The sequence below is a fragment of the Ambystoma mexicanum genome, chromosome 5p, assembly GCF_040938575.1.
Source record: "Ambystoma mexicanum isolate Mex_15411 chromosome 5p, UKY_AmexF1_1, whole genome shotgun sequence".
In the NCBI taxonomy this organism is placed as follows: Eukaryota; Metazoa; Chordata; class Amphibia; order Caudata; family Ambystomatidae; genus Ambystoma; species Ambystoma mexicanum.
Genome location: NC_090930.1, coordinates 272,367,143 through 273,520,575, shown reverse-complemented (window position 1 = coordinate 273,520,575; position 1,153,433 = coordinate 272,367,143). Strand labels below are relative to the sequence as shown.

The 1,153,433-nt window shown below is 46.3% G+C and overlaps 3 protein-coding genes across 5 annotated transcripts; 2 read left to right on the top strand and 1 right to left on the bottom strand.

The window, feature by feature from the left end:
* Window positions 1-66,656: 66,656 nt before the first annotated feature.
* NKAP (NFKB activating protein) lies at window positions 66,657-486,898 on the bottom strand. Its single transcript, XM_069612688.1, has 9 exons — window positions 486,455-486,898; window positions 448,584-448,664; window positions 413,443-413,516; window positions 362,455-362,565; window positions 292,352-292,400; window positions 213,119-213,234; window positions 190,422-190,500; window positions 117,169-117,318; window positions 66,657-67,697 (listed from the first exon to the last, which is right to left on the bottom strand). The coding sequence occupies exons 1-9, from the start codon at window positions 486,745-486,747 to the stop codon at window positions 67,523-67,525; spliced, it is 1,128 nt and encodes a 375-aa protein (XP_069468789.1). The 5' UTR covers window positions 486,748-486,898; the 3' UTR covers window positions 66,657-67,522.
* An 83,481-nt stretch (window positions 486,899-570,379) lies between these two features.
* On the top strand, window positions 570,380-992,610 carry LOC138480893 (transcriptional regulator Kaiso-like). 3 transcript variants are annotated; one of them, XM_069612685.1, is made up of 3 exons: window positions 570,393-570,572; window positions 871,752-871,799; window positions 987,891-992,610. In XM_069612685.1, exons 2-3 carry the CDS (start codon window positions 871,754-871,756, stop codon window positions 991,367-991,369), a joined length of 3,525 nt encoding a protein of 1,174 aa, XP_069468786.1. In that variant the 5' UTR covers window positions 570,393-570,572; window positions 871,752-871,753; the 3' UTR covers window positions 991,370-992,610. The 3 variants fall into 3 exon arrangements, 2 of the variants coding, with proteins under 2 accessions (XP_069468786.1, XP_069468787.1); XR_011274159.1 differs by lacking the exons at window positions 871,752-871,799; window positions 987,891-992,610 and adding an exon at window positions 835,547-835,964 and having other exon boundaries at window positions 570,380-570,572; XM_069612686.1 differs by lacking the exon at window positions 871,752-871,799.
* Window positions 846,138-1,153,211, top strand: LOC138480894 (transcriptional regulator Kaiso-like). The gene is made up of 2 exons (XM_069612687.1): window positions 846,138-846,227; window positions 1,150,385-1,153,211. Exon 2 carries the CDS (start codon window positions 1,150,387-1,150,389, stop codon window positions 1,152,358-1,152,360), a length of 1,974 nt encoding a protein of 657 aa, XP_069468788.1. The 5' UTR covers window positions 846,138-846,227; window positions 1,150,385-1,150,386; the 3' UTR covers window positions 1,152,361-1,153,211.
* Window positions 1,153,212-1,153,433: the final 222 nt, after the last annotated feature.

Here is a 1,153,433-nt window from a genome sequence, read left to right as displayed (position 1 = left end):
ACAGCGCTTGCCATATAGATCGAGTGTTTCCTCCACTGAGGACTCTGGTAATGCCTTGGCATTGTGTGTTTAGCACAGAACTCTTCCAGAGCCACAACCACTGTCGATATTGATTCATAATTTTGTTTATCTTGCTGTGTAGCTGGGGGCCGTGGTCTCTGAGCTCTCTACACATATTGCGTTTCGAGTTACGGATTGCGATGTCGAATGGTTTCCCCGTGCCTTTACCCACCGCATGGGCCCATCTCGGACCAGTAGTTGCCACGTCTACGGTAAAAGCACTAAACCAATTCTCCATCTCGTCCAGACCAGAGGCTAGATATATTTGCCAACCGGCCCTCCCAATGGTATTTATGGCTGTCGTGGCTCTGTCAATATTAGCCTCAGACCACTGGATTCGGTTACCTGAATGGCTTACAACAAGGCCAGTAAGGTGAGATTTAGGGAGTGTCTTCACAGGGAGCTGCAATGTTAAACTTAGTAGGGCATGGTCGTTGTGGGCATTCCACTCAAGGGCCAGTACACACTCCAAGACAGTATTGCTGCCAAAGAGGTAGCCTAATGTTCCTTGTTTTTATCTGCTCCTCCATGTTCACGCACCAGGCGTGTCACCTTTAGCTCGCCTATTTAATAATACTAGTTCCCATTCTTTAAGGAAATCGACCCCTAAGCACCCTTGAGAATTAGTGTTCTGCTGTATCAGATTAGACTTAGTTAATGTTCTAAAAAAGGGGGCAAAGGGCACCATCCATACAATGCGCATTTAAATCGCCTCCTAAAAGGATCAATTTGTGTTCTGCATCTCCCCCCTAATCCACAAAATGTCATCTATGTATGTGAATGCGTCCCTCTCAAGGGTCGTACACATTTATTAACATGGTATTACTACTTTCCTCCTCCTGCAAATTGATTTCAGCAGCCAGAACGTGGTTATGGTGTGTACTAATCAGTATCATCTCAGACCCCATGGTTTGCCTGGCAACCATCAACATGCCCCCGTATGATCTACCCGGAGGTCCCTTTTTTGCCAGGGTCTGATGTATTACAAATCCTTCAATATGGACCGTGGCAGTCAGCCATGTCTCTTGACACATGATAACATTGTATTCCAAAAGTAAGGGCAAAGAACCCACTTCTGAAAATAAGTGGCACTGTCATCTATTGTTCCAACAAAGCATCTTTACGCCTCACTTTGAAACGTGACACTGTTGTGGGAGGAAGCTCTTGAGCCATTCCCACCCGTGCTGGTTTACTGCGGACATAGATGTTGGCGCTGGTGTCACACTCCTTACTTCGACGAACCTGTTGCGTTAATTTGTGCATTTGTCACAGCAGTTAGTGGGCAGAAACCGTAGTATCCAGTTCATAGCCCAGTGAGCCGAAAGTTAACTTGTTTATTCATTTATGTTATTTAAGTATTTCTTGTTAGGTGCTTATAGAATAAGAAAATACTGTTTCAAAGCGCCCACAAGGCAGGGAGGGAGCGAAAGTGTAAAGTACATTACAACACAAATATTTAAGAGCAGAGGGGGGAAGGGGCGAACCTACTATGCCTTGTGAATATTCAGAGCATACAAATGCAGAATTGAAGAGGGGGGTAAGTGCTGGGGAGTCCGAGCTCGTGGGTGAGCCATAGACGAAGTGCTTGGAATGTTGAGTGCTACACAGCCGGGGCCGTGGGAGGTGTACGTGTGAGCCTACAGAGCGAAGGGTTTGAAATGCAAGTGCTGTGGATAGAAAGGAGCTGGGAAGAATTGGTGGGGGGGAGGGGTTAAGGCCCCATGGATGCATAAGTGCCAAAGACACCGATTCAGCAACTGTGGGATTAGGAGAGGAGGAGGAGGAAAAATGTAAAATCTTAAGTAGCTTCCTGAATTTGAGAAGATCCTGCTCAAGGTGCAGGGGGAGAGGGAGGCTATTCCAAAGGCAGGAGCCTGCTGAGGAACGTGAGCGACCACCTGCCCTCTGGAAAGTCAGTGACCCCCTGCCCTCTGTTTAGCAAAACGCTTTACACAAAAAGAGTTGGTGCCAGAGGAACAAAGTGGTCTAGAGGGAGAGTATTTAGTGAGTTGTAGTGAGTTGAAGATGGTATGGTCCCCAGGTCCACACAGCATTGTGGATGATGTAGAGGGATTTTAATTTAATCCGTGCAGCAACCGGTAGCCATTGAATACATTTTAGTGCAGGAGAGATGCAGCCCCTGGGCTTAAGGCCAAGGATAAGTCTTGCTGCCCTATTCTGGCTAAGCCGGAGGGGTCTAAGAGTCGAAGAAGGAAGATTCAAGAGAAGGCTGTTACAGTAGTCAACTCTAGAGAGAACCAGGGCTTGAGTCATATTGAGCCTCTGAGGGAAAGTGAGAAAAGGTAAATTTCCTTTGAGAATGTAGACGTATCGTTGCAGCTGTGATTTTCTTACTGTTTACATTTAGCTGTTCTATGAATTCAAAATCGCACTGCTCAGCATTTGTTTGCCTGAATCTGGGCTTTTATCCACTTTTAGTAATATAATTTGATTCGGGCCGACACAAGGCCTGCCCTTAAGATGAGCGCCGTAGTACCTGTTGATCAGGGTTGCTAAGCGACCAGCACAGCTGCTGCTGCTTCGTTGTGACTGGTCTAATCTCTGCATATCTTCCGCCACCCATCATCAGATAGGCGTCAGCCGGACCACCCACCCAAGGACCCACAAAGGATATCCCCTGTCTTGGCCTGTCGAGTAGTGGGGCCATCCACGCTACCCTGAATGACTCATCGACCACCTGCGGTAAGAAGCCTCATACGGCCATACCTCAGACATCATGCCCTAGAGGGTTACTGCGCCCAGTACTCTGCGTCCGTGACACCTATCTGCTAAGGTATTAAAATATCCTTGAACTGGCCTACCGAGTCCACCCCAGTAGCACACTATTGCAATAGTGTACCGAACTGTCTCCAATCAAATGTGTTAAGACTAAATCTCGCTTGTGTAATGATTAAACCTCGCCCATGCGAAAATGTATGTATTACATGCAAAAATGCAACCGGCAAGCATTTAAGGTTGTACTTCTGACTTACCACCAATGCCTGCTGACAACTTGTTACCTTATCTTGCACTGGACTATCCAGAAATGTCGTAGGTACCACTGTCTTCGTCTATATGCAGCATAAGTAATCCTGCATCAATTGATGCACATGCCTAATCTGTGTTTAATGATAATATAGAACTTGATCCTGAAAATCAATAGAGCTAACTTTTTGCACTGTGCTTCACAGAGTAGAGATCTTAAGTTGTTAAACTATGTCCAACACCTGTCACACCGATTACCTTAAATGCACTAGCTCTCTCCCTTCCAATGTACTATAAGAAATACTATTACTAACAGACTACACCACCATGCTGCCCAAGGTCTCGCCCACTGCATACAACACATGCCCAAACACATTTACACTCCTCGTTGCTCTCTACTTAGCCGTCCACGTGGCATATGCAATTTCTCACTCAACCATGACACCTATAAACTCTCCTCATACCCCAACACATCGCTCTCACATCATACCGGTGCACTCCCAGGAACACACTACAAAGTAAAACAAAGCGATCCTCATTCCAGGGGACATTGGCCTCCCACTGCCACAGCCCCCCAATACAAATGCCAGACTTCTTAGACTTAGAACTTGTACACTACCAAGGCACTTCCTCTGCTCTCCGTTACTCTCCCCTATAAGGAATTCCAGATTAAGCATCTGCACTGCACTGAGACCACCCCCCCTTACCTCAGTCATGCCTGTGCACCCATTACAATGCTGCCCCACACTAACCCAGCACTCTCACGCACTAAGCCATGTACTATCCTACATAAAGCCAAACTAGCCAGTCCACAACCAGAAGTAAAAATAAATAAAATAAAATACATCCTACTTGCACCTCAAATGTGCATTACTCAACGTGTGCTCGCTTCCCGTGTATGCCCTGGAAAGAAATTACCTTTTATCCAGCCACAACCTTGACATACTAGGCATCACTGAAACCTGGTTACATGACGCCTCCGCAGTCACATTAGCCCTAGCTCCAGGCTACACCATCCTCAGACAGGATAGACTTGCCAGAATAGGTGTCGTAGCACTTATCCACACAAATTCTCCATTACTAGCACATGGGGAGGTAATGCGGATTTCCTATCAACTAAACTAACCCTCTCACCCAATGATTCCATCAACATACATATCCTATACCGGCCCCCAGACCTCCCCTCTGACTTTCAAGATCACCTCACCCACCTACTTAGCGACAACATCAAAAAATCATACTTCTAGGAGACTTGAACCTAGGTGTCAATGACCCCAAGGACGTACCGGCTACAGCACTAGCCAAAGAATTGTTAGACCTAGGCTTCACCCAAAGGGTTTCGCACCCTACTCACTCCAAAGGCTGCACCCTAGACTGGGCAATGGATCACAATTGTGCATCTACCATTACATCAAACTCTGCCTACCCTTGTACGGACTACAAGTGCATTCAATTCACTATCCCCACAGTCCCTAGCACCAAAGCCCGACCATACCTTGACACCCCATGTCTAGCACCCCCGCTGTCACAGGATCCTAACATACTAGCAGACATCTTTAAAGACACGCTCACCAATGCAATAAACTCCATAGCTACACTCGAATGTAAGAAAGAAAAAAAATCCTTTCACTGCAACTTTTGGTTCACGGATGAGCTCCAAGCACTTTACACACAAAAACGTCAGGCTCCAAAAAAACTGGCAAGCAAACCCCAATGACTCAACCAAAAACCATTTCAAACAGCTAGCTCTCTGTTACAAAGAAGCTATCATCACAGCTACAGCTAACTCTTTTAATGATAGGATCTCCAAGGCTAATTCTAAAGCCAAAGATATATTTACCATTTTCAATGAACTCGTCACACCTCCTACTAGTACAGATGAGATCATTAAAGACAAAACATGGTGCACAAGCATTCAGTCTGCAATGCTTAACCAAATAGACCTTCTCCAAAAACGAATTCAAGACCACTACAAAGCCCTTCCTAGCCAGCAGATGCCCCCTCCAACACAAACTACATACAATGACGCACACCCCTCTCAATTCTCCTTTAGGGATACCACTGAATCAGAAGTCATTGATCTCATAAAACATCTCAAACCTTCCCTTTTCAAAGGTGACATATGCCCTCCCAAAATCATTAAGGAGTGTGCCAGGGACCTCGTCCCCCTCCTAACGGCTTTCATAATTGCTTCTTTCAGAACAGGTATTGATCCCGACAGCCTCAAAGAAGCATGGGTACGCCCCCTTTAGACCCAGCACAGCCCAATAACTCTAGGCCTATACCCACTGTCCCTTTACTTCTCAAAATTCTTGGCAAGGCGGCCCATAGCCAGATCCAACTCTACTTAGAATCCAATTCTATATTAGGTAAAAGAAAACCTGGGTTCTGCAAAGGTCACGGAATGGAAACTGCTCTACTAGACCCAAAAAAAAACAAATCACACAGATCATGGATAAGGGTAAGCCTGCCCTCCTGCCTTCCTCCTCCTCCTACTCGATCTCTCGGCGACCTTTGATTTGGTAGATATCTAAACAAGCAGCCACCAGGATTATATCCTTCCTGGAGGGCAGAGCAATGGAGGTTTTCTCTAACATAGCGAATGCTGACCCCACTACCATCCACTGTGGAGTTCCTCACACTGTGGAGTTCCTCACAGCCCCTACTTTGTACAACCTTTTTACGAAGCATCTCTTTGACCTACTTGACTCATTGGGTATATCATATATAAATTATGCTGATGATACCCAAGTACTCTTACCACTATCTAGTTCCTACGACCAAGACGCCACGGCATTACACAAAATGTACACCTCAATCCAAGCTTGGATGGCTGCTAATGGCCTATGCCTTAACAGGGATCAGACTGAAATTCTTATCCTTGGACAAAAAGCCACCTTAGCCAAACTAGACGTCCAATATTCCAACTTTAACATTGACAACTCTATCATCCCAGTCTCATCTTCTGTTAAGACGCTAGGCATCTACATTGATGCTACTCTATCAATGAACAAACAAGTTAGTGCCATTGCCTCCGCTTCTGCATACAACACCAAACTTATAAATGCAATAAAACCCTACCTTTCCAAACCTAACTGCCTCGCAATAGCCAGAGCAACCATAGGTGCTAAACTAGACTATTGTAATGCCCTCCAAGCAGGCACATCCACTAAAAATGTAAACCGACTTCAAACTACTCAAAACAATGCCCTTAGAGCAGCACTGAGCATCCCTAGAAGGGACCATATCTCCCAAGCCAGACAGGCAGCACAGTGGCTCCCGGTCAAAGACCGCATCACACTCAAAATCCTTACAATCACACACAAATGCCTCAACCATACAGCACCAACATACCTATCAGAAACTATATCTAGAACCTCATCCACGAGTCCCACTAGAACTCAGTATGCTAACCAACTCCACATCCCTCACATATGAAGAGTTAAAGCAGGAGGGATTGGTTTCTTCTACATAGCCCCTAAACTATGGAACTCGCTACTTACCACCCTCAGAGAGGAAACCTCCCTCCCTGCTTTCCGTAAGAACCTCAAAACCTCCTTCTCTAACTAATCTTCCTCCACTCCTCCCCCCTCTCATTACGCATATACTGGCGCCAATTGTAATTGTATAATGCATGTAAATATGACAAAAGTTGTAAAGCACAAATGTATAACTCTAACCAAGCTTCTCACTCTCTGTAACAAGCGCCACAATGCCTCAGGGCTGCTGTGCGCTATACAAATTCGAATAAAATAAAAAATAAAAGGGGTGTTCAGAATCCTTAATGTAGGGATTTTAGTCAACATTCTTAGTACTTACGGTCGATTGAGGTGCATTTCCCCTCAGTGTGGTTTAACAGGGGCGATGGACAAAATTAGCGGATCCAGGGAGGATGGGACCTGTGGGGTAATCCAACTGGGGCTTTGTGTCCCAGGTGACATAGAAGTGTCAACAGGATCGGCACTTCCAAAAGCCGAGTTGCCAACTTGCACATCTGAGGTAACAACCGCGGGCATGGCTTTGGAAAGCTGTGTGGGCTTATCCAACACTGTTTGTGCTAAGATTACCTCTTGTCTAGCCAGCTTGTGAGCGTCCCCACACTTCTTTGTTTTCTTTCCCTCCGGCAAATCGCCCTTCTCCTCTGCTTCTTAGATTTTTTAATTAATTCTACGGTTGTCGAATTTAGAGAAGTTTCTGCTGCTTTTACCTGTCAGTGTTAAGGAGCCAAGTGCTTCCATTTCTTTTGTTCTTTTCTTGTGGCAATGACATTCTTTGTGGGTCTTGGAAGTGAGGGGTGAGGCTTCCACATCTAATACTTCCACTATTACACCAGAGCTGTGGGTAGGGGCATTGCTCATATTAGCCACAGCATTGCAGTTTACTACAGTGTCTACTGGCAGAGGTGTTTGAGTTTCAGCACCCTGGCTGTCATGAACTACAGAACACGCCCCTTTTGGACTTCCTGGTCCTTGTCTCAACGGGGCTTAGACTCCCTTGTACTCCCAACATAGCCGTCCACTGTGAAACACCTTCCTCGCTCTACACCTTGGACGTAGCGTGTTTTATTAATAGACCGCGACCTGAAGTGTGCTCCGTAGCTCGCGGTATTGTTTTCCTTGCTTCTTTCCAAACAACCCCATTCCTAGTCCCTTTCCTTCCTTTCTTGATTCCTGGACTCGTGTGCTAGCAGCGCACTCTGTAAATTTCCCGGATTCCTGGATCTTTGCATCCCGGAACTTTGAACGCACGCTGGAGTCGGAAAAGACTCGTGCAGCCTTATTCAAGACTCGATCCGTCCGCAAGAAGGCATTGATCAAGAAATCCAGCAAAGATCGAACTCAGGTGACAAGGGGGGGAACTCCTTGACAGTTTGAGACGCCGCCCGACCGAACTCGATATGGACATGGAAGCGGCCGTCCAGGACCTGATGCATGGCATGCAAGAGCCATCAACCGGGGAGCAGAATCTAAAGGCGGAAAACGCCACTCTCAAACAATTAGTTCTATCCCATGATTCTGCCACAAAAGAAAGTGTGTTGCTGGGCGGCATAGTGGAAAAAATACGATGGATCGGCAAAAACCCTTTGCGGATTCCTGGATTCATGTTTGGTCCACTTTACTTTTAAGCCCTACTACTTTCCAACTCCCAGGGCTAAGGTGGGGTTCATAATTTCTCACCTTTCAGGAAACGCCTTAACCTGGGCTATGCCCCTCGTTAATTCCAGCGATGCTCTCCTACATGACTATGATGGCTTCATACAAGCCCTTAAGACCATGTTTGACCATCCAGAGCAGGTCTATAGTGCCCAGGAACGTCTGTTAGACTTTCAGCAAGGATCCCAGGATATGCTCACCTATGTTACCCGATTCAAGCAATTAGTCAAGGAAGCTGATTGGTCCCCTGAGGCGAGTTTTACCCTTTTCAGAAGAGGACTGAATGAGGAGATTAAGGATGAGTTGGCCAGAGTGGCTCGCCCAAACTCATTCCAGGCACTAATGGACCTTGCCATGCAAATAGATTTCCGTATCCAGGAAAGGAAGGCTGAGAAGAAGAAATCCAGAGGTAATCCTCTGAAGCTGTCCTTTGTGAGTACCACCAAGACGGACACAAACCCAGGCTCAGTCTCTGAACAAGAACCCATGTAGATAGGAGCCTTCCATGGACCTATATCCCCGCAAGAAAGGATGAGAAGGATTCATACGGGGTTGTGCATGTATTGTGCCTCAGACAAACACTTGGTTAGGAGTGTCCTCTAGACCCTCCTCGGCATTCGGGAAATGCCAGCTCCCGATCCTAGATGGAGCAGAGCTTCGGGAGAGAGAGGTTTGCTCCACATCAATTCCATCCTTGAACTCTCCTGGACAAAACAATTTGGTGATACTACAGGCCTTCCTGTCGCCCTCCAAGAATAAGACTTATCCCATTCTGGCCTTGGTAGACTACAGAGCTATGGGAATTTTCATTGATCAAGACTGGGTTGTTAGTCATCATATTCCGTACGAGACACAAAGCACCATGCAGCCGGTGGAAGCAATCGACGGAAGACCCCTCACTTTAGGACCCATAAGCCTGCAGACAAAAGAGATCCAGCTTTCCATAAACCATCACCAAGAGCAGATTACATTTGACATCATTAAGTCAGCTCATTACCCCATGGTATTGGGTATGCCCTGGTTACAGAAGCACAATCCGTATATCAATTGGACAGCAGGATCACTATTGCTAGGCTCAGTGTTTTGTATGTCCCACTGTCTATTCCTGGATCCCTCCTCGGCACCCCCTAAAGAACCACTAAGAGACCAGCAAACACCACTCATGGTTTCCAATATCATACAAGTCCCAGAGGGCTATCAGGGATATGCTGATGTATTTTCAACTGCCATAGTCCAGGCCTTACCCCCTCACAGACCTGAAGACTGTGCCATAGATACAGATCCCTCAGCAGTGATTCCCTTCGGCAGAATGTTCATCCTTTCCGAACCAGAGAAAAAGGCCCTCCGAGAATACCTGGATACCAACCTTGAAAACAGCACCATAAGACCCTCAAAATCTCCAGCGGGTGCTTTGTTATTCTTTGTTCCCAAGAAGGACACCAAGGAACTCAGCCCTTGCCTCGACTATCGTGGCTTAAATCAATGCACCCTCAAAGATGGGTACCCACTTCCCCTGATCTCGGATATCCTGGAAGCTGAGAGAGGCACCGTAATATTCACGAAGTTGGATCTCCGGGGTGCCTATCATTTGATCCGTGTCCGGGAAGGAGACGAATGGAAAACAGCCTTTAGAACACCCTTTGGTCACTATTAATATCTAGTCATGCCCTTTGGACTAGCTAATGCCCCTGCAGTTTTTCAACGTTTTATGGATAGGGTGTTTTCTGACATGTTATTCCTCTTCGTCATTGTCTATCTGGATGACATATTGATCTTTTCCAAGGATCCTCTAAAGCATGAAGAACATGTAAAGGCAGTATTACAACGACTCCGTGAACACAAACCTTTAGCCAAACCCGAAAAATGCTTGTTTCACGTTACTTCTGTTCACTACCTAGGATTCATCCTTAGCCCAGAAGGAATTGGTATGGACCCTTCAAAGGTAAAGGCTATACTGGCATGGCCCGCTCCCACGTCCGTGAAACAAGTTCAATCCTTCCTGGGGCTTGCCAACTTCTACCGGAAGTTCATTTCTACCTTTTCTGAGATCGTTCAGCCGATCGTTGCCCTCTTGAAGAAAGACACCCCCTTTATCTGGTCTACACCGCAAGATAAGGCATTCCAATGTTTAAAGACAGAGTTCACGCAAGCCCCCATCTTGGCCCAACCCGACATAAATCGGTAATTTCTAGTGGAAACGGATGCCTCTAACTATGCCCTAGGAGCGGTCTTGAAGCAGGAACTGGAGGATAAACTGGAACACCCCATTGCTTACCTCTCACGAACCCTGACTCCCAGTGAGAGACATTACTCCGTCCTGGAAAAGGAACTTTTAGCCATCCGCCAAGCCTTCACCGAATGGCGACATCTACTTCTGGGTGCTAGATATCCAGTTCAGGTCCGCACGGACCAACGGAATCTTCAAATTCTACAGTCGCTGGAGTGCAGGAACAGTCGTCAGGCGCGTTGGGCCTACTTCTTTGCCCAGTACCAAATCCCAAATCACTCGCGTTCCCGGATCACAAAACCTGATTGCTGGTGCCTTATTCCGACGTCCTGACTATGTAACTACTGAAGACAGGGCCTATCCTAAGATGTTTCCCCAAACGATCTTTGTAGCTCAAGCAGTCAACCTCCTGGAAGAAATTCGAGTGCAAACCCAATCCTCTGACCTCTGGAAGGATATTTCAAGGAAGAATCCATGGAACCTAAGAGTTAAGGAAGGATATTTATTCAAGGACAATGCACTGGTCATTCCTGCACAGAAATTACAACAAAGAATAATAAACCTCTTTCATGATACCCTTTCACTCCGTACATCGTGGCATAACCAACACCCTCCGTCTCATACAAAGACAGTTTTGGTGGCCTGGAATGAAGACCAACGTACAGCAGTACATCAATGCTTGTACTATCTGCAGTCAAAATAAACATAACAAGAGACCGGTGGGTCTTCTACTGCAACCTACACTGCCAACAAGGCCATGGGAATTCATTGCTACAGACTTCATTGTGGAATTACCACCTTCTCGAGGATACACGACCATCATGGTTACCATAGACGTGTTCACTCATATGGCTCATTTCACACCCCTGTGTAAGCTACCATCCTCGTCCGAGATTGCTGGAATCTTCCTGGAACACATATTCCATTTACATGGACTTCCTTCCAGCATCATATCTGATCGAGGACTTCAATAAGTCTCTCAATTCTGGAAACATCTCTGTCGCATTTTGGGAATCCAACGCGCCCTCTCATCTGGTTCTTATCCCCAAACCAACGGGGCCACAGAACGTGCTAATCAGACCCTGGAGCAGTATCTTCGATGTTTCTCCACCAAGGTTCAGGATGACTGGTCACTCCTGATACCCATGGCTGAATTCGCCTACAACAATTCCGATCATTCAGCACTTAAGACCAGTCCCTTTTATTGTAGCCAAGGTTTCCATCCATCGGTTCTACCCTCTGTTCTCCCTCATCCTACACCAGTACCTACTGTCGACTCCTGGATAGAAACCCTCATCAACGTACACCAGGAGGCCAAAGAAAACTTAGAGAGGGCCAGAACACAGACTAAGAGGTATGCGGATTCCAAAAGAAGACCAGGTCCTTCTTATGCAATTGGTGATCAAGTCTGGTTGTCCTCGAAATTACTACCCCGACATCTACGGCGAAACAAGTTGGCATTTTGGTACTATGGTCCATTTCTCATCAAGGAAATTATCAATCCAGTTTCATACCGGATCAGACTACCAGATTCCTGGAAGAAAATTCACCCAGTATTTCACACATCCTTATTAAAACCCTACACCCAATCCTCCCGGAAATCCTGCCAACCTCCTCCTCTGCTGGTCGACAACCAATTGGAATATGAAGTATCCCGAATATGTGACTCTAGGTATAAACGGGGTCAGCTTCAATACCTGGTTGAATGGAAAGGATATCCTCCTTGTGAAAGAACCTGGGAACCACTTTCTAATCTCAAGGCCCCTCGACTGCTCAGAGGATTTCACCTTATACACCTGGGAAAACCCGGAGGAACGGGTCTTCGGAGGAGGCATGCAACTTCTGTGACAGGGGCGGAAAGCCGGGGGAGGCATGCCTGAAGTGCGGGTATGACCTGCCCCAGCCTGCTGAGTGCCCAGCGGCAGGAAAGACATGTGGTGGATGTGACCTAGCTGACCACTACACCCGGGTATGCCGGGCATCTCTACTGGTGATGGTGCCGAGGGGTCCAGTTCGGTCTGGCTACTTTCGTCAATCACGCCTGCCAAATGTTGCCCAGGTCGAGCAGGGTGAGGAAGTTGCACAGTTCGATGAGGAGGAGGAAGAAGAGAACATTTTCTTTGTATCCAGCATCGAGGCCATCAAATCGAAGGACAGCAACCGCGGTGCATTGTCGCAGTCAACAAATCAGCTGTCCTGGTGCTAGTGGACCCAGGGGCTTCTGTCAATGTGATGGCCAGGGAACACTACGCTGCCATGGAGTGCCCCCCGAAACTGGCTGCCCCCAAGGCCTGCATCTTCACTTTTGGGGGAATCCTGCTTATTCCACCAGACATTGCCTTTTGTAGTGGTGGTGGGGCATGGTGGTTCGGAGATGAAGGCCTGATTCTATCTAACACTGGTTAGCACCAACACGTTGCTGAGTTGTGCGGCAGGAGAAGCCCTAGGGATTGTGAGCTTCGGGTACTCCGTGTACGTGCAGGATATTCAAACGCTACTGGAGAAATACTCCTGTTTATTCCAAGGGATTGGGCAGATGGCAGGCGAGCCGGTGAGGCTGCATATTGATGACTCGGTGCAACCCATCGCTCTCAAACACCACCAGGTGCCTTTCCACCTACGGGAGTTAGTCGACAAAGAACTGGACAATCTCGTCAACCTTGACATCATCAAGAAGGTTGAAGGCCCTACACAGTGGGTTTCCCTCATCGTAGTTGCGCGAAAGCCAAAGCAACCAGACTCAGTGAGGATCTGTGTTGATATGCTGCTCCCCAATAAGGCAATCCGGAGAGAGAGGCATTTGACACCGACCATAGATGACATCACCGAGCTTCAGGGTGCCCGATTCTTTTCAAAGTTGGACCTAAGGGCCAGGTACCATCAGGTTGTGTTGCACCCTGAATCCCGATACATCACGACATTCACCACTCACTGAGGGCTGTATCGGTGCAAGAGACTGAGTTTTGGGGTGTCCACTGCAGCAGAGGTGTTCCAAAATATCATTCTTGGTGCCTTGGCGGACCTCAACAGCGTTTTGAACATAAGTGATGATATCCTGGTGTACACAAAGTCAGAAATGGAACATCTACACAGGCTCGCCAAGACTTTTGAGCGGCTTCAGTCCCTGGGTCTAACGCTCCACTGTGAGAAATGTGAATTTCTGAAACATACCATCAAGTTCTTTTGGTTCATGTTCAAGGGGGGAGGCGTGTCCCCCGACCCCCGAAAAGTCAAGGACATCAAGGGCGCTCGCCCACCGGAGAATGTGCCAGAGGTGTAGAGTTTCTTGGGCATGGTGACCTACTGTGGCCGTTTCATAAATAACTTGGCCTCTCGCTCACAACCCCTGCAAGCCCTGACAAAGAAAGAAACCGTGTGACAGTGGGGGCCACTCGAACAGGTGTCCTTTGAGGACATCAAGAGCGCCCTCACGGCAGAAGACACCATGGCGTTCTTCGATCCAGCCCTCCAGTCGGAGATCGTAGTAGATGCCAGCCCGTTTGGTCTGGGGGCAGTGTTGATGCAGGTCGGCGCTGATTCCAGTGTAAGGCCGGTGGCGTATGCCAGCACGGCACTGTCCGAGACCAAGCAGCGTTACTCCCAAATCGAGCGGGAGGCCTTGGCAGCTCTATGGGAATGCAGGCACTTCCGGTTGTACATTCTGGGTAGACTGGTGACGGTATTGACCGACCACAAGCCTTTGCTGCCCATCTTAGCTGGCTCGTCCTCGAAACCACCGGCAAGGATCGAACAGTGAAAGCTGGTCCTACTTGAATATGGGGTCTCGCTCATCTATCGGCCAGGCACCAACAATGCTGCCGACTACCTGTCCCGTCATCCCAGAGGGGACCTGGATGGCGGGGTCGACAACTGTGCAGAGGAAGCGGACGCCCATGTTTGGTTGATTGTAGAGGCAGCGACCCTGAACTCCCTGCCGCTGGAAGAACTGGAGGCGGCAGCGGCCCAGGACGCGTGTTTTTGCATACTGAAGTGGGAGATGCAACAGGGTTCCTGGAAGTTGGTGCTGGAGTCTCTGGCGATGCGAACTCAGGACGCAAAGCTGGCACTTGAGCAGTTGTGGAAGGTGAGGGACTACCTGTCATTCTACGAGTCTGGCCTCCTACTCAGGGTGACCGGATCGTGGTCCTGCAGGCGAAGGTCCAGGAGGTCATTGGGCTGGCCCACCCTGGTCATCAAGGGGCTAACAAGACCAAAGCCCGTCTGTGCCTCAAGGTGTGGTTCCCTGTGCTGGAGAAACGTGTGGAGGAGTTTCTGGCATTGTGTGTATGGTGCCAGGTGGCGTCTCCCGCACAGAGAGCCTTCCATTGAAGCCATGCCCCGAGGCACGTGACCATGGGAAGTGGTGCATGCAGATTTTGGCTCCACGATGCAGGGCACTCACTTCCTGGTGGTGGTCGACAAATGGGCCATATATTTAGAGGTCGAATTCATTGAGTATGTGGAGGAGGCAAAAGATTTTCATGGCTCATGGACTCCCCAAGGTTCTGTGTTCAGACAATGGGGCACCATTTCAGGGCGAGAGATTTGTGGCCCTGATGGAGGACTATGGGGTTCAGCACAGGAAGATCACCCTGCTGTGTCCCAGGGCAAACAGGTAGGCGGAGAGACTGATGTAAACCCTGAACAAAGTGTTCCACATGGCTCAGGGGCAAGGCCGGTGCCTGGGAAGGGCACTGTACTAGTTTCTGCGTGTCTATCGGACCACCCCCCACACACCCACAGGAGTGGCCCCGGCGGAAGCCCTATTGAAACGATGCCCGAGAGGACTTATACCAGAGGTCGGGGAAAAAGCCTGCAGTCATTGATGATCAACAGGTGGAGCGGGACCGCAGGCTGAGGACTGAGCAGGAGAATCAGAGGAGAGGTCTCAGACCTCATCAGCTCGTGCCTGGGGATGAGGTGCTTATTAGAAACAGGCATCCCTGACGTACAAGCCTGAACCATTGGACGTAGTGGCTGTAAAAGGGTCCATGGTGTCGGCCTCGGATGGCAAGGCATCTGTCACTAGAAACGTGAGTTTCTTCAAAAGACTATAGGAGCCTCGGGCGGAGGTGCTCCCTGACAAGGACATCATGGAGGTTCCAGATGAGGGCGGAGGTGTGCCCCCTCTGCCTTGCTCGCAGAGCAGTGTGATGGCTGCCGAGGGATGCCCCCCTCCAGGAGGCGAGCAGGAGGTACCCCCTGAGGACAGGGCGAGGGAAACCCGTTCGCCTCAGTGACTATGTGTTGGGACAGTGAGTTGGAGCGACCCCAGTGGGGTGCGCTGTTGGTAGGGGACCCGGGTGGCTGTTATTAAAGGCGTCCAGTTGGGTTCTAATTTGATGTGATTGTTGTGTTATAAAGAGTTAGACAGTTATGCGGTTCATGGTTTGTCCTCATGAAAAAGGAGGAGTGTGGTGCTGCCCCTTTAAGGGTGAAGCACGCGGCGGAGTGACGTTGAACTCCACCGCGTATCTTTAAATAAAGGGGGCATAGCCCAACCGCACAGAGCGACCGCGGAGCCCCAACTGACAAGACATCTCTGCTGTGAGTCTGTGGAGGGAGGGGGCTCACGGGTCATTGCGGGGCATCACAGTGCCCCACAACAGTGTTCAAGTAGTAGAATGTGTAGAATGTGTGGCACACGTGTTTGAATTAGCGGAAGCCAAAAGTCACAGTTAACCAAAACAGTACTAGCAACAGGTCTCAAGAATCTTCTTGGTGACAGTATCATATGTTGTAATGGTTATCAGACTTGGCTCGCCCGCTCTCTCACCACCGCTCGCTAGCTAGCAATGCACTGTTGCCCGGGAGCCCAGAAACACAGAACACAAAATACCAGACACACTCCACGTCACTCCACTTAGGCACGCAGTGTTTGTAGTGTTAGTCCCGCCTCCAGGGATTAGCAGCAACTAAAGACATTACAAGAGTAACATCTCCAACAAAAACACTCGACACACTCCACACACCCCTTCTCAAACCAGAAGACGCTTGCTCACAGAAAGTCCAATCTCTGATGGCAAACACAAGGCTGCATTCGTACAGAGCTGGCCCAGCTGCGAGGCCGTCGGTGAGCGAGATAAGGAAGCAAGTGGGCTTTCTGCTGTGGTCTGCGTGTTGAATTCTTACAAGGGCCAAACTCGCAGCGTCTGCCTATTGCAAAGCAGCTGCACATTTTCTTTTGAGTGCTATTAAAAATCAAAAAGCAGGTCTGATAAATGAGAATGATAACCGTGTGTGAAGAAAGCAATGTGTAGATCAAAGGTCATTTCCACATCTGTTACACAACAAAAAATCTTTCTGAACGAAACCGTCTTTATTTTGTTGCAAGTACCATTTTTTTTACCTCTCAAAAGTAACAGTTGAAGTGTTTTTTTCCCTGTTTCCCTTTATGGGGGAATTTCACCTACAATACACATACGTTATTCACTGCAAACATTTGATTTCAAGGCATTATATATTACTCCATTATTTCCTATTCGGGTTATATATTATTATTACCCGAATAATGTGTGATTGCAAAGCATGTGCACATTTGTAACTGGCCTTTGCCCAAGCAATCGTACACCCCCTTTGGACCAGGCCTGATACTGCTTAAACTACGCCCCTTACTTCCACCCACCCTCAATTTCTAACCCCACTTAAAGCACTTGAAACACACATGCCCACTAGTGATTTGCAGCAGATTTTACTCATTAAATGAATTGCACAGAAGTTCCATTATCTCTATATATGTAAACGTCAAAATGTAAGCGTTGTTCCTTACATAATGTTGCTGGGTTGGTGGCTTGCCGAAGCATTGTTCCTTATTCAATTCCACAGTGTTCCACCAATCTGCACCACATTTTGCATACTTACCTGTTAGGACCCTCTGGCTACATGACATTTGGACACCGCACCCCTTTCCCCGGATTTCACCAAAAGTTCAAATGTGTTTGTGGCCTATGGGAGGCGAATGGATCTGAGAGGTGAAGGCAGGTAACATTCCAGAAGTATACACATTTTTGCTGCATCAGGTGAAATTACTGTTCCAGAGGAATTTTGCGAGATGGTGCCTGCCTACGAAGCTGTAAACCATGTTCACCGGGAAGGGAAACAAAAAATGTTGTTTCTCAACCGGTCCCGACATGAGGGACACATTCTGGGACCTCAAAAACCACGTTTCAAGGCCGTAGGATGCACAGTTTCCACAATGTTTGCACCTCAATACACCGCAATGAACTGCACCATGCCAGGGTGAGGCGGAACCGTGACCTACAGGATCATTCATTTTCAACAGTTCATAAGTGTTATCATGTCTGTCTACAGAACCTGTTAGGAGAGCGGGTACTTCTGCTAGTCTTCTATAGTAAAGCAAACGTTTGAAATTGCTCTGGTGGGCAGAGACTGTAGGCCCAGATTAGGTTGGTCACGTTAAATTATTGGGAGGGAAGTGACAATATGAGATAAAGCAGACCAACATATCAGATTTTAGAAGGGCCTGCTGTCTTGTGACTCTTAAACCTGACTGTAGAGTTTCAGATAAGGGGCTGTGTGGAGATGACAACCCCATGGTCTCTGGCACAGCTTAGGGTTTGCCTATGAGCATGGAGCACATGAACGCCTTTGGACGTGTGTGATGTTAAAGACTTCCATTTCTGATTGAAATGTACACTCGGACAAAAGCAGGCACCCGTGGGGTGTATACATTATAATGGAGACAAATACAACAGGGGGTTAATAGTGACCGGTTAGCCCGAGACTGCCAGCCAGCAGGGAGCTGAAACATTAAATGCCCACTGTAAAGCTATACATCCTTCTTTGTCGGTACGTGGCTGATGTGGAGGAACAGGTGTTAAAAGGCAAGGAGGTAATAACACTTCTGCATACCCGAGGGAAGCGACAACTGGAAGGGTTCCAGCAAACGACTGCATACCACACATTTGAAGTCCCAGAAAGAAAGTAATATAGAAATGAATATATTGCCATGTTAAAAGGCTGCTTACTGACAACATTGGGTGGGGTAGTTGATGATGGGGGAGGGGGGAGGCTGATGCTCAAGGCCCCTTTCAACTGAAAAGGTTGAAAGGCCCTGACGCCATCCCTGGACATACGGTTATTTCTCAGCCAGGGTCTGTAAAATAAAAAAATGTTTTATGGGTACAAAACCTGAAAAACAGTCCCTTCCCATTACAGCAACTTTTCTTACAATAGTGAACAATGGCGCAGGGCAGCTAGGCCAATCCACTGATAACGAACACAGATCCACTGCACACTGCTGAGCAGCTATCGACTGCAATGGAAACCTCACAACAACTCACAGCACAGCTACACTGCTGAAGAGCTCCTGCGCGCAGAAATGCAAGCAGCGCAATCAGGCCTGGAGCGGCGTGTCAACATCTGGGGCTGCTATAGCAACAATCCTGCGCTAGTGCGTCATTGCTACAATCTCTGAACAAAACGGCGCCACGTGCAACGATTATACACATGCTGCTGTAACCTGCTCCATCAAGACTTGGGGGAACTCGCAGTAAAGAAACTTGAAGAAACAGTCGATTCGGGACTAAAGCTTTTAAATGTTGCTGACTTTAGGTGCTCAGATGACCTACTCATGCCGAGACTTTCTCTTTGCCCTCCACACTCATACCTGAATGAAATGTCCTGAGCAGCTAATGAGCATTTCCCCTCAACACGAAGCCGGCACCAATGTACGAGGCTCCATCGAATCAGTGTTTTCCCTCCCATCCACTTCTCCACTGAAGCCTACGCCCTGAAACCCTACTGAATTACTCCACAGCTCCTCCAGGAAAACTAGGGGGGGATTGATCCAATCAGCAGAAGACCGTATGAACAGAAAACTAGCAGAGCAGGGCCTATACTGCAAACACCACTGGTAGGGGAGCAGGTAATGGTCTACCTGTACGCACAACCAAGACGTGCAAAAGACAGTTGTAATGCAAAAAAAAACAATTTACCACAAAGTGCCTCAAAGACGGCAAACATCACTGAGATCATGATTACAGATTTAAAGGGGATTCCTATCCCATCTCAGTTAACCACAATGTACCCACTTGGAATGGTTTTCAGGGAACCACCAGAGGCAAAATTGAAGGTGTTAGTAAAAAGATGGCTCTGTTGAGGCTCGGCGATTTCGATTATGTGGGCAAACTTTAGAATCAAGCCGACATCGCTTGACATCATCTACTGTCCTATATTCCTGCTATAAGAGGGGCTACAGTAAATTTGTTATCCCGATAGGCCAAATTGCGCACAATCAATTGTGGAGTACGCTATATGGGGCAAAGTTAGTTGTTGTAACCGCATCAGCACATAAGATTTGGAATGAAATATTAATATTGAGAATAAATGAAGCGCATTTGACGTTCATCTGCATTGTTTTTATGTCTTGTAAACCACCTGTTTTATGAAATTGTGCATTTCAAAGTTGGTTTTTCTATGAGTTTTATATGAAGAGTTTTATGCATAATTTATGGACATTGATTGTTTTTGCAAAACTGAAATGTGGATGTTGTAAATGTGCTTACAGCTTGCATAATAGCTAAATGCACAATAAAGAAACAACAAAGATGGCTCTGAACCCATCGCATCATATATATATATATCTATATATATATCTATATATATAGATATATATATATATTACACAGCATAGTTATGGTTAAGTTGCTGTTTCCATAGGAAGAGCACTTTTTGGGTGGCCTATAACTCCGCTCCCCCTGGATGAATCGTCACCAAACTTTGCAAAAAAAGTGTATGGGGCACTCTGAATTTTTTTGCAAAGTTTGGTGTTGTTTGGTGCAGAGGGGGGGCAAAAGTTATTGGGGGGGTTCCAAAACATTTTTTTCCATTGACTGAATGGGGGAAAAACTTTGCGCACACCTACAGGTCAAACCGTTGGACGGATTTTCACCAAATATGCTGCAGGGGCTTGGTCTGGAAAGCGTGCTTTTGTAAATTTGGTGACAATCCGTCCAGTAGTTTCCTTTAAAACGACCAAAACATTTGTCTAAAAAAATTGATATCTATGTCCGCCCCGCGGTCACACTTCCCTGTTCGCTCCGCGGAGAAGATACCGATTGGCCAGGGGGTGGCATCATCATGACCGCGGACATGCGACGTCTTACCGGATTGGCTGCAGAGAGCCGTAATGTGCGTCAGATTGTGTGGATGCGCCTGACATCTTGGATCCCAGGACAGAGCGGTCGTCAGCAGAGCCGAAATGTTTTTCGAAACTGTTTTACTGTCCTACAGTGTGTGGGGAGGTTTACAGCGTAAGAGATGGGTTACATAATGCACTTGTTTGGCAGACAGTTGTTAATGATCTATTCTCCATGAGAATTGCCGTTTAGGAACCTATTTCGATCTCCTACAGTGTTTGGGGAGAGTCAGATAGTTGGAAATGTGTGAATTACTGTACTTGTTTGGTCAACAGTCATTAATGATGTATTCTCTATGCGCAACTTGTTTGGGATGTTTGTACATGCAGAAAATGAGGGATCTAGTAAGGGTAGTGTTTCAGTCCATGCTGTGGCCAGGTGATGTAAGAACACGCGTGGTTAGCAACCGCTACAATTGCGTACATATCGTTACTATATTTCCAATTTAGTATGGGTGTGCTATTGATTACTACGCCGCCATGGCTGTGACATGCTGCGGTGGTTGTGGCCAGGGTCTAGAGTCTTGGATGAATGGCCTTAGGCCGTAGGCCGAAGGCCATACTTCCAAGACTCTATCCCCTGGCCACAACCACTGCAGCATGCCAGAGCAATGCATACACCTGCACTATTGATTGCCGATTACATGGTTGTGGAGAGTGTGTACAGTCTTGGGAGCATGGGTGAAGGCCATGCACCCAGGAACGACATTATAAGCAGTGACATCATAAGCCAATGTACCCCCATACATTCTAATACTTATGGCCTTATATCCACATGCCTAGGTCCTGCACACAACCACTGCTGCATATTACACAGGTACATAAGTGGATGTGTTCTTATGGTGTAGTTCCTGTTTGCTTAGGAGGAGCACTTTTTTGGTGCCTTACAAATCTCTCCCCCTTGGATGATTCCTCACCAAAGTTTGTGAAAAACAAATATATCAAACACTCTGCTTTTCTTTGCACTTTTTGATGATGTGTAGTGCAGGGGGTGATGTCAATGACATTTGGGTGTTAGTCTTAGTAATGCACGTAGGTGGAGCGAGTTATGGATGCGTAGCTTACCATAATTAGGGAATGTGAAGTGTTTTCGGTTTTACTGTGAAGTATAGGGTTCCTTTAAGAAAGGTTTGTTACTGAATATATATATATATATATATATATATATAGAACAAAAACAAAGGGCCTAAACATGGGATGTAATCAGTGATCTCATCAATGACATTTGTGATGCCACCTTCAATGTCCTGGGTGTTAGTGTTAGCAGTGCAGAGTGGTGAGGGCAGGTATGGGTGCTTAGCCGACCATAACTGGTGAATTTCAGGGGTTTTTCGGTTTTACTTTCAACCATAATGGCATGTGTGAAAAGTTTTTTTATTGAAGTCCACAGGTTTTTGTTAGGGCAAGTTAACCATAACGTCCCCTTAAAAAAGTTTTTTTTGGAGTACATATATGGGATACATTACTCACCGTAATCTTATTTCTGATACTTGTATCTGCTTAGATTTACATGATGTGCATAGGCCGACATCTAGTGGAAGCTGCAGAGTATTACAGTTTGTTTTTTGGGCGTTGACATAGGGCGTGCCAGTAATACTATCCCTAGTGTGACGTCCACTGTACCCATGATCCCTCACGCATGTAGGACCCTCAGATTGTACTTTTTCTGACATGGAGTAGCGGGAGTACAGATTATCCAAGCAGATAGATAGGAAGATTAGACTACAAGCATCCATGCGCCTTCTCTCAAAGGGGAGGAAGGGCGGGTCGGATGTGAATCTAAGCATATACAGGCATCAGAAATACGATTACGGTGAGTAATGTATCCCTTCTGAGGCTTGTGGAATCTGCTTAGATCACATGCTGTGCATAGATTAGCAAGCAGTGTTAGAAGAAAGAGGTGGGATGTGAGAAGGGTCCTGAGCAAACAGATGTCTTCGAACCGCTTGTCCCACTTGAGTATCTGTCTTGGAATGTGTGTCAATGCAGTAATGCTGAGTAAAAGTGTGAATACAGCTCCAAGTAGCTGCTTTGCAAATGGTGTCAAGGGGTACATTTGCAATGAAAGCCAGAGTGGCCCCAATGCCCCGTAGAGTGGGCTCTTGGCGTAAAAGGCAGAGTCTTTTCAGAAAGGGAGTAACTTAGTTGGATACAATTGACTATCCATTTGTAGATGGCACCTTTAGAGACACAATCTCCTTCTCTGCCTGTAGCTATGGAGACACACAGTTGGTCTGTTTTCCTTAGCGGTCTGGTCTTGTCTACATAGTAGAGGACCACTCTTCGCACATCTAGTGCATAGTTTCACCTCAGCAGAGCTTTTGGGTTCTTGAAAGAAGGCCGGAAGCACGATGGACTGGTTAACATGGAATTTAGAAATAAACTTAGGTGAGAACCTAGGGTGTGTTCGGAGAACCAGTTTATCCTTATGAACAGTAAAGAAAGGATCCTGCACTGACAGAGCCTGAATTTCACTGACCCTTCTTATGGATGCAACTGCTACTAAGAAGGCAGTTTTATAGGTCAGGTGTTTGAGACTGGCTTTATGCATGGGTTCAAATGATGGGCCCATGAGCTTAGAAAGCACCACATTAAGGTCCCAACCAGGTGGTGGCTTTGAAATTGGAGGATGGAGTCTCTTTACCCCTTCCATGAAGGCTTTAACCACCGGTACTTTCCACTACGAAACCTTGTTGTGGGAAGTGGTGTAGGCTGAAAGCGCTGCCAGATGTACCTTTAGTGAGTTAAATACCAGGCCTGCGTCCAGCTTGGAGTCTGGCTGGGGGAACCTGGATGCGAATCCTGGGCGTTGCCCGTTTTTGCTTGTGGCGAATAGGTCTGTACTGGGGAAACCCCACTGTGAGAAGATGTCTTCTACGACTTCTCTGAGTAGACACCATTTGTGTTCTCTTGGGAGGGGATCTCTGCTCAAAGCGTCCGCTAGCGAATTGAGATCCCCTGGAACATGTTGAGATGACAGGTAAATGTTCCGTCCGAGTGCCCATTTCCAGATTTTCTGGGCAAGCTTGGACAGATTTGGTGAACGAGTCCCTCCCTGTTTGTTTAGGGAAAACATCGCTGTTGTGCTGTCTGTCAGGATCTGCACTGACAGGTTCAACAGGTGGGGCTCGAACGCTTGAAGCGCTCTGAATACTGCCAGAAGCTCTAGCAGATTGATATGATTCTTGACCACTGTGTGAGACCAGAGACCCTGACCTGTGCGGTGAAGGAGGTGTGCTCCCCACCCTGACAGGGATGTGTCTGTAGTGACTACAGCCTGTACCTCTGGATCGTAAAAGGGTTTCCCCTTTGACAGGTTCTCTCTTGTCCACCAGTGAAGACTTTGTACAAGTGTTGGCGAAACGACCACTAGATCGTCCCACTGACCACTTGCCTGAGAGCACTGTTTCGCCAACCATTCTTGCATGGGTCGCATGCGCACGTGGGGGACCAGGTAACATGATGCCATCATGCCTAGCAAACGCATCGCTTTGCGCACCCTTATTTGTATTTGGTTAATTTATAAAGCGCAACCAGGCCCAGGGGCATACGGGCGCATACGTTTTTGATCATGTTACATAAGAGTACAGTTACATTAGCAAGCAGTAGGCAACAGTTGCAATAGTTGTGGTTACAAATAAATACATACATTGGTATTACAGGTACAAGCATACATGTTGCAATTTAAGGCGGTGGGCCGAAGGTGCAACGATAGTAAAATTATTTACAATATGTACAGTGAGTAGGCAGTAAATCTAAGCTCTAGGATGTTAAGCTGTCAATGTGTCCAGGTCATGAAGCCAACGTTTGGTGTTGCGTTTAAATAGGTTGAAGGAGGTTACAGACCTGATTGGAACAGGTAGCGTGTTCCATAGCTTTGAGGCTTGTACAGGGAAACGAACTCCTCCCGAGTTACGGAGTTTGAATCTCGGTATAGACATAGTGTTAACTTGAGCTGTTCTAAGTGGTCTCGTAGATGTGCGTGGGGTAAGTTGGTTAGAGATGTAGGATGGTGCAAGGTTAGCCCTGGCTTTGTGGGTAAGGGCAAGAACTTTGAGGGATATTCTGTGCTCTATTGGGAGCCAATGCAGATTACGTCTAGTCTCAGAGATATGCGACTTCTTAGGGATGTTGAGGGCTGCCCTAATGGCGTTATTTTGAGTTACTTGTAGTTTGTGAATATTTTTGCGGCTAGTGCCTAAGTAGAGGGCATTACAATAATCTACTTTGGACAAGACGAACGTTCTAGCAAGAGTAATGCAGTTAGGAGTGGAGATAAACGGCCTACATGCGGTAATAAGTTTAAATGTGTAGGTGGCTGAAGACGCTACTGCATTGGTTTGTTTGGTGAAGGATAATGTGGCATTGAGGTAGATACCAAGGGTTTTAGTATTATTAGAGACGGGGATGGGGTTACCATCAATAGTGAACGATTTGAAGCAGTATTTCGTTTTTTTAGTTAAGCGTGAGTACCAAGGATAATCAACCCAGTTTTTTCGTCATTGAGTCAAAGTCCATGGTGTGCCATCCACACTTGTATTACTGCGTATATTTCATTGAGGGTTTTGCTATCAGTTTCATAGTTGCCAGAGATAGGAATCAGTATCTGGGTGTCATCCGCATAATTACTATACGTGCCACCCAGATAGTCAAGGATATCGAAAAGGGGCTTTGTAAATACATTATGGAGCGTTGGGGACACGCAAGAGCCTTGCGGGACACCACAAGGGACTGGTGAGGGTTCAGCCGAGTCAGTAGGAGAACAGATCCTCATGGTTCTGTTCGCCAAGAAGGAGCTGATCCAGGCAGTAGCTGCGTCGGAAAAGTGAGCTGCAGATTTCAGGTGGTGGCAAAGCGTTTGGTGGTTGACCAAGTCAAAAGCTGCTGACAGATCAAGCAATAAGAGCAGTGCTCGTTTGCCATTGTCTTTTAAAATTTGAATCTGAGTAGTGAGATCTATTAGGGCAGTTTCCGTGCCATGTCTAGGTCCGAAGCCAGATTGCCTTAGTCCCAGAAGATTGTTTGTTTCTAGATAAGCCCGTATTTGTAGGTAGGCTGCTCTATCTAGTATCTTTAGTAAGAAGGGTACAGTTGTTATCGGCCTATAGTTAGACGGGTTGGCTGGGTCAAGAGTGGGTTTTTTGATTAGTGGGATGACCCAGGCGTCTTAAGTTATCAGGCACTACTCCCGTTTTGAAGGAGGCATTGATAAGGTTAGTAATGAATGGTGCCAGTTCATGAGCTACTGCTTTGATAATCGGATCAGGACAAGCGTCACCTTGGCAATTCGGTGGTTTAAGTTTCCTAATGATGTTTTCTACTTCCCAAATTGAGAGGGGTGAGAAACTAAATGGTTTACAGGTTGGCTCAAAGGTAGGTGACTTGTTAGGAAGTTGTTTGTGATCAGGGTCAGCGAGTAACAGGTCTTTTTTCGCATTGATTTTAGATTGTAAACGGGCTATTTTATCTAGAAGTGCCTTCTGGATGTAGCTGCACCATAGTGCATCTGTGACACATTTATCAATAGGGGATTCTAATTCTTTTAGAATCTTAAAAAGTTCTTGTGTTAGATTCCACTTGTTCGATCCTTTTGTTATAGGTGTCTTTTTTGGCAAGTATAATAGCTTGTTTATAGCTAGAAGTTGCTAGAATTAGTTCATTATTATTATTTACTGAAGGGCACTTTTTCCAATGTGCTTCTGTAGTTCTCTAAGATGCGGCGTGAACCATGTATTCAGGTGACGTTGTGGTTTAGGTTTCCGCAATTTTAGGGGGGCGATGGTATTCAAGGCTTTCAGTATTGCCCGATTGTAAATGTCTACTAAGACTGTGGGGTCGGAGGTGGCCACATTGTCAAGAAGGGGAAGTAATAGCGGTAGGAGTTTATCTGGTGTAATGTCTTTCTTATTTCTAGTGCAGGTGTCTGGAGCGATGATAGGAGCAGGGTGTTGTGTGTTGGCTTTGATGGAAAAGGTTATTTTATGATGATGCGACCAAATACATGGATCATTGGATAGAAGATCGATCAAGCAGTTAAGGTTGGTGAGCCAGTCCAATGTTCTTCCTTTGATATGTGTGGGCTCATGAATAATATGGGTATGACCCAAGTCTGATAGGGCGTTAGCTAGATCACGGGCATTATTATTTTTCGTGGGGTCATTAAAACCAAGGTTGAAGTCCCCTAGTAGGATAGTTTGTGAATTAGGTTTAGTGTCGGTGGATACAAGGGATACAATATCCTCTATGAATGAGGAAATGGGTCCTTGTGGTCGGTAGATAAGGTGCACTGTTGCTGTGTGGTTAGGTGATCGTGGCAGTTTGATGGACAGGGATTCGGCAGAGGGAATTTGAGCGTCCTGAATGACTCTAATGTCGTAGGTGTTTCCGAAGATGAGGGCAAGTCCGACTCCCTTCATTTGGTTGGTGTTATCTGGCGAACGGGCTGATCTAGAGGAATTTGCAGTAGTAGATTCCAAATTCTTTCCTCCGATGGAAAGGCCAACCCCTCTCGAGTGTTTAGGACAGCTCCTAGGACTTTTTGGAGGTGCTTGGTACCAGGCTTGATTTTTTCTCGTTTATGGAGAAACCCAAATCGAAGAGGAGGTCAATCGTTCTTTGAATGTTTGATCTGCAAATTACTGGGGTCTCCCCCGTGATGAGCCAGTCATCCAGGTACGGGTACACTGGGATTGGCTCCCTGCGTAGGTGTGCCACCGCCACCGCCAGTTCCTAGGTGAATACCCTTGGAGCCGAGGCTATACCGAAGGGCAGCACCTTGAACTGGTAGTGCTGACTGTCCACCTTGACGCGCAAGAATGTTCTGTGCACTGGGAACATGGAAATATGAAAATAGGCATCTTTCATGTCCAATGTTGCCATGTAATCCCCCTTTTTTCGGAGGGGGATTACCTCTTGGAGAGTAGTCATGTGAAACTTTTTGGGCTTGACAGGGCGTAAGTCTAATACTGGGCGCATTGTCAGATCTTTTTTTGGCACAAGGAAGTAAGTTGAATAAATACCCTTGTTTACCTGATTGCCCGGGACGAGTTCCATCGCGTCCTTTGCTAGAAGATTGACAATCTCCTCAAGGAGGATCTTCTGGTGGTCTGAAGAATGTATTTTTTGACGTGGAGGGTGGTTTCGGGGACGCTCAAGTAATTCTATGCAGTATCCTGCAGACACTGTGGACAGCACCCATCTGTCTGATGTGATCCCTTCCCAAGCTTGGGTGAAGTTGGTAATGTGGCCCCCTACTGGGGATGCGTGAGAAGGCACCCTGAATGCGGCGTCAATGGTTTGCGGGAGCAGTGCCGCCTCTACTGGGGCTGCCTCTACCCTTACCACGGCCCCTCTCGTTTCCTCTGCTGTAACTCTGGGTAGACTGCTGGTTGTTAACCCATGAAGTACCCTGCCCCTGTGAATAGTTGGAGCCTCTTTGTGAATTTTGGCCGCGTGGGCCACGAAAATGACTATTGCCTCTTTGATTAGGGGGCTTGTTGGTCAACTGTGCCAGGGATTTCAGAGTCTCATACTCATCTTTGGCTTTTTTTAATGCGTCCTCTACCACTTTGCCAAACAGTAGATTAGGCTCCACCGGCATGTCGATTAGGGATGCTTGTGTCTCGGATTTAAACCCTGACTGTCTTAACCAAGCATGCCTCTTAATGACAGTGCGCTCTGTTATTAGCCTGCCCGCGTTATCTGCGACATCAAAACTAGGCAGCAGAGTGGTGGATTTGGCAATCCGTGCCTGGTAAGCGGAAGTGGAGGCCACCTTCCTTTCCAACCCATAGATATTCTTGCTCGCCTTGTCGGGGGGAGCCTCAGATGATGATAGAGGCGTTGCCGCCCTCTTCCGGGTATTATTAACTACCAGGGAGTCCGGCTTCAGTTGCCCCCTTTTGTAAAGCGGGTCTGATTGGGCTGTCCTGAACAATTTCTCAACTCTGGGGTTTACTGCCCTGGTGAGGTTAGAAGTGAGAAGGGAAGGGTCAATTCTCCATTGGATGGACTTCAGAATTGGAATGGCTTGGGCAATGGGTTTCTTTTCTCCCACTAGTTCTTCAGCAAAGTCCCTCTCCTCCTGTGCTCCCTGAGTGTCTATGCGGAAGTGCTCTGCCGCTCTAGTCAAGACCTCATTTAGGAGGGGCTGGTTGTCGACTGGAGAGTCGGTAACTTGAGGTTCTTTGCTTACAGGGGAGTCTATACTGTAGACTTCTGGGTCATCTTCCTCTTCATCTTGGTCCTCGTTACCCCCATAATAGTCCCCCGCAGTTTGGTCGTCCAACGTTACCAAGTCTGGATACTCATCCTGTAGTGGATCCTCACTATACTGGGTGTAAGGCTGGATGTTAAAAGGGCCTGAAGACAGACCTTGCGTTGGAGTCTCAAACCGAGGTTTCTTACCAGGGGGCTGCGGGTCCCTAGATCCTGAGGGAGTAGCACCGTCAGGGGTATAGGTGAGGAAGTGTTCTGGGTTCTTGGGGTAGAAGTCAGCCAGGGAAGACATTCTCGTCATTACCCTGTCTATATCTTCACTGGTCCATTTTCTGGAGCTGGGAATGACAATTCCATGAGAGGGTCCCCCTTCTATTCCCATATCGTGAGAAGTAGGAGGAACCAGTTTGGACTTAGGGGCAGGGACAAAGGTCTTGGATTTTACCTTATCTGAAGACTTTTGGCTGTCCTTAAATGTCTGTGGTGTAGAAGCAAAAATAGATGGCTTCTTCTGCTGTTTACCCCCTTCTCCATGAATAGAAGAGCATTTCCCTGGTGTTTTCAACTTCTCTGAGCTATCCGACGCCTGGCGTCGAGATTCAGGGGTACTGTCTATTTCTTTAGAGTATGCACGTCGGGACTCGGAGGCAGACGCCAAATGGGCTGCCAGAGCCGACTTCTGGTGCACGGGCTGGGGGTGGAGGTCGGATTCGTCTTCTGACGAGCGTACCTCCATGGCTTTGGTGAGTGAGGCACCTTTGGTAACTGTGGACGGTTTCCAGGTGTCGTGCGGCGATCTTGACCGAGAACGCCTAGAGGACACTGAATCGGTGAACCGCTCTTTGCATGCCTCTTTCTGAGAACTCGTCACGCGCATCGAGTTTCGGTTGGACCTTGAGTGTTTAGGTGTAGAAGTGGTGTGGGTAACGCTCGTGTCGCCGGGTGTGTTTCCCATAACTGCCCTGCTGGACAGCCTTCCGAGGTTGGGGACTTGCGCTTGGGCGTCTTTTGACGCCTCGTTGCCCTCGCCGTCTGAAAGTACGGCGTCGCTGCCATCACTGAAGGCGCACTCCGCTTCCATGGCCTCACGTTGCCTGCCGTGGGGGGCCCAACGTTTGGTTGAGCGGTCCTTAAGTGTCTTAGCCTTGAACCGGCTACACACTCTGCAGTTTGCCTCGGGGTGGTCCCTCGGCAAGCAGAGGTTACAGGTGGCGTGTTTGTCAATCCAAGGATACTTGTGGTTGCACTTGGGGCAGAATTTGAAAGGGGTACCCTCCATACGCACCCTGTGGCAGCGGGCTAGTGCGTGTAGGAAAATATATACGAGTGTAGAGTATGTTACCACCCCCACTCTCCCTACTTGCAGGGCCGAGGCCAGTGGCCTTCCTAGGCCCAAAATCCGTCGTGCAGCTCTCGACAGTTTTTCCTCCGGGCCGGCGCAAACTTCGAACAGCGATGATTCAACGTGGGAGTGGAAGAAAACGGGGAATAATTATTGATTTTTAGCAAAATATGGCTGAAAGCCAGGGAACTCTGGAATGCTTCCGTCAAGTATGGCAGAAAAAAACAATCTGAAGATCCTACACACGTGAGGGATCATGGGTACAGTGGACCTCACACTAGGGATAGTATTACTGGCACGCCCTGTGTCGACGCCCATTTTCGAGTTTCGAAAAACAAACTAATACTGTGCAGCTTCCACTAGATGTCGGCCTGTGCACAGCATGTGATCTAAGCAGATTCCCCAAGCCTCAGAATATATATATATACATATATATATATATATGCACCCGGTAACATGCTCAAACACAGCCTGTGTCAACATTTTATAATCTAATCCATCTTAATAGCTGTCGAATACCATAGTAAAGTCCATAAATGCCATATTTATAGACTTCGATCTCAACATGGCTTCCTTTTTCAGCATTTCCAAGATGAAGATGTTGGCGTTTGTGCCCGTCCCTTTCCCAAAACACGTTTGCAGTGGGTCCAGCCTTCCCAAACCCAAGGCCCAGTCTGTTAATTCCCTTAACACTATACTGGCATAGATCTTTGCAGGGATGTCTAAGAGTGCTATAGGTCTGTAGTTGGAAATAACAACCCTTGTCCCTTTTTAGAAATTGGGACAATGATGGACTCTCTCCATGATGTCGGCATACTGGCCGGTGAAGTAATGTGCTCAAAGATCTTGTGCAAGCTGTTAGCCCACAGATGAGGGTCCTGTTTTAAGACTGCATTAGAAAGGCTGCCAGGGCCTGGAGCTCGCGAGTTCATGCTGCAAGAGATTTCCTCCCCTGGTTCCCTCTTGTATACATTGAAGTGGTTGATCCAACCTTGTTCTTCGATGGGATTAATGAGGAAAGAGGACGGGGAAGACCCAAGATTGTTTATCATTCTCCAGAAGGAGGACCCATCTTTTGAACTGATCTGGTGTAGCATCCTGAATGTGTCCTTCAACAAGATGTCATATTTGTGAAGTCGGAGCCATTGCCGATAACTAAGCTTCCATCTCTTTCTGAAAAGGTCAGTTTCAGTAATCAACAAGGATTCATGTTTTGCAGAATTGCCCCCGAGACAAAGTAGTAATCTAGAATGCTAGTCGAAGTACCACAGTGCCAAGTTGGGTTTGGCAGCATGTCACCCGTGACCATGCCATTCACCATGATCAAGTCTGTTGCATTCATTATCTCCATCCATGCACTTCCCCGCTTGCTTGCCATCACACTGTGACCAGACTTACTCAAGTCAGCATGCTCCCAACACGGTGAATTGAGGTTGCCACACAATAAAATTGAACGCCAATTGTTTACAGTTTGCCAGTCATGGATTATGTCCTCAATTTCGTCAAAGATTGTTTCCTGTGCTATCATTTTAGGATTCCAGTACAGGTTGATTAACAAAGTGGAGGACATTTCGACATACAACTTCTTGTCCCATGTTAATTCTACTGCTTGCACAAATGGGTTTGCAATAGCATAGGGAGTTGCTGTTATCTCCATATCATTCGGAACACCAACCAACAGCCCGGAGGCCTATGTCTATATTATAGAGGATATGTTGTACAAATATTTATGTTATTTTAGTGATCTTTTTATATGTGTATTAAACAGCTGTGAACATTACAAATAGAACCGATTCATATTGAGGAAAAGAATAAAATAATTAAAAGCAACATACTGATGGTGGCATAGCAGCATACAAGCCCCCTTAACTAACCCATTTATATGGGGTCCAAACTGATGCCTGTGGAGACAGTTAAGAGTTTGAGGATGTATTTCTTTAGAAGAACAAGTTACTTGCTTACCTGGTAACGTTCTTTCGATGGTATGGTCCGACGACGTATTCAATATCTATGACAGGTAATGTCCACAGCTGTGCTGCTTCTGAAAATTTTTGGCATCTGCGTCCTGCGTCGATGACGTCGATGCGCCGTCCCCGAGGACCTCCTCTGACGGCCGGCGTCACCCGATGTGATAAGTAGGACGCACAACGCCCATAGCCTCAGTTATAGTTTTTTCCCAGAACGTGTGCCACCAGTTTTCTGCCAGTCAGACACACAAGGCCTTGCGGAACGCAAGCTGCAATCACAAAATAAATTCTGCAGCGGGGAAGGCAGGGAGGGAGCGATATGGAAAACGTTGTCGGACCATCCCATTGAAAGAACGTTAGCTGGTAAGAAAGTAACTTGTTCTTCGAGGGGATTGGGTCCTCCAACGTATTCCATATCTATGACAGACTCCCAAAGCAGTACCAAGCAAGGAGGTAGGAAAGAATTTAGAATACAAATTTAGCATGCCCAATCAAATTGCGGAATAGAGAACTGCCTTGCCAAAGGCCAGATCTTGCCCTCTGATGGAATCAAGGGAATAGTGACGTACAAAAGTATGTACTGAAGCCCAGGTGGCTGCATCACAGATTCGACGAACAGGAACACCCCTCTGCAGGGCCGTAGACGCAGCCACTCCTCTGGTAGAATGGGCCCGCAAGCCAGCCGGAGGGTCCTTACCCGCCAAGCGGTAACACTCAGAGATAGCTAAAATAATCCAACGAGACGAAGTCTGTTTCGCCACAGCTTGTCCCAAACGCTTTCCAGCGTAACCAATGAAAAGTTGATCGTCCACTCTGACCCGGGACATGCGCGAAATATAAAAGCTCAAAGCTCTCCGAGGATCAAGCCTATGGAGCCTCTCCTCTTCCTTACCAGGATATGGAGGAGGATAGAACGCCGGAAAGAACAACCTTCTGGCTCAAATGAAATTCCGAAACCACCTTCGGAAGAAAAGAAGGACGAACCCTAAGGACAACCCTGTCCTTATGAAACACAGTGAAGGGTGGCTTAACTGAAAGTGCCTGTAACTCACTCACTCTGCGAGCGGAAGTAACCGCAACCAAAAACACAGTTTTCAGAGTCAACAGCCTCAAAGGGCAAGAATGTAAAGGCTCAAATGGAGCACCCATAAGAAACTTAAGAACAAGGTTCAAATCCCAACCTGGCACCAAAAAAGGTGACAGAGGGAACACATTAGTGAGCCCTTTCAAAACTGCGAAATTAAAGGAATCTTAAAATAGGAACACTCTTCAGACGAGCGCTTAAATATGGACAGCGCCGCAAGGTAACCTTTAATGGTCCCTACTTGCAAGCCCCTGTGGGCCAAAGAAAGCAAAAAAGACAGAACCATGGGAATGTCACATTCAAAAGGATCCGCATTCTGAACTCTGCACCAGTCGCAGAACTTTCTCCAACGGCAACGGTACAGAGACTTAGTTGCCGGCCGCCTGGCCTAGAGCAACACCTCCATCACGTCTTCAGGGAGGTCCCAATCCTTACACCTCAACCTTTCAGAAGCCAAGCGTGAAGATTGAGGGATCTGACCTCTGGATGGAGAACCTGACCCCCCTCCCGTGAGAGCAGATCGTCTCGGTAGGGAAGACAACGTGGAGGGCAGATGGACAAGTCGAGAAGGTCTGGGTACCACGTCCTCCGGGCCCACGCCGGAGCAATGAGGATCATCCGGGAACCGAACCTCCGTAACACTTGGGGGATGACGGGGACTGGAGGAAACGCGTACAGCAGTGGGAATGACCACTCCACCACGAACGCGTCTCCTAAGGCTCCTTTTGGAGGAAATTCCCGCGAGCAAAACATTTCGCACTTCAGGTTGACACTGGAGGTGAAGAGATCCACTTGAGGGGTCCCCCAAAGGGTGAAGATCTCCAGGAGAATCTCCTGAGCCAGCTCCCACTCGTGAGAGATCGTGCTCTGCCTGCTCAGAGCGTCCGCCGTCTCGTTGTCGTCTCCGGCCAGATGAACCGCCGAGATCGAAACTTCCTGCTGGATGGCCCAGAACTCGAGCTGCATCGCCTCCCTGCACAGCGGAAGTGACCCTGCCCCTCCCTTTTTGTTGAGGTAGTGCATGGCCACCGTGTTGTCTGTTAGAATCAGGACACTCTTTTCGCGCACAGTCGGCAGAAAAGCCTTCAGGGCTAGCCTGACGGCCCTCAGCTACAACAGATTGATATGGAGTCTGGACTCCAACGGAGACCAACGACCGCTGACTGTCAACTCGTTGGAAGAAGCTCCCCATCCCGTGAGGGGTGCGTCCGTCATGATCGTCACCTCCGGCCAAGGCAGCCAAAATGGGGCCCCCTTCATCAGATTACCCTTGACAGCCCACCACAGAAGGTCCCGGCACAGGGTCCGACAGCCTGCCGGAGGACTGAGACCACTGGAGCTTGAGTGCCCACTGCAAAGATCTCATCCGCAGATGAGCCTCTGGCACCAGAAGAATGCAGGATGCCATGAGGCCGAGCAGTCAAGAATTCGGACGCTGGGAGATTCCGGGCAAGCTGAAACTTGTGCACCATCTGCTGAATTTGAAGAGCCCTCACCTGAGGAGGAAAACACTGCCCCAGGGACGTGTCGAGCACTGCTCCGATGTACTGGAGCCGCTGCGTAGGTGTCAAATGGGACTTCTTTAAATTGAGGGAGAAGCCCAGCCTGTGAAGGGAGTGGCAGGTGACGGACAGATGATCCAGAACTTGCTCGGGAGAGCTCCCCCTGATCAACCAATCGTCCAGGTAGGGGTAGATGTGAATCCCCCCTTTACTGAGATGCACTACCACCACCATGAGCTTGGTGAAAACCCTTGGGGCGGAGGTCAATCCGAACGGCAGGACCCGGAACTGAAAGTGCGAGTCGCCAACCGCGAACCTGAGGTACTTCTTGTGCTTGGGATGGATCGGCACATGGAAGTAAGCATCCTTGAGGTCAAGAGACACCAACCAGTCCTGAAGTTGAAGGGCCTGGAGGACTTGAGAAAGTCACCATCTTGAACTTGTCCTTCCTGAGGAGTTTGTTAAAACCGTGCAAGTCCATGATGGGTCTCAATCCCCCGTCTTTCTTCGAAATCAAAAAATAAGGGGAATACCATCCCTTGTTCCGCTCCGCTACAGGCACCGGTTCTATGGCGCCTTTCTCGAGCAGGGCTTGAATTTCCCGCGCAAGGAGCGGATCCGGACACTTCAAAGAGAGGTTCCCTGGTGGATTGTCGTGAGGCCTCTGCCGAAAAGGAAGACAGTAGCCGTGGGTTATGATCTCCAGAACCCACACATCCGAAGTAATTGCTTGCCACTCTACAAGATGCTGCGCCAGCCTTCCCCCAACCGGCGAACCATGGGACCTGGCCTCATGACTGAGTGGTAGCGGCTGCGGCGTTGCCTGAGGGCAAAGAGGCAATTGCCCGAGCGGCCTTGGCACCTCGAGTACCTTTGTTTCCACCTCTGGCACTCTTACGATGGCCTCTTTGACTGCTAGCTCCCCTCGCTTTACTGAAGGACGAGCAATAGCGAAAGGAACCACCCCTCCATTGCTGTCCCCTAGGACGAAAAGGCGGAGGTTGGCGAACTGCAGCGCCCAACGACTTCGCTGCAGCTTTGGAGGTCTGCAACCTCTCAAGGCTCTCGTCAGCCTTGCTGCCAACAGGTGTTCACCGTCAAAAGGTATGTTGAGGAGCCGGGACTGCACATCAGGAGCGAACCCAGACTTCCGCAACCAAACAAACCTGCGCATTACGGTGTTCGCCGTCATGGACCGGCTGACACAATCCGCCAAGTCCAAACCCGACTGAACGGCCTCACACATAGCATCCTTGCCATCCTGAACCATAGCAAGGAAACCATCCCGTTCGTCCCCTTCGGGAATATGATCAGCCGCTAATGCAACACAGTTCCACAGAGTGTGTGTGAAACGAGACAAGGCACATATGGAGTTGGCCGCCTGAAACGCCTTACCCCCCGAAGAAAACACTTTCTTCGCCCAGCCGTCAAAAAGTTTATCGTCCCTATCCGGAGGGATGGTAGGATACGATGCCTGCTTTGCCGGGGCCACAGCCGCCTGCACCACAAAACTCTCCGGGGTGGGGTGCCTAGACAAGTAGCAGGGGTCGCTACTGGCTGGACGGTATTTTCGCGACAAAGACTTGCCCACTGCCAGGAGACTCTCCGGAGCAGTCCAAGCCGCCGTCACCCTTCTCTGCAGAGCCATATGAAAAGGCAAAACCGGGTCAGTGGGTCGACCGAGATCAAGGATGTCCGTGAGATCATCCTGAACGAACTCCCCTGGGGGAGCGGACCAACCCAAGTACTCGGTAACCCGAGACATAAGGCGCCGATATTAAGAATCGGCATGAGTGCCAGGCTCCGGCCGACAAAACTCCACCTCCGGAGAGGTGTCCAGTCCACTGGCATCATGCAGCGACTGCCTCAGGTCATCAAACTGGCTATGGCGCGAGATAAGGTCATCTGGAACCGTTACCGGAACCAGGCCGCCATCAGAGCCTTCATCACCCTCTGAAATGTAATCCAGGCGGGGAGAGGAAGACCTCTGTGGACCAAAGCAGTGCCGGACCTTAGCCATAGCCTTTCTAGGGGCAAACCCCGTGCCACGGGGCCCCTCCGACACCACCGCCTCGAAAGGCGTTGAGGGCGCCGAACGAGTCGCCGCCGGCGTCGACAGAAAAGGCATTGACGTCAGCTGCAGCGTCGCCAGCATCGGCGGCGTCGACACAGTCCTCGAAGCCGGAGCTCCGAGCGTGTCTCTCGACAACCTACGCGCCGACGACCCCCTCGGAGGCGGAGCCTCGAGAGAAATCGTCGACGACCTTGGCACCACAGGCGTCGACGTCTTCTTCGAAGACGGCACAGGATCACACGGTCTCGAGCGTGTTGAGGACCGGGACCTGGCACGGGCATGGCGAGAACGGCTACCCTTGTCCAAGCGGGACCTCTCCCGCGAGCCGTGCTGACCACTCGAGCCCAAAGGCGTACGAGCGGTGTCTCTCGACCGGTGCCGACCGACCCCACTGGGAGGCGCGGGCGGACCGGTGCCCTGCGATTCCAGAATCGCTAGCATCTGCTTCCCGAAGGAAGCCCATTCGTCCGGTGTCGCTTGCATGGAGGGATAAGCGACCCGCCAATGGGTGGAGTCCTCGGAAGAGGACGGGGAAGGCGACCTATGTCGGCGCTTCCTGGAATGCCTCTAAGAGGCGGAGGAGTGGCGAGACTGACTCCTGGAAGGAGAACCACCGGACTTCCGACGATGACGCAGAGAGTCGGCCCTCGAGTCATCCGTTGAAAGCCCTGCAGTCCTCGACTTCCGGGGCTTAGACACCCGGCCTACCGACAGCTTCTTCTTGCGTTCCCGCAAGGCCTTTGCAGTGAGCGACTGGCAGTCGCCACAGTCGTCCGTATCATGGTCCTCCCCGAGGCACCAGAGGCAGGCGTCGTGCGAGTCCGTGACCGACATCTTGGACCCACAGTCCCCGCAGTTCTTGAAGCCCAGACGCGGGGTTGAAGACGAGAAAGATATCGCCACGAACAGGTCTTCACAACAAAACGAACCGAGAATAGAAAACAGCAAACTCCAACGAGTCGAGGCGTACCGAGATTCACGAATCGAACACGTTCGCGGAAAAAACGGAACTGAGGCAATGGGCGTTGTGCGTCCTACTTATCACATCGGGTGATGTTGGCCGTCGGAGGAGGTCCTCGGGGACGGCGCATCGACGCAGGACGCAGACGCCAAAGATTTTCCAAAGCAGCACAGCTCTGGACATTACCGGTCATAGATATGGAATACGTCGGAGGACCCAATCCCCTCGAACATATTTATAGAGCCACTTTATTATAGTGGACCTCAAACTATTTGGTATAGCTCGAGTGCAGCAGCAAATGCAAGGATACATGTAATGTAAGTGGTCTTGTACAGCACCCTTCTGCCACTTTCTGTGGCCTCACAGCACATGGCTCCATAAGAAGAACAAGGGTTGGTGGATCATTTGTGGGATAGTAGGAGAGGCAGGTGCACAACCTGTGCTGTATGTCAGACATACGTGGTTCATGCATTCCAATCTGCTTTCTATGGGGTTGCCGGAGAGCACTTGAAAGAATGTTATCCACACGAAGAACCCAATATCTATAGCACTTTGGGTCTGGTTCGTTGCTGATGTGGGAGCATGTGGTAGGGCTAAAGAGGAGAGCTTAACAATGGTTCAATTAGTATTAATGTGCTAATGGCTAGGCCTGTAGCGGCTGTCTGTGGGGTATTTGTGGGTTTAGTGTAAGGCCGTAGGCGGTCTTAGAGGGGTGTTGGGTAATTAGGGGGAGGAGGAGACCACTGTACCCATCTGCTACACAAGAAGCATCTGCGAGTTGGTAGCTCAGGGAAAGGGGAAGTCTGGAAACGCTACTCATTACCATAGGCTACAAGCTAAGGGTTATGGGAGGCAAGACCTGTAGTTTCCAATGAAGGAACGTCACCAACACCTGTGGACCAGACAGCAAAATCTGTTGGTTGGATTCTCTACATGGCTTAAAAAGAGTAACTTTAGGCAAGCCATCACAAAGAAAATAAATCAGTGAAGGGAAAGTGGCTTTTTTCCCCAAATGCAGGAGTCTATAGCTGCAGAAAAGAGAAATGAAGGCCATTGGGCTCGTGCAACTCTGCTTACGTAGTGAGGCTATCCCTACCAGTGCCAAGGATGCTGTGATGAAGTCAGCAAAGAGACCTATAGTGGATATAAAAACAAAATTAGGAAACAGACTCAAAAAACAAAGAAAATTAGGCACTCAACTATATTTGTTTGGTCAAACAATGAAGATTGTCCAGGCTTACAGCTCAGGGAGTCTTGATTCTATTAAAGACAAGGAGGCGAGCATTATGCTTTACTTCTTTTATTACTGCTCCCACAGCAATTCAACTCAAACACATTTTTTTTTATTTTTTTTAAACTTGACAACACTCTTTTGTTCCTTCCAGAATACCTGGAAGCTTACAACAGACGTAGGGGTAGCATAGTTTGAAAAATAACAGAAAATGTCTCTGAACTACCAATGTCCACAATTCACTATTTCCATGCAGTCCTGTATCTCTCCCTTGTCCAATCAGGGCTGACCCTTGTCCATAAGAGGGACCCTAACTGACTCCTAACTCCTCTTTCTTTGGCTGGCGACCAACCAATTAATTAACTGCAACAGTCAACTTCAACCAACATAATCGAAACTGTAATAGGTCCACCTCGCCGAACTCCTGGCGTAGAGGCGATGTCGCTGAACTCTCCTCACGACCTGCATTCTGTCTACAGCCTGTACTCATGTCTGCTTCTGATCTTCCGCTGAAAGTAATGGGAGACGTGATCATAAGGGTGGGTCTTTACTCAACACAATATCATAGAACAGTTCATGCGATTGTCATGACCCACGAGAGTGGGATATAATGCTCGCCTCCTTGTCTTTAATAGAATCAAGACTGCCTGAGCTGCAAGCCTGGACAATCTTCATTCTATGGCAAGACGCAGGTGAGCATTATGCTTGTTCGAATTCATTAATCACTATTAGCAATTTGTGAGATGGGCTTAAAATAGGTCTTAAAAGTACATTCATTAGACCAGTCGGCTGATTTCATAATGTCCTGCAAAGACACGCCTGCTACAAATGCAGTAGATACCATCGTGCCCCTCTCTGAATGTGCACCAAACTGACAAATCTACTCCAGCCCAATGCATAACTTCTCTAACCCATCTCGCTATAGTGGCTGTAGCTACTGCATGGAAAGGTTTTCTACACGCAATTAGAGACTGTGTCACCCCCCTAGGCCTCAAAGTTGCTGTAGCTGCCTCATAGTCTTTGATGCACTGCGCCACGCATAGCTCTGCATTATCTGGAAAAGTCAGACGTTCTATTCGCAATGCTGAAGGCTAGCTACCCCATCTGGGTAAAAGGTCTTCCCGTCTATTTCTAGCGCTTTCACATCTAAACCTCTTCTACAAGCTATGAGACACAAGAGCATGGCCAGCTTCCCCGACAACTGGGCATGCAAGAGGTCCCAATTGTCTGGCCAGGACGTAAATAACTGAAAAACTAAGCGTACATCCCATAGAACTGAGTACTTGGGTTCTGGTGGCTTCTTTATCTTCACTCGTTTTAGAAGCCGAATGACGGCAGGGTGCTCTCCTATCGGATGCCCCTCCACTCTGTCATGGCCTGCTGATATTGCAGACCTGTAAACCCCCAAAGTCCTGTATGCGCAGCCCTCGTTGAATCTCTGGGCTAAGAAATTCAGCATGTGTACTAAAGGGGCTGAAATAGGATCAGCGCCGATGGTTGTACAGTACGCCGACCATCGACCCCAAGCGGCACCATAGCTCCTAATGGTGGAAGGCGCCCATGAGCTCCTAATACAGTCTGCAGCGAGCTGTAAAATGCCTGGCAACTTCCAACATTGTCCAAAACCCTGCAAGCTAGCAACGTCAGTGTTCCTTCCGCTAAGAGCGGGTGCAACTGTCCGTCGGGACTCTGCAGAAGGTCCGCTTTGTGAGGAATCACTCTTGGAAAATCCGTAGGAAGTTCCATCACTACTGGAAACCACGACTGTGGCTTCCACATCGGCACGAGCACTAGCTCTGCTTGCTCCCTCCTCACTTTCCCCCATTTATCATGCTGACAAGTGTTAGCGAAACGCATAATGGACTCCCCCCCCCCCCCCGACCACTGTTAGAGGAAAGTGTCCATCCCTACTGCTTCTGGGTCCATCTTCCAGCTGTAGAACTTGAGCAGCTGGAATTGAGCCTGGTGGCAAATAGGTCCAGATCTAACGGACCCCATAGCTGCTGGAAACTGTTGAAGATGGACGGGAGTATCGCCCAATCACTGGAGTCTACCAGATACCGTGAATTCCAGTCCGCTACAATGTTCTGAGCCCCTGGTAAATATTCTGCTGAAACTGATATCTGCTGATTCAAGCAATGATGCCAGAAATCTTTTGCCAACTCTGCCAGTATTCTGGAGGAGGTTCCGCCCAGCTTGTTTATATATCAGACTGCAAAATGTTGTCCATCTTGAGAAGGACAGAGCAGTTGGCTCAGTCTCTGGTAAATGTTCTTACTGCGAAGGAACCTGCTAGAAGTTCCAGACAGTTTATGTGGAGCTTGAGCTCCTCCTGTGACCATTTTCCCCTTGTCTGTAGGTCTCCGCAGCGAGCCCCCCAACATGCTCGACTGGCGACTGATTCTACTACTTAATCTGGGGTATCTCCGAAAATCGCTCTGCTTCCACGCTTCCATGTTCTGCAACCACCAATGGAGTTCTGGAATGGCCTCTTGGTCTAGGGAAACTAGCTGGCGATAGCCGAGCCCCCCTCTGAGGTGCCTGATTTTTAGCCTTTGGAGGGCCCTTAGTGTAAATGGAAATATTGCCTGAATCGAGGCTGCTAGGAGACCCACTATGCGAGCCAGATTGCGAAGCGAAATAACCTTCTTCGCTATCACTGACCTCAGTTCTTTCCGGATTGCTCATACTTTCTGTGCTGGTAACTCCAGTACTGCTTTCTTGGTGTCTATCACGAAGCCTAGGAATTCTATTCTCCGAGCGGGGTGGAGATCTGACTTCTCGTAATTGATAATGAAGCCGAGGGACGTTACTAGGGTGCATACCCAATCTGCTTGGCTCCGCAGCTCAAGTGGCACAGCGAGTAGAGCGCTCGCTTTGACATCCGTGCAGAGTCTGCTAACGCAGGTTTGAATCCCGGCGGGGCTAAACTCAGCCTTTCATCCTTCCGAGGTCGATAAATGAGCACCACACACCAAGGGTAATAATAAGCAGCGCTCAGATACCTGAGGGTTCGTAGCGCTATATAAATGCCAAATTATTATTATTATTATTAGCTGAGCTGCACTCTGGCCCAGAATCAATATGCTGTCTAGGTATATTATGAACCTTATCCCTCTCTCGCGGATGGCAGCTGCTATGGGGCGCATGAGCTTGGTGAAGGCCCACGGGGCAGATGCTAGCCCGAATGGGAGACAGGTGAACCTCTATACTTCGGAACCCCACTGAAATCGAAGATATCTCCGATGCTGTTCTGCAATAGGTATTGTCAGGTAGGCGTCCTTGAGATCCAACCGGACGAGCCAGTCTCCTGACCTGAGAAGATCTCGAAGGAGATGAATCCCCTCCATTTTGAAGTGTCAGTACACTACCCATTCGTTCAGACTCTTCAAATTTATGATGGGCCTGACCTTCTCTCCTCTGTGGACTAGAAACATGTTGCTGATAAAGCCTGGCTCCTCTAGTATCTCTTTTTCTATAGCCCCTTTGGCAGCTAGGACTCGTAACTCGCTGAAGAGTTGCGCTCTTTCGCTCTGAGATTTGAACATTGGGGTCGGCGCTCATGCCTGTGAGGGAGTACCTACGAACTCTAGGTGCATACCTGACACTGCCTGCAAGAATGCATCGCTGGATAATTCGCACCATGCTTGTAATAACTTGGCTGTCCTACACCCTACTGTGCACGGAGCCGTCACAGTACTCACCGCTCGGGGTACCCTGCTGTCTGTAGGCTCCTCTCCCCCTCCTGTTTCTTGGGAAACGGCTTCTCACTGGGAAGAAGTCCTGTTGTCGAGTTTCCCAGTACTGAGACTTTTGGCTCTGGGGTCTTCTATTAGAGGTGAGGCGACCAGACTTTCGACCCCTCGGACATCCGGTCCCAGAGAAAACCCGTCCATGGAAAATTCTCCTGATGGAGCTTTGTGCTTTCTCCAGGGCAGAATACGCTCCACAAACTGGATCATCTCTTTGGCGAAAGCGTCAACAAATAACATGTCCTTCGCTCCCTCTCCCGCTTCATAAGAAGAGAGGTTGCTTAGCTTGCTATCTATCTTTTACAGGACTCTGCGCCACCTCTATGAAGAGAGAGCACAGTTCGCATTCCCCAGTATACAGACAGCGCGTTGTGATCAGTTGGCTAGTATCTGGTGATCCACCGGAGTACCTGTATCTATGGCCCTCTCAACTAAGTCTATTATTTTTGTGAGGGGCCTGGATAGATCCAACAACTTATCCTGGCAGGCCCGCCATGCTCTGTCCACCCCTTTTCTCACATCCTTGGGCCTGGTACATTCCGCTCGCATCTTAGATCTAATCTCTCGGTCGAGAGGTTTTCTGATGTGAAGTTATATACCGGGCTACTCTGGGTGACAGCACCTCATTGCCACTGGATCGAACAAATCTCCCAGGGGTTCCTCCTCTGGGAGCTGGTCCTGTGGCTCGGGTTGGTGAGGGATAATTTCTTCTTCCCCGCTCTCGTCATCTGGTGTGTACCTGGCATCCTCTTTATCCCCTGGATTGTACACCTCTGGGGCAGGGGGTCGAGAGCCTGGCACTGTTGCCCTTTTCAGAAGAGCTTCTTTTAACCTGCTCACTGGGTCAACCGGCTCTTGAGGCATCAAGCCTACCCCTTCTGGTCTGCTCGGGGGAGTGACAGAGTCTCTGCTCTGCCGAGCTTTCTTACAGCCCTTCTGATCAACCCCAGGATTGGGGTGTCTCGCTGAGGTCCCCTCGCCAGGGCTGAGCACCCTTTTCTTCTTGGACTGGTCTTGCTCGGCTTTTTGCTTACCAAGCATAGCCTCAAGAAGGTCAAGTATTTGGGTAAGAGGGAGAACCCCTTCCCAGACTGCTTGGGACAATGAATCCCCTAGGACTCTTAAAACAAACAGATCTTGGTCCTCCTGTATGAGCTCCTCCACCCATTCCTCTGATGACCACTCCGGGGAGGTGGATATGGGCTCAATGTAATGTGCCATGTTATAATATAGAACAGTGGGACCTCAGCGTAGTCTATACTCTCTGTATAGTCTTTTGTGAATATATATAATTTTATTCTTTTCCCCAGGTACTTTAATGTCCACACGACTTCCACTACGGCAGTGTTCTGAGGCAGTGATCTGCCGGTTCGCTCTGCTCTGATAGAGCTTAGTTATCTGCGGTCTGGTTGCACCGCGCAGCACCTCTCTCTCATTAGTTTCCTGAGAAGAGCGGTTCTGCACGGCACGCGGTGGCTGCTGGGGCGAGCCGGTCCACCCCAGGGATCTCACTGGGTCCTAAAGACCCACGTGAGGGCCACTCGGTGAGCACCCGTGTCCAACAGACTGAGGAGGTGGGGCCGGGGGCCCTTGGAGAGAGCGTTCGCTCACAGCTCGGGCTCTTCTGACTCTACTTAAATGAAAAAAGGAACCACGGGTTCGCGCCGGTGACGAAGGGAGTGAGGGAAAGCTCCTCCACAGAGAATATGCCACGGGTGTCCGCGTATGTAACTGGGGAAACCCCTCGTACGCTTGCGCCCAGTATTCATTAAGTATTAATATAGATAGAAAACTAAAGAGCGCTGCGTTTATTAATATACCCTATGAACAATCTATTTGTACATTACACCGTAATATAATGAAGAGGGTACTTAGATCAGGGAGCAGCAACAAAGAAAGAGAAGTTGGGAGTCAGTTAGGGTCCCTCCCATGGACAGGGGTCAGCCCTGATTGGACAAGGGAGAGATACAGGACTCCATGGAGGATTGTGGACATTGGTAGTTCCAAGACATTTTCTGTTATTTTCCAAACTATGCTACCCCTACGTTTGTTGTAAGCTTCCAGGGAGTCTGAAAGGAACAAAAGAGTGTTACCAAGTTTAAAAACATTTTTTTATTTATATGCCGGAGTTGAATTGCTGTGGGAGCAGTAATAAAAAAAAGTAAAGCATAATGCTCGCCTCCGCCTTGCCATAGAATGTATTCAACGCCTTGTTTCCCCTTTTCCTCTGCATGTTTTTCATCTTTCGAGAAATGATTTATGAGAAGTACAGTGGGCTGATTTAAAATGTTACAAACCAGCATTGCACTAAAGTTCCCAAAGACACAACATGCTTTTAAACAAGTGTAAAGTGCAACAGTACACATCCTTTTTGCTTTGCAAATAGGCAAACTACCTGTTAATCCATGAATTGCTCCATTAAGGCACTTTCATGGCAGGAACGTTCCACTGGATTCGAAGTTTGATAAGAAATCCATCAATGATGTAATGTGCATCATTTCCCACAGGGCTGGAACAAGTAATGTAAACACCATGTTCATCAGTCGCCAGCCCTCTGTCAGCAAACCAACCAACAAAACCCCCAAACGCTCGTGAGAAAGAGGAGCGATTTGTTATTTGAAAGATATCTACCATAAGAAAAAGTATGAAATGATGTTTTTAAATATAATCTAATAACGAAGTTTGAGACCCACAACAAACAAAAACACAGACCAATAGAAAGTCTCAGATTATGCTTCGGGAGCAGCGTGTGCAAAAACTGAAACAAGCTGGAGCGCTTGATGTGGATCATTGTGGGAGCATTTAAACAAAGCACAGTTCGGAATTCCTAAAGGATTATAGCTCTGAATACATTAAAAATAACTTATTTCAATATGATTTCTTTAATCATACAGTATGGGAGGGTGTAATCAGAGCACAGGACTCTGATAAGGATATGCTTTGTTATAGTGTCTCATAATTCAGTGTTCACCATCACATGCCATCAATGCATTCGATGTGCTCACAAGCTTGGGTCCTCCTTAAGGAGGGTAGGGATCAGCTGTCTCTGATGTTTCAAAGAAGAAAGTGCCAGAGATTAGTTTAAAGGACAGCGATTAGTCTGGAGCCTCTGAAGGTGCATGTAAGGTTTTATGAAGTGCGCTGCCTCACTTGGGGGATGGACAGAGAAGTGAGCCAGGGGCGCACCTGCCTCCCTGAGCTAGTGGATGTTGGGCGGTGAGCCGGAATGGGGTCCCAGTCGCTTGGCAGATAAAAGACGAGTGCCAGTGAGGCACCGTAAAGCCCCATCCTGTTTCTGTATAAGTCGCAATGAGGTGACTTGAGAACTACAGGTTTGCAAACATGGCACGCCACATCGCCTTGAGGCCCTTGGGCGAGGTGGCATGTTTTTAAGAATTGAAATAAATAAAATGCTTCTCACAAGATCAAGGTCTGTACACCCGACGAGGTCTGCTGATTTGCCAAGCAATCACAAACACCATAAAAAAAAACAGGAAAACCGGGTTACAACCACCAAACCATAATTACCTGCATAACAGCATGCAGGTGTGTCCTTCCACAGGCTCTTCATAAACATAGATACACACAGGCGTGTCAAATATATATTTATTTTATTGTGCATTTGTAAGGTGCTTATACATCAAGCACATTTTGTTTCAAAGCGGCTACAGGGCGGGATTATGGAAATGAAAAGCAAATACAACAATGAAAGATAGAGGCGGTCCTACTAGGCCTTGTGAGCATTCAGAACGTGCAAATGCAGAGGGAGGGAGGGAGGGATGAGGGAGGTGGGGCTAAGTGTTAGGAGTACCACAGAGGGAAGTGTTAGGAAGTAGGCAGCGGTTAAGTGATTTGGTGAGAGTGATCAAATGTCAATAAATACCTAAGTGCAGGTCTGTGGTGTTATAGGCCAGTGGGTGCCAAGGCAAGTGCTGGGAACGGGCAAAGGCTAAGGGAGATTCGGTATGGAAGGCTAGAACCCAGGAGGATGCAGAAGGTCCCTGGACACCAATCTCAGCAACTGTGGGCTTTAGCAGAGGTGGGAGGAAGGGAAGGAGGAGGAGGTGAAAAGAAAGGTCTTGTGGAACCTTCCGGAATTTGAGGAGATCTGTCTCAAGACGAAGAGGAAGCGAGAAGCTGTTCCATAGGAGGGAGCCTGCTGAGGAAAGATCGGTCGCCAGCTTGCTGTATAGCAAAGCGCTTGACACACACAGAGTTTGTGCCGGAGGAACGTAAAGATCTGGAGGCAGAGTATTTAGTAAGAGCCAGTTGTAGATAGTGCGGTCGGTGAGAAACCTGAAGGTGTCTCCCTAGCTAGTCCCCAGGGATCTGTCATCCAGGTGGCCAGGACACGGCAATCGCTACTGGCTCCAGTTCCTGGGAGTGGACCAGTGAGGGGGGATCACCTGGATGGGGGGTCCTCGGAGAGTGAGACACCGACGGGTGAGATGCAGCATCCCCCTTCATCTAACACCTTTCCCCCCCATCCTCTCACATAGGACATTCCAAACCACTGTTCCCCCACCCCTTTTCTACCACGAACACTTTTGCATATCACCACATACAACCACTAAAACAAGAGCCGTTTACCTGACATTTCCCAATACCAGGGTCAGGCAAAGTCAGGCCATTGATCAGAATCACACTAACACCTGACAGCCATTTCCCTTCCCCACAGGGACAAAAGGTGGAGCAGAGAGCACAGTACGAAACAGGCGAGCACGGCAGACAGCACATCGCGATGGCTACAATGTGGCAGAGAAGGCAAAAGGCGGCGAGAAGTGAGAGGGTGGCGAGCAGAGAAGACAACTTGCCCTTTTCATCCCAGACCTGTGGAACCTTCACCGAGGCGAATCGAAGACCACGGACAATAGCCCCAGGGTCATGCGGCAGATGTCAAAGGTACGCAAGGCAGACCTATGTTGATAAGGCAGAGCGAGGGACGCTCCCACGCCCATGGTACCGGCCTCTACTCCAAAGAAGACAAAAGCCCAGCGGTTAAGCACAATCAGTGAGTCGAGGGAAGAAACGATAAAAGCCGGGTTGTGTTGAGTGAGAATCACAAAGGGGCAACTTTTGAAGTAGAAGTAATGAACTTTGAAACTGGTCTTCCCTTCACACTTTTGACAGTTTATTCAGAGGGAAAGCAGCACCACGTGGGTGCTGATTCGAGAGAATCTGGTTGAGCCCCATATTGAGAAACTACAGATGCCAGAATGCCATAGGAAGACCACCCAAGGAAGCAAAGTGGTCATGCGTGGGGATCGAGCAAAAGCCCAGTACAATCGAAAGACTTTGATCCGAAGGTTGGCTGAGAGAAAGGGAAGTAAATCCTGCAGTGAGAAGAAAACAGGGAAACGAATCCCAGGGAGGGACAGAGTCTAGAGTCCAAAGAAACAGTAAGCTTTGGAACGGTTTAAGACGTAAAGATTTGTGGTTTACAATTGAGAAGGGTCAGCCCGGAAGAGGGGGACTCAGAGGTGAGACCATCAACCTATTTGAACTGAAAAGTACGATTGAGAAGGGTCTCATCACCCAAGCGAACTTTCATTTGTTAAAGGAACTTTGGTTATTGTTATTGAAGCTCATCAGGCAAGAGACTTTCAGAGGAAACGAGACTTGGACATCGATTGCCCCGAGAACTGCCATTGGAACTGTCATCTCGTGCTGGAGAAGCCAAAGATAGAACTGTGCTTCAATCTCCCATCCTACCCCGTGCTAAAATCATGGGGGAGAGCCAAGCCACCGCATTCAGACTTATTTTTTTGAGAACACTTCTTTCTTTCTTAAAACATAACCCAACACCCTTTGTATTTAGCGTAAGAAATTGGCAATAGGTTTTCTTAGTATAGGCTTTTTTTTATTTGACTTATCACTGGGACTGGCTTATTTTCATTTGATGGTCGACACCTGTCCCCATCTTAGATTTAGGTTTAGATTAGGCATTTTTCCAACCTGTATACCATTTTCATTGTTCAATAAACCCCCTTGAACTTGATCACTTGCGTCGGTCTTACTTTTGGTCACCATGAGTTTCTCACAGGTCCCCAGCCTCTGGCAGCCTTATGGATGATTCAGAGGGATTTGAATTTGATCCTTGCAGCAACCGGGAGCCAGAGGAGAGCGTTTAGGGCTGGAGAGATACAGTTGCTGGGCTTGAGACCAAGGATAACTCTCACAGCCCTAATCTGGATTAGCTGGATGGGTCATGGAGAAGATGGTAGATTGAGGAAGAGACTATAGCATTAGTCTAGCCTAGAGAGAATCAGATCTCTAGAGACTATGAGCTTCTGGGGGAAAGGAAGGATTCATTTGAGGAGGTGGAGTTGAAAGAGGGCCTTCTTGGCAAGGTCCTGAATGTGTGGGCAGAAGGAATGAGAGGAGTCCAAGGTTTTTGGCTTCAGATGAAGGAGAAGAACAAGTTACTTACCCCCTGGTAACGTTCTTGCGACTTGGTGTTCTTCCCACATATTCCTCATCTTTGATATTCAAGATCCAGCTTCAGCAGCTCTGGAATTTCCTTTTTCGGCAGAGGGCACTGTGCATCAATGGCATCGACTTGATGTCCCTCGAGGGCTTCCGTCTCGAGGATGTCATCAAAGGCATATATAGCACATGCAGCGCCCATGTGCTTTGTGTGTCTGCTAGGCAGTTGTGTTACCCTGGAACATATTGCGATTGGAGATGTATCACTCTTTGGAGGCTCCATTTCCAGATTTTCTGTGCCAGTGTGGATAGTGAGTTCTACCCCGTTTTGTTGATGTAAAACATGGGACGTTGTGCGATCTGTTTTAATAAGCACATTTCTTCTCAGTATGTGATGTTGGGATGCTTGTAGCGCTTTGTAGTCTGCAAGCAATTTCAGAGCATTGATGTGTTTCTTGGATGGTGTGCGTGTCCACATTCCCTGCGCTGTCTGGTGGAGACAATGGGCTCCCCAATCTGTAAGTGATGTGTCTGTTGTGATTGTGAGGTGTGTTGGTGGGTTGACAAAAGGTTCTTTTTTTGTCCACCACTGTAGAGCCAATAACACTTCTTGTGAAACTTTCACTAGAACGTCCCGATTGCCTGTGATAATTATTTTGCTAACGACTTTTGCACGGAAAGCATATGTAGCCTTGCATTGGCACAATGAAGATGCATGATGACACCATGCAGAGTAGGTACATTACTTTCCTGACTGCTATCTGCCAACCAGCCATAACACAAGATATCTGTTTTTCTGCATATTTCTGGTGCTTCTCCTGTTACTAGCCAGTCTTCCAGATAAGGGTACACTGGAATACTTTCTCTGCGTACACGCACTGCTACCACTGCCAGTACCTTTGTGAATACACAAGGGGCTGATGCAATCCCAAAAGGAACTACTTTGAATTGATAGTGCCAGGCCTCCAGATAAGGGTCGTACTAGGCCTTTTTACACATTAATGTTTTATAAATACGACAGATTTATTATTTTCCTGCGTACATTTACGCAACAGTTTAGAGCAGAGGGCAGTGCAAGGGTCAGGTTGCTTGACAGAAACCAGAACACTTCTTTTGATTTGTATCTACATGGATGTAATTGCAAGCCATGGAGAAAAGCCTCTGAAACAATGTATTTCTCTGAAGCCTTTCCAAAAATAAAACTAAAAAAACCTGCACACCGAGATAAAAGGAAATATTTCATTCCATTCAGCTTCTGATGTGTGTAGATGCTCATTGAGCAAACAGATCCCGTGTGCATATTTATTTTCCTAGCATTTTAGGATTGTATAATTAATATGATGGAAAGCTAAGCTGCAATTGAGAATTAATCTTTTATAACTGATTATGCTTTTTATTGCCAGTGAAAGCAAACCAATATTGCAAAACTTTATTTTTCAGAGTTCCTGTGCTGTGTGCATAATCATGCAGAGGCAGATCATTTTTACACTTATTTTTACACTCTGTTTTTATAATTGGAGTGTACATTAAATTTTGAGTATGCACAGTCTAGTTTACATCCATTCAACCTTGTAGTCAATGGAGTACATTACTATAAATGGTCAGTGGCAGCAGAGTCTTTGTTCAAAAGTGTGATCGTCATTACACCAATCACAGGTGTTATAGCCTGTCAAATTTTCAAGACTACAAAACCTGACTCTCCAGGAAGTGCAAGCACTGTTCAAAAACAAACAAATGAAAGTAACATTTGTAATTGAAATATAAATTTAGCAAAACCTGTCCCTGTGATAATCCAGATAGGTATTTAACTTTATGTAGTGTTCCATACATGGTTCATCCAATATCTAAGCACTGTGATTATTATACCTCAGTCGATACTCAGTTTAGTGACCTCTGAAGGATGTTAGCCAATACGATAGCTCAGCCGGTTGAGCTTTCGTTGCTGCAATCTGTAGATTGCAGATTCGAATCCCAGCAAGGCCAACTCAGCCTTTAATCCTTTTGAGGTAGACAAAAGAGTACCAACTTCGGTTTGGTGATAATTGTGATAAATATATTCTATGTACAGCACTTTGAAAAAGCACTATATAAATAACAATTTGACCATGAGATTAGGTATAGAATTTAGCATGGAATCTTTGCCTCTCTGCACTGTTGTATCATAACATTGGCATACCATTAGGTAGTCTAGCTCCAGGGAATGAGGACTTTCATTAAACATCAAAAGACAATTCTGCTATCGAACCTCAAAACACACAATACTATTCATGTTTGCTGTACTATGTAATTGGTTAGGTTTGTGGGTTTTCAACATTTAAATATATAGAGGAGAGATGAAATGGCCAGACCTTAGACAAATAATGAAAGGTGTATTCTGTCACAATACAGAAAGCTGCCGCATGGTCATGATTTTCATACAGTTTTTGCACGTCGGCTGAATGTCGCATACATTTTACTCTCTTGCAAAGAAGAAAACTAATTTTTACTCTTGTAATCACATCTACTCTCAAAGTTTAAAAATAGGGAGTAAAATCTTCTCTGGAGCACTGGATAACGCGCCTGACTTACTTTGAACCTTTGATATTTTCAATGCAAGAACAGCATTGAAATAAAGTATGCATCCTTCATATTTAGTGTTACCATAAAGTACCCCTTATTGAGCAATGGGATCACTTCCTGCAGGGTGGTCATCCTGAATTTTTGTGGTTTAACTTAAGTGTTTGCTGGTCTTCGGTCGAGCACAGGCAGTTTTGTCTCATCTTTCTTTGTAAAAAGGAAGTACACAGAAAAAATGCCTTTGTTTATCTCTGATGGTGGTACAAGTGCTATGGATCCCTTCTGTAGTAGTGTCTCTATTTCAGCTTGCAGAATCCATTGATGTTCTAACGATATTCTCCTGTGTCCTGGTGGGTGACGGCGCAGCTGTTTCTTGAAACTCAAAGCAATACCTGCACTTTACTGTTGACAACACCCACATATCTGATGTGATCTCCTCCCAGGTGTCCAGACATTTGGTCGACCTAAAACTGGTCGAATGACATTTGGTCGACGCAATTTGGTCGAAAACCAAATGGTCGAATTTTTTTTTTAATTATATATTTATTTTTCGGGTTTTTGTTTTTTTACAAAAATGGGTTTTTAGAAAAAAAAAGGCGGTTGGGGGGGACCCCCCCCCAAAAAAAAAAAAAAGGTGAAAATAAAAAAAAAAATAATTCGACCATTTGGTTTTCGACCAAATTGGTTCGACCATTTGTCTGGTCGACCAATTTTTTTCGACCAAATGTCTGGTAACCCTCCTCCCATATGTGGGTGAATTATGTTATGCAACTAATCCAGAACATGACTGCGAGACTTGTCCTTGGCCTCGTATCTCTCCAGCTCTGAAATCTCTCCACTGGCTCCCAGTGGATGAAAGGATTACATTCAAAACCCTCTGCATTGTCCACGAGGCTTTCTGGGTCCAAAATACCTTCAGCTATCCCTCCGCAAATACCTCCCCTGTCAAGCTCTTCGCTCCTCTACCTCCAACTCCCTCAGGGTCAGTCGTTTTTCTAAGAAACGAGGTGGGGTAGATCTTGGTCCTCCCTCTGGAACAGCCTCCCTGCCACTCTAAAACTTGAGAACCATCTCCGGTTCCAGAAGCACCTCAAGACCTTCCTCTTTTCTTCTGCCTTCGCTCCCCCCGTCCCCTGCTGATCTGTTCTCTCTTGGCACCGTGCACCTGGCCACCCTCTGTCCTTCGGGCCCAGGTACCTGCTCATCCTGCCACCCTCCCACACTGCCTCCGGGCCACCCCTTGCACTGGGGTCTGTATCTGTACCCATACAGCCCCCCCTTTTTCTTCCTGCACTTATCAGACCTACCCTGTCTGCTGCCTTAAACCTAGCACTTGCAAATTGCTGGCTGCATTACCACTGTTTGTTGCCTTTATTATTTATTTATGGTTATTTATCTGTTTCTCCTCTGCTTCGCACTTCCCACTTCTCCCCCATTCCATGCACTTTTCCCCTCCCCCTCTCCCATGCACTTGCGCGTTCTCAATGTCACTAGGCCTAGTAAGACCGCTGTTTTGTTCTCCCCTGTTCCCCTCCCTTGCCTTGTCGCGCTCTGAAACACTTGTGTACGAGCGCAATAGAAATAAAAATATCAATCAATCAATCAACCCCCCTACTGGGGTGATATGGGAGGTGACATGAAACTAGGGGGTCATTGTTTTGCGGGTGTAACCGAACCTCTTGTGGTTTGCCCTCACCCTCTGTCGTGTCCACTTCTCAATTGTCTTGGGAAAGACATCTGTGTGGTAGACAACAGCCCTTCTTTATTGAACCATGAAGTGGGTCACGCACCAGACGAGTACATTTCCTGTTTGGCGAACATTGAATAGCTTTGGCTACGAACCCCACAGCGATTGGACCGTGTTCCTCTTTGTTGAAAAGGCAGTTGGTGGTCTGGTTGAACATCTCATGGTCCTTTTTTGCTGTATCTAGTGCCTCAACGACTGATTAACCAAATAGGTAATCACTCTCTATGGGTATATTGCGTTGCTTGAGTTTCTACTCAAAGGCCTGCATTTCTGAGCCAAGCATGCCTTTTCGTTACTGTCCCCCTCAGCAATCACCCTGCCTGCTGTATCCGCAGCATCCAGGGTGTTCTTTAAAACTTTGTTAGCACTTTGTTTACCTTCTGCTAGCATTTTGAGCATTTCAGTTCAGATGCACTTGTAGTATGCTCCTCCAGGTGGTTCCCATTGGGCTCTATTGAAACTAGCCTTTAGGGTTGTTATTAGCAATTCACACTTGGTATGCTGCAGACGTTGATACCTTTTTGCCAAGAGAATACATTTTCTTACTTTGTCAGAAGGACCAGGGAGTCTGGCTTTAAATGTCCCCTGATAAACAGAAGGTCTGTTGGGGCTGGTTTGAACCCCTTTTCAATTCGAAGGTTAACTGCCTTTGTCAACAGTGGTGTAGATAGAGGGATCTAGCAGTCTTTTAATAGATTTAAATAACGGTATATATTAGCTAACCTGACATTTTCATTGAGAATGTTGTCCACTAAATCTGTGGCCACCTCTGGCTCCTGAGTGTCCATCTTAAAATGATGTGCTGCTTTTTTAAGCAGGTCAGTCTAAAGAATATTGTCATCTATTGGTGATGACAAAATGGGGTCATCAATGTCCAGTGCCTTTGTATTTATACCATCTTTTGATGCGGAGCCGGTCGGCATAGATGTCTTCTGAACATGTGTCGAGTGTGAGGTACTCTGAGCAGACGTCTTTTGCTCCACCGACATGCTAAGTGCTGAGGATACCTGCTCCCCTGAGGATATAGGAACTTTTGCCGAATGTGTCGAAAGAGACCTTGGAGGGTAACATGTGTTTATCACGTCCAACATGCTTTGATGTGGTCGGCGTCCCTGCTGAATGTGCCGAAACGGTCCTGTGTACGGGTTTAGAGTGTCTAGCCTTTTCGCCAGGGAAAGCCTCCATAGCAGCACGTGGTGTCTGCCATTCGGAGCCGAGGACTGGGCCTCTGTTTCCCGATCTGACATCTCTGTCTTCCGATTCAAAGCCAGTGCTGTCTCCGGTTCAGATTTCTCTGCAGCGGCAGGGTATTTCGCCGATGCCTCAGCTTGCATCGTGAAGGCCGCAAAGCATTTTGATCGCCGATCTTTTAGTATCTTCGGCTTGAAAAGCTTACACGACCGACATTTATCTTCCTGGTGATTTCTAGAAGGACAATTTTCTGACCACCTTAAACTCTCCTCCTGCCTTACTGTATTAAAAAATTGGATATCTTCTCGCTTCCTTTCCCTTAACACTGATAAAACTGAAGTAGTTTTCTTCCCCTCCAACTCTCTTCCCCCTGCCTCTCCTCCTTTCATTCATTTTCCCCCTTCTAATCTCCCCATCTCTGACCATGCTCGCAGCCTAGGTTTTCACTTTGACTCATCTCGCACCTTTTCCCATCACATCTCTCTCACATCTCATGCCTGTCGCTTCCATCGCTTTAATATTCGCAAAGTCTGCCCCTCCCTCACTTTCCATGCTACCAAACTCTTAATCTCCTCCCTTATCTTCTCTCGCCTCTTCTACTGCTCCTCCTTACTCTTTGGACTACCTATTTCACATCTCACCCCCCCTTAAATCTATCTACAACTCTGCCGTCCGCACCCTCTGTCTCCTCTCCCCCCGTGACTTCATCTCTGCTTCCCTTTCCTCCCTTGGCTGGCTTCCCTTTCACTCCCAACTTAAATTTCAATTTCTCTGCCTAGACTTTAAATCTCTCCACGGTCTTGCTCCCCCTTATCTCTCCTCCCTCACTCCCTCCCGCCCCCTTCACTCTTCTGACCACTTCCTTCTCACTGTTCCTCCTTCCCCTTGTGCCACATCCCGTTTCCGCTCCTTCCATCTCCTAGCCCCTCTAACTCCTTACCTCTCTCACTCCGCTCCATCTCTACCTTTTCCACGTCCGAACTTCCCTCACATCTCTCCTTCTCTATTCCCTGCCATGAATTCCCTTCCCCCTTCCTGCTTCCCTCCCACCTTGCCTTTTCTCCTTGATCATCTCCCGCTCAACTCTCCCCATCCCACTCCTCCCCTTCCCTCCTACTGCACTACTCTTCTTCTCCTATCCAGTTAATTGCTCTACTTATTATTTTGTTGACCTGATTCTCTATTGTAAATTGCTTCTACTGTTATAAAGTTATTGTCATATGTATCCTGTTAAAATGTGCAGCGCTTTGGTGTAAAGTGCTATATAAGCAAAAATAAATACAAAATACAAAAATACAACTACACACCTGGTCTGTGTCTTTCCATAGTAACTTGTTACACGTGGGATAGAATTCGAATGGGGTACTTTCCATTACAAAAGCTGGGGGACGAGAATACATTTATTAATTGGGTACTGTATGGCAACATTCTCTTCTAACTAAAAGAGATTGTGTGTCTTCCGCCACTCTCCCTCTACTGTGTAAGCCAAATCCTGGAGCTGTAGGTCATCGAATTCCGATCTCTGTAGACGCTGTGCACCACGTAGGATGATTGATCTTGCGGTCGTCGTGCTCTGTGGAGAGGTTTTGGCAATGACAGTCGAATAGACAGTAAAGAAAAATAATAAATCTGATGCCCGATCATGAGCAAGAGTACTATTTAGATGAACTCTGCAAAGTGCGACCAACCCAATGGCGGACAAAAATAATCAGAGGATCTCGACACATGCAGGATCATGGGCACAGTACAAAAAAAGCCCAGTCGACGTCACTCTTCAAAATCGAAAAACAAATAACGAGATACTCTGCACCAAACACTAGATGTTGGCCTATATAAAAAGCATGTGATTCTAAGCAGATGGACAATCCCCAGAAATATACATACACACAAAAAAAGTCAACATACAAGAGTCGAAATAGAGGACCACAAAATGAGTTCACTGTAGTGACTAGTGTACTCATAGTCCTTAGTCCCCTTTCCTCCATCCTTGTGGGCGTCCCCCAACATGGGGCCAGAACCGGAACTATTGGCAGTGAAAAATTGAGTATGCAGGGGGCCAGGGCGTGGTAACACCCCCCGGAATGCCACCCTTCAGTGCCTCACCTAAATCCCCTTAACACATAAGACGCTTGAATACCTGGCTATGCTGAAAACTTTAGTCCCTGGCATACAAGCGGGGGAAGGTGGGTGGAATGTATGGAGGAAAGGGGGGACGAAGGACTAGGAGTACTCTACTCACTACAGTGAGCAACTTTACTCATACGTACCATCCCCTTTCTGCCATCCTTGTGGGCGATTCCACGGATGCGGTAGGATTGTTATGCTATGGTAAGCTACATTATGCTCCCTCATACATTTAGGCCTCAGATCCTCTATTTGCCTTTGCCTGAGGGTCCCCCCTTTGCACTCTGCTCCTCTGACATCCCCAAACCCCCCACCTGGTGCAAATTAGACTAAGACCCAGTAACAAGGCAAAGAGACACATCAGACCTTCTCTTCTGTTTGCTTTCTACAAGTGTAACATTAACACCATATATGGTAGATAACAGTACAGTTTCTGCAAATGCTGTTTATCCACATTACAACATAATGTACCCGGGCCATGTACCCACCAAATGTCTGCAATGTCATGCCAAGTACCACCCACCATTGTGAAAATGCTATAATAGATCAGTGATTTGCTCACAATATGCTATATAACCTGTGCGCTAAGGTCGGGCCCTTGAGAACTCGAAGTGCCAACTGCCCACCGCTTCTCATCCTGCAATTTCCTGCTCATCAGCTGATAATTTCTCTGTATGCTGCTTATTTTCCATCTAATACACAAAGCTTGGTTTATCCATCAGTCTGGTGTCTAGTTTCCTTATTGCTGCAAACTGAGGCTGAGGTCGAGGTGACCCTTGGGAAGGGGTCCGCCTTGGCAACCACACCACCGAACAAGAACATAGGGTGGAGTTGCGATAACCTGCCTCACACATAGGACGAAGCAAAAAGGTTTTTCAGAACCGCCTGACCGAACTCTGCATCTCGTCTGGAGCTGGTGTTCAGGGAATAGTGCTTACAGAACGTAACTGAGTGGCCCAAGTAGCCACCCTGCTGATGACATCCCAAGAAGCATGTCTCAAACGCAATGGTCATGGGAGACATGCCCCCAATAGTGATGAACCTCACCTCAAACTTCCTGAAAGATTTTGACCCTACAGCGTAGAACTTGAGGACTCTTGAGGTCCAAGGAATGCAAAGCCCTTTTGGCATCCGAATGTGGGTTTGGAAAGAACCCTAGCAAGTAGATGGCTTGATTCAAATGGAATGGAGTAACCACCTTGGGCTGCAAGTTTGGATGAGTACGCAAGATGACCTTGCTGTTATGAAACGTGGTGAAGGGCTTGCACGATGAAAAAACCTGCAGCTCGCTAACCCTGCATGCTTAAGTGAGCAGGACCAACAATACGGTCTTCAGTGTCACCAGCCTGATGTCCACCGAGGCCATCGGCTCAAAGAACTTGCGCTGCAAGGACGCAAGAACCACATTAACGTCCCGGACAGGACAACGACTATGTACCGGAAGAAAGACCCTGAACATCCCCTTGAGGTAGGCCTTAACCACAAGGTTGGCTGCTGAAAAAACATGCTTTGGGAATTTTTGTAGACCCCAACGGCCACCAGAGAGGTGCGGCAGGTATCGACCTGAACAAGTCAGATGTGCGGAAAACTCCAGCATGTCGTCCAGGGAGCAGGTAAAAGGGGTTCTAGCACTTTGTCACAACCCCTGTCGCAAAATCTTGTCCACTTACTCTTAGACTGACCGCATAGACAGACTCCTGAATGATGTCCCTGTTGTCCTCAGAGAACTGAGCATGGTGGAGCCTAAGCTGGTCAGGAACCAGGCCCAGCCTGGCCGGGTGCTCCACTGCCCCACCTTGCTGCACCAGGAAGCCTCTGCTGGGGATCGGAGGATGGACCGGTTCCTGGGAGCACAACTGCAGCAGATCCGAGAACCATGCCCTCGACGACCAGTATGGAGCAATCAGAATGAGGCTGCAGCCGACCGACGCCTGTTACTTGCGCAGAGTCTGCTGGAGCAATGGTGGAGGAGGAAAAGCATAGCACCTGCGGCCTTGCCAGCAGGGCTGGAATGCATCCATCAGAGACCCCCGACAGATGCGAATAAGTCCAGACCCAGAAACCACCATCTCTGGAGCAGGGGCAACAAGAAGCTGATGTGCAACTCCCACTCCCAGGTGTTGAACCCAAAGCTGCTGAGCTGGTCCGCTTCCGCATTGCTGTACCCCGGGTGATGGACCGAGGAAATCCAAATCCCTTGAGGAACAGGCTGTCCACTTGATCCTGCTGAAGTTCCCACTTGTGGCAAGAGCGTAGCTCCCTACTGAGAGAGTCGGCGACAGTGTTCTTTACTCCTGCCAGATGGAACAGAATGAGGAACATCCTCTGGGCGACGGCCCAGTGCCACAAGTCCAAGACCCTCACCACCTTGCTCCTGACAGATGGCAGAAATGAACGCAAGGCCCAAAACACTGCACATTGATATGCAGAGTCTTCTCTTCCAGCCGCCACATGCCTCTGTTGTGAAGATACCAGGTGTGGGCTCCCCAGCCTTCCAGAGAAGCGTCCGTCGTGACCGCCTTGTGGTATGGGGGGGCTCTAAATGTCCATGCCTCCGGTGACATTGGAGCGCACGCCCCACCACCTTATTGCTCGACGGAACTCCCTGTTGAGCGCGATTCTGTCCTGGAAATCTCTGGACACCAAGAACTCCTGAAGTGGACGCATCTGCAGTCTGCAGAGCTGTATCAGGTACATGCACGACGGCATCATGCAGAGCAGCGACTTGATGGTCCGCACCGTACGATCTTCAGTGCCAGCAGCCGTTGCACTTTGCCTGGGATGGCCGAAATCCTCTCCTCCGACAGTGATGCCAGGCAAGCCACAGTGTTCAGTCTGGATCCCAGGAATAGAGCACCCTGCGATGGAGTTAAGCAGGACTTTGCATAAGTCACTGAGAACCCCAGGTTCGTCTGCAGCTGGACGGTCGTGCCATGTGATCAACGGCCATTTCCCTTCACTTGGCCCGGATGAGCAAGTCGTCCAGATAAGGGTACAGGTGGATCCCCTGTAGTCGCAGATGGGCCGCCACCAGAGCCAGGCATTTGGTGAAGACTCTGGGTGCAGACTTCAGTCCGAAGGGGAGCGCCTTGAACTGGTAATGCTGCCCCTGGACGAGGAAGCGCAGGAACTTGTGATGCTTTGCGTGTATGGGGACGTGGAAGTAAGCGTCCTCCAGATCCAAAGACGACAAAGTCTCTCTGCTCCAGTTGGCCATGCACATGCTGTAGAGTGACCATCCAGAACTTCTGGGACTTTATGTACTGGTTGAGAAACCGTAGGTCGAGAATGGGCCTCCAGCCCCGGTCTTCTTTCTTACGAGAAAGAATCGGAGGCCTGGAGTCGCAGTGGGGCGAGCTCGATCGCCCCTTTCTGTAACATGGCCTGGACCTCCAACAGCAGTTGAGGGATGTGTAGTTCCTGCCGGGCCACCCGTGGTATACAAGGACACTTCGTTGAACTTCCAGAGCGTGTCCGTGGGCGAGAGCGTCCAGCACCCAACAGTTGGTGGAGATGGTCTCCCACACCTACGAAGTTTGCCAGCCAGCCTCCCACCGGGAAGTCTTGGCTGGTTCAGTCTTGCTTGGAGGTCGAAGGCCTGCCTTGCGGACCTTGACGACGATGGCATTCGCCCCCGAAGGCCTTGGAGCGACCCCTGTTGGCTTCCTGGGTCGAAAAGCAGGAGGCTTGGTGGTAAGAGTATGAGCCCCCGCCAAAACCCTTCAAAGACCTGAAAGACTTCCCTCCTGAGGAACGAAAGGACTGTCAACGTTGCTGCAGCGTACCCAGGGCATGTGCCGTCTTTGTGTCCATCTTGATGGCCTGGAGTGGTTCATCGACCGCGTTTCACAACAGGTTGTCCCTGTCAAAGGGCATATCCAGGACCCTCGTCTGGACCTCCGGTCTAAAGTTGGTGGTCTTGAGCCAGCCATGCCGGCGAAGGCAGACTGTTCCTCATCTGGCGGAAACCTGTGCCTGATGTCCAGGGCCACCGTGATGGCGTGGTACGATGCCACTTCTTGCAGGATCTCCATCGCCTCTACCTGCTTGTCAACGGGGAGGCAGTCGAGTAGCATAGCTAACTTATACCAAAGTTCTAGGTCGTATCTGGCCACGATCAAAAGGGCGTTGGCAGCCTTGACCGTCGCTGCCGCTGAGTAGATAACTTTTCCATGGCATCCATTTTCTTCCCCTCATTGTCCGGAGGGGAGGAAGAAGAAGAGGCCGAACCCGACTACTTCTTTCTGGCTGCCGTCGAGAACGCCCAGTCCGGCGACGGTTGAGACCGAAGGCATTTGGGTGCAGAGCCCGGCACCCTGAAATTTTTCTCTGGGGCTGTTCAGGGGTTCCTCAGTAGAGCCAGCCCTTCATCCCAAATATCATCTAGGAGCGGAAGGATGGTCTTCCTCTTCGCCTTCCGGCGCTGATACAAGAAGTCTTCCTTCTTTCCTCTGGCGCGAGTTGGAAAAGTTCTGATGCTCGTGCCATCATCGAATGGAAGGATCCAACTTCGTCTGGCAGAGAAGCTCCGGGCGGAGGCGACAGGGGCAGGGGGTCTCCTATCCTTCCGTCGGCATCCGTGCCAGTCGTTGCCCTGTCCGTCTCCACCTCACCTCGGGTGAGAGGATGGCGATGGGTGGCATGGAGGTGTGGGATGCCTCCTCCTCTTCTTCAGCAGTTCCCCAGTGTCAAAAGGGGTAGCCGGTGCCACAGGTGGAGTGGGCGGAGGACCCGTCAGCATCCTCCTCTATCTCCGACACCAGCGTGTGGAGGGTTGAAAGGATGTCCAGTGAAAGATCCTTCGGTGGCACCTGGGGTGAAGGCCCTTCAGGTCCTGAGGGGCCAATCTCGGGCCGAGTTCCGGCATCCTCTTCTCCAGAGTCTTCTCACAACTGGCTTGCTGGAAGCCTCCCCTCCTGGGAGGAAGAGCGTCCCTGGCCGTTGTTGGGGTACCCTGGGCCGGGTCCGCCCCTATGGCCTTCGAGAGGGACGCCACCACCAACTCTATGGAGTTGGATGATCTGGCCTGGTGTACCTGGGCCTTCACAGAGAGGCTGGCTCCCTTTTCCTGCTTGGCCTTCTCCTTCACAGCCGGCTCGGACCCCTTGTCCTGCTTGCTTGGCCTTTTCCTTTGGGGCCTGAGCAGACCCCTTGTTTGGCCTGGTAGCGGACTTCCGCTTGGATGAAGAGCCAGAGTGGTGGCTGGAGACCAATGCAGACTGAGATGATGATCGCGCTCTGACTGTCGCAGTACCCGCACCAGTGGCGATCCCCCACGGAAGCAGACTTGCAGTGCTTGACCTTGTGTTGGGCTCCCACGGGTGGGGCGCCATCAAAGGACTTAGAAGCCCGCTCAGGTTTGCCGGATCCAGGAGGAGAGGCCTGCCCCTGGGGGTAGAAGCCTTGGCCTTCAGCCACATCTCCAACCGTCGGTGCTGATCCATCATCGTGCGCTTAGTAAAGCCATGGCAAATCACGCAATCTTCTTCCTTGTGCCTGGGGTGGAGACTATACAGGCACTGGGAATGCTTGTCGTCCGAGAACACATTCGGCAAACCGCAGCGGTCCTTCTCATCCAACATGATCTACGCGGCGTAGGCCTGAAGAACGTCTGGAATCTTCCAAGAAAAACACTCTACGAAATCCACCCTTGAGGCGCGCTAAAAAAATAAAAATAAAACAAGGTCTTGGTTAATCGGTCGGATAGCAGATGGAGCACATAGGCACGATTGACCGGAAAATAGAGTTTTCCTATCAAAATTGGAAAAAGCTCAAAGAGCAAAATGTGAGGACTCCCAATACTTGAATGTGCACTACAAAATCTGAAGATGGCTTCTAGAGGAGGGGCTTAGGGGGAGGGTAGTCATTGGCTTCAGGCAGTATAACCCAGAGCTCAGTGATGGGTTTATCGGAGAAAGACAGTTCAGAAATGAAAAACTGATTTTTCTTTTACTGAGGATTCCAAGCCTGACCTCGGGGAATATTCATGAGCATGTGAATCCATGTCAGAACCCATGCTGGAGAAAAACACTGTGGTAAAGTCCCTGATGTGGTAGAAAAGCCTTGAGCGCCAGGCCCACCAACTTGAGTTCAAGCAGATTAATATGCAGGAGGGTGTCCGCCCTGGCCCATGCGCCAAGGAGTAGCCCTCCAGAGTAGCCCCCTCCACCCCGAAAGTGAAGAATCCGTCATCACTACAAGTGAAGATCCAGAAGGAGGGGAGGGACGCTGGGGGGGGTGGGGGGGCGTGGAATCCTGTCTGACTGCAAACATGATTCCTGCTCCCAATTGGCCGCCAGATGGAGCTGGAGGCGCCTCATCTTGAGATTCTGGAACCACCATGTGGAAGTGGTCGAGTTGACCAGAAAGTGGCAGTAGTCAGCTGCGATTTCTGCTGGTGAAGAACGTCTGCCAGCCGTTGGAAGGAGTGCACCGTCCGCCTCCTTGGGTGACCTTGCCCTGACCAGCCAGTCGTCCAGATAAGGGAATAAGTGATGGCTCTCCACGTGGAGGAGGCCAACCACTGCATTCATCAACTTGGTGAACGCACGAGGGGCCGAAAGGCAGCACCTTGTACTGAAAGTGCTACGACAATCGTGAACCATAGAAATTTCCGATGTGGCTGGTAGATGGGGACATGAAGGTACGCATCAGTGAGGTCTAGGGAACACATCCAGTCCCCTGTGCATAGAGAGACTGCTATGGGCGCGGGAGTAACCATCTTGAAGCGTTCAAGCTGTAAAGACAGGAAGACAGGTTGAGTAATGACAGGTCCAGGGCTAACCTCAGGGCAGCCTGGTTGTTCTTGGGTACTGTAAAAATCCTGGAGTAGAAGCCGGAGCCCTTGTTCGACTGAGGAACCGGCTCTACCGACTGCATCTTCAGAAGAGAGGATCTCCTGTAAAAGGGCATAGGACCCTATCTGAAGCAGAGGAAGGAAGGAAGGTAGAGGGAACGGAAGAGGAAGACTGAGGCCTGTGGAGACTCTAAAATAACGCTTCCAGCTGTCCTGAAAGCGAGCAAGCCGGCCGCCTACAGACGAGCTGTGTTCCCAGACCGTTAAGCCACTGCTTTTTTGGTGTCTGAGGCGGGAGTAGAGGAGGTGGGGCAGAAAAACTCACGCAAAGTCCCCCGTTTCCTCCTGTGATCCCTAGGTCGACCCGTCAAGCCTCAGTGCGCCACTGTCCCGAATTCTCTTGAAGCCCTTGAAATCGCGGGGTTTGAAGTCGGTCCTGCCCTGAGACTGAGGGAAGGACTTCTGCCCTGGTTTAGTCAGAATGGCCAAGGAAGATCCAGGATTCTCTCGCACATCAGAAGAGAATTTAGTGGCATGCATCCACGCTGTCCGTCTCATCTCGACCCCCTGCTGGCTTTATCGATGGGGGAGATCCAAGACTCCATGAGGTCATGCGCAACTGCCCGGGCAGGCCAGCCTTTTTCCAGACGGGGGAGACAACGGAACCAGAGGGGTCCCCCCTGATCCAGACCCGAAGATGGTTGTGGATCCATTTTCTGCTGTGGGGGAGGCATTGGTGGTACAGGAGGAGGGCTCTGAAGCACCAGCAGGTCCTGGACCGGAGGAGGGACAGGCAACAGCACTGGAAGCACTGGAGGAACCGGAAAAGGACCCAAGGGCAGAGGCCTAGGAGGCACAACCTGTGGGATCACTTCCTTAACTATAGTCTTGAGGAGCCCAATCATCTGCGGGGAGCACATGAGGACAAGGAAGTGCTCGAAGAAGCGGTCCTTGCAAGCCACTAAATCGAGAGGGGCACGGCCCTAAATGGCGCTGTGCCTTAAATGGCGCTGTGCCTCCTTTCTGACCAAAGCGTCTAGGGCGCGTAGCTGCAAGGCTGTGAGGGGTACATGTAACCTTGGAGAGACCAACCATCTGTACCATAAAGTCCGCTACCGCTTCCCGAGGGAAGGGGACTGGAACCTTCATGCACGGTCCACTCCGTGAGCAAAGGACGGGGGATACCTGAATCCGAATCCAAGATGGCCGCCAGCCTAGCAGGCTCAGCCACGTGCTTGTCTGCCATCTTGGGGCCTTGCGCCATGCCCTTCATGGGAGGGCACGAAGGCCCCGTGCTGGCTCAGACATGTAAAGGCTCTGATTGGCCCTCAAACCTGAATCAGAAGCGTCAACCTCAGAGATGGCTCCGGCAGGCTCGGAGCTGTCGGCCCGCTGGCCGATAGTTGAATCACTCTGTACCACGACCTCAGAGGTAGCTCCGGTGCCCTCAGCTACAGAGTTGGATCGTGCTACAGACTGACTCTTGGAGGTAGAACATGACAATCCCTTGACCACTGGGGCCAAAGAGAACGCACTTTATCGCCCTATTGTGGACCGCCCGGAGGAGCCCCTGGGCCCGACGGCTTGGGAGCCAGTAGCCTTAGCGGCCTCGGGTCAGCCAGAACCAGAATCCAAGGTACACTTTCCCATGGAAGCCCCCAGGAAAAAGTCTCCGCACTGAGGAGCTGTGCTAAACAAAGGGCCTATCTGGTATTGACGTGGAGTCCTGGAGACGAACTCTAAGATGACCTGACGGAGAAGAGTGGAAGATCTCCCTCCAGCGTGAAAGACGATTCTTCAAGTCCCAGTGACCGAGAGTGTTGCAAGCCGTGCAGGCGTCCCAGCGATGGTCGGGTCCCAGGCACTCAAGACAGAGCGCATGGGAGTCCGAGGCCGGGAACGAGTGATCGCAGGATGCGCATCTAGTTAAGCCTCCAAAAGCCGACATGCGCCAGGGGAGACGAGGCACCAAAGGGAGGCAAAGAAGATTTTTTAAAACAAAGAACGGGGAGCGCAGAAGTTAAAAAAAACAACTGAGGTGAGGCGGCCGGGGCCATGCACCCACACTCTACACAAAATTTCAAAGGGAAGCTCAATTCTTTGCTGCCAAAGGTTCCAGTACCGTCCCCATGTTGGGGGACGCCCACAAAGATGGAGGAAAGGAGACGGGACATAGGAGTATTAATTGTTACCAATGGAATCACTTCATACCCGGGGTGAGAGACATTGCTTGGTTATCCCAGCGGCTTTAGTTTACTAGTTTGACTTTTGGGCTGATCCTTCTGTAAATAAGAGTGTAAACCTCATCATCTGCACACACTAAAGGGTATTATCTGGAAACCTTAATTCAGAAAAAGAGTAGATCCAAGTCTGCCAGGAAGCTCAAGCAGTGCATTTTGGATTGAAGTGCTAAATAAATCAAGAACCAATGCAGAGATGAGAGGGCAGGGTTGATGTGGCAAGCCTGGCAAAAGCATCTGTCCATTTGGTGAGCTGTGTAGAATGAGTTGCCATAGTCCAGTACAGAGATGAACATGCAGCCAAAGATGAGGGTGATGGGGGAAGAGATGAATAAAGACTGAGTTGGTGGAAGGTACTATCAATGGTGCCCGAGTTGGCATGCCCACGGTCTGATCCTAGTGGAAAAATGAATGTCTGGATGCAAACTATGATGATGCAGGCTCCAAAGAATGGAGGAGGAAGAAGCATGGTGTGCTGAAGAGCAAAGCATGAATGAATAAGTTATGGTTTTAGTTCCATAAGTTTAGGAAAAATCAGCTCCTCTTTTTCTGGCAGTTTTTGACAGCCAAGCAATTTAAAATGACATTTTGTGGTGGGTTTTTACCAGGCATTCTTCACCTTTCAAATGCCTTTTAAACAATTATTTTTAACACACTACTCAGGATAAAATCCATTGAGTGGGAAACCATTTCTTAACAGCTACCTGGTGACATTTCTTTCAGAACAGACTAGCCTTTTCTAAAGTAAAGAGAGCAACATCAAAAACATTAATGATAAAGGATATGGTTGAGTTTCCCAGGTCGCACTTCAAGTAACTATGCATGGAGGCCAACCAGCAGTATAATAAAGGTGCAACGTGAGTGGATGCCGCACTTCCTGGTTTTAATGATCATGCAATAAAATCATAGTGGCATATTGTTTAGGTACATTTAAGGATGGTACTTTAATGAAAAATCTTGTTTAACCCAGATGTGAAAAGTAAACATGAAGTTGGCTCTGTACACTGTCCTGGGGCACATGAGAAGGTGTGCATTATTGGTACATACTCTCATACTAATCAGACTTCAGGCATTGGCAAACAGTGCCCTCTCATTTATAATTGACTTTTTCGTGAATGTTTTCCACTTATTGGATTCCACTTAAAACAATGGGTCATTTTTCAAACCTCATTAAAGAAAGTCTTGTGATACATATTTTGAAAATGACAATGGCCAGCAATTGACTTCTTGTTATGGACTTTGAGACTTTCCATTCCTTTAATTCATGCGCATGTGGAGAAATGACATCTTTCATTGTTTTCTTTTTAGCAAACAACCTTAAATAAATAATTATTTACAATACAGCATTTTATAATTTCCTACATCTACTCATCTCATTGATTTAAATAAAATGTACTGGTGGTGATGGCATGTCCCAATGGAGTGAAGAGATGCAAACATGCAATGCGTAGACGACCACTGAGCGCAACTTCATTGTAAAATGTCAACACCACCATTAAGCATGTCCCTTGCACTTCATTTACTGACAAAAGAAAGGAATATGTCAAGACTTTGCATCACAAGAATCAACAAAGCTAGTATATGAAATTTCCACAGACCTTAAAAATTAGAATGGCAATTTTCCTGCAAAGTCACAAAGTCCAAGGTTTGTTGCAGATTCATGCTTAAGCACAATATGAAAATAACCCCTTTTCTCTGATGATTATAAAAATGAACACTTTACAGTCCTTATTTATCATCTTTTCCCTTTGTCTTTCTGTAAACCATCTCTCTAAAACTGGAAAGGATCTTGTTTTCTCTCTTCCGTCTTTCCTCCTGGTTAAAAGATGCCAAAGCTCTTTTCTCATCTGCACTATAAATCTGGTTTTCTTTACGCAGACGTACGGCCTCCATCCGTCGATGCCTAAATAGAAAAAGAAAGTAGTTTTATGTAAATATCCAATTGTTCGTACCTTCTCTAAAATACATTCCAATATCACATTACTCCACTTAAAGTGGTTAGCAAACACTACTGGTTGCTTAATAGTTAACCCTTGGAAACAGAACTGGACACCAATAGTCCTTTATTTGACCTTTTTCCGTATACATTATTTACCCAGTGGACTTCATGGTATTTGGTGTTGTGTATGCAACCTACCTAAAAATGAGATCGCTGCTCTATTTCCTAACAGCAGCAAGCAAGGCAAAAAGCTACACTGTATCCAGCTATACCATTACATTACTGTTTTAACAATTCAAATGAGAAAGTACAATATTAATATCAGCAACTGAAACGTGTGATCATGTCTTGGATGACAAAACTAAACAGCAAGGAATATGAAACAAGAATGGCTATTTACGCTTTTTTTGTCCCAAGCACTGGAAACTGAACTGCTGTTTTGAAGGATCTTTGCCATCACCATCTTTGGAGGGGTAGTTTTATTTTGGTTTCCTTTTAAAATATGCAGAATGTAATTCATTAATTCTCACAACTTACTTTTCTCCGCTTGTAAAAATTACAAATGGAACTTAGAAGAAATTACTTACTTTGGGTAATGTTCGTGGTGAACACACTGATTCCTTCTCAGGGATTCCTGAACTTGTGAAATATCCCCATCACGCTGTCAGTTCTGAAAATCGTTTCTTTGCCATCAGATGACGAAATGCATCCCCAATATCAACCCCCTCCTCTCGCCGGCCCCCATCTCATACTGGGATGTCACTGGTGTATATGATTGGAGCCAAAAATCTATTTTCTCTCGGTTATGTACGTATTTTCCTTGGCAAGGCAAGGATCGGCAGAGAATCAGAGGGAACAATCTTGAACATTGGAAGAGTTCCAATAAGTAGGGAAGGTGGAAGGGAGATGAGGAATCTGTGGTAGGAATCAACATGTACACACCAGAAAGAACATTGGCGAAAGGTAAGTAATTTGTTCTTCTAGTGACAATACTCCCACTGATTAACCAACTTTTGAAAAACTCTCAAAGCAGAGACCAAGAGACAGAGAGACCCAGAGAGACAGAGAGACCCAGAGAGACCCAGAGAGACAGAGAGACCCAGAGAGACAGAGAGACCCAGAGAGACAGAGAGACCCAGAGAGACAGAGAGACCCAGAGAGACAGAGAGACCCAGAGAGACAGAGACCAAGAGAGACAGAGACCAAGAGAGACAGAGACCAAGAGAGACAGAGACCAAGAGAGACAGAGACCAAGAGAGACAGAGACCAAGAGACAGAACAAATCCAGTTGAAGCACTGTCTCTCCCACTGAGGCATGATGTTTGCCTACAGAATCAAGCAGATACTGTCTCCAAAAAGTGTGAATTGATGCCCATGTAGCTGCTCTACATATTTCAGAAACTCTTTGATATAAACCTTTTTAAAACAATTTTTTAAATCGGGTATGCCACCTTCAAAGAAAGGAGTTTTAACATGTACGAATGCATGGGTTTCAAAGGGCTGTCATTAGGTTCATCAGGATGGTTCAAGCCCCATACTGAGATTTCATAATGTTTTAGAGGGAATTAGTTAACTAGTGCTTTTTGAAAATGTAGGACAATGGGCACTGTCAAGTGGGACTCTTCCTCTGCAATGTGCTTGAAAATAGAAAGGGCTTCTAGATAGCTATACACAGTATTTACATGTAGGCCTTACTTAGCCAAGCAAAGCAAAAACTCCTAAACCGTACCACTGGAGCAAGACAACGGGTCAAACTTGGCCCCAGCACCAAAACACACACTTTCACCAGTTATGAGAATAGATAAGACTTGATGGATGGGTGCCTCACAGGGAGGATCTCACCAAGAACCACCTCTGAAAGAACCAATCCCTGGTACCTAAACCTCTGAACACCCTGGCATGAAGGTTCCGATTTCTGGCTGGTGTTGGGTTGAAGCACCCTGTCACCCGATTGGGTTAGTAGATCTCTTCTCCTAGGGAACTTCCCTGGATGGCACGTCCAGTATGGCTGGGTACCAAGTCCTCCATGCCCAGTCCTGCAGGATCAAGGTCTTTGCTATCACGCTCCGCTTAAACTTCTTCAGCGACAAAAGAATCTGTGGTGATGTAGGGAGGGTGTGGGGGTAGGGGGGGAGAAACCATGTATACTAGGTCGAACTACCACTACTGCATCACCCAGAGAGTCTCCCTGTGGAAGCTCCCTGGAGCAGGTGGTCTCCCACTGTGTTTGACCGGGACGTAAACAGGTCGATCTGGGGTCCCCCACACATGAAGATCTCCTCCACCATCTCCCCTTTCAACACCCATTCATGTGGCACACCTGTGAGCCAACTTGGCACATCCATCTGGCTTTTCACACTGCCTGCGAGGTGTGATAAGGTAATCGACAACTAGTTTGGAATAGCACAAAACCAAAAGGAACATGGCCTTCCTGCTTTAGCAGTGCCACCCCACCAGTCTTGTTGATGTAGTGCATAGCAGTGGTGTTGTCTGTGAGAAACTGGACAATGAATTGTGTTTCTTTGGACCACCATAATGCCATTTTGTATGTCATTGTGAATCCCTTCTCTTATAATATGTATGTGCTCACGGGCTTGCAATGGAAATGTGCCAAGTTAAGCTTGTCATGACTTCCCTTGAAATTCAGAGCATTTGGGTTTTGCTGTGATCAATCTGCACAACTTAACTGCCACTTAAAGGTTTCTTCAGTGAAAATATATATGTGTATGATATATATCATATGTGTATGATATTCAAGGGGTAGTAAGACTTAGCCATTTGTTTTACTGCATAGAGTTTATCCACTATTCCTGAAGATTCTTGAAATCCATCTTAAAATACAATGCTGTGAGTAGATGCAGGCCTAACCCAAACAGGTTTTTAAGTTGTCAGTCAAAGCCAAGCTGAAGGACAAAACAGGGCCTTTTGTTTCTGAATGTACCTAATGGTATGCACAGTTAACTCTTCTGATGTGATACCAGATTTAAGTTTGTTTGTATTATTTATTTGTATAGCGCTCCAGACCCAAGGGTAGAAGGGCGCTTAAAGAAGATGGTTACATATTGTGATATATACAGATTCAAAATAGACATTTTACAGCGATTCAAGATACAGCAGTTATCAAATTTCACGGACATGATTAAATATAGGGGGGGGGGTGACCTATCTAAAATGTAGCTCTTTGTTCAGGAGCCAGCCGGTAACATGTTTCCTAAAAATCTGGAAGAACTCGATGGTTTTAATGTTCAGGGGTAAGGTGTTCCAGGGTTGGGAGGCAAATACTGTGAAGCTGATCCCTCCCGCTCTTTTTAGTGAGAATCTAGGCACTGTTGGGCACAGAGTGTTGGAGGATCTGGTGGATCTTGTGGCAGGTTTCATAGTAAATTTGTTAGTGAGATAATGATGGGCTAGGTGGTTTAAAGCCTTGTACGTGAGGCAGGTGGTTTTTAAGTCAATTTTTTGTCAGATGGAGCCATTTGTATGATTTCCTAGCAATGGAGATGTGCTCTCGCCCAGTTGTTGATAGTCATGGACACCACCGTTTTGTAAGAGCCAAAATGTATTCCTAAAACAGTAATAGGAGTCAGAAGAGGGGTCTAAGCCACTCGTCCCATGTAGGTCTTTCTTCAGTTGTAATAAAGAGTCTTCAGATTGATTATCTAGATGCTCCTCTGGCCCTGTGGCTCTGGGTATGTTTTTTTTTTTTTTAAAACCTTTATTTTTGGTATTTCAACACACCATACAAATACACACCGACATCAGGGTGGATTTTAAACTTTGCGCCGTCAACTAGTGCCCAACCCCCCCAGCCCCCCCTCCCCAGCCCCCCCCAGCCCCTCCGCCCCCCAGCCCCCCCCCCCCCAGCCCCTTGTTGAAGAGGTACAGTAATTTTGGCAACACTACCATTTTGACTAAGGAGGTTCTGCCCCAGAGTGTCAGTGGGAGCGTCTTCCAGCGCGTGACCTTGTCCTGTAGGGACTTGAACACCTCCTCATAGTTGTCCCGGAATACCTCTTGTGGGTCTAGTGACAGCTGGATTCCCAGATAGCGAACCCCGGAGGTTCTCCACTTGAGTCCGAAGTCGTCAGCGAATTGTTTCGTGTCTCGGGTCAGTGGGAAGACGACTGATTTTGAGTGATTGGTTTTCAATCCGGAGGCCGCCCCGAATCTGATGACTTCCCGCATGACTGGGTTCAGATTAACTTCTGGGTCCCTTATGAATAGTGCCACGTCGTCGGCGTATAAGGATACGATGAGTTTGTGTGGGCCGATGATGAGTCCCATTTGTTGACGTAGTTCCCGCAGGTTTGAGGCTAGTGGCTCCATTACCAGAGCGAATATTAGTGCTGACAGGGGTATCCTTGTCTCGTACCACGCTGCAGGTTTATTGATGCTGATTTTGCCTTGCCCACGATGATATTAGCTTGTGGATTGGTGTACAGGAGAGAGACAAGTTTGATGAAGCGGGCCCCCAACCCCATTCTGGTGAGAACCATGAACATAAACGGCCACTCCACCGAGTCAAATGCTTTTTCTGCATCAAGCAGGACGGCGATTGCCTGGCCTGTTGGGTCTAATGCCTCGATGATTCCAAACATTCTTCGGATGCCGAAGGTCGTATTGCGGCCAGGTATGAAACCTGCCTGGTCTGCCAGCACCAGGGCAGGCATCAGGGGCATCAGTCTATTCGCCAGGATCTTGGCAAGAATTTTACTGTCCAGATTAAGCAGGGAGATCGGGCGATACGAGGCGCATTCGTCTGGTGGTTTTCCTGATTTGTGTAAAAGAATGACATTGGCCTCACGAGAGGAGTGAGGGAGGGTCCCAAGCTCTAGCTCTTCCTCGTACACCGCTGCCAGTAACTGAGCCAGAGGTTCAGCAAAGGCCTTATAAAATTCTCCCGTTAGGCCGTCAGGGCCTGGTGCTTTGGAGGGTGGTAGGGTCTTTATGGCTGCTTTAATCTCTTCCTGTGAGATTAGTTCGTTTAGAGGTTCACGCAATTGATGTTCGACCCAGTAGAGTTCTGTGTCTTCCAGATATTCCAGGGGGGAGGTTCGAGTCTTTCGGCAGCTTGGCACTGTAAAGATCTTGGTAGAATAGACTGAATTCCTCCGCTATCTTTTCATCAGTGTGGACCTCTTCCTCTTGCCTAGTTCTGATCCTTTCGATTAGGGACTGTTTATTGTCAGCCTTAATTAGATTTGCCAGTAAAGCTCCTGGTTTCTGGCCCTCGCCGTATTGACGGATATGGCTGGTGGGGTGTAGAAATGTAACCTCACGTTCTGCTGCGTCGTTGAATTTCTGTAATTCGGTCTTAAACGCCGCTGCAGATTCAGGGTTGTCTTTGTTCGCGTTCTGGGTTTCGAGCTGTTTTAATTTATTTTCACTGTATGAAAGCTCGCCTCTAATGAGCTTGAGGATGCCATTTTCTTTGGTGAGGCAGACTCCTCTGATAAAACATTTAAAGGATTCCCAAATTATGCTTGCCGAGGGGACCGAACCCAGGTTGGCTTCTAAAAACACGTCAATCTCCTCTCTTAATTCGGAGGCAAAGACCTCATCCCGCAGTGATCCCTGCTTGAAGCGCCAACGTTGTAGCGGCGGAGTGGGTCTAGCCAGTTTGAGCTTAAGGAAGATTGGCGAGTGGCCTGGCGTGTTCTCGGGTGGATGTAGCACCGGCCACACGCCAGGGGGCTGTTTGTTGAGGTAAAAAAGTAGTCGATTCGGGAGCTTGTATTGTGGACTGCAGAATGAAAGGTGTACTCGCGCATTTCCCCATTGGAGACTCTCCAAGTGTCCTGTAAATCAAACGCTTTGCAAATTTCTTTTATCTGGAGACCAGCTTTGGAGGATGGTGGTTGTGCGGCCGATGATCTATCTCTCGTTGGGTCCATGACCTTGTTCATGTCACCACCCCAGACAATTGTAGCCGGATTAAGCGCGGAGAGCTGTGTCAACACCCAGCCGAAGTTGTCAGGGCCATCCACATTCGGAGCATATGAATTGACAAAGGTCACTTTCTGACCTGCGACGATGCCACTCACCAGTAGTGCTCTGCCTTCATCGTCCTTAGCCGTGTGTAGTAGCCGGAAACTGAGACTCCTGTGTATGAGGATCGCGACTCCTCTCGAGTACGTGGAGTAGGATGAAAAGCATCTGTGGCAGCCCCGGCTTTTGGCCCACTGGTGGTCTCTCCCCGGAGTAAAGTGCGTCTCTTGAATCAAGGCCACGTCCACTTCGTGACGTCTGAGATAGTGCAGAATTTTTCTAGATTTTGCCAGGATGTTACCGCCTCTTATATTCCACGTTAAAACATTGACGGGGCGACTTTGCTTTTATTTCGGACCGCATTTCTGATTCAGCGGGCGGCTGTGGTCTGGTTGAGCCAGAGCTACTGACTGCGTCTGTGTGCAAGGGATGGGAGTCTCGATGCGATGACGTGTTTGGCAGCGAGTAGGGAGCAGGCGGTGAGCAGGACATTCGGGATCTGGTGGCGCTGAACTTTCCCATTAACTTTGTAATATTCAATGCCCGTGCAAACCCCAACAGGCCCAAGACGTAACTCTCCCGAGGGTGGGCAACCCCGAACATGCTCACCGGGAGGTTCCGAATTTCCCAACCCCAAACCAAGAAGGCCCATGGAGTCACCATGCCGAGGCGCGAGATCCACACCTCATCGGACAGACTCAACTTAGGCTAACAGTAACTTAACAGTAGCTGTGCTGGGGGCACCTGGGGCCTCCCAAGTGTCCCAGCCCTGACTTGTGCTGCTGTAAATGATCTGGCTTACTCAATGCTGCTGTGCCGAGTCTTGTACCCAGCCATGTCAAACCGTTTAAGGAGGATTCCTGGGGATTCTATCTCTTTGCGGTCTGGGGCGAGCCTGGTTCTGATCCAGGAGACCTAGACGGTCCAGGAACAAATTTGCTTCATCTGGGGTTTGGAAAAATTGGACCTTTCCCTCGTGCTGGACTCTTAAGCGTGCTGGATAAAGCATTGAATACGGCAGTTGACTGTTGCGGAGTCTCTGACGCTAGCAAAAGTTTTCCTTTGTGACTGCACTGCCGGGGAGAAATCAGGGTAAAAGTGGATTTTGTCCCCGTCGTGGCTCAATTCGCCTTTTTCTCTGGCAAGGAGTCGCGATCTCTGTAGTTCAGCAGTCTCGCTATTATTGGCCTGGGGGGCGCACCTGGAGCAGGTCTTGTCGCGGGAATCCTGTGGGCTCTCTCGATTATGAATAGGTGGGATAGGGCTTCGCGGCCGAATAGAGTGGTGCATAGGGATTCTACAAAGTCTTCCATTTTCTCCTGCGTTTGATGTTCTCTCACACCGACTATCCGTAGATTATTCCTCCTCGACCGACCTTCCAAGTCCTCGCACTTGGCAGCGGTTAGTTTCATTTGCGATTCCAGCTGTGAGACTATTAGTTAGAGTTGCCGAACTGTCATCGAGATTTGACACCCTCTGCTCCATCTCGTTTAGGCGTTCGGCATGGGAGTCCATACGGTGTTGCAGGAGATGAACTTTGGACGCGAGACCGTCCATTTTGTTACTCAGGCTGCCAATGCCTGCTTTTAAGTCAAGAAGGATTTCTTCGATTTCAAAGGGGTTCTCAGCCGCTACATCCTGGTGAGAGCATACAGACGATGAAGCTTGGTCTTATGGGTGGTGAGGGGCTCTGGGGGTCAGGCCACTCTCAAAGTTTAGCTTCCTCTGAGATTTATCGTTTTTCCCCATCGTGGCTGTGAGAATGGAAGCGTCGGAAATGGGTTGCGGGTGGTCTAGTTGTGCCTCAAACCCCCCCGGGACCCACCTCGCAGCTCGTTGTATGGGGTGCTTTATCAGAAATGCGGTGTGGGGGGGCGGTTTTCGTCGTGCGCCAAGCTCCCCACAGTTAGCGCAGCTCCCTTGGTGGGTTTCAACAGAAGACTGGCGTAGGAAGAGTGTTACCCGCCATGCGGGCTTCTTAGTGGCAGGAGGTGACTGTTGAGGAGCTTCGTTGGTACGTGTCAAAGTTATTTACAGAGGTTTTCCGCCAGCTATGACTAAATCAGGAGGCGAAGTGCTGGTCAATTCCTTGTGCTTCTGTTTTGTAATACAGGGACGGGTGTTGGTCTGCGGCAAGGAGGATGTTTCTCCCAATGTGGCGGGGTTCTCCAGACTTCTGGGGGTTCAGGTCGTCCACGTGGACGGGGCCCCCCCCAAGTGCTCCGTGTGTGCAGATGCCGCACCAGTCCTGGCTCAGCGGGGTGCAGGAGTGAATGGTCTGCCGGGGGGCGCTGTGCTGCTCGCTTGCTGCCGCCACTACGGGTGAGGCCGCCGCTGAGTCTTGAAGGCGGAGCGGGGGGTGGGGGGTGTAGGGGGAGAGGACCAACCCCGCCTGGGGAACAGCGCCGTCTCCCCACCACTCCTTGCCTCCCGGCACCCCCGGATCGACTCCTCCGGGCGTTTGCTGGCCCCGTGAACGTGGATGCCGTCAGGAGAGCCTCCCGCTCACCCACCACGTCGCTGTAGCTCTGTGATCGCTCGCCGCCTCCGAGTGGGTGTGGGGATTCTGGCTGGGCTGCTGGACGCCGTCTGGGGTTTGTCGCTCCATGGCCCTCGGCTGGGAAGAAGGAGCTGCTGGAGCAGATTCAGGATGCGGGGGGGTGGGGGGGCTGGGGTGGGTGGGTACTGTCCGAACAGATTGCTCCACAGGCCGCGGCCTCTGCCGCCGATTGCATCCGGTGGCCCTGGCGTCTTACCGCCGTCACCTCCACCCTAGCGATGGCTCCAGGCGGGGGGGGGGGGAAGGAGGGGGTCAGGATCTCCCGCCGACCCTCTGCTGTTCGGCGAGCGCTACCCGAACCGCTGCCGTCTCCTTGCCAGCAGACTGGGCCCCCGCTTCGGGGGTGGCACAGGGGGCGCGTCGGGCTCTGCAGTGAAGGAGCTCAGCTCTGGAGGCGTGGAGCCGTGTAGGCTGGCCCTGCGAATCTCAGCAGCTGGGCCTCTTGGGCTGAAACTCGGGCTGGGCGCTCCGATTTTACACGAAACTTTGGGATGACATAGCTGGGGACATCAGCAATTCATGTATAGGCAGATTGGGGCACAGCAACGCCAGGATCCGCAGGATTTTCCAGGATTGATGCAGGGCTACGAGGGAGCTCTGACCTAAGCAGCCATCTTGGATGCCCCTCTAGCACCCTCCTGTGGCTCTGGGTATGTTTGAGAAGAGCTCAAACCCCGACAGATCTTAATCTCCCTGCTCTTTTTCAGACATTATATTGAAAATATAAAATCTTTTTAATTGAGCAGATCTCAGTATAGGCTGGTACATAGAGTCATCCAGCTTTGATGGATTTGAAACTGGTCCGCTACAATAAACCTGGATCTGAGTGCAACAGGACCAACTGTGCTGGTGCTGCCAGCTCCAAAGAGAGCAACACAGAGATGGTGGAAGTTGTGCTTCAATCGGAGAAGATCCGGAGGGGAAGGCTCTGAAATGATCAGCGCTGACGGTGCGGTCGCTGTGCCGGACATAATTTCTGATGTTGATCACCCGGGCCCAAGCTCAGAGGTGTGAGGGACCAGCCAGGGCTTTTACCAGTTTTGCTTTTTTATGGGGCAGTTGGGAGTGACCCTTTTACTAACTCTGGAGCCGTCCCAAAGATTTTTTTATCATAAAATCCCTAAAAGTCTCCATTCTTCCAAAGAGGAAGATGACATAGGAAAGAACACATTTGTAGAGAGGCAGAGGTGCACGTCATCTATAGAGCCCACCCCCTCACCTCAGTCATACTGGAAGAACAGCAAGAAAGCACTGTGCATGACACCTTGTATCATCCCAATACCACATCGAAGGTAAGAGATGTTATGCGCTCAGAAAAAAGTATCGAATGTACCCTCGAACTGAAACGGTAGACACAAGTCTGCAGATAGCACTGGACTATAAGTAAAGTCCGACAGAAGAGAAGTGACGTCACAAAGAAGATGCATAGACGCACTGAATCTGATGAATGGAGGTCCTAAGAATGAAGGATGTAACTGAAGCAACAAAGTAAATATATATGCGAATATGAAGAAAATCATTTGCACGTAGAAGATAGGTGACAAGAGATGTATATATGCAGAAACGCAAGGTAGATAAGACAATGTAGAGGCTTGCTAAAATAGGAAACATACAGCGAGTAAAGCAGTTATGTTAAGAAAATGGACGTTGACATAATAGTAAGCAAGAAATTTTGAGGAGAAAGACGAAGGCTGCAGGGCTGACAGGTGCTGGGAATATAGCTTTGTATGAAAAGAAAGGGTATTTGCTTGTCCCAGGGTCAAGGATGCCACAGCGAGAAGCAACTGCAATGAACGAAAGGAATCGAAGACAATACGCTATGTGCGTAAAACACAATTCTCTTTGGTTAGGTAAAGGAGTGAACATTTGCGAGTGCCAAGTATTGAACAACTAAAGATGCAGAAAGCGCATGCAAGATGGAGCAACCAAGTCTCCAGAGGGAAAGAGGCATAAAAGCAACCAATATAATTGAATCAAAAAGCACTAAATAGAATGACAGAATGGACAAAACCATGGTCTCCTCACATGTGGTGCAAGACTAGAAAACGAGGCCTATTCATAAAGCTGCAGACGAAGATAGCAAAGTACCTTCACTCCAAGTTCCAAAGAAGAGAACAGCCAGCAAGGTCAACTACAAACAAGAAGCCTTGGCTTAGTGCCTAAGAGCTTGTAGGCATATTAGCTAAGAAAGGAAGTTGTCCGACACTGTTTCCCTGCACTTGGATTTTGTTGCTTACGTGCTTCTAACAAGCTGAATGTCCAAGGTTGGAAGAGAGTGCCAACCAATCATAAGGGTCTATGTAATGGCATACCATACATTGTTGCAGAAGTCTAGCCGCTACTGGCATTATGCCATTATTTGTATTTTACTTAGAGGGTGTTTAAGACGTGCCTACTAGATAAAGGGCAGCCAATGATGTTCACTTATGCAGAATGTAGGTATATATGTTCCCTTAACCAATAAGCACTCCTTGTGCACCCTCTTAAGAAGCCCTCTGCCGACCCTTCCTGCAAGGCTAACTATCGTCCAATCTCCATCACTCCTTTCCTGGGCAAACTCTTGGAAAAGCTGGCCATCTCCCAGCTTCATCTTCATGACCATCCATTCTCATTCTCCATGACCATCAGTCTGGTTTCAGAGCTGCCAGAAGCACGGAAACTGCTCTCCTGAACATCCGTGAAGACTTGTTCTCCAACTTCGATTCCAACACCCCCCGTGTCCTCATCTCATTTGATGTCCCTTCTGCCTTTGACATGGTCAACCAAGCCATCCTGCTTAACTGTCTCCGTGATAACTTGGTTATCACTGATCAGGCCCTGGCTTGTCTGACCTCCTTCCTTTCCGATCAACCCCCCACCCCACCCCAGGTCCAACTTGGGTCCTTCCTCCCCCCCCCCAGGTCCAACTTGGGTCCTTCCTCTCCTCTATCGCCATCTCTGGTGTTCCTCCCCAGGGGTATAAACTCTCTCCCTGGCTGTTCAATCAATACCTGGCACTTCTTGCCCACCGCATTGCTGCTCTCTGCCCCAACTTTCAGTGCTATGCGGATGACACCGCTCATTTCCAGGCTCCCCTCTGCCACCTCCTCTCCTTCTCCCATCTCTGACTATCTGCCATACAGAAGTGGTGTGCCGCCAATGATCTCTGCCCTAATGCCTGTAAGACCGAGATTCTCCTCATTGGCACGCCTACCCCCTCCTTTCCGGTCACTCTCTGGCTGGCCTCTCTGGCCCTCTTCCTGCTCCCACCTGTGAGGCTAAAAACCTCTGGGTCATCTTCGACTCTACACCTTTTGTCTCTCCTCACATTTCGGACGTCTTTAAGAAGTCACACCACCAGCTCACCTCCTCAGAGGTATTCTTCCTTTCCTCTCCTTCCCCCAGAAGCTCACTGTCTCCAGAGCTCTGGTTCTCTCTAGACTTGACTAATGCAACAGCCACATTCTAAATCAGCCTGCTTCTACTCTCCGCCCTCTGCAACTCATCCAAAACAGGACTGCGAGACTTGTCCTTGGCCTCAAACCCAGGGATCGTATCTCTCCAGGACTGAAATCTCTGCACTGGCTCCCAGTGGCGGCGAGGATCAAGTTCAAACCCCTCTGCATTGTCCACAAGACCTTCTGGGGCCTGGGACCCCAATACCTTCAACTCTCTTCCTAAATATCTTCCTTCTCGAGCTCTTCGCTCATCCGCCTCCAACTCCCTTAGAGTTAGTCGCTTCTCCAAGCAACAAGTTGGTGGTAGAACTTTCTTCTGCTGGGGCCTTCCTCTGGAACAGCCTCCCCGCCTCTCTGAAACTTGAGGAGAACCATCTCCAGTTTCGGAAGCACCTCAAGACCTTCCTCTTTGCTTCTGCTTTCTCCCTCCCTCCCCTGCTGATATCCTGGCAGAATCTGAATCTGCACTGGTTACCTGGCTACCCTCTGATCTCGGGGCAAGATCCGCGCCCCGTAAGTTGCACACCTGCACTGCCCCCTGCCGGCAAACCCTCGCACACTGGGACTGTTTCTGTATCCCTACAGCCCCTTCCAGCACTTGACACCTGATGTCTGCACTTAGCCTTGCACTGCCACCAGCTGGCCACACACACTTATATATTGTCTTTTTTTTAATTGTCTTTAGTTATTGCCTTTGTCTCCATGTATTTACTGTTGTACTGCACTGCCCCCTCCGCTTTGCCCCTGCACTTTTCCCCTTCCCCCCCTCCCCTGCGCGATCTTAACGTCATCTGGCCTAGTAGGATCACTGTCTCTGCCTCCTCCGTTTCCCCCGCTTGCATCGTTGCGCCTTGAAATAATTGTGTATAGGTGCGTTTTAAATGCCCTATCATATCATATCACAACCTCTACCCGATATAAAGCCTTTTGTGTAATGGAAATGTGATAAGTGTGAGCTACAATTTGTATGTTCGTCAGGTTTCCCTACTTTATTAAGCTGATAATAAAGTAGCATTTTGCCATATTCTTGGAGTCTGTCTGGTTAATTGGTCCGGAGATCATTTATTTGGTCATCCCATTCGGCACTTGGAACGCTGCAGGTGCTATTGCAAACATAACTTACCCCTGATAATGGTCTTTCTGACTGATGCTCCTCTGACTGATTCCTCATCTTTGATATATTTGGATCCTACCATTGGTGTCGACGTCCCTAGAAGGTTATCATTCCCGTGTCCGGACGCAACGTTGATGTTAGTATAAGTAGTATGCACCGGTCCCACTGCTTCAGTTCCTAGTTTTTCCCTCTTTTGCTCAGATGCAAGGAGGAATTAAATAACCTGTATGGGGCGTTGAAAGAGAGAAGTACAAAAATGTGTTCCCAGTCAGAGGGGTAGGCTGGGAGGGCCATCAGGAATCCATGGGAGGAACATCCATCAGAAAGAACATTACCAGGGTAAGTAATTTGTACTAATGTATTGTGTTCTCCCACAGATTCCAAATGTTTGATAGACTACCATAACAGTTGTGGAGATCGAGTTGAGAGAAGTGGATTTTTGTGCTATTTTGATTGCACAGAACCACTCTTCCAAAGCGAGCGTCTTGGGCCAACAGCATGTCTAAAAAGTCATGCTTTGAGAAAGTAAGGAGTGGGGACCAAGTTGCGGCATTACAAATGACTCGCAAATGTACACTTCTTTGCAGAGCCGAAGTAGTTGCCATTCCTCTGGTGGAATGGGCTCTTAAGTTCTCAGGGACATCCTTTGCAGCGATGGAGTATTATTCCGAAATGTATAAAATGATCCATTGTGAGAGTTTGCTTGGTCACTGCCTGGCCTAATTTGTGACCAGTGTAGCAAATAAACAGTCATCCTGTCCAATGGCTGACATTCTTGAAATGTAAAAACTAAGAGCCCTTTTCGGATCAGGTCTGTGTAACTTCTCTTCATCCTTAGAAGGGGAGGGGGGGGGGATAGAAATGCTGGTAGTGTGATCTTCAGTTACAAAGCAAATTCTGACACCACCTTGGTAAGGAAGGAAGGACGAACCCTCAAAACTACCTTCTTGTAAACTATGAATGGTGGCTTGCAAGCTAGAGCTTGTAGCTCACTAACCCTGGGACCAGAAGTGATGGCCAGTAAGAAATGGTTTTCTACGTGAACAAGCTGAGAGGACCGGAACGGAGCAGCTCAAAGGGCACACCCATTAAGAAAGTAAGCACCAGATTAAAATCCCAGGACGGAACCAGAAAAAGGATCAGTGGCAATGTATTTGTCAGTCCTTTCAAGTTTTGAATCACAACAAGCATCTTGAAATAAGAGCATTGTACTGGCATGCATTTAGAAATGGATAACGTCCAAGTATCCCTTAATGGTAGCCACCTGCAACCCCTGATGGGCTAGGTGCAGTAAAAAAAAAAAAAAAAAAAAAAAAAAAAAGGAAAATCACTGGAAGTGTATTGTAAGAAAAAAAATCTACATCTTTAGCTCTACACCAGCTGCAGAACATGTTCCAACATCAGTGGTATAGGGCTTTTGTTGCTGGTCTTCTAGCCGAAAGCAACACTTCCATAACATCTTCTGCGAGGTCCAAATCTTTGCATCTCAGCCTCTCAGAAACCAGGCATGAAGGTTCAGTGTTCCGATTCCTGGGTGAAGAAGGTGGCCTCCCTCTTGTAAGAATAGATCTACTCTATGGGATAGACTGTATAGAGGGCAGATGGACATGTCCAGAAGATCCAGCTAACATGTCGTCCTGGTCCAATCAGGATGACGGATTTCCCGAACTTACTCAACCTCAAAATGACGTGAGGTATGATGGGGACTGGTGGGAACATGTTCAGGAGGGGAAATTACCAGTCCATTACGAGCGCATCCCCTAGTGCTTCTCTATGAGGAAATTCTCTGGAGCAGAAGAGGTCACATTTCCTTTTCATACTGGACAGGAACAGTTCCAAAGGGCGAAGATCTCTAGAAGGACTTCCTGAGCTAACTCCCACTCGTGGTAGACTGTGCTCTGCCTGCTCAGAGCGTGCTCTGTTGTATTCTGTTCCCCGGCAAGGTGAACAGCTGACAGAGATCCCATTTTGTAGAGCCTAAAACCATTCTGCTCATTGTCAGATTGCTCATTTGAGCTCTCCATCCCGTGAGGGAATCATCCACGACTACAGTTATCTCCAGCCAGGCTTGCCAAAAAGGTTACCCTATCATTGTCTTTTGTTTGAATACCCGTCACAGGAAATCCTGTGCAACCATGCACTGGACCTGAAGGTCAGTCATGTTGCCTGAGAACTGTGACCATTGGGATCGAGGGCACACTGGAGGGACGACATCCTTTGGCGGCCTTCTGGCACCAGGAAAAAACACGATTCTACGAGACACAGCAACCTTAGAAAGTCGAATGCTGCTACGATATTGCGTGTTTTGAAATCCTGTTACCATCTGAAGGATATGTTGAGCCCTCAACTCGGGAGGCAAAGCCTTCCCAGAGGAAGAGTCCATGAACACTACAATAACTTGAAACTTCTGGGTAGGTGTCACTTGGGGCTTCTTGAAATGGAGGGAGAAGCCCAATTTGTGGAGGGAGTGGCAGAGGCTGCTGAGATGTTCTAGAGCCTGTTTGGGTGAACACGCTCTGATCAGCCAGTCGCCAAGGTAGGGAAAGATGTGAATCCTTCCCCCTCCTTAAATTTGCTGCTACCACCTCCATCAACTTGAAGACCCTCGGACAGAGGTGAGCTTGAAAAGGCAGATCTTGAAATTGATAGTGAACTGCCAATGGCAAACCTCAGGTACTTCCTGTCTGGGATTTATATGCACATGAAAGCAAGCATCCTGAAGATCGAGTGACACCATCCAGGCCTGGAGCTGAAGGGATGGGAGGATCTGTGAAAGAGTGACCATCTGGAATTCGTCCTTCCTGAGGAATTTGTTCAAGCGCCTCAGATCCAGGATTGTCGCAGTTGTCCGTCTCTCTTGGAAACCAGGAAATAGGTGGAGAGCCGACCTTGTTTTTGTTACGTTGGCTACAGGTACCTTCTCCACTGCACCTTTCTCCAACAGGGAAATAATCTCCTGTAGATGGAGCGGATCTGAATCCCGAAGAGTTTGTTTACTTGAGGGACAATCTGGGGGTCTTTGCAGAAATGGGAGGCATACCCTTGGCCTACTATCTGTAGTGCCCATGCATCTTTAGTAATAAAAAGCCTTTCTTAAAGAATCTGAGTCAACCTGCCTCCCATTTGGGAGCTACGAGCAAAGTCCTTAGAGAGATTTTGGGGCTGTGGCTGCGGCAGATGGCAAGGAGGAGGTTGCTGCCTGAGCAGTTTTTACTCCACTTACTCTAGGGACCTTGTCCTTGTTTCTAGCTTGTCTAACCTCTTCCCCTTGTGTCAAATGAGGATTAACAGCGAAAGGACTGCCCCCTCCAAATCTGTGAAGGTGGGTGTTGTTGCAGCTGACAAATGGCTGCTCCCAAAGACTATGTTGCAGCCTCTGAAGTCGATAGCTTCTCTAGACTGTCGTCCGACTTAGGGCCAAATAGATTGGATCCATCAAAGGGCATATTTAAGAGCCTTGGCTGAAAATCAGCTGCAAACTGAGACTTACGATGCCAAGCAAACCTTATTACTGCGCGAGACGCCCTGCATCTTCCAATGCAGTCTGACGCATCTAGGACTGACTGAAGGGATTGGCAGGAGGCCTCTTTTCTATCATTAATAAGGTCAGTAAAAACTTCTTGCATCGCACCTTCAGGGATGTTTTCCAAAGCTTAGGCAACTAAATTTCACAACGTATAGCTGTATTCTGCCACAGCACAAGAGGCGTTATTGGCTTTTAATGCCTTGCTTACAGCCAAAAATAACCTCTTTGCGAGGGCGTCATTTCGCTCATTGTCCCTATCTGGAGGGATAGTTGGATAAGCTTTGGCTTTTGTAGTTGAGGTTGCTGCTTGTACCAATAAACTCTCTGGTGTTCGATGCCTAGATCAGGGTCCACAGACTAAGGTCTGTACTTTGTCACCAACTCATTAATAACAGCCGGAGTGAGGTCTGGGTTTTGCCATATTTCCATAGTTCTTTACTGCTCAGTCTATGATGTCAGTCAGGTCATCTTGGGTAATGTCTTTTGCATGAGGGCCCCATCACAAATACACAATCACCTTATTCATGACAGTCTATAGGCTGTATTTGGATGAGTGCACATCCAGTGTGTCCAATTCAACTTCAGGGGAGGTATCCAAACCCACTGGCAACCTTTAAATATGAGGCCGGGTCTTCAAGACTGGATTTATTCAAGATCAATTCCTCTGGTACATTAGGGGTTCCAAAACATTCAGACCCGAGGGGTACAATATAGTCTTCTTCCACATCTTCCTCAAAAATGTACCCAAAGGATTTGAAGCTCGAAGTTGGCTCCAAGGTCGATGGTCCCTTCGACTTGGAAGAGGAAGTCCCTGGAGCTTTGGCTTCAATGTGATCTCAGCGGTCGGCGCCACTCATGAAAAAATCTGAGGCCATCCGACTGTGGCTTTTGGGCATGCGGGTCTAAGCCTTACTTGATTACCTGCCGGTCTTGGAGGACACAGTGGGATCATCAGACTTTTTTTTAGCTCTTTCGAGGAACCAGGAGGGGCTGGCTTCAAGAACACTTCTATCATTTTCTTACAGAAGCTTACCCATATGGCCACCGAGGCAGTCTTTTGGGGAAAACGTACAAGATGTTTGTCGTGTGAGTAATCCGAAGATGATGAATGATGCAGTTGTTTCTTATTCTTCTTTCGTGAGGACAGAGAAGAGTGACAGGACTCACTCCTGGATCTCGATCGCTCTTATTGTTTGGAGTTTTTTTTTTTTACCTTTCTGGAGGCTCGTTTCTGATTGAACTACCATCAGAAGATTTTCTTTTCGAAAGATGGAGATGTTGAAACGGACCGACCTAGGACGAGCTTCGACCTTCTCCCCTTCAAGGACTCCAAGTCATTGATTGACAGGAGCCGCATTCGACAACTTCATGATCGTCGCACAGGCCCCAGGGACAAATCTTGTGCAGATCAGTGATCGACATCTTCAAGTCACAGTCCACATATTTCTTGAAGCCGGTCTTCGGTGTAGAGTACAAAAAGATTGTTAGGCAAGATTGTATGCAGTACCCTTTGGGTGCACTACAATAACCTTGACCTCCTGGCAAGAGAGACCCAACCTTTGGTATAAGTCTGGACTACACAGGTCGGTAGTGTGGTCGAGCAGCCAGGCTTATCTCAAGAGGGGTCAATGTGAACAGTAAGGTTGTGACACAGAGTTTCACAATACAGTTATCCAAATAAACATGTATACACAAGGTTTCTTGATAAAACAATTATTAATTTCACAGTTATCTAAGCCTTCTTCAGAAAGGGAGCAAAATATGTAACACTTAAATATACTTCAAAACACACTTCGTTTCTCTAAATCAGATGATACCCATTGGGGATGGCCCATAGACACTTCCTACAACCTCAGGTGACTTAAATAGCTAGGACACTGGATATTGATTTATCACTGGTACATTTAGAGTAATACTGAGTTTGGTGCAAAAGATAGAATAGAGGAATAAAACAAAGGTTATCAAATAATTCACAAACTGGTAAGTACTTTTACAAACCTTCCAATGCAGAGTAAATTAACCCTTTCCTGGGGGAAAAGGCCAAAGACAGTCAGAGGTAAAGGAGTCTCTCAGGGAACCCTAGACAGACCATGTTAATTGCACAATGTCTAGGGAAGCTGAAGGTCTTCTTTGCAGGTAGGTAAAAAGTCTTGCACAATGTTTGTAGAATAATAGAACACTTCAAGGGCCACAAGCTGGGAGGCTTGCGAGGGGCAAAGCTTTAGCAACTCTGCAAGGTAACCAAGACAAGTCTCAACTGAGAGCAAGTAAGGCTACACGACAAGAGGTAAATTCTTAGGCTTTACAGTACATCTGGTTAGAAGAAATGGTTCCAGCTGGCTTCTTTTCCTGTACAGCTCTGCAGATCCTGTTGTTCCTGAGCCTCAGTCGTGGGGACAAGCGGGAAGACATCTGGGGACTTCTGCTCTGCAATGGGAAGGTCAGCGGCAGCAATGGGCAAACTTGGATTCAGCGGTTCTTCTGTGTTTCAGTTCCTCGCACCTGACAGCAAATAGCAACACTGCGGTTCTCGGATAAAACTTCAGACTTTCCTCGCAATTGGGGTCCAGCACTCTGTTGAGGTGGCTCAGGCTTGGTCAGTCCTGCATCAAGGAAGTCTGGAGGATCTTCCTACCGCCCAGGTCGGACTTAAAAGCAAAGCACACAATCTGCTGCTCCAAGTTCTTCTTCAGATTCTTTCGTCCAGTGGTCGACTCTGCCTTCCAAGCCAAAAAGCCTCGTCTTTTATGCAGGTTTCTCCCATTCATTCCAGCCTAGCTGCCAATCACACAGCAGGGTGGCTGTCCTTGCCGGACAGCCAGCCGGCCAAGCACCTTTGGGCGCATTCCTGTAACCAAGGAGATTAAGCACAGGGAGTTTCGGGCAGCTCCCTCACTTCCTGCCCCTGCCAGACATACTGGAGCCAGAGGCGGGCTTCACTTGTGAATCCCGCCAAAGACAAAACGAACAAAGGGTCCAAACCTGGTTTGGCGCGCAGAGTAAATCTCAAGAAGGACTTTCCAGCCAAGAAATGGCGAAAAAAGACGACGAGGACCATTTTGACAAAAGGGGCACCCATGCGTGCCTTACCGTGGCTGCGAACGCAACCTGCGGGATAAACACAAAATGGAAGTAAAAAGCAAACCACTGCTATCAGCCATTAATTGTAGAAAGGGTAACATAAAACTGTTCCATGTGAAACTAGACAAAGGGGATACTAAGTAACCCCTCCAGCACCCTATGATAAGATAGTGTGTGCTGGGTCTAGAAAGTTACAAAATGTAAATAAAGTCAATTTCACTTCACTGCTCCTGGAAACAGTAGTTTCATCAAGAGAAGGTATTTAAACCTTTGGGAAATCTAAGACTTCCCTGTGCCATTGCACTGAAAGTGCTGTGTGTCACAATGTAAAGATGATGCCTATGGAGTTTGTCAGACTCCAAAGTCAAAAGAAACACAGAAAATAAGGACTTTTTATCTCCATGTCATTTTAATGTGATTTATTTCCAGCAAAAAGAGCTGGGGGTCTCTAAGGTAGAAGGGAATTAACACATTTCTGAGAATTCTCCCTAACAAAGGTATTATGACATTCATCGAAAAGAATCGCTGAGGCATTTCAAACTGCACGGAGGACACTGTGCAAGCTGGAAAAATGGAATTGAGCCAACGGGCACAGTGCATGCTATTTATATCATCGGCAGCATATCCCGACATGGGAATGGCAATAGTTGGTGGACGTCGATGCCAATGATGCACAATACCCCCTTTTGTCAAATCGTTTGAGACTGAAATGCAGGATACGAATATATCTAAGATGAGGAAACTGTGGGAGGACAATCCATTAGAAGGAGGGCTTCTTACTTTGCTTTTCAGATTTTTCTGATCTTGAGCGGTGCCTCTAAAGATTTCTAGGACGACAGACGAAGAATGTGCTCACGAGACTTCAGCTGTGATGGTTTTCTTTTTCCACTCCTCTGACCTAGATTGGTGGTCCAACAACAAAGAACCCTGCAACTTATTCTTCTTAGGTGTGTCTCTGGAAGACATCTCTGTGCTTTATTTATTCATTTTTGCATTTATTACAGCACACAAAACCCTCAGTTATCTAGTCGCTAGACACATTGAGGGGAAAAAGAAGGGGAGGGGGAAATGCATTGGGAAGAGTGATGAGTCTTAGGAGGAACAGAGTTAGTTGAAAAGCCAGGTCTTTAAGTTTCTGTGGAAGGTCCAGTAGGCCGGTTCTTTTCTGAGTGCTCGAGGGAGATTGCTCCAAAGTTTGGCGGCCATGACTGGGAAGCTCTTACCACCCGCCCTCCCCACCCCAACGAGAGGCGATTGAAGTTAGGGATCTTGAAGTGAGAGTGCTAGTCTAGCCAGGGGCCATGCAGAACGTGGCCACCAGCTCCCTAACCACCTTAGGGATCATTGTCCGACAGGAACTGCAACAGTCTGGCTCATGGTCATTTCCAGACAGACACAACACACGTGGTCATCTTTACAGGCGTTAAAGCTCGATTTAAGTGGAGACATGGCAAAACTAATAATAAATCTTCGAGTGACCTCAAAGGTTTGTGAGCATTGGCACGGAAATAAGTAAAATAACCCAGCGGCTCTGATCATATATACATGTGACTTCATCCTGGCACGAGATAGCGCAGTGAGGACAGAGCTGATGCTGGTACTGCATGGCACCACCATGTTTCCAGAGTTGGCCGCGTCAAGGGGATATTTCACAAGATGAGCAATCTGTGGAAGGAACACGCCCATTTTAAATTACACTTTGATCAAGTTGGGATTGTCCCTCCTCAACTGCATCCTCATAATGAGGAATAATGAAAAAAACATGACTTTCTCCGGCTTCTGACCACCTTGATCTATTGAGTTACAGAACTAGATTTTCCTTCTTATAGAATGGCATTCTTCAATTGCATATTCTCCATAAAGAATAAAAACACATGCAAGTATGTTTTCAATGATGAACACGTATTGGCTGCTCCACTACTAATATCTGTTCAGGAACATAAGACAAGATCCTCCAGAATTATGGGTTTATTGACCCTTGTTAACTTGCGGACCTTTTACTTAACTACATAATTTCAAGAATCTATAGAAATCAGCCTTGGGTTGCAGGGTCTGTTAGGCAGAATTGCCTCTGGGACCACTACACACAATTAGGACTACAGGTGTTAGCCAAACCAACCTTTGGTATAAGTCTGTACCACACAGTTTTTGGTAGCAAGCTGAGCAGCCAGGCTTATCTCAAGAGTGAATGTGAGCAGTACAAGTAGTTACACAGAGGACTTTCAACCACAGTAGTTCAAGTAAACACTTGCACTCAAGGTTTCTTGGTAAAAACACTTATTAATGTATTACACAATCATTTAGAAAACATTTTACTTGAAGGAGGAAACTCAATATTATATACCAAAACACTTCAATACAAAACTCCAAGCTTTTGAAAAAGTTAGACCTCCCTCGGAATAGGAGCAAAATGTCAGTTCAGTTACTTCGCAGTGAGCAAAAAGCATAAAAGTAAGTAGAATAGATCACGTATACTTAATAGACAGTGCAAATAGTTTCAGTTCACCAGAAGAGTTCAATTCAAGTCAATAGGCCAGGCCAAAGTCAATGGGCTAGTGTTCTGGATAGGAACGAGCTGTTCTGGTATCAAATGGTAAAGTCTTTGCAAAAGTTCTCAGAAGTAGTTCAGACGAAAAAGAATAATTTGTCGGGTCGCAAACTGATTAGGCCTGCAAGTTGGGAAAGTTTCACTAACTATCACAGCGAGAGTGGCGTTCTCTCAATCGGGTTGGCACAGTACCTTTGTATGAAGAAACAAATGTTGCTGAAGTCGTGGTTCCTGGCAGGTCCTGCAGATCTCGCTGTTCCTGAGCCTGTCGTGGGACTCCTGCACTGCACGGGATCGTTGAAGAAAGCAAACAAGATGGAGTAATTCCAGTTCCAGTAGCTGTAGATTCAAGAACACAAACTGGTGTCCCTCTCCCTGGTTAATCCTAACCAGCCTAAAGAATGGTATCCAGGTGTCTTATGAGTTGATTGGTCCCACCAACTCAAAGGAAGAAGCCGTCTTTGAAGGAGCTTCTCTATTGAATGGAGTTTGGCAATTCGGACCTGCAGCAGGGCTTCACCGAGCAAACCAACGGTCCAGGAGTTGCAGCAGCCGTCCTCTGCCAGCTCGTCTTCCGTTCTTTCGGTGCAGTGGTCGACTGCTAGCCAGTCCAAGAGACTCGCCTTTTAAACAGTGTTCTCCCTTTCATTCCAGCCTAGCTGTCATTCGCCCAGCCATTGGCTGTCAGCCAGCCAGCCAATCACGCCAAAGTGCATTTGGGTCTCCTAGGAGACTAAGCACAGGGAGTTTCGGGCGCTTCCCTCACTTCCTGCTCACCCTAGACACTCAGACGCCAGAGGCGGTATTCAGTCCTGAAGCCCGCCAAAGGCACACGAAACAAAGGGACCAAACCTGGTTTAGCGAGCAGAGACAAACACTAGGAGGACCTTTCCAAAAAGAAATGGCAAAAAAAGAAGTCTGGTGTTAGGGAGAATTCTCTGTTTAGGCTGAATTTCCTAACCTAGTGAGTCCCCCAGCACCTTTGCTGGATTTCTGGAGTTTATGTCATCCTGCCAAGAGTGAGACTCTTTTCTCCCACTCTTGGACATGATTTGTGGTAAATTACTTTGAATGTCAATGTGTTTGATGGGCTATGGGGTCTTTTACTCCATAGGGCCTCATGTGTTTTGCTATGTGTTACACAGCACCCTGTGTGCCGTAACACTGGGGTGTCCTAGGTCACCCCCACCATAGACTCCATACCCTGGGACTGACTACTGTCTCCCAGGGCATGTAAAGTCACCATTGGCTTTACTAGACCTAAATTTACTAACAGAACCCGTACAAACCATCCTATTGTGGACGTACTGGCCCAACTGACGGAAACCGGTGTCGGCGATGTCCGTAGCCACCGTAATGGCGTGGTCCGAGGCAATCTCACCTTCCTGTAAGATTTTCAGGGCCTCAGCCCTCTTGGCGTCTGGAAGGAAGTCCAACAGAGGGGCGATCTTGAACCACAACTCCCTGTCGTAGCGGGCTACGATGGCCACGGCGTTGGCCGCCTTGATGGTCGTGGCTGCAGATGAGATGACCCGTCGTCCCATCGCATCCAGCTTCCTACCCTCGCCGTCCGGAGGGGAGGTTGAAGTCGAGGCCGATGCCCTCCTCCCCCGCTTTCTTCTTGGCGGCCGCCGAAACGACCGAGTCCGTGGTAGGTTGCGCCCTGAGCAGTGGACTGGGGGGAAGGCAGAGAAGGCCGCAGAGGCGGGAGAGGAGGCCTAGGATGCGTCGTCCTCCTCTTAAGTGGTGGGCTCTCCAAAGGTCCTGGCTCCGGTTCCCCCGTCGGGTCCGGCTCAGGTACCTCTGTCGGGGGAAGGGGCAACCTAGTTCTTATCTCTGAGCATAAGGACTGGATGGCTGGCAAAATGGCCGCCGAGGTGTCCTGCGGCGCCGGAAACGACGGGAGCGAGGGCTCTTGAGGAGCCTCGTCTGCGTCACCGTCGCCCTCGTCGTCACCCTCATCGGGATCCCTCCCGATGGTCTGGGCCTCCTCCACGACTTGGATGAGCTCCTCTTCAGAGGTCGTGTCCGTATCCACGACGGCCACCAACCCCTCCCCCACCCTTTCCAACAAGGACTTTGTGGGGGTCTTCTCGATGGGCCTGAAAGGCGACTCCCTCCGCGGTGGCAGGGAGACTCTGGTACCTGATGGCGCCTCCACTGGTGTAGCCTCCACAGGCTGAGCCAGGGCCGCGGCGACATCCTCAATCGAGATCTTAGCAGGGTGAATTAAGGCCAACGTCACCTTCTGTACGCCTGGGGCCTTCACCTTGGGGGGAGGGTCCGAGCCTCGCTCCCCCTCTGCCGGAATCTTCGAGATCGACCGGGGCCTCTCCAGAAGCTTCGCCGGGTTCTCGGACTTCCTCTTACCTGAGTCAAAGCGTTGGCTCGTGGTCGATGGCGCCGGGGAGGATGCGCCCTGCCTGGCAGCCAAGGAGCCCGACCGTTCGGCGCTCAAAGTGCCCGCGGACTTTTGTTGGGCCCCTGTCGCCGGAGCACCCTCACAGGACTTAGAAGACCGCTCAGACTTCTTTTTCTTCTTCTCGCCTGGCAGGCTCTTACCTTCCAGCCAGTTGGCGAGACGGAGGTGGCGATCCTTCATGGTCCGCTCCGACATGTTCCCACAAAACGCGCAGTCCTTTTCCTTGTGCGTCTTGTCCTCATGGAGACAGTAGAGGCATAACGAATGCTCGTCCTCCTTGAAAACGTTCTGAAGCTGGCATCCAGGGCAGGTCCTGAACAGCTTCCCGGGCGTCGAGCTCCCTTTCTCCTGGGCCATGTCCGGGGTAGGCCTCGGAACTTCTGGAATCCTCCAAAAGCTTAACTCGACGAAATCTTCACCCTTGAGGGGCGAAGAAACTCCGAAACGGATCCCCGTTGATCGGAAGTAGAAACGGTGGAGCTTGAGGCTATTTAACCGAAAAATGAGAAACTCTCCTGAAAAAACGCAGCAAAAGCTCGAGAGCTAAGCACGAGGACTCCCAACACTTGAACGTGCGGTAAAAATCTGAGGATGGCTGCCAGAGACGGGGCTTAGGGAGAGGGCAGTCATTGGCTGGGGGCAGTATGACCCAGAGACCAGTGATTGGTTACTACTGAGAAAGACAGATCAGAAACGAAACTGATACTTATTTTTTCTATACCGAGGATTCCCGGCCTGACGACGGGGAATATTCATGAGCGTGTGAATCCATGCTGGAGAAGGAAGTTTACAGCCAAGAGTCCTTGTCAGGCGAAAATACTGAGAGTTTGAGAGCTCTCTGTAGACAAAAGAATCTTTCTGTAAGAGGCAAGAAAGTAGAACTGATAGCGAGGTTGCTGGAAAACCAAAGTCTGGGTACTGGTTCAGAGGAACCAACTTCTCCAGCAAATGTAGAAAACAGTGATGGTATTGATCTGAATCAAAGTCTTGATAATGAGTCAGAAGAGCAAAGTGAAACTAATGAAGTTAGCCACTCTGAGCCTCTGTCTGCATTACCTACGGGGCCCATACCAGGTCCCACATGTAACCCTGCTTATTTTGAACTTGAAAAAATGAAGCTCGAATTAGAGTACAAACGGTTTTTAGCCCAATCTGAAAGAAACCAAGAGCTAGAGTTCCGAAGAATGAATGCCCAAGCTGAGTAGAAGCAAGCTGATTTACGACTCAGAGAAATAGAACTTAATCATGAGTTGGAAATGAAAAAGTTGTCTGTGGAAAATGCTTCTCTCTCCTCTGGTTCCTCTAAAAGTTCCAGTCCCAAAAGACCCCGGATGCCTAAGGAATTAGTGGGTATGTATGAACCTAGATTGGATGTGTTGGATTGGTTGAAAATATTTGAATATAATCATGGGCTCCAGGACATCACAGGGAATGAGTTACTTCCCTGGTTGTTCTCTAGGCTTCCCCCTGTTGCGACTGATGTGGTAATGGACTTGGGGAGGTGGATAAGAAGGATTACGAAAGTGTGAAACTAGCTTTGATAGCTAGATTCGGGAAGACCCCTTCCCAGTATCTTAAGAGGTTTAGAACCCTCAAAAAGCAGGATGGTACCCCTTGGGCTACCTGGGTGAGTGAAGGGTTGAAAAACTTAGAGGGATGGATTAAGGGTTACAAAGTGAACACTTATGAGGGTATGAAGAATCTTTTTATGTTGGAGTCTATTTATGATGCCTGTTCTCCTGAGCTCAGACAGCACTTGGCTGATTCGAAGGAATTGGATTCCAGGAAGCTAGCGAAGGCTGCTGACTTGTGGGTTGCCAACAGGGCTACTCATAAGGATTCTGGGGCAACTCAGAAAAAGGATGAGGGAAAACAGCCTAAAAAAGACTCAAAAGAGAATTCTAATAACTCACATTCCAAAGAGGGCCCCAAACAAAACCAGAAGGGTATGCCACAAGGAAAACCACAGCAGAATAGTGTACCTTCTGGTGCCAAACCAGAGGGAGGCCAGAACAAGCCACCATTCCAGAAAGCATTCAGTAAATGCTTTGTTTGTGGCTCTACTGACTATGTGAAAGGAGATCCCAGATGCAAGGGTAAACCTTCAGGGGTCCAGCTTGTCTTCTTAGCCTTCGCTCCAGAGGAGGAAGTCCAAATGGCAAGTGGAAACTTTCTACTGCTGGCTGAAGAACCCACTGGAGTCTCGGCCAGTGTTTCTTTAGTGTCTCTGGGTTTGTAGGAACAACAGAATTTAGATGTCTATAATTCTATCCCCAGATAATACTAAAGAGTATTAAAAGGACAGTGTCCAGGTGAATGGTCAGGAGACTCCTGCCATTAGGGACACTGGGGCCATCATAACTGTGGTGGATAAATCTTTTTTTCAGGCTGAGGATGTTGCTAAGGCACCCAAACGCCTCACCAAGTTAGCTGGAGGGCCTGTGCAGATACTTCCCCAATTACCAGTTCTCATCCAGTGTAACGACATGACTGTGAAGATACCTGTTTCATACAGAGTGAGGTACCAGGACGAGTTCTGTTGGGTAACGATTTAAAAACTCTCGGAGTTGTGTCTCATACCCCCAGACCTCCTAGTAAACGGTTACAGGAGCTAACCAGACCTGCAAGGGAGAGAACCATGAGAGGTACTCCCCAGGAGATGATGAAGAAAGATATCACTCCTGCTCCACTGGAATTGTCAGCTGCTGTCTCAAAGGAATCAGAAGCGAAAGGGAAACCTAAGACTTCTATACCGAAACCAGCAGCCAGCATTTCAGTGCAGCCAACAAGGACTTCCCCGCGGTTGTCCAAAGTTACACCCGTAACTCCCCCTCCCGCTGAGGCTGAGAGGGTGGTACAACCCTGTGTGGTAGAATTAGACTCTGAGGAAGAGCTAATCGAAGGCCAGGAACTCATTGGAGATCTGGATCCTGTTGACCACCCTGAGCTGCAGTCTTTACTGGCAGAAGGTGGACCCAACAGGGCAGACTTCAGTAAGGGACAGAGAGAATGTCCACCTCTGGAAGGTCTTCGCCACCAGGCAGAAGCTCGGGCTGAAGGGCAAGAGCCTGGGAAATATAGGTTGCACTGGGAAGATGGCCTCTTCTACAGTGAACCGACCGAGTCTGCACCTGGAGACTACAAACGACTTGTAGTACCCCAAGAGAACAGACAACAGTTCTTGCAGTTAGCCCACGAGATTCCTTTGGCTGGTCACTTGAGTTTCAAGAAGACTAAGGAAAGGCTCTCTCTCTACTTTTATTGGCCGAAGATGGGGGCCGAAGTAGAAAAACACTGCAGGAGCTGCCACACCTGCCAGACCTCTGGTAAGGTTGGCTCCAAGAATGTGGCACCTTTAGTGCCTCTCCCAGTTGTGGGAGTCCCATTTGAGAGAGTAGGGATTGACATTGTTGGTCCCCTTGATCCTCCAACCTCCTCAGGCAACAGGTTTATGCTTGTTGTAGTAGACCATGCTACTAGGTATCCTGAGGCAATTCCTATGAGGACTGTTACGGCTCCGGCTGTGGCTAAGGCCCTCCTTGGTATTTTTTTACCAGGGTCGGGTTTCCTAAGGAAGTAATCTCTGACAGGGGGTCAAACTTTATGTCCCACTACATGAAAGCCATGTGGGAAAACCTGTGGAGTTACTTACAAGTTCTCAACAGCTTATCACCCATAAACCAATGGGTTGGTAGAAAGGTTCAACCGAACCATGAAGAGCATGATAGGTGCTTTAGAAGAACCCCTTAAACGGAAGTGGGACCTTCTACTGCCATGCCTTCTCTTTGCTTATAGAGAAGTCCCTCAGGAGGGAGTAGGTTATTCTCCCTTTGAGCTCCTCTATGGTCATCCCGTCAGAGGTCTATTGGCCCTGATTAAGGAGGGGTTGGAGAGTGCTCCTTCCCCCAAGCCAGTCAGAGTGACTGACTACATGATAAGTCTCTGGAGGAGAATGTCGCACATGATGACGGAAGCAAGTGATAACTTGAAAGCTGGTCAAGCACTGGCATGATCAAAAGGCTAACATGGTTCAGTTCACTCAAGACCAGCTATTTCTTGTTATGATCCCCACAAGGCAGAGGGCCTTGCAAGACAAATGGATGGGACCCTTCAGAGTTGTGGGTAAACTCGGAGAGGTCAACTATCTGGTGGACTTGGGCAATCCCAAGGAGGCTCCGACAGTCTTCCACACCAACAGACTCAAAGCGTATGTCTCGAGACCTGATGTCGGAGCGTTGCTTCTAGCATCATCAGAGGAAGAAGAAGAGAGTGAAGCTCTTCCTGATCTCCTCAGAGGCTTACCTTTAGACGAAAAAATGGAAGGAGTAAATCTCTCTTCAAATCTGACACCTGAGCAACAAGAAGAGTGCAAATCTATGTTGAATCAGTTTGCCTCTCTGTTCTCACTTGCACCAGGCTTGACCCGTTGGGGCCAGCATGACATACTCACTGGTGACTGTCTGCCAGTCAAAAGCAGAGGATACAGAATGTCAGAAAATGTACAAACCCACATCAAAGGTGAGGTCAGCAAGATGCTTGATCTCGGGGGTAATAGAGCCCTCTACTAGTCCATGGTCTAGCCCAGTTGTGTTAGTACCAAAGGCAGGATCTAAAGAACTTAGATTCTGCATGGATTATAGAGCTCTTAATGCAGTCACCAAGACTGATGCCCACCCTTTGCCAAGGACAGATGAGTTGGTGGATAGACTTGGTTCAGCCAAGTTCCTCCACACATTTGACTTGACGTCAGGCTATTGGCAAATAGCCCTGATAGACCATGCCAAGGAGAACACTGCATTTTCTACCCCAGTTGGCTTATACCAGTTTAAGGTAATGCCTTTCGGATTGAAAAATGCACCTGCTACATTTCAGCGGATGGTAAACCAGGTTCTTAATGGGATGGAGGACTTCTACATGGCATACTTGGATGACATAGCAGTGTTCAGCAATTCCTGGGAAGAACATGTTTGTTTTATTTCTATAGCGCTCCAGACCCAGGAGTATAGGGGCGCTTAGTACAAGGTTGCAAGGCACAGAACAAGGTAATAAACAGTGATGCTAGAACAATTTAAAATAGCAGTTATATACAGGCAGTGGGGGTGAAAGCACCCAATAGTGACATAGGTGAGCACAGTACATGGTATTAAATAGTGATGCTAGAACGATTTAGATAGCAGTTATATACAGGCAATGGTGGTGATAGCACCCAATATTGACATAGGTGAGGCATGGACAGATAGTGCAGTATATAGCTAGGTCTGGCTTCAAAGTTGACTATTTGTCAGAAGCCACCCAATGACAAGTGTCCTGAATGACTGAAAGGAATTGGATGATTTGATGCTCAGAGGCAGGGTGTTCCAGAGTTGGGGGGCGAGGACAGTAAAGCTCGAACCTCCGGCTCTTTTGGAATTAAATCTGGGTACTGTTAGGCATAAGGTGTTGGAGGATCTTGTGGTTCTAACGGAGGGTTTCATAGTGAGTTTGTTAGTCAGGTATGGGGGTGCTAAATTGTTGAGAGCTTTGTACGTCAGGCAGAGTGTTTTTAGGTCGATTTTATGTTGGATGGTGAGCCATCTGCATGTGGTTCTGGTGGCCGAGATGTGCTCACGTCTGGGGATATTTAGCGCTGCCCATAGCGCATTACTTTGAAGGACTTGGAGCTTATTGATTATCGCTTGGTTGGACCCTAAGTAGAGACTATTGCAATAATCTAGTATGGATTGTATAAGGGCTCTGGCTAGTATGAGGCAACTGTTAGGGGAGAGAAATGGTCGACAGGCTCTAATAAGTTTTCCGGTATATGCAGTAGCAGACGCGGTTGCGTTAATTTGTTTAGTGAAGTTAACATTGGCATCAAGATAGAAGCCGAGAGTTTTCACATTTTTGGTGACCGGGATGGTGTTGCCATCGATTATGATGTTAGAGTAATTTAGACTTAGTTTTTGTAGACTGTTTGGTGAACCAACAATAAGCAGTTCGGTCTTCTCGTCATTGAGGCAGAGGCCATGTGTGGCCATCCATGCCTGAATGACGGAGAAGATTTCATTGATCCTGGCTACATCAATAACATAATTGCCCGAGATAGTGAGGAGTATCTGGGTGTCGTCCGCATAGTTTGTATAGGTGACACCCAGATGGTCCAGTTTATCAAAGAGGGGCTTTGTAAAGATATTGTAAAGGGTGGGTGAAACACATGAACCTTGTGGGACCCCACAGGAAATAGGGATAGGGTCTGCTGCTGCTTCCAGAGAGAAGACCCTCATGGTTCTGTTGGATAGGAAGGACTGTATCCATGTGACAGCAGAGGGGGAAAAGTGGGCGGCAGAGGAGAGGTGGTTAGAGTATTTTATGGTCCACCAAGTCGAAGGCAGCTGAGAGATCTAAAAGGAGTAGGATGGCGGCCTTGTCCTTATCTTTAATTTCGTCAATCTGACTTTTGAGGTCAACAAGGGCAGTTTCTGTTCCATGCTGAGGCCGGAAGCCAGACTGACGTAATCCGAGTAATTGGTTAGACTCTAGGTAATGCTGAATTTGCAGGTAAGCAACTCTATCAAGAATGTTTAACAGGAAGGGAACAGTAGTGATGGGCCTGTAATTTGTGGGGATGGAGGGGTCCAGATTCTGTTTTTTTAGTAGCGGGAGGACCCATGTTTGTTTCAGGTTATTGGGTACCGAATTGGTGGAGAAGGAAGCGTTTATGAGCTTAGATATGAAGGGGGCGAGGTCTCTTGCTGCATCTTTTTTGATCTGTGCAGGGCAGCTGTCCCCTTTACAGTTCGATGGTTTGAGGGATGTTATCATTTTTTGCACTTCTAGTGCGGTTACGTTTTTGAAGGTGAAATCCTGGTTGGTGTTAGTGGTGGTAGGTGGGCTGGGTATGAGGGGGCTAAGGGTGGGGCTACTATTGGAAAGTTGAAGTCTTTTGTTTTCAATTTTTGTTTTTAGGCCAGTAATTTTGTTTGCCAGAGCATCTTGGATACTTGTGCACCAAGATTGGTCCTTCACAGATGAGACCATAGGTGGATTGGGGTTTTCTAATTCCTTCAGGATAGTGACTAGTTCTTTTGTATTGGAACTGGTATTACTTATTCTTGTGTTGTAGGCTTCCTTTTTTGTGCGAATAATTTCTTGTTTGTAGAGGGAGGATGCATTTATAAGATTGACTTTATGTTCCGCTGATGGATTCTTTTTCCAAAGGGTTTCCATTTTGGACTTATTTGTTCTTAATATTTTGAGTTCTGGAGTATACCAGGAATTGAGGTGTGCTTTGGATTTACTTTTACGTAATTTTAGTGGGGCAATACGGTCAATGGCATTGGTCATGGCGTTATTGTAGGTGTCTACTAGTAGGTTAGGGTCTGATGTGTTAGGGATCATGTTAAGGGTGGGTAGAACCAGTGGGATGAGGGCTTCAGCTGTGATGTTCCGTTTGTTTGTCGTCAGGCATGCTGGTGCAAGTGGGTGTTGTCTGTGGAGGGGGTTATTAGTACTGATGTCAAATGCGAGTAGGAAGTGGTCGGTCCATAACAGTGGTTGTGGGTCCCTACAGATGATGTTGCAGTTGTGTGCAGCGAGCCAGTCTAGGGTTCTGCCTTTTTGATGTGTGGGTAAGGTGTTAAGTTGAGTGTAGTTGTGTTCATCGAGTACATTGGCAAGGGAAGGTGCTGGAGAGTCATGGGGGTCATTGTACCCCAAGTTAAAGTCACCGAGAATGATATTCTGTGATAGAGGTTTAGCTTTTTCGGCTATGAGGGAGGTTATGTCTTCCTCGAATGAACCTATGGGCCCAGGGGGTCTGTATAATAGATCCAGGGTGATGGAGTTCTTGGGGGAAGTTTGAATTTTAATGGATAGATGTTCGCAAGATTTTAAAGGAGGGGAGGTCACAGATCTAATGTCAAGCGAGGATTTGAAAATGAGAGCTACACCTCCTCCACGGGCAAATGGTCTGTCGGCCCTGAGGATGGAGTAGTTGTCTGGAACTGCGAGAGATAAAGAGGGACCTGCTGCAGTATGGAGCCAGGTTTCAGTGGTGGCGAGGAAATTCAGGTCTGCTGAGCAAATGATGTCTGCGATTTCTGTAGGGTGGGCCACAAGGGATCTAACATTGAGTAAGGCTCCTTTAGGTGGCACATAGTTTGCAGTAGTATTTTTATTAGTGGTTTTAGTAAATTGATTTGTGGCCATTTTGCTAGGTAGGGTAGTGAGTCTACAACCTAGTCTATCGTTGCGGGTCATGAGGTTAGGGTGGGCTGTAGGGTAGTGTTCAATCAAACTGTGCAAGTTCTGGATGTTGTCAGAGTGGTCATCTGTAGCAAGGTTAAGTGGGGTGTTACCTAAAGTGGCACTCATTTTAGTACTATGGTCTGAGGATGCGCTGTGGGGGAAAGTAGGTAGGGAAGGTAGGAAGGGTGTTGGGCAGGGAATGGGGTGATGTCTAGGACAGCCAAGCTTAGCGAGTCCATTACTGAAAGGGATATAGCTATTGTTGCTACATGGTGTGCAGTCGGGCATAATGCAGAAGGGGACCATGATGAGTATTAGCCAGGCTGGCATAGTTAGAGTATGGATTTGGGTAGTTTCTGGCTAATAGCCAGAAGGTGCAACACAATCAAGGTGGTCTAGTAGCGACCAGGGCACAACACGGTAAACGTGGTCAGTTAGCGACCAAGAGGTATGACACAATCAATATGGTCTAGTAGCGACCAAAGGCACAACACAGTGAATGTGGTCTGTTAGTGACCAAGAGGTGTAACACAATCAATATGGTCTAGTAGCGACCAGGGTACAGCATGGTAAACGTGGTCAGTTAGCGACCAAGAGGTATGACACAATCAATATGGTCTAGTAGCGACCAGGGCACAACACAGTGAATGTGGTCTGTTAGCGACCAAGAGGTATAACACAATCAATATGGTCTAGTAGCGACCAAAGGCACAACACAGTGAATATGGTCTGTTAGCTACCAAGAGGTGTAACATAGTCAAGATGGTCAAGTAGCGACCAAAGGCACAACACAGTGAATGTGGTCTGTTAGCGACCAAGAGGTGTAACACAATCAATATGGTCTAGTAGCGACCAAAGGCACAACACAGTACATGTGGTCTGTTAGCTACCAAGAGGTGTAACATAGTCAAGATGGTCAAGTAGAGACCAAAGGCACAACACAGTGAATGTGGTCTGTTAGCGACCAAGAGGTGTAACACGATCAGGCACGAGCCGGAGGGATAGAGTGGTAGTGGCAGCGCGTAAGAATGTTACAAGTTACCTTTTTTGTGATGTTCAGGCTCATCTGAGACAGGCAAGGCTGCCTGCAGATGCGTATTGTCAGTTAGCTATGGACGCTGGGTTAAGTATTTAAGCGAGGTCCTCTTTGGGCATGGTGTCTTCTCATTGGAATGGAACTTATTGTTGATCTCGGAACTCCTGCGACCGTGCGCAACCATGCGCATAACAGGGGCAAAACAGGGCCTTTTCCTGGCCTTCGCCAGGCCGCCGGCTTTCCGCCTGCCGGCGGACGTTGTGGTTTCAAGTAGGGCTGGATGTTGCCTAGCAACGTGGCTGCTTCCAAGCCTTGTTGTGGGCCCGTGCAGCGCCCGACATTTTGTTTCTTTCGAGTGCGGGAAAAATGAAGCACATCAGCTGATTCAGCCTCAGGCTGAATCAGGGAGCGGATAGAAGCTCACTGGAGGGCTCGGGGCATCAGTATGGTGCAGGGTGGGGCAGATCTCACCCGGATTGAAAGGTCTGCTTGGGCGGGTCCTCGTGGTGCGATGCTGGGCTGGAGGGTATGCTGCCAGTTGGTGGGGGCTCCTGCCCTCTCCACCTCGCTGGGGACAATGAGTGTAATGTAACCCACCTAAGAGATGTTTTGCAGGCTCTTGGATGAGCCAATCTGACCATAAAGGCGAGTAAATGCCAAATTGGACAGAGTAAGGTAGTCTATCTTGGACATGAGGTAGGAGGTGGAGAAATAAGGCCTTTGATCAGTAAGATTGAAGCTGTGCAAAATTGGACAACACCTACTACTCAGACCCAGGTGAGAGCCTTCTTAGGTCTCACCGGGTATTACAGGAATTTCATTGAGAATTATGGGACCATAGCTTCTCCTCTGAATGTCATCTCCTCTCCAAAATTCCCTAAAAAGGTTAGATGGAACGAGGAGTGCAATCAGGCTTTTGAAAACCTGAAAAAGGCTCTTTGCCAAGCCCCAGTACTCAGAGCTCCTGATTACCACCAAACTTTCATTGTGCAGACAGATGCTTCAAATGTAGGAATAGGTGCAGTACTCAGTCAACTGGATGGGAAAGGTAGGGAGCACCCCGTTTGCCTCATCAGCCGCAAGCTGAAGGATCCTGAAACAAGGTGGGCAACAATCGAAAGAGAATGCTTTGATATCATGTGGGCGCTGAAGTAGTTTAGGCCATACTTGTATGGTTCTACTTTTGTCATTCAGACTGACCACCAACCCTTGAGATGGTTAATGCAAATGAAAGGGGAAAACCCAAAACTACTGAGTTGGTCAATCTGCCTGCAAGGGTTTGATTTCACCATTGAGCACAGGTCAGGGTGTCACCACCAAAATGCTGATGGTCTCTCTAGGATGTATGTCATCGACTAGAGGTATGAGATTCATCCAGGAGTGGATTAAATCCCCCTGTCCCTTAGTCTGGGGGGGGAGGGCGAGTGTTAGGGAGAATTCATCCTGCCAAGAGTGAGACTCTTTTCTCCCACTCTTGGACATGATTTGTGGTAAATTACTTTGAATGTCAATGTGTTCGATGGGCTATGGGGTCTTTTACTCCATAGGGCCTCATGTGTTTTGCTATGTGTGTTACACAGCACCCTCCGTGCCGTAACACTGGGGTGTCCTAGGTCACCCCCACCATAGACTCCATACCCTGGGACTGACTACTGTCTCCCAGGGCATGTAAAGTCACCATTGGCTTTACTAGATCTAAAGTTACTAACAGACCCGTACAAACCATCCTATTGTGGACGTACTGGTAGGGGTAATTCGATTACCCCTGGGTCTGTTGTTCGAGGGGGCACTGTCCCGTCCCCCCTCGTCGAGTTTTGGCTGGTGGCAGTGGGAACTACTTTTTATATTCGACCCCGAATATATTCCTATGGGATTCTTCCCATTGTTGGAGGCGAATACCTTTTCACGTTAGTCTCCAACATACTGCCGGTTTATTTATCTTAAATAAATCCACCGGTTGGTATTTTCTGCCAGAACTCGGTTTTTAAAATGGCGTATGTGTTCGCCTCTGTAACTCCGAACCAAAGGTTGAGCCCTTTGTTCCACTTTTGGCGGCCTTCTGCACAGAAGCCCTCCAAAGTGGTGCCATTCTGTCTGGGTACCACAGGGGGTGTGGGAGAGGGTTTAGGCACCCTGGACTGAGATGCCTTGCCAACTCGAGTCGCACTCTGGTGTGATTGGCCCAAGTGGTGAGCCACCCCGTTCACCACTTAGCGTGGTTTGATTGACAGCTAGGCTGAATGAATGGGGGTTTTCTGCATAAAATCAGGGCTTTTGGGACTGGATCTTGAGAAGTCGCCACAGGACCTAAGAATCCGACGAGGGTAAAGCTGAGCCGACCTGCAACGACGACACCTCCGGTGGAGCCCTGCTGAACCGACTCACCACTTCCCGACGACAGAGGAGATCTCCCTGCTGGAGTGTCTTCTTCCCCTGACTGGTGGGAACAACCAGTCCCTTTGCTTTTTCTTCGCTTCCAGGGCATAGTGGTCGAATTGCCCGTGCTGAGCACCCCGGCAACCGGATAGCCACTAGCCCGTACCGCGACCAAAAGGTGGTGCCTTGTGACGGAGCACTCCGCGGCTGGTCTCTTCCCTGGTGGTGCAACGATCTTCAACTTTCCTTCGACAACGAGACCATCTCATCTCTTGGCAAAGCCCCGACTTGCATCCACCACCAGGAACAACTGCCCCTGCCGGAGCTGTCTCTTCACTTACAAGGTACTGTGTCCGCCTGGATTCCCTTGTGACGGTTAGCGTGAGGTGTCTTAAATCCTTACCTTTCCATTGGGTCGCCTCCAGACCTTAACTTTTTGTTCTAAACTGGTCCAACCTTTCTGTGACAATTTGCTACAAAGTCTCGAAGTGCATTTCCACTGATACTTTTTGGGACATATCGCCTTGCCTCTCTCCGAGTGGGCCTGGCCTCTGAACTTTGTGATCTACAGTAGACCCTGCCTTACTTGCCTTGCATTTGCTTCGTAATAGTGTTGGTACCGAGTTGGTTTCATACCCTGCCTTTTCTCTCCCGTTCTAACGAATATTAGAGTGCCATCTAGGTTAAAGCATTCACTTCTGTCTGCAAATAAGTGGCGCCATTGAACCTAGACTTGTCGAAATATTGTTAGGGGAGCGATATACTTATAGTAATTGAAGTTGTTTGCCGTATTAGTGCCAGTGTGTTTTTCATAGATGTGTTTTTAAAATAAATAATTATATATCTTTACACCGAAGCTCTGTTCCGTGTCTGCTTGTTCTACTGTGTAAATTGCCCTATCTTGTATACTCCACATACTGCCTAACTTTTCTTGAGGGAAGTCTGACTGCTCAGCCACAGCTACCAAGTGAATCTGTGTGGTACAGACTGCTACCAAGTGGGTTTACTGCCAAACACCTGTAGTCCTAAATCTTTTGCAGTGGTCCCAGAGGGAACTGCACAGGTTTCTGCCTAACATCTGGGACCTGTTTAAACAAAGGGGCTTAAGGCGCCATCTTGAAAAACATGGCTCCCGCAATTTCTAGCTACCGGTGTTCGCGGCCGGGAAAAATCATGGTAGTTCGTTGTAAAACCACTGCCACCAGCCTTTTCAATAGGAAAGGGTAGCATTCGACTGCTACATGAGTATTTAGACACAGGGGATACTATGTAATCCCTCCAGCACTCCATTCTAAGATGGTGTGTGCTGGGTCTATGAATTTGGAAAGACTAGTACAGTCAATTTCACTTTACATTCTTTGGGAAACAGTAGTTTATCCCAGGGAAGGTATGCAAACCTTTGGGAAGTCTAAAAGACATACCTGTGTCACTGCACCGAGGGTGCTGTGTGACACATGAAAGGATGATGCCTATGGAGTCATCTAAAACTCAATAATCAAAGAACACAAATGTAAAACACACATCAAAATACACGAAAGAGTGGGAAAAAAGGCTCACACTATTTCCAGGAAATAAAATCAAGTCCTCAAAAATCCAGCAAAGTTGCTGCGGGTCTCTAAGGTGAAGGGAATTAGCACTTGTATGAGAATTCTCCCTAACAAGATCCCAAGAAAATAGGTCTTCTGGGTTCACTTTATGTCTTTTAAGGACCATTCTGACATCAGATGTAGCTTTTTTGATGCTGAGAAGAAAGGTAGACTGATGGATCAGAACTCTTAATCCTTAGTTAACCACTTTCAGAAGGTTGTGAATTCTGGACAGCCCCTGTGCCTCAATAAATACCTTAATAATAAATCAAGGGGCGTGGCTACGTGAGCCATGTGAGGAGTCGCGTTCTGGAGGAGCTCCTGAGATCCGGACAATTATCCTTGCTGAAAGTGCACACACAGAGGCACACACACTCTATTAAACTTCACACCGGCCCATGAATATGGCACACTCGTGTGCAGAAACTCTTGAGTTCGCTGGACGTGTGGGGATGCAGACAAGAAATTTGCCGAAGTCGTGACGGTCCAAAATGGCGGATGGGAGACTGGGACAAAGAAAGCAGACGTCTCGGTGAGGACAGACCAGAGAAGACGAAGAATACGCCCCGCCCGCAAGGCATACTACACAGGCACACCGACACTGTGCGTGAGCCTGACAGCATTGAGAACCGGGAGACGGTGGAACGACCCACGCCCGGCACGGAGTGAGCAAGAAGCAAGAAAAATCGGCGAAGCACTGCGGTACCCTGGGACTATGCGAGCTGCGCAGGTCCGAGTCGCAGAGGGATCGAACCGGCCCAAGTGTCAGAGCAGAAGGAGGAGAGTCCGATACACAGAGGAATCCCCTGACCTCATCACACGGTGTGGAGGCGGAGTCGAGGTACATCGCAGAGCCTGCGTGTTTCATAGAAGCAGAACAGCAGATTACGAGACAACGGAATCCCGGTATACAGGACCACAAAGAAAGTGGTGCGAACCAGAGAAGGAGGAGAAGGCACGTGGCAGTGGAGCGACCATGCATGCAGCGTGGTGGTCAGGACGTCAGGAGAACAGTTACAAGACTACCGCAAAGTGAAGTCTGACCTTCCAAGCACCAGAGTATGATGGTAGATGTCCGACGTCGAGCATGTGAGACCAAAGAACAGCGAAAATAGCGAGAAGCAGTACCCAAGCTAGAGCAGAGAACTGCAACCATTCCCCACATCACAAGAGGTACTGGGAATTGGGAACAGCGGGAGGCCACCAGGGAATCAGTTACGTGAAACAACTAGTCCCAGGCTGAAGGATGAAGGATGAAAACGTAACCAGAGAGTTGAATGGTTGGAACTGTGAAAATCAAAGTGAACACATAATAGATGATCCAGTAAAGAGAGACTGGGAGTAAATGAAAAGAGAAACTCATAACAGTACTGAGATAAAAAATTATGGATAAGGGAAGTTAACAAGTGAAATGAGAGACATTTAAACAACGCAGGTGGAAAACTAAGCGAACCTGGAAACGGAAACCCTGGGAAGAAGGGCAAGAACCCTCTATGTGCAAAGTTGAAGCATGTGTGAAGGAAAAGCCCAAAACATAACAAGGAAAGAAAAGATAAGGCTCACATTTGAAGAGTATAGAGCCACCCTAGGTCCCAGAAAGAGTTCAAGTGACAAAGAAAGCCTAGAAAGAAATGAAAGGAAAGATACTTTACAAAAACAAACAGAAAGACCGAACAATGTTTATGTGATACCAAGAAGAGGAGAAACAATTGTAGAGAAAACTACCAAAAGAGGATCATAGAAAGGTCACAAACAAAAAGGTCTTCAAGAATTACAAGACCTAATAAGAAAGACTATCAGAATGGACTATATGAAAAGAACTTTGGATAAAGAGAAGACCAAGGGAAGAAGAGACATTTGCTTGGCCTATTTTTTCTTTAGTTACATTTAGTTGTAGGGTCAGAGAGGGTCAGCTTGGATGGAAGACAGCGTTACTTTGGACTTCCTATATCTGATGAGTACCTTTAGTTTCTTTAGATAGTTTAGTCATAGGGAGAGATAAGCCTTATTAGTTTAGTTTGATAAAGAGTTCAAAAATGTCCTCAAAGTGTCAGACGACTCCTTCCGACCCACCATGAGATGTAATGTATTTCAGGGGTTGACATAGATGGGTGCCAGCGGTGTTGAATTAACATTTGTAGGCATGCTAAATGTCACTCTACAGCCCCCAGGTGATGGGGTTGCTGCAGGGAAAATATTCTTTCATGCCCTTGTCTATACACTTCCCCTCACCAACAAAGGAAGTTAATAACATCCAGGAAGTACTAGGGGATTGCCAAAGAGTACTTTCCTAAACACAGTACTTTTTCAATAGTGATCTGTAACAGGTTTTTGTTTGTTCTTTGATGTTGCAAAGTATCCAACCCATTAGCCTTTTTATCTTCTTTGGAGCTGTAACAAGTGGATAAAGTATTGCATCTGTTCGGGAGCAGGGACGGTTGTCCCTGACCCCCAAGAGGATCCGGATGAGGTGGAGACATAAGAGTACATTGTAGGCGCCTGGGGAGCTTGTCGGGGGGTGTGGGGGAAGGGTTGTCAACAGAAGCTAGATTGGCCGGAGGTCATTATATGGTTGGGCATAGATCGCGCTTGTAGTGAAACACCATTTTAGAAATCAGCAGCCATTTTCAAATAGAGGCCTAGCACCGCGCTGCAGCAAGGGTATTAGGCCCAGGCCCAATATATAGAAACAAATGTGTGCATACAGGTTCGGGTCTCAGTGTAGGCGTCAGTGTAGAATGCCAAATCCCTAAAGATTCATAAACCTCCCATTGTCTCAAACAATTGGTACGTGTATCCCAGAAGGAATGTGCCCTGCAAGGCCATGAGGGGGCCGAGAGCGCTCTGTGAACCGCTATCCCACAAGAAGGAAAGCGAGGGCATTCGACATTCACCAGTCCGAATCCTAAGTTATAGTAGCCCGATACCCCAGCATTGCAGTGTACCAGTTAGCCCCAGACCACCAACCACAAAACTGCAAGAGCACCAATTTATCAGGAAGATCATAGCAGTGAGGAAAGTTCCACCCACCTGGGGTTTCTGTGGTTTGGGCTGCAAGGTGCCAGGGGGAGATTGGGGGGGGGGGGGGGGGGAGTAACAAGATATAAACTTTGGGTGGGAAGATTTGGAAATGTGCCAACGTGTCTTGGATCAAGCAAGGGTTTGCATAGTTTGGAGAGTTATTGTGACCCCATAAGTAGCCTCTGTGCCCATGTCTGTAGTACCAGATGCACAGAGATAGGGGATGTGATGATTTGTGTTGGTAATTATCAATTAGGAGCTTTGAAGTGCCCCGTAAGTGTCTGGCTGTTTGGCTGTGTTCCTTGCTTCGTGCTCACAGCCACTATTGAAACGAACGCGGCCGTCGGCAAGAAGAAGGTCCATGCATCGGAATTGTGCCGTAACTTGCCACGGCTCTACTCGGACTGTGCATTTTACTACATTTCCTCCACTGGCCCCTCCCATTGCTGCCTGGCCACGCTACTTCTGCCTGACTCTTGCGCACCCGGATGTGCCCCTTTCCTCCACTGGCCCCTCCCATTGCTGCCTGGCCACGCTACTTCCGCCTGACTCTTGCGCACTGCGCGCGCACACCCGGAAGTGCCCCGTAAGTGTCTGGCTGTTTGGCTGTGTTCCTTGCTTCGTGCTCCCAGCCACTATTGAAAAGAACGCGGCCGTCGGCAAGAAGAAAGTCCATTCATCGGAATTGTGACGTAACTTGCCACGGCTCTACTCGGACTGTGTATTTTACTAAATTAATTCTTAGCAGCTCCTGCTCTTTGTTTTGTGCTCTTTGTGCTCTGCTTGTGTTAATGTGTTGATCATTAGGGCTTTTACGTCCCTGACCGCGTTACTTACCCCCGTCTTTTTTTTTTTTGGTTCTTTGCAGTTTCCTCCACTGGCCCCTCCCATTGCTGCCTGGCCACGCTACTTCCGCCTGACTCTCGCACACCGCGTAAGTGTCTGGCTGTTCCGGGTGCGCGCGGGCAGGTAAGAATATTATTAAAATATTTTGTAGGTGTCCCCACATATGGTACTTCCTCGGTTTGCAGTATATACCACTGCAACTTCATGTTAACAATTACGAGTTACGATTCTGCTGCACTGTGGTCAACCAATAGGTGCCTACCACCTACCGTTTCAACAGAAACCCCTTCTTCCTGAGCTTTTTCTCCAGCCCACTCCAAGCTATAGCGATTGCCTGAACCTCGAATCTTGAGTCCGATGAGGTTGTGGTGGAGGTGAGGCGCGGTTAATGTGAAAGGTGTGTCCTCTGTAATTCTCTTCTCACCATGGCCACAATCTTAAGAAATGGGAAAATCTGTCTCCCGACTCCTGTCACAAAAACCCCTAATATTGATCCATCAAATGAGGGCCACGACTCCCCTGTATCAAATAATGGAAATGATATGGCTGAAACTAAGACTGAGGGGGTGATGGGAACTGGTACAAAGGAACAAGAGGAGAGTTCTACGGTTGTGGGACAGGAGGTGGATATGGACAGTGACCATCTGGGGATTGCAGCAACTAATAATCAGAAAATAACAAACATAGTACAGGAAGTGGAATTATCTCACTTGATTGCACAGGTACATGCAAAGGATAGGGGTAATGCTCAGAGGATGAGTATGATAAATTCACTCCGGTGGGCCTATCGTTTGAATCTCACGTTCCCACGCAGACAAGTATCTTGAGTATCCAGGATACTTTGCCTGAGTTCCAGTCTGTGGAGCTATTCGTGGAATCTGAGGGTACAAAACTGGATGTGTCAATGATGTCACAAACTGTGAAATTAGAACTGAGCAAACGTGTAATGCTCTCAAGAGGCCCCTCCACCCCTGTCAACGCAGCACAAAATGATGTTGACAAGGTTCACCTCTATAATTCCCTTCCTCGAATTCAGACCATGGCTCCACATAGAATGTTTTCTGCAAATGTGAAATTCCCTCTTCCTTCAGCGTCAATGTTTTCTGATGATATGGGCCAAAAATGGCCTTTGGAAGAAAATATAGCCAGGTATGCAAAAGAGGGTGGAAGCGGCTCAAAGGTGCAAAATGAAAATTCGAGTTCTGAGCCAAAAAGTAATCCCCCCCCCCCTCCAAGAGGCTCCTTAACTAGCTCCCCAATTGTGGGGAACGAAGACCATTTTGAGGAATCTTTGCCAGTAATTTCTAGGATACTGAATCTCCTGGATAAGGGGCACGAGTTGACTCACTGGGAAATAAGATCTAAAACGGGTTGTATTAGACTCTCAAGCAAAACTTAATCGGGTGGAAGGTTTCTTAATGGGCAAAATTGGTAAAGATATCCCAGGAGTGGGGAAATCAGCTATCCCCCATCATGGGATAGCCAAAACCCAAAGTTCTCAAACATGCGCTGCCCTAAACTATCGGCCAACAACAGCAACTAAATCTACAATGACTGACTTTGCTCTTGCAAATAACAGTTTAAAAACATGTAACGAAGGGGAAAATCAAATCCTTACAGTAATGAAAGAGCTATATCAAAAAATGAATAAAGTAGAACAGGATGTTTCCACACTGATTCTGACCACCTCCAGTACAACAACCAACGGGGACGGTGAAAAAGGTGTGGTGACTTTAAAATCACCTCCAGTTCCTCTAGATAGTCCATCAGTTATAACAGATCTTTTGGAAAAATCCAAAGATGGAAACAACTCGTTTGTGGGCTCTCAAAACATTGAAGATGTATCAATTCAAGATTGCGAAGGCTACTCGCTTTCAAGACGCCAAAAACGGATGGCTTTGAGAGCAAAGAAAAGGCAGTTAAAAAAGAATCTACTCCCTGACATGGCCCAAAAAGAATTTAAAGAAAGCATAGTCGTGACAAGCGAGGTGGCACTGTCTGACTTGATACAGCTTAATGAGGAAAGTCGCAAGGCTTTGCAGGTACAAAATGTTAGCCCCGCCCTAAAACCTACCAGTCCTGTCTTGGTTAATAAAAAGAATAATAAATCACAAAAAACAAAAAATGTAAAGAGCGAACAGGGGGGGAAAAAAAAATGCTACTGGCGGAAATAGAATTCCTGGGCTCGAAAGCAAATTCGGGGCACCAATTCTGAAGGGGGAGGATAAAGAAGTAAAACAGCTTCAATTATCTAACTTTTACACAGTCCTCGAAAAGAGTACGTCAAGCCGAATTCTACCAAAGATCATTTTAAATCAGATTGAGGAAGCCCCAATGACATCCCTGGAATCTAACAGATTGGGCTTTACCTCCCAACCCAGGATCAGCAATTTTGAACCCCTAGTAACAGGGGACGTGGTCTCCTGGCTTTTGCCGGTCAAGGTCCCCGATTCAGAAATGGACTTTGCTAAAACAAAAAAGAAGGAGGTTGCTGAGCAAGTATCATTGGGGTTAGACATTGTTCCACAACCACCTGCAGAAGTTTTGAAGAATGATAATAGTGACCTACCTACTATCATTAAAAAAATTCTATTGGATCTGTTACCAGATACATCCAAGCTTAGAACTCAGGATCAAAGGGAAAGCCAAGCCGAGGGAAATAGTAACTCCCAGCAGGCCCATCAGGAGGCTCCCTCTATTACCAACGTACAGGATGAGTACCCTCTGAAATACCTTACTCAGACAACTCAGCCTAGTATGAGGGACAACCCTCAAAGGGACCGGGAGAATTTATTGGAACAACCTTCTAACCCCAGAAATGGTCAAATAAAACACTATCATGATGGGGATACCGGCTTGATCCAAAACCCTGTACCTCCAATTCATATTAAAGATAGTGACCTGCGTAATATGACCTGGTGAAAACCGGCACTTCCTGATTATCCAAGCATTTTGTTATACAACTTGTGTGATATCGGAGGTGCAACATCCCTAAATAGGGCCTGTGTGCTTTCTCTGTTTAACGAAATCCCAAAATTGAGACTAATCTCATCCGCTGATATCAGCTTGGTAGATTTCATTCACCCTTCATGGACGGATCACGTGAGAATAGTCCCAAGGTCCCAAAATATCTTTGACCTCATAACCCAGGAGACGGAGCACTTTAACAAAATGGGGTATGATATTCTTGTTTTCAGATATGGTTGGGATAATGATAGGGACTCCAAAGATCAGATACCCACTGCTCCACCAAGACAGGAGGAGAGGCGTATGAATAGGGACGCGAATACTCAGGCAAGAGGGGGCGATGATCAAGACTGGAGGTGGTTAGCGTTATCCCTGTGTAAATCTATTTCCCAAATCCAGACCATGCAAAAGAAACTTTACAGGTTCCGATCTCTCGCAGTCATGGCAAATTCTATCATGGAACTCTAGGGGCCACTCAATTTTAATGACTTCGAATGAGGTATGTATCAAGTTTAAATCTATGGATGTAATCTGCATCCAAGAAACTTGGCTGAGTGTTCCGCTTCATTTGGATGGTTTTGAATGCCAATATCAATACGCAACAGGGCCCCGATGTAGACCGTCCCTTGGCCTATTGACAGCAGTGAAAATAGCGAATGGAACACGTATCCTGGAAGTACTAAATCCTTTAAGTGGTGTCTTGGTGTCTATATTTGAATATAGGAATCTGAATTGTCTTACTCTCATGCTGGTAATGAATATCTATTATAATCCACTAAAGAATGAAATGGAAAAGTTTTTGCCACCAATCAATACCTGCCTTTTGAACATGTTACTCAAATATAGAGGTCTTGAAATTATAATACTGGGTGACCTTAACTCGGAAATTAAGCATGGTGTAGGAATGCCTAAGAGGATGGGCTCTATTTCAATCAGATCTATCGGTCTTTCGGGACCCTCCGATGGTGCTCCCTTTTTTACTTCTCGTAAAAGCATGCAGGGGCACATTTGGTCCAAACTATTTTTCTCATGGGGACTCATCTATATGAACCCTGTATTTGAAACCTCAGTAAATGAGTATACATGGTCGAATGCCAGACAAAAATCAGCAATAGACCATATGTGTTTGTCAGAGCGCCTTGCAGCCTGCTGTGTCGATTTCTGTGAGGGTGAAGCTTACACAAGTGATCACAGAACCTTGGTGGCCAATTTGTGTTGGAGCCCTGTTAAACAAATCCAGGTTTCCCTTCCAACCCCTATGACAGTGTCTTGCAGTGGTAATAGGATTCGTTGGCATGATGGTAATATAGGAAAACTTAATGCCACCTTTCTCTATGAACATGACTGTACGCCGCTCGTCACAAGACAAATAGAATTCACGGTCCCCTTTTTCTGTCAGTATGTAAAATGTCTAATAGACAGTTCTATAAAACCAAAAAAACTGGAAATAAAAGGCCTCAGCATGCACATATTTATGATCCTATGGTAAGAGCAAAAAAAAAAATGAAACTAATAGACAAATTAGAGCAATCCAAAAATCCAAACAACAGGACATAAAGCTAAACGCAATCAGGGTTATTAAACAAGCAAAAATTGGCTGAAATGCCACTGGATGTATATGCTGGAGAAAGACAACACAGCGATAACTGCATTAAGGGACCCATCTGCCCGACACTTTTGGACCTTAATTAACTCACTACAAAAAACACAGGCTACGCAACAAACCGTGTGTGTCCAAGAGGATGTCTGGGTCTCTCATTTCTCCACCCTGTATGCAGGAAAGTCTGCAATGACAAATAGCCTTGAAACAACTAAAATGGGAAATTGGCACTGCAATTTTGATGTAGAACAAATAGAAAAGCAAATCAAGGCTTCAAATACCTCTAGGGCTGCAGGCCCAAATGGGCTCACTAATAATACTCTTAAGAAAAATCCAGAATTGTGGGCCAAGGCTCTCTATATATTATTTTCTGATATCATGCTAACTCGTACTATCCCATCTTCCTGGAGGATTTATTATATAGTCCCGATATATAAAAAGGGGACAGAAGTCCCCCCCGTAATTACCGCCCAATATCTATTATGGATGCGGACTCAAAAGTATTTGCAGGAATAGTCCTCTCGAAAATTGAAGAATGGATGTTAGAAAATAAGATACTCTGCATGCAACAATTTGGCTTCAGAAAAGGGATGGGTACGGAGATAGGGGGCTTAATGTTTAATCTCCTCTTAGAAAAGGCGTGCAAGAAAGCTGCCACTCCCATACATCTTTCCTTGATTGATCTTTCCCTTGCCTTTGACAAGGTGGACCGGCTAAGATTGTGGTCCAAGCTGGCATTAATGGGCACCTCTCCCGGACTCCTGACTATCCTTATTAATTTACATGAAGACTCTTCAATTCAAATTCGATTTAACCTCTCAGGGGATTTGTCACGGATTATCCAAACAAGTAATGGCCTGCGACTGGGGTGCTTGTTTAGGCCCACTCTCTTTAATCTTTACATAAGAGTTGTGGATGGTCCTATAACGGCAGCTTCGCTTGTGACACCTAGGTTTGAGGGTGGGAAAATATCCTGGACAGCCTATGCTGACGATATACTTCTGATTGACTCCACTCCGGTGGGTCTTCAGCGGAAACTGCGGGCGTTCCCAAAATATGTGGACGATAATGGTCTGATTATAAATGAGAAAAAAACAGTTGTAATCTCTTTGACCAATCGGAAAAAACTTCCCGTGTTCACATGGAAGATTGATGGATGCCCATTATTAAAGGTTAGATCACTTTGTTATCTGGGTTTTCCTATCTTCAGTGGCTCCCATGTCCACTTATATTGGAACTACTATCTTGATAAAGCAGACAAACTTATTTATCAAATGCAAAAGGTAGCTACCAAATATTGCAAGTATTCGGTGAATCCGGTAATCATGTTTTACAACCTTAAAGTTTTACCCAAACTGTTATATGGTTTAGAAATTTTACCATTTCCGACACACAAATTAGCCGCCAAACTGGAATCCAAAATTTGGTGAAAAATGTTCTATTGTCTACCGAAGGGAGTTCCAATGTCAGCTATCCGTTTTGAGTTGGGTATTCTATCCCTCGATAATAAAATCAAATTGAAGAGACAAACCCTTTATCGGAATTTATTACTTGCTAAAGATAACAATTTATACTTATTGATGGGCTGTAGACTAAGAACTGGTTCTTCGACCTCAAAGTGGTTGGTGAACCTACAAACAGACTGTCTGAATTATCTTGACTCAGTTAGCTTAACGTTGGAGTCCCTGATTATTAACCCATTGAGAGTTAAGGAAAAACTTCAATCACTGGACTGGATACAGTCAATGGAATTGGTTAAGTCCTCCAGGATCTATAAGCAGATCATTTGTGACGGGAAAAAAATGGGTACTCCAGAATCATATTTAGTTAAATTCCCTGATCCTAAAAGGAGAGCTGCATACATGCGATTTCGTTTCAATGTTTTGTTGACAGGGGAAATTTTAGAAATTCGTTCAAACACCAAACAAATAATTCCCTGCCGCTTTTGTTACAGCAAAGAAACCTCTGAAACCTTGAAGCATCTGCTATTACATTGTCAAGCATTGGCAATCCAAAGATTTGAAATATTCGTTAAATTTATTTACGATGCTTCTAGAGTAGATATTGAAGATTTATGGTGGAATATGCTGTATGGTAAACTCAATACATTGAAATTGGCTATTGTGAAATGTTTGGCCGAAACATGTAATTTGACCACAGTATAGTAATTCTTTAAATTATTTATTTATTTTTTTTTTTAAAAAGTGAAAAAATTGTAAATAGGAAAATCGATGTGAAGAGGAAAACATATCTCTATTTTTATATATATGTAAATGTTTTATGTTTAAGTTAGGAATGGTACAACACTAGTTTGGACGTTCTTTTAGTGTTAAAACTAGGATCTGCTCTTCTTTTCTTTCTTAAATTGCTCAAATTGTTTTAATTTCTCTTGAATCTCTTCGTTTTGTAAAAAATGTGTATTTTGTGTTTCTTTTGTAAAGGTTTATACTTTGCAAACCAAAACACAAATAAAAAATAAATAAAACAAAGACTAATGACGTACCGAGAAAAACCCCACGTGTAAGATGATGAACAGGGGAAGCTGGGACCGATGGCCTTGCATCCCTTATGGAGAAGGCAGTATATGTATAGCGTCGCACCAACCAGCTACTGGAAAATGTAACCCATGTGTGATGCACGTCACCTGTGACGACATGAACGTTCAAAGCTCTGTTGTCTGCTGTGAATTTCTCAGTATACTCTGTTAGCAGAGTTCTTTGCTGGCATGTACTTTTTGTATGCAAATAACCCTTGTTCTCTTTGCAAAAGGAGGGCTGGGTGTTTTTCCCTAGCGGGTTGTATTTTTATAAGTGTGTGCGTTCGAGGTCTGCCAGACACATCACTGGATTAAAAGTACGTGATCAAAGGCATGTACAACGATATCAAGTCATGGCCATTTCAAACAAACACAATGGCCACCGGCTGAATGGGCCGAATTTGTGAAGGCCTCGGTTTGCACACTTTAGGAATTTGAAATCGAAACATGTGATTTTAAATGTTCCAGCTACAGATACCTTGGATTGGCATTACACCATTTTTAAACTGCACACTGCTTTTTAAGCATGATATTCTGTGAACTTTACAATCCCTAAATAACCCACCTGCTACCGCTCATTACGTAACCAGAGCACTCAAACGATGCAATCTCTTCACTGGTTAAACCAATTTCTCCTCTGCGAGGGATGCGCTTTCCAGCCTTCACATACTCTGCCATAGCAGCACCTTCACCTGGTAACAAGGCATGCCCATAGCTAAAGAAAAAAAAAATAAAGATTGTTAAGCTTACATTTGACCATTTAAAATTTAAATGGAGGGTGCTACTCAGTTGAAGCTGTAAAAAACCAGTAACTTATCAGTAACTTGCAGTTTACAATAGTTCTCCAGAATGAACATCCTATATAGGATAATACTTGAACAATAACAAAACAAAAAATGTAAAACTTTATTTAGTACAGTACAAGACATACATCCTCTTAAACACCTTTACACTGCAGTATATTTTACCATCAACTTTGAGCATAAATGTAGAGATATAATCAGACATTATTAAGTGTATCATACATTGTTTTAACATCAAGTCGCCCCACGTTTACTGGGTTGGTCTCTGCCTCGGCAGATAGTCCCGGAAAGGTTCCCAAATGTCCTTAGGCCTGCCACATGGTGTCACCTGGGTAACATAACCCTCCTCCCTCTCGTTGGCATAGATCATTTCTCTAATCCACATTTGAATATCCGGGGCAACTGTCAATTTCCAATGATACAGTATACATTTCTTGCCAATCAAACAACCCAGATTGAATAGGCGGCGTATTTTAACCAAAACCTTGCCAATGTCACCAAACAAGTATTTAGGGAGGTAAGAGTGGGTGAGGGACATCTGTAATTTCATATAAGCAGTTTGCCACTTGCTGCCAGAACTGGGCTACCCGCGGGCAGCTCCAGTACATGCGTTATGAATCGGCCACGTCAACCCTATACTTTACACAACCACCATCAGCCGTGGGAGCGAACTTAGCAATTCTTGCAGGGGTATAGTGCAACCTGTTTAGTATCTTGAATTGTATCAGCCTATGTCTGGCATTGAGAGATACTTCCTTAGTTAAGCAACACCAGCGAAGGCACTGAGCGTCGTCCACCGTCCTGTTCAGATCTCCCTCCAACTTTGAGCATGAGTCTGAGCACCCTGTCATTTCCCATACAACCTAGACACCTGCCCTCTAGAATTTCCATCAGTAAACACGGTCCCTAGTATTTCACATTCATTGGGCTCAGATGGTAACGTCGGCCAGTACCTTCTGACGGCCGCTCTCATCCTGTGATATTGTAATGACCTGAGTGGACTATTACCCAGTTTATTGGAGAAGTCTGTGTGAGTGACAAAGGAACCATCAGGAAAAATCATGCAGTGTCATTGTTCCCTCGGGGTCCCACACTTTCTGTGTGTCCTTGCCATATGTTGGGGGAGTCACGGGCAATTCCAGAGTGGAATTGTACTGAAGTAGGGGGAAGTTGCCCTGAGCCTTTTGAATATTCTGGCCCAAGCGTTCACAGTCGTATGGGCAGAGTTGAATGTGCATGTGTCCATGTGTTGATTAGCAAGAACAACAGTGCTCAAACCCGAAGGAGAAATGCTATACCGCTCCAGGGCCACATGTATCAGCCATTCTTGTGGTGCGTACCAGTAACCGGCAAGTTGTGCTTGCGAGCCCTCGTAATATAGTTCGAAGTCCGGGCCTGCAGGCCTCCCTGTTCAAACAGCCTGGTCATACTCTCCCATCTTATCCGCGGGGTTCACGAGGCCCATGTAAAGCAGATTGCCAATGATCGCAGTCTATCAAAAAACACGTGGCCAGGCCATACCAGAATATTAGTGAAGCAATATAGCAGTTTGGGGACCACAATCATCTTTAATAAAGAAAGCCTGCCATACAGGGAGATGGGAAGTCTGGCCCAGAGACCCAACTTGTCAGCCAATGTTTGTAAATACTTCTCATGGTTTTCAACAATTAGAGAGCAGATGTGTACGTGAAACCACTATGCCTAGATATTTAAATTTGTCCGGGACCCATCTGAATCCAGCCAGATCAGGTGGGGCGGTAGAGATATTGTTCAGTGGAAATATTTCTGACTTAGATTCGTTGATATGATATCCTGAGAAGGCAGACAACTTGCACACCTCCGCCAATATCGGGGCCAGATTTAATGCTGAATTCCGTATCTATAGCAATGTATCGTCAGCGTGAAGGGATTATTTGTGGCGGTCCAGCTATATGCAGACCACAGTGGATATGTTTGAGGTGCATTATGCACGCAAGAGGCTCCATTTAGTGAGCACAAATAGTAAAGGGGACAGCGGACAGCCCTGTCTTATGCCATGCCGGAGGAGAAAAACAGGAGAGGGTGACCCCAGGGCGGACCCTGGCAGCCAGAACGCATATAGCAAGCAAACACATTGGATAAAGAAATCCCCCAGTCCCATTCGACGGAGCACCGAAAATAGAAACTGCCAGGAGAACAAGTTAAAAGCCTTCTCAGCGTGCAATGAGGGTGCAACTGCTTGTGCTCTCGGTCTAAAATGTGAAATAATACGGAATAATCTTCGCAGATTAAACGCTGTAGAGCGTCCGGGGATAAATCCTGATTGATCCGGGTGAACCAACTTCGACATGTGCGGGAGGAGCCGCGAGGACAACAATTTAGCAAAAACGTTTGTCAGAATTAATCAGGGATAACGGCCTGTATGACTCCATGTCAGAGGCAGGTCTATTTGGCTTCAGCATCACTGTAATCACTGCTTCAGAAAGGGATGGGGGAAGTCGGCCAAGTTGGAGCGATTCCTCCGACACACATAGCAGACCAGGAACAACGGTGGCAAGTATCTCATTATAGAAATCAATGCCCAAACTGTCCGGGCCAGGCGCCTTGCCAGACAGAAGTGACATAACGGCATCAGTAATCTCCTCAGGGGTCAGTGGCTGATTAATCGACAGTCGAGCCTCTAATGTTAATGCTGAAAGGGGTATCTCTTCTAAGTAGCTTGCCAGCTCTAGAGCCGAGCAGCCATCAGATCCTGAATAGAGAGATTCATAGAACCTATGGAATTCATCATTAATCGCCTTTGGGGTAGTGACAGTGTGTCCAGAGGACCCCCTTATCCCTGTAATATGCTGCACCCCTTTCTCCGATCTAACAGCATTAGTCAGAAGACGGCCCGGTCCATCAGCCTCTCTGTATCTGCACGCTCGAATGGGATAATGCAGCAAATGGACCTCCCTGTCCGCCAAGTCCCTGAACTCAAGAGATTACCCTTAATATAGCCCATCAGGGCACGCTCTTGTGTGGTGCCATATTCGTCCTCCAGCCTCTCAAGGTCTGTTTCTACCCTTCCTAGCTCCTGCCTAGTGTCCTTCAGAGCTCCTGAAGAAATAGAAATAATTTCACCCTGACCCACACCTTGAAGGTCTCCCAAACCGTGCTTTAATGCTGTTCTGTTTGGTCATTTCTTTGAAATAAATCTACCAATCCATTGTGAAGCGTCTCCAGAAAGACCGGGTCTGACAAGCATGCGGGGAGCATGTGCCACCGGGGACGGGATAGGCATGTCCATCCCAAATAAACATTGAAGTAATAGGGGAGTGGTCGGAAATTGAGCGAGGGAGAATCTTGCGGTCTTTTACCTGCGTCATCAGTGCAGCAGTTATCAGCCAATAATCAATTCTCGAGTGGGCGTCATGGACCGATGAGTAGTATGTATACTCGTGTATCAGGGTTGCGGTCTCTCCTTAAGTCTATATGGTCGAGGTGTTGCATTATGTTCAAAACTGTGCGACCTGCATTGTTTAATTCCCATTGAGTGGATCTGGATCCGCCCAACACACAGTTTAATATCAGATTGAAGTCCCCTCCCCAAATAATACGTGTGTGGGCATTCCCCAATAGGAAGCCCAGAACGTGACCTGACCATAGAACTCCGGGTCATCAATATTTGGGCCGTATGTATTAACTAAGGTGGTGGTGATACCTGTCCATTCACCCCATAGTATATATCTGCCTAGAGGGTCTACGCAGCGTTTAGTTTCTTGAAAAGGGATAGAGCGGTGAATCAATGTCATGACCCCCACGGGATTGCAATGAATAATTAGTGTAGCCTTGCTGAGACCCCCAGGCTGTAGCAAACTCTTCGCTAAGGACCCTCAGGGCGTGCGTCTCCTGTAGCATCTCCACCCTTGGGGCTTGGCGGTTCATGTACGCCACCACCTTTTGTGACTTAATATGGTGATTGCGCCTACATATATTCCATGACATGAATGCAATTCTGTTATCTATTATGTCTTCATTGTGACAAATTAGTGCTCAAGTGTAGATGGGCGAAACCAAGGGTAAGATTGTAACATGTAGAGCAGTCGGCACTGTTTTCCAACACTGTATTTAACATCAAAACAAAACTTGTGAAACCCGTAAATCTGTACCTTACTTGTGTGTCAGCCACAATCTTGACACTTTCCCTCCCACCCTCAATCATCACCCCCAACTCGACGATGGAACTCAAAGAAAGAGAAAAAAATTAATGAAAAAAAAAAAAAACACCACACTTGGATCACCTCTGTGGAGCACCGAGAGCAGAGAACGGCCATACAGCAGCCCGCCCCACGCCCCAGTTCGCGGAATACATGTACCCATATTTAATGATGGGGATTGCCATAGCACCATATATGAAGATCAGTCGTTGTCCATGACGTCAGGCTCATTATTGCACGCAGAGGGACTGCCCCCGCCATCCCGCTCTCTCCTCGGGAGCGGTATGGGAATGGAGAATTCGACGTAGGCTGTTGCTTCAGTCGGGTTTTCAAAGAAATGCGCTCTTCCTCCATGCTGTATGCGTAATTTGGCCGAGTATAGAAGCCCATATGGGACCTGCCTCATGCGCAGGAGCTTTTTAACTGAGTCATATGACTTGTGCTTAGCCTGCACATTTGTGGAGAAGTCAGATAATATGTGGATATCTATACAGCAGAGCCCCTTTTTCTCCGGCCAATCGCAGAATTAGGTCCCTGTCACAGTAGTTTAGGAGCTTAGCAAGGGTGGTACGAGGAGGAGCCCCCGGCTTGGGGACAGGAGCCAGAACGCAGTGCGCCCTCTCAACCAGGAAGTGTTGTGAGAATTCAGATGGATCGAACATCATTTTCAAAAGTTTCTCAAAGAAGTGTTCCATCTGAACTTTACAGGCCGCCTCTGGAATTCGATAATATGAATGTTATTGCAGATCTTGCTGACCTCCTGCTGTAAGTGCGCTATATGACAGTCTTGTTTAGTAGTTTTGTCTTCCGTCTCACTAATCCTCGTCTCCGCCTCTGTAATGCGAGCACCCTCCTTTTCCAGTTTGGACTTCAAAGATCCCATGGTCGAAACAATGTCATCTAGTTTCATGTTCAGTGCCATGAAGCCATTCTGCATCGCAGCGAGAAGATGGTCATCTCTGGTGGGGGTAGAATCCGAAGGTTGTTCATCCGCGGCTGCCGGCTCTGTACGTCCAGGGGTTTTAGCTGGGGTGTTAGTGTAGGAATCCATTGAACCTTTTTTCTTGGCTCCAGAGCCCTTCGCCATGTTGCCTCCCCACAGAGTACCAGCCAGGCACTCTATTGCAAGAATGAAAATAGAAAAATAAAGTTACCACATGCCTCCAATTATTCTACTGTAGGATCTTAGCTTGGAGGGGCAGTGCACCAGTTATCAACCAGTAGCAGATCAACCTTACTGCGTTTTTGACACCACAGTGGTGGGAAAGCGGTCAGATGGGCTCAGTCCATAAGTCACACCCGTCAGTGGCGGATGTTTCATTGAGCTCAATGGGATGGTTGGACGCTACTGTACAAAGCGCCTCTGACAGGCAAGCGACCAGATTCTCAAGGGGTATCCTCACTCTTCAACTAGACCTCAGCCCAGTATTAGCAGTCCAACACAGACTCCACAAGGAGTGCATCCAGCCCACCAGGCCCAGCCTCCCAACGCTTTCAGCAGTGGCACCAATTTGTCATGGTAGGGATCAGCGCGAGGACCAGGCTTGCAGTCGATCCAAAACGCCCATACCCCGCAATCCCTATGGTTCAGTATAGGCAACAGGACCACCTCAGCACTTTCCTCCGAAATGTCCGTCGGCCTGATCCCAGCCAACTCCAAAGTGTTATGCAGTAGTGAAGGTGTTATATCACCCAATCTAACTTTTACACCGGGTCTGGTGTTTTGTGCCAGTGCTCCGTGGCACTCCAATGCTCATACAGTCTATAATTGCCCAGGAAGTTCAGTGGTATCCCCCTATGTCCAGTGTAGTATGCACAACAGATTCAGGGGTACAACCAAAAGAACAGTGTCACAACATGGCCTCACTCGCCACCACTCCGCCGTGAACGCCGCAAGGCACATCGAGATAGGCCGTGGCTGTTGCGTGTGGGGGGCAGGGCCACCAACTCACCACAGAACCTGACCCCCGAGTCATCGGGCACGCACCCCCAATGAGCAAAACCTTAGGAGCGATGTTTCAACAGCAGCTACAAGCTGTTCTGAACATGGCCTCACAGTGTGCAATAAATCACAGGGGGCGGCGTGTGTGTTCGCAAGTGATAGAGTGCCAAGTATCTCACTGTATGAGCCAGAGTTTATTGATAGTTCCGTTGACAAGTATTGCACCACTTCAAATGGGGATAGTTGCAGGATACTGGCGCAACTCATCGATGGTTCTTAAGGTGCCCCCGCACCTCTAAGATCAGTACCCAGAGTCCTACGCCCAAGTGCGCTGCATAGGATTGCCCGCAGTCGAGCAGCCAACAGTGGAGGGCAGCGGTATGTGTACGGTCTGCACAGTTTACCGCACATCTGACGTCCAAGCTGTCCTGTAAGCGCGTGATCAGGTGAATCTGTGCGCACCCACCCCATCTACTCCCAACTCCTCAGCGGCAACCCCGGACACGACTAGGAGCCCAGGCACTCTGAGACGTGGTGTTTTTTTCTGTGTTGTCAGAATCTCCTTGCAGGGGTACAGTCCCAGCCGAGCACTCCGTGGCACCCCTTGCCTCAGCTATGTGCCTCCCAGCAGCTTCATGGCCAGTAGCTCTGTGCTGGCAGCAATGCTACAGCGCTCTTCCTCTCCCGACAGTGAGCCAGCAGCCACAACCACAGGCGTCTGCCTTACACCACAAGTCCCGACCGGCACCCGCGGGCAATTCAGAGTCAGCTGCCAAATGTCCGCTGTAGGGTACTCGCTGGGGGTCAGGCACCAGGCACCTCCCCCATCACGGTCCGCCAGCCGCACCGGTCAGGATGCCTGTAAAAGCCACTGGGCCTCCAATGCTACACTGCTCTCGTTGTCGGCACAGAATCAGCTGGTCCTTACTCTCCGCACAAACCACAGATCGTAGCCAATTGAAGTCCCCAGTTGCTCGGACCTTATCGCCAGCCACAGCAATGAGGGGTTTGTTCAGATGTTGGGCACAGTAGGAGTTATTAAACCTCAGGATATCGTGGGGCCGAAGCTCCTGAGTCAGGCAGCCATCTTGCTTTCTCTCTGTTTTTAGTAACTTTATAACTACTTACCTGATGTGTCAAGGATTGGGGAGTGGGAGGTTGTCAGTGATAGGCAGCCATTTTTGTGTCTCTACATTCTGCCATCTTATATTGCTCACATAAACCTAAACAATGCCAGCACTTTGAAACGTTGTTTTCTTTTAGAAGCGTGCTTGTGGCCATAGGCTGAACATGACCCACCAGCACTGAAGAGTTTAGCTGCCAGCGTAGGATAAAGCAGGGGTGTCTCCCTTAAGCACAGTTTAGCCTAAGGAAGTACATCTTTCTGTTAGATAAAAATGTCATAAGTCAGGGTGACTCGTAAGTTTTCCCCAAACACCACAGTTCAGCTCAAGGACATGCATCTGTTTCTTAGATAAGAATGACAGTAGGGGTGACTCGTATACGCCCTTCACCTTATCTCCTTTGAACAGGTTATCGTGCGATGGGCGCCGGTGGCAAGGGACATGTCCAGGTTTAGGTGAGACACAAGTCTGGACAAACCTGGACATTCCTTCTGCAGCTTTTGTGTATAAATATGGCTGTGAAAAATAAAGCATGGCTCACTTACCCTTGGTAAGTGTGTGTGGTGATCCCTATTATAGGAGTGTGTAGCCGTTTCTCTGAAGAAAATTCCTTTCAATGGAAGATTGCAGAGAGAATTGAACCGGACAGCAGCAAATCTTTTTTTTCTACCTCTTAGGGTGTAATTTACCATATAAGGAAAGCCCTTTCATGGGGGGGCAAAGCCTCAGCTTTCGCACGCAAGGTCGCAGTGTGTGTTTGTGGCCAGATTTGGGGCCTGGGACTGTCTGGTCCTTTTATTTTGACAGACTCTACTAGGACTGCGTTATTACCATTTGTTAGTCACAGCTTGCTCCCATCTTTAAATTTAGGATTAGGTAGGCGTTTTTCGAACCCAATTGAAGTTCAATAAACACCGTTGAACTGTGATCACTTGTGTCTGTCTTACTGTGTGATACCATGCCTTCCTTACAAATCCTACACACCAAGACTGAGTGCCAAAATGGGCACCCTACAAAATGAAGCTAGATAATAAGTCAAACGAGTGCTGGGGTTTTACTGGACTTTTTGGGAAAAATCTGTTGAAAAATAAAAAAGTTATTAAGAAAACAAAAATTCAGTTTCGGGGGTGGGGGTGTGCTGTGGGACGCCAACAGATATGGCCGCCTGAGCGTGTAGCTGCGTAGAATTCTAAATCCTATCAGACCCATCCTGGGGAACGGGACATCCTCTAAGAGCAGACCTCCCGGAATCTGGTGGCTCATGTTCTTCGGCATCGTTTGGTGTATTCTGTGCTGTGAACGGTGCCCGTACCCCGAGATACACAACGTTTAAAGTGCGCGGGTGTGCGAGCGGGGCAGCCCATCCCCCTACTGTGAATCGGCTCTGTGGAGCATCGGCCCGGAGGAGACAGCGGCCCCTGCCTCAGACTGCCCGCACTGCAGTGCGGCTGACCAGAGAAAACAGTGGCAGCGGGACCGACGACGCCAGACTTCCCGATCACGGTACATACACGAGCGCCCCTCTCTGGCGCCCACCGTGGGCGCTGTGTGCGAGCGGTGCGGGCGCTCGGGTAGAGGGAGGCCCCCACAAACACTGCAGACTCGCGCAGGAGGTACTTGCCACTGAACACTAGCATTGTCTGTGGGCCATAAAATGAACAATACTGCGTGCCCCACACATAGGGCGGCGGCGGCTGGATTGCCTCACCGGGGCTGGCGGCACCTGGGAGAGGGAGCCCGCGACCCGGGAAAGTGGACACAAACATACTGCCAAGAACCCAGGCTCCCCCAGATGGATCAAGGCAAAACACTGCCTGGAACGACAAGGAAAGGCTATCGCACCAACACTGATCCTTACATAGTTCACGTTCCATTGCACTATACGAACATTGCATATTTATACGCTCTCCTTCACGGAAGGATTGGAACCTCTCCCCGACAACATTAGAGGACTGCCCACTGCAGTGGAGCTGCATATTCAGTAGCTCACATCTCAGACTCGCCCCAATTAATATTGTGCTGGTAAACCTTGCACTAACAGCACCTGGTACAACGTTGGAAGCCTCGCCTAGTCACTCTCGGGGACTGCCTGACAGCCCGGCCCTGTGTGCATTTGCGGACTGCGGCGCGGCTGCATGTGACTGATACATACCCCTGGGCGCTGAATATTGTGCATACACTCAAAGTAAGCAATAATCACCACCCCGACCGGCATAACAATATACTACACTCACCAGGAGGAGACCAGAGACCAACATACAGAGAACACTGCCACTCTGGGTGCACACCCAAACTCCCTAGTTATCAAACCGCAGGCAGGGAACTACAACATCCCCCTGCACCAGGAGTCCAAATTTAAACCATGCCAGAAGGAAGCACGGTCCGCTGCTCCAACTCACCTGGGGTAACAAGAGTGGCAGAATGACTATCAGTAAGTCCACAGAACAACGCCTTCTACAACAGATAACATTTATAATCACCAAGGGCACCCTTTAAATGCCCGTAAAGACTAGCTGCCTCATGGCATTTTTAGCCTTCCCTGTAAACTTTGATTCTAGGTGACCCTTACCACCTATCTGTCTCCCACTCAGAGGCTGCCCATGCATATCGGCCAATTGTTTTCACATCACATTTGAGTGTCGCCCATTGCATTTGAGTCAACTGTCACTATTTTGAATCTATGTGCCGCCCATTGCATTTGAGTGTCGCCCATTACATTTGAGTCAACTGTTTCTACCCTGAACCTAGCTGTTGCCCCACTGGATTTGAGTCAACTGTCACTATTTTGAATCTATGTGCCGCCCATTGCATTTGAGTGTCGCCCATTGCATCTGAGTCAACTGTCACTATTTTGAATCTGTGTGTCGCCCATTGCATCTGAGTCAACTGTCACTATTTTGAATCTATGTGTCGCCCATTGCATTTGAGTGTCGCCCATCGCACCTGAGTCAACTGTCACTATTTGAATCTATGTGCCGCCCATTACATTTGAGTCAACTGTTTCTACCCTGAACCTAGTTGTTGCCCCACTGGATTTGAGCCAACTGTTTTCTGAACTTTGCTGCCCATTGCACTTGAGTCATCTGTTCTACTTCGAACCTAGGTGTTTCCTCACTGTATTTGAGTCAACAGTTTCGATGTGCACCTGCGTTACCGTGAGTGGTTGAGCCACATAACATTGCACTAGTCTGGACTGCCTACCTTACCCTGGCGACGCCGCAAGATGCAAACCTTACGAGCCTCACCAGCCCTTCTCATACTAACATCAGTTCTAATCTGCAAACTCAGGATCGCTCCAGCCCCTAATACTGACTACACTAACTCTCAACTCCGGGCCCTCTCCCCCACCATGACACAGACTCTATCCCAACCGCTGACTAGTCATAATGACCAGGTTGAAGAACACCAACAGTTCCCTACATTTGAGTCCAAACCATGCAACACCACATCTAGAAATGCCAGACTCCAAGCCAGACTTGCTAAACTTTATGAACCTCGTGCTAGAACGCTGACATCAAACCGTAGCAAGACTACACCCAACAGGAGCACTGAAAAACCACTCAGCCTACACCCGAGGACACAGAATAACCCCATGCACACTTCTGCCACGACCCAAGAAATTTCATGTACACCCATATCCACCACCCCCCACTTAAAAGGGGTTTTAATTAACGCCAGATCTATGATTGCTCATCCCATTGAGATTGCTGAGCTCATCCAGACCGAAAACCTTGACTTCCTGGCCATTACGGAACCCTGGCTCCATGCCGCTGCAGGACCTGCCATCATGTTAGCTATCCCAAATGGTTATACCATCCTAAGATCAGATAGAAGCAAAGCCTGCGGAGGCGGCATAGCCCTTATTGTCAAATCCAACCTATCTACCAGGCTAGTTCCACCTAATGACACAAAATCCTGCGAAAGCCTTACAGCTAAGCTAGTTATTAATAACTCTCAAACCCTTACCATCCATTTGATTTACAGACCTCCAGGCCCCATTGGAACCTTCGAGGAGGACATTTCTACTATTCTATCTCACAACCTAAAAGCATAATCACAGGTGCTCTTTCTAGGGGATGTCAATTTGGGTTTCAACGACCTCAACGACCCTCATGCTAGTAGAGTGGCTAACCTACTCTCTGAACTAGGCTTTGCACAGAGTGCTTCACCCTACCCACAATAAAGGTAGGATACTCGATTGGGTGGCAGACCATAATTGCAATGCCTCCATCCTATCGATCTCCCCTCAAATATGGACAGACCACCACCTTATAAAACATTTGCTCTAGAAACCAATAGACCTATTCCTACTAGTGCCCAGTTAGCACCACCCATCCCGACAAGAAATAAGAAAAACATTACCCTAGATAATCTACTCCCGCTCATCCTCCCTACTCTTAATTCACTACCAGACAACCTGTACCCTGAAATTCTAGTGAATGAGTACAACAAAATTATGTCCTCCGCATTGGACTCAATTGCTCCACTTAAAATGAGACAAGGCAAACCCAAAGCCCACCTCAATTCGTGGTACACCCCCCACCTGAAAACACTTTTGCACTAAAAAAAGGCAATGTGAAGCTGCATGGAAACTACAACCCTCGGAAGAAAAAAGCATGCTAAGGGATATATCTATCCTCTATAAAAAGGAAATACTGTCAGCTAAACGGGAAACTTACAACACTAGAATAGCCCAAGCCAACTCTAGTATGAAGGAACTCTTCATCATCTTAAAGGAAATAGAATCTCCTATCCCAGTGCCAGACAACTGTGTCAAAGACAAACTATGGTGCACTAATGTTCAGCAAGCCTTGGCTAACAAAGTGACTACACTCCAGTCCAAAATTGACAAGAAAAAATCCTCACTTAGTCTGGATACCATGCCTAAAATAACTACCAGCCCTCCTAAAAATAACATTGACACCCCTTGCTTCAAGTTCTCTAAAGTATCCATTATTGTGACTGAAAAATCATACTGTCACTCAAACCATCAAATTGCCAGGAGACGAATGCCCAGCCCAACTGATAAAGGACGCAGCTAGAGACATGGCTCCCTTCATCTCAAAACGTATTAACGCCTCATTCGCAACAGGGTCTATAACAAGTAACCTAAAAGAATCCTGGTACTCCCACTGCTTAAAAAACAGACCCTAGACCCAGCCACTCCCACGAATTACCGCCCAATTACCACCGTGCCATTCCTCCTAAAAATCATAGATAAAGTGGCGTATTCACAAATACAGAAACACCTAGAAACCAACCACCTGCTAGGAGTACGGCAGTCTGGCTTCCGTCCTCAGCACGGGACCGAAACAGCCCTTTTAGACCTAAAAGCACAAATTGACGAGCTAAGGGATCAAGGGAAACTAGCCCTACTCCTCCTCCTGGACCTATCAGCTGCATTCGACCTCGTCGACCACAAGGTCCTTTGTAGGCACCTGGACCTGGCTGCGCACTTCTCTGAAGAAGCTACAGCATGGATCCAGTCCTTCAATAATAGGACCATGAGAGTCTTCCCTCAGCGGCAGCAGACCCCATCCCCATTACATGCGGCGTGCCCCAAGGATCATGTGTCTCCTACACTCTACAATATCTTCACAAAGCCCCTTTTCGATGATCTGTACCTCCTTGGTATCACCTACACCAACTATGCAGATGATACTCAGATTCTCCTACCACTTACTGGTGATTATGACAAGGATTCGGCCTTGTTGAACAGGGTGTATCATCATCCAGGCATGGATGGCCACTCACGGACTATGCCTGAATGACGACAAAACTGAAATCATCATCCTTAGCACACCCACTACCCTATAAAAACTGGGCCCCAACTATTCCTCTTTCAACATTGATAACAATCAAATCACCTGCGCTCACGTGGTCAAAACTCTGGGTTTCTATCTGGACTCCACCCTATCTTTCAACAAGCAGATCAAAGCGATGGCCTCCGCCACCGCTTATACCTGCAAATTGATAAGAGCAGGCAAACCCTTCCTATCCAACAATAGCTGCATCACACTTACTAGAGCTTTCGTTTTATCAAAGCTGGACTATTGCAACTCGCTCTACATTGGGGCCAATAAGGAAGTTATCAAAAGAATTCAAATCCTGCAGAACAACGCGCATAGAGCAGCATTAGGTATTCCCAGAAGAGCCCACATCATTGAATATAGAAGAGCCAATAATTGGCTTTCAACTCATGAGAAAATCCAGCTAAAAGTAGCCTCCCTTGTTTACAAATGTCTAAACAATGCCGCACCTCGATACCTCTCCACGAGACTCGTGAGAATAAATCCTACAAGACTCACCAGGTCCTCCAACACTAAAAACATAACACCCAGATTCAAGTTGTCCAGAGTTGGTGGCTGTAGCTTCCAGGTCAAAGCAGCTCAACCTTGGAACTTCCTACCATCCACCTTGCTGACAGATCAACCATACCCCACTTTCCAACACAACTTTACAAAGTGGATCAAAGACGTGGATGAACAATAGATTACCAACTGCCCTGACCTATTCCACATGCCCTGCCACTATTTGCATGTTTGCACATACCTACCTCTCAGCACTTACCGCCTGAGTAGGATTGTAAATACTTGGACCATTATTTCTTTGCCTGTATATACTTTTGTCCTCTTATTTGCCCTGTGTTCTGTAATTAAGCTGTAAGTTGTAAGTAAGCTGTAAGTTGTCATATGCAATGCGCCCGTTACCCCTGGGTCTGGTGCGCAATACAAGTAATAAAACAAACAGAAAGGCACCCCATGGACGCTTATACTTGCTCAAATATGGAGGTGAGGGGAGAAGAGTGTGCACAAGCGCCATCCTCATGTGACCAGACCCCTACCGCCAACGCCTCGAACCCTTATATGACGGCGCTCCAGGCTAGCTTCACTGCAGTCAACAGCAGGCTGGACGACATTGGAAGCAAGATATCCTCCATCAAATCGGACTTGCAGCACATAAACACCAGGGCGGAAACCAAGATAGGAGAACTGGCAGACAATTCAACCAAGCACGGCAAAGTCATCAAGGAAATCAAGAGAAACCTGAAACTAGTCCAGACCAAGTGCGACGATCTGGAATCGAGATTGTGCCGGAACAACATCAGGGTGGTTGGGTTGGCGGAAAAACCCCTCAATATCACAATGGAGATCTTCCTTGAAGAAGTGATCCGTGCCATCTTCCCTGAGGCACAATTCTTCCAACAATTCCTGATTGAGAGAGCCCACAGGTCCCTTGCTCCTCACCCGAAGCCCTGCCGCGGATGGTAATAGCCCGCCTGCTCAATTACTGTTATAGAGACCTCATTCTGAGACTGTCCAGAGAGAAGGGGCACTAACATACGACTCCACTAGGCTCCATATATACCCCGAATTCTCCAATGGGGTGCAGGCGGCCCTACGATCATTCGATCAGGCGAAGAAAGCACTCGGGGCACGCTCTATACCATACGCTATGCTCTTCCCCGCCAAGCTCTGCCTGCAGTTCTCCGGCAAGACACTTCTTCGATACCCCAGATGATGCCATGGGTTATATCGAGCACGATATCCCGCTGCCACCAGACAAAGGCAAACAACCAGGCGGCACCAACACCCGACTGTACCAATAAGACCAACAGTACTGCATCACTCAAGACAACTCCCACTCTACTACCAAGCTGCGCGATGGCCCTCCGGCGGTCTATTTGAGGTAGATTGTTGGCACCCATAACAAGCCACCCAACATTTCAAATGTTGAAAATGTTTAAAAGGGGTTACACTGTCCAGTTGGGGGGATGGTGAGGGGGGGAGTGAAGGGGGGGGGAGAAAAGGCCTGTTGCCTTAATATAGAAGAGGGAAAACCACGCAACATTCAAACAAAATGCTCACGCAGCCGGACCAAAAACTGAGGCTATAGGAGTACCGACAAGTTGATAGCAATAAGAAAAACGGACAAGTACACAGAACACATGACACCAGGTCCGAAGTGCTGGACCGAGATCAAAGGGAAATCATCACCAATGGCCACACCAAGAACATCACAGGGGGTAAGACTCCTGACGTGGAATATTAAAGGCCTTGCTCACCCAATTAAGGCGAGAAAACTATTAAGTTACGTGAACAGGCACAAAATCGATTTACTTCTGCTCCAAGAGACCCAGGCAACAAGGAAAGTGACTGACGCATTCGCCCATGAAAGTTTCCAAAAACTATTATACACAAGCCAGAGGAGTGCTCACAGTAGTGCGCAAATGAACCAACTTTCACCTAGCCAGGTCCAAAATAGACAAGGAGGGCCGCTATGTAATCATCTGGGCTACACTCCACAACAAAGAAACAATTATAATCAATACTTACGGCCCAAATATTGACTCCCCGTGCTTTTATCTAAAGATCCTTGCACTTATAACCCCAATAGGCTACGCCAATGTACTATGGGGTGGAAATCTTAACACGATCTTGGACCTGACCTAAGACCGAACGTAAGATGACAACATGAACCATTCTAAATCTGCCCTTACCATACTCCAGTCTAGGTCCACATTCCCCCTCGCGGATGCGTGGAGAGAACTGCACCCACATGAGAGGGAATATACATTCTACTCCACGGCACATGGCTCCTGCTCACATATACACTACTGGCTATGCACCCTGGACCTCATTTCAGAAGTGAGCACCTGCAAGATATATCCCTGTACAATGTCAGACCACTTCGCAGTCCTCGTCGAATCGACACCATCCACCGTAAAATATTCTGCCCGAAACTGGAGGATGCCCCCAGCACTACTGAGGGACGATGCACTGACAGAACCCCTCAGAATAGAAAGAAAAGACTTCCACGAACGCAACTCGGACTCTGTCAAGTCCAAGGCGACAATCTGGGAAGCCTTCAAGGTCTGGCTGCGTGGGCAATTGATGGCACAGACATACGGAAATAAGGTAGGAACTGGACCACTCCGAACAAGCACTGAGACACCTGGAAAATGCACATGCTCTATGTAATAGCGAAGCCCTGCTGAAAGAAATCTCTGAACAACTGACGAAATTCAGGTCATTGGCCGAACGAGAACTCTACTACTTGACAACCCATGAGGGCTAGGAAACATGGCGAAGGAAACAAAGCTAGCCGAACACTTGCTAATCTCATCAAAGCAGAGCAGGGGAGGATACATAACCAGCATAATCGACGCTGAAGAGAACGTACAGACTAAAGCTGGGGATATTAACTAGGTATTCCAGAAGTTTTACAACAAACTTTAGTCTAACACAGACCAGGCATCCCCTGGAGAATTACGAGAATACATGGACTCATTTTCCCTGCCCACACTGTGCGAAAACGAAAGCTTCTCTAGACCTCCCTCTAACCATTGAAGAGATGGAACAAGCCATGGCGGAGCTACAGGCAGGCAAGGCCCCCGGATCCGATGGTATCCCAGATGATTTATACAAAACATTTAAAACTGAACTGGCCCCCAAACTACTGGAAGTCTGGGAGGAGGCTCTAGGAAGAGGGGCTTTGCCAAATACCATGAAAGAAGCAATAATAACTGTACTGCTCAAGCCTCACAAACCACCCCAAGATCCCATGTCCTACCGACCCCTATCCCTAATCAATTTGGACACAAAGATATATGCCAAAGCAATCGCAAATCGTCTTATAAAATATATGAACAATCTAATCCACCCCGATCTGTCGGGATTCATTCCCACCAGATCCACTGCATTAAACCTCAGGCGGTTCTTCGCCATCACTTCACAACTGGACCCGAAAGCCACGACCATTGCAGTCACCCTAGATGCTGAAAAAGCATTTGACTCAGTGTCCTGGAATTACATTTATGCCATACTAGACAAAATGGGGTTTGGCCCGGTATTCACTAGATACATACGAATCCTATACACTGACCCCAGAGCAATGGTTAGAACAAACAAATCCCTATCTCCAAGCTTTGCACTAGGGAGAGGCACCAGACAAGGCTGCCCGCTATCCCCCCTGATATTTACTCTCACCATAGAGGGCATGGCAGTTAAACTTAGACATGAACACGCAAGGAGGGGCATTCACATCAGGGGACCTCCTGAGTTTGTTTCACTCTACGCTGACGATATAATGCTATACATCAGAAACCCTGAAGTCAACCTATCACTGGTGATGCAGGAAGTCACGACCTTTGCTAAATACTCAGGATACCGAGTCAATCAGGCCAAATCAGAAATCATTTCACTCACACCCTCCACAGTGCAATCCCCGCCACCGCACAATTCAAATGGTCACCCACCTACGCTCAATATTTGTGAATCATAATGGCTAGAGACAAACAAACATTATATACTAACAACTATGAATCCCATTTAGTAATCCTAGAACATAAAATTAAGGTATGGGACAATCTTCCAATATCACTGTATGGGTGAATTGCGCTACTCAAAATGGTGGTAGTGCCAAAGCTATTATACCTGTTCTGTAATATCCCAATATGGCCTGGCAGACTGTTCTTTCAAAAACTACAGCGAATGGCCTCAAGCTTTGTGTGGGGTGGGGGAACCGTGAGACTCCAATGGCACAAGATGTGCTAGAGGTACGAAATGGGGGGGACTTGGAGCCCTGGATTTTCTACTGTATTTTCAGGCAGCCCAAGCTCACTTTGCTAAATATTGGTCCGAGTCGGTGGAATCAGATGCACACATACAGGCTGAAAGGTTTGTGGTGGCCCCACTGTCCTTATGGGCAATGCCCTTTGCAAAGGCGTTGAGAGACCAGGGAGAGGTCGATCCGGTGGGCACTAAGATGCGGGCCTGGTCTGGTCTTCTGAATAGGGTGGGATGTGACAACCCATACTGGCTACATAGCCCGCTGTGGCATTACCCGAATCTCAAGCCCACCCTCGACATGGCCCTCCAGAAAAGATGGGACCCAGGAAAGGAAATGCAGGTGGGAGACCTATATCCAGATGGGAAATTTGCTTCTCTGGGGGTTGTCCAGGCAAAAGTGGGAGCCGGGCTGGTCACGTCACTACAATACTATAGGCTAAAGTCAGCCTGCAAGAAGAAATGGCCCTCCTTTCTGGAAGCTCCACCCACTCACCAAATCTTAACTGACATCATGACACCCTCAGACTTCACAGGTGGAATTTCTACCCTCTATGCAGCAGCCCAACGACATACCCCCTCCAAGAACACTGGGAAAGCCAAATGGGAAAGAGACCTAGGGATCTCTATTGAGGAGGCCCAATGGGCTAAATACTGCCAATGTACTATGTATGTTTCATTATGCACCAATTTCAGAATGATTCAATTTAAGATACTAAATCATCTGCATATTACACCCAGCAAAATTGCCAAATTCGACCCCTCGTTAAAGCCAGAATGCCCTAAATGCCAAGCCCAAGGAGCGAACTCATTTCACATGTACTGGGACTGTCCCCTGATCAAACAGTCCTGGAGTGAGGTGGCTGAGACAGTGAGTGACATTATTGGCCTCCCAATTCCAGCGTCTCCATTGAAATACCTACTGGGCGATATTGGGATGGTCTCAATTAAAACAAGACGACTTGTTACGGTAGCGGGTGTGGTCAGGAAAAAACATGCATTCTTCGTGCATGGAGGTCATGGGCTCTGCCCACCCAGCAAGCTTGGTTAAAGGACCTAATATATGTGCAGGAAACTGAAGAAACATAAGTCCAAAATGTTGTATCCACCTGTAGACCGAAAGATGTATGGGTTACCCTGAAGAGCTACCTGGAAACATCCCCTGACGCGTCTGATAATGACTCAACTGGTACTGACAGCTGCATAGCCACCTTGAAGAACAATACGAAGTAGGCACCAATATGTCATTGCATATTCTGATGTAAATTTAATCTGTACACCCCCTATATAGGCCATGTAACTGTATTGCACTTGTCAATCTCAAAATAAAGGTTTAAAAAAAAATAATCTGTTTCGGCTTAGTCCTCAATTTTCCCATAGAGGAAAAGTCACATTTTTGCTCAAGCACACAAAAACCGCTGGACAGAATTGGACCAGGTACGAAACAACTTGGTTTGCGCACCAGCAAAGTACAGACAAGTACTGTTGTCTCTCAACGCGTCGCTTCCACTCTGCCGCCGGAGCATGCAGCTTCCAGGAACAGAGACTGTTTCTGAGCCTGGAGGAAGTCTAACAGGGTAACACCCTGCTTGCCTGGCTCTGTTCGCTGGACAGAGGAGGCGACTGTTTGCCCCCCCCCCCCCTCCTGAACTGAACTTGTCTCCCCCCCCGACCTAACTTGTCCCACTGTTTTGAAGTGCCCCCCATTTCAGTGCAACATAATTTGGCCTGTGCCCAACTCTCCCTTATATCTTTTTTATTCCTCAAGGTTCCCTTCCCGTGGGAGGCTCTGCCCCCCCCTGTGGTGTGTGCCGCCCCTCCAGCCTCTTCTTAACCCAACCTCCCTGCGCACCCGCGCCGCGCACCACCAAAGTACAGACAAGTATTGTTGGCTGTTCGCGGGTCGCAGGGTGTTGGGGGTGAGGGGGTTTCTTGAGGTACATTTCCGCCGAGGGTATTCCTTGGTTGGCACCACCATAATTGTCAGCAGAGGTGGGTACCTACGCTGGTCTCTCAGGGGCATTTGTGTATTCCCCTCCTCATTTCTGGCCTTCCCCCTTCCCAGGAGACTGCGGGCTTAAGGCCTTTGATCCTGTGTGCTCGATGGGATTGAGGAAATTTGAAAAGTTTTGCGGTTTTCTCCGCCCTTTTGCTCACAGTATGTGCTTAAATGATGGCTGCAAACCTTAATTGGTGAACAGATACTATTGTCGTTTTGTGTTTTGGTTTAGCTCACACTACAGATTATGGTGTGACCCCTTGTCTATCATCCCTTGTCGATTGCCATTTAATTTTTCTGTAGGTCAGGTGTATTGTAAACGACAAGTTTTCTGAATTAATGACCTGTTCTTTAAACCACTCTGTATTAGTGTTTGTAGATTCTGCCTAGGCACAGTTGTTAAAATAGTGTGGTTGTTAAGGAAGGGGAGGTGTTTAGCCTCTTCGTGAAGGCATTGTAACAAATTTTTGGGTTCCTTCCATCTTGTTTTGTTGGTCTTGCCCCTGTTTAAACACAAAGGGGTTTGGCCCACCTGTTGGTTTGCGGTGGGTATTGTAGGTGAGAATGAGCCCGATTCTGAGAAGTGGCTGTAAGACAAGTCCTCAGTCAAGCGAGTCACAATCTGGCAAGAATCTTTTACCTAGTACCCTCCCCCATCTATCTTTAACCAAAAAATTTCTCTCATCAATGTTTAGTGCACTGGTGGAGAGGGCTGCCGGGCTGGTTCCGGATGGGGTCCCTGAGTTGGCTGCCACGGTACCATCATCTTTTGCCAAGGCTCCTCCTTTATCTGGCCCCCATCCTGTCTCGGCACCGTCGACCTTCTCTGTCCAGGAAGCCAACGGCAATGTGAACAAGAAGGGGGACGCGGCGGTTCATGATCTTGAGTTATTCTGTTCCGCCGTGCATGACAGTGGAGTTCGCCCCTGCATTTCTGACACCTCAATGTTGGCTCCAACAATTATGAGTGAACTAAGTAAAAGAGTGCGGCTTTCTTTGGGCCCCTCTTCCCCAGCTTCTTGCTCCTTCCCATTTCGTGAACAAGTTCACTTCCATCTTTCATCGGAAAGTAGTGGTAAGAAATTGGTCGACCATGGACGTGCTGCCTTGGCCACGTCAAGTATGGGCTTGGAAGGGGGCCCTGCTCCGCATTATGACTATTTCCATGTTGATGAGGGTATGTCGGCAAAGTATTTGCCTCCACCTGGTGTGGATCCCTTTATCCTTGCTAATGAAGACAAAGAGCCTTTTGTTCCTCAGGGGGAAGTAAGAGCGGCTTCCACTCCGGAAGACTTTTCTTCCACCCCCCTTTTCAATGAGCCCTCTAATTTCCCCGTAATCTTGCGTATTCTTAACCTGTTGGACAAGGGTCACGAGCTAACCCATTGCTCAATAAGAGATGCAGGCTTCTCTTGCGCTTATGAAAGACAAGATGTCTAGATTGGAAGGTTTTATCTTAGCAGAAGAACAATCTAAACCTTTCTATCTGGCCCAATTTGAAAAAATGTTGGCGAGTGTTGCCTTAATCTCGCAACAACCCCAGTGTAGTAAACTGACTTCCTCACAAGGTTCCCAAACTGACTCTGGGCTCTGTTCCGTTCTCCCTTGCCAGAGATCTTACTCGCAAGTAGTGCAAGGTGACTTGGGGGTCAAATTGGAGCACAGAGATTCAGAGGCAATCGATCTGTTGGAAGTTCTTAAACTCCAGCATGACCGTCTCCTGCAGGTAGAGCACCTCTTATGTAAGATGGCTGTGACCCACCATCACTTGGATCCGTCCGATTATCCCGAGAGGATAGTCGGTTCTCCGGACAGCCCCTCTCCCTTGACGGATGTACTTGATGTTCAGCCCCTCCTTCCTCCATTGGCCTCTGCCTTGCCTTTGGATGTTGAGGAGGGCCCTGTAGTACACGAAGGTAGGCACTTTATTTCTCGTAAGGCAAGGAAGTCCTTTCTAAGAGCCCAAAAACATTTAAACCAGACAAAAGCCATGCAGAAGAAAGTTGCTTTTAAAACACCCCCTGTTAAGGGTGGGCAGGTGTTAGTTGATCCTAGCCCAGTATTAGCGTCCAGCAACGTACTTAACCAGGACAAGCTGGAATTAGACCTATGTGAACTTGACGAGGAAAGCAAGAAACATCTACAGATTGCCGCCCTTAAAAGTGGCAATGTCCAGATTGCCCCTGGTGCTTCTCTTAGGATGCCAACGGGCAAGACGCAGGCTCAGCTCCATTGTTTCTTTCCAAAGATCGAGTCTAAAAAAGTGCTTGTCCGGTTGCCAGTTGGCCCGCATGTGGTACCCACTGCGAGTCCTGACATCTCACCGCCCCTGGATTCGACCTCGAGCGGTTTGAGAGTCGACTCGGTTAAGCCGGCTACTCTTTTAGCTGTACCTGAAGAGCAGACAGTACCCGACACTCAATTAGAGGTCGCTCAGGCCCCTTTGAGTCCGGTGCGACCTGGTCTAGATTAGGATGTGATAGGCCATCACCCTTCTCCTGTCAGGCCCTCGAGTGTTGCTTTGTCCCTTTCGCACATTCCCAAGGACATGAAGTTAATCCTCGGATGGTCAAGCAACCCGGACATCAATGGTCCAGTGCGTGTAAACAGGTCATTTCTGATAAACGCTTTTTTTCAGATCCCGGCTCTAAGAAACTTGTCATCTAAGGACCTTGATTTGGTCAAGCTAGCGGCCCATAATAACCATAGAGTACTCTGCAGAGTACAATCGCAGATCATAGCTAAAATGCTTTTGGACTTCTCAGATGATTTTCAATCTATTGGCCTTGTGCCTACCTTGTTTTTGGATATGGAGAGTGCTTGGGCTTTTCTTGATTGGTCCCCCCCTCCTACTGAATGTCTTGTAGGCCTGGGTTCGGGCCCTCTTGATTCCCACGCTACGCAATTGTCTGCACAGCTTGCCTCTCTTACGCAAGCATTGAGTGGCCTCACTTGGTTGGAGCCCTTAATCAAAGTGGTTGTCGCCATGAAAGGACCCACTCCTGTCTCATAACTGACCAGCTTGACAGTTGCCTCATGGAACTGCTGTGGTTTAGGCAACCTTGGGGTATGGCATAGACGGGTTGAGCCTGATAAGAAACCCGATATTTTTACAGGAAACAATGGCACTTAATGAGATCATGCTTGATGGGTTCCCTTGTTTCTCTGTTCCGGCCCGTCGTGTGCTTGCAGGCCGTCCATCTGATGGTATTGCCGTCCTTATTAACCTCGGACTGAAGGCTGTCTCCTCTCTAGTGGACAAATCTGATTCATGTATATTGGTGGAACTGTCCTTCAAGCACTGTACTGTGCCGTCTCTCCTTTTGTTGTCTATATATTGGAATCCACAGGCAGCCTCTCTGAACTCGATTCTAGAGGAATTGGACCGGATATTGGGCCATGCCTCAGGGTCTTGTCCCAATCATGAAATCATGATTGGAGGCGATCTGAATTCATACCTAGAACTCTACAATGTAGCACAGCCAGCGCGTTCTTCCTCTTTATATGTACAACAAGCATTCCACAGAGGATCTAAATGGACCAGCTTCTTCGAAGCATGGGGTATTTACCCAATCCAACTTGCGCCACACTCCATGAAAATCTCTTGGAGACGTGGCACAGCGTCTTCTCTTATTGATTACCTGTTTGCATCCAGAGTATGTTCTGGTTTGCTTGACCCAATTCTGATTTTAGACTTGGGACTAAGCGACCATTACATGCTGTTTTCGCGCTTACACTTGGGGATTGACGCATACAAACCCTCTGTTCCAGCCAGTCTGGCTGAATGCGATAGGCATACTATTTCTGTCAATTGGCATCCCGCGGTCTGTAGAAAATTAGTGTTCCTGGTGAATAGGGATCTCCTTGTATGCCATGATGACTTCCTCTCGCTGGGTAATGTGGAAAAAATTACTGAAATAAATCTTATAATGATCCACAGGCATCTATCTGACTTAGGGAAGGTCTCCCCTTTGGATGTCCATCTTAATTCGGATTTGGTTTTAAACCTATAAAAGCAGAAAAATTGGGACCTACGTATCTTAAGATGCAAGTCTACTAGCCTGCTTAAGTATCACAAGGAAAACAACTATATTATCGCCTGCTTTAAGAAACATCTTAAGAATCTTCGCCAGACAGCGTTTAATGTAGCCAACCAATACATGCTCCAGCTGTTATGTAAAAAAAAAAAAACGCGGGAGTTATGGGCTATCCTACGAAACCCGTCTGGCAAGGAAGATTCCCGATTGGTGGCAACCATTTCGGGCCCGGAATGGGAGTGCTTTTTTTCTCAGAAATATGCAGTGCCGGAGGCATATCTTAATTTAGAATCTATTAACATGCAGCTATCCCTTACACGTGTCTGCCCATGGGACCTTAAAGACATCATATGGGCCATCTCCCAATTGAAATTCTCGAAAGCGGCTGGTCCGGATGGGCTGACCCCCTGCCTCTTTAAGGATGATCTTTATTTTTGGGCCAGGTACCTGCATCCACGTTACCAGCTGATTTATCAAACTGGCAGAGTGCCACAATCATGGCTAACGGCCATTATAATTCCCATCCACAAAAAGGGTGCTTTGAGCAACCCAAGCAATTTTAGACCAATTGCTCTAATTGATACTGCTGCAAAAATATTTGCTTGGCTAATCTTGTGTGAGTTGGAAGCTTATTTAAGATCCTCGAACATTCTTTCAAAAGCCCAAGTCGGTTTTCGGCAGGCAATGGGTACCCAGTTAAATGCTGCAATTCTTGCTCACCTTCTTCGGACCGCCCACTCTAAGCCCAATGGCACTATATATATGGCAGCATTAGACTTGTCTGCTGCCTTCGACAATGTACTGCGTAATCGCCTTTGGCAAAAGATGTTGTCCTACGGTATCCCTCCTTCATTGGTTGCTATTATAGCCGCGTTACATCAAAATACGTCCTATAAAGGTCCGTATTAACCCTGAAGGGCTTCTAACCAACAACATTCCCTCGTGCATAGGAGTGAAACAAGGCTGTAATTTGGCAGCGGTATTATTTAACCTTTACTTGGCTGACATTGAGGAAATTTGCCAGGGCTCCAATTCCTTTCCGGTAGCTCTGGGTAATCTACGGCTCCACTGGCTCGCTTTTGCGGATGATGTCATCCTATTTGATAGGGTTCCTTTTGGTCTCCAAAATAAATTGAAGATCTTTCATGATTATTGTGTGCTTAACAATATGAATATCAATCCAGCTAAATCTCATATAATGATTTTCACACCTAAAAAAAAATTACAGAGATTCACTTTTGTTATCAATGCACAACCTATCCCGAGAAAAGTAGAGATCATATATTTGGGATACCATTTATCAAATCGGTTGTCTGTCAGCGCATGGCGCACAGTGTTGCACGCTAAGTTTAACCCTCTTTTGGCACAGATGAGAATTATCTTTCAAAGATATTGCAGATTCTCACTTGTGCCCCTTCTGCAATACTACACTATGAAAGTGGAGCCTATTCTACTCTACGCAGTGGATGTGTGTCTTTTGAAGTTGGGGCCGTTATTAAATCTTTTACAAGGTTCACTATGGAAGAACATTTTGGGGCTTCCAGGTTATTTACCCAACGCCATCATTTTACATGAACTAGGTTTATACCCCCTAGCAGACAAATATCTTTGGCGGATGGTGAATGCCTATGCTAAAATGTTATCACCTCCTCCAAACTCTCTTTATGAGGACTTCCAGGTAATGCTTGCACAAGATTGTCCCTCCTCGATATCCGAATTCAAAGGTAGAGTATCTGACATCTTAACGTCATTGAACATGACGCAACAGGACCCGATTCATTTTCCATGTAAGGTTAAATCTCGGTTCTTTAAAAATTCTTGGGCCCGCAACTCTGATATGGTTGGGGGTTATTCATCCTTTAGGACCTATGCCACTTTTAGGCAGGCAGTTTCACCTCGGCTGCCGTATCTTCTATGCTTTCCCGATAAAACTGCAAGAAGGACCTACATGCGTTTCCGTCTGGATCTCATCCATACGGGCTCCAGGATAAGAAATTGGCTTGGTTTTAGGGATTTGGTGAAGTGGGAGGGATGCAGATTTTGCTTGAAAGCAACTGAATGTGAGACTTTAGAACACCTGTTTATGTATTGTAACTTTTTTTTCAATCAAAGGCAACGCAGTTTGGGTGTATATCTGACCTCTTCTTCCGCTTTTGAATGTCATCTACTCTGGCTTCGATGCATGCAGGGCAACACCATCCCTATCATGTTAGATACGGTTAGGCAATGTTGCGATGATTGAGGAGCACCTTCTGCCATGTAACATCGCCATTTTGTGTGGGCAGTCTTGGAGTCCCTCTTGCCATTTAAGTAGAATTTACGCAGTATCATTTATGCTACCGACATTTGCTATTTTAGATGCTTTTGTGGTTCTTTGTTCTTTTACGCTATAAAGAGGCTGCTGTGCGTGAATATAGCAGTGGTATATCTGTATCTTGTTATGGGTCTAAAGAATGTCAAATGTCCTAAATAATAACTTCTTTTGTGTTTTGTATGTTGTACGTTTTCTGAAGTTCTCTCCACTATGAGTATTAACATGAATATTTTGATTATGTATTATTATAAGATTCTAAAATTTGTAAAGGTGTACATTAATTTTTGCTACCAAAACAAATAAACAAATTTTAAATAAAAAAAAAAAAAAGAAAACTTGGGCACAAAGTGTTGATTTGATTTCTGGGGCACGGGTCTGGGGTTATTGGGTCCAGTAGTTTTTTAAATATGTGACGGAGGAAGGAGTGCCCACTTTCCCCAAAATTATAGTGATATCTCCCATGGTGCATTGCAGAAAAGAGGCTTTTCAGAAATGAAAAAGTTGCCTATTCCTTTTTATTTATTTTTTTTCAATGCAAGACATAACCGTGGTTATACCCTTGGCTATTCGAAACGAAAAGTAAGAAAAATGCCATTTGAATGGGAAAGAACAATGCAATGGCATCAGGCTAGAGGTGTGTGGGGTGGCCGGGGGGGTAGTGAGGACACCATGTGAAAGTGGAGAGTTGGAAGGGGGGGGGGGGGGCTATGGTCCAAGTTAAGAGCACAAATGTTTTCTCGTAGCCACGATTATTCGTCCGGATAACCGTGGCTACAAAATAAAACAAGATCAGGAATGAATGTGCGTCACACAGAACAACAAGGGTTGGAGGGGCATGGAAGATGGCTAGGGAGTGAAACATGAGTTCAGGGGATTGGGGGAGCATACCAGGAGGAGAGGGGCACTTGGTGAGTGACTGGGAGGACAAGGAAAAACAAATCCGTAATGTTTCCTGATAACAGCGGCTATCGAACACCTACAAATAACCACAGCTATCTGTAGTACATTGCTATTATAACGGCGGTTATGGGGAAAAAGTCAAACAAAATATAGAGTGGGTCCAAAAGAGAGGGGGACATGGCTAGTGTCCCGGTAGGGTTTTAAAATATAGAGTGGGCACAGCAAAAGGCCATGCCCTGGTTAGTGGGCCTGAAAGACATGGAAAGTGGCTGTGGCCACCTAGTGGGTGTAAAATTAGCATATTGAGGGAACATATACATGGCCACTGGCCGTGGCAAAAGGCCATGGCTAGTGGCCTGGTAGTGTTGTAAAATATATAGTGGGTGCAGCCGAAGGCAGTGCTCACTGGCCAAGGCCGAAGGACCTGGCTAGTGGGTCCAAAAGAGAGGGAGAACATGTGCAGTGGCAACAGCCTAAGGCCATGGCTAGTGGCCCGGTAGTGTTTTAAAACAGAGTGCTCTTCTGCCCTGGCTATTGGACCTGAAAACCATGGAAAGTGGCCACGGCTGAAGACCGTGGCAGCCTAATGGGTGTAAAAGAAGCAGAGGGAACATATACAGTGGCACATTAAAAAATGCTGTTATAACAAAACCCTTGAAATTCACTGAAAAAAATGTAGTTAAAGTTTAGTTGACCAGACTTATCGCAACAAAACCCATGAAATTCAGCAGATGTCATGACCAGTTTAACTTGGCATGTTCCCATTGCAAAGCCCATGAGCACACACATATTACAAGAGAAGGGATTCAAAATGACATATAATGTGGCATTATGGGGGACATCAACGGGAGCGTGCCGAGTTAAGCCGGTCATGACTTCCCACATCCGCTGAATTTCAAGGCTTTTGTTGCAATAAATCTAGTCAACTTAACTAAACGTAAAGTGTGTGCGTGTGTGTGTGACATTACTCGACGTATCGTACTTCTGATGATTTTATCTGCTTAGATTCACATGCTGTGCATTTAGTCCGACATCTAGTGCTAATCGTAGAGTATTGCATCTTATTTTCGAAGATCAAAAAGGGACTTCAACCATGGGCGTGACTAACACTATCCCCTAAGGTGACCTGTAGTGCACCCAAAACCCTTCACACGTCAAGGTCCCACCGTTTTTTTTTGTTCAAGAAGGTGTAAAATGTCTATGTTCTGGGGGTGGTGGGGAGCTTGTGAATCTAAGCAGATAAAATCATCAGAAATACGATTACAGTGAGTAACGTATGTCTTCTGAGGTTTGTGAATCTGCTAAGAATCACATGCTGTTCATAGACTAACAAGCAGTACCAGGTGATGGTGGTGGGATGTATGAAGGAACACTAGCAAAGAGATGTCTTAGCACCGCTTGTCCAACCTGAGAATCAGACCTAGTGTGTGTCTAGGCAGTAGTGTTGGGTGAAAGTATGAGCAGAACTCCAAGTTGCTGCTTTGCAAATAGAATCTAGAGGAACATTTGCAATGAATGCTATGGTAGCCCCTGTGCCCAGAGTACAGAGTACAGTGAGTTCTAGGCGTAAAGGGTAGGCATCTCTTGGCCAGAGAGTAACAGTGTGATGCACCGATTTGGAAATAGCTGGTTTAGAGACAGAGTACCCTTCTCTAACATCTGCAACTGAGACAAAGAATTGTTTAGTCTTTCTCAGAGGTTTAGTCTTTTCAAGGTAGTATATTACCGCCCTCCTAACAGCTAGTGTATGGAGGGTTCTATCAGCTGAGTTAGTGGGGTTCTGGAAGAAAGTAGGAAGTTCGATAGATTGGTTCACATGGAACTTAGCGTTGAATTTGGGAGCAAATGTGGGTGTGTGCGCAAAACCACCTTATCTTCGTGAATAGTCACAAAAGGGTCCTGAACTGAGAGCCTGCAGTTGACTAGCTCTCCTTATAGAGGTAATGGGCTGCAACAAGGCTGTCTTATAGGTAAGGGCCTTAAGACTAGCCTTATGCATTGGCTCAAAAGGAGGTCCCATTAATCTTGTGAGAACAACATTAAAAACTTAGCTGGGTTGGAAATAGGAAGGTGAAGTCTCTTTACCCCTTGCATGAAGGCCTTAATCACAGGGATTTTCCAGCACAAAACCTTGCTCTGAGATGTTGTATAGGCAGAGAGGGCGGCAAGGTAGACCTTTAGAGAATTAAAAACAAGTCCTGAGTCTAAAAGATTTATTTTATTTTATTTTTTACATTTGTAAAGCGCCACACAGCCCAGAGGCATCGGGGCGCTGTTGCAAGATAATGACTTAGTTTCAGTGCAAGGAGGGGTAGATAGGGGAGGTTACATCAAGATCGTATCTACCCCTAGCCTGGGGAAAAAAAAAAAAGGACGTTAGACATTACATCGGTTGTACAGTTGACAGGGCCCAAGAGGGGTTTATACAAACAGCATCGTTTTTATTGCTTTCCTGAAGCACAGGTGGGATTTGATACCTCTAATCTCGGCGGGTAATAAGTTCCAGTTGGTGGCGGCGAGGACTGGGAAGCTAGTGCCACCTGCTCTGCTTCTGAGGCTTTTTGGAATTGCTAGGCGGTTGGTGTGGCTAGATCTAGTTGGTCTGTTGGAGGGGGGATCAGAGAATCTCTGTGCAAGGTAGCGTGGTGCTGTGTCCTGTCAGCATTTGTGGGTGAGTGCCAGTGATTTGAAAAGGATTCGTTCCTTAACTGGAAGCCAGTGGACGGATTTTCTGGTGGCTGAAATGTGGTCTCTTTTCGAGATTCCTGTTGCTGCTCTGAGGGCATTGTTCTGCACCGTTTGAAGTTTTTTAATGTTTTTGGCTGAAGTGCCTAGTAGGAGTGCATTGCAGTAGTCTAGGCGGGATCCTATGATAGCTCTTGCGATGGTGAGGGAGTTTTCCTGCGAAAGGAAGGGCCTTGCTGCGGTGATAAGTTTTGAGTGGTAGGCTGCTGCTGAAGAAATTGCGTTGACCTGTCTGTCCATGGTGAGGTTGGAGTCCAGGTAGACTCCAAGGGTTATGACTGTTTTGGAGACCGAGATGCAGCAGTTGTCGATGATAAAGTCATATTGGGGCCCCATTTTATTGATTGTGGCAGGTGATCCGATGATGAGTAACTCTGTTTTTTCGCTGTTGAGGCAGAGCCAATTCTCAGCCATCCAGGTTTGGATGGTGGTGTAGATGGAGATGAGGGTTTTTTGGTCGGCTTCATAGTCTCCGGTGAGAGGGATGAGGACTTGTGTGTCGTCCGCGTAGTTTGTGTATGTGATGCCCATTGCATCGAGGTATTTAAATAGTGCCCTTGTAAAAAGGTTGTACAGAGTAGGAGATATGCAGGATCCCTGCGGGACACCGCATTTAATAAGATGTGACTGGGCGCAGGCTGTTTCCGAGAAGACTTTCATTTCTCTGCCCTTAAGGAAGGATGCTATCCAGGCGGTGGCTTCTGGTGAGAAGTTGCCCGCTGTAGAGAGGTGGTGGCAGAGGGTGTCATGATTGACCAGGTCGAATGCCGCCGAAAGGTCTAGTAGAAGTAGGAGAGCTGGTTTGCCTACGTCTCTTAGGTCATCGATTTGGTTCTTGAGGTCCAGTAGTGCTGTTTCTGTGCCATGGTTTGGCCGGAAGCCAGATTGCCGGAGACCAAGTAGGTGATGCGTTTCTAGGTAGTTTTGAACTTGGATGTATGCAGCTTTATCCAGGATTTTGAGAAGGAATGGAACTGTTGTGATGGGCCTGTAGTTCCCTGGCACCTTGGGGTCTAGTGTAGGTTTTTTTAGTAATGGGCGGACCCAAGCTTCTTTGAGGCAGGATGGCACTTGGTTGGATCTGAACGAGGCATTGATGAAGGCTGTGAAAAACGGTACTAGTGAAGGTGCGCTATCCTTGATGAGCTGGGCTGGACATGAGTCGCCTTTACAGTTGGAGGGTTTGATGGCGTTGAGTATGGTTCGGACTTCCTCTTCTGTCATCTCCTGGAACGAGAAGGCTGGGATTTCGGAAGGGGCGGTGTTCTGGTGTAGGTTGGATAGTTGTTGCGATAAGGCTTTTTGGTGAGTGATGATTTTATCTTGCAGAGTATTCAGTTTGTTGAGCATGGCTTCTTGGATGTCATTGCACCATTCTTTGTCTTTATTCAAGGGGTTGGGGGGGGGAGTTGGGGACTCCAATTCTCTGAAGATAGTGAAGATTTCTCTGGATCCGGATTTAGCGTTGGCGATCCTGGTATTGAAGGAGTCGGCTTTGGCAGCAATGATGGTGGATTTGTATTGTTTGGCGGCGTCTTTAAAGGCTTGTTTAGTGATGTCAGTGGGGTTCGTTTGCCAGGCTTTGAGAGCTAGTCGTTTTTGTGAGCGTAGTTTCAGGAGATCCTGAGTGAACCAAGAGTTAGTTTTTTTGGTGGGTTTAGCTTTCCTAAGTGCCAAGGGAGCAATGGTATCTATGGCCTTGGTGATAATGGCGTTGTAGGTTTCTGCGAGAGTGTCTGGGTTGTTGGTGAAAGGGTGTTTGAGTTCGGGAACCAGGAGGTGGGGAAATAGTCTTTCCTTGGTTAGTTGCTTGGTGCTCCTCGTGAGGGCGGGCAGCAGAGCTTGGTGAGCGGTGGGTGGAGTTCTGGAATAGTTGATATTGAAGTGGATGATGGAGTGGTCCGACCAGGGAATGGGGTCAATGATGGGCATCGATATCTGACAGTTGTGTTGGGTGATCCAATCCAGTATGCGGCCTTTGTTGTGTGTTGGTTTTAACACTTCTTGTTTGAATCCAAGTGTTGTGAGGGCGTTGTTGAACGAGGTGGCATTCCTGTCTGAGGGGTCATTGAGCCCGAGGTTCATGTCACCCAGGAGGATGGACATGGTGGTTTTCTTGAGGTTGTTGCTGATGGTGTGTAAGAGCGCTTCTTGGAATTCTCCCGCTGGTCCTGGTGGGCGGTATGTGAGGTGGGCGGTGATGGTGCAGCTAGGTGAGGGGTTGATTTTGACGAGCATGTAGTCACAACTGTGTGAGGGGTCTCCTTGTATCTTTCTGATAGGGATGGATTGTTTGGCTATCAATGCGACCCCCCCTCCTTTTTGTGTATTGCGGTCTTGCCTGAAAATTGTATAACCATCGGGTAGGGCAATGGCTAGAGCAGGGCCTGCGGCTTCATGGAGCCATGTTTCGCAGATAAATAGTAAATCAAGGTTGGAGTTGCATATGAGGTCGTGGATATCTAGGGCGTGTGCCGGGAGGGAGCGCGCATTGATGAGGGCGCATTTGAGTATTGATGGTTTGCTTAGGGGCGATTCGCTAGCAGTGGTGGGGGCGCACATACCACGTGGTTCACCAATATCGTCAGTGGCAGCAGTAGAGACAGTGCTGGGCGCACCTAAAGCACACATAACAAGTGGAATCAGAGTAGCAGCAGTGGTAGCAGCAGAGGCAGTGCTGGGCGCACCTAAATCACACATCACAGTAGCAACAGTGGCAGCAGCAGAGGCAGTGCTGGGCGCACCTAAATCACACATCACAGTAGCAACAGTGGCAGCAGCAGAGGCAGTGCTGGGCGCACCTAAATCACACATAGCAGGTGGAATCACAGTAGCATCAGTGGCCATGGCTGTAGCATACATAACAAGTGTGTTGGTGTATGCATCACGCCTCGAATTACATACAGTAGAGGCAGTACATGAGGCGTGCTTTGCGTTCATATCGCAAATGGCACTGGTGGATACAGCAGCGGTGGTCTTGATGGCAGCAGGTACAGTTTTGGCCCGGATGGGGGTAGTGGGTTTCGTGATGGGGGTTGCTTCTGAAAACCGGCGACCTGCAGGGGGGCATGGTTGATGCCTGTATTGCATTGCGTGCACAGCGGAGAGGACAGGCTGGCAGTACCGGGGCGGTGACCAGAGGGTGATTGGGACATGCAGTGCGGCTGAAGGGAGAGATATCCTCGTGCAGAGGCGGTCGTTTCTGCAGAGATAGGAAAGGGGGACCATGCAGGCGGGCGGGGCTGCTGTGCGGGCTCGTAGGCGTGATAGCCTGCTTATTAGCGGTGCGGGGGACCAATTAAAGGGGGGGGGTCTTACCTTTGGTCGGTATCCGCACCTTCGAGCAGCAGAGAGCAGACGAGAGCTCTGGATGTGGCCTTTTCCCTGGGCCTTTGCCCTGTGGCTTCGCCTGTCGGTCGCCTCCACCTACTTTTAAAGCAGTAGGGGAGGGGCTGGTAGGCTCCACGGGCCTATTGGAGGCTCGGGCCGCGGCGGTGATGATGCGGCGGCCATCTCTGTTGTTGATGGTGGTTGCTATGGCAGCGTAGGCGGCCATTTTGGAGGGGCCGAGCTCCTCGTGGTTTGCAGCAGATGCCGTGGGTGCTGATGCACGGCTGTAGGGGCGGATGCACTTCGGTGCGATTTCGGATGCTCGTGGGGGGGATCCTCGGGGCAGCAGCTGATCCTTCTCTCGCAGCAGAGCAGACGAGAGCTCTGGATGTGGCCTTTTCCCTGGGCCTTCGCCCTGTGGCTTCGCCTGTCGGTCGCCTCCACCTACTTTTAAAGCAGTAGGGGAGGGGCTGGTAGGCTCCACGGGCCTATTGGATGCTCGGGCCGCGGTGGTGATGATGCGGCGGCCATCTCTGTTGTTGATGAGATGTATTAGATAAAGGACTATATCTTTAGGTCAACAGTTAATAGGGTTCATGTTTTTAGTATTCCACTAAATGACAAAACGTTTCCACTTATTGGAGTAACAATGCCTGGTGTTAGGTTTTCATGCCTCCGTAAGTATGTCGATACATCTTTGAGGTAGTTGGAGATGGCCAAACTCTGACTTCAGGATCCAGGCTGCTAAGTTGAGTGTTTGGGGGCACAGGTGCAGTGTCTGCCCTAGGTCCTGTGACAGCATGTTGTATGGGCAGGGCAGTTTCCTGGGAGCAGAGACTGACATCCCCATGAGATGAGAACCATGGCTGTTGGGCCCACATTGGAACCACCAGGATCATTGTGGCTTGTTCCTGGTGCATCTTGTGCACTATCCTGCTGAACGTCACCTACAAGATTGTGTTTCCCTGGAACATGTTGAGATAGCAGGAACATGTTTTGTTTGAGGGCCCATTTCCAAATGTTCTGGGACAATTTGGAGAGTCCTAGAGAGCGAGTGCCCCCTGTTTGTTCAGGTTGTACATGGCAGTGGTGCTGTCTGTAAGGACCAGGACTATCTTCCCCTGAAGATGTGCTAGGAAGGCTTTCAGGACTTTGAACAATGCAAGTAGTTTCAACAGGTTGATCTGATTGGATGCTGTTGAAGGTGGTGAGCTCCCCATCCGACAGATGTGTCCGTGGTGAGAGCGGTCTCTACTGCGGGGTGGTAAAGGGATTCCCCTGAAGAAGGTTTACCATTGACCACCACTGGAGACTAAACGAGGGCCGTGTCATGGCCACTGGGCAAGACTCCACAACTTAAAGGGTCCAGTGCCCTGCACACATTTATTCTGGTGCAAGTGCTGGTTTCCCCCTGCATGGCCTCCACTTGCCTTCAGGTTGGGCGTGGCCATAGGAGCGAGTTGGGTTGCACAAGCAGCATCCTCAAGGATTGGCAGGGTGGGGCCACGAGTCAGAACTAATGGGCGTGGCTGGAGCCATGCTATTTAAGCCTGCCCCACCCGCATGTTAACGCTTTGCATTAATCTGCTTATGGCAGCGTAACGCTCACCGCCGCCTGCAGTGCATCCTTACGCGATTCCAGCAGCAACCGCAGGCGGAGCGCATCCTTACCCGATTCCAGCAGCAACCGCAGTCGGATCGCATCCTTGGCTGATTCCGTCTACCAGCCACAACACTTATCCGGGAGTCCACTTTCAGTCAGCATCACCGCAGATACGGGCTTCCATCTTTCACCGGCAAATCTCCGGATAGCAGCACTGCAGTCCTACATCGGCAAATAATTCCTGCAAGAGAAAAAGACAAACAAGGTTAGAAAATCACTAAAGACATTACGCTAAGGTTGCGCTCAGACAAATCCTCGCGCTTGACCGTAAAAACAAACTTACCATCTATTGGAACATCGTGAACTCCCTTCTCTTCCATTGGGGCTCACTTCTTGCGTTGCAACTACCGCTGGGCCACATATCACCTATTGGGAGAAAGCAAAGGAAAGACATTGTAAAAGGATACGGCCAATAATCAAGGAAAGACACTATTGAAAGGACACTTACCTTTGGAGTGGTTCAGCCACAGCCGGTCTGGGCTGCCACGCACATGGACCAGTGAAGAGACTTGGTCCATCTAAAGCGCTCCTGCAGTGAGAAGCAGGACCGAGAGCTCGCCATCATCAAACAGGTGAGACTATATGGGTCGGCGCATGCTCACCACATTCTGGGAAGAAGGGTTCAAGGGACACCGGAGTCGTATCACAGCATTCTCATAAACTCTCATATCCTCGCGGGGGCAGTGCCAACAACCAGTGCAGTCCACAACACACGAGCAGGGGGAAGAAGCCTGACAAAGGGAAGCCATTTCCAGGGAGGGCTGCAACCGTGCCCCAACATTCCCGCAGAGACCAGGTGACCGTAGCAGGCCGTTGAGACAAACACTAGATCGTCCCATTAGCCGCTGGCCTTACAGCATTCGCTTGAGAGCCACTCCTGCATGGGTGCATGCGCAGACGGTGCTTGCTACATAATGAGGGATCTGTAACATGTTTTGATCCCTCTTGTTGGAGGGGAAGACAAGACTGTCTTCTGTCCCAATCAGGGCCCCCAGAAACAGTTTGACTTGGCTGGGGACCAGACTTGACTTCTTCCTGTTGATAGAGAACCCTAGATTGAAAAGGAGATCTACTGTCTTCTGGGTATTCCCCAGAAATGTTCCGTACAAGTCTTGGGTTATGAGCCAGTCGTCGAGGTAAGGATACACAGGGATGGATTGCCTGCGCAGCGTTCCATGTGATAATTCCACTGGAAAAATACAGCGATACAAAAATATCGCCATATTTTTGTGGCGAAATTCACAATACACCCTGCGGGGTACACCCCTGCATTTTTTAATGTGCGGGGGACACCCCCGCTCTCACATAATATCCCCAATAAAAATATCACCTATGGCGAACCAAACGGCCATATTTACGGCGATATTTTTGTTGGGGATATTAATACCCGATACCCTGTGCAGGTGAGCCGCTGCTACCGCTAGTACCTTTGTAAACACCCTTGGGTCCGAGGGAATGCCAAAGGGGAGAAAATTTAACTGATGGTGGGTGTCATTTATCATGAACTTGAGGGACCTTCTGTGCACTGGCAACATTTAAATATGAAAGTATGCATCTTTCATGTTCAATGTGGTCATGTAACCCCCCCCCCGTCCCAACAGTGGGATTACTTCCTGAAGTGTTGTCATCCTGAACTTTTGAGATTTGACATACTTGTTTGCCGATCTAAAACAGGGTACTTGGTTACATCCTTTTTGGGTAGTACTATATTGAATAAATACCCTCGTTTATCTGGAGATGAGGCACAACTTGGATGGCTCCCTTTTCTCGAAGGACCTGGACCTCTTCCAACAGGATTCACAGATGCTGAGCTGTCATTCATCTGCTCTTGGGTGGATGGTAGAGGGGCAGTTGGAGGAATTTGATGCAGTAGCTGTGGACGACGGTCTTGAGTACCCACTGATCTGAAGTGACCCCCTCCCATACGTGGGTAAAAGATGTTGGGCGTCCCGCACCCGGGGAAACATGGGAGCGGACCTGTACTGCCGAGTCATTTAGCGGTGGAGGGTGGGGAGCCTCTGGAAGCAGAGTCCCTTCCTCTGCCTTTCCCTTGCCGAAAACCCTGCAGTTGTGGGGACTGAAATCCACCAGAGGTACCCTGATCGGAAGACCAATGGGTCCCTGCTGAACCATACTGTCCCTAAGGGGAGTGGGAGAAAGACCGCCCGCAAAAGTGCCGGCGTGTATCAAATACACTTCGCTGGACGAAGGGTTTGGCTGAGATCTGATTAAATGATTTTAAGGTCTCATGCTCCTGCTTAGCGGTTTCCAACACCTAATCGACAGCCTTACCGAAGAGGGCAGCCTCCTCCACTGGTTTATGGATGAGGGAGGCTTGAGTTTGAGGTTTAAATCCGAGTTCTTCAGCCATGCAAAGTCCAGGGTGTTCTAAAGAATATTTTGTGTGACTTGCCTTCTTTCTGCCACCACTGACACTCTGGGGGCCCTCCTGGACAAGTCCCCATTGAACATCACTGTAGCTCGCTAGGAGCATGGTGTTGTTGGCAATCTGGATACAAAAGGCAGCAGAGGTGTCGACACGCTTGTCGAGCACATACAGCTTTTTTAAATTTTTGTCTGAGGAGACTCTGGCGAAGATAGCGGCACTCCTGCCCTCTTTTGAGTTGTTTTAACTAGGGAATCCAGGACTGCATGGCCCCTTATATACCGAGGGTCTGATGGAGCTGGGTGGAACATATTGCCCACTCGAGGGGTGACGGCACGAGTGAGTGAGGGTATCAACAGAGATGGGGGCAAGCGTTTCTTCAAAGTTCAAGAGGAGGCTAGCTTGACTGAACAAGACCTTGTCTTTAAGGATGTTCTCCACGAAGTCTGAGTCAGGGACGGCTTCTTGGGTGGTGATCTTAAAATCATCAGCAGTCTTCTTAAGAAAGTTACTAATAAAGCATCTGATCGTCGATGGGCACCTAATCCCTCGGTTGAGCGACCGGATGAGCGTCCACATTTATTTCCACTGGGTCAGGGTCATGAGGAGGCATCGAGTGCCACATGCCCTGATCATCTGTGGGGTCCCAGTCCGGATTCTGGCAGGTAGGGTGCGAGTAGAATGGCCAGGTGTTGGGGAGAATTCTCAGAAATGTGCTAATTCTCTCCACATTAGAGATCTGTGGGCCGCCCCCAACATTGCCCACCTGTGTCACAGGCCCGACAGGGGCCCACGCATGACCAAACCTCCAGGGCAATCGTTGCAGTCGCAGTGGGGTGCGCTGCTGCCGTGCAACCAACTCTGTAGGAGCCGTGGTGTGGCACCACGCATTGTTACATATATCTGACGATTAACATTTTCATATTGCATTATCAACTTGCACGAAGAAGGATAATAAAGCACAGTAACCGAGCCTTTAAACAGAATATGCGCCATTTTCAGCCATTACAAAACATTACAATATATGATGGGCAACCAATGTCAACATGCGCCACTGTCAACCAGAGTCCAGTAGGATTATAGGAACCCTTAACAACACACCACAACACAGGCGTTCAGTTCCGTTTGATCGTCCAGTGCCCCATATCGTAGGAAGGTGATGATTTCTTATGCCACCATCTACTCATGAGCTGCAGGATAAGAGGGCTTGATGATAGGGCACATTTGGGGGAATCCCTCCCAATCAGTCATTTTCCATCAGGTCGTCTGCAGGGTTGTTCAGTGGGGTGTGCGCCTCAATTAATTTTACTGCCTCGTCTGGAACCGTGAAGAAGTAAAGCTCATCTCTGAAGGTGAACTTGAGGCGTGCTGGGAACAGTATTGGATAGGGGATGTTCCGTTCCCTGAGCATTTTCTTTACTCCAGTGAATTGGCGTCTCTCCTGTTGCACTCCCATAGAGAAGTCAGGGAAGAGTCTAATGGTCTGTGAACCAGGCCGGAGTTCCCCCTTCTCCCACGCAAGACAGAGTACTTAATCCCGTCTCTGTAGTTTAAGATTTTTGCAATTATGGGCCTAGGGAAATCGACAGGTTTAGGTTGCGGAGCAAGAGCGCGGTGGGCCTGCTCGATGGTGAAGAAGGAAGACAGTTCAGGGTTGTCCAACAGTTCCTTAAGAAGGTTTTCAGTTGCTAGCTCCATTCTTCCTTTGGGAGCGTTCTCGAGAACCCCAATTATTCGAATGTTGTTTCTATGCGACCTAGACTCTAAATCATCACACTTTGCTTTAACAAATTTCATGTCGTGAGTGAGGGAGGCCACCGTATACTGAAGCGAAGGTATTCCATCCTCATTTGCCATGATTCTGGATTCAGCCATAGTGATTCTGGAGCCGGCGTGATCTAATTGTGATTTGAGTGATGCCACATTTGCATTGATGTCGTCCAGCTTTTCGTGGAAAGATGCAAAGTTTTTTGACATGGATTCCATCATAGTGGTTAGGTCGGGGACAGGGATGTCTGCAGGGGTCGACAAGTCCTCCCGGCTGGTCGAGGATTGCCCCTGATACACCCTGGGCGCCGCTTTGGCAAATTTGTCTATGGCGCCGACCCTGTTAGCGCCCCGGGATCTATTCAACATTGTCTGGGGAGGTAATCGTTTCTTCGAGCTAGATGTGCAGTATCTAGCCTCAGTCGTCTCCTTCAGCTATAGTGATTGCACTTTTATAGGCCCTGGGGGGGCCTAGGGAGCATCGATGAGGGTAAGGCGCCTCAGGGCAGATCAGGGGTCGCACACACGCCCACGGTCCCAGGCGTCTCAGTTATGGGCAGTGTCGAGGAGCACTGCATCAGAGCCACAACCGGGTGGAGATTATGGACTGGTAGCTGGTCTGATTGTTCAGGAGCATGGAGCTAGGCAAGCGGCAATAGGCAAGGCGCCATCAACATAGCAACAGAGTGTCTCTTCTGACCGAACCCACTGAATCAGTGATAGTGAGGCCAACCAAGTGACAGGTCGACCCAGCCACAGCTCCCCTGCAGTAGGAAGATCCGGGTAATACAAACACCAGTGATGGTCCTGGATAGTTTTTGTTGAGGCGCCGGGGCAAAACAGTATTTTAGAATGAGTAGTTGTATTTGGGGCCAGTAGGACTAAGCCAGGTCTCCGGTTGCACAGGAGGAGACTGGGCCAGCACATAGATGTGGACTCAAGGGCTGTGTTCAATGGGGCAGCTTGAGAAGTTTGGGGCCGAGGAGCGGGGCCTCAGTCCTTGAGGCGGCGGGATGTTGGTGTCAATTGTCCCTCGTAGCGCGGTGTGTGCCACGTCAGCATGCTCCAGGTCGAAGGGGGAGGCCCAGAGGTGAATCCGGCCCAGAGCCGTGCTGTCAGCCCACGCCGGCGATGATCGGGAGTTTCAGCCAAACGTGATGCTTCCACAGGAGTTAGGGGTGCAGCAGCGAAGTAAGGAGGGGGCCGGGCGTCAGACAGTAATTGGCAGGATGAGAGTAGTGCTGTTGCAGGCACAAAGTTTGGAGAGCACAGCAGGCTAGTTATTGGCCAGAGCGGGTTCTTGCGGCCTGGACCACCGCCCCAGTATTTGCCAATTGGTGATTCGGTAGAAGCGGCCAGGGCAGCGTGCAGGTGCCTAGAGGATTTGGTATATTCATGGGGTACCCTCGCTCAGTGTTGTTCCAGGGCGACGCAGAAGAATGGGGGAATGCGCCCGCAGAAGCGCTGACGCAGCGCAGGGACCGGGCCGACCCAGAGCAAGGCCCATCGGTGGTAACGGGGCATCCCCCCCACCGGCACACTTACTTGTTGGGGGCACACAACCATGTCACTGTCCAGGCACCAAGGGCAGCACTCCTGCGCAGGCCGCGGTCAGAGCCATGTGCTGCCGGCCAGCCGCCACCCCCCCTGGCACGGCGGTGATTGCAGGGGTTTCGGGCAGCGCCTTAAGAGTAGAGCCAGGGCCGCCGGGGCTGGTGCCAGTCTCACACACACACTCCGGTGTGCTCAGCGGCGCCCACCAAGAGCAGGTCCCTCAGCACCGGACGCCCTTGTCACGCTTAGAGGGAGATACGGTACAAGGACATAGCAGAGGCGTCTCAGACGCACATCAGCCCCGTCCGTCAACTCCTAGGGAGGGCCTGTCTTCAGTTTTGGATCCTCAGCAGGAGGGAGAGGCCACAGGTGCTCCACACGAAGGTAGTACGTTGTGGCCCGTTCCAGTAGTCGGGTGCAGGCACGGCCTCAGTCCACGCGGCAACCACAGCAGTGCTCCGGCACCAGGGTACAGGAGGCGAGTTCTCAGCTCCGGCGCATTCAATCCCCTCAGGATTTGGCCCAAAGGCGCTCCCCACCTTTGATGTTACAAGGTTACATTTTTGAGTGTAGAAGTGTAGTAAGATCGTCACCGTAGCTGTGTTGTCGTTGGCAATACACAGAGCTGATCAGCTAAGCAGCCATTTTGAAGGCTGCTCAACAGCGGCCCCGACTGTCTTTTATTGCTTTATTTCGGATCTTTCAGTTTATCCATCTGTAATTAAGCAAAACACATGTTTATGTTACTGTGTCTTCTATAGGAATGACAAAGAACATTTCTTAGATTTGTCTCGCACTGCTAACATTTTTGTTAGCATGCTGCCAAACACTATTGGCTGTCCTTCTTAATAAGGGCAATCATAGCTTTACGATTCATGTATGTGTATACATTTATTCTCGACTTGACTATGCCACCACTTTCGTATGTCTAATGGTCACTCTCTCTCATTTCTAGACTAACTACACATACATGGCTTATCCCTCTTCGTGTATTAGGACTGTTGGGGTTTGTGATAGTTGCATGCTGAATTACAAAAATGCATTTTACATGAGACTTCTCCTCACGTTTTTCTTGTTCAGTCTTGGGGGACTTATTTGTTGCGCTTGTTGCCGACTTATCTTGTTCAGCATCTTTTAAAACTCATTTTAGTGACTATTTTGTTGTTCAATGTCGCCAGATAATGACGCTGCGTTCTATCTGTAACAGTACTTGACTTACATGTTGGTTACCATCTGTACAAATATGGCGTTAGAACGATTCTCTCGCTTCCATAACGCGGGATGTATCTATGCCCTGTGGAGACATACCCATTCTTAGTTACGCATGTTCAGAGAACGTTCCATCTTTCAATATATACTAGTACCTCGTCTTGCTCTTCTTATCTGTTACGCAGTTTAAGGAACTCATGGTGGCAACAGGAAAGACAGATAAGTGATCACAGTTCAGGGGTGTTTATTGAACAATAAATGCAAACTGGAAAAATGCCTAAACTAAACCTAAATCTAAGATGGGAGCGTCTACCATCAGATAATAATAAGGCAGTCCTAGTGGCGTTGTGTCAAAATAAAAAGGGACTATACTAAGAAACCTATTGCCAAACCTTACAACTAATACAAAAAGGGTGTGGGAGGGTTTTCAGGAAAAGAAAGAAGAGTTCACAAATATAATTTTAGCAATGGTGGAGTTATTAGTGGCGGGACTCCCTTTCACCTGCGCACCTCCTCTTTTCTTGAAAAAGACTTCGGTTGAAACACGCGATTTACACGGCTGTGTAGCAATTTACCATGTAAAAAATGACAAATTCAGAAGCACCGCCGTGCGCGGGGGCGGGGCTTAAATACAGGTCAGCTGACCGCACGCACAAGACTGCGCCTACGCGAATACAACGGCCGCCAGCATTTCCATGGCAACCCATAGCGTTCTGTGAAAGGACGCGCGGGAAACGACACACCATGGCCTCAAGGCTTTACAGACAACCTTGATTTGGAACGAAGACTGTTTGCTCCACTGGGGCTTCTAGACAGTTTGTTCTTGTGAGAGCTCAATCTATGATTATCCAAAGAGGCATCCAATGGAACCCTGACAGTTTCCTCCCCCAAAGATGCATCCCCTGAGCGAGCAGCCAAGAAACTGGACAAGAGGAGAGGAGCATGTACATTCGACTCTTCCGGACCGTACCCCTCCCAATCAATGAGGAAATGACGAACCCCACACACCATCTTAGTGTCCAGAATAGCTTTGACTACGTACTCCTCCACACCCTCGACCATCACTGGTGCCGGATAAAAGGAGAGGCAAGTACCTGCGGGACACAGCCTCAGAAGGGAAACTTCCATTGGGAAGGCAAGTCTAAGCGAACCACCAAAGGGTTGATCACTTCCTTAATCGGGAAAGGCCCGACAAAACGAGGTATCAAACATCTCCGGCCAGGCAAACAGAGGTTCTTGGAAGCCAACCAGACCAGCATTCCAGGTTGATAATTGGGTGCAGGTCTCCGATGTTTGTCAGCATAGAGTTTAGCTTGCTGTTGCGCGGCCTCCAAATGGTCAAAGAAAGTTTCCCTCTGGAAATTAAGTCACGGATGCAAGCCTGAGCTGCCGGATTGTCAGTGTTAGGGATTACATCCTCAGGAATCGACCTAGGATGGAGGCCGTAAAGGGCAAATAATGGAGAAGTACCTGTAGACGAATGGACTGAATTATTGTAAACATACTCCCAAAACATTTAACCATGACTCTTGATGCTGAGCAATTAGACAACCTAAGAATTGTTCCATAGTGGCATTCGCCCTTTCTGTTTGCCCATCTGTTTCAGGATGATAGGCCGTAGAATAACGTCTATCTATACCCAAGGCAGTGACTAGATGGCGCCAGAAACGGGAGGTAAACTGTGAACCACCATCTGTAATGATGATCTCAGGTAGCCCAAAACGACGGAACACATTCTGCAAGAACAATTCTGCTAGGACCAGAGCAGAAGTATACCCTGGCAAGGTACAAACAGGGCCATCTTAGAAAACTAGTCAACGACCGCCCATATGGTATCACAACCTCTGATATGAGGTAATTCGACCACAAAGTTCATTGAGATCATTAGCTAGGGTTTCTTAGGAACAGGCATAGGATGAATCAATCCCATTGGTTTGGACACCGTACCTTTGCACTGAGCACAAATAGCGCAATTTTTGATGTAATCCGAAACATCTTTAACCATCCTAGGCCTAAAAGCCCAGCGTTTTAATAGTTCAAGCGTCTTGCATCTCCCTGGATGTGCAGCCATTAAAGCATCATGACACCACTGAAGGGCCAACACACGGGTTTCTGCAGTAGGGAGATACAACCGTCCTTGTACATAATGCATGGAATTGATGACTTCCATATCATGGAATTCTGGAGGATTAGTCGCCATCCAGGATTTAATCACTCCCTTCAAAGAAGAATCAACGGTACAAGAACAAATGACAAACAACGGTTGTAACAGTTCCTTCTCGGAGAGGCGTCTGACCTCCTTCATTCAATCTCGATAAAGCATCTGCCTTAGAATGCAGCTTGCCGGGACGGTAAGTGATCTGGAAGTTGTACATTGAAAATAATTCATGCCACTGTGCGTGGTGAGCGGTGGTACAGCGTACTGATTTAAGAGCAAGAAGACTGCGGTGGTCAGTGAAGACCTGTACGGGTGCAATAGTACCCAATAGATGGTGTCTCCATACCAGGAATGCATTGCGAATTGCCAGGAGTTCACGTTCGGTGATAGTGTAATTCATCTTGTACTTAGTAAGTTTACTGGAATGATAAGCCACAGGATGGAGAATACAAGAGTCTTCACACCTCCGACAGAATAGCTCCCACAGCCAGATCCAAGGCATCAGCCTCAACAATAAATGGACGTTTTTGATCTGGATGCTGTAGGACCGGGGCTGAGGTGAACGTCGACTTCAGTGTTTCAAAGGCTTTCTGGGCTTGATTAGACCATACAAAGCGAGTTTTGTAACTGGTTAATGCAGTCAAGGGGGCTGCAATAGCCGGAAAAGAGTATGAACCGCCTGTAGAAATTTGCAAACCCTAAAAAGGACTGAAGGGACTTTACATTGTTTGGGACAGGCCAGTCCAGGATCGCTTTAACCTTATTATTGCTCATCTTAACCCCCTCACTGGTGATATCGTAACCTAAGAATTCCACCTGGTCAGCATGAAAGACACACTTCTCCAATTTGGCATAGAGACTGTTTTCACGCAATCTCTGTAGAACGGTGGAGACATGTTGGATGTGTTCCTTGTAAGTAGATGAATAAATGAGAATGTCATCAAGATAGACAACCATGAACTGGTCCAGTAAGTCCTTGAACACATCGTTGATGAAATACTGGAATGTAGCTGGGGCATTAGAAAGGCCGAACGGCATAACCAAGTACTTGAATAGACCATACTTAGTCTTGAAAGCTGATTTCCATTAGTCACATTCTCTGATTCTCACCAGATTATAGGCCCCCCTTAAGTCAAGTTTGGTCAAAAACTTGGAAGAACCTAGTTGATCCAACAAAAAAGATATCAGAGGAATCAGATACTGATTCCGAACTGTCACTGCGTTCAATTCTCTATAATCGATACAGGGGCATAAGTCTCCCTCTTTCTTAGGTACAAAGAAAAGCGGTGATGCTGCTGGAGACCTGGAGGGACGAATGAACCCCGTCCGGAGTGCATGATCTAAATACTCCTTTTACGTAAGTCAATAGATTCTTCCAGAAGGAATACGGGCCTCTGCCAGTAAATCAATCGGGCAATCATAAGGATGATGCAGAGGTAGTCTTTCTGCCGCCTTCTTATCGAACACATCCTTAAAAGAATCATTCTTTCGGAAGGAGCGCTGTAGTGATTGCCCCAATCGTAAAGGCTGAATCCAGGAGCATGAAACTAGGATTTCCAAATTCAACCATTGCTGCATGACAAGACTTCTGACATTGGTCCGAGGTAAACTCAACTGAACGTAACATCCAATCGATGGAAGGATTGTGTTTCATTAACCATGGCAGACCCAGAATCAGCTTACGTTGGGGAGCTGATATGACATCGAAATGGATGATCTCTGAATGACTGTCACCAATTGATAACACAAGGTCAATGGTTTGTTCCGTCACCAAACCAGAAATCAAAGATGTACCATCCACTGCATTAACTAATTCTGGTGTTTTCTTGGGAATCAATGGAATGGAATGATCAGGTACAAATTGTGCATCCACGTAATTTCCAGTTGCACCTGAATCAAGCATGGGTTTAACAGACCAGGTTCTCTCAGGGGTAGAAGACCAGGTTGTCTCAGGGGTAGAAGACCAGGTAGCCAAGACTGAAAAGGGAACCGAGGATCTGGGGTCCATGACCACTTGACTCGACAAAGGGACCCCGTCTATTGTCGAGCTATGGCGTTTCCCACCTTCTTAGGTTTCTTGTGACAAAGTTTCAAAAAATGTCCCGACGAACCACAAGAGAAGCATAAATGATTGGTCCTTCGAAGCTCACTTTCTGAAGGAGTAAGTGGACCTCGAATGCCACCAATCTGCATTGGCTCAGAGGTTGAAACATGAGTTACCGCCGTAGGAACGGTTAGGGTGGTTCTTTGTTCACCCTTTCGTTCAGCCTTACGGGCATCAATTTGCAACACAAGATTAACCAGTTCTGGGAAACCGCTAGGAACAACAGGTACTGTTGCTAGGACATCCTTTAAGCCTTCCGAAAGACTTTTATAAAACAAAGCAGCTTTCTTTTCGTCGGGCCAATCTGTTTCTGCAACTAGCTGGTTACATTTGCCAAGTACTCCAAAAAGGATTGGTCTTTCTGTAGTAAAGGAAGCAATTCCAGGTCTGTTGCCTGTGATTTATATCTGGTATCAAAAACACGGGTCATTGCCGTAATCAGAGCCTCACAATCATACAGTAATGGGCTACTCTGTTCCAGCAGGCGATTGGCCCCCACTGCAGCAGTACCCCCAAGGTTAGACAAGACAAACGCTGCCTTTGTAGTAGCATCCGGAAAGGAGGCAGGCCTACACAAGAAAAGTAAACGGCACTGATTAATGAACGTTCGAAAGGTCTTAGGATCCCCTAGGAACCTTTTTGGAGGAGCCAATGGAAACTGTGTTGCCATGTAGACTGTACTCGACTCAGTTCTCGATTGAGCCCTTCCTGAAGTTGAATCCACTCCAGGACTAGATGCTCCAGCCCCTGACTGCAAGCCAGCATGTAACTCATTTATACGACGTTGAGTTGCATCATGTGCGGCTGTCATGTCAGCCCTGAGGTCAGCCACCACTTTGGATAGAGCCGCCAAATGACCAGCGGCCTCTTCCATTTTTTTATAGGCTTCTGAATATGTTAAGACACAAGGGCCAACTCCAGTAGTGGTGGCTTGACACGTCGTGATGCAATTTAGTCTTTCTGACAATATACCACTCAAGAGTACAAAAGGACAGATTGAGGCGAGTACTGCCCGAAAATATGGAACACCCAGGTACTCTTGACCAGATATTAACATGCAGTATAAGGCAATGGATTCTCCAAACCACGATGCTGAACTGATACTCACAAGCACGAAAATCAGACTGGGACTGAATAGTTCCAAGTTAGATTGGTGAGTACCCTGAAAACAAGAAAAGTTACTATTACCAGGAGTACAGAATAGCAAGAGGAGAGTAAGAACCAAATAGTTTTGTGATTACCAAATGAGTGACCTGGATGGATGCTGCAGAAGAGATGGGAATGGAGTGGCAGTCCTGGAAACACAATGTCTTGTTTTCCTATACCCGACAGCATGAGGTCGCCTAAGAAGTTTATTGATCCAGGCGCCGTTGCGCTGATGTCCTTTGATCCTTGCGCCGATGCGCGAGCGTCCTATGTTCAGTAGTGTCTTTGTAAAGTTCCAGAGTGAAGATATGACACAGGTAAGACTTGGGGAATGAGGTGTATGCAGTCTGTGGCAGTTCCGGATTTGACAATGAACGCAAAGACTTGAGGAATGAGACGTATGCAGTCCGTGGACGTTCCGAGTTTGACAAAAAGCAGGTAAGATTTGAGGGATCAGACGAAATGCAGTCCGTGGTCGTTCCGGGTCTGGTATAAGCAGGTAAGACTTGAGGGATGAGACGAAAGCAGGCCGTGGTAGTTCCGGGTCAGTTAATGCAGGGAAGTCGAAGGCAATGACAAGAAGGAAGCAAGGAAGGTCACAAGGCAGGCTGGGGGCTCAAAGAGCCAAGAAGACAAGGTAAAAGATTCGAAGCTTTGAAAAATGACAAATTCAGAAGCAACGCCGTGCGCCGGGGCAAGGCTTAACTACAGGTCAGCTGACCGCACGCACAAGACGGCGCCGTAGGCATGAGCACCTAAGCGAATACAACGGCCGCCAGTGTTTCCATGGCAACCCATAGCGTTCTGTGAATGGACGCACAGGAAACTACACCATGGCCTCGAGGCTTTACAGACAACCTTGATTTGGAACGAAGACTGTTTGCTCCACTGGGGCTTCTAGACAGTTTGTTCTTGTGCAAGCTCAATCTATGATTATCCAAAGAGGCATCCAATGGAACCCCGATAGACCCCTGTGCACCCGGACTTGCCTTATTCTTGGGCAGCCATGGATGAGGCGCCCTAACAAGACTTAGAAGCCCGCTCCTCGGACTGACCGGCCCTGGCTGAGGCATGCCCCTGCTCGGGGCAGAGGCCTTGGCGTTCACCCTCTCTTCTAACTCTCATATATCTTCTACACACAAATACCTCTATGTCCGTTGGACATTAGAAGGTCTTTTATCTGCCACATTTCCCACTTTTAGGGTATTAAAGCAGGGATGCTTTTTATCTTCGATTTGATCTTTTTATATTAGACATGAGACATTTTTTTAACCATTCAATCTGATGCTCCCTAATTAGGCGCTTACTTAGTACTGTGGTTACTGTACGCGGATGACCTTCTTCTGGCAAAGACTCAAGTGGACTGCAAAAACTCTTAAATGCACTCTGTCTTTATGCACGTAAAAACCAGCTGATAATACATTTAGAGAAAACACAAGTAATGAGATGTGTGAAAACGAATTCTAGACACCATAATCTTACACTTGGACCTTACAAGTCACTACGTTAACAGAAGTAACCCCATACAAGTATTTAGGGATTAATATTAACAATGTAACAACTGATGGGCCTGACCTACAAGACATTGCCTCAAAACTTATAGCACTTTCTTCACAAGCCTTTATAATTATGCACATCTCTCCTCTTTCTACACTCCTTCCCGCTCCCTTCGTTCTGCTGATCACTTCCTTCTCACCGTCCCTCCTTCCCCACGTGCCACCTCCCGTTTCCGCTCCTTTCAGCTCCTAGCCCACCTGCACTGGAACTCCTTACCTCTCTCAATCTGTTCTATACATACCTTTGCCTCCTTCCGCACTTCCCTGAAATCTCTCCTTCTCCATTCCCCGCCATGAAACCTTCCCCACCTCTCATTAATTCTCCTTCCCTAGCATCTCCCCTGTGAACCGCCCTCTACCCAACCCTTACCCCTCCCTTATTTTCACCCTTATACCCCTTCTGTTTCCCTCCTCCTTCCCTTCCTCACCCCTTCCCTCTTCCCTCACAGATTAATTGCTCTACTTACTGTTTTATTGGATTGATTCATGATTGTAAATTGCTTCTACTGTTATAATGTTCTATATATTCTGTTATAATGTAAAAGTGTATTTAGCATGCCAAATTCAGTACCTATAGCCCTGGTCAGATTTGAATTAGGACTCTCCTCCTTGTAGGTCATATATCTCTGGAAATTGTGCAGCTTACTTTGCAAATGCCCGTTACTCGTGAATAAGAAAAATATATTTTATAAGCTGGCAACCTACTCGCTGAAGTCGACAAATGAATACCCATTGAAATGGAGAAATCATATCTATGATGCCTTAGCAGACTGATGTCTCAATAGAATTATTAATTCAAAATCCAAATCGAGGGCAAAAAACATGATTTGAACTAGACTGGATAAACACGATTTCGAAATGTGGACAGTATAAAGATTTTAACATCAAATTATTTGGCCATAAAAAGCTAAATGTTACAGAATCTTATTTGCTGAAATTTCCATCTGCCAAATCAAGATGTGTATATCTAAGATTTAGATTAAATCTTTTACATTCTAGAGACTTCATGGCTCGAAGAGGCATCAGACCTGATGAAGATAATTTTTGTGTTTTTTTTTGAGAGAACAAAAAAAAAAAGAAACCCTAGAGCATCTCACTGCAGAATGCCATAAATTGATGGGAAAACGTGTCTTACTTCTCAAACACCATTTTGTAGGTTGAGAGTTATTAGACACAAATACTATGGACATACATTTTTAGCAAAAAGCGAATGTCTAAGAATAGCAATAACTCAATTCAATTCATTCTTACATTTGGAAGATGAAGAGTAATGAATTAAAGTATAAAGCGACAAAAATAATAGACTGATTTGATCATGAGGGTTTTTCTCTTATTTTAATCTCAAAACTGTTATACTTCTAATCTCAAATCATGGCTTTTAAAAGATGTGAATATTGTATATGAGAGCTATTTGTCTGCTATTCCTATTTTAAGAATATTAATAGATTAATTTATATTGTCATTTTATATATGTTCTTAACAGGTAACCTGCTATTATGTAAAAGCTGAAAATCATTCTTTTAAATTATGTTTACAACTACTTAAAATTGAAAGGATGTTTATACAGCCAAGACAATAAAAAAAAATGTTTAACACAAATAAGACATGAAATCATCGGTTGATATTTAGCACATATGCACTTTAAATACGAATGGGTATGAATGAAGATATGCTACAGTGCTGATTTAGGAATAGGTGTCAGCTTTTCTGAGTAGAGCGCAACAATGGGTGTTTGTATATGTTTTTAGGCAACTTGGGTAATACCTATCACAGTTTTTTCTTTATCATGCCACACGAGAATGAAACTGCTAAAGAAATTAGGTTTGACATGGAATATTTTTGATAATGTAATAAATAGAACAAAATAAATGAACATTAACAATAATAGTGAAATTGTTGTCGCCTGGCACATGGGTTATGTTTATGGATGTTTTAAAAGAACACAATGGCATCACATGGAGGATTTTTTAATGGTGTGCATAAGTACAGAAATGCTCAAAACACTAACAAAGGGCAAACAAACCGCTAACACCGTTATCAAGAATACACTTGATGCCGCAGAAACTGAAGTGCAAATAATTGTCGAAGGCACCAATTAAAAAAACATACGTGGCTAAGGAGTTCTGGTTTTAGACGGAAACTCAGGCGACACTCATTAACATGCCATTAGAAGACAGTGGGGCTCATTCTAACTTTGTTGGTGTGGTCGTAACGTGCCGGTCATTCTGTTTACTGGTACTTTACCGCACTGGCAAAGTACAAGTTTGCCAGTGCGGTTGCCGGAATTACCTCCAGCAAAGAGCTGGAGGTAATTCCGGCACCCTACTGGCAAAAATAGCCGGTAATACCAGCAAATCCCCCAGGGAGTCCTATGGGTCACCTGCACAGCCCTTCCAAGTGCTATCCGGGCTTAGTGCAACCAGAGAAACCAATGTAGACTTTGTCTTCTAAGTAGCTTGGGACACTGCTGTAGTTATGGCTGAAGTGGTCATAAGGCCTTCAGGGCCCTGTGAAGAATCATACAGCTTTCTTCCTTTACCCGTGGCTTTCTCTGAAGATTTGTATGCCTTGTCAACCATGCTGGCAGAGGATAAACATATATATATATATACATATATATATATATAGAAAAATGGAGCAAGACGACAAGCCCCTCCCCACCTAGCTCCCACCAATGAAGCATGAAGTGGCAAAATAAGGACACACTGTCAACAGTACAGCACCCTCCTCAAGCCAACCCACACCACCATCTAGGGAAATTGGGGAGGGCTAGGAAATACACCATAAGGGGCATTGCCTAGGGAAGGCACCACACCAAAAGTCTCAGCATAACAGAAAATAGGCTTAGCCCAAGCAGTGATGCCACAATCCAAAAAGCCCAAGCCTACTAGGAGAATGGCCTAGCTGAACCGGGGTGATCCCACGCCCTAAGAAGCCTCACTTGTCCCATTGATCGCCCCAAAGACCCTCCAGGCAAGCCTGGGTATGAAGCATGTGGAAGAGAATAGGGCCTACCAGACTCCACCCACCTCGGGTCCGTGAGTCACTAGGAGGTCATGTCACTGTGGTAGCCTCTGAATAAAAAGGTAAAATGAAAGACAGTGAATTCTTGAGCTTGGGGCAGGTGAAAACTATCCCCATTGCAAAAGCTTCTAGAAAAGCTGACGCAAAGATGCATCACACAGGGTGCAGTTTTGCCAAAATGGATTTGTCCCTAAATGGTGACGGAAAAGGTGATGCAGGTCGCCATTAGAGAAGCACCTCTGAAACCATTTGCCTGCTGGCACACTCTGGAGAAAAAAAACCTGGATGCAGAAAAAAAGAAACCCACACCAGCTGCTTGCAACGCTCCTGGTGTCATGATCTCTGCTTCCAAAAGGTCAGGGTTTTCCCAACTCCCTTGGGAGCAGATCCATAACCCAGGTTCCGAGTGCCAACCAGTCCCAATTGGGACCTTTTGGACCCAGTCCTGGCGCCAGTGGCACCAGGCTCATAAATATGCCCAGTCCCAGCGCTGGAAGCGCCGGGCTCATAATGCTTGGGTGGACTTACCTGCAGCAGACCATGCTGCTTACTTGCCTGCCAGTTGAGCCTCTGATCCTCTTCTGTTTGGAACTACTTTTCCTGTTGGGTGGGGCTGGAGCCACTCCCTAGATTCAGAACACTGGAACTCTTCTGGAAGGCAGGAACTCTTTTCTTACTTAGGCGTGGCTGTGGAAGGAGACACCTAAGCACTACAGGAGGCTATTTGAACCACACCCGGTGGATGAATCTTGCTTTGCGTTATTCTGCACCCTCTGCAGCAGTACGCTCATCGTGTCTTCTGCATCCGGTCCTGGGCCTAAGGAAAAAGGCTTACCATCCTGAATCCAGTCTTCAGCAACACCTATAAAGACAAGAAAGAACAGGTTAGCATTCCGGCATCTGAAAGGAAAAAGGCTTACCATCCTGAATCCAGTCCTTCAGCAACACCTATAAAGACAAGAAAGAACAGGTTAGCATTCCGGCATCTGAAAGGCAAAGGCTTACCTACTCTTCGTGCGCTCCGGAGGTCTTCACACTGCATTCCGGCATCTGAAAGACAAAAGCTTACCAACTCTTCGCACGCTCCGGAGGCCGTTGGCGCTGCATCCCGCATCTGAAAGACAAAACAAGGTGCGTTTAAAGACATTGGGGAACTTTAATACTCACGTGCCATTACTCCTTTCCACATCTAACCCAGTGGGTATCCCGGCACCCTGCAGCCGCTCCGAACTTGTACCTGCAAAATAAAAAGACAGTTAGAGCGCATCGTGAAGCTGGCAACAAGCGCTTACTTACGTGCTTCCAGGCGCTTCTATTCATCACACGGGCTCCATCTTCAACTCACTTCAGCCCGTCATCCGCCATCGCCGGAACCCTGCAAAACAAGAGACATCATTATTCAAGACTTTAAAGACATTTGAGTTACTCGAAACTTACCGTTCGTGCAGTAAACGACGGACAGCAGTCCTCTGAAGTCAAGAGGCCTGCGCTACCTATCCAGTGAAGGAACTGGTTACAGCACCCTGCCCCGAGGCAGATGGAGAGCTCGGCATTCACTTACCTAAGGTGAGAGCATTAACCTGTGGGGGTCTACAGGAGAGGAGAAGAGGAAAGAGATAGGGACACCCCAATAACCCCAGTTCATTAACCCCGTATTTTCTATCTGCAGACATCTTACTCTGCACGTCAGGCATACAGGGCACAGAGGTCCAGCCCAAAGAGCCAACCGGGTGCTGCACATCACCTTTGAAGATACGGTAGTCGCCCAGTCAAGACCGGCGCCTCTGCGAGAATCAGGTGAGCGTTACACCTGGTACCTGTGTGCCTGAGTGAGGAGCCATGCCATGCATGTGCACCTTACCTTTTTTTTAAAAAAAATTATGCTGATTTGCATCATTGCCCAGAACAGAATCTGAGATAAGTATAAAGGAAATTAAAAAGGGACAAGAGAAAAATAGCTGAAAGTACCTACAGAACAGGCAGGCAGGCAGAAAAATCAAAATAGTCTAGTATGTCTTTGGAATGCTAGAGGAGGAATTTTCTTCTCACAGAAAAGTCTGATACATGATACAATTCATCTCCCAACCTACTGCTTGGAAACAGAACGCCCTGACACTGAGGGGGGGGAATAGTAACGTCCCCGATGATCTGGAGGGTTTAACAGGAAAAGACAGGTAAGCCAAAAAAGTGAACTGGTAAGCATACACGCATTTGTAAACTGCTTCCAGAAATGACCACCTGCAAAAAAGAAAAGTGTCGGCAGGGTTCAATCCAATTATTCAAATGTGTCAAATCATCTCCCAACTCTCCCCTCTGCCCCTTCTTCACCCTCCCCTCTCCCCAGAGGAAGAAATATCAGTTAATCTCCATAGTGACTAACGTACTCTTAGTCCATAGTCCCCTTTCCTCCATACTGCATGGGCGTCCCTTGCAAAGGTCGGGAGACGGAACCTTTTTCACCAGAAAAACCTTCTTCCCCCTCTAAATTTAGAGGCGCGCGGAGGCGCAGCCCTGGGAGCATGTGCTGTCCTGACTCCGCCCTCCGGCGCCACACCTCAGTCCCCAAAGACACGTCAACAATAGATTTACCATTGCCTAATGACACCAGATTATTAGAGGGGAGGATGGTGGGACGTATTGAGGAAAGGGGACTCCATGGGATTTGTCACAGTTAACTAATTAAAGAGTTAACAAGGTGCTATTTGAAGATTAGTTACTAAACACAACTTGCGTGAATCATGATCCCAGGAGAAGAGAGTCATCCTGGCCTTAGTTGTTATCAATAGTGGTAGGTTAGTTAGGGACAGTCTGCAGTTTCTTTAAACACATTTCACTGATGAGCACCTTAGTTTTGTTAGGTAGGACATTCCCCATAGAAAAAGGGAAAGCTAGGCGTTTACCGCTTTTCTTTATTAAAACACATTAAGAAATGTCTAAAAAGAGTCTCTGTCCTTATGACACCCCCAGTGTAAGTGCCCCACTTTAGGGTAAGTGGTTGTACAGCCCTCAGAAAGTTGTGCAAATGACTTATTAAATGAAACTATGTTAATTGGCCAGTGTTAAGTTCAATTTCAAACTTTTGCACACATCTGCCCTGCAGCAGCTACCATCCTTGTATGGATTATGTAAAACTTGAAGAGTTAGTAAAAGTTGCCTTTTAAGAACCCACCCTTCTATTCTCCATAGATTCAGGTTTTCATACACAATAGTCAATTTGTTTGTCATTTAATTCCTGGCAGATCCTGGTAAATCCCCTTCTCCGGCACAGGGGGCCCTTAGAACAAGGGATATCTGAAAAAACAAAACACCATTTTGTGTTGGATAGCCTCTTTCATTCGGTTATGCTGTGTTAAAGTGAACATACATTGACACAGAAGCCCAGGGGCCAGTTCTCTGGCCAAAAGGTGGCCACTGCTAAGAAACAGATCCTTCCTACGAACCTGCAAAGCAGCTATCTGGAAGTTTGCCCATATCTTTTCTAGGCAATGTGGTTTTGTGTGACATAGTTCCTTCCTCGAGACCAGAAAGGTTGAGGGAGATCCGGGAAGCGGGGGCAGACTACCCGCACTGAAATGCCTGGAGCTATACAGACCAATTCTCGCCCCCCACAAGGACCTCATCCCCATTCCCAACCTCTATAGTCACCCAGGTGTGCCCAAGGACATGCATGGACAGGTATGTCATTTAGGGGTCGCACCTGTGCCTCCGAGGTCTCCCTTGCTACCGCTAAACACAAATAAATAAATGTTTTACTTTTTTTAATTTTTTTTAATTGAGGCTCCTGGGCTGTGGCCAGCAGCATGTGGCTCTTTCTTTCTGGAGTGGCTATTTTTCTGATAGCTATAGCCAGTAAGATGACTCAGTGAGTTGAGCGCTCTCACTGCAGCAATGTGTGTGTGATATCTGCAGGTTGGACACCCCTGCCAAGGTCAACTCAGCCTTTCATTCTGCAGAGGTTGATAAATGAGTACCAATACTGGTTGGGTGATATTGTATGTATATTTGTTCTATATGAAGCACGAAAGTGCGATATAATAACACATTATCGTTTGGCCTTGGACGTCTGCTTGCATTCACAGTAATTTGATATGTGCCTATATGCACTGATATTAACAATAAATTAACAAGTTACTTACCAACTGGTAAAGTTTTTTCGACTGGATGTTCCTCTAACGTATTCCACATCTTTGACATGTAATGCCCACAGCTGCGCTGCTTCGGATATCTTTCGGCAGAGGGGGTCCTGCGTCGAGTCGATGTCCCTCGAAGGCCTCCGTCGAGGGTGACATCATCGGATGTTATAAGTAGCACGCACGGCGCCCGTAGCCTCAGCTCATGTTTCTTCCCTTGACAACGTGTGCCATAACCGCACACCAAGCCTCCATGACTGCACATAGCCTTGTGGGAATGCAAGCTGCAATAGCATAAGAAATTCTTCAGAGGGGCAGGCTCGGGGGGGTGATGTGGAATACGTTGGAGGAACATCTAGTCGAAGGATGGTTACTAGCTGGTAAGTAACTTGTTCTTCAAATGGATTGTGTCCTCCAACCTATTATACATCTTTGACAGACTTCCAAAGCAGTATCTGTGAACGGAGGAGGGAGAGGAATAACCAGGATACTCACCGTAGTGACCACCTTACTCCTAGTCCACAGTCCCCTTTCCTCCATACTTATGCGACATTCCTCCGTCCTGTGGGATGGGACCGGAGCACTTTGTAAAAAGCATCAAAACATTTTGCAAAATGTTTTAGTCCTTCCTCTTTCTACGCAGGGTAGGTACGGCATGCAGCCGTAACCCCGCCCACCTTGGCTCCGCCCCGCTCATTGCCCATCAGTTCTTTTCTATCGCCAGGTCACAGACCAATAAGCAATAATAGAGGAACCTTTTTAGAGGGGACGGCGGGCGGGCGTATGGAGGAAAGGGGACTATGGACTAGGAGTAAGGTGGTCACTATGGTGAGTAACCTGGTTATACTCCTACGTCCCGTCCCCTTTCCTCCATACTTATGGGAGATTCCCAAGCACTCCTTACAGGAACTACGGGTGGATGGAAAATCCCTATTGAAAAAGGTTCTTCAGCACAGCCTGGCCAAACTGAGCATCAGCTCTGGAGCTCAAGTCTAGGCAATAATGTTTACAAAAAGCCGATGGGGAGGCCCAAGTAGCTGCTTTTGCGATGTCTCCCAGGGGACATAGTTTTGAAAGGCAAATGCGGCTGCCCTGCTCCAGGTGTGCATGAATACCTTTAGGAGGCTGCAGTCCTTGGACAGTGTAATACAGGCAACAATCCATCTGGAGATAGTCGCCTTAGAGGCCTATTTACCTTGTGGATTACCAAAGGTCACCAACAGTTGAGAAGAGTTCCTAAATTCAGATGTTCTGTCTTAATAGAACTTAAGAGCCCTTCTCACATCCAAACAATGCAGAACCCTTTCCGCTTCTGAAGCAGGGTTCGGAAAGAAGACCGATAGGGAGATCGATTGGTTCAGATGGAAATCAGACCACCTTCGGCAGGAAAGAAGGATTTGTCCATAGGACCACATTATCCTTGTGGAAAACCAAGAAGGGATGCTACACCGATAAAGCTTGGAGTTCGCTCACACGCCTTGCTGAAGTAACGGCAACCAAAAAAAAGACACCTTCTACGAAAGGTGCTCGAGGTCCACCGTGGCCATTGGTTTGAGAGCTTTATGGCACAATGCCATAAGAACCACATTCAAATCCCCCGCCGGGTGCGGCTTGCGAACCGTTGGGGGTGGTGGGGGGTAAAGGAGGGTCAAACCGACAAATTGTCTCTCCTAACCACTGGACTAGGCAGAGAGTAAGAGCATTGGTCCGTGGATAGGTAGGCAGTTACAGCTGAGAGATAAGTTCTGCAAGACAGAACGTGAATGCCCAAATATGCTAGGTGGGATATGAAAGACAACAGTGTCAATCGTAGCCGCCCTTGGGTCCAGCTGTTTGTCCAAGCACCAATGACAAAACCTAAGCCATTTACTCCTATACTGAAACCTTGTTGAGGGTTTTCTGGCTGCCTTAATAATGCGCATGTTATCTGCAGACAGGTTGAGATGTTCTAATGACTTGAATGCCGCCAAGCTGAACGATTGTGGGGAGGGATGCCACAGCTGTTGATCCTGGTGGAGCAGGTCGGGACTCACCAGTAGCCTGATCGGTAGATACATCGACAGGTGTTGAAGCTCTGAGAACCAGAACCTGGCCGGCCACCACGGGGCTATGAGCAGAAGAGAACAGTTCACCGTGTTCTTCAGCTTGCAAATCCTCCGATGAATCAGAGGGAGAGGCAGGAAGGCATAGGCCCTCATGTTGTGCCATGGAATCTCGAGAGCATCCCCCAGAGAGGATGCTCCCAGCCAGTTTCTGGAGGCATACAGAGCAAGTTTCTTGTTTGCCGTTGTCGCGAAGAGGTCCAATTCCGGAGTGCTCCAATGCAGGAAAATCCAGGAGTATCTCTGCCTTCAATTCCCACTCGTAGCTTACCATCGTCTGCCGACTGAGGGCATCTGCTGGGACATTCAGCTGGCCCGGAATGTGTACTTCGACTAGCCAGACGCCATGACGAACCGCCCACTCAAATCTGGATGGACAGGTCCACGAGGGGGGGGGGGGGAGACTTGGTGCCCCCTTGCTTGTTGATGTAATACATTGACACCACATTGTCCGTGCGGTTACGAACCACCTTGTTGGCAATGATCGGTCTCAACGCCTTGAGCGGTAGGAAAATCGCCAGAAGCTCCAGATTATTTATGTGGAGGAGCTTGTCCTGATGCGACCAAAGATCCGAGACCTGAAGAAGGTCCAACGTCGCACCCCACCCCAGAAGGGAGGAGTCCGTCGTGACCGTTACCATAGGAACTGGGTCCTGAAACCCCGCACCCACCAACAGGTTTCTGAGAGATGGCCACCATTCCAGGTCAGTTCTCATGGAAGCCAGAATCAAGATCACTTTGGAGTCTGGATCCACAGCCTGACGCCAAGAACTCCGAAGAGCCATCTGAGTGTGCCTCATCTTGAGACGAGCAAGAGGAATAGCCAACACGCACGAGGCCATGAGGCCCAGAAGCCTCTAGAAGCACCAGGCCGACGTGCTCTCCGACTGCACAAACATCTGACACGTGGCCAACAGATCTGCCATTCTATCCACGGTCAGGTACACTGCAGTCTATTGTGTTCTAGCGAAAACCCAGGAAAAACAAGTCCTGTGAGACCGTCATGGAAGATTTCCGCCAGTTCACCGACAGCCCAAGATGGAACAGGAGCTGAAGAAGAGACTGAAGATTGCACGCAGCTTTTATCGGGCAGGGGCTGCGTAAGAGCCAGTCGTCCAAATACGGATATACATGGATACCCTGCAGATGAAAATAGGCCGCAATCACCGACATAATCTTCGTGAAGATACGCGGCACCGAGCTGAGGCCAAAAGGAAGCACCCAAAACTGGAAGTGCTCCTCTCCCACAGAGAAACGGAGATATCTACTGTGTGGATTCCAGATCAGAATATGCATGGATGCATCCTGAAGGTCCACCACGCTGAGCCAATCGCCCATCTGCAAAGAGGACCGAATCTGGCTGGGCGTAATTATCTTGAATTTCTCTTGGGGTAGGAAAAGATTGAACTCTGAAAGGTCTAGGATGGTGCGCAGGCCAGCCTGGTTGGGTTTGGGCATCCTAAACAGCCGGGAGTAGAAGCCCTCCCCTCATTCCCCGAGGGGAACGGGTTCCACAGCTCTGAGTTTCTGAACCTCGGCTATTAGGGAGGATGAACCAGACTGTTGGAAAGGCGGGTTGGAGGGTGGGGTAGAGGGTAAGGGTAAGCGGAAGCCCGCCCGAGCGACTGACAATAGCCATCTGTCCTCGGTGATGCTCTGCCATGCCTCCCAATGAGACGCAATGCGTCCTCCAACCAGGGTCTCGTGCGAGCGCAGAGAACCATCATTTGGCAGGCTTTTCGGCAGGATTACCACCTGAACCTGAGGAAGAGGCTGAGGAGTGGGAGAAAAACCAAGTCAGTTGCTGCCTCCGGTGGTTATTACCCGAAACCCTCTGAAACCAGAGGAGGGCCGGCTTTGCGACAACGGTCTCTGGGTTCTAAAAGGAGTTTTAACAAGGACGGACAAGGACTTAGCTCCATCGTGGAATGGAAAGCTCCTTACCATCAAACGGCAGGTCCAACACCTTGCCCTGCACCTCCTTTGAGAACTTGGTGGCATGCAACCACGCTTGTCGAGAGGTATCAACCCCCAGCATAAGGACGGAGCCAAAGTGTCGACGTGATGAGCCGCGACCTCCAGGAGATCCTGGGCCAAGACCCTGGCATCGGACAAACCCACCTTAAAGTCCTCCAGCTTCTCGACCGGAATTATTTCCTCGAACTCCGACAGACCTTTCCACATTTTCATATTCGCCCCCGCTAACACCAATTCTGCATTTGCCTGCCAGAGTTAGCAAAAACCTTCCTCCCGAGGGAGTCGAGGAGCTTGTCCTCCTTTCCCAGGACCTGAGCAGCCGTCGTAGAAGAGGATGCTGCAGGCCTGGACTGCAAAGTGGCCGCAGCCACCACTGTGGAGCAGGAGGGTGGACAAGACGCGAGGGTCACCTCTTCTGAAGAATGCAGCCGGTATCGCGCGTCAATTTTCTGATTAACGAACAGTCCAGAGTGTGACTTCTCCCAGACTCTACGGACCTCGGCCAGAACGTCCTTCTGCAAGAACAGGCCGGTACGCTCCGAAGGAGATCAGGTGAACGCCCCCGAAAGCACACCCTCCTGCGGAACGGGTACTGGGACATCAAATAGACATGTCCAGTACCCTGTTGTGGAAAGCTTGAATAGAGCGGGGCTGGTCTTCGCTGTCCTGATCGCCCTGCGCATCATCCGACATCTCAGGGTCTTGCTGAGCTGCATCGGGCACCGTCTTGTCCACCGGGGACCACAGGGGCAAGGGTGGAAGGGTTGGGGAAGGAACCGCAGGCAAAGGCGGCGCTGGCGGAACCACCGGGAGCGCGGGTGGAGGCGCAGGCAGGCATATTTCCCTAAAAAGACCCTCAAAATACTCCCTCATGGGGACGGTACGCATGAGCGTCTGAAACTTGCCGAAAAAAGCGTCCTCCGCATAAGGCTTTGGAGCTGCCTGAGGAGGCTTCTCATGAGGAGGATAATTCCAGGGACGCAGAGGAGAGGGTTGCCAAACAGGCCCATCCCCAGAAGTGTCCACGTAAATCAAGGGTGCCGAACCCACAGGCAGCGAGATGTTGTGCGGAATAGGCATCCGAGCATTACAGTTGTAAACTGGACGAAAAGGATGCGCTCAAGGAACCTTATGTTCACCCAAAGGACCAAACCCTACACCTGCGGCCGATGGCGTAGTTGTTGGGGAAGCACCCAAAATGGCAACCGTGGTTGTGGCGGGAACGACCGCCATTTTGCCATCACCTGAGGGGAACTGCGGCACGAGTGGAAGTGAAGCAGGAGTCCCGCCGATATATCAGGGGTCTTCATTTTAGCCTTTACACAAGGAACGTCGGCCGAGCCGGTACTATGCGGCCTGGAATGTTTCTGCAACATACCAATAGCCAAACTAGCCTTCACGGGAAGGACCTCAGCACTGCCGGTAAAGGAGGAACTTCGCTCACCCCTTGCCCCCTCAATGGTTCTGGTGTCACCACAAGATCGGGACTGGTGAGAAAGACCTTTCACTGATAAAGCCTCCTCAGGCTTCTCAGAACCGTTGGTTCCCTTAGCCTCCTTACAAGGGACCTCGGACCAGTGTCCGGTAGAAGCCTCTTCACAGCAGCCTCCGAACATACGTTCGGTTTTAGCAAGCCCAGCCGAGGCCTCGGGGCGCACCCCGGTACTTTTCAGGGAAGCCGATAAGGAGACCTCAGAGCAAGCTCTGGTACCCCACGACTCAGAACTAGGTCTACACGCAGCCCCCACAGGAGGGGCCTCGGATTGTAATCCAGAGTCCACAGGTTCCTTGCGGAGACCCTCAGAGGTTAACTTTTTAGGCCCAGAAGGCACCTCAAGGCAAGCCCTGGTGACAGAGCGGTCGTCGCTCCTCCCAGTCCGGGAAGACCCCAGGAAGGAGTCCCCCGGCCGGGGTGCTCTGAAAAGTAAACTACTCACCGGGCGTTTCTTCTTTTCGTCGATGAAGGATTGAAAATGCGTAGTAGTGCATTGAAACACCTCCTCCCACTGCTCTAACCGAAGTTGAAGGGCCCGGACCGAAAGGGAATCACAATAGAAACAGGAGTCCCAGCGGTGATCGGGACCCACACACTCTAAACAGAGAGGATGGGGGACCGCCCTCACGAAGCGTCGCTGACGAGAGGTACAATTTGGAAAATCTAGTTTAAACGACAGACTACTACGCGATCGCTAGCGAGAGTCAGAGAGGAGGAAAAAGGGAAGAAATTCTTACGCAGATGCAAGTGCGTCCAGTCCGAAACGAGCAGAGAAAAGGACTGATGAGCGATGCATTGGGTGGAGCCAAGCTGGGCGGGGTTACAGCTGTGTGCCGTACCCCGTGTAGAAAGAGAGGAAGGACTCACATTTTTTGCAAAATGTTTTGATGCTTTTTACAATGTGCTCCGGTCCCGTCCCACAGGACGGTGGAATGTCCCATAAGTATGGAGGAAAGGGGACGGGGCGTAGGAGTATTTGGATATACCCAATCAGATGGCAGAATAGCGCACCGCTTTACCAAAGGCCATATCTTGACCATGGAAAGTATCCAGTGGGTAATGCTTGACAAAGGTGTGGATGGAAGACAACGCTGCAGCATCACAAATGTTTTTAACAGGAACTCACCATTGTAGGGGTGTGGATGTAGCCACACCCCTGGTGGAGTGAGCCTGCAAACCCTCAGGAGGGTCCTTGCCAGCCAATCGGTAACATTCAGCAATGGTGAGGATAATCCACCTGGACAAGGTCTGTTTGGTAACAACCTTGCCCAATCGGTGTCCAGTGTATCCCACAAAAAGTAGAAATATAAAAGCTCAAAGCTCTCCTAGGGTCCAACCTATGAAGTGGCTCCTCTTCCTTACCAGGATGAGGAGGAGGAGGATAGAAAGCAGGTACCACCTTCTGGCTCAAATGAAACTCAGATACTACATTAGGTAGGAAAGAAGGACGTACCCTCAGCACAACCCTATCCCTGTGGAACACAGTAAAGGGTGGCTTAGACGAAAGTGCCTGCAACTCGCTCACTCTGCGAGCAGATGTAACTGCAATCAAGAAAACTGTCTTGAAGGTCAACAGTCTCAAAGAACAAGAGTGCAAAGGTTCAAACGGAGCACCCATCAAGAATTTCAAGACTAGATTCAGATCCCAAACCGGCACCTGAAAAGGGGACGGTGAGAACACATTTGTGAGCCATTTTAGAAACTGGGTAATCAAAGGAATCTTAAAATAAGAACATTCTTCAGACGAGCGCTTGAAAATAGACAGCGCTGCCAGGTAACCTTTAATGGTACCCACTTGAAGACCCTTGTGGGCCAAAGAAAGCAAGAATGAAAGAACCATCGGAATGGAACATTGAAAAGGATAGACATTGTTACACCTGCACCAGTCGCAAAACTTACGCCAACAGGGATTTGGTTGCCGGATGCCTGGCCGAAAGCAACACCTCCATCACATCATCCGGGAGGTCCCAATCCTTATATTTAAACCTTTCAGAAACCATGGGTGAAGGTTGAGACACTTGACCTCTGGATGGAGAACCCGACCTCCCTCACGGGAGAGATCCTCTGTGGTGAAGCCGGCGTGGAGGACAGATGGACATTTCTAGAAGGTCCGGGTACCACGCTCTTCTGGCCCAATCCGGAGCAATTAGGATAATGTGGGACCCGCACCTCTGCAACCTCCTTAGAACCTGAGGAATGACCGGGACCGGGAGGAAACACGTACAGAAGTGGGAATGACCAATCCACGACAAACGCGTCCCCCAAAGCTCCTCTCTGAGGAAATTCCCTTGAGCAATATCTCTCACACTTCCTTTTGGCACCGGTCGTGAACAGATCCACTTGAGCGGTTCCCCAAAGGGCAAAGATCTCCTGAAGGACTTCCTGCACTAACTCCCACTCGTGGGAGACTGCGCTCTGCCTGCTCAGAGCGTCCGGCACCACATTCTCCTCACCGGCCAGATGAACTGCAGATAGTAAGATTCCTTGCTGTATTGCCCAGAACCAGAGCTGCATCGCCTCTCTGCACAGCTAGAGCGACCCTACACCCCCCTTAATGTGAAGTCTGGACTCCGACGTCACGTCGCTGGTCCACCACAGAAGATCCTGTGAGACCTTGAGCGGACTCTGCAGAAGATACGACATCTTGCCTGAGAATTGGGACTACTGCGTCCCGAGAGCCCATTGGAGGGATCTCATCCGCAGTCTGGCCTCTGGCACTAGAAAATGCAGGATGCCATGAGGCCGAGCAAATGTAAGAATTCGAAAGCCTGGAGACTCTGGGCATGTTGAAACTTGTCGACCATCTGGACAATCTGATAAGCCCTCACCTTGGGTGGCGAGCACTTCCCCAAGGATGTGTCCAACACAGCCCTGATGTACTGGAGCCGTTGGGAAGGTGTCATATGCAACTTCTTGCAATTGAGGGACAAGCCAAGCTTGTGAAGGGAGTGGCAGGTGAGGCTGACATGATACAAGGCCTGTTCGGGAGAATGCGCCCGGATCAGCCAGTCATCCAGGTAGGGGGTAGACGTGAACCCCCGCTCTCCTGAGATACGCTGCCACCACCACCATGAGCTTGGTGAATACCCTCGGTCGGAGGTCAATCCCAATGGCAGGACCCAAAACTGCGAGCTGCCAACGGTGAACCTCAGGTATTTTCTGTGCTTTGGATGGATCAGCACATGAAAATGAGCATCCTGTAGGTCCAATGACACCAACCAATCCTGAAGTCGAAGGGTCTGAAGGACCTGGGAAAGAGTGACCATCTTGAACTTGTCCTTCCTGAGGAACTTGTTCAAGCGACGCAAGTCCAAGATGGGTCTCAGTCCTCAGTCTTTCTTGGGAATCAAAAAATATGGGGACTACCAGCCCTTGATCCTCTCCACCACAGGCACTAGTTCTATAGCGCCTTTCTCCAACAGGGTTAAGATTTCCTGCACAAAGAGCAGATCCGGAACATTCAAAAAGTTTCCCCGGTGGATTGTCATGAGGCCGATTCAGGAAGGGTAGGCAGTAGCCGTAGGCTATTGTTTCCAGAACCCAAGCATCTGAGGTAATGGCTCACCACTCTTCCGAGATGCTGAGACAGTCTGCCCCCAACCGCCGAACATTGAGACCTGGCCTCATAGCTGTGTTGGAGCAGCTGCGGCAGCGCCTGAAGGCAAAGGGGCAGCTGCTTGAGTGGCTTTGGCACCTCGTCCCCGACCACTGCGAGGACCCTTTTGGTGGCCCCTTTGACTGGCCGCTATTCTCGCTCTATCAAAACAGGAGTAGTAACGAAAGGAGCCCCTCCACTGCTGTCCGCTAGGACAAAAAGGCAGAGGTTGACGCATAGCTGCACCCAAAGATTTAGCAGCTGCTTTGGAGGTCTGCAACCTCTCAAGGATCTCGTCAGCCTTGCTGTCAAACAAATGAGAGCCGTCAAAGGGCATGTTGAGAAGATGGGCCTGCCCGGCCGGTGAAAATCCCGACTTCCGGAACCACGCAAACCTGCATATCACAGTGCTCGCAGCCATGGACTGGCTGACACGGTCTGCCGTGTCCAACCCAGACTGAAGGGATACACACATGGCATCCTTAACATCCTGCACAATAACAAGGAACCCATCCCTTTCTTCCCCTTTGGGAATATGCTCAGCTGCCAGACAGACAATTCCAGAGTGTGTGCGAAAATGTGGCCAAGGCACATGTGGAGTTGGCCTATTTAAGGGCCATACTCCCAGCCCAAAATACCTTGTGTGCCCATCCATCGAAGCGCTTGTCGTCCCCATCAGGAGAGATTGTAGGATACGCCACCCGCCTCGAGGTGGCCATCACCGCCTGAACCACCAAACTCTCAGGAGTAGGGAGAGTAGATAGGTAGCTGGGGTCTCTTCAGGATGGGCGGTTTTTCTTAGTCAACGACTTGTTGACCGTCGGAAGAGACTCCGGGGTGTTCCAAGCAGCAGCCACCCTTTTCAGTAACACCACGTGAAAAGGCAACACTGGGTCAGTGGACAGACCCTGATCTAAAATGTCAGTCAGGTCATCCTGATCGAATTCAACTGGAGGGCCGGACCACCCCAGGTACTCCGCAACCCTTGACATCAACCTCCATTAGGAGGACTAAGCATGAGCCCCAGGCTCTGGCCTGCCAAACTCCATCTCAGGATATGTGTCCAGGCCACTGGTGTCATGTAAGACTGACGCAGATCTTACAATTGACTGTCCTCACAGAAAACCAGGTCAGGAGCTTCAGGAGTGCCACCAGGAGCATCAAAAGGCTCCAAATCCACATCAGACCTCTCCTCATAGATATCTTGTAGAGAGTGAAAGAACTCCCTCTTAGGTACAGGAGTAGACGTGGAGTCAACAGGGGGCCTCGCAGTCTTAGACAGAGCCTTTCCCTGAGGTTCTACAGCCCTATGGGCCTCCACCGGCAAAATTAGATGTGTAGGCCCCAATGGTGTCGAGGGCGCCGACTGCTTAGGCGTCGACAATGGCGCCAAGGGTTCTGAGGGCCTGGTCAAGGGCAAGGGCCCGACAGCTGCACTCAATGGGCACGGCGCTGAAGGGTCGACACCTTCCTCGACACCTTCCCAGACTTCCGACGGTCTGGCCAGGGACAAGGACCTCGACCTGGATCCGGCACGGAGCCTTGTCCGAACGGGACGGTTCCCGATGTTTATCGCGCCGATCGCCAGGGCGCCAAGGCGCATGGACTTCGGACCAAGACCGTTCCCCGAAGGCGCGGACAGGGCAGTGCCCAGAGATTGAAAAATCTCCAACATTTTCTCCCTGAATGCGTCCCACTCCTCCGGGGTAGAGGACTTAGTGGGGCAAGCCACTTTCCTTGCAGATCAGACGGGGAAGGCAACCGGTGACGCCGCTTCCGGGAGTGCCTCGGCGAGGAGGACAAGTGGTGAAAACCACTCCGGGACCGAGATTCCTTGGACTGCCTCCGACGGGGAGAGTCACCCCTCGAGTCGTTGGTGGATAGACCAGTAGACTTTTTGGATTTATGGGGTTTGGATCCCTGACCTACCTGCAACTTCCCCTTACGCTCCCATAAGGCTTTGGCAGTCAACAACTGGCCCTTTGAGCATTCCTCAGTGTCGTGGCTCTCACCCAGACACCACAAGCAGATACGAAGTGGGTCCGTGATGGACATCTTGAACTTACAGTCCCTGCACTTTTTAAAGCCTGACCGCGGGGTCGGAGGAGTAGAAGAAGACCTCATCAAAGTAGATAACACAAGGGGCGCAGAGTTCTCGAAGCAAACACCTTTGCGGAAAAAACGGAACCGAGTCTACGGGCGCCGTGCGTCCTACTTATAACATCTGATGACATCACCCTCGACGGAGGCTTTCGAGGGAAATCGACCCGACGCCATTGACGCAGGACACCCTCTGCCGAAAAATTTCCAAAGCAGCACAACTGTGGACATTACATGTCAAAGATGTGGAATACATTGGAGAACACAATCCATTCGAAATGGTGATCCATTCTTTTATGAAATGTAAATCACTTTACAGTGATATCGCAACCATCATTTTCATAGTGTACTTGGAAACAATGTTATGCGATGCCACTTCCTGTTTTGTCAAGTGGTGAAAGGTCGTGTTCCATCGCGTCCGGTGATGTCACTTGGTGGTGGGGTCAAATTGCATTACTTCTTGTGATGTCATCAGAGGTCAAGGTTCGTGTGATGTCACTTCCGCTACCCCTGGCATTTTGGTGAAATGATGTCCCTGTGCATGGAACAAGTTAGTTACGTGTAACGCTCGTTCTCCAGCATGGGTTTTGCAAGGATTCACATGCTATGACTATTCCCAATCGTCAGGCTGGGAATCCTCTGTAAAATGAAGCAGTTAAGCTTGAAGCCAAAAACTGCATTGCCGCTTTTATAGCCTATTGTTGTCACTTTGGGTCACACTGCCCGAACGAATGCCACTTGTCCTCATTAGCTCCACCCCGGGTGGCCATCTTCAGATTTGGCCGTGCACGTAAAGGGGCAGCAAAGACCCAAGAAGAGATGCAGAGGGGAAGGAGGGAGGGTTTGCATGTGAATCCATGTAAGACGCATGCTGGAGAACAAGAGCTACAGGTAATCGTCCTTCCACAGCATGGAGCCTTGCATGGATTCACATGCTATGAATACGATTACACAGCAGCACATATACACAACCACAGGAGTTGACGAGGCTTAATAGAATCAATAAAAGTACCCCTGGAACACACACCACAAGAAAACAGGTTACAACGTAATGCTTGTCCGACCAGAGAATTTCTCTAGACACATTAGCATTTCATGAAGGTATGAGCAGACCTCCTTGTAGCTGCCCTGGAGATATCCAGCAGGGGAACACCAAAGAGGAATGCCGTCGTAGATGCGATTGCTAGGGTACAACGTGCCGTTGGTCTGCCTGGCAATGGACTGTTGGCCAGATGATGCCCATTCATAATGCAGCCAGAGTCATCTGGAGATGGACCCTTTAGATATGGCCTTCCCCATTACCCAAAGTTGACAAAAAGCAGAGAAGTCTTTGAAAATCTTTAGTGCGCGCCACATAGAATTGTAAGGTACATGACACGTCCAGTGAATGCAAGGACCTTTCAGCAGGTGTAGAAGGGTTCGCAAAGAAAACTCCAAGACCAAAAGTTGGTTTAAATGAAAGTCAGACGGGACCTTTGGCATAAAGAACTGGCGAGTTTGCAGAACCTCCTTAAATTGGTGCAATGACAAATATGAGGCTTACAGGATAGAGCCTGGATTTCCCCAACAAGCCTCACTGAGGTGATCACCACTAGGAAGGCAGTCTTCCACAAGAGGAACTTCAAAAATGTCCAATGCATAGGATCAAATGGAGCACTCATCTGGACAAGACCACGTTCAATTTCTATGCTGGGACAGGTGCCTTCATCAGAGGAAATGTTCTGAATAGGCCCTTGAGGAACTCCTTCACGAGCATGTGAGACCACAGGGAGAGATGGCAGGGTATACCAGGATATTGCGTCTAAGTGAACTTTGATGGGCGCACGGGCAAGGCCAGCATTAGCCAGTGAAAGCAGGTAAGGCAGGAGCTGCAGCGCTGTAACGTGCTGTGGAGGGATCATCTGTGACTGTGCCACGCAGGTGCATTGAGGATCATCTTGCAGCAGGATAGTTTGAGTGTTTTTATCACACATAGGAGCAGCAGGGTTGGTGGGAATGCGTAAAGGAATAGGCCTTCCCATGAGACCAAGAAAGCGTCCTGCAGACTCCTTGCTTGAGGATACTTGCTGACAAACCGCTGTCACTTGGTATTGGCTGCTGTCGTAAACAGGTTGATCTGAGGCCGGCCCGCTCACTGAAGATCTGAGAGGCTTGAGCTTGATGGAGCTCCCACTCGTGGCAGGACCACAGCTCCCTGCAGAGAGAGTCTGCAGTGGTGTTTTGAACTCCTGCCAGGTGGAGCGGGACCAAGAATATCCAATCCAGTGAGCAATGGCCCAGCGCCACACATTCTGTGTCTTCAGAAAAAGCATGTGATTTCATCCCGCCCTGCTTCTAGATGCAATACATGGTGGTCGTGTTGTCTGTGAAGACCCTGACCACCTTTCCCAAGAGCTGCGGCTTGAATGACTTGCGAACCCAGAACACTGCCCATAGTTCCAGGACGTTGATATTCAATACCTTCTCCTCCTCTAGCATCAGCCCTCTGGCATATGGTTGGCTCGTGTGAGTGCCCCAACCTTCCAGTGAGTTGTTGGTCGTGACTGTCGTCTGATGCGCAGGGGTCCTGTGACATGTGAGGGTGAATGGACCACCAGAGCAGGGCTTGCGGGAAAGCTTGATTGAGGGCTATCCTGTCGTTCCATGAGCTGGAGATCTGCTTCCAGCTGGCGGCCAGGTATTTTTGGAGCAATCTCATTGGTAGCCTGCAATGAGGGACCAGATGTATGCACAAGTAAATCATCCCCAATAGGGATTTCATGGACGGGGCTGTCACCACTCAGACGGAGGATGGCCTTTGGACTTTCACCAGGATGACATGTATGCTTTTCCCCGATGGGGCCGCCAGGCACGAGACTGTTGAGTCAAGCCCCCAGAAACAGAGCGTCTTGGGACAGCACCATGCAGCATTTGGGATAGTTTATGGAGCATCCCAAAGAGGTTAAATTTGAGACCGTCTCTCCACTGTATGCGGAGTACAAGACCGGACTAGCCAATCGTCGAGGTAGGGGTAGACATACACTCCCTTCTGACGAAGGAAAGCCGCCAGTGAGGCAAGGCACTTGGTCAACACCCTCTGGGCTTATTTGAGGCCGAAGGGTAATGTCTTGAATTGATGTCTTCTTTGGATGACAAACATTAGGAACTTCTGATGTTTCGGGTGAATGGGGATATGGAAATGGGCATTTTCCAGATATAGTGTCACCAGGAAATCTCCCTCCGCCAATTGGCTGAGCACGTGCTGCAACGTGACCATCCTGAACTTCTGGATCTTCAGGAATTTGCAGAGACGACGCAAGCATGTTGCTCCGTGTCATCTTGCTTCCAAGACAAGCATGGTGCCCCTGAGCTATCCTCCCAAGAATCTGGAGTATACTCTGGAAACCCAGAGGCACAGAGGGACCATTCTATTGCACCTTTCCGCAGCATGGCCTGAACTTCCTTGACGAGTTGGGCTCTGTGCTATTCTTGTCTTGACACTGGAGGAAATCATGGGCACTTTTATCCATAGAATGTCTCTGTTTAATGACGCTGAGCACCCATTTGTCCGTGGAGATGGTACGTTACATGTCGACAAATTGAGATAGCCAGCTTCCCACTGGGGTGCTGATGTGGGGGGGGGGGCGGGATCAGGGACTCGGCCTGGTCAGGCTTCCATCTGCGTCTTGGTGGCTTGTGGACGCTGCTGGGTACCTCCCCTTTAGGCCAGGAAACAGCCTCTATATGCCTCCAGAGTAGTGGAGCGGGAGGGCTGATGGTAAAGAGGGCTGCACAGCTTGGAAGTTCGGGAGACCTTCCCCTTCTGCCTTGCTGGAAAGGTTACCCTTGTTGAAAGCCATGTCGATCACCTTGGCTTGGACGTCCTGCCTGAACTTCATGGCCTTCAGCCAACCTTGATGGCACAGGGCAACCCTGTTGCTCATCTCCAGGAAACCAGAGTCAGCAATAGACTTGGAGGCCTTAAACAAATTACTGGCCACAGGATCTGGGCATGGAAGCACAGGAGGACCAAGAGCCACAGAAGGTAGTCGCTGCTGAATCTGAGAGACCAGAGTGTGGAGAGTTGACAAAATGTCCAAAGAAACATCTCTTGGCTATGGATCTCTCAGAGCATGTATTGGTGAATGTAGCCAGGAGGGGGGGGGCTCATAGTGCCATCAGGTAGAGGCGGTTGTGCAGGCCACAGGGACGGCTGTGGAAGCAGGCCAACATCACCCTCCATAGGTTATGAACCAATGTTTTCAAAGACTTCTACTTACTCTACTTCCTCTCCCTCCTCAGACAGGATGGTAGGAGCAGAGAGAGGGGCTGGAGACACGACCATGGGAGGCCACTCAAGAGTAGCAGGTAGTTTAGGGGCCCTTGTGGGTTTTGGCAGAAAAGAGATCTGGAGGTGCCTCACTCTCTCGGCTGGAACCTCTCGGAATGTTGCCTAGCCCAGGCCCACCTGGAGAAGGTAGTGCGGGTGGAACAGACCCAGCCAGGACTAATGGAGGCCTTGGAGACAATGGTACCCTTTAAATAGCCGTTGTGACCATTGAGATGGTGCCAGCAGTCATCGAGGAACCTGTCGACGTGACAAAACCCGCCGGCCTGGTGGACGGTGTCGTCATCAAAGGAGTCTTCGTCAACGAGGATGATGATGATGATGATGATGATGATGATGATGATGATGATTTCGGCAACGGCATTGGTGTAGTCGGCGATGATGCTGCCGACGACAAACAATGTTTCATCAATAGGGTTGACGTGACGGAGTGGACAATCTCCAGCCCCCCAAAGACGGGGTTTCCTTCGTGCCAGTCACCAATCTAGACAGACACAATGGTGCTAGTCGATGAGGAAGTGAGCGTGCAATGACGTCGCCCTTTTAGGTACCTTCCCCTTCGAAGCGTCTTCAAAGGATCTTGACTTCCTGCCAGAGGGAGTACGCTCTTTGGGCCTGCTACTTCTGGTAGAGGCATGACTGCGCACAGACGTTGAGTTAGAGGCCTCATCTTCCTCTAGCCTTGAGACCAGTCTCCGATGGCGATCCTCGCTCTTCTGAGTAGAGAGAGACTGGCAGATGAGGCATGCCTCCACATTGTGGTCTGGTTGCTGGCAGAAATGCATTTCTGGTGGCGGTCCACAATGAAGACATTCTTTTGAATGCAAATTGAACAGGCCTTGAAGAGGCTTTTCTCGGCCTCCGACATGGCGCATGAACTAGACCCAAAACTCGGTCTGCCGCCTCACACGACGCGAGATCGAGACTGGCAACAGATCCTCGCTGCAGACAAGTCACAACGGTAATGGATTGAAGAAAATTTGGAAGAAAAACTATCAAGAATAGGCAAAAATACTCGATAAAGTCGAGGAGCAAAACTCAAGAGCTCCCAACATGAAAACGTGCAGTAAAAATCGGAAGTTGTCCACCACCAGGGAAGGAGCTAAGGAGGACGGGTGTCACTGGTTGGGGTACTATGACCAAAAGTGACAATAGGTTATACAAGTGACAATGCAATTTTTAACTTAAAGCTAAACTGCTTTATTTTACTGAGGATTCCCAGCCTGATGACAGGGAATATTCATAGCATGTGAATGCATGCAAGACCCCATGCTGGAGCAGCAACACATTCATATCTGGAAGATCAAAAGTGGATCAACACTTCAAGATGGAGATGGGGACAGGAGAGCTATATAGTTGGATGTAGTCAAAGGCATCGGGGTGGAGTGTCCACAGAACCATCCCTGTAGAGCAGACATACATCCCACGTGTAGGAAGAAAGCAAGATGATGTGGAAGGAGTACTGTTTTAGATGCATTATCAAATAATTACAAACAACATTGCTAATGAATTCATAGATTAAAAGGGCTCAGAATGGTGCAAGATTAGTTTATCAAGATTACTTACATTATAAAATGTTACTTACTCCAAAGGTTTATCTTCTTGAGACTGGTGCGTTACTGGAGCTTCTGGTCCTACAAAATCTTCTACTTCTGTACCAATTTCTGCAGGAAAATAAAAACACTTTTGTTAGACATGGTTGACAAACAATCAGAAAAATAATTTTTTACCACATGCCACAACAAGATATGGGAGGGCCACATGCCAAGTGCTTAGCTTGTGCGAGAGGTACTGGTCAGCTCAAGAACAACCTCTGCTGCTTATGAAACCTGCCCCAAAGAACACACACAAAATACAATTATAGGTTTACTTTTGGCATATGCTGGTGAAGATATGTCCTCAGATGGTGTTTATCATATTACTATCACTATTGTTAACCAAACGTGGCACTCAATTTACCAACTTTTTAGAAGATGGGTGGCTGAGTAGGCCCAGATATACATTGTTTCACTGTAAAGTGAAAATGTGCATCTTCAGTAGATGTCTATTAGAGAGACTGACAGTAGCCTAGAAAGGCTCAGGGAATAGAGGGTTAATTTCCACAAGGGAAAGGGGGATACCATGTCTCACCCAAAGATGTCCTTACCCCACTCCTCAAAGTCCCCTCCACCCTGGTCATCCTCCCTCGCATATCCACCCCCAGGGATGGATCGAAAAGCAATGGCCTTTTCCTGACCACTTGAGAGGAGGAGCCAGAGGGAAAAGGAGTGAGGACGCCTCCAGGTTCCTCACAGCACAATGTTGTGCACTGATTTTTGGCTAGTCTCTTCCCAGCTACTCAGTTTAATTGATAAATGCTGCATACTGACACATACCTATTCTGATCATTCCCCAATTGTACTTGCACTTAAAATGGGCACGTCACCCTAACCCCATCGGCGCTACTCGATCAGGCGTTTTTATGTAAACACGATAAGTGAATACAACGCTCATTTTGAAAACTAACACGATCTGTTTCCTCACATTTCACCCTGTACGAGGCATTTAAGGCTTTTAATGGGTAGTGGCATTGTCTACATTCATAGGGGTACTCAAATCAATTAGGGCAGAGTTAACCTCCCAAATCCATACCCTTGAAAATCTGTATGGAGAGAAGCCCTCTGTAGGTCTATTGGGTGATATTAAATCTGCATTACTTGAGTTCCATGATCTTCATAGGAAGAATTGCTCCGGGGCAACACGGTTGTCTTGGAAGCATGACAATCCAACGCAATACAGGTTCAAATCCCGATCCCGCGCTTAATGTACAAAATGGTGGCAGAATTCTACAAAGAGTATAAACATGTACTAGCGCTGCTCCTACTGCAGGTACCGAGCAAGTCCATGAACTGGAGCATACTCCACCCCCGATATTATGTGAATCAATCATAACGGTTCTCCTAAAACCAAATAAAACCTCAGAAAGCCTAGGCTACCACCGCCCTTTTTCTTTGATCAACACAGATGTTAAAATCTTCGCCAAACGTTTGGCGAGTCAACCGATGATGCTAATGCCACATTTAATACATCTGGACCAGGCAGGGTTTGTACCCTCTAGATTGACTGAGCTTAATTTGAGGCCTCTTTTTGGTATTCTCTCAGATGAATCCCCAAGCTAACGCTGGAGCTGCAGAAAAGGCGTTTGACTGTCTCGTGGGAATTTCTGTTTGTGGTGCTAGACGCACATCGCTTAGGGCCCTTTCTGAGTAGCTGTGTTCGGCTTCTATGTTCCTCTCCTTTGGCTAGGATTCGAGGGTACAGAATCTTATCGTTTGCCATTTGATTAGGCTGGGGTGTTTGACAGGGCTGCCCACTATCCCCCTCCTTTTTGCTCCATGTATCGAACCCTCGCCCAACATATCCCTGTGAAACATTGCTGCCGCAGTTCACACATTTTCTGATCCCCTGATGGAATATCCCTGTATGCCGATGATGCATTGCGATATATCCGCAATCCGGAACAGAACCTCTGCTTTATCTTTGAGGAAATTCAGGGTTGCTACCAGTACTCCGGTTACTACATCAACTGGTCCAAGTCTGAACTGTTTGTGCTGACGGACAATAAGCAACCACCTGGTGATATGATGGGGTTCATATGGCCTCCAGAAACCTATGTATTTGGGGGTCAGAGCATGCAGATCCTCTAGGTACTTGTACAATGATAACTTTGCTGCCTATGTCCCATCTTTACGGCTTAGCTGGAGCTTTGGTCTAGACTTACAATATCCTTATATGGTCATTTATCACTCCGGAAGATGGTAGTTGTACCGAAACACCTTTATTATTTGACGAACATACCCATTTGGCATGGGGGGCCTTCTTTGATACAATCCGTTCCTAGGTATCAAATTTTCTTTAGGGCTCAGGCACCACCAGACTGGCATGGGCAGAAATGTTATGACCCAAGGGGTCTTTCCGCCCTGGATTATGAGCTGTACTAATTGGTTGCCCAGTGTGAGAAACCTCAAGGCATTCTCACAACTACTCCCCGGGGATCTTCTGTTCGGTGGCATGGGAAGGGCCATCGCTTTTGGATCCCGACCCTAGGGGTGGACTATCGAGGGAGGATCATCTGAGTGGAGGGTCCATGGGGAGAGGGTGCCAGAGGGCAAGACACAGTAACCCGCTTTTCCTAATATTGAATTACCCAACCCTCCCTCAGCCTTTGTAGGATATTGTTGTTCTTAACCTAATTACACCCCTACAATTACACAAAGTACTGAGAAGAGGAAGATACCTCAAACAGTTTTGCAGACCACCTATAGAAAATGCCACTATAGTACTGGAATGAGCAAGAGGGATCATGGAGACTATAGAGTTGAAGGTCAAGCATGTCCCACTGATTTGGTTTAACTACAGTCCGGCACGTCCAATCCAGGACTCACACCTGAAACCCTTTCAGAGGGTTCAGGTGCATATAAGGTGGAGCACAGGACTGGAAAGAGAGCTGCCTTGGTAAAAAGGGAGAGAGCAGCAGGGAAGCCAAAGTGGACCGTTGTGAGCAGGAGGAGAGAAGAACATGAGAACGATGGAAACTTGCAGAGCAGGGCACTCTGCGAAAGCGTGGCGAGGGAGCTGTGTTTCCAGGGAGCCGGTGGGGTCAGAGGAAGGAAGCCATGTGGAGTATCGGCCCTTCCCGTTTGGTTCTGCAGATGCTCGTTCCCCTGGGCTTAGGAACCGGCCCAGGAGTGCCTGAGGGGCAGGTGACGAGACCCTGACCTCATTCGTCGAGAAGCCGTGAAAGAAGAAGAGTCGTGATGTCCAGCAATACCACCAGTGAGTCTGTGTGTGAAGAAACCAAGTGCGCGAATGCAGGGAGAGAGGCTACATTGTGATAGAGCAGGCCCGTGCCGCCAGTACACTTATGAATGTCTACGAGCTGTGATGAGAGAAAGAATAACTGAACGCTGCGTTAACAATAGAATACATTGAACGTTACAGAAACAATCCATTGGAGGGGTTGTGTGCAATAGGCACGTTCTCGAAAGTCTCAGATCAAGGCAGACGAGCAAAATGAACCAAATGCAAGGTTAAGAACGGATTGTGTGGAAACAATATATCCGAGTAGTCACGTCTGAGGAAGCTGAACGTGTTTAAAAAGTATCTGATCAATTAAGGGCACTGAGAAAATAATAAGAACAGTCAATACTATTGAAAAGAGAATGAAAGCTGTGAATGAGCACCCCAGGGGAGCCAGGGAAGTGTGATCAAAATGCTGAACTAGCAAACTGAATAGAAATTAAGGTTGTAAATCAAAACCAACAAAGTGGAAGTTGGGAAAAATCACCAAAGAAGTGCCAAGATAGATAAATAACCTCTGAATGTTTAAGTCTTCTGAGTTGGTTGTGAACCAACTAAGCAATTTAAGTCAAGGAGACAGAAAGCTGGGTGAAGGGCAACCGGTTGTGTGACCTGTAGTTGGTGGGCCGTGTGGCCAGTCAACTGCGCCTAGACCAGGAAGCCCCAACAAATCTAGAATTGTGAAAGTAACCCTGAAAACAAGATAAAGCTGAAGACTTGAAGGAACGTTTGAAGTCTATATTTGTTGGAACTGTATCCTGAACTTGGGGAAGGGGTCTAGAGATTGCTCCAGACTTTATTTTGAACACTAATTGAGTAAGAAAAGCCCTACACTACATTTTTGTATTAGACGTGAGGGCAAGCATAGGCAAGCATAGGTTTTGACACAGACACACTTGATGGGACTTAGACATATACTTTCCTTAACATCCCCATCATAGATATAGGGCAAGTTAGGCATTGCACCCATCCCAATATTTAATAAATATTCTACTACCACTCCCCTCTGAAGCACTCCCTTGTGCATCCTCTTCTCAAGAAACCCAAAGCTGATCTTTCTTGTCTGGCTAACTATCGCCCAATTTCCATTACTCCCTTTCTGGGCACACTCCTGGAAAAGTTGCCCATCTCTCAGCTTAACCTTCATTCCAATTCTGTTGGCTGTCTCCATTATCACCAGTCTGGCTTCAGAGCTGCCAGAAGCACAGAAACTGCTATCCTGAACATCCGTGAAGATCTGCTCTCCAACCTTGACTCCAACATTCCCTCTGTCCTCATCCTCCTCAATCTCTCTTCTGCCTTTGACACTGTCAACCATACCATCCTGCTCAACCGCCTCTGTGATAACCTGGGTATCACTGGTCAGGCTCTGGCGTGGCTGACTTCTTTCCTCTCCGATCGACCCTCCCAGGTCCAACTTGGGTCGTTCCCATCATCTATCGTCCTCTCTACCTTTGGCGTTCCCCAGGGGTCTAACCTCTCGCCCTGGCTTTTCAACCAATACCTGGCAACTTTCGCCCACTGCATTGCAATTTTCTGCTCAAATTTCCAGTGCTACGCTGACGACAACTCCTTTTCAGCCTGCCCTCAGCCACCTCCTCTCACTCTCTCATCTCTGATTGCCTAACTGCCATTCAAAATTGGTGTGCCAATGATTTTTGTCTGAATGCCAGCAAGACGGAGATCGTCCTCATCGGCACACCTTCACTATCCTTTCCACTCACTCTCTGGCCGGCATCCCTTCCTTGGCCCTCCTCCTACCCCCACCTGCGAGGCTTAGAACCTCTGGGTCATCTTTGACTGCACACTTTCCTTCTCCACCCACATCTCCGATGACTCTAAAATGTCAAACTTCCTACTGCACCTCCTCAGAGGGGGTCTGCCTTTCCTCTCCTTCCCCCAGAAGCTCATGGTCTCCCAAGCTCTGGTTCTCTCTAGGTTGGTCTATTGTAACAGCCTCTTTCTAAATCTACCTGCCTCTACACTCCGCCCTCTGCAACTAATCCAGAACAGGACTGCGAGACTTGTCCTTGGCCTCAAGCCCTGGGATCGTATCTCTCCAGCTCTGAAATCTCTCCATTGGCTCCGAGTGGATGCAAGGATTAAATTCAAAGCCCTCTGCATTGTCCACAAGGCTTTCTGGGGCCTGGGTCCAAAATACCTTCAGCTATCCCTCTGCAAATACCTCCCATCTCCAAACTCTTCACTCCTCTAACTCCCTCAGGGTCAGTCGTTTTTCAAAGAAACGAGCTGTGGGTAGATCTCAGTCTTCGGCTGGGGCCTCTATCTGGAACAGCCTCCCGGCCACTATAAAACTAGAGGAAAACCATCCCCGGTTCCTGAAGCACCTCAAGACCTTCCTCTTTGCTTCTGCCTTCGATCCCCCTCTCCCCTGCTGATCTGTTCTCTCTTGGCACTGTGCACCTGGTCACCCTCTGTCCTCTGGGCCCAGGTACCTGCTCCCCCTGCCACCCTCCCGCACTGCCTCTGGGCCACCCCTTGCACTGGGGTCTGTATCTGTACCCATGCAGTCCTCCCCCCCCCTTTTTTCTTCCTGCACTTATCAGACCTACCCTGTCTGCTGCCTTAAACCCAGCACTTGCCAATTGCTGGCTGCACTACCACTGTTTATTGATTTTATTATTTATTTATTATTATTATTTATCTGTTGCTCCTTTGCTCTGCACTCTCCACTTCTCCCCCCTTCCATGCACTTTTCCCCTCCCCCATGCACTTGCGCGTTCTCAATGTCACTGAGCTTAGTAAGATCGTTGTTTTGTTCTCCCCTGTTCCCCTCCCTTGCCTTGTCGTGCTCTGAAACACTTGTGAATGAGCGCAATAGAAATAAAATATCAATACTGTTGGATTTATAATCTGTTGTCTGTGTCTTACCTTTATACCATGCCTGTCTCACACCAGGCTCAATTTGCGGTTGATTGGTATGTGTTGTCCCCTACTTATAGTCATATAGAAATAGAAAGCTATGCCACAAAACCGCTGAACCCTCGCTCTGTCATGTTCAGTGAAAAATACGATAATTGTACGTTTGATCCAGTTCGAATTCCGCTCAGTGCCTGGTCTAGACTGTTCCGGCAGCTGTGTAGTAGCATTCCCTACAGCAGAAATGCACCCCTGTGGGGCTTTCCAGACATCCTCCGAACTCAGTATAAGAGCATACGGTATTGCAGTGTTTTGCTGACTGGAATATTTGATAGAATTTTTGCCAAAAAAGTCAATTGAAAAATCGAAACATATAGGGGTGGGAAGGGGTTAAAAGGAGGTGGGGATGGGGATTCGGTATGGGGAATATCATAGGGAAAGTGGGGTCTTGACGGGGGGTATCCCCCAAAATAAAAACATTCAATGTTTTTTTTTATTGACTTTTCGGCATAAACGGCAACAACGCCCATTAGCACCACTCTGTGTTGAGTTATGCAATCTGGCCAGGAGGCTGACCAAAACAGGGGGTGGGAGGGGGGCAATTCATGGATCCAAGCACGTCCCATAACCTGGCACGATTTACCTTGTCCAAAGTTGTGCTCAGATCCATGAATGCCAGGTGTTTTAAGCTTCTTACTTGTAACTATTGTTCTCCATCATGGGTCTGGCATGGATTCACATGCTCATGAATATTCCGTTGCCAGACAGGAAATCTTTCACTTCAAAACTGTATTTCTCCTCTAAACCAATCACTGTCCTCTGGGTCATACTGCGCCCATTAAATGACAGTCCACTCCCTAAACTCCACCCCTGGTGGCCATCTTCAGATTTGCTAAGCACGCAAAGTGGCAGTATGAACCAAGAAGAGCCACAAAGGGGAAGGAGGGAGGGTTTGCATGTGAATCCATGCCAAACCCATTCTGGAGAACAATAGTTGCAGGTAAGTAACTTAAACTTTCTCCAGCTTGGGGTCTGGCATGGATTCACATGTTCATGACGATTACACAGCAGTACATATACAAAACCACGGGAGGTGGAAAGGCTCAATGGAAGCAATAAACACTCACCTCTGGAACAGACTCACGTCAAATAACCAGGTTGCTTAGCACCGCTTCGCCGACTAGGGACTCCTCCCTGGAATCCCTGTCGATGCATTAGAACCTCGTGAAGGTGATGTGGACCTCCATGAAGCAGCCCTCCAGATGTCGAGCAAGGGTACCCCAGAGAGAAACAGTTGTTGCTGGGATTGTTCCAGTAGAGTCGGCTCTCGGCCGGCCTGGCAGCGGCTTGCAAGCCAGTCGATGATAGTGAATGATGCAGCCAGAGAGCCACCTGGAGATGGAACATTGATAAGGCCTTTCCTTGATTTACAGGTCCAAAGTTGACAAACAACTGAGAAATCTTCCGAAAATCCTTCGAAAGTGCCACGCAGAACTTCAAGGCACGAGCGACGTCCAGCGAATGCAAGGCCCTTTCCGCAGTCGATGACTGCTCCGCTAAGAAAACAGGCAACACCAAAGGCTTGTTGAGGTGGAATTCCAACGGTACCTTCAGCATAAAGGTGGGTTGTGTACGCAGTAGCAGACTTGAAGCGTGGAAAGAAAGGTAAGGCTGCTTGCAAGACAGGGCCTGAATCACCCCGACCCACCTGGCCGAGGTGATAGCCATGAGGAAAGCAGTCTTCCACAAGAGAAACTGAGTGGGACCTGATGGATACGTTTCCCATGAGCTAGGTTAGCACTACATTGAGCTCCCAAGCCAGCACAGGAGCCTTCAACGGCAGGGAAGTCCTGAAGAGTCCCTTGAGGAACTCCCCGATGTTTGAAGTTGAGTTTGTTTGTTTTAAACGCAGCCAGGCCCATGGGCAACCGGGTGCATAATCTTATACAACAGATTACAACAACATATACACAGAATACACCAATTTACAGGTTATGAGATAGAAGCAGCGAGGCGTATATACACAGCAGAGTTATGTTACAGGAGGATGCAAGGCTGACGTGGGGAACCTTATGCGTTCTCAGTGAGCAACCAAGCTTTGGCTTTGTTCTTGAATGTTCGGAACGAAGGTTCAGTTCTGATGAATGTAGGCATTGTGTTCCACAGTTTGGAAGCTAGGACAAGGAAACTCACACCACCTGCTCTTAGGAGTTTGAATCTAGGCATGGTTAGACTGAGTTTGGGCTGATCTGATGGGCCGAGAGGAGGTGTGAAGTGAAAGACGCGATGATAGATAAGGTGGGGCATTGTTCAGGCATTTGTGAGTCAAAGCTAGTGTTTTCAAGGCAATTCTATGTTTTACCGGGAGCCAGTGTAGATCGGATCTAGTGGTGGAGATGTGGGACCGTCTAGGGATGTTGAGCGCTGCCCTTATGGCATTGTTTTGGATAGTTTGCAGTTTATTGAGGTTAGATTGACTGGTCCCTAGGTAGAGGGCACTACAGTAGTCGATTTTGGACATGACAAGTGTTCTGGCCAAGGTAATGCAGTTATGAGAGTTCAGAAAGGGTCTGCAGGCGGTAATAAGTTTACATGTGTAAGCCGATGCCGACCTAACTGCGTTTGTTTGTCTGTTCAGGAAGAGGGTGGAATCAAGGTAAACACATAAGGTTTTGGCATCATTTGAGACCTTGATGACGTTACCGTCGATGGTGAAGGACTTGTAGGTTTGGTCTAATTTGTTAACGATAAGATGATCCTAGCAATAGGAGCTCCGTCTTATCGTCGTTAAGGCAGAGTTCGTGCTGCGCCATCCAGGCCTGAATTACCTGGTAAACTTCATTCAGGGATTTGGTATCGGCTGTGTAGTCACCAGTGATGGGAATGAGTATCTGGGTGTCATCCGCATAGTTGGTATAGGAGACACCCAGATAGTCGAGCACATCAAACAGAGGCTTGGTGAATACATTGTACAGTGTGGGCGATAGGCAAGTGCCTTGCGTGTGGGCAGGATCAGAGGTTGGTCTGACTGTAAGGGCTTTTGTTTGTCTCTGATTTTGGTTTGGAGAGTGGCAATTTTCCCCAGGAGACCCGACTGTATATTCATGCACCAGTTACTGTCTTTAGGGCAAGAGTCAGGGGAGGCTGCAGGTGTCTCGAGTTCCTTAAGAATTTTAAATAATTCCTTGGTGTTTGATTGTGCTAACGCAATGCGATTATTGGAAGTCTTTTTTAGCCTGCAGTAGGGCTTCTTTGTAGTTAAGAGTGGCTAAAAGGAGATCGTTTGTGGGTGTCAGAAGGGTGACTTTTCCAGCGCGATTCTGCACTACGTTCCTCTTTTCGCAACACTCTAAGCTGAGGTGTGAACCACGAGTTGAGGTGTGCCTGTTTAGGTCTCCTAAGCTTGAGCGGGGCGATGGAGTTTATGGCAGTAAGTACTGACTGGTTTTAGGTGTCAGCTAGGCTAGTAGGGTCTGAACACTTGTCAGTGGCGATGTTCACGGTGGGAAGGATAAGGGGGAGAAGCTTTTCCGCAATTATATATTTTTTGTTTCTGGTAAGGGTGGAAGGGGAGACAGGAGGCGTAGGTAGCAAGGCTGCTTCAATGCTGAAGGGGATGATGTGGTGATCAGACCATATGCAAGGGGTGTTTGAGAGTAAGCAGATGTTGTAGTTGGTGTCGCTAAGCCAGTCAAGGGACCTCCCTTTGATGTGGGTAGGTGCTTGTATATGGTGTGAGAATCGTAAATCAGTTAAGGAGTTAGCAAGGTTGAGGGCCGCAGGGTCATTGGGGTCTTGGTGGCCTAAATTAAAGTCGCTGAGGATGATGGTTTGGGAGTTAGTTTTTGCTTTGTCCAGTACAAGAGCAGTAATGTCATCCACAATTCAAGAGGGGGGACCGGGATGTCTGTATATTAAGTGGATGGTGGCCGTTAGTGTGAGTTTAACAGAGTAGCTCTGCAGATTCCACCTTGGTGCTCGGTAGGGTTCTGAGTCCTAGTGAATTTCTATAGATGAAAGCAATTCCTCCGCCTCTAGTAGTACGGTCGCATCTAGTGATGGAGTAGTCTTGGGGGACGAGTCTGTGGTCTCAGAGTCGACGAGTCTGAGACCACAGCGAAGGTGCGCCCGGAGACCTGGTGTACCTGGATATGGCTGCGAGATGCACCTTTATAGCGGCGTGAGCCAGTGTCGCCTTGGCCAAGGATAGCAAGTATGGTAGATGTTTCGGGCCATGACACAGCAGGGTAATCTTCTGAGTCTGGCACCACACAGAGAAGCATTTCCATTTATGCACGTAGCACTTCAATGTTGACGAGGCTCTGGCCCGGAGGTCCTTTCATTCTGCAGGTGAAGCAGAACCTCCAAACTCTAGGGCTGTAGGAGCCATGCCCTCAGGTTCAGAGACACTGTCGTGAGGCATAGAATCGCCCTCCCACTTCTCTGGCGAGGAGGTCCGGGGACAGTGGCAGCCTAATGGACGGGGCCACTGACAGAAGCAGCCGGTCCGGATACCAAATTTGTCTTGGCCCCATCGGGACGACGAGTATTATCCTGCAGTGGCACTGTTTGAGTGTGTTTACCACACATAAGAGTGGAAACAAAAAGTGTCCAGGATCCGTCCCTCCCACAGAAACAAGAACGCGTCCACCATGCTCCTCGGTGAGGGAACCTGCTGATGAACCACTGGCACTTGGCCTTCACCGCCGTCGCGAACACATCGATCTGGGGCTGACCCCATTTGCTGAACAGAAGGTCCACCTGGTCCTGGCGAAGTTCCCATTCGTGGCAAGAAGGCAGTTCGCTGCTAAGCGAGTCCGCAATGGTGTTCTTGACTCCTGCTGGGTGAAACGGGATGAGGAACATGCCTTGATGAATTGCACAGCGCCACATTTCCTGGGCATCCTTGGAAAGCACTGGTGAGCAGGTCCCCCCCTTGTTCCAGAATGTAGAACATGGTGGTGGTGTTGTCTGAACATCCTCACCACCTTGCCCTTCAACAACGGCAGGAGGGCCCAGAATGCGGCCCGAAGTTCCAGGAAGTCAATGTGGAGGTCCTTTTCTTCCGGTTGCCAGAGGCCTCTGGCGTGCGAATGTCTGGTGTGGGCTCCCAATCCCTCCAGGGCGGCGTCCGTGGTGACCATCTACTGGTAAGGAGGAACCTGAAACGGACTTCCCTGAATGAGATACGGCTGTACACCCCACCAATGTATCGCCTGAGGAACTCCTCGTTGAGGGAGATCTGTCTGCAAAGTTCCCATACACTTGCATCCACCTCACATCCAGAAACTCCTGGAGAGGTCTCATGTGAAGTCTGCAGAGGCAAACAAGGCTGATGCAGGAGGTTATCATGCCCAGCAGCGACTTGATGGATCGAACCGTTGCCGCCTGAGTTGACGACAAGCGCTGTACTTTGCCTTGTATGGCACTCACCCTCTCCTCCGAGAGCGACGCCAAACAAGTCACTGTGTTGGGTCAGGCACCTAGGAACAGCGCGTCCTGAGAGGTCATCAAGCAAGACTTTGGATAGTTTATGGAGAACCCCAACTTTGTCAGCATACGTACGGTTTTTGATGTGTGCTCGCTTGCCAGAGAGTGAGCGGGAAATCACCAGCCAGTTGTCCAGGAGGGGTATACGTGGATGCCTTGTAGACGAAGATGAGCCGCCACCGTGGCCAGGCACCTTGTAAAAACCCTCAGGCCGAAGGGCAGAGCCTTGAACTGGTAGTGCTGACCTTGAACTACGAATTGTAGGAACTTGCAATGTTACTTGTTAATGGGGATGTGGAAGTAGGCGTCCTCCAGATCCAACAAATTCAGAAAATCTCCTTGCTCAAGTTGGCAAAGCAGGTATTGCAAAGTGACCATCCAGAACTTAAGACTAAGTACTTGTTGAGACGACGTAGATCCACGATCTGCCTCCAACCCCCTGTTTTCTTTTGAACCAGAAAGTATCTCGAATATACTGCAGAGCCCCAGATACGCCGGGGGACGGGTTCCATTGCCCCCTTCTGAAACATGGTCTGCACCACTGGCAGAAGCTGTGGTCCATGTTGTTCCTGTCGCTCAATCATCGGAATACGGGGACACCTGCGTTGGAACTCCAAGATGTGCCCCTATCCGAGAGCATCCACCACCCATCTGTCCGTGGTGATGGTTTCCCACGTGCTGACTAACTTCGCAAGCCGGCCTCCCACTGGGGTGCATGAGTGGGGGGGCCTGAGGCCACGGCCGGTTCAGGCCTGCTTGGTGGTCAGAGCTGTCTTGAGGGCGGCGGTGCCGCTATCCTCCTGCGCCTTGAGAGCAACCCCTATACGCTTCTTGAGTGGAGGAGCGTGAAGGCTGCCGGTACGGGTTATTATAACCCTTGTGAATTCTTCCTGGTTTTCCTCTGGAAGAGTGAAAGGACGATGGCCTTCACTGCTGCAAAATTTCCAGGGAGTGTGCCGTCTCTGTGTCGGTCTTTAATGCCCGCAAAGACTCGTCGACTGCCTTTCCAAAGAGGTTCTCCCCGTCGAACGGCATATCCAGCACCTTAGTCTGAACGTCCCAGCAGAAGTTTGTTGCCTTCAACCAACCTGGACGATGCAGGGACACCCCCCGTTCCTCATATGGCCAAAACCAATGTCTGCGATGTCCACTGCCACCGATATGGTGGGAACCGAGGCCACTTCCCCTTCCTGAAAGAGTTCTAGTGCCTCGACCTTGTCTTCGGGCAGGAAGTCCAGAATAGGACCCAGCTTGAACCATAGTTGCCGGTCATATCAGGACAAAATGGTTAGGGTGTTATCTGCCTTGATGGTAGAGGCTGCTGTATAAATTATCCTCTTACCCATTGCAACAAGCTTCTTCCCCCTCATGGTCCCGAGGTACCATGGCTGCTGATGATTGGTTCACTGAGCGCTTCCTGGCTGCGGCTGAGACCACTGAATCAGGCGAGGGCCGAGATCTTAAGCACCTGGAAGCTGAATCTGGAACCCTGTACTTTTTCTCGAATCTGTCCGGCTTGGTCGTGGCCATACTTGGGGTTCTCATTAGAGCTAGGCCTTCCTGCCAGATGCCATCCAGGAAAGGAACGGACATGGTCTTCCTTCTCGACTTGCACCGCTGGTACAGGAAACCTTTCTTAGTCTCCTCAGGAACCAACTGAAACAGTTCTGAGGCCCTTCACATGACAGAATGAAAGAATCAAACTTCGTCCGGTGGGTAGGCCCTATGGGGCTCATCCGCATGTGGTGTTTCTCAGCCACGAAGATAGTCATCCTCGTCGATGCCCGTAGCCATGTCCATACGCGTGTCCATGTGCGGGGCCGGGGCCGCGGGTGCAGTCTTCTCGCCACAAGGTGGTGGTGGAGGAGGAGGAGGAGTCGGATGCTGCCGAGGACCAGCAGCCTCTTTGGACATTCTCTTCCGTGGGTGAAGGGGCAAGCTCAGCCTCGGAGGCTCTGTCATCTCCCGTGGAGGCATAGGCCCCAGTGACGGCAGCCTCTGCTGGATTTCAGGTGACTAGTGTGTGCAGGGTCGTTAGAATGTCTAGGGGTGAAAGGAGCCAGTGGAGTGGGGTCTGGACTGACGTCTTCTCTTGCAAGCAGGGGACTCTGGCCCACCGCCCCCAAGTCCTCCCCCTTTGTGAACTATGTAGTAACCGTCATGCAGATCATGCTCTACCTTGTGGGTACTTGAGAAGATATGCTACTGCCCATCTGTAGCAGTCTGCTGGTCCACGTGCTGGGGAAATTCCACCAGAGGGACAGTCTCTCTTTCCTTGTCAGGGGGCGACTGGGTCGGTGCAGTCACCAGGTCTTTTCCTGACCAATGAGTGGCCGCCACCTTCGTTGATGCCTCCGCAGCTGCATCTCGCCTCGGGGGTAAGGTCACCCGTGGAGTGGTCGGCACTTCCTTCGTGGACCCACTCTCCTTCGTCGCTGCTTTTGTCTACAGTGCCGTCGTTGACTCAGTGGACCTGGCATGCTGCAAGGTCTTAGTCAGCTTCGACATGTCCTCCACAAACTTGTCTCTCGTTGGTTTATCCGCGGACACAGAGATTGCGCGGGGTTTGGGACTTTCTCTTTGAAGAGGCCCCTTTCTTTGTTAGGCTCCCCGTGGAGGCCGATTGTGATCACGATCGCCTTTTGCCCGACTTGGGACTGGCATCAGCAGCGAACCCAGCAGAGCTAGCGTCGCAGAGCTTTGCCTTCTCTTAGACCGCCGTGAGCGGGGCGTCCTCAAAGGATCTCGACCTCCTCCTGGAGTGAGTTCGCTCCTCGGAGCGGCCGGTCCTAGATGAGGCTTCACCATGCCCAGAAGCCGAGTGAATGGCCTTGCTCGACTTCACACAATAGGATTCTAGTTCACAATAGAAAAACAGTTTCACTCCACCGTTATATTCACAACATCTTTTAGCACACAAAAACAGGGTTTGGAGCACTTCTGAGTGCAAAACATTTCAAACCAGAGTCAATCTTAAAACCACTGATGCTGTACCTAGGTAGAAGCACACCCTGTATCTTATCAGGGGGTGCTGTTCGTAGGATGACGGTGGTGCGCCGCCTATCTTAAAGAAAAGAGTGAGAAATCTATCCCTACTTAATAATACACAAAGAATTTGGCGTCTAGACTTTTCTTATAAAAACCCACACTAAAAGGTAAACCATGAAAGGAACAGACCATTACTGTCTCATCTGTCTCATAGTTTTAACATTGCAAAGGGAAATTTCCTATATGGCTGGTGAAGCCCTTCTTTATTAACGCACAGAGCAATATGTTTACAAAGCATGTGTGCTGGGTACCAGTAAATATCTAAAATTACCTGCCGTGTACATGAGAAAAGCAGAATCTATAATGTTCAGGGCACCTGTTACCAGACAGGTGTTGATTTTTTCAAAAACACTTATCCTATTCACTTTAGTGGATATCATGAAAAGAAAGATCCTCTTTCTGTAGCAGTCGTCTTTGGTTTTCTTTGAGAAACCGGGGCACACCTTGCATCCCTCCTCCTCGTGGTCCGGATGCAGGCAATATAAGCATTTATGATGTCGATCTTCCACCAAGACATTTCTTAATCAACACTTCACGCAGAGTTTAAAGAGGCTTCAACTTTCCTTCTTCTCTTCAGTCATGGCTCGAAGAAGGCCCAAGGTTGGGCCGTCTCGAAACTTCGATGAAGATCCGACGGTGGATGAAGATAGTCACGTGTCGCGGATCACCGCTGCCAGTCTCTGTCCTTTGTCAAAGACCATCAAGCAAAAATCGTCAATTTTTTAATAACTATTTTGGACACAAGTTTGAAAAAAAACACAAAATTAGCTTGGAGAGCAACTTGGAGAGGACTCCAAACACCGAAGCGTGTGGTAAAAATCTGAAGATGGCCACCAGGGGTGGAGTTTAGGAAGAGGACTGCCATTGGATGGGGGCAGTATGAGCCAGAGGACAGTGATTGGCTTAGAGGAGAAATACAGTTTTGAAGTGACACTGTTTTTTTCTTTTACCGAGGAGTCCCAACCTGAGGACAGGGAATATTCATGAGCATGTGAATCCATGCTAGAGAAAAATAGATTCCTCCTTTATATACAGGGAATGTGCAATTACCAGATACAGGTTAAGAGACAGCTCGGCCATACCCAATCCTCGCCCTCCTTGACCTTTCCTCTGCTTTTGACATGGCCAATCACATCATTCTGATCGACTCTGTGGGAACCTGCTCACGGATCAGGCCCTGGAGTGGTTGACCTTCCTCTTGAACCGACCCTCCCAGGTCCAACTTGGGTCCTTTCTCTCCACCACCTCTCTTTCCACATGTGGTGTTCCCCAGGGCTCGATCCCATCACCCTGGCTCTTCAATGTCTACTTGGGCCCCTTTGGCCCACCTGATCTCTACCTTCTCCTCTAAATTTCTGTGTTATGCGGATGACACTCTGCTCTCCTTCAGTCTCCCCTCAGCCTCGTCTTCACTGTCGCTCATTCCTGACTGGCTATCCGCAATTCAGGATTGGAGCGCATCCAACGATCTCTGCCTTAATGCTAGCAAGACGGAGATTCTTCTCAATGGCACCCCTGCTCCCACCTTCCCTCTGTCACTCTGGCCTCCCTCCTTGGACCCTCTTCCTTCGCCTTCCTGCGAATCAAAAAACCTTCTCTCATCTTCGACTCTACACTCTCCTTCTCTCCTCACATCACAGGCCTTGCCACAAAACCCTACTACCAGCAGCATCTCCTCAGAGGTGCTCTTCATTTTCTAACTTTCCCCCAGAAGCTCACTGTCTCCAGAGCCTGGTTCTCCCTAGGCTGGATGACTGCAACAGACTCTTTCTCAATCTGCCTTCCTCTACTCTCCGGCCTCAGCAACTAATTCAGAACACGAGTGCAAGGCTTGCCCTTGGCCTCAAGACCAGGGACATTATCTCCAGCCCTGAAATCTCTCCACTGGCTCCTGTTGGCTGCAAGGATCAAGTTCAAAACCCTTTGCATCCTCCACAAGGCCTTCTGGGACCAGGGCCTCACTACATGAAACTCTTTCTTCCAAAATACCTTCCTTCTCAAGCCCTTTGCTCAGCTACCTCCAACTCCCCGAGTGTCAGACACTTCTCCAGTCAGAGAGTGGGTGGTAGATTCCTCTCCTCTGCAGTTGCCTCCCTCTGGAAGGGCCTCCCAGCCCACCTCAAACTTGACCCGACCACCTGAAGTTCTGGAAGCAGCTCAAGACCTTCCTTTTCTCCTCTGCCTTCTCTCTCTCCCTCCCCCCTGCTGACCTAGCCGTCTGCTGCACCGACTGGTTGCTTGGCTACCCTCAGAGTCTCACTGGGTACCAGGCTCCACCATGATCAGTCTCTGCTGCACTGCCTAAGCGCCTACCGCGCACTCAGTGGCTTTAACTGTAACCCTCCAGTCCCCTGCATCCGTGCACTTACCTAGAGCCACACTGCCCTGACTGCACTCACTCCGAGCAATGCTGACCTTACTGCACTTCCCCTTCTCCCTTCCCCCTGCACTTTGCGTTTGCGCACTTGCACGATCTGAATGACACAGGGTCAAGTAAGATGGTTTGTCTTGTCCTCCCTTGTCTTGTTGCACCGAGAAACGTTTGTGTACAGGCACGTTACAATGACATGACATATCTTCTTCATTCGCTCGTGTTCACCTACAGCGCAGCCCGGTCTGCCTTTGCTCACAGAGAATCACTGGTTCTTGCGCTCGCCTCCGCAGGACTTGTAAACTTCCACAGTCTTCTGCTTTGTTCAGGAGTCTTCAGCCCATGTGGCACTCTGGTGTTCCTGTAACACCAGGAGGTAATGAGCACACATGGAAACGGTCTAACACAGCACTGCCTCCCCCTGCAGAACGGAGTAGGAGCTACTTCGCCAGCCATGAGACTCGACCCTCGACTTACAGGGTCTCCAGCACATCCTGCCCTTCCCAACAGTCTGTCACAGACTTTACTGCTTCCACGCCTCCTTTACTTCTGGTCAGTTACACTGGTAGCTGCTTCACGTAACCTTCCGACTGCACCAGCTTCCCTTTTATACACCTGTAACCCATTAATAGGTTGCAGGTGCACGTTCCTCACATCAACTGCATGGCCGAAGTAAGGCCTATTAGTGGGACATGCATGGCTACTATACTGATACTCCTCCATAACGCTCATCCTCATTTCAGTTCCAGTGTGAGTGATCCAATGGAAATGGGCACAACTCCCAGTTGCCTCTTCCTCGTCCCAGTACTACATGAATGTTGGGACTTGAAGTCCAAATGGGGAAAGTAAGTGTTTTTCACAAACTGTCCCATTAAAGGTGTGGGGAATAGAAGGTTCTTCATAGAAGGGGGAACAAAGGATATTGCGTCTCACCCAAGGGTGCCTCACTTTCTCTCCCCAAGTGGCCTCCTACCAGGTAGTCCTCTCTCGCAGATCCACCCCCAGGGTCAGGATCCGGCAGCTTCAGCCCTACCCTGTTCATTTGAGAGGAGTATATCTTGGGGAAAGAAGTGATGATGCCCTCAGATTCCTTACAAGAGGGAGAAAGAGGGAGAAAGAGGAAGTGCCAGGATGGCACGGAAGACTGTCTGGTTATTCTTGGCAAACCTGTACTTTTGTAATGTGAATAGCCTGGAGAAAAATCCTGATCTCATCTTTTGGGAACAAATATCCTCGACTGTGTCCAGGGCTAAAGCTACTGTACCCATTTGGACAGGGGGGGGGGGGGGGCAAGAGAGCAAAACTGAAGGAGGGATGCAGATTAAAACGCCACCGGATCACAGACGGGACACACAGGTTCATAGAGACTGCCCTCTAAGTTCAAGATGGAAAGAAATGCTCCCACCCACCAGAAAATGGGTCAAACAAGCCCTTTGCGGATAAACCCTGGAAGAAACCCTTCCGGGGGTTGATCCCACCAGATTCTTGTGGTGGAAGGAGGGGACTTGGGACACGTGTCTCGCCCTTCTCTCTTGAAAACCTTCGGAACCTCCAGGGATCTAAACTAGTTTTCATAAATCCTCCGAGGGGGTTTGGAAGGTTTTCTGAGGAAGCTTGGACGGCACAGCCAACAACTTACCTGAGTGTGTGCTTGTCTTAAACGTTATTTGTTAGTCGAGGAAGCGAAGAGTTACAACCCCTCAAAGGGGAGATCAAAAATTATATCCTACACATCTCTGTTGAACTTAGTAAACTGCATGTGGCGGACAAGCATGCCCTTTGTTGAATTATCTTGGTGCCCTGCTGCTGACCGCAGCACATCTATGAGCCTCCCCTCCAACTGTATAGCATCCTTTCATCGACACCCGTTTTTATGACTGGTGTTTTGCCGCTGCATTTTTCCAGAAAAAACATTTAGCCTATTTTTGGGGGGTGGGCAAGGGCATATAAAGGGTTGGGAGTTAGGGGGGGTTCAGGAATAATAAAAAAAAAGAAATAGGTAAATGACAGGGGTTTTGGGGGCGGGGTTGGACAAACCCCCCCAGCCCCAAAGAATGAAGAACAAAAATCCCACAGCAAAACATCCATCGTAAAAACAGGTGTCGATTAAATGACAGAGCCCCCACAACCCAGGCGTAAAGCAGTCTCTTATCAGCTGGGAAGAACTGCTCAACTTCTAAAAGCTCCTTCCAGAGGTTCGGAATGGCTGCTGATAGCAAAGCTGCTGAATTAGCCTGCCAGAGCTGAAAGGATGCTTTCCGGCAAATCTTTTTTCCAACAATGTCAAGAGCTTATGCAATTTTTTCAGCACCGTCAAGCAAGACCCTGAGGCCAGCTTTGAATGCAAGGTGGCCACCTCCACAATCGAAGAGTGAGGCAAGAAGAGAATCTCATTAAAATGAGGACAGTAGCAGGACACCAATCCTCCCATTTGCCAAGTGGGGAAGAGTAAGGTATTGCAATAGTTACATGGCTTTGGCCAAAACATCCTTTTGGACTGGCACACTTAAACGCTCCTGGGGTCCAGCATTCTGACAGGACCCTTAATTCTGCATGAGGGTTCGCTGGCACTCTATAGAGATTGAAGGGGGACCATGACCCCCTCATGAAAAGCACAGCAGGCAAAGTCACCTCTTCATCCACTTTACCTCTTGAGTATCATTTGAAATGGGAGGGTCCAAGAGGACAGAAGGGGGAGCCGTGTCAAGGTCTGGTGGTAGAGTCGTAACGCAGGTAAGGGCGGCCTGTCCCACAAGCCACCTTGTCACTGGGTAAACTGACAACAAGGTGACCTGTGGGACAGGAAATCACTGGGGGAAAGACCTGATGGCCAAACCCCCTGGACACCGCTAAGATGGAGAAGGTGTCCGCTGGAAGGTGGTGTTCAAGAAAACTTGCAGAGGATCCCACAGGACTGAGGAGTGCTTGAGATGAAGATATGCCACAGGCACTGGAGAACTGTGTGACTAAAGCAGACAGACTGATAAACAGGCAGGGACCAGGAGCAGGGAAAGGGAAGCACATGAAGGAAGCAGGAGGAATCGAGGTGAAGAGGGACCGGCAGCAGAGGACACGAGTGGCAAGAAAAAAAACACAACAGAAGGTTCCAAGTAACACTGAAAGTGTTGCAACGCAATCCGCCGATGTAGACCCCGGTGTCGAAACCACTGAGCTGCAGGAAAATAAGACTGAGCCCAGCCATAGGCACCAACTTGGAAGGTGTGCACGCAGACGTTGCAGACTTAATGGAAACCACCATGTTGGATGTGGCACAGGCGAGGCTGCCGCCATGTGCAATATCAAGCTGGAGAGGGCCCTGGGTGGCGGTAGCAGTGATAAGGCCATGGGCAGAAGCATTTGCAGTAAACAACTGGCAAGAGAGGTGAATATAAGGGGGTTAAGCCAGGTTCAGACCATGAAAAAAATTCTGATACCATTGGAGGAACATGTGAATTATGTGAATATCCAAATTGTGCAGCATGCGTTCTGCCTCCATAGAGTTTTTACACCGCCTTGAGAATAAAGGAAGGGGACATTGGAGGATCATTTTACTCTATGGAAACAGTGATGGGCTCAGAAGCAAGAGCTTGAAGCTCACCCATTTTACGAGACGACTTGAACGCCAACCAGTGGATCCATGCAGGATGGTGGTGTAGGCAACAGCTCTCTTATAATGTTGCTGAAGTACCCATTTGTATCCGGGGACAGCATTGGAGAAAAGAAACCTGTCCTCCAAATGAGGGGTGGGGGATCGACAAATGCAAGAGGCAGTAGATGGTAAGCACCAAGACCGCCCCCTGGCCCTCACCTGCAACGGTGGGCGGCAGGTTGACTGTAGGAGGCAAACTAGTTTCTCATCGGAGATACCGAGGGTTGCAGCCAATGTGAGCCCTGATGGCCACAGGTGTTTTCTGATCAGGGGGCCCGCAGAGGAAAAAGGTGTGATGTCATGGTCCTTTGGCATGCCGGCCGTCATTGTTTTACTTGTGTAATCCATTTAATGTTGAGCTTATGACTCAATCGACCAAATCAAGGTAATTACAGTGTCTTCAACAGATGCGAGAGGGCCTGGTCTTTCGAGAACCTAATGGTGGTTAGTCTTCTTTGTATCCTTTTACAGGCAATTCTGGGGTTGTTGCACAGAGTTAGCTCCTGTAAGGGGAACCTCAGGCTCAAGTCTGCAATTAGCCATGTTACGGGGGAACTTCAGGCATGTGCCCCAACTTAGCCCCTTGAATGGGATCTTCAGGTCCGCACCCAGACTTCGCTTTTAGAAAAGAAACCCCAGTAATGTGCACTCATAATTAGCCTCATGAGGGGTGGCCCCCCCAGTTCTAGCCAGAGACAAGTCTCTTCCCACTTCGCTCCGCTCATGAAAGGGCCCGCAGAACCCTTCTGGCCTGGGAAACCACACATTGGAGTGCTCCATAATAAAGCGCATCACTCAACTGCTGTTGCTCCTTCCTCACAATCAAGTCTTGAAGGTGGTAAAGTGTAGGATGCAAAGACTTTCTTCCAGTGGCGAATGCGCTGCCCCAAAGCCCTAACCAAAACAGCTATCCAATCAGTGTTTGGGGCCCAAGCACCCCAATCACAAGGAGTGCAGGTCTGCAGATCGGATGTGCCTGCTGCATCTCACACAGAAAGAGAACCAGGTTTACAAGACATAATCAAATGGACATACCTGTTGCATCACTGGGACATCAGAGGATAAATAGAAAATAATTAGAGGAAGAGACATAGGAGCCTGAGATGTACACGACACTGGCTGCTTTGTCCTGTCCGACAAGGAGAAAAGGAGGGGCAGCATCTGGATGACTGAATTAATTAAATTGAGGCTCTACATTTTGGTTCTAAAAATGGCTGCAGTCCTATTTCTGCAAACAAGAACTACCAAGAGTATAGAGGAAGGGAATAGGAGTTTGACGTATTCTTAGTGGAACCCATTGTTACAACCACAACATCAAAGTTAAAAATGGTACCTTAAATGGCAGCAGAATTGTAAAATGGGTCAATTAAATTAACGGTATATTCATATGACAAGTATTTGACATCTAGGGATCCAAAATTAGCATATGCAAAAATAATTATTTATGTAAAGGGAGTGTCACAACTTGCTGTCATTTTCTTTGCTGAACTGCAAATCGCTTAGGACCGACGACCGCTCAGATATTGAAGTGAAGTTGCTATCAGGCAATGCAAGATGGAATGTTAAGAGCGAGCAAATGAATGAGTTCCTGTACATAGGGTAATGAAATGATTCAAGCAAAACACAGGTGAAATGGTGCCAGGGCATAGTCTGCAAAAAGTAATAGGTCCCTTTAAATGTCTGCCTCCTTTCATATGCCAACCAAAATGGAAAAACGAATCCTGCAATGTGTCAAAACAAGCTGTACATATATCACATGACAACCGTATTTTGAGCCCATAAAACAAAACATTAAGAGAAAGTCAAAGAGGACTTAAGCCATCAAAGACTGAAGTGCTTTAAATTGCGATTAAAACATTTACTTAAATGTTAGAAGATAGTCACTATCGCTAAGAGAAACTCCGAAACATTGCGTGGGGCAGAACAAGATGACGCATTCAAATCTACATTAACAATTAACTTGTGTAAAATGATCACTGGAAGGAAAGTATTTATGATAACTTACTTGTTCGCTCAACCCACAGATCTCCACCTTGCACTTCGTCATCTTCAGACTCCTCACTGCTGCAATCACTAGACTCTTTCTTAGTCTTCTTGTTTTTCCTTTTCTTGGATTTCTTTCTGGCGCAAATGTAAAACAGGGACAGCAAGTCAGATGGACAAACTCTTGTATGCGCTTTTACCTTGAGGAAGGTAAAAAGTTAATCCCAATTGTAACATGAAAAACAGCCAGATATAAATGAATCTTACCATGGCAGATATATATATATATTGGAAGCACAATCTGTGAACATTACAATGATTGGGAGTCAAGATTGCAAATTCCCTTTAGCCACACACCGAGTCATCACACCAAATGGATGACAAAAAAGATGTGCGATTTATTGGTTTGAAAAAAGTCTCCATAGGAAAAAGGGGGGGAGAGGGTGAGGGGGAAGAACGTAAGCTTTGAGAAATGGAATCAAAATGAATATGCAAAATGCTAACCACCAAGCATGGATTGAACAGTGATCACGAGATGGGATCTTTCTTGTGAAGATTGCTCAAATATTCAGATGGGCATTGAACACTACAAATAGATTTTGTTGTAGGACTGATTTGGGACTATAGATGTTTGGTCAATGTAGATTACCAATATTACATGTTTAACTAAGGCATTGAAAAGTGTAAAAGACTGGCTACTGGATGGCAGTGGGCAAACCTATATTGGCTTCTGTTTATAGAAGGCACTAGTGTAAAAATGTACATACTAAGAAGGTTTACTTATAAGAGTCTTAATTACAATGTATATTGACAAACCACATCGACCAAGCAGGGGGTAAGTACATTTTGATTGTATATTTCTTATTTCGTATTTTGTATTGTTTAATCTTTAACTTATCATATTTAGACTGAGTCAACAGGTGTATGGACAACTGTCGTGGCCACTGTGAAAGTAAAAATAAGGTCAGACCAGAGCCCATACGGTGGGTATGGGTATTTGTACCCAGAACTCTATGTTGTAGATCCACTAAGGAAGTGGAATAGTAGACCAAGTGAAAGGTACTTTTTATTAGAACAGTGACAATTTCCTAGCAGGTTGATATTTACTAAACAGATTATGGCTTTTTGGCATTCATTAGTAATTCACTTCCTAGAATGTGGTATATTGAAAATGCACTCTGCAGCACTACTTTGGTGGAATATGGATGGAGGTAGACATTATGTTGTAGGGCAACTTACAGCCATCTAGGTGTAAGGTGTTTCTCCCAATATGTGAAGTATTATGAGCGAGCAGCAACCTGTGGGAGTCCTAAGTAGGAGATACTAACACCTTAACCGTGCGTATGCGCATATGCAAACCCCAGGAGAAGTAATGATTGACCCTCCCGTGCAGGCCTTGGGCATGCCACTGAGGGTGCTGGCGGCCGTGTGAGGTGAATGGGACCTCTCTTACTGGAAGGTCAGCTCTGGTGACCACCCATTAATCGTGTGCCCCGGTGGAAAAACCAGTCAGAGCCTTATTTAATTTTTGCGCAAGGCCTAGCCCTCTTTAAGTAAACAAACAGTATGAAAACCAGGCCCTCGGAATGCCCGCACAATTGTACATAAGGAGACCACTATGTGTAACACTATAGTTTAGTTATTGCTGACTGGGTACATAAGTGTCTGCCTTCTTTTTGCTCTGGTACTGAAACATCAAATAACATTAAGTGGATCACCCGGGTGCAAGTTGAATCACATTTGACAGATAAATACGTGAACAACCTTCAGTATGTCACCTGGGCCCCAAGTTGGATCATATTTGATAGATAGATAAATAACTAAATAACCTTCAGTGGGTCACCTGGGCGCAAGTTGGATCACGTTTGATAGCTAAATACCTAAATCTTAACCATGCCAGTCTCCTGGCATTTCGTTAGCTGCAGATTACCACACAATCTCCCTCAGATTCGGTCACAGACCACACCAACACCGTTGTCGCAACCCCCTCATTCACTACCCCCTCTCTTCACACTGAACTAGGGAATCCGTACATAACTGCGCACTCCTTATTCTACATACACCGCCCAATATTAGATGCGGAAAGGCAGGCGGATGAAACTGGCATCCGGCCTATCCGTACACACACAGACCCAGCTGGTTTCGAATTACACTGCCAACCGGACAACGCTCTCCCTCCCCGTCGAGGGGGAAAATGAGGCCTGGACCGGTCCCTCACAGCCGTGCTGGTATCGTGGGACCAAAACACCGGCTGAACTTTCTACGGTCTCCAGCACCAGCACAGCTCGAGCACTCACCCCGGTTGATGGGAGAGTGAGCGGCCGGCCCGGAGAAAGGACTGCCGATCAGGACGCCCCTGCTCTGGTTTCTTCGGGGAAAATGAGGCCTGGACCGGTCCCTCACAGCCGTGCTGGTATCGTGGGACCAAAACACCGGCTGAACTTTCTACGGTCTCACAGCTCGGCCCGCTCCCCCTGCTGGTGCATCATACCATGTCAGCCAAGAACCTACGCCTGGCGCAAAAAGTGTGAAACCAAATGACATGAAGACATATTATAACGCAACGGAACACAACTTGCCTGAAAAAATGACACCATCCTCATTCATACACAAAAATCCACAATAAATCTGGATTTACCCAGGCATTATTATCCCTTTTGACATAACATTAATAGTACATATGTACTATCAAAGAATAACTATAAAAGAAGGAAACACATTCCGATACGTGCGGTTGATCTTAGGTTATCCAAGATGGCCACCAGAACGTGTGACATCACGTGCACAACGCCGGACGTCACCCAATGTTTACATAAGGGTGCTGGAGATGCAGCGATCTGCAGACTTCTAGCCCAGGAGGGCCACCAAACCCACGCTGTGCTGCTTAAGCCCCACCCTGGATCCGTAAGAACGCTGGAGGGACACCCACAGGGCCAAAGCCCGCAGGAACAAGGGCGCAGGAGATGCATTCCCGCTGGGAGCTCTGCGACCAAGGGGAGGGTCGCCTGCACACATCCATGTTATGGCCTGCACCTGCCCTCCCATGAGCAGCAACCTCAAATGCATCTTGAATCCCATAGGAGTGGCAAAGCCTGACAGAGAGCTTGACGGAGCTGCACCCCTGCACTCGGTTTACTTCTCACCTATAATGGTGAAAAGGAAGGCGCAGTATACTGCTCCTATTGGATGTAGGGGTCGGGGGGGAATCACTTGATAACTTCGACCAATCAGCAATGTCAACAATCTGATCACAAGGATCTACTCTCCGATCTTGATGGGACAGAGGTCGGGGGCTCGCTTGAAGCACGGAAAACAGGGCACAATCAATCACCTGTCAATAAGTCCGAACCCCCAGCTTAGATCCCCCTGTTCGCCCCTCTACCCATGATATCAAACTGTGTGGCCATGGCGGGTAAGGAGGACTTCATCTCTTTCTGTGATATTGATGAGCCTATCACCAAGCAGATTGAAACTCAGAAAAAGCAAGGTCCCCACACAACAAAGGAAGGCTGAGACACTTTGAAACCGCACATAAACCAGGCAAAACCAGAGGAAGAAGTTTTACCTTTGGCACCACAAATGATATTTTGGAGAAAGGTCCCACCGTTCCTATTATTATTGAACCCCCCCTGTGTGTACAAAACCGCTCTCCTTGGGGAATGAACCGGGTAAGGACAGCAATAACAACCTATCAAGAAATGGGAACCCAAACAGATCCCTTGTATAACGGCCCAGCTGGGCAGGGACCTCACGGAAATAAGGGAACATGTATGACACTGGAAGAGTCCCTTGCGGGCTTCAAAGAATCAATTACACGTCCCATTAACTTGTGGCGGGTAGATCTATTGGGTGAACTAAAGAATATCAAAGGAATGGACATTATAACTAAACCAAAGAAAGATGGGAATCAACCTTATATGGAAGAAGCTGGTGGAAGAGTGGGCCCAGTTAAAAAATCCTTAGAGGAACTGCTGCACCCGATTTGAATCCACCAACCCTTGGAACAACCCAATACCTAGTGAACCAGGAAAGAGGGGCCATGGGAAACTCATTTGGTCTGAATCAATACCCACATCCTTTTGCATCCCGCCCAGGTGGAGAGCCCTGGCGTCAGAGGGCATTCCGCCCCGGCGGACGCCCCACCCCCCCCACCAAACTACAAAAAAGGAACCCCCCTGAACATCGGGTCGGGAGAACACAGACCGTCTGTCATTGTGACTAATGTACCTAAATTATCCTTGTTCCCTTTTGAGAACCAGGAATCTTTGAAGAACAAATGTACGCCATAGAAAGGGATGCTCATCAGTGATTAGCGATTATATTTTGTATTGCACAAGGGGATTCACTGCCTGGTACTAAAATGGATTATGAGCATATTTTTCTTTACTCATGGTTGTTGGTAGAGGGTTTGTTTAGCATTGACCGTAGATCACTCCCCCACCCCAATCTTGTGGGAATGCAACTGGGACCGGCTGAAAAGTTTTTTGGGCCTAATGGTGATATCGGGAGCAATGACCCCAGAGGAAATCAAGGCCCCGCCCCCATGGAGTATTGGGAGCAGTAAGGGTAGACTGATTACTAAGCAGCAGACGGGTGGTAAATCAAATATACCTAGAAGAAGTCGACTGACTGGAGGGTGTGGGAGAGCACAATGCAAGGGACTAAAACTTTATTAAGCTACTGTAGTGGAATATTGTGGGTGTCAATAGTTTAGTGGACACCCCCCTAATTGGTGTGCTAACATCCACAAATTCCAAATTATTATGTTGCAGGAGACCTGCGTCGTTAACCCCTCCTTCTTTCAAGGTTATCAATCCTTTGCCATTTCCGCAGGTAAGGGTCCCAAGGGGCTTCCCAGTGGGGGCCTATTGGCCTGGTTTGATACATCGGTGGACTGGAGGATTGAACATCTCCACTCAGGGTCCTGAGATCTTCAAGCCTCATCAATTAAGTTTGGGGTTAAAGAAGAACTCTGATTATACAATAACTACAACAGACCTGTCTACGCATCTACATGTGCACATCTACATTGGAGGTCTTGGCAAAACAGATTACATCTCACACCCACCACCCCCGCTCCAGCAGCCTCCATCAACTATACGGTTGTAGCTGGGGACCTCAAACCACAGACTGAAACCCTCAAAGTAGTATCGGAGCTATGGGATGAACAGGATCAGGAATGGGACGTCCCGGCCTTGATAGCAAGTCACCCGAGCAGACAACACCACCAGGCATTGGAATCTGCATGTATAATCTCAAATATAAATCTGAGAGCCTGCAAAGGTAGATTCGTAGGGGATCAACCAGCAAAAATGACCTTTGAGGGGCACAAGGGGAGTTCCCTAATTGCTTATATTCTTGTTTAAGGGCCTGCTTGGAACACAGTGGTTTATTTTGAGGTGGGTGACAGGAGCGAAAGTGACCACTTCCCCCTTACTGTAAATCTCTTAGGGAACACTACCAACCAGTCTGGTTGTACATATCCAGTTAACTCGCACCTAATGGAAATTAGCAGTAACGCCAGGACAGTGTAGTGGTCCAAATTAATAAGTTATGATCTGCAGCCCTGTATATATAGATCAATCCTTGGAAACATCCAAACAATCTGCCTTGCACACAGATGCAGAATCAATTCTTCATGAATATGAGTTACTAACCGCTAATCTTAAACCTCTTAGCTCTGTTCCGGCCAAGATGGTGAAAAGACTGGCTATAACGAGACCGGGCTGGGATGACAGGGATTGTCACATAGCAAAAGGTAAAATTATAGATTGCAGAAAAAGCGAAAGGGGATTTGATAAGTCTGAACTGTGAGCATTACGAGTGGAATATGAGAACACGATCCATTTAAAAAGAAAACAGTTTTATACAGAGAAATGGTCAGCCCTCAAATGCCCCACAAGCAAGGGATTGTTTTTTATTTTGGAAACTGGTGGCCAATAATAGAGTCCCGGAGGGAGTCCGGGCAACGGAATGCTGCATAAGAGAGGGTGATCGGTAGTCGCCCTTCTCAAGTCTTTATAATACAGACATGGCTCAGGCGAGTACATACACAGGTGTCCCAGTGAGTGGGGGGCGGTGGGGAGGGGGATGCCGGGGGGGGAGGGGGGGGGACTATGATGGTGTCCATTGAGGAGGTGGCTGTTGCAGTAAATGCATTCAAGTCAGGAACGGCTGCTGGTCCCGATCTGATTCCCCACAGACAAGAGAAAACTATATGGGCACCAGTCCTTTCTAAGGTGATCAATGCAGTTCTGTCCAGCAGTGTTATCCCATCCGCGTGGCAACAGGCTGTGATCTTTCCAATCTATAAGAAGGGTGGAATAGATCAACCAGCTAACTATCGCCCAATTTCCCTTCTTGATAGTATAGGGAAAGTGTTTGGCAAGGTAATACTGAGGCAGGTACAAGAATGGGCTGACAGAACGAGTCATCCACGACATCCAGCGCAAACCGGGGCACTATTGACCAGTGCTTCCTGTTTTCACTTTTGATCCAGGAATACACAATCATGAGAAAAATGAATGTATATGTGGCCTTTCTAGATCTCAGAACGGCCTTTGACTCAGTTTGTAGGGAAACACTACGGCAAATACTAAAGGCCCGTAAAGCCCTTCAAAATCTGATCTATATCATCTCTCAGTTGTACTCTTGTAATAAAGCAAGGGTTAGATATGGATTGGGAGGCGATCTGTCTCGCCCATTTGATGTGGTGAGGGGGTCAGACAAGGGTGTGCCTTGGCCCCACTCCTGTTCAACATATATATTCAGGAAATAATCGACAAGTTGATTAATGAAGGTCAAGATTGCTCCAAATTGCCCCACAAGAACTACCCAGCGTTGTTCTATGCGGATGACGCAGTTCTTATTTCTACCCCCCCCTCCCCAGGCCAGGTTTAAAAAAAAAAAACCTCTATGTTCCTGAATAAATATGACGAACTGGGCCACACACTAAATGTGGAAAAATCAAAGGTCGTGGTGTTTAAACCTCTCCACTCCAAAGGTAAACATTTGAGATTGGAAGCTAGTGGAGAGACACTGGAACAAGACTACTTAGGCCTTCGATTTCAGGAGACCTTTGGGTGGTCATCCCAAATTCTAAAGGGCTCTATTACCCTGGAGAAAGTGGGAGGAGCCAGTTTGTCATTTTATGTAAAACATGATGGTCTCCACAACACTGGATCCCTTTAGGAAACAGGCACTTCCGGTAGCCCTATATGGTGACGAACTGTGGGGACACCGGGAAATTTCAAGGAATCAAACTTATGAGCAGAAGTTTCTAAAGAAACTACTGATGTTGCCTGTCAGCACGCCCACAGCTTTGGTTTATCTTGAACTTGACCAGATGCCGGCCCAGGCACAGTCCCGGGACAGCTTTCTTTTGGGCAAGGATCTGGAAGCAACGTGATCTGGAAACCCATAAGGCCACATTGTCTCTATTAGCTCTCAACGGTGGCAAAAACACTTCCTGGGCTCGACACTTTAAGACCACCTGTGAAGACCTGGACATATTAGGGTTATGGGAGAGACCTTTGGTACCCGTAACGGCCAAGGTAATGGTTATGAAAGCCAACCTAAGATCAAGGAGAAGTGAGGCCTTGGTAGTAGATCCTGCCAAATTGAAATTGGGCCCAGAATATCTGAAGGCTCGCACCTACCCTGGTTTTAAGGAATACCTGGACATTGTCACTCCTGCTTCCGAATGAGAGATATATATATATATAGATATATATGGTTTAGATTGGGTATTTTACCCATCACCTCTTTTACCAAAAGCTGGCATCCGGCCAACACCAGCAAATCCCCACTATGTAGGGCCACTAATGAAACAATTGGCCATTTTCTGTTGATCTGTCCGAGACCAATGAATTTTAATGTATTTAAAGCAGATCTTGAGGGGCACAGGGATCCGCCAGAGAGAACTGGCTATCAAATACCTAAAAGCATGTACCGACCTGTATGTAGTTTTTGGTACATTGCGTTATATACACAGAGCTTGGCTGTTGAGATGCAAGAGCATGTGATCAATCATGAATTTGTTTAGGAATGGCCAATACGGATGAAGCTGCAAGAGTTCTCTCTTCAACGCCGCAACAGCATGTCTCATGTCCCACGCTCTATTTGGAGGAAGCTCCAAGAGTTCCCTCTTCTCTCCACACCAACCTGTTTTATTGTCCCATGTCCTATCGTAATTTTCATCTAACTAAACTTGTATTATATCTGAGATTGTTTTATTATATTTAACGAGCACCAGACCCAAGAGTATCAGGGCGCAAAGGCAACAGGAAGGCTTACAGCTTAGGTTACATTACATTTGAATTGCACACAGTAATTACAGGTATGTACAAGAATAAAAACACAAATACACATGCATAGTGGGCCTATGATAAGTAGGGGAAAAATGCAAGGGGAGCAGTAGGTAAGAGGGGGGGGGGGTGGAATAGGTAATATATTAGTGGTCGTTTTCCCTGATCCAGTGAATGATGATGGACCTGAAGTGGAGGTAAGAATGATCGTCCCTTAGGGCAGGCGGAAGGGAGTTCCATTGTTGGGCAGCTTTGACCTGAAAGCTGTTGCCCGCAGTTTTTGTGCGTTTAAATCTAGGCATGGCGAGTAGATTCATGTTGGCAGATCTGGTGGGGCGGGAGGAGGGATGTCTCATGAATCTGGCTGTAAGGTATTGTGGGGCAGCGTTGTGGAGACATTTGTGAGTCAGCGAGGCTACTTTTAGATTAATTTTGTCTGTTGTGGTGAGCCAATGATTGGCTCGACAGAAGTTAGAAAGGTGGGCTTTTTTGGGTATGATCAGAGCTGCTCGGAGGGCGTTATTTTGTAGGATTTGGATTTTGTTGGTGATGTATTTGTTGCAGCCTAAGTACAAGGCGTTGCAGTAGTCTAGTTTCGATAAAATGAAGGCTCTTGCTAGGGTCATGCAGCTGTTGGAAGATAGGAATGGCTTAGCTGCTCTGATTAACTTGCAGGTATAGGCCGTGGTAGATGCCATAGAGTGTACCCGTTTGTTGAAGGTGAGGGTGGCCTCTAAGTAGAAGCCAATGGTTTTGACTTCTTTGGCTACTTTAATAGTATTCCCCATCTATTATGAAGCTAGTGTAGTTGTGGCCAAGTTTGTTAATATTAGTTGTGGTGCAGAGGATTAGGATCTCTGTCTTGTCATCATTCAGGCAAAGACCACGAGAGGCCATCCATGCCTGGATGATGAGATGCACCCTATTCACCAAGGCCAAATCCTTATTGTAGTCTCCCGTCAACAGAATGACGATCTAGGTATCATCGGCATAATTTGTGTAGGTGATACCCAGACCAGGTACCCAGAGATAATGTATTAATTGTAATGGTACCTTGTGATTTAAGTATGTCTCATCTGCGTTTGCGATTCCCTTTTTGTATATTTGCACTTTTATGGCTTGACATTAGAAATAAAGTTTTACGATGAGGATAATTTCAAAATGGCGCCCCCGCTTAAAAAGAAGGCGAGTGGGGCTTCATGACTATAATAACAGTAATTCTGTAGATACCACATATGATACTATTTGTTTTGGGGAATTGGCAACATCTCAAAGTATTGATCTTTTATTAACCGAGGGTGGTAGCTATAATGGACTGAAGGGTTGTTTACAAATCTCATTAAGGGTAAATCACACCAGGACTAGACAAAGGACAAGATCTAAGGTATACCTACTCAATTATACAGCACAAACATAAGATCTCTCAAGCTAATAGAAGATAAATACTATATCCCTAGCAATAAGTGAACTAGATGGTGCAGGGTACATGTTGCCACGTTAATTTATGAAATGGCAGAGCGTGCATGTATATTTGTACTTTTTACTCGACACAAAACCAGTAAAAAAACAAGGGATTACTGCAAAGCACACTCATGGTGGATGTTGTGCACAAGGGGACTTTCCCATAGACTTTCAATGGAGTTTTTCCATCCGCAAACAATTAAGAAAATAATGTGAGCTTGCATTTTGTTTTAATACAACCTAGGTAAAATTGAATACTAATGCTACATGCATGCTTCAGGGTGTTGTGTTTTGGGAAAATTACACCATCATGTATGAAACATGCACTGACCTACACAAACAGTAATGCTGGGCGATAGATAATTCCAGTATGCACGGTTAAGAATAGTTCGGGAGTAGGGCAACTCAGCACTATCAATCACAAAAATAGGCCAACTATTACCATTAGAACATAAAGATGGGCATGCATGGGATTCCCCATTCTCACTTTGAGTATAACCAGAGGCAATGTAAATATAAAGGAGACTAGACAATCATGAATGTGCATTATTTTTTACCTTTATTTTCTCATATCTCTCTCCCTAACAATCCTCCCTTTCGCCAACCCCATCTTATCTGTGTCACTATATTGTTGTGTTGTTACATGTATTCATCTATTAGTATTGTTGTTATCTATTGTTTTTCTGGAATAATACTATATTTGGCTGTGTCCCTACTAGAATTATAATTTTCCCTATGAATGCAATGTGCTTTTTTGATGGGCGGGCAATGGTGTGTTCATTGGTATGGGTTGACATTATGATTACTTTTCTTTTTAATTCTATGTAATTTGTTTGATATGTATAGGCCAGTTTGGAAAAGGGCCTAAGTGAGGCCAAAGCATGTGTCAACAATGTTGTGAATGGGCATTGTGCAAAATAAAATGTGCCAAATAAAATGTCAATTTGCTATTAAGTTTTGGACCTTTGGCGCATTTAATTCAATTGATACTGGTGCACCATTGGGGTACTCTACTACACTCTTCTAACAATTCTAAGACTGGGTATACCAGTTAGGTGGCGGAGTGTGACAAGCTATACCCGCCGTCCCTTTTTGGAACATGGTTTAAACATAGTTTTATTTAAATTAAACGAAAAGCTTCACTGAACGTACTACTAAATGGGAGTTCCCTCCCTAACAAACTTGACTACGGTGCTTGTCGATGGACAAAAATAAAATTGTCTGTAGTCCAAACGGGTCATTAAACTGGCCCTACCACTTAAAAAAAGAAAAATGTTAAAAGAAAAAATAATAGGTCGAGTGCCCTGCATTCTGGGTTTTTCCCCACAATCTCTCTCGGGCGTCCCAGGAAACACTCCTTGATCTGGATCCAATAATTATTAGTTAATAACAGTTCCCTGTGACAGTCTATAAAAGTGTCCTCAAATGTTTCCCAAAGTTCAAATACAATATCTGAAGTCCTGGAAACGACAAAATGTCCAAATGTCTTTAGGTGGAGGAATATTCCCTGATCCTGCTTTAATCAACTGCTGGGTGCCTGTGTGTGCCCCTAGTATCTGCTCTTCACTTTTGCATTATTGGGCCCCTGTGGCTCCTTCAGGTTCCACTGTCCCAATATCTCACTTACCTCGCTGGGGCATTTGTGGCCCCTCTTTCCATCTGGCTCTCTTAGCCCTCGTAGGTTTTTGTGGCCCTTCTGGAGGTCTGTACTGCTCGAGTTTCGGAAACTCCAGCAGCCCTTTTTCTTGTCTTGTGTTTTCTCTCTTCTCAGGTCCCTGTACCCTTGGATGGGGTAAGGGTAGTCCTTCCCACTGCCCCACTCGTTCATTTCTCTCCTCCTTCGGCCCTGGGAAACCCTGCTGTGTTGCAGGGTTTGCTCCAGTGAGGGTCCATCTCATCAGCAGCAGTAGGTTCTCCATGACTTGTCACACTTCGATACTAGCAGCTTTTGTGTTCTGCCCATCTCAGCGTTCTCTGACTGATTGGCTCTTTGGTTGAGAGCAGAAAGACCCAGTCCACCCTTCGTTCGCGGATTCAGCGGCTGAATGTGGGCTACGGGCCCACCGCCTCCTCTATGTGGTTGCGCCTCCAGGAATGGTTTGCTTTGTGCAGCCTCTGCCTCTCAGGTGCCGCTTGCTGCCGTTGCTTGGCGGACGGAGTCTCCCTCGGATGTCTGCTTCCTTCTGTGCTACAGTCAGCTGTGCGGCTACGCCCCTCGCTGACGTTCTCAAGTCAGAGGCTCGTCTTATCATTAGGTTTCTCCTTCTCCATTCAAGAGTTGTTGGCCTTTTATTCTCACTCTCTCACTCAGACTCAAATGGTGAGGATTGTTCAGCATCAGCTGTCAAGTCTGTAGAACGTGCAGCACCTTGAGCCAAACACAATTGTCAGTCTTTCTTACTCCCAAGTAGCCAGTTAATACTTTATGTATGCAGAGTTCCCCATGAGAATGGGAGTCTTCTCCCACAAAAGCAGTCACTCGCAGTGAGGTTATGCTTTCCCTAACCACTATGGAGGGTTTTGCAAAGCAGGCTGACCTCCCTGGCCTCAAAGGTGGTGGCTCCCTCTAGGGGAAAAAGGGACAAAGTCTTCAGATTTGTCACACTTCTCATATTAAACTGTTGTGCGTTACCCGGTGAGGCAAACCCGAAGGTGTTGTCGGACTAACGATGCTTGTCAAAAGAAAAATAGCCCTTAGTCCAAATCCTATTCCGCTAAGTGGCCCTACAACTTAAGAAAACTTAACAGGAAGAAGGAGGCCGGAGCAATAGCCTGTTTGCCTTCTGCCTGGCCCAACACTTGGATGCCTTTTCTTCAGGACGCAGGTTTATTTAAAAATTCAACAAAGTTCTTCAATTCCTTACAGTACAGTCCTAAGCCTCCGGCTCTCTGGTAGCCTTGCTTCATCTCCGTTCGGGTTTATCTGGCTCCCGTAACCCTTATGGTTTTCCCAGCCTCAGATCTCATTTCTAGGACTCCTCAAAGTCCTCTGGCCCTCCATCTAGCAGGGCCTCGATACAGTATCTCCCCCTCTGTTTTACACACACTCATAACCCTTGTGACTGCTCCAGCCTGGAGTGTCAAAGTCTTTCAATTTCCCAGGACTCCCCAAAGCCCTCTGGTACTCCTGCTTCATCTCTATTCAGGTGTTGCTGGATCTCAAAACCCTTGTGGATCTCCCAACCTCGATTCTCATGGTTTGCCACGCTCCACAGTGTTACATTTTTCAGGACAAGATAGTTGCTTTACCGTCTCAGACTCCATCTTGATCTACGCCTTGTTGCCCATCAGGACGCATGCCTTCCAGCATCTTGAGAGAGTCTCGTTTACTCTCCACGCTTCCGCTGGCTCCATGCCCCTCCAGGACGTCTTCCCATCAGAGACTCACCTCTGTGTAGGATTCTCTTCTTCGATCCATGTTTATCGTGGTTTAATGTACGTCATCAGAAACAAAAAGGGGTGTGTTCTTCTTTGACTGGAGTTCAGGCGAGATCCAACATTACCTGAAGCCAAAGAGATTGAAGAAATGTCAGCATTCAGTGAAATCAAAACAGGCGTAACAGATTCCCATGTAGGCGGATGATTTACGCTGGACTGCGAGTTCCTTATCGGAATTGGAGTCCTTGACCCAGAGAGGGGAGTCACTCCCAGTGAGGCCCCACCTGCCCAGACCCCTAGGCAGGGTCTTGCTGAGTGGGCTCAGTGCCCTAGCCGCAAAGGTGGTGGCTCCCCTATGGTGAGAAGGGAAGAATTGGCCAGATTCGTGTCACCTGGTGTACGTGCATCCCCAGAGTCCTTCATATAATTGTGATTTTAAATGTGCCATACTGGACTTGATGCAGCATCCTAAAGATACACTCGTTTCTAGCTCTGAGAGAGAGAGGCACAACCTGCACATCACGGTTTCAGCACAAAGATTTCAAACATAATGGAGCGGGAGGCTCCAGTCCATGCCGGGCACATTTTTGAATTGTGCAAGGCTTCCTGAATAACATCCTAGTGCCCTGCATCTATAGAGAGACGCCAAGCGACCACTGCACAGCTTCTCCCATTTAAAGTAACGTCAATTTGTAAATGTGAAGGAACGAATCTGAGCTTGAGCCCCAGACACGGGTCACGACTTCTACTGGTCCTGAGGAAGGCGGAATGGCCCACTCCGCCGAAACGTAGTTTACTCGCACTTTCTGTTTTATTCGTGTGCGAGTATGACACCTTCTAGATTTATTCTGGTGTCACACGTAGACCCCGAGTTTAGCTAGTAGACCTTGAGTTTAGCTAACCAATTGAAAATGCCCCCAATGGAACTGAACATTTATAATCCAGAGACATATGGTTTCAACCTCTGAGTGGGGGCCTATCAACTTCAAAATTTATATAGTGTTGACTATTCTGAGAAAAAGTTTTTTCAAATGTTTTTTTCTAATGTGTGTATATAACTGTCTTTTGCATTGTATGAAATACTGTGTACATGAACATGGATATTTATTGGTTCTTTTTTGTACATATTGTGCTTGATTTGGAATTTATGTTGAGTTAATAGTGCTTGGTAATTGACAGACCTTGCTTATGAGTAATAATTGAAATAATAAAAAGTCACTTCTGTATAATGCTTAAACAGAAGTACGAAATGGTGATTTTTGTAAAATGTATCCCTATGAAAACTTAGGTGGACACAGAAAACTAGATAGCTTGTGCCATATTTCTGGTATTGAGAAGTTTATTATAAATTAAATTTATATATATGTTTAGTGAACCTGTCAGGACACTTTTTTGTTTTGTGGTTTAGTGATTTCCCGGTCCTTGACAGAGTAGGGATATACCCTCTAGTGCATTAGCATCCTAAAGAAAAGGCAGTATATACTCCAATAACAATCGTAGAACCTCAGATTATCACCTGCAAACTATGAAACTAGACTACTTGGCTATACCTGAAAAATATATGAATGAGAAAATGACAAGAGAAAATCTTGCGCAAATAATACGGTTGTAAAGTGCGTGGGATGGATGCAGGAGCCTGATGTCAGAGATAATGTTAGGTGTGAGTGGGAGAATGCTTGGAGTAAAGGTTCCAGTGACAGGCAGTTGGAGAGCCCTCTGCCTAGGTGATGGGAGCCAGTGGTTCATGCTCAGTTATTTTAATGAACACCCAACATTAATGGAATAAAGTAACTAACTGGAACTTACCTCCATGTATCGGAAGATCTTACATTACTTCAAATACTACCACACTTTTAGAGTTTAACAACCAAGAAATGAGAGCCTTTGTATTTTCCATGTAAACGCAACGATTTTATGCCAAACAGGAACATTTAAACAGAGATAAAACAGCTCCTAGTAGTACCCAAACCCGCCCACCAAAATAATGGAACTGGTCTAAAGAGAAATCTATAATTAATGTACAACATTTAGGACCATTGTTACGCCATCAATTAAAATAAAAGGTAGCATTATCCCACCAGACTTATTTTAAAAATCACATAACGCTCTGGCAGCTGCAGTCTTCCAGGAAACAAATAAAAACAAAACCATTGGGGACTGTGCCGAACCGGATGGTGTCATCATTCCTTTCCCATAGGTAACCTCTCCTCATGTGGCCACGGGACGGCAGCCGATACCTGATCTGGACCCTAGTGGTGGCTATTTGAGGGCAGACCACATGTGAGGCAACCCTCAGGGGGTAAAGCAACCTCAATAGGTGAGGCATGGTATCCCCCCCATTCCCTTTTAGGGACACCCCTTCAGTACCTTCAGGCCATTATGGCATATTGTGGTAGTAAGCCTCAATATTTCCCAGCACTTAGTCATGGTACTCTTAAACACCACGCAGTGTTATCAGTGACATGAGGAAAAGAGCAACCAGAGTGAAGATTGCTCAGCTAGAACAAAGTGAATTGTCTAGCTGTTGGAGGAATACAATTGCCTCCAGGCGGCTCGCTTTGCTACCGTGGGAATTCAATGATGGAGCCGTGGAGAACTGGAGAGAGATCCTAACAGTTGGTGACTGCCGGGGGGCTCAAGCAGTCAGGTGGACACGCAAGCAAGCAAGCATGTATTTGGGGAGATACAAGTACACTAATGATAAGAACATCTTGGGGAAAATCAGATAATAGTCAGACCTTGAAAGTAAATGGGAACCACACCCAAATTATACCAAGGAACTATGTAAGGGAACCTATACCAGGTGTTTTGAGAGTCAGAGAATCCAAAGGGAGATTCATGCCCTTTGATCTGCATTGAATGTGGAAAAGTCCTATAATTTCCCCTGGAGCGAGTTGCAAATGGAGTAACCTTGGGAAGGGAGTCATTCTGTGGAGTGTGAACATTACACATTTGGAACTTTTGTTGAACTTGAACATTTGTGCGCATTTCAAGCCAAAGACAATACCCTTAGCACCCTAGAGTTACTTTTAGAATGCGAGAGCTAGGATAGGATTTCGGACACAGGACATTTTGCTTTGGACATCTTGACACAGGACAGGACCTTAGTTTGTGGTTGAGGTAGGGAAATACCTCCTAGATTAGGGACAGTAAGGCACTTTCCAACCCCTTTATTATTTAAATTAAACTTTAAAGCTGTCAAGACCAGAGGAGTATTCACACCCTATCCCCAACCACGGAAGCTGAATTGTTTAAGACCATCCCACCTTGGTTGGCACAGGTCCCCGATTTAGGAATTACAGTTCACCACAAGGCAACAAATTGGGTGGGCGGGGGGTGAGGGGTGGGGGGGAAGAGGGTTGGGAGAAGTTGTGGATAGTGTGAGGGGTCAGAAATGTGAAACGGACACAAAGTTTCTCAAGGTTTGCAATTTATTAAATGAAAAAGGGTGGGATAAACACCTATCTTTCTCCAAACCGAGATTTGGGGGTAGATCGTTCTCCTCTGCAGATGCCCGACCTCCTTAAATTCTGGAAACTCCTCAAGGCCTACCTCTTATTCTCCTCCTCCTTCCCTCTCCCTCTTCCCTGCTAACCTGCTTTCTCCTCCCTTCCTTCGCTCCCTCCTTCCCTTCCCCTTCCCTTGCTCAGTTAGCTGACTGGTTGCCCTGTACACCTCCAGAGCCTCACAGATACCAGGCTCCCCGCCAGTCCTGCACTTGCCTCCGGGCCTCCGTACTTAGCCAGGCACTACTGCAATATGCTCCATGAGCGGGGCACCCACTCTGCACTTAACCCAGGCACCTGCTAGACGGGGCGCACTTGTCCCCCTCTCCTCGCTCTTCCTGTTTTGCGCACTTGCACGGTCCTGGACTATGAATGTTCTAGGCTGTGCAAGTCTGTCTGCCTGGTCCTCCCTCTGTCATCCTTCCCTAGCTGGGCCTTGCTTGAATTACTCATGCATAGGCAAATTAATGACCAACTACCAAGTAATCCCAAAGAGTTGGCCAAGTCAGTGGTGTTCTATTGACCTGTATGCTCCTCTCCCACCACCCCTTACTCTCTCACTCTGTGTCAAGCACTTCAGTAGTATATTTGCCTCTGGCCTAGCATGCTAGCTAATGTTTGAAAATCATTCGGACTCTTCAAGGCCTAAGAATGACGACTGTACTCCCATGTTCCCGTCCCGACTTGAAGCATTTTGAAGCACTTCACTTGCGTATAAGCGCTCTATAAATAAACAATTACAATCTTTCCCTATCCTAACGAGGAGGTCCCTCCCTTGCAAACTAAAACTGAAGAAAAGTGACCTAGTGTCCAAAAAGTCTCTGACCCTCACACCGACATACACAACACAATTCTACAAGGAATGTATGGCTAATTTTAGTTCAACAAAACTATCAATTCAAACTTGGGTTTTTGACAGCACTGCTTGTGACCAGGGTTGGGCTCCCTGCCTCTGGATCAATTCAGGAATACTTCAAGCACAGTTCTGGTTCAACTAAGTTCTGTTCAAGGTACACAAAAACTCTCTGCCAGTCACTGTCTTTCCCCTTGACACAGCAAATATCTTTTACACAAATGTGTGTGAACAATTCAAAACAATTGGGGTTTTCCACAGTATCATCCTTGGATAGGTAAATGTCTTTCTTTCCTAAACCAAGTTCAACAATTTTCAGAAAATTCGCACCTTCAAACAAACTACTTTATCAGGATAGCACAGCAACTACTCTTGGTGATGCCACAGCTTGTCAAACAGATGACAAGATTATTAAGTTATTTGATTCAACAAAGATCTTTCCAACACACCTTTTTGCCACAAACATACTTCTTCAAACCATCTTCTACTCGCCTGCCAGGTCTAATTACTATGACCCCTTTCCTTGTATAGTCACCTGCCGAAGAAGAAAACTCCTACAACTACAATCAAACTTGGTGTCAATAGTGATTCGAAGATTCTCCACACAAAAGTCTCTTGGAAGGAGGGCTGAACAATAACTGCCTTTTCTAATGATCACTTGACTCTTGGTAATGTGTGTTCCAGTTTTCCCCAAACTGAGAACTCGATGTAGAAGAATTATTCTCAATGTGTCTCTTAACAGTTTTTTGGCAGCATCTTGTCTGTTGGAAGTTTGGGGTACATGTTTCCCCAGTTGATATCTCAGAAAGGGAGAATTGCACCCTTGTCGCCTTTGTATGGTTTCACAGTCTCTTGGCTGTTGACAATGTGGGTTATAATCTTTACCCAATGTACATCTCATGAAGTGAGCAGAAGTGAAGTTGGCTGTTGGGCTGTGGACTCTGGACTGTACTCTTTGCTGGCGCCCACAAACAGCCGTTACAACCATTATGGAGGAGAGGAAGAGCGGACTGTGCGTTTGAGGCGAAACGCCTTGAGGATTTGGTTTATTGCTGTGGACTACTCTATCCAAAGTAGATCTACTGTGCACCTGGGACTATTCCTTCTTTTGCCATACTGCATTGGGAGTGTGTGGGTTGGGCATCTTCAAATAGTGGGTTGGGCTCTAGTGTGCAGTGGGTTGGGCTTCAGTGCTCAGTGGGTTCGGACTTTTCTAAAAGTGACCGTAATGTTACGTTCCTAATTAGGTTATTTTTTTTTTGTTTATCTTAGAATATGTGCGCGCCCTCGCCACGCCCCTTGACTCCCGACATTCAGTACATAGAATGCAGGTTATGCGCATGGCTCGCGCGCAAGAAGTGAGCAGAAGTGAAGTTGGCTGTTGGGCTGTTCGGCATGGCAGAGATTAGGCGCCGTGATTCTTGTTTATTTTACACAATACGTAAAACTTGAAATGCAGATTATGATAGGGTCTCCATTTGTCTGTCCAACAAATGGTAGGAGTTAAAGTGTTGTGTCAACTTGATAAGTTCAAGATAGTGTTGGTCCCCAAGTTGCTTTCGCATTGATTACCGGAGCAGTGATCGATATAATTTTGTCTTTAATCAATTTAAAATCATATTTGGAATATGGTCGGGAGCCTGCGAAGTGGTAAATGTCTAAAATTCGAGTTTAAATTTGTCGGGCCGGATCCAGTTTCATGCTTCCTATGAGTGTGTCGAACGACGTTAGCTATTTGCCAATGACTAAACCTGTGATCCTTGCCGTGCGTGAAATGGATCTGGAAACAGTTCCCTAGGCACAACAATCATTAGCAGTTGAACAGACTAGTGGACCCGGATTTGCACAATTTGATCATTTGCCATTAAGTAATCATTCAACTGTGCAGCTGGCTGACCCTCTTGAGCATAGAAGCCCTATTATAAGTGGCGTATATTGCAAGTCTGTGGCACAATTAAGCCAAACTGCTCAAGGTTATCAGCAGCTTAAAGCCCTGGGTTTATGTAATTCTGATGTCTCCATTCTTTCTCCTGTTGTAGAGGCAGAATAGAGCAAGCGCTGTCGTGTTCCTTGACACGCTCTTCTCCTATGACAGTGGTGCCGTCTGAAGAAGAAGAAATGTGTGTGCACTCACTGCAGGTTCAGGACCATGTATTCCATTCTGTGACATAAGAACCTGATTCGAAACAGCCCCAGTATCATTCGACAAGTTCTAATTGTCCACAAGCCTTGTTTCCAGGGAGTATGGTTAGTCAGAATGAGGGGTTTAGTTTAGTTTCTTTATTTATACCGTCCTTATCTGCCTCACGATCCCTTCCTAATGTACAAAATAGTTTTGATGAAGATGTGAGCAAAATGTCAGTACCACAAATGGGCAGCAGTGAATTAAGTGAGTTTCCTGTAATGTCGCGTGTGTTAAATCTTCTCAATAAAGGGCATGAGAGGATGCATGGCGCAATTGATTACATTATGCACCTTATTGTAGAACAAAATGTAAAAATGAGCAAAATTGAGGGTTATATGTTGGCCCTTGCGAACTTTGATGAAAAGAAGCATTTCACGGCGAATGTTCCCATTCCATCTAATCACTCAGTGATAAACACAGCGACGCAGACCCTAGAGACAGGTCTAATATTGAATACTGCATTGGGAACATATGAACAAGCCGTGTCAATGGATGCTGCAGATATTTGTAAGAATAAAGAAAGCGATGTGCCATAATTGATGGAGGCAGTGAATTTAAATGCTGCAAAATTGGATCTAAACTCTCTAAAATTGGACAATATTTTTAGATTCCTTATGACGGAACTACGACCTATCCATAAAACAGTAGAGACAATGCCTCCTCAAACAGGGTCACCTCAATTAGCTCAATCTCAGTCTACTGAAAATCCTAGCAGTCCGTCACGACTTCTTGAAGTTATGGAAGAGATCAACAAAGCTGAAGAGTGCTCGAAAGCTAGCAAGGGTGCAGTTGAGCATACTTCAGTTAAGGAGCCTGATCTAAGACTGTATTCTCGCAAACTTCAACGGCAACACGTGAGAGCATTAAAAAAATCTAATTTAGTACAATCCCAAAAAAATCTAACTTTAGACACCAAAAAAAATCTAAAAATGTTCCATCTCAAGATACTATAGTGATAGGCCAAACATTGAGTGGTACCGGCATTAAAATACTGACCCGCACATAGATCTAGAACAATTGAATGAGTAAAAAAAAAAAAAAAAAAAAAAAAAAAAGCTAAATCTAGCGAATCAACATGACTTGTCAAAGAAAAAAAAAGATTAAAAAACAAAAAACAACTAAAAAAGTCCTCAGACACCAGTAAAACAGAATATAATGCCTCCAACTGTTCATTTGTTGAACGTGGTTGTGTTAAAAAGTCTGTCAAAAAAAGTGGGATGACTGATTTTGTGTGGTCTCCCTTGGAGGTACAATCTTCCTTAGACAAGACCACTTAAAGCCAACTCCTCCAGTTTTAACCTCTTACCTCACGGAAGAAAACTGGTCAATCTGCCAAACTAAAGCCCATTGTGGAGCCACCTTCAAGGATTGGGGTGGTGGACATAGTCTCAAACGTTAGGGGATCAGATGTGCTGGTTGGTTAAACAATGGAACTCATTTGTAGTCCCAAGAGTTCATCCAGTCCAACAAAATTTGACGTCTGAGAAAACCCCACATGAAAGCCTCATGGATGTGGTGGGCATATCTAAAGTATCCATGGCGATGGGATCTGCCAGTGAGGTGCCTCTGCATCAAATTAACAAGATTGATGACAGTAGGCAGAGTGGTGAAGTGCCAAATTGAATGATGAACATCCTGGGGTGGATAAGTGACCCGGTCAAAAACTGTCAAAAAAGAATAAATAGTTCTTTTCTGTTCAGTTCTTTTAAGTATTGTCCCCAACTGAGGACCCTCATTTCTGACAACATTGAGTGGATAACACTTTCTAACACAATAACCACAGTATGATCTGTGGAACACATTCTTTGCACATCTTAAATTTAATTTGGTCCCAGAGAGGTCTTTTGAGCCGGTTGTTTGACTGGTGGCGGCAGAGGCATTCTTAGAAACTCCCTGGACTCCTCCTGTGCAGGCTATGTTAGAGCACACTGAAACGGCAGCGTTAGGGCATCTAACTACTAATATCATGCCACAATTAGCTGCCTTGGCTAGTAATTCTGCCCATATGGCATGGTTAGCTGCTTTGCTAACTACCATTTCTGAAATTGCTAAATCTACTAACCCTATGTAGCAAGATTCAATTAGATTCAATTCATGGAACTGCTGCGGTTATGGAAATTTAAAGGCTTGGTTAGACTCTTGTAAAAAGGCAGAAATTCCGGACATGTTGCTTATTCAGGAAACGAGCTCAAAAACCCCCGATTCATGTGGATGGCTTTGTGACGTATATGCAATGTGCTGCGATAGGTGATATAGCCAGACCCTCGGGAGGTTTGGCTATTTTGATTAAGATATCAATTCAAGCAAATTCAAAATTATTTTGGATGCAGACCAATATTTTGGCAGTAGAATATCGACTTTTATAAGCTCCCTTTATTGTGCTTTTAGTGATGGGCATTTATTTCAATCCACTGAAGTTTACCCTTAAGAGTATCTCGATTCTCTTGACTTGGTTTTTGAAGCAGCAGCAATTGTTAATCCCGATTACCCTATTATCATTGGTGGAGATTTTAACGCTTTATGTCTGGCTAGTTCCTGCACTAATGTTCCTCATACATTGCTAAGTGGCCATTCTACTGCGACACAGAGGAAAGTCTTGGATGCAATATCTTGAAAACTGGAACTACTATCTGTTTGATTATTGCCCTAATATTGTGCCAATAACTTGGACAAGGGGGCCTGCTTCCTCATGTATTAACAATTTTTTTGTGTTATGTTATTTTGCATTTATATAGCGCCTTATGTACCATTGGTATAGTCTCAAGGCGCTGGTAGGTTGAACGCCCTCGGGAACCGAAGTTCAAGTCAGCAGAGAGAATAGAGAGAGTCAAACGGTGCGTGTGAGTACCGGATATGTGTGCAGCTGGTGTGGCATTCGTGTGATAGCTGCTTTCTAGCGGTAGATGTAGTGGTTGAGAGATCAAGAGAATGTGTTCGTTCTGGCAGCTTTTATCCAGACAGATTCTGGCTGCGTTAATGGTGTCATAGTATCGCTGTGTTCTAGTTGAGTGGTGGTGTAAAGAAGAGAGTAAGCGTGGAGATGTGATATGGTGGTTTACCTTAGGTTTTTTTGAGATTTTCCCACTCCAATATTACCAAGTACGCCATCCGTTCCATGTACTCCGACCGCTCCATGCATTACGACCGTTTCAAGCACTCGAAAAACCGTACACGGCCATGCTCTTTCAAACGTTCCATGCATTCAAGTCATTCCGTCCCGCACATATATCGCCCGTTCGCTCGACACTCGATATCCGCACCATAATCTACATCCGTTCAGCACCTTACATTGGCTCGATACCACCGTACCCTACATCCACTCAACACCCTACATCTGGTCAGCCCCATCACGCCCTACATTGGCTCTACACCCTAAATCATCACAACACTATATCCGCTACATTCTATTATCCACTCACACAACCTACATCCGCACCACAACCTACATCCGCACCACAACCTACATCCGCACCACACTCCTATCTGCTCCATGCTTCATTCGTTTTGCGCCCTCGTCCGCTCTACGCACTTCATCCACTTCAATGACTTTGTCCGCTCCACTCACTTCATTCATTCATCCTGCATTATTGGTTCAACTCATCTCACTTGTCGTGCGCACTCGATCCGTTAAGTGTTCTCCATCTGTCCCATGCACTACATCCGTCTCATGTACTCGAATCGTCTATTCTGTACTTTCCATTTACACTATGCACTTATACATTCCATGTCATCTGTCTGTGATTTCATCCGTCTCCTGTATTCCTTTTCCCTCCTTCTTCACTTTACTCATTTTGTCTTTGTTCCTTTCGTTCATTGCAGTCATTACACCCATTTCATTAATTTCAACCGCTTTACTGCTTTCCTACAATTTATTCTTTTTTCACTTTACTCTTTTGATCTGCTTTTACTCATTTTATTCTTATTGTCCTTTAAGTTTACACTAGCGGTTATTAGTTGTCGAATTCTCGCTTGGATCTTGATGTTGTTTTGTTTTTTGTTTTATTGTTATTTAAGATCTAGTATTTTTGTTTAGTCGAATTGTTATCCATTTTATCCTTACGTCCACATTGTTCCTCTTGTCCATTACATTTATTTTGACAATTTCCTTAATTTCAGCCACTTTGCTGTTCTCGTACAACATATTCATTTTATCTACTTCGTAGGTTTGTTTCTTTTTTTTTTTACTCATTCTATTTGTTCATTTTAGCTAACCAATAGAGGATAATTAGTTTTCGATTTCTCGTTTGGATCAAGATGCTGTGTTGCTATTTAAGATCTAGTATTTGGTAAAGCCATTGAGATGCTGTTATCCAGATTAAGTTAGTTTGAGTTTGGGGTCGGTTTTAGGGGAAGAGCCAAGTTTTCAGTAGTTTGCGGAAGTACATGAGGTCTTCCGTTTGTCGGATGTGGGGTGGGAGAGCGTTCCACAGCGTGGGGGCCATGGTTGAGAAAGATGATCCGCCTAACCTGACTGAGTTTGTTTTAGGCATGACTAGGAGGCTGGCTGAGCTTGATCTTAGAGTACGTGGAGGGTGATAGGGTTTTAATTTGTCTTGCAGATATTGAGGTCTGGATTTATGCAGTGCTCGGTGAGAAATGCATAATGTTTTGAAGGTCACCCTTCGGGCAACGGGAAGCCAATGCAGAGGTTTGAGGGCTGGGGAGACGTGGTCTCTCGGGCCGAGCGCTAGAGGCAGTTTGGCTGCAGCGTTTTGTGCTCTTAGTAGTTTAGTCAGTTGGTAAGCGTGGACTCGGAGGTAGAGTGGGTTGGCGTAGTCCAGTCTTGATATAACAATTGATTGGACCGCAGAGAGTCTGTTGGGAAAGGAGAGATATGGAAAAATGCGCCCAAGTTTTAAGGTGGTAGTGGCAGGACTTTGAGACGTTGTTGACTTGGTGCGAGAGTGTTAGGTCAGAGTCTAGGGTGCATCCAAGATTTTTTACTGAATTAGAGGGTAATGTTTTAACAATGGTGAAACCTCTGCTGATAGTATCCACTGCGTATAGCGATCATTTGGCCATTAGTCTTGAAATTGTGGTTCGCAATTCTTTACTTGATGTCAAATTAGAAACTGCTATGACGCAAGTGCATAGATCCACTATTTCTGTGCACTGGTCGCCTAGATTATGCAAAAGTTTGAGTTACTTGGTTAATAGAGATTTGAAGAGCACAGATCAAAAAGATTGTATGACCTCTTCCTTTGAAAGGGAGAATTGGAATGCAAACTTAATAAGACCCCATGTGAAAGATCTTATGCTGGGTGCACAGAAGAAAGTTATTGACGATGGGAAACCATTTAACTCTGAAATAGCAAGATATAAATCTATTAAGAACAAGATGCTAAGCTTGTTAAAAAAGGCTTGTTTGGGACCTCAGCAATATGTCATTGGTAAACATCACATTTTGAGGAAACATAAGTGCAATCATAAGGTGATTAAATATCAAATTCATTGTGCAGAAAATCAGAAGATACTCTTACTAATTTGTAAACGAGATGCGCTTAACATCTGGGATATATTAAAATGCTCTAACAAATGCACTGCTATGAACATGACAACTAATTCCTGTGGATGTTTGGGAAACCTATATTTAATCAAAATTTAGTTTACCAGTCTCTTTTCTTGTTACAAATCATTTGTTGCTAAATACCACACATAGCTGACTTAACTTTCTATTGAGGAAATCGAATGGGCAATTGGACAATCTAAAAACTCAAAGGCAGCGGGGCCAGATGGGATGCCACCATGTATTTTTAAATCAGACGCCAGATTTTGGGCGGTGGTTTTGCATTCAAAATGTAAGTACATTCTACATACTGCAATAATACCACATTCTTGGTGTAATGCGTTAATTATCCCATTATACAAAAAAGGTGACCCCTGTGATCCAAGGAATTATCGTCCGATCGCGCTGATGGACTCGGCAGCTAAAATATTTACGCTTCTTCTGTTAAAACATCTAGAAAGTTATATTAAGGCTAAAGATATTTACTCAAGTAGGGTTTAGAAAGAACACAAGTACTTCCCTGAACGCAGTAGTACTTGCACACTTGTTGACTCCAACGAATATTACAGTTACCGGCCCCATATATGTGGCCGCTTTAGATCTGTCGTGCGCATTTGACGCCGTGATAAGAAACTTACTATGAGCAAAAATGCTTAAAATGGGTGTTTCAAGACGTCTAGTCCAACTAATTGCCCTACTCCACACTAATACATCCTTTCAAGTTAGAATTAATCGGGAGGGCGCAGTTACAGGGCCAATTCCAACTTTGACTGGGGTGAAGCCGGGTTGTAACCTTGCGGCAACGCTCTTTAATCTCTATATAGCCGACATAGAACATCTGTGGGCAGAGGTGGGAATGTTTGCTGCAAGGTTGGGTGCTATACATCTTCAGGGGCTCTGCTTTGCTGATGACATCATTCTATTTGATAGAACACCGTCAGGTTTGCAATTAAAACTAAATGCTTTTCAAAAGGTTTGCATCTGAGCACAATCTCCAAGCAAATTATAAGAAATCTAATACTATGGTCTTCTCCAACGCTAGGCTAACTAAATTCTACCAATGGACTTTAGATGGATCAAATATCTCAAAGGTTACAGCAATGTGCTATTTGGGCAACCACCTTACAGTATCGAATTCATTCAAAAACTGGTTGAAGGGGCTGAAAGACAAATCTCGTCCCTTACTCTCACAAATGAGAATCATCCTTCAAAAATACTGTAAATTTTCCTTAAAACCATCGATAGATTTTTACTTGCTTAAAGTAGAACCAATTTTACTTTACGGCTTGGATTTATGCCTAGTGAACATGGACGATGCATTATGCAGGCTGTAGGGGCAGCTGTGGAAAAAAACGTTGGGTCTGGCGCTGGTCGTGCCAAATTGGATAGTTCGGCACAAACTTAGCCTAATTTCTTTATCAGCAAGAGCCACATGGCGCAAACTATCAATGTATGCTAGAATGCTAGCGCCACTTAAAAAAAATGAATTATATCAAGAGTACATAAGGGAAATGCTAGATCTGTAACGTCATTTTCTAATCAAATGCAGCAGCTGCTTGCGAGTATAAATGCATCCCCCGAGGACCTGATGTTAGGACTTCCAAATGCCAAGAGAACGTTATTTGATTTAGGATTGAATCCGGACCATTGATATGAATACAACTTACAAAACATATAGCTAGCATGCCTTTGATACAAAAAGGAGTTTTAGTCCAGGTTATATTTTGAAGTGTCCGTGTCCTAAAGTTCGAAACATTTATATGAGATTTAAATTAAATCAACTACCGACTTTGGAACGCGTACTTTACAAGCTGCGTGAAGCAGTGTTGAGTGCTCACTATTGTCGTTTTTGCCAATCGCATGATCGAAAAGAGTCTTTGAAACATGTGGTTGGGTACTGTTCTAACTTTGAGCCAATAAGAAAACTACTGTTGGGCAAAAGTTGCCCTGTGGCCTTAGAAATAGCATGTGAATCATTCTGGTCTAGAGCAATGAGAGGCGATGATACAAAACCTATCTTCGCATTGGCTAGGTTTTTATTTAAAATTGAAGAAGCGCTTGTTCAGCAGAATTTACTGATCGGCGGCGAGAGTTAAATTATGGGATTTGTATATTTTTGTTGATGACTTGAGCTATGATAGACATTTGTGAATTGTGATTGCTAATGGTTTTAACATCTGAAGCGGATGTGTATATTTCATGAGAAATTTTTTATATTCTTGTTTTGATTGTTTAATGTTTGTAAAGCTTCTTTGTTGAACCAAAATACAATTTTATAATAAAAAGAAAAATGTACATCTCATAAAGGGGGATTTATGCATTATTTGTTTTATTGTGGGTTTCCCACAGCCTCTTGGCTGTTGGCAATGCTAGTTATAAGCTTTCCCCAATTGTAGTCCCCTATTTATTTAAAAGTTGTATTGGTATTTATAAGCATAAATTAGTACAGAAAGTAAAGCTTTATGCATTAGTTCCAAGCATATTTGAGCTTATCGGCAATCTGCCAACAAGGTATACAGATAACTAACAAATTCTCCACGCACGTGAACTGGGTCTTAGCATTATTTAGTGCTGTGGTCAGGTCAGGAGTGGGTAGACCAGCGATGGACCACCCTTACTTGCTTGGGCCATGGTATCCATGTTCGTACTTGAACTGGAGGTGTTGGAGCACCCAGAAGGTGCAAGAAGAGCAGACAGTCCGGCTAACAGTGCAACACTTTAAGGAGTGTCATGGTACTCACAGCAGTTTATCATCAGAGGGGTGGAACATATCACAAATCAGTAGCCTCCAGGACTCCTAGGCTCCACCTGAGGCCGCATCCAGATTCTGTGTTGACCTAACCCACACCCTGGTCTTCACCTCAGCCCAAGTCTCGAAGTCCCTGTGCCAGCGTAAATATTGCAGTCCCCCAGTTGACTTCCAGGACATTGCAATGCACCGCTTAGCAAGAATGCATGCCATGTCCATAAATTTAACAACATGCTTGTGCTTGGTGTTTCTCAGGTATGCTCCCAATAGGCACTTTTTTGGACTCCAGGAATACCTTGTGACCCTCGGCCTTTCTACACGCTTGCTCGAGGTGGGACCAGAAACCTTGCACCTTTGTCCAACCCCAAAACATATGAACCAGATCAGCGCTGAAATCACCACACCAGGGACATGTCGTCTGTTTGCCATTGTTAAGCTTGGCCACCTTGCTGGGTGTCATAAGTGCGGTGCAGCACATTCATTTGGATCAATTTGAAACAGGGGTTCCTAGACATTTCCCTGGGGAAACTAAGTATGCGTTCACACTCCTGCTCGCCACTGTCCACTCCGAGGTCGGCTTCCCAGCATGATTTTAACTTGGAGCTCTGAGGGTTAGGTCTATTAGCTAAACTACCATACAGTCTGGACACTGGTCACCAGCCATCCTCCAGGGAGTACATTAAGCTAGTAGCGGAGTCACCTACGGCTCTTCAGGCCACCCAGACCATATCCGTTTAGACACCCCCATCAATTCTCAAATATTGCAAGAATTGCTCACTGGGCAGCCCAGTCAGCTCAGTTATGGTGCCAAGTTCTTTAAATTTACCATTTTCGAATATGTCACCCCAGCCCTCCCAGCGTCGTGCCACCACAAGATCGTCCCTGTTCCTACATACATCCGCCACTATCGTGACCTCAGGCGAGTAAGGGCAGTCAATCTTCAGTAGTTTCAGTGTTCTAAGCCACGCTTTCCTGCCCAAGTTAACTAATAAGGGTGTAGAGTCCAGGCAGCACAGCGGTAGCCATAGCACATCTGTAAGGTGGGCAGGTGCCACCAGCTGCTGTAGCAAAAGCGATTCAGACGTGACATCGTGTGATAGCCATTTCGGAATAAAACTAAGTTGCGCCGCCAGGTAATAACATTCCAGATTCGGAAGTTGCACGCCTCCCTCCTTGTAAGGTAAGCACAGTGTTGCAAGAGCAATCTTGTGACGGGATGAGCACCATAGGAATCCCCTGAGCAACGAGTCTAATAAGCGGAAGGAGGAGACATTAATGTAATGATGGATGCTAGTAAATAGGTACAGCAATCTAGGCAAAACAATTTTTATAATCGCATCCCTACCCATCAGTGACAATGGAAGCCTAGACCAGAATGTCATTGACCGCCTCAGACCTTTCACCACCCCAACTGTGTTTCGCGTGTGCATGCCTTCAGGCGTATGCATGTGTACCCCTAAGTATTTACAGGATTCCACGAGATCCCCAATTCCGGCAGAGCATCAGCCTCAACCCGGCAGAGCCACGCCAGTGGCAATAGGCAAGACTTTTCCCTGCTGAAAGATATTCCAGACAATTTGGCGAACTTATCTAGTACCTCCATAACCATTGGAAGATTGTACTGCGGCTCCCCAACAGAGCAGAACGTCATTGGCAGGTCTAGTGCCACCAACCCAAATACCTGCCTCTAAGAATTCTCGACTGCTAAGGGCTTCAGTGCCAATACATACAATATGGGCGATAACGGACATCCCTGGCGCGTTCCCCTCTGTATGTGCCACGCCGCCAACACCAGTCTCCCAGATTTGACTCTTGCAGTCAGGGATGAGTATAGGATCTTTACCAAACGTATGAACTGCTTGCCAAACCCAAATTCCTATAGTACTGCAAACAGCCATTCACAATAAAGTGATTAATCGCATCTAGCGATATCACTGTACACTGATCGGGACACTCAATGGTCTGTACAATAATGTGTTGCAGTCAGTGCAAGTTCAGGGTGGTGTTTCAGACTGGGATAAAACCAGTTTGATCGCTATGCATCAGACCCGCTATCACTTTGCAAAGCCGCCCTGCCAGTATTGTTGTATAAAATGTTCATGTCTTAATTTAACATGGCCAGGGGACGATAAGATTCACATCTATCCTTGGGTTTCCCTGGCTTAGGAATCGGGACCACCAAAATTTCCTGCATACTTGCCGTGACTTTTGAGTAGGCTTCCTCAAAAACCCTGAGCAACACCGGGGCCATTGCCGAAGTATATATTTTATTAAATTCAGGTGGAAGACCATCGCTACCCGATGTTTTACCAGTAGCGAGTGAAGCAATCGCATCCCTCACTTCTTCGACCGAGGTGGACTGGTCTAATGCGGCCTGCTGTACGACCTCTAGTTTGGGGCACCCAATTAGTGGGAGAGCATCCATCACATCCTCCAGAGGGACCTGCTCCTTGTGGCTGTATAATTGAGAGTAATATTGGGGAAGATATTAATTTAAAGGTGTGTCCTGCATATGCTCCCATTCCCTTCTCTTAGCTCGGTGGTCAAGTGTGCTCTCCTAAGGAGCCACGATAAAAGCCTACCCAGTCTATCTCCCTCTGCATGCACTTTAGTAGTTCTTGCAATGTAATCGAATTTGGATAACCTTTCCCACGCCTCCAGGCAGCTGTACTGGGTTACGGCCAACCTCTCTTCACTTGACTGCTGACCCGCCTTCCAGGCCCCCATGTCTCGGATTTCATCGTCTAACTTTTCCAGGTCAGCCCTCAACGTTCTGTGGATAACCCCGACACTGGCTATAACATCTCCCCTGACCACCACTTTCAGGGCTTCCCACACAGTACCCCATTCCTTTACACTGCCCACATTGTGCTCTATTAATTCAACCAGTGTCGTCTGCAGCTTATCCTTGAAGATTTGGGCAGTCAAGGCATCAGCTGGCATACACCACATTGGGATAGGGGGCATAGGGCTTCTTATGTTCCACACCACCATTAGTGGGGAGTGGTTGGATATTGTTCGACCCAGGTACTCTGCATCACCAATATCAGCCATCTGATTCCGCCCGACAAAGATGTAATCAATCCTGGTGAACATGGCGTTGGGTTAAAAGTAAAAAAGAGTAACCCCTACTCTCAGGGTTCAGTTCTCTCCAGACATACACTAAGTCAAGGTTAGTCAGTACCGTATTGAGAGCTGCAGATGCTGGCTATAGACCACCATGAGGGGGGAGAGGATCTGTCCAACAAAAGAACCTTTAGTACAATTAAAAATTACCTCCCCATAGGAAAAAGCACTCCACGTGGTGCGCAACCCGAGCACAGAGCGTGCGAATAGGAGAATAGGGAATAGGAGATGTAATACCATGATTCGGGAAATTAGAGTTAACTATGCACACCTCAATGTGGTCCATGAAACCCTGCAGAATGAGGTAGCTCCCCTCCCTATCCTCATCCACCTCCAGCAGCTGGAACTGCACAGAGTAATTTATCCACATAAACACCCCTTTAGCATATTTAGAGTATACCACCCCATACCACCCTGCCCCCCCTCCAACATTCCCGGACCCCCTCCAGTTCTTCAGCTGTCAAATGGGTCTCCTTGAGCAGGGCAATGGACAACCTCTTTCGATTTAGGAAAGAGGTCACCCTATTTCTACGTACGTAAGTGCCCAGCCCCTGCACGTTCCAAGTCAGTACTATAATGGGGATCATACTGTAGATGTCTACAAACCAGTCTGTGCAACAAATCAGCCCACCCACCCCCCAACACTTCGTGGCTGACCCCAGAACACGCATCCCCCTTCGAAGACCGTCTCCCCCACCCCCCATCTCCCTCCCGACCAGAGAATCCTTATATGTGACAAGTGTACCAAAACGCGTGGAGGACATGAAACCAAACAATATACATTCGCCCAGCAACTGCACGGTGTGTACAGTGCTCGGACGTACCCTTACTGCCAGGGCCTATCCAGGCTATTGTAAAGACAAACGGAACTAAACGAGTAAAGTAGATCAAAACAGTGAAGTGGATAATATGAATAAATCATTGGTAAAGTAAGGAGATCTAAACTGCTAAATTAGACATAATGAATGAGGAAGGAACGAAGTGAATGACATGGATGAAATAGAATGGATAAAGCGTGTAGAAAAGACGAATGCACTGAGTGGAAGAGTGCATGAATGGAAGAACAGATGACTAGATAGATCAAATGAGTATGTAGATCGGATGAGTGTATAGAATAGATGAACATACTAACGCATATGAGTGTGTAGAGTGGTTGGGTGTGTAGAGCAGACAAGCGTGTAGAGTTGATGAGTGTAAATACAGAGAAACGAATAGAACACAGGAGTGTGTAGAACTGATGACTATACGGAACGGACGAGCGTGCAAGAGCGAATGAGCGTGCAAGAGCGAATGAGCGTGGAGCGGACGAGCGCGTGGAGCGGACAAGTGCGTGGAGTGGATAAATACGTAGAGCGGATGGGTATACTGTACGGATGTGTACATAATGTGCTTTGGAATGCAGGGAACATTTGAAAGAGCATATATCCCATCACAACCCCACACTTACTCTCTTCCTTACACCACCACTCAACTAGAACACAGAGATACTATGACACCATTCGGTATAACTGTTCTCATATCAACATCTCCCGCTCACTCCCCATCACTCTAAGTAAACACTGCTGGTTACTCACCCCCCCAGCCAGGGATTCTCCTCAGGCCTAACGCAGTCACACTCGGTCTGGATAAATCCTGCCAGAGCGAACACATACTCCTGATCTCTCAACCACCACACCTACCACTAAGAAGCAGCTACTACACGAATTCCGCACCAGCTGCACACATACCTGGTGCGCACACGCACCTTTGGACTCTCTCTACTGACCCGAACTTCGGTTCCCAAGGGCGTTCAACCTACCAGCGCCTTCAGACCATACCAATGGTATATAAGGCCCTATATAAATGCAAAATAACATAACATATGTCGAGTAGTAGGTGTCACCACCAGGCCAACACCAGCCTATGCACGGCACAGACGAGTAAGGCCACTGGTGGGTGATCAAACGTTGCCCCCTTCATATGCAACAGCAGTTTGTTCGGACGGAGGTAACACCTACGGCTCAGCAGAAGGCCCACAATCAGGTGTCCAAGTGCACCATTCCATCAGCAAAGCCAACCCGCCTCAATGATGGCGCTCATTGCATCATGTGTTAGGTTCCTCCCCGCTAGCCAGATTGTTGTGCTACAACCACATGTTAGCTGCCGTAGGGATTTCAAGGAAGTATGAACTGCCCTTATATATGATTATGTCTGAGTCTCGCTTTGATTGGTACAAAAAAAGTTCCTGGCTGTCTGGACCGCCAGAGTGTAATACGGATAAATGGCAGTTCTGCAGTTGTCCCTCTGGATCTCACCATCTTCCCTGGAGTGTTTCAGTATCACCTCCCTATCTTGAAAGTTCAAAATCTTCGCAATAACAGGTCTGTGATGTGACCCCCAGTGGGGGCCTCTTCTGTAGCGAGCGGTGAGCGCGCTCAACCACGAATCCTTGTGATAAGTTCCCATTACCTATTTCTTGCAGTAACAAGTCCTCAACATACTGAGTGGGGTTCGAGCCCTCAAGGCCCTCCGGGAGCCCAAGCAACCCAACATTGTTTCGACAGGCCCTCCACTCAGCATCCTCAGACCGCACCTCCTAAGCGGTGTTCCTTCTCTTCAGATCCCGGAACCCGGATTTCCAGGTCATTCTTAGACTCCCACGTTTCCTTCCGCTCCATCTCAGCCAACGTAACTCTGTCAGCCAAACTACAGAGGTCCTGTCGCAGCAGCTGATCATCTACCTTGACCTCTTCTATTTTCGTCCCCAACGAGGACCTTAGCGCAGCTGTTGCGGCCAGCACCAAGTCTTCCTGGGAGCCCATGCAGGAGCACAAGTCTGTCTGTGGTGCAGGCGTATTTTGCGCAGAGTCACTGGGCCTACCCGCATTGTTAAACAAATCCATAATTGTGGATTTGCCCTTGCCCTTGGTGGGGGACATATTTCAGATGAGGGCGAAGCAGCCAGTGGCCAAAATCCCAGCGTGTGCACCTATGCTTCTGTGAGCCTGTGCAGCTATCCGCACCCAACACCCAGAGAATTGCTTAATTGCTTAGATCACATGCATAGCATAGATTAGCGAGCAGTGGAAGAAGGAGGTGGGATGTGAGAAGGTTCATGAGCGAATAAATGTCTTAGAACCGCTTGTCCCACTCTTCTATCTGTCTTGGAATGGGTGTCAATGCAGTAGTGCCGAGTGAAGGTATGTACAGAGCTCCATGTAGCTGCTTTGCAAATGCTGGCTAAGGGGACATTTGCAATGAAGGCCAGAGTGGCACCTGTACCTCTTGTGGAGTGAGCCCTGGGCATAAAAGGCAGTGTTTTATCCGATAGGAAATCGCACAGTTGGATACATCTGACTATCCACCTAGATGGCATTCTTAGAAATGCGGTCACCTTCTCTGCCTGGCGCTATGGAGACGAACAATTGCTCTGTTTTCCTTAGCAGTCTGGTCTTGTCTACGTAGTAGAGGACCACTCTCCTCACATCTAGTGTGTGGAGTTTTACCGCAGCTGAGCTTTGGGTTCTTGGAAGAAAGCCGGTAGCTCAATTGTCTGGTTTATATGAAATTTGGAGATTAATTTAGGCGAGAACCTAGGGTGAGTATGTAAAACCTGCTTGTCTTTGTGTACAACAAAGGAAGGATCCTGCACTAACAAAGCTTGAATTTCACTGACCCTTCTTATGGAAGTGATAGCCACTAAGAAGTCAGGTGTTTGAGACTAGACTTGGGCATAGGCTCGAAAGGGGGTCCCATGAGCTTAGCGAGTACCATGTTGAGGTCCCAACCTGGTGGCGGGTTAGAAATTGGAGGGTGGAATCTCTTTACCCCTTCCATAAATGCTTTGATGATTGGTTCTTTCCACAATGAGACCTTATTATGAGAGGTCTTGTAGGCTGACAAAGCCGCCAGGTGGACTTTCAGGGAGTTAAACACTAACCCCACATCTAGCAAATGGAGCATATAAGTTAGAATGTGAGATAGAGTGCATTCTATGGGGTTGATCTGTTTAGCCTGGCACCAAATTATGAATCTCCTCCATTTGTCAAACTAACAGTGGCTATTTTTTGCTTTTCTTGATTCTTTCAAGATACCAATGCATCTCTGTGGCAGGTTGAGATGTCCGAATTCTATGACCTCAGGAGCCATGCTGCAAAGTTCATTGAGTGCGGCTGCGGGTGCAGTTAGTCCCTCGTGCTGGGTGAGTAGGTTGTACTGGCACAGGAGTTTGATGGGATCGCACATCGCCAGTTTGCGCAGATGTGGATACCATGGTTGTCTTGCCCACATATGAGCAACTAGGATAAGCGTCATCGGTTCCTTGTGCATGGTGTTCACCACCTTCCTCATTAGAGGGGTTGGTGGAAAAGCGTAGGCAAATATCCCTGACAAGTTCATCCATAGGGCGATCCCCTTGGAGCCTGGCTGGGGGAGCCTGGACGCGAAGTCTGGGCAATTACGGTTTTCGCTTGTGGTTGCCATTCGTGTTCCTCTGGAAGGGAATCTCTGCTCAGAGAGTGTTAGCGAGTTGAGTTCCCCTGGAACATATTGGGCTGAAAGGTAAATCACCCGTTTGAGTGCCCATATCCAAATTGGTTGGGCAAGCCTGGACAGATTTTGAAAACGAGTGGCCCCGTTTGTTTAAATAAAACATCGCAGTTCTGCTGTCTGTAAGGACCTGCACTGACTGGTTCAGTAAGAGGGGTTTGATTGCCCAAAGCACACTAAATACTGCTAGAAGTTCCAGCAGATTGATGTGGTTCTGAGCAACCTTGCGAGACCAGAGTTCCTGAGCTCTGTGGTGAAGGTAGTGAGCTCCCCACCCTGTTAAGGAGGCGTCTGTTGTGACGACAGCCTGAACCTCTTGGTCGTAGGTTTCCCTTTTGTTAGATTCTCTCTCGTCCACCAGCGAAGATTCTGTACTAGTCTTCGCGAAACGACCACTAGATCGTCCCACTGACTACTTGCCTGAAACGACTGTTTCGCCAACCACTCCTGCATGGGTCGCATGCGCAGGCGTGCGTGGAGAACTAGGTAAATGCAAGACGCCATCATGCCTAGCAAATGCATTGCTTTGCGCACCCTTATTTGGCGACCGGCTTGATATTGAGGAATTTGCAGCAACAAAATTCGAATTATTTCCTCCAACGCAAAGGCCAACCCCTCTTGAGTATTTAGGACAGCTCCTATGAACTGTTTTGAGGTGCTTGGCACTTGGATGTTTTGACTGCAAATTAGGGGTGATTCCCCTGTAATGAGTCGTCCAGGTAAATGCACAATGGGATTGCCTCTCCCTGTGCAGGTGCGCTGCCACCAACGGCAGTACCTAGTTGAATATTGGAGCCGAGGCTATTCCGAAGGGCAGCACCTTTATTTGGTAGTGCTGGTTCGCTACCTTGAAACTCAAGAATCTTCTGTGCGCTGGGAACATTGAAATATGAAAATAGGCATCTTTCATATCCAGTGTTGCCATGTAATACCCCTTTTTTAGTAGGGGGATTACCTCTTGTAGCGTAGTCATGCAGAACTTTTGTGGCTTGACATACTTGTCTGCAGGGCGCAAATCTAATACTGGGCGCATTGTGAGATCTTTCTTTGGCACAAGGAAGTAGGTTGAATAAATGACCCTGTTAACTTGATTTGCCGGGACAACCTCTATGGCGTCCTTTGATAGCAGAGTTGCGATCTCCTCGAGGAGGATTTTCTGATGCTCCTGCGAGTGTACTTTGTCGTGGAGGATGGTTGTGGGGGCACTCTAGTAACTTGATGCAGTAGCCTCCAGACACCGTGGACAGCATCCATCTGTCTGAGGTGATCCCCTCCCATGCGTGGGTGAAGTTCGTAATGCGATGCATGGGAGGGGACCTGAAGCGGAACATCACGGTTTGGCAGGTGGCATACCACCTCTAGCAGGGCTGCCTCTTCCACGCCCACAACCTCTGCACTGCCCTCTTCGGTAGCCCTGGGAAGATTGTGACTGGTAGTTCCCCCCACGATGAGCCCTGGTTTCGGCTATAGTTTGACCCTCTCTGGGAATTTTGACCTTGAAAGCGGCAACAATTACTGTTTCCCCTCTGTCCAGAGTTTTTGTTGGTGAGTTGACCAAGGGATTTTAAGGTGTACTCATCATTCGCCGTTTTGAGTGCATCTTCGACGGCTTTGCCGAAAAATACATTAGGCTCGACCGGCATGTCTATCAGTGTCACCCAAATTTCCGGCTTGAATCCTGATGGTCTTAACCATGCATGCCTCTTAATGATCGTACCTTCCGCGATTATTCTACCGGCATTATCAGCTGCATCGAAATTAGTTTTCAGGAGGCAGCCCGACACTGCCCTCCACTCAGCTGCTACCCACTTATGGCAATTATAACTTGCTAAGAGGGTGGCACTGTTGGCTATCCTAGCCTGACAAGCCACAGATGAAGCGACTTTCCTCCCTAGAGCATAGATTCTTTTGCTTTCCTTATCTGGAGGAGCCTCTGAGGAAGCAAGTGGGGTTCCTGCACTCTGGTTTTAGTTGTCCCCTGATATATAAAGGGCCAGAGGGAGCAGCGTGAAATAACTTTTCAACACGTGGATTTACTGCACGTGTGAGGTTTGGTGTCTGCAAAGAAGGCAGAATTCAGCACTGAACTGATTTTAGTAACGGGATGGATTGAGTTACTGCCCTTTTGTCTCCCAGGATTTGCTCTGCGAAATCCCTGTCCTCCTGAACTTCCTGTGTATCTATCTGGAAGTGTTCAGCAGCCTTAGCCAACACCTTAAGGAGCGGCTGGTTATCGACTGGAGAATCATTAACCGGAGGGTCCTTATGAATTGGGGAGTCTAAGGTGTAAGCTTCAGCCTTATCTTCAGCCTCCTGCTCCTCCTCATCCTTGTCGCAGTAAGGGTCTGCAGCATGTTCCTCCTCGAATTGAGGGTCAGGTTCTTCATTGTAAGATCTTGGCTCATAAGGCTACACTACAAAGGGGTCTATGAATAAGTCCTGACAGGGAGTATCAGAGCGATCCCTCTTAGGAGGGGGTTGAGGAGGCACAGGAGTGTCCCTGGAACCAGAAAGGGCTGAGGTGGGAGGGGTGTTTTTATTATAACTCTGAAAATAGTTAGGATCTTTTTCAAACAAATCTGCCATAAATGTCCTCCTTCTCATTACCCTGTTTATATCCTGAGAGCTCCATTATTTGGATCTTGGTATAATAACAGAACGAGTGGTGAGGCCCATTTCCTCATCTGTGGGAGGTGTAATTCTGGTCTTGGGGACTGCTTTTTGTGCTGCCTTGTCCTCCTTATGCTTCTCTTTAGAATCGTGGTTATCTTTTGATGGCTAGAAGAGGTTTTATGAGACTTTTTGGGGCCTTCCGATTGTTTCGACGCATCGCTTTGACTTTCGGAGGCATGATCCAACGAGGAGCGTCAGATTTCGTGTGTAGGTTTAGACGCGGAGCGTCCGGTTTCAGTAGTGGGTCGAGACACAGTGTCGCTGTCGGACGACCGGGTCTCGTGGCAGTTTGATGGACGACACCTTTTCCGTCTGAGGGTCGGGGGTGGGTCTTGCTGTGAGGCGATCGGGAACGCCCAGAGGACAAGGATTCGGTGGACCGTTCTCTAGGTGCCGATCGTTGGTGATCGCTCGACACACGTGTTGAGTCTCGGCTGGGGCTAATGTGCTTGGTATTGGAAGCACAGGTTGCGTGTGTGCCACCAGGTGTGGTCCCCACAACATGGCCACCGGCCATCCGGGTCGGGAGTCTGCGCTTGGGTAGATGAAGCCACCATGTCGCCCTCGCCGTCCGATTTGGCAGTGTTGCTGCCATCGCTGAATGCTCCCTCTACATCCATGGCCTCGAGCTGCCTGGAGTAGTGGGCCCAGCGCTTAGTGGAGAGGTCCTTTAAGATTTTAGGCTTAAAACATTTGCAGGCCTGACAAGATGTCTCAAAGTGGTCCCGAGGGAGACACAAATTGCAAACAGTACGTTTATCAACCATGGGGAACTTTTTGTTACATCTGGGGCAGAATTTAAACAGGGTACTCTCCATAAGGTCAAGGTATTGCAGCGGGGCCATTACATGTAGGAAAAGGGGAATATATATATATAGTTATGACCTCCCCCCACTCTCCCTACTGACTGGGCCGAGGAGGCCTTCCAAGGCCTAGGGTCCGTCGCAGCAGTCTTCGATGGAAGTCTCTCCAGTCGTCACCGGCGTCGTTCTCCGGCATTCAGTGAATAAAGGATAGGAAGAGCTCTAACAGTAATTGAAATGTAGATAAGGCTGTACGCCGAAAGGAACTCCGCACACATGCGATCGACTAGTATGGTAGAAAAAAACCAATCTGCGGGACCTACAGGCGTGAGGGATCATGGGTACAGGGACGACACACTAGGGATAGTATTGTGCCAGCCCTATTCGACGTCCCTTTTTGAGCTTCGAAAACAACAACTGTAATACTCTGCAGCTTCCACTATATGTCGGCCTATGCACAGCATGTGATCTAAGCAGATTCCACAAGCCTCAAATATATAAAGGTTTTGATCACATAGGGAAACGTACGAAAGAAGCTTAAATAAGCTGTTTATATACATCCACATGCAGTTGGATTTTGTGAGTTTATTCAGACTTGGCAGTTAGCAGTTACACAATGCATTTTTTAGGCAGCTGGGACATTCTGCTTTTTTGGGGTAAGGGGTTGAAGTAGGAATAATGAGTCATCCAGCAAAAGGTCAGCGTGCGAGCAAGACGAAGGTTTATGATTTAACAGTTCCACAAGGAACAGGTGTAACCTTGCTTGTTGCATTGAAGTCACGTACAGGGGTGGACCATTTGCTCAGGCTGGCAATAAAGATGGGCCCCGAGGCAATGGTTCCAGCGGTCAATTGTTTTCACAGGTTGAAACTAGAGGATGTACGTGCTGGAGTAGTGATTGCATACATTAGAATGCCTTAAGAGAAGCCAGGAGTCTGCAGTGGATGAGATTGCAATCTCTAGATGGAGAGAACTTGTTTGATCAGGCCTTCCTCGGATTGCTACAATATCTGAGAGGACCATGTGCAAAGCGCACTTAAGGTTAAAGGCTCTAGGCCAGTTGTCACCAAGTAATGAATTATGTTGTATGGGAAGGTTTCATTGTAGCATGATGTCATGACCGATCACGGACAAATCCCCAGCAAAGGTGGACTTTGAATATGATCTGAAGACTGTTGTAAAGATTGTCGATGACCAATTAGAAATAATTAATTTGTAAAAGATGGAAGTTCTTTGTAAATTTTGTTGTCCAATCAGGTTTGAGGGGTTGATGGTAATAAAATCTGCAACTGACTGTTGCTAAAATGTATAAAAATTTAAGAAGTCATGCCTAGAATTCTCTGTTCGGGAATTATTGGTACTGGTTCTGAGTTTGTATCAGATTCTCCCATTCCAATTCGGGATAAGGCGTCTGCTTTGCCGTTCTTGCAGCCAGGCCGATAGGTAATCACGAAATCAAATTCAGCAAAAAACAAAGCCCATCGGAGCTGCCGTGATGACTGAGCCTTGACGGTTTTCAAATACTGTAAATTCCGGTGATCAGTGAGTTAGTTTTCAAGCTCGGCAAGCGGACCCCTACGCTTGTCGGGCTGAGTCGTTTCCCGAAACAGAGTCTTCATGGTTTTTATCAGCGGCTCCTACCGCTTTTTGGGGCGGTTTTGCCGAGCAATCTCGTAGAAAGTGATAGATATCTTTGACCCACAATCCGCACACCTTTTGAATCTTGTTTTGGGAGTAGACATTTTGAAGGAAACCACTACTACGCAGTAGAAAAGAACCACCAAAGTGTGCTGTGCATTCACAAAAACAGAACTGAGGTAACGGGTGAGGTGTGTGCTATATATACCGACGTTAATGTCATACTCTAGAGCGGATGGTGGGTGCCAAGGGACACGAGATGTATGACGAGAAGATGCACAGTGACCTCTGCTCTGAAAAATAATTCTGACGCAGCTGATGCTGTAAGGTATATATCAAAGATGAGGAATACACGGGAGGACACAATCCATTCAAAGAGGCCAACGATTGCTTAAGTGATGGAGTAAATATACCTTGGAATTTACAGGCTGATTTTGAAGTTCCATGCTTCATTTGGGAAAACATTAAGTGTTGGCTACCATTCCAAAGAAAGGAGCTGGCAAAAGAGTCATTAAGCCAGGATAATGGTCACCTGAATAAGTTGAGAAGATGTGCCTTAGAATGACCCAACTTATCGCTATTGAACACTCCCTTAAATGATCTAGTGGCTTTTTTTATCACGTTCCAGAACTATACAATCTTCAATGTACGCTAATAGAAAATCTCAATTGTTCGCTTTTGTCGAGAATTAAGTTACATTATTAGATGAGCCAAATCAGGAAATTTTAGCACATGCACCTATGACTGACCATGCCACTATTTCGGCAATGAAGGAGGCTACCCAATCCATTTTATTGTCGATATTAATGATGACAACAATGGCCAATTCAGATAAGGCTACAAATCTTTTAACTAGGATATTAAATTCCATGTGTGAAACTACAGTGGGTACATTTCATCTACCCAATATGCCGTTCTACCACATTCTGCATTGTATGAGCTTTCTTTACATGGGTGGGTTTTGCTAGTGTTTTTAGTTAGTTGATTCCATTTTATTGTTGGATTAAAAGTCTATATTTTTCTCGAACCTTGATTGGGCATTCTTTTCTTTTGGAATCATTGTACTTAAGTTGTTTGGGGTACTACTGTTATCAGCACACACTCCCCCTGAACAGTATAGTCTGCCCACAGCCTAAGCTACCACAAAAAAGGCATGTGTCCATTTCATCTTTATGATTTGGATCACTGCTGGTTTGACATGAGTGTAGGGCTGAATAGACAGTTTAGCCACTACTCAGATCTGTTATCTTGCACAACAATAGTGCTTTCATCACACTTCTCGAACGTTTCTATGGGTAAGTGAAGGTTGAAACCCAAAGGATCGAAAAGGGTGCGCAGGCCCACCATGATGGACTTTGACACCATGAAAAGTGAGAATAGTATGTCTGGCGTTTCTCCAGAGGAGGAATGGGCTCAATCGTGCCCATCTGGGAGAGTTTCTCAACCTAGTCAATCAAGAAAGATTATCCCATTAGTTCTATGGCAAGGTCGGAAGGGAGAAAAGGAGTAAGTGGGAGGCAAAAGCCTGACTCCACCGATGGGATCCAGGGGTCTTTTGATCTGGTCCTCCAAGTCCAGATATGAAGAGACAGCCATCTCCCCACCCAAGTACTGTGGGGCCCGACACAATCCTCACTTGGTGGTCTTTAGCAGTTTTCTGAATTTTAGGTGGTCTTTGGTGTTTCTCATTTCTTTCAGGAGATTGTTCCAGGTTTTTGCCGCCAGGTAGGAGAAAGAGGAGCCCCAAAGTTGTTTCCTGGCGTATGGCTTAGGTTCCAGGCGGGTTTCATGGCTTGATCTCAGGAGTCTCGTCGGGTTGTAGATGGTTATTTTCTTTTGTAGGAATTCTGCTCCCTGGCCGCTGATTGCCGTGTGTTATGCACATTGTTTTCAATGTAATACGTTGTTTGATTGGAGGCCAATGTAGTATCTTTAGCGCTGGTGTGATGTGATCTCTTCTAGATAGTTTGATTCTTTTTGTAGTGCTTTGTTCATTAGGACTCCCAGGTTTTTGACTATGCTTGATGGTGTGGGTGCAATTCCCAGATCCATCGGCCACGGTATGTAGGTGTTCTCTTGGCTTTTGCATATAATCATGATTTCCATCTTGCCTGGGTTGATTTTTAGGTTGTTGGTGTTCATCCAGTCATAGATTTCTTTGAGACATTCTCCTAGAGTTGTGTTCTACCTGTGCATCTTCAATTTTGTAGATTATTTGAGTGTCGTCTGCATAGTTGTAGCACGTAAGATTTTATCTTTTGAAGATCTTGATTAGCGGAGTCTGGTAGATTTTGAAGTACATTGGTGATAGTGAGGATCTTTGTGGTACTCCACAGTTGTTAACACGTGGAGCAGATTTGAAGGGCTTTAACCAGACAGATGGATCAGTTTGCTAGGAATGATTTTATCCAGAGTAGTGCTAAATCAGTAATAGCTAGATCTTCTAATCTCTTGATGAGGGTGTCATGGCTCACTGTGTCGTATGCTGCCAAGAGGTCAAGCAGAATCAGGGACGAGGTTGTCTTGGAGTCAGTGTTAGTCTTTAGGTCATCCCAGATGGATAGGAGTGCTGATTCTGTTCCTCTTGCGGATCTGAAGCCTACTTGTGCTTGGTCTAGCAACTGGTGTTTTTCTACATGCTCTTGGGTTAATTTGTATATGTAGGTTTCTGGGAGGTTTGCTGGTTAAGGGATGTTTGAGATAGGTCTGTAGTTGGAGGTCATCCATGTCGCCACTTCTGTTCTTAAATAGTTGTTTAATGTATGCTGATTTGAAGGATCGTGGCATGTTCCCTGTGGCGAGTGACAGATTCAGGAGACTTCTGTAATATTCTGATGGCGTGCCTTGTGCGAGGATTGATTTGTAGATGTCTGGGGGGCATCATTCATGGGCCAGCCTGCTTTCTTGCTATGTTTTACCAGCTTGACGAATGTCTACACTGATATTTGCGGGAAGTATTGGAGTTTCTGCTCTGGCTCCTTGTTGGGTCCGGTGGGTTGTGCGTTAGGATTGGTCGGTCTGTTTTGTATGATTTGTCAGATGTTTATTTTATTTTTGCAATGGTCTGCTAGGTTGTTGCATAGTTTCTGTGAAGGTATTGGAGTGTTGTCGCAACCTGGTGGGTTTCTCATTTCTTTTATGATGTTGAACATTTCTTTTCGTGTGTTCCTGGCTTTGGTGATTCTGCCATCCTAGTGCTTTTTCTTTTCTTTTTGAACTTCCTTCTTGTATGATCTGATTTGTCTCTGGAACTGAGTTTTCTTACCTTAGACAAACTCTTTCCTCCATTCTAGTTCCATCTTCTTGTTCTTTTTCATAGTGCTTAGTAGTGGGGTGAACCATTTTTCCAGTGCTCTTTTTCTTGAGCCGTTGAGCTTTTTTTTCCCGGGGTGATGTTTTCGATTGTATCAGCAATCCATTTGTGTAGTAGGTCTGTTTTTCCATCTAGGTCTGCCTTCTCCAGTTCGGTCGCGGATGGTTTTGTCAGCTCCAGTTATATTAGGTTGCTTGCTTTGATGGATTTCCAGTTTCTTTTTGAGGTGGCTGAGAGTGTGAGGGGCTGGTTGTAGCTTTGGTTGGTAGCTTAATTACAAATGGGATGAGATGGTTGCTCCAATGTATCTTTATTGGCGGTGCAGTGGTGAGAAGTTATCTGTTGGCGTAAATTGCATCAAGTGTGTTCCCTGCAGAGTGTGTTGCTCCTTTGACCAGTTGATGCAGTTTCATGGTTGCTAGTGGCCCGATTAGTGTGCTATGTGAGTTGGCGTGTTTTTCTTCGAACCATATGTTGAAGTCCCCCAGGATTATCAGATGTTCATGTTGGATGGCTATGTTGGCGATGGCTTCTATGAAGTGGTCAACAAAGGTTGCATTGGATGTTGGTGGTTTGTAAACCAGTATAAATGTAATTTTTATTTTTGGATTTGCTGTTACGTATATGACCATGGATTCGCAGTTCTCGATGTTAAGACGTTTGTCTGTTTGATTTTCAGGTGTTCTTTGAATGCAATTGCGAGGCCGCCTCCATTTTTTCCTTTCCTGTTTAACTGTAGGCATTTTAAGTTGATGGGGAGGCAGCTTTGGAGTGTGATTTTGTAGTGGTCACCCAGCCATGTTTCAGTGATAAATAGGATGTCAATACCGCTGTCGGACAGCAGGTCGAAGGTCTATGTGTGTTTTGACATTTATCTTGCGTTGATTAGTTGGCAGTGGATTTTTATGGTATAATTTGGTTTGTGCTTTATTTTCGGTGTTGTCTTCTAACTGGTGTTTTAGTTTTCTTCCATGTAGATCTCCGGTTGGTATCACTACATAATTTCCACAACAAAAATATCGCCATAGATGAACAAGCTACTTCTTACCTTGTAACGTTCTTTCGACGGGATGGTCCGACGACGTATTCCTCATCTTAGATATCTCCTTCCAGCTCTGCTGGCCTCGGAAAATGTTTTCTCTCTAGAGGGCGCTGCACGTCGACGTCCTTCGAGTCGATGTCCCTCGACAGCCGCCGTATCGACGCCGACGTCATCCTGGCTATAAAGGCCGCGCGCAGCGCCCGTTGCTCAGTTCCGTTTTGTAGCCCACAATAATGCTTTCTGGACTAAACTAATCACCCTGAAGGAGCGTAAGCTGCAACAACAAGGGAAGTAGAACTGCGGGGATGGATGGGAGGGTCGATGAGGAATACGTCGGAGGAACATCCCGTCGAAAGAACGTTACAAGGTAAGAAGTAACTTGTTCTTCGAAGGGATTGTGTCCTCCGACGTATTACTCATCTTAGATATGCTCCCATAGCAGTATTCTATTATTGGAGGAGGGAGTACTGACTTCATGCTGTCTTCTATTGATGAATAGAATGCAGTACAGCCCTTCCAAACCTAGTCTCTTGACTGGAGGAGGAATCCAAATTGTAAAATCGTGTAAAGGTATGGACAGACGACCATGTAGCGGCCGCACAGATGTCTTTAACCGGCACACCTCTTTTGAGGGCCGATGAAGCTGCAATACCTCTGGTCGAATGAGCCCTAAGGTTTTGAGGGGGCTCTTTTCCTGCCAATTTATAACATTCCAGAATGGCTAGAATGATCCATCTGGAAATGGTCTGCTTAGTTATTGGTAACCCCAGCTTGTGACCTGTGTAACCTACAAACAGCTGGTCTGCCTGTCTTATCCTGGCTAATCTACTAATGTAAAAATTTAAAGCCCTTCTAGGGTCTAGCCTGTGTAACATCTATTCCTCTTTCCCCGGGTGAGGAGGAGGATAGAAAGATGGTAGGGTAATCTTCTGAGTGATATGGAATTCAGAAACCACCTTTGGGAGGAAATTAGGCTTCACTTGCAGGACAACTTTGTCTTTGTGAAAGATAGTGTGAGGGGGTTTACAAGAAGAGCTTGTAAATCGCTCACCTTTCTAGCAGATGTAAGTGCCATTAATAAAACAGTTTTAAGGGTAAGGAATCTTAACGAACAAGAATGGAGTGGTTCGAAAGGTGTGCCCATCAGGAAAGTTAGGACTAAGTTTAAATCCCATAGGGGAACTTGGAATGGTCTTGGGGGATAAATATTGGTTAACCCCTTAAGAAATTGTATTACCAAGGGTAACTTGAAATAGGATGGTTCTTCTGCAGTGCGCTTAAAGATGGATAGCGCTGCGAGATAGCCCTTAATGGTGCCAACTTGAAGGCCTGAATTTGCCAAATATAGTAGGAAGGACAAAACCATTGGTGTACCACATGAAAAAGGGTTGATATTCTGTTCTCTACACCAGCTGCAAAATATGTTCCAACGGCAGCGGTATAAAGACTTTGTTGCTGGCCTCCTTGCCGAAAGCAACACCTCCATATCATCATCAGGGAGGTCCCAATCCTTGTACCTCAGCCTTTCAGAAGCCAAGCGTGAAGGTTGAGGGTTTTGATGTCTGGATGGAGAACCTGACCTCCCTTCTGTGAGAGTAGGTTCTCTCTGAGTGGAAGTAGAATTGGAGGGCAGATGGACAAGTCTAGAAGGTCCGGGTACCACGTTCTCCTGGCCCAATCCGGGGCAATTAGGATCATGGTCCTCCGGAATCTTCTCAACCTCCTGATCATTTGAGGGATGACAGGGACCGGTGGGAACGCGTACAGAAGCGGAAACTCCCAGTCCACTATGAAAGCGTCTCCCAGAGCTCCTCTCGGGGGAAATTCCCTTGAGCAGAACAGATCGCATTTCCTATTGAGGCTGGTGGCGAACAGATCTACCTGAGGGGTTCCCCAAAGGGCGAAGATCTCTTGAAGGACTTCCTGAGCTAGCTCCCACTCGTGGGAGACTGTGCTCTGCCTCCTCAGAGCGTCTACTGTCAAGTTCTTCTCTCCGGCTAGGTGAACTGCCGATAGAGAGATTCCTTCTTGGATTGCCCAAAACCAGAGCTGCATCGCCTCTCTGCACAGGGATAGTGATGCTACGCCTCCTCTTTTGTTGAGGTAATGCATGGCCACCGTGTTGTCCGTCATCAGGACGTTTTTCCCTTGTACAGCTGGCAGGAACGCCTTCAGCGCAAGTCTGATGGCTCTCAGCTCTAACAGGTTGATATGTAGTCTGGACTCCGATGGAGACCAACGACCACTGATGGTCAAGTTGTTGGCGTGGGCTCCCCACCCCGTGAGTGAGGCATCCGTGACTACTGTTATCTCCGGCCAGGGTTGCCAAAACTGTTCTCCTTTCAGAATGTTCTCCTGACAGGCCCACCACTGAAGGTCTCGAGCTACTCTGTCGGGAACCTGAAGAAGATCTGTCATTCTCCCTGGGAATTGTGACCACTGAGTCCTCAGTGCCCACTGGAGGGATCTCATTCTCAGGCGAGCCTCTGGCACTAGGAAAATGCAGGATGCCATGAGGCCTAGCAACCTCAAAAAGTCGAAGGCTGGGAGATGTTGGGCATGTTGGAACTTGGTAACCATCTGTAGAATATCTTGAGCCCTCACCTCTGGTGGTGAGGCTTTTCCCAGGGAACTGGAGTCTCTGCGATGGTATCATTTGTGACTTCTTTAAATTGAGGGAGAAGCCCAGTCTGTGAAGGGAGTGGCACACGTGATTTAGCTGGATCTGAGCTTGTTCCGAAGAAACAGCCCTGATCAACCAATCGTCCAGGTAGGGGTAGACGTGAATCCCTTCCCTCCTTAGACTTGCCGCCACTACCGACATTAACTTGGTGAAGACCCTCGGGGCTGAGGTCAGCCCAAATGGCAGCACTCGAAATTGATAGTGAGAGTTGCCAATTGCGAACCTCAGATATTTCCTGTGTTTGAGATGGATAGGCACATGGAAATAAGCGTCCTGAAGGTCCAGAGATACCAACCAGTCCTGGAACTGAAGGGCCTGGAGGATCTGAGAAAGAGTGACCATCTTGAATTGGTCTTTCCTGAGGAATTTGTTCAATTCTCGCAAGTCCAAGATGGGTCTCAGTCCTCCGTCTTTCTTCGGAATGAGAAAGTAAGGGGAGTACCATCCCTTGTTCCTCTCCGCTACAGGTACCGGTTCTATGGCACCTTTCTCTAGCAGGTCTAAAATTTCCTGCAAGAGAAGCGGATCCGGAGCTTTCTGAGAGCTGATCCCCGGTGGATGACTGAGGCATACGTAGGAAAGGTAGGCAGTAACCTTGGGCAACTGTTTCCAATGCCCAAGCATCTGACGTGATAGCCTACCATACCGCCAGATGTTGAGTCAACCTGCCTCCCACAGGTGTTCTGTGAGGGAAGTCCTCAGAGTGGTTTTGGGGCGGCTGATGCAGATGCCGATGGTAAAGAGGCACCTGCTGTTGCTGCGGCTTTTGAATATCTACCTCGTCCACCTCGGGTAGTTCTTCTTTGTCCCCTTTGAGCCGGTCTACCTCTTTCGAATATGGAGTAGAAGCGAAAGGACTTGCCCCTCGCAGAGGTTCCTGTGGGACGAAAAGGTGTCCCGACGGATTGCAGCTCCTAGGGATTTTGCTGCTGCTTTTGGAGTTTGCAGTTTCTCTAAACTGTCATCCGCCTTTTTCCCGAACAAAGAAGAGCCATCGAATGGCATGTTCAAGAGCCTGGCTTGCACATCTGGGGCAAAACCAGACTTTCTCAACCAAGCGAATCTCCTGGTTGTTGTACTTGCCGCCATTGCTCTGCTGATACTGTCAGCCGAATCAATGCCCGTCCGGAGGGATTCGCACATAGCGTCTTTACCGTCCTGTATAATATTCAGGAACGCATCCTTTCTTCACCCTCCGGGATGCAGTCAACAGCTGTAGAAGCACACTCCCAAAGTGTATGGCTGAATCTAGCAAGGGTGCAAGTAGCATTAACAGATTTTAACGCCATGCTACACGCCGAAAAGACTTTCTTTGCCATAGCATCATATTTTTTATCGTCCCTGTCCTGTGGGACGGTAGGATAAGCCGTCTTGACATCGGTAGAGGATGCTGCCTGTACCACCAGACTTTCTGGGGATGGGTGTTTAGACAAAAACTCCGGGTCTGTAGAGGATACCCTGTACTTTGTAGACAGTTTTTTTATTTACTGCTGGTACGACATCTGGGGTTTCCCAGTTTGTCATGATCTTCCTCTGAAGAGCTTTATGAAAAGGTACCACAGGATCCTCCTGTGGGCCTTTGTCAAGAATATCCGTGAGGTCATCTTGTTGGAAAGATTGTGAAGGTGCAGACCACCCCATAAACTCTGTGATCCTGGCCATTAAGGCTCAATAGGGGGTTTCAGCATGCTCCCCCGGGTCTGGCCTAGCAAACTCCACCTCAGGGGAAGTGTCTAACCCACTTGCCTCATGTAAGGAATCATGAAGATCCTTTAACCTGCTTTCTTCAGAGGAAAATTCCTCTCTAATTGGGGTTACAGGTCCCTGCAACTCAAATGTGTCTTCCTGTTCAGACAATTCACCCTCTTCCAATATTGAGGACATAGTTCTCAATTGTTCTGAACTCATAAAGGGTGTAAACCCCATTTCCAAGGCAGAGGGTGCCGAACTTGTCATAATCGGCCTCGAAACAGTCGATGTCGTCGACGCCGAAGGCTTCGAGCGTGGCGTCGAAAACAAAGGCAGAGGCCTCGAAGACCTCGACAGAATTGGGATTCTACTCGACAATCTCGAAGCCATCGACGTCGAGGACCTGGGGATAGACACTGGGTGTGTCGTAACCGTGACTTTTCTTGGCGTCGACACCAGTGTCGAAGCTGGCGTCGAGTCGACAGACTCGTGTGTCGAAGGTCCCTTCGACAATGGCGTCGAAGACATCGACCTCGACGGAACTTTCGTCGACGGCGTCGACGGAACCTTCGAGGAAGGTTTGGAGGTCATAGTCCTGCTCGAGGGTTCGTGACACGCTCGAGAGGTTTCCTTCGCCGGGTACTGCGACTCGCGGCGTTTTTGACCTTCGGGTCTTTCGACCAGAGCATCGCTCTCGGCAGTCTTCGAGGGGGTCGAGGTCGCTTTCTCGAAGACGCTCATCATATTTTTGCGGAATTCCTCCCATTCAGCCCGGGAACTATGTTTCGTGGGGCACGGGATTCTCTTTGGCGAAACAGAGGAAGAGGAAGACGGAGAAGGGGATCTTCGACATCTCCTCTTCGAGTGCTTCGATCTCGAGGAGTGATGAGACCCACTCCGAGATGTGGAGCGCGAATGGTGACGAGGAGACGAATGTCTCGACTTCGTCGACGAAGAAGAAGCTTTTAAAGTCTTACCTTTCTCCAGCTTCCCCCTACGCTCCTTCAGGGCCTTAGCTGTCATGGACATACAGTCCTCGCACTCCGAACAATGGTGTTCCGCTCCCAAACACCACAGACAAACTCTGTGAGGGTCAGTCAGCGACATCTTTTTCCCACAATCTCGGCATTTTTTTAAGCCGGATCGAGGATTTGTCGGTTCCGACGAAGAAGCCATCGAGTACGGATCGAATAACTCGAGGTAAATAGGTTTAACCTGACAAAACTGAGCAACGGTATTCCGAGGCACAGAGTACGCGCGGAAAAACGGAACTGAGCAACGGGCGCTGCGCGCAGCCTTTATAGCCAGGATGACGTTGGCGTCGATACGGCGGCTGTCGAGGGACATCGACTCGAAGGACGTCGACGCGCAGCGCCCTCTAGAGAGAAAAATTTTTCCGAGGCCAGCAGAGCTGGAAGGAGATATCTAAGATGAGGAATACGTCGGAGGACACAATCCCTTCGAAATGGCCGTTTGGTTCGCCATAGGTGATATTTTTGTTGTGGATATTATGTGGGAGCGGGGGTGTCGCCCGCACATTAAAAAATGATGCGGGGTGTCCCCCGCAGGGTCCATGTGTGAATTTTAGTGCAAAAATATGGCGATGTTTTTGCAGTGAAATTAACACATGGAACCCTCCGGTTGTGGTGGTGGTACAGTTGTGTTTGGGTTGTCAAACAACAGCTCTTCTAGGTTAAGTCTTAGGTTTTTCTTTTCTTCAGGTTCCTCTTCTAAATATTGTGGCTGTTGAAGGGTGGATCCTCTTGTTTTGGTGATGTATGGGGTTAGAGTGTTGATTGTGTTCTTGTATCCTCTAACTTTGTCAGTTCTTCTGCGTGGTTGTGTTCTGCTGTTGGTCATTCTTGATTTGTTAGTTGGGTTGGTTCATTCCGGTGAGTGGTTGTTTGCGAGGTATGGTGTCAGGTATAGGGACTTTTCTCTTCTGTCAGTGGGAGTTCTGTTATCGATATGGTCGGCGGCTGTGTGTTCCGCGTTTGTGGATCTGTGGTGACGTTCAGTTGGGGTTGTTCTCTGTCCCATTTGTCTTTCTCGTGGTTGTATTCGTTTTCGTGGCATTTTGTGTTATTTGGTGCTTGGTTGTGGGATTGATGTCGCAGTGTTTGCCCCTTTTGGTTTTTGTTGGGTTGTCGGGGTTGGGTTCCTTGTAAATTAGTTGGTTTATGTTTCCTTGGGGTTGCCTTTGGGATTAATGTCGCGGTTGCAGGGATGGTAACCCATGTGCAGTGCTTTTGCCGGTTGGCTGGGTTTTTGGTTAGGATTGGACAATTGTATGTGTTTTTCCCCGATGGTTTCATTCAGTACTTTGCTTCCTTGCGTGAACGATTGTGGGCGTAGTGCTGTCGTTGCGCACAGTCAGTCTATCGTGCTTAGTCTGATTGTCTCACGGGGTTAGTCTGGGGTGAGGCGGTTTTGTCCAATACAAGTTGGCGGGCTGTCTGGTGTTGTGGCTTGCTAGAGAATGTGCGTCTGGTTCTGTGTGTGGCTAAGGTGGAAAGGACTATGTGTAGTTGGTGGGTGTGGGGATGATCTAGTGATCTAGTCGGGGGGTTATATAGCTGGGACACTCTCCAGCTATTCATGGGTTCTGCCAGAGTTCTACCTCAGCGTGGTGCCGGTTAGTATTCACAGTTGTCTCTTAATGTGGCCGTGGCCACTGGTGACAGTTCTCTCTAGATCCGACTCAAAGCAGCATTCACAATTCTATTCTGAATGCTGCCAAGGCCAATGGTCAATGTCCTCACTAGGTGACTTATGGTGATATTCACAGTTCTCTCTAAGTGCGACGCAGGTCAATATTCACAGTTCTATCCCAGTTTGGTACAGGCTAGTATTCACAGTTCTATCTTGAAGCGGCAGAGGCCAGTGGTCACAGTCCTCTCTAGATGTGACTCCAGGAAATATTCACAGTTCTCCATATGTGCAAAGTAGAGTAATATTCACAGTCCTATCTCAATGAGGCGCACTCTAGATGTCAATCAAGGCAGCATCAACAATTCCCTCTGACTGCAACGTAGGCTAATAGTCACAGTTCTAACGCAATTCTTTTTTAGGCTGGTGTTCACAGTCCTATCTCAATGTGGCACAGGCTAGTATTCACAATTTTATCTCTATGTGGCAAAGGCTAGTATTCACTTTCCTATCTCAACGTGGCACGCTCTAGATGAGATTTAAGGCAATATTAACAATTCTCTCTGAATGCGACACAGGCTAATAGTCACAGTCCTCTCCCAATGTGGCAAAGGCTAGTGTTCACAGTCCTAGCTCAATGTGGCATTCTCTAGATGTGATTGAAGGCAATATTAAGAAATTTGAGTGTGATGCAGGTTAATATTCAGTTTTATCTCAATGCTATTAGTGTAATAATGGCAATCCTCATTAATTGCGAAGCTGGTTGGTATTAGTAGCCTAGTCTGTTATGTTCTGAGGGTAGGTAGTGTGGCCAGGCTTTCAGAGTACAGTGATTACTCTACTCCCCACCCAGGCCACACCTACCTTGATGGTCACTGCTGGTTGATGGCTGGCCCCCACTGCTGACACCTGCAGACACAACAGAGCCGCCACTTTTGGAGCTGCCCTTTGCCTTGGGGCCCTTAGCCGTAGGGGCTGCCGAGCAAGTGGCTGCCCCGATTATATGTCTATTATGGGAGCGAGGGCCTACCAGGTCGCTTGGGCGGTCTGGGAGCGGGATGGAGGTCAATCACGGAAGCAGGGATGGGGAGAGGGACAAATGCGAAGAGCGCGCTGTTGGTGGATTTAAAACCACAAAATTGAGAATTGAGATTATTAGGTGGCTGAGTGGGTCGGAGCCCTCGCTGCACTCACCTCTGCTGCTTGGGAATTTTCTAATGTGCTGGCCAGCACGCCAAGACCAGGTTGCTAGGCCTCTGTTGTGCCTCGGTGCGAGGGCCAATCAGGTCACTTAGGAGGTTTGGGGGCCGGGGCGAGGTCGATCATGGAAGCAGGGACGGGGAGAGGGACAAATGCGCAGAGCATGCGGTTTGTGGATTTAAAACAAAATTGAGATTATTAGGTGCGGTATAGCACCGCTATGTGTGCACATTTAGAGACTCAGTTTATGGCATAATTGCGAACGTTGGAACCCTACAAACTGTCTGTGCATTCATTTACTTGTTTTACCGCAGCAGTTTTGGTAAAACCCGGAAAGGAACTGCTGTTCCATTCTGAGTTTTGGGTTAAACCAGCAGATGCATTCTGGCACATGTATGCTGTCCATGTATGCGCTCCAAGAGACAGAGGGCTGGAGGAGGAATACCAAGTACATTTGTCTGCAGCAAGCTACGAAGAGCTGGAGAGGCCCTGGTTGCATTCACCTGTTTCAAGCTACTGCAGGCTAGGCTGCTGAGAGCTAAAGAGACTAATTGCAATCCACTGCTGCAGGCTACTGAAGCCGGGGCTGGGCTTTATTTGAACACAGCTGCCTGAGACTGCAATCACCTCCACCCTGTTGGGCTGTTGTCTGGGAGGGCCTTTATAAGCTTACTTTGAACAGAAGCAGTTGTTCAGTCAACTGCTTCCACTATGAGTTCATGCTTTTGTTCTCACGTGACCAGTATTGGAACCTTTCCTGAATATCCTGATAATGGATTTTGAATCCTGTTTGTTGTTGCTGCTTTGCAGCGCCCTTTCCAGTCTGCTTTGGCAGTCTGCCTGTTTTTCAATCTTTCCTTGATTTCCAGCTTTTCTTCTGAAACCTTGTCCGGTTCTGCTGTCGAAGACATTCAGTTCTTTACTGATATATTTTACGCCTTCCTGTAAACACCTCGTTTTCTGTAAGCATGTCTGATTCACAGACTTTTCCTGTCCCTGCCTTGCTTTTCTCTTTCACTGCAATCCCAGTCTCTTGATGTCTTCCTGTTTGTTCCTTGCCTGCAATATTATCAGACTTCAGTCCAGAGTTCACGTATTCACTGTGTTGGCAGCAACCTATCTAGTCTGTGTCCTTTGCCTTGTGTATTCTGATATTACAGTCTCTGCATTGTACTTTCTCCATCCTGTCCAGTATTTGGTTATTTCTTTCACTTGTATTGCATCTGGATCTCCTGTTGTGCCTCTGCTCTATATTCTTTTATAGTGTGAACCCCTGGGTTGGTCTCAGTTCAGATGAGGGAAATACTTCAGTTGCCTTAGTCCGCTGGAGTCTTACCTGCCTCTGTATATGGTCTCCAGTGTTACCCTTACATTGAGTACAACTGTCTCTTCGGCACGCTTAACTCATAGATGCTGCAGTATGAGAGTTGTATAAAAGTAATCTGCTGGTCCCAATCCCAAGGGCTTTCCCTAATCCCTGAAGACCCCTTTGTAACGCTCACCTTGCATCCACAGGGACGCCACGCGACAGGTCTGGGACGCTTCTGGGAACACTGCACCTTCTCTGGGATTCGTGCTGCCAAGGGTTAGTTCTAAAAGACAGGAGGTGGTTTTTAGCTACTACTCTTACCCTCGAGGCCCACCTCCCCGTGCTCCCTTTGCGGTTCCCCTTGGGACTTCTCTCACCTTGGTTTTCGTTAAGGTGCGATCTCCGTCCTGCCGTGCTGGGGCGCCTCATCGCTGGGCACCGTTCCGCCGAGTTACTTCACTGGCGTGGGCCTGGAGTCCAGACCAGCTGTGACTCCACTTTTGAGTTAAGTCTTTCGTAATAAGAATGAATGTCTGCAATTGTAGATGTTCCGGATAACCTTTATTGCAGATGCTGAAGGGATGATGGTGAAAACGAGCCGATACAGGAGGCTGAGCTCGAGAAGGTAAAAGGTGCGCAAAGCGCGGCACTGTGAGCGTCCTTTAAAGTTGGCTAACCTGTGCTGTTCCTTGCAGGTCGCGGGAGGAATCCTGGAAGAAGGTGATCGAAGGGACCAGACGCCGGATGGACGATGTTCGTGTGGCGATGGACTTCCAGGAGAGCTTGGTAAGTAAGCTTACTTAATGTCTTATTCACGTCCTTCTTCCCAGGGATGTTGCTGGAGGAAGATAGCCATGTCCAGGAAGACTCTGGGTGGATGGAGGAGCTGGAAGCTGGGCAGGTAAGAATGACTGTGGTTCTTCTCCTCTAGCCCGTGCAGGCCTAGGTGCTGAGCAGGTGAACGTCACGCTGCAAGAGCAGAATAACATGAAGCGCATGCCTCGGGTCGGGCGTAGTTTAAATACCCAGCAGGTATCCCAGGTGCCTTCGGGGTGGGCCCCGCCCTGGAAGCTAGACTGCTTGTTGCAGTTCCTCATTGATCCTTGAGGGGGCAGCCATGTTAGTCCATTGCCCATTGAAACCCACACCTGCAATGTGAACCTGATGCCAACGGCGCCAGGACTGACTCCAAGGGACCCGAGAGGGGCAGAATTTGGCCCTTCAGGACTTGTTAAAATACTGTGGTGAGGGCCAGGGAGCCAGAGTTCCTTGGCCTGAGGTTAGGGTTGTGACACCCTTTTATCATATTCCGGTACACCATTTATTCTGATCAATCCGTGTTGCCTAGTATATTTACTTGCTCTAGGTCTCTTTACTTACAACCAGCGCCTGCCCATGCAGTTGCTGTGACTACTCGTTTCAACTCAGATCAGTTTGTTATATGCTAGCATTGCTCAAGAATCTCCCCTAATCTACAGTGCATACTCGAAGATATAGCTTGTTGCCTGTGCTCTCCGGCAAGACTCCTGACAGTATGTTGCAATAGTACTGTAAGGAGAAGATTATTGCTGCAAATGATGCATCACACATACATTAGGTTGCTTAAATTGAAGGCTTTCTCGAAGCATTACTGCTGCAGCTACTCAGATTATTCAGAAATCCTACTGTGATTCTTGGGTGTTGGATGATGTAGAGTAAAGATGTTTTAGTTGTTAAAGTATGGCAGGTGACACTGCTTTTAAAAAGGTAGTGATCACAACTATTTTGTACACAGAATATCACATAATGGAAGACAAAATGTGTTCTGATAATCAAGAGCAAAGAATGGTTATGGGATTACTTGGAGTCCACAGGTAATTTGCCTTTTGTAATGTATTGTCATTTATATAGCGCCTTTTACCATTATTATAGTCTCGATGCGCTGTTAGTAGGAACACCCTCGGACGACCGAAGTCCAGAGTTTTGGAGGTCATGGACTAATATCAGGATGCATGTGTGCATTTGGCCAAGTAAGGCTCATCAGAGCTGTCCAGGATCCAGTAGAGAGCAACCCAAGCAGCCACACTTGTGTATAGGCGCATTATAAATGCCATATCATGTGGATGGGCGCTGAGAAGAGTCAGGAGATGAGTCAGTGCTAGAGACTCGCTATGTGTTCAGCATGCCTGAATTTGTCATAGTCTGCTCTGCATTCTGATGTCAGAGGTGTTGAGGCAGCGTCTGGTGTAAGTAGGCAGAGAATTATATGAACAGCATGACCAAATGTTGTCATTGCCTTTGCTGTATGCTGATGTGTGCGGGAAGCCATACCAGCGGCCAGTATCCACCGGAGTGGTGCGTTTTAAGTACGTAGCAGAGCTTGTGGTTTGTGTGCCCGCTCAGGTAATTAGCTTCTTCTGTCGATTGTTGCAGCTACGATAAACGGTTAGTGGCAGCGACAGTCTATGCTGCAACTGTTTGCCACAAGAGGAGCACAGGATGTACTTACAGGTTCTTCTAGGCAAATAACATGGCAAGTCTACACAGATATCAACCGCTTACTGAAACGTTTCAGTTGTTAACTTTACCATGAGCAGCCCATCCTACAGTTCATAGATGCAAAATACCGGACCATCCCCCTTCCTTCCAGAGCGATTCCTGGGCTGGTTCTCGATTGCCCTCCTGGTGTATTGCATGGGTGTCTCCCATGTAGTCTAGTGCTACTACACATGGCCTTGACACACGTCCTCCAATGACAATTTCCTGCAGTGCATCTCACTCTCTGCAATTACGATGGTGGCGATTCATCACAACCACGGAGTGCAATTTGCCCATTTTCCCGGACCTGTCAGGGGCGCTGACTCATTAATCCTGTGACATTTCGTATATGAATAACTGATTTTGCTAGTGGTGCTTGTGGGAAACCCGGTTCATGAATGGTGTATGATACGGTGTGTAGACCGGGACGGCACGAAAGCGGCCGGCGCCGCCAGGTGCTGAGAGGTTGGGGTTGCTGCAAATGCAGCCGGTGCCGCCTGGTGCTGAGTTTCTAATTTCGGATTGGGAATTTTATGTTTTTTAGGGAGGGGTTTCAAGATACTGCAGCAAATACCCAGATTTTCAGGACTTTCTTGAAGGAAAGGTAATTTTCAGTGCGGCAGATGTGAAGAGTTGCAGATGGTGGGAGCTAGGATAGAGAAAGATGAGCCAACAACTCTGGTGAAGTGGAAAGGGGGAATAGTGAGGAGGAGAGCTGACCCCGATCAGAGGTTCCTGGGGGGGGGGGTGAGGGTTTGTAGTGGATGATTTTGTTCTGAAGGAACTCAGGCGCTGTATTATGGAGGGCTCAGTGTGTGATGCACATGGCTTTGAAGGTTGTTCTTAGGCCAACACAGAGCCAGTGCAATATTCTGAGTGCAGGGATAATGTGTTCACTGAGTGAGAGGGCAAGGAGCAGTCTGGATTCATTGAAGTTTCCTGAGCTTGCGTGTCGGGACGCCGAGGGAGTTGGCATAGTCTAGGCAGGAGATGATGATGGCCAGTATTGCAGAGACTCTTTGGGAACAGGAAAGGTAGGGAAAAATTTGTTTTAGGATGCGTAAGTGGCAGGTTCTGGATACGGATTCATGTGTTTGGAGAGAGAGAAGTCTACGTCCATGGTGCATCCAAGATTTCTAACGGAAGATGAGGTGGTTCGAGGGGCCCCAGGCAATTGGCCATGGTAAACTGGGAGATCAGAGCAGATTTGATGCATATTAGGATTTCTGATTTGACCAGGTTGAGGATTAGGTGGTGGTCATCCATAGGTGGACATCCAAGAGGCAGGGTCGGGAAGTGGGGAGGCTGCAGTCCTGGAGATTTTAAAAACGATCTGGCTTTCGTCTGCATAGTTGTAGCAGGTAAGGTTGTCTGAGCGGATGAGAGCTGGCATGGGTTTAGGTAGAGGTTGGATAGGAGGGATGAGAGGGGGGCTTCTTGTGGCACCCCTTTTGTGGCAGGGTTTGGGGCCAAGGAGGGAGGAGAAGGATTTGCGAGCGTTTGGAAATAAAAGAGGTGATCCAATTAAGGGCTGAGTTTTTGATGCCTAGGGTGAGGAGCCTGTTCCCAAGTATTGTGTGGTTGATGGTATCGAAGACCACGGATAGATCCAGGAGGATAATAGCAGTATACCCTTCTGAATTGGCAGTTCTTTTTTAGGTTGTCCCAGATGGAGACCAGCGAGTATTCTGTTCCACAGAGGGGTCGGGACCCCAATTGGGCTGGGTCGAGGAGCCTACTGGCTTCTGTGTTGAGGTCAAGTTGCTTACATGCCACGTAGTAAATTAGTTTAGCAATGAAGCAGGTGTTGGAGATTGGGCAGTAGCTTGATGGGGGAGAATGGGTCTAGGCAGGGTTTCTTGAGTAGCGGTTTGACATGAGAGGTTTTAAAAGCCTCTGGGAAGGTGCCAGATGAGCAGGATTTATTTATGATGGAGTGGGCTACGCTGCCAGCACAGGTGGAGGTAAGTATCTTTTTAGAAGGGGTGGTGGGCAAGGATCTCCAGGTAAACCCGAGGGTCGGCTAAGTGCTATTAGGTTGCAAAAATCGGCATGGGGAATAGGTGTGAATAAGGAGAAGGTTGGTCGGGAGGGTGGGGAAGAGTTCGGGTTTGAGAGAGCACCGGATGTAGATGGCGGGATCCAAGCTAGTTTTGTGGTGATGGTACGATGTCTTTCAAGTGCAAAGTTATAAGTTGGGGGATTGAATGGGTGGGGGGGTTAGGCAACTAGGGGAATTGAAACCCTGTAGGATTTTGTGGAGTTCCCTGCTTGGATTTTTGGAGTTGGAGATTCTGTTTCTATAGCGTTTTACTTTCCTGATTTTGTACAAATATGGCATGTTCAGTCTTGCGAGGGACGTTTTGTTTTGTGGGGTAGGGTTGGTCCTCCGGGTCCACTCTATGCAATGCTTGAGGGTTTTGAGGGCTTTAAGGGAAGGGGTGTACCACTTTTGGTGTGGGGATTATCATCTGGAAGGGAGACGGGTTGGTAAAAGGGGGAGGGGTATTAGCTTTGGAGATCCATTCGTTGAATAGGTCGATGGATAGGGGTCCTTCCTTGCGAGAGAGATCCGGTAGTTTATGAAATAGGGAATTATCCAGGTTTGTGTTGATTTATTACAGAGAGAGAGAGAATAGCCAGGGTGTTTGAGGGGATGTTTTCTGGAAGTGGAATGTTAAAGTTTAAAGGATATTTGTAAAGCGCAATATCACCACCTGAGTGGTCCCAAGGTGCTCTGCGGATCTGAAAACAAAGGGGGGGGGGAGTTTAGGTTAAGCGTGTTAGTAGGACAACGTTTGGAGAAGAGCAAGAGAGCTGTTAAGTACTGTTGCCAGCTTCAATTCGGTTAACAACATTAGCCGAGCATATTGGTGTGTTATTCTGTTCTGAGTCCATCGTGTGCTGTTTGGGGGTCTGTGTGGTTGTTGTGAAGTGGTGAAGTGTGTGTGGTTTGCTGCGGCTTTAAGAGGTGAGGTTGTGTTTGGTTGGAGTGTGAGAGGTGTTTGAGGAGCGGCAAGGTTTTTAGTAGTTTTTGGGGTTGGATAGTATCCTTGTTGTTAGGAGAGATGCATACATTTCTATTGCGTCTCCTTCATGATTTAAAGAAGGTCATTTCCTTTCGGAGATTAAGTTTCAGCGTGGTAACGCTGTTTCATCTCTCAGTCGTTATACTAAGTTAGCTACTTTTGGGTTTCCATCTTTGTGATTGGCCAGCCGTTCTATCCCAGTGTCTTTGCTGTAACCTGGTTTTGGATCGATTACCTGTGAGCTCTGCCTGTATTCTAGGACCTTTCTGAGTGGGTAAGGTTGTTGGTAGAGTTGGGCATGTACGCTCATTTCTATCCTAATGGGGTTGTTGCTTGTGTTCTATTCCACCTAGCGTTGTCGCTCTTGTTCTTGTAAGGGTTTCCCTTGGTCTGTCCCATCTTATATTCTGGCAGTCTGTTCTTTGTGGTTCCTGTTTGATTGTTTTTGGTTGTTTCAATTTGGTTCCATGGTGTTGAAGACCCAGGTTTTTAGAAGTTTTCAAAATTTTAGGTGGTTCCTGGTGTTTATTTCTTTTGGGAGGTTCTTCCAGGTTTTTGCAGATAGGTGGGAGAAAGAGAATCCCCCAAGTTTTTTCTTGACGTATGGTTTTGGTTCCAGATGGATTTCATTGCTTGGTCCAAGGAGTCTCCTTGGTTTGTAGATTGGTGTTTTCTTTTGTAGGAATTCTGCTCCTTGTACGCTGATTGCCCTGTGTGTTATGCACATTGTTTTGAATGTGATACAATGCTTAATTGGGAGGCAGTGCAGTATTTTTAGTGCTGGGGTGATGTTTGAGGTGTCTGGCTGCTGCATTTTGGATGCATTGTAATTTCTTTAGGAGGTATTCCCGCATCCCGAGGTAGAGGCTGTTTGCGTAGTCTATTCTTGACATGATGAGGGCGAATATTGTCAGTGTTTTGCGGGTGAAGGAGAGGAAAGGTGAGTTTGTTGTGTGAAGAAGGAAAAAACATTGCTTAATTATTGCATTTACTTGTGGTTCTAAGGTTAGGGAGTTGTCCATTAGGACTCCTAGGTTTTTTACTACCTTAGATGGTGTGGGTGTGGTTCCCAATTCCGTAGGCCAGGGAATGTAGGTGTTCTCTTGGTTTTTGGATATAATCATGATTTCCGTCTTTCCAGGGTTAATTTTCAAGTTGTTGGCGTTCATCCTGTCATTGTATCAGGGCTGAGTGATCGGCTTGAGAATCTTCAATGTTGTAGATGATTTGAGTGTGCTCTGCTTAGTTTTAGCATGTAATGTTGTATTTTTTGAAGATCCTGATTACTAGAGTCTGGTAGATGTTGCAGTAAAGTGGTGATAGTGCGGATCCTTGTGGTACTCCAGTCGTTAACTAGTGGAGTAGATTTGAAGGGTTTTATCCATATGGTTTCTGTTCTGTCTGCAAGGAATGATTTAATACAGAATAGTGGCATGTCTGTTATACCTATATCTTCCAATCTTTTGATCAGGGTGTCGTGGCTTACTGTGTCGAAGGCTGCGAAGAGGTTGAGCAGAATCAGAGCTGAGCTTGTGTTGGAGTCTGCGTTTGTTTTTAGGTCGTTCCAGATGGATAGTAGTGCAGATTCCGTTCCCCTCGCGGGTCTGAAGCCGACTTGTGCTTGATCTAGCAAGTGGTGTTTTTCTACATGTTCTTGAGTTAATTTGTATACTTCTGTTTCTAGGAGTTTTGCCGAGTAGGGAATGTTTGAAATCGGGCTGTAGTTCCAGGGGCCTTCCATGTCACCACTTTTTAAAAGTGGTTTGATATATGCTGATTTGAAGGATTGTGGTACTGTTGCTGTTGTGAGCGACAGATTTAGGAGGTTTCTGTAATATTCTGATGGTGTTCCTTGTGCGAGGATTGATTTGTAGATGTCAGTGGGGCAGGGATCCATGGGTGATCCTGCTTTCTTGCTGTTTTTTACCAGCTTGATGAATGTCTCTACTGATATTTACTCATCAGGTCTGGTTGTTTGAGTGTTAGGGTTGGTCGGTCTGTTTTGTATGATTTGTCGGATGTCGATTTTGTTTGAACATTTCTTTTTGTGTGTTGGTGGCACTGGTGATTCTGTCATCATGCTGCCTTCTCTTTGCCTTTTGAATTTACATCTTATATGATCGGATTTGTTTCTGGAACTGGGTTTTCTCATCTTTGCTGTATTCTTTCCTCCATTCCAATTCCAGCTTCTTCTTGTTCTTTTTCATGGTGCTTAGTCGTGGGGTGAACCATTTTGCCATTGTTCTTTTTCTTGATGGGGTGAATGGTTTTTCCGGGGCGATGTTTTCAATTGTCGCGGCAATCCATTTGTGGAGTAGCTCTGCTTTCCCGTCTAGGTCTGCCTTCTCCAGTTCTGTTGTTGAAGGTCTGGTTGTCTCCAGTTGTTCCATTAGGTTGCTTACTTTGACGGTTTTCCAGTTTCTTTTTGTGGTGTTTGGGATCTTGAGTGGCCAGATGCTGACTTGAGTTGTTAGCGTGATCACGAATGGAATGATGAGGCGGTCGCTCCAGAGTATTTGCATCAGTGGTGTCGTGGTGATAAGGTTTTTCTTGGCGAAGATTGCGTCAAGGGTGTATCCTGCCAAGTGTGTTGCCCCTTTGACCAATTGTTATAGTTTCATGATTGTTAGCTGCCCAACTAGTGAGTTTTGAGGTTTAGCGCAGGTTAGTAATCCCAGTGCTGTTCTTATTGTGGGGTTTCCTTGCTGTGGTTTATAGTGATACCCCCAGACTTGTATTTGTGTGATTTAAACTAATACCCACACACTTGTACGGCTGCTGCATAGGCTGTTAAGGTACAAGCTAGTAATCACAGTACTCTTTTTAGAAGGTACAGGTCAATAATCACAGTACCATCTTAGAAGGTACAAGCTAATAATCACAGTACTATTCTGTTGTGGTGCTTTCTAGATGTGATTCAAGTCAGTATGTGGAAAGCTCCAAGGGTGCGGCGCAGTCCAATAATCCCAGTTCTATTTTAGAAGGTACAAGCCACTAATCACAGTACTATCTTAGGAGGTACAAGCCAATAATCACAGCACAATTCCAAAATATGAAGGTATGTTGTGTGGCTGGGCTTCCAGAGTAGAGTGATTGCTCCACTCCCCGCTCTGGACAGTCCTACCTTGTTCGTTGCTGCCGGTTGACGGCTGGCCACTGGCTTCCCCTGCTGACACTGGCAGACACTTTCTGGAGCCGCTTCTGTTGGAGCCGCCCTTTGCCTTGGCGCACTTAGCTGCAGGCGCTGCACAGGCAGAGGGCTGTCCTGGGATGGCCAGTAAAGAGCAGTGGTCTGGGCTATCAGGGGTGGGCCGTGAAGAGCGAGCCAGAGAAGTGAAAGGGACGAGGCTGCACGCAGGGACTGGGGGGCCTAAAAACAGATAGAAATGGGCAAACACGAGGCTCAGGGGGTCGGAGCAAGTGTCAGCTCACCTGCAGCGCCTGGGACCCAAGAGCTGGAAGGGAGGAAGAGAGGTGTTGAAGTGAGAAAGATATAGTGTGATCAGTCCAGATGAGGGGGTGAGGCGGGAGTGGGGAGATCTGACCTGATGTGCAGAATAGTGTGTCTAGGGTGTGTTCAGCAATGTGGGTCGGTTGGCCACCAGTTGTGTTAGGCAGAGAGCTTCTAGATTGTCAGTGAGGGAGTGGGTAATGGGGTTGGCAGGAACATCAAACCAGATGTTGAAGTCTCCTAACAAAGTGAGCGCGGGGTGCAGGATCAGTGTGGTTGAGAGGGAGTTGCAGAGGGAGTCAGTGAAATTTTGGTCATAGCCGTGTGGCCTATATAGGAGAAGAAAGCTTTGGTTGACGGAAGGGCAGGGGTAAAACCTAGCGAGAATAGATTTGCATTTAGTGTTGCAAGGTAGAATCTCAGTGGCTATTACTGAAAGGTGTTCTTTGTGAAGGACGGCTAGACCGCCCACCCCCCCCCCGCTCTATAGGGTCTATTATGTACAAGCAGAGATTAATCAAGAAGGAAGGTCTTGTGTGCGATGGGGTTGACGTCAGAACCAGGTTTCCGTGATGAATAGGAAGTCTGGGTTTTCAGTGGCTATGGTTCCATGTGTTAATATCCCAGCAAAAACATCAGCGTACAAAAATATCGCCATATTTTAGCAGCGATATTAAGCCATGGAACCTGCAGCAGTATGTTTTGTTTTTTTTAAATGGAGCCGGGGACACCCCCGCATCCCCCGGTCCCAATAACACCATAAATGATCCCCACCAATAGTATCGCCTGTGGCCTTACCCCACAAACATATATACAGCGATATTATTGGTGGGGATAATATTACCCGATACCTTGGCTATGAGATCAAAGATGTTGTGTTTATTTCTGGGGACTGATCTAGCGTTGATGAGTACGCAGGATGGTGTGGGAGAATTCTGCTATATGGTCGGCATGGAGAGTGGTAGTGGGTTGTGCATGGGGGGGTGAGATATTTTAGAGGGATATTGATCTGGGAAGGGTGTTTTGGTGGGTATGTGAAAAGGGGCTCTGAAACACGTGTGAATGAGTGCGATATAAATAAAATATCATAAGGGCTAGGACAGGGTTGGGCACGGAAGGCTGGGGAGAGTATGGAGGTGGAGCAGGGAGTGCCCTGGGGAGGAGAAGGGGAGAACAGTGCGTCGGTCTGCGATGAGTACGGCCTATGCATTTGGCAGGCCACTTGAGAGGCACAGGAGTGTGCAAGAGGGTGTGCTGAAGGGGCTGTGTTGGCCAGGGCGGCTCGTGCTATGCTGAGGAAGGGGAAGTGTGAGTTAGGTGTCCGAAGGAGTCTGGAGGTGGGCAGTGTGGTGGTAGCTGAGGGGCAGTGCTACATTTCCACAGTTGGGGGTAGGGTGGGTTTAGCAGGATTGGGTGGCTCATAGTGCGAGATGTACGCTGGGGTGTCAAGATGGCTTTGGGGGGGTGTTGTACACCAGCGAGCTGCCTTATTTCTGTGTGGATATGGGGAGTGGGCAGTTGGGGGTGGAGTTGGACAGCGGGAGAGTTGTGGGAGGCAGAGGCTGGTGAGTACTGAAGGGATTCTGAACAGTCGCCTTTAAAATGGAGAAGTGTCAGCTGCGTAGGGGAGAGGGGTTGCTGAGAGAGAGGACAAATGTGGGACAGGGAAGGAGAGAGAGAGGAGAAATTTGGGGCAGGGAAGAGGTGAGGAGCAGGGATGGGTGTGGTACATCCGGGGCCAGCATGGTAGGGCGAAAATTGCAAGCTAGAGTCACCTAGAATCAACTTTGGCACAGCACTATAGAGACACTATGATTTAACTTTGGCACAGTAAAAGACAACTGTCCAGATTCAATTTTGGAAAATCTGAAGACACTCAGATTCAAATAGATTGCAGCAGTTGAAAGCCACCTAGATTCAACATATGGTACAGCAGTGTGAAAAAACAGATTAAATGTAGGCAGAAATTTAAATTTGGCACCACAATGGAGCAAAATACACAATTCTAGTGGATCCAAGCAATTGAAAACCCCCTAGATTTAACTTTGGTAGAGTGGGGAAGGTGGGAGGAGGCCTAGTACCAACATAGGCACAGCAATGAAAACGGCGAGTTTTACATTTGGCACTGTAGTGGGAACTCCTAGATGTACTAGATATGGCTGCCTTATACAATTTAGGTTAAGTGCGAAATATGGCTACCCTGTACAATTAAACAGAGAGGATGCCCCATGTGCTGAAAAATTCAATAAATGTGTTTCAGAAAGTGCATGCTGAGGACCAGAGAGTGTGTTCTTATTAAAAATAAATCATTTTATTCTGACAATTTCATAAAATGCATCATTTTTAAACAATTATAAAACAATTCATTTCCAATCAACAAATTTTTGTTAACAAGTTTTTTTGTGCAAAAAGCGCATTTTTGTGTAGACATTTCTCCTATGTGTATATCACTAACACATCATTCTACCATTCATCTTCACAATCAAATCTAGTTTGTATAGAGACATTCTAAATAACTTTTACAGTAGTAATATTCCTAATTTGACAGTACACCATTATGTATAAACTATAAGTATCCAAGATTATCCTAGTAGTATTCCTCTCATCATTGGATTTCCTTTTGTATAGTTTCGACTTGACATCAATTGGCCAGATTTTACAGAACCATTGGTCAACGTCTTTTTCAGGATTAGTAGACTTATTCAAAGGCTTTATCAGTGCTACAACATATAAAGCAACCACAACACCATGGTGTAAAATATTAAATAATGCTTAAAAACAGACACACATCATTGTTAAAAAACACAATCTCTGAGCTCCCTTAGTATGCTACCGTTATTTCATAAATGGGGAGCAAACTTCAATTTTGTTATAAACTCAGACCCAAGATGCTCGGGTTGGTTAACCTCCTAATGCAAAAAACAGGGGTAAATGAATTACCATTGTTAAAATTGGGCCACTACGTCCCCAACTGTATTCAAATAGAAACCAAGAAAACTTCCTTACTGTACATTCCTGTCAGTTCAAGCAATTATAAGCCCCCCAAAGGGTGCACCATACAGAGGGCCAGGGTTAAAGATATCTGTAAATCAAGGCAATCTCATTTGTACCTTTAAACGTCCATTTAGAACAGGTTTGCAGCTTTACAAAAAGTTCAGATTCCCGTGATTTCCCACTGTGTCTTTCCACTAGCGTTCAGTAAGCGAGTGAAATATTTATAGCTCCACCTCAAAGGCAAAGTATTATTCCTGTGAATATAATAGTATAAAATAGATAAATGTTAGCTGAGGCATAGTGTGTCTCTAGTTAGCAAAAAAACTTTGTTGTACCGTATCTAACAACGGTATAGTACCGTTGTGCTTTTGGTCTTTCCAGTGCTAGTGTTGATTTTTGCATAGGAAAAAAGTCATTTTACCTTCAATAAGTTTCTACCGAGCTGGGGCACACTTGCTTCCCTGCTACCGAATTCGCTCAACAGTAAATAACTACCAAGAGAAAGAGGAGGGAAGTGAAGGAAGACCAGTCAATGGACTTATTATTTCTAATGTGTGAAACTACATATCCCATAATTCCATTTCCATTTGCTTAACATCAGAATTCGTCTGAGAAAGGGTGCTTTAAGGAGGGCCCCAACAGCTAACTATGCAATATTTGGTGCAGATAGGTGAAACAGTGCAGAATAGTATTAGGAACAATGCTTCACAAAGCCAGAAATGTTCACTTTTAACAATATAGATATCGGACCCTCTATGGAACCCAAAGTTATAATTGGCATATTTCAGACTCTAGTGGAGAATTTTAGGAACTTGGCTGAACTTAAATTGATGCCCATATAAACCATTTTAAAAAAATTTAAATGCTGTATTTTACGATTATATGTGATTTTACCAAAGTAAAATTCAGAGTGGTAAGTTTTACCAAGATAAAAAAAAAAACAATAAAAAGAAAGTTTTTGGTTTTATTTGGGGCTCAAGCCCCACGTTTTTCAACCCCATCCCCATCCCCACCCATTTTAACCTCTTACCCCACTACTATATGTAACATTTTTGGTATTTACTTCGGTAAAATGTACCACTCTGAATTTTTTTTTCACACAATGACTGGATACCGTACTTCCTTATGGTATGAGGAGACACGAGCAAAAAAAAAATATCATAAGCAATGGATATTTGACCTTGAATGATTACATACATGTAATGGTTTTTAAGCTGAACAGGAATATACACATTTTATTATGAACAAAAAGCTGGAGCTTAAATATCCTAATTGGACTAGGCTAGTTGCGTCAATGAAAAGCAAGGTTACCAAAACATTTTGCAACTGTATAGCAGTCCTGACTAGAACTAAAACCGATCAGAGAAAATCAGACTCCACAGATGGTATGCATTTAATAGATTTCAAAGTCGTATTTTATGGGATCACAGTGTGATGGTATAATTTATATTTCATTTAATAGAGGAGCCGGTAGTATATCTAAATCGTATTACTACGGATGAATGAATGCAACAATTAGGTTAATTAATCCTTCTCGTGGTCAAGTGCTCAATGGGATTCCTATGCCTCATCTGTAACCTATATGCGATGACTAAATGACGGTCCATGTCCCAAGTATTTCACTTGTAGTGTAGGAAAGTCCATACTGAAAACATGGCAATGTGGCATTATCCTGGTCCATAACAAAAGGCCTGGAGAGTTTGCCTGTGAACTATAGAGTGATTACCTTACTATATGCATCTGGGGAATTATTTGTTCAACATGTACTATGGGCACTGCAAGACTAGTGTGAGGAAAAACAGAATATTAATGGAACAGAAGGGGTTTCCATGAAGCGCAATCAACTATGTATACTCGTTTGGCATTAAAGCTTTAAGCGGAGAGGTTTGTTGTAAAGAGGAACCATTAAGTAGTTTTTATTGATTTCTCTGCCACATTTGATTCGGTAGACCTAGGAATTGTGTGGTCCCATCTAACTAGATGGGTATCTGTCAACTTATTGAGATTATTGGTTTAACTACTCCACAGAAGTACCATGGCACAGATCCATATGTGAGCTGGCATGTCACAAAGAAAATGCATAGAGAAAACAAGTTAAAACAAGGTAATCAGCCCCACCTATTATACTGATGTATTCCAGATCTACGAGATTTCCTTCAATCCATGAGAATATTGTATCCTAAATTATGTTATGTCCTATGTGGATGACAGATATTTGGGATCAAATACTGATCAATTATTAACACTCTCTTACTGTATTAAATAAATACTGTGAATTAAATTGTTTAAAAAATAAAATGTAAAAGACCAAGATCATGGTGTTTGCTAATGCCAAGTGAAAATAATCTTGTAATTGTTACTGAATTCTGAAATGGTGAAGTAGGTACAGGAATATAGGTGTTTTGGTAGGCGGTCTGAGAGGGTTCTCAGATACAAATCACATTTAAAATCTCCCAACGTCAGAGCCAATATAAACAATGGGGCGTTGAAACAGTTCTGTCTCTATCGAAATGATCTGAGTTTAACATCAACTCTATAAGGGTACCTGGTACAGTCTCGATAACACAGGTAATCGGTATACTTAAACATAAAATAGATCAAGACTAAGTGATGGACAGAACTGATAAACAATATGGTGTACAAAATTGTTTATTTTTACTCACAATTCATTGATGACATTTAGCAATATCAAAACGTTAAAAATAAATCTTCATTTCAATGCATATGTTTCAGTTTATTTCCACGGCTAAATACATACCAAGTTGATCAGGCGTACCCATTTGTAAACACATTCACACAAAAAAATCAATACAAACAATATATACCAGCCCTTTGATTGAATTTAGGCTTCACAATAACAAAACCATTAGCATATTCCCATACACAATGTTTCCCAAATAGTGTGTCTCTTGATACACAACCGAAACCTTTGATGACACATTTCAGCCGGGCTAAGCAAGCCTTTTAACTATGGCTCTGCGATGGCTTCAGCATTCTTCAGGACAATGGTGGGTGCCTCACTTTGCCCCACTCCTTACACCCTGCTGTATTCGTTCCCATCTACAAAAAAAATAATCAAAAAAGCTACTATTACAATTCAAATTCTGTCCCCACTTGTCAATACTCCACACTAATAAATCTCTTTGTTCTTAAATCACATGTATGTATATGGAACCTGGACCTACTTCAAAGGTTAAGCAGTAGGCCCGGGATATCAGAAATTACTTTCTCATGTTCAGGCAACTGTATCACTTGAAAGAGAACCAATCTGTTGGCATCAAGATGTAAAACAGGCAACAATCAGTGCTCTATCCCTTTTCTGCATGCATGTGTGTGCAGTAAAATGCCTCAACTGACTAGCCCAAACCTCACTGAACTTAGTTGCATGTGATGAGTTTGTCTCAGTCATCAGTATCTTCTGTAGTCTGATTGTTGATGAACTGATATACTTGCAGAGATCTACAAGAAAAATACAAAAGGCCCACAAAATGGACGTCCATTGTTACAATGCTGTTTTATACATCTATTGTTTAAGTCCAATGTGGACTTTCCCGTACTTAACATCATGGCTTTCTCTCTCTCTACGTTGGGAACTCTTACTGAATGTCGGTCTATATTGCCCTTCACTATGTACTTATATGCAACAGCAATTAATAATATATGTCCATATGTCATTGCCTCAACTGTCATGGCCCCTATTACCATTACAAACAGGATGGCACCTTGGTGCCTTCTTTCATCATGGTCTCTCTACATGGAACACTCCAGCGAGAGTGATGGCCCAATGCTGGATGGGTCTGCACCGCATTGTGCACATAAACGTCCCGCGCGGAGGGAAAGAGCTTACCTTAGTTTGTAATCCACCAGCTTGATCATCCGCTTCACTCTGGGTGCCCATACGAATGCCCGTTGTTTGGTAAAATATATACCAAAGCTTGAAGGACTCAGAGCCACTAAGTTATGGACATAGAAACAGAATTATTGCACTGTTGCGGCTAAAGGTCTAATGTATCCTATGTTGGACTGTGTGTAACTATGTACCGTCATACTGGCTTTTATGTGTGAAAGGGCAATTTTGCAGTAAAATACTTGTCATATCCCTTCTGCATGTATGGATCTGTATGTGCCCTCAGCATGGAAGGGAGGGCGGACTATCGTGCAGAGCCTAGCTGATCCTGTGAGCACTTCATCAGCAATGTGCTGGCTGATTAAGTACAATGTACCCCTGATGCAAAACTTACAAGTACTAAACAGGTCTATTGTACTGGTATACATTCTAGGGTAAGCCTCTATGGGCTGGCTCACTACTCTACACCCATCTACAGAACTGCGTAGGAGTTGCCTAGTGGATGGAACTTTGAATAAAACAGAATTCTACCTCTGCCTACGTGGGCTAGAGAATGGATACAGGTGGGCAGCTGGTGGGCTCCTTTTGTGTCACTCATGCATACTTGTTGGTACAGATGTTGGTCTCACTGTGGTTCCATGATGGATTATGTCAAAATCAGGTTATTTCATTCCTCTAAAATGTTTAGTCCTTGGTTGACTGTGTTTAGGCGATAAATCAATTTCTGTTCCATGTTTGTAAGATGAACGACCAAAGATCTTCATCCTGTTGGCCCATCTTGGTGTTATGTTCCACTAGGGGTTTGTCGCAGATTTTAATCCTGATGCACAATCTGTGTTCAGATATTTGTTGTTTTATGGGACGGATAGTCTTCCAACATATATCAAATTGCAGGGACACATGGTGATGTATATGGCATTCTTTATTTGACAACAGGTGTGGTGCCTGAGCTCCCACTTTATGTGCCCATGTTCAAACATGTGTTTGGTCTCAGTAAATCTACAGGCTACACATTTGTGGAGGATACTGTAGCGATCAGTAGGCTTCCTGTAAAGAGTTGTGTGGAGTCCTTCCGCTTCTTTAAAGATTTTTAAATCAAGAAAATTCACAAAGTCGAAACTACAGTCTATAGATAATTTGATGTTTGTATCGCATCTATTCAGCCATCTATGGAATTCAATAAGTGATTCTGCTGTTTCTCGACACACCATGAAGACATCTATATATCTTCTCCATGTAGTGATGTAGTTGCCAAACGGATTGGTTGCTATCGACACAAATATGTCCTCAAAGTTCGACATGTACAGGTTTTTCTATATCGGGGGTGGGGGGCAAACCCCTTTCTGTTTGTACATTTGGTTCTTAAACAGGAAAAAATATTCTGTCATGGCCAACCTCGCACATTCAAGAATAAAACGCTTTTGGGGACGGGGTGGGGGGGATGAGAGCGGGCAGGGGGGTATCTGGAGCTTTCCATTGGTCTAAAATCCGTGGGGAATGGAGGTGTATAATGCTTCAACATCCATGGTAACCAATATGCCCAATGGTGGTTCCATGGCAATATCTTGGATAACGTGGAGTCTTGACTACAAATGGTTTAAGGAAAGGAGTGTATATTGACAGGGGCTCCAACAGTGAAACAATAGCCGAGATAATCTGCCTCCCTGGTGGTTTATTTTTGTTTTTGTGCATTTCAGGAATGGTGTAAAACACTGCTATCTTAGGACACGGTCTCCGCAGAAAATGAAGTTCTTCTGTACAGACCCACCCCTCATTTGCAGCATTAGAAAGGCTCTCAATTTCATCTTGTAGACGTTTTGTCGGATCTCTGTCCAGTGTCTTATAGGAGGTTGGGTCACTTAACAGTCTTTCAAACTCTGTGTCATAGCCTTTTATATCAAGAATCACAATTCCTCCGCCGTTGTTCACAGATTTGTCTACTACATAGGTCTTTAAGACTTGTGCGTTCATTAAAGTTGAGATTGTCCTGTTTAGAGTTATGTTTCTTGATCGTATCTAATATTTGTCTAATGACAATATTTTCAAATGCCACCAGTTCAGGTGGACAGGTTTTAGTCTAATATTGCGAATAAATGTGCGTAACTCAATCTCACAGTTGAACGGGTCTGCCCTGGTCACCGGAACAAATGTGAGTCCTTTCGCCAATAAATCTGACTTGTTCAGTGTATATTTGGACAGGTTGATGATGGGTATTTTATCCTGCGTCAATGGTTAGAATACCACTGTCTCGTCTGCATTCTCGGTGCAAATTGAGGTGGTCTGTCGACTGCGGCCTTGTTGCCCTCACCTGAAAAAAATCTGTTGACCTATACTGTCTGAGGTCCCCTGTCCTTCCCTCTGCGTCTCCTGGGGTTTTGTCTGAATCACTTGATCACAAGGTGTTTGAGAATGTTACACATCTATTATGACGTTGATGGTTAAAGCTGGCATTTTGTTCAGTGTGGAACCAGTCTCATAAATATGGGTACGTTTTCTCTTCCTTATAGCTAGTTACATCCTTTTGTAACTTCTGAATTTTCCTGTCAAGATTTAGTTGTATAAATGTCACTCACACGGGAGTGTTCCATGTAGAGAAAACGAGAGTACGCTGAAAGAAGGCACTAAGGTGCCATCCCATTTGTACTGGAAATAGGGGCCATGGGAGTTGAGGCAATGACATTTGTACATATATTATTAATTGATGTTGCATATAGGTACATAGTGAAGGGCAACGTAGACCATCATTCAGTATCAGTCGCCGGGTCTGACATTTTTTCCATTGAACGTAGCAATGTGTTCGTCATTTGTAGATACAGAGGAAGTCTTCATCGATTAAGTAGCGGTGAGAGACTACACAAAAGAGGGCGAGTCAGCGTTCCCAACATGGAGAGAAAGAGAGAGCGAGAAAGTCACAATCACTGGTAAGTACACAAAAGTCCACATTGGACTTAAACAATAGATTTATAAAACAACAGCACTGTAATAATGGACGTCCATTGTGTGGGTCTTTCGTATTTTTCTTGTAGATTTCCACAAGTGTATCAGTTCATCAACAGTCAGACTACAGTAGATACCGATGACCGAGACAAACCGACAGCATGCAAGTAAGTCCGGTGAGGTTTGGGCTAGTCAGTTGAGGCACTTTACTGCACACACACGCATGCAGAAAAGGGATAGAACATTGATTGTTGCCTGTTCTACATCTTGATGCCAACAGATGGGTTCTCTTTCAAGTAATACAGTCACCTGAACATGAGAAAGCAATTTCTGGAATCCCGGGTCTACTGCTTAACTTTTATGGTAGGTCCAGGTTCCATATACATACATGTGATATAAGCACAGTGAGATTTATTTGAGTGGAGAATTGACAAGGGGGGACAGAATTTGAATGGCAACAGTAGCTTTTGTTATTTTTCGTAAATAGCCATAAATACAGAAGGGTGGAAGGAGTGGGGCAAACTGAAGCACCCACCATTGTCCTGAAGAATGCTGGAGCCATCAGAGATCAATAGTTAAAAGGCTTGCTTAGTCCGGCTGAAACATGTGTCGACGACGATTGGGTTGTGTAGCAAGAGAGACTATTGGGGAAACGGGGCGAATGGGAATATGCTAATTGTTTTGTTATTGTGAAGCCTAAATTCAAAGGGCTGGTATATATTGTTTGTATTGATTTTTAGTGTGAATGTGGTTACAAATGGGTACGCCTGATCAACTTGGAATGCATGTAGCTGTGGAAATAAACTGAAAAATATGCATTGAAATGAAGATGTTTTCAACGTTTTGATATTGCTAAATGTCAATGAATTTTGAGTAAAAATAAACAATTAATTTTGTATAACATATGTTAATGTTAGTGCACCGTCACCAACGGATTGGCACTCAGGCGAATCTGCAAGCTAGGAGGTGGGGATGGCCTAGTGGGTGAAGCGGGCGTAGGAAAGTGAGAAGGTGGTGTCCTGTTGGCAGCTTTAGTCCCATTTTCACTATGCGCTGAGCTTGGGTGTGAATATAGGAGTGACGCGAGTCTTCGTGTTCTGTTGTTGCGATTTATGTGTTGATTGTTTGTTGTTTAGGTGTGGTGAAGTGCGTGCGGTTTGCTGTGAGAGAAGTGGTTGTGTGGGTTTTTGTGTGAGTCAAGTATGTAGAAATGTGAGGTTTTGGTTAGTGGTTTAAATGTCTCTTAATCCTTGTAGTTTTTTCGGGTTGTTTATTGGTTGTTTATTTGTGCGCGGTATGTTGGTATATTCATTCTCTTTCCTTTACTGATTTTTTAGTTTCTACGGCGATGGCGTGGCTGGTTCCCACCTAAATTATTTGAGCTTAGTACATCCGGTTGGGTGAGCATTATCTCTACATGGATAGTGGTTTTGTATTATCATTCCCCCGCTCCTTCTCATCTATTTACTGTCGGTGGTCCCTTTGGAAGATCTAAACTTAATCTTCCCTTTTGTGACCGTCTAGTTTCTACGATGATGGTATGGCTGGTTCCCAGCTAAGTTATTGAGCATAGTGCACCCGTTTGGTCTTGCATTATACATATGGTTATAATTTAAAATAATCAGTTCTGTCCATCACTTAAGGTCTTAGTTTAACATTACTGAATAACACATCAATTGAAAAGTCTCCTGCCACCACACCATGGAAGAAACACCTAAATTGGAATTTTTTTAAAGGTAAAGACTGGACAAAGTTTCTGCGCCTCCACCAATCGACCCTCATCCAAGCACTTCTGCCTGAGTTAGGGTTGGTGAGCATTATTTGCAAAGGATATTGGGAAAACATAAGAAATTGTTATGGTATTATCACTGGTTCCCGAGGTACTTTAAATGACAAAATAAAAGTGGATGCACTGTTCCTACATAGAGAATATCTCTGATACAAGTAAAAATGAAGTACTTTGGTTGTAATGGATTTAAAACTTAATTCCATATAAATAAATAAATATACTGAAAACTCTGAAAATAAAGAAACTTAATAGGAGTTGATTCAGATCTCAAGTATTGTTCCATTTGACAAAATCCTGAGAGTTTAAATTAAACCTGAAGTTTGGAGAAACTACAAAGATACCTAAAGGGAATTCTTTGACCTGGATGTGAGGCAGTTCTTTTTATATTTTAAATTGGTGAAATTACCAATACTGTAGAGACTTCATCGAAAAAACGCCCCGACTCCCTGAGAACTAAAGAATAGATCTGCTGTGTATGATGCCTGTAAAATACAATCGCGTAATTTGTATATCCCCAGAAATGTCAACTGAGAGGAAAATGCTATTGTTGCCAATCTTTATAACGAATAATGTTAGGGCAGGGATGGAAATTACGATTGGATAAGCAGGAGCTAGGCATTGTCCTAGGTGTCCAGCATTTGCCAGAGACCAGTAGCTACGACTGGGGAGCAAGGTGCTAGTTCAAAGCGTTCCGCAAATCTTACCTTCCACATAAGATGCAAACATAATTTCGTACATTTGGGCCCATTATGTTTTAAATGTTGTATAGATGTGTCCTAATGTTTATTTATATACTGTCCCAAACACACACAGTTACATTCACATGGGTATGTTTGTTGAGGACCCAGAATTAGCTCCTGGTAGATGTTGGAATCAAGCTAACCAGGCTCTTCTAGACAACACGCAGGAGATAAATACCTCCAAGCTCCCCTCAATTGTAAAGCCTGTTAGGACTATAAAAGAAACATTATGGTCGTTATATAATCCACAAACAAATATGATTTGTTATACATTAGACAAATATCTAGATTGAACCATTAAAAGAATGTATTATTGAAATTAATGTATTGTCTTTTGTGTAATTGTAGTACATGTGCTATATTTGTTTGGCATTATGTGAAGGTCTAGCAACAAATAATGTTATTTACTTACTTGTAAACCTATACAAGAGCTAGCTTGTGGGAAACAGCATTCGGTGGGTTTTCTGACCTTCAAGTCAAAATTGCAGAGCTGAAGAAGCAATGATTCACAAACATGAATGAAGGATTTCACATTTAGGCTTCCAGGAGGTGGGAAAATTAAGAGGGGAAGAAGCAGACCTCAACCTGTGCAACATTTAAATCCTCATCATATTACTCTATTTCGGCCTGTTCAGACCATAAAAGACAGATTCAGCAAAATAACATCATAAAACATTAGAATCAATAAATACAAGTTGACAAATAAAAATCAGACATACATTTAGCAAAATACAAATGTGTAAAAATCATCATATTTACAGTTTGGTGAGTGACTCCCTGAATCCCCTGTTGAATTACTCAATGCTTGGTGAATACAAGTCATGATTAAAATGTAATGCAAGCTAGACAAATGAATAAAATATCAATTTGCAGTACATCATCAAAATTAGAAACCTTAACCAAATTACCATAAAACACGCTTCAGTGTCTCAATGTATATTCCACCAATGGTACTACTAGGAAAATTTAAGGAGCTACAGACCTCAGCATCCTCCTACAGTCCATCAACACATAATGCCCCATACTGTGGGTGGCCAATTGATTCTCGCCCGCCAGACTCAAAAAAGGGCATCATTGACTCTTCTCGTGCAGTATTGGATCAAGAGGTTTCAAATATTTTCTTCTGATGTCCGAATACTTATGACAGAAGAAATTAAAGTGGACTACGCTTTCAACAATATTCGGGCATTCGGGAGAGCTGTCCGAGTTCCATTTATTACACAGGCTTGTAAGCAGGAGGGTGCCTATGCGTACTTTCATGTGGATTTAGGCTGCATCGCATCCAAATACTGTTCAAAACCATGGTTTCTCTTTAGAAGCGAATAGCTGTGGAGGCTATTTCAATGTGCTAGTTTAACAGAAATGTCCCTTTCCCATCATCAAGCATATGCAAATTTCAAGTTCGCTTGACGTTAGTGGGGACTGATTCTGTGTTGTGCCAAGAATTATCCCAACCCATCATGGTTAATTAATTCTTTATGGCCACAAACCAAGCAAGGTTCAAGCCACCAGCATGGGATAGTGGATCATTGATTGCCTACCTAAAAACTTACCAAGGTTGGGATTTGCCCCGATACAGGCTCAAAGATAAACCAGTTTTGCGCAGCAGATATATCCAAAGCTTTGGATGTTGTAATCCAAGAAAACTGCAATATTGGATACATTCACTAGTAATCCCAGGATGGATTTTAGAAAAGTTTGCTCAGCAACCTGCAGTTTACCAGTGTTGCTCATGCCCCACAGCTCCGTTCCATATAATGCAGCCTGCCTTGCTTGGCCCTTATAAAAACGTTCATGGTGACACTCACTGGCCCGCTCGGTGTTCCTGTACAAATCTAGAAAAAGCTCCACAGTAGCCGTATCGACAGCTGTGTCATCCCAGTTCTCTCCTCGGTCAAAAACGCTCGGAGTCCACATAGATGCTTCACTATCCATGGACAAACAAGTTAGCGCCATTGTCTTGGCCTCCGCATTGACCACTAAACTCATCAATGCTATAAAGCCTTTTCTAACCAAGGACAACTGCCTCTCTATTGCCAGAGCCACCATAGGAGCCAAATTGGACTACTGCAATGCCATACTAGCTGGTACATCTAAATGAAATCTAGATAAACTCCAAACCACCCAAAACAACACTCTTAGAGCAGCTCTTAGTATACCCAAAAGAGAACACATTACACAAGCAAGAAAATCGGCCCACTGGCTCCCAGTCAAAGACTATCAATTTCAAAATTCTCTCCACCACCCACAAATGCATTAATCTCTCTGCACCCTCATACCTATCAGACACACTATCCAGAACACTATCAACAAGGCCCATCAGACGAGGATACACCAACCAACTTACAGTGCCCAGAATTAACAGGGCCAAGGCAGGAGGAATAGGCTTCCCACATCTTGCCCCCAAGCTATGCAACGCGCTCCCTACCGACCTCCGAGCCGAAACGTCTCTCCATGCCTTCCGTAAAAACCTAAAAACTGCCCTCTTCAACTAAGTATCCACTCCTGCTCACCCACCTTCTGCACCTCCACGTCCCACAACTTGGATTGCCTTGCCAGTATGCTAATTATTATGGTATGTATTTGTATGCTACTAGGCTAGGTCACTCCACCGTAACAAGCGCATCATCTCCATTGCGCCTACTGTATGTTGTATGTTGTATATAACTAAGCTTTGAGTAGCCACTGTAACCAGCGCCACAATGCTTGCGGGCTGCTGTGCGCTTAACAAATGTGAATAAATAATAACCCAGTTAATTTGAGTGCAGCATGCTCGGTTATGTCAACCCAGGTACAATTGGCTTTTACTCTCACCGCTAGATAATCGTAGCAGGAGACTTGGTCAATAGGCCCATCTTTCAGTACGATCACAAGTCTAGGGGTTTTCTTTGCTCTATGCCTACTAAAGGCCATTAGTTTTGTTTTCTCAGTGTTTATAGCCAGACCATTGCACACGCAGAATTCTTCAAATATATTTAACTGCTTACGAAGGCCGATAGGAGTTAATGAGAGCAAAACAGCATCATCGGCAAACAAGAGTCCGAATGTTCTCATCCGCCAAGGTAGGGACATCTGGATGTGATTCTATTGCAGTTTATAAAACGCCCCAGATGGCGCACACACACTGCTACAGCCAATCTAAATGTAGCAGCACACGGACCAGACTGGGGCCATGTCCGGGGGAAGTAATTTAGAATTACACTCCTTTGTGCAGCAACCAGGCCACTTTCTCTCTGGTGCATATCTGATGGAAGACATTTGGGGCCTGATTCATGGAATGTTTTCCTATGGGTTGGCGACATTATAAAACTCTTCCATGAATCAGGCCCTTGGAGTTTTTTTAGGTTTAACTTACTTTCTGTGTTTTTTCTTCCTTTTCTTGGTTTTCTTTTTTTCATCTTCATCTGCAAACAAAACGCATATACACTTGTAAATCGAAATGTCCTTATTATGTCAATCTCCACAATATTACATAAGAAATGCATATTATAATCACCAATCTATATTATAAAAAAAAAATTGGTATCTTGGAGAACGGGAACCAAAGGAATGACATGCAAGTAATTTAGAAGGCAAAAACATAACTAAACATTGGTCATCTTCTTAGATGTTGGGTATGGGTAATGATATTGTAGGTAGAGGTCTAAGCCCTTTGCTCTGAGAAGCAACCTTCCTAAACCTAGGCAAACTAATTTCCCTTTTAGCATTCCAGGCTTGCCTAGTGGACGCAGTCAAGACCAACACTTATACCATGCCATGAACGAGTATATTGAGTACATACCATTCCCGGAGACCCCACTTCATACATCCCAATACCCTTGGAACAATGCCCAATGTAAAATGTGCACACACTACTACAGCCACCCCCCACTCCAAATGGATCCGCCCCTTGCCCCTCCACTACTGTGGCATTTTCCACCGACAACGTTGTCTGAAGAAAGGATTGAAATCCACAACCCCGAGTCCTCTTTCTGTCTTGAAACTAATAATGGACATTGCACGCCTGGTTACGGCAGCTGAAAATCACTCTTTTCTTGTTCGATCCCTGTGACTCTTAAACATGCTCTGGTGATCCTCTACAGCTCTTCTACAGACTAGCTGATCCTAGTGTTCCCAGAGTCTGTCGAGCCAGAATTGGTGGACAAGCTTTCTCTGTCTCTGCGGCACACCTATGGAATAAACTTCCACTGGACATGTGCAATATCACCAATCGGCGCCAATTAAAACCCTTTATGTTTAATTGAATTTCAGTTGCTGGTCTACCTTGCTACTTTGTCATAAGTCGATCCCCTATTACCACCATGTTGCTTAAGGGGGTAAGTGCGCTCTATATATTAGCATAACATAACATACATTCAAATACCCATGGAACAATGTCCAACTTACGATGTGCACACATTACTACAGCTTCCCCCCCCCAGCACCCCCTGGCTCCAAATGGATCTGCCCCTCCTCCTCCACTACAAAATCATCATAAAATATTCCAGTTCCATGTCACAGCATCATGTCAAATCCCTCAGCCATCTCTCCGAAATCGGGGCCACTGGGCAGGACCAGAGCATCACACATCTCTTGGCAAACAGCATACATAAAGCTAGCAACTTTCAAGCACCCTTGGAAACACCCGCATCTACCCAAACATGCAACACAAAACCTTTCGGGGGGCACCACCTGATCAATCGTTCTGACCTGTAATTTCTGTCACCTGTTGCCAAAACTTAAACAAAGAGCATGTCCAGAGAACATGGATAAACAACCTGCCCCTTCCAGCCCACATCTGCTCTCTTGTCGAACTTTGCCTGAACCACTGGAGAGAGGTAGGCATGGTGACAAATTTTATATTGCATACGTTTGAATCTAGAATTAGTCGCCACTTTCTAAGTATGCATGCCATAATGTAGCCCCAATGTCGTCGCCCACACCCAAGGCCCACTCTGCTCGACATGGAAGAACCACTTTAGGAGCAGAGCTAAAGGTCCTTTGATAAACTGTGGAAACCACTCTTTTCGAGTTGGCCGAGTTAACCAAATATGTCGGCAGCAGAAATACTTGTGGCTCCTGTGGGAAGCATAGCGACCATGAACAAAAAGCTGCTCGGAGCCAAAAATAGTGAAAGGCTAGTCCAAAAGGTCCTTCCAATTTGGTCTCAACCTGCAGGGCACAAACATACCATCTATGTAAAAATCAAACATGTTGACTCCCGAACGCGACCACGGCTTCCTAATCATCTCATCACATGTCAGAGCCAAACACTGGCTCAGCATCTCTTACATACAGTATCACATCATTAGCGTGTAATGAAATGAGATACCCAACTCCTCTCAGCACCAACCCTCACTGTCAATGTAACATTCGTAGACTAACTGCAAGCAGCTCCATCACTATCGCAAATAAGAGTGGGGACAAGGGACAACCCTGTCGCGAACCCCGCCCCAGTGTGAACGAAGCTGAATACTTGTCGAAGAGACCAATCCTAGCCTTGACTCCCGTGTATAGAATATATTTTTTTTAATAACAGATTTTGTTTGTTCTTCAAGACAACCTGTAACAAATTCCATACATTCATACAACTAAGGCATAGAGACCAGTTTTGTCAATAATTGGAACACAATATTTGGTACGGGACAATGCCTGGGATGCCTCCAAGTTTTGCAGTAGTACAATGGGCATTATGCAGCAGGGTCATACAAAGTGTCTTTGATCATCACATGGATTGTTCCCATTTCTGCCAAATTTTACTGACCTTCCCAGGGCAGCCTCTGGCTGTGTAGACGCGATGTTCCATCGCTATACAAGCGACCACGTCTGCCACCCACTGGGCATATTGAGGGGTGATCTCTGATCCCCATAGTTGTGCAATGTTTCTTTTGGCCAGTCCTGTGGTTGTTGAAAGCAAGAGTTTTTCAAGGCATGTCATTTCTCCCTCCTCCTCAATCCCTAGTAGCAATAGCTTTGGCTCCATTTGGATCGTCCGTCCCAGTGCCTGCGTCAATCTGTCACTGCATTTTTGCCAAAAATATTGTCTGCGCGGGCATTGCCACAAGATGTGAAAGAACGTGCCCTCTTCTTGTTTACAGCGCAGACAGTTGACATGTGTGATCCTGCCCCAGCCATACAGTGTTGTTCTTGGGTAATATATTCTATGTAGCACTTTCAGTTGGATTAGTCGGATTCTGGCCGATATTGCCGTCTCTCTGGGGTACATTAAGGCCATTGTCCATTCCTCTGGTAGCAGCGGACCAACGTCTCTCTCCCATTTTGCTTTAAAATTACATAGTTCTTTTCGTGGCAAAGGAAGAGATTACATTGTACATAGTTGATGTAGTCTTACTGTCCATCACTATGTTTCTCTCAATCAGTGTACATTCTGGGAGGTCAGCGAGACTTGACATGTGTTTGGTGAGTGCATGGGACAGATGTGTAGGATGGTAGTATTCAGTGGGTGGAAGGTTATACGTGGCTGATAGTTCAGTGAATGGTATGATTACACCGTCCTTCATCACCTGCTGGATCAGGTTTATCCCTGCAGTTTCCCAAGCTCGCCATCTGGGTAGTTTGTGGAGTTCTGGGAGACAGGCATTGTTCCAGAGGGGTTGTATCGGAGTGATTTTGTTCTCCCATCCTATGTGTTTCGATCCAAATATAGGACGTGTGGGCAGTTATTGTGCGGGGGGGCAGTTTACCACCTTATACAGGGTTTCGATTGGAGGTTCGCCATGCCTCGCCGCCATTTCTGCTCGTATATGCAGCGATTCTGAATTGCCGTGTAGTATGTCATTTACAGCCGCCATTTGGTTTGCCCAATATTATATTTGCATGTGTGGGAGCCCAATCCCTCCCTCCCATATGGATCGTTGAAGTGTGGGGAGCGATATCCTTGGGTGTTTCCAAAGCCCCCCCGTAGCCCCACCCCTAAGAGTAGTTTCCGTATTGTCTCGTCTATTTTGCGGAATTCAGTTGTGGGGATATGTAAGGGGGCGTTCTGTAGGATATATAAGAAACGGGGTAGGGCTAGCATTTTAAAGAGTGCCGCTCTTCCTAGTAGGGTCAGCGGCAGTGTCACCTAGTGATTTACGTCTTGTGTGAAGCGTTTCATGATTGGGTATAAAGTTATCAGTCACATAATCCTCTAGTCTATTCGTTATTGTGATCCCGAGGTATCGGAAGTGTTTCTTCTCTACTCTGTAGGGGGATCCTTCAGGAGGTACACAGTCTATTCCTTTAACCGGGAACAGTATTGATTTGTTCCAGTTCACTCTCAAGCCACGGAAACTGCCATACTGTAACAGTATTCTTGTGACTTTGGGGCAGGAGATCGCTGGGTCACCCAGATAAATCAGTAGATCGGAATAGAGCAAGATTCTGTCTTCCCAGGATGGGCCCCATCGGAACCCTGACACGTCTGTGCATTCCTCAGCATTATAGCAAGGGGCTCTATAATTAGGGCGAACAGCATCGCAGATAGTGGGCATCCCTGTCTGGTGCCCTTCCCCAATCGGAAACTACATGAGGGCCAGCCGTTCACTCTCACTTATGCTGTGGGGCCATTGTAGAGGAGTTGGACCCATTGTATGAAATGTTCCCCGAAACTTATTTTCCTCACGATTGCCCACAGCGCCTCCCAGTGCACTGAATCATAGGCTTTCTAGAAATCGATAGCCACTAGCGTCAGTGATTGTTGCAGGGTAGGCGCTCTCTCCAGCGCTAGGTGTAATCTACGGATGTTCATCCTTGTGGAACGTTGCGGCATAAAGCCACATTGGTCCGGGTAGATCAAAGAAGAGATTACTTTTTTAAGTCTGTTGGCGAGTACTTCCGCCAGTATCTTAGCCTCGCTATTTATCAGGGATATGGCCTATGGGAGCTGCATTCGTCCGGGGGCTTGCCCTCTTTTGGTATTACAATTATGGTGGCCTTGCGTAGGTCTGGCGGGAGTATTCCTTCCTTTCTCGAAGATTCAAACATATTAAGCAGGTGCAGTACAATATTTTCCCGGTTTAATTTTTTCCAAATGTCTATCGGAAAGGCATTCGGGCCTGGGGTTCTGCCTGATTGGAGTTGGGAGATGGCATCAGATATCTCTTCTTCCGAGATATTGCCTTCACGTATGTCGGCCTGTTCGGTAGTTAGTGAGGGGAGAGCAACTTCATCTAATAGCGTACTTACGCTCGGGGCATTTGGGGAGCTATAAAGCTCCTCATAGTAGGCAGCAAAGCGTTCAGCTATTTCGCCATCGGTTGTGGCTAGTTCTGCGTTTACAGTTTTAATTTGTCTGACTTGCTGATGTCCCTCATCTCGTTTTTCCAGCCAGGCTAGCAGTTTACCTGCTTTCTCACCTGTTTCGTACAAACTTGCCCTCATGGTTTGTGTGCCTTTTTTGCACAGTCTAATGACAGATTGTGTAGTTTTTTCTGTGCCAGTATCAGTGCTCTATTCGACTCCAGTGTATTGTTATCTATATGTTGTGTTTCCCTGCGAGCTACTTTTGTTTCTGCTTCTACTAATCTTTCCCGGTATGCTCTTTTAAGTGCGGCTGTCCATGCAAGATTTCTCCGATGAGCACTGGTTTATAGGCTTCCCATAGTATTCCAGGGTCGTCTACAGTGCCTGTGTTCAGTTCAAAGTAGGTGGATGTAGTATTTTCTATTCTTTCCAACAGGTCTGGGTATCCTAGGTAATAATTATTAAGTCGCCATGTGGACAGGGGCGTGGTCTTTCGGTCTCAAGTTCCATCATTAGGGGAGTGGTCAGAGATGCCACAAGGGAGTAGGGATGTGCTTCATGCCTTATGGATATTGTGGGCTGGTAGAAAGAGGCAATCTATTCTGGACAGTGAGGCATGCATGGCGGAGTGGTAGGAGTATTCCTGTATATCCCCATGCAGATCGTGCCATAAGTCTCTCAAGCCTAGTGCTGAGGCAAAGGTCGCCAGCCTGGTATTGGCAACCAGGATGGGTGTGATTTCTGCGAGTAGTGTGGATAAGAGTGCCGGTGGGGAGTACACCGCCATGATCGCTAGGGTTTAGTTCCACAGTGTGGTTTGTACTTGTACATAACTTCCCCCTGTATTGTGCGTTATCTTGGATATCTTTAATTGTAGCCTTTTGTGGATTAGGATCAGGACTCCCCTGGCTCCCATAGAGAAGCCTGCATGCACTGCAGTGCGATAATCAGATCTTTTGAAGAGATTGCATATTGTCCCAGCTAGGTGAGTTTCTGTTAGGAGTACTATGTCCGGTGTGTGCCCGTTTATGTATTGGAGCACCAGACGTCTTTTGATACCGGACCATAGTACGTTGACATTCCATGTCAAAAATGTCAAGTTATTGCATTCGGCAGCGCCATTGGCTATATGGATTTTGTAGGTTATTAGTGTGCATTGCTTGGGCGGTCTGTTTTACGGGTGTCATCATTTGCACTGTCACTAATGTGCTCGTGTACGGTGTGGTCTCAGTACCTTTGCGTGAACAACTATAAACAAAGAACTCATCACCAACTCCCCCTCCCTATACTTCGTCCCCAATTGAAGCATCTGTCACCCTGTTCTAGATTTACAAAAGTAATTCACATTCATCTCTCAGCTCTCATACATGTTGGTATGTAACTGCTAAATTACTAACAGTGGGGGTTACGCGGTCTGGGCCGCCAGTTATACAGTTATCGGGTTCACAGTTTGTCTGTTGCTTACGTGTTGTCGGGGCATAATGCCGATGTTTTAGTGCGCGGTGTTGTCGGAAGGTGCCACCCTTTCCATCCCAATCATTGTCCGATTGGTTGCGCTTGCGGCTTCTGAGCGCCCGCAACAGGAGGTGCTCTCTCTCTCATGTCTCGGTCGGTTCCTGCTATTACCTTGCCTGTTTGTTCTCCAATCGCCCTCCAGATGGTTTTCTGACCAGTTCCATGCTTCGGCTGGGTCTGTGAAATGCACGGTCGTTCCGTTGAAGTAGATTTTCAGTTGTGCTGGGAATAGGAGTCCATATTTTATGTTGAGGGTTTGCAGGCGTTCTCAGTGGGGCGAAGGATTGCCTTGCTTTTTGCACCTCTCCGGTAAAATCCGGGGAAAAGGCTATATTGGAGCCGTTGAATGTTAACTGAGCCCTTGGTTCTGGCCATTTGGAATATTGCGTCCCGGTCTCTATAATTGAGGAGTTTCGCTATTACTGTGCGGGGCGGGGGGAGCACCCCAAATTTGTCTGCCAGTCAGCATCCGATGGGCCCATTCAATTGAAAAGAAGTTTGGTAAGGTCTTGGGGGTGAAGAGGTCTGAGAGCCATTGTTCTAAGAACAGTTCCATGTTTGCACCTTCCGCTTTTTCAGGCAGGCCTAAGATCTGGATGTTGTTCTGTCTTGCTCTGCCTTCTCCCTCTTCCACCCTTTCTTCCAGGGCCTTGAGGCGAGCTAGTGCTCCCCTCATCTGCTGGTTCAGGGTCCTTAGGTTGTCTTCCGTTTCAGATATCGTCCTTCTGCTTCTCTCGTGCGGGCTGTGAGCTTTTGCAGGTCATGACGTAGTAGCGACACCTCTGTGCTGATGCCGTCCATTTTCTTTTCCATGGAGGTCCTTAAGATCACAATGGCGTTCATAACATCTTTCAGCTAAATGTTTTCCTGTTTCTGGTGTTTCGCCAGTTTTGGGCTGCTCTTGTGGGAGGGTTTGTGTAGGGGTCGTGTACTGTTCCATTTTTCTCTGCATTGTCGCAGTTTTCGCTCTATCCTTCTCCATAGCGCACGGTAGTTGGTGGTTTGTGGAGGGGGGCAGCTCCACTCAGCCACGACTTATCAGGTACATTTTTATCTCTGGGGCGCGTGTGCTGGTTGCCCCTTCTTTGTGGGGGGGGTACTCAAATGCCACAGGTGTTCCCAGGTCAGTGTGGAGGTTAGGTGGTCGTGGGACCTTGTTATGGGGAAACTGGGAGATGTTATCGCCCGTCGGTTGTTGGGTGGGCTATGTCGTGTGTTAGGGGGTTACCACCTCTTTTGGTGATTCTGGTGTTATGCACTGCATGCTCCTCTGGTTTCTGTGTTGTGATCTGGGAACTGTTTTCCAGATCTTTTGCAGGCTCACTAGATTGTCCGTTGCAGCAGTATGCACTTGGGTGTCCCCGTTTTGGCCCTGGGCTATAGAGTCATTCTCAGGATGATCTATGGTGCACTCACCGAGTGCCAGCTTTCAGTTGCGCTGTGTGCGACTGATCCTCTTCTCCCCAGGCCCACTGGGCAGCCCAGTCACTGCTTTGCGTGTTATATGCTTGTGCCTGCTGCCAGGTCCTCCTCACTCCAAACAATGCACCTCAGCTGTTGTGGGTTAGGTTAGCTTTCCCCAGTGCTATGTTGTGTCTGCCGCAGGCGGGAGCTCCCTGCGTGCAGGATTGAGGATGGTTGTGCCTCGCTGTGTGTGTTTGGCCGTGATCGTTCAGGGAGTGTCACGGCCACAAGTTTGTGTGGGACCCTCACTCCTCCTGGGGCGGCCGCATCTCAGCCGGCTCCAGACTGCTGCTGTTGTTGTTGTCACGAGGGGCCAGGGCGCGGAGCACCTTGGTCGTCAGAGCCTCCCGCCTGGCTGCTGCAGCACTCACGCTGGGGCCTTCGGGTATGCCGCAGCTGTGAGAGCGCCAGCTGGGCCGGGGTGTGTATTCATCGCTGCTCGCTGGTACTCGGCAGCGTCCACTGGCAGATCTCTCCCTCCGCGGCACGGGACCGCCGACGGCGGGCTCCGCCTACTTCTACCGATGCAGTCTGCTCCGGCGTGCGAGTTTGGCTCCGTCTGGGGGCGATCCTCAGGTTCGGCTCCTGCACCTGGTCTCCTCTATATCCTTAGCAGTTCATGCAGGGTTTTAGAGGGGCAATCTCCCTCAGGCTCGGTCCATGCTTCGCGGTCTCCCCCAATGTGCCGCTCCGGCGGCCATCTTGCCTGGCTGTCGCGGTGCGCCGCCTCCGAATTCCACAGCCGATTGTGTCCGGATGGTGCTGCGGTTCAGCTCAGCAATGCAGCGGTATAGTCCACGGAGGTTCCGCTACGTGTGGATGTGGTTTTATGCTTTGTAGTGCTCAATTAGCAGAATATTTTCAGGATTTGGCTGGCGGCCTCGGGAGCTGAGGAATCTCGTGCTCGCTGGCCCACTGTGTCCCTTGTCTAGAACTTTTAACACACTTCAGGAAGCACTCCAGGATTCCAACTTGCTTGAGAACCAAGAACAAAAAATCCCACGCCACTGATCCTTTCTCCATATCCAACAATATTCCAATAGTCTACACAAAAGGGTCTATTTGGGCGAGAATCTCAAACAAAACAGTCTTCGTAGGTTGAGCGCCATAGACAGCCCCGGGACGATGCTCGATTGATCTGGATGCAGGAAGGGAGGTAATCTGTCAGCAAGTATTTTTGAGAAAATCTTGGTGTCCATATTTATAAGGGAAACTGGCCTATAGGAGGCACAATTGACCCGGTCCTTCCCTGGTTTTAATATGAAGAAGATAATCCCCCCTGGGAAGTAAACACTCAACCTGCAATGCTTTCTCAACACTTAGAGCAAATAGAGGGCTACAATGGAGACATTCTTGTTTTAAAACTACGAATTGATCCGATCTGAACCAGGTACCTCGGAGGTCCTGAACCGCTTTCAAAATGTCAATCTCAATAGGGGCCTCAAACGCTTCCCTTGCCCTTGCATTCAGCACTGCCAAAGGGACCTGGTCTAGAAACTGGTGCATGACATCCCAATCGGCCCTCTCCCTAGTGGCATACAACCCTTCATAAACATTGTACTTAGTCTCTTGCAAAAGAAGAATGTCAATTTTTGTTCGACAAAATTCTCTGTACACTAGCGATCTCTTGGTCCGCCGATTTGTTCTTTTTTCAAGTAGCCATACCATATTTCAGTTTGTTCGATATTCTGCACAAGCCCTTTCCTCATCACTTCCCCTTGCCTGCGTTTCCCTCCCTCCCCCCATGTGGTGGCTTTCGATCGGGTTCAGTTGATAGCACTGTCCCAGAATCGAACCACGAGTGGGGACCGTTACCTCATGGTTCCTTACAAAAATAAAATCATCATATAAATAAAAGAGCCCCCACTAACCCTTCTTTGGAATCGCCATGCAGTTTCAAGTCGGACATCGGTCTCTGTAACCTTTCCACAATCAATATCTATATTCATCATTAACGAGCAACAGTTAAGTTAAAGTACCATGCTTGTCAGGGATTAGTTGTCCCTGTCAGGTGAGATGTTGCCTCTGCGATATTTCCTCGAACCCTTCACCTTTCTTTCTCCGTGGGCCTTGGATACGCCATTCTCTCCCATCTTTTGTGGATTCATTTCGATCTTCTTCGTGTCCTTGTGACCCCAGTAAGTCCGATATGCATGTCTTGATGTCTTGATGTCTTTCTCTGAGTTCAATCTAATCTTTGTGCCTTCATGTTCAAATGAGAGGGAGAAGGGGTATCCCCATCTATAGCGGGTGTCCCGTTCTTTCAGCCACTTTGTGAGAGGGACAGATTCTCATGAGAGATAAGGTCAAGGAGGAGAAATCTTGGTATATCATTATTTGTGCTCCCCCTAAGGTGATGGTGCCTCCATTCCTCGCTCTCTCCAACACTCTGGCTTTATCTTGGTACCAGTGGAACTGCACAAGGACTGATCTTGGGCCTCCAGGCGGGCCTCCTGCTCTATGGATGTGTTCCGTTTTGGGTTTGTCAATGGCTTCATCTGCTACTAGCAGTTTGATGATGGTGTGGAGCGTTGATTTTAGGTCCGTCTCCCCTTCTTGTTCTGGAATCCCAAAAATGCGCAAATTGTTTCTTCTCTCCCGATTTTCCAAATCATCAATCTTAAGTTTGAACTCCTCCTCTCTCTGCTCCAAATCCGATATTCTGTGGGCCAGGTGTGTTTCTAAGGTGTCTATTGAGGCTTGATTGTTCTCCACTCCTTCGACCCTGTCTTCAATGTTATCCCGCTGTTGCCTGAGTTTGTCAATTTTGCCGCCTATGTTAGCTCCCATATTTTTATTTCTATCAATAACGCTGCTATATCCCCTTTCGCGGCAGCAGTTTCTGCACTCAAGCTTGGTGTTGATGCCATCCTGGGGTCGGCAGAGTGAGGAATTGTTGGGTTGTATGCGTAAATGGCAAGCTTCTGTTGTGCATTCATACACCTGGTTTAACCCTTTCAGTACCCCCTTCGGAGTTTTGGGTTGTAGGGGGTACTACCACCAAGGAGGTATGTGAGGAGGCATACGCCCCTGGTATGGGGGCCCAACCCTCGGTCCTGGTGGTGTTTGTCGAGTTGTTGACACCAAGGTGGTGTCTCCTGTCCCTCGTTAGGTGGTGGTTTCTCGTGGGGAGCGCTTCAATGAGGGGCGCACAGGTGCTTTAAGACAACTATGTACTCTTTTTGGGTTGTAAATGGTTGGCGGTTCACTTCGTGATTTATTTCTTTTCTATTCCATTTAGGGGGCTAGTGGCCCATATCCCTTCTTGGTCCTTCTCTGTCGTGCTCCCCTATCATTGACAGCCCTGTGGTGTGCGCCCCGGGTTTGTTGGTACTGGTCACTGGGGTGCGGGGGGGAGGTTTCAGGTAATGGTCTTCTGTTATGTTTTCCCTCCTCTCCCCTTGTTTTCTGGAATCTCCAGGCAGCGAGAGTTGCACTATCATTTTTCGCTTTGCTCGGGGTTCATATTGCAGGCGTGGTTCCCTTCTGTTCCGTATCCCAGTATGGCAGGGGAGTTTGTGGTACGTCTGTTACGTTTCCTCCCCCCCTCGTTGTATGCTTCGGGGTTCCCCGTGTGTGTGGCAGCTGTTCTATGTTTGGGCATAGGGCCAGTCGTGCAGTGCAGTGCAACGTACGTTGTGCTATTCTTATGGGAGTCGGAGGCGGCAACTGGCCCAAGGTTGTATGGGATCAGCGGGGGCCGTTATGATGTGATTTACAGGGCTGACGTACCTTTCTGAACGTGCGTCCTACGTAGGCTGCTTCAACCGGCGCTCGCGTTCGGGTCTGCAGGCTCCGTGGGGAGGTGGTCTTCTCCCTAGAGGAGCGCCGCCACAGGGGTGTAGTCTCATGGACTCTGCACTCGTGCTGCTCCGTCACCTCTTGGGAGGGACGCCGGGTGCCTTTCGTTGGTGCCTCTGCGTGGTCTGGGGATCGAGTGGCAGAGGCCGCGAGTCGCTCTGTTCCGAGGCTAAGCGTCACTCACCATGTAGCCACGGCGTAGTGCGCGAGCCGTTGCTAGTTGGGGACTGTCCAACTTCGGTCAGCACTAGTGTCGCTGATAGTTTGTTCAATGTTTGTCGTTATGCCTCGTCCCGGATTTCCTGAGAGTTCTATGTATCTCGATGTGAAGTTCCATTCGTCTCTGGTTCCATTGAGATTTGCATGGAGCCGGCGTGTATTACGCAGCTGGGCAGTGAATCGAGCACAGTGGCATTTCTCTGCGATTCCTCGTACGATTTTTTTTGGGTTTTTTCTCATTTCGGGCTGGGTATCATCCCCTCACATATTCCGTCGATTGTACTTGAGGGGGGAGCCTGTAGTGGGGGCTCAATCCACTTTTCCAGGACCTTAGGTCGGAGCTCACTCAGAGGAGTTGAGCATCTGTGCACCCCCTGGTGGCCAACCGCAGATCGTTTTCTAAAAGTGAACTGAGAAAAGCCTTTCTGAAAGAGCGAGAGAGGCACCAATCCCAAATTATATCTCTCGTTGCATTGCAGATCTTGCTTGCCGCCATTTTTTTTTTTTGCATTCAATGGAATCACTGGATACCTTAAAGTGAATTTCAGACTGCAACCATTTCCAAGGTCTTTTTAATTGAATTTAGAGACAGGCTTACATGGAGGATCAGAAGGACACAAACGTGGTAAAGGCATGTTCTTACTGTGAAGTTTATTTAAAGTACAATATAGACCATCTCTACCTGTAATTATGGGGTGTTCGTCAGTCGGGATGAATGTCCAAAAACAAATCTGTCCTCTGTCCCAATCTAAGCTATCTGACCCTACCTCTATTAAAACTAAGGTCAGCAGAATGACTCCCTTCTCCTGGTGCTCATGGTTTGTCACACGTTTATTCTCACTCCTCTTACTCCTTTCAATAAGCCATATGCAAATAGTCTCTTGCCATCCACTGTAACAAGTTTTAGAGTTCTTTTAAGGGACTGACACTTATTTTTCCTTGTCGGCTTGAGTCTATTTAGGTTCCCTTTCTCCCTTTTGTAGGGTTCCTGAATCTCTGTTATACTCTTCTCTCTTTTATAGTAGTTCAAGTTCCAATTAAAATTCCCCTATTCCCAGCGGCAGTTTCATATACGAGTTTGGGCTTCCTGGCTTGGCAGGTTTGTTCTCCACAAATGTCTTTGTGCTCTCTTTCTCATCTTCGAGATACAAGTGGGCCTTCCCTTTTTCCCACCAAAGTGATAAGTCTCCAACTTCATTTCTTTCCCACTTAATGTTTCTTATCTCATTCAAACAGTTCTGTTTCACTGGATTATTTCCAATAGTTTTCTCATTTGTACTGTGACGAGTTGTGCTTACTTTTAATACGCCCAGCTTGGTTTGCCGCTATGCCCATTCCCTGTTTAACCTTCTGAGTTTTGGGGCAGCATCGGCGCCAACTGCAGAACCTTGGATTCTCTTTCCTTCTCGTCCCTGCTCCGCAGCTTGCTCTCTGCGGAGTCTCCTTCCTGGATGTGCTGCTCTCGTCTGTGGGTTGTCACGGGAATCGTGACTTGGGCTGGGAGCTGCTTGCTCTCTTGGAAGGTCTCGGTGCTATTGTACAGGCAGACTGCCCATCACTTTGGTTCCGTGTTGACACACCACAGCTCTTCTTTCTCTGCCTTACATGGCTTTCTTCTGCTCTCATACAGCGGTTGCTCAGCGTTTGGTTCCACGCCGCTACGGCTCTGTCGCACATCGGCTCTGTGTTCTCCCAGAGCCCAGCCTTCCTCTGTTTCGTTACGCAAAGGGAACTTTCTCTACAGCTCTCGGCCTCCTCACTTTCACTGTTCAGTCTTGCATCCCTTTTCGGCCTCCTTGTTGCAGTCCACTGGAGACTTGAATTTACAGGGTTATCTTGATGAGTTTGATAACAGTTTGGTATATTGTATAAGTCCATATAAGCTTTCACTTGGAGGCCATCAGGGAGTTCCTCACTGGAACGAGACGCATTGTCCCTAAAGTGGTAAGGGGGTAGTCTCTCCTGGTGAGGTCCCACTTGCCTTGGCTCCTAGGGAGGGGTGTTGCAGAGCAGGCTCACCTCCCTAGCCTCAAAGGGGGGTACTCCCCCTTGGGAAGAAGGGATGAATTCCCTCAATTCGTCACACTTATGAGTGCTGAAGACAGACCGAAAACCAAACAAGAAATTGCCACATAAAAGCAAAAAGGCCCGATTTAGATATGACTTTAAAGCTTGAAATCACACATTTCTCCAAATGTTGCCTCATTACGTATGCGAGGTCATGCACAAAAATGCAAAGAAGATGGAACTATGTAAAAGACAATGCCCAGGCTATGTGTTTGTCACATACCAGAGAATTGAGCAGGTTTAAAGACATATATTCAGAGTTTCAGAACCTAATTAGAGGATTTCGCCACAAGTGCTTACTTTCCTGGATCCCAGTATAGAACCAAAATCTAATTATGTATTACAAGCCTATCATTTGTTTCAAATGACCTTAGTTTGCATAGGTTTCATTTTAACTAAAATAATGTGAAATGTAATAGAGAAAAACATCATTTAAAATCCCATCGTATTCTGCATTACATGTAATTCACTTTGAATCACACTGTATATTGCTCAACTCAAAATGGAAAATGCCTGGACAAGTAACTAGGTTCACCTGACCTAAAGAATGGGTTACAGTTCGCTGCAACTTCCACTTGTTAAAAGAAAGTTCCAACACAGAGAAGATATTAGTCTCTTCTTCCTTAATCAGGTTCTCAGTTCCTCAAAAGCAACATTGATTTTCTCAGTCAGGATGATTTGCCACTTTCAAAGAAACACAACTTCTCTGGAACAGTCTTGCAGTTCCCCAAACTCCACAACACAAACCTGTCTCTTTCCAAACCACTTAGTAGCACTCCAACTTCCACTTGGTCTGCTTCCCTGCCAGACATCATTTCCAAGTGTTAGCCATCCGGTTTTACCACCCGGCCCAAACCTCATTTCACTACTACAAGTGCTTTTGTGGTCAATGTAAATTGATATGAAATTACAACAGCTTAGCAGCATTCAACAAATTGTAGCTTTAAAACTTTCAACAACTTTTCAGGGAAACCAAGGGTCACATTGATGCTCTTTAACACTTTTCTGCAAATGATGGTGCTTCCCTCTCCTTCTGGATACCTTTCTCCAAAAGGGCTACCTTTTTGCCACTGTCCACACTTCACACGCCACCACAGACAGACAGCGCTAGGTACTCTACCTGCCTCTCCCCTGGTTTTGTCAATGTGTGTCTTTCCCACCTTGTATCAGATGTTGTATACAATATGGGCAACACGTTTCACAGTTCATTAATCTTGCATTAACCCCTTTCTGCTGTTGTTAACAATGGTTGGATTGTGCTTGCCTTAGTTTCTTTTGATTGGGCAATGTTTGTTCCAGTTAACTCTTACAGGTTGAGCCCCACTGATCTCAGAGTTGTACTGTAAAAATGACAGTAATTTGACAAAGACTGATATGCAAATGGTTATTTCCCACTTGTGAAAGGTACAGTGAGCAAAAGTGTGGCTGCAGACTCTCGAGAGGGTACCTTCCCAAAGAACAGGTCAATGGGCTGTGTTCGTTCTCGCAGAGGGGCGCCTATGGACTACTTTTTGTATGTTATTATATAATGTTGTAAACATTAGAAAAGATTATCACTGTTTGCATTGAAGTAACGCATACGTCTCTAAAAAAAACATTAACAAATGTTAAGAGACCTGCAATTACCTTTGGAATAGGTTTGTGTCTTGTTCATTATATAGAATATCTTGACATGTCAATAGCTAATGCAGCATAGTCCGTGAGGACGTCTTATTTATCGCTACGTTATGAATTCTTTCTACAGTTAGCCCTTATTGATTGTACATGACGTTTTGGCATGTTTAATTGCCAAGTTACTATACAGCAATTATGTAGTTGAGTTTTGCCATCTAGACGTTATAAGGACGATATCAAGCTCTGTGAATGGTCGGAGTTAAGGAGACAGACAAGGGTGTTTGGTTGTCCAAATGCTTATATTTGAATAAAAGGGGTTGGAAAAGATGCCTCCCTACCCCCAACTCCGAGGGGTTTCCCTGCCTCAACAAAACTAACTAATGAGACAGTCGTCGTCGTCAGGATGCCAAAAATAACGTTCACCGTCCTGTGTCAAAATTGCAGATTGCACAGCAGGAAACATGCCAGAGACATTGGCTAAAAGGTGTTGTGAAGCCAATAGTCTCAGGAGGGAGAGAGGCTCCTTAATTGTCTAGGCCGGACCGAAGATATCTTCAACGAAGAAGGGTGTGGGTCAGGAAAGAATCCAGAAGTCATAGAAGCACTGCAGCACGTGAAGGGAAGAACACAGAAGCCGGCGAGTGTTACCGAGCTTTCTGATCCCTTGCACGAACACTGCAAGGCAACTGTATCAAGTAAGAATCACTTGCATATGAGAAAAAGCGATGTGAAACTGATTGTTTATCGTCAGACAAAGGAAAGTCTGAAAAGTAATACTTGTGTAAAGCAAACATTTATTTCACTTGCGTGAGAGAAAGATGCAGTACAACCCTTTAATTGCATAATAAACTGGCTGAAATAAGAAGGAGTTGTTGCGTGTGCCTAAAAATGATTCTGAGATGAAGGGTAATCTCTGAATCAATTATAACACAGTTGAACATCATATAACACTAAAGTAAGTACAGAAAGAGCAAGCATTTCCCAAGTCAAGAGGGAACAAGTGTTAGTGCGGCCAGGAATGAAACAAGTCTCTCCCAAAGCCAAAGTGTGGTGCAAGAAAAACATTGCCCAAGCCAAGAGTGTACACGCATTGCCTACAGCCAAGAGAAACTGGCAACAAGGTTCGATACAATTACCCTGTTTGGCAGAATACAAACATGTAAAGACCAGGGAAAAGGGAAGCTGGCTGCTTGTGCTTGTTCTCTAAAAGCTGATGCAACCTACATTGCCAAAGCCAATAGGAGAAAAACAGGAGTATAGCCTAAGGGCAATTTTGGGTTGTTGCTGTTGCAGATAGACAAGAATGGAAAAGATGCTGCCCTTCTGGAAAGTGAATGTTCATATCAAGAGTGCCTTGCTTCTTTAAAGGTGTTGAAGTACACTAAAGTGAATCTTGTCATATCCGAAACATTGGTTCAAGTCACAAAGATTCAAAGTACTGAAGCTGTGATGGTGTTTTTGGTTGTGAGTAGATTTGAAACTTCAGTAGCACAATTGGAGGTGGAAAAGTATGGGGAAAACGAGTAGACCCTCATGGTAAAATGTTGCAGAAGTTAAGCTGAGCTGAGAGTTGCTCAGGTGGAAGTAGACGTGAAGTCATCCTGACAAAGAAACCGATTCCAAATGTTATCAAGAGGTTGTGTTGTTTCAGTAACCTTATTGGAAGCTGTGTCTATTTGAGCCTAACAAAGAACTGTGTTTCTTCTTTGACATAAGTTGTGGCAAAGCATCTTGACATGAAATAACGCTGATGCCATTTGATGAAGTGGAACATCATTGTCCAAAGACAATTTTGTTGTTTGAACTTTGGTTAACAGAACTTCATTTTGACAGTGAAGGAACCAAGAACTTAATTGAGACTGTTACAAACCCGTATTCCCTTGTTTCTTTTTGTTGAACATTGAAACTCAATTTACCATGAAACCTGGGGAAGGGAAATTCGCCCATATTGTCACATTTCTGCTGGGATGTTAACATACCATTAGACAATAAGTCTGTAACTCCACTACATTTTGGAGTTATCTCATCAAACTATTGCTATACGTCAGAGGCTGTAGACTCATGTGACCTCCTTGGGGAGCATCCTCATGCAGACATCACATCATGTGATGTGATGTACTCCATCAGTACAAATCCGAGCGCTGGGCAGGAGGCCGTTTTCAAGAGCTGTTCATGCCCCGTGCTCGCAGATTTGCATGAATGGTAAGCCGTTAGATGGGTTGGTGTGATGGAGTCCTCACAGTGACACTGCCTAAAGTCTCCTCCCAGGTATCCAGGGAAAGGCAGACTCTTTCGGATCCTAACCTGAGCTACCTGGAAATGTGGCGAAGCACCTGAACTTTACCCAAAGATGTTGGCCTTTGTTTCAAAGACCACCACAGATCCCAGAAAAGGGATCGACCGATCCTGGCGAAGTTGCCAGGAAAAAGTGCTTGATCTAGTGGGACCGCTAGCGAAAATCATGGATTTAGCCGACCGAGCAAAAGATATGGGGGAAGAAGTGGACCCAGAAGTACTGGCTAACTGGGCCCAAAGAGCGGTTTGCCTCCTAGGTAACGGTAATTGTGCCATCTCTTCTGAGCGCAGAAGAGGACTGCTCCTCAAGACAGACACAAAGCTATTTGCTCTAGCGTCCTACGAGGCCGACGAGGCAACCAAGGCACTGCTATTCGGAGAAACCTTTGGGAAGGAAATGGGGAGGTTCGTAGGAACCTACACCTCATTGGAGAAGGCTCAAGCCGCAATTAAGAAAATATTTCCCCGGTAGGGTTTTTGCCAGGACCAGTCGTTACCGAGGCTGAGCGACCGGTCGCTACCAAGTCACAAGGAGGCCTCACAACAACAGGGCCCACTATTGGGAAAACAGGCAGCAAGACTCCTCCTTCCCCCCCCTCCCCAGGAACCCCCCTCACCCCTCCGCCCCGAGAGGCCTGTTTCCAAAGAGGAAGGAGAAGCAGAGGCCAGGGAAGAGGACAGAACTTCCCCACAGGTGAGACAGCACACAAACCCGCCAGTGAACATTGGGATTCTGGGAGAATTGGTGCGCGCTTACCAGCAACGCCTGGGTACTGCAGACAGTGAGAGGCCTACAGTTAGAATTTTCATAGATGCCCTCACAATCGCCGCCCTTTGTATTCAGCGCTAGCAGAGAAGGAGACCTTAAACGCAGAGCTGCGAAGTCTGGCGGGCAAAAGGGCGACAGAGCCCTGCAGGACAACTCCGAGGTTTATAAGCAATATGTTCCTGGTTCACAGGAAAGACAAAGTAAGGCCTGTGATCAATTTGAGAGAAATGAACAGTTGGGTGGTGTACCATCATTTCAAGATGGAGGGAATCCATCAGCTCAGAGACACCCTCAGACAGGGCGACTGGCTCACGAAAGTAGACTTGAAAGATGCATATCGCACGATACCAGTACAGGAAGAATATCGGCCCTTTCTAGCTTTCGATTGGGGTGGATGATTGTGGCAATTTGCAACAATGCCATTCGAGCTAGCTTCAGCGCCATGGGCATTCACAAAACTCATGAGGCCCATAGCCGCGGCGATCAGAGCGAAAGGGATACGAATTATTATATATCTGGACGACATCTTGCTGATGGCAAAAAGCAGGGAAACACTCCTGTACCAGACAAACTGGGTGACAGACCTCCTGAGTTCTTTAGGTTTCCTAGTAAATCAAGAGAAATCCGAAGTGACACCAGCGAAGAGGACTGGATTTCTAGGGTTCGTCATAGATACCAGAAAGGCGACAGAGTTACCATCCAGGAAAATAAGAGATAAAAAGAGAGGGATAAGGATTTGCCTCAGCATAACAGTCATCTCTCAGCAGACGATAGCGAGAGTAGTGGGGCTGCCAGCAGCATCAATACAAGCGATATTTCCAGGACCTCTTCATTACCGTGCCCTTCAATGGCTGAAAATAAGACACTAACAGCAGGGCTTACAATACCATCAACTAGTACCACTAGACGTAGAGTCAAAGACGGAACTAGAATGGTGGTTGCAGAATATGGACGCCTGGAACAGGAAAGCCATATTCAGCGACTGACCCAACCAGGTGATAGAATCAGACACCAGCAGAGCAGGCTGGGGAGTCCGTTGCAGAGAACTAGAGACAGGGGGAAAGTGGAGCGGAAAGTGGACGAAAAGCGAGCAGCGCCCAGTCTCTTTACTGTTGCCATTTCCTGGAGGTGTGGCTGGAGGCGTGCCCTGCTACTCTGCCTGCTGTGTAATCACTGAAAGTCAATTTTTTCCAGAGCGGAAAGTGGACGAAAAGTGATCTTGCCGTGTTGAGGCGTTTCGAGCTCAAATCTTGACCTGGGCACGCATGAGGACAACAAGTGAGTGACAGCCTGATTACGTCAGCGACAAGTCCACGCCTTGTTTTTAAGGTAACTATTAAAATAAGTTTGTGTGGAGTAATACACGTTTTCTACAACCTAACATAGCAGTTAACACAGTAGTTACACGTTGTCTCTGGGAGACTGCGGGGAGACTGAAGGAAGGATTCCATTGATCCCGGAGTGAGCGAGGCTTTTGGCGTCCAGCAAACTTAGATTAGCTAACAGTGCTGTCCGTACTGACATATTAGGCTAGGGATGTCCGGGAAGCCTAACGTTGAACATTTGCCGCGAGTAAAACATCTGCCGAACATCAGAACCCGATCACAGCTGCCGATTCACCCCCAGACAAGGTTACAATTGCGGCGCTGGAACACTAGCAAATCTACAAGCGCCTCGTTGGAGCTTTCAGATACGGACTTAGTGTGCGCTACAAACACCAAGCTTGCAAGCTCAGTGTAAACTCGGGACACAGGAAATGCCATGTATCTAAATCTAAAACAAACGTCAACTCACAATCACATGAAGAGGTTGTTTGCTCTCTGCTAAGGATTAACAATCATGGCAACAACTCTTCACAGACTGCGACTCCATGCCTGTTGTTAAGTTGTCCTGCAGATCTGTTTCCCTTCACACTGGCTCCGAAGGAGAGTCAACACACAACGACTCGAGCAGTGCTGATCCTAGCTACGAGTCGTGCCCCTCCCATCCGTCCCACCGTCCTTCGCCCAAGTCGGACAGGGTGTGCTGGAGGGCGTCGCCGTGAGCGAAACAGATCCTTTGAAAAACTGGGGAGAAGAGACTAACCAAGGAGAAAACGCAAAGGGTGAAAGGCCTGCACCCAAAACCCCTTTGAGGCTCCCAGAATGTGGTGCGGAGAGTAAAACAGCAAAACACGCTGGTGAAGGCATTGAAGGATGGCAAGTAACGCCCCAAATGAATGAGGAATCAGTATTATCAATGAAGCCTGCCAGACTTGAAATAGTTGTCAGTTCTCTACCATCCCCTAGTATGCAACCAAATCCTGACGACTTGGCAAAAGAAGAAGTGTTTTATCATGTCTCCCATCCTGCCATCGCGGACATCTGCAGCAGCGAGTATAAACCTGATGGAACCAACAGAAGAAACTTGTTAGAAGTGGTCAACAAAATACTAAAGGGCATCTCAAATAAAACAAATCATGTAATTTCATCAACAAGGACAGTTATGTGGCCACGAGTCATAAGCCTACGACTATAGAAGCCACAGAAAACATCGCTGAAGTTATGAGAGAAACACTGTGTGCCTCTACACTATCGAAATGGAAAAATGTTCATGGAAAACGAAGACTTATTGAAAATAGCGTATCTCCCAACTTGACTTGTTCTCAAACGTGAGGCACCAAATCATCTGACACGACTCAAAGTCGAACATTGCCTTTGTCCAAAAACCAAAGAGGCGCATATAATGCGATTAAATCAAACACATCTGAGTCTTTATCTACTGACTCGATCATGGACCGCAACTACCCTAAAATAAGAAGGCAAATTAAACTGCAACATCAAACTACATCACACTCAAGGAATCGGGAGCTCCAAACGGACTTGGTGGGAAAACGAATGAACGTGCTGCAACCGATCCGGATGTCGTCATTATCCTTCTCGATTGCCCCATTCATAAAATTGTATGAGCAAGTGGATGGGAACCTCAAAGACTTAACCACTCTAGTGGCCTTGATAAATTCAAAATTGGCAAGTTTGGAAATGGAAAACATACTAACTAATCAGATTCAGCTGTACTCTAACAGAAAAATAAAGGCCTCCTTAAATACCCTTTCGGACCAACGAAAAAGTAACGGAATGGAAAAGAAACTTTTAGCTGAAATTACCAAGGAAGCCTTGAATCTCCTAAAAACTAAGTAGCCCACGACGCAGCTGCCGAGAAATGAGCTAAACGGCCCCTGTCTGAAACAGCAAGGGCTGAACTTTGCCTAACACAATCGGAAGACATGCGTCTGAAGCGCATGTAGATAAGCTGGTAGATTAACAAATGCACAGGTTGAACGGAACTCAGGTGAAGTGTCACAGAGTTGGATGAGAGGTTGCCACCACTACAAGCCACTCAAGATGACGTCACACAGCCCAAGAGTATACAAGTGGAAAGTCGGTCAAACTCCCAAGCACCGTGCTCTAACCTGGACGTTCCGAAGATGCTTGAAGAACGTGAGAGCTTGACGCCGTCCAGATAGCTACCTTAATTCCTTGTGAGTCTTCTGGAGGTACTGAGCCAAGCCATACGACAACTCCGAGCTTTAATAGCATTCTGGAAAAAACAAGGGCGAGCTCCAATCCAGTCATCCTCGACCCTCAAATACCCACAACTTCAACTGATCCTGATGGACATTGGCGCACCACAACCTGTTCAGCCTGAAAAGTCTCTTACTGAAGACGAAGCACACGATGTTTTTCTGATATTCAAGGGTAACATTAACCCGCTGAGCAAGACGCCAAAAAATTTGGGAAAAGAAACGCAAAAAAAAAATATCAAAGTTTTAAAAAAAAAACGTTGCTGTAATGACCCAAGAAAGTTCTTGCGCAATATTAAACCAGAAAAACCTGACCAAAATAAGAAAGTTATTGATGTGTCCCTGATGGCTTGTCTTACCGTGAACAGAACGGTAGAAAGAAGTGAGGAAGAACAACAAATAATCGAGCTCATGGACTTGTCAGTGTATGAGGATGAGGCGGAGTCTGTCACACCTGAACAAGAAACTGGCCTTGTCGGGCCCTAACGTACCGTTGCAGAAGTTTAATAAATCAGCCATAGAAGTTAAGGTTGTGACCTTGGTGCCTGCATCTAAGCACATAGCTCCTCTAAGAACCTGCCTGTTGATACAAGTGAAACCACACGACCGAGGCTTCAAGTCCAATTTTCCTCACAATTAAAGAAAGGAGAGAAAATCTAATTCAGACGCAAACTGATTTAGAGAAGAAAGTTCACAAGTATACAACAAACCTCACTTGGCTAACATGAACGGAAACCCAAGGAGATCATATGATAACTTAAAACATCGATCTATCAATAACAATGGGAAAGGTTCATTCTGCCGCAGTGAAAACGCCCCGATACGGGTTTCACAGGACACAAATCAATGGCTGTCACAGCAGGTGGATCAAATGGATTGTAATACCTCTCTAACAACACACAGAGTGAAGTTAGAACGAATTGAGAGCTGTGATGAGCGAATAATGAATCGCAACGACGTCTTACGCCTTTTCCACTGTGTACCGTGTCTCAGGACTATTCATTCCAATGACATTTAAGGTAAAAAATGATCACAAACATTGTTCTATATGCGGCGCCCGTGCTGATGTCCCTAGGATTCGGCACTACAGAAATGACAGACAATTGCATAACTAAAGATCCTAAAAACAACCAACCTTATGTTTATCCAGAGATGCAAGCAAGGAAAGAACCTGGAGACGCCAGGACGTCAGAGAATCTGCGACCTGTTTCTCCGAACCAGCTTAACTGGAAACCCCAAAATGAAGTGGAGCCCTAGAAGGAGTTAAACAAGCTCATACCTAGTGGAGAACTAATCCAAATAACAATCATCGGTAACCAAGCCTGTAAGGAAAAGATCAACCAGAACGAGCCCCGTAAAAGTGAAATAGAGGACCTTGACAACTGGGGATGGTTAGCGAAGGCCCTGACCAAAACATCACAAAGCGAATGCCAAGTTGAGGCTAAAATGTAGACGCAAAAGTTTGGGTCATGGAACACAAGAGGATTCACACACTTGTTCCATGAAAATTGGCTCCATGGGCTGGATGTAGTTTGTCTGCAGGAGACATGGTTACATGAATGCCCTATTTCCAGAGATTACGAGGTATCATGTAACCCAGCTATCAAAAAGCCAAAGGGTAGGCCCATGGATGGACGTAACTCTGGTGAAAAGAAAGCTCCAGATATCACACCATTGAGACAACTAATATGTCACCTTATATTCAGGTGACAACAATCAACCACAACGCAGGAAATGGAAAGATCCATATTATGAACGTATATTGGAATCATAAAATGGCAGGTACAGCTGTATTTATAGATCAAATAACAGCTGCACTGGATGAAATGCAAGAAGCTGACGACACTGCGGACATTGTAATATGTGGTGATCTGAACATAAACTGCATAAATATAAACAACGAACAGAAAGCAAATAACTGTCTCAACACAACTCGCTAGACGATGGTGTTTAGAGCTGGAATTAAGAAATGTGGTCCTGTTGAACGGAAAGCTGCTGGCGACATTCCGGCTAAACTAACTTGGTCCAGAGGTAACCAGAAATCCACCCTTGACTACTTTTTTGTGTCTGAGAAATTACATCAAAATACCATTTCACTACAGGTGCATCCCATGAGTCATAGCGATCATGATCTGGTGATAATGTCCATCTGAACACTCCGACTTCCACCACTCGTCATGGAATTTTCCCATCTTGGTTGAACCAAAAAGAGTAAGGCTGAGGTTAAAGTAGACCGAAGTAAATCATATTGTAAGAGCATATGTTGAGGGGCAAGAAGAAACTAAATACAACCATCTATTAACATCATACACATGGGAAACAGGGTCCAAGAAAAAATGGGTTTGTCACAAAACACAAGTATGATCTGGAGGTTGTAAGAAGGAAACGTGATATGAGAGCACAGATTAGACAAATTTCGAAAATTGATAGTAAATCCCACTCAATCACAAAACGAGAGTGTAAACAAAATTATAAAAATTGGCTCAGAACACACAGAGCGTCCATGCTCCAAAAGGATGCTGAACTAATAATGGAAAAACTGCAAAATAAAAATTTGTCAGAATTCTGGAAGTTAACACACAATGAAGGAGCTCTGCAAATGGCATTGTTGGCTAACGTAATAACTGAAGCAGAATGGATAAAACATTTTTCGGAACTGTACAACAAAAAGGGAGAAGAAAAGGAGGAGCTAACACCCAAACTTGAAAGTTGGAACCTAAAATTTGAAAAAAGTGACATCGAGGAGGTAATTAAAAAAGCTAGCTCCTCAAGAGCTCCGGGCCCCAATTGTTTAACCAACCACACCATCAAACAAAATCCGGAGGAATGGGCGGAGCTATGCTGCACGCTGTTTAATAGAATCTCAGCTAACTATAATAGCCCCAAATCTTGGAAAAGCACGATTATCATTCCAGTTTTTAAGAAAGGGAATCGAGCTGACCCAAAGGACTACCGCCCTATAGCGCTTTTAGCCGTGCTACGGAAGGTGTACGCAACGATTTTACAGCAGCAACTGGTGAAATGGGCAGCAGACTCAAACCATATGGACCCGCGTCAGACCGGCTTTGTGAAGGGCGTGGACTGAACCTCCTCCTAATAAACCTCCTAAAAATGGAAGCCATAAGATCTGGAATTAAGGTGTACTTAGCTTTCATTGATTTTTCCCACACCTTCAACAGCATAAATCGAGAACTATTATGGGATAAACTGAAGAGACGTGGGATTGTCCTGCAAGGTTGTTAGTGGCTATTAAAGTGTTACATACTGGAACAAACATTAAGATTCGCCTGGACCAAAAGGGTACCCCCGTCAGCGGCGATTAACACCTTCCGTGGAGTAAAACAGGGCTGTCCACTTGCCGCGATCATATTTAATTTATTCCTATCAGATATTGGAAGATCCATTGACAGTGTCTGATCGTTCGCCCCGATAATACATGGATCGCCGTTAAGTTGGTTATGATATGCGGATGACCTGATATTATTGGATGTCACCCCCCCCATCGAACTGCAGCGAAAAATGGAGGCTGTGGAATCGTATATTAGAGTGAATGGCTTACATATAAATAAAAATAAGAGTGAGGTCTTAACATTACAAAACCTCAAAGCATCCAAGAACAAAAACTTTAAATGGCACTTTAGGAAAGGAGAGCTTAAGTACTGTAACGAACACTAGATACTTGGGCATGCAAATAAACGCACATTTGAACGACGGTCCTTGGGCAGAGATCGCCAAAATAAAATGCTGACAATTTGCATGTCAAGCAAACGTTTTACACAAAAAGTACTGGAAATTCTCCCTAAAACCGGTAAGGAACTTCTACTGTCAAAAAGTAGTGCCAGCTTTAATAATTGGTGCGGAAAACACTTGGATGCTCCTATGATCTATGGTCCACACTGGAAAACATTTTTTGGGTAAAAGTTTGGCAACTAGCGAAGGGAACAGCCAGTTTGTATCCGATACAAACTAAACTTAATTTCAATTAACGCCCAAATTAGCTGGAACCTCTTAAGTTTGTATCAGAAACTGACAATGAAGGAAGTCGCACCGCAATTCGAAATTCTGCATAATCCTGGAGATGGCAACCCTGCTTGTCTGTTGACATTATGGAACAATCGATGCAAGGAAATCATGGATTTCTATGAAATAGATTTAAAAACTTTACTTGAGATCCCAAACCTAGCAAAAACAAAAGTCTGGAGAATGGACTGGATTCTTACTGGTAACCAAAGGAAGAACAATAACTTGATGAAAGAAGTCCCCAGGGAAGCCAGAGACTTAAATATTTTACAGAGATATGTCGAGTTGTTTCCAGACAGCACCAGTAGATCACTGTACATACGCTTTCGCTTAAATGCGTTTAAAACAAAGGTCTGGTTAAGAGAGTTACACAAAATGGAGGACATCAATGCACCTTGCAGATTCTGTAAGCATTTAATACTCTTCTGTACTGGCCTACACAGGCAAAGAACGCAGACTTTGGGGCCCCAGTTAACTAAATATCAAACGCCAACACTGATGATTGGTGGCAGGCAATATTTGGTGTTACCAGCAATTTTTCCACTAATGTCAGAAATCGGATTAAAGCACAGTTCAATTGCCTATCACCTGAGTTGGATGAAAATTAGTGACTATGTCGTTACATGGGTTACACAGATGCGATTACTGGTCATTGTGACATCAGGACCACGCGCAACAATGACTATAGTGCTGGGATGCTGGGGATGATGTGTATATAAGTGATTATTATTTTTTAAAGGCTTAAATACGCCAATAAAAACAAAATATATATATTTTTTTAAAAGAACTCAAATTACACATCAATTGTCTACAATTGTTAGCCAGATCTTTGCAATCAGGGCATTTACGAAAGTGAATTTGTGTATCCTGCTGAAGATGGACAACATATCGGCAGTCGGGTACATCAATCACTTAGGAAGGACTAAGCCCAAGTTATTTGCAGAGCTAGCCAAGGACTTCTGGCACTCCTGTCTAGAGTCAGGTACGTCAGTAGTGGCAGAGTATCTCCCAGGCTCGCAAAATGTAATAGACTGGAATTCCAGACATCTAGCAGACAGCAGCGACTGGATGCTAGACAAGGAGATCTTTCGGCAGATAGAAGAGATATGGGGACCAGAACATACTGATCTGTTTGCGCCCAGACTAAACGCTCAAAAGAGCAAGTATTTCAGCTGGAGGCTGGACCCGACGGCAGCGGGAGTGGATGCATTTATGCAAGATTGGAGAGATGCACTATGCCTTTCCGCCGTTCGTTATGATGAACAGAGTGCTAACGAAAGTGCGCAGGTAGAGAGCGACAATGATAGTGATAGCGTCAATATGGAAGTCACAAGTATGGTTTCCGGCGTTGATGGAACTAGTGACCGATTACATGAGAATCCTACCACCAAAGGACAGCCTACTCACGGACCCAGTTGGGTCATATCATCCTCCGAGAGTGAGAGGGACGCTCCCGCTGTTGGCATGCAGGATACCAGGAGATGCTGGAATCTCTGGGATTTTGGCGCAAGCTACTAGCCTCATCGCAGAGTCGTGGGTACCATCGACTAGAAGGAGCTACGACACAGCTTGGAATAGATGGTCACAGTGGTGCAAAAGGAGAAGTCTTCATCCCGTTTCAGCACCTTTAGTAGAGATATTAAACTTTTTAGCAGAGTTACTACAAGACGGGAAAGCATATAGAACAATTGGAGTATACAGATCAGCAATATCAGCGGGCCACACACCCATAGAGGGATTGCCCGTAGGGGAGAATGCAGCAGTAATCCGACTGTTAAAAGGAATAAGTTTTAGAAAACCACCACAGCCAAAGTATAATTCATTATGGGACATTTCAGAAGTCTTGAGACTACTGGCCAGCTGGCCTGAGAATAGGTATTTGTCATTAAAACAACTGTCCGGCATAGGCCACCAGGGGGCGCACAGGCAATGGCAGCCTGAATCCCGTGCTCCTTCTGAGGCCAGGTCGAATTGGGGATTGAGCCCCCCCCCAAACCGAAACCCCCCACGGAGAACGAAAGAGCCAGCACGGGCACTGAACCCCCGGGGCCCCCACCGAGAGAAACAGCGACATCAGAGGCCCCCCGGAAGGCTGAGAACCGGAGGCGCAGCCTCGGCGGCAAAACGCCTCTAGAGCTCCGAGCAGGGGAGGAGCTGCAGACCGCCAAACCCAGAGGTCTGCACCCGCTTCGCGCCTGGCACCCCACGCGACAGGTCTGAGGAGCGGTGAATCCGTCTCCCCCCGCGGATCGTGCCCATGACCGGCGAACGAGGCGACGACCACCTCCCACACTTCCCGAGTGGGTGGCGCGAGCCGCCGGAGACCCGCACCAAGACAGGAGGGGGGTGCTTTCCCCCGGTCCAAGCCCCGGAGAGAAGGGGGTGGCGGTGCTGGGGTCAGGCCCCCCTCCATCCCCCACCCCCCACTGCCATCTCGCCCGACGGCTCCGAAAGGCACCCGGCGTCCCGGAGCGGGAGGATCCCCGCGACCGGGCTGCTGCCCGCCCGCAGAGGGGCCACCTCTGCCTTTCCCTGGGCCGGGGCCCGACAACCCTCCCCGCAGACAGCAAAGCCACAGAGCGGGACAAGCCCGCAAGGGCCGCCACCAACACCACAAGCGGGGCGGAGCCGCGACTCATCCCGTGGGGAGCGAAGCGCCCCCCCCCCTCCTTGGAGTGCGCAGAGGATCCCGAAGGCCTCAGGACCCCTGCTCTGGGTGTGAGGGCCCCGCCTGAGGCTGGCGGGGCATGTGCCCGCCCGACAGCGACCACGCAAGCACCACGGAGGCCTATTGAAGGGAGAGCGCAGCACCGGTGGGCCCGCCAGGTGAACGGGAGCGAGGCACACTCAACGGTAAGCGGGGGGACAATCAGATGGGCTGGAAGAGGGAACTCCAAAAATACCGTTACCGAGAGTCTGGTCCCCACGTTAACAGCCCGCCCCACTACAGTGAAATGGCCCAGTCTGAAGCCTCGGGACCCTCGGCGGTAGCAATGGAAAGGGGCTTCGCCTCCATTTTACAGGAGATGAGGGACATGCGCTCCGACTTTGCCCAAAAGTTTGAAAAAATGGCCCAAAGAGTGGACAAAGTGGAGGACAGACTCCTCCAGGTTGAATCTAACCAGTCATCCTTAGCGACCCTAGAGGTAGAGATGAACATGAGGTTATCTGCCCTTGAAAAAAGGGAGGAGGAGAGGTCGAGACAAATGGACTATTTCGAAAACAAGGAACGGAAAAACAACCTCAGATTCTTCGGGGTCCCTGAGACGGAGGGGGAGACGGAGAGAGAGGTCACCCGAGTGGTGCGAGACATTATTGCCCTACTCTTTGAAGAGATGACCACTGAACTCATATTTGATCGGGTGCACAGGGCGGGGGGACAGGCAGGGGGACCCCGATCGATTCTAGTCCGGTTCCACTATTATGCCGACAAGACGCGTGTTGGAGGCCACCAGGAAAGCTCAGGAAGTCACGTACAACTCCTCCCAGGTCTCAATTTTTCAGGACCTCTCCGCATATACACTTGATAAGCGCAGGATGTGCCGCCCCCTCACACATCTGCTGAAAGAGAAGGGGGTAAGATACAGATGGGGCTACCCCTTCTCTCTAACCTTTGAATACCTGGGCCAGCGGACGGCGTTGACCACCTAGGAGGACATCAAGGGATCCATCCAGGAATACGTGACGGACCCAACCCCTCGAAGGGGACCAACTGGACCCGTCTCCGGCGGAGCAAACTGCCAGGGCCCGTCGAGCGAAAGAAAGAAAGAAATCTGGCCCAAGGAAATTCAGGAAAATGAACACTCCCTCCCCAACGAAGGAGGGAGAACGGGATGACTCGGAGGGATGAGCACCTGGGGTCCCAGCCGGGAACGGCACGTGAGTATGGACCACGGGGACGAGCAAAGGGGCAGGACCACCTGTTGGTCAGGAAATGAGAAACTGGAGACCAAGTAGATCCCAGAATCCCCCAGTAAAGCAAGTATGGCAGGGCCGGCCGGGGGGGACGAGGGGCTCACAAAGATGGGGTTTTCGCAACGATCGCCTGGCCGAGGAAGGCAGGCTGGTGGTCCGGCCAAAATGCCAGAAATGGCGGAACTATCTGGCTGGACGCCGGGGAGGGAAGAGGGGGTGCACGATCTAGTTGGGGTTTGTTTGTTGGGGAAAGCATTTTGGGGGCAGTTGGGGAAACGTTCTAAAAGTGTCCAAACGGTGAAACAAGGGGAGCAAGAAGGGAGTAATGATGCAATGACATTGGCTAATAGAGAGGGAAACAGATTATTGCTGATGTCCGGCCGGCCCTGGGTGTGGGCACCCTTAATGTGCGGGGGCTGAATACCCCCACAAAGAGGTCCCTGGTTTGTAGGGAGTTTAGGAGGGAAAAACTGGGCCTGCTCTTTTTGCAGGAGACACACTGGGCAAAGGGGAAAGAGCCTAGAATGCGAGGGGGAGGAATTGAGGAGGTCTTTCACACCTCCCACAAGGCTAAAAAAAGAGGGGTGGCCATACTGGTGGCAAGAGGTGTAGGTTTCGAGAAGGAGGCCATCCAAAGAGACCCCGAGGGCCGATACCTGAGGGTGCGGGGCTCCCTGCAGGGCTCCCCCTTAACCCTAGCAGTAGCGTATGGTCCGAACGAAGGTCAGGCCCAATTCTGGGAGGACGTAGAGGATAAGCTTAGGCTGTTCGTGCAGGGTCCACTGGTGGTGGGGGGAGATTTCAATATGGTCCTAGACCCAACCATAGACAGAAAACAGGTTGGCTCCCAGAACCTCAGACCCGCGGATGAAGCCATGGCACTAAACTTTCAGAGGGTGAATGGGGAACTGGGACTGATGGACACGATCCCAACCCCCAGATTAGGGACCCCCTCCTTTAGCTACTACTCAGCCATCCATAATTCATTCGAGGATAGACCACATTTTAGTGGATGAGATCCTTACTCCATACGTAGCAGGCTATAGGATAGACCCAGTCACCTGGTCGGACCATGATATGGTCCGAGTCACCCTAACGATGGGTTGGTGTAGAGAACGCAGAGGGCGCTGGAAATACAATGATGCCCTATTGAGAGATGAGGTACTCGCCCAGGAGATCCTGGACTCCATAGCGGAGTTCTTTGAGTTCAATGATAACGGAGAGGTGGACATGCACACGCTTTGGGCTGCCTTTAAGGCGGCCCTACGAGGTGTCCTTATAAAAATAGTTTCCATGAAGAAAAGGGAGAGGGAGGCCCAGGAGAAAGCCCTGTGAGGTAAAATAGCCCGTCTCCATCCGGGGGGCTCCCCGGACCAGGCTTTAGAGCACGACCGGGTGGCCGCACTAGAGGATTAGAGGCTCCAGCTGACAGATCTGATCCTACACAAAACAGAGAGGAGTCTCCTAATGGTAAAACAAAAATACTATGAGAAGGGGGACAAGGCGGATAGGATCCTAGCCTGGAAGCTAAGGGAGGTCCAGGGAAGCAGAAGCGTGAAGGAGGTGAGGGACACCCAGGGGCATCTCGGCCGTGACTCCCCCCATATCGGAGAGGCCTTTCGCCAATACTACAAAGCCCTTTACTCCTCGGAATATGACGGGAATGATACCCAGATAGAGGATTTCCTGAACTCCATACAGATCCCATCCCTTTCGCGGGAGTTGGCAGAGAGGCTGGAGGGTCCGGTGACCAAGGATGAGGTGGGCAAGGTGGGATGAAGGTGGGAACCTCCCCCGGGGATGACAGCTTCACTGTCTATTTCTACAAAAGATTCCGCTCCACCCTGGCCACGTACTTAGTGAGAGTCTTCAACGCTGTGCTTGAGGATGGCATCCTCCCCGAGCCCATGATGGGGGCCATAATAGCAGTTCTGCCCAAGGATGGGAAGGACCCCGTGGAATGCTCCTCCTATCGTCCCATATCTCTGTTAAATATTGACGTCAAGATCCTGGCCAGGGTGGTGGGGAGGCGGATGGAGGGAATAATGCCGAAGCTAATCCATGGTGACCAAGTGGGCTTCATTACAGGAAGGCAAGGGTCGGACAATATACGCAAAACAATAGACCTGCTCCACTTTCCTCAAACGTCAGGGCTAAACGCATGTGTCCTCTCCCTAGACTCGGAGAAAGCCTTCGACAGGGTCGAGTGGCGATACATGGATCTCCTCCTCCAAAGAATGGGCTTCGGGACTCACATCATGAGCTGGGTAACCACCCTCTATAGGGCCCCCACGGCAAGGGTTCAGGTGAATGGGAGGCTGTCCGAACCATTCCCCCTCTCCAGAGGGACACGGCAGGGCTGCCCTCTCCCCCCCCCTGATATACGTCCTCACGATGAAGGCATTGGCAATAGCGATTAGAGCTCACCCGGACATCAGGGGGATTAGAAGGGGTGATGTTGAATTCAAGCTTTCCCTGTTTGCGGACGACATTTTGGCCTATCTGGTGGACCCTGTCGCCTCACTCCCCCCGCCCCACTTCCTGGCGCTGGTGGCCTCATTCGGTCGTTTCTCAGGTCTGAAGATCAACGCTGCAAAATCTGTCTTACTCCCTATGAGAACAATAGATCCGGGGCTAGACCCTCTGGACTGGTTTCATGGGATTAAAGTGGGGAAGGCCACTATACGGTACCTGGGGGTACTTCTCACCAGAAATAGATCAAAATTGAGCGCCGCAAACTATGACCCCATGATAGCAGAGATCACATCAGATTTGAGGAGATGGGATAAGACGATCCTGTCTTGGTATGGCCGAATGACTGCAGTAAAAATGAATATATTACCACGGCTTCTCTCCCTTTTCACAGCACTTCCAACCAACGTCACAGCACAGACCTTTAGAGATCTACAAAATGGGGTTCGAGACTTTGTATGGCAGGGGAAAACCCCGAGAACAGGAAGGACCACATTGACTCTGCCTAGGGAGGAGGGGGGATTTGGGCTTCCGGGCTTCCACCTCTATTTCTGCGCCGCCCAACTGCGCGTCCTACCGGAGCATATGAAAGAGGGAATGGGGACGCATTGGTCATATTTGGAAGATATGGATGCCCACCCCCTGAAGGTCTGACCTTTTGTGGGCCCCTCGCAAGACGATCCTGTTAGGCGGAAACCTGTGCAGTTCCCTCTGGGACCACTGCAAAAGATTTAGGACTACAGGTATTTGGCAGTAAACCCACTTGGTAGCAGTCTGTACCACACAGATTCACTTGGTAGCTGTGGCTGAGCAGTCAGACTTCCCTCAAGAAGAGTTAGGCAGTATGTGGAGTATACAAAATAGGGCAATTTACACAGTAGGACAAGCAAACACAGAACAAGGCTTCGGTGTAAAGATATATAGTTATTTATTTATAAAAACACATCTATGGAAAACACTCTGGCACTAATACGGCAAACAACTTCAATCACAATTACTATAAGTAAATCAGTCCCCCTAACAATAGTTCGACAAGTCTAGGTTCAACGGCACCACTTGTTTGCAGACAGAGGTGAATGCTTTAACCTAGATGGCACTCTAGTATTCGTTAGGACGGGAGAGAAAAGGCAGGGTATGAAATCCACTCGGTGTCAAAACTTTTAAGAACAAATGCAAGGCAAGTAAGGCAGGGTCTACTGTAGATCGCAAAGTTCAAAGGCCAGGCCCACTCGGAGAGAGGAAAGGCGATATGTCCCAAAAAGTATCACAGTGGAAATGCACTTCGAGTCTTTGTCGCAAATTGTTATAGAAAGATTGGACCAGTTCAGAACAGAAAGTTAAGGCGGCTTGGAGGCGACCGAATAGAGAGGCGAGGATTCAGACACCTCACGCTGACCGACACAAGGGAAGCCGGGCGGACACGGTACCTTGTTTGTGGAGAGACAGCTCCAGCGGGGGCAGTTGTTCCTGGTGGTGGATACACGTCAGGGCTTTGCCAAGAGAAGAGATGATCTCGTCGTCGAAGGAAAGTTGAAGATCGTTGCACCACCAGGGAGGAGACCAGCCGCGGAGTGCTCTGTCACAAGGCACCACCTCTTGGTCGCGGTACAGGGGTTAGTGGCTATCCGGTTGCCGGGGTGCTCTGCACGGGCAATTCGACCACTGCGTCCTGGAATGAAGAAAAAGCAAAGGGGATTGGTTGTTCCCACCAGTCAGGGGAAGAGACACTCCGGCGGGGAGATCTCCTCTGTCGTCGGGAAGTGGCGAGTCGGTTCAGCAGGGCTCCACCGGAGGTGTCGTTGCAGGTCGGCTCAGCTTTACCCTCGTCGGATTCTTAGGTCCTGTGGCGACTTCTGAAGATCCAGTCCCAAAAGCCCTGCTTTTATGCAGACAACCCCCATTCATTCAGCCTAGCTGTCAATCAAAACACGCTAAGTGGTGAGCGGGGTGGCTCACCACTTGGGCCAATCACACCAGAGTGCGACTTGAGTTGGCAAGGCAACTCAGTCCAGGGTGCCTAAACCCCCTCCCACAACCCCTGTGGTACCCAGACAGAATGGCACCACTTTGGAGGACATCTGTGTAGAAGCCCGCCAAAAGTGGAACAAAGGGCTCAACCTTTGGTTTAGGAGTCACAGAGAGGAACACAGACGCCATTTTTAAAAATCGAGTTCTGGCAGAAAATACCAACCGATAGATTTATTTAAGATAAATAAACCGGTGGTATGTTAGAGATTAACGAGAAAAAGTATTAACCTCCAACAATGGGAAGAATCCCATAGGGTTATATTCGGGGTCGAATATAACAAGTAGTTTCCACTGCCACCAGCCAAAACTCGACGAGGGGGGACGGGACAGTGCCCCCTCGAATAACAGACCCAGGAGTAATCGAATTACCCCTATTAGTACGTCCACAATAGGATGGTTTGTACTAGTTCTGTTAGTAAATTTAGGTCTAGTAAAGCCAATGGTGACTTTACATGCCCGGGGAGACAGTAGTCAGTCCCCGGGTATGGAGTCTATGGTGGGGATCCTCTAGTACGCCCCGGTGTTACGGCACGGAGGGTGCGTTGTAACACACATAGCAAAACATATGAGACCCTATGGAGTAAAAGACCCCATAGCCCATAGAACACATTGACATTCAGAGGAATTAACCCCATTCATGTCCAAGAGTGGGAGAAAGAGAGTCTCACTCTTGGCAGGATGGAAAAAAACAAACTCCAGAAATCCAGCAAAGCTGCTGGGGGACTCACTAGGTTAGGAAATTCAGCCTAAACAGACAATTCTCCCTAACAGATCCCAAAACACCTAAGCTCCCACCCAACCCTGGGAGTCCTCTGGGACATCTGGAAAGAGGGCATCCGGACTGCTCACCTCACCACTTGGCTGTCCCCGATGACCTCTCTCTGGGGCCACCCCCTTAAACTGGGAAGCAGAGGATTCCGGCACTCTCAGGAATGGTCGGACAAGAGAATGGAATGGGCAGGGCAGTTCAGTGAGGGTGAATTCCTATCCTACGAGGACCTGAGGGACGCTCTCGGAAGAGGATCGCTATCCATCTTCGAATACCTCCGCCTGAAGGGAATCCTCTGCAACCCGGCATGGGGCCCGAACCTGAGGAGACAGTTGACCCCCCTTCGAGAAACTCCTCGACTTGGCGACCTCAAGGAAGGGGGCGGTATCCAGCATGTACAAAATCTTAAACACTTATAACCTTCAAGGTAGGAGGAGCTTCCGTATGTTTTGGAACAACCTAGCAGGTGAAGAGATCTCCGAGGACTCCTGGGCCATTGCATGGAAACCTATTTACCTCGGACATGGAGCACAACTTTAAGATGTTACAGGGGTGGCACAGGGACCCCGCGAAACTGTCGAGGATGTTCCCAGGGGTTTCGCCAAGGTGCCCGAGAGGATGCGGACAGACTGGTACCAGAGGCCACATGTAGTGGCCCTGTCCGAAAGTTCAGGACTATTGGGGTTCAGTGAGGGATTGGATGGCGAAAGTAACAGAAGAACGTTTGCCATTAAATCCCTTAACAATGTTGTTGGGTCTCCCCCCCCGGAGGAAACAGAGCTATATCGATACCCAAGGATGTGGGAAACCATGCTGAGGGCGGGCAGAGTGGCCCTTGCCCAGAAGTCCAGAGGCCCCCTCCAAAGAGGACTGGCTGCAAAAAGTGAAAAATATTTTCTTGATGGACAAACTGACTGCGAGGGTGAACAAAGATAGTAGCACCTTCCTCACAAACTGGTATGGGGTGCAGCAGTCCTGGGGTTGGGATGTTCACTGATTTCGACGCCAGGCTTCCGGCCTGAACGAGCCGGGATTAACCCCGAAAGGGGAGACAATCTGCCAGGGAACCCACGACCTGGGGAAAGGCGGCATCAAGCCAACAGACGAGGGGTCACAAATCGCATCATCTCCATGGCACAGACGACGGAATGAACATTGAAATTCTCCCAAGGCGAATGCAGGTTTCTGGACAAAAGGTAGGGGGGTGGGCAGGGGGCAGGGGGTTTTCTCGGTTCCTTGACAGTACTTGTATTAAAAAATGCCAATAAAAACTAAAGTTTTTTAAAAAAATAAAACAACTGTCCGGGAAAATAGCAATGCTGTTATGCTTAGTGTCATGTAGCAGATGTCAGAGCCCTAGACGTGAATAGGAAAGCGTACGGGCCAGAAGGGCTAACCTTCACAGAAGGGCTAACCTTCACTCTAGTCAGAAGAGCGAAGACCGACTCAGTGACAATAGTCTACCCCTACCGGCAGGAGCATCCAAAGTAGTGTGTAGCATCCTGCATAAAAGAATATGAGCATAGTACAGCAGAGATGAGACCGATGGGCCGACGCAGTTGCTTATAGCGTGTAGAAAACCCTACAAAGAAGTAGCTACAGCCACTATAGCAAGATGTGTCGAAGAAGTAATGTTGTTAGCAGGAATAAATATGGCTACGTTTGGAGCGCATTCCGTCAGGGGCGCGATGGCTTCAAAAGCACTAGCGCAGGGCACAAGGTTGCAGGATATCCTACAAGCGGCCGATTGGCCCACTGATACTACCTTTAGAACATCCTATTTCAAGCCTGTACAGTCAGTTGCAGACAGTGATGACAAGCTTTGAACAAGCATAATGCTCGCCTCCGTCTTGACATAGAATGAAGATTAACCCTGCTAAATAGTAAAGGTAGTCTTGATTCTATTAAAGGCGAGAAGGCGAGCATTACTTTCACGCCATAGATACACGGGAGAGTTAATGTCAAATTATAACCATGTACTCATGGATAAGATTTCTCCCAGAATAGGGTGTGTATCCGCCTCCCCAACATATTCTGCTGCATCTTTCATTAGGAGATGACCAGAAGAACAGTTGAACCAAAGGGTTGAGACAGACGAGCTGATGAGAGCAAGACCGCCAGTTCTAGAGTGGAAGAATTGCAGATCAAGACAGTTAAAAGGACAAAACTCAAGTTGGGACTAGTTGGAAGCCCGGTTCAAGTTTGATTGCGGTTAAAGAACAGTCAAGAAGAGGGAGAGTACAGGATGTTAAAGGACTAAGGTCCCGTGGACAGGTCATTGGGACTACAGTGAACCTGGGACAGATGGGAGATGTAGTTTTGTTGGAAAAAAGTTTAAAAAAATGTTTTTCTCCAGATGAAATGTTTAAAAATGGTTTATTGTTGAAACTGCTGGAGACAGGAATAAAATAAAATATGAAGATAATGCTCGCCACCTTGTCTTTAATAGAATCAAGACTACCTGCGCTATTTAGCAGACCTAATCTTCATTACTAGCTAGTCTATATAGTGTCATTATAGACGTGCATACCCCAAGACAGGACATTGGCAGTAATTGAAGAAGTACTCCTGACAAAGAGATGTGCGGGAAAGACACCAAACAGTTTAGAATTATGGTGTGCCGAAATGGCCCTCATGGAAAGTTATTTTAGTTCAAACAACCAACTTTTCCACCAAGTACACGGTACGGCTATGGGGTCCTCAGAGGCCCCCTTGGCAGCCAAAGCCTTTGAAATAGGGGTCATGAAAAGAATCTAATCCATTTCCACCCTATCTCCATGTTTGGAGAAGGTTCATAGATGACATCCTAGTGATATGGCATGGAGATGCACTAAAATTTGAAGAATTTGTTAAATGGATTAACGAACAGAACCAATTAAGTTTACGGCTACAAGTAGCCCTGTCGAAATACATTTTTAAGACATCACCATTTGGGCAGACACATCAGAAAAAGTACTTGAGGTGAAACCATATCATAAGTTAACAGACCGCACCGAGGCACACAAGGGAAAATCTTACCGTAGGACAGTTCCTAAAATTGAAACGTAACAGTTCAGATAACCAAATCTTTGAACAAGAAGCATCTGCCCTGTGTTTAAAACTCAGGAAAAGGGGAAATCCTAATTGTATTGTGAAAAAAGCTCAAAAGAGAGCAAAGAATAACAGATAAGCCCTACTAGAATATAGAGGTAAACCACAAGCTAAGGATCAAATAATCTTTGTGAGTACTTACAATCCGTTATCGAACAAGATAAATGCCATTGTGAAAAAGAACTGGCATATTCTCAATGGGGGTGAATACTCCATAGCAAATCCTCTATGTGCTTTTAAAAGAGGAGCCAACATCAAAGACCCAGTTACAAATAGTGATGCGTCACAAAAAATAACAAATGCTAACAGAATCATGGGGACTCTCCAGGCCGGTGGGACATGCACCATGTGGCATGTGTAGATGCTGTGCGACCACTAAAAGGACAAAAGAAGTAGACCCATGTCTAAAAAAGCCTTGGTAACAATTGCAGTTTACGAACTGTAATTCGAAAATGGTCATTTATGCCATTTGGGGTCCGTTTAAAAGGATTTATATAGGAATGACTGAGAGGAAGGTAAAACAAAAGGATTATAGAACATCGGAGTTGCATTAGAAATGCAGCGGTTACGGCGCCCATGGTCGGCCACTTTCTTACAATGGAACACAGTCCTGACACAGATCTATACACCAGATGACACTGTAGCTAATGAGAAAAAAAACTTTCTAACAAAGAACAAGACACATTTTCTTATGCAACAGAGTCGAAAATGGGCTCAATGAGTTTACGGATTGTTCTTTAAATATATATCGCTGACCAATCTAAAAAAAATGGGGATTTATGTTGTACCTTGGCTATGTATGAGAAGGACTATTGCATTTCGACATTCACAGGAGTGGTCTGCCTCAAGTTTTACCAACGACTGGTCTATGGCAGAGACGGTCAAGATGTAGGTCAGAATTTACTAGCGGTCTAGTAGTTTGTTGATTTCTCAGACTTCCGGTTTGGTCCGATTTAATAGGCATACGTAACTTTCGTACACGTGCGTCATTTCGTTCGTTACCAGCAGTGGAGTGATTCCGCTATACGTGTTTACGTGCATAAGTTGATTACGGCGAGGTAAAGTAACTCCTTTTGTATAGATACATTCTTGTTCAAAAAAGGGAAATGAAGATCTTGAGTTTGTTCAAATAACATTCTTTTATCTGTATGAAGGGGAACTGCACTCAAGAGAGTTTTTCAGACTACTAAAGATATCGCCAACATTTTTGGAAGGTGAATCACTGAGTTTTCCTTGGGCTTTTTTTTAGCATACTGACAGTAGAACAAGATATTACCGTCAGAAATTAAAATGGACAGTGGGTAAAACACAAACCTTGAATGGTTTGTATACAAAAGGAACAAAGAAGCGGATAATGAAAACGCAATGAGATTGGCGAGTGCTTCTCGATTGCAGTGGCTTTTTCGGCGATTTTACTCTTGAGAAATCATTAAGGAAACAAATAAATAAGGTATTGTTGAATAAGAAACAAGCTTAGGTTGTGGTCATTTGGAACTGGACATTTTTCCTACCGTTTGGTGTTGTAATATACCACCCTTAAAAAGCTGACTCTCTGGGGTCAATGGCTCATGATGGGAAACCATATAAGCATTAAAAAGTAGAAAGAATGATTTGTCTGCATATAACTCGAACAGGTTACTGAGGGGTCGTCGTTCCTCTTACTTTTTAGATCCAGCTTCTATTCAGAAGTTCTACCACCCACACCTCCAAGTAATTAACGACTGAAGTGTGGTAAGTCTCGCCATTTATTATTTGATACATTTTGGCGAGAGGCTGCTTAAGTAGTAAATATAGCAGCACAACTGATTCTAGTTTTGTACTATTTCCCTAGGTAACTTAAGTATATGTCAGAAAATAGCCAGCAAAGAGTGATCAGGAGCACGAACCAAAGCTGGAAAGGCGCAAAACGAATTACTGTGAGATTGTTCACAAAGGTATAGTAAGGCACTTGGAGCTAAGCGACGAGTTGAAATTTAGAACCCAGTAATCAGTTGAAAGGGTTCAACACTAGACACGAATATACCACACACTGGAAAGTAAAAGTACCATTTGCAGTGTCTTTTATTGTTATCTTTTACAAAATTTGGAGTGTAAAGAAAATATTTTTAATGTGGGTAGAATATGGTTTTTGTCTTTTTGTATTTTTTTCACCTTTTTTTGTTTTAAGAGAAGAGGTTCACTGTGTTGATTAGTTTTGTGCAATCATTGTTTATAGGATTTGAAATTTGGTGTTTCATTTCTATGTTTAGCAGTTTGTTATATTCATAATAAGAACTGTTTTATATGTGAATCAAGATTTTAAAAGACATTTCGTAATAAAAATTAATTATCCAGGTTATTCTATTGTGTGGTCAGATGGTTTATATGTATTTGATAAAACCATAGTCTTATCTTTCAGCTGGGTCTGGATTCCGGGTCATTTTTCTTAAGGGGAGTCCTTGAAGGGACGTTTTGCGATTATGGAATAGCTAAGAGGTGAAAGGACTCTCTTGTAGAAATATTTTTTGTAGATGGGCGCAGTCCTGTCCTCTTTTTATTTAAAAAAACCCAGTCCTCTTTAAGTATCCAGCCTATCTGTGATATTAACATAAATAATGGCTTACTGTCAAAGAGAGTTGTTAATTTCCCAAGATGACTAACTTAATGTGGGTAAAAACAACCATAATTATTTATCAGGAGGAATGAAACCGCTCTAAAAATCATAGACCTACATAAAGGTGAAAGCTCTCATGACTATCAGAGCATTAGTAGAGAGGTGTCCTTCAATAGCTTCAAATTAATTCAAGAAAATCCTCATTCCCCTGTGAAGACAAGCTCCCCATTGAATTTGTATGATATCCCCCTAAGTAATATAATTAAGGGAAGAGATGAAACTAACATTCATAGTCCCGTTAGAAAAGGTTTAAGTTACTTACCTATAACTATTGTTCTCCAGCATAGGTCTGGCATGGATTCACATGCTCATGAATATTCCCAGGCTGGGAATCTTTGGTAAAAAAATAAACAGTTTCAGTTTCACTTAAAAACGGTATTTCTCCTCTAAACCAATCACTGTCCTCTGGGTCATACTGCCTGGATCCAATGACAGTCCTCTCCCTGAGCCCCTTCTCTGGCAGCCATCTTCAGATTTGGTAAACACGTAAAGTGGCAGTTTGACCAAGAAGAGCAGCAGAGGGGCCGGAGGGAGGGTTTGCATGTGAATCCATGCCAGACCCATGCTGGAGAACAATATTTACAGGCAAGTAACAAACCTTCTCCAGCATGGGGTGTGGCATGGATTCACATGCTGATGAATAACGAATACATAGCAGTACAACATTACACAACCACGGGAGGTGGCAAGGCTCAACAGACACAAATAACTCTTACCTTTGGAACAGGCTCACCTCAAGCGAACAGGTTGCGTAGCATTGCCTGGCGACTCTGGACTCCTCCCTGGAATCCCTGTCGACGTAGTAGAACTTCGTGAAGATATGCATGGACCTGCACGTAGCAGCCCTGCAGATGTCCAGCAGGGTGGTGGAGTGGGCTCTCGGACGGCCGGGCAACGGTCAGTTTGCCAACCGATGACAGTGCATGATGCACCCGCAGAGCCACCTCGAAATGGAAGCCTTGGACAAGGCCTTCCCATGGTTCACAGGACCAAAGTTCACGAATAGTTGTGAAGTCTTCCAAAAACTCTTCATACGTGTCACGTAGAACTTCAGGGCATGAGCAATGTCTAGCGAGTGCAAGGCCCACTCTACCGGCGACTAAGGTTTCAGGAAGAAAACGGGCAACACCAAAGGCTCGCTGAGGTACAATTCCGAAGGAACCTTCGGCATGAAAGAGGGGTGCATACACAGTACCACCCTTAATTTGTGGAAAGTCAGATACGGTTGGTAGCAGGATAGGGCCAGGATCTCACCTACAAGTCTGGTTGAGGGGATTGCCACAAGGAATGCAACTTTCCATGAGAGAAACCTGAGTGGGGGCCTGATGCATAGGCTTGTTTAGTTCCCACACCGGGTCAGGAGCTTTCACCGGCAGTAAAGATCGGAAAAGTCCTCCGAGAAACTCCTTGACGAGTCTGTGGGACCACAGCGAGGATCTTCCTGGGAATCTGGTGTAGCGGTAGATAGCCGCCAGATGCGCCTTGAAAACTCTAAGGCTGCAGGAGCCAAGCACTGAGGTTCAGCGATCCTGGGACGGTATGAAGGATTGCGCCTCCCTCTCTGGTGAGAATATCTGGAACCACTGGCAGCTTGACTGAAGGTGACGCTGACAGGCTGAGAAGGTCCGGATACCAAATCTGCCTTGGCCACGCCGGAGCGATAAGTATCATTTTGCCCTGACACTGTCTGAACGAGTTGATGGCTCGTAGCAGGAGAGGAAATGGAGGAAACACATACAGAAGCAGCCCTTCCCACGGGTAGGAGAAAGTATCCCCCAGGCTACTCGGCTGGTGGAATCCACTGGCAAACATCTGGCTGTTCTTGACTCCCACCAGGTGGAGAGGGAAGAGGAACATCCCCCGTCAGACGGCCCAGTATTACAAGCCCTGCACATCCTTGGAGAGCGCTGGGAACCGAGTGCTCCCCTGCTTCCTGATGTAGAACATGGTGGTGTTGTCCGTGAAGGTCCTCATCACCTTGCCTTTCAGAGACGTTTGGAACGACTTGAGGGCCCAGAACACTGCCTGTAGCTCCAGGATGTTGATATGCAGATCCTTCTCCTCCGGCAGCCACAGGCCTCTGGTGTGCAGACGTCCGGTGTGTGTTCCCCACCCTTCCAAGGAGGTGTCCGTGGTGACCGTCTCCTGATATGGGGTGGGAATCTGAAATCCCGTGCCCCGGGCGATGTTGGAGTGGACGACCCACCACTCCATCATCCGTCGGAACTCTTTGTTGAGAGGGATCTTGTGCATGAAGCTTTGGGACACCTGTATCCAGCAGGCATCTAATTCCTGTAGGGGTCTCATCTGCAACCTGCAGAGATGCAGTACAACATCATGCTCACCAACGACTTGATGGGCCGCACTGTGGCCGTCTTTGTCGAGGACAGCCGTTGCACCTTTCCTTGAATGGCTGCTAGCGTCTCCTCCGATGGCGACACCAGGCAAGACACCGTATTGAGTCCAGCACCTAGGAACAGCGCACGTTCTGCCAGGGCGTTAAACAGAACTTCGGATAGTTTATTTTTATATAAAACATTTTTGTTTTTTGTTTTCTTTGTTTACAAACTCCACAGCAAACCAGGCAGTGAAAGTTACAATATTCAACATCATATGCATTAACATGTGTATACCACTACCATCCCATACCCTCCCCCCCTTTAACTCGAGGTTACTCCTTCGCACCTCTACTTATTCTCGTCCAGGGGCGCCTTTCCTTCCGTGCTCCCGGAAGTTTCATGTTCACTTTAATCTGCTTGGGTGGATTCTCTTAATGTGGCCACTAGCTGTCTCCAGGCCATCAATGTTCCCACTTCATCATCCTCCCCCTATAGGCCGTCTCGTACCATAGTGTTGTTTCCGCTTCAACCCATTTCAGAAGGTCTTGCCACCACACCTCTATCTTGGGTCTCTGGCTTGATTTTCCACCCCATAGCTATTCTACGTTTGGCCAAAATATAAGTCAAATCCTTCAATTTGCCCAAGTGTTTCATTTTCCGTGGTCTAGAGAATCCTCCCACCATGCACGGCCATACTGATTCCACATCTAACTTGATACCCTTCTCAGTGAGTCTATGGGTGACCTCCCCCAGATTTTTCGAATCTCCTGACATGCCCAAAACATGTATATCATCCCCGCATTTACTTCTCCACATTTGGGTCATATTTGTACCTTGGTGCTCTTAAATCGGGCTCTTTTGGAGGGGTCATGTACGCCCTATGGATCACATATAGCTGAATCTGTTGTAACCTAGCATTCCTGGACATCTTCTTGTGGTACCTCTGTGCTCTTTCCCATTGTCCATCCTGCATAGGTTCCCCTGCATCTTCCTCCCATTCCTGTCTCAATTGAGTCACCTCTTTCCCCACCCTGGACGTTACTAGTTCGTATATCCGGGATACCTCGTGCCCTCCTTCCGAGATATCCTATATTGTCTCTATGGCCGAATCTGGTTGATCTAGTGCTATTTACGACCAAGTGGCTTGTATCGGCTTTATCAGTCTAATGTAGGTAATATATTGCCCGGGGTGCATTCCAGTATCTTCCATTAGTGTTGTGAATTCCAGTGCTTTCCCCTCCCGCCACACATTTAGTGTTGCTATGCCCACCGGTTCCCAGTGTCTACGTATCGTCTTCCTTAGTTGTACATCCACTCCCTTTCCATAACCCGGCACACCTTGCGCCATGTCTGCCATCCCAATTCTAACAACCTAGATCTCCCCTTCAACTCCGGCTTGGGCAGCCATATTAGTTCTTTCAGGAAGAAAGGTGTGCATTCAGATCTCAGCAGTCTGGACTCTGCTGTTGTGTCAACCACTTGGCCACGTACTGTAGTTGCCTGGGCTAGGTGGTATATTTCAAAGTTGGGTAATCTTATGCCTCCTTTCTCGTACGCATTTTGTAGATTCCATAGGGCAACCCTGTTTCTGGTATTATGCCAGATAAAGCTTCTACATAAGCTCTGTAGCCTATTAAAGAAGCGTTTGGGCAACATGTATTGGATGTTCACAAAGAAGTGCAATAGCCTGGGCAGTACCACCATTTTCAACAATGCTACACTTCCCATCATAGCTACAGGGAGTTTATCCCAGAACTTCATGCTGTTTTCAATATTAGCTCCCGCTTTATCCGGGTTATATTTGTGTTCATCTTCTATATCGTGATAGTTATCGATCCCCAAGTATCTGAATGTTCTATTCTCCCAGGGTATTTGCAGAAGTGGCAGGTTATTTTTCGCAATCCCTTTGTATCTCCCTAGGGGAAATCTGCACGACTTCCTAGGGTTAACCGCTATACCGGAGAATGATGCAAATCTCTCCATTACTTCTAGAATGTATTGCAGGTTTTCTTCTGGATACCTCAGATACAGCAGCATGTCGTCTGCATACAGTGACATTAGGTGCAGGCCCTTTCTAGTGTAGACACCTACCCCTTCATATTGTTGCCTCAAATATATTGCTAGGGGTTCCAGTGCAAGGATATACAGCATGGGTGACCATGGGCAGCCCTGCCTCGTGCCCCTACTGAGCAACCATTCATCCGAAATAAATCGCTCCAGTTTTGACTGTGGCAAGTGGCAAGCTATACAACATCTTCACCCACCTCACGTACCCAGGCCCCATTCCATATTCTTTCAGGGCCGCCATCAACCAGGGCCACCTCTCTGAATCAAAGGCTTTCTCCGCGTCTAGTGAGACAATCGCCACTTCGTTTGCGTCTCCTTCCATCTGTTCCATGACGCGGTGGAGCCGTCTATGATTATCGGCTATGTTCCTGCGGGCAACATATCCGGCCTGGTCGTAATGTATGAGGCTATCTATGACCAATCTAAGTCTGTTTGCTAGCACCGCCGTGAGTAATTTACTATCCTGATTTAGCAAGGATAACCGTCTGTATGATCCACAATCCATACTAGGCTTGTTTGGTTTAAGAAGCGGAATAATTATTGCCGCTCAGGGAATTTGGTAGTCTCCCCCTTTCGACAGCCTCATTTAGCATCGCCAGTAGCGGGAGGATCACCTCTACCTTTTATGTTTTGTAAAACTCACTGGGGAGCCTGTCCGCCCCCGGGGCCTTGCTCGTTGGTAGTTGCCTGACCACTATTTCCAGCTCCTCTAATGTAATGGGGGCACCTAGATTCTCTTTCTCTTCCGCACCCAGTTTAGGTAGCCCGATGTCCTCTAGTATCTCTCTCATCTCATTCTCATCTGCCTCTCCAGTATCTTTGTATAAGTGTTGATAAAACTTCAGGAAACCTTAATTTACACCCTCTTGGGTATCTAGTATTTGACCACTTTCTCCCTTTATCTCTCTTATCACTTGTCTTGGGGTTTCATGTTTATATAGGCATGCCAGCAACCTTCCTGGTTTATCTCCCCCTGCATGTTGCCTTTCTATGTATTTCTTGTAGTTTAGGTTATATAGTGTCTCCCAATATCCCCCACATTCTTGTCGTAATTGGCTCATGGCTTCGGCCTGCTCTCGTATAGTGTCCCCTTTATTCATAATTACTTCTAGCTTAATTTCTGTTTTTTGCAACTCTATTATTTCCCCTTGGAGCCCTTTGGATTTTGATATTGCTGCACCTCTGACCACTTCCTTAAATGACTCCCACAGGGCGCTTTCCGAGGTCACGCTTAAAATATTGTTTTCGAAATATTCTATTATCTCTTCCCTTAGATCCTCTCTAAACTCTGCATCTTTCAGTGCTTCAGCTCTGAGCCGCCACGTTGGGATCTTAGCTCTGGGGGGCTGATGCTGCCATGTTAAGATCAAAGGTGAGTGGTCTGATAGTACCCTTGCTTTGTATTCCAACCTCGCTATCTCCCAGGTGAGTTCCAGGTTAGCAAACATGTTATCCAGTCGTGTATAAAGGTTTTGTGGGGCTGAATAATGTGAATAGTGTCTATCATGTGGGTGGTGCGATCTCCATACATCTTCCAACCGAAAGTCTCCCAGCAGAGTCTTCAGGGTCCTGGCAGAGGGGGTAGGCCTATTTAGTTTATTATCCGATCTGTCCACCCTGGGGTCTAGCGTGCAATTGAAATCTCCACCCCATATGACCCTTGTTCTCGCTACCATATGCGGATCTATATTCCAGTCCCAGTGTCATTGTTTATACAGCAACTCAGTCTTGGTGGTTGCCACTTCACTTGTCGTTTCCGCCTTCTCAGTGGTCGTTCGTCTCCATCGGGCCATTCTGTGCATCCAACCAATCCATAGCTTCTTCTGGGGTCTTAAAGAACAAGGCCCTGTTTTTATGAAATATTTTCAGTTTCGCCGGGTACATCAGCATATATTTGTAGTTTACTTTGCGTAATCTTCTCTTGACCGCTCCAAAGTTTAGTCTGCATCTTTGCACCTGAAGTGTGTAGTCCGGCTATTGCTGCTGATGCCCTCCGTATTGTACCTCCTTTTCTGAAGTATTCCAGGATCTTCTCCCGGTCTCGATAGTTTAATATATTGGCAATGATCAGCCTCGGAGGGGCTCCTGGCGCCAGTTTCCGCGTCAATGCCCAGTGAGCTCTCTCCACCGCAAACCCTTGGGTGAGTGCCCCTCCTATTTCTTGCAGCAACATGGGGTTTGATCCCTCTTCGCCTTCTGCGTATGTTTCTTCGGGCCCGTCCTTCGGCCTCCTCAGCCCTATTTTCCAGATTACTCACTTGCTGGCGCAATATGTGGATATCAGAAGCGTTAGTCGTGCAGGCGGTAGTATTTGATTAGACTTCTTTCTCCAGCGCACCTGTGCTTTCTGCTATGGCTCTCACGTCTTGTCGCAGTAGGTTCACTTCCACTTGTACTGCGTCAATCTTATGTTCGAGCGAAGTTTTAAGACTAGTCATAGCTGCTTCCCGTCTGGTTTTCCAAGTGACCTTTAGGTCTGCTATCGCCTCCAGGATCTGTTGTTCGCTGCTCGATGGTGTGTCTGTGAGTTGCTCTCTTTGTTCCTGGCTCTGTCCTTTGGGAGTGGTGTTCCAGTGTACTCCGAGGGTGGGCTTTTTCCCCTTCATTTTGAGTGTTTTGGATGTCATCTCTGTGTCACTCGGTGTGCTTGCATTCGGTCTCAAGGGTCCGTGTTTCTGTTACACAAACTTGCGTTGGCTCGGTGGCACTTGGCTTTGTTCCTGGGGCACTTGATTGCACCAGCGTGGGCTAGAATGCCTCTTCAAGTGTTAGTGCTTTTACGGAGTGCAATGGCTCTATGTACATCAGTGGCATGTACACTCTTTTCTCTTACTCTCCAGTTATAGTGTTAGTCTGTTCACTGTTTCTAGGCCAGGATTTTGGCACTTGTCTTGCCTCGTCTTCCCGGGAGTATGACGCCTTGCCAGCGCTAGTAATTTCACTCTCCTGCATTGGCTCCCATATGTAGGGGCCTCTCGCTGTTTTCCAAGCTATTAGGCCTTTTGCCCTCCCAATATGGGGCCGTAGCGGTGTGCGTTATGAGGCGACTTATTCCTGTATACCAGCCTCTGTCTCAACACCTCCTCCCCCACCCCCGATGCTTGGTCCATCGCCTAGCCCTGCCTTTGCTATCATTTGCTATGGGCTGCGCAGTTTGGCGGGTACGGTACAGTTCTTTGGTTTTTGCTTATCAGTTGACAGGCTGCGCCATCAGTGCCGGTCACTTGGTGTAGTTTCATAGCTTATAGCCTTGGTCCATTAGTCTTTTCTAGGGCGGATGTCTCCTGTGTTGGGTTCGTGCCTTACAGTCTCCCAGGTCGGGTCCCTTCGCTGCCCGTGGTGAGGGTTCACCGCGCGTTTCGTCTGCTGCCGCCCCCAGCTCTTCGTGACTATGTTATTAGTTGGGCTCCCCATTTTCCCCTCGTTGCCGCCTGTTTGTGCTTACAGTTATTATGCGTCCTGCTCCATGACCACAATCTGCCCAGGTGCATTTACTTGGCGAGTGATCCGTTAAGTGTGTCTGTGGGGGTCCGCATGAGTCTGGTTATGCTGATCCATGCTTCATTGTTACATGCCGGCGTCTCTCAGACATGCAGCGATCACTGCCTTCCGCGGTGTTGTCCCACTATTGGCAGGGGGGGGGTGTGGCAACGGGTCTGTTAGACCTCCCTCCGTGCAACGGCCCGCACTGCTGGCTTGCTGGTCCATGTTACGCGATCGGCGGCTTTTTCTTCCGCCTTGTCCAATGTTAGTTGGTGCTTCACTATATCTGTACGGACTTCAGTCTATCACGTCCTTTGTTCTCCGGGGTGGCCATTTTAGGTGGGCTTCCGTAGAGGTCTCGTCACTTTTAGTTTACAATTATATCGGTCCTTGATGAACGGTTCCAGACCTGGCGTGGCACGTTGTGTGCTGCGCACTTTCATGTAGCTGATCCCTCTTTTCGGAAGTATTTGCGTACAATCTGCCGGCGGGCATTCTCAGGATTCGGACCGATCTGCGGGAGCTCCAGGATCTTCCAGCCTCTCACATGGCTAGTTAGCCATGCCCCTCCAACAGGACTTCAGATAGTTGATGGAGAAACCCAGTTCCATCAATAAGGAACAAGTTACTTACCTGTAACTGTTCTCCAGCATGGGTCTGGCATGGATTCACATGCTCATGAATATTCCCCGTCGTCAGGCCGGGAATCCTCAGTATAGAAAAAAATCAGTATCAGTTTAGTTTCTGATCTGTCTTTCTTAGTAATAACCAATCACTGGTCTCTGGGTCATACTGCCCCCAGCCAATGACTGCCCTCTCCCTAAGCCCCGCCTCTGGCAGCCATCCTCAGATTTGGTAGCACGTAAAGTGGCAGTAAGACCAAGTGAAGAGCCGGAGAGGGTATGTGAATCCATGCCAGACCCATGCTGGAGAACAACAGTTACAGGTAAGTAACTTGTTCCTTCTCCAGCATGGGGTCTGGCATGGATTCACATGCTCATGAATAAGAGAATACATAGCAGTACACACATGTACAACCACGGGAGGTGGCAAAGGCTCAACATTAAGCATTACATCCAAAACTCAACATTAAGCAACTCTTAGCTCCTCACCAGGCTCACCTTAGGCGAACAGGTTGCGAAGCACTGCTTGGCCGACCCTGGACTCCTCCCTGGAGTCCCGATCGACGCAGTAGAATCTTGTGAAGGTCGTCGACCTCCACGTAGCAGCCCTGCAAATGTCGAGCAGGGGCACACCAGACAGGAACGCCGTGGTAGCAGCGATCGCTCTGGTCGAATGGGCTCTCGGACAGCCAGGCAGCGGTCGGTGTGCCAACCGGTGACAGTGCATGATGCAGCCGGAGAGCCATCTGGAAATGGAAGTCTTCGAGAGAGCCTTCCCTTGATTCACAGTCCCAAAGTTCACAAACAGCTGTGATGTCTTCCAAAAACTCTTCGTGCGGTCCACGTAGAACTTCAGCGCTCTAGCTACGTCCAGCGAGTGCAGAGTCCTTTCAGCCGGCGACGAAGGAGACGGGAAGAAAACTGGCAACACCATGGGTTCGTTGAGGTGGAAGCCCGACAGCACCTTGGGCATGAAGGAGGGGTGCGTCCTCAGCACCACCCTCGTGTCGTGAAACGTCAAGTATGGCGGCTTGCAAGATAGGGCCTGGATCTCTCCCACTCGTCGTGCGGAGGTGATGGCCACGAGAAACGCTGTCTTCCACGACAGAAACTTCAACAGTGCCGAATGCATAGGCTCAAATGGGGCCCACATGAGCCTGGTCAGCACCACGTTGAGCTCCCACGCCGGGGCACGGGCCTTCACCGCGGGAATGATCGGAACAATCCTTTCATAAATTCCTTCACCAGTCGATGAGACCACAAGGACGCCCGTCCCGTAGTTCTGGTGTATCATGAGATGGTGGCCAGGTGTATCTAGATGGAAGCGTGAGCTAGTCCAGCCTTGGCCAATGACAGTAGGTACAGCAATACTTGAGGGGGCTGTAATCCGCAGAGGGTTAATCTTCTGTGCACGGCACCAGACAGAGAACCTCTTCCATGTATGTCCGTAGCACTTGAGAGTTGAGGACGCCCTGGCCTTTGCAAGAACCTCTCTGCAGTCGGCCGGGATGTCGTACCCTCCAAACTCTAGTGCTGCAGGAGCTAGGCCTGCAAGTTCGGCGACTCCGGGTTGTGGTGAAGAAAGGCACCTCCTTCTCTGGAGAGAAGATCTGCATCCATCGGCAGCTTGACTGGTGTGGACATTGACAAGTCCAGAAGGTCCGGGAACCAGATCGGTCTCGGCCACGCCGGTGCGACGAGGATCATCCTGCACCGGGACCTCTTGAGCTGGTTGAGCCGGAGCAGCAGCGGCAGCGAAGGGAACGCATAAAGAAATAGGCCGTCCCAGGGGAACGAGAAAGCATCGCCAATGCTCCTCAGCTGGGGGAACCTTCTGGCGAACCTCCGGCACTTGGAATTTGTCGCCGTCGCGAAGAGATCGATTTGGGGTTCGCCCCATCGTCGGAAGAGTCAATCCACTTGATCCTGGCGTAGTTCCCACTCGTGGCACGAGCGCAGCTCTTTGCTGAGTGAGTCAGCGATCGTGTTTTTTATTCCTGCCAGATGAAGAGGCACCAGAAACATCCCTTGCCACAGATCCTGGGCTTCCTTGGATAGGGCAGGGGATCTGGTTCCGCCCTGCTTCCTGATGTAGAACATTGTGGTGGTGTTGTCGGTGAAGATCCTCACCACCTTGCCCTTGAGAGACGGAAGAAAAAACCTGAGGGCCCAGAGCACTGCGCGGAGCTCCAAGATGTTGATGTGGTGTGACTTCTCCTCCGGGAGCCAAAGACCTCTCACGTGAAGATCTCCGGAGTGTGCTCCCCAACCTTCCAGGGAGGCATCCGTCGTCACAGTCACCTGGTGAGCTGGGGTCTGAAAGTCTGTGCCCGTCGACAGGGAGCGGGTACCCCACCACCGGATCGCCTGACGGAACGTCTCGTTGAGGGGGATCCTGTCCTCGAAGCTGCCCGTCGACTGGACCCAGCGGGCGTCCAGTAACTCTTTTGAAAGGGGCGCATCCGAAGCCTGCAAAGGCGCACCAGATAAATGCAGGAGGACATCATCCCGAGGAGGGACTTGATAGATCTTACCCTGGCCATGTCCGTGGCCAGCAGACGCTGCACCTTTCCCAGAATGGTCCTGGTCCTTTCCTCCGAAGGCGAGGCCAGCCATGCCACTGTGTCGAGCTTGGCTCCCAGAAACAGGGCGACTTGCGACGGAACCAGGTGGGATTTTGGAAAGTTGATGGAGAATCCCAGGTCTGTGAGCAGCTGGACGGTCTTCGCAATGTGCTCCATGGCGAGCTCCCTTGTCCTTGCCCGGATGAGCCAGTCGTCCAGGCAGGGGTAGACGTGGATCCCCTGTAGGCGCAGCCGCACCGCCACCGGTGCGAGGCACTTGGTGAACACCCTGGGTGCTGACTTCAATCCGAACGGGAGGGCCTTGAACTGGTAGTGCCGCCCTTGGACCACGAACCTGAGGAACTTTCGGTGTCTTCTTAGAATGGGGATGTGGAAGTACGCATCCACCAAGTCCAACGACGACAGGAAATCGCCCTCCTCCAGCTGTCCCATCACGTGCTGGAGGGTGACCATCCGGAACTTCTGTGCCTTGATGTACTTGTTCAGTCGTCGCAGGTCCAGGATGGGGCGCCATCCTCCTGTCTTCTTTTTTACAAGGCAGTACCTTGAGTAAACTCCGGAGCCCCGAAGCCTCTTTGGGACGAGCTCGATGGCACCCTTCTTGAGCATCGCCCTTACTTCCAACAGTAGTTGAGGGATGTGATTTTCCTTCCTGGCCACGGGTGGAACGCGAGGGCGTGCCCTTGGGCCAGGGTGTTCAGCACCCAACGGTCGGTGGAGATGGACTCCCACATGCTGACGAACCTCGGCAGCCGGCCTCCCACCGGGGTGCTTCGGCGGGGGCACGACCCCACGGTCGGTTCAATCTTGTTTGGAGGCTGCCTTGCCTCCTTGACCTCCCTGTCGACGACGGGCACCACCTGACTTGCCGCGTCCCCTGTAGGCTTCCTGGGACGAAGATCTTGCCGCTTGGCGGTACGTGGAGGAGCCACTGCCAGATCCCTTGGAGGCACCTTGTCTGCCTCCGTAGCTCCGAAAAGACGGCCGTCATTGTTGGAGCACTCCCAGTGCCCGGGTAGTCTCTGTGTCTGTCTTGATGGCCTGAAGGGACCCATCAACCGCCTTCCCAAACAGGTTGTTCCCGTCGAAGGGCATGTCCAAAACCTTGGTTTGTACGTCCTGGCGGAAATCCGTCACCTTAAGCCATCCTCGTCGACTCAGGCAAATGCTGTTGCCGAACTGACGGAAACCGGTGTCAGCGCTGTCCGTTGCCACCGTGATGGTGTGGTCCGAAGCAATCTCACCTTCCTGTAGGATTTCAAGGGCCTCAGCCCTTTTGGCGTCCGGAAGGAAGTCCAACAGAGGGGCGATTTTGAACCACAACTCCCTGTCGTAGCGGGCTACGATAACCAGGGCGTTGGCCGCCTTGATAGTCGTCGCTGCGGATGAGATGACCCGTCGTCCCATCGTGTCCAGCTTCCTCCCGTCGCCGTCCGGCGGGGAAGTTGATGTCGAGGCCGATGCCCCCCCAGCTTTCTTATTTGCTGCCGCTGAGACGACCGAATCCGGGGGAGGTTGCGCCCAAAGGCACAAGGGGGCAGCGTCGGGGACCCGGTACTACTTCTCGTACCGGTCCCTCTTTGCCGGTGCCGTGGCAGGGTTCTTGAGGAGGGCGAGCCCCTCATCCCAGATGTCATCAAGAAGTGGTACGGCGAGGACCGTCTTCCTTTTAGCCTCGCGCCGTTGGTAAAGGAACCCTTCCTTCTTCTCTTCTGGGCAGAGCTGGAAGAGCTCGGATGCCCTGGAAATCATGGCATGAAAGGATCCAATCTCGTCGGGCGGGGACGCCCGAGCAGGGGTCGACGGGGGGACACGTCCCATCGTCGCCTCAGTCGTCATCTGTACCCGTCGTAGCCGTGTCCGTGCCTGTATCATCCCCGTGGGTAGTAGACCGGGGGGAGGGCAGAGCAGGCCGCAGAGGTGGGAGAGGTGGCGTAGGATGCGTCGTCCTCCTCTTATGCTGTGGACTTGTGACGAGGGAATGGGCCTTCTGTGCATCAGTCTTAATCGCCTGGAGGGACTCTTCGACTGCCTTCCCAAACAGATTTTCCCAGTCGAAGGGCAATTAGTGGCTTTCATCCAACCTTGTCGACGAAGGCAGACACCATTCCCCATTCGCCTGAATCCCGTGTGGGCAACATCCAATGCCACTGTGATGGCGTGATCCGACCCCACTTCCCCTTCCTGGAAGAGAGCGAGGCCTTCCATCTTCTTTTGTCGGGGAGGAACTCCAGGATCGGTCCCAGCTTGTACCACAATTCCCTGTCATACCTGGCCCGGATCGCCAGTGTGTTGGTCGCCTTGATAGTGGATGCTGCGGTGTAAAATCACCTTTCCCATGGTGTCTGTCCTTTTTCCCCTCGCTGTCCAGAGGGACCGAGTAAGAGGATGGGTAAGCCGACCGGTTCCTCAAGGCCACTGACACCACCGAATCCGACGATGGCTGCGCCCTCAGCCACTTGGGTGTGGAGTCCGGCACCCTACATTTCTTCTCCAGCCTATCCCGCTTGGTTGGAGCCGTGCAAGGGTTCTTCATGAGGGCCAGGCCCTCCTCCCAAACATAGGCCAGAAAAGGCAGCGCCATGATAGCCTTCCTCTTGGCCTTGTGCCTTTGATACAAGAAGCCCTCCTTCTTGGTGTCCTTGGGCACCATCTGGAATAGCTCGGAGGCCCTGGCGATCATGGCGGGGAACAACCCCACCTCATCCGGTGGGGACACGCTATGTGGAGCATCCAAATGTGGCGATTCACCATGATCTTCGTCATCATCCGTTGTCGTGCCCATATCCGTTACCGTACCTGCTGGGCGAGAAGGGGCCCGATGGAGGAGGTTGATATGGGGGTGTCGGCTGACGCTTCCTCCTCTTCGCTGGAGGCTGATCAGGGACCTGGGGGACCACAGGTACAGCACAGGAGACATTCTCATCTGGATCTGTGACACCAAGGTATGTAGAGTCGACAGAATATCCAAGGACAAGCATCTTTCGAATCTCCCGCCGAATCGATGCCGCTTCCCGCCCGCAGCCTGATACGGCTTCCCGCCCTGCCGGCTCCACCCCCCCCACCATAAAGGGAGACGGGGCTCACCGCCAGGCGAAGCCGCGAGGAGAAGGCCAGAGGACAAGGCCTGCACTCCTCTTTGCAGCTCTTCGCTGCTCGTCTGCCATTTGCCACAATACTATGCAACGTCACAGAGGTAAGGAGCTTGCCCACTGCCTCCTCCTACACCAAGACTTGGCCACCAGGAGCTCCAGACTACGTGCTCGCACTATAGAGCCCACCATCAGCTCCAATCCCCCTCCCACAAACATCCGCAATGCGCGGCTATGCTCCCGTATCTCGCAACCCACCCCACCCACCTACATGGCCATACTCAGACGGTTAACCACAACCACAAAGCCTAAAGCCTTCTCAATTACCCCCAATACAGTAGCAAATGATACACTCCACCCCACCCCTAATTGTACCACCTCTACCCGCAATTTCTCCCCATCCGTGCCCACCACCACTGTAACTGCTCCCCCAGTGCAAAATGTGTGATATGCAATTCTTCTACCCCCATTGTGAATGCTATTGTGCCAAATGTGATCTCACCTGTGCCCACCACCACTGAAACTGCGCCCCCCAGTGCAAAATGTGTGATATGCAATTCTTCTACCCCCATTGTGAATGCTATTGTTCCAAATGTGATCTCACCTGTGCCCACCACCACTGAAACTGCGCCCCCCAGTGCAAAATGTGTGATATGCAATTCTTCTACCCCCATTGTGAATGCTATTGTGCCAAATGTGATCTCACCTGTGCCCACCACCACTGAAACTGCGCCCCCCAGTGCAAAATGTGTGATATGCAATTCTTCTACCCCCATTGTGAATGCTATTGTGCCAAATGTGATCTCAGCTGTGCCCACCACCACTGAAACTGCGCCCCCCAGTGCAAAATGTGTGATATGCAATTCTTCTACCCCCATTGTGAATGCTATTGTGCCAAATGTGATCTCACCTGTGCCCACCACTTCTAAAACTGCGCCCCCAGTGCTAAATGTATGATATGCAATTCCTCTACTGCCCCCCACCACAACACCACCGGAGCCCCCAGCTCCACACCGACCATGCCCATCACCTCACCCTCTCCTCCCACAGACCCCTCCCTAGTCGTCACAGAACCCCACCTCAAATGCACCATGATCAATGCCAGATCCATCAGCGCCCACGCTCTAGACATCCACGACCTCATAACCACCCATGACCTTGACCTGCTCATGATATCAGAAACCTGGCTACATGAGGCCTCTGGCCCTGCGCTCTCCCTGGCACTCCCTTCTGGCTACTCCATCACCAGACAGGATCGCCCCTCTAAAGGTGGAGGTGTCGCAATCATCGCTAAGGACTGCTATAGTATTAGAAAGGTAGAAAAATCCCTACACAGCAACAACGACTACCTCCAAGTCAAAATTATCCTCTCCCCCAACTGTACCATTACCGCTCATATTGTCTATCGCCCTCCTGGCCCAATAGGAGACTTCCAAGCCTCCCTCATCCATCTTCTATCTGACAACATTCGAAAGCCATTCTCCTTGGGGACGTCAACCTAGGCCTCCAGGATAAAAAGGACCCAGCAGCCAAATCCTTTGACTCAGCCCTAACAACATTAGGCTATAAGAACACCATCTTTAGCCCAACGCACACTCAGGGCAGAACACTCGACTGGATTGCTCAGCACAACTGCCCACTCATCATCACTGGAAACACTCCTACCCCATGGTCTGACCACCATATCATCACATTTAGCATCCTCACCACCAGCTCCTCTACCCCGCCACCCCAACCCCTACCACCTTGCCTCACAAGAAGCTCCCGCCAGCTCACTAAGGAAAGACTACTGCCCTTCCTCCAAGGCCCAGCCTTCAGACCACCTTTTTCCACAGACCCAGAAACTCTTGCATCAACCTACGATGCTGCCATCAAAGCAGCTATCAACTCCATTGCCCCACTAAAAACCCGTAAATACAAACCCACCACCCACTCTAACTCCTGGTTCACCCCAGACTTGCTCGCACTCCGTAACGAGAAAAAGGCAGCACTTACACAGTGGCAAACGTCCCACACTGACAAAGACAAGCTGATCTTTAAAGCCTGCTCTACGGAGTACAAAAAAGCTATCACCCGGGCAAAATCCAAATCTTTTGAATCCAGAATTTCGGAAGCCCAATCCAGCACAAAAGAAATCTTTGCAATTTTTAGGGAGCTATAGACTCCTACTCCCACCCCCCAGAACTTCACCAAAGACAAAGCCTGGTGCGACGAAATTCAAACGGCAATGCTAACAAAACTGAGCCGCCTCCAAAGCAAAATACTAGCTACCAAACAAGCCCTGCCCAATACTCATATCCCTGCCCCACCACCAGCCCAAGACCCACCCCAACCCTTCTCCTTCAAATCCATACAGGAAAAGGACATCATTAACATAATGAAGAACATCAAAGCATCCAACTGTAAAGGTGATGCCTGCCCAGCCACTCTCATCAAGGAATGCACTGAAGCGCTTGCTCCCTTCCTGACAGCATTTGTTAATGCCTCCTTCGCAACAGGGAAAGTCCCCACCTCCCTCAAGGAAGCATGGGTCCGCCCCCTCTTAAAAAAACCAACTCTCGATCCCACCTCCCCCAACAACTATAGACCCATCACCACTGTCCCTTTCCTCCTCAAAATACTGGACAAAGCAGCCTATCTGCAGGTTCAGCACTTCATCGAAGAAAAACTCCTGGGACTCCGCCAATCTGGCTTCCGTCCTAGACATGGGACTGAAACCGCCCTACTTGACCTGAAAAACCAAATGGACGATGCCAGAGACATGGGCAAACCAGCTCTTCTCCTAGACTTATCTGCAGCGTTCGATCTCGTAGATCATGACGTCCTTTGCCATCATCTCTCCTCCACTGCCAAGTTCTCCCCTGACGCCACAGCATGGATCACATCCTTCCTACAAGACAGAACCATGCAAGTATTCTCCGACCTAGCCTCTGCCTCACCCACTATCATACTCTTTGGCGTGCCCCAAGTCTCATGCCTCTCCCCCACACTCTACAACATCTTCACATGACCGCTCATCCTCATCCTCGACGCTATGGGTATATCCTACACTAACTACGCGGACGATACCCAGATCCTCCTTACCCTCACAGGCAACTACGACACTGACTCCATGACCCTTAACAACCTCTACAACACCATCCAAGCCTGGATGGCAGACAATGGACTATGCCTCAACTCTGACAAGACAGAACTCCTATTGGTAGGTTCCCCCGAAACGCTAAAAAAACTTGACTCCCAATTCAGTCACTTCACCATCGACACCATCAAAATACCTGTTTCAGACTCAGTCAAAACTCTTGGAGTCTATCTAGACTCTAACCTTTCCATGGACAGACAAGTCAACGCCATTGCCTCCTCAGCCGCATATCATGCTAAACTGATCAACGCAGTCAGGCCTTTCCTCTCCAAAGAGAACTGCACAAACATAGCCAGAGCCATCACCGGCTCCAGGCTAGACTACTGCAACATACTCTTCCTAGGAACCTCAAAAAGAAACTTGGAGAGGCTACAAGTCATCCAGAATAGTGCTCTCCGAGCAGCCCAAGGTATTGCCAAAAGGGACCACATCTCGGAAGCCAGAAAACTAGCCCACTGGCTCCCAATAAAGGAGAGAATAATTTTCCAAGCGCTCACACTGACACACAAATGAATCCATCTCACTGCCCCGACTACCTCTCACAAAGAATCCACTCCGTCGCCTCTACAAGACCAACAAGATCACCCTACACCAACATGCTCTCTGTGCCACTAGTAAAAAGATCCAGAGCAGGTGGATCCAGCTTCCCTTATCTCGCACCCACTCACTGGAATGCCCTACCTCCCACCATCCGCAGTGAGCCTTCCCTCCTAGCCTTCCGCAAAGCATTGAAAACCACCCTCTTCTCATAAGGTCCCTCGCAGCAGCATGAATACCAACCATAGGACCCACTGCTTAAGTTGTATTGACCAACCGCATAAGCTGTAATGATAACCTTGCTTGTTCCTATCTGTAATATGCCTCTTACTGATACCATGCCTGTAACTAAGCTCATGCAAGTAACAGCGCCTCAATGCCCCTGGGCTGCTTGCACGCTATACAAATTTAAATAAATAAACATGTCCCTCGGCTGAGAAGGCAGAGCAGGAAAACTAGGCCCTACACCATTGTCGCCGTCTTCCTCTTCAACGTCCTCGTGGACTGAATGCAAAGACTCCTGATCTTTGTCGTCCGTGGACGAGACCTCCATGGCTTGTGCGACGGCTTGGGAGGGCCGTTTGGGGACCTCCTTGCATCCCTTTATTTCCCCCTGCGCGTCTTGAACCGGGGCCTGAACCTGGTTCACCCCTTCTGGCGTGCCTGCAGTCTTTGCCAAAGTCACTGCAGCAGTGTCGTGCCTTGGGGGCAGGGGCACTTTAAGCCGTGGGAGCTACCCTTGTAGGATCAGCGCCCGTAGCTGCCGTGGTAGTAGCTGTCAATGGAGTCGCCAACGAGGTCTTAGCCTGTGCCGGTTGAGCCTGTTTGGGTTGCGCGTCCTTCTCTTCTGTCCGCAACTTCCTCCGATTTCTCCTGTAGCTTAGTGTAGATTACTTCCTCTTTGAAGAGGAGCTTGACGGAATGCTGGCAATGGAGGCGGAATGTGATGCTGATCGCGCTCTATCCACTTTGGGACCCGCTTCAGTAGTGAACCCAGTGGACTCTGACTTGCGGCTCTTGGCTTATCTTGGGCCCTCACGGATGATGCACCCTCAAAGGACTTAGAAGATCGCTCCTAGAACAGGTCAGTCCTGGACGGGGCATGACCCTGCTCGGAGCACGGGTCAAAGGCCCTGTACATGTTAAGCCATGCTGCCAGTCTACTATGCCGGTCTTCGTCATTTCCTTGGCGAAACCGAGGTATATTTTGCACTCTACTTCCTTGTGGTCCAGGTGCAGGCAAAGGCATTGCAGGTGCTTGTCCTCCACAAACGCATTCCGTAGCACGCATTCGGTGCTGGGCCTGAAGAGGGACCTTCCCTTCCTCCTCCGACTCCTCCATCATGGTCAGAGGGCACGAGGTAGGCCCAAGATGGTCTTGCAGAATCCTTGAGGGATCTTCGCCCGTGAGGGGCGCTGAACTTCACCAACAGTGGGTCCCCACTATTGGCAGATGAAGAAAAGAGCACACAGGCTCCTTTGAAACAAAAAAACTTTTTCCATTGAAGGACTCCCAACACTGAAGCGTGCAGTAAAAATCTGAAGATGTCTGCCAGAGGAGGGGCTTAGAGAGAGAACTGTCATTGGATGGAGGCAGGATAACCCAGAGGACAGCGATTGGTTTAGAGGAGAAATACATTGAAATTGAAACTGTTTTTTTCTTTTACTGAGGATTCCCAGCCCGATGACAGGGAATATTCATGAGCATGTGAATCCATGACAGACCCCACTGTGGAGTCCAAGTCCTACAATTCTCAAAGTATTGGGACAAAGAAGATGGCTGAAGAGGCACAAGACTGCAAAGTGCAGCGTCTTAGTGGTAATGACCCACACCTGAGGGAGCCCGAGAGGCATAAAAGGTCATGGGAGAGAGCAGTAGTGGAAGGTGGAGTTGTTTTATTACCTCCACATGGCAGCAGATGCAGAGCAGAGACGCTGGGACCATCGTGATGCATCAGGTGGATGTCAGTCCCGAGAGGGTCTTTGCTGTTCCACAGCATGAATGCAGCTGTAGACAAATCATCCTGACATTACTGAAGCAAGTTGTGTAAACTGGTGCAGAATCATATACAATTCAACAAGTATTTATGATCTGTCGCAGAAATATTCTTACAAGAAGGGAAGAAACCACTCTTGAGTTCTGTCACAAGTGGAAGGAGAAAAAAACGGTGTCCAGTCAACTGGTCGACAACAAACTGGTCGACTGCAATTTGGTCGACACCATTTGGTCGAATGCCAAATGGTCGAATTTTTTTTTTTATATATATATTGTTTTGTGGGTTTTCGTGTGGGGAAAAAAAAAAAGAAAAAAGGGGGTTAAAAAAAAAAACCAAAAAATGGGTTAAAAAAAAAAAAATTCGACCATTTGGCATTCGACCAAATGGTGTCGACCAAGTGTCCTGTCGACCAAATGTTTTCGACCATTTGACTGGTAACCGAAAAAAACACTATTGAACTATTGGTTAAAGTCAAATTGAACTTTTGTTGTCAAGTTGAATCAAACAGAACCAAGTTGGAACTTTGTTATTACAAGATAGGATTTGTTTATCTTGTTGGCACGGTAGAATAGAATCCTGCTTGAATCTGGGGAAGGGAAATTCACCCAGATTAGAAGGACAGACGAATATCTGATTGTGACTCAAACTGTTATTTTGCTTTGCCACATATTACCCTATTAATAAGTGTGAGGGACACAAACCTTTTGTCAGAGGGTTTCCTTTAGTTTATTTTAGGTAGGGAAATCCTCATCAGGGTAGGGATAATGAGGTGTTTATCCAACCTTTTGAATGAATAAAATGTCATCTTTTGAAAAATCTTCACAAGGTTGTCTGCCTCACATTTCTGACCCTTCACATTGGCCATAGATTACAGAAGTAGTCCGGAGCGGAGCAGATTGGTTTAAGACCTCATTGTGGTCTCTTTACAGGCAGATGTTTTTGACACAACATTTTAGAAGATTGGCAGTCACAGAGGCCTTATTGTCAGACAGTGAGAGCTTATTACTATGTGCTCAGAGGTAAATGTATTACTTTTTCAATTAAGGTCAGACATGGATGGCTGCTTTAATAACGAGTGGAGTCAGTTGTTTTAAGACCTTACCATGGTCTCTTTACAGGTAGATTGGTATCTGCAGAAACAATCAGGTTCGACATGAAGTGTGATTTTATTTAATTATTTATGCACTTACAGACAAAGCGTATATTATTGGGTTAGATTAAAGGAGCTTTTTAATGTTAAGGAATTTTCATTACTAAGGGTTGTGGAGTTCAAACACATAGAGGGTATACTGATTATTTCATATATTTAAAACAGGAAGATGGTATGTACTTGCCTGATGAAGGGATACATTGATTCTGAAAACGTGTAGTAGCCACAAGACAATAGAAGATTCACCTACTTGAAGATCACTCTTGCATTACGTACTTCATCATATTGTACAAAATGTGGGCGATGATGCATTATCTTTTGTATTCCAATTACTGTGATTTTTTTATTGAACTTAATGATTGTATAAATCTGTGTATTCAAGGCATTGGAGATTCTTGACCACAAAACAGGTGGATTCATTTTCACTCTCTACATAATAAGAATTGTGAAAATTGTAAAGAACTGTTGAATATTTTAGTATATTCACCTTGAAAAAAACAAGTTACTTACCAACTAGTAATGTTCTTTCGATTGGATGTTCCTCCAACGTATTCCTCATCTTTGATGTATTCCATCCAGCTTCAGCTGCTTCGGGGAAAAATATTTCGGCAGAGGGTGCCGTGCGTCGAGTCGATGGTCCCTCGAAGGCCTCCGTCACGGGTGCCGTCATCGGGTGTATAAGTAGCACGTGCGGCTCCTGTTGGCCTCATTTCTGTTTTTCCTCCTTTCATTATCGATTTTCCACTGTGCAGACTGTGCCGGTAGACAAGTATTTTGCCTTGCGAAAGTTAGAGTGGCAACAGCCTGGGAAAAATCTACAGAGGGGTAGCTTGGGAGGGCGATGAGCAATACGTTGGAGGAACAACCAATCGAAAGAACGTTACCAGTTGGTAAGTAACTTGTTCTTTAAGTGGATTGTGTCCTCCAACGTATTCCTCATCTTTGATAGAGGGATTAGATATATATTTTTTAAAAAAATATCTTCAGATGGCTGAGTATAGGACTGCTCTACCAATATTTTGCTCCTTAGATTCGTAAGCATCTAGGTTGTAGAATTTTGAAAAAGTATGCAGCGATGACCAAGTCGCTGCTTCACAAATGGACCTTATAGGAACACCTCTTTGAAGGGCTGTAGACAAACCGATGCCCCTGGTGGAATGAGCCCTTAAACCTTCTGGTGGGTCTTTTCCCGCCAGTCTGTAGCATTCCGAAATGCAAAGCACAATCCAACGTGATATTGTCTGTTTTGTTACTGATGGACCCAATCTTTTTCCTGTGTAGCCAATAAACAGTTGGTTGTCCAATCTAAGCCTAGAAAGCATAGAGATATAAAAGCTTAAAGCTCTTTTTGGATCCAACCTGTGTAATCTTCCCTCCTCACTAGGATGGGGTGGAGGATAGAATGCATGTAACAGTTTTTTTATTTAAGTGAAACTCAGATACCACTTTTGGTAAAAATGAGGGTTTAACCTTCAACACAACTCTGTCCTTATGGAAAACAGTGTAGGGTGGGCCAGAAGACAGTGCCTGAAATTCGCTCACTCTTTTTGCAGATGCTAAAGCAACTAGGAAAGCAGTTTTCCATGTTAGCAATCTTCATGGACACGTGTGCAAAGGCTCAAAAGTAGCACACATTAAGAATTTTAGGACCAAATTGAGATCCCAAATCTGTACTTGAACTGGGTGAGGAGGTAACACTAGTGAGTCCTTTTAAGAATTCTACTATCAAAGGAATTTTGAAGTAGGAGCATTCTTCCGACGAGCACTTGAAGATGGAAAGCGCCGCAAGACAACCTTTAATGGTTCCAACATTTAGACCTCTATGTGCTAGGGTCAGAAGAAAAGATAGTACTTCCGGAATAGAACATAGAAAGGGATCGACATTCTTTTCTCTGCACCAGTTGCAAAAAGTTTTCCAACGGCAACGGTATAGAGACTTTGTTGCTGGTCTTCTTGCCGAAAGCAACACCTCCATAACGTTATCTGGAAGGTTCCAATCCTTGTATCTCAGCCTTTCAGATACCAAGCATGAAGGTTGAGGGTTTAGACCTCTGGATGGAAAACCTGACCTTCCATTTGATAGAGAAGGTTCTCTCTCTGAGGAAGACGTACTGGATGACAGATGGACATGTCTAGAAGGTCCAGATACCACGTTCTCCTGGCCCAAACCCGGGGCAATTAGGATCATGCGGCTTCCGAGCCGTCTCAGTCTCCTGATGACCTGAGGAATGACGGGAAACTGAGGGAACGCATACAATAGTGGGAAATTCCACTCCACCACGAATGCGTCCCCCAGGGCTCCTCTCGGGGGGGGAAATTCCCTTGAGCAATACCTTTCGCACTTTCGGTTGATACCGGTCGCAAATAGGTCTATCTGAGGGGTTCCCCAAAGGGAGAAGATCTCTAGAATGACTTCCGGAGCCAGTTCCCATTCGTGGGACACTGTGCTCTGCCTGCTCAGAGCATCTGCCATCATATTCTCTTCCCCGGCTAGGTGAACTGCCGTTAAAGAGATACCTTCTTGAATTGCCCAATACCAGAGTTGCATTGCCTCTCTGCACAGAGGTAGTGCCCCTACACCTCCTCTTTTGTTTAGATAAAGCATGGCCACTGTGTTGTCCGTCATTATCAGGACATTCTTCCCTCTGACAGATGGCAGCAAAGCCTTCAGCGCTAGTCCGATTGCTCTCAGCTCCAGAAGGTTGATGTGTAGTTTGGACTGCGATGGAGACCAACAACCACTGATTGTCAGATCGTTGGCATGAGCTCTCCGCCCCTTTATTGAGGCGTCCGTCACTACTGTAATCTCCGGCCATGGCTGCCAAAAGGGTTCTCCTTTCAGAATATTCTCTGCACAAGTCCACCATAGAAGATCCTGACAACCTTGTTCGGAATCTGGAGAAGATCCGTCATTCGACCTGAGAACTGGGACCATTGAGTCTTTAGAGCCCATTGAAGGGATCTCATTCTCAGGCGTGCCTCTGGCACCAGAAAGATGCAGGATGCCATGAGGCCGAGCAAACTTAAGAAGTTGTAAGCCCGAAGATTTTGGGCGTTTCAGAATTTGGAAACCATCTGAAGAATGTCTTGAGCCCTCGACCTGGGAGGCGAGCTCTTTCCCAGGATATGTCTAACACAGCTCCTATATATTGGAGCCGTTGAGGTGTCATTTGTGACTTCTTGAAATTGAGGGACAAGCCCAGACTGTGGAGGAAATGGCAGGTGACTTTCAGGTGATCCACTGCCTGTTCAGCGGATCGTGCTCTGATCAACCAATCGTCCAGATAGGGGTAGACATGACTCCGCCCTCGCCTGAGTTGTGCTGCCACTACTATCATCAATTTGGTGAAGACCCACGGGCGGAGGTCAATCCGAATGGAAGGACTCGAAACTGATAATGTGAGTCGCCAACCACGAACCTCGGGTATTTTCTGTGTTTGAGATGAATCGGCACATGAAAATAAGCATCCTGGAGGTCCAATGACACCAACCAGTCCTAAAGCTGAAGGGCCTGAAGGATCTGAGAAAGAGTGACCATCTTGAACTTGTCCTTCCTGAGGAACTTGTTCAAGCTTCTAAGTCCAGGATGGGTCTCAGTCCTCCGTCCTTTTTGGGGATCAAAAAATATGGGGAGTACCATCCCATGTTCCTCTCCGCTGCAGGTATCGGTTCTATAGCACCTTTCTCCAGCACGGTTAGAACTTCCTGTAGGAGCATTCTTGCAGATGCTGTGATAGCCTGCCTCCTACAGGTGATGCAAGTCCTCAAAGTGGTTTTGTGGCAGTTGCTGCAGCCGCTGATGGCAAAGAGGCTGTAGCTGAAGCTGGCTTTGCACATTTTGCTCGTCCACCGCGAGTGGCCTTTCTTTGGCCCCGTTGACTGGCCATTCCTCTCGTTCTTCCATATGAGGAGTAGTAACGATTGGATGGTCCCCTCCAAGATTGATTTGTCGCAGGAAAGGGCTGAGGTTGCCTGATAGCAGCACCCAACGACTTGGCAGCTGCCTTTGAGGTCTGTAACCTCAAGGCTCTCGTCAGCCTTGCTGCCAAAAAGGTGAGACCCGTCAAAGGACATGTTCAGAAGATGGTTCTGTACGTCTGGTGCAAAATCCGAATTTCGTAACCATGCAAATCTACGCATTACTGTGCTAGTGGCCATGGACCTGCTCACACTATCAACAGTGTCCAAACTAGATTCAAGGGATTCCTGCATAGCTTCCTTTCCATCTCTAACAATGGCTAGGAATCCTTCCGTTTCTTCTCCTTCTGGTATGTGCTCCGCCGCCATTGCAATGCACTCCCAAAGAGTGTACGAAATCTGTGCCAAGGCACAAGTGGAGTTGGCTGATTTTAATGCCATGCTCCCAGCTGAAAAAACCTGTGCCCAGCCATCCACACGCTTCTCGTCGTTCTCTGGAGGGATAGACGGGTACGCAAGTTTGTTAGAAGCTGTGGCTGCCTGTATGACCAAACTTTCGGGAGTGGGATGTTTAGACAGATAACCGGGGTCGCTACTGGCAGGGCGGTATTTTGAAGTAAGGGATTTATTCACTGGAGGAATAGAATCCGGCGTCTCCCAATATTTTGTAAGGCCACATGGACAGGTAGAATTGGATCTTCAGTAAGACCATGGTCCAGTATGTCTGTAAGATCATCTTGGACAAATTGGGATGTAGGCCTGGCCCAACCCAAATAATCTACTACCTTAGTCATTAACTGACGGTATGATAGATTGGCATGTTCACGTGGCTCTGGTCTACCAAATTCATTTTCTCGGGACGTATCAATACCACTTGCATTGTGCAATGATTCAACCAAATCCTTCATCCTGCTTTCCTCTGAAATCAGGAACATTTGGAGTACCAAATTCAAACCCAAAAGGTACATTTTCCTCATCAGATCTTTCTTGTTCCTCAAAAATTGAGGTCAGGGATTTGAAAAACTCCTTCCTAGGCAGAGGCTTGAAAACCTTCTCTGGTGGAGGTATAGGAGGAGTGGTAATGGGTCCTGAATGCAACCCAGGTGTTTCAGCCTTTTCTTTCTCTCTTCCTAGCTGATCTTGTCGAGCTGGAAGTTTTGGCGTCGAGGGCTTCGGCGTCGACAAAGGCGTCGATAACATCGACGTAGTACCAGACTTCGACGGCATCAGCTTCGAGGGCGTTGAGGCACTCTTCGAAGACTTGCCCTTCGAGGTATGTTCGGTCTCGGACGGCGTCGGTGACCTCGAGCGGTCGACTCTAGCAATCTTTTTCGCTCGACGTCCTAGAAGGTTCTCTATCCTTCCTCCTTCGATCACCCAGGCTCGAGGGCGCGCAAGTGTCGGAGCGATAACGCTCCCGGCAGGCTTCCGAGGAAGGCGCGGACCGAGGCTTCGCTTTCTCGAAAACCTCCATCATTTTTACTCTAAATGCTTCCCATTCTTTGGATGATGAATGTTTTGTGGGACATTTCATCCTTTTTGGGGATTCGTCCGAAGGCGTAGTGGAGGGGGATCTGTGGAGTAGTTTCTTCGATTTTTTTGTCAAAGACGACGAGCGATGGGAATCGCTTTGGGACCTGGACCGATGCCTTTCGCGTCGAGGAGATTTTTCCTCACAGGATTTCGACTCGATGCTAGAAGCTGGTCGGTCAGACTTACGACCTACCTGCAGTTTTCCCCTCCTCTATCGCAAGGCTTTCCCCGTCATCGCTTGACACTTCATACAGGCCTCAATGTCGTGGCCTTCTCCAGGGCACCGTAAGCACTCTCGGTGCGGATCGGTAATCGACATATTTGAGCCGCACAATTTGTATTTTTTGAAACCTGATTTCGGGGTCGTGGTTGGCATATTTCGTTATTCTTTCTTCACAGAACTCGAGGCGCATCGAATCTCTGAAGCAACGTACACTGCGGAAGAACGGAACTGAGGCCAACGGGCGCCGTGCGTGCTACTTATACACCCAATGACGTCACCCTCGATGGAGGCCTTCAAGGGACGATCGACTCGACATCAACGCACGGCGACCTCTGCCGAAAAAAAAATTCCGAAGCAGCTGAACCTGGATGGAATACACAACAAAGATGAGGAATACTTTGGAGGACACAATCCACTTGAATGTTCTTTTCTGTGGGTTCCAAGAACCTAGTTTCATATGTATTTCCAGTCCTTGTAGCCAGAGATCTGCCCTGACGTTTTGTCTTAAGTTTTAAATACTCATTCAACTATTACAAAACACAAAGTAGAAGCAATCTTGTTGTGCGTCCCTACACTCTGTTGTAGGAAAAAATGGTACAGCCATGCAGAGTCAGGAAGTCCCTTCCTGCCCTTCCTGCATTGTATTTGGCGCTCAGAACGAGTAAGTGCTTACAGTGAGCTGGAGTTAATAGAAGCAGCAGTATTCTAAGCAACAACGACAGCAAGATTACAGCAGTAAGTGGAGAACGACTAAAAACAAAATGTTTTTATGGGCTGGTTTGGAGTGAAAGGTTTCAAAACTGATGTAACACAAAGTTGGTATTTAACAAACGAAAATCCCATAGAACCGATTTGACAGCTTAGTGAGCAGCACCAGGACTTGCCGCAACTAGCAAAGTAAGCCAGAATAGTGTGCACATACTCTTTTCCCTTTTGTTTGGCAGGTGGCAGCCGTCTTAAAACCCAAGGTGTGTTTGCATATAGAATTCACTATATTAGTTAAATAATTGAACCATTGTATGACTTTGCCACTGATTTCTGTGACTTGGAGTCATCTTTGGGATATAGAGCCTCATCAAGAGAGTTTGGTGGTATTTCCACCAAACTGCTGCCAAAATAGATTACTGTTACCGCCAATTAGTCCTGTGGCAGTACGGCTGTGTAAATCCCCATTTTCAGAGTCCACAGAACGCCAAAGGGTTTTTGGAGGAACTACCGCTGGCGGTAGTTCTGCTCTGGTAATTCCACCGAAAAATGTGCAGTAGAGGGTCCGATTTACCTCTAGCTTTTTGCTGGAGATAAATTGGACAATCATATCACCAATCTCGAAGTTCGGCGGTGCGGGAATGTGGCGGTAATGGAATTATTGCTGAATTTCCGCAGATTTCTCTCACGCCGCAGACCTTGAATGAGTCCCATAGTGTTTTTTACTTTACTTTGGAAACATTTGTTGCAAGCAACAAATATACATGTCTGGTATATGTATAGTCTGTTTAAAATATAGAAAGATAGGATCTCATTAAAGCAGTGGTCTTCAATCTGTGGGGCTGTCTTCCCTCCTTTCCTCCTTCCCTCCCTCCCTCCCTCCCTCCCTCCCCCCTAGTGGTCCTGAAGGAGGGCGGGGGGGTGCAAGGCCCACAAGGGGGGAATTCAGGGGGACGAGAGTCACAGAAAGGGAGTATATCGATTGCTTGTACTAGAAAATAGGAGCAGATATGGAATCTTAGAGGGCCTGGCATTACTTTTTGTACTCAAGGGGTATGGGGGCGAGAGGGATTCAAAGTTTGAATACCACTGCATAAGCAGTTAAGCTTTTGGGTGAATATTGTTCTCTATGTGGGGCCTTGTTCTCTATATATTTCTCTACCGCCAGATGTACCGCCAAACCACAAGGTGCCAAAGGGTCCTGGTATTGACATTGACATGGTAAGAGCTCCCTTAACCTAAACTTTATTTTGTATGCAGCATTTCCTCACCCTGTGCGCCAGATACTGATAAATGTTCAGTATGAGAGAGGTCCATTTATACGCAAGTAAAATTGTGTGTGAGCCACCTTTTACGCTAAGCACACAGAAAATAAAGAGATCATCATCTGCTTCCTACAACAGCCTTTGCCTCCTATTTCTAGGCTCGACTACTTTTATGTGGTGCTAATAATGCACCATCCAGGAGACATTAGTAAAACGGTTGCATTTACAACCACAAGGCTAAATGTTGCATTTTTAACAAAAACGTTTCAATAAAATTCTGGCAGGGCATCAAGTTCCTGGAATTTTCTAAATTCTGGTTCTCTTACCACTGGAGTCATTCTCTGATTCACTGTCACTGTTGTCGGAGTCCTTTTTCCGCTTCTTCTTGGTAGCTTTTTTCTTTTTTTTCTTTTTCTTCCTTTTCTTTTTTCTTCCATCTATGGGTACAGAAAATGTAGCATGTTACAAATAAACAATTTTGCAATAAAATACCAAACTAAAATACCAAATAGTTTGCTGGACTAGCCAGACTAAATACATTTTTAAAATAATTACTTAAAATGTTTTTGTATTTTATTACATTTATAAAGCGCCTTTCTCCAAAGGCGCTGTACAATAAAAGAATCCAAAAAAAAACAGTACAATCAAAATGATAAAAATGAATACAAATTTACAGAGAAAGAAGAACATTTTGTTTTGTACTTTTAAAGAACGAATAAGGTGGAGTTTTCAATTAGTTTGGAAAATTCAGAGACATGAGGAGGGGAGAGGGAAGGAGGGCGTTCCATTGCTTAGGAGCCAAAAAAAAAAAGCAGCGGAAACTAGACAAAGCACAAGGTGGAAACTTCTTTCATGGTTTAGATAAATCATGTGTCCCGCGGAAGGATCCTTGTTTATAGATCTTACACTGCCAGAGAAAGAAAGTGGCTTAGTACTAGAATCTAACGAGTACTGTGACCTTACTCGTACGGGTTGCTCTCAGCGTGGCCTGATTGAGAACCCAAGTAGGGTCAAGCGTTCTTTATATAGCCTTGACTGGATTATCACACTCTAAGAATTGCACAACTAAATTATACTGAACCATCTCTCTGGTAACCATCAATAATTGGGCACGTTAGTCCCCTACCTTGCAATCTAGCCTGATAAGAGCATCCAAAGGGTATTTCTTCGGTTTCAGTGGAATCTTGTACTGACCAAGGAGATCTTAGTTAGGTGCTCCCTTTTGAATCCTGACTTGGCTTATTGTAGATATTGTGAGACCAAAGAAGAGAAAGAGAACATAAAACACTTGTTATTCGTGTTGGCTGTACAGGGCTTAAGATGGAATTCTCTGAACAAAATGTGTAGGATTGTTTTCACTGGGTAACAAAGGAGGAGTATGGAATTGCTGCCTGGCGGGTAGGACGGCATCTATTGTAGTGGCGGTAAACGCCTTTCTAAAATCCTTGAAGCTGGAATGTACAGACGATCGCTTGTTTTTATTGTAATTGTCGATTAGTTGTTTCTTTGAAGTTTTTTCCTTATTTTATTCTACCAAAATGACTGGGGGTGAGGGTGTGGTTTGGATTTTCTTTCAATATTCCCCTTATCGTATTGTACAAAGAGGTGCACTCAGATGTTCATTCTTATTTTTATAACGACTTTGAATGTTTATGTTGTTGATTTTATAACCAAACAAAAATAAATTTAAGATTTTAATCAAAGAATAAAGTTGCAAACATTGCAAAAGTTCAGATGCAGCAGCAAGCATCATACAACTTAGAAAACCATTTAATAACATAATACAAGATAAGACTACACCCTAGAGTGGAGAAACGCAATGCATATGGGATGACAGAGTGGGAGTGAACTCCAGGAGTAGATGTTCCCTCTTGTAAGGAACTCATGGTGGCAACAGTAAAGACAGACAAGTGAAAACAGTTCAAGGGTGTTTATTAAAAACTGTATTGGTAGGTTGGGAAAACACCTAATCTAAACCTAAATCTAAGATGGGAGCAAGCTACGACCATCAAATAATAATAAGGCAGTCCTAGTGGCGTCTAGTCAAATAAAAGGGCCTATGCTAAAAGAAACTACTGCCAATCCTTACAACGAAATACAAAAACGTGTGGGATAGTGTTCACAAGAAAAAAAAAGAAGTGTTCACAAATGTTAAGTCAGGATGTGGTTGTGGTAGCCGGGGTTCTACCTTCCCCACATTTTGTGCACGGGAGAAGGCAGAACTCCTGAGCACAGCACACGCTCGAGCTTTCTGAGCAAAAAACTACAGTTCATTCTCAGATATCAGGACCTTCGGTGGTTAAGTCTCTTGTCTACAAAATGTTTCTTGCCTCCGAGGACCTGATGTGTTAAAAAAACACAAACAAAAAGTATTTCCAATGTCTGTTGGGTGATGACTTCACCCTTGGGTCCCCCTCTTCAAGGCTCAGACACTTCTCAAATGTTTGCCTCAGTCAAGTTCACTACAGAATTCACAGGTCGTTGAGTGATGGCTTTTCATCTGTGGATCCCCCCTTTTCCGGGCTCATACCCCTCTCGAATGTTAGCCTCCCTCCACTGGGTTCACTACGGCTTTTTCAACTGTTGACATTCAAACTTGTGAATGCTTTTTAAACAATTTACTGTGGACCTCCCTCTGTCGGGTTCACTCATGTCAACACAATGTTCCTTTTGATTTTTCACTTTTCAGGATTTATCTCCCTTAGATTTCCAATGGTTTGTCGGTCAAAGACTTTCGACTGTACAGAGGATTTTGCTAGACCCCTGTATGACCACTTTGACCTTCTCCTTGCGGATCTCCTAAGTCCTTCTGGTATCGGTAGTTTCAACACACGTGGGATCAACCAGAGTCACTCGAATGAGCACCCATGTCGTGCTGGACCCCCTCTGCAGCTGGTTTTCCCTTAATGTTAACAGTTCTTTGAACTTCCCATAATTTGCCATGTTTGACTTTCGTTCAACACAGTTCAGTATCGGCTCTGCCAACGACTCACCGGCTGTGATGTACCGCTTGGCTTTTCTTGTCTCTGGAGTCAAGGCCGGTACCACAGTAGCAAGCGTCTCTCCCTGTTCTGATTATCAGTGTAGGCGTACTCCGTGTACGGTTGACATCTGCTGCAACACACGCTGGCTATTGTTTGTGGTCTTACGATTCCGGGTCAGAAAGGGCAAGGTTGCTTCTCTCCTTGTCACCATTTTTGTTCTCGACGCCTTTCTCCTCTTCTTGAACTGACGTACTTGGATAGCTGTTTCGTTGTGCGGTCTGCCTTGCTCGTATTGTGCTCTCGTACTACACCTTTTATCCCTGTGGGGAAGGAAAGGGGTGGGGGAAAAGAGAGAGAGAGAGAGAGAGAGAGAGAGAGAGAGAGAGAGAGAGAGAGATCAATTGCCCGACCCTTGTGTTGAGACATGTCAGGTAAGCGGCTCTGGTGTTAGTCTGTTGTCTTTCGTGGTGTAAGAAAGTGTTTGTGTCGAAAAAAAGGGGGGGGGGTAGAGTGTCTGAGTATCCTACGTGGTAGGATGGGGAAAATGTGTTATACGAAGAGGGAATACCGCGTCTCACTGTCAGTGTCCCACTTCTACTCGCTGAGCACACCTCCATGCAGGTGATCCTCCCTCACGGGTCCACCCCCAGGAACTGGATCCAATAGATATGGTCGTGTCCTGGCCACCTGGATGACAGATCCCCAGGGACACACCTTCAGGTTTCTCACACTCTCCCTTTTATCAGTCTATACCTTTCTACTTCTGTGTGCCATTGAGAAGGAAATGGGATTTCCCCATACAATGCTTACTCTTTACTTTCCATGGAGGTGCCACAAAAGGAATAGGCCTTTCAAACTACTTTTTGGCCACCCTGTCAGTGCCCCCTTATCTTGGTCAAGGAGGGTTGGGAAGCATCCCCTCAGAGTTTATAAAAAGATATTGTGGACTATTTCTCAGAAGGAGAATGGCAAAGTTCATGGGCACAGCAAAGGACACCCAGAGGGTAATTGAGGATTTGGTCAAACATTACGATGACCAAAAGGCCTGCCAAATCGGATTGAAAGAAGGAGAGTACAAGGCCTTATGTTGCCTAGAGCTTAAGAGGATACGTGGCCTGGACCTAAACTGTCCTCAGACAGTAAGGGGAAGTAAACTATGTGCTTTATATTGGTAAACTGACTGAACTTCTGAGCATGCTCCACGGCAATGGACTCAAACCTCATCTCAAAAATGAGAGGTGTGAGCACTAGGCTTGGTCTCAGAGAGGAGGGAGGTGGTAAGCCTCTTCCAGAACACTAGTAAGCCAGAGTCACGCTGGAAGAAAAGTGATCCATTATTTACAAGTCATGAAGGTTAGTTTCTGGATACAGAACAAGTATACACGAAGTAGGTCAGGCTCCAATTACACATCCACCGGCATTCCCCATCGCTGTTCAGTCACCCAAGCATGCAAACATTCAAAGCCAAGCACAGACAATTTCATCATATGACCCATATGTTCTGTCAAACACCAAGCATTCCAGAGGCATGCAGGGAAAGGGTAACACGTCACTACACATTCCCCTTTCTCCATAGGGCAAGGAATAAGAAAGACCAAAGTCACTACAACTACCTACTGGGCAGTACAAAAAATGTCAGTGGAGGGAATAACACTGTCTTTGCAACTGACTGCCAGGAAACTAGAGGACTGTGAAGATTAGTCTCAATAGTATACCTCTATGTTCTACCGAAGCCTAGGTCTTACACCATGGTGCAAACATAATCGATTAGGAAGAGCATGTCTGCTAATGACAGAAGTCATTGGATGTCTGACAAAATTGGAGCCCACATGAAGATTGAGTTTGGCCAAACTCTGGACGATTGGACATTCCACTAGTTATGGGTCAGGTCCTGTAGTCCCAGGTCCAAAGGCAGGAATCAAGTCCCTGCGGTTGTGCATGGACTTCAGGGGTTTGAATATTCTAACCAAGACTGATGGTCGACCAAAGATAAGCCTGTGAACCAGATCGGTGCTACCAGGTTCCAGGACACCTCTGATCTTACCCCATGCTAAGGGAAAATAGCATCCTCATCTTTGAATGTGTGTACCAATAACAGGTCATGCCTTTTGGGATACAAAAATGCACCTGCCACTTTACAGGAGGTTGGTGAATCATGCTGCTAGTCGACTGGAGAGGTTCTGTGTCGCTGTGACGAAATTACTAATGCTCTCCAAGAGTACAGGGATGAGCAGTGTCTAAACAGCCTATACAGCCTTACACTACAACAATCCAACAGTGATCACAATCATAAAGGTGAAACAGGCGCAGCCAAGAGATATGCCTCCTTTGCCTTTTGTGGCAATGTGGGCCAAAAGCAGGTTATACTCTTAGGAGGGGTGTGAATGAGTTAACAGTAGCAATCCAAACAGTAACAGTACAAAGACTACAAAATAAAAGAATGTCCATTCAAGGTTCTATAAAAATGCACATACCTTAAACAAACCAATATGCAGAAAACTATCGAGAAAAAAACACCAACAAAAACCCACCCCTATGTAAAGTTGGTAGAAGATCCAGAACATATGCATGATAACACTCTGGGTACCATAGTAGAGGTGTACAGGCAATAAATGCAACAATGTCACTTTACAAAAGGTCAAAAGGGTGGCTTATCAGTTACTATGGTCTCAAAAGTGGACTGGGGGTCTAGACCTCTCAATAATACCTTACTCTGTTCTTGGACAGCTCGACAGTGAACCAGGATTCTGGGCGCTGACCTTGCAGGTCGAACCGTTTTTGGAGTGTGGCAAGTGGGCGTGGTGTCGGTTCGAAGTGGAGCTCTGGCGTTACAAGTGCAGCATTCAAGCAGAGGCAGTTTGACGAGTCCTCCAGGTCGGTTTAACAGATGAGCCGGTTGAGACAATGGTTCTTGGTGAGTCGAATTGATGCATGATATGATGCTTCTAGCAGTTTGAGTCAGAGTCTGGGTCGGTTGAATGTGAAGATCCTGGTGGTTCAGTGTGAAAGTGCAATGGTTCAAAGGTTTCCACAGTGGTGAGATGTTCGAGCAAAAGCATCCATGAATGCGGCTAGTGCAATCTGGCGGCAAGCCAGTTCAATGAATGCTGCAAAGGAGACAGCCAGGTCACACGAAAACACATTTCCTTCACATAGCTGGTCTGAGATAACAGGGTTGTCAAATTGTATGATAAGTTTTATGTGGCTTTAATAATTGCGGGCAATGTCAGTTACCACACCAAAACGAGGTACGACTTCTTAGAATTTAACCTGTCACCAGACGGATGGGGCTACAATTATTATGTTTTTGGATCAGAGGTGAAGGTAAATGCAGCCTCCATTTACTGTGACTTTAGATCACAGTAGCTGTCAAAAAATGTGACCTTTGAACATGCCCTGTACCACTGGTTAGGAGCTGCTGCCGGAGACAGATGCAGCAGGGCACATGTGTAAACAATGCTTTTGGCATAGAGTTTTAGGAAAAGGGGTCTGATTAGCAGAACATCCTTTAGGAGATGGATTAACTGCATCATTTTTTATTTAATAAGAAATCAAAAAGGCAAAGGCGTTCTCACCCCCACCAGGTGGAAGTCCCTTAGAATCACCTCCATAGACAGGCAGACAGATCTTTATTTAGCCCTTTCGTTTCCCAGACCCTTCAGAGTAAAATATAAAAAACCTTCAACTCATCGGTTCACTGGGCATTCATAAAACTTTAAAAACCACCACAGGCAGAACAAAATAACACACGCCTAGACAGCTATAGCTACAATACAAGGGCAGAGACAAGTCATGCAGATCGGGAACCACCATCGATATGTCCCATGCTTCTTTAAGAAGAGCCACCATCATTGTTTGCTCTGAGCAGTTTGGGTCCCTTAGGAGCTTGGATCTAGGCCTCCAGGCCGCAAACAAGTAGACACCAACCATCGTCGCTATGGAGTCCTCAAAATCATCTAGAAGGAAGTACAGGGTATTGTTCACCTTGTGAATTTCCTCAACCCTTAAGCATGGAATCATTCAAAATTTCTGTACTATGGAATAAAACATATCAGCAAAATATTTTGCACATCTCAAAACGGGTTAACAGACAGTTGCATCGACCTTCCCCATTGCACCTTTTTAAGTTTGCACCTAGCAGTAGTTTATTGAACTTTGCTAGTGCAATAAGGCTCCATTCTTGTGGTCTATTTAAATTCTTATACGGATGCAAGAAGCCATCAATAGAATGAAAATTCTGAAATACGGGCGTGATGCACTCAGCAAGATCCACTCAGCGTGTTGTACTACCTCATGTTGTTCCTGCCAATCCTTTACTAAATTTAGGAGGGTAATTGATGGGAGCCTCAGCTGCACTGTTTCGAACAGTATCACATCCAGGCTGATAGACTGTAAATTCAACTTTAGAGCTATAATTTTGGATGGAAGTTCAATCTTAAAATTAATTCCAAGCTTGATCTAAGTAATTATTATTTGAAGGAGCCCTTTTGGTGGCATACCGAGCTGCAAGGTTCCTACGAATGTCCCAAGGGCCACATTTGGAAATCTACTCAGCAGGTGCAATAGTCTTTTCCAGAATAGTCTCTGGCAGACTCCCAGTGAGCCAGCATTACTGTCTAAAACCCCATATATCATCGCCCTACGTAATGTGGCTACCAAATTGTGACTGGAAGACAAATCCAATGCTGCCTCCCTGGACAACATTGTTGTATTAATTTTTACCTGGGACTATCAAGTGGGCCACCACCAAATATGTCGGGACATAAAAAGGGCAAATCACCCATAAGGTTAGCTTAGGGGCAATGCGTCATGGAAGCAAGACCGCACAGGGAGACACCGGCTTGAATCCCAGTCACATGCTTAGAGGCTGGTCTGAGGCATGAAGAGCAATATAAATGCTCAATGTAACTTTTATTTTCGCCCATCAAAGCATCCAAATGCTAGCTAAATCAGATTTCTGATCTGCCTTGGACACCATGGAGGAGGTGGCAAAATGCAGCCTCTCAAAGGCAAAGTACAAGATGTACTCGACTGGGTGATGGCACCACTACTTATACCAAAGTGGAGGCTTTTTTAGTCGCACACTGTACTTCTGCAACTTTAATGCCAAGATTGGCACTATAGTAGTACCACAATAAGCAAAAACGTCTTCCTAAAATGTTCATGTGGACAGATGGGTGCCAGAAGGCATTTCAGGAACTAAAGAAAGTCACACGTACAGCTCCAGGGCATTGACTATTTGAAACCCTTCATTGCGCAAAGTGAGACCTCAGAGGCAGGAAGGAGCAGACCTAGAGGGGTTGGATGAGAAAGGAAAGGAACCCGATCAGCATCATCAATTACCTACTGAAGCGCAGAGAAAGAATGTCGCCCCAGCCCTCCAATATAGTTAAAACTTAACCACACCCCTAATAACCGTTACCATCCAGTTCAAAGCCGAGATGAGTTTGTGCGGTAGAGAAATCGGGCTGTAATTGTTAAAACATTTGCCAAATGTTTGTCACAAAACCCCTCCTTGTAATACTCTGCTCTTGCAAGCTTGCTATAAACAGTAATATTTGCTGTTGGCTGACTGAGCTATAATTGAATAAGTAGTGAAATGTAAACCTATGTACTTGAGGCTATTTTTTAAGAACATGTATATGGATTACGAGGCTGGTAGAGTATATACATTTGCAAAGAAATGTAATACTCTGAGAAAACAGCTAGTGGAGGGGCAAGACACCACTGTCCCTTTGAGTGATCCACCCTCTTCCTCTTCAGCAGTCGGATGCTTTGAGTAGTGATGCAGAACCTCCACGGCACCATTTTTTTTTTTACAAGAAATTAGGCTTCTTTCCAAAGAAAGGAAAATATCAAACAGGGGAAGAGGTCGTGGAAGAATCAGTGGATGTGAAAGAAAATTCTCAACACAAAATGAAAGACAAGGATAATGAGACGAGGGCAGTGCATCAAATCAAGGCAATTGGACGAGACTACCCTTTTCTTGCACACAGGGAAGGAGGCAGAGGATGTAATTTCTACCCAAATAATTAATGTATCTAACCATTCTTTGACTAAATATAAAATGGCTGTTTTAAAATTGGGTCTACCTTTTTGTCCTACATGTGGATTCAATTATACACAAACGCGATTGGACTTTGACCAATCAATGCGAAAGCTCAAACTCCTCAGATCTTTTTGGGTCAATCCACCTAAAGCTCTTAAATCGGGCTGCGGAGCCCGGGAAAAGGAGAGGCGTGCCGAGGCAGGAAGGCCAGCGTGTGGATCCAGCCCGCAGAAGTCCACAGGAGGTGGACGGGGCCGCAACGATAAGCAGGTCCACCGGCCGGGCCCACCCTCAACAGATTTTGGCGGAAAGCAAGTGGAAGCGGCCCGCAGAGGTGAGGCACTCCCCCGCCAGTATCTGCCCTCCCCGGAAGTCGCACACCGGATTGGGGCCCCCCGAACGAGGATCTGGGCCCGCATCACCCCCACCTCGCCCTTGGGGACGGAACACTCTCCCAGTGGAACCGGCCTAGCGGGAGGCGCGGGCGGGCAGCCCCCAAATCCGGCATCCGGGTCCTGGGAAACCCCGCCGGAGAACCTGTCCTCCCGTCGGGCTGCGGAGCCTAGGAAAAGGAGCAGCGCGCAGAGGCAGGCGGGTCCAGCGTGAAGACCCAGCCCGCAGCAGGCCACAGGAGGCAGACGCGGCCGCAGTGAGAAAGAGGCCCACCCCCAACGGACTTCAGCGGATGGCAAGTGGAAGCGGCCCGCAGAGGTGAGGCACTCTGGGCCCGCATCACCTCCTCCTCGCCTTCGGGGATGGAACACTCTCCCAGCGGGGCAGACCTAGTGGGAGGCACGGGCAGGCAGCCCCCAGATCCGGCATCCGGGACCTGGAAACGGTGGCATCGGGCCCCGACGGCCCCCGGGGCCACACACAGGGAAAGAGGAGGCATACTTTGGGAAAACGACCCCCGCGGTTGAACACGCAGCACCCGCCAGCCAGCTGCGACCACAGCTCACCCACTCACCCACCCCACTCTACAGTAGACCCTTCCCCAGCAGTATAGGCCCAGCGAGGCCCCGATCAAAGCGCATGAACCTTGAGTCAACACGCTGAGGAGGCAGGACTGTGCCTCCACCGAAGAACCCCGTGTGCCCAGGGGCCCTGGAAAAGGAGAGGATGACCACCCACCTCGCCCCAAACAGGTGGAGGCCCCCAGGGGCCACCCCCGGGGCGTGTGCCTGCCTGTCGCCCCTTCCGGCGGAGAACAGTGAAAACGGACAGAGGTGTGGGAACGGCGCCGGTGGCCCCCCCCGCCCTACAAGGCTACACTGAGACTAGGAGAGTCCCAGGTGCGAGGCCCCCGCCCAGAGCGGGAGGGACGTGTGCCCGCCCGAGGACCATCCCGAGGAAACCCCCTAAAGATCCTGACCAGCGGCGGACCCCGCTGGGGGCACGGCAAAGGGGTGTATGAGCTGGCAGGAGACCCTACAGGCATTCCGGTACAGGGATACGGAAAGTCCCAATAACAGCTCCACTGGCTCCGGTGGCATGGCTCATTCGGATACCACGACGGAATCCACAATAGGAATGGAAAAGGGCTTCGCCTCCATTCTACAGGAAATTAGGGAAATTAGGGAAATGCACTCAGACATTGCCCAGAAGTTCAAAAAAATGGATCAGAGGGTGGACAAAGTGGAGGATAGGATCCTGCAAGTGGAAACCAACCAGTCCTCGTCAGTAGCCCACGAAGTTCACATAGACATGAGGTTTGCGGCCCTGGAAAAAAGACGAGGAGAGAGCCAGGCAGATGGATGACTACAAAAACAGGGAAAGGAGGAACAATCTAAGATTTTTCGGGATACCGGAGACGGAGGGGGAAACAGAGAGGGACTTAACCCGAGTTGTGAGAGACATTATTACACTGCTGTTTGCGGAGGAGATGACCACAGAACCAACGTTCGACCGGGTCGACCGGGTGCATAGAGCAGGAGGTAAGGCGGGGGAGCCCCCGGTCTGTCCTTGCCCGGTTCCACTACTACACGGAGAAGACCAAAGTCTTGGATGAAGCGAGGAAGGCGGGGGTAATAACTTACAACACTCAGGTCTCCATTTTCCAGGACCTCTCCGCCTACACCCTGGTAAAGCGCAGAATGTGCCGCCCCCTAACGCAGCTACTCAAGGAGAAGGGGGTGCGCTACAGGTGGGGGTATCCTTTCTCCCTGTCTTTCGAATATATGGGCCAACGGACAATGCTGACTACTGAGGAGGATATCAGAGGGGCCATACAGGATTACGTGGTGGACTCCAACCCCCAAAGAGCCCCAATCGGCCCAGAAGCAATAGACAGGGGCGGCCCAGGCCAGTCAGGCGCCAGGAGACGTAGAACCGCTTCGCGGAAATACAAAAAACTGAATACTCCGCCGCCCGCACAGGAAAGAGAACATAGGGACTCGGAGGGCTGACGGCGTGGGAATCCCGACTAGCTGCGGTGCAGGATTGGAAGTTCGTGATATCCCAGCAAAGACAGTCCCACTCTGAACAGCAAGTATAGTGTGGGCAACTGACGGGACAAAGCCTGGGGGGGGTGGGGGAATGGGGGGGGCTCAAGGAGACGAGCATTGTACCGCGTGCCTGGCCAAGGGGGACAGGCGGGTGGTCCGGCCAAATGCCAGCAATGGTGGAACAAACTGGCTGGATGCCGGTTAGGGGGGGGGAGGGGGGTATTCTCAAGTTGGCAGGGGTTGTTTTTTCAGGGAACGGGGTGGGGGGGAAGTTGGGGGTCAGTTTTAGGGCCCTTCTGGAGGGCGGGAGGGGATATCCAATTCATCAAGATGCGAGACTAAAGAAGCGAGACAGGGGATTTGACAGGATATGGGTGACCGGACGGGAGAGTTGACAGGATATGGGTGACCTAGGGCCGGCAGACCATCAGCCATAGTACGACTATGGCTGATGGTCTGCCGGCCCTAGGTGTGGGTACCTTGAATGTGCGAGGTCTGAACACCCCCACAAAAAGATCTCTAGTTTGTAGAGAGTTCCGAAGGGCCAAACTAGACCTGCTCTTCCTACAGGAGACACACTGGGCTCGAGGGAAGGAACCCAAGATGAGGGGAGGAGGAATAGGCGAGATGCTCTGTTCATCGCACAGATCTAAGAAGAGGGGAGTGGCCATCTTGCTAGCGAGGGGCGTAGGCTTTGAACAGGAGGCAACACTGAGGGACCCCGAGGGTCGCTACCTACTGGCAAGAGGTTCACTACAAGGCGCCCCCTTAACTCTTGCAGTCGTATATGGCCCAAATGAGGGCCAAGCCCAGTTCTGGGAGGAAGTAAGGGACAGGCTTAAACTCTTTGTGCGCTGCAAGGTAGTGGTGGGGGGAGACTTTAATATGGTCCTAGACCCGCCCTCCGATAGAAAGCGCATGGGTCCTCCAACCATTAGGCCTGCGGATGAGGCCATGGCGCGCAACTTCCAGAGAGTTAACGCAGAGCTGGGCCTGGTGGACACTATCCAGTCCCCTAGGTCTGACGTCCCCTCACACACGTATTACTCGGCCATACACACCTCATTCTCTAGAATTGATTATATCCTGGTGGACGAGACACTTCGCCCATACATCTCAGGCTATAGAGTTGACTCGGTCCCCTGGACGGACCACGATATGGCCCTGATCACTATTGCAGAGGGTTGGCACATGGAGCGCAGAGGACGCTGGAAATGTAACAACGCCCTACTGAAAGACGAGGTCCTCACGCAGTAAGTGCTAGACACCATAACAGAGTTTTTTGAGCTGAACGATAATGGGGAGGTTGGCATACACACATTGTGGGACGCCTTCAAGGCGACTCTACGAGGAGTTCTTATCAAAATGGGATCCCAGAAGAAAAGTGAAAGGGAGGCCCGGGAAAAGATTCTACGGGAAAAGATAACCCAACTCCACCCATGTGGCTCTCCGGAAAGGCCCCTTGAGCGCGACCAGGTCACCGCCCTGGAGGACTACAGACTCCAACTGAAGGACCTCCTCCTGCACAAAACGGAGAGGAGCCTCCAGATGGTGAAACAAAAATATTACGATAAGGGGGATAAGGCAGACAGCATTCTATCCTGGAAGCTGAGGGAGGTCCAACGTAACAGAATGGTGAAGGCGGTGAAAGACGCTCAGGGGACATTAGGTTATGACTCTCCCCACATAGGGGAGGCCTTCCGCCATTACTATGAAAATTTGTACACTTCAGAATATGAGGGAGACTCTCTAATAAAAGACTTCCTGGGGTCCATTCAAGTCCCTGCCTTAACGAGAGAGATGTCAGAGGGATTGGAGGGTCCGGTTAACGAGGAGGAGATAGACAAGGTAATTAGCGGGATGAAAGTGGGGACCTCCCCGGGGGAAGATGGTTTCACGGTGTACTTTTACAAGAGGTTCCGCTTCGCCCTGGCCCCACACCTGGCGAGGGTTTTCAATTCTGTGCTAGAGGGGGGCATTCTCCCCGACTCCATGATGGGGGCTATTATAGCAGTACTGCCCAAGGAAGGAAAGGACCCTGAGGTGTGCTCCTCGTACCAGGCGATTTCATTACTTAATACGGACGTGAAGATCTTGGCTAAAGTGGTGGGAAAGCGGATGAAGGGGATAATGCCGAGGCTGGTCCACGGGGATCAGGTAGGTTTTATAAGGGGGAGGCTGTAACGCTCACCTGACTCCCACGGAGGCGCTGGCCTGGTTCGCGCTGTTGTGACCTCGTCTAAGGTGATGCGCAGGGGTCGGAAGACTGACTGGACCGGGCCCCAAATCTGGCTTGTCTGACTCGCAGAAGTATCCTTCTTAGGGTCTGGAAGGACGAGCTCTCCATCCTGCTTCTGATGCAGGGGCGCGTTGGTATCCAGTTACTTCACTGGATTTTTGGATTGGTGAGAACCAAACTTGCTTGGCTTCCAGGTAAGTTTTTGATAAGTGGTTCCCCTTGTGTCCATGCATTAATGTTCTAATGCTAGTGTCTTTTTCCCCATAGGGGCCGGGGTACGGAATGCCGGGGGACAGGCACCGACCCGAGATGAGAGGTGAAATCCTTGTGGAAATCAGGTAAGTCTTTAATGAGCATCTTGGTAATGTCTTTTCATTCGCTCATTAACACTGATGTCTTTTTCCCCTTAGGGGCCGGGGTCCGAAAATGCCTGGATGCGGCGCGGGCCCGAAATGAAAAGGGAATGACCCAGCAGGTAAGTCTTAACATGGAGATTTAGCTTCCCTTTTCCCTTCTTTCTCTCACCTTCGTTATGGTCTTTTTCTCCTTGGCGCTGGGGCGCGACTGCGGATCCGGATGGTCGCTGCAGAACATGGAAGCGCCCTGTAAGGTGAGTAGAATGAGGCGCTGCAGCGATCGATGCAATGTTCTTTTAAAAATAAATGTCTTCCTTTTCAGGATCGTCAGCGAAATGTATCCGGGGTGCAGATTTAGCAGGTAAGGCCTTTTCCTTCTTCTGTTCTCTTGCTCCCTTCCTTTGCAGGTGATTCAGGATGCTGGCAGGCGTGGCAGAAGTCAGGATGCAGGAGCAGACATGGTGAGCGTCCAGCTGCTAGGTGCAGAACAACGCGAAGCACGTGTGGCTGATCGGGTGTGGTTTAAATAGCCTTGGAAGAAGTTCCTAGAATGTGTCCTTCCTCCAATCAGGTATGTATCCTTCCCTGACCACGCCCGGGTGGTAAATGAGTCCCACAGGTAAAGTAGTTCCTTTCAGGCCTCAAGGAGGCCGGGGTTCTGCAGCAGGTAAGTGCACCCAAACACTTTCATAATGAGCCTGGCGCCTATGGTGCCAGGACTGACTTTTTCTATGAGCCTGCCGCCATAGGCGCCAGGATGCTGTCCAAAGGGCCCCTATAAGGGGTTGCTGGGACCTTCCCCGGGGACTTGATGTCCGCTTTCGGGGACGCAGGGCCTGAGCCGGCTCCCCGGGAGCGGGCATCATGACAGAGGCAGGGGTCGGACAATATCCGCAAAACGATAGACCTGTTCCACTATGCACAGGAATCGGAGTTGGACGCATGTGTCCTCTCCCTAGACTCCGAAAAAGCATTCGATGGGGTGGAGTGGAGATACATGGAACTCCTCCTCCGAAAAATGGGTTTCGGGTCTCATATTAGGAGTTGGGTATCTGCACTCTATAGAGCCCCCACGGCAAGGGTTCAAGTGAACGGGACGTTGTCCGGGTCCCTTCCCTCTCTCGCGGGGAACCAGGCAGGGTTGCCCCCTCTCCCCTTTGATATACGTTCTCACGATGGAACCATTGGCCATAGTGATCAGAGCACATCCAGGCATCAGGGGAATTAGCAGAGGTGAAATGGAATTCAAATTATCCCTATTTGCAGACGACATTCTGGCCTATATGGTGAGTCCCGCCTCCTCGCTCCCCCCCCTCTTGTCCCTGGTGGCCACCTTCGGCCGCTTCTCTGGGCTAAAAATCAACGCTACGAAATCAGTCCTGCTCCCAATGAAAGAACGAGACCCTGAGTTAGACCCGCTGGATAGGCTGGAAGGGGTTGCAGTGGGTAAGGCCTCCATACGATACCTGGGTGTCCTACTTACCAGGGACCTGTCTAAACTAGCCCCCACCAACTATGATCCCATAATGGCAGGGATCACATTGGACCTGCGGAGATGGGGCAAGATGATCCTGTCATGGTATGACCGGATGACAGCGGTTAAGATGAATGTCTTACCAAGGCTTCTATACCCGTTTACAGCGCTCCCCACCATCGTCCCAGAGCAGACCTTTAGGGATTTACAGAACGCAGTCCGAGAATTCATTTGGCAGGGGAAAACCCCGAAGACTGGGAGGTCAACTCTGACACTGCCGAGGGAGGAGGGGGGGGGGGTTTGGGCTTCCTGACTTCCGCCTTTACTTCCGAGCAGCCCAGTTGAGGGTCCTCTTAGAACATATGAAAGAAGGGATGAGGACGTACTGGTCGTACGTAGAGGACATGGACACCCACCCCTTGAAGGTTAGGGATCTCTTATGGGCCCCGCGCAAAACTATCCCGGGAAAGTTAAGAGCCCATCCGACCCTGGGAGTCCTCTGGGAAATTTGGAAGGAGGGCCCACAGACAGCCCATCTCACTTCATGGCCTTCCCCAATGTCCTCCCTTTGGAGTCTCCCCCTCAACCTGGGCAATAGAGGGTTCCGGAACTCTCAGATCTGGTCAGACTTGGGGATGGAATGGGCAGGGTAGATGTTCAGGGAGGGAGAATTCCTAGCTTACGGGTTAAACGGGCTAGTCAATTGCATTATATGTACTACTGTGTTTGCCCGGTTTGTTATAATAAGAAAATGCTAATAAAACCAAAATTAAAAAGAAGCTCTTAAAAATCAAGCTTATTGATAGAGCGCACAAACACCCTAAAAGGAACTTGCCCCTAATCCAGCAGACAGATGGGCCAAACTATTCACTAGAAAAGGAAGGTCTTTACAGCACGCCGAAAGGCAAGATGGTTCTCTGTGAGCCGTAACTCATGAGGGATGAGGAAGTGAATTTCAGAGTTTGGCGGCCGCAGCTGAGAACACATGACCTCCTAAATGAGAAAGACGGATTCTAGGGATAGCTATAACAGCATTATCAGTATTGGCAATAACAATTTGGAAGTAACAGACTTGGTCACCCTGTTGGACATGGCAGAACTACCAGAAATACCCAGCGATGACAACAGTCCTAATTTAACTACGTTTGGAATCGATACGGATTGGTCAAGAAACATGAACATTAAGGTCAAATATAAAATGTAGCCCACCTATAGATCAGGCTTCCTGGAAGCATTTGTGACTTCAGCAGAAGCTCACGTTGTCTGAACTTGAGCAGTTCAGTGGTTCAGTCATAAAGCCTTCTGATAAAGGCTCAAACAAATCCTTTAGACTATGTTTTCGAAGCTAATAGACAACTGAGGGACCACCCCCGCTATCCTAAATTGACTGGTGACCCATTTTCTACGATTGCCATTGAACGGTTTGCACGTCTTCAGAAATGGTCAGATACAGGCATTTTCTCTTTCCTCAGATGCCTGCGATTTAAACCATATGCTTTCTTCCGAAACTGCTTAAGTCATTGGGGCGACTGCCAGGCAGGCCAATTTTAACATTATACGGGTCATTATTGGAGAATATGGCCCAGTTTGTAGATGAAACTATAAAGCCCCATGTGTCAACATGTCCTGCATACTTGAAGGATACAACAGACTTTCTGAAACATCTTAATGACATTCCCTGGGAATATGGCATGATTTTGGCCACCTTGGATGTGGTTTCATTATATACTGCTATTTATCATGATTTGGGATTAGTAGGTTGTAGGTTATTTTTTAGTACAATATCTTTGAATTATTTGAGTCACTGAGACATGATTTTGGATACACTTTCATTTTGTTTAACTCACAATGTATTTTTGTTCAATGGTTTTACCACCAAGTGAGGGGAACTGTGATGAGGGTTACTTTTGTCCCCTTGTATGCTAACCTCACTATGGGCTGGTGGGAGAGAAACAGTTTGGTCTATGGAACATGAGAAATTCACTGAGAAAGGGGTTTGTTGGCTTAGGTTTATTGATGACCTTTTCATCATTTGGAAAAGTGATATGAGAGAGTGGTTGGAATTTGTTAGAGTCTTGAACACTAATGATCTGAACTTGCGTTTTACTGAAAGCACAGCACCTCTAAAATAGTGTTTTTGGGCATAGGGGTGAATATAACCACAGAAGGAGTGAATACCTCTGTACATCGTAAACCTACTGGTTCCAATACTCCACTTCAAGCAAGTAGTCGTCATCCAGCTGCATGCATCAAAAGTATCCTGTATGGAGAATGCATACGGTTGGGACGCAACTGTTCTACTTTGGTGGATTTTGATGCAAAATATTCACAAATGGCCCATAAATGTATTTCCTTGGGTTATCAAAAGAGTAATATCGAAAAATCATTCCAAAAAGCTAGAAAACTCAATAGGGGTGCTCTTTTAAATAAACCCTCAGGTGTTACTTCAAAGAATGATACTGAAACAAGACTTCTCTTGACTTGTGGCTCAATCATCTAAAACTCGAAATATCAACAAGTCAACAAGCACCGGCACGTTCTTAAAACAGATAATGATTTATGTCAGGAATTATCTAAACAACATTTCGTAAGTCAAGGTCGATGAGAGACCAGTTGGTTTCCAGTTTTTTGCCCCATATCAAAAAAATAATCACCAATTGGTTTCAAGACCTGCAGGCCTACATAAATGAGACACAGACTCTGGAGTTCCTCTTCTGGAGTTTGCAGCCGTTCTGTTTCACGTGCCTGCACTTACTCCTTTTATTAGCTCGGGCCATGACCCAGTCATGCCCCATCTTAAAAAGGGGAATGCACTTGGGAGTGCCACACACCACATGAAGAATGCGGACTATAACATTTTCTAGATTATTTATGACCCATTATGCGGCAAACGCTTGGAGAGGTGTCCCAAATCTCACATATACACATTGACTAACACAGAGCGTTAATGTCTCAAAGGTACGTTGGTATGAACCCAGCTGGCATGTGGATTCAAAAGCAGCACCTTGTATATGCTACAGGCCTCTAAATTGCAACTAAAACAGTCGCCAATGGGAATTGTTCTGAAAAAATGCCAAAATTATTGAGGCTCTGCGCAACTGGCACTCAGCTACACTGCAGTAAATGTGTACACAGAGGTTGGAAATCTTTGTTCTATGTAAATTACCAATGTCAAGTGTGCAAGTTTATTACTAATTTTTGCAACTCCCCGGAGGTAAATCGTCTACTCCAGGTTAAACTATCGCTCGTTCATCCGTCTGTAATGAACTTTCTCATTTGGGGACCAGAATTTGGGCAATACGTGTTAATAAGGTCGCCACCTACAAGCACAAATTCGGGACATGAGCTCTCATACTATGCACTCAACACGGTAGACAAATGATCTATCATCGTTTAGTCTAATTGATATTCGGTGACAGTCGATCTTAATAACTAGAACTTTACTTTTAACAATGCTCTTTGCTCGGTAACTGACCTGCCGTCTCTGGCCATCTCCTGTGTCTTGGCTGGAACACATTTAATATTGTCCCCTATTGTCCCATCTTGTCCTTGAGGCAACCCAGTTTGTTAAAAAAAAACCTCGCCTTCATAAAGTGAAAAAAATATAGTCAGTATATTAAATCGATTGAGGCTTAAATAATGCACACTGACATTATAGACACTATGCTCTTGGAATCCAATGGGCATATGGCTGCTGCAACACTACAGTGATTAAGTGGTGCTTCAATAGAATATATCCCAGCAATATTGCATGACATTTTGTAAGGGGTCTTCCGGCTGTGTTGGATTGTAAATCCTAATTTAGTCAAACTTTGCGTTTCAAAATTTAAAGGCAAGTGGCAACATAATCCGATGCCAGCGCGCCGCTTCTCGGTTCCAGGCAAGCTGCAAGGGGCGCACCGCAGCACTTTTGGTAAATAATGTTCATATGTGTAAAATTGCACGTTACATGACCAAGCCTAACCTGCTCCACGAGGACAAGTGAAGGTGGGGGTTTAGATCCTGGTGAGCCACGGCCGTGGATGCGAAGGCCTGCACAGAACGAGACGCAGAACTCCGTTGGATTGCACATTGGGCAGCGGACAACCAGGGGACAGGTGTTGGCAGTTCACAGAGGCGGCACCGGTAAAGATCAGCCACCAAATACACTCCTGAGAATGAGATACGGATTTCCCCTGAAGACGGATTTTATCCAAACTGCACTGACTCAGCCAGTTACTGTAAGCATACTGCCCCAAAGGTAAAAAATAATAAACTATGTTTTCAGAACAAATTGTGGGATAAATGTACCCACTCAGCAGTACGTCCCCACATCACCAAGCTGCACTTCAGCAGAACCCCCAAATTGGCTGTGATGGCTCCTGTGAGCACCATTGCATCCAAACTGCATTTTGCAGCGACAAAAGGAGGGCTGTGCTGTTTTGCCAAGCACCATTGGGCAAGATGGAATAGGAAGCACCCAGAGAAAAGTTATTAGGGTGTGTTCTTGTTTGTCTTAAAGAAATGGAGTGAAAAAGCAGTGCTGCTTTGCTGCAAGCCCAAAGTTTATATTGAAATAGGGAATATATCACCTTTAAAATGATGCCGCTCTGATGCTATTTTTCCCTGTTCTTCATCACACTAACTTTATCAAAAAGACCCTGTCATGCCCAGCCATATTCACATTGTGCTCCATCAGAAAAGAGCATTATTCCTGAATGGCAGGCTGTGTCAGTCAAATCTGAGAAAATCAAAAGCTTTACTTCAGCTGCACAGAAAAATGCATAAACGTTTGCTACAAATGTCAAAAATTACGTTCGCTACAAATGTAAAAAATCACAGCTTGAAAACAAATTCTAGCTTTCGGAGACGTTTGCCTTGTACAGACTTGTGTAAAAGGAACTCACTATGGATACAGAACAATGAGGGAATCCAGATAGAAAAACCAAATTTGAAAGGAAAATGCTAGCTTTCACCACGTGTCAAAATGGGCTTTTGCAAACCAAAGACAATACCTGTTTTAAAGTGCATGTTGGATAAGGCCCTGCCCTTCTCTAGCTATTTGAAGGGGGGTTTGCTGTGAAATATATATGAGGGATGTTTTATTCAATAGGCTTGTTTTTATTTGATTCAGAACAAAAATAAACAAAATAAGGAATTATCTGGCAGTGGCTACATGGGGGGTAAATCAGCCCAAAACAGGTTTCTGCTGGGAGGATGCTAGCAACAAAAGGACCCTCACAGTAGATCCCAGACACACACGTGCTAATTGCTACCTTTACAGACTTTGGTCCGTGCTCCATCGTCTTACAATGGAAATCTGGGACACGAATATTTGAAATGAAAAATCACACCTCCCCGTGACTTCAACAAGAAGCTTCAAGGGAAAACTCCATGACAACCCTGAGTTTAGGGGGAGTAGCTTGAAAGCTGTGCACATATATGGGGAACAATACTGAACATTTGTTTCCAAAGACTATTTTATAAATAAAACTTGTAAGACTTATCTTTGCCACAGGACTTCGCAAAAATGTGAGTTTAGATGTGATTTTATGGCCTTTCATTTAAGACTTCACTGACACATGGGGAATAGAAATGGCAGAGAAGAACAAGTTACTTTCTTGCCTAGTAACGTTCTTTCAATGGGATGGTCCGACGACGTATTCCACATCTATGACAGGTAATCACCACAGCTGTGCTGCTTCGGAACATTTTCGGCGTCTGCGTCCTGCGTCAATGACGTCGATACGCTGTCCTCGAGGGCCTCCGTCGAGCCAGCGTCACCGGATGTTATAAGTAGGATGCACAACACCCATAGCCTCAGTTGTAGTTTTTTTCCCAGAACGTGTGGCACCAATCTACTGCCAGTATGACCACAGAAAGCCTTGCGGAAACGTAAGCTGCAATCGCATAAGAAATTCTGTAGCGGGGCAGGCAGGGAGGGAGCGATATGGAATAAGTCGTCGGACCATCCCATCGAAAGAATGTTACCAGGTAAGAAAGTAACTTCTTCGAGGGGATTGGGTCCTCCGACATATTCCATATCTATGACAAACTCCCAAAGCAGTACCAACGCATGGAGGAGGGAAAATAATTTAGACTATAGAAAGGAACAAGTTACTTACCTGTAACTGTTGTTCTCCAGCATGGGTCTGGCATGGATTCACATGCTCATGAATATTCCCCCTCAGGCTGGGAATCCTTGGTAAAGAAAAAAATCAGTATCAGTTTTGTTTCTGAACTGTCTTTCTTAGTAGTAACCAATAACTGGTCTCTGGGTCATACTGCCCCCAGCCAATGACTGCACTCTCCCCGAGCCCCTCCCCTGGCAGCCATCCTCAGATTTGGTAGCACGTAAAGTGGCAGTATGACCAAGTGAAGAGCCGCAGAGGGGAAGGAGGGAGGGTTCGCATGTGAATCCATGCCAGACCCATGCTGGAGAACAACAGTTACAGGTAAGTAACTTGTTCCTTCTCCAGCATGGGGTCTGGCATGGATTCACATGCTCATGAATATAAGAATACGTAGCAGTACACACATGCACAACCACGGGAGGTGGCAAAAGGCTCAACATTAAGCATTACATAAACTCAACATTAAGCAACTCTTACCACTTCACCAGGCCCACCTTCAGGCAAACAGGTTGCGCAGCACTGCTTGGCCGACTCTGGACTCCTCCCTGGAATCCCGGTCGACGCAGTAGAATCTCGTGAAGGTGTGAGTTGACCTCCACGTAGCAGCCCTGCAGATGTCCAGCAGGGGCTCACCAGACAAGAACGCCATAATAGCAGCGATCGCTCTGGTCGAATGGGCTCTCGGACGGCCGGGCAACGGTCGGTTGGCCAACCGATGACAGTGCATGATGCAGCCGGAGAGCCATCTAGAAATGGAAGCCTTCGAGAGAGCCTTCCCTTGGTTCACAGGTCCAAAGTTCACAAACAGCTGTCACGTCTTCCGAAAACTCTTTGTTCGGTCCACATAGAACTTAAGCACTCTAGCTACATCCAGCGAGTGCAAAGTCCTCTCGGCCGGCGATGGAAAGAAAACTGGCAACACAAAGGGCTTGTTAAGATGGAAGTCCGACAGCACCTTGGGCATGAAAGAGGGGTGCGTCCTCAGCACCACCCTCGTATCGTGAAAAGTTAAGTATGGAGGCTTGCAGGATAGGGCCTGAATCTCTCCCACACGTCGTGCGGAGGTGAGGGCCACAAGGAACACTGTCTTTGACGACAGGAACTTCAACGGAGCCGAAAGCAAAGCCTTGAATGGTGGCCCCATGAGTCTGGTCAGCACCATGTTGAGCTCCCATGCCGGGGCCGGAGCCTTCACCGGCGGGAACGATTGGAACAGTCCCTTCATAAATTCCTTCACCAGTCCATGAGACCACAAGGACAGCCGTCCTGCAGTTCTGCTGTATCAGGAGATCGCTGCCAGATGTATCTTGATGGAAGCGTGAGCTAGTCCAGCTTTGGCCAGCGACAGTATGTAGGGTAGCACTTGAGGTGCCGTAATCCGTAGAGGGTTGATCTTCTGTGCACGGCACCAGACAGAGAACCTCTTCCACTTATGTCCATAGCACTTGAGAGTTGAGGACACCCTGGCCTGAGAGTTGAGGACACCCTGGCCTTTGCAAGAACTTCTCGGCAGTCAGCCGGGATATCGAACCCTCCCAACACTAGTGCTGCAGGAGCCAGGCCTGCAAGTTCAGTGACTCTGGGTCATGATGAAGAATGGCGCCTCCATCTCTGGAGAGAAAATCTGCGTCCGTTGACAGCTTGACTGGTGGGGACGCTGAGAGGTCCAGAAGGTCCAGGAACCAGATCAGTCTCGGCCACGCCGGTGCGACGAGGATCATCCTGCACTGGGACCTCTTGAGCTGGCTGATGAGTCGAAGCAGCAGCGGCAACAGAGGAAACGCATACAGGAACAGGCCGTCCCAGGGGAACGAGAAAGCATCGCCCATGCTCCTCGGCTGGGGGAACCTGCTGGCGAACCTCTGGCACTTGAGTTCGTCGCCGTCGCGAACAGGTCGATCTGGAGTTCGCCCCATCGTTGGAAGAGCCGATCCACTTGATCCTGGCGTAGTTCCCACTCGTGGCACGAGCACAGCTCCCTGCTGAGTGAGTCGGCGATGGTGTTTTTTTATTCCTGCCAGTTGGAAGGGAACCAGAAATATCCCCTGGGCGACGGCCCATTGACACAGATCCTGTGCCTCCTTGGATAGGGCAGGGGATCTAGTGCCTCCTTGCTTCCAGATGTAGAACATTGCGGTGGTGTTGTCGGTGAAGATCCTCACGACCTTGCCCTTGAGGGATGGGAGGAACGACTTGAGTGCCCAGAACAAGGCGCAGAGCTCCAAGATGTTGATGTGGAGAGACTTCTCCTCCGGGAGTCAAAGGGCTCTTGCGTGGAGATAGCCGGTGTGTGCACCCCATTCCTCCAGGGAAGTGTCAGTCGTCACCGTCTCCTGATGTGCCAGGGTCTAGAAGTCCGTGCCCGCCGTGAGGTGTGCACGGGTGCCCCACCACTGGATCCCCGACGGAAAACCTTGTTGAGCGGGATCATGTCTGTGAAGCTGCCTGCCGCTTGCACCCAACGGGCGTCGAGGAACTCCTCGAGATGACGCATCCATAGCCTGCACAGGCGCACTAGATAGTGCATGAGGGCATACCGAGGAGGGACTTGATGGATCTCACCCTGGCCATGTCCGTAGCTAGCAGGCGCTGCACCTTCCCTAAAATGGCCTTCATCCTTTCCTCCGACAGGGACGCCAATCGTTCCACTGTATCGAGCTTCGCTCCCAGAAACAGTGCCACCTGCGACGGAACCAAATGGGATTTCGGGTAGTTGGAGAACCCCAGCTCTGCTAGTAAGCAGATGGTCTACGCCGTGTGCTCGATGGTGAGTTCTCCTGTCCTTGCACGGATGAGCCAGTCGTCCAGGTAGGGGTAGACGTGGATCCCCTGCAGGCGCAGCCGCACCGCCACTGGTTCTAGGCACTTGGTGAACACTCTGGGTGCCGACTTCAATCCAAATGGCAGAGCTCTGAATTGGTAGTGGCGTCCTTGGACTACGAATCTGAGGAACTTTCGGTGTCCTTTTAGGATGGGGATGTGGAAGTAAGCATCCTCAAAGTCCAACAACGATAGGAAGTCGCCCTCCTCCAGCTGTCCCAGCACGTACTGGAGAGTGACCATCCTGAACTTCTGTGCCTTGATGTAATTGCTCAACCGACATAGGTCCAGGATGGGGCGTCAACCGCCTGTCTTTCTGACGAGGAAGTATCTTGAGTATACTCCAGAGCCCCGGAGCCTCTTGGGGACGAGCTCGATGGCACCTTTCTTGAGCATCGCCTTTAACTCAAACAGCATTTGAGGGACGTGATTTTCCTTCCTGGCCACGGGAGGAATGTGGGGACACTTCTTTTGGAATTCGAGTGTGCGCCTGTGGGCCAGGGCATCCTGCACCCAACGGTCGGTGGAGATGGACTCCCACACACTGACGAACTTCGCCAGCTGACCTCCCACCGGGGTGGTTCGGTGGGGGCCCGACACTATGGCCGGTTCAATCTTGCTTGGAGGCGGACTTGCCGCCTTGGTGACGACGCCGAGATCCTCCTTGCTTGCCGCGACCCCTGTAAGCCTCCTGGGATGAGGAGCGGGCCACCTGGCGGTATGTAGAGGAGCCACCGCCTGATCCCTTGGAGGCCCCCCGTCTGCCTCCGGCGCTCCGAAAGGGCCGTCGTTGCTGAAGGACTCCCAGGGCTCGGGCCGTCTGTGTCGGCCTTGATGGCCTGCAGCGACTCATCCACCATTTTCCCAAACAGGTTGTTGCTGTCGAACAGCATGTCCAAAACCCTGGTCTGCACGTCCTGACGGAAGTCTGTCGCCTTGAGCCAGCCACGTCGTCGAAGGCAAACCCTGTTGCCTAACTGGTGAAAACCGGTGTCTGCAATGTCCTTTGCCACTGTTATGGTGTGGTCCGACACCACCTCACCTTCCTGCAGAATGCCAGGGCCTCCGCCCTCTTGCCCTCTGGTAGGAAGTCCAGTAGGGGAGCCATCTTGTACCACAGCTCCCTGTCGTAACGGGCCACAATCGCGTTGGCTGCCTTAAATGTCGTCGCCGCTGACGAGATGACCCATGGCGTCCAATTTCTTACCCTCGCCGTCAGGTGGGGAAGTAGAGGTTGAGGCTGTCGCCCCTGCCGCCTTCTTCTTGGCCACCGCTGAGATGCTCGAATCTGGCGTAGGTTGAGCCCTGAGGCACAAAGTGGCGGCGTCGGGGACCCGGTACTTCTTATTGTACCTGCCCCTCTTGGGAGGTGTCGTGGACGGGATCTTCAGGATCGCTAGTCCCTCGTCCCAGATATCGTCAAATAACGGTACCGCGAGGACCGTCTTTCTCTTGGCCTCTCGCCGTTGATAGAGGAAACCCTCCTTCTGTTCCTCGGGGCAGAGCTGGAAGAGCTCGGATTCCCTGGCGATCATGGCGTGAAAGGAGCCAATTTCGTAAGGCGGGGAAGCCCGAGGGAGTGGTGATGGAAGGTCTGTCCCGTCGTCATCCATCCCAGTCGTCGTATCCGTCGCTGTGTCATCCCTGGAGTCCGGTGAGGAGGATGAGGGCTCCACGGGCCCGGTTCTGGGTCGTCCGCCGGGGTTCGTGGTAATCTCGTCCTTTTCTCTGTGCATAAGGTTTGGATTGCCATAAAAATGGCCGCCGAGTTGTCCTACGGCTCGGGTAATGGCTGCGACGGGAGGGAATGCTGCTCCTCCACTGGGGCCTCGTCGGCACCACCGTCGCTTTCTTAGACCACCTCTTTGGGATCCCTCCCGTGGGATCATACCTTCACGAACCTCTCGTTGAGGTTCTTCACAGTTTTCAACAGCTCCTCCTCAGAGGCTTAATCCGTGTCCGTAATGGCCACCGGCCCCCACCCCTCTTTTTCCACCGGGGTCCTCACGGGGGTCTTGACGATGGGCTGGAAAGAGGATTCCCTCTGCGGTGGCAGGGAAACTCTGGGCCCCGAGGTCGCCTCCACTGGTGTAGCCTCCACAGGCTTCGCCAGGGTCCCTGCAACTCCCTCGATAGAGGCCTTAGCCGGGTGAATCAAGGCCTTCACCACCTTGGGCGCGCTTGATGCCTTCACGTTGGGGAGAGGGTCACTGCCTCGCTCCCCCTCGGCTGAATCCTTCGAGATCGACCGCGGCCTCTCCAGAAGCTTACCCGGGTTCTCGGATTTCCTCATCCCTGAACCAGAGCGTTGGCTCGTGGTTGATGGTGCCGGGGAAGGCGCGCCCTGCCTGGCAGCCGAAGAGCCCGACCATTCGGCGCTCCCGGTGCCCGTGGACTACCTTCTGTTGGGCCCCCGTCGCCGGGGCGCCCTCACAGGACTTAGAAGACCGCTCAGACCTTTACTTCTTCTCACCTGCTGGGCCCTTCTCCAACCAGCTGGCGAGGCGGGTACGACGATCCCTCATGGTACGCTCCGATAGGTTCTTGCAGAACGCACAGTCCTTCTCCACGTGCGAATTGTCCTCATGAAGGCAGTAGAGACATCTCGAATGCTCGTCCTCCTTGAAAACATTCTGTAACCCGCATCCAGGGCAGTTCCTGAACAGCTTGGATCCAGGCGTCGAGCTTCCCTTGTCCTGGGCCATGTCCATGGTAGGCCTCAGATCTTCTGGAATCCTCCAAGAAGCATAACGACGAAAACTTCACCCTTGAGGGGCCGTAGAAAATTCCGAAACGGATCCCCGTTGATCGGAAGTAGAACTGTGGAGCTTGAGGCTCGATTTAACCGAAAAATTAGAAAATCTTTGAAAAAAGCATGAAAACGCAGTAAAAGCTCAAGAGCTATAGCACGAGGACTCCCAACACTTGAACGTGCGGTACAAATCTGAGGATGGCTGCCAGGGGAGGGGCTTAGGGAGAGGGCAGTCATTGGCTGGGGGCAGTATGACCCAGAGACCAGTGATTGGTTACTACTAAAAAAAGACAGTTCAGAAACGAAACCGATACTGATTTTTTCTTTACCGAGGATTCCCAGCCTGATGGGGAATATTCACGAGCATGTGAATCCATGCCAGACCCCATGCTGCAGAATTTAGAATGCCCAATCAAATTGCAGAATAGAGGACCGCCTTGCCAAAGGCCAGATCTGCCCATGGATAGAATCTAGGGAGTAGTGTCTTACAAAAGTATGGACCGAAGCCCATGTAGCTGCTTCACAGATGTTTCGAATAGGAACAACTCTCTGCAGGGCAGTAGAGGCAGCCAAACCCCTAGTAGAATGGGCCCGTAAGCCTACCGGAGGGTCCATACCCGCCAAGCGGTAACATTCAGAAATTGCCAAGATAATCCATCTAGACAAAGTCTGCTTAGTAACAGCTTGTCCCAATCACCTTCCAGCGTATCCAATGAAGAGCCGATCGTCCACTCTGACCAGGGACATGCGTGAAACGTAGAAACTTAAAGCTCTCCTAGGATCCAACCTATGGAGCCTCTCCTCTTCCTTACCAGGATGTGGAGGAGGATAAAACGCCGGAAGAATGACCTTCTGGCTTCAATGAAATACCGACACCACTTTTGGAAGAAAGGAAGGACGAACCCTAAGAACAACCCTGTCCTTATGAAACACCGTGAAGGGTGGCTTAACAGAAAGTGCTTGCAACTCACTCACTCTGCGAGTGGAAGTAACCGCAACTAAAAATACAGTTTTAAGGGTTAACAGTCTCAAAGGACAAGAATGTAAAGGCACAAATGGAGCACCCATTAGGAATTTTATAACCAGGTTCAAATCCCAACCGGGCACCTGGAAAGGTGACGGCGGAAACACATTAGTGAGCCCTTTCAGAAACTGAGAAATTAAAAAGGAATTTTGAAATAAGAACACTCCCCAGATGAGCGCTTAAATATGGACAGCGCTGCCAGGTAACCTTTAATGGTACCTACTTGCAGGCCCTTGTGGGCTAAAGAAAGCAAAAAAGATAGAACCACAGGAATGTCACATGAAAAAGGATCCACATTCTTAACCCTGCGCCAGTCGCAGAACTTTCTCCAACGGAAACTGTACAGGGACTTTGTTGCAGGCCGTCTGGCCGTAAGCAACACCTCCATCACGTCTTCAGGGAGGTCCCAATCCTTATATCTCAACCTTTCAGAAGTCAAGCGTGAAGGTGGAGGGATATGACCTCTGGATGGAGAACCTGACCCCCCCTCCCTCCTGTGAGAGCAGATCGTCTCGGTAGGGAAGACGGCGTGGAGGGCAGATGGACAAGTCGAGAAGGTCCGGGTACCACGTTCTCTGGGCCCATGCCGGAGCAATGAGGATCATCCGGGAACCGAACCTCCGTAACCTCCGCAGCACTTGCGGGATGACGGGGACTGGAGGAAACGCGTACAGCAGTGGGAAGGACCACTCCACCATGAACGCATCCCCTAAGGCTCCTCTTGGAGGAAATTCCCGCGAGCAGAACCTTTCGCGCTTCCGGTTGACACTGGAGGTGAAGAGATCCACTTTTGGGGTCCCCCAAAGCGCGAAGATCTCCAGGAGAATCTCTTGAGCCAGCTACCACTCATGAGAGATCGCGCTCTGCCTGCTCAGAGCATCCGCCGTCTCGTTTTAGTCTCCGGCCAGATGAACTGCCGAGATCGAAATTTCCTGCTGGATGGCCCAGAAGCAGAGCTGCATCGCCTCCCTGCACAGAGGAAGTGACCCTGCCCCCCCCTTTTTGTTGAGGTACTGCAAGGCCACTGTGTTGTCCGTCAGAATCAGGACATTCTTCCCTCGCACAGTCGGCAGAAAAGCCTTCAGGGCAAGCCTGACGGCCCTCAGCTCCAACAGATTGATATGGAGTCTGGACTCCGACGGAGACCAATGACCGCTGACTGTCCACTCCTTGGCATGAGCTCCCGATCTTGTGAGGGATGCGTCCGTCACAATAGTCACCTCGGGCCAGAGAAGCCAAAATGGAGCCCCTTCATCAGATTGCCTTCGACGGCCCACCACAGAAGGTCATGAGCGACCGAGGGCAGCACCTGAACGGGGTCTGACATCCTGGCGGAGGACTGGGACCACTGCATCTTGAGAGCCCACTGCAGAGATTTCATCCGCACCATAAGAATACCGGATGCCATGAGTCCCAGCAACCTCAAGAACTCGAACGCCGGGAGACTCTGGGCATGTTGAAACTTGTGCACCATCTGCTGAATGTGACGAGTCCTCACCTGGGGAGGGAAACACTGCCCCAGGGACGTGTCAAGCACTGCTCCGTTGTACTGGAGCCGCTGAATTGGCGTCAAGTGGGACTTCTTTAAATTGAGGGAGAAGCCCAGCTTGTGAAGGGAGTGGCAGGTGACGGACAGATGATCCAGGACTTGCTCGGGAGAGCGCGTCCCGATCAACCAATTGTCCAGGTAGGGGTAAACGTGAACCCCCCCCCCTTTCCTGAGATACGCTGCCGCCACCACCACCATGAGCTTGGTGAAAACCCTCGGGGCGGAGGTCAATCCGAACGGCAAGACCCAAAACTGAAAGTGCAAGTCGCCAACCGGAAACCTCAGGTACTTCTTGTGTTTGGGATGGATTGGAACATGAAAGTAAGCGTCCTTGAGGTCGAGAGACACCAACCAGTCCCGAGTTGAAGGGCCTGGAGGACTTGAGAGAGAGTAACCATCTTGAACTTGTCCTTCCTGAGGAGCTTGTTCAAACCATGCAAGTCCATGATGGGTCTCAATCCTCTGTCTTTCTTCGAAATCAAAAAATAAGGGGAATACCATCCCTTGTTCCTCTCCACTACAGGCACCAGTTCTATGGCACCCTTCTCCAGCAGGGATTTTATTTCCTGCGCAAGGAGCGGATCCAGACTCTTCAAAGAGAGATTACCTGGTGGATTGTCGTGAGGCCTCTGCCGGAAAGGAAGACAGTAGCCGTGGGCTATGATCTGCAGAACCCACACATCTGAAGTAATGGCACGCCATTCTACAAGATGCTGCGCCAGCCTTCCCCCAACCAGTGAACCATGGGAAATGGCCTCATGACTGAGCTGAAGCGGCTGCAGCATTGCCTTTGGGTAAAGAGGCAACTGTCCGAGTGGCCTTTGCACCTTGAGTACCTTGTTTTCCACCTCTGGTACTCCTACGGTGGCCTCTTTGACTTGCAGCTCCTCTCAATCTACCAAAGGATGAGTAATATCAAAAGGAACCTCCCCTCCATTGCTGTCCCCTAGGACGAAAAGGCGGAGGTTGGCGAACTGGAGCGCACAACGACTTTGCTGCAGCTTTGGAGGTCTGCAACCTCTCCAGGCTCTTGTCAGCCTTGCTGCCAAAAAGATGTACACCGTCAAAGGGCATGTTGAGAAGCCAGGCTTGTACATAAGGAGCAAACCCAGACTTCCGCAAATCTGCGCATTACGGTGCTCGCCGCCATGGACCGGCTGATGCAATCTGCCATTTCCAGACCCGACCGAACAGATTCACACATGGCATCCTTGCCATCCTGAACAAGAGCAAAAAAAACATGCCGTTCCTCCCCTTCAGGAATATGTTCAGCCGCCAAAGAGACAATTCCACAGAGTATGAGGAAACGTGCTATGGGATACACGGAATTGGCTGCCTGTAAAGCCATACCCCCTGAAGAAAACACTTTTCTTCGCCCAGCCATCAAAACGTTTGTCGTCCCCATCAGGAGGGATGGTAGGGTACAATGCCTGTTTTGCTGGGGCTGTAGCCACCTGCACCACCAAACTCTCTAGAGTGGGGTGTGTAGTCAAGTAGCTGGGGTCGCTACTGGCTGGACGGTATTTTTTCGGCAAAGACTTGCTCACTACCGGGAGACTCTCTGGAGCAGTCCAAGCCGCTGCCACCCTACCGGGTCAGTTGGTGGACCTTGGTCAAGGATATCCATCAGGTCATCCTGCAGAATGATCCAATGCAGAAAATCCAGTATTCCGTCAGCCTCGACATAAGGCGCCGGTACGAGGACTCGTCGTGCGTGCCAAACTCAACCTCCGGAGAGGTGTCGAGACCACTGGCATCGTGCAAAGACTGACGCAGGTCTTCCAGCTGGCTATGACCAGACATGAGTTCTTCAGGAGCCTCATCAGGAACCATACCTTCATCAGACCCTTCATCCACCTCAGAGATGTAATCCAGAGGCTGGAACAAATCCCTGGATGAGGGCACAGAAAAAGGCTCAAATACAGAACTTACTGACTTCTGCAGGGCCTTTCTCAGAGTGTCCACCGGTCTCCGGGGTACCTCCGATAAAGCCTCCTCAAAAGGAGTCGACAGAATCGGCGTCGAGTGTGGTGCCGAGGGCATCGACACAGGCCTGGAGGGCGGGGCCCCGAGCGTGTCCTTCGACGGCCTTGCCGCCGATGGCCTCCTCGGAGGCAGAGCCTCGAGAGAGTCCTTCGACGGCCTCGGCACCGAAGGCGTCGATGTCCTCTTCGAAGACCTCACAGGCTCTGATGGTCTTGAGGGAGTCGATGACCGGGACCTGGAGCAGGCATGGTTAGAGTGATTCACCTTGTCCCAACGGGACCTTGAAGGTGCCCGGTGATCGTGACGACTGCTTGAGCCCGAAGGCGTGTGAACAGCGTCTCTAAAACGTTCCTTACCGGCGTCTTTAGACAGCGCGGACGGAACGGAGCCCTGCGACTAAAAAATCACCATCTCCTAACAAAATGAATCCCATTCCGCAGGAGTGGAATGCTTGTTGGGACAAGCAACCCGCGGACGAGGACGGGGAAGGCGACCTGTGATGGCGCTTCCGTGAGTGCCTCGACGAGGCAGAGGAATGGCGGGAGCCACTCCGGGACCGAGACCCCCTGGACTTACGCGGACGCTACGGAGAGTCGCCCCTCGAATCGTCAGTCGAAAGCCCAGTGGATTTCGACTTCCGGGGCTTGGACACCTTACCGACAGAAAGCTTCTTCTTACGCTCCCGCAAGGCCTTCGATGTTAACGACTGGCACTCGTCACAATAGTCTGTGGCGTGGTCCTCACCGAGGCACCAGAGGCAGGCGTCGTACTACTACCCCGTGAAGAACCGAGGTGCGCCAAGATCTCCGAAGCGAAAAAATTCGCGGAAAACACAGAACTGAGGCTACGGGCGTCGTGCGTCCTACTTATAACATCCGGTGACGTCGGCTCGACGGAGGCCCTCGAGGACAGCGTATCGAAGTCATCGACGCAGGACGCCGAAAATTTTCAGAAGCAGCACAGCTGTGGCGATTACCCGTCATAGATAAGGAATACGTCGGAGGACCCAATCCCCTCGAATTGGGTATTATAAGGAAAGTATCTATGAGACTATTGCACATTTGAATACTTAAATCCCTTATGATAATCCACACCCATGTATAAGGTTATAAAATTTTAGGCCGAATATTTCATACTCAAAATGACTAAAAAGTATTAATAGGGCGAAACAATGTCTCACAAACTGGAGGATTGGACGGCGATGTTCTACAAAAAATATGTAATCTGCCTATGTAATTGGTTAAAATGCCACAACTGTACAAATGTTTAAATTATGTTCAGGTTGATTTTTGTCAAAAATGTCTGTGGGAAGTCTTATCTCATAAAATGCAACCTCATAAACTGAGTCACCTCCTAGGAGTTAACCAACATTGATTGTCCTATCCAGTTGTTTAGAGGCGTACTCAGCTAAGCCTGCCCCACCATATAGTCTATGATGTCACTATGCATTATAAATAAGAGTCCCTGACAGGACTTCAGGGTCTCTCCTGAATTTCCTGCGCTGTGGTCCTGATCTTCCATTCATCCTGCCAGACTCGAGAGCCCACTGCAAAGCCAAAGCATAGCCGATTCCAGATTTCACTGCCAGGCCAAAGCATAGCTGAATCTGCTCCAGCAAAGGCCTATAATCAGAAAATCCCACTAAAATCCCATTAAAAAGGGGAAAAGCTGTGGTACGCTTTTTGAGAAGCATCCTGAAACCAGACTGGCTTCTTGCCACTACTTGCATGCCTGCTGACCTTTAGTATCCGGTGACCAGACTTTGCCCAGCTGTCTTTTGCCAGGAGAGTCCGCTATCCGGTGACCAGAATCTTTCGTGACCAGAACCTGTTGACTGACCCAAATCCCAGACTTAAAAGTGGACTGCGAGTATAATCCCCATCCCAGAGAAACACAGTCTCCCCATCTTGACCCTTTTGTCTGTATTCCACTTTCTAAGCAATCCTATCCATACCCTGGTAACTTGTTAAAACTGTTAGAAGTCTCTGTGCATCTTGTCATCTATCTCCAAGCGTTAGCACTGCTTTCCTATTCCTTTTTGTCCTGCATAGATCATAAGCCCTCAGTCATATTTGGAATAATTAAAGTAATCTCTGCATTAAGTTTAACACTGGGGTGACAGGGTTGAAGTCGCAAATCAACCTTGCATCTTACTGTGTCCCTCTTTATCAATATAGTCTTGATAATCTAGTTTAGGTCAAACCTGTACTTTTTATCCACTGATTTTCTTTCCTCTTTCACAGCTTCATTTTACCCAAATCGAACCTTTTTCCATCTTGCATATCTCATCAAGTTTCGTAGATGGAGACATCCTTTCACCTCTATCTTATCCCTGTGATATACATCTATGTTCAACCGCATTGAAAATCCTAGCATTTCACCAGTTTTTCATAAAATTTGTTTGTGTCATTTTAAACAGGAATTGAAAACAAATGCAATTTTCTAGCATGTGAATTCGGCTGCAGCATGTTCTAGCTTCCACTTGTTTTCAAATTGTATGCCTTTTGTTGTTCCATTGCCTTGTGATTGCTAGTGTTTATGCCTTACTGCCTTTGTGTGAAATCATATGTGCCTTATACATTTAACCGCACATTATTTGTCAATTTCCATGTGTAATTTTATGCCATTGCAAAGGGTTCAAAATACCTCTTATTTTCTAAGGTAAGGTCGGATTTTGATTCTGTTTGCTGCCTCTTTTCCCTGCTGCTTCCTTCCATCCACTCATAATTTGATTATTTGTGGGTTGAGGGAACATTGCAGGGGGAAACCTTAACTTGGGTGCCATCTATCCCAATTTCAAGATGTGCTATTCAATTGTGCTTTGGATATGTTCATGTAGAAGGTTAACCAAGTGTAGTTCAGTAGTCTTTATTGTAATTATCACCCCATTGGTGATTGCTGCCCATAACTGTAATGAAACCTTAAGCAATGAGTGTAACAGGAAAGTAACTAACCTAAGCATTGAGAGTAACCTGTAGGAAACTGTAAGCTTATGTAATAAGTGTAACATATATGTAACAGCACCTTGATACCTAAGGGTTTGGTTTGCTATACAAGTCCAAACATATAAATAAATCACTTGCACAGATTTGTACACCTTGAAATGTTTTAGGTATGCAGGGAATTACTTATGGAAGCCTAAAAATGTGCAAGTGAGTACTTACCCAATTTTCATTAAAGGAATGGTGCGCTCAAAAATATCTGCTAAAACGATAGGCAATAGTTTAAAACATAGTTGAAACATATTTTGAATGACAGTTCCTATGTAAACACTTTGAACAAACGAGGCTCAAAGCGTTTACATGGGAGCATCCATTTTGCCATTTCTGGCAGCCTCCTCAGCTCTGCCCTGGCGGCACTAAACAAGCAGCAAAAGCCCCCTACTGGGAGCTTTTGCCTACTGCAGCCAGAGCAGCCGAGGAGGCTGCCTTCACTTTCATTTTATGTTTTCGGTGTTCCCCCAAGCCCAGGGAAGCACAGAAAACATAAAATCAAGGCCAAGAGCAGAGGCGCAGCAATTACAAATACAACGTTGTTTTATTTGTGATTGCCGTGGAAAACCACGGAAATCATGAAAGGGTTATGCTTTTAAAACAGGGAAGAGAGGATCGTTATTCACGATTATGGGGGTCCTTTAATGAAACAAAAGTACTGTGACTAAAAGATAAGCAGAGCAATGAAGATAACTGGAATCAGGTCATGCTACCTTACCTATGCCAAGGTAAAGAACACACATTTTGGGACACCATTAATAAAACTTTGGGAATTAAAGGATCCACCTTGATTTCCCCAATTCCTGAGCATGAATGGGTAGAGTTTTGCAAGGAAAAGTATACTCTGCCCAAATCCTTTGATGAAATCGACGACCCATTGGCGGGGCCGGCAGTTCTGGGGGAAATGCCCCTGGTTCTTTGAAAAATGCACTTGCATTGTGGTCGGCTCGTCTTAAACCCCTATTTGATAATCTATTCAGAACCCACACACTCCCTTGTACATAGACAGAGTCCATCATAATCCCTTTGTTTAAAAAGTGTGATTCTACGGACCCCAGGAATTATAGGCCAATTGCCCTTATTGATGCCTCCAGTAAAGTGTTTGCCATCCTACTTCTGAGAGATTTGAATAGGGCCATTGCTCAGCCTCCGGTACTTTCAAAGTTCCAAGTAGGATTTAGAAAAAAACCTAGGAACATTGCTTAAGGCAACTGTCCTTGCTCCTGTTCTCTCTAATGTCCAACAGACCCAGGTGGGGCCGGTGTATATGGCCTCATTAGACATGACCAGCACCTTTGAGTGTGTCGTAAGATCTTGTTGTGGTCAAAATTCCTCAAAATGAATATACCAAAAAAGTTTTCCAACTGCAGGGTGCGCCTTCGACAAGTATTAGCTCCTTTTGTAGGACTAAAGCAGGGCTGTATACTTGCTTCGATTCTATTTAATGTGCATGTTTGTGATGTGGATTTCTTATGGCAGGGTCCTTCCATGGCATCGGTGAGGCTGGGTGGTCTTAGGTTGGACCGGCTAGCCTTTTCCGATGACTTTATACTATTCGATAGGACGGCACAGGGTTGTTTTACAAGTACTCTGCGGATAACAATATGATGCATAATGGAGCTAAATCTAAGATTATTGTGTTCTCAAGGAGTGCCAAGCATAAAACTAGGTGCTGGGTTTTGGGGCCTGAGAAATTGTAATGGCTAGTTCCTTTGGAATATATAGGGTATAACTTGAGTAACACTGCTTCCATTGGCAAGTGGAGGGACGGTATTCAGGACAAATTGCGCCCTCTGATCTCTCAGATGAAATGATTGCATATTCGAATGTGCAAGTTCTTCATATTACCGATACTGCGTTACTACAGGGCCAAAGTAGAGCCGGTGCTGTTATACAGATTAGAAATCTTTTTTGGTAGATGTGAAGAATCTACTTGAAATGGCACAGGGGACTGTGGAAGGAAGTACTGGGCCGGTCAATGGCAGTTGCAAATGCCGTCTTAAGGCACAAACTCTGCCCATCTTCCCTGATCGCAAATTTTATGTGGAGACAAATTCTAACCTATGCAAAGATCCTTCAACCTCCGGCCAATTCTCTGTATGAAGATCTGATCTCCATTATGCTGGAAGAATCTATTGTTTCAAATAATGCTTTCAAGGTTCATATGAAGGTGACATTGGCTGATATTGGGGCGACTGTTTACGATGTTATCTATAGCCCTGGGGTGGTGAAGAAATAATTTTGACTGGGCCATTACCTGCGAAAAGATAGCAACGTTTTCAACATTTACGGAGTACTCTTCATTTCACCCACAGGAGAGATAATTGACCATGCTACTTGCATATGTTTCCTTGTAGTAGAGTGTGACACCGATCTCCGCTTTAGGCTTAACAAGCTTCATACTGGGGAGAGGACTTCGCAATTAAAAGATCACGAGGCACAATACACTTTAACCCATTCCAGATTTTGTGAAGATCCCCCTTCTACTGAAACATTGAAGCATTGGGTAATTGTTTGTCCTTTCTTAGAAGATTGCAGGATGCGTTTTTTCAAAGATAAGGGGTGTAAGGACAATGATTTCTCAAAGAATTTGCTGTGGTGTAGATTAATGTGGAGAGAATGTTTCATTGATTTTAGCTTTGAACAATTTTTTAAAGGAGGTTCTTGAATTAATTGAAGTGTAATCCACTATGTTAAAAAAAAAACTGTTACTGTAAGTGCATGGTATGAATTGACTAACTAGTTTTATACATTTGGTACAAAGTATTTTTTGAAAATTTGGTAATAATGGCAAAGTGTGTATATTTGTGTAAGGTGTTTTCTCTTTTAAACTAATATCGCAATAAAAAAAGAAAATGTGGTGGATTAACAACTCAGAAGATTACATTTGGGATAGTCACCTAGAATGACTAAGGGTCTTCTACAATGGAATTGGGAGTCCCTCCTTAGGATTGCTTTTTTAACAGCGTTATTATGGGTGGAATGTGCAAGTGTACATGTTGTATTTCCTTGCATGTACTGGTTCTCTCCAGAATCTTTAACTCAACACATTCCCACATTTCCTGGTCTTATTTTTTCCACTCTCGAAGGTTCCTGAAAGTAACCGTTTCTCGTCGAAGAGGTGAAGGGCACTTCCCTCCTTGCAATCCCCTTCAGCTTTACTGTCTTTTTTGGCTTATGTTAAACTGCCATCTCGTAATTGCTGCTTCCTCATGTGTTTTGCCTTGCTCAGAGTGTGCTATTGTGCTCCGCCTTTTATCCGTGTGGGGGGAAGTGTAATGGAAGTCAAGTGTGTGTAATGGTCGGTACTTGCCTAACTCTGCCTGACCATTGTATTGGGACATGTCAGGTATGTGGTTTGGGTGTTAGTCCGTTTTCTCTTATAGCGGGCTGTCTGTGAGAAAGTGTTTGTGTTGGAAAAAGGGGGCGGGGGTTGAGTTCCCGAGTATACTACCTGGTAGGATGGGGGTAATGGTGTTACAGGGAAGGGGATACCACGTCTCGCCATCCAGTGTCCCACTCTCAGAAGGCCCCTCACCCAGGTGATCCTCCTGCACTGATCAACCCCCAGGAACTGGGTCCAAAGGCAATGGCTGTGTCCTGGTCACCTGGATGACAGATCCCCAGGGACTAGCGGGTGAGACACCTTCAGGTTTCTCAGTCCCTGGGACTGGTCCCTGGGGATCTGTCATCCAGGTGTCCTGGGGATCTGTCATCCAGGTTCTCAGTCCCTGGGACTGGTCCCTGGGGTTCTGTCATCCAGGTGTCCCTGGGGATCTGTCATCCAGGTGTCCTGGTCACCTGGATGACAGATCCCCAGGGACTAGCGGGTGAGACACCTTCAGGTTTCTCAGAGGGTGCAGCAGGAAGGCTCTGACTCGGTGGTGACATGATTGTTGTCATAAACCTTTATCAAAGTAAATTTGAGGGTTGGAAAAATGTCTTTGTCCCCAAATGCTAAGAGGGGTTTCCCCGCCTCAAGGAAAACTAGTGAAACTGTCAGGATGTCAAAATAAAACATTAGTAACTGTTGTGTCCAAAACCCCTCATTCTGACCCTAACACTAATAACTTAAATCTAAAGTGTAAGGATGTTCTCTTCTCAAAAGGTGATGATGAAACTCCTGCATCAAAGGAAAGTTCAAAAGGTCAATGGCCGTATTCATAAAAGGAAATGTTTTCTTCCAAAGAGACACTGTTTCAATATCGCCCTCACCTCCTTGTTTTTTTTCCGGCTCTACCAGAAATTTTGTCAGGCCTAGTACAGTATGCGCCTGTCTGTTTCCATTTCCTTCCCACTCTCCCCCTCCCTTTCTTATCTATGTTTTAGCTCTTGCACTATCTGAAATGTCGTTGGGCCGAGTACGAAAGTTAATTTCACATCCTTACTGTTCATGGCCTGTAGGAATGTCATTGTTTTTTCCCTTGTTCCCTCCCTTGCCTTGAAGCGCTTTGAAACACATTGTGTATAGGCGCTATATAAATAAACATATCATATCATATATCCAGGAAATTACTCCTTTCCCCTGGATTCCTGTTTGCTCCACCAGCTAAGAAGTTGGCTCCTGAGAAACAATATTTATTCCACCAGGGAGCTTGTCTCTTTCTCCCCCAGGTTTTTCTACATTTTCTTGAAATATTTTACTTCCTGTTGAAACCTGTATTCTCGTTTATTCTTTGGGAAGTTCTGGTTCACTCTCCCGCCAAATACTATCCAAGGGAATATGACAATTTTCTAAGAGGCTTTTCCTGTTGGGTGCCAGACCCTGTGGTATAAATAAAGTTCACTTTATTCTTCGACTCTAATATGGGTGCGGGTCCCAGACTCTCTGTACCGTTTGTAACCAGCTTGGTTTACTCTCCTGCCCAGCATGGATTTCTTCAGTATTTCCATCATTCTTTCAGGCTCCCTGACACTCATATTCCCTGTGTGAGGAGCCAGGAATTACACTCAGACACAAGGGAGTACTGGTTTTTGTCAAATACTTTTATTTAAATGTTTCCTAATAGTACACAGGTCTCCCAACAACACCAGTCACCCTAATCTAGAAATCCCCCTACTAGTTATGCCCGTCATCAAACCAAAGACCAAATGCATTATCCTAGGAGATATCAATCTAGGCTACAGCGACCCACTTGACACGGACGCTGCATCCTTCCATACAGCTACGTCAGATATGAACTTCTCCCAGCTGATAAATGAACCAACTAATTCCAAATGTAGAACGTTGGACTGGATCCTATCCCTCAACTAAGTCACCATAGAGTCCATCCTCCCCGTAGATTGGTCAGACCATCACAGCATCACCTTCACCTTGGACTATAAAAATACCGACCCCATCAGCCCTAAATCACCAGACACTTACGAAGCCAGAAACATCAAAAAAACTCACAGCAGACCACATCTCCCCCATTCTGCACCTGGTCCTAGCCAATGTCTCCCCAAATACTAATAATCCTGATTACTTAACAGATTGCTATCAACAAAGTCTCACCCGCTCTATTGACGCACTCGCTCCCATCACCACCAAAACTCGGAAACCGGACAAACGCTCATGCTTTTGTTTTGACGAAGAATTAGTCTTCTTTAGACGCACTAAAAAAATCACTTGAACATCTACATAGAAAAACCAACACTAACGAATCAGCAAAAGCTTTCACAACAGCTAACAAAAAATACAAACCAGCCATAATCTCTCATAAAGCCAACGCTTTTAACAAACTTATAACCAATGCCAACTCGGACAGCAAAGAACTGTTCTCCATTCTCAGAGAGCTTGAGAACCCATGCCAAGTGACAGTACCCCATAATTCCAGCAAAACCTGGTGCACCACGATACAAGACGCACTGGCCTCCAAAATCTTGCTGCAAAAAAATAGACAGTAAAAAAAACGTCCCTTGCTGAAAAAATGCCCCCACCATTGGTTCAAACATTCCCATCACTCCTATAGGCACCCTCTTTCAATTCACCCCTGTCACTAACAAAGAAGTACTAGACACCATAATGAAACTCAAAGCCTCCAACTGCAAAGAAGACCAATTCCCCTCCCATCTAGTAAAGCTCTGCGCCCACACCTTATCACCAGTTATAACTAAATTTGTGGGGGGTGCTGTTGAGCAGCCAGCAAGATGGCCGCTTAGCTTTCAGGCTCCGTGGCCCGTGAGCTACACATCCGCCACAATCAGCGGTTTTTGGGACATACAGGAGCTGGGACCCCAGGCATTCTGCTGCCCATCACCTCCGCTACATCCTGCCCTGTTTCTGGGTGAAAACGGACCTTCGGAGCCACTTTGCTGCCGGTGGAGGCCTCCGGGCCGCGTGACTCTGTATGCACCCCATCCCCCCTCCATTGCCCAGTCAGGGTTCGCTTTCCCGCGGCTTGGTGCGCGGCCGTTTGGGGCACAGGCATTACCCCCTCTCCGCCCTCCCTCCCTGGACTGCATGGACTGCTGCTCCCGAGCGGTGCTGACATCTGCACCCCGCTCTCCCTGCAGGGGGGCGCCAGTGCCCGTGGCCTGCCGGCGCGGCTTTCTTGCCGACTGCTCCTGCCTTGGCGGCGTTGACGGCGCCGGCCCCCAGCGGGCGAAGATACTCCGGGATACGGCGGGGGCTACCGGAGCGCCCCCCGCACTGACACCACCTGAGCACTTCAGCTACGCGGCTCCACCGCCTACATCACTGCTCCCCTGTGACGGCCGCGACGGGTGGCAGTGCCAAGGCCTTCCCGTTGCAGCGGCGCTGTCATCCGCGCCCCGCTCCCCCCGTGGGGGTGCGCCGGAGCCCGTGGTCTGCCGGTGTGGCTATCTCGCTGACCGCTCCTGCCCGTGGGCGGCGGTGGCGGCGCCGGCCCTTGGCGGGCGAAGACACTCCGGGATACGGCGGTAGCAGCTGGAGCAGACCCCGCACAGACACCATCTGACCACTTCCGCATTGCGGCTTCTCCGCCTGCTTCGCTGGCCCCCGGTGACGGCTGCGGTGGGGGGCTGTGCCGTGGCCTCCCTGTTACGGGCTCCAGCCGAAGTTTAGGGGCCCAATCCCGCCTGGGCCCACTGCTGCGGGTTTGAGGCCTGCTTCTTCCCGGATGGACACACTCTACGGCCTGCAGGGTCCCAAGGTGAGGAGGGTGAGGGAACTGGTTGCTGCGCATTTTGCCCACCTGCTCTGCCTCATCCCTGGGCTGCGCCTGTTCCACTTTGGGAAGGAAATCGACCCCCAAGCATACCAGGCTCCCCTACGACCACTCTTGTTGCTGGTGCCACCCTGGGCGTCCTCTCCCTAGTATGTGCACCTACTCGCCTCGCCCCGGGTGCACCTTGCGCCCCTGACTCAGCTGCCCTCCACTACCGGCCTCCTCTGCCTGGGCCCCCCTGGCTCAGAGGCGGGTGCCGCAGGATACTGTCCCCCCCGGACCATACTGCCACCCGGACACCTTGCTTGCCCCCTTTAGTGGGCTTATTGCCCCGCAATACGCAAGTCGGGGGTGTTCCTTGCTTCTGCCTCCTAGACAATCGTCGTCCTGTCGCTGATTACGGGCCTAGTCCCTCTCTAATCCCCCTGGGCCCCATTGTTGCTTTCCTACAAAATCATTCTCTGTTCTTAACAAGGTGCACCCGAAGATGTCCAGCAAAGCACGAGGGGACAACAAGGCTGGAGCAATGGACAAGTTTGCCAAAGCCCTAGCCAAGCAAGACCAAGCTGGGGCTGCCCTTCTTCAAGACGACTTGGATGCTTCCTCATGCTCTCCTCAGCCAGACTTTACGTCACTCATGGAGACTATGGCCAAAAACTTTGCGTCATTTCACGAAAAATTAAATGACAAATGCCAATGTAGCCTCCCTAGGCACCAAATTGGATCAGCATGGCACTAGGCTGGGTGAGGCCGAGACCAGGATTCGGGCCACTGAGGACGAGGTACACGTGCTCCTGAATACGGTCTCTGACTTGGTGCGAGACATGAAGCAGGTCAAGGCTAAGTGCGATGATTTGGAATCCAGGTCCTGCCGGAATAGTACCACATTCTACGGCTGGCCCGTGAAAGAGGGGAACTGAGACTTGAGTCCCAGATCATCCGCATTTTTCCAGACTTCTCTGTCAATGTTCAAATGGAGCGCAGGCAATTCAATGGTGTGAAAAAAATGCTCAGAGAGAGGAGGGTGGAATATGCCATGTTATTCCCTGCTAGGCTGAAGCTCATCCACCGTAATAAACTGTAGAGGAGGCGGTGAAATTTATTGAGTCCCATATTCCTGTCCCGGGCCCTGAGGGTGACCCCGTTGTTGAGGATTGACCCGGCCTGCCATGCACCTGTTACTTGAATCATTGTGGTATTATTACCACGCCTGTTATTTGCAATTTACTTGTAATCTCATATATCTTCCCTGTTGTGAATTCTCCTATTGTCGCAACTCATTGTGAAATTTCATGAAATGCAACATGGGTCACAGCTGTATGGTACACGGTATATGGCACCTATACTTGGACCCTTTATTCCTACAGCCCCTGCTCACTGTACCCTACTATGTGGTCTCCTCTTAAAACTTGACTTAACCACCGCTGTACGCTATTTGGTTTACACCACCGTTCAACTATCTTAACCGGGCTCACGGCAGCAGCTACCCCCGCTGCAGTTGCAACGCCGAGTTTGGCTTGTTTAGTTCACTGGCTGATCCCCCGTTTGGTTTGGGGGTTGGTCCAGCCCCGTTGGGCTTGGCACAAAAGCCATGAGACTTTGGGTGGGTTCTTGGGCACTGCTATGTTGGGGGTGGCAGTGAGGGAGGGGGTGGGGTGGTATTGGGGGATGTTATAATAACAAAAATGGTGAGATAGTGGTAGCTTTGGGTATGACACATCTGGTCACTGTACAAGTGGCCGGCACTTGTTCGACAATGTATGACACGCATTACTCGGATTCCCCCTAAATTGCTACGGAATGGCCATTAGGCTAATGTCTTGGAATATCAGAGGGCTCAGCAACTACACGAAGGCACGCAGGGTCACGGCCTACGTCCAGAGGCACGGGGTCAAGTTACTTTTCTTACAGGAAACTCATGCCCTCGCACAATTATCGTCCTCTCTTGCCCAGTCATGGGGCCCCAACAAATATTACACTGTGTTCTCCTCACAATCCAGAGGTGTCCTCACCTTGATTCACAAGTCCTTGGAGTTCTCCCTTCGCACCAGCCATATAGATGCCCAGGGTAGATATGTGATCCTACACGGTTTCCTCGCCAATGTGGAATGCCTGCTGGTCAACACATACGCCCCACGCATGGATGCACCCGATTTTTCCGACCACATCCTTGACATCCTCCTTGGATATGTTGGGGTTCCCATCAAATCGGGGGGGGTGGGGCAGGGGGTTGCACCCAGAACATTGTCCAGGGCCGCTCGCCGCCTCCATGCACACATGCTCACTGCCGGACTGGTGGATGCCTGGGGGGTACTCCACCCAATGTCAAAAGAGTTTACATTTTACTCCTCCATCCACAACAGTCATTCCAGGATTGATCTTTTCCTTCTCTCTGCGGGGCTCATGGGCAAAACTCTAACCTCACAGATTCTCCCTCGCACACTCTCCGATCACGTTGGACATCGCCCTGCACCCGGCCCGCCCTCTGCATTCTAACTGGAGGTTTAAGTCTGACGCACTACACGATATAGTCTTCAAGGCTGACATCCTTGCAGATATCACCTCGTTTTTTGATAGCAACAAACGCCATGACACAACGGACGGGGTGAGATGGGAGGCCTTTAAGGTTTTCATCAGGGGCATTGCATCTCTAGGGAGGCTGGGGTCCTGAAAGATATTAGAAACTCTCTGCGCCGTTCCGAGTCCAGGCTTGGGGAGCTAGAGCGCGAATATGCGGCCACCCCCTCTCCGCCCATACTGGCACAAATTAGAACTGAACTAGACACGTTTGAATCCTTCGCCCACAGCGAGATAAGATACCTTGCCCGCCCCACTGCGGCCTGAAAGTATGGTGAACGAGAGAGACCAGGCCGTACTGTTGCCCGCCTCGCCCGGGCCGAGGGAGCTCGAATTGATAGTATCATTTACAACGACGGAGTGCGACACTGGTCCGACCGGCCCATTCTTGAGACCTTTGCAGATTTCTATGCAACCCTCTATGCCCAGCAACCGGAGCACAGCCCGCAAGAGTTGGACGACCTCCTATACCGCATCCCAATGTCCCTTGTATCCCTGGCCACCAAAGAACAACTAGATGCTCCCTTCACCCTTGACAAGATCACCACTGTCATTTCTGCCCTCCCTAAGGGGAAAGCCCCCGGTCCAGATGGCCTGACCGCCAAGTTCTATCAAGAACATGTTGCTCTCCTCGCCTTCACGAGGTTTGGGAGGAGTCGCTGCGCCTTACCACCCTTCCCCGGTCCCTGCGCGAGGCTGTCATCACAGTGCTTCCTAAACCGGGCAAGCCTCCGGATGAGTGCGGCTCTTATAGACCTCTATCCCTTATCAATACCGATACCAAGATCTTCGCCAAAATCATAGCAAATAGGTTCCTCCCCATCATGAAATATCTGATTCACCCAGACCAGAGCGGCTTTGTTCCTGCCCGCTCCACTGCCTTAAACATCCGGCGGCTATTTAACGTCATCTCTAGAATTGACCCTCAAGCCAATGCGGTGGCCGTGACATTAGACGCCCAAAAAGCGTTCGACATGGTCTTGTGGCAATATCTGTGGGCGGTGCTGGAAAAGATGGGGATTGGCCCATACATGATGTCCTGCATTAAACTGCTATACACTAATCCTGTGGCCAGAGTCCTGGTTAATTCTCGCCTATCGGCTCCCTTCTCCCTCCACAGGGGGACACGACAGGGGTGCCCCTTTTCTCCCTTGTTATTCGCTATGGCCAGCGAGCCCATGGCTGATAGTGTACGAAACAACCACGTCCGCAAAGGGATTCGCCTGCGGGATACTCCCGAAATTATATCACTATACGCCGATGATGTGTTTCTATATATCAGAGACCCCTTCACTCCATCTTGACCCGATCATGCGTGAAATTATCAAAATTGGCACATTCTCGGGCTCTCACCATAAATTACTCTAAATCAGAAATCTTTCCCCTTACTCCTGCAACCTCCCAGCCTGCATGCGAATTCCCTCTCAAATGGGCTCGAGGGTATCAAATACTTAGGGGTCCAGGTGTCCCTCTCAAAATCCTCTTTATTGTCTGATAACTATGGGGCTGCTGCACAATATGCTCATACCAGGATGGAAAGATGGCGAAACCTCCCCCTCTCACTATCAGGGAGACTGTCCCTAATAAAAATGATTATCGTCCCCAAACTTCTGTACGTATTCGCTAACGTTCCTCTTTGGCCCGGGAAACAATACTTTGTGGACCTGCACACGGAGTGTGCCCGTTTTCTTTGGCATTCAGGGGCAGTGTGCAGGAAGTGGCAGCATATGACCCTACCTTACGAGAGGGGTGGCTTCAGTGCACCTGACCTCACCCGGTACTGGATTACCGCCCAGGCCCAGCATGCTACTTCTCCCCCCCATCCCTCCCCCCCAACCCCCGCATCCCTCCCCCCCCCCCCAACCCCCCCATCCCTCCATCCCTCCCCCCCACATCCCTCCCCTCCCCCATCCCTCCCCCCCCGAGCAGTGCTCGAAACCCTCTCTGAAATAGTTGGGTTCTGCGTAGACCCTGAACCCATGTCTCTTCTGTTTGGGCTCTGGGAGGGGACTGAAGCGAAACGAGTAGCTAAGTTTTTGAATGTGGCGGCGATTGTGGCCAAGAAATGCATTCTGCAATGCTGGAAGCGCTAATCCCCCCCCTCCCCCCTGGAAATGTGGCTGAAGGCCCTCACCTGGACACAATCCTGCGAAGAAGACTATATTAACATGCTGCCTAGTAATGCTCGCCCTAAATACATATGGACAGAGTTTTGTAGTTACTTGAACAGTAAGGTGGACTTGGAACTATCATCATCCCCTCCTTCTCCTGATTAGGGAGCTGATCTCGCTACATGATGCACGCCTCTAATGTATTTAACCTCTGTTGGGATTGTATCTGACCTTCTGTAGTACTTATACTTCATCATTCATGCTTCAATATGAAATGTGTGTCACTGTTTTAATTTGCACTGTACCGGCTGCTACTTCTTGCCAATAAACAAAAGTTTTAAAAAAAAAACTAAATTTGTTAACGCATCCTTTAACTCCAATACTGTCCCCACTAGTATTAAAAAAGCCTGGGTTACAACCCTCCTCAAAAAACCGACCCTGTACCCCTCAATCCCTACCAATTACCGTCCCATAACCACCGTCCCATTTCTCCTGAAAATCATCGACAAAATAGCATATTCCCAAATTCAAAATCATTTGGAACACCATCAACTACTAGGAGACCGACAATCAGGGTTCCGCCCCAATCATAGCACGGAAACAGCCCTACTCGACCTGAAGATCCAAATGGATGCCATCAAAGAATCAGCCAAACTCTGCATACTAATGCTCCTCGACCTTTCCCCGGCCTTTGACCTGGTTGACCATGAAACTCTGTGCCACCCTAGCCAACGTTAACCTATCCAACAATGCCTCAGATTGGATTAAATCCTTTCTCGCAGACAGGACCTCAGGAGTCGCCATCGGCAAAGAAGCAGCAGATCCCATACCAGTCCCATTGGGCGTCCCTCAAGGCTCTTGCCTCTCCCCCACCCTGTACAACGCCTACACCAAATTGCTCTTCGCAGCAACGGATGCCATGAGTGTCATTTACACCAATTTCGCAGACAATACTCTAATCCTTATCCCTCTAACAGGAAACCATGAGCAAGACTCAATACTTATCAATAAGATTTACTCAATAATCCAAAACTGGATGGCCAACAATAATTTATGTCTCAATGACGATAAAACAGAGCTGCTCATACTAGGTTCATCTTCCAAGATAGCATGCCTACAGCCCATTTATTCAGCATTCTGCATTGATGGCACTACAATTCCAGTACTAAAACAAGTGAAAACACTTGGGGCTTACCTTGATGCAACACTTAACATGTCCAAGCAAGTAAACACATTAGTTTCCTCTACCGCCTACACAGCCAAACTTCTCGCTCAGTCGCAAATTCCTGACACCTGAAAACTGCATTACACTAGCAAGAGCAATCATACTATCTAAACTTGATTATTGTAATGTTCCTCTTCCTTGGCACCTCCAATACTAACCTGTCCAAACTCCAACTCATGCAGAATAAAGCCCTCCAAGCTGCTTTAGGCATAAAAAAATCTGATCACATCTCCAATATTAGGAGAAAATCATTGGCTCCCCATCAAAGCCAGAATACTCTTCAAAACCCTTAGCATCTCCCACAAATGCATTGCCAACAAAGCCCCTAAATACCTCCTTAATACAATCACCAAGAAATCCCATACAAGACTCCTCAGATCTAACAGTGAAAACCTTGAAATCCCACATTATAAAAGAGAAAAAGCAGGAGGCAGCAGCTTCAAAGTTCTTGCTCCCAGGCATTGGAATGCCATACCCATCAATATTAAGAATGAAACGTCCTTCCCGCATTTCAAAATACTACTTTAAAACTGGTTGAATAACCATGTTTTGTTACTCCCAAGCACATCACATCCCTGGCCAACTCTGTACATCCACTGTATATAAATGTTCCACCTGTGCATATAATGTAGAAAGGTAATTTGTATGTTTGACCTGTATTGAAGCCGGGGGGACCCGTCCAATCTGATGAGTCCTGCCCCGTGCCGCGCCACTCCTTAAAATCGGCATATTTGCAGGGGCAGTAATAAATAAAAATGAAATCACTTATAAGACACAACGGCCCATGTGCAACACCAGGCCTTATCCAAACCAAAACATGCTTACCCGCAAAGCGTACGTTTTTCCTAGGGAGGGCAGACCTGGCGAATCGCAGGGTAGACACTTCCAGGCTACAGGTGGCAAAAGGCTGGACCCAGAAGGGGATAGTTGGGGGGGGGGGGGTGTCAGTCAGACTGTCCCAGAAGGCAAACGCGACTGGCAAAGACTCCACACCCCCACAACATCCACCAAACACCTCCAACACTTGCCATCAACTTTGCTTCACCGAGGCCAGTGGTTATATGGGAAATCTCCTTAAAGACACAGTGTCCAATAAGGTAAAACACCCGACCAGCAGCACACGCCACATTACATTGATTCGCTTTTTTTCCCCCACCTTCTTTTTTTCATATAGCACTACAAACCCTCAGCCATCTGAGCACTGCTTATCCCACGGTTTGTGGTGTTCATTAATCGACCTCGGAAGGATGAAAGGCCGAGTTTAGCCCTTCCAGGATTCGACCCTGCGTCAGCAGGCTCTCCACGGATGTCAAAGTGAGCGCTCTACTCGCTATGCTATCGGGCCGGCTATTTGATAATTCACACAAAGCTATTCTAAATGCCAGGTGCCTGTTATGCAACCATGTAGTACAATATGGAGCAACATAGAGGTTTGCAATATTCTAGCTAGACGCCTTGGTACTGTGAATGCATGTATACTCATGTAGTAATCCGACAAGATTCTAAGAGAAGAGGAGGTGTTTTTTACGAGGGAGCAATGGACATACCTTTTGGAGACAAAAAAAAAATTACTTCTGGGAGTAGGGGGAAAATGCACACTATTTACCTAAATTGTTTTCAACAGATTAAGATTCTTTTGTAAATGGAAGGGTGCTGTGTTCTGCCAAGGAGATCTAGGTAGATCAATGCTAATGTGAGGCAGTCTTGTGAAAGCCTGGAAGGCCTCCGTGTTCTGTAAACAAATTTACTTGTCGTACACATGGCACTTATTACCAGAAAATGGTTTTATAACAGTGTAGGTTAACAAGTTTAGTTAGCTGGCCTAACAGCATTGCTAATGCTAACTGTTTTCTCTTTTGTGTAGGCATGGGTCAGGCACTGATGTGATACTACGTGGCTATTGATGGCAGCAACTACAAAATTGCATGGTTACAAGGATATGTATTAGTACTGCCTGGCAAATGCCTCCAATACCTACACAGAAGCCAAAACTGTTCGCTTTGGCAGCGCTTATTTTTAACATGAGCAGTGAAGGACTCAAGATACTGCTGCTCAAGGCACACTTTGTTACATTTTTATTCTCCTTAGTACGCGTACTCCAGAGAAACGAGAGGAAGCATCCGACATTATTTCGGACAGCACATGAAGGACATGGCCTTTGAAGCTCGTCCGCTACCGTATCCGTCGCACGCAACCACCAACGAACTAGAAGGCACCTTGCTGTGCCATCTGAACAGAGGTCGAGGCGAACCGTGATGAGATATTGATCTTAGTCGAGATGCTTACCAACCAATAATCTAGACTTCTGTTATTAGGAAATAGAGGTCCAAGAGGTTTTCAATTTGGAAACCAAGAAATAAGAGACACTACATTTCTTATTGTTTGATGTTCCCTTTTTAGGGGGAGACACCCTTTGCCTGCATTTAACACAGGTCAACTTGAGCCTATTGAACAAGCATATACGACCAAGGAAAACGACTTGTAAACCACATTTGTCTTTTTTGTCTATACAACTAGTATTGGCAGAAGTGACCAAACATTTTGTCTTTAGCCCCTGAAGAATTTCCAAGCAGTTAGTACATTAAGAGTTGGAAAGAAACACGTTGGGCACATTGTAGATTATTGTTTCGTTTTATATTGAAGGTGTATTTGACACAACAGAAACAGGATGAATGGTATATGAGAATGAGTGGTGTGTGTAACGAGGTATGTCAAGTGTGTACTTTTTGCACAGCACAAGTCACTTTATGAAAACAATGAATAGAATTGTTTTGTGTTTGTATGTCAGCGGTTATGTTGTTCTAGCCATACATGATTTACTCGTGGCAGGACATGATGCATAACGAATTTTTCAGAATTGTGTTGATTGAATATTAAAATATGTATATTTTATTTTTACAAACGCCCGAGTTAGAAGCATCTTCTTATGTCTAACTGAATGAACAGAAGGTGGTGAAGTCTCTCCCTAAGCAGGGAGTACAGCGATAAAACCACAAGCTTTGTGTTTAAAGGGTTTTTTCCCCTTGTAGTTAGAGGGTAGGCTTGATGGTTTTCTCTGCCCTCTACCTCCCTCTTGTTGAAATTAAAATTTTTATTATACCAGATGTGCATTTGGGGCACCAGTTAAGTCATTAGTTCTCAGAAGGTTGCTTTGAAATAACACTGGCAGACACTTTGAGCACAACGTTTAAGGTTACTGCTTGATAGAGCTAGCTCAAAGAGATCCCAAGAGGATGTGTTTTAGGAGGGGAGAGCAGGAAGCGGGTGGAAATGGCTGAAGGGATTAGTATGACCATGAGCAGTCAATGGGTGGGTAAATAAACAACACCTACAAGCTTTGTGTCCGTCCTCAAATCCCACGTTCCTCCGAGCTGTACTCTAACACAATAGTTTTGGCTTAAAACGGCAGCACATCAGCACCACCTAATAGTTAAAACTAAATATAACATGTATAGGTGCACTCAAAGAACAAAATCATAGTTTAATACCTTCCGAGCTTGAATCTGAACTGCTGCTTTTCTTTGACTTTGCCTCGTCCTCTACTGGAGTATGTTCATCGGAGCTAGAAAAATAAATAGGAACATATAACGAAAAAGCATTGCTAGACAAATTAAATTACAGCCAAAATCATGCAAGACAAAAACACTGTTTGAGATGAACAATGCCTTCTTGTTTGGGATGCAATGAAAGGAAAAACAATTGGCAAATTCACCTTCACAAAAAGATTAGGGTACAGGCAAAGCATTTAAAGAGTTGGCACAAAAAATCAACACAGAAACCAACTCGGCAACAGATACTTAATTATCGGAAATGTCCAACATACTAACCCATCAGAAAGAGCACTTTATGTTAAGAAAGGGCAGGGCAACTTCGAGGGTCGCAATTCCAAAAAAACTGACAGCATAAAATGGGGAAAAGTTAGAACACATTAGTGTTGAGTTAAGCCCTCCCGAGTGAAGAGAGGGGCACACAGGGCCTCATGGCAGTTTCTGCTCAAGCCGGTTTCTTATCACAGACTCAAATGCCATTACCACCTGGTACTCGCCCGGGTTGTTAATAGGCTGGTGGTGGTGTGCAAACAAAAAAAAAAAGCAACCTGGTGGTATTAAAGCAGGGGTTCAATTGCTATATTGCAGTGGGGTGTAGCAGACTGCAGAAGGCAAAGGGTCGGCACGGATGCCAAGGGAAGTGAGTACACCCTATGGGGGGAGGCGAGGACGGCAGTAGGGTGGCTGGACAAGTGGCAGGGGTCGGGGACAAAGCAGAGAAATGGTGAGGTGCTAGGTATCAGCTGAACAGAAACATTCACTGCCAAATAAAGTCAGTTTCCTATAGCGCCTGAATGGCTGAAATCTTCCTGCTAGCTGCTCATAAGTATTTAGTACAATCTGCTTTTCTGCTTGATCCACAACTATCATATGGGAAAAGCATTCCGAATTCCAAGCATAGCATTCCAGTCAGGGAAGCATTATTGACAGAGGGGCACCATTCATTGTTTAACTTTCTATTAATATGTGAGGTACACCTCAGAAAATCCGGGAGGTTTGAAGTATTACCACCCATGGGGAGTGGCAGAAATAAAGTATTAAAACACTGACATGCTAAGAAAGGATACAAAATACCAGCCGCCATAGTCAAGTAGTCATCTCCTCACAAACTCCGATAGGTGTCAGATTCTTGGTCAGTCTCAAACTGCAAAATGTACTAATGCAGAGAGGACCATATTGCTCTAGGCTGCTGCCTTACTGGTAACTGACCAAAGCGGGTTTCTCATTCATTACACAACAGTATGTCTTGAGAATCCTCAGTCTATTTCAAAATGGTTTCAAGTCTGTGTCTACAGTATAAAAACCCTAAGTACTAGTACAAGTGAGATACATTTGTAATCGCCTTCTGATAGGGTCTTCAGAACCACCAAATAAGCATCAAAGGGACTAAAGTAACCCAGTAGTTTAATGTAATGTTAACAGTTAGGACCAGAACACAAATGGAACATTCCCAAAACATAAAAAGATCCAGTGCTAGCATAGCCACATCTTAAAAATGGAACATGAACAGACCCTACTCAAACCTATGTCACTCTCCCATTTATATCATCTGGTTCTACGAAAGGGAACTCTCTCGCTTATTTTATATCAAAGTACATATAGTGGAGAATTTTCTTGCATTGCATAACATTTATTAAATAGTTCAGTAGAAGAGTGGATTGAAGGCCAGGTAGATAACAGTGTTTCCACACTTGGAAAGCTTTTTATATTCTAGAAAAGAAACTCCATTAACACTAGAAATTGATACTAATTTACCTGCAGGAAGTTGGTAAAAAAAAAAAAAACAGAAACGACCAGGGGGAGAGCTCTGAACTATGGCCAAATGGCAAGTAGGTACCACTTCTTTAATGTCCCACAGGTCAAATCTCACCAAAGTACTAATCACCAACACCAACCTAATAAAAAGATAGGCCCAAGCTAGATTTGCGCATAACACAGGATCGAAACGACTGTCACTAATATACAAGGGAGACGTAAGGAAACCAGGTGCACAGATGTTCTTTCGACGCTGGAGAGTACAACTCCAAATCTTTAGCAGGCAAGCCACCTTGCGAGAAGGGTCCATCACTTTAACCCATAATCCACAGATGTGTAGGACTCCGGGTCTGTTGAATTAAGAGAGTGCAGGTTCTTAAAAAGCTTCCAGACCAAACTGGAATATTTTGAACATGATAGAAGAGCTTTGAAACAATCAGCATTTTAATGAGGGCATGCACCACTGATAAATATGCTGGGTAATTGGCTGTCAAAAGCTGAGCAGCATTCCTTAATATTCAAGTAGGTTACTTGAGCTTATGCCCATCCACAATTTACCACCTCCAAAAGGTTTTCTAGCGATTCCATCGGGGGAAAAGGTTAAATTTCACCCAGTTGAGTCTCAGTCCCTACATAGCCCCAAAGACACACATATCCTCCATTATGGGGGGGAGAATGAATGACAGATCTTTTAAATGTATAAAAGTGCATCATCCCCTTACAAGAAGACAAAAGGTTTTAAATGTTTGAGTAGCACTCAGGAAAAATTATCTGTGGTGTAACAATTTAGGGCGATTAGAAACAGTTCGAACCTTATTTGTCTACTAGCCAGCTTATTGCCTTCCCAGAAGATGGCTAATGATTTTAATATTTTCTTCTCAGAAACAAACTGTTCAGGAGTAACTTCGAAACTCAGAAGGGTTTCAGCACCGAAGCTGTAGCAGAGAAACTCAGGTGTCAATAATTACACAACAGTGACACAGTTCACTTTTTCCCCCAGTCACGTCAGAGACGACTGAAGCATCGATTTCTCAATTGAAACCCACTAATCATATTTATGACCCTATGCCTGTCTGGCCAAACAGCATCCTCATCCATGATGCAAACCTGTTCAGACCCTGGTGAATGCTTCATTTTCCCAAGGTCATGTACCTGATGAACTAAAATAAATCCTATCTAACCACTCTATTAAAAAAACCTACACTGGAATATAAAATACTTCCTAATTATCGCCCCATAGCTGGTCTACTACATAAATCCTGGAGAAAATTGCTATGACCCAGCTACAAGGTTTCTGGAAGAAAATCATATTCTAGACCCTTACCAATCAGGATTCGGAGCAAGTCACGTGACTGAGACAGCTTTGCTTGCGGTTTGGTGTGACTTGTTCGAGACTGCCGACAATGGTGATATTAGCATGCTTGTCGGCAGCCTACGATACCGTTGATTTTGGCATCCTTAAATCAAGACTTTCATCACTTGCCCATATGTTTGATGAGGCTGTCCAGTAGTTTGTCTTTTCTGACCAATCGCTCTCAACAGGTTAGATCAGGCTCATACCTATCCAAAGCTCTGCTTGTTAATTGGGGTGCTCCGCAGGGCTCGTCCCGGTCATCATTGCTGTTCAATTTGTATATCTGCCCCCTGCTTAATATATTTGCCCAATTTAATCTGCCCTACCACTCCTACATAGACGACACGCAGATATACGTCTGCTTGAGTCAACCAATGGAGGCGGTGGAGCGGATACTGAGATGCAGGGGGAAAAAAAAATTCTTTAAAAAAAAAAATAAAAAGAATCGAAGCATAGATGTTAGGCAATAAACTTCACTTGAATCCCTCTAAAATAGAGATGATCATCCTTGGTCCTAGAAAGAAACTGAAGATTAAGATCCAAAATGGGTCTCACCCTTGATTGGGTCGCCCATCATAATTGCCCCCTCAGGTATAAGGATATATCCCCTGTTCCTTGGCAGATCATCACGCTGTTCCCTTTGAACTCCCCATAATGAAGGGATCTGGTCAGCCTCAGAATCCAATTCCACCAGCACTTACGAGAAGTTCCCGTCTGCTCATCAAGGATACACTTACCCCCTACCTTCAAGTGCAGGCCCCATTCTCCAGTGACACCGAAATCCTTGCCAAGGCATTCAAAGACATCACTACATCAGCAGTTGATGCCATTGCCCCACTCACCCATTGGAAAGCCAAGCGCTCCAAACCTTTGAATGCCTGGTTTTCACAGAAGAACTCCTTGACCTTTGTGCCAGGAAAAGAACATTGCTTTCCCACTGGAAAGCTAACCCAAATGACTCCTCTAAGACAGCTTTTCAGACAATTTCCAAAGAATATAAAAAAAGCCATTGTCAAAGCAAAAGCTTCCTCATTTTACTCTAGGATAGCAAATGCTAAATCTGGGATCAGAGACATTTTTGCTACCTTCCGGGAGCTAGAGACGTTACCCCCCCGCCCCCACCCTCTCTTCACAAAAACAAAGACTGGTGTAACAAGATACAAAAGGCCATGCTTGACAAACTTGCAAGATAAAATCATTGCCCATCAACAGGCTCTCAGCCACCAAATTTCTGAAGCTCAAGGAAGGACTGTTGGAGACACACCTTCTCCTTCAGGGAAGTGAGTGAACAGAAAGACAGCACTCTCCTTAAGTCCATTAAACCATCCTTCTGCAAAGAGGATGCTTGCCCGGCGCAACTCATTAAAGACTGTGCCCCGTCCCTGACCCCGTTCATCACAGCCATTATTAACGCGTCTTTCCAGTCAGGCTATATCCCTACTGGTCTCAAGGTAGCATAGGTACGCCCCCTCCTTAAAAAAAAAATTTCAAAAAAAAAACTCTTGACCTCTCTCTGTCCATAGGATCTACAGGCCCATCAATGCGGTCCCATTCCTATTACAAATTCTCGACAAAGTAGCCTATCTGCAAGTTCAGAAATTCCTTGGGGAGATTAATCTGCTTGGGCTCAGGAAATCAGGATTCCGTCCAGGACTGGGAACAGAAACGGCACTCTTAGACTTATATCAGAGACGCTGGCAATTCTGCTCTGCTTTTGCTCCTTGACTTATCTGCAGCATTTAACCTGGTGGATCATAATACCCTTTGCCACCATCTCTCATCCACTGCTTACTTCTCCCCTAATGCTATTGCTTGCATCACTTTGTTCCTTCAAGGGAGAGTTATGAAAGTCTTCTCTGCTCCCTCATATCTCCCACCCTTTACAACATGTTTCAAGGCCACTATTCCTTATCTTGGACGCCTTGGGCATCACATACACCAACTATGCTGATGAGACACAGGTCATCATCCCCCTGACCGGTGACTATGAGGATGACATAACCCTCAAGTCCATATACTCCACCATCCAAACCCGGATGACGAAAACTGGTTATGCCTCAATGGGGAAAAAAAACGAACTTCTGCTTGTGGGTTCACCTGCCACCCTTAAGAAACTTGACAAGAAATATAACTCATTCACTATCGATAATACTCCAATCCCTGTATCGCAAGCGGTCTGACCTTTCCATGAATCGGTAAGTCAATGCCATTGCATCGACCTCAGCCTACCACTCCAAATAGATCAATGCAGCCAGACCCTTCCTGTCGGAACAGAACTGTCTCACAATTGCAAGAGCAATAATTGGGTCTCGGCTGGACTACTGTAATGCCCTCTTTATTGGGACATGAGTAAAAAACATCTCTAAACTCCAGACTGTACAGAATAATGCCCTAAGGGCTTCCACCAGTATTTCTAGAAGGGAGCATCTCTCTAAAACTAGGAGGCAGGTCCAGTGGCTTCCGGTGAAAGAAAGGATAGTTTTCAAAACTCTTGCATTAACACACAAATACGTTCATAACCTGGCACCGAGTTGTCAAGCCCATGCCAGAGAGACCCATTAGATCTGCCTACACCAACAGGATCTCTATTCCCAAAACACACAGGTTGCGGGCAGGCGGGTCCAGTTGTCCAGTCCTGGCAGCAACTCACTGGAATACTCTGCCACCCCACTTGGAGTATTTAAATCACATTTAGCCTTCAGGAAAGCTTTGAAAACTAGGCTTTTTATTAACAGCCTCAGGCACCACTACCTCATCCACCTTGACTGGGTGAGGGACAAGCTCAATGTAACCTTGACCAATGTAATCTGTATCAAAGTAACGTAAGTTGTTGACTGTAGCCAAGTAACATGAAAGTAACTACCATGACTGTTGTCACGCTCACTGTAACCATGAGCAAAGTAACCTGATTGTAACTAAGACGATTTCATGTAACAGCGCCTCGATGCCCCTGGGGTTTATAAATCAAAATAAGTAAGAATGCGATAGAATTGGTACCATGTCCAACTCTGTTCAGAGTAGCCACCAACTACACACAGACAGTGAATAACTTGGGCTGCATTTGGCAATCAGATTGGAGTTGTAATCCGCAGGTTAATCCGATCATTAAGACCAGCTACTTCCAAATGAAACTTATAAAACCTTTTCTCCCGCTCATTTCGTAGATGGACCGTTCATTGGTGGTGGGAGCCCTTACTAATACTAAGCTTGATTATTGCAATGCCCTACTGGCCAGTATACCCAAGTACCCACTACAGCGTCTCCAGGTCACTCAGAACTCGGCAGTACAATTGATCTTCCAATTGCCACGTAAAACATCAATTTCAGGGTTCCGAAAAGGCCTTCATTGGCTTCCAGTGCAGCAGGGGATACAGTTCAAGATCTTGTGTCTTGTTTTTAAGTGTATTCATGGCCTCGCTCCAGCCTATCTGGCCTCTACAATTGTAATCCATCACCCTACTCGCACGCTGCGATCTACAGGAAGGGGCCTGTTGGCGATTCCACTTTCAATGACTTCCACCTGGGGTGCCAGACGTTTTTCTTCAGTGGGCCCTGTGCCCGGAACTCCCTTCCTTTACATCGATTCCCTAATTTTCTTTAGGAAACAATTGAAAACATATCTGTTTAGGTAAATCTTCTGGCTAGCCGTTGTTGGTAATCTATGGTCTACACGATTTATACTCCATCTGTGCCCAGATGCAGCTTGTTGCCAGATCCTCCCCTGTGGGAAATGTGCGTTTCATATACTAAAATCAATACAAATCAAGGACTATGCCAACCCAGAAAAAGCCCTCATTGGACAAGCCTTCTCCTAATCCCCTTGTCGCGAGGCTCGACCACATGGGCAACAAGAGGCTTGACAGATGGCAACCTGATGTAATTGCAATGTTCCAAACGGAGTAGAACAGAAGGAACAAGTTACTTACCTGTAACTGTTGTTCTCCAGCATGGGTCTGGCATGGATTCACATGCTCATGAATATTCCCGTCGTCAGGCTGGGAATCCTCGGCAAAGAAAAAAAATCAGTATCAGTTTCGTTTCTGATCTGTCTTTCTCAGTAGTAACCAATCACTGGTCTCTGGGTCATACTGCCCCTAGCCAATGACTGCCCTCTCCCTAAGCCCTTCCCCTGGCTGCCATCCTCAGATTTGGTAGCACGTAAAGTGGCAGTATGACCAAGTGAAGAGCCTCAGAGGGGAAGGAGGGGGGCTCGCATGTGAATCTATGCCAGACCCATGCTGGAGAACAACAATTACAGGTAAGTAACTTGTTCCTTCTCCAGCATGGGGTCTGGCATGGATTCACATGCTCATGAATATAAGAATACATAGCAGTACACACATGCACAACCACAGGAGGTGGCAAAAAGCTCAACATTAAGCATTACATTAACTCAACATTAAGCAACTCTTACTCCTCACCAGGCCCACCTTCAGGCGAACAGGTTGCGCATCACTGCTTGGCCGACTCTGGACTCCTCCCTGGAATCCCGGTCGATGCAGTAGAATCTCGTGAAGGTGTGAGTCGACCTCCACGTAGCAGCCCTGCAGATGTCCAGCAGGGGCACACCAGACAAGAACGCCGTAGTAGCAGAGATCGCTCTGGTCGAATGGGCTCTCGGACGGCCGGGCAACGGTCGGTTGGCCAACCGATGACAGTGCATGATGCAGCCGGAGAGCCATCTGGAAATGGAAACCTTCGAGAGAGCCTTCCCTTGGTTCACAGGTCCAAAGTTCACAAACAGTTGTGACGTCTTCCGAAAACTCTTTGTTCGGTCGACGTAGAACTTAAGCGCTCTAGCTACATCCAGCGAGTGCAAAGTCCTCTCGGCCGGCAACAAAGGCGACGGAAAGAAAACTGGCAACACCAAGCGCTCGTTAAGATGGAAGTCAGATGGTACCTTGGGCATGAAAGAGGGGTGCGTCCTCAGCACCACCCTCGTATCGTGAAAAGTCAAGTATGGAGGCTTGCAGGATAGGGCCCGAATCTCTCCCACACATCGTGCGGAGGTGATGGCCACAAGGAACGCTGTCTTCCACGACAGGAACTTCAACGGAGCCGAATGCAAAGGCTCGAATGGTGGCCCCATGAGCCTGGTCAGCAGCACGTTGAGCTCCCACGCCGGGGCCGGAGCCTTCACCGGCGGGAACAGTCCCTTCATAAATTCCTTCACCAGTGGATGAGACCACAAGGATGGCCGTCCTGCAGTTCTAGTGTATCGGGAGATCGCTGCCAGATGTATCTTGATGGAAGCGTGAGCTAGTCCAGCTTTGGCCAGCGACAGTATGTAGGGTAGCACTTGAGGTGCCGTAATCCGTAGAGGGTTGATCTTCTGTGCACGGCACCAGACAGAGAACCTCTTCCACTTATGTCCGTAGCACTTGAGAGTTGAGGAAGCCCTAGCCTTTGCAAGAACTTCTCTGCAGTCAGCCGGGATATCGTACCCTCCCAACTCTAGTGCTGCAGGAGCCAGGCCTGCATGTTCAGCGACTCCGGGTTGTGATGAAGAATGGCGCCTCCCTCTCTAAAGAGAAGATCTGCGTCCGTCGACAGCTTGACTGGTGAGGACGCTGAAAGGTCCAGAAGGTCCGGGAACCAGATCTGTCTCGGCCACGCCGGTGCGACGAGGATCATCCTGCACTAGGACCTCTTGAGCTGGCTGATGAGTCGAAGCAGCAGAGGCAACGGAGGAAACGCATACAGGAATAGGCCGTCACAGGGGAACGAGAAAGCATCGCCCATGCTCCTCGGCTGGGGGAACCTGCTGGCGAACCTCTGCCACTTGGAGTTCGTCGCCATCGCGAACAGGTCGATCTGGGGTTCGCCCCATCGTTGGAAGAGCCGAGCCACTTGATCCTGGCATAGTTCCCACTCGTGGCACGAGCGCAGCTCCCTGCTGAGTGATTTGGCGATGGTGTTTTTATTCCTGCCAGATGGAAGGGGACCAGAAACATCCCCTGGGCGACGGCCCAGTGCCACAGATCCTGGGCCTCCTTGGATAGGGCTGGGGATCTGGTACCTCCCTGCTTCCGGATATAGAACATCATGATGGTGTTGTCGGTGAAGATCCGCACGACCTTGCCCTTGAGGGACAGGAGGAACGACTTGAGCGCCCAGAACACGGCGCAGAGCTCCAAGATGTTGATGTGGAGAGACCTCTCCTCTGGGAGCATAAGGCCTCTTACGTGGAGATCTCCGGTGTGTGCACCCCATCCCTCCAGGGAGGCGTCCGTCGTCACAGTCTCCCGATGTGTCGGGGTCTGGAAGTCCGTGCCCGCCGTGAGGTGTGCACGGGTGCCCCACCACTGGATCGCCCGACGGAAAACCTTGTTGAGCGGGATCTTGTCTTCGAAGCTGCCCACCGCTTGCATCCAGCGGGCGTCGAGGGACTCCTGTAGAGGACGCATCCGTAGCCTGCACAGGCGCACTAGATAGATGCATGAGGACATCATACCGAGGAGGGACTTGATGGATCTCACCCTGGCCATGTCCATGGCTAGCAGGCGCTGCACCTTGCCTAAGATGGCCTTCATCCTTTCCTCCGACGGAGACGCCAATCGTTCCACTGTATCGAGCTTTGCTCCCAGAAACAGTGCCACCTGCGACGGAACCAAATGGGATTTCGGGTAGTTGATGGAGAACCCCAGCTCTGTGAGTAAGCGGACGGTCTCCGCTGTGTGCTCGACGGGGAGTTCTCTTGTCCTTGCACGAATGAGCCAGTCGTCCAGGTAGGGGTAGACGTGGATCCCCTGCAGGCGCAGCCGCGCTGCCACTGGTGCTAGGCACTTGGTGAACACTCTGGGTGCCGACTTCAATCCGAATGGCAGAGCTCTGAATTGGTAGTGGCGTCCTTGGACTACGAATCTGAGGAACATTCGGTGTCCTTTTAGGATGGGGATGTGGACGTAAGCATCCTCCAAGTCCAACGACGATAGGAAGTCACCCTCCTCCAGCTGTCCCAGCACGTGCTGGAGAGTGACCATCCTGAACTTCTGTGGCTTGATGTATTTGTTCAACCGACGTAGGTCCAGGATGGGGCACCAACCACCTGTCTTCTTTCTGATGAGGACGTATCTTGAGTATACTCCAGAGCCCCGGAGTCTTTTGGGGGCGAGCTCGATGGCACCTTTCTTGAGCATCGCATTTACCTCCAACAGCAGTTGAGGGATGTGATTTTCCTTACTAGCCACGGGAGGAATGCAGAGACACTTCTTTTGGAATTTGAGAGTGTGCCCGTGGGCCAGAGCATCCAGCACCCAAGGGTCGGTGGAGGTGGACTCCCACACGCTGACAAACTGCCAGCCGGCCTCCCACCGGGGTGCTTCGGTGGGGGCCCGACGCTACGGCCGGTTCAATGTTGCTTGGAGGCGGCCTTGCCGCCTTGGCCTCCTTGGCGACGACGCCTAGATCCTCCTTGCTTGCCGCGACCCCTGTAAGCCTCCTGGGATGAGGAGCGGGCCACCTGGCGGTATGTAGAGGAGCCACCGCCTGATCCCTTGGAGGCCCCCTGTCTGCCTCTGGCGCTCCGAAAGGGCCTTCGTTGCTGAAGGACTCCCAGGGCTTGGGCCATCTCTGTGTCGGCCTTGATGGCATGCAGCGACTCATCCACCGTTTTCCCAAAGAGGTTGTTGCCGTCGAACGGCATGTCCAAAACCCTGGTCTGCACGTCCTGACGGAAGTCTGTCGCCTTGAGCCAGCCATGTCGTCGAAGGCAAACACTGTTGCCTAACTGGCGAAAACCGGTGTCAGCAATGTCCGTTGCCACCGTTACGGCGTGTTCCGACACCACCTCACCTTCCTGCAGAATCTCCAGGGCCTCCGCCCTCTTGTCCTCTGGAAGGGGAGCTATCTTGTACCACAGCTCCCTGTCGTAACGGGCCACAATCGCTAAGGCGTTGGCCGCCTTAATTGTCATCGCTGCCGACGAGATGACCTGTTGCCCCATGGCGTCCAACTTTTTACACTCGCGGTCTGGTAGGTAAGTAGAGGTTGAGGCTGTTGCCCCTGCCGCCGCCTTCTTGGCCTCTGCTGAGACTACCGAATTCGGCATAGGTTGAGCCCTGAGGCACAAAAGGGGCAGCGTCGGGGGCCCAGTACTACTTCTAGTACCTGTCCCTCTTGGCAGGCGTCGTGGACGGGATCTTCAGGATCGCAAGTCCCTCGTCCCAGATATCGTCGAGTAACGGAACCACGAGGACCGTCTTTCTCTTGGCCTCTCACCGTTGATAGAGGAAACCCTCCTTCTGTTCCTCGGGCAGAGCTGGAAGAGCTTGGATGCGGCGATCATGGCGTGAAAGGAGCCAATTTCGTCAGGCAGGGAAGCACGAGGGAGTGGTGATGGAAAGTCTGTCCCGTCGTCACCACAGTCGTCGTCATCCGTCCCCGTGTCATCCCTAGGGTTCAGTGAGGGGGATGAGGGCTCCACGGGTCGTGGGGGCACGAAGGGTGGGGAGGGATGAACTCTCCTCCGCTTTTTCGGAGGGCTTCCCGATGGGCCCGGTTCTGGATCGTCTGCCAGGGTTCGTGGCAATCTCGTCCTTATCTCCGTGCATAAGGTTTGGATTGCCATCAAAATGGCCGTGGAGTTGTCCTGAGGCTCGGGAAACAGCTGCGACGCGAGGGAAGGCTGCTCCTCCACTGGGGCTCGTCGGCGCCACCGTCGCTTTCTTAGACCACCTCTTCGGGATCCCTCCCGTGGGATCGTGCCTTCTCAAACCTCTCGAGGTTCTTCCCGGTTTCCACCAGCTCCTCCTCAGAGGCCGAATCCGTGTCCGTAATGGCCACCGCCCCCCCCTCTTTTTCCACCGGGGTCTTCACAGGGGTTTCGTCGATGGGCTGAAAAGAGGATTCCCTCCGCGTTGGCAGGGAAACTTTGGGCCCCGAGGTCGCCTCCACTGGTGTAGCCTCCACAGGCTTCGCCAGGGTCGCTGCGACTCCCTCGATAGAGCCCTTAGCCGGGTGAATCAAGGCCTTCACCACCTTGGGCACGCTGGAGGCCTTCACCTTTGGGGGGGGTTGAGGGTCACTGCCTCGCTCCCCCTCGGCTGAATCCTTCGAGATCGACCGGGGCCTCTCCAGAAGCTTACCCGGGTTCTCGGATTTCCTCTTCCCCGAACCAGAGCGTTGGCTCGTGGTTGATGGTGCCGGGGAAGGCACGCCCTGCCTGGCAGCCGAAGAGCCCGACCGTTCGGCGCTCCTGGTGCCCGCGGACTTGCAGTGCTTGGCCTTCTGTTGGGCCCCCGTCGCTGGGGCGCCCTCACAGGATTTAGAAGACTGCTCGTACCTTTTCTTCTCACCTGCTGGGCCCTTCTCCAGCCAGCTGGCGAGGCAGGTACGACGATCCCCCATGGTCCGCTCCAATAGGTTCTTGCAGAACGCACAGTCCTTTTCCACGTGCGTCTTGTCCTCATGAAGGCAGTAGAGACATCTCGAATGCTCGTCCTCCTTGAAAATATTCTGTAACCCGCATCCAGTTCCTGAACAGCTTGGATCCGGGCGTCGAGCTTCCCTTGTCCTGGGCCATGTTCATGGTAGGCCTCAGATCTTCTGGAATCCTCCAAGAAGCGTAACTGGACGAAAACTTCACCCTTGAGGGGCGTAGAAAATTCCGAAACGGGTCCCCGTTGATCGGAAGTAGAACGGTGGAGCTTGAGGCTCGATTTAACCGAAAAATGAGAAAATCTCTTTGAAAAAAAGCACGAAAACGCAGTAAAAGCTTGAGAGCTATAGCACAAGGACTCCCAACACTTGAATGTGCGGTAAAAATCTGAGGATGGCTGTCAGGGGAGGGGCTTAGGGAGAGGGCAGTCTTTGGCTGGGGGCAGTATGACCCAGAGACCAGTGATTGGTTACTACTACGAAAGACAGTTCAGAAACGAAACCGATACAGATTTTTTCTTTACCAAGGATTCCCAGCCTGACGACAGGGAATATTCATGAGCATGTGAATCCATGCCAGACCCCATGCTGGAGAAATCTGGAGTTCTTACAGCAAAATAACACACAAGATTCAATCAAAAGCTCTTTCAACTTTGAGAACTGCTGCCACAGATTAAGCTGGCGACACAGGATTGAAGCCAGCCCGGTTGTAAAAACTCATGGTGGGTTTAAGTACTTCTGTCCTCTATTTGGTTGGGACAAAGGTACAGAGCAACCCCAGCCAAGGTTCTCTATATGGTAGAATGGACGAGCAACCAAGACTTCAGCTCTCAGGAGGTGATGCAGGCAGGTTCTTAAGTACAGCGAGTCCCCAAGCCCCCACAAAGGAATGTCCACACACTAGGTGATAACACAGCTTCTTCAGATAAAGGTTGCCACCCACCTATCTACATATAAATAACAACATTTTGTACTCTGGAAATACTTATTCAAAGAATGCTAACATATACACTATGTGGTACCACACAATACTTTCAACAATAGATGCACTAACTGCAGGCAGGTTTACATGGGCATGTAAATTCTGGGAGAGTTGTAACAGCATAGAACAGCAGGGATCGAAATTGGGATTTGTTCACCAGGAGCAAAAAGCAGCTCCTGGGTATCGAACATAACCAGTTAGGCAGGAGCTACCTGGGGGGAACGAGGAGCTGGCACGTAGCTTGCAGCAAATCTAACTTTACGCTAGATGAACACTCTAAATTCGTGTCCTTTTCATAGTATCCAATATGCTCTAAATGTCCCTTTGGCTAATTCTTCATTTCCCTTTATATACATTGCCAAACATACACCATTAATATGACATAGCTAGGCTTGTATGGCACTAGTTGGCACAGGAGTCAAAAGTAGCTCCCGGTAGCTGTTGGTTTCAAGCTAACCAGGCTCACCTTGGCTATAACCAGGAGCTAAATAGCTCCCAGCTCCTGGCAACTTTGATCCCTGGAATAGGGAAGAAAGGCAGGTTAGTTATGAACAGTGGCAGAATGCTTTTTTTGTGTTTTTGTCAAAGATTTAGACTTTTCACAAAACAAGAAATTACATATTAAAACAATGCACATAACAAAAAGAGAAATACATGTTAGCTCATTCAACTATCTCATTGATCATTACAAGTACAATTGACAAGATTTAGAAACGGAGAAGACGATAAAGAACAAATTTCATCAGATTGCAGTAGTAGAACTATACATACAGGCAAAACAATAATACAAGTATGGCAAGATTATGCTCTTTCACCAGGTTCATATTTCTAGAATGATTAAATTTAGCTTAACAGTTTTACTGTTTCCATTGTTAAAAGAGTGTTTTGTGAGCAGAGACCACTCTCTCCGAGAAGGGGACAGTTGTTAACCACCAAATTTTATCAAAAAATCTTGACAGTATGGTCACCCTCCTTTCTAATGTCCCAGGACATTTACTCAGGAGATGTCTCCGGGTCTGTTGGCTGTCCACCATATAAAGGGCAAATGTTGCCCCCAAACTCCTCTTTATGTATAATGTACTTGGACCTGCTAGAAGGATCCGGAAATCTTCTCTAATATGTGGCCAACCACACTCGCAGTTTATAGACACTCAATAGTGACGAAGACACAGTCGAGGACTGCATTAATGCTATTGTTCTGATCCAATCAGCTCTTTTGCATTTGTATTTATATTTATTTTATGTGTAAAGCGCATCCTTGCCCTGAGGCTTCTGGGCGCATAGTTACAAGAAGGTGGTTTTGATTAGCTCTTTCACTTTCCCAGGATTTTGGATCAGTTCAGGTTTCCAGTGTACGCACCTCATGAGTTTCGGATAGCAATTGGTGCATTCCTCTAAAGCACAGCCAACATCCTCATATAATGAGGATTATAGGGGAACTAAGATCAACCTGTAGAAGGATACCCAGCGTCATTCTATCAATGATCTTATAGTCTGAAGACCCATTTCAGATCTCAGGCTAGCAATTGGAAGACAGTGTGGAAGATGTAATGCGCGTTTCCACAGTTTACCCTCCAGTCTATCCCAATCCATTCGTCTCGACTGTGGATTTGCATCCAACCCAAATAGCATCAACGGGATCACCTTGGCAATGAAGTATTTAATGACCAGAGTTAGGATGAATTTACAAAAAAATACTCAGTTTTCTTCATTCAAGGTCCGATTTGGAAAATGGTCCCCTCCAAGATTGTTACTAGGTGGACTTTAGTTGGGAAGGATCTCACTACTGAAGCCAAGTATGTTACTTCTTTTGCAATTAGTACGATTTGTTCACCCAAGCGCCATGGAGATGGGTGAGCAGTTTTAAGTGGTTGCTTAAATATCAAAGATTTTGACTCAAGAGGATTGATCCTTAGATCATTCGACCTCTCGACCTCTCAAACACACCCAGAGCATTTAACATATGTTGCAAACTGATCTGGGTATAATCAAGTAGCACATGGTCATCTGCATAGGCAATCCAATTAATCATCTCTTTCCCAATCTTAAGACTTGCCAACGCAGACCCCTATAGGTTCTTTGGCAGGTCTGATAGAGGTTAAAGATAAAGGGAGCCAAGATACACCTGTCTGACCCCCCCCCCCTCTCCGTCTTGATAGCACTGGACATTCTCCCTGTTATCAAGTCTTATTTGGAGTTGGGAATCCTTATGTAGTTCAACTATTATGTTTATCTGGTGTTCAGGTAAACCCCAACTCTCAATTTACCCCACAGATGTGCTCTATTGAAAGTATCGAAAGCCTGGGATAGATTGATCCATGCCCTGTAAAGCGTTGGCCCACCCTTTAAGAATAACCCACTACTGGGGGGCGTGGCCAGCGAGCGATGAAGACGTGAATCTTCGGCGCTGCCATGGCCACCTGAAACATCCTGCAAAATCCTGCCATATGGATAGTGTAAAAGCAAAGTAAAGCGGCGGAACCTCGGAGCAATACCCGGCGGACAACAGAACTAAGTTCGCAAAGGGAAACACGAGATATCAGCGTTGGAAGTTTCGCCCGGGTACTCCCCGAGCCCGAACAAGATAGCCGCCTCCAAGACCCGGTGAAGCGTGACAGGGATTAGCGAATACACCCCACGAGCCCCGACTGCTGAACGCAGCAGCCGCGCCAGCATCCCCGGGGCGATCCGAGGGTGCCCCGCCACCGAATTCTGTCATCTGTCCCCGGTACGGCCGGGGAGGGGAAGACCAGAGTGGGCGAGCCCCCGGCCTGCGACGTCGGCTGGAACTGGGTACGGACAACCCAGGGGAAGGGGTACGGACAACTCGCCCTGCCCCCGGAGACAGAGAGCGGATCCCCCCGGAGGGGGAACCCGACATAGGCGGCGACAGCTCGGAATCCACCCCTCCGCCCCCTGGACTCCAGGAACTAAAGTGAACGGCCACAGGTAAGCCGCCACGCGGGACCTGCCAACCCGAATCCGATGTGTCCATAGGGAGTGCCCTTGGGGGGAAACAGCAATTTACACCCGTACACGCAATAAGGGCAGAAGCATACGGACACCTCCAGTGCGCAAAAAAAAGCCAATCCTGACAAACGGGGCCTCCTCCACTGGCACTGACAAATATACGGGGCCCTATACAAAGCAACACCATGGGCAAAGAAAAAAGCAGAAAGACCTCGACACAAAGCACCATGGACAAATACCAATACACCATAAGCACATCCACTGTACAGGGCACTGAGGACCATCGGGTGACCCCCCCCCCCCGCTCCGCCAGACGAGACCCTCTCGCTCAAGGATGTGATGGCCGCCATCGCCAGCTCGCGTTCCTCGATGGAGCAAAAAAATGGACGCCATCTCTACCGAGGTCTCCTTCCTCCGCCATGACCTCCAAAAACTGTCATCCCGAACTGGGGAGGCGGAACAACGTATCTCCAGTGTGGAGGATGGCCTCGGTGGGGTGCGCCGACAATTGGTGCAAGCACTAACCAGATTGAAAACCCTGGAGGCCCGAGTGGATGAGGGAGAAGGCAGGTCCCGCCGCAACAATATTCCCATCATGGAGCTTTTTCAGGAGGAATGGTTGGCAGACCTGTATGCGCCAAAGACTCTCTCGAACTTTTTCTCGGTGGAACGTCCACACCGCATACCCACAGGCTGCCCGAGCGCACCCCCAAGGACAATCATCGCAAGGCTCCTCAACTATCGAGACAGGGACGCCATTTTACAAATGGCCCGAACCAAAGGGACAATGACATAACAGAGCCGGGATTGCAATCTATCCAGACTATACCCGCGAGGTCCAGAAAGCCAGACAATCCTTCCAGCACCTTAAAAAGGAAGCTCCACTCTATGAACGTGAGATACGGGCTGCTGTTCCCGGCCCAGTTGAAAATCCAGCATGAAAGTAAAACTATCCACTTCACCGATCCTCAGGAAGCCTGGAAATGGGCCGAGATCCATATCGTAGGGGACTGGACTGCACACGTTCACAACCGCAGAGGTAGACCAAGACCCAGACCAGGGGGAGATGGACCCGCCCAACGACCCATACCGGAGATCCCAGCGGACCCTGACGAAGACCGCGATCCCTGATAAGGTTCCTGGAACAGTCATGTTGGCCAGAGAGGGGAACTCATGGTAACATCAGTACCCTCAACGATCGATCCCTTTCTTGGCAACCATTTGCAATGCAACCCTCCTCCCGGGACGGCACCAGTGATGGGACGCCGTCGCTCCCACACAATTGATCAGAAAGTAACGCGCTGCCATCGCTAACACACCACGCCCCTGACCCGAGTCACCAGACCCGCAAGCGAGTAGTAAATTGGTGGGAAGGTGACCACAGTTCACATTAAGTTAATCTAGAGACACAGTTTTGAACGCCAGTAGAGTTTGTGCGACAGATACTTCATGTTGGGGAGGAGTATGGGGGTTGGGGGGGGCGGGATACAGTACTATGTTAGTTACTTTCGGCGAAATCACACTATATCCACATTGATCAAGATGCCACCGAACACACCATGTCCAATGCCAACGCCTCCACCTCACACACATGCCACATCTCCACGGCCAAACGCACCATGCACCCATCTGGCACAACCTTCCAGATCTCTAGACAGCAATGACCACACAGCACCAAGATGACCCCACTTATGGGAACGCACTAGCCCCAATGACACCCAACGAACGCCACAGGTCACTCAAAATCATTACTTGGAACGTAAATGGCATGGGTTCAAGTATAAAATGTCGATTAGTCACGCAATTCCTTAACAGACGCTCTCCCGACATAGCCCTCCTAACCGAGACCCACTTAGCGGGTTCAACCTGCCAGTTCTTTCGCAGAACTAATTACCGACTAGCATACCATGCAGGGTACATGATGGGCTCCCGGGGACCCCTGATCCTTTTACATAAGCGACTCCCGTTTGATCCATCTGCTGTGGTACAGGACCCCCCTCGGGCCGTTTTGTGATGATCCGGGGCGCGCGGAGGGGAGAGACAGTGGCCATTCTAGCGATATATTCCCCACGGGTTGGGGAGGGTCCCCTTAGGGAGGTGACGGCCCTGATGGCACAACAGCAAGCAGAGGTGTGGATGGTGGGGGGGGGGGGGGGTTAACGATGTTATGTGCAACACACTTGACCGGACCCACATCCGCAGCCGGAACCCAGACCGTCCCACGCGGCTGGCGACCTTCACATCAGCACTTGGTCTGAGCGACGTGTGGAGAGAACTCCACCCTACAGACCAAGGATTTTCCTTCCACTCGGGGGGGTCCATGCATTCTTATCCAGGTTGTATTACCTCTTCCTCCCGGCCCCAGAAGCATATAGGGTTATATTGGCAGATTTCCTTCTCTGGGGCATATCAGACCACTCTCACCTGGAGGTGACGCTCCGTATGGATCGTCTCCTGCCGCCCAAAACATGGCGGTTAAATGGCTACTACCTGGGCCTCCCCGAGTTCGTGGAGCACATCACGGACAAATCCAATGAATTCTTTGAGATCAATACGGGCTCGGTAGAGGACCCTGTGATATTATGGGAGGCACATAAGACAGTGCTTAGGGGGGAAATGACAGCCTGGATCTATAACCAGAAGAGAGAACATCACAGGAAGGTGACGGAGGCAGAGGAGGAAGTAAAGAAATGGGAAACCAGATATATATCTAATGCTTCCCCGGAAATACACCACTCCCTCCTGAAGGCCAGAGCATCACTCCATAACACGGCGCTTGATAACGCACAGCAGGTGCATTGGGAATCAAAGACCAGAATTTATGTGCAAGGGGACAAAGCCAGCAAACTATTGGCATGGCTGGAAAGAAGGGAGGAGGGGCACAGACATGTCAGACAGATGCGGGCCGGCCCGAAAAGACCCGGAAATAGCAGAGGCCTTTGCCAAATTCTATACTACGGTTTACGCCGCCCCAACGGTCCCCACAGACGCTTCCCTCCTGGATGAGATCGTGTTTCCGCAGTTATCGGAATTGCAGAGGACTCACTTAGACAGGGGATTAGACGAAACCGAAATAACGGAAGCCATGACTCAGCTACAATCTGGGAAGACACCTGGCCCGAATGGCTTCCCGGCCGAGAACTGGAAGAAATTGGGCAGCAATAAGATGGCCGCCCACCTCCGGGACATAGTCCTCGCCGCTGAAGAACAGGGCACCCTCCCTCCGGATCGACGAACGGCCAACATAGTGGTCATTCCCAAAAAAAGCAAACCCCCGATCAGTGCACATCGTATAGACCGATATCGCTTCTCAATAGTGAAACTAAAATCTTTGCCAAAGTACTGGCCAATAGGCTCCAAGGGGTAATAGCCTCACTGGTCCATCAAGATGAATGCGGCTTCATGCCGCAAAGATCGACCAGAATGAACCTACGCCGTTTACACCTGCTATTGGAAGAGTTCCCAACCCTTAACACTCCACTCGCACTCCTCGCAATTTATTTTGAGAAAGTGTTCGATTCGGTGGTGTGGGATAGCCTCTGGGCAACAATGAGGCGCATGGGCATCGGCGAAACTTTCCTTAGCTGGATTCAACTCCTATACGAAACCCCACTAGGTACAGTCGGGGTGAACGGTTGGACCTCCGGGACTTTCCGGCTGGGCAGAGGCACCCGGCAGGGCTGCCCTCCAACTCCCCTCCTCTTCGCCCTAGCAATCGAGCCACTGGCCCGATGGCTCCGACAGGTCACCACGTGGTCCGGATTCCGTTGGCCAAATGAACGAGAGGATAAGCTTTCCCTTTATGCAACCTATTACTGTACCTGAGTAATCCAAACCAAGCATGCCCAATCATAACCCAAATGTTAAAGACCTATGGAGACTTCAGTGGCCTTAGAGTAAACTGGGGGAAATCAGTTCTCTTCTCAGTAAAAGGGGATGATCTGGCAATCCCCTGGGACTCCCAATACCAAATAGAAAGAGAAGGCTTCCCCTATCTGGGCATATGGGTTTCCGGGGTTCTCTCAGACTATGTGCGTCACAACCTACACCCACTAACGGCCCGCTTTGCGGGGGAGGGGATGTACGACACTGGATGTACCTCCCCCTCACACTCATGGGAAGGGCGGCCCTCTTCAAAATGATGGCACTTCCACGGTTCCACCATGTACTGCAGATCGCCCCACTGGCGATACCAAACTCGGAATTTGTCCGGGTGGAACGCCTCCTCAGGGAATTGATATGGAGGGGGGGTAGGGGGGCAACCTCGAATTGCGCTGACCGCGCTGCAACGATCGATCTGGGAGGGGGGTATTGGAGTCCCACACCTGAAGTCCTACTAATGGGCAGTCAACTAAACAGTCAATGACCTCCTCCATGGGGACCGCGATTTACCACACATTAGAGCATAACTACCCTTCAGGCAAGACACCCCACCACTTGCAACAATGTATCAACGCATATCCAGACCCCCCGCACAGACAATGTCCTCTCACATTGCGATCGTCTGGAGGCAGGCACACAAGCACATAGGGTGGGGAGAACAGGCAAGCACTTGCTGACGCCCCAGATTACACGCCCCTGGAATGCAACCTACTTCCACAACACATCCCCACCAAGGTAACTACCACTCTATATAGAGTTTGTGAAGGGTGTGGAAGGTGACGCAGAGATGATCCAAGGCTTGGTCGGGAGAACGCGCCTTGATCAGCCAATCGTCCAGGTAGGGTAGACGTGAATCCCCCTCTCCTGAGATGTGCTGCCACCACCACCATGAGCTTGGTGAAGACCCTCGGGCGGAGGTGAGCCCGAATGGCAGGACTCAAAATTGATAGTGCAAGCCGCCAAACGCAAACCTCAGGTATTTTTTGTGCTCGAGATGGATCCGCACATGAAAATAAGTATTCTGCAGGTCCAAAGACACCAATTAATCCTGAAGCTGGAAGGCCTGAAGGAACTGAGATAGAGTGACCATCTTGAACTTGTCCTTCCTGAGGAACTTGTTCAATTATCTTAAGTCCAAGATGGGTCTCAGTGTTCCGTCCTACTTGGGAAACAGAAAATATGGGGAATACCAACCCTTGTTCCTCTCTGCCACAGTCACTGGTTCTATAGCGCATTTCGCTAGCAGGGTCAAAATCTCCTGCACAAGGAGCGGATCCGGAACCCTCAAAGAGTGCTTAGACGGTGGATTGTCGCGAGGCCGTCGTAGAAAAGGAAGGCAGTAGCCGTGGGCTATTGTTTCCAGAGTGCACGAATCTGAAGTAATGGCTCGCCACTCTTCTAGATGCTGAGACAGCCTGCCCCCTACCGGTGAACAATGAGTCGAGGGCTCAAAGCGGTTTTGAAGCGGCTGCGGCACTGCCTGATGGCAAAGAGACAGATGCCCGAGCGGCTTTGGCACCGCTAGCTCGTCCACCACGAGGGAACTTAAGTTGGCCCCTTGACTGGCCTTCCCTCTCGCCCTTCCAAATGAGGAGTAATGCAAAAAGAACCACCCCTCCATTGTCCCCTAGGACGTAATGGCGGAGGTTGTGCACCCAAACATTTGGCAGCTGCCTTAGAGGTCTGCAACTTCTAAAGGCTCTCGTCAGCCTTGCTGCCAAACAGATGAGACCCGTCAAAGGGTATGTTGAGAAGACAGGCCTGCACATCGGGTACAAACATCGACTTCCGCAACCACGCAACTCTGCGCATCACAGTGCTTGGTGCCATGGACCTGGCAACACTGTCGGCAGTGTCCAACCCAGACTGAAAGAATTCACACATGGCATCCTTGCCATCCGTCACAATAGCTAGAAAGCCATCTCTTTCCTCACCTTCGGGAATATGCTCAGCCGCTAAAGATATACAATTTCACAGAGTGTGCAAAAAATTAGCTAAGGCACAGGCGGAGTTGGCCGATTTCAACGCGATACTCCCCGCAGAAAATACCTTGCGTGCCCATACCTCCATGCGTTTATCGTCCCCATCAGGAGGGAGGATAGGGTACACTGCCTGCTTTGAGGTGGCCGTAGCCGCCTGAACCACTAAACTCTCTGGATTGGGGTGTGTGGACAGGGAGCCGGGGTCGCTACTGGATGGCCAGTATTTCTTAGTTAGCGATTTCTTCACCACCGGAATAGTCTCCGGGGCGTTCCAAGTAGCAGCCACCCTCTGTTGCAATGCCACATGAAATGGCAACACCGGGTCAGTGGAAGAAACAAAATTGGACGGATATGGCACACTCTATTAGTGTAGGTAATCTTGTAATGGATTAGTGTGTAAAGTAGGAAATTGAAAGTAATTCGAGAATAGATGTGAGGTGCAGAGGAGAGATGGGCAACCTTGACACCTAGGTTGCGTAAAGTAATAAGAAACAGAAAAGTTCCCAATTAAGGAACTCACATCCCCTGCACACTTTCTAATATCTGGATGACCAGACCAACAATTAATTTGTATTTTAAACAGTATTTCTAATAATATCTTTTTAAAGAAACATTTAGCATGAAAAAAAGCTTAGGGAAGTCAATTATTGAAGAAATCAACCTTCAGTCAGAGTAGGACACAAGAACCGAAATTCATGTTTATTCTGGATATTGAAATTGTAGAAGGCCCAACGCGTTTCGAGTGGTACGACACTCTTCATCAGGGGCACATCAAACAGTTCTAAGGAAAGATATGTACAAAATGTACATTAGAATGTTTTCAATCGATAACAATTTTACAAAAACAGCTTGTACAACCAACTTGAAAACAGTACATAGGCTATTTAAATGAGCATCATTGGCGCTAAATATCATAATTTCGAGGTGCAATGACACCCAAGGGCTAACATTTTCAAACTCAATAGTTCCCTTAATGTTACAATTTATAAAAACAAAGTGAGTCAGCATCATGAGCTTACGTAATAGACTGGACAATGTGTTAAGAAATATTGTAAGGTCATGTGGTGGTTATAACAAAAGTGGACTGAAAAACAGAAAAGGAAATTCTAACCTTGTGAATATATAAAGTACTAGATTAATAATGTCAACGCACTCATATCTGTAGAAAGGAAGTGGGTATCAGAGACTAGTAAATAAGTGCAGTAATCAGGAAAGGCTCGAGCAATACGATTGATAGCGATCTATCTGGGTGGTGGAAAATCTTTAGCCATGGTGTGAAATCCACGGTAATCAGGAAACCAAGAAGGTGGCTTGGAAATACTTAAATTGTAGCCAGTGACTGGAAGAGTTGTTCAACAGATGTCCAATGTCACTAAAAGGAATAGAAATAGAGAGGTGGAATAATATCAAGGTATAGCCGAATTTGAAGGAGGTAAAGGGCGACGTAGGAACAGGATTCTGCATAGGGAGTGTAATTAGAGGTGAGGAGCTCTTACCTGTGTAACCATAGTACTGCCAACTGGAGACCGGAGCCCAAAGGAACGCCAACGCCATTGTCAATGCTGTGTGTGTTAATGTTGCGTTAAAAGGTGTGACGTCATCACGCTGATGCGTGTGACGCTACGTCTTCAAATTGGGTAATTATCGGAAGATGTGCTACAAATAAAAGAATAAAAGACAGGGTATCACAATAGTGGAGATATTGTGACTACCATTGGGATTGTGCCGAGTGTAAAAAAGGAGCGAGGCAGCAGACCAAGGGGTTCCGGGATGTTAAACACATGACGTCATCACGCAAACGCGTGCCTGACGTCAGGTGTAAACAAACACAGGCCGGGCAACTCCATGTCCCTGCAGGGAGAGGTGAAATGTTAAGGCAAAATGAGATGAAAACAAGTATGCCTCATATTGATAGTAGCTTGGGTCAGCCTAACAGTGCGAGCGGCTCCTAATTAAAGGCAGCTTGTGATAGAGTTTAAAAGCTTAAGACTGATCAGAAAAACATTGAAAAAAAATGTAAACCGCCTAGGGAAAGTCACCAGTTAAGCCAACTGGTGATGATCTCGTGGAGAGGAGGATAAAGTTGCTTGTCGTTATATGCCACTGCTCATAGAAAACCCGCGCGGGGGTTTGGTGGTTCTGATAGCTCAGTATATGTGCCAAAAGGTATCGGGCGCACAGAGTGAAGGAGTGATGTGTTAGAATAGTGAAATCACCGGTGTTCCGGCACTTTAGGGACAACAATCATAATATCTCTCAGATGAGATTTGCGATTTTGGAAGTAGTGCACCCCCTACTAAACTACTTGCACAAAAAGAACTATATTGGAACCACAAACTTGATGCAATGTCCCCTTTGGGGCTCAACGAAGACTATTACTTGGGTCCTTTTATCTAAGAATTTAGAATTGCTGTCAATACACTACTTGTTTTACTATCCCGTTTACCACCTTTAGCCCAACCTCACTCTTCCTGGTTAAATAATGAAGCTGATGAAATAACTGCATGGCCACCATTAGATTGTGCACCAATCCGACGGGCAGCCTTGCGCCTCTTAAATTTGACTATATATGTAGTTCAGTTTGTCTGATCATATGTCTTATGATACCCTAATATATGACTAAATTGTGAACCATTTATGGGCAGTGTAGCGGGCTGGCCCATATATCATGATAATAGAATTAATTCTACCCAGAACAGGGTTCATTAACTCACCCTGATATTTTGCTACGCTTGGTATATGAATTCCTTTTATCCTCTTCTCATCCACAACTTTTGACCCAAAATCTATTCCAGTCAACTTATGCCTGTACACAACCTTCATAAAGTTCCCTCGCTCTACCTATGACACCATTCCTGCACTTTAAGTTCGTCACTATTCTAACACATCACTCCTTTGCTCTGTGCGCCTGATACCTTTTGGCACATATACTGAGCTATCAGAACCACCAAACCCCCGTGCGGGTTTTCTATGAGCAGTGGCATAGAACAACAAGCAACTTTATCCTCCTCTCCACGAGATCATCACCAGTTGGCTTAACTGGTGACTTTCCCTAGGCGGTTTACATTTTTTTCAATGTTTTTCTGATCAGTCTTAAGCTTTTAAACTCTATCACAAGCTGCCTTTAATCAGGAGCCTCTCGCACTGTTAGGCTGACCCAAGCTACTATCAATATGAGGCATACTTGTTTTCATCTCATTTTGCCTTAACATTTTACCTCTCCCTGCAGGGACATGGAGTTGCCCGGCCTGTGTTTGTTTACACCTGACGTCAGGCACGCGTTTGCGTGATGACGTCATGTGTTTAACATCCCGGACCCCTTGGTCTGCTGCCTCGCTCCTTTTTTTACACTCGGCACTATCCCAATGGTAGTCACAATATCTCCACTATTGTGATACCCTGTCTTTTATTTGTAGCACATCTTCCGATAATTACCCAATTTGAAGACGTTGCGTCACACGCATCAGCGTGATAACGTCACACCTTTTAACGCAACATTAACACACACAGCATGGACAATGGCATCAGCGTTCCTTTGGGCTCCGGTCTCCAGTTGGCAGTACTTTGGTTACACAGGTAAGAGCTCCTCACCTCTAATTACACTCCCTATGCAGAATCCTGTTGCTACGTCGCCCTTTCCTTTACCTCCTTCAAATTCGCTTATACCTTGATATTATTCCACCTTTCCATTTCTATTCCTTTTAGTGACAGCAGACATCTGTTGAACAACTCTTCCAGTCACTGGATACAATTTAAGTATTTCCAAGCCACCTTCTTGGTTTCCTGATTACCGTGGGTTTCACACCATGGCTAAAGATGATTTTCCACCACCCAGATAGATCGCCATCAATCGTAAGTGTAGTCCCAAGTTGATTATTGCTCGAGCCTTTCCTGATTACTGCACTTATTTACTAGTCTCTGATACCCACTTCCTTTCTACTGATATGAGTGCGTTGACATTACTAATCTAGTACTGTTTGGTCGATTACTGGGGATCCCCTTCCCGGATCCACCATCTCTTCACTTGAAGATATTTTTATTATATCCACAAGGCTAGAATGTCCTTTTCTGTTTTTCAGTCCACTTTTGTTATAACCACCACATGACCTTACAATATTTCTTAACACATTGTCCAGTCTATTACGTAAGCTCATGATGCCGACTCACTTTGTTTTATAAATTGTAACATTAAGGGAACTATTGAGTTTGAAAATGTTAGCCCTTGGGTGTCATTGCACCTCGAAACTATGATATTTAGCGCCAATGATGCTCATTTAATTAGCCTATATACTGTTTTCAAGTTGGTTGTACAAGCTGTTTTTGTAAAATTGTTATCGATTGAAAACATTCTAATGTAAATTTTGTACATATCTTTCCTTAGAACTGTTTGATTTGCCCCTGATGAAGAGTGTCGTACCACTCGAAACGCGTTGGGACTTCTACAATTTCAATATCAAGAATAAAACATGAATTTCGGTTCTTGTGTCCTACTCTGACTGAATGTTGATTTCTTCAATAATTGACTTCCCTAAGCTTTTTTCATGCTAAATGTTTCTTTAAAAAGATATTAGAAATACTGTTTAAAATACAAATGAATTGTTGGTCTGGTCATCCAGATATTAGAAAGTGTGCAGGGGACACGAGTTCCTTAATTGGGAACTTTTCTGTTTCTTAACACCGGGTCAGTGGACAGATCCTGATCCAAAATATCTGTAAGATCAACTTGATCAAACTGCGCCGGAGGCCTGGACCATCCCAGGTACTCCACCACTCAACATCAACCTGCGATATGAGGAGTCTGCATGATCTCAGGGGAAGTGTCAAGACCACTGGCATCATGCATAGACTGACACAGATCCTCCATCCGACTCTTCAGAAATAAGACACATTAGGAGGGTCATACGGAAGACCAAAAGGTCCAACATCCTCATCGGACCTTTCTTCGTCCGCATAAATGTCCTGGAGGGACTTAAAGAACTCCTTTCTTGGGAGAGGAGTACACCTCATCAGGGACATGCATCACAGATTTAGAGCCTTCGAGGGTCCCCAGTCACAGGGACCTCCACTGGTAAATTCAGCCCAGATGGCGTCTACGGCTCAGACGGCATCAGCGTCGACAAGGGTGCTGATGGCTTTGAGGGCCTGACCGGGGGTAAAGACCCGACAGGTGCACCCTACAAGCACTTTCAAAGGCTTCAACGATTTTGCAGGTTTCGTCGAAGACTGCAACCTGGACCTGTGATCACCCGATGCCTTGTCGGAACGGGGCCTCGAAAGGCTCCCGATGTTTATCACATCGTCCACTCATGCTCGAAGGCACGCAAGTATCCGACCGAGACCATTCCTTGCTGGCTTCGTGAAAATGTGCGTACGGAACTGCCCTGGGACTGAAATATCTGCAACATCTGCACCCGAAAAGCATCCCACTCCTCCGGGGTCGAGGATTTGGTGGGGTAGGCCACCTTTTTCAGGGAAGCGTCATTCAGAGGACGAGGAAGGCAAGCGATGACGCCGCTTCCTGGACCACCTCGACAAGGAGGAGTGGTGCGAACCACTGCGGGACCAGGACTGCTTGGACTTCTTCCGACGAGGAGAGTCCCTTCTCGACTTGTAGGTCGAAAAACCAGCCGACTTAGATTTACGGGGCTTGGACACCCTGCCTACCTGCAATTTCCACTTCCGTTCCCGCAAGGCCTTGCAGTCAACGACTGGCAATTCGAGCAGTCATACGTAGTGTGGTCCTCACCGAAGCACCACAGACAAATTTGATGCAGGTCTGTGATGGACATCTTGTAACCGCAGTCCCGACATTTCTTGAAGCCAGAACGCGGGGTCATCGGGGTAGAAGTAGACATAATACGAGCAACAATAATTACGAGGAGCGCCGAGTTTTACTTGCTTCAGTTGCTTTAATACTAAGACCATACAGAATATTGTTGATAATAGTTCATAAATGATTACTTTGTGCATCAAGAATGGTATTTCCTGCTGTGAGTTTGACGTATATATAATGTGGTTTGGATCTTGTTATTATGCACATACAGTTCCAAGTCTAAAAAACCTTTTCCGTACTTTCATGGTCAGTTTAATGTTGTAATCGTTGCCGTCAAAGTATTTTACATACTTTAACAAATGTGTGTGTTAAATGCATTATTGAAAAAGAAACATACGGCTAGAATAATTACCAATCATGTGGTATCGGTATGCAAAGTGCACAAGTAGCTTTGAGCAAAGGCAAAAGTGTATGTATTTTTTAACACCAGCAGGTCAGTGCTATGCTCAAATTTCCATGCAGCTGTATAAAAGATCACATATCTGCATTAATTGAAAGAATTAGAGTACAAGCAAACTCTATTAAGACCAGGTTTTCCTTTGATATCAACCTACTTAAAACCACTGTGTTGAATCACAGGGTTTCGTAACTTTACTTCTCCCCAGAGGGGAGCCTTTCCTTGTGAGGCTAGGGAAGTGAGCCCGCTATGCAACATCACCCTTAGGGGTGGTGGTTAGCGGGACGTCACAGGTAGACACTCCCTTTCTGGGGATAACGACTCCTATTCCATTAAGGAATACTCAAACTCTCTCTGTTGAACCATCAATAGCACCAATGCTTCAGAGAAGTCCATCAGACAAAACTACTGTTTGCTATTGTAATGTTAGTGCTAACATTCATTTTGAAGAAATGTCTAATAAAACCACTGAGACACAAAGAGAGATGGGTTGAGTAATACAGATTACTCTGTGCTCCAAAATTAATCCAACTGTGACGAAGCAGACCCAGAAAAGAGACTACCAATCAAAACAGAGAGAAAAGACTTTGATGTTACGCTAAGGAGGACCCAGAGCTTAGATATAAAAATAGAAGGATTGAAGGAGTGAGAGACCTGGGAGGTTTGAACCTGGGAAGAGCTGGGAGCTGCTGAGGAACGGGAGAGCCCCAGTCCTGAGGACCTCGCTAGTTGCCATACCAACAAGGCATCGGGAAACCAGAGACCTGTATTGTGCAGCAGAAGGGAACCCTGAAGAAACGGATACCAAGTGAGTGGTGGCGTAACCTGGGAAAGTGGATTGTTCAGTTCGGAAACAGTGCTGAGACAGCTACAGCTACCCAGAGACACACCGAAGAAATACAAGGTATTTTTCGATGCCGAGAGTTGTTCTGATCCTGAAGAGATCTTGTGACACTAGCCCATGGTAAGGGGAGAGATGGGATACCCGGAGACTGGATACAGGGAGAAGGGTGTAAGAAATCTGAGGGCATCCTTACTTTCCCAAATATTTCCTCCCCCTAGGTGGCCAGGGGAAGGCTGTCGCTATCAGACGTTGAGGCTGGATATGCAAGGGAGAATCACCTGTGTGTAGGAGACTTGGGGTATGGGGATGACACACCCTTAGGTGAGACATGGTATCCCCCATTCCATTCCCCTTTCACCGTGAGTCTAATGTTCCTCAAGCTTTATAGGCTATTGTCAATCCTTTCCCTATTTTTCCCCTAAACCATTCCCCAATAGACACCAGTTGGTACTGGGACGAGGAAGAGACCAACTAGAGATATACATCCTCTCTTTATTAATATAAACACACATACAAACACCAGTTGTGTACTGGGACAAGGAGGAGGTCAGTAAGAGCAATGCAGGCTTCCCGAGTCAGCAATGAGCGGTCTAGTCCTTTTTGGACCAATCAACCTGGCGGGAGGTTTAAAAGCAGGAAGTGCGGCGAAAATTGCGTCAGCAGGTCTGCAGACTGCTGGGCTAAAGCAGACCTCTCCTAGAAGGCAGCGTGGCAGACAGAGTGCTCGAGAACCCCTGGAAGATGGAGTATATGCAGCAGGAAGCGATGCATCGGAGGTACGAGCAAAGGCACGGAGAACCACTGGGGAAGAGGGAGCGAGGCGCTGCACAAGAGAGAATGAGCTTTTGGCGTCTGAAGCCTCGCTGGTACGCTAGAAGCTCCGACCGGTCAACCTAGGAAGGGGACACTGGAACGGCAAGCGAGCACGAAAAGCCTTTAATGAATGCCGAAGTTTTGAATACCGAACAAAAATGAAAGTGAGCACTTTTTGAATACCGATGTGATTGAAAGCAAGTTTGTAAAACTTCCGGATACAAGGAACTGTGTAAGATGAGCAAACCAGCATTGGCAAGAGCCATAAGAGCATAAGGAACTGTGTAACTTGAATGAACACGCATTGGCAAGAGCCAGGAGAATATGTGAAAGTGCAACAAATGAATGGTGGTATAATGGTGGTTTATAATTTGTAAACAAAAATGTAAAAACCGCGTTTTTTTCCCCCTCAATGAATGCTAAATGAGAATATGCTGTATACGCGGGTTAAGGTGTGTGGAGGGTCAGAAGAAGGATGTGGACTCTTGTAAGGCATTTCAGGTATATATTTATTAAAGAAAAAAGGGAAATGCCTATCTCCTCCAATTTCTATGGGGTTCCCTTAACTAACAAAACTAGCTAAGGTGCTCGCCAGTCATCTTAAGAAGCGGTCCACAGTCCAAACTAACCCCAAAGACAGGTGAATTACTCCCCTTTCCTGGTGTTTTGCTTTTCACAAACTTCTGTTCAATAACCGATTTTCAAATAGTCTCTTGTGACTTCTTTGATCTGTTCGTACAGTTCTTTTAGTGCTATATTCCACTTTTGAGTCTTCTCAAAATGAGGTTCCTTTGACCTTCGACTGTTCACTGTTCTCTGCTTTCTTATTAAGGGTTTCCGTTTGTTTCTCCCTTCTTTACTTTTACAAAGATTACGACAAAGTTATTCTTCTCTTTTCCCAGGCTAAGGTCATATTCCCCCACACCTTCCCCTCCTAATATGCAATTCACAAGCTTTGCCCTCTTTATTGTCTCTCTATGGACATATATATATCAGTTTGTCCTTCTCATCAGGCTTTTCTCTAATAGCTTTACTTTCTTTCTTATTTTCCTTTTCTTCAACTTGACTGAGAGGAGTATGACTACTCACAAAGATTCTCCTTCACTTCTCGTGTTTTCAATATTATACTTTAATTATCTTGACTAGGAAAAGTATAAGTAATCCTATAACTTTTTATTCACTTCTCTGGTTTTAAGATTAGAGTCTCGTTATCTGGACTGGGAAGAGTATGAGCAATCCCATAAGTATTCTGTCTCTCTCCCGGGTCTCTCGTTTTCCCAATACTCTCAGGGATAACGTCACCAGGGTTTCTCTTTGTGTGTGGCTAGTTCTCTTCTTCACTTTCCTTTACTCCTTCAATGCTTTGTACCCTGCATCGTCCTTTAGGATGGCCGTACAGTGTTTCAGGTACCAGGACATTACGTTTCCAACCGCATAGTGGTTTCGGTGTGGTTTCATTGCAGTTTCGAAGACCACCGGTCCACCATGGGATCCGCGTGGTCATGCCACCATTGTAGTCTCTCACTCTCTCCAACTTACAAGACGAAGCACTTGCAGCTTTCGGTACACGAGCAGTTTTGCAACTCGCAGGCTTTCTCGACTGCACAGTCTCCTCCCCTCTCAGGTACTAAGTAACCGTAGGCCTTCCACAGCGTACCTCTGAGTCACTCTCAGCGAGATGCAGCCTCTCTTCTCCTACCCCATTCCTCATCAGAATTTTCCATTTAAAGTGACAGTCACAGTTTCTTGCTGGCAATAACAAAAATATCTGTCTTCATACAAGTCTTTGCAGGGTATTCCTACAAAAGGTAATGTTGGTATGTTCTTTATGGAGTTCCTCACAGGAACGGAAGTCCTTGTTCCCACAGGGTGAATCTCTACCGGTGAGGTCCCACTTTCCTCGGCCCTTAGGGATGGTGTTTTGGGGAACAGGCTCACCAACCTAGCATTACAAGTGAGACTCCCCCTGTGGGGAGAAGGGATGAATTCCCACGATTAATCTCAGGTAGCACAGAGAAATGTCTGAAAAGACATGGCAAGTTTAAATTCTCCTTCCATAGAAGGGAGGAAATGCTGACCTGAGAATGATGTAATAATTAATCGCAAAGCAAACCTAGACTTAAGTGGCCCACGAATGTCAAAATTGCAAATTCAGCCAAATTCACTTTGCACCTTTCTCCAGAATAAAGACAATTATCCCACTGACTTATGGCCAAAACCACAAACTCAGCTGGGTCAACTAGCCACCCCCTTCCGGGTGGAGAAGAAAATAATAAAAATCAAGCAACTGGAAATACAAAACATAAATACACGACAATGGACCTCGTTCTGACCCTTCTTGTCCGGAAACAAGGGTGCCAGTAAGCTTACCTGCACAGTTGTTTCCCAATTGGCATACAACAGGTCTGCCTGCCAGAGCCAACGTACCCGACAGGTCTGACCCTGCCAGGCACAGCGGCCACGGTAGGCAGACCGGTCATGGAAGCACTGGCACCGTTAGTAACAGTGCCTGTGCTTCCGTGTCCCCACTCCCATAGAGTCCTATTGGACTCCATGGGAATGGGGACTTACAATTTACTGGCGCCTGACTTTCCGGCCCGCCGGGGTTGTAATCTCCGGGTGGCACCGGGAAGTCAGGCGACGGGAAAGGATTATGGGTCCGGCGGCAACCCGCCGGTAGCACCAGTACAGTTACTGCCGGACCCGTAATAAAGGCCAATGTGTGAAATTAGGTGGTTGTAATGCAAGTAGTCGTGAGTAGTGCCCTCCTGCCCCTTATTGGGGGTCTTGCTGTGCATGGTTCTGTAAAGAAAGGGTGGCAGTGTCAATAGTGGGAGGTTGAGAGGCAGATGGGAAACCAGTGTTGTTGATGGGTACAAATCAGAAGTACCCAGTGCCTGTGAGTTTGGTGGAGAAACATGGGAGTAGGTTATTTCATAGGGAAGAGCCCAAGATCTGATCGACTACAGTGCTTCAGGTCTGGTTAGCTGATGATGTGGGAGAGTGCGATAGGGCTAAAGAGGAGATTTTTATTGTGGTTCGGTTAGTAATGACGTGGTGCTAATGGCTAAGCCTTTATGGGCCATCTGTAAGTGTAAGATAGTAGAATATCTTAGAGGAGAGTCAGTTAATCTGAGGATGGAGGGAGTAGGAATTACATGGCAAAACAACGCGATACCCTGCACTCCTGCCACTGGCCTCTTGCAGAAAACTCCCATTTCACAATGTCTCCCTCGCTCACTTTTGCGTTGGCAGATGATGAAAGGGGGCAGTCTGGAGTCTCCACTCATTAACATAAGCAACATGGTAAAGGTACTGGAAGGCAAGAACATTTTGTTCAGAGAAAGGGGTTCTTGAAATTTGACATCCACAGTCCACCATTTAATCTTTGCAGTTTGGTTAGTAGGCTGGGAGATGCCTCAGTGTTCCCTCCAAAATGCTCAGGTTCTGTGGCCACTGGCCTTCTGGGGCTTTGTCCCATCAGAGGAAGAGTACACGGTTTATGAGGCAGTTGGGCAGACAAGAAGGTAGAGAATAACAGGGCATTCCAAGTACCCCAAACACAGTGCTGTGCCCACGCTCCCAGGGCCACGGTGCTCCAGAAACCCAATTCAAAGCTCACAATTAAAGCACAGGCGGTCTCCCTCAACTCTATATATATATAGATCATGATGGCTGCCCAGTAGCTAGTCCAACAGTAGTGTAGCTAATGTGCAGGATGGCGTCCAGAGGATCAGAAATCATGAGATAGCAACCGGACCTCCATTGAGAGCAGCCCCACCCAAACATGATTTTTAGAAGCCAGCAGTGGACTTTTCACAGACAAAGCATGGAAAAATGGGAAGGCAGAGTTTGAGTTCAGACTTGTAAGGAAATAATGCAGGAAACTAAACTGTGCAGCAGATGAGATCAAACAGCTGTCCTGCAGCATCAGCTACATTTATTACCATTCTGAGTCAAGTAGACAACATAATTATTATCTGATATATGGCGAATGGCATTATTGATTAAATGGAGCAGAGTTTCCTTCCAAACCTTAGAAGAGATTCTAATATTTAGAACTAGCGGTCCCGCCCGGCGATGCCCGGGTCTGTAGCTGCTTGCATATGGGGGGTCTGCTATAGCCTGGTGTATGTTTTATTGTGTCATAACTTCCTGTTGAAGAATCGCAAAATCGGAAAGCTCCTGAAATCGCCTACACTGATGGCACAGGGCCAGACAGACCCACCTCCAACCCTGTGCAGAGTGAATGGGTGGGGTTGGTGAAATTACACTATCGCAAGTACACCCCCAGACTGGTATGCTGACTGTGGGCCAGAATTTCAGCCCACCAACTGTTCTGGGGTTGGAATCATCCCCGAATATACAAATACACTTTCACAAAATATATATATTTGCATACCTTGCACCAATAAACAATTGACTACCTTTATAAGTAAAATTTGCAATCAAATTGACTAACTTTTTTCAAAGAGATTTTACAATGGTCTATATACATCACAAGAGAAACATGTTCACAGCTATTAAAAATGTAAATCACAAACCATCATCCATAATCACCATCAAAAATTGTATAAAAAGAGCATATGCCATGTATGCAAGACCAAAACAAACATAGCATTTCTAATCAACTACCACCATTTTGTTAGGTTCATGCAAAGGATTTACAATTCAAAAGTGAGTTTTCTGCAGTCCTCAAAACTTTAACGGTCCAACTCTGCTCAGACTCAGTTCATTATATGGGCCCCATTGACAATTGTTTGCAATCATTGAAAAGCCAAATGGTTTGGTTGGAAGAGTGCAATGAGGTTTTTATACAGTATCCCAACTGCTGCAATTACAGAATTATGCAAAATTGTTATCAGTTATAGTAACATAGGACGTTACTTACTCTGGGTCGGGAACCTTTGGTGAAAGACCCCAGACTTCAGGAGCGCCAAGCTCACCGATCCTTTCTCTCTCGTTTAATCTCCTGTTAACACATACACAAATACCACATAAGCACATAATTTAGTAAGTACTGCATGCAACATTATCAGACACTTTGTTTCTGAATGCAGTATGCATAGATTAAGAAGAATCATTCTTTATATTTGAAATCAAAAGGTTTTGAAAATTCTACTCCACCATGGCAAGCAACAATGAAACATGGTCAACCGGCAATCTCTCTTCACTTGTCCAAGATGGCAATCTAATATGTCAGAAACCCTAAACTGGTAAAAGACAGTGGAGTAGAAGATTTGAACCCACAAACTTGTCAGGCATTAAAGCCACTGGGCACCATTCATAAATTAATTCTTGCAGCAGTTGTCAAAACAATGATACACACAAAATAAATCCACCCTATTATACTGTGACAAATCACCCTTCTAACATGGGAAAAGAGGTGTAAGCAATGCCCTATTATTTGGAGGGCAAATAAATAAAAATGGCCTCGAGACCTCATCTAACCTTTATCTTCCCATCCACACGACCAGGAGCACACCGAGGGGATTTTGGGTAGGGTGTAAAATAAAAATGAATCCAGACACCAAGGAAAAAAAAGAAGGGAATCCCTCCATCAATGGAAACCCAGGAAAGGGAGCTCAAGGTGGATGCTCCACTGGGAGTGTTCATACATGTATGCAACATATACATCTCAGCCCGGTAGCTCCATATGCAGAACAATTTGGTGTGTTGAGACTGGCTTACATAAAGGAGGATGATTATAATTATGAGATTGTGAGGGGTAACTTAGTTAACTGGAACAAAACTAGATGGCACACCATGCAGTTAATTCAAGATATTTACATAAGTTTACAATTGAAGGTGAAGAATGAGAACTTGGTTTTTGCGCCGAGTTACACAATTCATAGTAAAGTGCTGGAGACAACATTTAAACCCAGGTTTTTAGGTTCCAATGTCATGTTATTCAAAGCTTTAGATCCAGTTTTTGTGCAATGAAACCGCTAGCTCAGAACATGTGCTGCTGAAAGACTAAACGAGGAAGCTAATTAATGTACATTCATACTTTTGTTACTGCAGAACAAAAGCATTTTGCTTAAAGCAGGGACATTGCCATACTAAGTGACTCCAGAAATGCATGCATTATCCAGTTATAAAGCATAGCACTGAAATGGATCCTATAACACTGCATTTGAAACTGGAAAAGGTGTTTATAAAAAAGCAAATAAATAGAAAATGTACAAGGGATACACACCCGAGAGGTTGGTATTTTCCACAAAATGGAGTTAAATCTGAACCATCATTAGAAACTGCAAAGTAAAGCATTTGAGGAGATTACGGCTCACCGCGCTCGTCACTTGATATGCATTCCTTTGTGTAATTATATACGGTTTTATAGAGGACACTGCACTTTTATTCTCACCACAAGGCATGCTTTTCACCCTACATTAACAATTAAGGAGGACCTACGACATACATTTGCCAAATGGAGCAATTGCTGAAAAAGGAAATGACAGAATATTGGGAACAAGTGACCATGAAGGACCATCTTCAGAGTGATAAAATACCAAGAGGCTTGGGAATCCTGATCTTTCCAGATTTTATGGGAACACAGTCTCAATAAAGGATCCAAGGTGATGGAGCTCCTTGTTGAGTATGCAACACGGGAGAAAGTTGTAGAACAAATTGAAATAGTAAAATTAAGAGAGATTGCCGAGATGAATGCTTTGGAAACACCACAATGTATGAGATTTTGAAAGAATACAGCGATGAAATTAAACTGAGAAAATCTAGAAAATACCCAGGACTACAAAGATTACTGTGAGGAAAGGGTTTATCAATTCCAGGATAAATACAATGAATCTCAGAAGACGCACTAAAGGCGGGAGTACCCCCACATCATCACCAGCTAGTTCAGATGTGGACTCAGAACCGGATGGGGAAGGAATAGCAGCAACGGCAAGCAGCAACACTGACAATAATACAGTGGAGACCCTCCCAGCAAAAATGACACCAAATTGCAACGTACAAAAGAGGACATTGTGGTATTCAAATCAAAAAGGTCAGATTTCACGTTCCCCTCGTTACCAATACTACATCTCAAGGGAGGAGGAGAGACGGTAAGAGAATGAAAAAAGCAAAAACACACAAGAAAACTCACTAAGGAGAGTAACCAGGACGAGTACCAAAGAACGAACGCAGAATATCAGATGAAGAAACATGTTAGGACTACAACCAAAACAGCGGTTTTAAACAAAGGGCTGTCTTTTGCACCATCAGTCTCCAGTGATAGTCTTCATCTACAAATTGATCTATTTAAATCAGAACTTAAACTTTAAAAATGTTTTGTCAATAAGTCTATACACATGCAGCCCGAGAAGAGATAATACAACTAAGTGAACTCATAATTAATGTTTTCGAAAATACACATTTACTTCCAACAATCAATGAGAAGGCCAATACTGAGGTAATGGATATGCTCAAAGAACTGAACATTACACCTAGGAACCTGCCTACAGAGGAATTTAAACCCAGATCGAAATGTATTTGGCAGTACCGATGGATAATGTGTGATACATTTAAAAAAAACTGGGTCAGTACATAAACTAACTGATAGAAATACTCAGAGGGGCAGTAAAGGCCACGACAATCTCAGGCGATCAGAATATACAGCATTGCACGACCTGATGAAAGGTGACAACATTGTAATCAAAGAGGCAAATTTAAGGGGCAACACTGTTATGATGAACCATGAGGATTATATTCAAAATGGCAAATTTACATTTACAAAACCCTAGATGTCACACACTTAGAAGTGACCCGAAACAAGAAGTGACTACGACAATAAAAGAATATGTTTTGAAATGGCATGGACAAGGTCTCATCACGGACTAGGAGAGAATATATTTATTAGTGAATTAACCTACTATATCCACTATGCTTTTTCTACCAAAAGTACACAAAGCCTATGAGAATAGGCCAGAGGCAAGACTGATTATGAGCGGGATATGCTGGGCCACTGAAAAGATTTCAGAAAACCTGGACAATACAATTCGTCCATTAGTATCAGAACTGCCTTCTCATTTGAGAGATACTACTCATATTATAACATCATTGAAACATCTGGATTGGATAAAAGATATGTTGGGGACTTTAGATGTTAAAGCTCTGTATATTTCTATTCAACATGAACTAGCAATTGGAGCAATAGACTATACATTTAGGAATAGCTCAGCATCGTATTTTGAACATGTTAAAAGAAATGTTGAAGGCTACCCTTGAGCACAATAAATTCCTATTTAATTACCAGAATTTCCAACAAATAAAAAGGAGTGCCTTTGGGTGCAAAATATGCACCTGCCCAGGCAAATCTTTTCAGGGGCGAATTTGAAGACAAGCAAGTCTACCAAGACGCAGAAATGAGTGTACATGTTATAATGTGGTGGAGGTACATCGACGATATATTGATGGTATGAAAAATGGCAGACAGCTCTAGAGGCTTTCGTGAATAGACTGAACATTAACATTTTTTGGCATCACCTTTACGCACCATAGCGATAGTGAAAAGATTGATTTTTGGATCTAACAATATATGCAGATGGAAATAGAATCAAGACTTGTACATATCAGAAGGAGACTGAGGTGAAGGAGACTGAGGTGAACTCAACAGAATACGTCACAGGTTGCCACCGAAAGTCAGTTATTGAGAATATACAGAAGGGAGATTATATCAGAGCACGGCGCAACTGGGAAGGATCGGACAATTTTGATAGGGAATGTAATCTCTTGGAAACAAGATTTTAGGAAAGGGGATAGTCTATGAACTATCCAGAAGGCTAAAGAAAAGGTTTGTAATATGGACAGGGAAAAACCGAGAACAAAGTAAATGGGAAGGAACCAACCTCAGGGAACTGTGGTATGTATTACCAAATACTGTAGTGACAATCATGCCATTCTGAAAATATTGAAAATGCACTGGCATCTGAAAGAAGTGTGGATGTCACTCCAAGGATTATATTCACAAGGGCGTCAACCATCAAGAACAAATTGAGCCCATCTTTTCTATCAAGTAAGGCCAGACAAGAAAGCACCACTTGGTTGCAACCTACAGGAAATGGCTTAATGTTCAAATATGCACACAATAATACCCAAGAATTCAATTAGGGGATTGAAAATAAAAAATATTATCAACTGTAGAAGGTAGTAGGTTGCATATGCAATCCTATGCAAAAGCCAGAAAATCATTGGCAGTGCAATTAGACAATTGAGGTTCCGGATACAGAAGCATCTGTATACTATGGCAGAGTCCAAAATTGAGAGTCAATGAGCAGGAGCTAAAACCAGCTCCTGGGTTGTCAGGCATCACCCAGTAGGCAGGAGCTCCTGCAGGGGAACCAGGAGCTACCAGAGAAGCTCCTTTAACATTTTGTCCATTTTGAATGAACTATTGTGTTTAAACGTGCATTAAATGTATTGCAATTCTTGTTTATTAACTGAAGTACTCAAAAGTTAATGTCACATTTACATTTTAGGAAGGCACAACAGTTGGCCCTAGGAGCCAAAAGTAGCTCCTGGTCGCTGTTGGTTTCAAGCTAACCACCTCCACTATAGTAGAAGCAGGAGCTAAATGGTTCCCAGCTCCCCTCAATTTCGAACCCTTCTGTGGGAAGTCGAGACCGCAAGTTCACACTTGCGGCACACTGGTAAATGGTCCATCAGTTGGATGATAAGAGACCTAAGATTTATTGGACTGATGAAGGTCACCCTCGGAAAAAGGGGAGGAGACAAACAACTCAAATTGAAACAGATGGAGGCGAAAATGATTTGCATGGTGCGCACGACGCAGATTGGCTTAAACTCCCACAATGAAATGGTGGCATTCAAATAAGTAACTTATGAATTAACAGTAATAACCTGGATCTGCCAATTCAATGCTATGTATTGTATGTGACATGCATGTAACTCATCTCAAACTAATTGTTGAAGTTGAGTAAGGCGGAATGCATATGAAGAGACTCAAACCTGGTAGTAGCAAGTATGAGCCTTTGAGAGGTTATATTGGCTTGTTCAACAATATACAATCCATCTTGAATAGGTACACAATGTTCTGGATAACAAACTGATATTGAAGAATTATTGATATACCATGCTATATTGTAATGATTATGATTGCAATATTGGACAGGTAAAACAAAATGATCATGTGTATGTTAAATATCCATTATCTGTATAAAAATACATTCAGGAATGATAAGCTGCCAGAAGGTTACAGTGTATCAGAAGCAAGATAGGTAGTCATTATGTTACAGACCTGCGTGGAATATGCATTTATGCAAGCACTTGTATACATAACATTATTCAAAATGGCTGAGTCTAGAATATGTGACAGTCACATGCACGACGTGTGATGTCACAGTGTAAACAATAATAAATACAGTTCGCAAAATGGCAGCCACAGCAAAACACGCACTTGGAACGCAGCACAGACTTAAGAGGAATTTAGGATGAGCAAGGTAAGAAACAAAAAGGATTCAAATATCAATGATAGCAATCTTTGCTGGCCATTATGAATGGGGTTTTACCCAGTATATAAAATTGGACAATAATTTTGCTTTACAATAGGAGGGCGACAGCATTGGCTTGGTATTTTATACAGTAGCAGAGTACTCTTGGTGGAGGGAAAAGGGGATTTTATTTGTTCAGCAGAGCAAAGAGTCAAATTTTTAGTGTTTTGCAGGACTAGAGGATGTTCCAAATGTTCTGGCAAGGCAGGAGAAGGACTGGTTGTGTGTTGCCTCTTTAGCGGCTAGCTTAGCTTCCAACCTTTTGATAGTTTTACTATTTGAGGTGCGAGAGCCTCCAAAAGGTATGAAGGTTAGCCACCAAATATGCTGGTGTTCCGTTCGAGACTTTATGCAGTTTGGAATATATTCCTGGAGGGAAGGGGCACCAATGAAGCATGTGTAGTGTTGGAGATATGCTGGTACTTGCTGGCACCTGTAAAGAGACGGGATATGGCATTGTGGGCTGCCTTGAGGGGGCTACAAGGCATAAAGTATTTTTCAAAAATTGATTAGCAGAGTGTGCCTATTAAACTGTTTTTGCTTAGCAAACAAATGTATTTGATTAGCATTTTTTTTACTCATTTTTAATATCACCGTATGTTATTTGTACCCAAGACACAATATGAGCAACAATACAGCATTTTTGTTTTACTCTGAACTAAGACATTAGTGAGATTACTGTCTGTAAAATTTAGCTGCATGAAGGGACACAAATAAATATGATAAAAAGGGCCTGAAATCAGTTTTCGGTGCAAAGATCTGTGCAGCGCGGTGCAGTCAGTGTTGCACAGGGCAATGTGCTGTAAACAGTATGCTTGGCCCTTCATTTGCCGTGTATGTGGTAGTTCTAAAATGTCATATCAAACTATGACAGTATGGTTGAAGTTGCTTACCTGTAACTATTGTTCTCCAGCATGGATTCACATGCTCATGAATATGCCCAGTTGTCAGGCTGGGAATCCTCGGTAAAAAGAACAACAGTTTCACTTTCAAATCTGTATTTCTCCTCTAAACCAATCACTGTCCTCTGGGTCATACTTCCCCAATCAAATAACAGTCCTCTCCCTAAGCCCCACCTCTGGAAGCCATCTTCAGATTTGGTACGCGCGTAAAGTGGCAGTATTACCAAGAAGAGCCACAGAGGGAGCCAGACCCATGCTGGAGAATAATATTTACAGGTAACTTAAACCTTCTCCAGCATAGGGTCTGGCATGGATTCCCATGCTCATGCATAACGATTACACAGCAGTACACATTACACAACCACAGGAGGTGGCAAGACTCAACAGAAGCAATCAACACTTACCCCTGGAACAGACTCACCTCTAGTGAACAGGTTGTGTAGCAGTGCCTGGCCCACTATGGACTCCTCCCTAGAATCCCTGTCGACACAGTAGAACCATGTGAATGTATGCATGGACCTCCACGTCACAGCCCTGCAGATGTCGAGCAGGGGCACACCAGAAAGGAACGCAGTCCTTGCAGCGATTACTCTGGTGGAGTGGGCTCTCGGACGGCCCGGCAGAGGCCGGTTAGCCAGCCGATGACAGTGCATGATGCAGCCGAAGAGCCGATGGAAGCCTTGGTCAAGATATTCCCATAATTCACAGTTCTAAAGTTCACAAACAATTGAGAAATCTTTTGAAAACTTAGTGCATACCACGTAGAATTGCAAGGCACAAGCAACTTCCAGTGAATGCAAGGTCCTCACTCCCGGCAAAGGGTTCAGGAAGAACAACAGACAACACCAAAGGCTTGTTGAGGTGTAATTCTGATGGGGCCTTTGGCATGAATGTGGGGTGCGTATGCAGCACCACCCTTGATTCGTGCAAAGTCAGATATGGCTGCTTGCAAGACACGGCCTGGATCCCGCCCACTCGTCTGGCTGAGGTGGTGGCCACAAGGAACTCAGTCTTCAACAAGAGAAACTTGAGTGGTGATTCATGCATAGGTTTAAAAGGTGACCCCATGAGGCTTGTCAGGATTATGTTGAGTTCCCATGTCGGGGCAGGAGCCTGCACCGACGGAAAAGAACGAAAAAGCCCCTTGAGAAACTCCTTGAAGAGTGTGTGGGATTCCCAGGGTGTCGGGTGTACATTGATGGATGCATGAGCCAGACCAGCTTTGACCAAGGAAAGCAAGTATGGAAGAAGCTGTGGATCGTGATCCTCAGGAGGGGTAATCTTCTGCGACCGGCACCACGTAGAAAAACCTTCCACTTATGGGCGCAGCACTTCAGTGTCAACGACGCCCTGGCTTTGGCGAGGACCTCCCTGCAGTCTGCTGGCAGCGCATAACGTCCAACCTCTAAGGCTGCAGGAGCCATGCCTTCAGGTTCAGAGATCCTGGGTTGAGAGGAAGGCTTGTGCCTTTCTCCCTGATGGGCATGTCTGGAAGTACCGGCAACTTGACTGGACGAATCACTGACAGGCTGAGTAAGTCCGGATCCAAATCTGCCTCAGCCATGCCAGGGCGATGAGTATCATCTTGCACCAACACTGTCCGAGTGTGTTGATCACACGTAGCAGGAGAGGAAACATGGGGGGGGGGGGGAGGGCCTACAGAAACAGACCTTCCCACGGGAAGGAGAACGTGTCCCCCATGCTCCTTGGTTGGTGGAATCTGCTGGCAAACCTCTGGCATTTTGAGTTTGCTGCCATGGCAAAAAGGTCCACCTGATCCTGATTAGGTTCCCACTCGTGGCAGCAGTACAGTTCCCTGCTGAGGGAGTCAGCAATGGTGTTCTTGACGCCTGCCCAGTGGAACGAGATGAGGAACATCCCTTGTCCAATGGCCCAATCCCACAAGACCTGAGCTTCATTAAAGAGTGCAGGAAATCGGGTGCCCCCTTGCTTTCCGATGTAGAACATGGTGGTGGTGTTGTCTGTGAAGATCCACACCACCTTACCTCTCAGGGTTTGGTAGGAAACACTTGAGGGCCCAGAACATTGCCCGTAGCTCGAGGATGTTGATGTACAGATCCTTCTCCTGCGGAAGCCACAGACCGCTGGCGCATAGTCATCCAGTGTGAGCACCCCAACCTTCCAGAGAGGCGTCCGTGGTGACGTCTCCTGTAATGGCAGGGTTTGAAATCCCACCCCCTGGGCGAAATGGGCACCTATGCCCCACCACTCTTATCGCCTGCTGGAACTCCTCGTTTGATGGAGATCTGGTCCGCAAAATTCCCAAACAGTTTCATCCAAGAATTCCTGTAGAGGTTGCATTTGTAACCTGCCAAGACTGACAAGGTTGATGCAAAACGGCATTATGCCCAGCAACGACTTGATGGCCCGAACTGTGGCTGCCTTCGCCGACGACAGGCGATGTACCTTCCCTTGAATGGCTGCTAGCCTCTCCTCCAAGGGGGATACCAAGCAAGCCACTGTGTTCAGTCTGGCGCCACGGAACAGCGCATACTGCAATGGTGTTCCGCAGGACTTCGGATGGTTTACAGAGAACCCCAGTCAGACGGTCTCCTTTGTGTGCTTGTTGGCCAGCGCCTTGAAGCGGGAACGTACCAGTCAATCGTTCAGGTACGGGTACACGTGTATGCCCTGTAGACGCAGGTGGCCTGCACCCGGGGTAAGGCATTTTGTGAGAACCCTTGGGGCAGACTTTAAGCCGAAAGGTAGGGCCTTGAACTGGTAGTGTTGGCCTTGTACCACGAACCGTAGGAACTTCCAATGTTTCCTGTGGATGGTCATGGAAGTATGCATCCTCTAGGTTCACAACGTCAAGAAAATCCCCTTCCTCCAGTTGGCCCAGCATGCGCTGCAACATGACCATCCTGAAATTTGGGGAATTTCGTTATTTGTTCAGACAGCGTAGGTCGATATTGTTCAGGTGGCATAGGTTCAGGGTGGGTCTCCAACCCCCTGTCTTCTTTCTGACCAGAACGTATCTGGAATAGAACCGTTGGGAAAAAGCTCCCTTGCCCCTTTCCGTAACATGGCTCGTACTTCTTCTAGGAAATGAGGTATGTGCTACTTCTGAAGGGGAACCAGTGAAATACGAGGGCACCTGCGTTGGAACTCAAAGGTGGGTCCCCGAGTGAGAGCGTCCAGCCCCCATCTGCCGGTGGTGATCATCACACGCTGACAAATAAGTGGGGGCCCGACATCTTTGCCGGTTCAGGCTTGCTTGGGCGCCAGCACCCTGCCCTGTGGAGGAGCGCAAAGATGAGCGATGCTGCTGCAGAGTGTCATGGTAACGCGCGGTCTGTGTCAGTCTTTATGGCTTGAAGGGATTCATCGACTGACTTCCCGAACAGGTTTTCGCTGTCGACGGGCATGTCCAGCAGCTTTGCATGAACATCCTGGCAACCGTTAGTGGCCTTCAACCATCCCTGCCGATGAAACGCTGTTTCCCATCTGTCGGAAGACCGTGTCTGCGTTGTCCACTGCCACCATAATGGCATGGTCCGCCGCCACCTCCCCTTCCTGGAAAAAGGCGAGAGCCTCTGTTTTTTTGTCGTCGGGAAGGAATTCCAGAATAGGGCCGAGCTTGTACCAGAGCACCAGAGGATTAGCAGCTTTGATCGTGGATGCCACTGTGTAGATGACCCACTTCCCTGAGCAGACAGTTTCTCACACAAAATAACTGCTTGACTCTTGCAAGAGCCATTATAATCAGCAAACTGGACTACTGCAATATTCTGTTAAAAAACCTTGCCAAACGCCAACTACTGCAAAATAAAGCCCTTTGAGCAGCCCTGGCCCTAGGACGCCAAGACCATATCTCAGCTACCAGGCGTGACATCCACTGGCTTCCCATTAAAGCCTGCATTGCATTCAAAACACTGGCGCTCGCTCCCCGCTACTCTACAAAGAGGCTCTGTTTTATCTCAACCACAGCATCTTCCAAAAACCCATTGTGTAGAGTGTGTAGAGTGTTCTGTGTTGGAGACTCTGATTTAGGGAGTCTTTCCTCCTTGCTGTTTGCTGCTGAAGGTGGGACCCAACCAACAAACACTCTGTGCCTGAACAGAGCAGTGCAAAGTGTTCTGTGGTTAGTGCTTCAGTGTGACGGTGTACCCAAGTTGGATATTCTTCACGTTAAAAAGGTATTGCCTCCTGAAGTTTATTGATTGTTAAACTGCCGCTGGTGGGTACCATTAACATTTAGATCGCTGTCCCCCAGTATTTTCAAAAAAAGGATTTTTCCCGTAACTACCAACGTTGCAAGGCACAACACTTTAATCAGGTGCAATGCCGGGAAAGATCGAAGGCTTATAACCTTTGTAAAGATAAACCTTATTTAAAAAAGCCAATACCCGAGCTCGTGCAACAAGCAGCCACTCGGGTCTACTCCTCCTCCTCCATCGGAGACAACTACGTCTAACGACCACTTGAAAATACTTAGTTGGGGCCAGATTACAACATACTTTACAAAAATATCTAACTTACCAGCTGGAAGTATGCAAAACGAAAAGGTGTTTGCATCGGTTGGCAGCTCAGAGCCATTAGCTGTGATCCTGGAAAACTAGCCTCTGAACAGCAGAAACTGTTCAGTCGCTGAAATTGATATAACTAACTCCCAGTTAGCTCCGTTTTACTCCTTACAAGGGGCTACTCAACCTTCTAGCGATATGCACGATATTGCACACTTAAATGAAGATGGCGCAAGAGCGCCTGGACCTCCCTCCTACCCATCTGCACTCCTACCATACAGCAACCCTTCCTTCCAGATGTCCCCAACCCCCAACTTATTCACTGTAACTGCCACAGGGCAATCTGCCAAATATGCAGAGAACGCTGATCACAGCATGTTGCAGAGCTGTTGCTCAGAGTCCTGAAGCAGACTTAAAAAATGGTGCATTACACTTTGCAATGAACATACTGTTGAAACTTTGCGGGCGCATCCATAAGGACTTTAAACAACAGGCTACTATGGTGCAGCGACTGGCGACATTGCTTGAACATCGCCAGGCACCACAACAGGAAACCCTATTTCCCAGTATAACCGTGGTGAACGGTAAGGCTGTGATCACTTACTGTATCAGGGCTTAGTTCTGGAGAACCAGTGGTGATTATTAATGTGGAGGCTTTACCTCTCACTTACAAAAACGCATAAGGAGCAGCGACGCTCAAAAGAAAAGGGAAGAAATTGAAAATCTTGCCTCCATAATAATATCGGAAACAGATGCGGCAGACGCCCCTCTGAATTCAAAAGTTGCACCAAGACACAAAAAAAAAAAAAATAAAAAAAAAAATAAAAAAAGCAGAAGAGAAGGGAGTCTCGCCGGTAAGGGAGAAAATCAAGAAGTGTGGGGACACTGACAAGTTGTCTGGCTAAAGAGCCAGCTCCAGTATTAGTAGAAGAGGCAAAATCCATACTGCCTACCAAAGCAAAGCCCTTACCAGCGGCAACAGTGGCACATACCAGCAACATGAAGTTGCTAACTAGCTGCAGGGAACCAAGAGCTGTCATTAGCCCTGTTAAGACACAAAGCTCTAACCAATCTGATATATTGGCCCCATTTACCTTGGATCCATTGAGTCTGACCATTGCACCGACGAAATCACCATCAGCTGTAAACCATCTTATTCGGCCAGGTGTTGAGGTTATTGTCATTTGTCAAAGATCCCTATGCTACAGATTTTAAACACCTCCGACTGAGTTCATCAAACAGATGAATACATATGGGATAAAATTAACCCCTCTCCACTGTTACCTGCCGTATACAACGGTAATGATACGTCAACATAAGGCAACCATTGGAGCACTGTGCTATGCTCTTGACAGTAATGCCCCTGCTATATTGCTGCTTAACTATAAGACCAATCGAGCACGGTTTGAGGCAAAGAGCGTGATAACAGCATACCCACCTGTGTCTAGTGCAATCGAGCAGGGCTGAGAAAGGCTAAAGAGCTTTCTCCCACAGCAGTGTCATGCCTCCAAGTGAGGGATAAAGCTTCTTAGCTGGAAGACCAGGGGACATCAACACCAGTTTTCTAAAGCAGGCTCTCTGCCCCTACTTTAAGAGCACATTATCATCATGTGTCAAGAGACATGGCTGACAACGTTTACATCGAGGGCTTTGTTGTGCACCAGTCTTTGGCAAAAAAAGGGCCCACGGGGGAGACCATTTGGGGGCCTGCTGATCGGTGTTAAACAAGCCATGGGGACTGAGACGCTTTGTACCATTACCAATGACGATAATGTAAAGGTGGTTGAAGTCAGCTGGTGGGCAGAGGGAAGCATGAAAAATATCCTGCTAATAAATTGCACAAATGACATTTTCACACGTATTAATGAAGTATGTATAGACTGGGGAGGGGGAAGAGATCATGATTTGATCCTCTTAAGAGGAGATTTAAATGCTCATTCCTGCCGTTTGAGAACATCTAACATCTACAGCAAAGTGAAAATGCTCAGGGTGCACTATGGGGCAATTTCCTCAGGGAAATGATACTGATTAATGGGCACGTCACTGGGGACATGCCTGGTGCATGGACCTGGAGTGGCCAAAAAAGGGCATCCCTGGACTATTTCCTCAGCAGTAATGCTATCCTAGAATGCATCTGTACACTGGAAACAGCCTGGAATGCCCATAGTGATCACTCCCCACTAAGGCTGACACAACAGCTACCTGTGCAGCCGCTCACCAAGTCCCACACTATAGGCATTATACCTATCCATTCTGGCAACCGAATCCAGTGGACCGGGGCTAGCATAAATAGTGCTATGAAAGCGGTTAATAACCTTGGGGGAGAGGATTGGCAAGCTTTCGTAGCCTCTAGCTCAGAGGAGATGGAGAAGTCGTTCAAAGCCCTTATCACCAATGTAGCATCGGTTGGCCCGAGGAGAGCACAGACCATGGCAAAAGGCACAGAAAAACCATTTGACATGGCTATCAGTGACTCAACGCCATTAGCACAAAGAGGTTAGGGCAGTAAGAAGACGTGCCCCCCTGGACCTCAGCTTCATGCTGAAATAAATAAAATTAATAACAGTGGCTGTAGCAGTGGAGGAGCTTGATGTTAAACGGACAATGGCAACACATGATAGTAGCCCTTAGTAGTGGAAACACGAGAGCCATATGGCAAGTATTGGGTGCTGCCAAGGGTACTAAAGAAAAATTGATTTTAAACCCCATTGGTGAGAATACATGGTTGCACTACTTGGGTGAAAAAATGTATCTGGAGATAATGACAACACCGGCCCGAGACATTAGGCATCTCCACTGAGGCAATTATATCAGCAATAAATAACCTAAAGAAATCTAGGGCACCGGGTCCTAGTGGACTGGCAAATGCAGTCCTTATGAGAGACCCTGAAGGCTGAGGACCTTGGTTAAAATTGATAGGGTTTGTTATGAGCAAGTAATTCTGACCACATGGAGGCAGTCTATCCTGGTGCCTGTCTACAAGAAAGGAGACCGGGCCAGGCCTGAAAATTCTAGGCTGCTCTCCGTGTTGAGTGTAACTGGCAAGCTGTTCGCAGGATTTGTAAGGGAGACCCAGGCATGATCTGCGTCGGAGACCATCATATATGATTTACAGACGGGCTTCCGGCCGGAAACTGCAACCACACAACATGCAATTATTGGACCAGCTTATACTAGAAACACAAAAAGATGCCCCTCCTCTATACATAGCCTTTGTTAACTTCAGGTCGGCTTTTGATCTTGTGAACAGAGCCAGGCTCATCCTGGGTGGCTCCTGGGTGGCTCCAGGATAGGATATAATTAAGAAACTACATGAAGAGGATATAATTAAGAAACTACATGAAGAGACTGGAGCACGAGTTTGACTAGACGATGACGGGGGGCGGGTGTCCTCTTTGATCAAGCTTAGCAGGGGAGTTAAGCAGGGGGTGTGTGCTAGCTCCCCTGCTATTGTGCATTACAGACCTTCCCACAAGGTTGATGGCCGCTTCCAAATGCCCAACCAAGATTGGTCAAATGAGGACCGCAAGCATGTTATATGCAGACGACCTCGTAATATTTTACCATACACTCAGTGGCTGTAAATCCATGTTGAACCGCTTGGCTGAATATGCAAGGGAGAATGGCCTTGAGATTCATACAGATAAAACCAAGAGTCTATTAATATCTGGGAAAAAGGCAAGCATGGTGAAGTGTCACATGTGAATCATTACCCTTACCTCGGGCTGTAAATGAATGCAGGGCCCACTTATCCCTATATTATTGCAAATAAGAAGAGGAGAGCAGCATAGCTGCCCCAACTCTTTGCTACCTTTGCCCATCAAACGGCAGGATATTCCCTTGGAGGGATTTTGGCCCTCTACAGCGAGTGTTTCTGCCCGGCTATCCTATATGGATTAGAGGCGTTGAGAATAAAGTACCCAAGATTGCTTAACTGCCTTGAGGGGACATTTTGGAGAAAGCTGCTGAGATTAAGACCATCTGCCCCGATGGAGGGTGTTCGCTTGAAACTGATCTCTCTGGGAGGACAGGTCTAAAGGAAAAGGGCTGAACTTTACTTGAAGGCCAAGATGGCACCTGTATGTCCCCTATTAAATGTTTTGGGAACAAACTGTGGTAGAAGAGGCGGTTTGATTAGTGAAACGTTCTACGATCTGGTGAGGTCTACTTTCCATGCTATTAACTGATACCCAAACTGGAATATAAAGGGTGGATATCAAAATTTGAAACCATCATTCAAAGCGAAAAACAACCTCTTTCATTGGAATAAAAACTATGCTCATATTTCCACCCTAAAGGTGGAAGCAACGTAACAAATGGTACATAGTTATAAAAGACCACAAGCCTATATCGCACTATATAGAAGTGCAATGGCTTATGCTGAGACTTCGAATAAACGAACATTGTATATGTGCACATATCAGCCCTTCGTTTACAACTACGATTCAATCAAATCTGTCGAATTTAGGGCCTATTGTTTAAACTCTCCTTCAGTGTCAGTACACATTGCATTGCTTAGGGTTTGGTGCTATATAGCAAAGATGTTATTTACCTAGTGACACAGTTCCCCCTATCCATCATAAGTAACAGAAAAAGAGTATAGTTTAAAACAAAAGTGTAAGTTGGTTTTAATTAAAGGATTTTCTGTCCTATTCTACTCCAGCATATGTATTCTGTTTATTGTGATTATGATAGCTATTCCTTGTCATCCTCACAAATTGATATCTGTAACACGACAAATGTCTGTCCCATGAAATAGTCAGCAGGTAGGTATACACAGAGGGGAAAGTTTGGATGGGTGGGACTTTTGCATTTTTTTGTTTTCTGCATTTTTTTTTTTCCAAACTTTTTATTGGCATTTTTAAACAAAATTACATTTCAACTTGAATGTAACCCCGCCAAACCGCCCCATCCCTCCCTCCTCCCCCTTGGTCCGGGCGCAGTCCTTGTGCTGATAGCTCCCATCAGATGCACTGGCGGTGGAGTTGCAGGCCGTTCGTAGTGCCAGCTTTGTATTTGTTCACCGGCCATGTCCCCTTCATTGTTACCCTTCCCCGGAGCGGTCTGTTATTCTTAAGGGGCCCATGCTCCTAGGGCACCATGCTCCACCTGCCCCCTCTCTCAGGTATTTCATTAACCACGACCAGTCTGTGCCGAACCTTTTGTAGTCCCCTTGAATGGAGTAGGTGAGCCACTCCAGGGCGACGAATCTCCAGATTTTGGCTACCCGTTCGTGATCCTGAGGGGCGTCTTTAGACATCCATTTACGCGCCAGTACCAGTGCAGCTGCCATCATCATGTTAACGTAGAGTTTACGACCCGGCTTTGAGGTGATTTCCTCCAGTGCCCCATTGAGGCCCATCATTGCCAGGCCGCTATTGCCTTTGCTCTTCACCCCTGGGACCTGCTCTAATGCTTTGTGTATGCCCCCCCCAGTATTGGTCAATTTTATGACACTGCCACCATATGTGGCTCCATGTTCCCTCCCCTCAACATTCCCTCCAGCAGAGCAGCGATGTCCCTGGGTACATTCTGTGTAGTTTCGTCGGCGTCATGTGCTACTGAGTAGGAGTTTTAACAATATCTCCCGAATTTGGAGGGATCTCGTTAGTCTGGGGACGTGCTCCCATAGTGTCGTCCACTCCGTGTCCTCTATACTGCACCCGGTGTAAGTCTCCCATCTTTTCATGTACTGTCTTGGTGGGGGGGGGGCCCTCACTTGCTTTTATATGTTTGTATACTGCTGCTACTACTCGCCTATCCCCGGGAGTCCCTGTTTAGATATTTTTCGAAGGGTGTTAGTTGGCGACTCCCTGCTTGTTTCATGGAAGGATGGTGCAACCAATGCCTCAGTTGGGCGTAGCTGTATCTTTCCCTTTCCCCAAGGCAAAGTCTAACATTGGTCAAATTCTTTCACCTGGTCCACAATGAACATATCTCTGACTTTTAAGCATCCCCCTTGTTTCCAGGCATCAAAAGTTGTTGTTTGGTGTCCCGAGGTGAATTGCGGGTTGTCGAATAGCGGTGTATATGGCGAGGGGTATGTGGTGATGTGCGCTCTTTTCAATTCTTCGTCCCATGAGTCTCCCACTACTGATAGGATAGAACTACTGTACATTTGCGGGGGTCTGTCCCCCTTGGGTTTCCAGAGAATTCGCTCAAGGCCCATCGGTCTCCAGATCTTCCCGGCCATCATTTAGCCAGTCCCTGACTACCCTCATCTGGGCGGCTGTGTAGTAGGCCCTCAAGTTCGGTTCCCTCATTCCCCCACAGGAGGTTGGGGCTTTCATAAGTTTGGCGGCCACCCTCCGTGATCTGTTCCACACAATAGTACTGGTAATTTTGTAGAGGGATCTAAATAAGGCCTGTGGGAGGTGGACCGGGAGGGCTGTGAAATAATAGAGTAGCTGCAGTAGAACCACCATTTTAGTTTAGAGCTTCTTCAGGAGGGGCGGATAGTTTGCATGGTGAGGTCGTTCAACTGTTTTGGCCAGTTTTATCCCCAGGTAAGTTATGGAGTGTTTAACCCATCTATATGGGGAGTTCCTTTTGAGGTCGTGCTCAACCTCGTTCGAGAGAGTGAGGCTGAGGATTTCGGTCTAGCTTGCGTTTATTTTTAGCCCGGCCACAGGTCCGAAATGGGTAAGATCCCTTTCTATCACCCCCAGGGAAGTCTCCAGTTGGGTTAACATCAAGAGCTCGTCATTCGCGAATGCAGCGATTTTGTGCACGCTACTCACGAATGTGATACCTGCTATATTCTCGTTGGCTCTTACTGCTGCAAGGAAGGGCTCTAGATGAAATGCATACAGAATGGGGGATAGCGGGCATCCCTGCCTGGTGCCTCGCCCAACTGCCACTAGTTCCGAGATTTGCCCATTGATGAATAGACTGAAAACCGGCTGTTGGTAGTTGGCCCTCACTCGAGCCATGAAGCTTGGTCTGAATCCCATCCTTTGCATGGTTGCGAAGAGGAATCCCACTCCACCCGATCAAAGGCTTTCTCTGCATCAACCGCCATGAGGAGAACAGGGATTCCTCTCTTGTGGAACTTTTCGATAAGATGCACTATTCTCCTGACATTATCTCCTGTCTGCCGTTCTCTAATGAAACCAGATTGATTGGGCTGGACTATTTTGCAGAGGATCTGGTCGAGTCTTGTCGCTAGGATTTTCGCTTCTATCTGGGTGTTAACATTTATTAATGGGTCCTTGTCTTTTTTATGTATGAGGATTACTTTCGCCTCCGCCATTGTTTTAGTGATTGCCCCGTCCATGCCGATTTGGTTAAACAGTTCTGTGAGGTGGGGAATAAGCATTTCCTTGTGTGTCTTATAAAACTCTGCAACAAAGCCGCCTGGTCCCGGGGATTTATTGGTAAGTAGGGACTTTATGGCTGTCCTGACTTCATCCCTTGTTGTGTCCTGCTCCAGGGATTTCCTCTCCTCTCCTCAATTATTCGTCCCAAATGTATATGATCTACATAGGATTGCTGAAGTGCTGGCGAGGGATTGTCAGAACTATACAGTCTAGAGTAGAACTGGACAAACTCTCTCTCAATGCGTCTCCCTTACATTATATTTTTTTTTTACCAAACCTCTTTTCGACATTTTGGACCGCCTGGGTGTTATCTACACTAACTATGCAGATGACACCCAGATACTGATACCGCTATCTGGAACTATGACACTGACTAACACCCCACTAAACAAAATCTACCTCATCATTCAGGCATGGATGGCCACCCACAGCCTCTGCTTGAGTGATGAGAAGACCGAAATTCTTATCCTAGGTGCTTCTTCACACCTCAACAAACTAAATCCCAAATATGTGTCCTTCAACATTGATGGTAATACAATTAAAACTGCCAAAGAAACTAAAACTCTAGGCTTCTATATCGACTCCACCTTGAGCAGGAGGAAACAATTTAACGCCGCTGCTTCGGCCACAGCCTACACCTGTAAACTAATCCATGCATGTAAAGCATACCCGTCTACAAACAGCCGCATCACACTAGCTCGAGCAGTAATCTTGTCTAAACTCGATTACTGCAACGCACTATATGCAGGAGCTAACAAACAAGTGAAACTACAAACCCTACAAAATAGCGCCTTGAGAACAGCCTTGCGCATTCCAAGGAAAGATCACATTTCGGCATAAGACAGAGTAACAAATGGCTATCAATCCGGGACAGAATTTACTTCAAACTCGTCTCCATCTCCCACAAATGCCTCAACAATGCCGCCCCTCAATACCTGAAAGACAGCATTATCCGAAAAACTTCCTCCAGACCCACTAGATCAGCTAGCTCCTGCTGCATCACCACACCTCGCTTTAATCTGAAGAGAGCTGGAGGCACTAGCTTCCCGGAACAAGTGGCCATAGCTTGGAATGCCCTCCCGCTCAACCTACGGACTGGACTGACCAAAACTTCCACAGCTTTAGATCCAACACAAAAAATGGCTCCTGACAAATGATGCGTCCGCCTCCTCCGACGAGGCACGGTAAGCCAGCCAGTCCTCCATGACTACCATCCTGCACTTATGACTCTTCTGGCTATCAACCCCTGTATTGTTGCTTATCCATCTCCTTGATCATCATATACCGACAAATGCAGACTCTGCAAGCTTCATACTGCCCATGCTGCTTTTCTTTCTTCTAATCATCATATACCGACAAACATATTTGGCAAGCATCGTTCCCCTTCCCATTAAGGGGTTCCGATCTACGCAAGTCACTGTTAGATATTGATGTACCGTTTGCCTTGACTAGATTTGTCCATTTATTCTAAGCTGTCTTGTATTGGGCCCAGATACCTTAGGGTGTGGCGCGATCTATAAATAACAAACAAACAATATTGCTGGTACTAATTCTACCTCCCCTGACTTTCATTTTCAGCATTTTATTTTATCTTTTTCTTCCCTCCTCAACATCCTAGCCAGTAGGCGATCTGATTGGTTTGCTTTGATGTAGTATTTTTGCCTGAGGTTTAATTGCGTTCCGCCGCCATTGTCTGTATGAATCTAGTTGTCCCCGGATAGCCCTATACTCCCTTTTAATAGCAGGGGTCTGAACTGGTCCCATCTTGGCCATTATCTCCTTTAGTTTGTCCTCTAACCGGGCCTCCTCCAGCCTCAATTCCCTTTCTCTTCTCGCTTTGCTCGCTATGAATCTCCCTCCAATTGTTGCCTTGAAGGCATCCCATCTGACCTGTGGTGTCATCTCCCCGACTCTGTTGGCGTCGAAAAAGGTCCCAATTTCTTCGGACACTTCCCGGACTAGCACGTCGTCCTTAAACAGGAGGGCCGGGTAGCCCCACCTCCACAGGCCAGATGGGAGCTGGTTCCTCTTTAGGTTGAGTGCATGTGGGCATGGTCTGAGAGTATTATCGCACCGAGAGTGATGCCTTTCGCTCTTCCCAGTAGCGCACTTGAGACCCAGGTGCAGTCAATTCTAGAATGCGAGCAGTGTGCGTGGGAATAGAAGGTATAGCCCTCCTTGTCCCCCTCCAATTCACTCCAAGCATCTACCAGCGCCAGCTCGTGGATTTCCCCCCTCAGCTCTTCTAAAGGTCGCCCCTTTGGCCCTGCCATGTTGTTGCTCCTGTCTTTAGTAGGGTCCCACGCCATGTTAAAGTTCCCTGTTAGTATAATGGGGGAATTCCCTTTTTGAGCCTCCCCAGTACATTTGGAATGAAGGCGTCTTGGCCGGCGTTAGGTGCATCTAGTGTCGCTACGATGTAGGCCACCACCCCCCGCCCTCCAGAGCTACTGCCAGATATCTCCCCTGGTCGTCCGATTCCGACCCCATCATGCGAAGATCCAGTCCGTTTTTCAGTGCCAGTAGAACCCCACCCTTTTTTGTTAGGTTGGGTAGCCTAAAGGGCTCTAGTATACCCCCAGAATTTTATCCTTCGTCTATCCCGCGTGTGGATATGTGTTTCTTGCAATGTGACTACATCCGGCTGGTCCATTCTGAGGAATCCATCTATCCTTTTCCTTTTAAATGGTGAGTTTAGGCCGTTGACATCCAGGGAGATGATCTTTAGCTTATCCCCTCCCGGCAGGTTTACTTTCGAGAGTCTGCCCTCTTGATCGGTTTCCCCGTGTGGATTTGACGCCACCCTTTTTGGATCGTCCCCCCTTCGTGTTGTGGGCCCACCCCTGCATCCTTGGCTACCCCCGAACCTCCTTACCCCCCCCCTATAATCCCCACTCTGAACTGGGCAGGTTCAACTGGCCTCTTGGCCCCCTCGAATTGTAGTCTCGAGAGTTGAACCCCAGGAATGCCCCATGTGGGATCTCCCAATCACATTCCAAGATTCCCTCCTCCCACCATCCCCACGAGGCCGCCACCTTAAACATTAGTGCTCCGATAATGCACAGGCACCTCGCTTCAAATGCACATTCCCCAGGCGAGCTTTTCGAGCAGTAGTCCCTCTTCGGGCTGTGGTTTCAGTTCAGGTGGTCGACTGGGTTATCTTGCTTGTCCTGCTCCTTCCTGGGCTGCGGGCCCCTGAGGGATGGTTGGGTCTCCCTTCTCTTGGACCTTTTAGGCTTCACCTTGGACCTTTCCCACGGCCTACGGGCAATATGTTGGGTGGTGGGTAAAACTGCTGTTGAATGAGCATCTTCTTCGATTCCCAGAAGGGTCGCTCCTTGCTCATACGTTGTGACTTTTTGTTGCTTCCCTTGCCAGTCTAAGATCAGGCCGAATGGATGGGTCCATCTGTATCGAATTTCTCAGGCTCTCAAAACATGCTAGGACTGGGCCCATCTTCCTCCTTTTGATTAGATTTGATTGTGTCAGGTCCTGGTATAGGGATATTTCTGCCCGTTGTAGGTGATCCGTTTCATATTCCTACCTTTAGCTAGTATTTGTTCCTTGTTGGTGTAGCTATACATAGCGGCAAAAACATCTCTAGGTCTCGCCCCTGGTTCCTGTCGCCGAGGGCCCATCCTGTGGATTCTGTCGGATTGGATCTCTGAACCTGCTTCGGGGTCCAGGAGGTCGCTGAAGATGCTCTTGATTACTTGGGTTAGGTCCTGGTTCTCGTTTCCTCCGGTAGGCCTTTGACGCGTTATGTTGGACCTCCTGGACCAGTTCTCCAGGTCCTCCGCCTGCAATTCGAGGTTGAAAGTGGCCGCTGCTAGGGTTTCAAGCAGAGTGTCTGCTTTCTTTGCATCTTCCATCAGCTCCTGGATTGCTCTCTCGTTTGTGTCCACCCTCTCCTCCATTTTATTGATGTCCCTCTTTATTTCTTGCAGTCCCTCCTCCAGGTCCTCTCTCAGCGCGTCCATTTGTTTCTGCCCAGCCGTGGTGATCTTGTCTATCTCGCTGAGGAAGTGTTTAAGGGAGGACAGCGGGGGGCGTGGCTACAAGGCCATGTAGAAGGACGTGTCTCTGTGGGAGCTCCTGACAATCCGAGCAGTTGTGATCCGTAACTGCACTCAAAATGGAATGTATATTCCCACAATAGCAGCAAAGACACATGAACGTCTGTAGCACACGGTGTGCGAATATAGAGCAGAAAGAACAAAGGAGTCTGCGAGATACAAACAAACGGAGATGGGCAAGAGCCCTGCAACTAACGTGGCAAAATGGCACGTATCCAGAGACAAAGAGCTGAGCTGGCGTTAATGGTAAGGGACTATGCACAACCATTAAGAGAAGGGACGTTGGATATAAGGATTACTCTAGGTCTCCTCTCTGCTAGGTAAACATGGGTCCCCATACTTGCATCCACTCATGGATAGCATATGTCTGCCCAGTTCAGAGGCACTTGAGAGAGAGTCTGTCAGTGCTTAGTTCCGGTAGAGACTCTGGAAGGAATTGGGAATCCAATGTACGCAGATGTAGTATAGTAGAGTAGAAGGTAAATCAGAAGCCTAACTAGGCCCAAAGCTTAGTCACTCAAGCTAATCCAGGACGGGAAGGTTAAGGGACAAAGAATGGAGGCTGAGAGGTTAACTGACCACCCTGTTACATGTGTTCCCCAGATGAGTGTGCAAGGGCGCTTGCGGGTTTCCAGAAGGTGGCTAGTGAGATGGAGGTGCCACACTGGCTGCTGAAAAAAAACTGAGGGTCCTACTACCTCACTTTGTTTCTTGGGGATTTAAATAGATTCCGGGGCGTAACAGCTCCCTGAGGACAAGGTGCATGACTTCACTGAGGCAGTATCCGCCTGCCTGAGGACTAAGAAGGTGACATTGGGTAGCTACAAAGAGTGGTGGGGCAACTGAATTTCACACTCAGAATCATTCTCATGGGACAGCCTTTTTCCCGGTCTATTGCCAGGGCAATGTCTGGACTCGCTAAAACACATGACCACACCAGGCTGTGCAAAGAGCAAAAGCAAGACTTGAGGGACTTCGGCCAGATCGGTCAAATTACAGATGCAGCAGGGAGTGTGGGCTTTGGGGCTATTCTGGGGAAATAATTGTGCGGCCGCAGGTGGCCTGAGCAATGGGTAGGAGAAGGCACTCACAAGTCATGCAGAATCACCAAACCTGCCTCCCTTATACCTTCCAGATCCCCTTATTCTAACCTCCTAGCTGTCCCTAGAACCTGCAAGGTCCGGGCAGGCGGCTCCAGCTTCCCTGCAGTCGCCCCCCTACTCTGGAACTCCCTACCACCCCACATCAGGTCCATTGAATCCCACTCAGCCTTTCGCAAAGCCATCAAAACTAACCTCTGCTTTAACCTGGATTCTATAACAATTTGCACCTGCAAGTACTTTGTGTTACTCTGTAAACACTTTCTCTGAACGGAACTGTAACAAGTAATACTGGGCGGCTTCTTTGTAACCCTTAATCAATCCTTATTAAGCTCTCACATAGCGCCTCGATGCCTGCGGGCTGCCATGCGCTCTACAAATTTAAATAAATAAAAAAATAAGGACTATGTAAGAACATCACCTTCCTGGAACTTTTCCCCCATCATAGTGGCATTGACAATCTGGGGTGCGGAACTGGGGGGCAAGGATGTTGTGTTTTGGTCAGACATCATGTCTGTGGTGTGTTCTATCAACAGCCAAAGTGCATACTGCCCATAATGTGGAGGTTATTGAAGAGGCTGGTATTACTGTGCTTAAAGGCCAATATACGCTTGCAGGCAAAACATGTTCCAGGTATCCATAACAATGCGGCTGATGCTTTATCCCATTTCAAACTACAGGAGTTCCAGCTGTGGCTACCAGGGGCGGAACTGGTGATGGAACAGTTAACCGAGACACTATGGGGGCTTGGTGCCAGGAGCTAGCATCATTGATACAGGTTTCAGTGCCAAAGAAAACAAAAAGGGCCTACGAAAGTTTTTTTTTTTAAAGACTTCAGGGTTTTTTTGTGGGACCCAGGGTATGGAGGACATATTTCACAGCGGGCGGCCCTCAGATTCCTGGGGCAGCTACGTGATGGAAGGGGTTTTGGCAAGAGCGGCCAGAGCAAAAATGGCAGCTATAGGATTCTGTTATGGGCTGCATAGTAGGTCCCAGTCTTCAGCCGACTTTGCCATAAGGAAGGCCCTAACCGCGTGGAAACGGGCAGTGGTACCAGGGTGAGGGGACAGGAGGAGAACCGTAGATCCTGAGAAACTGTTGGCAATGGTGCAGGTACTAGCAGGGATGATTGGGAAGTGTCACTATTCAGAGCACTTTTTGTGACAGCATTCTTCGGAGAATTCAGAATTGGGGAAATAGTGGGCTCAGCCACATTTGACAATGGAGGGGGACTGGCAAAAAGGGACCGATCCTTCGAGGGGGTCAGCATAGTGCACATTTGGCTTCAAAAATCTAAGACGGACCAAGACAGAAAGGGAGTACAGGTAATTCTCTCAGGCACGCATTAGCAGATATCTGTCCGATAGGAAGGCTGCAGCAAAACCGTGGGGGCCGGGGGAAGCGGGGGCCCCTCGGTTTCTACATAGGGATGGCTCCTGCATCTAGATTTCAATTTCGGTGAATCGTTACTAGAATCACCAGATAAAATAGGGCTTGGAGGGATGGGATTTGCACCACACTCCTTCAGGATTGGGGCAGCCACCACGGTCGCAAGATATGGGGGTCAGGAGCAACAGATACAAGTCGTTGTGAGATGGAAGTCCTTCATTTACAAGGGTTACATTAGGCCCCATCTCATGTGCTGAACAGGTGGAGGTACATGGGCAGTGGGTAGGGAACGTAAAGGCATGAAAGGGTACAGGGGGAAGTAGGCAGTTATTACAAAAACTGTGACAGTGTATCTTGATGTGGCCAACATGGTGTCTTTTCTTGTTGATAAGAGAGATGGGGAGACCAGTGGTATGGATTATAGGACACTTGTTCGTTCAGAGGATGGAATGGAGAGTGCGGGAGCAGCCAGGATTGCTGGCAGGCATGGAAGGGTTCAGCATCCACTGGATCTGCGATGGGGGACCTCTAGTCTACCAAGTACCTTCACTACTGGAAGAACGAGTGAGAGGAGGTCTGCCGGGCCCGGATTTGGTGATTTTGCACATAGGAGGTAACGACCTAGCAAGATTTGGCTTGTTATCCTTGTTCTCATGGTTTGGCCAGGTCTGTCCTGGGGCTCTGCTCGCCTGGTCACAGATCATCCCTAGAATAGGCTGGCAATGCGCGAGACCGGCACACACTTTGAACATGTCAGCGAGAAAATTGAATAACGATCTGGCTCAGATGGCCGCAGGCCACGGACGTTGGCAGATAGTGAGGAACTGCCTGTTGAAGGGCCCAGGGACATGTCACAAAGATCAGGTGCATCTTCCACGGTATGGATCAGACCTATATGGCAACACTGTGGCAGGTGGAAAGAGGACCATGGGGACATGGAGATCCCTTTCCAGGGGACACTGGAGCTGGAAGGAGGCACAACTACCGAGGGATCCCGGCAGGGGACGAGGGGTGGAGGGACCTGGAGGCAGCTGGGCCTGGTGCAATTGGGGCTGCCTTCCGGTTACACCCCCTGATCCCCAAGTAGGGCATGGTGGGGAGGGGACAGGGTCTCATCACTGTGCACTGCCCCTCCGGAGGGTTGGGGCGCATGGTCCACCTGGACCACTTGTCAAGAGAAATATTTGCTAACAATGCGTAATGAGGTGTTAATTATGTCTGATGTTTGGTTTTGGAATAGGTCACATTTTTGTTATGGGCTTGTGTTTTACTATGGAATAGAAAATGTGCCCGGTTTGGCATCCACACATTGTGTTTCATGTATTCACTCCTTCTCAGGGGCATGCCCCCCTGCTCAGCCCTTATGTACTGATGTGAGAAGCATGAAGGTGTCTCACCCGCTAGTCCCCGGAGATCTGTCGTCCAGGTGGCCAGGACACAGCCATCACTATTGGATCCAGTTCCTGAGGGTAGACCAGTGGGGTACGGGGGGCGGAATAACCTGGATGAGGGATATTCAGGGAGTGGAAGTGGGGCAGCGAAGGTTGAAATGCAGTACACCCTTTCCATTAACACTGGTTCTCCATCCTACCCCGTAGAATATGTAGAAGCTCTACCTCCCCTCTTTTCCGAAACAAACACTTTCTTACACCAACAGACTAACACCACAGCCGTTTACCTGACATGTCCCAACACAAGGGTCAATCAGTTGACAATTACACATACTTGACGGTCCTTCCTCTTCCCCACAGGGATAAAAGATGGAGCACACTACAAGCAAGGCTGAACGCACGAGGAAGCTATTCCAGACCAGCAGTTCAAATGGAGGAGAAAGGCTGTGACACCTGAAAGGACAAGGTGGGAATTGCCCTGGCCCTTTTTCAACTCAGACCTGCAAGGCCTCCGAAAGAGTAATCATAAGACCGGGGAATCCAGCTGGTGTGTGGTGTATCAGACGTCAACGGTGCCCGGAGCCCTGCCGCATTGATAACCAAGACGAGGAGACGCACTTGCTACCGTGGTACCGTCCTCGGCTCCAGAGGCAAGAAACGCCAACGAGTTCAGCAGAGCCGGTGAGTCGGAGACAGAGCGGATAGAAAACCAGACTGTGTTGAGCCCAAAATTTCAAACGGCAACATTGTCTGAACCTTTGAACAAAGAACTTGTGCGTGAAAGCTTGAAACAAAGTCCAGTGAAGGACCAGCTGCAGAGTGGTCAGGCACCACGTGGGCGCTCATTCGAAGGACTCTGGCATGTCCCCTTTGTTGAAACTACAAGTACCAGGAGGTCCTAGGAGAGGCCGGTGTGAGGGGTCATATAAGGGTCGAGTCAAACCCCTTGTACAATAAAAAGTCTCTTTCACGTTGTCAAGAAAGAGAGCAAAGGAAAGTGAATCCTGCATTGTGGAAAGCAAAGTGCACTGTGTATTTGGCAAATGTGAACCCGCCTGAGGATGCCTGCGAATTGGGGTGAGCAGTAATACAACCGTGAACATTATATCGACAAGAGTGAACCTGGCTGAGGGTTGACCACAATGAATGGTTATTTAAAAAGACATGAATAGACATGGAGACTCTTGAATGTTACATTGTGAATGAAAGGCTGTAGTGAACCCAACAGAGGGAGGCCCACATTGCACGAGGGATCGGAGCCCGGCAGAGGGGGATCGGAAGGCGAAGAGTAATCGCCCCATGAAGATTTATTGATCGGGTTCTCTGAGGCAAGAGACTGTGTGTGAAAGAGACTTGGCCACAGAAGGCCCCGATATTTTCGAAACAAACTGTAAAATGTCCAGGAGTGTGCTTTGCTCAGGAGTCCCACCTTGCCCCTTGCTAAAAACGTGGGGAAGGGAGACTTAGAAGTAAGGATTGCCAATAGTTTTTTTTTGTATAGGCTCTTTTTATTTGACAAGACGCCTCTATGACTGCCTTACTATTATTTGATGGTCCTATCTTGCTCTCATCTTAGATTTAGATTAGGCATTTATCACACCCCTTTATACAGTTTAATAAACACCATTGAACTGTGATCACTTGTGTCTGTCTTTACGGTTGCCACCATGAGTTCCCTACACTGAGCTCAAGCAGACCGGTTTCTGGTGTTTCTTTTGGTCATGGTTGGTAGGGCGCTTAGCTTCAAAAAGGAGGGCTTATGGGAGTTCCGTTCTCATCCCATGTTTACCCTAGTGTCTGTTAAACAGTATCCAACAAGGTCTGCTACTCCCCAAGCAGATTTGCACCTATCCGGATTTAAACCAGACTGACCATTTTTCTGTAGCTCAGTCTGGATTGCCGGACGTCTTCTATGCAGTCCAGTTGTTATCTAGGTTTTCAGTCTGTAGGGAGAGATGTAGGACCCCCTGAACTCTCACACAGAGCTGCTAATGGAGTGAAGTGATGCTACTTTGTTGTTCAAACACCAAGTTGATGGTTTCACCTTTTCAAACACCAAGTTGATGGTTTCACCTTTAATTGGTCTGGATGCAATAATCCACCACCACTCCCACCAATAAAACAATTTGAATAGCTTTATAGAGGGAAGGGCATGCCCTTAAAAAGAAATGAAGGCAAGAGATAACTGCACAAATTAGGAACTCGTCGTGGATTTGAAAACTGGTACATTGTGGGTCTGCAAACCAATAAGCCAAGTTAATAGAATCTTTTGAAGCGACAACAAAATGAAATGCCTTGTTTTCTGGAAAAGTATTGTTCCAGGCATTTTATTGCCTTAAAACCTATTTCCAGTATTCAGTATTCTCTAAACTATTCAAGTGGGACTGTTTGTACCCAATAAGATCTTCCTATTCTGCTTGGAGAAGCGCCTGACCCTCAGAGAGTGCAGGTGGATGAGCTCTCTGCTCACCCACCTCCAACTCTCCGAGGGTCAGACGCTTCTCCAAGCAGAAAGTTGGGGGCAGATCTATCTCCTTGGCTGGGCCTCCCTCTGGAACAGCCTCCCTGCCTCTCTCAAACTTGAGCAGAAGGACCTCCAGATCCGGAAGCAACTCAAGACCTTCCTTTTCGCTTTCCATCTTCCTCTCCCCTGCTGATGCACTCCACTGCTCTGCGTACTAGTCACCCTCTGAACTCTGGCCCAGGCTCTTGCATGTCCAGTTCCCCTTGCACTGCCTCCAGGCTCCCCAGCATTTAAGGGTCTGTATCTGCAACCCTAAAGTCCCTTCTCTCTGAACTTAGGGGCCACCCGCTGGATGCACTTGTGAGTGAACTGAACTCCCCGCCCCTTCCCACTGGCACTTCTCCCCTTCCCTCATCCCCGCACTCACGCAATCTGAATGACACAAGGCCTGATAAGATCGTTGTTTTGTCCTCCCTTTGTTTCCCCCTCCTTGTTTTGTCACGCCTAGAAACACTTGTGTACAGGCGCGTTATAAATGCCACATCGTATTTAAAAGGATAGTTCCGGGACTTTTTTTTTTATTGTCCCTACGGTTCGGCCATGTGTTTTTAAGCATAAATCGGTAGATCGTAGAAAACTTTCCTATGGACCTTACCCGACTTTTCGTCCATTAACGCACTCGAAATCAGCCGCCATTTTCTGATAATCCTATCATTTCCCCCCATCAACCTGGCTCACCTGCTTTTGCGGCACTAAATCAAATCCCCCGCCCCTGAGCCTGACATCAGCAGACGCGTACCGCCCATTTCCCAACGCCAAAGCACGTTTCGTGTCAACAATCGCTGCGCCTCAGCTAATGACGTGTCGCCATGGAAATGGCAGGACGCCTCTTTCCTCAATAAGTATAAACACACCGTTTCACAACACACAGCAGCAGATTTTCGATTCCATTACTCTCTCTGTGTTACTTTGAGTATTCTGTGACTCGTTTCTGTGCTCTGGTCAGCTACCTTCGCCGCTTCTAGGCCTTGTGAACACCTGTACCATCTCTGTAAATTATTTTACTTTCTTTACCACACAATGGCTACAATAATGCCGTATATGTACGAGCCCGAGTACACCGAGCAAGAACTACTGGAAAGGCAAGCACGCGAAAACGATGGGGATTCGGACGGCAGTTGGGAGGACCAGTCAACGGATGAAGAGCCTGGACCATGTCGCATGGACGGCGTCTCCACCTGGTGCACGTGCAATCGGTGCGAGCTAATGCCAACTGAGGAGGAGAACTGCTGCTGCCGTGAAAATTCCAGGTGCTTGGCCTACATTTCGGAAGGCGAGCCAAGTCCGCAATGCATCACCGAGCTGCCAGAGTTCAGGGAAGCCTGCCTCTCACGGACCGCGTTGAGGATGATGATGGTGCTTATGCACGAACTTCGCGGCACTGTTCGTCCGCGTAATCCGAGTAACGAGTAAGTATACTCTGGTTGTGATGTCAGTGATGCCACTACTATTTCATGGTCGTCTCCCACATATAAAATTACATCTACATATCATTCGAACGCATGTAAATTGGTTCCATATTGTGCATTTTCTAGATAGAATTTTTTTCAAAGCAGAATGACATTTTTTACTTGAATCGACATTGATAAGAAAGTTTTGTCATTTTAATACAGTTTGCATCTTTCATTTTCACAGGTGGTACAGGCTGGTGGCCTACTGTTGCTTCACTAGGTGGCTTCACGGTAGGCTCGGACACCGCGTTCAGAGAGTAATACCTGCCTGTGCGGTACTTGCCATTAGACAACATTTCCCCAGCGACAGTGGACAATACCGCGGATTTTCCCTGGATGTGCTGCAACCGGAACTTTACAATGTGTAATGTTTATTATTTATGTTCAATTGTAATTAAGATCTAAAATAAAACCCAACATATATTTTAACAATGGTTGTTTTGATTTTTTAAATGAATCTAGTGTGTCTCAATTGAATAGTCTTCCTGTGCCTTGTCTTGTCACACCACATGTCTCCAGCCAGCATCCTCCCTCACGCTGGCCGCCCACCTTCAATCCACATAACCGTTGAACCCATATGCAGCAGACATACATATGTTATTTTGCGGGTTGGCATCAAGCCTCCCGGCCTTGCCTCCTCCCCCAAAAATACTTACCACACCACTTTGTTCAAGCGTTGGCAATAAAAGGCCGTTGGATTTTATTGATACAAAACATGGTTATAGGTAAATAATCCATATGGTTGATCATAATAAATCATCCTTTTGGGCACCGGGTACAGAGATGACCCCCTCTGGCCCGTGCCGCCTTGCCACCACAGGCCAGCCTGCTGCTGACTAACTGCCTAGGCATCCAGGGTCTCCAGGGTGAACTGCACCCATATATTCTCCTGGGAGGGTGAGGTATTTATAAACTCACCCCCCTGCCTTCCATGTACTAGATCCTGCAGCCTGCCTCTTACATGCAGTTAGATGGCCTCTCCTTGGTGAGGCCCTGCGGCAAACGAGTCTTGTTTGCACGACCACCGCCCCAATCCACCCCCCCCGCCCTATCAAAGGCAGTTTGCACCGGGGTACTTGTGCTGGCAAGTGGAGCTGTCAGGGAGCGATAAAGGCCAAGAGGTGCCAAAGACCATGTACACTTCAAAGTGGTCTATAGAGCATGGGTTGTTGTTCCCATGTCTACCTCCAGACCCCATGTCTCCTGCCAAGCATCCCCCCTCACGCTGGACGGCCCCCTGCAATCCACATAAGCGTGTCTCCATTCACGAGTCTTCCTGTGTCTTGTCTGCACGACCACCGCCCCAATCCACCCCCCCCCGCCCTATCAAAGGCAGTTCGCACCGGGGTACTTGTGCTGGCAAGTGGAGCTGTCAGGGAGCGATAAAGGCCAAGAGGTGCCAAAGACCATGTACACTTCAAAGTGGTCTATAGAGCATGGGTTGTTGTTCCCATGTCTACCTCCAGACCCCGTGTCTCCTGCCAAGCATCCCCCCTCACGCTGGACGGCCCCCTGCAAACCGCATAATGCCACGACATATACACGTCATTCATTCACAAACACACCCCTGTTTCGAATTCTTTATAACCCACTTCATATTTCTAATGAGAACTTCTTTGCGCTTTGCTAGTCAACCCGTGAAGGTGCTGGTTATCTGCTCTTCGTCTCTGTGAACTTCCGTGACCACTTCGAGGAAACTCGTCAGTTTGCAAACCTGTGAACTGCTCCCTGTTCTACGACAAGAAACTACTCTGATCCCTGCATCTAACTGTTTGTTCGTCAAGGTAAGGCCATGTACCATAATCATTTTGCGTCCAATTTCTTTTCGTTCAAGACAGTACATGCAAGGAACTAGTCACATGTTCTGAGTTTAGTCAAATTATCTTTCTATTTTTTTTAAGTTATTCAAATACTTATCCGCATGTGAATAACGTGTATAGTTCCAAGAACCAAAACGAACCTTGCATTGAACCTTTTATGTGTCATTTAATTTTTTAACACATTGGTATTCATAGAGAATTGTTGATCTTTACTTTTCAGAACTTTCCACAATGCCTGCCTGTTCCATTGGCAGTTGCCCTCGTTGTTGGAACAGCCATGCGATTATCAGTGCGACCGAAGAGCTTATTTTATCGTAAACCAACACCCTGTGTACTGCACACGAACATCGCTTGCCTCAAGACGAACTATTTTGGATCGAGAGCAAAGAAAAATGCAAAATCGCTGAATATTCTCTAAACATTTGATGTCCAATAAATGTACTTTGCCAAATGTACAATCTTGTCGTTTGCTTTTAAACCACAGTTTCATATTCCGAATTGTGGCGCTGTATTGTGAGATGATCTAAGACCCTGTGTACAGCAAAGGAACATCGCGTGCCTCAAAACGAACTTTTTGGAACGTGAGCAAATAAAAATGAAAATCGCTGAATATTCTCTAAACATTTGATGTCAAATAAATGTACTTTACCAAATTTACAATCTTGCGGTTTGATTTAAAAGTACAGTTTCATATTCCCAATTGTGGCGCGCTGTGTTGTGAGCTGATCTGTGTTGGTTTCCGGGTTCTGTGTGGAGTCGCGTAGAAGACGCCTGGGCGCGTTTGCCTACGCAGCACAGTCACGTCACGGATAGAGGCGGGGAATATGAATGTTTTGATAAAGTCTGTTTCAGGGGCGGGGGATTTGATTTAGTGCCGCAAAAGCAGGTGAGCCAGGTCGATGGGGGGAAAATGATAGGATTATCAGAAAATGGCGGCTGATTTCGAGTGCGTTAATGGACGAAAAGTCGGGTAAGGTCCATAGGAAAGTTTTCTACGATCTACCGATTTATGCTTAAAAACACATGGCCGAACCGTAGGGACAATTAAAAAAAAGTCCCGGAACTATCCTTTAAGTATAGGAGTGCTATTAAAACATGGAAAGGTTTCTTAATACGGGCATCTTGCCATTAGCGCGTGTTGTAAGATGGTGAAACAAAATCAGGAAAAGATCAGAAGTCAAGAAACAAAATAAGGGCGCAGCAGGGAAAGGTATTAGGCAGTGTGGGCAGGAAGGCATGAGTAAGGGAAAAAATATGAAGTATCAGGGACACACTTCCATAAAGGTAAAGTCGGGAAATAGAGGAGGGCACATTCGTAAAGATGAGGATCTTAAACCTCATCTCATTGACTTGGCAGGTCAGACAAACACATAGAACCACGAAATCAGCCGCCAATATAAAAGGCCAAGAGTGTCTACAAGTTTGAAATAAACTCGAAGACTTTGAGGTCTCCTGCAGTGTCCGGCCACAAGATTTGAAGAAACCCAGCCAAAGCTAGCTTACCCGATGCACAGGTGCAGTAAAAGTAACACCCCCCACCCCCCAACCTCCGAAAACATTGACCGTCCACAGCGCGAATGAAGCTAACCTTCACCCAGATGCTCAGTCTACTGGACAACACGTGGTCCAGCACTTCCTATTGCCTCTGCTCCCATGCGCTGTGTTACGGAAGAATAGTTTATTTTTTGTCCCGAGTAACTGGTCCATACTTTATTAATAATTGTTCACCTTCAGTTGCCAGGGCAATTCTAGAGAAAGTGCTATCCTTCCATACATTTACATATTTCAGTATTTTCCGAGAAGCCAAGATTTTGAAGATGAAGGCCTTTCTCAATCTGGAGGCACCTAAAATATATCTGATGTGATGTATCGAACCAAGCTAGCGATTGTGCATTTGGAACGCAAATGCACCATGTGATCGGATGTTTTAATAAGTATTATGCCATTTCCATTGGCAAACGGCAACGCAACCCAAGCAGCTGCCAATGTTGCAAGTCTTGTGGCACAGCTACATATTCCATTAATTGGGACATTAACGCGCGGCACAGCTACATATTCCATTAATTGGGACATTAACGCGCATGTTACAGGCTGCCTTTGCTGGCGCCCGAGGGCCGTCACCCCTACTTGGAGTTAGCACCATGCTGTCAAAGAGCATTTTACAGCCAGACATTTAGTGTGTAGTCCCCTTGCTGGCTACCCGTCCCAGTATAATCTTCAGCCAATAACCACCTGCTGCATACTTTTGACTTCATTATAATATAAACACGCCACTGCACTTCAGACTGTTTTTCCCCAACTGTAAGGCAACGGGCCCCCAAAGATCATTTTAAATGGGAACCACACCAGCCCTGACACATCTTCAACCAGCCCTGTATGGGTTTGCTTGGATGTGGTTAAAAATAATGCTAAGAAATCTAAAACATTCAATGTGTACCTGCCAGGCATGCATTCAAATAAATATAAGAAAAACGAAGCCAGCAAATATCACATTAATAAAGGGAAATAGTTATTGACCTTTTCTCTCAGCCAATCATCAGTGTGTTTACTTTGCAGTCAATAGACATGGGCCCCTCCCCGCAGGTGGAAGGCACAGGGGCACAAGATGGGTGGTGGGCTTTGTAGGGGGGGCACGGAAGTGGGCCACCGGAGTCAAACTGACTAAAGTCGGCGGCTGCAGTTTTCAGGTGAAAGCAGCTCAACTCTGGAACGCCCTACCATCCACCTTGAAGATGGACCAACCCTACCCCACCTTCCGACACAACCTTATAACGTGGATCAAAAATGCAGACACACTTTCGATCATCCACTGCCTGGACATATTCAAGCCTAGGAATCTCTGCCTAGGACCGTAAACACATGCTTTTACACTCCACATGCTGTATATTCCTGTATATTTTGTGTATACTCCTGTATATTTTGTTGTACATTATTCTTGTTGCTCTATTTTTGCTATTTTTGCCATGTGATCTTGTAACAAAGTTTTGAGCTGTCGTATAAAATGTGCCCGGTTACCCTTGGGTCTGGTGCGCAATATGAGTAATAAAACAAACAAACAAACACAGCACAATAGGGACCCAGACTCCAGGGCGCCCATAAACTGGAGGAGGTGACAGGGGCAAGTGAAGACAGGCAGTCCCTGCCCCCGACACCCACATCAAATGCACTGCTCCCATCCGGAGCGGATGGGGGACAAAGGGCCGTTTGATGCTCCCAAGGGGAGGGGGCTGCCCGCTCTCAGGCCAATTCTGGCCTGTATCTGGAGTAGGGCAGGCAGCCCCCGGCCTTCACCTCCCCTGCCAGCACAGCAGCACATGCAGGAGCAGTGCCATCGCTGCCCCTCGTTAGAGATGGGCGATATAAATAAAAAACCTCCCTCCCACCGACTGTTAGACACACTCCCAAAATTGTGAATAGGGGATAAACAGGACAGACAGGCACCAATAAAAACTTAAAATGTAACGCTTTAGAGTCATCAACAATTAAAAGGTATTAGTGCACAGGAATGCTCAAAGAAATAAGTTATCATAGGCCTTACTGGTTTTAAGGTAAGGGGTAAGTGTCAACTAACACTAACGCCGCTTTTTGGCAACTTCAAATAAAAGTATCATATGCCTGGCCGGATATGGAAATAACCAAAAACAACAGGAGCAGGTTGCCCAACTGGAGGTGAGTTGGAGGAAATACATAGCCGGGCAACACACCTACAAGGAGGTTAAGGCACGTAATAACCATAAGGGGCAAACGGTGTGCAAAACTGAAAAATAATAAGATAAGGCAGGGACCAAATTAAGAGATAAGTTCACAAGAACATGCAAAGAAAGAAGGCATCATATAAATCAAGGGAATCAATCCAACAACCAAACCACTTGGGCAGGTTGCCAAACTAAGTTAAGTTTGACGAATGCTGAAGCCCAGTTAATGCCTCACTGGTTTTAATTAAAACAACCAACCCACAGGGCAGGTGACCAAACTTTAGGGAAAGTCGAGGAAAGCTGAAGCCCAGGAAATGCTGCAATGGATTTAAATAAAAAACCAAAAACACAGAGGCAGGTTGCCACACTTGAAGTATGTATTGATGAAAGCAGAAACCCAGTGATCCACCAGTAAAGAGGAAAAGCATAAAATACCAAGAAGGCTAACGCCATACAAAGCGAAGATCAAGTAAATAACCAAAGTCCTAGGACCAGTCGCCAAACGTGAATGTAAGTTTCACGAACCAACAAATGAAACGCCGATATATCGCCCCAATACAAGGGAAAAGGCGCACGAAAGCACGAGAAGAAAAAATCCCTGTCCAGGGAGCATGAGAAGAGCAATCCCAAAAACCAGAATTCAGTCGATGAAATCCGAGCTTGTGAATCCACCACTGAGGACGGAAATATAATACCGCATCACAAGGTGCCAAATCCCTAGTGGATCACAGAGCTAAATAAATGCCTACATACAGTGGGAAAAGGCAAAACGCCTCCCACTAGTGGTGCAAGGAAGGGACAATCCCCAAAACTGAAAGCCTGCCGAAGGCAAGCCAAAGCTCCAGAACCCACCCCCAATGCTAAAAAATTAATAACGTCTCTCAGAGGGACATATCACAAGTGGGTCAGAAGAGCTATTGGGAATGTCTACATAAGCCTCAAATCCCCCCAAAAATGGAAGGCAAACTAAAACTCCGGAACCCACCTCTGAGGATTAAAAAGCAATAGCGCCTCTCAAGGAGCCATATCACAAGAGCTAAAGGAATGCTGACATATGCCTCAAAGTAAGGGAAAATGCCTCCCCAGAGGACATGGCAAGGGCAATGCCCAAAACCGGATTATGTTGAATGCAAGTGGAAGCTCAAGAACCCACCTCTGAGGATGGAAAGTAATAGCGCCTCACCAGGGGCCATATCAAGGGATGCCTAAACACAGTGGAACAGGCTCACACACCGCACCACAAAGGGATCAAGGGAAGGACAATGCCCCTAAACTGAAGACAAGTGGTAGGCAAGCCAATGCTCCAGAATCCGCCTCGGAGGATAAAACATTACTGATGCCCCTCATGGGGCCACATCACAAGTCGGACACCAGAGCGATAAGAAAGTATGCAAATGCCTCCAAGCATGGAAAAGCGCACAACAGTTGATTAAAGGCATATACCTCTCCACCTGGCATGAAAAAGACAAAAAGAACACAGAGGAAAGTCAACTGCAAAGTCAAAGAAGAAACTCCAGACACAGCTCACACGCTGGGTCCACCGAACGTCACAAGCTTTTGTATGAAGGGCAGCAGGGATCAGCCTTGAGTTGGCCCTACGTGGAAGTAGGGCCCCCGCTCACCTGATCCCTTGTTCCCCAAAGTATGTGTGTGATATTATCATTATGTTTGTTTGGTTTTCTTTCCACTTCAGCTCATGATATAATAAAACTTGTGGCCAAAGTTTTTCCACCCTACCTCTTGTTTGGCCTCCTCATTATGGCACTATCATTACTGTCACCTGTCACACCCTGCATGGTAATGGTCATGTAGACCTCGGGAGGGGGTCATTGTCGCTTTGCATAATGACTCTTCCCCCACTTGCGTGTCATTGCCCTTGGATAACAATCCCTCCCTCATGCTAGACATGTACCAAAGGCGACATCCCCATTAGGAAAGAGAAGGGTTGGGAATTGATACTAAATCATGACGTGCAAAGGAATTAACCAGGAGTGTTGCGTTAGTTTGTTCAGCGCCTGTACTAGTCGAGTTACGTGAGGAAGAGAATGCCTGTTTGTTAAATGTGTGCCCAGGAATGGACTGGACAAGTGGTGTCCTCACCTTGCTATGAAAGCTTGGTGCCGCTGGCGCAGCACCTCCTCCTCATCCTTGTCGTAGTACTCGGACCAGTGCCCGTGTTGGGGCCGGCTGCCGCGGGGTCCGTGGAGCGAGGGCTGGGACCGCACGGTGCTACTCTCCCTGGAACGGGAACTTCTTGGCTTCTTGTCAGCGGGCGACTTGGCACGAGCCTGCGGGGTTAGTGTTGCACGATCCTCGGGGCTGCCGCTACGCCGCCGCTTTCTGCTGTTGCCACCAGCAGGGCTGGGGCTTCGGGACCGCTGCACCGGTGCCATGCCCGTAGTAGGTCCCGAAGCTGAGCCTCCCAGTCCCCAGCATGAACGTAAGGCTGCCCGCCGCTGTTTACACTGGCACAGGAAGCAGACGCGATAGTCGCCATAGACACAAACGAAAGACTACGGTCTGTGACGCCGACACTTTTTTTTTCAGATGAGCATATTTTATTTGATATTTGTTAAAGGATGAGAGACAGGAAGTAATCCAAGATCTACAACATCGGTGTACCTAAACATGCATTAGCCATGCCAACAGCTTGGGCTTTTGTGTAGGCATGGCAAAGGCACTTGCCAGGCAGAGCTATAGTCGTATTAACTGGCCATTTATGGTAGCAGATACACAATTGTGCGAATACCTGGGCATCTGATAGCATGCCTGGTGGCATACTTATACACAAGCTAAAACGGCTGACTTTGCCAATGCTTGTTTTTATCAGGACTATAGTAAAGGACACGCTGAGTGCTTATACATGGAGTGGTTGAGTATTTTTTGTATTACACCAGTTTACAACACCAAAGAAGTAATTAACTCTCAAAACACTGGCAGGTACTTTGCAAAGTTTGACGGCAAGGCTAGATTAAAGCAAGCTCAAAGAGATGGCATGAGGGGGTGTTTTTGGGGGAGGGGCGGGAATTGGGTGGTAATAGCATGGCCATGGGTAGTTTTTATTTATTTATATTTGTTAAACGCACTCGAGGCGCTGTTACAGAGGAAACACAGATTAAGATTAGATTTTTTCTTTGTCACGTATTTATAACGTGCTTAAACACTCGGAGGTTTTTAAGCGCGGACCCGGGGATCGAACCTGTTGTTGCTTTGTGTCGTCTTGCTTCCAAGACGCGCACGCTGCCGCTGTGCTATCCTCCCGGGACAATTGGGTGGGCAAAGAACCAAACACCTACAAGCTGTGTGTCCTCATATGCCATTTCTCTATATGTACTCTAATGTAATAGTTTAGGCTTTTACCTAATAGCTCAAACTAAAAATTGTCCACAGTATACATTCACAGTAATATTGAAGTGAAGTGAAGTAAGCTATTGAGTTCTGCAGCGTTTTAGGGATACATGCTGGGGTATATGGTTTATGCAATGCAGTATGTGTATTGATTATTCGCAAGCACTATAATTATATTCTCAGTTAAAGTGCAGTAATTTCTAGTAAAAACTAGTACATAAATTGCGTCTCCAGCATACTGCTTATATTCTGCAGTATTGTTACGGCCGTCGCACTGAACCACCTTTGGCCGGTGTATGAAGCCTCCCACAGCGCATCCCAAGATGGTGCCCGCACACCGACGCCTGTGCCTCATGCACGTCACGCAACTCATCCCAAAATGGCCTCCACGCACAAACCGGAAATATAATCCCTGCTGGAACGCAATAGAAGAGATGGTCACAGGAATGCCCCTCCTCACCCCCATGAACATGATAGGATGAAAAGTCAGGAACGCTCAAAGTCACCCATCATATTTCGGACGAACACCAAGTGCACCACTGTCTGACACGTACACAGAAAGTTATCCCCTCAGTCAGCCATTCAGACATAATCCAGTGCATATCTTTACAGGTATAGGGGACACACCAGAGATTGTGGATGGGAATACCCGAATGGACAGTCTCGATTAAGCACCAAGAAGCCACGATGCAGACGTCATTAGTGACACCACGACATAGCAGCGGTAGTCATGAAGCACACTGGCAGTTCTGCACCGCATTGCATGAACACACATTTGCATACACGAAGAACATGCTTACACAGTTCTATAGCTAGAGGACGGATACATATACATACTGTCAACGCTTTATTATTTTTCTCATTAGCCAAATGCAGTAACACAGAAACACAAGGCAGCAAGAGATCCAGAGCAAGCTTGCAGATGCTTATGGCAAATAACCATATGGAACTACAGGTGTATATATGGAGCCTGGTAAGACCATGTGAGGCTAACTTATAGGTTACTTTGTATAACACGAGCATGTAGAAGTCATATTATTAGTCTAGGGAAAATTACAGAAGGCCTCAAGCCACAGAACACGAGACAAGAGGAGCTCAGGCTGCATGGAGCGCAAAGTAAGCTCAAAGCCAAGGTCAGAGATTCATGGTCACATTACAAACTCTAGATGACAAAGGGACCACCTGCAGAAAAATTGAATACATCCTCATAAATGCAGACCCAAGACCTCAATTTTGTGGTCTACATGCACGTGATGCAGCCAAGCTAGACAATGGGCATTCACCCATGGTGGTAAAGGAGAGTCGATCCCTTCAATCCAGACGAAGAGTGAAACAAGTGTTGCAACGTGGATATGTACTCTCATAGGCATAGGTGATACACTACCAGATACAATAAAGACACATAATCGTTTCACATTACCTTGAAGAGGTGCACAGAGAGCTGAGAACCGAATCGAGTCCCAGGCCTGGGGAGATCAGCTCTAGCCAATCACGACATAGAAAATCAGGAGTGGATGGCAAGGGGCAAGAACCAATGGTAAGCCCCCTACTCTGCAACAATGTAATAGATAGTTTCTTGGGGATGGGACAGGCCAGTCACCTGACATGCAAGGACCAGCAAAATAACCTCTATAGGGTACGTCTATAAGGGATACCACTCCCAGCAACAAATCCGCACCGGGGATAGGTTTTTGGTAAAGGCCCAGGTGATGATGCAATATCACAACAAAACCGGGGAGTAGGCATTATAAAGTTGCGATGTACTGGAGAATCTTGATTGTTTTGTATGATCCCTGTTGGTTTTTACAATAGACCACTGTTCTAACTTGCCATTGGCTGAGTCCTCCGTTTATTCTGGGAAAGGGTGTTGGGCCCTTGGGATTGGGACGGACCCCCAGACGACCTCTGCATAACGGGAATATCCCAACACAATACTTCATGTCTCAATGCTCCATATCCCAAGCAGACGTTTTACTCTCAGGGTTCCCCATGAGTACTGTGAGAAACTTGAGGGTATTCTCACTCCTAAAACCCCTGGATCCTCTACGCAGGTGGCCAGGGAAAGGCCATCACTATTGGATCCCGAACCTGGAGGTGGAGAAGCGAGGGAGGATCATCTGGGTGGGGGGTCCTTGGGGACTGGAAGTGGGGTGCCCTCAGGCGAGACAAGGTATCCCCCTTTTCCTAGTAATGATAAACCCAACCCTTCCCCCATTTTCATGGGCTGTTATAAGCCAGTTTCCCTAATTTCTCCCTAATTAACATTTGACAGTACTGAGATGACGAAGAGGCAACCAAGAGCAATGAAGACTATGCTCTTTTAACACTCTGATACTGAGACAAGGAAGATGCCTGTTAGGAGCAGTGAGGGTCAGGCATATCCCCTTAACCAGAGTCAGGCAAACCTAATTGAAGCACACCTGCACCCTCTTGGAGGGCTACAGGTGTACAAAGGGAGAAAGAGACAGCAACACATAGAGAGGGCGTGTGAGGAAAGACAGCAGCAAGGAGGCCGGCACAAGCAATGGGGAACCAGATGGGAGCAGGACACCAAGACCCTGGGAACCACAGAGAAAGGTGGTTCATGGAAGCGTAGCGTGAAAGCTGCAAATCCCCGGAGCCGACTGAGCGAGCTGAAGAGAGCCGGCCAGGAAGACTGTACCCTTCCTTTCTGCTTGAGGTGCTTGCTCCCCGGTGTTGTAGGAGCAACACCAGAGTATCTATGGGGCAGGAGGTGGAGCCCTGGAACTGAATACAGAAGTGTGTGTGATCTGTGCTGGAACGCAAACTCTCAAAGCACCCGGTGAGTTTCTAATGAAAGTGAAACCCAGTGCACGAGTGTGTGAAGTCTGTTAATCAGGAATACTTTGTATCAGAGTGGTCGCGTGTCTCAACTGAGTATGTTTTCAAAAGTCTCTGATCCTTTTTGTTGTCAATTACCAAATCATTAAGAATATTTTGTATCAGAGTGGTTGTGTGTGTCAAGGAACACATTTTGGAAGGTCTCCAAACACCAGGCAAGTCAATTCAAATTAAACGAACAAATATTAAACAATGGATAAAGCAAAATGGAGCTAGAAATGAATTCTATGATTATTAAATACAGAACTGAAACATAGCTTTATAAACAATAAAAACAAAGACATTGTGAATCCAAAAGAGATTGTAAAATCAACAATAAGCAAATCCCTATATGTTGAATTTCGAAATTAAAACAACTTCAAAGAATACTCAAAGAAAAGAATTTAACCCTAAAGAACACTTAGATCAAAGAATGTGAAGCTCTGGAGTGAATGCAACGTCTAAGCATAAAACAAAACAAAGGGGTTGAGGCTTATTTACAGTGGAATTATAAAATTTAAATAACAGAAAGGAACATTCGCACCAGCTTGTGTGAAAGCTACCAAAAGAAATCTTTACAAGCAGAAATAATAGAACTATGTAAATTAAAAAAAATGAAGAAGATAAAGATACCTTCCTTTTTTTTTTTAAATTGTGGTGCTCAACAAAATTAACCCTTGAGATTGGAGACATTTTGCTGGAGTGAAAAAGAAGTCTCAAGATTCCTTTGTGTTTGAACTATTGTGCATGAATCTTGTGAAGGGTAGCCCACATCTTGATTGAAACTATATTACCTTGAGACCAGAGAAGGTAACTCTGAGTTGCTTTGTGGAACTGTTTTATGCATGGGTAAGGGAGCTTAAACTAAGCTGTGAGCAGGAAGAAGCTCAGGACGGACTTTAAGTTGAGCACTGTTTCTTTTGATTTGATATCCCTACACATTTGTTAACTGTAATTGTGAGGGCAATGATAGGTTTTGGACACAGACAGACTTTTAAGTTCAACTATTTGACTCAGACTTCCCTTAGTTTGGTTTAGGTAGGGAAATCCCACCTTAGCATAGGGCAAGTTAGGCCTGTTTCCATCCTGACATTTAAGTTAATAAAGTATTTTATTTTGAACCCTGAATCTGTTGTCTGTGTCCTGCTTGATAATGCCTTCACAGTACTTCCTTCCTTTCCCCTGGTTTCTGCATTTCTGTTCTCTCCTTAATGACCATCATGATCAGGGGTGTTGCTAGATCTGGAAACGATCCAGGCCTACGCTATTGTTGGGACATTGGGAACTGGGGGCTAACTAGCCTTTTGGTCGTAGCCGCTGAGCTTCTATTCGGGGCTACAACCAAAAGACCCGGGGCTATAGCCACCAGTCCACCCTATGAGGGGTCAGAAATGTGAGACGGACACAAAGGTAACGTTTTCTCAAGATTTGCCATTTATTCAAAGTAAAAAAGGGTTTGGATAAATGCTCACTTTCCCTAACCTAATAGAGAGGTCCCGCCTAGCAAACTAAAACTAAAGAAAAATTCCTAGTGTCCAAAATATATTGGACTCAATGGGAATGGGGAGGACAGATGCACCGGCACTGTGTGCAACAGTACCGGTGCATCCGTCAAGGTCTGCAAGCGGGTGCGGTTCCGCCCGCGAGGTCAGACCTGGCCGGCCAAAAGGCACCCAATCGCAGAACTCGGAATATGCTAATGGACCGGCATAATTATAACGAGGCCCAATGTTTTTCACAATATCCCTCTTGAAAGGATGATTAACCTTTCACAAACATAAGTACAAAACCAATGAAATTGTTCTGTTACCATCTAACACCTTCTTCAAAGAACTACTTCTTGTCAAGACAGCACTTCAATCTTTCTCAATACTTTTTGAAATAAAAGTACTTTTGTCAGGATAGCAAAACTCAACTTCGTTTATTTATGTATTTGTATAATTGCACATAGTTCTAAAAAAACTTTTACAATCAACATTACTTACATTAGAAAGAAAAGAAAAAGCACACTTACAACTCAGACCAATCAACTTACTTACAATAAATTCATTGTACAATTCCAATTTACACAATGTTAATCTTACACTTATTCGTATATTCAATCACACGATTAAACACATACAACAATTTCATCAAGCTAAAAACTATTTCATCTCACTAAAAGCTAATTTCATTTTATAAACATAGTTGACCCAATAATTTCAATCGGTTACATGACTGGTTAACCCCATACAATCACACACAGAGATAGACCCAGTAAAGTGCTAAATGGACTCTAAGTGAGTCTGTATTTAAACAGAACACCGAAAAACTAAGGAGATTTGATCGAATTTTAATCATGGACAAAAGTTCCCAAGTTAACCATGTATAGGGATCCCAAATGTGGACACTTCGTACATGTTTGATAGTCTCCTGATTCACTTTTACTTTACAAACTCTACAGAATATGGCATCCCGAGGCAAATTTCATTTGGCTCTGCATACTGCTCATACTGGCAGCTGATTAAAGCGTAATTTTAAACTAAACTACGTACATCGGGATCGGGACAGAGCAAGAAATATAGTTCTGGTTTCATAAATCAGTGTACCACTGGTTTCACAGCCATATAGCCCTTACATTTAGAAAGGTGGTCCTAATTGCACTGCCAATCCCACTTCGATATGCAATGACCAAACACACTTTTTAACATAGCAAAAACTGCACGTCGACTAAAATCAGGGGTCCAATCGATTTTATTGCACAACTCCTTAAAACGTTTGATATACGGGACAAGGTTGAGGTGGATGGGGTCATAGTTGTCCCCCAATATACTCAGCAAAGGACAGCATGGTGCTGTCTTTGCCATTAGCATCATGGCACCGCTATGATCCATTACCTGTTCTTTCATTTAAAGTAATCCGAGGTCAAGTCGCACGTATTCAAAAGAGGCAAACCACTGTAACCCTAATACAGCTCTCCAAAATCTCCCCTCCACCACAACAAACCACTTCAAATCTCTCGTCCCCAGAGCCTCCAACTCATAAAGAATTTCAGGGCAAAGCCAATGTTTATACAAAGTCAGTACTACATTCAATGAAAAGCCAGCATGTTCAATAGATATGTTTCTAGTCATGTGGGTGATGTGTCTTGCCCTTCTGATCTAGGTTTCTGGAGGATAGCTCAGGGGCAAGAAGCAAGACGACACAGAGCAACACAGGTTTGATTCCCAGGTCCGCGCTTAGAAACCTCTGGGTATTAAGCCGTTATAAATAATCTATCATCATATCATATGTTCCCATAGCCTGAAAAAGCAGACATCTCAAGAGGCCTACATATTTGTATGAGTCGGTGTATTCAACTGTACCAACATTAACCATGATTTTACATCTACTCGTTTTTTTGTCTGCAACCAGCATTGCCCTTGTTTTACTCAGATTTATCGATATCTGGTTTTCATTCGCATACAACCCCAATTCATTTAGCATAGCCTTAAACCCAGACAACATGTGATCAAATATGGTCAAGTCATCTACATACAACATCTCCGGAACCGGGCAGCTGCCAATTTTGGGAGAACAACCAGCATCCCGTCACGCGACCCAACAGATCAATGATGTGTATATTAAAAAGCAAGAGAGTGAGCATACACCCCTGCCTCACCCGCCCTGCTAATTCTCATCTGCTCTGATAACATGCCCTAGCCGAATCTGGGCCGATGTTTGAGTATTCAAAGCCACGATTACTTCCATAAGCCAACCCAGACAACCCGCATTTTTTTTCCAAAGGATGTTCTGGTCCACTTGGTCAAATGCGGACCTGAAATCGACAAATGTGAGTTACACTGAGGCATTAGGTCTTGACTTTGCCTGTGAGATGACAGTGTGCAGCACTCTAAGATTATGTACTGTACTGGATCCCAGGCCGAATCCCGCCTGGAAAGGATGTAATCGACTATTTTCACTCATCCAAATTTGTAAGTGGTCCAGAATATAGGAGGCAAAGACCTTACCAGCGCTATTGAGCAAGGACAACAGCCTATAATTTTCTGGGCCAACCGGTCCCCAGATTTAAAGACTGGCACCAAGATCATTTTTTTTCCAGGAATCCGGTATCGTCCTGGTCGCACAGACATTTTCATAGAAGGGACACAAAATGCTCGTCCATAAAACCACATCTCCATTCAATACTGCCGCAGACAATCCAGTTGGTCCAGGTGCCTTGAATTTTTGAGCTTGTTCAAATGACCACACAGATTCTCAGAATAAAACTCCATAGCCCATACACAACTAGATAGTCCTGTTTCATTGGGCGTGTTCTCAACATCAGACATGCTGTACTTGATATAATCTAACCATACTCTCTCAATAATCAGGTTTAAAATCAACCGATATGGGGACCTCCTGGCTAGGGACAGTATTCACCACAATCTACTCACGTTCCCACTCTTTAAAGCCTCTACCATACTCTGCCAATTCCCCGTCCTCCCCATTTCTTTATTTTTTTTCACCCATTTTTTATTTTTTTTCACCCATTTTTGGTGTTGGTTCTTCAATCTGCAGCAATTTCTCAATACAATATAGGCCGCGGAGTTGGATTTAGTAAAATCTCTTAGCTGTTTACAGAGCCTTCTCTTGGCCATATTGATCCCTGGGTCATAGAAATGGGCAGTCTGTTTCTCTGACCGTATAATTACTTTGCCCTTCTTTACACCAGAACTGAAGGCTAGTACCATCAACCAATGCTCAATTTCATCTACAGATTGAGTTAAAAGATCGGCCTTGGGGTCATTTACCACCTCTCTCCTTGCCCCTGTTATCTCTTAATTCGGTATTTCTGACCAGTTCTATGCCGATGACACCCAGCTCTTCCTTTCCTTCTCTTCCTTCTCTTCCTATCTCCACCTTAATCTCTCTTCCTGTCTTACTGCCATTAAAAACTGGATGTCATCCCGCTTTCTTTCCCTCAATACGGATAAGACGGAAGTTTTATTTTTCCCTTCCAATTCTCTTCCCCCTCCCTCTCCTCCACCTTTCATTCACTTTCCCCCCTCTAATCCTCCTATCTCTGTCCACGCTCGCAATTTAGGCATTCACTTTGACTCCTCCATCTCCTTTTCTCATCATATTTCTCTTACCTCTCGCGCCTGTCGCTACCACCTCTTTAATATTCGCAAAGTCTGCTCCTCTCTCACTTTCCATGCTACTAAACTTTTAATTTCCTCCCTTATCTTCTCTCGCCTCTTCTACTGCTCCTCCTTACTCTTTGGGCTACCTACTTCTCACCTCGCCCCCCTCAAATCTATCTACCATTCTGCCATCCGTACCCTCTGTCTCCTTGCCTCCCGAGACTCCATTTCTAATTCCCTCTCTTCCCTTGGCTGGCTTCCCTTTCAATCCCAACTTAAATTTCATTTCCTCTGTTTAGTCTTTAAATCTCTCCATGACCTTGCTCCCCCTTATCTCTCCTCTCTTCTCTCTTTCTACACTCCTTCCCGCTCCCTTCGTTCAGATGGCCACTTCCTTCTCACTGCTCCTCCTTCCCCGTGTGCCCCCTCCCGTTTCCGCTTCTTCCAGCTCCTAGCCCCCCTGCACTGGAACTCCTTACCTCTCTTAATCCGTTCTATACATACCTTCTCCTCCTTCCGCACTTCCCTGAAATCTCTCCTTCTCCATTCCCCGCCATGAAAACCCTCCTCGCCTCTCATTCCCTCTCCTTCCTTTGACTCTTCCCTTTGAACCTCTACCTCCCCTTCCCTCCACCCTACGCCATTCTCGCCCTTATACCCCTTCTGTTTCCCACCTCTGTCCCCTCCTCACCCTTCCCTCTTCCCTCACAGTTTAATTGCTTTACTTACTGTTTTGTTGGTTTGATTCATAATTGTAAATTGCTTCTACTGTTATAATGTTATATGTATCCAGTTGTTAAAATGTAAAGCGTTTTGGATTAAAGCGCTATATAAACACAATAAATACAAATACAAATTAAATTCAAACCACAAGCTCTTTCCACATTACATCACGCCCACATCAACCTGTTGTCCGCCTGTGAAGGTACAAGATCTGCCGGACCCCTAGGCCTCTGCTCCTTCGGCTTTAAGATCCATATCGTACTAAGGGCTGCATGATCACTGACCATTCTGTTAATTGAATTGAATTGATATTTTATTTATATCGCGCTGATACACAACTGTTTCAGAGTGCGACAAGGCAAGGGAGGGGAACAGAGGAGAACAAAACAACGATCTTACTAGGCCCAGTGACATTGAGAACAGGCAAGTGCATAGGAAAGGGAAAAAGGCAAAAGTGCATAAAAAAAGGGGTAGAAGTGGAAAGTGCGGCGCAGAGGAGAAACAGATAAATAATAATAAATAAATAAAATAATTAATTAATAAAGGCAATAAACAGTGGTAGTGGAGCCAGTAAGTGGCAAGTGCTGGGTTTAGCAGACATGGTATGTCTGATAAGTGCAGAAAGAAAAGAAAGGGTGTGGGGGACTGTATGGGTACAGATACAGACCCCAGTGCAAGGGGTGGCCTGGAGGCAGTGCAGGAGGGTGGCAGGGTGAGCGGGTACCTGAGCCTGGAGGACAGAGGGTGGCCAGGTGCACCGTACCGAGAGAGAAACGGATCAGGCAGAATCAAAGAGGAAGGTCTTGAGGTGCTTCCGGAACCAGAGATGGTTCTCCTCAAGTTTCAGAGTGGCAGGGAGGCTGTTCCAAAGGGAGGCCCCAGCTGAAGACAGATATTTACCCCCAGCTTGTTTCTTTGAAAAACAACTGACCCTGAGGGAGTTAGAGGTAAAGGAGCGAAGAACTAGAGAGGGGATGTATTTACGGAGGGATAGTTGTAGGTATTTTGGACCCAGGCCCCGGAAAGCCTTGTGGACAATGCAGAGGGTTTTGCATTTAATCCTTGCATCCACTGGGAGCCAATGAAGACATGTCAGGGCTGGAGAGATATGATCCCAGGGCTTGAGGTCAAGGACAAGTATTGCAGTTCTGGATTAGTTGTAAAGGGCACAGAATAGAGGCAGGTAGATTTAGAAAAAGGCTGTTACAATAGTCCAACCTAGAGAGAACCAGAGCTTGGGAGACAGTGAGCTTCTGGGGGAAGGAGAGGAAAGGCAGAGTACCTCTGAGGAGGTGCAGTAGGAAGTTTGACTTTTTTAGAGACGTCAGAGATGTGGGTGGAGAAGGAAAGTGTGGAGTCAAAGATGACCCATAGGTTCTTAGCCTCGCAGGTAGGGGTAGGTGGAGGACCAAGGGAGGCCGGCCAGAGAGTGAGGGGAAAAGATGGTGAATGTGTACCAATGAGGAGGATCTAAGTCTTTTTGGCATTTAGACAAAGATCGTTGGCGGCACACCAATCTTGAATGGCAGTAAGGCAATCAGAGATGAGAGAAGGAGAGGAGGTGGCCGAGGTCAGCCTGAAAATTAGTTGAGTGTCATCAGCATGGCACTGGAAATTTGAGCAGAAAATGGCAATGCAGTGGGTGAGAGTTGCCAGGTATTGGTTGAAAAGCCAGGGAAAGAGGTCAGACCCCTGGGGGACATCACAGGTAGAGAGGGAGATAGATGATAGGAATGACCCAAGTTGGACCTGGGAGGGTCGATCAGAGAGGAAAGTGGTTCGCCAGGCCAGAGCCTGATCGGTGATACCCAGGTTATCACAGAGACGGTTGAGCAGGGTGATATGGTTGAACGTGTCGAAGGCAGAAGAGAGATCGAGTAGGATAAGGACAGATAGAATGTTAGAGTCAAGGCTGGAAAGCAGATCTTCACAGATGTTCAGGAGAGCAATTTCTGTGCTTCTGGCAGCTCTGAAGCCTGACTGGTGGTCATGGAGAGAGCCAACAGAATCGGAATGAAGGTTAAGCTTAGAGGTGGCCAGTTTTTCCTAGAGTTTACCCAGAAAGGGAGTAATGGAAATTGTGCGATAGTTAGCTAGACAAGAAGGATCAGCTGTGCGTTTCTTGAGAATAGGATGCACAAGGGAGTGCTTCAGAGGGGAGGGGAAGGATCCTGAGGCAAAGGAGAGGTTTTCAAAAATTGGCAAGGGCCGGAGCGAGGGTACCAATGTGGTCATTGATGGTCTTAGAGGAACAGGGATGAACCTGTTTTGACGAGGCTTTCATAGATCGGACTTGTCTAACAACCTCATCAGGGGAGAAAAGAGGAAAGTATGAGAAAGAGGGTGGGGTGTGAGGGGTGGCTGTATGAGGGTCAGCAAGCGCAGACAGAGGGGAGAGGAGGGGCAGGGGAGGACATAACATAAAGTGCAAGGGCATTGCAAAGAGCCTGGGAGGCAAGAAGAGAGGTAGAGATTATAGCAAGAGGAGGGGTAGAGACTGCAGCAGGGTTGGCCAGCTACTTGCAGATTTTAAAGAGTTCGGCCGAGTTGTTAGATGCTGCAGAGACACTGGCTTGGACTCTCTTCTTCTTGAGGACAGAGAGTCGATATTGCCTTTGGAGCAGGCGACAGGCCAGTTTACCAGAGTGTCATGAACCATCGAACTAGCCCTTTCTGGGCCTCCTGGTCCCTGACACGTCAGGGATTACACTCCATAATACTACCAACATGGCTGCAAGCTCAGAACGCTGCTCACCAGTCTTCACGTTCTATGCAGCATACTCTATAAAGAGGCCACACCCCGCGGCCCCACGCATCTCAATGCTGCTGTTAGCTGTGACCGGACGTGTGCTCCGTATTCTCCTTGTATTATTCTGTTGTTTCCTGGTTCCTGGAACCCCTTCTTCCAATCTACCTCCCCTCCTTCTTATCCAGCCTTTCCCGGAATCCCTGTACCGCCTCCGCGTTCTCCATATCCTTTTTTCTGAATTTCCTGGGGTTTTCCCTTGATCTCGGACATCGAAGCTGAACGAACACTGGAAGCCGAGGACGGCCGAGTGGGCTTGTATAAGACCCGAACCATATGAAAGAAGACTCCTCATAAAGAAGTCATCAGACAACGAAAACAGGTGAGAAAGGGGGAAACCCGTGACACAGAGGATGAACAAGAAGCCCTCCAGGTCCTCTCAGCCACCCTACACTTACGTTTAAGTGTAGCTAGGTAGGAGTCATACCAGGAATTACACTTGGCTTTGGGTTTCAAGCAGATCCTCATGATAGGGGCAAGAGCATCACGAGTATCAGCAATAGAAGAGTAGAGATGGGACAGGGCTGTGTCTGGGTGTGAGGGCTGGAGGTGGGGGGAGAAGGTGGCAGCGAAAGCCTCAACTGACACATGCTTCATGGGCCAGATGTCTGAGAAGGTAGGTGGCAATGGTGGGGTAGGCTTGGCTCGGGTGGAAGAGAGGGAGAGTTGAGAGGAGAGGAGGCAATGATCGCTCCAGGAGAGAGGAGTGATCAGAGGGATAGAGAGGGGAAGCCCAGAGGAGATCAAGACATCAAGTGTGTGTCCTGCAGAGTGAGTCGAGCCAGAGGGGAGGATAGAAAGGGAGAGGGAATCGCAGAGGTCGCGAAAGAGCACAGATGAGGAACAGGGAGAATCAAGTTGTATGTTGAGGTCACCAAGGAGGAGGAGTTGAGTGGTTGAGGCCAGGAGTGAAGAGGAGAGGTCTGCCCACTCAGAAAGAAATGAGGTGATTTAACCAGGGGGCCGGTAGAGAGTAGTAACAGTAAGAGAGTGGCTAGGAGAGAGAGAGAGCCTGCAGACAAGGCAGTCGAAAGATGAGTAAATCTGAGTGGGAATGATAGAGGCAGGAATACACTCAGGAAAGATCAGGGCTACACCCCTTCCAGGCCGGGTGGATCTGGGCGCAGAGAGGATCTTGTATCCATCAGGGAGGAGAGTGTCAAAGCTTGTGACAGAGCTGGCCGTGAACCTTCTTCCAAGAGGTGGCAGATGTCAGAGGAGTGTTTGACAGCAGAGCGAGAGTTGAGAGTGGCAAGATGAAGAAGGTTGCCAGTCTTCAAGACCTTCCAGGGAGGGGTACAAATCAGAGGTACACCCTGCGGAGGTGTGGAGGGAGCCCGAGGTAGGGCAGGGGAGGAGGGAAGAGAGGGCAAGGTAGCCAAGGGAGGAGAGTAGGGGACAGCCGGGGATCAAAGGAAGTTGATGAGGCGTGGGTACCGTCTATCGAAGAGGAGGAGATTGCCAAGGGGGTCTTGGACCATGACAGTGCCAATTAGGTAGACATTAATGATGACTCTGGAGGAGTCCAAGGAATCCATGAGCACATCCCACCGGTGCCAACAATAATGGGAGAGGTGGAGAGAGAACAGAGCACAGAGATCACTGGCGAAGGTACGACAAAGAGGATGTCGGTGAGGGTCTGTCTGGAAGAGGCGCTGGAATAGGTATCAGCGATGGGGAGACCTGGGTAGGAGGCCACGATATCCTTTTTAAACTTCTTACCAGACTTAGTGAGAAGGGAAGGATAGTTGACAGAGAAGTAGTTGGAGTAGATAGGAGAAACAGAAAATGCCATGGGTGAGTAGAGAGAGGAGGCAGTGGGAGAGGTATGCAAGTAAAGCGGTTTGGAACAGTCACTGGGCTAGCAGGTTATAATTAATGATCAAAGTTAAATGCAAAACACACCCAAGTTTGATGTTCAGAGTTAAATGCTAAGGTGCAGTAGGTATAGAATCACAGTGTGAATCAGAAGTTAGAGGTGAGAGCAGTAACGAGTGCATTTGAGAGCATAACAACAGGAACTGTGAGAACAAGCAGAGAAAGGTGTGATGGTCCCAAGAAGGGGAAAAGGGCAATCAGAATAAGGGTACTAACCCATGGTGAGTGAGGTAACAGAGTCTTGGTAGTCCAGTCTCCAAACTGAGTGAGGTAACAACCTCAGGGAAGGTCGGGTTGTGGCAATAGTCTCATGGAGCGTTCTGGTAGTGGCGCAGTGGACAGGGAGCAGATAGGGCCTTTGTGTGGGCCTTTGGTGAGGGGGCCGGCTGAAGCCTGCCGGTCCCCAATTGGATGGGAAGAGGCACATGAGAACCAATCACTGTGCATCAGAGAGGAAGGCAGCTCTAACACACTGCCAAGAGCACTGAAAAAACAGGGCGGCCATCTTCAAAGTGCCACAGGTGTAACAAAGAAAGCAGGCACAGAGTAAACCACGATGATTTGCAGCCAGAAAATAGTTAGACTATGGCAGGAAAGACTCCAGGCAGCACGCACACAATGCGCAGTAATTACTGATGTAGAAAATCATTTTAAAAGCTTACAGATGGATAAAATAAAACACTGATGTTGTTAGTCATTACATTATTGCAGCACACATAATCCAAGGTAGCCCTCCTTTGCCTGCCCTGCCAAGTAGGCTTCCCAGGGATGTCGCCATTAGTTCTACCGTTTAGGATCACCAGTTCCCATTCATGCAAACATCAAAGCCACTTTTTGCCCCTCACATTCACCTCCTTCAATACCATTCTGCTTTCCACAGAGACAATACTAAATGTACCCGTATTCTGATGGTCACCACACCAGGCATTTAAATCCCCCCTAAGATGATACCATCCTCCCCTGGGACCTTTATGCAGTTTATAATCATCGCGTCTACATAAGCAAATATATCCTCTGTAGCTGGTCCATCCGGTGGCAGAGGCGTAGACAGTGTAGGGGCTAAGGGGCAAGGCCCACCCAAAATCTGTAAATGCCCGCTCACCAGCACAGTGTGGGCATTTACAGATATTTCTGTCAGTGCAGTGGGTCCAACTACATTAGCTTCAGGCCCCATTTGCTAGACAATCCTGGCTACACCTCTGCCCGGTGGATCATGGATGTTAATGAGTAGAACACGTTTAGCTTTGAAGCCCCCTCAAATATCATCTGGGTCAACCGGGACCACAGTACTGGATTTTAATTTGTGATTAACTCCAATCAACAGCCCACCAAAGGGTCGTCCAACCAACCATTTCTTTGCCAGTACTTAGTGAATATTATACCCATCTACCAGGAACTGCTCAATTAGCCACGCTTCTTTGAGAATACATACAGCATGGATCAGTAAAAACTCAATGGAGGGACCTTTCTAAATGGGAGTGGCCTCTGGTACTCAATGAGGCCAGAGGATATTTCATTTAGCTGTGCCTTGTACACCTGCACACATAGGGCCTAAATACGACCCTGGCGCTAAGGGATTACCGGTACCGGTAAAGGTACCCGTACCGGTAATCCCTTAGCGCCTGATTACGAGGTCCCTTTGCGGGTTGGAGACTTTAACGCCTGCTTTTTGCAGGCGTTAAAAACCAACCCGCAAAGGGACCTTGGTGCCAAGTACGGTGCCGCAATTTGCGGCACCGTACTTAGCGCCTTCCCCATTCCCATTGAGCCCTATGGGGCAAGAATGGGAATGCGGAAGGGGCATGGCAGCATGGGGAATTACCGCCCCACCAAGCTTGGAATCGGTAAGTTACCGGCATGGACCATGGTGCTATTAGCACCATGGTCCAACGCCAGGGTCGTAATGAGGCCCATACTCTTCAACCATTTTCCAGGCCTTGGAAATTATCAATTGTCATACCAGATACTTCATTCCCTCCTTTTACCACAGCCCCTTTGAGGTTCTGGGAACAGGTACAGTAATTACAACAGTCCCGCTGCACAATGTAGGTCGTATCCAACTCGTACCCAAGGAATTCTAACGATTCGGCCTGCGCTCTTATTAAAGAGGCCCTTACTGGTAAGCAACAATGAACCCTTGAACACCCCCCAAGCCAGATTTCACTGGTTCAACATAATCAAAATCAAACTAACTCAGCATTTGCAAAGCTGGAATTTTCCCACAAGTTCTTAACATCTCTCTTCTATTAATATGTGGGATGAGGCCTTTCGCCGCAATCTTCCCGATTGTACATTTTCTGCAATCAAGTTCTGGGTTTCTCAGTAGGTCAGAAATCGGGAGGTTTGGGCGGTACCCAACCCCAACAGGTACCATGCCAACATTACACCCCAACCCCAGGCCGTCTGTGACCACAATAGGTGCAGCCATGGTCACTTCAGGTGCACTCGCCTCAAGTCCTATCCTGGTAGGTGGAGGGATTCTGGCAGGTGATGCAGAGCTTCCTCGTTATCTTTAAGTAACCAACTAGTCAGTGTTCCCACACTTAGTAAGTTTTGCTTGTTTTTACTGGCCGCCATTTTCCTCAGTTGATTTGACGCCTTTCTCTGTCTAGCCTAAGTCAGGATTGTTGAATTTAGAGGTTGAGAAAGATCATTACAAGGAGACACTATTGGGACCACGACTTTCACTGCAGCCTTTTTTTGTTTATTCTTCCTGCAAATTTGTTTGTGGGTTAAATAACAGCAGGGAGATTAGGCCGAGGTATCTTTCTGCCATTGGGGTCATCCGGGTTTTGGGAGGATATGATAATGGGCAGGATTTCCGGAACACTAGGACTAGCAGGCTGATTGCCTGGTCCCTCCCCCACCAAAACCATGCCATCTTTACATGTAAGATCTCGGCTGGCTCCCAATCCTCCTTGGAGCAGAATAATGTGCTCATTTTGTTTTAGCACTTCCTCATGGATTCGCCCACATAATTTCAGAAGAAGTTTCACTGCAACATTCAGGATGTCCCAAGAGAAACCCACCTCAAGGTGTGCCATATGGCCGCCATAGAAAGAAATCATTTTTTTAAGGCAAATTCATACACCCAATATTTTGGGAACGCTCTGCCATCCACTCCTATACAGATGCACCCATAGGAGGATGGTTGGAACAGTGGAACAAGTTGGGGGACACAGAAAAGCTTAAGCTGGCGACAATGGGAAAAGGGTAGGGGGAAGAGGGAAGGATCGGGAGGGGAAAATAATTGGATAGGGGGCAATAGGAAGAGATGGGGCACCTGGAATAACTGTGCTGGTTGTAGACTGATTGTCTGAAGGAAAGAATCCAGCGGCCTTCGAGGGTCTTCCACCGTTGCAGATAAGATAACACAATTGCAACAGGGAGTTATTATCTATATCTCCAAAAGAGGCATTTGAGGTGGCAGCAAGTGATCACACACTTAATGACTTATTCATCTTAGTCTCAATAAAAGCTGGCTCGGTAGTTGTTCGCATCACCTTTGCACTTTTACATTTGAAGTAATTCATTATTTGACCTGCGCACTGGCCAGGAGTCCCTTCCACCGGATCCTGATCATGTTACACTTGTACCTGATCACAGTCACGCGGCTCTTGATGAGTTACTTAGGGATCGGGAGGAACGGCACGTTTGTACCCGTTCACCTTGCCACAAGGCTTACTTTTACTTTTAAGCAAATTGTAAGTCCTTTGTTTGCAAGGCACTTTACCTGGCATGGTGCATTGGCTCAAAGATGTCTTGCACTGACTCCTTTACCTCCCAACAGCAAACCCCACAGTCAGTGCTGGATCCGCACTCCTTACTGCTTTCTCCCATGCAGCTCACTCTTTCCTCATGAGGGGATGGAGGGGGCCGGTGTCCTGTGAAGTCCAAAGCTCACACAGCTCACTGAGAACACTGAAAACACACTCCCCACACTCCACGATGCTCTGCGTCGGGCTATGAGGTTTTAACTGGGACATCGGGTGCTTTTATATATGGCGAGATGGATTTACAATAATTCAACAAGCAGCAAGTCATTTGAATGGTGGCAGACTTTCGAGTGGCTTGTTGACAGCTTGTATAAGTGCTTATGTAGTCTTCCACAGCAACGCTACAGCTGCTTCTTAATCTTCATAATCTTCTTAATCCTTTTGGGAGAGAACGTTTCCTCCAATATCGCCTCTTCCCTGATAACACTGCTGCGCTCTGCTGTAGGGAGGCTAATGAAGGGAAAGTCACGTCTTCCTCCGTAGGCACTGCAAACAGACTCCTCGTTAGCACAGTTAGCACTCCAGCACGAAAACACACGCTGCAGCACCGGGTTTAAACTTGGTTTAGTGATGCCACTACTTGCCAAACAATTTATAAAGTAAATGAATTCTTCTAAATTCAACAAAGGTTCTTTCAATGCATCTTCTTCCACAAAGATATTTTAGCAAACCACCATCTTCTTTCCTGGTCCACTCGCTTGCCAGGAATAACAACTATAAGCCTTTTCCTGGTGTGCTCGCTTACCAGAAAGAAAACTCCTACAACTACTTTTCAAACTTGATGGCAATATTGATTCCATTATTCTCCATACCAATCTTCCGGTATGGTTTCACAGTCTCTTGGCTGCTGGCATTATAAGATATGAGCTTTCCCAAATGTATATCTTTTGTAAGGGGATGTATGTCTTGGCTGCTTTATTGAGGTTTTCTCACAACTTCTTGGTGGATGGTAATGCTGTTTATGAGCTTTTCCCAGTGGAGGTCTTAGTATGGGTTTTACGTAGCCTCTTGGCTGTGTTTACTACTGGTTAGAGGCTTTCCCCACTGGTACATGCCTAAAGTCTTTTGACAGTCTCGTGGCTTCTAATAATGCTGGTCATAAGGTTCCCCTCTTTTAGTTCCTTACAATGGAGCTTTCGCCTTTGCCGCTTTGCTTCGTTTTCTTTATTCAATATAGTTGCCCATCTTTATGTATTGGAACTAAGACGTTAGCCTGTAACAGCGCCTTGATGCCCCGGGGCTGTGTGCGCGCTATATAAATGTAAATAAATAAATAAATATTCAGAAAGTAGTCTCTGCTTTGCTTGTTCAATTGTTTGGTATTCAAAATTGTTCCATTGTGACAGCCTTCTTGTTTGGAGCGCCCCAGGATCAGCATTCACACTCAGCCAACTCACTGGTTCTCTGCAGCGGCTCCCTCTAGCTGCCTGGCTTCACAGCGGTCTTTCAGAGTTCAGTCTGCATACTTTGCACTTCAGCGACCCCCAATTAGTTGCGCTTCGGTCTTCGGCAGTGGTAGCAGCTCCGTTAATCTTCTGTGGCTTCACCGGCCCCCCACATGCTGCTGGGAAACATTTATCTTCTTCAGCTGGGCTTCTTCTTAGTACGCCATTTTCCACTGCGCATCCTCTGCACTTCTGCTTCTGCTCAATTTCACCCTTCGTGGTGACTTCAGCTGGCGGGCTTCTTTCTGTGGCTATTCCTGCACCTCGGATGGCTTCAGAGTCCTCTGCTATGACTTCCACAAGGCCTTCCAGTGCTCCTTGCACTTCTTCCTCTGCTTCACCTTCATTCCATAGCTGTGCCTCATCTTGGGTTTTAAATATCCCGCTCAGGTGCTTCGAGTGGCAACAACTAGACCGAACCTTTGAATATTCACCATTCCGAATGCTCATTGCCTCTGAGCTCTTCTTCCTCGTCCTAGTACTTTATGCATTATGGGAACTGAAGTCCATAGGCAATTGTGTAATAAGAATTATAGGGAAATTGTGAGATAAGGAGGTCCTCTCTATGCCCTGGCATGAGTCACCTCCCATGTGACCCTCTGACATGATAGCACCCTCGGGGTCAGGATCAGGTAGCGGCTGCCTTTCCTTGGCCACATGAGAGGAGGCCCATACCAGATTCCCAGTGATGATCTCACTTGATTCATCACATACCCTTCACCTAATATCACTGGTTTTCATAGCCTCTATTGGGAATCAAGAAAGAAAATCTACATTACCTTGTTTGTTTCCTTTCCGATGTTTGAAACAATAGGGCTGTAAATTCAAAAACCAAAGCATAACTCTGGCATTGGTATCTTTGCGAAGAATTAACCATTTTAGGGTGCCATGATCTGTAACAAGTTTGAACTTTTCTACTTTTGAGATAATATCTTAAATAGGTTACAGCCCACTTAAAGGCCAAGGCTTCAAGCACAGGTGTGGCATACTTTTTCTCTCTAGAAAATAGTTTCCAACTGATATATAGGATGGGATTTCCTATACCATCATGGCATTATGAGAGTACCGCCCCTAAACCAGTATTGAATGCATCAGTCTGTAGAATAAACTCTCTGTTGAAGTCTGCCACCTTCAAAACAGGTTAACTACACAGAATATCCATTAATTTATCAAAACATACTTGGTCCTCCGGGCACAACTTGAGTCTTTGGGGCTCAGCATTCCTAAGTTTGGCCATTAAGAGGGAATTGATGGATGTAAAGTTAGGAATTAAACGCCTATAATAACCGACTAAACCCAAAAAAGCCCTTAGTTCTTTCTTAGTCTTAGGAGCATGGGTTTCTTCAATGGCTCTAACATTCTCAGTTTGAGGCTCTACCAATCCATTCCCTACAAAGAAGCCTAGGTATTTCACTGCAGATCTTGCTAGATGACATTTCTTTTGATTAGCCGTGAGTACAATTTTCCTCAGAGCTCGATTTACCAAATACAAATGGGACATATGTTCTTGCCATCATTTACTATGGATGATGATATCATCAATATAAGCCCCACAGAAAGAAGTGTATGGTCTAAGAACCTGATCCATCAATCTCTGAGAGGTGGCTGGGGCCTGTAAGGAACTCATGGTGGCAACAGTAAAGACAGACACAAGTGATCACATTTCAAGGGCATTTATTACACTGTATAATGGGTGAGAAAACCACCTAATCTAAACCTAAATCTAGGATGGGAGCAAGCTACGACCATCAAATAATAATAAAGCAGTCCTAGTGGCGTCTTGTCAAATATAAAGGGCCTATACTAAAAAGAAAATGTTGCCAATCTTTACAACTAAGTTACAAAATAGTGTGGGATAATATTCTCAAGAAAAGAAAGAAGTGTTCCCCAAATGATAAGTCAGGATGGTATGGCTGGGTCTCCCTTGCCCAGGTTTTTAGCACGGGGCAAGGCAGGCCCTTTGAGCACAACACACTCCTGGGCCTCGCCAGCACAAGGTTACAGTTCCTTTCAACAATGCCAGGACCTTCCGGGGCCAAATCTCTTTCCTGCAAAAGCCTCTTGCTACACTACAGCCTGTTACTCAAAAACATATCACTTAACAGTCTTGCTGTCCTTTTCACCAACTATCCATTGTGGACATCCCTCAGCCGGGTTCACACTTGTCATCACAATATCTCATCACTAGTTACTCTCAATTCACTGACATCCCTCGGTCGGGTTCACACTTGCCACAGTTTCACTAGACCCCTCGGGTTCTCTTCTTTCACAAGTCCGGGCCTCAGCCCCCAGTCAGGCTTCACATCACATGATGTTCTCAGGGTGTTATTAGTCACCCTCTTTCATAGGCATCCCTCAGTCGGGTTCACTTTTGCCAATTCTCACAACTCACTTGGTGTTCAAAGACTTTCGACTACCAGGGATTTTACTTGACCCTTTTATGACCACTACACACGGCCTCCGTTAAAGCCCCTTGATCTTGTAGTTTCGTTAGCAATAAATACCATATAGAGTCCTTTGAATGAGTACCCATGTGGCACCGGACCACTCCATGGACCTCATCACGAGTTGTGCGGTAACGGCTATTAGCCCTACCGCCAAACCCCCGGTGCTATTAGTGCCGGATCACGGGTTTGGCGGAACGGTTAGTGCCCATTCCCCATTGGGCCAATTTGGGAATTCCTCATTCCCCATTGGGCCCAACGGGGAAAATTCGCGCTATTACTGCCAGCGGATTTCCCGCCGGCAGTAATAGCGCTGAAAATCGGCAAATTTGCCATGGATTTCCCCCAGCTCAAAGTTGGGGGGAAATCCGCCATGGTCATGCTCTGGTGGACCCTTAAATGCAGCGGTAGCGCTATTATCGCCGCATTTAATGGTTACCGTCAGACTCATGATGAGGCCCTATGTCTGGTTCCAACTTCACTCACAAAAGACCTCTGTCTATTATCTTCTTCCTGTATATACAATGTTGCTACTGCAACCTTGGGCTCAACACAGTCCAGTTCGCTATCACTTGGTTCTGACTCACCGGCTGGGTTGCACTCGTTGGTGTTTCCTTTTGTCGCTGGAGTCAAAGACGGTACCACGATGAGAACCAGAGGCTTCGAAGGTCTGGGTTGAAAAGGGCAAGAGCAATTCCCTCCTGGTCTCCGCCTTTCTCCTCCTCTTGAACTGCCTGTCCGGAATAGCTGCTTCCTCGTGCGTTCGGCCTTGCTCGAAGTGTGCTTTCGTGCTCTGTCTTTTATCCCTGTGGTGAAGGGAAAGGGCCACCATGTGTGCATAGGTATGATTAATTGCCTGACTCTGCCTGACCCTTGCATTGGGACATGTCAGGTAAACGGTGTGATGCTGGAAATGCATCGGAGGGACAGGGCCTCCGTATCCTTGTCCTTTACTGCTTTTTATCATGTGTTCTGTCATGTTTTCCGCACAGGAGTTCATGTGGGACTCCTGGCGGTGCAGCTCTCTTTCTTTTGGTTTAGTGAACGGACCCGTGGGATCACCTTATGGCACCCATGGGTGGGGTACAACCCTGTGCGCCTAGTGTATGTTTTTGGGCACCTGTGGGTGGCCCGCAGAGCAGGGTATGGGTTGGCGGCAGCTCCATGCTGAATGTGACAGGTGCGCGGCGTATCCTCCATTTTGGGATACCCCGTCCCTGCCATTGGGATCCGTTGATTCCTGATGGAAAACAAGATGGCCCCTGTGGCCTCTTGCTTTCTATTCCCCAATACCTTATTTTCCCAAAGTCCTGGGAAGCCCTGACTCTGTCCCTTCCCCCTGGCTGGCTGTTGGGTGGAAATGCCGTATATGGTGTTGTTGTGAAGGCCCGGCCAGACTAGCTGGAGCCTTCCCAATGATGTATGTTGTGGGTACCTCCTGTGGGTTGGACCTGGGTGAATAGAGTGTGTGACGAATATGCATTCTGTGTTGTGGGTGTCTAGTATCTGGTGGTTGACACAATGACTGAGACAACCCTGCCCGAAACCGGTATGAATGCAGCTTGGAGTGTTGAATGGCTCGGTACTTGTCCCAATACACATAACCTGTTGTGAGTGTCTGGAGAGAAGTGAATGGCCTGAATACCTTGTGTGCCTGATTGGCTGCCTGCCTGCCTGAATGCCCGGAGTCGTGATTGGATGCTTGAGTGTGACCCAGCAGAATGAATGGGAGATCAACAGTATATCTGGGGACCTCTCACTGCTAGGAATCGTGTTCAGAAGCTGAAGTCCACTACGACGAGTAACTGGAGTAACTGACGCTTGCCCTTGAAACCCCCGCTGGACGAGAAGGAGTGCTGTGGCTCTCCCTCGCAATCTGAAGGCTGCTGTGTTTCCAAGGACTGACCCAGAGAGGACCTGATAAGGCGCCCTCTTCCCGAGCTACGAGGGACCATCGTGCACAGCTGATCTTTGCCAACGCTCCCTGGTAGACAGACCTTCGACAGGCTGCCGACCCGATACGGGACTGCTGCGGAACTCCAGGGAGAAGCACCCGGACTGTTGTCCGCCACTGTCGATGAGCGCCGTCGCCGAACGGAGCCGCTGTGCTCCTGTTTGCCTAAGAACTTTAATTGATCATCGGACGTTCTTGTCTGCATCGTCATCCACTTGTCTCCCGCTGGAGAAGGCCCGACCGCCGACGCGCCGAGGAGCATCCACCGGTGGGTTTCCCACCACCTAAACACCGCAGAGACGCCGACGACTCGATGCCCTTGCTGGGCCACAGTTCATCTCTTTGCGGTCCAGAACTATCGTCACCGAGGTGCCCCTCACGCCTCTTCCTTGCAGGACGGCAACGCTCTGTCGTCGACGAGCACCGCTACGAACGAAGCTGCCACTTCCCAAGTTCCCCGACACCTCTCGACGATCCGTGGCTCCCGCCTGAAAGGGAGGCACTCAAGAAGGATCGGTCGATGCATCGTCGGAGAACTCTACTCCACCAGGTACATTGGGCGGGGGGGGTAAAAACCTTAATAGGAAGAAGTGAGACTATTGAACATATGGACTGGGCTTGTGCGATATATCTTATTTTGAAGGTTGCCCAAGTGGGGGGATCGCCACACAGAACTGTGTCTAGGGTACAGGGCCAGTATTCTGCCCACTGTTTCAACCATCTTGCGTTCCTTCCCATCTCTATTGCTGGTTTCCTCGTTATTAATCTGTGTGACATTTTAACCGTACAGTTGATGCTCTTTAAGGAGATTTGATAACATTGGTGGTACCACTTTAGAATTGTATATAATTATCATTGTTGACTTCCAAGTACAAAGTGCGTTATTGTGATCGTGTACATACCCTTGAATATTATTTATATAAAGGCTGTGTTTTCAGTAATACAGTGTGTGGACATTCCTTTGTGGGGGTTCGGGGACTACACTGTACTTAAGAACCAGCCTGCATCACCTCCTGAGAAGCTAGGCCTTGATTGCTCGCCCATTGCTACCTTATAGAGAATCTTGGCTGGGGTCCGCTGTGCCTCTTCTCTACCATATAGAGAGCGGAAGTACAGACACCCCCTACCAGTCTTTACAAGCGACCCTGGTGTTGGTCCATTGTCTGTCTCGGTGTAGGAAAGTGTTCATGTTGGAAAAAGGGGGGGGTAGAACTTTTGAGTATCCTACGAGGTAGGATGGGGAAAAGGTGTACCACAGAGTAACAATAAGGTTGTAGGTCTAGAAACCATTGCATGACCTGAGGGTTGGAGTCTTTGTGTTGGCTTATCTAAACTAGGGGTGAGTAATCTGTAACGGGTGTGAACTTTCAGAACTTGACAGAAATCTATGCAGAATCTCCAGGATTGGACAGGTTTAGTGATCAACACGATAGGAGAGGGCCATGGACTTGAAGAGGGATTGATAATATTGGCCTTCAACATTTTGTTGTCTTCCTTAATCACTATATGTTTACTGGCTTCTGGGAGTCTATACAGTTTTAAATGAACCACTTTACCATTAGGTGTTCTACTATAGTGGTATGTGCCTTTTACTCTTCCTGGTTTTTCTGAGAATACATTGGGAAATGAGATAACTACCTCTTTTAGGTCTTCTTGTTGTTGGATAGATAGCTCAGGGGGAATTAAGTCAAGTTATCTATTTTTCTGGGAACCAGACAAGCTAGTACTTTGGCATGGCTAGCTGAAGGGTTCTCTTTGCATTCTTTCAATAGATTTACGTGGTACAAATGGACCTTCTGTTTTCTGTCCGGTTGGGCTACTTTATAACTACAGGTTCCCATTCCTTCTACTATCTCATAAGGTCTGTGCCACTTGGAGACAAGTTTGCTTTCTGAGGTGGGTAAGAGGACCAGTACTTTTTGTTCTATGGAGAATGTTCTTAAGTTCACTTTTTTGTTATAAGTGGATTTTGTTGGCTCTGGACCTTTTCCATATGAGTATAAACTAAGTCTCAAACCAATTTCATATGCTCTCGTATCCTGGTGGCGGTTTGCGAGATTGGAATGGAGGCCTCCTCTCATTCTTCCCAGGTTTCCCGGAGGATGTCCAGGACATCCTATGGGCTCTCTTCCATAGTTCAAAAGAAGAGAAACCTGCGGAAGCCTGAGGGGGGTTCCTTACTGCAAATAGTGCCCACGGGATCATTCGGCCCCGGTCTTTCCTGTCCTTAGCTACCAACTTTCGTAAAATTAGGTTCAGTGTTTTATTAAATCTTTCTACCAAGCCATCAGTTTGTAGATGGTACACAGAAGTTCACACAGTGGTAATGTGGAGTAGCTCTTTGACTTCAGCCATAAGTTTACTCATAAAGTTCGAACCCTGGTCTGTTAGTATTTCCTTGGGAAAGCCAACCCTGGAGAAATACGGTAGAAGGTGTTTAAGGATCTGTTGGTTGGTATTATTTCGCATTAGGAATGCTTTGTGATATCGGGTCGCACAAACACAAGGACATTTTTATTTCCTAGTCTGGATGTCTCTAGAGATCCAATTATGTCCATACCGATTCTTGAAAAGGGGACTTCTATGGTCGGCAGGTTCATAGGAGCAGGTAATGGGATGTGCGTGCTGGTCTTTGGACATATTTCTCATGTTTGTATGAAGGTCTTTATATCGGCGTGGATACCTGACCAGTAAAAGTTCCCACTAATATGCGTCTGGGTTTTAGATTGTTCTAAATGCACCCGGGTAGGATGGGAATGTGAAATCTATAGCACACCCTTTTGGTGGTTCTTGGCTATTACCAACCGTGTTTTGACTAAACCTACAGTAGACGTCTCTCGTCTATAAAGCAATCCTTGTTTTAAGAAGAAAAAGGGACTTCTCTTCTCTAAGCCTTCTCCTTCCGTAATTGCTTGTGGAAAATCTTCAGCGAGAGCTGAATCATTTTGCTGGGCGAAGGCTAGGTCGGGATAGATGGTAGATTCTTCTCCCTTCCTTTCTTTAATGTTAAGAGATTTAATAGCTTCTCCAAAGCCTAAGTTACCACTTTCTGTTTTATCTGGTTTACTTTCTTTGAACTGAGTAAAGACAGACACAAGTGATCACAGTTCAAGGGTGTTTATTAAACTGTATAGGTAAGTTGGAAAAAACACATAATCTAAATCTAAATCTCAGTTGGGAGCAAGCTACAACCATCAAATAATAATAAGGCAGTGCTAGTGGCACCTTGTCAAATAAAAGGGCCTGTCCTCACAAAAACTATGGCCAATCCTTACAACTAGATAAAAAAAGAGTGTGGTATAGCGTTAACAAGAAAGAAAGAAGTGTTCACAAATGATAAGTCAGGATGTTATAGCCAGGGGTCTCCCTTCCCCACGTTTTGATCACACGACAAGGCAGGACTTTCCCAGCACGAGGCTACCGTTTCCTTCTCAAGTATCAGGATCTTCATTGGTTAAGTCTCTTTTCTACAAAAAGTCTCTTGCCTCTGAGGATCTGAGGGGTTCAAAATAATGAAAAACAAAAGAACAGGGACACCAGGTATAATTAAACCCTGGTCGGACCTGGAGAGCACCAACATACATAGGGAAACTAAAGGACTGGAATTTGTTTGCTTCTATTAGGTGAAAAACAAGGTAGAAAAAAACTGTCTTATACATACTCGCATTAGCATGACACATCCAAATGCTAATGGGATAGGAGGTGAGGTGAAAGAATTCAATTCACAGCCAATAACTTCTTACTGTAGTAAATGTATTTAATCATAAAAAATCCAATCATGGATTATAAAATCTCTCATAACACATGTCATATGTAGAAATACAGAAATGAAAAATAACAAATGTGACTAAACCAATTAATTCACATTACAATTAAAATTGTACATCAGAACAAAAAAGAAAACAATCACCTCAAAACAAACTCCATCCATACTACTCATAAACCTTCTCCGTACTACACTCTCAACCAAGTTCAATAATACAGAAAAAAGTAACAACAGTGGAAAAACAATATGAACACCGGGAAAAATAACTGAAAAAATGAACACAAACTAAACATAATTATTCAGAAAAGCAGAAACACTGTTAAATACAATGGTATGGGTAACTGGAAAACCTAGTCACTTCCTAATACAAATTACTCATCATTATTCTTAATAAGAAGACCCAACATGTTTCTTTCCATATCCATTATCAATCTGTTTTACGGAAATTCCTCAGGGGTTGAATGGCCTGGAGTCTTCAAGAGAAAGAAATATTTGATTGTTGCTGTACACTGATTTTGTCTACCTTGGATAAAACACCTCTTATGTGCAATAGAAGCAAACATTACTGAACTCATATAAAATTGTATCAGTGAGTTCAGTCTGCAAAAACATGACTCTATAAATGAGTCAGAGGTAGAAGGTTGCTCGACCTTTACAACCAATTCACATTGGGCCAGTTGGACAATTTACTGGTCGAATTAGATGAGGAGGAAATAGTTCAATTTCATTCCTACTCAGGGCACTGTGTCAATGAGTTAAAAAAGTATCCCTTAAATTGCGTCAACCACACTGATTAGTAGAACTCTCTACACCTTAGTTCAAACAAACAAAACAAAAGAGTGGAAGAGAGAAAGGGTGGCGAAAGTAAGGGAAAATCATCACCCTCTCCCAGTCATTAAATAAGAAACCAAAGAGATGGAGAATTAGAAAAGGAGACACTCACTCCATTCTTAGTGGTGTTTTGTCTTTTAAACCGGGTCACATGGAACACAAGGATTTTGTGTGGACACCATAGTGATAGTGTACCTAAAGCGGATACTTACATTGCCGCAATTAGGGTGTTCATCACCAGTCTGTCAGTAGTCGGCTAGGACTGATGTAAAGTGTTGGTAAAGAAGATATACCCTGCGTATATCGGCTGGTACATAGCAGGTCTGGACTGTAAATAATGGAAATGCAACAGACGTAAGTGCCATCATCGTGTAATCATGATGCTGGGCAAAAGCCATATTCGAAAAGATTTTCAAAGCACTTACTTATTAAAACGTTAATAAGTCTAGCGAGATTCTTGGGCTTTGCTGTTTCACATCATAATGGCAAATGGCAGTGGTTCTTGTATTCAAACTCCAAACCAACGTAGTCTCGTCGTTATTGTGAACGAAAGCATAACAACAGGTCAAATAACGTATGGAGACGAAAACTATTTACTGAGCTGTGCTTAAGAGGACTACTAGTTCGGGACGGTCTTGAGCCATGGCATAGTGTTCTCTTCAATGAGCCCAAGGCTCTGCTCCTGACGGCTGCTTAAAACTCATGCACGCCACCTCCCTTAACGGTGCGGCTAACTTTCGTGCAATGACATCAAGCGTGTAGCAAATATGATTCTCAAAAAGCATAACCCAAGTTGCCAATTAGCCTCTTAGACCGTAGAAACACGCATATCGACATCTTGCCTAACTGGTGCCTTACAAATAAATTAACACATGCTCTGCAATAGTAAGAAAACTTACCTAAGGAGTTCACAAACGCCGTCCGTTTAGGTAATTCATCATCAATCAAGGAAATAGTGGACGGACTGCAAGCACATTCTATATATAATCAGTCTTGCGTCTCAATTGGACACAACTAGCTGAATGTAATTGGTTCAGCGGCCATGTCGAAAATGTCTTTATGACTTCAGAACGGAGGAAAAACTTCGAATTAATTCCAATTGTCTTCACGGAAAGCAAAACCGCAGAAGGCACGTATAGGCACCACGTACCGCACCAGAGCAACAGAATTTATATCGCCAGGAGGATGGAAAAAATGCAATTCCCATACGACATGTGGGTGTTGCACTATCTACTCACCGGCAGTTAAATAACCCAATCAAACTGCTCATTTAAACTGATTTGATGGCTCGTGGTGAGAAATATTAGCCTCCTTTCCTCTTTCAACAGGCTTTTTTTTAATCCGTATTGAGACCGTTAGAAGTGCATACTTTTTTTAGAATAAAACACCTCAGTTCGTCACAACCATGGTTACTGGCTATACAATATCCGACCATAGGAGCTGTTAGAATTGTATTCCTAATACAGCTCTTATGCTTGCTCACTTATTCGTACTTTAATTTTTCGTTCCGTTTTTCCCATACACAATTTGGAACACGGACACCAAATGGCATACACAACACCGCTCGTATTGCAATTGGTGAACTCCTTCAGGTGCCATGGTCTCGCTAGGCCGATATCTACGCTGGTGCTACGTGCCGTTAGTGCACAAGACCTGCACATACCACAAGGAGCATGGCCACCAGGTTTCGCCAGACCCCATTGCTCAGTGATAGTTTGTTGTGAGCTGAACTCTTCACTGATATCATTCTGAGTCATCATTTCTTTTAGATTCCGTCCCCGTTTAAAAGCACATCCAGGGACTGGAATGGGAGTACTCCCTTTCGACAAGATGTGCCAATTTTTCTTAATGATTCTCACAATCTTATTAGACAATGGATTGTAAGTGCTGACAAACATCAGTGCATCAGGATTCTGTGAGAAAGGTTTAGTCTTGTACTCCAACAGAGCATCGTGATGATTGTTGGTGGCTCTTTTCAGGGACCGCTTAACAATTTTTCTGGGATATCCCCTAAGGATTAGACTATGGCTCAAAATCTCGGCTTCCTCTTGGAACACAGCTATGTTAGTGCTGTTACGCTTCAACCTGAGAAACTGCCCAAAAGGAAAGTTATCTCTGAGGGTTTTAGGATGGAAGCTATCATATCATAACAATGAGTTGCCGTCTGTTGATTTGTGGAAGGGTTTGATTTCTAAGACCTTTGTGGTGGTATTGACTAGAATAGTTAAGTCTAGAAAATCAATATTGTGCCTACTGTAATTGATGGTGAATTTAAGAAACAGATTAATCCCGTTCAGCCAGGCAAAGAATGTCAGCAATTGTGCTTCATCTCCATGCCAGATCATTAGCACATCATCGATGTATCTCTTCCACAGAGTTTGATGGTGTCGAAATACATTGGTGTGACTATAAATGCTCATTTGTTCCACACAATCAACATAAAGGTTGGCCAAAGTAGGGGCCACTGATGACCCCATGGCCGTCCCGTGGATTTGTTGGAAATGCTGGTTATTGAATTTGAAATCATTTTCTGTTAAAGCTAACATAGTGCACCAAAGTATAAAAGAGTTAGGCGTAATGCCTGGTATTCTTTTTGCAAGCTGTCAGGATTCGTAAGGAACAGAGGCCTGCTGGGAATCATCCTATGCGACATCCTGCATCTGTTTCCTTACCTTCCCCGCTCTGTTTTTCTCTGAATTTGTCACAGAAACGGGTGCCCAGTACACATACACGCACTCATCCAGTACGTTACTATTCATTTAGGCAGCGCTGGGGATTGCCATGGAAACACAGTCACTGCGTACCTGGGGTCACGTGTCTTTGCATGTTGATGGGCCGTCATGTGATGAACTAGTACTCGTATTTATGCCCGGCCTTCCTGTTACACTTTGCTTCTGAAATTGTTTTCTTTGGCTCTACGTACCTTGCATTCTATTTGGAAAATCAAGACCCGGCTTGCTGCTCGGATTCCTGCTTCTTGTCCCCTTATCTGTACTGTTTTTTGGGGTTTCCTTGGCTACGACTCAAGGAACGTTTATTTGGACTGTCTCTTGGATTACGGCTTCCTTGGTTTGTTCTTGCCCGCATTGTTATGACATACGGAACTGTTTCCTGACCTTCTTTGCTCTCCGATTTGGCTGTGACACTGTCCTCTTGGTTACCGACCCGGAAATTCTCTCACTGTGCTCTTGGAACTTGCAGGTCTTCGTCTTCATTCTTCACTCATTGGATCTATCAGCGGACTTGTGGAATACAGACTTCCTCTCTTTCCTTGCTGAACTAGAGACTCTTGGTGTTCTAGGCGTCCGCATGCCGTCAGTTTCAGGTGGACCTTATTCCTTCATGCTGGATTACTATTTTTAGGCATCCTCGTGCCGGCAGTGGGTGGTGGAACATTGCTTCAACTTTCCAAGTCATTTCTTCACGGACATCCATCCATCTTTGTAACATAACAAGAATTCACAAGTGGTGAGACTGTTCTAATCTTTATAATTCACGATTAAGTAACTGTTTTTCGTACTGGTCATGTTTTGTATTCTTCTGCTTTAGAGTTCAGACGCCATTTACCTATATCATTGGATTAGCAAATTTTTTGCAGTCCAAGTTTGCTTTCAGGTACTATTTAATTAGTTATCTGATATTTACTTGCTATAATCTTCCTACTGTTACTAATGTGTTGTTCCTTTGTAGGCTGGCTGGTTCCTGTGGCGTCCTCTCATCTTTTGGTCAATTGACCTTTCAGGGAGTTTGTTTCATTCCTCTGTTGGGTACATTGACAAAAAGAAATCATCTACACGAGTTCAACTTTCAAGTCAGGACTCTTCTAGTCTGTCAAGAAAGGGCTCTATTCTAACACAAGCAACAATTCTTCAATCATATCGAGTGTGTCCATCTGCAGAATCCTCGCGTACAAAGATACGATATCTAAAGTGACCAGTATATCTTCTCTATTGTCAAACTGGAAGTTTTCAATGAGATTGATAACACTCATCAAATCTTATACGTACGAGGTCATCTCTTTCACATATCCCTTCAAAAACGAGTCGGCAAATTTCGCCAATGGTTCTAACAGAGATTTAGACCAGGACACAATAGGTCTTCCAGGAGGATTAACCAAGGTTTTATGTAGCTTTGGTAAGATGTAGAATTGGGGTACACTAGGATCTCTTTTCACCAGGTATTCTGCTTCTTTCTTAGTAATCCATCATCTTTCTTTTGCCTTTTCAACTTTGTTTGTTATGAGGAACTTCAATCGAGCAGTTGGATTGCTCGTAAGTGGTCTATAAAAACTGCTGTCTGCCAATTGTCTGGTGCACTCTGTGATATAGTCTTCGCGGTCTAGCAAAACAATGGCACCTCCTTTGTCCGCACTTCTAATCACTACTGATTTGGTGTTTTTAAGTGTGATGATTGCCTGGCGTTGTAACTTGGAAAAATTTTGGAAAGACTTTCCAAACTCAGAATGTTCTAAAAGTTCTAATTCTGAAAGTACTCTCCATTCGAAAACGATAGACTCAGGGCTATAACTAGCAGCCGGAGGACAAAAACTAGAGGGGTTATGGAGGCCACTTTTAGTTTGTTCCATTTCAAAAGGATTCTCCTTAAAATATTGTTTCAAGTGGGGTGTGGCCTGGAGCGCCAGCGATGTGGCTGCTCCCTTGATGGCCTCAGTGGGAAGCCCGCAGCTCACACTTAAATCGGAAGCTTCCCGCCGCCCTGAAAACAATAACTGATGGTTCCTGTAAGCGGAACACTTCAGCTACCTAGGGCGTGAATATGAGCCCCTAACGCAATGCAGTTCCCTGGAACAAAGGCAGCACCGGCGCCTGAAACATCCAAGATGGCGTCTGGATCGGGGAAGCTCCACTGCAACGCGACACTGAGGGGCTTGGGCATAGCCCGAGCGTAGAGGGGCTTTAGGGGAGGGTCGCTGCCGGCTGGGTGCCCCCAGTTCCACCACCCCCTCACAGAAGACTCCAGCTACAGTCCACAAAGCGCTTGGCTCCGACGAGCGGGAGGCGCCCACGGAGCTCTGGAGCCAGAGGAGGACCCGGCCGGGGAGCGCATGACTCCCGTTACAGAGGTCCCCCCAAGTCAGGGCGGAGGAGCACTCGGCCGGCCCCCATTATTTCAACTATCCGCCAGAGGGGGAGTGCAGTGCACAATACCTGCAGAACCCCTCCCCCTGCATCTCCACATCAGCAGGATGCTCAGGAAAATACGCCCCCACCAGTTGGGTGCTCACCCGTCCACCAGCCCTCCATAGCGGTCCGGGGTGCGCTTGACTCGGCCGGCCAGCATTTTAATCATCCGGACGGAGGGGGAGTGCACCCCCCCCCACATCGCTACACCAGCCCGGGGCCCAGAAAGATACGCCCCACAACACCGCTACCAGCTGGGTGCTCACCGGTCCACCTTCATAGCGGACCCCACGAGGTTCCTGACTCCACGGGGCGGGGGAAGCCCCCAGCCGCTCCGAGGGTCCTGGTCTCCCGGACGGAGGGGGAGTGCAGGATATGTTACTGGTGGCGCCCCCCCGTGCCTCTACAACAGCCAGAGGCCCCCAGGCCCCCTACAGGCCCCTGAAGCGACCTGGAGACTCCTGAGGCCACGTCTGAATCCTGGGCCCATGGCGGCCCACTAGGGGAGGTCCGCGCTTTCTGCAGCAGCCTGGGCCCGAAGACCCCTGAAGCCATCTCTATATCCTGGGGCACCCCAGCCTATGACAGCCCCCTGTGAGGAAGCTGCCGCCATAGTGCTTGGAACACTCTTGGCCTCCCACCGTCCAGGGAGATAGAACTACCTGGATCATCTGGAGGTGGCCTGCTAAAATACCCCATTGCACAAATCTTGCACCTGGAGGCCTGACCGCTCCTCCTTGAAAACGCCTCGGTGGCGAGGGCAATCTTGCACCTGACCCGCTCCCTCCTTTGGGTGGGCATCCCTCCTGGGGTGCCCCTGCCCACTCTTCTGCCCCTCTCCCCCACACCCCGCACCAAGGAGCAAGGGACAACCTCACGACCCCACAGCCTTGGGTGCCCTCAGTCCACGGGAGCACCTGCCCCCACAAGTACTAATCAACGAACCAGTACTTACGCTCCAAAATCAGGCCTTCTTGGGCCTCAGACAACTGCCTCCCCCACTCCACACCCCTGAGAGATCCCTGGTCTGCCTACCCCATCCCCAATCTGGTGCAATGGCGAAGCAACCAAAAGCGGGCAAAAATGTGGACATCGCCACTCTGTTCACATCAACTGACAAAGGAAAGAAACTTGACACCACCAAGCTCACTCCACAGAAAACCCATGAGGATAGAGGAGCCCTTGCCACCAAAGAGGACATACAGGCTTTTATGGCCAACATCAAGTCGGAATTTAGATCCTGCATGACGGAGCTTACCACCAAACTAGAGCACACTGATCAAAGAGTGACTGAATTGGAACAAAGGCTGGGGGAGATAGACGACCGCTCCCAGGACTATACAACCACCCTAGGAGAAGTCCAATGCTCAATCAGGACCTTGCAAGACAAATGTGAAATCCTCGAATTTAAACAAGAAGATCTTGAAAACAGGGCTTGGCGCAACAATCTCCGCATTCGAGGGATTCCATGCTCCGTTCAGGACAAGAACCTGGCGGAATATGTGGGGGACTTTTTTCAATCCCTGCTGCCGCAACTGGACAAACCCCAACTTCTTCTGGATCGCACCCACAGGCTGCGCCCACGTCGAAGAGTGGATTCAGACCTCCCTCCTGATGTCATAACTAGAGTGCATTTTTTCACTACAAAGGAGGCAATCTCAGCAATTAGCCGATCACAAGACAAACTCTCCTTCCAGGGTTCACCCCTCCAGATCTACCAGGACCTCTCCCTTCTCACCCTCCAGAAGAGAAAATCTCTCCGACCTCTGACTCTCTTTCTTCAGGAGCATCAAATTTGCTACCGATGGGTATTTCCAACCGCTCTACAGTTCTCCTATAAGGGCACTCTACGCAGGAAGAGCCACCTTGAAGATGCCAATAAAATCTTGCACCCTCCCTCGCTTGAAGGGGCTATATCACCAAGATCAGAAGACACTATGGACCCGGGAACTGGTCCCCCCCCCGAAGTCTAGGTGAGCCTCCTGGTTGAAGGTGCCGCGGAGCAGTAGGAGACGGTAGCTGGGGGAAGGACCGTAACCAGTGGAACCCTGATTGACGCTCTCACCAACTTTCGGGCGCTATCTCAAAGGAACCTTACCAACTTAGACCTATCTTACGAACGAATTCAACCGATGATGCGGGCCCCACCCACGGCCCATGCCCATTTCCAAGGCACATTCCACCTACGAGTCCTTGGAATCTCACATACCTTACCTATACGCTTAGTCCCGTTGGCCAGGGGAATTGCCAAACCCACAATGTCGGCCCCCTACCAGTTAAAGTTACGCCCCTCCCCCGTTGGGGGCACATGTTAAAACCCCAAGACCAGGTTGACACATTCCTAGCTTACCCTCGAGATGACGGGTAATCCACCCCCCAACCTCTCCTCCCCGGACATGGTAGCAGACAGAGACTCGGCTCAGGAGCATCAAACCTTGAAATTCCTCACCCTCAACGTCAATGGACTGAACTCCCCTGCTAAGCGAAAATCTGTTCTACAAAAGCTTCAGGATAAGGAGGTAGCAGTGGCTCTAATTCAGGAGGAGACCCACCTAATACCGGCAGACTTCGGGCGCCTTCGCTCCAGATTCTATCCCCTTCAGCTTTTTGCCTCAGGGGGCTCTAAAAAAGGAGGCATAGCGATTCTCTTCAGGAAAGGCCTAGACCCCCAGGTTCTGGAAACATAAATATGCCCGGAAGGCCATTTTCTGGCAGTCAAATGCCTATTGCTGGGGGACCTATACACTTTTGCTTCGTTATATGCCCCCAGTTCGGGGCAAGCAGCATTCTACGATGCACTGGTTTCTTCCCTCACCCCCTTCATCGAAGGCCAAGTCATAATTGGGGGAGATTTCAATGGCATCCCAGATCCCACATCAGACAAATCTCACCCCCCCTCCCACCCCTGGAGACTTCACTCAGGCTCTCAGCCTCCTATGCCTGTTCAGATCTCTGGAAGTGGTGGACTCATGGTGGGTGATCCACCCTTCCGAGAAGGACTACTCCTTCTACTCCTATGTCCACCAAACCTTCTCAAGGATCGACCTCCTCTTGACATCCTCCCAGCTGCTTACCTACACCAACAAGTTATCTATTGGCCCGCGGATCCTGTCTGACCACTTCCCAGTTGTCATAGAGATCCGAGTTCATGTACCTAAACCTAACTCGCCGCCCAGATGGACGCTATACGACCCTATCCTTAATGACATGCCACTGATGGACAAGATTGCGACAGCAATTAATAACTTTCTCAGAGAAAACCCAGTCGAAGACACCTCCCCTGCAAACACTTGGGATGAGTTAATCGCACAGGGGGTGGCATTCCACCGTAACAGACGACTGGCTCGCCAGGTCCTTGAGGAAGAACTCAAAGCAGCGGAAGAAACCCACAAGAGAAAAAGCTGGTCTCCCAGGACCCAGCGAGCAATCCGTACTGCCAGGAAAAAGCTAGAGGCTCACTATGCCGAACACACAGCACAGCTCATGGTTAAAGCCAAACAGTTCTACTATGTGAAGAACAACAAGGCGAACAAGCTGCTCGTAGCTAAACTGGCTAAAGCGAGACGTAGTAATACCATCACTGGCCTTCGAGACCCACAGGGGGTGATCCAATACGCAGAACTGAAAAAACAACAGCTGACGGCTGACCACTTGGCCCAGGTCATGACAGCACCCCCCCACCCGAGACCAGAGTAAACAAAAAGAATGCCTACGGGAAGCAGCCTTCCCCCAACTACACAACGCAACTATGGAGAGCCTAGAGGCCCCAATCACAGGTGAGAAGGTTGAGGAAGCCATTAAGTCCCTCAAAGCCTGTGCCCGACAGATTTTCCTCCAGGTTCTGTAACATTTTCAAACCTCAGCTGGTCCCCCCCACGGTGGCGCTCCTCTACTCCTTCCGGGAATCAGTGTCGGTAACCCCCTCAATGCAGGAATCCACCACCATCCTCCTACCCAAACCAGGGAAGGACCCGAGAGACTCGGCCTCCTACAGGTTGATAGCCCTGCTCAACATCGACGCCAACCTATACTCCAAGATTCTCTCAATCCGCCCGGCACGCATCCTACCCAACATAATCCACCCTGCAGGCTTTATCCTGAATAGAGCAGCAAGTGATAACGTCCATAGGGCCCTGAACCTGGTCGACCTTGCCTTCTGAGGCTGCCAAGGGCTGGTCTTGATGGCCCTAGATGCCACCAAGGCATTTGATAGGTGGACTGGTCCTTTATGAGCCTGACCCTGGAGGCCCGGCGTTCCAGGCAATGGTCCTGGCTAACTATAAATCACTGAGGAACCTCCTCAGGATCTTCAGGATCAATGGCTCACTCTCGGTCCTGATCCCCCTGACCTGTGGAACCAGACAGGGCTGCCCGCTATCCCCACTGCTATTCGCACTTATTATGGAACCTTTCGCCCAAAAGATCAGACTGAATAGCAGCATCAAGGGCCCCCAGGTTGGCGCATCCCAGCACAAAATCGCTCTGTACGCAGATAACGTGTTGCTCACGATCTTGGAGCCCCGCTCCTCATTACAGCATGCCCTGTCGGAAATAGCCAGCTATGGGGAGGTTACTGGCTTCTCCATCAACTTCAGCAAATTGTTGGCCCTGGGAGTGGGTCTCTCCCCAGAGGAACAAGAGCACTGATCCCGTTGTGTCCAATCACATGGAGGAAAAAGGCCATCTCCTACTTAGGGTTCCAGGTTCCTGCAAACCTGAAGGACACATATCAGGTCAACTTTCCCCAGCTATTTAAGGAATTAGAGGGTGATCTGAAACGCTGGGCAACTCAAGAGATCTCACTGATGGGACGAATAACAGCCTGCAAGATGAACTTGCTCCCAAGGTTCATTTACGCTTGCTTGTCCCTCCCAGTGGCTATCCCAACACCCGCCCTTCGCAACCTGCAGAGGAGAATGCTTAGGTTCATCTGGAGGGGTAAGAAGGCCAGGATCCCCCAGAAGTCAAAGCTAGGCGATGCTAAATTAGGTGGACTGGGGGTCCCCGACCTGCAAGCATACAGAGTGGCAGCGCAACTAGCGCACATCCGTGCATGGCAAATAACCTCCGACCACCCCAGATGGATTGGAACTAGAACAATCGTGCACCCCTCTTCCCTTGCGGTTTCTCCCACACATCCTGCCCGCTCTCAGAGAATGGTGGCAGGGACTGGCGACTAAGCACACTTTGAATTCCTGGGACTGGGCACTGAAACATAAGGGAATCCCGAGAGGACTGAGCCCCCTATCGCCGATCTTCCACAACCCGGCCTTCTCACCCAGAGCAAACCCCCAGAATGTTCTAAACTGGATAGCGGGAGGCCTCAAAACTCTGGACCAACTATATGAGAGAGACCAACCCTGCACCTTTGAACAATGTAAGGAAAGGTTTCAACTCCAAGAAAGAGATAGATTCACATACATTCAGCTACACTGCTGGTGCTCCCACCCCCAAACTCTGCAAGCAGCTATGTGCCCTCTCACTGCTCTCAAACTCACCCTTAAAGACCTCACAGCCCGAGGAAGGATTTCCACCCTATACAGGCGATTCCTGGGGGACTTCCTGGCTTCAAAAACCTGATTTATGGCTCAGTGGGAGGCAGACCTGGGACACCCAGTTGAGGACCAGACCTGGGTGGACATCTGGTCCCGAACACACACGTCATCCGCCTGTGTCACTAACAGAGAATGCACGTATAAAATGTTGCTGCAGTGGTACTACTCCCCTCTTAGGCTCTACCACATGAACCATTCACTCGACTATGCCTGCTGGAGAGGGTACGGCCAGCCGGGCTCCTTTTTCCACATGTGGTGGGCATACCCGAAGATTTAACAGTTTTGGAAACTATGTTTAGCCACTATCGAGAAAATCATCCAGACGGCCCTCCCCCTAGAACCTGAGCCCGTCCTCTTAGGGGCCCCGGTTCCCGGGATTTACTCGCGCTCCGGAAACAGAGCTAAACTCTTGACCCAATGCCTGCTGGCGGGAAAAATAGTGACCGCCCGCTTCTGGAAAGCCTTGGACGGCCCTGCTATAACCCAATGGTGGGGGACGACATGGGACATACTGAATGCGGAGAAGGACAAGGGCCAGAACCCTCCACCATTTCCAGAACATTTGGGCCCCCATGTTGGAGTATGATCAAAGACTCCCTGCACTGACCTACAAGCCCATCAACATCCAGCGGGCTTTGGGAAACCAGGACGCCTCCTGAAAGGGGGAAACATTCCAGGGGGATAGCGCCCCCAGACTAACGGTCATGGGGGAGGCGGCTGGGGGAATGGAGGGGAGTTATGGTTTTGTCTTACATGCCTCGTTTTTGCTGTACTGTTGTCACCCTGCCTTGGTTTAAAATAAATATATTTTTAAAAAAATATATTGTTTCAAATGGATTTTTCTAAAGAGACTCTGGACTTCTAGACGGGAATTGAAACAATCGTAAGATGAAGTTGGAATGAACCCAAAACCATTTTCCAATACTGACTTCTCAACCTGAGTTGGTTTATATGAGGATACATTTATCGGTAAATTGTGTTGCTCCTTGTCACGCGGGGTTCGTAATCCCATGTCAATCTCTGAAGTTCTTCTCTCTACTAACCCCCGCTCCTCCTCACCTGATTCTTCTGAAGATGACTTCTTTCGACGACCCTTCTTCTTCTGTGGCTTTCTTTTTGAGAAGAGATATGGCCTATCCCGGACAGAAGCCACCCTGCCTCCCTAGAGGGACAGGGATGCAGGGGACCCCCTCCTGGAACGGCCAGAGAGAGGAAAAAAGCGTTGACTTTAAAAAACCTCTCTTATCGGTGGCCTCTTGATGGGTATGCGTGAAGTCCAAAAAGGTATGCTGCTGTAGTGGAGATATGCTGGTAAAATGTTGACGCGATGGCAGGAGTACCCAGGAGAGCCAGATGGTGAAATCCGAAGCAGGAGACGGAGAAAAAAATTCAGGAAGCTGGATCGGGCGACTTCCAATGAGGTATGCACTGGTCAGAAGAACAGGGAGGAAGAGCAGTAACGGTGATGGTAAGAGCAGGGGGAAGCAAAGAGAGGAAAAAGAAGGAGCGCAGGAGGAAACAAAGGCAAGAGGAGAGGGGCAGAGCAGCCGAGCAGAAAGGAAGCAGCGGCACAGAGCCACGCAGAGAGCAGGCGGGAAAGAAAAAAATGGGAAGCGGAGTGAAACGAGCCGAAAAGCAGCCAGCTGGGGACCAAAAGGGAAGGAAACGGGGCAAGACCCGCGAGGAAAGGCAAAGAGGACAGAGGAAAGAATTCCTAATCCAACAGAGCGCTGGCACCCGGAGCACGAATCGAAGGGATTGCAACGCGCTGAAGGAAACGGAGGCGGGGCTTAAGACCGGAAGAAAAAACAATAGGTGAGCAGAAGCTAGACCCCTAATACAGGAAAGAGGAAAACAGCATGGAACCATTCAATGGCAGCGGAACTGCCATCTCGACCATAAGCGCCAGAACGGAGAGCCAGTTAGGTGTGTGACAGTATGCCCCCTCCTGAGGGGATACCCCCCTGGCTTACCGGGATGGAACCAGTGGAACCTCTGCACCACTCTAGGAGCATGTATGTGGGAAACAGGTTCCCAAGAGTCGTCAGAATGCGGATAACCCTTCCAATGAATCAAGTACTCCAGTCTACCCTTTCTGTATCTACTGTCTCTTATATCAGCTACCTCAAACTCTTCAGGAGTCGTATCCTTGACTGTAGATATTCTAGGCAGGGCACGGAGGTATGTGTCCTCTCAGTATTCTTTTAGCTGAGAGGAATGAAAAACCGGGTGGATCCGTTTCATGTTTTTGGGTAACTGGAGGCGGTAGGATACCGGATTGAGACGGTCAAGGATGACAAACGGTCCCAGGAACCTTGGGTAAGCTTTGAGGGGTGTAACCAGCGAGGCAAATATTTAGTAGATAGCCAGACCTTGGTGCCTATGGTCCATCTATGAGACGAAAGACATGCAGATTCTTTTGATGACTATAGCATGTCTGGCTTGACTGTAAACAGTCTGAGGCTATCTTATGGGCCTCAGATATGCTAGAGAGACTAGCTTCCACTGAAGGCACTCTGGAAGCTGGTAGCTGAAAGTCAGGGATAAAGCTGGGATGGAAGCCATAGGCACAATAGAACGGGCTAAGGTTGGTGGCGCTATGCCTCGCGTTGTTGTAGGCGAACTCGGCTGTAGACAGTAAGGAAACCCAGTTGTTCTGTTGAGTATTGACAAAGCACCGTAAATATTGCTCTAAGGAAGCGTTTGTCCGTTCGGTCTGACCATTAGTCTGCGGGTGGAAACCTGCATATGTGCCATACGAAGGCGTTTGTGCAAATTATACCCACCCCCCTTCTTACAGGCAGCGGATGCCCAGTGCACCTGTCCAATACCCCCTCCCCTAAGGGGTCTTTCCTCCCTCTCCCTTAGACATGTCTCTTGCAGAAACAGTAAATCCAGGCCCATTCTCTGAAACTCCCTCACCACCAAAGATCTCTTCATGGGTGAGTTGAGGCCCTTAATATTGAGAGACCCCACTTGCAGCCTGGATTCACCCCTCCCCCACCCGTCACACCCACCATAGAAGTGCCCTGCACCTCGCCCTTGATCCTCCCCCCTCGACTCTGTCCTCTTATGTGTCTCGTCCCACGTCCCTTCCATCCTCGTGCACATTACCCCCTCTGCCTCCTACCCCCATTTCCCCAAATAAACCCTTAACAGCAACCTTGTGACCAAAAAACATTTTTGAACTCTCCCCCCATTGAGATGCCACCTTTTTCATCGAGGGCCACATGAGGGACTTGGACCCGCCGTAGCACCTAGCCCCCTCCTTGCAGCCTGCTGTGCCCACTGGTCATGTGTGCTGCCGCGTCTAAAATGTCGCTCCTGTGTCCTTCAGGGATGCTGGGTTGGTGAGGCATCATTCAGTTTCATAAACTTCATGCCCACTTTACTCCTCTTACGTCCTGGAGAACCCTATGGCGGGCCCAATCCCCTCAGTGCTCTGCCCCCATTCCGTCTGTTTTCTTTTGAGTTTGGCACCTTATCCAAGTGTCTCAGTACCTGTTCTGCCTCTTTCCCACTCACCACTCTATGCTCCTCATCGCCCACCTCGAATTGCAGGGCAAATGGGTAGGCCCACCTGTACCGCACCCCTTTCGCTGCCAGCCACTGAGTCAGGGGGGCGGCGGTCTCTCCTCCGTGCAACAGCCACCACAGACAAGTTCTGGAAGAGTCTTATTTTAGAGCCCTTGTAGTCTAGCTCCTTCACTTTCATTTTTTGTTCATTGTAAAGCGCCTTGGATTAAGGCGCTATATAAAACAATAAATACAAATACAACACCTCATTATTTTCCTTATAGTGTAGAAATTTCACTATAATGGAAAGGGGGCCCCTACCAAAGGCTCTTCCCCCGATATGTGTTCTTTCCAGCTGGACCACCTTACCCCTTCGGACTCATAAAGAAGGTTCACTATCTCATGCACCTTTTGTTCCACCTATGCTGGGTTCTCCCCCTCCACCTCTGCCAGGCCGAATATCCAGATATTATTGCACCTCTCCCGATTCTCCAGGTCTCCGAGCTTCAGAATCACATTTTCCTTCCTCTGCTCCAAGTCTCATCTCCACCACCAGGTCAGCATTTAACTGATTATGTTCCAGACCCTCCACCTTTTCCTCCTCTATCCGTTCCACCTTCCCTCGCAGCTCTGAGATGGAAGCCTGTATGTCCCCCCGAAGGACTCTTATTTCTGCCATCACACCAGCTATATCCTCCTTGATGGCTGCACCCGCCTCAGCCATGGGCAAGGCCATGTCTGCCGTGCTCCCGCTGGCCTCCACCCTCCTAAACATCTGGAGGGATGCAACTGCTGCCTCCACTTTCTCTCCTCGGGCTCCAGGGCCTCTCTTTCATCATCCCCCTGGGCCGTGCGCAATGGCTTGGCGTCCCGGGCTTACGCTCTTGTTGTTGCCTCTTGTGCATGTAGTGCAACCACCAGCTCCACCTGGGGCCCTGCGCGCCCCTGCTCCACCTTTCTGGTGTTGTTCTTGAGTTCTGCTTGGTCCCTGCTGCTCTTCCCTTCTGTGCGCCTATTTCCACTCCGCCTCTCTGCACTGCAGCAGCCCTCCATCGGGGTTCCTCCTCAATTTCACCCGTGAGGTGCCTGTAATTGGTGGTATGCCTGGCACCTCAAACCCTGCATAGTTGGGCTGTGTCTTCCTCCCTTCGCTCAGGTCGCCTACCACTACGATCTGGGGGTGGGGCTTCTCTTCTACAGTGCCCCCGGGGCGCTTTCTTGACTGGGCCCATCTCCTGCTCTCTGGTCCTCCTCTGGGTTTGGAATCCCCCTCCCCTAGAGGTGGCTGTGAGAGGGAGTGTGCCCACTGTGGCCCCACTCCTAACTTCTGCTCCCTGGCCGGCCCCAGTCAGCCCTCCCTGGACGTCTCCTATGGTCTCCCGGGCTCTGTTGCTTCCTACTGGAGGCTGCGTTGTTTCCTCGGCACTGCCCCACCTCCTTGCTCCCAGCCATCACCTGGGCTCTGTGACTGAGGGCGGCTGTGTTGCGGTGGTCCGGGAGGCACTCAGCCTGCCTGCAATGCACGCCACGGCAGGTCCTTGCTGTGGGGCACCCTCCAATCCACTCCTGTTCACCTTTGCCTCTCAGGGGACAACAAATTCAGTGCGGTTCGCACGCGGTGCACCCCTTCCCCACTGCCCGTGTCCCCGCCTTCTCTGACATGGGAGGCTGCTGTCACTCTTCACTGTGCACCTCTCCCTTGCACACATTCGTTATTGTGCTTCACTCGTCCCTCGCAGCACCCGCTCACAGTTCTCCCCACACTTTATGACTATGTGCAGGCTGCATCTTCCTCCAAATATCCTCTCTCTTTGTCTTGCGGGTCACGGAGCTAAAGCATTGCTGCTGGTGCCCCCTGGTGGTCTCACTATTACTATCTTTAACAGGATCATGCAGGAGCTCTCACGGAGTACAGCTTCAGTGCATGGCTGTTGGCCATGCCTCCCCTAGAACAATATTTGTATGGCTTTTCTGTACGATGATTGGTTACCTAGGTGTTCAATGGAGACCTACATCTCCCAGATATAATAACCCAGTTTTAAGGAAACCAATTTGCCCACCTTTTTCCCTACCTTCCTCAGGGATGTCATATAGGGGTCACCAGGTGTCGCACTTGCGACCTCCGAGGTCTCCCTTGCCACCCCTAAAAATAAAATAACCTTTATTTTTTACAAATTGCAGCTCCTGGGCTGTGGACAATGCCATGTGGCTGTATGAGCTATTTGTCTTTCTGGAATTCTGTACAATAACTGATTATTTCAGGGACACTTCAGGGGGTGAGCCACTGATTTAGTCTGTTCTTAAATCCCTCAAATCCCTCAAATTCACAATGCAGACAAAATCCTCCAAAAAGCATTTAGAGTAGAATAAGCATCCGTTTCGGTCTATGTAATTTGCTTTTCGCAAGTTGCAGTTACAGCATGTTTTTTTCTGCTGATACATATGGTTCTTATATGAAATGCATATCACGTTAAAGTAATATTGTAACCATATTTTTCATAGTTTTTTTAATTTTATTTTTATTGTTGCATATATAGTTTACAGGAAACCTTACACAACATAAATAACATTAAAAGTTCAGAAAGAAGAAGGAAGAGAAAAGAAAAAGCAAAACATTTCCATAAAATTGAGAAATACATAAGTCACACATAAAATCACAAAAAAACACAATTCATAATCCTAATGAAAATAGAATATTAGAACAGGAAACATTAATTTCAGTGCAAATCTATTCAGCAACATCTCACCTCGTTAAACTAACATCAACTAATTCCAAAGGTTTCTTATCCAATTCAGAATTAAGAAAAGTAAGAAAAGGATTCAAAGCTAAAGCAAAAGAAATACTAGTACCCCACATACACCTACACCAAAACAAATTCCTGGACACTTCTGAGCTGTCAGCGATCTTTTCCTTACAACACTTAGCACGTTCTTCCTCAAAATAAGGACATACGACAACCAAGTGCCTCAAGGTTTCCAAGGAATCAAAAACTCTGCAGAACCTACATTTCCAATCAGATTTATGCATATCATCCAAGACAGTAGGCTCCCTCCAATGCCTGATCTTCTCATAAACAGGCAGTTGGTTGAGCCTAAAGCGCATGTAGGTCATACGTATGATGGAACAAGGAAATTGCTGGAGATACAACGGTAAACATTCACTTGCATGGACAAAGTGGGAGTATCCCTCATAGCTGGAATGAGAAGAAATACAATGAACTGTCTCAACCCAATCGGTCCTAAACAAAATCTTTTTAATCTGCCCCGGTTTTAGCACCAAATCTTCATGAGAGACCCCATTACAAACCAGTACTAAGCTCATCCTTTCTCTGAAATCTTCTATGGATGGAACAGTTCCAGCCTGCATTGCTATATTTAAATTCTCATAAAGGGAATTCTTAGGGAGGGGGTCGATCATTTCCTATACAAGGAAAGCTGTCTCCAGACATACCTAGACGTCAAGGACACAAGACACAACTTGTGTCTAATGATCGCGTTTGGAATGGCCATTGAGAGGCCCAGTACATCCTTCCAGAGCTTGTTGTGGCTACATAGGTCAAGACCGTACAGAATAATGGATTCATATTTGGCTAAGTAGTAATGCCTCAATGGTAGCAGGGAGAATTTACAAGCTTTGTGCTATAAAAACTTCAATTGAGCAGTGAGTTTTTTAGCTTTATCGGCCAGGATGTTTTTCCAGTATTCAATGCTAGCCCTATCAGACAGATGATAGCCCAAATAGATGACAGTCTTGACCTGTTCCAGACTATCCGGTCCCATAGTCCAAACATAGTACTGGAACTTAGTTCTACGAGATAGGACCAAGGCCTTGGCATTAGAGGCATTTGGCAAAAGATTATTGTCCAGAGCATATTTGAAAAACAGCTGCATTTTAGCTCTAAGGCCTCGCAGAGTTCTATCAAGGAGTATAAAGTCGCCATCTATATTTTTCATACTGTACTTAGAAACAATGCTATGTGATGCCACTTCCTGTTTTGTCAAGGGGTAAACAGTCGTGTTCCATTGCTTCCCGTGATGTCACTTCAGGGTGGGATCAAATTACATCACTTCCTGTGATGTCATAAAATGTCAAAGGTCATGTGATGTCACTTCCGCTACCCCTGGCTTTTTGGAGAAATCACGTCCCTGACCTTCCTCTTCTGATAATACCTGAAGAAAGGTTTCAGCTAGGATAATTTCTATTTGCGAAAGATTAGCCAGGAATAACCTCAGTTTCTTCAACATCAGAGATAGGTATTATTACTGGTTCAGGAGAAAGTTCTATATCGGCTTCCCAAAGCCTCGATTCCCTATTTCAGTTTTATCACTTGGCTTCATTGTTTTGAGGTTTTGGGAACATAGCCTTCTCCAAGATCCCTTGATCTATCCTTTGCCCTGCTATAATTTGGTAAGGCTTTTTCCCACTAGTCGGCATTAATACTTTGATATCTCCCCTATAATCAGCGAATACATCTAGGCCATAATGCCAGGCTAGACCCGACTTAGAGGCGAATCTGATGTAAGTACCGGGGTAAAGGGGGGGTACGAGAACCAAGTCTGTAGATATTAATGCTCTGTCTCCAGGTTGCAACAATTGACCTCTACTACTATATATATATATTGAAACGTATAGATTGTTCAGTGGCAATTGTGGGATCAGAGGCTCTCCTACTAAGTTTTTCAAATGTAAGTGTTCCCCAATTTGTTTCAATTGAATCCAATCACATCCCTGCCACCATATATGAGGGGTCAGAAATGTGACAAAGGTAATGTTTTCTTAAGATTTGCCATTCATTCAAAATAAAAAGGAGTTTGGATAAATGCCTAACTTTCCGTAACCTAATAGAGAGGTCCCTGCCTAGCAAACTAAAACGAAAGAAAAATTACCTAGTGTCCAAAATACTCTGGCCCTCACACTAATACATACAATAAAATCATAGAAGGAAATGATGGCTAATTTTAGTTCAGCAAAATAAATCTGTAATTCAAACTTCTGTCATTCAAACTTAAACATCATTGAAAGCAATCCTTGCGACTAGGGTTTGATTCCCTTCCCCTGGATCAATTCAGAACTACTAGCATTACAGTTTTGATTTAACAAAGGTCTGTTCAACGTGATAGAAAAGTCTTTGTCAACCACTGTGTCTTTCTCTGGGACACAACAAATGTCTCTTCCACAATGTTTGGTTGAGAAATGCAAAACATTTCAAGGTGTTGCACAATATCCCTCTTGAAAGGATGATTAACCTTCTTTCACAAACACAAGTTCAAAACCAATGCAATTGTTCTGTTACCATGTAATACCTTCTTCAAAGAACTACTTGTCAAGATATCCCTTCAATCTTTCTCAATACTTCTTTTTGAAATAATAACAATTTTTTCAGGATAGCAAAACTCAACTTGGATGAGTAGTGGTGATGCCACTGCTTGTCAAACATTGAAAGAACACATGTTCTTTCAATGTATCTTCTGCCACAAAGATATTTCATCAAACCACCACCTTCTTTCCTGGTCCACTCGCCTGCCAAGACTAACAACTATAAGCCCTTTCCTGGTGTAGTCTCCTGCCAGGAAAAAATCTCCTACAACTACTTTTCAAACTTGATGGCAATATTGATTCCAGTAATCACCACACCAATCTTTCGGTGTGGTTTCACAGTCTCTTGGCTGTTGGCAATATAAGATATGAGCTTTCCCAAAAGTATATCTTTTGTAAGTGGATTTATGTCTTGGCTGCTTTATTCTCACAACCTCTTGGCTGATGGTAATGCTGGTTATGCTGGTATTGGGTTTTTCCCAGTGGATGTTTTGAGAAACTTAAGGGTATTCTCCCATGTAAACCCAGAGGATCCTCTATTCAGGTGGTCAGGGAAGGGCCATCGCTCTTGGATCCCAACCTTGGGGGTGGATGAGCGAGGGCAGATCACCTTGGTAGAGGAGACCAGGGTTGACCTCAGGAGTATGCCCTAGGAGAGACGCAGTATTCAAATGGGACAATAGGTGAAAAGGTCAGAGAAGCCTTTATGGGTTATGCAGGTCCCTTTACCACTAACCCCAGAGAGAGACAAACTGGTTATTCCAAAATAATCCTGGGAAAAGGGAAAAGCGAGGTAAGACAAAGACATATGTTTCCCCAGTTCAGATCATGCAAAGGGTTATACGGGCCCAGGATCGCATTGCCAGGTGAGAAAGAAAAAGAATACGCTAATACAGAAAGAATTGGCTTTTGTCTACCAAACTAGGGCCATGGGATCTCCCCCTGTCCTTTACCAATCACTTTATAATGAGACAGCTGATGGCTATCAATTCCTATCTCACCCTTCTCCCCTCCCCATTTCCACCAAATATTGAGGCGAGGAAGAGGCAACTAAGATCAGTGGAGATTATACATAGGAATAACATGGGGAAGGTTAGGGCAACCTACCCGAGAAAGAACTCAAGTTGTCCCACTAATAGTCAGGCAGGGTAAGGCAGTCAATAGTGATTATTTACACCTGACTCCACTTGACTGGTTTTTCACTATAAAAGGTGTGGTATCCGACAGATGGATGAACAAGCTGGCTGGAGAGCGAGAGAAACCTGAGGCGTTTCTCCCAGGTTACTCCCGGGGATCCTTTGTTCAGGTGGCCAGGGGAGGGCCATCGCTCTTGGATCCCAACCCTGCGGGTGGACGAGCGGGGGAGGATCACCTGGGCAGGCGGTCCTTGGAGCACCCATTTGGCGAGACGGGGTATGCCATTTTTTCAAATGCACCTCTACCTGATATCCCAGCAGTCTTTATGGGATGTTGTCACCAAAATCCCATCCCCCCAGCACTTTCCCTTATGGAAAATATGGAGAAAACAACAGGGGGACTCCAAATTACCTCTAAAACCCAAAATTAATTTTACCTCTCCACAATACTACAACTCCCATAATCCCATTCCCCCATTGAAATCCACAAGGACTTGGATGAGGAAGAGGCAGATGGGAGTCATTACGATTACCCATAGGAATCCATGGGCAATGGATTCCTATGGGCAGTCTCCATGTTGTCCTGATAATGAGGTCAGGCAAAGTCAGGCAGGAAGGGACAACTATTCACACCTGACTCCAATTAACTCTAGCTGGGAGTATAAAAGCAGCAAATTATATCTAAAGGCCTGTTGTTGCCAACAGGTAACTAGTTTGCACTATATTCAGACATATGTCCCTTTATAACCTTTATATAAATGAACTCAAAACTACTCGAAATACTCACAATGGTCCTTACTGGTCTAGTTCCGGTTAATGCCGAAATAAGTGTTCTAAAGTGCCATAGTAACGCAATCAGTAAATTTAATTTACAAACGGTACCCTCAAGGTTACTACACAATTTAGCAGTTTTTCAATTGTTGGTAGATTCCATAAACATAATGCATTCCTTAATCCATAGGTAGAGGGCAAACACTTCGCCCTATAACAAATCAGTAGATATTTTTATGGACAACTCAAAAATGTATTTCTAAACTTTTGCAGATGTGTTTCGGATACTCATTATCCTTCTTCGAGGCTTATAGTTGTACCTCTTCATCACCAATACATCAATATGTGCATCTTAATACCTATAGTAAAATATAAATGTTTTGCATTGCTACCCAGAATTCCATTATCCATGTTTAACTCATTTTTATTCTCTATTAACCATACATAGGTAAGTACACTGACCTTAACGAATATCTAACAGTCTTGTAAGGAGAGTCAACCTAAAACACAAAGAGCATAGGGCGTCTGTCAATGACTGTGTGTCTGCATCTACAGAAAAATAATAATTAGAGCTCTATACTGTTCGGACGTACCCAGCTCAGGCCACGTTGCCTCCTGCTGGGGAAACCGGTAGTGTAAGAAACACCTTGTCAGCAAATCCACTGCTGTTCTTTATGCAAGACTAGGGTAAAGGAAATAGAAATCAGGTATCATTAAAGACCGCTCCTCCAGAGGAACGGGACGTGCTGTACAGCGTATATCTCATTGATGTAAATATCTCTAGTTACCATGGTAACATAAGGCAATATGCTTGCTGTGTCAATATTAGAACAGGTATCATCAAAGACTGTTCCTGCCTTGGAACGAAACGAGTTCTACCGCATGTGTCTTATTCAAGCGGCAACAGCAGGCTAAGCCGCATCCTGTTGCGTTCTCAAACGTACCCCGTTGGGGACTCTATAGCTCACCTGCTGGTCTCAGTATAAAAGCAGCAGCGAGGAACAGCAGTGTGAGCGAGTCAGGGATGCTGGAAGGTATCGATGAGCAGGAGAGAGCCCTAGTGAGCTGGAGAGACCCTGGGAGACCTGGAGGAGAAAACCGCCCAAACACTGGCCCTGCTACCAAAGAGGAGATTGCCATGAGGAGGAGGAAACTGTCCCTCCAAAAGGCAAGACCATGGGGCAGCTGGGGTTGCCTGGGGGTACCAACAGTTTAACTCCTCCCCTGGGCCAGGTAGGTGAACCCAGTTCTCTGAGGGGCAGAGGGAGAGACCCTGACCTCCTACAAACATCCCCTTTTGGCTCCTGCAGCTCCACAGAAAGTGCCAGTTCGGGGAGCAAAGGAAGTGAGAGCAAAATCAGCCCAGTGCATTCTGGGACTAGAAGTTCCAAAACCTTTTTGTTAAAATGTTGACTTTTGCAAGGAGGGCCCGAGCCTGAAAGAGGGGGGCCTTTGAGAACCTAAAAAGGGGTCAGAGTGTAATCGAGAAAGGACTTTTTTGTTCTTGTTGTATCAGACCCTTGGAAGCACAAGATACGTAAACCTCGAAGGTCCTGATACTGTTGGAAACTCGTTGTGGGTTTGCGCCCGGAAGAGGGGGACCCACAGGTGGAGGCATCACACACCGAACATTTGAAAGGAACTTTTGTTTCGTTATTTTTGGAATCCATCAGGTTCGTGGAGGCAAGAGACTTTTTATAGAAAAGAGACTTACCCAAAGAAGAACCTGATACTTGCAAAGTGTCAGGAATTGGCCCGGGAGCCGCAGGAGTCTAAATAGGCTAGCGCCGTCCCCGCCGTCTCAGAGAAAACAGGGTCAGGCTACATTGCATCAGCGGTCACGATCCACTCGGTTACCTCGTATTAAAGGCTTAATTCACGGCCATAAGAACTTGGTACAACCTCGTCCTTCAGGGTTCTTGCATTGGCGGTTACCATGGAGATTAGGGCAGCGACGTCGACCCGCACCACGGCTGCCACACGTTCAGGTCATGTGATCGCAACTTGATAAATTCTAGCCTGCAGTAAACTCGTTGCTTCTGATTTTGAATTTGGAGTCTGCTACGTGCTTTGTGAATATCCTTGTTTCCCTGTTCCTTGAACCCTTGTTTTCCTGTCTTGCCCTGCTACCTTGCACTCTGAGTATCTCTTGTCGATGCAACTCCCCCTCGCCTTCTGCCTACCTGCTCCTTTCATCTTTCCAGCCTTCCCGCGGAACTAACCCCGTTCTGCCCCACTGCTAAATTGTTGCCGAACCGGACCTCGCCCAGGATTTGCCTTTGTCTCACGTTTTTGTCTTCTGAACTTTTCTCAGTTACCGACCTGGACTGCCTTATGGATTGCCACTGCCTCTCAACTTGATCAACCTGGTTTATACTCACGCGTGGACTGCATAGGATTACCTCCGGCTTCTGGGGATCCACCTGACCAGTGCTCCTCATCAAGACTGCCGGTACACTACTCCTCTCCGTTCCCCGGTACGGACTAGAGACTGCCGTGGTACTATGAGGGGCGGAGGTAGGAGCGTCCTCGTTTCGTCGGGGATTGTACTGCCGACCCTTAGGCGTACGTGTGCCGGCAGGAATAGTCCTACGCCCCTGTACCTGGCGGTCTTACTGGAGCATTGGTTGCCTATGGAATTCTTGTTACCAGTGGTAAGAGTGTCTGTCCTATTTCATGTTTCTGTTTTTTGATGTCCCTTGTGTAAGCATTAAGGATTCTTGTTTTTCTTATATATTGTAAACAGCTATTTCTGCTCCTTGTGACGTCGGCATAAAAAGCATTACTGTTTTCAACTGGAATACGGTCGCACACGAGGGAGTCTGCTGCCACCCGCGTTTGGGTCCATTCTTCCAAACAATTGATCCCTGGTGCTGGTTTATTTTATATCGAGACACAGGGTTACATTGTAGGGTAGAATTCTTCTTCTACATTACGAGGGCAACCTAAGAAGGCAATCTTGACACAAAGGAACTGTAAACTCGTGCATGGAAAGCTCAAGCGTGTGCTGTGCACAGGACTGCCACCTTATCCCGTTCTCAAAACATGGGGAAGGGAGACCCCTGGCTAAAGCCCATCCTGACTTATAATTTGAGAACACTCTTTCTTTACTGAAAACCCCATCCCACACTCTTTATTAGTTGTAAGGACTGGCAATTGTTTTTTTTAGTATATGCCCTTTTACTTTGACCAGATGCCACAAGGACAGCCTTATTTTTCATTTGCTGGTCGAAGCCTGCTCCCATCTTAGATTTAGGTTAGATTAGGCGTTTTTCTAACCTGCATATTGCTTAAATAAACACCCTTGAATCGTGATCACTTGCTTCTGCCTTTACTGTTGCCACCATGAATTCCTTACAAGAGGCATTTTGGACCAGAGAAGCCACGAAGCTGGGAGCTGCGGAAGGATGAGCCCGGTGTGTAAGGAGAGCTGCAGAGTGGCTGGGGAGCCGTGTCTCCTGCGAGGCAGCTGGGACTCTGCTGGCAGAGTCTGTGTATTTGCTCGTTCCCTTGGGCGGTGTGCCGGGCCCAAGGGTGTCTGAGGGGCAGGTGGTGAGACCCTCACCACGACCCAACGCATCCCGGAGAAACTGTTTGCCAGCCCTACGCTATGCAGTGAGTTTCGTGTGACAGAGAGAAACTCGGGAGCGCAAGGTTGGCTGGAGCTGGGTAGGGAGGAAAAGCAAGATTGTTAAAGCGGCACGAAGCAGAAAGCAAGAAGCGGGAAGTAGAAAGAGAGAAAGCAAGTGAAAGAAAGTAACAGAAGAGAAACAGTGCACGCGGTGCAGAAATAAAAGCGTAACAGAAAGGTACGTGATTTGAAAGAAAGGAAAAGCAGCCCCCATGTAAAATTGAAAGCGACCAAGAAGCAAAGTAAGAGGAGAGTGTGAGGGTGCCAGAGAAAGTCATGAGTGGGCAAGCGGCCCGCAAGGAAAGCAAGAAAAGGTGCGAGTGAGCACAGAGAAGGAAAGTGACAGTTTAAAGGTGGCCAGGGTGGCCAGGCGCATGGCAGAGGAAGTGCAGGTGGGCACAGCCAAGGATAGAAGTGAATGAAATAGAAGGGTGCAAGAAGCACCATAAAGCAGGAAGGTGCAAGAGGCACAGGAGAAGTGTAAAGCAGAGTGTGAGTGGAGAACAACAGTGCCAGTGTACACCCCAAAATGAAAGGAATAAAAGGCAATGCAAGCTGGCACAATAAACGCCTGAAGATAGAATGTATCAAGGAAAAGTGAAAGTCAGAAACAAAAAGAGGGTCTAAGGGTCAGAGTGGTCGGGTTAAGGAAAAGCAAAGAGCCTGGCATTTACGAAAGCCTCTGATTATACCCCATGACAAAACTGCATGTAAAGAAAGCTGTAAATAAGGGAAAGGCACATCCTGACCAGCTGAATTTGTGTTTGGAACTAAAGGGGCCTAAGATTGGGGAAAGGCACTCTGCGAAGCCTAAAAGGAACTGTGATCTGTTGTGTTTTTTGTTGAAAGTTGGGAGAGGCCTGTGCTTGGGGAAAGGAACCCCGAGAGGCCTGCCCAAGAAAATATATCTTATTGTGCATTGAAAACTGGAAAAGGCCTGAACTTGGGGAAGGGAACCCCGAGAGGCCTATTTAAGAAATCAAAGTACAGCCTGATATATATATATATATATATATTTAGTTTTGTGTTTAGAAATTGCAAGAGGCCTGTGCTTGGGGAAGGGAACCCTGACAGGTCAACCTAGGAAATCACAGTACATCCTGACAAAACAGACTTTTTGTTTGAAAGCTGAAACCCTAAGAGGCCCGGCTAAGTTTGAGACTTATTGGTTTGCTTTATACTATTGAAGCAATTGAAACCTGGGGAAGGGAACCCCAAGAGACTCAAAGACATTAAAAGGTATTTGGAGTTGTTTCCGGACCGGCAAACTTTGAGTCTTCGAGCGGGTGACTTTCCACCTGTCAGGCCTGCCCTGGCGGGCAGAAAGGCACCCGCTCGCAGACTTTGACGGATGCACCGGCACCGTTATTAACGGTGCCGGTGCATCTGTCCTCCCCATTCCCATTGAGTCCTATGGGACTCAATGGGTATGGGGAGTCATATTTTCCTGCGCCCGGGAATGGGCAATTACCAGGTCTGCCGGGGCTGTAATGCCCCGGTAATTACCCATTCCCGGGTGCCGGAAAATGCATGACTCCGCAGCAGCCGTGCCGGTATTTACCGGCACGGCTACTGCCAACCTCGTAATGACCCCCAATGTCTTAGTATGGGTTTCTTTTAGCCTCTTGGCTGTGGGTAGTACTAGTTAGAGGCTTTCCCCACTGATAGTTTTCCTAAAGTCTTTTGACAGCCTCTTGGCTGTTTATAATGCTGGTCATAAGCTTTCCCCTCTTTTAGTTTCATACAATGAAACTTTTGCCTTTGCCGCTTTGCTTCATTTTCTTTAATTATTCGATATTTAGAAAATAGTCTCTGCTTTGATTTATCAATTGTATTCAAAATTGTTCATTGTGACAGCCTTCTTGTTTGGAGCACCCCGCGGTCAGCATTCACACTCAGCCAACTCACTGGTTCTCTGCCGTGGCTCCCTTTTGCTGTCTGGCTTTGCAGGCGGTCCTTTAGCGTTCAGTTTGCTTACTTTACAGCTTCTGCAAACCTCTGATAAGTGGCGTGTCGGTCTTCGGGAGCGGTACCAGCTCCCCTGATCTTCTGCAACTTCATCGGCCTGCCACACGTTTCACGGGAAAACACTCAGCTGGGCTTCTTATCAGTAGGCCGCTTTCCGCTGTGCATACTCTGCAATTCTGCTTCTGCTCAATTTCACCCTTTGTGGTGGCTTCGGCTAGCGGGTTTCGTTCTGTGGCCACTCCTGCACCTTGGATGGCTTCAGCGTCCTCAGCTATGCCTCCCACAGGGTCTTTCAGTGCTCCTTGCACTTCTTCCTCTGCCTCAGCTTCATTCCATTGCTGCGCCTCATCTTGGGTTTTAAATATCCTGCTCAGGTGCTTTGAGTGGCACCAACTAGACTGCACCTTTGAATATTCCCAGTTCTGAATCCTCATTGCCCCTGAGCTCTTCCTCCTCATGTGAGGGGTCAAAATGTGAGGTGGACAACTTTGTGAAGGTTTTTCAAAAGATGCCATTTTATTAACTCGAAAGGTTGGATAAACGCCTCAATGTCGTAGCCTGTCAAAAAGTCTCTGTCCCTCAGACTTATACATATAACAAATTTAACAAGGTAACATATGTCCGTTCCAATAAAGCAGAAATACAGTTATGTTCACAACCTGGTAACTGTTTCGCCTTATAGCCTGGATGCATTCCCCTTCCCCAGACTCAAACAGGTTCTTATTCAATAGTACCAAAAAAAGGATAAGGAAATCCTACCTTGCAATGCAGTTCCAACAGCAAAGTTCTTCTTGTTCCAACTTGAACTCCACCAACAGTTCCCAATGTTAACTACAACTTCTCCTCATGAAACAAGAATAGTTCATTAGGATCAACAACAGTGTCTTTGTCAGGATGATTCTGCAACGGTTTACAAAAATACAATGGTGGTTCTGCCACCTCTTCAACACTTGGCACCACACAACAGTATCTGTATCAGGATGATTTTGCAATAGTTCACAACAATGTAATAGTGGTTCTGCCACTTCTTCAACACGTGTCACACCACCACAGTACTTTAATGATTTCTGCCTGGTCGACTCACTTGCCAGGCCTACTACTACAAGGTCTTTTTGACCTGGTGAACTCCCCTGCCATGACAGATCAAACTACTAACTACTACAATGACATCTGTGGTAAAGAGGTGTTTCCAACAATACAGCAATGTCTTTTGCTTCACAACATCAAGTTTGACATCTTGGAGACCTTTGAGGAGACAAGAAACAGATTGGTGTCCTTTGTCAAACACGTTTGATTGCCACACACAATGCAGGTTATACTCCACTCCTTCTGAATATATATTGTCAGAAAGAGAGCCTTCCTGCCACTCTTGTTGCCCCACTTCCACATTAACCACCAACTGACAATGGGCCTCATTACGGGTCCAGCGGTGACGCTGACGGTGCTACCGGCGGGATGCCGCCGGACCCGTTAAAAATTACCAGCTCCTGACTTCCCGGTGCCACCAGGCTATTACAAGTCCGGCGGCCAGGAAGTCAGGCACCAGTAATTTTGTTAATCCCCATTCCCATAGAGTCCAATTGGACTCTATGGGAGTGGGGACATGGAAGCACCGGCACTGTTGTTAACAGTGCCGGTGCTTCCGTGATGGTTTTGCCTACCGTGACTGCTGTACAAAGCAGGGTCAGACCTGTCGGGCACAGCAGCTCCGGCAGGCAAACCCGTAGTTTGCCAGTCTGGAAACAAGGGTGCCGGCGAGCTTACTGGCACCCTTCTTTCCAGACCGGCAAACTTGTAATGAAGTCCAATGTGTTTCTCTTACTCTTCTTTAACTTTGGCAATGTGGGTAAAAACCAGTTCCTCTTATTTGGCCTTATTACGAGTTTGCCGGACTGGATACAATGCTACCGCTGCGTGACCTCTGCAGAAGTGATCCTCAGGGAAAAAGCCATCAAGCTCAACACTTCCCCCTGCGCAACCTCTGCAATCATGGTCTTCAACAGCATATACCCTGTCAGGACCGGCATTCGTTCCCCTCACAACAGTGGTCCCACCATATCTGCTCCCCTCCAACTTCTGCTTTTGCTGCAACATGGAGGTACCACAACTACTCCACCTCCTGCTTCTACTGCTACTGCGACTTCAGCTCCTCCTCGTGGCCTGAACCTGAGGGGGCCTTTAATGCCTCTGCGTGTAATTAATTTTCTTCAACCTTTCACAGCAATTTGGAGCGCATCAACCCGTGTTTCTCAGAACGAAAGTCATTCAGTTGGATTGGTCACTTTAATCTGCTCCCACCCACCAGCCTGGAACTCCCATATAACAAGGAGTACACGCACGCATTGACAAAGTGCTTTCCAGAGTGCTGTCAAGCTGTCTAGTGGACCTGCTGTGGAGGCATTAGCTAGGATACAGGAGTCGTTTAAGGTGACATTCTTGTTTGCAGTAATTTAACTCTTGTAAAGCTTTGTCTGAAAGAACTCGTTCAACGGGTTTTGTGAGAAGAGAACAGTTAAGGAGCTGATTTATTTATTTTGATTTGAAACGCAGCTACTGTAAAACTTGTTGGGTTGCAAGTCCAGACCACCGCCGCTCCTAGACGATTTCGATTGAGAAAAATATATTAACATATGGAAATGAGCACAGGACGGAATAGGGTGTGTCTTATGGATGGGGATAATTGGCGGGAGTGTGAAATCATACAAGGGAAATGTATAATAATGTTTTACCTGAACTATGTAAAATGTAGCATACATATATAGATGACAGTTATAACGCGAACTAACACTGTGTTTACGAGTGGGCCTGAATCCTCGTAGGCTCTGTTTTCATAGAACACAGAACAATGAGGCCTTATAACTCGCCTCACTGTTGCATTCTGATTCCCAGACACGGTAAAGGAACACACATATGCCCCCACATCACTGCAGTCGTGTTCCTGGGAGCGATGATGCCAAAACATGAACCAAGATTTAAGACACAGCACCCCCCAGAACGATGGTCACACTATTTGAACTACCGGATGTGCAGGCAAATGGGCTCTAAATTCTTCTTGAATTGGATTGATTAGTGGGACACTAGGTTTACCCATGGGGAGGGGAGATGATAAAGGGGAATGCAGAGAATGACATGATCTATGTTTTGTGCCAGGGAGAGCTAAGAATGATGCCCATTCAGTGAGGAGGGGATAATGGGGCACCAACGTGTCTGGGATGAGAAAAGAGCAGCTGACCTCGAAGTTGCCCACTCAGTTCACGCTGATAACCAGGTGCATGTCACGTGGCTAGGATCGATGGTAGGGTGGTTCTAGTTGATGTAACCAATTGCTTTTCAGCATTCCATGATGGACAAGGACGTTGCTCACATGTAGTGAAGAGGAGCGAGATGAAAGCTGAACCAATTGGAGGATGGGGTATATGTAACTATTAGCATATATATATAGGCGGCAGCCAATGAGTGTGGGGGATTAACACTGTATATCGAGTGCATCATGAGTGACGATATGTGTGTTTATAACCTGAATTTTGTACGAAAGATACTACAGTGCTCTTTGGAAGTGGATGTGTAATACCCTGTGGTCTTTCTCTTTTGTATACTAAATAAAACTCTTGTCTTTCTCAAAAAAGGGTGCACCTAGCTTTTTTCCCTTAACGGGTTCTATTTTCTTGATCTGATCGCTGGGAGTTGCCCTAAATTTTTGGTGACCCCAACGTGATCGCAGTGACCCCCACGAAGACAGTGGATTCCTGGCCACACATCCAGAGGGGCCACGCTCACCTGCACCGACCAGTCCCCCTTGTGCACAACCTTTGAGAGGTTTACAGGAGCGGTGTTATCAGAATTCCTGTCTGTTCTTTGGAGCAGGGCGCTGTCCCAGGATTGTGCAAGCTGTTGACAGGAACCCGTAACAGAGGACTTTAGGTGAACATGCAGACATAAGTGCACCTCCTTTTTAGATAAAAATAAGTGAGGTATGAGGGGAAGTATGAGTGTTGGGAAGTGTAAAGGAGAGTGGGTAAGTGGGTGTGATGAGGAGAGTTTGGTTTGAGGAAGTAGAGTACCATGTGGTATTGTATATATTTATATTAAGTTTTTATATTATGGTTTGTGGAGTAACAGGATACTTTACTTAGGTAATAGGGGAGAAGACAGCACTGTATAATGAAGAAAAGAAGACATGGATAGAGGCTCTGTATAGTGAGTCTGGGATCTCTACCTCCGGTATATAGGGGGGAGTGAGAATAAAAATGGTGTTGTGGCACTGGCACTTAGTGGCCTGGGATCTCCTCACCCGACATAGTGGGGGTGTTGGGAATTTATTGTGATTTTATTGTTGGTGATTTTTTGTGATGTGGTTAATAGCGTCTGACGTAGGATTGATTGAGGTGTGATGTAGAAAGGGTGTGAGGCGCATGCGTGTTTGTGTGTGTGGGCGAAGAAGGGTGACTGTGGGGTATAAGAAGGGAGGACAGGGGAGGGATATGGGGTGTTGGGGTGGGATAAGGGTAGTGGTAATATTGTAAAAATACTGACAGAGGAGAGTAGCTGTCATGGAGCCAACGACCCTGTTGAATTACAGGTGCAAGGCCCTTCAATTGTATCGAGATAAGATTCTCATGTACCATAGAGAATGGTGTGCAGAGACAAAGGGAGGGATGTTTAACCCAATGCCGGACCTGGGCACAAATAATAGAGAGATATTAAGTCACATGTATATGTTTTTAACAGCTAAATATAATGGAAGAAAATTAAAAACAGAAAGCAAGTATTAGAATTGTGGAAAATGGTGGAAGATTTGGACGATAGCTCCACCGATTCCTCCAAGGCAGCATGTGAGGTGGTCACCCTGTGTAATACCATTACTACTGTGGTTTTCATCCCAAGCGCCCTGTGGGCGCTGTGGAAATCGACAGGTGTCCTCCTTTTAGGGTGCTACCTTGCACGTGCCATGTCAGGGTACACAAATATCACATATGCCCAATTTCCCGCTACGGTATCCCTGTCACCCACGTCGGCACACTATCAGAATATTCCCAACCCTGCAGCGTCAGTGGTTGGGTGGGGCAAAGGGCCTGAGGGAGATGACGCTAAACTACAAAAAGAGCTGATGGATGCATTAAAGAAGGTAGAGGGTGAGTTGGCGTTGCTAAAATTAGAATGACGGGATGGACAGCAGACGCCTATAGGAGTGGATGAATGTAGGGCAGGGGACATTTTGTTTCATATAAATAGAACAGCTATCAAAGATGTGCATATAGAAAAAGAATGAAGAAAGAAGGAGGCAAGAGGGGGATGTGTATTATGGCACAGTGAGGTCGGAAGAGGAATACAATTATACACACAAAGGAGAAGAGGAGTGGGATACGGTAGATGAATTGGAAGGAGCAGAGCAGCCACCTGCAATATCCCCAACAGTAGAAGGCTTGTGGGCACCCAGGTTACGTAATAGGTGTGGATGAATGGCAGTAGCTAAGAGGTCATCAGTGGGAAGGAAGAAAGTTGGGAAACCGGTAGGAGCACATTTCCCGTTGTTACACAAGGGCCTGGGCAGAGCACAATATATCCCTTGGACACACATGACAAATATAACCTTATAAAGACACTTCTGTCCCTCACAACTGGGGCGGAAAAGTGGCTACACACATTTGAAAAGCACAGAGCTGGGAGTGCTTTGGCTGTAGGGGATTTGAAAAGTTTATTTGTGTCAGTACTGGAAGATCAGGCTGACGACATATCGGTCAAAGCAGAGTATCCAGGTGTGATGATAGCCATGATGGAGTACATTTTAATGACATCAGGCCCCAAGTATGGGTGGTGTTACAGAGTGCATACCCAGACACACCCGCTCTACAGTCGATTATGCAATGAACAATGCGCGATGATAAGGATCCTGCCCAATATATATTACACATAAAAGAGATGTGGCGGGCAGGGACAGGGGACTCATGGGATTGTCCAATTCCATTTGTCTATTTTGTGGTTAAAAAAGGTCTCCCAAAGAGGTGCAGAAGGCACTCGATAAGATAGTGGGGAATGAGGCAAAAGGCTGGGCAGAAATTCAGTCTATTATTATTCACCACTGTAAACAGTTGAAAGAAAAGGAGAAGGAAATGGCACAGCGAGCACAAGCAGAGGAAGCAAAACTGGTTCAAAGGAAGTTAGCAGATGTTGCATGGAAGGTGGCTGCGATAGCAGTGCAGACGGATGGGTCGACAGACTTTAGGGCGATTCAAGCGGACGTGCATGCAGAAGCTGGGTGAGGAGGAGAACATGCGTGGGCAGGTGGGTACCAACCTCAATATCCAGGAGGGTTTCCTCGGTGTCCCAGAGGGGAAGAGGGGGATTTTTAGGTTCCTGCAGAGACGAGGGGTTTTAGAGGAATGGGACCGTGAGGAGGAGGAGCATGCCAGTGTTGGACGTGTGGACACATGGGTCATTTTTCAAGAGACTGCAGGAGCAGACAGGGGTATGCATATCCCTATCCCTAACAACAGATGTACCGTATTCTCAAGGAGGTCCAGTTTCATACCCTCAGTCATATGGACAGATGTCCGCAGCAGCCCCTTATGGTGCGCCAATGCCTACGGCCCCAGCTGGTCCCCCACCAACATTTCTGCAGTTACTCGCCCCGGGATCTAGTAATGTACCGCAATATGCAGTACATCACGGACAGCAACAGCTACAGGGCCCCCACATCCCAACAATAACACTGTTCAGAATGGTACGTGATCAAATATCTGGGAGCCATTGTGGCCGGGGGGGGGGGCCCATTCATTTTTCTTGGAATGAACACATACCCGGATTAGGACAGCCCACAGAGAGCCTTAGCGTGTCCAGTTTTATCAATCACTGCCGACCCAGAAGAGGAACCCTTGGTAGGCGTGAAGATAACAAACACACTATTAATTTTTATGGTAGATACAGGCGCAACTAAATCATGTATTAGTGAGGGAGGATTCCCTTTATCAGTTGATGTTATGGAAACATAGGACTTCTCTGGGCAGTTCAATGGGTTCCTTTTACCAAGAAATTACCCATTAAAATAGGGGGCAGAAAGGTGTGGGCCCCCTTGTTATACTCCACGGAGACCCCAATCAATTTATTGGGAAGGGATATTTTGAGTAAGCTCAACATGACCATTCCATTCACAGAAAGGGGTGTGGTGTGTTCCACACCCGGTATATGTGCTGTGAGGGTAATGTTGGCCCTGAATGTATTAGGTGTTGAGCTTGGGGCAAGAGGAATGCCAGTGGCCCCCGATTTGTTTTTATATGGTATTACCATATTATTCAGTGCAGTGCCAAAGGTGGCAAACAAGTACTGGCGAGTGCCCTCTGAGTTTTTGTTCAGGCCCGCAGAGCCCCTGGAGATAGTTGCAGGTACCATTATTGAACTGGATATTGAAGGAGTTCTAGTGGCAGAATATCGGATTGTTTTGATAGCAGTTGATTCCAACAAAGGGGAATGGCGCACGGTTCTGTCCATTGATCCCACGAGTATGTGTCCCCTGTGGAATAATGATACAGTACAGACATGTAGTTTGTCCCGTGCTGCTTGTAGCGACTGTTCCTTCATTCACCTGTGAATGGCTCAAGTTCCCGACAAATTGTGGATGAGTAATCCACACAATGTGGGACTCTTAAAAAGTGTCACGCCGGATTCTAGAACTGTCAGCACCAGGAATGGTTGTTTGAAGGCTGTGCTCCGGTGCTCTGAAGCTTAAGACCTCCAATATTGCAATGTCTGATCCATGTACAGCTGAAACATCTGAACCGGCAAACAGAAAGGAGGAGAAGATGCTTAAGAGGGAGATGACAAACTATTGGACATCTAACCAAGGTACTTTCAACATAGCAGAAATCAAGGCAAAATTGTTTAATGCTGAAGAGAGATATGTTTGAGTTAACCTCCCAGGTGGATTCAGTTGAGGTACACCTTACTTCAGTGGATGAAAAAACTCCCAGGATGGCGGACCAAATAACCTTGATCTCCCTGCTTAGCTTGGATCCAAAAATGCCCATAGAGATGGAAAGGGCTCACAGATCCTTGGGCCAAAGGTTTGCGCTTGGCCAGAGACCTAGGCACTTAATTGTGAAGTTTTTAAGGTTTCCCATTAAGGAGATGATTTTTAAAAAAAGCCGTGAAATTGGTGATCTCTCTTGTGGGGGCCATTAGATCATGATTTTTGGTGCTCTTAATAGAGATGTCCTAGAAAAAAGAAAGGCTTTTGGTGTGGCAAAAGAAAAATCAAGAAGCTGAAATACTACATGGTATACGCATCTATATGTTGTGTTATATTGGAGGGTCAACAGCACTCCTTTACTGACTATAGGAGTGCAGAAGCTTTTTTGTATGGCTTGGATCATGAGCCAATGGAGGAGACTGCATCTATATCTCAAAGGAGTTCCCAAGCCAAAAAAAGCGATTAATTTCTGGTACTGTTATCTGTGTTTCATAACTTTAACAATGTTCTTTAGATCTTTTTTTGAATATGTAAATTACTCATTATTAATAATATTTTATTTAACTCGTTTTCGTGAAAAATATTATTTGAATTGCACCATTACCGTTGTGGCGGTTTGCCATGTATTTACTTATAATTCTGGGATTCGGAGCATGAGGCCTTGAGTGCTTGAATAAAGTACTTTACAGTGTGGCAAGGCGATCATGTGATTGACGCTTATTGAGCGCTGTTGGTACTCTGGAGGCTGGCGTATGCCAGTAAATCTTATGAATGTCAGGGAGTAAAGGAAGGTCCTCCTCGGATGGCAATTCTCTTCTACTTTAGAGACCCCTAGCTCTTTTGCTGGACTTTAGGAGTTTTAATTTCTAACCTGGAGAGAGCGAGGCCTTTTTCTCACCCTCTCATGTATTTTTCTTGTGATTTGGACTCGTTTGTTTCTTTTGACTTTGGAGTCAGACAAACTCCATAGGAATCATCTTTACATTGTGACACACAGCACCTTCAGTGCAGTGGCACAGGGAAGTCTCTTAGATTTCCCAAAGGCTTAAAAACCTTCTCTTGGTAAAACTACTTTTTCCAAGAGCAGTGAAGTGAAATTGACTTTACTTACATTTTGTAACTTTCTAGACCGAGCACACACTATCTTACCATGGGGTTAGTTTCTCATGTAACATTTTTATGTTACCCTTTCTACAATTAATGGCTGGTGGCACTGGTTTGCTTTTTACTACTGTTGTCTGTTTTTACCACGGGCTGCGTTCGCAGCTGCAGTAAAGCACCCATTGGTGCCCATTTTGTCAAAATGGCCCTGGTCTTCTTTTTTTCCATTTCTTGTTGGAAAGGTCCTTCTTGAGATTTACTCTATGGGCCAAACAAGGGTTGGTCCCTTTGTTAGGTTTGTCTTTGGCGGGTTTCACGAGTGAAGCCAATCTCTGGCTCCAATATGTCTGGCAGTGGCAGGAAGTGAGGGAGGTGCCCGAAACTCCCTGTGCTTAATCCCTTTGGTTACAGGAATGCACCCACAGCTGATTGGCCGGCTGGCTGTCTGGCAAGGACAGCCACCCTGCTGTGTGATTGATAGCTAGGCTGGAATGAATGGGAGAACCCTGCATAAAAGGCAAGGCTTTTTGATTTGGAAGGCAGAGTCGACCACTGGACATAGGAATCCGAAGAAGAACTTGGAAGAGATGCCTGGTGCAATTCCTGGACCATTGGTTTGCCCGGTGAAGCCCTGCTGCTGTGCTGAAGTTCTGAACTCGTTTCGACTAGAGAAGCCCTGCAAGGACGACTTCTCCCTTTGAGTTGGTGGGACCAATCAACACCAAAGTGAACTGCTGGAACCGAAGTGCCAGGGAGAGGAACACCAAATTGAGTGGATCGATTTTAAGTCAGACCCGAACGCCAGGAAGATCTTCCGGACTTCCCTGAAGCAGGACTGACCAAGCCTGAGCCACCTCAACAGAGTGCTGGACCCCAGATGCAAGGAAAGTCTGAGGTGGTATCCGAGAACTGCTGTGTTGCTGTCAGACGCAAGAAGCTGAAACCCTGAAGAACCGTTCAAATGAAGTTTGCCCATTGCTGCCGCTGACTTTCCCATTGCAGTGCAGGAGTCCCCAGACGTCCTGCCTCTTGTCCCCACAAATGAGGCCCAGGAACAACAAGATCTACAGAGCTGTACAGGAACAGAAGCCAGCTGGAATCATTTTTTCTAACCAGAGGTACTGTAAAGTCTAAGAGAATGTACCTCTTGTTGTGTAGCCTTACTTGCTCTCAGTTGAGACCTGTCTTGGTTGCCCTTGCAGAGTTGCTTACAGCGTTGCCCCTCGCAAGCCTCACAGCTTGTGGCTCTTCAAGTGAATCTTATTCAACAAACCATTCTAAAAACATTGTGCAAGACTTTTTACTCACCTGCAAAGAAGATCTTCAGCCCCCGTAGACTTTGTCCAAGTTAACATTGGCTGTCCTGGCTCCCGGAGAGACTCTTCTTACCTTTTACTCTATGCCTTTACCTTTCCCCCAGGAAAGGGTTGCATTTACTTGACATTGGAAGGTTTTAAAAAATACTTACCTGTTTATGAATCATTTCTTAACCTTTGTTTTATTCCCATATCTAACCTTTGCACCAAACTCAGTATTGCTCTAAATGCACCAGTGATAAATCAATGTCCACAGTGTCCTAGCTATTTAAGTCACCCCAGGGTGCAGGAAGTGTCTGTGTGCCATCCCCAATGGATATCATCTGATTTAGAGAAACAGAGTGTGTTTTGAAGTGTATTATAATTGTTACATGTTTTGCTTATTCCCGAAGAAGGCTTATATAACTGACTGTTAAATAAATTAATAATTGTTTAATCAAGAAATCTTGAGTGTAAGTGTTTATTTGAATAACTGTCACAGTGAAACTCTGTGTTACAACCCTATTGCTCACATTGACCCCTCTTGAGATAAGCCTGGCTGCTCAGCCACACTACCAACATGTGTAGTACAGACGTATACCAAAGGTTGGGTTCCTATTGCCAGGAGATCAAGGTTGCTGTAATGCACCCAAAGGGTACTGCACACAATCTTGCCTAACAGAAGGACTTCATAATTGTAAGTGTTGGAGCGGGATGATCGGCGAGATTCGTGGGGAACTATGATGGAGACCCATGTATATGGAGGCTTGCTGGAGCCCTGCGCTCGCTTGGATTAACCTGTTGACTTTGGCGATCCAAGTGTTAAGGAGCGACATGACACAATAGGGAGGGTGGTTTAAATGGACTAATACAGGATGTTTATTTGGCTTTGATACACACGATGCAATCAACTTGAAGGCTTAATGTACAGTGCACAGATACGATTCAAATGTAAAGACGTATTCTCGTTAGCCCTTCACCCTAATCATTCTTGTACTGATCCTCACCCCTGTAACAAAATTGAGACAAAACACTGTTTTCAGCGGGTTTTATTTTGCGTCAGCATAAGAGAAGGGGTGGAATAAGGAAATACACTACTTCAAAGTTTTGATCTAGGATGCCGGGGAGACGACTGTGCAAGCTTATGTCAAATAATGAGGTGTATTGATAAACATTGTGTATACTGTTATGTGTTTGCCTGAAAGGAAATGGCTGGCAGTACATGCATATGATACATGCAATGGGTAGCGCCTTATGAAATGTGTTTATTCTTAGCATTTAAGGGTAGATAGGCTATATTAACTTGGTTGTGAAGCAAAGTACTATAATGGAATACTATGTTAGAGTAAAATAGTGACTAGTTGGGTTTGTAGTGTTTAAGAGGTTTGCGGGTTGGTTTTTAATAGATTATTATACTATGCCTAAGTGCTTGAAAGCTAAGACTGGTAGAAATGAGAGTTAATTACAAGGGATTTTAGTTTTTTGTAATTTACATAGATTTTTTTTCTTTCTTCTTTATTGTGGCCTTGTTGGTAGAGAAGAAAGGAAATATATTGCATATTGACTGTATGTTGATGAACTATTTTGTAGCCTTGTGTAGTTGAGATGCTATGGATTTGGGACTGTCAATTGGGTGGTGGGTTGGCAATTTGGCGCAAGCAGATTCTGAGGGAGGAGAGAGGTGAATATTTAGATTGAAGCACTGACTAAAAAGGGCATGGGGTTCTGGGAGGTATGGTTCGGAACAGCATGCAGGTTGTACATATTTATATCTTTCATCAGTCTGTTGTATTCCAGACTGTTTTTTATAAGAATATTTGTTTGTTTGTGTGGGTTTGTGTCTGTTGTTCCTCTATGTGATTGCTTCATTGTAGTGCTAGGTGTATGGATGTTTGTTTTGTTTTCTCTCCTACTTGGTTTGTGATGCACATAAAACTTGTAAGCTTTCAGTCTTTATGGTTGATGATTCTATTTCGGTAGATTTTGAATTTGACTTTCATGTGTACAAAAGCTGTAGACTATGAATATTACAGGGACTTAAGATCCACACGAAGGAATTCCTTTGTATAGAACTTTTCTATGGAGAATTGAGGTGAACTATGAAATTGGAATGAAACCAAATTCTCTGCATAATCCCACAACAGGAAGATACTATGATTGTATCAGTACACAACTATTTGTCAAGAAACTGTCAGGGCTGAATTATACATATAGAAAGCCCTAGAACTGTTTGATAAAATGTTATTAGGAAATGTATTATGTTTTCATAGGAAACATTTGAGAGGTGGGTATCTCAATGAGCCTACTAACAGTCGCCACTAGAAACGTTAAGGGGTTGAATTGCCCGCAGAAAAGGAGGAAAATCTTGTCTCCTATATGGGGGCCAGAGATATGGGGGCCAGGGCAGATGTTATATTCTTGCAAGAGTCACATTTGATAGAGAGCTCTAAGAATCTCTTGAATAATTTAAAATAAACCAAAGTGATCTTGAATTGTTATACTTCAAAATCTAGAGGGGTGGGCATTTTATTCCAGAGAGGCTTCGGGGATCTAGTACAAAGATTAACTATGGATGATCAAGGCCGAATTATTCTGGCAGATGTGCGGCGTGAAGCAAAATGATTCACAATAGGATCAGTTTATGGTCCCTGTTCTGCGGGAGCTCCTTCTTTGCAGGCTTGACATCCTTATTGAGAGACATGCATGGAACCGCACATCATTTTGGATGGTGATTTCAATTGTGTACTTGACCACAAAGTAAAGCGGTCTGCAAAATGCAGATATACTGGCTTGGGTGTGAGAAGGGAGTTTCAGAATTTGCTTCAAGGGTTTGATTTGGTAGACATACGGAGGGTTTGTTACCCCGGTGAAAAGGAATATTCATTTTATTCTCTGGTACATGACCCTTACTCGAGCATTGATTATTTTTTAATATCAGATAGACTTATTGAAAAAACAGTTAGGGATTTGGAAAACATGAAATCAAATTTTATTTTGGTGGCACCTACAATTGTTCATATTGAATGATTAAGAAAGTTCGAAAAACTTGGACAACTTCATTACATTTCTCTTTGAATAAAATAGAGGGTCTACCGATGTTTTAATAGTTTGGGATGGTTTTAAGGCTACCATTCATGGAGAATTGATGAACTGGACATCACGTTCTAGGAAGTCATGATTTGAAGACTTGAAGAGATTTGAAGGCAAATTAGGGAGTTTGCAGCGATGATATGAACTGACGAGGGGCATGGAGGACAGATTGAAGATCGACAGGGCAAAGGAGGCCTTAAAATGTGAGATGAATCTGCAGGCGAGAAGGAATGTTCTTTATGAAACAGAAATACTGAGAGCAAAGAGATGGGGGTGGACACATTTTTGCAAATAAGTAAAAAGGCTTGGTAGAGAGGTTGTATACTCAAAAAGTTGAGAACAAGTTGGGTGAGGTAGTAGTGAAAAAAATCAGCATTTGTGAATGTTTTTGGTCCTTTTATGCGTCTTTGTATTCAGACGAATTATCTCCATCAAGGACTGATCTAAACGGTTTCTTTGAGAGGATTATGATTTCAAGTTTGTCTGAGGAGGACACAGACGTTTTGGATGCACGAATTAGTGTGACCGAAGTTTTGATGACAATAAACCAGCTTAACATTGGTAAATCTCTGGGACTGGACAGGTTACCAGTTGAATTTTATAGATCTTTTAGCTCTCAATTAACACTGTCACTGTGTGAGCTGTATAATTGCTTTCTTTTAGATAGGATACTTTGCCCATCCATGAGGGAGGCGATTGTTACCCTGATTTCTAAGCCGGGAAGAGATTATACTGAGTGCAGTAATTACCGACCAATTTCGTTACTTAACGTAGATGTAAAATTGTTTACTAGGATCCTTACTAACAGTAGGTTCGGTTGGTTGGAGTTTAAAGGCTAACGGGCCCCTGCACTAACTGGTAAGGTTAGTTGGTTGCTGAAATGAAACCTGCGTCCCGGCACAAGGTTTGTCTGGGAACCAAAACTCCAAAGTTCCTAATGGAAAGTTTACTGGGTGGTTTGACAAACCTTGCTGGTTAATGGCGATGGTGCGTGGTTGATAGCCCAATGTTATTAGTTACTTCAAGGGTATTTGTAATAAAGGAGCAAGACTCCTGACTTATTGTCATCAGTGAAGGTTTTAATGTTGTTAAACATATGAAACAAAAGACCTAGTAAACATGCTAGGTATGGGTGAAAAAGGAAAGCCAACGCGTTTCGACCGTAGTCTTTATCAAGGCTGTGATAAGTGATATGGTGAGGTGACAATTGTAAAGGCATAACGGCGCGTCAATCGTAGGTCATTCAGGTTTATGCAGTTTACATACATCGGCATGTTCACATGGCATGGTTAGGTGGAAGTGTGTGGAGTGTGGTGTCAGTGACAGTGCATGTGGTAGTAAGAAATAAAACATGTATATAATTTAGGCAAGTAAAGTTTGATGTTTTTAGCATTTTTAACATGTGGCAAAATTCCATTCGGCACATGCTATGATGTCAGGATACCAAGGAGAGAAGAATGGAGTGGGGAAGGAGGGAAATGTTACGCTCACCTGGTCTCCACAGGGGCGCTGAACGGGACTGGCAGGTCTGCTGTTAGATGGCTCACGTGTCTTCTCTGTATCTGTGCCCCCACGATGGTGCGCCTAAAGGGTTAAATGAAGCGTTACCCAACTGTGAGGCGGAAGACCCACACTCACCTCCCGTGGTCTTCTGAAAGCCCCTCTGCTATGTCTAACCTTTGCTTTAAGGATGGCAGGCTCTCCGTCCTGCAGCTATATGCAGGGGCGCGTAGAGTTCTAGAATCCAGTTACTTCACTGATCCTGTCGAGTCTCAGACAACGTTGACTCAATGAGTAAGTCTTTTCCATTAAAATGGTTAGCCCAAGAATTCAAATTGTTCAGGTTTTCCCTTTGTTTTCTTTCCTTTGTATGTTTCTTACTGATGCGAAGATTCGTAGAACGCCAAGATGTATTTCCAAGAAAAGGTAAGTTCGCACCAGCGTTCTGTGATGAGTCTGTATATGTGCTATGACTCTTCTGTGCGACCGACCTGCTGCTCTCTTATTTTGCAGGTGCTGTAGGACCGCGTGACGAAGATCAGCGGATTGCTAGAAGGAGCGGCCTTCAGGTGAGTATGTCTCTGAGTTAACTGTTTTCGAATGGTGTTTTTCCCAATTTGCGCTAACCTGATGTTTCTTCTTTTCGTCCGACAGGTGCGGCGACTCCGGCGTGGTGGGCGAACGATGGAGCGGTCGCTGGATGGAGGTTTGTTGGTTCGCCGGGAAGAGCAGCTCTCAGGTAGGTACGAATGAGGCGCTGGGTAGGGATGTGGATCCATGGTCAGCACGGCTAACCTGATGCCTTTTCTTCCTTTGCAGGTTGCTCGAGAAGGAACTGGACTGGCATTGTAGCTGAAGGTAACAGACACAGTGAGCGTTACGCTGCAGGAGTGCAGAATAACGCGAAGTGTGTTCTGTACTAAAGGCGTGGTTTATATAGCTTCAGAAAAGTAGTCCCCAGGTAAAGTAGTCCCAGCAACCACACCCAAGTAAATAGTTCCCTAGGCAAGTAGTCCCTTCAGCCTGCCTCAGATTGGCCCATACGTGCTTTACCTTGTTTGAAACTTGCCATGTTGGTAATGGCAGCATGAGCCTGGCGCCAACGGCGCCAGGACCAGGTCCAGGAGGCCCCTGAGAGAGTCTTTGGGGCCTTCAAGGCCCTCATGGAAGTCGAAGTCCTGGGCAGGTTGGTCTGCACCTGATGTGTGGGGAAATGGACCGTGACAGGAAAGCAAGGTGGAAAGGGTTCGAATGTGATGAGGCTGGGTAGGCTAAATTCAGTAACAGGTAATGGCTGTTGCTCACCAAGGCAAAGATAGGTGATCCTGTATAGGATTGTGGCGCCTGGAAATGATCTCCCAATTCTTGTGGGTGGTGGGCTGGTTAGCCAATCTGAGGGTAGAACTGGCAGTGGATGAGCATTCTTAGTGAGGGCATCATGGAGATAAAGTATGGCACATGTGTGAGAGAGCGGAGGTGGCCGTGCCGTGATTTTGGTGAGGCTGTAGCCGGCCTGAGAATGTGGGACCTAGTACAGTGTGATTGAGATTGGGCCGTGTAGAACCGCTAATGCAGGGTGGTGAGGTTGAATGTGCAGACTGTGCCTGGCTAGTCAGGTATAGGTGGATGGGGTAGGTCAGAGCACATTGGTATAGGCTGCCACTGGGGTCATGACAGGGGCCAGCCGGGCATGGGGTTGGCTGAGTAGGAAAGGTGAGGGCGTGGGGGGGGCACCGGTGTGGCGATCCTGGTTACCGTGATCAGGGCAGAGTTGATGGCCGGGAGGCTAGCGACTGGTTGCGGCGATCCAATTCCGGCAAGTGAGGTGTCGAACAGTGAGGTGGTGCGCACTGGTTAAGCGGAAGTCAGATAAGCGCACTCGTGTAGTGCGTGGTACCTGGAGCCCGGGTGGGCATGACTGATGCGTCCGTTACAATTGTGCAATTTAGTAGTTATGGTGGCTCAATGCAGATAAATATGAGCCTGGGTAGAGGTGCGCTACCGGGCACTAGACTTCTAGGTGCGAAGACAAGCCCTGTGGGCAGGGAACACTGTAACCGTGGCAATGGCGAAAGAAGGTTGCAAGGAACCGAGCTAGTCCTGCAGGGATCCCAGTGGGTCCCGCTTGGTGTGCGCGTAGCGAGGTGTGTTAGGTGGCACTGCTGGCAGGCAGAGAGACTGCCAGTCAGGACTAAGAATCTTACCTTAGTCCGAGTAACTGTAGCTCAGTGGTTCGGTGATCCGACAATGGTAGCTGGCCGAAGTCATGGTTAATAAGCCTGGACTTCGTATTGGCCGATACTAGTGGCATGCTGATTGGTTGGAGTGAGGAGGGAGGGGCTTGGCGCAAAAGGCGGATGCCAGGGTGCGTTGTGACACATTAGTCTGGATGTTCATACAAACACAAGCACAAGGCGTATGCCATCTGAAACACGAGACACAGGTTAATATGTGTCGGATTTAAAGTTATGGATGAGCCAGACATAAGCCAAGGGCCAGCATGGGTTGCTGTGTATTTGAGGGAACTGGGCTGTATCGGTACGGGTATTCTCAGGGTGGAGTCAATCCTAGCGGTGGGATGTGATCCAGTGGTGATCAAGCGAGAGTGGAGCCCATGATAAGGTCATAATGTGGGGATGCTGAGCTCCATGGCATGATTGGGGTTCGACAGGCCCGAGTGTTCTCGGGATGGAGTCGATCCCGGGGGTGGGATTCGACCCAGTGGTGAGAAGGTAATGGGAGCCCAGGATAGGACCAACCTAGCGGGGTAATACCCAGATAAGCGTGGGCAGTGCACCCCCACCCACCAGCACCAATAACCAGCAAGATTTGTCAAACCACCCAGTATCCTAACAGATTAGATAAATATATGGGAGGTTTAATTGACCAATCGCAGATTGGTTTCATGAGACAGCGATACGGTTATGATAACATTAGGACAATTATAGATATTTTGGGGTTCCCAGACTCTGAAGTAGAAAACACATTGCCAATTTTTATGGCTGCAGAAAAAGCTTTTGATGGCGTCAACTGGGCGTTTTTCGATTTTAAATTACTTAGGATGGGGTTTGGGCCTGCATTTTTTAGAGCGGTTGGTGCTTTACATTCAGCTATTACCGCAAGAATTTGGGTTAATGGAGAACTCTCTGCTCCCTTTATCTAGGGGTACCAGACAGGGGTGTCCGTTGCCACTTTTTCTTTTCAATTTGGCTTTGGAGCCTTTAGCTGCATATATTAGGCCGGAACCGGGTGTTCAGGGCCTACGGATACGAGACAAAGAAATTAAAGTTATATCCTACACAGAGGACATAACTGTGATTCTGCCCAATCCAAATGAGGGGGGTGCATTATTGAAAAGCATGTTTGAGGAAATGGGCCGTCTTTCAGGCCATAAAATCAAGTGTGAGAAATCATTAGTTTTTCCACTTAAAACTTCTTTCTCACTGGATGGTTTGGCTTCATGAAATTGCCAGTGGGCAGATTTGAGTGTAAAATACTTGGGGGTCAATTTTGTTTGTGATTTCAAGAACATTGCTGAATTCAATGCAAATAAATTGATAGAGGCACTCCAGCAGGATATATGTAAATAGGATAGACTGAATTTGAATATTTGTGCAAGAGTTAATGCCATTAAGATGATTCTTCTGCTTACAGTTCTCTACATCATCTAATCTCTCCCACTTACATTTCAGAAGACATTACTTAGATGTGTTGACATGGTCTTCCAGAGATTTCTTTGGGGTCGAGGGAAGAGAACAAGAATACCACGATACATTATGGTACGCAGTGTACGGAAAGGCGGCGTTGGTTACCCTATACTTGAGAATTATCATAGGTGATTCCTACTAAAGAAATCCGCTTTTTATTTTGCGGAAAGGGGAGAATCTGAGCCACGATGGATGTCAATTGAGAGGGATCAGTTTTCACCCTATTGCAGAATGGTTTATTTTCCATAGGAAAGATGCCCAATTTAGCTACCAAGTTACCATCTATTGAGGCTACCAGGATTGCACTTACATCATGGATCATTGGTAACGGCCAGAATTTATGGATACACTATGGGGCTTCAATCTGGCATATCCCTAGTTTTCAAATTGGGAATAAGACATTGGGCTTCATTACGGGTCTGGTGGTAGCCCTGCTGGTGCTACTGGCGGGTTGCCGCCGGACCTGTAATATTTTACCAGTGCCTGTCTTTTGTGACTCACTGTCTTAGTGGTTGTCAATACCTCGAGAAGTCTGTGAGCCTCCGGCTGCCAGAAGTATGACGGGACAACTTTGCAAGTAGAGAAAGAGTTCTTCCTATCAACGTACCCCACTGATTGGTAAAGCATACAACCAGAGGAATTAATCAATTGGAAGATACAGGAACACGCCACTCGAAAACCAACAGCTGTAATATAAAAGACAGTGTGGTTAGTAATACTGACTAAAGGCCCCTTCCAATTGGTAGAGAAGATAGAAATTAGCTAAACTCTAGGGTAAGTGCATTGCTCCCAGTTGAGCAAGGTATGCGTGGGGTATGGAGCAGCAGAGGTCCCTTGTGTTCCCAATACGACCAAGGATACCTAAGGATACAGGAGTGTAAGTGTGACGGACATGGGATGGGTTTGGTAGAAGGAACGGGATAATAAATGATAAAGTCTTACTAGGTGTGAACAGGCATGAAGTGAATGGAAACAGGAATATGCCAAAACAATCCAAGGTAAGAGTACGTCAAAGGAACAGGGTTAGTTAGTGGGGACCTGTCCCGAAGGCACGAGGACGCCTAAGGGTATGGGGTGGTGCAGTACAGCAAGCGTCTCTAGTCCATGCACAGTGAACAATAGCAAGCACAGAAATATCCAGAGTACTTGCTGCGGATGCGAAGTTCTGCAGAGCGTCTCTAATGAAGTGTCAGAAGGAAAACAGCAGCATGGGAATCCAAAGAACAGAAGCAGGTTGGCAACGTGCAGGCAGAAATGAGGCAAAGTGGCAAGCAAATCAATCCAGAGACAAAACAGAAGTCAGTGTTAATCAGGCAGCGTGAAACGTGGCGTGTGACAAAAGCAGTACGTTGGGCACTCCGGGTCGGGATTACATCAGGGTCAAGGCGGGTCCATGGAAACAGTATGTCGGGTCAGCAGCAAGGATCTGGCAGAAACAGGGTAGACGTAGTCACGGAAATGCTTTAATCAGAAGCGCCGCGTTGTCGGTGAAGGTGATACTTATTTCCTGGGTTGTGTAAGGTGCTGCGTGTCACGTGACAGCGAGAGCCGTTCTTCCCATTGGAAGCCATCCGTGCGGCTACATGACTGCATGTATGCAGAGGCTTCCAACGTTTCCATGGCAACCTCCATAGCAGACGGGGCTGCGCTCCCTGAAAACGTGTGGCATGTTTGACATAGGGGTGGAGTTGCAGATCTCTATACAAAGCACGTGGAGACTGCATGGTGTGCTTGAATAAAACCCTGGGCTTATGATTACGTGGATTCCTGACACTGACTTCCCGGTGCCCCCTGCTCATTACGGGTCTGGCGGCCCGGGAAGTCAGGTGTGGGAAAATTGTATGTCCCCACTCCCATAGAGTCCTGTCGGACTGCTTCCATGAACAGTCTGCCTACCGTGGCCGCAGCACCCAGCAGGGTCAGACCTGTTGGGCACAGTGGCCACGGCAGGCAGACTCAGAGTTTGTTGATTCGAAACAAACCCTTGTTTGCGGACCAGCAAACTCGTAATGAAGCCCGTTGTATTGGCGCAGTTGGATTACAAAGGGGATTTTGAAGATTAGTGACGTTTGGTGTGATGGTAAAATGTTATCCTTTGCTTCTCTGAGGCACGCCTTCTGTCTATGCAAAAGGTAGTTTGGGAGATTTTCTGATTTGGAGGGCTCTATTATCAGAAAGACCGGGGATACTGGATGCTGCAATGAGAACTAAACCAGCGGTTTGTGATTTATTTTTCGCTCCGTCATGTATGGTTTCAACCTTTCTTAAAATGATGCCTCTGAGGCATTCGTATGCAGGATCATGGGGAATATTGAGGTAGGCATGGATTGAGGAATTAGGAAGGGATATTTCTGCCAAGGAATGGGAGAGATTATTGAGGGTGGGCGCGAGGTCAAAGATGGATTTGAGTTCGTTTTATACTCAAAGAATATTATGTTGCCTGTACTGGACTTCAGTTTGGATACATAGGTTAGGCATGCAAGATGGCGAGACATGTTGGGGTTGTGGTCAGGGGAGAATCACTTTGTTACACATGTTGTGGGACTGCCCGGGAGTTATTGATTTTTGAAGGAAGTATTGGACCGGTTAGACACAGTTTTAGGTGTGAAGTTCCCAAGGTCCCTTACCTCAATAGTTTTACTTTCGACACAGGGGAGATGTAATGTGGCCCGAAGTTTCGGATGTTAGATTGATAAAGCACTAATGGTAGTGACCAGGCAAATCTTGACAGTATGGAAAACAAGGGAAAACACGATGGTAGAGAGTTGGCTGTCAAATTTACAGATCTTATCCAGCTACGAGAAGTACATGATGCAGAAACAGGATCGAGAAGTATACTATTTGGAAATGTGGGGACCATTTAATGAGCTACATGACTGAGGGTGGGTTTTTGAACAACTGTGGTGAATTAACAAATGTGCGTTTAGTTTAGTTACGAGTATCGGCGTGGAGAGTTATGTGTGTGTATAGGTAGTGCGCCTTGGCTTCCTATGCATGTATGTCGTTTCACTGTTTTATTACTACTTCTACATGAGGGCATTGACATTGTCTATAGGTGTCTCACGATAAAATAACTTGTAAAATGTTTTTTCTCATGAAGAGTAATTTTGTAAACATAAATTCTAAGATAGTTTGTACATTTCTAAGTGTATCTATCCTTGTGTTTGTAAATTGATTGCTTTAATTGGATAACACAAATAAAGAGTAAAAAAAAAAAAGAAGTGTCACGCTGATACGCATCTCCCTGAAACCCAGAGCTTTGTTGCCATGAGTAAAACAATCTCCTCTATAGAAGGCAGCGGAGGAGGGGATTTACAATACTTTTATGGCCCTTTTACATTAGGGCATCATAGTGCTCTCAAACTTACCCTGTAACAAGGCTATTCGAAAGGTACTAGTTGGAGGATGATTCAAGATGTATGCCCTCTTAATGACATTTTACAGGCAGAGTTCCCAGTGGTTCCTAACACTGCTGCAATATTGTGCAATATACTTATTGAAGCTACCCATTTTACTGAAGTGGACTTGGAAAATGCTTTTTTCTCAGTACTCTTGCATCCTGATTCGCAGTATCTTACAGCGTTTACGTTTGCTGAGAGCCAATTTCAACATACTAAGCTTCCTCAAGAGTACAGTGACTCCCCGGGTATTTTTAATAGGGGGCTACATGAAGATTTGGGTAACATCGCTGTTCGTAGAACAATTATTCAATATGTGGATGATGTGTTGGTATGTAGTAGCATGGAACTATAGAGCTGTTACAATTGTTGGCTGATAAAGGGGACAAGGTGGATCGAACAAAATTACAATATTGTCAACAAGACGTGTTGTATTTAGAACAGTTGATTTCAGTGAATGGTAAAAGAGTAACTCAAGAACGTGCAGAAGCAGTGCATGCCACACCCCAGCCAGTGACAGTAAAGGATATGCAAACGTTTCTCAGATTATGTAATTTATGTCGAGCATGAATTTTTGATTACACGTCATACACTAAACCATTGATCCAGGCCCTCAAAGAGCTCAACGCTCAAAAAATACTATCATTTGGACAGATTAAATGATAACTACGTTTCAGGAACTTAAAGATGTTATTTCTACCGCCCCAGTATTGGCTACTCCTGATTATACGCAAGATTTGTTTCTCTTTTCACATTCGGATGGTCAGATGATGACATAACGCAGCACCATGGGGCATAAACCTTTGGCCTATTACCGTGGCATGTTAGATTCTGTTATGCAAGGGCAGTTCCTGTTATAACGATTAACCTCGATAACAAAAACTGCAGAATCCAGTAACCTGGTCAGATGGAAGTGATTTGGAGAGAGTAAAAATTCCCCTGAGAACCCTACCGCCTTCTGTCCGGAGAAATCCAGGAATAGAGGGGGCAGCACTCCCAGGGAAACCCTCTGGGGTAAAAATAAAACCCTGGGATGAATACCAGTGAGAAGTTTTACTGCAACTTGTTGCTCCGAGGACTTCAATTCGGAACTCTAGGCTGACTTCTCGGTTCCGTGGTCAGGACTGTGTGGAGGGTATTCACAGGAAAGACTCTTCGGAAGAATTCTGATAGTGGGAGAGACTCCAAAGAGAGAGAGTTTGGACCCCAGGGATGCCACCCACCTGATTGGAAATGAAGGAGGTCTGTCAGTCTTAATGTTAACAGGATTTGTCTTCTTTCTAAACAAGAAGGATAGACCGGTAAAATAGACAGGAAGGACTCTGTACTGGAGAGAGTATAGTGGAACAGAACCTCTAAAACCTACATGTACTGCTCTGGAGCAAGAAGGGGGCGTTGCCTAGAAGAGATATGGCAGCCGAGTTACAGGATCAGTTCTCTGCAGTTCCGAGAAGGTGTAGACTCTACGGGAAGAGATATGAATAACGGCTCGTACCTGTTTTCTCTATGGATTTGAGAGTGGAAGTGTTTCCTCCCTATATGTTCTGAAGGTAAGCGCATACAAGGAGCAGAAACGGAGCGACGATCTGTCTCTGATTGAGAAGGCGTCCTCAGGGACGTGATTCGCGTCCTCAGGATTGGATGCGGGGTGGAAAGGGCTTCAGAACTTCACAGATCTATAGAATCAAGGGAAGAGGTTAGTAGCGGGAATCAGAAAGAGAAATAGATGCCCTAGGAAACGAAAACTTACGGAGCGTCTTGCTGAAGTGTAGCGACTCGCCGGACAGCTGAACACACACAACTATATGCAGTCACGTGATCACCACCAGGCGTTCAATCTGTGCGTGCAATGCTTGCACGTACTGCTGAGACGAAGCAGGGATTCCCAGTGGCCATCTTACGAGGGGCTAATGACAAAGTATGTCAAAGTTTACCGCAATGCCACAAAGACCAACACCGGTAATGGGATGTTACAGTTCCTGTCTGAACAGGCGCTGGCTGCTGATGCCTTCACAATTGAGAAGTCCGCGATTATGGTCATGGAATGTTTGTTTACATTGTACGTGGAGCATGCAGTTTTTGTGATACTAGAGAGGTCTAAATCCACACTGACTACTCAAAGGACTCTCAAGTCCATCTATTCACATTGTTCGTTGTAAGACAGTGAATCCAGCTACCTTTTTGACTGAACCTATTACTGACAATGATGAGGTGCATGATTGTGTCACATATGAAGGTCCAGAGGATGATATTCCTAAAACACGTGACTATGCTTTAGATGAAGGAGAAGTGTACTTGGTTGACATATCTTCAACTATTAACCAGGAGACAGTTCAGAGATATTTTGGGTTGGCAGCAGTGCATTTGGTTGACGGAGAATATTAGGTTGTCTTGCAGCAGAGGTTGCCGGGACATTATTCAGCACAAGCAGCAGAACTAATTGCCCTCATTAAAGGGCTTAAGGCAGCACAGGGATTTATTTATTTATTTATTCATATTTGTTAAGCGTGCAGCAGCCTGAGGGCATCGCGGCGCTTGTTACAGCAAGAGAACAAGAACTTAGTTACACATAAAAACACATACAAGCATGATTAATGTACAATTGCAATGGACAGTATATCATACAGATAGTAGTGGTAGTTTTAGTTAAAGAGGGATGTTTTTAGGTTTTTTCAAAGGCAGGAAGAGAACTTTCTGCTCTTAGGGCAGTGGGAAGCTCGTTCCATAGTTTTGAGGCTAGGTATGTGAAGCCTATGCCTCCTGCTTTAGCTTTATTAATACGCGGTACAGTGAGTTTGTTGGTGTAGCATAATCTGGTAGGTCTGGTGGAGACGGATCTATGGAGTGTGTCTGAAAAATAGGGCGGTGCTGTGCGGTGGATACATTTGTGTGTTGTAGTAAGAATCTTGAATGTGATAGGTTCTTTGACAGGGAGCCAGTGAACGGACTGTCTTACTTGTGAAATGTGCTCTCTTTTTCAGATGCTCAGGGCTGCTCTTAGTGAGTTATTTTGGGTGATTTGAAGTCTGTTTATGTTTTTTAAAGAGGTGCCGGCTAGGACAGCATTGCAATAGTCAAGCTTAGCACCTATGGTAGCTCTAGCTATTGAGAGACAGTTTTCCTTGGTTAAGAACGGTTTGATGGCATTGATGAATTTGGTGCTTAAGGCAGAGGCGGAGACAATGGCGCTGACCTGCTTATTCATGGACAGTGTCGCATCAATGTGGACACCTAGGGTTTTGACAGATGATAAGACTGGGATGGTACAGTTATCAATGTTGAAGTTGGCGTAGGGACTGTCAAACTTGGCTAGTGTAGACTTTTGGCCAAAAATAAGGATCTCCGTCTTATCCCCGTTAAGGCAAAGGCCATTAGTGGCCATCCACACTTGAATTGTGGCATATATTTGTTTTAGGGCTAGGGTGTCTTAGTGATATGAGCCTGTTAGAGGAAGGAGCACCTGGGTATCGTCTGCATAGTTAGTATATGCAATCCCAAGTGCATCAAGTTTATCAAAAAGAGGCTTTGTGAAGAGATTGTACAGCGTAGAAGCAGTACACGATCCATGTGGGACACCGCAGTGTATGATGGTGGGTGCTGCATTAGATGTGTTTGAGAAAACTTTCATAGCTCTTCCTTCTAAGAAGGATGTGATCCAGGAAGTAGCTTGGTTGGAGAAATGTGCTGCGTGGGTGAGGTGTGCAGTGAGGGTCTTATGGTCCACTTATGGTCCACTAGGTCAAACGCCGCTCAGAGGTCTAAGAGGAGAAGGAGGGCGGGCTTACCTATGTCCATGATTTTGGTAATTTGATTTATTAGATCCAACAGAGCTGTTTCGGTTCCATGACCTTTGCGGAATCCTGACTGTCTGTTTCCTATTATGGAGTTAGTTTCAAGGTATAGTTGGATTTGGCTGTGAGCTACTTTGTCTAATATTTTGAGAAGGAAGGGGACTGTTGTTATAGGTCGGTCATTGTTAGGCTGAGCGGGGTCTAGAGTAGGCTTTTTCAGAAGGGGGCGCACCCACGCTTCTTAAGGCTGTAGGGGACAGTGCAAGTCTTAAAGGAGGCATTAATGAATTCTTGAGACAAGGTATCCATTGAGAAAACCCTATATGCATTCACGAAGAAGTAACAGTCTTCTGGGAGAGTCCCGGAAGAAGTATGAAAATGAATGAGAAAAAGGACTGGTGACGTCACGTGAAGCAGACCGTTGAGACCTCCGTCCCCAAGTGACGCACAGGGAAACCAAAAGAATCCCGCTGTGCGACCTTTGAGGCCACAGGTGGGAGATGTTACTTCCCGGATCCACGGAACCTCTGGAACACCGATGCTGCTGCAAAAAGAACGAGGTTAAGTACCAGGCAATCACAATATATCACAAGAATCAAAGGATCTGAATAGTCTTACCTATCCGGTGTTTAGAAAACCCAGGAAACCTAGGAGGGAGGTTCGAGACTCAGATGATGCGGTCCCTAGAACAAGAGGAACGCAGGCAAGCGTGGATACAGGATAAGCCACCTGTATAGCTGAAGGCGTAACTTGAATCCCAAAAGGGAAATAGCGTAGAAGTTCAACAGAGTACCAAAGGATGATCCGAAGACAAGTGAGGGTCGTGCCAAAATCCAGCAATAGGTAAACAGTTCCAAGCAAAGGTACAAAAGGGTAATCCGAAGGAGTCCAAGTGAGAGTTCCAAGATCAAGGTAACCAGATAGAGTTTATCTAACGTAGCGCCAAACAGGGTCTGAAGACAGCTGAGAAGCAATGAGTGTTCCGTGCATCAGGGCTTATATACTGTGCGTTTCGGGGTCATGTGACGTCCACCAAGGTCACGTGGGAAACGCCGCTCTGAATCACGTGAGCAAGTGAACGATCGGCGTGGAGGTGTTCCACCGCCCCTTCTGCTGTATGTTCTCCATGGCAACTGCCAGTGCAGGAAGGGCTGCAATCGAACCCGTAAATCGTACCTGGTACGGAGCTTTCGGTCCTTTGGGTAAACCGAATCACATGAGCCTCGAACCCTGGAGGGAGTCGTGTGGGAACCCGAGGAAGGTGTTGGGGAAATGTGAGCAGTGTTCTGGTGTGCAGTGGATCGGTGTGCAGAGGATCGCCTAACAAGCTGGAAGACCGCGAGGCAGAGCTCTCAACCATTTGTGTCGCAAAGGTGGGTGAAAACACCCCATTTTATTTTTGGCAGGTGAGAGGCCCATTGAAACGAATGTGCGTGCAGGAGGCTTGGCGGGTGAGTCAGCTGTTTACAAGGCGGGTGACACCCGCCAAAAGGGTGTGAGTTGAGAGCTATGCGCGAGGTTCCTGCGGATAGCGGCTGAAAGAGTTCTTGCAAGACATTAAGAGATAGGTGGGACGGGTGCCTCTTTCATGAAATCCGCTCCTGGTTTCCACAAGGAGCAGCCGTCCCATATTTTGCACGACTATCCCAATTTTAAGGACTGTGTCCCACATGGTCTGGCAATAATGCCATGGCGGGCAACACCCACCAAAAACGTGTACGTTCAGCTGTCTCTGCCTTCTTTTTCAGAGGCCCCACACACAGATCCTGCCCTCCACAGTGTAAACAGAGCCCCTGGGCCTCCATAAAGTCGAGGTGCCAAGATGTGCTTTATAAATACCACACATACACGAGCTGAACAGAAAAAAGCCAGTAATTGTCAGAACAAAAATGCAATTACGGGGAAAGATTTCCTTTATACGACAAATGTACTCTTGATGTAGGTTTGTTACTGTTTAGTTGCTTTAGAGGCCTATCCCCGTGGTATTTTAAGTGTGTGTGCGCTTAACTCTCAACTATTTTCCTGGGAGAAACCTTGTTTGGGGCTTACTTTGAAGGGGCATACAGCTTTTTTCCCTTTCCGACCTGGCAACGCTGTTTGGCAACCATCCCTGACAAGCATGTAACTAAATTGACGTTATCATCGGCGGAATTGGCCGAGAGCAGCCGATCCTGCAGAGGTGGCGCGAGCTTTTGTCCGCCACGCAGAGAGAGAGAGAGAGAGAGAGAGAGAGAGATAGACGAAAAGAGCCGAGCGTTTCCGAACTCGGCTGTTGTTGTGGAACCGCTCGCACCTCGCCCCCTGCAGGCCATGGCCGGGAGTTGACGCACCATCGGTAGCAGCAACGGGAGGAGCCGGCGCTCGGTGGCTGGTGAACGGGCCTCTAGTCTGCGGATACCGGGGGTACTCGGAGGAGCACAGGTAACGAGCTCCGCGGCGATAACAGAACTTGCCCCACTTGCGTGCGATGGTTGAATGGAGTCTAGGGGGTGCGTACGGAAGGAGCGCAGGGCCAGCACTCCTGTCCTTTGTGCCCGTGCGGCCTCCTCTCCCGACAGCGAGCGGATCTAGCACCGGGCTCTAGTTGTTGCCCGCCCGCCCGCGGGGAGGAGGCGGCATGGGACTGTGTAGACATATACCGTAGGCTGCAGTGTACCAGCCGCTCTGCCCGTGCTCCCAGTGTGTGTCCGCTTCCGGGTGGGTGCGAGGAGCCCGTAGTCCCTGCAACTGCAAGTAGTTTAACACCTCCAATTAAATGCATGCATGCAAGGGGGTCCTGTCACGCTTAGCTTTTGACCGCACACCACCTAGATTCACCCACCACCACACCGGTGCAGAAAGCCGGAAGCCCTTGTGTGCGCTCTGTTGACAATGGTACCCGCCCGCCCCTCCGCCATGTGTTTCAAAATGGTTGGGCGAGCAGGTCGCAGGCTGAACATGGCCGGCTGTCCCGCGAGTCTCAGTCGATCTCTGGGCATGTGCATTATCGGATCCGCACCCCGTGCTGGGCCGGGGCCGCCAGAAGCCCACGGCTGGATAGGGCAGTGTTGCGGAGGCGCTAAGTGTAGCCGGGAGGGTGCAGTCATTGTTCTCCTTAGCTCCACGCAGCGGCCTGCGAGCCCCTTGTACCGATGGAAAGGGCAGGGGGAAAAAAATACTGCACTTTTTTTATGGGGTAAATATTCAAATGCCGCTAAATGCTTTCAGTATCTGAGCCTTCAAAGGCGAACTCTTTGACCTGCGATTGCGCAGATCATTACGTATTTTTTTTTGAACTCATGTTTACATTTCTTTGATTTATGAATCAATTTATTATTAACTGCAACGTTCACACGTTCTTATCAAAGTCCTTGTGACGGAGAATGAAGCCCGTTAATTACATGTGCAAGTATAGCGCCATCGAAGTTGGTGAGCATATTCGATATCGCAAATGGTATTTTCGCCTGCCGGTTTAAATCTCATATTTGGTGTCATAGACTCCGAAGCAGTTCCCTGTGAAATGTTAGGACGAATGTCTATATGATTTGTTAGTTAAAAAGGAAAAAGCATTCGCACCCAAAACAACTTGAACACACACATTCATTATTGTTGGGTGAGTGTCTTATTAAATGGGGTTACATCAATCTGCATACATATTAATAGCTGTTCACTTCTGCAAAGCAGCTCCTCATCCTGAAGGCCTCCAACTGATTCCACGAATTGTTAATCTGATTCTGATCTTGCCTACCATACACATCCAATTGTTTTAAAAACAAAAACATGTTTTCATCACATTCTAAGCAACTTTAAAACTGTATGTGCACCAAGGTACAAAACAATTTGAAAATAGTCTTTATTGATTTTTCCTGTGTACCTGCCCATCTTTCCTCCTTCGGTCCCGCCTCAGTCTTGCTTCGTGGCCTTTTTCCTTCGCATCCCCTTTTTTTGGTTTAACTTGTCCTCCCTCTTTAACACACCCCCTCTTTCTTCATTCTGCTTTTCCTCTAGCCGCGTGTTTTGTTGTATCACACATCTTAATTGGATTGTTACGTTATTTGTTACTTGTAGAGCGCATTATCACCCAGGGATATCTTGATGCTGAAATAAAAAGGGCTTTCGGAGAGAGGGGATAAATAGGCTAGGTTCAGAGTAGGGCAGATAAAGAAAAACCTTCAAATCTTTTCGAAACTTGGCGTAGTCCTTCATCAGCCGGAGGGCAGGTGGAAGAGTATTCCAATGTGAAGGAGCTGCCACTGAAAAGGTGCAGCCACCTACGAGGGACCACAAGAAGGCCAAGGTTGGCCGAGCAAAAGGCTCTGGCTGGCTTATAAGGGATGATCTTTTCCTTGAGGTAAGGGGCACCATGCCCATAAATGGCTCTGTGCAATAGGCAGAGAGCTTTAAACTTGATCCTCTCTTCAATGTGAAGCCAATGGAGTTAGTGTAATACAGCAGACGAGTGTTCACCTTTAGGTAAGCCAACCACTAACCGGGCGACAGCGTTTTGAAGGATTTGGAGCCTATTAAGCTGGTATTTAGGTTGAGCTAACAGCGTCGTGTTGCACTAATCTAACATTCTTAACACAGCAGAGGCCACCACAGGTTCTTTTAACGTGTCTGGGATGCCACTAGTTTGAGCATGTTGTGTTCAAAATAGCCTGCGCTACAGCAAGCACCAACTTGAAGATCAGACGACAATCTTGATTCCCAGATTTTTCACGAAATCCACTGGAGTGGGAAATGCACTTAAAGTGGGGGGCCAGAAGTCTGGAGACTCGCTCCAACTACAAACGTCAGTCTTGTCGCCATTGAGCTTCAACCAATTGTTGTTCATCCACTCTCATGTGGCAGTTGTACAGTCTCTAAGGCGTAAAGCAGATTCTTTCAAATTCGGGTCAACTCCCAGAATCCGCTGGATGTCATCAGCATATGGAATCGACATATGAAAATGAATAAGGCTAATCGTGCGGCGCGCATTAATGCTGAGAAGCAAAGGTGAAATAGCTGAACATTGAGGAGCCCCACAGGTAATGGTCGAAGGGGGTGATCGTTATGGGGGGAGGAGTGTGTGTTCGGGCATTGCGACAAACTTAGCGTGGTCATCGTGCCCCTCCCCCGAGTCTCCCCTCATGTGGCCAGGGAAGGGCAGAAGCTACCTGACCCCGACCCTGGGGGTGGCTATCTGCAGGAGGACCAAATGGACGAGAGCACCTTTGGAGAAATAAGGCGACTCAACAGAGGAGATATGGTATACCTCCCCATATCTAAGGGATAATGACATCCGTTTATTTCCATCTAATCTGTGTATGGCATATTGTGAGATAGAACATCCTAGTGAAGGTAACATAATCACCCATACATATCCTTAGGAGAAGACAGGAAGGAGGGATCGAGTAAGGGAGATTACTACGACCGCAAAGAACAGTGTGTGTACTAGTTGTTGGAAACATGTGACCACTGCCGGGAGATTCAAAATCGGCAGTGGAAAACGGAGATGGAGATGTGGAGAATTCATTCAAGATGGCGGTCTTGATGCAAGAAGGAAGCAGGCAGTCTTGCAGAGTCGCAGTGAACCTTGAGACGCCATCTGTAGCAAGCGTGAGAGGGGAGCCTTCCTGCTGCAGCACTGTGACCATAGAAGGCTGGTGGGCGGAGGCCAGGGTGCGGACAATGCGTCGGTGTGAGCATCGTTTTGTCCTGTGCAGCGGAAAGAGTACCAAAATAGAAGCTGGGGAAGCTCGAACTGAGAGATGGGAACCCTGGGACCGTGTCTAAAGTTCCGAGACCTGTTTGGAAAAGAGACTGATAACCATTTTATCATTGGAAAGCAATTTGAAGCTAAATCCAATATACTTGGGAATGTGGGTAGAAGTACATATTAATATTTTGAAAGGCTTGACATGGATGTGCACCGGACATGGAAAGTAGCGGGTCTGGGACCTGCAATATCTTCGCTTTGCACAGTTTACAACTGGGTGCAACTACATTTCGGGGGGGAAGGGAAAAGTCCCTGAACTTACTGAACTATGAATTAGTGTTACAGGAGGGAATATCAGGAACCAAGTGGAAGGAAATGATAAACTGTGCATGAAGGAAAATAAAAAAGACCATAACCCTTTCAAAGTAGAGAACATTGTAATTGTAATCTAGGGAAAGGTTAAAACCCCGAAGGTCTTGATGTTTTATTTTGGGCAGAATTGGTACAAAGTCCTGGCATGCGAGCATATCGGGTGAAGAGTGGAAACTAATGGTGAACTGAATAAATTAAATTGAACTGAGCGTGATGGGAATCTGGAAGAGAGAGCCTCTCCTGAAGTGGATGGAACTTTGATTCGTTTAGTTGGATCATTTGGAATTTTACTTTGAACTACTGGAGAATAGCTGTAGGTGGCAGCTAAAGAGACTTTGCCCTTTTAACATTATATTAGGTTTAGTGTGTGTGTCCTGTTAGGGTTTTGAACACAGAACTGAGGACTTCTTTTACTTTGTACATTCTGACGGTAATCTTAGTTCGTTTTTATTGAGGCTGGTAAACCCCTCACATAGTTGGGGCAAGATAAGATTTTCTCTAACCCACTCCTATTTCTTTGTAAATAAAAGTTTTTAGCAACCAACATAATGCCACCATGTCCGACTCTTGACGACTTCACAGTACGGTCTGAGAGAAAGGATCTAAACTATTTTAATACCGTTCCTGAGACTCCAACCTGCTGTAGTCGATGAAACAGGATGGAGTGGCCAATAGTTTAAAGCTTCAGATAAGTCCAGCAGAATCAAAAGACCAACTCTACCCTGGTCACTCATCCTGGTGAGATCACCAGTGACAAACGAGCACTGATTCAGTGCCCATCGAGGGGCGAAAGCCCGATTGAAATAGGTCCAGAATTTCTGAGTTGAGGTGTAACTAGAGCCTTTTTTGTATACGGTTCCCAAAGAAAACCTTTACAAAAACAGAAAAATCAATCACAGCAATACAATTATACATTACATAAATTACTAAAAAGAAAATATTCTTTTACTATATATGCATATATAACCTTAAAATCATGTGTTGTATATCAAACTGATTACATCTAAATACACAACATAGATTCAACAAAAACAAATACATCATTTCACATGAAAATAAAAATCTTGTTATGAACAGTCAACATATTGCATAGGCATACAAGCATGAGTCGCAAGTACTAGTTCATACCTTCTAAAATATGCAGTCTGATTCATATTAATCAACACTTCTTCCAATTTGTACAGATATCTGGCCAGTGCGAGTATTCATCATGTGCTGGCACCTCTCATTGCACCTTCCCAGAACGACTGCCCTGCAACCGCTGTTGAATCAGGGTAAAAATCACCCATCAGCTGTAATCTATTGGTTTCAAAATATGAACAATGGACAAGCAGATGTTTATGGTTTTGTCTTGAGCCGAGACAAGACAAAATAGAGACAGAGCATTATTTCCTTCAAGGAATGTAAGTTTGTACTGCACTCGGACTAGGGTTGGTAATTGGTTTAATTTAATCCTCATATAGATGCGACGGACCCTAGGACAAGGACATTTGAATAAGTATGCAGAGCGATTTAAGTCTTTTTCTTACAAATATAGCATACTCCTTAAATGTTTTATATAAGTGGCTATTATCCGTGGTAGAAGTCCAATCTGAGTCGTACAGTTTAGTTTTTACATTCGGAATCCCCAGAATTGAATCATCCACAAATGAATCTATCTGTGCAAGAATGACATGCATTTGATTGGCAAATGAAACAAGAGAAGGAACCCTTTGGATTAAGAAAAGCTCATTGAAATTTTGATAATAGTGAATTACGGGATTGCACCAGTATGTTCGCATACATCGTAAGCTTCTGCAAGGTACATCTTACAGATGGCGATAGTAGGCCAAGTTCATAACGAACTATAGAGTTGGGAACGGCCGGTGCTTGTCCCAGCGTAGCTTTCCACATTTGACCCTGTATCCTGTTAAGGATATCGTCAAGATTTAATGGACCTAAATCTAGCCCACACAGTAAAGTAGGTTCCACCTTGAGAGTATAGAAATCTAGGACAGGGACTAAAGAGAATTTTCCATATTTTCTAGCGATAATTCTCATTTTAGAAAGCAATGGTCGCTCCTTTGCCTTCAGCTCCAGCTGTCCAAGATTTCAATTAGTTAGTATCTGTTAAATGATACCCCAGGTGTCGTAATGATGATGCTTGGTGGATATTTTGATCAGCCAAAAACCCTTTGTACTTTTTGGGGCGCTTTTTATTCGCAAAAATTATAACATTTGATTTTGCTGAGTTAGCTTGTAAATTATGAGTAGTCGCAAAGTCATGGAAGACATTTAATTTATGCTGCAAACCTGAAGGCTTTCTATCCAGCAAAATTATATTGTCAGTGAAACAGAGCCAATATAGGTGTAAGGTCGCTAATCTAGTTCGATACATCGCTGCGTCTCCCCATAATAGATCAACGTCACATATAAAAAGCGTGGCCGCTAAATTGCAGCCCTGCTTCACCTCTGTCATTGTGGGAATGTGGGCAGTGTTGGCACCCTCTTGGTTAACGCGCACCTGAAAAGATGTATTGATGTGTAACAAGGCAATTAACTGGACCAGTCTTCGTGGAAAACCTAACATCAGCATTTTACAACACAGGAGTTCTCTTATTACAGCATCAAAGGCTGGTGAGAGATCCAATGCAGCTGCATATATTGGGTCTGTCAGAAGATGGAACGGTCGCCAGCAGATGAGCTAGCACAACAGCATTTAATGAGGTGCTCATATTTCCTGAAGCCGACTTGAATCTGGAATGAATATCATTTTCAACGATATGTCTGTCTTTCCAGATGGCGATTGCAAAATGTGATTGAATTGAGAGTATAGTACGGCCGCCCAGAATTTTGGATCAGATTTTATGATACGAGGTGGAATACCATCAGGACCGGCCGACATGTGATTCTTCATTAGTTCGATCGCCCTCAGGATATCTTCTATTGAGAATGACATATCGTCAGCAATTGCCAGATTTAAGTTTAAAGAGTGCCCAGATGTAAACGGCACCGGAAGACTACATTTAGTTGAAATATACGTTTTCCAAACATCTGCAGAAATACTAGAGCCTAAGTTCGTAGTACTCGATTTGGACATGCCTCTTAAAATAGACCAAGTGTTACGAACATCCCGTTTTCAAAGCAAGAAAAGGAGCCTTTGATTATCTGCACCATGGATTTGATGTTTTATAGCCTTCAATTGCTTTCTGTAAGTTTGTGTAATCAAATTTTTTCTAACAGAATATTCATCTTGAGAAATGAAGGTCCTACTTAAGGCTTTCAAGGCAGAGTTTTTGTGTGTTTTAAGTAGTGCCAATTCTGCATTGAAGGGGTTTTTATGTATCAGAACTTTATTCCTAAATGACTGGGGCAATTAAAAAATATGCGATTTGATAATAAATGCATTCCATTGTTCCCTTTGTTGGGGATCTTGAGTAAGTAATTTGTTATTGTATACACGCCATATATCCCCATTAATTAAAAAGGTGAGGTGCCGACATAACTTAGAAAACTGCATTCTGTTTATTGGTCGCCTATCAGACTGAATTAATACCAAAACTGAGTTTCAGGGAAGGAGTGCCAATCTAATGTCAAGCTTGATAGGATTGTGATCACCGTAGGGAGTGCATCCAATCTGTACAGGAATGACTATAGCAAGCGAATTTGCTGAATTAAAAAAATAATCAATGCAGGAAGAAGCTAAACCCCTTTCCAGGTGACAATGGGGGCGCTCGAGGTAAAGTTGGCCAAATGAATGTTCCAATTATCAAAATATTGGAGCCAAACTTACCCTCGTCGCTTTGATTCAGCACTAGCGCCAACCCCCACTGTGCTGGAATTAATAACCACTGGACTGATGCATGTCGCGTTAAAGTCGCCACCTAAGATAATGAAATAGGATTGTTACGCAGGGCCTCTTCAAGTATAAGATCTAGGGCATCCAAACATTGCTGAAGGGTATTATTTGCAGGATTGAAGTAGATGCATGTAATCAAAAAAACCCAAGCAGGAGAGTTCGACTGTTGATATTCTACTACCAGGATATCATTATGTGAGCAAATGATCTTGGCTTTAGCATTGATATTGTTGTTCGGTATTATAGCAAGTCCCCCCGATGACAATGATCTGCCTTAGCATGATAGAAAAAGTAGTAAAGGCATTGGCTCCAAACGAATCGGTACACATAGTTTCCTGAATGAGAATTATCGCAAGTAATTCATTGCAGTTGAGAGATTGAAGCCAAGAGTTTAGATTCAAATAGCCGCAACAGTTCCAAGAAACGATAGTGATACAATCAAGGCTACGTTTGGTAGGACGTTTTTGAAATTTCAGCTCTAGTGGCCAACAGTGGTCCCGACCAAGTTAAATTGGTAGCATTTGCGACCAAGGCAGTCAGTTGAGGAATTATCTCACTATTAGAACTGGAAGTCTCCGAGTTAGACTTGTTCAACAAAGGTGGCTTGACCGCAATAGGTAAGGGAGCATCGAGAAAATCGTTTGCCTCTTCTATAGAGTGGAACGTCCGAAGGGTTAGCCCTCGAGTTTTAAAGTCCTCCCTTTGAGACCATATTAGAAGCAGAATGTTAAGTGAATAAGTACCACAAATCATTCGATGGTTGTTCAGATTAGACAAACAAATCCACTCTGTCATCAGATATCAATGTCCTTAGTTGAGGACTATATTTAAAGGTGCTGAAGAGGAACAAACGATTAATTCTTTGATAACTCGTCCCGGATAACTCGTCCTGCCTAAGATATTGGGTATGTCAGTGAGAAAGTCGCTGTCTCCTATGTTCCTCTCTAACTGCACATTTGCCTGAGGCACTGACAAGGACAGGTCAGAACACTCACTTCTCATATTAGATGGAGAGTTAAGTGTAGCGGAAGCAGCAAGCACAGTGCCAGCAGGCATAGATTCTTTAATTTTGGGCATCTCTAGTGCAGTTTGAGTTTTGGGATGGCAATCATGGCAACGCCACATTCACCCCTTGAATTGGGGGATTTGGAGACAATGGATTGGATGATAATATACCCCTAGGGAGGTTTTTTTTTTCCAGAGCTAGTTTCTTTTATGCATATGTTTGGATAGAACTGTAACAGTTGGCTTTGAGTAGGCTTTTCTTTTGCAACCGAGGTAGCAGCAGAAAAGCTGCAGCACTATGCGCATTAGACACTTTAGTAGCAATATTCGGCATACTGGGAGTTACAGGAGGTAAAGTAGGGATCGACATAGCAATTTCCGCTACTGCGTGAGTATTTTTGTAATTATTTTTTTGTTTTTTTTGTTTGCCATTGTGAATCTTTGTCCATATTTAAAAGTAGCTTGGATTCATCGTTGAATTGTTCCAAATCAATGGTTAGATCGTCATTGGAAGGAACAGGCAATAAATCGGTATCCAGTTTATTTCCTCAAGATTTTAAATCGGGCACATTTTTGGATTTTCTTTATTTGTACTTTTTTTTTGGCACATTATTATTACATTTGGCAACATTGTTGCGTCTAAGCACTTTAGCATGAGCGCACTTAAGTTTGCGTGGGTATAATCTCCTGTCCGGTTCATGTGCAGAGATTTCAGAGAGGATATAACATGAGGGATTGGTTCAGATACATTTTGTTTATCAAGCTCCTCCATAGCCTCAATTAGGCGCGAAGGGCTATTTGGTTCAAGAATTGGCTCTGTGGTGGTGTTTGAATTGGAAACAGAATTTAAGTTAATATCTCTTTTAAGCCGATTGTAAGCATTCCTTTCAGCTGTAAGAAATCTGAAGACATCGTCTAATTTCAATGAGTTAAGTTTCACAGCATCAAATAAAGGAACAACACCAGACATCATTTGTGTGCAGTCCTCCAGCCGATACGGCTACGGCATAGGTTCCTAAGGCTGTGTTCTCTAATTTTTGAGTGAAATTTAGAAGTAGTATGTGATGGGGGAGGTGTTTGGGCTTTTGCTATTAGTGAGTCTAATGTGAGAGCATTTTCTCTACTTGGAAGTTCGTATGTGCCAACATATAGCCTTCCAGTTTGCTAATTTTCACAGATAGCTCACTAATAGCATGTTTAATATAATCTAAGTCTCTGTCTTTTCGTGCCCTTTGTCTAATAGATTAACTATACATGACATCACTGGATAGTCTGAAATATGATCATAACTGATTGGCCCCACGGTTTGTGTTTTGACCCTCACGTGGCTTTATTTCATCAGAATTAGAAAAAGGTGAGACTGTATGGTCCAATATCTTATTATTAAAGTCAATTTTTGGACATGGAGTCTGATGAGCAGAAGTTGGAGAACTTGTGGATTGATGTTGTAATTTTACCACAATAGGAGTTTTATGAGTTGAGATATTATGATGCAGATTAGGTTCTTGACTATTATAAAGACTAACCTTTTCCACTTCAGGTGGAAGCACAGACATTGAAGAGGAATGCCCCAATAAGACACAACACTTGCTCCATTAAGCTTGGACAGTAGGATTGCTCCATTAAGCTTGGACAGTAGGAGACAGAATAGGGACATCAGAGATGCAACTACCATATAAGGGACCACCTTGATGATCTAATTTGTCTTTGATCGGGGTGCCATAAGCATAGAGGGAAAAGTCCAGGCAGTCGGCGTTTTATGACCTAGTTGGCCAGAGAAAATAAGATCTTTGTTGTCTGTGCGAGGGAGCTTTTGTGGAGGTAGAAATTGCAAGTTATCATTCGGTTCTACAGCTAGAGACTGAATGCTGTAGGGGGCGGTATCTGAGTCCATAACCCGCTCCCCATGCATTTCATGATCAGAGTGAGGGGGGGTAGATTGAGTCATTATCATCCCTCTCATGATGCATGAAACTGAATAGGTGGTGTCATGTTGAGACCTCCATTCAGGCGTCTTTCACTAATGCATTTACCACTGCGCAGACTCCCAACCATATTGGGGGGGACACATACAGGTTATTTTGCGAGATATTAAGTAACAAAAAAGATCAACGCTATATTAAATATGGACACAGCTGCCCCGATGTTCATATTGAATTTGCAATAGCAATAAATGAGCTAGAGCTATCATATAAGTGATATATCGATGTTACAAAGATTCCGGTCAGTTTGCGACGTATAACCATCAAATGTGTGTTTCACTTTTCAGGGTAAATGATACAATGCCACAATATTTAGGTGTGCCGCACAACTACCAAAGACACCATGAGCACCGCTAGTATAGATCGCGTGTATCAATAGACGCGTCAATGAGTCGGCCTGTAGTGCGGCACTTCTGCAATATAGCAGATGTAAGCCCAACGTATTTGAGTAGTATTGCACTATCCACCTTTAAGTTAGAGGTGCGTGTGAGGTCATAAATAAGTAGCTGTAATCGCTATTTTTCTTGAACATGCAGCGTATGGACTACCACAGCCTTCAGGGATAGTAACAACAGAGGTGGATTGTTAGGCCTCACTATCACGAACAGTCAAATGCAAATCGGTGCAAATCAAATACAACATTTTCATTACCAATTCGTAAAGAATAAAAGGTGATAGAAGAGCTAAATGTAATGGTCCCCACAGCTCAACAGTCGCCACACTTCAAATGCGAGACTCTAGACTTTAATAAAAACATGAGAAGTGAGATGGGGCGATGGAGGTAAGTGCAGGTTCCAAATTAGGTTTCTTCAGAAGAGGCGTCACCAGAGCGTGTTTCAAAATAGTGGGAATAAAGCCATGTTCAAAAGAAAAGTTGACAGCTTCTGTCCTAATTGGTACTAAATCTGCACTGATTTTTAAAACAAATATATTTCCAGGCGAATGGGATCTAGTGGGGAGCAAGATTTCAGTTGTTGTATCACCATAAGAACCTGACTTTCAGTCGTTTGAGAGAACACTGAAAAGTGTGCTCCGTTATGCCAAGAGTTGATTGGAGGACAATTAGTTTCTGCTTCTCTCCCAGAGGCCAAGATGGTCTCTCTATTATTGATTATTTTCAGATACTGAAAAAAACTCTGTCACAAAGGGCCTTTGAAGAGGGAATATAGGTAGAAATAGTCCTGGGAGACAGCTCCCTTACCACTCAAAAATAATTCTTTGGGCTGATTTAAAATCCTTGGAAATTCGATCGGTAATATATACGGGTTTAGCCTCTTTAATAGCCTGATGGTATTTAAGACGGCAGACATTTAAAGCTGTAACATTATTTAATGTTCACTGGATTCACATATGTAAGGATCATAGAGCAAAGAATTTTCTGTGGATTGCCATTCACTTAAACCTGGACAGGACACCACAGTTAATCCTAGAAGGCCTGCCCTAGTAAGTAAGTTGCTGATAGTTACTCCTAGTTAACATTTACTGGAATCCAATTTCTGTAAGCACTGATGAGCCATTGGAAGCAATTGATACCCTGCTCTGTGATTGGCTTAATCCTACTGAATCGCATTTGATTATTTGTAGCAGGGGATTTAAACTGCACATGCCCAGAAGTTGGCTGTCTTAATAGCATAGTCTATACAGCAAGATCGTGAACCACCTTTAGCCCACAAAGTATTGCTTGGGCAAGAGTAATGCATGATTGAGAATTAGAGATTATAAATGGAAATCTGAAACAGGCTATCCCCAGTCATCTATCTTGGTGTAGCTGCAACAATACTCCACAATCGGTTTATTTTTCATGTCTTTATGCTGGTTTTCCAGCTATTGAAATTTTTACATGTAAATGAGAAAACCTAATGCGTCATTTGCATAGCGCATTTAACCATTTGTATGGTCACAAAGCGCTGTAGTTTGAAAGCCCTCGGAGGACCGAAGTCCAAGGTATGGGAAACTCAGGGTGTGCTAGTATGTGTCTGTGCATAATAGCCAATATGAGGATATAAAGGGTGGCTAAGTCCCTGCTAGCCACCCATGTCTAGTTGGCAAGTGGATGGGTGGAAGGAGGTATTTTGAGGGAGGTAGTCTAAAGGGGGTATGCGAGAGGATAGTAGCTACAGTTCACGTTTTTGTCATTGAAGGTATTTGCATTCTTATGGCAGAGTTTTGCGAAGTGTCTTAGTGTGTGATAGGGGAGGTGTGCAGGTCAGTGGCCGTGCCTTTGGCTAAACTTCATTAGCATGGAGTGTGAATGGTTGAATGCATTGGCTACACTCTAACAAATGCCTATCTTCGTCCGACTCTAAGAATACCCAGATTTGACTCAGTGGTTACATTCTACATGCACCCAGATTCAACACAGAGGCTATCTTCATGCACCTTGATTGAATACAATGTGAAATTAAATGATAGTGATCATGCATATATGCAATTTCATACAGAACCTTAGATGAGGGGTACTAATGATTAATTTACTCGAATTTAAAGGTGAATAAACGGGGAACCAGTATTCGAACAAAATGAATATCTAGGGATTTTTATTTATATTATGCCCCCCAAAGTGATCAGTGGAGCGATTATGGATGAATGTGCAATAATATCAAGTTGTGGTAGCTTACTGGAATCTGTACAGCTAGTTGATGAGAGAAAAGATTGGAAATATAAGGGAGAACTTTAAGTCTCATTATTATGACAATACATTGTCTGAAAGGAGGAGAGCTAAAATGGGAAATTCCTAGGGCTAAAAAGAACCTACAGTATGACTGATCTCAAGAAGGAAATAACCTAGAAAGCCTGTTTTGGAAGTTGGTCCTTGACCTTCCTATGTTGCAATTCGTCGTGTGCTGAGTCTTCTGTCATTAAAGGCAACGGTAAACATCAATGCCCTCGGGCTTTACAGGAAATGCATAATGGATGACCGCGACCATATTTATGGCCTCCTCAACAAAGAAGTCCACTCTGGCAAGGTGAAGATGTTGACAGTCTGGAGAGAGTCCAACAGGGCCCAGCTTGAATCAGTGGAGTGTTCGGAACTTGACCTCACCACCAACCCCACAAGAGTCTACCAGAAACTGAAACATCTAGACTGGATCCAAACTCAAGAAGCAGCATCCAAAAACAAACTCCTTTTTCACCTCCCCCCACTGTTCAACAAACTCAATGAACCAATGAAATATCTGCAAAAATTTCCCAGCAGGGGGGCCCGAAATGCGCTCCTAAGGATCAGACTGAATCTACTAGAAACCAACGAAATCGGGAACATCAGAGGTTTAGCGGACTCAAGCACATGCCGCCTGTGCGAATCCAAGACCGAATCGATTAGACACCTGTTGATGGTCTGTCCGAAAACCGTAACGCTGAGAGCTGCTTACTGCAAACATTTAATCGGCGATGATAGAGGGTGGGACGAAGAAACCTGGTGGCCAAGAGTGATTGGAGGAGACCGTATACCATGGCTCCTAACGACAAAAATCATGGAACATACCATGAAAATGTTAACATCGTGATGCTCCCACCCTGAGTAGTCGCGATTTTGTTTCTTCTTTTTTTCTTCTCGCAACTTTTTCTTTGTAAAGTTCAATTTTGAACGTATACAAATAAAATAAAAAAAAGAGATAAGAATTCTAGAACATTTTGGGAGGTAATTGATGAAATGGAGAATATCCAGAGTAGGTTACAAATATTATAGATGAACCTATATGGGTGGAATATGTAAGAAATTCGGTATGCAGTTAGCGTATAACCTACAGTTTGATCATGAGGAACTACCCAATCTGAAGGGGTGGGAGGGAGGCGCTGGAGAGTTAACATTTTAGGTTTAAGCCGTTCCCGCTCCAAGGCCCTGATGGTGTCTTTAATTTTATATTTAAGGGCTTCCTGCCTTTGTTTTGGCAACTATGCCTTGAAAATGGTACCCAGTAACGTGGCATCTGAGATACCTGGTCTCTACTTCAAAAAAAGGATCCTACAAGTCCCCGAACTATCGACCGAAGGTTACTGAGGTCCAGCAAATCTATTTTCATCTTTTGTCCTTGATGGAAAGTGGGTTCCGGAAAACAATAAGATCTTAAGATCTGCAGCTTCCAGATTTCTAAAAGGTCTAGCGACTCCGCTAAATGGCCTCATCCTAAAACTGTTAGTTAGTTGATCACGCAAGAAGGCAAGTAGGAACTCCTGTATACACAACCTGTGTAGACCTCCGTGCAGCCTTCGACCGCATCTGTAGAATTAAGATCTCGATTTAGTATTGGTGAATTTGTTCTGTTTTCATATCTTATTGCGTTAATGTTTAGTCAAACTATAAACACATAAAAAATAATTAAGTTATGGCATACACCGTGGGAGTTTGGAATTCCAAAAGGTCTATTTAAGATCCATATACTACTACATACAGACTCAACAATACTTATCTGACTTAACACAGAGGGTACTGTCTCAGGTGAAATCGAAGCCACAGTGTGTCTAAGGCAACGGTGCGTGCTCCACTCTGCCTTTTTTAACATCAATATTTCTGACATTGACACATTAATAAAAGTTGGATCATTGCCCTCTAAACCTGGGTCCGTACACATTAAGACGCTTATTTGCAGATGACCTTGTTTATTTGACAACACGGGGTCCCCTACAACAAATATTAAATGCAACATCAATTATACCCAGGAGAAACAACTGCATATTAATTCAGATAAAACTGCTGTCATGATATTAGAAAATAACAAAAACATGTGCGGCGTATGGCAGAGAAATGAGTCATTGCCGCGCACCATTGAATGTATTTGGGATACTCTGTTTACAATACACAGTAAACTCAACCTGTAAAGATTAGGAATGACATTAAACACACTAATCGCAGCAATGAGTTACAAAAGTAGACTGTACGTTCTGACACCGTAAAAGTGGTACCTACAAGTAGTAGATCGTTTGCAATATGAAGATTAAAATATTTTGGAAGGATTCGCTTGGAAAAATGTTTTAAGGCTCCCTGTCATTACACCCCTCGCTCCCGTTAGATAAGAGACTACAGTCGTTGCTTTCAAAAGCTAAGACCAAGAGGTTAATGCTGTTCGATAAGATTTTATCACTCTGGAGGACTCCATTGTGAAGATTTACATAGGAGTTTAATTGAACGTGAATCAAGTGTGTTTTTATAGCTTTGCCAATGATTGTATACATTATTTGGAAGATGTGGGCTTGGATGAACATTAACTGGTTAACTATCTGGGCAAAGTTAAATATAAAACAAAAATCCAAGACTGTCTCGAACAGAATGCAACCCTTAGTAAATATGTATTATTACAAGAATATAAGAATGTTTTTAGGCAAAGAGATGTCTTTTCAAAATACGCAGACTTCCTGGATGATGGATTTAGCACAATGTTTATGCTTTTTCGTTTACATTAGACGTTTGGGGTCCTTGTAGAGATATGTATCCCTCTGAGATAATTGAGAAAAAGGATGGTTTCCTTTTCCGTAGATAGCTTACACAAACACCTTTTCCTGTATTGTAACGAGACAAGGGACTTAAGGTGGAGACTTGTGTCTGTCTGTTCCAATACCGGAGAAGTGTTCTCTAAATCTCTGTTGTTGACTACTAAATAGCAATCAAGTGTCTATGATTATTGCAGTCGTCTATACATAGATTTAATATGAGATTAGAGGAAAATGTGCAATAGCCCTAGAAACTGAGATAGAAGTCTAAATGTGACGTGCTGTATGAAATACATTTTAAATTTGTAATGGTTTTAGATGCCTGTGTGGTTTGTCAGATGAATTGTAAGGAATTATATTAGAATTTTTACTTTGTTTTTTACATGTATTTAACATGTTTAGTGTAAGGTTTGATATGAGCCATATATAGATAACACAATTACTGATCTTTTTATTATTTCAACAATTTTATTACTATTTTAATATTCTATAGTGTTCCCTGGCCCAAGTCAGTTGACCACTACAACTTACACCTAATGTAGAACAATCATGCCTCAATAAAAATAACTTTCAATGACAAATCAGTCTGGTCGTGGTAAAAAATGAGCAACACGACAGAAAAAAAGAATCATAATAGCAGAGCAAAACACAAAGTAAGGGTAAACCAGCTGGAAATTGTGTTTTTTAAAGGGATTTTTTTTCATACTGCAGTAGGTATAGGGTGCAGGTGAGCATTCCAAGCATGTGGTTTAGCAGCCGAAAACGGCCGGTAGAGGGGCTGGGGGGGGGGACGAGAGTGTTAAAACTGGGAAATGTCGTGACTCGAGATATTGGCCATTCTTGCTGGTCTACTCTAGAACTTGCAGAGATGGTCAATTTCTCAGCACTATAGGAGGAAAACCCAACAAACACGGCTTATAGGCAATGAGCAAATCTTGAAGTGTGAAATTGAAACGTAAGCCAAAAAGGAGAAATTCAAATGGGAGTAAAATTCTCAAACCTCTGAACACAAGACATCAAACGAGGTGCTATGTTGATGACTGTTTTCCATAGGGGTCAAAAAAGTGTCCCATCCGTGTTATCACTGCTCGTAACTTCTTTGTGATTCGGCCCTTTTTGAATAATCCTTTCTGACCTTGTTCTCTCCAAAAGCACATATTTTATTGACTTAACTCTTTTTCATTGGAGCATGTTTCCAGGTCTGTTCTGGTATATTTGTCTTCCACAAAATAAGGTTTTGATTAGCAGGGGGTTAAAAGCAGCTTATGGGTATCCGGCACCACCCACTAAGAAGGAGCTACGCCTGGAAACCAGAGCTATTATATGGCGTGTTGAAATTGAACTCCCACATGACATACAAACCTATAACATTTTGTCAATTAATTATGCTCCATTAGGCTTTTAATGTCTTCTGGGTGTCTCCTAGTGCTCATTTATGCCAGTTCCTAAATGCACAGGGTTAATATAGGGATATATTTGTATGGCACCAGTTGGCCTGTGGAGCCAAATGTAACTCCTGGTAGCTGTTGGTTTCAAGCCAACTAGGTTCTCCTGGGCTATAACCAGTATCCAAAGAGCTCCCAGCTCCCCTCCATTTCGAACCATGCAGTGACATTTCAATGAGCATAATTTTTGGTAACTGGGTTGAAGCCTCTCTGAATTAGAAATGTTATTTTCCCAGCAATTGTATGTGAATCGGGCATGTACGTAGAATAAGACACAGTTATCTGTTGGGGAAAATCCCATACCCCGCACACTATCTTGGGTCCAATAGGGAAGCCAAACTTTCAAGAAATCAAGTTTTTGGTGTTAACTAAATCTTAGAATCTTCTTTGTGTTTGATAATTCACAGATAACAGTTTCACAAAGAGCTATATTTCATTGTATGTGGCTTGAAGTAGTATCCATTCAATAAAGTTGTATTTATTCATTTAAACCAAACGCATTTCGAGAATCTTTCTTTCACCAGAGGAAAATGTCAAATCAATTCTACAAAATAATTCAGACAATATAATTTGAGCAATTGCTGATAACTTCAAACAATAAGTAAATCCTCAGAAAGTTTAATACTTAGTGTGAGTAACTATTCCCAAAATTTTACCAATATCGTTCATGGTGTCCCCAGAAGCCTTAATTTACTGAATACACCAATGTCTTATTTTTACGATTGCAAATTGCTGTCACGAGACTCGGTTTGCTTCAAACCAGTATTTACATTAATGAAGTGTATAGGGATGGTCAATGGCTACTATTGTTTTTAGAACATTTGAGTAGGATCTGTAAACTAATCTGTCGCCAGATAATGATAAAGCTAAACTACCTTGAATTGAGTGAGGGCTCACCTTATTGTTGGTTGACCAAACACCAAAAATAGTAATCATGAAAATCTTCAGCACAAAAAGGATCCTCTTTGCCTTTTATATAGTGAAAGGATATAGGTTTGAGTATATAAGTGTTTGTATTTACAATCAGCGTAATATACCTCTACCCGCCTAAAGGCAGTTGCAGCTAACCAGAGCATGTTCTCGTGCTTAAGAGAATTTCCACGTCCTACGAGGGTCTATAGATAAAAGATGGGCTTTAGGATTTGTCATAAATCTAGAACATCCCACTAAACAGAAGTTTTACACTGTTCCCTTGGTCCTAGTACGTGGCTAAAATTTGCCACAAAAAGGCAGCTTTAAATAATGTGATTGCGTTGCTGTGCCGCCATCACGTATGACGTATATCACGCCCTGTATGTAAACAGTGGACGGGAATGAGATCGTTATTAGAGATTCCCTCATTGTAGGCGATAATCATCTTAGTGGGAACATGTGAATCTTTGTAGTTCAGTATTCTCTGTATTAATAATCATTTCACCATGTTCAATTAAAAAGTGAAAGCCTAGTAATTTGTTCACCTACTGTCCTTGCAAGGTTAAATCAACGGTAATAATAATGTCGATGAATGTCTATTGGTTTTCCCATGGTGTCGGCACATGCATAAAATTTGCAAGGTACCCTCCGACTGTGGGTGGGATCCTTTTTCTAATGTTACAAATCCTTTAGTATCAATTTAAGCTGCCTCAAGAGTTCACATTCTGCTAATTCTTGACTGTGACAGTTTTTTAGATGGAATTAACGTGTGTCTTGATGCCACATGTTGACAATGGAATATAATCATTGAGTGGAAAAAATGATAGTAACCGATTTTAAGATGGTATCAACCAGACTTGTTTAGCATGAATAATATCCAATAGAAGAGTAAAAACAAATTTCGGTATATACATTATGTCCACATGTTCATTATAGATAACCCATCCTTTGTCTTATTTGTAACAGACAGATTTATTTATTTATATTGCGCTCAACACCCGGAGGTATCTGATATGATATGATAGGTTATTTATAACGTGCTTAATACCCAAAGGTTTCTAAGCGCAAACCAAGTCTTTGTTGCTCTGTGTCGTCTTGCTTCCAAGGCGAGCACGTTGCCCCTAAGCTATCCTCCCGACAAATTACAGGTTATTTGTTAATTAAGTTGCATATAGGATCAAGTACATAGTAGAATAATTGCAAGATATTCTTTACATTATTTACATGATGGGATTAACAAAATTATACATCGGAAATATCCAAAGCCAATTTACATAGATAAACGCAGTATAGCTTTCTAGCTAGTGATAATGGTGACATACTAGTGCCGGTCATTGGTCCTTTGCAAGGAGTCAACTTTTGGTACTTTTCCTAAAGCTAAAGAAGGACTTGTCAGCTCTTAAGGTTGTAGACGGGGAGTTCTAGAGCTCGGCCGCCATGACCGGAAAACTGCTACTCCCTACTTTCTTCAACTTCTATCTAGGGACCTTGACGCATGTTTTTTTTATTCATGATACGTATATAAGCCAATACATTGACCCTTCATAGAAATGGGCTTAGGTAGAATTCCTAGTTCATCCGAGTGGTGCCATCGAATCTAAGCAATGTATCCAAAAGAGCTCTCTGTGAGATGTCTGGATAAGTCCCCACCTCTCGGTAGGGGGATGTACCACTTCCAGGATGATACATCTCAACTGTGCTGTAGTGTGTCTTTTTATCTCTAAAGTGTCTATGCACAGAGTAGATTTATGTTCAGTACATATTTCTTTCGCTTTACGTGTGGTTTTTCCTACGTAATATCTGCTGCATGGGACATCTTAATGCATAAATTACATTCTTGCTATAGCAAGTAGCATAATCTTGTTCTTTTATCTTCTTCCCCGTATTGGGGTGTATAATGTACTCTCCCTTAATGATGCTGGAGCAATGCTGACAATTAAAGCATGCACATGTCCCACACTTGCGTTTGTGTAGTGTTGTTTGTATTGGTTTCCTTGGCCTCTCTGCTCTAACCAATGTATCCCTCAAGTTGTTCCCTCTCTTATAAACCAGCATAGGTGGTTCTGGAAAAAGGCGATGTAAATTAGGATCGCGTTTAATCAAATCCCAATATATTTGTTGATTTTAAGTGAATGTATCAGCCTTGTATTTTTCTTTTTTAATGGCCCCTTTAAGGAGGTCCTCCCTTTTGTGTGATTCTGATCTTGATATTGTTTTCTCCAAAACCTCTTCTAGGTAGCCTCGATCTTTGAATCGATTTGTCATGTTCTCATATTCCTTCAGTAAACTTGTCAGTGTTGACAAACTTGATTTCTTGAAAGTTTGGCCTCATTATTGGGCCTAAGATAGTGTGCAGGGGGCGGGAGTTTCCTAATGGGGAACTTTGTTTTGGGCTGCTTCCGTTTTTCAACCCATGTGCCAGGGTTGATTATTTCTCCTCCGCACCTCTTTATTACCTTTTATATTGAACATTTATCTCAATACTTACTTCAAATGGATTTAGGTTACCTCGTTACATAGGTGTGCAGGGTGTAACAATTTGGATAATCTGACATGTAAGACCATGACATTATATTTAATGCCAAGATGAACCAGTTCCCAATGCTATTTTGCATGTGCCTTGTTCGTTTTTGCTAAATGCTAAAATGTTTTGTAAAATAATCGTTTTTGACCCCTCTATTTATCCTCACCCTGCTGTAACAATTGTTGACCAACAACTTTGGTAGGTTAGTCCTGAAAAATGGCATTAAGAAGTCCACTCCAACCTTCAATTGAATCCATAGTAGTTGATTTCACTATTCCATGCAAGACACAGCAAACCTTTTTTGGATTTACCTTTCCTTTGTCTTTTAAACACACTATCGTTCTTCCCATACTTGGGAGGCCTTCAGTTGATTCCTCCTTCAAACCTATATCCTCTCTCCCCTATCTTACTAAGGTCCTTGAGCGTATAGTCTATTCTCAAGTCGCTCATTATATTGCATGCAATTCTATTCTTCCCTGCTCGAAACCCCCAATCCCCCCTGTTTCAATTAGGGTTCCATTCTTGCCAATCCACTGAGACCACTTTATTCTCTGTGACTGTCTTCTCTCAGCATGCAATGCTAAACACTGTTCTCCTTAATTCTCCAGGACTTGTCGGTAGCTTTTGACACTGTCGACCACTCTTCTTCTGTCTCCATTTCCTCACTTGGGTTCTCTAGGTCAGTTCTCAAGTGGGTTCAATCCTATCCGTCTCATCGTACCTATTCTGTGTCATGGACTAGGAGTATTTCTCCTACCTTTCTGTGGTATCCATCATACACGTGAAATGCTGTATCGAAACGTTCTTTAGTAATGATCCGAGCAATCGTATGTAAATGATAAGTGTATTCTTAAATAGAAGACCCCAACAGCGCCGTGTGCTAAGGGAGAGGTGACGACTGTCAAAGATAGGAGTTTCATTGTGCGCGCAGCAACGTTCTATCGGGAAAGCCGGATTGTCATTGCACGCTCACCACAGGAACATTCTGTACCTTGCACTACTGGGCTGGGATTGCCCCCTGTAGTCCCAGCCTCCCTTGCACTTAACCCAGGGCCCTGCTGCTGTGGGTGCACTTCTCCTTGTACCCCCTACCCTGCGCTTATTGCTGCGCACTTGCACAATCTAATTGACACTAGGTCTAGTAAGATCGTTTGTTTTGTCCTCCCTGTTGTTCCCTTCCCTTGCCTGGTTGTGTCTTGAAACACCTGTGTATAGGCGCATAATAAATAACCACTCTGTTATAACAATGCTGAGTGAAAACGTGCACAGTAGGAATGGATACACATGAAAGTAATTGTGCGCTCACCTGCAAAACTGCCAACATATAATGGATGTAAACATATTAAAGTAGCGCGCACGTTTATGATGGATACCACCTTGCACTTGGGAGGTGAAGATTTAAAAAAAAAAAAAGAAAAATGTAATTATGAAGGCTGCTAATTTCACTTTATATTCCATGGAAACAAGATATTTGCTATCTCGTAGTCCAATAGTTTTCTAGGTACTCTTCTAGTGCATGTGCACTTGGTCCGTCCCACCCTCTTCTCTCTCTGCCTCCTCCTCCTCCTCTGACCTTTCCACTGGCCATTCTCCTCATTCAGTTGATCTTGTGACTTCTCAACATTATTCAATAGTAGCCAAATATTTTAAAGTATTTCTAGCACAAGCGGACTATCCTTGTAAAGAAGTTGCCACTTATGATTATCAATTTTTGTTTCTACGCTCGACTTTAGTCTGGTAAACTTCCTATAATGTTTGATTTTGCCAGATATCTTAGGGTACGTTGTAATTTGTTCTTTTTTGTTTGGAAGAATTCATCATACTTGTGTTATAGTCAGTCTTTAAAGTAGTGCCAGTGGTATATTTTATTGATGCTTTGCACATTGAGTTTGTGATAAATAAATAAGTGGAAGGATTGTGGGACCAAGAATTGCATTGTGCTATTCCAATGTAACCTTCATTTGCAAAATAAATTAAATTAATATACGTATTTACAAAGGGGTGTGCTTTAGTCACCTCACAGTAAAGTCAGATTCTGTTGTTAACTCATCTATTACCCAACAAAATATTTAAAGTTGAATGTGCTTTTTTGTTACTTTGGATAATAGTTTTTGTTTCATTCCATTTTTATTCATACCCCTAGTTGTAACAGTCACCAGGTGATGTTAATCCTTCCCATCTGTCCTCCTTTTTAACTTCTTTGCCAATAAAGGAAGCCACCACCATCTCCCCCATTCTTCCAGCTTGGACAAGTACTAGTTCTGCTCTGACTTTGTGCTAACATGCACATTTCCTGTTTCTCAGTGCCCATGTTTTTTTCCAGGAGTTTAAAAGAGCAGAGGGTGTTTGGTTTTTAAGAACACTATCTTTTGAGAGCAAATGTTTTCTTTTTGGTAAGCAAAACCACCAAATGCCTAAAATGTAAGTTAGTAAACAAAGCTGGGAGTAGGCTGAGGCATACCTTTTTTACTAAGACAAGGGGAATACATTCAGTGGCAAATATATGTTGGGGAGCTGGTCTTCGGAAGGGCTATGAGGTGTGTACCGAAGGCTTTCACTGAGTAATTGCTTATTGCCCTTTTCCTGAATCACGTGAACCTCCTTACGAGAACAATGTTGTGGAGGATCAGGAGGAGGACAGAGGGTCTTTTTAAGGACCTTGTTAATTCAGGCTTTATTAAATGATAAATGCAAAGGTCTAGCTATCCTTCTAGCTATGGGGGATTCCCTACCTTAAAGGAATAACTAAGGTACTTGTCAGCCGCCTTACTCGGTGTCCAAAAGAATACGTCCACTGTCCAAATTGTACCTATCTGACTCTCTCCCTAACTCTAATACAACAAAACGAAAGGATAGGAGAATGACTCCCTTGCCCTCCTTGATGCTTTCTGCGCTTATCTCAATAGATATATTTCCAGATTCTTTCACTCTTATCAGTTCATACAGTTCTTTTCTCAAATTGGCCCACTTGTTTCCCACTTTGGGCCAAAGTGTATTTGATCGTCAAGGCTTTTTGAGCCTTCCACTCTTCATATTCTCGCTTTCTTACTTCCCATTCGTCTCCTTTTGTTACAAAATTGATTCTCTGCTTGGCCAGAGATAGTTTCCCTTTATGACTCAGTCCTTCAGGTATCTCTATCTTTTTATTCAGATCATTCATATTCAGGAATGTTGCCTTTATGGTTTTCTCACTTTCGGTTTCCTCTTTTCCAGGATTCATGATCTCACATTTCCTGACATTCGTGCAGTTTAGGTTGATCAAGGAATTTGCATTTCCATTTGTCTCCCTTTCTGGGAATTGTGCCGCTTTGTTTCTTGGACTGTTAAATTTAAGTTTCAATAAACCTTGTCTCAAGTATTTATCACCGGGACGAGTTAGCCAATTTAAATGCTTGTTCTGGATCTTCCTGTGCCTCCCCGGTTTCCTGTCACCTTCATTTTTATTGGAAAACCTCTCTGGGCTTCTTACAGGTTTTGCGTTGGCTTTGCTTCTCCACCGCATGGCCGTTCTGCCTCGGTGTCTCGCATGTACTCTTCTTTCGTCCGCTTGGTGACTCGTTAGGATAACTGGGAGCCGTTCAGCTTGCTGCGGCTGCCTACTGGCCGTATCAGCGCCGTTGTATGCTGCGGCCCCCCTCCATTCTCCTGTGGTCATGCCACCAACATGTCTCAAACCCTCCTCGGCTTGCGCCTTCTCATGGTCTCTGATTCGTAAGCCTTTCGTGGTTTGTTCCTTCTTAGCCTTGTGACTACGGCGGCTTCCAGATTTGTCCTTGGTGCCTCCCAGCAAGTTTGTATCGCATGGGCTTTGCATCCCATTGTGGATCCGCCTTTTCTCTGCATCACGTAACCAGGGGACTGGTCTGGTGACTCCATATTTCAATCCACTCGTCCGAGTGGATTGGATACATCTGCTTAAAGAGACCTTCTTTTTCTTCGAAATAATAGCTTGCTCGTTCAAAAAGCTTTTATTCAACCGTATCAAGGATAATTGTTTTCAAAAGAAAGTTTAAATATAAACAGTATAGCAGGTGTGTAAATAGGAAAATAAGAGGTAAACTAACTTTATTTGGTACTAGATTTTTTCCAACACGAATCGGCTTGGCATGATTAAAGAGAAACTTTCACTAAAGATTGTGTCCTTTTAATTCAAATGAAAATTCTGTTAGCCAATTATTGTTGCTATTCCCTACAGCCTTTGATAGATTTCTATAAAATAAGTTACTCCTTATATCACACATGGATTGGAGTTGGTAAAAATTAAGTGGAAGGAATGGCTCAACGTTCTGGAAGGCAAAATCTGGCGTGCAGTGCTGGTAGTTTCACCATCTCTGCCAATGGCCATGTTGCGTCTAGAGTTTGGATTAAGATCGCGGTGGAACAACATTAAATGAAATAATCTCTTTATGAAAGGGGTTTTGGGATTTTAATTTCCTTTCTTCAAGATCAGTTAGGTTGGAACTTTTTTAAAAGGTTCTCCATTTTGTAAATATTTGAGGTGCTTTATGGATTGATATTAATTGCAAGAGGCATTTTGTGATTGTTTTGTGTTTTTAATGATATTTTTATTTCTGTGTATGTGGAGTCTCTCTTTAAAAGACTAAAGGTGAGATTGCACAAAGAACTGATCTCACAATGAGTTCATAGTACCTTGCAAGAGATTGCTTGCTGACGCAATTGACTTTGAGCTGGTGGGAACAAACCGTGCAGTAGTAGGAAAAAAGCTAAGCGAGCGGCATAACGTAGAGAATCGGGAGAGCCAGACTTATTTGAAGTACGTAATGGCTTAGAAACTCCTGTGGATTATTTCAAAATTCCCCTTGCCCGCCCGCAGGATGTGGTATTTGGGATTCAGGTTTAAGACTACCTTTCCGAACATGCGCCCTGATGCTCCTGGGCAGGTTGCGCAATATAGTTTAGTTTAGTTTAGTTTATTTATTTGTACCGCGCACCGAACCCTGGGGTAGCTGGGCGCCGGAGACTTAGAAACAGTTACAGCATGGCAAAAATATACAATACAGACTGTGATAAAACAACAACGGTGTAGCAGACCGGGTTACAGGTGGTCAACAGAGGCATGCAGAGAGGAAGTGCATTAAGCAGCGTTTTTGTTGGAAAGCCATGTTTTTGTTTTGGCTCTAAAAGTCCAAAATGAGGGTTCTGCTCTAAGGTATGATGGCATAGCGTTCCATAGTTTGGCAGCTAGGACCGGGAAGCTGGCGCCACCTGCTTTTTTTAGGGAGAATTTGGGAACGGAAAGGCAATGTGCGTATGGTGTTCTAGTTGGTCTAGTTGAGGTGTGGTTGTAGAACTTGTCTGCCAGGTATTTGGGTGCGTCATTAGAGCGGCATTTATGGACGATGACGAGGGATCTGAGGGTGATTCTGTCTCGTACTGGGAGCCAGTGAGCATCTTGTCTGAAGCTGGAGATGTGGGCGTTTCGTGGGATACTGAAGGCGGCTCTGATGGCATTATTTTGAAGTACCTGTAGTTTGTTCAGGTTGTGTTCTGATGAGCCAAGAAAGAGGGTATTGCAGTAATCAATTTTTGAGAGCACTAACGCTCTGGCTAGTGTAATGCAGCTGGAAGGTGATGGGAAAGGTTTGCAGGCGTTGATGAGCTTATTGGTGTAAGCTGTTGAAGAGGCAGTTGCGTTCACCTGTCTTTTGAGCGAGAGAGTAGAGTCTAGATAAACCCCAAGGGTTTTAATTTCTTTGGCTACTGTGATTAGGTTACCGTCTATGTTGATGGACGCGTAACGGGGGTCTAGTTTGTTTAGTCGATGTTGGGAGCCGACAATGAGGAGCTCAGTTTTCTCGTCGTTGAGGCATAGGCCGTGCTCTGCCATCCAGGCTTGGATCTCTAAATAAAGGTTGTTGATTCTGGTGGAGTCCTCGTCGTAGCACCCTGATAGGGTGATGAGAACCTGGGTATCGTCAGCATAGTTTGTGTATGTGACACCTAGGTTATCTAGGCGGTCAAACAATAGCTTTGTGAAGATATTGTATAGGGTCGGCGAGACGCACGAGCCTTGAGGAACGCCGCAGGTGATGGGGACAGGGAGTGCTGATGCCCCTGGGGAGAAGACCCGGGTGGTTCGGTTGGTTAGGAAGGACTGGATCCAGGCAGTCGCCTGGTTAGAGAAGGCCGCTGAGGTCATCAGATGTTAAGATATAAATATACAAATACAAGATGCTACACATTCTAGAGGCGGCTGGGCCTTGTTTGAATCCCTTACGAATTGCAAACTAGTAGAATTTGTGAACTAAATAATTTTGAAACCCTTAGTCACTTGATTTATAGACGAGTTTATTATCTTGAAAGATTCTTACACTAGTGGAGCGGTTATCTTTCATAGCTTTTTCTCTTAGTTGAATTAATAACCTTGGAATAAGTGTTTATTTGTCTGGGCATAACCCTATGGTGGTTGCTTTCCAATAGGTCTGTGTGGATCTCCTTGTTTTAGCATGGTACTGGTTTATTTTTGTAGATGGCACTATTTCACTATACTTATTTTCTATGGATACAATGGGAATATTATTCCCCCCACCATACAACAATGAATTTTAGCCGGTTTAGGATTTTAACTTCCTTTCTTCAAGATTGGTTAGGTTGGAACCTTCTTTTTTTTTTTATTTTTTTGGTACTCCCCTTTTCTAAATATTTGATTTGACTCTGTCTGATCTCCATCTCGTTATCGTTCTTTGCTGAATCTCTTCCCTTGACTTACTGCCTGCTTGTTATTCAGTAATGGGTGTTTATAAAATGCATTTTAATTCCTCTAAAACGTAAGCTTTTTTCCTGCTACTACCCACCCGCTATTTATTTCGTCATTGCTTCCAATGGCACCCTCTGCTCGCGACCTTGGAGTAGACTTTGATCCTATACTCTCTCTTTCAACGACTGTTGCTCTTCAATTTTTCACTGGTTTAAACATCAGGGAAGCCCTTCCTTATTTTACGATAACAAACTCCTAATCTCTGCTTTTCTCTCGCCCTGACTGTTGCCTTGCTTTCCTTGCCCTACCTACCAATTAGCCCTTCTTCGTTCTTTATATATTTCTTCCACCTCTTTTGTCTATATCCTCAGGATTCCATGCTCCCTGCTATGGTCTCACTTTGCAAAGTGACCTTTTAAATCCTGTTTGATCTTTCATTTTCTTTGCATCCTCTTCAAATGCTCCATCATATCACTCCCTTTTGCTACCTTTTGTGAGACAGGCATGGTATCAAGAGAGACACAGACTCCAAGGTAACCGTTTAAACACCCATTTCTGGGGGTGGTGTAATACCTAACTGGCCCTAACTCTACAGGGATTGTTCCCTCGACTGATGTTTCTAAGCGCCGTCAATGTCTAAAAGTCCAACACCAAAAGCAGTCAGTGTCTAATCCTACGCTTGCGCTCACTCTTTGACAAAATGTGATGTGAAGTCTTCATGAAAAATAGAGGTTCGAAAAGAAATTGTCTTATAGGTGTAGTTCTGCCAGTTAAAAATAGTTCAACTCAAAAGGGTTGCCCTTGGAACTTTCCACGTAAGGCTCTTTTACAATGTCTCTGGGTCTCTTGGGGATCCCTTTCCCAACCTTCAATCCTTTCCAAACAAAGACACAGTGTCCCTTTCTCTCTGTCCTTTTTCATTTTACTGTGCTTCCTGCACACCTTCTTTTCCTGTCATGCACACTTGGACCTTCTTTCCACCTTTCGGTGCCTCTTGCACACTTCGCCTCAGTTTTCACTGTATTCTGTTGCAACTTTAATTTTCCCTTTAACGGGCCTCTTGCACTCTCTCACTTTTGGGTTGCTTGCACCCTCTCTTGACTGTCTCTCTCGCTTTTACTTGCACTTTTCCAGTCACTCGCACACTGTTTTGGGTCCCTTGCCCCCCTCAACTTACTTTCAGCTCCCTCTCACACTCACTCTTGGCTTTTTCCAGGCCGCCAACGCACTTTGCTGTCTTTCCTAACTTCCGTGCCTCTAGCGCACCTTTTCTGTCATTCCGCTTTGCTTTCTTTCACTGCTTTTGCTTGCTTTCTTCCTGCTTTCGGTCACCGGTCTGTTAACTTTCAACAACGCTCCAGCCACCCGCACGCTACTGATTTTCTCTGTCTCATGAAACTTACCAACAGAACGTGGCGCCGGTGAGCAGGTCAAATGGGTTTGGGTCGAGGTCAGGATCTCACCTCCTGCCCCTCAGAGGCCTTTGGGACTGGCACACATCCCACGGGAACGAGCATTTCCCTGAACACCGCCGGAAGGATACAGACTGCCTTGCTCTAGCTCCCTTCAAACATGGCCCCCTAGTCACTTTGCAGCCCCTCACGAACATTAGGGCTGCGGCTCGACAAGCCGTTCTCCTCCGGATCCTCCAGGCTTCTCTTCTGGAGCTCCTTGGCTCCTCTAGTCCAGTCAACATCCCCAGCTCGCCCATTTGGCAGAACCACCCCTTTTTATACTGTTGTGAGTCCAGTGTGAATAGTCGGAATAAAGTGCCTGACCTTGCTTGACTCTGTTAGTGGGACAATTCAAAGGTGTTCGATGGTAGGCCTCACTTTGCATCCCTATGTTGGTTCTATAGGTATTCCTCATTGCTCCCGATCGCCTGTTCCTCATCCCAGTACTTATTGGAAATGGAGAGTGGGAGATGAAATGTGACTGTATATTATATTTATTTAGTCAAACATTAGTAGGTGACTGACAGGGTATATAGCAAAACCCTCTAGCCTTGGTTTTATTTAAAGGGATAGCTTTCCCTCTCAGTAGGTCACTCTGTCCCCCTGACGTTCTGGTGTACAAGCATGGGACTTGATGGTATTCACTTTGGTCTAGAGTAGTGGAAGTTGAATGGGTACTTCCCTTTAGACCATGTCTTTCTGGATATTTTTTCTCACCTAGTTTCCTATAGTAAAATCCTTTCTTGTCCTCTCTTGGATCGGGGTTAATGAGACCTGGATCGGGGAATGACTACTACTTCCTCACTTACCGTCCCATTGGGATACCACGTCTCGCCTTCGGATGGTGTCCCCGCTGTTCCCACGGAGCCCTGCCCGGTGATCCTCCCTCCCTCCCTCGCCTGTTCATCCCCAGGGTTGGGATCCAAGAGCGATGGCCCTCCCCTGGCCACCTGTGCAACAGATGCCTGGGGACTACTTGTGAGAACGTCCTCTGGTTTCTCACACTTTGTACTCTCAGATCTCAGTTGCTCGTAGCTGTCCCTCAATCCTCCACCCCCTTGTGCGCAGTCCCAGTTTTTTTACTCTTCGGCCCCAACTACTGCAACAGACTTAGACCTACTGTTCAATCACTTGTCCTCCTTTTTCGCTTTAATTTAAAAGATCATCTTCTATCTCTTTTGTTTGACCATGTACATTTATTTACCATGTAAAATTGTACCGTCCTTTATACATAGTACATAATACATACATAGAACAAAGCACTGTAAGAATGAAATAAAATACAAATGTTTGATTGTTCTTTTAGACCTGCAGCAAGGGGAGTTTTTGGTATAGTAGTACCTATTCATATTCCATAAATCTCTCTTCATTAGCACATACTCCTATTTTTCCTCTCTCGTCCACCTCCCCTGACGCTAGCATCATGTAGATGTTGCACATTATTTTGATGGTCGAGTAGTTTTAAAACCGTTTGCACACCACCCCACCGCAAAATAGCAGTAACACTAGATTTACCACGTGGATAGTGGCGTTGCTATCTGAAGTCAAAAAAGAGAAGACCACAAAACCTTGCCGATATCTTCCATGCAATTATTGAAGGGACCTGCACCCAAAACTATAGAAACGGACTTGAAGGAGCGGATATCCACACGACGTTGCTAGTCACTCTTACTCAAAACTTTGCCAGTTTCATGTACATGTAAAAGTTTAAGAATATTCAAAGCATGGCTTGCTTCGAAACCGAGACCTGTGTCCTGTTGACAGCTAGTTTCTTTTGTTGTCTTTAACACTTATCTTCTGTGGGTTATTTCTAGTCATAAATAACAGGACTCTTATTATTATCATCATCCCCTTCTGCATATTCACCACCTTGACTATCTTTTCTGATTGTAATGCTTAAGCACGGTCGGAAATGTCAACTTTTTGCGTAGAAGACATTAGAATATTCAGGTTTAGACACCTGACGTGTACCTAGTGCAAGATGGTAGTCAGCAAATCCACTGTGTGTTCTTAAGTCCTGGGAAAAAATGTCAAGTTGCAAGCTACTAGCCACCCATAAAGTCACTTGCCACTTCAATTCTACACATACGCACACAGCACACCATTTCTCGCCTAGAGTTCATTCAGTTCTCATTAGCTAATGGCGAGCCCATATTTTGTGCTCATTGTCTTGATTCTGGCCAAATAACTTTTAACTCGCCACAACTCCTTAAAAACGTAACCTACACTAAAAATCACACAGCCCAAATGATCTATTGCATTGTATGTCACGTTGAACATTTTGGCCGGGACAGTATATGGTTTAGAGCAGGAGACCTTGTATTTCAGGTGAAGGGTGCAGCAGTTTATCAGTCATTTTGTTTTTTTATCCCCCTTTTCAAAATGCTAAATGAGATTTTGTTCCATGTAAAAAGAAAATCCTGAGTGTTCATATAATGTAGTCTGTCAACTGCTTAAATGCTGTATGCATAACGCCTGTAGTGCATTTCATAAGATACCAGCTGCACAAAATGAATTTGCAACTTCATTTCTTACCATCTGGAGATGTCTCAGGTTTTTGTTCCTTCTTTTCAGTATTTAGGCCTTTGGATTATGGTACTTGTCCTTATGGAATTTTTTTAGGATTTGCCTCTTTCCATGCTGCCACCTATGCTTGTGCACATTGGATTCTGTTGCATGTCCTTGATTTATTTTAGTACAGTTTTTATGGATCAAATTATTTTTTACTTGTGTGTTTTGGTATTCCTTTGCTACGTTTCCTCTCTGTTCTATCCTCGGCTGTTTTGTTGCTGTTTTGTAAAGCACTATAGGACTACAATAAGGCAAACAAGGCCTTTTGCAACCAAAGTTACTTGACCCAGCTCTCTTCCCCCCCCCCCCCCCCCCCACCCCTCCATGCTTACAAGTTATCAGAAGAGTATTGCAAGGTTCAGGTTCACTTGTGCACGGCCTCAAACGCCAAGAAGAGGGCCCACATTCAAGCCCACAATTTGGTCCCCTTTAGAAAGTAGAGAACATGTACATGTTCTAGCGTTGCTGGCAATATTCTTCGCTCTCAAAGCCTTTCTGCCAAACGTCATGAACAAAACAGTTTTGTTTTCTAACCTCCAATACGATATGCATGTTTAATGTGAACATGCCAGGCTGAACAACCTAATTCTGCTGGTGGTTCAGATTTGGGAATGGGCAATACAGAGAGGAAAAAGGCTACAAGCTGTTGACATTCTGGGATTGGCGAATTCTACCGCAGATTCCCTGTCGCCGGACGATGGCCAACCACGATTGGGGAATTGAACATAGATGTCCAAAATCAAATTTTCACCAAGAGGAAAGTTCCCCATGTCCATCTATGTGCAAAGAAATGGCAACAAGAAACTTCCCATATTCGCTGCCCTTTCAGAAGAGAATCTTTGTTCCATCCAAGTGGCTCGCAAGCCCTCCATGAGAGCTCATTATAAAAGCAACAGGCTTTCAGATATGTTCCTGGCTATAGCTTGGCTTTGGGAGCTTGCCTAAGTTCAGAATCTTACTCTTTCTCCTTGTTGAATCGGATATTGAAGTGCCATTTGGATGACCTCAATCGCCTTTACCCACTAGTCAAATCCTCTGAAGCAAAGTGTGATCTTAACAAGGTTCTTCATACAGTTTGTAATAAACCTTTCAAAATCATGGCCGCTACCATCAATTTTAAGAGTGTATTGTTGTTATAACTTCTACAAGAAGAGTTAGCGCTCTTTGAGCTGAATACTTTTTCACAACCTTTCATCCGGACAAGGTTGCCCTTCAAACTCATTACCAAAGCTCGTAACAGAATTTCATCTCAATCACAAGTATACAGAGAGAGTTCCCAGTAACTTCGGATTGAAGCACCCTCGTAACATCTATTGTGATGCAACAAAGGGCTTCGGGACATATTCAAGTCTGTGTCATGTTTGGCAATTCTAAAAAAGGTACACGGGCATCTAACGTCACCATTTCTAGGTGGATAGTTCCTGCATCTAGGAGGATTACTGTTTCCCACCACCAGCGCCACAACTGCCTTGGTTTATTTATAAGATATGCAGCCCTGTGCCAAAAAAGTTAGCCCTTGCCAGTGGATCGGTAAACTCAAATAATCATACGTCCCTCCCCCTTTCCTCCATACTTGTGGGACATTCCGTCCTTTGGGACAGAACCGGAGCACTTGATTTAAAAAAAAAAAAAAAAATCTACAAATTTAATTTGTTGTCCTTTTATTTTTATGCAGGGCCACCGCACTTGGAACGTGACCCTGCCTTCCTGAGCTCCACATCGCCCTTCAGTCCTTTTCTCCACACGGTTGGGGTCGGACGCACCTGCATCACTGGGAATATTTTTCTTTTTGTTTCCTTGTCATTCATCCCATGCTCCACTTTCATCTTTCCTCTGTCTATGCCGGACTGTCTGCGATTCATGTCCTGTTCATCGTGCGAAAGGGAGGGGCTCAAGTGGCTCTATTACCAGGGATCTCTCTGAGGTGTCTTGCAAGGGATCTAACAGGCGATCCGGAGTTTCCTCCGAGGACCCCCCGCAAGGGGGCTGCCAAAACCAGATCTTCTTCCGAGGTTCCCCTTTCAGGGCTAAAGTTAGTCCCAGTACTTCTGGGGCTGTTCTTCCCGGGGTCAGCCCTGAGGTTTCCACATCTGGAACTAAGTGTACTGAGTCTTGGCTCGAGGTACCTCTCAAGGTGACTAAACATACCAGGGTTACTCCCGAGATTCCCCTTCTTGGGGCTCTATCTAATACCAGCAAGATTGATAGGCCTCGCTTGTGGCTCCTGGCTTCAGAGGGTGACTCTAAGCCTTACCACACTCAGACCTGTGGTGGAACCAATCCTGCTGAGAGGGCAAACAAGTTGGTCAAACACCATAAGTCTTCCTGTACCGGCTCCACCGAGGGTCCCCCACTTCGGGATAATTCTTCAGCAGTCCCTAAAACCGTGGTCTTCAAACATTTTTGGCCTGGCCCCCCCCCCCCTGAGCAAAGTTTGGGCATGCCGGGCCCCCCCAAAAGTGCCAGATGGACAGTATGTAGAAATCGCTATGAACTTTTGCGTGCCGTCACTGCACCTTATTCCCAGTACAGACCCTGGGCTCTTCCCCACCCTACTCCCACCACTATCTCAGTGCTGCCGCCCATTCCCACCACAGTCCCAAAACACAAGCATACACACATCCATAAACGTACCTTCTGTAGGGGCCTGCGTGTGGTTGCTAAAATGCCCCGCTCCAGGTTGCTCTGCCCGTATGTGCGAGGCGCAGCAGGAGCACCCCCTCGCACATACATACATGCAGTGCCCCAGTCAGCATTTCCAATGAGCTATGCAAGGCTGGCGAAGCAAAACTCCCCCAGCGTTGCATGGCTCAGTGATCATGTGCGGCTGGGGAACTGAACTGTCAAAGGCAAACAGTGGGCCTCATTACGAGGTGGGCGGTAAGAGATTACCGGCACCGGTAAGAGCACCGGTGTCGGTAATCCCTTACCGCCCTACTACGAGTTCCCTTTGCGGGACCTTACTTAACGCCTGGTTTTTGCAGGCGTTAAGGACGGGACCCGCAAAGGGATACCGGAGTCAATAACGGTACCGCAATTTGCGGTACCGTTATTGACACCTTCCCCCTTCCCATTGAGCCCTATGGGGGCTCAAATGGGAATGGGGAATGGCCCAGGTGAATGGGGAATTACCGGTCCCTCCGACCTCGGAATGGACCGGTAATTGCTCCATTCACCAGGCCGGAGTTGGAACGAGTTTGGAGGCAGCCATGCTGCAAATAGCAGCATGGTTACCTCCAAACTCGTAATGAGGCCCAGTGTTTCCCTTTGACAGTTCAGCCAGCCTAGGAGCACTCCCTCAGCTGGAAATGACCGTACCAAAAATGCAAAATGCTAGTGTAGGCCAGTCAAAATGGGCCACTTTTTTGGACAATGTGGCCAGTTTGAGGAGTTACTTCACTATGCAGCTAGTAGTTTTGACCATTGTTGCTGAATAAATATTCTTTAAATATCACAATTTGTTTACATTTCAACAGAAAACAACCCTTTGGGTACTATTCAAACAGTCTCTGACTAAAGGACTGAATATCCATTTGCAACTGCTGGCCATTTTTTCATTGGTGCCCAAGACCGTTTTATGGTCCAGTCTGACCATGTGAGCTGCCCCCTCCCATTTCCTCCAATCTAAAAAAAAAGAAATGTGTCCCAAAAAAAATAAATAATTCATACTGGGCTCTGGCGCTCCACAGTTTGAAGACCTCTGCCCTAAGATGTCAAGTAAACACCCTAGATCTGCTAATACCTGCTCTGCTGAGGTTCCTTGTTCCCAAGGATAAAATGGCACATAAGACCCCTAACTCCCCAGTGGTAACTATGGCCTCACTTACTCCTGTGACGCGGTTCACCTCCGCCGTTGACAAAATAGCGGCCCGACCCCCGCGGTCCATGGCGGCCATTTTGACTACCTCTCTTACACCAATGTTCACCACGGCTGGTGCTGAGCAGCCTTTTTCACGTTTTGTGGAAAGTAAAAACCTGTTACGCCCTCCCTATGGATTGGCGTGCTCGGACTCTGCTGCCGAATACAGTCTTGCTCCCTCCTGCGTCCGCGCCTTTGATCTACGTGGATCCCATTGGTGGGGAACCATCCCGGCAACCATCCTCTTTGCGATCCTGGGGGTATGCCCCTTCCAAGCGACCTCTGCCCACTCCAGCCACTAGACCTACATTCGAGGTGTCGTTTTTTGGCAAATTTCAGACGCTTATGGTGTACTTAAAGGATTTGTTTAAGGAAATGTATCCTAAGCTGCCTGAACCGGCCCATTGATCCGGCAATCCCCATGCAGGTGCCGGAGCTGCCACCTCCTCCACCTCTCCCTGTGGGGCCTCCTCCCCAACTGCCTCCACATTACCCTGTGGAAAAGACTCATCGGGACTGAGGCGCCATGTGTGGCGGATCAGTCTTCTGCTCCTGCCTCACTGGATGAGGGCCAGGCAGACCAGGACAGCGATGAACCGCCCTGCTGTATTAGAGCCTTTCACAAACGGGTGCTGGACATGATGGCACTGCTAAACATCCCAATACCCTAAGCCCCAGAACCACAAGAGGTAGTACTTTCTGGAGCTTTCACTCTGTCGACATAGGAGCGCACTGGCCCATTCCTTCAGAAGGTTGTCCTGGCCGAGGCCCGTAAGGTCTGGGGAAAAACATCATTACGCATAGCACCTGAACAAGAAAATTGACACTCGCTGTAAGCTTTGTGCGTCTGAGGACATGTACTTGTCCGCTCCTCTTGCCGATGATGATGATGGTGGTGGTGGCAGCAGCTACGCTCCAGTCGAAGCCGGTCTCTACATTTTCCACTGCAGCATCCAAGATTCTTTTCAAGGAGGACAAGCTTCTTGACGCCATTGGGGGAAAAAGAGGTTATCCGATTCGGCTCTTAGCTGCGTCATGCTAATATTGATCTGATCCTGGCAGCTACCATTGTAAAACTTTGGAAGGAGCTAGCCGAGTTCCAGTAATGTATTCCTGCTGATAGGCATGAGGACTTGCAGGGTGGCTTGTGGGACGCCAGGGTTCTGGCGCTGGATCTACAGTCACTCCTTCAGCTCCTGTTCCGTCTGGGGCTGTCGGTGAACTGTCGGAAATTGTCGATAACAGTCTCTCAGGACCTGATCTTTCTGGGTTTCTATTGGGATACCGTCAGTACCAGAGTGTTCCTTACAGAGGACAGGATTGCAGACTTTTCGACCACGTGCCAGCTCTTCCTCCAGTCCTCTCACATGACTGCTTGGTGGTTCTTGAGACTCTTGGGCCTAATGGCTTCTTGCGTGTTAGCTCTACCTTTTGCACGCCTGAACATGAGATTCATTCGGCTTGCTCTTCCGAGCAGCTGGTCCCAGGCTACGGAACCGGATTCCAAGATGATTCTAGTCCCTTCCTGCATGACGGCGCATCTTCAATGGTGGTAGTCCGCCAGCAACCTTTCAACAGGGGCCTCCTTCCACGAGCTCTGCCCACAAGTAACGGTTACTACAGGCTCCTCCTTCTGGGGTGGGGGAGCGACACTGCGTCACCTCGAGGTGTACGATTGTGGACGCCTCAAGACCAGTGCTTCCATATCAATTACCTGGAGCTCGAGGCAGTTTTTCTGGCGCTCAAGGCTTTTCAACCCTCCATCACCAACAGTGTGGTTCGAATTCACACTGACAATTCCGTAGCAATGTTTTACATCAACAGGGGGGCACCAAGTCTCCCCTCCTGGTGGACCTTGCCATCCAATTTGGAATTGGACTATCCAACACAATATTTGGCTCAAAGCTATGCACATTCCGGGTCACATCAACGTGGCTGCAGACTCCCTGAGCCGCCAATCTGCGGTGAGTTACGAGTGGGAGTTTGATGTTCTCACCAAGATTGTTCAGCAATGGGGTACTCCAGAGGTAGACCTTTGCGACATTATTGAAAAGGAAACTTCCTCTTTATGCTTCCAGGGACAGGCTCGGACTGTTTTCCTTGGGGATGCCCTCGAGATCCCGAGGGACAACATGAAAGCTTACACTTTTCCTCCTTTGCCACTGATTCATCAGTCACTTTGGAAAACCCAGGAATGCATCGAACTGCACTCTCCTCTTCATAGCTCCTTGGTTGCCAGCCAGGTTCTGGTTTCAGAACTGCAGCACCTGTTGGTGTCCTCTCCAATCAGGTTGTCGCAGATTCCCGACCTTCACCAGTGCAACCACCAGTTGTGGCTTCCCTCCCCACAATCGTTCAGCTTTGCAGCCTGGTGCCTGAGTTCTGATCACTATCACAGTTCAACCTTTCTGAGGACAACATGCGTATAATTGAAGCGGCAAGGAAGCACTCTATGAGAGCTCAATACAGGAGCAAGTGGTTCTGTTTTTGCCATTGCTGTCTAGCCAAAGAGCTCGATCCCAGGCATGCTTCTATTGGCAATGTTTTGCCCTTTGTATCTGACCATGCAGCCTCTGGCATACATGTCTTATCACGCAGACTGTATTTGTCCGCCATTGCGGCTTACCGATCTACAGACAGATACTCATTTTTGCTGGCTAATCCAGTCCTCAAAAGACAATTGGCAGGCCTTCATCTTTTTCCACCGGTTCGGGTCCCTCATCTGAAATGGGATCTGAATGTGGTCCTCACCGCATTAGGTCATAAGCCTTTTAAACCCATGGCCACAACTGAACTCAAGTACCAGTCTTGTAAGGTGGCTTTTTTGATTGCAGTGACATCTGCAAGATGGATAAGTGAACTTCAGGCTCTTTCTGTGGAACATCCGTTCCTAGCTTTTCATAAGGATAAGGTAGTGCATTGCACCCACCCTTCCTTCCTAAAGTGGTGTCGGAATTTCATTTGATGCCGAAAGGGGCCTGCACAACCTAGACATCCATCAGGCGGGCTCTGAAGTTGTACCTCGACAGGACGAGTGAACTCGGAAGCTCTTCCCAACTATTCGTTACATTTGGTGACCCAAAGGGGAAAAAGTCTCAAAAGCATCCATCTCCTGCTGGGTTGCTTCATGTGTTTCAGAGGCCTACAATATTCAAGGCCTTCAACCACCTAAATGCATTCATGCACGTCTGATCCGGGGGCAAGCTGGCTGCTGTTGCCTTCCAAAAGTATGTCCCTTGGTAGTCCATTGCCAAGGCGGCTACGTGGGCCTCCACATTGGCTTTTTGCAAACATTACTGTCTCGACCTGATGCCCAATTTAGTCAGGCAGTTCTCAAGAATGTATTCCAATGAGGGACATTTTCATCCACCCGTAATACCTATGGTCAGTGCTTTAGAATTTAGAAGTATGGAGAAAAGGGGGACGGGATGTAGGAGTATGACAGTTACTCACTGTAGTAACTACCTTACTCCTAGTCCATAGTCCCTTTTCCTCCATACTCCCGCTCGCAGCCCCCTCTAATAAGTATCCTCTGTTATTGCTTAAATGGTCTCGGACCTGGCGATAGAAAGACTGAAGGGAGATGCATGGGCAGAGCTCAGGAAGGTGGGTTTACGGTCACGAGCTGTGGACCCACGTAAAAATAAAAGAAGGAACCAATTAATTTCGTTGATGCTTTTTTTTTTTAAAAAGTGCCCCGGTCCCGTCCCGAAGGATGAAATGTCCCACAACTACGGAGGAAAGTGGACTATGGACTCGGAGTAAGGTAGTAAGTACTTTGCTTGAGTTAAGGCACAGTTTATGGCACTGCTGATTATCATTGCAGCCACACCTAATTTGATATCACACATGTGCCGGCTCTTGTGAGCCACCTCAAGGTGATGTGTATTCCGGCCAGACAGGCTGCTCCTGCCAAGTGACTGTACAGGAACCTGAAATGCCATGTCTCTTCTTTGATCTTTGTGTGGGTAGAGACCGCCCTATCCCAGAGGCAGCCACATAAAAAGCAACTGTCCTGTTCACAGGCATCAAAGGAGCAAACTCATTCAAAGGAAGTAGCCTCACACGAGGGTGCTGCATATCTAAAGACTTTTGATCCTATTGAAAAGGGGTGGCTTAGTGTAGATGGGGATAGCTCTGTACAGTTTGAAATGTTCCATCTTATTTCTCTCTTGCTCCTTCCTGTCCCCTCTTCTTCCTCTAGTGCAAAGCACTTTGTGTGTGATGTCCGGTGTGGTAGGTCAGAAGGCGACCTACACCAATGGGTACCATATTCAACAAGGTTTATTACAAAATAATGAAGAAAATGCATAACTTTCCCTATGCTAAGGGTTTCCCTTCTAAACTATAGGGTGCTTTGCGTCAATAGTAAAATCCGTAATTCAAAAGTCTGTCCAAACACGAACCTACTCTTAACCTATCACTGTTTCTAAACTGTCCAGGAGAATGACTCTCATCTCCTGGAATGCTTTTTCAGCACAGTCCCCCACCACCACCCCTCACCCCTAATATGGGATTTTCAGATAGCCCTTTTATTTTATATATTTTATTGCTCTTGTGTGATGCCTATACACAAGTGTTTCCAAGTGCATATACACAAGTGTTAGCTTGTAACAAGTCATCCACTTCTTTCAAGGGGCTCTTTTAGGCCCTCGTATTTTGGTTCCTTTTGACTTTTTCCAGCTCTCTCTGGACTGTTTCTTTTTTTTCTGTTAAATATTTTTATTATGGTTATCTTTACCAATACAGCAAGTTAGAGAGTATACAAGTTGGACATCATAAAAATAGCGTATGAAATTGATATGATAGCAAAAATATCAAATTAGAATATACATTGTAACTTTAGGAGGAAATAATTTCTATGAAACAGTGTCAAACGGGCAAGCTCTGTCCCCTAACCATCCACAGGGACCATTGGGGGTGAATCTTCTATTATAACAAGACCTGCCTCTCTGACAGCCACATCAGAATCCATATACTGTTTTGGAAGGCCCCTGCAGTTGTCTGCCAAACTCCCCTTTGCCTGGGCGGCAAGAGAAAAGGAGGACTCTTGTGCCTGATACACTGGACTGGGACTCTCTGCACCGTGAGAGCGAGCAGGCTGGGATCCTAGTGGTGTTGCCATTGAACTGCTTGGAGCTGTTTTCAAGGAACATTTGACACATTTGACCCACCAGGATCCTCCGGTGATGCCTTTTGCACTCTCCCGGTGTTCAAATTGCTCGCACAACGCCACAGTGTGATTCAGTGATGCCGGACCACCAAGAACCGCAGAAATGTACTGCTGACTATTAACTGTCCCCCCCCCCCGCCCCAGTCGGATTTACGGCCCTAGAGACTGTTTTGGTCACTTGATCTTTACTGTTTAGGTGTCACACATCTTAAAGAACCTTGTAGTTAATACTTGCATTACAATCCATATTCTGTACTCTGTGTTGCATCTTATTATCCTTGTTTATTCTGTGTTCTTTCGTGGGGTGGGTTTTGTGTAGTGTTTTTTTTTTTTTTTTTTTTCCTAGTTGGTTATTTTTGTAAATGGTGTGTTCAATGTGTATATTTGTATCGTATCTTGATTGGACATTCCTTTATTTTTGACTGTTTGTTATACTTCATCATTTGGGTTGCTACTGAAACACATTCACACCCTTCTTGAGAGTATAGCCTACCCTCAGCCTACATTACCATAAAAGGGGAAGGAGGTAAATCTCTTAAGTCTGTTTTCATTTATGATTGCGTTGGCTTTTGGCTCGTGGAAGTGTGAGGGTTGAGTAGGCACTTAATCCTCTTCTCATCCTTGTACTCCTGCAGGGCAGAAGTCAGTTTTTTACAGCACGTGGCCAAAATGTGCACTTGCCACTAGCCGAAAGGACTGTATGTAGGAGAAAGATAAATTTACTCAACTAACCATAGCGATTAAAGTATTCCCAGTCCAGAGTCCCCTTTCATCCATGTGCCGGCCGCCTTCCCCTATTAAAATATTTTTAACTGTTTGCTGACTGTGGCGATCGGAAAATGACTGAAAGGTTAGACTCTGGGCGGGGCGCAAGAAGGTGGGGGCTATGGCCACACGTGCCTGCGCTCACATAAAATAAAAAGGACTCCACGTTTTTGGTGCAACAAAAAAGTGCTCTGGTGCCATTCCCATAGACTGAATGCTCATAATTATGACGGAAAGGGGACTCTGGACTAGGAGTATGTTGGCCACTACATTTTTCTTACTTGACTTCATTAAAGTGTCAACGTAGGAAGCTCTTAACCCTTTTTAAGCAACACCAGCTACCCTTTTTAAGCAGCATCGGCTACCCTAGAATCGCTGTGAAGAAAAGGGTCGGTATTTACATTTTGGCATGAAAATGTACAGTATATAGAGCATTTTCAGTGGCACCATCCGACAGGAAAACGTCCCTTATCTAAAATCACCCTTTCAATGAACTTTTTTGTGAGACCTAATGTTCACACATTTTAACCCCCCCCCCCCCTTGTTTTGCAGAGGTTGCAGCGTGCTGCAGCAAGGTTTACTGTTCTGTGTATAATGCCTATTCTCCACCAGCAAGTGCTTCTTGTAACAAACCCACATGGACGGTACATCTCGTCACATGGATCAGGACCATTTTCCTTTGACCTTTGTTCAGGCACTTCAATGGTGCTTGATACCATTACAAGTGGGCAGTCGCCTACAACCGCGCTAACTACAGAACATTTCCAGATTTTATTTGTTTGCGATGTCTGATAACGACCTCTCAGCTATTGATCTCCCTAACAATTCTGTTGTAAAAAGTGATATTTGAAAATGCCATGAGCGACTCCAGTAAAGGGTAGTTCATACAAACAAGCCTGTTGCAAGCTAAAGTGCATTCCTATTTCACCACAATCTACAGAGCCAGCACGAGTGAGCATACGTTGTCATCTGAGGAAAGCAGCTGGCCATGTACCATGTGGGGGGCGAGGGGTCAGCAATGATTCTACAATGCTGTAGAATCCCGAGTGTAGGAGATTCATGTATGGCAGAGGTGGGGCCTCATAGGATGCCTAATGCATTTGGGATGGCAGCTTTGAACATAGTCAGCAGTCCTTTCATCTGCAGGTCCTCCTTCCATTCGTAGTTTTGACGGCAAGCCGATCACTTATGCATTTTCAGTTTTTTGTGCTTTTCTCTTTTTAAATGAAGCAATGTAGTAAAGAAACTAGTGATACTGTTAGTAGCATTTCTGTTAGTCGCCAAAAACTGTTTTTGACCCATGTTATGTCGTCTGACACTGGGACTTAAGTTGACATGACTTCCCAAAGATGATGTAAACCAGTTCCCTATCATTCCATTTTTTAGAATGGGCTATTTGGTGGTGCTACAGCGCCACCTACAAGCCAAAACGATTTCATTATGGCACAGATGGGGAGAAATGGCATATGAGCAGGGGCACACAGCTTGTAGGTGACATACAAATATCTAAACCAGTTGTGCCTTCAGCCACTCGTTTTATAAGCACTATGTGTGTCCTTCACTGAATTACTGTTAAAAACGTGCATGGCAAAGCTAACGGTTTTTGGCCAAACGTTTGGCATTGCCATTGCTTTTCAATCGTGTGCGTAGAGATGGGACAGTGTGTAAAAGCAAATTAACCAAATACATGTTTACTCTTAATTGACTTTCTTGCATCGCTCGTCTCTGATTGTGGTACAAATTTAGTTTTTATCTAGCTTGCTATTGTATCTAGCATTTGCTATTGGGAATAGTGCAAATCCTGATCTGATGTCTTCGTTTTCTGGATGGTAGAACTAGAAATGCAAATCTGAGGCAACTTCCCTGGATCCATTTTTTTAAAAACCTTCCCTAAACAAAATCTGAGAGTCGGTTATTTTGAGTCACAAAACTCATAGTGGGTTGTTACCGGATAGCCTGACACCCTAGTGTCTACAATGTCAAGAGCCAATTGAAAATGCAGTGACTTTGGAAAATTCAATTCCTTTTATGAGATGTGGTTGTTGAGCAGTTTAGCTGTCTCGTGTGTGCATCAAGGACCTTTTTGATCCTGAATCACTAGCCATTGTGCTGACACTAAATTAATTCAAAAAAAGTGGTGGGCCCTGTTTTTGGGTAGGATATGAAATTATATTTTTTTTATAGTGCGCCTATACACAAGTGTTTCAAGGCGGGTGAGTTTAGTTGCTGAATGATCGATACTTCTGCTCTTTGGGCAATGCAGATGTGATGCCTGTAAGCAATTGATAGGCACAATGTATCATGCATGGTGAGAAGAGCTATTAAATGCGCAACAATATGATTAGGGGGACTGTTTTCAGTGTTTGTTTTGTCTATATCACTGGTGATTTTCCAGTGTTTTCACAACATTTTAAAATGTGTTTATCAATGTTGGTACATTTTTTGCCGAAAATAATGGAACGAAATCGTGTTTTTTCCAGTGTGTAAGAAATACATGTGCTTGATTAACATACATACTTTTTGTTGTAGAAATATCGCGGGATAAACAATGTTCTCAACAGATAAGCTATTGAGGGAACAGTCTCTCAAAGGGGGTAGCCAACACGCTTCTGCTGATAGTCAGCAAAAGATGTCTGTGAGACACTGCCCCTGGAAAGGATTTAGGCAATTTTGTGTACAGAATAATGCCCGTTCTCAGTATCTAGCGCAGGTTCTATAATGTACAAGGGCCTGTGTGACATCGGGCCGTAATTTGCCTATGTATTGGCATCGGTGTGAAATTACAGAAAATTGTGTTACTGGAAGTACGATTCTTTAATACTTGATGGTATCTTTGGAAGCCCCATACAGGACGCCATCAGTAAACCAAAAAGTTATTTTAATTAATGTTCTGTTGACTTATACTGCGAACCGCTGCCATTCTTACTCCAGGCATTCTATCAACGGTCACTGTTATTATTTATGGAGCAATAGAATTTGTTGTTTCTATAGTACAACGTGGACAGTATCCATTTTAAGAGCTTCTACTTTTCATGGATAAGTGACAGCGAAATGAAATGATTTGCTTAAGATTGATGGTAGAATAGAATTATGACCACGTGTATCTTCCATGCTCTAGTTGGTAAAAAAAAGATGTGCAATTTTTGCAAATGTTTAGATCAGTTTATTTCTGGGGGTATGTGAATTCATAGTCGCATAAAAAGGCTAATGATTTCCTACAATTGCTCAAAGTAGCATCTGCCCACTGACGCATACTTATGTAACATGCATTTTTTTTGTGCATGTCTTATTCAAAACCGAATTTGAGGGGGGGGGAAAAAGAGGGTTAGGATTTACAAGTAGAAAAACTTAAAATCCATGTAAAACCATTTTTTGTAAATAAAAATATTTGTCAGTGGTCAATGGCTATTTTGAGGAAATGTATACAAAGAAAACGATGTATGTAGAATATGCAGTGTTTCTGAACAAGGTCCGGGGACAGGAGAGGAAGCAATAGGAGAAAGTATACCAGCATAAAGGGCGGGAGAGTATAGGGCCCTTCTATTGTATGCCAAGCTGTCTCTCCAGCCACCTCTTCGCAAGGCCCCACCCCCGCCTTCCTCCATGTGTGCACACAGTAAGGCACCACTGGGGAGCAATATTTTTTGTTTTAAACCGAGGAGGCACTTTTTCTCCCGGCTGTAGTTTTCCACCGTTTATCATATTCGACTGAAACGGAAAGCTTAAATATGTAAAAGTCTGACAGCAAGCATGATGTCTGCAGGACACTGGTACATGATGTATGTAGAGTGCATAGGACATTTTGACACTTGTACAAGGAAGCATAGAACCAAATGTCCTATGGATTTTTCATTACTATTATTTTAATGTGACATTAGATAATGTGTGTTTCACAGGACTAATCAGTCGTCCACTGCATAAGCATGTGGTGAGCGCATACATTTCTTTTTGTCTGCACCTTTGCTTGAGGGGTGCAAAATATAATCATTGTGCCTCATTTGTATGGATATTTGCTTATTATTGGTAAGGTTCCTGTATTGGAGGGCTGCACCTCTGTTGCCGCTGCTGAGAAATTGGCCAATTGTGAAAGTCACTAATATATTCCATCCAGATGACCAAAAGTACAAGCACCGTAATTTTCATGGTTTGGTGGTGTGATGTTGGGCATTCTGACAGTTACTCACCGTAGTGACTACCTTACTCCTAGTCCACAGTCCCCTTTCTTCCATACTTTTAGGACATTCTGTCCTTCGGGACTGGACCGGAGCACTTTTTTAAAAAGCATTAAGAAAATTAGAATTTGTTTGTCTTCATTTTTTATGCGTGGCCACCGCACATGGCCGTAACCCAGTCTTCCTCTGCCCCACCCTTCAGTCCTTTTCTATCGCCAGGTCTGAGACCATTTAAGCAACAATAGAGGATACTTATTAGAGGGGACGGCGGGTGGGCGTATGGAGGAAAGGAGACTATGGACTAGGAGTAAAGTAGTCACTATGGTGAGTCAACTTTGTCATACTCCTACTTCCCATCACCTTTCCTCCATACTTGTGGGAGATTCCCAAGCACTGACCATAGGAGTTACGGGTGGATGAAAATTTCCTTCTATTGAGAACTGCCTGGCCAAATTGGCCATCAGCCCGGGAGCTCAGGTCGAGAGAGTAATGTTTGCAAAACGCTGGCGGGGAGCACTTGGGTTGACAGAGTAAAGGCACCAGAAAGTACCCCCTCTTGTGGAGTTGGGGCTTCGGGTATTGGGATGTCTAGCAGCCGGTCGTGAAAAGGCTCTAATAGAGCGGGGCGGTTCATCACCATCCTGGTCCGCCTTGTCCTCACCTAGAGTAGAGTAGAGTATAAGACTGATCCGCCGCATGTGGTGCCTCAGGCCCCGAATGGGTAGTTGGCAGAGCAACCAGTCTTCTCCACAGGGGGAAGTGGGGGCAGAGGGGCAGGAGGCCCCACAAGGAGAGGTGGAGGAGGTATCACTACCGGAACATGCATGGGGATTGCTGGAGCAGGGGGCGGTTCAGATGGCTTAGGATAAGTTTCCTTAAATCCTTAAAGTACACCTTCATGGGATCAGAATGCATAAGCGTCTGAAATTTCCCCAAAAAACGCATCCTCAGACGAAGGTCTATGCGCTGGAGTGGTCAGAGGCTGCTCGGACTGGGCATGTCCACATGATCGCAAAGAGGATGGCTGCCAGGATGGCCCCCTACCAATTGGATCCACGTAGATCAAAGGCGCGGATGCAGGAGGGAGTGAGACTGTATGCGGCAGCGGTGTCGGAGCACGAGGATCCATTGGAGGCCGGAACAGGTTCTTACTCTCCACAAAGAGTGGAAACGGCGGCTCTGCCCCAAAAACCGGCCCCTCTGCAACAGCCGTGATGAACGTTGCTGTGAGAGGTAGTCTAAATGGCTGCCGTGGTTCGCAGGTTTGGGCTGCCATTTTGTCAACGCCTAAGGCAAACTGCGTCCCAGGAGTAAGTGAGGCCATAGTCTCCACAGGGGAGTCTTATGTGCCATTCTAGCCTCGGAACAAGGAACCTGTGCAGAGCCGGTACTAGCAGATCTAGAGTGTTTACCAGACACCTTCAGGGGACTGAAGAATTGAGCCCCAGTGGGGGACCCTCGCGAAGCCGGAACTGGTGGACTTATGGTGCGTGACCGTCTTCTTTGCCCCCTCAGTAGGATTTGTGTAATCACAGGTCTGAGCATGGAAAGGCTTAGTCACCCCCTGAAGCCAGGACCCTCAAAGGTGGTCCCTCAATCCTGCCAGTGTCAGATATAGCCCCAAGAAGGCGAACCTCAGGATTAACCCAGATACGTTTAGTCCCCTTGAGAGGGACCTCCAGCTGAGACTCAGTGCAGTTAGTTCCAGATGTGGATACCTCGGTGCCGACCCCGGTAACGGCCATACAAGTACTTGGCCTAACCTTAGCCCCTAAAAGGGGAACCACGGAAGAAGATCCGATTTTGGCAGCCCCCTTGCGGTGGTCCTTGGAGGAAACTCTGGTGCGCCTGTTGGATCCCTTTTTGGATACCTCAGGGAGATGTTAATAGAGCCACATGAGCCCCTCTCGGACCTAGAAGACCCCGGGAAGGAATCCCCTGGCCGGGGTGCCCTGAAATGGAACAAAGTTACTGGTTTCCTTTTTTCTTCAATGAAGAGCTGAAAGTGTGGTGGACGAACACATTGAAACACCTCTTCCCACCTTACAAGCCGACGCTGGAGTGCACGGACTGAGCGGGAGTCGCATTGGAAGCACGAGTCCCTGCGGTGTTCCAGGCCTAAGCACTCCAGGCGACGAGAGTGGGGACCTGGCCTCGCGAATCGATGTTCGCAGGATGAACAGGACATGAATCCCAGGTGCTCCAGCATAGACTGAGGAAAGATGACCGTAGAACCGGAGCAGGAATGAAGGACAAGGGAACAAAAAGAAAAATATTCCCAGTGGTGCAAGTGTGTCTGACCCCGACCACGTGGAGAAAAAGCAATGGAGGGTGATGCGCGCAGCGGAGCACAGGAAAGAAAGCAGGGTTACGGTCACGTGTAGTGGCCCCACGTAAAAATAAAAGGACAACAAATTATATTTTTTGATGCTTTTAAAAAGTGCTCCGGTTCCGTATTGAAGGACGGAATGTTCCACAAGTATGGAGGAAAGGGGACGGGATGTAGGAGTATGAGATATTCAGGGGGTGATATAGAAAGTATGTGGCTGGTCTACCTTGTTTTTATGGTTACATTATCTAAAATGTAGTGCGCAATCAATCACTAAACCAGAAGTGATTTAACATTGCTAAATTAAATGTTTAACATACTTGATTAGCAGCTAACCTCCAAACCAATTCTTTATAATGTAGGCTTTAAAAAAAAAAAGAAATCAAAAGCTAAATTGAGATTATTAATTTTCGGCATTGGTGATATTTTGGTCCACCTCCGTTTTAATATGTAAATATTAAGTCTGTTAGGCACACTGTTATTGCTTGTTACTGGGTTGTGTACAAAGCTAACATTAATGTGTTTCTTAAATGTAAGTTGTGTGCTTTCTGAATAAGGTGCTCTAACTTTCTTGGTGATAGTAGGGTCTTGTGTTTCGTGTCTGTCGAGTGAATATTGTAACCATTTAAATGTTTGCTACATTTGTGATGGACCCCAGCATTTTTAGCAAGTGTCTGTTAAATGAAACGAGTTTTGGAACTGCCAGAAGTGCTCCTTGGTTTTTTTTTTTCTCTCCCATTAAGGATATGTAAATAACATACTGATTTGTATCAGTCATGCAGTGTTTTATCCAAATAATATACATGTCCAGTTAAACGATGAATGTGATGGATTAAAATCGGTCTGCTTGGATGTAAAAGGGGAAGCTAACTAAGACCTTGCCTTACCCCCTGCCTGCACATGGTGAGACTTCATATAGGTTTGTTTTGTCTCCAGAGGGAAAAGGGCAGGCAGCAGGGCAATTCTGTTAAAATGCATGGCAGCACAACATAGAAATCTGTATATTGGCCAAGTTGGAGAAAGAATTTCTAAACCTTCAGCAACCCAGATCATTCGAATATCTGTAATATAAATTACATTTATCATCTAGTAAGGAGTAAGGCATGCAAGAAATGTTTAATTCATGCTGTGACTACAGAATACTCATCTTTGATTACTTTGATTACTTTGATTACTTGGGCACAGCAATTCTCTTTTTGGACACCAAGGACCAGGTGACAACGTTGCTTCAGGAAATGTGTAAACACATGGGTATCGGAATAACTTTTTATTACAGCTCCACAAAACATAACACATGATCTGCACCTTTGATCAAGAGTTAATCATGCAAGTTTACTTTCAAAAAGATCAATAAATTGACCATGTCATTGGTATAACCAGAGATAATTGAACCCAGGAACAATGAACTCATGAAAATCTTAATACTTCGTCACATCACAACCTAGAGGTAAACCTCAAATCTCTACAACTGTTTCATCAAGAATAAAAGATTATCAACTTCAAGGACAACGTAAGTGACAGCTTCACGAAACAAATATGGGATTGTTAGTGAACAAATCTGTTACGACTGCAAATGATGAACTGTCAAGGTCAAATACTTGTTAAACTGCAAAAACAAAATCTTTCATTAGCACAGTTCAACATATTCTTTTTGGTAATGTGTAGACTAGAGAAAATTGTCACTCAAGGCATGGGTGAATGGTATAGTTTCACTGTTGGACCCAAACGGCTGTACCGTTCTCGGACTCAGTTTCGCAATGGACGAGATATGCTAATGGATTTCAGTTTTCATCCTTCAAGGAGATTTCAGAACCACATTGTACACCTGTAAAATGAAAGGTTATTAACGTTTTCTTTTTTGGGACAATACATACACCTTAATTTGCTTGTACTTTCTTCTGTACAAACTTCGAACAACCTTTCCTGATAACCAATCACAAACTGTCGCATTTGGGCTAGATATTCTACAACATTTCGGGCAGTCTTGGAAACTGTTAATCTCCGAGACCTGCTGTCAAAACTTTATTCTGCACGATTGTTTACACAAGCCTCCCCACTATTTGCTCTCAGCCTTAAATGCCTTCGGAACTGGTCATCGCCTTAGATCTTCAAAACAATTTTGCAGCTTCATAGGTGAGAAGTCAGGCCTTTTATTATCTATTCAATGCAAACGTTTTGTGTATGTCTGCTATGTACTTGCCATTGTCTTCAGCCTGCTTTCCTCTCACCCACCTCTCCCCATTTCCTCTTGTGATGAAAGTTAATTCCAAGTGTGTGTGTGTGTGTGTGTGTGTGTGTGTGTGTGTGTGTGTGTGTGTGTGTGTGTGTGTGAAAAGCAACACGTTAACTTAATTAGGCGAAGTCATTTATGTGTAAGTTTCGTGATCTTGTGATTTACTTCCTCGGGCAAAGGTGTAATGAAACATTCGAAAACCATTACAACTTAAGTCCCTTCTGAAATTCATTATTTCTGCCTGTCCGTTTACATTATTTGGATTTTTTTCAGGGAGGCTCGAACTTAAGATTTAAAATTCCCCATATATTGCAGTCTTCAAGATTTAAATTGCGTCCTGTCTCTCGCGCTTTATATTTTATTTATATAAAATAATGCGGCTGCATGTTTTGCTTTCTGTAGTGCTGCAAAAGACCTTTACAGGTGTTATGCACATTTTATTGATGTATTACGACTTGGATAGTATAAGGTTACGTTTTTCTACCACTGGAAGCAGGGAATTATAGAAAAAATCCAATTGCGCATTGTGTTCTGATGGTAGTTCTGCCCTTCCGTCCTCGGGGCTGTTACTGTCCTTATCACGTGTCACTCTGGTACAATTTTCTGCTTGGTTCTGTAGGCCATGGTGTGCAACCTACACTAGTTCAGCATTCTCACTTAAAGCTCTGTTTTAAATGATTTATAAATCTGCATCAGATCACTTTCGTTTTTTAGTAAACATTGCGTGTACGGTCTCATTTTGGTAAAACTAATTGTCATACAGGTTTGTTTAATGAAGGGCCATCATCCACTTTATGAATTGTCAGTTAACAAGACAAACATTTGAAAAGTAGCTCTAAACATACAGACTCCGTAATTGCTCTGAACTGAAAATATGTTGGGCCCTTCACTCTCTTTTCTAATTCTTCTCTTCAAATTCGTCCTTTTGTCTTGGTCCTGAGGTCTCTGCCTTGGCAGTAGATGCCAATTATTTTTGTATTTTTCTCTTATTTGATCTTTGTTTACTATTTGAAGCAGATCTTGCTCTGTTTGGTTGATGGGAGATTGTGACACGGAGTTGGGCACTGTGTAAATAAACGACATGTCTTTTAGTCATCCTAAAATACAAGTTAGAAATCCAGGTGGTTGGCCCCATCCCGCCCCCTGAACCCTCTTGTAAATGGAAGCATACAGTCCGCACAAAGAAAGTTCTGTTGAGCATTCCTATATTCCAAGTGTGTTAATTATGACCTCTCAGCGCAACAGGGTTATCTAGAGACTGTGTCGACCCTTGGCAATGCTTCTATCCCACTGCAACGTTGCCTCCAAAAAGCTCAATTACCCACCGTAACAACCAAACTGTCATGCACATAACCCATCCCGATGTTCATCATGAGTCTAGCAATAAGTCTAAAGCGTATGACCTAGCCCACTATCCTTGGAATGCTTTTATAGAAACCACCCTACAACTCAGTCGGGTCCCAAAAGTAGCCTCACCTCACTGCCTTTCCTTCTCCCCCTAGCTATTCACAAACCCAATAGGCTAGCCACCCGTCAGCGTGCACATATTGGATGGACCAGGGAGTCTTAAAACATCTGTTCAGTTCAAACTCGTGTGGGTATAGCTTGCATCCCAACAAACCTTCTCGGCAGTTGGAGAGGCCATTCCTGGGATTGCTTTAAATAGATCTTCTGCCCTGGCAGCATCCCAAAACAGGTATTCTTTGTCCTTCCATGTAAATCTAAACTTCGTTCCTGGGGCCTAGAGAAGAATTCTTAAATAGGTTTGGCAATTAATGTACCTCTTGTCGCTTCTGCTGTTCTATTGGATGGCTTCATATTGATTCGATAACATTTGTCCACATAAATAGGTCCAGCAAATTCTAGGAGCCAGTTGGTGACAAAGGTGATGGGGTCGTCCCCGTCTACACCTGTGGCAGGCCAATCGCCCTAATTTGTTTAGCTCTAAGAACATTTTCTAAATATTAAAGCCTTGATTCCATTGTCTTTCTACCCTTCACAATCGCCTCTACGTCCTCCTTTACCTGACCCTTGATCTAAGTCTCTAGTTTTCCACAGGAGCACCTAGGTACTTGTGTGTGAAGCTGCGCCACTTTCTCGTTTAGTGTATTGAATTTATTGTCCAAACGCAATATAGGTTTTTCAATACGCCCTAATGCCACCAGCACACGATTCCGAGATGGCGCGGGTGCACACTTTATCCAAACTTTTGTTTTTTTTTTTGTTTAATTTTTTTATTAAGATTGTACAACCAGTATATAAACGAAACTGTTTTTTGATCATCATTGCATTATTCCATTAACACACATAATCCCCAATTCACCCCCCCCCCCTTCCCAGATCCACCTTCTGTTCTAGGGTTCCATCATTACATCCGCCGATTGCGGACTCCCTGCTTCATCTGCAGTACTATTGTCCAAAGTCGAGGTTAGCAACGACACCGTGAGCGCCACCCACTGCTGCAAGTCTTCGCTTAAGTCTAGGTTCTATTCCCGGAGTGCATTCTCCCTTGCCCCTGTTTCCGCCGCCACCCACTTAAGAAGGTCCTCCCACCACTGTGCCACACCTGGACTCCTGGCTTTTTTCCACCCCATGGCTATGTGTCTCTTTGCAAGAACGTACATCAAATCTTTTATTTTGTTCAATGGCTTGTTCTTTCGTCTTTTTGTATCTACCCAGGATACATGCTGCTGGGGTTTGTATGTCCAGGACTATGTCCGCTATTTCCACCTTTTCAGCTATCTGTGTCCAGAAGGCATTGTATCACTGGACATCCCCAAAACATGTGGGTCATTCCCGCTCTAGGTTCATTACGTTTAGGACATACCTTGGTTCCTGCCCCCTTGAACTTGGAGATCACTTCAGGTGTGAGGTACGCTCTGTTGGTGATGTAAAATTGTATGAGCTGCAATCTGGCATTCCTGGATACCATTTTGTGATACTGGGTTATGGTTCCCCATGTTTTGTCTTCAAACTCCAAGCCCAGTTCTTGCTCCCATTTCGCTTTGCTTCTGAGCTCGTCGTTGGTTGTGCTGTTCATTAGTATTTCATAGAGCCTCGAGATTTCATGGCCCCCTTCTGCAACACTTAACAAGCTTTCAATGTTTTCATGTTCTGTTGTTTGGTTGTCTATATCAGGCCATCTTGTCTTGAGCTCCTTTATCACTGCTCTGTGGAGCAGAAACTGACCAGCAGGCAGCCCCATGGTCTTGTGCAATTCGGAGAATGTCAGGGTTCCCTGGTCGTTCAGCAGATCCCCACCCCCCACTCTAGCTACTCCGCAGGGCTCCCACCTAGTTCTTACTTCCTTCTGTCCCCAGGGTCTACCCGCCATGATCGCTGCAACAGGGATCTGCGGGGAGATTGGGCCTGCTATCTTCAGAGCCTTACATGTCCGTCTCCAGAGCTGAACTCCAGTTTCGCCAAGTAGGGGTAGTTTAGTGTTAGCTTTTGCGGGGTCCAGAGTAGATCCCTTCGGAGCAGCTGTGGGAAGCCCGGCTGTAGGAGCCATGTGTCCATCGTAATCTCGTTAGCCATCCAAATCACCACATGTCACAGTTGCCCTGCCAAGTAATACAGTTCGAAATTGGGTATTTTCAGGCCTCCTTTTTCATAGGGTCTCTGCATCACCTGAAGTGTAACTCTGTCTACCTCCCCTCCACAGAAACCCTCTGCAGAGTTTATCTAGGTCCCTAAAGCACCGTGGTGGAACGTTAGGGATGTTACTAAAGTAGTGTAACAGTTGTGGTAATGCCACCATCTTGATGAGTCCGGCCCTACCTGCCACCGACAGTGGTAATTTGCTCCAGAATACCATTGATCTCTCAAGGCTCTCTCGGGCTTTTATCGTGTTGAGTGCATGTTCAGTTTCAGGATTGCGATGAATGGTTATTCCCAGGTATTTAAAGGAGGTGGCTTTCCACTGAAAGGCCATGATCGTGAGTTTCTCAATGTTAACTGCAGCTAGGGGAAAGTGACATGATTTTTCCTTATTTATTTGAATTCCTGTGTACCTCTGGAACCCATCTAACGTCTCCAATATGTATGGCAGTATGTGTTCTGGGTTGTTCAGGTATAGCAGCGTATCATCTGCATACATCGACACCAAGTGGGTCACTCCATTTACTGCTATGCCCCGTCTCCATATTCCTGCCTTAGATAGGTATTCACTGGTTCAGTAGCTATGATGTATAACATGGGAGATAGAGGGCAGCCATGTCGCGTGGCCCTATATAGCTGCCATTTGTCAGAGAATGTTTTCCCGGTGCGTACTCTCGCCATAGGGCTCGTGTATGAGTTTAGTCGATTTTAAGAAAACTGGCCCAATCCCCATTTTCGTCATGGTAGCATACAGCCAGTTCAACCTAACCGAATCAACGGTATTAGTGGCATCAAGAGACGCCACAGCACATTTGTCAGTCCTGTCGCTAATGCTGTATATGACGTGGTGTAGTCTGCGCAGGTTTTCGGAGATGGTCCGCCCTGGCACATAACCCGTCTGATCTTGGTGGATCAATAAGGGGATGACTTTACGCAGTCTCCTTGCTAGGAGTGCCGTCAATATTTTGTTGTCTTGATTTAACATAGACCACGCCGATATGAGCCGCAATCCTCCCCATCCCTCCTGGGTTTTAATAGCAGGATGATAACCGCTTCCCTCATGGATTCTGGGAGTGTCCCCACCTCATATGCCTCATTATATACTTCAGCTAGGAGTGGTGCCAGTATTTCATCGTATGCCTTGTAAAACTCCCATGGGAGCCCGTCTGTCCCGGGGGTTTTCCTGGATGGTAAGGATCTTATAGTGACCAGGACCTCCTTGGGGGTTACTGGGTCATCTAGGGATTCTGCCATTTGTGCATCCAGCTTAGGCAGTTTAATGATGTCTAAGATATCGTCTATTTCATCATCTGTGGCCAAGAGAGTATTAGCATAGAGGTCCTGGTAAAAAGCAGAGAAGGTCAAATGTATTTCGGCTTGTGTGTGTGTGCGCCACCCTGCCCTCCGAATCACGGACTTGGCATATGGGTGTCCTAGGGGCTTCTCGCTTGTATAGCCAAGATAAGTTTACCTGGTTTATCCCCAAGGGCATGGGTCCTTTCAATATGTTTTTTGTAAAAAAGCTTACTCGGCTGTTCCCAATACATTAGGCATGCTTGTCTGAGCTCAACTTCCTTTGCCAGATGTTCTGGGTTTGATTCAGCCCTTGTTTCTAATTCTCTTTGTTTCCCCCTCAGTACTCTCTACGGGGGTTTCAATGGATTTTTGGGCTCCGCCTATTGCGGCAATCATTCCCCCCCCTCACCACGACCGTATATGCCTCCCACACTGTGCCTACGTATCGTACACTATTATCATTTGTCTGCCAGTATTCCTGTGTGCTTTTTCCAATCTGTTCTCGAAAGGCTGCGGCTAACAGGGCCTCACTTCTAAGCCTCCACGCTGGTATGGGGGGGGGGGGGGGTCTGGCTGCAATCAACATCCAGGTAGTCAAGAGTGGGGCGTGGTCTGATAGCACTCTAGCCAAGTAATATCTATCCCCAAACATGTCTTGTTGCTCCTCACTGACGAATATGTAGTCTAATCTAGTGCTGACAGCATGCAGTGGTGAATAAAATGAGTACTCTCTGGTCTCTGGATGCTGCTCTCTCATAGGTCTTTTAGCCTAAATTGTTGAGCTAATGTCTCTAAGATTTTAGCTGGAGGGGATGGTCGTACGTGTTTGCTGTCAGATCTATCTTTCCATGGGGCCATTGTACAATTATGATCCCCTCCCCATATTAGGGTACTATCTCCAAAGGGACTCAGCCATTTATATAGTGAATGGAAAAAAACTGTGGCGTTGTGATTAGGGGCGTAAGTACTAATTACACAGACCTCCTTCACCTCTATCGTGCCGTGTAACAAGGCCATCCTCCTTTCGTCATCAGTTTTTGTGGTGATAATTTTAAGGGGGATAGTTGGGTCTACCCATATCAGGACCGCCCCTGACGTAGGTGGAATATGCGGAGTCTATCAGTGTACCTCTCCAGCTTCTAGTTAATGCGGCTTGCTTACTTGGTCTAGATGGGTCTCCTGCAGCAGGGCTATTCTGACCTTATTCTGCCTGATGTGTGTTTGGATTCGGTGCTGTTCATGCCTTTGACGTTCCACGTCATAATCTTGATCTTGTCAGCCATTGTGTTTGATGGTCTGTTTGTTCTTGTGAGTGGCACCTCCAGTGACGCCCTCTCTTGTCTCGACCGTTTGTGAAGCTCTAGGTATTTTTTTCTGTGTTCTCATCATTTCCCCAATTTGTCCACCAACTCCCCTTTGAATTCCCACATAACCAACATTGTCCAGCGGGGTTTACCCCGTTATGACTATCCCGTTTCTGCTACATTCAACCTTGTCCTTGTCTCCTGGTGCCCTACGGGCGGGCTAATAATACCCAAATAACTTCTGGGGTTTAAGAGGTTCACTGCAAGCCTGCTTCCTCATAGGAGCGGACATCTTTGGTTGCTCCCGAAGCTGATCAGTCCGCTGTGCGTAAGCGTATGTTCTATCTGTTTCCTGTGTGTTCTAGTCCATCTTGTGTAGCAGGTGGACCAGACTTGCCTATATCTTCACTGGGCTGTTCTTAACGCTCCCCACGTTCTTTTGGTTCAAGATCCTGGATTTGCTTCCCGTCCATCCATTCCTTGGCTTCGGCCGGTGTCTCGAAGAGAAGCATCTTGTTGTTGTGCAGTACTTTAAGTTTTGCTGGGTAAAGGAGCATATAGCGTAGGCCAACTTTTTTCAACCTGGCTTTCGTATAAATGAATTGTGCCCTTTTCATTTGCACTTGGAAGGTGTAATTGGGATATATGGCAACCTTCGCTGAATTTCTTTCGATCTTGCCTCCCATTCTCGAAAAAGCCAGAATTGTTTCAATGACCTTGTAATTAAGCACTTTGGCTGTGACTGGTCTGGGTGGCGCCCCTGGTGGCGGTCGTTTGGTGAGGGAGCAGTGAGCCCTTTTGATGGTGAAGCCATGTGACAGTTTCTGCGCCCCAATCTCTTGTATTAGTAGGTTCTCCACATAGTTAGTGGGGTCCGTTCCTTCGATGTCCTCCAGTAGGCCCAGAATCCTTATGTTATTTCTGCGTGCCCTTCCTTCTGCCTCCTCACCCCTGTCTTCTAAGTGCTTCACCTTCTGTGCCAGTTCATCTACGTCTATCAAGAGCTGTGCTTTGGCCTCAGAGTTTTCACGATCTTGGGTTTCTAGCTCGTCTGTCCTTCCTGAAATATTGCGGACATCCTGTCTCAATAGGCCAAAGTCTATGGCCACAGCATCTATTTTGTTCTCCATGGCTGTCTGTAGTGTTTTGATGGCCTCTAGTATCTGCGCGTTGCCTGGTTCCGATGTTACCTCTGTGGTTCCAGGCAACGCCATTTCGGCACCCGTGGGGATGGCCTCAGGTCTTGGCAGCCCTCCAACCGTGAGTTTCCATTGTGCTCTGTTTTTGCCTGGCTTTCTCAGGGCTGAGGAATTTTGTGGGTCCAAACTTAGGGCTGTATGTTCTTTTCCAAATGTCTCGCCGTCAGGCGGTGGCACTGTATTTTGTGCCTGCTGTGGGTGCTGCCGTAGTAGGGGCACCTTGGACGTCACCTTGTGTGACACTATTGGGCCTGTTAATGGTCTCAATGCGGGTTTCTGTTTTCAGATCCTTAATGCCGTTGTTGTGCCAGGGGGAGTCGCCTAGTGCACGCCAAAAGCTATCTGCGCCTCACGTGCAGGGCTTCCTTGTGTGCATGCAATGCAGGCGTGGGGCAACCAGTCCAGGCTAGCACCCCCAGTTTATTGGGAGACCACTCAGGCGCGTGGGTCCCTCCAGTGCCAGTATTACACTCTATGAAGCGCTGCAGGTCAGCTGTTTCCCCCGCCAGTTCGACCCCTTTCTGCCCACCTTTATTGCTCCTGGCTGTAGTTCGGATCTTGCTCTTCCCTCTTATGCTCCGTTGAGCTTCTCCGTTAATCAGCTCCGCTCGGGAGCCATCAATTCCTCTGCGTAAATGTCAGGGTCTCCTCTATGCATGGGCCGGCAAGGGGGAGGTTCCCCGGGCCCTGGAGCACGTATGTCTTTAAGTTAATCTTGCCCCTCAGCTTGGCTTCTTCGGTCTGCTCTTACGGCGCGCCCGCGCCTCCTTCTCTCGCTGGTCTCCTGTTTCGGATCCCCAGCTACTGTGCCGCTGCTTTTCTTCAGTGTCCGTTTCGCCCTCCTCTCAGGCACCACCTGTCGAGTCCTCTTTGCCCGTCTTCGCTCTGGCAGCGCGTACGCAGCTCTTCTCCGTTGCTTGGTCTCCTCCAGCTGCGTCTCACCAGCAGGGTCTCTGGGTCGCTGTTGCTGTGCCGTTCAGTCGCGTGTCTCCGCTCCATTCTTCCGACTCAGCGGCCCCCTCCGCTGCAGTGTGTTCAGCCACTCTCCCGCTTTCAGACCTTCCCTCCGCTTCTCCGGTCCCACTAGCTCTCCTCACAGCGGTCCGAGTTTATCTCCACTGCGCCAGCCTCCTCGCGCGCCCTGCGGCCACCATTTTCCTTGTTCTTCTCCGCTCGCGGCGTCTCCAGGCGTTCCTCGCCAAATCAAGCGTTTCACTTTGCGAGCAGTTCCCTAATGTCCTCCACAATGGTTCGGCAGTGAATCGGGCGTTTTATCTTTTGGAGCTCCCGAAGAGTGCGTCTCTTACGTGGCGGTTAGGCCATGCCCCTCATTTTTTCCAAACTTGGATGTCTACTTCGCGGTGCAAAGAAGTCTGACTTTCCTCTTTTACTAGTTGCCATTTCCCTCTCCCACCCTTTGGGGCAGTTGAAGTATTACTCAGTACGGAAAGGAGGGCTTGCTGAGTAGTAGCTGGAACGCTGGATGAGTCTATAACTGTCTGATCTCTTTTACTATACCCTCCTTGTGTGCCCTTTCTTATGCAGAGAGCTTCTATCTGAAGTCTGGAACCTCATGAGTCAACAGATGGCTGCTTCCAGCTTGGCTTCATCTCCCTTGAATGTATGGAGATTGCTGCCAACCTTCAACATGACTGCCACTTCCACTCGATGCCATCGGCACCGTTGGGTGACCCCATGGCTCTCCACTTCTGGGGCCAGCGCCTCCTAGAGATTAAGCCGGGTGGGGAAGAGGGGGGGGCAATAGTCAGCCCCCCGTTGCCCACACCTCCGTCCCTCACTCAAGCTCTGCGACCAGAGCCCAGGGCCTCCATCTCACCGGCCCAACTCTGGGTTACAGCCCGTTGCAGATACACTAGACCCTCTGGTGCAAGCAGATCTTCCTGCAGTCTTCTGCCGCCTAAAGGACAAACGCAGACGGAGAATCTACTGACGGATTATGCTTATTCAGGGTAAATGGGTACGGAGCTCACAAGGAACGCTCCCACACTTCTGCCCCCTTCACGCCCATAATTAATTTGAATCAGTATTTTTTGTTTTAATTTACTGGGCTCCTTTACTTTAATAAGTGGTTTTTCAATTTGTGGGTGTAGCTTTTAGTCGTACATAAATCTCTGCGTCTCCTTTAGAAAAATAGACAAGGCAACCAGCAGCTAGCTTGAGCCAGAGAAAGACCGATCTTGTCGCTCAAATTGGACCGGCTGCTTCAGTGTCCCATTCATGCAGTGACTGGCGATCTCTCCTTTTCTGGACTTGCTCATGGATCTTTTGGCACTGACTAGAATCTCTCAAGCTTTTTTTTTTCATTCAGAATATATTTGTTAAAAATTGTCTTTGTGAAGGCAATGGTTTTTTTTTTTGGTTTGGTATTTCCGAAGTTTCCTCGTCATTTTGACACTTTTTGATAGGTTTTTTCTGCAGTGGGAGAAAGCCAAAATGACAGGCTTGCCTTCTGCATTGTCTGTGTGCCAAACGTTTAGCACACAGAGGAGTGACTCATTTGCCAGAAAATGTGGTACAGGAGACTGAAGGACTGGGAGCGCATTAGACAGTTCACCTCTTTGGCATGATTCGAAAGATAATCGGCACTCTCTGCCGGTTGCCGCAGCATCATACAAACATGAGCTAACCTGTTTATTTCTGCTTGTGGGTGCTCTTTGGTCTGCTCTTTGTGAAGATTTTTCACAAGATGCCATTTTATTTTTTATTAAATTAAAAGGTTGGATAAACTCCTCACTATCCCTACCCTGACGAGGATTTCCAAGCCTAAAATAAACTAAAGGAAACACTCTAACAAAGGATATCCGTCCCTCACACTTAACGATAACTACACGGCCGCTGCTGTGGGCCGTGTAATATATATATTTCTGAGGCTTGTGGAATCTGCTTAGATCACATGCTGTGCATAGGCCGACATCTAGTGGAAGCTGCAGAGTATTAGTTTGTTTTTCGAAACTTAAAATGGGCGTCGACACAGGGCGTGCCAGTAATACCATCCCTAGTGTGACGTCCACTGTACCCAAGATCCCTCACGCGTCTAGGATCCTCAGATTGTTTTTTTCCGCCATACTGGTCAGAAGCATTTTGCGGAGTCCCCTGGCCCTAGCCATACTTTTGCAAAAATATTGATTAATTTACATCCTTTCCCCATTCCCCATCAGAGAGTGTAGTAGGTTGAAACCTAAGACACTTAAGGACCGTTCGACAAAGCGGTGGGCCCACCACGCCAGGCAGGCGGCCATGGCAGCGGAGGGCGCCTTCAGCGATGGCAGCGACGCCGTGCTTTCGGACGGCGAGGGCATTACGGCGCCGAAAGACAGCCGAGCGCAGGTCCCCGACCTCGGAAGGTCGTCCGACAGGGCGGCTATGGGGAAGACCCCCGGCGACACAAGCGCTTCACACACCACTCACACACCACTCAAACAAAACACACGAAGTCCAACCGAGACTCGACGACGTCGAGTTCTCGGAAAGAGGCACAAACAGAATGGTCCGAATCGGTGTCCTCTGGGCGTTCTCGATCGAGATCGCCGCATGACTCCAGGCAATCATCCACTTTTGCCAAGAGTGCCTTGCTCCCTAGGCTAACAGAAGTTCGATCGTCGGAGGACGAAGACGACTTCCACCCCTAGGCCGCTCTCCAGGAGTCGGAGCCCGCAGACAAGGTCAGCGTGGCCCCACGTTCGAAGGACAGGGACTCTACCCCCGATCCTCGCCGCCAGGCGTCGAAAACCTCCAGAGCCACAAAGGGACAGGGAAAAAACTTTTCCACTCCCGGGGAGGGGGGAAAACAGCAGAAGAAACAGCCTCTGCACTCTTCCACACCTGTGAAACACTCCACTCCTCCTAAACAGACAAACGGACAAGACCAGGTCTGCTGATATTTCTAAAACCAGCAAATCTACTCAAGATAAATCTCCTCGACTTTCTGAGAGAGTCATTCCCAGTTCCAAAAAAATGGTCAAGTGATGACATAGATAGGGTCATGTCAAGGATGTCTTCTTTGGCAGACTTTTACGATAAAAATCCAGACCATTTCCTTTCATATAATCAACAAGGGGCTACACCCTTAGGCTCTAATGATCCTATCCCCGCCGAGTAAGAAGCCCTGGTTTGAGACACCGATGAGGTCTACAGACCCCTTCGAGGTACAACCATACTCACGGCCATACTCACTGTATCAAGGAGAGACTTCCTTTGGTGAGGACCAAGATTTTGGCATGGTAGAAGAGCAAACCGGGACGGGCTACTATGGGGATGATGAGGACCAAGAAGAGGAGGAGGAGGAGGAGGAGGAGGAGGAAGACCCTGAAACCTAGAGAGTAGATTCCCCGGTAGAAAAGGAAGCCCCGGTTACCGACTCCCCTGTCGATAACCAACCCCTCCTGAACGAGGTTCTCGCACGAGCAGCAGAACATTTCCATATTGACACCCATGGTGTCCAGGAAGAGAGGGACTTCGCCGAGGAGTTAGTGGGAGAAAGGACGCCTGTTGCCCAGACCATCCCTATCCTTAAGTCTATTCAGCGGAGAATAGACTCGTCCCTGGTGAACCCGAACCTCACCAGAGCAGTCAATCCCAGAGTTGAAAAACTTTTCAGGGCAGCCAAGTCTGACCCTCTCTATAAAAGAGGACATCTGAAGCCAGACTCCCTAGTTGTCACTAACACTCGTAAGAGGGCAGGAACAACCTTGTCATCGTCCGAAGCTCCTCCAGACAAGGAGAGCAAAAAACTATATGGTTTCGGCAGGAAAGTAGCCTCGAAAGTAGCCTCAACGTCCGCCTATCAGGGAAGGATTGCAAACTCCACCACCCTGTTGTCCAGCTACAACTGCCATCAGTGGGAAGAAGTCGCGGCACTCATAGCCTCTGCACCAGAACCCTTAAAGGGCCAGTTAGCACGAATTTCCGCAGAGGGTAGAGCCGTGTCTGGTTGCATTTTAAAAGCAACTTTTGATGCCGCGGACAACGCAGGCAGATTGATAGCAGAAGGTACTGTTATCAAGAGACGTGCGTGGTTAGGGCAGTCTGGTTTTAAGACAGAAACCCAGGCATCATTGTTGGACAAACCGGTCGAAGCCAATCTGTTTGGTAAGGCGGTCGAGGACGCGCTGAAGAATGCCAAGGACGAATACGAGACACTCCAGTCCCTTGGCCAGTTAACCAATAAACCCCCTAACCAGAGAGGGAATAGTAATTTTCGTCACCCACGCGGACAAATTCCCAGAGAGGATCAAACTATTCCCAGGGGCAGGGTACACAGTGGAACAACAGCCAACAGTCTACCCAGGGTTACGGCAGGGGTAATAGGAGAGGACGTGGTAAAGGTAGCCCCAGTAAAGGAGGCGGCACGCCTCCACCAAAGCAGTGACGCTCAGTTCAGGGTCCCTTCTCACGCAACCCCAGTAGGGGGGGGAACGCATTTCCAACTTCACCCAGGCTTGGGAAGGGCTCACATCAGACAGATGGGTGCTGTCACAGTATCCGCAGGGTACTGTATAGAACTACTGCAGCGTCCCCGTAACCACCCTCCACGACAAAGAGTACACTCTTTGGAACATCAGAAGATTCTCCTCGAGGAGATCGCCAATCTGCTAGCAAAGGACGCGATAGAACTCGTCCCGGGACACCAGGTAAAAACAAGGGTATTTATTCAACTTACTTCCTTGTGCCAAAAAAAGATTTGACAATGCGCCCAGCATTGGACTTGCGGCCTGCCAACGAGTATGTCAAGCCCCAAAAGTTTCGTATGACTACGCTACAAGAGGTAATCCCCCCCTCCTAAAACAAGGGGATTACATGGCAACCTTAGATTTGAAAGATGCCTATTTTCACATTTCCATGTTCCCAGCGCACAGAAGGTACTTGCGCTTCAAGGTGGACAGTCGGCACTACCAGTTCAAGGTACTGCCCTTCGGGATCGCTTTGGCACCAAGGGTATTCACCAAGGTACTGGCGGTGGCGGCTGCACACCTACGCAGGGAGGCAATCCCGGTCTACCCTTATCTGGACGACTGGCTCATAACGGGGGAAACCCCAGTAATTTGCAGAACAAACATTCAAAGGACTATCGACCTCCTCCACTAATTAGGCTTCTCAATCAACGAGAAAAAGTCAAGCCTGGTGCCAAGCACCTCCAAACAGTTCCTAGGAGCAATCCTAGATACTCAAGAGGGGTTGACATTTCCTTCAGAAGAAAGAATTCGGAATATAGTACTGCAAATTCCGCAATATCAGTCCAGTCACCAAATAACGGTACGCAAAGCAATGCGTTTGCTGGGCATGATGGCGTCATGTATTTACCTGGTACCTCACGCCTGCGTCCCATGCAGGAATGGTTGGTGAAACAGTGGTCTCAGGCAAGTGGTCAGTGGGACGATCTAGTGGTCGTTTCGCCAACACTAGTACAAAGCCTTCGCTGGTGGACAAGAGAGAATCTTGCACAGGGAAAACCCTTTTACGATCCCGAAGTACAGGCAGTAGTCACTACCGATGCATGTCTGACGGGGTGGGGAGCTCGCCATCTCCACCACACAGCTCAGGGTCTCTGGTCTCCCTCAGTGGCCAAGAACCACATCAACCTGCTAGAGCTTCTGGCAGTATTCAGAGCGCTTCAAGCGTTCGAGCCCCACCTACTAAACCTGTCAGTGCAAATCCAGACGGACAGCACAACAGCCATGTTCTACCTGAACAAGCAAGGAGGGACTCGTTCGCCAAATCTGTCCAAGCTTGCCCAGAAAATCTGGATATGGGCACTCAGACGGAACATCTTCCTGTCATCACAACATGTTCCAGGGGAGCTCAATTCCCTAGCGGATGCTCTGAGCAGATACTCCCTCCCAGAGGAACACGAATGGGTTCTTCACAGAGAGGTCGTAGAAGATATCTTCTCTCAGTGGGGTTTCCCCACTATAGACTTATTCGCCACAAGCGAAAACAGACAATGCCCAGGATTTGCATCCAGGTTCCCCCAACCAGACTCCCAGGGGAACGCCCTGTGGATGAACTGGTCAGGGATGTTTGCGTACGCTTTTCCACCAACTCCTCTCATCAGGGTGGTGGTCAACAAGATGAACAGAGAGTCGATGACGCTCGTCCTAGTTGCTTCCATGTGGGCAAGACAACTGTGGTTCCCACACCTACGCAGGATGGCGGTGTGCGAGCCCATCAAACTTCCAGCCTGGTACAACCTACTGTCCCAGCACCAAGGTCAAACAGTGCATCAGCAACCCAACTCAATGAACCTGGCAGCATGGCTCCTGAGGTCATAGAGTTTGGACATCTCAATTTACCACAGAGGTGTATGGACATCCTAAAGGAATCTAGGAAATCAAACACAAGACACTGTTACTTTGACAAGTGGAAGAGATTCGTTATCTGGTGCCAGAGTAGACAAATCAACCCAGTTGATTGCACTCCTTCCACTATTGTTACATACATTCTCCACCTGCTAGATGCAGGATTGGTTTTTAACTCACTGAAAGTACACCTGGCAGCCCTGTCGGCATTCACCACTTCCCATAACAAGGTCTTGTGGTGGAAAGTACCAGTAGTTAACTCCTTCATGGAAGGAGTAAAGAGACTTCACCCTCCTATTTCAAACCCACCACCAGAGTGGGACCTTAATGTGGTGCTATCTAAGCTCATGGGCCCCCCTTTCGAGCCCATGCATAAAAGCAGTCTCAAACACCTGACTTATAAAACGGCCTTCTTAGTAGCTATTACTTCTATAAGAAGGGTCAGTGAAATTCAGGCTCTGTCAGTGCAGGATCCCTTCTTTACTGTCCATAAAGACAAACTGGTTTTACGCACACACCCTAGGTTCTCACCTAAGTTTATATCTAAATTCCACGTATACCAGTCCATCAAGCTTCCGGCTTTCTTCCAGGACCCTCAAAGCTCGGCTGAGGTGAAACTACACACCCTAGATGTGCGTAGGGCGGTCCTCTACTATGTAAATAAAACCAGACCGCTAAGGAAAACAGATCAACTGTTTGTCTCCGTAGCTACAGGCAGATAGGGGGATCGCGTCTCTAAAGGTGCCATCTCGAAGTGGATTATTAACTGTATCCAGCTGTGTTACTCACTCTCTGAAAGAACTCTGCCTTTCATGCCAAAAGCCCACTCTACTAGAGGCATTGGGGCCACTCTGGCTTTCATTGCAAATGTACCCCTTGACACCATTTGCTGCAAAGCAGCTACTTGGAGCTCTATTCACACTTTTACTCAGCATTACTGCATTGACACCCATTCCAAGGCAGATACACAAGAGGGACAAGCGGTTCAAAGACACTTATTTGCTCATGACCCTTCTCACATCCCACCTCCTTCAGGTACTGCTCGCTAATATATGCACAGCATGTGATCTAAGCAGAATCCACAAGCCTCAGAAGGGATACATTACTCACCGTAATCCTATTTCTGATGCTTGTATCTGCTTAGATTCACATGCGACCCACCCTTCCTCCCCTCTGAGAGAAGGCGCATGGTTGCTTGTAGTCTTACCTTTCTATCTATCTGCTTGGATTATCTGTACTCGCGCTACTCCTCATGCTACCTCATGTCAGAAAAAATACAATCTGAGGATTCTAGACGCGTGAGGGATCTTGGGTACAGTGGACGTCACACTAGGGATAGTATTACTGGCACGCCCTCTGTCGACGCCCATTTTCTAGTTTCGAAAAACAAACTGTAATACTCCGCAGCTTCCACTAGATGTCGGCCTATGCACAGCATGTGAATCTAAGCAGATACAAGCATCAGAAATACGATTACGGTGAGTAATGTAATATATATATATATATTTCTGAGGCTTGTGGAATCTGCTTAGATCACATGCTGTGCATAGGCCGACATCTAGTGGAAGCTGCGGAGTATTACAGTTTGTTTTTCGAAAGTCGAAAATGGGCGTCGACACAGGCGTGCCAGTAATACTATCCCTAGTGTGACGTCCACTGTACCCAAGATCCCTCACGCGTGTAGGATCCTCAGATTGTTTTTTTCCGCCATACTGGTCGGAAGCATCTTGCGGAGTTCCCTGGCCTTAGCCATACTTTTGCTGTTATTATAATTTTAATTCGTATTCATTCCCTTCCCCACCCCAACGTCGACCCTCAACCTCGACGACGGCTGGAGAAGTCATCGACCGTCGACTGCTGCACGACGGATCTGGGCCTCGGTAGGCCGCTGGCCTCGGCCCGGGCCTAGTAGGCCGCTGGCCTCGGCCCTTACAAGTAGGGAGAGTGGGGGGTGGTACATACTCTTCACTCTTGATATATAGTTACATTTATATATATTCCTACACTTAGCAGCCCGCTGCCTTAAGGTGCGTATGGAGGGTACCCCTTTTCAATTCTGCCCCAAGTGCAATCGCAAATACCCTTGGGTCGACAGGCACGCCACGTGCAATCTCTGCTTGCCGAGGGATCACCCCGAAGCGAACTGCAGAGCGTGTAGTAGGTTTAAACCTAAGACACTTAAGGACCGTTCGACAAAGCGTTGGGCCCACCACGCCAGGCAGGAGGCCATGGCAGCGGAGGGCGCCTTCAGCGATGGCAGCGACGCCGTACTTTCGGACGGCGAGGGCATTACGGCGTCGAAAGACAGCCGACGAGCGCAGGTCCCCGACCTCGGAAGGTCGTCCGGCAAGGCGGCTATGGGGAAGACCCCCGGCGACGCAAGCGCTACACACCTAACACACACTAAACACACTAAGACCAACCGGACCTCGACGACGTCGACTTCCCGGAAAGAGGCACAAAAAGAACGGTCCGACTCGGTGTCCTCTGGGCGCTCTCGATCGAGATCGCCTCACGACGCAAGGCAATCATCCACTCTTGCCAAGAGTGCCTCGCTACACACACTAACGGAAGTTCGATCGTCGGGAGACGAAGACGACTTCCACCCCCAGGCCGCGCTCCAAGATACCGAGACCGCGGTTAACACCAGTGAGGCCCCACGCCCGAAGCACACAGATACCTTTCCAGACCCTCGACGCCAGTCGTCGAAAGTCGCTGGGGCCCCCAAGGGACAGGGAAAACATTTTTCCACGCACGGAGAAGGGGGGAAACAGCGGAAAGCACAGCCTTCCACCCCTGTAAAGCCTAAGCAGACAAGCAAACACAAGTCTACCCTTGAAAACAAATCACCTGCTAAATTAATACCCTGTTCAAGGGAATGGTCCAGTGAAGACATAGACAGGGTTATGTCTAGGATGTCTTCCTTGGCTGATTTTTATGATAAGAACCCAGAACACTTTCTTTCATATAACCCTCAAGGGGCCACACCCTCAGGCTCCTCCGATCCTATCCCGCTAAGTAAAAAGCCCCGGGTCGAAAGACCTGAACCCTTCGAGGTTCAGCCTTACTCCACTCCATATTCTACTCCACTCCCCAGTTATCAGGGACAAGTTTTCCCTGAAGAGGACCAGGAGTTTGCAATTATGGAAGAACAAACCGGGACAGATTACTATGCAGAGGATGAGGACCTGGAGGAGGGAGAAGATGAGCAGGAAATTTACAGAGTAGATTCCCCAGTACAAAGCGAAGCCCCAGTTACTGACTCTCCAGTTGATAACCAGCCCCTCCTTAACGAGGTTCTCGCTCGAGCAGCGGAACACTTCCACATCGACACCCACGGTGTACAGGAGGAAAGGGACTTCGCGGAGGAGTTTGTAGGAGAGAGAAGACCGGTCGCTCAGACCATCCCTATCCTCAAATCCATCCAACGAAGAATAGATCCTTCCCTGGTGAATCCTAACCTCACCAGAGCTGTCAACCCCAGAATTGAAAAGATTTTCCGGGCAGCCCAGTCTGACCCTCTGTATATAAAGGGACATCTTAAACCAGATTCCCTAGTGGTGACCAACACTAGAAAGAGGGCTGGCACGCCCTTATCTTCATCAGAAGCTCCTCCCGACAAGGAGAGCAAAAAACTTTACGGGTTTGGCAGAAAGGTAGCCTCAACGTCCGCCTACCAAGCAAGGATTGCGAATTCCACCACCCTGTTGGCTAGTTACAATTGCCATCAATGGGAAGAAGTCGCGGCGCTCATTGCCTCTGCTCCAGAACCGTTAAAGGGCCAGCTGGCTCGGATCTCGGCAGAGGGGAGAGCCGTGTCTGGTTGCATTTTAAAAGCAACTTTCGACGCCGCTGACAACGCAGGGAGATTGATAGCAGAAGGTACTGTTATCAAGAGACATGCGTGGTTACGGCAGTCGGGATTCAAGACAGAAACCCAGGCTTCTTTAATAGACAAGCCAGTGGAACCCGACCTATTGTTTGGGAAAGCGGTCGAAGACGCACTTAAAAATGCCAAAGATGAATATGAGACTCTCAAATCCCTTGGCCAGCTTACCAACAAACCCCCTAACCAGAGGGGGAACAATAATTTTCGTCGCCCACGCGGCCAAAATTCACAAAGAGGCAACTATGCCCAGGGACAAGGTACACAATGGAATAACAACCAGCAGTCTACCCAGAGTTACGGCAGGGGTAACAAGAGAGGTCGTGGAAGAGGCAGAGGCAGCCCCAACAAGGGCGGTGGCACGCCTCCACCAAAACAGTGACGCTCAGTTCAGGGTCCCTTGCCACGCAACCCCAGTAGGGGGACGCATTTCCACCTTCACCCAGGCTTGGGAAGGGATCACCTCAGACAGATGGGTGCTGTCAACAGTATCCGCAGGATATTGTATAGAACTACTGCAGCGTCCCCGGAATCATCCTCCACGACAAAGAGTGCACTCCCTAGAGCATCAAAGGATCCTTCTCGAGGAGATCGCCATTCTGCTAGAAAAGGACGCGATAGAACTCGTCCCAGGACACCAGGTAAACAAGGGTATCTATTCAACTTACTTCCTTGTGCCAAAGAAAGATTTGACAATGCGCCCAGTATTGGACTTACGGCCTGCCAACAAATATGTCAAGCCCCAAAAATTCCGTATGACCACGCTACAAGAGGTAATCCCCCTCCTAAAAAAGGGGGATTACATGGCAACCTTGGATATGAAAGATGCTTATTTTCATATTTCCATGCTCCCAGCGCACAAAAAGTACTTGCGCTTCAAGGTGGACAGTCGCCACTACCAATTCAAGGTACTGCCCTTCGGGATAGCTTCAGCACCAAGGGTATTCACCAAGGTACTGGCGGTGGCGGCTGCACACCTACGCAGGGAAGCAATCCCGGTGTACCCTTATCTGGACGACTGGCTCATAACGGGGGAAACCCCAGGAATTTGCAGGTCAAACATTCAGAGGACTATCGACCTCCTCCACGAATTAGGCTTCTCCATCAACGAGAAAAAGTCAAGTCTGGTGCCAAGCACCTCAAAACAGTTTCTAGGAGCTATCCTAGATACTCAGAAAGGATTGACCTTCCCTTCGGAAGAGAGAATTCGGAATATACTTCTGCAAATTCCGCATTATCAGTCAGGTCAACAGATAACAGTACGCAAAGCTATGCGGTTACTGGGCATGATGGCGTCATGCATTTACCTGGTCCCCCACGCGCGTCTGCGCATGCGTCCCATGCAGGAATGGTTGGCGAAACAGTGGTCTCAGGCAAGTGGTCATTGGGACGATCTAGTGGTCGTTTCGCCAACACTCGTACAGAGCCTACACTGGTGGACAAGAGAGAATCTCGCAAAGGGGAAACCCTTTTACGATCCCGAAGTACAAGCCGTGGTTACTACAGATGCATGCCTGACTGGGTGGGGAGCTCACCATCTCCACCACACAGCTCAGGGTCTCTGGTCTCACTCAGTAGCCAAGAACCACATCAATCTGCTAGAGCTTCTGGCAGTATTCCGAGCGCTAAGGGCGTTCGAGCCCCATCTACTGAACTTGTCGGTGCAGATCAGGACGGACAGCACGACAGCCATGTTCTATCTGAACAAGCAAGGGGGGACTCGTTCGCCAAATCTGTCCAAGCTTGCCCAGAAAATATGGATATGGGCACTCAGACGGAACATCTTCCTGTCATCGCAACATGTTCCAGGGGAGCTCAATTCCCTAGCGGATGCTCTAAGCAGAAACTCCCTCCCAGAAGAACACGAATGGGTCCTTCACAGAGACGTAGTAGAAGATCTCTTCTCTCAGTGGGGTTTCCCCACTATAGACCTATTCGCCACAAGCGAAAACAAACAATGCCCAGGATTTGCATCCAGGTTCCCCCAGCCGGACTCCCAAGGGAATGCCCTGTGGATGAACTGGTCAGGGATGTTTGCGTACGCTTTTCCACCAACTCCTCTCATCAGGAAGGTGGTGTACAAGATGAACAAGGAATCTATGACGCTCATCCTAGTTGCTCCCATGTGGGCGAGACAACCATGGTTTCCACACCTACGCAGGATGGCGGTGTGCGAACCCATCAGACTCCCAGCCTGGTACAACCTACTGTCCCAGCAACAGGGTCAAACAGTGCATCAGGAACCCAACTCTATGAACCTAGCAGCATGGCTCCTGAAGTCATAGAGTTTGGACATCTCAAATTACCACAGAGGTGTATGGACATTCTAAAGGAGTCCAGGAAACCAAATACAAGGCACTGTTACTTTGATAAGTGGAAAAGATTCGTTATCTGGTGCCAGAATAAACAAATCAACCCGGTTGATTGCACTCCTTCCAACGTTGTGACATACATGCTCCACCTGCTGGATGCAGGGTTGGTTTTTAACTCGCTGAAAGTACACCTGGCAGCCCTCTCGGCTTACACCACATCCCATAACAAGGTCTCGTGGTGGAAAGTACCAGTGGTTAAAGCCTTCATGGAAGGAGTAAAGAGACTTCACCCTCCTATTTCGAACCCACCGCCAGGATGGGACCTCAACGTGGTGCTAGCTAAGCTCATGGGACCCCCATTCGAACCCATGCATAAAAGTAGTCTCAAACACCTGACTTATAAAACGGCCTTCTTAGTAGCCATTACCTCCATAAGAAGGGTCAGTGAAATTCAGGCTCTGTCAGTGCAGGATCCTTTCTTTACTATCCACAAGGACAAACTGGTTTTACGCACACACCCTAGGTTCTCACCTAAATTCATATCCAAGTTCCATGTAAACCAGTCCATCGAGCTTCCGGCTTTCTTCCAGAACCCGCAAAGCTCGGCTGAGGTGAAACTACACACCCTAGATGTGCGTAGGGCGGTCCTATACTATGTAAATAAAACCAGACCGCTAAGGAAAACAGATCAACTGTTTGTCTCCGTAGCTACAGGCAGAGAGGGGGATCGCGTCTCTAAGGGCGCTATCTCGAAGTGGATTATCAACTGTATACAGCTGTGTTACTCTCTTTCTGACAAGACTCTGCCTTTTACGCCAAGGGCCCACTCTACTAGAGGCATTGGTGCCACTCTGGCTTTCATTGCAAATGTTCCCCTCGACACCATTTGCAAAGCGGCTACTTGGAGCTCTATTCACACTTTTACTCAGCATTACTGCATTGACACTCATTCCAAGACAGATACACAAGTGGGACAAGCGGTTCTAAGACACCTGTTTGCTCATGACCCTTCTCACATCCCACCTCCTTCTTCTGGTACTGCTCGCTAATCTATGCACAGCATGTGATCTAAGCAGATTCCACAAGCCTCAGAAGGGATACATTACTCACCGTAATCGTATTTCTGATGCTTGTATCTGCTTAGATTCACATGCGACCCACCCTTCCTCCCCTCCGAGAGAAGGCGCATGATTGCTTGTAGTCTTACCTTTTCTGTCTATCTGCTTGGATTATCTGTACTCACGCTACTCCTCATGCTTCCTCATGTCAGAAAAAATACAATCTGAGGATCCTACACGCGTGAGGGATCTTGGGTACAGTGGACGTCACACTAGGGATAGTATTACTGGCACGCCTGTGTCGACGCCCATTTTCGACTTTCGAAAAACAAACTGTAATACTCCGCAGCTTCCACTAGATGTCGGCCTATGCACAGCATGTGAATCTAAGCAGATACAAGCATCAGAAATACGATTACGGTGAGTAATGTATCCCATATATATTTCTATCCCATCGAGGTTGAATTTATTTCAAACTGTCTGGCTGCCTGTGTTTCCCAGATGTAAGGCTGAAAATGCGACTTTACTGCATATAGCATAGTCTTCCCCTGAGCTGTACGATTACTGGTGTGCTGTTGATTCTATGCTCTCCGATATATTGGTTCTACAGTTGTCTTTGACGGTTTGTGAGCATATGATGGGCTTCACGAGGAAATTTGATGTGGCTGTGTAGGTTTATTGTTTCTAAGAGAGCTATTTTGGTGGTGTTATATGATTTCTTACAGACTGACATTAGTGTGGTACATTTAATCGTGGGCAAAAACACCAATATTTTTAAATTTGTCTTTTTAAATTTGGAACCCCCTCCAGCTGCCTGTTTTTCCACCCTTGTAACGCCACCCCAAACACATCCCCACCCATTTTGACCCTTTACCCCACTAACCTTTTTATATTTAATGTTTGCAGCGTTTTTCAGTGTTATGGTCCGCGGTGAATTGTACCACTCTGTAATGCTTTAGATGAATTTGGGTACCATTTTGATGAGATGGACTCATAAACTGCCTCCTACTTGTGAAATGTGGCTGAAAGATGTCATGTGGCCCAACAACAGAGGAACTGTACATTACTCTGGCATCAGTCGCCCTAAGGACATTTGGAGTGACTTTCATATGTACCTGACCAGGGAAAGTACCTTGGCTTGATTACACATATGTTGATGTTGTTACCTGCTGGACTGATAACTGTATGCACAACTATGCGCTGTTGTTTTGTGTTGTAATTCTGTTTTGCACTGCTGATCATTACTTGCTTGTGATGGTTTAGCGACGCCAAGTGCCAATAAACAGTATTCTGCTTTTTCTTCCCTTATTGTGAGGATGACTGTTTTGAGCGGTTGTCGGGATGAAATTTGTCGCTTTTGCTTTGCCTCTGTCAGAATGCTATTCATTTTTACAAATTTATTTGGCAAACGTGTTGCAGGAGTTACCGACCTCCCCCCCACCTTATTGGAAAAGTCTTTCTAGTAGGGGGAGGTTCTTACTGAAACCTGCAATGCTTATTTTTGTTGCAGCAAATCTACTGGTTGCAATTACATTTTTTTTATTTTTATTCCTCAAAATATTGAAAATGTATGCAAGTGACAATAACAGTTTTGCACAGTGTAGCGTTTTAATTGTTAATGACAGATGCACATGTTTTTAAAATACTTGATTTTCCGAATACAGATTTGCTATTTATGACCACAATATGCATGGTCTTTGTTGCAGATTTTTTCTTTGACAAAGTTGCCTGTTTTTAAAATAGTTTGGTTTTGTGAATGGGAGTTCACCCCCTTCTTCCCCTACTCTACACTTTTCTAGTGCATCACATTCCCTTGTCGTTTATTTAAAAAATGCATCACTCTCCTTATTTCCTGCTAGGCAGATCAGGAATGAAGATTGCCCAAGCGCATAGTGCAGGTAGTCTTGATGGGTAGTCTTGATTCTATGAAAGACACGGACGCTTCTAACAGCATTTCAAATCTCTTTCCCTTATGAAATTCTTTTTTTTAACATAGCTATAAACAGTGAAAACAAAACATGTATAAACAAAGGTAAAGAGGAAATAAAACCACAAGTCCCATGAGTCGCTTTAATGTGATAGTTCTGAGCCTCTGTCTCACTCTCCAATCCGGGCTCCTCCCTCGGTACAAATCCCTGCTTCCCTAGGTCCTTTCCTCTTTTTTTTTAAGGTGCATTCTTAAACTCTGCATAACAGTCTATCAAAAAACAGTCTCTGGTAGCTCCTCCGAACTTCCTGAAGATAACAGTACTGTATGCCAGCAACTCTAGTCGCCATCGCCCGAGTATCCTCCCTGCCGGCTCTGTGAATGTCTACTCTTGAATACTCTTCTGGTCCTCTCCTATAGCAAAAGAGAGGCATAATGTTAGGGAGGGGGAATACACTGGCATCACCATCATAAAACACCATACTGTTTAACCTTGATACAGTATTCAATGGGAGGGATAATGCCTGCCTCTGTATCCTTTAAATAGAATCAAGACTACCTGCGCTTGGGCAATCTTCATTCTATGTCTAGAACGGATGCAAGCATTATGCTTGTTCAAAGCTCTCTACCACTGCCGTGGAAATATTAGAAACTTGCTTAAAGTCGAAAGTCCTGAATACTGACTCTCTTGACCAGTCTGCTGCTTTCATGATCTCCTGCAGCGGAACTCCTGCTGCACCAGCTCTGGAAGCCATAGCCCCTCTGGCCGAGTGAGCTCCAAATACGGAAATGTCGATGCCTGCTAGGGCCATTATCTCCTTCACCCATCTCGCTATGGTGGCTGGCGCTACTGCGTGATGGTTTTCTGTGCGCTATCAATAGTTGCTTGACACTTTGTGCCTTACTGCTGCTGTTGCTGTCTCCTAACTCTTTATGCACTGTGCCACGTATAATATGCTATTGTTAGGGAAATATGGATATGAGATCACCTTGGAGTTGGTCTTTGTACGCTGTGCAATATTAAACGCTATGCCTTCTGGGTAGAAAACTTTTTTGTCGATCTCCAAAGCCTTTATGTCTGAAACCCTTTTACAGGATACTCGGCTAAGTAACGTGGCTAATTTCCCCGATAATTGTCTTCTCGACAGAATGTTGTTTCTTGGCCATTGTTCGAACAAACTTAAGACTCTGTTAACATCCCATAAGGAAGAATATTTTGGCTGCAGAGGTTTGCTCACTTTTACTCCCTTTGAGCCTAGCTGCTGCTGGATGCTCCCCAACTGGAGCTCTGTCAACTAGCTTGTGGCCAGCTGAGATAGGTAACTTATACACCCATATTGCCCAGATTTGCTAGAAAATATATCACCTGTACTATAGGGGCTGTAACGGGAGGAATACCCTCCCCCTGCACCATAGCTCCCAGGCTTGCCAAGCAGAACTATAGCTCCGAACTGTGGAAGGGGCCCATGATTCACTGATAAGCTCTGTAGCTTCCTCTGAAAGTCCTGGCAAACGCCATCTGCACCTGAAACTCTCGAAGCTAACAGTGTTAGAGTCTGGTCTTGCACCAGGGGATGCAGGGCTCCCGACGGATCTGTTAGATCAGCTCTGTGAGAAATCCTCCGGGGAAATCTGAGGAAAGTTCTGTCAGAACTGGAAGCCAAGCTTGTGATTTCCATTCTGGTGTCACGATCACCAACTCTTCTCTGCGTACCTTCGCCAGCATCGCGAAAAGGGAGGAATGCATAATGGAGCTGATTTTTTTTTTCCACCCCCTATCCCACCTCCCATCCCCCCTTAGTCCCCACCGGTTGTGAAGAAAGGCATTCGTCCCTAGAGCCTCTGGGTCTAGTCTCCAGCTGAAGTACTTTGTTAGCTGGGTGTTCAGCCTTGAGGTGAATAGGTTCACATGGAAAGGGTCCCACCTCTGTTGTAACTTCTCAAAAACTGACTAGTAAATATCGGAGTTCCAGTCTGTTACTGAATTCTGAGCTACGAAAGATACTCCGCCGTGACCGATACATTTTTCTCTAGGCAGAAATGCCAGAAGTCCTTTGATAGTTCTGCTAGCATTTTCGATTTGATGACTCCTAGTTTGTTTAGTTAGTTCAGTTGATATGAAGCTCTAGTTCCTCCTGAGACCATTTTCCCCCTGTTTCCGTTTGTCCGCATCTGGCTCCCCAGCCTGATATACTAGTGTCTGATTCTACGCTGAGCTCTGGAACGTCTGCGAAGATGGCTGTGCCATTCCATGCCTCCATATTGTGGAGCCACCAGAGAAGCTCTGTCTTGCTGTCCTCTTCTAGTGGTAATAGTTGATGGTATCTCCAGCCTTTCTATAAGTATTTGATCTTGAGCTGCTGTAGGGCTCGATAGTGTAGGGGCATGGGAAAGATTGCTTTGATAGAAACTGCTAGTAGGCCCACTACCCTGGCTAGATTCCGAAACGATATAACCGGATTCTTGAGAGCTGCTCTCGGATCCTTCTGTATGGATCTCATCTTGGGCTCTGGTAGCTCTAGTGTCGCCTTCTTTGTATCCATTGTGAAGCCTAAGAAATCTGCTCTCTTGGTCGGGGTGAGGGCGGATTTCTCCTTATTCACAAAGAATCTCAGTCCTGTTATTATTGATATTGCCCAGTATACCTGTTTCTGCAACCTTTATTTGCCTCCTGTCATGAATAGGATGTCTAAATAGATGATCATCCAGATCCCCTGATCTATGAGCGCGGCTGTTAAAGGTCTCGATGTTGGTGAAGGCCCACAGTGGCAAGGCTAGGCTGAATGGAAGACTCCTGAACTGTCATATATTCGTCCTCCAACCAAACCTCAAGAATGAACAGTATTCGGCTGCTATTGGTACTGCCAGATATGCGTCCTTGAAGTCTAGGCGTGCTAACCAATCGTCCTTCTGAGCATGTCTCCCCCCCGCCCAAAAGATGGATTCCTTCCATCTTGAAATGTCTGGACACTAGCCAGCTGTTCAATTCTTTTAAATGTATGACTGGTTGCACTTTGCATTTGCGGTGGACTAAGAACATGTTGCTTAGAAAACTTGTTATGTGGGAGTCTGCTTAATCTATGGTTTTCTTCTGTGCTGGAGCTTGAATTTGTGTCTAACAATACGCTCTCTGTTTGGGAGATGTGCATGCACGGAGGAGTCCTGTGCTGCTCGGGAGTCTCTAGGAACTCTAATTCGAAACCCTGAATGGTTCGCAAGACCCAATTGCTTATGGAAAGTAGTGTCCTCCCCCTACCGGAGGTTATGTTGCTATGCTCGCTCTCACCTGTAACATCCTCTGCCTCTACGACCTCTATAGCCTGGTCCTCTGTTGGGGGGGGGCGGGGGGAATGCATCTTGTGGCCTTGATTCCCAATATTGTGTCTTGGTGCCTTCTGTGTGAGCTGAAACAGCCAGTCGAACGGCACCTGCGTCGACCGGTCCCCCCCCTGCAAAAATTCTTCCGGGGAAGACTTTCCTTGTGGAAGCTTGGACTTTCTCCAAAGCCGTAAATGATCCCACAAAGTATTAATTTCTTTTACGAATGCCTCACAAAAGAGTAAGACTTGAGCTCCTTCTCCTGCCTCATAGGAAGCTTGGTCTCCTAATTTGTTGTCGATTTCTAGGAGCTTGGTTCTGCGCCTCTCTGATGCGACTGTGCAGTTTGCATTTCTGAGCATACATACTGCTCGCTTAGCCCAGCCCGCTGGGATGTGTAGGTCAACTGGTTCTCCCGTGTCTTTAGCCCTCTCTTCCAGGTCCATGATTTTTGCAATGGGTCTGGCTAGGTCTAAGATTTTGTCTTGGCATGACCTCTGGTGTCTTCCTGCTTTTGTCACAAAAGTAAGCAGTTTGGGGTCCAGTTCTGGCGTGACTGCCACTTTTCCTGAAAGTTCAGGTCTTGGGCATTCTGCCCTAGACTGAATCTAGTTTCCTTTTCTAAGGGTTTGCGCATCTTTTGCGTCATGTATAAAGCCACTCTCGGTGATGGGGGCCCATTCGGTAGATCTGGGGTGTCTAATGGCTTCGGCTTCAAACATGTCTGACATGTCTTTTTTTTAATCTTGGGGCATCTCCACCATGCTGGCCTTCGGATCGCAGATAGGTTTCTTCTGCGTCTGTATGCTCTCATCAACAAGGCTCACATTGTCATCTTCCTTGTACTGTTCAAACTTTTCTGAGGATAAGAGAGCATCCCCTGTGTTTTTTGCCCCTGGGGTAGGGGGGGGTGGTAAGAGGCTGGGCTGGGCAGGGCTAATTTAGATAAGCATGCATTCTTAAGCCCATTAAAGGCGTCAGCAGCTTTTTCATTCCCTTCATTGTGCCCGGGGGAGTAGAAGAGGCTTTTCTCTTCCGGGCTGATTTGCTCCCCTTTTCACTCTCTATAAGAGGGTTATCTGTGGAGGCCCCCTCACCTGGATCTTCAAGGTCTCCAGCTTCCTTGCCCAAAATTTCTTCTAGGACCTGCAGTCTGTCCTATAGTGGCTTGACTCCCTGGGCTACCGCCTTCACTAAGGAGTCCCCCAATAACTTATTGAAGCTTTGTAAGAGGCGTGCTTCCTCCTCTCCAACTTCTGGTTCACTTTAATCGCTCCAATTTTATAATCTCCCATATCACAAGCCATGCTTCCTTATAGCTGTTGGCTGTGTAGCATAGAAATGAGGCACTCACTCCAAAGGTTTGAGCTGCGACACAGAGATGCTCAGTAGTAACTGGCACGGGCGTGCTTTTTTAAATTAATTTTTTTATTTAAAATAATACTTTGCCTCTTAATCCCTGTTGAAATGTCGTATTCACGCTTTTTTTTAGCAGTTTCTGCTTGAGGAGCGGAGGCATTGCATCTAAACATTTGTTTCAGAATGTTCCTCTGAGGAGATTGGCGTGCATGTGCAGACCGACGCGTACTGCGTCATGAATACTCCCGGCGTCTGAGCGGGCCGGCCGGATTACAGCAGGTAAGAGTGTAAACAAAATAAATGTTAATGCAGATGTAAAAGCAGACGGAACCTTGGGCGAGCGAGATCACTCGTGGCCAGGTCTGCTTCTTTGAACTAGTACCTTTTTGCTAACGCCGTGTTAGCAATGATTGAGGGATAAAGCTGCGACGGCTAGCGTTTAAACATACAAATTTAATGACACACATTGTACATAATTTGACATGCCGATTATCCCTCACGCGTTAAATGCTACGTGTGAACCTCTATAAATCGCATTATATGAAAGGCACGGGAAACTTCTGTATAATTATGAAATAGTATAGGGTTACTTAACTGTCGGTTGCAGTAAAAAAGAAGAGGAAATGACCTAGGGAAGGAGGGATTTGTACCGACGGAGGAGCCCTGTTTGTAGAGTGAGACGGAGGACTACCACATTAGAGACTTGTGCTTTTTTATTTTCTTCTTTCCATTTGTTTATACAGGTTTTGTTTTCACTGTTTATAGCTATGTAAAAAAAAAGGGAAGTTTTGAGATTTGAAATGCTGTTGGAATCAGTAATTAAAGAAGTAAAAGCACAATGCTCGCCTCGGGTCTTGACATAGAAGCCATTTTCAGCTGACTTCATGAGTTCATGGAGGTACTAAAGTGGCAAGTATTTGTGGAGGCTGGTTTTTGCCTAGTTTGGGCACACTGCGCCTCCTGTTTCAGGGAAAGTGGAGAACATTGCTTCGTAATAGTCTTGGGGAATAAAGGCAGAACATATGCATCTCATGGGGAAATATTGTACTCTCACAATTGCGCACTCCAGGACAGTGATGAATAAATATTTAATGTGAATGGGTAGCATACTGCTTTTATAAATGCAGGCTTGTAGGTGATGTTTAGACAAAGCATTACATTCGGGATACTCTGACTTTCTTTGCGAATCGACTAAACAAATGCATGGCCCGTAACCATTGGCCTCTTGCCAATAGCATATATGCTGAAAGAGGGTGTATGTAATCGATGTGAAATGTTGCCAATTTATTGCTCACTTCAGGAACATCCAAGCCTTTCTACAAAGTAATGTATTTCGGAAATTAGTGTAAAACCTGAATGCAGCATAAAGTACATAAGAACAGATAAAGCAGTTCTGTTTTTATTACCTGCAGTTTCAACTAAAAGCAATGCCAATTTATCCACCTCTAAATGAGACTTCATCAATGGAATTTTCCACAATAAGAAGCACCTATTAGATGTAACTAGAGAATGCTTTAAAAAAAATGTAGAGGCTATGTCCTTTTTATATCATACTTTAGTCGCATTGATCTCCTATATATTTGGCATGTAACCAAGTAATGTGGACATAAGTAGGTAAAGTGTGCTCAGTATCGTATATGGGTCAAGGGGAAAATCGGAACTAGGACCCGAATACTTGTGTGTGTTTTATGTTTTTAGGCTGTCTAATACAACATACTATTGAACTAAGTATTACCTGGGCTTTAAATCTAAATTAAATTCACTCCCTCAACCCCCACAATCTTAAATTTGACATGCAGTTTAGCTGTAGCCTGAATTTGATTCGGGCATTTGTAGTTTTATACTGGTGTTTTGCCCATTCAAAGTTTTTCCATTCTTTTTATATATAAGAACTCTGGTAAGGAAGACTAGGTGATTTGTCCATCTCCACCTTAGAACTAGAGCCTTTTACACACAGGCATGGGAAATCCGTGCCAACGATTTCACAGTCCGTTCATACTTTCCCTATGGACAGTCGGCCTCTGTGTGAAATAGAGAACTTCTTTTTTTAAAAAAAATATTTTTATTATTTTGTTAACATTCCAAACGATACAAACGTTGAGGACATCCACACATAAGCTTCACAATCTTGTATTACAAGTTAAACGTGACGGTCGTCCCCCTCCCCCATACCCCCTCCCACCCCCCCGTAACTCGAGCCCATTCTTCCATGTCAACGTTATGTTAATGTTAAAGGACATTTGTACCGCGCACTATCGCCACCGGCGGAGTGGTCCCCTGGCGCACTGGCAGCTCTGAAAAAGGGAGGGAGGGCGAATCAGTGGGAGAAAGTAGGAAAAGTGCAAGAGAGCAGTGATGTGCTGTTGGCGGCCTCAGCCCGGTGGGTCCGTTGGCTGGGCCTGGGGTGTTTGCGGCCGGTAGTCGTCGTGTACTGTTGTGGAAGTCTGTGTGTTTTTTTTGTTGTCTTGTTGCAATGTAGTGAAGTTTGTGCGGTTTGTTGTGGTGTAGATTTGTGGTTGTGTTTGGAGTTTGAGAGGTGTGTGCAGAGGGGGAAATTGTTAGTGGAATTGGTTAGTTTGCATCTCTTAACCTGAATTGAGGTGCTGGGCTTGTGTAGTCCCTCCTGATGCGCCTCTGATCTGGGCCCATCTTGCATTCAATGTCCCTTTCACATCTGTTCCCCACCTCAACCAACCTCCCTCCCAACCCCACTGGTCCTCCCTTCCTACTCCTGTGGCCAGAGCGCCTGCCAATGTCCACCACTGAGCTAGTGTGGTGATTGTCAGTATCTTGACAATTCACTTGTCATTTGGTACCTGGTGGCAACTAAGTGGGGCGGGGGGGTGAGGTTGTTGGTGGGATTGTCTGGGGTGGTTGACTCAGTCTCCATGGCTGTCATCTGCCTATCTGGTGTCATCTGTCCTGGTACTGCCGGAGCTTCCCTTTCAGTTCTGGGGCTGTTCGTGTCCTTATGAGTTTAGTCATCCTTTTTCTCTGTTTTGGTTTTCAGTTTGGGTCTGTGGTCTTGAAGAGCCAGGTTTTTAGTAATTTCCTGAATTGGTGGTGATCTTCCGTGTTTCTCATCTCTTTTGGGATGTTGTTCCAGGTTTTTGCAGCTAAGTGGTAGAAGGAGGTGCCTCCAAGTTTTTTCTTAAGGTATGGTTTTAGTTCTAGGCGGATTTCGTTGCTGGATCGGAGGGGTCTCTTTGGTTTGTAGACTGTTATTTTCTTTTGACGGAATTCTGCTCCTTGTCCTCTCGCATGGTTTTGAAGGTGATGCAATGTTTTACTGGGAGCCAGTGTAGTGTTTTTAGGGCAGGAGTGATGTGGTCTCTTCTGGATAGTTTGAGGAGTAGTCTGGCTGCTGCATTTTGGATTCGTTGAAGTTTCTTCAGGAGGTATTCTGGTGTTCTGAGGTAGAGGATGTTTGCATAGTCGATTCTTGACAGGAGGGCGACGATAGTGAGTGTTTTGTGCGTGAAGGAGAGGAAAGGTAGGATTCTTTTTGCTGTGTGGAGGAGGAAGAAACATTTCTTCACTGTTGCGTTCATTTGTGGTTCTAGGGTTAGGGTGTTGTCCATCAGAACTCCTAGATTCTTTACTACCTTAGATGGTGTTGGTGCGGTTCCCACTTCCTTTGGCCATGTGATGGGGTTTAGTTCCCTTGGTCTTTGGATATGATCAGGATTTCGGTTTTTCCTGGGTTGATTTTTAGGTTGTTGGTATTCATCCAGTTGAAGACTTCTATCAGACAGTCAATTAGAGTTGAGTGATCCGCTTCGTTGTCTTTGATTTTGTAGATGATTTGAGTGTCATCGGCGTAGTTGTAGCAAGTAATGCTGTATTTTTTGAAGATTCTGATGACCGGAGTCTGGTAGATGTTGAAATATAGTGGTGATGGTGAGGATCCTTGTGGTACTCCACATTCGTTAACTCGTGGAGTGGATTTGAAGGGTTTAATCCATACGGTTTCTGTTCTGTCTGCTAGGAATGATTTAGTCCAGAGGACTGCTGTGCCTGTTATGCCTATGTCTTCTAGTCTTTTGGTCAGGGTGTCATGGCTAACTGTGTCAAAGGCTGCGGAGAGGTCGAGTAGAATAAGGGATGAGGTTGTGTTTGAGTCTGCGTTAGTTTGACGGTCATCCCAGATGGAAAGTAGTGCTGTTTCCGTTCCTCTTGCTGGTCTGAAACAGACTTGAGCTTGGTCTAGCAGGTGGTGGTTTTCTATTTGCTTGTGGGTAAGTTTATATATGTAGGTTTCCAGGAGTTTTGCCGGGTAGGGAATGTTTGAGATTGGCCTGTAGTTGGAGAGGTCTTCTACGTCATCACTTGTGTTTTTTAGAAGTGGCTTGATATAGGCTGATTTGAAGGTCCTCTGCACAGTCCCTGTTGCTAGTGATAGATTTATAAGGTTTCTGTAGTATTCTGCTGGCGTTCCTTGTGCGAGGATTAAATTATAGATGTCCGGGGGACAGGGATCCATGGGTGATCCAGCTTTCTTGCTGCGTTTTACCAGCGTTGCAAATGCCTCTGCTGATATTTCAGGAAAGTTTTTGAGTTTGTGCTGTGGTTCTGTTAGGTTCGTTTGGTTGTATATTGTGGTTGGTTGGTCTCTTTTGTATGGTTTGTCGGATGTCATTGATTTTTTTTTTTTTTTTCTTCTTGAAATGGTCTGCCAGGTCGTTGCAAAGTTTCTCTGAGGGGGTTGGGGTGTTATCGCAGCCTGGTGGGTTTCTCATCTCTTTGACGATGTTAAACATTTCTTTTTGTGTGTTGGTGGCATTGGCGATTCTGTCATAATGCCTTCTCTTCGCCTTTTGAATTTCCTTCTTGTATGCACGGATTTGTTTTTGGAACAGTTTTTTTTTTTTGTCTGGGTTGTAATCTTTCCTCCATTCCGGTTCCATCTTTTTGTTGTCCTTTTTCATGGTGTTTAACAGTGGTGTGAACCATTTTACCATTGCTCTTTTATTTTGATGGGTTGAACGGTTTTTCTTGGGAGATCATATTTATTGAGTCTGCAATCCATTTGTGTAGTAGTTCCACTTTCCCATCTAGGTCCGCTAGCTCTAGTTCTGCAGTTGAGGGTTTGGTTAATTCCAGTTGTTCGAATAGGTTGCTTTCTTTGACGTGTTTCCAGTTTCTTTTGGCGGTGGTTGCGAGTTTAGGAGGTTGCATCCATACTTGGGATGATGAGGTGGTCACTCCACAGTATTTGTATCGAAGGTGCCGTGGTGATGAGTTTTTCATTTGAAAAAATTGCGTCCAGGGTGTGTCCTGCCGAGTGTGTTGCCCCTTTTACTAGTTGTCGTAGTTTCATGGTGGCGAGTTCTTCAGTGAGTGAGTTATGGGAGTTGTTATGATTGTCTTCAAACCAAATGTTGAAGTCCCCCAGGATGATTAGGTGTTCGTGGTTGATGGCTAAGTTGGTGATGGCTTCTATGATGTTGTCAACGAAGGTTGCATCATATGTCGGTGGTCTGTACACCAGGATGAATGTGATGTTGGTTTTTGGACTCGTTGTTAGGTGTATTACCATGGTTTCGCAGTTGAGGATGTTGAGTGGTTTGTTCGTTTTTAACTTCGGGTGTTCTTTGAATGCTATTGCGATGCCTCTTCCTTTTTTGTTATTCCTGTTTATTTGAAGGCATTTGTAGTCGGTTGGAAGGCAGCTTTGGAGTGCGATTGTCATCCAGCCATGTTTCTGTGATGAACAGGATGTCAATGCAGTTGTCATCGAGTAAGTCGAAGATCTCTGAGTGTTTGGACATGGATCTTGCGTTTATTAGATTAGATTGCAGTGCAGTGTGGAGGTGTTGTTTGGTTTGGACTTTCTTGTTGAGTTCGTCTTCTTATCGGTGTTGAGGTTTTGTTTCCTTCCTGGTCGATCACTTGTTGGACTGTAGGTTTCGGGGTGTCGGCGTCTTCAAAGAGTTCCTCTAGGTTCTGTCTTGGGCTTTTGTTTTCATCAGGTTCGTCTTCCGGGAGTTGTTTGTCGGTTTGACGTTCTTCTTGCTTTGGTGATGTAGGGCGTTACTGCATCGGTCGTGTGTTTGTTGTTTTTTTTGTTGTTCATCCTTCTACGTGCTTGTGTTAGGTTATTTGATAGTTTTACAAAGGTAGCGGGCGCCCCTCTCTCGCAAGAACAGACATGATAACCTGTTCAGTGGTTATTAACCACTTGAGAGTTCGCAGCCATTGCTTTTACTCACTGTGCCTTTCACAGATGGGAAATATCCATTTGCATATCAGTCTTTGTCCTGCCCAGGGGCAGTCCAGCACCGAAATACAATGGCAATTCCAATCTGAACGAGAGTACCACCAGCAACCCCATACACGTGTTTCACCCTTGTTGGGGATCATCAGTGAGGTGAAGCTGATGCCTCTCTAAGCACAGTGAGAGGGAGACCACGTCTGGTTGCCCCCAGGAGACCTAGGGTTACCAATCCCAGGTTCCTTAACAAATAGTTTTACAAAGGTAGCGGGCGCCCCTCTCTCGCAAGAACAGACATGATAACCTGTTCAGTGGTTATTAACCACTTGAGAGTTCGCAGCCACTGCTTTTACTCACTGTGCCTTTCACAGATGGGAAATATCCATTTGCATATCAGTCTTTGTCCTGCCCAGGGGCAGTCCAGCACCGAAATACAATGGCAATTCCAACCTGAACGAGAGTACCACCAGCAACCCCATACACGTGTTTCACCCTTGTTGGGGATCATCAGTGAGGTGAAGCTGATGCCTCTCTAAGCACAGTGAGAGGGAGACCACGTCTGGTTGCCCCCAGGAGACCTAGGGTTACCAATCCCAGGTTCCTTAACAAATAGTTTTACAAAGGTAGCGGGCGCCCCTCTCTCGCAAGAACAGACATGATAACCTGTTCAGTGGTTATTAACCACTTGAGAGTTCGCAGCCACTGCTTTTACTCACTGTGCCTTTCACAGATGGGAAATATCCATTTGCATATCAGTCTTTGTACTGCCCAGGGGCAGTCCAGCACCGAAATACAATGGCAATTCCAATCTGAACGAGAGTACCACCAGCAACCCCATACACGTGTTTCACGAGGCACAGTGAGTAAAAGCAGTGGCTGCGAACTCTCAAGTGGTTAATAACCACTGAACAGGTTATCATGTCTGTTCTTGCGAGAGAGGGGCGCCCGCTACCTTTGTTAAACTATTTGTTAAGGAACCTGGGATTGGTAACCCTAGGTCTCCTGGGGGCAACCAGACGTGGTCTCCCTCTCACTGTGCTTAGAGAGGCATCAGCTTCACCTCACTGATGATCCCCAACAAGGGTGAAACACGTGTATGGGGTTGCTGGTGGTACTCTCGTTCAGATTGGAATTGCCATTGTATTTCGGTGCTGGACTGCCCCTGGGCAGGACAAAGACTGATATGCAAATGGATATTTCCCATCTGTGAAAGGCACAGTGAGTAAAAGCAGTGGCTGCGAACTCTCAAGTGGTTAATAACCACTGAACAGGTTATCATGTCTGTTCTTGCGAGAGAGGGGCGCCCGCTACCTTTGTTAAACTTAGGTTATTTGATGTTGTTGCTTCTAGTCTTGGGTTGGTTTGCTGTGGTGACCAGTTGTCAGCGAGGTAAGGAGTTAAGTAAAGGGATTTGTCTCTTCTCTCAGCGTTGGTTTGATTTTTGTTCCTGTCTGTGGGGGTGTGTTCTGTAGTTGTCTGTCTTTGTTGTTGTTCTGGAGTGTTTGTTCTTTCTTCTTCTCTTGTTCTTTCCCTCGGAATGGGTCGTTTGCGCGGCATTATAAGATTGATAATAGTTTAGTTTGTTTGTTTGGTGATGTCCAGCTGGTTCTGCTTTGGTCAGGTTGTCTTGTGGTGAAGTAGTGGGCGTGGAGGGTTGTCTGCCACTGGTTCGGGCTCTGTCTGTAGGCGGTATTCCGGCTGATGTTACTGACTCGTTCAGCAGCTGTCTTGAGAGGGCTTAGGGGAGGTGGATAAGGGTTATATATTGGGTGTTAACAGGGGCTCTCTTTAGTGTCAGTTTTCCTGGGCGCGGTTCACTGCGGTGAGCTAGCTATGTGGTTGTGAGAAGGGTATCTCCTAGTTGAAGAGTGGGTGCAGCTAGGATTTATGCCTTATGAGGCTTGAGCCCCTAGTTGATGCGTCACTCCACTGTGGTTCCCTAGTGGGTTCAGTCTCACTTTAGATTGGGGTGGTCAGCAAGTTTGAGAGATCTGTGTAGTGGGGGATGCACCTATCAGTGCAATCTAATTTCACGCAGTGCAGTTGGAGAGACAACCCCAGCTAGACCTGAGAGACTTGTAAGTGGGAGAGAGGCCTATTAATGCAATTTAATTGTCACACAATGCAATCTGGACACAGTACTTCTGATGAATTTGAGACCTGTATAGCTGGAGCGAGGCCTATTAATACAATCTAGATATCAAACAATGCAGCTTGGAGACCTGTCAATGCATTATCATACAGTGCAATTGGAGACAGAGCCCCAGCTAGATTTGAGACCTGTATAGTGGGAGAGAGGCCTATCAATGCAATCTAGATATCTTACAATGCATTTTGGAGGCCTGTCAATGCAGTCTAATATCACGCAGTGCAATTGGAGACAGAACCCCAGCTAGTCCTGTCTTATTTATCTCCAGACGTGTCTACCTTAGTTATCTCTCCCATATCATCCTCACTATGGTCGGCCTGGGAGGGTCCCACCATTGAGTCCACCAGTTGTCGCCATGCTATCAGAGGTCCCACCTCTCACCCCCTCCCCCCTTGCTGACTGCTTCGTACCAAGCAGTCGTTTCTGCCACTGCCCACATCATGAGGTCTGCCCACCACGTCTCAATTCCAGGTCGTTGGGCTGCTTTCCAGCACATTGCAATTCTCTGTTTGGCCAGAATGTAGGCCAGGTCTTTCCTCTTGCTGATGTGCTTTAGGTTGCCTGGTCTGGTAAAGCCCCCCCAGCATGCACGCCCAGGCTGACTATACCTCCAGCGTGATCCCTTTTTCCCCTAGGCGAATCTTCGGTTCTGTCCAAAACCTCCCCACCTCCGGGCAAGCCCAAAACATGTGTAGCATCCCAGCTACCACCTCCCCACACCGTGGGCATTTCTGTGCCACCGGGCCTCCAAACCTGGTGATTTTTCGTTTGGTCACGTATGCCCTGTGAGTAACATACAACTAGATCTGCTGAAATCTTGCCCATCCGACGTAGGTTCTCCCATCTCCTCCTCCCAGTCTCGCCTCAGTTGAATCGGCTCCTTTCCCACCCTAGCCCCCAGCAACTCATACAGACAGGATATTTCGTGCCCACCCTCCGAAACATCATAAATTGTCGCAATGGTTGCATCAGGTTGTTCGCGAGCACTGCCTCGGGCCACCTTTCTCGCACTCTTTTAATGATTCTAGTGTAGGTGATGTGTTGGCCTGTATGCACCCCGGTGTCCTCAATCAGTCTCTGAAAGTCCAGTGCCACCCCCTCCTGCCATATATCTCCCAGGGTCGCCAAGCCCATCGGTTCCCATTATCTGCGGATCCCTTTTATCATTTGGGAGTCCTCCCCGCAAAGCGCCACTAACGGCACCTGTAGGGAGAGCGGGGTTGGGTTTCACACTAATTGCCTTACTTTGCGCCATGTCTCCCAGCCTAGCACCAACAGTCTCGCCATTCCCAGTGCCTTTTGGTTTAGGCAACCACACCGTCTCTCTAAGAAAGAAGGGGGCGGGGTCCTTGTACAGTAGCCTGGATTCAGCCGTTTCCTCTTCAGACAACCATCTGGCCACATACTGCAGCTGTCCCGCCAAATAATATAACTCAGTTTGGTAGGTTTATACCCCTCTTGTCACACGAGTTCTGTAGTTTCCAGAGGGCCACCGTGTTCCTGGAGTTGTGCCATATGAAACCCCTGCACAGGCTGTGGAGTTTTACAAAAAAACGTTTGGGGATCACAAACGGGATCTTTACAAAAAAATGGAACACTCTGGGCAGGAAAACCATCTTAATCAAAGCCACTCTACCCATCATGGCCAGGGGTAGCTTGGACCAGAACGCCATGCTATTCTTGATGCCTTCAATTGCCTTTTCCGTATTGCGTTTGTGTTCCTCTTCCGTCGTGTGGTATATATTAATTCCCAGGTATCGGAACGTCTCGGTCTGCCAGGGTATCGGCAAGACCGTTAGCCTTCCCGGCAGGGTACTTCTATATCTCCCCAGAGGAAACATGCTTGACTGCTTAGGGTTTACTGCTATGCACGAGAGGGTGGTGTAACGTTCCATCACCTCCAGGACATATTGTAGATTTTCCTCTTGGAAGCGCAAATATAGGAGTATATCATCGGTATATAATGATATGAGGTGTGAACCCCCCCACAGTATGGATCCCTATCTCCCCGTACTGTTGTCTAAGGCAGACTGCCAGTGGTTCCAGCGCAAGGATATACAGCATGGGTGACCAGGGGCAGCCCTGTCTGGTGCCCCTACTGAGCTGCCATTTGTCCGAGATTATTGCGTCCGTTTTGACCCTAGGGATTGGGGAGCTATATACCATTTTGACCCATCTCGGATACCCTGGCCCATCCCATATTCCCTCAGAGCCGCTAGCAACCAAGGCCATCTCACCGAATCGAAGGCCTTGTATCAATTTACCGATAACTCGCTTGAGCCTGTTAGCCAGCGCTGCCGTAAGGATTTTGCTGTCTTGGTTAAGCATTGATAGGGGTCTATATGACCCACAGTCTGTGCTTGGCTTGCCCGGTATTGCGATCGGGATGACCACCGCCTCCCGTAGGGACTCTGGCAGTCTACCGTGCTCGAACGCCTCATTAAGCATGGCCAGCAGCGGGGGGGAGCACCTCTTGTTTGTATGTTTTATAGAATTCACTAGGGAGACCGTCGGACCCTGGGGCTTTACACGTGGGCAGGTGCTGGACCACTATCTCTAATTCATCTAATGTGATTGGGGCGTCCAGGTCCTCCCGCTCCTGAGCGTCTAATTTGGGCAAGCCTATATCTTCTAGTGTTTCCTGTATCTCTTGATCCATCTCATCCCCTGCATCCCTGTAAAGACGTCTATAGTATCTGAAGAACCCTTCATTCACTCCCTTTTGGGTATCCCAGATCTGGCCTTCATCCCCTCTAATTTCCCTGATCACTGGTCGTGGTGTTTCATTTTTATATAACCAGGCCAGCAGCCTGCCCGGCTTGTCTCCTCCCGCATGTTACCTTTCCACGTATTTCTTATAACTCAGCTTGCATAATCTGTCCCAGTGCTCACTGCTGGCTTGTTGCAGCAGCTTCATCCTTTCCCCGTCTTCCTGTGAGGTGCCCCCACCTTGCGCATTAAGCCTTCTAGCGCCTTCTCTGATTCCTGTAACTCCCGTTCTATACCCCCTTGGAGTCCTTTGGATTTGGATACTACTACTTTGAATGCCTCCCATAAGGTTCCTACCGATTGTACACTTCCTGTGTTCGTGTCGAAATACTCGCTAATCGCCTCCCTCAGGTCCTCCCGGAATACCGAGTCCTGCAGAGCCTCTGCTCTAAGCTTCCACGTCTGGATTCTCGCTCTGGGGGGCTGGTGTCGCCACTCCAGGACCTAGGGAGAGTGGTCTGAGAGCACTCTGGCCTTGTATTCCGCTCCCGTCATTTCTCCTACTAGCTCCGAAGAGGCAAACGTATAGTCCAACCTCGTGTGCAGATTGTGGGGCCGCATAGTGTGAGTACTGCCTATCTGCCGAGTGTAGCTGTCTCCAGATATCTTAAGAGTCCAAAGTCTCCCAGCAAGGCCTGTAATGCCTTTGCGGCCGGAGTGGGCCTATCTGGTTTACCATCAGATCTGTCAATTTTAAAGTCCCCTCCCCATACAATCGCCCATCCAATAGGGGGCCAATTTTGCCATATAGGGTCCTGAAGTAGGCCGCTGTATCCTGGTTAGGGGCGTACAAGTTTATGATGCTCACTTCCCTGTTTTCCAACGTCCCCCGTACCACAGTCATCCTGCCTTCTGGGTCTGTTGTGGTCTGAAGCAGCTGAAATGGTACATGCGGTGCCACCCACGTGATGACCCCCCCCCCCCCCCCCCCCTCGCGTAAGCTGAGTATGTGGCTCCCGTGGTAATCCTCTCCAATTTCTCTTGACCACTTCCAACTTTTCTCTAATGAGGTGGGTTTCCTGTAATGCTATATCATTCTTCAGCCTTCTCAGATACATCATTACTTTATTTCTCTTCAGATAGCTGTTGAGGCCCCTCACATTCCAGGTCGCCGCTCTAAGGCTACCCGACGCCATCCGCAAGTTGACCCTCCTCCCCCTCCCCGTTTCCCCCTCCCGCCTGGTTTAACACAAGATTGGGGTTCGTTCCCCTCTCACTTCCAACGATAACTCAACTACCCCCCTTTTGCCCCCCCTTCCCAACTCCAAACCACTGCACACAACCCCTTCCCTCCCCAACCCCAACAAGTGCCCAGCTCCATCCCTGGATCTCAGGCTCCGCGTTTGGTCCTGCCTCGGAATGCCGAGGTCAGGAACCCGGCAAGGTGTCACCGGACTACCGGTGACCTAACTAATCTACTTGTTATGGGGGGAGGGGGGTATGAGGGCTGGCTCTGTAAGGCTCCTGCGCAATTATCTAAGTTTCTCGTGCTCACGGATCATGTCTACATGTATAACCCTAGTCGCAACCTCTAGCTGTCTATGTTCTGTACTATATTCAAGTCCCAATGTCTCAGACTGTGACACCACGGGTGCTACAGTCACGTTACTTATCTGCGCCTTCTTCTGTCTGGATACCGGATTCTTGGGAACAGCTCTGCGCGTCCAACCATACCATTAGCGTCCTCTGGGGTTTCAAAAAACAAGGCTCTGCTGTTGTGGAACACCTTAGATCAGCATATACTTGTGGCCTGCTTCACGCAATCTTCTTTTCACTGCCCCAAAGTTCATGCGTCGGCGTTGCACCTGCAAGGTGTAATCTGGGTATGCGGTTATGTTTGCCGATGCCCTTTGTATCGTTCCGCCCTTCCGGAAGTATTCAAGGATTTTCTCCCAGTCACAATAGTTCAGGATCTTGGTTATCACCGGCCTGGGGGGGGGTTCCCGGTGGTGGCTTGCTCATCAGGGCCCTGTGCGCCCTTTCCACAGCGAACCCCTGGGTCAACACTCCTCCAGTTATCTCCTGCAGCAGCATTGATTCAATGTACTCCGTGGGGTTGGATCCCTCGGCTCCTTCAGGCAATCCAACGTATGTATGTTATTCCTTCGGGCGCGCCCTTCCGCCTCCTCCGCCCTGCTTTCCAAGTTGCCCACGCGTTGTACTAGGGCGTGAAGTTCAGATTTGTGGGCTGCATATGCCGCTGTGTTCGGGGCCACCTCTTTTTCTAGGTCCCCCGTGCATTCCGCCAGCGATCTGACATCTTGCCGGAGAAGATTCACCTCCTCTTGTACTGCCCCAGCTCGTTCATGGCCAATCCTAGTTTAGTTTCCCAAGCCACTTCCAGATCAGCAATCGCAACGAGGATCTCCTGGTCTTTGCCCATAGTGTCGGTGCCCCCAGCGAGGGTTTTGTCTTTACTCCTGGGCCGTCGAGTTGGGTTGCTTGCCCTTTGCTCTAGTGAGTTTGGTAGTCATCGTGGTGTGCCAGAGCTGTATGTGCAAGCCCCACAACTCGTGGCCTCTGGTCTTAGTTAGGTTAGACTGCTGTTAGTGGCAGGGCCCGGGCAGGCCGTGTTAAGGGCTCCCTCAACTACCAGTTCTACTCATGGAGTGGGCTGTGTCCTCCCACGTAATTATTTGGGCTATTAAATCTGCTCAAAACTGGAGCCCTAGCCCTTGTTGGTCAAGGTCCGTGGGGACACACCCCCAGTACTTATGGAGCTCCCCAGGTGTATGCGCTGGCCACACGTATGTCAACCGTGACCCGCGCCAAATTGCTGTCACTTCTTACACAACGGTAGTGTTTGTGGGGCTTTCCGCCAGACGAGCTTCACTGTGCCCCCACATTCGATTCTGGCATAGGCTAGGGGATGTCCCTCTCCCCCTGCTCCTGTTACTGCTGTTCGTGGCTCGGGGTCATGTGGGGCACATTGCTGAATCCTTGGTGCCTTCTGTGACCATCTACCTTATGCGGGCGCCTCACTTGTGTCCATGTATTCGGGCGTGGCTCAGGGCTTAATTGCTGGACTAGTCTCCATAGGACTGTATGTTGCGCTTCGGTGGTGCATGCGCCCGTCTGGGCTGTGCGGGTCCCGCGCTCTGTTCAGCGATCCTGCCCCCCGGCCGGGTTATTTCGCCGCGGCCCCCCCCCCTCATCCGTTGTGTCCGCAGCAACAGGCCGTCTTTGTTGTCTCGCTCCCAAGAGCGATCCGGTGTTCAGGCACGCTTTGCTCCCGGGCGTCCCAAGCACGCCTGCGTTCTCCGCGGACTGCTTTTGCCGCCTCTTGGGAGCTTTGGTTCAGGTTTGGTCTGGCGATGGGTCTCCTCCGCCTGGTGCAGCTGGTCCGGCACCCACCTCGGCATCGGGGGCAGCCGTGCCCCGCTGCATCCAGCCTCGGGGGCGGCCCGAAATGGGGGTCTGTGTGATTGCAGCCGCTTTCTGTCTCCGGGCACGCGCATCAGTACCTCAGCGGGTGTCGCAGGGGCCCCGGTGCGCCGTTGCCTGTGTCCGTCTGTCACCGCCGCAGTGCCACCGCCGTCTCTGCTCTGCTGGCTGGCGCCTTTGTTCGCTTCTCACGTCTGCCATTTTGGGGTCTCAGCCCTGGGATTCTTGGGCTCAGTGATGCCCACAGGGCCGTCCCCTTCCTTAGCCCAGGCTCCAAATTTGTAGGATACGTGTGCGCCACATTCATGGACGAGCACATGAATTTTCAGGCATAAATGTGTGCTGATATGCACTTCTAATCAGGATCAGGTGCCGGATCGCAGGAGCTCTCCCAGAGCTCGACTCCTCAGATGGCTCTTAGCCACACCACCTAGTGAACTTCTATGGTTAATGGCCAGTGCAGTGCTTATGAGTGTATAATCGGCTTGGGTGATTGTGTGTTTCAGTGGCAGCATGGAACGCCTGACTGTTAAGTTTGAATACACCATGGAAAACAAGTGATTTAAAGTATTCCTATAGAGCCGAGTTTAGTATATGAAAGCTGTTTTGGAATATTTTGGATGTATGTGTGTGATAGGGGATATGATTGCATGGTTGCGCAGAGGCCCTGACTCGGAGTTCAGTAGAACGCTCAGCAGCAGGTGTTTGGATGCAGTGCATGTGCACTACAAAGGCCAATGTTAAGAAACTGCAGACAATCCAGAATGGAGCGGTTAGAGCAGTTTATGGCATAGGATGCAGGGACCATGTATCCAGCGCTCGGAGGAAGTTGCACTGGCTCGCTGTTGATCAAAGCATCCAATTCAAAGCATAATGCCTGGTATATAAGTGCCTTGCAGGCACGGCACCTAGGTATCTTCAATCGCATATTAAGAGACTGCCACACAGACGAACCCTACGTTCGAACGTCAAACCACGTTTTTAATTAGACATATGTGACCTGAGCTTTAATGCCTGGGGAACAAGTGTCTGGAACAACCTCGCTACATCAATCGGGCAATTACCGTCGTCCGCCCAATTTAGGAGAGCCCTCAAAACCCATCTGTTTCGATGGAGGCAGTAGCTAGCCTGGCTCCCCCGACTCATCCGTTCCAATCCATGGACCGGACAGTTTCTTAGTGTACTCCTAACCCTGGTCATTTGTTGTCTGTATTGTTTGTGAGCGCTCTGAGGCATGCGGGCGAGTTGGCACTATATAAAAATGTAATAGAATGGAACAGCATATGTAGTGAAATGTGCAAAGAGTAAAATGTAAGTTAAGGGGGAGCATATGGCAATGAGTCGTGGTTATCGGAACTGGAGTTCTGACCATCCGGTTTTTATTTTTAGGATGATTATTTTCATGGAGGAAATTGCACGCTAGTTTGGCTGTTAGTTTTCCTTTCACCACCTGATGTTGTTGTTAGGGTATTTATTGAGCACGGATCTAGTTTTGTTTTTTTTTTAAATAATTTTTATTAAATCCAACCAAACAATACAAACCAAACAAACAAAACATAAGTCGTCAAAAACAACATACACTTAACATCAATATACTGCTTCCACCGCCCCTCCCCCCGGTCCGAGCCTAACCATCTTTATTTTCCATTACAGCATCCTGTGGGAGATGCTCCCTCCCTGTGGAGTCATCTGGGTCCGGAATTGGCACGAACAGTTCCGCTATCAGTGACTTCCAGGCCATCAGGGACTCCGTTCCCTCCAATCCCTCGACATTACTAGCCTCCTGCCACACCATAGTTTCTGCCTCTGCCCATTTCTGCAAGTCCTTCCTCCACCTGTGGTCTATGACATGTCTTCCATCCCATGGCTATTCTTCTTTTTGCCAGCACATATGCTAAGTCTTTCAGTTTGCTCACATGTTTTAGTTTATCAGACCTCGGGAACACCCCTAACAAACAAGCCCACACCGTGTCCACTACCATCTTGACCCCCTTCCCTGCCAGTTTACTTTCCACTTCACACCAAAATCCTGCAATGACCGGTACCATGCCCGCATTCTCCTCGTCGCACTTGGGGCATGCCTGTCGACCTGTATTTGCAAACCTCGATATCCTCTGGGGTGTCATATATGCCCTATGCGTGACATACAGTTGTATCTGTTTTAATCTAGCATTTCTGGACACCTTCTTATGATACCCCTGCACCCGTTCCCACATCCTATCTTCCATCGGAGTCCCCACTTCAGTTTCCAAATCCAATCTCAGTTGGGTGATCTCTTCCCCACTTTGAGCATCAACATCTCGTATAATCTAGATATCTCATGTCCCCCTTCCGCTATGTCATAGATCATATCCACTGTGGCATCTGGCTCACCCTCTAGCACGGTTTCAGGACATATTTCCTTTACTCTCTGTACCAGTCTATAGTATGTAATATACTGACCCGCATGCAACTCAGACACATCCCGCAACTCCTCAAAGGCAACAATTGAGCCCTCTTGCCAAATGTCTCCCATGGTCGCAAGCCCCACCGGCTCCCAGTGGTTCCTGATTATCTTCCTTAGCTGTACATCCGCCCCCGTCAATGCAACCAGTGGTATCTGCAGGGAGCATGGAGTTGCATTGTCTAACATCTTACACGCTCTACGCCACACTTGCCACCCCAGCAACATCATCGCCGGACGCCCTTTCAGTTCAGCTCTGGGTACCCACATCATTTCCTTCAAGTAAAAAGGTGTGCAATCCCGCCCAAACAGCCTGTGTTCAGAGGTTTCTTCATCAGAAAGCCATCTAGCGACGTACTGCAGTTGGCTTGCCACATAATACACCTCATAGTTTGGTAATTTTATCCCTCCTCTTTGGTGGAAGTTCTTTAGCTTCCACAATGCCACTCTGTTCCGTGTGCCATGCCACAAAAAATCCCTACACATACTGTTCAGTCTGGTGAAGAACTTCTTAGGTATCAGATATGGAATGTTCGCAAAATAGTGCAGGAGTCTAGGCAGGACCACCATCTTGAGCATCGCTGCCCTCCCCATCATAGCTAAGGGCAACCTTGCCCAAAACCGCATGCAGTTCTCAATTTTCCCCAACGCCATCTCAGTGTTGTGCCTATACGCTTCTTCCACAGTGTGGTAGATATCTAACCCCAAGTATCGGAACGTATCAACTGCCCATGGCACCGGCAATACAGGTAACCTCTCCGCCGGGATCCCCATATACCTTCCCAACGGGAACATGCTTGACTTCTGGGGGTTCACTGCTATACCGGAAAGACCCGCATATCTATCCATTACCTCCAGGATATATTGAAGATTCTCTTCCGGGTACCTCGGGTACAGCAACATGTCATCTGCATATAGAGATCAAATGTTTTTCCCCTTTTACCTCAATGCCTATTGTATCGTACTGTTGTCTCGGGTATATCGCTAGAGGTTCCAGGGCGAGTATATAGAGCATTGGGGACCACGGACAACCCTGTCTGGTGCCCCGACCTAGCTGCCACCTTTTCGATATCACCGATCCTGTCTTGACCCTGGCCAGCGGCTCCTTATACAAAATCTGCGCCCATCGTACATATCCTGGCCCCAGCCCATACCCTTCTAGGGTCGCCAACAACCATGGCCACTTAACCGAATCAAAGGCCTTTATTGCGTCCAGGGACACTATCGCCATTTCCCCGGTGTGTTCGCTGCTGCCTTCAATGATTCGCTGGAGTCCCCTGTGATTATTCGAAATATTCCTGTGTGGGACATATCCCGTCTGATCAGGGTGTATTAATCTAACAATCACCCTCTGCAACCTATTTGCCAATACAGCCGTCAATATTTTACCGTCTTGTTTAAGCATTGACCAGGGGCGATACGAGCTACAGCTGTGCCCAGGCTTATTGGGCTAGGGCAGCGGTATTATGAGCGCTTCCCTCAATGACTCCGGCAGACATCCTGTCTCAAATGCTTCATTCAACATTGCCAGCAGCGGAGGGAGAATCTCTTCCGCATATATGTTATAAAATTCACTGGGGAGTCCATCCGTCCCCGGCGTCTTGCTGGTGGGCAACTGCCTCACTACCTCCCCCAGTTCCTCCAGGGTGATTGGTGCGTCCAACTCTTCTCTCTCCTCCTCACTTATCTTGGGCAGCCCGATATCCTCCACTGTCTCCACTATTGTATCTCGGCAGTTTTCCCCCTGGTCTGCATATAATATCTTATAATAGTCCACAAATTCTTGGTTAACTCCCTCTTGAGTATCTGCTACGCTACCGTCCTCCCTTGTAATAGTCATAATCATAACTCTGGGGTTCTCACTCTTATATAGCCCCCCCCCCCCCGCGTGCTGCCTCTCTACATATTTCCGATAATTCAGGTTACACAGTCTGTCCCAGTGCTCCGCACATTTCTGCTGCAGCATAAGCACTAACTCTAATTTCTCTTTAGTATCGTCCTCACCTCTCAAGGCCTCCTCTAGTCTCTCTTCTGTCTCCCGTAGGTCAGCCAAAATGCCACCTTGCAACCCTTTAGATTTAGCGATGGCTGCCCCTCTCATCACAACTTTAAAGGCCTCCCATAGTGTTCCCGCCGAGTCTACGCTACCTGTATTCTCCTCAAAAAAATTCCCAATCTCCTCCCTCATGCCTTCTCTAAAGAAGGGGTCTTTCAATGCCTCAGCTCGCAGGCACCACGTTGGAATCCTCGCTCTCAAGGGGCTAAATCGCCAAGCGAGAATCGGGGGCGAGTGGTCCGAAAGGACCCTTGCTTTATATTCTATTTGTACCAACTCTGCTGTCACTTCAGACGTAGTAAAGAAATAGTCTAGCCTAGTGTGCAGCTGCTGCGGGGCAGAATAATGAGAGTACTGCCTCTCTAGGGGGTGACACGCTCTCCATCCATCCACTAGCCCAAAATCATTCAACAATGCTTGCAGCGCTTTGGCCGCAGGAGCTGGTCTATCCATCTTCCCGTCTGACCTATCTACCCTTGGGTCCAACACGCAGTTGAAATCACCCCCCCAAATCACGGCACTCCCCACGCACTTGCTCACGTTAGTACACAACGTCCTAATGTATGCTGCTGTATTCTGGTTCGGGGCATATGTATTTATTATGCTTATTTCCCTATTTTCCACTAGCCCTCTCAGAATGACCATTCTCCCATCCGCCTCTGCCACCTCTTGTAACCGCTGGAAAGGGACATGCGGAGCCACCCAAATGAGCACGCCCCTGGCATAAGCAGAATAAGATGAGCCCACCACCACTCCCTTCCACTTCCCGGCGATCATATCCGTGTTCTCGCGTGTCAGGTGAGTCTCTTGTAGCAATGCAATGTCTATTTTATGCCTGCGCAGGTAAAGCATAATCTTATTCCTTTTCAAATAACTGTTTAGCCCCCTCACATTCCATGATATTATTCTAAGGTCCCCCATAACTTCCTCTAAGTGCCTTCTGCCTCCCACAGGCGCAGTACGATTCCGAGGTCTCTACTCGTCTTACATAGGCTCTTTCCCAAATACCAACTCCCTTTAACCCAAAAAACACCCAACTCCCTGCTCCTCCCGAAACTATATACACGTCAAACTTCTCACCTCCTTCCCCTCCCCCCACCCACCCCTTCCCCAACAACTCCCTCCTCAACTGTTGCCCAGCTCCATCCCTGGATCTCAGGCACCCCCACATCTAGCCCTGTCTGATACACACAGAGCTCAGTAGGGTGAAGCGCCCTAATGGCCACTTAACTATTAATACTAAATGGGGGTGTAAGGACTAGCCCTGCAAGGCCCCTTATTAAAGCTACAGTCACAGTGCACACCATACAATATCTATTCTACTCTTATCCCGTCTACTAGCGGGCCACATCAATGACTATAATCAAGTCCCATAGTCCAGAGCCGCACCAACTTCCAGCGCTCTCGTAACACTTTACTTAGCTCGTCCGCCTCCTTCGTCCGCCTGGATGTCAGGCTCCTGGGGGCATCCCTGCGTATCAAGCCATCCCATGGCATCCTCCGGGGTGTCAAAAAACAAAGTTCTGTTTTTATGAAAGACCTATAATTTCGCAGGATAAAGTAACATGTATTTCTGGCCTGCTTCCCTCAATCTCCTTTTAACAGCCCCGAAGTTCATTCAACTCCGCTGCACCATCAGGGTGTAGTCTGGGTAGGCTGTTATGTTTGCCTCCCCCCCGCTTAATTGTTCCACCTTTACGGAAGTATTCCAAAATCCTTTCCCGGTCTCGATAGTTGAGGATCTTGGCGATAACTGGCCTAGGCGGATTGCCCGGCGGCGGCCTCCTCGTCAGGGCCCTATGTGCCCGCTCCACAGCAAATCCCTGAGACAGAACTCCTCCGGTTATTTCCTGCAACAACATGCCTTCGACAAACTCCGTGGGGTTATGGCCCTCCGTTATAGCCACAATGCGGATGTTATTACGTCGGGCGCGTCCTTCCGCTTCATCCGCCCTACTCTCCAAGTTGCCCACTCTCTGCACCAGGGCATGCAGTGCCGACTTGTGTGGGGCGCAGTCCGCTGTGTTCAGACTCCCTTCCTTCTCCAGTCCGCTGTGTTCAGACTCCCTTCCTTCTCCAGGCTCTCTGTACGCTCCGACAGGGCCCTCACGTCCTGTCGGAGTAGGTTCACTTCCTCCTGCACTTCACCAACCTTAAGGTCCAGCGCTGATTTTAATTTAGCCACAACTATTTCCATTCCAGTGCTCTAGGCCTTACCCAAGCATGGGGGCCTCAGGATCTCGAAGGCTCTGCCAGCCTTCTATTGCCGCAATGGGTTGTGCCCTCCCACGTAATAACCCGCCTCAGGCCATCCGCCTCTTATCGGGGGGGTCAGCGCCAATGTCCATAGCAGCTGTTTGGGGCGCCGATGCTGCGCTGCCTGCTTGGCCAAAATGGCCACGTCGCAGAGACTCGTGACCTCAAATGCAACGACAGTTCAGTCTGGGCACCTGCTCTCTCCTGGCAATCGTCCAAAGCCCCTCAATGCCACTGCTTCGCATATTAATTCCCACCACAGCAAGTGATCCTACCGTGGGCCCAGTTGCAACCCTCTCGCCTGGTGTACGCTTCGAACGTGGAGCCCTCGGCTGTTCATATAGGCTTTCAAAAGCGGTTCCCTGCAACAATCGGGTCCATTCCTAGGGCCGCGGCGCGTACTTTGTGCCTACACGGTCAGCTGGCGTCTGTCACTCCTCTAAGCATTCATGGGACACTTATTCCTTGTTTTCCTCGTCTACCTCTTCCGTCGTCATTCAGTTGTTATAGGTAGCTACGCTACCCAGTATGTGTTGTTTTCTAAGCCGTGTTCCGGCACCTGATCATGGGCTGTGCCTAGTCCAGGCTGCAGTTGTACTTTGTGTCTCACACCGCACCACAGCAATTGCGCCGACTTGCACGCCTTTCCCAGCTCTTTCGTGGAGCGCTTTGCTTTTGCAGCACGCTCTTATTATTGTGGCTACCCCCACTGGCTTCTGCGGTCTGCTACTGGTTTGTTTTCATTATGGGTCGCAGACCAGGGGGGGTATTGTCCCAAGCACCACCATACCCTCGAGTGAAGTCCTGTGTCTCGCGGTTTGTTGGGGGGTTCACATCGGTTTTATTCTGCCCCAGCGTTGCCTTCATTATTCCTCGTGTGGTCTCTAAGCCTCCATTTGCTTGCCTTTTCTTTGTGTGTTATTTGGTGAAACCCTTCCTTCTCCGTAGCGTAGAGCTACGCGCACCATGGCATCTGGGCCATACCTCTCCTTTTCATGGCAGCGTGTCCTTTCAGTGTTTCTAACCAGCTCCGGCTTGCTCACCGGGTGTGTTCTGCTGCTACTGTTGTCACGGGGCCTCTCTCTGATGCTTTATTATCATTTCCGTTTCAAATCCTCTTCCATATCACAATCACTTTCGGCGCCTGCCTCCGTTTGGGCCCCCCCACACCTTAGGTCCAGTTAGCCTCGTACCGTCTGTGGCGGCGTTGCTCTGGTCTCTGTGCGCGCATTTCCCGGGCCCAGCTTCGTAGCTTGCATGTATAATGCGCGCACTCTGCTTCCGCCGCTTCCAGTGCCCGAGGCGCTCGCCAGGCTCAGCCCCCTTATATGTGTCTCGGCTCCGGTCAGCTCCCGCCAGCCGTGTGTGGCCGCGTACAGGTGGTCTATGTGTTTACGTAATCCTCTGCTCCGTTTGTTTACTTTGATAATGCTTCACAGTGTCGGAGGCTTGCCCGCTCCTCAGTCACCCGATCACCCGCGCTGCCATGCTTTGTTTATTCAGGGCCGATATCATGCCCCGTGCAGGTCCGTCGGGACTCACTCGGCACAGCTATCGTCAGCCCGCTTCCGTAGGCACTCATCATTCGGCGGTCCGCGCTGCTGGATCGTTGACGAACACTTGAAACAATGTAACACAGAATTGTTCACTTTGCGGCGGGCCAGTCATGCACACTCGATATAATCTAGCACGCCAGCTTGTCTCTGATTCATCGCGCCGTGCGATGGGCTCCATCCTCGCCTCGTCGAGTGCTCTGGCAAATTCCTTTGTTCACTGGCTGGCGCCATCTTGATGCCATCTTCGCTGGATCGTGTCTCTGCACCCATGTGGCCATATCTGCCGATTTGCTCATCTGTTTCACTCCGTTAGGCGCTCATTCCACGCTCCTTGTTTTCCGACAGCTGCCAGTATGTTGTTTCTCGTTTCAGCCTTCTTTTTTCATCTCGTGCATCAGGATCTATGTCGGATTTATAGGAGCTCACAGGAAGAGCTGCCTACTCCATGGCTGTTAAGCCACGCCCCAGCGCAGATCTAGCTTATGGAAGCAATTGAGTGCTTTACAAATCAAATGGGCATGAATATGGGGAGGAAACCAGAGATGCAATGAAGTGGCAAGCTAACAACGGGGGAGGAAGGAAGACTGGCAATTTGGCAGCAAGGGCTCTACAATCGGATGGGGGTGGAGGGGGACTAGGGGAGCAGATCACCAGGTCGAGGGTGAGTGGACCTAGGTGTTGGGGTGGAGCCATTCCTTGAAGAGTCTTGAGCTTCTTCCCGAAATGTAGAAGCAAAGGGGCTCATCTAGTGTTGATGTGGAGGGGGTTCCAGAGTCTGGGTGCATAGACTGTGCTCTAGATCTTTCCTTCCTGCACCAGCAGAGTTAAAGTCTGCACACAACTTTACTTCTGGTGGATCATAGGACTTCCGGAGATGCTTAGTTTCTCAGCAAGGTATCTTGGGGACTTCAGGGTGACATCCTTGTAGATGATGCAACAGGATTTGAAGAAGATACTTGCTTACAGTGGCGATTATGCATGGAGACATTTGATGCCTGTGGTTGTTGCTGATACCAAGCCTGGTAGGTTTTGGTCCATCATTGGGTATAATGTTGAGATTGCAATAGAAGAGGGCCCTTCAAATACTGTGTCTGATGCGGGAATCGCTTGAATGAGACTTGGCGAATTAGGACAGCCTGTTGTAGTTGCTCCAGGCTCTTCCTGGGGCTGTGCTCACAGGGGTTGTTGTGCTCTGTTGAAAAGATGCCTGACCTTCTTGTGTCTAGCATCTGAAGTTGGTGTTCCACCCAGATTGGGTCTAGTCTTTGGTGCATTCCTATCCAAATGCAGTCGGTATTTTGTGAATGGCATTCTCTCTTACATGGTGCAAATTCCCAGGTTCTTTGCTAGTAGACACTGCTGGGCATTTCCAGTTCAAACATGGGATTTTTTTTCCCCCACAAAAAACTTTTATTTGAGTTAACATGTTGTGGGTACATAAACGAAAATGACAGGTACAGTACAGCCACTTAATGACAAGGGGCCCCTGCAAACAACTGCAGCCCGTTAAATATCAAACCCCGCTCCAGCCTCCTCCCCCAGTATACAGTGTCGACCAGAATACCCTTCAGGGGACTGAGTGGACTCGCAGAGAGGAAAAGTGTTCTAACGAGGGGGTTCGCAGGGTAATACTCTGTAAAGTCAATAAATGGAGACTAGACCAGACCGAGGCATATTTGGCATAACGTCCTTCAAATAATGCTGTAATTTTGTCAGCAACCAAAATGTCCCATAGCTTAACCCACCACATCTGAACCCCCGGGCCATCAGCAGCCTTCCAGGTTCGGGCAATTATCTATTTCGCTGACAGTAGAAAATGTCCGATTAGAGTGGCCAGTGGGCCCGTAAGGGGAAATATTCCTGCCCTGTAAACCCCAAAACGTCCACTCATGGGTCCATGGGAAGGGACAGTTCTGTAATGTTCTTTATTCTAGAAACCATCTCCTTCCAGAAGAGGCCCCGTGGGACATGACCACACCATGATATATTTTATTTATATCGCGCTCATACACAGGTGTTTCAGAGGGCGACCAGGCAAAGGGAAGGGATCAGTGGAGAGAACAAACACAACGATCTTACTAGGCCCAGTGACATTGAGAACGCGCAAGTGCATGGGGAAGGGAAAAGGGGAAAAGTGCATGGGAGGGGGGAGAAATTGCAAAGTGCAGAGCATAAGAGAGGACAAGATAAATTATAAGTGAAATAAATAAATATGGTGATCAGAAACAGTGTTAGTGCAGCCTGTGCGGGCCAAGTGCAAGGTTAGTCAGATAAGGAGTATGTGATCAGTGCAGACAAAGAGTGGGGGGGGGGCTGTAAGAGTACAGATACAGGCCCCAGTGCAAGGGGTGGCCAGGGGGCAGTGCAGGAGGGCGGGGGTGAGCAGGTACCGGGGCCCGAAGTGCAGACGGTGGCCAGGTGCAGCATTGCTGAGAGAGAAAGCAGATCAGCAGGGGAGAAGAGGGGAAAGGCAGAGGCGAAGAGGAAGGTCTTGAGGAGCTTCCGGAACCGTAGGTGGTTCTCCTCAAGTTTCAAGGTAGCAGGTAGGCAGTTCCAGAGGGAGGCCCCCCGCAGAAGACAAAGATCTACCACCAGCTCGTTTCTTTGAGAAACGATTGACCCTGAGGGAGTTGGAGGTAGAGGAGCGAAGGGCTCTAGAGGGGAGGTATTTACGGAGGGATAGTTGAAGGTAATTTGGACCCAGGCCCCCAGAAAGCCTTGTGGACAATGCAAAGGGTTTTAAATTTAATTCTTGCAACCACAGGGAGCCAATGAAGGGATTTCAGAGCTGGAGAGATGCGATCCCAGGGCTTGAGGCCAAGGACTAGTCTTGCAGTCCTGTTCTGAATTAGTTGTAAATGGCGGAGAGGGGAGGCAGGTAGATTTAGAAAGAGGCTGTTAGTGGTCCAACCTAGAGAGGATCAGAGCTTGGGAGACGAGGAGCTTCTGAAGGAAGGAGAACAAAGGAAGAGTGCCTTTAAGGAGGTGCAGTAAGAAGTTAGACTTTTTGGAGACATCAGAGATGTGTTCAGAGAAGGAAAGTGTGGAGTCAAAGATGACCCCTAGGTTCTTAGCTTCGCTGGTAGGGGCAGGAGGAGTGCCAAGGGAGGCCCTTTCACCATGTGAAAGAGAGAACCCACAGCATCACAGATCCACCAGCAGAGTGAGATTCCACCTATAACAAAACTTATAGGAACATTCCCGATCTGTGACGCACCTGGAAGACTTGAGCATCATACCCCATATTCTCAGCCACTCCTCCTCTGCAATGGGTCCCCCCAGATCAGCTTCCCATTTATCCATATATGGTAGGCTCATGACAGGGTCCCCTGTTTCCAGGAGTTTGACTTCGAGATCCGACCCGCATCACCCATTCCTGTAATGATAGCTGAAGAGCGGACAGTGGCCTGGTAGCCCCCTTCTTCGTACATGAATGGGAAGACCAATGCCGCAATTGTGCGTAACGGAACGGTCAGATTCTTGCAAAGGAAAGGCGCACTTACATTCATCAAATGTCATCGGCCTGTTATATAGAGCTGCTGTAGGTGTACTAGGCCACCCTCTATCCACTTCCCAAAGTCCCCTCGGTCACAGGCAGAAATCACTCGTCCCATATAGGTGTAAGGTACCCCAGCCCGATTGACACTCCCAATTTGTGAAGAACCCTCCCCATGTAATAAAGTATATATTTGGTCGTTGTTCATTTTCACTTTGTCAGTAAAGTGGGCTCGCTCAGGTAAAAGCATGAGAAAGCTGTGTGGCCAGGTTATAGCAAAAAACATTGGGGACACCTAAACCTCCCACTCGCACTGGCCTCAACAGCACCTTTATGGATATTCTAGCGCGCTTGATCCCCCAGATAAACTTAAAGATCTTCCCCTGAAGAGCGCGCAGGTCCGAGCCAGGAATTATTAAAGGTAATGCTGAGCACAGGTAAAGCAAACGCTGAATCAGATTAATTTTGACCACCGCAATGATACCAAAATAAGATATCTCCTGGCGTCCTCACCTGCTCAAATCCCCAACCAGCTCAAGTTTGATACGAGGTGCACAGGTCCAGTGCACCTCGTATTAAACTGCCAAACTGCCGAAAGGCTGTCGGTAAGGATTTGGACCCACTGCACTTGCTAAATTCTATACATCATCATAAATGTTTATTCGGAAACAAATTATCCATAAACCGTTAACGGAATAAAAATGCATACATTACAAAAGTCAATTCAACCTATTAAAAAAATATCTAGAGTATACATTTACAAACAATACATACAGATTTAAAATGTGCATGTGTGTAAGTCAGGTAATATCCACAAAGAGCAGCCAAACAATGAATTACGATTAAAATTACAGAGCTTAGTCAAATTCTGTGCCACGGTTTTGGATCTCCGATACCAGGCCCGTCTCAAATAATCCACCATACCCCAGGCTACTGGATTTGTAGCTGCCGGCAGCAAATAACATAAGGCAGGCTTAGCCTGAAACATGCCGGCCGATCTGAGTAGTGGCAAAAGTGTTCTCCGTCTTAAGTCTATATAATGTGGGCAGAACAATACAAAGTGTAGGAGATCCTCCGCCGGCCACTGACAAAAGGGGCAAGCTGTAGGTTGTTCACTATCTGTCCAGCTTTTAGTTTGTGCTCCTAACCATAAGAGTCAAAGCCCAGCGGTCTACAGGATTATCACTATGGAGTAGATATGGCTGAATAGCATCTGTTGTTGCATACACAATATGCCTTCTGTTTGCACCAATGCGTAAGGCAGCAGACTCCCTATTTTCCACCAAAATGGTTTTGAACAGTTGCTTTTGTGCCCTGACCATACATGGGGTCAAAATGTTTGGTGGGAAAACTAGATTGGCACCGTTTAACTGTCTGATGCATTTCTGAATATACTTAAGCCATGGGATTTTCTTTACTGCTGAGCTGCTTAGGAGGGCTCTTAAAATCTTATGTGAGAGAATTGCTTTCTGATTTGCCCATAATGCCAACAAATGCAAGACCGGAGCCAATAACCACTCATCAGCAATATGGCGGCATCCTAGTTCCAAATGTGTCCCATAGTTTGGGGCAGACTGCGGCAATCTAAGAAGTTTTTTAAGGAAGGCATTCTCCACATTTTCAATTTTTCGGATCCTTTCCATGCCCCACAGTGCAGCCCCGTAGTTAGTAGCAGTTTTTGTTTCAGCCCTGTATACTTTAAAGATGAGTTTAATTGGGCGCCCTACACAGTTATGTTGAAAGCGTGACAGACCCCCAAGCGCCTGACTCATCCTCAGACACTGCTTATCAACATGGCCAAACCCTCGCCAATTCTCTGTAAAGCAAATTCCCAGGTAGTCAAAACTAGTGACCCTCGGAATGGGTTTAGCTCCACTCCATATCTTGCGCATTTTAAGGTGTCTAACTCCCGAGCTCTTACATGCCATGACTGCAGATTTTTTTGAATTAACAGAAAGCCCATGTGAATCAATAAAGTGGATGTAAACATCTACCATACTTTGTAGGGCTCTAGGGGTGTGAGCGATTAGAACCATGCCATCGGCATAGCCTAGGACTGGGAGGGGGACACCACCCACCGTGATATAGTCAGTGTAGGATTTGACCAAGGCTTGGTAGACATTTACATAGAGAGCAAACATTACCGGGGCCACAACACAGCCCTGACATACACCCAAAACGGTTTCAAAGAAAGATGTGTACTGTCCCTGTTCCCCAAATCTGACACAGGCTGATGTCTGTTCGTGAATTAGCTGGAGGACCTTGACCAGATCCTCCGGGCATCCCATGTCCCTGAGCACCGCCCAGAGCATAGCCCTATCTACTTGTCAAATGCAGTGCTCGGGTCCATAAATGCTAAATACAGGGGCTCACCCCTCACATATATAGAGGTAGCCCCCACCAACTACAAATTCAAAGCCTGGTCCCTAGTTCCCAGCCCCGGGCGAAAACCATGTTGAGTCTCTGTAAGGACCCCAGAGTCAGAGATCCATTGTTCCAACCGTTCCAAGACCGCCCGACCAAAGATTATTATTTATTTTGTTTTTCAAATTATTTTTATTGTGATTTACATCTAAAAACAAGGTAAACATTCATACAACCGGACTGAAATACAGTCCTAAGAACTGCCCCCCCCCCTCCCACCGGTTTGGGACGATTGGCTCTGTTTTGGATTCAGGTCCTCGGAATTTTAGTTGTAAATGGGTCCAATATGCGAAGTTTATGGGGGCACCATTGTAGCATATAATCGCTGTGCAAATGTTCTAGTGCTGTTCCCCAGTTTGTGTAGAACTTTTGGGATTCTCCCTGGATGTTGTACGCAATTCTTTCCATGGAGATATGAGACCAGATTCTTCTGATCCAGTCCAGATTGGTCGGAGGGGATTGTTGTTTCCACTTTTGCGCTATTTCTAGCCAGGCCGCTGTTAGCAGTCCGATGAAGTTCTTTTTTGGGAGATCGTCGGGGTCCTGTCTTTTGAAGTCCACACATCCACACCTCTTCCTGCAGATTCTCGGTGCCATTAAAAATGGCCTGCATGTATGCTTTTACGTCCGCCCAGAATTGTTAGTTTGGGGCAGTCCCACCAGATGTGTCTCCAGTTCCCTGCCGCGTTGCACCCCCTCCAGCATTTATCGAGGGTGGTATGATACATTTTATGTAGTCTTTCTGGAGTATAGTGCCATTGAATCATGACTTTTATCCATGCTTCCTTTACTTGGATGGCTTTAGACCATTTTGGGATAATGCACCATAAACCCATTGTTGGTTTATCTCTTTCTACAGCGTTGTGTTCCAACGTTTCATGTATTGCCACTTGACATCTTCTGTAGGTGTGTTGAGGAATCTGTAAGTGGCCGATACAAATTTTTTGGATCCGGTGTGCGTCGGTATGTAATTCTCAAATGGGGTCGGGTCTCTGCTCACAGCTTTGTTTTATCCGTGGTGTGGAAAGCCAATGGCAGAGTTGGTCGTATTTGAATTTGTCTTTTTGCGATAGGTTCAGAGGTTCTCTGCATTCAGTGAATGATCTGATTTGTTGTCCGACAAACATGTCTCCGACTTTCGTGCACTCCCCATCCTCCCACTTCTGATATGCTCCCTTCTCTAAGCCAGGTTGGAATTCCGGGTTGTCTAGTATGGGGATAAGGGGGGCCGGATCGATTGTTAGAATTTTTTTTGGTTGATTTATTCCATATGTCTAGTGGGGTACTCATCACTTTGCTAATACGGACGTTCTGGTGTCTATACTCTGGTTTGGTCCATAGAAGTTTACGGAGTCGATTCCTGGCTACTGCTCTGTCTTGTGCCTCCCATATCTTTTGGGAGTTATCAAGAATCCATTCTTTGAGAACCCATAGCTGGGCCACTTCATAGTATCTTTTAAAGTGTGGGAGCGCCATACCCCACCCCCCCACACACTCTCTAGGTGCTGTTAACATCTGATTCAATAATCTGTGTTTTTTTCTGCCATATGTATTCTGATGTTGCCTTCGTAACTGCTTTGAAAAAAGAGGGGGGGAAGCCAGATTAGGAGTGCCTGGAAGGTGTACAAAAGTCTTGGTAAGACCACCATCTTTATTACTGTCATTCTGCCCCACCATGAGGTCGTAAGTGGATTCCATTTTGCCAGATCTCCTTTGGTTCTTTCTAGTAGGTTCAGAAGATTCTCTGCGTAGAGGTATGTGATTTTGTTCGTGAGGGTTATGCTCAGGTATTTGATCCCTTTCTTTGCTATCTTCAACTGTAGATCCGCTGCTTGGTTGCAAATGTTTTCGTGGTTGCCTGCCAGGATTAGGATTTCGGATTTATGTCTATTGATTTTTAAACCTGAAATGGAGCCGTAGGTCTCTATTGCTCTCATTAATGCCGGGAGGGAATCCTTCGGGTTCGATAGCGCAAGCAACATCTCATCAGCGTATGCCAACACTTTGTGTGATGTCCCTCCCATATCGATTCCTTGAATTTCGGGGGCTTCTGATTTTCTATAGGAGCGGTTCCAGGAATATTGCGTACAGAAGTGGGGAAAGTGGGCATCCCCGTTTTGGTGCCTCTTCGTATTTTGAACGAGTCTGAGAGTTCCCCGTTCACCGCGACCCGAGCTGACAGAGTATTTAGTTTACGCGAATCATCTTTATATATTCTTCCCCCATTCCCATTTTCTCTAGAATGCGAAATAGCAACGACCATTCCACCCGGTCGAACGCTTTTTCTGCGTCGAGTGCTAGGAGTATGGCCACTGATGTTGTGTGTCCAGGCTTTTCTGATGTTATCATGGGTCATTCTATTAGGGACGAATCCCAACTGGTCTTGGTGGATCAGCCTGGGGAGCACCTCCGACAGTCTTTTGGCCAAGACTTTAGTGTAGAGTTTCGCGTCTAAATTTATTAGTGTAATGGGGCGATACAAGGTTGGGGATTCTGGATCTTTTCCTTGCTTATGGAAGACTAGGATCTTTGCTTCATTCATGGAGGGGGTGATGTCCGCACAGTCTTTGAAGGTATTGAACAGTCCTGTTAAGTACGGGGACAGTTCCTTTATGTATGTTTTATAGAATTGTGCTGTAAATCCGTCCGGCCCTGGTGCTTTATTTTTTGGTAGGTCCCGAATCGCCGCCTCCACCTCCTCTTCAGTAATGGGTTCGTCTAGTCTTATTTTCTCCTCTTGGGTCACCGATTGTAGCGTCACGATTTCGAGGTAAGCAATCTGGTCTTCTTCTCTTGGGTTCTTCGTGGCATACAGATTTTGGTAGTATTGTTGGAAAATCCTCCCAATCTCGGTTGTCGGCGTGCGTTTTTGGCCATGATCGTCTATAAGGGCTATTATCGATTGGGCTTGTCGTTTGCCCCGTAGTTGTCTGGCAAGTAGTTTGTCTGCCTTATTCGATTTCACGTAGTACCATTGCTTCAGGTATAGGAGATGGCTTTCTGCTCGCTTAGTTCGTAGAGCCTCCAGTTGGCCCTGTGTATGCCTGTATGCTCTTTTAACTTTCGATGAGTTGTGTGCCATTTCTGTTCTTAGTTCCGTGCCCTTTGCTTCTAGTTCTGCCTCCCATTTGTTATTCAGTTTGGTTCTTTGTGTTGTGATCGAGATGATCTGGCCACGTATTACCGCCTTGAAGGCCTCCCTCCCACAGGGTTGACCTTGGACACGTCCTGTGTGTTGTTCTCTTTGAAGTATTCTTCTGTTCGTTCCCTGATGGTCTCTCTCACAACCAGGTCGTGTAGGATTTCCCCTGGTAATGTCCATCTCCATAGGCGTGTCTGTTTGCGAATGGTGGGGAGGCTTATCCAGAGGGGGGCATGGTCGAAAGAGAGCTGTTGCTCACCTCCATTTCACCAATCTTCCCCAGTAGGCTTGTGGACGTCCATATGTAGTCGATCATGGCTCTCGTTCCGTGTACATGTGAAAAATGTGTGTATCCTGGTGCCAGGCCTCTAAGTTTTCTCCATGTGTCTTCCAAAGCTAGTTTTGTCATTGCCTTCTGGAGGGCTTTTGAGGGTGTGCCCTGCCCCACATGTTTTGGATTTGAGCGGTCTATGGATGGGTCCCATGCGATGTTGAAGTCTCCTGTAAGGATGATTTCTGCCTTTGCGAAGGATTCCATTTTGTCTATGCAGTCTCTTATGAACCCGTCTTGGCCCACATTGGGTGCATATATCGTTGCTTTTGTTATTGGGAAACCTTCTGTTCGTATATTAGCAAACGGGTATCTTCCTTGTTTGTCTACTAGCGTTTCCTGAATTTGAATGTTCAGCAAATTGGCGAAAGTTATCAGTACCCCTCTTTTCTTCTCTGAGTCATTTGCTTGAATGATCTGTGTGTATCCTTTGATTCGGATTTTCCCCTTGTCTTGTTTCTTGATATGCGTTTCCTGAAGTGTCAGGATGTCGAACTTCTCTTTGTGTAGGTAATGTTCTACTTTTTTCCTTTTAACTGGGGAGTTCAGCCCACGTATATTGTATGTAAGAATTTTTAGTCCCATTTCCCCATTGGTTGTCTTGGTTTATATGTCTCGCTGAGGTCTTTTGGTTTTCGTCTCCTGTCTCCTGTCTTCTGGTGTGAATCCCACCCCCCCACCCTTTCCCAACTTTTCTCTTAACAGATCCCTCAACTCCAACCCTCCCCCAGAAACAACCTTGAGGAGGGCTCTGGGCCCTATGATCGCTCGGCCGTAGCGCCTCGCGCGCCATGCCCTCTTTACTCGGGTCCTAAACCCCACTTAGGATATTCGTGGTGGGTAAATTCTTCCCGGTTCTGGCCGATCTAATCGATTTCCGGCGGTCCCGGGTAGTCTGCTTCCTTCCTGTGCATACGGCAGTGGTTTTAACTGGTTTCTCCATGTTGCGATGGGGTTGATGGGTTCTTGTGATCCGGTTCTTGGTATTTCGTTCCACTTTGGGTGGGATGGTTTGCCAGCCTCTCGGGGCTCTTCGTCCTTTCGTGGAGTCTCTGGGACGCACCCTATTTTCCAGATCCTCTTGGATATTCATTATTCGTAGGCATTCCTCGCACGTGGTTATACTTTGTGGACTCCCTCCCATGTGAACAGAAGGCCGAATGGGAAGGTCCATTTGTATCGTATTCACCTCCTGGTAAGTTCTTTTGTGACTGGGGCCATTTCTCAACGTTTTTGGAGGGTTGATTGGGACAGGTACGTTGGTTCCGTTTATTTTTATTTGATTCAGTGTTCTGGCCTTTCGTAGGATTTGCTCCTTTTGTGTGTATGAGGTCATTGCCACTAACGCATCTCTGGGGCGATTTCTGGATTCTCCTTCTTGTCGCGCGCCCACTCTGTGGACTCTGTCAATTAGGATCGCTGATTCTTCTTCCTAGTCTATTATGTATTTGAACACTTGTTGTACGGCAGATTTTAGGTTTTTCTCTTCTATGGACTCTACCATGTTCTTAATTCTTAGATTTGATCTCCGTGACCTGTTTTCCAAATCTTTGCATTGTATCTCCAAATTGTGATAGTCTGGCTAGGTGCTCTTACGTCTCAGCATATTGTTGGGTTTCGTCGTCCAGGTTCTGAAGTGTTCTTTCTAATATATCGGTTCTCTCTTCTAGTTTGCACATTTCTACTCTCAGTTCTTGCACTGTTTGTTTCAGTTCGTCCCTCATAGTTTCGAATTGTGTGTGAGTTGAAGCCATAAATTGTTCCTGGAATTCTTTAAACCAGTCTCTCATATCTTCTTTTGTGGCCATATCAGATCTTTCCTTTTTGGCACTTGGGGTTTTTGCTTTCTTTTTGGGCTGACACTTTCGACAGGCCTACTGTCTGTCCCCCAGAGTGTGACCAGGTTTTGGTCCTGTTTCCCTTTTGCCGTGGTAGCCTGCGATTGTCTGGTTCTCGACTTTGACATGTGTGCTGTCTTGGCTACACGTGTGTTTGGTCGCCTGTTGCGTGTTGTGCTAGGAGTGCTGTGGGCGTATTGAGCTGGAGCTATGTCCTATGACTTCCTTGGGCTTCTCTATTTTAGCTGTTGGGCTGTTCCTGACTTCGGAGCGCTGGAATTCTCTATGCTGCTCCTCAGGTGGTACGGGGGTTTGGGTGGCGTCTCACTCCTCCCTTCTAAGTCTCTGTGGTATTGTGGATGTGTTGCTGTTTTCTTTTATTTGGGTGGGGGGGCCCGTCAGGGTCTGAGTTGCCGACCCAATTTTGTGGGAGAGCGGGCTGGGTGACCTGCCTGCCTTGCTCCCTGCCTGTGTCTCTCCGAAGGGTCCCCACCCCACTCCTCCTCACCTCTTGGCCGAGAGTGTCTCCCTCGGTGTGCTGCTGCCTGCTGTCGAGCCTCCGGAGTCCTGGTTTGGCTGGGGAGCGATTACCGCTGAGTGCTCTCTCCCTCCTGGGGAGCTGGGGTCAGCTGGGGGGCCCACTCCCAGCTCTGTTGTGCCGGCACACTTTGCGCAGGTTCGCACTGTCGATTTCGGGGTGGGGGAGGGGCCGCACCGCTCCCGGTCCCCGCCCGTGTCACAGACTGTAACTTGAATCCAGGAGCTCCGCTGCCTGTACTCCGGCGGGACTTGCGGCGTTTTGATGCGCCCAATCCAGCGTCTCGCCCAGGCCGCACACTGCTTCTCTCCTCCTGCTGTCTCCGCGGACCGGGTGAGCACTCGCCCCCTCTGGATATGGGGGGGGGGCACAGCCCTGTGACCGTCGGTCTGTAATCTTCGCCCCTTGTCGGCTTTTACTTGACTCTTCGTCCTGCTCCGGATGCGGGAGGCGTCGCAGCTTCGTTCCGTGAGGTGGCAGTACGGTGGTAGGTGCGCGCCACTTCTTCTCGAATGCTCCCCTTCATCAGTGATTTCGCCCTCGGTGTTCCTTATTATTGCGGGGACCGCGGCTGCTTCAATTGTCTGTCTTTATCGGCCCCGAGCTGGGAGACGGAGCACCGCCAACGCACGTCTTCCATGCTCGGTGGCCATCTTGGAATCCTCCCGACCAAAGATTTTAAAAGAAGTACGAGCAAGGAAATGGGTCTATAAGAAAGAGGACTACCGGGATCACCCTTCTTCTGGCCACGTATTCCCAAAAGGTCTTAGAGTCCCTTGACTGCACAGCCTGAATAAGATCTCCCCAGGATTGTGCTTCTAACTGGGTCTTCCTTTTTGCCAGGACAGATTTATAATGCGCCCAAGCAGTGACTATCTCACGACGGGTGCTATCTTTTGCCTCCAAAATGTCCTTAAAATCATTTTGTGCTACCCGGCAAGATTCATCAAACCATGTTTCCAGATTCTTCTTCCCTTTTTTAAATTCCCTTTGGAAAATTGCAGACCTAGAGTTCCAAATCTTTTGAAATGCCAGAGTTATAGAACCCAGAGAAGATCCAGTGGACAGAATAGTGGAGAGTTCCTCCATGTTTAATTCACAAATTGACGATTGAGTGTCCGCAGGGTCCAATCTGGCCCATTTAATTCTCTGCTTGCACAGGGGATTAATGGCACACTGGTCCAGTTGGGGAAAGTTGACAAGTGGGACCACTGGCAGATCTTTTCCTAGGACCAACCGGAGTGCATAATGATCACTGAAGATTCTTGAGTACCTCAAACTCCTTAATTAAATGCCAATCCTTCACATGGGCACAAAAATAATCAATCGTAGTAGATGAGCCCTGGGTTCCCTCAAAGGTTGGCCTAACAGGCCGGACCACTCCCACGCGACCGTTCAATGAGCGAATACCCCACTCCAAAAACCACTTGCAGAACTGCAGGCCTCTTGAACACATTCTTTCATCCACCAATTGTACAGGTGCAACTCCATACAACAAATCTTCACCCGGGTCTATATTCACTATTGGGATTCCCAGCCCCTTTTTCACATTAAAATCGCCTCCCATGATTAATAATGAGGCCTGTTTCCCATAAAGAATGGCAAATTCTTCAATCAGGTCTCTCAGTGACTCCATGATATACTAAATTATGGTCGGTGCACGTACTTTGTGACACTGTCAGTTATTTGTTCTCATATCTAACCATTGGATCCTTGGGCAGAGGATCCGCTACAGATACAGTAACTTGCAGCTGGTCTCTTCATATTCATATTTAGATTTGAATTATTGTGTTTAAGCGCTGTGGCTTTCAGTTCTTATCTGCTCTTGGGATATACTGATTTAAAATGTGTCTTTTAAGAGATTCCCATTTTATCGACTTCACCCTGCCACGCCACCCCTTGTTCATCGTGCAAGGCTAAAACTGAGTTCCGTGTCTGGAGCTTGCGCAACTTGGCCAACTTGGCCACCAGAAGGCGATTAGCTTGATTCCCATTGGCATAATAGAACTGCTTGGTTTTCAATATTGCCTGAGCTGTCCTGTCAACCAGGTGCGCCTCCAATTGCTTCTGCGCAACTCAGAGTTTGCGTTATACCCTGCAGAGTATGCTGGTCCCCAGCCTCTTGTGCTCCTGCTCAGCCTGGGCAACCTCCCTCTCAGGTCCCACCCGAAACAACTTCCTTGCTCTATCATAGGAGGCCGGTCTGCTAATGAGCTACCCCCCTAACCACTGCCTTCATAGCATCCCACACCATATCCGTGAGGGGCCAGAGTTCTAATTTTCCTTTCAATAATTGGAGATTACCTCCCCAATCTCGGCCAGCCAAGACGGGGATCTCTAAGCACCGGGTCATATACTCACATGGGATGCCTGGTTCTCTCAGGCCTATCCACTATTGCCATGGTCAGCCACACATGGGCATGATCAGACAGCGTTTGTATATCCACCTCCACCCCTCGAAAACATGGGTATAGCGCACTGGGAATTGGAATAAGATCCAACTTGGAGAACCCCCCACGGACATGTGAGTAAAAAGAGTCCCTGTCCTCCCTGTGCGCCAGCCCCCATGTGTCGACCAACTCCAGTTCACGGAGAAAAAGGCCAAATGCAGTGGAATGCTTGAAATGGACCTGAGGGGCAGAAGGTGGGGGGGGGACTTGTCAACTAGAGGATTAGGTACCAAATTAAAATCCCCACCCCGCAGAACCTGCCCCTCGGAGGGATCTTCTTGTTCAACGTCAATGTGACCGAGAACACCAGCCTCGAACAACGATGGACCCAAGCCTGGGTGAAACATCCAGATTCATACCCCATGAGGCTCATCCAGGGCATTTACCCCTTCTCTAAATTTCAATCCTTGCCTGGATAAGGACCCCTCAGGGGCAAAACACGTGTCGGCTGACCACCAATGGACCATGTGTCCACACTAAAATACATTTCTCACTGGAAAAAAAAAACGCACTGAGCGTGAGAGTCTGTCTATACATAAGACTCACTGAAAATATTAAACTGCGAGGTAACCACGACTCTCTACAGGCATATATAACCACTGCAGAGCCCATTAGCTTCAGTTCTGTGTTTCGATGATGGCGAACGCTTAAAAAAAAAATGATGGCGTGCTTCGGTTACCGCAGAAACTGCGACCTATCGAGAAATTGCCTCATCATCGACTCCTGAAGACCGGGTTTAAGAAGTGCCATGACTGCGGCGCAAGATGCCCATCACAGATCCCCATCGTGTGTATGGGGTGCCTTGGTGTTGAGCACAGGACGGCAGACTGTGGGTCTTGCCAGTCCATGACAAGTGTAGAAATTTAAGGAGCATAAGGGGAAATTAGCAGCGGTTAGGCCCCCTGCAAAATCCCCCCCTTGATGGCTATGTTGAAAAGGCGCTCATCTGAGTCGGGAGGCAACTCTCCCCGAAGGAAAAGGCCCAAAAAACACTCCCATGCTAGGAGTGATTCACATCACTCGGTCTTCATCTTCATTGAGAAAGATGAAGAAAAGGTGCTATACGTCTTCTTCCACTGCCTCCGATTCCTCGCCTGAGAGGAAAATAGCCTGCCCCAAGTAAGTCAGCGACTCCTGCCGAATGGGAGGTGTTCAGGCAAAAAAATCGGGAAATCCTACGAGAAAGCGGACCCAGCCCCCTTTAAGGAGAAAACAAAAGGCCATGCTCGTGTCGCACCGTCAAGGAAAAGACTAAGGCCAAATCCTGCGTGCCCTCGAGCCTGGGGGACAAGCCCGAGAACCCTCTGTTGAGGTCTCCACTCGATGACGGGACCAGTCCTCGTCAGTCAAAGTCTCCATTGAGTCTGGGGTTGAGCTCTTTGAGGGATCCATCCATGCCAAAACCATCGACTCCATTAGCGTTGAAACCTTCGATTCCATTGAAGGAAGTAGAGCAATCTTACAAGCCACTCTCTAGAAAGGATTTTATTTTTAAGTCCGTGTTCTCCATGTATGAGGAACATGAGCCATCCGATCAGTATACTCCTCCCTTTTGGATTATAATTTGGAACACCTAATGTTCCTGAGGCCCTCATGTCGGAGGCACCCAGAATGAGGGATCTTCATGAAAGTATACAGTCAGCAAGTGGCATAGATACATCGCCTGAGCTGAGTTTGGCAAGCCAGACCCGGCAGTGTATGTGGATGCATCATATAGACATCCAATGTCCAGGGTGATTCACTTTTTGGGATGGGGCAGGCCTGCCCCTCGATTTGAACAGGATGACCTTACTGATATTATGGATAAGAGACCACAGAAGGACCCTGTACTGTTGTTTCACATTGACCTAGAAAAGAGGGTTGGTTGAAGCAAATTATGAGGCACCGGATACAAGTCCGGCCGTCAACAAGAACCTCGCCAACAAGTACAGGCCCTCAAGTAGTGATCCAGGCTGCTTGTCTAGACCCCCAAAACCAGGAAGCCTAGTAGTTCAAGCAGCTACTTCCACGTTCAAGCAAGCAGCATATCCTACCATACCGCCAGATAGGGACGATAAGCGTTTCGATGCAATGGCGAAAAAGGTGTTTTCTGTCGGAACCATGGCGCTAACATCAGCGAATGCTTCTTTCACACATGTAGTTCCACAAGGTGAATGAGAATTTTGCATCTCCATGGCGGCTGAACTCATTCCCGTAGGGGAAGAGACTGCTTCCTGAAAAAGGGATGGAAAGAAGGCGAGGTGCGAGTCTCTCCAGTCAGGCTTGGCCTATGCAGACAGCATCGGCATTTTGCTAGCAGGTTTGTGTCGTTGAGGTCTGGATTTGCACCAGACGTGCAGTCCAGACCCTGTTTGGCAGCAAGGCTGAGGAGAGCCCGGTGAAGCGGCAGACCTTGAAGGCGGCAGCCTAATCACTTGCTGCTGCTATCAGACAGCCACAACTGCCATACCCTAGTGGACCTGCTTGGAGGGGTAGGTCCTTACGTTACTACTCCTCTTTTGGTAGAGCGAGTGGACTGGCCGCTCAAAGGGTCCAAAGAAAGTTCCCTCCTGGTTGGTGGGGGAAGAGGTGCCAAGTCCACCCATGCAACAGCTACTTTACCCTCAGCGCCTCAAAACCCCTGAAGCCAACCAACAAAACCCCATTTGGAGGCAGACTCTCTCAGCATCTGCAAGAAATGCGGGGCATTACTTCAGATGCATTGTTGCTGGAAACAGTAGGCCAGGGTTACTGCCTTCCAGAAGCCTTCTTATAAAAGGGATCAGCGACCGAGGAGCCACTCGTTCAGTCCCGGATCCGTTCCTCGTGCAGGCTATTTTGAGACTGCTAGAGAAAGGTGCTATAAAACCAGTACTTGTGACGGGAGAGGAACAAGAGTGGTACTCTCCCTATTTCCTAATCCCCAAGAAGGACGTAGGATTTGGACTTCAGATGCTTGAACAAGTTCCTTAGGAAGGACAAGTTCAAGATGGTCACTCTGTTTCAGGCCCTCCAGCTTCAGGATTGGATGGTGTCATCAGAACTTTAGTATGCTTATCCATTACAAGCACAGAAAGTACCTGAGGTTCGCCATTGTCGGTTCCCATTATTCGTTTAGAGTTCGGCCCTAATCCTCAAGAAAAGCCTCTCCACCTGAGGTGAGGACTCAACACATTCTGCAGATGGTCACCAAATTCCAGAGTGCACAGTGTCTTCTGGCGTCGGATTCTTTATTTGAATTTTTTTTTTAATTCTTTTTTGCTTGCTCGGCTTCATGGCATCCTGCATTTTCTGGTGCCAGAGGCTTGTCTGAGAATGAGATCTCTCCAATGGACTCTCAGGACACAGTGCTCTCAATTCTCAGGCAAGATGTCAGATCGGCTTCAGGCTCAAACAGTGTCGCACTAGATCTCCTGTGGTGGGCCTACGAGAACAACATTCTGAAGGGAGAACCTTTCTGGTGACCATGTCCGGTGATAACGCCTCTCTGACTGGGTGGGGAGCTCACGCCAGCGATCTGACAGTCCGCGATCGTTGGTATCCATCAGAGTCCACACTACACATCAACCTTTTGGAGCGGAGGGCAATCAGACTTGCATTGAAGGCATTTCTGCCCTCTGTACAAGGACCAAAATGTCCTGATAATGACTGGCAACACAGTGGCCATTTACAACCACAACAAGAGAGGTCTAGGATCCTCTAACACTGTGCAGAGGGGCAATGCAGGGTAATTCAAGAAGGAATAGAGGTTCATCTGACCCGAGAGGAGAACAATGCGGCGGATGCGGTGAGTAGGCAGAACAGTCTCCCACTAGTGGGAACTAGCTCAGGAAGTCAATCAAGAGATTTTCACCCTTTGGGGAACCCCTCAAGTGGATCTGCCATTGACGCGATCTGCTGTGCCCACTCACTGACCTTGTAAGATTGCTAACAAACTGCGTCATCTCCCCTACACGTTTCTCCGGTTCATCGATGCGTTTGTCCATTGAAGATCTTGGTAGCCATTTCAGAGAGGCTGGATTGGCATTGCCACTCCATCCACTGCTGTAAATCACACTCATGGCCCTCAGAGTTTGGTGAGTGGGATTTGTCACCATGTATTTGCGCCACTGTGGTCGGCTCCTTCTTCCCCCGGCCTTTGTATCCCCAGAAGGGAGGAAATATCTTCAGATTTGGGATGTTTTCCAAGTCAACCACTGCTTCCGCCTCCCCCCAGAATTGTGACTCAACCCCTCCAGGGAAGTCAGCCGGCATGTCTCCTCTGAGCTCTGCTCACGCTGAGACTGGCGTTGAGACCCCAACCTGATCACCCAGGTATCCAACCCCAGCGCAACTGCCAGTGGGGGTAGGTGGTGACCGGATGGGCTCTTGCGATGTTGCTGAGGTGTCGCAATCGCATGTCGATGGATCCATGGCCCGACCTTTCCACACTAGGACTGCCACTCTCTGCACAGGTCTGGGCACGCACAGTCCTACCTGTCCTGTTCCCCAGTGCTTTCCCCAGAGATTCAGAGGACCTCAGCTGGAGGAAGTGGAAGGTTCCAGAGACTCAGCAGGGCCAGTGACAGCAACGGTATCGCAGGTGCACCAGTACCCTCAGGCCAGGTCCATTGATCTAATAATATGCTCCGGGGTCGCTAGGTGTCCTTAACTTTTACAGTTGGACCACATCTCCTTGATGCTAGTTCTGTGGATATTTGGCTGATGAGACACTGGTGCCGGCAGGGGAGGTAGGCTTATCAATCCCCCTTGCTAGGGGGAGGCCACGGGTCTGTGCCAGGCGCCCTGCTGAGCGCCACCAGCTAGCCGTCCCCGCCAATCCGCACTGGAATCCAGCGGTCATGCAGGGCTTGACTCTGGATACGCTGGCAAGTCTGGGCACGGCGAGCAGGAGTGTGAGCCCACAGCAAGCAGGAGCAGGGCAACAACGGGCGGTCATGCAGGGCTTGACTCTGGATACGCTGGCAAGTCTGGGCACGGCGAGCAGGAGTGTGAGCCCACAGCAAGCAGGAGCAGGGCAACAACGGGTCATGGGTGTCATTCAAGAATCCACAGTTTACCTACCATATTAGGCGGCTGGCAGAAGGCAGCCACTCCGGAGCAGGGGCACAGCCTCCCCCTGCCCCCTTCTCCCCCCCCCCCCCCCAATAAGCAGCGCTACTGGAGCTCCAGCACAGCGCCTCCAACTGTGAGGCCACAGTTCTTCCGCTCGGGCAGGCAGCAAGGCCAGGGCTGCAACTTCGCCAAAGGCAGCGGTGGAGGTTCGGCAATCCACACTGTGGATTTATCTCCCCAGGCCATCGTCTCTGCACCGAAATGTGGATCTCCCCTCAATCACAGAAGCACTCAAGTGGCCATGATCTTGCTGCAGGTGCCAGGCCACGTCCCTTACATTTGTTTGTTTTAAATCAACTGTAACTTGATGGTGCTGAAACTTCTATTCTGATAAGTCGTCTGTGTGTTCACAGCATCATGGTAATTAGTTAATAGTTTTATTGGACGCATGGCTGCAATAGCCCTGATTTTGGTTTGACTTCTGTTGTCTTGCTGGTGGCACATGCACTATTTTAGACCAAACAAATTTCCTGAGGCTGAAGGAGACTGAATTACCAGACACCCATGCTTTGTGCTGTCTGGCCAGAGGAAGTTTGACTGTTTCCATTAAACTGTTCCCTCTCGTTGGCTGATCCACACCCAACAGAGCAGTTACGTTTGATAATGGTCTGCTTTTATTACTGGTGATATTCTACTTTCACAGCTAAACTGAAACATTCCAGATGTCTGGTATATACCCCTTCTAAATTAACCATGTTGGAGTGAGAATTTAGTATTTCGTTTTTTAAAAGGCTTGTTGGAACAAGACCGTCCTTGTGCCATTTCTGAACCTGTTTGTTTTCTTGTGCCCAATTCTCATAGCATTTCATCACCACTTTGTTCTGTCTCCTTGAAGTACTTTTGGTGAAAGGGTGATGTGGTTTCCTCTTACTGGCTAAAAACTATTTGAGCTGGCAGGATTTGGAGTAACCGGATATGTTTTTGTTTTAGGGAGCCCTTCCTTAATTTGATTGTTATAGCCTAAATCGTGAAGGACCAATATTCTTAGTAAGTCTACCATGAGTCTGGAGTCGACAATGGAACTTGTTGTTTACTACTAAGGGCCGTTCATTGTTTGTGCTTGAAGTTATGGCTGCCAGGTTATGCCGGGGTTTATTGTTATTGGAGCCTTCTACGCTTTATGGATGAATTTATACTTTAGATAAGTGAACAACTGTTAATTTATTTAAAAGGTATTTTCTGGTTTGCTGATCTATAATAAAATGCTGATGTTCCTAACAAAGTTATTACCTTAAAGGTTTTTTTTTTTTTTTTATTTGTTTATTGGCTAAGCCAATACTCAATCTTAAAATAGAAAAAACAGACATAAACACGTAAAACGCATATTAGCTTAAAACTTTACAGCATAATTAGCCATCATACAAAATTACATTATCCAATCAATTCATGTACCATTGGGAAAAAAAAGAGCGCTTTTTTTTTTAACCTTTGTTAAACAAAGCAACAGACCTTTTACAAGTCATATACAGTGTGTGACTGGGAGGTGCAAAATCATAAACACGGAGGCACAATGAGTCATCAAAACCAGAAAACACCACCAAGACAATCATGACAGGGTATCACAGCCATTCCTGCATCCCAAAGTATATTCAGATGTTCCCTCCTCCCCGTGCGTTTGCAGGAGATAAGCCTGTAAGGGCCTCCCCCAAATGTCTTTCGGTCGGCAGTGTAGCCCTCCTCCCTTTCATTAGCATAGGTTCATTTTCTGAGCCACTTCACCTCCCCGTGGGCAATTCTTGATTTCCAATATTTCAGGATACACTTCTTAGCAATCACCACCCCTAACATCACTTGCGTACAGAAATTGCTTATTCAAGGACAGTGATTTAGATATCCTACAGTTGATCATATACAGTGTCCACTGCCCCACTTTGTTGTATTTTGGCAAAGGCGGCCCTTCATTTTGCTCAACCACTTTTTTCAATATGTTAATCAATTCATCCAACTTTAACCCCCTCTTCTCTACATTCGCTACCCTAACATTTGTCAGCTGTGGTTTAGTGAGTAAACACATTTTTTGATGCACTGAGTACGCTGGGCCATAGTGCGGTTGGGGATTATCGGAGGAGGAGGCTCTTGTGGGGTTTTGTTCTACTGCTCTTTTCAATGATTCTATAATATCCACAAGTTGTGACCCCGTTTTCTTTAGCCCCCATATCCTCCAAAATCCACTGCCCCATTTGGACCCCGCCCTTGGATGCCTATGGGGAGCAGCCACATATATAGGGAGGAACATACTTTCCCTTCCCATTCATCCTTCGCTCAAAGGGAATACACTCACTATCTTTCTCTGTTTGTACTGAGACTGTATAGCATAACCTTTTTTTTTTTAGCGTTTGGATTCTGCCCAAAAGCATCTGCTGCAACCTGAAAAACTACCCCAGCCACCTTATTAGTCAAGGCGGGGCTTCCCTTGTTGCCCCTCAACTTGAAACGCACCATTGGTGTCTGTTTGTATCAACACCAAAGATGATTTATTTTTAAAGAAGCATCCCATCCGTTGCCCACCTACAGATGTAGAGCCGGTAGGCTGTAGCTGGTCATTTTGTGGTACAGAGAATGACTGCCGATGCTCCGCAGGGCTGGACAATGAGGAATTGGAGTCTGATGAGATTTCTACTTCAGAAAAACTGTCCGTAATTACTGTCCGTGGAAAAGCTGGTTTGGAGGCTTTCTCCTTCAAGAAACCATAACCTTGGAAGTTTTTGGCGCCCTTTGTGCTCTTGATAGCAGAGTGCGAATTAGCAAAGGCTTATTTTATAGCCAGGTTGCGAAGAAATATGCGGGAGGATTGCCTATTATTGTGCGAAGACCTAAACATTTTTGCGTTTTTCTCCTGCTGATTTTAGATGGTTTTGTTTAGCTTTCCTTGGTGGAAAAGGTGGTAAAATGGTAAATGGTAAACTCTTTTGCCTGGTAAGGATTACTTGGGCCCCACGACTCACTTATAGGTACCCCCGGATCAGATACAGAAAGGATTGGTCCAAGTTGTGTTGGGTATAAAGTGAGCTTTCAGTTAGCTTCATTTGAAACAGCATCCAGTTTCTTTAAAATGTAGGCTAGGGTTGCCGAGTGAACCTGCAATTCGAGCTTAATTTCCTCAAATAAAGAGGTAAACGAGGAAAGCATGTAGTTTAGCGCAAACCATGCTTTCTATGTGCTGGGAATCGAGGTCTCTTGGTCCTTATTCGTCCCTGGGGATCTTGTACTCTGGCCTGAGTAGGCCTAGGCCCAGTGGTCGATTGTATACGATGTTGCGGTCGTGTCTGAATCACTTCCCTCCTGTTCCGAATAAATAGCTGGACAAAAAGAAGTGGAATTCATCTTGTTTCAGCTGTTGCCAGATCACCACATTTCTGACAAGTTTTCCGACTTATCCTGGTTTTCGGATTGCTCAACCAAGATTAGTAGCTTATTTCCCACCACACCCCTTTCAGTGTTCCTTCCCTCTTTTAAGTTAGCAGATTGAGTTTGGGGAGGGATTCCCTGTACCCACTTTTCGGATCTAGGGTACTCCAGTAAGGAATGACCATCTGAAAGTTATGTTTTGCCAGGCTACGGAGAGGGTGTATTATGCCTATATGGCGGAAAAAAACAATCTGAGGGTCCTACACGCATGAGGGATCATGGGTACAGTGGACGTCACACTAGGGATAGTATTACTGGCACGCCCATTTTCGAGTTACTCCGTAGCCTCCACTAGATGTCGGCCTATGCGCAGCATGTGAATCGAAGCAGATACAAGCATCAGAAATACGATTACGGTGAGTAATGTATCCCATATATCTATATCTCTTAAGAACTCTACAGAATCTAAAGAAATACGGTACAGTGGAAGACGACAAGTCTTTATGCAATAAAGAAGTAGAATCATTACAACATTTGACGATGTTCTGTAAAGAACTAAAAGCAGAGAGAGAAAGGACACTTCTACTCGCTTTGCCAACGACATGTGGTTTAGATTCCGACGCTTGGTGGGATGCTCTGTATGTTGTCCTCGTTTGGGCATGTTCCTAGATGCCACACAAAAATAAAATATTTGGACAAGATCAACCTGAAGGATCGTGAATTAGTCTTAAATTTCACCTGGTCAAACTAGCCAAACAGATGAAAATAAGCAGTCAGAACAACTGAAATAACTTTTTCAGCAACAAAGCGTATGGAATGGAACAGGACCAATAGCAACCTGAAAATGTTTGGCTTGGTGAAAAAGACAGATGGCTGGAAAGCTCAAGTAAAAATTGTATTAATTTATGATAAATCTTTAAATAAAAATAAAATATATATATATATATATATATTCACTCACCAGTACTTCAAATGTGGTACTGATGTGAAAAGTCTTCAAAATGAAAAGAGAGCAGACTGGAGTTCAGACACCGGACTTCACACAGGACCAACTTCCACATCACGCCATACACCAAAAACACACCACGCGTGTTTTGCGTTGGAAACCGTGTTTTGTGTCCTGCCCCTTCTTCCTGGAGGAAAATAGAAGGCAGACTATCCTAGTCTGTAGGATCGCTGGAGTAAGGTCTCCTGCTCGTAGTGCACACCAAAAACTCACTGCACAACACACATTATTAGATGTTATGATTGATCATTCCTTTACTGCCAACAGCTGTACATTTTTATCATTATGATGACCATAAGTAAAAACGTCAAGGAAAAATGATCCATCACTGAAAACATGGAAAGCAGGAACAATATGAGGTGAGCTGTAGTCTTAAATTTGAGATCATCAAGACCCAGTTGCCAATTTACCTCTTTCTTTAAAAGGGCAAGCAGAAACTGAGTGGTTGCAGCCAACGGGCCATGGCAGTATCTATAGAACATCAGAATTGGTGGAAATCGAGCTGAAGAAAATGGATCCTGCAAATTTTCAGACAACTGGATCAGTAAGGTTCATAGCTAGAACGAATGACAAAGGAACAGCTTATGAGCAAACAAGTGGAAGTAACTGGTGGGTAATGCTCGCCGATGACACCAAAAATAGTAATAAGGGGTTTTATTATAAATACTTACTATGTTTGGCAACGGAAACCTAATTAATTGCGACATCACTGAACAGGATGATTTGTTCTCTCGTCATTTCTGTAAAATGTCTCCTGATTCCTAATGGATTCTTCTGGACCCTCCCAGTCTAAGGCTCGACTATTATTTCTCAATCTCCTTGCTTTCCCTCCTCAATCTCAGGCCTGCACTGGTAGCTGCAAGAAGCATATGCTTAATGTTGCAACTGGGCTGTAGCTGTGCAGGAACCCTCACCCCCTCCCCCTGCTCCCCGCCCCCCTTCACGGTTTCTGCAGGCTGAGCAGATTGTGTTTTGGTGTTTTGGCTAGTCTCGGAATATTAAGCATGGAGCCTACTTTCTCGCTGAACTAAATGTCTGGCTAATGCACTTGTATATAATTTTGTAACCCCATGCCTTCTATCCTTTTTGAGTTCTGGCTTCGGATATCAGCATTTCTCTGGAGAACGTCAATCACTGGTTCTGAATCCACTGATTTTCTTTGCCACGCGTGGCCCTTATGAACACCCCAAGATGAGTTGAAAGGTTTTTTTTATTTCCAACGGGCTTGGTGGTTATCCCTCTCTCTAACCTAGGGATGGCAATCCCACCCTGACACAGAATGGTCTCGTTGCTGGACTGTGTTTAGTGACAGGTTAAACCGATCATCTGAAAGCTGTCTAACTGTAGACCTCCCCAAGGGTCCATCTGGGGGTTCGCCTCTCAAAAATCCTTCCCCAAGGTATCATATTTTGTGTTGCACTTTCCAGACTCGCTGACTTTTGGCATCTCTTGGGCCTTCTACACCAAGATATTCATCTCCCTATTTCTCTTATCACTCTCCCTTCCTCCTCCCGCCTACTTCACCCACTGTCTTGCCCCTCTCCCTGGTTCTTACTCTCTCCCGCTGATGTTCCTCTCCAGGGTGTAGACGTTCAAGCTGCAAGCTACTAGCCAGCCATAAAAGCCACTTGCCACCTCAACTCCATATTGTTGTGTACACCATTTGTACTCTGCAGACCAGTCAATGCTAATGCACATTTTGCACCCTGTTGCTCTCGATTGTCTACCTTCACCGTTCAATCCTACTTCCTACTACTTTCCAGCAGTACTCTCCCCTCTTCAAAGCACACCACTTCCCGGCACACCACTTCTGCTCCCACCTCCTCTGCACTACTACCCCTCCACCCTTGTACCACTTCTACCTCCACCCTTGTACCACTCCTCCCTCCACACTACCACTGCACCTCCACACTACCACTGCTCCTTTAGTCCCGTTCCCACTCCTCTGCCTACCTTCCTACTACCACTCTTGCTCACACAACTTGCAATCAGTCACAAAACAGTACTGGTTTCACCAGCCTATAACACATCTCTTCTAGAATCACCTTCAAGCGACTCCACACTGTCCTTCCTCCTTATGGTCTCTTGGTCTGCCGCCACCTCCTGCTCTGACCCCACACTATTAACCCACAGCTTCTTGTTTCTTGATGTCCCTTATATCCTCCTTCTATAATTATTGGCTTGCCCCTTCTGTTTTACCAGGCCAATCTTCCTGGTCTTCCATGTCCGGGAGGTATTAAAATTAGTTACGCACATGAAAGTGGTGCCAAGCTCATCCCTTTCTCTTATGAGGGCTCAAGTAGATTGGTAATGGTGGCCCTCTGCAGTCAGAATTCCAGTTTGTTAGGATCCAAAGTGAAATTAACTGTGCCTATACTTGAGCTGCTCCACTATCTGTAAGGAGCAGTTGCAGCGGATGTTATTTTACACAAGGTAGGCCTGTGGCTGTAATTCAGGTGGGAGTTGCTGCTGTGGTGAGCAAATGGCAGTATTTCTCCATGTTAGTTTCTGCTTTCCTCCAATGTAGTGGTTAGATGGAATTATACCACTGGTTGGTGTGTGCTGTTTCTGAAGTGTCTGGTCGGCTGCTTTTTTCCCAATTTGCAAATAAGTTTGCTGGTTCTTGTAGTTCTCTGAAAAGCACATAGTAAGACTGGCCAGCATGTGCAGACAGGTATGGGGTGATCAAGAGTGGTACTGCATTCAGTTATACAGGTACAAGGGGATAATGGACTGGGGACCCATCCAACTGCTTCCATCCCCCTTAGGGTTAGGAATGGCTCTGGCTTCCACCCTGGTCGACTGAAAGGGGATCCAATCCCTTCCTGCCATAATCATGTTGCCAACCCTATCACCCCTTGTTTAAAGTTGCAGCCCCATATTTTGGTGCCATGGGGGGGATACCCAGGGGTTCCTCCACCGCCCCTGGATCACACAGCTGTTGATGCCCAGCTCCTGGTGGGCACTTTGTCCTTGTGTAGGCATATGCAGCAGACTCCTTCTGTCAACCGTTCAGGCTGTTTCTACAGCAGGTTCCTCAGTCAATGAACATTGCCACAGTTTGCACTACCGTTCCAAGCATTCATGTGGCAGATCCACCATACCAGCGCCTCCCATTTTGGAGGTGGGGTTGGAATAAGCAAAACTGTTGTGACAGTCTATGGAGAAACCAAGTAACTCCACCACCTGAGAAAGCATGAACGCAGAATTGTCCATATTGATTGCAAAGCTTGGATCTTGGAGCAGAAATATGGCATCCTGAATGAATTGAAGGCATTTTCCGTGTTTGGATGAATGGTCATAGTAAAGTAATCTTCCTTTGACTATGCATCAGAACCCAGACTCCAGAAACTAGGTCTTGTAGAACAGGCTTTAACATTTCCACAGGCTAGTGATTTATTTTACTCTTGGCCAGTAGGAAACAGAGCACTGACTACATGTGGAACACTGATAGGCGTGTGGGGGGGATGAGGGATGCATGTGATTTTTGTTTTTTTGGGCTTGGCTAGTCTTTGGAGACTAGGGTGCAAGCTACTTCTGAGGAGAAAGAGGTGATTAAAATTGGATTGAAGAACTCTATTCTGAAATTTCAGATGGCTTGTAAGTCCCAAGTATAATGAGCTTTTGCCATTTAAAAAAGGAAACGGTCAAGCCTTTTTTTAATCACCTTTAAGAATTAATCTGTCAGTGGAAAACCCTTACATAGTGTAGACGTTGTTGTTGTTTGAATTTTCTTCATCCTTTTCCATACCAACTTGGAGGAGGAATAGTTCTCCCCATGTTGTTGGATAGGCCTCTACCAAAACCTTTCTGCTGGACTCCTTAGTATGATTGTCTGAAACTATCAGACTAGGGCTGCACCCCTTTTTAAGACAGAGTGAAAACCTTTAGGTGAAAACCCCTTTTATTTAGCTGGTGGTGATGAATCTGTTCATTAATTTCACGAAGGCTCGCCAAAATAAGTTATCCGCTTCCAACAGGATTTGATGGTGTGCCCAAGTTAGGATTAATTCTAATAAAGAAGCCTTTATGTAGTTTGGTGAGCTAGTCTTGCTGGCATTCCCTAGGGGCCAAAGGGCATGTCCTGCCCAAACCCTTCCTGTTTCTTTGTCAGTAGGTGTGTGGGCGCAGAGTATTTTGCTTCCAATTTTTTAGAATTGTAGGGTAAATCCAATTTCAAGAGTAAAAATGATTTTCCTCCTTCGCAAGAGAGTAAAAAGTGGCTGACAACTATCCAATTTGAGCATAACATTGAAACTTTGGTCGAAAACATAAGTGACAAAACAGCTGTATTTCAAAGTGGTTCTAAATCTTTATTGCACGTGTGGAAAACATTTTCCCCACACAAGAACCTTGTAGATGCATACTACCAAGCTTCATCTTCATGATACTTCGGCACAAACTCTGTTAAGAGTTCCTACAGATACCAGCTAGTTACATCGGTTGATTCATAAATCAAGACCCTCACTCTACCAGCATCACTTCTTCCCCTCTCACGCCTACTGTTGCTGCCTGGCACTACCTGCTTGACAGCCACTTACATGTTTTTGCTCCATCTCTCCTTCCCTTTGCTACTTTGTTTCCCCTGTCGCTCACTTTCTGACACTCTGCCTCTCACCCTAAGAGTTGCAATGCCACATTTTGCAGTCTGTTTCTCTGTCACTCTTGATCTCCCATCTCTGCATTCGATTGTTGCTTTTTCCCCTCCTATATCTCGCTGTATCGGTTGATATAACTCCTCTTCCTCACTGATGTTATTACTATGGCTATATCTGTTTTTTCATTTTTTTGATTGTGGTTGCTGCTACTTTTGATTATCTTTCTTGCACTGTCACTTATGTTATTGACTTGCCCTTCTCTAGTCTTGTTTTTCTATTTCTATCTCTCCCCACCTGTTGTTGATCTGTGTTTTCTTTTACTCTCTTTTCCTCTCCTTCTATCCCACTCATATTGTGTGTTTGTCCTATTATTAACTCTGTTTCCCTTCTCACTTTCTTTGTTGCCCTATCATGTAGCTCGTTGCTCTCTCTTCTAGTTGCTTGAATTCCTGTTTTGGATTGTCTAGTATGTTCTCTGTCCCTTTGCCTGCCCGCCATCCCCTCCACACCTTTGTACTTCTGTATTGCTTAGGTTGAGAGTTGCTCTTACTCTCCTGGTTTTCTGTTTCTTTTAACATAGCACCAATAAGTATCCAAAAAGCCGAAAAGTGTTTTCTATTTAAAAATCTAGTGCAGCTTTACCATTGGGTGCTCCTTTTTAGACGTGTACAAACCACCTTTTGGCTATTAGGCTGGGAATTATAGAGTTGGAGGTGTGTTGGATCAGATGCAGCACTTGCTTGAATGCAGATGCTTTACCAACACTGTGCATTACAAAGAGCCCATATGAGATGTTTGTTTTGAGCCATCACTGGTATATCAGCCTTAATGAGGTGTGTGTTCTGAGCCATTACAGGCATAGCACCCCCAATGAGGTGTGCCCCTGAAGAGTTGTGTTATGAGCCATTACAAGTAGAGCATCCCGGATGAGATGTGTTCTGAATCACTGAGCATTTAGTAGTCCTTTTGATAAGTCGAAGGTTAAGTCAACTGTGTAACAATTGAATGTTACCTGCATCTTAAATGCATATCTCTGATACAGACTCATTAACTCAACTATTGACAGGATTTGAACTAACGGGTTACACAATCTCTGCAGCAGGGTTATTGACCCACTGAGCTGCCTTTCCCAACAGGCTGTTGACACTGAAAGGCACATAGGGTTAGGGCACTGGCAGTTCCACATGAGGCTTCCATGACATACATGGCTATCCTACATTAGTCAGGAGATATAAGGCTTTGAAATGTGCTAGAATTTTGGCAGTGGGACTCAGAGAAGTTGCATGGGAGAAGCAGAAGTTTTGAAAACGGCAAGATCGAGTAGAAGGGATTGAAGTATGACAGCAATGCCATCTTCTCTCACTGTCTGAGGTTGTTGGGAAGAGCTTGGACACCTTGCTCTGCACTATAGCTAGCTGCAGAAAATGCCAACACATGTTTGTGCTTTCTTAACAGCAGCTCTGTTAAGAAATGCAGGTACTGTCCCAAAACACAGAAGTCCTGCTAAGAAATGTGGGCCTGATGCAATCAGTCCTGCTGTGAATTTGTGGCATTGTGCCATGCCATGCGTCCGGTAGAGCAGCTCTGTTGATAAATTGGCTCCTTTGCCTGAATATATAGCAGTCCTGTTGAGAGGTACAGGTACATTCTGGGCCACTGAAAATATATAAAGCACTGCTTCTACCTGTGTCCATTACACCGGCTTGCGGTGTGTGGTCAGAAGTTCAGACAACATGCCTAGCTATGCAATGGGTGTGCTTCTGTGATGAAAAGAAGTATGAAATGCCCATGCTGCTGCAACTGCGCTGCCTCTATTAAAGCCAATTAAGCAGGAATGCAGCCCTTGTTTAAGACATTTTTCATTTTACACAATACTACCTGTGTTCTAACGCAAAGTGAAAAGCATTCTCATGATTCAAGATGCTTTAATAACACTAACCTACAAAATGCAGGCAGTTGAACAAAGTGAACAAAACACAAATTCCCTTTTACATTACCCAGAGTATTATCTTGATGGAATCATTAACAGGGGAGAGTGTTAAAAAAATTAAACCGACCAGGACTCATCCCAGTAGTCTCAAGGAACTGTGTTGATTACTAAAGTAAAGGGTGATTTTGCAAGCTGCTGCTAGCCAGGCTGTCAAAAGTGAGCCCCGTGATTTATGGGGGTGCTGCCATAAATTGCATGTGTAAGTGTTATGCAAGGAAGAATTAAAAGGGCCCTATTGACAAGATTTTGCTGCGTAAAAAGCTCTGATGCACATCTTATCTGGAGGGCTGTGAGCGCCTTTGGGCGCTTGATTGATTTTTGCAATAGAGCGAAGTGAATTCATAGCCCTTTCTTGACAGACCTTCCGAGCTCGAGGTATTGGGATCTTTGCCGGAACGTTAGATAGGGGCTTAGTTTTGGGGTTTAGTTAGGGAGTTGTTTGCCACTTTACCCTCAATGGCTGGCCTTTTTCTGCTCTGGGATTATTACAAGAGGGTTTATGCAAACCGCTACGAATTCAAAACTGAATTTACTGGGCTGTTTACAAGAGGGCTCTATCGTGCTACTTTGGATGAGCATTTTTCTGCCTGCTGAAAACATTGGTCCACCCAGGTCTTCAAAAGGCATATCATATCCTATGTCTCGCTCCCTTTCCTTAGTATTCACGGGATAGTCAGTCCTTTGGGATGGGAGCACTTTTTGCCATATTAAAAAGGATAAATGTTTCTATTTTTGTGCGGGGACAGCGCGTGTGACTTGAGCCCTGCTTTCTTGAGCCCCGCCCAGCACATCACCCTTCAGTATTCTCAGCAGTTGGAATCGGGTGCACTTAGCATCGTGTTTTTTCTTTTCTTGCCCTGCTTTGTGTCCTTCAATTTGTCTTCCTGCCTTGGGTACTGTGGTCGTTTTTTTCCTATAGCGGAGCATAAGGGCTTCTCCCCGAGTGTTTCCTGCACATGTCATTAGTCAGCGGCAGACCCTCGCAATCTTTGCCTCAAGTGTCTAGGCCCAGACCATCGCTGGAACGCTTGCTTTTACTGCGTCTCCCTCACGGTCCACGCACTAGAAAGAAGGCTCATCATCCTTTTTTTTTTTTTTTTTTTTTTCTCCAGTTCACCGCGCCCAGGTGACTCCTTCCCGGGGTCATCCGGTTCAGGGAGGAGTCATGCAGACTCTAGCATCACCAAGACTCGCCCTGATGTGCCCCAATCGAGGTCTAAACTGGATACCAGAGTTTACTCTGAGATTCCCCCTCTGGGGACTAAAGGTACCGGGGGTCACTCCGGAGGATCCCCAGAAAGGGGGCTAAGAATTCCACCAGCAAGGCAGAGAAAGCCCCGTGCTTGTGCCAATTAAAACGAGATTGATTTCTGTGATTTCCCCCAAAAGGCTATACTTTGTACTGTGTACTGGCCAGTCTGAGGGGGCAAAAAGGTCAGAGGTACGTCCAAAGTCCACTTCTACCAGCTCTGCAGCAGATCCCTCAAACAGGGCTAAATAATAATCACAGGCTCCTAAAATAACGGCCAAGCCCACCATGGCCTCTGTGGCCACAGATCTGTCGGTGTGTCTCAATATGGAGACCCCTCTAGTGTCGACGACGTTGGCCAATTTGTGGGCACCTTCAGGTGCGGATGCTGGGCCCATCCTTGGGGATAAATTCTTACATTCCAAGAATGGATTGGAATCCGAGAATGCCCCTTCCACCTACAATATTGCTTCCTTCTACATCGACAGGTTACATTGATCTGTGGATTGGGGGGGCCTTCCTGGCAGCCATTGTCGACAGAATCGTGGAGGCATCCGTTCAATGGACCGATTCCAACTCTACAGCCAAGACCATCTTCGGAAGAGGCTTTTTCCAGCTGTTTCCAAAACCTGATACAATCAGACCCGATTAAGATCTACTTTAAGGAACCGCTTCAGGAAAGGTTTCCCCAAACCACCAGAACCCAAGGCCCGAAGAAGTTCCACCTCAACCCCCCCCCCTCCTCCAGTGGAGTGCCCCCCTGAGACTACAGAGCCTGAGCCTTTGCCTCTTGATCCGGACGCAGCCTGCCCGCTGACATGGTCGACCGAAAAAGGTGCGGCGGGTTTGCATTTTCGTCAATCAGGGTGTTTCATGATAGGGTGATATGTCAGATTTAGACATTGCGACTCATAAACCGCCTACTCTGCAGGCGGGTGCTGTGATCCTCCTCATGTGGCCAGGGAATGGCAGAGGCTCTTCCTGATTCCCAAACCTAGGGGGTGGTGGTCTGCAGGAGGATCACATGCAGGGGAAAGGGGGGTGGGGGAGGACAGGCCAGGAACACTGGGAATCCCACTTGTTTATCTTTCCCCACAATCCTACACTTCTAATGGCTTATTGCCAAGCAGAAGCAATAAATACTTAATTGTGGTGATTGGGACTAAAAGTCCCATAATCCCATGAGTACTGGGATGAGGTAAGGGGCTGAAGAGCAATGTTGCAGTAGTAATCGGCCTGTTCAGCTTAATGATCCACACCTGAAGGAAGCAGAGACTTAAAAGGCCCCCCTCAGGTGCAGGCCGTTAGATGGAGCTGTGAAGTCAATGGTTGTCGTAGCAGCAGAAGTAGAGCACGTTGTTGGCAATCCAGACAGAAGTGGGTGAACGGAAGAAACGTCAGAACTTTGATCAAGCAGATTTCAGCTCCATGTCGATAGGGCTCTGATCCCCCCCCCCAGCCCCCTAAATCTGAAGTGCAGACCGTGTCTGTCCTGTCCTCCTCCTGTCTTCCCTCCCTAGCTTGTTTGTGTCTAATATACTGCTGCATAGGCGCACTGATGACCAACTGTTTTGTGCTTGTATATTCTTTCCTCTCCCTTCTTTCCCAACTATTTGTCACACACTTATACCAGTAGAAATGCCTCTGACCTAGTATGCTAGTTATTTTTCTAGATCATTCGGAATCTTCAAGGCCTAAGAATGATGACGATATCCCCTTGTCCCTTTCCCGCCTTGAAGCGATTTGAAGCACTTCACTTGTGTATAAGTGCTTTACAAATGAACAATTACAAGACAAACTTGAACATTTCAAAACTGGTTTATCAGATTAGCGTACTGGCTCAACACCAGTTAGAAGCCGCTGCATCTCATGTTGATACTTCATCACACAGAGTTATGATTGGCATAGATGTCACACGGCCGGCATGGCTACACGCAATCATGTTCATGAAGGAGGTTCAAGACCAGGTCCTGGACCTTCCCTTTGAGGGTAAAGATCCCTTCTGCAGCTCTACTGATGACAAGTTGGCAAAAACCAAGGCAAGTACTTTGCCAGCAAAATCACAGTCTGTCCTAACAAAACCTCCAGCTGCAAAATCCTCTTGCCCTCAAAAATCTGAATTTCGTTGCATATCCTTTTTGGGATTTGAAGGTTTTCAGAATTGAAAATCGTGTCTGCTGGACTGCTCCCTAAGTGTCCCTAGGTGTAAGCAGAGAGCGAGTGGCAGAGGCTTTTCCTCTCACTCAGCAGCCTCTACCTCTGGAACCAGTAACCCCTCCCTATTCCGACAAAAATACCCAATGAGGGTTTGGAATGGTCCCGCTCGACTCGGTAGGGGGGACGCATCTCTTTACACCTGGAGGCCAAGTGGACCATCACAAAGGATCTTTGGTTTCTATCGGTGACCCGTTGGGTTTCCATTGACCCCTCTGGCAGTTCCTCTGCCCTGTTGTCCTCTACAGCAGACTGGATCTCCCTCTCTTCATTCAGAGTTTAAAAAACGTCTGTATTTAAAGGCGATAAAATGCGTCCTTCCGGGCAGAAGAGGACAGGGGCTCTTTCTTACAGTGCCCAAATCTAACCAGGCTGGCCTGCGCACTTTTTCATCAAAACCAAAAGTTGATGACTGGAAGGTTTTGAATACATCATAACCATGGGCACAGCTCTGGACAACCCGACAGACAATCGTTTTTCAGACTGCCTCGCCATTACAGAAGGGGAAAGACCATATGCAAAATGGGTTTGGCCCCACCCCAAAAGGGGCAGTCTAGCCCAAGCTGCTAGGTCACATCCTTCTGCATGAGTCAACAAGCATCCCCAGACTTGTTTCGGCCTTGTTGGGAGTCATCAGTGAGGAGTAACTTGGATCTCTCGTCCCAGCTAGCTCGGGACGCACGTCTGGGCATACACTTCCCACTCGGGGTGACTAAAGCAAAAACAAAAGTTGATGGCTGGAAGGTTTTGAATAAATCATAACTATTTTAGAACGGTCAGGTTTCAATCTCCACTTTCCGAAAGAAAGATTCAAGATGATCACGTCCACACAAATCCACTTGTCCCTTGTAAAGGACGATTGGCTCTCTGTAATAGATCTTCAGGATGTGTACCTTTTTTATATACCATCATGGCCCCAACACCGTAGATGCCTTTTATTCGGTTGGGGAGAACATTTTTAGTACTGCGTCCTGCCCTTTGGGCTGAGTTTGGCGCCAATAATCTTCACAAAGATGTTGGCTGTGATGGCAGCATTTATCAGGCTTTGTGGAGTCCATGTCTATCTATATCTGGCCGACTAGCACCTCAGGAGTCAGTCCTCAACAAGCAGCTTCACAAATGCATTTGTCATTTCAGCTTCTCTTCGAACTGGCTTTGTCTTCCATGACAGTCTTGCAGGGCCTGATTTTCTTGGGTTTTTCGATAGAACACAGTTGGAGCCAAGGTCATTTTAACAATCCGGATGAGGAACATGGTGCATACATGTTACCTATTTCTGAACTCGACCCACAAGTCTGCATGGTGGTTCCAGAGGCTTCTTGGCCTAATGGCATCCTGCGTTTTAGCCCTTCCTCTAGCAAGGTTAAAGATGAGACGTACACAAATGTCGCTCGTACTAAGCTGGTCTGATTCGGGTGTCCTCGGATAGGCCTCCCAACCTCCGCTGGTGGTCCAACTTCGCCAACATTTTTGTGGGGACTCCCTTTATGGATCAGACTCCTCATTTGATAACAGATTCCACTCTGCTTGTTTTGGGAATGACGCTAGGTCAATTGGAGGTGTTCTATCTGTAGTTGTCCTCGGGCAAGGAACACCACATCAACTACCTCAAACTGCTAGTGATATTTCTAGCGTTGGAGGCTTTCCGGCTCAGTATCGCTAACAAAATAGTTTGAATTGGGACAGACAACTCAATTGCAAAGTTTTATGTGGACAAGTAATGCGGGACCAAATCTGCGCCCCTGGCGAACCTTTCCAGGTGGTGCATATTCCTGGCCAGGACAACAGAGATTTCCTGGGAGGGAATGTCTGCGTTCGCCTTTCCTCCCCTCGATTCATCGCGCTGTGCTGAAGTTGCGAGGTGCGGCACAACTGCATGCAGAACTTCTTAGCACCCTGGTGAACAGCCCGTCCGTCTCTCCACTGATCCAGTTGCTGAAGGTTCCCAATCTCCTGCACCAATGCGACCAACAGGTGTAGTATCCCTCCCCGCAATCGTTCAACTTGATGGCCTGGTTTCTGAAATCAGGACGCTAGATCAGTTCAACCTATCTGATGATAATATGCACATCATCCAGGCAGCGCTTAAAACTCTCTACACAGGAACACTATGGAAGCAAATGGCTCTGCGTCATTCTCTGGTGCTTAGACAAAAATTGATCTTTGTCAAGATTCAGTGGATTGTCCTTTCTTTCATCTCGGACCTTGCATCTACGGGCATTCATGCATACTTGTGCCGTACGTGTTGTTAGCAGGACATACCTCAACACTGATTCTGCTTCTTCTTTTTGCTCTCACCCTGTGATTAAACGCCATTTCGCTAGTCGTCTTCATTCCCTCCTGTCAAACCTCCTCATGCAAAATGACACCTCAATGTGGTGCTCAATGTGCTCTGCCATTATCTGTTCTAGCCCATGGTGACGGTGAACTTGAAATTGCTCATCTAGAAAGTGGCCTTTCTAGTTGCCATTACCTCACCCAGAAAGATTGCAGAGCTACAGGCTTTCTCTATTGAAAAACCTTTTATTTTGTCATCATGCGCTTGCACCCATCTTTTCACCCAAAAATTGTTTGTGTGTCATACTATGCAGTCTATCACCTTACCACGTTTTTTCTAGACCCCGTGTCAGATGCAGAGCGGGTCTTAAACAATCTTGACGTTTAGGAGAGCTCTCGATTTCTAACTGGATGGGACAAAGGACTATAGAACCTCTTCTCAACTTTAAGTGACTTTTGGAAATGGGAAGGAATGCAAGTCTCGAAGGCCTCAATTTCTTGCTGGATAGTCTCCTGCATTACAGTAACCTACACAGTACAGGACCTGCAAGACCCAAAGGACATCCATGCACATTTAGTAAGTTCCTTGGGAAACCATGCTAAGGCAGCCACTTGGGCCTCCCCCTCTGCCTTCTGTAAACACTGTTGCCTTGACTTGTATTGTTTGGTAAAGCGGTCCTTAGAAACCTTTTAATTAAGGAGTTTTCCCATCCACCCTTTTCTATACATCAATGCTTGTGATTCTCCCACAAGTATGGAGGAAAGGGGACGGGACGCAGGAGTAAAACAAAATGACTAACCAGCAGCGTTGTGACTAACGTACTCCTAGTCCCCTTTTCTCCGTAAGCCCGCCAGCCTTCCCCTCTAAAATGTTTGTCAAATATTATTTAATATGTGTGCCGACCTTGGTGATAGAAAAAGATTGAAGGGCGGTGGCTCAGGAAGGCAGGGTAGAAGTCGCACGTGCTGGCCCCGTTTAAAAATAGAAGGAAAAATATTTTTGATGCTGTCAAAAAGTGCTCTGGTTCCGTCCTGAAGGACGCCATAGCCCACAAGTATGGAGGAAAGGGAACTATGGACAAGGTTGAACGTTACCAAATGCCATACTCTGATATAATATGAATGTTAGCAAGTACCACATTTAGATAGAATCTTGAACATTAGCCTGCGTCGGACCCAGACTGAATTGTGAATGATGGCAATACCACATTTAGTTAGAATGGTGAACATTAACCTGCGTCACATCTAGATTGGATTTTGAAGGTTAGCAATCCCACACTTGGATAGAATCGTGAATGATAGCAAGCACCACACTCTGAATTGTGAACATTAGCCAGCGTCACATCGAGAGAGGATTATGAATGTCAGCCAGTGCCACATCTAGACAGTACAGCGAATATTAGCCTTTGCCACATCTAGATTGCGCTGTAAATATTAATTCCATATTTACATTGAATCCTGTATGCTCGCTTGATTCGCATCTAGGCATGCTGGAAGCTAGGTCAGGGCCTCATCTGGATACAATAGTGAACATTGGCATGCATCATATATAGTCGGGATAGTGAATATTGGCCAGGGCTGGATTTAGATAAGAAATGCAGAATTATTCACGAGCCACACCTAGAAAAACGTACACATTAGCACATATCACCCATATATAGCGAGGCCAATGACCTACCCACTAACTGTCTCGCCCCTATGCACACATCTCTCAAACTCTAACCAAACACAACCCTAAAGCACAACAAACCGCGCACACTTCATTACACCGCAACAAAACAAACAACACATAGCTTCGCACAACAGCACACGATGGGTACTGAACGGTAAACCACCCCAAGCCCAGCGAAGGGTGCTAACCGAACTGAAGCTGCCAACCACACATTACTGCTCTCTTGCACTAATCCCGCTCGCTCCCACTACCCCCACCCCCTTTTTCCTTTTCAGATTCGCCAGAGCGCCAAGGTACCACTCTGGGGGTGATAGTGCGCGGTACAAATATCCTTTAACATTAACTACGGTGAGTAACTTTGTTAATGTGCAAGGCCTGCATTATCAGACCAGACCAGACCTGTACATGTTCATCATGGGGTAATCTGGCTTTCTTATTGGTTCTGTGCTAACAATTGCCCATCTCGTTGGGGGGGCCACAAAATGAGTCTTCAGTCTGATGGTCTGCCTTAATTAGGACCCCCTCTTTTGCCTTTTTGGAGATTGAGTAATATGAACTTTCTTTGCTCTCCGTGGGTTTGGGCGTTCAGGCATACATCTTTGGCTTGTTAATCGAGATCTAGAATTGTTACAAGATCTTTCCCAGGTGACTATGCTGTAGGAGCAGTGGGTTTCCCTTTTCCTACGGCTTTCTTTAGGTCAGAGGTTTGTCTTTGCATCGTGCCTTGAATTTGCAGAAGATTTCAGTAAGCATAAAATAAGTCATCTGGAAACAATTAGGAATGCTTATTGACTGTACCTGCTTAAGAAGTTCGGCTTTCGTTGGAGCTGCTCCTACCTGCAGGAACATAACGGTGATCATTTTCAATATATTTGCTACAACTGCAAATCTTTCTAGTACTTGTGGTTTGAAATTGCCTTTTTTTACTTGACCTTTTGCTATCTAGATATAGTTTGCAACAAGTCCTTAATTTTTACTGCCTGTCTCCTTATCCACACCAACCATAGGGATAGGGACCACTTCACTTTAGTCTCGGGAGGATAGCTCGGGGGCAACACGCTCGTATTGGAAGCGAGACGATGCAGAGCAACACAGGTTTGATCCCTCGGGTCCGTGCTTCTAAACCTCTGGGTATTTTAAGGCTGGCCCTAATTATAAGGGTATCCTTAATTATACGGGTGTCCCTTAATTACGCTCACACCAGAGTAAATTACACCCCTCTATGGAAGTAAGGCCAATAGTCTATCTTGCAAGGATAACCAGTTTATTCTTTACAGAAATGCGAATGGGGGCAAAGAACTCTGCTCCCTGAACGGTCCTCTGTCTCATCTGTTCCTTTCTTATGCCAAAATGATGCCAGGCAGGGGCTTATTGTCATGATCTCTGCTTCCAAAAGGTCAGGGTTTTCCCAACTCCCTTGGAAGCAGATCCATAACCCAGGTTCCGAGTGCCAACCAGTCCCAATTGGGACCTTTTGGACCCAGTCCTGGCGCCAGTGGCACCAGGCTCATAAATATGCCCAGTCCCAGCGCTGGAAGCGCCGGGCTCATAATGCTTGGGTGGACTTACCTGCAGCAGACCATGCTGCTTACTTGCCTGCCAGTTGAGCCTCTGATCCTCTTCTGTTTGGAACTACTTTTCCTGTTGGGTGGGGCAGGAGCCACTCCCTAGATTCAGAACACTGGAACTCTTCTGGAAAGCAGGAACTCTTTTCTTACCTAGGCGTGGCTGTGGAAGGAGACACCTAAGCACTACAAGAGGCTATTTAAACCACACCCGATGGATGAATCTTGCTTTGCGTTATTCTGCATCCTCTGCAGCAGAACGCTCATCGTGTCTTCTGCATCTGATCCTGGGCCTAAGGAAAAAGGCTTACCATCCTGAATCCAGTCTTCAGCAACACCTATAAAGACAAGAAAGAACAGGTTAGCATTACGGTCTTCAGTGACAGCTCTTCACTTACCTGGTCCATCGGCTGTCACCAACGCCTCGCGCTGCATTCCGGCATCTGAAAGACAAAGGCTTACCTACTCTTCGTGCGCTCCGGAGGTCTTCACACTGCATTCCGGCATCTGAAAGACAAAAGCTTACCAACTCTTTGCACGCTCCGGAGGCCTTCGGCGCTGCATCCCGCATCTGAAAGACAAAACAAGGTGCGTTTAAAGACATTGGGGAACTTTAATACTCACGTGCCATTACTCCTTTCCACATCTAACCCAGTGGGTATTCCGGCACCCTGCAGCCGCCCCGAACTTGTACCTGCAAAATAAAAAGACAGTTAGAGCGCATCGTGAAGCAGGCAACAAGCGCTTACTTACGTGCTTCCAGGCGCTTCTATTCATCACACGGGCTCCATCTTCAACTCACTTCAGCCCGCCATCCGCCATCGCCGGAACCCTGCAAAACAAGAGACCTCATTACTAAAGACTTTAAAGACATTAGAATTACTCGAAACTTACCGTTCGTGCAGTAAACGACGGACAGCAGTCCTCTGAAGTCAAGAGGCCTGCTCCCCTTATCCAGTGAAGAAACTGGTTACAGCACCTGGAGAGCACGGCGTTCACTTACCTAAGGTGAGAGCGTTAACCTTTGGGGTTCTACAGGAGAAGAGAAAGGGAAGAAGAGAGAGACATTCAATAACCCAGTTCATTAATCCCACATTTTCTATCTGCAGACATCTTACCCTTCGAGCCAGACATACAGTGCACAGAGGTCCAGCCCAAAGAGCCAGCCGTGGGTTACACATCACCTTTGAAGATACGGTATACGCCCAGTCAAGACCGGCGCCTCTACGGGAATCAGGTGAGCGTTACACTTATATACTCTTGGCTTGGTCACTGGATATGGGCATGGCTCCATCCCAAACCGTTGTCCTTCCATGCAAGGAATGCCTCAGCCTTCCTTTCTTCATTGTCAGCGATTTCTGTCAGGACATGCTACTTTACATATTGCTGGCTTATGCAAGAATACATTGTAGCTCATGCGTTCCTTCATTTTACTACCTATGAACATTTATATATAAAAACATGTTCCCGTCATTCTCTCCATACTTCACTCATTCTATGTTTTTATCTGGCCCTGTAATTTCTTTTAAACCTCATTTCCATAATTCTGCATTGTGCGCATCGAGCCTTAGCCTGCATGGGCTTTGACAGGCAACAAACAGCTGGCAGTGCTAGCACGAACACAGTTTGGAAGCCTGTAGTCTATTTTTAGCACAGGCTACAGGCTTCCCGGCAGAGACCTTGCCTCCACCAGGCTTTGAGGTTTTAGAACTGCATAGGATTTAACGTTTATACATTTATTCAGTTAATAGTTATTTGCACCTTATATTCAAATAACTGCCTTCTTTTAGTGCCTGCCCATGTCTGTGTGTGTTGATTAGATTTGCATGAGAGAGCTTTCCCAGTGCCCCTCCTCCCCCCTGGTCCCTTGCCAGGGGACCACTCCGGTGGTGATAGTGCGCAGTACAACTATCCTTTAAGATTAACATTGTAGTGCCTAGAACCAGTCTTGCTAATTCTAAAGCACTTGGGGGTGCAGGAAGGCACTAGCTCCTTCCCAACAGTGTTAAGCGCCTTATAAATAACCCATTACAATAACTATGTTCTAAGAGCCCCCGATGGGTTGCCAGTAGCTATCTTCAATACACTTGTAATCTGTCATGCCTTCGTAAAGGCTCACTTTTCCTCTTTCTGATAGTTCTATTCTCCTTGATGGTCCTGATTTCCGCAATATCATAAAAGGACCCTGACACTGCTGGCGGTGTCATGGAATTCTCCCCCTCTCGCGTTATGCCAGGCCACTGAATGAAAAACGGTGTATTTGACCAATAACTCAGTCTATCTTTACTGTCTGAACGGTATTGCTTGCACCTCCCGGAGTCGTCCTTGTGGGGGGGGGGGGGTGCTGGTATTGGATCAAATCTCCTTAACATAACCTGTGTAAAGGGTGCAAGTGGTTAACTTATTTTAAACCTTGTACTCGCAGATATCCTACTTATCTTAACTTTTTTACAGTTTATTTTCTTAAACTTTGAGTATTTTTTCCATGTTTGTTCCCTTGATCCTCATGTAAATTAGCAAGACCTTGTTGATTTTCTGTCTTTTTTTTTTTATACAGATCAGTAAAACAACTCCACATCTGATGGGCTCTTGTTAAGTCCCATTAAATAAATGTCCATAAACTTTACTAGATTTGTAGTCCATCTTAGAGTACTTTGATTGGGTTGGGATGCTTCCTCCAAAAGGGCTCTTATGTGGTCCGGGGATGATAGGCACCTTTGTGGGCCTTTGCAGAGTTGGCTTTCTTCAGACCTTAATTGTGAGCGTGTCTTGTGGGCTGCTGCATCTGTATCTGTATGCTGCATCTGTAGACGGTTCACTTTGGATAGCTATATTAAGTCCAGTAGATAAGCATTTTGAAAGAACACTGGCTAAAGTATTTTGAGCTCTTCTCGTAGTGCTTAAATACTTTCTTCCCATAAACACAGTCGTGGGCAGTACCAGCAAGTTAATAGTCATTAACTCTGTGTGCCTTAGCCATAGATTGGAATGAATGGTGGTAGCGTGGGGCAGCAGGTGTGTTGAAGTCGTGGGGCTTTAGTATGGCTTACATCGATGTGCCCTGGGTTGTGATTTAGGAATTGTAGGTCTTGCTCCTTGTGGCATTTGACTGTTTTTGGAAGACAGCAAAGAGACTAATGCAGAAGCAAAGGGCTTGTGGGTGCTCGGACAATGCACAATTGTTTGTTGTTCTGCTGCAATCCTCCACCTTATGCACTCCTTAAAAAAACCTAGACCAACTATCTGTCTTGATGATGCTTTTTTTTTTCTTTCAAAATCTTTAACACAGCAGCAGACATGTTACATACTTGACTAGTCTCGTACATAGAAAATACAGAAGGTTGGTTGACCAAGAACACTGAGGTGTAACCGAAGATGCCAGACTTCGAATGCTCATACTTTGGTTATCCTGCCATCTTTTTGCGCTTGACGGTCTATCCTCTCCCTCCCCTTGGGTTCGCAAAAGTTAGTTCGGAAAGGTCCCCAAATGTCTTTCAGTGGACAACTGGATTCGACTGTTGCAGTATAGCCCTCCTCCCTCTCATTAGCGTAGGTCAGTTCCTGAAGACATTCCAATACATCAGGAGCTACGCCTGATTTGCAATATTTCAAAATAAAGGTATGTGACCGAAATTGAAGGGCCTACTTATTTTTATATTCACCTTTCCGATAACTCCCAAAAGGTATTTAGGGGAAAGAGAGCACTGGGGATACTTGAGTAATTTTGTGACATATTCGCAACCTCCTGACAGAACTGAACAATCATGGGGCAATCCCAGTACATATGGAAGGAGTTTGCATTAGGTCTGCCACACTTCATGCATTCACCACTTGCATTCGGTGCAAACTTTGAGGCACGGGCAGGGGTGTAATGTAGGCTGTTCAGTATCTTAAACTGTATTAACCGAAATGTTACATTAAGAGACCTCTTTCATTAAGCGACACCACCGCGTCCACTGATCATCCTGTATCACAACATTCAGGTCTTTCTCCCAATTCTTTCACCCTGATAACTGTCTTCTGGTTGGATTGGCCTGCTCTGTATAGTCTAGAGACAAGCCTTCTAGGGTCCCCGCATCACACTATCATTTCAACTTGTTCACACAACTCTGGTTCCTGAGGGGACTAAGGCCATGTTCGGCGGGATGCTGCCCCCATCCTGCAATATATTATAATCTGATCGGGTTATCCCCTAGCTTGGCTGTAAAGTCTTCATGTGACGCACATAGTCCATTTGGAAATGGATCTCCCAGTCATCTTCTCCCCCGGGTCCCACATGTTCTTGATGGCGTCGTCTTAAGTTGGAGGAAGTCTCGGGCAGTTCCATAAGGGAGCAGCACCGCAATATGGGGCCAAAACGTCCAATTTTATAAGCAGCCTGGACCACACATCCACCGGCGTGTGCACCGGGTCGAATGAACATGAGTTACCACGGCAGCCCCGAGAATTATAGATTTCAAATTTGATGGAACGGCACTGTAGAACTCTAAGGCCTGATCTACTGGGACTGGGTCAGTGGAGTACCAATGGTCGGCATATTGTGTCGGTGTGACAATATAGTAAAGTTCAAAGGTGGGCGCCGCAAGGCCCCCCCCCATCATATGGCTCTGCCAGTCCATCCCACTTCAGCCATGGTGTACCCGCCCCCCACACATAGTAAGTCACCAGTGACGGCAGCCTATTGAAGAACCTTTGCCTGGGCCAGTTAGGGATATTACTGAAATAATATAGCAGCTTCGGAGCCACCACCATTTTAAGTAATGAGAGCCTCCCATACAAGGATAATGGGATCTTTGTCCATAGTTGTAGCTTAACTGCCAGGGCCTCGAGATAAAACTCGTGATTATCGGTAAACTGGGAGTGATGCGAGCGCAAGACCACTATGCCAAGGTACTTAAATCGAAGAGGGACCCATCTGAATCCCGATTGATGCTACTTCTAGGGTAACACATCTGTCAGCTGAAACAATTCTGACTTTGCTTCATTTATACAGTACCCTGAAAAGGTGAACCGACGAATCTCCATCATATGTGCTATATTTCGTTTCGGAACTCGGATGTATAACAGTATATAGTTCGCATATAGGGTGATAACCTGGGGGTGCTGCTATATGGATTCCCTGATGACCGTGTGTATCCTGCATTATACATGCCAAGGGTTCTATTGTCGGGGTGAAAAGTGTAGAGGGGAAAATGGGCACCCTTGCCTCGTCCCCTGCTCTAAATAAAAGGCGGGTGACCGCATACCATTGGTGCGCACTTTGGCGGTTGGCTCAGCATACAATAATCAAACAAATTCGAGTGGGTGCCTAGTTGCATCCCCCGCAGGACTGCAAACCGGAACCTCCAGAAGACATAATCGAAGGCCTTCACTGCATCCAGAGAAGCTGCTACCGCCATGGCCTTTCGGGGTCTATCTGGGGAAATAACGCAAAATGCAGTCGACCAATCATGATTCATTCCCGAGCGATAATGGTGGACTAGTATCGACATGTATGGGCGCAGTCAGGTAGATAGGATTTTAGCAAAGACATTGGCGTCTGTTTTGATGAGTGACGGCGGTCTATATGAGGCCATTTCAGAAGCTGGTCTTTTCGTTTTTAATAGAACCGTGATGACTGCCTCACAGTGAGGGCGGCAGCCGGCCGGTCTGGAGGGATTCTTCCTAAACCCGTAGCAATTTAGGAGCCAGCAAGTGTCGCATTTCTTTATGTAATTCTATGCCGATACCGTCTGGGCCAGGAGCTTTCCCCGATGCCAGAGCCATAATCACTTCTGTGATTTCCTCTAGTGTGACCGGCTGACCAAGAGCTGCCTGGGCCTCGTCTGAGAGGCCCGCGAGTGGGATGGTCTCAAAGTACTGAGTTCATTCTTCATCTGTACATGCATCTATGTTGGTGTACAAAGCCTGATATTACTGCTGAAATTCCCGGTGAATTGCTTCATGTGTAGTTACCATGTTACCTGACTGTGGGCTGATCCCAGTAACACATCTTTCCCCAGACCACCCCAGCTAAAAAGCTACCCGGTCTGTCTGCCTCACCGTATCGTGCCTGAACGGGCTGGGCCATAAAGCTAACTTCCCTGTCTGCCAGTTCCCTAAACTTCAGTAGATTCCTTTTAATGATCCCCAAGAGGGCCCTATCGCGTGCGACTCGTAGTCATTTTCCAGTCGTCGTAAGTCTGTCTAGACTTCCCGTAAGTCCTTCCTGATCCCTTTCAGAGTCCCAGTGGATGTGGAGATTAATTCCCCGCCCCCCTCCTTAATCATACCTTAAAGGTCTCCCACACAGTGGAGTAACAGACACTGAACACGCATTCCTCTTGAACAAATACTCGATCCCATCCCGCAGTCGTGTTAGCAAGTCAATGAGACATGATGATGTCACCCTCCATAGCTGACGAGGGACGCCAGAGCATCCCTTTTTTATTATTAAAGATATTGGGGAGTGATCCAACAGTTATTGAATAAATTACACAGCCCACCACCTGCGACAGAAAGCAACCAATAACCGATCCTCGACTGGGCGTCGTGAACTGACGAATGAGAGAACTCGCGTTCACCAGGGTAACGATCCCTCCACACATCCACCAACTCCATTTATGTCATTATCTTGTGTACCATGCGTCCAGCCCCCGAGAATCTCTTGAGCGATCCAGTGTGCAATCCAGTATTGTTATAATCACCCCTACACCGATAATCGGGGAGGCAGCCCCTGCCATCAGGATTTCTGACACACCCATAACATATTGTGGCCATATTTATTGGCCAACAAAACATTCACTCTTTACCCATAGTATCACATATCGGCCCTGTGGGTCAATGCAGCATTTATGCTTCTCGAAACTCAGCGTACGGTGCACCCTGGTGATCGCCCCCCCGTGGTCTGGGATGAATAATTGGTGTATCCCCGTTGATCTCCCTATCCCGGTGCAAACCCCTTACTGAGTGACCTTTGTGCATGGGTTTCCTGTAGCATCACTATCTTGGGGCCATGCCAGTTTAAACGTGCAAGAACCTTTCGCGCCTTAATAGGGTTAAATCCCCTAACATTCCATGTTAAAAAGGTAATCTCACCTATCGTTTACATCTGTGTAATGCAACATACGTGACACACCAGTGTTCTCTCTAGTAACCGTCAAGTGACACGTTTTGAAAACATGCAGACGTAACTCCTGTTCGTGGCCACCAAACGTTCCCCCCCACTCCACCCATTATCCCCATTCGAATGCAATCTCCCCCATCAACTGTGGTAACTTCCTGGGGTGTGTCGTGAACAACCATGGCGCTCCGAAGAAGGTGGTGCCACCATGCTCTGATCATTCCTCCAATAACTGTTCTGGGTGCTGACATTCCATTTCGTATCTGTTGTATTTGGGCATTATAACATCTCACTCGCCGTCCTCACCCTGTGCCGCCTCCTGTCTGGCATCCGGGCTTTGATTATTCTTGCGTTCCCGTGGTGGCAGTGGAATCGAAGCCTTCACATACGCAACTGCATCAGAGGGGTTTTCAAAGAAGTGTGCCTTGCCCCCGTAGTGTACCCGCAATTTTGCTGGGAACATGAGGGCGTAAAGGATTTGGCACAGTCTTAGTAGTCTCTTCTTCATTTCTGACTGTAGGATATAGCTATGGGATGGTCGTGCTAGCAAAGTTTGTCTCAAACCTCCACAATCCCATTTTCTGTTTCTGTGATGCGCCCGCTCTCCTCGAGTTTAGCTTTCAAGGAACTGATGGTTGCCACCACATCATCCAGTTTGCTTTTAACGGAGAGGAAGCCTGCCTGCATTGCTGCCATCAATTGGTCTTCCCGGGCGTCATTTTGTTGGACACTCTGGTCTCCCTCCGGTGCCGAGTCATTTGAGCCTGGGGGTTTCGCTGGCATGCTGGCAAACAAACCCATGGGGCCCTTCTTCCTCCTTGTACCCTTTGTCATCTTGTCCAACACAGTGGTTATACCCGGGGTCCCGGTCCGGCGTTGACTCTATTTTCCTGCTATGGGCTTGTGCACTTACGCTGGCCCCATGCACCAGGATCATATCCCAAACAGAGCACTCTGTGTGAGGACCAACAGGTCAGGATGTCCTGGTGGCATCCCTGTGTGCACACGGGACCGCCTTATTTAACGTCCCTATTGCAGTGTAACGGGTCCCCGGAATTGGCGTCAGCTCAGATGTGGCCCCTGATGTCTTGGTATCCTCCCAGGATAAATACCTGTCTCGTGTGTTGCTGCGGCAGAATGTCATGTCTCCCACTCTCCTCCGGCGTGCTCCCCTGGCCCCCACGACTCGCCGCAATGCAGTTGCCATCTTCTGTAGCATGCCTGTTCTCCGTCCCCGTCTGGTGGCCAACTCCACATGGGGATGCGACCGCTGTGAGGAACAGGTCTAGCAGCCCGCCCGACCCTCGTTCCCAATCCGCCGCTCTCACTGATTCCCTTTCGCAGCCGGATAGGTCCGGCATGCTTCGATCCTTCAGGCCAAGCCAAGATGGTCGTAGGTGTGGGAGCTCCGGATCGGGTACCCGATCACCGGAACAGTGGACCGCTGCTCACGATACTCCACCACCAAAAGGAGCGGGCAGCCCGGCAGCCCCTTCCAGGTCTCTCGGTTCCCCGTCAGTCCCCAGGGTACAAGCAAAGCATCCAGCAGTGACACCGCAGGCAGGTGCCCTCCCCCCGCAGGCCAGCACAGCCACAGATTCAAATTGCTGCGCTACCTCTTTAGCGCAGCGGTGAACCCCCAGCTGTAGTCTATAGCAGCCTTGTCTATTTCGCAGGCAATCGGATCAGGACGACGAAGCCGCAGAGCAGGCTGATATTCTGTCCATGGGTACCTCGCCATCTATGCTGCCCTTACGTGTAGTTCAACCGTCAAGCCTCTGTATTCAGCAGGATATTTTTTAAACCAGGATTTCACCTCTGCCGGAGCTGAAGCTCAGGCCACCATTTTCTTTTGCTGCTCAACAGCGCCTCCGGTAAAGCTTTATTTCGAGTTGAGCTTTTGTTCTCTTAACTTTCTCTAATGAAGTGGCAAGGCCCATCCTTCTTTCTTCCTCCTCCCCCAATGTCACTCAAAATATGAGAAGTAGAAATAAGAGCTTACTAGAGTTGGGGCAACTACAGGAAATGGGTCTATGAACCAGGTGACATGCAAGCGGCTCCTTCTTTGGGTCCTATCCAGAAGTGAGAACTGTACTATACTTCCACTCTTCTTGACTACCTGCATCCTCCTATTTGCAAGAGACGTAGAGCAGAGGGCTTATCCAGGCCCGAAGGTCAGTGGGACAGCATGAATGCATGCATGAATGAATGAATTCTCCAGCATGGGGTCTGGCATGGAGTCACATGCTCATGAATATTCCCCGTCGTCAGGCCGGGAATCCTCGGTATAGAAAAAAAATCAGTATCTGTTTCGTTTCTGATCTGTCTTTCTTAGTAGTAACCAATCACTGATCTCTGGGTCATACTGCCCCCAGCCATTGACTGCCCTCTCCCTAAGCCCCGCCTCTGGCAGCCATCCTCAGATTTTTACTGCATGTTCAAGTGTTGGGAGTCCTCGTGCTGTAGCTCTCGAGCTTTTGCTGCGTTTTCACGCTTTTTCAGGAGATTTTTTCTCTTTTTGGTTAAATAGAGCCTCAAGCTCCACCGTTTCTACATCCGATCAACGGGGATCCGTTTCGGAGTTTTCTACGCCCCTCAAGGGTGAAGATTTCGTCGAGTTACGCTTTTGGAGGATTCCAGAAGTTCCGAGGCCTACCCCAGACATGGCCCAGGAGAAAGGAAGCTCGACGCCCGGGAAGCTGTTCAGGACCTGCCCTGGATGCCAGCTTCAGAATGTTTTCAAGGAGGACGAGCATTCGTTATGCCTCTACTGTCTCCATGAGGACAAGATGCACACGGAGAAGGACTGTGTGTTTTGTGGGAACATGTCGGAGCGGACCATGAAGGATCGCCACCTCGTCTCGCCGACTGGCTGGAAGGGAAGAGCCCGTCAGGCGAGAAGAAGAAAAAGAAGTCCGAGTGGTCTTCTAAGTCCTGTGAGGGCGCCCCGGCGACGGGGGCCCAACAAAAGGCTAAGCACAGCGAGTCCGCGGGCACCGGGAGCACTGAACTGTCGGGCTCCTTGGCTGCCAGGCAGGGCGCATCCTCCCCGGCACCATCAACCACGAGCCAACGCTCTGGAGAGGCCCCGGTCGATCTCGAAGATTCCGGCAGAGGGGGAGCGAGGCTCGGACCCCTCCCCCCCCCCCCCCCCCCCCCCCCAAGGTGAAGGCCCCAGGCGTACAGAAGGTGACGATGGCCTTAATTCACCCTGCTAAGACCTCGATTGAGGATGTCGCCGCGGCCCTGGCTCAGCCTGTGGAGGCTACACCAGTGGGGGCGACCTCAGGACCCAGAGTTTCCCTGCCACCGTGGAGGGAGCCGTCTTTCAGGCCCATTGAGAAGACCCCCACGAAGTCCTCGTTGGAAAAGGTGGGGGAGGGGCTGGTGGCCATCGTGGATACGGACACAACCTTTGAAGAAGAGTTCATCGAAGTCGTGGAAGAGGCCAAGCCCATCGGGAGGGATCCCGACGAGGGCGACGACGAGGGCGGCGACGACGAGAGCGACAGTGTCGCCGACGAGGCTCCTCAAGAGCCCTCGTGCCCGTCGTTTCCGGCGCCGCAGGACACTTCGGCAGCCATTTTGTCAGCGATTCAGTCCTTGTGTTCGGAGATGAGGACAAGGTTGCCCCTCCCCCCGACGGAGGTACCTAATCTAGACCCGACGGGGGAACCGGAGCCAGGACCTTCGGAAAGTCCACCTCATAAGAGGAGGACGACGCATCCTACGCCACCTCTCCCACCTCTGCGGCCTGCTCTGCCTTCCCCCTGGTCTATTACCCACGGGGATGATGCAGGCACGGACACGGCTACGACAGGTACAGATGACGGCGGAGGCGACGACGGGACGTGTCGCCCCCTGATAGGGCATCCCCGCCCGACGAGATTGGATCCTTTCATGCCATGATTTCCAGGGCATCCAAGCTCTTCCAGCTCTGCCCAGAAGAGAAGGAAGGGTTCCTTTACCAGCGGCGCGAGGCTAAAAGGAAGACGGTCCTCACCGTACCGCTTCTTGATGACATCTGGGATGAGGGGCTCGCCCTCCTCAAGAACCCTGCCACGGTGCTGGCAAAGAGGGACCGGTACGAGAAGTAGTACCGGGGTCCCCGACGCTGCCCCCTTGTGCCTTCGGGCGCAACCTACCCCGGATTCGGTTGTCTCGGCGGCGGCAAAGAAGAAAGCTGGGGGGGCATCGGCCTCGACATCAACTTCCCCGCCGGACGGCGAGGGCAGGAAGCTGGACACGATGGGACGACGGATCATCTCATCCGCAGCAACGACCATCAAGGCGGCCAACGCCCTGGCTATCGTAGCCCACTACGACAGGGTGTTGTGGTTCAAAATCGCCCCTCTGTTGGACTTCCTTCTGGACGCCAAGAGGGCTGAGGCCCTTGAAATCCTACAGGAAGGTGAGATTGCTTCGGACCACGCCATCACAGTGGCAACGAACATCGCCGACACCGGTTTCCATCAGTTGGGCAACGGCGTTTGCTTGAGACGACGAGGATGGCTCAAGGCCACGGATTTCCACCAGGACTTTCAAGCCAAGGTTTTGGACATGCCCTTCGACGGGAACAACCTGTTTGGGAAGGCGGTTGATGAGTCCCTTCAGGCCATCATGACAGACACAGAGACTGCCCGGGCACTGGGAGTGCTCCAACGACGACGGCCGTCCTTTCGGAGCTCTGGAGGCAGACAAGGTGCCTCCAAGGGATCCGGCAGTGGCTCCTCCACGTACTACCAAGCGGCAAGATCTTCTGCCCAGGAAGCCTACAGGGGACGCGGCAAGTCAGGTGGTGCCCGTCGTCATCGACGGGGAGGTCAAGGAGGCCTCCAAACAAGATTGAACCAACCGTGAGGTCGGGCCCCCGCCGAAGCACCCCGGTGGGAGGCCGGCTGGCGAGGTTCGTCAGCGTGTGGGAGTCCATCTCCACAGACCGTTGGGTGCTGGACGCCCTGGCCCAAGGGCACGCCCTCGAGTTTCAGAAGAAGTGCCCTCGCGTTCCACCCGTGGCCAGGAAGGAAAATCACATCCCTCAACTACTGTTGGAAGTAAGGGCGATGCTCAAGAAGGGTGCCATCGAGCTCGTCCCAAAGAGGCTTCGGGGCTCCGGAGTTTACTCCAAGGTACTTCCTCGTAAAAAAGAAGACAGGAGGATGGCGCCCCATCCTGGACCTGCGACGACTGAACAAGTACATCAAGGCACAGAAGTTCCGTACGGTCACCCTCCAGCACGTGCTGGGACAGCTGGAGGAGGGCGATTTCCTGTCGTCGTTGGACTTGGAGGATGCCTACTGTCTTCCACATCCCCATTCTAAAGACACCGAAAGTTCCTTAGGTTCGTGGTCCAAGGGCGGCACTACCAGTTCAAGGCCCTCCCGTTCGGATTGAAGTCAGCACCCAGGGTGTTCACCAAGTGCCTCGCAATGGTGGCTGCGCCTACAGGGGATCCACGTCTACCCCTACCTGGACGACTGGCTCATCCGGGCAAGGACAAGGGAGCTCGCCGTGGAGCACACTGCGAAGACCGTCCAGCTGCTCACGGACCTGGGATTCTCCATCAACTTTCCAAAATCCCACCTGGTTCTGTCGCAAGTCGTCCTGTTTCTGCGAGCCGAGCTCGACACAGTGGCGCGGCTGGCCTAGCCGTCGGAGGAAAGGACCAGGACCATTCTGGGCAAGGTGCAGCGTCTGCTGGCCACGGACATGGCCAGGGTAAGATCTATCAAGTCCCTCCTTGGGATGATGTCCTCCTGCATTTATCTGGTGCGCCTTTGCAGGCTTCGGATGCGCCCCTTACAAGAGTTCCTCGATGCCCGCTGGGTCCGGTCGACGGGCAGCTTCGAGGACAGGATCCCTCTCAACGAGACGTTCCGTCAGGTGATCCGGTGGTGGTGTACCCGCTCCCATCTGTCGGCGGGCATGGACTTTCAGACCCCTGCTCACCAGGTGACAACGGACGCCTCCCTGGAAGGTTGCGGAGCGCACTCTGGAGATATTCACGCGAGAGGCCTTTGGCTCCCAGAGGAGAAGTCACTCCACATCAACATCTTGGAGCTCTGCGCAGTGTTCTGGGCCCTCAGGTCCTTTCTTCCGTCCCTCAAGGGCAAGGTGGTGAGGATCTTCACCGACAACACCACCACGATGTTCTACATCCGGAAGCAGGGCGGAAACGGGTCCCCGGCCCTATCCAAGGAAGCCCAGGATCTGTGGCATTGGGCCGTCGCCCAACTGATTTTTCTGGTGCCTCTTCATCTGGCAGGAATAAAAAACACGATAGCCGACTCACTCAGCAGGGAGCTGCTCTCGTGCCACGAGTGGGAACTACGCCAGGATCAAGTGGATCGACTCTTCCGACGATGGGGCGAACGCCAAATCGATCTATTCGCGACGGCGACAAATTCCAAGTGCCGGAGGTTCGCCAGCAGGTTCCCCCAGCCGAGGAGCATGTGCGATGCTTTCTAGTTCCCCTGGGACGGCCTGTTTCTTTATGTGTTCCCTACGCTGCCGTTGCTGCTCCGGCTCATCAACCAGCTCAAGAGGTCCCGGTGCAGGATGATCCTTGTCGCACCGGCTTAGCCGAGACAGATCTGGTTCCCGGACCTTCTGGACTTGTCAACGTCCACACCAGTCAAGCTGCCGACGGACGCAGACCTTCTCTCCAGAGAAGGAGGCACCATTCTTCACCACAACCCGGAGTCGCTGAACTTGCAGGCCTGGCTCCTGCAGCGCTAGAGTTTGGAGGGTACGACATCCCGGCCGACTGCAGAGAGGTTCTTGCAAAGACCAGAGCGTCCTCAACTCTCAAGTGCTACGGACATACATGGAAGAGGTTCTCTGTCTGGTGCCGTGCACAGAAGATTAACCCTCTGCGGATTACGGCCCCTCAAGTACTGCCGTACCTACTGTCGCTGGCCAAAGCTGGACTGGCTCACGCCTCCATCAAAATGCATCTGGCTGCAATCTCCCGATATACCAGGACTACGGGACGGGCGTCCTTGTGGTCTCATCGCCTGGTGAAAGAATTCAGGAAGGGACTATTCCGATCATTCCCGCCGGTGAAGGCTCCTGCCCCGGCGTGGGAGCTTAATGTGGTGCTGACCAGGCTCATGGGGGGGGCCCCATTCGAGCCTATGCATTCGGCACCTTTGAGGTTCTTGTCATGGAAGACAGCTTTCCTCGTGGCCATCACCTCTGCACGACGAGTGGGAGAGATCCAGGCCCTATCTTGCAAGCCTCCATACTTTACTTTTCATGACACGAGGGTGATGCTGAGGACGCACCCATCCTTTATGCCCAAGGTGCCGTCGGACTTACCTCAACGAGCCCTTGGTGTTGCCGGTTTTCTTCCCGTCGCCTTCGTCGCCGGCCGAGAGGACTTTGCACTCGCTGGATTTAGCTAGAGCGCTGAAGTTCTACGTGGACCGCACAAAGAATTTTTGGAAGACGTCACAGCTGTTTGTGAACTTTGGGACTGTGAATCAAGGGAAGGCTCTCTCGAAGACTTCCATTTCCAGATGGCTCTCCGGCTGCATCATGCACTGTCACCGGTTGGCAAACCGACCGCTGCCCGGCCGTCCGAGAGCCCATTCGACCAGAGCGATCGCTGCTACCACGGCGTTCCTGTCTGGTGTGCCCCTGCTGGACATCTGCAGGGCTGCGACGTGGACGTCGACGCACACCTTCACGAGATTCTACTGCGTCGATCGGGACTCCAGGGAGGAGTCCAGGGTCGGCCAAGCAGTGCTGCGCAACCTGTTCGCTTAAGGTGAGCCTGGTGAGGAGGTAAGAGATGCTTAATGTTGGGTTGTTGTATTGCTTAATGTTCAGCCTGTTGCCACCTCCCGTGGTTGTGCATGTGTGTACTGCTATGTATTCTCTTATTCATGAGCATGTGAGTCCATGCCAGACCCCATGCTGGAGAAGGAACAAGTTACTTACCTGTAACTGTTGTTCTCCAGCATGGGTCTGGCATGGATTCACATGCGAACCCTCCCGCCTACCCCTCTGCGGCTCTTCACTTGGTCATACTGCCACTTTACGTGCTACTAAATCTGAGGATGGCTGCCAGAGGCGGGGCTTAGGGAGAGGGCAGTCATTGGCTGGGGGCAGTATGACCCAGAGACCAGTGATTGGTTACTACTAAGAAAGACAGATCAGAAACGAAACTGATACCGATTTTTTTCTATACCGAGGATACCCGGCCTGACGACGGGGAATATTCATGAGCATGTGAATCCATGCCAGACCCATGCTGGAGAACAACAGTTACAGGGAAGTAACTTGTTCCTTACATTGCACTCACTGCTAGCACGTTATTCCCAGACCCTTTAATTCATCTGCTGTCTTGGCAGAACCGAGAGGGGAATAATTTGTAAAGCAGGGTTACGAGCATCACTTGCCCCCTAGAATGCTGATTTTTAGGAACTAATATAGATGGTTAATTCTCGGTAGTGTGGTGGTGACACATTGGTGCTCAAACTACAAATTCCTTTTTTTCTCCCATCAGTGAGTTTGGAGAATACATCACGTGGCCAAATACATCACGTGGCCAATTGGCATTGTAAACGTTAATATGGCATTGACTCAAAATGCAAATCGGCGAAAAAGAAATGGTGATGTGCAATGTTCATGTCACTATGCCGAAACTGAAAAAGCATCCACATGTAAAATGATAATTGTATGCAAATTGTCATAAAATACAATTGGGGATCAGTGATAATTTTTCCCAACAACCCTTCCTTTCTTACTCTAACCCCACTCTCAGTCCTCTTTTTCAATCATTCATATTGTCGTTTGTATAGCGCCTTTCACCATAATTAGGGACCCAACATGCTGTTGGTTGAACTCCCTCAGAGGATCCAAAGTATGTTAAATATGTGCAGGTGCTATTATGCATGTGTATATTTCGGCCATTAGAATTCTGAGCGGGTGGCCAAGACCCCGTTAGTCACCCATGTCCTAATGGCATTTGAATGGGCGGAAGGAAGGTATACTATAAACTAAGTGGGTAGAGAATTAATGGAGTATCTTCAGTTTTAATTTGTCGTTGTGAAAGGTAGCTTCATTCTTATGGCTAAGTTACAAAGGTGCGGAATGCGAGAGGAAACCTGGGTTAGCTGTACAAACGTCTATCCCCTGGATTGAATCCATGTGCAAATGGCAGTGCTTAGTCTCGCATGCGATCAAAGTGCAATAATTAAATGTATATATTCACCCTGTGGGTGAAACTTGGAGTGATACATTGCCAACCCAAGGTCCTTCAAGTGCAAAACAAAATTCCCACCTTGCATGTCTATTTGCGGCAGCAGTGCCTACCCTCATATGCTTTGGGGTCGCATACAATGCTGACTACAAAAGAAGGTTAAAGTGCAACTAATTAGCCTCCTCCAAATTGATCCAATAGCTTGACCTTAGGTATACTTAAGTGCAATGCATTGCCCACGCTCAGATCCCAGTTGAGTCCAATACAGTGCCCACTCTCAGGGTTTTGTCTTGTGCAAGTTACTGGCTGCCTTCCTGGGTCCTCCGTGTAGGTTGACAGGGCTCAAGAGGGGGCGGGGGGATAGGGTGGCAGTACATGGACTATGAGAGAACGAGGCAAGGTATATGAAGGTCAGACAAGAGGAAGGGAGTCTGAATGTGGGGGGGTCTGTCTGCTGGATGGACATAGGGTGCAGGAATGCTGGGGGGCTGAGGTTATAAGGTGGGGGGGAACAACTAAGTTTTGAGGGCTTTCCTAAAAGCCAGGTTAACTTCTATGAGATGGAGAGTAGGGGGGGAGGAAGTTCCAGAAGGTGGGTAAAAGTACTGAAAAGCAGGCACTTCCTAGTTTGGAGAACTTGAAAGCGGGGGGGACGACTAGGTGGTGTGCAGAGCCTGATCTGAGCATTCGGGCGGGGTGGTAGCATGAGATTTTGCTTCGGAAGAATGCAGGGCCTTTCTTATGGATTGCACAGTGGGTAATGCACATGGCTTTGAAGGATGCCCGTTGGCTGATGGTTAGCCAGTGAAGTATCCTGAGTGCGGGGGAGATTTATTTTAAAATGTTTTTAATCGCATTTGTTGTACATTAACACTTCAGTACTCACTTAAAGGCATTGATCGACATGTACTTAAGAATTTACGATTAACATTACCATGTTCAACAATTAAAGAAAAAAGAAGAGAGAAAAAAGAACCAAACCAACCAGTCTTCACTTGCAATATACTCATATAGGGGCTCCCAGCCTCGCCTTCCAAACAGTCCAGGAACCCTTTGGTCATTGTAGTGACGAGGTCTGGCAGGTTTGATTGTCTAGCTACTGGGGTTCCGACACTTGTGGCAGTCCACTGTTTTTTCCAGTGAAGAGGGGTCTCTCACAGGGTTTATCATCCAATGGGTGAAACGTATCCCAGGTTAAGGCCTTCGTCCTCATAAGCAGGGCTTGCTTCTCCTCCCGCTTTAGCCACTCCATCCCCCCAAACTCTGGTTTCTGCCCCTATCCAGTGCTCCAGTTCTCTGTGCCACTTGGCAAATTGTGGGCCCCTCGCAGTTTTCCACGCCATTGCAATAGCCCTTTTGGCCAGCACACACACACCATGTCCATGATTTTCAATATGCCTTATTTTGCTTATCCTCGGGTAGGCCCCCAGGAGGTACTCTTTCTGGGACCAATCATACCTCACCACCCCCGCCCTTCTGCACGTTTGTTCCATCTTGGGCCAGAAATTCTGTATCATCGGGCACCCCCTACATCGGTTTGTGCTCTTACTGAATTTGGCTATTCTGTTTGTTTCATGCATGTCCTGTACAGGACGTGTAGTTAGATTAGTCTAAATCAGGCATTTCTTGACACTTCCCGGGGGTATAGCAGGATTCTCTCCCATTCCTTTTCTGTTATGCTGCTCCCCAAGTCCGCCTCACACTTCTGCTTCAGTGTGTCGCTTTTAGGGTTGGGCCTGTCTGCTAATTGGGCATATAGCCTGGATTCTGGTTTCCATCCATCCCCCAGGTTGTATATTAATGTTAGCAGTGGGTCTGGTTCTTCAGGCTCTTCTGGCCACTCTTTCCACCTCGTATTAGCCACTCTCCTGACACTCCTATACCACAGGAAGTGGCCCTTGGGTAGGCCTTCTTTTTCCACCATGGACTCAAAATCCCTGAAGACCCTGTTTTCATACGTGTCTCCCCAGGTATAGATGCTGTGTCCCTCCCATTTCCTTATCAGCGCTATATCTGCTTTCCCCATGCATACCCCAGCTGCAATTGGGATATCTGGGGAGTAGGGGTGGGCACCTCCTGTTAGTTTCAGGGCCCTGTCCCAGACTGTCCTGCCCAGTTTTACAATCCGGGTTTCCCCAGGCACCCCAACCAAACCCATAAGACTTCTTTCAAGTTTGCCAGTGTCACTAGTCTTCCCAGCAGTCTAGTTTCCGAGTTAGCCCCGTCCGCTAGCCATTTGGCCACGTGGCTTAGCTGTGCCGCCAAAACGTATTTCTCAAATGGCAGTTGGACCCGCCTGCTTTGTTTGGTAGTGTTAGTGTGCTCAGGGACAACCTGTGTCTAGTGGTACCCCATAGTAATTCTCTCAGTAGTTTTTCAAGTAGTCTGAAGAAAGAGGCTGGGATGAAATGAGGTACATTGTGGAAAAAATATAGAAACCCTGGCAGCACTATCATCTTAACCACTGCAAGCCGACCCATTATGGATAGTGGCAGTTTGGCCCAAAACTTTACTGACTTTCTGAGCCCCTGTACTGCCACCAGAGCGTTACCCCCATGCATCTGCTCAGGCGTATGCCAGATGTTGACCCCTAGGTATCTGAACGTGTGTGGCTTCCATTGGATTTCCACATTCGGGAGGTCTTCTTCCTTGTTCCCTGCCAGCCCTGCCAGCCCTGCCAGTGGGAATATGCACAACTTTTCCTTGCTAAAGCGATCCCTGACACTCCGCGCAAAGTTCTCTAGGACCTCCAGAACTGTTGGTACATTAAGGTGCGGGTCTCTTGGGTACAGCAAGACATCATCTGCATAAAAGGAGACAATGTGATACTCTTGCCCCTACTCTGACTCCTGCGGCAAAGAATTGTTTCATATATATATTTCTGAGGCTGGTGGAATCTGCTTAGATCACATGCTGTGCATAGGCCGACATCTAGTGGAAGCTGCGGAGTATTAGTTTGTTTTTTCGAAACTCGAAAATGGGCGTCGACACAGGGCGTGCCAGTAATACTATCCCTAGTGTGACGTCCACTGTACCCAAGATCCCTCATGCGTCTAGGATCCTCAGATTGTTTTTTTCTGCCATACTGGTCGGAAGCATTTTGCGGAGTCCCCTGGCCTTAGCCATATTTTTGCTAAAATTTAAAATAATAATCTATTGACATCCTTCCCCACCCCAACATCGAACTTCGACACTCGACGCCGGCTGGAGAAGAAATCGACCGTCGGCTGCTGCACGACGGATTTGGGCCTCGGAAGGCCGCTGGCCTCGGCCCGGGCCTGGAAGGCCGCTGGCCTCGGCCCTGCAAGTAGGGATAGTGGGGGGTGGTACATACTCTACACTCTTGGTATATAGGTACACCTTATACTTTTCCTACACTTAACAGCCCGCTGCCTCAAGGTGCGTATGGAGGGTACCCCTTTTCAATTCTGCCCCAAGTGCAATCGCAAATACCCTTGGGTCGACAGGCATGCCACGTGCAATCTCTGCTTGCCGAGGGACCACCCTGAAGCGAACTGCAGAGCGTGTAGTAGGTTTAAACCTAAGACACTTAAGGACCGTTGGACGAAGCGTTGGGCCCTCCACGCCAGGCAGGCGGCCATGGCAGCGGAGGGCGCCTTCAGCGATGGCAGCGACGCCGTACTTTCGAACGGCGAGGGCATTACGGCGTCGAAAGACAGCCGAGCGCAGGTCCCCGACCTCGGAAGGTCGTCCGGCAGGGCGGCTATGGGGAAGACCCCCTGCGACACAAGCGCTTCACATACTACACACACTAAACACACTAAGTCCAACCAAGACCCGACGACGTCGAGTTCTCGGAAAGAGGCACAGACGGAACGGTCCGATTCGGTGTCCTCTGGGCGCTCTCGATCAAGCCGCATGACTCCAGGCAATCATCCACTCTTGCCAAGAGTGCCTCGCTCCCTAGGCTAACAGAAGTTCGATCGTCGGAAGACGAAGACAACTTCCACCCCCAGGCCGCGCTCCAGGAGTCGGAGCCCGCAGTTAAAGCCAGCGAGGCCCCACGCTCGAAGGACAGGGACACCTCTCCCGATCCTCGACACCAGGCGTCGAAAAACTCCGGAGCCACTAAGGGACAGGGAAAACATTTTTCTACGCACGGGGAGGGGGGGAAAACAGCAGAAGAAACTACCTGTGCATTCTTCCACACCTGTGAAACACTCCATCCCCCTCCCCCCCTAAACAGACAGACAAGCCCAGGTCTGCTGATAGGTCCACAACCAGCAAAGCTACTCAAGAGAAATCCCATAGACTTGCTGAGAGAGTCATTCCCAGTTCCAAAAAATGGTCCAGTCAAGACATAGATAGGGTCATGTCAAGAATGTCTTCTTTGGCTGATTTTTATGATAAAAATCCAGAACATTTCCTGTCGTATGATCCACAAGGGGCCACACCCTCAGGCTCTACTGATCCTATCCCCCCCAAGTAAAAAGGCCCGGTTTGAAACTCCGATGAGGTCAGAACCCTTCGAGGTACAACCTTACGCAAGACCATACTCACGGTATCAAGGAGAGGCTTCCTTTTGTGAGGACCAAGAATTTGGTATGATAGAAGAGCAAACCGGGACGGGCTACTATGGGGATGATGAGGACCAGGAAGAAGAAGAGAATGACCCGGAAACATACAGAGTAGATTCCCCGGTAGAGAACGAAGCCCCGGTTACCGACTCCCCGGTCGATAACCAACCCCTCCTAAATGAGGTTCTCGCTCGCGCAGCAGAACATTTCCACATTGACACCCATGGTGTACAGGAGGAAAGGGACTTCGCAGAAGAGTTAGGGGGAGAAAGGAGGCCTGTTGCCCAGACCATCCCTATCCTTAAATCCATTCAGCGGAGAATAGATCCGTCCCTGGTGAACCCAAACCTCACCAGAGCAGTCAATCCCAGGGTTGAAAAACTTTTCAGGGCGGCACAGTCTGACCCTCTCTATATAAGAGGACATCTGAAGCCCGACTCCCTAGTTGTCACCAACACTCGTAAGAGGGCTGGGACACCCTTGCCGTCATCAGAAGCTCCTCCCGACAAGGAGAGCAAAAAACTATACGGTTTCGGCAGGAAGGTAGCCTCAACGTCCGCCTATCAAGCAAGGATTGCTAACTCCACCACCCTGTTGGCCAGCTACAACTGCCATCAGTGGGAAGAAGTCGCGGCACTCATAGCCTCTGCTCCTGAACCGTTAAAGGGCCAATTAGCTCGGATTTCCGCAGAGGGTAGAGCCGTGTCTGGTTGCATTTTGAAAGCAACCTTTGACACCGCGGACAACGCAGGCAGATTGATAGCGGAGGGCACTGTTATCAAGAGACATGCGTGGTTACGGCAGTCTGGTTTTAAAGCAGAAACCCAGGCATCATTGTTGGACAAACTGGTGGAAACCGATCTGTTGTTTGGTAAGGCGGTCGAAGACGCACTTAAAAATGCCAATGACGAATACGAGACGCTCCAATCCCTTGGCCAGTTAACCAATAAACCCCCTAACCAGAGAGGGAATAGTAATTTTCGTCGCCCACGCGGCCAAAATTCCCAGAGAGGATCTAACTATTCCCAGGGGCAGTGTCATGATCTCTGCTTCCAAAAGGTCAGGGTTTTCCCAACTCCCTTGGAAGCAGATCCATAACCCAGGTTCCGAGTGCCAACCAGTCCCAATTGGGACCTTTTGGACCCAGTCCTGGCGCCAGTGGCACCAGGCTCATAAATATTCCCAGCGCTGGAAGCGCCGGGCTCATAATGCTTGGGTGGACTTACCTGCAGCAGACCATGCTGCTTACTTGCCTGCCAGTTGAGCCTCTGATCCTCTTCTGTTTGGAACTACTTTTCCTGTTGGGTGGGGCTGGAGCCACTCCCTAGATTCAGAACACTGGAACTCTTCTGGAAGGCAGGAACTCTTTTTTTACCAGGAACTCTTTTCTTACTTAGGCGTGGCTGTGGAAGGAGACACCTAAGCACTATAGGAGGCTATTTAAACCACACCCGGTGGATGAATCTTGCTTTGCGTTATTCTGCACCCTCTGCAGCAGAACGCTCATCGTGTCTTCTGCATCCGGTCCTGGGCCTAAGGAAAAAGGCTTACCATCCTGAATCCAGTCTTCAGCAACACCTATAAAGACAAGAAAGAACAGGTTAGCATTCCGGCATCTGAAAGGCAAAGGCTTACCTACTCTTCGTGCGCTCCGGAGGTCTTCACACTGCATTCCGGCATCTGAAAGACAAAAGCTTACCAACTCTTCGCACGCTCCGGAGGCCGTCGGCGCTGCATCCCGCATCTGAAAGACAAAACAAGGTGCGTTTAAAGACATTGGGGAACTTTAATACTCACGTGCCATTACTCCTTTCCACATCTAACCCAGTGGGTATCCCGGCACCCTGCAGCCGCTCTGAACTTGTACCTGCAAAATAAAAAGACAGTTAGAGCGCTTCGTGAAGCTGGCAACAAGCGCTTACTTACGTGCTTCCAGGCGCTTCTATTCATCACACGGGCTCCATCTTCAACTCACTTCAGCCCGTCATCCGCCATCGCCGGAACCCTGCAAAACAAGAGACATCATTATTAAAGACTTTAAAGACATTTGAGTTACTCGAAACTTACCGTTCGTGCAGTAAACGACGGACAGCAGTCCTCTGAAGTCAAGAGGCCTGCGCTACCTATCCAGTGAAGAAACTGGTTACAGCACCCTGCCCCGAGGCAGATGGAGAGCTCGGCATTCACTTACCTAAGGTGAGAGCGTTAACCTGTGGGGGTCTACAGGAGAGGAGAAGAGGAAAGAGATAGGGACACCCCAATAACCCCAGTTCATTAACCCCGTATTTTCTATCTGCAGACATCTTACTCTGCACGTCAGGCATACAGGGCACAGAGGTCCAGCCCAAAGAGCCAACCGGGTGCTGCACATCACCTTTGAAGATACGGTAGTCGCCCAGTCAAGACCGGCGCCTCTGCGAGAATCAAGTGAGCGTTACAGGCAGGGTACACAGTGGAACAACAACCAACAGTCTACCCAGGGTTACGGCAGAGGTAATAGGAGAGGTTGTGGTAAAGGCAGAGGCAGCCCCAGCAAGGGAGGCGGCACGCCTCCACCAAAGCAGTGACGCTCAGTTCAGGGTCCCTTCTCACGCAACCCTAGTAGGGGGACTCATTTCAAACTTCACCCAGGCTTGGGAAGGGATCACATCAGACAGATGGGTGCTGTCAACAGTATCCACAGGATATTGTATAGAGCTACTGCAGCGTCCTCGGAACCATCCTCCACGACAAAGAGTACACTCCTTAGAACATCAGAAGATTCTCCTCGAGGAGATCGCCATTCTTCTACAAAAGGACGCGATAGAACTCGTCCCGGGACACCAGGTAAACAAGGGTATTTATTCAATTTACTTCCTTGTGCCAAAGAAAGACTTGACAATGCGCCCAGTATTGGATTTACGGCCTGCCAACAAGTATGTCAAGCCCCAAAAATTTCGTATGACCACGCTACAAGAGGTAATCCCCCTCCTAAAAAAGGGGATTACATGGCAACCTTGGATATGAAAGATGCTTATTTTCATATTTCCATGTTCCCAGCGCACAGAAAGTACTTGCGCTTCAAGGTGGACAGTCGACACTACCAATTCAAGGTACAGCCCTTCGGGATAGCTTCAGCACCAAGGGTATTCACCAAGGCACTGGCGGTGGCGGCTGCACACCTACACAGGGGGGCAATCCCAGTGTACCCTTATCTGGACGACTGGCTCATAACGGGGGAAACCCCAGGAATTTGCAGGACAAACATTCAAAGGACTATCGACCTCCTCCACGAGTTAGGCTTCTCAATCAACGAGAAGAAGTCAAGCCTGGTGCCAAGCACCTCAAAACAATTCCTAGGAGCAATCCTGGATACCCAGGAGGGGTTGACCTTTCCTTCAGAAGAAAGAATTCGGAATATACTACTGCAAATTCCGCATTATCAGTCCGGTCAACAAATAACGGTACGCAAAGCAATGCGTTTACTGGGCATGATGGCGTCATGTATTTACCTGGTCCCCCACGCGCGCCTGCGTCCCATGCAGGAATGGTTGGTGACAGTGGTCTCAGGCAAGTGGTCAGTGGGACGATCTAGTGGTCGTTTCGCCAACACTGGTACAAAGCCTTCACTGGTGGACAAATTTACGATCCCGAAGTACAGGCAGTAGTCACTACAGATGCATGTCTGACGGGGTGGGGAGCTCACCATCTCCACCACACAGCTCAGGGTCTCTGGTCTCACTCAGTGGCCAAGAACCACATCAACCTGCTAGAGCTTCTGGCAGTATTCAGAGCGCTTCAGGCGTTCGAGCCCCACCTACTAAACCTGTCAGTGCAAATCCGGACGGACAGCACTACAGCCATGTTCTACCTGAACAAGCAAGGAGGGACTCGCTCGCCAAATCTGTCCAAGCTTGCCCAATAAATCTGGATATGGGCACTCAGACGGAACATCTTCCTGTCATAACAACATGTTCCAGGGGAGCTCAATTCCCTAGCGGATTTTCTGAGCAGATACTCCCTCCCAGAGGAACACGAATGGGTTCTTCACAGAGAGGTCGTAGAAGATATCTTCTCTCAGTGGGGTTTCCCCACTATAGACTTATTCGCCACAAGCGAAAACAGACAATGCCCAGGATTTGCATCCAGGTTCTGGTCAGGGATGTTTGCGTATGCTTTTCCACCAACTCCTCATCAGGAAAGTGGTGAACAAGATGAACAGGGAATCGATGACGCTCGTCCTAGTTGCTCCCATGTGGGCAAGACAACCGTGGTTCCCACACCTACGCAGGATGACGGTGTGCGAGCCCATCAAACTTCCAGCCTGGTACAACCTACTGTCCCAGCACCAAGGTCAAACAGTGCACCAGCAACCCAACTCAATGAACCTGGCAGCATGGCTCCTGAGGTCATAGAGTTTGGACACCTCAAGTTGCCACAGAGGTGTATGGACATCCTAAAGGAATCTAGGAAACCAAACACAAGGCACTGTTACTTTGACAAGTGGAAGAGGTTCGTTATCTGGTGCCAGAGTAGACAAATCAACCCAGTTGATTGCACTCCTTCCACTATTGTTACATACATGCTCCACCTGCTAGATGCAGGATTGGTTTTTAACTCACTGAAAGTACACCTGGCAGCCCTGTCGGCTTACACCACTTCCCATAGCAAGGTTTCGTGGTGGAAAGTATCAGTTGTTAAAGCCTTCATGGAAGGAGTAAAGAGACTTCACCCTCCTATTTCAAACCCACCACCAGAGTGGGACCTTAATGTGGTGCTAGCCAAGCTCATGGGACCCCCTTTCGAACCCATGCATAAGAGCAGTCTCAAACACCTGACTTATAAAACGGCCTTCTTAGTAGCTATTACTTCTATAAGAAGGGTCAGTGAAATTCAGGCTCTGTCAGTGCAGGATCCCTTCTTTACTGTCCATAAAGACAAACTGGTTTTACGCACACACCCTAGGTTCTCACCTAAATTTATATCAAAATTCCATGTAAACCAGTCCATCGAGCTTCCGGCTTTCTTCCAGAACCCGCAAAGCTCGGCTGAGATGAAACTACACACCCTAGATGTGCGTAGGGCGGTCCTCTACTATGTAAATAAAACCAGACCGCTAAGAAAAACAGATCAACTATTTGTCTCCGTAGCTACAGGCAGAGAGGGGGATCGCGTCTCTAAAGGTGCCATCTCGAAGTGGATTATTAACTGTATCCAGCTGTGTTACTCACTCTCTGAAAAAACTCTGCCTTTCACGCCAAGGGCCCACTCTACTAGAGGCATTGGGGCCACTCTGGCTTTCATTGCAAATGTACCCCTTGACACCATTTGCAAAACAGCTACTTGGAGCTCTATTCACACTTTTACTCAGCATTACTGCATTGACACCCATTCCAAGGCAGATACACAAGTGGGACAAGCGGTTCTAAGACACTCATTTGCTCATGACCCTTCTCACATCCCACCTCCTTCTTCTGGTACTGCTCGCTAATCTATGCACAGCATGCGATCTAAGCAGATTCCACAAGCCTCAGAAGGGATACATTACTCACCGTAATCGTATTTCTGATGCTTGTATCTGCTTAGATTCACATGCGACCCACCCTTCCTCCCCTCCGAGAGAAGGCGCATGATTGCTTGTAGTCTTACCTTTCTGTCTATCTGCTTGGATTATCTGTACTCGCGCTACTCCTCATGCTACCTCATGTCAGAAAAAATACAATCTGAGGATCCTAGACGCGTGAGGGATCTTGGGTACAGTGGACGTCACACTAGGGATAGTATTACTGGCACGCCCTGTGTCGACGCCCATTTTCGAGTTTCGAAAAACAAAACTGTAATACTCCCCAGCTTCCACTAGATGTCGGCCTATGCACAGCATGTGAATCTAAGCAGATGCAAGCATCAGAAATACGATTACGGTGAGTAATGCTCTAGACCCAGGATGTAAAGCATTGGGGATAGTGGGCAACCCTGCCTGGTGCCTCTCTGTATGTCCCACAGTCCTCCCTGGCCACCAGTGATTTGTATAGAATTTTAATCCACCAAGCTCCCCCAGCCCAAATTGCCCCAAGACCTCAAGCAGCCATTCCCAGTATATGGAGTCGAACTCTTTTTATAGCGTCCAGGGATACAACCGCGTACGATTCGTGCAAGTCTTTTGTTTTGCGCCACTATGTGTTGTAGTCTCTGCAGGTTCACTGTCATCTTCCAACCTGGTATGAACCCGTTCTGGTCTTCGTGCACTAGCGCCCCTAGAACCTCTGCCAATCTCTTAGCCAGTATAGTCGTTAGTATTTTAATGTCGTAATTAAGCATGGTCAGTGGCCTATATGAGCCACATTCATCACCCGGTTTTCCGGATTTAGGTATTGGTACCACCAGTGTCTCACTCATGATTTTCGGTAGTATCCCTTTCATAGGCCTCTTAAAACACCTCCAGGAGGGTTGGGGCTAGTTCTGAGTCATATGCCTTGTAAAATTCAGGGGGTAGTCCATCGCTACCAGGGGTCGGTCTTGTGGACAGTGATTTAATTGCCTTCCACCATCAGTTCCCCGTTTAGCGTGGCTGGTTGGGCTTCACTCAGTGCAGCCAGGCCTATCTCATCAAGCGTGTCTAAGATGTCACCATGTGGCACCATTGCTGCGTGGCTGTACACTCGGGAATAGAACTGTTTAAATGTGTCGTTTATGTCAAATTGCGATGTGTGCACCCTGTCTGTGGGGTCTTTGATTTCAGTGATCAGGTTTTTCGTGTATTCCCTCCTGCACAGCCACGACAATAGTCTGCCTGGCTTGTCGCCCTCTGCGTGTACTCTGGTGGTTTTAGCGACATAGTCGAATTTAGCTAATCTGGCCCACGTGTTTTGGCGGAGAGTTCTTCCTCGGCTTCCCTCGTTCTCGAAGTACTGGCTTCCATTTGTGTGATCCGCCCCTCTCCCGCCTCTAGTTCATTTCTCAGTGTTTTCCTAATGCCGCCAGCGCTGGCAATGATTTCCCCCCTAACTACGACTTTCAGTGCTTCCCAGATTGTGTCCCATCTCTTTACGCTCCCCACATTGATGTCCAAGTATTCCTTTATTTTATCTCGGAGACCCTCTCTGAAGGCGCAGTCAGTTAGTGCTTCCGTTGGCATTCTCCACATTTAGGCCCCCGTATTTTCCACTCAATGAGGAGCGGGGAATGGTCCGATATTGATCTGCCCAGGTAGAACATCGACTCCACCTGGGGCAAGTGTTGCTTGTCTGTTAGCAAATAGTCTATTCTGGTGTACAGTTCATGGGGAGATGAGAAGTAGGAGTACTCCTTATCCTCTGGGTGTAGTTCCCTCCATACCTCTGCTAAATCTGTTCTCCATCGCCCTATTTAGGATTGGGTCAGGTTGGGGGGAGGGGGGTTCGATCTGTCCAGGATGTGGGCGCGTATGCAATTGAAATCCCCTCCCTGCCCCCCATATGAAGAAACCATCCCGGTATGGAGTTAGCCTAGCACCCAGCTTGGTCAGGTAGCTCCGTTTGCCGGTTTGCCAGCTCCGATTTTCTGCGCGGCTTCTCACGCGTGTGCAGGATCGTTTCCTCTATGTAGCCATTTGTTTATCCGCTCTTTATTCAGCTTTTGCCATGTTTTCCAAGGATCAGTGATGGGATCAAGACGGGAGCTCAGACCCAACGCGACTTCACGCCATGGGCTCAGGCCACGCCCCCTCTGAGTGCGGGGTAGATAATGGTTTAAAAAGCTCTTCTCATATCTACACACCTCTTTTGTACCTTCTTTTTTCCCCCAAATTTACACTACCTTTTTGAGGCTGCGCCGAAAAGCTACATTGGTCGGTGGCACAGGGGGCGGGGCGTTCGACGGAATGACACTCGGGCCACCACAGACGTGCCCACTTGACAGCGTTTGGATGTGCTGAATGTGGCCAGTGCAGTGCAGACTAACTCAGGCAATTGGAGTAGGCTGGCAACCATGGGAGATATTTGTGTGCCAGCAAAGTGCCTAGGAGGCTTTGCTGGGTATGATTCAACAGAGAGGGCATCTGTTACTGCCTTATTCATTTGTACTAGCTACCATCCTGCTTAGTACCTAATCCTGATGCTGTAGCAACAGTGAGATGAAAGCAGAGCCTGATGGAAGTTCTCTAGAGAGCTAAGGGCCGAACAGAAAGTTTTTGTTGGCTAGTGGTGGAATGTGAGGAGGGTTGTGGAAGTTTGTCCCCACCCCCCCTTTGATCTTTCCCAGTGTCTTAATATTAAGATGCAAATAGTTGTCATTTGATTGCAATAAGTTGTAGTTGCTAACTTGTTTAATTTGATCATTTTTCGGGCGGGCACTACATGGAATTAATATGAATACTTTGCATATGGTGCGAGTGTCTGACATTTGATTACAGTATATTGAATATGATGCATGTACTTTGGCATTGAACAGGAATACTTGACCTATCCAGAAATACCTCATTGATTCATTGCAATCCTTGGTAGATGGGGATGCTTGGTTAAATTAAATTAAGACTCTACATGGCAAAGAAAAAGTGAGTGTGTATGGACATTGAATGGTAGTAATTATGATGTATGATGCGAGTACTTTGGCATGTGATGGCAATACCTGAAAATACTGAAAAGTATTGCACTATGATGCCACACGTTTTCTTTTTTCTAGTGACTGATTTTATTGCAATTCTAAAAATTGTTCTGCCCCCTTGTCCTATAGCTTGGACATTTCGTGTGTCTGTAGAATAAGGTGAAAAAAGCAGTACTAATAGCACAATATTGTTTCTTTTTAAATGTGTATGGCTTTCTGTATGGAAATCCTAATGGCTGACAACTATATAGCCTTTCTCTTCAAGCCATTATAAAATACTTTTTTTGTGTTTAAGAGCATTTAGTGATAGTCACAAAGCATGCACAAGTTATCCGTTAAAGGGCTTGTATTTCCATAATGTATGCTTTCACAAAAAAATTTGGGTAAGCATTTAACGTTGTAAAAGACTGCAATGAATTTCCAAATCTTGGTGCAAGTAGCATTAGGTTGAACTTTGATACATAGTAAGTTATGCAACTAGGTACCAGAAATCTATATAGAAGGGAGATATATTGTTATTTACATGATTATAGAAATTGGTTCTATTCTTACTAATGTTTGTTAGTGGCTAATGGCATTCCCCAGTGAAGGAGTATTGACTTGTATGTTACCGTATTTACTGAGGCGCAAGAAGTGGCTATAAATATGTAATATGTTTATGATGTGGTAAAATGACCATGTTAATACTGTGTTGGTGTCACCAGCCTAGCAAATCTTGCAGAATTCAGAGACTGGGAAGGGAACCCATTAGGGGGCTGGTTTTGAACTAAAAAAAAGCAGACACCAGGAAAACTGGTGTTGCCTGCAAAGGCCAGTATAGTGTCCTGTATGTTTCAAGAGGTTTAATGAAAATGCAGGGAATGATTTCACTGTGGTTTGTATTAAATTTAAAAAAAACATTATTCGTTAGAAAGGTAGGTTTTGCACCTGCGAAGAAAGCCTAACCATAAGAGCCGCAAAGTAGTGATAAAGATTACCTACCACAAGAGGTGCCTTTAAAATCACCACTGAAGCGTGCAAACAATGCCTTCTTGGAGTAAAGGGTATGTTAGTATAATAGTTTTGCTACCACTTATAATATTTGAAATGATGATCTGTGGTTTTCCTTACAATTTTCACAGTTCAGTGTTTCTGTAACTTGCAGGCCAGTGTCGCTAGAATTGTGTACATAACGTAACATTTATTGGGTCCAAATCTTAATATTCACTTCTTTTCCCTCCATTTTATAGGCATGGAGAGCCGAAAACTGATTTCAGCCACAGATACACAGTACTCTGGTAGACTATTGACATCTTTAAATGAGCAACGTACCAATGGAATCTTTTGTGATGTCACTGTTATCGTGGAGGACAAAAAGTTTAGAGCGCACAGAAATATTCTTTCTGCGTCAAGCACATACTTTCACCAACTATTTTCTGATGCGGGTCAAGTGGTGGAACTAAATTTCGTTAGAGCAGAGATCTTTGCAGAGATTCTTAATTATATTTACAGTTCTAAAATTGTTCGTGTCCGCTCTGATTTGCTGGAGGAATTATATAAATCTGGAAAACTACTGGGAGTGAAGTTTATTGCAGATCTTGGTGTTCCTTTGTCTCAGATGAAAAGTATGGCAGGTGGTGTCAAGAACAACATTTCGGAAACATCTCCTTCCAGCTTGGACCAAAAAGTGATTAATAGTGAAAAACCTGCCACAGAGCAAACTGCTAGATATGTACTCCATAAAGATGGTGGTATAAGCAAAATGCCTCTCATAACTGATGGGATTGTTTTAGCCAATGACGAGCTCAAAGATTCAAAACAGGTGGCAGATAGTGAGGAAAAGAGGAAAGACTCCGATGATGATGATGTGATTTTTTGTTCTGAACTTGTGCCACCAAAACCTGAATCTTCAAATACAGAAATTGTGCAGCAAAGAACCAGTCAGGATGGGCTTGGGGTGCCTCACCAGCCGATGTGCGGCAACAGTAGTACTACTGCACAGACCCTTCAAAATGCACTGTCTATGAGCAATGTAACTTTAACAGGTGTTATTCCACCTCAAACAAATTTTTCAGTCAAAATATCAAGTCCAAGCCAAGTGCAGCCTAGTGTTGCGATATTTGACCCCTTTCAAAATCGTATGGATTCCAATACCTTGTTGCCAAATCAATATAGACACTACTCTCCAACAGCTAATATGCTTGTGAATCAATTACCATTTAACAATGTCTGTTCTAGTAAACCTTCAGTTATTGGTGATGGCAGTAGTGCCACTAGCGAGGATTTGTCAACTAGTTCTCCTGGTCATCAGGCAAATACAGAGAAACCAACACGTTTTGATGGACCAAGACTTCAAAATTCACAAACTGTAACTACTGTCACACCAGGAGAGGTAAATAATAACATTCCAGAAGATATTCCTAGAAACGACAAAGGCTGCGAGGCGAGTATGGACACAGGGTCGCCGCAACACTTTATAGATGGTAAGAAACTGTTCACCTTAGATACGCCACCTCAAATCGGAGAGCATATAACAGGTTGCAAAGTTTACGAAAATATTGGCGAGGACACATATGACATAGTTGTCCCAATTAAAGATAACCCTGATGATGATGGAGCAGTTGAGTGTCCAAGATCAGCTGATGGTTCACCAAATAGCAAACGTATGAAACTTAAGCATGAAGATCACTACGAGCTCACTGTTGATGGAAAGGTCTATTATATTTGCATATTGTGCAAGAGATCCTATGGGGCTATTACAAGTTTGAAGCGACATTTCAATTGTCATTCTTGGGAAAAGAAATATCCTTGTCGTTACTGTGAGAAAGTTTTTGCTTTGGCAGAGTATCGCACAAAGCATGAAATCCAACATACAGGTGAGAGACGGTATCAGTGCTTGAAATGTGGAGAAACGTTCATGAACCATCAGATTATGTCTTCACATTTTAAGTCTGTTCATAGTCTAGACCCTTCAAAGGACCCCACGATTTATCGTCTGAACCCATCAAGTACCCTGCAGAGGAGAGCTCCGAAGTATCGTCATAATGCAAATGCTTCAAACAGTGTACCTTTAATAAACGATGCTGGAATAGTCGATAATGTGGATGCCATAAAAGAGACTGTTGCTGATGATGCCTTAAAAGAAGAGACTGTTGCTGAAACCTTGGCCACCTTCCCAGATAAGGATGTGAACTTTGATGATGTGTTCCTTGCGCAGGTACAGGAGATCGTTTTAAAATCAACTCCACCCGATGCCAGTCCAGAATTTGAGTTTGTAATACCAGAGTCTTACTGAACTGCTTAAAGAGCCAAAAAACAGGTCACTTTTGGGATACTGTCACCTGTTCGACATACGGTGCTGGAAAACTCAAAACCAATACTGTCTACAGCACCCTCAAACTTTTTTTAATTTAGGCTGCTTTCTTGTCGCAGTCAGTATGATGAGAAATGTGTTTGAATTTGTATTTCAATATCAGAAGCTAGGTTTCAAAGGTGGAGTCGGTTTTCTTTGTTTTCCATTCATTTTAATTTAACGTGTAAAGTATGGCACTTAAAACTAGAAAGGGAGTAGCAAAATGATTTCCTTATAAAATACGGTTTTATTGCTCATTATAGTTTAGGTTCTATTATATTTTGCCTTTTTATATTGGCACTTTTAGAGTTTTAAAGTTTAGATGTTCAAAAAGAAGATTCGATTTTTGCTGTTATGGTTAGAGTAGCATACATGTTGGCTAGTTTGAACATATTTGAAAGGTAAACTCTTTTTATGGTTTGGCAACATATACCAATCTGACTTATTGAACAAATGAGTTTTATTAAATTGTGATTAATTTCTTCCATTGTTTTTTAACAGATGAATGTTTTGTGGCTGAAGCACCGAAATATGTATGTTTTGGTTTAAGCAAACTTCCATAATCCATGACAAACTAAAATAATAAAATGACCTGCTCAGCCGCATTACTTAGTCTAACCTTCAACTTCCTGTTTGGAATTGAAGTATGCTTATGCTATGTCGGCCACCTTTGTTTCATATATTGTTGAAAGTTTACCAAATGCTGGTAGATTAATGCCGGTATTTGTTATAACTACTGCAATGTGTTAGGACTTTTTTACTATGCATGTATGCAGTGGAAGAGTTTGTAATTTGATGATCAATTCCATTTTAAAAAGTTGATGTACCCATTTTTGTATTGAAATTAGTGTGCATACCATCCTTATTTACAGTGTAAATATTGCATGTGCATTGCGGTTTTCGTACTTGTAGGCAATACAATTAGGGAGTTCGTAAAAAGTAATAAAGGCTCTCCAACATACGCATGCAATGTCCTTTTACCTTAACATTCTTTCACCATCAGAAGTTGGATGTTTTAAATGGTACTTCAAAAGAATAAAATAGAAATGTCAATAGGTTGCAAAGGGTTTTTGTGACATAGAAACCTGGGTAATTTAATGAAACGTTTTACTCCTACGTCCTGTCCCCTTTCCTCCATACTTATGGGACATCTCTCCGTCCTGTGGGAGGGGACAGGAGCACTTTGTAAAAAGCATCCACATTTTTATCTTTCTTGCCCTAGGCCCGGCATGTGGCCATTACCCCGCCCACCTTGGCTCCGCCCCACGCATCTCCCATCAGTCCTTTTCTCCGCTCGATTGGGGCCGGACGCACTTGCATCCTCGGAAGACTTTCTTCCCTTTTTTCCTCTCTGGCTCTCGCTAGCGTTAGTTTACTAGTCTTTCTATGTCTTTCAAGTTAGACTTTCCAAATTGTTCATCGTGTCACCGTCGCTTCGCGAGGGCGGATCCCCATCCTCTTTGTTTAGAGTGTTTGGGTCCGGAACACTGTTGGCACTCCTATTTTTTACTGCGACTCCCTTTTGGTCCGGGCACTTCAACGTTGGTTGGAGCGGTGGGAGGAGGTGTTCCGTCAAACTCCTCCTCATTTTCAGGCGTTCATCGACGAGAAGAAGAAACGCCCGGTAAATTCTTTACTTTTCAGAGCACCCCGGCCGGGGGATACCTCCCGGGTTCCTCTCGGTCCGGGAGGGGCGTTGATCGCTCTGTCACCGGGGTTCGCCCTGAGGTGCCCGTTGGGCCTAATAATTCTACCAGAGTTTTCTCCGAGGGTCTCCGTAATGGGCCTGTGAATACCGGAGTACGCTCCGAGGCCCCTCCTTTGGGGGCTGTTTGTAGACCAAGTTTTACTGAATCGTGGGGTATCGGAGCTCGCTCTGAGGCCTCTCTGTTGGCTTCCCCCAAAAACAAGACCAGGGTGCGCCCGAGGCCTTGGCTGGGCTTCTTACCGAACGGATGTTCGAGGCCCGCGCAGTTAAGGCTGTTACCGGGCCTTCCTCGACTGCAAATCTCGCAGAGTGGATACTCCTGCGGGGAATAACCGCCGTAGACAACAGCGCACACATTTTTTCTCCAGCTCCTCAGCCTCCTCATCAGGTTCAGGTGGCACCGCCACCGATAAGCCTGCCAAATGAGGGTTTTCCGCGCTCGCACGAGACCCCGGTGGGAGGACGCATTGCGTCTCATTGGGAGGCGTGGCAGACCATCACAGAAGACGGATGGGTCTTGTCAGTCGCTCGAGCGGGTTTCCGCTTACCTTTAACCCCTACCCCACCCCTCAACCCTCCTTTTCAGCTGTCGGGCTCAACCACCCTCAAGGCTGAAGTTCAGAAACTTCTGGACCTCAGAGCTGTGGAACCCGTACCCCTTGGGGAGCGAGGGGAGGGCTTCTACTCCCGACTGTTTACGGTGCCCAAACCCAACCAGGCTGGCCTGCGCACCATCCTAGACCTTTCCCAGTTCAATCTTTTCCTACCCCAAGAGAAATTCAAGATGATCATGCCCAGCCAGATATGCTCTTCCTTACAGATGGGCGATTGGCTCAGCGTTGTGGATCTTCAGGACGCGTACAAATATATCCTGATTTGGAATCCACACAGGAGGTACCTCTGCTTCTCTTTGGGAGAGGAGCACTTCCAGTTTCGGGTGCTTCCTTTTGGCCTCGGCTCGGCGCTACGTGTCTTCATGAAGATTATGTCAGTGATTGCAGCTTATCTTAGTCTCCAGGGTATGCATGTGTATCCATATTTGGAGGATTGGCTCTTACATAGCCCTTGTCCGCTGGCGGCAGCGGACAATCTCCAGTCTCTCCTTCAGCTCCTGTTCCATCTTGGGCTGTCGGTGAACTGGCGGATATCCTCCATGACGGTCTCGCAGGACCTGATTTTCCTGGGTTTTCGTTGGAACACGATCGACTGCAGAGTGTATCTGACCGCGGACAGAATGACGGATCTGTTAGCCACGTGTCAGATGTTTGTGCAGTCGGAGAGCATGTCGGCCTGGTGGTTCCAGAGGCTTCTGGGCCTCATGGCCTCATGTGTACTGGCTCTTCCTCTTGCTCGTCTCAAAATGAGACGGACCCAGATGGCTCTTGAGAGTTCATGTCGTCAGGCAGTGGATTCGGATTCCAAGCAGATTATGATTCCGGATTCCATGAGAGTGGACCTGGATTGGTGGTCATCTCTCAGCAACCTGTCTGGGGTCGAGGGTTTCAGGACCCGGTCCCCACGGTGACAATCACAATGGACTCCTCCCTTCTGGGGTGGGGTGCGACGTTAGATCTTCTTCAGGTCTCTGACCTCTGGTCGCCCCACGACAGGCTCCTCCACATAAATCATCTGGAGCTTCTGGCGATCTTCCTAGCGCTCAGGGCGTTGAGACCGCTCATTGTCAACAAGGTGGTCCGCATAAGAACGGACAATGAGGTGTCAATGTATTACATCAACAAGCAAGGGGGAACAAAGTCTCCCCCACCCCCTCGTGGACCTGTCTATCCAGATTTGGGAGTGGGCCGTGCTTCATGGTGTCTGGCTGCTTACAGTGCACATCCCGGGCCAGCTGAATGTCACAGCGGATGCCCGCAGCCCGCGGACAGTGGTCAGCTACGAGTGGGAATTGAAGGCAGAGGTCCTCTCATGGATTTTCTTGTGTTGGGGCACACCGGAGGTGGACCTCTTCGCTACGGCGGTGAACAAGAAGCTACCTCAGTATGCCTCCAGAGGTGGGCTGGGAGCCACCTCTCTGGGGGATGCTCTCGAGATTCCATGGCACAACATGAGAGTTTACGCCTTCCCGCCCCTGCCTCTAATTCACCGTGCAATTTGGAAGTTGAAGAACTCGGTGAACTGTCCCCTTCTACTCATAGCTCCGTGGTGGCCGGCCAGGTTTTGGTTCTCAGAACTTCAACACCTGTCAGTGTATCTGCCGATCGGGAGTTACTGGTAACCTGATCTTCTTCACCAAGGGGAACAGCAGATGTGGCACCCCTCCCCACAATCGCTCAGCTTGGCGGCTTGGTGCCTGAGTTCAAGTCTTTAGAGCATCTGAATTTGTCTACGGATAACATGCGCATTATCCAGGCAGCCATGAAACCCTCGACCAGATCTCAGTACAAGAGTAAATGGCTCAGGTTCTGTCATTGGTGTTTGGAGAAGAAGTTGGATCCAAGTGTGGCCACGATTGACACGGTGCTGTCCTTCGTGTCGTCCCTAGCAGAGTCAGGGGTTCATGTTCTGTCATGCAGAACTTACCTTTCAGCAGTTTCCGCTTATCTTTCTACACCAGTGCTCTTATTCTCTGAGTAACCCAGTGGTTAAGAGGCATTTTGCAGGGTCGAAGTCTGCACCCGCCGTGGGACCAAAATGTAGTCCTGGCGGCGCTGTGCCATAAACCCTTTGAACCAATGGCTACGGTGGACCTCCAGTACTTGTCTTGGAAAGTGTCCTTTTTGGTCGCCGTTACATCATCAAGGAGAGTGAGTGAGCTCCAGGCATTGTCGGTGGAGCATCCTTTCTTGGTCTTTCACAAGGACAAGGTAGTCCTTTGGACAAACCCGGCCCTTCTACCGAAGGTAGTGACCGAATTCCATCTGAATCAGTCGATCTCCCTAGCGGTCTTTTTTCCGAACCCTGCCTCTGAGGCTGAGAGGGTTCTACACTGTCTTGATATCCGAAGAGCTCTTAAATTCTACCTGGACAGGACTTCCGAGCTTAGGAGGTCTTAACTTTTTGTGACCTTCGGTAACCCTCAGGGCAGGCAGGTGTCTAAGGCAACTATTTCTAGGTGGATCGCCGCCTGCATCACGGAGTCTTTCACCATCCAAGGGCTGAAACCTAAGGGTATTCATGCACACCTGGTGCGCGGGGTAAGGCAGCCGTGGGTGCTTTTCAGAAATATGTCCCTTGGGAGTCCATTGCTAGGGCAGCAACTTGGGCCTCCCTATCCGCTTTCTGTAAGCATTATTGTCTCGACATGAGATCAAGAGCTGACGCTCAGTTTGGTCAGGCTGTACTGAAGAACCTGTTTCAGTAAGGGGTATTTCCATCCACCCATAGTGCCTGTAAGGAGTGCTTGGGAATCTCCCATAAGTATGGAGGAAAGGGGACGGGACGCAGGAGTATTACCAGGTTACTCACCGTAGTGACCACCTTACTCCTAGTCCATAGTCCCCTTTCCTCCATACGCCCGCCCGCCGTCCCCTCTAATAAGGTTCCTCTGTTATTGCTAATGGGTCTTTGACCCAGCGATAGAAAAGGACTGATGGGCGATGCTCGGGGCAGAGCCAAGGTGGGCAGGGTTACGGCCGCGTGCCAGGCCCCGCGCAAGAAAGGGAGGAAGGTCAATTTTTTGGAAAAGTTTTGATGCTTTTTACAAAGTGCTCCGGTCCCGTCCCCCAGGACGGAGAGATGTCCCATAAGTATGGAGGAAAGGGGACTATTGACTATGAGTAAGGTGATCACTATGACGAGTAACCTGGTAAAAATCTGTAATTAATTCAAACTTTTTTAACGTATGCAAGCAGTGCATGTCAGTTTTTCTGTAGATACTCTGCAAATGTTTTATTTGTAGCCTCTGCTCTAACCTTTAAAGCCGTTTCCTTGGTTCTCTTTACCATACGACGACTGGCTTTTTACCGACTTTTAACATGCACATTAGAATTAATCGACATAAACCCTCTCCCCTAATCTGAAAAAAACTAACTTCTTTAGTCATCCACCTCCCATACATTATTTTATTACAGCAGTTTTTTTTAAATTAACTTATTTTTCTTTTCCTTATGACCTTTTTTTAAAAAAAAAAGAAAAACGCTGCATCTTTTCTGGCACTACCTGAAGTGTTTGGCATTGATTTTTAGATTGATGAACTTACACTATCCTTTCAAAGTTTCTATGCCAATGTCCTGTTGTGATGCTGTTTGGATTTGAAACTTTCCATTTTCATTCTGCTGGCAATCTGGCATAACTGCCACCTAATTTTCATCTATGGCTTTTTTGTAATGGCCACATTTCAATCGTGTTGCTTTCTGACTCTCAATCTCTGGCAGCATCACTGAGCTGCTACAAGGATTTTTTTTTGGCAGTCTGCACCTTCCTCTCCCTTTTTATTTTCAAATTAGATTTGATTTTATTTGTTTTGCAAAAAAGTTTGGAAGAACAACATGAACAATGCTGAAGGAAAATGCATTGATTTAACAGTTTCAGATGTGGCATATCATCTCATTACATTGCGAAGTAATTAAGGTATGCTTCATGTGTCTGTGCTGTTCATCACAACTGAAACCTAAATAGCATGATTCCCTTCCTATTCCCCTCTCTCCTCCCGCTCCCCACATCAGAGAACACTACAAGATAATATGGGCTCTTGACCAAGCACTGTTTGTCTTGTTGGTCTGTTTTACCTATCAACGGACTGAGTAACAGGGTATTGAGAAACTTTCTACTGCAGGTCTTTTTTGTCTGGCCATGGTTTCTGACATCTGTAAAGCTTTTTGGGTTCTGTTTGGTGGTGGGTCACCTAGACTTAGGTATGGCGTCCTTTATACTATGTGTTTCTATGCACCTCATAATATTCAATTAAGGGTATAATGTCTATATGGGAGTGTGTTTCAAACAATGCGGCTGTGATGCTTTCCATTTGATATATCTCGTGTGCTTTGGCTAACCACTCTTTTCTTGTGTGTAGCGTGCTGCATTTCCATCGAATCGCCAGGCAGAGTCTTGCTGCTAAGAACAGGTTTCTGGGCATGTGTGACAATACTGTGTATTCTTTCCCCATTTCCATTTCCACTTCGAAAAACAGGAGCAGTGGGGATAGATTTCTGTGTATCCCGTCAATGACCTGCACCCACCCTAGGACTTCTTTCCAGTATGTCTGGAGCATCTGATAGCCCCACCCCTGGTGCCAGTAGTCACTAACCTCTGGGCATCCTCTCCAGCAATATGGAGCTACCCCTTGGTACATTTTTGTTAGTGTTTGTGGGGTCAGGTACCATCGTAACAGTATCCTCCCGTTGTACATCTTGTATTGAAATCAAGGAAGACCAAACCGCTCTCTATATATTGCCGCCCAGGCTTCCTCGTTTTCGTGAAGGCCAAGCTCTGTGTCCCATTTCCCTTGAGTCCTCAGATTAGAAGGGTACCTCTGTTGATAAGCGAAGAATACAGTCCTCGAAATTAACCCTTTGGGTGTTTGGCTTTCATTGAGGCCTTTTTCGAACTGGCTAATGGTCTACTGAGGATGTGGGCCCTGCGTGAATCCTGCAGCATGTTTCTGAGCGGGGAGCGTCCTGTAGGGCTGTTTCCTGTTCCTGCTTCGTTACGTAGGAGCCCTACTTCCACATCTGTCCTACCCTTAACAAGCCTCCCTGAAAGCTACTTGGGTTCACCAGTAAGTCTCTTATCGGGGGTGCCCATATACAGCTTAGCGGAGATGGCCAGGTTGACCCCTTGCATCATTGGGGATGGGTGCCAAATGGACCATATCACCTTGAGCACCGGGTGCTTGCAAATTCTACTAAGCATGGGGCTAACGAGGACCGCAAGCTATTCACTCAGGGTTACCATGGTGAATACATCATTTTCTAGGCCCACCCACTGCTTTTCTGCGTTTATCCTCAAATTATCTACCAGCACCTGCAGTTGGGATGCTCTGAATTCATACCTCCCTTATCCTTGGGCGTTACCAGGGTCGTGTACTGGTCTGCCCACAGGTACTGGAGCAGGGATCGCTTGCCTCTGTGTGGAACGATCCCACGCTTGCTACCGGGAGTGATTGATAGTGGTGCAATAGTCTTGGGAGTACATTCATTTGAATTGATGTAAAGCGCGCCGCCCAGGCCAGCGCCATTTTAGCCCACCTCTGCAAATCTCCTTTGATTGGGTCCCATAGGGGTTGAAATTCACCTTGAACAGGTTTACTAGATCTTTTGTGATTTCTATCCCCAAATATTTAATTTTTCTGTTTGTAGCTGGAATCCCCCTTCTGTGGTGAAGTGACTCGGGAGGGTCGCGGGCTGCTTTAGGGCGAGGGCTACTGACTTGTTTAGGTTGATGCAGAATCTTTTTATTTATTTATTTATTTTTATTTAAAACTTTTCTTTATTGCCACAGCGAGAGAACAGACAATCAACAGAGTGTACAAGGCATGTATGGTAGCAGGAACATGGGAGCCAATACAATGTATGGGAGATGCAGACGGGGGTAGATATACAGTGTTACATATGGGTGAGGGTCAATAGTGGGCTATTTCATTTCACCAGGAGGAGGGAAAGACAGAATCTTGATAGTGCCCTGTATTCTGTGAGCGCTGCTATGAGGGCGGGAACCGATTCCTTTGGGTGGGACAAGTACACAAGGATGTAGTCAGCAAACGGTGCTAGTTTATATTCTCGCCCTGATCTGACCTAGCCCTCAAATCTGGGTGTTCGCTCTAATAGTTTCTGCGAGGGGCTCCAGGACCAGGGCAAACGGGAAGGGTGACAAAAGGGCAGCCCTGGCGCGTGCAGCATGTCATGGAAAAGGGTTCCGAGGCGATGCCATTTACTACCACCTTTGCCGTGGCTTCTCAATATAGTGCCTGTGCGCCTCTTATTCATTGTTGTCCCAGTCCCGCCCAGCTCATCACCGCTCTGAGAAATGGCCATTCCACCCTGTCAAATGCCTTCTCTGCATCTATTGACAGTAAGGTTGGGCATTCATCCTGGTCGTTTATGGAAGCTATCAGGTCTAGGGTTTTATGTACATTGTCAGCCCCCCTGCCTGCCCCTTACGTAACCTACTTGATCTGTATTAACTAGTTGGGGGAGGACTCTGGCAAGCCTTTCTGTCAAGACGCTGTCGTAAATTGTAGCATCTACATTTATTAGGGATATCTGGCGGTATGATGCGCACTCCCTGCTGTCTCATCCCTATTTTGGGATGACCACAATTCTGGACTCTGTGAATGAGACCGGCGACTGACCGGTCTCCAGGATCCCATTGAGTTTGACTAATAATGGGCTTAGGGAGCTACTTTGGGCTTTATAGAACGCTGGGGTGAACCCATCTTGTGCTGGCGCTGAACCTGCTTTCAGGTTGGATATGACACCCTGCATTCCCTCAGCTGTTATGGGGCAGTGCTCTTAGGGTCTCATCTGACAATTAGGCTTGAGGGGTATTTTTCAGGTATTGGGCTATCTCTTCTTCTTTGCCCTGCCTTCCGTAGTGTACAGTGTCATAGAATTGGGTGAAACGTTTTATCTCCGCAGGGTCCGTTACCCGTTCCCCTCCCCCTTTTCGTTTTAATTTGTGGAACGCTTTAGCCGCCCTCTGGGCTCGCAGCTAGCATGGTGTGAGCCTTGTCGCCTTTCTCGTAAAATCTTTGCTTCAATTACCCGAGTTGAGTAAGCGCTTTATTGTGCCATATATTGCCCAGTTCCTTACGGAGCTTTCCGCTAGGGTCTCTTTTCTACACGTTGTCTGGGTCTGGCGGATGGTTTCCTTCTCTCTAATTTCCCTTTTTATTTTGTTCTCTCTTAACAGCCTAGTTCTGTTTCTGAATGCTCCCCCTCAGATCAGGATGCCCCATAGCGTAGCTTTGCCCGCCTCCATACTGTGTTTAATGCTAGCTCTCCTGTGTCATTGCTTAAAAAGTAGCCCTGTATTTCCTCGACCAGGGTTTCCTGAATATTGGGTATTTATAGAGCATATCATTACAGATCCATCTACGATCTGTTTGCGAGGGGCGGGAGGATCCCAGATCAAGTTCTAACAAACACATTTCATGGTCTGGCCATCCTATTATCTCGATGAAGGCTAGTAGTATTGTGTATGCATTCGCCGCTTCTATGCGTATATAATCTATATGTGTGTGCTTGTGGTGTGGGGGAGAGTAGTAAGTGAATGCTCCTCCCTCCACCAGGTAATTGGCCTTCAGGAGATTGTGGAATCGTTCAGCAGCTAGATTGTGGGGTGGAATCGCCCCTTGCCTCAGAGTCCCAGTCCATAGCTGGGTCTGATATTACATTAAAGTCCCCCCACATATCATTACCCCTGTCCTCCAACTGTTTAAGAAAGTGAAGAGATCTTAAAGGCTAGCTGCTTCCGATTTGGTGCATAGGCTGCGCAGAGGGTGACCCTACGTGTCCTTATCCTCCCATTAAGTGCCATATATCCTTGTAGTCCTGTGTGATCTGCAGATCCAATGATTTCCCATAGACCATGACTACCCCTCCCTTCTTGTGCTGTCCCGATGCCCACCGCACCCCTCCTATACACCCCCTGCCCCCACCCACCATGAATTCTTTCCCTTTTGCGAATTTGGTTTCCTGGACAGACCACACCTCCAGTTTGGAGAGTTTAAATGCTCTTGCCAACATGGAGTGCTTTTTTGGGGAATTCAGACCTTTTACATTAAGTGACCCGAAACTAATCCTGTTAGCTTGTGCCATAATCTCGTGGCAGATGTCTTCCTGTTACCTTTTTACCATAGATCTGTCAGCTTGTTGTTTTCCCTGGATGACCAACTTGTTCTGTGTGGAGTGCGCTTGGACTGCCTGCACTTTTCTAGAACTGTTGCTTTAAGTGATGATCCAAATCACCCTCCTCCCCCACCCACCATCCCCCCTGGAGAGTGCTTCCATGGACTCTTTTCCTATAGTTGGATACACCCTAAAAGCAATCAGGGCCACACTACATGGGCCCCCCTCACTGAGTAGCTGTAACTGTTGCCTAAACAAAACTCATACCGATGTGCAGAGGCTGCAGCCATAAACATGGTAGAATCTGGAACTAACCCACTGAACCACTGTAAGTCTATATTTCGACTTTAGTTTGCGGGGCAATAGTGTCTCAAGTACTCTTGGTACGATTCGAGCTCGACCCATCCCCATATCACTGGAGCGACCCCCGGCTTGTGGATTGTGCGGCTCGCTTGTTTCCGGTTAGCCATAGTGGCAAATCTAGCACGCTGTAACAATTAGGTACTCACGGATGTCCGGAAACAGCAGAGGTGTAGAATTGGCTCTGAAGTAAATGTGTAATTCCCCCAAAGTGTTCAGAGGCCAGAAAACTGGACCCAGTGCACCCCGGGGGCAGCACCCTTGGGAAACCCTTGTGGGGAAGAAAACCCAATTCTGTCTCTCAGAGGATGGTGTCTCCAAAGTAGTTGTGGAAGAATGGTAAGTACTGCAGGCTGAGGAAGGAACGGATCCAGGAATCCGCTCGGTGAGGAGGAGTCGAGCAGCGACGTGGAAGGAAGCCCGGCCGTGCTCAATGCTGTAAAATATGAAGTAAGGGGAAGAGGAAAAGAAACGAGGTAAGAAGCAGCGTAGTGAAAAGAAACCGCACACGAGTGCACGGGGCAGGAAAGCAAGATGAGTAATAGGGAAATAAGGAAGGTAAGAAAAAGGTAGAATAAGTCGAGGCGGAACTCAGCTAGAGTGCGCAGGGCGCAGAAAAGAGAAGAGACTTAGAGAAGTCTCAACGGCTGTACAGCAGAACGCTGGAAAAGGCACCAGCGCTAACAGCGAGGTGTAGCAAACAGAAGCGACGCGTCTTGCCCAACCATAGAGAGGAAGATATAGAATGGGCAGACGCGGTCGCCATGTTGGAAAAAACTAGAACGGTAATCGTCTTGTGGCAATAGCGCTGATAAGCCGCCATCTTGAGTTCCATTGCTGGCATCTTGAATGACTCATTCTCCATTTCCGCCAAGTGTGTCGAGCTGAATTCCTGACGCACGCTTCTGCAAAGCCTGCAGGGCACGTGCTTTCACAGGGTGTTGAAGCGCTTATATTTCCTTGCACTTTGCGCACATCCTTTGCGTGGAGAGGAGGCTGTTGGTTTGTCTACTGGGCCTCTGATCTTCTGCGCACAGTCTTGGCCCGTCTCTTGTGCATTTGTCCTTAGCTTTTGCAGGACCCTGTTAAGTGAAAAGGGGAATCCCTATCTGTAGCGGACATCTCGTTCTTGTAACCAGGTCGTGAGAAGGTCAGCAGCCCTTCCTTTTGAGGAGTGTGCGTATAGAGAGATCCTGGAAAATTTTTATAGTCGATCCTTGAAACGTGATGGGCTCTTTTACCCCTCGCCTTTTGCAGAATGTCTACTCTGTTCATAGTAATCACTTGGCTAGGACTGACCTCGGGCCGTTTGGCGGGCCTCTGGCTCTATGTATCCTGTCGAACTCAAAATCCGTGGCTGCTGGGGGGGATCAAAAAGACAAAATATCAGAGCTAGCTTTCACTCAGGTTTCGAGAGAGGATGGTGACTTGCCTGGTTTTTCTTGAAGGCCCATGATGCAAATGTTCGTCTGCCTTTCCCTGTTTACCATATCATCAAGCTTCAATGCCAAGTCTTTCTCTTTGTTCTAGATCTTGGAATCGGGCCTCACTGATCATTACTGTGAGGTCACTGGATAACTGGTTATTTTCAAGCGCTTCTATGCGGTCCTCGACTTTCCCCATCCTGGACTGCAGATCTCTGACCTTCTCGGTCAGGGTGGACTTGATGGACCTGATTTCCCCCAATAGGAGCTGAATGTCTGCTTTGGTTGAGCTGTCATAGTCTGACCCAGGGATGTCTGGCTGATCTTCCATCCTGCTTGTTTCGGGATCATTTGGTACGGAACAATCACTGTGCAGCCTGGTCCTGGTGCGCTGATCCAGGGTGTGATAGGTGGTTTGCATGCGCTTCTGGTTACACCAGCGTGCTTTGCCGCATGTGCGATCTCACTAGGCATGAGCCACTGTTTTCCTTCATTAGCACCTTCCAGGTTGTGAGTGGCCCCCGCTGCGTCCCACCCTCCGTTGCTTTATGCTGGAGCGCTCTGTGCCTGATGTTGTAAGTTTGCCTTGGTTGCCATCGTGCTGCTGACACTATTATCCTATTGTTTCCATTTTTATTTGGGGCCTGAAGCGCAACTTCACTTCTGCGTACAAATATCTGCAGGCGCTAGTACGGATTCCGCTTTGATGAGACAGTGGCTCATTGGCTGTGAGCCATGGTGATGCTGGGCGTGCCTCGCCTTATCTTCGCTCCCCCGTGCTGTGGGTGTCTTTCTTTTCCCCTCTCCCTCCGCACATCACCCTGTGGGGGAGGGGAGGATTCCCTTCTGCCAGCTAGTCTTGTCCTTGTGCTTGTTGCGCCTCGCTTTGTCCCCTGCTTCCCAGGGCTGCCGCAATACTTACGGTCTCGGTTTCTTTAGCCGGTTAGTTATTTTGTGCTGTTTTGGCGATCTTTTTCTCTGTAACGACTACCTCTGTGACGGAGACGGTGGATTAGGCTGCCATGTCGTCTGCGCCCCCTTGTGGTCGTCCTTCCTCTCCCTTTTGAAGTCCTTTTCCCTGCGCACATCAGATGCCAACCTTTCTGTATAGATGGGAACTTGGCATTCAATAGTAGATCTGATATTATTCCCTTCTTTCCAGGCCCTAGAATCACCATCTTTTGACCTCTTCACTTACTGTGTGCCCAAACCTTCCTTGAACCCCAGTTGCTTATGGTGGAGCAGCTGGGCACATTCTCATCCCGTGTTTGCCATACTGCGAATGAGGAAACCCTGGTACAAACACTTACAGGCTATTTCACTCTGGAGAGAGGAGTTTTCAAATACAATTCTTTGATGGGACGCTTCTTCCAGGAAGGGGGTACATTTCACAATTGAGATTTTATTTGCAAGACTGATCAGTGTATGTAGTAAAACATTATTTTCCAGTGACCACTGTAAATGTGATATTCCTTTACTTAAGTGATGTGTGGTCCTACGCTAACTTTATACTATTTATAAAAATCCTACCTTTCACTGGTAGACGAGACCTAGATTTACCAGAAGCACACATTCCTTCAAATTTGACTAGTTAACTTTTGTTGAAAGTGTTACCAAAAAGTGCAAACCTTTTTCTTGAAATACTTAAAACAATTGGGAAAAACATGGGCCTATTCTGCACTTAGTGGTACATCTACTGGTACTGTAGATTGCAAACACATCGTTTAGCATTTTGCCATCACTGCAACAATCTGTCAGGGATACAAATTTCAAGTTGCCAGCCATGAACAGATCCTTGCCACCTAAATTCTACACATAAACGCAGTCTGCCTCCTACTCGTCAAGAGTCAATTATCGCTAGCCGATGGCTAGTGCACATTTTGAGCCGTGGTGCTATGCTTATCATGAAGGGAATCCCACGTGTTTGGTAAAGCTTAATGATCTGTTGCAAAATTAGTTTCAATATAATATCCATGTGTATTGCTTTTATGTGTATTTTACATGCGCACCATATTCTGTGGCTGCATTTTAGAAAGACTTGTTGGGATTCTTTTTTAACATTATTTGCAATGGGAGCTAACCTTGGGTGTGCCACAGTCCATCAGCAGCTCCAAATCTAGTCTTGAACCAAAGATCTAATACTGCAGTTTCCAAGCAAGCTGGCGACTTAAAGGACCTCATTCCCATGTGCCTAGGGAATATAGACGAGTAGCTTACTCTGTCTGGCGACCATGTGTCTTGCTTGTTATGGTGCAGGTCATCTGCAGTTACTTCTGTCATTGGTCATTGTTCCCCTTGTGTCCAACTATGCTATGTCTTTTCCCATCAGTCTCTTCAGGTTTCTGGCAGGTAATTGCCAACAGAGATAGATACCTTACCCTCCTTGCAGCTCCTTGCGTATGTAATGTGGAAGCCATCTTTCAATAGGGAATGTTCTTTTTTCATCTTGCGTTTGGTGCGCAAAATTGTTTGCCATTCCGAGAACCTGTTGCTTAGGCACCTAAGCCTTATAGGCAGTGGGAGGAGTCCTGATCACAGGCCAAGGATAATGAGCCACTCGCAAGTTAAGCATGAGGCAGAGCTGAAGACTGCTTTTTGGCACAGGGTCTTTATCACGACCATGACCCCTCCTGAAGTACACAAGGCTGAGAGGATTTTTTTTAGTGGAATTAATGTTTTTATATTTATAGCCCACAATTGCAGGCTACACCAATTGTTGAATATCCTGATCTCTTAGCAGACCATTAACTCTACCTGCGGTTTCTGGAACAGTCAGTAGTTGCAGCATATAAGCAAAAAGGCTTCATTACATGCTTTCTTAAACGTTATCGTTCATGGGGTTGGCGGCAGCCTCCACAATGTGCACTCGCCACAAACCGTTATTAAATGATAATCCAGCCTAACTATAGTTACCAGCTAGCCTGCTTTGTGAAATTGTCTTTTTCGAAAAAAATAACATGTTTGTAATTGGAATATTGTGCTGAAATTATTTGGAAATTTGAACCAAAATGTCTGTTGGGCGCTCGGCAGAAGGGCCTACTTCCAGTCTGTTAAGAACAGACACCTCTTATTTTCAATATGAACATTATTTTTTTGCTCTGTTACACCCAAGTAGCCATTCTAGCTCATCACACGTTAGTTTAACTTGACTTTGTCCCTAATTTAAAGTTTTCAAATGTAAAATATATAGAGGATACTTTATTGTTACACTCAAGCCCACCAAGCTGCCTCACTTTTTTTTAACTTGTCCTCTGTTTTTTTGTTTTTTTTTAAGCCTGTTAACATTTTTCTGCTGCCATATCCCTGCTCCTTCCCGTTTCAGAGGCATTGTCCAAAACATACGCTACACTTGCCATCACTGAAACGACTAAAGGTCCCTATCATGTGATTTGTCTTTTTTTTTGCCGGTGGTTGTGGTTCTCCATGTCCCCCCTTTATAAATGCAGACCTAAAAACAAACAAATGGTATGAGAGCTCTGAATGTGTCTTTATATATACATTTTGTTTTGCTTAATTTGACCTAGAATTTAGTGTGTAACTGCATGGCAGTTTTCCTGATTTTGGTGCCTAGGGTTTACAGTTTGGGGGGAGAAGTGCCGGGGGAGGGTTTTCTTTGTTCCTCTTAAACGTGTCAAACTTAATTGTAAATGCCCAAATGCAACGTTCTGTTAGCCAAAAAGAGAAGATATCTCGGCACTCTTAATCCTAATGTATTTATGTATGCTGTTTTATATAGCACGAACCGAACTAGGAAGCAATGGCGAGGCGCACAAAGTCATACAATAAAGGTGTACAATACAATGCATACAAATGGAATATAATAAGGGTATAGTTCGTATTTGGAGGGAGGATTACAGTCGGGGATATAGTCTAGGGAGGAAAAGGTAAACCTACTCACTTGTAAGTCCGTGTCTGCCAACGCGATTCCCATCCCGATGTTTGCTTTTACTATTTTGTTGATGACCGTATTCACTGCTTCCCATTTTCGTGCATGCTATGCACATTACAACTGAAGAGATATGTAAGCTTATTTGCTCATTGAGGCATTGTGCCTGGTGCAGCAGTGTTAGTGTTGAGGTTGCACTGCTTATGATGGTGTTACCGTTCTTGATGTAATCCATCATTTTAAACGGTGATGCAGTTTTTTTTTGCCCAGCTCATCTAAATAGCTGATTATCCACTGTAGGGAGTGTATGGGAGTATAGTTCACACATTGAGACACTAAACTATGATGGTTGCTTAATACAAGGCTTCAACCCATTAAGCTTTTGCACAGAAAAGAGGGGTGCAATTCTGGGCCCCAGCTGCACCCAGGTTACCTGTGCCTGACTTTGGAGTGCCACATGGTTGGTAATTCTCCCCTATGTGCCCCCCGTGTATCCCCCATCCGTACTGAGGGCAAACAATGAATAATGGGGGAGAGTTTGATCCTGGATAGCTCTAAACTAGAGGAACCAAAATTCCTTGCAGTTGGATGCTGGTACTTACCAGTAGGATTCAGCCTTGCACACCTGAAACGCATCCGTCTCTCTGATGATTGCCGAATCATGAAAGTGCGCTTTGAGATTATTACGGCATTAAGCTGTGGAGAAAATTACACCCGAGACCCAGAGTTGCTAGAAAGTAGGAAGAGTGGAGAAGGATCTGAATGAACACTGTAATGTTTTTTTTGCAAGCAGGTATTCTATCCTCCTCCTGCTGTTGAATAGCCCCTTTTCAGGCTGGGAATGCTCCGTATATAAATAGCAATGTGCGTTGTAGAAGCTGTAAACAGCATTCACTTTAGTGATCTCAGTCATTCTTGGTTCATCTGCTTTGCAGTCAATGGGTACCTTCTCCCTTAAATCTTCAGATTTCCTTCTGTACTTTAAGAGCTGGGGGGAGTCCTTTACAGTTCCAAGTTCTTTAGACAATTTCTAAGTGATCTTAAAACCAAAAAAGGAGTGTTTCATCTCGTTTTTAAGAAAGATGAGTTGTTTAATATTGAATGGTTTGGGAGCTTTGCAACTCTGGTAAGGTTCTCAGGAAGGGGATTAGTAACGCCCTTGAGCCTTCTGAAAATGCACCCCCTACCAGCCATGACTGAACTAAAAGCAAAGAAAAGCCTTTTCAGAAATTGCACTACTTGCAACCTTAAGAACATCGCATGAGGAGTGCTTCTACTCTTGTATACTGACCACAATATGGAACTTGTTCCCATTTGTCAGTCTTTTTTCAGTCAGACCCGAAGATCTAGTAACAGGAGAATGGTGGCTTGGCTAGATGAGGGGACCATTGCCTCAGACTCTGCCACCATTAGTAGTACGGCTTTATCCCATCGGACCCTTGCAAAGGGCCACTTCATCAAAAAGTATGAGATCGGACAGGGATGCCTCTCCTGCAGTGAGAGAGAAGGTCCTGCCCTGGCTGCTAAGCAGGCTTGTACATCAATCCGTGCCTGAAAAGTAGCCTTTGTATGGGTCAAAGGCTCACAAGTAATTGGAGCTGCGCTCTAAATGACCTCTAGGGGAAGTGCAGTCGACGAGTCAGTCTTCGGTGTGCATACCTGCTGCACTGCCTTCTTAGAACAAATTCAAGACCCTGTGTGGATTTTATTTCCACCTCCTCATCCACAACTAATTTGTCAGCGACCATCCCTGTGGCAATTACTGGCCCGTCGATGATGTCCTTGTAAAAAATAAAGCCCTTCAAAATCCAATCAGTCTACGATTCCATCAACAAAACCCGAGAAGAGTACATATCCTGCATCTATCGTGTGTTCTGCACCCTCTTTGTCTACAAGCACTTTGTAAAAGAAGGGCATACTTTCTCTAAGGCCAAAGACATTCTGAAGCATGACATGGATTCAGATTTTCAAGGCGCTGCATGCATGTTATCAGAGGTAGAGTTGGAGCAAAATCTTGCTGGTCAGTCCTGTCAGCAGTCGTAACTAAGCAACTGCCTCCTCCACCTCATGCAGTCGCACTACCAGTCTATATAAATTCTGAACATGCTGAAGTCTCTAATAATGGAACCTCATAATAAGGTACCAGAGATGCCTAGGAGACCTAAAATACAACAGGGTGTGCCTCCACAATGACTAGAATTGTTGCAAAGGCCGGAGAGACCACTCGGCCAATACAAAGCACCACTTAGCAGCAGGCAGGTCCCCAGCACACACACTGATGCATACTGCTATCCTTTCGATACTCACAAGGCCACTGATTCTCAGAAGCTGCACAACCTGACCAAGCCTCTGCACACTCCACCGTCACTAAAGATGATCTGTTCATGGCCGACTGGGAACCATATGGGTATCCACCCAAGGAATCTCCCTGCTAGGTTCTAAGCGTTCCACTTTCAGACGGATTCCTGTAGCGAGAAATCATGGAAATAATCCTATCAATCCCAATCTTCGAGGACATTTGGGTAGACCGCTTGGTAGCCATAAGAAACACCTGCATGGCCCCAGCCAGAAGGGATTGTTTGGACAAAAAGTGGAGAGTGCCTAATAATGCCCCCCAAAACAGTCAAGCCCAGACTCCATTCCAGATAATCCAATTTCTCTTCGCCGTGTGTGCTTCACCTTGACATGGAATGGAAATACTTGAGTTTGGCAAGCAGGTCAGTACCACAGTAGTGACCACAATTAAAGCAGCAAATTACATGGCCTTGTCACACCTCAGAAAAGGGGAAGCTGCACTGGATCAAGCCATCTTTGGGGCGGTGGATATCCCAGACATGGTATTCAGGTAAATGGGTCACCGAGTGGTGCTTTGCCAGCAAGGATGGTTAAAAGGCACACATTTCAGGCCTGATGTCTAGACGAAGGTGGCCGAGGTGCTTTTTCATGGAGTGGACCTCTTTTGCAAACGGTGGACAATACGCTGCTAGCAATAAAGACAGACACAGAAACATGTTCTTTACACCCGATTGGCCAGTTAACCCAGCCAAGGCCTTACTTCTTCCACAAGCTGCCCCCGCAATTTAGCACCACAGTGGGTTTTGAGGGTCACCTCACCGCATATCTGCAATGGAAGCACATGACATCAGATTGATGGTTTCATTCTATAATGTCCTTTGGACACAAACCGCCTGTTATCCCCCCCCTCACATGCTGGAAAACAGCCTACATGTTCTAATACAGGAAGTCAAAACACTGCTCTTCAAACTAGCCATCAAGTTAGTTCCGCAAGTTCAATGAAATCAGTCGAGTAATTTATCCGCAAATTATTGTGGCCCCGTTCCCGAACCTCTGATTCCTCATCAGATTTGGCGAGGTCCCAATTGTTCCAAATGGTAACCCTGTAAAGTATTCTAAGTCAAATTCAAAAAGATTACCCCTCGTCCTTATATATGGAAGATTCTTATTTCCACATCCCAATCAACTGCAAATGCCTGTGCTTTGTGGTGGCAGGACATTATCATTTCAAGGTGCTTCTCTTCGGTCTGAAACCAGCACCCAGAATTTTACCAAGTGCCCGGCTCTGGTTGCCTCCCATTTTGGGTTCAAAGGGCTGCACATCTATCCGTACTGGCTAGTCAAATCACCTTTTCTGCAACAAGGGGAAGCAGCACACCCTGCTTGCAGAGATATGTCTGACATTATTAGCTTTCTTGATGAATTAGTCATTGATGCTTCCATCAAGAACCACCATCTTTCTGGGAGCCTCCATAGACACTACAACCTTGCAAGCCCGGCCCTTAGTGCCTTCGAAACTTAAGATCCAAAGTGCAAACCTTGAAGTTAACACCACTGTGTGAGTCTTCAAATCTCTCCTCTGCACACTTTCGTCATGTATCCTGCTGTTTCGCAACTGAAGGCTTTTCATGTGCCCATAGCAGGAATTCTTGGACGCAATGTGCCACCAGATGTCAGGAAATTGGGAGCACATGGTCTACTTGACATCACCCTTCTGCTCGAGCCTTGGATAGTGACAAACTGAGCCACCTGACATAAGATGTCTTTTTGCAGAACTACAACCGGAAGTTATTGATGAATGACAAATCTATGAAGGAAGGGGAAGCCCACTTGGGAGACCTGCACACAAAGGGGCTATGCTTTTTGTTGAGAAAAATCATACATGGTCTGGATCTCAGTCTTTTGGGCCGCAGCCACACCTTCTCCATGTCAAAGGTAAGGTCATGAAAGTTCTGACAGACCACATCACCCCAATGTTTTACACTAGGAAACAAAACAAGGGTACGTGATCACAAATACTAACTACCGAAGTGCAGACTCTGGGGAATTGGGCATTGCAGCAGGGAAAGTTCCTTGCCACTGACCCCTCCCAGGAATCGGCAACTCTTTTGCAGAATGTCTGCGCAGAGAGGTAGGCCGGCCACAATTCGGAAACCAGGTGGACTGTATATTTCATGCATTGGGAGGCCAAACAGTTCCCCACCAGGAAAAACTCCAGTGTGACTCTTTATTCGGCAGATTCCACAGCAAGACTGCCTTGGTGAGGAGTTCTCCATCTCGTGGGTTCCTCTACGCATTTCCACCTTTCCTGCTGCTTCCCAGGGTCCTGCAGGTATTAAGGATGCAGCCATGCAGACTGATCCTGATTGAACTTGCGTGGCTGAGACAGTATTGATTCCCGGACCGGTTGTCCTTATCCAAAGCTCAGCACATGGCTCTCCCACCATCCTTTGACCTGTTGGGAATGGGGCAAAGTTCTGCATCCTGGCCCTTTTTCCCCCCCCCTCTGCCTCAAGGCTTGGCGCCTGATTACAAATGTGCAATCAGAGTCACTCCTCAGCCAAAGCTCCTTCCACTGTCAAGTGGTACAGCAACAAATGGTAACGATTTACCATCTGGTATGTGATTAGGTGTTAAGCTTCTCAGTTTCTAATGTACCTGCTTCATCTGGATTAAAGCAGCTTACCCCACTCATCTGTCGAGGCCCACCTAGAGGCCATTTCACAATATATATGAACTCTGGGCACAACGCGTTTTTGTGCTGTACAAGGTTGATGAAGTTCATGAAAGGTCTTTTAAGGACATTTCCCCTAGTGCACAAAGTCGCTCCATCGTGGGAGCTCAGTATAGTCTTTACAGGCTTAATGTGCCAGCTGTTTGAACCAATTCACACGGCATGCCTCAACTAGATCACCTGGAAGATGACATTCATAGTCTCACTCAGTTCAGCCAGAAGAGTTTACGATCTGCAGCACAGAGTGATACTGATAACTAATCTCCAGTTAATGCCCAAGGTTCCTTAATTTCACCTCAATCGACAACTGCTGCTTCCAACTTCCTTCAACATGTCTACTTATCACTGCATTTCTCGGATTTCAGAAGGGGATTTAAGTATTGCATGGGCGCACCAAGTCATTCCGCTAGTTCAATAAAATGTTTGTTGTGTTTGGCCCTAATGGGCTGGTAAAGGAGTCTCTAAGGCTAGTTTAGCAAGATGGCTGTCTGCTTGCTTTGCATATTGTCACACAAAGTAGAGAAGATGGCTTCCTAGCAAGCCGATGGCACACTCAACGTGGACAATCTTCCATAGCTGCCTTCTTGGCAGGTGTTCTCCATGACATCAGCAGGTGTCAGACGTGGAGAGTTCTGCATACCTTTACAAGAGGGTCAGACAGGTGGTTTTATGCAACCTGTTCACATAAGGTGAGCCTCTTTCAGTTCCTCCTCGCTGTGTGCAATTCTATTGATGGCTGCTTTGCAGTCTATTCAATAGCATGTGAATCTTTGAAAGAACCAATGCTGAGAGGGAAAACGTTTCTAACCTCTAACTAGGTTCTCCAGCATTGGTATGTTTAACAGATTTACATGCATTAAAGTAATGGTCCCCCAGGGGAGGGGTTAAGGGAGAGAGTTCAAGTTGGCTGCAGGGTAGATGAGCCAAAATGTTTGATAGATGACCAAAGTGAATGCATGTTATTGTTTCTACAATGCACATTGCTATTTATATACTGAGGATTCCCGGCTTGACAGGGGATATTAAACAGCCTGTACATCTTTATTAACAATACCAGTGCCGGAGAACCATAGTTGCAGGTTATTTGATGAATCCTGTGCCATTACTGATCCCCACGCTAAAGTCTCCTTCCATGAGGCCAGGGATAGGCAGCCCCTACTCCTGATCCAGACACTGGGGGTGGCATTATGATGGAGGATCACATTGAAGGAGATGGTTGTCTGCGAGAAGTGCAACTCCCTTAGGAGAGGTGTGGTATTCATCCTTTTGTGAGGCTGAAGATCCGATAATCCTCAAATATCTGTTGGCATGCTGCCACTATGCAAAACCCACCCATTTGAAAGCCCGGAAGATGATATGAGAGACCACCTAAACAGAATACATTTTGCACTTGGGAAGATGCGGGTCACATGTGGTGACTCCTGAATGCAATGGTTCTGTCTTGGGTAAAACTCCTAAATGTAATGCTATTACACATAATGTTCCTATGACATCTGCTATTTCCTTTAACCATCAGTTGAAACAAAGTGACTTTGAGAAACCAGAAACATTATGTACTTCAATACCCCGAATGCTTATAGTACTGGAACAACGAAGAGGAGGGAAGAGTTGATGTTCACTGGGGATGTCAATCGGGCATTGCGGTCTAGTTTCAATTCTTGGCTGCTTAGCAGTTACCATACCTTGCACTTCATCTGCGGCTCGCACTCGAGCACGGACAACACTGCACCTACCCCCACTGCCCTCTTCCTTCCTGCACTTGCACGTTCTGAATACTCACAAGGCATAGTAGGTTCGGCCGTCCCTTCCCCCTCTGTATTTTTTGTATTTAATTGTACTGCTATCCCATGTTCCCTCCCTGCTGTCCTGTGGGCGCTTTGAAACAGAATTTGTTTCTTGTATAAGTGCCTAATAAGCAAACAAATTGAACGGGGCATTTAAATCCAAAGCCCAGTTGCAGCTGAGACACAGGAAGTAGGAGGAGAGCGGCAAGGGCAGCCGAAGCGGAGGCCAAGGCAGAGGTCGCAGTCTGAGAAGAAGCCGTGGGATCCTGCAGAGTGTGCGAAGCGGGAAGCAGAAGCATGGAGGAACGCTGAAATGCAAGAAGCTCAGCAGAGATTAAGTGCTCCCGTCGGAGGGGCCGCTCCGGCAGACCCGGTTGAGCCTGGCGAGCTCCCGGGAAGCTGCATGGAGAGCTGTCAGCAGTGATGGCGAACCGGAGAGGGTCTGACAGTGGCCCAACTTCCCGCCTTCAAGATTGCACTGCAGCCCAGTGAAAACATCTGGTGACGCTGAAGGAAGTTAGTGAGTTTACCTAGAGAGAGGGGTAACCTCGGGGCGCTCGATAAGGTACAATAACAATTTAAAGACAATTGTGAAATCCGAATAAGTAGAAAATAAGTGCAAACACCGTACAATTCTCCTCGCATGAGACAGCAGTTTGAGGAAACCTGAAACCCGCATTGTCACCAGCCAATAGCCTATGAGACAAAGAAAGGCAAACGCGGTGCAATGCTCCTCACATGGGATATCAATTTGGGGAAACCTATACCTCACATTGCCATTGCCACAAGCAGAGAAACTATTGGGATTTGTGTGTGAAGTTCAAGCCATTCCTAGCAGGTAAGTACACTAGGAAAGGAACAGTTACAGATGCTTCCAAATAGAAAGCTGTGGTTATAAAGAAGGTTGTGTGTGAAGTTGAAACCATTTCTGGCATGCGAGTGAACCAGGAAAGGAATAGATGACTTAAAGGAGAAAACTTTGTTGTAAATATTACTGAAGAAAGAAGATTTTTACTTTTATCATTACGTATTCCTTTTTACAAACTATTGTGTGACAAGAGACATTTACTGTGCTATCCTGACAAAGATTTCCTTTGGAAAGAAGGGTTGTGACATTTTCCTAAGTAATTATTTTTGCTTTTTGGAAAGAACCCTTTGTGAAAGAAACGCATGCTTTGGGTTTGAAGAAGTGTTTTGTGGAAGAGGCATTTTCTTTTTAAAGAAGTGTTGGATGAAAGAAACATTTTTCGGTGTACGAAATAGAACGTTGTTGAAACAGAACTCTTGCCAAAGTCTTCCTGAATTGATTCAAGGGAAGAGAACCGAACCCTGGTCACAAGGATTGCTTTATGGGAAATCTGAGTTTGAACTTGTGCACATTTTTGTTAAACTAAAAACAGACATCCTTATGCACTTTGATTGTATGTAGTGTGAGGCTCAGGTACATTTTGACACAAAGAAATCTTTCTTTAGCTTTTAGTTAGTTGGGTAGGAACATTTTGGTTTGTATAGTGACAGGTAGGCATTCATCCCATCCCCCTTTACTTTTAATAAATATGTTCATTTGTCACTCCTCACAATAAGTAACCTTTATCTCACAGTAAGTAAATTGTATCCTTCCTGGGGTGCAGGTAAAGGTGGCCAACTTGTTGTCCAATATGCAGACGATGGTCAGTTATTCATGAGTAAATGGCGTGCAGGACATAATTTGTCTCTGCGATTACCTAGCCATCATCCAGTCCAGGATGGCGACTGCCTACCTCAAACTTAACCCATCCAGGACTGAATTTTTCCTCTTCGGTCCGCTCGCTAAAAAAAATTGTCCCACAATGGCTCAATGATATGCACCATGAAGGATTTGTCACACAACTCTGCAAATTCTTTAGGCTTCACCATTGACGGCAAACTGTCCTTCCAGAAACACATAGCCAAGAAGGTCCAAATAACCTGACTCAGAATCTCTAACCCGTCGAAGGACCTCCAGACCGTAGTGTAGGCCCTTATGGTCTTGCACATCGATTTTGGGGGGTGGGGGGGGGGTGAGGAATGACTTGGCTCCTCTAAAAGCAGTTCACCACGCTGCAGCATCTTTTACTATGTGGGCATGGAAATTTGACCAAATTACCCCCATCCTACTCAAACTACATTGGCTTCCACTCCAAGCCAGAATACTTTTCCAGAATGCATGCATCATTAACAAAGCGGTCATAAGAAGCACACCAGCGTACCTGGTGGCTAAACTCAAAATATCCAGTGGCACACGCTGCACCTGCAGCAAATCGACCAACCAGCTTGAATCGCAATTCGTCTGCAAAGAGAGGACCCACAAACAATCCTTCTCTTGTCATACACCAGCTCTCTGGAACTATATCCCGGTGTCCGCTCGGAATGCCCCCCAATTCTCCAATTTCGCAAATATCTCAAAACATGGCTCTTTCAACAACACCTGACCAAGGACTAATTCCAATGGATGAACATACTGACGCACAGATCTCACAGTGCTGGGCTACTGTTGATGCCAGCCTAAATGCCGGCTACCCATACTAGTGCTCTGCTGCTCTTGAGCAAGGTATGCGCTTCAAACATTTAAAATAAAAAATACAAATCTTATCCAGAGTGTGGAATCATGGCAGGAGAATGCTTGCTTTCTGCTCCTTCCCTCCACTAAAGGAAATGTAATGGTGGACAATCGACTCTATTAAACCTATAATTCAATGTGCCTGATTTTCCACCTATAAAAACCAAGTTGGACAAAAATTGAAATTTTTATTCTTCCGAGGGTTGTTTTTGAACAATAAAGAGTGTTTTTTGCTATCCATAAAATGCTATCTTTCCCCCACTCCAGCTTCTCCCCTTCCAAATTGTACTCTGAACCCATTGCTATCGACACTTTATTACTTTGGAGCAGATTCAGACACTTGTCTTGTGGCAGTACTCCTAAAACAAATCTGAGTCCGAGTGTGTGCGTTGGAATAATCATGTGAATTAGCTTGGATAATGAGATGAGGCTTTAGCTAACTTTAGGTTCCACCACTTGATTTTATGATATGATAAATTATTTGTATCATGCTCATAAAGAGTGCAACGAGGCAAGGGAGGGGGAACACAGGAGGACAAAAACAACTATCTTATTAGGCCCAGTGACATGCAAGTCCGTCCCATCTAAGTGACTGATGAACACGTGCAGAAGTCTTTCAATGCTGTGCTGAGTTAACCTCATTCACACCACATTCCTGAATCGTATACCAGTTTCTACAATTCCTTTGACCTTCCTTTCATCATGGGGTTTTCTTATGAAAGTGTTTTTTCACATAGCTGTTAAATCTATTTGTCTTGTTTGTTGTCAATACTTACTGAGACTCCTCCCTCCTTAATGTTTAAGGTAGTATGTGTAGAGCATCCCTACAGATAAGCAGTGTCCCTACCACTTTTACTCTGTAAATGGTCAACTAGGCCTAACACAAAAGAAGGGAGTTAAAATACTTGAGAAAAAACCATCCCGCACTGACCCCTACATTAACCCACCCGTCTCCACGGATATGTGATCATCAATGATACCAGGAGATGCCACAGAAAAAAAATATAAAATTGTCAGTTCTGAACAGGAACATTTAGTTAAAATGCATCCTAAATAAAAAGATTAGTTTTAGATTTAAATTGTTGATCACAATTTACAAAAATAGGGAGTAAAATCCTGCCATTTAATCTGGAACCTGGGAACCATGAAACCCCTGTATCGAGTATGAGATCTCTGTGGTCTTCCCTCTGAAGGGGATTTCTTGGAAGAAACTGCCACACATATTCTATAATAACAGCCTCCACACAGAGATAACAATGGTAAGTGCGCCCTGCGTCTTTTTCACAGGAATATTTATAGAGAAAAGCTGCAGAAGGAATGTACGAGTTTAGATGAGAAATGTCCCCTGTTGCCAGCCCCCCTTCACAAGACAACATTTTCAAAGGATACGGATAAGCTGAAGGACATAGTATACGAATCATCCTGACTTCTAAAATGTTTATTTAACCAGTGTCCTTGCCTTGGGCTGAACTGAGCTCGGGGAGGCTCCCTGCTTTATCATCCGCTGACACCTAACCCCATTGCCTACGCATGGTATGATCTATGAATGTGTATTAACAAAAAAAGTTTCTAAGTGCAATCATTTTCTGAGCGCAGCTTTAAGATGGCAGCATGCAGCAAGACAAAATGTCAACCTGAAGTTTGAGGGGGGACGCCACTATAGCTAAGACCTTGGTTGCTACTTACAAGGCACTTTTTAGAACAAAGGGAAAACACATTTGTTCTAGATGGGGATGTCTGGTTCCAGTGATGGTCACCACACACAGGCGACAAGTCTCTGTAGTCACAAATTAAGGAAGCCTTCCAGAACATGACCCGTTGCCGAAAATTGGCAGGAAGGTGACTTGTAGGACTAGCTGGAGACCAAGGAAATTACTGCCAAAATGTTGGGTTACCATTGTGAATCAAGGGAACCTCAGATGCACATTTATGATGGGGTTGGGGAGATGTGAAAATGAGCTCCCTGAAGGTGGATTTCCCAAATTTCATTGATTGCATCTAGAGACAGATTTTCACTCTAGGGGTTGAGGGTCACACTGAGTATGAGGAGACGCAGGTGGAAGCCTCTATGAGCCTCTTTATGATCATGACCTGTGAAAAATCGAGGAAATTGGCCCCTTCTCCCAAGAAGGAGCCTCCTCTCTGAGGCTAGGGAGGTGAGCCAGCTCCGCAACACCCGCCCTAGGGGCCGAGGCAAGTGTTATCTGTGAGACAGGCATGGTATCAAGAGATGACACAGACCACAAATTTCAAATTCAATGTCAGAATCTTTAAGGACCAGGATGGTGTAACGCCTAACTTGCTCTATAACTATGGAACTAAGGGAAGTATGTCTGAATTTCCAAATCAAAAGCCTGTCTGTGTCAAAACCTATGCTTGCCCTCACATCTAGGAAATAAACATAGTGTGGGGGTACTTCTTGGCCAACAAAAATAGTGTTCAAAAGTCAAGTTTCAGCTTTCTCTCAAGTTCAACACAATTACAATAGATGCTTGTCTTGCTATTGTTCCACCGAGTCTTGAGGTTCCATTCCCCAAGTTCACTCTAGCACAGTTCACACAAATGCGAGGGCTTGGGGTTCCCTTATCCCAAAACAGTGTTTTCTCAGTTCTTTCAGTTCTCAGGATTCCCTTCCTCAATTTTACACTGTAGCACTTATGTTATGTTACTTGCCATTTATATAGCGCTCTATATATCATTGGTATGACCTCAAAGCGCTGGTAGGTTGAACGCCCTCTGGAACCGTTTTTCTGGTCAGTATAGAGAGAGAGTGTCGTATTGCACCAGATATGTGTGCAGCTGATGTGATTACCAGATGGTAGCTGCATCCTAGTGTTAGGTGTGGTGCTGAAGATATCAGTTGGATGTGTGCAAGCTGGTGGATGGACACTCAGACTGGGCTCTGGCTGCGTTAGGCCTGAAGGACGCATATGTGAGCAACTAGGCTCGAATGTGCTCGGCTAGCTGCGTTTTATAGGGTGATGAGGTGTTCATGGGGTTGTCTTTGTGTTTGTATGTGAACAGCTAGACCAAATTAATCAGGGTATAGCTGTGTTCTAGTTGAATGATGGTGTATAATAGAGAGTAAGAGTAGTGATGTTATATGATGGTTATCTTTAAAGCGCCTGAGACCAGGTACATGAACAGGATGGCAAGCAACAGAGCGACGCACTGACACAGAGACAGGGAGCTGGGCTTACAGCGACAGGAGGGGGAGGTATGGATATAAAGCAACAGCATGGGGAACAGGAAAGCAGGGTACACAGTATACACGTGTGGGGCATGTTAACATTTACATTCACATTTCTATCCAGATGTGATTCAGGCTGATGTTCACAGCTCCATCCAAGTGTGGGACAAGCCAACATTTGCATTTCTATCTAGAAGCGACTCAGGCTAACGTTCACAATCCTGTCAGTGTCTGGTGCAGGCTAGTATTCACTATTCTGAGTGCAGCATTGCCAATATTCGCAATCCTGTCCAGGTCAAGCGCAGGCCAATGTTCACAAATCTACTAAGTGCAGTGTTGCTAGCATTCACAATCCTATCTAGAAGCGACACAGGATACTGTTTACAAATCTAACTAGGTGTGGCATTGCTAACATTCACAATCTAGCATGGGCCTGGGCAGGCTAATGTTCACAGTTCTAAGTGCAGCATTGCTAAGGTTCACAATCCTGTCTGGGTCCGGCGTAGGCTAATGTTCACAATTCTAACCAAGTGTGGGATTGCTGACACTCACAATCTAGTATGGGTCTGGGCAAGCTAAAGTTCACAATTCCAACTAAGTGCGGCATTGCTAACATTCACAATCCTGTCCGGGTCTGGCGCAGGCTAATGTTCACAAATCGAATAGTGCAGCATTGCTAGCACTCGCAATCCTATCTAGGTCTGGCATCTGGGACGTGCTACCATTCACAGTTGCATCGAAGTGTGGGACATGCTGACAATTGCATTTCTATCTAGATGCGACTCAGGATAATGTTCACGATTTCATTTAGTGTGGCACACGCTACTATTCACAATTCATCTTAGTGTGGAACATGATACATGCAAAATTTTACAGTTCTAAGTGTGGCACGTGCTAATATTTACAATTCTACCTGAGTGTGGGACATGCTACCATTCAGGCTAATGTTTGCAATTCTCTCTGAAAGTTTGACTGTTTGACATTCACAAACATGTCAGGGTCTGGCGCAGGCCAACGTTCACAATTCCAACCAGGTGCGGCACTGCTCAACATTCACAATCCTATCTAGGACTGGCATCTAAGTGTGTTACACGCTACCATTCACAATTCCATCCAAGCTTTGTACATGCTAATATTTACAATTGCATCCAAGTCTGCTACGCGCTAATATTTGTAATTCTACATAAGTGTGGGACACGCTACGATTCAGGCTAATGTTCGCAATTCTCTCAAATTATTTGACATTCACAAATATGTCAGGGTGTGGCGGAGGCTAATGTTCACAATAAATCTAACTAAGTGCGGCATTGCTAACATTTACAGTTCTGATATGATATAATGTTGAGTGACGGGGTTTCCGGAGTAGAGTAATTGCCATACTCTCCACCCATGCCATTCTTACTTTTTTGGTTGCTGCTGGTTGACTGTTGGTCGGTGGCTTCACTGGCTTCCCCTGCGGACACCTGCAGACACTTCCCGGAGCCGCCTCTGTAGGAGCCACCCTTTTCCCCGGGGCCCTTAGCCGCAGGGGGCTGCCCTGGTAGTTGGGTTAAAAGGCCTAGGTAGCCAATCAGGATGGTGAGATGTCTGGGGAGGTGGGAACCAGGACGCAGGTGGCAACTGGAAGCGGGCTGCGGGGAGGGAGCGCGGCATATGGGAGGCCGATTTTTAAATTAAATACGCTGTTGTGCGCGATGATACACCAGGCTGAGGAAGGGGAATAGCCAATCACGAATGGTGGGTGGGCTGGGAGGCGGGAGGGAAGCGTTACGAGGACATGGATGGGGGTTTCGAGAAATGCAGTGCACAGGGGGCTGGGTGTTCAAACAGGACCAATTTAGATTAAATAAATGGAGGCTCAGAAGGGTCTCCCAGCAAATTGCTTTCACCTCAGTCATTAAAGGCCTTAACGGATGACAAGGGCTCATCGTCCTGGACGTCAGTCATCCTCGTTGTCATCATCATCATCGCCGCCCCGTCCCCTTTTATCACGGGCCGAGGGAAATATGGCTTGCACTTGCTTAATGTTCATTGTAGGAAAACAATAGGTCCACTTGCCCTCCCCCCCGCCCCCCAGAGCTTGCTTTAGCATTCCATTCACCCTTCACGGTTTTTCATTTGCAAAGTTTTTTTTGCTTGTCGCCATTTAGGGCTCCCTGGTCTAGGCGCAGTTGTCGGACCACACAGTCCACCCATTACAGGTTGCGCAACCATTAGTCCCCATTTGGCCTTGTTTAACTCCTTTACAGCCACTTTTGCTTCAGACTTTTGACTTCTCACACTTATTCTCTTTAGTTAGAGCAACACTTTTGTGCATCAGTCTTTTGCTTTTCCATATATTTACAAGTCTTTTCCTCATTGGTGTATTAACCACTTCACATGGTTGTCGAATTTTCAATATGCTTTTGGTTCTTCCCGGTGCTGCTTGCACACATTCCGACATTCCAGATGCCAGTTTAACTTCAAATGTTCGTCTGGTATTTCATGTGCCTTATTTTTATTCTAATAAGTACTTTCCAGTTCGATATTCAATATTATGTAATTTCCTTCAAACTGTGATTTCTATTCAGCTTGATATTCAGTATAGCTTATGTTTTCTGTTTTTGTGAACTTCTATTTGCCTACGATTCTCTCAGAGCGTTGAAGTGTTTGTCCTCTGACCTTTCCAGGCTTGTCCTATCTCCACAGCGGCAGTCCCTGCTGTTCCCGCTCACTATATTTTTACCCGGGAAGCAGACCACCTTTACTCCAATTCCTTGTTTTGCACTACTCTGCACACAGCAGCGTCCTTCAGTAGTGGATGCCTGCATACCCCCTCTTGTTCCTCCCAGTACTAGAATGGTGTTTAACATAGGACGTGTGCATTACTCCTAGTTCCCTCTTTCATCTCAGTACTAGGTAGGGGAGAATGGGGTGGGTTTGGGTTGGATATAACCCATAAAGACTACAATTTCCAGAATCCAAAGTAAAAATCAATACTGGACTGCCTTTCCACAAATGGAATGGATGGCATCTATGATGAAGTGTGTTATGTTTCCAGATTACAAAATAACTACGACTGGGTGCGCATTAGGGGATTTATGATTAGCTAGCAGGGTAGCTGTGTTTTCCCTAAAAGCTACATGGGTCACTAAGAACAGAGAGGTGTTGGGTACATAGAGTCTTTGACTATTAGGGTTGCGAATGGGCATGCACCATAGGTGGAGGTATGTTGCCTTCTCTCTTGCGTTTACCAGGAGCCAGTCCCATTGTAATATTCATGGAGATAATTGGTAATGGGAAAGTATGCAGAATAAGAAGCCAGGGGAGTGGGTGGTTCAGGGAAGCTTAGAGGTAAGGGCTTGGGTCGAAAAGTGTTGAATTTGGCTCGTTCAGTCTTTGTAAAAACAAAATAGTATACTGATCAGTACTTAAAGATCTATCCAGCGTTCGCTATCTTTAAATACATTAGTGATATTGCTTGGAGACAAAGGAAGTGACCCATCCGGTGTCGGGGCACATCAAGCTTATATACCACTTTTGGCCGCAACATTGACTCTGGCCCATGGATGAAACGCCCTGAAAGACCCAACATTTCCCATTTGGTTGTGTAAGGTATGTGAAACCACAGCTATGGAATGGTTTCAGCATTACGGTCAAACTGTTTTTTCCTAGATACCTACAGACCGGTCCCCCATTGATTAATTACTGCGTACACATAGGCAATATTCATCGCACTTTTGAATCGATAAGCTATGCCGATTATATCTGGTTTGGCGAAGAGGAGAAAGTCTTATTATTGTCCTACCTTGGTCAAGTCTTTACTTGCAATTTGTGATGTCTCGACCTTATGATGTGCTGTTTGATAACCTCTCAGCTGTAATCAGCCAGCTTTAACTTTTTTGATGCTGCATATCAAGCCTTTGAAAATGGTAACTTTGGGGAGAAAAAAGAAATTGTGAAGTTCATATTTCATAACGTTTGAAATGTACAGTTTCTTGTAAATAGAAGTAGCTTATTAGCTCTGAACCATACATCAGCAGTTCAGGGTATGTGGTCATATATATTCAGCTAGTGTGTAATCTCCCCCATATATACTTAAAATACATGAACGTGTTATTCAGGTTCTCAGATTGTCTGATGTTTACAGATGTTCATTGGAGTTATTGTACTTTTATTGAATTGGTAAACCCAGTGCAAACACTAAAGAGGGATTGGCATTAGACTTATAGCATCTAGGATAGTCGTCAAATAGATTCTTGGACATGTTTGTCATGCTTGCAGGAGTAATATACATTCAGAATATAGTTTGTACTGTTGTAGTTTGCAGGTAGAAGCTGATTTACTAGTAGAGTGCCCATTTGTTCCCCCTGGCTGAGTTTGCCATTTCATGTTATAAGTTCTAGATGGTCATCCAGGGAGTGCTGAAAATGCGTCTGAAGTCTTAATTGGACTATAATGTTCCCCCAGTAAGGCTGAACGATCTTAGGTTTGAACTGGTGATGCCTGAATAATTGTGCAGCAAGATATTTATTCAAATGAGGATATAGTGGAGGAAGAGTAAAACCACAAAATGGACCTGGAGGGCTATGCCCTTCCTTCATAAAAACACGACAACACCAACCTCGTCTTCGCCTACAGAGGATCCAGTTTTGTATGCTGATCTGTTTAGGAGCCGCTACAAGGTTCAATACCCAAACCGAAGAGCCCCAGGAGGAAACTGACTTTGAGGATATTTGAAAGAGAGCCTGTTTCACAATCTAACCCTCTACTTAAGTGTAATAGTCTTTTCCCCCCTCATTACTTAAACCATTGCAGACTAAGGCGTTTATCACACACACTTAAAAGTACAAAGCGGTCCCAAGCGCCCACTCTACATATGGAGACAATTTCAAGGGGTGGTGCCATTTTATTAACTAGCGAGTACCACCCAGATAAAGAAAGCATGATAATATACACTTTTGGAAAGAAAATAGCTGTGTCTGCAGCAGAAGTCAGAATTGATTATGCTGCTGCCCTTATAGCATGGTTTAGTCTGCATCAACGGGACGAAATTGAACGTCTCACAGACCAGGTGTCTGAACCCATAAAATCAGGTGCAGCACAATTTGATTATTCGAGATGCACAAGCAGATTTCCGTAGAGGTTTCTCAACAATTGACCAATGTTTTATACTAAACACCTTGGTGGAAAAATATATCGCCAGAAGGGTCGTCTTTATGTCGCTTTTCACATTCTTACAAAGGCTTTCTACTCAGTAGACCGAAATATTCTGTGGTCAAAGCTTAAAGGGATTTCTCCAGTTAATGATGTTGCTTTATTGAAAAACCTCAGCAAGTGTCAGGTGTGCAGCAAACTACAATTTTTTTGGTGAGTATGTAACTAACGTAGGGGTAAAGCAAGGCTGCCCTCTGGCTCCTTTTGTTTGCTCTTTCTCCATGATTTTAACTCTCATGCAGAGTTAAAACTCTTATTCTCCATCAACCCAGGGTCTTTTCCCCCCTTCTTTTAAATAGTGTGAAAATCAGTGCCCTATCGTAAGCAGACGATACAGTTCTGATAGACCTTACTCCAGGCAGTCTACATCAGAATTTTGGAATATGCGTATAAATATTTCTCGGGTCTCGGTATTCAGCTGACTTTGTCTAAAACAAAAATACTTGTGTTCAGTAAAGGGAAACCATAATTTAAATGGGTGCTGAACAAACAACTCTTAGGAGTGGTTAATCAATATAAATATTTGAGCCTTTGTTCTCCAAAAGCGGTGGTTGGAGTAATCGTATGAAGGCGGTATGTAAGCATGCCTCTGAGAGCTTAAAGGGTCTTCTCTGCTTTTAGTATAACTTTGGTGGGAAACGTTGGAACAAGTGCCTGCAGGTTCTCGGGTCCAAAATTAATGCAGCCGTTTTTAATGGCGCAGAGATTTGGGGTGCAGCTCCCTGTGGGTCCCTAGATACAATGTTGAACTCTGGGTTGTGGAGGATTACAGGCCTGCCAACCAGAACTCCCGGCGATGCTTTAAGAAACGTATTGGGGATAGTCCGCTTATCTTTACAAAGCCATGAGGTTTTTAAGAGTTTTGTTTAATGTGCAAGTAAATGGCCCATTAAACTCTAATGTAACGCACGCTCAACGTGATTCCATGGTCACCTCTAGTAAAGGTTTGAAGAGTTGGTATAACCATAGAATCTGCTTGTGTGGACGGAGGATAGCACAGGGGCAACACGCTGGTCTTGGAAGCAAGACCACGCATAACAACAGAGGTTCAAATCCCAGATCCGCGCTTAGAAACCGAACTCTGGTATGGTGCTAGGCGTGTTATAAAAAACAAATAATGAATGTGTGGAAGCTTAGGAATGTTAGGGCTTTGGCTGATTTATCACGCAGTCAGTGTAGACTTCTACTTAAAGAGCGCTGTAGAACTAGAATTTAATGTACTCTACGAGAGAAGTAATTTAAGCTAATTGATACATTATTCTCCATCACTCAGACGAGTGAGAGTAGTCCCTGCTGTGATTAAGGTCAAGACCCCTGAATCCAGAAGATTTATATTATTGGCCCGGATAAATGTGCTTCCATTGAGATCAAGAACTGCCTGGCTGGCCCGGGAAAAGGTCTGCCCCGGGAAAAGGTCTGCCCCTGTGGTTTGGGGCAAGGCGAAGATTTATGTCATTTTCTATTGGACTCTACATTTCTGTTTATATTAAGGAAGCAATGGCTAAAGCCTGCCCCCAGTGCTCCAGATAAGATTTGAAGTTGGCAGTACATTTATTTTTATGGGAGTAAAAATGTAAGTTGAATTCCCAATGAGAGTATTTTATAAATGGGAAAACATGTATGTTTTAACTGGAAAAGTATTTTTTGTGTGTAATATTCATGCACTTTAAAAGATACAAGTCTACTTCTTCTGATCCGGCAGTTAAACAGTAGTTTCTTCCTGTGGTGCTACATGTTTTACTGGTCCAAACATATCCATGGAGCTGTGTAGTGAAACAGAGGCACACGGTCTGTGTCCTATTTTTTTGTTGCGAGTATTTTTACTCCCTATTTTCTGGGAGTATTTGCCTAGTTTTAGGGAGTAAAAGTGGCTGATACACCACTTATCTGTAGCGCTGCCTCCCCTTCTCAAAAATCAGTTATGGACACAAAGGGATGCTATGGATTTTATTGTAAACTGATGAGGTTTTTAACTGAAACGGCCCATTTTAGTAATGCGTTGGAGGTGGTTAATAGGTGAAGGTGTGTAATGGTTTTGGTATGATTTTAACATATTTAATTATTTTATGCTTTATTTTTTATATTTGTTGAGACATAAGAAAAAATGTGATTTCATGTTGTATTTTAATGGGTTGTATTTCCTGAATACAAATATTTTCTCTCCATAAAAATCAGGTATAATTTTAAAATAACTGAATGGTGAAAAAAACTCTACTAACTCACTTATTAAGAACACTTTAGGTGCGGCTTAAACGGTTGCTAGGCAAATGCTGGTTCATGCCTTAAGAGACACACACATATGGCTTTGGGGGTGCTTGGGGTTTAAACCAGACACAACCAATTTGTTTTGTCAACACTGAGCACGCCTCTTAAAGTTGATTCAATGTAATGTTAAATATATGCATTACAATTATGACAAAATAGGTAATGCCTTTCTAGGTGCGGAGGAGTAAACAACAACCCTGATATGCAGGTTGTATATAGAACAAGGCAAATATGAAGGTTCCATGTTGGGGAACTCTCGTCCCCTGCACACCTTCTTGGGCTCAAACCAAGCCAAACTATTTTTATGAGGTGACAGACAAATTCCTAATGTGGGAATAAGTCTGCTACTTCAACACTTAGTAGAAATTATTTATAATAATTTGAAAACTTCACACATTCATCAGTTATGATTCAAATGTCCATTAGTTCAAGCTTTTATTGTTCAAAATGGCCCAACGCGTTTCGAGTAAACTCTTCATCAGGGGCGTACAATCGTACTGAATCTATAAAAAGATTTTGAAAATAGAAGATATAATCAGTCCATTTTTCCACTTAATGATTCCCAATTACCATGACAATCTATACATCCTCTTGCATAAAGGCTCAACAATCCACTTTAGTTGCCATCATCTGATTTTGTAGTATCTTGGGGACCGATTTCCATAACACTCCATAAAATATTGCCCAATTGAAAGCTTTGTATCAGTCCAGGTCAATGCCCATTATCAACTATTTATATGTTTCATTAAACTTAATCATGATACTTTTATTATAAAAGGTCATTTTCTGACCTTTAATTTTATGGTTTATGGTTTCTTGTCAAATTGAAGTTTTTAATATAACCTCTTCTCACAATGCTGTCACCTGTTCTTTCTGGATAAGGAAAAGACTAGATGTAAAATTCAAAGATGATTCTTAGTAAAGAATCCAATAAGTAGTGTAATTCTTACCCTTAATCTCCTATCTGTTATTTCTTGTTAGAAGGTGTGACCTCTATCACTTGAAAGAGTGAGTGCACCCAGCGCATCTGTAAAATGTAAGGGTGGGTTTTTTGCTAAATAGATTGCTTTCAATGGTATTGAAAGGCGCACCAAGGGTTTAAAAAAAACTAAAGGCACTTGAGGAAAAATCTTTCTAAGTACAGTGATTACTTACATGTGCATCAGTTAATGATGTGAAAAAGCTGTAGAGTACCGCTAGATATCTCTGTGCTGTGCTGTCACTGTGTCAGGGCATCTGTAAGAGTAAAGGTAGGTAAACTAAATCAACGGCTTTCCAATGCAATGTGAAGCGCTCCATAAGTACAATGCTAACAATATTCTTGTGCATTCTCCAGGATATCAATCATTACGAGCAGGGTCGATCTCAAGAGGGTAGAAGTGCAGAACCCTGTTGCCAAAGCTCCATGCTGAATGTTTTTTTCATTACAAAATGGCTGTTATTTAAAGCGGCGTGTACTTAACGACGTCATCACGTTGCAACGTTTGTGACGTCCTATGTAAACAAATGCTTTTTTTAATTTGTACTCTACACGCTTTAGAGAAATTGTTTGTTAAATGTTGTGATGTTTAATTATCCATGCCTTTCTAAAGGATTTTGAAAGGATTTTTTTGAAAAGGATATAATGAAGCATTTAAAGAGGCATGTGAATCGCCATTAAAACTCCAGGGTATTAAGGGCAATTTTGTCAATTGCCACCAATAGCAATGATCAAAACAACTCTGAATTCAGTTAGCCAGATTTTATACCAATAGTTTATTGGTGTCAGGAGATATAAGGGAGTACCCAATCACCACTTGGTTATTCCAAAATAGATGTTGGCGGAAGCCCTTGTTAAAACTGGTGATAGAGATGGCTAGAGGTTCGTGTATATATTAGAGGTACTTAATTATGCTTACCATTTAACAGCAACCCAGAAGTAACACCAGTAGTGGTTACTTTTAATATACCTAACTCTGCTTGTACTACCTTTGTCTGATAGGTTGCTAATGTGGTTGACCATTAAGTGCTATGGTAACAATGTCACATGGTGCAAGAAAAGTTCTGATTGCAGATGAAGCAGATACATTTAAACAAATATAGGCAGTTTAGATAATGACCAGAATCTTTTTGAGAAGAAGAATCTGTCTCAATAGAGTTCATATTATTCTTGTCCATTATTTCACAGAGTAACTTGATACACACTATCCGGAAGTGTGAATACACAATATAGTCAGTTGGATTTACCTGCCTCTGCGGGAGTCCACATTCTATGATGGCCTTCATGGGGGTTTGTTATTCTCAATCCAATTCCCTGTTTTGCTGCATAAACCCAACAATGCTCTAACTGTGATGTGTCAGTAATTTGGCACTGTTTAAACCAGACACATCAGCAAGCTTGTTGGACAAACAGAAGAGAATTGTGTTTGGGACAGAAGTAGATGAGGCACTAGAAAGGGCTAAAAAGAAACATGATACCATAAAGAGTCTGGGTCAAATAACAGGGAAAACATTCCAACATAGGAGCGGCCTTTCACTGGCAGGCGGTCCTTTCTGCTCCAACCTTACAATCCACTGTCATCCCAATCAAACTTCCCTCAAAGTACCTCCTTTTCTCCAGCATGGGGTCTCATGGATTCACATGCTCATGAATATTCCCTGTCGTCAGGCTGGGAATCCTCGGTAAAGAAAAATCAGTATCTGTTTCGTTTCTGATCTGTCTTTCGTAGTAGTAACCAATCACTGATCTCTGCGTCATACTGACCACAGCCAATGACTGCCATCTTCCTAAGCCCCGCTTCTGGCAGCCATCTTCAGATTTTTACCGCACGTTCATGTGTTGGGATCCTCGTGCTATTGCTCTCGAGCTGTAGTGTGTTTTTGCGCTTTTTCATAGGAAAATTCTTTTTTCGGTCAAAAGAGCCTCAAGCTCCACCGTTTCTTTATCCAATCAACGTGGACCCGTGTCGGATTCCTCTACGCCCCTCAAGGGTGAAGATTTCGTCGAGCCATGCTTTTGGAGGACTCCAGAAGTTTCTCAGGCCCATCTCGGACATGGCCCAGGAGAAGGGAAGCTCGACGCCCGGAAAGCTGTTCAGGGTCTGCCCTGGATGCCAGCTTCAGAATGTCTTTAAGGAGGACGAACACTCCCTTTGCCTCTACTGCCTGCATGAGGACAAGACGCACGTGGAGAAGGACTGTGCGTTTTGCGGCAATATGTCGGAGAGGACCATGAAGGACCGCCAACTGGCTGGAAGGGAAGAGCCCGTCGGGCGAGAAGAAGTCTGAGCGGTCTTATAAGACCTTTGAGGGCGCCCCGGCGACGGGGGCTCAACAGAAGGCCAAGCACCGCGAGTCCGCTGGCACCGGGAGCGCCAAACAGTCGGGCTCTACGGTTGCCAGGCAGGGCGCATCCTCCCCAGCGCCATCAACCACGAGCCAACGCTCTGGCTCGGGTAAGAGGAAGGCCGAGCACCCAGCAAAGCTCCAGGAGAGACGAAGGCCCCATCGGAGGGGGAGCGAGGCGGTGACCCTCCCCCCAAGGAGAAGGCGGTGAGCGCACCTAAGGTGGTGAAAGCCTTGATCCACCCTGCCAAGGCCTCTATCGAGACAGTCGCGGCGGCCCTGGCTCAGCCTGTGGAGGCTACATCAGTGGAGGCGACTTCGGGGCTCAGTCTCCCTGCCACCACGGAGGGAGTCCTCTTTCAAGCCCATCGACAGGACCCCCGTGAAACCTCCGATGGAGAAGAAAAAGGGGGGGCAGGAGGTCATCGTGGACTCGGCCTCAACCTCTGAAGAGGAGCTGATCGAAGTCTTAAGCCACGGCATTGGCGTGGAAGAAGACCAGCCCGTCGGGAGGGGTCCCGACATAGGAGATGACGAGAACGTTGAGGGTGCCGACGAGGCTCCTGACCGCCCGTCGGAATCCCCTCAACCAGTGCCGCAAGACAACTCAGTGGCCATTTTGTTGGCTATACAGTCCTTATGCTCGGAGATAAGGACGAGATTGCCGTTACCACCAACGGAGGAACCGCTCCCGACGGGCGACCCGGAGCCAGGCCCTTCTGGGAGCCCTCCTCCTAAGAGAAGAAGGATTCATCCTCCACCTCCTTTTTCAACCATCGCGCCCTGCTCAGCCCTTCTCCCCGTCCATGACCCGTGGGGATGATACGGGGACGGACACGGCCGCGACGGGTACATACGAGGTTTACGAGGATCTTCTGTCGTCACCTCCTCACGGGGCTTCCCCGCCCGACGAGATTGGATCGTTTCATGCCATGATCGCCAGGGCATCCGAGCTTTTCCAGCTCTGCCCGGAAGAGAAGAAGGAAGGTTTCCTTTATCAACGGCGCAAGACCAAGAGGAAGACGGTCCTCGCTGTACCTCTACTGGACGATATCTGGGATGAGGGTCTCGCCCTCCTCAAGAACCCATCCACAACGCCTGCGAGAAGGGATCGGTACGAGAAGAAGTACCAGGTCCCGGACGCGGCCCCCTTGTGCCTTCGGGCACAGCCGACCCGGACTCGGTCGTCTCCGCTGCGGCCAGGAAGAAAGCGGGGGGGGGGTGCTTCGGCCTCTACGTCAACCTCCCCACCGGACGGCGAGAGAAAGAAATTGGACATGATGGGACGCAGAGTCATCTCATCGGCAGCGACAACGATTAAGGCTGCCAACTCCTTAGCTATCGTAGCCCGCTACGACAGGGAGTTGTGGTACAAGATCGCCCCCCCTGCTGGACTTCCTGCCGGATGACAAGAGGGCTGAGGCCCTAGAGATATTGCAGGAAGGAGAAGTGGCGTCGGACCACGCCATTACGATAGCGACAGACATCGCTGACACTGGATTTCGCCAGTTGGGCAACGGTGTGTGCCTTAGACGGCGTGGATGGCTCAAGGCAACGGACTTCCGGCAGGACGTGCAGACCAGAGTTTTGGACATGCCATTCGACGGGAGCAACCTGTTTGGGAAAACAGTGGACGATTCCCTACAAGCCATCAAGACGGACACGGAGACGGCCCGGGCTCTTGGTGTTCTCCAGCAACGACGGCCGCCCTTTCGGAGTGCCGGAGGCAAGCAGGATGCCTCCAAAGGTTCCGGCGGCAGATATTCCACCTACCGTCAAGCGGCCCGTTCGTCGTCACAGGAAGCCTACAGGGGACGAGTCAAGTTGGGTAGACCCCGCCGTCGTCGCCAGGGAGGACAAGGCGGCAAAGCCCCGTCGAAGCAGGACTGAACCGGCCGTGGGGTCGGGCCCCCACCGGAGCATCCCGGTGGGAGGCCGGCTGGCGAACTTCGTCAGCGTGTGGGAGTCCATCTCCACCGACAGTTGGGTGCTGGATGCCCTGCCCCAGGGTCACGCGCTTGAGTTTCTAAAGAAGTGCCCGCGCGTCCCCCCGTGGCCAGGAAGGATCATCACGTCCCTCAACTTCTCTTGGAGGTAAAGGCGATGCTCAAGAAAGGCGCCATCGAGCTCGTCCCAAAGAGGCTTCGGGGCTCTGGAGTTTACTCAAGATACTTCCTCGTGAAGAAGACAGGAGGATGGCGTCCCATCCTGGACCTACGACGACTGAACAAATTCATCAAGGCACAGAAGTTCCGGATGGTCACCCTCCAGCACGTCCTGGGTCAGCTGGAGGAGGGCGATTTCCTGTTGTCGTTGGATTTGGAGGATGCCTACTTCCATATCCCCATCCTAAAGGGACACCGAAAGTTTCTCAGATTCGTGGTACTAGGGCGTCCCTACCAGTTCAGAGCCCTTCCCTTCGGATTGAGGTCGGCACCCAGGGTGTTCACCAAGTGCCTCGCACCGGTGGCGGCGCGGCTGCACCTGGAGGGGATCCACGTCTACCCCTACCTGGACGACTGGCTCATCCGAGCAAAGACAAAGGAGCTCGCCGCGGAGCACACGGCGAGGACAGTCCAACTACTCACGGACTTGGGATTCTCCATAAACTACGCCAAGTCCCACCTGGTGCCCGCGCAAGACTCACTGTTTCTGGGAGCGAAACTCGACACAGTGGCGCTTCTGGCCTCTCGGTCGGAGGAAAGGACGAGGGCCATCTTGGGCAAGGTGCAGCGGATGCTGGTTGCGGACGCGGCCAGGGTGAGGTCCATCAAATCCCTCCTCGGAATGATGTCTTCTTGCATTTATCTCATCCGCCTGTGCAGGCTTCGGATGCGCCCGTTACAGGAGTTCCTGGACGCTCGCTGGATCCAGACGACGGGCAGCTTCGAGGACAGGATCACACTCGACGAGAGCTTCCGACGAGCGATCCGGTGGTGGGGCACCCGCGCGCATCTGACGGCAGGCATGGACTTCCAGACCCCGGGCCACCAGAAGACAGTTATCACGGATGCCTCCCTGGAAGGGTGGGGAGCACACACCGAAAATCTGCACGCGAGGGGCCTTTGGCTGCCGACGGAGAAGTCCCTCCATATCAACGTCCTGGAGCTCCGTGCAGTGTTTTGGGCCCTCAGGTCTTTTCTTCCGTCCCTCAAGGGCAAGGTGGTGAGGATCTTCACCGACAACACCACCACCATGTTCTACATCAGGAAGCAGGGCGGTACCAGATCCCCAGCCCTGTCCAAGGAGGCGCAGGATCTGTGGCATTGGGCCGTCGCCTAAGGGATATTTCTGGTGCCGTTTCATCTGGCAGGAATAAAAAACGCCATCGCCGACTCGCTCAGCAGAGAGCTGCGCTCGTGCCACGAGTGGGAACTACGACAGGATCTAGTGGACCGCCTCTTCCGACGGTGGGGCACATCCCAGATCGATCTGTTCGCGACGGTGACGAACTCCAAGTGCCGGAGGTTCGCCAGCAGGTTTCCCCAGCCGAGGAGCATGGGCGATGCTGTCTCGTTCCCCTGGGAGGGCCTGTTCCTATATGTGTTCCCTCCATTGCCATTGCTGATCCGGCTCATCAACCAGCTCAAGAGGTCACGGTGCAGGATGATCCTCGTCGCACCTGCGTGGCCGAGGCAGATGTGATTCCCGGACCTTCTGGACTTGTCAGCGTCCCCGTCAATCAAGCTGCCAGTGGACGCGGATCTTCTCTCCAGGGAAGGAGGCGCCATCCTCCATCATGACCCGAAGTCGCTGAACTTGCAGGCCTGGCTCCTGCAGCGTTAGAGTTTGGAGGTTACGACATACCGGCCGACTGCAGAGAGGTTCTTGCAAAGGCCAGGGCGTCCTCAACTCTTAAATGCTACGGACACAAATGGAAGAGGTTCTCTGTCTGGTGCCACGCACAGATTAACCCTCTACGGATGACGGCTCCTTAAGTACTGCCGTACCTGCTGAAGCTGGCCAAGGCTGGACTTTCGCACGCTTCCATCAAGATTCATCTTGCTGCGATCTCCCGATACACCAGAACCACGGGACGGACGTCTTTGTGGTCTCATCGTCTGGTGAAAGAATTCATGAAGGGACTGTTCAGATCGTTCCCGCCGGTGAAGGCTCCGGCCCCGGCGTGGGAGCTCAACGTGGTGCTGACCAAGCTCATGGGACCTCCGTTCGAGCCTCTGCACTCAGCTCTGTTGAAGTTCTTGTCGTGGAAAACAGCGTTTCTTGTGGCCATCACCTCCGCACGACGGGTGGGAGAGATCCAGGCCCTTTCCTGCAAGCCCCCGTACTTGACTTTTCATGACACGAGGGTAGTGCTCAGGACGCACCCCTCCTTCATGCCCAAGGTGCCGTCGGACTTCCACCTCAACAAACCCTTGGTGTTGCCTGTTTTCTTCCAGTCGCCTTCGTCGCCGGCTGAAAGGACTTTGCACTCGCTGGATGTGGCTAGAGCGCTGAAGTTCTATGTGGACCGCATGAAGAGTTTTCGGAAGACGTCACAACTTTTTGTGAACTTTGGACCTGTCAATCAGGGGAAGGCTCTCTCGAAGGCTTCCATTTCCAGATGGCTCTCCGGCTGTATCATGTACTGTCATCGGTTGGCAAACCGACCGCTGCCTGGCCGTCCGTGAGCCCATTCCACCAGAGCGATCGCAGCTACCCTGGCGTTCCTATCTGGCGTGCCCCTGCTGGACATCTGCAGGGCTGCTACGTGGAGGTCGACGCACACCTTTACGAAATTCTACTGCGTCGACCGGGATTCCAGGGAGGAGTCCAGGGTCGGCCAAGCAGTGATGCGCAACCTGTTCGCCTAAGGTGAGCCTGGTGAGGAGGTAAGAATAGCTAAATGTTGAGTTTTGGATGTAATGCTTAATGTTGAGCCTTTGCCACCTCCCGTGGTTGTGCATGTGTGTACTGCTATGTATTCTTTTTTTCATGAGCATGTGAATCCATGCCAGACCCCATGCTGGAGAAGGAACAAGTTACTTACCTGTAACTGTTGTTCTCCAGCATGGGTCTGGCATGGATTCACATGCGAACCCTCCCGCCTACCCCTCTGCGGCTCTTCACTTGGTCATACTGCCACTTCACGTGCTACCAAATCTGAAGATGGCTGCCAGAGGCGGGGCTTAGGGAGATGGCAGTCATTGGCTGTGGTCAGTATGACGCAGAGATCAGTGATTGGTTACTACTACGAAAGACAGATCAGAAACGAAACTTATACTGATTTTTCTTTACCGAGGATTCCCAGCCTGACGACGGGGAATATTCATGAGCATGTGAATCCATGCCAGACCCATGCTGGAGAACAACAGTTACAGGTAAGTAACTTGTTCCTTACCAGAGTAGTTATCCCCAGGATAAAAGCAGATATGCTGGAATGCATCAACTCTGCAGAGTTATAACATGTGGAAGAGGTCAACCCTCGAGATGGGCAGCCTCTGCCACAAAATGACTACCCAGGGAAGGTCCCATCCCAGTAGTAGCATTCATAACTTCGTACATCACACATGGGAGGGGATAACTTCAGACAAGTGGGTGTTAAACACAGTCAAGGAAGGGGTACTGCACCATGCTATTATCAAAATGTCACAATAATGCAATGAGATGTTTATTTTCTAGTTCCCAAAAATTATAAGACCATGAGACCAGTGTTAGATCTAAGACTGGCCAACAAATATGTAAAGCCATAAAAATTGAGGTCGACCCTGCAGGAGGTCATACCACTATTAAAAAGAGGAAACTTCATGACATTAGATATGAAGGATGCATAGTTGTCATCGCAGGTACCTTAGATTCAAACTTCTAAGCAACCATTTCCAATTGAAGTTTCCCTTTTGGAAATGCATCGGCACCACATGATTGCAGTGGTCACAGCACATCTGCGTCGCAAGGGAATGCCAGTGTATCCTTACCTAGATGATTGGCTAATATAATAGGGAAGGAGCTTCTAGTGGCATTACAAATATTACAACATTGCTAATCAAATGGGTTTGTTTGCGCATCAACAATATTTTATTGAGCAAACTCTGCTAATCCATTTTTGAAAACTAACTATCCATTGTAGTTTATAATTCACTTAAAGTACATTTAGCAGCATTAGCTTATGCAACATTACAACGACAACAAAAATTCATGAAGATACCTGCAGTTAAAGCCTTCACATGTGTCTGAAGAATCAATGAATTACTAGCCTCATCGGTAACTGAACCATTTGTAACTATAAATGAAAATAAAGTTGTGTTCAGGACACACCCAAGGTTTTCACCTAAATTCACCTCAAAGTTTCATGTCAATCGATGGAATTACCAGCTTTCTTCAAAAATCCCCAAAGTAGAGGGAGAAAAAGCATTACTGGTGCTTGATGTTCGCAGAGCTGTAATGTATTATCTAAACAAAACTACAGGAATTATAAAAACGTATACATTTTCCGTATCAATGGCATCAGGGAGGGAAGGCGATTCAGTCACTAAAGCAACTATTGCAATGTGGATTGTCAAATGTATTAAAATGTGCTGCTCTTTAGCAAAGAAACTTGCATTTACCCCCATGCCCTTTCACCCCAGTTTACCCCTAGAGCACATTCTACCACGGTTACGTGAGATACCTTGGCTTTCTTTACTAATGACCCTTTAGAAGCCAATTGTAAGGTAGCTACCTGGTGATCAGTACACACCTTTTTTACTGTGCACTATTGTGTTGACACACAATTGCAGTCGGGCCTGTTTGCTGTATCTAAACTGTTAAATGTATCATACTCTTACTCTGCCTGTGCAGACCGTTCTCTTCTCAGAAATGTAAGTGCTCTGAGCGACTGTTGTTATTCCCCATGTTCCCTCCCTCCTTGAGCGCTTTGAAATGCTGCCTGTGTATAGGAGCTTTATAAATAAACATTACAAATCAAAAGTAGATTGTCAAGTAGGACAAGCACTCCTAAAACATTTATTTGCAACTACTCTTTCAGCTCACCCACCTCATTCTCGGAATACTGCTGGCTGGTCTATGCAAAGCATGTCAATCTCAGCATGTTCACAAGCCCTAAGAGGCAAATATTACTTAACAGGAACTATTTATGTGGCTTGGATCTGCTTAGAATCACATGTGCCCATCTAGCCTCTCTACAAGGGATCAAGACAAATGTAATTTTAAAAAAATGAAAAAATCCAAATAAAAACCAATTTCAAATAGCATGTCGGAAAACAATCTGAGGAAGTCAATGCATGAGGGCTCATGGGCATACGTAGGATAGGTATAGTGTTGCAGCTACGCCTCTGTCCACCACTTTTTTTTTTTAACCTGTTTATTTATTAAACAGCACACAGGAGCATGCATGGTAATATTACATATGCTACAGACAACATGTGAAACTTGAACCTCCCCCCCCTGTCTCCGGAGGTCATTGTTCCTGAGCCTCATTCAGATTGGCAAGGCAGTGAGGTGGCCCCCATATAATGGAGAGCTCTCGCAATCGGGCGTGGCTTAAAGGTTAGCGCCGGATAGTTCTGGTCATAGTCTAGGAGTTCGGTGGAGTCTGCCCGCCTTGGCTGCCGTGACCTTTTCGGCTATTAGAATGCCCCAGAGTTTAATCCACCATAGGGGCATTAGGGGGCCTTCCACCGTTTTCCAGGTGCAAGCTACTGTGATTTTGGCAGCCAACAAGAGTTGAGTTATCAGCGTGGCTCCCCTCCCTGTTCTCGGGTAAGCGTCTGGGTGCGGGATCCCCAGGAGGACCTGCTCGGGTGTCAGCGGGATAATCACTTGGGCAATGTCTTTTATAGTAGTGAGGCATTGGGTCCAAAACTCCCTTACCTTAGGTGGAAGTAGGATCCTGAGTGGCCACGAAGACGCCAGCAGTGAGGGTCCAGGGCTTGTTGGAAATGATGAAGACGCAAAGGGGGGGGGGGTAATACCATCGCAAAAGCAGTTTATGTGCGCATTCCCGGTTGGTAATGCAACAGGATGCCGTGCGCGTCCTGGTCCAGATGTCCACCCAGGTATGGTCCTCTATGGCATGACCCAGATCCGCCTCCCATTGGGACATGTAGGAGGGTTTAGAGTGGAGGGGGTCTTCTTGTAGTAATTTGTAGAGGGCAGAGATCTTCCCCCAGGCAGGTAGGTCTGTCGCTGTGAGTTCCAGGGGGGTAAGGGGTCAGATTACAGCCATTCGAGTCTGGGGGTTGGAGCACCAGTGTCTTAGTTGGGCGTAGGCAAATCTGTCTGTCTCCGCTAGCCGGAAGGTGGATTTACATTGTTCGAAGTTGAGGGGGGGGGGTCCCCTGCAAAGAGTTGTCCCAGCACTTCGAGGCCTCCTGCGACCCAGTTCCTGAAGTTCGCTGGATGAGCTCATGGGGAGAAGGCTGGGTTGTGAAAGATTGGGGAGAGCGCGCTCAAGTCACCTGGGACCCCTCTGTATCTGCGGGCCCACTCCCATGCCTTTATCGACTGTTTCGTGGTCATCAGCACATCTGGCCAGCTCTGGCGTAAGGCGTTGAGGAGAAACTGGGGGAAGAGGAATGGGAAGGCGGGATTGTTCGATTTCCACCCACTTTGGGTGACCTGAGGCCAGTTCCAACGCTTGGAGGTGGGCAAGCTGCGCTGCTATATTGTATTTGCGAAGGTCCGGGACCCCCAGCCCTCCCAGTTTTCCGGGGAATCCTCGCTTGCTTGCCTTTCCATGTAAAGTCAATCAGTTTCCGTTGGAGCTTCTGTATGGGGAGAAGGGGGATTGAGACGGGAAGGGAGGCGCAAGCGTATAGAAAGCGGGGAAGAAGGTTCATTTTGCATGTCGTTATGCGGCCCAACAGGGAGATTTCCTGCGACTGCCAGCGAATTAGGTCTTTTTCCAATTCCTCTGAGTGGGGGAAAGTTGGCTTGGTAAACCTTTGTCGGCTGCGCCGGGATCTGGACCCCCAGGTATGGGATTGCTTGGGTGCTCCATTGGAACGGGCTTTGCTTCTCCAGGGCGTCCCTCTCGTCTGGACTCAGGCCCACTCCGAGGGCTATTGATTTTGAGAAATTGATGGCGAATCCTGCTACCTCATCGAAGCTCCGGAACTGTCAGGGCCGCCCTCAGGGAGGTTTTGATGTTTGTGATGGTTAGCAGGATATCGTCCGCGTAGAGGGCAATCTTGTGTTGAGTGGCGCATATCCTCGTGCCACTGATCTGCGGGTTTGCCCAAACTCTTTGGGCCAACGGCTCCATAGCCAGGGCGAAAAGCAAGGGGGACAGTGGGCATCCCTGTCTCGTTCCGCCGGTAAGAGGGATAGGGTCAGACAGGCGGCCGTTAACTCTGAGCCGGGTTTTGGGGGCTTGATAGTTCGCTAGAATCATTTTCCTGAAGGTTGGGCCAAAGCTGAAGGCTTCGAGGGTAAGGGTCAGGTATGGCCAGTCCATCTTATCGAAAGCTTTGGTCACATCCAGGGCAAGTAAGGCCAGCTGGTGAGACTTCTGCGTGGCCACCTCTGAGGTTCAGTGACCTGCAAATGTTGTCTTTCGTGGAACGGTGGCTTTTTGGTCCGGGTCTATGATGATCGGTAGGACGGGTGCGAGGCGGTTAGCACGGATCTTGGAATAAATATTGGCGTCCAAGTTGAGCAAAGAGATGGGTCTGTACTAGCTGTTCTCCAGGGGGTCCTTTACAGGCTTTAAGATGAGGACAGTGATGGATTCCTGCATGGTTGGAGTGACCGTTACGGTAGCCGCAAATGAATTGAAGAGGCGGGTCAAGGGCGCCACCAGTTTGGGACGGAAGGTTTATAGAAACGGGTGGTGAATCCGTCTGGGCCGGGGGGCCCTAGGCTTCAGGTTCTTTATAGCTTCTTCCACCTCCTCGTTCGTGATGGGCGTTTCAAGCTCATGTCTAACCTCCGGGGTCAGACGCGGGAGGGCCGCCTTTTGGATGTATGCGCGCTGCACCTCTAGGTCCCTCGGGACCGCCGTCATAATTTCAGATTGGTGGGCGACTGCTAGCCGTATTTTCTCTTGGTCCGCATAGTGGACCGTCCCCTGTGGGTCGCGAAGCCCTATGATGGATCTCCGAGTCTTCTCCCAAGCCAGCTTACTGACCAACAGTTTGTTGGCTTTGTTATTGTGGACATAATACCATTGTTTGGTTCTAGCAAGCATGTTTGCAGTGGTGTAGGCGTGGAGCTCCTCAAGCGTCTTCCTCGCCATCTGCAAGGCTTTGTAGGATTTCGGGGACCAGCCCTTCCGCTTGTGGATCGCTTCGGCTGCGCAGACTTCGGCCTCCAAGGCATCTCGAGTCGCTGCCTTCTGTTTGTGAAACGCGGCACATTGGGCGATCAGTTCCCTTCTAAGCACGGCTTTCATGACGTCCCAGGTATTAGCTGGGGAAGTTTCCTCGTTGCAGTTTTCAGCGAAGAAGTTTTTAATTGTCCTGGTGATCGCATCTCTGTCATGTCCCCCACTATAGGGTCATACAGGCTCCATTGGCGGCATAGAGGGGGATCCGGGTCATGGACTCGGAGGGAGAGTGAGACCGGAGCATGGTCCGAGAGGATCCGGGGGCCAATCGTGACATCATCCGTGAAGGCCAGGATCTGGGGCGAAGCCAACATCGGGTCGATTCTGGAGAAAGTGCGGTGTACGTATGAGTAAAAGGTGAAGTCCTTCTCCTCTGGGTATAGCACCCTCCAGGTGTCGACGACGTTAAGTGCAGAACAAGTGGAGCAGGGCCGCAGCCAGCTTCTGATCCTTGGAGGTTGGGGAATGAGATCTATCTTTGAGGGGGTCCAGGGCCCCGCTGAAATCACCCCCAATGACGAGTTGTCCCTCAGTGAACGGTAGGAGGATCTCCTCCAGGACTTGGTAGAACCCTTCTTGGAACTCATTCGGGGCGTAAGCTGAAACGAGTGTGTAGAGTTGGCCCATTATAGTGCATTTGACTGCCACAAAGCAACCCTCTTGGCATCGCAAAACGTGGATGACCTGGGGATTCAAGCCTGCCGTGAAGAGAATAGCGCTACCACCCTTTTTTGTACCATTGGATGCTAAGAATTGCGTAGGGAAGAGCCTGCTTCACAGGGGGGGAATTCCGCTGGAATTAGGTGTGTTTCCTGAAGAAAAGTGATTGAGGTTCCGGCGGATTGCAGCCTGTGCAAGATGGATTTCCTCTTCGGGGGCGAGTTCAAGCCCCTAACGTTTAAAGTGGTGAGTTTCAGTTTCAGGTGTGGGGGCTGGCCCTCCAAGGTCATTTGCCGTGGGGGGGGGATTGGGAGGGAGCTAGGTTAGCCATAGCTGCGAGGTGTCAGCGGACTTGGAGCTCCTGTGGCTGATGCTTTTTAATAATAGTCTCCAACGGGAGATCCGAACTTCCAACTTTGGCTTCCAACGGGGGGGGACCTAACCGTGGCCGGGGGGGCCCGATTGAAGATGTCGGTGAGTCCCCCCGGACGCCCAGGCCGATAACTGGCAAACTGGGCAACATGATTGGGGTTTTCTCCAAGGGTAATACGATGACATCCACTTTGGAGGAGGGTATAGACCGCACGGTGTCCGCGGCTGGCTTGGGGGAATATAGCTGGTTTCAGTGCCATGCGATCCTCAGGGGAAACATGAGCCGTCATCTGGGTTTGCGGGATATCTGCACCCATGACCAGGGGGTCCGTCTCGGCTTAGGGGAGCCAGTCTCCAGGGCCGTGTCTGTCCGGGGCGGGAGTGAAGACCCCGCGCCCCCGGGGGAGTCCGCCCGCAGAATGGATTCTGCGTCGTCGAGGTGGCTGATGGTGCGAGGAGTGCCTTTGTATGAAAATTGTAGCGCCGTGGGAAACAGCCATTGATAACTTATCTGCTGGTCTCGGAGAAAGAGAGTGAGGGGACGGAGCATTCTGTGCTTTTAGAGGGGATAGATCCTGGAAGATTTGGATTGGGGATCCCTGGAAGGAGAGTTCGCCCTTTGAGCCGCCTATCGCGGAGATGGCCTCCTTGGTGGTGAAAAAGTGGACTCTCGTGATGACATCTGGGGGGGGTGTCTGCGTCTGATCCCCGACGGGGACGCATTCGGTGGGTGCGGTCAAGTAGGAGTTGCGTTTCATCCAAGTCCGGCAGTAGAGATTGAAAGAGGGTGCTTATGTATTTGGGAAGCTCCTTATCCGAGATTGATGAGGGCACCCCTCGAATGCGTAGACTGTTGTGCCGGGAGCGGTTTTCCATATCCTCTTGCTTGAATTTGAGGATTTCGGTTCTATCCATTAATGTCTGGATGTTGCGTTGCATCTCCGTCAGCGAGTTGGAGTGGTCCACTGGCAGTTCCTCAACCTCCACTATTCAGTGTTCAATGCTGTCAACCCATTGCTCTGTTTGTACCAGCTTGGCTGTGAGTTCGATCATGCAGGTCCGGAATTCCGTTTTAATATCTGACATGAAGGCCTGGAGATCCTCCTTGGTGGCGAGCGTTCCCTTCTCATCGGAGGCCTTTTGCGGAGTTAGTTTGGGGGGGGTCGGACTTCTTCCCTTTCTCCGGGGCCAGCAACATGGTGTTGATGTCGGTGGACCTCGCTGACTTCACTGCTTTGGTCATGGTTTTGTTTGGGGGAGAAGCAATGGCTTCCAAGCGTTGGCCCCATGTGAGGGGGAGGGGGGTTGTGGTCACCGCCGGGGGCCACAGGAATCTAAAATGGTGATGGTAAAGAATGAAGGGGGCCGGGGTGCCCCAGGAGGTTGCGTGGGCACGTCTGTGTCTGCACAGGATGGTAACAGTGCCGTGGTAGAGGAGCAGCACGGGGTGAGGGGGTCCAAGTGCACAGGGCGACCCCCGCCGCAGGAATCCAGGCCAAGGGCGGTGAGGGCGGCTCGTCTCAAGCGGCGCGGGTGGAGGCGAGCAGGGGCTCCCTAGGGGGCTGCAGAGGGCAGGGCAAAGGCGGTGAGGGCGGCTCTTCTCAAGCGGCGCGGATGGAGGCGAGCAGGGGCTGCTCCCTAGGGGGCTGCAGAGGGCAGGGCTCCCCCCGCCGGGGGGAGCAGCAGCCAACTGATTAGGGCCTTGATGACCAGGGGCCCGGAGGGCCTCAGCGGCTGGGGTAGGGGGACACCCCAGCAGGCCCCCGTGAGGGCAATAGGCTATCGGCACCGGGGCCCTCCGCAGGAGCTGGTGGCGGACTCAGCCGCGTTGAGGTGCAGGGCAGGCGGGGGAATCTGGCGCCAGAAGAGGGGGTGAGAGGCAAGGCAGCAGAGGTCCGAGCTGACAGGGGGAGCACCCCCCTTCAAGTGAGCGAGATCCTGCTGTTGGTAATGGGCGGGAACCCTCCTCCAGGAGGGCGCCCTGTCGCTGCAGACGCGCCGAGTCCACCTGCCAGATGGGCACAGAGAGCTGGATCGTGGGGCCATGATGAAGCTCCAGCAGCATTAAAAGCCGCTCGTGATGAGGCGGTGGCCGCCGCGGCGGGAGCCTCCTCAGTGAGCAGCTCCGGTGTGGAGGGAGCCAGGGCACCCCAGTGCAAAGCGACCGGCCAGGGGGGACCGGAGGCGCAGAGCTCACCCTGAGGTTCCGGGCCAGCTGCAGTCCCCAGCAGCCCCCAGTCGGGCATCGCGTTCGGCCAGCGGGTGAGGGGGAGGCCGATGGTGCCCCCAGTGCGCTCCGAGGCTGGGTCGCGTCTCCGTGACGGGTCGTAGGTGGCTGTGGAAAGTCAGAGGCCACGGCGGCCGAGTGTTCCTAGTCGCGGCCGCCATCTTGGATCGCGGCGGGGAACAGAGAGGGAAACGTTCCCACGCCGCGGTTTCAGCAACCCTGGGGCGTTAGGCTTCGAGGTGGCAGCATGAAATGCAGGAGATGTTCCGCCGCACTATCCCGTGCAATCATGGCGGTGAACATGGCAGGGACCAGCAGAATAGTGATCAGGGCCGCGGACCCATACGGAGACCATCGGTGGAGCAGCCTCATCGTTGGCGCTCCAGGCCATGCCCCCAGTTTTTTTTTTAATTTGTAAAAATATGTAATGCTCCACACCAACCACTAGATGGCTGCCTATGCAAAGCATGTGATTCTAAGCAGATATTAGCTATTACTATTAGACTATTACTGCTAAGTAATTTTTGCCACACAAACGTACAGGTATGTCAGTTGTCACAATGTGAATATTCACAGTATTTAACAAGAAATACCTTGATATATCCCCTAAAATGACGCTTCTAACTAAAGCACAGAAAGTTGTGATCCGATGACTAGCTGCGTATACATCAATCTTTGTGACCTGTTGTGTTAAGGATTATTTTTAATGTGTTACAATGCAAAAAGATGCAAAAGCTTAATGTTCCTCCATTATCTGAACATTCAGTTAAGTGGAGTGCTACTTATGGGTTCTGTTACAAATCTTCCACAAATCTATTTGGCATGGAGTGTTCTTGGAAACAATCAGCATGCTCGGTAAAAAGCTTTCTGTGCTTCAAATGGGACCATTGCTAAAGGCAGTTGATGGGTTGGCTCTGAGAATTACAGCAATTGCTCCACTGCCATCTGCTGTAGTTGAGGAGCCAGGTGTGAAGCAGTGTTATTGGGAAATTTGATATTTGTTGCAAGACTTTCAGACAAGATCTTTATGAAGATTTTCCAGAAGTATTTGAGTGAATTTAGACAAACCTGTTGAGACGGGCAGAAATAAGAGTTGCAAGCTACTACCCAACCATAGGTTACTCGCCACCACAATTCTATTCATACAGCACACCATATCTTATTCGCCAAGAATCAAATCTCACTAGCAGATTACTAATGGCAAGTGCACATTTAATGAAATGTCATTAGATTTGTGTGTAGGAGCTAAAATATTACAAAATACTTTATAGCTTTTTCCAGGAGCCCATCGTTCCCAGACGCCTTATTGAACAGTGGTCCCATCTGTTCTTGCGATCATTGCAGATGCTTTGCTTTTGACAAGTAGTTTCCACATTCTCTTCATAAAGTGGCCTATAGTATTTTGTATGCCTGCCAAATATGTTGCTTTTTCCTAAAGGTCTTATACAATAGATAGGTGTAGGGCATCTTACGATTTTGACTGTCACACTAACTGGAAAGGAAAAAGGTAGTTATAATATGAAGCGCTGTAATAAGGAGATTGGCAGCAAGAGAAATGTTGAAGACTTTGGTAAGTAGAGTGATAAAAGGTGAAGAGAGCGAGGTTGAAGGTAGTTTAATGTTTTGTGAAATTGTAAGGTTGATGAATTTCAAATAAACCAATAAAAAAAAATGTTTTGTTCAGACTACACTGGTGGGGACAAATGATCATTCGGTTGCAGATTTTAAAAATGATTTGGGGTTTTAATATGCGCTACAATACTTAAGTGCTAAATGTGGGAATGAATTTAGCAGGACACATAAAATGTCATAGGCCGCTGCTGGAGAGTATGGAGATGTTTGAAACTTGTATTTGACATTTACAAACTTTGTATGCAGTAAATGGCAAGTAAAGTTTTCATTGTGCATGACTGGATCCTGGGTGGCAGAATTGCACCAAACATTGTATGTATGTATGGTTAAATGCACCTTTTTACAGAAAGGACTGGTTAATAATGTCACTCATCACCATGGGGAGATTGCATTCTGTTAGGTCAAGTATTTAAACTCATATTGACAAACTATAAGGTATTGATCACAGTGTTGGGTAAATTAATGTGGAAGTAATGTGTTGAACAAATATTAAGGGTCCATGAATACTGTGAGAAGCCAGTAACGTGACGCCGAGACAGGACGATGGTTATAAACTTTTTTATTAAACAACAAAGGGGTTGGAAAATGCCTCACTATTCCTAATCTAAGCTGTATCTCCCTGCCTTAACCGAAGTAGGGTCTGTCACGATGTCCAAAGCAAACATTTCCTGTGTCCGAAATCCTTTCCAAGTCCTCACATTCTAAAACTAACTTTAAGGCCAAGGTGTGATGGGTATTGTCTTTGCCTTTTGAAAGTACACGCATGTTCAAGTTCAACAAAGGGTATAACTCCATCAAATGTTCTAAATTGATAATGTTCACCGTTCCAAAGGGAATGACTCCCTTCCCCAGGATTCTCTGCACCAAAACAAATGTTCAAAGAATAACCAAGTTCTTGAGGGCGCAAGAGGATCACTCCCTCCTCTTGCGTTGCAATTCACTCCCGGGCAAATGACTTCCTTCCCCAAGCCCTTTTCCACATTTACTACTCTTCAAATCTTAAGGGCATGAGTCTTCCTTATGATTCTCTTTCCAAGATAAAACAACTTGGGTGTGGGTCCCAGACTCGCAAACCACCTGATATACCCTCTTGCCAGGTCCTCTCGTACAGTTCCACATAATGTGGGTACAAATCCCACATCTGTAAAACACCTGATATACTCTCCTGCAGGTTCTCTTGTACTATTGCTTATTGCTACTATAACGCTCAATAAAAATCTTCATGATTAGCAAACCTGGTTTATGGTGCCAAATTGCGCGAGGAGCTCCATCAGGAGAAGAGTTCTCACAAACTCTCTTGATCAGTTGTAATTCTATGGTAAAAGAAAACTTGTTCATTTTGAATTTGTTACAAGATTATGTAAACACACTAATGACAATCGTAACAGGACTTTATTATCTGGGCGAATTCTGATTTTGTAGCTTATATTCTATACGGCTGGTTGTCTGCTGTGGTCTTGTATCTTTATCTTGATTGCCAAAGATAGATTTGAAAGTATTTTAGTATAGATATACATATCCACTTGCGACAGGCCAATATGTGCACAGATTGAAGGCGCCAGAAGGCACAAAAGCATCCCTTCAATTCTCCATATTGAATTGACATCTAAAAAGATGAGGAACAACAAACTAATGGATCATGAATTCTTTCTTTTTGAAACCACATAGAAACACAAAATAACAGGTAACTTTGAAAAACTAGAAAAATTGAAGGAAAAAACAATATTGCAAAAAAACTCTCCTGGTCCCTTTCTGGTGGTTAATAAGGGTGAAACATGTGTAGAGTCTCTACAAATTTGAGAGTCTACAAATTTGAGGGGTTATATACCCTGAATGATTTATAATAAAGAAATCAAGTTCTTGAGAACCTTGTTACAAGATTACCTTGCTAATCATGGAGACTTCTCTTAAGGTGCCGATATATTGAGCGTTATAGTAGGATGAGACATTTGAAATGGTATAACAAGAGGAAGCTTTACGGTGGGATGCAATTGCCTGTTGGTCAACTATATTGTGTGCAGGCACAGAGAAGATTTTAGAGAAATGAACAACGAACAGAGTACTGATCCATTATAATTTTCCCCTATAGATGTCGGCCAAGTCAATTTAACTCCCTGAAGAAAACCTGTCACTTAGGGTCGAAACACGTGTTGGCATCAATCAATTAAGGCATCAACCAATTAAAGAAGAATTGTGTTGTCTATAAAACGTTGAACATTGTTTCTGTCTTATAATGAACTAATTGATAATTTACAGGACTTTGTGCACATTGTCATCTGTTAAATTATTTTTTCTTGCATTTATATGACTTGGGGCTAAGGTCAGGTTGATGACTAGTGCAGGTTTGTTTTCCCTTTTATCCAGTTGTATAAATTATTCTGATTCATATGACCAATCTAACTTTGACATTTAGGTATTGGCTCAATGAGGCATTAGCCCATATTTATCCCTATTGTACATTGGTACGTATACAGGGAATCCCATTGGTTCGGGATCCATAGCTGTGGGTGCAAACAGCATTTGTGATCACTCCAAGACATGATGACATTGAGTTCAGACTGTCCCAAACAGGCTGTGTGTTGCCAAACAGTTTCAGCCAAGGACCATTTTTGTAAGGACCTCCACCAGTCCACTGTAGGGCCTCTTGGTGATTTCCAAGCCTTAGGGATTCTGCGCTAGGCCAACACATATGCTGGATCTTTCATCTCATTTATGTAACATGTATTCTGTGGATGTGGGAAAATTCCCAGTAGGCAGGCGGCAGGGAATAACATGTTTAATGTCACACTGCCTCTGCGCAGTCTGCCTGCAATGTCCTCCCAGTATCTTTGGATTTGTGGACCAGACCGAAACGTGTAGAATCCCTGCACACTCCGCACTACATCTGGGGCAACACTGCCTGTTTGAGCTATTAAAACTAGAAATTCGTATGGGTGACCAGTATGCATGTGCGTTATAAACAATTGAATTAATTTGACTTTTGCTTTTCTAGAGACATGTTTATGATATTGCAGTACCTTTGACCATTCTGCGCCTGTGAAGGGGGGCCCCAAAATCTTTTTCCCTTTTTATGTCCAATTTTTAGACCTGAAGAAAAAATACCAGATGGGAGTAACTCATCTAGACACTGTATGACCCCTGCCCCCTCAGATATGTCATGCATAATTTCCGCCACCGAATTTGTCTCAACAAGATCATGAAGTGTTGGCAATCTCTGTGTAGTAATGTATACAATAGCATGGTACAATAAATACTCACCATTATGTAAACTAGTGCGGTCTTCGAGCTCTTGAGTTATCTTGTAATAAGTCTCCAATTTTTACAATTACCCATGATTCCCAGTGTGCGGAACTCTAATCTATCTAATCTGTTTATCTAATACAACAAACTAGAGGAATTTGCATGGAAAAGGCTTCAGTTATTCAAAGCATCCTAAACGCCCTACTCCAAAGTTGTATGCCCAATTTCACCAAACATGATTGATGACTAACTTGCAATGGCTTATTCAACAATATCTCATAGGTAAGTGTTGAATTTAGGCTGGAGCAGAGAGGTGTCAAGTGTGGGGTCATCAGCTAGTCGGCCAGCAACAAATGGCAGTTGCCCTGCAAGACAACACAATTTGAATGGGAATGCCCGAATTCCGCCTGCCTCATACTGTCTTTGGAGGGTACTTAAGGCCATTCTGCATCTCTATTTTGCCACAAGAACCCTCCTCATATTGAGTCAAGTGTTCTAAAGAAACGTTTAGGTATATTGTATGGGACATTTACAAAGTAATGCAGTAACCTGGGAAGGACAACCATTTTCAGGAGAGCCGCTCTGCCCATCAATGAAAGAGGTAAGTGTATCCAAAAGTGTATAGACATTTGATACCATCCAAAGCTTCCAATGTATTGTTTTTATTCAGTTTCAGGGCCGTTGTATATATAAATACCTGAACGTGTCAGTATTCCTTTATAGCCCTAAGGCAGTCGATCGCCTCGTTCCTTAGCCAGACAGGCAAGTGGGAACAAACAAGATTTTTTCCGTCTAACCATGATTCCTGAAAGGTCACAAATTTAACAAGGAGATCTATTATGTATTGTAGGTTATTCTCTAGGTTTTGTATATATAATAACATATCATTTGCGTACATGGATATTAAATTACAAGTACCATCTATGTTTATGCCAGCGTCCCTGTATTTGTCCCTTAGGAACACTGCAATCAGTTCCATGGCAAGGATGTAAAGCATCAGGGATAATGGGTAACCTTGCCTTGTGCCTTTTTCCAATTCCCAGGATTCTGAAAAGGGTCGACCGGTTTTAACTCTGGCTTTCGGTTTAATGTATACTAGTTGTAACCACTCCCATCTAATGGTGTCATACGCTTTGATGTCGCCCAAAGCTGCTACTGCGTAATGCGTCCTTTTGGCTTAGTACTGTCGATGATATGATGTAGGCGCCTTACATTCCAAGATATATTTCTGCCAGGCACTTAGCCTGTCTGAGCATAGTGTATTATAACAGAGATTACCTTTTTGAGCAGGTTAGCTAATAATGCTGTAGTTTTTTACTATCCTGATTTAACATGGCTAAGGGTCTGTAGGAGCCGCAATCCATTGGGGATTTATTAGGTTTAGGAAGGGATATTATTACGGATTCACGTAAGCTGGGGGGGTAAAATACCGAGTTCAAATGCCTCAGATAAAATGTCCAGAGGAGTTGGTGCAAGGCCTGCAGCAAATTGTTCATGAAACTCACTGGGCAAGCCGGCAGGGACCGTATTGTGGCCAATGGTTCATCCAAAGTTATATGGGCGTCCAGGTACTCCGAGGTTACTGTCTAGGCTAGGAAGGTTAATCTGGTCTAATGCTTCTATGTCTGTGTGTGGCATCTTGGGGTCTGCTCTGTTTAAGGAACTATAACATTTGAAGAAGGTTGTCGACCTCAGTTTGTGTGTTACAAGGGTTACCCTGATAATCTTTGATGGAGCATATTAATTCATGTTTAGTGTTGCTTTTATATAGCCAAGCCATGAGTCTACTTGGCTTGTCACCTTCAGCATGTTGTCTCTATATATGTGCTTGCCCAACCTCTTCCCACATTTCAAGCATTTTTGTTTCAATTCAGTTTCATCCGAGGTATTATTGTTTTGATTAGTACTCTTCTGCTCAATATTTTCTAACTCTTGCCCAGCCGTAGTTCTCATCAGATTTCGGCTTGGATACCACCTGATTTGGAAATTACCCCACCCCTTACAACCACCTTAAATACTTCCCATGGTGTGCCAACAGTAGAACACTGTCAGTGTTTTGTGCAAAGTGATTTTGAATACTTTCTCTAACGTGTTCTCTAAACATCGTGTTATGTAAGGCTCAAATTCCATGCTGGCATAGAGTGTTTAGGTGGAGCAAATTGCCATGTGATGAGAAGTGGAGTATGGTCTGATCAAACCCTTGCTTTGTATTCATCTGCAATAAATTCCTTAATTGATTCTTTACCAGTAAAGAAATAATCGTCTCGTGTGAACTGCATTTGGGGCGAAAAAATGTGAGCTGTGCCTAGAGTCTGGGTGGAGGACCCGTCAAATATCAGACCATTCAAATGACTCCCAAGTGTGTGAAGAGCCTTAGCCGGGGAGCAGGTTTCGTAAATTTGTCTGATCTGCCTAGGGTTGGGTTCAGTGTACATTGGAAGTCTCCACTATGAAAGCACTATTTCTAAAGGGACTTAGCCGGGGGTACAATGTTTGAAAAAAGGATGCAGCATTATGGTTGGGGGCGTATGTGTTAATAATGCAAATGTATTTGTTTTCTAAAAGGCCATACATTAGGGCCATCCTGCCCTGATCAGTCTTAACCTCGAGCCTTTTAAAGGGCCTAGAAGGTGGCATCCAATTAAAACAACCCTGGCATAAGCTGAATATACAGAGCCAACTATCTGTCCACCCCACTTCCTAGCAATCGTGTCCTGTTTGGTTGCAGTGAGATGTGATTCTTGTAACAGGGCTATTTTGTATCTGCGTGAATATGTTAGCACTCTTATTTCTCTTGATATAACTATTAAGACCTCAGACATTCCAGGTCACCATTTTTAGGCTTTCTGCCATTGTTCGTGATGCATAATAGTGAATAAAGTCACATGGAGTAGCCTAGCTCGGGCCAGCACAACCACAACAAGCCACCACACGTTTGAACAAATGTTAATGCTGTAATTACACCATTCAGAAGTCGTACCTCTTTGTGAATGATCCTGGATATTCGTACAATGAATCGTAGGCAAACTTAGATTCTCTAACACCTATCCAACTCCCCAAACAAACCCAACTTCAAACAATCGCCCAGCTATTGAGTACATGCTCAGCTGTATTCGCTTCTCGTACCAACACTCCCAATAGCAAGATAGGTGGTGGGAGCGCAGCGGGTGGCTACTGAAAAACTAGTACCCAAAAAAGAATTCACAGGGTTTGCAGCAGTTAAGGGTCAAGTAACACCTGCCGGGAGCAGTAGTCTCGTCCATAGGGATAATCCTGCATTGAAGAAAAACTCTTTTTCCCAGAAGGCAACCAGTCGAAGAAAGTTCAGACAACTCTCTAAACACTCATTGTGCATTGATTAATCATTGAAATCGTTTTCGAGGCCACCTTGGCCCTTAACGTAGACCAAGGCAGCACCAGTCACTGGACGGACTTGTGTTACGATGGTTAAGTTGTTTAATGGTGAACAAATATTGCTTCATTCTGTGGAGTGCGAGATCTTTTGTGTCCATCCACGTATGTGCGTCTTTTAGGATCGTCCAAGAATGAGTGGTTTTTGTGCAAGATCTTCAGACGAGCTGGGTAAATGAGCATGTATTTCAAGCAGCCTTTTGGAGTATCTCTTTTGTTGACTAGAATTTGGCTCTACGTCTCTACACTTGTGTAGTCCGTGTAGACAGCCAGCTTCTCGGAGTACCCTTTGAATCATGCCCCTTAATCTTGAAAAGGACAGGATATTCTTCCTGTCCTTCTAATTTATTGGTCTAGGGGGAGCCCAAGGATTTTTTTTTTTTTCCTTCTTTTCTTTAGACTGAGGTCTGTGTGCACGGTTAACCGTGAAGCCTTGGGTTTGATTACCCAGTCCTATCTCTTGTAAGAGCAGGTTTTCAATATAGGCTGTGTGGTCTGTTCCCTCCTCCCTTTCTCGCAGGCCAAGAATTCTGATTTTTTTCTCCATGCCCTACTTTCGGCATCTTCTGCTCTGTTGTCCAATATTTTAACCTTCTGTTGCAATAAATGGACATCTAACTGGATTTTGTATACAGTAGTAGTGTTATTACTTAACTGCGTTTCTATTTTCGTGGTTCACTCTGCAAGCACTGTGCCATCCTGCCGCAAGATCTTAGTTTATAGGGTAGACTTTAACTCTGCTATGGCTGAGAGAATCTGTTTTTCATATTCTATAGCGACCCCAGCTGTTTCTGGCGATGATGAAGACTGGTTCTGAGTTTGTAAGTGGAGTGGTCCTTTGGCGTAGATGTCCATAGTTTGTTTGCTTTTTGCCTTGGAGTGTTTGGTAGTCATTTGGCTACTATATGGGCAGAGTTACAGGCAGTGTGGAGGCAAGATCACAAGTCTGCTAATCAAGGAGAACACGATCAGCAACAATTTTCGGAACGGTTCATGAATATGTGTAAACAGTCTACAAAACAGAGTCTTGAATGTTGTACTTTCTGACGCAGCATAGAACCAGCCATTAGCACCCTGCACATGTAAATTGAGCAGCAATATATTTGCAAGCAGAATGCAACAGATGGCACACGAGATGTAGTAATTGTATGGGTGAAGCTTGAGATAATGGTGCTTTCCCAGGGAGGAGACCAAGTACAGAAAGCAACTGGTGCAATAAAAGTATAGATCTGACAATCTGGTCAAACCCCACCGTGTGTGCTGTGAGAGAACCCAGTCCAATCGCCTTCTACTTGAGGAACAGCACTTCTGTGCAATCAATGGAGAGTGTCCATGAATGGCGCTGAGAGGCACCAAAAGGGTGGCTGCAGCAGTCTCTCCATGGAACGTAGACCGCAGAAATGGGCCCAGAATTAGGATAACAGTTTAGGGCCTTGCAAGCTGCCCTCAAGTTAGGTTGTGTAGGCAGCTTGGTGCGGATTACATCAGTGGCACACAATCAAGACCCCCACACTGATTACAGGTATTTAGGGCCGGTTGAGGATTTACTAGATACGTCCATCTAAGCGCAGTGCAGGGGTCGAGGGCTGCAGTGATTCTGAGAACGGTTTTGCGGTCCGAACATAAATGCTCTGCAAGTCTTGTAAAGCCTTCAATGTTCTGAATACTCAGGTTAAGTCTGAGACCGCTTGTTTGTATAAGTGTCTGGGCGCTGGGGCTTGCCCCCGTGTCTCCGGCACCCAAGAACTTGTGCTAGTAATCCTAGGAACACTGGTAGGGCACACGCAATATGTTAGGCTGCCACCCCCTCACCTCTTGTCGGCTTCAGACGCAGCCCCCGCTATGGGCATCCACTACATCACTGCCACGCAACGCTCTGTCCCGGAGTCGTAGCAGTCATGCTCCCAAGAGAGAGGTCAGGCAGCACCGACTGAGTCGACACTTCTCCGGACCTTCAGCGATCAAGTTTCTGTCTCTGCACTGTCTACATGGGTGGCCCAGTGCCATCTTGATACTTCAGCCGGCTGCAGATCACACCTATCGCAGGCCGTAGAACTGCTGTTCTATGAGCATTTAGGGACCGTAAATCAGAGAAACACGGTCAGGCTAATCATCCAAGGCTGTCTCGTCTTCCAAAGCGTCTAAATTACCAAATGGGTGCTTTTTGAAGCATATCGACGGATCAAAAGTACTGTGACTATTATGATGACACCGATTCCAATGAGGATTACTCTTTCCCAACTGACTCTTTCAGAGTTTCTTTGCCTCGGTGTCAGTGTTCCCTTCTCCCCGCTGGGTTTGCTAACATCCTATGCGTTCCCCTTCCAATCGCACACATTCAGTACTCTCCTCGGTATCGACTGGACCAGAGAGGCTTGCCCCAGTCAGCGGCACAGAGCATTCTTGCTCCTTGTACTGAAACAAAGCCTGTCCTGTCATCCAGTTCCCGCTGCGGCTTCCTTCTTTTAGTGTTTCTATGTTTAACCAACACTGCTTCACTACGTGGCTGGTCTGGAGCTCGCCTCTGCACCTCTCCTCTGCACCGGTAGTGCTCTGTGGCCACGGCTCAGTCCTGTCTGCTTCCTGGTCTGCCGACCGTCCAGGAGTGCTTGGTCTGCTCCCTCTCGCCACCTGCCTTCAGTGTTTGACCGCGGACTGGGACACCACGTGCCCCGCACTACAGCATGCGTTTCACGTCTGTCTCCAAGCCGATGCTGAGAAATGTAAGGTCTCCATTTTCTTGCAGCAGCTGATTTAAACTCCCTCCTCCAGGCTGACAAAGCTCTTGAACCAATAACATTCTTCTGAACAATAGATTGCGTATTATGGATCACACTCTTTCTCATGGCAGTCTTCTTCCTGGTCTCAATACGTGTCATTTTACTAGGTGAAAATTGTTCTTGAGTTCTATCAACCGCTTTTACAGGATTTTGAAGAGGGTTGTCACAATATGCCATCATGGAGGGGAAGGGATTTCCCTAAAGGGAAAGGGGTGATACCATATCTCCTCTGATGATGCCTTTCCATCCCTCTTGAGTCCCCTCCCCTCATGTGATCCTCCCTTGCATATATACCCCCAGTGTTAGGATCAGATGGTGACTGCCGTCCCCTGGTCACTTGTATGTGAATAATTGTGATGGCGAGTAACGTTGGGCCTGGCTAGTAGCTTGCAGCTTGACAGATTTACCCCTAATAAATATTTTGAGTGATGTGGTATCGCAGAAAGAAGAGGGAGGATGAGGCTGGAGGGGTACTGTCTTTGGCAGGCCCTCAAGGAACTCTGCCATGCTCCAGTTCTCCTATAGCACTGAACTCTGCTCTCTGCGGAAATCGGATATGTTGCTGAAATTAAATGGTTATGCTGCTTTGAAAACTGTCAGTCACAAGGAAATTCCCCTTACTGATTCATTTTTGCTGCAAAGTGATTCAGATTTGTGAGCATACGCCATAATACTTATGTAGTAAAATCTCCCAGATTTAAGATGGTTTTGGTAAGCAAAATGGTACAAGACTGTTTCAAAACGAGAGGTGCATAAAAACAATCATCCGTGTATGGATGACAATAGGAGTCTTTGTACACCAGTAATGAACATCAGAAAGGACTCTAAAAATTGAGTAATAACACGTAGGGCTATACCTGGGTGTGAGGTGGCAGCAAGCAGCAAATCTGGCAATAACCCCACTCCCGCCGAGAACTATTTGACATGCAGCCTATGTTGGCCTTTTCATAACTCATTTCATAATTGGTGAACTAACGAGCCAGTCTTTATAAGTGTATTTATTTATTGCATTTGTTGCACGCCCAAACCCTTGGGTATCACAGCGAGGTTAGACAGCTTGAGTTAATATTTATTCGAAGATTACAAACAGTATTCATAATAGAATTTACATAAGTCAAATTAAATAATCAGGTTAACATAGATACAGATACCAAGGTGGCCTACTTTATTCGTATTGGTCAAATAGCCAGGTTTAGAGTGCGTTTTTGAATCCCATTAGGGATTCCTCTTTTCTGATGCTGAATGGGAGGGAGTTCCAGTGTTTAGGTGCTAGGTATTGGAAGCTGCTGACACCCGCTCTGGAGTTTTTGTACCACGGCGTAGTGAGAAGTAAGAGGTTATTGGATCTAATTGCTCTGGTGGATTCTTTTCTTTTTTCTAATGCCTTGTTTAGGTAGGTGGCTGCTTTTTCCTGGTGACATTTAAAAGTGATACATAGTTTCCCTGAGTCCTTAAATGTGACCATCTGAATTTTAAGGTCCTGTAGGGCTGTTTCGGTGCTGTGATTGGGCCTAGAGCCGGATTGTCTGGTACCAAGGAGCTGGTTGTTCTCCAAATGGGCTTGGACCTGATTGTATGCTATTTTGTCAAGGATTTTGAGTAAAAAGGGGACTGTTATAGGGCTGTAATTAGTGGGTACAGTGGGATCTAATTTTGTTGTTTTAGTAATGGTGTGACCCAGGCTACTTTAATGCTGGCTGGGACCAAATTGGCATTAAATGAGGCATTTACGAAGTTGGTAATGATTGGTTTGAGTGCATGGGCGTATGATTTGACTACCTGGGCCGGTACGGGATCTCCTTTGCAGTTCGAGGCTTTAAGTTTAGAGATGGTGTCCAAAACTAGGTCCTGGGAGACTGGGGTCAAGGAGAACAAAGGGCGGGTATTCACGATAGGATTCACAATATGGTTATCACTGGATGGTTTGGTAGCTAGAAATAGTTTTTTGGTAGTCATTTTGGATTGTAGGAGGTTGATTTTGGCGGCTAGGGCATCTTGTATAGTAGTGCACCATTATTTACTGGAATTGGTAGTGTTGGTGTCGGGTATGGGATTTTCCAATTCCCTCAGGATGGAGAAGAGCTCTTTGGAATCGGAAGCTGCATCATTGATCCGGGTATTGTAGGTGTCAGCTTTGAGGCTGATGATGGCTGTTTTATAGTTTTGATTAGCCAGCTGTAGGGCGTTGGTGGGATGTTTTCTGTGTGCATGTTAAAGGGTGCTTTTCTTCCTTCTGAGTACGACGGAAAGTCATCATTAAACCAAAAGCATTACTGTTTGTTCGAGCGTTTGGTTTTAATAGTTAAAGAAGCTACGGCATTGATGGTAGAGGTGAGACAGTTGTGGTAAGTGTGCTAGGAGACATGGGTTTTCGCTGGCAATTGAAGATATGTCTAATGTTTTGCTGAACATGCGATTGAGATATTCAGGTGTGAGCTTGCAAGGGTTTCTGGCTTCGTAAGTATTAGTTACATTGGATTTGGTAGAGAGGCGCATCAGGGATGATAGTGAATTGGATGTTGTGGTGGTCTGTCCAGTCTAGTGGAGATATGGCATCAATGGTTAGTGTGGTGTTGAGAGTAAGTATCCAGTCCAGTGTTCTTCCCTTAATGTGGGTGGGTTCATTAACTAATTGTGTGAAGCTCATGTCCTTGAGTGCGGAATGCAAGGCTTCTGCTCTAGAGTCTGAGCTGTCGTTAAATCCTAAATTTACATCACCGAGGATAACACATTTGATGTTGGGTTTAATGAGTGGGGCTAGCATTAACGGGATGTCTATCTGGGTGGCTATTGAAGTTGGGTGCTCCTTAGATGACTATAAAGTTGATAGTGGTTTTTCCATTAATGGCTAGTTTGGCTAGAAGAAGTTCATAACCGAGGATGCTTTCGATGGAGCAAGACCTTAGTTGGAGTTTGGTTTTAGCTATGATGGCTACTTCTCCACCATGCACGTGGGGTCTGTCAGTCCTGAGAATTGTGTAGTCTGGTGGAATTGCTAGTGTCGGGAGGGGACCTGTGGCTTGGTGAAGCCAAGATTCAGTGACTACTAATAAGGGTAGTTGTAGTTCCGTGATAAGGTTGTGTATTTTGATGGTGTGAGCTCCTAGAGAGCGGGCATTAATGAGGGCGCCTTGAAAGTTAGCTGTAGGTTTCTGCTTAGATGAGTTTGTCAATGTAGGAGTCACCGGGTGTGACAACATGGTGAGCTTTGGAAGTGGTTTTGGTCTTGTGGTGATACCCAGACACCATGGACGGGGTGAGCTTGGAAGCTATAAGGTCTGGTGTGCCAGTTTGGGCTCGGTATAGAGTATTTGATCTTGGGCAAGAACATCTGGTCCTGCCTAGGATGGGGCGAGAGAGGATGTCTCCAGTGTTAATTTATTTTTGAGGATACTCTGATATGCGTGATGGCATTCGGGCTGGTGGGAGAAAGGTGGTGGGCGGAAAAGGTGCGTGGGTGGGGGGTAGGGAAGGTTGTGGGACAAGGGATAGGGTGGTGCCGGGGGCAGGCCATTTTAGACCATTTCTGTATCCTAAGCAGTGAGGGTGGGCCTAGGTGAGCTGCGGTTGGTGGAGATAGCCTATTTGTCTTGTATGTGGACAAGATCTGGACTACTCTAGTATTGGACTTAAATGCTCACTAGAGAGTCATATTGGTCTGGGGGTAATGCGCTGTAGGTTGTGATGATGGTGGTACAGGTTGTGTGTCTGGCGTACATCTATGTAGACCTCAAGAACAGGGTAATGTAATCAATAATTAGATAGGTGGCACGAGCATAAAATTGATTGGAGAGACAATATTGTGATTTTACTGTTGTGGTAGTGAAAGGGCATGCTTATGGGATTCACACACTATGTTCATCGTTTGGATGAGAGGGGTAAGGTTGTGGCTGAGTACAGGTCGCAAACATTGTAAATGCTACATTTGCAAGTTTGGCAGTAGATTATAGGAAACATCATGCCTTGTATAATAACAAACCGAAACCTTTGATCCTGACAGCAATTTAGCAAATAACAGTACTGTATACACTGTTTGTTCTGTGCTTAATAACATTTGCAAGTGTGAAGCCTTGGACAGTAGTTCAATAGTTCCATCAACTGATGGTAGAATTAAAGGATCTGTAAATTGTAACATGAACCATTCATGCCGCAAAATAATGGAAATGATGTGAAATATTCTTTTGAATTGTTAGGCGACTGCATGAGACATGTTACTCCACATATGAGGCAGCCGTTTCTAATGTTACATCCAGGTTGGGGGAGGGAGGCTATGGCACCTTTTTCTATTAGTTTATCCACCATTAACTTTCAATGTCATGGTGCCATTGATAAGGTTGCAATCCCATTCTGACTTGAGACCAAATTGATATGATTCAGATAAGTTAAAGTCTTTGAGGGAATATGCACTCAACACTCAGCATATTGAATTTGAAGGCTTTCAATTTTCCAATTTCCTCAATTGCTGAAGTGGCCAGGTCCATACTAAATTAAACAATTAAGCACACTGACTTAGTGGGGCACCATTTTACTTTCATTAAAGATGTGAGCGCCTGCTGTTTGATTCTCCCCACCTCACATCGAACTGGCAAACCAAAAATAATTGTTTGTGAATGGATATTAGTTGTAATATGAGATTAGAAAACCCTGAAAGTCGTTTTGAGTAGAGTAGTAATATCAGGAAGGAGAATATATCTAAATTTAAGAAATCAAATACGCATACACCCATTGTAAATAATATGAACTAAGGACATTGTGAGGACTATTAACAAGAGGCACTGATGGGAAAGAATTCTTATAGGTAGTGGAACGTAACATCAGTGTGTGAAACTGGTATAATAGTGCTCCAATAGAATCAAGATGAGAACCTTTAAAAATTAGATGGATTTTGCAGTCAAAGGGCCATTGCTTAAGTCAAACTGTGAGCTACGATATCTGGAGGCAGAAATGGATGAGATGCTTAAACAGGCACAGTCTAATAATACTTCTTGCAAATGATTAACCAGATCCATGTCACTTATATTTAACAGAGGGCCAATTAACACAAAAATCGACATTGTTGCAGGAGTTAATGTAGAATAGTGAGGTGGGGCAATTGTCTGTCTCTTCATCAGTCAGCAGTGATTATCCAGGTGGGCACTCTAATTGCTCCGTGTCTATCTTAAATCTTCTAGAAAAAGATAATGGCTCACCTCTAAATCGCTCTGTGGTGGTGGATTTGCTTAATCTTATACTAACATCATGTGTACTGTAAAGTAGGGTTCGATGGACTAATCCAGTTTTGATGGAGAATTTGTTACCAAGTTAAGTTTTATCTGTTTGTAAGGTGTGGTGTAATCTGCGAAGAATGGGAGTCGACATAAACATTGGCATGCTCTCAATTTATGAAACTCAATTTGTGCGACAGTGGTACATTACTATCCTTCAGCTTCCTCTTGGCATTTTAAAATACGTAAACCGTATCCAATGACGCTGGCATTTCGGCCATTTTGGCATGGCACATGTGGGGATTGATAGGTTAGTTAACGTGCACGTGAATCTAATGTGTTTTTGTTGTTACATTTCTACTCACTTTTTAATTGTTTGCAGTTTTAGCGCTGTTCTGTTCCTGTCCTGCATAAACGGTCCTTCATTTAATGGATTTCTCTAGAATGACTGTAGCAGAATACCACTTCTTGGCCAAAATCGCTCACGGATCGGTTATATTCTAGCTTCCCACATTGTAACCGCTACAGTGTTTGACTGGAATTTAATACCCAGACAATTTCTCAAGTTACTTTAGGAGTTACAGTACATCTACATAGCTGCTCCATTGCATAGACCTATATGGAATTCTAAGTCTGAGACACTTACAGTTCCAACCAATAGAACAGAGATCATGACGTTTATTTTTTTTAAATAACAAAGGTTCCGTCCAATAAGCAATCAACATGGGAAACTTAATCTATTGTGTACAGATGCAGTTCGAGTGAGGAAAGAAAACAAAAATCGTTTAGATGACAATGAGGACTGAATGGCCTTACGATAGAAATGTAGCAACTTCAAGTAGTGTGTGTGGAATCTCTATCGGGCTGTATTGGGGAACCTTAGATGAGAGAGAGCATGAGGCATTTCCTGATATAGCTAATAGGGAAGTCAAGTTAGCTGGGAAGTATGGCAAGTATGATCAGCAAAGTTGTGTCACTATAACTTCTTAAGAGCGTGAACAGGATATTCAAGTAACGCCCCCGTAAGGCTGACTGATTTCTACAGACAGTGGAAAAATAAATGGAGTTCTTATAAAACACTGTATTGCTCCAAGTTAACCAAAAGTGTGGTGGATGTAGAAAATACCTAGAGGAAATCAAGTTGGCATGGATAGATTGCCAAATTGCAACGTCCTATCGTCCGAGTTGATAGAAGTGAAGGTGGATAATAAATAATTTTGTAGTATGTAAGCCTCTACAAATTATCTCACCTGAGAGCTCTGTAAAGAAGTATAGATTATCTGGGTGTTTTCAGTTTATTTTGAGGTTTTCTGTAGAAGCCATTTACTTTTTTACTTTCTCATCTTTATTTCGGTGTCCGAACCATAAAAGCAAAAACATACATAAAATATTGATCAGTGCAAGTAATACATACATGGTTGAGACATCGTGTACAGAAATGAAGCAGGAAAACAATTCCTAAAATCTAGTAAAGGATATATAAAATGTTAAGCAACTCCTGTATGCAATAGCCAGGATTTTGACTACAACATGAACATCAAATAACAAGTTAATTCATGATCAAACTTATTTCCACCCGGACAGCTAAAATATAGTCACAAAGATCCTAGACTTTGTGGAAATAGAACAGTTTTAGGACTTTATTATGAGTTGCCCGCTACTACCCATCACAGTCCTTCCAAGCCACAGTCTGTGAATGTACTTGGCAATATAATATAACATATTAGGGTCTTCACACCCTCAACAAAATTCCAAAACCTCTGACACCGTCCTAAAACCTTGTAATCTGCATAGTGGCAATAAATACATTGACCTAAGGTCTTTATACGTGTGGCAAAACAACATAATGCGAAGGACAGATTCGTTCTGGGCGCCATATCATTGACAAACGGAGGAGCGGCTTACTTTGTTCCAGTTTTTCGTGAAGGAGGCTATGCGCAAAGTTCCTGCTCAGACCAAAAAATTATGAATGTGTCAAGCAGGGAGTGATGACGTCCAAATAGACTTCCAGGCCTAAGGTCACCTTCACAGGCAGGTAAAGCTGGTCACTAGAAAGCTTTGCACATGACACCAGGACCGGTCTATAATATTCTCTGCAGGCAGCTTTAATCAATTCCTTGTTTCAGGGCTAATACATGTCAGTCGCTCCCAATATTATACTTGGCCCAAGATTATTCACATGCTTTTAACGTGCCTAAACCAGGGAGTTATACAGCTGCATTCTAATGCCAAAAAGTTAGTTAATACCTGCTTGAACATGATCAGCCCAGGCGCTGACAATATGCGGTACCATAAAAATGATTTAAAAGCCATTACATGCTCTATGGGGTGTACATCGCATGCTAGGTGCAATGTGCCATTTACTTCAGTCACTTAGGGAAGTGCTGATCACAATACAATTAGGATCACAATACTGCATAAACCTGGACTCTTAGGTGAGACTGTACACTCCATAAAAGGGGACATTGTGTTCATAGTTTTTTCAAACCTCTCCTGTGTCCAAGAAGAGGAAGTAGCTCTTAGTGGAAAGACCATTTCCTTCTCTGCTTCCTTATATTCCACAACCACAACCTGTAAGAGAGGCAGAAGACTCGGTGGCTAGATTTGTGCTGATGCGTCTGTTTTGGAACATACTCCGAAACAGCTAGTTTCGGTGGTTGAGCGGTTGGTTTAGGTGTTTGTAATGGTCTGGAATTTGATTTTCTCGTCATACCGATTCCTGTGGTGATCCTGACCGACCCTCGTGTGGGTGTTTTATATGTTTGGCCTTCTTGTTGCCAGAGGTAGTCTACATAGGCAGGCTTGATCCTGTCTTCCAGAGCTGGGTACTGGCTCATGGGAATCCAAGAGTTCCCCAACGGTTGTCTCCCCAGTTTTGTGTTCAAAACTGGGACTGCTGTGCTGTGCCTCGGTGTACTCTGTGACTGTGGAGTGTTTGACGGATGCCTCAGCCTGCATCGTGTAGGCCGCTCAGCATTTCAACTGTTGATCCTTGCGTGTCTTTGTTTTAAAGAGCTTGCAAGCTCTACACCCATCATCCTGGTGATCCCGAGGAAGACAGTAGATGCACAACGTGTCTCCTTCCAGGGGAATGTCTTGTTGTAGGAGGGGCACAATTTAAATAGAGTATTCTTTATGATTGAAGCTGGTGGATAGGGAGACAGTATTAATTAAAGGGGGATTATATTGAGACCTTCTCCAACCGAAAAAGTAATGTGTGTTTTCCCACTACTCATACTGTAATGGGTGAAAAGCCTGGAGACGTCAGCCATCGATGCTCTGGAATTACAAGGCCCGCTTGCGAAGAATCGTTCCTGGTAAGTAGACTGTTGTGCAGTCTCCGGTGTGATGACAGTTAATGATATAAATTAATAGAATAAGTCTTGCTCGAGCTTAATGGCAATAAATCTACCAACTCTGCATATAGTGACCAACCCAGTAGAGGACCGCATTGTGTGAATGACCATGGATACTGTACATGTTACAGGACCGTATTACAGGAGCGTGCTGTCGATGTCCTTTTTTTGACTTCCAAAAGAAATAATGTAATACCCCCGCACCAACCACTAGATGGCGGCCTATGCAAAGCTTGTGAATCTAAAGACGATGCATGGAAAGAGAACTTAACACTGCACAGTTGAGAACAACTGAACAAATAAATATACACTGCCAAAAATATCAGCTGATTATAACCAAATATTCCTATGCAATCTTACACTCGTGATTTATTCCCACAAGTGTAGTAACATTGTCAATATCACTCACACGATTGGCCTTTATTAGTTTCCAAAATAATTCAGTTTTTAAACAAACATGATCTTTAACATGTTTCTCAGAAATCAATTTTCCAAGTTGATCTAAATTCATGCTTGATGTATACAGGTCAATTTCTTTAGTCTGGCAGATGTAGCAGCATCTTTGCTCTTTACATTTAGGTAAACAACTTCAAATGTTGGTAGTTGTGGCTTTGAGGAAGCAGGAGACCGACAAAGAGAGGGCATGGTATAACAAAATCTTTATAACCAAGATAAAGGCCTATCTATACCTACTCCAAGGTGGTTTCCTACCTAACGGAAAATAAACTGGGACGGTCAGGTCAGTCGAGGTCTTAAAATAAATGGTCCTAGTCAAAACCCTGCTGTCCCTAATGCTACAATAAAACCGAACCCAAATAAGATCCACTATGCTCCAAGGGGGATGACTCCCGTACCCTTAGCAAATTGCCAGTTCACCGGGATAAATTAAGTGGTCTCAACTCAAAGTTCTGATATACCTGGAAGGAGGACTCCTCCTCCCAGCGGATTCCTTGTAAAAACAGTGCTTCTTGTGACAAGTTCCAAAATAAAGTAAGGCACAAGTTGGGCAATGGGGTCTTAAATGCAGCGGTAACGCGATTACCATTGCTATTTGCGTTGGTGGTATCCCAGCGCAATTAACGTGGGGATACGGCCAACCTCTTGATGAGGCCCAAAGTGTTCTTGTGTATAAACCAAAGTTCAACGAAAATTTTCCAAAATAAACGAATTCAGAAGTATGTAGTCCTTGGAAGATACGGCTTTGGCTGCGTTTGTGGAGCACATAGTCCATCCCATTCCTCGGGTCCCGCTGCTGCGTCGCCTTCATGTTTTTGGTTTGTCTTTCGCCTGGATCTCATCGGTGGCTCTCCTGCTCACCGGGTTCAGAGGGATCTCTTCTTGTAGACAAGCAGGGGTCGGTGGAATTCTGGTGGTCCGAGGAAAAAAAAGTACGAGCTTGGCAATGCTTTCTCTCACTCTTCCGTCTTCTTCCTCTCAATCCCTCTCGCAGCATGGCTCCACGCTAGCGAACACAGTCCTTCTTCACTCTCAGGTTTAAATAGGAAGTCTGGCCCCTGCATAGCATCAGTAACCTAACTTCTTTGTAGCAGTGTTTTTGTGACTTACTGGTGGAGTTTGTCATTTCTTCCTCCTCCTGGTGGTTGACGAAATAAGGTTTTTAGAGGTTTTACAAAAACAGTTTCTACTGTATTAATGACTGAGGAGGAATAGGGGGAAGTGTCTTGGATCACGGGTGTTGATGTTACAGGACCCCAGGTATAGACATATGCCACTTTCCCTGGGAGAGCCACCCCCCCCCCCCCCTTGAGATCGTCCCGCTGTGTACCACCCCCAGGGGGATTGTTGGGTAGTGGCTGTACTGCCCTGGCCTCGTAGAGAAGTGTTGCAATTTTTAAGATTGTCACAGTGGCTGATTAAATCGAAAAAGTAGAACATTCCTTAGCATCTGTCCATTAAGCAGCAGTAATAGATCAGGTGCTATCTCGCCTTCCTCTTAATATTTTGAACCTATTCAGTTAGTCTTTTCTCAGATTTGAATAATGTTTTTCCAATCCCAAGCTGCCATCTCGTACCTTACAGCATCTTGCTTGGGGAGTTCTAATTCTGCCACTCCTATAGCAACCATTTCCATTTTTTTAAATTTGAGTCCATAATTTGTAAATGGAAGTTAGCTTGCATTTCATTTCCTAGCAAATTAATTTTTCATGCTTAGTACATTTCCGACAAAATTAGATGTGTTGTGTTACTGCAGTCAAAAGCCACATATTTCAACCCGACTTCAATATCAATGGTTGAGTGGGCCAACCCTAAAAGCAGGACTTCAAATGCCAAGTCGCAAGCTATTTGCCAAGCACAAAAGTCACTTGCCCCTGCATTCTCCACAGCAGAACATTTCTTACTCCTCAAAAGTCCATTATTACTTGCCAATGATTATTGTGGAGTGCAAATGTTGAGTCCTGCCAAAAAGTCTCCTATAAATATTTTTTCCTTGTAGGCCCAGTTTTCTGCTTCATACAGGAACTAATTTGGCTTTCATTAACTTACCTACTGGAAGAATAGAATATCTGCACGCTTTTACCAAAAATATTTGTCACATGTAGCAATTGCTTTACTTTCAATTCAATTTCTTAGGTGAGTACCAGTTCATATTATGATTTAGCATGACCCCTCCCCTACCCCAATACTAAATTCCTAAACAAAGCACATTCTTAGACGTTTGTGAGTAAATCATTTTTGGTTTTGAAATTTATTTCAAAACTGATCTCAGTACAAATGTGCACCACATGTTAACATCTTTGAAGCCTGTATCAAAGCGTACTAGATCACTAGCATGTTCCAAATGGCAAAACTACTGTATTTCAATGGAGTGGGGAGGGAGGGACTAAACCATGGAGCAATACAAGTAGGCCTTTAAGCAAATAATTATCAGGGTGATCCTGGATAAAGAATGACACTCATTTTATTCCATATACCACATGTATAAAGAGAAGTGTAAAATCACACAACAGTATATTATACATTAATCAGTGTTGCATAGGAAAATGGATATAGTGCATTACATTTTCATAACAATCAAAACTTGGAAAACACAAAAAGTGACTCGTAAGTTGTGAGAAATAACCCTTCTAACTCTTGTTCTCGTTGGCAGGCCAAATGTGCAGTATATTTGTTAAACCCTGCCGTTTTTATAAGTTGTAGACACAATTGTTTCGGCCTATTTAGCAGTTGGATAGTGCTCCTATTACATTGGCCATCATCAGGACGGACGATTATTTTCGCGTCTTTCAATGAGGTGTCCTGTGGTCAAAAATCATTGTGCACATTGGTCTACTGCACGTCTGAGCAGAAATCTGTAAACATGACTGAACTGTGATATCTTTGTTTTCTTTTCTGGTGTCACCTGGGCCGTTGGATCCACTTATTTTGGTTTATCAGATCCTGGCAAGTGCTAAGGTAATCTTCAGGATGGTGCATGTTTGTCTTGTGGCTTAAATTTGCCGGCGTCTCCTTGACTCAAGTACGTAAATCCGCCGACACCGCTCAGTGTAGATTATCTCACAAGTAGGTACAATCAGCTGAATATATATTCAGTTACATTTTTTTAAAGAAACATTTAATAATTTAATGTGATTTTAGTGTCAACTAAACTTTTCACATAAAATGTACTTCACTATTAAATATACAATTCTATCACAATCACAGCTTATAAAACCGAATCAAAACAGTGCAAAACATATCCAGCTAATCTTTTTCCTATTCATACACTGTGTAAAGAAACCAAAGAAAATAAAACTGACATTAGTAAAAACAATTTTTAAAACCTGTTTCCTACAATCTCTCAATCCTTAATTTAGCAGCATCTACAGTCAATATTCTAAAGTGCATTGCAGCATTTTTTGACAAGGCACTGTTTCCACAGAGTCCGGCTCTATAGAGTCCAAATCATGAACATACTTGCCATCTCACTCATATACAGCGTTCCATAGTATTGACATTGTCAGTCCATGCCTTGGGGGTTCCAATAAGCTTGCTTTTTTACATATTCGGCATGCCCTGGGTTCCAACTTTACCCCCTGCCTCGGTCCTACAGCACACAAAACAGGCAGGTATATTTATTTTGAGCAACAACCCAAACCTCTGTACTTTCTCATCCGGACAAATAATCAAACATCTTTGCAGAGTTAGAAACCTGTGCCTGCTCTCAAATATTTCCCTATATATTTTTACCTTCCCGCAAATTATTAATATTATATTATTAATATAATTAATATTTGAATGGATTGTGTCCTTCCACGTATTCCTTATCTTTTGATATTTCCAATATCCAGCTTTGCTGCTTAAGAATTTATTTTTCAGCAGGGGGCGTGGTGTGTCGATGCCTGTCGACTCGATGTCGACATCAGCAAAGGTATATGTAGCACGCGCAGCGCCTGTTGGCTTCAGTTCCGTTTTTCCGCGCTAACACTTCAAATACGGTACGCTTAGTTCCTTGTGAAGAAAATCTTAGAGTGAAATCTTGGAGTAATTTGAGAGAATGGCTTTGTCATCGGCGTCTTCCCCTCCCAAGTCGGGCTTCAAGAAATGCTGTGACTTGAAGATCTCCGTTACGGACCCCCATAGAATATGTATATAGTGTCTGGGATCCACTCATCCATCATCGGAGTGTGAGGACTGCCTGTCCATGACGTTGAAAGCCCTGAGCGAGCGCAGAGGGAAGCTTACGGTAGGTAGGATCCATTAGTCACCTACGACACCTTCGAAAAAGCAAACTTTGGAAGAGTTGAGTTTTCTCCTTGCCGTAAGAAAAATAAGCAATCCCCATCGCTTAGTGGTTCCCACCACTCATCGTCTAGACATGGAAAGAAACCGCACCATAGATCGCCATCTTGCTAGTCTTCTAGTTCCTCTCCAGTACGGGTCGTATGCCCCACTAAATCTGCCTCACCAGCCGAGTGGTAAGAGTTTAGACTTAAGATGTTAAAGGTGTTCGAGAATGCGGCCTTGTCCCCATCTACTGCACCGTTCGAAAGACCTCATAAGCAGAAAAGCTGTGCGTTCGGACCCGGCAGCAAAACTCCTCGTGAGCGATCGAAGGATCTCTCGAGTCGAGGAAAGGTCCCTTCGAGGACTGAGTCGTCAATGTCAGCGATGCCATTGGGGTCGAAAGGTGCATCATCGGCGCCTAAAAAGTTATGAAAAACCATCTACGCTTCGAGCGTCAAGCTTCTCGACGCCACAGGTGTCGAAGCTGTCGACGTCCACAGTCTCTGCGGTTTTGGCTCCTTTGACCACAAATATTATGACTCCATCAACTACAATTGAGAAAACATACACCCCTTTGCCTAGGGCTGAATTTTTCAAGTTTCTCTCCTCTATTTATGAGGATGCAGAGGAATCTTCAGATTAATCTAGGCCTTTAGGTCTTCAGTATGGTACGCCATCAGTTCCTAAAGCATTCATTTCAGAGAATTCCAGGATAAAGAATTTACAAGAATGCCTGCATGACGCCAGTGGTTTAGATACCTCACCTGAGGTAGAATTCGGCAGGGCAGACCCTGGTGACCATGCAGAGGTTACTTACAATCTATGTCAAGAGTAATGTAATATATGGGTTGCTCTAGACTGACTCCAGTCAATGGACAGGACGACTTAACCAACATTTTGGACAGGGGACCCCAAGAGGACCCAATTGTACCATTCCATGCAGCCTTGCAAAGGCGTGTGGCTACCAACTGGGAGGCGCCTGAAGTTATTATCGAAAAACAGGGTTTCAAGTTCTGATCCATTTTACTTATCAAAACACCCAACAGAGAGCCTGGTGGTTCAAGCTGCCACCTCAACCAGTAGACAAAATGCCTACCCTACGATCCCTCCGGATAGGGATGAGCGTTGCGACGCCCTAGCCGAAAAGGTTTTTTCGGCTGGAAGTATGGCCCTGAAATTGCTTAATGCACGTTGGCACAGTTTACTCACACCCTTTGGGAGTGCATATCCATGACCATATCCCTGAAGGGGAAGAGCGGGACAGATTTTTAAACATAGTCAAGGATGGGAAAGATGAATGTGTGAATCCCTCCAGACTGGTCTCGACTCGAGCCATGGCAGTGAGTACAGTAATGCGCAGGTTTGCCTGGTTGAGAAAGTCGGGATTTGTTCCAGACATATAATCCAGACTTCTCAACATGCCCTTTGACTGCACTCATTTATTCGGAAGGCAAGGCTGATGAGTTTGGACAAACTGCAAACTTCTAAGGCAGCAGCCAAATCACTTGGTGCTGCAATCAAGACAACCTCCAAACCGTCACACGGGTACACCGTGCCTGGAGGGGTAGGTCCTTTCGTCACTACTCCACATTTGGAAGGGATAGAGGACAGCAAGCTCAGAGGCCACAGAAGATTCCCCTGTGGTGGACGAGGAAGAAGTACTAAGACTGCAGCAGCGGCCACCTTCCCATCAGCCACAGCAGACTTAAGAGACGTCAAAAAGCTACTCAGGAAGGACAAGTTCAAGATGGTAACTGTCAGATCCTTCAGGCCCTCCAGCTTCAGGATTGGATGGCATCATTGGACCTTCAGGATGCTCACTTTCATGTGCCGATCCATCACAAGCACAGACAGTACCTGAGGTTCGCCGTTGGCGGTTCTCATTATCCGTTTCGGTTTCTGCCATTAGTTTCACCTGAGAATGAGATCTCTCCAATGGGCTCTCAGGACTCAGTGGTCCCAATTCTCAGGAAGCATATCGGACCTCCTACAAATTCAGAGCAGAGTCTCACAGGACCTTCGGTGGTGGGACTTGTCGGCAGAACATTTTGAAAGAAGAACCGTTTTTTTGGCAACCATGGCCGGAGATAACCGTAGTGATAGACGCCTCACTCATGGGGTGGGGAGCCCACACCAACGATCTGACAATTGGCGATCGTTGGTCTCCATCAGAGTCCAAACTACATATCAATCTTTTGCAGCTGAGGGTAATCAGACTAGCGCTGAAGGCCTTTCTGCCCTCTGTTGTCCGTCATTATCAGGACATTCTTTCCCCGTACACAGTGGCCATGTACTACCTCAACAAGAGGGGTGCTGTAGGTCACTACTACTGTGCGGCGAGGCAATGCAGCTCTGGTTCTGGGCAATACAAGAAGGAATCTCTGTCAGCAGTTAAACTAGCTGGAGAGCAGAACACGTCGGCGGATGCGCTGAGCAGCCAGAGCACAGTCTCCCATGAGAACTAGCTCAGGAAGTTCTTCAAGAGATCTTCACCCTTTGGGGAACATTAAGCGGATCTGCTCACGACCGGTGCCAACCGGAAATGCGAGCTGTACTGCTCAAGGGAATTGCCCCCAAGAGCAGCTCTAGGAGACGCGTTTGCAGTGGACTGGGATTTCCACGAGTTTCCTCCATTCCCCGTCATTCCTCACGTAATCGGGAGGTTGAGAAAGTTCAGGAAATCCATGATCCTAGTTGCTCCAGATTGGGCCAGGAGGGCGTGGTACCCAAACCTTCTGGACATGTCCATCTGCCCTCCGGTAAGTATTCCCCAGAGTATTCCCTTCTCTCGTGAGAGGAGGGTTGGGTTCTCCACACGGATATCAGGACGCTCAGACTTCACGCATGGTTTCTGAGAGGCTGAGATACAAGGATTGGGACCTCCTGGACGATGCAATTTTTAGATTTTGCTTTCGGACAGAAGGCCAGCAACTAAATCTTTGTACCGCTGCCGTTGGAATAAGTTGTGCAGCTGGTGTAGAGATAAGAATGTTGACCCAATGACATGTAATACACCAATGGTGTTATCCTTTTTGTTACATCTAGCTAATACGGGGCTCCAGATTGGTACCATCAAAGGATATCTGGCAGCGCTTTCTATATTTAAGTGCGCTTCAGAAGAAGTTTCTTACTTGAAGATACCTCTAATAATACAATTTCTAAAGGGACTGAACACTGTTTTCTCTCCAATCCCTTTTCAAGTCCTTGTTTGGGATCTCAACTTAGTGTTGAAGTTTATGATCTGTGCTCCTTTTTAAGACTTTACACTCCTGTCCTCTGAGGCTACTAACCCCAAAAAACATTTTTTTTTGTAGCTATTACATCTGCCCGAAGGGTGAGTGAGCTTCAGGATTTATCCTGCAAGCCTCCTTACACTGGTTTTTATAAAGATAAGGTGGTGCTGAAGGTAAAACCCACCTTTCTACCCAAAATTGTCTGAGTTTCATCTCACACAAAAGATAACTTTACCATCATTTTACCCTCCTCCGTACATTGGGAAGGAAGTGGAGAGACTTGACAGGCTTGACCCTAACGTGCACTGAGTTTTTGTTTCACTAGAATGGCAAAGTTAAGACAGGATGACCAATTATTTGTTGGCTATTCGAGGCACAAATTAGGTGTGGCTATCACCAGACATTATCCAGATGGATTATACTGGCAATATCAATATGCTACAGACTGGCATGAAAGGATCCTCCAGAAGGCCTACGGGCTCATTTGACCAGAGGCATGTCAACTTCCTCTGCTTTACAGAGGGGAGTACCAATAAAGGAAAACTGTGCGGCTGCCACATGGTCAACTGTACATACCTTCACCAAACATTAGTTTAGACTCTTCCTCAGGTCAGGAAACTTTATTTGGCAAAGAAGTGTTACATTCTGGCACACACACCCATGAACACTATTTAATTATCATATAAAATTCAGACTCCCTCCCCAAGTAAAATTACAAACTGCTTTGCGAATGTATTAAAAGATGACAAATACGTGGGAGGAAACAATCCATTCGAAGAACAAGTTGCTTACCCCTGGTAACATTCTTTCAACTGGATGCTCCTCCCACATATTCCTTATCGCCCCTCCAAACCCACTCCGCAGTACAATTTCCCTTGCGATTCCAGTCTGCGCTCTCACACGAGGATTAACCGTCCGGTATAAGATAAATCCTTCATTCGTAAAAATGGAACTGAAGCCAAAGGAGGCTGCGCATGCTACATATACCCTTCGGTGACGTCTACATTGAGACGGAGGCCTCAGAGGGACATAGAGCTGACGGGTATCGACACACAGAAGCCCCCTGCTGAAAAATAATTCCGAAACAGCAAAGCTGGGTGTTGGAAATATAAAAAGATAAGGAATACGTGGGAGGAACATCCAGTCAAAAGAATGTTACCTGGGGTAAGGAACTTGTTCTTCTAGTCCCAGGTTCTCTTTCCACCTACGATCTAGGGTGGTTAGGTCCTGCGTCTGATCTGGAGTCCACTGGAGCAATTCAAAGTTCTAATTTCACATAGCTTCCAACCAGATTTTGCCTTGATTTGCTGCTCCCATTTGGGCTATTAAAAAGGGCTCACAGCTCGAAGTACAGTGCACCTATATTAAATAATAAGGGCACCAACACACACTGCTGTTTTGACCCTCTGCTGGTACTTAGTTCTTTGGGCTTAGCCCCTCAAGTATTAAAACTTGTATGCACTATGGCAATGTTTTAATATATGATGTACGGTCAATTGCCCAGGTGTGCAGTTTCTCCCACAGTTCACTTTGATTAACCTTGTCAAAAACTGCCGTAAAATCAATAGATGGCTTACTGAAATGTTTTGAGTGTTTTGCTTTCATTAGCTAACCTTGTAATCGCCTTGATGTTTATATTGGTAGATATCCTGTTGGAAAACCGGCCTGGTTTAAGGTTTGTTTTGTATAGCCAATAAATCTAATAAGCCTGCTAATTAAATGCTGATTTCTTATGTGTTTGTCCTTTATGTAAATTTGTTTGAAATCACTTAGTCTAGGAAGTAGGTATTCTTCCAATTTTCAAGACACTGTTAAATAGTGCTGTTTAAGTATGTAGCCCAAATAACTGGCACAGCCATAAAGACTTTACTAAATAAATTTGGGCATAGAGCTCTTGAGGATTTTAGACAATATTATGCCCTTTAATGTTTTTAATGTGCCAAAATGCATAGCAATTTCAATGCCTGTCATGATCAGGTTGGTCTTCCAAAACCTTCGCTATCTTGTTTATTGTAGGTAATCAAGTTTGAACTTATGTGATCTTTATTTGTAAGTACTCCTAGTGTGTTTCAGTAAGTGTTGCTGTATTTCAACTTCTTAATGAACTTTTGTATAAGCTTCCCATTTATATCCTGTAATGAGGTTGGTTTGTAATGCATAGTTACTTGAATCTGTATTGTTCACCAAAAGGCTTCGGATTTCCCTTCTTTGATTACTTTCCGTCTATTAATGCAGGATACAAAATTTCTTAATTTGGTGCATCTTATCTCACTATTGACCGCAGCTTTCAACTATAGTCCGACAGAGGTTCTCCCTATTGGTACTGCTATTCCGCATGTTGGGGCTCAGTTTTGGTAACTGCACCTCAACTATATTTCTCGTGAAGTTAAATTGTAGAATTAGAGCCAGACGATTGAGACCGGCACTTAACTTTTTTTTCTGGGTTCCAGCATAATGACCTCGTAATATGTTATTATATAAATGCTGTCATCACTGTATTTGACAGGATTTCATGTAGCTTTTAATTCTGCCAAGTTTGTTTCGAAATACCTTCCAACCTTCTGCTAGTGTAAACATTGGCAGATGACTCTCTTCATTCAGCAGCACTTTTAAGGACTGAACACAGCTCTCGTCTCTTCTGAAGAAAAATATAATCGATAATCAAGACAGTGTTTTTACTAATCGTTGTAAACTTACCCAGTGTGAACCCTCTGCCTGCCATTCAGCATTCTCATATTCAAAGAGTGAAGTTGCATCCAAGCCATACCTTTTTTGAGTTTCTTTTTTTGAGACTTCCTGACTACAGGCGAGCGAGCACCTTCAGTTCCTTTAGATGGGCAGTGAAACCAATCTAGCAATAGGGAAATATGGGCCTTATTATACATTCATCAAAAGCAAGTTAGAATCTCCTCAATGTGTCTGACTCGTTTCGACCCACCACAGTTCTTGAGCAAGTTTCTGGGGTAGGATTTTGATGTGTTAAAGTACGTGTGTAGGGGTCTTATAGAAATTTGCACCTGGGGAAGTTGCGTTCAGCCAATCGGGTGACTGGAAATGTGGATGAGAAAACGGTGTGCTGCCTGCATTTCACCAGCCACCTGATGCCCTTCCATGGGTGCCACCAGATTGATTGTGGGGAGGTAACCGGGAGCCTTTCCCTGTTGCCGAGCCTTTCCCTGTTGCCGCCCTAAGGCCCTACCATGCCCCCAGGCTATGCTATATCCTTCCCCTCCATCCCTTACATCTTACCTACCGGCTGGACCGTCCCTTTGTGCTTCGTCCCTCCTTCACTCCCACAGTTGCCATAGAAATAGAAGAGTAACTCTGTCCCTTTTCCATTTGCTGTGGGGGCGGCCATCTTGTTTTTATTCTTTTAACTGGAGATTGGGCTTGCGCAATACACGCAGAGCCAACACAACTGTAAACACGCCAACACACCAATTCACCCCGCTCAAACTATGGGGGGTGAATGGCTACTTAGGAGTGGGGGGCGTACAGTGCCATTAATAGATAGCTCAATCATAGATATTCTCTTCAGTGTCACTTTTCATGGGTCTGCTGGCAATATTAGAAGTTATTCTGGCTAGGTCAGCCTGTTGAGGAAGCAAGGCAAATCTGTGTTTTTATTGAAGTCTAGTAGAATGTCATGGGAAAGAACATTATCCATATGTATCTATCTTTGTGGGTTTGTTCCTTTGATGGTCTTGGATTCCAAAAATAATACATTGTCCTGGTTTGTTGGGAGGGCGGGGTAGGGCAGAGTTTGAGGTTGAGGAAGTAAAGATCGAAAACTTTTGACCATCTAGAAATGAAATCCAAAAGCACTTTTAACCCTAGTGTGAAAAACTCTGATAGATTTAAGATCTTTCATCATGGAGTTCTCAAATCTAGAGCAAATATTTTGACATTAGAGAACATAACCTCAGGAAACATCAACACACACTAACTACTCAAATATCAGAAGACCAATCTATCACAATAAAACCTGCAGATAAATGAGGTGCAATTGTGAGTATGGGCAGTGATTATTATAATCAGAGTTGCCTGACACTTCTTAATGACAGAAATACATACCTAATCCTAGACCATGACCCCACAACTGCTATTAAACCCATCATCGAAGAGGTCCTCCTTAATGCTCCAAATGAAGAATAGATTATCGAGCGCGCCAAGAATATTTAACTAGCAAGTTTCCGATTATGCCAGTCTTCTATGGATTGCCTAAAATCCATAAAAATCTTCTGGTACCCCCTTTAAGATCTATAGTTGCTACAACTGACAGCCTTTTTAAACCTATGGCCAAATATGTGGATGAACTCCTCCAACCTATAGTAAAAAAAAGAAACCCACCACCTATCTAAGGGATACCACACACACTTCCTACTGGCAATAAAACAACTGTCTGAATTCAATCCCCACTGCACATAGTTCACTCTGGGTGTACAAAGTCTATATACATCCATCCCCCACAGTGAAGGGCTCAATGCCTTTGAATGGGCCCTATTACGAGAAGAATATTTCCAATCTTAGGTGTTACACTGTCTCTACTCTTCTCCTGCATCCCGAGGACAGCATGCTCCCCTTGAGCTTCATTATCCGAAACACCAGCTGTTTGTGCTGGGCCTGCAGACCTCACGATCACTGCGTGGTCCAACTATTGTGAGCAGCTGTTTTTTCCTTTTGTTCTGGGACCACTTGCTGCATAATCAGCTGTTTTTGCAGCCTCCGCGCTCCCCGCGCACAGCTTCTTGGATCTTTGATCTTGTTAACATGGTGTGCTGACCTTGTGTTCTTTGTGTGTGGTGGCAACGTGGATCGTCTGTTTCTTCTTTCTACCATTGCCTGCAGCTCCGCTTGCATACTACGAAGGTAGGCCCTGCTGCACTTGTTTCTCTGGCACTGGTCCCTTTGGGAATCCTGTGAGCAGAAAGGGTTATTTAAAACAAAGAAGAAAAACAAACAAAAAAAAGTAAACAAGTAATTTGAAAAAATGTGCATCTATGCTGTGGCGCTCCTCCTACGCAGCCACATGTTAAGGAAAGCACGTGTTTTGATGCACTCGTTTTGCCCTGCAATACGCTGTGTGTGCCTCCTGAATTTTGCTATTTTTGCGAGGCTTGCCCATTATTTCATCTGCCTCAACCCTTTCCAAGATGGCTGCCTGAACGGATTGCCTGCCTTGGCCCTCTTCACATTGGCTTCCACTGTCTTCATCTTCCAGTTGTGGGGGACCGGGAGGCGAGAGCTGGCCTGTTGTTCAAAGGCCCACTTCTAAGGCCCCTGTCTGCTTCCAGGACGCTACCTGAAGCCATTACCGCACCGTGACCCTCCCGGGTGCTGCCGATTCACAGCCATGTTTCTGGACTACTAAGACTCTTGTACTTTCCACCCCATGGGTTAGTTTCCCCCATTCTGTCTACTCTTTCTATTCCCTTCATTGACTTCCACTCTTCCCTCTGCTTGCTCCAACTGTCTCCCCGTATGCTCTCAAATGCCCTAGCCTCCACGCCTGCCTCTAACTCATACCTCATTTCTTTCACCTATGTAGCCTTAACATTGCATTTTGGGTTATTTCTGAAAGTCAGATTTGGGGGTGTGTTTTAACTGCAACTTGGGTTGTTTCTGAAAGTCAAATTTGGGTGTGTTTTGATACTGCATTTTGGGTTGCTTGTGTAAGTCAAATTTGAGTGTGTTTTCCACATCACCCTGGTCCTAAATTGTGACCTGCTAGCCCAGTGACTGTTCCTTACCGTTTCTCTTGCATATTTCTCCTACTGCCTACTCTCTCATGACATTATCCATCTCTCCTATCTACTCCAACTGCTTCTCTATCAACTATCCTTCCCTTCTCACCAAGTCTGGTAAGAAGAAATTCAAAAAGGATATCTTGGCTTCCAACCCAGGTCTCCCCATCGCTGATACCTATTCTAGTGCCTCTGCCAGACAAACCCTCCTTGACATTCTCTTTTTCGTGCCTTCACCTGATCTATGGAACCCTCATCTGATCTCTGTGCTCTGTCCCGTCTCCTCCTCTCCAATTAATGGAGGCACCCGCTGGGAAGTCCTCATGTCTTTCTTTGACTCCACTAGAGTCGTCATTAATGTCTACCTAAATGGCACTGTCATGGTGCAAGGCCCTCAGACTAATCTCCTCCTCTTTGATAGACAGTTCCCCCGCCTCATCAACTTCCTCTCATCTCCAGCAGTCCCCTACTCTCCACCCTTGGCTACCCTGCCCTCCTTTCTATCAGGCTCTGCCCCATCTTTAGCTCCCTCCACACTTCGGGCATACCCCTGATTTGTACCCCTCCCTGGGAGGTTTTTAAGGCTGGCAACCTTCATCTTGCCACTCTCAACTCTCGCTCGGCTGTCAAACACTCATGTGACATCTGCCACCTCCTCGAAGAACTTGACCTGGATGTCCTTGGTCTTACCGAGACCTGGTTCATGAGCAGCTCTGTCACGAGTTTTGACATTCTCCTCCCTGATGGCTACAAGATCCTCTCCGCTCCCAGATCCAAACGGTCTGGAGCGGGTGTAGCCCTGATCTACCCTGAGTGGATTCCAGCCTCTATCATCCCTACTCAGACATACTTTTCTTTCGAATGCCTTGTTGGCAGGCTCTCTCTCTCTCTTCTAGGCACTCTCTCACTGTTGATACTCTCTACCGGCCCCCTGGTCAAATTACCTCTTTTCTCTCCGAGTGGGATGACCTCTCCTCCTCCCTCCTGGCCTCAACCACTCAACTCCTCCTCATTGGTGACCTCAATATCCATCTGGATTCTCCCTGTTCTTCATCTTTGCTCTTTCGTGACCTCTGCGATTCACTCTTCCTCTCTATCCTCCCTTCCTGCCTGACTCACACTGCCGGTCACACACTTGACGTCTTGATTTCCTCTGGCCTCCCCCTCTCCATCCCTCTGACTACTCCTCTCCTGGAGTGACCACTGCCTCCTCTTGTCTCATCTCTCACTCTTCCCCAAGCCAAGCCTACCCCAACACTGCCACCTACCTTCTCAGACATCCGTCCCATGAAGCGCGTGTCAGTTGAGGCTTTTGCTGCCACTTTCTCTTCCCCTGTCGCCTTCTCTTCCCATGTCCACCCCCTCCCACCCCCCCTCCTCCTCTGGCTGACTCACACCCAGACAATGCCCTGACCCCTTCTATTTCTGATACTCTTTATGCTCTTGCCCCTGTCATGAGGATCTGCTTGAAGTCCAAAGCCAAGTGCAATTCCTTGTATGACTCTGACCTAGCTACACTTAAACGTAAGTGTAGGGCGGCTTAGAGGAAATGGAGGGCTTCTTGTTCATCTTCTAACAAACTGGCCTGCCGCCTGTTCAAAGGCAATACCGACTCTGTCCGTACCAAGAAGAGTCCACATTCAGAGAGTCCACATTCAAGCCTGTGTCTCTGTGGCATCTAACAACTCCGCCAAATTCTTTAAAATCTGCAAGGAGCTGGCCAATCCTGCTGCAGTCTCCACCCCTCCTCTCGCTTCCCAGGCTCTTTGCAATGCCCTTGCCTCTCATTCATCTCTAAGACCCAGGACATCTTGTCCACCCTCTCCCCTCACCATCTCTGCTTGCTGTCCCTCCTCCAGCTACCCCCCACCCTCTTTCTCCTCCTTTTTCCCTGATGAGGTCGCTAGACAAGTCTGATCTATGAAAGCCTCATCAAAACAAGTCCATCCCTGCTCCTCTAAAACCATTAAGGACCACAGTGATGCCCTCGCTCCGGCCCTTGCTGATTTCTGCAACCTGTCCTTTGCCTCTGGATCTTTCCCCTCCCCCTCTGAAGCACTCCATTGTGCATGCTCTGCTCAACAAACCCACAGCTGATCCTTGTCCGGCTAACTATCGCCCAATTTCCATTACTCCCTTTTTGGGTAAACTCCTGGAAGAGCTGGCCATATCTCAGCTAAACCATTCCAATTCTGTTGGCTCTCTCCATGACCACCAATCTAGCTTCAGTGCTGCCAGAATCACGGAAACTGCTCTCCCGAGCATCCGTGAAGATCTGCTCTCCAACCTTGACTCTAACATTCCCTCTGTCCTCATCCTACTTGATCTCTCCTCTTCCTTCAACACGGTCAACCACACCACCCTGCTCAACCGTCTTTGTTACAACCTGGGTATCACTGATCAGGCTCTGGCTTGGCTGGCCTCTTTCCTTTCTGATCGACTCTCCCAGGTACAACTTGTGTCCTTCCATCCATCGATCTCCCTCTCTACCTGTGGTGTTCTCCAGGGGTCTAATCTCGCCCACCGGCTTTTCAAGCAATACCTGGCAACTCTCGCCTACTGCATTTCCATTTTCTGCTCTAACTTCAAGTGCTATGCTGATGACGCTCAACTCATTTTCATGCTGCCCTCGGCCACCTCCTTTCCCTCCCTCATCTGATTGCCTAATCGCCATTTAAAATTGGTGTACTGCCAATGAACTTTGTCTAAATGCCAACAGGACTGAGATCCTCATCGGTACACCTTCACCATCCTTTCCCCCTCACTCTCTGGCCGTCCTCCCTTGGCCCTCTTCCTACTCCTGCCTGCGAGGATAAGAACCACAGAGTCATGTTTGACTCCACAGTTCCCTTCTCCGCCCACATTTCTGACGTCTCTAAAAAGTCAAACTTCTTACTTCACCTCCTCAGAGGTACTCTCCTTTTCCTCTCCTTCCCCCAGAAGCTCACTGTCTCCCAAGCTCTGGTTCTCTCCAGGTTGGACTACTGTAACAGCCTCTTTCTAACTCTACTTGCCTCCATTCTCCGCCCTCTACAACTAATCCAGAACAGGGCTGCAAGACTTGTCCTTGCCCTCAAGCCCTGGGATCGTATCGCTCCAGCTCTGAAATCCCTTCATTGGTTCCCAGTGGATGCAAGGATTAAATTTAAAACCCTCTGCTTTGTCCACAAGGCTTTTTGGGGCCTCGGTCCAAAATACCTTCAACTATCCCTCTGTAAATACTTCCCCTTCTGTGCCCTTCGCTCCTCTACTTCAAATTCCTTCAGGGTCAGAAGTTTTTCAAAGAAACAAGCTGTGGGTAGATCTATCTTCGGCTGCGGCCTCCCTTTGGAACAGCCTCCCTGCCACCTTGAAACTTGAGGAGAACCATCTCCGATTCCGGAAGCACCTCAAGACCTTCCTCTTCGCTTCTTACTTTGCCCCTCTTCTCCCCTGCTGACCCGTTTTCTCTCTTGGCACTGTTCACCTGGCCACCCACTGTCCTTCTGGCCTAGGTACCTGCCCATCCTGCCTCCCTCCTGCACTGCCTCTGGGCCACCCATTGCACTGGGATCTGTATCTGTACCCTTACAGCCCCCCCACCGTTCTTCTGCACTTACCCTATCTGACCAATCATGCACTTGCCACTTGCTGGCTGCACTACCACCTCTTCGTTGCCTGTATTTATTTATTTCACTTATTATTTATTCTTTTCTCTCCTCTGTTCTGCACTTTCCACTTCTTCCCCCTTCCACGCACTTTATCCCTTTTCCCTTCTCCATGCACTTGCGCGTTCTTAATGTCACTGGGCCTAGTAAGATCGTTTTTTGTTTGTTCTCCCTTGTTCCCCTCCTATTGCTTGGCCACGCTCTGAAACACTTGTGTATGAGCGCGATATAAATAAAATATATATCAATCTAATAAATTCTTTACGATTTGAGCTGGCTAGGATTATTCTGTATAACAATTACTTTAGATTACAAAACGATTACTACCTTCAAATATCTGGTACTTCAATGGGGTCCTCCATGGCCCCTCATGAGCCAATTCTTTTATGTATGCTTTTGAGACCGAAAAACATATTCTAGAACACCCCCGTTTGGAAACGTAAACTAGTAGAATGGAAGAGATATATCGACGCTATCTTTGGGTTCTGGAAGGGTCCTAACGAAAAAATGCAGATATTTCTGACCTATCTTAATGAACAACCTGCAAGAATTAAGTTCACACTAAAAAATGGGCGCTCCCAGAGTCGGTTTTCTAGACTTACTTGTGACTCCTTGTGGCAACAGACTACGTACCTCCATTTACCGTAAACCGACGCATGGTAAAAACACTCTACATTACGCAAGCTATCATCCACAGATTCAGAACAAGAGATTTTTTCCCATCACGATACTAGAAGAGGCTAAAAGGAAGAATAACATAAAATCCAGAAATAATCTGCTAACTCCCAAAATACATCAAAGGGACCTACCTTTTGTTCATTCAATGACATTTTCCAAACAAAGTCGACAGATCAATCGAATAATCAAGGCAAATTAAGAAAAACTGGAACATCACAAACAAGACTAGATCCCCCGTCCCCCCCCCAAATGACTAAACTGTTACCCAAACCACTCATGATAGCATACACACGTGGGAGAAATACTAGAGACAACCTTGTTAAGGCAGAAAGAAATGTCCATAGTAAACAAGTATTTCTATCTAAACCAAAGTGCAGCACATTCCTGGGTCTACATTGTGGACATTGTAATGACATTCAAAAAGGTGTTTATGTGAGACATCTTTACACTGGACAGAAATTCAAATTATGTCATTTCGCTACATGCAACTCCAGATTTTTGATCTATGGACTAATATGACCCTGTGGACTTTATTATGTAGGTCAGATATCCGTAAAATCAAAGACAGAATCACGGAACACAAATCTAACAGAATGAACAATGTGAAATCACCAGTTGCAAGGCACTTTAGTGAAAAGGGATAGTGCTAGAATTAGTCAAGACCCCGCCAAGAGGTGACAACACACAAACACTCCTGTCCAAAAGCACTTTTTACCTATGAAGTCGGCACGCCGATCTGGGCACGCTACACATCACTTCAAAGACAGCCATTTTCCAAATAGAGCATTACATGCCTTGAAACAACGAGAACGTGCACATTCATTATACCTGTTGATAAGTTACGTTGCTACTTCCCTTACAGTGGTTTCTTTATTTGACTGTACTTCTCACTTTTTAACACAGATAATGACCATGGTCAAACTTTATCATCACCTTACAGAGACACAACCACAATATCCAATTCCTGTACCTCATCTCCGCTATTGAGGTAAGATTACGTGTACATTTGTACGCACCCTTTATATTTTATTGACCTGTAGACTCAACCGTGCAATGCCTTTTTTAAACTATCGCCATGATCCAGATACTATTGCTTGTTGCGCTTTGAAACACTTGTGTACGAGCGTGATACAAATAAAATATCAGTATCAATTGGATAGTCTTTAATATTCCCCACAGTTGATACACGTTAATTTTGAACTAAGGACAACCTGGACTTCTCATGAATGTGCAAAGACTGTAGAATAGTTTCCCCTTTTTCAAATTGACTGTATTCCTAATCATCATACATAGCTGTTATCTAAACTACTTGGTACTTTCTATAGAATTGAATGCAGGACACAGGCAATTGTCCCCTTTACCTGATGTGAGAGTCCATAAGGATCACATTGGTGTACTCAGAAGGTCATCTTGTGACTTGTAACAAGGTGACACTTGTATTAATAAATATCGTTAGTGATTGAAATGGACTGAAACATCACACTTATGGGATTATTTGATTTACTTTGTAGACGAGAGTTGAAGCTGGAATATTGATACACTTCATTAACTAAATGAGTATTTTGCTCCTGATGCAAGGATTATATGTCCCGAAACACATCAAGCTCTTTTTAATTTGAATTCTTGTGTTGCATGAACTTTTTTTTATGTGAAATGGGCTGAATAAAACATGTAGGAAGCAAATTTGAGTGGGCACCACAGGGGTATCAAGTCTTTCTGGCGTTCTCAAAGGTCTCTGGTGTAATGAGTCTTTATTAGGAAGTTAAATCCTATATACAGGAGCTGGCTGAAAAAGGCCTGGAGACACCCAAACCCAGAGAAACAGCAAGAACCAAAGATTAGGTGAAAACCCAATCATACAGCCGCTCTCTGAAATCCCAAACTGGGTTCTGTGTTAGTTGTAATTTTACTATGTATAGTTTCTTTGATCCAATCTTGGAAAAATACGAAAGTCAAATATATAGTGGTTTTTCAATGTTGGTTTTATCCATCAAGTAGAAAAATTTTTTTTTATAGAAAGAAGTGACAAGTAGCCACTAATAATGTTCTTCGTGAGGAAGATATTGCCATAAATCACTCTATCCGTAGACTTATAATGTGCCAATGCATTTCGGAATACAACAAATTCCTTCATCAGGGCAAGTCTAAAACATAACATTCAAATGCAATAGTGCCAACCGTCCCATGGTTAATATCCATATAAAATAATTCCCATATTTAGAACAACGTAAGTATATAAATATCAACATGAACAGTCATCATCCAAATAGTTGAAAAAGTGTGAAGGTAAACACATACCCGACAATGTCATGAGCCGGATCAGAAGGCAGGTCAAAAAATAAAAAGAAACAAATCAGTACAAAGGTAAGTAAAGATGTCCTATAACAAAAATGGAGGGATTTGGGTCCATTACCTGATGTAGGTGAATAATGGCGAAATCTTTATTTTCAAAGGCCAGGCTGCTCCACCGTGAGCGGCGAGCAGGTACTGTGAATGGTAAAATTAATATATATATGAAGGACCTATCCAAAGTGTAGCTAATCGCTAATAGAAAAATCACAAGCTTGGATTATGGCTTACCATATGTAGAGAACGGAGCGGAGAAGTTCTCTCTGCGTCTGCTGAAAGCAGACTGTCTTCGTTGCATCGGCGCGTTGCCGAGCAACCTGGTTTTATAAGACACGTGATTAAAGGCAAAATGTCCTCCGTGCATCGGTGCGTTGCCGAGCAACTTAGCTGTGTAAGACACGTGATCACGGCTCCATGAAGAAGAGCACGAGCCGCGACCCGTGTCCGTGAACAAGTCAATGAGCTTAAATAAGATAAAAATACCTAATTTATGGACCTCCTGGGTTAGTGATGATAAAAGTCATCACCTAAGAATCAAAAAGGAAATAGTAGTCTGTCATCCATGGACATAGAAAAAATACTAAGAGTGACTGAACCCAATTGGATAAAAGTAATGGCTGTTTCATGAACACCCCAAGTGAGGCTTTACTATTATGAATGTGCCTAAGTTGGATGGATGGAGCCTAGGGAGCAACCCTAGGGCTGTACCTTATATTGGAATTTGGAAAGGAACCAGAGAGTCTTTTGAAATATGTTTTGTGTATCTAAACAGCATCGACCAGCGGGTACAGTTCACTAGGGAGCTCTCACATGAAATTATAACATTTCTTGACGTACAAGTCAGAAAGCAACTTACTAGCTACAGCACTTCATTGTTTCGGAAAGTGACGCGCCGATGCAACGAAGACAGTCTGCTATATATTTACTTTACCATTCACAGTACCTGCTCGCCGCTCACGGTGGAGCAGCCTGGCCTTTGAAAATATAGATTTCGCCATTATTCACCTACATCAGGTAATGGACCCAAATCCCTCCATTTTTGTTATAGGACATCTTTACTTACCTTTGTACTGATTTGTTTCTTTTTATTTTTTGACCTGCCTTCTGATCTGGCTCATGACATTGTCGGGTATGTGTTTACCTTCACATTTTTTCAACTATTTGGATGATGACTGTTCATGTTGATATTTATATACTTACGTTGTTCTAAATATGGGAATTATTTTATATGGATATTAACCATGGGATGGTTGGCACTATTGCATTTGAATGTTATGTTTTAGACTTGCCCTGATGAAGGAATTTGTTGTATTCCGAAATGCATTGGCACATTATAAGTCTACGGATAGTGTGATTTATGGCAATCTCTTCCTCACGAAGAACATTATTAGTGGCTACTTGACACTTCTTTCTCTAAAAAAATGTTTTTCTACTTGGTGGATAAAACCAACATTGAAAAACCACTATATATTTGACTTTCGTATTTTCCAAGATTGGATCAAAGAAACTATACATAGTAAAATTACAACTAACACAGAACCCAGTTTGGGATTTCAGAGAGCGGCTGTATGATTGGGTTTTCACCTAATCTTTGGTTCTTGATGAATAAAACATGTAACTGATTTAAACTATTTACATTAACTTGCTGTGATTACACTGCCTTCACCTAATCAACCGAAAGTAACTCCAGAAATCTTAATAAGATTTTACTATTTCGTTAGTATATGAGGTGCGCAGGAGACCCGAGTGTCCACTAGTTTAAGACACTTTCCTTCTTTTTTCAGAGTTTAAGGTTGCCCAGGATTAGGATTTTGGCTGCGCTCATTTGAAGATTCATCGTGAAATCCACCCACCCATCCCTTAACGTGGAATGTGTCCCAGTGGCTGTTATGGAATTAAGTGTTGATGCTTATTTATTTATGTCTGTTAGAAAGTAAAAACCCAAAAGAATTTCTGTGATTCTGGTGGCTGTAAGTGGCCTGAAGATGTGCCGAAAAGACTGGAGCCACCGACAGATCTCCCGTGGTGGTCTAGGACATATGCTTCTATTTCCTACAAAGTGCATTTCAAACTCTGATGTTTAATGTGTTTGTTATTTTCTGAAGCTGATCTTGCATATTTTAGGCCTCAGTTAAGGCAATCTTGAATTATTGGCACAGGCTCCTTGTTCATATATGATATGATAGGTTATTCATAACGCGCTTAATACCCAGAGGTTTCTAAGCGCGGACCCGGGGATCAAACCTGTGTTGCTCCGTGTCGTCTTGGTTCCAAGGTGAGCACGTTGCTGCTGAGCTATCCTCCCGAGAGGAGTGGTTTGAAGGTATTTCATTTCTGGTGACCATCACTCTGGTGTCATTGGATGTGCAGCAGTTGCGTGCGGGATGCTGGTTGCATCACAAGAGATGTGCTGTGGGATGGTCAAGGAAATGCATTTTAAGTTCCCTGCGGTCAGTGTGGTCTGGACCACTAATGTGGTGAGTGAGGTTCAGTATGAACCCCTCTCCTTATTGGGTTTCTAGTGTCCTTGTTGATGTGTAGGTATACTTGTCGGACTTGTCGAGTTCATTAAACCTCTGGGCTTGATCGAATGTTGCATGTGGTGTTGGCTGTGGTTTTCTTCTCTTGGAGAAGCTTATAGTATTCCCAGATGTGAAGTAGCAGACTGGCGCATTATAATACCATTGTCGTGTGTATAAGTAGCAAGTTTCTTTAGTTCTTCCATTGTGTCATTTAGATTCTGATCATCCGTCCCCTCCCATCCCTCGTTCTCTATTCCTTCTTAGTCGCATAGGTTATAGTGAATGATCACAGTATTGGCTGCCGCAGTTTATCCAATTAGTGTCGATGACTAGCACACACTACCTATATGCATGCAGTTGGTGTCTCCGTGCTTGCACAGAGCATGTTTCCTGAAATGTTGTCCCGATGTAGGTTGTCTTATTGAGGGGAGAACGGGGAACACCATCTGGTATCCCTTTTTATTTATTTGATGTATTCCATATACATACTGTGAAGCTTGTAGGGACTTTTGAGTGCTCTGTAATGCTCTCCTGCAGTGTTGGTAAAATATTATGTGCCTATGCCAAATATATGGGTCCGGCAAATGTGTCATATGGGTATATCAGTGTCGTGGCTAAAAGTGCTCTATTGGTGCTTCCTTTCATGGGGCTTTAGGTGTAATATATCACACAGGAATTTACCAGATACTTGGCCGGTTGGTGTAATCTATTTCATGGCAATGGACTTCCTTGATAACCAAAAGACCATAGGCCTAGTGGCTCTGATGAATAGGGATTCGGGCATGGGGTTTGAAGTTTTCTACATGTTTGGGACTTGCTTGCAGTTCGAGATTCTTGATGCTTTGCAGAACAGGATGTATCGCAGATACCTTCTGCACATGGGCAAGTGAAATTATAGAGGGGTTTAATTGAAATAAATATGGCTCATTACGTTTGAACATAATTGTTGTTTAAGCGATTTATGATGTCGATCATTTTTGCAGAGAGTTACAGCTCAAGTATTATTTCCCGGTAAATGCAACATTTTCATGTAAGTCACTAATCATTGGGGACCGATTACATACGTTAATGACATGTAGAAACAAGTATATACGGACTGATAGCATGAGCATGGAAAAGGGAGATTCAGTGTAGGACCGGATTACTAGTAGGAATCCAAAACTAAGGTGATTAAGAGATCCATTATTTAGCGTGCCACAATTTCCATTTGCTTTGATGACAAAGCGACCAGTGACTTTTGCTCATAAGAGGCGAAAGACCTTGTCCTCAACAGGATTTCCTGCCCCAGGCTGGCAGACCCTCATTGTAGTTGCCCTTCTGAAGTGCTCTGGATGCTTTCTTTCTGGTTTACGCTGCCCCAGCACACTCTCTGCTGTCTCCCTCGGATTCGGAACATGGAGCCTGACTCCCCAGAATGCAACAGACAGGATTTCATTAACCAACCGAGATCGACACAAAGTGGCTCCTGAAATGTCTGCTCTTCTGCCGAAAGGTTTAGGTTATATGATATAAGGCATTTATAACGTGCCTATACACAAGTGTTTCAAGGTGTGACGATGCAAAGCAGGGGAAATGGAGGGACGCCAGAGACAGCGATCCTACTAGGCCAGGTGACATTGAGATCGTGCAAGTGCAGGGGAGGGGAAAAGTGCAGGGGGAAGGGGTGCAGTGCAGTACATGGGATAACAGTAAAATAAATAAGACAATAAATAATAAATAGAAGTGCAGCCAGCTGGTGGCAAGTGCAATGGTAAGTGCAGACATCAGTTGTCAAGTGCTAGTAGGGGCTGTAGGGATACAGAAACAGTCCCTGAGTGCAGCAGTTTCCAGGGGGGCAGTGCAGGTGTGCAGCTGCCGTGGAGGGGACCTGAACCCGGGATCAGAGGGTAGCCAGGTAACCAGTGCAGTTTCAGATTCAACCAGGAGATCAGCAGGGGATAGGAGGAGAGAAAGCAGAGGCAGAGAAGGTCTTAAGGTGCTTCCGGAACCGGAGTTGGTTCTCCAAGTTTCAGAGAGGCAGGGAGGCTGTTCCAGAGGGAGAGGCCCCAGCAGAAGAAAACTACCACCAACTCGCTGCTTGGAGAATCGACTAACCCTGGGGGTTGTTGGAGGCGGATGAGCGAAGAGCCAGAGAAGGAAGCTATTTAGGAAGAGCGAGTTGAAGAGGGTTTTGAAATCATCGCTGCCACTGGGATCAGTCCTGGAGAGATACGATCCCTGGGCTTGAGGCCAAGGACAAGTCTCTCAGTCCTGTTTTGGATGAGTCGCAGAGGGCGGAGTGTAAAAGCAGGCAGATTTAGTAAGAAGCTTTTGCAGTAGTCCAGCCTAGAGAGAACCAGAGCTCTGGAGAACAGTGAGCTAGCTTCTGGGGGAAGGAGAGGAAAGGAAGAATACCTGTGAGGAGGTGCAGCAGGTAGTGTGACTTCTTAGAGACGTCAGAGATGTGAGGAGAGAAGGAAAGTGTGCAGTCGAAGATGACCCTGAGGTTTTTAGCCTCACAAGTGGGAGCAGGAAGAGGGCCAGAGAGGCCGGCCAGAGAGTGACGGGAAAGAAGGGAGCAGGTGTGCCGATGAGGAGAATCTCGGTCTTACTGGCATTAAGGCAGAGATCATTGGCAGTACACCACTCCTGGATGGCGGACAGACAGAGATGAGAGAAGAAGAGGTGCCTGAAGGGAGCCTGAAAATTAGCCTAGTGTCATCCGCATAACATTGAAAGTTGGGACAAAGAGCGGCAATGCGGTGGGCAAGAATTGCCAGGTGTTGGTTGAACAGCCAGGGAGAGAGGTTAGACCCCTGGGGAACACCACAGGTAGAGATAGGAGAGGAAGGACCCAAGTTGGACTTGCAAGGGTCGGTCAGAGAGGAAGGAGGTCAGCCAAGCCAGGGCCTGAACAGTGATACCCAGGTTATCACGGAGACGGTTGAGCAGGATGGCATGGTTGACTGTGTCAAAGGCAGAAGAGAGATAAAGTAGGATCAGGACACTGGGTGTTAGAATTAAGGTTGGAGAGCAGGTCTTCTCGGATGTTCAGGAGAGCAGTGTCTGTGGTTCCGGCTGCTCTGAAGCCAGACTGATGGTCATGGAGACAACCAATAGATTCAGAGTGAAGATTAAGCTGGGAGATGGACAGCTTTGCCAGGAGTTTGCCTAGGAAAGGAGTGATGGAGATAGGACGATAGTTAGCCGGACAGGAAGGGTTGGCGGAGGGTTTCTCAAGAAGAGGGTGCACAAGGGAGTGCTTCAGGGTTATCTTCATTTATTGCTAGGTGGTGTCTTTAATTTCTGCTATCTGAGGTGGTCCTGTTCAATACCGAGCTAGGTTCCATTCCTTGCCTACCCAGTCACAAGTTAATCCTAGAAGGGCAGAGTGTGTGCATGGCTGTCAACATTATCTGCAAGGCGAGGAGTGCACATGTTTATTTTCAACAAAAAACATACTTTTATCAACTACAAGGTAAATTGTATAACATTAACCCTTCTCTTCTAGTACTATAAACCTAAGGCATTGATGTTTTATGATTTGGCCCTTTCCCTTGTGTGTGAATCCTTCCCGCTACTTTAGGCAGTTATGTTCGGACAGCAACATTTGTTTCATGCCACATGGCCTAAAATGCATAGCATCTACAAAAATAAGTTTCTAGACAGCTATAAGAATTTGCTTCATTTATGCGTTTTCTGCCATATTTCTAGTTCTCAATACATACAAGACTTCCTTAAAGACAAAAGACATTACATATTCTATTTGATCAAAGGATTATCAAATAATATTTCTATTGCATGTGATCACTCTAGGTGAGTAAGAAATGCTTTGCTGTATGCATTTGGAGAGCTGGCATTAATGCCAGGGGATTAGTGACATGTATGCATGGCTAGCAACTTCTGATATTTTTCGCCTTCATGATATTGCTGATTAGGTGAACACATAGTTATTAATGGGGGTGTTACCGTACTCCTTGTTCGACTACCAATCCTGAATTCTCGTACACCGATCTCCTCCTAAACCCTGAGAGGAGCAAAAGGTAAGATCCAGGAAGGGAGAAGGAATATGGGTTGATTTTCAGTAATTTGTGTACATGTTGGTTGATGGCATGTTGCACGTCACTCAAAGGCCTTTCCTGCCCTCTGCCCCTTCTTGGACTGTGCAGGAAATGTTCACAGATGGAAGGATACAGCAAAGTTACTGATTGCTTGCGGTACGATCATAATGACTTTAACTTGCATTGCTTAGGGCTATCTCCACAGTTCCCTTCTCCGCCCACATTTCTGACGTCTCTAAAAAGTCAAACTTCTTACTTCACCTCCTCAGAGGTACTCTCCTTTTCCTCTCCTTCCCCCAGAAGCTCACTGTCTCCCAAGCTCTGGTTCTCTCCAGGTTGGACTACTGTAACAGCCTCTTTCTAACTCTACTTGCCTCCATTCTCCGCCCTCTACAACTAATCCAGAACAGGGCTGCAAGACTTGTCCTTGCCCTCAAGCCCTGGGATCGTATCGCTCCAGCTCTGAAATCCCTTTATTGGTTCCCAGTGGATGCAAGGATTAAATTTAAAACCCTCTGCTTTGTCCACAAGGCTTTTTGGGGCCTCGGTCCAAAATACCTTCAACTATCCCTCTGTAAATACTTCCCCTTCTGTGCCCTTCGCTCCTCTACTTCAAATTCCTTCAGGGTCAGAAGTTTTTCAAAGAAACAAGCTGTGGGTAGATCTATCTTCGGCTGCGGCCTCCCTTTGGAACAGCCTCCCTGCCACCTTGAAACTTGAGGAGAACCATCTCCGATTCCGGAAGCACCTCAAGACCTTCCTCTTCGCTTCTTACTTTGCCCCTCTTCTCCCCTGCTGACCCGTTTTCTCTCTTGGCACTGTTCACCTGGCCACCCACTGTCCTTCTGGCCTAGGTACCTGCCCATCCTGCCTCCCTCCTGCACTGCCTCTGGGCCACCCATTGCACTGGGATCTGTATCTGTACCCTTACAGCCCCCCCACCGTTCTTCTGCACTTACCCTATCTGACCAATCATGCACTTGCCACTTGCTGGCTGCACTACCACCTCTTCGTTGCCTGTATTTATTTATTTCACTTATTATTTATTCTTTTCTCTCCTCTGTTCTGCACTTTCCACTTCTTCCCCCTTCCACGCACTTTATCCCTTTTCCCTTCTCCATGCACTTGCGCGTTCTTAATGTCACTGGGCCTAGTAAGATCGTTTTTTGTTTGTTCTCCCTTGTTCCCCTCCTATTGCTTGGCCACGCTCTGAAACACTTGTGTATGAGCGCGATATAAATAAAATATATATCAATCTAATAAATTCTTTACGATTTGAGCTGGCTAGGATTATTCTGTATAACAATTACTTTAGATTACAAAACGATTACTACCTTCAAATATCTGGTACTTCAATGGGGTCCTCCATGGCCCCTCATGAGCCAATTCTTTTATGTATGCTTTTGAGACCGAAAAACATATTCTAGAACACCCCCGTTTGGAAACGTAAACTAGTAGAATGGAAGAGATATATCGACGCTATCTTTGGGTTCTGGAAGGGTCCTAACGAAAAAATGCAGATATTTCTGACCTATCTTAATGAACAACCTGCAAGAATTAAGTTCACACTAAAAAATGGGCGCTCCCAGAGTCGGTTTTCTAGACTTACTTGTGACTCCTTGTGGCAACAGACTACGTACCTCCATTTACCGTAAACCGACGCATGGTAAAAACACTCTACATTACGCAAGCTATCATCCACAGATTCAGAACAAGAGATTTTTTCCCATCACGATACTAGAAGAGGCTAAAAGGAAGAATAACATAAAATCCAGAAATAATCTGCTAACTCCCAAAATACATCAAAGGGACCTACCTTTTGTTCATTCAATGACATTTTCCAAACAAAGTCGACAGATCAATCGAATAATCAAGGCAAATTAAGAAAAACTGGAACATCACAAACAAGACTAGATCCCCCGTCCCCCCCCCAAATGACTAAACTGTTACCCAAACCACTCATGATAGCATACACACGTGGGAGAAATACTAGAGACAACCTTGTTAAGGCAGAAAGAAATGTCCATAGTAAACAAGTATTTCTATCTAAACCAAAGTGCAGCACATTCCTGGGTCTACATTGTGGACATTGTAATGACATTCAAAAAGGTGTTTATGTGAGACATCTTTACACTGGACAGAAATTCAAATTATGTCATTTCGCTACATGCAACTCCAGATTTTTGATCTATGGACTAATATGACCCTGTGGACTTTATTATGTAGGTCAGATATCCGTAAAATCAAAGACAGAATCACGGAACACAAATCTAACAGAATGAACAATGTGAAATCACCAGTTGCAAGGCACTTTAGTGAAAAGGGATAGTGCTAGAATTAGTCAAGACCCCGCCAAGAGGTGACAACACACAAACACTCCTGTCCAAAAGCACTTTTTACCTATGAAGTCGGCACGCCGATCTGGGCACGCTACACATCACTTCAAAGACAGCCATTTTCCAAATAGAGCATTACATGCCTTGAAACAACGAGAACGTGCACATTCATTATACCTGTTGATAAGTTACGTTGCTACTTCCCTTACAGTGGTTTCTTTATTTGACTGTACTTCTCACTTTTTAACACAGATAATGACCATGGTCAAACTTTATCATCACCTTACAGAGACACAACCACAATATCCAATTCCTGTACCTCATCTCCGCTATTGAGGTAAGATTACGTGTACATTTGTACGCACCCTTTATATTTTATTGACCTGTAGACTCAACCGTGCAATGCCTTTTTTAAACTATCGCCATGATCCAGATACTATTGCTTGTTGCGCTTTGAAACACTTGTGTACGAGCGTGATACAAATAAAATATCAGTATCAATTGGATAGTCTTTAATATTCCCCACAGTTGATACACGTTAATTTTGAACTAAGGACAACCTGGACTTCTCATGAATGTGCAAAGACTGTAGAATAGTTTCCCCTTTTTCAAATTGACTGTATTCCTAATCATCATACATAGCTGTTATCTAAACTACTTGGTACTTTCTATAGAATTGAATGCAGGACACAGGCAATTGTCCCCTTTACCTGATGTGAGAGTCCATAAGGATCACATTGGTGTACTCAGAAGGTCATCTTGTGACTTGTAACACGGTGACACTTGTATTAATAAATATCGTTAGTGATTGAAATGGACTGAAACATCACACTTATGGGATTATTTGATTTACTTTGTAGACGAGAGTTGAAGCTGGAATATTGATACACTTCATTAACTAAATGAGTATTTTGCTCCTGATGCAAGGATTATATGTCCCGAAACACATCAAGCTCTTTTTAATTTGAATTCTTGTGTTGCATGAACTTTTTTTTATGTGAAATGGGCTGAATAAAACATGTAGGAAGCAAATTTGAGTGGGCACCACAGGGGTATCAAGTCTTTCTGGCGTTCTCAAAGGTCTCTGGTGTAATGAGTCTTTATTAGGAAGTTAAATCCTATATACAGGAGCTGGCTGAAAAAGGCCTGGAGACACCCAAACCCAGAGAAACAGCAAGAACCAAAGATTAGGTGAAAACCCAATCATACAGCCGCTCTCTGAAATCCCAAACTGGGTTCTGTGTTAGTTGTAATTTTACTATGTATAGTTTCTTTGATCCAATCTTGGAAAAATACGAAAGTCAAATATATAGTGGTTTTTCAATGTTGGTTTTATCCATCAAGTAGAAAAAAATTTTTTTATAGAAAGAAGTGACAAGTAGCCACTAATAATGTTCTTCGTGAGGAAGATATTGCCATAAATCACTCTATCCGTAGACTTATAATGTGCCAATGCATTTCGGAATACAACAAATTCCTTCATCAGGGCAAGTCTAAAACATAACATTCAAATGCAATAGTGCCAACCGTCCCATGGTTAATATCCATATAAAATAATTCCCATATTTAGAACAACGTAAGTATATAAATATCAACATGAACAGTCATCATCCAAATAGTTGAAAAAGTGTGAAGGTAAACACATACCCGACAATGTCATGAGCCGGATCAGAAGGCAGGTCAAAAAATAAAAAGAAACAAATCAGTACAAAGGTAAGTAAAGATGTCCTATAACAAAAATGGAGGGATTTGGGTCCATTACCTGATGTAGGTGAATAATGGCGAAATCTTTATTTTCAAAGGCCAGGCTGCTCCACCGTGAGCGGCGAGCAGGTACTGTGAATGGTAAAGTTAATATATATATGAAGGACCTATCCAAAGTGTAGCTAATCGCTAATAGAAAAATCACAAGCTTGGATTATGGCTTACCATATGTAGAGAACGGAGCGGAGAAGTTCTCTCTGCGTCTGCTGAAAGCAGACTGTCTTCGTTGCATCGGCGCGTTGCCGAGCAACCTGGTTTTATAAGACACGTGATTAAAGGCAAAATGTCCTCCGTGCATCGGTGCGTTGCCGAGCAACTTAGCTGTGTAAGACACGTGATCACGGCTCCATGAAGAAGAGCACGAGCCGCGACCCGTGTCCGTGAACAAGTCAATGAGCTTAAATAAGATAAAAATACCTAATTTATGGACCTCCTGGGTTAGTGATGATAAAAGTCATCACCTAAGAATCAAAAAGGAAATAGTAGTCTGTCATCCATGGACATAGAAAAAATACTAAGAGTGACTGAACCCAATTGGATAAAAGTAATGGCTGTTTCATGAACACCCCAAGTGAGGCTTTACTATTATGAATGTGCCTAAGTTGGATGGATGGAGCCTAGGGAGCAACCCTAGGGCTGTACCTTATATTGGAATTTGGAAAGGAACCAGAGAGTCTTTTGAAATATGTTTTGTGTATCTAAACAGCATCGACCAGCGGGTACAGTTCACTAGGGAGCTCTCACATGAAATTATAACATTTCTTGACGTACAAGTCAGAAAGCAACTTACTAGCTACAGCACTTCATTGTTTCGGAAAGTGACGCGCCGATGCAACGAAGACAGTCTGCTATATATTTACTTTACCATTCACAGTACCTGCTCGCCGCTCACGGTGGAGCAGCCTGGCCTTTGAAAATATAGATTTCGCCATTATTCACCTACATCAGGTAATGGACCCAAATCCCTCCATTTTTGTTATAGGACATCTTTACTTACCTTTGTACTGATTTGTTTCTTTTTATTTTTTGACCTGCCTTCTGATCTGGCTCATGACATTGTCGGGTATGTGTTTACCTTCACATTTTTTCAACTATTTGGATGATGACTGTTCATGTTGATATTTATATACTTACGTTGTTCTAAATATGGGAATTATTTTATATGGATATTAACCATGGGATGGTTGGCACTATTGCATTTGAATGTTATGTTTTAGACTTGCCCTGATGAAGGAATTTGTTGTATTCCGAAATGCATTGGCACATTATAAGTCTACGGATAGTGTGATTTATGGCAATCTCTTCCTCACGAAGAACATTATTAGTGGCTACTTGACACTTCTTTCTCTAAAAAAATGTTTTTCTACTTGGTGGATAAAACCAACATTGAAAAACCACTATATATTTGACTTTCGTATTTTCCAAGATTGGATCAAAGAAACTATACATAGTAAAATTACAACTAACACAGAACCCAGTTTGGGATTTCAGAGAGCGGCTGTATGATTGGGTTTTCACCTAATCTTTGGTTCTTGATGAATAAAACATGTAACTGATTTAAACTATTTACATTAACTTGCTGTGATTACACTGCCTTCACCTAATCAACCGAAAGTAACTCCAGAAATCTTAATAAGATTTTACTATTTCGTTAGTATATGAGGTGCGCAGGAGACCCGAGTGTCCACTAGTTTAAGACACTTTCCTTCTTTTTTCAGAGTTTAAGGTTGCCCAGGATTAGGATTTTGGCTGCGCTCATTTGAAGATTCATCGTGAAATCCACCCACCCATCCCTTAACGTGGAATGTGTCCCAGTGGCTGTTATGGAATTAAGTGTTGATGCTTATTTATTTATGTCTGTTAGAAAGTAAAAACCCAAAAGAATTTCTGTGATTCTGGTGGCTGTAAGTGGCCTGAAGATGTGCCGAAAAGACTGGAGCCACCGACAGATCTCCCGTGGTGGTCTAGGACATATGCTTCTATTTCCTACAAAGTGCATTTCAAACTCTGATGTTTAATGTGTTTGTTATTTTCTGAAGCTGATCTTGCATATTTTAGGCCTCAGTTAAGGCAATCTTGAATTATTGGCACAGGCTCCTTGTTCATATATGATATGATAGGTTATTCATAACGCGCTTAATACCCAGAGGTTTCTAAGCGCGGACCCGGGGATCAAACCTGTGTTGCTCCGTGTCGTCTTGGTTCCAAGGTGAGCACGTTGCTGCTGAGCTATCCTCCCGAGAGGAGTGGTTTGAAGGTATTTCATTTCTGGTGACCATCACTCTGGTGTCATTGGATGTGCAGCAGTTGCGTGCGGGATGCTGGTTGCATCACAAGAGATGTGCTGTGGGATGGTCAAGGAAATGCATTTTAAGTTCCCTGCGGTCAGTGTGGTCTGGACCACTAATGTGGTGAGTGAGGTTCAGTATGAACCCCTCTCCTTATTGGGTTTCTAGTGTCCTTGTTGATGTGTAGGTATACTTGTCGGACTTGTCGAGTTCATTAAACCTCTGGGCTTGATCGAATGTTGCATGTGGTGTTGGCTGTGGTTTTCTTCTCTTGGAGAAGCTTATAGTATTCCCAGATGTGAAGTAGCAGACTGGCGCATTATAATACCATTGTCGTGTGTATAAGTAGCAAGTTTCTTTAGTTCTTCCATTGTGTCATTTAGATTCTGATCATCCGTCCCCTCCCATCCCTCGTTCTCTATTCCTTCTTAGTCGCATAGGTTATAGTGAATGATCACAGTATTGGCTGCCGCAGTTTATCCAATTAGTGTCGATGACTAGCACACACTACCTATATGCATGCAGTTGGTGTCTCCGTGCTTGCACAGAGCATGTTTCCTGAAATGTTGTCCCGATGTAGGTTGTCTTATTGAGGGGAGAACGGGGAACACCATCTGGTATCCCTTTTTATTTATTTGATGTATTCCATATACATACTGTGAAGCTTGTAGGGACTTTTGAGTGCTCTGTAATGCTCTCCTGCAGTGTTGGTAAAATATTATGTGCCTATGCCAAATATATGGGTCCGGCAAATGTGTCATATGGGTATATCAGTGTCGTGGCTAAAAGTGCTCTATTGGTGCTTCCTTTCATGGGGCTTTAGGTGTAATATATCACACAGGAATTTACCAGATACTTGGCCGGTTGGTGTAATCTATTTCATGGCAATGGACTTCCTTGATAACCAAAAGACCATAGGCCTAGTGGCTCTGATGAATAGGGATTCGGGCATGGGGTTTGAAGTTTTCTACATGTTTGGGACTTGCTTGCAGTTCGAGATTCTTGATGCTTTGCAGAACAGGATGTATCGCAGATACCTTCTGCACATGGGCAAGTGAAATTATAGAGGGGTTTAATTGAAATAAATATGGCTCATTACGTTTGAACATAATTGTTGTTTAAGCGATTTATGATGTCGATCATTTTTGCAGAGAGTTACAGCTCAAGTATTATTTCCCGGTAAATGCAACATTTTCATGTAAGTCACTAATCATTGGGGACCGATTACATACGTTAATGACATGTAGAAACAAGTATATACGGACTGATAGCATGAGCATGGAAAAGGGAGATTCAGTGTAGGACCGGATTACTAGTAGGAATCCAAAACTAAGGTGATTAAGAGATCCATTATTTAGCGTGCCACAATTTCCATTTGCTTTGATGACAAAGCGACCAGTGACTTTTGCTCATAAGAGGCGAAAGACCTTGTCCTCAACAGGATTTCCTGCCCCAGGCTGGCAGACCCTCATTGTAGTTGCCCTTCTGAAGTGCTCTGGATGCTTTCTTTCTGGTTTACGCTGCCCCAGCACACTCTCTGCTGTCTCCCTCGGATTCGGAACATGGAGCCTGACTCCCCAGAATGCAACAGACAGGATTTCATTAACCAACCGAGATCGACACAAAGTGGCTCCTGAAATGTCTGCTCTTCTGCCGAAAGGTTTAGGTTATATGATATAAGGCATTTATAACGTGCCTATACACAAGTGTTTCAAGGTGTGACGATGCAAAGCAGGGGAAATGGAGGGACGCCAGAGACAGCGATCCTACTAGGCCAGGTGACATTGAGATCGTGCAAGTGCAGGGGAGGGGAAAAGTGCAGGGGGAAGGGGTGCAGTGCAGTACATGGGATAACAGTAAAATAAATAAGACAATAAATAATAAATAGAAGTGCAGCCAGCTGGTGGCAAGTGCAATGGTAAGTGCAGACATCAGTTGTCAAGTGCTAGTAGGGGCTGTAGGGATACAGAAACAGTCCCTGAGTGCAGCAGTTTCCAGGGTGGCAGTGCAGGTGTGCAGCTGCCGTGGAGGGGACCTGAACCCGGGATCAGAGGGTAGCCAGGTAACCAGTGCAGTTTCAGATTCAACCAGGAGATCAGCAGGGGATAGGAGGAGAGAAAGCAGAGGCAGAGAAGGTCTTAAGGTGCTTCCGGAACCGGAGTTGGTTCTCCAAGTTTCAGAGAGGCAGGGAGGCTGTTCCAGAGGGAGAGGCCCCAGCAGAAGAAAACTACCACCAACTCGCTGCTTGGAGAATCGACTAACCCTGGGGGTTGTTGGAGGCGGATGAGCGAAGAGCCAGAGAAGGAAGCTATTTAGGAAGAGCGAGTTGAAGAGGGTTTTGAAATCATCGCTGCCACTGGGATCAGTCCTGGAGAGATACGATCCCTGGGCTTGAGGCCAAGGACAAGTCTCTCAGTCCTGTTTTGGATGAGTCGCAGAGGGCGGAGTGTAAAAGCAGGCAGATTTAGTAAGAAGCTTTTGCAGTAGTCCAGCCTAGAGAGAACCAGAGCTCTGGAGACAGTGAGCTAGCTTCTGGGGGAAGGAGAGGAAAGGAAGAATACCTGTGAGGAGGTGCAGCAGGTAGTGTGACTTCTTAGAGACGTCAGAGATGTGAGGAGAGAAGGAAAGTGTGCAGTCGAAGATGACCCTGAGGTTTTTAGCCTCACAAGTGGGAGCAGGAAGAGGGCCAGAGAGGCCGGCCAGAGAGTGACGGGAAAGAAGGGAGCAGGTGTGCCGATGAGGAGAATCTCGGTCTTACTGGCATTAAGGCAGAGATCATTGGCAGTACACCACTCCTGGATGGCGGACAGACAGAGATGAGAGAAGAAGAGGTGCCTGAAGGGAGCCTGAAAATTAGCCTAGTGTCATCCGCATAACATTGAAAGTTGGGACAAAGAGCGGCAATGCGGTGGGCAAGAATTGCCAGGTGTTGGTTGAACAGCCAGGGAGAGAGGTTAGACCCCTGGGGAACACCACAGGTAGAGATAGGAGAGGAAGGACCCAAGTTGGACTTGCAAGGGTCGGTCAGAGAGGAAGGAGGTCAGCCAAGCCAGGGCCTGAACAGTGATACCCAGGTTATCACGGAGACGGTTGAGCAGGATGGCATGGTTGACTGTGTCAAAGGCAGAAGAGAGATAAAGTAGGATCAGGACACTGGGTGTTAGAATTAAGGTTGGAGAGCAGGTCTTCTCGGATGTTCAGGAGAGCAGTGTCTGTGGTTCCGGCTGCTCTGAAGCCAGACTGATGGTCATGGAGACAACCAATAGATTCAGAGTGAAGATTAAGCTGGGAGATGGACAGCTTTGCCAGGAGTTTGCCTAGGAAAGGAGTGATGGAGATAGGACGATAGTTAGCCGGACAGGAAGGGTTGGCGGAGGGTTTCTCAAGAAGAGGGTGCACAAGGGAGTGCTTCAGGGTTATCTTCATTTATTGCTAGGTGGTGTCTTTAATTTCTGCTATCTGAGGTGGTCCTGTTCAATACCGAGCTAGGTTCCATTCCTTGCCTACCCAGTCACAAGTTAATCCTAGAAGGGCAGAGTGTGTGCATGGCTGTCAACATTATCTGCAAGGCGAGGAGTGCACATGTTTATTTTCAACAAAAAACATACTTTTATCAACTACAAGGTAAATTGTATAACATTAACCCTTCTCTTCTAGTACTATAAACCTAAGGCATTGATGTTTTATGATTTGGCCCTTTCCCTTGTGTGTGAATCCTTCCCGCTACTTTAGGCAGTTATGTTCGGACAGCAACATTTGTTTCATGCCACATGGCCTAAAATGCATAGCATCTACAAAAATAAGTTTCTAGACAGCTATAAGAATTTGCTTCATTTATGCGTTTTCTGCCATATTTCTAGTTCTCAATACATACAAGACTTCCTTAAAGACAAAAGACATTACATATTCTATTTGATCAAAGGATTATCAAATAATATTTCTATTGCATGTGATCACTCTAGGTGAGTAAGAAATGCTTTGCTGTATGCATTTGGAGAGCTGGCATTAATGCCAGGGGATTAGTGACATGTATGCATGGCTAGCAACTTCTGATATTTTTCGCCTTCATGATATTGCTGATTAGGTGAACACATAGTTATTAATGGGGGTGTTACCGTACTCCTTGTTCGACTACCAATCCTGAATTCTCGTACACCGATCTCCTCCTAAACCCTGAGAGGAGCAAAAGGTAAGATCCAGGAAGGGAGAAGGAATATGGGTTGATTTTCAGTAATTTGTGTACATGTTGGTTGATGGCATGTTGCACGTCACTCAAAGGCCTTTCCTGCCCTCTGCCCCTTCTTGGACTGTGCAGGAAATGTTCACAGATGGAAGGATACAGCAAAGTTACTGATTGCTTGCGGTACGATCATAATGACTTTAACTTGCATTGCTTAGGGCTATCTTGTCTGACACTGTGATGGGGTTTCTTCACAGTACATACAGAAAGGGTCAAGGCTTGAAGTGCAAAATCCTTTCCTTTATCATTAACCGACGATAGTAATGCTCAGATGTTTTGTGCTAATGGTCTGACTGCTGATGAATAAGGGAGATGCTGTATATAGTATGCCACAGAATGAGCAAGCAAACAAGCAAACTGGTTTACCCCTTTGCCCTGTCACCAAGGCTGAATGCCCTCTATGCTTAGGCTTCGGAGAAGGTTCATGTGAACATTGGGGCAAGTTCTGTTGCAGCCCAGGTTGACAATTGGACAAGCCGCCCTGGTAGTAGCTGGGGTGTGTGGGGAGAGCTCTGGGTCTGCTGCTTGCCTTTTTGTTTTGACCTAGGCAGGTGTGTGACCTGGGCCTTTTAACTGCCATCTCTGCCAAAATATGTGTTTGCCATAGTGCAGCAATGTGTTCAAGAAAAATCAAGCAGTTGCCTATTTTTCGGAGGCTGGAGCGGCAGATGTTTGTGTGGCATCTTGGACTACATTCTTTTTTCGTAGAGACTGGCATGATCGTGTGGTTGCCTCGGTTTCTTTTAACTTGCTGGTGTCCAATTCTGGATTAGTAATTTCTTCAAAACATTTTGTGTTGAACTCTTAAAGGTCCTGAAATGTGGTACTTTAGGTGAGATCACCTTTAGTCCCTCCTTTCACCATCGTCAGTGCGTAGGCATTGACCCTACATGTAACATCAGAAGTTACATTTCTCTTTAAACACATCATTGCAATAGTGCTGGCACCTATGTGTCCAAACAACTTTACTTATTAAGATACTCACTTTTGTAGCTGTTTCTTATTTGTACTCTGTATAAGCGTAAGACTGCAGAAGTGAGTCACCATACCAAATGGCTGTCTTGTGAAGTCTCACCAAATAATGTTTTTCTAGCATCCTTTATTTTGTGTAATAAGGAGAAAGTTGCTCTTCAATCATGTGATATTCTCATGAACCTATACTTTTTCTTATTGCTCTGACTTCAGTTGAAGCATACAGATAGGCATTTTTGCCCTTTGTCTTCAGGCCAGTTATTGCATAATCACTCTGCAGAACCAAACTATGGTGATGCAGGAGACCTGCATTCTCCATCTATTGTTGTATACCTCATCCAATACAGGAAATGCCTGCATGTAAACTATGTAGGTGAGACTGTGACAGAATGCACCTACATAGATCTACCACCTAGAACCCACAAATCAAAAGGTAGCGGGTCATCCACACACTGCATGACTGGTAGGTGATGGTATTGAAAGGTGGCCTCATAAACAAAAGTTATGAAGAACATGATAGTTCAAGTACTTGACATTCAGCCTGCAAAATAAAGATATGAACATAAAGAATTTGATAGGCATGTTTGAACATCAAGTACTTGAGCTACCATGTTCTTCATAACTATGGCTATGGCTAATTCTGAACATTGAAACATAAAGGCAATCGCATCAACTGTGCTGGAATACAGCCGAAATGTTAAGATGACTTACCGGACCCACCTGTCACCAACAGCTGTGGGACGCTACCTTTCATAACCTTTTAATAGAGAAGACACAACCCCTTAGCATTGCCATTTTTGGATGTCTAAGTTCAAATGGCTGGCACCCAGCATCAAGCATGGGGCACACGGAGATGGTATTGAAAAGTGAACCATTTAACAATGGTCTATATTATACAAAAATATGTATTAACAGGTGTCTGAACCACAACAAAGAAAAGACATGGTGTATCTATGTGAGGTGGGTCCCGTCAGGCAAGGGGAAATGGGAGAAAGTGGAGTCGTGGCAGTGGACCACGAAGCTGCCCATTCATTTTGCCAGCCCTTACCTTGGTTCGCCGTGGCGGCCGTCGCGGGTGCTGACCGGGGCTCAGGGCTGGAGACGACGAGGACGCGGGAACCGCGGCCAGCCGCGGTGCAGAGACACGCGCACCCCGGCGTGTTCCTCTCGCCGCCGGAGCAGGCAAGAAGAGAGAGGCGACTTGCCAGACGGAGCGGGCCGCTCTGCGGGTGCAGTTCGCTCGGCGGGAGCGGGCGAGCGGGGACACCAATGCAGGGGGAAGGAGGGGCCTCGGGGCACAGATGGGAAGGTGGACGGGACTCCCCTGGCAGGCGGGAGAATCAGGAAACACAAACCCAGACGGCAGCCTTTAAAGGAGGTGGGATGTGGCAGGATCAACCAATAGAAGGCCAGATAGATGGGGAAGGACCCTATTGGAGGGGAAACAAGTCACTCACAACACGTAAAAGACCGAGAGCTGATCAACGTCGTGTTGTTTCCTTTTCTAGTCATACGGAGAGGGCGAAGAGCGAAGGAACGACTGGTGGGCCTATCCGGACACCCAAGAGGCTTAGGAAGGAAGGTTATATTCCTGGAAGGCGGCCAGAGAAGTGAAGTAACTCTCAGCAGCTGAAACAATTGACTTTAATTTCATTTGGTTAAGTTACAAGAATAAAGCATAAATTCAGCAACTAACCACCTGGTCCGACTCTTGATTCCTACAATCTAATACCCAAACATACATGAACATTAAAACGTATTTTATTAAACATATAGAAATTGACACTACTAAAATGATCACATGTACATAAAACTCAATATAAAACATATATCTCACAGAACACAAGAAATGCAAACGCTGTGGGTTGGTTCTTCTAATAACGATCACCACTCCGTGTTTTCCTTATTTTGAGATATGATTAGTACATTTGAAATTGTCACGCGTGCAAGAGTAAAACTATATACTCCTACGTCCTGTCCCCTTTCCTCCATGCTTGTGGGACATTCCGTCCTTCCGGACGGGACCGGAACACTTTTGTAATAAGCATCACGCATCGCCCTTCAGTCCTTTTCTCTGCACGGTCGGGTCTGGACGCATTAGCATCACCAGGAAGTTGTCTTTTAATTCCCTTTGTCCTTCCTTCCTGCTCCGATTCCACGGTCATCTAGTCCTCTGTCTATGCCGGAGCGTCTGGGATTCGTGTCCTGTTCTTCATGCGAATGTAGTTTTGTGAGGGCCGATACCCCCACTCTCTTTGCTTATAGTGTCTAGGCCCGGAACATCGATGGGACTCTTGTTTCTCTTGCGATTCCCTCTCCGTCTGGGCACTCCATCTTCGGTGGGAGGAGGTGTTTCAATGCGTTCCCCCCACCGCATTTTTAGCTCTTAATCGATTGAAAAAAGAAACGCCCGGTAAGTTCTTTACTTTTAAGGGCGCCCCGGCCAGGGGGGCTCTAGTAGCTCTGTCACCGGGGGTTCCCCTGAGGTGCCCCACGAGAGGCCTAATAGGCGCACCAGAGGTTTCTCCAAGGGTTCCCGCTGTGGACCTGCCAATACCAGACATTGTTCCGAGGTTCACCGTTTGGGTGCTAAAGTTCAACCCAGTTCTGGATACTGGGGTTCGCCCTGAGGTCTCCGTTTCTGTAGCTTTCCACACCGAGTCAACGCTCGAGGCCCCTCTTGAGGGGCCTTTATGTCTCAGGTTAAAGCCTGAGGTTCCTCGTCTTGGGGCTAAATCCAGTAGGGACTGAGTCAAGGGATCATCTTTGAAGGTCCTGTTGGTGAGGTACATTCCTCAACCGTCCCACGTTCAGGGTCGTGGTGGGACTGGTTCTGTCGAGGGGGCAAAGAAGGCAGTCAAGGGCCATAGGCCTTCCAGTACCGGCTCTGCCAAGGTTTCTCCACTGGAGGGCTAATTCTGGGGAAGTCGCTAAAATGTCCAGTAAACATCCTAGATCTACCCGCACCGGCTCGGCTGAGGTTCCTTGTTTCAAGTCTAAAGTGTTGAAGTCCCCTGACTCCCCCGAGGAAACAGTTGCCTCACTTTCTCCTGTCACAGTTCTTAGGTGTTGACAAAATGGCGGCCCAACCTTCATGGTCCACGGCAGCCATTTTGGATGCCTCTTACACCAACTTTCTCGACGTCTGGTACTGGGAGCATTTCTTTTGGGGCTGAGCAGCATTTTCCACGCTATGTGGAGAACAAAAATCTTTTCCGCCCTTCATTCGATTGGCGTGCTCGGGTATGCCCCTCATGAGCGGCCTCTGCCTACTCCAGCGCCTATACCTTCGTCGGAGGATGCGTTTTTTGGGATGTTTCACTAAGCTCATGCACTCTGATGCCATGAGGGCGTATTTTAGAGGTCTTTTCAGGGAAATGTACCTTGTACCTCCCATACTGCCTTCTCCTCCACCGTTGCCTGTCGGACCTCCTCCATCACTTCCTCCTCTGCCCCCCCATTCTCCCACAGAGAAAGACACCGGCGGTGCGGGATAACACTTTAAAACCTGAGGCGCTATGTGCAATGGAACATTCTTCTGTCCCCGCTTTGCTGCATGAGCCTCAAGCGGATCAGGACAGAGATGAACAGCCCCGCTCTGTTAGAGCATTCCATGACCGGGACCTGGATATGATGGCCCTGCTTGATATTACAGTACCCGAGGCCTCCAATCCACAGGAACGGGCTCTTTTTCACCTCAGGAGCGCACCGGCCTGTCTCTCGACCCCCCCCCCCCCCGCACCCCATGCACCCCCCAGAAGGACGTCTTGGCTGAGGCCCGTAAGGTCTAGTATAAACCTCATACCGGGCTGCATCTCAACAAGAGGATTGGCGTTCGATACAAGCTTCACGCCTCGGAAGAGATGGCCTTATCAGGTTGCCCGCTCCCTTTGTCAATGGTGGTAGCAGCCGCCACCCTCCAGTCCAAGCCGGCCTCTGCATCATCCATGGCAGCGGCCCAAATCCTCTTCAAAGAGGATAAGCTCCTTGACGCCTTTGGCAAAAAGTATTTTCCAATTCGGCGTTTCAACTTCGTCAAGCTAACACCATGCTCATCCTGGCAGCAGCCAATCTGAGGCTGTGGAAGGAGCTAGCCGATTCCCTGGAACGTATTCCTGCGGATAGGTTAGACGACTTTAAAGCCGGATTGTTGGATGCCAAAGTGTTGGCACAGGATTAACTGGAAGCTGCGGCACACCACATAGATACCTTCGCTCGAGTCCTCCTGGTTGGGGTTGACGTCTCCCGCCAAGCGTGGCTCCATGCGATGAAGTTTTCAAAGGAAGTACAGGACGAAGCACTGGACCTTCCTTTTGATGGCAAGGAATTGTTCCATTCCTCCACAGATGAGGAACTCGCAAAGAACAAGGCGATTAACCAAACCGCCAAATCTTTATCGGTCCTGGCGAAAGTTCCAGCTAAGGCCCCTTATACACAGAGGTCGGGGTCCCAAACTCAGCCCTTCTCTGGATTCAGGGGGGGTTTCAGAATCGCTGTGCCCCGCCGAAAGCAACAACAGCAAGGTGGTCGGTTTTTCTCTTGTCCATCAGCCTCCTCTCCAGGACCAGGTTGGCTCACTGCCGACAAATCTTCCAAAAGATATTTTTTGTCGGTTGCACGAGACTCCGGTGGGAGAACGAATCTTGTCTCATCTGGAGGCGTGGCAGACCATCACCAAAGACCGGTGGGTTTTGTCCATCGCTCGGGCGGGCTTCCGCTTGCCCCTCCCCTCCCATCTCTTCAACCCTCCCTTCCAGCAGATCGGGTCACCCTCCCTCAGATCCGAGGTACATAAACCTCTGGACCTCAGAGCAGTGGAAACTGTTCCTCTCGGGGAGCAAGGGGAGGGATTCTACTCCCGTCTGTTCAGTGCCCAAACCCAACCAGGCTGGCCTGCCCACTATTCTCATCTTTCCCAGTTAAATCTTCCTCTTCCCCAACAGAAATTCAAGATGATCACGCCTTGCCAAATAAAGTCCTCTCTTCGGAAGGGCGACTGGCTCAGTGTAGTGGACTTTCAGGACGCATACATGCACATCCTGAAATGGAGTCCGCATCGGAAATATCTGCGGTTCTCCCTGGTAGGGGACCACTTCTAGTTCCGTTTGCTCCCTTTTGGTCTCAGCTCGGCACTGTGTCTTTATGAAGAGGATGTTGGTCATCACAGCTTGCCTAAGGCTGCAGGGCGTTCATGGATATCCAAATTTGGACGATTGGCTCCTGTGCAGTCCTTGCCCACAGACTGCATTGATCAATCGCCAGTCTCTCCTCCAGCTCCTGTTCCACCTTGGGCTGTCTGTGAACTGGCGGAAATCTTCCATGATGGTCTCTCAAGACCTGATCTTCCTGGGTTTCCGTTGGAATACAGTCGTCACCAAGGTGTTCCTTACGGCGGACAGGATTGCAGACCTATCAACCGCGTGTCATCTCTTCTGCCAGTCCTCGCACATGACAGCCTGGTGGTTCCAAAGACTTCTGGATCTCATGGCCTCTTGTGTGCTAGCTCTGCCTCTTGCACGCCTGAAGATGAGGTGCACTCAGCTAGCTCTTCGGAGCTGCTGGTCTCGGGCATTGGACCCGGATTCCAAGATAATTCCAGTTCCGTCCTGCATGACGGAAGATCTGCAATGGTGGTCCTCGATCGACAACCTTTGCGCACGGACAATACTGTGGCGATGTTATACATCAACAAGCAGGGTGGCACCAATTCACCACTCCTTGTGGACCTAACCATACAAATTTGGGACTGGGCCATCCAGCACAACATTTGGCTCCTGTGTCATGAACCATCGAACTCGCCCCTTCTGGGCCTCCTGGTCCCTGACACGTCGGAGTTTACACTCCATGGTACTACCAACATGGCAGCAAGCTAAGAACGCTGCTCACCAGTTTTCACGCTCTACGTAGCGTGCTCTATAAAGAAACCACACCCCCGCGGCCCGCGTGTCTCAACGCTGCTGCTAGCTGTGACCGTAGGTGTGCTCCGTACTCTCCCTTGTACTATTCTGCTGTTTCCTGGATCCCCTTCTTCCAATTACCTTCCCTCCTTCTTGTCCAGCCTTTCCCGGAATCCCTGCACGGCTACCGCGTGCACCTCATCCTCTTTTCTGAATTCCTGGCGTTTCCCTTGATCCCGGACATCGAAACTGAACGCAATCTGGAAGCCGAGGACAGCCAAGCGGGCTTGTATAAGACCCGAACCATACGAAAGAAGACTCCGCCTAAAGAAGTCATCAGGCAACGAAAACAGGTGAGAAAGGGGGAAACCTGTGATATCCTGACTGTACAAATCCCGGGTCACATCACTGTAACAGTAGATTCACTCAGCCGTTGCCAGCCAGTTATGAGTGGGAATTGAACAGTGATGATGTGGCCAACATTTTTCGCCAGTGTGCACTCCAGAAGTGGACCTCTTTGTGACTTTCATGAACGGGAAACTTCCTCTGTATGCATCCAGAGACGGCCTTAGGCGTCCTCTCTGGAAGACACTCTCCAGATCCCGTCGCACAACTGAAGGCTTATGCTTTTCCCCTGCCTCTAATTCATCAGTCACTCTGCAAGCTCAGGAGTGCATCAAATTGCACTCTCCTCTTCATAGCTCTTTAGTGGCCAGCCAGATTCTGGTTCCCGGAACTTCAGCATCTGTCGGTTCTTCTGATCAGATTGCTGTTGATTCCTGACCTTCACCAGAGCGATCACCAGATGTGGCACCTCTGCCCACAATCGTTCAGCTTGGCGGCCTGGTGCCTGAATCCAGATCTTTAGCGCAATTTAATTTGTCAGAGGATAACATGCGCATTATCCAAGCAGCCAGAAAACTACCTATGAGGGCTCAATATAGGAGCAAATTGCTCCGTTTTTGCCACTGGTGCTTAGCTAAACAGCTTGACCCGAGGCATGCTACGGTTGACATGTTTCTATCCTTTGTGTCTCACCTTGTAGCTTCTGGCTTTATGTTCTGTTTAGTAGAACTTACTTATCTTCCATTGCGGCCTACCTGTCCACGGACAGCTGTTCCTTTTCATTGACTAATAGGGTAATTAAAAGGCATTTTGCAGGTTGTCTTCATCTCTTTCCGACAGTGCGCACCCCTCATCCCAAATGGGATTTGAACGTGGTCCTCACTGCGTTATACCATAAACCATTTGAACCCATGGCCACTACCAATCTTAAATACCTTTCTTGGAAGGCCTCTATTCTGATCGCGGTGACATCTGCGAGGTGAGTAATTGAGCTCCAAGCTCTTTCTGTTGAACATCCGTTACTCTCTTTACATACGGATAAGGTTGTGCTTTGCACTCGTCCTTCCTTCCTGCCGAAGGTGGTTACCGATTTTTCATTTGAACCAATCGAACTCCGTACCTGTCTTTTTTCCTAATCTGGCATCAGATGCCAAGAGAGTCTTGCACAATGTGGATGTCAGGCGAGCCCTGAAGTTTTACCTACGAGTGAACTCCGGGGCTCCTCACAACTGTCGCTATCGGAGGCCCGAAAGGAAAACCAGCTTCCAAAGCAACTATCTCCAGATGGATTGCCTCATTTATTTCAGAAGCCTATAGCATTCAGGGCCTTCAACCTCGAAAGGGCATCCATGCTCATCTTGTACGTGGCAAAGTGCTGCTGTTGCCTTTCAAAAGTATGTCCCTTGGGAAACCATTGCCAAGGCGGCTACGTGGGCTTCCCCATCAGCTTTTTGTAAGCATTTCCGCTTGGACCTGAGCTCCAGGGCTGATGCCCAATTTGGCCAGGCTATTCTTAAGGACTTATTCCAGTAAAGGGGGTTTTCCATCCACCCGAACCAACTGTGGTGCGTGTTTGGGAAGCTCCCACAAGTATGGAGGAAAGGGGACGGGACATAGAAGTATAACAAAGTTACTCACCGTATTAACTACCTTATTCCTAGTCCATGGTCCCCTTTCCTCCATACGCCCGCTCGCTGTCCCCTCTAAAAAGTATCCTCTATTATTCCTTAAATGGTCTCAGACCTGGTGATAGAAAAGGACTGAAGGGTAATGCGCGGGGCAGAGCTCAGGAGGGCGGGCGGGGTTATGGCTACGTGCGGTACCCAACGTAAAAATAAAAGGAAAATGTTTTGATGCTTTTTACAAAAGTGCTCCGGTCCCGAAGGACAGAATGTCACACAAGTATGGAGGAAAGGGGACTATGGACTAGAAGTAAAGTAGTCGCTACAGTGAGGGACTTTGTTAGTTACAATTATCAATCAATAAAACTTTATTCGGTGGAAAAAGCCATAAAAGTTCATAAAAACAACCAATACAATATGATATATAGAAAGAAGGCGGCAACATAATCTCATTTAACATCTGGAAAGAGTCATAACACAGCATCTATGAGTTTCCGGTAAATATAATTGAGCCAAAATATAAAATAAATACAATTTGAGCTACAGCAAGTTCAAAACATAGCTTCTTTAAAAATATCAAGGGGTGATCCTAGCCCCACTATCAGTCATAACCCATAGGGGAGATTACCCAATAGCCAGTTTCCCTCTGGTCAGTTTTTGTTTCTTGCTGGCCAATTTAATTATTTCTTGTCTACAGAGCCAAGCTCGATGAACATGGCGGGCAATACGGCTCACAGTATTTGGGCTTGTACTCTATTTGCAAAATTCCAAAGCATTAGCAGTTTAGCGGTTCCCCACACCCCTCAGCACACATCGTAATTGTCGAAGACTCAGTGGTCTCAATTTACATTTATTTTCTTTCACTCTGATAAAGCGGGCACAGTGTCAGACTGTGATACGTGGGGACAGACACATTGGTGTACACCCACAGAGTTGCGGCAGCGTTGACATTTCATAGCAGGGCAGTGTTGGACAGCATGCAGAAGTTCAGGACATTATTTTCCCTACAAGTCACAACGAGGGTTGTGATTCCTAAAGACAGAACCTCTCCTCCCCGAAAACCTCTGTAGTCCAGTATTTGTCTTTGCATCCTGATGCCTACAGTTTTACTTCTATTTAAAACCTGGATTTTTGTGCCATAATACATAAAGTGGTAATGCCTTTGATAGGCAATGTATCACACCAGTTGGTTGAAAAATAGATCAACAAGAAATGCACCATAAAACCCATGTTTTTATTTCACACGGACTCTACCGTACATTCCCATGGACAGTCGTCGGGCCCACTGTATGAGACTGGAGTGGTGCATTCTGCCCGCCAGCGAATTCAGTTGTGCAGCCCTTTAGGGCATGTTGAGCAATGGCTTCTTTTTCTTCCATTTTGTGGGTCCCCTATTTCCTGAATTGCCTTTTTCTGACCTGTTTTGATCTACAGCAGGTGCTTTAACCAGTTGGCCTATGCAACGGGTTCATTGTCTTCATTACTGTGGTTATGGCGATATACGTAATTCTAATTCTGGTTAATTCAAAGTTGGTTCAAAATAGAAGTACAGATGTAAACGTAATAACTTGTTTAATAACTGCCAACTTTCAAACTCGGCATGGAAGGGTCGGTTCTTTAAAGATGGATGAACTGCAGGCTTCTTGGTGTGCAACACCTTCTGCCACTTCTTGCTTTTTAGCCACAGCGCTTTGTTTGTTGCAATTTCTATTCCTATACTTATACTTGGAATACAAATGCCAGAATGCACAGTTCTGATGCCTGAGAAAGCAGGACTGCTTGGAGTGCCGCAGATATGACACAACACTGCAGTGACATATCAGTAGGCACTTTAAAATGGGTTCAGGAAGAGCACAGATGGACACTATTTGGCAGCCATGAAAGTAAAATACAGGATGTGGTGATGTCTGCATGAAGGAGGGTAGGGTTGGGGGGGGGGCTCACTAAAAGTTCCAGGTGTGAGCATCTTTACTCAAGCATTTACTGCCGAGCTCTGTGTGCTGGTTGAATGTTTTTGGGTTTGGTTGAGTATTCTGAGCCTTTTATTCTGGGGATGGTTAACCCCTTTCGGTAACAATTTAATAGGAAATTTGTATGAACAGATAGGTCGGGTTTGCATAAGGTGCTGCAGTGCTTTCAAGTGCTGCAATAACTGTAAAAATGAGTACCATTACATTTGTTATATATGAATTATCTTACACGGATGATAGGGCGAGTTGGCACTACAGGTATTCTATTTTGAAAAGCGCAGGCTCACCCCGTGTCCGAGGTGAGCACTTAACTTGGGAGCCATCTTCCTGCATGAGTAGTCTTTTTAGAGAGAATACTGTTCAGGTGGTGCATATTTTTTTAAATTTGATGCACGTTTGTGGTATTTGATGGGAATACCTAGGTGCATCTGGTGTGTGTATTTGTGATTTGATGCAAACAGCTGGAATCTGATGCGAGTATCTGACATTAAATGGGAATGCCTAGCATGATTTATGCACCTGGATATTACATGCTATATGCTTTGAGCATCTGTAAACATGACTACATCCCGTATAGCAAAAATAAAATTCTCTAGAAAAAAAGCAGCAACTCTTGTCTCTGCCAGTGCTGGTTTCTTGTCTGTAACTCGGTGAGTGTAATTTTTAAAGATTCTAGTCAGTTTTTGAAATTCAACAGCATGTTTCATCTCTGACTGCTTCAATCTGCTGAAATGTTTGAGAGTGCCCCTTCCCAGCGAGTTCCTTTGATGGGGGAGGGGATCAAAGAGGGTGTGAAACTTTGCATTGAAGCAACCATTCTCTCGAGCAACATTTTTTACTTGCCATCGCCTTATCAGTAAATGAGTAATGAAAACAAGTTTTAAAAAGCATTACTTAGCCTATAAAAACTGAAGCGGTAGAAAACGGGCGACTCCTAGGGTTTAGCATGCTCTAGGAAACTCAGTCGCTGTACTGAAATACTTTTTAACAAGTACTGTACTGTAACGGGTTAGACCCCTTTTCTTCAAAGATCACCTAAACTGTTTCCAGGCCAGACTCTCCACGCTTTGTAAATTACTTGATGCTACCATTAACTTTATTTGCGTTGATTTTCAGCTACGTAATTTTAACCTAACTATTTTGGGCAAAGAATTTCAGACACTTGAATGAACACCATTAGATACTTGGTGCTAGGTAGCGCTAATGATGTCTTTGACAAAAATGGATGACCGTGTCTTCGATGGCGGGACCAGTATTAGAAGGGAAAGGTTGCAATTGGTATGACCAAATGTAAACACTCAGAAAACCAGAACCGGGATTCATTTAAAAATCTTGACTACCATGACACTATGAATGAGTTTCCCAGAGACCAAATATACTAACTAGAATGGGAAATCAAAAGCTTTTGAAATGTCTCACCCTACAAGTGCCCAAGTGTTCAGCCATCCTTCCTTTTAAAGACTCCCACAACCCATCCTTTTGAAAGTTTTACAATAGCCACAATACGAGCACGCACTGCCTTAAAAGAACCTTTCTTTTTTCCCTGTATTTATTTCACGCAGCACACGTTTCAAATTGTTTTTTTTTGATGAAATGTTTGTTTCAATCTCCTCTAAATCTTGTCCTGCATTCAACTTTAACATTAATTACAAAGGGCTGGGTTCTATACAAAGTGCAACAGTATACCACAAAGTGCGTTTTTTCATATACAAAAACACTGCACCATAGCAAAACGTAGATTACAGCCTTGCAGCCTTCAAAAACCCAGAGCTCAAGTCCGTCCTAGGGGTGAATTGCGAACTGCTGAAGTCCTAGCCCAAACTGAGCACCCCTCTCCGCAGCTTGATTTGAACTATCTTTAAGCTCAAGACAGTGCACCGAACTTGATCTGCCATTTACGAAGAGGGCAGCTCATAAAGTCTGTGGCAAATTGGTGAATTGCTCCCATATGGTAACCTCTTGATTGTGGACTGTGACTTGTTCCCACTCAGCCTTGCAGTTCCTAAGTCAAATAGCATACTGTGTAAATTGCGTGTTTCAGGAGATATGCTGGGGTCTTCAGCACCCCAACCTTGCTATCCCTCATGGTGTGTGGCTTCCTGTGGCCCAAAATGTCTTTGTTTAGTACATCCCCCTTGGGGATCTGTGGTGACAATGAATGAAGAGACTGACCAAGAGGTTCCAAGGTGGTTGATAAAGACTTTTATTAAATGAAAAATTAAACTTAACTATCCCTAACCCTAAAGGGGGTTGCCCTACTTGAAATAAAGAAATGGGGTGCTTGTCAGGAAGTCTGTAAAAGTCCAAATCAACAGGCACCATTCTAGTTCAAAAGCTCTGATGCTATCCCATTGCCTCCTCCTGGGACGATGAAGATACTGGCGGAATCCCACTTGACTCTTCAATACTACTCTTGTGGAACTGGCCATGGAATTGCTGTTATTACTTTCCTGGCTACTTGAGCCCTTTTACAGTCTCGAGTATTCCTAAATTACTTTTAAAAAGGTAGAATCTCAATATTGACACTTTTGATGAAAATGGCAGAAATAAAGGATGACGGCTTTGTTCTTTGTAAAGTGGGATATAGCTCTCATGGACTTGACTCTTGACGTAATCAGGTGTTGACAAATAACAAGTTTGAATACCTATTCGAAGACTTATTGACTTTCGTTGCCCCACACTAGATGGTTTTGGAGTGGGTATCACAAGATTTCTTCCCAGATGTATTCTTGGGCAACCTTGTTAGACAATGATTTTCATGGACCTCTGTTTCTGGTCTCACCAGTGATGCTTCCGAAGACCTTTTTGACAGAGTTTAGGCCTTCTGTCAAAGTTCGAGAAGATAACCCCTCGGATAACGTTTCAGGGGCTGGGTGGTTGAAGATTTCTGGTTTGAACTACTTCATATCCCCGAAGGTGAGTGTTAACCTCTTGTTACTTTTAAAGTTTATCACTTTTTGATTTGAAGACTTTTTTTTCAATTCACCCTGGCTTCACCCAAACCTTAATGACTCCAGTTACCCGCTCTTGGAATCGGCATGCTTCACCGGGTTTGCCATGGATCTGCTGGGCTCTTGACTCCAGGGTTCAGTTGGGCTCGTCATTCTGAAATTGGTTAGGTACTTGACCATCTCTTCTTTACTGGTCCTGTAGCTACCAGTACTCTGGTTGTTCCCGTGGCCTGTTCTTTGGTAGGGCAGTTGATGAACCTACCGGTCGACTAGCTACAGGTCACCCCACACCGTACAGTTTTGGTTCTTCCGTGGGGCCTGCTCTCGGCCAAATGTTGAGACTCTCCAAGTGTCCCAAAAAGAATACATGCTTGCTTTGCTGGGACGTAGTCTAGACCTTCCACTGTCCCGGTCTCACTCTAGCCCAGATATCTCCAAGTTCGACTTCTATTGTAATTGTCGTCCTGCCTGTGTACGGGAAGCCACTTCAGTCTCTGCTTCTACCACGGCCAACACCCAGTTGGGCTCTCAGGTGTCCTTGTGCGTTCTCCTGAGCCACACCCTCTACGCCTCTCTACAGAGCGACTCACTTTTTTCTTCTTCAGTTTTCGTGGTCTCCACATGCGACTCTTCTTGGCTGCTGCTTCTGGCTTGCCCCTTGTCTCAGCCTCTTTCTCTCCTCCAGTTTCCTTCAACTCTCGATCTCTCTCTCGCTCTTCCTCCCCGTTGTTTGTTTCTGATGGACTTATAATCAGTGTAGTTGTCCTGGCAGCCTTGCAAAGTGTTTGTCTTGGGTTGGTTAAGCTCTGTATAAAGTAGCACTGCTCTCTTAGACAAAGACAATTTCCGGGAGAAAAAGGTTTGCATTTGGGCTAATTTGCATACCCACAATGTCCTTGCTGTTGTGGCGCTGAACTGGAGGTGAACTTCCAGTAAGGACTACCAGGGCTGTTGTGGAATGTGTGATGACTTGGCTCCAATGGATATTCCTATTTTCACATTTCAGGTGAAAGGGTTTTTTTCCAACCTTTTGAAACCCACATAACATAAAATTATTAAAGGATATGAATTTTTATTATATTGTTGGTTATTAGACGTCTGTGCCATTAAATTAGGTCGTATCCAGTGCTTAATATGTGGGGGACTTTGCCGTGGATTAGGAAGTGGTGTTTTGGCAACTTCATTATGGTATCTCTCAGTGGTTGTATGACAATAAGCAACAGCACTGTGCACTAGCCACGTGTCTCTGCATTCTGTGCCGGCTCATTGTAATTAATGAACTTGATGACCAACCCAGGTGCAGCACTGCTAGTTCTATGTTTTCATGAATAAGAGTATGGAGGTGACCGCGCTAGGCGCTCGTGCTGGCCAGGCCCGCGCACTGCATCAAGTCAGCCTGAATGACAATGGTGCAGCTCTACTACAGCAATAACCGGCAGCAGTGCGACAGCAGGGTGGGTTGGCATCAACTGCACAGCAAGCAGCACCATTACAGAGGCCATGCCAGGGGAGAGGAGTATCTGTCCTGAGATCTAACCTACACAAGTAGAGCGTCCTGCAGTGTTTGTCATGAAACTGTTTTGTAATGGGTTCTCAATTTGTCTGTCAATTCACCATAGGTCAATACGTTCAACCTGCCACCTATACAATCGTAGCAACATTTTAACGATGCAATGTCTTTAAGCACTTAAACATGTCTCAAAACACAACTGGTATGTTACTTAATTCCATGTTCTGTTGATTGGTAACTGCAATTCACACATCTGCTGTAGTCTGCCCATCCAATGTGCCTGTGCGAGCTACAGCTTCATTCCCAAATATGTTGACACTGTAGGGAGCAGCTGTGTTGGTGGCGATTGTGGTAGGTAGACGCCTGCCCCTCAGTACCACAGGAATGCTAGAAAATATTTTGGCCCTGGCACCTATTGCTTATTGTTAATGAAGCTCTGGTTACGTTAGCATTTTGGTGGTATTTTTTCAGAAAGTCTAGGTAGGGTTTCACAAATGCTGTATTAAAAAGAATTCACCCCCAACTTGAGGTCGCAGAACAATGTAAACGAACAAACACTGGCAACTTCTTGCACATTTTCTTAGTTTATTATGCCAATCCGGCTGTAGAATAAAAGCGAAAGGTAAAGATGGTAATCGCAACAGGAAGCACCTTCTTAGTGGTAGAGTTTCATACCACCTTTTAACTCGTTTGTTTTTCTAAAAAACAAATGTATGTGAACAACTAATTTCCTTTTAATGGTGGAACCTTTGACTGTGAGAACGCATAGCTAGCTGTCAGATGCTAAAGCAACAGGGCCTGGTCCTAGAATTTGAGGGGCCCTTCTCACATTTACTTGCTCATTCGCTTGAATGTTCCACCCAACGCTAGAAAATCTAGTTTTATGAAAAGCTCTTTCTGAATTTCAAAGCAACCGGAAGAATTCCTATAGCATGTATAAAGAGCCAGAAGGGGAGCTGTTTTAGCTGAAATTGTGCCCCTACTTTGAGGAATAGTTTGCAATAGGATAACTGGCGTGGCAATCTTGCTCTTACCTATTTTTAGTTTGGGCTATTCTATAAGACTAAACTATTGCATTAGAGTACCAATATGGAGAAATGGCATATGAGGAGGGACACGCAGCTAGTAGTAGGTGGTGTTCGGATATTTGCTTATCCATTGACTTCCCATAGCCATGCTAAACCCTATGGCCATTCCTTTCCCTATGGCCATTCCCACCCAGCTCTTACCCCCCCCATCCCCAAAACACCTCCTCATGGGAACTCTGAGCTCATTTTAACCAAGTCTTGCCATTGAACTTTGCAGTCGAAGTGCCTGCCAGTGTTTTTGCAAAGCAGTCTTCCGAGAGTTAATGACTTAATTGGATTTGTAAACCTGCTACGCATGTAACAAAAACGTCTTAACCACGTTGCCTTAAGCCATTTGATTTATAAGCACTGAAGTCCTGTTAAACATTTTTTGGGGTAATGCCAACAGTTTTGGCATGTGTATATAAATTAGGCATTTGCCAGGCAATGCTATGAAATGCCCAAGTACTCGCACCTGCTACCATCAATGGCCAGTTAATACCACTAAGCTTTGCCCGGCAAGTGCCTTTACCATGCATGCACCCAAGTCCAAACTGTTGCCATTGCTGATGCTTGTTGAAACAGAATGATAGTGCAAAACACCTTTGATCACAGACATAAGCGCAAAATGTAATGATTCTCGCACAGCTTTTTTGTTTAATATCTTCATTACTTTTAAATAATATAGTAAATGCACAAGCTGGGCCAAAAATGTATGAGTAAACGCAATCATTATTTTGAAATGAGCTAGAAAAAAAGGCAAACCACAGCCAAATCTCCCCCCACCCCCCTCTACACAACACAGCTCGGTCCTTCCGCAAACAATTTTCATTGCTTTGCATGTGCAAAATATTCCCTCCATGCATTTTTAGCACAAGGGGTTTGCTTTCAAACTCATAAGAGCCATTTAATAAAAAGTCCTATAAAGCAATAAATATCGATTTTCATTTGCATGTGTATCTGTAATTTTACCCAGAGGATTGTTTGTACGGTAAAACGTTCCAAGAACGGATACTGCTGTATGTATACTAAAATGCTCTCTGCAACCAGCTATGTCCTTTTGGTACGTTGCGTGAGAAAATGTACTAATGATAGAACTACCAAATGGGCAAAGAGCTTTTCCTTGTAACCTAAGTTTATAACTTGTAGGATAGTTTAAATCCATTTATGAACATATCGTAATATATTTTGGGTCCAAATCGTTAATACTCGCTTCTTTTCCCTCCACTTCATAGGCATGGAGAGCCGAAAACTGATTTCAGCCACAGATACCCAGTACTCTGGTACCTTATTGTCATCTTTAAATGAGCAACGTAACCTTGGAATCTTTTGTGATGTCACTGTTATCGTGGAGGACAAAAAGTTTAGAGCACACAAAAATATTCTTTCTGCATCCAGTACATACTTTCGCCAACTATGTTCTGTGTCTGGGCAAGTAGTTGAACTGAGTATTGTTCGATCAGAGATCTTTGCAGAAATACTTAATTATATGTATTGCTCTAAAATTGTTAGAGTACGTGCCGATTTGCTGGAGGAATTGATTAAAGCTGGGAAATTGCTAGGAGTTAAGTTTATTGCAGATCTGGGTGTTCCTTTATCACAGATGAAAAGCATGGCAAGTTGTGTCAAGGATGGTGGTGTGGAAGCTTCACAACCAGTCTCTGACAAAAACAGTGTTGATATTGGAAATACTGCCACACAGAAGCCTGCCAACGATGTACTCCAGGACAATGGAATTAGTTCAGTGCCTGTTCCAACTCAGGCAAACCCAATGTCCATTGAAGAGCTCACGGAATCAAGAAGCCTTGCAGATTGCATGGATGAGGCTGAAGGCCCTGTTGACGATGATGATGACGACGATGATGTCATTTTTTGTTCTCAGCTTGTGCCCCCAAAGCCATGCATTTTAAATGATACTGAAACAGCAAAACAGTCAACCAGTTCGGATAAAGTTGAGTTGCCCAAACAACAAACCAGCTCCAACGATGGCACTCCTGCTCAAGCTTCACCTGTTTCAAAGGCAACATCTCCAAGCAACTTTACTTTAAAAAGTGTTACATCAACTCCGCTTGGTTTATCTCCTAACATACCAAGACCAGGCCAAGTGCAGACTAGTGGGTCAACCTTTGTCTCTTCCCAAAATCGTCTGATTCCCAACACAGTGTTGCTAAACACTTCTAGCATCACCTCCTTTTCCCAGAATTACCTACCTCCTACAATTAATTTACTTTTGCAGCAGCTCCCATCCATTAACTCATTTGTAAACAAACCTTTGATTATTACAAACAGCAGTTGGGGACCTAGCAAAAACTCTTCAAGTGTTGCACTAAGTAATCATTCAAATATAGTAAGCGCGTCTTTCGATGGGCCAAAGGTTCATCAGCCACAATTGCCAACTTTTACTCAGAACTCGCCCAAACCTGGAGAGCTGAAAATTAAAATTGCAGATGTTAATGCTGGAAATAACAAGGATTGCCTAGGGGGAGTGGGAACAGGTTCCCAGCACATTATGGATGGTAAGAAAATCATCACCTTGGATACTCCGTCTGAAATTGGAGGGCTATCGACCGGTTGCAAGGTTTATGCAAATATTGGGGAAGACACATACGACATAGTTATCCCAATTAAAGATGACCTTTCTGCTGATGATGATTACGACTACGATGACGGTGCAGTTGAGCTGCCAAGATCAATTGATGGATCTCCAGACAGTAAACGCGTGAAAGTAAAACATGAAGACCACTATGAGCTCATCATTGATGGAAAGGTCTACTACATTTGCATTGTGTGTAAAAGATCTTATGTGTGTGTAAAAAGTTTAAAACGACATTTCAATTGCCATTCTTGGGAAAAGAAATATCATTGTCATTACTGTGAGAAAGTTTTTCCATTGGCAGAGTATCGCACAAAGCATGAAACTCGGCACACTGGGGAGAAAAGGTATCAGTGTTTGACATGTGGAGAGTGTTTTATTGACCATAAGGTCATAGCTGCACATATGAAATCTGTGCATAGCCAAGACATTACTGGAAATGCTGGTCTTTATCGTCTACACCCATTCAAGTCCCGGCAGACCCACCAGAGTGATGCAACCAGTTATGCAAATTCTTCAAGTGGTGCTCCTCTATTAATTGATCAAATTGTTTATAATGTTGGGACAATAAAAGAAGAACCTGTTCCCCAGCAACCCGAGTCTACCTCTTCATCCAAGCCTATAAGCTGGGATGATGTCTTCAGACCCCAGGGAGAGCAAGCAGATTTTAAACCATGTCCATCTGGTGACAGTACAGAATTTGAGTTTGTAATACCAGAGTCTTACTGAACTCCGAATGAACTGAAAGGAAAGCTTATTTGTAGGGAACATTTACAATGGACTATTGACAAATGTAAGACTTTTGAATTGAACACAAATGTATTTGTTTTGCCACCTCTACAAATGTCCTTTTAATGGCACATTTGTTTTTGGTGTAGCTTTTTTGCAGAGAAACTCTGCTCATTTAATTGAATGCAAAATAATACTTTTTGATAAAGAAGTGTTCTTGTTAATTTCACAAGATGTTAATAGAACCTATCTGAAAAGCTAAACCTCAAAATTGAAGTAATAAAGCATGTTCTCCTATAAAAATCTGTCTTTTCTCGTGAATAGAAAGACCTTTGTTGGTCAATAAGGTTTCCCCTATTATGTAACCATTTTTTAATTGAGATTGATTTCCTTTCAATCTATAATATGTTCTTAAGCAAAAGTTCGTTTTAAATCGGACCACAGTAATATTTGATAGATGTCTGTATTAGGTTGTCATTCTTAAAAACTAGATGAAACAATCAACATTAACAGCAGATGACAACCAGTATGGTAATTGTCTTCCTGGTTTCTCCTGCTAATGCATGACTCGCACCACCCCATAGTCTCCTGCTACACCGTGGATGAGTCAGTACTATTCTTCTGTCTGCTCTTTGTAATATTTTAAAATGTTTGCATCGCCCATTTCCACTTGAAGTTTGAGCCATACATTTCCTACCCTTTCCATTTTCTGTTTTCCTTTCTTGAGCTGACCTACATTCTTGTACTGTATTCCTACTGCAAAATTTCCTTTTTGTACGTGGTGATCTGCTATTGTCCTACAGTGCATTTATGCTTAAACCCGTCAGCCTTTCTTCGCGGGACCTGTAAAGCCATGTATTTTGATATCTTTCTGCGGTCTGCCTGTATTGACATCTGGCCTAAAGAACAATGTTCCACGTCCCTTTTTATCTGCTTGGTCTTCCCTTAGTCCTTACAACATACTTTGCCCGACTAATAAGATAATCAGAGGATACCTCTCTGGTTTAGTAACTTTATTTACTCTTCCTTTAGTTCTCGTACTAATGTATTTTTTCTACAAGCACCTGTAAGTGTGCAGAATTAAAGCCAAATGCTCCCCTCAAAGATTCTTCTATTTCTTAACTCTTCTGATCAAAAGTATGACACATTTTTATATAATAGGACCTCTGCAATGACCCATATTAACACGCAGATGTATACGTGCCTGTGTGTAAATTCCTGTTGTGTGCGGGTTGATTCCGTTTGTTCTGCAGAATGGAAACACTGCTGTAAAAGCAGTCCCTCAGCAGGATTTATCAACTCATTTCCCGCTTCTGTGCCCTTCAACTTATTTGGGTAGCAAACATGATTTACTATTGTCTATTCATATTTCACTGGCTGGATTGACTTCATCCATGTTCCTTTTTCTTTTAGACAAAGAACTTGCTAACATGTCTAACATTTTATTATTTAATACATGCTGCATCCTGTTGCTTATTAACTTAAAATGATATGGCTCTTCTTAAACCTGTGCCTTCTCCCTGCCTTCATCTTTTTCCGAGTGAAGTTCCCGAACCACTCCACTGACGAGCACAGTCATATTGGTGGCTTTATCTCCACATCTCTAATGTACTTGTGTGCTTCTTTTCTGGATCCCATAATGGGACTCTTTTGCCTTTATTTCTTATTCAGTGCAAGATTGCTTGTTGTCAAAACAGAATAAATTAATTGCACAAAATATGCTTGTTTTCTTACATTCTGCATGGTTATCCCGTTTCCTGCCAACCTTGCAATCCTCCCCTTTTATTTCTTTCCACTCGCTTGCTAAAGAAGGCTTGCCTCTTTCGTTCAGATATTGGTTTGTTTTCTCCTGATCTGCTGTGGTTCTCCTGACTGCCCTTCCTGCTTCTCTCTGATTTTTCAGCCAGCTTTATCTGTTCAGTCTACCTTGATGCTCCTACTGTAATTAAGTAAATAAAATTGTATTATAGAAAAGACTGTGTGGTAGATATATAATAAAGGTACTTTAGTTTAGGGAGTAGAAAACCGCATTAGTGTTTTAAAAAAAAAAAAAGTGGGATTACTGCAAATGTACAATGTATGGCTAGACATTGTTTCAGTTAAAAGAAATGTAGTCTAACGTGTTGATATTTTTTTTTAAATGTTGACTGCACATGTTACTTGTTATGTGCTTTTGCATGCTAAAGCTGCGTTTTGTAATGCACATAAAATTAAGCAATTATGTAAGCGGGCCATTGACCACAATTATGACTACTCGTTTGTGTGCATATGCTTGTTCAGCGAATTTGACATGAAACAAAATAGTCAAATATTTAGTGATGTATGATCTGTGCATGGTGCTTTGTATTTCCAGCTTAATTTCAGGTTTCAATTGCATTTTAGTGTATACAGGCACACAAAAAATAAATGAACTTGGAAGATCAGAACTTGTAAAAAGTGATAAGTCAGAAGTGTAATGTATTCTAGAATGTCTCATTCCTTAGTTGTTTAAATGGCATTTCTCAAGATTAAAGATGCTAATGGTTTTCCAGGCTAGGAATTGTTAGGCATATTCTTCATTTGAGAGAATGGTGAATAACTTTAAACTATTAATCAAATAATATTTAGGAATTCAGCTCTTTCATAGACTTGGAAGCATAGCAAAAGAATGATCGATTGATACTGCAATTAAATATAAACTGTTTTAACTCCGGAGGTATTGGTGGTTTCTTAGTCTTCTGCCTCATGTTTTAAGGATACATGCCACCCCTTTGTTTTTGCCTTCTTAATATCCAATTATTCTGGACTGTATATGCTCTACAGGACAGTATTCAATTAATGCAGGACTGGTACATTTCTGATTTTCATAAAGTGCACCTCACATGCATTGTATTGGAGCCTGCAATAGGGCCCTTTAAAATGTTTATTTTGTATATTGCCCTGTTGATCACAGCTCTTAAACTGCAAATCTTGTATAGATGTTTTATCTTGCAAGTTTGGTCTCCCTGTGAGATTTAGAATTTCGATGAAGTAGCAAAATGCTAAGTAGATATTTGCTGTTTTATTTTACATTGAGCCTTATACCGAGGACAATTTGCTGATATGGGATAGTGCGGGGATTCTTCATGACATGGCCGAAGTATCTAATACTTTCACCAGTATTTATTCTGCAATTACTACCATTCCATGCCATATGATATCGGCCTACAGTCGTTGCTCGGGGATGCCGCCCCATTTCACTATAAAAGATTTCTTCTCATTTGCTACCTTCCTCATTGGTATGGTGTCACATCTTGAATCTCTAATATTTAATTAGCTGCCCTTCCCCTTCATGGTGCATATGGGAAAGTTCTGTTATCTGCTGTTTATTATACAAGTTATAGTCTGAAATAGGTTAACCTGCGCCAGGCCCCTCAAAGATTTTTTCAAATTGATATTCAAACAGTAGGGTTTAAAAAAATAAGTTTCATTCAAGTTGTGTTATGAACTATAGTTATTCAAAAACATATGCCCGTTCAGGCTGACAAGTGTTTCGGCCATCCACGCCTTTCTAAAAACCGGGATTTCCAAACAACAAATGGTATCTCTCCACAATTATTTGTGTCCAAAGTCATTGGCTCAAATCGTAGTCCAAGTTACATTATTTTTCATCCAGAACCCTTGAGGGATTTTTCTTCCTGGATGAAGGTTAGCCCATGTGGCGTCCCGCAATTCTAGTTATTATAAAAGTACTGTAATTTGAGGTCAATGTGAAATGTGTAAATAGTAGTTGGTGTAAACGCTATTATCACACATGATGGTTTGGGAATAAGAACTATTGAACTGCCAGGATGGGAGTTTGGCCATTCACCTTACAACATAGATTTCCATGTTACTGGTGCAGCTATATTTTAACATATATTCTAGCAAATAACTTGACATTTGTTATTTGGTAAGTCCACCATCATAAAATTCAAACTTGGTCGCTCCATTTCGTTTCCATTTATACACAGAGCCTCAACTATGCAATGAATGTTGTGTTTTTCTACCCATTACAACAGAAGTCCAATAAGCAATTGCGTGCATGCTCGTATTGATGCCACGCGCCTTTTTCCATTTACATGATCGTTCCAATTAATACATGATTTTGTTGTAATCTTGTTTTTAATATTGTGATTTCTCCAGCACATCACCCATAAAAATACTATTCCCTTTTTGACTTTTACTAAAACGGTGGCATTTTGGGGATGTACACATGCACTGTTTCTTAAACGGCCATTTTAGAATCGACCAGCTTTCACTGGCATCTTATCCCTTATTGATGGACACATCCTTACTACCTGGAAGTAGGAGGGATCTTCTCCACACTTGAATTTGACCACTTGCTGGTTGTTTAATTCACAACAAGGGTTGATAATAAGGATATCTATCTAGTTATATATAGGATAGTTCTTTTGATGAGCATCTGTCAAACTGAGGACTCTCACTCCTGATTCAGAATGTGTCCGTTCAATAGATAAATACAGTAGTTTTCCTTATTGCCATGTTTCCCAAGTTGTCATGATTTTACATGGAATTTTCAAGTTGACTATAGTGGTGCTGCTATCTTTTGTGTTATGAAAACAATTTTTTGGGATTCTCCAACATCACCAATGAGATTAAGAATCAGGTCTTTTGAAGATTATCTGGTGATTTCATATGCGGTAAACAGTGAGTCTCTAATTTTTTTGTTGAAATATTTTACATAACACATAGAGAATTACTGACCGAATTTAATTTGCTGTTTTTTCAGAAGTCACAGATTACATTTGCTTTGCTCCTGAAGTAGGGACAATGGTCCCGGAACGTGTTGAGTGTACAGCTGTTCTATGAATGAATGCAAATTATATATTTCTCCAGAACAATATCGGAACATTCTTTGGAATACCTACCTTGAATGTTACATTAACTTCTCTATAATATGCTTTTCTAAATGTTTGGCTTTTATTGCCATAATAGAGTGCAGGGGACGGGAGTTTCCTACCTTGGCAACTGTTTTTCTAGTGTACAATGAAGATTAACCCTGCTTACTGTGCAGGGAGTCTTGGGTCTATTAAAGACACAAAGGCGAGCATCATGTGTCAACTTCACTCTTCAGCAGTTTCAACAAAATAAACAGAAAACTAACAAACTACATTTCTCTTCTTCTCTGACTTTCTTTTGTAGTCATCTGACTTCCTTACTCAGATGCTGCTAAACTCCTTCCTGTCCTTAGCTCCACCTCTTCCTTGGTTTCTCTGAACTGATCCTCAAACTCGCAACTGCAACCAAGTCCTTGGAAATCAATACATTCCATAACTGCTCAGGCACGGACTTCTCGAAACCAAATCATCCCGACTCCGTCAGGGCACCCACGATTCTCTCCCACTGAGCAGGCTCGTCAGCCGCTCTTAGGGACATGATCAGGGGGGGTGCACTACCCTGTGACATCAGAAGGGTAAAGATCAAAGTTAGCACGAGCAACTTATACAGAGCATGTGCCGGGCAGGAAAGTAGCGCTCGCCTCTGTGTCTTTAATAGAATGAAGACTCTTCTATGACAAGACCGGAGGTGAGCATGCTGCTTCTTCAAAGCTTTGCATTACTGCTTCCGCCACTGACGCGACAGGTTTAGAGTAGAAAGTCTTGAATGAACTGTCATTTGACCAATCCAGCGCTTTCAAGATATCTTCTAAAGCTACGTCTGCCGTGAATGCCTTGGATGCCAGGGCTCCTCTCACTGAGTGCGCTAGATCGATGTCCGCTAGTCGCATCACCTCACAGACCCACCTGTCTATGTTGGCGGTCGCTATTGCCTTAAAAGGCTTCCTGCGTCTTATCAGCAGCTGCGAACTCCCGCTGGGTTCAGTTCTGCTGTTCTGAGCTCGTACTGTAGAAAATACAGACTGCAGCACATGATTGCAGCTGCCTGGGTAGATACGGATACCAGATGGAAACTGATTTAGTTTTCGTCCTTCTTGCTAGTGTCAAAGTAATGCCCTCAGGTCTTCCTATATATCTCTAATGCTTCGACGTCTGAGACTCGCCTGCAGGAGACTGGTTAGATTAGCATCCCCGATAGTTGTCACATTGACAGGTACTTGTTTGCTGTCCATCTTGCTAGGAACCGCAACACCACCTTCGTGTCCCACAGGTACGCGTATCTCGGGGCTGGCAGAGCCCGAAACCTTGCTCCCTTCAGGAGCCTAAACACTGCTTGGTGGTCACCAACTGGTGTTCAGTCTACTGCAGCGTGTCCGCTGATATCGCAGATCCACACCCCCACCGTACGGAATGCTTTGCCTCCTCCAGCAAGGTTGCCAGAAAATTGAGCACTGCTACTACAGGGGCAGACATCAGAGGAATACTTATTTCCTTGCACCAGTGTTCCCACTTCCCAATGCAGCGTTACAGCTCCTGCTTGTGGAAGGAGCTCATGATTCTGAGCTGAGCCGCGCAGCGTGGCCCGAAAATGCCAGGTATAGTCCATCGTCTCCCGACACCTTGCAAGCCACCAGGGGAATCGTGCCCCTCACTCTCAGAGCATGAAATGCTCCAGTTGGGTCCATGAGCAGGTGCATCTCTGACGGGAGAATCTGCAGGAAATCTGATCTGGAAACCAAATTTGTGACTTCCATAAGGGCGCCCCGATCTCTCATCGCTCTCTGCCGACTTTTGCTAGGACCCTGCTCAGCATCACAAAAGGCAGGAACGCATATTGCACTCCACAGCTCCAGTCCTGCAAGAACAGGTCCATCCCTGACACGCTCGGGTCTGGTCTCCAGCTGAAGAACTTCTTTCTATGTGTTCAGTCTGGTTGCAAATAGATCCATGTGTGTCGGACCCCCTTAATTGTTCCAACTTCTGGAAGACTCCCTTATCAAGTTTCCAGTCGCTTGCGTCCGTCAGGAACCGCTAGTTCCAGTCTGCCACTACATTGCAAGCTGTGGGCAGGTACTCTGCTGTAACGGAAATTCCTGACGGCAGGCAGTAGTGCCAGAAATCTTTTGCCAACTCCGATGGGTGTCTGGACCACATTCCCCCTAGATGGTTTATGTATCTGACTGCCGATATGTTGTCCATCTTTAGCTTTGATCGAGAAATATCCAGCTAATAGTTCTAGACCATTTACATGCAGCCGTAACTTCTTGGGGTCCCATCTTCCCTCCCTTTCTCCAGCATGCCGCAGCATTCTCACAAGCCTACTCTGCTGGCGTCTGACTTGATAACTAAGTCAGGCCTGTCTTCGAATATGGTACGCATGTTCCAGGTAACCACCATCACGATTCTATTCTTGATTTCTGTTCTAACAAAATTGCTTGATGGTACATCAGGCCTTGGTGGAGATGCTTTATTTTCAGTCTCTGGAGTGCCCTGTAATCTAGGGGCCCTGGAAATATTGCCTGAATAGATGATGCTAACAGCCTTCCAACTCTCTGCAATGTGCGTGCTTTTATTTCCTTTATGCCCCCTGTCTTCTTGGCCGGTAGTTGTAGCGTTGCCTTCTTTGTGTCTACCACGAAGCCCAAGAAATCTGGTCTCTTTGCCTGGACCATGTCGATTTCTCACGATTGATCAGAAAACCAAGTGACGATAGGAGGTCCTTCACCCATCCTGTCGGATACAATAAGCTCTCTTTAGTGTCTGCCTGCAGTAGAATATCGCTGAGGTATGCGATTATGCGTATGCCCTTCTCCCTGATGGCTGCTGCTACTGGCTTCATGAGCTTCGTAAACGTCCAAGGTGCTAGTTGGTTAGTGTGTCTGCATTTACTTCTTCTCCAGTATCTCTGGCTTGCTCAGCCAGATCCATGAGCTTGGCCAGCCGGCCAATAAGGTCTAGGAATTTCTCTTGACAGCTCCTCCAGGACCTGTCCATGCCCTTCCTCAGGTCTTTCGTCGTCTTGTTGACAAAGTTGATCATCTTTGCATCAAGCTCTGGCACATCGGCCACCTTGCCTGCTATGTCTGGGTGAGTATACTCCACCCTCATGTGTGCTCTAGTGTCTTTATCTAGAGTGTTCCTCACCCTCTGCGCCCTATATTTCACGACTCTAGGTGAGGGCTGCTTGTCTGACGATTTCGGGTCCTGATGCCTTTCGGATTAAACATGTCTGACATCTGTGTCTGGATTCTCATGAGGCTTCTCCTTCCTGGCCCTTTTTCCTCCTCTGGGGGCCTGCTTATTTTTTCTTGGCACCTTGTCTCCTTCTTGCGAGGGCGATGAAGCTCCTTGAGATTCTTCGCCTGAGTCCTCGTCAGTATCGGCCATATTCTCTTCCCCTGGGTCGGCGGGGCTGAGGAGGTGTGACACTGCTGCTCTTTGGAGGAAGGCTTCCTTTAGCTTACCAACGTCGTCAGCCACCTATGGAATCTGGCGTACGCTCTGATACTGTGTGTCCGGGGGAATAGAAGATATCTTTTTCTTCTAGGCCTTGTTACTCCCCTGAAGGCTCACTTTGGCCGTGGCCTTTGCAGACGTGCTGTCAGTCATCTTTTGGGTGCTTTCACTTCTTTGGGCCAGGATAGACTCTAGGGAGGCAAAGCCTTTCTTGGATGGGCCCAACTCCTTCTGCCACTGCTTCCACTAATGAGTTAACAAGCATCTGCGTAAAGCAGAGTGCCAGATCACTCTCCCCTTGTTCCTCCTCACTCCATTCATAATTTGCCATGTTGCCAATAGGGCTAGCAGGGTGCTGTGTGGCACTGCCTGGACTATGTAGGCTGGTTTGTACGTCTGCAGGTAATTTACAGGTGGACCCACTTACTTAAAATCCACCAGCACCCCCAGTCTATATACTGGTGTTTCTATAGAACTGTACCTTGCTGAGGGACAATCCTGCACCCCTACCACTTAGTGTGCTCCCCGGCGTGTCATCCATGTGTCCGGATGATGTTAAAATCATCTTCAAGTTGGCCTGTAATATGCGAGCGTAGCGCAAGCTTGGTTAATGAGGAGGAAGTGTTCGGCGCAAGGAGCGAGAGACTTTCTATCGTATGCGCAACCACCCGCTTTTGGTCTGCCTCCAAAATATAAATTATAATTTATGTGCTCCGGTCTGAGCTCCCTGTGTGCCGGCAGTGTTGATCTCCCGTAGCAGCCTCTTGCGTCCGGGCCACGTCGACGCGGCTGGCTCCTTCTTCCCAATGTAGGGGGCTCTGCTACTCAACTGCCGCAATTGACATTTCTTCTGAGCGGGTCCCCGGGCGTGCCTGACATAAGGTGCAGGACCCACTCTTCACTCTGGTGGCAATGTGTGTTTGCTGCTAAGCTGAGGTCGTAACACGAACGGCTTGGAAGTGCCTAGCTTACGCGTGAATGGTGCTTACTTCGACTTTGGACAGCACGCTTCTGTTCTATAACGCGTGCACAGTGCAAAGCAATATCCTGCAAAACACAAGGTTATACATTCAAAATATTCACATCAGTACGAACTGAAACATGCTCTGAAGTAAGAGATATTAGCTATCTTGCTGAAGAGCAGGACAAGAAGAGGTGGAGCTAAGGATAGGGAGGAGCTTAGCAGGGTTTGAGACAGGAAGTCAGATGGACTACAAAAGAGTCTGCGAAGAAGGGAAATGTAGTTTTAAAAATACAATTATGAAAGTTGTTTTTCTGTCTATTTTGTTGAAACTGCTGAAGAGTAGAGTAAAGACGTTGAAGCATAATGCTCGCCTCCGGTCTTCACATAGAATCTGTGCCAAGATATTTGTTTTCTCTCCTGCACCTTAAGTGTTTAACTTTGACTCATTTATTAGTTCCATCGATCATTACCATCTTCTTTACACTGTTGGTGAGCTGTGTGATTTCTTTTTTTTTTCTCTTGTCAATATTCTGTTATGTCTGTCTGGTGAAGCAGAATCACTAATGCACAACAATATTTATTCATTGCATTTGTAAAGCGCCTATGTCCAAGGGCATCCTATGGGTTGAGCAACTTAATCATAACTATACAGCGGATATCGCAGGCGGTATAATATGTATGCGCCTTGCACTTGCTGACTATGTGATGTCTAGAAGCTACTCTTAAGCTTCTGCTCCTACACTCTTAAGTTCAATCATTATTCTAGTACTTATCAAGGGGAAAGCTATTAGCACAAATAGTTTGTAACTGGATTTGTCGCACAACCCAAGAAATTGAATCTTGGACTACGATGAAGCTCTTGTCTTCCAACTCAAATTCATAATTGCCCTTCCTACCTGTCAGATTGTGAATTTCATCTACACTATTCTCCTCAGCTGTGCAACTGATTCCATGAGTATATGTGAAGATAAACAGAAACAGGGCCATCAATGTGTATGTTGTGTTGAATTTGAGAAGGATCAAAGGTATCCACCCCATTAGCTCGATTTGCATGAAGGAGAATATTGTAGGCTACCTAGGCTGAGTAGGCAGAGGATATAGTGGACCCATCAACCAGTTAAGTTGTACATACCAAGCTGAATCGGTAAGAGCTCAATGCAGTATTAATTTTAGGAGACTTCATAAAAGCAATGGGGAAAAAACCCACAAAATCCTGTTGTAGGCCCTACAGTGAAATGTAGCAGTGGAAGAGGAGATTTAGCTTATGGTGGTTGCATGTAGTTGTAGTTAATGTACAACCATTGAGTCCCCGGCCCAACTATTATGCATAGATAACCTAAACTCCATGGTCTGGGAGTTAGGTCAGCAGAGCACATAAGTACATTCAAGTAGCAAAAAGCCTATGTTAGTATGATAAAATGCTTCCTCAAAGGAAGATCTTGCAACCATCTAAAGCAGGAGCAAACCTACTAAAGTGGGCAGGGGACCAACGAGGCACAAGTTACACTCCTTATACAAATAGGGGCTCTAAATCCGGCTCTTTTCAAGGCCTAAATCTTGGCCCATTCATTTTACTAAAGCTTAAGCAATGTGTATGGAGGAAGGTTTCAGCAAAGATCAATCCGCTTAGCTTATAATTTGCAATGTGCACGAGTAAGTCTATCTGGATCCAATTGGTCCTAATGAATCTTTCAAAGACACTGCAAACAATTCCATGAAAAAGATCATTGTCTGTATATTCAAAGCACTACACTGACAGGATATTTCACCAGGGTCATGGCACAACCTGTGGTACATATTGCCTTACTGAAAATCAAGAGAGCAAGAGAAGGGGGTGCTAGCTTCCCTATAGTGGCTGCAAATCACTGGAACATTCTTCTCTATCCCTAAGAGCAGAGGAATTGCACTCGGCCTTTGGGAAAACCCTAAAAACGCGGCTCTCTGCCTAAAACACTGATCACACTAAGAATTGAATACGTTGGTGTGGCCAAGTTATTTTCCAGTTAACTATATTTTGAATTGCATATCTTGAACAACACTGGTGTGACTAAAGGTTGTTACCACTTGAGCTATGTTTTTGAAATGTATATCTTTAAGCTGTTTGTAGTGTAACTGGTTCTGCAACAGAAGGCCATGCCCCCAAGTAGCTGGTCACTGGCAACACATACTATAGTATTGTGTTTAGTTATTATAGGTACTGTAGGTGGAGTAGAAAGTCTGTGGTATTTATGATTGTAGTACATTTGAGGATACTGCTTATGGAATATGTATTTGTTTACACTTGGTACGGTTACTTAGTTGTATATAGTAATAAAGCTGGAATCTCCGGTTCATTTTCGGTGGAAAAAACAAGTATAATTTGTTATGCAGGATAGTTGAAAAGCTTTAATTGCATAACATTTTATATATACATTTACTTTTTTTGACCCTCACAGAGATCGAAATTGGGATTTTCTGACCAGGAGCAAAGAGCCTCTGCTGGGTATCTTGTATAACCAGCTAGGCAGGAGCTATCGCTGGTTAACCAGGAGCTAGAATATAGTGTGCAGCAAATCTAAATTTCCGCACAATGCAAACTCCAGCTTTTTGTCCATTTTATATTATTAAATACGCTCTGTCGTCTCTTGGGTGTGTTCTTTATTCTTCTTTATATATATTCCCAAACATGCACAGTTAGTATCGCATAACTATTTTTGCATGGGCCCACTTGCCACTGGTGTCAAAAGTAGCCTCCTGGTAGCTGCTGGTTTCAAGCTCACCATGCTCCTCTTGGTTGTAACCAGCAGCTAAATAACTTCCAGCTCCTGTCAATTTGGAACCCTGCCCTCATAAACAGTACATTGTATGTACTATGTTTGGTACAGCATTAGTATATGATACTGTTGTTGTATTGACATTAAATAGAAATTGAGGGGGGGACTACTACCACAATTATGGCAGTGTAACTGTGATAGTGTTTGTTTTAAGGGTGTTGTTAAGGGAATGTTTAAAGTAGTTAGATACCTGTTGGCCTATTCTAACAATGTTGACTTTTAAAAGTACTATTGTAGTATTATGGATGTAGTTGGATACCTGTTGGCGTATTAGCCGCCGTGCTACGAGGTTGCAGGTTCCGCGGACAGCGGCTGTGCCATTTGGATCCTTTGAGGATGCCTGGCATGGAAAGTGGACTGTGGGGATTAGCCAGTGAGGTGTTCTGGTTGTGGTTTGCAGGAAGAGAGTGTAGTAGGTGTTTTGTTTCTTGTTTGCAGGGAAAATGGCTGTGGCTATTAGAACATGAATGTGTGCATGGCGGAGATTGTGGCATGTATTCATTAAACGTTTATACTGAATTTTGTGGCTTTTCTGCTGCTGTTGGATTGCAGGGTGGGGAGTTAAGTGGTATACAGTTTCTGGCCAGATATTCTTGTGGAGGAAGCAGTTGGGGCCATGTGACAGCTGCATTGTTACAGTTTGCCATTAAGGATTTCTTGAAAAGCCTAATGGAATTGTTTCCAACTGTGCAGATATTTATTTTCTGCAACAAGGCAAATATAGAGCTGTCCCAATACAATGAGTCCAGACATGGAAAAAGCGGGGAAGCTTGTGAATAAAGGTTTCCTGGGTCTGGGGTACAGGAGGAGATGGTTGCAGGAGATTTATTTGGTGAGAGCACTGAAGATGGCTGTGGCTATGTCATTGAGGAGGCATTGTGTATGGATTTTGGGGAATTCTTGGATTCATTGGCTGAAGTTCTATTCTGAGCTCTGCAGATTGGCTGAAAATCTTGGATTCCATGAATTTGAAGTCTCATGGCATGGAGTGTGAGGAATGAAGTGGGCTGAACTACTCTCCTTTTGTCAGAATATGGTTCATTTAAAACATGCAGGCATCATTGTTGTCAATTTAGGAGGAAACAGTTTGGGGTCTGTTACCAGAAATTTCATTGCAGTTTTCAATGAAGGATACATTTGGAAAGTTGACGGAAATGTTTCCAAATTCAAACATTGTTTTCTCGGATTGCTCAGACAAATGTGGTTGTGTTCGAATTTATTTTGTCAGCAAAAGGAAAAAGCAAAGCGCATTGCAAATAAAGCTGTGTGCTTTTTTGCGAGATGTTGGCATGACGTCTTTTCATAATGAGAACATTACATTTGATATTGTCAACACTTTTTTTGGAGAGATTGAGCCCATCCAACTGATATCGGCAATCAGAGTTTTCTGGAAAAAGTTGAAAATGCATTGAAGCAGTTTTTATGAACACAAAGTATGGATTCAAGTATTTGTTAGAAGTTGCATTACATAAATGCACAAAATAATATGAAACAATTTTTGTGCAGGTTAAAATAATTTGTTGTGTAGAATCTTTGTTTACTATATGAAACAAAATAATAAAAAAAATGAGTTAAAAAGAAAAAAGGGTTCTTTCAACGATTAAAATTATTTTAATTTCCATACCCCACGCCTGGAAGATTCTAGGTGTTTGCGGACTATGCAGGCTGCAATGAGTCCTGTTTTTTCTCTGTTTACTTGGAAAGGTGGCCCCTAAAGGAACCTTTTTTTACCCATTTTTTTTTCTCAGGAGAAGCAAGGTAAGGTGGGTTTGGGAAGTGGCCCCAACCACAGTGACGGAGTACATAAATAGTACAGTGACCCTCAAAAGGTAGATCCTCTGCACCAGCGGAGTATCCTTTGTGGTAATCGGGGCAGTTGAAGAAGATTGGGTAAAGGATGTCAACCTACTTTTCCCAGAGAAAGGTACTGCCTTCCTCAAAGCACCCGGGTGGTTAGATTTGGTGTGGCGCTGCATGGAGGTGGTCCCGTAGTACAGCCCAGGTTTCCTGCGACGGAGTACAAAGTGCATGTCACCTTGCCTGCTCGAGCCTTCGTTACATCCCCAAAGGGGGTGAAAAATTGCCGCACTCAGGACTCATTGCGGGTGCTGGAGATAGGGACTAACTCCACCTTATCTTCATTTTACTCTTCATCCTGATATGTATCACTGTGCCTGTTCCCCTGCCAGGTTCTCCAGACTACGATGGTGATGGTGGTTCTGGTGGTGGTGATGGTGGTTGGGGTGGCTGTGGAGGAGGAATGGCCATAACAGATGCTATTTTCGGCACAATTGCAGGTCTCCCTAATAGCTTTCCAAAGCAGGTGCTGTCTCTTGGATAGCCCGATTGAGAATTAGGAAAAGTTATGGGTGGGTCCCTTCAGAGGAGCTGTCTGTGGACTCTGCAGCTGCTACATTGGGGGGTGAGTATAATATAAGGAACGTGTAGGAAATTAAGGTTGTACTGGTAAAATCCTATGAAATTCAGTGAAAAAACATTGTTAAAGGGTCGCTATGGTTACAAGTAAGACCGAAAGAACTCCAGAAATGGGCCAGCTATTACAAGAACCTTGAGCTAGGAGCATCAGCAAGGACCTAAAAGCAAGTATTTGCAAATTTGTCTTTGGTTTTACTTTTTCCAAAGTGTCAGAATGTAAGTGAAAACACTAGTGATATACATTTGGTGTCTGGGTAGTGGACCTGGCCCTCGGCAAACACAAATGTGTACCGTGATTTGCTTATTGGGAAATGCGTAATGGCCAAAGCCCATGCCCCATGGATTTGAAAACACGCCATGGGTACAAGCCATGAGCACTGGTCACATTATTAGATTGTAGTGGATACTGAGCTAGGATGCAGGGTAGGTGCAGTGAATGATAGGGGTGGTTTGGTAGAGCTGGGGTCATGGTTGAGCAGCATGCTGTAGGCAATTCAATGATGATTTGCATCTGCAGATTGCGCTAGTGATGACGATTGGCATTAGTATGAGTTGCAAAAAATGTTCATTAAAGGACATTTATAGTTTTCATATATATATTAAAAGAGGAATTATTAATAACTTATACTGTGATGTAACCTCATGAAACATTTTCACTTATAAAAACCTATTAAATTGACAGAAAAAACATTGTTCAAGGGATGTTATGGTTAAGAAGCACCTCACCCTTGGGACTCTCCGCCCCAGCAGTTAGCCAGTGGCCTCCCACCTTGGCATCCCTTCACACTTCCTTCCTTCCTGGGCTCCCATGAGCACCTGCCTATCTGTACTGCCCCTTCTATATATGCACTTCTTTCACTGCACAATAAATATATGCATTTCTTAAGTAGCAGTTGTGTGGAAGTTTAATATGTTAGCCATGTTTTTTATTGCAGTTAAGCATTAATGAACTGTGACTGCGATCTGTCCGGGGTTCCCAATTGCGGTTGGACGCTAAGGAGAGACATTGTTACATTTCTGGGTTTGCACATGCATTGTAAACTGCGAAACACGTTCTCACCGAGTGTGATAAGGTGTGTCCCATTTATATGACCAATTTTGGCGGTTTGGTCTATTCATTTGAATCTGTTAAAACCAAAACCTTTTGGGAACACTGCTTGAACACTAAATCAACTTCTGCCAAATTGCTGTTGTACCGTGTCTGGAAGCATGTTGAGGATCTACTGGGGGATGCGATTTAGACCCCACCCCTTCCCAGTTTTGATCTAACTGGGGTACATGGGCATTAACTAATGCTGTCTGTGACTGCTGCTTGAATATTTTTTGCACATCCTTGACTTTAAGTTTTTTATATGCATTGACTGATTAGTGTGATTACTCAGGCATATTGGCAATTGAGTGTTATTGTTTACTGATTGTTTATTTTGTATTTTAATTGATTGGTAATTTGAGCTGCTAATACGGATTACTATTCTCATTTATATAGAGTGTAAACGTATTTATTGGTGTCTATATGATTGTTTTATTCATTGAGTTATATCGCAATAAATGGATTTTCATATATATGTGTGTGTGTTCAATTGTGTATATATATATATATTTCTGAGGCTTGTGGAATCTGCTTAGATCACATGCTGTGCATAGTCCGACATCTAGTGGAAGCTGCAGAGTGTAACAGTTGTTGTTTTCGAAACTCAAAGGGACGTCGACAGGGCGTGCCAGTGATACTATCCCTAGTGTGACGTCCACTGTACCCATGATCCCTCACGCGTCGAGGTCCCTCGCATTGTTTTTTTCCGCCATGCTAGACAGGCGCGTATAGCGGAGTTCCTTCCGGCAAATTAGCCATTGGCTTTGTTAATTAAGATAGTTTCTCTTTCTATCCTTTCTTCGACTTTGTAATACCACGCTGAAGAATCAGAAAGAAGACAACTGTTGGAGACCATCGCGACAGACCGTACGGCCTTGGAAGGCCGCCCCGGGACTCGCCGCCCAAACAGTAGGGAGAGAGGGGGAGGCCATTGTTAGGAGGCCATTTGTAGAATGCATATTCTCCCCTTCTTACACTTTGTCGCCCAGCTGCCATCACTTTTACCCAGTGTAATGGAGAACACCCCATTTAAGTTTTGCCCTAAGTGCAATCGTAAATTCCCCTGGGTAGACAAACATCTTGTTTGCAACTTGTCTCCCGAAAGAGCACATTGAGATGTCTTGTCGAGCCTGTAGGCTCTTCAAGCCGAAGACGTTGAAGGACCGTTCCACTAAGCGCTGGGCCCACCACGCCACTCAATTCGAGGCCATGGAGGTGGAGAGAGCCTTCAGCGATGGCAGCGACGCTGCACTTTCGGACAGAGAGGGCACCGGAGTAGCTGTAGCTACCCAAGCGCAAGCCCCCGACCCAGTAGGACAGGCCGGCGGCCATGTTGTGGGGAATGCACCCGGCAGCAGTAGTGCTCCAAGTACACACTCCACAAAACACACAACCCCCAGTCGACACTCGACAGATGAGTCAAGTACTCGACAACGCTCGGCACCCCGTGAACGGTCCACTGAAACCCGGTACTCTTGGCAATCTGGATCCAGATCGCCGCATGACAAGACGAAGACGTCGAAAGACAGTAAAAAGTCGAAAGACGGCAAGGGTGCGTCATGAAAAACAACATCCGAGGGGCATTCGTCCGCAGACAAGACCTTGGCCCCCCCATATGAAATTTCGATGTTCTTCAGCAAGCAAGACGTCAGGCCCCAAAAAGTCAGTTTAACACTCCTCTGGGACCCAGGGTGGGGAGAAACACCATAAGACACACTATAAAACCTCCCATACTGAAGACATTCTATCCAAAGGGAGACCTAAAGAATCTAGGCCTAAGCCTATCCCACCCACTAATGAAGACATGGGTCTTCCCGACTCGGAGCCCGAAGTTATAATTCCAAGCTCGAAAGATTGGTCCGCAGAGGACATCGACAGGGTTATGCGTAGGATGTTCTTTATTGGGAATTTCTTTGAAAAGATTCCTACCCAGCTTCTAAGCCTTCAGACAACCCCACCCACCTCAGGCCCTTCAAGCTCCTGACCCCCTGTCTCTCAACCCCCTTCTAAGAGGGTTCGTACTGATGTCCCAAATCAGGGCAGAGTTTTAGATCTGTATGACCCTGAAGTCCATCCAGAAGAAGAACAGGAAGATCTTGTGTTTATTGATACATCTGATCCTCAATTTATGGATGAGGACTTAGACAAATTCTATGATGGGGACGATGAAGACCCAGACCAGGAGGCAAACATTTACTCCTTGGATTCACCCATTAATCAGGATCCTCCAGCAGTGGACTCCCCTATAGACAACCAACCCCTGCTCAACGAAGTTCTAACTAAAGCAGCAGAAGTCTTTTGCATAGATACCCAAGAGGTGGTAGAAGACAGAGACTTCGCTGAGCAATTGTTGGGAGAATCTATTCCAATACTAATGTCTGTACAACGCAGAATCCAACCTTCTTTGGATGCACCCAACCTTAAACGGGCCGTTAACCTGTGTGTGGAGAAAATGTTCAGACCGGCACCTTCCGACCCTCTTTACATAAGAGGCCAGTTAAAACTGGACACGCTGGTGGTTACCACCACACGGAAAAGAGCAGGCACTCCCCTTGCTTCCTCCGAGGCACCTCAGGACAAGGAGAGCAAAAAGATGTATTCAATGGGCAGGAAAGTAGCCTCTTCTGCAGCCTACCAGACTCGCATCGCAAATAATGCTACACTTCTGGCAAGTTACAACTGGCACAAGTGGGATGAGGTTTCCGCATTACTTTCTTCCGCACCTGAGCCACTTAAGTCGCAATTAGCCCAAGCGGCAGCAGACGGTAGAGCGGTGTCTGCCTGTACCCTAAAGTCAAATTTGAAGCAGCAGACATTGCAGGTAGTCATCGCAGAGGGCACTATCATTAAAAGACACGCATGGCTTCGCCAATCAGGCTTCAGGCCAGAAACACAGGCCACCCTAATTAATGTGCCGGTGGAAAAAGATGTGCTCTTTGGCAAGGCGGTAGAAGACGCACTAAAAACTGCTAAAGACGAATACGAAACCCTTAAGTCTTTGGGCCAGCTCACGAACAAACCCACGGGGCAGAGGGGCAACAACAATTTTTGCCGCTTTCAGGGACAAAATTCTGAGGGGATCTGGATACAACCAGGGCCAGGGTTCCTATGGCAACAACCAAGGACAATCCTTTCAAGGCTATCCACAAGGACAACGAAGAGGTTGTGGTACTCGGGGTAGAGGCCAAGCTCGAGGTGGCACTCCATCTCAGAGCAAGTGACATTCCGCTCAAAGTACCCTCCCATGCAACTACAGTAGGAGGACAAATTTCCAACTTCACGCATGGGAGGGTATTACCTCAGACAGATGGGTGCTGTCAACGGTAGCAGGGGGCTACTGTGTAGAAATTCTTCAAAGACCTTGCAATCACCCCCCGAGACAAAAGGCACACTCAGAAGAACAGCAACGGATTCTTCTAGAGGAAATTACAGCGCTTCTATTAGAGGACGCCATAGAAGTGGTCCCGGCCAACAAGGTAAACGGGGGTATATATTCAACTAACTTCCTTGTGCCCAAAAAAGATCTAACAATGCGCCCTGTATTAAATTTGAGGCCTGCAAACAAGTATGTCAAGCCACAAAAGTTCTGCATGACCACACTACGAGAAGTAATCCCGCTTCTAAAAAAGGGGGTAGGGTGTTACATGGCAACACTGGATATGAAAGATGCCTATTTTCATATTCCAATGTTTCCAGCGCACAGAAGGTTTTTGCATTTCAAGATAGCGAACCAGCACTACCAATTCAAGGTGCTGCCCTTCGGAATAGCCTCGGGTCCAAGGGTATTCACCAAGCTACTGGCGGTGGTGGCAGCGCACCTGCGCAGGGAGGCAATCCCAGTGTACCCTTACTTGGACGACTGGCTCATAACAGGGGAATCACCTCTGATTTGCAGACAAAACATTCATACAACAATCAACCTCCTCTTTCAATTGGGCTTCTCAATCAACGAGAAAAAAAATCAAGCCTTGACACCACCACCACCTCCAGACAGTTCTTAGGAGCTATTCTAAACACAGAGGAAGGGTTAGTCTTTCCCTCAGAGGAGAGAGTAAAGGACTTGTCACTGCAAATACCACACTATCAGGCTGGCCGCCAGATAAGGGTACGCAAAGCAATGCGTTTAATAGGCATGATGGCATCTTGCATTTATCTGATTCTGCACGCGTGCCTACGCATGCGTCCCATAACAGGAGTGGGTGGCAAAACAATGGTCTCAGGCAAGCGGTCAGTGGGTCGATCTAGTGGTCGTTTCGCCAACACAAGTACAGACTCTTCGCTGGTGGACGAGAGAGAATCTGACCAAGGGGGAACCCCTCTACGATCCACAGATAGGAGCTGTGGTCACAACAGATGCCTCACTAGCGGGGTGGGGGATACACTACCTTCACCACACAGCTCAGGATCTGTGGTCTCATTCTACGCTCAGAACCACAACAATGTGCTGGAACTTCTAGCAGTGTTCAAAGCCCACCAAGCATTTGAACCCCATTTAACAAGTCTGTCGGTGCAGATCCTAACAGACAGCACCACAGAAATGTTTTATATCCACAAACAAGGGGGGACGCATTCTCAAAATCTATCCTGACTTGCACAGAAAATCTGGAGATGGGCACTCAGATGGAAGATGTTCCTGGCTTCTCAACATGTTCCAGGGGAACTCAACGCTCTAGCAGACTCACTGAGCAGAGAACCCTGCCAGAAGAACATGAGTGGCGTCTACACAAAGAGGTCGTAGATCACCTCTATTCCCTGTGGGGTCTTCGAACTATAGACCTATTCGCCACAAGCGAAAATCGCCAATGCCCAGACTTCGCGTCCAGGTTCCCCCAGCCAGGCTTCAAGGGGAACGCCCTATGGATGAATTGGTCCGGGATGTTTGCCTACGCTTTTCCACCAACCCCTCTGATGAGGAAGGTGGTGAACAAGATCCACAGGGAACTGATGCTCATCCTAGTTGCTCCTATGTGGGCAAGACAACCATGGTATCACACCTATGCAAACTAGCGGTGTGCGACCCCATCAAACTCCCGTGCTGGTATAACCTACTCTCCCAGCACGAGGGGCTAACAGTGCATCCTCAGGCCAACTCAATGAACTTTGCAGCATGGCTCCAGAAGTCAGAGTTTGGACATCTCAATTTACCCCAGAGATGTATGGATATCTTGAAAGATTCAAGAAAACCGAACACAAGGCAGTGTTCCTCCGACAGATGGAAACGATTCGTTATTTGGTGCCAGAATAAGCAAATCAACCCAGTTGATTGTACTCTTTCTAATGTCGTCACCTATATGCTCCACCTATTGGATGCAGGGTTAGTGTTTAACTCACTTAAAGTGCACCTGACAACGTTATCAGCCTACACCACTTCCCATAACAAAGTGTCATGGTGGAAAGTGCCAGTTGTCGAAGCATTTATGGAAGGGATAAAGAGACTCCACCCTCCAATTTTTAACCCACCACCAGGTTGGGACCTTAATGTGGTACTTGCTAAACTCATACCCCTCACCCCCTTGAGCCCATGCACAAATCTAGTCTCAAACATTTGACTTATAAAACTGCCTTCTTAGTAGCCATCACTTCCATAAGAAGGGTCAGTGAAATCCAAGCTCTGTCAGTGCAGGATCCTTGCTTTACTATTCATAAGGACAAACTGGTTTTACGAACTCACCCTAGGTTCTCACCTAAGTTTATTTCAAAATTTCATGTTAACCAGTCAATTGAGCTACCGGCTTTCTTCCAGGAGCCCAAGAGCTCTGCTGAGGTAAAACTCCACACACTGGATGTGAGAAAAGACCAGACCACTAAGAAAAACAGATCAATTATTTGTCTCCATAGCGCCAGGCAGAGAAGGTGATCGCATCTCTAATAACGCTATCTGTAGGTGGATAGTCAGATGTATCCAACTGCTATTCCCTATCAGATAAAACTCTGCCTTTTACACCCAGGGCCCACTCCACGAGGGGTACTGGGGCCACTCTGGCATTCATTGCAAATGTTCCCTTAGACAGTATTTGCAAGGCAGCTACATGGAGCTCTGTTCATACTTTCACTCCCATTCCAAGACAGATAAACAAGTGGGTCAAGCGGTTCTAAGACATTTATTCTCTCATGAACCTTCTCACAACCCACCTCCTTCTTCCACTGCTCGCTAATCTATGCACGGCATGTGATCTAAGCAGATTGTACAAGCCTCAGAAGGGATGCATTACTCACTGTAATCGTATTTCTGATGCTTGTGTCTGCTAAGATTCACATGCCACCCACCCTTCCTCCACTCGGAGAGAAGGTGCATGGATGCTTATGAGCTTGTCTGATACGTACCTGCTTGGATACAACTGTACTCGCGCTACACCTCATGCCAGAAAAATAAAAATCTGAGGGAGCTCGACGCGTGAGGGATCATGGGTACAGTGGACGTCGCACTAGGGATAGTATTACTGACATGCCCTGTCGACGTCCCTTTTCGAGTTTCGAAAGCAACTGTAATACTCCGCAGATTCCACTAATGTCGGCCTATGCACAGCATGTGATCTAAGCAGATAGAAGCATCAGAAATACGATTACGGTGAGTAATGTATCATATATATATATATATATATATATCAAAAGAGGCAAAATACTTCATCTGTTTTAGAAAAAGCCAAAATCAAGTCAAATGTCCTTTAAAATATCCAGTTTTATTACGGCATCAGCCAAAATCAGAGAAACATGGTACAACGTGTTTTGCAGCTTCCTCGCTGCTTGATCACGTACAAGTGAATGCATTGTGTAAATATACCCATCATCACCAATCTCTATGGTTCTAATCCTTATGGTGGTCCCTTTTTGGTTTCCATTGCTACCAGTTTGACTGCATTTCTCAGCCTGTTTTACTATTGTTTAACACGGTTGCCATTTTGTAATAGCCATTACAGCTACTTTCGCATGCACTTTATTTCTTATCCTCTATTGTTAAGGCATACATGGCAGCAAGAGTGTTACTTAATTGCCAACATTTGAAACATTCTTCTTTATGATTTGTAATATGTTGTTATTTTGGGCATTTAAAAAAAATGTATACAGCTTATATCTCAATGTTAACCTGCAATAATAAAATAAACCGTGCTGCCACCTCTATTTTAAATGACATTTTTAGTAAAGTGCATAGACCAAGTCTTTCATTCAGACACATGTATAACGCTTCACAATAAAGTGCATAGTGCTTTGCTTTATATAAACAGATCCTAAAGTGAAAAGTGCATGCGGTTACACTTGAGGTAAATTCCAAAGGGCATAGTGCTAATATAATCTCTTACGTATAGTAGATATCTATATTAAAATTCATCATATGTCATAAGCATAATTCCAGGCTAAAACCTTCTATATGTGAACATTGGCAGCAAATGGCAGCTGTTGTTTCTAGAGAGCATATTCTCATTCTCTTTAAAAGGGAACCATCACGGAATAGAAATAAAGATAAAAATAAAAACACACACAAGCACCACTAAATGAACAGACATATAACCACAAACAGGCACAAATCAATAATATTAAAATCTTGAATATGATAAGATATAATAGAACATCATACCACCAAATCTCACTATTGCAAACTCTAGTGTATAAAATCACAGCATATAAAATCCATAGTGATCCTAAAATTCATATACACTGATGACCCAACATTTTCTCCACAGGGCATTGAGGACAGTAAAAAGCATTCGCTATTCTTGATAACCCATTGTCTTAGGTTCCTAGGAATGTGTACAACTCCTCATCAAGGTTATGGCCTTTTCGTTTTTTGGTTTCAAAATCTAAGATGTAGCTAGTCTCCATTTGGCATAGTTCCAATTCTCTGTTACCCCCACGAGGATTAGCTCGAACATGATATAATCCAAAATATTTCAGGCTATCCAATTTACTCTGATGTATGTCTTTGAAATGGACAGCCATCAGGTAGGAGGGATCAGTTTTTTATAGCTCTCATATGCTGTAGAATTCTCAGTTTTCGTTTGCCGATGGTACTACCAATGTACCACCCGTCACAAGAGCATAGTAGAGCATACACCATATATATTGCAAAGCCATATATCATGATTCACATGAAGACCTCCTACTCTGTGTTCTTGCCAAGTCCATGTGTAGTGGCTCTCAATTTACATATGAATCTTGCTTCCAGTCTGCACAAGTCATGTTTTCTGTCCCCCGACTTGTGCTGATACTTTAGTGCGAGTTATTGCAAAAAATCTGTTTTTTGTCATATTGACCATGCTCTTCAATCCAAGGTTGATAGTTTTCTTTAGTCCGCATTGCTGATAGTTGATCTGTTCTCTTATCCAAAATCACACTTCACATATGGTGCTTATAACAAATTCGGTCACACAAGCAAAGAACAATGTATACTACATATGTACTTCTACAATTCAAAAAGTCTTTAATGTAGATATTAATTCCTGCTTTAGTGAACTTATTTGTTTTGTCCATTGCATATACACACATCAAACATAAGCCACATTTGTAGAAGACTTGTATTTTTTGTGCATTGGTGAGCCAGTTTTCTACTGGCTGAAAAGTGTTTAAATGGCTCGGACAAAGTCTATTCCGTAAGGTAGGTGCTTTATTGTAGTTATTGCTGGCATCTTGCCTATATACTGTCTAATGCAATCATGCATTAGAATCAGATGCCAATGCTTGTTTTACATACAATTTTAAATAAAATGCTGTTGTCTTTGCTTATATTGTGTAATCAATCTTAGTCTGATCTTGCTGCCTGGTGCTGGTTGGTCTTGTGTCTGCTAGTAAGCCTTCCCTCGTTTTGGTGCTACATGTATGAATTGCCTTTTTCTATACAGTTGATATTGGAGCCCCTTTTCTGGAATCTATTAACTTATTTTAGAAAGATCTTTTCTTCACTGCAATTGTGTTTTGCCTTTATTTCTGCCACTGGTATATTGTCGACCACGTGTCACTGATGACAGCTATCGTATAATAAAGTCGTGTTAACCTCTGGATTTACAGAAAGTACGAGTGTAAACTTGGTTATTCTTGATTTGTATCTCTAGGTCAAGAAACACAATATGTTCATCAATGTGTCGAACTAGTTCCAATCCAAATGTGTTGGCCTTTAAATGCTGGGTGAAAGCAGTGAATTCAGCTCTACTTCCTTTCCAAATCAGGAAAATGTCATCTGTGTAGCGCAACCAATTTGTTAGGCATTTGGCAAATTCCGTATTATTGATCACATAAATCTCTTGGAGTTGTGCCATGAGCAGATTAGCTAAAGAGACGCGCAGAGCAAGCACCCATTTCCCCTCCCCTAGTTTGTCGATAGAATTTTCATGCAAAAGTAAAACTATTGTTATTCATAGAAAAGATCACAAATGATTTAATGCTCTGTAAGTGTAGGTAATAGGAAACTGACTTACGTTTTGTGTGATATTCAAATGCTTGGCTCACCAATGTGTTCTTTCTAAAGAGCCTTGACATCAAAGCTGGACAGAAAATAGCCTGGTTGCCAGTCAGCTGCCTCTAATATCTGAATCGTATGTTTTGAGTCTCTTATATAAGATTGTATGTTGACCACAAGAGGTTGTAAATACTGGTAAATACGTGTCTATATATTTTGAAACCTTTTCTGTTATCCAACCAGTCCCGTTTAGGATTGGCTTTTCTTCTGGTAACTCATCAAATGGGTTATGTAGTGGGTGTGACAGGGTTGTCTTGCCAGATACATGTTCGATTTTAGTTTAGTAGGATGCCTCGCCTGTGCCAGCATAACACTCATTTGTTGGATTGGGCCAAGATCCCTTTTACTGGGTTCTTATTAAGTTCAACATAACATTGTGGTGTACCTAGGTGTTTTAAGCTCACCAGACCGTTGGGCTGCCTGTTTAAATCGAGTAACCTCTGACATACACTCATTGGTCGGATTTGGGCTTTCTGCTGCCCTAAGCCCAAAAAAGTGCATGCGCCCACCCCCAAACTTTACTCTACCTCTGCCAGACTCTGCATCTTCACCAGATTCTGTGTCTTCAACAATCTGTTTCTGCGTGGCCCCTTCACCCCATTTTATCCCCCATTTTGGCTCCATAACATTATGACGTTTTAAGGTTGCAGGTATTATAAAGTTATTGGTTCCCCTCTATTAATTCAAGCCAGCCATCTTCTAGGTTATGTTAGTTGAAAGAGTGTTTACAATCTCTGCTGCCCACGATTTGGAGAAGGCAGTGTGTTCTACAATTGAGTGCATTAGATGTAATTGTTACGGCTATTTGTCTACTTTCTGTTGTCTGAAAACAATCTTTTAGAGGAAGCAATCAGAACATAACCTGTCTGTCAACTGGACACAAGTGAGAGAAAGTTAGAACGAGGAATTATGGTTTCAATGTTAATATCTGGTTTCTCTCACACCTTCCCTGCTGTCACTATGAGCAGCACCTAGACTGGTCTGTAATATTAATGCAACTTAACTAAATTACTACATCGAGTCTTGTCAAATCGTAAAGTTTACATATGAAATATATGCAAGTGGTACAGGCACATCGTATAAAAATGTTGAATAAAAATAACTCGACCCCCTTCTCATGGTTATAGCTCTGGTGTTAGCAGGGGGCAAAATGGAAATGAGGAAAGTTACCTGCTGCAGCCGATGTACTTCCAGTCCCTTGGGCTGGCACGCTACTAAAATATGGCAAAATCAGAAGTGAAGTTGGTAAACTCTGCCTGGGCATAAACACCTCAGTAAAGTAAAGGCAGTTGGAGAAGGTTCTTGTAATGTTCGGCTATGCATTATCACGGTGGAGTAATGGGTAGGGGCGACCCTGAACATTCGTGTGGGAAGCAACAGCATTCCTTGTAGCTGCACAATGCAGGCACCTATTTTTTTTTTTTTTTTAAACTTTATTTTGGTTTTAACATGAGCATACAGTAACGACCCGTGTTAGCAGGTCCAATCAACAAAAAGGGAAAACAGTACGTTCATAGCACCTACAATGCACATTCAAAGTCTATGAGACGATATTCCATCAGCGTGAATGTTCATTAAGGCAGCACGCTCCGTCGAGGGTCTGAGGGGATAGCGGGGGACGGACATACAGCAGTGTTGTGGTTCACAGGTGAGGATTGAGAGATAGTGACGTCAGAAGTGGAAAGTAAATAGCTAATGTAGGGAGCCCAGATATCTGGAGGGCGTGCATGCAGGGGAAGGGTCCGTAAGAACTCAGTGTCCATGTCTTGACAGTAAAGAATGTCTTTTTTCCATGCCGCTAGGGAGGGAAGGGGGCCGCGTCCCCAGGTCAGGGCTATTCTTCTGCGGGCAAGTACCAGGAGCAAAGAGGCAAGCTTCCTCACTGGGGCTTGTAGATGTTTTGTCATGCTCAGGAGGGCGGTGGTCGGGACTGGGGCCAGCACCTCACCGACAATGTCACTTGTGTGCTGTAAAACTGAGGACCAAAATCGGGCTACACCCGGGCAGTGCCAAGCGATGTGAACAAAGTCTGCGGCCGGGGTGCCACATCTCTCGCAATGATCGGGGGCTTTGGGGTGATGGCGCCGTTTCTTTTGGGGGGTATAGTATGTTTGGTGGACGAAGTGGAAGTGGGTCTGCTTATAGCAAGTATTTAGAGCTACTTTTTGGGTTTGTTGAAGGATATAGGTCCATTCGTCGTCGGGTATTGTGGCATGGAGGGCCATCTCCCAACGCCGTTTCGCCCTTGCGGCGGTCGTGGTTGTGTCGACGAGCAGTGATCTATAGATCGTGGAGACCAAACGCCCCTCGCCTCTTGCCCGTATCACATTGTGTAGGAGGGTCCATGTCGGCGGTTGTTTGGGGAATGTTGGGAGGAGGGCCTGCAAGGTATGCCGCAGCCTGAAATAAAGAAAGATGTCGAGCGAGGTGTTGCAACCCCTCTCCCTGATCATTTGTGGGGTTATGAACATATCCTCTGGAAAGAGGTCCCCAAATGTCTGGATGCTGGCCTTGTCCAGCCAGATCAAAAAGACTTTTTCGTTGGTCAGGGGAATGCCGGGGATAAACTTGATGGGTAGTAACGGAGAGTATCTTATCTGAAGTTCAAATTTGCGGGCAATTTTCTTCCAGATGGCATATGAGGACAGGACTGGGCTTAGCGTGTTGTACGGAACCGGTCGATCACTGAAGATGACTGCTGTCAAGAAGTCAGGGGACGCTAGGGCGCGTTCAACTTGAACGTGTGAGCGGACATAATCGGTGGCATACCAATGGCTCAGGAATTGGGCCTGAGCGGCCCAATAGTACTTTTCTATGTCGGGAAGTGCAAGGCCGCCTTGAGCCACCGGTAGTGTCAGAGTCGTGTAAGCGACTCTTGCTGGTCTGCCCGCCCATATTAGTTCCAAGATGAGGCTTCTGATTTTCTGTAGAAATGTGCGTGGGAGTATTAGGGGTATATTAGTGAACAAGTAAAGAAGTCTGGGGAGAATCATCATCTTGGTCAGTGAAACCCTCCCCCATAGTGTCAGGGGAAGTGACTTCCATCTTTGGATGCGCTCACGGAGGGATTGGAACAGCTGGCCGTAGTTGTCTTTAAAGATCTCGTCGTGATTAAGCGACATAAGGATGCCAAGGTAGCGAACCCTGGTGCTTTCCCACTTAAATCCGTGGTCATCACGAAACTTAGGAGTGGTTATTGTCAGCGGAAAAATTATCGATTTCGAATGATTTATTTTGAGACCAGAGATGCCACTAAATCGGATCACCTCGCGCATAATTGGATTAAGATTCGTTTGGGGATCTCTGATGAAGAGCATCACGTCATCAGCATAGAGGGAGACGATCAGTTTGTGTGGTCCCAGGGGGATGCCACTATTCATATGGTGTGTTCTTAGCCTAGAGGCAAGTGGTTCCATAACTAAGGCAAAAATAAGGGCCGATAGGGGGCATCCCTGCCTAGTGCCGCGTTCCAACCTGACTCCGGGAGACCTTGCAGTGCCGAGGGTGATGTAGGAGCGGGGCTCATTATATAGTAGTGAGACCATCTTGATAAAAGTTTTCCCCAGACCCATTTGTGTGAGTGTTGCAAAGAGGTAAGGCCATTCGACGGAGTCGAATGCCTTCTCAGCGTCTAACAGCACTGCAATGGCCTGCTGTGAAGGGTCGAGTGCGGCAATGACGCCAAACAGTCGTCGAATACCATACGTCGTGCTGCGGCCAGGAATAAAACCGGCCTGGTCACCCAGGACCAGTGCGGGCATGAGAGGAAGGAGACGGTTTGCGAGAATCTTGGCCAGAATCTTATCGAGGTTAATCAGCGAGATCGGCCTGTAGGAGGCGCAATCATCCTGTGGTTTGCCTGATTTATGGATAAGAATTACATTGGCTTCGCAGAGGGTGGGAGGAAGGATCCCCCGCTCTAGGGCCTCTTCGTACACTTGGAGGAGTAATGGGGCCAGCGCGGGTACGTGGGCCTTATAAAATTCGCCTATCAGGCCCGGGTGCCTTGGTGTTTGGGAGAGATTTTATTGTCTCGATGATTTCCTCTTGTGTGATGGGTGCGTTCAGTGGTTCGCGTAAATCTTGGATTACCCAGTACAATTCGGTATCGTTAAGGTAGTTCTGAAGCTCTTCGGGGTTACTAGTGATATGGGAGCTGTACAGGTCTTGGTAGAATTTGTGGAATGTGCGTACAATCTCTTCTTCGGTATATGTCTGATTTCCCTGTGTGTCGCGGATGCATTCCACCCGGGGGGGGGAGTTTGATCTAGCCTCAGAAGGCGGGCCAGGAGCGCCCCGGGTTTCTGCCCCTCCCCATACTGCCTAATCATGTGTTTGCGGCTCAAACATTTCAGCTCATGTTCGGCTGTCTCTTGAAATTTGGATAATTCTATCTTTAGATTGGCCTGGGTCTGCGCATCTGGGGATGCGGTTTGTGTATTTTCTAGGTCTTTCAGGCGATGTTCACTTTCTGTTCACGTCTAATCAGTTTTAGGATGCCATTTTCTTTGGCCATGCACACGCCTCTCACATAACATTTCAGTGTTTCCCATAACGTGCTGGCTGAATCGACTGAGCCCTGATTTATCTCAAGGAAAGTGGTGATGTCTTGGCGTAGCTCATCAGCGAAGTCAGGATCTGAGAGCGAACCAGACTTGAATCTCCAGTTCACGGGAGTTCTTGGGAACGCAGATAGCATAAAGTCGAGTGTAACCATGGAGTGGTCTGAGAGGGTTCGTGGCATGATTTGGCAGGAACCCCATGTGTATGGACTGTGTGCTGACACCAGTAAGTAGTCGATGCGGGAGCTGGTATTGTGGACTGCTGAGTGAAAGGTATAGTCCTGGGAATTTGGATGAGTGTGTCTCCAGATATCGGATAGTTCAAAGGCCTGGCAGATCTCTGAGACCTGCCGACTGGCCTTGGAAGTTCTGCTGTTGGAGCTGTGTGATTTGTCGATTTGGGGGTCAAGCGGGGTGTTGAGATCTGCACCCCAGATGATCGTCGCAGAGGTGTATGCACCTAGGTTTGACATAACCCAATTAAAGTTATTCGGACCATCGACATTGGGGGCGTAAGTGTTCACCAAAACTATTTCCCGCCCAGCAAGCAGGCCTCTTACCAACATGCACCTGCCCTCTTCGTCCTTCTTGAAGCTGATCAGGCTAAAGCTTGCTTTCTTGTCAATCAGTATTGCCACTCCTCTTGCGTATGAGGAGTATGAAGAAAAGTATCTATGACAGCCCCATGAGCGGGCCCAGAGATGCTCTGCTGACGATGTAAGGTGGGTTTCTTGTAGTATCGCAATAGTAACCGTGTGTCGTCGCAGATATTGCAGAACTTTCCTGACTTTGGAAGGTTGGTTTCCACCTCGGATATTCCAAGTGGCAATTTTAAGTGACCCCAGATTGCAGCGATAGAGAGGAGGGGAATGGCGCCGCCTCAACCCTGTGGATCACACAGAGGTCAAAGACGCCGACGGGCGTGTTATGTGTCACAGGTTCCGGAATAAGGATCTGTAATTGTAGTGTGCTTGAACGTGGTTGGTGGGGCGAGGACAACTTGATAACACTTGGATCCCTCCCTTGCGCAGGCAACCCCCAACAGGCCCGCGGAATACCCACCCACTTCTGCTTGGGCAACTCCCAACTGGCCCAGATTGAACAGTCCCCAATAAACAAAACAGCATTGCTGTGCTAGGGGCGCTAGTGGCCCTCCAAGTGGAGGCTAGCTCCCAACCTCAGAGTAGCAGAGATGTTGTTTTCTTGTATCAGCGAGATATCTCCTGTTTTTGCCAGTGGCAGGATGGGTCCTTTATGGCGGATCCCTTCTCGGTCTGTTTCCTCGTTGGGGGTTCGGTACATTCGGGGCGGGTCTGCAGCCGTTGCGCTCTAGGTATTCATTTGTCTCCTCCGGCGTGTTGAAAAACTGCGTTTTGCCTTTGTATTGAATCCGAAGTTTTGCCGGGAAAAGCATAGAGTACTGAATTTGATTTTCCTGTAATCGCGGTTTTACTGCTGTGAATGAGCGCCTTTGCGCCTGAACAGCCTGGGAAAAGTCTGGGAAGAATTGGATCTTATCTCCGTCATACTGAAGTTCACCCCTGTCCCTGGCGGCTCTCAGGATGGCGTCACGGTCTCTGTAATTAAGCAATTTTGCTATTATGGGTCTAGGATTTGATCCCGGCACCGGTCGTGTGTTGGGGACTCTATAGGCTCTCTCGACCACGAAAAGCTTGGATAGGATCTCTGTTCCGAATAGCTCTGTGCAGATCTTCTCTACGTATTCCTCCATTTTTTGGACAGGTTGGTGTTCTCTAACACCCACGATCCGCACATTGTTCCGGCGTGAGCGGCCTTCGAGATCTTCATTCTTGGCGCTTACCGCCTTCACCTGTGCTTCTAGTAGGGATACTCTGGTGGTTAGGGCCGTCGAGCCGTCATCGAGGTCAGAGACCCTCTGCTCAACGGTATCTAGTCTATCAGCATGTTTGTCCAGCCGATGTTGGAGTTGGTCGACTTTGGAAGAGAGGGAATCCAATTTGCTGCCTAGGCCTCCGATTCCTGCTTTGAGATCTAGCAGGATTTCCCTGATCTCGTGCTCCTGTGACTCTCCGGCTTCATGGGGCAGTTCTTGATCGGGCAATTGCGGACTGCTGCTTGGGATTGCCTTGGAGGAGGAGCCGCCTTCAAAATTTAGCTTGCGCTGTGATCTGTCATTTTTCCCCATCTTTGTGCTGGATACGGGTGGCGGGGCACCAGGGATGCGGCCCGCGACGTCCCTGCGAAGGGTAACTGGGGGGTCACAGGGTAATTCAGTAGCCAGACGGCCGGGGGGGGGTCGTCGGTGGACGCTGCAGTTCCTAGATCTCGGGTTTATTATCGGCTCAGTGCCGGTGCAGTGACCGCCACGGGTGGAGAGGAGTCGCGTGTCGCGGTCACAGGAGAAGAGCCACCAGCTCCAGGGCGACGCGACTCCAGTACTCTCTTCAGCAGGCCCTAGATAGTGTTCCAGACTGGGCAGGCCTGCGCTCAGGTTCAGGGGTCGTGGTCACATCAAAGGCTGATCTGGTGTCCGCACATTAAGTGCTATGAGGGGGGGGGATCTTCGCTGTTTTGGGGATAACCGGTTATTCTTGGCCTTCCCTTCGAGCAGTCGGAGTCACTCGTGTATGCAGGATGAGGCTCTCCTGGTGAGTGCGGTCTCTCCGCCCGCGTCCGCGAGCCGCGAGCCGCGACCCCCGGGAGGGAGCGCGACCCTAGGGACGCCTCAGTGCCGGGATGCAGGGGTCTCCGCCGCGCGCCCAGCCAAGCGCCGATTTTCCCAGGATTTTTAGGACCGCGGGGCCCGCAGGGACTCGAGGGCCACCGGCCCGTATCACGGGGTCTATGGAGCCGCCAGGCCTGCCTCGGGCGCCCGCGACCGGGGAGGAGACGCAGGGCGCGCGTACCTGAACTCCCGCCGCTCGGCCCCTCCGACTTCGGCGTTGTCTCTCTCGGCGCCAGCGGGCCCCACCAGGGCCGCGGATCGCGTGGCAGCCGCCGCAGCTGCGGACTTCAGGAGCACTGGTGGCGTCGCGGGGACGCGGTTCCTCGAATCCCACAGCGCCGCAGGGACACCGGCAAGGCGCAGGTCTCGATGCGTGTCGGGACGGCCAGCTCTGCCTCCCGTGCGATCGTCTCCTTCGGCTCCAGCGGGGCCGCGTCCTCCAGTCGGATGAGGAGCGGGAGGGGGGGTGGCGGGCCTCTGCGCACCCTGCACGCTGACGAGATCGTGATGGGCAAGTGGAATGCCTGCAGGAATCCGTGGGGAAGCGTATCAGCTGTCGATGGCTGGTGATCTCGCACTGTGAAAATGCCGCAGAACGCAGGATTATTCAGGATCTTTAGGGAGCACTATGGAGCTCACAGGGAGGCCGCCATCTTGGGAGGCTCTCTAGCGCCCTCTGTGCAGGCACCTATTATAACATATGAAGTGATGCATACTGTTTCCATTGCTGTTTGTGCAATTGTTCAAAATACTCCAAGAGTAAACTTAAGCAATGGATTGAGCATTTAACCACTATTACCTTTGTTGGTGTGGTTTAGGCTATGGGTCTTCCGTTTAAGGTAATTTAAAATGTTTATATCCATAGTACAATATATAGGAAAATGTTTGTGATTAGTGGCTATACATATAGATGTCCCTCTCCTTTAAAGTACTGTTTCACAGTAAAAGTCCTACCTTGCATTTAAAATATAATTAATGTAAAGGTTACTTATAAACATCACAGGTATGCATTGTGTGACATACTTTGCAGTTGGTTCTTCTGGTAGTACTGAGTGTGCAGCAGAATCTCATAAACACATAATAAACCCAACAGGGATGCCATTTGCCTGTTTGTCATTTTGCAGCTCCTGTAAAGATCGCTGAATGGATATCTTTACGGGACACCTTTACAGCTGTGAAACAGTATGTACCTTTGGCACACTGTTTTTGTTCTCACCCTTTTCCAGGTTTCTTGATGCCCTCGCGCATTCAGATTTACTCTTTGGCGTTGTAACTTCTCTACGAGAACCCTGTTTGGGTACGCATTTCTTTAATTTTTAAAGAAATGTTTTAAACCACTGTCACCCTAACAATAAAGCTTTTGTAAATATCAAGCATTTATGCAAGTTTGGACCTCAAAGACTCTAGCTGTCGGAGTGAAATAACTGTTAACAGCTCAAAATGGTTATATGTGATTTTACCAAAGCAAATGTCAGTGTAGTACATTTCACCGCAACGAAAATACTGACAAGATACCAAATTGTCTTTTTTAAAAAAAATTATTTGGGGCTCCCCCGCGCCAGCCCCCTGTTTTTTATATCCTTGTAACCCAACCCCATGCCGACCCATTTTAACCTCTTTTCCCACTACCCTATATATATTTATTTAAAACGTTCAGTATTTTTTCGGTATCATGGTTTCAGTGAATGTACCACTCTGAAATTTGCTTCTGTAAATTGACTGGATACCCTTAACATTTCTCGGAGTGTTGTGGATCAGCCAGACTTGGAGAAACAAAATTGCTTTATATTTGAAAAATGACAACCACTACATTGAAAATAAACTGCACTAAAATGCAGCTTCTCAAGCAATCTGCCGCCCTAGACCTGGGCCTAGTCGGCCTTGTTGAAAATACATCTATGCATAAATTAAGACTGAAAACTAAACAATTGTTGTATATGGATTCCATTGGATCAAACTAGTGGCTATACTGCTTTCAAAACTCCTCCCCTTGTCACAGTGGGGCTTTGTGAAAGGCAAGCTTCTATTGTGACATCCCACATCGCAGACTTATTTCTGCTACCTTCTTACAGTGTGTTTACTCACTAACTAGGAGAAAGAAATTGTATGTGCAGGGAGGAACTGCCTGCACCCACAGATGCTTACCCCCCTCCTACCCGATTGGTACCAGCTCGCTACCAAATATGCAAGTGGCCATGTTAGAATACTTGAATGGAATTAGAATCCATATTCAAAATAAAATGAAAAATTGCTACCGTTCGGCTACAGTTGCTCTAGTTTATTTTGGGGTTCTCAATGACATCAAGGTTGGCCACCAGATGTCGTTCAGAACGCCTTGATACAGTATATCCCTGCACATGATACCCATCTATAATTCTCTGTATGGGAAAGGTGAATCATTCATTGCAATGGACATGGGTAAGGTGTTCAACTCCCATGGAATTGGATGCAACCTATAACAAGAGACCTCTGTACAACGAAATATATTCAATTAATATTAACCCCATACAATTGCTCTAGGTAACAATCCCTTTTCTTTTATCCCCTCCTTGCGTTCTTTTAATCTTGTCTGCTACTTTGCAGACAGATCCAAACATATGCAAATTAATCTTTGTTCTGCTACCATTGGAAGCAGGCCACTTAAGGATGACGCAAGCAACTCAATATGAGTCAGTCACTGCCTGTTCATTATTTAAAACCTACCTACAATAACTTAATTTGTGTGCTTTAAGAAAACTACATTTATTGGTGAGTGGATGCATAGAACATTCAGTTATTGAATGTATTATTAGAAAAAGTCTAGAAAACGGATTGTTTTCAGATAATGATATGTTTAAAGGTAAATGCCTATTTGTTGTGCTTCTGGAGTGAGCATATCCAGGATATCCTTGAGAGCCACCTTCTTCCAGGCTTCCCTTCCCACTGTTTTGGATGCTGTACCCTTTGGACATAGAAACATCAAGGATGTAAGTAGGGAGGCGGGGGAGTCAGCAGCATGATAAGTATTTTGGAGGTCGAGTGTGGGGATGACTGGGATGTGGATGCATTTTGTGGCGTGGAGGTGAGTAGGATATGAGTAGTTTGCGTATATGTGGATGGGAAGGATAGAGTGTGAGGTGTTACACGTGCTACTAGCAAACCTACATGCTACTAGCAAGCCTACGGTGTATTGAGCAGCAGTTTTGGGTGCCCTTTGTAGGTCCTAATAGGACAAAAGAGGAATTGCACTGGTCTTCATCTGCCATTTTGCTTCTGATGCACAGGCAAGAGACACCCGGGGATTCAAGAGTTTAGAGGGGAGTTAATGGGGTATTTCAGACAGAAGGTGCAGGAAAGCATTAGAAGCAATTAGCAGGTGGGCTGGGCAGAGTCAACATGTTCTTTATCTGTTTGCACCAGCTGACCAATTGCTTTGATTTTATTTAATCACATACCCACCATCTGCTGTCATGGCATTAATGTGTAAGGCTTCTATTTGTTTTATTGTCTGAAGGCAGGGGGTAAAAATTAAAGTTGAAAGCTGCTAACCACCATAAAAGGTTAAGTGCGACCTCAATGCTATACATACACATTGCACACCATGTCTTACTCCCTGAGAGACACATACCACTAGTGAGTGCATATTGTGCACCCTGCTGAAGGGATTTACGTACATGCGCAATGTATTTCAAGATGTTAAACATTTTTTTTTTTTTTTTTTTGAGACATGATTTTTTTGCACATGGTACTTTAGCAAAAAGATTATGCAAGAGTGACTCCTGATCTATTCTAATTCAATGAAAGGCAAAGATTGTTTTTAATGTGAAATTCATAGAAGTTACGGTATTCTCTGTCTTGATGGTTAAATTGCCTTGAGCAATACATCTACAACAAATATGAACTTGCTACTTATCTGTGTTAAAAGTAACATTGTACATCATGTATTCAATGTATTACTTGGAGCAGTAATATGTGTCACGGGTATTGGTCGGTAGGTTGAAGAGGTTGTGGGTGGGGCGGATTTGGGGGTTTCTGGAGATGTGGAGGTTTGACATCCCCTGTCTCTTCAAAATTCTGAGTTGCTTTCAGGGTTTATGAAATTATCTTTGGGCGATAGAATTCCCACACTACACTGTAAATGGTGTCTTTCCTGACAATTAACACCTTAATTTAGGACATACATATATGGCCATAGAATTTAGGTATAATAATACTTGTAATCCACGCCCATTCCTCACCAACATGAATGTTGCCGAGCATAACTCTTCTAAGTGTCCATTATTGTGTTGAGATTCTGGGCTGTTTTATTAAATTATTGTACACATGCAAGAAAGTAGACAATCTGTGTTTGGCCAATAAAGAGATTTCATCATTTGTTTACAAACTGTTCTTGCTCATAAAGAGAAGTAAATCATTTTTATAGGAGTACGTCGAGATTTCTTGAGTTAGTTGGCTGTATGCCTGGCAGTCCAAAATTTGTTCTTCAGAAAACCTACATCATACATACATCGTCTGAGCTAATAACAATGTGTTGGCCTGCTCTGCTTCAATGTCTTGCAGATGCTGCCACGTAAGGTGGGGTGGACATGCTTGTAATTTGTGGATGACACTCTGCCATGTTGAACAGCACAACTGTATGACATCAATTAACAACATTACGCGTGGAACTGATGGAATGCAGAATTACAAAAGGCAAAACCTTTTTTTGATAAGATTCATTCAAATGATGAACATATATAGATAATTGTCATTTTCAATTTCACCAATCCTAAATAATGAATCAGAATTTCCTATGTGCAAAAATTGTATTCTTAAACTTCAATATTAAATGGGGTAGATGTGTCCATACCCTTGTTTTCCCATAAAATATCGACCCTTCAAGCTAGTATCTAAACTGTGGACTTCCTTCTGAATGAAGTGGGCATGGATATGTAGTGTTTGCTGCTCACCACCTGTATAATACCCCATTGCTTACTATGTTTTGTATACAGCCCTAAGGTGTTGTAATGCCCTGAATAACTGAGCCAGTGGTAAAAAATAACTATTTTGTTCATATGTAAAGAAAGAAAACGTTATTACTCGTTCCTTGATAACTTTTTAAGAATTTTTCAGAGGAATTGGAGGTAAATATTTTGTTTTCATGATTAGCTGGCATTCATATCACAGTGCTCACTAGCAAACATGCAAAATCCTTTATTTGAAAAGTTTATGGGACTCTTTATTTTATTTTTAAAGGAAATAAATAATTTTACGATGATCTCCGCCCTTCATTCCCTTCAGAACTCTACTGTGAAGAGTGGATATGAACCAGATACAGTATTCATTGACAGTTATCCTGTTAGATCCTTTTGAGGCATGTAATCTGGTCTGGATTCTGGAACCATTTCTTACATGATTTCAGATTTGTGGGTGGCCTTTAAATGAGTAAACGAGGAAAACAATAAATTAACACTCTGCCTTAGCATGTTTGTGTCTATTCTCCAACACCCTGTCCACATGCTTCTTACCATCTATCTGGTTTGATAAAGCATGGTGATGCCCCAAGCAAATGGTTTTACTCCAAGCAGCTGTTTATCTGTTCATTAACCTCTCAATATTCTGATCCCAGATCACAACATACTTTATTGTATTTCTTTCAATGTCTCTCCATGCAGATTTCTGCTCTGGTGCTTGTGTGGCTGGTGAGGACCATCTTCCTTTTAAGTAATTCCATCTATACATCTTTCTTCAATCCCTGTCCATCTCAGAGGCCCACACGATATTCTGTGAGATTCTGCTGAATGCTTCCATGTCATGTACTGATTTGCTTTCTTTTTGGACTATTGCTAAAACTAAGGTGAAGCCAATCAAATTAGTAAGGTCGAATCAGTCATCTTTAGCCATACAATAAAGCACATTTTATCTAAATGTAGAAAACACCTGCCACAGAAACCTAATCTATTGCTTAATGGCTTCCTGAGAAGTTAAGACTCTTGGTTCGCACAATGTTGACTCTCCTTATATGATTTAAATATAAGTAAAGTAGTTGCAATGAATCAAGTATATGGGTTCAGCTGACTTGTGAATACCCTGTTAAATAGTTTAGATTCAGTCTAAAAAGCAGGTGCAACATTTTGTACAATTTTTCAAAGCAATATCCTTCCTTTACATACTCAGTGTTTTTTAACACTACTTCAGATGTAATGTATTTTATTGGGCTTTTACGAGGTACAAGCCACCACAGCTCTTTCATAGCACCTTCAAATAGAAGGGAGAGGCAAATTGAATTTTTCACAAGCTGTAAAAACATTCAGATTTGTTAAGGGGTAGGGTGAAGAGCAAAGTAAATAATACAAGTGGGTGATAAAACAAGGATCTGGTCCAGAGATATTTTAATGGGCACAGCAATCTGGATAGCTACATATGTTTAGGATTCTAGTCTATATCCAATAGCAGCTTATACTCCATGAGTTGATCCAAGTTTCTTTATTCTAAAGGCAGCAATGGCCAATGCTTTCGATATAGAAGGCAGGTATTGCTTTACCCTCTGATTTAAAAACAGTAAATCATTCTACAAGTCTCTGTGGATAATGCAGAGAAACTGAAGATAAATTGCTCTCTGACAGCAGATGTGATGTGATTCCTTGGTTTAAGTCAAATCCGGGATGAGTCTTGCTACTTTATTCTGGAAAGCTTGTAATTGTCATTCGAGGTAATTGGAGAGGCTTTTGCACTTAGCAAGGTGTTTGAGTACCATGACAGAAGTGATATGAACTCTGAGACATGTTCAGGAGAGGGAGGATGGGCCTTAAGACATGAAACTGGAAGTGGAACTTCTTTGTAAATTCCTGTGTGCGAGGGTCAAAGGACAAAAGACGGCAGGCGATGGCTGAGTTTTGCAGTTTTGGCCGAGTAAACCAGAGTAGGCTAGGATATTAAGGAAGGAGACTAAGCAAAGGGAAGAGCTTCGGGAATGGAAGAAAGCAATCTGTCTTGATACAAATATATAATGAACCTTTGCCTGAATGTTAACATATCCTATTGTATCTATTGAAGGAAAGGTAGGCTATATGAGATTGAAGGTAGTGCTAGGGTAAGGTGCACAGGAGTGAGTATTGTTGCATTGAATGACGTGTACCGGGTAGTGCAGGGGTAAGAGTGGGCAGATAAACCGTGGACCGAACTACTTTTCACGTTGAAAGCCTGCATCCCAAATGTACCTATTTACAAAGTGCATAGAGTAGTTATAAGGGCAGAATGCTGGAGAGCTGGATTGGGTGTTTAGTTTGGCTTGAAGGGTGAGAGCCTGGGGGACGTCTATGGCTATCAGCTGGGGTTTGAGCCTCATTTTGAAGAAATCCACTGAAAAGATGGCTTTGGTGAGTGGAGCAAGGCATGTAGGGGAATACGAGCGAAAAGTGGGAGGCAAGGGGGACGTATAGGCTATAACGAGATGAAGTGTGTCCAGTGAGATTCTCTCGGTGGAATGCAAGACCATGTATTGATTTGTAGACAAGTAGCCCGGATTAAAGAGAGATCGGTTTTGCATGGAGACCCATCGAATGAGGTAGTGGAGGCTCAGGGTAGATTGAAAAGTGGTGCTTGTCGCAAAGGTGCACATTTTGTTGTGGGGATCAAAAGGGTAGGGTGTAGACCAAGAAGTAGACTTGCACAGTAGTACAGTTGGTGGAGCACGAAAGTAAAGCTAAAATGTTTAGTTGAGTGGCGCGTAAGGTGTGGGCAGATTTTTCCAATGTTCAGGAGGTTGCGTCTGGCGGCAGCGACACTGGCCATGATGATCTGGAGGAGCCATAACGTTGCTATCCCAGAAAACCTGTAGGTTGTAAGCCATGGTTGAGTGGACGCCGAGGTCTGTGGGTAAAGTGAGATGAGAGGGTATAGTGGGGTTGGCTTTAAAGAAAGGAGAAATATGACTTCCCTGTTTGAAAAGTTAGTATGAGCAACTTGAAACCTTTCAGTGATAAAATGACATTTAGGCAGTTGGGTAGGTGTTCAGTGATTGCATGGTTGAAGGAGGGGAAGGAGAATATCATCTTGAGTATTATCAGCTAAGATCTGGTTGAAGCCAAAGAGGAAATTATTTTGTAGGGGAGACAGTGTATTGGGTGAAGAGTAATGGGACTAGGATAGTTCCGTGAGGAATGTCCATGGACCGGGGTATTAGTGAGGAGGTGCTAGTGTCTCTCAGATATAGAGGAATTGGTCAGAAAGCTAGTACACCCAGTCGAGTATGTTGTCCTTGAAGCGAAGGAGGGAAAGGGTTTGAAGGAATTGAGTGATGATCCACAGGGCAGCAAGAAAGGTCTGAAAGGATGAGAATGTGGACTGTGATAAGAGAATTGGTGACGTGGCTGAGAGCAGTCTCTGTGAAGTGTTTGGACTGAAAGCCAGTTTGGAGAGACATATGTGTAAAATTATGAGCTAGTGTGGTCAGCACTATGTTTCTGTAGGGTGGGCTATGCATGTGGTTGTTTTGGAACAGGCCAGGTATATACCAGTTGAGCGAGAGGTTGCATAAATTGGAGAGGTAAGCAGAGATAATCAATGCAAATTCCTCAGTTGGGGCACAGGATGGGTAGAGGCTTAGTTATGTTAACGGTTCTTATACACACTGTTGCGTGGTCTCTTGGCACTATGATGGTTCTGTAAAGCAAGACAGGAGGTGGGTAAGTTAGTAGGACTGAGCTGGAGAAAAGAGCAAGAGCTGTGATGTGATATTGAAAGCTTCAATTCGGTTGTCGCTGTTCGCTGACCGTAGGTGTGTTTTTCGGTTGGTAGCCACCATGTGTTTTTGGGCACGGGGGTGTGGTTTGTTTTGTTGTTGTGGCATTGAGAAGTACGTGCAGTTTGTTATGCTGTATAGGTATGGTTGTGTTTAGTTCAGAGGGGAAGAAGTGTGATGGAGAGGAGGCCAGGGCGATGGAATGAGGTGAAAAATGAGGGTGTGGTGGTAGATGGGGATAGTTCAGATCTCTCATATTTTGGTAATTTCTGAAGACAAGTAGAAGGCATAGTCCTCAGTGGAGTGAGGATGGCACTGAGCAGTTGTTTTGGGGGGAGCATGGCCTAAAAGGTAATGGGTAATTGGTGAGGGGTTTTGCGGCTAGAGGAAATACAATTGGTGTAATAGAAGGATTAGGCTGTGTTGAGAGTTGTGGTCCTGGTCAGTAAGAGTCCTTGTTGATAAAGAGGAGAACAGGAGGATTGGTCTTTATTCCAGCTATGAAAACAGCAATCAGTGTTGGTCCTTAGCAGCTGGATGACTGTGGAGATCCATGGTTGAGGCTGTGGGTAGAGGGTGTGAAGTAACTGACAGGGTGGTGATCATTCAAGGGGGTGAACAGTGCAGAGCAGAGTACAAGGAAGGCATGTTCAGTGGAGTGAGCAAGTGGAGAAGAGTGCTCAGAGCAAGATGTTGACTTGGGGACCATGGAGTCTGGTTGAATTTACATTTGGTTATAGATAATGGAGGGGGTGGGAGAATGTGGGAATTGCTGCAGTGAGAGTGGTTGTCGGACGTTGATCAGGTATGGGAGCAGAAGGCCCCATGGGAGAAAGCAGGAATATAAGCTCAAGAGAGTTGCCTTGGCTCTTTGGATTGTTATATAGGTTGCTATATTACATGATTTGGAGCTGTTGGACTTTTGCCATATTGGAGAGGTTGAGGTCGCCTTTTATGATGGCGGGAACGCCAGCTGATAGTAAGATGTCCACATCAGAAATGAAGAGGGTATTGGCACCCATTGAGCAGTAGATGAGGATTGTAAGAGCTATGGGAACAAGGTATTGGATTAAGAAATGCTCATAGGAGGAGGGTGTGAAATCTGAGACGTATATGGGTGTCAATGATGTGTCCTTGCAGATCATAAGACCAGCATCACAGATGTCTTTGGAAAGACGCTGAGAGTCGGAGAAAGAGGGAACGACTCTGTCAGGCGTTGCCAAGGTGGTAGTGCCATGAGGGTAATCCAGAGTTCGGTGATAGTTTGGGGTGGTGGGAAGTGGAATAAGTGAGAGAGGATATTTTTGCCAAGGGATTGGGCATGCCAGTGATGCAGGCTGAAGTCAGTAGGGTGCACAGGTAGTTGCTGGAGTAGTTGAAGGGAGACTGGTAGTGTAGATTAAGTTGGCGTGCGTGAGCCGGGAGATGGCAGAGTGGCCAAAGTGGCATTTTGTAGCAAAGGGAAGAATGGAGATGGCAATACAGGGCGAGGGGGTACAGGTGTGGTGGAGGAAAGAGGGGGGTTGCCAGAAGCTATGGGGAGCAGAGAGAAAGAACAATGAGCAGGATTGGTAGGAGCATAGTAGGAAGGTGGTGATGGGAGGGAGTGCTTTAGGAGGTGGTTGACAGAAGATCCTATGTGCTACAAAATCACAGGATCATAGAAGACCCAGGAATAGAAGTTGAGAAATCACATGATCCTAATCAAAGAAAATGCAAATAAAAAATTCAGTGGGTGTTAGGCGACCAAAGACTGGAAGGTCTCATTCAGTCCTAAATCTGGAGCAGGCAATTCGAAATGTAGAGAGGAGCCGATACAAATACTCAAAGATTGAAGGTGATCTGCATTTTTTCCACAAATGTTTGGTCAACCTTAGCACACCCTGCACACCACCATCTTTCAAAGATTTCAGGTAGGCATTGAAAAGCCAAAGGAAGAAGAGGGAGCCATGTGGAACTTCATAATGTTGAATGGTGTGCTTCGAGAGGAATGGTCATGGCCTGACTAAGATCGCCCCATCTGTGTGGAAAGATGACAAGGTGAGAAGAGTGGGACCAGAAATGACAAAGAATGTCTCCAAGCAGCATTAGGGTTTGTGAGGTTGAAAAGAATGAGAATGCAAGGGTAGTCTGTATCCAGTGACATAGGTGTCTCCTCTCTGGTTTATAGTCATAATGTAGAAAAAAAAATGTCAAAAAAAGTCGCATTTTTTTTTCAATACGTTTTTTTTTAAATGGGGGGGAGGGATCCCTCCAATTTATTTTTTAGTATTTTACCCATTTTTTATACTTACCAAACCCAGAAAATACATATAAATAAAAAAATAATAGATTCGACTTTTTTTTTCTACATTTTTGTCATTCGACATTTTTTTTTTACATTTTGACTGACCACCTCCTCTCCCATTTGTTTTATTTTTTTTACTAAGATACAGGTTACTACTATGTAAAATTACTTGATGAAATGAGAATTTGTATATACTTGCATCTTCACAACGGTGCTAAAGTAATCTATACATTTCATTTGGATTACTTCTGCATGCTTCATTTAGAATGTTCATGAAATGAGCTGTCCGATTTATTAGCTTGCCCTCCTACCTTTACATATTGTTTTTGTGATAATCGGTTTCCTTTTCCTTAATTTAGATTCGACCGCTTTGTTACGTTGGTTATCCCCTGTGTAGCTCATCTAATTTGCTAATTTAAAATAAAAAGCATATTTCAGTTTTTTTTCTCTTAGAAGTCTAAAAGCAGATTCTTTTAACAGACCTCTCATCCAAGATTTATAAGAGGTTCAACTCACTATGTTTCTATGTTATATTCTCATTGGCCAGCAAATAATCCTCTGTCTGTTTTCTACCAAGCTTTCTGTTCTATGTTCACATTCTATCTTGTAATTGTCTTCTCAGAGTTGTAGACATAGTGGTGATATTTTCTTAGAAATCTTTTTAAGACCAGCATCAGTCTAGATGACTGCTACTATTTGAGTACATTTTGAAGGTTGGAGTTGATTTATGTTTCTACAGTGATCTTGAACGTTTAACCTTTGCATTATATTTTGATAATGGTTATTTCTTCACTTAGCATCATTTCTCCATATTAAGAGAATTTATCTAGTGCAAGATGTAGTGTGATTAAATTCTGCAGCTGTTTTGTAGAGGCATGAAGGGAAATGGGTAACTTTCTTGGAATGTGATTAACCTATGAGCGACCATTATTAGAACGGTAGAAACTTGCAGCAGTCCTCTTGTTCTTTGATTTTTTTTTTTTTTTTTTTTTTACATCAATAGATCTTCTACCAGGAACTTCCTGCCTAGTTTAAGTTTGGTAAATATATTGAATGTTATTTGTGTTCATCCTTACTTATTAAAATGTACCCAAATCATACTTTTTCACCCCAGTGGTTAATACGTTCTTCCATCACGATTTTGTTCAGAACCTTTTCTTCCTGAATTGCTCCTCTAGTAGCAACCTGTTACCATCCTTTTTAGAGAATTTGAAAGAGTATGACTTATAAATCAGGAACCAAGCTGGGAAGCAACAGAGCGCTGTAGAAAAGGGTCCGTCCAGTGAGATTTTCTTGGCACATTTGTGGTTGAGAATTCTGCAAATACTGTGTGAACACCTCCATTATTTTGCATAAACAACATTGTTGGGTCAAACATTTCTGCTGTTACCTGCTTGTGTCCAAACTCCTCATATAACTTCTCACACTTTGTATCTGCCAGCTTACGTGGGCGATACGCTTCTGCCAGAATATTATACACTGTATTTTGTTGTGTAAGTTTGTATCAGTGTCTTTTATTTTTGTTTTTAAGGTATGATATGATAGTTTATTTATATAGCGCCTATACACAATGTGTTTCAAAGCGCTTCAAGGCAAGGGAGGGAACAAGGGAAAATGCAATAACATTCTTACAGGCCATCAACAGTAAGGTTGTGAAATTAACTATCATACTCGGCTTTATGACACATTTCAGATAGTGCAAGAGCTAAGACATAGATAACGAAGGGAGGGGGAGAGTGGGAAGGAAATGGAAACAGACAGGCGACTACCGTACTAGGCCTGACAACATTTCTGGTAGAGCCGGAGAAAAACAAAAGGTGAGGGACAGGGGTGCAGAAAGGGAGGGGAGGAACAAAACAAGAGACTATCCTACTAGGCATGACAACATTTCAGATAGTGCTGGGGGTGTGGAGGCGGGGGAAAGTCATGGGAGGGTGGAGGAAACAGACAGGGTTGCTATCATATTAGGCCCAGGGACAATTCTGATAGAGTAAGTGCATAGAAGAAAGTAAGGGGAGGAGATAGGAGATAGGAAAAGGGAGAAGGGAAAGGAGGAGAGAACAGAGTAAGCAGTCAAAAAGAGTGGAGAGCGAATACATTGCAGAAGTTGTAGTAACACAAGACGAAGATGGGAACCGCATGATTCAGGGCCACCATGAGAGTTGAGAAAGGGTGAAACCAGTATGTATCAGGACAGACTCCTGCAGAAGTAGGCTGGAGGTGGTTGAGGGGGAGCAGGGTAGAAGATTTAAGCAAAACAGGCTATTGAGAAGCCCTTTCATATTATCAGTCTACTTATACCCAATTTGAATTCAAGTTGTGCTATGATAGTCTGATGATCTGATAGCCATCTTAACCAATCAGATGCCTGGTCAATTAAAAATTATGCTTCTGTGGCAATCTCAGTAGACTCACATTACCAGAAATCCGTAAGGTGCCCAATATCCTACTTTATGCCTCTGTCCCCTTGATAAAGACGACTTGGAGTCAACACACGATACCTGCATGCATCTTGAAAGCAGAGAAGCTGTCCTGTGTTTTCCCTCTGACCCACCCACTCACTCACTTAACCCACCCTCGCTTTCAGATCTGCCAGAGCACCTGCAGGGCGTGCAAATGGTAGCAGTGCACAGTGTAAGACCCAGCTGAATGACATAACACGTACACCATATCCAGATTATCTAATGTTTACACTGATGCTAAAAATGAGTAGATTTTATCAGAATCGTATGACTTTAAAACTATGGTGAAAAACAAACCTGACCTTTTCTTGTTGCCGAGCAATCCTAGTAAATAAGTTATACATTTTCTGAGTTAAATCACTTTTAGAAAATACTTAAAGGGTTAATCCTGTTTAAACCATTCATATTATTTAAACATCAAAATTGATGCAAAATTCCTAAGCTTCAGTTTTTTGCACAAGTGCAAGACGATCTGGTCCGAGGTTTCAAGAGAATATCTAATTAACTTCTGTTACATCGATATTAAGGATGCATCTGTTCTGATGCAAGAAGAATGGATGTATTTTTTCTGTTCCTCTGAACCGAAGTGTGAAAGTTCTATTTTCATTTCTGTGTCCTGTTTGTTTCTCTAACCACCTATTGTGCACGTGTTCTAATTTAGTAATGACGTAAGATCTGCATGATCTTCTGTCGAACTCTTCCACCCTCAGAGAACTGGGGACAGTACAACTTGGCCCAATGGTTCACTGTCTCATGTTTTTACAATTATTACTGCTACGAAAAGTTTAGATCTCAACTAAGACAGACTCTTTGAGGAGCGGAGAGCGAATATGTATGTTGGATGTGCAGAAGGGCGAATTCCAATGCCTTGTAACGTCCTCCATAAGTCCCACTTCTGATATCGGATACTGTAGGCCCTGCGGGAAACCATGTTGCCCTCTGGCCTAACTTCAGCTTAAGAGTATTCACTGAGGTTCATACATTTCTTTGACGCATTGGGATATGATGCCACATTGGGGATGTCCTTTCTGCTTATAGAAAGTATTGCCTCCATCGATACATGTCGTAATACTTTATCTGATGACTGTATGCTCTTTTTGAAGCACAACCTTCTTGCATACAAGGGATGCCCCAAATCAACCTTTGTGTAGACTGATTAAATTGTCTAAGACCTCTAATATCCGTGTTCTTTCGATGCATTGTTAACCAATGACTCCATAGTCGTCCTTGTGGGAAAAAAAAAGGTCAGTTCAAATCCTTTTAAATGATTATTGTAATTGAACCATGTTCACATGGTTGATATTTGGTTTTCACGTGTTATGGTTACAATAGCACAGTATAGAAATAAAACTAAGCGTGCTCCCTTTTAGAGTTGATTGTGATTGGAGTACAGTATACAATACAAACATACTGGTGCTAGTAATGAATGAGGCTACTGTCAGTGTTTTACCAGTGCCTGAACCTACTTAACAATGTTCAATAATAGTACCAACGGTTTGATTCAGAAGGCTATACCAGTTTTGTCGTCCGAATACGGCTGCTATATGTGCCAATAACTAACATGGTCCGATCAATGAATTGTTCCATAGTACACATGTTAATACTGCGGAAAGACTGATTAATCTTAGTCACTTCTATGTCAGCAACACTTTCCTATCCCTGAGCGGTGGCTAGCAGAAACTACATAAACATAGATGTTTTAAAGCAAGGTTGTATCAAGCCCACAGTTGAGCATATGCAGTCACAGCCTCCAACACCTGCATGGATGCACCTTTGCCAGGTTTTTTATTTCCCCCAGCAAACAGCAAGGGAAGAAAAGTGCACCTTTGTGTATGTTCTGAGAGCCTGACATTTCTTTTCTTCCAATGAGTAGCTCTATCATTGTCTACGTGACTGGTTGATTAGATTAAATTGCTAGAAAAACATGTGTGAAACATAGGGCTGTACCAAACTGTATACTTGGTATTCGGTCGAATCCATAATAGTATTCCAAGAATTCGGCTGAATAGGAATAGCTCCATCATGCTCTTTATTTGAAAAATATACTTTTAAAAACAAATATGAAGGCACTATTTTAACTGATTAATAAAAAAAGTTAGTACCATATCTACAGAAGAGTGTTGCATGCAAAAGCAATGATACTCAAGTGGCAGGCTTCTCAAATTCAAAGTACTAGGTTGCAGTGAACAAAATGGATATTGTAACTTTTAAGTGAGATTGCAAATTGCACACATTACAAACTTGTGAGTTGTAAGGTAGCTTACATGAAAAGTGTATTTCAAACCTTACTTCCAGCTCACACAAATGTTTTAATGATTTGTTTCCGCTCGTAGAGGACACATGTCACACTCTTCCTGTTGGGAAAGAGTATTCTATAATGTTGTTAGAGATTTCCCAATAAGCAAGTTCTACCAAGAGGCCAGTGTGGGTTTGAAAACGTTAAATTCATGTTGCCCTCTCTGATATGTAACTGACTCATCTCTTGCCCTATTGACCTAAGGGGGCCAGTCCACTTATTGGGAAGTCTTCCGATTTATAAACATCCTCCCGCCCCACCCTTTTCACCAGCAGAGCCTAGGTCTCCCATGCTGAGTCATTACACGTATATCCTATCCTATTCTAATGCTCTTCCTCCCATGGATTTCTCATCTATTATATGCTATACACAACGCAGCTGCTGAGAAACTCAAGTGCAAGGAAAAGGTGAAAGATCAGCTGAAGCATCGCATGAAGCATCGCATACGGTCTCACTCCCCGAGGGGATGCTCACACTGGCATTCCTTTTCATCTAAAAGGAAGATCTACTGCTCCCGGAATCTCAGAGGAGGCAGCCTAGGTACCAACCCAATCCTTCACCCCATAGGATTTTGAACTTTTTTGCTTCCAGATGCCAGGTATCTTCACGGACATCTTCACCAAAGCGCTGATGGCACCCACTGCATCTTCTGGGACCAAGAGGCTACCTGCTGAGGGTCACTCCCGCACACTACCGCCTTGGACCTTAGCCCAAAAAGGGACAAAGTCCTCTAGTGCCATCAGGCTCTGGCTTAGGGCATTGAAGTCTATGCTACGACATTGTCTCCGTCGCCGATCTGCATCGTGGGTGCCAGAGCCGCTCTGGAATATGCTCCTCTCCCTTTGAAACCTTTCATGTCAAAGATGTACGACCTGTATTATGAAACGTGATCAGGTGCACTTTGGGTTAGAACCTTTGGTCTCCAGAGAAGAGAGCGAGACTCCATGGAGGAATTCTACGAGGAGGGTGAGCATCAAAGGGCTGACCTTAGATTTTCAGGAGGGAAGTGTCGTGGACAGCTCTACCCCCAGTAAGCCTCAGGCATTCTTCCAGAGACTGATGGCTAAGGTGGCTCATAATCTGGAGCCATCTGCTCCAGCCAGACCCAAGATTCAGTTCAAATTGATGGACTTCTGGGATGAAGGCTCCAAAAGAGAAACTCTGGCACTCTTCAATGTAGCAGTAGAGGCTCCCATCCGAGAGATGTGGGGAAGACCCACCTCTGTGCCGGTAGTTGACAAAGACCTGTCTAGTAGGAACTGTCTCACCCCCTGGGATCCAGTGGTTTAGTACACTCATGCCTACCTCTAGGGCTTAGTGGTACAACCTTTAAGACCCCCTATAAGCTGGTTTCCGCTCCTGTCACTCCACAGAAACTGCTCTTATGATTGGCCTAACTTCATGCAGTCCGACAGTGACTTCGAAGCAGCCAGTAATCTAAATGTGGATAGACGTGGATCCCCTGGGGCCTAAGGAATGCAGCAAAGACTGCCATGTAAGCATCCTGGAGATCTACCACACTGAGCCAGATGCCCTTCGGAGTGAGGACCTTATCTGGTTGTGCACAATCATCTCTTGGGGAGGGTAAAGGTTGAAATTGGACAGAACTAGGTTAGTGTGCAGACCTGCCTGGTTGGGTTTGGGCACTGTGAACAGAAGGGAATAAAATCCCTCCCCTCGCTCCGATGGAAGGACACGCTCCACTGCCCTGAGGTCCAAGAGGTTCTGCACCTCAGCCCTGAGAGAAGGAGACCCTATCTGATTGCATCTCGTCCTTTTTGACGGGAACAGAAGACTGTTCCGAAAGGCGTGGTGAAACGGGCTGGGTGGCGGCATAACAGGAGTTGGCAGCACTGAAGAAATCGTGGGCAATGGAGGCAGGGGAGGCACGGCTGGAAGTGAAGGAGGCAATTTTGAAGCCTTCTGAGGAAGTGGTGGAGCGGACTGAGGCTCAGGGCACATATCCTTGAAGAGAGCCCTAAAATAAGTTAATCGGATCCGAGTGCATGAGGGCCTGGAATTTGCCAAAGAACGCACCCTCCATTGAGGTAGGCTGCCACGATGGTCCGCCCCTGGTTAGATCGACATAATGCAGAGGAGCGGACGTTGGGGAAGCGCCACTGTTTGAGGCTGAGGAAACCTGGCTTGCCAGTCAATTGCCTGCCTAAAAGGATTGCTGCTATCCAGGCTGTGTAATGAAAAAGGCGGCTCTACCCGGATTCCAGGCCCTCCTGATGCAGTTGTTGATTTGGAGGGACCCAACAAAATGGCCACCTCTAACCGCGTAGGTTGGGTTGACATTTTGTCACGCCCTGTGGAGATTTGCATTACAGCCTTATGTGAGGCCATTGTTACCATAGGAATTATAGAAGCTTTTCAGTCAATTTTAGCTCTTTTTGAGGGAACCTCAGCTGAGCCGGTACTGAAAGACTTGGGAGTCTTTCCCACCGTTTTTGACCCCTCAGCAGGACTGGTGTGGAGTTTAGCCACTTTGAGGGGGAACCTCAGACTGACGCCCAGTATTAAGACCACAGAATAGGGGCCCTCAGTTCTGCTGATTTTCTTATAAGGCCCTATTTGGGTATCCTCTGGAGCAAGCCTGAAAATGTTAGCCGCTTTCCGGGGAACCTCAAGAAGAATCTCGGTATATTTAGCTCCTGAATGGGGATCCTCGGGAGTTAGCCCGGTAGAATGCGCCCTGGAAGGTGGACCTTCGGGGGTTACCCTGTACCCGTAGCCCCTAGATGGGGCACCTTGGAGGCTACTCCATCATCCAGGTTAGATCCCTCTCGAGATGCCTCAGGGTGAACCCTGTTAATTTTAGAGCCGTTACAGCCACTCCAAGCACCGGGCGACCCCGGGAAGGAGTCACCAGGCTGGGGTGCCCTGAAAAGTAGCAAACTTACTAGACGATTCCTCTTCGCGTCTATGAACTGTTGAAGGTGAACCAGGGGTAACCGCTGGAACACATCCTCCCACCTGATGAGCCTACACTGAAGTGCCCGAATGGATAGCAAGTCGCTGTAGAGACAGGAATCCCACCGTTGTTCCGGGCCTAAACACTCCAGACAAAGTGCGTGATTGATTTAGATTTTGTTTTATGGGCCTTTTAAATACATTGCTACTAGTTCGTATGTTTGAATTACTAAAACATGTAAATTGAATTTTAATTGTTTTTAGAGCACCCCCTTCACCATTTGCTGACTAGTTGTGCTTAGCACGCTGTGTGGGAAAACAAAGGAGAAAGAACCTGGTTGTATTTCCAACCACCGTTAGAACTACAAATCCCTGTAGCATTGTAGTTCTTAGATACTACTTCTATGCATTTCAGGCGTGATAGCGACACTAGGCGGTTAGTGCCTTCTTTGTGGCAGCAGGACAGCTTTCCTATGCTCATTCAGGTACCGCAGTGTATTGTAATTACCAACCCCCCCCCCCCCCAACCTGCTCTCACTACCCATTGTAGACATGCCAGCAAGTAAGGCTGTGCTTCACATGCCTAGCATGCAGGTTGATGAAGAACTCTCAATCACTAAAATACGATTTTCACTCGTGAACACCCGCTCACTGCTAAAGCATGGTGTATAGGTTTCAGATGCTATTTCCAATACAGGTTTTAATCTTATGGCCATCAGTCATGGCTTACCACAGATGCTCCAAGTTCTGCCACCCTAACTTTACCTTCTTCTTTCATTTTTTATTGCCCGCTCTTGCCGCAGAGCCAACTAACTGCTCGACTGTCTTCGACGGACCACTCCATCGTCGACGACTTGACTGAATCGATGACCAGCCGTGGCCTCTATAGTAGGGAGAGAGGGGGGAGGTCTTCATACTGACTTCTTTAGAGAATGCATATTCTGCCATCCCCTTTCCTCGCCTAATTGCCCTTTTCATTAATAATGGACAAAACTCATTTTAAATTTTGCCCTTCCCGCCATCGAAAATTCCCATGGAAAGACATGCACGAGTGTGCAATTACTGCCTCCCTCGGATCACCCCGAAAAGCTTTGGAAGTCCTGCAAACTTTTCCACCCAAACATTCTCAAAGATCAACTCACCCAACGCTGGGGCGTCTCCGCAATGCAGGGCAAAGCCTCCATCGATGTGATGGAGGACTCCAGCGAGGGCGCTATCTGTGTCCTTAGTGACGCCGAAGGTGAGCGGGGTTCATCAGAACATGTGGGGGCCCCTGACAATAAGCAGGTCAGTGGCTCTGTCACAGAGACGACACCCGGCGGCCATAGCACATATACATCCAAGAACATTAAGCACATACCACACGGCCAACATTTGACTAAATCTTTGAGGCCCATGCAGTGTCTGCGGAAAAAGCCTCAAGATCTTCCCTGTCATCTGGGCCATCGCTTAGGCTTTCGCCTCACGACAGGCCTCCGAAAACAAACCCCAAGGTCTTTTTGGACACCCTGCACAAAAAAGGCTTGCCTTTCACACGCCGAAAAACAGGCAGCGCCCCCAAACAAACACAGAAAATGCAAGAATTGATTAAAAAACACATCACTGTTCAACACTAAGTCAAAAAAAAAAAGGTGAAACTCTCGATGCCTTTGTCCTCCAAAAGCATGCAGGCTTTAGATTCATCTTCACCTGTAGACCAACTCTCAGGGGCTATGCATCATAAGGATCAGGCACCCTCCAAGTTTTCCCTACCATGTCAGGCTTTCCACCTTCATGTGACTGTACTCTTGAACAGTTTAACAGAATTTTAAAGAGGATGTCATGCTTTGTCAACTTTTAAAGACCAGCATCCAGAAGAACTAACGTCCCTTGGAGATGCCTCACAACCAGGGGCTTCAACACATCAACCCCATGCCAAAAAACCTTGTCTTGAGCCACAGCCTAGCACCTCTGGCCTAGGCCCCCCGGCCTCCGCCTTCCAAGACCCCTCTCAGGACATGTATGATGTGGATCTCTCAGGGTCACAAGACCCCGGCTCTCAAGGGGACCTTTATAGTCGGGACCAATACGACGATGAGGACGTCATCCAGTCGCCTGACCACCAAAACCAGCCTCTAGCAGACTCTCCCGTAGACAAAAAACTACAATAAAATGAACTGCTGTGTAAGGCTGCCCAGCACTTTAGTATTGACACCCAAGAGGAACAATTGGACAAGAACTTTGTGGAGGACATTCTAGGAGACTGGAAGTCTTCCACTCAGTTCATTCCGCTGTTAGTCTGTACAAAAATGTATTCAGCCCTCCCTTCTTGCACCTAATCTCAAGGGCGGTGAACCCCAGAATAGAGAAATTATTCAGGCCAACGCCCACAGGCCCACTGTTCATTAGGGGTCAGCTAAAACCAGATTCACTAGTGGTCGCCACTACCAGAAAGAGGGCTAGCACTCATCTGCTGTCGGCCGAAGCCCTGCGAGCCAAAGAAAGTAAAAGAATGTATACTTTTGGGAGGAAGGTTGCCTCTTCAGCAGCATATCAAGCTAGAATCGCAAAACACTAAATTTCTGGCTAGTTACGGCTGCCACAAGTGGGATGACTTGCAACACCAGGTTGAAGCAGTTCCAGAACCCCTAAAATCACAATTGTTAAGCACTATTGCAGAGGGCAAGCAGGTATCAAAGTGCATCAACAAAAATAATCATGATGCAGCAGATAATGCAGGCCGCATCATCGCAGAAGGCACACTCATCAAGCACCATGCCTGGCTCAGTCTGGCTTTAAGCTAGAGACTCAGGCCACCCTCCTTAACATGCCGGTGGAGCCTAATATATTTTTCGCTAAAACTGTTGAAGTCGCCCTCAAGAGCGCAAAGGAGGAGTATGACACTCTTAAATCCCTTGGCCAGTTAACAAACAAGCCCCACTTAAAACGGGGCTCGTCAAACTCCAGAAGGTTTCGGGGGTCAATTTTCACAATGCTCTCCCAGATATACCCAGGGTGGACATTCCTCATCTTGGGGGGCCATCACAAGGTCAATCTTTGTCTTCCGGTTTTCAAAGAGGAAATAAAAGATCCAGAGGAAGAGGCAGAACCTCACCTGGGAGAGGCTCCACCCCTCCCAAACAATCACACACTGCTGTAGGTCCCCTCTCATGCCACTCCAGTAGGAGGTTGAATTTCACACGTCACCCAAGCTTGGGAGGGGATAACGTCAGACAAGTGGGTGTTGTCCACCGTGGCAGGCGGATATTGTATCAAACTGTTACAAAAACCACCCAACTGCCCGCCAAGACAGAGGAAAATGATACCAGAAGAGAAGCGCATACTGTTAGAAGAAGGCACTGCTAGAGAAGGACGCCATTGAGATCGTCCCAGCAAATCAGGTAAACAAGGGTATTTATTCATCGTACTTCTTTGTGCCAAAGAAAGACCTTTCCATGCGCCCAGTACTAGATCTGCGCCCTGAAAACAAATGTCAAACCCCAAAGGATTTGCATGACCACGCTTCAGGCATAACATTAAATGATAACAAAAAGTTAATACATAACAGCATTTAACCCAACTAACGTAAGTCGTCACTAAATGAAAAAAGAAGCTAAAAAATTAGTATGAAAGTGAACATTTTATTTATTCGTATTTGTTTGAAGCGCACAGTAGCCTGTGGGCATCATGGCACTGTTACATATATGCATATCTGGTTACAAAGAAGGCTTCGTAGCTACATTGGTAATTACATATACAGTACACATCTTAGAGTTACAGAGTATGAGGCAGGAAGTATATATTTGCAGTATGGTTCATCTCCCTGCTACAATAGAAAACTTCCTTCCCCAAAACTATTGAAAAAGCTAGCCTAGTTAACATCCATATATTCACTTAACAGTGTGTAAAATGTACTTTACACACTAAGACACGTTATAGACACACTATAGACACTTACCAGACAATACAGTGTACACAAATCACTCTTTAACTATTGCTCTAGCCCAACTCTGCATAGGAAGTCTATCAATATGTATTCATCACCATATCAGTCTATTCAGCACATCCATCTAAAATGTCTTTACAGTCGCACAATTCAAGTGCAGAGTGTAAGAGTCCTCTTCTCCTTGCCCCACCCGTCATCTTTTTCAAGCAATGCCAGTGCATGCTTCCTCTTAGTACAAACAACCCACCACTTTTTTTTGTATAAGGTGAAGATAGAGATCCAGTTTTGCATTATAAATCTCTTCTCTTTGATCCTACCATCATTCTACAAATATCTCATGTTCCAATCCTCTGTCCGTTTCTGGCACATCTGATCCCATCTTTCACCATATGTTTTTTCCTCAGGTATACGTTTAAGAAATGTCAAAACCAACTGAGGGTGATTATCAATTAATGTACACAAATCTGGCTTGATTCATAGATGGGCATCCAGCATTTCCAGTCTATGTAGTAAGAGCTCTGTCACAGCTGAAAAATCTAGTCATTTCCCACCTTTGTAGGCAGAATATATTTGAAGTCATCAAACTGTTTATTTGATTGGTCTGTAGATTTATTTGGTTATTTTATTCCTCACCATCATTATGCTTTTGCGACCTAGCTCTTATAATATACTATTCTCTTTCCAATCTGAAACGCTGAATTATGTCATAAGGACCATGAAGACAAACATTCTGTAAAATTTAGTACAGCCAGTTTTTTGGGTAGCCATTAGTGTAGGTAACATTCATCCTGCCCGCAGAGGTTCACAGGTTGAATATAAATTACCTAGTGAAAATGGAAGAGCCATTTATTCCGCTATATCAATTGAGGATGAAAAAATCTTTTGTTTTTTTTGCTTGAACCAGTATGCCAATTTACCTTATGATTTTTCTCTTAATCCAAGAAATCAAATCCAACGTTTCTGACACTACTAAGTATCATATAAAAAGGAGTTTCTGGGGTCTTGTCCTCGCCCCAAAGTAAGTTTTGAAAAAACGTATCCATCTTCTTAAGCATATGTTTATTAAAATTCCTAAGTAGAGATTGGATAACATACAGTGCCTTGGGAAGGAAGACCATTCTAATTGCTTTTATTTTGGTCCAAATCCTTAATTGCAGTCTCTTCCATTTTCCAACATCCCCTTCCATAGATTCCAATGCTTTAATCATGTTAGTGTCTATTATTTTCTTGTAAGTGAATACGTAAATATTTTATACTGTTTTCAGACCATGCCCACGCTCATGTTGCAAAACTAGCCCTGCAGCAATTCACTAACAATGGTAAAACTGTTTGCTCTGATAATTGCTACGATACGTGTTATTCAAATCATTTATGATCTTTTAGGTGAAAACCTATATTGATTGTAATTTAAAAAATCCTGACCAATCCGGATACGTTTAGATCTTGATCAGGGTGAGATGTTGTCGTGCTTACGGGGGTGCCTGACTGCCGTTGGTAAGTGGATGAACTACAATTGGCTCAAGTTGAACAGAGCCAAAACAGAGGTCTTGGTGGTGGAATGCCCTCCTGATCCCTCACTTTGGGTCTCCTCTTTCTGGCCTGTGTTTCTTGGCCCTCTCCCCGTTCCCACGGGGAAGGTGAAAAATGTGGGTGTGTCACTTTCTGCTTCTCTTTCTATGGATAGCCAAGTTGCAGCCTTTTGCCAAGCAGGATATTTTTAGCGGAAAGTTCTGAAAAAAGTACTCCCTCTGATTCCCGAGCCTCTCCGCCCTCCCGTGGTAGCTGCTCTGGTATTATCTTGGTTGGACTATTGCGACTTCTTGTATTTAGCCCAACCGAAGGGGCTTACTCAGACTACAGTGGTTGCTAAATCTGGCAGCTAGTGTGGCCACTGGTTTCCCCCTATGATGCCCATATCTCCCCTGTTCTACGTTCCCTCCATTTGCTCCCTGTGACACAACGTATCAGGTTTAAGGCCCTGTGTATTGTACACTGGGCCGTGCATAATCGGGGCGCTGAATTCCTCCAGGCTTAGTTTGTGCGTTATCTAAGCCGCCAGTTAAGCTCTGCCACGGCAGATCTGCTTATTGTGCCCTCCTACCGACGTATTCGGATAGGAGGTTGTGCTTTTTCTGTTGCAGCTGCCATATTATGGAATGAGCTACCGCTTTCTATAAAGAAGCTTTTGAACCACTTAGCTTTCAGAAAAGCGATTAAGGCACTTCTGTTTTAGATGAGTTGGCTCTGACTTACCTGCTGTGGTTGTTGCCGTCTCTCCAGCGCCAAGATGCCTTTGGGTGACCGCTGCGCTTAAGAAATAACTATAGCATAACTAGGAAGACCAGTTCATGCCACATTTAATTGGGCTGCCTTGCGCCACCAATACTTTAAACCATAGTTTAAAAAGAAAAATGTAATGGCAATAAACAAATGGAAACTTTTAAGAGAAATAATGGCAATAAGAGAAACCTAATTACAACAGTTTGTCAATCAACAAAAAATATTTTGGTCATGAGCCTAGAAGGGAAAGCAAAATATCTATTGCATGTTCATTTCTTTTCTTGCTGGAAAAACGTTTTTAAAAATATATAATAGTTTCTTTCATAGGTTCAGGATCCAAGTCTGTTAGGGAGGCTTTTTCCCTTTGATGGCCCACAAATGAGTGAACTTGACCCCTAGGATAACTCTGAATGTTGCAGGTTATCACATATAGTATTTCAGAGTCTTCCTCCTTGTCTTTTCCTTTAACTTTAAAAACATTATTTGCGTCCCTACCACGTCCTTGCTTAGATCTCCAAATATCCTAATTATGTGACTTCCTCAAGAAGGATTGCCTGTTTCCTGTGCTTTGTTCAAGATTATTCCCTTCACTGTGAATTTCAGGGATTCTACTATGAAATGGCAAGGTCTCTGTCCCACTTGTGGTTTGGGATCCAGTGATCTGTGAGCCATCTCCATCTCAAGGAAATGTCTGGTGTCCAAGTGATAGTTTTGACAGGCTCTTTATAAAGTCATGGTATTACCAATATTCCCAGGGAATCCAGCAATGCAGATGTCTGTCTTCCTGGAATAATTTTCTTCTTTAGATAGCATCATAGTAAGTTTCTCATTTTGAAGATTCTGCTCACCAATCTGCTCAGTCATTCTTATCAGTCAATTTTTTACTACCTCTTCTAGCACATTGACCCTTGAAGCAAGTTCTTGTTGTCTTTTCTCTGAGCTGATATCTCATTTCTGTCGGCGGTATCATTGTAAGCAATTCCAAGATTCTACCATCTCCGTCTCCATTTTTTCCTTGGGACAGCTCTGTAGTATTAAAATCTGCCATGGCTTCAAATTCAATCTTGGAGGTTGGTTTTGATGTTAGTGTTGTAGAATCATGAGCCCAGCCTTAAGGCTGTCATCTTTGGGACTGACAGTACTCAAATTCCTTCCCTTTCTTATTTATTTTACTTTTTCTGCTTGCATCTCCTTTTAATGGGGCACCCTATGTGGCAGTGCTCATTGCTCAACCCATATTTCATGTGGCAAAATCAGATTCTTCATCTGATCCACATAGTTACAGCAGCAACGGTGAGGGAAACAGCTACCTCCTACATGCTTATGCTCTTTGCACAACAATATCCTCCTCCATGTAGATAAGAATCACCTCTTGCTTATACACTTCAGAGCTGGTACAAACTGGTTTGATTTTATATATAAGGAAAGCAATAGTAGGTAAGCACTGAGATTTGAAGGCCACACAGAGTTGAGTGCCTAGACAATGAGTGAGGGAGACCTTATCAAATAACCCTTCTCTTCCTGTGCTGATAACCTTTAGGAAATGTGCAAATGGTAGAAGTTAACTCCTGACAGAGTGAATTGTCCCTCGTTAGAGTGCATTGTTTAGGAATGCCAACTCCCTCAACTAACTCCTCCGAAGGCATCACTTCTCCAGAGAGTCTTTCCAGAATTTGTAGCAGTAACAAGGCACCTCATGTTAGGAGGAATAGTGTGTGCATGAAGAGGCATTTACCTTAATCGTTCCTTATTGCATCTGCTGGAATTAGATACCTTGTAGTTATAAATGCATTTCGGCAGGCAACATCTGCACCTCCTGCAGACCGTCGTCCCTCGGTAACATCCAGGGAGAAAGGGAAGTTTTTGCACTCCTTCCTTTAGTCACTTTGCCTTTTGAGTGCCCTCGACCCAGCTTTATCATGCCAGGGCAAAAAATTTAAGTTTTGCCCATTTGCTCATGGAACTTTGTTGGGGTGCAAAGACACTACTCTCCAATAGGATGTATCTATATATAAGGTCTATGGGCAAAAGACCAAATGTTTAGATTTTACATAATTAAATATCTTTAGGGCATTACTCTTGAAGCACAGATACATCCGTGTACGGTGCATAAAATGTGCTTCCTTTGAGGTTGTGACTCTGCAAGTGGTAGAATGGCTGGCAACTGTCCAGAAGATAAGTTCTGGTGTAAAGGTAAATGTGTACCAATCCAGTCTGCTCACTTCAGGGGCACGCCGTGCCTTCCAGCAAAATGGACGACACTTCAGAGAGCAACCCTTCATTTGAAGATGTATCGATCATTTCAAGCATAGTTCCCTCTCTGGCAATTCCTCTGAGGCATCATAACATGAGATCAAGCTTCTCTCCTTTTGCGTGGGCTTCATGTTCAAACTTTCTTTTAGCTTTTGGTGCCCTGTCTGGCAAGTTGAAAAGAGGTGTAAAGAAAGCATCCTCAAAGTCTGAAGAGGGCTGCCATGCCTAAAATTGCTTTCCTTTGGTCCATTAGTTCCATTAGTTTTTGGTTGAGATCACAAGATAAAACACTCCCTCCACCCCCTCCCCCCACCCACCCCTTCCCTTCGGGTATCAACACAGCCTAAAGGAAACGTATAATACTAGTAAGCTGTCCAGATCCATTGATGCAGCATACCATGCTGCAGGTACCAAATATCACAGAGAAACTGTACTCTTTAGTCCTGTCAATCCAGTGATGCGTCATTAAACCTTTTCAGTTGACTCTTCTATTGTTGGACCTCCACAAATGCAGGTGAATAAAGAGTGGTTTGGGTCCACAGTCTTAGTTGGACATCCTTGATAACACAATCCTAAATCTTACTCTGCCCTCCTTTTGTAGTAAAGTCAAATTTATATTTTGCTTCAGACACATCAATTGAATCAATACGTTTTTTAAAGAATCACATCGTCATGCAGCCGCATGCTATACAGAAAAGGCAAGATTTAAACTATATCCAGTCCTGGATGTCATCTCACTTCCTCACCTAAATCCATCTAAGACTAACATCCTCTTCTTCCCTGCTACCTCCATGCCCCCACCCTCTCTTTTCCCCACCTCTCTTCACCCTTTTCTCCGTCATCTTGTGACCTGGGTGTCACCTTCAACCCCTCTTTCCTTCTCTGTCAGTATTTCTAACACAGCCCACTCACAGCCCACTCCTGCAGCTACTCTATTCAACATTCATTGTTCATGCTACCTTTCCTTTTGTGCCATTAAACTTATCACGTCCTTGATCTTTTCTCACATTGGTTACTCGGTCTTCCTGCCTCTCACCTGGTCCCTCTCCACTCCTTAATTCATCTGCTCTCCATCTCCCTCCCTCCTTCCTGTTATCTCATCTTCTCTTCTATTTATAAGAAACCTGGTCTACATCCTAACTGACCTGCAAACTTTTCACCCTGTCTCTCTTCTACCCCACTATTCCAAAATCCTAGAGCGAGTAGTATTCAGTTCCTTGCTACTCACAACCTCTGGGATCCTCTTCAATGTGGCTTCCAATCTATGCATTCTCAGGGCTCGAAATTGAGGGGAGTTGGGAGCTATTTAGCTCCTGCTTCTAGCATAGTAGAGCCTGGTTAGCTTCAAACCAGCAGCTACCTGGAGTTACTTTTGGCTTCTAGGGACAACTGGTACCTTCCAAACATGGAAATGTGAAATTAACTTTAAATATTTGAGAATGTTAATAAAGAAGAATTAGAACACATCTAATACACATTTAAACGCAATGGTTCCTACAAAATGGACAAAAAGTTAAAGGAGCATCTCTGGTTGCTCCTGGTTCCCCTGCGGTAGCACCTGCCTACAGGGTGATGCCGACACCCAGTAGCTAGTTTTAGCTCCTGCTCATCGAATCTCAATTTCGAACCATGCTGGATTCTACTGAGACAACTCTCAATGTCAGCAATTTCATCTCTCCCTCTCGACATGCAAACCTTTCATCTATTCTTAGCTACCTTTCTGCTGCCTTCAATACTGTCAACCATTCTGACCTTCTCTCTACATTCTCTCCTTGGCATCAGAGATCAGGCCCTCATTGGGTTTGCTTCATACCTTGCCCGAGACACTTTCAGATGTCCTGGAACAGCCTTAACTCCCTACTCACCCCCTTACTGTTTGAGTCCCCCAAGTGTCTGTCCTTGGTCACCTCACTCTCTATATTTCAGCTCTTGGCGACCTGAGCTACTCTTACAGCTTCTCCTATTGACTCTTTGCTGACAACACTCAGATATTATTCTCCTTATCCGATTGGCTGTTGTCAAAAATATTAAACTGTCTCTCCACTATCAAATATTGGATGGCATCTCACTCTCTCATGCTCAACTCCACTAAGACTGAAGTTCTCTACTTCCCAGCCAAACAGGCTATCTTTTCCTCTTCCCTGCTCTTCCGACTGCCTTCCTTACTCTGCTTCCGCTCGTAACCTTGGTGTCCTTTTCGACCCATCACACAACTTCTCGCTCTTCATCTCCAAATCTGCCACTGCGGCTAGACTCAACCTTCTCAATATCAGAAAAATCTGTCACCTTCTTCCTTTCAATACGACTAACAGCTAATCTCCTCCTTCGTCCTTTCTAGATCTGACTACTGTGCCAGTCTCCCCTACTGCTTTATCACCTCTGGACAAAGTCATCAACTTCGCAGTCCACACACTTTTCAACCTTCTCAATATCAGAAAAATCTGTCACCTTCTTCCTTTCAATACGACTAACAGCTAATCTCCTCCTTCGTCCTTTCTAGATCTGACTACTGTGCCAGTCTCCTCTACAGCTATCCAAACTATGCTGTATCACCTCTGGACAAAGTCATCAACTTCGCAGTCCACACACTTTTCAACCTTTCTTGCTTTATCTCTACTTCCTCTGCCTGTCGCCAGATTGGCTGGCTATCTATGAAACAAAGGGCTAAGTATAAACTTCTTCTCTTCCTCTTCCAAACTATCAATGGACTTGCCCCACCCTATCGATCTGCTCATCTCACTCCTTACTCTCCTTCTCGCTCCTTCAAATCATCCTCTGATCACCTCCATGCCACCACTTGAGCCTCCTGTGCTCCCTCTTGTTTCTGCTCTCTCTCCTCGCTCCCAACTCTGAAATGTTCTTCCTCTTCCTCTCTGTACCACTCCAACTCTAGCACTATTTATATCCAACCTCAAAGCTCTGTTTCTTGCTGAAGAACCTGTTTCCTAGCACACAACGCTATTGCATCACCCTGTTTTCCGCTCTCCCTACCCTTCATGAACATCCCTACAGCACTTTTCTGTCACCCCTCCATCGTTAATTCAGCACATTCGCCACCATCCCGTTCCTATGTCTTTTCCTGTCTTTGTCACTGGTTCGTTTCCACCTTTCCCTGCAAAAAATGGTCTTCAAGTCACATTCTCTCACCCCATTGTAAAGGAAGGACCCATGTCCTCGACTTTTATCAATGGTAAATTCTCTAAGCGTTTTTGTGGCAAAAATACATTGCTTTCCCTGCAATGATTTTTATTTAAAAATAAATGTCCATTCTATTAAAAGTATCCATGGTTTTGCATCTCTCTATCTTTCCTAGCTGATGCCGCTTTATTTTTCCAGTTGTGCGTTGCTCGCAGAATCAGTGTTTTTGCTTTCTGTTCCTAACCCCCTGTGCCACCTCTTGTTTCCATTCCTTTGCCCTACTTGCTCCTAAGCACTAGCACTCTCTTCCTCTCTTTATCTTTTCCTCTTCTTTCTTACACAACCTCAGCGTTAATCTGTTATCTGCTCATTCTAACAAATAATCACTTCCTTTTCCCTACCTCTGTTCATAACCTGCAATGTACTGCTCTTTTGATGTTGGAATTTTTTTTAATGTTCAGTTTGTCAAAAGCGCTATAAAAATGAAATAAAATACAAATATTGATTGATAAGGATGCATTGTTTTTCTTCCCATAAAAATATTTCTCTTATAAGAAATCACAATTAAAGTATGTACTGAAACAATGTTCATCTGCTGCATTCAAGTCCACTGATAATTATTTAAGTCAAGGTATAGCATTTACACTGGCCATTGGCTAGTGATAATTGACTCTTGGAAAGTAAGAAATGGTGTGCTGTTTGTATGTGTAGAACTGAGCTGACCAGGGGATTTTTATGGCTGGCTAGTAACTTGCACATTTAAATGTTTACCTTTCTATAAGTAATAGCTTAGTGGATCCAGCCAGCCCAGGTGTAGACATGACCAGCATTATGTTAGCTCTTATGTTGGATAAATTCATTTTGTCTCCCAAAGAGAGGGTTAGAAAAAGAGTAAGTGGGAATTCTCTGTTACTCCCAATGGCACTTTGAGCCTCCCAGCGATCACGTAACACTGGTGGGAGGAAGATTATCCATTGGTAGTGAACATTGGTTATTGTTATGAATGCCTTCCCAGCTATCACCTCTTAAGTCTCAGGTTCTCTAGATAATCATTTCTAAACAAATTGCAGTGGTAATGAGACTTATTTTGCGAGCAATGTAGGGTGTGGGAAATGGTTTTAGATAAATCTTTTGTCCTGATTTGCACCCTATGCAGGTAGTTGGAATTGCATCTCGGCATGCAAAGTATGCCCCTCGTGTAAACCCCCTATTGAGGACTACTTTTATTCAGGGAGAAAGGGAGGGTCTGGAATGCATTCCTTTAGTCACTTACCCCTTTGAATGCTTTTCCTACCCAAGAAGCCATCATGTAAGGGATAAGAATTAGTCTGTTTAGAGATCCACAACACTTCAATTTGGGGCAGAATCTACTGTGCCCCTCCACCCTCCCAATATGATGGTTTGGCATAAGGCCAAAAAAAGAACAGCAAATGTTACAATGGCCAGATCAGTCAATGAAACCCTCCACAAGTTATGAGCTGGTTTAAAAGTACATAGTTTTGAGTATGACACAATGGAAGGTTGAAACAATATGGTTCTACAAAGGAAATAACTTCAAGATATTCAGGTATCACAGTAAAATAACTTTTTGATAATATGGTTTAACATTCAGCAAATGATCACTCAGACCCTATAGAAGGTTGACACAAATAAAAGGCTTCAGAAACATAATTAACATGTTTAATTAACATTCCAAGCCGTTTACCTGCCTGTATCTAGCGCCTACACACCTTAGGGTTGTGTACGCTCCTATAAATACAAAATAAATAAATGTCAATCGACCAATATTGACCTATGGAAGTAAATGGGTGGTTTGCACACAGGACCATGTAAGCAGTTTGAACTCAACAAGGACAACCAGAAGGATAAGAAGACCAACCAGACACAGTCCAACTAAAAGGGTTGCTCTCCACTCTCCATAGTGGTAGATTGCAAAGGTGAGTAGTAATGTTACCAGCAGGGAAGGTGGTGGATCAGTTCTGAATGGGCTACTTTCACACCAAATCCGTGCAGCCATGGAAGACGTGAACAGACCCCCAGAGGCGAGTCAGGCGGACTCCAAATAAGATCCCCATGAAGAAGTAAAGGCAGAGATGTTCAGTGAAGAGTTTGCAGAGTGGAGCCTTTGAAATAGTAGCAGGGATGGGTGCGGTCGACACTGAATGTACAGGGTCATCAGGAGAAGTCCCTGACAATGATAGAGTGAACCTAGAGGCCCATCTGAGGTCAGTGGGGCCCCCTGAAGATGTGCAGGTGATGGAACAGCTGACTCAGTTGCTTGAAATTGACAATACCACAGTCGTGTTTCTATCCATTGGCCACAGGTTACAGTTCGAAGAAGGTGCATCAGGACATGCTACAGAATTTCTCCGCTCCAGGTCGACGGTACCAGAATCCCACTATACAGATGAATTGTGAAACAAAGGATCCGTCAGAGGCAACAGTGATGCCAGGACTGTTGGAAGATTTGGTGCTCAGTGTCAGTGGTCAGCAGTCTCCACAGGATCAACTGAAAGAAGCACCAGGCACGGTTCCTTCTTGTTAGCAGAGAGGTAGAGCTTTACAAGCTTCAAGAGTTGTAATGAAAGTGGTGCAGAGCTTCCATGGTCATCCTTGGGTCAGTGGTCTTTGGATACACTACAATCGAAATCTAGAAGTTGAAAACGTTCCTGGTGCAGATTGTTAGCTTTTATGCTAAACAGGACGAGAGAGGGTAACCCTAATCACCAATCATGCACACACATGCACATTTCAAACATGAGGTGGTCCGACAATAAATACTGAACATTATAGTTAGACTGTCCTGGGCCAACTTGGGTGATGGGGATTCCAGAGGAATCCAAGACATACAACCCCTGCAGTCACCCCAGGTAGCAAACCAGACACAATTTTTTGCAAGCTCTTGGCCCTGGCTAACATGAGATTACTGACCCTACATGTTCATCCCTGTTTTTTGTACCCAATTGCAATCAAGTGCAACACAGTCGTTTTGTGTATTTCACAGCAATGGCAACTCCATTTTGAAAGCTGCCAGTCCGAGAAGGTGACATGTATTCCAATCCACCTTTTTTCCGTCTCGCTACCTTTTTTCCTTACCACTAACACTTCAGCTGCCAGAAGATCCCCTTCTTAAAAGGTCATACTCAATTTGTTCTTCTGAGTAACTATTTTCTTTTAAATTTAATTGTTTCATTTATTTAGCAAATAGATATATAAACTGCCAATCGGGTAACATTTTTAAAAGAATATTCTTTTGGCAGTTTCCACACAAACAACCCTGTTCCCAAACCTTCACCCTACCCCTGCAGATGCTGACACCGCCCCCTAAATACGATCAAGAAGAACATGTAGCTAAACGGGCTCAACAAGACAAAGGGGGCTTGTTTCTGGGGAATGGTTTGAGTAGTGTGAGTAACCTGAAGGTGTCTCACCCGCTATTCACCAGGGATCTGTCATCCAGGTGGTCAGGACATGGCCATCGCTTTTGGATCTAGTTCCTGGGGGTAGACCGATGCGGGAGGATCACCTGGGTGAGGGGTCTTGCGGAAGTGGGACACTGGATGGCGAGACGTGGTATGCCCTTCCCTGTAGCACCTTTACCCCATCCTACCAGGTCGGATACTTAGGAACTCGGCACCCCCACACCCCTTTACAACAGAAATACTTTCTCACTGTGATAGAAAACGGACTAACACCCGAGATGTGTATCTGATATGTCCCAATACAATGGTCAGGCTGGGTCAGGCAATTACTGACCATCACACACACACATGACTTCATTACACTTCCCCACACGGATAAAAGGTGGAGCACAAGAGCACATTTTAGCAAGGCAAAACACATGAGGCAGCAGCAGTTCCAAGATGGCAGTTTAACACAAGACAAAATATGGCAAAACAGAATGGGATCGACGAGGAACCGTTACTTTCATGAACCCTCGAACAGAAAGCGTAAAACCAGGAAACAAGGCTGAAGAATCCTGTATTGCGTGTCACAGGTACCCGTAGCCCTCCTGCGTCGATAATCAAGGCAGTGAGAATCGCTTGGCGCCGTGGTACTGTCCTTGGCTCCTACAACAAAGCAGTACCAGTGAAATCAACACAGCCGGTGAGTTGAGGATACTGATACCAGACCGGTATGTGCTAAAGCCAAGGTTGCAAGCAGCAACATTGTATGGTGAGAGCTGAAGCGGACAGTGTGTTAAAACGCATGTGATAACCAATGAGAATGAAGTTGAACAACAGTGATTGAAATTTGAAATTAAGAAACAATACCTTTTGACAGTGGTCCTGCACTGTGTGCATGCTCATTTGAAGGTCTCTGTAAGTTATACAACTAAGAGTGGAGAAAGGTGACAGAGTGGCAAAGAACCGTGTATCGCAGTGGTCCTGCGAGGGGTCAAGTAAAATCCTGTGGCCAATCGAAAGTCTTTGATGTTGACACTGCCAAACGAATTGATGACATAGAATTAAGTTGGTCCGAGTCCAAACGAGCGAGATCAATTGAAAGCTTTCGGGATAAAATAAGTTTTGTGTTTAAGAGAAGTAAATTGGTCTGAGCCCGGCAGAGGGAGACTAGTTGAATATTGTGTTAAACCGGATCTGAGCCCGGCTGAGGGGGATCCGAGGTGAATAGTGAATCACCTGAGAAGTTGAGTACGTGTGAATTTCCGAGATGGAAAATAATGTATTGTTTATTTGTCACATCAGACCCTCTGAAAGAAGAGACTTTGAAAAAGAAAGAGATTTTGGCATAGAAGGCCCTGATGCTAAAGTTTAAACTGCACCCTCGTGCCATAGAAGCCAGAGACTGTGCTAAGCTCGATTGTACCGCCTTGTGCTGTGCTGAAAACGTGGGCAAGGGAGGCCAACGTCCTGAACATCCTGACATATGATTTCTTGAACACTTTTCTTTTGCATAACATTGTATCCAACACTATTTGCATTTAGAGGTAAGGAGTATAGGCCCTTTTATTTCGACTAGACGGCACTAGGACTGCATTCTTATTATTTGATGGTCACAGCTTGCTCCCATCTTTATATTTAGGATTAGATAGGCGTTTTTCAAATCCTTTTTGAAGTTCAATAAACACCCTTGAACTGTGGTCACGTGTGCCTGTCTTACTTTTGATACCATGCCTTCATTACAGTAGTGACTAAGGAATGCAGTGGCTAGGCTCTGTGACCACCGGGAATATGTTGAGGTAATAGCATTTGGTTAGAGCCTAGTTTCTGCATTCCTTAGTCACTACCCAGTACCTTTGAGTCAGCTTTGCTCATCAGAGTACTAGCCAAAGTTTAATACGATCTAGGGTTGTTAAACATTTTTTTATACTGCACTGTTAGGAGAGTTTTTCAAAGTCTCTACCTGGATTGGGACTTGGAAAAAGCCAACCTATGCTTACCGTTTATTCACAATCTTGGTTAAGAAAAGCCAATCTCCTAATTACCAAACATGAAGGCTGAACTAAGTGGGAAGGGGCACTATTGTGTAGTACAGTTAACACTTAGCAGAACTGATAAGGAAAAGAACCACACAGGTAAGTTCTAAGACTCATTTATTCTAATGCTACGCAAAGACGCACTTTAACTATCTCAAGGTAAATAAATTTACTTTAGTATTCACAGTTGGGTAGCCCACTATAGGTCACACACTATAGAATCACAAGCAGTGTGAGAAACCAAAGGGTGTCTTGCCTACTAGTTCGCAGGGATCGCTCTCTCTCAGGTGGCCAGGGTACGACCATCGCCTTTAGATCCAGACTCTGATCACCTGGGTGAGGGGTCTTCAGGGAGTTGGTGGTGGGGCAACCGATTCTGAGAAGTGGTATCCCCCCCCCCCCTTTCTTGTTCCCATATCTCATCCTATCTTGTAGGATTCTCCAACGTCCCAAATCTCCCCTTCACCTTTCTGCACAAGCACTGGGCTGAGGAAGAGCGTGGCGTGACTGAGAGCAAAGAGGCTAACCCTTACACATTACATTGGACATGTCCTCCTAATCGGGTCAGGCAAAGTCAGGCACTTCACCTTAATCACATACATTAGATACCCATAATCTCTCACCACACAGATAAAAGGCAGAACATGGAGTCACACTGTGCAAGGTGGAACACGAGAAGGGGCAGAACTTCCGGGGGCATAGGTGAACCTACTGGAGCAGAGCGACCAACAGAAAGGCGAGAGAAAAGGGTAGAGAAACCCAGGAGATCCCTGCAGGAGGCCGTTGCCTCTGAAGAGCTGTGAAAGATACTTGGAGAAGCCCACATCCCAGACAGGAAGACTGCATTGTGTTTCAAGGGCACCAGCGACCCTCCCGGGTGAACAACAGAGTTGGGGAGGCAAGGCCAAGTCTGTGGTATTAATCTTGACTCGTGAATTTAAACCGCAAAGACAAAGGAATGCACACAGCCTGTGAGTTCTTGAGCCACATGAAAGGCTGGTGTATGTTAAAGATTGAAGTTGCAAAAGTATATCTCACAATTGAAGGCTGCGCGTGTGTGGATGAGACGCAAAGAAAGGTAGACCTGTGGTGAAACTACTGATAACTGTGAAGCCAGTGATAGAGTAACGAGGTGGTCTGGCGAAAGGAAAAACCCCACTCGAAAGTCTCAGCGAAAGGTGAAATGTTTTGCTATAAATCGACAAAGTGAATGAACTTTAAAATGCGTAATGGTCCAGATTAACCCCGGCAAAAGGGGAAGTTAAACGGTGAATGTTGAACTTTTGTGCGTATGATACTGAACTACCCAGACAGACCAAGAGAGACTGAGGCAAATAACACAAGAGCATGAGTTGAAGGGAAAGTCGAAGTGGTCCTGGCAAAAGCCTCGCACATTCGAAAGTCTTCAACAACAGGAAAAAATGGTCTGAGCCCGACAGAAGAAGACCAGAAGTGTTATAAGTTAGGGGACGGGAACCCCTAAATAATGTGAATTAAACTTGGGGAAGAGAACCCCTGCAAGTGCTGTAATTGAAAGGTCCGAGCCTGACCTACGTGAACCTTTTGCGTTGAACGTTATGCTTTGAGAGGTCTGAGCCCGACTGAGGAAGACCTGTGTGAACTTTAGTTGAACTGTGAAAGAACTTTTCAAAGCTGAAATTAGTGACTTTAACTTGGAAGGCCAGGCCGGCCTCTATCCACGTTGTGAGTTGCCTTTGTTTTGAGAACCTGAGCCATAGGGGGCCACCTTACTCTATGCTGTCCAACGTGGGTAGGAGAGCTGACTCAGCCATCTTGATTCTTTGTTATAAAACACTGACCTTTCTTTGCATACATATTCTCCTTTACACACTTTTTGTATGGGAGATGGGGCAGGCGTTAGGTTTTGTTAGTATAGGCCATTTTGGTTTGACAGAGACTGAGTAGGACTGTATTTTCTTTATTCTTGGATGGTAGATACTACTCTCATAGCTATAGGGCAAAGCAGGAGTTTTTCCAAACCCCAGAAACTGGATCAAGGTTTTGTTATTGTACCTCTTGTCAGTGTCACCGATACCATGCCTCCCTTACAGCAGTAATGCACACAAAACATGCATTCAATGAAATAGAACAGATGTTAAACACATATAAGGCACCCAACACCAAATACTAAAACCTGAGAAGTACAGCCACAGTCTGCACTAAGTCTCTGGTAGTGTTTTAGGTGCCCCAAATGGTTCCTGAGGGAAGGGGTAAAGTGCTGAAGTTCAGATGGTGCAGGGCAAATGAAACCACACGAAATATAGACTTGAGGGGTAGTAAGTCGAGTTCCAGGAAAAAGGAGGAGCAACTACCACCCCTGGGCTTCACAAGGATGACCCACAGAAGTACTCGCCCAGACACCACCGCCCTCGGACAGCCCTGAATAGCGCTAAGGTAAGCAGGACTTTATGCCAGTAGAACCCCAATGGAGGGGGCGGTTCAAGAGATGAGCGATCTCCTAAAATGTTGGAAACGGTCCCAGGCAAAAGTAAATCACTGGAGGCAAACAGACTCACTGTTGTAGCCGCTGTTCAGGGTTCTTGGGTCTCTGGTTCAACGGCGTTCACTGCTGGTTGTCTTTGGGTTCCTCTGGAGACCTCATACTGTAGGGGGGGATTATCCAGAATCAGATCAATGGTGGAAACCCTCACGGAGATCTTCAGGAGGCACTCTGCCATTTAGCTGTTGAACGTTGGTCTTCCTGCAAGCTTGTCATCTGGTTTAGGGCAGCAAAGCAGATTACCAGAGTGTCAGCAAAGTGTTGAGAACTATCAGCCAATTGGGCAAGCTGGAAGTCCTTGCATCGATGAACAGTTGGTTCCTGGTCTCGCAGAAAAAATGCAAATATGCACGCTCTTATGACCGAAAACTGGCAATGTACCTCAAGCAGTACATGTGACTGGTTGGTCCCTCTAGTCTAGGGAGGAAGGCACTGTGAAGAGGTCTTCCCTGACAATTAGAATACATAGGTTCACGATACAGTGGTATTGGCCGAGCTAATGATGGTTTCTGCAGCAGTCCTCCGGTGTCTGTCTGCATCTTCTTCAGCTCCAGTGTTCGACTTAGTATCTGGGTCTAGCTCATCTGCTTACATCTAGAAAACGGCTCTGGGGAGACCCCAGCCCTCCTATAAGGACACTTTGCAACATTCTTTGGCAGTATGGACAGGTGCCTAACATTATTCTTACTGCGGCAATCTTCTTTACTAAACTTACATTCTATTTGTAACTCCGCTACATAGTGTCAATTCAAAACCACTGGACCTGTATGTATTAATTTATACTAAAATGTCATTAATTACAAGAATTGTACACTTGCGTTGGGGAAACTATCATGTAATCCTTACTTTTGAAGTATAAAGATTTACTCCTAAACTTAAATTATTTATGCTTTGCAACATTGAACATCCAATAGTGGACAGATGGCCTCCCAAAATCTACCCAGCAACATCCTAGTATCTTGAGGAATGTGGATTGGGGCAGACAGCCATCTCATCACCTTTTGCTAGCACATGCACATAGATGCCCGCCGAACTGCATGAAGAAAGAGCTCCCTCCCCCACGTGGAAAGGTAAAAGGATGAACAAAAAAGGACAGGCCATCTTGAACTGGACATTACCGTTTTGACTATATGGTGCCCTTTGGTGCATTATCGGGGCTGCAAAGCAGCTGGGTACAATGCACCCAGAAAATAGGTAAGAGTAACAGCTGACACCAGCCGGTTCAGAGAATGCCTGGAAAGTAGCAACAGGCTACGTAGAACAAAGAAAAGAGGTCACAAAGGATCTCCACAGCGCTCCCTGGAACATGGCTTATGCTGCAACAAGTAAAACACCAAAGTCTTAAAGGGAGAGGACCACTTCTGCACTGGTGGGTCTAGAGACCAGTGAACCCAAAATGACATTGCAAAAGGGACAGAGTCCCTGGCAGCACACCACATAAGATTTGGGGGTGCGACCATAGGAAATCATGAGAGCCAAAACTGTGGGGAGAGATCTCCCCACAGTGGAACTTTAGAAGAAGGGTACAATATTTTCAGAACAAAAATAATTGCAGGAAGCGAGTGAGTCTCACTCAACTTCAAAGTCAATGAAAACAAATCCAGTTGAGTCCTGCATTAGGGCTGGGGGGCTCGGGACAGTGAGGGTGAAATATGCAAAAAGAAAATCTCACTAACACGCACCAATCACCACCACAGTGCTCTTAAGGCACCCATACCTTGTCCGCGACATTGGCGCATTGGCTGCCCAGAGGAACCAGGCCTGTGTTTGTAGTCTGTGGAAGGAAGGAAAAGGACAAACGTGAAGGTTAGGAAGAAGCAGGAATAGGACTGGGATGCAAGGAAATAACACATCGGGAGGATATGTAGTTCAAGTAAAGGGAATGCGGCTGTATAAATATGGTGCTTGTGTAATGTTAGATTGTGGATCAAACCGAAAGCTGATCATGGAAATTACAAAATAAGAAATCTTGTGGTAAATCAATCTTCCAGTGATGGCAGTTTATAGTACCTTAGATGGAAGTACTAGAATTAGTGAAAGCATGGTTGTGTGCTAGCCCCAAAATGTGCTTGGGAAGTCCTTGAAGTGTGGGGGCCAGAATTGCAAGGTAGCACTTTTATGCACACCCTGCAAGCCACAAAGATACGTTTGTGACTGTCACACCAACTGTCCGTAGTGAGAGAGCCAAAGATTGCTGTGTGAAGAAGGTCATAGCGGGGAAACCACAATGCATGTTAAGGAATAGGGATTAGAAAGCGAAAACTGGCCTGTGAAAGGCACACCCTTATTGCCTCTCTCCATGAGAGTGAGACGTTGGAGCTTGTTGATGTGAGTGCATCGTGTTTGCACTCTTTCTGTGTGCTGATTTTGTGGTGTCCACAACAATCCTAGGTGATGTAGTAATGCAGGACTCATTTTGTATCATACTCCCAGTTGGCTGCAGAGATGTTCACTTGAAGGTAAAACAATTCAGAGGTAAGGTTGTAAAATAATGCATGTCAGGATTGCTGAGCCAGTGGAAATATTCACTGAAGTAGAACGCTTTACTACCTATTATAAGGCTTGTATGCAGTGACAACCTGTTACCTTTGTGTGGAAAATCCTAGTTATGCCAGTATTCCTTTGGCCCAGGAGCGGTAAAGCTCTAGGGCCTTACTGTACTGCCTAGATGTGACCAACCAGTATACACAGCAACATGCACCCCACTATTCCGTGCCTTGCCACCTTCCCTCTACCCTACAGATAGGAACGCTGGTAGGAATTCTGGGAGTTTAAATGAGGGTTGGTCTTGAATTGTGGTTTCTCTGTGAACACTACCATGGACTGAGCTACTTGGGGGATCTAGTGCCTGCTAGAAGCTTTCATTGGATGGCAATAGTAGTGTGGATAGCTTGATTCCTATTGGGGTGAGGCTGGACTCTTGGAGTTAATTTTCATAATCCAACCATGACGATCTGTTTTTCAATTTATTTTTTATAATGTTATTAGTTTCAATACAAACCTTTGAAATATTACAAGACATCACTTACATCTCATCATAAAACATTACAACCTCCAAGTACTTGGTAAACCATCTTTCAACCTAATCCCTTTATTCATAAGTCAGTTAGGTCTCAGTAGGCACTATTTTTAACTTGCTTTCAATCACAGCTAACAGAGACGTCGATGGGATTATTAATTTCATGTTTGTGCCATTGAACATTCTCAGCCACCAATGCTCAGCACACATAGATGGATGTTCTTCGCTTCCATGGCCCAAGTGAATTGATCTCACATTTCTCAGTTCAGTACAAAACAACACCAGATGTTTGAGGGACTCCACTTCGCGGGAGCAGAGTCGTCGACAAAGTCTGAGGATGCATTACAAGCCCATGTACGAGTCCGCTCTTTAGTTTTAAAGGCATTTCAACGAAACAGCATGAAAAGTCTTCTCGCATTGGAATTCGGGAACAGCTGTACATATTTTTGGAGGACATTGAATCCTCTTGCTTCAGTGGGCGAATTAACCATCAGGCTGGCGGCAGATCTCTCAGAACACGTTGCCTCCCAGTCCGCTCGCCAGATTTTTAATTTTGCTGCATTGGGATTGGCATGCAAAATTTCCAACTTAATGTCGAACTGCACTAGCAGATTTTCGCAGCGCTTGACCCACATTGAAACAATGTCATACTATTTGATGGTGCGCCATGAATAATTTGGAATTGAAAAATGTTCTTGCACGCTCTTGATTTACGATATGGGGCCAACAGATTGCAACTGATTCTTGCATGTAAAGATATTTGGGTTAATTCATACCTTATACAAGCTGTTGATATACCTTTTGCTAAGCTTAGTGCTTTTGACCAAAAGGTATTCTCTAGCGTTGACCAGAGGTCGTGAGAACAGCCCAGTGCATTTTCCGCTCCATAGGCTAGAATTGGAGACACTTTCTGTTCGTAAACATTTCCGCACTGGTGTTAAGGAAAACCTTCCGAATCTTTTATGCAGAAGCAGTGCCTGACAGGCCAGTTGTCGGCATTTGCTCTTAGATTCAATAGCCCACGGGCCATCGTAAATACTGGCGCTTAACAACATGCCTAAGTATTTTACGCTGCTAGATACGCGCAAAGGATCTTAACCCAACTTCCAGACAAACTTTGTGTCTGTTGTGTGTTGTATTGTTCTTCGGTTTTTCAGCAGCAGGATTACACATTTAGTCGCGTTGATTTTCAGTTTATTCAGAGTCACATATTTTTGCACTGCCTCAAGCTTTCTTTGAAGACTGATAGGAGTCACATCCTGTATAACCAAATTGTCCACATAAAACAACCAGCTGACGTGCGACAAATGAAACCTTGGTGGAAATGCTTGCACAGCGTTTATGGCGGCGCCAATGTCTGAAATAAAGAGACTGAAGATTTCTGCAGCCAAAGGGCCATCCTTGTTTCACTCCCTTATGAGTCTTAATCGGTGCGGACAAGTTGCCCAACTGGTCTAAACGGATTCTGATTGTGGTTTCCGTGTGTAACTCTTTGATTGCCTCTAACAACTTGGCTGGGCAACCCCAAGAACCCAGCTTTTGCCAGAGAATCTCGCAGTCTATCGTATCAAACGCGTAAGAGAAATCGATGAATGCAAGGTAGACTTTTGTATTAGTACGTAGGGCTTCCATCTTCAACAAATTCAGGATTAAGAGGTTTAAAGAGCATCCAACATTTTTAACAAATCCAGCTCATCTTTCATCTACGCGTTTTGCTTTTATTGACCATTTAATCAGCCTTTTTTGAAGCACTGTTGCATATATTTTTCCCAGAACATCCAACAGTCCACTGGGAAATAGTTTTTGGGGCAGGCCCTATTGCCTTTCTTGAAGATTGGTACGATTATAGCGGTTTTCCATGACATGGGTGTCTGGCATTGTGAATTTATTCTTTCAAATAATTCTAGGCACATTTCAGCCCCGAGATCTGGGAACTGTTTAATAGTAAAGTTTGTAAGACCGTCTGGTCCTGGGGCACTAGAGCTTTTTGCTTTTACTATTATGTCTACGATTTCATCTTTCGAGAACGTTAGGTCCCACAGTGATTCATTTAGGGCAGTTGGTGTTGAAATGACATTATTTTTACTATGTAAGGTCTCGAAATGTGTCGTCCAATCAGTCTGTCACCATGCAGGCTTGCATTACATCATTGCCTCACCATCCTGTTGTTGCAGCAGATATTTATGCCCTTTTAGCCAATTTGTATAGGTTTGTTTCGACACCCGATTTCTAGGTATTTTTTACACATATTGGCAACTGGTTATTCCTACGAATCTCTGCTCGCATCAGTCTCTTTCTCTTCAGAACCTCGAGGTCGAAGCAATGGGTCTTTATGAAGGACAGTTGTTTTTTGGTTTAAACTGAATTAACAGTGATGCATATTCAATCTCTGAGCATTTCGACTGAAACTGATTAGAGAGATGAGCTGTCATGATGCCTACCCCCGGGCATCCAGACCAAGTCCATCAACCCCGGAAGCAGGCATCATTTTACCTGGAGCAAACCCAGCAACCCCTGTTCGGGGCTATCTGGGTACAGTCCTGGTGCCTATGGCGCCAGGCTCATATGGGACATCAATCATGGCACCATAGGCGCCAGGCTCATATGTTAAAACTTACCTGATGCAGAGCATGCTGCAAGGGATCCAAGCATCCAAGCCCATGTGAGGCTTGAAGGGACTATTTTATCTTGGGAACTATTTTTTTACTCGGTGAGGTTGTGGAGGAATACTTACCTGGGACTACTTTGACGGCTATTTAAACCACGCCCGAAGAGCAGCACATGCTTCGCGTTATTCTGCATCCAGCAGCGTAACGCTCACTGTGTCTGCAGTCAGCATCCAGCATCCTGCCACGCCCGCCTCGAGTCCAGAGCGCCTAGAAAGAAGGGAATGAAGAAGAAAGGTTAGAACAAGAACTTTACTGGATTTCTTACCTGATTTCGGATTCAGCGCCTCTTCGAACCAGAAACAGACTTCATTTTAAACGTGTTTCATTGCCAGCAGCAGCGCCGCGCCATACTCACCGTTCCTCGCAGCATCTCTTCGATCCGGTGCTGTCTCCATCACCAGGTTGCCGCATTCCAGCACCTAAGGGGGACAAGAAAACAACAAGGTGAGCCAAGGGAACAAACGAGGACAATCTCTTGCCACCGTATGCTTACCTGATTTTACCGCAGGAGGTATTATCCACCAGCACGCCAAATCTTCCTACGCTGCACCTGTAAGAAAAGAGAAAGCAGGGAGCTAAACCTTGGCATCATTTACTGGACAGTGTTACAAAACACAGACTCTTACTTGAATGCTTTCAGCTGCCACAAGACGATCATCTTTTGGGTCTAAGCTGCAAAAGAAACAAGGAATTGGACAAGAGTGATTATTCGGACATTTTGAACTCTTTAGAACTATATACTTACGGCCTTTCGCCCGGAGGTTTGGAGCCAAGATTTGTCCAGAACTCTTCCAATACCCTCAAGCCAGTGAAGTAACTGGCCATCAACGCGCCCATGCATTCTTCTCAGGATGGAGAGCTCATCATACAAAACTATAAGGTGAGCTTTGTGAAAGGGAATGTCAGAAGTGATAAGTGGGGACGCATTGAGGTGTTACTACTCAAATCCACGGGTGGCTAATTCCCTTTCCCCGTCTTTAGGAGACTACTTCTATGGGTCAAGCAGACAAAGCTAGGTGGGCCAGTCCAGTCAGTTATCTCTGCATTACGCATCACGTTGGTGGAGACCGTGGCTGTCCAGTTCCGCTCGACACCCCTGTGGGAGCCTGGTGAGCAGAACAACCTGAATTTCGTTCAGCCTCAGTCTTATTCGGTTGGCTTCTACGTGAACCTTCGTTGACCATTTTGTTCCTGGATGAGATTCGGCCGTTAGGAACTCCTTTTGTAACATTTCATGGTCGCTGTTACCCATGGGGAGGACCTTCAAAGATTTCACACGTGGGTGGAGTACGTCTGATATAAAGATGTAGTCAATGATAGATGATTGATCACCACGCTGCCAGATTGGGCCCGGAGTTATATCGCCTTGTGTGCAGCTGTTTAGCATCGATAAGCCTCGTGCATTTAATTCTTCCAGCCATTCCTTTGCTAATAAGGCTATATCCGATTTTAGAGTTTTGAAGTAATCCATATTTAAGTCTCTGCATACTATTTTGCCTGCCCTTTGTGTGGATTCTATTAGACTGTCAATGATAATAATAATAATAATAATGATTGCCGATACTTGATCGATGAATGAGTAGGTACCTGCTCTGCCGTGGTTCCAGTACAGGTTTATCACTTGTATAGCACCCACACCATTCTTTGAGGAATTGGTTTTACCTATCTCTGAGACTTGGATATAGGGTGAGTAGTTTGTAGATTTTAGTAAGCGGTAGCCTGAAGATCGCGTAATCCTAATTAAGAGGCCATCCATTGGGTGCCCCTTCTCAGACTTGCAGGCAGGATTGAGGGCGCACTTGAACTCTGAAGAGACTGGTAATTCACTCATCCAGGTTTCTTGTAGGCAAGCAAAATGAATGTCTTGCAGCCAATTGTTGTTGAATAGATGAGAGAAACCTCGCATGTTCCATGTCGCAAATATACAGACTTGAGCAACTGCGTTCGTCTGACGTGAACTTCGAGGTTTATCATTCAGTGATTTAGCAAGCCAATTCCAGTCACCTTTTTGTTCATTAAGGACAGGGCAGCTTGAAAGTACAATCTCAGCATTGTCGTCAGTATTGTGACCGTTTATGGTGATACTAATTTTATCCATTGGACTGGTTGTGTCTCGACAAATGAAACCTTGAGGGGTCCAGACCTCAAAGGTCCCTTTTGTTGCGAGGATTCAATTAACGGAATATGTACTGCCGTTGGTCGATTGACAAGGTGGTTAGACTGGTTCTTCATGGATGTAAGAGATTGAATGCCATAAGTTGTTTGAACTGGCGTAGTAAATGACGTGGTCTCATTCGTATTTTTTAATAACGGCTTCCGTTATTTCATAGATGTCAAAACCCAGTGACAACAAGGCGTCTGCTGCTTCAAGGATGGTACGTGCAATTATATTTCATACTAAGTGCAGTACCACCTTATTGCGCTTTTCATCAGGGAACTCCACAATTTTTATGTCCCGTTAGCCCAGCGCGTGTAGGCGTGGGATGTGATGTAGTAGTTTTATCACGTTGGCGCGATTCAAGATCAACTTGTCGCATGAGTCTATTCTCTCCAACATTATTTGATCCACCAGATTGTAATGCAAGTGTCGATCCACTTCAGGCACTTTACGTGCTATCGGCAGCTTACAAACTGTTTTCGTTGGTTGTCTTTCCAAATTCTGTGCTATTAATGGATTTGTTGACAAAATTGGAATACTTGGGGAGTCTCCCTCCAATTCCGCATTGGCAGCATCCGAAGGCAATTGAGTGGTCTTTAAGATGCCTGGACGATTCCTTTGCGAGCTAGCTGGTATCAGCTTTCTTTTTTCCTGTAACGTAGTGAACACAGGGCTCACGGGAGTAAGTTCAATTGGTAGCGGGTCAGCAGGCTTCTAAATTATAGAACATGTTCTACCGCTGGGTGGAGCAGGCTCGTCTTGGAGCATGCACTTGCAACGTCTAGAGAAGTTTTTGGTAAAACCTCTCTCAGCGCCTGAGGCAAATCGAACACTCCTGGTTCGTCAGTTCGTGCCGGCTCAGGTGCGGGCATCGCACTTCATGGTAAGAGTCATCGTACACAGACAAGTCCAGAAGGTCATTGGGGAGAACCTGTGTGGTGTCATCGATGTGAATCACTTCGTCCTCATCTGAAGTAACAGGTAGAGTAGCTAAAGTGTTGTTGATTGCATTAGTTGGTAAGTGAGGTTGTATATGCGTATTATCTGCTTCCTCTACAATCTGTATCACTTTGATGTTTCTCAAAAATGTTTGCGCACCTGTTAATTGTCTTCTTCCGCCCAGGAAGGTTTTTAGCCTTCTTTATTTGTGGCAGCTGTTGTTGCTTCTGTTTCGTAGTTTTCTGAGGAATAGAATCTGCACCACTAAAGATAGGGAAGACGCCCGCTGTCTAGATTAAGTCAGCAGCAGCGGCTTCGGTGATGCTGTTAGATTCTAGAGCCGGCATTCAAAGTGTTGAAGTACCCGCAACTTGTTCATTCAGCCGTGCCGTATTGGCAGTGCTTCTTGCTTGATGAAATGCAGTATTGAATGAGATTTCTGCCGCGTTTTCCATTATGGGATTATCAGAAAGGTGACCACGTTTGGGCATAGATAGTGAGAGGTCATCAGTCAAGATGCCCTTTTCTAAGCCACTCTCTGAGTCTAAGAACATTGGAGTCACACTTATTGATTCCACGGGGATGTTAGCATTAAGGCCCGTCCTATCAACCGGGAGAACTAGCATTTGTTTTGAGGCATCAACCTCCGGGCCCAGTTCAGGTATTAACGACTGAGGCTGAGCGTTTGGAAGCGGAGTTAGGTCAATCGGTGCAGTACACAAAACTTTTTGAGTGGTATCGTTGGAGATTCACTACTGCGTCCGTGTGATTCTTGCTGAAGAGGGCCAATGCCTCTTTTGCCACTTCTGCAAACAGTTTTTTAACAATGGTGTCATTACGTTTCTGATCATTCACCGAAGAAAACTGCCAGCAGTTTTTGGGTTGCCTCATCCTGTTTGTTATTGTGCGGGCTGTGCAACTCTTCCAAATGCAATAGTTTGGAGTTCATTAGGGCTACTAAAGTCGTTAAGTCTTTTATGTTGTCATTGATGGACTCGTAGAGTTTTGTGAAAGGCACCAATGAAATAGCCATTGAGGAAATTAGTGTCACTTGTAGTTCATTCATAGGCACATGTTCACATGAGGCCACTCAGGCCCCTGTGACGTTCCGTGCCTCTTCATTAGGCCGTGTACTCCGGTCAGTTGCAGGATTAGACCTCCTAACTTTTGGAAATGGCAGGTCAACAAAAGAGGAGTCCGAAGTTGAAGTATCATCCGAAATTGAATCCGCACTAGACTGCTGATGTAGTTATTTTGATGTTTGATGGCATAGTTGACGATTAGAGCTGGAGTTGATGTGGAAACTTTTCTGAGATTCCAACAGAGTTGAAGGCGACTCCTGGGTTGACTCACCTGTGGACGTGTCCTCTGCAATTCTTGCACGTTTATAATTAACGGTCCCCCAGATGTCTTCATTAGCATCAGTAAGTTTAGTGCAGACATTTTTACAGGAGAATCATTTTCTAGGATAGGATCCTGAGATTGTTAGTGTGCATGCTTTGTTTATTAAAAGGAGGTATGTAGAACGTTATTTACAACTTCTAGTGTGTTTCTCCTGTCGGCACATGCTTCTCCCGACATTGGGACCTCCTGCAAATGACCAGTGGATGACGCAGCTGAAACACCATTGACTAATATAGGTGCGATAGAAGTGGACGCTGTGTAAAGATCCAATGGCGGAGCTACATTAAACACATTGTCTTGAAATTCCAGCTCAGTAAGATTATCATACACGGAAGTGGCCCGAGGTGACACCGGCAAGACTTTCTTGTTTGCAGCACTCGCTTCCTGTTGGAGGACTCTTTTGCCAACGGCAGTGGCCATTATGCTGTGTGACAGACTAGGATCGGTCTGGTTATTTACCGCCTTGTCTTGTGATGAGTTGTCATCAGAGACAGCAAGACGTGGTCTCAGCCTAGCATCCGCCGCGTCAAACTCTCCGTCAGCCTTGTGGGATGGAATCGCATCGGAGCTCTGCCCCTCCATGACAAAAGCCGCAACTGCCGAATTCGCGACGAGTCCCGCAGCGACCGCAGAGGAGACGGAGGAAGCGGCCGCCTACCGCACTAGGTTGCGCAGGGACTGCAGGCCCACACCCCCAAGAGTGCCCCCGACTCCATCGACGAAGACGCAGAGGCACATATCACCAAGGAAGGCAGCCTCTGCATTGCCACCACCGAGGTGAGTCCATTATCGAGGTGGTCCGCGGGTGGAGCCACTTGGGCTGCACTAATAGTGTGTGCTTGTGGAGAGTTGGCTAGTAGGATATCCTTATTGAGGATGGCGTTTAAGGACGTACCATTTGAGTCATTGGCAATATTTACAACAGAGACTACTGCCTCAGAGTTAACCTGTTGTTCAAGCCTGTTTAAGTCTTCAATGACAGATGCACACGAGAAATATCGACTTACTTGATTCAGTCTGGAACACTTTGCTACGCTTTCTTCAGGCCTGGCGGTGCGCTTTGTTTGAGCTCTTGTCCGCAGCGATGCAATTACGGCAGGCACCAGCTCAGCTTGCACAGTAGACATCGTATGAGTAGGATGCAGAGGAGATGCGATTTCTTCAGTGTCTCCCACACGCCACTCGCCAAACAGCCAAATAGTGTCAGCTCGCCCTTTCTCAGCTGACCCACAGAGTTCTTAAAGGCACACGCACCTCCAGGTAGAAGTTTGGAAAAGTAGTTTGTAACAGTCTTCACTCGCCACAGCCAAACAGTGTCAGCTCGCCCTTTCTCCTCGGGGCTTATTTTTCAATATGGGCTGCAGTTACCTTTTCTTTTAAGAGGGGAGCAGAGGCATCTTCAGTTCAGCAATGTTCTGCTGACCATTGTACCTTTGCATATCTACTCCGAGCTTTGTGGTCCTTTAATGAACTGAGTGTCTTTAATGTGCAATAGTTAGTTATTTAGGAGTTTGTGAAGTGTGAAATGTTACCTAGCTGCTTCAAAACACTCTATGGATCTTAAAGATCGAGACAGTTGAACTGGGGTTCTCCCAGCCCTTTAAGATGAGTTAGCAATACCTTCGAGATGGATGGTGGATCAAACATCAATAATAGAAACAACTCCAATAGTTGGCAAAAGATACTGTTTTAATATCAATTATCTAAAACAGCGAGTACAACAGACATCAACAGACGTCCCTCATCACAATCTCTCTCGAGACTTCTCAAAGCATTTCATAAAAAATTACATTCTCATAGTAACAAATCGTCATAGGTGACGTTTAACCTACGCATCACTAACGTCATCCTACGTGATAACCTACAAAAACCTAATGGCGAATCTGATGGGTTCTGTAAAGATCATCTAGGTATATGATCCATACTTGTTTTGTGGCAGTGGGACAATGTAATTCGCTCCTTCGCATCAGGTGGGGCAACTAAGCCCTTCCCCAAAATATGTCACTATAAACGTCACTAAATATACAACATCTAATTGGCTACACAACTATAGGACCCTTGATCATGCCGTCCTCTATCATTGGTTACTTTTCAACCTCTGTCAGTACCTTCCCAACCTACATTAGCAGCATGCAGGCTGAGAGTCCAGGTGCTGTTGAGCTAGTCTTAACCATAGCTTCCCACCAATTACCATATCCATCCATCATCACCTCAGTGGTCCACTGTCAATTAGGTCTTTGAACCCAGCCTTGAACATGTTCTTTGTTCCGGGGAATTCAGGGGGAGTGAAGGCACGCTCTGCCTTCATGCGTAGGTGTGACCATCATACTCGTCCAACTTCTCCCCACGTGACTAAAGACCACGATATTGAGCATTCAGGGTATTAAAACACTATTATATTATATATATTTCTGAGGCTTGTGGAATCTGCCTAGATCACATACTGTGCATAGGCCGACATCTAGTGGAAGCTGCGGAGTATTAGTTTATTTTTTTTTAAACTCGAAAATGGGCGTCGACATAGGGCGTGCCAGTAATACTAACCCTAGTGTGACGTCCACTGTACCCATGATCCCCCACGCGTGTAGGATCCTCAGATTGTTTTTTTCCACCATACTTGTCGGAAGCATTGAGTGAGTTCCCTGGCTTTAAGCCATTTTGCAAAAAATCTATATTTCCCTGTTCTTTCACTCCCACGTCGAGACATCGGAGATCGACGCCAGTCCGAAGAACAAACAACCGTTGAGAGCTGCACAACGGACTTTGGGCCTTGGAAGGCCTCTGGCCTTGGCCCGGGCCTTGGAAGGCCTCTGGCCTTGTCCCGGGCCTCGGAAGGCCTCTGGCCTCGGCCCTGCAAGTAGGGAGAGTGGGGGGTGGAAACATACTCTACACTCTTTATTTTCCTACACATACTAGCCTGCTGCCATAAGGTGACATATGGAGAGTACTCCATTACAATTTTGCCCCAAGTGCAACCGCAAGTACCCTTGGGTTGACAAACACGCCACCTCTAATCTCTGCTTGCCGAGGGACCATCCCGAAGTTAACTGCAGAGCGTGTAAGCTTTTTAAAGCAAAAACACTCCAGGACCGCTCCACTAAACGTTGAGCCCACCACGCCAGGCAGCTCGAGGCCATGGAAGCGGTGGGTGCCTTCAGTGATGGCAGCAATGCCGCCATTTCGGATGGCGAGGGGACAGGGGTGTCTCAGGACACCCAAGCGCAAGTCCCCGGCCTCGGAGGATTGTCCGGCAGGGCAGTTATGGGGAACACACCCAGTGACACAAGTGCTACCCAATCTTCTACACCTAAGAACACGAAGGCCAACCGCGACTCGGAAGAAAGAGGCACAAAGAGAGCGGTACACCGAATCGGTGTCCTCTGGGCGTTCCAGGTCGAGATCGCCGCACAACACATGGCAGCCATCCACAGTTGCCAAGAGTGCCTCGCTCCATAAAGTAACGGAGGTTCGTTCGTCAGAAGACGAATCTGACCTCCATCCCCAAGCCGCACACCAAAAGTCTGCTCGGGCAGCCCGCTCGGCGTCTGCCTCCGAGTCCCGACGTCCGCACTCAAAAGAGAGAGTACCCCCGAATCTCGACACCAGGCGTCGAAAGATTCCGGAAAGCCCAAACCATCAGGGAAACACTCTTCCACTCACAGGAATGGGGACAAACAGCAGAAAAAGGCTACACATTCAACTTCTGCCTCACAGGTACACAAGGACAAACACAGGTCGTCAGATAAGGACAAATCTAAGACTCCTGTCCATGTCACTACACCCAGGCTCACCCCTCCCACTCCTTACGATATGGGATTAGAAGATGAACCTCAACTGGAGGTTGCCATCCCCAGTTCCAGAGAATGAAGCACTGAGGACATAGACAGGGTGATGAGGAGAATGTCTTTCTAAGCTAATTTTTATGAAAAAACTCCACAGTATTTTCTTAGCTATACCCCTGACAATGCTACTCCTTCAGGATCCAAGGACCCTCAGCCTCCTAATAAGAGATCTTGGCTTGATACTCCAGCTCAGGGACTGTCTTCAGACCCTTACTATATTCAGCCTTACCAACAGTATGAGGATGACCCAGACGTAATGGTGCTGGATGACCAAACTGGGGTTGAGTATTATGGAGATGACGAGGGCCAGGTTGAGGAGGAGGAAGACGATGCGGAAGTCTACAATATGGACTCCCCGGTTAGCAAGGAACCACAGGTTACTGATTCACCTATAGATAACCAGCCCCTTCTAAATCAGGTCTTAGCTAAAGCTGCAGAGCACTTCCACATAGATACTCAGGGGGCGCAGGAAGAGAGGGACTTTGCAGAGGAGCTAGTGGGGGACAAAAGACCCATTGCTCAAGCCATTCCTATTCTCAAATCAATCCAACGTAGAATTGATCATTCCCTTCTCACTCCTAATCTCACTAAAGCTGTGAACCCCAGTATTGAGAAGATGTTCAGGGCCGCCCAGTCAGACCCTCTTTACATAAGAGGTCAACTGAAGCCCGACTCCTTGGTAATTACAAACACCAGAAAGAGAGCGGGGACACCTCTATCATCATCTGAGGCTCCCCAGACAAGGAGAGCAAAAGAATGTACGGGTTAGGAAGGAAAGTAGCCTCCACTTCTGCTTACCAGGCGAGGATCGCCAACATCACCACTCTGCTGGGGCAAGCTATAATTGCCACCAGTGGGAGCAGGTAGCTGCTCTCATTGACTCCGCACCGGAACCACTAAAGGGTCAGTTGGCCCAGATCGCGTCAGATGGTAGAGCTGTGTCTGGTTGCATTCTGAAGACAACCTTTGACGCCGCAGATAATGCAGGCCGGCTCATAGCAGAGAGCACTGGCATTAAAAGGCACGCTTGGCTAAAACAGTCAGGGTTTAAGCCCGATACCCAGGCAACCCTTATTGACATGCCGGTGGAACCGAATGTCTTGTTTGGCAAAGCGGTAGAGGACGCACTGAAAACTGCCAAAGACAAGTATGATACTCTAAAGTCCCTTGGACAATTGACGAATAAGCCCACTAATCAAAGAGGGAATGGTAATTTTTGTCGCTCACACGGACAAAATTCCCAGAGGGGCTCCAATTATACACAGGGACAGGGTACATCATGGGGTGGCAACCAGCAGACTACCCAAAGTTACGGCAGAGGTAACAAGAGGGGCCGTGGTAGAGGCAACCCCGGCAGAGGCAGTACGCCTCCCGCAAAGCAGTGACGTTCTGCTCAGGGTCCCTTCCCACGCATTCCCAGTAGGGGGGCGCATTGCCAACTTCACCCAAGCATGGGAAGGGATCACATCGGACAGATGGGTGCTGTCCACAGTGTCCGCAGGATACTGCATGGAACTGCTACAGCGCCCCCGCAACCACCCTCCATGACAAAAGATACATTCACTGGACCACCAGAAGATCCTCCTCGAGGAAATCGTCAATCTTCTCGCAAAGGACGCGATGGAACTCGTCCCGGACAACCAGATAAAGAAGGGTATACATTCAACTTACTTCCTTGTGCCAAAAAAAGATTTGATAATGCACCCAGTATTAGATTTACGCCCTGCAAACAAGTATGTCAAGCCCCAACAATTTTGCATGACTACTCTTCAAGAAGTAATCCCATTCCTAAAAAGGGGGGATTACATGGCAACATTAGACATGAAAAATGCCTATTTTCATATTTCCATACTCCCAGCGCACAGAAGATTCTTGCGCTTCAAGGTGGACAGTCAGCACTACCAGTTCAAGGTGCTGCCCTTCGATATAGCCTCGGCTCCAAGGGTATTCACCAAGGTACTGGCGGTGGCGGCGGCACACCTACACAGGGAGGCGATCCCAGTGTACCTTTACCTGGACGACTGGCTCATCACGGGGGAGACCCCAGTAATTTGTAGATCAAACATCCAAAGAACGATCAACCTCTTTTTCAAATTGGGTTTCTCTACCAACGAGAAGAAATCAAGCCTGGTGCCAAGCACCACCAAACAGTTCCTAGGAGCTGTACTAAATAATCAAGAGGGGTTGGCCTTTTCATCAGAGGAAAGAATTCGGAATCTACTACTGCAAATTCCTCTACATCAGCCCGGTCGCCAGATGAGGGTGCGCAAAGCGATGCATTTGCTAGGCATGATGGCATCATGCATTTACCTGGTCGCCTACGCATGCGACCCATGCAAGAATGGTTGGCGAAACAGAGGCAAGTGGTCAGTGGGACGATCTAGTGGTCGTTTCGCCAACACTTGTACAAAGTCTTCACTGGTGGACAAGAGAGAACCTGTCAAAGGGGAAACCCTTTTTACGATCCGGAGTTACAAGCTGTAGTCACTACAGACTCGTCCCTGTCAGGGTGGGGAGCACACCTCCTCCACCACACAGCTCAGGGTCTCTGGTCTCACACAGTGGCCAAAAATCATATCCATCTGCTAGAACTCCTGGCAGTCTTCAGAGCGCTTCGAGCATTCAAACCCCACCTGTTGAACCTGTCAGTACAGATCCTAACAGACAGTATGACAGCAATGTTTTACATAAACAAACAGGAAGGGACTTGTTCGCCAAATCTGTCCAGGCTTGCCCAGAAAATGTGGACATGGGCACTCAGACGGAACATTTACTTGTCATCTCAACATGTGCCAGGGGATCTCAATTCACTAGCAGGCGCTTAAAGCAGAGATCCCCTCCCAGAAGAACACGAATGGTGTCTACACAGAGAAGTTGTAGAAGACATCTTCTCACAGTGGGGTTTCCCCATTATAGACCTATTCGCCACAAGCGAAAACAGGCAATGCCCAGGATTCGCATCCAGGTTCCCTCAGCCAGACTCCAAGGGGAACGCCCTGTGGATGAACTGGTCAGGGATGTTTGCCTACGCTTTTCCACCAACCGCTCTCATGAGGAAGGTGGTCAACAAGATGCACAGGGAATCGATGACGCTCATCCTAGTTGCTCCCATGTGGGCGAGGCAACCGTGGTTCCCACACCTATGCAGACTAGCAGTGTGCGAACCCATCAGACTCCCGTACTGGCACAACCTACTATCCCAGCACCAAGGTCAAACAGTCCATCCACAACCCAGCTCAATGATCTTGGCAGCATGGCTCCTGAAGTCATAGAGTTTGGCCATCTCAATCTACCACAGAGATGTATGGACATCCTAAAGGAATCTAGGAAACCAAACACGAAGCACTGTTATTTTGATAGATGGAAGAGATTAGTTATCTGGTGCCAGAATAAACAAATCAATCCGGTTGATTGCACTCCTTCCAATATTGTCACCTACATGCTACACCTGCTGGATGCAGGGTTGGTATTTAACTCACTCAAGGTACACCTGGCGGCGCTCTCAGCCTACACCACCTTCCATGACAAGATTTTGTGGTGGAAAGTACCAGTGGATAAAGCCTTCATGGAAGGGGTAAAGAGACTCCACCCACCAATTTCTAACCCACCACCCGGATGGGACCTTAATGTGGTGCTTGCTAAACTCATGGGCCCACCCTTTGAACCCATGAATAAAGCCAGTCTCAAACACCTGACCTATAAAACTGCCTTCTTAGTAGCCATTACATCCATAAGAAGGGTCAGTGAAATTCAGGCTGTCAGTGCAGGATCCTTTCTTTACTGTTCATAAGGATAAACTGGTTCTACGAACACATCTTAGGTTCTCACCTAAATTCATTTCAAAATTCCACGTTAACCAGTCCATTGAGCTTCCAGCCTTCTTCCAAGAACCCAAGAGCTCTGCTGAGGTGAAACTACACACTCTAGATGTGTGCAGAGCGGTCCTGTAATATGTAGACAAGACCAGGCCGCTAAGAAAACCAGACCAACTGTTCGTCTCTGTAGCTACAGGCAGAGAGGGAGATCACGTATCTAAAGGCGCCATCTCGAAGTGGATAGTCAATTGTATCCAGCTATGTTACACCCTTTCTGAAAGAACTCTGCCTTTTATGCCAAGAGCCCACTCTACAAGAGGCATTGGGGCCACTCTGGCTTTGATTGCAAATGTACCCCTTGAAACCATTTGCAAAGCAGCTACATGGAGCTCTATTCACACTTTTACTCAGCACTTCTGCATTGACACTCATTCCAAGACAGATACTCAAGTGGGACAAGCGGTTCTAAGACACCTGTTTGCTCATGACCCTTCTCACATCTCACCTCCTTCTTCTAACACTGCTCGCTCATGACCCTTCTCACAGCTCACCTCCTTCTTCTAACACTGCTCGCTAATCTATGCACAGCATGTGATCTAAGCAGATTCCACAAGCCTCAGAAGGGATACATTACTCACCGTAATCATATTTCTTATGCTTGTATCTGCTTAGATTCACATGCGCCCGCGCTTTCTCCCCTCTGAGAGAAGGTGCATGGAAGATGCTTGTAGTTTTATCTATCTGCTTGGATAATCTGTAATCTTGCTACTCCTCATGCTACCTCATGTCAGAAAAAATACAATCTGAGGGTCCTACACGCATGAGGGATCATGGGTACAGTGGACGTCACACTAGGGATAGTATTACTGGCACGCCCTGTGTCAACACCCATTTTCAAGTTTCGAAAAACAAACTGTAATACTCTGCAGCTTCCACTAGATGTCGGCCTATGCACAGCATGTGAATCTAAGCAGATACAAGCATCAGAAATATGATTACGGTGAGTAATGGATCATATATAGTCGCATGCCGCACTCTAGTCACTTATACGTAATCTGCTTGCATTTCTTTGCTTGTATACACGTGTGAGATAGCTCAATAATCTTCATTATGTCTGCAGCATACGTGTCTTCATCTTGACCCCAAGATATCCTTTATCTCGTTACTTTCTTGATGCCTTATAGAATTGTCGGCATTCTCTAGTCTCTGCATCTCTTCTCTATACATCAGCTTTGCTCTGTATGACATCACCATTCATCTTCATCATTCATTTGCTCTGTTTTTCCAGGGATTTTATTCAGATGACCATCATATTGTCTTGTGTGCAGGTATGGTTTTCTCAATGGGTGAGCTTGCTTCCCAGATTCTCTTAGGTATCGGTATCTTCACTGGTACAGCACGTGTCTCACACTCTGGCATCCAACATATAGGGGTTGTGGGCGAGATGGTTGAGGTGGGGGTACTTAGCTCCTTCTCTACACTCCCCCCTGTTGGTGATTCGTCGACCACTTTCCCCTCAGTCTTCATATCTAGAGATCCTTTTCTGAAGAACTGTTTCTTTGGGACCCATATCTTTGACTCCCTTCAGGCATCCAGCTGATTTCACATGCTCATCTTTGTTCCAATTCATGAGCATGCACTGTCCACTTGGACTGCAATAGATCCATCTTCCCACATACTTATTATGTTTCTTTGGATACAGAAACTTTGTTCCCTCAGGTGCATGGATACTGGCCTTCACAAAGTCGCTAATCTCATCTGTTAGATCTTTGGACTTCCATCCTGATTCAACATTGATCATGATCTTCATCCCTATAGCTCTCTTTGCTGTCTTCTTGCATTGTGTGATTATTATCTTGATCACACAGAATCCTAGCAATACTAACAGGATCAGGGTTCCAAGGAACTTTAACATGTCTGCCATCCATTGTGGAACCCAGGAAAAGAGTGATCCAAACCAATTATCATCAGCAATGTCTCCTCCTTCGTCTATCATCTGGATGTGTAGCTTCTTCAACATCCCTATGGCCTCAGTCAAGGTGCCATTCTCGTCGTCATGAGAAGGTATGAATGTGCGGCATGTTTCTCTGGTTTTTGCACAAACACCTCCATCCATTGCTGTGATCATGTCCAAGACGTATCTGTTCTGAAGAGTCATCAGTCTTATGGCTCTCGGCTCCTCCTTGATAGCATTGAATCCCTTTATGGTTGTATTGATTGTCTGCAGCAATTCCCATGTGGTTATCTGTAACCATTTACTATTTGCTCCAACTTGGATTCTCGGCATGAATATTATCATGAACACTGATTAAGTCTGGCTGAACAGTCTGTGTTCATAATACGGGTTAGAGTCGAAAGCTTCTATTGACTTGGCAGAGTAGTAATTCTCTCTCTTCATTCGATGAATCAGCTCCACAGCTCTTTTCTTCCTCAGATGAGCATCTGCTTTCGGGAAACTGTCAATGTTCAGATTAGTTTTCGGAATCACCAACGCAGGAACATGAACATTCACCAAGTGCATATTCCTCCCCAGTCTTTGGGCAACTTCATATATGCTCTGGATCCACAAGCCCAATAATGATCCATGATCACTGCTGTTCCAAGTTTCATTCCTGGTTCATCAAAGATTCGCCCACATTTCTGATTCTCTCCAACTTTTTTTGTGCAATTTTTTCTGAAACACAACTTTGAGCTTTACAAAGGCACTATCTGCAAGGGTCCTCCTCTGTCTTCGACCCAGGTCAGTAGTTTAGCAAGTCTTGGCCATAGAGGTTTGCAGCCATTCTGCACTATGTCAATGGTTGGTTGATATCCACCAATGACCACCCAGGCTCTGCAGATCACCACTCCTCCTTCCCATCCATCTGGTGATGGCACTGATCCCCAAATCTGCATTTGGCCTCTGTTCTTCCATCTATGAATTTCTTCTGCAGATTTCCCTGAAACCTCAAGTTTTCGGTTTGCTTCTCGTCTTATTTCTGCTCTTTTCACTCCAGGCTTCTCATATCTGATCACAAGATTCTTCGTCTGTGCCTTATTTCTTGTCTTCGTATCCTGGATATGATCATCTTTGTCTGGATCTGTCCATTCAGTTGCCCATTTCAGATAGGCATCTCGGCCCATGAACTGCCCCCTTGTTCTGCAGAGTGTTATATGTGATAGACAATGTGCTGTCTGGGCATCTATTTCAATAGCTATGAAGATTTTAGACTTCCCCATACTATAACGGTGGAGTGCACACACAAATCATTCCTCCTTCGAGGTCTTCTTCCCACTTCTTTCATATGCTGATACCAAAGAATATTCCCCAAATGTACTGTATTGTCCAGGTAATCATTTAGCTCATGATCATCCTCTCTAGCATTTCTTTTGGGACTCATTTTTCTCTTATGAACCTCTGTAATCATGTCATGAAGTATGTCAATATAGGTTCTTCTTACTGGACCAGTCATAGAAACATTCATTAGTGGACTAGATGTATTCACATGTGGTACCTGTGTAGGAAAAAGTTCTAAAAGCCTTTGTCTACTTCGATGCCATTTCCTAGCAGGAGCATACGAGGGCCATAGAGAGTCTCCTTTAATCTCCATACGTGACCTCTCTTCAAAAGGTAACTCAGGTTTATGTAATACAGGGATGGGTGCTTTCGCATGTACCTTTAAAGTAGGGATAATAACCTTAGGTCTTGGCTGCCTAGTAGTTGCCAGTTTTGTACCCTTCGCGTGCACAGGAGCATACACAGGAATCTTTATTTCATGCATCTCTCCATAAATTGCATTGCTTATTGGAAGTGAAAGCAATTCCACTGTGAATATAATGCAGATGTAGATAACACACATGTACGAAAACCTGCACCACGAGCTTCATGCACAACGTGGATGTCTCTCGTTATCTGTCATGATGAATTTGCTATTGATGCTGCCCGTATTACGTTTAAGGAAAGAAAAAGTATTTTTAATGGGGCAGCATCATGCACCTTTTTCTGGAATCTGCTGTATCTGCTCAAAAAAGTTCCTCAGTCCCCTTCAGCTGGCTGAATTAGTTCAATGACATACACCAATTCCCAATCGATACCCCGAATCTGTCTTAGACCATATGAAATGAAGGTTTTTCTTTCAGCATGAAACAAAGTTCCTCAATCAGTGAACCTTTTAATTTTCTTCCTCGAAGTCTCATTCCGTCCTCAAGGTTCTCTGAGTACCCATTCACTTGGTGTATGTCTTTCAATATTCGATTGAGCGCTTCATTATTTCTCAGGTCTCTCAGGAAAGTTCTGGCATCAGTTTGTCTCCCTACAAGATGTGGAAATTCTTCAAACAAGTAGTAGAAAACTAGGTAACAAGTATTATCCGGTGACAGGAGCATTTGTGTTTCCCCCAGGAAGCTGAAGGATTTGCTCAATGATAACTGTAAGCAACCTTCTCACAATTGGGCCATTCTTAGGATCTTAAAGGAAAATAGGAATGCTAGTAGTTCTCCCCACAAGCGCAGGGTATGCGCGCAGTACAAACTAAAAAAGCAAGAATGATCTGTGAAACTTTGTCATTGGGCACCACCATAGGCACCTCCCAAAGAGAAAGTCAGTAAGAAAGGAATCGGGATACTGCTCTCTTTTCCAATTCTCGAACAAGGATTCCAAATCTGGCATACTCTTCTGTTTACTCAAGGCTTAAGTGTGCCTCAGTCCAATGTCAAGAAGCTCCTGTGGCTCAAGAACCAATATCTTCCCTTAACTCTCTTATTTTCAGTAACTAAAAGAGTCTGTCGAAATAAGCCACAGTTCAATGTACTCTTTGCCTTTACTTGACTGCTTCTGCGTCCTTCTTCCGAACCATAGATGTATCCTGCACGTGCTGTGGTTCTTCCCCGATGCTTGCTTCCGATGGGTGTGGGTATGCTGTAGATTCTCCAGCCTGGATCTTTTAATTTATCAAGGAATGTCCTAGTGCATCTGCCTTACACCGTGACTGCAGACGGTATACTGTCTTTCACTATGATGGGGCTGTTGGAACGATCGTGCCACCTTCTTAACAAAGTTTGTGAGTCTATGATCTTATTTCCGGGAAAAGGTTTGGAAATACAAAACTCTGCATCTCGTGTTGTTGTAACATCTCCTTCTGTGTTCTGCGTTGCCCCACACCCTTGTCACTTGAGCTGAGCTGAAATGACAGAGCTACTTGAAGTAATACACGTAAAAGACGCACATAGCCCCTTTCATAACAATTCTACTGTTCGCTGGGCATCACTCCTAATGGTGTGAGAAGTATCCTCATTCGCCTCCTTGTCACTCTTTTGTGAAACAAGATGGTTTGCCTAAATCTGTCCAATTTCTTAAAGCATGTAATGCCAGTGGTAGGCAATGCAACCATCCTTTCTTTAGGGTCTTTTTAATTACTTTATTCTCTTCCTTAAGCAAGCTATTAAGTCTTCTTATAGTCCTTATTCGCCCGCTGGTGAGCTGTCCATGAAAACGTGTGCCTTTTCTGAGCAACAATCTTATGTATCCACAGACTTTTTCTTTAACACAAAATAAGGTTGAAATATGACCCTTATTAATTCCTATATTCTCTATCTAGGGAATACTTTTAGGGTTACAATTCTTGGCTATGGTGACTTAATCTACCTCAGAAAAGGACATACCCTTATGATCATATATCTGAGTCTATATACAAATGCTAAAAAGGATCATTGAGTCTCCGTAGAATTCTTTCATTGTTCTAAACTGCACTAAACCTGACCAGAAAAACGAATGCATTGGCTTCTTTCTCCGCCTACACATGCAAGCCTATCACAGCGTGCCGACCTTACCGATCCCCAGCGAACTGAACCACAATAGCTAGATCCTTAGTGCTCTCTAAGCTAGACTATTGTAATGCAGTCTATCTGGGCACTTCGCAACAAAATATCAATAAAATGCAAGTTCTGCAAAACAATGCCATCCGAGCAGCGTTAAATATCCCAAGAAATCAACACATCTCTGAAACTAGACTAGAATAGCCTTCAAAACCTTGTTATTTACGCATAAATGCCTCTCCAATCAGGGACCCATTTACTTGGCCAACACGATCTCTTGTTACACATCATCACTGCCCATCAGAACTGCCTTAAGACACAGTGTCAACATACCCAGATTTAGGCAACAGCGTGCAGGCGGAGCTAGTTTCCCTGTACTCGCAGCCAGAAAATGGAATGCTCTCCCCCTCTTCTTAAGAGAGGAACCTTCCTACCACCGATTCCAGAAAAAGACCAAAACTTGGCTCCACGGGCAAGATTCTATATCTAACGCCTAGCCTGCCCGACACATAGTGCCTTGCACACACCTGTACAATGTAAATTCTTAGTTCTCTGCCTGTATAGTTTAAATCTGTGCTATTTTACTGCTTCTCATTGATGCCTGTAAATGCTGTATTCATTCCTGTTATTCCTTATACATGTCTGTGTTATCGCAACATGTAAGCTTAGTGCCCAGTTGCCTAAGGGCTCTGTGCGCTCTATAAATAAATAAACTAAACTTGTGCGTAACATGTGCCCAGTAATAATCTTTTTATTCACGAAACACTTTACAATACAAAATGCAACATATTCTACTATATGCAAAACCAAACCAATCCTTCGCACTCGTTGCAGTGAGGTTCTCTCTAATGAAGTGCACAGGGTAGTGTAGCTATTCCAACGCTTCCCTTAATACGGTACAGGCATCCCTGGTTTACCAGTACTGTCTTGTCTCCACAATGCCGCAGAGGGGTTTAAAGAACACCCTCACTGCGTCCACAAGTCTTTCTTATCTTGAGGCGCTTTTCCTTATGTCCTTATTCATAAAATTCTAAACTTCTATCACAATAATTCAACATAATCATCATCATACTTTTATCCACTTTTAAACATTTCAACTAACATACATGCTTCTATACATACAACACATTCCATTTCTCCTCTGCCTTTTTTAATTTCCTCATGAACTAAAATCTGCCCTTTTTAATGCGAGCTGCACACTTTAGCTACTGTGATGGCTGCTGGGAGTTGTAATACTCCTATAAGTTTGTCCAATAAGATTACGTGCTGCACCGAAGAGCCGTCCTTTCTGAGGTAACCCCTCCTTTTTTCAACGTGCTATCCTCACAGGCATCGATGACGTTACAAAGGAAGAGTCACTGTAGACCGTTACTTCCTGGTCTGCATAATTCTTGAGCGCGACAATCCGCGCCACTAATTCTGCAGCCTGAGAGACTATAGTCGTACACTTGATACTACTTCAAACTCTCCATTGGCCGTGTGCTGTACCACAGTGGATCCCCTATATCTTTGCCCATTGATCGATTCTAGAAGACCCTTCAAATAAAAAGAATCTCCTCAGCTATCAATACATTTCCCTTCACTCTTGGGATAAAGCTCCCAACCCAATCATATGCGTTCTAACGCTGTGCGGGTGATTTCAATACAAACATAGCAGGGTTCATTACTCTGCACCCAATCCTTTTAATCTCTAGATTCAATATGACTACCCCATAAGCAGAAGCCTTCTGAGATGCCAATGTGCCTTTAGGCTCTTCCTACATGGCGAATAATGCATATTCAATAACTTAACGTCATGGAACATCCCTTACTATACTGGCAGCCCTCTCAATTTCCCTAATCAATCTGGACGTTCCTACCTTGAAAGTTTCCTTTTCCCCATGGTACAAATCCAATTTTTACCTCGATCAACCGGTCTATTCACCCGTGGTATATTTGTTTATTAACTGCTATGGACTTGACACCCTTCTCTTTCTTTAATAAACAAACTGTGAACTCCAAAATGCTCACATTCGTCACCCATCGTTTGCCTGCTCATGGCAGGGACAATGGTCCTGCTTGCCTACTATCTGGCAATGGCCTTAACCTGCTCCCATACGATGGCGAGTCCCCCCCCTCTGGCCGTGGGACTACTATTTTAAGGTTGATTTAGCTGCATACTCTTGAGTCGATCATTTGTACCTTTCCTTTGCGGGACTTCCTTAGTTCTTGGTATCATGATAGACTTTATCGATCGCGTCCCCGATGCTTTTCGAGTCTACCTCATACTCCAAATTTGCTCTGGACGGACCTACTATCAACTCATGTATTGGGGAGAGCTCTTCTAAACCTTTCCTTGTCACTGCTGGATTTAGGATTCATTACTTCCTTTTCTATACGATCAATGCCGTGTGCTCTCATGTCCTTAATGCTTTTATCATTGAGTCTCTGCAAACTCTTACCAACCATTCATTTGTTCTGCATGAGCGCTAACCCATCAGTTTTGTCTTTTACCTTCTTACCATCCCATTCTATAGCTATAGATATTCTCAGTTATTGCTCCTTTTTTCGTCACGTCTCTCCTTGTCCCTTGGGACCTTACAGATTACATCTCTCTTAGTATATTTTTACCTCTGAGCCCTCGTCGCTGCTTTGCACAGGCGATTCATTACACCGGGCTATTATATCCTATTGCTTCTTTGAGCTCCCTTAATGCGTAAAGCCCATCATTCTTTCAACTATCACCGTCTGCTTCAGGTGAGGCAGGTGGAGCGGAAGGCTCTTCACCTCCCCCTGTGCATACTTTAAATATTTGATCGCTAGGAGGCGGCTCATCTCTCTCTCTTCCTGATATATATTGTTAGAGCACTAGCTTGCTAGTCGCTTGTCTATTTTTTTTTTATATGCATCATGCAAATATGTGGTCATGCACTACAGGACTGCCTTCAATGGCAATTCCTCTTGCAGTAATGACAGGCACTTTTCGTCTGCGGTTCCTTTACCCCATTCCTTAGTATACGATCTACGTTTAAGTGTGAATTTACAGCAATGTATATGCGGAGTAATATCCTCAATTCTTGACACGTCACTCTTTGACTGTCTATACTCACTGTTTACGCTTTGCAAAATTCAACATTACTTATTCACTGAAAAACAACATAATATGAGCGTGCACCATCGTCGCAGGCTCCAAACCCTTCATCACATTTTTTACTTTAATCTGCTAAAAAACATCAATACAAATTCATTTTAAATACACGCTTCGTTCCTTGAACTCTTGCGTTTCTCCTCTTTATATTTATCGACTTCTCTACTATTTTGTCATCATTACAGAATCACATAAAACAAACAGACAAACAAACATACTCGGCCGGCCGTATGCATCTCTTGTCTTCTCTCTTAAGACTCATTCTGCCCCTAAAAATATGCCTATGGAGTGTGAACAGCCCTCCTTAGGTTCGTCTTTAATCAAACCCGTCTCCTACATCGTCCGCTATGGGATTTTAGGTGCTGTTCCTTCTGTTACGTTCTTTAAAACTCAGGAACTAGGCGTACTCTTTATCGTGGCTCTTCCTTACAATATTTCTTCAATTGCTTGGCCTCCCCTCATGTCACTTTTTACACAATATTTACCACCACCTACCTCCGTTACTCGTTTTCCCTTTTCCCACTTTCTTCACTCACTGCCCATTCACTCTTGTACCACTTTGCTCAATTTTTACTCACCATTCATGTTTTTTCAACTTCCGATTCTCGGGATTGCATGCCTCCTCAGTAGCCTCTTTCAACCTTACAATCATTCGGCTTCCTGTAGAGGGGTTTTCATGGAAACCGGGGAACCCGTCTCACCCTAGCTTGTACAAGTCTTACTTTACTCTACAGCCGCTATCTACAGGGAGCTTCTCGTCCTTTCAGCCGAATGGCAGGGGTCGTGTGATATTGCTGGTACCCCAAAGCTTACTTTTCTCGATGGGTATATCCTCTGCTACCACGTGAACTGGGGTTCTCCCAGCCCTTGAAGATGGGTTAGCAATACCTTAGAGATGGATGGTGGATGCAGAGTTTACTCAAACATCAATGTTCGAAACAACTCAGGTAGTTGGCAAACGATACTGTTTTAATATCAATGATCTAAAACCGGGAGTACAATGGACATCAACAGACGTCCCTCATCACAATCTCTCTCGAGACTTCTCAAAGCATTTAATAAAAATGTACATTCTTATAGTAAAAAAATCGTCATAGGTGACATTTAACCTACGTATCACTAACGTCATCCTATGTGGTAAACTACAAAAACCTAATGGTGAATGTGATAGGTTGTACAAGGATCATCTAGGTATACAATCCATACTCGTTTAGGGCAGTGGAATAATGTGATTTGCTTATTCGCATCAGTTGGGGCAATTAAGCCCTTCCCCAAAATGTTACTATAAGCGTCACTAAATATACGTCTACTTGGCTACACACCTATATGACCCTTGATCATGCGGTCCTTTTTCATTGGTTACTTTTCAACCCCTGTCAGTACCTTCCCAACCTATGTTAACAGTATGCAGGCTGAGAGTCCAGGTGCTGATGAGCTAGTCTTAACCATAGCTTCCCACCAATTAACAAATCCATCCATCATCACCTCAGTTTTCCACTGTCAATTAGGTCTTTCTATTCGGCCTTGAACATGTTCTTTACTCCAGGCAATTCAGGGGAGTGAAGGCACGCTCTGCCTTCATGCGTAGGTGTGACCATCATGCTCTTCCAACTTCTTCTCGCCACGTGACTGAAGACCACGAAATTGAGCTTTCAGTGTATTAAAACACTATTCTTTAATAGACCTCTGACATTTTCTTGTTTTTGTCCATGGCTTCTGAACAGGAGCTTCATTCTTTCACACGATTTGTATCCAATGTCAGCTCACCCCAGTCTGATATGGCCTTGGCTTCTTGGCTCATCCAACCTCGCCTTTGAGTTTTTTCCCGTGATTCACTTGTTTTCTAACTGCGGCACACTTGGAAAAAGCAGCCTTTCTTCTTTTGCTCAGCTCTGCTATTGTACGTAGTGAGAAAATCCATCCTTTACCGACTCAGTATGTATATGTGTGTGTGTGTGTGTGTGTGTGTGTGTGTGTATGTATATATATATATATATATATAAATATATATACACGCTTGCCGCATCTATTCACGATAAAGCTAGCCTTAAGAATAGTTAATTTGCTTGCGTTTCTTTGCATGTATACACCTGTGAGATAGCTCGATATCTTCATTATGTCTGCAGCTTACATTTCTTCATCTTGATCCCAAGATGTCCTTTATCTGGATACTTTCTTGATGCCTTATAGAATTGTCTGCATTCTCTAGTCTCTGCATATCTTCTCTATACGTCAGCTTTGCTCTGTATGACTTCACTGTGGAAAGAATGGCTGGAGGCAATCAAACATTGGCAAAATATGTTAAAAGAATAACTATTTTTGTTTGGATAAGTGGGGTTGGGGGGGTAAACGCGGAGAGGACTTTATTGCTCCCTGGTGTGCTCGCGGAAGAAGCAGACTAAGAAGACTTTGCGTCTCAAACTGATGCTTACCAGTTAAAGTGGCAGAATAAGAACATTGGGGGCAGTTATACTTTCAAAGGTGAAGAACACCACCATTGCCAAAGCCAAGTGAAGGCAGTTTTAAAAGACTATGACAACAACCAATATTGCCAAAACCTGAAGAGGGCAGACCAATTGTAAACCATATTGTCACAGAGATGAAGAGGCAATAGTTATGAAAGATCCAAACACGCATTGTCTAAGCCAAAGGGGAGCAAGTGTGACTAAAAAGCCATGATCAGTATTTGGTTGATGTAGGAGTGGGAAAACAAGTGTGGCAGAAAAGCTGCCCTCTTGATAGCCAACATTCAGGCGGAGAGGAGAATAATTTGCATTTCATGTGACATAAATAACACCAAAGTGGTTCATGTCTTTATAGAAGAAGTGTTCATTACTGAAGTTGTGGGAAGTCAAAAGACTTTACCACAGAAGTACTTGCAGTACAGTTATACGTTTTTAGTCCTGGCAGGCGAGTACACCAGGGCAAGGGACCTGAAGTATTGTGTTGTGGTTAAAGACTGTGCAGAAGAAGTAGTAGAAAAGCCACCACATGATTTTGTGAAATATTGTGAAATCATCCTGTCAAACTATTTATGTTGCTATTAAGGAATTATGAAAGTGGTTTTGGTTCCTAAAAATAATTTGTGTTGGACTCTGTGTTACAGGTCAGTTGGAGAAACCAAGATTTGTTATTTCCTTTTTGGAACTGTTTTGAGTCCAATTGAGTGTCTTGTTAGAGCAAGAAGGAATTTATTACCAGAATGTTGTTATAAACTGGAACTTTCCTAATTTGAACTGTTGCTACAAATTCCTGCTTTGAATCTGGGGGAAGGGAAAATAACCCAGGTCACAAGGAGGAACAGTTATTGAGTCTGTGTTTGAAGTAACTGTGATTTCTGTTCTATTTTGCATTGCCATATATTGACATATGTTTATTGTATGTATAAGTGAGAGGGTCAGATTCCTTTTGTTAGTGTTTCCTTGAGTTTATTTTGATAGGCAGGGAAATCCTCCTTAGGGTAAGGATAGTGAGGCGTTTATCGAACCCTTTTAATTTAAAATGGCATCTTTTGAAAAACATTTGCAGATTTGTCCGCCCCAGAGTTTACATTTCTGACCCCTCAAATACATTCTGATCAACGTTTGTTACATATAGAGGTTATCATGCAGGCAAATCAGCCTCTAATACAACCATAGACCGATTACAGAGTTTATCCCACACTGCTATTTTTGGGATGGTTCAACCCCTCCATGCCCATCTATAGAGTAAATACTTGGGATACTCTATTGTATTGCCACTATGCTGTTGATTAATCCTCAAGAACCAATGATCAATTTTTCGGGCCAGAAAGTCTATAGAAATGTATTGGACTAGGCTCAGACTATGCAATACTGATTCAGTGCTTTATTCCCGTCTCATTCACTGTGTGGTGGAGATTTCACTTACAACTTGGGTACAGGAAATAGCCAGGAAGTAGGATTATATTACTTTGAGTATGCTACTACTAGTGCATGCCTCTTTTCTATTTGCCACTCCCGTCTACCAACTCTTTTTCCGTGGACTAGAATCTTCTGTTGCCCTATTATACGAGAACAAGCAAGTGTATACAGGGAATGGTAGGGCGTGACAGCACAGGCATTTAAGCACGCTTAAAGTCGAAGCCTGGTTTTAAAACATGTTTGTTTGGCAGTTACTGATTCCCCATACCATGTTCCCACACATTCTAAACGGGAAAGAGCAATGGACCTGAGTAGTCCAGTTACTATAATTCATGTAAGGAACGTGCAAGCACACTCACACCAAGTACCTCACGCAGGTTTGGCAAGAATGATTACTTGTATTCTGAAAATGGTGCAATGTTTTTTGTTTTTTTTCAAATCATCTTTTTATTGAAGTTTTATCAACGTACAAATGCATCGTTAAACATGAGTCAAATCATGCGGAGACAGAAAAAGTAAAATCAGAACAAAACCAAGAACAACAAAATGAGTCCGGGGGATTCAGAGGGAGCAGAAGGGAGTGGGGCGCAGCATAAATGCCTAGTGAGTTATGTTGGGGGGCACTTTGAGGGCCATGGCCCTAGACATAGTGTTCATGGAGTTGGTTTTAAAATAGATATGTGGGACTGAATTCCGTGTTCTTCTGAGGTCTCTGGCATGGTGGACGGCCTGAAAGTGCGTCCTGCTGACGCCTTAATCATGCTTTGCTAGCCAGTGAAGGGTTGAAGGTTTATATTTAAACCACAGGTAAGTATTGGATGCAATTTGATGCAAAGCCAGTGGGTTAGTAAGCAGACTTAATCCACAAGTTTGTTTGTTTATGTTTGTTTATTTATCTGGTAATGCGCGCCAAACCCTTGGGTAGCCATGCGCAACAGTGTACAGGAAAACTTAAGCTTGTTACAGTATTTGGCATAGGTATATAAGACACATAGATGTGCCCAGCCGACATGTGTTTCAAGCAACTGCTTTTCTTCAGGGCTGTGCTGATGTTTCTTCTTTCCGGAACTTAACAGAATGATTGCCTGGGGGGCAATGTACACAGTAGCTGCCACACGTATCAGTTGCCTGGTTATGGTGTTGGCCAGTGAGCTCGCCGATTATGAACATTCGTGTTCATGGTGATCAATAAGCCGAACGCTGTAGGTGCAGTGTGGATGACACTGCAATGCACTGGTGTTGAGCTTCAATGAGCACATATATTACGTGCGAACGGTCCAAACGAGTGGCGGTATAATAGCTACATCTGATGCGGCTATCAACGGACAGCATTTCAACATATTGTTGCATATCTGTTAAGTTTGTGAAAGCAGAGACCAAGCTGGAGACTTAATACATAGTATGGTGTTGCAGCAGGCTGGGTAATTGTCAACTTCAGGTGCAAAAGATGGCCCTGGCCTGTCATTGATCTCAACCGTTTTCAATATAGCATTAAATACCACTTTTGGAAGAGGGCAGGGCAAGTAAGGGCTTTAAAGCTCAAGCCAGATAGATCCAAGCACAGCATTCCAGCCCAAGCACCCACAAAGGCAGTATTTATCACAATTGGCACTTCAAGCCCCCATCTGGTGTGCTGGTATTATTGATTTTACATTTGCTTAATGAAGTGGAAGTTTATTTCACGCCTTGAAACACTTGTGTAGAGGCGTGTTATAAATACCATATGATAAATACCATATTGTATTTTATCATGGAGGAGCATATACCCCATTTCTCTAATTTGTACCATCATTCTGGGTGGTTTCCAGTCTAATGCACCCACATAATCTTTATAACCAGGCGCACGGTGTGTGTCAGCTATTATATAATGAAGGGCCCAGATGTTATAAATCGTGCTTAAGACGCATCTAAACCCGGTTTGCTGCCGTGCAATCAAGTAATTTCCTCCACCCATTTGCTTAGTTTATGTAATAGCAGAGAAGAGAAACCCTTGCAACTGGAATCTATCATTGCAAGCAGACTAGTTGTGAGGGTCTGTCCTCAGCCCTTTTTTTAAACACTGGGTTAAAGATGGCTTTTCTAAAGCTATCCGGTATAACTCCAGCCCTCCATATAGATAAAAAGATCTTGTATAATAACTGTGTCCAGGGAACAGTATTTCTCTTGATAAATATGTTGGCAATCCCATCAGGGATCCCCTGAATGTCTGAAGGCACTTGATTACATTCAATACATCAGTCACATCAAAGCACATTCTAGCACGCTCAAACGTGCTCAAATACTCAACATCCATCAAATTTTTTTTCCTCTGTTTATGATCACGCCATATAAATTAAGTTTCTTACCATTTAGTAAGACAACCATACACTTCATGGTCGCAATCAGCAAACTTCTTACTGCCTTATATGTCTTTATAGTCCAGAACAGATGTTTCTGGGCAAGGGTAAGACCGTTCTTAAGCATTTGGTAAGACCTAGTAATATTTACTTCAGATTTACCATAATGTTTTGCTGTAGCACCTGATATTGTCTGTACAAATTCATCCCAAACGTTAGGTATAATATAACATGGTCGCTAAAAGTAGTATTGATTATAACATATTGCTTGACTAATTGCTTCATACAAAAATTTCCCACAAAAATATAGTAAATCCTGGACAACGCTTTCCCAGTTGTCCAAGTATCTAAACAAGGCAAGCCCTTATCTGATGTCAGATTTAAATAATCTAAATCAAACCCCTGAAAGAAAATTGTGCAATTTATGGCAATTTTCCCTATGGCCTACCATATCTGCTCGAGTTGATGTTCCATTGAGGGGTTTGAGCGATATCTTCTGAGCACTGTTCATATTGACCACAATCTTGGTAACTATAGTAGGCCCAAATGTAAAATCGCGGAACTTGGTGGAAGCTTTCCAAGTCCATAGTTACCAATCACAGGCTTAAGGACAAGGATGTGTGATGGCCCCTTTACTCTATAATCTTTACATTGTTGACATTGACGATGCACTTAGGAACTGCCTTAGTCTTTTGCCAAAAATAGGTTTGGTATTTACATTGTGGCTATCATATGCTGATGCTACTGTGATCCTTGACCACACTCTGATTGGATTACAGTTGTCCCTAGATGCCATCAAGGACAATGCTGTTAGTAACAACTTGAGAATCAAAAGAAAACTAAGGTAATGATAAAAGGGGGAAGAATGAGCACCAAAATTTGTCATTATTGGAAAATTGAGCCTTCAGAAGTTGTTGATTCATATTTGTACCTTGGCATACCGATTAAGAATCTATACATAGCCCTTTCTGGTAAAACTTTGATGAAATGGAATTTGATTAAAGGTTTATTTAGCCAGGAAGGGGGGGCGCATTCCCTTTGAAGGTTACCTTCAGATATATAAGAGGAGTGTCATCCCAGGTATTGTATATGGTTTAGAAGTGTTATCTGCAAAGTATGTGTACTGGCTAGAGAGAATTGAAGGCAAATTATGGCTGATTATACTGAGAACCCCTAGAGCTGTCCCTGCGGAAGCCATAAAGTGCAAACTTGGTTTAACCTCGCTTCTCACTTTATGGAAAATGCAGAGATGTAAGCTGTATGTAAAGCTACTGTTAAATGAAGATTGTGGGGATACTCTTTTAGGTCTAACTGCAGGAGACTCTTGAGTCAACAAAAGCAACAAGACTTATTTGGATCTGGAAAATGCAACTATGGAGTTCCTCACATAATCACCATAGAGTTACCCACTAACGCTAGTATTAACTATTTATTACTCAAATGAAAAAGTAAAGATGCTGCTTGGGACAGTTCTAAAACATTACAGTGCTTTCTCTTAAGAGATATGATGAATATACTAGACATGGTTTTGCTACTGGTCAAATATTATAGTGCAGATTTTAGACAATTTATCATGTATTTATGCTTCAATGTTCTTCGTACTTATGAACATTTTGGGGCTTTGCATTGAATTGCATATAAAGAAAGAAAATGTTAATGTGACAAAGATGTGGAAAGTGCTAGGCATTTTCTAACAGACTGTCCAGTTTTATTGGCATGTTATTGGAAAGGATATAAGAAATTGGTATGCTCACCGGCCCGTGTTGACACTGATCAATTTTGGGAAAGCATTTACTCTGCAGAATCATTAGTAATGGATGCCTCTTTCTACATATAGAAAGTAGCAGCTAATCTCATAAGTAGGAAATCAGAAATATGAAGAAATGAATTGCTTTTTAATGTTTATTTTATATGTAGGGTCATACTAATACCCAAGTGTTTAGATAAGTGTGGTTGTTAAATGCTTTACTGTGTCTTAATGTAATTTATATAGTGCAAAAGGTTTATCTTCATGTATAACTGTATGCACTAGAAGATCAAAAATACATTTGTTAAGGGAACCAGACTTTGCACAATTCATACTTCCCTTAAAATAAATTACACTTATGTCTTTGATTGGAGAGAACTATTTTCAGGGCAAGGATGTGCGCAGGTGAGTAATTAGGCTGGGGTGGTTGGAGGTATTCTGGATGGGCACAGGGGTGGTGGTGAGGCATTCCACTGGCGACTCAAACTTGGACCCCATCTCCAAGGACAAGTTTGAAGGCTGGGCAGAGGCACAGCTGGCCGGCATGACTGCAGACAGGTACTTGTGGATTCTGCTTGCATTCCAGGCCTCCTGATTGGCCAGCTCACTTCCCCCAGGTGCTGATATATAATGCAATCATAAACGTAGAGCAAAGCAAGCTCTAGAGACTAACTATAGTGTATACTATTGCCGTACATCTTTAGATGTACAGATTGGATGTAACTATTGATCACTACTTTGCGTAAACTAATTAGCTTTGTAAGGTAAAGGCGTGTGTGGGTTTGTACCCTCGAGAGTGCGCTATGACCACTATAAGTATAAACATAGGCGAGCAGCGTCCCCAATACCGTAAGGCCTACCCACAAAAAGACCTTTTCTAGATAAAACCGAGAATAAGAGAATAACCGAGATGACCCCAAGGTTCTTAGCTTCGCTGGTAGGGGCAGGAGGAGGGCCAAGGGAGGCTGGCCAGAGAGTGAGGCTTGTGAACGAAACTCTGATACTTGATGATGCAGGGATGAATACCAAAATATTTGTCAATGCTTTGTCAATGCTTGGAGCGTTCTGGTATTAGGATTTCATAGGTGCTCCATCATCCTGTGTTAATTTACCGTAAACGGTGTTCATATGCTGTTTAAAGTGCCTTAAATGCAATAGAAAACTGAAGTCCACAGGTTATATCCCTGATGTTTTGATTGCATATAGACTGCATATTTTACCCTAGGAGGCGTAGCGCGATTCGCCAACACCCACTTATTCTCTAACTAGCTTTGTATATTTATTATGTAATAGTAAACAAACTAAGAGACTAAGCAGACTGGGTAGAGTAGCAGGCAGAGGACTGGACAAATTAGGTGGAATATTGTAGTTTGCAGACATCTCACTCTGAGGGTAGCTGATGTAAAGCAACATGTTGATGAGATACAATATAAAGGAGTTTGGGATAAGCTCATAGGTTGTTGCACAGATGAATGCAACCAGCAGGTCACAGAACTAGGTTTTCCATCAAAAGCAGTTGGCCGTGTAATCATGTAATCATGTACATTTTTTTAAACTGTCCTCTCGACAATATGATGCCCCTTTCCCTACACCTACAAAATGAAATATTGTTCACACTATTAGGTTTAGATACACTAACATAAACTTTACTGGAAAACCTGGAGTAGAAATACTGTAACTATGCATTATGTAACAACTTTTTTGGAAGGGAATTGCAGGACTGTACTTAAAAAAAATAATTAAAAAAAATAATTTAACACATATTGTTCTTTGCCAAACAGAATATAGTTAGCGTAATAAAAATACCATTCTCCAGCATGGGGTCTGGCATGGATTCACATGCTCATGAATATTCCCTGTCGTCAGGCTGAGAATCCTCGGTAAAGAAAAAATCAGTTTCAGTTTTGTTTCTGTACTGTCTTTCTAGTAATAACTAATCACTGGTTTCAAGTGTTGGGAGTCCTCGTGCTTAGCTCTCGGGCTTTTACTGCATGTTGCATTTTTCAATGAGTTTACTCTTATTTTTTTGGTCAAATCGAGCCTCAAGCTCCTCCGATTCATCTTCCGATTAACGGGGACCAGTTCCGGAAATTTCTACACCCCTCAAGGGCAATTTTCATAGAATTTCACTTCTTGGTGGATTCCGGAAGATCTTTGAGGCCTACCCCGTGTGGACATGGCTCAAGACAAAGGAGGCTTGACGCCCGCCGGATCCAAGCTTTTTAGGATCTGCCCAGGATGTGGACTACAGAACGTCTTCAAGGAAGAGGAGCACTCCCGGTGTCTCTACTGCCTGCACTCCGACAAGTCGCACGTGGAGGAGGACTCTGCGTTCTGCAAGAACATGTCTGTCCGTACCATGAAGGACCGTCGTAAACGACTCGCTGACTGGCTGGAGGCGAAGAGCCAGGCAGCAGGTGAGAAGTTGTCGTCTGAGCGGTATTCGAAGACCTTTCAGGGCGCTATGGCGACGGGTGCCCAACAGAAGGCAAAACCCATCGAGCCCGCGGGCTCCCGGGAGCGCTGTTGGTTCGGGCTCCTCGGCTGCCAGGCCGGGCGCAACATCACCGACGCTGTCAATCACGAGCCAATGCTCCGGCTTGATGAAAAGGAAGTCTGAGAACCCGGGTAAGCTTCGGGACAAGCCCTGGCCGGTCCCAACGGAGAAAGCCAAGGGGAAGCGAGGCGGTGACCCTCCCCCCCATGGTGAAGGCCCAGATTCACCCGGCTAAGGCCTCAATTGAGGGAGTCGTGGTGTCCCTGACGAGGCCCGCAGAGGCGACCCCTGTGGAGACGGCCTCCAGGCCTAGAGTTTCCCTGCCATCCCAGAGGGAATCGTCTTTCCAACCGATCAAAAAGACCCCCATGAAGCCCCGGGCCGAGAAGGACGGGGGGATGCGGCAGTCCTAGCGGACTCGGATACCTCCTCCGAGGACGGGCTGTCTGTCATCAAGTCAGTCCTGGACAAGAGGTTCGATGAGATCGGGGCCTACGGGAAGGATCCCGACGAGGCGGACATGGAGAGCGAGGGTGGAGCCGACGAAGAACGGCAGGTTGACGAGGAACCAGAGGACTCCACGCCTCTGCCGACACTCCTGACGCAACCAATGCCACCACCGTCGGACAGGTCAGAAGACATCTTGCTGGCACTGCACACCCTGTGCACAGAGGTTGCCCTTACCTCCGGCGCACGATCCAGCAGTGCCTGGACCGTCGGGGAGTCCTCCAGTTTAAGCCGAGGCAAGTCCATCCGCACCCACTTTTCCATCCTTCACCTCCATCCCCTCCACCGAGGGATGAGACTGCGACGGTGACGACAGGGACGGACGACTGTGGCGATGACGGAACAGATCTCCTATCGCCCCCTCCCCGGGATTCCCCTCACGACAAAATTGGCTTGTTTCACACCATGATCGCCAGGGCCTCTGAGTGTTTCCAGCTATACCCCGAAGAGCAGAAGGAGGGACTCCTTTATCAATGACGAAAGGCCAAGAGGAAGACCGTACTCTCAGTCCCGCTGTTGGACGACATTTGGGACGAAGGACTGTCCCTTCTGAAGAACCCGTCCACGGCCCCTGCGAAGAGGGACCTGTACGAGAAGTAGTACCGGGTCCCAGACTCCGCTCCGATGTGCCTCAGGGCGCAGCCGTCCCCAGACTCAGTGGTCTCCGCGGCGGCTAAGAAGAAATCAGCAGGGGCGACGGCATCGACTTCCACTTTCCCGCCAGACGGCGAGGGGAAGAAGCTGGACGCCATGTGACATTGTGTCATCTCGTCGGCAACGACGACAATCAAGGCGGTCAACGCTCTTGCTATCGTGGCCCGCTACGATAGGGAGCTGTGGTTTAAAATCGCCCTCCTCCTGGACGACAAGAAGGCGCAAGCCCTTGAAATCCTATCAGAGGGCGAGGTGGCTTCGGACCACGCCATCACGGTAGCCACGGACATCGCTGACACCGGGTTTCGCCAGATGGGCAACAGTGTTTGCCTTTGCCGGCGAGGTTGGCTCAGGGCCACCCGCTTCCGTCAGGACGTACAGACCAGGGTACTGGACCTGCCCTTCGATGGGAACAACCTGTTCAGTAAGGCAGAGAACGAGTCACTGCAGGCTATCAAGGCAGACACAGACGGCCCATGCCTTGGGCACGCTTCATCAGCGACGGCCGTCCTTTCGGACCTCCGGAGGCAAGTCTCAAGGTGCCTCCAAAGGATTCGGCGGCAGCTCTTCATCGTACCGTCAAGCGGCCTGCTCTTCGTCGCAGGAAGCCTGCAGAGGCCGCAGCAAGACTGGTGGACATCGTCGTCGTCGTTGAGAAGGGGCCCAAGGTGGCAAGGCCTCGGCAAAGCAGGATTAAACCGGCCGTGACGTTGGGCCCCACCAGAGCACCCCGGTGGGAGGCCGGCTGGGGAACTTTGTCATCGTGTGGAAATCAGTCTCCACCAACCATTCAGTGCTGGATGCCCTGGCCCACGGGCACCCTCTGGAGTATACTCGCGGTACTTCTTCATCCAAAAGAAGACTGGCAGCTGGCGACCCATCTTAGACCTCCGCCGCCTCAAAAACTACATAAAATCTCAGAAATTGCAGATGGTCACCCTTCAGCACGTGCTGGGACAGATGGAGGAGGGGGGCTTCCTGTTGTCGCTGGACCTGGAGGACACATACTTCCACATCCCCATACACAAAGGACATTGAAAGTGTCTGCGCTTCGTGGTCCACGGAGGGCACTATCAGTTCAAGGCCCTGCCCTTCGGTTTGAAGTAGGCACCAAGGGTCTTCACCAAGTGCCTGGCACCGGTGGCGGCACGGCTGCGCCTCCAGGGGATCCACGTCTACCCCTATCTGGACGATTGGCTCATCCGAGCGAAGTCAAGAGAACTCGCCGTCGACCACACAGAGGACAGTCGTCCTGCTCACGGAATTGGGGTTCTGGATAAACTATGCAAAGTCCTGCTTGGGGCCATCGCAGGACGCCCTGTTCCTGGGAGCCAGGCTCCACACAGTGTCGCGGCTGGCTTCACCGTCGGAGGAGAGGATAAAAGCCATCCTGGGCAAGGTACAACGGCTGTTGACCATGGAAGTTGCCAGGGTGAGGTCATAGTCCCTGCTCGGCATAATGTCATCATGCATCTACCTCGTGCGTCTGTGCAGGTTGCGGATGCGGCCGCTGCAGGAGTTCCTCGACGCCCGTTGGATTCAAGTGGCAGGAAGCTTTGAAGACGAGATCTCCCTCAATGAGGCTTTCCGACAAGCGATCCGGTGGTGGAGCACCCGCGCGCACCTCGCAGTGTGCATGGACTTCCGGACCCCAGTGCATCAAGAAACTGTGACGACGGATGCCGCCCGGGAGGGATGGGGTGTGCACACCGGAGATTTCCATGCAAGAGACCTTTGGCTCCCGGAGGAGAGGTCTCTGCACATCAACATCCTGGCGCTCCGGGCCGTGTTCTGGGCCCTCAGGTCCTTCCTTCCGTCCCTCAAGGGCAAAGTGGTACGGGTCTTCACTGACAACACCACCACAATGTTCTACATCCGGAAGCAGGGGGGCATCAGATCCCCGGCTCTCTCCAAGGAAACGCAGGATCTGTGGCACTGGGCCATCACCCAGGGGATGTTCCTGGTACCCTTTCACCTGGCAGGGGTGAAGCACACTGTCGCCGACTCACTCATCAGGGAGCTGCGCTCTTGCCACGAGTGGGAGCTTTGACAAGATCAAGTAGATCTACTATTCCGAAGATGGGGCAACCCCCAGATCGATCTGTACGCGACAGTGATGAACACCAAGTGCCAGAGGTTCGGCAGCAGGTTTCCACAGCCGGGGAGCTTGGGGGATGTATTTTCCTTCCCCTGGGACGGCCTGTTCCTCTATGCGTTCCTGCCGTTGCTTCTGCGACTCATCAGTCAACTCAGACGGTACCGGTGCAGGATGATCCTCGTCGCACCGGCGTGGCCGATGCAGATATGGTTCCTGGACCTTCTGGACATGTCAGCGTCCCCTCCAGTCCAGCTGCTGATGGACGCGGATCTTCTCGCCAGGGAAGGAGGCGTGCTCCTGCATCACGACCCAGGATCGCTGAACATATAGGCCTGGCTCCTGCAGCACTAAAGTTCGGAGGCTACGATATCCCGGTGGACTGCAAGGACGTGCTTGCCAAGGCCAGGGCCTCCGCGACTCTTTGCTATTGACATAAATGGAATAGGGACGCTGTCTGGTGCCGAGCACAGAAGATCATCCCTCTACGGATTACGGCCTCTCAAGTGCTGCCGTACTTGCGGTCGCTAGCCAAGGCGGGGTTGGCGCATGCCTCCATCAAAATTCATCTGGCGGCTATTTCCTGCTACACCGGAACTCTGCGGCGGTCGTCGCTGTGGTCTCACTGCCTGGTGAAGGAGTTCATGAAAGGACTGTTCTGCTCGTTCCCACCGGTGAAGGCCCCGGCCCTGGCGTGGGAGGTAAATGTGGTGCTGATCAGGCTCATGGGGCCTCCATTCGAGCCTCTGCATTCGGCGCAGCTGAAATTCCTATTTTGGAAGACAGCGTTTTTTGTGGCCATCACCTCCGCACGACGAGTGGGAGAGATCCAGGCCCTCTCCTGTAAGCCTCCGTATCTGAAATTCCACGAGTCGAGGGTAGTGCTGAGGACGCACTCCTCCTTCATGCCCAAGGTGCTGTCAGACTTCCATCTCAACGAGCCCTTGGTGTTACCTGTTTTCTTCCCGCCACCTTAGTCGCCGGCTGAGAGGACTTTGCACTCGCTGGATGTGGCTAGAGCGCTGAAGTTCTACGTGGACCGCACAGAGTTTTCGGAAGACATCACAGCTGTTTGTGAACTTTGGTACTGTGAACCAAGGGAAGGCCCTCCCCAAGGCTTCCATTTCCAGATGGCTTTCCGGTTGCATCATGCACTGTCACCGGTTGGCAAACCGACCATTTCCCGGGCGTCCGAGAGCCCATTCGACCAGAGCGATCGCTCCTACTACGGCGTTCCAGTCTGGTGTGCCGCTGCTGGACATCTGCAGGGCTGCTACGTGGAGGTCGACTCACACCTTCACGAAATTCTACTGCGTCGACCGGGATTCCAGGGAGGAGTCCAGAGTCGGCCAAGCAGTGCTGCGCAACCTGTTCGCTTGCAGGTGAGCCTGGTGAGGAGTTGAAATGCTTAATGTTGAGCCTTGCCACTTCCCGTGGTTGTGCATGTGTGTACTGCTATGTATTCTTGTATTCATGAGCATGTGAATCCATGCTAAACCCCATGCTGGAGAAGCAACAGGTTACTTACCTGTAACTGTTGTTCTCCAGCATGGGTCTGGCATGTATTCACATTCGAACCCTCCCTCCAACCCCTCTGCGGCTCTTCTCTTGGTCCTACTGCCACTTTACTTGCTACCAAATCTGAAGATGGCTGGCAGGGGAGGGGCTTCTGTAGAGGGCAGTCATTGGCTGGGGGCAGTATGACCCAGAGACCAGTGATTTGTTATTAGTAGAAAGACAGTTCAGAAACGAAACTGAAACTGCTTTTTCCTTTACCGAGTATTCCCAGCCTGATGACGGAGAATATTCATGAGCATGTGAATCCATGCCAGACCCATGCTGGAGAACAGCAGTTACAGGTAAGTAACTTGTTCCTTCTGATTCATTACGGTTTGCAATTATTTGAAAAAGAGATAGCTTTTCTTGGCTGGAACTCCCAAACGGGCCGTTGGCATTTTTAAGAGCCTTTAGCCCCTTTGAACTTGCATTGAACAGAGAAACGAATGCAGGAGGAACCTGGAGGCCAAGAGAGGAATGCAGAATGAGCTGTGTTTTCATTGAATCGGGTAATTTAAATCACTAGCTGTGCTACACAAGTGTCAATTTAATTAGCAAACCTACCGAATTACATAGCAAATTGCTATGCGACACTGCTTATTTTACTCCTTGCCACCACTAGTTTTAGAGCAAGTAATGCTTTGTAACTCCAAATATCACAAAGGTCTTTCAGGGAAGTACTTAGGGTGTCATTGCAAGTTTGGTGCTAGGCCAAAATATCAACAAATGGATTTGCTGTTACTGCCGGATTACATGTGGTGGTAGGGGTTATTAGACCCCCTTTTATTGTAGCCCATCGGACTCCATGGCAATTTCGGCAGAATTTGCATTGGTGGTAATTTAGCCTGTTTTACTATTTTATTTTTGGGCAGTGAGGTGGTGAATTTAATCCATCACCTCACCGCCAAAGTTGTGCTACGGCGGGTCGGTAATGCAGCAGTAACGTAGTTACCTCTTTTGTTTACTGCACTGCCATACTTCTAATGAGGCCCTTGACAATGTAGGACATTTTTGTGCATTTATATTTAGTGTGACGATGCAATGCACAGCGGAATATACACAGATTCTTTGTGCAAATCTTTGTGATTCTTACACCATAAACATATACATATTTCCGATCCCTCTAGGTCCTCACAGGCTTTTAAGGTGCAACTATACAGAGAATTATTGTTTTTGCTTTGCATGGATATCTGTCATTTTAATAAGGGTGTAACATGTTTGTAAAGTGCATCATTCCAAGGAGGAAAACTTGTATGTAAATGCTGACTTCCTTGCCGCTGCAAACTATATCTTCTGACCACAATCTGAAGAGATGTATCTTTTTTGGTAATTTGGATACATTCTTTGTTTCTGAGAGTCATAACTTACAGGGCAGTTTAAATCTAACTATGTAAAATTTCAAAACATTTTATTGGCTCAAAATGTTTAATATTCACTTCTTTTCCCTCCACTTTGTAGGCATGGAGAGCCGAAATCTGATTACAGCCACTGATACCCAGTACTCTGGTAGACTATTGGCATCTTTAAATGAGCAACGTACCAATGGAATCTTTTGTGATGTCACTGTTATCGTGGAGGATAAAAAGTTTAAAGCCCACAAAAATATTCTTTCTGCATCAAGCACATACTTTCATCAACTGTTTTCTGTCGCGGGGCAAGTGGTTGAACTGAGTTTTGTTCGCGCAGAGATCTTTGCAGAAATTCTTAATTATATTTACAGTTCTAAAATTGTTGGTGTCCGCACAGATTTACTGGAGGAGTTGATTAGATCTGGGCAATCACTGGGAGTTAGGTTTATTGCAGACCTGGGTGTTCCTTTGTCTCAAATGAAAAGCATGGCAAATGTTGTCAAGGATAACCATATTAAAGCCTTACCTGCCGACTTTGACAAAAAGACTGTTAACCTTGAAAAGTCTCCCATGGAGAAGCCCACCAAAGATGTCCTCGCTAAAGATGGTGATATGCGCTCAGTGCCCATCCAAGCACAAAGATGTATCACCCCAGGTGAAGAGATAAAAGAATTGAAAAGAAAACTTTCTAGTCGCAAACGTAAGGGGGAAGACTCTGAGGATGATGATGTTGTTTTCTGTTCTGAGACTCTGCTTTCAAAACCACATGTTTCAAAACACATTGAAGCCACACGACAAACCTCTCCTCAGGAGAAAATTCCCTTGTCCGACCAACAGATGAGTGTTAACAATAGCATTTCTGAACAAGATCCGATTATACCCAAGGCAAAATCCCCAGCGCCAAGCAACTTGCCTTCAAAAGAAGTTCCATTATTTCAAGCAAACTCTTTATCTGCAAGTGAACATATTCCATGCAAAATGGAGGCTGCTGCTGGCAATGATCATGATCTCTCTTCTGAGACAATGCTTCCGAAATCCCCAGTTTCAAATAATCCTGAAATTGCACAGCAAAGGACAAAAGCAGATATAGGTAAATTGTCCAACCAGCAAGTACACGTCAGCAGTAGCCCTTCTGCTGAAACTCTGCTTGTACCAAAGGCAACCTCTCCAAATAACCTTTCTTTAAATGTTGTTGTACCATGTCCCACAGAGCCTACACCTGTGAAGACTTCAAATCAAACAGATGATGATACTGGTAGGTTATCTCCTAGAAATGTGCCTCCTAAATTGTCTCTTTCAAATAACACTGAAATGATACAAGAAGGGACCAACCCAGATAAATCGTCAAGCCAGCAGATCAGCTCAGAGAATTGCATTCCTGCTCAAACCCCATCAGCTATTCCACCACAGAAAACCGGTCCAGATATGCTTTCATTGACAGGTGAACAGACCAGCTCCAATACTAGCACCTCTCTTCAGACTCCATCTATTCTACAAAAGATAACCAATGAAGATATGGTTAAAGTGCCCAGTGAACAGACCAACTCCAACAGTAACATTTCTGCTCAAACTCCATCTGCACCACAGCAGAAAACCAATCCAGATATGGTGAAAGTGCAAAGTGAAGACACCAGCTCCAACATTTCTGCTCAACCTCCATCTATTCCACAGGCGAATACCAATCCAGATATAGTTAAATTGTCTGGTGATCAGACCAACTCCACCAATACCATTTCTGCTCAAACTGCATCTATTCCACAACAGAAAACCAAACCAGATATGGTAACGTTGTCAAATGAACAGATCAGCACCAACAATAGCATTTCTGATCAATCTCCATCTGTTCCAAGACAGACCACCAATCTGGACATGGTTAAGTTGTCTAGTGAACACACAAGCTCCAAGAATAGCATTTCTGCTCAAACTCCATGTGTTCCAAGACAGACCACCAATCTGGACATGGTTAAGTTGTCCAGTGAACAGACAAGCTCCAAGAATAGCATTTCTGCTCAAACTCCATGTGTTCCAAGACAGACCACCAATCTGGACATGGTTAAGTTGTCCAGTGAACAGACAAGCTCCAAGAATAGCATTTCTGCTCAAACTCCATGTGTTCCAAAACAGACCACCAATCTGGACATGGTTAAGTTGTCCAGTGAACAGACAAGCTCCAAGAATAGCATTTCTGCTCAAACTCCATCGATTCCACAACAGAAAACCAATCCTGATGTGGTTAAATTGTCCAGTCAGCCGATTAGCTCCAGCAATAGCATTTCTACTCAAATGCCATCTCTTCCAAAGGCAAAACCTCCAAACAACTTACCTTTAAAAGCTGTAAAATCTCCCCAAGTGAGTTCTTCCGTTAATAAACCTGGTCCAAACCAAACACAAGCTAGCAGTACATATTTTGGTCCCACTCAAAATCATCTGCCCGATGACACCACATTAATAAATCCTCCTTCGAGCATAAGCACTTTTGCCCAGAATCACCTCTCTCAAACAATAAATTTTCTTGTGCAGCAGCTCCCATCTATTAATACATTTGTAAACAAGCCTGTGATTATTAACAGCAGTAGTTGGGGCACTGGTCCAAATGTGCTGTCTAGCCCTGTAAATCTTCAGTCAAAAGCAGAAAAAGCAGCAACAGCAGCAGCTTTTGATGGACCAAAACTTCAGAACCCCCAAATGCCAATTTTTCATAAAGAAACTACTTCCAAACCAGAGGAGCTGACAATTAGAATTGCAGGTGTAAATTCTGCAAATAATAAAGATGGCTCTGTGGGGAAGGAAATTGGGTCCCAGCATATAATGGATGGTAAGAAAATCATCACTTTAGATACCCCATCTGAAATTGGGGGCCTTTCAACAGGTTGCAAGGTCTATGCAAATATTGGTGAAGACACATATGACATTGTTATCCCAATTAAGGGTGACCCTGATGAGGATGGAGAGGTTGAGTTACCAAGATCAGTTGATGGTTCCCCTGACAGCAAACGTGTGAAAGTGAAGCATGAAGACCATTATGAGCTTAACGTTGATGGAAAGGTCTACTACATTTGTCTTGTTTGCAAAAGATCCTATGTATCTCGGACAAGTTTGCGGAGACATTATAATGTGCATTCCTGGGAAAAAAAATATCCTTGTCATTTCTGTGAGAAAGTCTTTGCTTTGGCTGAATATCGCACAAAGCATGAAGTCATGCACACAGGAGAAAAAAGGTATCAGTGTTTGACATGTGGAGAGTCTTTCATTAATCACAGGGTTATGTCTTCACATATGAAGTCTGCTCATAATCAAGACCCTTCTGGAGATCCGAAGCTTTATCGTCTGCACCCATTCAAGTCCTTGCATACCAAACAGTCCTCTGACATTAGTAATGCGCAGCCTTCAAGCAGTGCTCCTGTACCAAATGATGGTATTGGCTTTAAAAAAGAAGAGACCCCATCTGAAGTGCCAGAAACTGTCTCACCATCCAAGCCCATGAACTGGGAAGATGTATTTGGGCAGCCTGGAGAACAGGCAATTTTTAAAGAATGTACAACACATAACAGTACAGAATTCGAATTTGTAATACCAGAGTCTTATTGAGCTGCCAAGAGCAGAAAAGAAGTCCTTCATTTTAGTACTCTCCACTTATTTGACATGGATTAATGACAAGTGTTTTCAAATCTAACTTTTAAACTGAAACCAGTCATATGTTCTACTTTGTCATCTAATGTCGTTTTAAATTGTGTATTCCTTCCTGTTGCAGTTGTTTTGTAGAGAAATATACCCAACTACAATGTCATATGATTCATTTAGAAGTAGTCGGTTTGATCATTTTTCCTTTCCAGTAATTTTAATGCATTAAACATAAAAAGAACTATATAACTACTAAAAAAGATTGGAGGAAAGAGCTCTTTAGATGAGGAGATATATGCTGTTGATGAATGCTGTTTAAGATAGCATTGTAATGCTTAATTGTTTAAACCGTTTGAGCTTTTCGCCAAAATCATTTTATCTCTGACTTTATATGATGCCCATTATTAGGATGTGAATGTTCGACTAATGCTTGCAGTTGCATTAGAAAAATAGTAGCAATGGCTGTGGCTTATCTGGACAACTGTACTGCAAACAAAGTGACATCTTTAAAGAAAGACTTCAATTAGTTTGACACACAAAGAAAACCGCTTAATACACGGCTGTAAGCAATTTGACAATGTGTATCTGGATCTATGTCCATTTCATTTTCACTGTACACCACTTTCAGTTATTATGTAACAAATGGAAAAAGGAGTGATCCATCATGTGTTACAATATTAATTTAAAAACCTAAAATTCCCGGTCAGTCATGTGGTCCTTTTATACAAATGTAGTCCGCTGACATTCAGATGTCAATCAATGGCTTTATTCATACAGGTCTGAGGATTTTAGTTCATGGACCATGGACAAAAGAACAATTATGTCTCTGATCCTATTGTCCATAGTTTACTCTATACTACGCTTAAGATCTATTCCGGCAGACTTCACACTGTTAAGAATATTGGGGAACATTTCACAAGAGCTATACACCAGATCATTGCTTCTATTTTTTTTTAGGAAGATTGATGTAAACTTTTTATGATAAGTGTTCAATAACACTTTTTGTTTCAGGTCTATGTATTGATAGTATCCATCACTTTTAGACGCTTGTAAATATTAATATATTAGACGCCAAACTGGCAAGTAGTACACTTGTCTCGCGTTTGAAAAGTTAGCGTTCTTATGTAGCCTAGTATTTCATGTGTACACTTGTTGAATTTTGTAAATGTTCTAAAAAAAACAATAAACATTCAATCATTTTTCATAGATTTGAAAGGTTTACTGTGATTAGTATTTTACAGCGGATATCTAGTAATTAAAATAAATCAATTTAGGGAATGTGCATTTTCATATGTTTGAATGCTCCTATCAAAGCTTGTGCAAACAGTTTCTCTTGGTCTCTTTAAGGATATATGGTCAAACACGGACACAGCTCAGGTGTATTTGCAGAATGAATACCTCAAGTAAATAAAGTCCTTCCTGTATATTTCAATCCTAAAGAAAATATCAAACTTTCATGTTTCAAATGGATTCCTTCCTCCCACGGATTCTTCATCTTTGGTATTCTATCCCCTACGCCTCTAGAGGCCCTGCACAGGACATGACGTTGGTTCCAATGTATATCGAGGGGCCGCACTGCATGACCTTTTATCTGCACGCTCTGCTCACTTCAGAAACACACCACCTGCTTAGTTTCTACGACATGCCGAATTTTGTGAAGGCTTCAAGCCCTCACATTTGTGGATTGTGCTGATAAACATCAATATCCGACCCCCATAGGATCCATTTGTACTGCCTTGGGGAAGGACATGACGCGCAGTCTTTCGGGCTGTGCCAGTCCATGTACGCCCAAGTCCTTCGGGAACGGGGTGCTTAATCTTTTAACTTTATCCACTAGGAGAACAGATGGCCTGCATGCAAGGAGAAGAAGAAACAGCAATGCAAGTGGCCCGCTCGCCGAACAGTTCCTACAGGCACCATTCTTCTTCCTCCTTAAGATGGGACACTGATCAAGGGACACCTCAAACCCCACAGGTACCGTTTCCAACCCAATCCACTACTCCAGACAAATGGAAGGCCTTCAGGCTGAAGGTGCTTAACATCTTTGCCAAGACCCATATGCCGAAGACCAAGGCCCCCAGTGCCAGTGATTCAATCAGTTCCTTCAGAGCCCATCGTGACTATTCCGGCAAGAATGGAACCCTCTGGAGATGGCCACTGTGCACCTATGGGCCTCAGGAGCGGTGCATATCCTCTATCTCGGTGATGTTGGCGCTGACCGCAGCGAGGTAACACAGGACTTTGCTCCTCTCACGATGAGACCCTTCTTGGCAAAGATGGGTCATATCTTCAACAGGAAAAGGGGGGCCCATTCCATTTGGGATGGAGCCCCTGTGTCAGGGTGAAGGAGTAAAATTTGTGGAGGATTTTTACGGGAAGGCCGAGGCTGTGAAGGTCTTGGCTGTGGATCCCAGGAAACCAATGGCCCGGATACTTCCCTATAACTGGACAGTCTCTCAGCCTTTTCAGCCCTTGATGGCTAAGGTGGTCAGCACCTTGGGGCTATCTTCCTAAGATCCAGTATGAGCTCACTGATATTCTGGACGAGGGGCCAAGAAGAATACACTGCTGCCCTTCAATAAAGCAGTAGCGGCCCCAGTGCTGGAAGCCTGGGAAAAGCCTGCCCCAGTTCGGGCTGTGGACAGGGAGCTGGCCTGCAAACATCACCTTTTCCCCTCAGACCCAGCTTTCCTTTACACTCATGCCACCCCCGAGAGCTTGGCGGTCCAAGCTGCTACCACTAATGCTATTGCTCAGGGCGATCAATGACTCCTTTGCTCTGGCCAAGTTTTCTTTTGGCCTGTAGTCGGCAGTGAGTGGTGCAGTGGAACACTTCCCAAAGTGGGAGGTGAGAGAAGGGTTTGAGGGCATTGTGAACAAAGGCATAGAGGCTTCCCACCAAATCCTGCAATCCGGTCTGGATATGGGTGATTGCGTGGGGTGCGAGATGGCGACCGGCACAGTGCTGAGACATCATTCTTGGAAGAGAACATCGGGATTTGCTGGGGATGTGCAAGTAAAACTCCTTCATATGCTTTGATTGCCATAACCTGTTTGGTTATGAAAGAGATTTCAGTCCTCTAAGATGACTGACACATCTTTGGGCATGGCTGTTGAGCAGCCGTCAGTGACAACCAGCAGGGGTTGTGGTTCAGGCACCCACCTCCTGTGCCCCTCTGGGAAGGGGCCAGTCTGCTCCCAGTAAACCTAGTCGCTGGTTCCCTAGGTGGAGAGGCAGAGTTGCTCAAAGAGGCTTTGTTGCCCCCTCAACCGCACCACGGGCATAGCTTCTGTTAAGTTAATTTTCTTCACCAGTTACCTGTGGGAGGTAACAATTCCCAGGTCAACTCAGAATGGTTTCACACCACGTCTGAGGCTTGAGCTTTACAGGTCGTGTAACAGGGTTGTCTCGGCATTCCACTCTGCCTCCAGACTACCTCCTCTTTATGCAAGTCAGCTTCTGATCAAGAATATTCTAGAACTGTTACTGTGCTCCAAATGGGGGAAAGGGTGATACTTAATGTATTTTCTGGTCCCGACTTGCATCCTATCATGGATCTGAGACTGTTGAATCTGTCCCTGCCCAAGTACAAATTCAAAATGGTCACTCTGGGGATCCTCCAGGCTCTCCATCCCCAGGACTGGATGGTGTCACTGGCCCTTCAGGATGCCACTTCGATGTGCATGCGAAGCACAGGAAGTCTTGAGGTTTCTCTGTGGGCTAACATCATTACCAGTTCAAGGTCCTGCTGTCAAGTTTTTCTTCGGCAGCCAGGGCTTTCACCAAGCTGTTGGCGACGGTGGTGGCGGTTTGCCTCAGGAAGGAGAACATTAATGTAATTTTCCTACCTGTACCACTAACTTGTTCAAGCTCGCTTATCAGACAAGGGGTTGGCACATATGTTTCTTATATGCAGTCTGTTGCACAGGTTGGGCTTTTCCCTCCAATTCATTCTGGCAATCTTTGACACACGCCTGGTAAGATCTTTTCTGTTGGAGGACATAGTAGTGAACATCTCCCAGATGGTGCTTGTCCTCCAATCTCAGGATCAGGTTCCGTCCTACTGCCTTCTTGCGGCTGCTGGGTCTCATGGCCTCCTGCATTCTGCTGCTACCAGAAGCCCAGTTGAGCATGAGGTTGCTTCAGTGGCTCCCCCATTGCCGGTGGTCTTAGTTTCAAGGAAACATGCCAGATCTTGTGCAGGTATCTAGTTTGGTTTCTCAATACCTTGTATGGTGATGTCTTCAAGAGAACCTGTCAAATGGTTTGTTGCTACAGCAACAAGTAACAGTGGTCACTGATGCATCCCTGAAATGTCGGGGCACTCACCTGTCAGAATTGATGGTGAGCGGACTGTGGTCCCACTCAGTCTTAGAAGCACATCACTGTGCTGGAGTTAAGGGCTATTGGGATGACCCTGGTTCTCTTCCTCCACTCTGTGCAGGGAATGGATAGTCTGTGCTGCACCCGAAACAACACAGTGGCCATGCACTACCTCAACAAATGAGGTGGTGTGGGGCCTTTGCCGCTATGAAGAGAAGCATTGCAACTGTTGTTTTGTGCCCCGGAGAACAACTTGTCTCTTGTCGACGGCTCACCTTCCCAGGAAGGAGAACATCACAGCGGATGCCCTGAGCAGATAGACTTCAGCCTCCCACAAGTAGGAGCTCTGCCAGGAAGTTCTGGAGATTTTCTCCTAGTGGGGGTACTCTTCGCTTCCAGTGTGAACAGTAAGTTGTTTTGCGCTAGGAAATATCCTCGTCGGGGAGCTCTGGGAGACTCATTTACTGTCAACTGGACATTCAACCTCCACTATGTGTTCCTGACTATTCCTGTCATCTTGCTGGTTCTCAGGACTCCTTCATCCTTGGCTGCTGAGAATGAGATACAAGGAATGGGGCTTGTCTTGTGACATCCTGGATGTGCTTCTCACAGCTCAGAGACCTGCCCCCAAGTCTAGTTATGCCTGCAGATGGTGTACATTCTTGTCTTGGTGCCGGCAGAGGGATCTGGCCCTTTATCCTGTTCCATTTCCTCTCTGTTGGATATTTTGCAGTCCTTGGCCCGAGCAGGCCTGCAAATCGGCACTGTCAAGAGGTACATAGCCGCTATATCAGTGTTTAAAAGTACCTCTTGACTATTCCCAATGATGACAATGTTTGCGGGGATTGTGCATTCTGATTCTACCACATCCGTTTGGGGTTCTGACAAGGTATTTGATTTTGGTGTTAACATTTCTTATGGGTGCTCCGTTTGAGCCCCTGCATTCATAATAATCTCATAATAGATTGGGTGACTCAACCTTAATGTGATTTTCCGGTTTACCATCACTTCTGCAAGATGGGTGAGTGCGCTCCAAGCATTGGGCCTCATTATGAGTTTGGTGGTATCTCAGCAGATTTACCGCTGAGATACCACCAAACGGAATTACCGTTACCACCACTTGGTCTGGCGGAATTACTGCGAATTACAAGTGGTGGTAGGCGGTGTTAGTACCCATTCATTGGAGTCCATAGGACTACATGGGGGTTTTGCAGTTTTCTGGGTGGAAAAGTGGCGGATTTACCTCCAGCTCTTAGCTGGAGGTGAATCCTCCTCTTCTCCACCAAACCCGTCGTTGGACAGTGTGGTAATGGAATTATTGGCACATTTTTACCACACCGCCCAAAGGGAAGGTGACATTGGGAGTGACGCCGTGCTTACTTCCGAAGGTGGTCTCGGATTTTCATTTCTCTCAGATCATCAATCTTCCAGTGTCTTTCCGCTGCCTCATCCTTCAAGGCAGGGGAGTGATTCCACCCGCTGAACCTGGTGTGGACTCTCAGCTACTCCATATAGACGAGGGACATCAGGAAAGTTGACCAGCTTTTTGTGGGTTATGCTGGCAGGACTGTGATAAATTACAACCTGTCATCTCAGAATGCTATGATCTGGCTTCTGGCTGGGAAGGATGTGTCTCAGAGTGCATTTTACCAGAGGACTGGTTGCCACATCTGAACTCCAGAGGGGAGTCCCTGTTCTGGACGTTTGCCAGGCAGCAACGTGGTCTTCACTGCACACGTTTGCCAAACATTTCTGCTTGGAAGGCAGGCACTCGTTTCAGTAGAGCAGTCCTCCATAGCTTTCTGTTATAGGGTGGTGTTCTTGCTCTCCCCCAGATCTACATACTGCTATGGGAGTCTTATCATAGATGAGGAATCTGTGGGTGAAAGGAATACATTAGAAGAAACAATGTATTACTTCGCTGTAATGTTCTTTCAATGATGTTCCTCCTACGGTTTCCTCAGTGCCCTTCCAACCTGCCCCCCTTTGGCTGATGGCTAGCACATTTATGGTTCTGCTGTCTCTCAGCATCAGAGTGCTATGGAAAAAGGATGGAACTAAGGTCATGGTACGCAGCCCCCTGATACATAATAGCCCTGATGTCATGTTCTGTGCGTAGATGCATCGGGCAGAGCCGCAGTTTGCTCCTTAGTGGCAGAATCATTTCCAAAGATCTGCTGTACTGCAGATAGAATATCATAGATGAGAAATCCGTGGGATGAGCAGCCATATGAAAGAACATTACAGAGAGGTAAGTAATGTATTCGACTCATAACATTACTGATTGCATGTCAATGCAGCTCTGTTTTTTTCAAATGTGGTTGCTAATTGTTCCCCCAATGGATTTTGTATTTTTCTTTTCAAATTAAAACCTTATTTTAATCTGCTGTGTACGAAAACGCAGAGTGAACTGGGCTTTTCATCTAGAATGACACTGCTCCTAATGATACATACTGCTTAGCGATGGAATTTATAGATGTTATAGATGAATTACATTGCCTGGTATTTTGAAAGGGGTAGGTTCTTTGTTAACCAATTGTTTGACAGCATGGGTTCCAGTCTGACATGTCCCTTCTTTAAGGTATTTGGACAGGAACTCAGTCTGATTTTATCAAAGGATGTACTGTTTGGTCTTACAGGTGAGTGAGTTGTACATCCTGGCCTAATCCTGCCATACCAGCAGTCATACCCTTTTGTTTTGGTTAACAGTTGTAAATATTATGTCAATGCTCCTTTTTTATGCAAGGTAGATTGGCATTGGTTATGCATTAGTGTGGAAAGGCCATTTTTCGCAAGTGTTCGAACAACGTAGATCTTCTTTAATAGTTCAGCAGTGCAAGTGTTACCAATTTTTGCTCATACAATAGGGCATAACTATATTAATTTTAAGAGACTTGCGTATAGGAATGTCTTTTGTGCATCTTTTATTGGTAATAAGAACCCTTGCCTTGCTTGTATTTTTTGACGATGCACCTCACCTGGATTAATGTTTTGTTCTTCCCTGCTACATAATTGAGAATAGTGCTTTATAAAACTTTGAAATTAATTCTGCCATATTGCAGACGTCGACAATTAAAATTTTTCATTTAGGTTGCCACTGGCAAGTTAGTCTTCAGATTTGGAGAGTGGGGAATGATGGCTTTCATAAAAAATTACACATCAGCCAACCGTTTCATCAATGTTTGATTGATAACTGCTGTCTCAGATTGTCATCTTTCTGCATATCCCCTCTGTTTTCTCCGGCAGCGAGATGAGACATATCGTGATTACACAACTCCAGCCTTTGCTGAGATTGTACTTTTTCCTCTCTCCTCGTTTCGTTATTCTTCTCTCCAAACATTAGAAAGCCTAAAGCATGGACTTCAGAAATGTCTGTGTTAAAGCAGGCAAGGCATTTTACTTGCTTTCTCATTCTCCGTGCTCTCGTTATTCTCACCCCCTTTCATTTCCTCACCCATTCCCTCCTCAACTATATGCTTCTCTCCATTACACCCTCTCTACCCCGCATCTTCTTTTCCACCTTCCCCACACATCTACATCTCACCCATTGTTATCTCACCCATATAGTCACAGAGTTCCTTCCCTAAACTACACCATATCACACAGCTGATCTATCCTCTCTTTTCAACACATTGAATCATTTCATCACTAATCCTTCCAACATCCTTATGATTCTTTCCTTGGACATCTGCCAAAACCCATTCTGGCCTTATACGTTATTTAATATGGCTGAACACATCCTTTCCTCCATCTATCCATTCTCTACTTTTTCATGCTTCACTTACACATCATCTCCTTACCAAAGCTCCCGTTAATCATTCTCTCCTCACTCACTGCTGCTTTTGTTTTCATCCATCCTCATCTTAGACATTGACTGCCTTATCAAGGTATGCTCGTCCTGGTCTCTCCTTACCCAGCCTCTGATTTTCTTCTCCTTTTCCAATCATTCTTTATTTACCCTTCATCTCATCTCTTGACCTACTGCTCTGAACATGTTCATAACCCATCCTCTCTTCTCCCTGCCTATTGTTTGCTTTCACTACCCATCCTCTTCTCTCTATACCCAACCTTTTATCTCCCTACCTATCTTCTCTTCACCCATCGTGGTGCATTACTTTGGGATACTGTTCTAGCTAACATATGACACAAGTTGTCTTGTCATTACAAGCGGGCCCCATCTCCTAATATGCATCAAACGTATGAGATCAAAAACTCATATCCAATGAATAACAATTTCCAGAAATAGTTAAATAGTAACACAATCTGAGCAATATCTGTGTGACCGTTACAATGATAACACCATACAGAAAGCCCTGTAGAAACAAAACCTATATGCCAGTTCTTCAGCCTGCAAATCAGAGCATCTATTAAGCCGCTTTGGGGTACCTTCATGTTCACACTGCCATTTTACTGACCACTACTACATTCTACATTCTAATGATGAACTATCTAGATCGTTCCCAGGCATAAAACCACCTAAGTGGCCTATTGGTTGTCTTGTATTCATGCAAAGTTTGCTGCTCAGCCCTCATCTTGGCATCTTGGGGGTAGGTAGAGGAAAACGGGAGGGCATGACACCCCTTTGTGCAATACCTTTCATAGCCAATACGGTCTCCAACCTTGTTATGACATGGTTTTAATTTTCTGCAATCAATAGAGCTTAGCTAGCCACTTCTATTAGTAGAGACCATTCCATTTGCTCACCTGTCAGCTTTTCACTGCCCATACTGAGGAATGTGTTCAGAAGTTATGCTTTCCTCCTTCACTTTTACTCTGTTTATATGCATATATATGTGTGTTGTAAATTAATCTCACCTGAGGGTCGCAGTGGTTGGTTAACATGTACAAATCAAATTTAGAATGCCTTAATGCGTCCTTTACTCATTTGCACTACAACTGTGATCCTCATTTGATGACTTTCCTTTAAGTAGGTAGAGATACAAACACATGTCTTTTAAAGCAATGGTTTCTCCATAATTAATTAACTTTCTGTGAAATAACTAAACCAGCTTTTACATTGTTAGTGGATTCCCCATGTATCTAATTTAATGTACAAGCTCCTCCCCCACACTCTTTAGTGTTGGAAAAGACAGCCAATAGACATTTATTGGGATTATTGGAATATTCTGTTTATTATACTGCTTAATGCCTTTTGGGTATCAAAGGGTTTGCTGCAAGAACAGAATGAATCACTGAAAGATCATCAAGAAGTTGTCTAGCAGTAGTAGCTAAACAGGTAAGTCAACATTTTTCAATAATCTCACTGTATATTTTGTTAATGTCCTTTCCAAAAATTCTAAGTTTGTTGTCTGTTTATTTGTTCTACTTGAAAAAAAAAACAGATACCCACTCTTGCGTTAACTGACCACAAGAAAGAAATTAAAGTTTCATTGGGAACCCGCATAACTTTTTCAGTATAAGAGAATTATTTGCATTTATAAATTCCATAGCAAAAATGCAGGACTCAAAATTTTGTAAATGAAAGGAAAACGGGCCAAATCATGGTTCTGTTTGGACACTTGTCTAGGTAATGTTGCATATACTCATTCATTGTTTCTGTAATGCACCTCCCAAGTAATCATTTTGGATCTGGAAAGTGTTAAGACCGATATGGTTAATAAATGAGCAAGAACCCATGTTGAAAGTTACCCACCGGCTAGAATTTAATTTATAGTTATGTTTTTGAGATAGATGTTCATCTCATCAAAAAAGGCTCTCTAATTTGTTTCTATTAAGATTTTGAGGGGGCTTCACGGTAGCACCCAACCTAAACATTTGTTGTCACACCTAAAATGTGTATTCATTAGAAACAGATAATCAATTTAAGTTCATGTATGCAGAGTTAATCTGTACATGTTTATCAGCCAGTGTTACCCCAATCTTTGCAAATTCTGGTTTGTCTAAATCTACTTTTTCCCAAACTACATTTCTAATGGATTGTGTCCTCCCATGGATTCCTCATCTTTGATATGCTGATAGCCTGCTTGCAGCTTGAGAAACATTTTTGACAGCAGTGGGCACTGTGGGTCGTTGAGTTTATGTTCCTCAGTGGCTTCCATCCCCGCTCTCGGCCGGTCGTTGGTATAAATGGCATGCACTGCACCCGTTGCCTTAGATCCGTTTTTCCTCATGCACAACACGCTTCATAAGGATACGACTCGCCTCAGTGATTCTTTCTATTGCATACTTCTAAATTCTCTACTCCGAAGACAGATTTCAAGGGGTGTGCGGAATGTGACTCGAAGATGTCGATCGCAGATCCACACAGAATATGCCATGAAAAAAGCTACCGACCCCAGCATGCCTACTAAAGTAAGCAGTGAGTCGTTGAAGGCTACGAATCTTGCCCCCAAGAGCTCGGGTCAAAAGCCTGAGATGCCTACTAGAGTGGCATTCACAGTGTCGACCATACGAGAAACATTGAAGCCAAAGGCTTCCACTTCTTTGACATCAAAGAACTCGACATTGAGGTTTTCGCCATCAAAGTCTTCGTCATCCTCCGATCTATCTTTGGGTTTTAAACCCTTGTCGAGCGACTTTTTAAAGTTTGAGTCCATTTTTGAAGACAAGGGAAAAGAGGACGTTTTACCCTTTTGAGTTTGAACGTTTTGACGTGACCAATGCCCCTCAGTAGGTAATTTCAGATGAATCCTGAATTGAGGACTTGGCTACATGCCTAAAGGAAGCCAGTGGATTGGACACTTCTCCAGAAGTGGACTTTGCCGCTCCAGATTCATCTGCCAATCCCAGGGGACGTACAGGTCAGTGATGAATAAGGTCACTGAATATTTGGGCTGGGGAGGTCCTGAAAAGTGTATTATGAGATTATCTTTCTGAAATCCTGGCCAAGGAGCCCCCTATGAACCTGTTCTGCCCTTTCACTCTGCACTAAAGAACGATATTTTTTTTAAATTCACTCCTCCTGTCAACAAGGAGATGGTAAAGAAATACAAGCCATCGGCTATTGATCCTGAATTCTTTCCCAGGCACCCTACTGCTGAAAGCTTGGTGGTGCAAGAGGCTACTTCTACATCCAAAGCAGCTGCCTACACAACCATCCAACCTCATAGGGTTGATAAAGAATGTGATGTGCTAGGAAAAAAGGTGTTCTCTGCTGGGAGCATGGCTCGTATTCTTGCACTTTAGCCAAATACACCTAAACTCTGTGGGATGTGGTCTCCCAAGAGGCAGAGAATATCCCTGAGGGGGAAATGAGAGATGGTTTTCTGAGCAGCATTCGGAATGGTAAAGAGTATGCATGCCAATCAGGACTGGATGCGTCTGACTGTGTTGGTCACTCTTTGGCTGCAAGTGCAGTCACAAGAAGGTTCATATGGCTGTGCAAATCAGGATGTGCTCCTGATGGCCAATGAAGACATTTGGACATGCCCTTCCATGGGTCAAACCTCTTTGAGGTAAAGGATGATGAAAGTCTAGAGAAGCTGCAAGCGTCTTAAGCGGCTGCAAAATCTTTAGATGCAGCCATCTGTCAGGCCCAGCAGCATCAACCGTCTTAACAGGGTTGGAGAGGACGTTCCTTTCGTATATTTTCCTCATATGGACAGAAAACTAGAGGACAGGCACCCCAAAGAGGCCAAAAGAGATTTTCATGTGGCACAAGGGCTGTTGAGGGAGAACAGCCCAGGCAGTTACTTCCTAATTACCCTCTCCCACAGCACCAAAACCACTTTAAATGCTTAATTCACAAGTCTCATGTGGGAGGCAGGATAATCCAGCATCTCAAAGAATGACAAAACCTTAATTTGGATGCTTGGGCATTGCAGGCAGTAGCTCAAGGGTACTGACTTCAATTTTTTTAAAAGACCTCCAGATTGTCCTCCCATCGAGCAATCCATTTGGGAACAAGACCCGCTCCTTCTGCAGGATGCTCTCTCCCTGCTGGATATGTGTGCTGTGGAAAGGGTACCTGTAGCATATAAATTCCAAGGTTTGTACTCCACCTATTTTCTGGTTCCCAAGAAGGACAGAGGACTGTGACCCATCTTGAACTCGAAACACTTGAAATACATCCTCAGGAAGGACAGTGGACACTCTTTTGCAGATCCTCCAGGCATTCAACTCCAGGATTGGATGGTGACGCTCAATCTTCAGGATGCTTATTTCCATGTGCCTATACATCCCAAGCACAGGAAGTACCGGAGGTTCACCACTGGCAGTTCTCCCTTTCAGTTTCGAGTATTGCCTTTCTGGCGGACCTCTGCCCGAAGGTCTTCACGAAGTTGATGGCGTTGATGGCAGTGAACCTGAAGGGAGGGATGGGATCCACATCTTTCCGTACCTAGACGATTGGCTAATCGGAGCTTGTTCTCCCAAACAGGCTCTGGAACATCTCAACAGCACCTGCCACTCCACAAACTCGGCTTCTCCCTCAATTTCAATTAGCCCCAGATGAAACCTTCCGAAAAGCTGCAATTAATTGGAGCAGTCCTGGATTCTTGCTCGGGAAAGGTTTTGCCTCCCGTTTTGAGGGCTCAACATATCTTGCAGATTGTGGAAACATTTCAAAATGCCCAATATCTACCAGCTTTTGATTTTCTGAGGTTCCTGGGCCTTGTGGCATCCTGCTTTTTTCTGGTGCTATAGGCTCATCTAAGATGACGTCCCTTCAGTGGGCCCTCAGATCCCAATGGTCACAATTCTCAGGCAGGTTGTCAGACCTTCATGTCCCGAGCAAGGTCACACAGATCTCCTGTGGTGGGCTTGCAAAGAGAATGTGATGATAGGGGAACCGTTTGGCAACCCTGGCCGGAGATGACAGTAGTCCCAGATTCTTCCCTCATGGGCGGGGGGACTCACATGAACGATCTCACAACCCGCTGTCTTTGGTCCCCATCAGAATCCAAACTACACATACACCTTATAGAGCTAAGGGTAGTCGGACTGGGGCGAATGGCCTTTTTGCCATCCATAGAGGGGAAGAAAGTCCTGATAATGACAGGCAACACAGGGAGGCAATGTAGCTCTGGTTTTGTGCACTGCAAAATGGAATCTTGTAGGCCGTTCACCTACCCAGCGAAGAGAGCCCTGCGGCGGATGCTCTGAGCAGGCAGAGCATGATTTCCCACAGGTGGGAGTTAGCTCAGGAAGTCCTTCTAGCGGTCTTCACCCTTTGTGAAACCCCTCAAGTGGGTCTGTTTGCGTCCAGTATCAACAGGAAATGCGACCTGTTCTTCTCCAAGCAATTTCATCCCAGAGGAGCTCTAAGGGACACGTTTGAGGTGGACTGGGATTTTCCACTCCTGTATGCGTTCCCACCAGTCTCCATCATTCCTCATGTCATAAGGAGGTTGAGAAAGTTTGGGAAGTCCATGATACAGATTGCTCTGGATTGGGCCAGGAGGATGTGGTGCCCAGACTTCTCGTTATGCCCGTCTGCCTTCCATTTAGTCTTCCTCAAAGAGTGGATCTACTCTTGCAAGAGGGAGGCAGTCGTCTCCACCCAGAAATCAGAACCTTCACTCCAGATTTCTGAGAGGTTTAGATACTTAGATTGGGATCTCCCTGAAGATGTGATGGAGGTGTTGCTTTCGACCAGAAAGCCGGCAACAAAAGCACTATACCGCTGCCATTGGAATAGGTTTTGCAGCTGGTGTAAAGCTAAAGATATTAATCCTTTTGCACGTGATACTCCTACAGTCAGTGATTTATCACATTGATCCCAATAGGGCCTGCAGGTGGCTACTGCCATGGGCTACCAGGTGGCGTTATCCATCTTTAAGCACACATTAGAGCAAGTAAAATGCATTCCTCAAGGGGACAAATATTTTTCCATTGGTCCATTTTATAGTCCCGGCTTGGGATCTGAACTTGGTGCTGACATTTTTTTATGGAGCTCCATTTGAACCTCGCTATTCCTGTCTGCTCAGATTGACATTCAAGACCATTTTCCCGGTGGCCATCACTTCTGCTTGCACAGTGAGTGAACTACAGGCTCTTTCATGTAAACAGCCTTTCACCACATTTTTAAAGTAGGTGGGTTTGAACCCTCCTTACTCCTCAAGGTTGTGTTGGAATTTCACCTGACACAAAAGATTACCATGCCAATATTCTACCCACCTCTTCATCCACCTTCTAAGGAGGAAGAGAGGTAGCACTGACTGGACTCAAGAAGGGCTCTGAGTTTTTATATTGCCAGATTGGTGTCAGACAAGAGGATAAACTTTGTCGGTTACATTGGACACAGACTGGGTCAAACCGTGACTAAACAGACCTTGTCACGCAGGATCATTCTTTGAATTTCCGAATGTTATTCTTTGGCTGGGAAAGATGTCCCTGAAAATATTGGCTCTGCAAAGAGGTGTACCGGTGCAGGACATTTGTAATGCTGCAACTTGGTCTTCGATGCACGCCTTCTGAAAACATTACTGTCTGGAAACCTTGTCGGGTCCAGATGCTAGGTTTGGGAAAGCTATTTTACACAATATTAACCAGTAACAAAAAATACACTGGTCTCACCCACCTCATCCTATTTAACTGCTATGGGAGTCTATCAAAGATGAGGAATTCATGGGAGAACACAATCCATTAGAAGAACAAATGACCTAGCCCTGGCAGTGTTCTTTCTACTGGATGGTCCCCCACGGATTCCTCATCACCCTCCCAGCCTAACCCTCTGACAGTGGATAAATTTTGTAATATACTTCTTTCTTTCAACACCCATGCAGCTATCCTCAAGTCGGCTGTTCAGAAAGAGAGAAAAACTAGAACTGAGGCAACGGGTGCAGTGCGTGCCATTTATACCAACGTCGATGTAGCGTCCAAGCACAGTGATGGAAGCCGCAGAGGGACATCGACTCGACAACGCACAGTGCCCTCTGCTGTTGAAAAAGTTTCCTAAACTGAAAGCAGGATATCGATGTATCAAAGGTGAGGAAGTTGTGGGAGGAACCTCCAATAGAAAGAACATTGCCAGGGATAGGTAATTTGTTCTTCTGCAGAAAGGCAGCAATGTCCATGAATTGCTTTGTTTGGTCTTCCACAAATGAAGCCAGAATGATGGCTATCTGGGATATTAGATTTGGGTCCTGATCTCATCACATACACAAGTCTTTATTAGTCTCTTCGCCAGTAGGGCCATCTATCTGGTGTTAATCCCGTGTGTGTGGCTTCTAAGGGAGCTATTTATGCATACTTATGGTACTAACGTGCTTATTTATGGTTGGAAACTTTCTTTGGAAATCTAAAGTGTGTAGCACCTAGCGGCTGCTAGCTGTGACAAATTGGACAGACATGATTCAAAACCTACCCCAAAACTGTGTATGGTAAGACCAATCATATACTGAGATGCTCTAAATGTTCAAAAGAGGATGCTGGACTACATCTGAAAGTTGGCCCTAACAGGGAACAGCAGTGATAAATAGAAAAGGTTGCAAAAACTGGACACAAGCCTTGTGTTCCTGATAGCTATTCATGGAACCACAATTGTAAAAGGCTATCCCAAGTTAATTGTGAACACTAATATGTTGTAGAAAGATTAGGGTTAACTCTACACACACACACGAAACTTAAAGGTATGATCTATTTAGAGAGAAAGTTAGCCCTTTTGGGTTTCCACTTCTGGCCTTATAACTGTTGTGTTACAAATAATTAGTTCAAGCATACACATCGTATCAAATCTCATTTGTGAGTTTTCATAAAAGGGTTCATTCTTGAAGAGGCAAACCAGGGTCTCCCTTGCAAATTGTTTGGCAATTGATTAGGTCATAATGGTGCACATTCCTGCAAAGGAGACGTTAAATATAGTCACCGGAACAAAGTTGAAATGAATATGCATAATGTTTGTATCCTCAATTGCATCAATAGCAATATGTCTATCATTAAATGATTTGTGCATCACAATCTAAAAACACTCTACAAACTGCATATTTTTTCCGGGAACTAAACTTTGCAATAAGAAAAAAAGGAGTAGTAATTTTGCAGGCAAAACCTCAACTTTGCTGAGAAATATTTTGCAGTATTGTATTGCAGAAATTGCAGAAGTATCAGTTTTCACATTTTTTATTACTGCACATTAATTTTGAGTTTCCTGCGCAACCATATTTAATGGATTTTTTTCCTACACATGTTTACATTAATTGAATGAAATTACCAAAATGTGTAGCACAATTGTGTTAAATAGGCAGGTGAATTTCCTCAATTTTAGATAACTGTAATTTGAAAAATGTATGAATAGAGTAGCCTGCGTTTCCTCCGCCACATAACTGCATCTCCATTCTCCTTCAGGTTTGCTGACAGAAACATTGCTAGAACATTTTTAGGAAGTTGCCAGCAGTCCGTGCACGCAAATCCCTTTTGCTTTTTCCTTTTTAAATCTCTTGATTTTTTTCGGTTCAAAATAACATATTTGTTTTAGTTATTTTATATACCGTAGTTAATGCTACACGGGGCCACAGCGTGCTCAACAGTGAACATTAATTATATCAGCTGCTTGAACATGAGGTATTATAAATAAAACAGTACGTAGGTGTTTCAGTTGATACCATATCACAGACCCATACAATGGTGGGCAAGCTGGGATGGGAGAACATGTAGTTGTAATAGTACACTGTACTATTTTCATTTTTACAGAATTAAATCAGTCAGAATTCAGACACCTTTATTTTGGCGACTACCATAAAAGCACGGCACAGACCCAATGGTGAAAATCCATTAAAAAGATAAAAAGGCAACACATTAAATATCATGGTTAACAATCAATTCCAGAAACCCCAACATGTTTGCATAAAATTCCAATTTGATTATTTGTAAATTCACATGTTAGAAACCATCATAAAACCAAGTAATAGGGGAATCCAGGATATAAATCTAAAAAGTTGAGCCATTCAACGCTCGAGGAAGTGGCCGCTCAGCCAACTCCTATATATACACAGAGGATAACATTTGTATTTGCCTCAAATGAACGGCCCCCGCAGCAAATGCTGATTGCATTACTAACTGTTTGAACGTTGCAAGCTCGAGAGGTGGCACAAGAAATAGTCCTCTCAGGGAGCAACATGTATGGCGCAGAATAACAAGAAATTAGCCAAATCCTCTTTAACATCAGGGCAAAACTTGCAATGAATGTTCCCAGAGCCACGTGTTTCCCGTTTGGTTGTTTAAACGGCCAGTGGCAGAAAGCCCAGCTGCAATTTCCTAAAAAAAAAAAGTGTGGCCAAGAAGTTCTCCAGATACTTTCCCAAGCCCAGCAAGGTTTTCCTTCACAGATATGGTTGCGCCAGGGAACTGGACTCAATCTTTTTCAAGCAATTAATAATAAAGTGTCAGTTGTACTGTTGCTTCCTTGTGCCTTCAGTAGCTTTGCAGATATCAAGGGGGTAACACAATTGGGGCATAGCCATGGCTGAACTCAGTCCATCAGATGTATCCAACCCAGGGTAAGAACAATGCCCCCTCCTGATTGGGAACATCTTCCAGTGTTTCCCTATAAGAGGCTAAGCATGGTAAGTTGCATAGTTTGGCCCAAAAAAACAAGGGGTTTCAGATGTGCCTCAGCTCCAATCCCTCTAATGCCTAGTTATAACCTTATTGTCACATTAGATGCACTTTGGGGAAGGGATAACAGCAACTTAAAATGTTATTTTGAACTAGCTCTAAATGGTGTAAATAGCCTACCCCCCCTCCCAAATTTCAACCCCTTACAACGATGCAGCCAGAGTCTGGCAGCGATAGACTTCAAAGGAGGTGGAAACATCGCAGCCACCAAAACGTTTAGAAAATCGAATTGTTGCACCCCTCCTCGTTTAGCCAATGTTAATAATGCTAGAATGCTACTTTGTCTAATGCAATGGTGCTGAGGGCATTTGTAGAGCTGTGCTTCTTTTTGCTTGTGCTACAGCTCATACATTTCGTTTTCGTAGGGTTAATTTGCAGCCCCTTTGCCTCACAGTATTGATTAAAAAATAATTAGCTGTTTCTGTAACTTAGCTGGAGTTTTAAAGATTAAAATCACATTGTCTGCAAATAAAAGTATGCATATTTATTTTCCACCCAAGATTTAAGGCATCTATCTGTTTCCAAATTATTAGTATCATATGCCAATTTATTAATGTATAATAAAAACGAAAATGGTCCAGAACAGAGCCTTGTCTGCCCCCATGTTCAATACAGAAGCTTGGTGTAAATTCACCCCTCTGACCAAATCTTATTCTTGCTGTGTTCTCATTGTAAAGGGAAGGCACTGCACTTACTAAGGAAAATGGGTGAACCCCCATGTTTCCTGATCCCTTCCATATCTGTTCTCTAGCTATAGTGTCAAAGGCTATTTTTAAGTCAACAAAAACAGAACACTCGTTCAATCATTGAGAGGCCCTTTTTAAAGCCTGCCTGTACATCTACCAAAATATGACCGAATTAGTTTTCTTTTTTTACACATGCTTACAATGTTAACGACACATGGAGATCAAAGGTTTTTGGCCATAGACTGAAGACTGGGTTAGAACTCTGGGGTAGTGATTACGTAAAGAAAACCCAAAGTGAGGACAACTTTGTTTTTGTGGCGCTGGTTAGCCTGCATGTCTCAGACAATTGCCAGTTTGATTGGAGCTTTCAGTCAGACTGGCTAGACCAGAAACGAGTCAAGCTAATTAATTAACGTCTATGGTAATTCATTGGATATTTCCTTTACCGATATATGAGATATTCTCATTGAGGTTGGAAGCGTTTTGTCATTGGCAAATTTCTTGTTGTGTCTAGGAACACTTAAACAAAATAATTGGTGCAAAATGTCTGCATCTTTATGGGATCAAAATAGAGCTCTGAAAACCTTTTCTGTACCCCTATGGCACTTATAAATACAGGTGTACCTCATTATCTGGAATTGATATAACATTGGTTACTCCATGGCTTGATATAGATTAATTTACTATATTAACATCCAGTAAATGGTAACTGAATACATGTGTGAAATGTGCCTGATTTAACCAATGTCGAAATTCCTTCATGGATAAACCAGAGATGGAGCAATAGTGAACGAGAAAAGATTCAAACAATGGAAAACTTATTCATCAGGGGAGGCAGTATGATATTGTTTAGAGCCATGCATCCTTAGCTTAGTACATAAAGTAATTGGAACTTTCTGTCAACAGTATGGATAAGATTTCTAGCCTCCCTCGCAGACACTCAACACTCAGACCAACCTTCGAGACCTCCCCACCTCCCCACTTGTGATCATCGCTCATAATCCTCTTCTCTCATTAATCTAAAAGAAATATAGGCGTCACAACTCAGAAATTAATTTCTTAATATGAACAGTCTTTAACGCTCAAATCGAAATCCTACTTTGAATCCAATTGTTCTACTTCAACCCACACGAAACACTGAAGAGTTCCACTCATAAGGAACATACGAGTTGCATTTCCCCACTACTGCAAAACACTGAAGCAGACCACAAACCCTTTATCCAAGGAAGGACTCTACATCGAAGACCCAGGAAGCAACTGAAGCTCAACCCCACCTCCTCCCGCCCTCTTCCCTTAGCTAACTTCCCACCATTACAATCTTGCAACCTTAAACTGCACTTGCTCCCCATCAGAAGACCTCCTAGATCTAGTTTACTAAACACCCCCCACCCTAGTGCATCCTCGATAAACAACCCAAACGATATACGCTGCCCTTATGTTTAAACTCCCTCCCACCCCTTTCTTTTACAGAGCCATGTGCAGCAAGTCCACGATTGTCAGAGGGCACTAAACATGACCACTTTATCTTTCTTCTAACATGTATCACCCATCATCAGATCATGCAATGTTGATTAATTTTAGGTTTTTCAGGAACATTGATTTATTTTGTTGAGTTGTTTGACTATCAATCTTTTATAGCGTTCCAGACTGTACAATAGTTTTAGCAGACTTCTGTATGCCGCGTATTGTACTTTTTCATTGCAAGTGACAACACCAACCGTCTTTTATATATTTTTGACATCCAACTCGGATTGGGAAAAGTAGTTACATCGTCTCACTTTAACTATTTCCATGTCCTTCGACATTGTGTTTTGGCAGTGAGACCTTCTGGCAAGTCCTATGTGTGTCAATTATATCTTGGCCATCCTCTCTACAGCGCTTGTATGTGTATAACAGCTTTGTCCAACTTAAGTTCTGATGCTGGTACGGATTGATCAAGCTTTATAGGCTTATAGTATTTTTTCAGTTTGTATTTACATCTCTTGTAAAGCCTATTTTCCAGCCGTGTCTCCCAGCTGATGTATTTATTTACTGAACAAGGGCTGGAAGCCTTAAAATTTGTTATTCTGCACAAATTGTTAAATTGGTGATGCAGTTGTGTTCTCTCCTCCACTACGTTTTGTAACTAAAGTGCACTGGGCAAATTATCTGTACCTTTTTGCAATTGCTTTTATGTTTTCACTATCTACATACTTACTATTCTACATTGAGGTCTCCCTTTGTGGACACAATATTGACTCTAGCTATTCTTCGTTCACCAAGTTACATGTTTTGTAAATTTGCCATTATACAGTGCTTGAAACTGTTGTATGATTTACATTGTCAATAGTGATCTCCACTTCATTTGCCCTTTTCACAAGCACAATTCTCATTGTAGTCGCTGGAACTTTATGGTGCCAGTTTTCATACTGTCATCCTCGGTCTCTCTGGATGCATATACTTGATCAATAGTATGTCTAGGTTAAATTTCCCTTAAGTGAAGGGAGATACATCTTTTATCACTGGTTTGAGTGTTTTCGGCCCTAGAAATAGTGGTGACTTTGCAAACCAGTAGTTATGTTGGCACTGATTTGTTTCATTTGTTCTATGCCCCGAATGATTTTCTATAGTTTACGTGTGTCAAATTATTAGTGGTTTTCTAACCCAATTGAATATCCTTTGAGGAGACAATGTGACTGAGAATGTTAGTCAATGCTTGTCATATTTTACATTTTTTATATTTCTGAGATGTATTTTTTTCGGGGTTCCCATATCTATCCTACTCTGTTCTTTAAGTGTAAGTGTGAAACAACCATACACAATTAGAAATTGACTACAGAAGTGATGGGTTACTGGTTAATTCTGCCTACTTGGATATCATTTTTTATACATTTTGAGAAAAGTTAATCATTGTCCGTAAACCTGTTACACACCTTTTGACCCTTTTTTTGTTTGTTTAAGAAAACCCATACATCCTTGGTACTTTTCGAAAACGTTTCTACAGATAACCACAGTTCCTTGGTACCATTATGATCATCAATGCATTGTGATTAAAGGATGTTACATTTATGTGTACGTTTCTTTAAAAAAATGCATTCAGCTTTTTACATATAACGAAAATAAATGTTTACGTGCCGATTATCTTCACTGAGCCCAGGTGGAGGTTGGGGGGGGGGGGGGAGAGGACAAGGCCCATTTATGTAATGCAAAGTTTACATTTCTGGGTGATTATGTTTTTTCCGTCAATGGGTACAATTGTAAATTAATCATAAGTGCTTAGAGGTTGACAGGGGAGACTAGTTAGCCGAGTGAGGTTTAAAAAATCCTGGAAAAATATGCTATAACAGTGCTTCAGCTCAGGAAGCCGATAGTGTTTGAGAACAAGGTTCTTCATAAAGATCTGAAAAGTGTCTTGGTATTTTATGTCTTCCAGTAAGTCATTCCACTATTTTGGGGCAAAGTGTGGAAAGAGGATTTTCTTATTTTTCTAATTGTGTTGTGTTCCACAGTAGGACGTTAGACGATGACCACAGGTGCTTAGTCGAGATGTCAGGCTGGCCACAGTTGAAAATTACTTGGGGCATATTTCATGTTGGCTGTGAAAAGGGAGAAAAAGGAATTTAAAAACAGTGTGTTACTCTTGCTGCCAGTGTAGGTTCCTTAGGTTAGTGGCGATATTTCTCTTCTAATATGGCTTTCACCCCTGCTGTGGGGGGTGGCCAGGGCCGGTAACGGTCCGACAACCCGAACCAAGGTAGGCCTGTAAGCCGTTAACACCTATGGTCATCCCCCCCCCACAACGGGGGTGAACAGCATTCGCACCCCGGGGTTTATCCAGGTTGCAAATGGTTTCATTTCTTCCTCTGGAGATTAGTGGCGCAAGCTACGCCAATCTCCAGAAGACGAGAAAAACACATGATGGCTGCTGCCATAGGGAAAAGGGACTATGTCCCTTTTCCATTACTAGGCGGCTGGAGCGGGAGGTGCGCCGGACTGCAGCATAAATTTCTGGTCCTGTAGGTAAGTGCTGGAGGGATGGAGTGGGGAAGAGGTTTTGTTTGGTTTGGGAGGGTGGGGAGGCAACCGGTAGATGCTCCATGTTGCCCCCCCCCCCCCCCCACATGCAACAAGAAAAATAAATGGCGCCACCTGGGGAAGCACCTCTGGTGTCAGGAAACAGCAGACAGAGAATGTATATTCTCACCGGCTGTTCCAGCCACCTGATTGGTTCAGTGCCCTTTCCCGGGTGCGAATGGATATGAACATATGGGCCAGCCTGATGTGGAGCAATTGCTGTTGTTTAGTTACTAAATTACAAACATTGTCTTCCTGTGCAGAGTTTTGAGCCAATTAAGCACTTTTTTCTTTCAACTTTTTTTTAAATGTTGGCCAGGCCCCTGTTAAACCATTTGTTTCCTGCTTTAATTGGATTTTACATTTTCTTCTAGCACTGGAAGGGGCTAGGTTGTCAACCTCTAGTGATTTCACGGTTGAAACATTCCAGAGTCACTGTAGTGGATTCTGCAATCACTTCACTAGATTGTGGGAATTAAAGCAGTGTTTAACAATTGTCTTTGCATTTGTGTGGCATTGTTTGGCTGGGCTTTAAAGCTTGACATAAGGTAAAGGCCAGATGAGTAGGCTGGGGTACTGGCTACATATGAGAGATTGACATTGAATGCATAGATTAGGTCCAGAGTGCCTAAGTGTCGTCTGCTTGTGGCTTGGGATGATGGCTCCTAGGTTGTAACCTAGGTTGGTCATGAGCATTAGTCCAATCTTTGGCTAGTGAATTGGTTAGGTTTTATTTCCAGGTTGAAGGTTCCTGTTATAATTAGCTTGAGGGATGTGTTTAGAATGTCAGTCATGAGTTCTGACAAATCATCAGGGAAATTGTTAGAAGACGTGGGGTGTGGGGCTGCGATAATGCATCCATCATCGTGATGATGGTAGTGTTTAGGGTGTAGAAGGCACTTGATGCTGGTGTATTCAAACGTTTTTGTTGTTCATCTGTTGCCCAATATAATTGAATACAAATGTACACAACTTCATAAGCAGTTTAGCAGTGAGTAATGGTGGGGAATTAAAAAGCATGCCACCCCAAGTGGTAGTTAAAATTGCCTTTGAACTATAATTATTGAATGAAGGGGCTGATGAATAAAAGCCGCCACTTGTACTTTAAGCATGGATGAGGTAATGACTCCTGTGATGTCGTCTGGTGTTGCTTTTCACATCCATGTGTGGATTTTAACATCCATTATCTTTGCAGTAATGGAATTAATTGTTGGTTATAGATTTGGATGCCACTGGTAAATGTACTATTCTTTTTGCCTTAACTTCTCCACAGTGGCTCTTCCATCGAGAGTGCTGAGGTCTGTCTAGGCATGATGGAGAAGTTTTATAAATAAGTCTTAGAAGAAAGATCATGTGGCCCAATACAGCTTTAATTCCTGAAGCTGAACTGTTGGCTTTCGGTCATGATGTTTGACTATCTAGTCTGACAGCTTTATCAGATTTTGGCAAATAAACGAATACTGCCTCGTGATTAAAAAAACATAGCTTAGATATTTCTTCTTCAGCACTTGATCTCTTGCAGTCATCTACGAAAAGAGCTTGAATAATGTCTCATTGATCAAGGAAAACCACAAAGCCACCCCTGGTAAGAGTTCAAACATTGAGAATGTGAAGGCATGTATCATCACATTGATTTTTTGCTAGTGAAGTATGACTGATAACTTCGCAGTAGCTTCTGTGTTGTGCATATTGCGCTGCATCTCAGAATGCCTATGTTCTTACTTGTCTCCAGAGTATCCAAAATGATATGAGCTGACATCTACGTACTGCTGAATGGTTCTTCACTCCTAGCACCTCCCACCGCCGCCAGAAAACATAAGAACCTCCACCCGCCCTCTTTCCATGAGATTCTCAGATTGAAAGGTGAAACAATTGAGACGGTAACACGCTATAGTTTGTATAGTTTGTAATAGATATTTCGAGGGGATTGGGTCCTCCGACGTGTTTCATATCTATGACAGTAATCACCACAGCTGTGCTGCTTCGGAAAATCTTTCTCCGTCAATGACGTCGATACGCCGTCCTCGAGGGCCTCCGTCGAGCCTACGTCACCAGATGTTATAAGTAGGACGCACGACGCCCGTAGCCTCAGTTCCGTTTTTACCGCGAACGTGTTTGCTTCGGAGATCTCGGCGCGCCTCGATTCTACTGAATCCTGTTCTTTCGGTTCTTCGTACCTGTTTCTTCATTGCTAATCGAATGTCGTCTTTGGCTTCTTCCACCCCGCAGTCCGGGTTTAAGAAGTGTCGGGTGTGCGGGTCAAAGATGTCCCTGACGGATACGCATGACGCTTGCCTCTGGTGCCTCGGGGAGGACCATGATACGGACGACCTTGTCGACTGCCAATCGCTCACTTCGAAGGCCTTGCGGGAGCTTAAGAAGAAGCTGTCGGTCGGTAAGGTGACCAAGCCCCGTAAGTCGCGTTCCACTGGTCTTTCGACGGACGATTTGAGGGGCGACTCTCTGCATCGTCGTCGTGAGTCCGGGGGTTCTCGGTCTGGGAGTCGGTCCCGCCATTCCTCTGCCTCTTCGAGGCACTCCAGGAAGCACCGTCACAGGTCGCCTTACCCGTCCTCTTCCGAGGACATCGCCCGTCGGCGGGTAGCTTGTCCCAACAAGCATTCCACTCCTGAGGAATGGGATTCGTTCCGAAAGGAGATGTTGGTGATTTTTCAATCGCAGGGCTCTCGTCCGGCCAAGTCGTCTGAGGACACCGGTCGAGGCGGCGCTAGAGACACCGCTCGTCCGCCATTGGGCTCGAGCAGTCGTCGCGACCACCGGGCGCCTTCGAGGTCCCGGTCGGACAAGGATGGTCGCTCTAGGCATGCCCGTTCCAGGTCCCGGTCCTCTACGCCATTGAGACTGCGAGACTCTGTGAAGTCTTCAAAGAAGACATCGATGCCGGCGGCGCCGAGGTCGTCGACGGACTCTCTCGAGGCCCTGCCTCCGAGGAAGTCGTTGACGCAATCGGCGCCCAGGTGGTCGAAAGACACGCTAGGGGCTCCGCCCTTGAGGCCTGTGTCGATGCCGTCAAAGCTGTCGGTGCTGCACTAGACGTCGGTGCTCATTCCGTCGACGCCCTCGATGCCTTTCGAGGCAGCCTTGTCAGAGGTACACGGTGGCACCCCCCAGAAAGGCGATGGCTAAGGTTAAACATGTCTTTGTGCCTTTTTCTGTACCCTCTTTCCAGCCTCTGGATTATATTTCTGAGGTGGATGAGGGGGTCTGAGGAAGGTGAGGTTCCTGCATTGGTTCCTGATGACATTGTTTCTGGTCACAGTCAACCTGAGGACCTGCATTAGTCGCTGCACGACGCCAGTGGTCTAGACACCTCTCCGGAGGTGGAGTTTGGTAAGCCGGAGCCTGGCACGCATGGCGAATCTTCATATCGGCGCCTCATGTCGAGGGTGACTGAATACCTGAGTTGGTCTGCCCCCCCTGGGGATTTTCAGCAGGATGACCTGACTGATATCTTGGACCAAGGTCCTCCGGTGCTGCCATTCCATATGGCCTTGCAGAGAAGGGTGGCTGCGGCTTGGACTTCTCCGGAGAGTCTCCCGGCAGTAAGCAAATCCTTGCCGAAGAAATATCGCCCAGCCAGTGGCGACCCCTGCTACTTGACAACACACCCTACTCCGGATAGTTTGGTGGTGCAGGCAGCTACGGCCCCCACAAAGCAGGCATCGTATCCTACCATCCCTCCTGATAGGGACGACAAACGTTTTGACGGCTGGGCGAAGGTGTTTTCTTCTGGGGGTATGGCGCTTCAGGCTGCCAACTCCGTTTGTGCCTTGTCTCGTTTCACGCACACTCTGTGGAACTGCATTTCCTTAGCGGCTGATCATATCCCCAAAGGGGAGGAACGGGGTGGTTTCCTTGCTATCGTGCAGGATGGCAAGGACGCCATGTGTGAATACGGTTCAGTCAGGTCTGGACATGGTTGATTGCGTCAGCCGGTCCATGGCGGCGAGCACCGTAATGCGCAGGTTTGCGTGGTTGCGGAAGTCGGGGTTTGCTCCGGATGTGCAAGCCCAGCTCCTCAACATGCCCTTTGATGGTGAACATCTTTTTGGTAGCAAGGCTAACGAGAGTCTTGAGAGGTTGCAGACCTCTAAAGCTGCAGCGAAGTCGTTGGACGCTGCTGTCCGCCAACCTCTGCCTTTTCGTCCTAGGGCACAGCAATGGAGCGGAGGTTCCTTTTGTTATTACTCATCCTTTAGTAGAGCGAGAGGATCTGCAAGTCAAAGGGGCAACCGTAGGAGTGCCAGAGGTGGAAAAGAAGGTACTCAAGGTGCCAAGGCTGCGCGAGCAGTTGCCTCTTTGCCCTCAGGCACTGCTGCAGCCGCTTCAGCTCAGTCATGAGGCCCATGCTTCGCCGGTTGGGGGAAGGCTGGCGTAGCATCTTGTAGAATGGCGTGCCATTACTTCAGATGTGTGGGGTCTGGAGATCATAACCCACGGGTACTGTCTTCCTTTCCGGCAGAGGCCTCACGACAATCCACCAGGGAATCTCTCTTTGAAGAGTCTGGATCCGCTCCTTGCGCAGGAAATTCAATCCCTGCTGGAGAAAGACGCCATAGAACTGGTGCCTGTAGTGGAGAGGAACAAGGGATGGCATTCCCCTTATTTTTTGATTTCGAAGAAAGACGGAGGATTGAGACCCATCATGGACTTGCACGGTTTGAACAAGCTTCTTCGGAAGGACAAGTTCAAGATGGTTACTCTTTCTCAAGTCCTCCAGGCCCTTCAACTTCAGGACTGGTTGGTGTCTCTCGACCTCAAGGACACTTATTTTCATGTGCCGATCCATCACAAGCACAAGAAGTACCTGAGGTTCGCGGTTGGCGACTCGCACTTTCAGTTTCGGGTCCTGCTGTTCGGATTGACCTCCGCCCGAGGGTCTTCACCAAGCTCATGGTGGAGGTGGCAGCGTATCTCAGGAAAGGGGGGATTCACGTCTACCCCTACCTGGACGATTGGTTGACCAGGGCGCGCTCTCCCGAGCAAGTCCTGGATCATCTGTCCGTCACCTGCCACTCCCTTCACAAGCTAGGCTTCTCCCTCAACTTAAAGAAGTCCCACTTGACGCCAACTCAGTGGCTCCAGTACATCGGAGCAGTGCTCGACACGTCCCTGGGACAGTGTTTTCCTCCCCAGGTGAGGGCTCATCACATTCAGCAGATGGTGCACAAGTTTCAACATGCCCAGAGTCTCCCAGCATTCGAGTTCGAAAGGTTGCTCGGCCTCATGGCATCCTGCATTCTTCTGGTGCCAGAGGCCAGGTTGTGGATGAGATCTCTGCAATGGGCTCTCAAACTCCAGTGGTCGCAGTCCTCCGGCAGGATGTCGGACCCCGTTCAGGTGCCGCCCTCGGTCCCCCAGGACCTTCTGTGGTGGGCCGTCAAAGTCAGTCTGATGAGGGGGGGGGCTCCGCTTTGGCTACCCTGGCCAGAGGTGACGATCATGACGGACACATCCCTCACGGGATGGGGAGCTCATGCCAACGAGTTGACAGTCAGCGGTCGTTGGTCTCCGTCGGAGTCCAGACTCCATATCAATCTGTTGGAGCTGAGGGCCGTCAGGCTTGCCCTGAAGGATTTTCTGCCGACTGTGCGAGGAAAGAATGTCCTGATCCTGACGGACAACACAGTGGCCATGCACTACCTCAACAAAAAGGGGTGGGCAGGGTCACTTTCTCTGTGCATGGAGGCGATGCAGCTCTGGTTCTGGGCCATCCAGCAGGAAATTTCGATCTGGACAGAGACGAAAACGAGACGGCGGACGCTCTGAGCAGGCACAGCGCGATCTCTCACGAGTGGGAGTTGGCTCAGGAGATTCTCCTGGAGATCTTCGCCCTTTGGGGAACCCCTCAAGTGGATCTCTTCACCTCCAGTGTCAACCGGAAGTGCGAAAGGTTCTGCTCGCAGGAATTTCCTCCAAGAGGATTCTTAGGAGACGCGTTCGTGGTGGAGTGGTCCTTCCCACTGCTGTACGTGTTTCCGCCAGTCCCCGTCATCTCGCAGGTGCTGCAGAGGTTACAGAGGTTCGGTTCCCGGATGATCCTCATTGCTCCAGCATGGGCTCGGAGGACGTGGTACCCGGACCTTCTCGACTAGTCCATCTGCCCTCCACGTCGTCTTCCCTACCGAGACGATCTGCTCTCACGGGAGAGGGGTCAGGTTCTCCATCCAGAGGTCAGATCCCTCAACCTTCACGTTTGGCTTCTGAAAGGTTGAGGTACAAGGATTGGGACCTCCCTGAAGACGTGATGGAGGTGTTGCTTTCGGCCAGACGGCCGGCAACAAAGTCCCTGTACTGTTGCCGTTGGAGAAAGTTCTGCGACTGGTGCAGGGTTAAGAATGTGGATCCTTTTTCATGTGACATTCCTGTGGTTCTGTTCTTTCTTGCTTTCTTTAGCCCACAGGGGCTTGTGGGTACCATTAAAGGTTACCTGGCGGCGCTGTCCATATTTAAGCACTCGTCTGAGGAGTGTTCTTATTTTAAAATTCCTTTAATTTCTCAGTTTCTAAAAGGGCTCACTAATGTGTTCCCTCCGTCACCTTTCCAGGTGGCCGGTTGGGATTTGAACCTTGTTCTCAAGTTTCTGATGGGTGCTCCATTTGAGCCTTTACATTCTTGACCTTTGAGACTGTTAACTCTTAAAACTGTATTTTTAGTTGCGGTCACTTCCGCTCGCAGAGTGAGTGAGTTGCAGGCACTTTCAGTTAAGCCACCCTTCACTGTGTTTCATAAGGACAGGGTTGTCCTTAAAGTTCGTCCTTCCTTTCTTCCGAAGGTGGTGTCGGAATTTCATTTAGGCCACAAGGTTATTCTTCCGGCATTTTATCCTCCTCCACATCCTGGTAAGGAAGAGGAGAGGCTCCATAGGTTGGATCCTAGGAGAGCTTTAAGCGTCTACATTTCTCGCATGTCCCGGGTCAGAGTGGACGATCAGCTTTTTATTGGTTACGCTGGAAGGCGTTTCGGACAAGCTGTTACTAAGCCAACTTTGTCTAGATGGATTATCTTGGCAATTTCTGAGTGTTACCGCCTGGCAGGTAAGGACCCTCCGGTAGGTTTGCGGGCCCATTCCACTAGGGGTAGGGGTATGGCTGCATCTACTGCCCTGCAGAGGGGTTTTCCTATTCGTAACATCTGTGATGCAGCCACTTGGGCTTCGGTCCATACTTTTGTACGTCACTACTCCCTTGATTCTATCCATGGGCAGGATCTGTCCTTTGGCAAGGCGGTCCTTTACTCTGCAATTTAATTGGGCATTCTATATTTGTGTATTCTAAATTCTTTTCTCACCTCCTTACGTTGGTACTGCTTTGGGAGTCTGTTATAGATATGGAATACGTCGGAGGACCCAATCCCCTCGAAGAACAAGTTACTCTCTTACCTGGTAACGTTCTTTCGATGGGATGGTCCGATGACGTATTCCATATCGCTCCCTCCCTTCCTACCCCGCTACAGAATTTCTTATGCGATTGCAGCTTACGTTTCCGCAAGGCTTTCTGTGGTCATACTGGCAGTAGATTAGTGCCACACGTACTGGGAAAAAACTACAATTGAGGCTATGGGCGTTATGCGTCCTACTTATAACATCCGGTGACGTCGGCTCGACGGAGGCCCTTGAGGACGGCGTATCGACGTCATTGACACAGGACGCAGACGCCAAAAGATTTTACAAAGCAGCCAGCTGTGGTGATTACTGTCATAGATATGGAATACGTCGTCGGACCATCCCATCGAAAGAATGTTACCAGGTAAGAGAGTAACTTGGTCATTCAATCGTTTGTTAAAAATAGTAAGGTTTTATTCATATATTGAGTTTTTCTCTGTATTCTATCAACGGTGTGTCGTGAATGAATCTTGTACGATTAGCTGAATCGCCCCTTTACAAACACTGAGGGCCATTACATTAACTGTAAGGCGAATTTGCTAGAACACATGTCCAATTTCAAGTGGTTCCCAGAGTATGGTAACAGAGATATAGTGAGTGTTCTATTTAATGCACTGCCACATATTTATGTGCAGTTAGTGGCACGTTTGCTGCTGCGGCTTCAAGCTTGAACCATTGTATTTTTTATTTTTTTACTTGGATGAATCTCATCCATCCTCATCACTTCTTTTCCCAATGTTGAACATTGATTTTATCACATAGGTTGACTTGTTTTTAATGTTACTGGGATTATACTGCTTACTGCTGCCGCTGGAGGATCTGAAAATAAGAGAAACGATGCGTTTGTGGGAGGAGAGGGAGAGTGCAAGAGCGCTATTGCTGCAATGTTTATCATTTCAGTTTGGAAAACTGGTGACTGTGGGTTTGCTTTTAGGTGGGATCGGTCGATGCCTGTCCGAGCGCTTTAGTCCATTTGGGAGTTCTTGTGTACCTGTGGGCCTAGGATGCATTGGTCGAGTTGTTATTGTGTAAGTTATTGGATAAGGTGTGCTGTTCTGCTGCTTTGTGTGAGTGGGGGGAGGGTGTTATCGATGCTCTGTGTGCATGCGTGGCATAGTTGGTTTGTGTGTGATATGTTTGCGCGTTTATATAGTGTGTTTGTTTGGGCTAGTGGGGGAAAGAGTGTGATTCCCATAGTAGAGGCTTTATATTACAACTGTGGAGCCATGGAACAAGTAACACCCTGGTGTAATCATCACAGTGGCAGAATATCAGTGGCAAAATATCACAGTGGGGGAACCAGGGAGCAAGTATCACTCTGGTGTAATTACCACAGTAAGAAAAACAGGGTGGCAAATATCACATTGGGGTATTATCACTGTGGTGAAGTCACATGTCATCCCTGACCTTACTGCAGTCCACTTCTGTGGATCAAGGCAGAGTGTTTTGCAGAGCAGAGCTAGGGTGCTAGGCTAACAGAAGGTGCCACCGCCGTTCAGCTGGCTGCATGAGCAGTGGCTACCCTCGGAGTAGAGCTTAAAAGATGGGGATTGGGAGGAGAAAGTAGAATGACAGAATCGATCAAAGCACTAGACCAGATCAGGGCACAGTGGAAGATAAGGTCCAGACAAATATTGACAGAAAAAAGTTCAAATATCACCCCAACAGACACCAAACTGAATTTTGGAAAATGTTGCGTGACCAGCCTTGTCTCCTGAGGAAGAAAATGTCAAAATTCCCAGCTAGAATCAGGGAGAATAGCATTCCTGCATACTTCACCACAGAGGCGAGGTTTAGTATGAAGCCTTACCTTATTTTTATTAAAATATGTCTTGCGGCTCTTAGTGCTAGTAAGCATAGGGGTATATCTTGCACCTTTCTATTGCCAGTAGTATGCCTCTCTTGAGCTTCATTTTAGTATATATTTGAGCTACCTCTTGAAGATGGAACCAGGTCATCAAGTATGTGATAACATAGAGCTCCTCAAGGTATTTCCTATTTGGATTTTCTTCAAAGATTTTCCATTCTGTTTAGCTGAAGTTGGAACAATGATGGTGCCCTGGACAGCCTGTTTTGACTGTTTTTTGGGATGCATCATAAAATAGTGCTCTAAGTTGACAAGAGATAAGGGCATGTGTTGATGTATAGTGGAAGAGCATGGGCTAAGCCGTGGAAGAAATGAAAACATTTAATTGTTTATTGATCTCACGCTTCATGCCAGCCTCACTCCTCGAAGCGTGAAACAGGGTATCAAACCCCTGCTTCTCAGCGCTTTGTTTTTAAGACAAACATGTTGCCCCTGAGCTATCCTCTTGGCCCAGTGAATGTGTGTTCTGAAATTCCTGTGCATCTGATGCTTAGTGGAATGCTGGAACTTATGTTTATGCGTATAACGCGCCATAGCCCGCAAGCATCAGGGCGCTCTTATAACACTGGACAGGAACTTAGATCACAGACAAGATCACAGGTACCCAAAAGGCTACACAAAAAAAGTTCTGAGCAGGAAGTAAACATTGTGCGGAAGCAGGTTTTCTATTTAAATAAAGTCTTGAGTTTTTTTTTTCGAAAGGTTTGAAGGCTCTCCTCTGTGCGCATCTCAACTGGAACTGGGAGGTCATTTCAAGCAACAGTAGCTATAACCGGAAAAGAGCGACCTTTGCCCTGGATTCTCCTAATCCTTGGGCAGACAAGACGATTGGTGTTGTTTGATCTGGTTGACCTACCCTGCATTTGACGGTAATGCAATTTTTCAGCTAGCTTGGGGCAAGCCCATAAAGGCATTTGTGTCGGGGTCAAAATCTTGAAGGTAATCCTCGAAGCAACAGGGAGCCAGTGAAGTTCCCTCCTGGCCGAGGTTATGCGCTCCATTTTTTGAGACTCCTTTTATGATGCAGACCACATCATTCGGAAAGACTTTGAGTTTCTGTAAATACTTTTTGCTGGCTACACCAAGCAGAGCATTACGATAGTCAATGCGTGGCATTATTATGTCTCCGACCAAGGTCTTGCAGTTCTTACTAGTAACATATGGTTTACCCAACCTAAGAAGAATTTTTGTACACCATTTGCTACATGGGAATATGCACCCAGTGACTGATCCACTATCACTCCTAAGGTCTTGACCTGGTCTAAAACCCTAATGGAATGGCCATCAATTTTAAATTCTGCGTATCCCAGCCCCAATTTTGACCTGACTTGGGAAAATCCAAACAACTAACAGCTCAGTCTTTCTGCTATTGAGGCATACCCAGTGTCGAGTCATCCAATCCTTGATGATTTGATAGGTATTCTGTATAGTTCTCGAGTCATCACTATAGTTTCCACTCAGTACTACCAACAACTGAGTGTCGTCAGCATAGTTAGTACATTTCACCCCTACTTTATCCAAGATATTGCACAAAGGGCGTGAATAGATATTAAAGAGTGTAGGGGATAAACAAGCTCCCTGCAGCACTCTACACGTAGACGGTAGTTTCCCAGAAAAAGCTTGGCCCCTTTACTCTCTACTACTACTATCTGACAGGAAGGACTTCAACCATTTCACGGCTGATGGGAAACTTGTCTGGAACAGTTTCCAGGTGCCTTTGTGAATGTGGGCCTGCTCTGGGGCTTTGTTGAGTGGTGTCTGCCAGCCTGCTGATTCCTGTGACAATGTAGGTACATGTTTGTGTACTCCTTTGTGTGTGTGTGTTTTTTATTCCTTTATAGGGTTAGTGTGTGCGCGCATGTAATAGCAGTGGAGCAATTGTGTGTTTTCTTATTGCAGGATGCTTTCTCAAGCATTGATCCTGAGCCCTAACATTTTAAAGAAGTTCTCCCGTTCTATGTGGGTGGTTTGGGGATCCTAATTGTGTACCAAGCATTTCAATGATCTGTTTTTTCTTGTCCTCAAAAAATAGATCTTGTATTGTGGCCCTTTAGTGTTTGCTGAATTTTATAAGGGAATCTGTGTAAATATGTGTAATACATATAATTTGCTTAGCTTTAGATATATAATGCTGCCAAGACCTTTCTGAATTTCATTTGCCGTCGTCCTCCTTTCAGACACACAGAATATCTGTGCTATAGTGTGTAGTAAACGCATTTTTCTGCAGCAGTAGAAAGACGTAGGAAACCCTAAGTACAGGTGCAGCACTTCTCGTAGCCACCCCTTTCTCACTTTCATGCTCAATTCTCCCCAAACTACCCCTAAGTCTCATCCCTTTCCACCATATTTCTGTGACTTTGTCTAACGGAGCAGGATCAGTGCGCTTTTTCATAACATGTGAAATCTATTGTGTTTCTTTAATTTCTTTAATTTTTATTGCAAAGCTGAACACATATGTAATTGTGGGTCCCAGCCCGTGTGTAGCCCTCAGTTTTGCCCATAGGTCCTGTCCTCTGCACTGATGCGATTGGGTGCCTGTAGCATGCAAGTCCTTTTTTCCCTGGTCTTTTCTTGTCCTCCCGTCTTTTTTTTTTTTTTTACTTTTTTATTTGCTCAACATTGTCTTCATCTTGGTGTTGGGTCATTGCACTTCTGCCTGCTGAGAAAGGGTTTGCTTCTTGTGACCGTCATTTCCACCAGTGATACGAGTGCCATGGGCCAGACTACTTGTAGGACATACTTTGACTGAGGCACTCCCTTGAGCAGAACACTTATTCAAATGCTTTTGGTTGCTGGTAGAAGGTATTCGGCAGGGTTTTCCCAGCCCACATCCTAGAGTTCAGCCATAAGAAAATGTGCAAGAACTTATTTTCTGTAGCATCATGGTCTTGCAGCCCCTTTCTTGCAGCAGCTGCTTCCAGGGGCTATTCTAAGAATCCCTGTTCAGGGGTTAATTCTTCGACAGTGGGCATCCTTGAGATTACCTAAAATAGGGCTGAAATTGCTCACTCACTTAAACCTTATCTCCCTTCCCGCACCCTAAGATCAAGCACTGCCGTCCTTCTAGTGATTCCAAACTCTAACTCTGTCAGGATCTCAACTTTGACCCCAACTCTGTGGAACTCCCTGCCCCCTTATATTTGACACACCCAAGACTCTGTGACGTTCCGCAAAGCTCTAGAAACGTGGGTCTTTCTGTAATATCAACCACGTCCTTCTGAAGAAATGGAACCATAGCAACCCGATGACTAATGCTCAATGAGATCCCGAACATTGTCATCCTTGAATACGCTTATCAATTCGCTAAGAAGCAAACACATAACTGATGTGCAGAATATCGATCTCCTTAGATCATAACTCTATGCAAACACTCTCCTCCCATATCACTCTGCCTACTCTATTCTCTACACCACCACTCACATCGAGTGCAGCTATACCCCTCGATCAAATCGGCCTAGCTGCTCACATACGAACATTACCCCATGAACACCTCATCATCTCAGTGTTCACCCGCCTGACTTCTCACATTCAACCAATTTCAATACACCACACCTAGTGCTAGGATGCAGCTTCCATCAGGCAATTCCATCAGCTGCACACAACTGGTGCACCCAAGCACCCTACGACACCCTACTCTCTCTACTGACCTGGACTTCGGTCCCTGAGTTCAACCTACCAGCGCTTTGAGGTCATACCAATGATATATAGAGAGCTATACAAATGCCAAATAAAATAACATAACTCAAATAAGATCCCACATAAAGGGCTAATTCTACCTCAAAGTGGGCTGAAATGTAATTCTTTATAAGGATAATACAGGGGGTGTTGCCCAAATCTCCTCCAATGGAAACAAATAATGCAACCTGCCCTGTGGTCCACCCCATTCAGGGCTAGGCACCACAGCGCACCAAAAGAGAGATGCAGCTTGATGACATGGTGACGCAAGGGCTCCACATATTTTCTTGACCTCTCCACCTCAAGTTGTGTGGGTGGCGGACGTTAGTCCCAAGGCCTGTACGTTCTCATTCTTGCTTGTAACTGTGTGATGTCTTTATGGCTGTGACACAAGTAAAATTGCCCACTCACAAAATGAGCAATCCCGCACGAGGCAGCCATTTTGGGATCCTCTTTCACTACTTCTGAATCATCGGGATCTGCTGTACCAGTTCCAGACCTCTGTCTTTGCTCCCCCCGACCCCCGTTGTCCCTTTGGGGAGGAACCCTTTTCTTTCTTGCGTGAAGTAGTTACTCTTCTAACGGAATTTCTCTTCAGCCCATGCTCTCTCTGCCTGTATTCTCTTTGCTGCAATTTGTGGACCCCTAGCTTGGGTGACTGCCTCTACAGCTGGTCTAAGTAGACATGTGGACGAACTGGCCTAAAAAAATCCCACTTCGGAGGATACGTTCTTCACTAAATTCCAGAATCTGATCCCTTCTTTATGCATTCTGGACCAATGAAGGCCTATTTTCGGTCTCTCCAGCTCTGCTGCCTACAATATCCTTGGCCATGCCTGTTAGACCATAGCTGTGTGCCCCTCCACAAGATGCCCTTCCTTTGCCATCTCCTCTGGCTCCTTTTGAACCAGTTGTGCCCGACACATGGCAGTCTTTCCCTCCCATCTCCTCCAGATATATACCACCCTGTCACAGACTCGGACACTGCGGATGGGCCTTTGGATGATCCTGACAATGTAGCCCCCTGGTCCACTATGACCACTCACAAATGAATTACAGGCCTTATGGATTTCACCTCACCAGATGCATGGCAGGTGGAACGCAGTTCTTGGCAGGAGCACTCCCTTTGAAATCCACGGATAGGTTGGGCATTCCCTTACAAAGGGGTGGGCTTGCTGAGACCTGGAATGTATGGGCAAACACCCATTCCTTGGCAGTTTTCAATAAGAAAAGAAATTGCTATAAAATATCCTTTAGCTGCTGACAAGTTGTGTATTACAAGATAGCCTGAAGCCCCTCTATTCATTTGTGGCTATTGCCACCCTATATTCATAATCCTCACCTCAGGCTTGAAATAGTCTGTACAAGGTGCCCTATGCCAATAGCAAATACGCCTATCTTAATTTGGCCCTTCATCTTCAGTAGCTAACTCCAATACCATCCTTACTGTGGCAAACCAAAGCATGTAGAAAGAACATTTGGATTTTAAGAAGTATTTACCGACCAGCAAGTTGCACCTGTACAAGGCAGGAGTGGTGGATATATTGGAGGGGGCAGCTCACCATGCTGACACAGCACCTTGCAAGATGTCCCCTGGTGTTGCTTTTCAATGTCAAGCCGAGATTGCACGCAGCCAAATTGACACATGTGCTGCAAGATAAGGTCTTAGATATGCCTTTAAAGTTATAGAATTATTCTGGAGCTCCAGCAATGAAATGTAAGTGCGACAAAGATACATAGGTTAACATCCACATCTTTATCTGTGCTCACTAATGCAACTGATGTCATTTATGTCACACCTCACTGGACTAGATGGTCCTATAGCTATGTACATAAAGGCTTGGAGGACCATGGCCCCTGACCCCTTTCTGTTGAAGGACATCAACAATTTATTATTCCCCAGTGTTTGAGGTGCCAAAACCCAGCCAGGCTGTCTTGTCCACCATTCTCCATTTCTCTCCCTTGAATAGGCACTGCCCAAAAGAAAAGTTCAAGGTGCTCATCCTAGCATAGATTCAGTCTCCTCTTCGCAATGGGGATTGTATATGTGCAGTGGATCGGAAAGACTCCCATGACCATATCCCCATTTGGGAACGGCACCAGCGCTTGTTAGTTGCTGGGCGGCCATCACTTACAGCATCAGTTGCATCACTCAAGTTTCAGCTTGCTTCCACATCTCTATACCAAAATGATCGTTGCAGTGGTCTCTTATTTTCGCCTAAAAGGAGACCCATGTCTTCCCTTCAGCTTCTTGAAGATTTGCAATTGAATCTGGGTTTGCCCGTAAATATGAAGAAGTCATCCTTGACAGCCTCTCAGGACTTGATCTTTATAGGCTTCCACTGGAACAGAACTGGCCCAGGTTTTTTTTTTCTTCCATTGGATATCTTACTTAGTTATTTCTTGATCAAACAACTATTTCAGATTTGTGGTTCCAGAGATTTCTATGCCCGATGGTCCTGCGTCCTGGCAGTTCCATTTGCCTGCCTCAATATGAACAGGATTCAGCTTGTCCTAGGGACATCCAAGTCTCAAGCTTCACATGCACAATCAACAAATCCTCTGATTCTCCACCTCACGACCTTGAATGTCCAGGCAGGAGGGTTCGTCCAAACCGCCTGTGGTGGTGTCAGACAGGCAACCTGATGGTAGCAGACCCCTTTTCATGGGCTGCTCCCTCATCGACCACCACTACTGACAATTCGCTTTACGGATGGGGCACCAAAATAGGCAACCTTAAAGTACATGAGCTGTCGTCCACCAGGGATTGTCAGGATCATATTGGTGTGCTGGTACTCAAAGCTCTTTTCCAGCCCTAATGGCCTCCAACCCACCATTGTATGCAGAGTGTTGATCCTCAAGGGCAAGACTGTGGCCGTATTCATGTAAACAAACTCACTCTCTGGCCCTCCAGACAGTTCAAATGTGTCATTAGGCCTAATGCCAGGGCATTCACCTTCAACTCCTGGGCTGCTTGAGTGTTGAGGCGGATCTACTACTCAAATCATGAATGGGAAAGACATCCAGACTTCGTCTCCTCCTTGTTTCATCAATGGGGCAGCCTCAGGTCAATATTTCTGTCACCCACATCAACAAACTATGTCCATTGTTTCCTTCATGGCAGGGCAGGAGCTAAGGTTGTCTGGGAGATGCTCTAGATGTAACCTGGGGAGGGGATGTTTACTTGCACCTTTCCCCTCTTCCTCTCATTAACTGAACAATTGTAACATTTCAATACATTGAGTTCTTACTGATTCTAATAGCCCTGTAGTGGCTGGCCAGGTTCTGGTTCTTGGACCTAATGACACTGATGAGAGTCCCCCTGGTTCGCTTGCCCTCCCGAGCAACCACCTGTCAGAGATCATGCAGGTGGGCTTTAACCCACCCCCTCAATCTGTCTTTAGTGGTCTGGTTCCGTAGCAAGTAACATTTGGCAACCAGGGCGTATCTGGGTCACACAGGACAGTGCTTAAGCCATCTGGGAAGGATTCTATCCACTCTGAGTACAGGAGCAAGTGTACTACACTGTGTGACTGGTGCCTCTCCAGGAGGAATAATCCCTTAATGTGCTCTTTGGATGAGGTTTAATTCTTCATCTCTGACCTGGCTGCTTTGGACTACAGATTGTTTTGTCACACTTACCTACCAGCTCTTGGGGGCCAAAGTGAATTATGATGAATCTTTCTCACAGTATTCAAATGACAGTCCGGTGGGTTGTGCCACCTTCTTCCTCTATGAAAAACAGTTTCATAGAGGATTCTGTCATAAGCTCTTTGACCCCATCACTACTTTATATGTTCGACTTGTACCAAGGAAGACTTCCTGTTTAACTACTATTACATTGGCTAAGAGATTAGGCGAAAATGCAGGCTTTCAGGCAGTGAGCCCTTCATATTTTTTCACAGAGACAAGGTCATCCTATGGACACACCCATCCTTTGTAAGTCCAAATTATAATTTTTTTATTTAAAATGATATCGTTTTTTACAAAACCTTTCATTTATACACTTATCATACATATTCAAAATAAAGAAACAAATCATATAATGGGCACCAAGAAAGCAAGGGGTTACAAAGGAGGGATTTCTGACACAGATTCGTCCCAACGTCCATTATATAGCTTTGCTTTTTGTCTGATTTGATTCCATCGTCACTACAGACCCTGAGTTTCTCATGGAAATTATATAATTCCAAACTGGATAATGACTGTTAGACTTCTGTTATGTCTCGATAGTATGAGGTTCCATCTATCATGGCAGTACAGCTCGGGAACAATCGTAGAAATCATTCCTCTGAACAAAAGCAACAACACATGAAAAAGAGTCTCAAGGGTTTGTTTTTCTTCGCAGAATCGACAGAAAGCTTCAGCATTCGGGATCTGCCATGAGTTCACGTGTTGGTAGTTGGTTCAAATGTAGTCTGATGAATTGATCTATAATTGAACGATCCGGGAATTGTTTCAGATATGATGGCAGTTCATTAGGGCACGGATGTCTAATTCACAGTTCAAATTAATCTGGTACTGGGATTTCTCTGCTATAGTGCAAATCCATTCACTTAGTTTTATTCTTTTTTTTGCACATTGCGGCCGGTTCAATAACCTCTCTATGTTGTTTGCTATGCTATGTTGTTTGCTAACATAAGGCCCTTGACTGTATTTTTCAATATAGTCAACGCTGTATTAGCTACTGCGTTTTCTTTTGAATCAAGACACCTTTCTTTCCTAACCCCTTCTTAGAAGCTATATGAACACTGCACTGATTGGCTGTACAAGATTTAACCATTTTGTTCCTCAGAAAGATTGTTCCTTATGCTCTGGGGACCATCGGAAAGCAAACTGGTAAAGGGCAATTATTGCACTTTGGATTGTTTCCTGCACTATTGAAAGCTATGCTTCAAGATCACTCTCCTTGATAGTGTATTTGTGCACATGCTGTGTGGCCTATGGCAGCCTCTGTGGCCTATCCCATGGCATGAGATCTCCAAGACGGACATTTGGGTCTCTCCATCTGCCTTCAAAATGTTTGCTGCATCGATGGAAGTTTGAGGGCAAATGGCCAATGTTCCCAGGCTATAATCATAGTTTCATCATCCTGTCTGCTTTCAGTGTTTTACAATCTCCCATAAGTGTGGAGGAATGGATGGTACGCCTAGTCCATAATTGCCTTTCCTCCATATGCCTGCCAACTTCCCCCTATTAAACTTGGCCATCAGTTAGGCGTTTTTCAGGCAGATGGATTCACTGGTGAAGCAGAGGGTGGGATATGTAGAGTCTGGACCGCACATGTGTCTAGCGTCTCAATTAAAATAAAAGTACAGGACTTTTTTTTGCATACAAAAGTGTTCCTAGCCACCCCCATTTGGATGGAATTTGCCATAAGTATGGAGAAAGGGGGAACTATGGGTCAATTTTTCACTATGGTGAATAACTTTTTATTTCCCTTTACATACATCCAGAGACAGTACCTTTGTTTTTCTATGGTTTGCGAGCGTCTTCACTAGGCCTCTTTGTTGACGATTCCCTGTTATTTTTTTATCTAAATTCTAACTGTTCAGGTTTAAACAATTTAAATCCTGTCTCGCTTCTGGAAAGTAGCATTCTCATGATACACTGAACTTGCCAACCCTCCATATGCCTCCCAACTTCCCCCTATTAAACTTGGCCATCAGTTAGGCGTTTTTCAGGCAGATGGATTCACTGGTGAAGCAGAGGGTGGGATATGTAGAGTCTGGACCGCACATGTGTCTAGCGTCTCAATTAAAATAAAAGTACAGGACTTTTTTTGCATACAAAAGTGTTCCTAGCCACCCCCATTTGGATGGAATTTGCCATAAGTATGGAGAAAGGGGGAACTATGGGTCAATTTTTCACTATGGTGAATAACTTTTTATTTCCCTTTACATACATCCAGAGACAGTACCTTTGTTTTTCTATGGTTTGTGAGCGTCTTCACTAGGCCTCTTTGTTGACGATTCCCTGTTATTTTTTTTATCTAAATTCTAACTGTTCAGGTTTAAACAATTTAAATCCTGTCTCGCTTCTGGAAAGTAGCATTCTCATGATACGCTGAACTTGCCAACCTAGTTCCTGTGGACCTAACCCTGCACCATCCCGGAGATTATCTAGGTGGTAATTGGAGCTTCCACAAGTTGCCAGTATACATTCAAGTGGTTTCTGCCTTTGGGCGCTGAAAGAGAAAGTTGATCCACGATATTGCACATTATTTCCCTCTTGGTCAAGCCTGCTAAAGATCTGCATGTCCTCTTTCATCTATTAGTGCTTAAAGAAACTCAGATATGGAGTATTTTTCCTTAACTAAGTTAAAAAACATTTTTAGAGACCCTTTATTTCTTGGGTCTTGAATGTTGGGCTTTTTGTTATTGAAGGGAAATCCGTCTTAAGCCTTTGGCCACTAATGGTTTTCTGCTTCTACTGGCACTTACTTGAAACAGTGTTACCAAGGGTGTATAGGAGCTGTGTTGGCTTTTCTCTTTATTAGTTTTTGTCTGCTTCCATTTGTCCTAAGAAATTACGTTGCCTACTTTCTTTCGAACCTCGACTTGAGCTTCATAGGATGTACTTCACACACTGGATGCACAGAGAGTGTAAAAGTGTTGTGTAGAACATACTCTGTGACTTTATGGAGGTATTCCCATAGGAAAGTTCCAGCAAAGGTGTTTATTCCTTGTTGGCTGCTCGCCTTATGTCTGTTGGGCATATATGTTAATATTGTTGGGGTTAAGGCAGCATCTGTGTTTTTACAGCATTATGTGGCATTGGGTGTTAGCTAAAAAGCAGTGGGTGCTTCACAATCATCTGCAAACACTGTGCATTGCCAGAGCCTCAAGATCTGATCCGCAATTTGGACTTTCTGTGCTGACAAACCTGTTTGGTCCATTCTGTGTGTCCGATACTAGCTCCTTCCATGTTCCAGGGATTTTTAGAACATCTATCCGATGCACCTTTGGCAATAAGAAATAGGCATACGTACATACAAGTCGGAGTGGGAATCTCCTAGTAATTATTGACAATACATACAGTTAAATTGGACATAGGAAAAAGTAAACATTCTTTCCCCTGTCCATTTCCCTTCAAATGACATACTTTCAACTCTATCAGTTTATAATATGATGTCTCACAGCATTGGTAGAGATGAAAACACACATTGGAAAGAGGTGGCTGAGAGCATGGAAGAAAGAAGCATAGTAACACATCAGCCAAAGCTTCCCTTTATCATTGCTATATCGTTATCCACCCACAGAACAAAGGGTGTCATCGTTGTACAGTGCACATCACACAAGATTGGAAACAAGAGGGTAAAACGACTAGGAGTACAGGAGGCACCACAGTGAGTATCTTGTGGTTTTTTTTATTTTTATTTCTGCAACTGATACTGAAGGCGTACTGGATATATTTGCTATTTATAGCATTCATTATCGGTTCAGGTGTCGACCCTTTGGTCTGAATACTGACCCAATAACAGCTTATGGGATTCCATCTATAGCTGTAACCCGATGATTGGTTGATGCATGATCTCCTCGGTCTTCAGAATGTGCAAACCCTTTGTGTGTTATAGGATTTTCTGTCAACTTATTCAAGCGAGTTCTTTACTGACTCAGGGAATTAAGTTTATCTGGGTCATACTTGATTGCACAAAGGAAAAAGCTTTTTCTCCTGAGGGCAGAAGGATGTCCTTACTGAGCACTATGAGCCATTTCTTAAGTTATCTCTGCACCTCGACCTGGTGGATCCAGAGATTCTTGGCACTCATTGCTTCATGCATCAATCTCGTTTCCTGTGCAAGATTGAAGATGCACGCTTCAGAATCATCTGGTCTTGGACATGGTATCAACGATCAGTCACAGTTCAAAAAGAACCAAATTGCTTCAGAATTAAAATACATAATTCAGTGATGACTTCTTTAAAGCAATACGTTGTCCTCTTTCATTTCCCTCTTTATCTGATAAGTGACTGCATACTACTTGCACTTAGCTGAGGAGCCTATTGTCCACACCTGCAGACTCATGGATTTTAGGACTTCATTCAGATACTGTCACATAAGTTTTTTAGAGTGGAAGGCTTTTTTTCCTGGCATTTCAATCCTTCCTGCTTTAACTTTGGGCAACTTCAGTTCTAGTTGTTACAAACAAGGCTGCTATACGTGTCCTATCTGAACAAACCAGAGGAGACCCATTCTCTCTGTATGCTGGAGAGTTTGGACTGGGCATTTCTTCACCAAATCATGCTTCAGGCTGTCCCTTCACCAGGTAAGAGAACATTCACAGTGGGTGCATTGACCAGACCCCATTCAGGGGCCGACAGGTCAGGTGCTCACTAGCCCAAATGACAATTGCCCACTAGGCTCTCCCACAAATGGACTGTGAATTCTGGTGCATAGCAACTCAGTTTCCCCAAATTGCTGCTATTTAGGTCTGGTCAATCCTGTATATGCTCTCGTGCTTGACTGGTGCAACAACCCTACATGCCTTTACTCCTGTTCCTGAGTGCTCTATAGAGGTTTGCCATCCAGCAACTCGATTTTAATTTTGGTGGTCTGATCTTTGGCCTGCCAGATTTAGTTTTCATACATACAACTTTAAGGGCAAGTTCCGGGAACTCCTTCGAGAGTAGAATCTGCTCATTCTGTAGGGTTGGTGCATAATCCACCACTCCCTAGAATCCTTGAACTTAAAAGCTTGGTACCTGAGCAGTTAGTCAACTCTCATTTGGACATTTTGAAAGAATAGCTATCAATCAAAATTGTGCGGTAATGAGTGCTCCTCATTGCTTGGATAGAACGTTCTCTTTGCCATTTTGAACAAAGTCATTTCTTTCCTGTCGTAGTTGGACGTTATAATATAGGCTACATATAAAAAAAATTCCTCGTCAGTTGGCATTGTAGCCTGATTGTGAATGACGGTGTGTTTCACCTGAAACATACAGGATGGTGGGAAGTGTCAACATTTGCTGCCTGGCAGTGGACACACACCCACTTTGCAATCTTGTGGTCGGGGCACTCGACTTTTATGCACACATGGAAGACACAAATACCACATACTGTGCTTTACAAAGAAATGTCTGATTCGAGGCGCATGTATTGTAGGCAATATCTTACCCATAGCTCCTGATTCAACTAACACAACTGCTACAAAAGATCTTCAGGAAGAATTTTGACTTCGGGGAAGAGAGGGGGAGAGAGAGAGAACACAAACTGAATGGCAGAACAATTGAGGGAAGCGAAGGAAGGTGAGCTAACGGAGACAAATGTTAAAGATCATGAATAAAATGTGAGCTGGGTCGACTTTCACCGACTCTGAGAACAAACGGTACCCTAGTGAGCAGGGGCCAAAGCAATGTTCTCAGAAAAAGTGTGTATAGCAAGGACACCAGATAATGGCCGCAAGTCCTGAAGTCTATCTTAGCACCCACAGTAGACAACTTAAAGCGTACTAAACTTTGGCAATGTAGCACCTGCTTGCCCTAAAACCTTCTCATATCTGTTCTATCTTCTTTTGAACTTCCATTTTTTCCTATAAATCCCAAAGGCTTATGGGATCTTTGTTTTCCAAGCAACAGTTTTTCCTTTCCTGATGTGCTTACTGTGTTCCATCCAATCTCCAAAAAAAACCTAGTGCAGGTACATGTACAGGTACAGAATGTGCAGGTTCCCAAGAACCATTTTCTAGCCCAAATCCTATCAAATCTATAGGTACTGCCATCTCCCGCTACACATGCAGGAATCTAGGATGCTTTCAAATGTGGCTTCTTATTGATTATCCATCTAGATATGGTTCGCATATCTTTTGCAATGTGTTGTGTGCTGGCTACTTGTGGAGTACTTTTTTCCAATGTGTGTGAAATTCTAATTTAAATACATGTTTATTCTCACAGTGCCAAAAGGTCCCATGGAATCCGGTTAAAAGATTGGAAAATATCACTATAGTTTCAAATATTTAGTTGATGACCATACGTTTGTCCTATTCCGAATGTTGGAGTCAATTTTCTTTTATAATCTGCAAAATGTTGATATGATTGCTTTGCTGCATCTGTATATTTTTGCTAAATTACTGTAAATGGGAAACCACAGCTGAAATCTCAAAGCTCAGTTTTCTCTCTTGCAGTATTTTTAGATGAAACCCATATTTAGCAAAAAAGGGTGACTATTGACTGGATCTGTAGTAAATTATTATAGTCAATTTCTTCCATTGCAGCTAACCATTTAGCCCAATCAACTTGATATTAAGCAAAATAACACAGTACCTTTTGTTCAGATGATTTGTTTAATCCCTGTTTGATCCCCCCCACCCCTCCTGTCGGCAGATGGTAGCTTTACTTGAAGGAACGGTGTAGCTGATTACATTGCTATGGAGAGTTTGGTTAGTCTGATAATGTGTGACAACTTGATTAGTGAATCTATCCACACCAGCGGAGTGTGGAGTGGAGTGGGAAAAGTTTCTGCAGTCATTCTTTTCTCCATGTCTAAGCTGGGCTTGGCGAAAAGGAGTTTGTGATAGCCTCTTCGCAGCGAGCATGGAAGCAGAGAAATGTGGATGCAGTTGCTGCAGTTGCTGCAGGTGAAGCAGAGATAACATCTTGTAGATCAGTGCTTAGTAGAAGCTGCTCAAAGTAAGGTAGATCCTATATACTCTTAGCACTGCAATATATGCTCTGAGAAGTAAAGGCCCGCAGCAAGCCAAGATGGATGCGGATAATATTGATGCTCTACAAAAGTAAGTCCCATAATACCCAGAGCATTTAGCAATGATGGCTCCACAAGACTCGGCAGTCGGGAAAATGAGCTTAGTGCTCTGATAAGTCAGGTCCCCTCTGAAGTGAAAAACAAAGAGGCTTCTCTGCAAGAGCTAATGGAAAAAGTACCTCATTGTGATTGCTCAATCGGAAAGTCTGTTCTACCTTGATATAGTTCAGACAGTAAGAGTACACATAAACTTAAGCCCAAGGAGTGGCAATCAAACATAAATAATCAAATAATTACAGACTGCTTTTCTAAAAACTGACCAGAATCTTTACAGAAAAATGAAATTGATTCAGAGGCAGTAAATCTGGCCACCTCAGGAACCAATCTGATCTATTCCATGTGGGAGCATGGGTTTATCTGGTATTTGCTTTATTTGATTCTTTGCCACTTCGATTGTATTGTATTCGTCATTTATATAGCACCCTTTCACCATTTGTATGGCCTCAATGCGCTTTGGGGTTGGAACGCCCTGGGGACCGAAGTCCATTTGTGTGAGATTCTAAGGGTTAGCTTTAAGATGCATGTGTGCATGTTGCCAGGTTAGGACTTAGGTGACTGTCTAGGCTCCATTAAACAGCCCAGAGGTCAGGCACGTGGGCAGGTGCTGTTGGTGGTTAAGTATAGTGTGCTAGAGACTCAATTTGTGCCCAGCTAGATCAACATATTTCATAAGTTGTCGCTGTATACTAATGGCATAGGTGTTGAGGCTCCTATGCAAGCTGCTGGACCGGATTTGCATAGCCATAGCTGCATTCTATAGTGCATGGATGGGTGGACGTGCCTGCGGCCTGTATCCACATACGTGATGCAAGTTATACATACCTTAAACTCGGATTAGGGGAGGCGAGTTTATCACGCTGTGCAGCTGTGAATGCTGCCTGCATCCATGGAGGTTTGGGTGGATAGGTGTGTTGTCCGATTTGGGCCAGTGCTTTATGCATGTGTCACAGCATGGAGTGTGAGAAGGTTTCAAGAGGGGGGAAGGAAAAAACAGATTTTGAGGCCTTTCTGAATGCCAAGTGATTGTTAAGGTTGCAGATGTGGAGGGGCAGAGAGTTCCAGATGATCGAGAGTTTGGACGAAGGAGGAGGATCCACCCAATCTGGTGAAGTTGTAATGTGGAACTAGGAGAGATACTGTGCCGAATCTGAGTGTCCTCGAGGGGTGGTTGCGAGTGAGTTTGCCTTAGAGGAATTACAGGCTGGTCTTGTGGAAGGCACAGCGAGTGATGCACATGGCTTTTAAGGTAGTATGTCGACCAATAGTGAGCCAGTGGAGGACTCTGAGTGTAGGACTGATGTGTTCTCTGGGACAGTGGCCAATGAACAGACGGGCCGCAGTGTTTTGGATTCTTTGCAGTTTTCTTAGCTGGAACGCTGATGTGCCTGGATAAGGCACTTTGCATAGTCTAAGCAGGACATGATGATGGAGATGATGGAAGAGAAACAGTGAGGTATGGGAAGATACGCCTGTGTATGTGAAAGAAACAGGTTCTGGATACAGAGTTGATGTGTTGGGAGCGGGATACATTGGTGTCCAGTGTGCATCCAATGAATGATGCCAAACTGTACACCAAAGCGTTGGCAAACCCGAACCGGTTGGATACTTTGCTTCATTTCCTGGTGGAATTGAATTAGAGTTCACTCTCCTTTTTAATCTTTTTTTATAGAAATAACAAAAGTGAATCCCATAACAAAAATATAGTAAGCCAATTACTTTTAAAGAAATATGTATGGGATCATCTGATTCAAGAAAATGGATTTGACACATGATATTAAAAACATCAGTAAAACTAATTTGAATCAAAATGAAAAATGTTTGTGTATTAAAAATAATAAACGGGTGTTTAATTGATTTCTGTTGTCTTACCCAATTTTTAAACAATAGAGAAATGAGGCAATGTTAGGTACAATTATCTCCAATAAAAAAGAAAATTGGGAGTTGCTGAACAATTTATTTGGGAACCACTATAAATCTCTTATTAAACTAACAATAAGCTCTGAATGGTGTTCCCATTATTCAAATCCATATGTCGATCCTCAGAATATGGAAATATCAAGCATGCCTAACAATTGAGACATTATGTGGGACTTGAACCTTACTGTGGAAGATGTTATTACACACATAGGAGCTCTTAAATCCTATCGAGCCTGTTGCCTGGCTGGATTATCAAATGCCACTTTTAAACAGTCACTGACTCTTTGGGGCAGTATCCTATTTGCTCTGTTTCAGCAGATTATGCTGAAGTATTGCATTCCAGATTATTGGCATTTTCTTCAATTGTACCTATTTTTTAAGAAGGGCTGTGGGTCTAACGCTAAAAATGACGATGCATTTATCATACTCTGGAAAAATTTTACTTTTTGAGATTGAAAGATGGGACTTTAGTACAGATAGGCGGACAATGGGCCTCTAGGTACAGGCTTTCGTAGAGGTATGAACACTGCAAGGAAGACATGGTATCAAACATTAAGAGAGACACAAGTGATCACAGTTCAATGTTGTTTAATGAACTTCAATTGGTGTTTGAAAAACGCCTATCTAATCCTAAATCTAAAGACGGGAGAAAGCTACGACCATCAAATAATCTTAGTTGAGTCCGTAAAAATAAAAGGGCCTATACTAATAAACCTATTGCCAATCCTTACTTCTAAATACTCAACTTCACTTGCGTCTCTTATCACACACATTGTAACAATGTCTGTTCCAGCGCTCGCCATACAATGTTGCTGCTTTCAACCTTGGCTTCAACACAGACTGGTCTTGTATCAGTCTCCCCAAATCACCGGCTGTGTTGACTTCACGGAAGCTGCTTTGTTCTTGGAGCCAAGGACGGTACCACAGCAGCTGAGGATTCTCACCACCTTGATTATTGACACGGGAGGGCCTCAGGTATCTCCGACACACAATGCAGGATTCTTCAGCCTGGTTTCCTGGTCTTAAACTTTCTATCCTCAAGGTCTCTGGAAAGTAACGGTTCCTTGACGAAAAGGTCAAGGGAATTTCCCTCCTTGCCATCCCCTTCGGTTTTGCTGTCTTTCCTCTCTTGCTCAGCTGCCGTCTTGAAACTGCTGTTTCCTCGTGTGCTTTGTCCGCCTTTTATCCATGTGTAATGCAAGTCAGGTGTGTGTAATGATCCGTAATTGCCTGACCTCGCCTGTCCATTGTATTGGGACACGTCCGGTATACTGCTAGGGTGTTGGTCTGTTTTCTCTCATAGCGGGCTGTTTGTGAGAAAGTGTCCTACCTGCTAGGATGGAGTAAAGGTGTTACAAGGAAGGGGATTCTGCGTCTCACCATCTGGTGTCCCACTCCCGAAGACCCCCTCACCCAGGTGATCCTCCCTGTTCCACCCACAGAAACTGGATCCAAAAGTGATGGCCATGTCCTGGCCACCCGGATGACAGATCCCCAGGGAGTAGTGGGTAAGACACCTTCTGGTTTCTCACAACAGTAACCTAAATAGTTTTATACTGGGGCTTCTTCAAAAACAAGTACAACTAAATGGGTTGCCTGTGTCAGTATCGATAGAAACTTGCTCTGGCACAAACTTGCTAGCTGGGCAATGCCCTTGACACTTTTGAAAAAATGGTCATTCCAGTACAAAGCGAGACAAAAATTCAAATAAGATTGGATAGGCAGAGAGCTTTGACAGATCAAATTACCACCACATGAAGACTTTTACAAGGCTACATCATGGCTCCTTTTCTGTTCTTTCTTTCCTTAATCTGATGTGGACTTTTTGTAATAAACTGTAGATGGCTTACTATTTGTTTTGGGGGCACCAACATTCAATGGATTGCTTATGCTTATTTAGATGATCTGATGATTTTGCATTATACCCCAATATGCCTCCAAAGATCAATCATGGGCTTTCAGGAATATGCACAGAAGAATGTCACATACACATTGGTAAATCAAATGAGATTATCTTCTCAAAATCTCAGAAGCAGGACAGATTCTCATCTATTATTGATGACAGTAAGCTAAACCAAGTGCAGCAGAAAGTATGTCTTGGTACTACACTTTATAATCCTCCATCAGTGAGATATGAATTTGAAAGGTTAAAATTGAAAGCATCAAAATGCACTGCCAAAATGAAAAGAATAATTAGGAACTTTGGAAAATGTTCATTTGTACCGGTTATACGATTTTATAAGATAGTGACACATGCAATGTGTTATGGCTGGGTCCACATATTTAGGAACGTTATGTAGATTAGAGGGATTACTCTTCCGGCAAACATTAGCTTTAATGAACTGTGTTCACATTGGCCTAATGCGATACGATCTAGGCATAATACCCTGGTTGACTAGCATTAGATGTAATAGACTACAACTCTATTTAAAAGTACTAAATTCTCCCAAGGATTCTCATTATGAATCATTGGCAGTACATGTAGTAACTAATTGGTCTAGAGCCTTAAATGAATTCATAGGGGATTGTGGAGTATTAATTCAGGAATATGATGTCAACAAAGAGATTCTTATTTATGAACAAAGAAAGACTAAGAAAAAGCTATGGGAATCAGTATGGATAAATATGAAAGAATCTCTTCAGAAATATAATCTATAAAGAGATCTAACTAAAGAGGAAAAAGTTGAGCTTGAGTTGTAGCGAAGTCATTTACAAGGTTTTTTAGAGACATTTGTTTTACGATTGAGATTGAATCTGTTGCCTACAGGTGAAATCTTAAGTGCAAGATCGAAAGATAGTAAAACATTCTTATGTCATTTTTGCAATTGTAACTGCATTGAATCGCTGTTTCACATATGCATGGAATGTAAGAAATCAATGGTTTACATTTTTTTTTTAGCTACGACTCAAAGTACACACATGTAGCTTTCTGCTGTTGAATCCTTGCGGAAAAACTAATTTCAAAGATTTTAGCTCCAATTCAATATGCTAAACAAAAGTTGCCAGATGTAAACAATTAACTTTGGTTGACAGTACATAAATGTGTGAAATATAAATTATGATGGATATAGATTCGTAAACTTATAGTTGTTTTCCTGTATTATGGAAAATGTCTGAGTTGATTTGATTAGTATTGCTTTGTGTACAGTTGAACATTTTTGTAAAATGTGCACATCAATAAAAAACAGAAACTATCTGCCATGATTCATCAGTAGATGGTAGTTGGGGTAACATGCCTATCTGAGCGGTTCTTGTGTGTTTCACTGCTGTACAAGATCTACAGCAATTCTTGACATACTACTTAATCATGAGGCCACCCGAAGGACCTAAATGCTGTGCTGGTAGCAAGCCTCGATTTTGAGGCAGAAAGTCATTTGGCATTGTTGCAATTTTCACCAAAATAAAATGGTAGTTTATTAACTTAAATATTTTTCCTCATCAACAACCTCATTATTATCAATGTGAGCTACTGAACTCCTGCTTATAGCCTAAAAGAGCCTGGGTAGCATGATACTAACATCTATCACAAGCTACTTTTTGCTCCTTAGGACAACCAATGCCGAACAAACATTTGATGTGAATTTAACTGTGTGCGTTTGGGGCAGTGTATAAACAAACAGGACAGCTCTATAGGGCATTTAAAGGACAAGGGGTCATAAAAAATGGACAAAATGATATGTTTGCATCATATGTTGAAGTTAATTTTACGTAACACTATGTGCTAGTTCCTTTTCCCCAATGGTAGCTCCTGGTCACTGCTGAAGGCTGGATACCCAGGATCTGCTTTTAGCTCCTGCTTATCCAATCTTAATTTCTAACCCTGCACTTGTAACAGTTGATATTTGTTTGGTAGCAAAGGTCAGTGCACCAGGTCTGTCCAGCAAAGAGTCATTGTTTTTAATGTTTGTCAGCATTTTGCTTCTTTTTATTTGAGCACTTGCAACGTAGTAATTTGCCCAGGGTAATAACATTTGGTTGGTGGGTAAAAATGCAAGATGGTGATTTGAACAAGTTCACCACAGTCTCGTTCCAGTGAGTCAGAATCTAGGCTTTCTCAAGCTAAGGCAATGCCTCCTATTTTGGGTTTCCTGTTGAGTTTTTTTGCTCAGTCTTTACTCATATAGCCTGTTTATAAGGACCCTTTCAATATTGGTAAATATAGAAACCTAGGTATTGACCAAGCTAGGAAGGCAGCAAGACAGTGATTTGCCAAAGTAGTCAGTTGCGGGCCATAGTTTGAATAGACTCTGGTGGCATTCCAGCTAGTGACTTATAGGTTAAGCAGAGATCCCTGCAGCCGGCTTATTGAGCTGTTTTGCTAGAGTTGGAACCTGTGATTTACAATTGTGTGCAGAGGTCTGCAGCATGTTCCTTAAATTACTGTGCTCACTTGCTCATGTTGGTAGGTCTTATATACATGAAGTGATTAATGAAAAGCTTTGATTTAATCACAGCTATTTCTATGCAGTTTTTAATTCCATTGTCTTTCAGTCTCTGTGCCATTACACAAGGGTACCAACCATATGTAAATCATTCTTGGTGCTGCCAAAATATACAGGCTGCACCCCCTATCCATAGGAACACAAGCAAGCCTAGGCTGTATGTCTGGGCAGCTTCTTCCAGGCGCTCTTTGCATCCTGGCTTTCTCTAATATTCTTGGTTGGTTTTTCATTCTATATGCTTGTCTGGATAGTACGTTTGTTTACTACTTACGTTAAAACACATTAATTATTTGCACAAATAATTATTCAAGTCAAAGTGGACAGCTTACCCCACTCTAGCTGTAGCTCACTGTTATCACCTCCCAAGTGCAGAGTCTAGCTGCATTTTCTTATGCAATCACCTTCTGATTGAGTCAATCATCTCTGTGCTGTGCAGGCTATTTGCATCCACTTACAGAATTTAGCCTACTATAAGGGGCTCAAATCTACACAAAAGCACTTTACAATTTTCAACTTGCATATAGCTGCTTTTAGCCTTAAATTCGAGCCTTTATTTTATCTCCTTGTATCATACAATGGCATATCCTGGCACCAAGTAATGGTGAGCAGTCTAGCTTTGAGATTGCAACAATAATATGTTATCATGAAAAAGCCATTCTTGATAGATGATATGAGTTTAGGGGTTTGTATGGTCTCCAATCATGTGGATTGATTGAAGTAAGGTCCTTTTTTAAAATATTGTAATCAAGCCTTGTGAAGGAGCTTTGGGAACTGCACCCATTGTGTCTGTGAAAGGCAATATGAAGGTTTTGAAATATTGATGGCTTTCCTTCTGTTCATAGAAACTTGATGAGTCTGGGTTATGAGTTCTTTAAGTGAACAGAAATCGGAATTGAGAGAAGAGGAATGGCCTTCTCGCATGGGCATGTTTTTCTGGTTTGTAAATACCAGAGATACTTTTGGTCAGTTCATTCCATGATAGTTTCAATTTATCCCTCCAAGTAATGTCTCAAATGCACAATTGCATCTATTATGGCCAGTGATTCTATGTCGCATATGGTATAGTTTTGTTCTATGATGGACAATGTTGATGAAAAAGGCCACCCGTACACATTTTGAAAACAAACCTTCCTATGTTGGTATTGTTTTCATTGGTTGATTTGCATCCAATTTCATGGGCCTATGTCGTGGTTTTCACAATGAATGGCAAACTCAGGTCTGGGTGTATCAGTATAGGAGCTGGAGAAAGTGCTCTTTTTAGCTTTTGTAAAGGGGTTTTCCTGTTCCTTATTCCAGGCATCTTTTATGTTGTTCTTGGTTATTTGTGTTGTCGGCACAACTACCATGGATTATCAATTGCTCAATCGATTATAAAGGTTTGCAAGTTGTACAACTCTGTAATACAGTCAATATCTTGATAGTGTCCATATTAATGACTTTCATTTGACATATTGTAACCCCAGGAATTGAACCTTGGCAGTCCTAAATGTACATTTTTCCGGTTTTGCTAACTACTGATTTGTGCCTGTTGTATATAGTACATCTATATATTGATCCGATGTAGTTGTATTGTGTTCAATAATGTTAACGTGACCTACGGGGCATGCCACCCTAAGGATCTTATTTTGAAACCATGTTTGCATATTTTACCAGTCGCAAATGACCAGTGCATGCAGTTGTGTATCAACCACCTACAGTCTAATCTTACATTTGTGCTTGGGAGTTAGACTTTCTTAAACCCTTATTGTTCATTTTCTGTCAAATAATTCCTTAATTCAACATCATGTGGTATGAGAGCACCAGGTTCAGCATCAATAGGGTAATCAGATCTCCTATCAGGTGGTAATCCTTCTGCTTCATTGCCTGGAAACAGATCCCCAGTCTTGAAACTGTTCAGGAAGACATGTATGACTATCTTCTATGGTGGTGTTAATGATATTTTGGCATTCTGTTCCAACCAATTTTGCTTCACCAACCTGATTGCAGTGTAATCAGTTGTTAGGCTGTAACTCCTTAGCAAGGTAGTGCCAAAGATATGACACTTCTATGTAGAATATAAGTATTTCCAAATGTCCCCACTGTGTCACTATCATCATGTTGTTGATCTCAAAACATACATCTGCTGATGTTAGTTGAGACTTTTTAATTGCTTGGATGTTTCTGGGTTGCATTTCCTTGCCCTGTGTTTATTATACATTTTTGCAAATTGTTCATTTATCCATCTGGTGCTTCAGAATCTAGTTAGGCCAAATGTATTCCCAAGGAAAAGTTAACACCTAGAAAGAACTTGACTCAATACTGATTATTTTTTTGTGTAATTTTCTTCTTTAATCCCAATCGTATTCCCAATTCCAGTTTTCCACGGTGTGGGGCATTTTCTAACAAAATGTCCACTCTGTCCACAACAAGAACATACAATTTCTTCTCTCCCTTCAATCTTTTTCAGCTGGTAAGAAAGCTCAGCAGGTTATTTGCTTGCCGTTGAGATCTGTGTATGTTGTTTTGGTCGCAGGTTCGAATGGCCAACTCAGTTTTTTATGTGTTCAAGTTCATGAAATGAGTACCAATTTCACTAGGTAATAACTGCATATACACATATTCTAAGTTGGTGAAAGCACTATTTGGAAAACACATTATTGATAGTTCATCTTGTGCAAAGGTTCTCTTAATGTGTTTGGCATGTCTAGATTCTCTGTCCTCATGATTTGTGGATGATTTATTAGAAGAAAAATGTGACCACACAAAACTATGTTGTCATTCTTAGGTTCTTCTCCACTCTGTGTCTCTATCTGATGATCTGACTCAAAGGTTAACTTGATGAAAGCATTCGGGGGGAATGGCCTAGTAAGGGGTCATAAATGAGTGGTGGACACAAAGTTTTAATGTTTTCAACAATATACCTGTTTATTACAATAAAAGGGTTGGATAAAGGCCTTTCTGTCCCTATCCTAAAGAGCTTCCCTACATAGGAAACTAAAACTAAAGATCAGTCTGTGTCTCATGAAAATTATCCAAACTGTCCTTGTGTCTAAAACATATCTCCTCACAATAAAAATGAACAACCAAAGGTGTAAAGTAAATGTCTATTTTAGATTCAGTAAAAAGTATACAATACAAAATATGAAAATATCTACAAAACAATCCTTGGATCCAAGGGTTGGCTCACTTCCCCTGTACTATTTCCGGTAGGATCGCCAAAGTGGCCTTTTTAAACAGCGATTCCTTAAGTGTAGCAGACATGTCTCTTTCACATAACATAAAGGCCTTTGTCCCTATGCTAAAGAGTTTCCCTGCATAGGAAACAAAAACAAAAGGTCAGTCTGTGTCTCATCATCAAAATTATTCAAACTGTCCTTTTGTCTAAAACATCTCCTCACGCTAAAAATGAACAACCAAAGGTGTAAGGTAAATATATGTCTATTTTAGATTCAGTAAAAAGTATACAATACAAAATATGAACAATTCTACAAAACAATCCTTGGATCCAGGGGTTGGTTCACTTCCCATGGGCTATTACAGGTAGGATTGCCAAATTGTCTTTTTTAAACCGCGATTCCTTAAGTGTAGCAGACATGTCTCTTTCATATAACACTTCCTTCAGGAAGCAAAAGGTGTCTTTTGAAGAATAGCTAAATTGTCTCTTCTATACAACAACTTCTTAGAGTGATCTCTCGGTATACTCTCCTGCCAGGTATCTTTTTACAATGTCGTTTTCTTTCGTGTACTTTAAATGGATTACCTGGTGTACTCTCCTGCCAGGAATCCCCTTCTGGGTTTTTGTTGATCCCCTGGTATACTCTCCTGCAAGTATCTTTTTCCCAAAGGCTCATTGCCTGGTGTGCCTCTTTCACTGGACGTCTTACAATGTTATTTCAGTATAACACAGTTGCACTCATTCACTGTTTATACTTCATTGGCTTTAGGTACTACTTGTTCCAACGTTCCCCATATAGGCATTTTGTATATGGAGACTTGTTCAAGATCTATCTGTTAACTTCTTCACTATTGTTCCTTTGCTTGTGGCAATACTTTATGTGTTATTGTTTATTAGTTATTTAAACAAACAATGCAAACCAAACTTCCAGTGCATACAATAACATTTCAATTATACATCACTTGATTGTGTTCACTGCTTCCCATATCCCACCCCCGTTACGAGCCCACCACTTCCTCTAATGCTCTGTTCCCGTGTCTTGCGGCAGGGTGTTCTCTTCCATGGGTTCTGTTGGGTCACGCATTGACCCAAATAACTCTATTAATAATTTCCATGCCATCAGGGTCTCAGTCGCCTCCTCCCCCCCCCCTACATTGCTACCTTCCTGCCATACCATAGTTTCTGCCTCCACCCATTTCTGCAAATCCTTCAACCATACCTCCACTCGTGGTTTGTGGCATGTCTTCCATCCCATAGCAATTCTTCTCTTTGCAAGTGCATATGCCAGGTCCTTTAGTTTGCTCACATGCTTAAGTTTCCGCGGCCTAGGGAACCCCCCTAACAACAGGCCCACACTGTATCCACCACGATCTTAATACCTCTTTCTGCTAGCTTGTGTGCCACTTCGCTCCAGAAGCGCCCGATAACCGGGCATGACGAAAACATATGCACCATGCCCACATTATCCTCATCGCATTTAGGGCCTGCTTGCTGTCCTGCATTTTTAAACCTAGATATCCTTTGGGGTGTCATATACGCTCTGTGCGTGATATACAGCTGTATCTGCTTTAGTCTAGCATTCCTCCACACCTTCCTAGGATACCCTTGGGCTCGTTCCCACATCCCATCATCCATCGGGACTCCCACTTCTCCTTCCCAGTCTTGCCTCAATTGTACTACCTCATTCCCCGCTTTAGACATCACCATCTCTTATATTCTGGATATCTCGTGTCCTCCCTCTGTTATATCATATATTAAGTCTATAGTAGCATCTGGTTCTTCCTCCAGTACCAGTTCAGGACACGTTTTCTTAATTCTCCGCACCAGTCTATGATACGTGATATACTGGCCTGTATGTAGCCCGGTTTCCTCCCTCAACACCTCAAAATCTATTATGGTCCCCTCTTGCCAAATATCTCCCATGGTCGCTATCCCAACCGGTTCCCAATGGTTTCTGATTATCATCCGTAATTGCTTTTCTCCCCCCGCTAGTGTAACCAGTGATACTTGAAGGGAACACGGGGATGGGTTCTCCATCATCTGGCAGGCCCTGTGCCACATCTTCCATCCAGGTACCATCATCTTGGGACGCCCTTCCACTTCTGCTTTGGGCAGCCACATCATTTCTCTTAAGTAAAATGGGGCACAATCTTGTCTGAACAACCTGGTTTCCGAGGTACTCTCCTCTGAGAGCCATTTGGCCACGTATTGCAGCTGGCCTGCTACATAATAGACTTCATAATTAGGCAGTTTAATACCCCCTCTCTCATAGAAATTCTGTAGCTTCCAGAGGGCCACTCTGTCACGTGTTCCATGCCACAGGAAGTCCCTACACATGCTGTCCAATCTAGTGAAGAACTTCTTTGGTATCCAGTACAGGATGTTCCCCCAAGTAGTGTAGAAGCCTAGGCAGGACCACCATCTTCAACAAGGTTGTCAAAAAAGTGCTAAGTGCTTAGCACTTTTTTGACAACCTTGTTGCACTGACTTTTGTGGCCTAACTGTTTTAGATATACAGTGGCTACATGTACTATACCTAGCAGTGCTTGATCAGATAGTTTTTTAGATATATATATATATTTTTTTTTTCTAGAATCATTTTGATATATATTATGTATTTGTAGGCATTTTAGAAAATGTTATAGTGTGGATTAAATAAAATGGTTTTTAGTGTGATTTTTGTACAAATTGAATAAAATATGTGAATTTGACTTTTGACCTGTCCATGTCTCTTATCGCCCATTAACCCTACTGAGTCTCTTAATGTTTTGAATCTCTGTACTTATTCGTGTGACCCCACTCCTCTTTTTTGCCCCTACGGAGTTGCCCCCTTTCCGATATTGCTGCTCCAGTTTTAACTCTGGCTAGCGGTTCACTGTATAACGTTTTAGCCCACTGTAAGTGTCCAGGACCCATCCCATAGCCAGCCAGGGCCGCCAACAACCATGGCCATTTGACCGAATCAAAGGCCTTTATTGCGTCCAGTGACACCATTGCCAGTTCACCTTCATTCTCGTTTCCATATTCAGTGACTCTGTTGAGCCTTCTAAGATTGTTGGATATATTCCTATTAGGGACATAGCCTGTCTGGTCAGGATGTATTAATTTATCAATGACCCTCCTCAATCTATTTGCCAAAACGGCCGTCAGTATTTTACTATCTTGGTTTAACATTGATAGGGGTCTGTATTAACCGCAGCTTTGCCTGGGCTTATTAGGTTTGGGTAGCGGTATTATAATCACTTCTCTAAGGTGACTCTGGCAGTCTGCCCAGCTCATATGCCTCATTCAACATATCCAACAGCGGGGGAAGCACCTCTCCTTTAAATGTTTTATAAGAATCACTTGGGAGTCCATCAGCCCCCGGGGTCTTACTAGTGGGGAACTGTCTCACCACCTCCTCTAGCTCCTCTAAAGTGATCGGTGCATCAAGCTCCTCTTTCCTCAGCACTAATCTGCGGCAATCCTATGTCCTCCAATGTTTCTACAATCGTTGCGCGATTATCCTCCCCATCATCTCCATATAGCCGCCCGTAATAGTCTGCAAACACCTGGTTAACTCCCTCTTGAGTATCAACCACCCTTCTGTCTTCTCTTATTATCGTTCTAATCGTGGGTCTATGGGTTTCACACTTATATAGCCATGCCAAAGTCCTCCCTGGTTTATCCCCTCCCGCATGCTGACTCTATATATTTTTTGTAGTTGAGGCTACACAGTCTCTCCCAGTGCCCAGCACATTTCAGCTGCAGCCTGATTACCAATTCAGTGTCTTCTTTAGTATTGTTTCCTCCCTCTAATGCCCTTTCCAATTCACCCTCCGATTCCCGCAGATCTGTCAGGATCCCTCCTTGCAGTCCTTTAGATTTCGCTATAGCTACACCCCTCATCACAACCTTGAAGGCCTCCCACAATGTGCCCGCCGAGTCCACACTGCCAGTATTTGTCTCAAAATAGTTAACAATTTCCTCTCTCATATCCTCCCTAAAGAGGGGGTCTCTTAGCGCCTCGGCTCTGACGCGCCATGTCCCTATCCTCGCCCTCGGGGGACGATATTGCCATCCAAGGATCAAAGGCGAGTGGTCCAAAAGGACTCTCGCTTTATATTCAGCATGCGTGATGTCTGTCATTATCTCTGGTGTGACAAAGACATAGTCTAGCCTTGTATTTAATTGCTGCGGGGCCGAATAATGCAAATATTGCCTCTCTTGGGGGTGTCGCGCCCTCCATGCATCTTCAAACCCAAAGTCTTTCAGCAGTGTCTGCAGCGCTTTAGCAACTGGGGCAGGTCTATCCATTTTCCCATCTGATCTATCTACCTTAGGGCTTAATACGCAGTTAAAGTCCCCCCCCCCAGATCACTGCACTCCCCACACACATGCTGAGGTTGTTGCACAATGTTTTAAAATATGCCGCTGTATTTTGGTTCGGGGCATACATATTTACAACGCTTATCTCCCTATTTTCCACCAATCCCCTCATTATGACCATACTCCCGTCCGTCTCAACCAGCGCCTGTAGCAGCTGAAATGGGACGTGTGGCGCCACCCAGATAATCACTCCCCTAGCATACGCCAAATATGACGAACCCACCACAGTCCCTCTCCATTTCTTCCCAATCATCTCCATCTTGTCTCGCGTCAGATGCGTCTCTTGCAGTAAGGCTATGTCTATCTTCTGTCTACGTAGGTATAGCATGACCTTATTCCTCTTCAAATAACTATTGAGCCCCCTGACGTTCCAGGTAATTACTTTAAGGTCCCTCATGGCATGATGGAGTCCCACTCCTCCTTTCTCCTGTATAGTCCAAATCCAATTGCTTAACTCGTCTATATAGGCTTGTTACCCAACTTAAACTCCCCTTAACTAAAAACACAACAAACCCCCCACCCTCCGTCCTGTCCTGTCCTCCCTCCCTCCCTCCCTTCCCTGTCCTTACAACACCCTCCCCAACTGCCCCCCCAACTGTTGCCCAGCTCCATCCCTGGATCTCAGGCACCCCCGCATCTAGCCCTTTACCGGCAATAGCCTGTACTCGCGGCTCAGCAGGGTGCAGTCACCCTGGTGGCTGTCCTACTACTACTACTACTACTTCTGGGGGGTAGGTCGCTCTCATACTTTTGCTCCTTTTTGCTCAAAATGCAGCAAGCTTAATGCTACACATTTTACTTGTACATCTTATATTCTAGTCCAATGAGTCCAATCAAGTTAAAGTCTCATGTTACAATTTCAATATTGTCCCTCTATTTTGCCCCTCATCTGACTTCCATGCCACTGTCTTTTCCAGGCCTCCCCCCACCCCGCCTGGTATTATTTAAGTGGTTTCCCCATCCCCGTGATCTTGCTCCTCTTCTCGTTCTGGGCAGCCCTGCGTGTCCAGCCATGTCGCTGCTTCTTCAGGGGTGTCAAAGAAAAACGCCCTACTTTTGTTCAGGACTTTGAGTTTCTCAGGGTACAAAAGCATGTACTTGATTCCAGCTGTACGCAGTCTCCTCTTGACCGCCACATATCTATATCGCTGCCTCTGCACCAGCATGGTGTAATCGGGATACGCCGTGATGATTGCAGACGCCCTCTTTACCATACCAACTCTGCGAATATACTCCAAGATCTTCTCTGTGTCTTTATAATTCAGGATCTTGGCTATTATTGCCCGTGGGGGGAGGCTCCAGGTCGTGGTTTTCTCATGAGAGCCCTATGCGCACTTTCGACAGTAAATCATTGCGAACATTCTTCGGCCCCCATCTCCTGCAGGATCATGTTCTCCAAATAGCCCTTGGGGTCCTGTCCTTCCTCTCCCTCCGGCAGGCCGATCCACTCGTATGTTGTTACGTCTCGCCCTTCCCTCAGCCTCCTCCGCACGATTCTTGAGGTTAGCCACCTGTTGCTTAAGTATGTGGACCTCCCTTTCATTGCTCGCGCTGGTTTCCGTATTTGTTTTCACTGCGCTCTCCATTCCACTTGTTCTTTCTGCCAGCGCTCTCACATCTTGTCGCAGCAAGGTGACCTCTATTCCCACTGCATCTATTTTGTTTTCCAGGGCAGGCCTTAGGTCTGCTATTGTTGTCCCCCATGAGACCTTTAACTCGTTGATGGCTGTTAAGAGCAGGTGATCCACTTTTGCCAGGGTACTCTCTGCAGGCGCAGCCGGCGTGCCTTGTGCCGGGCCGGTGGGAGTCTGTTGCGACTTAGCAAAGACGTCCATTGTAGGCTGCTTGCTCTTTGCTTTGATTCCTCTCCCTGACATTGCGTAGCCCTGTTTATGTGTCCGAGTCCGGCTTTCCTGTGGCGTTCGGATCCTGCTTCTCCGTCTCCCCTGGGCTAGTTAATAATTGGGAGTGGTCCCCTCAGTGGGCTGCAGCGAACGTTGGCATGCGGTCTCCGTGCTATACTACGAATGGATTGTATCCCCCTTCTACTTGTCTGCAGCTGTTTCTGCAGATGGGCACTCTCTGGTTCTTGGTAGGACCTCTTGCTGCCTGCGGGTTCTTTATTCTTAAGCCCACATCGATGGGCATGCAGGACTAGCACTCACGTTCCTGCAGATTAGACTCCATGGCATGGGTTCCAGCCAAGGCAGCAGGCCCTCCTCATTCCGCTCAGTTGGAATGCCAACATCCTAGTTCGCGAGACCCCACTGTGATGTTTCAATCGCGTGGGATCTTCTCCTCAACAGGGTGGCAGGGGAAAGTCACCAGCATCTGCTCTCTGTGCGCGTGGGAATGTTCCATACAAGCCTCACCAGCCCTCCTGTTCGCCCCGGCTCAGTTCTCCTGTCGTTGTTCTTCCAGTGGGACACTTTGCAGGCACCCCTTTCTTGCGTATATTGCTACCTATGCAGCTACCATCTCATGCCCTTCATTGCCCGGATTCCACCAATGCAGGCCATACTGTGTACGTGACACCTCACTGTGTCCTCTCTACAGGTCCTCGCTTTGCCGCAAATCTCATGGCTCTTCTTGCTCTTTTTCTGCACAATTGTCACATGTAGCGAGATGCCCACTACGCTTGCTGCTAGTAGGGGTGTAGTCCCAGCACCGTGCGTGTACCTGGCACCAGTCCTTCCTTCAAGCTTCCCCCGCTCGGGGGGGGGGGGGCTATTCGTTTCCCTCATAGTGCCTGTTCACCACCACGCGTGGGCTGCCGGCCGCATCCTTAATGTGCAGCATTGTTACAGCTGCATTCACTAGCTCAACTTGTGGGGAATCAGCCTTCTTTCCGCGGGGCATGCCCTTCTTCCGCTTCTTCAGTTATTACGGCGGGGCTCCGCAGTCCGCCTGAAGTCGCTCGCCTCACTACTGCTGCGCGTCTCACTGGACCTTCAAGTTATATTACTACGGTCCTGCCATTCTGCTTTTGCTGCTCGCGTTGTGTGACTCCAGGTCGCTTTCACTGCACCTCGGCCCGCCGCACTTATCCTTGCAGTGTCTCCGACGCTGGGGAGCACGGCCGCAGCTGCCCGCACGGCACCCTTCTTCGCCAAAGTTCGCTGCTCGAGCTCCTCTACCTCAGGGGGGGGCCGATGTCGCTTGGTGGCGTCATCGTTTCCTCGTCACAATCTCTTTGCATTGCCCACATCCACGGGGGTTTTTCACACCAGCTGCCGCAGGCAGCGCGTTTGCGAAGACTCGATGTCACACCAGTATTGTGTCCGAGTAGGCTTCCAGGTCTCCTTTGTTTAGGGGTCAGCGGCCATTTTGTTTCGGATCCCTCGTTGTCTGGAGCTTGTAACGTTCGTAACGTCGCTTATATGTGTCCCAGCCGCCTGAGTCCACTCACATCTAGGTGCGGAATGTCACACAGCATCATGCATCTTTTTACTTCAATTCACGGGGTTTAAAGGATCGCACTTCGTTCAGATCATTTGCCGGATGCTGGAGCTCAGGATTCGTCCAGCCTATTCCATGGCTGCCAATCCCTTGTGGCAATACTTGTTCCAGTTTTCCGCAAATTGACATCTCATGAATGGAGACTTGTACAGATTTTGTCTTTCCACTACTTCATTAATGTTCATCTGCTTGTGATAACATTTACTCAAACTTTCCCCATATTGGCTTCTCTTATGAGGATTTGTGTACATTCTGTCTTTCTATTTTACTTGGTTTGTATTCAAAATAACTTTTCAATTGTTCATAGGCCTGTCGGCATGCCCTGGGGTCCCCAAAACCCATGCGTGGACTCACCGGTGTCCGATGACATCTCCGACCTGTGTCACTTTGCTGTGGTGGACTTTCCACTCTGGGAAAGCTTTTCCCGCATTGCAGACCCTCAGTTCTCCCGCCGTCTGCACATTTATTCGCCTACCATTTTCTGTCAAAACTGCACTCCCAATAGCCTCGATGCTGCTGCCGCTTGTCAGCAGTCCCTACAAAGCATCCGCTTTGCTTCTCCCAGTCTCACTTAAATTGAACTCACAAGCGGTTGCTTGGAAGCACCTGCCTTGCTCAGCATGGTCCGTTTCGGTGCAGCTACCTCTACTTTCAGTTCTGCTTCCCGCTTTGTCCACCCTGCATCCCTCTTCTCCATCTTCACTTCTCAATGAAGCTATACACCATTTTTAAATGTCCCGTGCAGCTGATTGCCATTGTGACAACCAGTCTCCACGTTTAGTTTTGTTATTCCTTTAATCCACATTAACACCTTCTTCCTCATCTCAGTACTTGAGGCTTTATGTGAGTTACAGTCCATAGGATTTTTAGGTGTTACATTGTTTTAGATTGTTGTTAATATCAGAGACACGAGATGTTAAATGTGTATATGAGGTATGCATGGTTTTCAATTCAGATTGTTTTGCAGGAAAGGGTTTGGGGGTTTTGCAATGAGAGGGATTTGGAAAGTGACAACAGGCCACCAGGAATTCAGGAATGATGAAGTCTTCTTCATTATGAGGTGAAGAATGCCTCGTCTCTCCTGATGGGGTCACCACCTTTCCTCTTAATACCACCCCCAGGGTCAGGATCATGTAGCATCTGCCTTCCCCATGCCATATGGGAGGAGATATTTGGCTGGGTATCAGTGATGGCTCCAAAGGATTCACCACAGTGAGTGCATTGCTACCATGAATATATCTATTAGTACACTTTTAATCCTGCAAAAAATGATGCTGCTGCTATTTATTCTGTCAATTGTTCCTCTGAATTCAACTGGTGAAATTCATCTATATGTGTGATCAACATCTTGCCCCTTAGATTGGTATTTTAACCATTACCTTGCAATGGTCCAACAAGGTATCGTAGTTACCTTACCCTGGGTGTATGTTGAAAATGTGTGGTGTGGCCCAAATCATGGAATCTTCGGTTAAGTACAAGAGTATATATACCACGTTTGTGCTATCATTGTGAAATTGTTGAGATCTTGCAATAAAATGTATATAACACTGGGCTATACAATTCCTAAATTCTTTGTGTTATCGATTATCTCTCTAGAGGTAATAGAGGTACTGTGAGAGGTTACATGTTCACTATATTATTTGTCCTTATTTAGTGTAGGAGGGTTCCAAGAGGTAGTGCATCATCTGTGGCTATATTTCCTGACAAAACCAATTTATTTAGCGTTATGGTAAGTCTTTCTGCTAATACAGTCCCTTCTGTTTGAGGAGTTAATTTAATTTGGTATTTCTTGAATAGCCTGCACATTTTCGGTGAAGTTGTTCACATCATAGCTCATTGTGGATGGAAGGTTAGTGGGCCTGACAATCTGTCAGTGTGCATCGTAGCCATCTCTCCAAATGACTCCCGAGACAGAGATAAGTCCCTCAACATTGACTCAGCAATCTTGTGGTAGGACCACTGGACTGGCAAGGAAGACACAAATAGCACATCCATTTGTTCCCAAGGAAATGAGTTGGTGAACATTGCGCAGGGGAAAAGTCTTAACATTATGTAAACTACCAGACTCACGTTTCGATCCAAGTAGCTAGCCCCTGGAGGGGCTGCAGAAAAACCTGTCTGAGTTTGTGGAAGAGAAGTTAAAAATAAGGACACTCAGCAAGCATGTATGGGTGAGCCAAACTGAATAGGAGAATAATTGAGAGAAAGGAGAGAAGCCAGGATCAACAGGGATAACTGCAAGAGAGAGAGGAGGAAATGTGACAGAAATTGAATGCATCTCACCTGGCATCTGCAAAGAGAGGAAATAGATCACGTGTGAGGAAGAAGGGGACAAAGAAACATAGGCAAAGCATTTGGAGCAAGGATGCCAGATAATTGTTACTGAGCATGTTGGGATCCAAACATGAGAAAATAATTAGCTAAGGTGACACTTTATTTCTGAATGCTGACTATATCCATTGGGTGGGGCGGGGAAATGCGACAGCTGTTATTCAGTTAGACTTCTCCTGTGTTCGTAGGAAAATGTGACACCCAATCCTCTGAAAAGTATGGGGCCATTGGCTTGCTCAGTTTCCCAAGATGATAAACTGTGTGCCATGGCCAGAAGAAAGACCTAGGACTCTGACTTGACTGCAGAAGGTAATGTAGGTGGGGCAGAACTGCATGTTCTTTCAAACACTAATTCACTATGCAAAGTATGTTCTTGCAAGGTTTGCATGTGACTGTGCAATGTATGCTAACCGAAGTCCATTCACAAGTGGTGGTGAATTCCTTCAGTGTTTTGGCAAGCCATGTAATTGCAGTGCAGTGGTAAAACGGAGACAATCCAGCACTGAGAAATTGGAGCCTACTGAGGGACATGGGACAGAGAGGCAAGGCAGGGATTCTATGACAAGACTGGAGGCTAGCATTATGCTTCAACTTCTTTTATCACTACTCCTCAACAGTTTCAACAAACTAATATCAAAACTCTGTAAAAAAAAAAAAATCCAAAGTGGCTTTTCTTTCTTAGAACTACAATCCCCATAGTCTCTAGTCCATCTCCATCCATGCTCAGCTATGACCACTTCTTGTCCCTGAGCTGCTCCTCTTCTTTTACTGCTCTTCAAGCAGATAAGCACCAAAATGTTTATCTCCATGTAAAAGTGAGGTGTGCGATAGTTTAACACATGTAAGAGCTATAGAAATACTGTAATATTCATAGACAGCTTACAGCAGTCTAGGACTGAAGGATATTTGTAAGTAGACTATGGATTAGGAGCGCTACAGCCAACACAGTGTACGTAATTCGAGCTTATTGTAGTTTTACAAGCTACGCGTGTAGTCATTTTATTGCATATATCGCGATCGCCAATTAGCAAATACCCAAGTGGTTGGCAGCCTCTGTGGAGCACACATCCCGTGCCGCATAACCAGCACCCCAGGGTGGCTCGGTGCCCGTGGGGCTTTCGGAGCCCACGGACAAGTGAGGAAGATCGCCGGTGCTCTCCAGCCCCCACCCTTATGGGGGCGGAGTCGGGGCACTGAACGCCTGATCTCCGCGCCGCAATCACACTGCGACGCGGAGAGACAAAGGAGCAGGGCCTGGCGGTGAACGCTCCCACGCTGTGATTAAAGCGTATGAACGGGAGTTGTGACAACATTAAGAAGTCTTTACTGACCAGCGAATCAGTCTTTTCTCTGCACCAACGCTCACCGCTCAGGATTTACAGAGCACACGGAGCTGCAATCAGCAGAGCGTGCACACTGAGGCACTAATGCTTGTGCTGTACACTATCCGAGGCAATTCTCTTCTCAGGTGACACAGAGCCCAAATAAGGGTGATTTGAATAATAGCCCATCACAGGGTTTGAGAGACATAATGAGTCCGGTGCAGCCACATAGATGCCATAAAAAAAAGAAAGATTGACATTCATATTGGGTTTAAAGGACAGATATAAAGACGGTGAGATCCTCACTAAGACATTCATTTAGAACATCTACCTAGTGAAGTGGGCGTGCACAGACACCTGCATCAGGTATTAAGGCACACAGCAACCTCCCGAAAATATGTCGGAATTTGAATGGAGTGAAGAGGAGCATTCTTTGGACTTGGCTGCCAGCTTCAAGGAGGTGCTGGGTAATTCACTGGTGGATGCTGTGGCTCAAGGGGTTAAACCCCTACAAGAAAGGCTGGAGACCCTGGAAGCAATCCTACATCAGCCCAGAGATAGCACCATTGGGACTGAGCGCACGCCCACTGACCCCTCTGAATCAGGGTCTAAGGGGAGTACTAGGGCCCGAAAGAGGAAAGCCTCTTGTGACCCCCAGGGCCCTTTCAGATGGGGCAAAAGAAAAGGCCCTGGAGGTTGTCGACGCCTTTGCAAAGCTCGGAGAAGCATACTTTCAGCATCAGGCTTTGCCGAGCCTCACGACCCCCACTCCAGGGGAAGACATCGGTGGAGAAGATGACTCGGGCTCGGAAGAGGAGCCAGTAGAAGGTGACCTGTCCCCCCACGAGGAGGAAGAGACAGTGGAGGAGGATTGGGCCAAGCCCAGCGGGGGTAAGAGAGCCCGCAAGGAGAAGCACCTCAAGGAGGACCAGGAAGACGTGTTTGATCCGGACAGCATCCGGAACCTGAGGTCTTCAGACTGGCAACAAAGTCTCCCAGAGTTGCGCAGTACATGACCATAAGATTGAGGAAAGCCCTCGACAAGGAGGTGAGACAACGCCTCCGCGCAGAGTGCCCAAGGCCAGATCTTCTGGGTAAGGTGGCCGAGACGCCCAAGGTGGATTCCAAGATGCTGACCTTTGTGTACAACACCAACAAGGACCCCCGGAAAGGTATCGACCGGTCATGGAAGAGCTGTCAGGAAAACATGCTGGATTTAGCTGGGCCGCTGGCAAAGATCATGGACACAGCTGAGAGAGCTAAAGATACGGAGGAAGAAGTGGACCCCGACGCACTAGCAGGCTGGGCACAGAGAGCAGTATGCTTACTAGGCAACGCCAACTGCGCGATTGCCTTAGAAAGGAAGAGAGGCTTGCTACTGAAAATCGATCCCAAGCTTAGCGACCTCGCTTCGTACGAAGCAGGAGAAGCAGCGCAGGGTCTCCTTTTCGGCAAGACATTTGGGAAAGAGATGGGCCGCTTTGTCGGTACCTATACTTCACTGGAGAAAGCGCAAGCTTCAATCTGTAAGATTTTCCCTAATAGAGTTTTTGCCGGGACCGGTCACACCAGGGGTTGTGCGGCTGGTTGAAATCAAGAAGGCAGAAGACCCCCTAATCCCAGAGCACAATACTGGGAGAACAGACAGCAGGATTCCTTCTTCCCAGCCAGAGGACGTTTTCCTAGAGAACGCAGAGGAAGAGGAACCGGCCGTGGTCAAGGGTTCACACAAGGTGAGAATGATCCATTACCCTGCGGTGGGAGGGAGGAGTAGTATGTTTTGGGGAAACTGGCGCGCGCTTTCCAGCGATGCTTGGATATTGCAAACCGTGAAAGGCCTGCATCTGGAATTCATAGAGCCGCCCGTTCAAGGGCACAGGCCACATCAGCAGCACCTAGCACATGCAGAATAGAGCTGCCTAGACAACGAGCTGTCGCAGCTCGCCCAAAAGAACGCCATAGAAAGATGCTCAGGGACTCCCAATTTCGTGAGCAATATGTTCCTAGTGCACGGAAAAGAGAAGGTCCGACCAGTAATAAACCTCAAGGAACTAAACGGCTGGGTAGTCTACCGCCATTTCAAGATGGAAGGCATACACCAGCTCCGAGACTTCCTCAGGGAAGGAGACTGACTGACAAGGCTTGACCTGAAGGATGCTTACCTGACGGTTCCAGTAGCAGAAGAGTTCAGGACGTTCCTTAGTTTTTCGTTGGAAAGGGTAGTGTTGGCAATTCAAGACTATGCCCTTCCGTCTTGCATCAGCTCCCTGGGCCTTTACCAAGCTGATGAAACCAGTGGCAGCAGCGATACGGGAGAAATGCATAAGGGTAATCATATATCTGGACGACCTGCTGCTGCTAGCCGAAGACCGAGACACACTGGTTTACCAGACGAAATGGGTGCAGGATCTGCTCGGGTCTCTGGGGTTTCTGGTGAGTGTGGAAAAATCAGACACCACCCCAGCTCAGAGACTAGACTTCCTGGGGTTTATCCTGGACACCTAGAGCTCCCAGCTCGGAAGATACGAGACATCAAAAGAGTGATCTGAGGATGTCTGCAGAAGCGAGTAGTTTCAGAGTACTAGCAAGGATAGTGGGGCTGTTGGCAGCATCCATTCAAGCCATATTTCGAGGGCCTTTACACTATCGGGCGCTGCAGAGGCTGAAGATAAGACACCTGCAGCAGGGCTTGAGATATCATCAATCCGTACCTTTGGATCAAGAATCCGTGACAGAACTGGAATGGTGGTTGAAGAATATGGGCGCCTGGAATGGGCGGGCCATTTTCGGAGATCGGCCAGACCTGATCATAGAGTCAGACGCCAGTCGCCTGGGCTGGGGAGCTCGATGCGGAGACCTGCAGACAGGAGGGAAGTGGAGCCAAGAGGAGCTTCGCCTGCACATAAACTGTCTGGAGCTGTTAGCAGGGTGCTTCGCGATCAAGGCCTTCACAAAGGGGAAAATGAAATTGTGTGTGTTGTTGAAGATGGACAACATATCAGCTGTCTGCTACATAAACCAGCTGGGCGGCACAAAGTCCAGGATGCTAGCCGAACTAGCAAAGGATTTTTGACACTTTTGTATCTGCCCGGATCGCTGAACGTAGTGGCGGACTGGAATTCACGATACCTCGGAGACTCCAGCGATTGAAGACTGGATCCGACAGTGTTTCAGACACTAGTTCAGAAGTGGGGTCCATTGCACATAGACCTATTTGCATCTCGACTCAATGCGCAGACAGCCGACTACTTCAGTTGGAGGCTGGATCCGGGAGCACGAGGCACAAACGCCTTCCTGCAAGAATGGACAGGCAGACCACACTATGCGTTGACCTTCTACATGATGCTGATCAGAGTTCTAGCGAAGTGTCGGAGGGAGAAGGCAGAACTGCTATTAGTCGCACCACTGTGGAAATCACAAGTGTGGTTCCCGACGCTAATGGAGCTGTCGGTGGATCTGCCAAGGGTGCTGCCAGAATGAGCCCAACTACTCACAGCCCCAGTTGGGTCATATCATCCTCTGAGAGTGAGAGGGACACTCCCGCTCATCGCGTGCAGGATATCCGGAGATGCTGGGTGCTGCCAGGCATTTCGACGCAGGCTGCAGAGCTTATCACAGAATCCTGGGCACCTTCCACTAGAAGGAGCTACGACGTGGCTTGGGCCAAGTGGACTAACTGGTGTAAAGGCATAGGTATTCATCCCATTTCAGCCCCTGTAGTAGTCATCCTGTTTTCCTAGCTCAGTTATTACAAGATGGAAGAGCATTCTGCACGATAGGAGTGTACAGGTCAGCAATTTTGGCGGGGCATTTGCCTATTGAAGGAGTGCCAGCTGGCGAACACCCAGCAGTGGTGAGGCTTATTCGAGGAGCCAGGTTTAGGAGCCCTCTGGAGCCTCGTTATAATACAGTTTGGGACGTGACGGCAGTTCTCCAGGTTTTGGAAGGCTGGCCCTCAGACAGATATTTGTCCCTTAAACAACTGTCAAGTAAGCTGGCAATGGTATTATGCCTTGTATCTTGTAAGCGCGTGTCTGATGCCAAAGCGCTGGAAATAAATAGGAGATCCTTTGGTCCGGAAGGAGTCACTTTCTCAATTGTCAGGAGAACTAAGACGGGGATCTCTTCGGTCCACTATCCATATTTTCCAGACAGAACGAAGTGATGTGTAGCGAGCTGAATCAAGGAGTATGAGTGCAGCACAGCAGATTGTAGAGCGGCAGGGACCACACAATTGCTCGCAGCACGTAGGAAGCCTTTCCAAGCTGAACGTTTCTACAGCCACCATTGCTAGATGGGTTAAAGAAATTATGCACTATATGAATATTGATCTGAGGAGGTACGGAGCGCATTCTGTGCGGGGAGCAATGGTGTCTAAGGCCTTCACAACAGGGGTATCCTTAAGAGAGATTATGCTAGCAGCAGATTGGGCTAGTGATCGTACCTTTAAGGAGTTTTACTTTAAGCCAACCGAGAGTTTAGCAGTAACTGTGTTGGGAAGTTTTGAACAAGTATAATGCTCGCCTCCAGTCTTGTCATAGAATGAAGATTACCCCTGCTAACTGCACAGCGAGTATTAATTCTATTAAAGACTAGGAGACTAGCATTAATTTCCCACCCATGCATGTATTGTTGATGATAATGTCTGTATGATGGTTGCAATACATGGACGCCACCCTGATTCTCCTGCTTTATATCATCCCTAGGGGAGGAGCAGAAGAACAATTGAGGAGAGAGACTAGCAACAGTAGTCTTGGGAAGTCCAGGAGGATCAACCTTTGAGTTTGGTGTGGTTTGAGACTTCTCTCTGTTAGCGGGACATTGAGTGGACTTTGCACGTGACAGTTCAGAGCGCATAAAAGAGAGGAGGAACTCAGGGACAGGAAGTGGTCATAGCTGAGCATGGATAGAGGTGGACTACAGAGACTATGGGGATTTTTTTACAGAGTTTTGTTAATAGTTTGTTGAAACTGCTGAGGAGTAGTAATAAAAGATAGAAGTTGAAGCATAATGCTCGCCTCCTAGTCTTTAATAGAATTAATACTCCCTGTGCAGTTAGCAGGGGTAATCTTCAATGCTGGACTTGCAGAGCCGCGATATGGAGGCAGAGGTGCTGTTGGCAGCACTCGTAATACAGGGACGTACTAAGACAGGGGAGAAAGAGCCCACTAAGAGACACATGGTAGAGAAGCAGCCTGAGCGTGCCGTACAGTGAACTACTGGCCCAGAAGTGCTGCATGGGAAAGGTGGATGCACAGATGGTGTGGCCCACTGTTAAATAGGGAGGCACAGCTGGGAAGGAGAAGTAGCTTACTGAGAGGCCTGTGGCAGAGGCACAGCCCAGGTTTTGCGGCGCCACGACTGGACGATTGGATAAAGCCTCTGTGGGGAGATGCAGATAATAGGTCCCTAGTAATCTGGAGTAGGAACAGAAGGGCCCACAAGGGGGAAATGGAAGATATTTTGGGGTGTAAAAGCTGATTAATTGGGGCTTCTGCCCCCACATCCCTCCTTCATTTACCATCTGTTGATTGGGTGTTAAATTATAGGCACTGCATATACTTGTGTTCAGTAATCCCATACAGTATGCAGGAACAAGAAAGCTGCAATAGAAAAAACAAGTTGTATGAGGCTCCCCAAAGTAAGACAGTGAATACATAATAAAGAGAAAACACAATCTATGACGAGCTGACACAAGTTCTGGGGAGCACTCGCAGCCTACTACTTAAATTACTCAGAGGCAGACCCGAATACATGACAGTACGATGTTCGCCAAGCAGAGAAAGGGTCAAAATAACTATGTATAGAGGAGACTTATTTGTTTTATTACTTGTATAGCGCACTAGACCCACGGGTAGCAGGGCGCATTGCATAAGACATTTTACAGCTTAGTTACAATAACACAGGTACATATACAAAAATACAATAAAGTATACAAATAGCAGGCACAAAATGTACAATAGTTACAATACCTGCTCAGTAGGACAATAGATATTGAGGGCAAGCATATACAAAAATACAAGTAGGTTGGGCGGTGGGAGGTCAGGCAAGGTTAGTCAGAGGTAAACTGCAGAGCGTTTATTTGTCACCCTCTTTAATCCAACTTATAAGGTTTTGTCGGAAGGTAGGATATGGTTGGTCAGACCGTAAGGTAGGTGGTAGCGAGTTCCATAATTGGGCTGCTTTGACCTGGAAACTGCAGCCTCCGACTCTAGATAGTTTAAATCTGGGTATAGAGATACCGTTGGAGTTGACAGACCTAGTAATTCTTGATGGCCTTATTCTGTTGGATAGGTAATGCGGTGCAGCGTTGTTTAGGCATTTGTAAACAAGTGAGGCCACTTTTAGCTGGATTTTCTCCTGAGTCGAGAGCCAATTAGTGTCTTTTCTGAATTCTGTAATGTGTGCTCTCCTAGGTATGCCTAGTGCTGCTCTAAGTGCATTGTTCTGCAGGATTTGGATTCTTTTTATGTGCCCTTATTGGCCCCCTATATAGAGAGAGTTGCAATAGTCCAGCTTCGATAGAACGAGAGCTCTAGCTAGTGTAATGCAGCTGCTGTTGGATAGGAATGGTTTGCCTGCTCTCATCAATTTTACAGGTATACGCGGTGGCGGAGGCCATCGCGTTAACCTTCTTGTTGAAGGAAAGGGTAGAATCCAAGTAGAAACCCAGAGTTTTTACCTCATGAGCGATAGAGATTTGGTTATTGTCGATGTTGAAAGAGGAGTAGTTGGGACCCAATTTTTTTAGGGTAGAGGATGTGCCTAAAATGATGATTTCAGTCTTATCATCTTTCAGGCATAGTCTATGGGTGGCCATTCATGCCTGGATGATGAGATGCACCCTGTTCACCAAGGCCAAATCCTTATCATAATCACCAACAAGTGGTAGGAGAATCTGAGTATCATCTGCATAGTTAGTGTAGGTGATACCAAGAAGATCCAGCTCATCAAAAAGGGGCTTCGTGAAGATGTTGTATAGGGTGGGAGAAACGCAAGAACCTTGAGGCACTCCACATGTTATGGGGATGGAGTCTGCCGCCGCTGTGGTGAAGACTCTCATGGTCCTATTGTTGAGAAAGGATTGAATCCAAACTATGGCTTCTTCAGAGAAGTGTGCAGCCGTGTCCAAATGGCTACATAGGACCTTGTGGTCAACTAGGTCGAATGCAGCTGATAGGTCCAGGAGGAGGAGTAAAGCCGGTTTCCCTTGATCCCTAAGCTCGTCAGTTTCTGCCTTAAGATCAATTAGGGCCGTTTCGGTCCTGTGCTGGGGCCGGAAACAAGACTGTCGAACTCCTAGCAAGTGGGTAGTTTCTAAGTGTTTTTGTATTTGAGAGTATGCCATTTTATCTAGGATTTGTAAGAGAAATGGCACTGTGGTGATAGGGCGGTAATTAGTCGGGATAGCTGCGTCTAATGTCTGTTTTTTAAGCAGGGTGAGTACCCAAGATTCTTTTAGGTTCACTGGTATAGACCCCGTAGCGAATGAAGCGTTTATGAGCTTACAAATGAAGGGGGCCAGGTCTTTAGCTGCATCCTTTATTAATTGGGCTGGCCATTGGTCTCCCTGACAGTTAGACGGTTTGAGTGACAATATGATTTTTTCTATCTCTAAAATGGACACTTTGGAGAACTTGAAGCGAGAGGTATCAATGATGTTTTTAGGAGCGGTGGAGTTAGGTAAGGTGTCTGGATTGAGTGTTGCTTTTTTCTTTGCAATTTTAGCTTGGAGAGTGGTACCTTTATTGGCCAAGGCTTGCTGAATGTTAGTGCACCATAGTTTATCTTTGACGCAGTTGTCTAGCACTGGGATGGGGGATTCTATTTCTTTTAGGATGGTGAAGAGTTCCTTCATACTGGAATTGGCTTGGGCTATTCTGGAGTTGTAGGTTTCCCGTTTTGCCAGCAGTATTTCCTTTTTGTAAACTGTAGATATATCCCTAAGGATCCTTTTATTTGTTTCAGAAGGTTGTAGTTTCCATGCTACCTCACATTGTCTTTTGTTGTTACAAAGAGTTTTCAAGTGCAGTGTGTACCAGGAATTGAGGTGGGCGTTTGGTTTGCTTTGTCTCAATGTGAGAGGTGCTATTGAGTCAAGTGCGGTAGACATTATTTTGTTATACTCATTCACTAGAACTTCAGGGTCTGAGTTGTCTGGCAATGAATTAAGTGTGGGAAGGATCAATGGAGTAGATTGTTCGGGGTGATATTTTTCTTGTTCCTTGTTGGAATAGGAGGTGCCATTTGTGTAATAGTAGGAGTAGGTCTGTTTGTTTCTAGAGTGAATGTTATGAGGTGGTGGTCTGTCCAGATGTGAGGAGAGATAGATAAGATAGAGGCATTGCACTTGTGGTCTGCCACCCTTAAGAACCTTAAGACGTTGCCCCCATATGGAGGGGTACTGTAACCTCCAGAGGAATGGAAAGCAGATGGAAAGAACTGCATCTCAAGAGCAATTTTATCGCTACATCGCTTTGGCAGGTCAGATGACATAGACATGGAAAATGGGCAACATGCAGAAGAGCATAACAAAAGAAGCTGGTAACAAGAAAATGACTATCAAGAATGTATCCGGGACATATTCACTACGATACACTGGCTACATTGACAGAGCTGAAGGGTTCTTCAAGTGTAGGAGAGAGAAGAAGTATTCTAAAACAACCATCTATTCACAGACGTGTTGGAAACGAAGTACAAGGCAAGGCTCATAGAATTAGAATCATGGGAAGCTGACTTGGTCCCAAAGGTTGATGAGCATAGGGAGAGATGCTGGAACCTAAGAATTCTGGGAGTAATGAAGCCTAAAGAAGAGACCCTGCAACATACTGAAAAGAAAGTTAAAACAAATGTTGAATGTACTATTTATGGAAGATGGAGGCAAGCATGTCCTACTCGACATGGCACTTAGGGAAGCTGTCTAGGGGAGAAGCACACAATCGATTGCAGTGAAATGCTATTACTTCCATGAGAAAATGGAGAATCTTGGAAAGCTGGCACAGGAAAAAACGCAAACGAAGGGGCCACGGTCCAAATTTATCAGGACCTCTTCATGCTTGCACTTAATAAACCCAGACAGTGCGGGCCCATAATGACATGCTAATGGAAAGGAATATCGCATATAGTTGGGACTATCTGTTTTCCCTGATATTTGAATGGAAAGGGGAGAGTTTCTGAAACACCAGCGCGAAAGAGCTTGTTAAACCCTCTTTTACTTGTCAGAAATAGGTAAAGATAGCCATTTGCCTCCTACAGAAGAGAGAATTAGGTGGATGACTCCGTCTCTCTGATGGGAACTGGGCCAATACTCAAAATTGTTTGTTTGTGAAAGTACTACAGGCTTTACATGCCTTAGCTGAATACGTTCTAAGCAGACTGGAATAATATGATTTTGAGCAATGAATCTCCGAGGGGAAGGTGGGTTAAAGAATACACAGTCTTTTCTAGCCTGCTGAATCTTGGAATATCATCAACAAAGGTGCATCTTACTAACATGGGATAAACACATTTGTCCTGAAATGCAACAGAGTAATACAGAAAGGATTAGGTATTTCTTCCCAAGCATGTAATGGATCATGCTTGAACACCATTGGGAATGGGGTGAAAGGAGGTCTTCGGGCATCCGTTGGTGGCCTAGAAAGCACGGAGTGTCTCCATGGAAAGGTTTGATCAGGGGAAGGAATACGTGGGGATTGGAGGAATGGTTGTCTGATCTGATGAGATGCATGAACGTAGTACATGTGTTGGAAACTATTGTGATTTGGGTTGTAAAGACATTGCACGATTCTCTCAGGAGATGGCTGTTCAGGAGAAGTTAGACTACAGTAGTTCCTTCTAAAGGAGTCATGATAGATAAGGCGGCAAAAGGTGACCACATTATATGTAAATGTCTTAATTCACCTTACAAAGAGTTCTCTGCTAGCTAAATAGCTTAATGGAAGTGGCGAGTCAATTCTATTTTTACAGGAAACCAAGTTTAGAAAAGGAGAGGAATTCACAATCTATGGTACATATATATGAAACGCATATTGGCCATATGATAACCGTAAGAAATGTGGTGTGGGGATCTTGGCATATAAAGCGTTGAGAGTCTCTGTGGTGGAGATTAAACGGGCATGTCGGGGGCAGATCCTCCTGGTAAAAGGGCTTATTGATCCTCATGTGGCTACTGTCCTGCTCCCATTTTTCAATCCATTCCAACATTTTCCGCGCCTTATCCCCCACATCGTATCTCTGGCTCTGTGTATGCCAATGTGCCTGTTTTTCATTTTCAGAAGCAAAATTTCGAAGCGTTTCCTGCACCGTCTGTGGCACTAGTTGTGCCACTCTAGTTCCCAGCTCTGCAAATTTAGCCTCTGCTATGTCTTCCTCTGTCACCCCCTCACTGCAGACTGGTATTGTTTGCGACTTCCCGTCACCAGTGTGATTGCCTACCCCCAAAGAACCATTTTGAACCCCTCCCAAACAGTAGCGGGCTGTTGCAGAACCTTAATTTATGGGAACGTATTCTGGGGTGGCACCCGATAGGGTCTCAGAGAATTCAGGGAAACCAGATAGTGTGTGTTTAGTCTCCACCTGGGTGTCCGCGCCGCCCGCCCACTTTATAATTTGAGTAGTAGTGGTTAGTGGTCCGAAATCCCCTTGGCTTTAAACGTCGCTGAGAGAAGCCTACGACTATCTCCCTGTGGGATAAAAAAGTAATCTAGCCTGGACAATGGTGGAGTGAACCCCAGAGTGAAACGAAAACCCCTTTTCCCCTCTACCATGCATCCAACCAACCCATGGCAGTTGCAAAATCGCAGTTTAATGGGCACTCCCAAGTTCCTGCTGCCCGCCCGAGACCTATCCAGCCCTGTGTCCATATCACTGCTGAAGACCCTTAGAGGACCCACAAATCCACCTGCACAACAAGCTTCTAAAGGTCAGTGATCAGCTCCTGTGGGATCCGGGTGCACCTCAATGAGTGAGAACAGTATTTTCTTGTGGATTAGAATCAGGGTGCTGCACGCCCCCCCTAGCGAAACCTGCATCGAAGGCCAACCGGTAGTTAGATCTCACGAAGAACCTGCAGTGCGTTCCCACCAAATGGGTCTCAGTAAGGAGGGCAAAGTCTGGCTAGTGCCTATTGTGAAATTGAAAGGCAAGTCTACGCTAAATGCTGGAACACAGACCATTAACGTTCAACGTTAAGAACGTGACTGCATTGTTAAGTACCATTCCCCTTGAAAGCCATGGGCCGGGTCTCGGCCCTGCCTTGGGATATAGCCCCCACCATTGCCGCCGCTCCTGCCAAGCAATGTGAACCAACCTTAACCAAAGTAAAACACCCAACTTCTCCTCCCCATCCCCACAGACCCACCCAACTGAAGCGCCTGTCACCTGAGACCGTACAAACCCTGCACGGGCTCACTATCTCTCAATCATGAGTGGAGCGCCCACTGAGACAGCAAATGAAAACATTTAAATAAACCCCTCCCACTTGCCTGGGCGTTCTGCATAATGGAGGCCAATTTGCTGAAGTACATCTGTTTTAAAGGGCGGACCTGTCCGCTAATTCATGTTCTATATCCACTGGTCAGCGCCAGTCATTCTTCTACCTGCTCCAGGGAGTTGCCCCTGCCCTCAGCCCGTTCTGCCTGATGTATGAGCAAATAATCTAGTTTTAGTTTATTCCTGGTTACTTTCTCTTTACTGCTTTCCCAAGGGACATCACAGTGTTTCCCCTCTGCTCTGTTCAATGGCCTTTCTAGTGCCTCTGCCTCCCTACCTCTAAAACTGTTTGATTTGAGGTGTAAGTAAAGAACCTGCCCCATGCAATGGCCTTCAGTGCATCCCAAAATGCAAAGCTGCATTGCAGGGACCCCTCCTTTTCTTGTGTGCATAGTGCCAGCTCATTCTCTTATATTTCGAAATGAGGAGTGAGTTGTTCAAGTGCCACAGACTCGTCTTCGTTTTGCTACCGTCCGAACAGTCTTGCATTAGGGATACACCTGCATTATCCGAAACAATAATTTCCTCCACGTTATCCTTTAACATAGCAGTAAACTTGGTCTTTTAAAACAAGAAGAAACCTATATGCAAGTGAGTCACATGGAACAGAATAAAATGTGTTGCATTTCTGATGGTTTAAGTCACCCCCATGTGCAATTAGTCCCCGTGTCTTCATCAAGGACAGTAGCTCTTTCTTTTAATGTGTCCTTCGAATGAAGTGGCCCGTCAGCTGATGTGTATAGCCTGTTATCTAGTGCTATATGTATTGCCTCTCAAAAGTATTCCTTCTCCCCACAAAGCCTCTAGTGTTTCCCCGATTTCCTTAATAAAGAAACCCTTTGCCCTCCAAAGTACTCTATATTGCGATCTGCCTTCCCTCTGAGACAACGGGTTGTTTATTTAGATAGAAAAGAGTCTTTCCTGAAGAGCATAAACACACATCTTGATTTTGTCCCAAAGCAGCTTGAAATCTCCCTATTGTACGTTTTGTTAAGAATGCAGTTCTCATCTGGTGGTGGATCGAAGAACCAAAATGTACATATTCTGTTTAATCATAACCTCATTCTGTGTGATGCAATATGTTAGTAGCAGGCAATTGTAATAGCCTATAACATCGCAATGACTAAAAGAAAATATAAAGGCTGACGAGAGTTAAGCAGCCGTTCTGCCTGGAGGACCAAACTCTCATCTCATACCAATGCCATATCATATCATCCCTCCACATTCAATGTATATTTTAATAAAAAGGAAAACAAAATAATCTAAAGGACACACTTACTACATGCTACAACTAGAGAACAATCATACACCCCTACTCTTACTTCTTAACTCAGTTTTGAGCTGTGATGTAAAATATATTCATAAAGATTGGTGACCTGCTTATAGTGTGCAGGAGTGTAGGAGGCACGTGGACGTATGGATGTGTCCTGGCTGCTGAACGCATGTAGGATTGCGTGTGTTTGTGTGTGAGTCTATGCGTGCACGCGCACGCAAGGGAACGGGATTGGAATTCCGAGTGGCTCTGCATTTTGGAAAGGAGTGATAGATACTATTGGGGCAGCGATTGAAAGCAGGACAAATCCAAGGCTCATGCTAAATCACGTTGCTACAAAAGCACCCCAATTTGTGATAGGCGACTGGCTTAAGAAAGTTACCTGGGTACTTTGTCAACGGCATGCTCAAGGTCAGCTAACTCATAGAAATTGTTGACATTAGGCCAAGTTATAGAATGGTTAATGGCGCAACGTGACGCGAGAAAGGCGAGTGCATTTTGCTGAATCAAGGGATGGTGAGTGCCAGATGATCTGTTTAATGGTTTAGGTTGCTGTCCTTGCGGCTGGGCACCTTTGCCAATTTTCCCAGTTGGTGTTTGTGATACTTATCCTACGCTTCAGTTGCTTGACGCTGATTGATGCTGACGCCTCTCCTGGGAACTTCTGTTCTGCATAATAGAGGCCAATTTGCTGAAGTAAATCTGTTTTAAAGGGCCTTCCTGTCCGCTAATTCATGTTCTATTTCCAGTGCCAGTCATCCTGCATCCACCCGCTCTGTGGAGTTGCCCCTGCCCTCAAACCATCATCTAATCAACATGTTCCGTCTGCTGCCGCTGCGTCCCCTTCCGTGTCATCTGAGCCTATGCTGACGAACGTTGGTCTCATACCACTCCCATGCTTCTCGTGACATACGAAAAAGGAGTGCCTTTGTCTCGTAGTATGTGTTTAGCTGTGAGGGGAAGAAGAGGACGTACTTAATGCCATTTGAGAGTAGATTCTTCTTGATCGGGTCAACTGACTGCCATGCCTGCTTGACCTCTCTCGTGTAGTCGGGGAAGAAACCAATTCGGGAGCCGTTAAACGGAATCAGACCATTGGCACTGGCCATTTGCGGAAGTGTCACTGTCCTGATAATTCAGCAGTCTCGCCATCACTGTACGCGGGTGTTCACTGTGTGTGTTCTTTCAATTGAGAAAAAATTGGAACCCCCCCCCCCCATTGCTCAGGAAAAGTTCCATGCAGGGCCCTTCAGCTTTCTCCAGTAGCCCCAATATGCAGAGGGTATTTCATCTTGATCTCCCTTCGCTATCCTCCATGCGGTCTTCCAAGGTCTGGAGCTTCTGCATTACCACTCCCAGTTGCTTCTCCATTTTTTTCATGGCATCTTCCGGACATCTTCCGTGTCCGATATTCTCTGTTCTGCCTCCCCATTCCAGAGGAAAGCTTGCAGAAGTCCTTTTGCAGACACAAAACCTCTGAGGAGAGCCTGTCAATCTTTTCCTCCACCAAGGATCTGCACTTGGCGATGGCCCCCATAAGGTCCCTGAGCGAGCTGGCCCGGTTCTGGGCTGAAGCCTTAATAGTAGAAGTGCTTGGCACCACAGGCTGCAAAGCCGTCGGGCCACCCACCGTCAATTGATCCTTTTTGCTCTGCTGAGACACTTTCCTGTCTTTTTCTTTGGCCGTGCTGCTGTGGAATGCCTTCCTGGATGAGGCTTGCCCGAACCCTCTCGCATTCCACTGCCCTAGCCACCTGCACCCTTCACTCCACTGTGATCGGAAGTCAGCATTGATACCATTGGCAAATGTGGATTCTGAGTGTCTAACAAAACTACAGTGTTTTTGATTTAATATCCAATGTGAAATCTTAAAATAACAAGGGATCATCTGATAAACTCACTTCAGAATTTTTAATGGGGAAACTCCACCCCCCCCACCCCAGCTACCATTCGCCCCCCCCTCCAATATGGGCCCCAATCAAAATCATCATAGATGGGGAAAGTTAACTCTTTCATGGATGGAAAGATCATAATCTATTAAAATTAGTGTCCTGCTACCATTACTCTTCCTCTTTCCAATGCTCCCAATACAGATTTTAAAAGGCCTCCTTCGGGCAAGTCAATAATGTGTTGCGATTTCTTCTGGTTTCACACACATAAAACAATGTTACAGGATGGCAAAATTGAGAATCATGGTCAACCACTTACAAAAGGGAAGGGACGTGAAGAGCTATGGGTATATATAGAGCAACAGTTCCTTTTCCCAGTGCCCATGGAAGAATGGTTGCGGTCCCAACAAAAAGGCTCCCAAAGAGTGAAGTGTCACTAGGTACTGGCGGTTCTGTGGCAAAAGGTGCATTTGGTCGCCTCCATTTAAGGATAACCCCCTAGACCTAGAGCCCTACTGTCATGCCCAGGACAAATCTACCCCGGGGGATGTGGATCACTAGGCCCCCCCCCTGCTCTTGTATCTCAGGGCAATTGTGCACTGTGTTACTCCTAAATTACTATACTATGGACACACTAACATAAGACACAAAGAAACACATGAATCGATTCAACAATAGAAACTTTTATTCATACACAGCAATGCATGATGCAAACACTACTATAATACAAATCTCGAATTTGCACCTGTTATGTTTTTGGTGCAAATCTACAATGCAATAGCTATAAGCCTGACAGGCTTCTAATGCAAGCAATCTAATAGCTACTCCAATCCACACCATTCCTCTCCAATCCACACCACACTTCACACTCTAAGACAATCCCTGTCCGATTACCCCATCTATCATGTCAGCCAAAGCTCTGTGTGAGTGTCTGTCCTAATTCCCCATGCACGTGTCTTATTTAGATCAATACTCCCCTCTTGCCATGTCTCTCCTCTCCAGCTAACTCTGTAACCAGCCAGTCAGTAAGGGCCTCTCTCTGCCAGTCTTCCTGCCAGATTGATCTCATCAGCTCTCATCAGAATGCTTCCCCAATACTTCCTCTCTCAGAGAGCAGCTCCATCCAAAAATGCCTCTCCTATGCCACCGCCAAACATCTCTCTTCCATCTCAGAGAGCAGCTCCCTCAATCTCAGAGTCAAAGCATCTCCATCTCGAACTCCATCTAGAACCACATCTAGAACCACATCTCCAACTACATCTCATTATACTGGTCAATGACGTACATACATATCCATGGTTACATGTCTCTCTAAGCTAAAATGCTTCTCTATCTGTCAGCATTTCTAAATCTGAGTAGTGCCTAAAAGTCTGTGATGCATGTCTTATACTTTTCAGTTACTGCATGTTCTTGTCATCGTGACATTTGTACATCATATCTATACCATGGCCGCCTTCTGTCTGCGTACACCATCCTACCATCTCCCCATATTTATCCTTTCACTCCATTGAAATCCCTCTCTTCTGCATGTCTCTCCGTGAGGCAAAGCACTCCTTGCATGGGCCCCACCATCTCTGTCTGCGAACACCAGCCCAGGGCTTATACCATGCCGTTCTCCGCTCTCTACTAAGGCAAAGGCGACCTCTTATCTCTGTCTGCTAAGAAACTGTTTACGCATTCTTCGTACACTGTAACTCATAACATCTTTCGCAGTCTGTGGCGCTTCTCTTCTCTCTGTTTCATTCAGGATGGCTTCAAAACCATGGGCCTCATGCTTTCTATTCTCGAATGTAGTGCCTAACGCATTCATTCCAAGCACTATCTATAATGCAGACTCAATGCATATTCTAAGTGCACAATCGTGCGTGGTGTCTCTACAATGCATACATAATACATACCAACATATCTCTACATGTGTCTACATGTCTCTACAAATATAACATGTCTCTCTACATGGCACTTCAAATATAACAGGCCTCATTCTATTGCAAATGGCTACATATATTTGGATACTGGATAACTAATCAGGATGCAATGATGGATAACTAAATCCCTAAATGGGTAATGATTCTCTAATGATAACAAACCAGGCTTCTCCATACTATATGGTTTCACACTACCAGTAATTGTGTGAAGCTGAAGGGGAATGGGTGGGTTAAAAGTGGAAAAAGAGATGGCTTATTGACGCTGCACAGTTGGAGAGAAATAGGAGGGAATCATCACTCAATTTCCTATATCTGCGACTGAAAGGAGTTTTTGTTGTGGCATCTAAGTGGAAAGTTAAACTGGGAAGAGGGCTTACACCCTTTGAGAGGGTCCTCCTAGATGAGCAGAGGAGCCTGATTTCTCTAGATTGTATGAAACCCACATTCTTGGAGATTATGTAAGCCAACTCCAGAACAGAACTCAGTGGGAGCATGATCTAGGAAAGGAATTCTCTGATCGGCCCTGGCGAGTGCTATGCAACAGAGCCTACAAGACATTGGTTTCCTCTTAATATGAACTATATGGTGTGAGGAACCTGGAATGAGACACGGACACAAGAACTTACGGTTTTGGCCATAGACTTTTATTGTAAATGAAAAGCTGGTTGGAAAATGCCCCTGTCCCTACTCTAAGAGGTATTTCCTTACCTAACATAAAGCTAAGGGTCTGTCCAATGTCATGATGTCCAAAGAAAACTATCCTGTGTCCAAAGTACTATTCTGGCCCTCACATTCTAAATAAATTAACTCTTAGGTGAAAAGGAAAATGTTTTTGGTCTTGAGTAGTATATAAATGTTCAAAAAGGAAATGCGTAACTCCAACACAAAAGGTTCCAGAAGGACAGAGTTCTTAGAGGGTGGTTCCCTTCCCCTGGATTTCTCCTCACGCTGTTTTATACTTTCAAGCATATCCGTTCCTTGGGTTTCTGTTGATCAACAACACGCGTGGTATACAAAACAACTTGGCTGTTAGTCTGTATCTTTGTAGGATACCTGCTGTACTCTCCTGCCTGGTTTTCTCTCCTCTTGGGTATATTTTTTCTCAGCCTTTTGCCAGTCCTGCTGTATCCTTACCAAGACTTCCTCAGCTGATGCATTTTACACGCAGTTCAACTTGAACTTGTCTGGTATGCTTCCTTACCAGGACTTTCTTCCATGAACCACTTTGCAGGTTGCATCTGCCTTGTATACCTTCCTGCCAGGCCTTTTCTCATAGATATGTTTTTGTGACTTGAATTTGCCTTGTTTCTCTCCTGCCAGGCCCTTTCTCTTGTAACCTGAATCTGCCAGGTATACTCTCCTGCCAGGGCTTTCCTCTTGTGACTTGAATCTGCTTGGTATATTCTTCTATCATGGCTTTTTATATAGGTTTGTGACGCACACTCTTGGCAGTTTCTTAAATGTCCTTCGTTCTGTCTTTTAAAGTAATATTCAGTTGCTTGTTCTTTCACATACACTTCAATGTTATTTGCTTTGGGGAGGATTGTCAATACGCCCTGGTGTTCCAGCTTCCCTTAGGTGTTCTCACCGGCTCTTGATGGCGTCTATAGGATTTCCTGCGGCAGGCCTGCAGCTCTCTGGCGTTCTATTCCTTCTTGCTGCCTCTGCCTCGCAGCTTCTGTGCCTCTCGCAGCTCCTGCTCTTCTGTTCAGCGTCTCTCTGGGCTCAAGTGGTGAGGAGGCTGCCATTTAGTACCTGCAAACACTCTGAAGCTTCTCGTCTTTTCTGGCGTCTTCCCAACGTGTCGTCCCTTGCAGTTCGCTCCTCTTGGTTCCTTCGGTGAGCCGGTTAGCTCCACGGACCTTGTACCTGTCCTGCAGTCTCTCGATTGACCCCGAAAGGGCTACAGTTCTCCAGCCAGCATCTCCCAGTCAGCTGGTCTGTCAGGTGAAATCTCCCAGCAACTTGCCTTTCCCTGCAACAACTAGCGTGCAGCTTGTGCTATTGAGCTCCATTGATCTTCATTAATCTGCACCTCTTCCTCGTCAAAATACTTTTGCATTTAGGAAAAAGGAAGTCAGTTCTTGATGACTTGTATGGAAAGACAGGAAAAGTATTTTCAATCATTTTGAAATGTAAGTCAGTTCTTGAAGACTTGTATGAACAGTCTGGAAAAGTAGTTTCCTCAAAAGAAACAGAGGGATACCATGTCTCATCCAATGATGCCATGTCTCTCCCTTGGGGTTTGCCTCCCCCATGCCACTCTCGGGAGGATAGCTCGGGGGCAACGTGCTCGCCTTGGAAGCAACACGACACGGAGCAACACAGGTTCGATCCCCGGGCTAGCGTTTAGAAACTTGTGGGTATTAAGCGCGTTATAAATAACATATCATATCCTATCATGTGATTCCCCCCTTATATAGCTGCCCCCAGGGTTAGGATCAGGTAGCGGCTGCCGTACCCTAGCCACATGGGAAGAGATCACCGCTGGTAAAGAAGTGATGACCCCATTGGTTCATCACAATGGAATTAACCTCTTACCTAGGTGGTAGCTCTACCTTTTAATTCTAGCCACGATGTACCATGCACCGAACCTCCTGTGCTGGACAGGATGTGGGAAAGTTACCCCTGCTGGCACATGTGGTGGAGTTGTGTAAAAGCTCAGCCATTCAGGAAGTAAGCTGTCATACTGGATTAGGGATCTGTAAGGAACACAGGCAGATCTGGGTCTCTTTCTGGCCCGGTTTCAGCTTCAACTGTGAGAGGGGTGTGCTCCCTACTTACCTCACATGATACATAACTTATTGTTGTTGGCAAGGGCATATCTGGCGACAGTCTGGAAAAGAACCATGCCTATCCATTAATAAGGAATGGTTGCTGAAAGGAAGGGACACGTATGGCATTCTGAGGCTAACACATTTAATGAATCCCTGGTGAATGTGGATATGGAATGGTTTCCCTTTTTAAAGGAATATCAAGCACGCAAGCCCTGAATCGACACATACAATAACATAGCTGAAATGTGACAAGCATTCTGAGAATTTAGACTGAACGTTAGTAGCCAATCTGTTAAAGGTCAAGCGTTTTTTATGCTATGATATAATTTGGATAATCGGATTGTATGCGTGCGGGTGGAGGGTGGGAAAGAATGCGGGCCATTTTAATGTACTCGTGTTTCATTATGAGAGGAATAAAAAGAAAGAAAGTGGATCTGGTTTCGTGGAACTAATACTGAAAGGCAGATTATGTTTCTGCTTTGTAAGTTAATGGAAGAATTGTGAGCAATTATAATTCATAATATTTACTTACTCTGTTCGATAGAATTATTTCCACTGTATTTATATTTTTACTTTCATAAAATGCAATGAAACTCAATTAAAAAGGCTAGAGGAAATAGGTGGCATTGCAGCTGTGTACACCGTTGAATTGGAAAAGTTCCGGCACAGCAGCATTTGTTGAGACCTGTGCCTTCACATTACTGTAGAGAGCAAATAACAGGTTTAGAAATGGTGTGCTGAAGATGGACTTTTTTACAGAAAAGTGTAGATATCTTACCAGCACACCCTGTTAAAAGCCTTTTCTCCATCGTCCTATTTTAAAATGTCATTAATATCATCAGTCCTTACCAGCACCCCCATCTCATTAATGATTGATAACGGAAGCCTACTGTTATAGTATAGCTACATTCTACCAGCTTGTAATGGCCTCACCTTTTCCCTGTGTTCTCAAAAGCATGCCTGGTGTAAGAGAGATCATGTTCTGCTGTTATCTAGTTTTAGTCTAGCCTTTGTTACTTTGTCTTTATAGTGTCCCCCTCTGCTCTGTGCAATGACTCTTCTGGTGTCTCTGCCTTCCTCCTTCACGTTGTGTTTCGATGTGAGGTGTATGTAATAATACTGCCTCTTGTATGCAGTGTCCTTTATTGCATCCCAAACTACAAAGCTATATTGCACCAAGCCCTCCTTTTGTGTGCGTATAGTGCAACCTCATCCCTGACATTTCTTAAAGGATCAGTATGACAGGAGGTAGTTGTTAAAGTGCCACTTTCTCTCCTTCCGTTTGCTACCTTTAGAATAGTCAAGAATTAGGGGTACATCTGCATGATCCAAAACAATGTCCCCCACTTCAGCTGATAATATGGCAGAGCCAGGAACACGTTTTAAAATGTGCTGCTGAAGCAGGGTATTTTTTTAACACACATTTTAAGGGATATCTCCAGCACCCCCTGTCAAAAGCCTTTTGTGCGTCAGTACTCATAGTGGCAACTGGGTCTGAGTGATGTTTTTCAGAGATAAATCTGCTGTTTGCTATTCTCCTCACTGCCACCCATGGAAAAACACTTTTTATTTTTTATCAATAGAGGGATTAGATTGGCCAAGTATCAAGCAAACACTTTGGCAAGATCTTAACATCCACTGTTAGTAGTGTGATCAGATGAGTGCAGTCTATATATATTTTTTCGCAATTTGGAATCAGAGTGAAAAGGGCCAGTACAAAGATTTCGGGAAACTCACTCTAAAAACATCCTCAAACAGGGCTGGTAATAGCATAACGGCAAATGCCTGGAAAGATTCCACTCGTAACCGTAGGATATGGGAACCTCAGATAAACCAGCCAGCAAGCAAGGACCACGCAGGAGTCCAGTAAGTACAAACAGGAAATGTACTTTAATACTTAGAAGTCAGGTAGAAGGTCACGGTGGAGAGAAATGGTTAGGCATCCTTCTACTGCAGGTTCCCTAGAAATCCCCCACCCACAACATGCTACATTCTCTCTGGCATGCCTAAGGTAGCTGACCCACGCAGACAGCATGGAAAGCATTGCCTCAGCATGCACACATACCAGACACCACAGTAACCCATTTGGGCAGGTGATTTTTCTTGAACTGCATCGACATTAATGTCACCAATATCTCACCTTCGGTGACCATAGAATCCAGTGCCTCCACTGCTTCCTCAGTCAATCCTGTATATCCAGTGTATTCAGGAACCCAGTAATAGATATTTCATCAGCGGTTTTATCCTGCCTGTACCGGGTATCATAATATTTTCTAAAGCCTTCATTACTATCTTCAGTCCTTACGAGCACCCCATATCATTTATGATTGATGGTATAATTGATAGCATAAGCCTACTGTCCTATTCGTTCTTCAGTCTGCGAGCTAGTGATCACCCACCTTTTCCTGTATTCCCAAAAAGCCTGCCTGGTGTAAAAGATATCCCGTTCTGCCTGATGTATGAGCAAATAATCTAGTATTAGCCCTGGTTTCTGTCTCTTTACTGCTTTCCCAAGGGACATCCCAATGTTTCCTCTCTGCTCTGTCCAATGACCTTTCTAGTGCCTCTGCCTCCCTACCTGTAAAACTGTTTGGATTTGAGGTGTAAGTAAAGAACCTGCCCCATGCAATGGCCTTCAGTGCAACCCAAAATACAAAGCTGCATTGCAGGGACCACTCCTTTTCTTGTGTGCATAGTGCCAACTCATTCTCTTAAATTTTGTAAAGGCTTTGTCCACAATGAGGAGTGAGTTGTTAAAGTGCCACCGTCTCTTCTTCGTGTTTTGCATTAATAATACACCTGCATTATCGGAAACAATAATCTCCTCCACTTCATCCTTTAACATAGCAGTACGAATGGTCTTTTAAAACAAGTAGAAACCTATATGCAAGTAAGAGTCATGTGAAACAGAATAAAATGTGTTGCATTTCTGATGGTTTAAGACACCTCCAGGTGCAATTAGGCCCCATGTCTTCATTAAGGACAGTAGCTCTTTTTTTAATGTGTCCTTTGAATGAGGTGGTCCGCCAGCTGAAGTATCTAGCTAGGTATCTAGCAATATTTAATTTCCTCTTAAAAGATTACCCTCCCCTCCACCCCCCACCCAAGAGCCTCTAGCGTTTCCCCAGTCTCCTTAATCAGGAACCCCTTTGCCCAAATCAGGCATGTGTTCACAAAAAAAAAAAAGATTTGCCCTCCACAGTGATCTCGGACAACTATTTAGATAGAAAATAGTATTTCCTCAAGAGTATAGACACACATTTTGATTTTGTCCCAAAGCAGTTTGATATCTCCCTATTGTACGTTTTGTTAAGAATGCAGTTCTCATCTGGTGGTGGATCGAAGAACCACAATGTACATATTCTGTGTAATCATAACCTCATTCTGTGTGATGCAATATGTTAGTAGCAGGCAATTGTAATGGCCCATAACATTGCAATGACTAAAAGAAAACATAAAGGCAGGCAAGTGTTAAGTAGCCATTCTTCCTGGAGGACCTAACTTTTATCCCTCCATATTTAATGTATATTTTATTAAAAAGGAAAACAAAATAATCTAAATGACACACTTACTACATGCTACAACTAAAGAACAATCATACACCCCCACTCTAACTTCTTAACTCAGTTTTGAGCTCTGATGTAAAATATACTGAATGCTCAAGGTTAGCTGTCTCGTAGAAATTGTAGACATTAGGCCAAGGGATAGAATGGTTAATGGTGAATGTGAAGCGAGTAAGGCGAGTGCATTTTGGGTTTATACTGAATCAGTGGATGGTGCATGGTGAGTGCCAGATGATCTGCTTTATGGTTTTGGTTGCTGTCCTTGTGGGTGGGCACCTAAGCCAATTTTCACAGCTGGTGGTTCTCATACTTATCCTGCGCTTGAGTTGAGTGACGCTGATGGAGGTAGCAAGCTGGTAGGTGATCGTGCCTCTCCATACAGGTTATTTTGGCAATGCTGCAGATCATGAGGAGCTGCAGGCCTCCAGCCAAAATCAGAGATTTCATCATGCATCATTAATGTATCCTTTTTTATACGATTGTGCCAATAACTCCTCTCTTCTGCAGTAATAGCCGCTACATTTGCTGAAATTAGTGATTAGCCTCTGAGCACAACTACTTGACCTACAACCCCCACAGACCTAGGGCTAATCCCCCTACATCTGCAGTCATTGCAGTTATCTGGTATGAAAGAATGAACTGTTTGATATCATTAACTTATGAAAAGTGGCACGTTTCACAAATTTTTGCGAAGATATTAATGCCCCTGCAAGAACATCTTGTACAAAGATTAATATCGCATGTCCGTGAACAAAAATTCTAAAGTGTTACTGAATTTTCTCTCCAGCAGCGTCCCTAATCACAAACTAGGCTCAAGCACAAGCACTGCTGAGCCAGTGCTCTTATCACATCCTACTAACGGGGGGGTAAGGGGCTCACCGGCTTTCAGCGTAGATTAGATCCAAATTGAAAGTCTTACCCAAGTGGTATTCGTCATTCTAGGTTGCATCAAGCGTTTGGCTTCTCAGCCCCGGGACACCAGAGCAGCCCGGTGCCATGCACGGTGTAACCCAGGCAGAAGCCTTACAGTATGTATTGATGTCAGGGCTGGCTAGCGGGCTGTTAATCTTCGCTGGGTTAAGGCAGTCCAACAGGTGGGATGCAGGTGTTGCTGTCGCTGCCGCAATTATAGCGGGGTGAAGGAAAGGCCAGCGACCCAGATGTTGAATGTTAATCAGCCAAGGCTCATGGCTCTTCCCACCTCTGGATCACAATAACGATGTCGCAGTTAAGCCCAGTGGGGCAGCAGGACCGCCGGATAGGAGGGCCACAGGCCACACGGTGCAGCACAACACAATCTATAGCAGGAATGGTGGGATAAATGGTTATGGGCCAGATTGAACATGGAAGGGGAGGCCCAGCGGGGACCACCAGTGTGCCGCCAGTCTAGAATGAGAATTCCACGAGGGGAGGTCCCCGTATCTCGTCAGATTCCTGCAATAGCCCCAGATCCCTGCCGAGGTCAAGCCGCGGCTCCACTCCAATGCCGCGCAGCAGCACTCGGCTCAGCAGACCGGGCAGTTGGGGGCTGGGCTCCAACTAGCCCAAAGGGCCGCCTCACCCAGCAGCATCCAGAGGGCTCCCACGCTCTGGAGGGGCTCGATCGGGCTAGCAAAGTAGAGTCACCAGAAGCACCCCATACCCACGTCGGGCCGATAAACATAATGATTCCCCCTCCTGGGGACCTGCCTTGTAACAAAAAAATAAGGGTTAGGACTCCCAGTCGTAAGGTCTGTCCCGGGTGTGAAGGTCTGCCAGTAAGTACCCCCAAATCGCCTGCACTGGCAGGTCACACTCTGGTTTCCCCTCAGTCACGCATTGAATCCGCTTGTGTTACAGCTTGCCTCCGCTGTGGTGCTTACGTTCCACTAGCCGACGCCTTCTCCCTCTACTTCCATAATGGCGCCGACACAGAGCTGCTCCTCAACAGAACTGCAAAACTTGGGTTTCCCCATGTCAATTTCAGTCCGGATTGCTGGGGGATGCAGCTGCAGCCTTCCGATTACTGCAGCGGATGACACAGAGATAAGGAGATTCAATACAATGGCAAATATTGTTTTTTAAAAAGCATGTGTCTGAGCGGAGCAATTTCGGTTCAGACCTTCATACGCTCGCTGCTCAACAGCGCCCCCTGCCCCGTCACAGAAATCTGTGTCCATTTTTAAGTAGTGATGTGGAATCATTTTTTGTCTTTAAAATATTATCAATGTTGATTATTTTATGTTTTGGTTTAGCCGATCTTCACGGCTGGTCTTGTACATTCTTGGGGTCCTCAATCTCTCTCAAGCTGGATGAACTAGAAACCGCATACAGCGGTGGAATTTATACAGTGTGAGCAATTTGCTCTTGCTCCTATACTAAGAGAGGGGTAACCATTCTCCTACAGACAGATATTTGTACTAAAAGGATCCATCCTGGGTAATAAAGGCAGCGAGAGGTTGAGATTTGGGATGGAGTTCAACTTTGTGTTGATCAGTCTAACTCTGTGGGTGAGAGGTACTTTGCCGGCCCCAGAGAGGACACTTTATCCACATGTTATCATTGAATAATCAAAGGTCTGTACATATTGCAAAGTTCCATGCCACCAATCTTAGCCATAAGGATGATTCTACTGGTTCAATCACCCCTTGCAATTGGATGTTGAGCAGGGTGGTAGACAACTCTTTCTGTGCATGAGGGGGACATACCGTTCTTTGTGCTTAACAGGGATGGTGCTTTGCTTGAGCTTAATTCTGTTGTGAAGACCTTCCATTTTCCCAATATTTGGGTTCTCCTTGATCTCTTATGGTTTCATAAGGCTGTATCCTCAAGACTGAGTCTGTGGAACACAGATCCAGTTCCATTCCCAGCAGGCCTTGGTGGCATCAACCTATGTCCTTGTCCTTTATGACGACATAGATTTTCTGTGGTGGGTTCTCTTTGCTTTGAACTCGAGTTTTACCCTGAAGTAGCCAATGAGGTCAGTTTTAAAGTTCTTGTAATTACCCAGTGTTAATTGTGTGGGAAGCATTTCTTATACACCTCTTAATCCTGCATATGTTTTGCTGAAATTATGGTGATGGTTGCACCTAAATCTGCCAGGAATCTTATATCATTGCTGGGGATATTTGATGTCAAAGAAAGTGGGCCTTGAATGGTTTGAGCTGCTGCTTATATAATCCATACAAGCTGAGAGTAATCCCCTGGTAAGTCATCGTTTGGTTATGATTTGTAGAAGACAACCTCAATTCTCTGTATAGCTTGCCTACACACAGGAAAAATAACCCCACTTTTTGCATTTGAGACAGTGCTTGCCTATGGCCGGGGGGGGGGTCGGTTGGATCCGATGTGGCTGTTGGCACTGCAGCAAGAGAACTCATTGCTTGTTCTGGTATCAGGCTGACCTCTGCCTTTTGTTGCCTTGCCTCTGTGGGTCCAGTTGTCTGTTGCTTCTAGTCAGAATACGTGGCTCCTAGGGCATGCGTTCAAGCTCGTTAATCGGACAGAATGTTCAGTTTCTTGGTCTGTCTCAATGGTTTGTTATAACAAAGGGTTACAGTGTATGAGTTGCAGTTTGTTTACTTTTTTTATTGTAACCATGAACAATGATCTGATCGTGGATTATTGTTCTGCCAAGGTGTCAAAACTCACAGGGTGCTGCGAGAACCCTTATTATGGCTATACATGTCTCCATGCGCTCTTCTGCCCATTGTGCTCTTGTGTAAAGGTTGTGTCTCTAGAACTAAGTTGCAGGGTTGTCATAGTGGTTTGCCATTCTTGCATTTAGATATCAAAACTATTGTTAGCCATATGGTCGCAGACCGTGGGAAGGTATACAAATACATCTAACCCCCGCTGCCTAAAGTGCTGTCTGAATCCTTGCACCTCGATGGCCACCAGGTAGTTGTTGAAGTTGCTTATCCCTTACTATTTCTCTTTCTCGCCACCCTCCAAGTCTTTTCCAACTAATCAACTAGCTTCTCTCGCCCCCTTTCCTCTGACCCTTCCTTTTCTTCCCCTCTCTCTGTGTCCAACTTTGTGGACTACACATCCAAAGTGTCTACGCTCCGTTGTTGTTTTTCTGAATTTGTTCTCATAACATCTTCTGCTCCTTTTCTTCATCACCATTTCACCCCCTTTCCCCACTGACTGATTCTGACACTGCCCATGCTCATCGAACTGCCTCCCCTCTTGATCCTATCCACACTTCCCTTACCTTACAGTGATCATTAATGCTTCTCTTGTCTCATTTAAACATGCCACTATTATTCACATCCTTAAGAAGACTTCTCTTGACCCTCTATTGCCTGAAATGTTCATCCTATATCTCTTCCACCTCTTCTCTCTAAACTTCTAAAACAAGTCGTTTACGCTCAGATTTCCTCATCTACAACACCACCATTCCCTTTTTCCTTCCACTCAATCTGGATTCTGGCACACACATTTCACTGAGACTGCTCTTCTTCGTGTGTCAGATTCTCTTCTTTCTGCCAGGCATAACAAACTTTCCTCCATTCTGATTCTTTTGGGTCTTTCAGCAGCTTATAACGCAGTTGATCATCCTACTCTTTCTTCCCTGAGCTTTTCTGGGTCAGTTCAGTTTCAATCTCTTTCAGTCTCTTTCCATTTCTATGCAGATGATTCTCAGATCTTTCTTTCCTTTTCATCCTTCTCTGATTCCCTTCACACCCATTTCTCTTCTTGCCTCTCTACAATCCATTCTTGGATGTCCACTTGCGATCTTGTCCTTAACCCTTCCAAAACCGGAATTCTTTATTTCCCTCGGCGTCTCCTTCTCCTCAAGTACCTATTTCTTTTATCTCCTTTAACCCATCCCTTATCTCCCTGACTCCTACTCCTCGTAACGTTGGTATGGTCTTTGACTCAACTCCATTTCCTTCATATCTCCCTTACTGCCGTTTCCAATTTTTCGATGTAAGCAAAATCTGGCCTTTTCTCTCCTTCCAGCCAGTGAAAACTATTATATTCTCTTCTATTTTTTCACCCCTTGATCATTGTTCAGCTCTGTTAGTCAGCCTTCCTGTTTCTTATCTTGCCCCCTGTTTTCAATTCTGCTGCTGGACTTCTCTTTCACATACCCCCTCGCTCTTCTCTTAAAAACGCACTTCTCTCTATCACTTTTCTACTGGTTGATTTCTGCCTCAATTTCCACTATCACTCGTTTATTTTCAAATGTTATCAGTCTCTTGCTTCGCCTTATCTCTCTGCTCTTATCTCTCCCTACATCCCTCCTCGGGCTCTTCGCTCTCAGCACCTTCACTTCCTTTCTTCTCCTAAACCGCCTTGTACCCCTTCACATTTGTCCTCCTTTTCCCTCCTGACTGTTCGGGAGAATTCTCTGTTTAGGCTGAATTTCCTAACCTAGTGAGTCCCCCAGCAGCTTTGCTTGATTTCTGGAGTTTGTTTTTTTCTCCTACCAAGAGTGAGACTCTTTTCCTCACACTCTTGGACATGATTTGAGGGGTTCCTTTGACTGTTAATGTGTTTTATGGGCTATGGGGTCTTTTACGCCATAGGGTCTCATGTGTTTTTACTATGTGTGTTACACAGCACCCTCAGTGCAGTGACACAGGGGTGTCATAGTGACACCCCACCATAGTCTCCATACCCTGGGACTGCCTACTGTCTCCCAGGGCATGTAAAGTCACCATTGGCTTTAATAGTCCCAAATTCTGAACAGAAACCAGTACAAACCATCATATTGTGGACGTACTGGTCGGGGCAATTCAATTGCCCCGGGGTCTGTTATTCGAGGGGGCACGTCTGCTGGTGGCAGTGGATACTACTTTTTATATTCGACCGCAAATATATCTCTATGGGATTTTCCCATTGTTCGAGGCTACCAACTTTAATTATTTAATTCCTATTGCCTCGAACATACCGCAGGGTTATTTATTTAATGTTAATTCACCGGTTGGTATTTTTTGCCAGAACTCGATTCTAAAATGGCATTTGTGTTCTCTTCTGTGACTCCAACCCAAGTCGAGCCCTTGGTTCCACTTTTTGGCGTGCTTCTCCACAGAAGCCTCCAAAAGTGGTGCCACTCTGTCTGGGTACCACAGGGGGTGTCGGAGGGGGTTTAGGCACCCTGGACTGAGTTGCCTTGGCAACTCAAGTCACACTCTTGTGTGATTGGCCCAAGTGGTGAGCCGGCCAGCTCACCACTTAGCATGTTTGATTGACAGCTAGGCTGAATGAATGGGGGTTTCTTGCATAAAAGCAGGGCTTTTGGGACTGGAACTTCAGAAGTCGCCACAGGACCTGAGAATCCGAAGAGGGAGAAGCTGAGCCGACCTGCAACGACGACACCACCGGTGGAGCCCTGCTGAACCGTCTCACCACTTCCCGACGACAGAGGAGATCTTCTTGCCGGAGAGTCTCTTCCCCTTGAGCTGATGGGGACAACCAGTTTGCTTTCCTTTTCTCCTACCAGGACGTCTAGTGGTCGAATTGCCCGTGCCAAGCACCCCGGCAACCGGATAGCCACTTACCACTGAACCGTGAAAGAAAGGACCACTCCTTTGAATCGAGAAACTCCGCGGATGGTTTCTTCCCTGGCAGCACAACGACCTCCTGCTTTCCTCCCCGACGAGATCTTCTCTTCTGCCGGACGAAGCACCAACTCGCAACTGCTGCCAGGAACAACTGCCCCTGCTGGAGTGTTCTCACCATTTCAAGGTACTGTGTCCGCCTGGCCTCCCTTTCTATAGATTGCTACAAGGTGACAGTAAATCCTTAACCTTCTAGACTGGGCTGCCCTCTTGACCATCTAACTGGTCCCTTTGTTGTGGTCCAACTTCTTTCTGAACCTTTTTCGAGACTTTTGTGCACTTTTCAACCGTGTGACCTTGGACACATTTCGTTCTAATCCTCTTAAAGTGGATCCGGCTTTCTGAACTCTAACTTCACGGTTTGATTCTGCCTTCTTCTCTTGCTGTGTTCTTCTGAAAGTGTTGGGGCTGTTTCAATTTATGCTGTGCCTTTCTCCCCCTTTTAAACCGAATCATTAGAGTGCCATTGGCGTTAAGCGCTCACCACTGTCTGAAAATAAGTGGTGCTTTACTTAAGACTTGTCTAAGATTCTTTTAAGGGAGCGTATAAACTGTAGTGACTTTGTTTTTGAACTTGCTTGATATTAGTGCCAGTGTGTTTTCATAGATGTGTTTTTAAATAAATAACTATATATCTTTTACACCAAAACTCTGGTCAGTGTTTGCTTGTTCTACTGTGTTTACCAGCCCTATGGTGTATGCTCTGTATACTGCCTAACTCTTCTTTAGAGAAGTCTGACTGCTCAGCCGCAGCTACCAGGTAAATATGGGTGGTGCAGACTGCTACCAATTGGGTTTACTGCTAACGCCTGTTGTCCTAAACTTTTTGCAGTGGTCCCTAAGGGAACTGCACAGGTTTCTGCCTAACACTGGCCCCGAAACTCTGGAATCCGCCTTGACATCCGTACTTCCCCCTCCTTCCATATCTTTCAGTCCCGCCTTCAGGCTCATCTTTTACTTCATCTCTCATCCTCTTGATCTACTTCTATTCACATGACCATACAATTGTACCATTTGTTATGTAAAGCGCCTTGGCAAAGGCGCTCTATACATATCAATAAAAGAAGGAAAACAAACTTTCTTCCATAGCATCAGAGAGTTTCCTGGCAACTGCATGGGGTGGGGCAGGTGCAATCTGTGATGAGGCCATTTTGGACAGTTTGCTTGTTTTCAGTGGAAGGTGATCTAGCTGTTCCATCTAGGGAAGTCACTTGGAGTTGGCTGGCAGCCCTTGTGTACTCCAGCTGGAAAGTTCTCTTAGAACTTGCTGGTGACTGTCTTCTGCTAAGCCTGAGGAGGTTTCCTGAAATGGGAAAACGGCTTCACCTGGGTGTTCCTCTGCAGTTGGCTTGCAACCTTCGCCTGCCCTACCTGGAGAGGTCCCATGGAACTGGCTGGTGGTTCTCACCACATAACACAAAGGGCAGTGCTGGCGGCCTAACGTTGTTGATTGATGGTGGAGGTCCACACAGTGTGAGGAGGCTGAATTTGCACATTTGTGTCCCCATCTATAGTATGCAGAGTACTGTCAGGGTTCTCTGATGCTGTTCAATGGTACACTCATCTGAAGCATGCTGCAACATCAGCTCAATCATGCATGCCTTGGTTTGCTTGCCTTGGCCTCATTTAAAGATGAGGTGGGGGGCAATGTGGAAGGTACGTCTGTTTGTTAGCTGTTGACACTTCTATCTCTATTGACCCAGCCAGCCTAATTGATCTAAAAAAAAAAAACAGAAATAATCCACGTCCCATTCATTAGACTCATACGTTCAGACATGCATGTGACAACCAAAGCCCTGCTGCGCCCACCTGCATGCATGCAGTCAATACCACAACATTTTTTCATCCTTCAATACGTGTCTTACTATAACATCCCTGTATTCTTCATTACAAATGTTATGTGCTCTTTGTACCTCTGCCATGATGTGGAACCACCACTCGTGTGCTGGAATCCCGCCAGGTCAAGTTCCAGGGTTGTAGTTGCCAGTTGCTGCTGACTGGGATCGTTGCTGGTGCAGCTCCATCCTGGCACTTAGGTTGGGAGACTTAATATCCTGGTCCTCATGTTGGATCTCCCATTCCTCATTTAACAAAGTGGTAAAGTATAGGCTGGAGCCAGTCACAATGGAAATCAAGGTTTTATTGATTATGTCCGTATTTTTCAGTTGCAGGTACAGTGGAAGATCACAAAGATCACCCACCAGACATTGTTATTGATATTCTATTTCTATCGCGCTCATACACAAGTGTTTCAGAGCGCGACAAGGCAAGGCAAGGGAAGGGGAACAGGGAAGAACAAAAATAACGATCTTACTAGACAAAATGAGTGCTTAGCGAGGAGGAAAAAGCATAAATAATAATAAATAAATAAATAAAAGGCAACAAACAATGGGAGTGCAGCCAGGAAGTGGCAAGTGCTGGGTTTAAGGCAGCAGGCTGTGTAGGTCTGATAAGTGCAGGAAGAAAAAAAGGGGGCGCTGTATGGGTACAGATATAGACCCCAGTGCAAAGGGTGGCCCGGAGGCAGTGCGTGAGGGTGGCAAGATGAGCAGGTACCTGGGCCTGGAGGACAGAGGGTGGCCAGGTGCATGGTGCTGAGGGAGAGTAGAATCAGCAGGGGAGGAGCGGGGGGGTTAAGGCAGAAGCAAAGAGGAAGGTCTTTGGGTGCTTCATGGCTGCATGGCTTCAGCAGCTCACCAGGCTCAACTGATAGTCAGAACTCTCACACAGCTCACATGCCCAGGGTTCCATGCATCATTCCACTCAGCATATTCTCATTCTGTCACTGGTACCACATTCACTCAGTATGTAACCCTATCGCACATCTCACCTTAAATGAAGTGTAATTCTCCATACCCTAGTTAATTGATAAAATGTTAACTGTTGCTGAGTCAGTATTAAGGTTTACCTAGATGTCATCCTGGCTAATTGTACTTTCAGAGGAATCACTGCCTATATTCAACACTTGATCAGGTGAGGACTCACTGCTAGACACTCGTACAGTTTTATCTCTTTTCTTTCCAGTACATTTTTGAAAAGAATCTCTATTCGAGTTATTTCATCTTTGCTTGACAGTGTAAGTGCCCACAGTTGTAACCTTTAACGTTACTCTTATCATGTTACTCCACTTCTTTCTCTTTACGCATACTGTTAGACCCTTCCTTTGTTCCTTTCCAACTTGATGCAGTATGATTGTGAAGTGCTATGTCGCTTTCCGAAGCTAGGTCCACGCTCAACAGATACCATGATAATATTAACTTGGCCACAGCTCAGCGCGGTAGCTTTGTTGGAGAACATTTGACAGCGTGGCTTTCCTTGCTAGCCTGAGCCGCTCATGTATAATGTGAGTATTTGTGTGGATTAGGATTTGGCTCCTGGTGAGATCTTGAATCAAGATCGATGTCTGCACCCACGTCAGCAGCCAATGCCAGGAGCTGTAAAATAGCTGCATAATCATCCATTGACTCATTCTGCTGCCTAGAATAGGATAGTCTTTTGTTCAAAATATTTGTCAAACCTTTTGCAGACCTTCTCATAGTCCTTTATTCCATCGTTCAAGTTGTCATCCTGGTTCCTGCCCTTCTGCTCTTAGGGAATGTAAAATTAGTTTTTTCAGTCTATCTGTTGTCATATTGCCCAACTGAATTGTGGATTAATAATCCTTTCAAAATACTCATTCCGTGCTGCATGGTTTGGTCGTCTCTCCACATTTAGAATTTTGCGTTTTGTGTTTCTTATATTTATGATCAGCATAATGTTCAGCAATGGCAAACCGAGTGATGAGGTCTGGCTGTGCACAGATACCTCAGGAGCTTCTTTGTAGTTGCTTCATTCCATTCATCACATGTTCAGTTACAGAATCATGATAAGTGGGGTAAAGGCTTACGTAGATGGAAACACAGGATACCTAGAGCTCACACTGGTCTCCCCATTACTTCCAGTTTTTCTGCTCACCTCCCATTCAGATAACGTAACACATCCAAGTAGACATTGATGGGCACTATAAAGGTGATTGGGTTAAACTGATGTATCACAAATAGGAATACAACAAATAGAATTATAATTTGCCTATATTGCATGTGGGTCCAGCTATAGATGTAACATCCTTTTGCTGCATGGAGTTCAAAACGTGGAGTGAAATGGAATTGCATTTCTGTGGAAAACACCATTCGCTCCTGGTCTGCATCAAAACGTTGGATGGATATTACATATCTCACAGGAAAATACCATTAATAATTATATGGATAAAATGTAGAGCAGAATTATCCTTCTAACCCGAAAACACCATGCAACGCCCACGGCTCACCCTCCTGAAGCTAGCAGCTAATATAGGTAATTGGGTGGGTATTACATTTTAATTAAACACTCATTACACCATTACAGGCTCTAGCATTTAACCAACCATAGCAAACTGCATTGTATGATAATTGGTACAGCACAACCCCAAGTAAACAGAAGGCGCTAAATGCTGTACGCTTCAAGCATAACTCCCTGATTTATGGGATGGGAGATGTGCCCTTTCTCTGGTTCCACTGAAGTACTGTTTCATGATGAACCAGAGTGTGTGCCGCCTTGCAGGGGGACATCAGCATGTACCTTAGGAGCTCTGATTCCTGCAACCTGCTTTCATGGAGGGACTATGTAACTGACATCCTGACCTTCTTTAATGCCCATACATCTCCTGCATGGCGCCCTTTAGTGCCTGACGTCGCTCATGAGAGTGGTGACTTGTGGTGTGCTTTCTTCTTACTCTTCTGCATTTTGTGATGTCATGAGTGTGTAATATTGTGGATGTATGATCTGTTGAGTGTTCCTGGAGTGACGGTTACAGAGAGGCAAATGGATAGAGACTGGGACGGTGGATGTCCGTTTCCTCTGTATTTCTTGCGATTCTGCTGGGGCCTATGCTATGAAAAATGAAACGCTTCTTGCTATGGCTCCTGGTCATCTTGTGAAAAGGCACACCAAAACATTGGCAACAAGGTCTTTACCTACCTGCGGATGTGCCTGTGCTGGGGAGAGAAGTGACATCTGCTGCCTCCCAACAAAGACTGTCATCCTGCCTAGCTTTAACAAGCCAGCCTCCTAAAAGTGCAACTGTGACCTGCTGCTGGTGCCTGTGCAGGTTTCCATCTGTACCTCATGGAATTGCCTGGTAGGGCCAGCTGTGTATTATTGATCTGTACCTGCTGAACTGGTGCTACTGACTACAGCTGCCACTGCTGGCCTGCTGACACATGTACAACCTATTACAGAATAATCTGAGCGGTGTTCCTTAAATGATAATCCATGTTGGAATGGTGCTTTTGACCACTTGCTAGCTGTCCCTGTTGTGTGCTTTATTTCCAAGCCCCCCTGCTGTTCACTGGTGTAAGGAGAGCCTTGTGGTATGAGAGGCAAAATGCTGAGCTATGGAGCTCCGTGCCCATGATGTCAACAATTGATATTCGGACGTCGGCCTGGATGGATAATGGGAGATTCACGCAGTGTCATACCCTTTTGCGTGTCGGGAACCAGAACGTCCCTGCGTCGTGCACGTGGTGATGAACAACACTGCATGTTGCCGGAGTGCAACAAACACCCATGCGTAATGAATCAGAGTGGACTATGCCGCAGAGTATTTCAGTGCACAGCTGCACCTACAGTTGGTTGTACAAGACCAGATGTTTGTGGCAATCCAGGCTGGCACTACTACCTGCTGCCGTGCTGCCACCCGGGCTGTGTGAAAGTCAGCATCTAGTATAGAAGCTTCTTTGGCCTGGGGATGAGCAGGACATCTCAGATGTGGCATGGCTTTCCTTTCCAGTGGTGTGAAAGTACCTGCAGGCATACCTGACTCTTGCCATGTGGCTTTACAAGACTTTATTGGATATGATGTCCAGGCGTATGTTGCAGGGATAATCAGTTCTTGTAAATGCTCTCAAACAGTGGTCACACTGGTGCATCCCAATGAATGCTGCCCCAAACGTAACTGGAGACTGCTGCATGCATCTTGAGATAAGTGATTATACTATGCAGCAGCTCAAGTACCTGATTGTGTTTGCTCCTGATTTTTTAATGTTCAGGTTAGAGATCAGGGCAGCATTGTATTAGTTGTGATGGGAGGCCTGTTTGTTCTGGTGCTGTAACTTATGAAAATAATATAAGTGTACATCTATTGTATATGTTGCTTACTGTTAGGTGATAATGTACTATGAATGTTAACTGTTTTCTACATTCCTTTCTTACACAGTTCACAGCCTCCTGGTGGATGTGCCTTACTGCCTCCTGGTGGATGTGACTTACCTGTATATGTCTTCTGATACTGCTGGGGCATGTACTTTCCTGTTCCTTCAACTTATGAATAAAGAAAATTTCATTTTCTAGCTGTGCCTCCTGGTCATTTTATGAAAAGGCCGACTACAACAGCACTCTTCTAACATTCAGAACACAAATAAACCAAACATTCTTCATGTGGTCACTCAATTCAAACGACGCGGATGCTGTGTGAATGTTCCAGGTGTAATGCATGTCGCACTCCATTGGTGCAGGTAAGAAAGAACTGGGTTCACTTCAGTAGTAGAATGGGATCCCTTTCGTCAAGCATTTCAATTGACAGGTGGCCCGCCCCTTTTAGCATGCCACTGAACCCCTATACATTTGATTGAACCCCTATAAATGTAATTCCCCCCAAAACATTTCTATACATTTTATATTAACACAATAAGAACCCTGCTGTAGTGTATACATTTGATAGACATGTTTCTGAACCCCTATACATTTGACTGAACCCCAATACATATGATGACCCCTTCATATACATTTCATAAGAACCCCAATGGATTTGATATACAAAACTAACTTTGATAGCACCCATATAGTTTGATTGGGTCAATGTGCAAAATAGTCATGTGTCTATGGGCGGGGCTAAGGCTATGATGCTATTAGGGGTGGGTCTAACAATACGGATATATAATGGTAGTTATAGGCCTTGAAAAGACTTGCGCTCTTCAGACTTCTCGGGGCTATCCAGCATTGTGTCAAGGAGATTGTAATTATGAACAGCTACAGATACGAGGAGAAGATACAGCGATCTTGATGCAATGGAATATCATGAGCTCAGTGAGAACATGTCTACATGTTCTGTGGGTAGTCAGCCTCTTCTCATCACCACTGTCGTGGGATGGCCTGTTGAGATGTCATTCAAAACACAGAGGCGAGTGCAGTACAAGATATGGCAAATTTACAAGTGCCGACGCCGTTGTTCTCGAGATGCCCATGGGTGTATATCCCATGCTATCATGTTTAGATATACAACATGCTGAAATGGAGTCTGAAGATAGCTGATAGGAGTCTATGATCATTCAGAATGACTGAGTTGACGTGGGGGAGAGTGACCCTGATCCTCTCAACATTTGGAGAATACAGAAGGACATGGATCATCGGTATCGGACATCATGCCAGCCAGTGGGTTTATTTTTAAAGCAAGGATGTGTACGTTTTTAGAGGTGTGGCACCTAACCGTATTAAAATCATGCATTTCTGTTTTTGTATACAGCCCCTAGCTGACAAAATGGACGGCAATGACGAGAGCTAAGCAGACACTGTCAGTATTGAGTGTTTGCTGCTCAAATCAAATTGAAAACCCGGGGAATCTCAGAAATAGACTATGTAAGCAATGTATCTCGATAATAAAGACCGATAATGTTAAAGACGATGCGGTCACAACCATTGTGACCTGGGCAGATATCTTAGTCATTCAGGGTTTCACAGCCACAGTGGGGAAAACCTGTTTAAAACAACACTTTCACAAATGGTGTGCCCGGCATGCAATTGATTATCCGCAGCAGGAGGGTCATGAATGTTTGCAAATATCCTATACAGAAAAATCGTTACGTAAAATATGCTACATGTTGAGCCCTAAACGTCTTTTTAAAATGATACGTCGAATATAGTTGAGAAAGGGGCGGAACAATGCGTGTCTGAAACGTTGTGGGATATACAAGTGGCATATAAGCCCCTTTTGAAAATGGAGCAGTTTAGACAGGAGTGTCTGCTGTGTGTTAGAAGTATAATTGAGAAACCTGTTCTCAAGTGGGGGGATTAGGTATATTTAAGCCATTACAACAGAGAAATATGCATGCTGTCTCGTAAACTGACCGATGAAGATTGAGAATGTAGATAATTTACTTGTATTCACGCAGGAAATAAAAAATGAACGCCTGTTGAGAAGCTGGCAATTTAATGTGAAACCCACCACTGGATGGGTACATCAATTAATGTTGGCTTTACTTAAAGAGCATCTAGGCAGTATATGCCCAAGGATGTTGTGTTATCTGCAAATACAACCGCAGGCATAGCAACATGAATGTAACAATGTTCTATGTATCACAGACATATGTTTCAACAGATGCCCCCCTACAGTGTACATCTACTGGCGAAATCGCTACAAAGGGGGTTTCGGCGATTTAAGACTGCCCGTGGATCTATCATTGAAGCTGGCTGTGTACGGCATGCAACATCATTTCCTAACCGTTAAAGGATATTGCCAGTTTGATAGGAAGCTTTATGAATTTCTGTCAGCCACCGCTGTAATTTGAATGTTTGCTTATCGCAGTGAACGGCAAAGTGTGTATGAAGTAATTGAGCATACTGCAGAATTTATAGCCTCATTGATAACTGTACAGCAACAAACAACCGAAGATATTCAGTGTGTATATACAAATCTGATGGTGTAAATGTGAATTAAAATCGGATGTTGTAAATGTCAATAAAAATCTGTTTGTAAAATGTAGTTGTGTCTATGGCTATGGGGTGAACATGTCCCACGTAATGGTGTCCAAAATATATTAAGATGAATGGGATGTTGGTAGTTATGGAGGTGCTGAGGGATTGTATTGTAAACTGAGAACTGATGGTGAGAATGTGTAAAGAAGTGCTGTCAAGACGTGGCTTTCAGATAAGGAGTCCTATGCTCTACATAAGCCAGTCATAAAAACCTTTTAACTGACGAATGACCGTAGTATCTGATATCGATCAATATGGCAGTTTGATCTTATGGATGTAAGCCAATTCAAGGGAGACCATGATGGCTTCTGTTATATTGTAGCCATCATCGATGTCCTTTCAAAATACGACTATGTTGAGGCTTTTAAAGACAAGATGGGACCCAGTGTAGTGATGTCTTTAAAATGCATATTTAACAGCGGGCAAGTACCTGCTAAACTACAGACAAGCGCTGGTAAGAAGTGGCTAAATGAACTGCTACAGATCCTGGTAAAACACAGCGTGCACCATTTCATAACTCACTCCGGAGTTAAAGCCTCTATTGTCAAACCTTTTTATACAAACTTTTAAAATACAGATCTGGCATTTCTTCATCACTGGAAGCACCCGTAGATAGGTGAGCATATTTACCCGCATTTATAAATGTGTATAACACACATCATACATCTATTAAGAGCACCCCTGAAGTTTTAACACCCCAGAATTCCTTGGAGGTCTGAAAAAAGCTGTATGCCGAAACTTTTTTGAAAAATAGGCAAGAACCCCCCTTAAAAAGGGTGATCATGTGCAGATCTCGAAACTCAAGGCCATCTTTACAAATTGGTATGAGCAGAACTACAGCGATGAGAGCTTTTATCGAAGATGGAGTAGGTCTCTGGGAAGGTCCTTTATACAGCCTAATCTATTCATTAGGGGAAGCTGTTCATGCTGTTTTCTATGGGAGGAAATCCAGAGAATCGGCACCGACCAACACAGAGTTTATAAAATAGAAAAAGCCATAACTAGTAAATGACGAGATGCTAGGAAACAATATCTAGTGAAATGGCTGGGGTGTCCTGCGAAATTAAACAGTTTGGTGGTGGCAGCTCTCTTGAGGCCATGGGTGTATAGCGGGAAAGACATGGAGCCCACATCTGTTTACATTATGCTCCCCATCAGCACCTGTGTAGATATGTTCCCAGAGCACACAATATCTAACTTCACTGTGAAGCTGGCCAAACCCATAGATTTGGAAGGACAGTGGACTCTGCCACTCACAGATGTTCAATACATCTGTTTGTGGGATACTTTAGGCCACGGGGACACCACGTTTATCATTAAATGAACAAACCCTCCAAGGCACGGTTTGCTAAAGGGTACTATCAAAATATACAGGATCTTGTCGGAGTCATCAATAAAAGCATAGCAACCATACCAAAGTATGATGACAGTGTTACATCTAGACCCACCCCATATGAAATGTTTTCTCCAGGGGCCGGACCCGTCTCTTAGGTTTTCAAGAACGGGGAGACTGTGTAACAAACTGGGAACCGTGCAACATATTGGAAGAAGGGAACCGCAGGACAAAACCTGAGTGGATGTTAATAGGGGGGGGTTTATAGTTTACTGGTTTTCCTCAACATTGTGGAGTATCAAAAGGTAGGGATAGCTATGCACTATTACTTAGAACAGTGGGGATCAGAACTAACAATAATGATATTGTGAACATTCAATACAGCAAACCTGATTACATCCCTGTGTGTAAAAAAACATTTCGACCCCATCAACATTCAGATAAGAGACGATCAAGGGCAGTTTCTATAATTTAAACACGGAAAAATCTGGCTGCGGTTGCACGCAAAGGCTAATAAAAGAATGTTACAATGGCCATTGGGAAGAACAATGGGGACACCAGGGCGTATATGAAATATTACAGGACCCAGGCAGTCTACGGCATTTAGCCATACTTTAGTGGGAGCCCCGTAATTTATGAAGTGTGTCTCACCGGTATCTTTAGAAGTCTCTTTAGACGCAATGACCCTTCCTACGCCATAGCTTCGAATTAGCTTGGAAATGGCTGGCACTAGTATTGCAAAAGATGTCATGGGGAGTGTGACGAAGGCAGTGGCCAATCGTCTCGCCAAACAGAAAAAGGAGGGGCAGGATGGATCAGGCTTCATTTATGGACCTCCTGGTAGTGTTATGAGGAAGAGGTCCACAGCCCCCTGAAATCCACCAAGAAAAGAAGCTCAAGGGCCCAATGCGGACATCAAACTAAGAATACACATGTTAGCACTAGAACGCACATAGGCGGTGATATCTTGTAAAGAACAATGGCCTTCTTATCCGGTTCCTCTGGGGAAGAATGTTAAATTGGAGCTTGATCTCATCAGTGTACCACTGACCCCAACCAGCATGGCAAACCTTTTTTTTTACTGAGGTGTCGCCCTTGGCAGCGCTATCGCTGCTACCCCTCATAGAATTCTTTGTATCCTGGTCAACCAACATGTATCTGGATTTGACTGACACATTGCTGCATCCCACTTGTAAAATAACAAATGCTGACAGCACCAAATTCGCGGCTGGCGCTCGAGCTGCTACGATTGCATAACCCCACTTTACAATGTTCACCCCGGTGGACATAATGCTTGGCGATCGAATGATAACACAGAGTTATAATATGAACGCCTATAGGGCCTACATGGAGACCATTTTAAATGATGTCCCAATGCCTTGGAAAACCAGTTCTCGGCTGGTATTTCACTGAGACAATGTGGGACAGTTTGAAACCACTTATCTGGATAGTGTCAACACAGGGTTCGTGAAGAGAGCCCGCTATGCCCCGCTCAGTATTGCATTTGATTTAATAGGGCATCTACATTAGGACCTTTACTTCCAAGATAATCTGTTGATCAAAGGTGTTGACCTGAAAGTGAAACTTTCTCGAAACACTGATGCTTTATCTCTCATCCCTGGAGATGCCTAACTATACAAGATAGTCATTATCTCGGCTAGTTTGTTTGTTAAACGTGTGAGCATCTCCCCTACCATTAGATTAGCAGATGCAAAGGCTTTGCAAATATTGAATGTGAAGTATCCAGTTGAGAGGGTAGCCCTTAAAGTCTTCAGCATTTCTACTGGAAGTTATTAAACCTAATCAGAGACCACTTGGGGTTGGTGTTTTACAGTGAAGCACATGCGTGATGCCGCATTTCAATTCCCACACAATGACTAACCATATTTGACAGCTTGTCACACTTTCCGCACACCACATATACGTGGGTGTTTTAATGGATTACACTAAAAGTCTTGCAAAGTATTTTTATACCACTGTGCCGGTCCAAGACACTAAAGCTATTGTATGTTTTGAAAATGTACTTGAGCATTTGCAAGCGAAAAGATAAAATGGTGATACCGTTTGTTAATAAGACATTACACAGCATGTATTGATCTCGCAAACTTTTTATCCTGTGCATATTTAATACAGCAAGGATAAAAGGCATCTGTTATAACTGAAACAGTCATTTTCTAATACAGTTAAACAATGGTTTGTTCACATTAATTGGACAGCCAACTCAGACGTATATGTCTTCTGCAGGGCCTGGGCTCTTCAGAGGAATAGATGGTAGGGTCATCATAGTATCATGAGTTGGTAGGTAAAAAATTGTTAAAGCCCAAGGTACGATCTGGAACTGTTTATAGGGGTGGTTGATCTGGATGTACATACAGGACTATGTTGGTGTGGGTAGTGGAGTCAACAGCTTTTAACCTCTCCAGAAGGCGTCTTTGGGTAACATTACCTATAATGGATGTCAGGATATTTAAATCAGCAACTGCCTGCATGAACTTGATCCAGCCGCTTGGGGGCCTTTTGTATAGAAGTTGGCTGTCAACTTGGAATACGCTGTGCTGGATCATGTAGGTTCGAGCCCCTTACAAGCGGTCCTCTGTAGATACATTCTCCCATATCAGTCCACGCCACCACATCCTTTTCAAGCTCCATTTTATGTAGCAGTACTTCCTTATTAGGTCTATAGGGCTGTCTACGTCGGCCACAACCTGGTCGGTCTGTCGAACCTTCAAGCTGTTGGATTCATCGTATGGAACGTATAATATTAGTTTGTTCTTTTCTGCATGGCCGTGCCTAGCGCAATTTAAGTATTCATAACACTATTTGTGTATAAGGTTGCTTTATTATGAGCCATTAAATCAGGCCTGTTTAAAACCTCCTTAATTTCAGAGTCGAGCTGAATGGTGCAACCTTCGGTATATCCAAATCCTCCGGGAGTGCAGGTGGTAGGCTTTCTTACTGGCGTTTCTCCACTGAATAAATTTTGTGAATGTGCTCCATCACTGACCCCTAAGCAATCTGCTGATTAGCAGTAGGGCTATGCCTATGAGAGATCCTATGAGTCCACCGGCCTGAGAAACCACTTTTTCCATTAGCCCTTAAGGATACCCACTTATTAACCTTTTTCTTGATGACGCCCTTCTTCTTTTTTACCACACTTACTTGATGTTGAGTTAAGGGGACGTGCCCCTTTAAGATGTTCTAGACAATTTAGAAATCGCTGCCGTCAGACGCCATAGCTAGAATGGCACTGCGTTGCTGATTTGTGGCATATACAAGCATTTTGAGCAGTGCAATGTTTTTACGTATGCGTGGACATGTTGAAAAATGTACCACCTTCTGATGCGATACTGTATCTAAGGGTGTCTAGATGTTTTAGATTCCTTTTTAGGGATGTAGACAGCAGGTACACTAGGTAGGACTATGTCAGTGTGTAATCTATAATCCTCTAGAGTGTTGTTTTTAAATCAACCAACAGATATCAATAGGGTTTACTGGTAGCATCTTCAAAAGCCTCCATGAAGAAACATGTTTTGGACAGATACATGTGTTGAGCTATCACAGCTAGTTGTTATTGTTTTAAAAATAATAACACTATTTAACTAGAGTTTAGTGTTAGAGAGCTGTTCCTCCTACCCTTGTTGAACAAGTTCTGTCCGATACAGCAAATGCATAGATTGAGGCGATATGAATACTGAGTGAAGGCTTTTTCTAATTCAGCGCTCTGGGCACCCTCTGTCATCAAATCATCGACAATTACCATATTCACTGTGCTTGGTGGTAGTAAGTGATCATCGCTGAGACGGTCCGGCATACCTTCTACAAACAGGAAGAGTTTAAACTGCAGTTTTAAAGTTGTATAGTGTGGCTGCCAACAGCTGTATAGCTAGACAATGTTTGTTGGCACTTGTGACATTGCTGTGTGTACAGTTTCTACACATTTTCTGACAAGCACAGACGCAAACAGATGTTATGGTCTGGTATCTATAGCACCTAGTAATCACAAGCTATAGGGGTTTGTCAAGCCGTTTGCTCCTAATGTCCTTTTATCAAACACAATGCTGAGTCTTCTGTAGGCTACTTGACAATTTCCCATTGCTCTTTATCGTGCACAATTCACGTCTGTGTAACAGTAATAGCCCTAGGGCTGTTACGGGCATTTCCGTGTGTATACGACTGTGCAAGATCTTTCATACTGTCAAAATGGATCTCAACTGTATTGTTAACACTATATTGTTAAATTACAGCGTTATGCCTTTTACTTTCATACTGACAGTCCCTAGAGATGTGCGATAGGCGATGGTTTAAGCCCCTCCATATACGAATTCCACAGTGTACTCGTCTGGGGCTAACTCGGAAGTTGATGGCCGGATGGACATCTTGCTGACAAAGCACTATCAGTATCATTATACCCCAACCCTCTCTTGCAAATGCTCCATCATACCATACAGCTTCAAACGTGCATGAGCTGTTGTGAATGCGGCTATGAATATATTTGTATTGTCAGAAGTTGTTGGGAATTCCTCAGCGAATTGCCAGCACAAACAAGCTGTTTCATCAATTATGATCACGCAGCTGCTCACAAAAGAATTATCGAATCAATAAGCACGAAGCTCATCAGGGTCGGTGATGATGACTGTGTTTGACAAATGAACTCTTTGTGCAAACTTGCCATATACCCAATTATGACATAGTTTTGCTAACAGCCACCGAGCGGGGCAGTCCTCAATGTGTTCATATGCTAACGTATGCCCTGATCGTTGTAATAATCTACATAAGCCTGTTTAGTGGCATCGTCCACACACCATGACGGAAAACCCATTGTTAACACTGTAGGAACATTTTAATGTAATCGCAGACGAGAGATTGGGTGAATGTTTTAAAATGCCGTACTGTGTATGTGCCCCAGTCGTTAGCCATGTTTTAAAGTGGCCTGTAACTCGACCGTACACCAAGTGCCTGTCAGCACCCGCTCTTCATCCATGTGTTTACACCCTGCCTGTATTGTCTCAATGCATGTAGTGCGAACATTAGCTTGCCCCCACATCTATAGGCCAACACTTGTAAGTAAGGGCCTCGGGTGGATAGACCTCACACTGTATCAAACCACGATACTGGTCTGGCTCCAGAATTCTCACAGATGTTCTGTGGGTGTTCTAAAGGATATGGTTGTTCATTGTTCACAGCCAGGTATAGATTGGTGATCTCTAAATAGTGCATTTGCTCACCTTCTGAGATGCGATGGGGTTGGGCAGTTTTTTCTCTTTAAGAAAACTACCCACTAATGGGTTGCTTTGTACCATTGCTCGCCACTCATGTTACCAAATATGTTTCTTTCAACAGGGTGCATCTATACAACTGCTCGTAAGTAGCACGTGTTAGAGTATTGAAACCCCCAGCGGGGTAATATTTAGGAAACTCATGATAAAAAACAACTGTTGAATTCATAGGCTGTTTCCACACCCTGAACCAAAGCATATTCGTCCACCCAGTATTTGCCATAGCTTTACTCACCGCTACCAGTTAGGGCGTGTTGCATCGTAATGTTTTCAGTCTCTGATATGTATAAGAGCCATTGACTAGCTGCTGTGGAATAACATTTTTGGAGCCTGTGGTATAAATCCTGGGGCAGAAGTGCAATATTTTCAGGATTTAGGTGCAATTTTCTGTAGATCTGCATACTGCAACTAGCCAGCATGACCACTTTTAAAAGGATCAATGTATTACACGTGTAACCCCCGGGCTCCTATATTGGTGTTTCCTGGTGGGTTGTTTGAACGATCCTGCCCCTGAATAAATTACATGTCGGTCTTCAAATATTGACATCTTCTTTACAGTAAGCCCTTCACTCCTGGCAAAAGTCAAATATGCTGTGCTCATTTGCCTTATCCCGTGCCATCAATTGATCTTTTTCGTTAGGCATCATGTACTGAATTACATGTTGTTCGGGGGGCAGGAAGGATCGGGCCTGCATAGTTTTGATTAGCTGCTGTGTTGAAAATATGTGGAAAGAAGCCCTTTGAACCAGGAAAAGTCAAAGTTTTTGGAAGTTTACTGAGTTTCATGGGTAGGAAGTTCAAGGAGTCAATAAAATGTATTTTCAACATTATGACAAGCAGTGGAATGCGTTTATCACCCTGTGTGATAAGTTTCACTCTAATTCACGCCTCCACCAATTGTTTGATCATAAAGTAGCCATCGTATCCTTTGGCTTTATGAGCTAAACACGTATAGCCCATGAATGTAGTTGTTAAAAAGCTGCTAACAAAATCACTCACACACAAACCAACCTCGAACTTCCGACAGCTGTTAGATGTCTGGCATAAATGGCTTACCACTACTCTTGCCATATTCGGCCCAGCAACGCACCAGTCTTCTCTCTTGGCCCAATACTAAAAACGGCAAAGCACCGATTGTATCCCTCCTATCTATTGTTAACCATGCAAAATGTCTATAAGCCAATACTAAACTTGCAGTACGTCCTAAAATCTACAGATTTTGTCCTCTAGCCCATTGTTAATCTTTTCATATGCCCTGAACGCACCTGACTTATCTGTTTAGCCAAGTGCGATACATATATAATTTCTGTAAATGTTCTGATTTGACTCTCTCCTACTGCTGAACTTGTAAAACTTCTGTAACGTACCTTATTTTTGGGATCTTGGCCTTACTGCAAACATGTAATTTAACTGTATTGTCCCTTACTTGCCACTTTACCCAACCATCCTTGTTTGCTTACCTACCTGATGTAGCCCCTCGCACCATGAGGTGAGGCATTGCTATAATGTGCATTCATACCTACTTTGCAATCCTTGTTTGCTTACATACCGGATGTAGACCCCCACCCCCCCACCATGGGACAAGGCTTTGCCAGAACGTGCACTCACATTGATTTTGTCCATTGTACACTTAAAACCAGCGCCCTGATGCCCATAGGTCTGGTGCGCTTTATAAATTCAAAAATATAATAATAAAATAAATGTACTTTGCCTGGTATGTTATATTTTCCTGCATGACTTCCATGTCATACACAATCTAATCCTCGCTTTTCATTTGAGGTCTACCAGGTGTCATATAACGTAGGTGCTCAGCCATGTTGCCCACAGGCACTTTGCATACCTGACAAACTCATTGCATTTGACTCTTGGTGTCAGTGACAGGCCTTACCTTAGGAGATTTTCTTGCAATAGATAAGAGATGAGCCACTCTGCAGAAGGGGCAACCTAGAAGATTGCTCCCAAAAGTACAAGAATGAAAAATCCCTTTTAACAGAGACAAGAAATACTCCTACAATTGCAGTTGGTGAGGATGAAGCCGCACAGCAGGGGAAATTAACTCCAGTAGCGGGCAGAGAGCAGCTTGATCCCAAAATGGACAGTAGGTAATTTGCAGAGTCTTGGACAATTGGAAGTTTGCAGACAGCACAGATGAAAACAAGAGGAGGAACAAGGATCAAGGGGTGGTATAAGCAGGATAGCGTGGCATAGTAAGAGCAGTGAAGTCAGGCAAAGCAAGACTGGTTTGCGAGGAGAGAATGAAAAAAAACTATGTGGAAAACAGCAGCACCGCAGCAACTGGAAGGAGACTTGTTACGATGCACCATTTGTATTGCAAGCAGTGTCTTTATCCCCACGGAGGAGTCCATGTCAGTCAGATGGACATCATGAAAGCTGTGTCAGCGTTCGGATGTTGCGTGACATCTTGGTCTGTGCTCCCAAAGCTTCCAGCTTTGCCATAAAGACAAAGGGCGAACACCTTCCTGGAACCCTATAATGAGGTCAGAAATGCTAACAGTATGCCTCCTTTTCTTCCAAGGGTTTCCAGGCTTCCACAGGAAATGGCGGTAAAAGTCCTTGATCAAAAATGGGGCATCGATGTTCTTTAGAGGTTCCCATGATCTATCCGCTTTGAAATATCCCTTCCATTGTATTAAGTGCTGAAGTACCTTGATAAAATCTGGAATCACACATTTTCTCTACCTCATAGTCGTCAGAGGAAGTATCTTGTGCGGGTGGACGAATACTGGAATCCTTTTTTCCCCTTGTAAGGTTTCCGTAATACGTGAACTACCAGGTGGATCTGATGCCAGGAGGAAGGTAAGCGTAGGCGATAAAGCAACAGGATTTATTTCTTTGGTGACGGGAAACAGACAAAAATATTTAGGGGAACATTTTCCAGGAGTCAGGCACTTGGGTAGATGCTTCGCTGAGAGCCATACAAGATCCCCTTTTTTATAGTGTGGTGCAAAGGTCCGTTTTTTGTCAGCATTCTTCTTTACTTGAGCTTCAGTGTGCTGCAGGTTTTGTGTAGCTTGTTGATGGACAGTTTGAATGTTTTGCAGGAAGGCCTCTACAGAAAGAAGATCAGAGCTTAAAGTAGGTATAACAGTCATCCATTTGGGGTTAATGTTGAGTGTTTTTATATGAAAACTCAGCGATGGACAAAAGGGAAACCCATTTATCCTGGGTATATTTGTGAAACAACAAAGGTATTGCTCCAACTTCTGATCTAAGCGCTCCGTCTGTCCATTTCTTTCAGGGTGGTATCCTGAGGACAATGCCCTTTCTATGCCTAGTTGATGACACAAGGCTTCCCAGAATTTCGAGGTAAACCATGGGCCACTATCTGAAACAATAACTTCAGGAAGACCATGGAATCTGAAAATGTCCTGGAGAAAAATGTAACTAATTTCTACTGCGGTGTGAAGCTTCTGTAACGCAGAAAAATTAGCAAGCTTTGTGAAATAATCTATGGTAACCATGATCACTGTGCAATCCTCTGATTTTGGTGGATCGACGAGGAAATCGGTGGAAATACGTTGCCATGGTCTAGTTGGGAGGCTGCATTGGGTACGTTTTCCTACAAAGCTGGTGTTGAGGTGTTTTATTCTGCGCACCTATGTTGCACTTTAGGATGCATCTTTGTACACTTTTCAGCTGTGGCCAACAGAAATATTGCTGTGGCAGATTCAATGTAGATTGTTTTACTCTGTGTCCTGCTCCCACCGAGTCATGAGCAAAGTATAACACTTTGTCTCGTAATGCATGGGATGGTACATAGATGTTTTCTTGATAGTATAGCAAGCCTTCTCGAAGAGTACAGTATTTTTTCCATTCATCAGATGGAGGATTCTCTAATGTATCTTTCTGAAGTTGCTGCAGAAATGTGTCCATAACAAAGTTTGAACGTACCCTGTGGTAGAATGCGTCCCCTTAAGGGAGGATCCTATGTTACTTGTATCCCATTTCTAGACAATGTATCTGCCAAAAGATTATGGGATCCAGGGATGTAAGTGATGTTAAAACAATGAGAAAAGAAATGAGCCCATCTGGCCTGCCTTCTATTTTGACACTCCAAATTCTGTAATGAATGTGAATTGTGATGATCTGTTCTAATTTTAACTGGCCAGTTGGCTCCCAGCAGTAGATGCCTCCATTCCTGGCATGCCAATTTTATTGACAACTCCTTTTCCGATATGGAATATTCCAATACTGAATAGTTGCATTCTGCTGTGGATAGGGTTTTTGAGAAATAAGCAATCGGCTGTTCTTTCTTTTTTGCTGATAGTAGTTTCAGTGCTGCTCCCACAGCATATTCAGAAGCATCTGATCCAAGGATAAATGTACAAAAATATGGTTGTTTTAGAAGAGGTGCATAGGTGAATCATTGCTTGAAACATTGAAAGGCTTGATTTACGTCTTTTTTCAACAGTTTTGTCAGTGGTAACACTATAACAGAGAATCCCTGGATATATTTCCGGTAGAACTGTGTCATACCTATGAATCTTTGTAGCGCTTTAAGCTTCTTCGGCGGCTTCATGAGACATAATGCAGTCATTTTCTTTGGGTCCATCTTTATGCCTTGATCTGACCAAATGTATCCAAGATAAGAAACCGAAGATATATCTAAGGCATTTCTCAAGTTTGACTTTTACACTATTCTCTTGGAGACAGCGAAGTACCTCATACACTTGCTGGTAGTGTTCATATAACGTCTTGGAAAAGACAAAAATGTCATCCAGGTAGACCGCAACTGAATGGAGGAGGAGAAATATTGTTAAATACTGATGATTTGCTAGTCCGAACGACATGACCTGGTATTGATAGTTGCCAAAAGGGGGTTAAAATACAGTTTTCCACTCATCCCTTGCATGCATTCTCACCAATTTCTTTATTTTTAAATGTTTTTATTTGCATTTATAACCTTATATTGTGCAGTATTATTCTTTATGCGTTAATTCCAAGCATGGACCACATGTATTCCAGGTTATTTGTGAGCATGATGTACCAATAAACACATTAACAACAAAACAATAACAGAAATTCTCTGTGCATGTAAACGAGGTAAGTAGCCTTTTAGTTCTATACCGGGCAAGGTGTGGGGGGGACCCTTGATGAGCAGCAATCTTGATGTTAGAGTCTTGGTGATCACGGTCATGCCTGGGTTAAGGACAGCTGGGGGACTCTATAGGACACAGAACTCGGAGAGGTAGGACAACAGTACAACATTAAACATAGTGTTCACAGCGGTTTATCATCCCAGGTGTGGAACATGTCCCAAATCAATAGCCTCCTAGATTCATAAGCACCACCAGCATTCGCTTCAAGGCTTTGTGCTGCCCTACCCCACACTCTGGACCCCCCCTCTGCCCAAGTCTCAAAGTCCCTATAACAGCGTGAATACTGCGGGCCCCCAGTCGACTTCCAGGCCATGGCAATGCACCCCTTAGCAAGAATGCAGGCCAAGTCCATAAACTTGATCACATGTTTATGCTTGCTGTTTCTCGGATATGCTCCCAACAGGCACTCCTGTAGGCTCCAGGTGTACCTTGTGACCCCAGCCTTTCTGCATGCTCGCTCAATGCAGGCCTAGAAGCTCTGTACCTTTGTGCAGCCCTAGAACATATGAACCAAGTCAGCTCCTAAATTGACACACCAGGGGCATAACGGTTGCCTACCACTGTTAAACTTAGCCACTCTGCTAGCTGTCACGTAGGTGCGGTGCAGTACATTTATTTCAATCAGTCTGAAACGGGGGTTCCTAGACACCTCCCGGGGAAGCCCTCTCAGGAGGATAGCTCAGGGACAACGTGCTCACCTTGTAAGCAAGACGACACGGCACAACACAGGTTCGATCCCTGGGTCTGCACTTAGAAACCTCTGGGTATTAAACACGTTATAGACAACCTATCATATCAAATATACATTCCCACTGCCGCTCACCAATGTCCACCGCAAAATCGGCCTCCCAGTGTGATTTCAAGCAAGAGCTCCGAGGGCTGGGTTTATTGGCTAAGCTGCTATATAGTCTGGATACCGGCTGCCAAACGTTTCCCAAAGAGTATATCAGAGTCAGCAGAGGAGTTGCCTCTGGTTCTTCAGGCCACCCTGTCCATCGCTTTTTCGCCACCCCCACAACTCTCAAATATCGCAGGAATTGACCCCTGGGCAACCCTATCTTCTCAGTTATGGCAACTAATTCTTTCAATTTGCCATTCTCATACATGTCACCCGAAGTAAAGATGCCCCAACCCTCCCAGCGCTGTGCTGCCATCAGGTCTTTCCTGTTTCTGCATAACTCCCTGACTATCGGGACCTCAGGCGAGTATGGGCAGTCTAGCTTTAATAGCTTCAGTGTCCTACGCCACACCTTCCTACCCAAGTAGTTAAACAGAGGGATAGCGTCTAGGCAACTAAGTGGTAACCATAGCACTTCCTTAAGGCGGGCGGGAGCCACCAGCGACTGTAGTAATGGCGACTCAGATGTAAAGATATCTGACAGCCACTTAGCAATGAAGCTGAGCTGCGCCGCCAGGTAGTACCACTCCAGATTCAGAGGTTGCACCCCTCCCTCCTTATAAGGTAGGCACAGTGTTGCTAGGGCGACCCTACAGCGAGACAAGCCCCATAGGAATCCCCTGATCTGCAAGTCCAACATGTTGTAGGAGACATCAATGTAGTGATGGACATTAGTAAAAAAAAATACAAAAATCTACCTAAAATAATCATTTTAGCATTCGCAACCCTGCCCATCAGTGACAATGGGAGCTTAGACCCAGAACGTCATTGACTTCCTCAAACCTTTCACCATCCCAGCCTTGTTTCGTGTGCATACCTTTAGGGGTGTGCATGTGTACCCATAAATATTTAAAGGATTCCACACACCATGGGAGCCCCAATTCCGGTAAATCCTCAGTAGCAACCCTTCTGAACCCCGACAATGGGAACAAGCAAGACTTCTCCCTACTGAAAAATATTCCTGACAGCCTAGCAAAATTCTCCAATACCTCCATAACTATTGGCAGATTATGTTGCGGATCCCCAAGGTAGAGCAAAACGTTGTCAGCGTACAATGATATTAAGTGACCAGTACCACCAATCCATATACCTGCCTCCGGGAATTCTTGGAGAAGGTAGACCGCCAAAGGCATCAATGCCAGTACATACAGCATGGGCGATAACGGGCATCCCTGGCACGTCCCCCTCTGTATGTCCCACACCGCCGACACCCACCTTCCAGATTTGACCCTCGCAATCGGAAATGCATATAGGATCTTCGTCCACCGTATGAATTGCTCACCAAACCAAATTCCTGTAATAATGCAAACGGCTACTCCCAGTAAAGCAAATTAAAGGCTTTAAACTTGTCTAACGACACCACTGCACACTGTTCAGGGCGCTCATTAGTCTGTGCATTAATGTGCTGCATTCGGCGCAGGTTCAGGGCGGTGCTACAGCCAGGGATGAAACCAGTCCGATCACTGTGTATCGGTCCCCTCTCCGCCCCCCAGCGGTTAGAAAACGCTGGGGGGCAGGGAGGGGGTAGGGGTATGGGGTGGCATACTCTAAATTCACCAGAGGTGAGTTTACGTGGATAAATGACTGTACCGTTCTGCCTGCTCGAGGTGGAAGCGGACAGGGATGGGTGGTACTTTATTCTGAGGGGTTACATAAATCATGTTGCGGTGGTACCTTAATGGCGGTCATCATGCCAGCGTCTGCTCCCCACTCTGTGCTCCCAGGCAGCCCCCCCCCACACCATATCTCCATGGCTGACCCTGAGACGTGGGTCACCCTACGTTGCCCATTTCCCCTCCTTAAGCCCAGCCCAAGAATCATAGTGCGTATTGTGTAAACCCAAATGCATTGAGAACGTATAACCAACAACATATTAAACCATACAATATACAATCGCCCAGCAACTGCACAGTGTGTACGATGCTCAGGCAAACTCGCACAACCAAAGGCTATCCAGGCTATTGTGTGTCAAGTATCAGGTGTCAGCAACAGGCCAACACCAGCCTATGCGCAGCACAGACCAATAAGACCAAAGGTGGGCAATCAAACGTCGCCCCCATCCTTGGCGAAAACAATTTGTTCTGACAGAAGTAGACCTCGTGAGGTACCAACAATACAATAGCCCACCAGGAGGAGCCTAAACGCACCCTCCCTTCAGTAAAAACCAACCCACCCCCATGTTAGCACCCTTTGCATCAAGTGATAGGTTCCACCCCGCTAGCCAAACCACTATGCTCCAACCACATGTTGGCCGCTGCAGGGGTCTCAAGGAAGTGTGCTGTACCCTTGTGGATAATTTTAAGCCTGGCAGGATACATAAGCATATATTTAACATTTAGGTGTCTGAGCCTCTCTTTGATTGGTACAAAAGAATTTCTGGACCGCTGGCATGTAGTCTGGATAAATGGCAATTTTGGAGTTTGTTGCGCTGGACCTTGCCACCTTCACTTGAGCATTTGAAGATCACCTCCCTGTCTTAAAAACTTAAGATCTTTGCGATAAGTACTTAATGTTGTGACCCCGGTAGGGGCCTCTTCTGCTGCGAGCGATGAGCGCGTTCAACCGCAAAAACTTGCGATAGATTCCCTGCGCAAAATTTCCTGGAATATTATGTTCTTCACATACTGGGTGGGGTTCGAGCCCTCTTGGAGCCTAAGCAACCTGACATTGTTCCGACGGGCCTTCCCTTCAGCATCCTCAGACCGTAGTTCCAGGGTGGTATTCCGCCTCTCTAACTCCTTGACCCAGGCTTCCAGGTCCTTCGTGGACTCCCGCCGCACCTACAGTTCCGGCTCAGCAGACGTGACCCTTTCAGCCAGGTTGCAGACATCTTGTCGCAGCAGCTGCACATCTACCTTGACCTCATCCATTCTTGTTTCTATTGATGATCTCAATGCTGCTATCGCAGCCTGCAACAAATCTTCCTGGGTGCCCACGCCAGGTGTACAGGGCTCGGTCTGTGATGCAGATGTACCCTGCCCCTGCTCGCGGGGACTGCCAGCATTGTTTTTTTTTTTTATCAAACACTTTGAGTTTTATATAAGTACGTACAACACATTTAGTACTAAACAAAAGAAAAGAAAGGTGGGCCGCAGCCTCTTGGTCCATCAAGCTTTAAGAGGTTAACAGACAGGACCACTAACTTATGCATCTGACATCATTCATGTATGATTACCAATCTCTCTTGGGAGTATAGTCTTACAGGGGAGCCTGAAAAAAAGTCAGCCCTCCCATTTTCGCCATATTTTGTGCGCCTTTTCAGGGCACCATCTTGTCGTGTATACTCTGTGTTCCATTATAGCACATATGTCCACATCCGTGGCCCATTGTTCGTAGCTGGGTATTGTCTCTGAACCCCATTGCTGTGCTATGTTCCTCCTGATTATTGCCGTAGCAGTCGACAAGAATAACCTCTCATATCTTGATAGGTTACTTTCGACATCAACCCCTAGTTGCAGTTGTTTCGGTTCTCTTGATACTGGTTTGCCCATGACTCTGGATAGCTCATCGCAGCACCTTTGCCAGTACTGTTGTATGTTGACCCACTCCCACAATATATGGAAGAAGGTACCACCTTCACGTTTTCATCGCAAGCATTGTGGGTCTGGAGTTTTGCCCCATCTAAAGAGTGCCACCCTCGGATAGTAAGTACGGTGTAGGATCTTGAGGTGGACTAGCCTGAGCCTGGATGAAATGGTTACCTCACGGGGTAACATCAGCGCAGCTATCTATTCCTCTGGTTGTAGTGTTCCCATGTCCCGCTCCCATTTGGCCTTTAGGCTGGCTATTTCCAGTGGGGCAAAGGATGTCATCGCGTTGTACATGGTTGAAGTGACTTTGTGTTTAATATGTTCCAGAACTATATTACGTTTGACCGGGGTACATTCGGGCATATCACACATGTTCTGAGGGTGGTGTTTCAGTGCGTGTTTCATCTGAGAATAGTGATATCGTTCTGTGGACAGGAGGGAGAAGGTAGACTGTAGTGTTTCAAACGGGACCGTCTTGCCGCCCCCTGCACCACATCTCCGATCTTTGTTATTCCTTGGGATTTCCGGGCAGGCCATCTGGGAAACGTACTTATTTCTGGGAGGAGTCTGTCATTCCACAGCGGTTGTACAGGTGTTAGTTTCTTGTTTCATCCCATGTATTTATGCACTTCTGCCCAGGTTCGTGTTATCTGTGATGACATGGAGGGGGGGTGTTGCCCTGCTTAGGTCACGGTAGAGGAGTTCCAGGGGTGATGTTGTGCTATCAGTGTTTATTCCTCTGATGTGTGGTAGGGTCACATTCCCGTGTAGCATGTCATTCGCTACTGCCATCTGACTGGCCCAGTAATATGTTTGTATTCTGGGCAGTCCGATTCCCCCCTCCCGGATGGACTTCTGAAGCGTGGAAGGCGCTAAACGTGGATGCCCTCCGCCCCACTATAATTTTCATAGGACCCGATCTATTTTCAAAAATTAATTATCTGTGATGTGTAGTGGGGCGTTTTGCAGAATGCATAAGAACCGAGGAAGGGCAATCATTTTAAAAAGGGCTGCCCTACCCAACAGCATTAATGGCAGGGAGACCCAGTGGTGGGTGTCTTCCGTGAATCTTGCTACGATTGGGTGTAGATTCCTGGGTACGTAGTCTGCTAGGTTTTTCGTGACTTGTACCCCAAGGTACTTAAATTGTTCAGTTTCAATACAGTAAGGGCAGTTTCTTGGTAGTGTGATATTTGCCTCTCCTATCGGAAATAGTGTAGATTTAGAACAGTTGACGCGCAGCCCACTGAAGGCTCCATATCTCTCAAGTATGTGTGTGACTATATGGCAGGAGTTAGTCGGGTCTTTTAAGTAAATCAGCAAGTCGTCTGCATACATGAGATTTTGTCTTCCCTGGTATCTGGCCATCGGAAACCTTCCCAGAGTGCTGTATCTCTCAGAAGTATAGCGAGTCGTTCCATGGCAATTGCATAGATCGTGGCTGACCAGGGGCAACCCTGCCTCGTGCCTCTTCCCAAGACGAAAGTATCCGATTGCCAGCCATTAACTTTAGTCCTAGCACTTGGGCCGCTATATAGGAGTTTCACCCAGCTCATAAATTGTTGTCCGAATCCCATACGGCTCATTATTTCCCAGATGGCTTCCCAATGCACTGAATCGAAGGCTTTCTCAAAGTCGATTGCAAGTAGTGCCATCGGACACTGAAGATTGCCAGCTTTTTCCAAAGCTGAATGCAGTCTATAAAGATTCATGCGGGTTGATCTCTGGGGCATAAACCCTGCATTGGTCTGGGTGAATTAGTGAAGGGATGACTTGTTGTAGTCGGTCCGCTAATACCTTGGCTAAGATCTTTGTTTCACTATTTGAGGGAAATAGGTCTGTACGAGCTACAGAGCTCAGGGGGTTTATCTGCCTTAGGAAGTACTATTATTGTGGCCTCCCTCACGTCCGGAGATAGAGAGCCTTGATCTCGTGCATTCTGGTACATGCGTAGCAGGTGTGGAGCGACTACATTTGCTCCCACTTTCTGCCATAGATCCACTGGGAAGCCATTTGGGCCTGGAGATTTCCCGGATTGGAGTCCGGACATGGCTGCCAGCACCTCTTCCTCCGTGATTTCCTTCTCCAGTAGGTTCAGTTGTATTGTGTTAAGGGTGGGGAGGGTGATTTCTGCCATGATCGAACTGTCAATGGGGGCCTTAGGGATCCTATACAAATAAGCATAATAGGCTGCAAATCCCCCTGCTGTTTCCTGGTCTGTTACTAGTGGGTTCGAGTCTCCTGTATTTAGCAGCCGGACTTGACTGTGTCCCTCCTCCCTGCGTTCCAACCATGCCAGCATCTTACTGGCTTTGTCCCCGGTTTCGTACACCCTGGCTCACATCGCCCTGTGTGCTTGCCTTGCATTGTCCAAAGCTACGTTCTGCAGGCGTTTTTGTGCTAACAGTAATGCCCGGTGTGTATCTGGAATGTCCTGGGCTAAGTGGGTTTCTTCTGCGTGATTTAGTTGTTGCTCTGCTTCATGTATCTTGGAAAGGTATTTCTTTTTATGCCCGGTGGTCCAGGAGATGATTTCACCTCTTAGCACCGCTTTATATGTCTCCCATAGTAAAAAGTAATCTAGCCTCGATAGTGAGGTATGAGTGCCAGAGTGGTAGGAGTATTCTCTACAATTGGGATGGAGATCACACCATGCATCCTGCATACCCAGGACATTTGCAAATGTTGCCAGTTTGGTATTCGCGGTGGGGTCCCTACTGCGTATATGTGTGCGATCTAGTCCCACGTTCATGACCTCATTAAAGTCACCTCCCACAACCATGACATCAGACGTGTCCTCTGTGATCAAGGGGGAGATATCGGTAAGTAGCGATGTCAGTAGAGTGGGTGGTGCGTAGACTGCCATCAGTGCAATAGATTGTTCCCAGAGCGATCCCGTTACAGACGTGTATCCGCCTCCTGTGTCCTGGGTGACGGTATTCAGGTAAAATGGGAGTTTCTTATGCATTAGTATCAATACACCACGACAGCCATTAGTAAAGCCTGCGTGTATCGCTAGTCTGTAATTTGTGCATTTGAATAGAGTGCAGTTTGTGTCTGCTAAATGAGTCTCGGTCAGGAACACTGTCTGGTGTGTGTCTATTCAGGAATTGCACGACTAGTCGTCGTTTGATCCAGTTACCTAGGCCATTGACATTCCAAGTCATGACTTGGATGGTCCTGGAGGTGTCGTTACATGTTGCCATGACCACTGGTGAGAGGGGTAGTGTGTGCCGTGATATGTGTCCTGGGGAGCCTCCCTGGGCTACGTTTGTAGGATGCTGTCTTGCCATGTTTGGATGCGCATTGTGCTCGGTGGATCCTTTCAATAACTAAACTGAACAAACCCCTAACCCCCTACCCTGTACTTCTCCCAACTGGAAGCATCAGTCGTCTGAACATACAAACTTCTTAGTTGTCAACCGGACAACTCGCATGCAGTAAACTTCTAACGTAATCTAGTCTAACTTCCCCCTTGTGTAAGTGGTTTGGGGGTGTTGCCTTTCTCCAACGGTGTTGAGGGGTGGGGGGAGGTAAGCGGGGGGAGTTTCTCTCCCGTGGACGCAGTGTTTTTAGCATGATTCGCCCACCATGGGAGGTCTGGTCTGCAGGAGGAACATTGGATCCTACAGTCTAACACTTAATGTCGTGCGTTAAGAGTTCTGCCAGGGTTTGTGTTGGATGTCAGCCCCCGTCGTCTTCCGGAAGGTCCTGCCTCGGTGACAGTGGTGGCATTGGCCGCTGATCAACAGGTACCCTAGGGTTTCTGTTCCTGTTGCTTCGAGGTGTCGATCAGTCTCCATCAATGTGCTGCTCAGCCCAGCAACATGCCTCCTTGGTGTCGTTGAAATGGACTGTGGTTCATTTATGATATATTTTGAGCTAGGCCTGGGAAGAGCAGCCCGTATTTGACACCCAGCATATGGAGATGTCTTTTCAGTGGGTCAAATGATTGCCTAGCCTTCTGTAACTCCCTTGTATAATCAGGGAAGAAGGCAATTTTAGAGCCATTGAAGGTAATCGTGCCCATTGTAACAGCGTGTCGTGGTCCCTGTAATTCAGGAGCTTTGCTATTACGGTGCGTGGTGGAGCACCCGGGCACCAGTCTTCCTGTCGGCATGCTGTGTGCTCTTTCAATGGAGAAGAACTTTGAGAAGGTGTCTGATTCAAAAAGATCTGTGAGCAATTGTTCGAGAAAGAATTCTAAGCTGGGGCCTTCTGTTTTTTCAGGTATGCCGAGTATACGTACGTTGTTACGCCTTGATCTCGCTTTTCCTTCTTCAATTCTTTCCTCCAGCGTTTTCAGTTTGGTCGAGACGGCGTGCATTTGTTGTTGCATGTGCAGCCCGTCCTCGGCGTCGGAGAGGCGTTGTTCCGCTGCTCCCGTGCGTGTGGTGAGGTTCTGCAGGTAATGTCGAGGAGGGAGACATCCATGCTTATCCCGTCCATCTTTTGCTCCATGGATGAGCGGGAGTCTGCTATTGCGGCCATGACGTCTTTTAGGGATATCGCGTGCTCTGGCTCCATTATCACAGAAGGTAAGGTCTGGGGATTGTGAGCTTGTGTGGTGGGCATTGTGTATTGATCGATCCTGTTTTGGGTAGATTGTTTCCTTGGTTTGTCCTTTCCCATGCTTGCTACTTGGTTGTTGCCCTTGATCAAGCGTAGCACTTGTTTTGTTCCCCGCCACGTGTAAGGTGTTGTTTCCCTTATGGCCTGCAGGGGCCTCGTGGGGTAATCCTGCTGTCGGGCAGCGAGGGTTCTGTTCAGTAGTGCTTATGGGAGGCAGTCTGTGTATTAGCAGCCCAACACTCACTGTTTACTGCGTAACGTTTTCTTGTTATCCATTGCGGCAGTTGCGGTGCTCTGGCAGGTCCGGGCTGTGTTTTACCAGCTTGTTCTTTATTTATTGGCTCCGTTTAGCCGATTTGTCCCCATGACTTGGTCCAGTGGTGTTAGATATGAACTGATGGTCAGCTACAGGCTGCTCCTAAATGGAGTTCGCTGGGTACTCTCGGGAGCGCCCAATGCTGTGGCGCTTGTTTCCTTTGTTGCGCCCAATGCCATTGTTGTTGCTAATTATGGCTTGCGCCTATGTTTTATACGCTGGTTTGCGGTGTTCGCACTTTGTTGGCTGGGTGGAGAAGTTCGATGTTTTAAGGATATTGCCGGTCTTCTATGCGCCCCTCCCCACACGTGTGTCCCAGGCAGCACCTCATGGCCGTGTTGGCCCTGGTCTCCGCTGGCCAGGGATCTTTTACCTCTTTCCCTCTTCCAGTTCGTGGTGGGTGTGTGTTACCGTATTGCTCCCCCAGGTAGGCCGGTGCGTCGCTAGATGTTGCCATGATCCCACGTTATGCAGGTCGGGATCTGCACTGCAGGGACCCAGGGGTGCACTCACCGGCTGGGCTGTCTGGGCGGCTGTGTGTTGCTTCCTCCGTTTCTCTCCTCCCCCGCGGGGTCACCTCCAAGCCCAACCGCACCACAGGGAGATGCCAGCAGGGGCCCGGTCTGTGTGTCGGCCCCTCACGAGCTCTGCTGTGGCGCTGCCCAGAACCCACACGCAGCCGAGAGGCACACCCCCCGATCTCCACAAATCGGGCCCCTCTGTCAGGGGCGGTGCTGAGCTCGCGCCGGGTGTCCTTCAGTGTCTTTTGAGGCTGCTGACTTGTTGGAGTACGGCTGTGGGGGCGGGGGTATGCCCAGCTGGTGCCCAGCTGGTGTTCCAGATGTTGGCTCTCCCTGCCTCGGCTGAAGTTAGGGCCGGAGGGGATCCTCCTGCAGTTCGTCGTCCGGCTCTGTTCGAACTGCGTGAGCCGCTTCTTGTCAGGCAGAGCTCACGGCCATCTTGGGCGCGCTGATGTCGATTCCGCGCAGTTTTTTTTACCCACCTTTAACTTTGCTTAGCATGTGCGGTTTTCTCCGCTCTTCGACCTGTTTGTGCCCCAGGGTGTTCGCAATCATTTGGGGGTGTTTAGGGTATCTGTAGGAATGGGTAGTCGGGCAGTAATCACAGGATATTAGCTGCGGCCACAGGAGAAGAGAGCTCACGTCTGTCTCATCGCGCTGTTGGCCATGCCCCTGACTGCCTGCATTGTTGAACGAGTCCATGATCGTGGATTTGCCTTTGGTGGGGGACATCTTTGTATAAGGGTGAAGCAGTGAGCGGCCAAGGCCCCAGCGTTAGTTTCTGAGCTGCGGAGCGCCTATTCAACTGTCCATGCCACACCTCCAGAGAACCCAGCAGCAGGCCGGAAGAGGCAGTCCACTGCACAACACCCAATTCCTGCAGGAGCCGTCTGGTGTAGCCCCAGAACCACCAGAGCAGGTACTGCAGCTTAGAGAGTTAGGCCCCAATGGGTCAGTGCACCCAGAGGAACTCTTTCGCACCTTTCAATGAGTGCCTTACCAAGAGGTGTTCACAAGTGCCTCGATCCAGCACACCGCTAGCTGCGAGCCACGGTGTAACCCCCGACTCCAGGGTGTTATCAGTGCCTAGTGCCCCAGTATCCTCAGGTTCCAGTTACTTCCAGCATCAAGCTAATGCCCCAATACCATCAGCTGACCGAGCCTTCTGTGACCACAGGCACTAGTGTTACCGGCAGATATGGGCTGCTTCCTCAACATGCATACCCTGCGTTGTGCTTGTGTGACCAGCATCCGTGTCAGCAGTTTCCTCCACTACACGCCAACCATTCCCACCTTCCCGCTCACGTGGGTATCACCAGTTCAGCAGTGGCCTTGTTCCAACCACAGCACTTGCTCTTCTGCTGTGCCACCAGAGGCCCCGTTCCCAGTGTCACGGGCGGGCAATTCAGTTAAAACACACTCCTACCTCATGTTAAACTTACATACAGGAGTGTGCAGCCATCGGTTCTGTGTGCCCACAGCTACCTCAATCCTCCTTACAGCGCCCTTGTGTGGTAAGTCAGCACCATAGAGGTGCGTGTCTGCACAGCAGCTGGGCTCTGGGTCACCCCGGTTTGGATGCAATGTTCCCCACCTCAGCAGGGGCCCCAGCGGGGGCCATAGTTGGGTCGCCTTCAGTCTGAGCGCAGCGGGGCAGCTCAGCGTGCTCTGGAGTGAGCCACGCTCTCCCGGGATCCTCAGTGTTATGATGTGTACCCGGCCCAAGCCAAGCCCACCTCTGAGCCCTCTACCGTGGGACCGGTGCTGTCAGCCCTGCCACTGCGTCCTGTTCCTGGCACTCCACACTCTTCAGGTGCTCCGGTACCCCATCCCATGTCCGCGCTCGGCTGCCTCACCTCTCACAGTGCAGGTTTCGGCACACCCTCAGCCGCTCTGCTTTTGTCTGCATGGTGCCTCACATTGCAGTCCTGGAAGGCACAGGCCACGCCCCCTGCATGTATTCTCACCAAGTGCTAGACATCCCAAAGGTCTAATTTGGTTAATATACGGGCAGATTTTACTGCCTCGAGATGGGATGAGAGGAAGCAGGTATTTATCTTTAACAGTAATCTGATTCAATCCACAATAGTCGATACAAATAAATCAGAATTAAAAATACATTTCCTTGTGTTACGCTGCAGGGCCTACAATTGCTAACATACAGAAAGAATATCTTAAGGGTGAGTACAGATTTCATATAAAAAGATAGTGGTAAATAAAATGTTAGCCACTCTTAAAATGACAGGCTTTTGCGTAGTATCTCTCTCCATTTGTAAAATTCGATTGCTGCATATATAATAGGTTCAGCACCCTATATGCAGCTCCAGAATTGGTCTGTAGTCACATTATCCAGACTGGAAACTAGGGTAGTGCAGCCTTTTGCTTATAGATCAAGCAGCATGGGACAGCAAATAAGTAGGTGGTGAGATGTCTCCACTTCTTCCACATAGAAACGAAAAAGCCTCGTTTCATGAGGCACCTCTGTCCAGCGCCCTACGACCTCTCTCGTGGGGAGAATATTAAACCACACATAGGTGATAAATCTCCTAATTTGAATAGTTCATTGTTTAATTAGATAATTACGGGGAGTGTCGGGAGTGAAATCCTGTTTTGAAAATTCAGCAAGGTTGTTTTATTATGCATTCTACTGAGATTATGGTTTGCATCCCATACAGCAGTTTTTCCCTTCAACTTCTTCATAATCAGTCAAATCAGTGTATACATGAATCTCATTCAAGAATTTTAGTGTGGTTTCACAAAGATCTTGAAGATAAAAATTAGAGGAACCCTAGAATAATGCCCCGCAGTGAGGCTTTTCAGGGAATTTGAATCTAGATTAGGCGAAAGGAGAGAGACCACAAATATACAGCATTGAAGCGATCAAGTAGCTCCGAGACACCAGACGAAGCTCCAGACGTAGGGCTTAAACGGGGGCTGAGAGTGGGACCCCCAAATGGTGCGTAAGGTCTTTGCCTCAGAGAGGAACAGCTCCACCTCACTGAGGAGGCCCAACAAGGCTGAAACACGTTTATGGGTTTGCTGTTGGTACTCTAGTTCAGAGGAGAATTGCCTAGCATTTCAGTGCTGGACTGCCCCTAGGCAGGACAAAGACCGATATGCAAGGATATGTCTCCTCTGTGAAAGCGACAGTGATCTAAAAACTTGGTTGAGACTCTCCCGGGGGCCATCCACCCAAGAACAGACCAATGGGCTGTGTTTGTGCCGGTAGAGAGACTCCCAGAACCCCCTTTTTTGCATTATCTCACTGGCATTGACCTTTCACAAAGATAAACCTCCCCTTCACATCTTTTTAAAGTGTCACAAGGCAAAACAGGACCCTTCAGAATTGCCCCTCTTTTTACCCTAACATGGAGCGGTTAAGGGCTGTGATATACCACCTCCCCACAAAGCAAATTATTCCCCCTTCACAAATTGTGTTTCCTGGATCCCCAGGACATCCAACCCTATGTTTCGAAAATCTCTTTTAAGCAGGGAACCGATTAGTGGGTGAAATTAGAGTGTGTGTATTCAATGGGCCTATTTGAATTTCTTTCAATCCTCCTGCCATCTAGTTACACTAGAATAATGTTGCTAAAGGGGATGCCACCAGTCAAGGAACTTAGCAGTGAACATAGGGTGCATGAGGTATGAGCTAGCAAAAAACGATGAAGTAAAAAAGGCAATAGTCCACAGGTGAAACAAATGAGGCAGAATTTTTAAAAAGAACCCAAAAACCCATCTTTTTATTCCTCCACTCCATCTTCTGTAGAGAAAATGTACTCTGCAGATGTACCCAAGATAACATCAGACAACTGAAGAAAGTCGCTGCCAAACATTTCAACTGGACCAAATGTATCACCCCTGGGAAAAGCCTGAATTGCACTGTTAGTTCCCAGAACCCTGAACATAGAGAAAGCATAACAATGTTGAAATATTTCTCTGCTTCTCCAATGCAACAGCAAACGGCTAGAAAATTCGGACCAGAATCAAACAACTGGAATCCCGGAATTGCAGCCATTCAAGCAGACTGATGCGACACCATGTCCCAACAAAGACCAACAACCCAGCAGAGCAGAAATCTAATCAGCAATGCAGAAAATCGAACTTTCAGCCCACAGCATGACAGAGAAACACCAAACTGCTTGTAAAACCATATAAGATAAAAGTTTGGCAAATATATTTTTCATGGTATTTGAAGGAGTTCTCTTCAGATAGCTAATCTGAATCCAATCAGATAACCTTTACACTTTTGCAATTATAATCACGTCTGCCTTTCTTGGGAATAGTCTTAACAGAAAATTCTGTGTCGGTAGATAGTAAAGATGCACTTGAAACACCCTCCAAGGCAATAATGCATGGGACCCACCCTGTTCCCCCCAGAGCCGGTCCTGGCCCAGAGACAGGGTGCCGGGGTATTGACGGCCACCGTCTCTGTCCATTCTACCTGTTCCTGCATGTCTAAACTGAGTACTGCTTGTTCTTGTCCCATACCTTTGGAGGACATAGCTGGCCACTCGTTTTCTATTTCTTCCACAGAACTAAATGTCCTAATGGGCCTGCAGGTGGAGGAGGGAGCGAGCTGCCACTGGAGCCCCCTTGAAGAACTTAGAGACTGGGGAGCGGTCCACACATCAGACGGCAGCCCAAACGACCTACGAAAACTGAACTGCAAATTTAGCTGTACCTATAGCAGTACCAGGGAGTGGCTCGTGTATCAAACGGATGACTCCAGTGCTCCAAATAATCTTGACATGACCTGTGGAATTGACTGTCTTGACCAAACCATCACCATCCAAACTCTAAAATTGACTATATTTTGAGTGGGCTGTCATTTCCAAATATGGTGGACATGAAGACAAGAAAGGGGTGGGGCTTAACACCTCTTAAATGTGCTTGCATATCTGTAACCCAACCCCTGGCCAGAAAGTAGCCAGTGGTTGGCCCGGGAAACCAGCTGAGGAAGAGAACCAATGGAGGAGGAAGGTAGAGGGATTGCTGAAATAATGTGGATGGTCAGTTATTGGTTAGTAGGAAAAGAGGTCATTAGTAGCAAGCGGGCATGCTAGGTGTGTGAGTGAGGCTAACAGAGGGGAGAGAAGGGGTGAATGAGTGACTCCAAGGGGAGTGCGAAAGAGTGAACAGAGAGACTGAGAGTTTGTGTGGGTGGAGTTTAATATGGAGTAGTATGGACAGCAGTAGTGAGGAGAGGGGTAGTGGGGAAGGTGAAAACTAGTGAGGGAGAATAGTAGTAGTGTTGAGAGGGGAGCGTTGAAGTGGGGATAGTAGCAGGGAGCAGAGGACAGTAAGGAAGTGAACACCAGAGGGACAGAGGGGAAGACTGAGAGAGGTAGAGACTAAGGAGAGTGGGAGGAATGGAAGAGTAGAAGTTAGGTAGAGGAACAATAGAACATCAGGAATGCAAGAGCATGCGAGGATAAGACAAAGTGAACTTTTATGAGTGGAAGGTACCTCATCTTGATAACTTTCTTATTATGGATCTGTGAAGTCTGTTACACTATTTCCCTTACCGAGACGCTTTCTCCAGCGGCTGTCCGGGACAGACGGAATTCGCTTGCTGGGACGTCTTCTATTGTCAGGAACATCACAGGGAAGACATGTGACATGCCTCTGCTGAACCAGATGGCTTTATTCTGTTCCTGAGACAAAGCCACGACTGAGGCCAGACGAGCCTCATGGAAGGACGTGGCAGTTATTGACGCCGCCGGGCAAGCAGGAGGCCTGGTTGTGGCGGCGAGCAGAGGCTTCCGAGTCAGGGGCGGGGGGATACCTAACCACAACGTGCACACCAGTTGCACCACAATTGCAGAAGCAAGGAGGGGGTTACCACACACGTTCCCCTTCGTGTTACAGCGGAGGGGCCAGGAGGTGTTAAGCCACTCCATTGACTTCTTAGAAGGGAGAAGGAGGAGAAAGACAGGGATCCAATGAGGAGAAGGTGAGGGAAGGTGTGTACTATGATGGCTAACCTAACCCTGTGCAATGGCACAAGGCAAGTGCAGTGGAGTGAAGTGGACTCAAGGAGGAACAGGACGTCTATACCTGGACCTACTGAAAGCAATACAGGATCAGGCTGAGAAAAAAAGGACACTGTTTGATGCAGCTATGCAGGAATAGCCTAAGTAAAGGAAGAAGACCACCTATCTTCCTGAAGGAAGGGAGCAATGGAACCATAAAGAACTTTTCACAGAGAACTTGAGAGGCATACTTTAAAACTAATAGTGTTTTGCCAAACCTAGTGTTTGTGCTTCCTCAACCATCTCGCAGGGTCCCACTTTAGGATTCACCTGAATTGTTCCCAGATGGACTGAGAGAGAAAGGGTGTTTGCCCTTAGACAATCACAACCAGCTAGACAGATATTAGCCGGTTGGAGTCACCGATCTTTAATAGCCATCTTGGGGTTTAGGGACCCCTGGGCTAGGAAGAGAACCACCAATGGGAGAGAGGGACAGCCTTTACGGGAGCCTCTGCCCTAGTATTTCAATAAAAACCCATGAATTGTCTTCAAGAATGGGTTTGTTCCTGAGGACATCTGTGACAGTAGGTGAAAGGATTAAGCACAGCTAATCACCAGCAAATAACAGCTTCATTGTGCTATAACAGACATAGACACAGACAGGATAACATAACAGATGACAAATAATGAATGAAAGTAAAAGAAGAGCTATAGAAATAAAAGCTAAACAGGTCTGCAACAAAAAAGTATTTACTTTTAACAACTGCTGAAACAGCTAGAGATTGCAATCTGCCACCAGAGCCCATAGATATACCAAGCAAATGAAGACAGCAAATGTGCCCGATGTCAATCATGTTTGTGCAGAATGGTTGTGGTGACAGCACTCTTAACAGCTTTCGCACCCATTGCGGAGTAATGGGACTGCTGACACAGCAGAGGATCTTTACCTTCCTGGGATTGAATGCTCTCCAGTTGTCATTGGGAACTCTGTATGGGGCAAATTAAGGGACTTATGGTCTTTCCCCATAATAACAAGATAACACTGTTGGGCGTGGCCAAGATGCAAGCAAATTAACAGCTAAGAGATGCCACTCCACGACCAAAAATCCAAACATCCTTTTTTTGTTTTGAGTCACATGAAATGCATTGGTCTGAGGTGAGTGTACCTGGGAAACTATCCCAAGTCTTAATGTGGTACTGCTCCAGCATCCGGATCACTCTGCTGCTGTTCCCTGCTAGCTGCACCGAGCGCAGTGACCTCCTCAGGCAGGGCTCTCGTCACCTGTGAGCTTTGGGGCACTGGAGGCTGGCATGGTGGGTGGTGTGCCTGGTAGCTCCCTGCCACTCACGGGGCTCACCTGGCCACTACAGTGCTTTTGCCTCTCTGCGGGTCAACAACTGGAAGCAGCAGGGTTAACAGCCTGGGGATTTTTATTGTTCCTTAGCTGTTACGGGCAGGCTTGGAAAACCATCTCTCCATGTTCACTTCATAAACATTGAAAGATGACTATAAAGGTAAAGTGGCGTACATCTTGTATTGTGCATGTATGAGGTAAAGTATTAATTAATCTCTGCAGCATAAACAGGACCCTGCCTGAATGTACTTCTGAAATTGTGCGACAGTGGCTGAGGAGTAAATTAAAGAAACATCTGGCTGCTAACAGAAACCCATGCACAATACAACGAAGTGTTGCCGCTGGGGGTACCACACTAAATACTGACATGGAGACTGCAAAGGGTACCGCTGCAGAATCTGGAACTAATACAACTGTGAACCATTCAAACAGCAAACTCATGCAACTTATATACGGAAACCAGCACATCTCAAATCAACTTGATATTCTGTCACAAAGTGTGGCTCTTATCAGGCAAGACATGGAAAAGCTACGAGACGGGGCAACAAAAGTTGAACAACGCGTGTACTTGGTAGAGGATACACTCACTACTACAGCACAAGTTCTGCGACAGACTTCAGTCGTGCTTACTCTGTGTGAAAGACTGACATGCCCTGGGATCTCCTTTGTGCAACCAGCTGGTGCATACACCCTTAAGGATTTGAAAACTGCCTTAAAACTGAAGTTGGGCGCGTAGCGCTTGTGCGCGAGTTCGGCGACATAGTTCAGTCATGCTTCAAACAGGCTGAGGTGTGGCTGCTGTGTTACGATGTTCGTGTTTCTCTGGTCCAGTAACATGGTTTTGTCTCCCGTGGAATGCCGCTTATAATTTTACCTATGGTACATATGGAAACAGGAGAGCCGGGCACTCATAGACAGTTAAGATTCCACAAGTCATCATCATCGCCAAAGCCTTTGGAACCGATGGCGAATTTGACTTCCCCTTTGATATGTAAAGATGACTATTTATCACAACTTTTGCAAGTAACAGGTCCCCCCCTGTCAATTAATGTTGTCAACAAGCTCGGACTTAACAGTTGCTGAACTATTGGAAGCAGACTTTGTGTTTTGTCGATCCAGTGGAAAGTACGAACAAGGCACATTCTCTATGTCCAACAGTTGAGACAGCCAGCCTGAGGGTGGAGGGGTATGTGCCTGTGACAGGGTCTCTGAGCAAGCTAGGGGAACTTAATCTGGAGACTCCCTTTATACTGACTGCTGATCTGAGCCTAGTGATTGCAGGGGGGAGTCCGCAAAAACGTGCTAATTGCGACCTGGAAAAGGAAACTCTGTCCTCTGTTCTGGCAGCGAGGCTCTCTCGCAACATTGCTGAGATCAAATTCAGAATGTAACGAAAGTCGGTGGGGGCAGCTGCTTGCTCGCCTTTACTGGCACGTACATGAAGATCTCTTTTGAACAAACCAGCCTCTCCTGAACAGGTATATCCTGCACCATCATCACGATCAGAAGCAGACATGATTGCATCACTAAAACCCTTAATTTTAAACCTAGGCTGTAAACTACCTGTGGCCTCTGAGATTGATCCACGGAATGCCTCTATTTCTTCCTTGGATGTGTCATCTACAAATGGGTCTATGTTCTCACCTATTTTGAATACACATGCTCCACAGTATTCAGCCACGGTGGCTTTTCAATCACAATTAACATAATGTCCTCCCTGACCATTTCTTTGGCCCCTTTTTTGAAAATGTACGAGACCTTGAATGACAATTTTACGGACCAAGCCACGCTAATGGCTATGATCCATTCTAAACAAATTTGTCTCGAGTTATTTATCTCAGCAGTACAAATGAGGCTAGATCATGAGGCTAAAACTTCGCCACAGTGGCTGGGGAGATTGTGATTTGGCGCGAGGCGAAGGTGCCGATAATTCCCTTATGTTGGACGCGATTCTCGAATCGTTTCAATGGACATGATCTATGTTTAAAATGCGACCAGCGAGCTGATACACAAATAAGGTAAATCCTGTCCATTCTCATGGTAATCTTGATGTGGAACAGCCTCATACACTTGCAGACCTAGAAGGTGAAACACACCAACCAGGCTCCTCTCAGTTAAACTGGATTAATCACTTGCCGCAGTTGATTCCAAGCAATGCTACTAATGAAAGCAGCAACAGTATTATTGTAGCTTCTCTGCAGGAAGTCGTCCAGGGGAATAATGATAAATCAGCGGGTCAAGCTAAACATATAACTATTTTAATAGCGGAACCTGTGGCGCGAGAGCAGCAACACATAACTAAAAGGGTTTTCCTATTTTTGTTTAACGGAAAAAGCAAGGAGATTCCTCCAGCTTGATCAATGACAGGGAGAAAAATATAAATAAAGCAAAAAACATTGACATGGAAAAATAAGCAAATCTAAAAACTCCAGAGCTTTTTGGCGGAACCTGAGAACTCCCTCACCGTTGGAAAAAGATGTGATAAAATAACATGTTCATGAGGGTAGAGTACCAGCCTGTGCCAGAAGCAAGGAAAAAAGAGACTAGAGACACAAGTGACACATAAAGCCCCTGTGCTGGATGGGAAGGATATAGATCTCTACAAATCGGGTGGGGATCAAGTGGTGTTTTTGAATATGTCAACTTAATCATATGATGAGGACGACGTGGTGGGCATGGGAATACAGAGAGTGAATTTGCCATGTTGCCCACAAAAGAAATACATAATCAAGAAAGGAGAGGCCACCTAACATCTTCCCAAGGTCGAACGTGTATTCCAGCAAGGGATATTGTTTAATTTTAAACCTTGGTACAACAACGGGAGGCAGCTAACATAAAATACTAAGCCAAAGAGCATGCTGTTGAATTGAGACAAAAAATTGACGGTGTGGCTCTGCGAAACAACTCAGTTAACCAATGGAATTACTGTAACATTGGAAAGACTGTGCCCTGCCGACGATTAATTAATCCTAAACCATAGGAATGTTTTACAACTGTTCCACCATATTCCTAACCTGCGGCTCATAGTTTCGGAAGACATTCAGGTGTTTGAATTTGTGAGTGACTCATGAATGGATTGGTTTAGACTCCACTTGAAAACAAATGCTGGTAAAACTATGCTTTTGGCTGCTTCTGCGGCCTTCTTGCCAATGGGGGTTGAATTGAGAAAATATGCAATAGCACACCAGGTTCAGTCTAATTTGAATAAAGAGAAATGTCACTAAACCACAAGCATTAAAAAAGTTGGGTGTGGATCTGCAAAGAAACATGGGGCATCCTCTTAGTAGGAAAGAAAAATTCCATGAATTATCTGGAATGGTGTGATAAAGATTCTAAGCTCTTAGGCCAAAGCCATGGTCTATTAAGAGTGACATTTTCAAGTGGTATTGGCCAAGATAGGAAAGTTATCAAAGAGTTGGATTGTCCCCAGCAATTGAGCAAGATGATTGGACCTGGGTAGTTGGGGCCATAGTAGCCACCAACAATAAATGGATCAAGATTGAGGATGGTGGTGGTGACGTGGTAGTGTTGTCTTGGAACACAAGGGGGTTTTGTCTATTTGTTTAATGATTAGCAATTGGATATGGCTTGTTATGACATCTTATGCCTATAGGAAACCTGGCTGCAGCGTAGTTCTGTGTGTGATGGTTTTTCAGTATATTTAAATTTGGCGATGAAGGGTGAAAGGGGAAGACCCTCCTCGGGTCTGGTTACTTTGATAAGAAATGGACAGGGTTGGTCTCTAATAGAGACAAAAAACCCAAACTTATTCATACAAATGTTGCTACTGAATTTTGCCCAGGGCGAACCCCAATATTATGGTGCTATTTAACTTGCATTGGAACTTGGTATCGACTATTTCAAACATCTTTGTTGAATGTATGGGAGACCAGATGGATGAAGCCTATATTTGATTCTGTAATCAATTTCTTTTTATCATTTGTTGGGATTTAAACATAAGATGTTTGGACGATTTGGATAATCCCCTTTCTCTTCATGAATGTACCACCTTTCCTGCCCAATTATGGGCGACTCTATGGATGAGGGAATTAAGAAATCGAGATGTTCATATGTTGAATGGTCAGAAAAGGAGTAATATTCCAGGAAGAGCTACCTGGGTACAGGGTCCTTCAAAGGCCTGCCTTGATTATTTCTTTGTCTCTGAGGCACTTGCTTATAAACTCAAACTGCTCTCAGTGCTGCCAATGAAGAATAGTGACCTTAGTCTCTTGAGAATTACATGGAAGAGAAGCCCAGAATCAGTCTACCGTAATAATCTGTATTATAACCAGGGAAGAAATAGCCACATAATGTACCTATAATTCTTACTAATTACAAGGAGAATTTAAACGGGAAGCCTGACTTAGAGAATGAATCTATTCTCTTGCTTTTTGCAGAGGTTAATACGACACAGAAGAAACCAGAGTTCCACTCGAAACATGTCTACAATGCAGAACTGGTTAAATAGAGGGAAACGTCTGCGAAGCAACATTAGAAATGTAAGGTGACAATCGGGGATTAATAACTTCGCAAATTAGACAAAGGAAACAGAAATGCAAAAATATGTTAATTTCATTCAAAATTATAAGATGCTAACAGGAGGCTGAGCGGATGCCTGGCACAATTTGTAAAAATAAATGCTTGTTCTGTCTGGCATATCCTGAATAATAATATATCCATACAATCCTCCCTTCTATTAAATGGAGTACCTGAAGAGGGTTGGGTTATCCACTTTAATACTCTTGATGCTTCTAATCATTCTTACAAGAAGGGAGAGGGTGAGGGTTTCATTGGATGAATGATCTTTTTTTTATTTGAACCAGACGCTATTGAAAGATTAATCATTGGTTTAAACTCCTCATGGGCACCCTGCCCCGATGGACTCACTAATAATATGCTTAAGCAGGCTCCTGAGATGTGGGCACATTTTATTGTGCTACTGTTCTAGCAGGTGATGAGAGCAAAGGAGTTTCCGACCTCTTGAAAGTCAGCAATAATGATTCTGATTTTCAAGAAAGGAGACAGAGCAAATCCTAAAAAAATTATAGCTCAATAGTACTTTTTGATGTCCTGGGCAAACTCTTTGCCTCGGTGCTATTAATGCATTTGATTACATGGGCAAGGGAGGCTGACCGCTTTGATCCCCGTCAGGTGGGTTTTGTTAACGGTTCGGGATTCACCTGAATTTACATTTGCTAAATATTAAAGCTTAAAGCTATCAAGGGCAGTACAAAACTATTTTTGGCCTTTATAGACCTGGAACAAGCCTTTGATGGCGTAGGTAGAGAGAATCTTTGGAGGAAATTGCCTGCTTGGTACTGTCCGAGAAACGTGCTGAATGCAATCAAAGCCCTATATTCAGACACCACGATGCAAGTCCATTTAAACTTGAAGGGATTGCGATCTCAAAAAATGATGACCCATAGGGGTCTCAAGCAAGGCTGTCCTTTTGGCTCCTGTTTTAGTGAATTTATATCTATCAGACATGAACATCACATTAGAGAAAGCCAAGGCTTTTCTCCCTATAATCAATGGGAAAATGGTGCCTCGGATGCTCCATGTGGATGATTTGGTACTTATAGACCAAACACCCATACGTCTACAATGCAGCTTGCCATTATTACGTGATTATCTGTCAGCCAATGGTTTAAGGATAAATGCAAAGAAGTCAAAAATATTGACTTTTGCTTCGCTGAGAGGAAAGCAAGAAACAGACTTTAAATGGTATGTGGGCTTTGAACATCTGTAACAAGTCCAGACAATGCTATGTCTAGGGATATGCAAAAACAGAGGCTTAAATGAGAACCCGGGGGTCTTAGAAATCGAAGGTGAAGAGTCTGGCTGTCCAAGGATTTGTTATGCATAGGAGATTTGGCAAGTTTACTATGCTTCCCATATTGACCTTCTACAAAAAGGATGTGGTTCCATGCTTGACCTATGGCGTGGAGTCTGGTCTAAATTTGTCAAGGCAAATTTGGGATGTCTTGGAAGGTGCCTTTTGGAGGAGGGGTCTGCCCAGGTACCTTCAGTTTGCATCAATTAAGTATGAATTGGGCCTTCACTCCTTATATTCAATGACTTTGTGGAAGTCTTTGTCTTTTGCCCGAAAGAGCGCCATGACGGATTTTCTCCCTCCATTTCAAGTTCCAAGAGATTTAGGCATCAATTAAAGGTTTTGACCTTTTGAAACTTGGAGATTGAAATGTCTGAATTGTCTAAGGGCGCTTGAAACTTAGAGGTGTTAATAGCAAACCCTGACGCAGTTAATGGCAAACTCAGATGCCAAGACTGGATTGATACACACACAAAGAGACAGTTATAAACAGTCTCTGGATCTTGGTTTAAAGAGTTGAGCCCTTAATGACATACCTCAATGTTATGTTCCCTAGCCCTTCTCAGACTCAATTCCTACTCATGCACCTGAATCTATATCTGACTAAAGAAGTGCTGTTTAGTCGCAGGCAAGGGTTGTCGAAAGATACTGGTTGTAGATTCTGCCTTGAAGAGGGAATTTCTGAGTTTTTGAAACGTGCTAACCACCTGCCCGGCATTAACTTCCTTGAGAATATTATATCTTTATATCTGGGGAGATTTGTGGAGAATGTTAAAACGCTAACGAGGGAAGAATGGAGGAATATGTTTCAAATGGGCGAAAACCCAAAAAAAAAGTTTTTAAAGAGCAATAATAAAGTTAAGGGTATAGTACTGAGGAGGATGTTAAAGGCGAGTGTCTGGTCTTGGAGGTATTGTGTTTTAAAGATGAACTGTGGTGTAAGATCTTCACATGTAATAAGAAATTGTAAGGTTGTAGTATTGAGGAGGATGTTAAAATTATGTTTTTATTATTGGATGAATTGTGTTTTTAGATGTGAGTGAACTGTGTTTTAAGATGTTTATATAAAAACCAAACATTTAAAAAAAAAGTTATCAAAGTGTGTTGTGATGTGATTTAGGTTATGAATGGATGCAGGCCAGTCTAGGATGCATGAGGTCAGAGTGAATGATGGAGTTAGAGAATGTTACGTTCCACCAGAGGAAGTTGTAAAATGTAGCCTGGGTGGTGGGAGCCAGTGAATTCCTGTCTTAAGATCTTATGGACTTCACTGTAACTGAATAAAGTTGCTTAGAGGCTACTTATCTGCAGCGTCCACAAGACCTCTTTAATAACATAATGCTACAAAATCATCACTTTTCTCTGCTGCAGCATGAAGTAACTGATTTGGAAGACCGCTCTCGATGGAACTATGTATGGCATATGTACTTAGCGGAGGGCATGCATAAAGATGGTATGGGAACATTTCTTGAAGCTTTTCTTCCTAATCTGTTACCAGCTACAGAGGAGTTGTGTGGTCTGGTAATAGAGCCCACTGGATCCCGTGGGGCACCCCCAAGGATCATCATTAAGTTTATTTATAAAGCACTCATACCCATGGTTTAAAATTCCTTGGCTATCAAGACGAGGTAAACATTCTTACTGCAGCAAGAAAGCATGGCACTATTATATAAATTGGCTTCTGGTTATCACTTTATCCATTCTACAGTGCTACAGTGTTGCAACACAGAAACAGACTTATAACGGAGGAAACCTGAAGTATGCGCTGCTGCCTCCGGCCAGACTAAGTGTTGCTGCTGATGGAAAAAGGCACAGTTTTGCAGATCCAAGCTCCACTGTGCAATATATTGAAGCACTCCCAAAATACTATCTTGGCACCATTTACAAATCTAAGCATAAGCAAATTTCAACTGGTGGTGATGGTCACACTTGAACTGTTGTATAGGTGGAGGGGATGGCGGCTATCTACAGAACGACTGGATTAATATTACAACCCCTCAAAACCTACCCCCTTTAGGTGCCCACACTGTAACCCCACTTGCCGTTTGACTTGAGCGGGTAATGGAAGTACTGGGCCCTTTGTTTTGATTGTTACCTTGAATATTGAGGAAAGCTCGGATCGAGGCTCTTAAAGCCACTAAGAAGCCCTTGTTGCTTCCAAAATTGGGATATGGAAGCACAGAAGTGGATGATTGTATTACGTTTGTTTGGTTCAGTAGACCAGCATTTTTCTGCATTCGTAAAATGAGAATCTTTATTTGTATTTCATCAGTGGGTTGCAGGTATAAAAACCAAGAATGGTTAATAACTTTATATTCTTTTACATGGAATCTTACGGGCATTAATGAGTGATGTAGTCGTGCTTCATAAGGGGAACTTAATATTAAAAAGGCATTATGTAAAGTCAGTCATGCTACATGAAACACAAATTCACAAAGCACAGAGCAAAATGAAATGTCAATTTTCTTTCTTTTCCTTCTCATCTGCTGCTGGGGGGGTGGCAATTTGTTACGTTCCCTTGGTCCCTGCGGAGTCGTTGGGGCACGGTTGCAGCCCTCCCGGGGGTGAGGTCGCTCAGGTCCCACTTCGCCTTCTGTGCTTATGTGGTGACTGGTGGTTACAGGTGATGCTGCTCGGGACTGCTCCTGCATGGATAATAGGGGGTGTGAGTATGCCAGCTTGTGAGCCTGATCCTCTCCCAGACCCCTTCTCACAAACTGCAGTACCCGTGGGATGCGCTGCCCCTAGAAAGCTCACCTGTTGATTAGCTTTGGCGAGCACTACGTCCTGCTGCTTCTGGCAGGGGCGCTTGTATGATCTGGTCCAAGTTCCTTCACTGAACCCTTGCATGTGGTAGTCCTGTCCAGCTGCGACTAAGCCACTATACTTCAGGTAAGAGGTAAGTGTTCCTGTTTGCCTTTGTCTTTCCTCGTCTGTTTTTGTTGAATTGTATAGTTTGTCTTGTATTGCTGTCCGTTCCACTTTTGATGTTGGCTCTTTTGCTTACTTCCCTTCCAGGTGATGTTGCCGGGCCGGCAGAAGCTGCGGAGCTCGGGGCGGAAGCCAGAGGAAACGAGGAACGAAGCTGCAGCGGTACAGTAACTGGTAAATTGTTAACTAAGCGGCGCGCGGGTTCAGATGTGGCACGGTCCGAGTAAGTATATTCTAACCTTGTCTTTCTTCTTCATAGAGTCCGAGTTCGTGGCTGCGGAGCGCGGTGCAGCGGCGTCGGGATCAAGATCACTGGATGTCAGGAGATGAGTTGCAGATGAAGCGATGTAGCACCGGTTTCCTGGAGATGAGTATGCAGGAAAATGCCTGGTTTCAAAGGTAAGTAAACTGGTCCAAGCGGTGGTGAGCGTCACGTTGCATGAGAGTGCACTGTAACGCTAAGCACCAGCCTTAAGGATGGAGCAGCTTATATAGCTGAGCTTCTGAAGCCACGTCCACCAGGTTCAGCCTGCCAGCCATACCCAGCACCTGAAGACCAGGCCTAGGGAGCCACGCCCAATGAATCAGCACATGGGGATGTTCTCTGGAATAGAGGCTTTCAGCACCTGGAAAGTTATTGTAAAATGAAAGCACTCCTGCACTGAAATAAAGTGTTCCTGCTCACATTTCTATATGAGCCTGGCACCAAAGGCACCAGGACTGAGTCCAGCCAGGGCCCCTGTGTTTGAGTCCCAAAGGGACATAAGTGAGTCAAGTGACCCATTGCCCCCATCACTAGATGGTGTGTTTTTTGTGTTCTGGGGCCTGTGGCCATGACACAATTTAGAAGGCTCCAGAAATTCCCATTCGAACCTGACAAGCAACATACCAATGATTTGGGTAAATTTGTAGGTATAAGAGGCACGCTGAGTGGGGATAAGTTATTTTTACTTAATGGATACTGAAGTCACATCCTAAATGCTCAGATCAGAAAAAATAAAACCTACTAGGGAAAAAAAAGGCCAAGAGAGTCTTGCAAGGATAACATGTTTTAATTATACAAAAATAGGCATGCCGGCATGCCAGCAAAGGATTCTGCTGACCAAGAATGTTCTGCCCAAAAAGGGTGCAAGCAGAAACTTAAAAGGGGGCACAGTGTCATTCATGTACAATAAAAACCTGCACGGCTGGTTGGTGCGACCCTATGCAGGGTCAGCCTGCCCCATATGGGATGCCAGGCTATTGGCTCCAGCCCCATCTGTCCATCTTCCATCACATGGGGTTAGCTGGGCTTATCGTCTCTAGGGAACCAAGGTCGAAAAGACAGTTACTTTAGTCTAACAGTGCTACTCTATCATTACACAGGCCACCTGGCATGATCATTGACTGGTACAGGGGGAGGCTCGAGGTCACTGTGACCTGCATACATTTCACTCATCCGAATTGTGTCGTCCGGCTTTCAAGACTCCCGCCGTCGCTTTTGAACTATAATTTATCCCTCCTTGCACCTCGAATTCCAAATCATGTTATTTAAAATAACAATAGGGTGATCATTTGCTTAGATCTTTTATGGTTGGCTGGTTTATGGTCAGGGGCTTGGGGTCAGCTGCTATCTCAGAATTCAGGGGTCTTCATATTCAGATAGTTGTAGGGGCTAGTTGGCTGGGTGGAGGTCGGAGGCTTGCTCTGGCCTGTTGTGATAATATGTGCAGCAAAGCGCCCAGCACTGTCTAGTGGCTTTGCAGGTTACATTCTTTCTCGGGATAAATATATTGGCAACATTTTTAGCACAAAGGAGGGTTTTGTGAAAATTAGCAGTGCAGGTCACTCTCTCAACAACGATTGGGCCTATTCGAGTTTCTTCATCAGGTTTACGGCCTGTGTCGAATGCACTACCATGCAGGCCCTATACTTCTGCCATTGCTACAAAAGGGCATCTGCTTGTATGCACGCACTAAGCCTAAGCATCTAAAAATGTAATCTAATATTATGGCAGTGTGGGGCCCCTTAATATGGCCACCTCCCCCCGGGCACACCACAGGTGTCACAACTGGACCTTCTCGAGTGGAAGCGCCGGCAGCGGCTCAAATACATCAAGATCAAGCAACTCGGTGAACAACACCGCACCAACTAATGCAACCTTCCCGGCACAACCTTTTTTTCAAAGAGGACAAGGCAAAACCAAGAACTAGGGCAGAAGCAACTGGCAGCCACAAGTAGTACATTGGCAAAAGCAATCACCCCGCGTAACCCGCAGCAGAGGACACGGACAAGGATGGACGGGACCGTCAATATAGCAAGCCTGGCCAGACAAGACAACATGAGCCTAGATGACCTAACAGTAGTCCTGGAACCGACACCATGTATTTAAAGCCTCGTCATGAACCTATCCCATTACACACTCACCGGAGACAAGAAAGACCTACTGGAAAAAGGGCTGTCCTCCTTGCCCTCAGGGGAACACGACCCCTTTCAAACACGCATAGAAATAGCTCGACTCATAAGGAAAATACGACTGAAACTGTTCTTCGGATCACTAACAATCACAGGAGAGAAATGTGCAACCAATCTCCGAGGCAAATCCACTTTCTACCCCCCACCTAATGGTATAACACCTGAATCCATCACCTTTGAACGAGCCTTGATAAAGAAACTTGAGGAACTTGAAGGAGAGGAGACACCTGGTTATAAGAACTTCTCCAGAAAGAATAAAATTGCACTACAATCCTTATCAGTGAATGAACTGATTACCATCAAGCCAGCAGACAAAAGGGGAGCAACCGTCATAATGGATACCACAGACTATAGGAATATGGTCCTGGACCTACTGAACGATAATTCGATAATTCAAGTTACAGGCCGCTAGGGACCGATCCCACTGAAGTCATTAGACAACTAATAGTCCCCATCCTTGAAGAAGCCAGTGCAGAAGACCTGATCAGCAACAAGGAATACGATTTCCTGAATCAAAAAACACCAAGGAAACCCGCATTTTATGCGTTACCAAAAGTACACAATGGGAGGTCCCCACCTTGGGCAGACCAATTGTATCCGGCATTGGCTCCATCCTGGAACCCTTGTCTCAATTTGTGGACTTTCTTCAGAAGCCAGAGGTAACCAAGATGAGATCTTGCCTAAAAGACACCACGGCAGTACTAGAACTAATAAAGGATCGACCCTTTGATTCCACATGCAGCCTACTGGTAACTTTGGATATTGAATCCTTATACACTAAGATACCACAGATGGCAATCCTCAGAGTGATTGAAAAGATACTGCAAGACAAAGACCCACCCATACAAACTCTGGTCTCGTTCATCATGCAACTGGCGGAGATCACCCTAACAAAAAAACTTTTTTCTACATGAAAACACCCATTATGATCAGGTCTCTGGAACGGCGATGGGAGCGACTTTTGCGCCTAGCCTCGCACACCTTTATGTTGCCGACTTTGAAGAAAAAAAGATCTATCACCTGAGCAACCTGTGGAAAGCTAAGATTGAACTCTGTCCTGATACATCGATGATGTACTACTTATTTTCTCTGTCAATGAAATAGAACTTTCATCTTTCATGGAATGGCTGAACAAACAAAATCCCTTCTTGAACTTCACAAACACACAGCCAGAGAGCCGTACACTTTCTAGGCCTAAATCTGGAGATAAGAAATGAAACAATTGTAAGTACAGTCTTTAATAAACCATCAGATAGGAACTCGCTCCTGACCTTCAACAGCTACCACCCTGCCAGTTTGAAATACAATCTACCATTTGGACAATTCTTGAGGTACCGCAGAAACTGCGCTAAACTCACAGATTATGAACAGCAATCAACCCACCTAGCTACCAAGCTATTAAACAGAGGATATCCCAAACGCATAGTGAGGCAGGCTCGAAAAAGAGCTAAGAACATACCCAGCGAAGCGACACTTGAACACCATGGAAAACGAAAAGATACCAACGAACAGATTACAGCTGTATTTAGCTTCTCTCCACTAACAAACAGAATCAAAAAGGAGGTCCTAAAACTATGGCCGATCCTCAATGTAGGCGAACATACTCTAGACACACCCAGATTTGCAATGAAAAGGAGGCGGAACCTACGAGATTCCCTGGTACATATGTACAAAGATACTGAACCCAAACTTAACACCCTGAGGAATCTGAGCCCGGCAACAGGACACTCACCCTCCGGCACTTGCAGCGCATGCTCTACTACAAAGAGATCCACCAGCATCGACATAGGATGGCACTATCCGTGGACCAGGAAGGACTTCACTAACTGCAACAGTAGCAACGTAATCTACATCATTACATGTCTCTGTCATAAACGCTATGTGTGCATGACCACGCTTCCCATCAAGACCAGACTGGCAGAACACAGATCCTGCATAGGTACGAAGAAAACAACTGCACCAATGGTGGAACATTTTGTTTCGCAGCAACATGACCCATCTGACTTCACATGGTCAATCATTGAAAAAATATCAATCACCAAAAAGGGGAGGCAATATTCATAACCTCCTCTTTAGAAAAGAGCAACTATGGATATTTCACCTCAAAACAGACAAGATAGGCCTCAATGAACCTACCAGCTGGCAAACATTGGCAACCTTATGAGAACCATGGTACCACACACAAGGACTAGTCCATTGACACACCCAGAAGAACGCATAGCTCTCCATGCAACAGAAGGAATAACCAGCTGACACTGGACATGCATCATGCACCATTATCATCTGTGTACCCCCAGAGAAGCAACACAAATTACAAACAATGCATGTTGCACAACCACTACCTGTATGTTCCCACAGAAACAACACGATCTGAAAGCAATGATGCATCATACATTGCCTATTCACAATGCCCATGCAGGCTTCGCCACGTATAACATATGCCAAATGTTTTCCTGTAATCCTTTCTGAAATGTTTTTTGAAATGTGCTTTGAAATGCATTTTCGAAATGTGCTTTGAAATGCTTTTTAAAATGTAGTTGGAATAAGGTTTCCTCACGTGTTCCCGATGTGTTCATTGTGCCAGCATACAGCGATACTTGTGTGGTTACGTGAGGCACTGAGGGAGAACCATAATAGCCCATTATCAAGTGAGCAAGACCCATCTTCGGGCCCTCCCAGATTCTCCAAGATGGCGGTTTTCATCCCACACTTGGGCAGCCATTTTATCTGTCCTGAAGTGACGCCCGGAGCGTCATGGTAACAGATATACACAATCTGGCGAGCCGCTGCATTGAGAATTCACTCGCGGCCCGCCAGATGCAATACACGCCTGAGACGCGAACAGAAGGTAAGCCCTCTGCAGGACCCGGCGCACGCTCTGTCTCTACCCCGCGAGCGGGGTCGAGGGTAAGAGACGCGCTCCCGGGCCAAGACAATGAATAGAACAGACAGGATCGAACAAAGCCGATCCTGCCTTTATGATGTTATTTCAGCATGAGCACACGTTGACAAGCGCGGCTCGTTTTTTAATATAGTGCTAACTCGTGAACTGGTTTTAAATAATATCTAAATGTAGAAAGATGCTCTAAATCTTGTGTTTGATGCATATGACAATAGAATTTGTCCTGTCCTTGGCCCCTAGGTAACAGGCTGCCACGTCCACCGTGTACCCACCCACCATCCATCCCAGAAAGTACCAAGCTACTACTAAACATGGAGAGGGTAAGACATAAATCCTCTGTGTTAATAGTACCGAGGAAAATGTAGTTTTACTACCATAAGAGAATCTAAAATGGGAAATGTCCCCCCATTTTCTCCCTCCCCCCCGCCTGTCATGCCCACAGGTGTAGAGCAACAACCATTGCAGACCATGCTGCATATTAAGTCAATAAGGCACGCAGGCTGACGCCTTCCACATAGCCCTGAAGAATGTGGTCTATCTACAATATTCCACAGAAACCGGTCGGCTTCAGACCACTCTAACCTAGTGCAAACCAACAACCTCACAGTTTAAGACTGTTCTTGTGTCCCTTTTCGGTTGGTGGCGGCCATGAAAAACATGTTAAAAAAATGGCCACCATCATCTGAAAAGGGACCTAGTCCCTTTCTTATTTTTGTTTACATTTTTTTTCTTCCTCAGCCGGGGGCGGTGCAGGCAGATTCGTGCCCCGGAAAGGCGAATTCTGATGGGTCAAACCGCCTTTCCCATGTGCAAATATATTTTAAACACGTGATTAGACAGCTCTAAAAGCACAGGTACAGATTTGGGTCCAGTGGCTAAAACACTCCTGCAGATACTGGACATTTTTCAATTTTGTGACCTCTGGAGAAACCAGCATCCAAGACAAAAGGGTTTTTCATATTGGTCTCAAATACATCATTCTTTTTCAGAAATATATATGATTTTCATCCATTTGTCATTTATACACACAGTGCAACATTCCGAATATCTAGAGGGATCACTGTCCTACTACTTCCTGCTTCAGGTACACTTTAGGCTCCGTAAGGTTGCTAATCCAATATAGGCCTGGAGGCTTCAATCCTCCACATGGCACGAAAGGAAATAAATACATTTTTTGCAGAAAAAAGGCAGAGTTGATTCCAGCAGGGTGATATAGGAATCTTCTGAAGTCACTATTCAGAGGTGTCTGATGCCCAAATCATGGGGGATATGCTATATTCTCAATAATGAAATTATTGAATTAGAAAACCCAGTTAAAATTCTTGATGGACTCCACCACACCGACCACCAAACAACTAATGGAAACCTGCATTAAAATAAACTTGGCCGGGGAAACACAAAGAGAATTTGAATACAGTAAGTTCACTAAGTTTCAACATGAATTTGGTGACCAAGCTGACAAAACAATTGCTTCAAAAACACAGGATAGGAAACCCATCACCCACATAGAAAAGGCATATGGGATGTAGAGAAACCCCTCAATGCTCAAACCTGAAAAAATACTACCCATTAGGGAAAAAGGCCCTGCACACCTCTTGCAAGGAGAACAAAGTTTTATTTCCACAAAAATAGAAGGTGCATCAGCAAAGCACTCTGCTGCCACGGAACGTTCTGATGAAAAAAAAAGGCACAAACGACATTATAAAGGCACAAATCATCATCAGTGACTCAATTACATAATGTACAAATTCACGTGGCTGGTTGGTCGAGACCCTATACATAGATACCTGCTCCATAGGGGATGCCAGGCCATTTATCCCAGCCTCTTCTGTCCATCTTCTTCCATATGGGCTCTTCTTCCCGTGTCACGGTACAAGGCGGCGTCTAATTGACAATTATGTTCAGAAAAACATTACTAGTTCTATCTCTCTCCTTACGTACACCTGGTACTGCAGACAAGGGATAAGGGGTAGTTCGAGGTCATTGCTTTGGATGAATTATGGCTCGATTCCAGACACGTTGGCATCCCACCAGGGCTCCCCACCTTCATTTTAGCTATGTGATTTTAACCCCCCCGGCACCTCACCGCACAAATCACGCAACCTCTGGTGAAGGCAACTAATCCCTGGTTTCAAATCTTTCATGATCGATTGGGAGTTTAACAGTTTTATGGTTGGTCGTCTGGGATTGACCTGTACCATGGAATGCAGGGGGTCTTGGGATGGAGGCCTCTAAGTCCCATCACTTGGAGCTTGGACGTGAACAGTCAGAGGTTTTTGCCCTTTTCGTGGGATCGCTGTTCACAGAGAGCGCTCAACCCCTTTGTGGCCTTGCAGGACGCATTCCTTCTGGGATACGAACACTGGCAACATGAGACAATAGGAGGTGTATGATTTCCTGCAGCTCTGGCCTTTCTCACTGGAGTCCATGCTACAACCTATTCCTGCATGCAATCACCTACCTTCCCATGTGTACCTTGGGGCATGCAGCCCTAACTGCAGCGCAACGTTAGGCCTCGATTGTAAGATGGCTACTGTTTTATCCAAGATGGTGTTTGGTCCCCCATGTATACGAGTGTAGAAAAATACACTGCCTTCAACGCATAATGGTCCCTACCACAACCACCACCTCAACCCCCTTTACCCGCCCCAAACCCCTACTGCACAGACCCAGGCCTTTGCCTCATCTGATAGTACTGGGGGGTTGGGGCGAGTGTCCCCCCTTCCCAACAGTGAATCTCACTAAGCACCCCCAATTAATAAATGCATTTCAAAAAATGCTATTCTGACTTCTATGCTGAGAGGCCTTTTCGAGATGTAGCCGCAACTGGGATGTTTCTGGAAAGCATTACCATACCTTGTTAGAGGCATCAATTACAACGCAAGGCATCCAATGGGCCATACCTCACTTACCACATGGTAAAGCCATAGGCCGGATGGGTTGCCTGGAGAATTTTATCTCATATTTTATGATTTGTTAATTTTGCATCCACAAAATATGTATATTGATGCTTTTGATAGTGGTATTTTACCACCCTTGCTTAGGGAATCAGTGATTATCCTTTCACTAAAGCCAGATAATACAAAAACGATGTTGTTCATATAGACCGATGTCACTTATAAAAACAGATATTAGCCTTTTAAGTAAAATCCTTGAAAATTGGTTGCCGAGAATTGCACCTGTTAATCACAGAATCGCTCTCAATTTGTTTCTTTCTGGGAGAAGCACCTCTCAATTTACGTGGGCTTTTTCTGGTACTAGACTTGTTCAACGCCAATCCTGGTGAATGTGCCTTGGCCAGTCTTCATGCTGAAAAAGCCTTTGATTATGTTAACTGGAATTGTATGTATACAACAAACCCATTGCCAGACCCATTGCCAGAGTGGGAACTAATGTTAGTTCAGACAAATTAGCTATTGAAAGAGATACTAATCGGGGCTGCCTGTTATCGCCCATGCAGTTTTCTTTTATAAGAGAGCAACTTACTATTACATTTAGAACAGACTTTTCTAACTATGTTATATTTGTGGGCAGAATTAATCATCAAATTTCATTCTACTCGGACAATACAATGGTAGACTCTTTTAATGTCAGATTAAAGTTCATACAGTACCCTTTTTTTTTTTTAAACATAGGATGTATTTGGTGCCTGCACAGATGCATAGGTTTGCTCCTGAGTGCCCCAGCATGTGCCCGAGTTGTAAAGCACAAAATGCTCACTTTGTGCACATGGTATGGGACGTGGGGAAACTCAAGTATTGTGGCAACAGATTGTTTCATTCTTAACTGAGTTTTTTTTTTTATTTAGAACGTGCCTAATACCATACCTGAGTTCGGGTTCTAAGCGCAGATCCGGGGATTCGAACTTCCTGCTGTTCTGCGTGGTCTTGCTTCCAAGGTCAGGCGTGGCCTCTGTGCTATCCTCCATTCACATATAAATAAATGGGCTTTGCCCCTAACATCTGAAGTATGTCTGCTGGGCAAGCACCCCAAGAAGAAAGATGATGCTTCAACAGTCGCATTGTTACTTACGAAAAGACGTATAGCTTTGCACTTGAAGAGTTCTTCTCCTCCAGCGTTTGAAGATTGGAAAAATGATTTGGTGAAATGGTAAACAGTAGAGAGGGATCTACCTGTCCACAGTTGAACTGTCTGGTCCATCCCATTATTAATCACACTGATATGTTGGTTAAAATGTCAGGCTATATAAGCCTCTTTTGCAAGTGTATGTTTGTAATTCATTGCGATTTTAATAAATCACAAAAAAACGCAAGGAGCTCCCCATTGTAGCTGCAGAGGCCTCTATTCATGTGCATTATGTAATTATTTCTGGTTTGGTTTGTGATCATTCTTTCTCTCATCAAATACATACTGTGACACTGCCATCTAGGCCTAAATATGTTATTTAGCAGAGAATTAGACCACACCTCAGTCCAGGAATGAAGACCCACCCAATGTTTAGTACTGGCTGTTATTAAAGACAAGGACCTCACTTCAAATATATCTTAGCTCAAACAGAAAACCATACATCATCCTATGGAGCATTGGCAATGAATGTGTTAAGGCTAGTAGTCACAAACATAACCTGAATGTACGTTTTCTGAATTGTACATTTAATTTCAGGCCCCTACAAGGTTGAGCATTGGTAATGGAAAGTAGGCAATGAAATAAAAGTGGAACTATTGTCCTATCTCCAACAAGAGTTAAGCAGCATATGTGCTAACAGTCATAGTTGGGTTCCTCCAAACCACCTTAAAGGATAGTATAAAAAAGATAGTAGCATGCCTACTTTAAACATTCATGATTCCCCATTTAGCGACCAGCACATTGGAACACAATGTTTGATCTTATTGCCCTAGTAATCTCCATCTGCTGACTCTGACTGCTGGGATAAACTGACCAGCATTAAATGGATAGTGAGTCCTTAGTTAAAAAGCCAAATGTCTTGGTGGTCAGCTATCTTCTCAGGGGTGCAGCAGTTGAGAGAGGACTGGTAGGGATATACCATTTGGGCTCTTTATCCTCCTCATCTGTTCTACCTTGCACCAACTTGCTCTGTCCTCCACCATCTCCTGACTTCCACACAAGTGACATTTTGCTCCCTTTTATAGTTCATGGACTTTAAACTGGTGGTTTGGTAAGGGGAGTTCCTGTATTGGCTATCCTGCACCGGGACTACCAGCCGCCCTTCTGCACCTCTTTTGCCTGCGTGCACTAGTGTAGGTACGCTGTCCAGGCGTTCAGTAAGGCTGACTCCTATTTTGCAAGCTTGTACTCCTGTGTGCAAGTGGTAAACATCATGAAGTCTTTGGAAACAGGGTACAACTTCACAGGCTCCTACTATCCATCTTGACGGACCGATGTATGCAAGTGTGAGGTAAGCGAAAGGCATCTTCTCTCAAACCAGTTGGCAATATTTTATGTCTTTGACGCAAACGTCGACAAAGGTGAAATCACAAGATGAAGTAACCAGTAATCCATGTTTTTATGCATTTCACAGTTCCTTCTTCATCTCTGGTCGCTCCTAAATGATGTACCTTTTGGGGGTACCACTTCATAAGGCTGATGATGGACTGTGCAGCATAAGTTTAGTAGATATTGCACCAAGTATTTGGATTTTCTTTTTATTGTGTAGAAGTGCTTTTGATGGTATAATTAGACATGAACTGTGTGCTTAACTCGTACTGATGCCATTTAATACAACTGCTTGGTAAGCCTCCTTAGGTTAAGATGGCAGTGATTGTATCTTGTAATTACTTATTTACCTAATTATATTCAGATCCCCATGTCTGCAATATACCATGACCAAGTCACATGCTGTCACCTGCTTAGCAATGCTGTGCCTGAGTGCATTGTGGCGAGGACCCCCTGACTTACCACCCCATGCCCAGGTTGGCTGCAGGGCCTTGTCACAGTAAACAGGAATATGCTCCTGTCCCTTTAAAGGAAGCTTCCTGTGCGGATTTACCCTTTGAGTCATAAAGACCCCTTTGGTGCTATGAGACCCAAAAGATGCTCCATATCAGGTTAGTGAAAACTACACCCCTCAAAAGAAATTCCGACAAGTCAATCTTACCCTACGTTCAACAGAATCAGGATTGCTGAGGTAACGCACCAGGAAAACACAAGACCTGTAGACATAATGCTGGATGCTACCTACGGGAGCCATCTTCCCCAGGGAAGACTCCAGTTTGGAATCACATGAATGGTGGAGCAATGCCGTTGGGAGCTGCGAGATGTGAGCTTTGTCATGGCAGTTTTCTCTGTGCATGTGCAGGAAATCCTTCCAAAAAAGGCGACCTGGCAATAAGCCATTGGCTGCATTGCTTAGAGACAAGTGACTGGGCTGAAGGAGCAACAACGAAACTTCAGGTTGTTAAGACCTGCCACTCCTATTGTAAGAAATATCATACAGAACATCTCAGTATAGTTATGCATGGGCAGATCCTGTGGGCAGGGCTGGACCACTGTATAATGAACTCTGGGGGTTTCGAATGAGTGAGGGCATTTGGAAGCTTTTTTGGAAAAACGAGAAGTAAGAGGTTCTGCTGTATAAGGCAAAAGGAGGCTGAGAGAGGAGGTCAGAGCAAGTGAATGCTGAGAAGGAGGTGGTGTTAAAGATAGACTTTATCTTTCAGCTATTTCTTTCACCAGTTGCACAATGCTCCATTTAGCACTTGCTATATCTTTGCGACTATTAGTTTCCTCCCTGGGATGTGTGTCATGTACCCAGTAATTGGTCTCACTCTTCTTATGATGTTTCCACCCAATGGGACGCGTAGGTTGAGCCCTTGAAGGATTCTCCCTCTTCTTAGTATTTGACTCTTCACTGGGACGAAGAGGTTGAGTCCCTGAAAGAATCTCACTCTTTTTAGTATTCTGCTCTTTACTGTGACGAGAGGGCTGAGTCCCTGAGAATTGATCACCCTTTTTATGACTTGGTCCTTCACTGGGATGAGCAGGCTGTGTCCCATAAGGTTTCTTACTATTTCTTATCTGGTTATTCACTGGGATGAGTAGGCTGCATCCCTAAGAGTTCCTCACTCATATGACTTGGTTCTTCACTGGAACGAGTAGGGTGACCCCACGAAGACTTCTCACTGTTCGTTTCTCACCATTTAATGCGATGAGTAAGAGTACTTAAATCGGTGTATCATTTGTTCATGGGTAACCGAATTTGGTTATGCCAATCGGTATAAATGCTGCAAACCTTTTATTGACTAAAATGTAGGTTGGACTAAGGCCTAACTTGCCCTATGCTAAGGTGGAATTTCCCTACCTAAAGAAAACTGAGGATAGTCTGTGTCTGGAAGTCCGAAGCAAATGTTTGTCTCTGTCCAAAACCTATACCTGCCCTCACATCTAAATATATACAACGTGTAAGGATGTCAGCAAAATAAGTAGAGTTCAGAGCTTCCTCTAGCTTCTGGCTTATAATGAGCTTTCTCTTCCCCAGGTTCCAGATAGTTCACAAGCCGCAGGGGTTCCAAGTCTTTCAGCGATCTAAAAATAACAGTTCTTAGGACACTTCCCAGTTCTGCTGATATGGTTACCTTTCACCATTTCACATATGAAGTTCAGTTCCTTAACTTCAAATAACCACACAAAAGTTCCTTTGCAATTCAAACAAGCTTTTCTGTGAGTGCTTTCAGTGGCTTTTCCATATAGGAAATATGTTCCATCAACATGTGGTAACAGCTCCAGCTTGACTCATTCACATGAACCACATCGGCTTAGCATTGTATAATGGCTTGGTTTGTCACCATGTATTTGTTGCACTCTTATATTCTCCTGGCTTTGGCCAATGCTTGTTTTCTCATTTCATACAATGCCTTGTCTTCTTTTGACTCTTGCCAATGCTTGTTTTCATATAGCTTCTTGAATTCTCTTGGCTCTTGCCAATGCTTGTTTTCTGATACCATACAAGTCCTTGTTTCACAAACTTTCACCCCGATCGTTTCTCAAAAGTGATTAGCCTTGCTTTCATTCTAATCGTTATTCAAAAAAAATTATTTATTCACATCAATGATAAATGTTTGCATTGCATGTTCGCCTGCCATCCCAGTGTTCCCCTTCTTGATAGACTCAATGGTCGGAGCTTATAGCTTGCTCATCGGGTCTTCTGCCGACCACAAGCTCTTGCTTACCACCTGCCCAGTCTCTCAGCGGCTCTCTGTGGCTTCGCTCACCCAGCGATGCTCCTCCTGCAGCTCAGGATTCCTGCGACTGCTTCACTGGGTCCTACCAGTGTCACTCTCGTTCCGTCACTGGCCTCCAGCGCCCCTCAGCTTTACTTCCTGTTTGCATACACTTTGAATCTTCCAAAGGGTCCTGAGTGCTCTGCCTGTTGCACCGCTTCTCCAGAGAGCTCTACATTCGCCCAGCAGTCCGCAGCACTGCTTCCACAGCTGACTCAATTTCCACAATGTTTCCCGCTTTTAAAGTTCCAGCCACCATGATGGGTTTGAAAAGGACTAGCCTGCTCACTGTTTAAACGGTAGTCCTGCATTACTCTTCCTGGCCTCCTCCTCGTCCCAGTATACAATTGATGTCTGTATTAGTGTGTGTTACTGAAGTGAGAATGTGTTTCACTAGTCTCTTCCTCGTCCCTGTACCAAACAGGGGTTTCATGGGGAAGGCTTTAAAGGAAAAACAGGGAAAGGATTGACAATAACCTATAAAGGCTTGGGGGACAGAGGGCTCATTATGAAAAGGAAATGGGGGATACCATGTCTCACCTAAGGGCGTCCTCTCCACCCAGGTGATCCTCCCTTGCATCACCACTCCCAGGGTCAGGATCCAAGAGCGATGGCCTTTTTCCTAGCCACCCGAGAGGAGGATACATGAGGAAAAGAAGTGAGGACGCCCTCGGGTACCTCACAAGAGATATTTGTCTTCTGTTGACACAACACAATAGCAAATGAGAGAGGTTTCACCAAGGTTTTCGTCAACCGTTTGGTTCTGATTATATCTGAGTGAGATGGAAAGGTAGTGCCTCACTGGAATGGGAGACCTTATCCCCAGGAGCGGAGTTTCTCCCTGTGAGGTCCGATTTACCGCCACCCCTAGGGGAATATTGTGTAGCTGGCTCACCTCCCTAACCTCACAAGGAAAGGATATCCCCTAGGAAGAAGTGACTGAATACTGTGATTCGTCACAGGAGCTAGAAGGAGGAGGAATACCAGTAGGGAGTGAGGTGGCAAGAAAAAGAGTGACAGCAGGGTAGAAGAGGCACAAAAACATGCTGTAGGCTGAAGGCAGAGAGGAGGAGGAGATGTAAAACAGCCAAGTAGAAGCTGGAGGAGTGTGGGTGAGCGAGCAGGCACTGCACAGATGACGGAACCAACCAAACATTGAGTCAAGAAAGAAATGCAGGGGCACCTATACCCCCAAGACAGTTAGTGACTTAGAAACAAAGACATATCCTCGGAGGGGACTACCAGATTGAGCTTTGTGAATCCCAGAGACTTTTGTTATTGGAGTTTTCCCAAACTGAAGCCATCCTGTTAAGGAGTTATATTTATATGATCTTGTCTACTTGTGTAACAAACACAAATTAGGATCTTTAAACCCTACTTCTGTGTCCACCGTGTATTGAGCCTGCTTGGCTTCATGACAACACCCTAATACCCAGCTATGCAAGCCACACTAAGATAGGTTGTGAGTGCCCCATGAAGAAATTATGTGAAATGTAATATTATGAGTAAGTAATGAACATATGCAAATAATGAATGTAAAAAAGAGCTTACAATTGAGGTTTTTATTGTGCCAGTACAAATATTGTTTTTATAATATTTCATTAGAAAGACTCTACGGATTATTTTTTTTATCTTTTTCTGCTTGTTGTGCAATGGAAATTACAGCAATACGAAATTGCAATACTGGGGCTTATTAGGATGATTTACTTTGGGAACTTGGTGCAAACAAACTGGTTTCTCAGCTCTTCTGATAACAAGTGTAACTGCTTCTGATGGCCACTGCCAGAGAGTCATGCAAGCAAGGCTAGGAAACCTTTAACTAACATGTTTGCTTACATGAATCTGAATGCACACCAGTGCTAAGTGCAATTGCCACACACACCACAGTCCCTGTTACTTGTATGAATGTGATTTCTCCTTTGAAGACAGCCCTAGATATTGATCAGATAACATGAAAGTATATTTTTCCAGAGTTCTTCAGTTTTTGGCATGTGTGTCTGTAGGTTTAGAATAGTGTAGTGTGTTAAAATACAGACTTCCAAAAAGGTAATCTGATATGAAGGTGGTTTTCTCGCTACATTGGTAGGATGATGCAACTCATGACAAAATGTACTATTAAGTAGAATGTGCTTCTTACCCAATCAAGAGAGAACCTTTTCTCCTAAGTTTATAACCTGGACACTTTTAAATGAAATATGTGCGCAATACACCTATTTGATCTAAATATTTAATGTACACTTCTTTTCCATCCAATTTATAGGTATGGCAACCCGAAAACTGATTTCAGCCACAGATACGCAGTACTCGGGTGCCCTTTTGTCATCTTTAAATGAGCAACGTATCCATGGAGTCTTTTGTGATGTCACTATTATCGTGGAGGACAAAAAGTTTAGAGCTCACAGAAATATCCTTTCTGCATCAAGTACCTACCTTCACCACCTCTTATCTATGGCCGGTGAAGTGGTTGAACTGAATTTTGTTAAAGCAGAGATCTTTTCAGAAATACTCAACTACATTTACAGCTCCAAAGTTGTTGGTTTCCACTCTGATTTGCTGGAGGAGCTAATTAAGTCTGGAAAATCACTAGGAATTAAGTTCATTGCAGATCTTCACATTCCTTTTTCTCAAATGAAAAGCATGGCAAGTGGTGTCGTGGGTAATGGCATGGACCAAAAGGGCAACAATATTGAAAAGCTTACCACAGATGTACTGATTAAAGACAGTGGTACAGGTGCAAGACATGACACAGCAGATAAATCATCCACTTCCATAGACAAGCCCAATGAAAAAGTTGTGCATTGTGTTGGTAACAGTGAAGGCTCAGATGATGATGATGTAATTTTCTTTTCTGAGCTGGTGCCTCCAAAACGTCCTGTTTCAAATCATTCGGAAATAGCACAAGAGAGGGCCAATCCAGATGGGGTTAATTTGCCCAGCCAACAGATGAACATCAAAAATACCTTTTCTCCTCAAGCTGTGCTTATTCCTAAATCAAAATCTCCCATGAACACTCCTTTCAAATGTGTTACACCATTGCAAACAAATTCTGCATTTGCCAATATATCAAATCCAACTCAAATACAGGCTAGCACTGCCACCTTGAGCTCCTCTCAAAATCCCACATTACCGAACACCATGTCACTACATCAACATCAGCCCAATTCTTCAAATATCAGTTCCATTCATCAGCAGCTCCCTTCTAATAATATTCCTTTAAACAACCCCATGATAATTAGTGATAGCAGTTGCCCCTCTAGCCCAGACATATTAACTAGCTCTCTTGATGTTTGGCCAAATACAAATGCTCAGTATAACGCAACACGTCAGAACCCACAAACCACTTTCAGGCAAGGAGACCTGATGATTAAAAATGCAGATGTCGATCCTGAAAAGAGCAAAGACTGCTCATTAGCTTCAGAAGCAGGGCAACAGCCTGTGTTGGATGCTAAGAAAATCATCACTTTAGAAGATCCATGTGAGAATGGCAGGCAGTCGACTGGTTCCAAAGCTTACACAAATATTGTTGAAGGCACTTGTGATATGATTATATCAATTGACAATGACTCTGAAGACGATGGAGAAGTTGAGCTTCCAAGATCGATGGATGGGTCCCCAGATAGCAAACGTGTAAAAGTGAAGCATGAAGACCACTACCAGCTCATTGATGATGGAAAGGTGTATTATATTTGCATCGAGTGCAACAGATCCTATGCATCTCTAAGAAGTGTGAAGAGACATTTTAATCTTCATTCATGGGAATACAAATATCCTTGTCGTTACTGTGGGAAGGTTTTTCCTTTGGGAGAGTACCGCTCTAAGCATGAAGTCATACATACAGGAGAGAAAAGGTATCAATGTTTGACATGTGGAGAGTGTTTCAGCTGTTACAGGGCTATGTCTGCACATATGAAGTCGGTTCATAGTCAAGACCCATCACGTGACCCCAAGCTTTATCTTCTGCACCCATCCAGGTCGTCGTCATCAAATACACAAAATGCGGATAACAGTAATGCACACCCTTCAAGCAGTTCTCTTGTAATAAATGATGATGGAATTGTTTGTACTGTTGATGTTGAAAATAATGGGACTGCTTCACAAGAAATAACATCTGGTTCCCCATCCAAGCCTATGACTTGGGATGATTTCTTTGTTCAGCCAGGAAAAGAACATTTTGTTAAAGGAAAACCATCTAAGGATAATGCAGAAATTGAGTTTGTAATACCAGAGTTTTACTGAACTGCTCAGGAACTTAAAAGACAAACTAGGAATAGACAAGAGACACTTACTTAGCGTGTGATGCTTACAAATGCAAAACTGAACTTTTAATCTGAAGCAAGCAACGGTACTCTAACACATTTTCAAATGTTGCTTCAAGTGGTCTTTGTAGAAAGATATGTTTGAATTTTTTCTTGAATGTCATCAGACTTTTCAAAGGAGTTTATTTTCCCATTACATTAAGAACAATGAACTGGAAATTACATCTTTAAAATGTACCTATTTTAGAAACCTAATTGAGGAAGGCCAACATATGTTCTTCATAGCAACTGACAAAATTCTGTATCTGAATTTGCTTTTTAAAAACGACTCATTCTAAAGACAAAAGTCTATTCAAATGTTATTGCATGAGTGAAAAGCAGGCGACATTTTTGTTTGTTAATGTTTCTTGTTTGTGTTTTCACTTTAATATTGAGTTTGCAAGGAGGTTGTTGTACATTGAACCGGCAAGAACATGTTTTTGGTTCCTGCATATTGCATATGTTATTAAGTATCTTGTAACAGCTGGTCATATTTTACTATAAGGGCTATGGATAATATGAACATTTCCCTGACAGAGTTCAGATTGTTGGATCAGTCTGATAGATGGAAACAAAAGTTGGACTGTTTTATAAAGTGTAAATACACATGTTTAGTGATTTAATAACCTGGTCGTGTTCAGTGAGTCCACCATTCTTTTTCTTACGTTTAAGAAAACATCATCAATCATAATACAAAAACAGAAATGAAAGCTTAAGCATTACTTTCAAATGGTCATTGTGTAAGTTCATAGCTTCACTATTCCATAATAAAAGTTTTTCTTGTATGCTAAATATGTAAGATCACTTGGTTGCATGGACATAAGTAACATAAACTTAACTTTGAGGAGGTGCAATTTATAGTAGACAAATGCAAAATGGTGTGTGAAGTGGATGTCCATAATTAAGCATTTAATCGGCTATGAAGAATGTTTAGGCAGACTTTCAATGATTTGCTTCTACTGAAAATTCATGTAAACAAGAGTTTAAATGTGAGATTGGCCAGTTTCATTTTCA

Coding starts and splice junctions, on each gene's coding strand:
- LOC138480893 (XM_069612685.1), top strand. CDS start 871,754: ATGGAGAGCCGAAAACTGATTTCAGCCACAGATACCCAGTACTCTG. Junction 871,800..987,890: donor CACAGATACCCAGTACTCTG/GTACCTTATTGT, acceptor TCCACTTTGTAG/GCATGGAGAGCCGAAATCTG.
- NKAP (XM_069612688.1), bottom strand. CDS start 486,747: ATGGCACCGGTGCAGCGGTCCCGAAGCCCCAGCCCTGCTGGTGGCAAC. Junction 213,235..292,351: donor AGGAAGAAAAAACACAGAAA/GTAAGTTAAACC, acceptor CATTTGCGCCAG/AAAGAAATCCAAGAAAAGGA. Junction 190,501..213,118: donor TCTGTGGGTTGAGCGAACAA/GTAAGTTATCAT, acceptor ATTTTCCTGCAG/AAATTGGTACAGAAGTAGAA.
- LOC138480894 (XM_069612687.1), top strand. CDS start 1,150,387: ATGGCAACCCGAAAACTGATTTCAGCCACAGATACGCAGTACTCGGGT.